We start from the raw sequence: 1,089,927 nt of genomic DNA on the forward strand, positions 1-1,089,927 counted from the left end.
CAACATCATGCCCAAGTACTTTTTTGTAAATTTTTTTTTTTTGAGACACAGTCTCGCTCTGTCGCCCAGGCTGGAGTGCAGTGGCGCCATCTCAGCTCACTGCAAGATCTGCCTCCTGGGTTCACGCCATTCTCCTGCCTCAGCCTCCTGAGTAGCTGGGACTACAGGCGCCCACCACCACGCCAGGCTAATTTTTTTGTATTTTTTAGAAGAGACGGGGTTTCACCGTGTTAGCCAGGATGGTCTTGATCTCCTGACCTCGTGATCCGCCCGCCTCCGCCTCCCAAAGTGTTGGGATTACAGGCCTGAGCCACTGCGCCCGGCCAATTTTTTGTACATTTTTTAAGAGATGGGATTTCGCTATGTTGCCCAGGCTGGTCTCAAACTCCTGGCCTCAAGTGATCCTCCTGCCTCAATCTTCAGAGTTGCTGGGATTAACAGGTGTGAGCCATCATGCCTGGCTCTATTCAAATGGGCCATATTTTTATAGCCATTAAAATAGATTCAAGTAAAACATTAGTATTTGGAGATTAGATGTATTGTTTATTTCAAGACACATCTATCAACTGAATTAGTAGTTATTTTGAACAATCAACATTTAATGATGATTGCAGCAATTACTCAAATAATTAAAGCAAAAGTAGAATTTTCGCAATAATTACTGAAGCAACTGTGCTTGACTAGAGCTGCCTTTTGTGGGCTTTAAGTCTTTATGGTTCCCTTTTTTTTTTTTTTTTTTTTTTCTGAGACAGAGTCTTGCTGGAGTGCAGTGGTGCAATCTCGGCTCACTGCAACCTCCACCTCCCGGGTTCAAGCGATGCCCCTGCCTCAGCCTCCAGAGCAGGCTGGGACTACAGGCGTGCACCACCACGCCTGACTAATTTTTTGTATTTTTTAGTAGAGGTGGGGTTTCACGATGTTGGCCAGGATGGTCTCAATCTCCTGACCTTGTGATCCACCCAACTCGGCCTCCCAAAGTACTGGAATTACAGGCGTGAGCCACCACGCCCGGCTGTAACAAGCCTTTTCTAAATATCAATTTAGTTGGAGAAATAGTTTAGGAAAAAATTCAAGAGTGCCAACTACAAAAGATAGATGTAGTAAACTTCATTAGTTTCAAGAATTGTGAATATTAAGAGCCTTGGTGTGGCCGGGCGCGGTGGCTGACACCTGTAATCCCAGCGCTTTGGGAGGCTGAGGCAGGTGGATCGCAAGGTCAGGAGATTGAGACCATCCTGGCTAACATGGTGAAACCCTGTGTCTACTAAAAATACAAAAATTTAGCCGGGTGTGGTGGCGGGCGCCTGTAGTCCCAGCTACTCGGGAGGCTGAGGCAGGAGAATGGCATGAACCCGGGAGGCGGGGCTTGCAGTGAGCCGAGATTGTGCCACTGCACTCCAGCCTGGGCGACTGATCAAGACTCTGTCTCAAAAAAAAAAAAAAACAAAAACAAACAAACAAACAAAACCCAGAGCCTTGGTGTATGTAGTCCAATCTAATTACAGGAATAGAACACAAACACAAAAAAAACAAATGTTTTCTCACTATCTGCCCTTAGGGCCACACCTCCTTGTCTCCATGTAACCAGGGATGATGGTGGGTGAATAATTAACTGCTGTTTATTGGTGCTAATGAAGAACAGTCACATAAATAATACAGGCTCTTAGACTCCAGGTCAGTATTCCCATCCTGGTCACCCCAGTGCCAGGTACCAGACAAATAGGGACACAACCACTATGTCCCAGAGCCTGAGAAATTATTTAAGCAAGTGAATCCTAAATTGGCTTACCTTGTCTTGCCTGTGGAAACCACAACAAAGACTCGTGGCCATGCTTTCTCCTCGCCTCTCTGCCTCTTGATGGATCCCAGCGCTTGCTCGTGGCATTGCATGGTGTGGCATGCCCCAGCTCTTGGAAACTGTGAGTTACAAACTACTTTTTCAAGGGCAGTCATCTCCTGATCTGTTAGCTTCACCATATGCTATAGCTTGAATGTGATCCCCACAGTTCATGTGCTGGAAACTTGATCCTTTGTGGTAGTGTTGGGAGTTGGAGCCTAATGGGAGGTGTTTGGGTCATGCGGGCATGGCCCTCATAAACAGATTAATGCTGTTACCTTGGGAGTGGATTTGCCCCATCTTGCTTTCTCTTTTCCCTTTCACCATGTGATGATGCTTTCCACCATGGGATGACACAGCAAGAAGGCCCTCAGCAAATGCTGGCATCTTTATCTTGGACTTCCCAGCCTCCAGACATGTGAGATACAAACTTCCATATATTATATATTACCTCATCTGTGGTATTGTGTTCTAGCAGCCCAAAATGGACTAAGACATGATACCTGAATAAGAATAAACCCTACATTTTTAAAAACAGCCTGTTAGAACAATTCAAGGGACCGGAAGTTTGCATTATGTTGCAAGGCAACAGTTTCAGCAGTGAACTGATGGCAAAGTTCTTTACCATCTTAAGCTGAAAATGGCTTCCCGGTACATTTCAATAATTCTCAGCCTCCAGGGCAATAGAGAATGAATCTATTCATGTTTTTCAAGCAATGAACTATCAGATATCTGAATACATAACGGTCTTTCCTCAGATACCTTTACAAGAAGCACACACATCAATCTATGGATTTCTTTGAACATTTTTTCCACTCTTATTCCTATAATAATTAGCATTTTGCAAGTCATTTTGACTTCAGTTACCCAGTGAATTGAGTGTTTTCTTCCAACATTCTCAGGTTTTTCAAAGATTATTTATTCATTCATTCATAGATCAATTAAGCAGACCCTCAGCAGTCACATAGCCTTCACTGGTTTATCAGTGTCTTTTTTTTTTTTTTTTTTTTTTTTTTGTGAGACAGAGTTTCGCTCTGTCAGCCCAGACTGGAGTGTAGTGGCACCATCTCGGCTCACTGCAAGCTCCGCCTCCTGGGTTCACACCATTCTCCTGCCTCAGCCTCTCGAGTAGCTGGGACTACAGGCACCCGCCCCCACGCCCGGCTAATTTTTTTGTATTTTTAGTAGAGATGGGGTTTCACCGTGTTAGCCAGGATGGTCTCGATCTCCTGACCTCGTGATCCACCTGCCTTGGCCTCCCAAAGTGCTGGGATTACAGGCGTGAGCCACCGTGCCCGGCCATCAGTGTCTTTCTTAAAATGTGGTGTATGCCAGGCTCGGAGACTCACACATGTAATCCCAGCACTTTGGGAGGCCAAGGTGGGTGGATCACTTGAGGCCGGGAGTTTGAGTCCAGTCTGGCCAACATGGTGAAACCCCGCCTCTACTAAAAATACAAAAAAATAAAATTAGCTGGGTATGGTGGTGCATGCCTGTAATCCCAGCTACTCCGGATGCTGAGGCAGGAGTATTGCTTGAACCTGGGAGGTGGTGTTTGCAGTGAACCGAGATCAAACCACTGCACTCCAGCCTGGGAGACAGAGTGAGACTCCATCTGAAAAAAATAAAAACATTAAAACGTGGATTTACTATTACTGGCTTACCACACAGGGCTTCACTGGCACTATTCCCTTCCCGATCTAGAGACTGGGTATATTCTATTGCTTGGCATGCCATTGACAAACATGTCTGGGTCCTTCCTTCTAAATAAATCACCATGAAACAGATTGTATCCTATAACTAAGCAATTATACAGTTGCTTTTTTTTTTTTTTTTGAGACGGAGTTTTGCTCTTGTTGCCCAGGCTGGAGTCCAATGATGCAATCTTGTCTCACCGCAATCTCCCCCTTTCAGGTTCAAGCGATTCTCCTGCCTCAGCCTCCCGAGTAGCTGGGATTACAGGCGTGTGCCACCACGCCTGGCTAATTTTGTATTTTTAGTAGAGACAGGGTTTCTCCATGTTGGTCAAGCTGATCTCGAACTCCCGACCTCAGGTGATTTGCCTGTCTCGGCCTCCCAAAGTGGCTGGCTTACAGGCGTGAGCCACAGCGCATGGCCACTACCGTAGCTTTTTGAATTTTTAGTTATGGATGTAAAATTCACCATCGTTAAGTATACAGGCCTCATTACAGCATGCTTCTTTCCTTTTACTTAAAAAAAGTTTTAAAACTCAAGAACCCCCAAATTTTTTTTTTGTCCTGCTCTGTTGCCTAGGCTGGAGTGCAGGGGTGCCATCATGGCTTAGTGCAGTTTTGACCACCAGGGTTCAAGTGACTCTTCCACCTCAGCCTCCCGAGTAGCTGGAACTACAGATGTGTTCCACCATGCCCAGCTAATTAAAAAACATTTTTTTTTTTTTTTGTAGAGACAGGGTGCAGCGATGTTGCCCAGGCTGGTCTTGAACTCCTGGGCTCCTGCCTCGGCCTCCCAAAGTGCTGGGTTTACAGGTGTGAGCTAATACATGTTAACTGTAGAAAAATGATCAGATAAATATGAAAGAGCTAGTTCTCTGTATTCTTATTCCCAAGATATAATATTTTGGTATACATTACTTCATACGTTTTCCTCTGCGTAAAGCTCTAGTTTTTTTAATGGATAAAATTACACATACAAATGTTTTAACAACTTGCTTTTCTCAATTATTAATATATATTGGATAGTCTAGAGCCATACTTAAGAATGAATTACAATTATCAGCAGAGTTCCTTGAGGGCAGGGACTATCTTTTTTTTTTTTGAGGCAGAGTCTTGGTCTGTCGCCCAGGCTGTTGTGCAGTGGTGCAATCTTGGCTCACTGCATGACTCACTGCAAGCTCCACCTCCCAGGTTCACACCATTCTCCTGCCTCAGCCTCCTGAGTAGCTGGGACTACAGGCACATGCCACCATGCCTGGCTAAATTTTTTTTTGGTTTTTTTTTTTTTGTATTTTTAGTAGAGATGGGATTTCACTGTGTTCGCCAGGATGGTCTTGATCTTCTGACCTCGTGATCCTCCCGCCTCGGCCTCCCAAAGTGCTGCGATTACAGGCGTGAGCCACCGTGCCCAGCCTTAGGGCAGGGACTATCTTAAGTACAGTCATGTACCACTTGGTGTTTCAGTCAACAATGGACTGCATATATGACAAATATCCCATAAGATTATAGTGGAGCTGAAAAATTCCTGTTGCCTAGTGATATCAGAGTCATCATGACATCTTAGTGTAACATGTTACTCATGTTTGTGGCGATGCTGGTATAAACAAACCTACTGCACTGCCAGTCATATAAAAGTATAAACACACAGTTATGTATAGTACATAATACTTGATAATGATAGTACATAATTATGTTACTGATTTATGTATATACTCTATTATTCTTTTTTTAAGACGGGGTCTTGCTTTATCGCCCAGGCTGGAATCAAGTGGCGCTATCTCGGCTCACTGCAACCCCTGCCTCCCGGTTCAAGTGATTCTTCTGCATCAGTCTCCTGAGTAGCTGGGATTATAGGTGCGTGCCACCAGGCCCGACTAATTTTTGTATTTTTAGTAGAGATGTGGTTTCAGCATATTGGCCAGACTGGTCTTGAAATCCTGACCTCAAGTGATGTGCCTGCCTCGGCCTCCCAAAGTGCTGGGATGACAGGCGTGAGCCACTGCACCCAGCCTGTTTTATTCCAAAAAAAATTTAAGCCATTCAAATTTAGCAGTGGGGGGTTGTATACGAACTTTAGTGACACTAAATGTTAATAAGTTCTGATAACCCACTACCATTGGACCAACCTGTACTATAATTTTTTGTCATTAGAGTGTACTCCTACTTACATATATATAAAAAGTTAATTGTAAAACAGCATCAGGCAGGTCCTTCAGGAGGTGTCCAAAAGAGGGCGTTGTTACTATAGGCGGCGACAGCTCCATGCCTGTTATCGCCCCTGAAGACCTTCCAGTGGGACAAGATGTGGAGGTGGAAGGCAGTGATATTGATGATCCTGACCCTTTGTAGGCCTAGGCTAATGTGTGTGTTTATGTCTTGGTTTTTAATAAAAAAGTATTAAAGAGTAAAAAATAAAAAAATTAAAAGAAGCTTATAAAATAAGGATATAAAGAAAATATTTTTGTACAGCTATACAATGTGTTTGTGTTGTAAATGAAGCGTTAATACAAAAGAATAAAAACGTTAAAAAAGTTTAAACTTTTTTTTTTTTTTTTTTTTTTGAGAGTGAGTCTCTCTCTGTTGCCAGGCTGGAGTGCAGTGGCGCGATCTCAGCTCACTGCAACCTCTGCCTTCCAGGTTCAAGCAATTCTTCTGCCTCAACCTCCTGAGTAGCTGGGACTACAGGTGCCTGCCACCATGCTCGGCTAATTTTTTTGTATTTTTAGTAGAGACGGGGTTTCACCATGTTGGCCAGGATGGTCTCGATCTCTTGACCTCGTGATCCGCCCGCCTCGGCCTCCCAAAGTGCTGGGACTACAGGCGTGAGCCACCACACCTGGCCCCAGTTTAAATGTTTATAAAGTAAAAAAGTTAGAGTAAGCTAAGGTTAATTTATTATTGAAGAAAAAATTTTAATTAATTAGTCCAGCTTAAGTGTGCAGTGCTTATAAAGACTGTAGTAGTGTACAGCAATGTCCTAGATCTTCACATTCACTCCCCACTTACTCACTGACTCACCCAGAGCAATTTCCAGTCTTGCAAGCTCCATTTATTTATGGTAAGTACTCTATACAAGCATATATTTTAAAAAATCTTTTATACTATATTTTTACTGTATCTTTTCTATGTTTGGATACACAAATACTTGTGGTTGTGTTTCAGTTGTGCACAGCAGGCCATACAGTGACGTGCTGCACAGGTTTGTAGACCAGGAGCAATGGGTTATGCCACATAGCTTAGGTGTGTAGGAGGCTGTAGGTGTGTAGGTGTGTACCATCTAGGTTTGTGTAAGTTCACTCTATGATGTTCCTACAATGAAGAAATTGCCTAACGTGCATTTCTCGGAAACTATCCTCATCATTAAGCAACATAACTGTATTTATGAAACACAACACATAGGTGATTCAATTGTTAAATGACTGTATTATAATGATTCCTCCGAGACTACAGGTCACACATTTCAACCAATAATGGGACAACTTTTCCTTTAAATTTCTGTAGAACTCTTAAGATGGATGGTGTGATTCATTTAAATCACTGATTACATCTAACATTATTCTGTGTTCATATTCACTATTTACTTTAATAATTTGGTCCCAAATATTTTAAAAGAGCAAGTTAGAAGACAGTCTCATATCTGACACAGTAAATGGAAGAATACTAGTTAATTGATTCTACTATTGTTTCCACTCATCCATATGAACAGCCCAGTCCGCTCCCAACAGTGTCTCCCTGCCAGGTTGCATTAATAATGCAAATTAATATAAGTAGTAGTTGATTATATTCCATTTACGAGTACTATGCTTGGTTATGCCTGCATATAGAAAAATTCCAGTTTGGATTACAGATTCTTTTCTCACAACTCTTTCAGTGTTATTGTATTATCTAAAATAAATTATTGATTTAATGTCTCTTACCACGTTCAAGATTTCACTTACATCTCCAGCTATGCTTTTGGTCACTATCTAGACTTACATTAAGTAAACATAAAGTAAAAAGATGTGAGCAAAACACCATGCATTTGTCTTTGTTAATGATTTAGAAAAGCCTTAATTCAAATTATAATTTTATACCATTTTTAACCCATAATAGTTTGTAATCCAAGTTACAACATAGCCCAGTAATTTTGCCTGATGAGCCAAAGGCAGTTAAAAACCAAATTCTTTTTCTGGTTTTTAATATGTAAACTGATTGTTCATAAAATTTTCATCGTTTCACATATTTAACCTATCTCCCAAAGTTTAAATCACTAAAATAACATGGAAAATATATCATTGATTAATTTTCAGTCTGAGTATGAAAAACTACCCTAGTATGGACAAATGGACTTTTGCAATAAGCAGAATCAAGACAGTGAACAATGCCTCGTTGAGCCAGGAAAAAATGCAAGTCTTTGCATGTTAAAATACAAGAATGTTTTATGTCCTATCTACATTTATATTTATCTATCATTATATATTTAAGGTATGGGTATTATACTGTATTAGTATCATTCTATTGGCTTAACAAAAGGTTTTATTTAAAAAGTTCTCTTAGTCAATGTATTTTTTTTTTTTTTTTTTTGAGACAGAGTCTTGCTCTGTCGTCCAGGCTGGAGTGCAGTGGCGCCATCTTGGCTCACTGCAAGCTCCGCCTCCCAGGTTCACGCCATTCTTCTGCCTCAGCCTCCCAAGTAGCTGGGACTACAGGCGCCCGCCACCACGCCCAGCTATTTTTTTTGTATTTTTTTAGTAGAGACGGGGTTTCACCATGTTAGCCAGATGGTCTCGATCTCATGACCTCATGATCCGCCCGCCTCGGCCTCCCAAAGTGCTGGGATTACAGGTGTGAGCCACCACGCCCGGCCCAATGTACTTTTTAAAATAGACTTTATTTATTTATTGAGATGGAGTCTCACTCTGTCACCCAGGCTGGAGTGCAGTGGCACAATCTCAGCTCACTGCAATCTGTGCCTCTCGGTTTCAAGTGATTCTCGTGCCTCAGCCTCCCGAGCAGCTGGGATACAGGTGCCTGCCACCTCTCCTGGCTAATTTTTGTATTTTTTAGTAGAGATGGGGTTTTGCTATGTTGGCCAGGCTGGTCTCAAACTCCTGACCTCAGGTGATCCACCCGCCTCGGCCTCCCAAAGTGTTGGGATTACAGGCGTGAGCCACCACTTCCGGTCAACTTAGTTTTTTAGAACAGTTTGTATTTATAGAAAAAGAGAAGACAGCATTGAGTTCCCATATATAAACTCTCCTAGTTTCTCCTGTTAACATCTTACGTTAGTATGGTTCATTTGTTACAATTCATGAATGATATAATGATACATTATTAACTAAAGTTCATGGTTTATTCAGATTTCCTTAGTTTTCACCTAATGTTCTTCTGCTCCAGCATCCTATCCAGTTACCACATTACACTTGTCATGTCCTCTTAAGCTCCTCCTGGGTGTGGCAGTTTCCCTGACTTTCCATGTTTTGGTGACCCTGAAAGTTTTGAGTAGCATCATTAAGTGTTTCATAGGATGCCCCTCTGAATTTGTCTGATTTCTCATGATTAGACTAAGGTTATGGGTTGTGGAAGGACGGCCAGCTCAATGTAATTTTCTTAAGATAAATTTGATATGTATGGAGATAAAAACACACCTAGATTTCACCAAACTGTTGTCATGGACATAAACTTCAGTATCATTTTTAGTACTATGTCTCTGTTGTATAATTAGAGGCAGAAAAGAATATGATTTTTCAAAAGGTTGGCTTAAAAAAAAATGAGAGGTAGAGGCCGGGCACAGTGGCTCATGCTTGTAATCCCAGCACTCTGGGGGGCCGAGGCTGGCGGATCACGAAGTCAAGAGATCGAGACCATTCTGGCCAACATGGTGAAACCCCGTCTCTACTAAAAGTGTGAAAATTAGCCAGGCGTGTTGGCGTGCGCCTGTAGTCCCAGCTACTTGGGAGGCTGAGGCAGAAGAATTGCTTGAACCCGGGAGGTGGAGGTTGCAGTGAGCTGAGATTGTGCCATTACACTCCAGCCTGGTGATAGAGCGAGACTGTCTCAAAATAAAATAAAATTAAATTAAATTTTAAAAGAATTTTAAAAAGAGGTAGATAACATCATAACGATAGCAAACAGTAGTCACTTTAATTTGCTTTCCCAAGTAAGCACATTCTTTACAAATTAAAATTATGATAGAAAGCCAGACAAAATGCATAATACATACATAGTTAAATTTCATATACCTTCAGAGGTAGAATTTGGGATTTATGTAAATAAATGTTACTCAAGTATATCTATGTTTTCAAAGCATATTGTCACATTTTTGTCTGCAGAATAAACAATAAAAAAGGATTTTGCAGGATTCTCTGAGCCTATGGGTCAAAAATAGCCCATCATAAATCCTTAGAAAATTTACAGTAGGCAAATAATTCTCTACTGAATGGCAGTTCTCAAACTGATTTGGTGGGTCTGGTGTGGGTTCTGAGAGTGTCCATTTTTAACAAGTTCCAGTGATGCTGATGTTGCCGGTCTGAGAAGCATCATGAGAACCACTTTCTGGCTGGGTGTGGTGGCTTACGCCTATAATTCCAGCACTTTGGGAGGCTGAGGGAGGTGGATCATGAGGTCAGGAGTTTGAGACCAGCCTGGACAACATGGTGAAACCCCATCTCTACTAAAAATACAAAAATTACACGGGCGTGGTGGCGGGCACCTGTAGTCCCACCTACTCGGGAGGCTGAGGCAAGAGAATCGCTTAAACCTGGGAAGCAGAGGTTGCAGTGAGCCAAGATCGTGCCACTGCACTCTAGCCTGGGTGACAAGGTGAGACTCTGTCTCAAAAAAAAAACGAGAAAAAAAAAAAAAGAAAGAAAACCACTTTCCCTGATACTTTACCATCCAGGAAACTACACTTACTAAGTGCCTATGATTTTTATTTTATTTTATTTTAATTTTTTTTGAGACAGAGTCTCACTCTGTTGCCTAGGCTGGAGTGCAGTGGGGCAATCTCGGCTCACTGCAAGCGCCGTCTCCCGGGTTCAAGCCATTCTCCTGCCTCAGCCTCCAGAGTAGCTAGAACTACAGGCGCCCGCCACCACACCTGGCTAATTTTTTTTGTATTTTTTTAGTAGAGCCAGGGTTTCACCATGTTAGCCACGATGGTCTCGATCTCCTGACCTTGTGATCCTCCCGCCTCAGCCTCCCAAAGTGCTGGGATTACAGGTGTGAGCCACCGCGCCTGGCGCAAGTGCCTATGATTATTAAGGTGTTATATATGTATTACCTTATTTAATCATAGAATCTTATGTCAGTATGATTGCTCCTTTTATAAATGGGAATCTGAGACTTGGAGAGGAGAAAATAGGATGAGCAGCAAAACTACAATTTGGATCTCTTTCTAATTCTAACACTCATGTTTTCCTGAACAATGTACTGTTTCTAGTTGATAAAGGAGGGAAATGTATGCATCCTTGCCATGCTCATTTGAAAACAGACAACGTATCTAAAGATGTATAGAGTGATTGGTTCAGGTCACAGGGCGTTAACTAAAGGACAGTGATTCTTAAGAACCAGGCAAAGACTCAGGGTCATGAAGAGGATTCACTTATCTCTGAACTGAAATAATCACGGGTGATGTGAATTTAGTGTATAACTAACAAAATAGGAAGAATGTGTTTAATATAGTATGGTATATTCCTTAATTACAATTATTTTATTATTCCTTACAGAAAACATACAAATAAAAGTCCTTAAAAGAATAACCTCATTTAAATGTAAAGCATCATACTATTCTAGATGTCTGCCAGTGTATACTACATTACTAATCAACCACTACTTACTCTGAAATTGAGGTAACACAGCCTGAGGCAACAAAATGCTCTGACAATTACTGAAACGTTTATCTCCTTTCACAAAGCAAATCAAAAGCAATGACATTACACAACAAAATAAGCAATTTAAGTTTTAAGAAAAGCGGTACATGATACAGAAATAGACTGCCAAAAATGAAATTGCCAGTAATATAAATTTCTCTCACTTTGTTATATTGTATATAAAAAAGGACACTAAGCGGCAAAATTATCCAACTGTAGATGTCAAATATTTAATGAGGTCTAAACTTCAGAGTGACAAAAACACCCACCCAACTCTACATCTCTATCAAAACAAATATATTATGTAAGAAAGAATTCCCTTTAAATATATATGTATATATAGTCATGTTATACTGTTAATTAAACCCATAATTCTATTTATTTAAATAAGAATTAAATAAACTGCCCAAATGCTTATTTTCATTTCACAAAACATAAAGTATTTTAAATCACAACTTCAGGGTGGTATACTGAATACATTGGTTCCTTAGACAGCATCAACAAGCATATTTTTAAGAATATATTTTCATCTATAGGCCAGGTAAAGTTTTATTAAATGATGAACATTTTTTAACAGTGCAGAAATACAAGTTTTAAAAACAAATACATTCAGAAGATTTGCTGTTCAAATAATATTTTTTCAAAACCAGGTGGAGGCGTATGATAAAACTCACTGAACTGGCAATCCAAAATTGCACTGTCATCAACTAAAGGATACAAAAAGAAAGAAAATAAATTAGAAGCAAATACTTTAATTTCAATGAATACATAATTATAAAATAAAATAAACTGTCTCCATAATACTACAATATTAATAGGTAAGAAGAATAAATATATCTGCTGTCCCTGTTACAAAACATAATCCTATGGGTAAAAACAGCCACAACAAAAATCAAAATCTATCTGTCAAAAACATTGGAAGGATATATATAAAAATATTATTAGTAATTCTCTCAAGAGGATGTGAATATGGGTAATTTTTTTCTTATTTGCTTATCTGCATTTTCTCAATTTTATATAATTAAGACATATTACTTTTTAAAAAAATGTTTAACTTTGAAAAAGTATAGATTCACAGGAAGTTGCAAAAATGTTAAGAGTCCAGTGCACCCTTTGTACACTTTGCCCCAGTGGTAACATCTTACATGACTACAGCTCAACATCCAAACCAGGAAACTGACATTGGTACACTACTGTGAACTAGACTGCAGGCCTTACTCAGCTTCTAAATGTTTTTACCGGTATTTACTCAAGAGAAATGAATGTGTATATCCAAAGACATATTTTCAAACGTTCACAATAGCTTTATTTGTAATAGTCCCACACTGGAAACAACCCTAATGTCCATCAACTGGTGAAGGATAAAGAAATTGTGATATATCCACACAATGCTACACTTCTCAGCAATAAAAACTGATGAATTATTGATATATGCTACAGCATAAATGAATCTTCAAATAATTGTGCTGAGTGAAAGAAGCCAGACCAAAAGAAAAGACCATATGATTTTGTTAATATAATACTCTAGAAAATATGGGCTAATCTGTAGTGACAGAAAGCAGATCAGTGGTTGTTTGGTTGGGGCTGGGGTAGGGAGTGGTGAGTAGGATATAAGAGGCAGAAGGAAACCTTTGGGGTGGTGAATATGTTCATTACCTTGACCCTGGTGATGACAAAACAAAACATGACCGTAAAGCAAAGCAAGTAAATAATCAGCACTGCCACCCAATAGTGATTACTCCCCCTGGGTGAGGAATGCAGCTGTGGTGCGGGCTGCATCTGGGCCAAGAAAATGTTCTATTTCTTGATCTAAGTGGTAATAATGTGAGTGTTCACTTGATAGCTATTTGTTAAATTGCACATATAAGTTTAATGCACATTACTATATACTTTATATTTCAGCATAAATGCAGAAAAAAATGTAAATACTGGATTTGACATTCATGAAGTCACCAGTGATTTTAACAAGGGTGGTTTCAATTAGTGGTGTAATGGCAGCTGAATTGGGTTGCAGAACAAACGAACAATAACAATAAAGGTGTCAAATGCTCTACCCTTGAGCTAGTCAAGTAATCTATACAACAAACCCCCCACCGTGACACCAGTTTACCTGTGTAACAAACCTTCACATGTACCCCCGAACCTAAATGTTAAAAAAAAAAAAGAAAGAAAAACAATAAAGATGGCAGATATAGGTTATTCTAGAAGAAATGTGGCCATCCAGGGAAGGGGAAACACAGGACTAGTGAGGGATGCATGCCCAAAGAAGGGCGTTTGGGATGGGGCTTAGAATGTTTATAAGCACTGAAGAGGGAGGCCCATGACATGAGATATCGATGAAATAACTGACAAAGTGACGTTCCAGATTTGGGGAGTTTGGAATCCAGACTACAGATAGAGTGTTTGCAACATGCAGAGTACCACTTCTGGGATGAGATGGAAAGAAGGCAGGATTGGACCTGAAGAGAGGGAAGCTGGAGTTCACTTGTGATTGCCTGTTTTTTTTGTAAGGTAGAAGGCAAGGCATTTTCAGAGGATGAATAGAGAATGCAAGAAGCACAGAATGCATAGACATGCACAAAGAATTGCTGAAAATTATTGAGAGCTCAGATTAGGCTAGAAGTCATAACTTTGTTTTTTTTTGTTTTGTTTTGTTGTTTTCTTTTTTGAGACAGAGTCTCGCTCTGTCACCCAGGCTGGAGTGCAGTGGCATGATCTCGGCTCACTGCAAGCTCCGCCTCCCCGGTTCACGCTATTCTCTTGCCTCAGCCTCCCAAGTAGCTGGGACCACAGGCACCCGCCACCACACCCAGCTAATTTTTTGTATTTTTAGTAGAGACGGGGTTTCACCCTGTTAGCCAGGATGGTCTCAATCTCCTGACCTCGTGATCCGCCTGCCTCAGCCTCCCAAAGTGCTGGGATTACAGGCGTGAGCTACTGCGCCCAGCCAGGAAGTCGTAACTTTGTAACCACACTTCTTCAGTGTTATGCAGTCTTTTTCTTTCTACAGGCTGAGTGTAAGAAGAGACAAAATGAATGATTGGATTGATCAAGGATTAGGGATGGAAGACAAAAGAGTAAAGGGATTTAAGTTTTATGTTTATCTTTGATAGGATCAGGCTATTAAAACACTTGGTTTAATTGGACTGATTTATGAGTTCAATTTATGAAATATAATTTAGTATCTATAACCTTAGTACATTACAAATAATGCTGAATAAAAGAAACAGTTTAGAGCATTAAACTTATTTGCTACAGTTAACTTGTATAACTGTCACTCTACTGATATTTATTTTATTTCTCAGGCTAACCTATTTCAAATATCAAGCTAAATTTCCATTTACTCAAGTAAATAAAGGAATTGCTTTTAGGCTTACCCAATATGCAACACTAAATTGAGTTTTAAAACACACATTTACATGCAAGGACACAGAAGGTAAAATGACTGAAAAGTAATTTTAGGAGAAAAGAAGGCTAATGAAAACCTTAAACTAAAAGGTAATCACAAGCTTTGGCTATTATCATATTATTATTTATATTTGTTATTGTATAATTCTGACATCCCAGTTTGTCATCATTGATACTGCTATTTTTATTTTAGTATTTTAATTTTATTTTGCTTTTGAGACAGGGTCTTACTCTGGTGCCAAGGCTGGAGTGCAGCGGCACGATGATCACTGCTCACAGGAGACTTGACCTCCCCGGCTCAAGAGATCCTCTCAGCTCAGCCTCTCAAGTAGCTGGGACTACAGGCACGTACAACCACACCTGGATAATTTTAAAATTTTTTGTCGAGACGTGTTCTCACTATGTTGCTCAAGGCTGGTCTTCAACTCCTGGACTCGAGCAACTCTTACCTCAGCCTCCCAAAGTGCTGGGATTACAGGCATGAGTCATTGCACCAGTGCTGCTTTTATAGTAAACTACAACAAATGTAATTAAATTAGTTCTTTTTTTTTTTTTTCTTTTTTTTGAGATGGAGTCTTGCTCTGTCACCCAGGCTGGAGCACAGTGGTGTGATCTCGGCTCACTGCAACCTCTGCCTCCTGGGTTCAAGTGATTCTCCGCCTCACCCTCCTGAGTAGTTGCGATTACAGGTGTGTGCCACCACACACGGTTTCACCATGTTGGCCAGGCTAGTCTTGAACTCCAGACCTCAAGTGACCCACCTGTCTTGGCCTCCCAAACTGCTGGGATTACAGGCATGAGCCACCGTGCCTGGCCTAATTAGTTATTTTTCTTTCTTTTTTAATTTTATTTTATTTTATTTTTTTTTGTGGAGACTAAGTCTTGCTCTGTCGCCCAGGCTGGAGTGCAATGGCATGATCTCGGCTCACTGCAACCTCCATCTCCTGGGTTCAAGTGATTTTCCTGTCTCAGCCTCCCATGTAACTGGGATTACAGGAGTGCGCTACCACGTCTGGCTAATTTTTTGTATTTTTAGTAGAGATGGGGTTTCACCATGTTGGCCAGGCTGGTCTCAAACTCCTGACATCAAGTGATCCACCGGCTTCGGCCTCCCAAAGTGTTGGGATTATAGGTGTGAGCCACCACGCCAGTCCTAATTAGTTCTTATTATAACCCAAATTTAAGAACTTAAATGAGAAAATATTTTTAGACTTACAAAACCAAAGGCAGAAAAATCATATACCTGTTTACTTAAAGTTGATAATACAAAATAGGCTGGACACGGTGGCTCATGCCTATAATCTCAGCACTTTGGGAGGCCGAGGTGGGCAGATCACTTGAGCTCAGGAGTTCGAGATCAGCCTGGCCAACATGGTGAAACCCCATCTCTAGTAAAAATATAAAAGTTGGCCAGGTGCTCACACCTATAATCCCAGCACTTTGGAAGGCCGAGGCGGGCAGAACAGAAGGTCAAGAGATCAAGACCATCCTGGCCAACATGGTGAAACCCCATCTCTACTAAAAATACAAAAATTAGCTGGGTGTGGTGGTGCGTGCTTGTAGTCCCATCTACTCGGGAGGCTGAGGCAGGAGAATCGCTTGAACCTGGGAGGCGGAGGTTTCAGTGAGCCAAGATCGTGCCACTGCACTCCAGTCTGGCGATGGAATGAGACTCTGTCTCAAAAAAAACAAAACAATACAAAAAAACCCCAAAAGTTAGCTGGGTGTGGTGATACACACCTGTAATCCCAGCTACTCTGGAGGCTGAGGCACGAGAATATCTTGAACCCAGGAGGCGGAGGCAGCAGTGAGCCAAGATCACAACACTGCACTCCAGTCTGGGTGACAGAGTGAGACTCTGTCTCAAAAAAAAAAAAAAAAAAAAGTTGATAGTATAAAAAATAAAGCAGAATGGATTGATAAAGACATTGTGGTTATGTTTTTCTAAAAAAAAAAAAAGAAAGAGACCTTTTTTTCGAGATACAAATAAAACATTTATGAATAAAATTATATATTACCTGGCATTTGCCTCAAAATAACCCAAGGAGGGTAAGTGAAGAACAATAGCAGCATTGGGGGTGGGGGGGTGTAGATGAAACCCGATTGGTTACAAGTTGATAATTGTTTGAAGCTGGCTGATGGGTATATGAGGGTTTATTATACTATTCTTTTTACTTCTGTACATGTTTGGAATTTTCTATAATAAAAATTAAGGTAGGCCGGATGCAGTGGTTCATGCCTGTAATCCCAATAGTGGTGCACACTTGTAGTCCCAGCTACTGGGGTGGCTGAGGTGGGAGGATTGCTTGAACCCAGGAGTTTGAGGCTGCAGTGAGCTGTGATCGGGCCACTGCACTCCAGCCTGGGGGACACAGCAAGACTCTGTCGCAAAACAAAACAAAACAAAACAAAACAAAACAAAAAAACAAAAAATTAAAGTTAAAATTAAAATTCTAAGTCACTATTTCCCTCAGAAGAGCATTAACATTTAAGGAATTTTGTAAGGGTTATTAATGTACAGTCTACATAAAATTCCCATCTCTAATTCCAAAATATTATTTATAATTATGTTTCCTGGCCATGCAATCATTCCCAATGACTTGCAGAAAAAGTTTTCTAAATTCAGTAAAGCTTTTTGAAACTTTCTAAAACATAAAACTACATGTTGAAAAAGGGAGTACGGTTATTGCATATTTAAGTGTAATCATTGTATTTAGCAAGTTTATTTTAATACATGGGGAACAGAAACTATCCTTAATCCTGCAAAGTGGGATTGTAATATCCTACCGACTACAATCCATATAAAAAGGTCCTTATGGCTGGGCACGGTGACTTATACCTGTAATCCCAGCACTTTGGGAGGTTGAGGTGGGTGGATCATCTGAGGTCAGGAGTTTAAGACCAGCCTGGCCAACATGGTGAAACCCCATCTCTACTAAAAATACAAAAAGTAGCCAGGCGTGGTGGCAGGCACCTGTAATCCCAGTTACTCGGGAGGCTGAGGCAGGAGAATCGCTTGAACCCAGGAGGCGGAGGCTGCAGTGAGCTGAGATCGTGTCACTGCACTCCAGCCTGGGTGACAGAGTGACACTCCGTTTCAAACAATAAATAAATAAATAAAATAAAAAGGTCCTTATTAACAATGTGTCCAGATTTCTAGATGATAGCTATAAAAGTAACATACACGCTGATATGGTTTGGCTGTGTCCCCACCCAAATCTCGTCTTGAATTATAGTTCCCATTATCCCCATGTGTTGTGGAGGGACCCAGTGGGAGGTAATTGAATCATGGGGGTGGTTACACTCATGCTGTTCTTGTAAAAGTGAGTGAGTTTTCACAAGATCTGATGGTTTCATAAGGGGCTTTCCCCAACTTCGCTCAATCTTCTCCTTCCTATTGCCATGTGAAGAAGGATGTGTTTGCTTCCCCTTCCGCCATGATTGTAAGTTTCCTGAGGCCTCCCCAGCTCTGTGGAACTGTGAGTCAATTAAACCTCTTTCCTTTATAAATTACCAAGTCTTGGGTATGTCTTTATAGCAGCATGAAAACAGACTGATACACACACCAAACAAGTTAATATGTATGTAATAATACATTAGAAATATTTTTGCTTACCATAAACAACTGGATACACTGTCCCTCGTATACCTGATGCTGGACAATGCATGTTTTTTCCATTCAAGTATACATTTAATTCGACATGGTCATAAGTAATACCCTAGGAAGGAAAAAACAGAAACGTTCCATAAAAGCTGAGCCGTCAGAAAGCATTGACTGGGAAGTATGGAAACACAAAAAGCTAAGCATAGGCTGACAACAATTTTCATTAAGGGTTGACAATTTGGTAGAATCCTACTTGAACTGAGCTAAAAAAATGAGTAGTGATTATGAGGGGGGATAAAGTCAGGTAACATCCCAAGAGTCCACATTAGAGGTAAAACAAAGCCAACAGTTTAAATCCTAGAATTATATTTGTATAATCTGGATTTTATATTTTGAATGCTAAGATAATATAAGTACTACATACCATGAATAGAGAAACCTTTTACACTCATACAGAAAACGCTGCTCTTTCTCTACAGAATTTGATCTAAAGAAGGAAAAACAATGAGGTTTTTTTCACTGTCAGGACTTACTACCTGTCACTGTTTTCAAATTATGAAGAAACGTCTCTATACATTTTATTTCCAGGAAGAAATAACACATTTCTACATCTCTTTACTCTGGTTTCAAATGTGTCAAGTGTATTATCAAGGAAAAGCTGGTGTTCACAACTGAATAAAATTGGTAATTAGTTTCAAGTTAAAAAACAAAAATAGTAGCTCAAATGATTTAAAAAACAATGTAATAAAATTACTCGGTACACTATTGATGGAAAAAAATCACAATTAGTGATATTAATAATTATTGTTAAAATAATTATTTTATAATTATATAAATAAAATATTTATTTGTATAAATATAAATTATTTATATAAATAAATAAAAGGCTAGAAAAGACTTAGCCCATGTTATAAACCAATAGTGCTACTATTCTAGGCAGTTCATATTTACTCATTTAATCCTCACAACAAGACAGTATTACTATCCCCATTTTACAGATGAAGCTAAAGCACAGAAAGATTAAGTAATTTACCTAAGGTTGCACAGCTAGGAAGTGGAAAAGCTGTGATTTAAATCCATACAGTATGGTTTCAGAATCCTTGCTCTTAATCACAATACCTCTCTCTAAATCACCATGCCTCTCTTTAAACACTTGCTCTTAATCACCATATCTCTCTTTAAAACTTTATACAATAGCTACTAACTGATAACAAAAAGAGATCTTTCCCTTGAAAGACAGCAGAGATCTTTCAATAGAGAAGTCATCATAGACCAAGAAGCAAACCACTTCAAGGATTTCAGGATTTCTGACTGTGGATACATTCTATCAAGTTAAAAGCTTTTTAGAGGTAAAAAAAAAAAATTTTATAGATCATCTTAGTCTTAAATTCTCTCTCTTTACAAGCAAGACAGCAAAAGCCCAGAGAAGCTAATGTGGTAAGTGGTATGAAAGATTCTCAATTCTTAGCAAAGCCAGGGTTAACTTAAACAATTATTAATAATTAAGGAATACTGAGAAAGATAAATAGTACATAGATTGCCTTTGCTTCGCTTTAGTTTATGTCTTTAGATAATAGTAATAAAGCTAGCTGATGGCTGGGATTCACTTTTCTAATGAAAAAGTCTGTTTTCATTTTAAAAAACAAAAACTTAATTACATAAAAAAGAAAGTATGTTACTCTCATTATGGGACTACCAGAAATCTAGCAGTTCAGATCAGTGAGGTTGTAATCCAGGCACTTTCATCCCCCAGTGGCCGATTGCAAACAAACAAGTTTGTTTTTTGTTTTTTTTTTGAGACAGAGTCTCGTTCTGTCACCCAGGCTGTAGTGCAATGGCATGATCTTGGCTCACTGCAACCTCCACTTCCCAGGTTCAGGAGATTCTCCTGCCTTAGCCTCCCCAGTAGCTGGGATTACAGGCGCCCGCCACCATGCCTGGCTAATTTTTGCATTTTTAGTAGAGATGGGGTTTCACCATGTTGGCCAGGCTGGTCTTGAACTCCTGACCTCAAATGATCTGCCCGCCTCGGTCTCCCAAAATGCGGAGATTACAGGCGTTGGCCACCGCGCCCAGCCTCAAACAAGCAAGTTTTAAACCCAAGCCTGCAGTAGCAAAATCCCAGTACCAAAGAAGTGAGGAAAGATGTGAGAAGTCCCACCCTCAGTATAGTTTAGTTCAAGTATTTTCTTTCTTTTTTTTTTTGAGACTGGGTCTCACTCTGTCGCCCAGGCTGGAGCGCAGTGGCGCGACCTTGGCTCAGTGTGATACGCCCGCCTCAGCCTCCCGAAGTGCAGGGATTACAGGCATGTGCCACTGTGATGGGCCAGTTCAAGTGTTTTCTAACCTAATCTATTCTATGATGAAGAAACTGGGTTTGATTCTGCCAAAATGATAGCAAAATATACTGTGTGTTCTATGTCTTTATTAATAATTGTGTGCAGGTTAGTGAACAGATTCTGAAATTAGACTGCTTCAGGTATGATCTTGGTTTTTGTTTTTGTTTTTGAGACAAGGTCTTTTTTTTTTTTTTTGAGGCAGAGTTTCGTTCTTGTCGCCTAGGCTGGAGTGCAATGGCGCAATCTCGGCTCACTGCAACCTCCGCCTCCCAGGTTCAAGTGATTCTCCTGCCTCAGCCTCCCGAGTAGCTGGGATTACAGGCATGCACCACTACGCCTGGCTAATTTTTTGTATTTTTTTTAGTAGAGACGGGGTTTCTCCATGTTGGTCAGGCTGGTCTCGAACTCCTGACCTCAGGTGATCTGCCCACCTCGGCCTCCCAAAGTGCTGGGATTACAGGCGTGAGCCACCGCACCCGGCCAGAGACAAGGTCTTGCTCTGTGTGGCCCAGGTTGGGTGGAGTGCAGCGGCAGGATCACGGCTCACTGCCGCCTTTATCTCCCAGGCTGAAGCAGTTCTCCCACCTCAGCCTTCCAAGTAGCTAGAACTACAGGGGCATGCCACTATGCCCGGCTAATTTTCTTTTTAAATTTTATTTATTTATTTATTTGTTTGTTTGTTTGTAGAGATGGGGTCTCACTATGTTTCCCAGGCTGGTCTCAAATTCCTGAGCTCAAGGGATCCTTCTGCCTTGGCCTCTCAAAGTGCTAGGATTACAGGCATGAGCCATAGTATCTGGCTGAGCTATATAGTCTTGTAATTAACTCACATAAGAAGTTACTTAATTTCTCTTAATCTGTAAAATGGGGATAATAATACTACTACCGTACGGGCGTGGTGGCTCACACCTGTAATCTCAGCACTTTGGGAGGCCGAGGTGGGTAGATCACTTGAGGTCAGGAGTTCCAGACCAGCCTGGCCAAAATGGTGAAACCCTGTCTCTACTAAAAACACAAAAAAATTAGCTGGGAATGGTGGCAGGCACCTGTAATTGTAGCTACTCAGGAGGCTGAGGCAGGAGAACCGCTTGAACCCGGGAGGTGAAGGTTGCAGTAAGCCGAGACTGCATCATTGCACTTCAGCCTGGGCAACAAGAGCAAAACTCCATCTCAAAAAAAAAAAATAAATAAATAATAATAATAATAATAATAATAATAATAATACCTATTTCAAAGGGCCATTATGAGCATTAAACAATTTAATCCTTGCCAGGCACTTAGAGCAGTGCCCATAATAAATGCTTAGGTCTGGGCACGGTGGCTCATGCCTGTAATCCCATCACTTTGGGAGGCCAAGGTGGGTGGATCACGAGGTCAGGAGTTCGAGACCAGCCTGTCCAATATGGTGAAACCCCGTCTCTACTAAAAAATACAAAAATTAGCCAGGCGTGGTGGCACGCACTTGTAGTCCCAGCTACTAGAGAGGCTGAGACGGGAGAATCGCTTGAATCCAGGAGGTGGAGGTTGCAGTGAGCCGAGATGGCACCACTGCAATCCAGCCTGGGCAACAGAGTGAGACTCCATCTCAATAAATAAATGCTTAGAAGTGTTTGTTATTGTTATTATTACATAGAATGTTTATAAGACTTCTCTAAAAGTAAACTGATACATGCATGTTAGAATGAAATTTGTACTTTTCAGAATTATATGTATAAGGAGAAAGTAGGCCGGGCACGGTGGCTCACGCCTGTAATCCCAGCACTTTGGGAGGCCGAGGTGGGCAGATCATGAGGTCAGGAGTTGGAGACCATCCTGGCTAACACAGTGAAAACCCGTCTCTAGTAAAAAATGAAAAAAATTAGCCAGTCGTGGTGGCGGGCGCCTGTAGTCCCAGCTACTCAGGAGGCTGAGGCAGGAGTATGGCGTGAACCCAGGAGGTGTAGCTTGCAGTGAGCCAAGATAGCGCCACTGCACTCCAGCCTGGGTGACAGAGCGAGTGGCCATCTGAAAACAAAAAAAAAAAAAAGGAGAAAGTGAGCATAAACTGTTTCATGTATGTCTTTCTAGTTCTGTAGCAGGCCGTGCTGTACTGGGTGATTATCATATGAATATAATCATATAATCATTTGGTTAGATGTTCACAGCTTATTTTTCTTGATTTCTCCTCAGAGAATGGTACATGACTTAAATTCTAAACACATGAGAATGCTTTTCCTGTCTTATAATCCATTCTACTTATTGCATGCCACTGTTAACAATTTGGTAAAATTTGTTCTCCAGTGTTTGAACTAGTTAAAATAGCAGGGTAATGTTTTTCTTTTCTTGGCTCTGCATGTATTTCATAGTTTTAGTTCTCCTTTTATGAGAATGAGCTCATATGAAAACTCGAAGTCTAATTTAACAACACTGACAGACTAAAAGTGGCATTCTTCAGTCTGTCACACTGTGCTATCAGACATTACAATGAATGAAATGAGATAGGAAGGCAGGTAGAAGTTTCAGTTCATCAACAAAGAAAAACATTTGTTACTGATTATCCTTTCTTATGTTTGAATTTCATCTTTTAGGGTAAACAGGTTGACAGCATCAACTTGACTTCAAGATTCTCTTTCAAGAAATTACCATTTGAATAAGGATGTTCCATATTATGGGCATCTGGCAATGATCTACAAATACAGAACCAACTATTCAAAAAGCATGGGAAAAAGCAGATTTTTTTAATGGCTTATGCCTTTCATCTCCTTTTTTTCTTTAGTCAATTCTGGAAAAAAAACTTCCAACAATTAAAAACTTACAGTTGTTCATATTTTTTAAATTGCAAAAAAGAGAAGAAAGATCAGGCCGTAATTAAAAATCTTAATTTCCACACCTTTCTTCATTCTTTCTAAAATACTGTACCTTTTCATAATTAATTAACCTGGATTTCTCTTATCTTTTCATCTTATTAGAATCCTTCTCTCATTATTCATAGATTCCTTTCAACTTGATATCAGAATTGAGAACCCAAGGTTCAGTGTACAAGGGCACCTCGGCTGAAGGAGACTCTAGGACTCTGTTCTAAATCAATGGCCTGACCTCTGGATAGGGAGGGGTTTTGGATAATGCAGTGTGGAAGGAAGTATCTGGAAAAGACAGAAAGAAATCTTTGGATTACATTTTCAATGTGCTAGCTTTGTAAAGAGTTAAATATAGCCAGTTAGGAGTAAAAACAGAAAAGTCTTAATAACGTGTAACTTTTACTATCCTCTGCTTTCTAAAAAAAAAACTTTTCTACGATCAAGCTTTAGGATTTTGAGTTCCGTTCTCTGAAGAGTTTAATTAGGTTAAGTTTAATGAAGATGAACATTTCTGATAAAATGCTGTAATTCTCTTAATAGAATTTCATAACAAATTAAGAAATACATGTGTGGCTAGGCGCGGTGGCTCATGCCTGTAATCCCAGCACTTTGGGAGGCCGAGGCAGGTGGATCACTTGAGGTCAGGAGTTCGAGATCAGCCTGGCCAACATGGCGAAACCCCGTCTCTACTAAAAATAAAAAAAATCAGCCAGGCCTGGTGGTGTGCGCCTGTAATCCTAGCTACTCGGGAGGCTGAGGCCGGAGAATAGCTTGAACCTGGGAGGCAGAGGTTGCAGTGAGCCAAGATCATGCCACTGCACTACAGCCTAGGTGACAGAGCGAGACTCTAAGAAAAAAAAAAAAAACAAGAAGAAGAAATAAATGTGAACATTTTCCCTAAGAGATATCCAGCCTTAAAAATAACTAGTATTTTCTAATATAAGCTTCAGCAAACTTTTAGAATTGTGGGCCAAGTTTTCTCTAATGTGAGAGAAACAGGAATGTGTGATCAGCAGACAGCCTGTCATTAATTCTCCAGAGTAGAAATAAGGGTTCACACTGATTTTCCCAGCCAGTGGCAGCTCTAAAAAGGAGGGGGCAGTTGAGTAGGGTGCAACATCTACACCAAGTGCTCTCCTGGAAAATGCACCATCTCATTAGATCCAATCCCACTGCTTTGGAATTCAAACCACAAACTCCCAGACAAAGCTGTAGATACTAAAAGCAGTTCAAATTTAGTCATTTACAGTGGAAAGCAACTCCATGAGGGAACTCACCACCACATCTCCTTCCTGCGGAAGACTGTTTGCTGGCAGCCTATTTTTCTCTTCATTGTTGTGGTAAAGGGCTCCATCATTTCTCATCACCAGACTGTGCATATCTCGGCCAAGAGGAATCTGATTCAAGTTAACCTTCTGAGTTGCAACACCAATACCCCAGATTCCTAAAAATATAACAGTTTAAATGCCCTCAAAATCTGAAGACTACAACCATCGAGTTATTTTAAAAGGGAGTATAAACTTTTTAAAGGAAGTGCTGTATTAACACTAAATTGTTTTCTATTACTCTTTTTAAAAAATCTTCTTTTAGAAGTAGTTTGCACCAGCCTGGGCAACATGCCCAAACCCCGTCTCTACAAAAAATACAAAAATTAGTTGGGCATGGGAGCATGTGCCTGTAACCCCAGCTACTCAGGAGGCTGAGGTGGGAGGATTGTTGGAGCCAGGGAAGTTGAGGTTGCAGTGATCCATGATCATTCCACTGCACTCCAGCCTGAGCGACAAAGCCAGACCCTGTCTCAATAAATAAAATAAAATAAAAGTAGTTTGCAAACTATACTATGTTCTCCACAGATGTAGTACAGCCTAGGAGATAAGAGAGTGGGCCCTGGAACAGTGCAAATGAGGATTAAATCTTGACTCTGCTACATCATCTTGCGCAAATTACCTAACCTCTCTTTGTTCCCTTATCTGTGAACTGAGGATTCTAACAGTACTCACCTTGCAAGGTAATGAAAAGATACAACAAGATAATCCAAGTAAAGCACTTGAACAGTGTAAGTACTCCACAGCATGAGAAAGTAAAGCACACAGTAAGTATTCAGAAAATGCTAGCTGTCATCATCATCATTATTATTATCTCAAAAAGATTTTTTAAAAGCTACACATTGAATTTAAATGGCCTGGAGTTCAATTTCAAGCTCTCCCTTTGAAAAGTGGGAATGTACTGTCTTCAGTTTTTACATCTACAATGAGTGACAAACAATATATACCATAAGCAATATCATGGAGAGGAGAAATTAACAATAAGGTGTAAAATCATTTTCTTACCCAGTATTTTAAGCCACCACACCCAGCTAATTTTTCTTTTCTTTGTAGAGATGGGGTTGTGCTATGTTTGCCCAGGCTGGTCTCAAACTCCTGGCCTTGAGCAACCCTCCTGCCTCAGTCTCCCAAAGCGCTGGAATTACAGGTGTAAGCCACCATGCCCCATTGAAAATCATTATTTAAAACTAATTTAGAGCTAGGCACGGTGGCTTGAGCCTGTAGTTTCAGCTACTGGGAAGGCTGCGGCAGGAGTACTGCTTCAGCCTAGAAGCTCAAGGCTGCACTGAGCTATAATCATGCCACTGCACTCCAGCCTGGGTGACAGAGCAAGACCCCATCTATAAATAAATAAATAAGTAAAAATAATTTAGAAAATAAGCCCTAGGGGGAAATTTTATATCATTCAAGGCTGGCCAAGTAATAGTAAGATTCATTTACTCCACTCTCATTTTCCTATTCTCTACCCACATTACTGATGCAGTATTTCACTAGAAGTTTATTTACAATAAAGCTTGTTTTGTTTTTGTTTTTGTATTTGTTTTTTTGAGACAGAGTCTTGTACTGTTGCCCAGGCTGGAGCGCAGTGGCACGATCTCGGCTCACTGTAACCTCTTCTTCCTGGGTTCAAGCGATTCTCCTGCCTCAGCCTCCCGAGTAGCTGGGATTACAGGCGCCCACCACCACGCCTGACTAATTTTTTGTACTTTTAGTAGAAACGGGGTTTCACTATGTTGACCAGGCTGGTCTCAAATGCCTGACCTCGTGATCCACCCCCTCGGCCTCCCAAAGTGCTGGGTTACAGGCGTGAGCCACCACGCCCAGCCACTTTTTTTTTTTTTGAGACGGAGTCTCACTCTGTTGCCCAGGCTGCAGTGCAGTGGCATAATCTCAGCTCACTGCAGCCTCTGTCTTCCGGGTTCAGGCAATTCTCCTGCCTTAGCCTCCCGAGTAACTGGGACTACAGGTGCCCACCACGATGCCTGGATGATTTTTGTATCTTTAGTAGAGATGGGGTTTCGCCATGTTGGCCAGGCTGGTCTTGAACTCCTGACCTCAGGTGATCTGCCCACCTCGGCCTCCCAAAGTGTTGGGATTACAGGTGTGAGCCACTATGCCCGATCACTTTACAGTAAAGCTTTTATTTTAAAAGTTTTCCCATATACAATACAGGCACAGTTAACTAACCTATTATAATCACATAGAATTGCTTTACAGTTCAAGAAACTCCATAAATTTTAAAAAGAGAAATATAGACTGCAGACTTCTATCTGAATTCTGAATTTGATGACTGCTTCAAAACACTGAATCAGGGTATCTTAATAACTGAGTTAAGAGAAAAACTCTGGCTCATGCCTGTAATCCCAACACTTTGGGAGGCCGACGAGGGCAGATCACAAGATCAGGAGTTTGAGATCAGCCTGACCAACATGGTGAAACCTCTGTCTCTACTGAAAATATAAAAATTAGCTGGGCATGGTGGTGCATGCCTGTAATCCCAGCTACTCAAGAGGCTGAGGCAAGAGAATTGCTTGAACCCGGGAGGCGGAGGTTGCCGTGAGTCAAGACCGCGCCACTGCACTCCAGCCTGGGTGACAGAGCAAGACTCCATCTCAAAAAAGAAAAAAAAAAAGAAAAACTCAGAATCAACAGATTGACTTTAATCCTAAAATAAATAGCAAGAGTATATGCTGCTTATATGTTTGACCTTATATGCTTGACCAAACAAGAGGGTTCATCCGGATCCCATTAAAAATACTAGTGCCTTATATTTATGCAGCATGTCTTGTCTTAAAACACTTTCATACATAGAGTTCCTGTGAGGCAGAATGGGCAGCTCCTGTAATACCCATTTTATAGATGAGAAAACTGAACCTAATTTAACTAAATTAACTAATTTACCCAGGATCACACAACAAGAGGTGGAAGACCCAGATCTTCTAAGAGTTTGGTGCTTTTATATTACCTTCTGAATCTTTTTTATGTGTTACAAATTACTCTTAATATTTAGAACAATTAGGACTTTTAATAGTAAAGTACCATTATACCAACCTGTGGACTGGATTTTGAATTCAAAATAGCTTTTGTTTTGATGTAAAGGTGCGCTGGCTAAACAACCTCCTGTTCCACATATTCTTCTTCCATTCTTTACAATAACAACATCTGTTCCTAAACAAAAAATGCAGACACTATGTAAAGTTTTGTATTTTCTTTTCTTTTCTTTTCTTTTTTGAGACGGAGTCTTGCTCTGTCACCCAGGCTGGAGTGCAGTGGCACGGTCTTGGCTCACTGCAACCTCTGCCTCCTGGGTTCAAGTGATTCTCCTGCCTCAGCCTCCCGAGTAGCTGGGACTACAGGTGTGCACCACCACACCTGGCTAAATTTTTATATTTTTAGTAGAGATGGGGGTTTCACCATATTGGTCAGGCTGGTCTTGAATTCCTGACCTCGTGATCCGCCCACCTTGGCCTCCCAAAGTTCTGGGATTACAGGCGTGAAGCACCGCGCCTGGCCAAGTTTTCTATTTTCAATCCAACAATCAGGATTAATTTGTTCAGTTCTAACTCAGTCCACAAAAAATAGGGACACTGTAAGTACTTTGAAATATAGCTGAATTATTTTAAATATTTAATTCACTATTTTTTCCTAAGAGAACATTTATAAGTAATATTCATTTGTATGTATAAGTTTTAATTAAGCATGCTGGGTACAGTGGTTCGTACCTGTAATCCCAGCACTTTGGGAGGCCGAGGTGGGCAGACTGCTTGAGTGCAGGAAGTCGAGACCAGCCTGGGCAACCTTGCAAAACCCCATCTCTATAAAAAATACAAAAATTAGCTGGTGTGGTGGCACAAGCCTGTAGTCCCAGCTACTTGGGAGGCCGAGGTGGGAGGATCACTTGAGCCTGGGAGGCAGAGGTTGCAGTGAACTGAGATTGCACCACTGCACTCTAGCCTGGGCGAGAGAAGTAAGTTTTAATTAAGCAGTTTCAAGTAAACTGCAATAACTCTGAATTATATTGAACGTTCAAAACACTTTTAAGGTAGAAATAGACTAACTCTTTTAATTTTTAGCCAGGAAACCAATTTGATGATTTCATAAATTTCTTAATTTAAACCAAAACATAAACACAAGAGACTTTAGTAAATTGGTAGTTTTCAATTCTATTCAAATGAATTAAAACAATTTACTAAAAGCCACCTGAATGCCTACTAAATACAAGCTACTATACTTGTGCATTAGTCATGTAAGAACTGAAGAGTACAGGGAATATGAAAAAGAACACACATCTATGTTGAAATACCTGACAGTGACAAACTGCTAACTTTAGGATCTTAAAATGTTTATTAAGATAGCTACTTCAATCACATTGCAAATATGTAAACAAGGTTTTAACATTCTTACATGCACTTTATTCTCGTAGAAAATTTTTTAGATGAAACGACATCTATAGATGAGAGTGAGAAAGAGAGACACTGTCTCCTGATGTGATCCTAGTACCAATTTGATTTAGGAAAATGTCTATCAGAGAATATACATAATTCTAACATGTAAGAATACACAGAATTACATAATTCTAATATGTAAGAAATAGCCCATACACCAATGCATAACTCCCCATACTTGTGGCCACTACCACCACTTTGCTGGCAATAACTGTACCAGCCAAGCAGATCTGAATATTCGAACTGTATGGGACTCTTCCAGAAGGGGTTAAATAAAATTAGGTCATAGTAACAAAAGGTTGAATTAACAGTTAAACAAAATTATTTGGTACAAATACATAAAAGAAATGCAAAATTTTCAGATTCTAACACAATTCTAAACTGGTTAAGAGATGCTCTCCCTTAAACAAGGCAAAACTGAGATCCTATTGTATGATTACTAAAAATTCATTAACATCTTTTTTTTTCTAATTAAAAAAGTTAACCCCCAAATTCTGGGAAAGTACCTTTATAAATAATTTGCATCTGGCTACTCCATATACCTCCAGTAATTTCAACTGGAGAGCATCCTCCTTGATGGCAAAGACCATGCAGTGCTTGGCATTGAGCAGCTGCTCATCAAATAACTGATAAAGGTTGAATTAATATGCTGTGCTAAGCACTTTGTAGTGGACATGCAGTATCTGTTCTCCCTCTCCCGACAGACTTCCCTCTGGAGATCAAAACAGTTCCAAGAAAGCTGACTCAATCTCTGCTTCAGGTGTACAACATTTGATCTAGGTTAAGGCAATCAGTGCCCTCCACATTTCTTGGCCACAGTAACTGAGTCAAGAACTGCTACATGACCTAATCAACTACAATCAGAATCTCAGGACTTTTGCAGAGCACAATGGGATATAACACTCTTGGCCAGGCGAGGTGGCTAACACCTGTAATCCCAGCTCTTTGGGAGGCTGAGGCAGGCAGATTACTTGAGGTCAGGAGTTCAAGACCAGCCTGGCCAACATGGTGAAACCCCCATCTCTACTAAAAATACAAAAATTAGCCAGGCATGGTGGTGGGCGCCTATAGTCCCAGCTACTCAGGAGGCTGAGACAGGAGAATTAATTGAACCCAGGAGGCGGAGGTTGCAGTGAGCTGAGATCAGGCCACTGCACTCCAGCCTGGGCGACAGAGCGAGATTCCCTCTCAAAAAAAAAAAAAAGAAAAAAAAAGAAAGAAAGAATATTCAGGGTGTTTATGAGTCATTAGGGAATCATTTTAAGCTTATCCCATTTCTCTTAAGTACACAGACGGTTTTAGAATCTGTACTTTTAATGATTGGTGCTGCTTAGACGGTCAAGGCAAATTTGAGTACAGCCAGAATGCCACATAAACATAGCCACAGAGGATGTTTTAAGAAACATAAATTTCCAAATGAGCGGTGTCCCTTTCAAAGTAGCTGCCTTGGAAGTCATTTGTTTCTAAAATGTCGATTCACAATTAAAAGCCAAAGATATGGCATCAATGATAATACTTACAAAAATTATGCCATAGAAAATTCCAAAAGAGGAATTCCAAAGTGGTTTTAAGTAATACAACATCACTAAAATAAGTGACAACCCTCGGAGAATCACTTGAAGTATACAGACAATTTTGTTAAAAAAAAAAAAGCAATCACATTTTTTAGGTTATTTAATATAATAATCTTTCACACCACCAAATCCATGTGTTTCTATTTTCAAGTCAAGATCAATTCATGCTTGAAACATGTTCTTCTAACTCAACAACCCTTTTCTTTCATTTTATTCAGGTTCTCAAATCAGGCTCCTCTGTGATTGAATAATTTAAGTTTATAGAAAGACAGGCTAAGAAAAAACTTCCTGGCCGGGCGTGGTGGCTCACCCCTATAATCCCAGCACTTTGGGAGGCTGAGAGGCAGGCAGATCACGAGGTCAGTTCGAGACCAGCCTGACCAACATGGTGAAACTCTGTCTCTACTAAAAATACAAAAATTAGCCGGGCTTGATGGTGGGCGCCTGTAATCCCAGCTACTCAAGAGGCTGAGGCAGAAGAATTGCTTGAACCCGGGAGGCGGAGGTTGCAGTGAGTGGAGATTGTGCCACAGCACTCCAGCCTGGGCAACAATAGTGAAACTCCGTCTCAAAAAAAAAAAAAAAAAAAAAAGAAAAGAAGAAGAAAAAACTTCCATGCAGTTAGAAAATTTGGAGATGACATTACTCTATTTCATCCAGTTAGTAGCTGACAGTTGCTGGACAGCTTTGGAGAAATAAAACACAGTGGAATGAGTATATCTGACCAGCTCTTCCTAGAGGAAACAGATGACAGAGAAAAGGAATGCTCCAAAGAGGAGACTGCAGTAATTCAAGAGTCTAACAGTAAAGATAGGAAGAAGTGCTGCAGTTGATCATGAGTTCCAGGAATTATGTATGGTTGTCCTTCACTATATTCTCAGCACTTATAACAATGCCTGCCACCTGATAATTGCTTAATAAATATCACTTCAGTAAATGAGTAACTGAAATGGAAATATTTTCTGAGGAAAACTATAGAATTTGAACTCCATCGTCTATAAATAATGATGGATAAAAAATAATTTAAAGATTACTTATGTATTAAGGTTCTGTACTACATTTGGGAGATCTGAGAATTAAAAGTAAATACACACATACAAGGTGATTATATAGTTATCACATTTAGTATGTGTTATACAAAAATACAGTGGGCAGAGTGTTTCCAGAATTATAAGGAAACTGGGCGAGAGAGTTTTATCATAAATATTAAGAAGTGCCTTTTTATTTCAATGCACTGTCCTTTAAACAATCAGAAACGTGTAAAAAATCAAAAGTGCAGAAGTACAGTTAGAATAAAATAATCCACAAAAAGACAGTACTCTAACTGAAATAATTATATTGGGAAATCTCTCCTTCTAGAACCACATTCCAGAAGCATGAAACTACCTGGGAAAAGTCTAAGAAATAATAAGGTGGTGAAAGAGGCTATGATGGGAGAGGAAGAATGTTAGATAAATTATATGGATTTGGAATTAAAAGGATAAAGCAAGATGCAAAGGAGCAAAGTGCTATTTTATTTTTCAACAGTTAGACCTGTTGGGAAGAGGCCAGTCAGATGAAATTACAGTACCTCTCACAATGACTAAGGAGTCGGGCAATGGGAGGTTTTAGTTGAAATGGCAAGTTCTGACCTGAGGTGCGACTTCAGACTTCTGCAGTCTGCCTTGTTTCGACTTTAGGAGGTGAGAGGAAAATTACTTCCAATAATATAGGATTCAACCTATAAATGATGGGGCTCAAGAGACAGGACCGACAGTCAGGGCAGGAGGAGGAGCAAGACCGGACCTAGAAGCATTCTGAAAATGTGTAGGTTTTCACTGGGGCGCGCCAGAAGGGCACTCTCCGCCCCCTCGCCCGAGGACGTGTGACATCTCCGGAGGAAGCCTCCGAGATTCCTGTGAAAATGGGAGGTCCACACGCCCATTCGCGATGACAGACACAGAGAGGGCTGCGCAGCCTTGAACACAGAACCGGGCCCAGGTGGAGTCCGCCGGCTTCTGGAGAGATCTGCGAGACGAAATGGTGTCGGCGCAGCGTCGCCGGCGCGGCGGGGCAGCGTGGGGACCCTCTGACCCTGAAGGTCCCCCTGCCCGCCGCGCCCGGCCCCCGTGAGCCGTTGGGTCTGGGGAAGGGAGGGCCCTTACCCATGTGCTGCGTGTCCAGCTGCACGGCCGGCATCTCCTTCAGAGGGATGTGGCCAGTCCCCCCGTCTCTGCAGCACCGCAGGCAGCACAACACCGAGGTGGCCATCGCGCAGGGACCACCGACTCCGCCGCCGTCCCTAGACCGAGGCGACACTGCCCCCCGCCGCTCAGCTCCGTCTCCTGCCCCCGCCCGAGGTCCGGACTTGTCTATGTGGAGCTCGGAGGCCGGTACAGCGACACCCTAGGCCGGGAGGGCGCAATGCAGGCTGAGCTTAGGCTGGCCTGCGAGGAAGACGCGGAGAATCAAGGGGCCGGGGAGAGACCGGACAGGGCGAGCGGCCGGGCTGGGCCGGGGAGACGGGTGGGGCTAGTGGCGCGCGGAGGCGTGGCAGGGGGCGTGGCGTTGCGGGCCTGCGGATGTGGGACGGCGTGCGCCTGCGCACCAGCTGGTTTTTTCTCCTTGGGCGGTTTCGCGCACGCCCCCAGGGCTGACAGGTGAGTGGGGCTGTCTGTCCCTCAGTACTTCCAGGGGTTTTCCTATGCAGAATTTTTAAAACGCAGCACCCCTTGGTCCCGGCCTCGACATTATTTCTAGGGATGGATTGACAGAAGCGAATCAGTTTGGGGGAAGGGGAGCTAATGGAAATGACTTCCGAGTTTTCCCTCCGCGGGCCCAGGTTGAGCAGGCTTTGCCACCACGGAGAGCCCCAGTCTCCCTGCCGTGGCTGGTTTCCCTCACATGCTAAATAGACTCACGTGGGCCCCAGGAGTAATGCCTGTTAGTGACTGCACTGTGGATGTTCACCGGGGCTCACGCGGGCCCTAATGCATTTTCGGTGCAGAGACGCGCCCTACCTGGCCCATCGGGCTGCGTGGTCCGGGGCGCGTGGGAGGCCGCCCTGGGAGCAGAACGCTGGGGCGGGGTCGGGGGCGATTCTTGACCTGCCTCTTCCAAGCTCCCCCTGTCTGGTGCACTGAGGGTTCCGAGGAATGTGACGGGAACCCAGGAGGCTGCGGGAAGTCTGCTGGGTCCCGAGGGAAGCCTTCGGCTCCTACCGTCCGCTACTTTCTGCTTCCACACGGGAGGCTGTCACCTGTCATCTCCTTCCCCACTTAGATCATCCTTCCGTGGTAGATTTTACATCTTCAGGCCGGGTGCAGTGGCTCACGCCTGTAATCCCAGCACTTTGGGAGGCTGAGGTGGGCGGATCACCTGAGGTCAGGAGTTCAAGACCAGGATGGCCAACATGGTGAAACCCCGTCTCTACTAAAAATACAAAAATTAGCTGGGTGCGGTGGTGCACGCCTGTAATCCCAGCCACTCAGGAGGTTGTGGCACGAGAATCGCTTAAACCCGGGAGGCGGAGGTTACAGTGAGCCTAGATCGCGCCACTGCCCTCCAGCCTGGGCAACAGAGACTCTGTCTCCAAAAAAAAAAAAAAAAAAAAAAAGATACCGCTTGGCATCTGGAAATGTCTGGGACGACCTCTAGAATTAACCTAGCTCAAACCTCTGTTCCCAGATCAGTTTCATCCTGAAGGCTTCCCTAGGGATGGATCATCAAGTCCTGGGAAACTGGACATAAAATGCCCACTACTTAAATAATGATTTCCCATACGTAACTTTTAGTGACCCGAGTTATAAATGTTTTTTAAGGAGGATTTCTATCTATGCAATGAGGGGAATTTTTCAGGTTCCTGGTTCTCTTTCTATAAATGGTGTTTTCATTACAATACTAAGGGAAAGTTTTGTACGTTGAAATTAAGTTACCATAGAATTTAATAACCAAGGTGATTATTAAACTGATTGAGGGTTGGTCTTTTCCCCCATTGCGTATGCAGTACTTTCTTGGTAATCATTTCACACAAGAAATTTTCTTTTATGACAAACCTTCATCGTTATGCTGGGAATTAAGTGCTTTGATTTTTTTTTTTTTTTTTTTTTTTAACCCCAGGGAAGTGCTGGGGGCGGGGCAGGGGGTGAGAATTTTAACAGAATATTGGAGAGACAAAATTTTTCTACCGTTCATATATATATATCTAGTTGAATTATTTCAAGATTTCAAGGTCAGTATTGTCCCCATTTTATAGGTGAAGAAATAGGCCTAGAGGTACTAAACTTTACAACTTCAGGTGAGCAGGAGATAAACAGGTAGGATTCAAGGCTTACCAGTCTGATTCCTGTTAGAAGAAAAACTTCAGCTGAACTAAATTTAAAGGAGTTAAACTGAGCAGTGAATGACTGGGCAGCCCCCAGAATCACAGCAGATTCAGAGAGACTCCAGGGATGCCTCGTGGTCAGAACAAATTTTTAGACAAAAAGAGGGAAGTGACGTACAGAAATCAGCAGTGAGATACAGAAACAGCTGCATTGGTTACAGGGGGGCGTTTGCCTTATTTGAACACAGTTTGAACAATCAGCAGTGTATGACTGGTTGAAGTATGGCCGCTGGGATTGGCCAAGACTCAGCTATTGTTACAGGTGCATACTCCTAAATTAGGTTTTCAAGCTTGTCTGCCTATTAACCTAGGTTACAGTTCGTACACAAGGACTCAAATACAGAAGTACAGAGTCCTTCTCAGGCCATATTTAGTTTGCTTTAACACTGCCTCTCAAATTCTTTCTCTTATAATTAATGCTATAATCCTCTTAAACATGCTCTCAGTTCAAAATGCAGATTTGCCCTTTTTTGTGTGTTTCATTTATCTCCACATTGGATATAAGCTGCCATAATGCATGTATAGACAAAATATAATAGAATTAGTTGTTATAAAGTAAAAATTTTGTTCAGAAATATTATTAAAAGAAGTACATGTATTATATATGTAATAAACATTTAGGCCATTCAAGTCAGTCACATCTTCAATGAAAAGCCAGACACTAAATGGCCGTGAATTGGACATTACTATAGAGAGGCAGAAGGGCCATAGTCTTTCCTAGCTGGAAAAGTAATTTGCTGGGGCGCTGCCCGGTGCACTTTGCCCCCATCCTAGCAACTCGAGTGTGCTCAGCAGAATGAAGTTAGCAAAACTGGTTAGCTCCTGAAACAGACTTCCCTGTCTTGGCAGATTAACACCATCCATGAGCTCACTTTTCCTTCTAATATCTGGGATTCTAATATCCATTCATTATTACTTTCAAAGGAATTATCCTCTCTTTTTGAAAAGCACAACGTTAAAGATGTTTTGACACTCTTTCACAGCTATCGCTTTAAATAACAATCACAAATAAAGCCAAAAATAGTTTCTCAAGGTCATTTATCTAAGTCATAAGCAATAAGAAAGAATGACTACTTCAAAAAAAGAGTCTGTCTGCTTCCAAGACATGCCAGGAACTCGAGAACTGAGAACAATAATGTAAAGCTTGTGTTTCAGAGTTGAGATTAGCATTATGCTTAAGATTTTCTTTAATGTTTTTTATGCCAGCTGGACGTCTTCTGTTAGTGAATTTCCCATTCTGTACTGGGTCATACGAAATGAGTTTTTAAAAACTCATTAATCAGTTATTAAACAAAACATTTTTCCTTAGACTAATCCAAACCACATTTGTGATCTTTTTAAAAATCAGAAACATTAACAAAAACTCATTTTTCTAAAAACTGACATATTTCTGGAGCCTTGACCAATTCATTATTATAATTTTGAGTAACTAATAGTGATTGACATTTATGTAGTGCTTATTATTGCCAGGCACTGTTCTAAGTGTTTTTTAAAAATAAACTAATTTAGTCTTTGTAACAACCATGTGAGGGAAAAACTATCCTCCACTTTACAGATGAGGAAGCTGAAGAAAAAATAAGAAATGTACTCAAAAGTTGCACAGTCAATGAAGGATGAAGCTAAATTCAAACAGACATTCTGGCTCTAGGGTCTGTGTTCTTAACCACTCTGCAAACTGCCTCCTAGGGTGTTACATTTAAAAATACATTCCTAGGTCTGGTGCGGTGGTTCACGCCTGTAATCCCAGCACTTTGGGAGGCCGAGGGATATGGACTGCCTGAGCTCAGGAGTTCGAAACCAGCCTGGGCAACATGGTGAAACCCTGTCTCTACTAAAAACAAACAAAAAAATTAGCCGGGCATGGCAGTGTGTGCCTGTAATCCCAGCTACTTGGGAGGCTGAGGCAGGAGAATCGCTTGAACCCAGAGGCGGAGGTTGCAGTGAACCAAGATCGTGCCATTGCACTCCAGCCTGGGTGACAGAGCAAGACTCTATCTCAAAAAAAAAATAAAAAAATAAAAAATGAATATACATTCCTAATTTGTATTTGTCTCCTTCTATCCCCTTTCCTCAGAGACTGACATTTAAATTTACTTGGCATGAATTGTGCTCATTTAATCTGGATTTCCTGAATTATAAGTTATATTACCTAGATTGAACAACCAAAAATAAATAAGGAAAATAACGTCAACCTTGTAACTGCAACAGACTGCCATTAGTTGGTTCTCTTAGCGGTGCCTTTGAATATTAATATTTTGCAGGTTTGTCCTTAACAGGCTGTCTCTACCGGAAAAAAAAAACGATATTTAGTACTTTTTTTCTTCTTTTTCTTTTTTTGAGACAGGGTCTCACTCTGTTGCCCAGACTGGAGTGCAGTGGCACCACCACGCCTGGCTAATTTTTTGTGTTTTTTATAGAGATGGGGTTTCACCATGTTGCCCAGGCTGGTCTTGAACTCCTAGGCTCAAGGGATCCACTCACCTTGGCCTCCCGAAGCGCTGGGATTATAGGCATGAGCCACCCTGCCTGGCCTGTTTAGTACTTTTTTTTTTTTTTTGAGACAGAGTCTTACTCTTGTCGCCCAGGCTGGAGTGCAATGGTGCGATCTCAGTTCACTGCAGCCTCTGTCTCCTGGGATCAATCGATTCTTCTGCCTCAGCCTCCTGAGTAGCTGGGATTACCGACGCCCGCCACCACAACCAGCTAATTTTTGTATTTTTAGTAGAAACGCACTTTGGGAGGCTGAGGAGGGCGAATCACCTGAAGTCAGGAGTTTGAGACCAGCCTGGTCAACATAGTACTTTTAATTGCTAAGACAGGTAAACCAGGTTGGAGACTTGGAAAATGCAGAGACTTGGCATTAGGAAGAAAAAGAAGCTGGGGTAAAATAAAGGAATTTGAAAAAGGTACAAAAGAAATAAAAATAGAACAATTTTTTTAATATTTAAAATGAAGAAAAAGCAATAGCAAGTGCTACATAAAAAAGGTCTCAGAGAATAGAAAATGTGATTTACCAAAAACTTTCAACCTAGAACTGTACCTTATTCTGCTTACCTTCCATGGAAAATAAAGCAGACTGTCATAAACCAAGGGGATTTCTGTGATCCCTGCCCAACCTCAAGTTCCCTTACTCGAAATGCAAGTACCCTAGTGTATTTCTAAGTACTTTTCCTTGCCAATTTAGATTCTAAGTACTACTGTGGCAATAATTAGCGAAAATAGATACTGAGGATACAAAAGGGAGACAAAGCAAAGGTCAAAACCAAAGTAGTTTTTTGCATTTTCAAAAGAAATAAAGGAAGATGAGGACAAGTAAAGTTCGTCCTTGGATCTATGCTCCTTATTAACAGGAGGGCATTTAAACCTGTGACTTTGTAGAAAGGGCTGATGAGAAGTGTGTACAAAGTTTTCATGGCCAAAGATAAGGCTACATAATCTGGTATTATGGGAGAAAGGCTGGAGAACACTTAGCTGTGCCAAATAGTTCAAATAAAAGCTTCCCAAAGCATCTCAAGCATTCAAGTGATTCTGTGTCTTTGAAGTACAGTAGGGGTCAAGGAGCAAGAAGTCACCATCTCCAGATTATAAAGTGAAAAAGTACTCGACATTTGCAGAAAGGACCAGACAGAAGAAAAAAACACTTCTGGGTATATATAATATCTGCAACCAAACAAAATTATAAATATTTTGTTGAAATTGTGAGAAAGACCCTAAAATATTTCTAGTAACAAGGAAGGTCACATGGATTATTAAAATGTACCCAACATTACTAATTTAGGATAGATACAATGCCATTTAGTCTCTATAATTTTATTTTTGTGAATGTAAAAATATTTATAAAGTTTTTCAAAAGGCTCCACCTATAGTGACAATCCCTTCAAACCTATTTTCTCAATAATGGCCCTGCAGATGAATATCCCCGGGACTGTCAGAAACCTGCCTTTTGTGTTGAGAAGGAACTGCTATACTTCTGTTAAAGCAAGTGTGTCTATGGTTGTAGATATGGTGCTGGATAGAATTAGTGTAGTTCTGGGGACAACTGCTAAGCCACTATGCTTTACAGATTCTGTAACCTGAGTCATAGGGAACGTGGGACTACTTAAAATTGTTGGTGAAAGTTTATGAAACTCTGGATTGTTCGAAAAATGCTCAAAACAAAAAACAACAAAAAAAAGAAACAACCCTATGAGAGTTGGGTATGATAGTACATGTGTGTAGTCCCAGGTACTTGGAAGGCTGAGGTGGGAGAATCACTTGAGCCCAAGGGTTCAAAGCTGTAGTGAGCTATGATGGCACCTGTGAATAGCCACTGCACTCCAGCCTAGGCAGTGTGGCAAGACCCCATTTGTAAAACAAGAACAAAAACGTGAAATAACTTTGAAATACCAAGAGTTAGTGAGAAGAAGCTCCAGGGATATGTTTATGGCCAAGAGAACTTTAGTGTAGCAGAATAGATTTGCAGAGAATTTAGTATAATTAAAATACTTTTTTCTTATTTTTAGCTATTCCAAACTTTTAACCAAATCCTTTTTTTTTGAGACAGAGTCTCACTCTGTCGCCCAGGTTGGAGTGCAGTGGCGCGATTCGGCTCACTACAAGCTCCGCCTCCCGGGTTCACGCCATTCTCCTGCCTCAGCCTCCCGAGTAGCTGGGACTATAGGCGCCCGCCACCATTTTTTTTTTCTATTTTTTTTTCTATTTTTAGTAGACACGGGGTTTCACCGTGTTAGCCAGGATGATCTCGATCTCCTGACCTCGTGATCCGCCCGCCTCAGCCTCCCAAAGTGCTGGGATTACAGGCGTGAGCCACCGCGCCCGGCCCAAATGCTTTAAGAATTATTTTACATCCCTTCTTAAGTAGGTAAACTTCCTGTTTGTAGATATCATGTCTTACATCTAATGCAGATATCAGTCCACATCAAACATTTAATACATTCTTAAAAAAAATATGTGAAGCCTTGGAAAGGAAGAGAGAAGTTAGGAAGATACTTTAATCTTTCCAATTTCTTAGGAAAAAAAGGAAAATTCCATTTTATATGTTCTTAATTCAATGATGTCTGCTATGTAGTGAGCACTCTGTAAATATTTATAAAAACAACAAATGAACGAAGCCCCCCAAATAAGTAAATATGTTTTTTTGTTTTGTTTTGTTTTTTGAGACGGAGTCTTGCTCTGTTGCCAGGCTAGAGTGCAGTGGCCCAATATCGGCTTGCTGCAACCTCCGCCTCCCAGGTTCAAGTGATTCTCCCATCTCAGCCTCTTGAGTAGCTGAGACTACAGGTGCATGCCACCACGACCAGCTAATTTTTGTATTTTTAGTAGAGACGGGGTTTCACCATGTTGGCCAGGATGGTCTCGATCTCTTGACCTCGTGATCCACCCGCCTTGGCCTCCCAAAGTGCTGGGATCACAGGCGTGAGCCAACACACCCGGTCAAGTAAATACATTCTAATTACACCTCATTTCATCCACAACCCAGAAAGTAGTATGTAAACTGAATTCTTAGAAAAACATTTCCACGTTAAATGCACTAGGGCAGGTTGCCGTATAAAGGAATTCTATAAACAATTTTTTTTTTAAGAGATAGGGTCTCACTTTGTCACCCAGGCTGGAGTGCAGTGGTACAGTCATAACTCACTGCAACTTTGAACTCCTGGACTCAAGCTGTCATCCTGCCTCAGCCTCCCAAGTAGCTGGGACTAAGGTGCCTGCCACCACGCCTGGCTAATTTTTTAAATTTTTTGTAGAGATGGGGGGGTCTCATTTTGTTGCCTAGGCTGGTCTTTAACTCCTGGCCTCAAGTGATCCTCCTGCCTCAGCCTCCCAAAGTGCTGGAATTACAGGCATGAGCCACCGTGCCCAGCCACAGATTTTTTAAAAATAACAGTTTTATTGAGATATAATTCACATATCATAGAATTCAACCTTTTAAAGTATATGTTTAATGGTTATAGAATGAACCATTGGTTTATAGAATATCACTGAGTTGTACAATTGCCATCGCCCCAAAAATAAACTTAATATTACTAGCAGCTACTTTCCATTCCTCCCTACTCCAGCCCCTGAAAACCACTAAGTTACTTTCTGACTCTGTGGGTTTACCTATTCTGAACATTTCATATAATTGGAATTGTACAGTATTTGGTCTTTTTCATTATCTAACTTCTTTCACTTAATATGACGTTTTCAGGGTTCATCCATGTTATAGTATCTATTCCTTCCTAATACTTTATTCCTTTTTATGGTTAAATAATATTCTACCATATGGATATACCATATTTTGTTTATCCATATATTTATTGATGGACATTTGGGTTGTTGCTATTTGGCAATTATGAGTAATGCTGCAAGGTTTTTGAGTGAACATATGTTTTAAATTCTCTTCATTGTATATCTAGAAGCAAAATTGCTGGATCGAATAATGACTCTATTGTTTGAAGAACTGACAAACTTTTTCAAAGTGGCTGCGCCATTTTACAATCCCACTAGCAATGTACAAGAGTTCTAATTTCTCTACATTCTTGTCAGCACTTGTTATCGTCTGTCTTTTTTATTTTAGCCATCCTGGTAGGTATGAAGTGTTATTTCATTGTCTTTTTGATTTGCATTTCCCTATTGACACACAGTGCTGAGCATGTTTTCCTGTGCTTAGTGGCGATTTGTATATCTTTTTTGGAGCAATACCTATTCAGATCCTTTGTCCATTTTTAAATTGGGATATTTTTGTTTTTGTTGTTCTTGAGTTGTAAGAGTCTTGATATATTCTAGATATAAGCCACTTATCAGATAAATGATTTGCAAATATTTTCTCCCATTCCATGAGGTGTTTTTTTACTTTCTTGCCTTTGAAGCACAAACATTAATTTTGACAGAGATTTATTTATCTGTTTTTTTTTTGTCACCTGTGCTTTTGGTACTTGTGATGGTTAGTTTTATGTGCCAACTTGACTGGGTTAAGGGATGCCCCATAGCTGGTAAACATTATTTCTGGGTATTTCTGTGAGAGTGTTTAAATGAAAGATCAGCATTTAAATCAGTTGACTGAGCCAGGCATGGTGGCTCACACCTGTAATCTCAGCACTTTGGGAGGCTGAGGCAGGTGGATCACTTGAGGCCAGGAGTTCAAGACCAGCCTGGCCAACATGGCGAGACCCTGTCTCTATTAAAAATACCAAAAAAAAAAAAAATAGCTGGATGTGGTGGTGGATGCCTGTAATCCCAGCACTTTGGGAGGCTGAGGCAGGTGGATCACTTGAGGCCAGGAGTTCAAGACCAGCCTGGCCAACATGGCGAGACCCTGTCTCTACTAAAAATACAAAAAAATTTGCTGGACATGGTGGTGCATGCCTGTAATCCCAGCTACTCGGGAGGCTGAGGCAGGAGAATTACTTGAACCTGGGAGGTGGAGTTTGCAGTGAGGTGAGATCACTCCACTGCCCTCCAGCCTGGGTGACATAGTGAGACTCTGTCAAAAAAAAAAAAAATCAGTAAACTGAGAAAGTTGATGTGCCCTCACCCATATGAGTAGGCATTATTCAATACATTGAGGGCTCAAATAGAACAAAAAGGTGAGAGAAGAGCAAATTCCTTTTCCCCCTTCTGGTATGCCATCATCTTCCCTCAGCCATCAGTGCTCCTGACTTGGGCCTTTGACCTTGGAGACTTACACCAGCATGCTCCCCCTCCTCAGGGCTCAGGCCTTAGGGCTTGGATTAGAAGCCACACCAGTGACTCCCCTGGTTCTCGGGTTTTCAGACTGGAACTGAATTACACCACCAGCTTTCCTAGGTCTCCAGATTGCACACAGCATATTGTGGGACTTCTCAGTCTTCATAATTGAGTGAGCCAATTCCCATAGTAAATCTCCTCTTATATGTCTGTATGTATTTTATTGGTTTTTTTCTTTGGAGAACCCTGACTAATCAGTGTTATATCTAAGAAACCATTATTTAATCCAAGATTAGAAAGATTTACTCCTCTGTTTTCTTCTAGGAGTTACATGCTTTTAGTTCTTACAGTTAAGTCTTTGGTACATTTTGAGTTAATTTTTGCATATGGTGTGAAGGAGTTCAACTTCATTCTTTTGCACATAGATATCCAATCATCTCTGCACCAGTTGTTGAAAGGACTATTCTTTCCCCTGTTCGATTGTTTTGCCACCCTTGTTGAAAATTATACAAGACTTTTTATAACTTGAATTAACAAAGATTTTGACTACAAAGAATAATCATTCTTAGTTTAATCTTTGTAAATAGGGATAGTCAGAAATCATACCAAGATTTTGAAAATACCTGTATGGATGATTTATGGTTGGAAATACCACTGTGAGTTTTTCTATTGACTATTCATTTTATAGTTACTTTTGTAAAAGCCAGTAGTAAAGCCAGCCAGGTGCGGTGGCTCACGCCTGTAATCCTAGCACTTTGGGAGGCCGAGGCAGGTAGATCACGAGGTCAGGAGATCGAGACCATCCTGGCCAATATAGTGAAACCCCATCTCTACTAAATATACAAAAAATTAGCCGGGTGTGGTGGCACACGCCTGTAGTCCCAGCTACTTGGGAGACTGAGGCAGGAGAATGGTGTGAACCCAGGAGGCAGAGGTTGCAGTGAGCCGAGATGGTGCCACTGCACTCCAGCCTGGGTGACAGAGCGAGACTCCGTCTCAAAAAAAAAAAGAAAAAAATTGTTTTATGACCTCAAGATCTTTGGTTTTTTTTTTTTTTTAGTATTTTATTTGTTTTAAGGATTCCTACAGAGTTAGCTAACATGGTCCATGTTCATTTCAAATGTATAAATCACCCACTTCAGTATTTTAAGTTTATAAAAATCTTTAAATGTGTAAATCAAAAATAAAATTCTAAGACCCCTTCTTCCCCCAGCTGTCTGAATGGACTCCCTCTTCTCAGCCAGAGCACTCCAAAGTTAGCCTGAAAAACTGGTTCAGGCCATGATGGGAAGAGGGGGATCAGACATGCATCATTATGCCCTTCTCCTTTTTGGAATTCAGGAAAAGCTGACCAGCATTAACATCGACACAGACCTTAAGTCTGATAAGAAACATTTACAATCTATTCTGAAACCTGCTACCTGGAGGCTTCATCTGCATGATAAAACTTTGGTCTCCACAACCTCTTATGTAACCCAGACAGTTCTTTCTATTCATAGTAACTCTTGCAACCAATTGCCAATCAGAAAATTTTTTTCTACATGATCTACATGTAACTGGACCCCCCACCCTTGGAGTTGTCCTGCCTTTCTGGACCGAACCAGTGTATATCTTAAATGTATTTGATTGATGTCTCATGTCTCCCTAAAATATATAAAACCAAGCTGTGCCCTGATCACTTGGGCACGTATCATCAGGACCTCCTGAGGCTGTGTGATGGGTGCGTCCTTAACTTGGCAATTTTGAGACGGAGTCTCGCTCTGTTGCCCAGACTGGAGTGCAATGGCATGATCTCGGCTCACTGCAACCTCTGCCTCCTGGGTTCAAGCGATTCTCCTGCCTCAGCCTCCTGAGTAGCTGGGACTACAGGCATGCACCACCACACCTGACCAATTTTTGTATTTTTAGTAGAGACGGGGTTTTGCCATGTTGGCCAGGTTGGTCTCCAACTCCTGACCTCAAGTGATCTGCCCACCTTGGCCTCCCAAAGTCCTGGGATTACAGGTGTAAGTTGCCATGCCTGGCCTGCAAAATAAACTTTCTAAAATGACAGAGTCCTAGCCAGAGCAATCAGACAAGAGAAAGAAATAAAGGGCATCCAAATTGGTAAAGAGGAAGTCAAACTATCACTGTTTGCTGATGATCGTATGCCTAGAAAACCCTAAAGACTCATCCAAAGAGCTCCTTCAGCAAAGTTTCAGGATACAAAATTAATGTACACAAATCAGTAGCTATACACCAACAGCGACCAAGCTGAGAATCAAATCAAGAACTCAACCCCTTTTATAATAGCTGCAAAAAAATCACATACCTAAGAATATACTTAACCAAAGAGGTGAAAGACCTCTACAAGGAAAACTACAAAACACTGCTGAAAGAAATCATGGATGACACAAACAAATGGAAACACATCCCATGCTCATGGATGTGTGGAATATTGGGAAAATGACCATAGTGCCAAAAGCAATCTACAAATTCAATGCAATTCCCATTAATACCACCATCCTTCTTCACAGAACTAGAAAAAACAATCCTAAAATTTGTATGGAACCAAAAAAGAGCCTGCATAGGCAAAGCAAGACTAAGCAAAAAGAACAAATCTGGAGGCATCACATTACCTGATTTCAAACTATACTATAAGGCCATAGTCACCAAAAACAGCATGGTACTGGTATAAAAACAGGCACATAGGCCAGGTGTGATGGCTCACACCTGTAATCCCAGCACTTTGGGAGGCCGAGGTGGGCAGATCACCTAGGTCAGGAGTTCGAGAACAGTCTGGCCAACATGGAGAAACCCCATCTCTACTAAAAATATAAAAAATTAGCCAGGCATGGTGGCACGTGCCTATAATCTCAGCTACTCAGGAGGCTGAGACAGGAGAATTGCTTGAACCCAGCAGGCGGTGGTTGCAGTAAGCCAAGATCACACCATTGCACTCCAGCCGGGGCAACAGAGCAAGACTCCGTCTGAAAAAAAAAAAAACAGGCACATAGACCAATGGAACAGAATAGAGAACCCAGAAACAAAGCCAAATATTTATAGCCAACTGACCTTTGGCAAAGCAAACAAAAACATAAAGTGGGGAAAGGACACCGTATTGAACAAATGATGCTGGGATAATTGGCAAGCCACATGTAGAAGAATGAAACTAGATCCTCATCTCTCACCTTATACAAAAGTCAACTCAAGATAGATGAAAGACTTAAATCTAAGACCTGAAACCATAAAAATTCTAGAAGAGAATATCAGAAAAACCCTTGTAGACATTGACTTAGGCAAAGACTTCATGACCAAGAACCCAAAAGCAAATGCAACAAAAACAAAGATAAATAGATGGAACTTAATTAAACTAAAAAGCTTCTGTAGAACAAAAATAATTAGAAGAATAAATGGACAACCCACAGAATGGGAGATAATTTTCACAATCTATACATCCAACAAAGGACTAATATCCAGAATCTACAAGGAACTCAAACAAATCAGCAAGAAAATAAACAAACAGTCCCATCAAAAAGATGGATGTGGTGAAAAGGGAACACTTTCACACTGTTGGTGGGAATGTAAACTAGTACAGCCACTGTGGAAAACAGTGTGGAGATTCCTTACAGAACTAAAAGTGGATCTACCATTTGATCCAGCAATTCCACTACTAGGCATCTACCCAGAGGAAAAGAAGTCATTACAAGAAAAAGACACTTGCACATGCCTGTTTATAGCAGCACAATTCACAATTGCAAAAATATGGAACCAGCCCAAATGCCCATCGATCAACAACTGGATAAAGAAAATGTATATATATGCACCATAGAATACTACTCGGCCATAAAAAGGAATGAAATAATGGCATTTATAGCAACCTGGATGGAATTGGAGACCATTATTCTAAGTGAAATAACTCAGGACTGGAAAACCAAACATTGTATGTTTTCACTCATAGGTGGGAGCTAAGCTATGAGAATGCAAAGACATAAAAAATGATAAAATGGACTTCAGGGACTCAGGGGAAAGGGTGGGAGAGGGGTGAGGGATAAAAGGCTACACATTGGGTACAGTGTACAATGCTCAGGTGATGGGTGAAATTTAAAAATCTTGAAGAAAAGGTTATTTTAAAATAATGTAAATTTGCTAATTAATTCCATGATAATATCCTTCACTTTAATGAGATTATTCTCATTTTCTGGCACTTACAAAAGAGCTCATTCAACTTTTCAATATATTGAAAAGATATGTCATATAATTTTACAATATTTTAACTTCAGTGTTTAATTTTTCATTGAACCAAAAAATTCTACAATAATGTCAAATAGTGAACAAAGTCTTAAAATAACTTCCTTTGACAAGCTTAGAGAAGCCAAATTTCAAATTATTTTTCATTATCATTGCACAGTTTTGAAATCTATTATCTATTGCTCATAGATTTTTTTTTTTTCTTATTTAAAAATTGGGGTAAGGCCGGGTGCGGTGGCTCATGCCTGTAATCCCAGCACTTTGGGAGGCCGAGGCGGGTAGATCACCAGGTCAGATTGAGACCATCCTGACCAACATGGTGTAACCCTGTCTCTACTAAAATATAAAAAATAAGCTGGGAGTAGTTGCAGGCATCTGGAATCCCAGCTACTCAGGAGGCTGAGGCAGGGGAATCACTTGAACCAGGGAGGTGGAGATTGCAGTGAGCCAAGATCGTGCCACTGCACTCCAGCCTGGCAACAGAGTAAGACTCTGTCTTAAAAAAAAAATCGGGGTAAAAAATATAATTATTCACACCTGTTAGGCAGAATAATGACCCCCAAAGATCTCCACATCTTAAACCACAGAACCTGTGAATATATGGCAAAAGGGACTTTGCAGAAATGATTAAGTCAAGGATCTTGAGATGGAGAGATTATCTCAGATTATTCCTGGTGAGCCCAATATAATCAATCACAAGGGTCCTTATAAGAGGGAGGTAGGATGATCAGATATGTAATGATGGAAGCAGGGGTTGGAGTGTTGTGGAACAAGGAATGTGGACAGCCTCTAGAACAAGCTTGTCCAACCTGTGGCCCACAGACTGCATGTGGCCCAGGATGGCTTTGAATGTGGCCCAACACAAATTTGCAAATTTGTAAACTTTCCTAAAACATTATGAGATTTTTTTTTTTTTTTTTTGAGATGGAGTTTCACTCTTGTTGCCCAGGATGGAGTGCAATGGTGTGATCTTGGCTCACTGCAGCCTCTGCCTCCCAGGTTCAAACGATTCTCCTGCCTCAGCCTCCCAAGTAGCTGGGAGTACAGGCATGAGCCATCACGCCTGGCTAATTTTGTATTTTTAGTAGAGATGGGGTTTCACCATTTTGACCAGGCTGGTCTCGAACTTCTGACCTCAGGTGATCCACCCATCTTGGCTGGGCGTGATGGCTCATTCCTGTAATCCCAACACTTTGGGAGGCCAAGGTGGGTGGATCACTTGGGGTTAGGAGTTCCAGACCAGACCGGGCAACATTGTGAAACCCCGTCTCTACTAAAAATACAAAAATCAGCTGGGCATGGTGGTGCATGCCTATAGTCCCAGCTACTTGGGAGGCTGATTCAGGAGAATCGCTTGAACCTGGGAGGTGGAGGCTGCAGTGAGCTGAGATTGCGCCACTGCACTCCAGCCTGGTCGACAGAGTGAGACTCCATCTCAAAAAGAAAGTAAAGGAATAAAGAATGGCTACCCCTTAGACTGCAGCCCTGAGGGCTGCTGGCTGCCCATTTTTATAGTTATTTCTTGATTATATGTTAAACAAGGGGTGGATTATTCATGCCTCCCCTTTTTAGACCATATAGGATAACTTCCGGATGTTGCCATGGCATTTGTAAACTGTCATGGCACTGGTGGGAGTGTAGCAGTGAGGACGACCAAAGGTCACTCTTGTTGCCACCTTGGTGTTGGTAGGTTTTAGCTGGCTTCTTTACTGCAACCTGTTTTATCAGCAAGGCCTTTATGACCTGTATCTTGTGCCGACCTTCTATCTCATCCTGTGACTTAGAATGCCTGTCTGGAAATGTAGTCCAGTAGGTTTCAGCCTCATTTACCCAGCCCCTATTCAAGACGGAGTTGCTCTGGTTCAAATGCCTTTGACACAGCCTCTCAGACCCACCTTAGACTTCTAAACTCTAGAACTATAATATGAGAAAACTGTGTTGTTTTTTGTTTTGTTTTTACATTTACGGGTTTATTATAAAGGATATTACAAAAAATACACATGAAGAGATAGGTAGGGCAAGGTATGCGGGAAGGGGTGCGGAGCTTCTATGGATGCACCTCCCTGGATGCACCACCCTCCAGAAACCTCCAGCTATCCAGAAACTCACTGAACCTTGTCCTCTTGGGTTGTAATGGAAGCTTCATGACATCAGCATTCCTTCCCCCAGGGTATAGGGTGGTACTCTCTCATGAGAAGGTCTTAAGATCTATAATCAGACAGGTTGGGGAACATTAGAGTGGAAGGAGGGTGGGAGGTCAGAGGCCTGCCCCTGAGTCTTAACCCACCATATATGTGTGTGTGTGTGTGTATATATATACACACACACACACACACACATATATAAATATATATATATATATATATATTTTGAGATGGAGTCCCACTCTGTTGCCCAAGCTGGAGTGCAGTGGCACAATCTTGGCTCACTGCAACCTCCACCCCCAGGGTTCAAGCAATTCTCCTGCCTCAGCCTCCCAAGTAACTGGGATTATAAGTGCGTGCCACCATGCCCAGCTAACTTTGTATTTTTAGTACAGATGGGGTTTATCCATGTTGGCCAGGCTGGTCTCGAACTCTTGACCTCAAGTGATCCACCTGCCTCGGCCTCCCAAAGTGCTGGGATTACAGGTGTGATCCACCGTGCCCAGCCCTAACCCACCCAATATTCTAACAAAAAACTGTAACAAGCACTATGGGAGTTGGAGCCAGGAACTGTGGACAAAAACCAATATATAGCGTAACACCACACGCCATCCTCTGGTTTTCAACCATGGATCCTTTACATAAAATATATGTTTTATTAATGATTATGTATACATACATACACAATCATTAATAATCAATCCAGCCCATTATACTGTTCGAATGATTCCCAGGATGAGGCCACTCGGGTTTACAGGTTTCCTCTCAATCTTGTCAGGTTCCAAAAGCAGAAGTGGCCTCGGTAAATACACAGCTTCACCTTTTCAGGCATCTGGAATAATTGAGCTACGAGAAAATGTCATCTCTTGCCCTGAGACTCTTTTGACTTGTTAATGTGATATTGAATTTTCCTCAATTAATAACTCATTTATTTATTTGAGAGAGGTTCTGGCTCTGTCACATAGGCTGGAGTGCAGTGGCATGATCTCTGCTTACTGCAGCTTCAACCTCCCAGGCTCAAGTGATCCTCCCACCTCAGCCTCCTGAGTAGCTGGGACCACAGGTATGCACTACCATGCCTGGCTACTTTTTGTTTTTGTTTTTTTTTCCTGTAGAGATAAGGTCTCCCAGTGTTGCCCAGGCTGGTCTTAAACTCCTGGGCTCAAGCAGTCCTCCTGCCTTGATGTCCCAAGGTTTCGGGATTAGAGGCATGAGCCAATGTGCCCAGCTTTATTTATTTATTTACTCTCAGCTATTATTTTTCCTTCTGTCCATTAATACCCAAACCTTTTCACCTTTGGAAGGGACATTAGAATCACCACTATGCTGGTCTAGATTGCAGGTAGCAATACAAGTCTAGCAAGTATCTCCTCCTCAATACAGGTCTAGCAAGTATCTCACTCCCATTCACATAGGGTAAGGTTACACAGGTACAGAACTAGTGAGCTCTTTTCAACACCAGGCAATATAGCTGCATTCACTCTTAGCCCCAATTTTGCTAGATGGGGTGAAGGCACAATCCACCCCCATCTGCCCTTAGAAATTTTGACATAGCTTTAAAAACATAGGCTTTTTTGCCTAGAACTCACCCTTGCTGTTCTAGCACTTGTAGTTGCAGCTGTGGTCTTGGGACCACCGCATCAGGTAGGGGAGAGAAAAAAAAATTTTTTTTTTTCTTTTTGAGACAGTGTCTCACTCTGTCGCCCAGGCTGGAGTGCAGTGGCATCATCTCGGCTCACTGCAAGCTCTGCCTCCTCGGTTCACGCCATTCTCCTGCCTCAGCCTCCCGAGTGGCTGGGACTACAGGCGCCCGCTACCACGCCCGGCTAATTTTTTGTATTTTTAGTAGAGACGGGGTTTCACCAGGTTAGCTGGGATGGTCTCGATCTCCTGACCTCATGATCTGCCTGCCTCGGCTTCCTGAAGTGCGGGGATTACAGGCTGAGCCACTGTGCCCGGCCGAGAAAAAATTTTTTGAGGTGATTTTGAGAAGAAAGAAAAATGTATTGTCATTTTACCAGTGTACTCCTTTCTTGGTGAGACCTGCGTAGTCATCTCAGCATTCTCCCCACTCCCTTTTCCCAGATCAACCAGAAAAACAGAGAAAAAATCTAACAGGAGCACTCTAGTTTCAACCACGTTGAGTATAAGCCAGGCTTTCATGCTTTTATCTTCCCTGGTTTTAGACAACCAATATTTTAATTGCCCATTCTACTTATCTATCAAACTATTACTCTAAGGAGGATATCTCTCTGCCCATTGTTGGGCATTATGGGCTGTACAGTGTGTTCCTTTGTCTGAAGAAGAAATGATGGTCAGCCATCCAAATCCTTGAAATATCTTCTGTTGTTTATTTTTTTTAATTTTTTTTTTATGGCACTCTGAACACTTTCATCTTCCATTGGATAAGCAAAGCCTGCACTAGAGTCAGTGTCTATTCCTATCAAGAATTCCTATTCCATTTGTAGTCCCCCAGGGCTGCCAGCATCAGTCTCACTTGCCAGCTATGTTCAGGGCCTTCCCACCAGGAAATCTTTCCCATAGCCAGTTTCTGTCTCTCTTACTGAGAAACAGAACAGTTCTTCCTAGCATTTTGTGCCTTGGAATTGCCATCCATAAACCAAGAAGCTCTTGTTTGGTCAGTTGAAAGTTGTTTATTTGGCACTGTAGAATCCAGCAGTTTCTCACACAGTTCCAGAGTCAGTCCTAGGGGAAAAGAAATTCTCTGCATGCCTTGAGTAGCATGATCCTCTATAAACCATTTCCATTGTGTCATGGAACTCTTCTGGGCACTGCCATCCCCATTAGAATGTTCCTCTGACATCATCTGAGACAGCATGCCTATTTCAGGTATCAGTGGGGTGGCTTCAGTAAATGTTTCATTGCGAGTCAGTAAATGCCCTTCAAGTGGAAATTCTCTAGTCCAAAGTCCCAGTGGTTGTTGCTGGGAGGTGCCCACAGGCTTTTGCCATAAGCTCCAGGAAATGCTCCATAGAGGGTTATCAAGTGGAGAATTTGTCCCTACCAGCACCGTAGCTTCTACTCTGCACTGTGTGGGCCTGGGCAGTCTCCCTGGTTCCAGCTTAGCATGTCCAAATAATATTGCTTGAAGGGACGATTTACATGCCTTCTCTTTTACAGTACCAGGTAGGGAAAACAGTCCCCCACACAGATACAATGTTCATTCCCATGATAAAATCAGATAAAAAATGCAACTACTTCACATGAAGTGTTCAAATATACCAACTTTCATAGTCCTATCGACCCCTACATTTTTCTGTTTTAGTTTCAGGAACTTTTCTTCTCCACCCCTAGACCATTTACCCTCTCTTGTGTAAAAGTCTTTGGGTACCCAGCCAAGGGGTGACCCAAAGGACCCTGGCCCTCTTGTTAATCTTTATCTTGGTTAGTCTGCTCGACTATTGCCCCAGGCAAATTCAGATCAGATTTTTCATTGTAACTGCTGCCTTTTAGCTTTTTAAATTTCTCCAAACTGGGAGAAATACAGCAAACTGGTTTGGGGCCCTTTAATGTTGGAGGACCAAAAGGGGCTCCCTTTGGTTCACCCAACCTTCAGGGTAGTGTTACGTTAAGACCTTTGTTTTAACTCCATCAATTTCCTTTTTATTGTTGTTATTTTTTACAGATGGGGGTCTCAATATGTTGGCCAGGCTAGTCTTGAACTCCTAGGCTCAAACGATCCTCCTACCTCAGCCTCCCAAATTGCTGGGATTACAGGTGTGAGCCACCATGTGCAGCCAACCGCATCAATTTCCATTTTATTCATTCCATTTCTTAATAACCATCTAAAGATTCCTACCCTGCTGGGACCAGTCCCCTCTTGCTGCCGCCGCTGCCTTCTCCTCCTCCTCCTCCCCATTCCCCTCCCCCTCCTCCCCTTCCTCCTCCTCCTCCTTTCTTGCTGCTGCTTCTTCAGCTGCTGCTTCTGCTGCTGTTGCTTCTGCATCTGCTTCTGCTGGTGCTGCTGCTTCTTGCTGCTGCTGCTGCTTCTGCTTCCTCTTCTTCCTCTTCCTCTTCTTCCTTTTTCTTCTCCTTTCTTCTCCTTTGTCTCATTTCTTCTCCTTCTTCCTTCTCCTCCTCTTCCCTCCTCCTCCTTCCTTCCTCTTTCTTCTTCTTTCTTCTTTCCTCTCCTTCTCCCTCTCCTTCTCCTCCTTCTCCTCTTCCAGTCCCTCCCTCCTTCCCTCCCTCCTTCCCTCTCTCCTTCCCTCCTTCCCTTCCTTCCCTTCCTTTCCTTCCCTTCCTTCCTTCTTTCCTTTCCTTTTTTTTTTTTTTTTTTTTCTGAGATGGAGTCTCGCTCTGTCACCTAGGCTGGAGTATAGTGGCATGATCATGGCTCACTGTAGCATCGACCTTCTGGGCTCAAGTGATCCTCTCACTTCAGTCTTCGAGTAGCTGGGACCACAGGTTTCTTGTAGTGTCCAGGAACCATCTCTTCATGTTCTTTATTGTCAATGTATCATTCCTGTTTAGTTTCATGTCTCCCACTGTGAGAAACAAGTAGCATTCTGTTATTACTCACATGCCACCATGGTTCTTCATTATCTTAATGTATTGAAACAACATAGATCTTCTTGCCCTGCATTTATTTAATGCTGATTGCATCAAAACTCATTAGGCTACATCCTTCATCATGCTGCCCAAGAATACTGGCTTCTAATGACTCTCTCACAGGTTATGGTACTGCGATCATGACCACAAACACAGGGTTTACCCAGATTATGCAGGAAAAAAAGAAAAATACTTTGTTTTCTTGTCATGCTAAATTTATTGTTTGGGAATTTTTTCAAGAGAAGACCAGGTCTTCTCTTGAACTCTTTAAACTATAAACTTTATATTCCTAGAACGTTCCTCTGTTGACCACATACCTACCTTTCACACACCATCACTGGTAGGGAGGATTGGTGAGAGGCTCTCCTCTTTACACAAGGAATGTCCGTTATTTGACCAGCAGAGCTTAAGATCAACCAGGGAGATCATGATGTCATCAAGTTAATAGGAAGCAGGAGAGGATATTGATTAAAAGGGCTGACTGACATTGTAGAGGCATGGTCTCAAAAGCCTTCAAGGGAGATAGGCACTGCCACTCCTGAAGGATTGCCTGACATGAGGTGCAGAGCCTGTGTGTTGTGGGGTGACTGCATTGAGTGTCAGTGACATGAGGTACATGGGGTGCTGTAGGATACACAGATCCACACACATGGCTCAAGCTCAAGGGTTGATAGTGAACCACAGGTAGCCCAGAGCCAAGAGTTATTAAAAATCAGCATGTTATCACCATTTGACAACCCAATCTTGCACAATCTCTGGAAAGAAATACTGTGCCAACAGGAGCAATTCACTTTCCAGGTCTCCTTTTTGGATTCCAGCTCTGATTTTTGTATCTTCTCAGGGCATCTGGTCCATCCCAAGTATGGGATAGAGGGTTGTAGATTACCCCAAAAGGAAAAAGCAGAAACTAGGACACACACAGGTCCCAGTGTGGGATGGGGGCACCTCACGTGGATGGATCTGATAGCCCTTGTCAGTCCCAGGGATCAGAGGGAGACTCAGAAAACTGTGAGGAAGATACCCCAAAATACAGGGCCCCCTGGAACAAGGAAGCCAGGGAAGAGTGCCCTGCTGCCTAGATTGAAGGGCTGAAGTAATTTTAGGGCAACAAAGTTGATGATAGAAAGTTCTCTATTACTGAAGAATTCTAGTGGTTAAAGGAACTAATGAAATAATGGATCATTAATGTATGGTAAAACTATAACCTGAATAAGCCTAGTATCACTAAAAGTGGAAAACCTGACATTGTGTCTCCTAATGTGATGCAATAAGAAAACAGCACCACTTGCAAAGTATTCCTGCCTTAAAAGCTGAACCTGAATCTGATGAAATTTCTATATTTATTTTTCAGTCTATAAAAAATATGGGGGTAAAGAACAAGTTAAATAACTGTTAGAGTGCAGTCAGCTAAATACAGAATGTGGGACTGTCAAGAGCTGTGCAAGGCCTGGGATTTTGCCCCACTTATAAACTAACAAGTTAGCCTGTTTTGGTTTCATGGATGCTGGCAGGAGACAGAAGATTCCTGAGTCAGAGACAAAGGATTTTATTGCCCACAGCAAAAGTAGTATTCAGAACTTCGTGTTTGTTTGTGTCAGTCTCCATGCCCCACAAAGCTTATTGGAAGTGACACAAAGGGCTCGTGATGGATGCCTTAGAATGTAGTTGGTTGCATTAGAGGAAAGAAACACTGAGTTTGGGGCATTCATTGTTTTTAAGGCAAGTGGAAGCCAGCCTGCTGTTTCGGGGAGATATTACCCCATCCTTCAGGTTTGCTTGCTGCAAACACAATCTTGAGAAATGGCCCTGGTAAAGAATGGTCAGGGCTTTGCATTCTTGGTATGCCTAGCAAAAATATATGGGGATACTCAAGGCCAGTGACAGATTGCCTGTTGGAAAAATACACCCCTTAGCCCAATATGTTCTTGACCAAACTTGAGTTTTTACACAAGCTTGCCACTCCATCAGCCACTCTGACTAATATGACCAGAGAGGTTGGGAGCAAAACCATTTCATTTGTCTCTCCTAGGAGTTTTATAGTTTCAGGTCTTATGTTCAGGCCTTTAACACATTTTGAATTAATTTTTGTACATGGTGTAAAGTCATTTTTTAAAATTTGGACGTAATCAGTTTTCCCAACATCATTTGTTGAAGAGACTAGTCTCTCCCCCATTTTGTGGCCTTGGCACCCTCGTCAAATATCATTTGACAATATATGTGAGGGCTTATTTCTGGGCTAATTCTTCTGTTCCATTGGTCTGTGTGTCTGTCTTTATGTCAGTATAATACTATTTTGATTACTGTAGCTTTGTGATATCTTTCAAAATAGGAAGTATGAGACCTCCAGCTTTGTTTTTCTTCCTAAAGATTTTTTTGGCTATATGGGATTCTTTGAGACTTTATATGCATTTCAGGGTTTTTAAATTTTTTCTGCAAAAACAAAAAGCCATTGGAATTTTGATGGGAATTGCATTTAATTTATAGATCACTTTGGGTAGTATTGTTATTTTAACAATATTAAGCCTTCCAATCCATGAACATGGGATGTCTTTCCATTTATTTGTATCTTCTTAAATTTTTTAAAGTGATGTTTTGTAGCAGTGATACAAGAAACAGGAGGGATGAATTAATGATATTTTATTATTACAAGATATACTACCCATGATGTAGTACAGTGTTATTTGAAAGTGGACTTGCATTAATTATAAATGTATACTGCAAACTCTAGGGCAACCACTAAAGAAAGTAAAAAAAGAAGTATAAGTGACATGCCAGGAAGGAAGAGAACATGGAATCATATAAAGTGCTCAATTAAAACCACAAAAAGCAGAAAAACAGTGGAAAACAAAAACAGGAATAAAAAACAAGGGCAACAAATAGAAAGCAGTAACAAATATGATATATTAATCCAACTATATCTATAATGACTGTAAATGTTAATGATCTAAATTTTACTAAGACAAAGATTGAGTAGATCTAAAAACAAGACCTAACTATATGTTGTCTACAAGAAACACATTTTATCCCAGGCACAATGGCTCACGCCTGTAATCTCAACACTTTGGGAGGCCAAGGTGGGCAGGTTACAAGGTCAGGAGTTTGAAACCAGCCTGGCCAACATGGTGAAACCCCATCTCTACTAAAAATACAAAAATTATCCAGGCGTGGTGGTGTGCACCTGTAATCCCAGCTTTTCAGAAGGCTGAGGCAGGAGAATTGCATGAACCTGGGAGGCGGAGGCTGCAGTGAGCCAAGATCACACCATTGCACTCCCGCCTGGGTAAAAGAGCGAGACTCCTTCTCAAAAAAAAAAAAAAAAAAAAAAAAAAAAAAAGGGAAAGAAAGAAACACATTTGAAATATAAGAACATATATAGATTAAAAGTAAATGGATGAAGAAAGATATACCATGCCTATACTAATTAAGAGAAAGTGGAAGTAGCTATATTAATTTTAGGCAGAGCAAACTTCAGAGCAAGGACAGATATCAGGGATAAGGAGGGAAATTACATAATGAAACAGCATTCAATACCCCAAGAAGACATAATCATTCTTTTTTTTTTTTTTTTTTTGAGATAGAGTTTTTCTCTGTCACCCAGGCTGAAGTACAATGGTATAATGGCACAATCTCGGCTCACTGCAACCTCTGCCTCCAGGGTTCAAGCAATTCTGTATCAGCCTCCTGAGTAGCTGGGATTACAGGCGCCTGCCACCACACCTGGCTAATTTTTTGTAGTTTTTAGTAAAAATTGGGTTTCACCATGTGGGCTAGGCTGGTCTTGAACTTCTGACCTCAGGTGATCTGCCTGCCTCAGCCTCCCAAAGTGCTGGGATTACAGGCATGAGCCGCTGCACCCCGCTGACACAATAATTCTTAATGTGTATTCACCTAACAGCAGGGCATCCAAATATGTAAGGGAAAAACTGATAAAACTGCAAGAAGACCTGGGTGAATCTACTATTATAGTTGGAGACTTTAACACTCCTCTAACAGAAATGGACACAGTCAGCAGGCAGAAAACCAGTAAGGACACAGTTGAATTCAACAACACTATCAATCAACTGTATATAATTGACATCTACAGAATATTTCATCCAGCAGCAGGCAGCAGATTACAATTCTTCTCAAAATCACATGGAGCATTCACCAAGACAGATCACATTCTGGGCCATAAAACACACCTCAACAAATATAAAAGAAGTCATATAGTGTCTGCTTTCAGACCTCATGAAATTAAACTAGAAATTGATATCAGAAAGATAGCTGAAAATCACAAATACCTGGAGATTAAACAACATACTTCTATTTTTTTTTTTTTTTTTGAGACAGAGTCTCACCCTGTCACCCAGGCTGGAGTGCAGTGGTGCGATCTTGGCTCACTGCAAGCTCCACCTCCTGGGTTCACGTCATTCTCCTGCCTCAGCCTCCTGAGTATCTGGGACTACAGGCGCCCGCCACCATGCCTGGCTAATTTTTTTGTATTTTTTAGTAGAGACGGGGTTTCACCGTGTTAGCCAGGATGGTCTCGATCTCCTGACCTCGTGATCCACCTGTCTCAGCCTCCCAGATTAAACAACATACGTCTAAGTAATATATGAGTGAAAGAAAAAGTCTGATGAAGAGAGTTAAAAATATTTGAAATAAATGAAAATATAACTTATCAAAATGTCTAAGATACAGCAAAAGCAGTGCTTAGAAATTTATAGTATTGAATACATATATTAGAAAAGAAGATTTAAAATCATTAATCCAGCTTTCAGCTTTTAGCTCAGAGAAGGCCAAGGTGCAACTTTCTTCAGTTGTCATGAATCTGAGTTCATACAACACCAGCCATCTCCACCATGCCATCGAAGAAAAAAGTAAAATAAAATAATTAATCCAATATTCTGCCTTAGGAAACTAGAAAAAGAAGAGCAAATTAAATCCAAATAAGCAGAATAAAATAAATGAAAATTATAGCAGAAATCAATGAAACTGGAAGCAGAAAACCAATAGAGAAAAATAACACGACCAAAATCTAGTTTAAAAAAAATCAATATAGTTGATAAACCTCTAGCCAGGCTTACTAAGAAAAAGAGAAGACACAATTACTAATATCAGAAGTGAAAGAGAAGCATCACTACAGATCCCATGGACACTAAAAGAATAATAAAGGAATATTATTAATAACTCTATGTCCACACATTTGATAACCTACTTAAAGACACAATCTGCCAAAATTAACACAAAAAGAAATCAATACTTTTAATAAACCTATATTGATTAAAAAAATTGGATTAATAACTAATAAACTTCCAAAACAGAAATCACCAGACTCACATGGATTCATTAGTGAATTCTATCAAACATTTAAGGAAGAAATTATACCAATCCTATACAATCTGTTCCAGAAGACAGAAGCAGAGGGGATACTTCCTAAATCATTCTATGAGGCTGGCATTACCCTAATATTCAAATTAGACAAAGACATTACAAGAGCCGGGTGCAGTGGCTCACACCTGTAATCCCACACTTTGGGAGGCTATGGTGGGAGGATCACTTGAGTTCAGGAGTTCAAGACCAGCTTGGGCAACATAGCAAGACCTCATCTCTACTTTAAAAAAAAAAAAAAAGTAGCTGGTATGGTGGCACACACCTGTAGTCCCAGCTACTCGGAAAGCTGAAGTGGGAGGATCACTTGAGCCCAGGAGATCAACCCTGCAGGGAGCTATGATCATGCCACTGCACTCTAGTTTAGGCAGCAGAGTGAGTCCTTGTCTCAGAAAAAAAAAAATACAAGAAAAGAAAACAATAGAGTAATATCTCTCATGAACATAGATTCAAAAATCCTGAACAAAATACTAGCAAGTTGAATCCAACAATGTAAAGAAAGAATTACACATCATGGTCAAGTGGAATTTATCCAAGGTAGGCAAGGCTAGTTCAACATTTGAAAATCAATTAATGTAATCCATCACAACAACAGGCTAAAGAAGAAAAATCACATGGTCATATAAATAGATGCAGAAAAAGCATTTGACAAAAAAAAAACATTTCATGATTGGAAAAACTCACAATAAATTGAGAATAGAGATGAACTTGCTCAACTTGATGAAGAACATCTGCCAAAAAACCTACAGCTAACATTATACTTCATGGTGAGAAACTTGAAGATTTTCTCACACTATCAGGGACATTGCAAATATGTCCCTTCTCACCACTGCTTTTCAACATCATACTGGAAGTCCTAGCTAATGCAAGAACACAAGAAAAAGAAATAAAAGGCATATAGATTGGGAAGGAAGAAGTAAAATTATCTTTGTTTGCAGATGACATGATTGTAGAAATCCAAAAGAATCAACAAACAACCCTCCTTGAACTAATAAGCAATTATAGAGGGTTGTAGGATACAAAGTTAATGTACAAAAGCCAATTGCCTTCTGATACACTGTAAGCAATGAACAAGCAGAATTTGAAATTAAAAACACAATACCATTTATATCCTTCTGAAAAGAAATAGGTATAAATCTTAACAAAATATGTGGAAGATCTATATAAGAAAAACTACAAAACTCTGATGAAAAATATCAAAGAAGACTTAAATAAATGGAGATATAGTCCATGTTCATGGATAGGAAGACCCAGTGTTGTTGAGATGTCAGTTCTGAACTGGATCTATAGATTCAATGCAATCCCAATCAAAATCCAGTCAAGTTACTTTGTGGATGTTGATAAACTAATTCTAAAGTTTATGTGAAGAGGCAAAGACACAGAATAGCTAACTCAACAATAAAGGAGAAGAGTTAGAGGACTGATAGTACCCAACTTACTAGACTTACTAGAGGTCCCGCATGGTGGCTCACACCTATAATCCCGACTACTCTAAAGTCTGAGGTGGGAGGATCACTTGAGCCCAGGAGTTGATGTTGATAAACTGATTCTAAAGTTTATGTGAAGAGGCAAAGACATAGAATAGCCAACTCAACAATAAAGGAGGAGAACAGTTAGAGGACTGATAGTACCCAACTTACTAGAGTTACTAGAGGTCAGGCATGGTGGCTCACACCTATAATCCTGACTACTCAAAAGGCTGAGGTAGGAGGATCATTTGAGCCCAGGAGTTCAAGATCAGCCTGAGCAACATAGAAAGACCTGGTTTCTAACAAGTTAAAAAAAAAAAAAAAAAAAAAAAAAGACTTATAGAAAGCTGCAGTAATCAAGACAGTGTGATATTCGTGAAATAGATCAATGAAACAGAACAGAGAGCCCAGAAAAAAACCCACATAAACAGAGCCAACTAACCTTCAACAAGGGAGAAAAGGCAATACAATGGAGCAAAGATAGTCTTTTCAACAAATGGTTCTGGAACAACTGGACATCCATGTGCAAAAAATAAACTTAAACATGGACTTTAAACCCTTCCCAAAAATTAACTCAAAATGAATCACAGACCTAAATGTAAAATGCAAACTATAAAACTCCTATAAAATAACAGAGAAAAACTTAGATGACTTTGCTGATACAGTTTGGATGTGTATCCACTCCAGATTTCATGTTGAAATGTGATCCCCAATGTTGGAGGTGGGACCTGGTGGGAGGTATTTGGGTCATGGGGGTGGATCCCTCATGAATGGCTTGGTGCCCTCCTTGAGATAATACATGAGTTCTCACTCTATTAGTTCATGCAAAAGCTAGTTTTAAAAGAGCCCGGCACCTCCTCCCCTCTCTCTTGCTCCCTCTCTCACCATGTGATACACTAGCTCCCCTTTTGCCTTCTGCCATGATTGTAAACTTCCTGAGGTTTCACCAGAAGCAGATGCTGGCACTACACTTCTTGTATAGCCTATGGAACTGTGAGCCAAATAAACCTGTTTTCTTTATAAATTATTCAGCCTTACATATTCCTTCAGGGCAACACAAAACAGACTAACATATATGGGTATGGTGATAATTTTTTTTTTTTTTGAGATGGAGTCTCGCTCTGTTGCCCAGGCTGGAGTGCAGTGGTGCAATATCAGCTCACTGCAAGCTCCGCCTCCTGGGTTCACGCCATTCTCCTGCCTCAGCCTCCCGAGTAGCTGGGACTACAGGCGCCCGCCACCATGCCTGGCTAATTTTTTTTTGCATTTTTAGTAGAGACGGGGTTTCACCGTGTTAGCCAGGATGGTCTCGATCTCCTGACCTCATGATCTGCCCGCCTTGGCCTCCCAAAGTGCTGGGATTACAGGCATGAGCCACTGCGCCTGGCTGGTGATAACTTTTTAGATCCAATACCAAAATTATAGTTCATGAAAGAAACAATTGATAAGCTGAACTTCAACAAAATTAAAACTTCTGCTCTGCAAAAGACAACGTCAAGAGAATGAGAAGAGAAGCCACAGACTGGGAGAAAATATTTGCAAAAGAACCATCTGACAAAGGACTCTTATCCAAAATACACAAAGAAATCTTAAAATTCAACAATAAGAAAATGAGCAGCCCAATTAAAAAATGGGCAAAAGACCTGAACAGACACCTAATCAAAGAAGATATACAGATAGCAAGTAAACATATGAAAAGATTTAAACATATTACATCATTAGAGAATTGCAAATAAAAACAATGGGCTATCACTACACATGTATTAGAATAACTAAAATCCAAAACACTGACAATACCAAATAATGGCAAGGACATGGAGCAACAGGAATATTAATCCTTGCTGATGGGAATACAAAATGGTACAGCTTCCTCAGAAGACAGCAGCTTCTTATAAAACTAAAAAGTTATAAAACTTTTACCATACGATCCAGCAATGCACGCCTTATTATTTACCCAAATAAACTGAAAATTTGTGTCCACACAAACACCTGCACATGGATGTACATAGAAGCTTTATTCATAGTCGCCAAAAGTTGGAAGCAACCAAGATGTCCTTCAGTAAGTGAATGATAAATAAACTGAGGTATATCTAGACAATGGAATATTATTTAGCAGTAAAAAGAAATGAGATATCAAGCCATAAAAAGACATGGAAGAAACAAATGCTTATCACTGAGTGAAATAAGCTGATCTAAAAGGCTGCATACTGTATGACACCAACTATATGACATTCTGGAAAAGACACAACTATGGAGACAATAAAAAGATCAGTGGTTGTCAGGGGTTGGGAGAAAGGGAGGTATGAATAGGTGAAACACGGGACTTTTTTAGGGCAGTGAAACAATGCTGTATAATACTGCAATGGTGAATATGTCATTATACATTTGTCAAAATTCATAGAAAGTATAACACCAAGAACGAACACTACTGTAAAGTATGGACTTTGGGTGATAATGATGTGTAATTGTAGGGCCATCAGTTGTAACAAGTGTACCATTATGGTATGGGATGCTGATAGTTGGGGAGATTGTGTTGTGGGGGAACAGGGTATATGGGAACTCTCTGTATTTTCTGCTCAATTTGGCTATAAACCTAAAACTGATCTAAAAACTAAAGGTTATTAATTAAGGACCAAATGAGGGTCGAGTGCGGTGGCTCATGCCTGTAATCTCAACACTTTGGGAGGCTGAGGTGGGTGGATCACGAGGTCAGGAGTTCGAGACCAGCCTGGCCAATATGGTGAAACCCTATCTCTACTAAAAATACAAAAATTAGCTGGGCGTGGTGGCATATGCCTGTAGTCCCAGCTACTCAGGAGGCTGAGGCAGGAGAATTGCTTGAACCCGGGAGGTGGAGGTTGCAGTGAGCCGAGAGCACACCATTGCACTCCAGCCTGGCGACAGAGTGAGACTCCATCTCAAAAAAAAAAAACAAAAAAAAAAAACAAAGTTTATACCAGGAATTTAAAGGTGGTTCAACATCTGAAAATCAATTGATATAATTCATCAATAGAATAGATGAAAAGAAAAAAGAATGCTCTTATTAGGTATAGAAAAAGCATTTGACAAAATTCATCATCCATTCATGATTAAACCAATCAAACAACAAACTCCACAAAAAACTTCTTGGAAACTAAGAATATAAGGTCACTTCCTTAATCTAAGTGGCATCTACAAAAAAAACTACTGCTAATATCATACTTAATGGCGAAAGGCAAGAAAAAGAAATAAAAGGCATACAAATTGTAAAGGAAGAAACAAAATGGTCTCTATTTGCAGACAGCATGATTATCTATGAAGAAATTCCTAAAGAATCTACAATAAAACTGTTGGATTAATACAAGTTTAGCAAGGTCACAGGATACAAGGTTAATTAAAAAGAGTCAATCATATATTCCTGTATAACAGCAATGAAAAATTAGAATTTGAAATTTAAAAGGCAGCACCATTTAAAATAGCTCAACTAACAATTAAGAGCTTAGGTATAAATTTAAGGCATATGTACAGCATCCATATGCTGAAACCTACAAAACATTGATGAAATAAAGAAGATCTAAATAAATGTACAGATAAAGTGTCTATATGGCTTGGAAGGCTCAATATGATTAAGATGTCATTCTTCCACAAACAGCACAATCTCAAGGAAATCTCAGGCACATTTTTAGATACTGACAAATTGATTCAAAATTTATATGGAAGCTGGGCGTGGTGGCTTATACCTATAATCCCAGCACTTTGGGAAGCCAAGGTGGGCAGATCACTTGAGCCCAAGAGTTTGAGACCAGCCTGGGCAGCAACATAGAGAGAGCCTGTCTCTATTTAAAAAATAAATAAATAAATAAATAAATAAATAAATAAATAAATAAATAAATAAATAAAATGGAAAAGGTAATTAAACTACAGGAGCCAATTTTTTTTGGTTTTTGGTTTCTTGGTTTTTTTTGTTGTTGTTGTTCGTTTTTTTTTTTTGAGACAGTCTCCCTCTGTTGCCCAGACGGGAGTGCAGTGGTGCAATCTTGGCTCACTGCAACTTCCGGCTCCCAGGTTCAAGTGATTCTCCTGCCTCAGCCTTCCAAGTAGCTGGGATTACAGGCACCCACCACCACACTTGGGTAATTTTTGTATTTTTAATAGAGAGGGCGTTTCACCATGTTGGCCAGGCTGGTCTCAAACTCCTGCCCTCAAGCGATCCGCCCAGCTTGGCCTCCCAGACTGCTGGGATTACAGGCATGAGCCAATACACCTGGCCCAATTTTTTTTTTTAAATAAAACAACAACAAAAGAACTAAGTTGGAGGACCCACACTACTTTAAGGCTTACTGTAAAGCTATAGTAATCAAGACAGCATGGTATTGTTGAAAGAATAGACACGTATATACATTAAACAGAATAAACGGCCCAAATTAAACTTACACAAATATAGTCAACAGATTTTTTGACAAAAGTTCAAAGGCAATTCAATAGAGAAGGAACAGTTTTTTCAACAAATGGTGCTAGAATGATTCTTCATCCATATGCAAAAAAGGAACCTCAACACATAATTCATACCTTATACAAAAATTATTTCAAAGTGGTTTATAGACCTAAATATAAAATATAAAACTATAAAACGTCTAGGAGAAAGTGTAAGAGACCTTGAGTTTGACTATGAGGTATGTTTGTTTGTTTTTTTGAGATGGAGTTTCGCTCTAGTCACTCAGGCTAGAGTGCAATGGCGTGATCTAGGCTCACTGCAACCTCCGCTTCCCGGGTTAAAGCGATTCTCCTGCCTGAGCCTCCCAAGAGGCTGAGATTACAGGCATGCGCCACCAGGCCCAGCTAATTTTTGTATTTTTAGTAGAGACGGGGTTTCACCATGTTGCCCAGGCTAGTCTCGAACTCCTGACCTCAGGTGATCCACCCTCCTTGGCCTCCCAAAGTGCTGGGATTACAGGCGTGAGCCACCATGTCCGGCCAACTATGAGTATTTAAATATGACACCAAAAGCACAACCCATCAAAGAAAAAAATGAGAAATTGAGTTTTACGAAAATTAAAGACTTTTGTGGGCTGAGCATGGTGGCTCATGTCTGTAATCCCAGCACTTTGGGAGGCTGAGGCGGGTGGATCACGAGGTCAGTAGTTCGAGACCAGCCTGGCCAACATGGTGAAACACCATCTCTACTAAAAATACAAAAATTAGCTGGGCATGGTGGCAGGCGCCTGTAATCCTAGCTACTTGGGAGGCTGAAGCAGGAGAATCACTTGAACCCAGGAAGCAGAGTTTGCAGTGAGCCAAGATTGCGCCATTGCACTCCAGCCTGGGTGAAAGTGCGAGACTGTGTCTCAAAAAAAAAAAAAAAAAGACTTTTGCTTTGTATAAAAATCTGTGAAGAGAATGAAAATACAAGCCATAGACAAGGAGAAAATATTTGCAAATCACATATCCAATAAAGAGTTTGTATCTAGAATATATAAAGAACTCTTTAGCCATAACAATAATAAAACAAATAATTAAACTTAAAACTGTGCAAATGTCTGTCTTCCCCAAAGAAGATGTATGGATGGCAAATAAACATAGGGAAAGATATTCAACATCATTAGTCATGAAGGATATGCAAATTAAAACCACAATGGGATACCACTATGCACCTATTACAATGGCTAAAATAAAGAACTGAATACAAAATATTGGCCTTGATGTGGAGTAACAGAGTCATTCATTGCTGGTGGAAATACAAAATGGTACAGCCACTTTGGAAAAACAAATTTGGCAGTTTCTTATAAAGTTAAGCATATACTTATGTGACCCAGCAATCTCACTTCTAGGTATTTATCCAAGTGAAATGAAAGCTTACATTCATACAAAAACATGTATATGACTAGTTATACATAATTTTCCCAAAATGAGCAATCGAAAATGATAAATTGTGATAATCCATATAATGGAATACTACTCAGCAATAAAAAGGAACAGATTACTGATTCATACAAAAACATGGGTGAATCTTAAAATGCATTTTCCTAAGAAGATCATTATTGGGGCTGGGTGATGGGTACAGGAGGATTGATTATTCTATTTTTGTGTGTGATTGAAAATTTCCATAATAAAAGTTTTAAAAGTGTATTTTAATACGGTATTTTTTAATGATATCACAATGTCCAGGTACTGCACAGATGAGACTGAAGTTCCACGTTCTAAAGCCAGAAGCTGCATCTGAAATGTTGCATAGAAAACTGCTCATTGGCTGGGCGCGGTGGCTCACACCTGTAATCTCAGCACTTTGGGAGACTGAGGCGGGCGGACCACGAGGTCAGGAGATGGAGACCATCCTGGCTAACACAGTGAAACCCCGTCTCTACTTAAAATACAAAAAATTAGCCGGGCGTGGTGGTGGGTGCCTGTAGTCCCAGCTACTCGGGAGGTAGAGGCAGGAGAATGGTGTGAACCCGGGAGGCGGAACTTGCAGTGAGCCGAGATCACGCCACAGCACTCCAGCCTGGGCGACAGAGTGAGACTCCATCTCAAAAAAAAAAAAACAAACAAAAAACTTAGGTGGGCATGGTGGCAGGCACCTGTAATCCCAGCTACTTGGGAGGCTGAGGCACGAAAAATCGCTTGAAACCAGGAGGCAGAGGTTGCAGCGAGCTGAAATTGCACCATTGCACTCCAGCCTGGGCGACAGAGCGAGACTCCATCTCAATTAAAAACAACAACAACAACAACAAACTGCTCATTACATAAAGATCCAATCTGGTAATATAAATTTTATTTTATTAAGATATATACTTAGCACTTTGAATTGCTTCAAACATAATTTGAGGGGAACAAAGACTTATTGGCTTGTTGGTTTTAAGAACTGAATTTGCCTAGGCATTAGAAAAAGTACAGAAAGCTCCCCAGAGCAGTCTAGAGCCCAGCAGTCGCAGGCCCCTAGGCCATTTGAGTTATAGGACAGAAGGTGGGGGTGTCAGTGAACACTATTCCTTCTGAGTGTCTGTCAATGGAGGTTGCATGTGAAACAGGAAAGAGGTTTGCTGAGGCTCTATGTTTATGTTTGCCTTTTCTTCAACTGGAGACTGAAGTTTGAGAATAGCAAGTAAGCACGTAATCATTCTCCTAGATCTCATTACTTGAGATCTTTTTTTTTTTTTTTTTTGAGACAGGGTCTGGCTCTGTTGCCCAGGCTGGAGTGCAATGGGACAATCTCAGCTCACTGCAACCTCTGCCTCCCAGGCTCAAACCATCTTCCCATCTAAGCCTCCCAGGTAGCTGGGACCACAGCCGTGTGCCACCATGGTGGGGTAATTTTTGTATTTTTGGTAGAGACAGGGTTTCGCCATGTCACCCAGGCTGGTCTTGAATTCCTAGCTTCAAGCAATCCTCCTGCCTCAGCCTCCCAGAGTAAAGGCGTGAGCCACTGTGCTTGGCCTGAGATAATTTCTTAAGATGATGTATAATACCTCCCGCAATGATAGCTTCCCCGATGTAACACCTCCTGCAAGTTGTCCTGAGCTATTTTAAGCTGTAATCAGAATATATTGAAGATTCAACATTTTTATTGTCCTTGTCCTGTACCCCCAGCAATAAAAAAAAAAAAAAGACTTAAAAAAATTATGGGGCCTATCGGCTGGGTGTGGTGGCTCATGCCTGTAATTGCAGCACTTTGGGAGGCTGAGGTGGGCGGATCACCTGAGGTCGGGAGTTCAAGACCAGCCTGACCAACATGGAGAAACTCCATCTCTACTAAAAATACAAAATTAGCCAGGTGTGGTGAGCATGCCTGTAATCCCAGCTACTTGGGAGGCTGAGGCAGGAGAATCACTTGAACCCGGGAGGCGGAGGTTGCAGTGAGCCAAGATCAAGCCATTGCACTCCAGCCTGGGCGACAAGAGCAAAACTCCGTCTCAAAAAAAAAATTATGGGGCCGGGCGCGGTGGCTCAGTCCTATAATCCTAGCACTTTGGGAGGTAGAGGTGGGCAGGTTACTGGAGCCCAGGAGTTCAGGACCAGCCTGGGCAACATTGTGAAACCCTGTCTCTACAAAAAAGCTACTCTGGAGGCTGAGGCAGGAGGACTGCTTGAGCCCGAGGTTGAGGCTGCAGTGAGCCGAGATTGTGCCACCGCACTCCAGCCTGGGTGACAGAACAAGACTCCGTCTCAATTAAAAAAAAAAAAAAGGAAATTTCTGAAGTGATAGTAATGTTCTATGTCTCGATAGCAATTTGGGATACAAAGGTATAGGCATTTATTATTATTAAAACTTGGAAATTTACACACAAGCACATAAGATTTATACATTTCATTGTATACATATTTTACTTCAAAAGAAAAAAGTCAACAAATATTTAACCTAGTCAATGATATACATGCTGAGTTATTTAGGCGGAAGTCTACTGATGTCTACAATTTACTTTTAAATGCGCCCAAAAAAAAAAAAAACAGGGATTGACGAATGCTTAGAGAAAGGTACAGACATGTGATAAGCCAACTATAGTGAAATGTTAGTGGTAGTCTACATGGTAGGTATATGCTGTTCACTATAAAATTTTTTCAACTTTGCTCTGTTTGCAAATTTTCACAATAATATATTGGGGAAATGTCTAGAAATGTGATGCTACCCTAGGTCAGCAGGAACTGTGAAAGATTAGACCTGTATTCTGGTTCCCAGATGCTAGAGCCTTTATTTTTTTTGGGGGGGTGGAGGTGGAGTCTCACTCTGTCGCCCAGCCTGGAGTGCAATGGTGTGATCTCGGCTCACTACAACCTCCACCTCCCGGGTTCAAGTGATTCCCCTGCCTCAGCTTCCCAAGTAGCTGGATTACAGGCACCTTCCAGCATGCCCAGCTAAGTTTTTGTATTTTTAGTAGAGACGGGGTTTCACCAGGTTTGTCAGGCCGGTCTCAAACTTGATCCACCCGCCTCGGCCTCCCAAAGTGCTGGGATTACAGGCGTGGGCCACCACGTCCAGCCTGCTAGAGTCTTTTATACTTGATATAATTTCTTGAATTCTGATTTCTTGAGGTTTTGTTTACTTAAATCTAGTTATCTCATCTCCCTTCTACTTTCACTTTCTGGTTTATCTAGTAATTTGTTCATTCATTTTCAAATATTTACCTTTCCCTACTAGGAACCAGGCCCTGTGTAGGTGCTGGGGATACAGTTTTGCTTCTGCTCCCATGGAGCTTCCATCGTGGCTTATTCCCAGTAACCAGCACCTCCAACTCCCTTAATTCTATCAGGAATGCTGTTTCCTACATCTTTGAGGCTACGACAGAGAGGGCCAGTTTATCCATTGAATAGTATAGGCCCCACACCAAGGGTCTGGGAGCTTTTTACAGTTCTATGAAAAATGTTTTATGCATGAAAAAAAGAATCTCCAATTTACAAAAGAAAATCGCAAAATCCTATACATTGCCAAGGCTGTCGAAATGAACTCCTAGTCTTTTTGATTCCCTCTTTTTTTACAGCTCTGAATACCATAGGACTGCCAGCATTTCGGGCCCCAGTAGCAAATCTAGCCCTAATATAGATGCTGTATGGGAATAAGACACTCCAATAGTCAGATGGATGCCTAAGCTATCATAGCCTAATGACATTGCAACTTCATTCTTTGAACTTCTTGTGCTGATCTGTTGTTCAGCAGTCCACCTTCTGATTCCCATGTAGGTCTGCGGAGAGGATGCAGTATTTCTTTGGGTATTTCTAGTCTCTGTAACAGTGCTTTGTCAGGTAAACCCATAAAATAGCTTGTGATTAAGAGCTGTCACACCACATGTCTAGAATTTGAGAAGGAAATCGGCCAATCCGGGTGCAGTAGCTCACGCCTGTAATCCCAGCACTTTCGGAGGCTGAGGCGGGTGGATCACTTGAGGTCAGGAGTTCGAGACCAGCCTGACTAACCTGGTGAAACCCCGTCTCTACTAAAAATAAAAAAAATTAGCTGGGTGTGGTGGTGGGCACCTGTAATCCTAGCTTGGGAGACTGAAGTAGGAGAATTGCTTGAACCTGGGAGGCAGAGGTTACGGTGAGCCGAGATCGCACCACTGCACACCACCTGGGTGACAGTGTGAGACTCCATCTCAAAAAAAAAAAAAAAGGCAATCATGTCAACATTATTATTATTTTTTTGGTCCCTTATGGCCATACATTTCTCAGTGTAAATTAAATTGCTAATTTAAGAGGGACAAGGAATAGTCTTGCACATCTTCTCATCCATACTTTTAGTTTTAAACTTAGTTCTAGTTGATTCAGGCCTTGTGAAGCCTTGTTTTATCTTATTCTCAGCATCTAGGTTCTAACCCCTACTGTTCTCCCATTATTGACTGTCCCTTGCCAGGCCTCTCTTAACAGCTGAACCCTGGGCTTCTGTTTCTCCATCTTTTTTTTTTTTCTTTTGAGACGGAGTCTGGCTCTTATTGCCCAGGCTGGAGTGCAATCGCGTGATCTCGGCTCACTGCAACCTCTGCCCCCTGGGTTCAAGCGATTCTCCTGCCTCAGCCTCCTGAGTACCTGGGATTACAGGCATGTGCCACCACACCTGGCTAATTTTGTACTTTCAGTAGAGATAGGATTTCTCCATGTTGGTCAGGCTGATCTCGAACTCCGGATCTCAGGTGATCTGTCCACCTTGGCCTCCCAAAGTGGGAGGCCACCGTACCCGGCCTGTTTCTCCATCTTTAACTGTGTTGTTTTAGGTCCTCTTGGGTAAAGCCCCGTCAACTCAATCCCCAGGTTTTTTGGGCCATAATGATGCCCCTGAGGTTTGTGCTCCCGGAATGCCCCAGAGCTGGAAACTAGGCAGCTTTTGCACATAAAATTACTTTATTATAAAGGTTTCCCACTAATACATACTAACAAGTATGAGATATTGATTTTAAAAACTTTGTTTTAACCAAAGAAAATAACAGAACAATGCCTTATAAGCCAATATTTAAATAAAACAGAGCATTATGAAATATTTTATTTTTATTTGTTGGTAATTATATCTGGATGGCTCATGAAATTACTGTAACATCCTTGATTTTATTGTTCCCTCAGGAATTTCCTCTCTATTTTAAATAAAATGTGTTTTATGCACTGAGTACATTTAGTATCTCCACTCTGTTAGACAATTACAACACTGTAGATACACAGAGCTATGCAATGTGCCTATTTTAACTATAGATTAGCTTCCTAGGAAGAACAGTGTTGGTATCCTTTGCCATTTAGAGTCAAAAGGAGTCTGATGGCAGTTCTTTACAGTGACTGTTGAGATGACTGAATCTTCCTGAGCCAAGTCTTCACATCTCTATTTTGTTGTTTTAATTTGAATAACTATGAAAAGATTGATTTTTTTTTTTTTTTTTTTTTAGGACAGGGTCTCACTCTGTCACCCAGGCTGGTGTGCAGTGGTGCGATCATGGCTCACCGCAGCCTCCATCTCCCTGGCTCAGGTGATCCTACCATCTTAGCCTCCCAAGTAGCTGGGACTACAGGCTCCCACCACCACCCCCGGCTAATTTTTGTATTTTTTGTTAATCCTCCCACCTTGGCCTCCCAAGGTGTTAGGATTACAGGTGTGAGCCACTGTGCCCAGCCAAAAAAGACTGAAATCTTTTATTTCTGATGGAGACCTCAAAGAGCTCACTGCATAGGACTGACCCCAGGTTGCCTTTATATTTCCTGCATTTTTCTCCTGTTGCTCTTCAGAGAAGCTGTATGATATAAATGAATGAATGAATGTGTGTGTGTGTACACACACATATATCTCCATTCAAAAGCTATAGCACATGCATGTTTGTGTGTATGTGTATATATGTGCATGTATATAAGTATATATGCATACACACATATACACACACACAAAGGTACAGAAAATATATATCTTGTGACTAAAATTCCCTGAACTACCAGTAACTCCAGAAATTCTATTCTGGAAAACAATGGCTAACATCTAATTCATTATCTTAGAATTATCACAAAAGGAATATGAAAATGTGGTTTCTAGTGCAATGCAGTTAAGATAGGTATTCTTGTAGGCCATGGTTCCAAGAAATTTGTTTGACAACTGTACTGAGTAGTATATTTCTCCACTTCCTTTATTTTTTTCCCTTACCTTTTTTGAAAAAAAAAAAATGAAGAAAAATGTGTTCCTCTTTCAAGTTCTTTTTCTCTCCTGGCTTATACAGTATGTTACCAGCAGAACTTTCTCTAAAATGAAAGGAAGTCATTGCTAAGAAGAGACAAAAAGTTAACAGGATTAAGGGAGTAAAAAGGCACATGGAATTTCTGGGTGTGTCCAGAATCTGAGAAGATTTGAAAAGAGGAGCAGAAAGAATTTTTGTATTTTAGAAGTTGAGGGGCCCTCCTGGCCTAGTTTGAAAAACACAATCAGATACAATTTGAAAAAAGTCCAACAAAATCTAGTGGGAAGATAAGCTAGAATCTTGTTACAAAAAGTGTCACGGGCCTTGGTTGTATATTTTAAATGAACTTCTTAATTTCATATCAAAATGCGTAGATACCTCCTGACCCCCATTCTTGCCCTCCTCCATTTCCCTGTTAAATCCTGACCTTTCTCTGTAGACCTTCCCATTTCCACCCTGGAGGTCTGGCTGTCAGGACTACTCTCAGGTTGCCTGGGTCTCCACGGTGGCACCCATTAGCCGTGTTGCTTCTGGGCAGGGCATCTGTTTCTGTGCAAAGAGAAAATGCTAGGGTGAGTCACCAGTCCTTCTCTCCTAACAAAAAAGCATTGTACTGTACAGTTTGATTTCGGCTCTTGTGTGCAACTTGTGATTGCAAACTAATGGGGACATGAGGCACAGCTCCAGTGACACACCTCTCAGGTTGCATTATAATGATCTGATTGGGATGTACCCCATTAGACCGTGAGATCCTTTAAGCCTAGGATGCTTTTATTTTTGTGTTCCCAGCCCTAAGCACACTGTGCCTAGCTCAGGGTAAGCACTAAACAAATGTTTCTTGATGAGAATGCTACAGGAGGAAGGGAAGGGTTGTACTCTACACAAAGAGCGGAAAAGCTACCCTTTAAGAAAGAGACTCATCTTCGCATGGCCTGCAGAGGGCGCTCTTGCATCATAGCTATACCATGCATCCTTTGCCCATCACTGGTTTCCTTGAGCAGTACCTTTTTGGTAAAACCACAGGTGTGAGACTTTGGAAATTTAGACTTAAACCTGCCCAAACACATTAGAATATCATCAGTTGCACAGAACAAATCCACATTACAATTATTCCAAAGGGACAAGAACATTCCAGAATTTGCTTAAAGAATACTAAGCCATGACATCTCAGAAAGTCAAACCTAAAGAAGAAAAATTGCCTGGTTAGTCTTCCGGGAAATGTTAATAATTCTTAAATTTGGAAGGCTCCTTATACTCACTTGATGAGCCAGTTCATCTAATCCAACTACCTCATTTCTCAGATGAGGAAACTGAAGTTTATAAAATTCCTCAAGGTGATGTATCTACAGAAAAATTATACTCTCAATTCAGGCTTTAGATGTGTGTTGAAAACATGGCAAGGTGTCCATTTGGAAAAAATGCACCTAGAGCTTTCTCTCTCTCTCCCTCTCCTTATTTAAATAGAAAGATTTAAAAATAAAAATATGGCCAGGCATGGCATCTCATGCCTGTAATCCCAGCACTTTGGGAGGCCAAAGTGTCAGGAATGCTTGAACCCAGGAGTTCGAGACCAGCCTGGGCAACATAGCGAGACCCAGTTTCTACAAAAAATTAAAAATTAGCCAGGTATAGTGGCATGTGCCTATAGTCCCAGCTACTCAGGAGCCTGAGGCAGGAAGATAGCTTGAGCCTAGGAGGTCAAAGCTTCAGTGAGCTGTGATCACACCACTGGACTCCAGCCTGGGCAACAGAATGAGATCCTGTCAAAAAAAAAAAAAAAAGTACTGTAGTAACTGCTGAATAAAATACATAAGACTGGAAAGACACTATTTTAATGGTGAATCTGGACAGCACTCCAAGGGTACATTTTAACAGGTTGGAAGTAGGCTTTTAACATATTATGGGGGGGATCAACTGAGTAATAAATAACACAGAATTAAAAAGTGTTGGTTAGCCAAACTGACCATCAAATTGAGAGCCAAAAAGCCATTAAGTTATGATTCTGGACAAGGCTCTGATTGCCACAGTTCAGAAAAGTTATTTGACATCTTTTTCACATTGTTAAGCTTAAAAAACAAACCCAAACTCAAATCCCCAAACCCTCAAAGCATCAAGTGCTTGAAGCATTTCTAATATACCTTCCGCATCAACCCTCACCTCCTTCTTGTTTCAGAGAAACCATGATCCTCCTCCAGGCTGGTTCTTAATCAGCACCCCCTCCCTTCCCTGGGTGCCTCCCATTTGTAGGCAGCCATTATTGGGCTGTATTCTGGTTGTGTTGAGGCTGGCAGGAAAGAGGAACAAGGATAGCATGTTCATGTGGTGTGAGTGGTCTCAGCTTCTAGGCATGCTGGGGGAAAGGGCAGTCCTGTGGCCCTGTGAGAGGCCCACTCAGACCCTGGCCAGCTCTAAGGGCTAAAGCAGCTCTGAGGTGTAGCACTTCACTTCCATCGGTTTTAGAGGCCCTACCTGGGGAGAAAAACGGCAGAAAAGCAGCCCTCAAAGAAATGCTACCATGGGATATGGCCTCAAGAGAGGAGCCTCAGCCTGAGATGAGTTGGGGGGTGGCCTTGAAGAAAAGAGGCCCTGGCTTCAGGGGCGTGGGGGAAGACAGATAAGGTGTTGGAAGGAAGCCACTCAGGATTCTTTGGAAAGCGAGGACAGTGAAGTTGGAGATTAAGGACCCGTAAACAGGGCAAATTACAGGAATTCTCCCCAGCCAACGGGAAGGGAAGGGCAGGGCCTGAGCACTTTCCTGGCCTCTCAAATTTGAAGATGCCTGGGGGTCACTGGGGAATCTTGTTGAAATGCAGAATCTGATCCAATAAGTCTAGAATCCTGCCTCAGATTCTGGATTTCTACCAAGCTCCCTGGTGAGGCTGCAGGTTCTTAGGCCCCACTTTCAGAAGCAAGGGTGTCTTCTAGACTTCAGAATAGAGAAAGTTGAACAACAGAGACCATGTACCAGAGAGTCATCTATGGGCAAATTCGTTCGGAGGAAGTCCTTCTAGCTCCAGTTCAAATTCAAGGTTGTCTTTGCAGATTCCCAGGTAGTAAAAGGATTTTAGGAGTTCAATTATTGGGCAAGGAGGGGAAAGGATCCCAGATTTAAGGACCCCTCATCAATATCCATTGGGGCTGGGAAGAAGAGTGGCTGGTTTTCCATTAGGTAGGGGGCCCAGATCACTAATAATCAGGGCGATCTGGTGAGGCAGAAGATGCCAGCAAGAAATGCCCTGGAGGGCCTGAAGCAGCTGCTGAATTCCCCATGAGCAGCTTTTCACATGCTACCTGAAGGCAGCCACTGGGAGGTTTTGAAAGAAGATACTAAGTGACTCCGCACTAGCACTTGCCACACTAGATAACCTGGTGAGAGAAGCTGCTAATTGTAATAGAGGCAGAATGTTATCTGTACTGTTTAAAACAAGTTTTCCAGGGGGAAATGAGGACAGGCCAATGCAGCCAGAAAGCACTGGGTGTTGGCTTTGCAGAAAGCTGTTAGGAACAGGGTTGCCAGGTGTCCTGTTTTGAACTGGACAGCATGGTATTTTAGCTTCTAGTGTACGAAAATGCAGTAAATGCCTGTTTTTTAAAAAAGTCATTGTTGCGGCGGGGCGCGGTGGCTTACCCCTGCAATCCCAGCACTTTGGGAGGCCAAGGTGGGCGGATCACCTAAGGTCAGGAGTTCAAGACCACCCTGACCAACATGGAGAAACCCTGTCTCTACTAAAAATACAAAAAAAAAAAAAAAAAAAAAAAAAAAAAAAAGCCAGGAATGGTGGTGCATGCCTGTAATCCCAGTTACTCAGGAGGCTGAGGCAGGAGAATCACTTGAACCCAGGATGCAGAGGTTGTGGTGAGCTGAGATTATGCCATTGCACTCCAGCCTGGGCAACAAGTGCGAAACTCCATCTAAAAAAAAAAAATCGTTATTATGGCCAGGCGCGGGGGCTCATGCCTGTAATCCTGGCACTTTGGGAGGCTGAGGTGGGTGGATCATGAGGTCAAGAAATCGAGACCATCCTGTCCAACATGGTGAAACCCTGTCTCCACTAAAAATACAAAAATTAGTTGGGCATGGTGCCACGGTGCCTGTAGTCCCAGCTACTCGGGAGGCTGAGTCAGGAGAATCGCTTGAACCTGGGAGGTGGAGGTTGCAGTGAGCCAAGATCGTGCTACTGCACTCCTGCCTGGTGACAAGAGCGAGACTCCGTCTCAAAAAAAAAAAAAAAAATCATTATTATTTCACATGTGCTTTATATCTTATGTTTTGATTTATTTTTAATCAGCAGGGGTTTGTAATTTCAGCTTTTAGTTACTCCTGCTATTAAGTATTGAATGGACAAACACTACTTAAAACAGTGTTACACTTCTTTTGAAATATGAGGAATCCTTTTATTTATCTGTGTGCAAATAACATGTTTCAACACTACTGTTAAGTATTCTGTTAAAGTACAAGTCTATCCCTTAGGAGGGGAGGGTACACTCTACAAGAAGTTTTTTTCCCCAGTCTCTATGGGGTGGTTATTTCTGTAATCCTATTTATGGATGAAGCAGGGGAAATACAGTCATCACTGGGGCAATGATAAGAGCTACTGTGCACTGAGGGTTTACCATGTGCCTGTCAGTATGGGCAGTCTATATCCTCTACCTCCTTCCTCACAGAGATCCCATGGTGGGGGGGCCCAGTTACCCTCATTTTACAGAACAGTAAACAGGCTCAGGGAGATTCAGTATTGAGGCCCCAAGCCTGGAAGTTATCCTCCATTTCTCTTTTCCTCTTTGGCCCCTCCTCCAATTTATTAACAAGTTCTGTCAGCTATAACTCCAAAATATATTTTTAAAATATGACCTTTTTTCCTACCCTAGCTCAAGTCCTCATTATCTTTCTTGCTTAGATGTCGCATTAGCCTCCAAACTGTCCCCCGGGGCCACTCTTACCCTTAGTACCATCTTCCTTCCACACAATGGGCAGGGTGGGTTTTTTTAGTTGTTGTTGTTTGTTTGTTTTTTGAGACAGGGTCTAAGTCTATTGCCCAGGCTGCAGTGCAGTGGTGTGGTCATAGCTCATTGCAGCTTCAATCTCCTGGGCTCAAGTGGTCCTCTCACTTTAGCCTTTCAAGCAGCTTAGGCTACAGGTGCATACCACCACACCTGGCTAATTTTTAATTTTTTGTAGAGATGCAGTCCCGCTATGTTTCCTAGGCTGGTTTTTTGTTTTGTTTTGTTTTGTTTTCTGAGATGGAGTCTTGCTCTTTTGCCCAGGCTGGAGTGCAGTGGTGTGATCTTGGCTCACTGCAACCTCTGCCTCCCGGGTTCAAGTGATTTTCCTGCTTCAGCCTCCTGAGTAGCTGGGACTACCAGCGCCCACCACTATGCCTGGCTAATTTTTGTATTTTTAGTAGAGTTGGGGTTTCACCATGTTGCCCAGGCTGGTCTCGAACTTCTGACCTCAGGTGATCTGCCCACCTTGGCCTCCCAAAGTGCTGGGATTACAGGTGTGAGCCACCGTGCATGGCTGCTAGGCTGGCCTTGAACTACTGGCCTATAGTGATCCTCCTGCCTCAGTCTCCCATAGCGTTGAAATTACAGGCATGAGCCACCACTCCTAGCCCAGAGTGATCTTTCTAAACTGTATATCAGATGATGTGCTCTCCAATGGCTTCTCTTCATATTTAAAATAAAACCCAAAGTCTTTTCCAGGACTTACAAGGCCGTACCTGATCTGGCTCCCCATTGCTGCATGCAAACTCTTCATTCATTCATTCAACTAATATTTACTGAGGGCCTGCCATGTGCCAGACACTCTTATAGCTGCTAGCATATTGCTTCTGTACAGAGCTCACATTCTAGTGGGAGGAGACAGTAATCAAAGAAATACAAAGTATGTCAGGTGGCGATAAGTGGCATGGAGAAAAATGAAGCAGGAAAGGAGACCAGGGAGTGCTGTGAGGCAGTGAGAGGCCACCATTTGTAATAGGATGGCCAGGAAGACTTTCCCGTGAAGGTGACATCTGAGCAGAACAACTGAAGGAGAGGAAGGAGTGAGCCAGGTAGACTTTGGAGGAAGAACATTCTAGGCAGAGGGAAAAAAAAATGCCAAGTTGCTAAGGAAGAGGCGAGTTTGGCATGTTTGAGGAATAGCAAGGAGGCCGATGTGGCTAGAGTAGAGCGCACAGGCAGAAGTCAGAGATGGCTTGGCCATGGGTTGGGGAGATGGCAGACCTGTAGGAATCTGTTGGCTCCCAACCAAGGGACTTGGACTTGGACTAAGTGGGTGGGAAGCTGGGGAAGGGATGTAAGCAGAGCAGTGATATGATTGTGTAGAAGGACCATGTGGCTGTAGGGAGACAGGCTCAGCATCAAAGACAGAAACAATAAATCATGGTGGCATGGGCTAGAATGGTGGCCATGGAGGAAGAGAGAAGTGCTCAAATGTTGCTGAATGAATAGTGAATAAATGAACTTGCTCAATGATGGAGTCAAAATGCACATGCAGCAATCTGACTTGAGCTGCCTTGCTCTTAGTAAGGGTGAACAAAAACTAGGAGAGAGGGGCTGCTGCAGCCCCCTTGGAACTTTCCGGCTCTGAGATTTTAGCAGCTTTCCTTCTGTGGGGTATGCAGGGAAGAAGGAAAATACGCCTATAATGGAAGCTTTATTGGAAAAGGCAGAAGGTAGAAAAACATCTGGAAGGACAAAAAGCCCACCAGGCAACCAACCAGTCAACCAGTAACAATGTACAGGCTTGAGATTGGGGTATTGATCAATTGCCACTTAGGCCACACATAATCACTACCACACACAATCACTATGTGTGATTTTTTTTTTCCCTCAAGAGAATGTATTAAAAGGAATGCTTCGGAATTAAAAATAAAAATTTTAAAAATTACCCCTTTTAAAAATAAACTGAATAATTTGTAAAACTATGGAGAGTATGGTGATGAACACAAAGGCTATGACTTTAAGTCACCTTTTCTGGGAAAGCAACTGGTTTAGAAGATTAAACTATGCAAACAAAAGGCAAAGATTCTGGGCCGGGTACGGTGGCTCACGCCTGTAATCCCAGTACATTGGGAGGCCAAGGTAGGCAGATCGAGACCATCCTGGCCAACATGGTGAAACCCCGTCTCTACTAAAAATACAAAAATTAGCTGGGCGTGGTGGCACGTGCCTGTTATCCCAGCTACTCAGGAGGCTGAGGCAGGAGAATCACTTGTACCTGGGAGTCAGAGGTTGCAGTGAGCTGAGATTGTGCCACTGCACTCCAGCCTGGCCACAGAGCCGGACTCCATCTCAGAAAAAATAATAATAATAAAAAATTTAAAAAAGATTCTGGGCCGGGCGCGGTGGCTCACGCCTGTAATTCCAGCACTTTGGGAGGCTGAGGCGGGCAGATCACGAGGTCAGGAGATTGAGACCATCCTAGCTAACACGGTGAAACCCCGTCTCTACTAAAAATACAAAAAATTAGCCGGGCGTGGTGGCAGGCACCTGTAGTCCCAGCTACCCGGAAGGCTGAGGCAGGAGAATGGCGTGAACCCAGGAGGCGGAGCTTGCAGTGAGCCGAGATCATGCCACCGCACTCCAGCCTAGGTGACAGAGCGAGACTCCATCTCAAAAAAAAAAAAGATTCTGAACCATCCATTCTCTGGGTTGCACTTAAATTTTTGGCTTCATTAGGGATGACTTGGAGCTGCTATGCTTGTCATGCAAAATATATTCCTCCATGTTATTTTCCATTTGCTAATCAGTTGGATCCATTTGAGTCAAACTGTGCCTTTGTAGACTTGGTTGCTTCTTTTGGAAGCTTCTTTCAAAGTTTCTTTCTTTAGTTGCTTCTTTCAAACTAGGTTACAGAAACAAGAGCTGAATTAGACAGCTGCAGAAAGCAGATTTCTACTTTCAAATTTAAGATGAAAAATATGAATATTGAGAGTATTTCTTTCATGTTGAAATCAAGCAACTTTCTTGGTAAAATTCTATTTCTTAACGCAGTCAGTAATTGGTGGGTGAGGTGACCACATGCCCTGAGGAGGCAGGTAGGCCCATCTAGAGCAGGAGCTGGGCTCATGCAGATGGATCTTTGACCCTACCTCTGTTCCTCATAGTTGGATGACCCTGGCCAACTCACTTCACCCTGTTACTTTCCTTATCTGCAAAATTCATGTCTCCAAAATTCCCTTGTGGGGTTGCTGTGAGGATGAGTTGAAATGATGTGTGTGGTGTCACAGCATGATTTCCTTGATCCATGGAAGTTATTAAGTTGTTGGCAGTCCACTTCTTGCTTTTGTGGAGTTGTATTTTTGTTCTAGCTCTTTTGTTCACAGACGGGGTGACTATGTAATTTATCATCCAAACTGGGAATTAATAAATGAAAATGAAAGACTAAGTGGAGGAGAGTCTGGGCTCAAAGGTGTGGTCAGGACTCTTCCCAGGCAAACCTGAACATGTATGGTCACCTTCCCTAATACTAATGCGTAGTCAGACTGAGCAGCCTGTGGGAGAAAGCTGGCTGCCATCATTCTGCCACTCACTGCTGGAGGGACAACAAGGCAGAAGCAGTCTGGCGGGCCAAGCTAGACCTTGTCTGTGTCGGGAAGACTTACATCATGTGCTGGTAAAGAACTAACAACTGCTGGGCACAGTGGCTCATGCCTATAATCCCAGCACTTTGGGAGGCCAAGGTGGGAGGATTGCTTGAGGCCAGAAGTTTGAGACCAGCCTGGACCACCTAGTGAGACCTTGTCTCTACAAAAAAAAAAAAAAAAAAGTTAAAAAAAAATTAGCTGGTCCTGGTGACATGCACCTGTAGTCCCAGCTACTCAGGAGGCTGAGGAAGGTGGATCACTTGAGCCCAGGAGTTAGAAGCTGCAGTGAGCTATGACTGCACCACTGCACTCCAGCCTGGGCAACTGAGCAAGACACTGTCTCAAAAAATAAAAAGACTAACAACCTGGTCTTTGAAAAATATTGAGTGGCCAGGCACGGTGGCCCATGCCTATAATCCCAATGCTTTGGGAAGCCAAGGCGAGTGAATCACTTGAGGTCAGGAGTTCAAGACCAGCCTGGTCAACATGGTGAAACCCCATCTCTACTAAAAATACAAAAAATTAGGGTGTGGTGGTGGGTGCCTATAATCCTGGCTACTCGGGAGGCTGAGGCAGGAGAATCGCTTGAACCCGGGAGGTGGAGGTTGCAGTGAGCTGAGATTGGGCCATTGCACTCCAGCCTGGGCGACAACAGTGAAACTCCATAAAAAAAAAAAAAAAGGAAAAAAGAAAAAGAAAAAGAAAAGGAAAAATTATTGAGTGAAGAAGCCTCTTCCCTTCCTCCCCCACCACCTTATAATTTGGCAAAGGGCCTCCATCTGTGGGGCCTAGATTGTTTTCTAGGAGATAAAAATAGCCAGCATGTGTCAAGATAGCATCAAACCTGCAGGGGCAGGTGAGGACTCCAGAATGGGGTTATAAGCAGGTCTTTTTTTTTTGTGAGCCAGGCTACATGCCAGGCTTTATGCTACTGTGTTTATTTCTCTTTGTTACTTGCCAGCACAGTGATACTAGAACTTGCAGAAATTTAAGGGTAACCGGTATTACTTTAAAATACCTTTTCCCAGGCTCCCACTGCAGACCTTCAAAATCCATGTCCCCCAAGATTCTGTATATTTAAACTGGTGTCCAGAGCAGTTTCTATGACCTCAAAAGGTTGGGAAACATTGCCCTCATGTTCAGAAAAGTCCTTTAAACTTTTCAGCTTTGACTTAGTTGTGGAGAGATGTTGAAAAATGCCTTTTGTCATCCCATTGCCTGTACCTCAGATATGAAGGAAGAAATGACCCAAGGAGGCTTCGATGGAGCCAAAATCATCAGAGGGAGAGTCTCGGGAGAAAGATGAATCTCCAGGGCAGGGGCCAGGGTTTGTTGGTCTCTCTGCTTCTGGCCCCTGCAGTTACTCTTTTTCAGTGTCAACCTCAGAGGAGCTGAGCTTTATTTTTATTATAAAAGCAGAGATTATCTGTCACTATACTTTATCAATCCTTTCTCTTCTTTCCCCATCATTCTTCCAGAAAGAATTGTTCATACTCCTTGTCTCTGCTTCCTTAATCTTCATTCACTTCTGACTGCAGTGGAATGAAGACTGACCTGGGTAACCTGCCCTATGTGACTGTGGGCAGGTTAATGAACTACTCCAACCCTCAGTTTCCCCACTGTGACTTGTAAAATGAGGTAATGCAAGAAAAATTTCCAACATAGTCCCTGGCAGATAGTAAATACTTATTTTTTTTATTTTTATTTTTTTGAGGTGGAGTCTCGCTCTGTTGCCCAGGCTGGAGTGCGGTGGCACGATCTTGGCTCACTGCAACCTCCGCCTCCCGGGTTCAAGTGATTCTCCTGCCTCAGCCTCCCGAGTAGCTAGGACTACAGGCATGTGACACCATGCCTGGCTAATTTTTGTATTTTTAGTAGAGACGGGGGTTTCACCATATTGGCCAGGCTGGTCTCGAACTCCTGACCTTGTGATCTGCCCACCTCAGCCTCCCAAACTGCTGGGATTACAGATGTGAGCTACCTCGTCTGGCCAGTAAATACTTAATTTTAACCCTTTCCCTTTCCCTACCTCTGGCCCCAAAACAGAGATAAAATTTCTTTTCCTAAAATCATTAGTAACATAATTGATTTTTTTTTCTTTTTTTTTTTGAAACAGAGTCTTGCTCTGTCACCCGGTCTAGAGTGCAGTGGCGCAATCTCGGCTTACTATCACCTCTGCCTCCCAGGTTCAAGTGACTTTTTTGCCTCGCCTCCTGAGTAGCTGGGATTACAGGCGTGTGCCAACACTTCGTTAATGTTTTTGTATTTTTAGTAGAGATGGGGTTTCACCATGTTGGCCAGGCTGGTAAAATCATTAGTAACCTAATTGGAAAATTCTATCATTTTTCAGGGCTCAATTTACTTTTTTTTGGTCAACATTTAAGACTATACTCAATTCTTGAAATTCCTATTCTTTTCCTATATTTATGCCACTTTTTCTAGCTTTTCCCTCCTGGTTCCAAAAACATCATCTCTAGCCTGCCTAGTATCAGAGGCACTCCCTGCCCAGTGTCACATGGGCAGTCATTTAACAGCCATGATATCCTGGCCCCACATAATCATTTGCTCCCTAAATAGGGACTTGTATGAATAACCACACAAGGATTTCACTGTCTTTTTCCTTTACATACACCTTACATTTAGGTGTATTAATGAAATTATGCAGCCATTGAAAAGTATCATGTTGAAAGCTATGGAAAGATGCAGAAGTGATTAACATCTTCAGTAGATATAGTGCAATGCAAAATGCTACATGTTAAAAATCAGGGTGAGGTGCTATTCACCTTAAGAAGACACCATAAAGGCCAGGTGCAGTGGCTCATGCCTGTAATCCCAGCACTTTGGGAGGCTGAGGTGGGTGGATCACGAGGTCAGGAGATTGAGACCATATTGGCTAACATGGTGAAACCCCGTCTCTACTAAAAATACAAAAAATTAGCCAGGTATGGTGGCACATGCCTGTAATCCCAGCTACTTGGGAGGCTGAGGCAGGAGAATCGCTTGAACCCAGGAGGCGGAGGTTGCAGTAAGCTGAGATTGTGCCACTGCACTCCAGCCTGGGTGACAGAGCGAGACTCTGTGTTAAAAAAAAAAAAAAGAAGGCACTATAGGCCAGGCATGGTGGCTCAGGTCTGTAATCCCAGCACTTTGGGAGGCCAAGGCGGGCAGATCACCTGGGATCAGGAGTTCAAGACCACCCTGGCCAACATGGTGAAACCCTGTCTCTACTAAAAATGCAAAAATTAGCCAGGCATGGTGGGATACACCTATAATCCCAGCTACTTCGGAGGCTGAAGCAGGAGAATCACTTGCCCTTGGGAGGCGGAGGTTGCAGTGAGCCGAGATTGCACCACTACACTCCAGTCTGGGCAACAGAGGGAGACTTTGTCTCAAAACAAAAATAAAAACAAAAACAAAAAACAAAACAAAAACGAAAACAAAGGCACTACAGCCGCCTAACACAAAGATGATAGAATCTCATCCCTACGCTGTAGCCACACACAACCAAACCCAAGATCCCCCAAGGAAAACGGATGAATAGAGAACACTAGCAAATGAGAATTAAGCATCACTTTGCTACAAATACTCCAGTAAACTGGGCCTGAGCACTGCTTTGGGCTTCCAGACTGTAGGCTTCCTCTATCTCCCAGGCATAAATAGACTCTTACCTTAGTGAGAGCACATCAGACATTAGCCAAGTGTGGTGGTGCGTGCCTGTAATCCCAGCTACTTGGGAGACTGAAGCTGGAGAATCGCTTTAACCCGGGAGGTGGAGGCTGCAGTGAGCTGAGATCTCACCACTGCACTCCAGCCTGGTGACAGAGCGAGACTCTGTCTTAAAATAATAACAATAATAATAATAATTCTCTGATGACTCTTCAGGAAATTCTCCTCATTTTAAGAGTTATGCTATGTTGTTCTGTGAAAATGAAGACTACCAGCACTTCTGTGTAAACTCTAGGAAGAGTTTGACTATAGGAGTATGGTAATACTTGCTGTGTAAAGAAAGGATGGAAAGCTACTTTGTTTTGATAAAGTAAAATGTATTGAAGTGCCTATTTTGAGTAAATTAAAATTCAGAGTACTTACCATTTCAGCTGGTCTCAACAGCAAATTTTTAGAAGTCTGAAATACATCAATACCGTGAAATAGGAGACTCTTACTTCCTTAAGACATTCATGAAATCACTGGGTTAGGTGCTAGTAATGCAATGATGAGAAAACACACACACACACAAACACACACACACAATCCCAGCTCTTATGGGGTTTACAGTCAAGTGGGGAGACAAACATTAATCAAATAATTACACAAATAAATTTAACAAACTGCAGAGTGCATGATGGAAGAGCAGTATTAGATGGTATGAGATGATTAACAGGGTCTGTTAATTGGCCAGAAACATCTGGGAAAGCTCACCTGAGACTGTCAGTTGTGCTATGGTTGGAGGATGGGGATGGGAGGTGGCTGGTGAGGGCCTCGTTAGGGAAGGAACTAAGGGTGCAGGAGCCCTGCTGCTGGAAGCAGTATGAGCCTCGGGTAACACAAGGGCTAACCCAAATGCCTACACAGAGTAAGGATTGTGGGAGAGGAAGAAGTGACATGCCTCTCAAGTATTAAAATTCAGTTTTCATCATTTAAAAATAGAGTAACAATAGGCAAACAGTTTGTGTTTTTGACAGGGATTGTAAGAGTCAATAAATGATCACTGAACTCCTAGGAGGGTCCTAAAACTGAGCGTTTGAATTCCAGAATTTAAATGCTGGGTAGAAAAGGATGACCCAGCAAGTATTCCTGAGTCTGAAGAAGAAAAGCCAGGAGTGAGTTTAGTGTTACTAATGGCAGAGGAAAAGAGGGCCTTTTAAAAAGGAGGCAGTGGTACTCAGAGTTGAAGGCTACCAAAAGATCAAGGAAAATGAGAACTGAAAAAATATCTGTTGGAGTTAGCAACATGGAGGCCAATGACATTCACAAAATGCTTAAAATGCACTGATATTGTATAATTAGTTTCAACCATCTTCTGAATTATCTGTGTCTTTTGCCTGACTGGGAGGGGTGTGGGTTGCTTTAGATCAAATTCCACACTTCTGGAGATCTGGGGGCATTCTAGCAACAATCCAGATAGTGTTACAAACAAGACCATTATAAGATAAACACATTTTAACAAGGCATTTATTACCCAATGCTTTAATATTAGAGAGACTCAACTGGGCTCATGTTAAAAACAATGAAGCATCTATGTCTTATGCAATGCTGTATAGGAAGTATCTGATAAAGTCTAGATCCTCAGAACAAAAATTCTATGCATTGGTCTATTGTCTTTATTTAAGACAAAGAGTGTGCTTAAGGTACAGGTATCTACCAGCTACTGAAAACTGCAGAACCCCTATCCATGATGTATCCTTATTTATAGAATGCTCTAAAAATGCTCTAAAAATCTCCCATAAAACAGGATGAAAGTAGTTTTCTAATCCAAAATGTTATCATAATTGACACTTCTCAGGGTAAAAATTAGCACATAATGGTGAGTGAGCTCAGAAAGATTCAAAATAAACAATTTATACAAATCGAGCTCTCCAACAATTGCAAATATACAGTATCTATTAGTCTTTAGCTGAATTAATCATTTATTTTTTATTTTTATTTTTATTTTTGAGATGGAGTTTCGCTCTTGTTGCCCAGGCTGGAGTGCAGTGGAGTGATCTCGGCTCACCACAACCTCCGCCTCCCAGGTTCAAGTGATTCTCCTGCCTCAGCCTCCCGAGTAGCTGGGATTACAGGCATGCGCCACCACACCCAGCTAACTTTTTTGTATTTTTAGTAGGGACGGGGTTTCTCCATGTTGTCAGGCTGGTCTCGAACTCCTGACCTCAGGTGATCCGCCCACCTCAGCCTCCCAAAGTGCTGGGATTACCAGCGTGAGCCATCACACTCAGCCTAAATTAATCATTTCTTAAGGCCCTCATAAAGTTACTGTTTGTAAAAAATAAAATTCTACATATATGGGAATTTAGAAAAACATTTAATTGTCATAATTGAATGTAATTAATCATTGTTAAAATATCAAAGCAATAATACATTTCAGAGGATATATATGTAATGATTTTTAAGGCTCTAGTGAAGCATACTCTAAAATGTAGCTAAGCAATCTATTAACACCGGCCTTTTACAGAATACAGTTACAATCATTCTAACAAGATAAATTGGCTGGGCGCAGTGACTCATGCCTGTAATCCCAGCACTTTGGGAGGCCAAGGTGGGTGGATCACCTGAGGTCAGGAGTTCAAGACCAGCCTGGCCAACATGTCGAAATCCCATCTCTACTAAAAATACAAATAATTATCCAGGGGTGGTGGCAGGCACCTGTAAACCTTGGCAGGCTGAGGCAGGAGAATCGCGTGAACCTGGGAGACGGGGGTTGCAGTGAGCCAAGATTGCACCATTACACTCCAGCCTGGGTGACAGAGCAAGACTCTGTCTGAGAAAAAAAGAAAGATAAATTATACATATGATTGATATACAAGCAAATTATATGTATTCACACATATATAGTTTCCTTTTGGAAGATTTTAGGAAAATATTTGTCACAATTAATGATTTTTATATTTTATTTATAAATTGAGTACTTTGACAAAATATTATATTAAATGGTTCAGTAAGACTGAACCATATATGATGTACTTTTATATGTTATTGCATTTTTAAAAATCTGTAATTTTCAATAACAAATCTCAAAATATGAAAATAAATTTCTTGGTTTGGCACAGTGGCTCATACCTGTAATTCCAGCACTTTGATTGGCCAAAGCGGGTGGATCATTGGAGTCTGTGAGTTTGAGACTAGCCTAGGCAACATGGCAAAACACCATCTCTACAAAAAAATACAAAAATTAGCTAGGTGTGGCAGAGGGTACCTGTAGGCTAGGGAGGCTGAGGTGGGAGGATCCATTGAGCCCATGAGACCTAGGCTGCAGTGAGCTGCAACTGGGCAATAGAGCGAGAGCTTGTCTCAAAATAAATAAATAAATAAATAAATAAATAAATTTCTTCTCTTTAAATCTTGGACCTAGTCATCAGATCAATCTTTCTAAAATTTTGTTTTCATTCATGCATATTATTCAGTGGCTCCCCACTTCCTACAAAATGAAGTTCAGCTCTTTGTTCTGACATGTAAACCATTTCAATATTTGGCTTCAAACATTATTTCCAAAGCAGGCCATGCTCCTCATCTCCACCCTGAGCTTGTGGTGTGTTCCTCACCTTGAAAGCTCTTCCTCTTTCTCTTCTTCAAATCTTGTGATTTTTAAAGATGCAGTTCAACTCCCACCCACCTCCCTTATGAAATCTTCCCTTATGCTTCTAGTGCCTTCCTCTGGCCTTGTCTTCATCACTTATTTTGGGTTTTAAACAACGACTATTATGTACTTAGTAACAGTACTTGTGTCCCTTTTTTTTTTTTGAGACGGAGTTTCGTTCCCGTTGCCCAGGCTGGAGTGCAATGGTGTGATCTTGGCTCACGGCAACCTCTGCCTCCTGGGTTCAAGTGATTCTCCTGCCTCAGCCTCCCGAGTAGCTGGGATTACAGGCGCCCGCCACCATGCCCAGCTACTTTTTGTATTTTTAGTAGAGACGGGGTTTTGCTATGTTGGCCAGGCTGGTCTCGAACTACTGACCTCAGGTGATCCACCTGCCTTGGCCTCCCAAAGTGCTGGGATTACACATGTGAACCACTGTGCCCGACCTTGTGTCTCTTAGCCGAATGGGAATTACCTTTGATGCCTAGCACAATCCTGAGAATTATAAAATTTGAGTGAGTATAAAATTATAAGCATATACTAGTATTACCTTAATTACCTCTGACCTATTTTACTTTATTCTTACAGCTTTTCTATCTACAGAAATAGTATAACTAAACGTCAAGTTTACTATTGCTTAAGTGTCTCTCATTCTCTTTCAAAGAAACTGATCTTGCTGTTGTCTCCATTTAATGCATACTCTTCACTGTGCAACTGAAATATAGAGAGTCTGGAATTTTCCTCAAACTAGGGACTAATTCCCTTTAATTTCATCAAGTCTTAGGTAAGTTCCTGTGTTTTGTGATAAATACATTTTTACCTTCCTTTTAATGGAATATTTGAATGTTCAATTTCTCCAAAAATACAGAACTTTAAAAAACCCAAAAAACAGTAAGGTCTTTCTTTCATTGAGTTTGATGTTTATTGTTTTTCTCTCCTTTCTCCAAGCACAGGGGAAGAGGTATAAAAGCAGAGGGATATATGCTTTTGAAAAGCCACCCTGGGCTAGATGCAGAAAAGCAGAAATTATGGTGCTAGCTTCTTTTACTGCATAGGCAGTTTAGCTCTGCTTAAGACTATTGTACTTGAGTCCTAAGTTTACAAATCTAGGGAAATCATGCTTACAAATGAGCATGGTTTTCTTTTTGCATATAACAGCACCAATTACTTATTAAACACCTACTATACATCAGACGCAATGTTGGTTGCTTTATATGTTACCTAATTTTCATGATCAAATGTATCATGATTTCCATTTTACAAATGAGGAAACCGAGGCTTAGAGATGCTAAGTAACTTTAACAACTAGTAAATGGCAGAGCTAGAGTTTGGATGCAGAACTGATTCCAAAGCCTATGCTCTTTTCTCTACATCTTGCACTGTCAGTGTCTTTTAGTGGCAGGAATTCTCACTGGGGAATGTTGGGGCTTGCATCTATGACTCTGGCAGCTAAATGGAAGGATAGAATAATAATAAAAAAGTTCCATTGTATCTAGGGAGGCTTACCAGACCCCTTCCCCTATGCACAGTTGCTCCAGGCTTTGTTATTAGATGTTCCTCACTCTGACAATTTACATTTCAGTGTACACTAAATTTGGCACTGTCCCTTTTGTTATGGAACATCTGATCATTTCTGTCTGGGTAGGTGGGGAGGAAGGCTGAGAAGTTTTTATCTTTGTCAAGGCCCAGGAATGAAAACAACACCAGGAAGTAAATCAATGCAATAATATACATTTTATATTAAAAATATAATATGCAGTATATTTTATATTTAATATTAGTATATAACATATTAATATATAAACATTATTTAACATTATGCATTTTATATATATTAGAAATTCTACCCTGTAAAAATATATTTCTCAAGGGGCCGGCATTCGGGGGCGGGGGGGGCAATACATTTATCACACAATATGAAACTTACATAAGACTAGATATATCTATAGTCTTCGTGCTGTGCTGATATATAAATTCCAAGTTTCAGCTGTTAGTTACTTACTTGGAGATCAGTAGAAGGAAATTTCAGTGTGACAAGAATGTTGACAATCCCTGTGCTATCTGTACTAGGATCTAGTTCCACTGTGCTCTTCCAGGGAAGGATGTAGCTGTGTATGCAGGTTTTAGTTGGACAGTCATCTTTTTCTAGTGGCAGTTTCCCAGTCGCTGTTCTGTGTATTAGGACCACGGGAGGAGAGAAAAGGTTATTCTTCCTTCTCCATTTTTCCACACTTAAGAGAATTTAATATACTGTGTTTTCTAGTTAGTAGTTAATTTTGTGTAATAGTCTAGAGATTGCTATACAGATTTAATGTGTTTTACACTTAGTTGGGCAAAAGTGTATTAGTATCTACCACCAACCAGATCTAACTACATAAATATATATTATATAATTATATTAAGGATAATTTGTGGGTTTTGCGTGTGAACCCTAAAAATCTGAGCCATGTCCCAGTTAATTTAGAAAGTTTATTTTGCCACGGTTGAGGATGCGTGCCCATGATACAGCTTCAGGAGGTCAGAACCCGAGGTGGTCAGAGCAGTTTGGTTTTGTACATTTTAGGAAGACACGAGACATCAATCAGCGTGTGTAAGATGAACACTGGTTCAGTCCAGAAAAGGTGGGACGACTTGAAGCAAAGGTGGGACAACTCAAAACAGGGGGCGGGCTTCCAGGTTTTAGGGAGATAAGAGGCAAATCACTGCATTCTTTTGAGTTTCTGGTTACCCTTTCCAAAGGAGGCAATCAGATATTCATTTATCTCAGTGAGCAGAGGGATGACTTTGAATAGAATGGGAGGCAGGTTTGCCCTAAGCAGTTCTCCGAAGCTTGACTTTTTCCTTTAGCTTAGTGATTTTGGGGCCCCAAGATTTTCCTTTCACATGAGTTAATAACTGTCCAGTCTTGTGAAATATCATTTTAATATTAGGATATCTGAAATGTTTCCATATGGCTGGGTGTGGTGGCTCACGCCTGTAATCCCAGCACTTTGGGAGGCTGAGGCCTGAGGAACACTTGAGCCCAGGAGTTTGACACCAGCCTGGGCAACATAGTGAGACTCTATCTTTACAAAAAATAAAATTAGCCAGGCGTGGTGGCGCATGTCTGTGGTCCCAGCTACTTGGGAGGCTAAGGGAGGAGGATAACTTGGGCCCAGGGGCTTGAGGCTGTAGTGAGCCATGATCATGCTACTGCACTCCAGCCTGGGGGACAGAGATAGACCCTGTCTCAAAATCAATCAACACACAATGACAACAAATAAATGAGATGTTTCTACAGATCACTTTGTTTTTTTAGAAACACTAAATTAATTAATTAATTTAGTTATTGAGACGGAGTCTTGCTCTGTTGCCCAGGCTGGAGTGCAGTGGTAGGATCTCGGCTCACTGCAACCTCCATCTCCCGGGTTCAAGCTATTCTCCTGCCTCAGCCTCTCAAGTAGCTGGGACTACAGGCATACGGCACCATGACCGGCTAATTTTTGTATTTTTAGTAGAGACCAGGTTTCACCATGTTGGTCAGTCCGGTCTGGAACTCCTGACCTCAGGTGATCTGCCCGCCTCGACCTCCCAAAGTGCTGGGATTACAGGCGTGAGCCACCGTGCCTGGCCTAAAAACACTAAATTTAGTAAGGTACTGGGGTGCAGTTTTGTCACTGACAGTTATGGTGCTGTAGAAAGAGCCCATATCTGGAAGCTGCCTTTAGCCTCAGCTCTGCCTCTTGCTTTTGTACCTTGGAAAAGTCACTTCACCTGTTTTCTCATCTATATAGGATGAAGATCATAATTTCTTTTACACAGTGTTATGAGACTGAATGACAGAAATTAAAAGAAGTGTTCTACGAAGGCAAAGTTAGGTTTCTTATAGCAGGAAGGGAGATGCACACAGAGAAGTGGGAATCTCAGGAGACGGATGTGGCCAGGGGCTTTTTACGGGGGTTGGGCTAAGCATTATTAGTCAACGGGCTGTACTGCTATTTATGGTAGGTTTTGAATACCGTTTCTCCAAAATAACCTATTTCCTCCCCAAACCCAAACTTCCTCAACTGGGATCGAACTCAATCCTACAGCGTGTTCTGAGATTCTATACTCGCCTCACTTCTCCCAAGATCGTAAATTCTGGAGGAGCCATTCCTTCATCATCCATGTTTGCATCCTTCACACCGTTCACTGGTTAAGTGCTTAGTACGTTTGCTATTGGGCAAGGTCCTCAAACGGGAGGTGGACGTCAGAATAGTCAGGTTATCGACTGAGTAACTGTTAGTGGTGGATAATTTAAAGCCAATTTGAAAGTTCATCCTTTCCCCCAAAGGCAAAAACAGGCGTTCCTTTTCTTAAAAGAGAATTTTAAATAGAATTGGGTCTCTGGTGTCCTGCCTAAAGCCCGCAAAGAAAGAGGGTACGGTTGGGGGTGGGGGTGATGGGGGATACTGAACCCTTTTCTGGTTGCGCCTTGCCCGGAGCCCCCGGCTAGAGCCCTGGCGCTCCTGGCGCGCTCCCAACGCGAATCGGTGACTCCGCAGGCCGCGCAGTGCGGAGGTGCCCGTCCCACCCTCCCCCTTGTGGGGTGCGGGGCTCCATTTCCCCAAGCCGCTGGGGTCGGCTTCTGGTCTTGAGATGCGGATGAAGTGGTGTGAAGGGTTGGGCTTTTTTTTTTGTTCCTAAAAATGCAACGAACAAAAAAAAAAGTACAACAATCCAAACCCAACCATCTTAATTGCACGGCAGCTTAACTGGGAGACTTTCTTCCCGGGCGGCCCCACCCGGGACCGCGCCGCTTCAGTCGAGCCCACCGTCTGGGCAAACGGCGTCCACTTCCCGGAGCCGCTGCCCAGCCTCTGCGGGGGGGCTTTGGGCGGGCGCAGGACTCTGGAAGGGAGAAAAGCCCGCAGCCCGGCCCTCCCCGTCCCAGGCGGCCCGCGCGGGTGGACGGCGGGAGCAGGCGGCGGTTGGAGACGCCGGAAGGAACGCGGTCTCACCACCCGGCTCCCTCCGCCAAGGCGAGGCGCGGCCGGGGAGGCGGGACACAGGCGAAGCGGGACGGGGAGGCGGGGCCGGAGGTGCAGGCGGAGGCGGGCGACGGGGAAGGGAGGGGGAGGGGGAGGGGAAAGGGAGGGGGAGGGGGAGGGGAAAGGGAGGGGGAGGGGGGAAGGGACGGGAGGGGAGGGGGAAGGGACGGGAGGGGAGGGGGAAGGGACGGGAGGGGAAGGGGAAGCGGGAGAGGGAAGGGGGCGGAGCTAGCCGGAGCCGCGAGTCCATTTTGGGGCTGTGCTTGGCGCGTACCGTGCGGTCCCTGTAGTTGGAGGACGGGCGGTCGCGCGGCCTTTCCCACTAGCCGGAGGTCGGAGATAAGTACCCGCCGCCCGGCTCCTCTCGGGAAAGCGGGGTGGTCCTCGAACCTTCAGCGAGGGTGGGGAGTTGCCCAGGTCAGCAGGGATCTGCGTGGGTTGGGGGGGCTGGCGAAGGCCGTCTGAGCTCCAGTCCGGCAGCGCGGCAGAAACCAGCGGGGCACTGTCATGGGCCTGGGGAGGAGCGGCCTGCGGAGGGCGCCGGGGCAGTGTGTCTGTGGTCCAGAAAACCTGCTCCGTCCGGAGCCTTCCTGGCCCCGCTACCAGCGTCTCCACATCCCCTAGAAAAGAAAAGACGGGTGTGGGCCTTAGGTTACAGCGCGCCGCCAGCGTTTGGTTGCATGGCGCCGGGGGAGGGCGCCCTAACCGAGAAGCTGCTTAATACAAAGAGCTCCAGGCTCCTGGCGGTTCACCAGGTCTAAACAGCCGGGCTTTATTTGTGGGGGCGATTGAAAAAATTGAGGGTCAAGATTGGGGTGCTGTGCAAATAAATGCGTTAATACTGTTCTTTTTCTTCTTTCTTTGCAGTAGCCTCTAGTTCGTTAGTCAAAACGTGAAAAAAAAGACCTGCTTTGCCCTGGGAAATAGTAACCCTGCCAAATACATCAGCTTGTAGGAGACAGAGGTAAACTACAATAATTTTCCTGTGTTATCTTTTTTTTTTAAACACCCAATTTCAATAGGCCCTAGAACCTTCCAAAATGGAACTGTGTGTAGAATACGTATGTTCCCATCCACTTTCATTGGTGGTCTTTGTTCTTTGCATATTTTGTTAAAACTTAGAAAAACAGAATTCACGTTTAGCAATTATTTATGTGGTATTTATCTTAAATATAGCCAAACATTCATATTACAAAGGAAGAAAGGGGCTTCCACACTTTTTTCCTACTTTTTTTTCCCTTCTCCTATGCTTAGTGAATTGTCAGGCTGCTAGGGCTTGTAGAACAGGGCTTGAGTTTTCTAGAGACCTTTATATAATAGGCACTTTAAAAGCAGAATTTCATTTACATAGGCACTCCTTCTAGTAGAACTTGATGGAGCTGTTAACCGGCTATACTTCCTTCTTGCACAATGGGAGCGTCCCTATCCCTCCCTAAAAATACGTTTTTTTTCCTTTCTCCCAGCTGGCTTACTAAACCTCCCTGGGAAGTCCTTTCCTAAAACCGGGCTGTTCTGTTCATTCTATACATTTATGATAGGTTATCTGGCCTTAATTCTGTCACAGCTTTTGTTCAGATATGCTCATTTTCATGACACTGCTTTGTACCTGATACCTTATGTAATATTTGTTTTGCCTTGCCTTGAAATCACAGTTCAAGTTTAGAACCTTTTCTTGCTTGATACACTGATGCTCCAAAATAACACCTTAAATGTGTAGAGTTTGCCATATGTAATTAAACCTTATTTATGTTTGTATAGTTTCGTAGTTTATGGAATTCTCACACATCACACAGGAGTTGAGAAATTACTTTTAGGCAGCTAGAAAGGGTAAAAGAGTTCTCGGTGGAATTTTCCTTTAATAAAAAGCAGCTCCTGGCCGGTGACTTTGGGAGGCTGAGGTGGGTGGATCACTTGAGGTCAGGAGTTCAAGACCAGCCTGACCAATATGGTGAAATCCCATCTTTACTAACAATACAAAAATTAGCTGGGCGTGGGGGTGCGTGCACCTGTAATCCCAGCTACTCGGGAGGCTGAGGCAGAAGAACCACTTGAACCGGGACGCAGAGGTTGCAGTGAGCCAAGATCGCGCCACTGCACTCCAGACTGGGCAACAGAGCGAGACTCTACCAAAAAAAAAAAAAAAGCCCCCAAACCATTTATTTTCTAACAGAAAGCCTGAAAAGTCAAGCTGCAAGCAAAAATATGCAGGCTAGAAGCTTTTATATGTAAATGTAGCCTGCTGTATCTGGAAGCCAGGTACATTCAATATGGGGTTTCTCACTCCCTTTTCCTTGTCACCCTATGTGGGCGTCTGGGCCGCTCCCTTTTCCTTGTCACCCTATGTGGGCGTCTTGGCGATCACTAGGTAAAACCACGGGTGCAGGTGTCATGGCGGCCCCAGGTAGAAGCTACATTTGCATAACAAAAAATTAGGGTGGGAGGGCCAGTCTTTAGACGGGCTATGTAAATGATTCACCTGGTCAAACCAGTCCCCTGGGCCCTATGTAAATCACCACCTCCTCAAGCCTCTGTACAAAATCGATTGCGTTTCACCCCAAACCCGGAGACCCTCTCTTGGGTGATATTTCTCAGCGTGAGGAACCTTTCCCTATTAAATTTTCCGCTCCTAAACCCACTCCTTGTGTGTGTCCATGTCCTGAATTCTTTCTTGGCTCGAGACAACCACGGGTGTATCCCCCAGGCAATGGAGCCATTTCATTATGAGGTAAATACTATAAAAATCATTTTTAAATTTTTTTCCAAGAGATGGGATTCTCAACTGTGTTCCCCAGGCTGGTCTTGAACTGGGCTCAAGTGATCCTCCTGCTTCAGCCTTCAGAGTAGCTGGGACTACAAGTGTGTGGCACCATTCCCAGATATAAAAATCCTAATTTTATGAAGGATAAAACTGGTGCTTGAACACAGGTACTCAAAAGCAGGTTCTGTGCTTTCCCCTTCACTAGAGAGCCTGTTAAACCTAGTTTGTAAAAACTGCAAAATTTTAGAAGGGATTTTAGAGAGCTTATGATTAAACCCCTTCATTTTATGAATAAGAATACTGAGTTCTTGAGTCCCTTTCTAGATATTGCTAAGGTCTAAGAATTAGAAAACTCAGGCTGTGATGCCTAGTTTGCTGTGTACAACTGATGAGTCTCCACTTCTTGAGTGCTGGGGGTGTCTTAGTTTTTTTGACTCCTAAAATTAGGTGTTTAGATGATTTCTAAGATGCTTTTAAGCCCAGTATTTCTATTCCTACCCCATAACTTTTATTACCATTTATTGCCTATACATATATATTGGTAAGACACAGATGCAGACTAATGTTAACTGCCTTAAACTTTTATATTTTAAACTCGGGTAGGTATGGTAACAAGTGTGTCTTATTGTTTTTTACTAAGTCCTATAAAACTATGGTTTTATTTAAGGTTAGGAACTGCATAGAGAGGTGGACCACTCTAATACATCATTGGTTAGAGTTCATAAAGTGATATAAACCCTTTCTAGAGAGAAACCTAGTCATCTTTTCAACAGCCTTAAAAATGTCCTTACTGTTTGACCCAGAAGTACATTTAAAGGAATTGTCTAAGGAAGTAATTAGAGCTGTGGAGCAAGACTTTTCTCTATAAGGTGTTTACCTAAATGTTACAATACCAAAAAAACACAACAACCCACAAACAAAACAACACAGCAACAAGAACAAACCCATAAATGAGCAATAAGAAAGCATATCCACAACATGGACTGTCATGTTTTTCTAGAACATATCATGATGGGGGAAAGGCATGTAATAAAATAAGGGGATAGGATACAAAATTGTATTATGCTACCAGTTCTGTTAAAATGTGTGCACATGCACGGACACATGGGATTGGAATAAAGACACCAAAATAATAGTAGTGGTGATTTCTTGCTGATGTGATTATGGGTGGCTTTTTCTCTCTATTTTCTGAATTTTCTATAATAAAAACTAATTTTATAATTTAAGAAGACACAAAAGCTAGTTGCATGGATAACTTCGGTTTCAGTATGGTGTCAATATTTTATGGTTTTAATTGTGGTAAGAACATTTAACATGAGACCTATCCTCTACACAGATTTCTAAGTGTACAGTACAGTGGTGTTAACTATAGACATGAGCAGATCTCTGAAACTTACTTTTATGTGTCTTTTATAAACTATTTATCATACCTTCTAGAATAACAGCACCTGGCCGGGTGCAGTGGCTCAGGCCTGTAATCGCAGCACTTTGGGAGGCTGAGGTGGGCGGATCACCTGAGGTCAGGAGCTCGAGACCAGCCTGGCCAAAATGGTAAAACCCTGTCTCTACTAAAAATACAAAAAATTAGCTGGGCATGGTGGCAAGTGCCTGTAATACCAGCTACTTGGGAGGCTAAGGCAGGAGAATCACTTGAACCCAGGAGGCGGAGGTTCCAGTGAGCCAAGATCACACCATTGCACTCCAGCCTGGGTGACAAGAGCAAAACTCTGTCCCAAAAAAAAAAAAAAAAAAGGCAGGAAAGAGTCCAGGCTAAACTATGGTATGGAGAAGAGAATGAAGGAAAAGGAAAAAGTTTTTCTTAGTGCTCTGAACTAGCGAGGTAATGAGTGACCTGGTTTATATTTCTGAGAATTTCACCTTAGTCTGACAACCCTTTGTGAACTTTCTGAGTAAGTGAACTTACCAAGCTAGTGAACATTCTGTACTAGCTCTATTTTGCCTTGTCAGGATCTCTGCTAGAAATATCTTGGAAATTTTAACTACTGTTTATTCTAGGATAATGCCAGAAAAGGTTGGTTACTTACTGTCTTATATGGACACATAGGTAACTTTTATATTGTTTGCAAGAGCCACATAACAATTATTTTAGATACTATATGTAATATATTAATTTTCATTTTTAGAGGTATTGAAATCTGATATTTCTTACTTTGTCCTGTTTTGATCATATATATGCCAGAGGTGCTATGTGTAATACATTAATTTTCATTTTTAGAGATTATATCTGAAATCTGATCTCTGTATCTTACTTTGTCCTGTTTTGATCATATAAGTCACCGGGACAGTCTCTAAAAGAATGAAGAGTAATAACACATTGATACAGAGTATTTAAAATAAAAACTTTGTAAATACTTTTCATATACCTTTTAAAATAGCTATACAAATGAGGAGAGAAACTAGTATGTATAAGTGGTTTGTCAGAGGTTACAGACTGAGAGCCAGACAAGTATGTCAGTCTCCTCACAGGTCTGGATTCAGAGACTTCCAGTAATACATTAAAAAAAAAAATTTATGAAAGATGAAACCATAGGCTGGGCATGATGGCTTATGCTTGTAATCCCAGCACTTTGGGAGGCCAAGGCAGGAAGATACTTGTGGCCAGGAGTTTGAGTCCAGCCTGGCCAACATGGCGAAACCCCGTCTCTATTAAAAACATAAAAATGAGCCTGACGTGGTGGCAGGCACCTGTAATCTCAGCTACTTGGGAGGATGAGGCAGGAGAATTGCTTGAACCCAGGAAGAGGAGGCTGCAGTGAGACGAGATCGCACCATTGCACTCCAGCCTGGGTGACAGAGCAAGACTGTCTCAAAAAAACAAAAACAAAAACAAACCATACTACAGCAGATTAAACTTCTTATGAGGCTTATATTTAGCTAATGTTTTCAAAGTTTTACTTTCTAAACTCAATATGGTTTTTTAATAATTGGCTCTTTAGTTTTTCCACCCATTTTATTGTGAAAATGTTCAAACAGAGAAAACTCAAGAAGAATATTAAAGTATTCTTACATCCTCTACCTAGATTTTAATAGTTGTTAATTAGACCCTTACTTAGTTTCAAGAAAACATTTATTAATGGATCTCTCTTTTTTTTTTTTCTTTTTGAGATGGAGTCTCACTCTGTCATCTAGGCTGGAGTGCAGTGGTGCGATCTTGACTCACTGCAACCTCTGCCGCCTGGGTTCAAGTGATTTTCCTGCCTCAGCCTCCCGAGTAGCTGGGATTACAGGTGTCTGCCACTGCTCCCGGCTAATTTTTGTATTTTTAGTAGAGACAGGGTTTCACCATCTTGGCCAGGCTGATCTTGAACTCCTGACCTCATGATCCACCTGGCTCAGCCTTCCAAAGTGCTGGGATTACATGCATGAGCCAATGCACCTGGCCTAATGGATCTCATACTACAGTATAGTAAGGTGCAGTGGCTCATGCCTGTAGTCCCAGCTACTCTGGAGGCTGAGATGGGAGAATATAGTACACTATTTGAAAATAAGATTAACTAGTGTGCTGAGAGGAAATGATTTTTTTTAATGAGCCATTTTATTATAGGAATTATTTCAAAGTAACATTTGTGGCTGTCTCAGTTCAGTAAAGCTTAGCATAATTTAATGTCTATGAAGTGAGTTTCAATGTTTGCTGTCTAGCCACCTGATAGATACTTAGGTACTGTTTTGAAATTCTTGCCTTCAAAGATGCCTCAAAACAGGATGGAAATTTGAGTTAAATCCTTAAGATAAAAGCGTGATATATTTATTGGCTTTTCTTTTTGTTCCCTAATGGGAAATGAAAAAAAACAAAAAACATGGGTAATATTTTGAACAACTTTATATTGCTAACAGCCAGTGGAATTTAAAACCTTAGTAGGAAAGTTTCTTTTACTAATAGGTTTTATAAGGAGAAAATGAACTTTTGTTTCAGAGTGAATGAATGAGTACTTTCTGCAGTATAATCATTTTGGGTTGATCTCTTAAAAGAATTCTAGAAGGAAGAAGTCCAATACATATATATAAACTCTATTATGACACGTTTACTTTGTAAGTATTGGCTTTTCCATTTTTATTATTTTAGTGGTTGTGTTATGGTTCTCATTTATAGAAGCTGTTGTTGCCAGATACTAATTGAGGTAGGATTCATAAAGCACTTTTTGTAATCCTTCTTCTTTGTGGATAGCTTGACAATTTGTTCAAAAAAATAAACTCATAGTGGTGGTATGCAACTTTGTTAAAAATAAAACTGTAAATCAAAAAGTGAATTTCATTGTATGTAAATTTAAAAGTATGTTAGAAAACATCAATATGGCAGGAGAACAAGTTTGACTTTTTTCCGCAACTAGTGTCTACTACCACCTTTCTGGATACTTTAAAAAGTTGTCAGCTTTTAAAATTGTTGGTATAAAACATTTGGGAAGTTTTTAATTGGTATTTGTGCTTCAAAATTTAAGACTTTTCTAAGTATTCAGAAATATTCAAAGGAAGAGATGAATTTTGGAAAACTTGTTTGCCTTTATGTGCTTAATCTGACTTTAAGTTGAAATTTGAACAGTGAATAATAATTTTGTTTACATAAAGTTTTTTGACTTCTATATTAGGAAAAAAACTAGCTTGAGGCCAAGTGCAGTGGCTCTTGCCTGTATAATCAGCACTTTGGGAGGCTGAGTCCCGACTGCTTGAGCTCAGGAGTTTGAGACCAGCCTGGGCAACATGCTGAAACATCATCTATACAAAAAAAGTACAAAAATTAACTGGGAATGGTAGCATGTACCTGTAGTACCTTACAGCTACTCATGAGGCTGAGGTGGGAGGATCACCTGAGCCTGGGGAGGTCAAAGCTACAGTGAGCTGTGTTAGGGTCACTGCATTCCAGCCTGGGCAACAGAGTGATACTCCCTCAAAAAAAACAACAAAACAGACTGGGCACACTGGCTCACGCCTGTAATCCCAGCACTTTAGGAGGCTGAGGCAGGTGAATCATTTGAGGTGAGGAGTTCAAGACCAGCCCGGCCAACATAATGAAACCCTGTCTCTACTAAAAACACAAAAATTAGCCAGGTGGTAGTGGTGCATGCCTGTAATCCGAGCTACACGGGAGGCTGACGCAAGAGAATTGCTTGAGCCTAGGAGGCAGAGGTTGCTGGTGGGGAGGTTGCCAGTGAGCCAAGATGGCGCCACTGCACTTCAGTCTGGGTGACAGCCCGAGACCCTGTCTTAAAAAAAAAAAAAGGGCCAGGTGCGGTGGCTCACGCCTGTAATCCCAACACTTAGGGAGGCCAAGGAGGGCGGATTACCTGAGGTCAGGAGTTTGAGACCAGCCTGACCAACATGGTGAAACCCTGTCTCTACTAAAAATACAAAAATTAGCCGGGTGTGGTGGCGGGCACCTGTAATCCCAGCTACTCAGGAGGCTGAGGCAGGAGAATCGCTTGAACCCAGGAGGCAGAGGTTGCAGTGAGCCGAGATGGTGCCATTGCACTCCAGCCTGGGTAACAAGAGCGAGACTCCCTCTCAAAAGAAAAAAAAACAACCAGAAACCCCGAAAAAGAGGTGGAGGGGATGTATCCTTTTTTGTTCATGTCAAAGGAGTAAGCTGGGTTGATTACTTCAGATTTTGTGTTAGCCATACTTTAAGATTTTGTAAGTTATTTTGCTGTGAAGAGTACCTTTTATTTATGATATTAAAGGCTTTAACTTAAATTATCCTTCAAAACTTTGGAGGCAACAAAGATGTCTACCATGGTTTCTTGGATCAGGTATTAGTCACTTGTGGAAGTGGTCACATAGTTTTGTCTTAGAGAAAGTTTTGATTATAAAGAGAAGGCATAGGCAGGGCATGGTGGCTCACAACTATAATCCCAGAACTTTGGGAGGCCGAGGCGGGTGGATCACCTGAGGTCAGGAGTTCGAGATCAGCCTGGCCAACATGGCGAAACCCTGTCTCTACTAAAAATACAAAAATTAGCCTGGCATGGTTGTAGGCGCGTGTAATCCCAGCTACTCGGGGAGACTAAGGCAGGAGAATCACTTGAACCCAGGAGGCGGAGGTTGCAGTGAGTTGTGATTACACCACTGCACTCCAGCATGGGCAACAGTGCAAGACTCCATCTCTAAAAAAAAAAGAGAGAAGGCATAAAACTAAAGGAAGAAAGGAAGAAGAGAAAAGGAAATATTTAGTTTTTTTTTTTTTTTTGTGATGGAGTTTCACTCTTGTGCGATCATGGCTCACGGCAACCTCTGGCCTCACGGGTTCAAGCGATTCTCCTGCCTCTGCCTCCTGAGTAGCTGGGATTACAGGCATGCGCCACCACGCCTGGCTAATTTTGTATTTTTAGTAGAGACGGGGTTTCTCCATGTGGGCCAGGCTGGTCTCGAACTCCCGACCTCATCTGCCCACCTCGGCGGCCTCCCAAAGTGCTGGGATTACAGGCGTAAACCACCGCGCTTGGCCAGAAATATGTAGATTTTAAAGTGAATGAAAATAAGAATCTTTAAATTATCAACCAAAATTTGTAAGTTAAGTCACTAAAAATGAAATTAGAGGATCTATTGTAATTTTGATGCAATTTTTTTGAAGATACTTTCCAAATAGTATTTTTTCCCCTCTGGTTCATTTTAAGAGCTGTATGTTGATCATGACCTTGGGATGACTGTTTATTATTTCTAAGTTTTCCTGTGTGTGACATTTTCCTTTTCACTTTTGATCACATTTGTTTGCCTGAAAATTCTTCTTGGCCCCTGTCGTTGTATCCTCAATTTTCTTCATAGTTTCTCTTTGCCTTTGGTGCCCTTTTTCTCCTCCTCATCCCACCCAATCACTTGGTATATTCTTTGTTTTCTTCTTATTTAATATGCTTGGATAGTATTCTCTGGAAGTATTAACATTGCAAGGATGAGTAAATTAGGTTTCTTTTATTGAGTGTTGCCCTTACCACTTTCCTGTTTCTATTGCCTTCTCAAAAATCTGGCCTTTGTGTAGAATTCTTAGGCAAAAGATGATAGTAATGGAAGTGAAAAGTGTGGAGCAGGACTGGGGTTGGCAGATCATCAAAAGTTTGACTTCATTGTTCTGAAAGTTTGTGTGTCTTACAGCTGTGTGGTAATCTCTTTCAGAAGACAAACTAAGTTGAGTCTTTATAGCCATTCTCTTTCCAATGCTTTTCAGAGGTTATATGATTTGTCATATCACAAAGGATTTTTCAGAAAAATCAGCTAATTACACCTTTTTTTGCAATATGACACTAAATTTGAGACAGAATAATCTTTGCTTTAGTTCTCCCTATGTTATGTATTATAAATACATGTATCTTACAATCTACTATAAAACCATAAACTGGCTGGGCGTGGTGGCTCACACCTGTAATCCCAGCACTCTGGGAGGCTGAGGTGGGCGGATCACCCGAGGTCAGGAGGTTGAGACCAGCCTGGGCAACATGGTGAAACCCTGTCTCCAGCAAAAAATACAAAAGTTAGCTGGGCATGGTGGTGGGCGCCTGTAGTTCCCAGCTACTCAGGAGGCTGAGGCAGAGGAACCGCTTGAACCCGGGAGGCAGAGGTTGCAGTGAGCCGAGATTGTGCCACTGCACTCCAGCCTGGGTGACGAAGTGAGACTCTGTCTCAAAAAAAAAAAAACCCAAAAAAATAGGGCCCAGCGTGGTGGCTCACGCCTATAATCCCAGCACTTTGGGAGGCTGAGGCAGGTGGATCATGAGGTCAGGAGTTCAAGACCAGCCTGTCCAAGATGGTGAAACCCCGTGTCTATTAAAAATACAACAAAATTAGCCGGGCGTGGTGGCCGGTGCCTGTAATCCCAGCTACTCGGGAGGCTGAGGCAGGAGAATTGCTTGAACCTGGGCAGCAGAGATTGCAGTGAGCCGAGATTGCACCACTGCACCCCAGCCTGGGCAACAGTGAGACTCTGTCTCAAAAAAAAAAAAAAAACGCCAGGCACGGTGGCTCACCCCTGTAATCCCAGCAGTTTGGGAGGCGGGTGGATTGCCTGGGGTCAGGAGTTTGAGACCAGCTTGGCCAACATGGTGAAACCCCGTTTCTACTAAAAATACAAAAATTAGCTGGGCGTGGTGGCAGGTGCCTGTAAATCCCAGCTACTCTGGAGGCTGAGGCAGGAGAATTGCTTGAACCCGGGAGGCGGAGGTTGCAGTGAGCCAAGATCACACCATTGCACTCCAGCCTGGGTGACAAGAGTGAGACTTAGTCTCAAAAAAAAAAAAAAAAGCCATAAACTAATTAACCCTGCAAGCTCAGCTTGTCCTTTAAATACTGTTTACCTTCTAGATATAGTCCAGTCATGTATGGCTGTTGAAATTACTGTTAAAAAAGTATTCGCTTTTTTTTTTTTGAGACAGAGTATTGCTGTGTTGCCCAGGCTGGAGTGCAGTGGCGCTGTCTCGGCTAACTGCAAGCTCTGCCTCCTGGGGTCACACCATTCTCCTGCCTCAGCCTCCCAAGTAGCTGGAACTACAGGTGCCTGCCACCACGCCCAGCTAATTTTTTTGTATTTTTAGTAGAGACGGGGTTTTACTGTGTTAGCCAGGATGGTCTTGATCTCCTGACCTCGTGATCCGCCTGCCTCGGCCTCCCAAAGTGCTGGGATTACAGGCATGAGCCACCCGTGCCCGGCCAAGTATTCACTTTTTATCATAGATGGCCTACCGATTAAGTCATATGTTATTGTTGATAATGTGATATTGTTGATAATGTGATATGTGCATATATCCCTGAGTAAACTGAATGTAGAAATATGTAGTACTCTTTGGTTTTACAACTATAGAGATGAATGTATATTTAAAATAAACTTGTGGCCTGATGCAGTGGCTCACACCTGTGATCTCAGTGCTTTGCGAGGCTGAGGCAGGAGGATTGCTTGAGGCCAGCTAGTAAGACCTGGTCTCTACAAAAAAAAAAGTAGCCAGGCGTGGTGGTGCATGCCTGTAGTCTTAGCTACTTAGGAATCTGAGGCAGGAGGATTGCTTGAGCCCAGAAGTTTGAGGCTGCAGTAAGCTATAATTAGGCCACTGTAGTCCAGCCTGGACAACAGAGCAAGACCCTGTCTCTCAAAATAAGAATTAAAAATAATAAACCTGCATTGAGAAATGGTATTGCCTGTATTAGGGATCTCAAATATTTTGGTCTTAGGACACTTTTACACTCTTAAAAATTGAGAATCCTGGCCTGTAATCTCAGTGTTTTGGCAGTCTGAGGTGGGAGGATCACTTGAGCCCAGCAATTTGAGACTAGCCTAGGCAATATGGTGAGACCTCATCTCTACAAAAAAAAACTACAAAGAAAAAAAAAATTAGCTGAGTGTGATGGTGCGTGCCTGTAGTCCCAGCTACTTGGAGGTTGAGGCAGGAGGATGGCTTGAGTCCAAGAGGCAGAAGTTGCAGGGGACTGAGATTGCACTGCTGTACTCCAGCCTGGGTGAAAAAGCTGTCTCAAAAAAAAAAAAAAAAAAAAAAAGAGAATCCCAAGAACTTTATGTTTGTACTGTCGATATTTACTCTATTAGAAATTAAAACAATTTTTAAAAAATACTCACGTAAAATAACAATGATAAACCCATTACAAGTTAACAAATAATTTAGGAAAATAACTATTTTCCAAAACAAAATTAAGAGAAGCATGGCATTGCAATAGAGGCCTGTAATGAATGGCTATTTAATAGAAGACAGCTGGAGTCTTTTGTCTGCTTCTGTATTTAACCTGTTGGAATATATTATTTTGGTTGAAATAAACGAAGAAGGCTGGGTGTGGTGGCTCATGCCTGTAATTCCAGCACTTTGGGAGGTGGAGGTGGGACGATTGCCTGAGGGCTGGATTTCTAGACCTGCCTGGGCAACATAGTGAGACCCTGTCTATAAAAAAATCCACGGCCAGGCGCGGTGGCTCACGCCTGTAATCCCAGCACTTTGGGAGGCTGAGGCGGATGGATCACCTGAGGTCAGGAGTTCAAGACCAGCCTGGCCAACGTGGTGAAACCCCGTTTCTACTAAAAATACAAAAATTACCTGCGTGTGGTGGTATGTGCCTGTAGGCCCAGCTACTTGGGAGGCTGAGGCAGGAGAATCACTTGAACTCGGGAGGTGGAGGTTGCAGTGAGCCAAGATAGCACCACTGCACTCCAGCCTGGGTGACAGAGTCAGACTCCGTCTCAAAAAAAAAAAAAAAAAAAAAACAACAACAACAAAAAACACTAAAACTAAAAATTAGCAAGGCATGGTGGTGCACACCTGCAGTCTGTAGTTACTTGGGAGGATCTCACTTGAGCCCAGTATTTCAAGGCTGCAGTGAGCTATGATCATGCCAGTGCACTCCAGCTTGGGTGACAGAGTGAGACACCCCATCTCTTAAGAAAAAAAGAAAAGAAAAGGAAATACACAAAAATCTAGGCTTACACAGATATGTAGTTGGTAAAGGAAGGAATATTATTTAAATAGCCTTTTCAGGTAATTTAATCTTTTTTTTTTTTTTTTTTTTTTTCCTGAGGCAAGGTCTCTCTCTGTTGCCCAGGCTGGAGTGCAGTGGTGCTATCTCGGCTCACTGCAGCCTCTGCCTCCTGGGCTCAAGGGATTCTCATACCTCAGCCTCCCGAGTAGTTGGGACTACAGGCGCATGCCACCATGGCTGGCTAATTTTTTTGGTATTTTTTTTGTAGAGGTGGAGTTTTGCTATGTTGCCCGTACTGGTCGTGAACTCCTGAGGTCAAGCGGTCCACTCTCTGCAGCCTTCCAGAGTGTTAGGATTACAGGCGTGAGCCACTGCTCCCAGCCTGAATCTTCTTGTGATACTATACAAAAACTCAGCAAGTGCTAGTTTCTTTGTTGGAGTATGGAATCTGAAATTGTTTATGAACCTGTTGGTCTTTCGTGAACTTCAAATGGATCTTTTACCCATGCCTGATTTGTAACATGCATTAGTGACTTGAAATAGTATTCACTGTGTTTTGCAGATCTCCAAATATTGACACATTTCATTATACAGTACTCCTTTCCCCTCAGAAAATCCTCACATTCATTAATATCACTGCCCATCTCATCATAAAAGTCTTTAATTAATGGGAAGCTGTCAGGCTCATAAATATCAAATGTTTTCCAAAATTCTAATTTTTACATAAAACCCAGCCTTTTCATTAGCAAGAGATACTGTCAATTGTTTTCTTTGAAGTAGCAAGCTCATTTTTTTTCCCCAGAAAATGTCAGGTAGCTAAGTCTGAATAGCCATAGTTTATCATTTGTTCTTTCAGAAGGTAAAAATGGTGTTCCATGAAAAAAAGCAGCTGGTTTAACTTGCCGCTCTTCACTTAAGTGCTTTTTCTCCAGACAACATCTGCCGGTATGCAGAAGTGCTTTGTGCGTACTGCCTATTTTGTCACGCAATATATTAAAAAACTGTACACAGGCTCAAGACTTAATAAAATGAATAATTTTTACTGCTGCATCAAGAACATTCTTAAGTGAAACCGGTACTCCAACCCCAATTTGGGTGGTGATGAAGAATACAATTCAGCGCTTCTTACAGCTTTGCTCGATCCCTCCTAAGGCTTCAGCAGTGTCTACACACCATTGCTTTTACACCATTGGTACAAATGTTGACATGGTGCAAAAAGCAAGTAACATCTTAGTGTCATTACGAAAATAGTTTTGATCTCACAGATGCCCTGAAAGAGGGACATCCAGGTTTCTGCCCACCACATTGTGAAAATTGATGATTCTAGATAATACAAAATGGCTTCTGTTACTGTTCTGGTGGTTTAAAAACAACAAAAAACCTCATTTAGTTCTCTACCTAGAAGAGTGAATTGCAACTCTCATCTTGTGCTTTTACCTGTGATTTTAAAAATTGTAATCTTGCCTTTGAAACAAAAATATGCCAATTCATAATAAAGTCTACATGAGAGTACATGTTTGGATTTATATTTCTGTGCTTCTTTCTTTTATATAACATACCATTTCATATTTGTGGGCCCAGAGTAAAGAGCTCATTCTGTTACAGACACTGAATAGCCTTGTTTTTGTCAGTAGTCAGCTCTGTTTTAAAACAATTGCTTGGGTCCTGCTGGCTCAACTTGCAGTTGTCCTAGTCCTGAGTCTTGTCTTAGCCAAAGACTGTTGTTGGAAAGCCCACACAAAGGCCTTGTGTATAGGATGCCCTACTATTAAAGGAGCATGTTCTAGTCTCAGTGGATTAAATTTGCTTTGGTGTGCATTCCCTTACCAAATTTCTCACTACTTTGTTTGGCTGGTTATTTCAGTGAAAAATCATTTTAACGTGAAGGCAGATTTCTTCTAATTATTACATAGTCCTAGTGGTGACGGTTATTGGAGTAAAATAATTTTTTTTTTTTCTGGTAGGATGTGATGGAGCTGCTTGAAGAAGATCTCACATGCCCTATTTGTTGTAGTCTGTTTGATGATCCACGGGTTTTGCCTTGCTCCCACAACTTCTGCAAAAAATGCTTAGAAGGTATCTTAGAAGGGAGTGTGCGGAATTCCTTGTGGAGACCAGCTCCATTCAAGTGTCCTACATGCCGTAAGGAAACTTCAGCTACTGGAATTAATAGCCTGCAGGTTAATTACTCCCTGAAGGGTATTGTGGAAAAGTATAACAAGATCAAGATCTCTCCCAAAATGCCAGTATGCAAAGGACACTTGGGGCAGCCTCTCAACATTTTCTGCCTGACTGATATGCAGCTGATTTGTGGGATCTGTGCTACTCGTGGGGAGCACACCAAACATGTCTTCTGTTCTATTGAAGATGCCTATGCTCAGGAAAGGGATGCCTTTGAGTCCCTCTTCCAGAGCTTTGAGACCTGGCGTCGGGGAGATGCTCTTTCTCGCTTGGATACCTTGGAAACTAGTAAGAGGAAATCCCTACAGTTACTGACTAAAGATTCAGATAAAGTGAAGGAATTTTTTGAGAAGTTACAACACACACTGGATCAAAAGAAGAATGAAATTCTGTCTGACTTTGAGACCATGAAACTTGCTGTTATGCAAGCATATGACCCAGAGATCAACAAACTCAACACCATCTTGCAGGAGCAACGGATGGCCTTTAACATTGCTGAGGCTTTCAAAGATGTGTCAGAACCCATTGTATTTCTGCAACAGATGCAGGAGTTTAGAGAGAAAATCAAAGTAATCAAGGAAACTCCTTTACCTCCCTCTAATTTGCCTGCAAGCCCTTTAATGAAGAACTTTGATACCAGTCAGTGGGAAGACATAAAACTAGTCGATGTGGATAAACTTTCTTTGCCTCAAGACACTGGCACATTCATTAGCAAGATTCCCTGGAGCTTTTATAAGTTATTTTTGCTAATCCTTCTGCTTGGCCTTGTCATTGTCTTTGGTCCTACCATGTTCCTAGAATGGTCATTATTTGATGACCTGGCAACTTGGAAAGGCTGTCTTTCAAACTTCAGTTCCTATCTGACTAAAACAGCCGATTTCATAGAACAATCAGTTTTTTACTGGGAACAGGTGACAGATGGGTTTTTCATTTTCAATGAAAGATTCAAGAATTTTACTTTGGTGGTACTGAACAATGTGGCAGAATTTGTGTGCAAATATAAACTATTATAAAATCTGTTTCAAGTATGCAGTTTTCTTTTGTTAGAAATTGTTAGAGAATAGAGAGTGGTAATTCAGATTTGGTCAACGATTCTAGTCACATATTTTCCTCCAAAAGTATTCCTTCCAAAAATAATCTATACATGTTCAAATTAGGTAGCATAAAGATAAAAGTGAAATTTAGTAGTATAGGCCTGAACCTTTTTTTGTTTAAAAGAGTGCTTTTGAAATAAGCATCCACCCCAAATGTTGGTTGTATTTATGCTGTGATAAAAATAGGTGAGAGATCATATGATCTAATATTGTATTGATGGAAGTATAGGTAGTATAGTAGTGATTGTTCTTCAAGCATGCAGTAAAGATCACTTTTTTTTTTTTTTTTTTTTTTGAGATGGAGTCTTGCTCTGTCGCCCAGGCTGGAGTGCAGTGATGCAATCTTGGCTCACTGCAGCCTCTACCTCCCAGGTTCAAGTGATTATCCTGCCTTAGCCTCCTGAGTAGCTGGGATTACAGGCGCGTGCCACCACGCCCAGCTAATTTTTTGTATTTTTAGTTGAGACAGGGTTTCACTGTCCCTTAAGACCATCCTGTTAGCCAAGATGGTCTTGATCTCCTGACCTCGTGATCCGCCTGCCTCGGCCTCCCAAAGTGCTGGGATTACAGGTGTGAGCCACCGTGCCCAGCCAAAGACTGCTCTTAAAGCACCTTTTTGACAGTGAACATGGTCTAAAAAAGGGAAGATATTGTAGAAGATTTCACACACACACGCGTGTGTGGGAGACAACTAAAGGTATTGAAGGTACTAATTAATTAGATTTCCAAAATTTTCTACAGAGAGTTAATTATCACCAAAATGTGAATGGTACATACAAAACCTGGCATTTTCTTGTGATAAGTTTACATTTTTAGGAGAGTGGAGCTTTCAATCTGCCCTTTTCTCCTTTGTTTTTGTAGTTTTCACCAAAGATGATCAACTAGAAATGTTAAGTGGCTATGCAAGCAAAAGCATAGATAGGTTAAAAAAAAGGATCAGCTGGCTGGGCAGGGTGGCTCATGTCTATAATCTCAGCATTCTAGGACAGTGATGTGGGAGGATTATTTGAGGCTAGGAGTTCCAGTTCGAAACCAGCTTCGTAAACATAGCAAGACCCAGTCTCTACCAAAAAAAAAAAAAAAAAAAAAAAAAAAAAAAATATATATATATATATACACACACACACACACATATGTACACATACATATATATACATATATATGTATATATAGAACACATGGCAAGAGCAGGAAATGGGAAGACTACCTTTTTTCTGGCAGCTATGTGTTGTTTTGTTCGAAAGATGGCAAGTGTACAACCAAACCAATCCACTTGCTTACAGAAAGAATGTTTAGTGTAGTTAAGACTAATTTGACAACAGATAAAACAGTCTGTCAGCTATTACAAAGTAATCAGCTGAACACTAATGCTGTTCTGTCTGCTCACAAGAGATAAAGATACCCTCTCATGGAATAAACACCTTGCTTAGAATTCATATAACAAAGAAGTAACCTTATAACTGCTCTCTAGTCTGCCTTATTTGTGTCATAGAGTAAGATATTCCTTGAAAGCCCATTAAGTGGAATAGACTTTCTGAAAATAAGAGTTCTTTACCTCAGTCCTCCTCTAATTTGGTTGAGAGGAGGTAATGAAAATGGGGACAGGATAAAAGGTGGCAACTAAATTTAAAGCACAGAAGAAATGATTTCCTTCTAGCTATGAGAATAGTCAAATTGAGCTTGCCAGGCTGTCTCATTCCTAACATGTAATTCATGATTTAGCCACTAAATTTCTAAGGAGATCATAAGAAATTAAGAAAAACGTTTAAGTCTAGCCTCTGCGTGGTAGACAGGTATGGGGAGGGAGAATGCTTTTCCCCTCCCAGTAATAAAAAAAAAAAAAAAAAAAATATATATATATATATATATATATATATATATATATATATATATATATATATATATAGTTTTACTAGGTTTTCATGGATAAGTTTTTAAATGTAAGACAGGAAAGGGATCTATTTGATGTCTATCTTCAGATATATTGGCAGTTTTCCTTAAGCTATTTAGTTCCTCATCTGTTGCTTTTTCATTTTGTATACTGCAAGTTCCCAGGCAACTCGAATTTGCAAACACAGCCATGGATACACTATTTACCTTACAGTAGTTTCCTGGGAATCTAAGTCTGGTTTTTGTTATTCTTCCCTCCCCTCCACTGCATAATCATGTATAACTAGCAACATTTATGGTTATAGGTTGATTTCCTAAGTGTGGCTGATGGTAGCCTCTAGTTTGAAGTGAGGGAAGAATGAGTAGTCAGGAACTGGTCACTTTGAATGTGGGAGGGAAGATATTCACGACAAGGTTTTCTACGATAAAGCAGTTTCCTGCTTCTCGTTTGGCACGCATGTTAGATGGCAGAGACCAAGAATTCAAGATGGTTGGTGGCCAGATTTTTGTAGACAGAGATGGTGATTTGTTTAGTTTCATCTTAGATTTTTTGAGAACTCACCAGCTTTTATTACCCACTGAATTTTCAGACTATCTTAGGCTTCAGAGAGAGGCTCTTTTCTATGAACTTCGTTCTCTAGTTGATCTCTTAAACCCATACCTGCTACAGCCAAGACCTGCTCTTGTGGAGGTACATTTCCTAAGCCGGAACACTCAAGCTTTTTTCAGGGTGTTTGGCTCTTGCAGCAAAACAATTGAGATGCTAACAGGGAGGATTACAGTGTTTACAGAACAACCTTCAGCGCCGACCTGGAATGGTAACTTTTTCCCTCCTCAGATGACCTTACTTCCACTGCCTCCACAAAGACCTTCTTACCATGACCTGGTTTTCCAGTGTGGTTCTGACAGCACTACTGATAACCAAACTGGAGTCAGGTATTTTGTACTTTGCAGTATTTCTCTTGTATACCAGTTTGTGATGTTTTCTCTAAAAACTTGAAGTTCCTCAGGCCTGTAACTTCTGGAAAAGATGATTATTCAAAATAATGTTTTGGGGTAACCAGTGGAGTTGGGTAGAATGACCAAATAATTATTTTCCAAACTGGGATACTTTTTAGAGTGAAAGGGGCTATTATTAGGTGGGACAAAAGGAATAAATGAAGACTGCCCAGAAAAAACTGAGACTATGGACATTCAAATCATGGGAGAAAATAATTTTGTAGATTATGTTCCATTGCTAATGAATTTGACTTAGAAAAGAATTGCCTTATTTTTAAGAGATTGTTTCAGTGGTTCACATAAAGGCTCGCTCACTGGTTTCTCTTGAGTTCCTTACACACTATATAAGTTGTTCTTTCAGTTTTATGATTCAACTACTGTTTTTCCTTCAGCTGACTTTATTTTTAAACACCCTTAAAGACAGATATATCTCATGGCAAATTTGGTATCCTGTTACAGCCTTGGCTCTTAAACAACTCAAAATATTGGGATAGGCTGTCAGTATGTTAAGGATAGTTGCTCCTGAGTCAATTCTTCACTTACTCCCTCTGTTGTTCTTGGCTGGATCCTAACGCTGATTTCCACTCTGCTGTCACAAACATTTTTCCCCCCGTAAAATGTCTTAATGCTGTCCTACCATTATTTTACCAACTGTGAAAGCTGGCTTTAATTTTTAGGAGGAAAAGAAAAGCCTGCATGTGTTCTTTATTGGTATCATTTAAAATATACTTTTTTTTTTTTTTTTGGTAAAGGTAGGCGTATTTTAAGATATTTTCTTAACTTGAGCAGTAGCCAACAGGAAGGATACCAGTGTCTCTCTCTCTTAGCGACACACTCCTTGGTCTTGCTTACCAACTGGAGGACACTAGGTAGAATAACCGAGTATGACAATTCTTAATTGTTTACATTTTATAACTTCCTGTCCTTCAAAAGAGTTTGAAATGTCATTTTGGGAAAAGAGAGCCAGTCAAGCTAGTAGGCTGATTGTGAAGAAAATCTAATACCTTATCTTTATCTCAAACCTCTGTACAACTTTATTTTCATTGATGGGATACTTTAACAAAAATGAAATTTTTTTTGGTTTTTAAAATATGAGTGATTATGACCTCTTTGGGGATCATGCTTCAAAAAGTCAGAAACCTAGAGACAAAACTGTCATTGATTTTTAAGAAGAAACACACTAGGTCAAAAGAAGATGTCCTGGAAATACGAAGTACTCTTTAAAAACCATGCATTTGGAGAAAGTAATTGTTTCCTTGAAAAACATGATTAAAAACTAAAACTGGGATGTTCCTGTGTGTACACAGTGCCAAATGGTTTTCCCTTTTTATGTTGTGTTTTAGAAACAGCACGAAAGTTTTTTCCATTTTAAAGTGAGAAAACATTATATTTAGACTTCCATAATTCCAAAATCAGAAGCTATTTTTAAAATTAGCATTTTCTTGCATCACCAAATGGTATTCAATTGTTTGAAGCTCAAAATTTTTACCATTCCATAAATGTTTGTGAATTTTTAGACAGTGCCAATTTAAAAGTAGAGATAGCCAATCTGAATACGGTGAAATTATGGGGATCTCTGGTGATTGGGATGAAAACTCTGGCCTTAAAAGGTCCACTTTTAGTATATAATTGCCTAATTAGCAATCATTTTTATTTTTTGCTCACTCCCTGGTCTGAATCTATCTGTCTATTCAGATATTTTTTGGTAGGTTTGGAAAATGGAGAAGTGAGCCTAATTGGTGCCTAATTGTCTGGTGTATCATTCACTTTATTCAGTTTGTTCTATCAATATGATTTACCCCTCAAGGTTAACCTAGCAGGTTGCTCAGTTATTATCTCTCAAGGTCACAGTACTAGAAATACTTGGCTTGCATCTTTCAGATGCCATTCATGTTATCAAGCTCAAATTATAGTTGGTCACAGGATTCTAAAGTCTTTATTTGACTTCTCCTTTTTGAACTGGCTCAAATGGAAAAGTGTAGTTGCTTTTAAATGTTAAAAATAAGTTTAAACTTTATATTTCCCATTGGTTTCCCCTATTTTGTCCTTTCTTTGTGTGCTTGAAATATTTTATTTTTCAGTTTGTCCTCATAGGGAATCAAGTATTTTAGCTAGGTGATGTCTTGCAAGTACGTTCCACTTTGTTACAATCTACTATCTGTATATACTATTTGTATCTTAATTCTTTTATGAGATGTTCTGTAACATTTTTCTCACTTTGACAAATGTTTTTAGACTGTACAGTCAAGATCTGGCGCTTGGGGGTAAGTGGAATGATTTGCTAATATTGAGAATCTGTTGTATCAAACATAATAAACTTTTTTTGAGATGTGCTTTGTAGTTTGGTAATTCTTAGATTTTACTATTGGTTTCTTTGCTTAGAATGAGTTTCTAAATGTGAACTACAAAAACCACTCTACTTCAAGCATGATCATTAGAAGAAGGTTAGGGATGTCCCCAAGCATCATTTTATCCCTTAAAACTACAGATAGTTTAGGTTTCTGCCTGAACTAATCTAAGTTAGCTTTTTCTTCACATCTCATAAACTAATGGTGGGAGGACACAAAGAGCTTTATGAAAACATTTTTGATGGCAGATAAGGACGGAGTCATAAAGCTGTATCCATGCAGATGTGTTATGCTGACATTATTGTTATTATTGAGATGGAGTTTCACTCTTGTTGCCCAGGCTGGTATGCAATGGCGTGATCTCGGCTCACCACAACCTCCGCCTCTGGGGTTCAAGTGATTCTCCTGCCTCAGCCTCCCGAGTAGCTGGGATTACAGGTATGCACCACCACACCTAGCTAATTTTTGTATTTTTAGTAGAGACGGAGTTTCACCATGTTGGTCAGGCTGGTCTCAAACTCCCGAGCTCAGGTGATCCACCAGCCTCGGCTTCCCAAAATGCTGGGATTACAGGCATGAGGCACTACGCCCAGCCTATGCTGACATTATTAAAGCCAACAGATAGCTAATCTGAAAAGTTCATGTGCATTTTTTTCTTTTTTTCTTTTGTTTTTTTTTTTGAGACGGAGTCTCGCTCTGTCACCCAGGCTGGAGTGCAATGGCGCCATCTTGGCTCACTGCAAGCTCCGCCTCCTCATGTGCATTTTTCTTGAATTGGTTCTGTGTACTGCATTTGTTCTGTGGAGCACCTCAGTGAATAGAAGATTTTGCCCTTTCCACTCTCCAGAGGCTTTTGACCCCAAGTTGTGCTCTTTGACAATGGAGAGTTATTGCGTAAAAAGTGACAATAAAATCTTGACATTTCATATCTGCAAAATTTCACTTAAAAAAAGGTAAATTTCATAGGAGTAAGTCGCAAAGGAAAATCCATAATGTCAGTGCTAATAATTGATAAGATTAGATCTGGAGGGGAAATTGTAAGTGCACAGCATTCATTAAAATATTTGATTCAATCAACTAATTAATAGCAAATTCAAAACAAAATTGGAAATAGTTATATAAAAATTAATACAATTTGTTTGATCAAATGTTTTCTTTAGAAAGTGATCTCTCAAAAATTGATGAGTGTTGGTTTACTTCTAAATATGGAATTGAAATGACTTTCAGAATCACAGCAAGGTCTCGATTTTCAGCACCTGATTACTGATTTGGTAGCCTAGCACGGTGGCTCATGCATGTAATCCCAGCACTTTGGGAGGCCGAGATGGGTGGATCACTTGAGGTCAGGAGTTTGAGACCAGCCTGGCCAACATGGTGAAACTCAATCTTTACTAAAAATACAAAAATTAGCCGGGCATGGTGGTGTGCGCCTGTAATCCCACCTGCTTAGGAGGCTGAGGCAAGAGAATAGCCTAAACCTGGGAGGCAGAGGTTGCTGAGAGCCAAGATCACACCACTACACACCAGTCTGGGTGACAGAGTAAGACTCCATCTCAAAAGAAAAAAAAAAAAAATCACTCATTTGGATTTGTAAAGTAAATGAAATTTCAAAAAAAAAATCTGTCTTGAGAAGGTATGATGCCTTTGAGGTTGTAAGTCAAATTTATGTGTATAGTTTTGCTAGTTATTAAAGGGATGCTTTATAATTAAGCTTCTTTTTGTGTGTCCTAGGTATGTTTCTATAAAACCTGATAACCGAAAATTGGCCAACGGAACAAATGTCCTCGGCTTACTGATTGACACTTTATTAAAGGAAGGCTTTCATTTGGTCAGCACTAGAACAGTATCTTCTGAAGACAAAACTGAATGCTATAGCTTTGAAAGGATAAAAAGCCCTGAAGTGCTCATCACGAATGAAACACCAAAACCAGAGACTATCATCATACCAGAGCAATCTCAGATAAAGAAATGAAGTTGTCTATCCTCTTTTAAAGAGAAATTGCCATTTTTCTTGTTTCATTACGTATTTAGGGCATACATGTTAGCCAAATCTACACTCAGCCTAACTCTTGGCTTCATCTGCTGCCATGCCGTCTCTGGGCAACCAGGCCCCAACTGTGCTTAAGCCATAATGCCTGCTGCTCTCTAGACAACTCCATGTACTTGGTGCTTTGGTATATGTTCTACCTTCAATACATCTTTCCCTTTCTCTTCTTCATGAATGCTTATGAGCCGAGATTGCGCCACTGCACACTAGCTTGGGTGACAGAGGAAGACTGTCTCAAAAAAAAAAAAATTGATCAAACTGATGGATACCCTAAGTACCCTGACTTGATCATTACACCTTCTATGCATGCAACAAAATGCCACGTGTACCCCATAAATATGTAGAAATATTATATGTAAATAAATAGTTGGGCCTTCCGTATTTTCCCACTTATGTTTGTTTCAGCATTTATTTATTTATTTATTTTTTTAGACGGAGTTTCGCTCTTGTTGCCCAAGCTGGAGTGCAAAGGTGCGATCTCGGCTCACTGCAACCCCCACCTCCTGGGTACAAGTGATTCTCCTACCTCAGCCTCCCGAGTAGCTGGGATTACAGGCAGGCGAAACCGCGCCCAGCTAATTTTTGTATTTTTAGTAGAGATGGGGTTTCATCATGTTGGCCAGGATGGTCTCAATCTCTTGACCTCGTGATCAGCCCGCCTCGGCCTCCCAAAGTGCTGAGATTACAGGCGTGAGCCACCGTGCCTGGCCCCAGCATGTTTTTATCAATCACAGTTTCATTTCTGACAAGGCACCAAATATTTTATTTATTTATTTAATACTCTTTATATAATACTCTGTCACCAGGCTGGAGTGCAGGAGTTGGAAGCTGTAGTGAATTCTGGTGTAATCATAACTCATGCAGCCTCAAACTCTTGGGCTCAAGTGATCCTCCCACCTCAGTCTCCCAAGTAGCTGGGACTACAGGCGCATACCACCATGCCAGGGTAATTGTTTTTTATTTTTTGTAGAGACGAGGTCTCACATGTTGTCCAGGCTGGTCTCGAACTCCTGGCCTTAAGTGATTCTCCCACTTTGGCCTCCCAGAGCACTGGGATTACAAGTGTGAGCCACCATGCCTAGCCAAGGCACCAAGATTTTAGCTTATGATTCTTGAACCTCAATAATTTACCTTATAAGTGATTAGAAGTTCTCCCTACAAATCTTTTCTGAAAAACAGCTCTAATGCTTAATTTTACTCTTGGATTTAATATACAAGTTGTAATTACAAAGAGTTCTTAGGGTATGGTAAAGTCAAGATTAATTTAGGCTGCTTTTTTTTTTTTTTGAGACAGGGTCTCACTCTGTTACCCAGGTTGGAGTGCAGTGGTGCGATTTCAGCTCACTGCAACCTCCATCTCCCAGGCTCAAGCGATCCTCCCATCTCAGCCTCCTGAGTAGCTGGGACTACAGGCATGTGCCATCACGCCCACCTAATTTTTTGTATTTTTGGTAGAGATGGTGTTTCACCATGTTGCCTAGGCTGGCCTCGAACTCCTGACCTCAGGTGATCCGCCCGCCTCAGTCTCCCAAAGTGCTGGGATTACAGGTGTGAGCCACTATGCCTGGCCTATTTAGGTGCTTTAAAAATGTATTTGAAATCAGGAGCCTGAAGTAGTATAAAATGGTCACAAGAAAGCAGCTTGAGAAATACATGGTTTAGGAAATCAAAATCTGTTTCTAATTTGTCCTTTATACCATTTACAAGTGACAAACTTCAGCTTTGCTTTATAAACTTTTGTACTGATTCTCTATCATAAGTAATAGAAATGTTCACATCAATAGAGAATTACACCACTAGAGACTATGCTGGGGTAATAAAAGATTTGCTAAGAGCACTCAATCTCTTATATTCTACTGCTATTTTTCCTCTGTGCTAGGGAAGTTGACTGTAATGGCAAGTTTAGCAACGTAGAAGCTACCGTGAGGAAATCTTCAAAAATAAATTTATGAAATTGTATTACCTTCCTGGAACCAAAGGACCCATGGGAGACAGCAATGTGGCATCAGACTTAGCATTTTTAAACAAATGCTCAGAAATAAAGATAGGACATTTTAAAATTACTAAAAATACTTAGCTTTCTGGAATATCAATGACCTAGTAAAAAACGTAAGTACTGGGCTGGCCTGGTGGTTATAATCCCAGCATTTTGAGAGGTCAAGGCGGAAGGATCCTTGAGCCCAGGAGTTCGAGATCAGCCTGAGCAACAGTGAGACCCCCATCTGTCTATGATTTAAAAACAACATCAACAACAAAAAACCCCAAAAATCACAATTACCGGCTTTGCTGTAGAACTATATACCTCAAGACTTACTAGGATTTCTGGCTGGGTGAGGTGGCTCACGTCTGTAATCCTAGCACTCTGGGAGGCTGCGGTAGGCGGATCACCTGAGGTCAGGAGACCAGCCTGGCCAACATGGTGAAACCCCGTCTCCACCAAAAATTACAAAAATTGGCTGGGCATGGTGGCACGTGCCTGTAGTCCCCAGTTACTTGGAAGGCTGAGGCAGGAGAACTGCTTGAGTCTGGAAGGCGGAGGTTGCAGCCTCCGCCGAGATCATGCCATTGCACTCCAGCCTAGGTGACAGAGTGGGACTCTGTCTCAAAAAAAAAAAAAAAAAAAAAAGGATTTCTTTTGGGCCTATTATAAATGAAAAGTACAAATTTTATCAAAACACTTCATCATCGAAAATACCTTAATATTTAACTAAACTATGAGATCCAATCACAAAAATATTTTCATGGATAAAAAGCTAAAATCTTACATGGGTGAAAATGGAAAATGATATTACGCATGGCACAGAATAAAAACAGAACTAAACATGTAGCAAAATAAATAGGACCTTGCTCCCAAAACTAAAATGTGTTTAAGACTTGCCTAACCACACAAGGCTTTTAGGTAGGTAGTCTTCTGTACCTTCAGATTTCACACCAACACCTCAAAATCCAGAAATCATTAAAGCAAATGGCTTTTTATTAAACAAATGGCTTTTTATCAGTAGGGTAAAACATACCAAATAAGTGTTTCATTTCATATTATTCTTCATCATCTCACAACACTTCTGGAAAGAATGTGAATTTCTTCAGGTTCATGAGTATGAGGCCAAATAGGAGAGATTTGTTTTACCCTTTTTTTTTTTTTAAGCAGGATTTCACCCTGTCACCCAGCTAGAGTGCAGTGGTGCTACCATGGCTCACTGTAACCTCAAAATCCAGAGCCCAAGCTATCCTCTAGCCTCAGCCTCCTGAGTACCTGGGACTGCAAGTGCATGCCACCATGCCTGGCTAATTTTTAATTTTTTTTGTAAAGATGAAGTCTTACTATGTTGCCCAGGCTGGTCTTAAACTTCTGGGCTCAAGCAATCCTTCCACCTCACCCTCCCAAAGTGTTGGGATTACAGGCGTGTGCCACTGCACATGGTCTACGCTTTCTGTAATAAGAGACCTCCAAGGAAATCTGGCTGCAATGTTTAAGGTTCCATGAGTTCTTTTAAGATGAGGACTGAGACTGCTATAGTGGTCTATGTCATACTCCCCCATAGTGCTGGGCATCTAACAAGCTCAAGTGAACTGAACTGAAACATTTGGAAACTATAGTCTCAGTGAATAGATGCTTGGAAAAACAAGATTTATAGTAGATTCAAAGATGGAAGAGGATAATTTAAATAATACAATCTGAAAGAGTTGACTCAAGTTACAGATTACAGAAACTACCCCAGAGTATTTTCAATTAGTTTACTTGGGGCCAGGCGCAGTGGCTCGCGCCTGTAATCCCAGCACTTTGGGAGGCCGAGGTGGGAGGATCACTTGAGGTCAAGAGTTCGAGACCAACCTGACCAACATGGTGAAACCCCGTCTCTACTAAAAATACAAAAATTAGCCAGGTTTGGTGGGAGGCACCTGCAATTTCAGCTACTGGGGAGGCTGAGGCAGGAGAATCGCTTGAATCTGGGAGGCAGAGGTTGTAGTAAGCTGAGATTGCACCATTGCCCTCCAGCCTGGGCAAAGAAGTGAGACTCCATTAAAGAAAAAAAAGAAGTTTATTTGGGTAATGCCATATGGAAAGGAGATGAAAATATAGATGTATATGGGGATATAAACTTGTTGCAGATTACACAAAATTATATGTTTAAGCAGAGAATAGTCCAGTTAAAATTGGGATATACTTAATTTGCTAAGAACAATGTAATGCTACCAGCATGCTTAAAATTAAAAAAACTAAGAGAATGTAAGTTCAAAATGAGTGTCACATGACTATAATTGATAGTAAATCTTCACTTACCTCCATAACTTAGGAGTCATGAAAAGAAAGAAGTTAGCAGACCAGGCATGTAAATCAGATGTAAGTAGGATGGAATACAGAAATATTCCTAGTTCTGGGTAACCCAATTTGAGGTCATTTTAAGTTTACTGAATTTGGATTAATCAATTGGTTCAATAATCAAGGTAAAATGGTCCAAAAGATCCTGATATATCCAGAAGACATATTACTGAGGTTTTACAAGGCTAATTTGAAATGCAGATTAACATTCTAGGTTTCCTTACATATCATTAAAATAGACCATATTAAAAATCAATTTCAGAAGCTGCTTTATGACTGGAATAAAAAACAATTAAAGATGTAGAGTAACATTGTATTTCTGTCTGATGCTGGGAGGCTATTTTTTCATGGCAAGTAATAACTGGGTAAACAGAGAGATACTTTAACTTTACAAATAGGAATCCTAGAAAACAAGGTTTTGCTCCTAGAAAACAAAAATAGTTCCTTTCAATTAATTTTCTAAAAATGGTTGCATTGGTCACTTTTTAAACTCCTACAATCTAAGCAGCACTGAATTCCTATTTGATTTTTTTTTTTGCTAATAGTTTTCTTCAGAAGCAAACCTGCTTTAGGGTGAAAAAAAGTTTCAGACCTTAGACAGAACCTTCATTTCCTCTTAAGTATGTTTCTCCATCAAAAACAAGTATTCAAATAAAGAATCTCAATTATCTAAACCTATTTTTGGCCATCTTCCGGAATTTCTTGTTAAATCTCCTTTGAAATGCCACAGTTGCACTCTTGGAAAACTTGTCTTCCTGGTTTTCAAATTTCTGTTTATTATTACAGCTCTTCAGCTAGAATGCCAGGTCTTTGTGCTGTACTGTTTCTTGAAACTGGAGACTAGCACACTTCCCCCAATTCAATTACTTGCTTTCCATTTGAGAAATTAAAGCCAGGTCAATTTTATAAAGTTTTAACTGACTGAATTATTTGGACTTTAAGTTCTCAATTTCATTCCCTTAGCCTAATACTGGGAAAGATCTTGGTTTTATTGAGAGAAGGTAAGGTTTAAGAGTATTAACACATTTCAGTCATTGACTCTTATAATTGATATAAGCGTAGGGATTTTCTAACAGGCACACGCTTGAGATATGACACTCTAAGGAAAAAAGGGAGAGTTCTTATTCAATTCTAGAAATGTTTAAGATTACATACTAATGATATAGTTTATTTACATAAATGTGTGTTCATATTTTTTCTAAAAGAAAGGGACCGACTGTCCTTCATAAAGAGCTTCAGTCAGCTTTTCTACCCTTATCAGCCTTATGTAACTGCCAAATTTACCTCTCCAGCCTGACTTTTACATAGAATTCCAGTTCTGTATATCCAGCCACCTTAAATGAAGACATTTCAAGCTGAACGCCTAAATATCACCTTAAATACATTGCAGAAATGGAACATATTTTCCCCCTCTTAAACTAGTTTCTTTTCTTTTTTTTTTGACAGAGTCACTCTGTCACCCAGGCTGGAGTGCAGTGGCATGATCTCGGCTCACTGCAGCCTCCACTGCCCAGGTTCAAGCGATTCTCCTGCCTCAGCCTCCTGAGTAGCTGGGATTACAGGCATGAGCCACCACGTCTGACTGATTTTTGTATTTTTAGTAGAGGTGGGGTTTCACCATGTTTGCCAGGCTGGTCTCGAACTCCTGACCTCAAGGGATCCACCCACCTCTGCTTCCCAAAGTGTTAAGATTACAGGCATGAGCCATCGCACCCGGCCTTAAACTAGTTTCTTAACTATCTCCTTTCTTTCATTGGTAACTCCATTGTCTTCCAGTATAGAAAATGTATAATCTTTTACACCTCCCTTTTATCCAACCCATCATGATATTCAACAACTTTTTCCTTTGAAATATCTTAAATTTATTCTTTCACCTCCATTCTCCTGCCACTATTGCTGTTCAGGTTTCTTCACCCCTAGATTACTACAGTAGTCACATGCCCAGTTTCCTTGCTACCATATTTTATTTCTTAGACATTTCTATATATAGTATTGCCACATTTAATTCCAAACAAATCAATAGGCTATAATGCCTCCCTATTCCCTGCTATATCAAGACCAAAATCCTCTAATTGGTTTTCTAGGCAAAGGCTCAATAGCCTAGTTCTAACCTAGTAATACAAATTCATGTAACCTTTGCCTTAGGTTTTATGGCACAGATCCCAGGTTACTTCTGGGGGAATGTTGCATTCAATTTTGGCTTAAATTCCTACCTACAAACCAGACAAGTCCATTACTTGACAACTCAATGCATTTTAATTTACAAGCATGCAGGCCACAAATTATAAAATGAAGACTTTTTACTGAGTCAGCAGAAACAACTGTTCAATTCTCCTGTAAGTCCCCAGTTACTTACAGTTTTCTGCTGAGGTGATCATCTCATGTGGCATTTATTGCCCTCTACTAAAATGAGCTATTATCTGACACTCTGCTCTGTACAGACGTGTTTCTGTTTCCATTTTCAGTTCCTTCTCCACATGGTCTAAGTACCAGTAGTTTAGTCAGTTCTCACCTTTTTTGAGGGGAAGGCGGCAATGGTGGTATCAAAATTTACACCTGGAAAACAGGTCATAAAGAAAATCAATATAGAAGGGAAAGTGCTTTACCACAGGAATTATTATTTAATTGCTGGTTGAATTCTTGACTTTTGGTTAAAAGGTAGATATAACAAATATGTAAACCACCCTCAAAGCCAAACCAAAACCAACAGCAACAGGCTTTTCAATCAATGTAATTTATACATTGGGTTCTGGAAAACAGAAATGTCCTATAAATTTTATATAAATGCTATATAAGGGTACATAAAAATGAATCCTTATTATAAATATGACTTAAATGTCATAGCAGTAAACAAATGGTACTTATTTGATCCACAAATTTCTTTGCCTTCTTAGATTTTTTTGAAAGTTTTGGTGTGGCTTGGTTTCTTTTTGAAGGGCCGAGCTGGGAGAAGGAGGAAAGGCATTTGGTCTCCTATAAAATTGTCCAAGAAAGTTTATGAGAAAGCCTATATCACTCAATAAGGTGGCTCCAGTAAGTTTAGGCATTCAAAAACATTCCATTAATTTTAGAGTTACCTTAAAGAATTACAGCAGATCCTCAATGCTTTTGTTTCTGTGATTACGGTAATGGCATTTCTTGAAAAGTATTTTTAAATGTAAGGATTCTTTATTCTACTACCACCTCCTATCTCCTCAGAGATACACAAATAAAGGCCCAAAAATAACAGTTAAACTTTATAGAATTTCACACTTCATTGGAAAGGTTAGAAATGATCATTTAGATCACTAATGACCCCCCAAAAGATAACAAAATTTCACAGGCCTGATTATTCATACCCCTACCCACACTTTGCTGGTTTTGCTGAAAAAAAAAAAAAAATGACATTTTAAGGTACCTGAGACCTGAGGAATGAATGTTAATAGCTCACACAGAATGAGAAGAGCTCTGATCAGTGAAGTAGTAAAAGGTAGAGGGCACTCCTAAATTATCAGAAAATAACCTGCATATTTCTGTATTTATCTAGCAGGTATGCAGCCTTTCTACCACTTTACCATAAAGGTATTACTCCTGATTTTCAGCAATCAATGGTCACTTATTTTACACCTACTATGTTTAAGACACTAGACTAGGCTTGCAGAATATACGATAAAGAATAAGATGGCCCCTTCCCATAAGACAGCATGCATTTGTTCTAAGTCAGGTATGGAAGCTTAAATGAGAGAAATGGTATTTTTGGCTGAGGAGGAAAAGTGAACTGGAAAAATTTCATGTAGGGGGTAAATAGCTTAAGTTTTAGACAATTGAAGATGAAGGAAAGGACATTCTAGGAGTAAATAACTTGAGTTAAGGCTTGGATGAAAATCTGAGTGAGGTTTGAAAAAGTATTATTTCTCTTTGGCTTAACAACAGTTATTATGGTATTCATTGACAATTACTCCCATAGTGGTAAAGTCAATCTTACTTAAGGCAAAAAATATCCTAGATATAGCATTTTGCCTAGGCAACTCTTTCCTCTCAAGATTTCTCACCTGATTTGCTGAGTTAAAAGCCACAGACTCCCAATTATTTAGGGTAAACTTATTTATGCCTAGGTTTCCTTCCAGTATTTCTTACAAGTTTTTTGTTTTTTTTTCTTCAAAGCAACACACCATGGCTCTTGAAGGGCTGCAGGCAATCTGAATACCCTTGTTTTCTTTGATTAGAAATGAGGGTAAATTATGCAAAGGAAGGAAAACAATCTCAAACATGATTATACTCATTTCCCTACCAATTCCCTAGTATCTACTCTTTGCCTTCATTATACTGTATCTACTTTACTCCTTGCTACTTCATCATGTCTTGGTTCATGTTGTTTTCTGCACTCGCAAGTTATCATTCCTTCATTTCACATAATCAATCTTAACCACTTTTTCAGCCCAGCTCACCTTTCATATCCTCTTATAAGTCTTCTCTGATAAGTTTAAGTCCACATTTCCTTCAAGCTTCTACCACACTTAAGTTAGCAAGCCAGAGTTTACATTCCATTATTCTCTACTTGTTTCTTGTATGTTAGTATAATATTCTCATACAGGTTACAGTTCTTTGCTGACAGGGACCATCTTTTATAAACTATAGTGAAGTACCGCACCTAGAGTAGGCCCTTAATAATAAAGATAATGTCACTTTAAAAATGCAAGCAGGAAACGCTTCAGGCATTTAAAAGTAGTATTTTAACAATAACTATTTTTGATTAAATAAAACTATATTCATTCTTCTTTTCAGAACTTGAAGCCTCAAATTATCACCTCAGATCATCATGCTATTAAAAAGTAGATGTGCATATGAATAAAACTGTCCAACTCTATCACTTATACACAACACAGCCATGAACAAAAGCAGCAGCCATTCTTGATAATCCAATCCCCTCTGAAACAAACAATTTCTGGCAGTAGGAGACATTTACAAATACATAGCCTTGCTAACAACCACTAGGTTATAACGGAAAAGGTTTGTAATTTGAATCCTTTAGAGTGTGCATCTTTCAAATGTGTAGTGAAATCATAAATACAATGTAATTTTGTTCAGTTTGGAATGAAGTGAAATTTTGCTTAAAGGAAATGAAGATTATTCAAGTTGAAGCTTTAGTTAACCTGCATTAGTCACTAGCATTCTACTTCCAAAAAAAAAAAAAAAAGTCAATCTTAGGAAAAATTGCAATCAAACATCAAACATCCTTGGCTTAAAACACATTCAGCACAATTTTTAAAACCTCTATACCTACATTACAGAATATAGTAGTTCACCCTTATTCACAGGAGATACCTTCCAAGACCCCTAGTAAATGCCTGAAACTGTGGATAGTATGTAACTTTATATATATATACTATGTGCTTTCCTAAAAATATATATGATAAAGTTTTATTTGTAAATTAGGTACAGTAAGATTAACAAGAATAATAGTAAAATAAAACAATTTAACAAAATGCAAGCATCACTACTCTTGTGGTTTGGGGCCATTATGAATTAAATAAGGATTATGAATTAAATAAGGATTATATGAACACAAGCACTGTAATCCTGGGGCAGTGGGTCTGATAACCATGATGGCTACTAAGTAACTAACAGGCAGATAGTATCTACGGCATAGAAACAATGGACAAAGGGATGACTGCGATCCTAGGCAAGATGGTGCAAGATTTCATCATGCTACTCAGAATGACACACAATTTGAAACTTAAACGTTGTTTATTTCTGGAGTTTTCCATTTAATATTTCCAGACTTCAGTTGACTGTGTGTAACTACATGGAAAATGGGAGACACTACTGTATTACATAAGACTTGATAATAAGGTATGTCTTTATTTATAAAATGTAATGATATTCAGCATATACTTTATTAAGGCAAGAAAATATATTGAAATATTACCATTTTTATTAATGTTTTAGAAAATATTCAAACAAGGTTTAAAATGATTATACTCCAGAAGCTTTACAGGTGTTAAATAAAATTTTTTTAAAAACTAGGCCAGGTGCAGTGGCTGATGCCTGTAATCCCAGCACTTTGGAGGGCCGAGGCGGGCGGGTCACCTGAGGTCAGGAGTTCGAGACCAGCCTGGCCAACATGGTGAAACCCCGTCTCTATAAAAATAACAAAAAAACGGCCGGGCGCGGTGGTTCATGCCTGTAATCCCAGCACTTTGGGAGGTTGAGACGGGCAGATCACAAGGTCAGGATGGTCTCAAGGTCAGGAGATTGAGACCATCTTGGCTAACACGGTGAAACCCCGTCTCTACTAAAAATACAAAAAATTAGCCAGGTGTGGTAATGGGTGCCTGTAGTTCCAGGTACTCGGGAGGCTGAAGCAGGAGAATGGCGTGAACCCAGGAGACGGAGCTTGCAGTGAGCCAAGATCACGCCACTGCACTCCAGCCTGGGCGACAGAGCAAGACTCTGTCTCAAAAAGAAAAAAAAAAAAAAAATCAGCTGGGTGTGGTGGTGCACGCATGTAATCCCAGCTACTCAGGAAGCTGAGACATGAGAATCGCTTGGTCCAGGGAGGCGGAGGTTGCAGTAAGCTGAGATCGCGCCACTGCATTCCAGCCTGGTAACAGAGTGAGACTCTGTCTCAAAATAAGTAAATAAATAAAAATAAAATAAAAGTGATTGTAAACTTCAATTAACAGAATCATCCAGAACTCCAGATTGCCCCATTGATTCAATTAAATTTTTGTCTGATAAAACTTTTAGAAATTCTTTTTCTTTTTTTTCATTTGCATTGCCTTTCCTTTAACAACTTCCAGTGGGGGTAGTTTTCCTTTTTGTTAATCACGTCTCACACAGTCAAGGTGTCGATCTGACAAAGAGTAAGAGAAATGAAATCTAACATAGTTTCTATAAATGGTAAAGTTAAACACAATTTCCAGAACTCTAAGATGATGTTGAATTTTCCACATAAATCTATGAGATTATATTTAATTTTTCCCATCTGCTATTTTAAGTAATATGTCAGTATACTAAATATCTCTAAAATGAATATATTGAAGGCTGACTCTCTTCTAGGATTATAAAAATTTGGGACAAGACAGAGCCAAGTTCAATATCTTATTTAAAATTTAAAGGCTTAGAGAAAGACAGTAACTTAAGGTCTTTCAACTAAGCAATGACAGAGCCAATTCTCAAGTATTTGAATATGACCACAATTAACTTCTCTGGGACAGGAACAGTTTAAGCTTCTGTTTACACTGTCATTTCTCGGGCAAAGTTACCAAGCTACCTAAATACTTCTTTAGCATAATCACAAATATGAATTTTATTATAACACATTATAATCTTTTATTCTGTTTCATTTCATGGCCTTCTAAACGTGTGGGTAAGCTTTAGCTTCTTGTACATGCTCAACTGTTATCTTAATAAAATGCATCCTGATGAAACTGAAGAGACTAGCAACAGAGGCAAGTGCCTCTGAACAAAGAGACATGTTGGATGAATGAATAGCTATACACACATAATTGACCAGTTTGAGACTTTAAAAATGAGGGCAATGCAGAAAATAACTTATAGATTCTCAACATAAGAATCATCAAATTAATCTAATGAACATTTTCACTTCTAATTTATATTTTTACTTTTTGCATATTATTCTTAATTCTTGTATGAATTCTTCAATGAATTCTAAGTTATTTCTTTAGACATTCCTATGGTTAAAGCATTTTCCCCCATAACAGCAAGTAAGATAATTGAAAGATTAGAAAAAGGATTATTTAATCTAAAAAATTCACTTTACTATTTCTATGAGAACTTTTATCTTTTCAACTGAGAGAAGCTAAATACAAAAATACTGAATATGAAAAGTAAATACTTTGAAAAACAGAGAAGGCCCTAAGATTAAGATTGTTTATTGGAAATAGGATTCTTAAGATTTATCTTTTAAAACTGCCATGCTAAATAAGTCAGATTGAATCATTATTAATTCAAATAGATATCATCTACTGTGTCAGATGTTTTCATTTTGTTTTCTTTATATATGGAAGAAAACTGTTTAGCTAAAATATAGTAGATACCACAAATTGTAAAATTATACATTCTAAATGAATACATTAAAATGAAAAATAAGCAGCACAATTTTATATAAAAGATTATAATACTAGGCTGGGCACAGTGGCTCATGCCTGTAATCCCAGCACTTTGGGAGGCCGAGGCAGGTGGATCACAAGGTCAGGAGTTCGAGGCCAGCCTGGCCAACATGGCGAAACCCGTCTCTACTAAATGTACAAAAATTAGCTGGGCGCGGTGGTGTGTGTCTGTAATCCCAGCTACTTGGGAGGCTGACGCAGGAGAATTGTTTGAACCCGGGAGGCAGAGATTGCAGCGAGCCAAGATCAGGCCACTGCACTCTAGCCTGAGTGACAGAGCAAGACTGTCTAAAAAAAAAAAAAAAAAAAAAAAAGGGAATTCTCAACTACTTTTTTAAAAAGGAGTTCTCTCTATGGAAGGCCTAATTTGGAAATGTACTTGGGTCCCTATACAAAGTCGTCCAGAAGCCAGATGATTTCCCAGTGTAGTCCAAAAGCCAGATGATTTCAGGGCAAAGCATTTGAATGCTATGGATTTAGGTAGGCAAGATCCAGAAGCAGAGTACTGTGGGTCTGGGTGGGCAGGTAGAATTCAGATGCTGGGAAAAACACAAACGCAATGCTAGGAAAAAGGGTCATGCCTTACAATTCAGGTGGGACAGATACAAATGAAATAGTTTCTTAATGAGGTAGAAAGAGGAAGTTATTAATTCCTGTTCTTGTTGGATTCTAACATACAAGCTAATTTGAATTCATCAGCCTAAGCAAGGTTGCCTTGGATTTTGAAGTTTTCTTAAGGAATAAACTGTAGAGAAACCATAGGGCCAACCAGATGGATGATGAAATGGAAAAAACAGCAATTAAATACTTTTAGAAAGTATTACAAATTAATACCTTAAAAACCCTGTATCTTGAGCTAGTAGCAAAACTAACTGGAATTCCTGACCTCTGCAGTGCCTTCTTGCAACATCTCAGAAAAAACATCTGGGAATCCATTTTAGTCTGCTAAGAGACTTAAGATTTACATCAGATATATTGTCAAGGTTTCTCTTGTCCTTGTTACCAAGGAGGTAAAAGAAGTGTTGTAAAATTTATTCCTCAGCTGGCACATTATCTCAGTGAGAAATAGAGCCCTTACAAAGACTTATCTTAGACACAAAACTACATTATTGTACTTGGCAAGTACCATTTCATGCTTCTCATTTTTTTCCTCTGATCCTTTAATGAAACTGTGATGTTGATGATCTATAAATTTGATCTAATTGAGGCTAGAATTCTACTGAAAAGATAATTTCTGAGTAGCCATACCAATACTGATATCAATGTATTTTTTAATCAGAGAATTAACATATTACTGAATGTATATGAGGTTACCAGCCTATTTACTAGTCACCAAATGACCTGAGTTCAATAAGACAGCCTCTGGGCTCAAGCTTATTAGCCTTACAGGCTAATAGCAGGGAAATATAGAAGCATGTAAATCATGTGATGATTTAACATAAGCAATAATGAGACTGTTTTAAGGGTGATAGTACAGAAAAGGCAGTTATTTATTTATTTTTTTTGAGATGGACTTCCGCTCTTGTTGCCCAGGTGAAGTGCAATGGCATGGTTTCAGCTCACTGCAACCTCCGCCTCCTGGGTTCAAGTGATTCTCATGCCTCAGCCTCCCAAGTAGCTGGGATTACAGGCATGCACCACCATGCCTGGCTAATTTTTGTATTTTTAGTAGAGATGGGGTTTCACCATGTTGGCCAGGCTGGTCTCGAACTCCAGACCTCAGGTGATCCTCCTGCCTTGGCCTCCCAAAGGGCTGCGATTACAGGCGTGAGCCACTGTGCCCAGCCAGCAGTTATTAATTTTTAACACAAGTGTATATATGTGGGAGATGGGGTTGCCCTTTTGAGGTAATACCTAAAAAACTGAAGGATGAATAGGAATTTGCTACACTACCATTATTGCTCTAGAAGAGATAGAATGAAATTAGTGATTGTTATTAAGCCTTGTCATAAGTCCAGATCTTTAAATTGACATGAAATATTAAGAAAATTCTATGTCTAGAATTTGGATTATTTAGTTTGCAGCCTTTTAGTTGCAAAAGGTGTATTTTCTCTTCTAGATTTTGGTAAACATCCAGAGGGACAGTGTCCTTAAGTGACATTTGGTGTGCGCATATATATATATACACGTATATATATGTGTATATATATACGTGTATATATACACGTATATATACGTGTATATATATACGTGTATATATACACGTATATATATACATATATATACGTGTATATATACACGTATATATATATATATTTTTTTTTTGAGACAGATTCCCACTCTGTTGCCAAGGCTGGAGTGCGGTGGCATGATCTTGGCTCACTGCAACCTCTACCTCCCCAGTTCAAGCGATTCTCTGGCCTCAGCCTCCTGAGTAGCTGGGATTACAGGCATGCACCACCATAACCGGCTAATTTTTTTATTTTTAGTGGAGACAGGGTTTCACCATGTTGGTCAGGCTAGTCTCGAACTCCCAACCTCAGATGATCCACCCACCTCAGACTCCCAAAGTGCTGGGATTACAGGTGTGAGCCACGGTGTCTGGCCTGGTGCTTTAATGCTTTAAAAACGACCAAGTATGACCTGTACATTGTGTAGACTTACTCTGGACAGTAGGGTGAAGGTAGTTTTCTCAGGGAACTATGCCATTACATTAAGGACTCTAATTAAATTCATTTGTCTGTATGTATATCCATGTACCACAAATACACACATGACATGAACACATATACACCTCATCTCCAATGTTACTCAAATATATTTCTCATTGCATGACTCCCTGGCGGTGGGACCAGTGGAGAATGAGAAGATAACTTGTACTTAGTATTTTCACATACAAACCTATCTTTAAGACATTACAAAAAATAAGTTGTAAAAATGTCAGTGTGTTATTAGTCTCTAATTTTTTTTCCCTTCTAAAACAAGTTCTCAAAAGCCTATCATACTATCTCTGATTTCTATTTCAATGGAAGCAGTCAGTACAATGTGTGAAGACCTGGGCATAAAAGCAGCATTAAACTAGTATTAAACAAGACACCAGCATTAAACGAGACAATAAAGTAAGACTAAAAGTACTTTGGAAACTAAAAGTACTACCTAAAAGGAAGGTATCACTATCATTTTGAGCATTTATTTATGTAGTTTTGTCTCCTCTGCCTCTTGTTGGCTATAGGATAGAAGCTGTAGATATAATTCCTAAAAGCGTAAACTTCAAAGTCAAACCATCTGAGCTTGAATCTGGACTCGCTGGCCTGCTGGTTACGTGACATGAGGCATGCTATTTCTCTGTGACTTGGTTTCCTTACCCATATGGATAACAACGGACCTCTCTGAGGGTGGCTGTGAGGACTAAATGAGTTTATAAATGTGAAAGTTGCTGGCAAAGGATAAACACTAAATGTGTTAGCAGTTACTATTTCTACCGCTAATAATAGCATGTAAACCTTGAGTTTTCCATATACACTTTAGAAAAATCAACAACCCTTTCAGGTAACTATTAAAATGTTTTTATTTGATGGTTTGGGTCCTTTTCACTATAATAATCACATAAAATAATAAAAATTTACTGGCCTATGTTCCAGAGGGGCAAATAAATATTAACAAATGTGTCAGGGCTGATGTTCATTTACAATTCTTTCTCATATCAATAATCTTATAATTTGGAAGAGAACCAGGGTAGTCTAAAAAGTACTTGAAAACTGAAGAGCCTGCATTAAAGGATGAATTAAAAACAATCTTTTCAACCAAGTGATATTGTTTAATCAACTCTCAACAATAATTTAGGTTCAAAAGACTGGCAAAGACAGTACAGAATGAGTATTTTCTGCATATATGATGCCAGAATCAACTGACCCACTGCCAATTTCAGAGAAGACTGAAGAAATTAAAGACATTTCTTTTAATCAATAACTGAACACCTATTATGTGCCTGGTAGTGGGAAACACACACACACACACACACCTCTAATTGAAGCTAAATTCCTATTTACTACAGAACAAGAATTCCAAGGGTAGTATTTCTAAACCTAAGCTATGGCTCCGTAGTCTCATTAATGTCTAAGCGTCCTAGAATATAAACATCAAAAAATCCTCCTTTGATACTACTAACTCAATTCTCCCCAAAAGTATATGGTTATATATCCTTGTGGAATTGATTCCTTCCTGTTTATCCAGATTCTTCACCTTTATTTGCTTTTATGGTCTTAAAAGGGAAATGACTACTTAATAATCCAGTTCTACACTGGGTTTCCTACTGCCTCCAAGAAATCTTCTTAAGACAAGCGCTAACTTACAAAAGCTTTAAATATCTCTAAAGATATTTAAAAATTATGTCTCTACTCCTAGTATTTTCATTGCATATATATATTTGAGACAGTCTCGCTCTGTCACCCAGGCTGGAGTGCAGTGGCGCGATCTCTGCTCACTGCAACCTCCGCCTCCTGGGTTCAAGCTATTCTCCTGTCTCAGCCTCCTGATTACCTGGGATTATAGGCGTGAGCCACCACACCCGGCTAATTTTTTGTATTTTTAGTAGAGACTGAGTTTCACTATGTTGGTCAGGCTGGTCTCAAACTCCTGACCTCCTGATCCGCCCCTCGGCCTCCCAAAATGCTGATATTACAGGCGTTTGAGCCACCGTGCGTGGCTCTGCCTTACATTTTTAAAGCTAGGATTTGTTCAAGCTGATATGGTGATTTGCTTCACTTCAAAAAATGCCTTATTATCTTGATTAAGAGTGTTTTTCCCATTTTACCCATTTTAAGGTCCTGTAAGGCAGTCATTTCTATAATGTACACATCCACTACTAGTAGAAAACCCTTGCTTTGGAGTTTATATTTGCCTCCCTGAAACTTGATTTGCCCAGTTTTGTCCTCTTGTGCAATAAAGAATAAACAAGTCTCAAGATTATTATTTTTTTTCTTTTTCAAGCAGGCTTCTCAGTACCTCTAGCCACTCCTCATGACATTCAAACACCTCATATGGTTTCCATTCTCTGAGTTCACTCTAGTTGGTTCACATTCATCTACATACTCTACATGTGGCCTGATATGAGCTACATACCAAGACTGCCAATTAACAATGGTCTGGGGGAACAAATGTTTATCAGCAAATAACAGTTTAGCCAAAATAAATAATTTGCATGCTAGCTTTGAAATTTGCTGAACCCTTACCTATAAACTCTTAATTAAATTCTCCAACTTGAGTATACAGACACCAAGACCATCTGGTATCATTGAAAATAAAGAAACATCAAAGGGATTTGGTTTCTTAATGAATAGAATATAGGGAGTATTTTAAAAGCATTACAATTTCTTCCTGAAGTTATACCTATGTAGAACTTTCTAGAAAGAACAAGTTACCCATTCTTAAAGCTCCAAATTCAGGCCAGGCATGGTGCCTCATGCCGTAATCTCAGCACCTTGGGAGACTGAGGCGGGAGGACTGCTTGAACCCAGAAGCAGACATGCCTGGGCGACAAAGTGAGACCATATCACTAACAAAAAATTCTAAAAATTAGCCGGGTGTGGGTGGTGCATGCCTGTAGTCCCAACTACTCAGGAGGCTGGGTGGGGAAAATCACTTGAGCCCAGGAGATCGAGGCTGTAGTGAGCCATGATTGTGCCACTGCACTCCCAATACAGCAAGACCCTGTCACAAAACAAAACAAAAAACCAAAACAAAACCCAAAACCGAAACAAACAAACAAACAAAAAGCTCCAAATTCCTCCGGTTTTGGAGGTTATCTAAACACATCTAAAAATCATTAATTCAAAAATGGCACAACAGCTTAACTACTATGGACCTGAGGCTTTGAGTCATTTTATTTTGAGACGGAGTTTCGCTTTTGCCCAGCACCCATTAAAATGCTGACAAAAGTGGTCATAACAGAGGGTTTGACTTCAAATCTGAACCATAGGCCTGTTTTGGCAGCAAACATCCTTCTTCCAAAATAGCCAGACTTTTAGACTTCCAAAATAATATAGTTTATTCTGTTAGCCCAGCTGTTTCTCTGGTTCTAAACTTTTTTTTTTTTTTTTTTTTTTTTTGAAACGGAGTCTCACTCTGTCGCGCAGGCTGGAGTGCAGTGGTGGGATCTCGATTCACTGCAACCTCCGCCCCCCGGGTTCAAGCGATTCTCCTGTCTCAGCCTCCCAAGTAGATGGGATTACACGCGCCTGCCACGTTTGTATTTTTAGTAGAGACGGGGTTTCACCACCTTGGCCAGGCTGGTCTTGAACTCCTGACCTCAGGTGATCCAAAATGCTGGGATTATGGGTGTGAGCCACTGCACCTGGCCTTAAACCTGTCTTTCTGAATGAAACTACTATTGCTCTTTTAAATTATAAAATTAGTGTGTGAGACAAATGGATTAAGACATATCATTTTTGCTTACATCATAAATGGGTCAAATTCTGACAAAAACATATTTATTATACTAGACAGGCCAAACATTTATTGAGCTTATTAGTGTCATGTTTACATTTTATAACCATGTTTAAAATGAAATATCCATAACTATTGGTTGTCATTAATAGTAAGAAATGTTTTTGAATATCCAATGTGAATTCCACAATTTTACAACAGCTCAGCTTTTTGATAAATGTAACTATTGAGGTACAAAAGAAGAAACAAACTCAAAATTTGATATACAGGTCTTAGATTTTTTTTTTTTTTTTTTCTGAGGCAGGGTCTTGCTCTCTCACCCAGGCTGGAGTGCAGTGGTGCCATCTTAGCCCACTGCAACCTCCACCTCCCAGGTTCAAGCAATTCTCCTGCCTCAGCCCCCCACCACGTAGCAGGGACTACAGGCGTGCACCACCATGCACGGCTAATTTTTGTATTTTTAGTAGAGATGGGGTCTCGCCATGTTGCCCAGGCTGGTCTTGAACTCTTGAACTCTGGTGATTCGCCAGCCTCAGCCTCCCAAAGTGCTGGGATTACAGGTGTGAGCCACCACGGCCAGATTTCTCTCTTTAAGCAAATTCTGACCAGTACACGTATTTCAGAAGTTATTTTTCTTACTCTCCTGCTCAGAATACTTCATGACCTCCCTTGCCTCAAATTGTTTTCACTATGAAAAGGTATCCTTGGGGATGACATGCGGATATGGTAGAGGAGGAATCCAGAGTAAACAAGATGCATCTTCCTGTATCCTCAATCTTGAGGAAAAATTCTAATCCTAGGCATTTTTACATTACAATACTATGGAATAGATATAAAGTTAGTGGTAATTTTTAGATAAAACTCAAATCTAAAGAAAATATTTCTGAGCCAGAAGCATAGCACTAAACCTCTTCTCTAGAGGAAATATAATCTTTCTAGTCCCTGGCACAGTAACGAATTGGATTGAGAAATAAATTCACTAATCCAAATATGCAACTAGAAGGGTGTATATATAAGGCTAATAACAACTGCTTTTGGATGATAAAAATGATTTTTAAATAATTTTTTTTTGCTCTTCCTGAGGTTTCTATGTCTATATAGTACTTTTATGCTACGAAAAATTAAACTTAACAGAAAAATGCTTAATTTTTGTATATGGAAGTTTCATTGCATTATCAAATCTTTATCACTATAAAATAAACCAGATTTGTATTTCTTTAGTTTGTTTACTAATATAGTTTCAAATTAAAAGAGATTTAAATATCCCTTTTCTTACACTTACCTTTTTTTGAGGTCTGGGGGGGCTTGAAGAGTGGGGAAATGACAGTGAAATCTCTCAACCACGAACTCAAGAAGTAATTCTTGAATTCCTTTTCAATATTACTTTGAGAACTTAAAGCACGCTGTTCCTCTGAAGCTGATTTTAAACTTATCTGATTTTGAAATTTTTCTTCCATGACAGTTAATTCATTATCATGTCTAAAGTTCCTCAACACAGTAGGATTCCCTTTTATAGGTTTCCAAAAGTAAATCATTATATGGATGTAAGGTTGCTTCAAATAATCACTTTTATTTTTCAAGGATTTCTCTCTCTCCTTTTCAAAAAACAAAGTTTGCCCATCACAGAAATCATACATGCTTATTTATAATCAAGAAGATTCCTCCCACCCCTATAAGATTTATCTCTCACCCAGAGTAAACCAGTAAAACAGTTTAGCATATGAATTATTCTGGTGAATCTATTCAACTATTTGATAATCTTTTACTTATTCAATAATGAACAGCTTTTTAGCTCATTAAATATTCACTTGCTATTTTAAGTAGCTGCACAGTATCCTACTGAACATGTTATTTCATCAGCCTTTTATTATTGAATGCTTTATAAACAATACCATAACAAACATATGGATTACTTCTTTAAAAAGTGTATCTGTTAATTGCTTTTACAATATTGGAAAACTGAGATAATTATTCTTTTAATGTTTATAAATCTTAAGGATATATTGTAACTGGTTCATACATAACTATTTGAAGAATTTAAAAAGTCAACTATATAACTTGTCAGCATAAAATTAATATCTGAACCTTGGGACCTGATGTTTAGGCTACTGTTTTGAAGTTTCTTAAATTTAACTTTTTTTTCATATTGCTAATACATTTAAAAGGTTAACCTATATGAATAAATGAGAAACAATGATAGAAACGTTATATACCTCAGGTGTGCGAAAGTAGAGAAAAAGGTTATGAGCTACAGGTATCATATGTTCATTCCATTGGAAGGATGGTTAATATTAGACTGTTAAGGTCAAGAAACAGTGCACATGAGAAATTCTGCCTTACTAAAAAAAATGTACAGGCATTAGTTGGGGGAGAACTGGAGTGATGAAATGGCATAAATAAAGGCAAAGAGAAAGAAAAATGGATTAGGACTAGTTCATTTGAAGAAAAATTAAACAACATAGAAAATGTTGGGACAAGACCACAAGACATCAAAGAAAGAAATTTAAATTGTATACTATAGGAAAAAAAAAGTTAGGAAGATTAAAAAAGTAGTGTATACTATATAGAAGATGAAATTGTTAGTTTAAAACAGCTAGAGGTGACCCGGGCACGGTGGCTCACGCCTGTAATCCCAGCAGTTTGGGAGCCGAGGTGGGTGGATCACGAGGTCAGGAGTTTGAGATCAGCCTGGCTAACACAGTGAAACACCGTCTCTACTAAAAATACAAAAATTAGCTGGGTGTGGTGGCAGATGCCTGTAATCCCAGCTATGCAGGAGACTGAGGCAGGAGAATCGCTTGAACCCGGGAGGCAGAGGTTGCGGTGAGCTGAGATGGTACCACTGCACTCCAGTTTGAGCAACCGAGTGAGACTCTCAAAAACAACAACAAAAACAGCTAGAGGCAAAGAACTAGTTAAAATGCTGCTAAATAGAAATAAGTGAAAAACAACGAAGTACTTAATTATAGTAGAAATTTCAAGGATGAAGTAATCAAAAACACTGTGGTTCATTTGGGTATATGACAAACATGAGCAAATTCAGTGTTTCTTGGAGTCATTAGTTTTGGATCCACCTAAATTGATCACGCAGAAAACACTTTCAAAGCCATCAATGCAAAATTTGCAAAGTCCTGATCATCACACAATACCTATTAACCCCCCACTTAAACACTGTTTGTATTCTAAGTTGGTCTGATGGGGGGTCTAATCTCAAATCAGATTCATAAAAATATTCTGTCCTATCTGCCGACATCAAATAGGCTAAGGCACATATACCTGTCAAAACTATCTTAAAGAAGTATGAAAAACTGGGCCGGGCTTGGTGGCTCACACATGTAATTCCAGCACTTTGGGAGGCCGAGGTGGGCGAATCACGAGGTCAGGAGTTCTAGAGACCAGCCTGGCCAATATGGCGAAACCCCATCTCTACTAAAAATACAAAAAAATTAGCTGGACATGGTGGTGGGTGCCTGCAATCCCAGCTACTCGGGAGGGTGAAGCAGGAGAATTGCTTGGACCCAGGAGGCGGAGGTTGCAGTGAGCCGAGAATCATGCCATTGCACTCTAGCACGGGCAACAGAGCGACACTCACTCAAAACAAAGTATGAAAAACTGAATCTGTAGCTCAGATATCTTGTAGCTTAAACAGCTACAAGATATGGCCCCTATCAACTCTCTGATCCTATAAGCTACTATTCTTCCTGTTTATATTTGATCACAGCTACATGTGCCTCTTTGCTGTTCCATGTACACACAAAAAATGCTTCAGCCTCAGGGTCTTTGTATTTGCTATTTCATCTGCTCAGAAGGGTCTTCTCCCAGGTACCTACATGGTTTGCTCCCTTATTGTTTCTAGGTCTTTGTTCAAATGTCCTCTCTGTAGGGTAGTTCCTGACCATACTATTTAAAAATATCTCTCTTCTGCCTTACAAACACCTTTATCACATCATTCTCACTTTCCCTGCTTTATTTTCTCCACAGAACTTGTCACTCTCTGACATACCAAATATAGTACCTACCAGCTTTTTTGTCCATTCATTCCATCACTCACTCCTCTACCCCCAAGATTAATAAGCTTCAAGGGGGCTGGGATATATATTTTTTATTAAGTGATAATCTTCAGTACCTAAACAGTAAATAAATGTGTACCTCTCTATATATAAATGTTTCAAATCTATTTTTAATGTTGCTTGTTGAACATTAACATTTTCACACTTCCAGAAATGACATTAATAAAAATATAAACAAATTGATATAAAAATCTGTGTAGACTAAGCTAGAATTTACAAACTCTTAATAAAAGGTGTATTTAAGCTTTCTCAATTATGGGACAACAAATAATAGACTTCATTGCTTCATACTAAAATGGTATTTTTGACTAATCACAAGGAAACTTAAACTACCATATAGTTATAATTATAGGTATTCAGTCCAAAGAGGAAGAAAGTTTTAGTGTTACTATAAGAAGCTGTATCTCTGAAAATGTTAGCTCCATAAGTGTAAGCACTCCCGAAGATTATAAGATAATAAAATATGGAAACAGGCAAACTCTGGGGCGATTTAAAGTTTCTACCACTTCCTAATGATTTTCTTTAATAGAATCATTCGTGCTAAGTGGATAAAAGTTACAAATTACAAAAGAAAGATACAGAATACATCCAATAACAAATTAATCAGACTGAGGAACATTTAGTGTAAAACTGGCTTAAAATTTTTTGTCAGCAGAATTTCTCAACATCTAACCCTATAGCAAATAATACAAATAACAAGGAGATTCTTCAAGCAGTTGGCATTTCTTCAAAACACAAGGGTCCAATTATAAGAAAAATATCACATTATTCAAAGTCCTACAGAATTAGAGGAGAATCTGTACTACTCATATTTTTGCATAAATTCCATGATTTATACATAAACCCAAAATATAAATTATAAACATTTAATTTCAGTATAACGTAGACAAAAACAGCACTAACTTTTCATCTTTCAAAGTAATTTTAACGTAAAAGGTTTAAACATTTATTTTGCCAATATATTTTTCATTTCATATAGGCTTAGAAAAAAAAAAGACATCCGAAATACCTGAGATGTATTTTATAAGTAAACAAAGTAAGAACATAAACTTAAATTTCTGGTGGAGGAGTTAGGTCTTCATTAAAAGGGTTCAAGCTATTAGTAATAAAATGGAAGTTATAAGTAATCCCTTGACATGTGTAAAATAAATTTTTTTAGTAGATGGGAATGTACTGATGATAGTCTCTTATTTCTTCTCCCAGATATGCAAGTGATATAACTAAATACTTACTAGAGCCAAATCTATCTCAAAAGTTTAGGTCATTTTTTTTTCCTTTTTGATAGTATTCAATGAGAAATAACACTTTAAATAAAACTTTTTCCATGAGGAAGGTACAGTAATTATCCACCTGCAAAAGGAAAAAAACACAATTTGATTTAGAATGTCAACTTCTAAATATATAAATATATTAATTTAGAGAAAGAATAGTTTATGAAAGCATAATCTTGCTAATCCAAGTAGGGCTAACTGATGCATGTAACAGTAATGACACTTAGTGGCTTAAAAACACCTATAACTCTATATTAACCAAAAAGATACATAACTGACTGAAGAAAATCTTTAATGTTAAATACGGAATTTAGTCTACAGCTAGGCTAAGTTTTCAAATCTACTATCACATATTAATGTGTGATCTTGAGAGATTTGTACTTGAATATAAGATGCAAATAGAATGACTGAAATACATTTCTTGCTACTTCCTGGATACTCTCCTGTAGTCCTCTGAGTAAGCTCCAAACTCAATCCGTAATCCAAGTAACAGACTTAAGATGTTCAATATTGGAACTCTTTGGCATCAATTAAAAAAGAAACCTAAATGAAAAAGATTAGTATTTTTTTCCAAACAAGAAAAAATGAAAACTTAATATATACCCCTATATAACTATGTGCAGTTTGTTTTGCAAAACAAAAAGCCAAAATAAGATTAACACTAAAAGGTATAAACTTTCATTTTACTGCTGGCTCCTTATGTGTTTCAAAATTATAACTCTACAAATAAAACATCCAGCACTGTTGAGAGTTTCCTAAATGTTATTTTTCATTAGATATCGACAGGCCACCTCCTCTTCTCTAAGAAGAGACTGGAATGTACATACTATAAGTTTTAATGCAACACTTTTCCTATATTTTCTTACTTCTCAAATATTTCAATTTTCCTTTAATTCATTGTCAGGATTAAAAATAAGAAAAGTCTTCATTTAGCTATAAAAGCTGCAAATGATCCTTCATCACACTTAAGAGCACTTAAAGATATAAAGAATCATCTGGTAAATGTAAAATGCAAATTTTTTCTTGTCATTTAGAAGACAGATTGAATATAATTTTCTAAAACCTGACTTCAGATACATTTAGGAATACAAAGAAAAAGAAACAAAAAACACCTAACTCCTGGGTTGTTCTAAAAAATATTAGACAGTATTGGGTAAACTTTGTAATTCATTCAATAAATATTCTAAGCATTTGTGTTAAGTCCTGGAATATTTTTAGTGGAATCAAAAATTATATATTTGGTGAAGTCTTTCATGCAATGGTTGAAAGGAAATAAAACAAGTTAAGAGATTGATAAATGATTTTTAAAAGCACCAAGACAGTGTTTCCATGCAAACGCTGGCATTTAGTTCTATCCACTATGTATGGTATATTGGGAACAAAATATTGCTGGATAAAAAATGAGAACTTTAATATAATATTTGATCTTCAAATTAGAATTTAAACAAAAAGGTCCTTAAGCTTTTGAATACAATTTCTTTTTTGTTGTTGTTGAGACAGTCTCACTGTGTCGCCTAGTCTGGAGTGCAGTGGCATGATCTCGGCTCATTACAACCTCTGCCTCCAGGGTTAAGGCGATTCTGCTGCCTCAGCCTCCCATGTAGCTGGGATTACAGGCCCCGGCCACCATGCCTGGCTAATTTTTGCATTTTTAGTGGAGACGGGGTTTTGCCATGTTCGCCAAGCTGGTCTAGAACTCCTGACCTCAGAGGATCCACCCGCCTCGGCCTCCCAAAGTGCTGGGATTACAGGCGTGAGCCACCGTGCCCAGCCTCGAATACAATCCCCTTTCCCTTTCCCTTTCCCCTTTCCTTTCCCTTTCCCCTCCTTTCCAGGCTGGAGTGCAGTGGCGTGATCTCGGCTCACTGCAACCTCCACCTCCTAGATTCAAGTAATTCTCCTGACTCAGCCTCCTGAGTAGCTGGGATTACAGGCGCGCGCCACCACGCCCAGCTAAGTTTTGTATTTTTAGTTGAGATGGGGTTTCACCATGTTGGTCAGGCTGGTCTCGAACTCTTGACCTTGTGATCCACCTGCCTCAGGCTCCTAAAGTGCTGGGATAACAGGTGTGAGCCACCACGCTTGGCTCAAATACAATTTCTTAAATTACATCTGAAGTACTTCATAAATTTCCAAAATAGACAATTCTGATTGTAAAGGACTAATTAACAACTGCTTTTATTTTGTAGATTTTCTGCATGGTTACAACTGAAAACCCTAACACACTCCTTGTACAAAATAATACCAGAGTTATGACAGACTATGCAAATACACTCATCTTCTCCTGAACATCATTTTTAAGTTTAATGACTTTAAAACACTACAGATAAGGAAAAGAACGTAAATAGAGCATTTCTGTTCAGATTTTTGTTGTTGTTGCCGTTAAGATGGAGTCTCGCTCTGTTGCCCAGACTGGAATTCAAGTGATTCTCCCGGGTTCAAGTGATTCTCCTGCCCCAGCCTCCCAAGTAGCTGGGATTACAGACGCCCGCCACCACACCTGGCTAATTTTTTATTTTTAGTAGAGACAGGGTTTCACCACATTGCCCAGGCTGGTCTCGAACTCCTGACCTCACATGATCCACCTGCCTTGGCCTGAGATTACAGGCATAAGCCACCACCGTGCCCGGCCTTTTGTTCAGATTTTAATTAAATTAGGCCAGGGGTGGTGGCTCATGCCTATAATCCCAGCACAGTGGAAGGCTAAGGCAAGACTGCTTGAGCCCAGGAGTTTGAAACCAGCCTGGGCAGCATAGTGAGACCCTGTCTCTATTTTTATTTATTTATTTAGTTTTAATTTTTACATTTTAATTTATTTTTTTGAGATGGAGTTTCACTCTTGTTGTCCAGGCTGGATTGCAATGGCGCGATCTGGGCTCATTACAACCTCCGCCTCCCCGGTTCAAACAATTCTCCTGCTTTAGTCTCCCGAGTAGCTGGGACTACAGGCATGTGCCACCACGCCCGGCTAATTTTTTGTATTTTTAGTAGAGATGGGGTTTCACCATGTCGGTCAGGTTGGTCTCGAACTCCTGACCTCACGTCATCCACCCTCCTCGGCCTCCCAAAGTGCTGGGATTACAGGCTTGAGCCACTGTGCCCAGCTCTACTTTTCTTTTCTTTTTTTTTTTTTGTTGAGACAGAGTCTCCCTCTGTCACCCAGGCTGGAGTGCAGTGGTGCGATCTCAGCTCACTGGAAGCTCCGCCTCCCAGGTTCATGCCATTCTCCTGCCTCAGCCTCCCGAGTAGCTGGGACTACAGGCGCCCGCCACCACGCCTGGCTATTTTTTTTGTATTTTTAATAGAGATGGGGTTTCACCGTGTTAGCCAGGATGGTCTTGATCTCCTGACCTGGTGATCCGCCTGCCTCGGCTTCCCAAAGTGCGTGAGCCACCGCACCTGGCTGTCTACTTTTATTTTTAATAAAAAATTTTAAAAATACAAAAAAGTAAAAAAAAAAATTAAATTATGTTGACATTTTATATCAATAAAACTACAATGATAATTTGGTCTTACTCTGAGTTAAATCTTGAATACAAAAAAGTAAACAAAGTAAACAAGACCTTATTTTTGACTTATCAAACAAAAATCTTTGGCTAAGGATTTAAGAAAACATTTTAATAAAAACATGAAAAAAATAGTATACCATTATAAAGTTAGAAGACATAAGACTAAGACCCCAATCTGTGATGTGTAGCAAATTATTTGAGTTTTGTGTTTCCTTAGCTATCCAATGAGTGGGTTGGTCACTTGTAAGGGTTTTTCTACCTTTAAAGTTATGGTTAAGTGTGACGTTTTGACAACCAGAATTTTAGGTATTTAATTCACATATTTTGATGGCTTTTCCCCTTCAGATATAAAGAAATATTCAGAAACAGTACTAAATATTGTCTTCTAAGCTCTGTTCAAAATGCTTAATATATTTTATATTTATCTGTAAAGACATATTTTAAAAGTAATTTCAAAACAAAGGGAAAACTAGAATTTGTTTTATCCCAAGTAAAAATCTGAATTAATGTCTATGTTGAATATAAATGTGCATTAAAATAAATTCCTCTAATGCTGCATAAGCTTTTTAAAAAAACTTGATGGCATTCAATACAATTATTAAATTGCAATTACAGTATTTTAAGAGATGATACATCTGAAAAATTAGTATTAATTCATTTTTACAGAATCATACTAAAAATAACAAGATTATCAATAATACTGAAAAGACTATCAATAAAACTGAAAACACATTAGTAACATTAATATACATTAAAACACAACTGTAGAGTATGGTCAACCTTACTTCAGCAGCACAGTTAATACTGGAGATAATTTTAGAATCTTAACGCCAATATTTACGTGCTGCTAAGGCACTGCTGACATTGCTATCATAAGAGCTATGAATAAAAAGAAATATATTTTCTTCAGAAGATCAGATCCTTGTATTTTTGAGGCAGCACAATATGGCCTGCACCTTTTCAAAATCCACAAACCATTATGTGCTGCTACTTTACTCCAAGGTTTTATTTTTTTTAAACACACATTCGCGCCTAAAGAATATAAAAAATATTTTCTTTCAGGAAAAAAAGAATGCATGTAAAAAAATCTATGTTTAAACATTATAACATTGATGTAATATGCATAATTATTTTTAAGGAGATTTTAAGTAGAATAATAAAACATTTCTACATCAAAAACTTAACTGAAGTCCATTCTGTGCCCAGCACAGTGCTATAGGTTAGGAAACACAAAGAATAAAATGAGGAAAAGAAAAGCATTTATTTGCTATGCCAACTTAACAGGGCAATACAACTAAATGCTTAAACTTTTGAATATATTCAATATATGAAGTTATTTTTCCTTGTATAAACAAACAAGTAAATTTATAAAATTTGATCTTTACCTTGGTAAAAGGAGAATTTACAAACATTTTGTTCCTTGCAGTACACCTTTCAAAAGACATCTTCATCAAATAGGTAAGACTTCACATCAAGGGAAAAACATGAAATGACATACAAGAGCTCAGTTTCAATAAACTTAAGCTAGCAAAATGCAAATATACTTTTAAAGAAAAATACTTTAATTCTAAATGTTAATTTTATTAAATATCTAATTAAGACATTTTAATTCCAAATATAGTTAAGAAAAAAAGCTCTAAACAAACTAATTCTCCCTTAAATAATTTGTTATTAATAATCTAAATATTTTACTTTCAACATTGATCTTCATACTAGAAGTTCTCTTAGAGTTGGATATCATTTGATACAGTAATTCTAAAATATGAATCCTTAAGTAATTCTAAAATATGAATCCTTGGGATGATGAGTTAATTTGGTACCCTGAGATGAGAAATAAAACAAATCCCATAGCTCTTAATCTTCCTATTCCCTGTTTCTGGCCCATTTACCAGGTAAGGAAGAAACTCCTAGTTTCCACTTTCTCAGATGTAGAAATGAAATTCCTTTTCTCTAAAAGATATCAGAAAATTGCCACCACTCTAGTGGTGCCACCATTCAAGCCTGGACAATCTTTTTTGCCCCATGTTCTCATCATTAAAATGACTATGCTAAAGTTACATCTATTACAGAATAGTAAGGTGATGTACACAACCAAAGCACTAAAATTTGCTCTTCCATTCTAATATCTAATTACTTATACAAAGCACAGGGTCACATTCCATATGAAATTTTTCTGAGTATTTTTCCCATTAATAAAAAATATATGTAGCTAATCTCCTATCTAAGCAACCTGGATTTCACATATAACTCTGCTCCTTATTGTCTCAAGTTTCTGCACAACGTTTTTTAAATTTTTATTTTTTCTTTTTTTAAGAGAGTAGTTTCCGTATCTTTTAGAGAAAAAGAAATTCATTTCTACATCTGAGTAAGTGGAAACTTTAGGAGTATACTTCCTTACCTGGTAAATGGACCGGAAATAGGTAGGGAATAGGAAGATCAAGAGCTACAGGATTTGTTTTACTTCTCATCTCAGGGTACTCTGTTGCCCAGGATGGGGTACAGTGCCATGATCGTAGCTCACTGCAGCCTTGACCTCCTGGGCTTAAGTGATCAGTCCACCTTAGCCTCCCAAGTAGCTGGGACTACAAGTGCACACACCACCATGCACAGCTCTTTACATTTTTATTTTATTGTAGAGACAAGGTCTTGCTATGTTGCCTAGGATGTCTTGAACTCCTGGCCTCAAGCAATCCTCCTGCCTTGGCCTCCCAAAGTCCTAAAATTACAGGCAAGAGCCACCATGCCTGACCTGCACTTTTTTTTTATTTTTTGAGACGGACAGGGTTTCACCATGTTAGTCAGGCTGGTCTTGAACTCCTGACCTCAGGTGATCCACCTGCCTTGGCCTCCCAAAGTGCTGAGATTACAGGGGTGAGCCACTGCGCCCATCCTGACCTGCACAATTTTTAACATGTAACCAAGATAAATCCGTTTGCATTCACTTGAGAAATATATAACATATATTTGTATTTATCAATTATATTAAGGAATTGTCCTTCAGGGTCCCCCTCATCACATACATTTTCCAGATAAAAACTTAAACATAATTTTTTTCAAATATAAAAGGTGCCTGTAAATTATTTAACAAATATTTTATTGAATATCTACTATGTGCCAGGCACTGTCCCAGTTATTACACTAGTTGGTAGTATACCAGATAGACAGTCTCTTTTCAGAAAGAGTAAAGTCATTTTAAGACAACTTAAAGTGAAGGATCTTAAGCTGAAGAATTTAGTGCCAGCAAAGGATGGTTTGAGTTTCAGAAAGACGTTTGGTTTTAAAAATGTCAAGATAACAGGAGAAGCGGCTTTGAGGCAGCAGATGAGTTCCCAGACACCATTAAGAAAATCGCTGGGGAGAAAGGACAGGTTTTTTTTTTTTTTTTTTTTGAGATGGAGTCTTGCTCTGTCGCCCAGGCTGGAGTGCAGTGGTGCCATCTAGGCTCACTGCAAGCTCCGCCTCCTGGGTTCATGCCATTCTCCTGTCTTAGCCTCCCGAGAAGCTGAGACTACAGGCGCCTGCCACCACGCCTGGCGAATTTTTTGTATTTTTAGTAGAGACGGGGTTTCACCATGTTAGCCAGGATGGTCTCAATCTCCTGACCTCGTGATCCGCCTGCCTCGGCCTCCCAAAGTGCTGGGATTACAGGTGTGAGCCACCATGCCCAGCCCAGGATGGGTTTTTAATGCTGATAAATATGCCCTATTCTGGAAGAAAATGCCACAAAGGACATTTATTAGTAAGGAAGAAAAGCAAGCACCAGGATTTAAGGCAGGAAGAGATAGGCAAACTCTACTGTTCTGTGCAAATGCAGTCGGTTTGCTGCCCTTAGCCATAAAGCTGCTAATCCCTGAGCCTCAAAGGGAAAAAACACCAGCAGCCAGTCTTTTGGTTGTACAACAAGAAGGTATGAACGAGAATGCTTTTTCTGGATTGGTTCCATCAATGCTTTGTTCCCAAAGTCAGGAAGTACCTTGCCAATAAGGGACTGCCTTTTAAAGTTCTTTTGATATTGGACAATACTCCCGGCCACCCAGAACCACAAGTTCAACACCAAAAGCACTGAGGTGGTCTACGTGCCCCCACACAATGTCTTTATTTCATCCTCTGTATTAGGGTCATAAGGACCTTTACAGCTCATTATACATTGTACTCTGTGGGAATGACTATCAACGCTGTGGAAGAGAACCCTGATAGAATAACATGAAAGTCTGGAAGAATTACACCACTGATTATGCCACTGTTGTTACAGAAAAAGCTGTGAATGCCATCAAGTCTTAAACACATTCCTGGAGAAAACTGTGTCCAGATGATGTGTATGACTTCACAGGATTTATGACAGAGACAATCGAGGAAATCATGAAAGAGACTGTGGTTATGACAAAAAAAGGTATGGTTGGGGAAGGCCGAAGGGTTTCAAGATATGGATCTTTGAGAAATTCAACAGCTAACAGACACCACACCATAGAAATTAACAGACAACTTGATCGAGATGATCGGTTCTGCACTAGTGCCAGATGATGAGGAAGACAACATAGAAGCAGTGCCAGACATATACTGCTGGCACTGACATTAGAGAGTCTGGCAGAAGGGTTGCAATTATTCAAGACTACTTTTGATTTCTTTTATGACATGGACTCTTCTATAATATGGGCACTGAAACTAAAGCAAAAGGTGGACAGACGATTGTTAATATATAAAAACACTTTTTAGAAAAATAAAAAAAGCAAAAAAGTCAGGCAGAAATTACGATTATTTCTGTAAAGTTACACCAACTGTGCCTGGCCTTTCCTGCCTCCTCTCCCACCTCCTCCACCTCTTCCACTCCAGAGACAGCAAAACCAACCCCTTTTCTTCCTCAGCCTGCTCAATGTGAAAACAGTGAAGATGAAGGCCTGTATGATGATCCACTTCCATTTAATCAATAGTAAATATATTTTCTTTAGCTTACTTTAATATGGTATATGATATGCATAACATACAGAATATGTTATTGACTTTATGTTATTGGTAAGGCTTCTGGTCAACAGTAGGCTATCTGTAGTTGAGTTTTAGGGAAGCCAAAAGTTATACATAGATTTTCAACTGCATGGGGATTGGCGCCTCTAATCCTCACATTGTTCAAGGGTCAATTGTATTTTTAAAATTGTGGTTCAATATACATAAAAGTCACCATTTTAACCAGTCTTAAGTGCATGCTTCTGTGGTATAAATATGTTTGCCCTGTTGTGCAACCCTCCATCTCCAGAACTTTTTCATCTTCCCCAAGTGATACTGCTTAAACACTAACTGTCCATCTCCTCTGCCCCTCAGCCTCAGGAAATCACCATTCTACTTTCTGTCTCTATGAATTTGCCTATTCTAGTTATCTCATGTAAGTGGAATCATACAGTATTTGTCCTTTTGTGTCTGGCTTACTTCACTTAGCATAACTTTTTCAAGATTCATCCATGTTGTAGCATGCAACAAAATTTTCCTCTTTACAGTTGAATAGTTTTCCATTGTGTGTGTATACATTTTGTTTGTCCATTCATGTGATGATGGGCATTTAGGTTGTTTCTGTCTTTGGACTATTATGAATAATGCTGCCATGAACATGGTGTACAAATATCTTTGAAATCCTTCTTTCAATTATTTTGGGTATATGTCCAAGTGGAATTGCTGGATCTTACAGTAATTCTATTTTTCATTTTTTTGAGAAACTGCCATACTGTGTTCTACAGTGGCTACAGCATTTTACATTCTCACCAGCAATTTACAACTTCTCCCATCGTTGCCAACATGTTATTTTCTGTTTTTGTTTTTGATAATAGCCATTCTAATGAAAATGAAGTGGTATCTCATTGTGGTTTTCACTTCCATTTTCCTAATGAATAGTGATGTTGAGCATCTTGTGTTTGCTGGCCAATTGTATATCTTCTTTGGAGAAATGTCTATTTAAGTCCTTTGCCCATTTTTTGACTGGGTTGTTTACTTTTTATTGAGTTTATACATTCTGGATATTAATCTCTTATTAGATACATGATTTGCAAATATTTTCTCTGATTCTGTGGACTGACTTTTCACGGTAATAGTGTCCTTTGATGCACAGAAGTTTAATTTTTTTTTTTTTGAGATGGAGTCCCATTCTGTTGCCCGGGGTGGAGTGCAGTGGCACAATCTCGGCTCACTGCAATCTCCGCCTCCCAGGTTCAAGCAATTCTCCTGCCTCAGCCTCCCGAGTAGCTGGGACTACAGGTTCCCGCCACCATGCCCGGCCAATTTTTGTGTTGTTTCACCACGTTGGCCAGGCTGGTCTCAAACTCCTAACTTGGTGATTCACATGCCTCGGCCTCCCAAAGTGCTGGGATTACAGGTGTGAGCCACGGTGCCTGGCCAGAAGTTTTAAATTTTGATGAAGTCCAATTGATCTACTTGTTTTGTCTGTGCTTTTGGTGTCATATCTGAGAAATCACTGCCAAATCCAATGTCTTGAAGCTTTTGCCCTTTGTTTTCTTCTAAGAGTTTTGTATTTTTTAACTCTTATGCTTAGGTCTTTGAGTTAGAAATTAATTTTTAGTTACTTTTTGTATATGGTGTATGGTAAGGATCCAACTTTGTTCTTTTCTGGTGTGGATATCCAATTTTCCCAATACCGTTTGTTGAAGAGTCCTTTCTTTACTGAATGAGGATCTTTGGTACTTCTTGGCACCTTTGGTGAAAATCACTTGAAAATATATGCAAGGGTTTATTTGTGGGCCCTCGGGTCTATTTTCATGAATCTCTATGTCTAGCTTTATGCTTTGTAGGAGGTTTTGAAATCAGGTAGTGAGACCTCCGACTTTCTTTTTAAAATTTGTTTTGGTTATTTCATGTCCTTTGAGATTCCATATGAATGTGAGAATAAATTTTTCCCATTTCTGTTAAACAAAATTTAGGATTTTGATAGGAATTGCATTCACTTTGTAGATCATTTTGGGTAGTACTGTCATTTTAACAATATTAAGTCTTCCAATCCATAAATGTGGGATGCCTTTCCATTTATTTATTGTCTTTAATTTCTTTCAGCAATTTTTTTTTGTAGTTGCTGTACATAAGTCTTTTACCTCCTTGGTTACGTTTATCCCCAAATATTTTATTCTTTTTGATGTTTTATAAATGGAATTGTTTTAATTTCCTTTTTGAATTGTACATTGTTAGTGAACAGACACACGATTGATTTTTGTGTGATTTTGTATCATACAACTTTGTTAAATTCATTAGTTCTAACCGTTTTTGGTGGAATCTTAAGGGTTTTCCAGATACATGATTGTGTCATCTGTGAAGAGATAATTTTTCTTTACTATTATCTTTTGTAACTAAAATTGGTTTAAGGGCTTTCTGGCAATCTCGGTCCATTCATTCTCTAATTCTCCTAGAAACACATCAGACAGCTGTGTCCCCTCTCTTCTTTCAAACTTCCAACACTTTCCCTTTCATTTTTACTTTCACTGAGAAAACAGAAACTATCAGAAATTTCCTCAGTTCCCACCAAATCTAACATGTATCTGTGTGCATACAACTCTTACTTCTTTCTAGTATCAATGAACCCTCACTGTTCATAAGACAAATTCCTTCTCTTTGATCTTCACTTACTTACTTAAGGATATTCCTTTAGATATTCTCCTGCATCTTTAATCTTCCTCTCTGTTGCATGATTCTTATCAGCAAAAGTGCTACAATTTATCTCAGCATAATTTTATCTCTTAAAGACTGTTGCTATCTGTAATAACACTGCAATTTTATCACTGATGTTTTAGTAAACCACCATGGAGGAAGACTTTTTCCTTGTCTATTTTCCTTTTATTTCTAACTATCTGATTTATATTTGAAAGCCTGAAACATTTGAACTATTAAAATATTTATTATAATTCTCCAGAAAAAAATATGAAAATTCTTGATTTAAATGTATTAACAAATTGAAAGATTCAGTGGAACAATTCCAAGCACATAGAGAGGATATATCTCTTTCTTTTCTTGTGTTCGATAATAATAATCTCCTCCCAGTGTGGTATGGTTTGATTTTTCCTTTCCACTTATCTTCGCCTTAGGGGCTGCCAAAGTAGGTTTTATACTATGCCTTCAAAAAGGGACTATTTTAAATTTAAAATTTCCTTGAGTCTATAAGTTTAGACTATTTCTACTCACATGATAGGGATATTCAGATACTAATACATGCCATCAATATGGTTTTGCTAGTTTGTTGTTTAGACATGTCCTTGTATGGCACTATGTTACTTTAGGTTTTCTGAACATTTAATTTTACTTTCAATCCAGCATCAACACAATCTGTAATGGTAATTACTTCCTCCAAATATGCCTTACTTCTATTCTGCACTTGAAGCTCTAAGGAACTGTGTATATACAGTGCCTCGGCCACAGAATGACTATCCTTGCTCAATGACAGTGGAATAATACACAGTATGTCAGTATTATACCAGACAGAAAATTTATAAATAGCTATTCTTCAATACCTTTACGTAAAGGCCTGAGTTATGGGGTCTAAAATAAATGCATGACAATTTCACTAAACATGGTAATTTTTTTTTTTTTTTTAAGACAGAGTCTTCTTTTGTCACCTAGGCTGGAGTACAGTAGCGTGATCTCAGCTCACTGCAACCTCCTTCTCCCAGGCTCAAGCTATCCTTCCACCTCAGCCTCCCAAGTAGCTGGGACTACAGGCCTGTGCCACCACGCCCAGCTAAGGTTTGTATTTTTTTTTTTTTTACAGACGTGGTTTCATCATGTTGGCCAGGTTGGTCTCAAACTCCTGGCCTCAAATGATCCTCCCGCCTTGGTGTCGCAAAGTGCTGGGATTACAGGTATGAGCCACCATGCCTGGCGAAACATGGTAATTTTTTTATTACCCTACTATGAAGTCTTATAAAGTGTCCAAATATATAACATTTACAGGAAAGATTAAAATGTGCTTTTGCTTGATTCTTGTTTCTGGAATATAAATACTTAAAAACAAAAAGGCTCTATTAACTAGAGAAGATAGCTTTAAAATTCAGTGTTAGGAATACGCATTCAATAAAATAATAATCAGATTTAATCCAACATGACTGTTTTATAATATAAAAAACCTAGTTGTTGAGTTTAGGCAAATATAAAGTTTTACTGTTTCTAAACTGCCTTGATTTCTTCTGATGAAAAAATGACTGAAAGATTGCTTAAAAACTGTGTATGAAGTAGATTTCAATCTGGAAAATTTATTCCAGAAAGTCAGACTATATATATAAGCCCCCCAAATGTTATTTTAATATTAGATTCTCTTATAATCATTTCCTTATACAAAAAGTTAAACTTCTTAGAAATCAAACATTCATATTTTATTTGATGACTTTACTTCCTAAATACTAAGTATGACTAAATTACAAATATATCATGTTAGTCAAGAAATGCAATATAAAAAGGTTTGATAAATATGCTATTTACATTTTTTCTTACATTCTTCTTTTGCTCCCTTTTATGTCCTAATCATTCATACTTGCCCATTGTTATTCTTTCTTAACACTCAATTTTCATCTTGTGTCAATCATCCCTTGTATTCAGCTAGTCAATAAAATGAATTGATTCTTTAAGACCTCAGTTCATTGATTTCTTCGCCATTCTTGATTTCATACCTTAAATCTGGATTTAAGTACCTTATAAATCCAATTGCATTTTAGCTGGACCTCCTAGTCCTTAATCAATTAATAAATCTTCCCAAAGTTACATATTCAAGAATGTATCTAGGCTGGACGAGGTAGCTCATGCCTGTAATCCCAGCACTTTTGGAGGCTGAGGTCGGAGGATTGCTTGAGCCCAGGAATTTGAGAGACCAGCCTGGGCACCATAGCAACACCCCATCTCTACAAAAAAAAATTATTATTATTATTTTTTAACTTTTATTTTAAGTTCAGTGGTACAACTGCAGGTTTGTTATGTAGGTAAACTTTTATCATGGGAGTTTTTTTTTTTGTTTGCTTTTTTTTTTTTGAGACAGAGTTGCACTCTGTTGCCCAGGCTGGGGTGCTGTGGCTCAATCTCGGCTCTCTGTGACCTCCACCTCCCAGGTTCAAGTGATTCTCCTGCCTCAGCCTCCCGAGTAGCTGGGATTACAGGCCAGCGCCACCAAGTCGGGCTAACTTTTTTGTATTTTTAGTAGAGATGGGGTTTTGCCATGTTGGCCAGGCTGGTCTTAAACTCCTGACCTCAAGTGATACACCCACCTCAGCCTCCCAAAGTGCTGGGACTACAGGCGTGAGCCACCATGCCAGGCCTGTCATGGGAGTTTGTTGCACAGATTATTTCGTTACCCAGGTATTAAGCCTAGTACCCATTAGTTATTTTTCTTGGTCCTCTCCATCCTCCCACCCTCTATCCTCCAAAAGGCCACAGTGTGCGTTGTTCCCCTCTATGTGTCCATGTGCTCTCATCATTTAGCCACCCCCACACAAAAAATTTAAAAATCAGCTGGGCATCTGTAATACCAGCTACTCAGGAGCTGAAGTGGGAGGAATCACTTGAGCCCAGGAGTTTGATGCAGCACTGAGCCATAATCATGCCACTGCACTGAACTCCACTCCAGCCCAGGTGACAGAGCAAAACCTTGTTTCAAAAAAAAAAAAAAAAAAAGTAATTTCTAGTTTCCTAAGTAGAATCTCTACTTTCTGCCTAAGTATCAAGGTCTGTATAATTAAGATCTATCCAATGTTTCCTGCTTTTCTCCAAAGAAAACACTTCCATTCCAGTTAAATGGTCTCTTTTAAGACATTAACAACCACTAAGAACCTTTGAATACAGAAAATTATTCTCATTATTAGGTACTGTGTTGGGCAGATAACTGGTTCCCTATTCCATACTTATCTCTCCATTCAAAATGGACTAGCTGTGAGGAAATCTTTACTAGTATAGACCATGCCATTTCTTCAATCCTTTATCTTAGTCCACTGGAAATATCATCATGACTCCATCCCTTAAATCTCTGCTTTTACGTTTGCTGGCTGAAAGAAAAGCCACTTTGCCTAACCAGATACAGAAAGAGCCCTAATGGCTAGATGTAGAGCCAAAGAAAAGAGCTTCTAAAAAAAAAAATACAAAAATATTCTGAAGACAGAATCATTCAGTCCTTATCCTTTACACAACAACCATAGTTCCAAGTCTGGTGGTTTATATTCTGGGCTGTGGGCCTTTGATATACCAGAACTCTCCATTCTTATAATCTTCCAACAAAAAAAAAGTAGTTATATTGAAAGGTGAGACAAAATAAGTAAATTAAATGTCTTGCTTAATAATTCAACTTGAATATAATAAATCTGAGTAGATGGGAATCTTTAAATCTCTTAAGTTGGTTTTCTATGTTAGAATTTAATATATTTTAAGAAATATGGAAAAAATAAATTGTATATAAGTTAATGTTTTTTCCTTGTTAATGATTTACAGCTCTAATTTTATTTCCAATAACATTTTTTAGACATTTTCTTACATGTGCTCTATTATCAGTTCATCTGTAGTTTACATAAAGTTGTTATTGCATTTAACAAAATCATTTAGAAATTCTTTTTATTTATTTATTTCTGTCCTTACAATCTGTTCTCATTGAAATTCTAGTCATGTCTCCTAAACTACAGAATCATCCTCAGTACAATAAATCTACTGGTCAATTTCTACATTTTAAACTTACTATCAGTAAAATAAACAGCAGAAATTTATACAAGCACATCTAGTAGTGAACAGGTGTTCAACAAATGCCTACTGAATCTAAATTTACAGGATTTGAAATTCTAACACACTTAAGTGTTTCAGTGAACTGCAGCTCAACATGACCCGATAGTATTGATGAAAAAAAAAGCTAGTGCAATCAGACTGCACTATAGAACTTTATTCATAGATGCAGTGTGTTTTGTACCTATACTACATTAAGTATATTGCAATTAATTCTAAATACAATTATTTAAAAAGGAATACTAACAAAATGTAACAGATCCAAAGTAGGGTATCCAGAAAATATTGGTCTAGAAATTAATATGGTCTAGAAAAAATATGGTCTAGAAATTAATGCTATATGGCAACAGTGGAAGGACCTCAGAATGTACAGCTTAGAGAAAAGACATAAAAACAATTTTTAGACAGTAGATCTAGGGCCAGAGAACAAAGTTATAAACAGATCTTCAAATGATGTTTCATTCAACATTGTTTCATTTTTAATACTGAAGAGGAAAAATATAGAGATTTCTGTCTGGGGCCACAGTGTGTGGAGTTTCCACGTTCTCCCCATGTCTGCATGGGTTTTCTCCCACATCCCAAAGATGTGCATGTTATGTTAGTTAGCACATCTAAATTGTCTCAGTATGGCTGAGTGTCGGGGTAGGAGGACACCCTGTGATAGAATGGCATCCTATCCAGGGTTGGTTCCCACCTCGCATCCTGAGCTTCTAGGATAGGCTCCAGCCACCTGCAACCCCAAAGTGGAGTAAGTGGGTTGGAAAATGAATGAATGTAAATTACTGCAAAATAAAAACTTGTCAAATATACAATCATCATACAAATGCACAACAACAAATGATGTAGTATGAAAGTGCTCAGCAAGCATGCCATATTTGTTATTGCTTGTTTTTGAACAACATGGTAGTAGAAGGTGCTCCTTACAATTTCTGCTTTACAAACATTTATTCCTTATTTTAACTCACCACCACTATGACCATCATCGCTGACTCATCAAAAATTGGGTAAATGATGATCTTGTTTCTATTAAACTTTCTTAAATGTATGTTTAACTCACATTTATTTCACAATGTTTAATACCAGAAATGTGTTGGATCTTTATTTAGAAGGTGATGTTCTTTGTGACCAGAAATAGGCTATAGGAACTTAACTCTTGTTTATATCAATTAGCCTATGGTGAAACTGGTTTTATTCTATGTCATTTAGCTTAAAGCTGCAGTTTCCAAGAATCTATTCATTACTTTAAGTGAGGACTTACTGTACTAAGTTGAAACCTGCCCTCTGATGAGAAACTTATTTTATGTTAATTAACATAAATGTAATTTATAACGTAAAGGAAAACATTTGTTTACTATGATTCTAATTCTAATATTCTAGGGTCAAAATAAAATTAATAAAGTTCAATTTAAAATAAAATTGACTTAGAAAAATTTAGTGTACTTTACTTATTTTGTCTTGTTAAGGATTTGGAGGACAGATTGCCAGTTTTAAGTTCCGACTACAGGGCACCAAATACTAGAGGCATAAAGAAACAGCTGAACTAAGGATATAAAAACTAAAAGTAATAATTTAAAACTGAGGTGTACTGAATTTTAATTCAGATATTGTTTCCCTAAACACTTTATTTATTTTTTTGAGATGGAGTCTCGTGCTGTTGCCCAGGCTGGAGTGCAGTGGTGGGATCTCGGCTCACTGCAGCCTCCACCTCCCAGGTTCAAACTATTCTCTCACCTCAGCCTCCCAAGTAGCTGGGATTACAGGCACTTGCCACCATGACTGGCTAATTTCTGTATTTTTAGTAGAGACGAGGTTTCACCATGTTGGCCAGACTGGTCTTGAACTCCTGACCTGAAGTGATCCACCCGTCTCGACCTCCCAAAGTGCTGGGATTACAAGTGTGAGCCACCATGCCCAACTGTTTCCCTAAACATACTTTTTGAGATGGAGTCTCGCTCTTAGTTGCCTAGGCTGGAGTGCAGTGGCTTGATTTTGGCTCACTGCAACCTCTACCAGCATACATGCTATTCTCCTGCCTCAGCCTCCCCAGTAGCTGAGATTACAGGCACCCGCCACCATGCCTGGCTAATTTTTCTATTTTTAGTAGAGACTGGGTTTCACCATGTTGGCCAGGCTGGTCTTGAACTCCTGACCTCAAGTAATCCACCTGCCTCAGCCTCCCAAAGTGCTGGGATTACAGGCATGAGCCACCATATCTGGCCTCCCCAAAAATTTTAAACTGAGGTTCTGAAATTTGACCAGTGGTAGAGTACTTGAAAGGATGGCATTCTTAGTGGTAATACTGTTAAATGTATCAAAACTTCATTTTCATTAGCTACAAATAGTTTTACTATAAGAAACAGATTTTATAAGACATTTTAAAGTAACTTGTTTTTTTCTTTTTATTTTCTTTTTGAGATGGAGTCTTGCTCTGTCACCCAGGCTGGAGTGCAATGGTGCAATCTCAGCTCACTGCAACCTCTGCCTTCCAGGTTTAAGCAGTTCTCCTGCCTCAGCCTCCTGAGTAGCTGGGATTACAGGTGCACGCCACCATGCCTGGCTAATTTTTGTTATTTATTTATTTATTTATTTATTTATTTATTTATTTATTTATTTATTTTTGAGACAGAGTTTCACTCTTTCGCCCAGGCAGGAGTGCAGTGACGCGATCTCGGTTCACAGCAACCTCTGCCTTCTGGTTTCAAGCAATTCTCCTGCCTCAGCCTCCCAAGCAACTGGGACTACAGGTGCCGGCCACCATGCCCGGCTAATTTTTGTATTTTTAGTAGAGACAGGTTTTCACCATGTTGGACAGGCTGGTCTCGAACTCCTGACCTCATGATCTGCCCACCTCAGCCTCCCAAAGTGCTAGGATTACAGGCGGGAGTCACTGCACCCAGCCAAAGTAACTTGTTTTAATGGAAAAACAAGCATAAATTAATTTAGTGGATATAACAGGAAAAATGAAGCTTATAGTCTAGGCAAAAAGGTGTGATAATTGACAACATATATTTTAATTATGCATTCAATTTATTCCTCTTTTACATAGAGATTAAATTTAAAAACTCAAGTTTCAGACTAATAGGTAGTAGATTAGGGCAAAAGTACATAGAATAAGTCAGGGGATGTTACTTATTGCATTTATAACTTGAAATCCCCATGACAGCAGAGTTGATTATATCTGTACATTTATTTTCTATTTAAATCAGGCCCCATGCTGTTAAATTCTACCTTTTGTTTTCCTAAGAAAACAACCAAGTAACTTCATACTAAGAAATTCCCTATTATTCCTCTTTGAATCATCCATCTTGAAGGTAAGAAGTTGTTCAGGTTGAGGAAACAAGCCCAACCCCTTTTTATAATTTTGGCACTAAAAATCAAATTTTATGGTGCAATTTTATTAAGAGCGAAAACACAGCCATCGCTTAAGCATAAAAGCTCATATTTAACTCAATTATTTTGCTAAACATATATAAGACAAATATGGAAGAATGAGGACAAGGAACACCTGGCATTTTTATTAAATGTCTAATTCTCAAAAATAGCAATTATTTGAACAATGAAAAACAGCTGCAGCATATTGTGAACTTTCTCTATATTCATAAATTATAGAATACATAAGAGCCTAGATTTTATATATTTACTAAATTAATGGCACTTCATCATATCAATAGGTTTATAAGACATTCTCTTTACTACCAAATGCTGACAATAGCTGGTACCTTTATGAATTTTTTGGGTTATAACACTCTTTCACCACTAATCCAACTGCCAAAAGAGCAATTTATTTTTTCTCTTTTGGGGAATTCCTTTCTCCCAGAAACATTCCCATTTTTAAAACTATTCAAGATAATTAGAATTTCCTCATCAGTGACACAGGTATACAGCAATTTACACAAGAGTAAATTTCTATCACAATAATTAAAAATAAGAGAAACTTTGGCTATGTCTAGTGCATAATATAATTACATCATTATGGTTTTATTGAAAGCACAACAGATTTTATATCATTTGCCATATATCAATTACTTACTGCTCCACTGATAAAAACATTGATTTTTTTTGCAGTATTTTCAGTCAGTCCTACGTTTGTACATTTTATAATTTACAATTGACAATATTTTCTAGGCTGATGATTACATACCATTGCTTTTATTGCTAACCTGATAATACTTCTAAAAACTTATATTGATAACTAGTCATATGTGAGAAATAGTTTTTGTTATTTCTTTTTACTAGGCTTGCTCTTGATAGCAGCCAAATTTAATAAGTCTTTGGAATTAGGAAGTAATTTATCTCTATCATTTTTGTTTATGGAACTAACATTGACAGCACTGGTGAATATTCTGCTTCATCTTTTCTTTCCCTATTTATAAAGTCAATGTTTTAAGATTTTTATTGTAGATTATTAAAAAGAGAGATGTAATATTCTTAACTGCTGACAATGTTTTGAGATTTTTTTAAGCACCAAATATATATTTAAATTTACATAACAGATGTCAACATGTATTTACATTTGCAGGTAAACATATGTTTACATTTACAAACAGAAATATATAATTTAAGTGTCTGTATTCGAAAATGCAATGTGAAAAATAAAAATAATTCAAAAAAGAAAAAGAAATAAAGACATATAATTATTTCTGAATTTTTTGTTAAGCAGCGAAAGTTTAAGATCTCTAAATTGAAAAATAAACTTGAAAAATACTCCATCTCTATATTTAATTTGTAAAAATGAACCCCAAACTGCCATTGTTTGACAGGATTGTATACATGAACATCACTGTTCTACAACTTCTAGAACATCCACATTCCACAAATGAACAGCTTTAAAAAAAATCCCATCTTAGGCAGGGCAAGGTGGCTCACGCCTGTAATCCCAGCACTTTGGGAGGCTGAGGCGGGCAGATCACCTGAGGTCAGGAGTTCGAGACCAGCCTGACCAACACAGAGAAACCCTGTCTACACAAAAACAAAAAACAAAAAACAAAATTAGCCAGGCGTGGTGGTGCATGCCTGTAACCCCAGCTACTCAGGAGGCTGAGGCAGGAGAATCACTTGAACTTGGGAGGTGGAGGTTGTGGTGGGCCGAGATCATGCCATTGCACTCTAGCCTGGGCAACAAGAGCGAAACTCCATCTCAAAAAAAAAAAAAAAAGAAAATACATCTATCTATCTAGATATCTAAAATCGATCTATATATAGATATCTAAAATATATCTATATATGTAAATATATATTATATATAAAATATATGTAAATATATATTATATGTAATATATATTATATATAATATATGTAAATATATATTATATATATGTAAATATATATTATATATAAAATATATATTATATATATGTAAATATATATTATATATAACATATGTAAATATATATTATATATGTAAATATATATTATATATAACATATGTAAATATATATTATATATGTAAATATATATTATATATAACATATGTAAATATATATTATATATATGTAAATATATATTATATATAAAATATATGTGTGTATATATATATATATCCCATCTTTTTTTTTTTTTTTTTTTTTTTTTTTTTTTTTTTTTTTGAGATGGAGTCTCACTCGGTCGCCCAGGCTGGAGTGCAGTGGTGTGATCTCGGTTCACTGCAAGCTCTGCCCTCCGGGTTCACGGCATTCCCCTGCCTCAGCCTCCTGAGTAGCTGGGACTACAGGCACCCGCCACGACGCCCAGCTAATTAAAATATATATCCCATCTTAAAAAATAAATGGCATTAAACAAACATTAAAAAAATGATAGAAGGGGAACACACAATCACACACAGCATCACTGACTATTGCCAGTCACTATGTACCTATTATTCTGGGTATTGTTTAATTGGAAACATCACCATTTTAGAATCTAAGATTAAGGGGAATCTACCTAGAACAGACAACAGAAAGCATTCCAACTATGAAATATGATAAATGGCCTATGTTTAAAAGATGCTGGAGAGTATCCAAGAAAGACTGCTAGCTTAGAAATTTATAAAGGAGATGAAATGAAGAATGTGATATTATCTGTGCTTATGTATCTGTTAGAATTCAATGATACCTATTTCTTGTTGAAAAGTGGACTGCCCTCCATTCTGAGTGTAGTACGAATTAAAAAGACTTCTTTTTTTAAAGAGTTAAGTTGAAGAAGGGCTGAGCTGGCTTCCAAGGCACTAATTAAGGAATCCAAGCCTGTACTATATAGGATTCTTTAGGGATCTGCAGATATTTCCATTCTAATTTTCCAGAGACAAAAATGTAACCGGGAGAAAATTAGAAAAAGAAAGTGACCTGTGGCATTTGACTACTACTTTGCAAACTGGCTTATTATTAACAGTTTTCAACATTTAATTGATCCCCCACTTAAAAATTCTCACCTTATTGAGTTCAATGGCTGATCGTCTATGATCATAAGGCCATCCCCAACATATACACATTATTTGAGTCACTGTGAGATAATGTAATAAAAGCATCTGAAGCACTAGTTTCATTTAAACAGAGACATGCCCTCAACATCAAGAATAGAAAGTCTTGCGCTTGAGTTTTTCTTTAGAGATGCAGAATTAGCTCAAGGAATGGATGGAAATGACATTTTTTGGTAACTGATTTTAAGGTCTCGAATACTTTTATGGAAATAAGTATCCTGCGCATTTTATATGCCCTTGATCTTGTGAGTTTTTCTAGAGGCATAATATTAATTTCAGTTAACTTGTTAAAATTATTCTTTCAGAATTTCTAAGTGTCTCAAAAGTTAAATGAATTGGGGAAAAATGTTTCTTATTCTAAAAAAGAGGTATGCATGTATATATATAAAAGGAAGGAAAAAGGAGAAAAATCCTCTTTTTGATATTTGCAGGAAATATCTGAGGTTTAGCTTGGGAGGCGATGGGGCAATCCAGGGCGAGAAATGATGTCTTGAATAATTAAGGTGACTACTCCTGACCTTCAACTAAACAGACTACCTTCCTGTCTACCCTGAAGGTATCACTTTGGTGTTGCTATCCACTGATTCACTTCTGCAAACTTCCCTGACAGAAGAAAGGAGGACTTGCAGCTGGACACTGCTCCCTGGCTCTTCGGAGCGGTTTCTTTACACTATGCATGGACCACAGATCATCTGCTGCCATCCTACTCAGGGAGAGCTTGCTAAAGATGCATGGTCCTGGCCCCCACCCAAAACCTCTGACTTTGAATCCATGTCAGAAATCGTTTAATTTATGTACTTACTTGTTTATCTGTTTTGTTCACTGCTATATCTTTGGCTCCTAGAAAAGTACTAGGAACATGGTAGATACTCAATAAATATGTACTGAATAAATGAAAAAAAAAAAAACCAACAAAAGAAAGGGAAGGAAAAGGGATTGCCTTCATGTTTCTCCCACCTCCTCAAGTTGTTTTTTTTTTTTTTTTGAGACGGAGTCTCGCTCTGTCTCCCAGGCTGGAGTGCAGTGGCGTGATCTCGGCTCACTGCAAGCTCCGCCTCCCGGGTTCATGCCATTCTCCTGCCTCAGCCTCCCGAGTAGCTGGGACTACAGGCGCCCGCTACCACGCCCGGCTAATTTTTTTATTTTCAGTAGAGACGTGGTTTCACCGTGCTAGCCAGGATGGTCTCGACCTCCTGACCTCGTGATCCGCCCACCTCGGCCTCCCAAAGTGCTGGGATTACAAGGCGTGAGCCACCGCGCCCGGCCACCTCCTCAAGTTTTAACAGCTAAATGTTAAGCTCTTCACAAAGAAGTCTCAAGTGTAACCTAATGAAATTAAAAACAGACTTTACAAAATCATTTCTCAAGTGGAGAGAATACTCTCAATTTATAAAACCATAAGACCAATAAACCTGAATAATGAGTACTAAAAAAGACAATTACCTATTTGTTAATTCCTTTGAAGGAAAAGGGCTCAAAATTGTGATTCTCAGACTTGGAGATTATAGGGCCTGGGTATAAAATACTTCCCTAAATAACTTACCAAGGCAATGGCATTATTCTTGCTCTAAACTATTAATTAACATCAAATCTCAACGTGTAGAGGGGCTAGGAGAGGTTAGAAAGTTACCATAATAGGATAAGCAGGGAAAAAAATCAGAAATAAACCAGAACATGACACCAAACAGTAATAGGGAGACTCAGAGTTAATACTTACAAGGTAAGAATTGCTGAGCTAAGTAGAGGTCTCTTTTATTGTGGTCTTCATTCTATCATTATTAAACCTAGGAAAAAGAGGGAAGACTTTAAAAATTTCAGCACATTATATAAGTTAGAACATTTCAACTGAGGTTGCCACCGCTGTATTCTGATCCTTATACAGCACAGAACAATCAGATTATAAACACCCAGCAGCATTTGTATGTTTCAGCCCAGTGCAGCATTCTTGTTAGTTTTTTTGTTAAGACATGGGGTCTTGCTCTATCACCCAGGCTGGAGTGCAATGGTGTGATCCTAACTCACTGCAACCTCAAACTCTTGAGTTTAAGCTATCCTCCTGCCTCAGCCTCGCAAGTAGCTGGGATTACAGGCCTGCATGCCACTACATCCTGCTTATCACTGGCTTTTAAAATTTGCTATTCTATTACAATTGCCCTCTTGAAGTTTAAGTCAAAAATTTTAGTCAAAGCTAAAACTCTAACTTGGAGCCCAATGAGCTTCTGGAGGACATCATATATTTGCAGATATTTTAAGATAAATTCAAGATCATATTCCAAGACTGATTAATCTCTCTCACACACATAAAATTGCATCATCTATAATCCATGTATTGTATATTGCACAATTCCAAGTACACAAAGGAAGGAATATATGACATTTTTAAAGATATGCTAGTAATCTGAGTTGGTTAGCATGTTTGGCTTCTGTGGGTCATGATTCTAAGTTGTAGTTGTTACATCAACTAATAGTTAAGCACTTACTATAAGATACAGAATAGAAAGGATATGACAAATTCATCCATGTTCTTAACAGAGCACTGCAAGTATACGCTTTATTGTAGACTAATCTTAACAGAAAAAGAACAGCATGTTTTTAAAAATTTCAAAATCATTTGCTTCAAAATTCACAGAAAAATCAAGGGAATACCAAAATGAACCTCCATATCCTATCTCTGGACTCCCAATCCAGCTGTACTGAAATCTAAAACTATGCCATACTTACTTCCCTTTGTTTTTTATGAAAATTGATTACACATACAGATGATGTCCTTTGTGAGCTATACCCTGATTCCATTCCATTCTTTCCAAAGATGCAAGCATAATCTTGAATTTGATATTTATTTCCTATGTTTTTACACTATTACTACCAATTCAAGAATTTAAACTTTATCATTGCTTTCAAGCTTTTGATAAATGGTATAATATCATACATATTTTATATACGTTACTCTGTATATAACCTTTATGCAACTTATTTGTTTGCTGAAGTAGGATATTCACCCATGATGATAAACACAGCTCTCATTTTAGTAGCTTTACAGTTCATCACATGACTATGTCACAATTTGCCATTCTCTTCTTGCTTAACATTTACATTGCTTTCATTTTTTTCCTATTAAAAATAACCAAGACTTTTTTCTACATGTCTTGAGTTTACCTAGAGCATCTAGGAATAAAATTGTTGGGTTCAAGCCTATTGTATCTTCAACTTTACAAAGATATTGCTAAATGCTCCCACAAGCAGCATATGAAGAGTTCCTCATTTTATATTTCCTCCAACATTTGGAAGCATATTTAAGAAAAACAGCCACTATCTATATGAAAATTTAAAAATTCATAAGTGATCAATTCCTTTGGTTTTCATCAAGTATTGGTTTAACATAGGTATACTAATGTTCCAAACAAAGAGAATAGACTGAAATTTGGCCCAAGGCACTTACATGAAAACAAAGCTCTGATAACACAGATTTTCCTCATGTGACTGAGGAAATACCAAGACTTAATCTATTTTTTAATCAGCCGAATTTAAGATTCAAGAACTTAATCTAGAAATGATAAGATTCCTAATTAAATATTAAGCTTAGATCCAAGATGACCAAAGAGGGGAAAAAAAGATGCAGGAAAAGTAGATAGTTTGTGGGTATGAACAATCCCTCCTCCAAGTTCATTTTGGGCAGTGCTTCTCACAAATGTGGTGCTCCTAAGAAAAATCTCTTAAAGCTTGTAAAAAAATGCAAATTCCAGGTCTGGAAAAATGTTTTTATTTTATTTTTTAAATTCTAGGTTATTCTCATACAGGTGGTTTGCAGGCAACTAAGCAGTAAGTAATGATTAAAAATGAGGTGCTTTCAATAGAGAGGATTATGTAACTCATGTTTTAGTTAGGGGAGGTAACAGTAATTAATATGTTATCTGTTAAATTACATAAACTTTTTTTTAAAAACCTCTAGCATTAGTCAACAACAACAAAAAAGTAACCTCAATTTATGGCTGAATATGCTTGACTTCACAATGCCAAGAAAGGTTGTGGGCTCATTTATTTTTTCAGATAACTAGACACATACTATGACAAAGCTTTTTTTAGTAATATTACCAGGGAACTAATATTCTGAATTTACTGTGATTGGCACAGGAAAATATTAAGAGTGAGAGTGATCAGGAGTGATTTTAATGAAGGTGACCAGAAAGCAACTATATGATTACCTTTTAAATAGAATGCTATTGCAAATGTCAAACTTTAAATGGGACATTTGGCTTTATACACTAAAAAAAAAAAAAAAAAAAAAAAAAAAGGCATTAGTAGTTTCCCACCAAGACCGCTACAAATAAATTCAGAACATTTATAGAAATCCAACATTCACACTTCCCTGTAACTCTAACCTATTGAAATTAGATGTAAAAGGAAGAAAAAAAATAGAATATTTAGGTTATAAAAATCGGCGCAAATTCAAATTATAAAAATAAAAACATTCTTCTATATTATTTGAAATTACAAAGTCCTGTTTCCAAAAGATTTAGAATAATCTAAGCTTTCTAGATAAAAAGTTCAGATAAAAGATATTTCAGTGAGAAATGGTAAATAGAAAAAGTAAGCAGTTTAGTAGTAAGAAAAAAGACATAAGTTTTCATCTGTTGCCTGCTTTTAGTTATTTACAACACTAAGTTAATATAGAATGTTGTTTTCTTTCTTTTATTATAGTGAAATCAACAAGAATTCGGTCTTGTTAGACTGGGCTTTTATAAAACAAAGATAATGTAGTCCAAAAGTGAAAGAAACACTCCTGTGTGGCCATAGCCAGCTTTTCTTTTCTATCCTCAATATATTACCTAACTTGTGATATCAGCAACTAATTATAATTTTTTTCAGTCTACCTGCTTAAAAGTGAAAACATGAAACATACCATATATACATGAAACATACTATATATACCTCCAGAAGCAAGACAGGTTTTCCATTCTAATGGATGGAATTAACTGAATAAAAATTAAATGAACTAAAGCCACAGAGAAATAGTAAAAAATAATAGAGTCTAAGAACTACAAGCATCTACTGTTCTCTTTATGCTGCAACCTTTCTGCTAAAGAATGTATTCTCTATACTGTGTATGTGGTACAGTGACAGTTGGGCTCTTCCCACCTGGGTTTGTAAAAACGGATGGGTGCAGGCTCCTTTGGCCACCATTATTGCATATTGATGTTATTCTGCACAACAGCTGACAAGCAGCATCGATCTCCCAGCCTCTGCTCCCAGCTGTAAGGGGTAAGAACAAGGGCTGTGGTGATAACTTGTTTATTCACTGCTGTTGCTGTTGCTGCTGCTGCTTCTTAAACAGCAAGCTGAGAAAAGAATATCAAACTGACACACAGAGGAAAAATGGTTCAGACATCAATCTACCTCTCAAGGTCTGCTTATATCACTATATGATAAAATTATTTTTAAAATAATTTTTCTTTAAAAAGTGGGGTGGGGAGAGAAAAAAGACAAAATTGGTGTTTTGATTATAAAGGGAACCTATAATGTATGCAAGGAAAAGGAAATTAATGACATATATAATAATCTTCCCCTTGTAAGTCTAGATTTAACCGCTCAATTATCAAAATTCTCTGAAGAGTTTTAACCAATGTTGGGGTAAATTCATTGAGAGTAACTTCCCTACCTATTCTCCTGGAAAATAAGAAAGTGTAAAACTCCAATCAAGAAATGACACTTTATTTTGCTTACAAAATGCCTCTAGCTCCCAAGTGCCCCATATCTAATCACCACCATATGTTTGACTTTAGACACTATTAGCAAAGAAATAAGATTTTAGTCCATACTGTTTTTGCATAAATCCCATTAAAAAAACTTCCATATGCAATTTACCTATTTTAAATGTGCAATACAAAGTTAAAAACTTAGTAAGTACATAGTATTAATTGATGAGTAACAGAAATAGAAATATTCACTGTTCAATTACCTTTAAATGTAATGTGATGCTATTTATAGACTTACAGCTTTAACTGTAAATGCAACTCATCTTTTAGAACCTTAAGCAACTTGTGATTCAGAAAAATATAAAAAGTCAGAAAAATTTGGAGATCTATAAACTATTAAAAAGAAAAACCCACATAGGCTAGAACTGGCAAGTAAGTTTAAATAATAATACCTAATCAAGAAGGCTAAGTTTGAGACATTTTAAAATAAAAGTATGAAACAGTAACAATATTTTAAATTTAGATATTTTGTAACAAATCAAAACCCAACCCCAATCTTCTATTTTTATCACAATTGAAAAAATTTTCTGCTTAGCAACTCAATGAGGAACAAAAAATGTTAATAATAATAAAAATAATTCTGAAGACCAGAGGATAACAAGATACTTTAAATATATTTGTTTTGTATGAAGGCTATAAAATAAAAAAGACTAACAGCAAATCCTCAAGCAAGATTTTTAAAAATTCAGACACTTAGAAACAGTAATGGATTAATAAACTATTAACCAGTGGGATTAATCAGTCTCAGCAGCCACATGTGAAACATGCTTCACATTTCTCCTCTAAGATTCTAACCATGAAAATAGGAAAGTAAAACTAAGTCAAATAATATGTTAATGAAGTATCAAAAGTGTGGTTTGTGGTGCTGTGAATAGAAATTTCACTTCAAAATGTATTTAATTTTAAACCTTCACATTAATTAAATATTACCCTTTGAAAAATGCTTATCAGAAAATATAATTCTGATACATTAGATCTCATTTGAAGAAAAACTGAAAGAGGTTAAGGATGTTATTTGCTAGTTTAAGAAAAAACACAAAATACACACATGAACAAAACTGCTTCAAATAAATATTTTTAAAACTTTTATTTAAAAAGTTAATTGTATCTATTATTTAACAAATTCTCATCAATATATAAAACCTCTATTAAAATGTCATAGCTGACAAACTGCCTAAAATGTAACATATCCTTATAAACTAGCATTATACATCTCTGACAAATAATAATTTTAAGTTCCTTCATATGTAGATATGTTAAGTTACCTCTATTCTAGTTTATTCAAATATTCTTTCTATACTAAAAAAACTATTTCAGTAAGACAGGAACAATGATGGTATAACTGTATTTTAGGGACAGCTAAGAATTTTTCCCAAAAGTGAATGTTATTTAACCCTGATTGTGCATTTAGCCAAAAACATAAATATTGAAAAAATGAGATACAAATCACTGAAAAAAAGATAAAAATTAACACAATAAATCTCTTCCCCCAAATTCCAACATAATTAACTACACATCAAGGCTTAAATTTAGATAATCAGGTTTGCAAATTTAAAACGGTCAAAATCTTTACAAAATGTCTTACAAGGGGTAGTTAAAAGAGAGCCAATCATACACAGCAGTTGAACTCTTTGTTAATTGGCCTCCTAAAATAACCCATACTCCTAATTAGGTTAAAGTTTCTCACCCTGTAAGAATTGACCAAATACAAGTAAACTGTTAATATTTGTATTGATTCTTTTAGATATGAAATTATTTACTAAGCTAAATTATTAGAAGTTTATAACCCAGTATAATAACTATAGGAAGAACAATTATATGATGCTAAATATTTGTGTTCAAAATAAGTTTTGATATCTTCAAAGATCACAAATCACAAACTCTCTAAATTTGGACGACTCTGTGGATTTATATCTTATCTACCATATAAACTCAAATGCTGTCTCTCTTTTCCTATTTAACTCATTAAGGCTGTTCTAAAGATACCTGCATTGAAAGTGACAAACTGAACCTGGATTTTTTTTCCCAGATACTCAGGTAACTGTATTTTCCACTTTTCATCTTAATGTTCTCTAACCTGAAAAATAGCTGTTAAGTCAGTGAGGGAAAAATTGTATTTATTTTCATTTTATTCAAACTAAGCTGCTTTTTCATAAAAATCTCAAATCAAACATATGAAGACATTCCATACCTCATATTTATCTGAACCACATTACAGTATGACACCAATATAAAAGTATCTAAACTTCACCCTTATGTTAAACTCTGATTTCTAAACATCTTTACATTTTATTTAACTTCAACTGTTAATTGATTCATTCCTGGTTTATCTACCTAATATCCAATATAGAAATATCAAATTTCAGTTTTTAGTATTTTGATATGTATTTCAACATTCACTCTTAAACACACCTCAGAATTCATCTTTAAAAATTTTACATTGTTGGAAGTTAAAAGCAGTTCTATGATCGTGATGATATACTTCATTCTTAAGACTAAATAATAATTTTCTCATGAAAACAAACCTTTGACATTTCCTCTAAGTATATAAATATTTTTAGGTGAAAAAATTAAAAAAAATTGTATTATGTTAGTAAACCTTACTTTAGCAAATAGTTTTTACACAAATAAACGCACACATATATGTACATATAAGATTAATACTTTACTATGAAAGAATTAACCAAGTAATACTTAGTAATACTGTTCAATAAGTTCATTTTCACTATACCAGATTACCATTTTAGAAAATGAAAGTTGTATTAGTTAAATACTGTCTGAAATTTTCAACTAAAACTATAAAAATCACTGGAGGTTTAGGGATTCTACAATTTTATTTTTAGAGTCTGCAACTTTTGATATTAACAACTGAAATATTTTACTCAGTGTATGTTGAGTAAGATACTAGTAATTTCTGCTTAAGAAAGTGGTTTTTTCAGTTTCGACCATATTGCCACTTTTGGTTAGGGCAGTACTTGGAATACTTTACATTTTCTTAAAATATTCTCATCAATTTTACCTAATTTTGCAGGCTCTACCTACTACTCTTCCACCTGTCAAACAGCTAAGCACTAAATTCCATTTGATTTAAACTCTCCATTTTATAAGATGAAAAGTTCATATTTTACTGAGTACACTGTAATAACCTTAAGAAAATAAAAATTACTATAAATACATATTTTTGGAATAAATTCAGTTGGAGTTAGACCTTAGGATGCTGAGAAGAACATTACCTGTATAAAAAAAAAATCTGGAGTTTTAGTAAGCTAGACAACTCAGCTTATGGCCACTTCATATGATGATTTCTGTTTATGAGTAATTACTTATTGATTTTAGTTCACGTAAAAATTTCAACTTTACCAATTGTCTAGTCCGATTATATTGCAAAGACATAAAATTATATGGTTTTAAAATTTGTTAGTATACCTTAATCTCATGTCATGTTCCAATGCATTATGTAAGTATTCAATCAAAGAAGTGAGGCTGTTCTCCAGAATTGGTTCTCTGCTACAGGTCAAAACCTGCAATAAAAATGTCATGTATTATAGCATGAAGACACTCAACAGATTTCCATCTCCTGCAGTTCCACAGTTGATCCCTGAACACAGAGGTATGGTCTTCAAAATGACCCTAATCTTGCCAATGTTCAGAGAAGCTCTAACTTGAAAATGTTTTAAAAATAGAAATAACTTGATTAGAAACACCTGTGATATGCTTTATCATCCGAAGCCTCTTCAAACAAATCAGATTAATATGTTTCTGCTTTCATTTCTCTTTAGGGCATTCATGTTCAAAGTAGTATGGGTGAGTGTGTATGCGGGTAGCTGTTAGAGGACTGGTACAAGAGGAGTTCATAAAGAAAATATCAGAAATGTAGTTTGTACTTGTAAAACTCATAAAATCCACACAGTTTAAAAAGTTACTGAAGGGACAGGGACGAAATTTTACTTTCTCTCCAAATTATCAAATGTTTTAATGATGACAGAATTTACCATTCTTTTTTTTTTTTTTTTTTTTTGAGACGAAGTTTTGCTCTTGTTGACCAGGCTGGAGAGCAATGGTGCGATATAGGATCACTGCAACCTCTGCCTTCTGGATTCAAGGGATTCTCCTGCCTCAGCCTCCCGAGTAGCTGGGATTACAGGTGCCTGCCACCATGCCTGGCTAAGAATTTACCATTATTTTCAACTTTAGTCTACTGCCAAGCCTAAGTGAAAAGTATCAGTATTTCCAAATATTTTAATACATTACAGTCCTAACAGACCAAAATGTGGAGTTTTTTTTTTTTTAACAAGTTAACATATTTACAAATAATAAATGGACCACTACTGGACCAAATGGTTTTTTAATGTTTCTAAGAGATGTAACTGAATATATGTTAAGTGTTTTTTTTCATTTCTTTCACCTTTCTGAATTATAATGATTCAGTGGCAATCGACTGTATAAAAATATTAAATTACCAAAGGTGTATCATGTATTACATGTAAATCATAATGCTCTGAATAAATTTTCCAGTTATATTTAAGAATAGCTTAGGAAAATGAAAGAGTAAAACCTAAAAAAACCTTTATTCCTCTGTTGCCAAATATTTGATTGTTTAATGACAAAACCCACACAATCATCCATAACTCATAAACACCAATCCAAATACCATGACATTTTAAAAAATTACCGTCATTTATACACAGTCTTCCTCAAAAGACAGACAGTTTTCTATATTTGAGCACTCTGAAAATTAAGGTATCTTAAGTTTAAAAATCATAGAAGGAAAATAGTAGAAAACAAAATGTACTACATGCCAAATGTTAAGTTTTTAAATAGTAGGGAGATGAAAAATACTAACCAATAAGAAGCAAAAGAGGTCTGGATATAAATAAAATAATAAACCAATGTGTATGATAAAAAAGGCAATATTAAAAAACCTTCAAATAGTAAAACTCAAATCTAAAATCTATTACAAAATAGAGCTTACTATTTATTCTTAGAAACCACTACAAGTTATTCCAGTACAAATTTTCTTTACTGAAATAAGGCAGGATTAACCAAAGGTATAGTAAACTTCTTATAATTTGATAAGAAATATTAATAATATTCAAATATATATTTAATATCAATTTCAATATTTAAAACTTGTCTTTCTAAAAGGAAGATCCTTTAAAGCATCTCTAATACAGATCAAAAAATAAAAACAAAAAACCAACCGAGGCAAAAAAATAAAAAACATTCAGTTCCCCACCAGAAAGTAATATTTATATGATCTACGAGATAAATAAACATATAATAGTAATGTGATATTCTAAAAATCTATCCTGTTACTCTTAAGACAATCATGACATTAAAGTTCTAATACTGTCACTTCCAAAAATTAAATGCTTAATCTCATTTTCAATGCTTATTTGAAATAAAGTGGTATTTTATTACTGATTTCCTTTGGTGTTATGAGATTTGGGGCTACAAAATTTCAGCAAGTCATAGTTGAGCTCTAATTATGTGCCAAAATTAGTTGCCTGGCATACAATGTTTCAAAGTTTGCTGAATTAAAAACAAAACAAAACCAAAAACCCCCACGAAACTATATATATGACAATTTTTTCTAAGATGTGTTTTCTAGTTATAATCAGACCTAAAATCTGTGTCTTCTAAAAAGGGGTTAAAAAGAAATTAATATGTGAATTTTTAAGCTTCATTAGACAGAAGAAAAAAAACACAAGAGCCAATTTTAGGTAATATTTTAAAATAAGAGAAATTTTTATAGAATAATTTTTTGAAACTATAAATTTATCATCTTCTTTTGAAGAAAGCTAATGTGTCATATATAATAATTATCTAATACAGTCTCTGGGAATTTTTTTTCATTTTGTAAACCAAATCAACTGACCCATATTTCTGGCTTTAAGTATTCTGTGACATTCCAAATAGTTACTACCTACCAATAAACAAACAAACAAACAAAAATACACACAAGTCTCCACAAAACAAAACAAACGAAAATGTACTACATAAAGCATGATGAAACCAGGAATCTAGACTATGAAAGCTACTTTAAAATTTTTATCCTTAGCTGTAGTTCATGCTAAACATTAAAACTCATATTAATCTGATTAGAAAAAATATGCAGTGTTACATACAAACACCCGAGGCTACATTTTCTGAATGTACAACTAAGACAGGTCAACAGTATTTTTTTAAAAAGTCTGAAACTGCACTTTTATTTGAATTTTTAAAAATAGTGTGGGGGCAAACAAATGAAAATCAATGCTACCAGGAAGACTGATACCTTACCAGTCCCCTTTCCCCCACAATAGGTAAACATAACTTTAAAAAGGGGTGACCTATTATAGCAACACCACACCCCGCAGTTGCTTTCCTATGGTAATAAATGACTTTGTAATACAAAATAAATTACAACTGTCAATTTCTACAGAGAAATATGGATAAGTGCACATAAACATTAAAAAATACACATATGTTGTAACTTATACCTATATGCCCACAAGTCTAAAACCAAAATCTTCCTCTTATATAGCATCACATAAAAGTGAAAATATTTTGAATGCTGTGGATTTTATTTAGGCGCTAGTGTATTCTCAAATTTGAAGTGATGTATTTTAAATAAAGGAATCACTTCTTTTAAAAATGGCTTATTAAACAAACAATCCTTTACCCATTACCCCCTAAACAAACAAAAAATCCCATAAACCAAAGTGCTAAAAATGTATGGTTATACTTAACCAGCCTGGTGGAATTTAAAGCTTGCCCCCAACTCTTCCCAAAACTCACGTAATTTGAATGAGAATACAAAACTCAAAACAAAAACCATCAGTAAAAAGCAAAACCCAGGAGTTCTGGTACTTTAGGTATAATTACGTTTAAAATAGAAATGAGATCTCCTAAAATTTCATTAAATCAAATTTTATAGAGAAGATAATTAGCACCTTCTATGAAATTTTCATAAGATGACCCAAAATAAATAGCTTTGAACAAAGGTAATGAAAAGGGATCTGTTATCACAATTCTTGTTATGAGGGCAGTACAAAATAGTATGAATTATAAACTCAGCTATTCCACTTACTAATGTAAATTATATTTACAGCCCTACAGAGATTTATAAAAGCCATAAGATTTTTTATTTGAATATTTTTTAACAATGCGTATTTGACTTAATGCGAACATACACACTATAAGCTTCAAAATTTAACTACTATTCATAAAAGAATATAAACGTCTATTAAATTAAAACAATTGTTTCTCAAAGCATCTACAGCTGTTTATCAGTTAGTTTGCCGCTGTTCTTTGAAAACGACACCTGCCTTTTATCAAGATGCAATTAAATGGAATGACAAGCTCGGTAATAAATGGAAATATACTGAGGCTGTCTCAGGCAACATCGAACAAAAATCAACTGAAAATCAACCAGATAAAAAACAGCACACCCACACTGTTGTATACAATATATTTCTTCATAATGAATTTATCAAAGGAACTAAATAATAGATACGCACCTGTGCTTACCTGTTGTCTAAATTAAGAAACATAAATGTTTTGTAAATTAAAGTTTTAGTTCACTGCAGTTACTGAATTAGCAAAATGTATATTTTCACTAGATGCGAAAAGTTTTTTAAATAAGATGTTCAATTTTTATGGAAAATGTTAAAAAGATCATTCGTGAACCTTAAGAAAATTAGTTTCTTTGCATCAAAATAAAAGAAACAACTGTCCGGTAATCTGCATCCAACAAATATATGTAGTTTAAGGTGAAAAATTCCTATCAAAGGAAAAAAACTAAATTTTTCACTCAGTTTTTAACCAATAAAGAACAGTGACAAATATATAAAAGTCTTGTTAATTTCAACCAGCAGAAACATAATTTTGCGAAAACAGCCTCTTCAGTTTTACTTTTAATATACATTTGAGAACCACACGAAAATCCTTTCTGAGAGGAAAAAAAACTATTAAAAACCAACTTTTTTTCTAAACTCTCGTCCTAACGTTTCGTAGCTATTTCCGTGGTTCTCTGGCTAAAAGTATATTTTTTCGTAAAGTCGAGAATTATAGTTTAGCGTTCAACATTCAAACCCCCCAGGCCCGCTTCCTTCCAGCCAATCAGGGGGTAACAAGTCCAGAGTTTAGGGAGCTCCGTTAGACACAATTTGAAAAACATCACATTGCACTCTTCTATTCTCCTCCGGGAAACATTCTAAGCGAGGGCGGGTCCCCCAGTCTTCATAGAATATAAGAAATAAATCAATCGTTACATCAATTCCACGGGGAAAAACTCTGTAGGCAGGCAGTCCTAAAGAAGCGTGTCACCGCGGTTCCCAGGAAGCGTTATTCCTCTTTGCGAACAACTGAACAGAATAGCTGCTGCAGAAAGCATCTCCGGAATATTTGCAACCCAGAGCCGTGCGCCCCACACGCAATACACCGGCAAAGGGTTAATCTAGTGGTGCCTCCAGCGCGGAAAAGAACTCAAGATCTAATACATCCTTAACGCGGGATTTTTACAAAGGCCATAGAAGTATTACCTAAAGTTAATGCCGTCACTGGCTCACATCACTCAAGAGCTGTGGAGTAAGAATTGATAGAAACCACCAGCTAAGGGGGAAAAAAAAAATCACCGAAGGGAAAGACAAATAACAACTCTCGTCCCTCCTCCTCAGCGTCAAGAAAAGGTGGGGATCGCAAAATTACCGTTAAGTTGTCCGGGTAAAGACTTTTGGGGGAGGAAAACATTAATAGTTTCACAGATTGCTTTTTTCCTTGCGACATGTTTCAAACACCGGAGAAGAAAAAAGTCTTCTAAGAAAGTGCGACTCGGAGGAAATAGCCACGAGAAGGAAATCGTTAGCTCGAAGCCCCATCTTTCATCTCACCCGTGAACACTCCTCCCCTTTGAGAAAGGACAACGCTGCGAGAGCAAATGACAAAAATCCCCAGAAAGAAGCTAAAGTCCAGCATCTTTCCTAAGAGCCCGCTACAACCTCAAAAGCCTGCCCCTGCCCCATCTTGGAAGCGCGAGCCGCGGCCAGTCCTACCTACCTAGAGACCTCACCGGGACCCAGCGCGCCGGGGGAGGGCAGCCAGGGCTTGGGAAACTCTTTCCTGGGGCACCTCACGCTTCAGCGTCAAAAGACAATATAGATAGATGGGTGCCGGGCGGTGGCGGGGGGGACTGTTGCCACGACCCACCGGAGGGACCCATGACTCCGGGTCCTGAATTTTCTGTCGACCTTAAGTTTCTTGTCACGAGATGACGGCCATCACCGGGTCGAGAAAACGGCGAGAAAAGGCGGCCCGGTTCGGAAATGGGGGAGGGGCGCGCGTCCAGTCCTCCTGTCAAGGAGCGGCCGCCTGCAGAGACCCCGCAGTGCGCCGTCCCCGGCTCCGGTCCCGGGCGGGGGGTCTTGCTGACAGATCCGCTGGGCGGCGGCTGCTCCGCCGCAGCCGGTCCGCGTCCCGCTCAAACTGCAGCTCCCCTCCCCCCACAGCCCCGTCTCTCCGCGCTCCCGCCACATTCCGCCCGCCGCCGCCCACTCGCAGACGCCCAAGTTGCCCCTAACCCTACTTCCTCGGATTTTTCGCGATTAAGTGAGAGTAGACCCCGCGCCCACTCCCTGCACCCACCACTGCCTGCGGGTCCCACCACTGCCACCTCCCGAGTCCCGCTCTGCTACTTCTTCAGGCTCTTACCGACTGCGCCAGCCTTGGCGAAGCTCCGCCGACTGCCCTTTGCTCCAAGTAATTTTTGGCGATTTTTAAAGTAATTTTTCCGGCGGAGTCATAGTGGCGCTATACTCTCGGACAGGTTATCCTGTCTCTCCCGCTAGATTGATGAGATCAGGCATCACTCGAAAATGGCGCCGAAAGCGCTGAGGCTCCTCATTCAAATTCGTTAGAGCCAACCCCGCCGCCCCAGGGAATGCCGGGAACGCGGGCTGCCTCCACAGCTGTCAATACCGCCTCTTAACCCCCCTTCTCTTGCTTTCCCGACATTTTTACGCATGCGCAAACTCCAACCCTCCCCCCTCCTCCCGCCAGGCACATGCGCAGAATCATCGTGGTGCACGGCTCTCCCTTTGCTTCTTCGGTTGCAGTCCTCTTGCTTCTTGCGCGTGCGTGTAGCGCTTTTGCAAAGCCGCGGAGGTGAAGTGAACTTAGAGGTTGTGGGGCCGAGGGGTCGTCTTATAGCTACCAGCCCACAGGCATTTAGTCTACGTTGGAGGTAAACAAATACGGGTCCTGCTTAGGAGAAAAGAAAAACGTCTTACAGCCAGTGTCTAAACTCCAAACAACGGAATGTATCAATGAGACCTTGTATATGGATACACGTGCATTTAAAACCGCCCTGCCGGCTTGTAGAGCTTTTGCCGTTCTCCAGCGCTTTACAGGGGTTATCGCACTTAAGCCTCGGAACAACTTTACCAGGTAGGAACTATTACTGTTCTCGTTTTGAAGACCAGGAAACCTAGGCTCAGAGACGTTAAGTAATTTGCCCAAGACAGCACAGGTGGCACAGAAGTGGATGAATCCACATCTGTCAGATTCAGCAGCCCTGGAGTTCTCTACCACGCTGTACGATTCAACCTGAGCCCACACAGGAGGCGTGGTCTCCTTCTTCAACGGTGTGTGTGTGTGTGCGCGCGCGCCTGCCTAGAGTTAATGATTAAGTTTGCTGAAGCCCTTCTTCCCGGTCCTAAGCTGCCTGTTGCGAAGGCGCTTTCATTGAATTCAGTTTCTCTTACCGTCTTAACTTGTTCATAAACTTTTTGAGATAGGAATGGGCAGTTTTTCTGTGTCACTTAGGATGATTTTTTTTTTTAATGGCGTGATAAGTGAACTGAATCCAGCAAAGACGAGTTTCTGTTGTGCAACACGTTGGTATACTGACAGCTACCACGTATTGACTGTGTACTGTGTGCTGGGCACTGTGCTAAATAAATGATTTACGAATTAATCGTGTTTATTGCTCACAACAGCCTTATGAAGTAGGTATTATCTTCACTTTACAGATGAGGACACCTGAGGTTCAGATTAAGAAATCTGCCCCAAAGTCTTAGAACTGGTAAGTAGAAGCACCATATCTAGGCAAACCTGTCTACCTTCAAAAAAAATGGGCACTCTGATAGGACAATTAACGATAATAAAGTTGTAATTTTTTTTTTTTTTTGAGACGGAGCCTCGCTCTGTCGCCAGGCTGGAGTGCAGTGGCGCGATCTCGGCTCACTGCAGCCTCCGCCTCCCGGGTTCAAGCAATTCTCCTGCCTCAGCCTCCCGAGTAGCTGGGACTACAGGCAAGTGCCACCACGCCCAGCTAATTTTTGTACTTTTAATAGAGACGGGGTTTCACCATGTTGGCCAGAAGGGTCTCGATCTCTTGACCTCGCGATCCGCCCGCCTCGGCCTCCCAAAGTGTTGGGATTACAGGCGTGAGCCACCGCGTGGAGCCCTATAAAGTTGTAAATATTTTAAAACCTTCATTGTGAATGTTAAATAAGAGAGTAGATATGAAAGTGCCTGAAGTACTAATAAGGAAGTGGGAGAAGGGTAGCATGGTTTGCATTATTTAAGTGTCTTGGAAAAGAAATGGATTTTAGCAATTTGAGATCAGCAAGAAGTAACGTGGCAGAGTAGTATAAATACACTACTTAATCTCTGGTACTTTTTTGCACTACTTAAGTGGGTCGACTCTGGAACCGAGCTGCCTGGGTGAATCCCAGCTCCACTACTTACTAGCTGTGCCTTGTTGGGTAAATTATCTGTTGGACCTTTTGTAAAACAAGTACTATTAATACCTCATTGGACTGTTGTAAGGATGTAAATGAGCTAACATATTAAAGGAATTTCAACAGTGCTTGGCATATTAGTAAATGTTTGTTATTGTCAGTCAGTCATTGATCTTTTAAACTGGCTTCTTTAATGGTTGTTCAAAAATCAAACTACAGTTAGTGCCTTTAGGGGTCAGCATTTTTTTTCTTTTTTTTTCTGAGAGGGAGCCTCACTCTGTTGCCCAGGCTGGTTGGATCACTGCAACCTCTGCCTCCCGGGTTCAAGCAGTTCTCCTGCCTCAGCCTCCCATGTAGCTGGGATTACAGGTGCGCGCCACCACGCCCGGCTAATTTTTGTATTTTTAGTAGAGACGGGGTTTCACCATGTTGGTCAGGCTGGTCTCCAACTCCTGACCTCGTGATCTGTCTGCCTTTGCCTCCCAAAGTGCTGGGATTATAGGCGTGAGCCACCGCGCTGGGCGGGGTTAGCATTCTTATTCAAGAGCTCCTTAAAATGATAAATCAAACTGACAAATGATTTTTCCCAAATATGAATAATGATCCCTGTTAGGCAAATAAGGATGTTAATTTATTTTACCATCTCATAAGAATAATACCTGGAAATGGAATAGATTTATTGCTTTTTCTGATTGTTAAGGTTAAAAAACCGAGGCCCATCTAAAATATATATAAAGTAAAAATCATCCAAATTTCTAGCATTCAGGGATAACCACATATTGTTTGTACTTTAAAAATATAATGTACCTGTGGGGACAATCAGCTAGGGGGGGTCTGGATAAGTGGTATATTTGGGAGACATGTGTAAAATTGTACTAGAACTTACAAATAGGTAAGTAGCACAATCTGGTTTCCTCACTGTAGAATTTTTTATCTTAGTCCCCTTTTAGATATAATATGTCAAGAGAATTCTAAAGTGATGATGATAAATGATAACATTTATTGAAGACCTAATATGTGTCAGACACTGGGCTAAGCATGTACATGCATTTTTCCATCGAATCATCATGTAACTCATTAAGTGGGTGCAATTATCTCTATTTTGCAGAGACTAAAGTTTATGTGTAAGTCACTTTTAGAAGATTTAAGTCTAATTGTGTTTAAAGTCTTATTTAAGAAAAAATCTTTCATGAAAGCTTCTTGATTTGCTAAAATGGGAGAAAACAAAATCAACTAACATACAGTAGTTCCTATGCCTGAACAGAGAGCCCGATTGTAAAAAACGGTCTTTTGAAAACTAAGAATTTTATATTTGACCACAAGGGGGTGCAAATTCCTGAGTTAAATTTCAAAGGAAAAACGGGAAAAGTGCTTTTACTTTAGACCATCAAATTCGTGGGTTAAAACTAGTAAGAATTCCTGCCTGGAACTTTAATACCCTACAAAGTAATGTACTTTATAAGAAGAAAGAACTCAATTACTTAGGTGCTCAATTAGGGCAGAAGTGTCAGCTTGCTTTCTTCAATACAGTCAAGAGTTAATCATCCCTCCCCCACCCCTTTCCACTCACAGTTAGTTTGTGTCTCTGCATACCCCTCTTTACTTGTCAATAAGAGTAGAACTGAAGTCATAATTTAAAATCTGGGGTTTTGCTCTTGGAAACTGAAATGCAATCACCAGCTAATGGATGCTAAATATGGGTAGTGTGAAGAACAGAGGTCTTGTAATTTCTATGCTTTTTTTCCCTCCTGCTGAAGTTTATAATGAGTAAGCTACAACTGATGCAATGTTGGCTTCAACATATTAACTTATTTAGATAAAACTGTGAAAGCTATAGGTCTGTTCATCTTTCAAGAAAGAATGCAGGCCGGGCGCGGTGGCTCACGCCTGTAATCCCAGCACTTTGGGAGGCCGAGGCAGGCGGATCACGAGGTCAGGAGATCGAGACCATCCTGGCTAACATGGTGAAACCCCGTCTCTACTAAAAATACAAAAAAATTAGCTGAGCGTGGTGGCAGGCGCCTGTAGTCCCAGCTACTCGGGAGGCTGAGGCAGGAGAATGGCATGAACCTGGGAGGCGGAGCTTGCAGTGAGCCGAGATCGCGCCACTGCACTCCAGCCTGGGCCACTGAGCAAGACTCTGTCTCGAGAAAAAAAAAAGAAAGAAAGAATGCAGACAGTACCTTGAAAACAGTATATACTACTGAATGTATTAAAAACTTTGCTTAGCAGGGTTTTCAACTTCCTTTTATTTTCGTGTTGGTCTTGTTTCTCTGAGATGGGACTTAATTTAAAAAATACAACTTTTTTTGGAAATAATTTCAAATTTACAAAAAGTTACAATATTAAAAAGAGTTCAAAGAACATCTATATCATTTGCTTGCTCTTGTACATGGGTGAGTTTTCTTTTTCTCTCTCTCTCCATATACACAGTCTATAAAAAACACACAGAGGAAAAATACAAGAAAAAAACTTTCAACCCATATCAAGGTTTTATGATTATAGTTAAAAATATACATATCAAAAAGTCAAACTAAAATTTTGCAGTGTTGACACTGCCAAACTATTCTTTTAAGGAACATTGGTGTTCTATCAGCTAGTCCAGTGATTTTTGTTTTTTTAAGAGACAGGGTCTCTCTATATTGCCCAGGCTGGCTTCAAACTCCTGGACTCAAGTGATCGTCCATTCAGCCTTACAAGTAGCAGGGACTGTAGGCAAGTGCCACTGCACCCAGCTCAGTGATTCTTAAACTTTGAAAATGTGTTGAAAGTTATAGACCCTTTCTCTAGAATCATGCATGTATGTGAATAGTTTGCATATAGTTTCAGAGGTGGATGATGGTCCATGGAGTTCCTGAAGAAAAGTAAAGGAAAAATTATTCATACATATGGTAGGCAGAATAATGGCCTACCAAAGATGTCCAAAGATGTACATGTCCTAATCTCTCTGGGATTTGTGAATATGTTATGTTACACGGTGAGAGATAATTCAAGTTGCAGATAAAAATTAGGGTTGCTACTCAGATGATCTGAAAATAGATTATTCTGGATCACCTGAGGAGGCCTAATTACATGGTCCTTTAAGTGTGTAAAGGGGAAGCAGAAGAATCCGTGTCAATGATGAGATGTGAGAAAGCCATTGCTGACTCTGAAGGTGGAAGGAGGCCATGAGCCAAAGAATAGTTCATGAGCTCTAGAAGCTGAAAAAGGCAAGAAAACAGACTCTTTAGGAATGCAGCCATGCCGACATCTCTATTTTAGCCCGCTAAGACCCATTTTGAATTTCTGACCTCCAGAACTGTAAGATAATACATTTCTGTTGTTTTAAGCCACTAAGTTTATGGTAATTTGTTTAAGGTAATTTTAAGGCATTAGGAAACTAATAAAGGATGTGAACAGTCATTTTGTATGTGTGTTGATGTGTGGTTATGGTAGTAATTAAGTGTGTGTGTGTGTGTGTGTGTATACATTTTTTAATACCACCTAGGTATTTTTCTTTTTTTCTTTTTTTTTTTTTTTTGGAGTTGGGGTCTCTGTCTCCTAGGCTGGAGTTCAGTGGAGTGATCTCGGCTCACTTTAACCTCTGTCTTCTGGGCTCAAGTGATCCTCCCACCTCAGCCTCCCGAGTAGCTGGGACCACAGGTGCCCGCCACCACACCCACCTAATTTTTTGTATTTTTTGGTAGAGGTGGGGTTTCGTCATGTTGCCTGAGCTGTTCTGTAATTTTTTGCTTAACAAATCCATAAAAAGTACTTCTTTATCTTTTTTAAAGGTCTGTGAAGTGTCAGACCTCAAGATGGACAACTATTTAATTAGATATAGCATCTTATCTACTACTGAAATTATATTCCTACACAATTTACTGAAATTTCTTGGTAAGAATGTGATGAGCTTTTCCCAAAAATTTACCCATCTACATTCCCTTTATAAAACGCAACCTTTTGATTTACAGTTATGTTGACAATATCTTTGTTCTGTCAAGTATCTTGGATAATTTCTTCTCCCTGTAGCTAATTGACAGATTAAAAACAATTAGAAAATTCTCCTCAGAGGTTATTTAAACAGTATATAATTATATGCTTTACTTAGGTATCAGCTTAAGAGAATAAACTGTTTAGAAACAGATTTATTTTGCAGTTGGTAGATTATTTTAATGGAAGATCAATACAGGTACTTAATTATCTATAAATGTTTTGTGAGCAAGAAACTTTTTGTGATTTTTTTTTTTAAAGGATACCAATATTAGTTACATGGGGGAAAATTTATACACACATCAGGAAATGTACTTGTTTTAGGAAATTTACATGGTTTAGAGCTCCAATTTCTAGAAGTGGTTAGAACAGATTCATATATAGCATTTTCAACTTTGATTCTCTGAATATACTGAGTTAAGATTTTTTTTCCTATATGAGGAGTTATTTTGCTTACAGTATCCTTGACCACAAATCATGGAACTAAACTAAAATTCATTTACGACTAATAATGGTCAACATTTATTGAGGAAGTATGACCTTTTTTATTTTGTTGTTGAGACAGAGTCTCACTCTGTTCTCCAGGCTGGAGTACAGTGGTGTGATCTCGGCTCACTGCAACCTCTGCCTCCCGGGTTCAAGCAGTTCTCCTGCTGCAGCCTCCCAAGTAGCTGGTACAACACGTACCACCAGGCATCTAATTTTTGTATTTTTAGTAGAGATGGGGTTTTGCCATGTTGGCCAGGCTGGTTTTGAACTCCTGGCCTCAGGTGATCCGCCTGCCTTGGCTTCCCAAAGTGGCGTGAGCCACTGCACCTGGCTGGGAAGTATGGATTTTTTTTTTTCACGTACCAATAATGATTCCTGGAAAGGGATAAACCCATTTGTTTTTGTTAATCTTCTTTCTAAAATTAATGTTAAAATGTTGGCCTTAAATGAGATATTAAATATGGTGTTTTGAAACACTGCTTTTGAAATAATATATACTTTGTGAGAGCTTAATAAAGGAAATTTAGCCTATTCAGGATTGGAATCATAGAATCTTAAGAGTTAAAATATGTCTCTTCTTACTGCCACCCATTGTCTAAGTGTCCCCTGAGGCTACTGAGAACAAATTTATTCTCACCTACCTACAGTAACCCTTTAAATATGATCATTATTTTTTTGAATCATGATGACAGCAGAATTCCCACTCCCAAACATCCTTTAATGGCTTCTTTAATGTGTCTTTAATTGTTTTATGCTCTTAAACCCTTCACCATCTTGGTTTCCTTCTTCTGGTTATTCTTGTTTAACAAGGCCCCTCTCAAACAGTGACACCCAGAATGGTATTAATTACATATATATACTATATATAGTCTGAAATATACCATGGGTGGGTATTAACTTTTTGTCCTATCCATTACAATTTTTGTATTTTAAGAACAATTTTAGGTCGTAACAGGGACTCATAAATAATGGAAATGGATGTATTGGAAATGTATCAAAAGAAAGTTTTAAAAGTTTTAACATAAACTACAGGAGTAAAAAACTTAAAAATTACAACTTATGACTTTCTCAGAGACTTTATTGAGTTGGGATGAACTGGAAGTTGTGGAGGATAGGGAACCAGGAATCTATTACATTCATGTCTTATTTATTTTTAATAAACTGGAGTAAAATTGAGACTGGTCTGTAGGAGATATGACTGCGGATGTGTGATCAGTTGTCTAAGACAGTTGAGCCTCATACTACATTTCTATTCTTAATATGTAAAATGTATTTCTTATAGTACAAATCCCTTTTGGCTAGGAAATTCTTATATGTTTAAAATAAATTAACCTTTTAAGGCAGCTCTGAAGAAGTAATTTATTTTAAATAGGTGAGCAGTTTATAGCTCTTATGGGAATACTTTTTCCTTATTTTTTCATCATAGGATTAGACCCTGTGTTTTTAATTTAAGTCCTTTAATTTTTGCTGTTAATGTTTAATTTACTTGATGACCCCGTACTGTTAACTTTTGACCAAGTGAACTTGGGACAGTATATACAAACTGTTTACCTAATTTTAAGGAAACTCTTTTAAAAATAAGATAGGTTTGATGTGAAACAGAACATTAAATTCATTTCAACTTTCCATGTAGAAAAATATCATATGTATTTAATCAAATAACTTTTCCCCCCTTATTGGAGGATGTATTTTTATCAGCATGGAGGTTTTTTGTTTTTTAATAATTAGATGTTTATGCCATTGGCAAAACAACCCAAAGCTGACCATGACCAAACTGCAATACTTTTAATAAACTAAAAGACTACTAATATAGTAGATATAAAACCCTTTCCTGATAAGAAATTTTTATAGCGTATGACTGAATCTAACAATTCTCCCTCTACCTTTATTTATGCTCGTTTACTTTCTTTTATAGAAAATTGAAATTCCTAAAGTTTAAGTTTTTAGATGTAAAAAATGTTAGTATATACAGTTAAATTAAGTTCAAGGTTTCTTTTAAACCACTTGATGTAATTTACTTTGTATATAGCTTTTATTTGCCTTTTTAAAATTATTATTACAATTTTTTTAGACAGAGAATTGCTGTATCATGCAGGCTGGAGTGCAGGGGCGTGATCTCAGGTCACTGCAACCTCTGCCTCCCCGGTTCAAGCAATTCTCGTTCCTCAGCTTCCCAAGTAGCTGGAATTATAGGCGCAAGCCACCATGCCCAGCTAATTTTTTTTTTTTTTTTTTTTTGTATTTTTAGTACAGACAGGGTTTCTGCATGTTGGCCAGGCTGGTCTCAAACTCCTGATCTCAAGTGATCCTCCTGCCTCAGCCTCCCAAACTGCTGGGATTATAGGCATGAGCCACTGCACCCAGCTTATTTGCCCTTCAAACTAGACCTGTGGACTTGCTTTTGAACATTTTCTCCCCTAATTATAGAATACATGTGCATTAAAGAAAACAGAAAAAAATCAGGAATGATTGGAAGGCATTGCTTCTGAAGGCCTCTTAACAATATACCTCTCTCCTCATCTCCTTTCCCAGTTGACCAAAGAAGGCTCCGTGTTTGTCTTTTATGTATATTAGCATGATTGAACTTCATCCATTTAGCCTTATTGAATACTGTACTTTGTTTCTCTTCAGGAAAATTACAGTTTGATATCTTGTGGGACAGAAGGTTTCATCTTTCAGTCATCAGAGAGCAAAGTAGGAAAGACTTAGAGAGGCAAAGTCCCTCTGCACCTAAGGATACACTATTTTTACTCTAAGGGGGCCATGAGGGTTTATTTACTTTCATCATTTTGGGGTGAGGAATGGTTAGAAACTGAGGGAGCATAAATAGGTTAAGTATTATCCATGACAGTAGGGTGGGAGTTAATGGAAGCTCATTTATAGCAGTTCTACTTCCTGATTTATGGGTATGTGTGGTGCATTTTAAAGAGATTCTGGTGAACTAACAAGGTGTAATAATTGTATTTTGTTATATATCATATTATTGACTGCCGGACTGCTTAACATGCAGCTTAATAATTATTATGGATATCTTTAAATATGCCACATTCACTTTATTCAGAAGTGAACTGATAAGCAACAAGCTGCCATGTGCTGAACAGTATTAGGTACTGGGATAAACAAGGGTTTTAAATGCTGAGAATAGTGTAAGCTATATATGTTTCTGTATAGCCTTCATGGTTTGCTAATAAGGTAATCTGTTGTCATTTCATAATTGAAATACTAGGGGGAATGTTGTAAAAATGCTCTTTATTATTGTTATTTAAATGGAAGTATTTTGTGTGGTTTTATAGTCATGGTGGGAAATCATGAGTTTTTGGACTAGGGTAGTGATGGTTGGGATAGAAGATGAGGGAAAAATCTGTAATGCCTCCCTGGTCCCTGGCCTGGTTGTAGAGTACAATGGTGGTATCATTAACCAGGACAGGGACAAGTGGAGGAGGCTCATGGCTTTTGAGAGAGAGAGAGAGAGAGAGAGAGTGTGTGTGTGTGTGTGTGTGTGTGTGTGTGTGTGTGTGTGTGTATGTTTATGGGTGTGAGATGGAACGCTGGGACATGAGAGGGAGATGACAAGTCCAGTGAGGACATTTTGAATATGAAAGATTAAGCACTCATGGGATACCTAAGTAGGGAAGTTCAGTAAGGAGCTCAATATATACGACTGAGGCTTAGGAGAAAGGCCTGGGCTGGAAATGGATATCACTAAATAGGTGGTAGTTCAGATTATGAGGGAAATGGATGCCATTGCTCATAGAGACTAAACATAGAGGAAATGAGAACCAAAATTAGTAAATGGGCAAAGTAAGAGGAAGCAGCAAAAGACTGAGAAGGAATGGCTGAGAGAGGGGCAGGAACACCAACAGAGCTCAGAGTTAAAGGAGCCAGTGGTAGAGAGGTTTCAAAAGGAAAGAAGTCAGGAGTGTCAGAAGGTAAAGACAGGCCAAGTAAACTGAAAAAGATAAAAGGATTTGGCAGTTCTGTCATTAGTAATGTTTGCCAGAACACTTTCAATGAAACAATGGTGGCAGAATTCTGTTTGTGTTGAGTTGAAAAGTATATTAAAATAGGGAAAGGGGCTGGGTGCAGTGGCTCTTGCCTGTAATCCCAGCACTTTGGGAGGCCCAAGCAGGCAGATCACCTGAGGTCGGGAGTTTGAAACCAGTCTGACCAACATGAAGAAACCCTGTCTCTACTAAAAATACAAAATTAGCTGGGCATGGTGACACATGCCTGTAATCCCAGCTACTCAGGAGGCTGAGGCAGGAGAATTGCTTGAACCTGGGAGGCAGAGGTTGTGGTGAGCCGAGATTGCGGCATTGCACTCCAGCCTGGGCAACAAAAGCGAAGCCCCGTCTCAAAAAAAAAAAAAAAAAAAAAAGAGAATGGTTACAATAAATGTGTATTATTTCAAGGCTCTTGACATTTTCTTAAAAACAAAAGATGATAATTTTAGGGAGGAGGTTACAGAATAGAGTAGGAGATCTACAAGAGAAGAGAACTTAACATTTTTATAAAGTATGGGGACAGAGTCATCAGAGAGGAGAAATTAGAAAGGTATAGTGAGATCTAGTAGGAGATAAGGGTGCAGGTAAAGGAATTAACCCAGAAAAGAGAAAGGATACCTTTTCCTCTGAGACTAGAAGGGAACAGGTAAGATGGTTTTATGTATAACTTGTAAATCTAGAGCAGGAAGTTGAGGGAATTCATAGCTAATAGTTTTAGTTTTTATTTTTTTTCTGATAAAGGAGTCATAAAAGAGGTAAGGGTAGAGCTGAAGTAGCAAGTTTGAGTTGAAGTAAGATGGTACAAAATATATGCTCTAGGTAATGGGAGAGGGAATTAATGAGGGAGGAAGGTTGTTAGCAGAAGAGGGTGATGTACCTGAGAACCTAGGCTGGATAGGAAAAGACACAAAGCATGTGGGAGATTGTAGTTTGAAGAAATGAGATTGTAGTTTGAAGAAATGAGGAATGGGTATCAAAATTAGGTAAGAAAGCAGGTATTTAGGGAGTAATGGAGTAAAAAAACTGCAAGGATAAGTAGTTGTAGTCAGAGATCAATATATTGGACTCTTAAGGCTGTAGAATAATTTCTTGGTTATCAGAAGATAGAGGGTGTAGCTTTGGGTATGGATTACTGAATGAAGTGGTTTTATGGAGTCAGAGTTCATAGTTTTTCAATGGGTTTTCCATATGGACACTGAAGTGGGAGGTGATGGCAGAAAATGCAGGGGAGGCAGATACTGTCAGCAAAGGGCCAGAGTCCTCAACAAAATGGAATGACTGGGTAATTAATAAGAATGAAAGAAAGGAGTAAAAAATTCCCAAGATTGTTCATCATGCCTTTTTTTTTTCCTCGTAAATTAAGAGACATGAGGGTAAGGACTATGTCTGAATTAATCCAACAAATGCAAATATTTGTTGAATTAATAAGTGAATGATAAACTCATGTTGAATAAGTATTTCAGAAAACTTGTTTTTTTCTTATTATAAGTAGTCGATATTAAAGAAAATACAAATAAGCAGGATGTAGGAAAAAATAATCCCATCAGCCAGAAATACCTACCCCCAACACCCTTTGTTATTAAACTTTTTGCTTAAATCTGTTTGTTGTTCATATATTTTTTTCCTAGCAATATTCAGTTGTACACTTTAACATCTAAATAAGTATTTTCTTATGGAATATAAGGATGTACTATAATTTAAGCAGTTCCTTATTTTGGGGCATTTATATTGATTCCACCCAAGTTTCTTCAACTGGTAAAACGAAAAACCTAATAGCTATTTTTTTTTTTTAGACAGTTTCGTTCTTGTCGCCCAGGCTGGAGTGCAATGGCACAATCTTGGCTCACTGCAACCTCTGCCTCCCAGGTTCAAGCAATTCTGCTGCCTCAGCCTCCTGAGTAGCTGGGACTACAGGCGTATGCCACCATGCCCGGCTAATTTTTGTATTTTTAGTAGAGACAGGATTTCACCATGTTGGACAGGCTGGTCTTGAACTTCTGACTTTGGGTGATCTGCCCGCCTCGGCCTCCCAAAGTGTGGGGATTACAGGCGTGTGCCACCACGCCCGGATAATTTTTGTATTTTTAGTAGAGATGGGGTTTCACCATGTTGGCCAGGCTGGTCTTGAACTTCTGACCTCAGGTGATCTGCCCGCCTCAGCCTCCCAAAGTGTTGGGATTACAGGTGTGTGCCACCACGCCCAGCATAATAGCTAAATTTTTGCCTTACTTATTTTCTTAGGATTCTTAGAAGTAGATTTTCTAGGAGGGGCTTCATAGAGATCCTATTTATCTTTATTTTAGGGCCATTTCTAACAGGCTTGTTTATGTGCATTCCATCCAGGATTGGAATCCTGGACAATGGACAGTGTTGCAGGTATTGACTGATGCAGGCATGCTGACAGCCACAAAAGTGAGAACTGTTAGTCACAGGTCCTTCTTCACAAAAAGAATGATGGGTATTTTTAAAACTTGGAATCAAGTATAGTTTTCATGAGCACAGTAAGAGATGATTCATGAGCTGAATACAGGATATAGTAGTCAATTCAGAAATGCATATTCAAATTAAATAAAAAACTCTTACAATAGTCTATATTTGTTGATAATACTGAACTTTAGTAGAGGTTTTTTTCCATAAATTTTAAAACTGTGGCAAAATACTCATGAAGTTTATCAACTTAACCATTTTTAAGTGTACAGTTCAGTGGTATTAAATACATCCATTATGTTGTAACCATCACCACCATTCATCTTTGTAACTAGTAGAGGTATTAATATACCAATCTTGAATAGTCATCAAAGTCACTCTACCTCAAACTTTTCCACAAAAGTATGGTTAGTAGCAGAGAGGAGTGAACAATTGCCTTAAAAACTTGGTCCCAAGCTAGAATTCTTTTTAGCTTCATGTTTTGTCTTAAATTTAATGTAAATGTAGTGTTACATACCATAATGTTCCTATATTTAGTAAAATACAATGATTATACATTTTTTCAAAATCTCTGAGGGAGGTTGATCCCCTTAACTTTGGCAATTTTGAGACGAAGTCTTGCTCTGTCACCCAGGCTGGAGTGCAGTGGCATGATCTCAGCTCACTGCAACCTCTGCCTCCCGGGTTCAAGCGATTCTCATGCCTCAGCCTCCCGAATAGCTGGGATTACAGGCATGTGCCACCATGCCTGGCTAATTTTTGTATTTTATTAGAGATGGGGTTTTGCCATGTTGGCCAGGCTGATCTTGAACTCCTGACCTCGGGTGATGCGCCTGCCTCGGCCTCCCAAAGTGCTGGGATTACAGGCGTGAACCACCATACCCGGCCTTCATTTTTCTTTTACGGTTTAGCCAAGGCTATTTATAGTAGTGTATGTCAAGGAGTAGACTGATTGATGTTCACCCTCTTCAAATGTGAGTGTCACAGAAACTGAAATTCACAGAGTAAAAATTTAGAAGTATCCTTTTATATTATATTTGCTCTAGTAATCAAGCATACTTCATCATTATTAATGCTATGAGACAATCTTATTGTACAAATAAAGAGAATGATTTCATGTGCTGGCTAGGGCCATAGCCCCACCTTTCCAAAGAGTATCAACTTTTCAACTATCCATGCATTATGACTCCAGAGACTTGTAAACCCTCTCAGGTGTAATAAATTTTTTTTTTTTTTTTGAGAGGAGTCTCGCTCTGTTGTAAGGCTGGAGTGCAGTGGCGCTATCTCGGCTCACTGCAACCTGCGCCTCCTGGGTTCAAGTGATTCTCCTGCCTCAGCCTCCCGAGTAGCTGGGACTACAGGTGCGTGCCACCACGCCCAGCTAATTTTGTGTTTTTAGTAGAGATGGGGTTTCACCGTGTTGGCCAGGCTGGTCTCGATCTCTTGACCTCATGATCCACCTGCCTCGGCTTCCCAAAATGCTGGGATTACAGGTGTGAGCCACTGTGGCCCGGCCCAGCTGTAATAATTTTGTTCTTCATGCCTGATCCCATTTCAGGAGATTGGTTATTACATTGAAGGACAGTAGCAAAATTGGAACTAAAGTCTGAGTCTCTTAACTCCTAGTTGAGGGTCTTTCCAATTACACCAAAAGGAAAAGAGTTACATATAACAAGAGATAAGACTTACTCCTACCTGCCCCCACAAAACCACTTTAAGCCATCCTAAGAACGGTCTCTTTTTTCTCCCTCCCTCTCTCCTTCCCTTCACCTTTCCTTTCTTCTTCTTCTTACCTTTTTTGGGGGTAACTCCCAACCACCCCAGTTCTCAGAATTAAAAGGTTAAGAATATTTTAGTACTCTTCAAGATACAAAGTAGACTATTAGAGTTTTTTGTTGTTGTTTCTCAAGCTTGGGACATAAAGCTCAGAGATCAGAACAACAGAATTTTAGAAAGGAATAGATAGGATACATGAAAAAGGCTGCTGGAATATGAAAAAACTGGAGTAAAAATAAGCAAATCAATACTTCTGAAATGAAGCCTTCATTGGTAGAAAAGAGTGTAGGTCACAAAAATGAATTAGCAGAAGTTCTTGATTTCTAATTATTGAAGATTCCTATCTAGTGGTATTCTAATATGCTTACCAAATTATGAGTTGCATTACTTTTTAAAAACCTAAAACCAAGTCAAGATTTACAGAGTGACCCCAGTTTATTTTGTTTGGTAAGTTTTCAGTTCCAGTTATTAGGCAAAACAAAAATTGCTAATACGTAACAATGCTGAAACAGGCGATTGGTAGAATAAAACAAAAGGGATTCATACAGCTTTTGTACTGTCTTCTTGAAAAAGTCATATTTGGCCATAAAAGCTAATACATGCTTTAGGAATGGAAATGATTTAACCTGATTTTTTCAAGTAAGATTTGTTCAAGAATAATGGGCTTATGTTGTCAGTTGTGGGTTCAAGCAGTAATTCACTTTGGACTGCTTCTATTCAACAGTATGCTGTCTGTACGTAAAGAGTTACATGGAATTTAATTTTAGCATTGGAATCTATTTGAGATACCATTATCTTTTATATTCAAATGAAAAATTATGGGCCTCTAGAATTAAGTGTTACTAACCTGATATAGATAGAATAATAGCTGTATCAAAAGGAAAAAAGCAAGGATAATATGTGTATAGGGTTTGAATCATACAGTCTCACTAGAGATGTGTTTTTTAAAATTGTGAATGTTTGTTGATTCATTCAAAACCGTTTGAAAATTGTGAGGGAGCCAGAAAAGGGGAGAATATTTGGATGTATAATTTAGATGTATAGTTTGCTTGCTTATCAGGGAATAGTTAAGTTCCTTTTTTTTCTGTATATTTTAGTTGGTGAAATTAACAGTTTTTGTTCTTTTAGATTACCCTGTAAAAGAACATGGCATTTTATAGATGAGATAATTGAGGCTTATACATGTTGAGTTATAATGTGTGGAGGAGTCTGATGTGCATCCAAGTCTGTCTGCCCCTAATGTCTCTGTTTTTAACCATTATCCTCAGAATGAAATACATTCATATAGTAGAGACCAATTCTTAAACAGAAGTCATCTTTACTCACAAAATTAATCTGTGAAGTACCCACTGTTCTCAGTTTCTCTCCCTCTCACTTTTTCTTTCTAGTGCTTTGCAGTTTTTAATGAAAGTGAATATTTTTTTCAGAAATTATTATTTTCATGTTTTTTATTAGAGGATTAAATTTGTTGCTAAGATCATTTAGTAAGTCTTTTGCAGTCTTTTAAGATTAGACTTAAGTGTAAACTTAAAGATTGCCTTGAAGTATATTATTTAGCTATATTGCATTATTATTCCTTATGTAATGAGCTATAGACTGAGCACTCCTTGACAAATCACAAGAATAAGACCCAAAGAATCAAACTTTCCCAAGTAACTTAACTGCATCCCAGGACAAAACTCAGGAACATTTAGAGGAACAGAAGACTATCCAGCAGCCAACAGATAAAATTCACAATGCCTTGCCAGGCACACAAAGAAGCCAGAAAAAATAATCCACAATGATGAAAACAATCAATCATCTGAAAGTGACCTTAAGCAGAGAAAGATGTTAGAACTAGTAAAGACATTGAACATTATTATAGCTATATTCTATATTTTCAGAAAGTAGAGACATGAAAGACATTTTTAAAAACTCAATGCAGTTCTAGGGATGAAAACTACAATATCTGAGATCTACTAATGGTATTTGTAGCAGATTAGACATGGCAGAAGAAAAGGTTAGTGAACTTGAAGGATATAGCAAAAGAAACTACTCAAAAATGAAAGAGAAAAAAGAATGACAAAAGCATCAGTGAGCTATGGGACAAACTTACAGAATCCTTATGTAAACATAATCAGAGGCATCAAAGGAGAGGAGAGGCAGATACAAAAGGGATATTTGAAAAAGTAATGGCCAGAATTTTCAAATTGGACAAAAACTATTAACTCACAGATCCAAGAAGCTCAACAAGAAGAAAACTACACCAAGGAATGTCATAATCAAATTATTCAAAGCCAATTATAAAAAATATGGAAAACAGCCACATGTTATAGAGTAACAAAGATAAGGTTGACAGCAGATTTCTCATTAGAAACATTGCAAGTGAAGAGACAGTAGAACATAAAGTACTGAAAGAAAAAAATGTTAACCTCAGCAAAATATCATTCAAAAAACAAAGGCAAAATAAAGATGTTTTCAGACATACGAAAACAACTCTTTACCATCAGGTAGACTGAAGGTAGACTGTGGTAGGGTGAAGATGTATACTGCCCTAGGGCAACCAGTAGAATAACAAAACAGTTATAGCTAATAAGTCAACAAAGGAGATAAGATAGAATCACAAAAAAATACTCAACCCAAAAGAAGGTGGAAAAAGGAACAAATAAGTAGTGAAACTAATAGAAAAATGGCAAGGCAATAGACTGTAATCATATCAGCAATCACATTAAATGCATATTATCTAAATATCCCACTTAAAAGGCAAAGATTGTCAGATAAAAAGCAAGACTGCTTTTGGACCTGGATGAACAGGAGGCACCATCACGGAAGTTGACTCCTGCCACAACAATGACTGAAAGGTTCAACACCAGGAACCCAAGAGCCAGGACATCTACTGAAGGCTGTTGGTTAAGCTGTATATGTTTCTGGCCAGAAGAAACTCTACCTTCAACCAAGTTGTGGTGAAGAGGTTATTTATGAGTTGCACCAAATGGCCATCTCTGTCTCTTTCCTGGATGATCTGGAAGATGAAGCTTCCTGGCCAGGAAAACAAAACAGCTGTGGTTGTGGGGACCATGTTCAGGAGGTGCCCAAACTGAAGGTGTGTGCACTGCACATGAGCAGTTGGGCCTGCAGCCAAATCCCCAAGGCTGGGGACAAGATTCTCACCTTTGACCAGCTGACCCTGGACACCCTCAAAGGCTGTGGCACCATCCTGCTCTCTGGGCCTCACAAGGGCCAAGAAGTGTACTGGCATTTCAGCAAGGCCCTGGGAACCCAGCATAGCCACACTAAGCCCTGTGTCCACTCCAGGGACCAGAAATTCAAGCACATCAGAGGCTGATGGGCCAGCCAAGGCTACAAAAACTAACCCTGGATCCTCTATCTTATTAAAAAGATTTTGGCCTGGGCGCAGTGGCTCATCCCTGTAATCCCAGCACTTTGGGAGGCCAAGGAGGGCAGATCACTTGAGCCTAGGAGTTCAAGACCAGCCTGGGCAACAAGTGAAACTCCATCTCTATAAAAAATTAAAAAAAAAAATTAGTTGGGTGTGGTGGTACATGCCTGTAGTCCCAGCTACTTGGGAGGCTGAGGCAAGAGGATCGCTTGAGCCCAGGAAGTCAAGGCTCCAGTGAGCCATGATCGTGCCACTGCACTCCACCCTGGGCGACAGAGTGAGACCCTGTCTTAGAACAAAACAAAACGAAACAAAAAATTTTGGATGGTGGGGGAAAGGAAAATAAAAAACAAGATCCAACTATATACTCTCAATAAAAAAACACATTTTAGGCTGGGTGTGATGGCTCCCAGCACTTTGGGAGGTCAAGGCAGGTAGATCACCGGAAGTCAGGAGTTCAAGACCAGCCTGGCCAACATGGCGAAATCTCGTCCCTACTAAAAATACAAAAATTAGCCAGGCATGGTGATGGGTGCCTGTAATCCCAGCTACTTGGGAGGCTGAGGCAGAAGAATTGGACGAATGCAGGAGGCAGAGGTTGCAGTGAGCAGAGATCATGCCACTGCACTCCAGCCTGGGAGACAAAACGAGATTCCGTCTCAAAAAAAAAAAAAAAAAAAAGAAAAAGAAACACATTTTACACACAAAGACATAATAACATTAAGAATAAAAGGATGACCAGGCACAGTGGCTCATGCCTGTAATCCCAGCACTTTGGGAGGTTGAGGCAAGAGGATCACTTGAGCCCATGAGTCTGAGACCAGCCTGGGCAATATGGTGAGATCCTGTCTCCACAAAAAATTAGCCAAGTGTGGTGGTGCACACCTGTAGTCCCAGCTACTTGGGAGGCTGAGGTGGGAGGATAGCTTGAACCCAGGAAGTCAAGGCTATAGGGAGTGGTGATCACGCCACTGTACTCCAGCCTGGAGTGACTCAAAGTACAGTCACTTTGAGACAGAGTGAGACTCTGTCTCAAAAAAAAAAAAAAAAAAAAAAAAAGGTAAAAGGATGGAAAAAGATATATCATACTGATGCTGGCATTAGTCAAAAGAAAACTGGTGTGGCTATATTAACATGAAATAAAGTAGATTTCAGAGCAAATAATATTACCAGGAATAAAGAAGGCCATTTTATAATAATAAAAGGGCTGGTTAATCAGAAGGATACAATAATCCTACATGGTTTTGTCTCAAATAATAAAAGCTTCAAAATATGTAAATCAAAAACTGACAGAAGTGCAAGGAAAAACAGACAAATCCATAGTTAGAGATTTCAATACCCCTCTTTAAATGATTGCTAAAACAAGTAGAAACTTACAAGGATATAGTAAACTCAAGCAACACTGTAACCAAATTAACAGTACAGGTTGAGCATCCCTAATCTGAAATACAAAATGCTCCAAAATCCAAAATTTTTTGAGCACCAACATGACCCAATACGTTGGGTCCTATTCCCAGGATCTCTTATTATATATATATATATAAATGTTCAGAAAATCCAAAAAACTTTGAAATCTGAAACACTTCTGGTCCCAAGCATTTTGGATAAGGGATACTCAACCTGTAATAGAATATATATTCTCTTCAAAGTATACATGAAACATTTACCCAAATCGATCATATTCTAGGCCAGAGGTTATCAAACTATGGCCCTGAGGCCAAATGTAGTCTGTTTTTGTATAGTCCATGAACTAAAAATGGTTTTTACATTTTGAAAGATTTCTTTAAGAAGAAAAGAAAATATGTGACAAAGATCATATGTGGCCCACAGAGTTTAAAATATTTACTGTCTGACCCTTTAGAGAAGTTTGCCTGCCCCTGTTCTAGGCCATAAAACATGTCTCAGTAAATTTTAAAGGATTCAGATAATGCAGAGTATGTCTTCTGACTACAGTAGAATTAAAATTAGAAATCAATAACAGAAAGCTGTCTGGAAAATCCCCAAATGTTTGGAAACAAAATAACATGCTACTAAATAACCTTCTAATAACCCATTGATTAAAATAGGAGTGCAGTAAAATTAGAAGGCATTTTGAGCTGAATGAAAATGAAAACAAAGCATATCAAATTTTGTGGCATGCCACTAAAGCAGTATGTAGGAAGACATAAGCAAAATGCTTATATTAGAAAATATAAAAAGTCTCAAGTTAATGAGCTTCCACCTTAAGAAATTAGAAAAGAAGAACAAATTAAACACAAAGAAACAAAAGAAATAATAAAGATCAAAGTAGAAATAAATGAAATGGAAAACAAAATAAATTGAGAGTATTAATGAAACCAAACCCTGGTTCTTTGAGATAAATAAAATTGATAAATCTTTTGCCACGCTGATCAGGAAAAAAAAAAAAAAAAGAGAGAAGACACATATTACCAATATCAGGAATGAGAGGTGAAATATGACAAATTCTACAGATACTTAAAGAATAGCAAGGGAATATTATGAAAAACCTTAAGCAAATAAAATTCAACAACTTAGATGAAATGGTCAAATTCCTTGAAAGACATAACTACCAAAGCTTACTCAAAAAGAAGTACAGCCAGGTGCAGTGGCTCACACCTGTAATCCCAGCATTTTGGGAGTTTGAGGTGGGCAGATCACTTAAGTCCAGGAGTTCGAGACCAGCCTGGGCAATGTGAAGAAACCCCATCTCTACTAAAAATACAAAAAAATTTAGCTGGGTGTGGTGGTGCATGACTGTAGTCCCAGCTACTTGGGGGGCTAAGGCGGGAGGATCGCTTGAGCTTGCGAGATTGAGCCCTGATTATGCCACTGCATTCCAGCCTGGGTGAAAGAGTGAGACCCTGTCTCAAAAAAAAAAAAAAAAAGAAAAAAAAGAAAAAAAAAAGAAAAAAAAGAAAAAAAAAAGAAAAAGAAATAGATAACTTCCAAAGCTATGTATCTATTTTTAAAAAATTAATAGTTAAAAATATTCTCACAAAGAAACACTAGTGGATTCTTCCAGACACTTAGGGATAACACTGTGTATACCAATTATATACAAATCTTCCAGAAAACTGAAGAGGAAGGAATACGTCTCAGTTTATTTTTGGGGGCCAGCATTACCCTGATACCTAAACCACACAAAGCCATTACAAGAAAAGAAAACTATAGCCCAGTTTCCCTCTTGAACATGGATGTAATAATTCTCAACGAAACTTTAACAAGTCAAATCCAACAAAATATAAGAAAGTTAATATTACTGGATGAGGTTTATCCCAAAAATATGTCATTGCTTTAAATTAAAAAATTAATCATTGTAAGTCACTATATTAAGCTAAAAAAGAAAATCTGATCATTTCAATAGACACCCAAAAAATCTGACAAAATCGTATATTTGTTCCTGATTTTAAAAAACCAAAAACAAAAAAAACAAAAAAAACAAAAAAAAAACCAAACCTGTTAGCAAACTAGGAATAGAAGGGTACTTTCTCAACCAGATAAAGGACATCTATAAAAATCCTACAGATAGCCTTATGCATAATGATGAAAAACTGCATGCTTTCCCTTTCCCCGTAAGATAAAGAATAATACAAAGATATCTGCTCTGACCACTTTCATTCAACATCAGAGGTTCTGTCCAGGGCAATCAGGCAAGAAAAAGAAATAAATCGCATTCAAGTTAGAAAGGAAGAAATACAACTGATGATAGCCATCATTCCTAAGAGTTCCCCTTGCCTCTTTATAATCCTTGCCTCCTCTTACCTCTCTCCCCAGGAAACCACTGGCCTGTTTTCTGTCACTAGAGACCAGTTTGCATTTTCTAGAACTGATATATGTGGAATCATGCAGTATGTTACTCAATTTTTTTTGTCAGTAATTGGTAGCTTATCTTGCAATCAAAGTTCATATACAACCATTTGATCTTCATTCCATTCCCTCATTAGTCCATAGAATGTCAATCAATTTTTCTTTCTTTTATTTATTTATTTTAACGAAACAGGGTCTTGTTGTGTTGCCTAGGCTGGAGTGCAGGCTTACTTCAACCTCCAACTCCTGGGCTCAGGTGATCCTCCCGCCTAAGCCTCCAGAGTAGCTGGGACTACAAGGGTGTGTCACCATGCCTGGCTAACTTTTTAAAATTTTTTGTATTGATGGGGTCTTGCCATGTTGCCCAGGCTGGTCTCGAACTCCTGAGCTCAAGACCTCCCAAAGTGCTGGGATTACAGGCATGAGCCACTGCGCCTGGACTCAATTTCTGTATGATGATGACTTTCATATGTACATCAACAGGCCAGATAGCTTATCAAGAAAGCTTCTCCTCTGTCTTCTAGTAATATCCCACTTAGATCTGACATTATTTTTTTCCTTCAAGGTATTTCTTCCAAATTTCTTGGCTGTTGTTGGTGACAACACAAGTTTTTGGACCTTTAAGTTTACAATCTTAGGTTCATTTCCTTATTTTATTTCTTCCCTATAGGTAAATGATCACTAAACTTGTTACTTCTTATAGTTACTTCTTTGTAAGGCACTGCAGATATGTTTCTTTTCATTTTTAAAATTGCCCATTTAATTCAAGCTATTAAATATCAAGCTTGTACTATATCAAGAGTACTATATATCAAGACTATAGCCTCTTGATATTTTCCCTACCCTCCCATCCTGCCATACCCATGTCTCCACTAGCCTATATAAAACATAAAATACTTTTCATCAAACTCTCTGTAGAGAAGTGTTGCTGGGCGAATAAGAAAAACCTGATTGACTAGAAAGCAAATGTAAATGTAATCTCCTTTCTTTTCAGTGATTCTACCAGAAAGGAATGAAGAACAGAACCTTCAGGAATTGAGTCACAATGCAGACAAATATCAAATGGGAGATTGTTGCAAGGAAGAGATTGATGATAGTATTTTCTACTAGCCATTGGGAAGATAAAAGGAGACAGAAGATTGAAGCCTTTGCCAGCCATTCTTTCCCTTTTTGCTTCCAAACTCCTCAACTGGGAACCTTCATATGTGCAGTATTTATATTGGATCATACTGGTGATTATAAAAGTTCCTAGGAGGCTAGAAGAGCCAACCAACAGAGAAGGGAAAGCAGTCTGTTCTGAACATAGGGACATAAGTTCATTCATGCCAAGTATCTTTCCAGCATGTTTCTCCCATTTAGAATATCTAGCATGTAAGGCCTTTCAATATTAATATAAGCCCAATATCAGCTCTTTCTCTTTGTATTTCATCTCTTTCTACTCTCCTATTTGTATTTTGTGTTCCTATCAAAGTGTCGTATCTGGGAGATGACCTGCCTTATCCTGTTCTATAACAGTTTTGTTTGCTGCTGTGTCTTTAGAACAGTGCCTGGCACACAGTAAGCACTCAATAAATCTTTGATGAATGAATGAATGGTTATCTTTTCTCTCTGGCAATCCAAATTCACCACTCCTTAAAAATTCTACATAAGATTTGCTGGCTGGGCGCAGTGACTCACGCCTGTAATCCCAGCACTTTGGGAGACTGAGACAGGTGGATCACCTGAGGTCAGGAGTTTGAGACCAGTCTCAACATAGCGAAACCCCATCTCTACTAAAAGTACAAAAATTAGCCGGGCGTGGTGGCAGGCGCCTGTAATCCCAGCTACTTGGGAGACTGAGGCAGGAGAATCACTTGAGCCCAGGGGGGCAGAGGTTGCAGTGAGCTGAGATCACGCCACTTCACTCCAGCCTGGGCAAAAGAGCAAAACTCCGTCTCCAAAAAAAAAAAAAAAAGATTTGCCTATTCCAGCAGACTTCTACCCAATATCAATCTAGATTTAAATCACTTGATTTTCCACATCCCTTTAGCAATTATGTATAGTTTGCACTTCATTAACCTACCCTTATTTATGTTACTTCTCACATACACCCATATCTCTTCTGTATTTTCAATCAAAAGATAATGCCTCAAATGTTATATATATTGTATGTGCCACTCAACAGTGCCTCATATGCTGCAAAAAAAAAAGACAGTAAACAATCGGGGTACCTTTTTGTCTTTTAAGCCATATTTTCTGGGTCAGTGTGGTCTTTCAAGGGAGTTTAGACAGGCTCTATTTTTTGTTACTTCACTCCTATAGTATGTGACTGTAAATTGTTCCTTCAGTGTTCAATTTAAGTACAAACTAAAGAGAAACAGTTTCCTAAAGAAAAACATTTTAAAGTTACAGAGACACCTATGTGTTCGTAACATTTCTCCAGAAATATTTGAAGTAACGTAAAACTTCTGGACTGGTCAGTTTAAATATTTTCTTGGAATTTCTATAGAAATTTCTGTGGAATGGTGTTATATTGGAAATATTAATTAACTATAAGAAGACTCCTACTTCTTCACAGAGAACAAGCAGGGATATCCTGGATTTTCACAGTATTTAGGCCACTCCTTAATTGTCTCATGAAGGAATTAAGGTAGTGGAACACATTCAAGAATTGCTTAGGTGTCAAAATAAGACAAAGTGTAACAGTTTTTTTCTGTAGTAGATTTTTAAATAGTTAAAAGACTCTGCCCTCTTTATCTATACTGTATTCTGGCAATAATAAAGTTGGGCAGCCTATACATAAAAGCAATTTCTAACAATGCCAAATTAACAGCAGTTTCTTGGCCCTTTCCTTTCCCTCCATGAAAGTTACAATATTAGGTTATTTCACAGGTTTCCTCCATGCCCCCCATACCCAACCTAAAACTGTGTTAGGCTGTCAAAGAAAACAAATCAGGTAAGATTAGTGTTTGCCTTTACGCAGTCATTCTAAGTACACATAAAATCATACATAATATGAAAATACAGCAGGAAGAGAAACATCAAACCATAGAACTGAGTTTTAGTTTTACTGACATTTATATGGCATACTTCCTGTTTTTGATTTCAGAAGTGCAACCATGCAGTGCTTCTATGAAAAACTGAATAGTTGAGTACAGTTTGAGGATTATAACAACTTATCCAAAGGAAACAAACAGACCTAACTTACTGCTGTTTTCATTTGTGGAACTGCTATCTTTGTTGTAAAAAGTTGAGTATTTTTCAAACATCATTTAATAATAGGGTAGCCCCTAAAACAAGTAAGGAGCTATAAGTCTGAGTTGTGAATTTGACTAGTAATGGAATAAGAAAACCAAGCCAAACTCCATCTAAATATGTATGTAAAGGTAATGCTTGTAAAAATTTGCTTTTTCCTCATTTTGAGATTTCAGTTGCCAGTTGACTATTGGTATGCAAAATTAACAATTCTGCCTAAAGGAGGTAAACGATAGAGGTTAATTCTTAAATAAAAGTCCCTTTGTTTCACTATTAACTTTTTCTATTTGAAGCATAATTGTGTCAGCTAATTTATTTTTTGGTAACCACTTAGGAATTTGGGAGGGAGGGGGGCACTCAAGTAAGCAATGACAGCCAGCTAGACATCAAAATCCATGTTCTCACTTCATGGCCGTACAGATAAATTTCATTTCCTAGCCTCTCTTGCAGTTAGATGTGGGCATATGACTAAGCTCTAGCTAGTGGAATGAGAATGGATGTCAACTACTTTAAGCTCTTTAAGTCAACTAAAGAAATCAACTACTTTAAGCTCCTGTCCCTAAAAAACTCCCAACAGACTGACCCCTCCAAGGAAACCTTGGAAGTTAGGTCCTAAATGCTTAGGTACAGTAAGACCTTGGAAACTACTAAAGAAATAGTAAAGTAAACTTGTTTTGCAAGAACAACTTTGAGCCACTATATATTTTGGGGATGATCTATTATGGCAATTAGCCTGCCGTCATTAATTTGATCTATAAAACATATATGAAGTGTCCCTGTGATACACAACTCCAGTGGTCACACACTGTAATGTATGCAACTGGGATTTTTCTGAAGCACAACTGAGAGGCTACAGGTATGCATACATATGGATATAGGTAAATGTTCCTCCCAGGAGTGGTAAAATGCTGTGGCTTTGCCAACTAACTCCAGCTTCTCTCATGGGTTTTATTGTGGATGATTATTGATTTGTGTAAAGGAACTTCCCTTTTGTGTCTGTGGTAATAGATAAAGGTGGAATGGATCCTCCAACAAGAATCTTGAGGGGAAAATATATACTTATGATCAAAATAAGATATCTTTCTTGGGTTTGTCCAATAGTGATGGCTACATAGTCTTCCTATTACCTTTTATCTACAGGCAGGCAGTAGGCCATAATAGTATTAGAAGCCCCTCCCTTTCTCCAAAAAAAAAAAAAAAAAAGTGCTCTGAGCAGTAAAGATATTTAATTTAACATATCTGCGCTTCATGTTTCTCATCTGTAAAATGAGAGTTGGATTATATCACTTCAAAAGTTTCCTTTTTTCACTAAACATTCTCCCATCTATGACTACAATGTCCAGAGCTAATGGTAGAAATATATATATATATATTTTTTTTTTTTGAGAGGGAGTCTCCCTCTGTAGCCAGGCTGGAGTGCAGTGGTGCAATCTCAGCTCACTGCAACCTCCGCCTTCGGAGCTCAAGCGATTCTACTGCCTCTGCCTCCCTAGTAGCGGGGACTACAGGCACGCACCACCATGCCCAGCTAATTTTTTTTTTGTATTTTTATAGAGATAGGGTTTTAACATGTTGGTCAGGATGGTCTAAATCTCTTGACCTCGTGATCTGCCCGCCTTGGCCTCCCAAAGTGCTGGGATTACAGGCATGAGCCACTGCGCCCGGCCAAAATAATTTTTTTTGTTTTCTCTTTTATTTTGAGACACAGTTTCGCTCTTTTTGCCCAGGCTGGAGTGCACTGGCACGATCTTGGCTCACCACAACCTCTGCCTCCTGGGTTCAAGTGATTCTCCTGCCTCAGCCTCCGGGGTAGCTGGGATTACAGGCGCCGCCCCCGCCCCGCCCCGCCGCCACCACCCGCTAATTTTGTTATTTTTAGTAGAGACGGGGTTTCTCAGTGTTGATCAGGCTGGTCTCAAACTCCTGACCTCAGGTGATCCGCCCACCTCAGCCTCCCAAAGTGCTGGGATTACAGGTATGAACCTCCGCGACCAGCCTATTTGAAATAATTCTTAACATGAGCATTTCTTCAGATTTCAAGTTGATATTACAGAAGCGCAAGTGCTTCATAGAAACTTGAAATTATTTTAAAAAAATGTTTAACTCTCACCAAGGCACAAGAGAGGTTATACTCTTCTCCCAAACAAGCTATTAAATTGAAAGGATTTTAAACTTACCCAAGGTTTTTTAGAGTAGTTTTATTATTATTATTTTATTTATTCGTTTTTTTGAGATGAAGTCTTGCTTTGTCACCAAGGCTGGAATGCAGAGGTGTGATCGGCTCACTGCAGCCCCGACTTACTGGGCTCAAGTTATCCTCCTGCCTCAGCCTCCTGAGTAGTAAGGACTACATGTGTGTGCCACAGTGCCCGGCTAGTTAGAGTAATTTTAAAACACTGTGTCACTTCTCTGATTTCTATACTTTACTCCATGAGTGGAGAAATAATATCAAAGCTAATACAGAATGTGATAGTTATTGAAATAATACTATAAAAAGTCAAAAACTAGACAGCAGATTTTATAGTTTTTCAGTGAATTTACCAGTTAAAAACCTTAAATTTTACTTTTCCTAATTGTATGTTTATAATGTTTCAATGTAATAACAATTCATATAATAGCACATTCAGGATCATGGCAAAATCAGCTAAGTCATAGTTAACACACACTCCTTGTCTCTACGTATGTGGTGCTAAGTCATATTTTTGGTATAGCTAACAAATGATTTTTTGTCTGTCTGCTGGTGGGGTTTTAATCTCCTGGATTTCAACTTTGGTTAAAGTTAAAAAATACACTATCCAGACTTTATACAGGCATGAATTGGCTTTAATTCACATTCTTTTGCTGCAGGAGAGCTGCAGAAATATGGACCTCACTCAGGGATGATACTGTTTTAGAAAGGAGAAGGGACAGGCTGTATAACATTGTCCAGAGTGGAGTTTTCATGTTGCGAGAAAGCCATGTATAGGCCGGAGTACATGAGTAAAAGGAATAACAACTCCCCCATCCCCTGCCACAAAGGAACAAGACAGGAGAGCCAACAATAGTATTTTGACTATTAGTTGACGAGTATGGATTCTAAAAATATCTTTACATAATTGCAGAAATTGAGGAACAATCTAAATGTTTAAAAATGAGATTGATAAATAAATTTTGGTATATCTATATGTTGGAAAGCTATGCAGATGTTAAAAACAGGTTTTCAAAACTATTCAGTAACATGAAAAAATGGTCATTATAAACTACTGAGTGACAAAAATAAGATATAAAACTATATGTAGTAATTAGCAACTATATATTTTAAATACAGGAAGGAAACATGAATGTTAACATTGGTTTTTCTCTGGCTGGTGGGATTACAGATGACAATACTTTTGTGGTTTCCAACATTTCTCTAGTTAACACATTCTGTTTACAATTTTAAACATTACTTTCAAAGAAAAAATGTGATATATGTAAATATGGTTATATAAAATCTGTATACATATGTATTTTATTTATGTATATCAAAACCAGACCAAAAATACTGAGTTTGATAGTTTTCAGATTGACACTGTAACAGAATACTTTCCTTGACCCTCATTTTATGTTGAGATCTTTATGGCAGTGAAAGGGCTAGAGAGAGGCATGTACTTTCAGAGTTTCTGAAATGACATGTATAGTATGAAAAAGCATAGAAGCATTCCTCAATTTTCACATCTTGAATTTTAATACAACCTGTAATTTTGTACATACTAAATGAATGTATTAGTTTTCCAAGCTACAGCATTGGTGGCCAGTTAGCAGTTAATAATAATATTTTTCAAAGGATAATAAATGAAAATATTGTTGGCCAGGTGCGGTGGCTCACACCTGTAATCTCAGCACTTTGGGAAACCAACGCAGGTGGATCGCTTGGGTCCAGGAGTTCTTGACCAGCCTGGGGCACACAGCGAGATCCCGGCTCTACAAAAAAAAACTAAAAAAATTAGTGGGGCATGGTGGCATGCGCCTGTAATCCAAGCTACTCAGGAGGTTGAGGTGGGAGGATCACTTGAGCCTGGGAGGCGGAGGTTGCAGTGAGCCGAGATCCTGCCACTTCACTCCAGCCTGGGCAACAGAGTGAGATACCATCTCAGGAAAAAAAAAAAAAAAAGTTGAATATACTAGAGATCCAAACTATTTGGAGGAATAATTGATTTTCTGGGCAAAGCTAAGAAATAGAAGTTATTCATACTATTGGCTACAAATTTGTAAATATATTGGATTATACTCCCTCCCAAATCATAACTCTTAATCCTGCAGTTTTATTGCATTTTTCTGGGTATTTAGTTTTGTGATGCTTTTCTGGGAGACTAAGTTAAGAGACCCAAACTCAGATTTTAAAATTAGTTCATTTTTTTTTTGTTTTACATTTTTCTAATTATTTCTATCAATGAAACTGTGGCATATTACAAAATTTCAAGATAAATAATTTTCTGTCATGTTTCATAGGTCAAGTAAAAAAAAGGTTCTGCAGCTAAAATAAGGCTTAAGGGGGAAAAGTGGCCAGCAGCACATTCAAAGTTTATGAGCACAGACTTGGGGAATCGGATAGATGTAGGTTCAAATTCTTATACTGGGGGTAGGCAAGAAAGATGCATAAACAGTGAATTTTAAAGTTTGGAGGGATTTTAGAGATCATTTAATCAAAATCCATTGTTTTGCAAAGGAAACTAACACCCTGGAAAGTTAAATATCTCACCTAAAGTTTCAATCCCAGCATTGCTACTCATGTTATCTAGGTTTGCTTACTTCCCAAATTCAGCACTCTTTACTTTCTACTACAATATGCTACATTTGAGGTTGGAGGAGACCAGATTATAGAAAGTACTGAAAATTAGACCAAAGAGTTTGAACTTACTTTAAATCTGTCTGTCTTCATTATTATTATTATTATTTGGAGGAGTGGTACTGGGCACAATGGAATGATAATGATCAGAGTCATAAAAGATGTATAGAGATCCTATGTTTCCTGAAAATTCTGTATCATACTCAGTACAACTTTAAACATTCTAGGGGAGAACCCAACTCATTTCTTTGTCTTATTTAAATAATACTGAGTAATGGAACTGACTAGATTACAGTTGATAACTATTTTATTTTTTCACTTGCTTTTGTCATTTTATTCCATGAATTAATGGTATACATGTGAGATTAAACTGATGCTGAGTTGGGAGGCAACACTGTTTGGTTCTGAAGAGCAGACTTTTCCTTAAAAGTTAAAATATTAAGAATAAAATCAAAACAAAAACCTTGAGTCTAAATTTGAATATGACTCTCAACTTTAAAAGGTAGTCCACATAAATTTTTCTCCTTAGATTTATTTTTGATATTAAAATATATACAGAATTAAAAGAGAAATTTAATTTTTTACAGCAAAATTTTTACCAGATAATGAAGCTTAAAAATGCTGACCTTTTAGCTCATTTCTAGGAATTTATTCTAGTTTAGGAAAATAGATTTATGCATAAAAAAGCTCATGGCAATATTATTTGTAAGTAAAGAAAATAAATAACCACTTACAAGGAACATTATGCAGACACTGAAACTTTTGAGGAGTTTTCAATTTATGATACATTTGAGGAAACATTTATGATACGTTGTCATATAAAAAGGCAGTGTACACAAGCAATTTAAACTTCATCAGCTTAAACAACTGCCTGGAAATATGTCAACTCTCAACAGTTGCCTCTAAATAAAGGAACTATTGGTTATTTTTTCCTGGTGTCCTTTAAATTTTTTTTTCTTTATTTTAACCTATTTTCACACTTTCTTCACTTACCATGTACTACTTCTATAATCAGATACGTGTTTGTATCCTAATGATATGTTTTCAGTATCATCACGAGTATAAACATATGTGTGTATGTGTATGTGTGTGTACATTGTTGACCAAGAGAAAAGTTGATATTACTTAAATCCAAATAATGAAATTTCCAAAAAAACGCATACATATCCTACAACTTATAAAATTATAATGGTTTAATACAATGTACTAAGTATTCTGACATAGCAGGCTTTCAGTATATTAGTTGATGATGAAGATAATTAGAGAAGGGATACCTCAATTAATTTACCAAGTTCCTTGAGTCTGTCAGCAACTCTCCCACCAAGAATTTAACAATATAATATGACATTAAAAAGCTGGTTTGTGTGGTGCATTTTTGCAAACTATTATTTTGTATTTTTATTTTTTTTTTTGAGACGGAGTCTCATTCTGTCATCCAGACTGGAGTGCAGTGCCGCGATCTCGGCTCACTGCAACCTCTGACTCTGGGGTTCAAGGGACTCTTCTGCCTCAGCCTTTCAAGTAGCTGGGATTACAGGCACACGCCACCAAGCCTGGCTAATTTTTTTTGTATTTTTAGTAGAGATGGGGTTTCGCTATGTTGCCCAGGCTGGTCTTGAACTCCTGGCCTCAAGTGATCCTCCTGCCTTGGCCTCCCAAAATGCTGGGATTACAGGTGTGAGCCACTGTACCTGGCCTTAAATGCTAAGTTTTGACACACAAAAAAGAAAAATTTGTCCTTACCTTGTTCATTTTGATCAGCTATGTGAGGTTCAGGTAAGATTTTACGATCAGTAAAAAAGGTTTCTTGTGGAAGTAACTGGAAATAAGATTTACCTTGTAGGGTCATTATAAGTTTTGGAGATCATGTATGTAAAGTGCCTAGCATAGTGCCTGGCTCACAGGCACTCAGTAAATGGTGGCTATTATAATACATAATATTAATATGACTCCTTTTGTTATATTTCTATACATAAGGTGATCTGAAAAAAATATGAAGTGTAGTCCCCCATTTAAAAACATGATTCTAGGGCTGGATGCAGTGGCTCATCCCTATAATCCCAGTACTTTGAGAGGCCGAGGTGGGAGGATCACTTAAGCCCAGGAGGTCGAGGCTGCAAGGAAGTGTGATTGTGCCACTGCACTCCTGCCTGGGCAATAGAGTGAGACCTTGTCTCATAAATAAATAGATAGTTAAATAAATAAGTAAACAACACATTTCTAGACTTCTAGATAAAATGGGGAGTGAAAGCAGACCATAGAATCTCTCTGCACATATACTTTACAAGAAGTATACAACAGTATACTTTGTATACTGGAAAAACAACAATAAGAACTCCTTTAAAAGCATTACTAGAATCAGCTAGAAAAAGAAAATGTCCACAACCTAAGGCAACAGAGGCCAAAAGAATGCAATTATTTCAAAATAAATTTGGAACAGCAAGAAATGAAATAAGACATAGCTGGAAAAGTCAAATTCTCACCAAGAAGGAAGACTGGCAGTCCCAGAACATTCCCCTAATGAATTCATTCTTTTCTTCTTCAACATGATTATGTCCCATGTCTTCTCTCCTAAATCTCCCACATCTCTATGCTCCTCACTTCAAATCTTGTTTCATTGATAAATAGAAGTTGTTACAAGAGAAACTTATCTTCCCATATCAAATCTACCAATGTGCTTTTATCTGTACTCAAATATACTTTCTTCCTGTTACAAAGATCAACTATCCTTGCTATTATCTAAGGCAAGCCCCTCTACTGTGTCCTAGGTCCCATCTTCTCTTGCATATTCAAACATTTTGTTCCTGTGATTATCCCCTCCATATCCTGCATCCTCAGTTTCTCCCTCATCACCCTACAGTCCATATCCACATCTGCTTACAAAGGGAACAGAAGGCCCTTTATATCAAAGTTCTTCAAAGACTCTATAATTGCAATCTTCACTTCCTTACATTATCTCTTGAATCCATTCCAGTTTGGATTATTGTCTCCACAGCACCACTTAAAGTGCTCTTGTTGAGATTACCAACTACCTTATTGACAGATCATTTTCCTCTTCTCAAATGTCTGCGAGTCCCAGACATATTCCTCATACCCACCATCAACATTTCCCTCCAAGGTCATGTCTTCAATCTCTTGGTGTTAAATACTGTCTACCATCATAGGACTCCTAACATTTATATTCTATCCCTGATCCCTCTGTGGAGCTCTGGACTCACATACAACTGCTTGTCCAGCAACTCCGCTCAAATGTCTAAAGAGAACCTCAAAGTTAGCACATTTAAAATAAATCTCTTGATTTTCTTCTCCTCCACATTTTACTTCTCCCTAAGTCTTCCCTCATGTCAATATATGGCATAATTTCTAGTTACTATGGGCAAACATGTAGAAATCGTCCTTAATTCCTCTTTATCCCAGTTATTAAGCTGTTATCTTTCAGCAATAAACCTTTCCATAAACACTGCTTTGTGATGCTGGGACTGGGACTCTGCAAACTATATTTTTACTTTGCCAGCTGAATTCCTGCTATGTTTCATCAATATAGAGTAGTAGAGGAAAACTAGAAGTCAAGAAGAAGGGAAAATAACTTGCCCTCCCTCATAGGCCTTCTGTACCTGTCAGTGTTGCCCCAGCTGTGGGCCTTCACCCTGACAATGGTAGTTAGCTCAAAATTGCAACTATGTTTGGCTCTCCTAGACCAGTCCCAACAGACCCTCTCAGGAGTACCAGCAGCAGATGGGCAGCACTTCCTTGTCGGAGGTCAGAGTTCCAGCTCTGCCAAGTCCCTCCTCCTAGCTCCTGGGTTCTAAGAACTTGAGGTCTTTCTGTGTTTACCCAGTACCAGGGGCAGTAGCTGCTTCCCCAAGTTACTCTGTTATCTCAGTGCTCTCTTTTCGCTTTTTTCAGTCCTGCAACACCCATTTAACCAATCTCTTATACTCAGTGATTGCTCTTGAAATACTTAACAGCAGCCAGAGTGGTTCTTCTATGGCATAAACCATCTGCCTGCTCCTCATCACACTTAGAACAAACATCAAATTCTTTCCTAGGGTGTACAGCTCCTTTGGTGATCTGGCCTACCCATTTCTCTAGTCTCATCTCCCACCTGCTTCCCGTTACTCGTTTGGCTCCAATCACTCTCTCTTGAACACACTGCTTTTCCACCTCAGGGCCTTTGTATGTGCTCTTCTCATACCTGGACTGCCCAGGTCTTTGCCTAGCTCACTGCCTTACTTCACTCAGGCCTATTCTCAAATGTCCTCTTAGAGATGCCTGCCCTAACTACTCTATCTAAAATGCACAATCCTCTCTGTACCCACCCCCAACCCGCCCCAATTCCTTACCTCCATTTCTTTTTCTTATCACTACAAGTTTATTTCTTCCTCTTCCATCCTCAACTGAAATGTAAGCTTCATAAAGGCAGGGATGTGATCATATTTATCACTGGTGCCTGGCATATATAGTAGGTACTCAAATTCTAGTTAATAAATGAATTTAAGAAATTCTAGAAATTAATAAATTGTAATGAATGTAGTAGAAAAGTAGACCAAAGAAATTGCAAAGAAGATAATGTGGAAGTAAGACAAAGCTGACATAATATAAGCTGATCCATCTCCCTGCATATATAATGCAACAAATGAATCAGAAAAGGCACTTAAAGATGTAATAGAGGAGAATTTCCACAAAATAAACAAGTCTGCAGAATAAAATGTTCAATGTAAAATGGACGTATATTCAACATTGAGGCATATGCTCATAAAGAATGAAGAAAAAACTTTTCAAATCTCTTGGCAGAAAACTAAATCACTTACAAGAGGGAGGAAATCAAGCTGGCCTTAGACTTCCTCTAAGCAATATTCGAAGCCAGAAAACAAAGGAAAAATGTCTGCACAGTTTTAAGGCAAAGCCAGCATGACCCAAAACTATTATATCTAAATAAGTACCGTTCACGAATTAACGAAAAAGGCAAATATAGCATCTATGAGTCCATGTAGGGGAAAAAAAACTTCTTAGTAAAGAGCAGATGACTAAGTGATGAATCAAAATTAATAAGGAAGATATAGAGAAGCAAGGCATGTTGTAAGCTCTGGATTTTTAAGTACAGATCAAGATGAGATAACTAAAGAAATGAAAGTTACAAAACAAATAAACCTTAAAACTTGACTTTGTAAAAATAATAACATAACCAATAAATATATATTTTTCATAGCAGAGTCTGCTGGCATTTCTGAATTTGAAACATACGGATTAAAAAGTCTCTAAAGCCTTAATTTTTAAAATCTTGGGTATTTTAGGAACTAAGCTCTCTTGTGATGACGAAACATTTTCAAAAATTCAGCAGTTCCTTCCATTTCTCTTCCACCAAATTAGAATAATTTTAAATTTAATACTTTCCAATTTAAAAGTACTGTGATGTTCTCGGCTGGGCGCGGTGGGTCATGCCTGTAATCCCAGCACTTTGGGAGGCCGAGGTGGGCAGATCACGAGGTCAGGAGATTGAGACCATCCTGGCTAACACAGCGAAACCCCGTCTCTACTAAAAATACAAAAAAAAAAAAAATTAGCTGGGCTTGGTGACGGGCGCCTGTAGTCCCAGCTACTTGGGAGACTGAGGCAGGAGAATGGTGTGAACCCGGGAAGCAGGGAGCTTGCAGTGAGCCGAGACTGCGCCACTGCACTCCAGCTTGGGCAACAGAGCGAGACTCGTCTCAAAAAAAAAAAAAAAAAAAGTACTGTGATGTTCTCATCTTAAATAAAATGATCTTATCTGTATAAATGCATAGAAATATATCCTAAACTGATATTCATTTATTTTGATGGTAAAATCTAGGATCTGAGGAGATTTAAAAACTTTCCTGTAACTTTCTATATTGTTTGAATTATTTATAAATGAGCATGTATTTTTATAAAATCAATAGCCATTATCCATAAAATAGCATTATACACAACAATGTGAATATACTTAACACTACTGAACTGTACCCTTAAAAATGGTGAAGATGGTAAATTTATATTTACCATTTATAACTTTTGCCACAATTAAAAATAATAAATTTTAAAAATACTATTGTAAAATTTATAAAATAGCTAATGCACAATAGCTTTACAGATGAATTTACAGATTCTACCAACATTTGCCCGAACAACTTTTCCACCAAAATGTGAAACCTCAGATTATACCCTTGCATAATACTCTATATTTGCCTATACATTATTTTAGTAAGCAGAGATTATTCACTGGCAGATACTGTTATAACTATGCCAAATGAAAAGTTACTTATGAAAAGTAACTAATAAGTTATGTTACTTTATTAACTATCCTTGTGCTGTAAAGTTGTAAATATGTCATTTGATTTAAATATTCAGAAGAAAATCTTTTAGCTTTAATGATTTTTTTCCTGATTGTTAAAATAATATGTGCTCATTTTAGAAAATATACAAAGGTAAAAATGACCATAATCACAGAGTACATTTTGGTGTACTTTTTCCACCCTTTTCCTATGCATTTTACATATATATTATATATGCATTTCCTATGCATTTTTAAATAAATGAGAAAGTTTTATAAACTAAAAATCTTAGTGTATATTAAACATTAATATTTGTGTCATTAAGTATTTTTAATAGATACATATTTTGTTAGATTGATACACCATGGTTTATTAAACCACTCTCCCACTGCTGAATATTCAGATTGTTTCCTCTGTATAGATACTCTAGTGAATATGCATAAATCTGTGATTTCATATCTGATTATCTCCTTCAAATTGGTTCCTGTTAGTGCAACTACTGTGTCAAAGAATTGGACATTTTTAAGACCCCAGAAAGGTAATAGATAAGACTGAAAGTTTTTTTTTTCTTTTTTTTTTCTTTTGAGACCAAGTGTTGCTCTGTTGCCCAGGCTGCAGTGCAGTGGCACGATCTTGGCTCACTGCAACCTCCACCTCCCGGGTTCAAGTGATTCTCCTGCCTCAGCCTCCCGAGTAGCTGGGATTACAGGCACAGGCCACCCTGCCCGGCTAATTTTTATATTTTTTTTAGTACAGATGGAGTTTCACCATGTTGGCCAGGCTGGTCTCAAACTCCTGTCCTCGTGATCCGCCCGCCACGGCCTCTCAAAGTGCTGGGATTACAGGCGTGAGCCACCTCGCCCAGACAAGACTGAAAGTTTTATTGCACTCTTAGTGGCACTGGTTATCAGCACTTATTTTCAATCTTTGTCAATCTGACGGGGGAGGGGTCTCTTTCTGTAATTTAATTAGGCAAAGTTGAATTTTTACTCACATATTCATAGGAATAACTTTACTACCTTAAGGACTTGTAATTCTTTGTTTTTTTACTTAAGAAGATTGCATTTAGTTCTTAATGTATTTGTAGACAGAGCATTATTACTATTTTTTTTTTTTTTTTTTTTTTTTTGAGACGGAGTCTCGCTGTCGCCCAGGCTGGAGTGCAGTGGCGCAATCTCGGCTCACTGCAGGCTCCGCCCCCTGGGGTTCACGCCATTCTCCTGCCTCAGCCTCCCGAGTAGCTGGGACTACAGGCGCCCGCCACCTCGCCCGGCTAATTTTTTGTATTTTTAGTAGAGACGGGGTTTCACCGTGTTAGCCAGGATGGTCTCGATCTCCTGACCTCGTGATCCGCCCGCCTCGGCCTCCCAAAGTGCTGGGATTACAGGCGTGAGCCACCGCGCCCGGCCGCATTATTACTATTAGCTAGCAAGATCATATTTTCTTTTTTTAAGACCCTAAGCTATGTGATCCTGGTATCATATTTTCTGTATTGAATTTATTTCTCCATGTGCCAGTTTCACTACACTTTCCAAAGTGCTACTAAATGCTTAGTTTATAAGGTTTTAAAAAACTCACTGCATAATTACTTTAAAATAATTTCCTCAACCCTGCCTTCATTCAAAATGTCTGGAGACAGACTGGCCCACTTCCAATTTTCTTTCACGTTATCATTACTGTGAAGTCATTCTATAGATAGGAGAGCATTCTGGCATACAGAAAAACAGCATCTGTGAAACTATATGGCACAGTTTGGTTGGGGTTGTTGCTCCTTCAGAACCGCATTATGTAATTTTAGTGTTTACTTAAGCTCCTTTGGGCTGCCTCCGTGGTAGCTATGAGCTCACAGAGAAGTAAGTACAGTTTAGATCTGATAGCAAAGTCTATCAGTTTATCCTGAATGCTGCATCCTTTTTTTGTTGTTGTTGTTAAATCATTACTGTATGAGAAACTTTAAAAACAAAGGTATAGTTTCTTCATTTTATTTTTTAAAAAAGCTACTTCAAACATCATTAAGTAATACACCAAAAAATAAAGGGTTCATAAATATATATTTGCTCCTTATCTGGACGTACTTATTTAAAAACTCATATTCTACAGTATGAACTTACAGTGTGATTTTGACTCAACATAAATATAAATATGCAAAATTACCAAAATTAGAGGGATTAGCCTTTAGGAAAGTACAAATTATTAAAATGGCCTAAGCACTATTTCTATTTCTAAGTCATAGAGGAAGCACATTTAATATTTCTTAAAAAAAACAAAAAACACCAAAGATGTATAAGTTAATATCAGCTTAGGGAGAATTTTACAAGATACTAGGTTATAAGAAAAGATTATTTAACCTTGATTATTCAATGAAAAGTAGTATTTTCAGTTTTTTAGAGCGATAACTCTTGAGTCTCTCTACCAAACAAATAATTATATATGCTGGTTTAAAATAAAAATAAATCAGTCTGCATTATAAAGGTGGGAGAAGTATCCATTTTTTTATTGTAATAATCAAGTGTTACGTCGCCTTCATAGGAAACATGCATACTCTTATAAAATACTTAAAAGCCTCAACTGTTCCTTTAGAATTACTGATTTTGATGAATAAACAAGCCCCAATAAAGTCAATATCGTAACATCTAAAAGCATATTGTCCCTTTTGGGAAATGTCATTTTGTTTTAATTATTATTATAAAATTACTTACTGGAATATTCTCCATAGCATTTTGCTTTTTAATTTTGAGAAGGACATTATGCCATTGATTGCCAGCGATCCTATGAGGTCCAAAGTTGGGATAACTCATGGAGGGCAAAGAAAAAAGTTTTCATCACCGTGGAGGTACAGCTACTGTGAATGTCCTACCTAGTTTGGGAGAGAAGGGTATGTGTGCACAGGAGGCCTGACCTGGAGGGAATGGACACAGGGAGAAGAAAGGTGCAGGAAGATTATGAGACAGACTGCCTACTCAAGTTGGCTCAGGATTAGCTTTGCTGGAACATTTAAATGTTTGGGTTTTTATATTTCATTCTAATATAAAAAAGAGGGTATTTATTAGGTTTCTTATGTTTAAACTTTTCTAATGTACAAATGTACTGTTTATAAATCTATTTATCAGAAGTTACATGTGGTGATTTTAAACATGTTGCAAATTGACACTCCTACCATTAAAAGGTGGAGTCTAATTCCCCTCCCCAGAACACATATGGCCTTAGTAATTTGCTTTTAACAAACGGAAGTGATGGATATGATGCTGCATGGCTTCTAAGACTAGGTTATAAAAAATGATACAGTTTTACCAGGTGTGATGGCTCACGCCTGTAATCCAAACACTTTGGGAGGCCGAGGCGGGCGGATCACAAGGTCAGGAGATCGAGACCATCCTGGCTAACACGGTGAAACCCCCTCTCTATTAAAAATACAAAAATCAGCCAGGCGTGGTGGCACGTGCTTGTAGTCCCAGCTGCTCAGGATGCTGAGGCAGGAGAATCACTTGAACCTAGGAGGCATAGGTTGCAGTGAACTGAGATCGCGCCACTGCACTCCAGCCTGGGTGACAGAGTGAGACTCTGTGATACAGTTTCCATCTGGCTCTCAGTCTTAGGACCTGTGGAACTAGCCACCCTGTTGTGAGGCAGCCAGACCACATGGAGAGGCCATGTGTAGGTGTTCTGGCTGATAGCCCCAGCCATCAGTCAGTATTAACCACTAGACAAGCAAGTGGACAAGCCTTCAGATGATGCCAGCTCCAGCCTTTGAGCTGCCCCAGCTGTCATCCAGTGGATTAGAAACAAGTTTTCTCTACTAGGCAAGGTAATGTTGTTTTAAGCCACTAAATTTTGGGGTGGTTTCTGTACTTAAGTCACTGCTTCCAATAAATCCCTAGTCAGGTTAACTGTAACGGGTTAACCTGTTGGAAGGAAGGAAATGGAAGAGGCAAAGGAAAACCCTTTCCTTCCACGCTTCCTTATTTCCTTAGCCAGACTGTGAGTTTAGCACCTTCTGCTACTAACTGTTGGAGATTAAGTGTGCTTTTGAAGTGCAAAAAACACCATCATGGGGACTCAGTCTATCCCAACACCTTTCCTTGAGGGCTTAGAGACTGAGCAGGGGAAAGACAAAGTTTGATTTCTTCCATTTCTCCTTTTCTTCTTCCTTAGGTATCTCTAGTTTCAAAAAAAGGGAGAAGCAAGATTTCATCCTCTCCTATCTTCACTGTCCTTCTAAATTCAAATCTCCAGAAAGACAATTATGGTTTCTTTTTCACTGAAAGAGAACACAGCTTTTTCAGTCATATAAAGGGAACAAAGCAGCAACATGTTTCTATTATCAAGGAAGCAGGATTTTATTCATCAGTTATATGCTACGGACACTGCTCTGTCTTTAGTCACTCATCACGGTTCTTCAAAGATTCCTTCTGCTCCCCTTCTTCCCCTGAATATGGGTGTTCCCAGGGTTCCCTCCTCAGACCACTTCTTACAGGGCACCCTTTGTGGTCCATCTAAGCCCCTCCCACTGCTTTAGCTATCACCTACATTTTAATGACTCCAGAGAGCCAAACTACTTCAACACCCCCTGCTCCCCCAGTAGTTCTCTGATACTTCAGATTCTACAGGGACAAAACAGAGTTCCTTCCCCTAGACTTGAGGCCTACTTCTCCTTTTAGTCCACACCCTAAACCAGAAATCTGGGTATCTCTTGCTCTTGCCCTTTACAGCCAACCAGTTTTCCCATTCCACCAACAGAATTCCACCAATTTAATTACTTCCTTGAATTCCTCTTTTCTCTATCCCCACTATCCCTAGGTACACAGCGGTGGTCCTAATTGATTGTTACTTAGGTCACAGGCTGTTTTACATTCCATCTTCAAGTCTCCAGGACTTCAACCAGTGTACACCTCAATATGACATTTCCAAAACTCCTTTCATGGCTCTCCCTTTCCTATGTTTTAGTCCTGAGGCAGAATAGGAATTTACTCATAAAGCAAGTAACCCCCCTAAAATTGTATGCAAAATTTTAGTATAGGTATGTAAGCGCATTTTTTTTTCCTAGAGAAAGAGCCCATTGCTTTTTATTTTCCTCAAAAGGTATGTGTTTCCCCCAAAACTTGTAGGTCTCAGGCTAAAGTCCAAATTCTTCAGCATGCAGGGTATATACAAAGCCCTGCCCGACCTGGCCTCTTGCCTCCCTGCAGCTAACCTGGCAATTGCTCTCTCTTAACATCTACCTCCTGGATTTACAAACTGGGGTGGAGGTGGGAAAAAAGAATCAAAATCATAAAGTGAAGCCAAAACTGTTTGTGTAGCATTTATACACTGTTGAAGAATCAAAGGCCTTTTTTTCATAGTGCTTTTCGGGAGGGAGAAATTGGATTGTAAACATGTAATTTACAATCTCCACATTTTTTATTCTAGATAAATGCCACACACACCTTCCTGTTACAGAATATTGCATAGCAACTTTCAACATCATTCAGTTTTTTAATACCTATCCACATATGATGTTATGTATTTTACAAATCCTGCAACTAACAACGCAGTTCTTGATAGACTGCGATCTACTGGGAGGACTGCTCGGTTTTCACCTGAATTATTGCTCGTGGTTCACACACTAACACCCAAAAAGACACTCTACGGGTCATGACGTGTCCCTAAAATCCTCCATCTACTCCAGAAAACGTTCTAACTTTTTGAGACGAACTGTTGTAACTAGTCTCCTGGCGAGGCCTGCTATGTCTTATACCACAGGCTCTAACTGCCAAATCTTTTTCAGAAGTCTTTCAGTTGTTGCCTCCAAACGGAGCTCTTTGCAGTCCTCGGGCGGACGAATGGACGGATTCGAGCGAAGCTTATTTCCCTTCTCCTAACGCATCTACCTATAAATAGCGCTCACCGCGCTGAGTCACCAAAACCCCGAGTTTCCCCAAATAGCGCGTAACGACTGCTGGGATCGCGTCCCTCGGGGCTCTGTGACAGACTCCAACCACACACCCGCTGGGCTGGACTGCGGGCCCACACGGCCCAGCGGGTCTCTCACCACCCGGCGCCCCAGGGACGCGGGCGAGGCCGCGGTGTCCGGACCGAGTCGACAGCGTCGGACTTCCCGCGCGCGGACGGCGCTCTGGGGAAGGAGGAGCCGGCGGGCGGCTGGACCTGGCCTTGACTGCGCGGGGTCCGCCCCCGCCCCCTCGGGAGCGCAGAGTTGCGGGGGGCCGGCACCAGCCTCCGCCCTGCGCCGCCCGCTCACACAATGGGACGCGTCGGGAGGGGGCGGCCGCGGCTCCCATTCCGGTCCCAGGGCGGGGACTCCGGGCGGCGGGAGAAGCAGTCGGGCTGGGGCCAGAAGGAAAACCCCTCTCTCCCTCTGCCCACTCAAACTGCGAAAGGGCTCCAGCCGGCGGTGCCAGGGGCTGGGGAGCAGCTGGGGAGGGAGCGGAAGTGCCACCCCCTGCAGTCAAGGGTGGTGACGTCACCCCTGCAGCCAGCCTGTAGCGGGGGTGTCTGTACATCACATGACCCGGCCCCCCTCTCCCCGCCGAAGCCCGCGCGCGCGCTCTCTCCCCCAGCCCCGACTCCCACCTCTCCCCCGCCCCCTCTCCCCAACTTTCGCCCTCCCCGCTCCGGCACCGCTGTCAACAGCGCCAGCTCCGCCCCCTCCCCGCGCCCTGTGGAACCGCCACGGCGGCGCGGCGGGCGCTCGCGCTCAGGTCCGAGGCTCCGAGAAGCGAGCGTGCCCCGGTTCCACCCTGCCCCCCAGCTCAGTGCTTGCTGGCTGCGTGGGCACCAGAGCCAGGGGGCACGGCGGCGTGCAGCGACAGCGCTTCTCTGCTCCATCCTCCCACAGCAGTTAGAGGACGAAGCTGAGGCGCCGGGTCCGAGCTCGGAGGGAGCGAGGCGCATGCAGCGGCCTCCGGGCCCTGACGCGTAGCCTCCGGGGGTCGGCCCACGGGCGAGAGAAGCAGCCGGGAGCCCCTCCTCGACCCCAGCAAGGCGGCCCGCGCCTCCGCTCTCCCTACCGCCCGGGTGGCGCACGCCAGTCCTCCGTCTTTGGCTGCGGCGCAGGCACCGGCCATACGACGAGGGGCCAGGCGGGGACCGCCTCCTTGAGCCCCCTCGGCCACCCCTGCCGTGTGGACTGCTGGGGTTGCAGATTTGCTGGCTGTTGCTGCAGCGCCTCGTTCTATTTTTCCTCTCAGTTCCCTTCTAAAAGTGGAGGCTCGGGGGAGGAAAAAGAAAGCCCACAGTGTTGAAAGGGGCGGTACGGACTGACCTGTCAACGGCGGAGGAGGAAGACCCCCGTTCGGGGCGAGCTCTCGAGCCCGCGCAGGGATCGGAGCTCTGGGCTCGCGCGGAAAGGCACGGCGGCAGCTGTGCCTCAGCCAGGTGTCCCCCCTCGGCGGGGCCCGCGCCGCCGCGCCCGCCCCCTCCCCCGGCGCAGCGCTCCCCGCCCCATCGCCGGGGACCAGGGAACCCCCCGGCTCGATTTTTTGTGCAGTTTCAGCAAAGCTCCGAGGAAGTTGGTCCTTTTGTTCCACTATTTATAGATTGCGTCAACATTGCGAAAAGGAGAAGGCGGAGCGGTGGCCCCTCCCCCTCCCCTCCCCCCGCCGGCTCCTGGGAGAGAAAAGCCCCAGCACACGACCTAAGTACACAGCGCGCCAGCCGCCCGCCCGCGGCCTTCTGCTCCCCGCTTCTTCCCCCTCCCAGCCGGGGCCCGAACGCTGCCAACCCCGTCACGTGCCCGCCCGGGAAAACCAGCTCCCCGGGGCTCCGCGCCGCCCGCCAGGCTTCGTGGCGGCGGCGGCGGCAGCGGCCTCACCCAGCTCGTGGGCTCGGGCCGCGGCTCAGGCGTCACGCATAGCGTGGGCACCCACGCCCTCGCCACCCGACGAGGATCTCGGGCTCCGCGACCTGTGGGAGTGCTGCGGGGCGTCCCGCACTTCCGCCCTCTCTCGTCTCCGGCTCCCCAGTCGCCGCCCCGCTCGCCGAGTGTGCGCGCATTCGGGCCTCGCCTCGGAGCCGGGAGGCTGTCCTGTCCCCAGGCCCCTCGCGCGGCCGCTCTTCCAGGCATTGCGGTGCTAGCCCCCTCTCCCGCGCACGACTGGGGAGGGCAGAGGTGTGAGGGATGCGGGGGTGGCTCGCAGCCGTTCGCGGGCAGGCGGGCGGAGCGCGGGAAGCGCGGTGCGGGCGTTCCATGGCGCACCCAGACGCTCTCCCTCCTCCGCAGGTGCAGCGGGGCGTTGCGCGAGCTCGAGTCCCCCTTCCCGGACAGCTAGGGAGAAGGGAGTTTGCAGACCGGAGCTACAGTTGGAAGAATATAGTTTTTGAGAAGTTACTGGAAGTTAGATGTGAGACAAAAACAGACGAACTTTCCTTCAAAGCCTTATGACGAAATGATAGGCCTTGCCATACCCTTGAAATGAAACTGAGCTCCCTACCGGCCTAAAGCCGCTGTTCCTGAGCTTCATGTAAACAAGGAGGGCGGTAAACACCAGAGGAAGGCCTTACAACAATACCAAGTGCAAGTAGCTCATTTGAGTGTTATTTATCTTAGCAGCTTCCCTGAGTGATTTATGTATATTGCAGTTTAACTTTACAGGGTGGGAATAAAATAATTTGGCTTCTCAGCTCACTGGCGGAAGAAACTAGAGCTGAGCTGGGACGAGGGCAAGAAGCGCGTCGCACCTTTCCTGGCAGCTGAACAGTGTGATGAACAGTCTGGAAGGGTTATGTTATTACTTAAGGGGTTTGGGGAAACCGTTCCCGCGCACAGACCCTCATTCGGGCCAACTGCAGGCCGTGGGGGACTCTTCAAGGACTCGCGCAACCCGAGCCGAGCTTCCTGGCTGGGCACTGGGCTCAGCCAGTGCTGAGAGCGCTTTCGCTGGGCCAGTCAAGACAGCAATAAGTTTGCCTCTATTTGGGAAACCTTTCCAGGCTTGCCTGCCCTCTTTTAAGAGGGAGACTAGGTGGTGGGATCGTCAGCTGCCAATGTGTGCACTCGTTCTAAAGAAGGCGAGAGGAAGTAAAGCGAACCTGTGCAGTGTTTGCTGGGCTTCCAAAACGCGGAGCTTAGTCGACCCCCCAGCGAACCGGACGGCGCTTTGGTCCCCTCACACCTAACGGTACTCAGAGCCTGGTGCGGGAGCTGGCGCGCTCGCTCCTGGTTTCCTTCCAATTTAGGCAAAGGCCCTGGCCGCCCGTCTTCCTGCTTCTGCTGTGCCCTGCCACAGCACTCCTAAGACGGCGAATTCGTTTCTGCGCCAATTTTGTTTTGAATATCTACAAACCACTTTTCCTTGCATGAAGAAAACAAGGCAGGGCCCCCTGGCCCGTCCCACACCTGCGAGAGGCAGAGATACAGAGGCCTCGGGCCTCAGCCTTCATTTCCCCGCCCTAGCTTCGCGCCAAGCTGCAGTGTCCCCGACACACTGTCAGGACACGCGCTTTTCGCCCCTACTTTGTTCTTGCGCAGTCTTCCCAGCTGCGGAGAGGAGGGAGCGAAAGCAAAACGAAAGCACCCGGGGCGCATCAGTTGCAATAGCTTCCCTGAGCGCGGCCGTGGGAGGCCAAGATCTGAGGTCGCGAGGCGACGGTGGGGGCCCGAGCTGCGCAGAAACTGGGTGGGGGCGGTCCCTGGAGGGCGCCCGGGAGCTGCTAGAAGTTGTCCGGAGCCCCTCAACCCCCTTGGAAAAGCGAACGCGGATGTTAATATACCAACTCCGCAGGGAACTTTTGGCCCGGGTCTTGAGCTGAAATTCCAGACTGAATGGGACCGTGCTGAAAGTTCGACGAGGCAAAGGAGTATGGCGCGGGGGCAAGCTTTGACCCCCGGCTTCGTATCCTCGGGAGAGGCCGGGACTCCGGCTCGCCCAGCGAGGGTGCGCAGAGGCCTCCTGGGATTCTAGGCCCACAGAATTTTTGCTCCAGTGAAGTTGGATAAGCACTCCGCCTCCCCGCAAAAACCAGAGTTCTCGGCTTATAAACACTTCAATAAACTCTGGTGACATTCTCCGCGCTCGCTCCTTGCCCTCGCGGCAGTCACTGCAGGGACAAAGGCGGCCTGCGCAGACTTGGAAGAGGCGCGGCCCGCGTGGGCGGCTTTACCGGCCAAAGACGTTTTCAGTTAAGGGGAGGCATCTTCAGAGCTGAGGGTAACTCCCCACAGCCACCCCGCAGGTAGGGCAGCCAACCCCAATCTGGTCAGCTTAAAAGTGTCCTCGGTTTCGCCCCCTTTCCCAGCGAACCAACACTGGCAGATTGGCCTGCGAGCCGCTCGCTCTGTTGCTCTAGCACATTTATGTAGCCAAACGGTCGAAGAGCCCCATCTTTAAGCCCAATAAACACTTAACTTTATTCTATTTAATAACACATTTTGTTGTGGCAATATTTGTGGATTTTGGCAGGTATTAAAATCTGGTGATCCTAAATGAGTCCAATGTGGAAATGCAGTATTCTCTATGAGTAAATAGTTCTGTGCTTCCTCTCACTGGCACCTGACGCAAGGCGCAGCCAAGGACTATTACACCTCTGGCTGCTCGGACGCATCTTCGCACTGCGCCCCCTCGCTCTTTAAACCTGGGAGACTTGTAATTGTGTACCTGTTTGCATTGTTTAGCCTATGCATCGCAGATTATTCATTTTACTAACAGGACTCAAAAACAGCTGTAATTTTCAAAGATGCACGATGGAGTTCGCTTAGGCGAACCTCGGGAAGGCAGTCTTGGTTTCCTGCTAATGTTTTGCCGGTAACAGGCAGTAGTCAATCCCAGACTAGCTTTGTTGGTTTTTATTCCTCCCCTCTTTACCACAACGGCAAATACCAGAAAGTCCCAACTGTAAAAAGGGCGGCCCACTCCGCCCAAATTTCTCTATACGATGCTGAGAGGCGAGCTACAGGTGAAATAGACTCCTAGGCACTTCTCTTAGAAAAAGCCTTCTATTTCCTCTTTGAAAATACTTAGCAAAAGCTGTTTTTGACTTAACAGACTATAAAAATGCCTACTTTCACCATGCTCGCCCTTTGGTTTCATACGAAGCCACTTTTCTCACTTTCTTGCAAGTTCTTTTTTTCCTTTGTAATATATTTTTGTGAAACAGGTTCGATTGGGTTATCTTGCTAAACTGTCCGTCTAAAATTATGAAGTTGATGTTTTCTACTCTCCTTTGTTTAAACAAAAAGGACGCACACGGATGTGAAAGCCCGTGGTTGCCTTTATTCTGCACGCCACCTTTTTTTTTTTTTCTCTGCGTTCACAAATGATGCTTTGCCTGGGCTAGGTTCAGACTTCAGTACCTAAAACGTTATGCGTCTGGGCAGTCCCCAAGAGCTATCGAAAGGCCAGCCTTGCTCACCCCATTGGAACCAGCATCAGAAACCTCGATTTAGAGTCCAATTTGGAAACAGATCCGTGCCTTTCTCGGTGAAATGGGAAGTTGCCTAAACGATGCATCTGGCTTTAGATTTTATGGGGAATATGATCTGGAAAAGGGAACGCCTGTTTCAGCTGGGGCAACACGCCCCGCGCGGGTCCCCTGGGGCTTCTCCTGCAAACAACGCGCGGGATCTCGACCCGCAGGGCCTCAGTCGACCTCTGCGCGCCAGGCTTGGGGTTGACCCCACACCAGCGCGCTCCCTTCCTGGCCTCGCCTGGGGTCTCTGGCAGTGGCTGACGAGGCTTTTTGACCAAAGGAGAAAGTTTGAGGCTGCAGATCACATGTCCTTAAAGGATCTGGGGAGAGGGAGAGGCTCTTTGCAATTGGTGCCAAGAAACTCGAACATCCCGCGCTCGCCGCGAGGCGAAAAGAACTATCCTGGGGGAGCACAAGTGTTCCCGAGACTTTGCCAAAGTTTCCAGAGTCCGGAGGTAGCTTGCCTCCCACCCCCGCCCACCACTGGGTTATTTCCTAATCCCCTCTAGGCTGCCTCGGGCGAGGACCCAGGCGGGGCCCGGGGTGGCGGAGCAGGGAGAGTGGTGGGGAAGATGGACCTTCCTTGTGGCCGGCTCCTTCGGCAGTGGAAACCTCTAAGGGGTTAAAATGGCGCGGCTGGATGGGCGTGGGGAATGTTGCCAGTGTTCGGTCCCGACTCAGGGGAGAAACGGGGTGGGGGTGTGGGGATCCCGGAAAGGGCCGGAAAAGCCGGGAGCACCGGGAGGTGTGAGGCCAGAGTTTCTGCTACTGGGGGCTCTTCCAGGGAAGACGCTGGCGGGAATAGGATGGGGCTGGCAGCTGGGGAGCCTCGCGGTGGCTATTGCACGTCTCGGCCCCCCTGGACAGGGTTATGTCAGGAGAGCGCCCTGGCACCGAGCTCTGGCCGCTGGATAAGATACTCCCTCGCCGGCTCCCTCCGTGAGCGGGGCTGGGCGGGTGCGGAGGGGCGGGCGGTGCGCCTCGCCGAGCCCGGGGCGCTGAGGTCGGCAAGTCGTCTTCGGAACTGGCGGCGGCGCTTCTCCAGTCGACGTGGAAAAAAAAATCGTCTCAAATAGCACCCCTCGGTCTGCAGCCCTTTAACACTGGTAAAGTAGATAACAAGGAACTCTGCTGAACGAGGGAAACTCAGTTTAGAACGTCCCAGAGTTTCCAAGTTTGTCAAGCGACTGGGAATCTTGGTCGCCGCGTGGAGAGCTGCGCCCATTTCCCCTTCCAGAAGAAAACTGAAGGCGTATTCCTCCAAAGGAAGGCTGCAGTCAGGCGCCACACAGAACACAGGCAGTCCTCTCCGGCCGATCTCGGGCTCGCCTCTCCCAGGGCCGTAGGGAGCATCTTTTCTGAGCAGCCCCGGGAGGGCAGCTCCGGGCGCTCTCCGCGCTGGGCCCTGCCGCGGCCGGTGCGTTACATCAGGAAACGCTTGGTCCGGTTTTCTGTCTGCTAGTCAAAACAATTGGCTGAATCTCGAAATAACTTTTTTGATAGTCCGGAAAAGAAACATGACAAATAGACTCACCATCAGGCTTGCGTCAGAGAACCATTTTCCCCAGACTATAGTGAGATTGTTTTTTTCATTAGTTGCAGGAACTGATTTTTTTATGATTTACCTACCTGCTGCAGTTGCTGAATGTATTCTTCTCCCCTCCTTTTCCCCACTTCATCTGGTTGTCAACTCCTTTCCCTCCCCGCCCCCATCCCCCATCCCTTTTAAAGCTCCGGGTACTGGAGTCCATCGTATCCAGTTTGTGTGTGTGTGTGTGTGTGTGTGTGTGTGTGTGTGTATCCCGCTAGTCTAGCCCAGCGTTTATTAATGGTCAATATAAGCCACAGTGTTTGCATAGCCCTCACAAAATGGGTCATGTTTTCGGTTCCTTTGATCTGCAGCGACGGAAAAGTTTTGCTTTGCATATTCTCTTTTTTGCACATCGAGTTTAGTGACGGTGCTCTCCTCACAAGTTACAAGTTCCCTCCCCTTTCAAACAGTTATAGGGATCTATTTTTACAGGGACCCAAAGAGTTAGGAGAAATCCAGCATGTGCTAAGGCTCACCTTCACTTTTTTTTTTTCCACACAAGGATTAACATTAACGATGTAATGAGTTAAAACAGACTTTAATACCACTAAGCATGGATTTCCCCATTAACCTTGGCAATTATGTCACTTCAAAGAAGGAAGTATCAATAACGAAATTCTTTTGAATTAAATAAAATTATGGAAATTGTCCATCTGAGGTCTGGGCGCAGAAGAAGGAGGTTTCGGTATTTTAAAGAAGAACTCTTATTGGTGGATAATTATTAATATGAAATGAAATTTGTAAAGCTAGCCCTATCAGGGTACCTATATATATAGGTGCTTGATGAGTATTTAGTCTCCCTCACACCATTTTCTAATTCCCATCCTTGAAAATTTTGGCAGGAAATACAGACTTCCCAGTGGCTAAAAAATTATGCTGAAACTTCTCTTGTGGTTCAGGTAACCTCCACTTACTTAAAAACACACACACACACACACACACACACACACACACAAAATTTATCCAGGGAACTTTAATAGCTTATTAAACCTTAATGGAACTATCTAGGCAAAATAAAAATAATGGTGATTACGTATTCTAAATCCAAAACACATTAAATTAACTCGAATTTTTTGATGGTTCCAATAGGTAACTATTACCACCTGATTTCGTTTACGAGTTTCCACAGTAAAAACGAAATTTGTCAGCACTCGTTTGCTTCTAGCATTTCTGCTACAGCAGGCTTCGCCGGCAGACTGATCTTTCTAGACCTTGTCTCTTTCAGAGCGCCAATTTTATATTGAGGCTATTCAGTTCTCCACTTTTAAGAGAGACGGGTGCACTTTTTTTTCCTTTAAAAATCAAATGAGAAAATGGAGAAAGAGTTTGTAGCACTCACGGGTGGAGAAAACCCATCTGCCTGATCCTTTTGTCCCGGTGCGGAGTCGCTGGAGAGGAGAGTCTCCTGGAGCCGCTTCGCGGATCCCACTGGGTCACCTGGTCCTGGCTTATTTTCTTTGAGGCCCATTCTCGGGGAGTAAATAGACAGTAGCGAGTTTCCTGGCAACTTTGCACTACTCTTTAAATAGAAGAGAATTCCTCCAGTTTGCCTCCCCTTATAGGCTTTCCCGCCTCAAATTGTTTTAAATGCTCCTCACAGTCTTTTTGCCCCTTCTCCCAATGACAAGGCAAGTCTCAGCGGGTGACCTTGGTGTGTGCCGCAGGGTTCAGGCTCTTGGAGCCCAGCTGCCCTGCTGAGAGAGCGGGAGGATAGTCGCACCTAATTAGTACGCGGCTCCGGCGGAGATGAGTGCGTGGGCACTGTGCGTGCATCTTGCACATGACACCCAAGTTCAAAGCGCCCTGCTTATGAAAACTTGGGGCATCAATATCGTCTCATCACTCAGGCGCCCTTAGCGAATCTGGACAGATCGAGGGGCGCAGTCTTGGCTTCCGGACCAGGACTTTCTTTTTTTGAGATCTATTTAGCTAGTTTAGAAAAATACACCTTATGCGAACATATACAGCTATTTTCTCGCCCTCCACTCCAGTGGTCTGCAAGCCCCTGGTGCTAGTGTGAATATTCCTGAGTCCTGAGCGGGTTCCCGCCCGTGCAGAGCCAAGAACACTGAGCGGAGGTCACTGTAAGTTCAGAGCCGTGCATCCTGGTTAGAATTGGGAGAAAAAATTCTAAGCCCGCCCGGAGCTGCTCAGAAAAGATGGGTCTCGGTCCAGCGCCCCCTTAAAGTCCTCAGTGCGCGAAAGTCTTGGATTACTGTGCTTTGCGCAAATTGGACGCCACGCCTGAAGGGCCCGCGGAATCAATCGCTTGCCTTCTGTGGGGTCCTGGCATCAGCGTGACCAGGACATGCTATTATTATTGGAAACCGAGTCTTGAAGTGGACCCCCAGCCTCCACCCAAGCCCTGCGGCCAGGGAATAATTCTAAGGGCTCTCCCCTTTGGATGTCTAGGGTCGGGGCGGTCTCGGCTCCCTGGATCCTCTGGTGTCCCGGCACCGAGGGGCGCTCGGCAGCGGGGCAGAGGGGACGGCCTCGCGACCCCGCCAGGGGCACGAAGGAACGGCGGCCGAGGGAAGTCCACGCGGGCTCTGGCGCAGCAGCGAAGCTGGAGGCGTTTGCTCCGCTCTGCCCGGAGCAAGGGGCGCGCAGGGGAAACCGCTTCTAGAGCTTCGCGGGGAAGGGATCAGGGGCGGAGGGAATTCTGTATTCTAGTTGTGGATCTTTCGGGTCTCTGTCAGTTAACAGAAGCCTTTGGGGTGTGGGTCCGGGACGCCGCTCGGAGCCGTAAAACCTTGCCTGACCCGGCGCTCCCAGCCACTGCGGTGCAGCCGCCTTCGCCTTCTGGGTGCGGGACACAATCTGGCCCAAGGTCGTTCAAATCGGGGCCGGCCTACCCCTCAGAGAGAGCCTCCGCCCATGGTCCAGTGGCAGGGAAGCCTCAGGCTACGGCCTAGATGGAGCATTCACAAGGGCGTTTCCAGGCCCCAGTGGCCTCTGAGCAGGGGTTAACTGAGGTTCAGGTTTCTTCTGAAAACCTGAACTGAGGTTCAGGTTCACAAAAAGAATTACACAAGTTTCCCAACTCTACAATCTGTTAACTCAAGGCCGATTACCTTCTCAGAATCCTCTAAGTATTTTTGCCTGTAAAGTGAATTTGGACTTTCTTCTTCTCTTCCTCACACAGCTGGTCACAGACAAAAGGTGGGTTACAGGCCTGGAAAAGATTCATCCCCTGCTCACACATGTGCCTCTTTCTTGGGACGTTGTGTGTTCTCCACACTCCTGGGCCGGTCAGGAGGGGTCTTGTGCTCTGCTAGGGAGGTGGGCTTCCCTGTAGGAAGAGTGTGGAGGGAAAGGCCTAGCTGGCCCACTTGGTAGGGAGGGTCCCACGTGGCCTGCAGAAAGGCATGAAAATGACCAGGAGACAGGACCTGGGCCGATATGTGTGAAGGGTGGGGATCTGGAGGCATTGGGAAAACTCTCTCCCAGTGAAAAAGAGGCCCAAGAAGTTCTGCTGCCTGTTCTAAGAAGACAGGATGCTCAGTCTCAAGGTGGGACAAGGCCAGAGTTCCTTGCGACCAAACTGGGATCGGAAATCTGTATTTTCCTGGCTAAACTTCTTGTATTTTAAGCTTCTTTCTCATTTGCTTTCCGTTTACTCTTTAGTCAAGTGTTTCTGAAAATCTTGCCAAAAGGAAGTCATTCAGTTAACAGATATTTATTGAGAGACCACTGCATGTCAGGCACAGGAATAGGACGGTGAAGAAGACAGTTCTTGTCCTTACAGCTTACAATCCAATTTTTATCTTAAGAGAATAAAAGCAATTAAAGGATGCCATGAAAAAGATACCTGGGTAGATCCAAGGTGAAGGGAGCATGGCTATTTGGGGCTACTTACAAGAACTTCAGTATCCTTGAAACTTAGAGGGCAGAGGACCTGCTGGGGGAGCAGAGAGACAGCTTGAGGAGAGGAGCCTGGGCCCTGAGAGGGGGACCCGGGGTGAATAGTTCATCATGGGGCTTTCATGGTGCACAGCAGGTGAAGCCGAGGGCTGTGTTAGATCCGATGCCCCCTAGGTTTCCTTCTGGTGTGAAGATTTGAAGGATTCACTTTTATCAAGGGAGCTGATGTTTCCTTGCCAGGCACCACATATATCCCTGTGCTATTACACATGATTAATACTGCAGACTTTAAAATAACAATATGCAACTAAAAAGTACTTTCAAGAGAACTCATCTAGCAGAACGTTTTGTAAGAATATTGTAGTTAGAGAATTGTGTTGGAGATTAAATCATACATAGTGAACAAGACACTGTCCAGTCCTCACAATTTACCATCCAGTGGAAGATACAGAGAAATATATATGAGACATTCGAATTCACTGGAGAATAGAGAGCAGGCTTTATGCTCTCAGGAAGTTGGGTTATAGGGTTGGGGCATTTAGTTCAAGGTAGCTTGGGGAGGTCCCATGAAGAAATCTGGGAGATGATTCATAGAAGAACGGCTTTTGTGTATTGACTGAGCCCTTATTCTTATATGGCATTCAAAATCCTCCTGCAAACACAGTATTTCTGGGGCTCAGAATTGCCCTGAATTAATAACTGTGCTAGAAAGACAAAAGAAAGTTCTTGCAACTGATGAGACTTAAAAAAGTCCCCTCTGGAAATGTTAAGGCCTTCACAATATTTCTAGGGCTCAGGATTGTCAAAGGCTACTAACTCTGCCAGAGAGACAAAAGAAAGATCTTGCAACTAACTAGACTAAAAAAAGTGCTAGTTTGATGTTACAGTGATTAATTATGAAAATACTCAGGCATGATGCTTTTAATTGAATCCTTTTGTAGCATTATTGGTAGGGGCAGGAGGGAACAGCAATTCCTTGAATGCCTGCTGTTCCATAGGCCCTTGACATATATTGTCTCTTTTAATGCTCATGACAACTCCATCAAGTCGGTATTTTTATTTCCATTTTTTAGATTAGAAAAATGAGGTTCAGTGAGGTTATGCAAGGCCACTTGGGGAGTAAGTGGCAGACCCATCTGACTTCAAGCCTGTGTTCTCTTCCCTTTTCTCATGGAGTGCCTTCCCAACCCAGAGGGTGATGAGTCTAAAAAGGAATCATATTAAGAGAATTCACATTTGCAAATTTTAAATTCCTATAAAAAAATAGGCTTGGATGAACTTATAATATCTCTATAAATTATATTTTAGGGTTGCCAATATAAAAAATTAAGGAGATCAAAATAAACATCAAGAATGCTTTATACAAATTAAATTAACAGAATGCAATTAATGTCTCTTTACCGTTGCTTGCTAGAAAATTTTCAGAATAAAGAGATGCTTATCCATTAGTTTTGCTTTATTACACAGAGAAACACATGCGTGTCTAGCCTTACACTTAAGTGGAAATTCCCTTAGGTCACTTTCCCTGGGTTGTGACTAAAGGCAGCTGTCATTATCATGTAGGCCATGTGAGGTTTGTGACTGGAGAAGGGATTATGGTCATGTTATAATGTTATAAGTTGATAAAATTTTATAGGTACAAGTAAAAGCTTTTTACTTAAAACGAAAATCCTAGGATTACATCAATCAATCAATTCAGCAAATATCTGTTGAACATCTTCTGCCTGCCAAGGACCGTGCTGTGTGCTGAGGATATAACGTTGATCAAGACAAACTGAGTCCTTGCTACTGGAGACAGCCGATCAGGAAGGAAGGAAAACAAGACTTGCTTGGCTTCTGCCGTGTGCCAAACACTCTCCTAGATTCATTTAATCCTTCAGATGAGCCTGCTGTCTGTCCCTGTATATGCAGAACATGCGCAGAAAAAAAGTGAGCCTCAGAAAAATTAAATAGCTTGTTCAAGGTCATACAGCTTGTAAATGACAGAGCTCCAATTCAAACCCAGCAATAAAGACAAAGTTCTTTTCACTATGCTACACTACATCCTTGACTATGAAAATACTAAAAATTGTGAGTACTTGTTAGTCATTTTATCCCTCCTTGGCTTGTTTCCTCAATTAAAACAGCTGGGTGACTATTCTTATACTATTCACCTCATAGAACACTCTTAAAACCCAAAGCACTGTAAAAAAGTTTTTTTACAGTGCTTTTTAATTGTTTAGCTTAATTTAATTTTATAGGAGAAAAAGCATATGAACCCTAATAACAGGTGTGTCATAATAATCTATTGGTAGAAAAAAAATCCTAGTTCGATAGGATTAGATTTTGACAAATTATTATTGTTGCTTTTCTTTTATTAATTTAACACCAAACATTTATTGGAAATAGTAGAATTATGCCAAGCCTATAGATACAGAGATTTCTGAGCCTGTAGATACAGAGATACAGGATAAGGGCAAATTCCTTATCCAACAAGGACCTCCAAGTCTAGTGGGTGAGAGACATACCTATTTAGGTAAATTATAAAAATGTGCTGTAACAGATGCCCAAGGTCTCTGTTGCACAGACTGGAGTGCGGTGGTGCTATCATGGCTCACTGCAGCCTCAACCTCCTGGGCTCAATCGATCGTCCCATCTCAGCCTCTCAAGTAGCTGGGACCACAGGTATGCGCTACCATGCCAGGCTAATATTTTGATTTTCTGTAGAGACGGGGTCTCCCTGTGTTGCCCAGGCTAGTCTCAAACTCCTAGGCTCAAGCAGCCTCCCAGAGTGCTGGGATTATAGGTGTGAGCTACTGTGCCTGGCCCCAACTCTTCATTTTAAAGTTTTCCAATAGTTCTTGTAAAGTCTGCTTACACAGGCATTGGGGAAAGAGAGCTAGACCACTTGATTAAAGTGAGGTGGCCTAGAGAAAAACAGCTTTACAGCCTCTGACAATGTTGACAAGGATGTGGTTATATTCTACTAGCATAGATTAAGGATTCAAACAGATTTAGATAATTCAGTGTGCCATGGATGGGAAAGGTTGATGGGAAGTCTTCAAAGTAGATATAGGCAACATAAATTATAAAACATTATATGGCGGGGGGCATTTTGGCTAATAGTTTTACCCCTGAGTTCATTTAAAACTGTCAGTGGATGCCACTCATTTCTAGGGCATCTAGTCGATCCAATAAGAGTACAGCAAAGACAGGAGTTCAAGACCAGCCTGGACAACATGGCAAAACCACAAAAATACAACAAATACAACAAAAAATACAACAATTAGCTGGGTGCAGTAGCACGTGGCTATAGTCTCAGCTATTCTGGGGCTGAGATGGGAGGATCACTTGAGCCTGAGAGGTCAAGGCTTCAGTGAGCTGAGATAGCACCACTGCCCTCCAGCCTGGGCAACAGAGTGAGACCCTGTCTCAAAAAAACAAAAAGTACAGTAAAAAGTTCTGAACATATTTTTTCTAAGCAAAGGAATGTTTTATTCAAATGAAACTTTAACAAAAATCTAGTATATAAAGAACTGCAGTAGCTGAAGAAGATGGATGAGGAGGAGGGACGCCCTGACAACCACCAGAACAGCCATGCATTCAGTAGACTGAGGGGCCTGGCATCAAGTCTTGCCTTCTGTGTATTCCAGGTCTGGAAATAGGCAGCCACATCTGAGGTGCACAGTAAGTATATGATGACTGACTGAATAAATGAATGAAATGCCATCATTTTGCCTCTAAATGTAATTGAGGAACACAAAGCCGCTAACATTTTCATTAGTGAAAACCAAGGTAATGAATCCATTTAATAGCTCATTTTCATCACCAGATTCTTCTGGCCACTCACGGTCCTTACTTGCCTTCTTTGAACATGAGCTTATGAAGCATTTGGTTTTTACAGTCCAATTTCCTCTAGGACTGTTTCCATTTGACATAATCAGGAAAAGTACCCACCTGAGTTCAGGAAACTTGGTGAAATTCAGGCTGCATTTTAGGGGGTGAGTGGTGGGATAGGACCAAGAGGGAAAAAGAAAACAATTTTCTTGTAAGGATCACACACGGCTAATTTTAAAAATAAAATTATTCATCTAATTATATAAATAATGTATTGTCATTGTAGAAAGTTTGGAAAATACAGGAAAACCTAACGAAGGAAATAAAATTTACTTTCCCTGCCATCACCCAGAGATAATGCTGTCATTGATGTCTATCCCTCCGTTCATGTCTTTATGAAGCAGGATAACATATATAACATCCAAATATGTTTTAACTTGCTTTTATGACTACATAATATATGCAAATATTTTATGTTGTTAAATATTGTTCTAGAACATGATTTTTAAATTTCTGTATCATCACCGATGGAAGAATGTACCACATTTTGTCTAACAAATTTCTTTTATTTATTATTTATTTATTTATTTTTTAAATTTTTTATTTTATTTTATTTTATTATTATTACACTTTAAGTTTTACGGCACATGTTCTTATTGTTGAAAGTTTGACTTATTTCCCCTCTTTTTTCTATTATGAATAGTGCTACATTGAGTATCCTGTAGTCTGAGTGTGTGTCTGTTTAGTATTTATGGCATGCTACTTATTTTTTTATTTTTATTTTTAATTGTTGTGGGTACATACACAGTAGGCGTATCTATTTATGGGGTACAATGGCATGCTACTTTTTTTTTTTTAGACAGGGTCTCACTCTGTTGCCCAGTCTGGGGTGCAGTGGAGTGTGATCACAGCTCACTGCAGCCTCAACCTCCTGGGCTCAGGTGATCTTCTCACCTCAGTCTCCAGAGTAGCTGAGACCACAGGCATGCGCCACCACACACTGCTATTTTTGCATTTTTTGTAGAGATGGGGGTCTCACCATGTTGCCCAGGCTGGTCTCAAACTCCTGGGCTCAAGTGATCTGCCCGCCTTAGCCTCCCAAAGTGCTGGATTACAGGTGTGAGCCATTGTGCCTGGACGGCATGCTACTTTTTAAGGCTTTTGATGCACATGGGCAAATTCTAGAATGGCTGTACTGAAGTAGACATTGTGGACAATGCATTTGGGTTCTTGTTTCACACACCAGAGCTTCACTTTTCATCTGCAACGGCATTCTGACCATTTTTAATGAGCATTAGTTATTTGACACTGAGCATACCACTTTCCTAACTTTGAGAAGAAAGAGAGGTATTAAAGTCTTGGGTGTGGCTGTTTTTCAGAATTTACAATTAAAAATCTATCTCAATATTTTGCTGTCTTTAAAAAGCAGTGAAGTCTGAGGAAGGATATTAGTGGATTCAGTGGCTGCTGTTCATAATGCCTGCAGGACATTTTGAGTGTTTCCTTCCTGAGTTCAGAGCCTCATCCTCGCATCTCAATGAGACATTACCCTAGAACCTCTACCACCATGACTACCAGCACTTCTGAATTGAAACTGTCTTTGGCTGTCAATTTGCTTTGGGGACCTTTTCTAGAAGTTAAATTCATTTTTGTGGAGGCTAAAACTAGTCACTCGATCACATTTGTGATATGAGTCATGTTAGAATAAAGATCTAGAAGAGTGGTAGATCCTATCTAACTTGCACAATAGTAGAAAGTGAGGTACAAACAATATTTCTCCTAGTCCCTCTGAGTTCAATCTGGATTTGAGATTTACTTTTCATGATCTGACACAAAGTATGTGTGTGTATGTGTATTTTGAAAAATTTGGACAGGAGTCCCATATGATGTTGAATTAATCAAATATAAATACACACACACACACACACACACAGACACACACAAACACAGAGACACACACTTTATTCCATTAGGGAAAGTATGCTTTCTTTTTTTTCTTTGCTCACAAAACTGAGAAATTGGCAGAATATTTTACTTGTAACTTGGCAGTATTGCAATTTACAGACGAGAAAGGCAAGCCAAATTGGGTGAAAATTGTTTGAGATTTTTTTTCCCAGTTTTAGACAGTGAAAATCATGTAGCTGAGCGTGCACATTCAGCCGTTTTCTGCTTGATTTTTAACCGCGTTTGTTCATTGGCACTGCCAGAGCTAGTTACAACTTCCCGGTGCAAGCATGTGATGGCCAGGGGAAGGTGTGGGGATTCGTGGCTGTCCTCCCCATGCTGTTAATGTTAAAATAACTGTTGTTTGAATTGTTTTGAGATACTGATTAGAGAAATATGAAATGTGATATTATTTGAGCTTCATAAATCCATCTTAATTATCAATATATAAACACAGACTTAGGAGTGGGAGATCCAGATCAGACATGTTTACAGGCCTGAGCTTTTTCCGTGAGTTTCTGGAACATTGTGGTGCCTGAGACACAGCGGGAATCCGACGACTCTGAGAACGGACTTTCCCTTTTAAATGCTGGAGGCTTTGAAATCGTCTTCACAATGAGGGAGGATTCATGAAGTAATGAAAAGCTGTTTCCTCTTTAAAACGTTCAGACAGCAGCACAAACATCTGGGAATTTGTTTGAATATTTGGGTTCCCTGAATTACCCATTTCCTTAACATACATTTTACTTACTTTTCCAAGGGAGATACATTTCCACCTCATGTTTTTCCCAGTTTAGCTGTGTTAGGCTCTTCACTTTAGCATTTAGGTTGCTTTGTATTTAAGGACACAGGTTAAGGCCGTATTATGAAAGGTATGATTTGGGTTTGGGGGAGCAGGATGTTGTTATGCGTGAGGGGCAAAGTGATTTTTGTGTGTGATACAAGTTTCAATTACATCATGGTGTCATCCTTATAAATTAAATTTAAAAACAGTTGTGCCAAAAAAATAGCCACTAATGTTTCTTTTAAAAAATGATTAAGCAACAATATTTACTCAATATTTGAATTAAGCAAAACTGTCATCTTCTTTCTCCTTTTCAGAACATAATTCCTCTTTCAACTTCAGAAGTCATGAGACTTCCCTTTCTTTCTCCATTCTCTTCCTCACACTGCAGTGTCTCAAAGGGTGAAAATGTCTGTGTGTGGGAGAGGGTGGTGGTGGTAGGGCAGTGGTCAGAACATTCTGGAATCCAGGATAAGAAAAACCAGCTTGATTTCTGCACTTAGGACATTGTTGATGTTTATTTAGGGATGTGCTATCTGGATTGATGGAAAAATTTGGAAATACTTAAATATTTCGGTATGTAATATCGGATGATGAGACAGTGCAGCACTGATAGCTTCCTGGTTGTCAGTGTGGCTCTGTATCTCTGTTTTACTTGTCATATTTGTACTAAGACAGGTGTGGTTTTAAACGGTCAGTATTGAACTATTTTTGACTAATTAGATGCGTTACGTGTGACTTGCCAGTTTATAATTAGTTAACATATGATAAAAAATATGAGATATATTGATTGGTATAACTATACTAAATATAATTTAATCTAGTTGACTTTTTTAATAGGCATTTTAGGATACCACAATTACTGCTGTGAACTTCAATGGGTTATGAATGACAATTGTTACTCTGGAGCATCAGGCATGTAGAAAGTATAGGGATTGGGCTTAATACAAATTTAGTGGCATAACCTGGCAGTCGCCTATTTGATTATAATTCTGCTGTTATTCTGAATGCTGTTCATCTGCCCTTATCTCATACAAGTAGGTTGCAGAACATATTTTTAAAAATCTGGCCGGGCACAGTGGCTCATGTCTGTAATCCTAGCACCAATTCCGAGGTTGGAGGTTGGCCCGAGGTCAGGAGTTCAAGACCAGCCTGGGCAACATAGTTAGACCCTATCTCTACAAAAACTTAAAAAAAAATGAGGTTGGGTGTGGTGGCTCACGCCTGTAACTCCAGCACTTTGGGAGGTTGAGGCGGGCGGATCACAAGGTCAGGAGATCAAGAGCATCTTGGCTAACATGGTGAAACCCAGTCTCTACTAAAAATACAAAAAATTAGCCGGGTGTGGTGGTGGGCGCCCATAATTCTAGCTGCTGGGGAGGCTGAGGCAGGAGAATGGCGTGAACCCAGGAGGCGGAGCTTGCAGTGAGCCGAGATTGCCTCACTGCACTCCAGCCTGGGCGACAGAGTAAGACTCCATCTCAAAAACAAAACAAAACAAAACAAAACAAAACAAAACAAAACAAAACAACAAAAAAGAGCTGGGCGTGGTGGTGCACACCTGTAGGCCCAGCTACTCAGGAGGCTGAGATGGGAGGATCACTAGAGCCCAAGAGTTGGAGGCTGCAATGAGCTATGATTGTGCCACTGTACTCCAGCCTGGATGACAGAGTGAGACCCTGTCTCTCTAAAATAAATAAATAAATAAATAAAAATCTGGCTATATGAGCTGGCAAGTTTGTTTATTTACTTTAAAAGTTAAACAGCAGTTAATTGTGATTTGTGGATCACTTCTTCCCCATTGATTTAATCTCTGCTTGCTTAAATAAATTAAGGTACTGTATATTCTGGATTATACTTCCTCCGCCTCAAATTTAGGAATATTGTGAAGTGAGACTATGATACTTGACTGTGGAAAGGGATATATTTGTACCCCATTACCAAGTTTTCTTCTTGGTGTCTTTCTCTAGTTCAGATGGAACTATCATTTATATCTAGGTCTGATGAAATAAAACTGAGGGAGAGGGGCTTCCAGGTCCCCATTTCTTAAAACGTCATGTTGCCTGACATGAATGAATGCATAGCCACACTCTTGTTCTCTGAATCTGTCAGTCAATTATGTGCATAGTTCGCAACTAGGACGGGATGTCCTGTGAAGAAAAGATAGGCATTAAGCCCCTGTAAGTATGAGGATTGCTTGCGACATGTCCCAAGCAATTGTAGTTCATCGCTGAGATCAAGAATGACATGTTTGGCTGGGCTCGGTGGCTCACACCTGTAATCCCAGCACTTTGGAAGGGTGAGGAGGGCAGATCACCTGAGGTCTGGAGTTCAAGACCAGTCTGGCCAACATGGTGAAACCCCATCTCTACTAAAAATACAAAAATTAGCCACACGTGGTGGCTCACTCCTGTAATCCCAGCTACTCAGGAGGCTGAGGCAGGAGAATCATTTGAACCCGGGAGGCAAAGGTTGCAGTGAACCGAGATTGCGCCATTGCACTCCAGCCTGGGTGACAGAGTGACTCCGTCTCAAAAAAAAAAAAAGAAAACATGTTTGGCTTTGTGGTACAAAGCAAAGTTTTCATTAGCAAAGGTGAAAGTGCCCAATATCCTGTTATATCAAACTCGATTGATTAATGAGAGGGATGAAGGTTATGGATGTTTTTGTTTGTTTTGGAGGGTGTGTATGTGTGTAGGGGATGTTTAATGTGAGTCAGGCAGTGTGAGAATAGTTTCTGGGGTCTGGTCCCATTGAGAACAACCTGATTCTGGTAATCTTTGAATATCATTTAACACATTACGTGGCTCTTAATAAATGGGTCTGCTTCATAGTTACAATAGAAATTGACCCCTCTGCCATGTGGTCCCCTCCTTCCCTCCATTTGGCCTTTTATCCTTGGATTTGGGTCACAACCTTTGGGGAAGGGTGGAAACAAAGCAGAACTGGCAATTATCCCAGTGATCTGGATTCTAATTAATTAAGGCCTACTTTTTTTCTCCTTTTTTGGAGAATTGTGCCTGTAGGCATTTTGTGGGAAGGATGCCTTTCTTATTGAATAACTATACCTCAAGCTTTTTTTTTTTTTTTTTTTTGGACCCAGGAAGGGATATAAAAAATAATTAGTTATGAGGGGCACCACTGAAAGTAGAAGATTTACACTCAAGCCAGGAATTTATTTGCATATCAAATAAAGGACAGAGTCATGCATGATGTCTCAGAATCTCTAGTTATCCTAATCAGTAAAGAAAATGAAACCAGATGTGTTCATTTCAGCTTTGAATTGTGTTACTATTAGAATAAAAATTAAGTTCCCTTAAGTATCCTTTTAGGTCAAATCTAATCATTTCTCTAGATATAATTCTCAGAAAAGCCAGTGGCATTTTGATAGTGGAACCTGGTATTTTGCTGGACTTAACAGTTCTCTGTGAAGCTACATACAAATTTTATCCATTGACCATTATGCTGTACATTTCTTAAAGTGCTATTTTTGTTGTGGTTTCAGTGATTCTCATCCGAAACATAGCTGCATCATGTCATGGAAAAACACTGGACTGGGAGTTAGAATCATTCTCCTCTCAGCTCTTCCATTAAATGAAAAGATTTGTGCTTTTGGAAAATCACTTTAACTCTTTGGACTTCAGTTTTGTTGGCCTGCTACATAAGGTCTCTACCATCATTGAACAGTTTAGGTCTTTATTAGAACATGCACAACATAGTGAGCTAAATTGCAAACTCATCTGTAAAAATTTGACATCTTAAGCTTCAGAGTAACCCTGCTTAGTATTTAAAAGCAAATGTCAATGTCAGAAGGTTGAAGTCCTAACAGTATTAGAAAAGCAAATGCCATCAACTTATTGAACCTACAGTTTTTAAAAATTTGTGTCTTAATAATATTTAATGTTTTTATCCGTTATACTGGTAATCCATGTTCACTGAGAAAGTTTATAAAACTCAAAAAAAATCGATCTTAATCTCACCACTCAGAACTAACTAGCAATATTTTGATGTTTCCATTCCTTTTGGTTCTCTGTATTTCTCTTATATTCTATGCCATGTATGATTTATTTTTACAAAGTTGGAATCATAGTTTTTCTATCATTTGTTTGTTTGTTTTTTGTTTGTTTTCTTTTTGTTTTTTTTTAGAGGGAGTCTCACTGCAATGCCCAGGCTGGAGTGCAATGATGTGATCTCGGCTCACTGCAACCTCTGCTTCCCAAGTTCAAACGATTCTCCTGCCTCAGCCTCCTGAGTAGCTGGGATTACAGGAGCGTGGCACCATGGCTGGCTAATTTTTGTATTTTTAGTAGAGATGGGGTTTCACCATATTGGCTAGGCTGGTCTGAAACTCCTGACCTCAAGTGATTTGTCTGCTTCAGCCTCCCAAAGTGCTCAGATTACAGGCGTGAGCCACCGCGCCCGGCTGTTTCTGTTTTTTTCACTTGGGGAAACATTGTGAGTTGCTTCCCATGTCTTTATTCCAAAAGATGGTTTTTAAAGGCTTTTAATTTTTGTTTTTGAATTACATATACTTATATATAATTATAATTATATATATGTAGTTTTATTTTATGAAGCAGAAAATTAAACTTTCTCTCTCCCTGCATTCTGCCAACCCACTCTCTCTTTCTCAGTCACATTCCCTGTAGGGAAGTCCATTTATAGTTTGAGGTATATTCTTAAGGTCCGTAATAGATGTAAGTATATACATGTAATAGATGTAAGTATATACGTGTAATAGGTGTAAGTTCATAAATGTAATAGATGTAAGTATTTAAATATGTATGTATGGCCATATGTGAGAGTTTTTTACTTAAATCAGGCCATTCCATTCACACTACTCTGCACTCTGTGATCTTTCATGCTGCATTACTGGGAGTGAGGAGGTATTTTCTAGTTAATATCTACTGCCCTAGCTAGTTCACAGTAATGGCTCCACAGTGATTCCCACTATGGATGTCTGTTTTTTTTTTTTTTTTTCTTGATGGAGTCTAGCTCTATTGCCCAGGCTGGAGTGCAGTGGTGTGATCTTGGCTCGCTGCAACCTCTGCCTCATGGGTTCAAGCGATTCTCCTGCCTCAGCCTCCTGAGCAGCTGGGATTACAGGTGCATGCCACCATGCCCGGCTAATTTTTTTGTATTTTTTAGTAGAGATGGGGTTTCACCACATTGGCCAGGCTTGTCTTGAACTCCTGACCTCATGAACCACCTGCTTCAGCCTCCCAAAGTGTTGGGATTACAGACATGAGCCACCGCACCCGACCGGATGTCTGTTTTTATTTAATCAATCACCTATTGCTGGACATTGTGGTTGGTTGAAGTTATTTTATTTTGTTTTAAAAAGGGTTGCATAATATCTTGTATCCAAATCTTTGGGTGCATCTTTGATTATTTCCCTAGGATGAAGTCCTGAGTCCACTGGGACGTACGTGTGGCTTTTGATATTGCCAGTTTCCCTACAGAAAGGTCATCCTGTTTTACATTCCTGTAAAATGTGTATGAGAGGCCCTTCTCTGACCTTTTCCCACTCTGAACTAGTCAAAACTTAAGGCACATTTTTCATCATTATTGTACCAGTTTTTATCTCAATTTGAGTCCAGGACATTCCTTTCAGAGTATGGGGAAAAAGGTCATCCAGATTCTCTGGTGCCTTGATCATCTTTGACTTTTCTAATGAGACTTTGTAAAGAATCCTGGGAAGTTATAAGTTCCACTATACGGTATTTCTATTTTTATTTGTCATGATGAACTCATAGATTAATAATTTATTCCTTTTCTTAAATTTAGAAACTAGCTGACTTAGATTTCCTCTCTTATTAAAATATAAAGTCCTTTGGGAATGGTAACATATTATCGAACGTTGTGATTTGTATTCCAGGAACTAGAGTCTGTTTTGATTGAGCGTCTAAAAATCCTTGTTAGGGAGGGAGGAGAAAAGTGCCCAAGATCAGTGGGTAGGGCCCCTGGTCCTAGGGAAAGAGTCATTGTTGATTTACCACCATTAGTAATAAGCCATTCATTAAATCCATGAAGACAAATCATGTGTTACATTTTAGTTGTAAGTTTCTTGATCTTTAGATTTTGTGACTCTGAAGATACACTTCAGTTATTGCTATGCTTTTTTTTTAAGGAAAGAAAGTTCACAAATAGGCAATGTTTTGATATATGGCCAATACCATTTTAATATAGCACTCCACTGTGGGGGTTCAGTTTATGACAATGGAATACAGCCATAACTAGTCACAAAGGAACCGAGATCATGATATAATGGGGAACAGGTACAACCCTAATGCAGGATGCTTGCATTAGATTCTTGGCCCTGTGCAATTAGTATCCTGAATTACTCTAGGCAGGTAACTTAGGTCATGACAATACATGCTTTATATACTTCTAATAAATAGCACTGTAACCAAGCAGTTCAAAGTGGGCTCCTAACACTCCATGACATCTTCATTAGATCAGATGATCACAATACAACTGGATAAAAAGATCACCTTGTCACTGCATTCAGTTTGTGCTGTACAGATAGGCCTTTTATTCCTCTGTCTTAATTTTTCCATCTACAGAAAAATATTGGTGCCAATATAACATGAGATTCAGAAACTGACTTTTTGTCTTCATTTACTCAGCAAATGCTTATTTGAACATGGCTATGTCGACTATGTGCCAGGTCCTGTGCTATCCACTTCAGTTTACAGTGGTGGGAGTCAGAGGAGTCAGGCCAGAAGACACATAAAAGGAGCCCACTCTACATCTGGCACCCCTGGATTCTACATTGCAATGTAAATGTCCCTGTCAAGACCTTCACTACCTCCTGCTCTGCAGCAGGAGGTAAGAGCCCATCTGTGCAATTTGCTGTCCGACTTTCTTTCAGTACCTGGAGGTTGGAAGGGGGGAAAAAAGCAAACTTTGGGTATCAAAAATATCCCTCTCCTTATCAATCTTGATTTCTGAATTTCATTATGGTGTTAATACCATTCGTCATTTATTATACAGATGGCAACAATTTGTTTTTGATAAGCAACTCAGTGCCTTTCAATCAGTGGCTAAGACCAACTCGTTGAACACAATGGGATGGTTAATTAAAGACACATTTTAAATACACACACAACTCACAGATGTATGCAGGGACATGCATACAACTGTTAAGGCAGCCTGCTTTGGTCCTGAAGAATATAATTTGATTTACAGTTGAGAAATACAAACTAAACTCTGTTTGGGGAAAAATTATGCCCTAAAAAAATGACTGGGGTAGAAATACTGTATTTGAGAAATGAGAACTTTAAAACACTCCACTTTGTCTTTGTTAAAATGGGCGTAATAGAAGTAGAATTTTGCCAAGATGTTTAACCTTATTGAGGCCACAAAGTAGGAAAGGTTTCATTTTTAATTTTGCAAAACCCAACTTTCTTTCTTCCTCTTTATTTCCTTGTTTTCCTCCCATCTCCCTCCCTCCTTCCTTCCCACCTTCCTTTCTTCTTTCCTTCTGTCTTTTCTTCTATCTTTCCTTCCTTTTTTCTTTCTCTGTACTCTCCTGTCATAATCAAGAGTAAAAAGTTTAACTTTATGCATCTGAATACATTTATTCATGGATTCTTATTTAATAAAAATAGAAAAAAAAACACTCGTAAAGAAAACTCTTGGTGAGTTACAAATGGCACGCTTCCTTTGGGGCGCAGGAACTCAGGGTGCTCTTAAACACCTTGACATTTTCAGGACTTTCTGCCACCTGGGATTTAGATCAAAACTGCAGTGCGTGTCAGACCATCTCAGAACAAGGAATGTTTGTCTCAGACATTATTATGCCCTATCTCTTGATGAAAGACTGGGATAGAGTCAAATCATGTGTCTTGGTGTTTGTTTAATATTTGTGTTCCGCATTTATTAGCTGATGAGTTACTGGAGATTTGCATTCTTCTGAGTCAGCCAGTATGACCTATTTTATTGCAGTCTAAAGTTGTACTGAAGGGTGCCTTGGAAAACATGTTCTCCAAATGTTGGTCAAGACTGACATTCACAGAATTTAAAGCTGGATGTAATGTTATCCAATGACAGCTTCGGAAATATGATGACTCTGCAAGAAATCAGGGGAAATTCAGAATGGCTGTTAAGACCACTCCTAAGACTATCTTGACTATGTGAATTCTTTCTCCAGTTTTTTCTGTGTCATCCCAGCTTGCCATCTCTAGCTCCTGCTTCACAGGCCTCGAACTACCTCTCCAGTCCACTTCAGTGCCTTAACAGCTCAGATTTCACTTCCAGTAGTCTAGGGCTTTTACATAAATTAGAGCAAGAAGAGAATACAGTGGGGAGAACAAAACTGATTAAAAGGTTGGAAAAATAAGACTTATGAAGAAAGGTTAAAGGAGCTAGGATTATTCAGCTTGGAAAAGAGAAACTAGTGGGTGGCTTAATAAAAGTTTTCAAGTATATGAAAGGTTATTATATGGAGACTGGCGACCAGCTGTTCTCCTGCCGCTGAGAAGAGAACAAAAGGAAATTATCTTTAACTTCTGCAGCGGGGAGCTAGCTTGGAAATAAAGGATTTCCCAGTGGTGAGGTTTGTTAAACATTAGAATGCATTACCATGGCATCTCTTTTTCTGGAGATCTTTGGAAATAAGACAGGGACTGGTGTGGAAGGGATGGTTTAGATAGGTGGAGGCTTGCCTAAGTTACTGGAGAATCAACCAGATGACCTGTGGAAGCTCTTTGCTGGTCCTTTGAGTCTACACCAAGCCAACTGGACCTCAGCCAGAAAAGATATGGAGAAGAGCCAGGCTAGTTCATGCCTTTGACTGTTTCAGCAGAGGCAGAGCCAGTGTTCACCTTGTCACAGGCTTAGTTTTCTTGATATCTAATTGTTATTTGGTGGTAAGTAGTGATTGGAGCAGGGATGGGAAGGAGGTTAAAAAATTCAACCAGCTAAAACATACATAAGATCTCCCTCAAAGAATATTTCAGTGAGTAAGGGTGAGGCCTATGAAATATGAAGTGCCCTTGTAATTTTTTTTTAAGACTTCAAACGTTTTTCCTCAACACTATACCTTCTATGTGTTCATGTAAACTGCTCCTTTAAGCTTTTGAGATATAGAAGTGTATGTGTGTCTCTAAAAAATGGAAGAAGTGTTCCATTTAGTTCTTATTAATAAATGGATAAGGATTATGGGATTTTGGACTCAGATGGAATGTTGGAGAGATCATTTAGTTTAACACAGTGGATGAGTTTTTCTGGACTTCTAGGCTTAATAATCCCAAAATTATATTGCCATGACATAAATATAGTATTATACTTACCACAAGAATTTAAGTATAATATAATCATGTTAACAAAAACATCTCAGTGCATTTATTATTTTTGTCAAACAATATGTTAGTAAAATATTTTTCAAAGAATTGAACTCTGTTTTTTAAATTTAGTTCATTATTTAGACATAACCTAAAAGATGTTGACAATACATTCCTTTTTTTTTTTAGATTGAAGCGTTTTTTAAATTGTGGTAAAAAATTCCACAATATTAAATTTACTATCTTAACTTTTCTTTTTTTTTTTTAAATTGAAACAGGGTCTCACTCTGTTGCCCAGGCTAGAGTGTAGTGGTACGAACATGGCTCACTGCAGCCTTGACCTCCTGGGGTCAAGTGATCCTCCTTCCACCACAGCCTCCTGAGTAGCTGGGACTGCAGGCACATGCCCCCAGGCCTGGCGAATTTTTTAATTTTTTGTACAAATGGGGTCTCTCCATGTTGCCAAGGCTGATCTTGAACTCCTGGTCTCAAGCGATCCTCCTGCCTTGGCCTCCAAAACTGCTGGGATTACAGGCATGAGCCACTGTGCCTGCCCATTTTAACCATTTACAATGTATATTTCACTAGTGTTAAGTATATTCATATTGTTGTGCAGCAGATCTCTAGACCTTTTTCAATACGCAAAACAGAAACTATATCCACTAAACACCGATTCCCTCTCTCCTCCCTGCCAGCCCTTAGGAACTCCCTTTCTACTTTCTGTTTGTATGATTTTAACTACTTTATATACTTCATTTGAGTGGAATAATACAATATTTGTCCTTTGAGACTGGCTTGCTTTGCTTTGCGTAATATCTTTGTGGATTATATGGTAGTTCTATTTTTAATCTTTTTGAGGGAACTCCATACAGTTTTTCATAATGACTGCACCATTTTACATTCCCACCAACAGTGCACAAAGATTCCAATTTCTCCCCATCCTCACTAATACTTGTTATTTTCTGTTCTTTTGATAGTGACCATCTTAATGAGTGTGAAGTGATATCTTATTGTGGTTTTGATTTGCATTTCTCTTATGATTAGTGATGCTGAGTATCTTTTCCTGTGCTTGTTGGTCATTTGTGTATCTTTTTTGGAGAAATGTCTATTCAAGTCTTTTGTACATTTTTAAATCAGGTGTTTTTTTTGTTGTTGTTGTAAAAACACAAGTTTCTTAGATATTCTGGATATTAACCCCTTATCAGATATATGATTTGTGAATTCTCCCATTCCATAGGTTATCTTTTCATCTTTTGGTTGTTCCCTTTGAATGCACAGAAGTTATAAATAATTTACTAAGCTTTAAGTATTGAAATTTGAATCGAGGTTAAAAATTTTCTTGATTACTTCAAACATATTATTTCAATAAAACCACAAAAGGTATTGATTCAGTATGAATCACTGATTATGAACACACACACACACACACACACACACACACACAAGCAAACATAAACCTTTTATTCCTGAACAGTTATAAGAAAAGATTATACTACTTCAGTTGTTATCCTAGAGATTTTTCTTTCAACTATTTAAGAAGTTTGAGATTAGACTGTTTTAAACTTCTGATACCATTCTACAAAAATGTGATTAAAGAAAATGAAAGTAACTTTTACTGTGCAGCGTCAGAATAATGAACATGGTGTATTCTTTCTCTTTTAATCATTTCATTTAATGCTTCATTCACAAAGATTCTTAAAGAAGCAACCACAGTGAGGACGTGCTTTGGCAGGCAAGGAGAGGACTTGCACTCTGTCTCCCACTCCACTGTCTAACTTTGAACTATTAATGTAAATCCCAGAAACCTGAACTGTTACCATTTCCTTGCCCAATAGGGGTAACCAGACCTATTCTCACTAACTTGGTGAATGTCCGAAAAATACATAGGTCAGTCTGATATTTTTGGGACTTCCTAAATTTTCTTTGCTTTTGCAAGACACTCAGATCTATACAGCCTAATTTGTTTTTACGAACACTAGCAGAGTACTTCAGGTTGGAGTTTTTGCCTAAAGAATATAACAAATGGGGAGTAAGTTGGAGAAACCAGAGGGAGCCTGGTGCTTCTGGCACAGGTAACACAGTTAACTGAAGTCTTTTGGCTTCACTAACAATGGCCACCTGAAGCTTGGCCAACCCTCTGTATATGCCCTTTCTCTAATCAGAAAGGTCATATGCCACGGAAGATTTTTCTCAGTTTTTAAAAATCCCCTGGCTGGTTATCCTGATTCCTTAAAACAGTTTTTTGAAAGTAACAAAAGTAGAATGTTTGATGCATTTTATGAGTCCATGGTAAAGTTAGATACATGTGCATATGAACACGTGTTCTTAAGACTCCTGTGTAGTCAAGAGAGCTGAGTGTTCAGAACTCAAAGTTGGCCTAATAAAAGACACCAGACTATAGTACTTGCTTTGTTTGTTCCGTTTGACTGAACCAAATGTCTTCAAGTTTCGTTTTCAATTTTTATCGTAAAAACCGTGAAAAGCAAGGTGTTTGCTTACTGCTGGGATTTGATTCCATCTTAAAGACCTGGAGCAGAAGTTTATATGGATTTCAGAAAGCAGCTGTTTTATGTGCATACATAGTACAAGGTAGAAAAATGTAATGTAACCCAGTAAGATTAAATAACAGCATAACAAAAACTTAAAAAATTCAAAGTTGAATATGTAGTACACCTCTCACAGTGGAAGTCCTGGCTTTTAAGAAATTGCTGCAAGCATTTAACATGAGAAATCTGTGAATGTTCATTCCTAGCAGAAAAAAGATCGGATATGATTGTAGGTTTCTGTGTTGTTGCTCATATTGAGCCAGCTATTCATGTATTCAGATTCATGGGAGAATTTCTAGCATGAGTTCTGTCTGGTATATCACTCTGTGTTATGGTTTCTCTATCTACCTTTACAATGCACATCCTGTTGATTCTACTTATTATGGCAGAATAAGGAAATATATGTGCATTACGATAGTGCTATTGATATGCACTTGATACTCTGGCTAAGATAAACATAAATCAGGTAAAGCCAAGTGTATTTTAGCCTTTAAACTGGGATATGCATTCCCCACCTGCTCAGACTGAAAACTGTCTTGTAGGATTAAGAGGATGGGGAGGGTGCATGGAAAATTATTTTTTAAAGGAAGAGGAATAATATGTAGAGTTAGGAACATTATAGACTGTTAAAGGACCAATGTTTCAATGCAAATGACCTCCAAGTTATATAAAAGCCCTGTGTATGATATGTTTATTGTTATTAGTTTTTAGCCTTTGCAGTCTTCGGAGACTTTGCTGGCCTGGATTTCGAGTTTAGTAGAGTACATTCAGCTGCATTGTGCATTTCAGCTCTATGGAACCGTTGTGCTTCGTCCCTGTTTACCTCATCCTGTGGGCAAGCATCTGCTTTTGCGTCTTACTTCTTAGAACTGCAGCTGGATTTCTGGAATTCTGTGGCTGTGTGGTATTTTCTCCTGCATATTAATAAGATTAAATTGACCAAAAGGTTTCTTTTTTCCTTCAAAAATTTTCCTAATATTTTTAGAGTATGAAGATTATATAGCTTTATTGTAAAAATATTCAAGCAGTATTGAAAAATATAAAGATCAATAATAACAACAGTCCCAGAGATAACCACTAGTAGTATAACATATTGGTGATCATCCTTACAGATGACTCTCATAAAGATCAATACTAACAACAACAATCCTAGAGATAACCATGGGTAATATAACATATTGGTGGTCATCTTTACAGATGATTCTCAATGCATATATATTCACATATAAATATATATAAGTAAATATATACATACTCTTACAAAATGAAAAAATACAATACAAACTTTTGTAACCTTTTCCATACTAATCACTATAGATCTACATCATTATTTTAATGGATGCATTATATATATTGTATATAGAATACTATCTGGCACTCAGTAGGCCCTCAACCAATGGTTGAATGAATGAGCAATAATTTATTTAACCAATCTTCTATTAGTGGACATAATTTATTTTCTGTTTTTCACTATTATAAATCACATGGCAATTAATATGTTTTTGCATCTTCTTTGTTCACATGTACAATTATCTGTTTAAGGAAACCTTAAAAGTTGGGTCAAAAGGTGGAAACATTTAACAATTTGATAGTGATAAACTTGCTGAGTTGGCTGAGTTTATGCTCAAGTCATACAAATTTACATTATCATCAGCAATACACAAAGGTGTTTGTTTCCGCACATTCCCCTGCATGCCTACATTGCTGTCAGTCTTTTAGAGTTTGCCATCCTGATAGAAAAATTGCTGTACTGGTTTTCCTTGCATTATTTACATTACAAGCAAGGCTGAGCATCTCTTTGTATATTTATTGGCCATTAGGTATTTCTTTTATGCATTGTCTGTTCTTTGTCCAGTGGTTTTGTCTTGAAACACCAGAGACCTATTTTATCTTAATGAAGTCATTTACTTTTATAATTCTATCATATGCCCCCAAACAGGGAAAGATGCATCTTTTAGGTGGGTATACTGATAAGTGAACTTGTGTGGACCCGTAGTTCTCATTTGTCAGAGGTAGCAACGTAGGGAATTTGAATATTTTTACCTCTAGGTCGGTGTCTTTTTTTTTTTGTTTGGAGATGAAGTCTCACTCTGTCACCCAGGCAGGAGTGCAGTGGTACGATCTCAGCTCACTGCAACCTCCACCTCCCAGGTCCAAGCGATTCTCCTGCCTCAGCCTCCCGAGTAGCTGGGATAACAGGCATGCGCCACCACACCTGGCTAATTTTTTTTTTTTTTTTTTTTGTATTTTTAGTAGAGACAGAATTTCACCATGTTGGCAAGGCTGGTCTCGAAATCCTGACCTCAGGTAATCTGCCTGCCTCAACCTCCCTAATTGCTGGGATTACAGGCATGAGCCACCGTGCCCAGACCCAGTGTCTTTTTGTGTGAGGACCACTACTAAAGTTTTAAGAGATTTCTTAAAAAGGCAATCGTCATTCTGAGGCAAAGATTACCAACATCTGGATTCCAAAAAGTGGGGAAAAATCAGTTATTCATATATATTAAAATGACACACTTCATTTCCAACTACCAAGTACAATGTTCACCTTTATTCTGTTTGTTTTCGCTTTGTCGTGCTACTGAAATATGTGTGCATGTGTATTTAACCAAAGAGAAACTCACTCCTAACCCCATATTTAGTGGTGGGACCATCCCTTATTTAGTGAGGCTGTTTTTTTTCCCCCCAGACCCGAGTTGTTGTTGCCCATGCTGCTGAATTCCCAATATGAATAAATCATAATCATATGATTATACTAAATCAGAGGTTTCAGTACCCTTCCACAAAGTGACAATAAAATGCTCATTAAAAAAAAGAGTAGGTTGTGTTCAATGGTGTTAATTTAAAATTTTAATGCTCAGGCCAAAATGCCAGAAAGTGAACCTCAGTTTCTTGGTAATAATAAGGTGAACTGGCTTCCAGCAGAGAGATTTTGTGGCTTCTGTATCCTGCCGCTGCACTTCTCCCTTCTCCAGCCTCCTTTCTATTTGGTGGTGCAGAATCACCTTGGTCAGCCCTTTGACCTTGCCTGGAAAAAAGTCCTCATCAGTGAGTGAGTGTGAGGTTAGAGTGATAAAGATTCTAAAGGAATGCCTTGTTTTGATTCAAATAGTTGGATTAGTCACAGAGTTACTTAATCCACACACATAGTAGAATCCTCCAGCAAGCTTCTTTGTTTTCATCAGAGCTTTTGAGAGATTATTATATTATATCTCTATCTTTTAAAGATAGAGTAGAAATCCATCTATGAAGAATAGTTTTAGGTGCATTCCTGCCTGAACACACATTTGGACAGTCTTATAATTATGTATCTTCCCGAGATGCATTTTGAGCCATTTCTACCCAGAACTTAAAAAAATATTTCCTATGAGTGCTGGAGGTTCTTGCTTCTCTTAACCCACTAACTTTTTGAAGCCATAAGAATATCTTATTAAGGATTATGCAAAATAACGTCCTACAAATCCTGATATTATTACACTGCCCAAAAAACTTCAAAGCATCAGGAAAGTGTTGTGTTTTTTTTTTTTTTTTTTTTTTTTTAACTAAACCAGATTCAGCTGGCTACCCCACTTGGCTACAGAGTACTAAAGAAGAGACTGAACTTGATCCTGCTGCCCTTGCATACACAACACTCCCATTGACGCTAGTGAAGACTTAAGCGCATGAAAGGATTCCAGGATCAAAAGGTTAGCTCTATGGGGAGCTGTGTCTGGCTCAAGCAATCCATTTTTTTCTATTGACAGTGAAAACGTTTTATAGTTCTTTTTCAAAGTTTTCCCAAACTTTTACAATAACAGGCAACTTGTGAAAAAGTGAGAAGGCATCTAATTGAACTATATCCAGAGGAGATCATGGCAGAGACCAACAGGAAGAAAAACATTTCCAAACCACAGCGATATTGGTCAAATCAATTGTATTTGAAGAATAAAGCATTTGAGGCGTCGGCTGAGAAAAATTTTCATTATGAAACTTGGTTGGACTATGAAGCAGAATGTGAGATAAAATAAAACACAGAGCTCATGAGTTTTTATCTTTGTCTGCTAATGACTTATGCTAGCAGGATTATACTTTTTTTTTGCATTTTATGAGATGTATGAACTAGGAAGAAAATACATGCTATATCTAAATGGATTAGACGTGCAGATTCTTAACTAACATTTAATTCATTGCTAGTAAAACAAATGCCTTAAAACATTTAAAAAAGTGAAATTATCTTAAGGAGATAATTAACAAGCAGAGTAGAATAGCATTTTTGAAGAAAGTGTAATATGGTTCTACACTGGCATTTTCTGCATTTATTGAAGATACTTAGTCTATCCAACAATTCACTCATTCATTCTTTCATGAAACCCTGTCTCTACTAAAAATACAAAAAAAAATTAGCTGGGCACGGGGGTAGGCCCTTGTAGTCCCAGCTACTCGGGAGGCTGAGGCAGGAGAATGGCGTGAACCCGGGAGGCAGAGCTTGTAGTGAACCAAGATCGCGTCACTGCACTCCAGCCTAGGTGACAGAGCGAGACTCCGTCTCAAAACAACAACAACAACAACAACAACAACAACAACAACAACAAATTTCTTTGTGCACTTACTATATGCCCAATGCTAATCTAATAGTTTTACAAGACCTCAATTGAACAAGTGTCTGAGGAAATGGATTGCATCTAATAAAGCAAGACACACCAACTGTGGATGGGTGGTGTGTCTAGAGTATTTTGCATTCCTAAATCACTCTTCTGGAGAAAATTTGTATCAATAATTTTGTCTAGCTTCACCTGGAGTTACACATTTTGATTGGTAAGTGGCTTCTGTGATTTGCCTCTTAGAAATACATTATAATGTTATCCTAATATATGTACTAGGACAGACAATGCTACGTTGAACTAACTTGAATAGCATATTTTATAATCATAAAACTGATATAATATTATAGTTTTGATCTTAATCCTCCTCTATTGTATGAGCAATGGAAAGTCTTGGTGAGGAGCTTGTCTAAACATTTCTCTTGCATTTTCACATAATTGGGCTTGACAGTTTCCTGCCATTGTATAGGATAACTTCAGTTGATGGTGATCATGTTTTTGCTTAAGGGTCATTGAATTGTATTAGAAATTTTATACCATATTCTTGTAATCCTATAAGTCATTTTTGAGTTACATTATTGAAAGTGAACAATAATGTACCACAAAACAAAAGTTACTCATGCAGTTAAAGCTTTTTTTTGTACCTAGGTTTAGAAACTACAAGTCCACAGAGAATAGGGCTCGTGAAATAAATGAAAATACACGCTCATCTCCACCCACTCCTTGTTGTTGGGGCCTGGTCAGATCTGGTGAAAACATTAAGCCATTTGCCTTAAGTGGTATTGGCAAGTTAATTTATTCACCTTCTGGAAGGTACCAGGCTAGTGCTTGCAGAGGCAAGATTTTTTTTGGGTGAAGGGAGCAAACTTTTCCACTTAACATGTGCCCATGGAAATCAGGTACTTCTTTTTTCAGCTACCTTAGCTTCTGTTGGGAATTTGAGGGTGTTTTATGGGTTATGTTCTTATACGGTGGTTAAGTAGGCTTGCTGAAATGGATCTAGAAAAGACCCAGGTCAGTCACTGGTTGAAAAAGGGTTGACAGAAAATTAAGGAGATATGACTGAGAGCAGTTTCTCTTTCAGGTCCCCAAATTTCTCCTCTAGCCAATTCACATTAAGGTCTGAAATTTCCCCCATTGGTGTCATTCCGGCCATTGTTTCCAGAAGGGACTTTCAAAAATGCAAATATGTTCCTGTGGAGCATTTGCACATTTGGTGAGTTTGTCAGCCTAAATGAGCAGTTATCTTTGGAACTAAGAAAGAAGGGTCTTAACAGAGAACCAGGTTGGAGGAAGAAAGATCCTGAGAACATTCATGGGAGGTAGGCCAGGGGAAGACATACAGCATGAAACTTTGGCAGTTTAGAAACAAGGGGGATAACTCTTGTTAAGAGAGCTTAAGGGTCACAGAAGACAAATATAGGTCATTTCACAGCCTAATTTGGAGTTTGATCTTCACAGTAGCTCTTTATGGGAGATCAGAAGGCCTTAGCTCAGGTATGGGGAAAAGACTTCCTGTGAAGTCTTTATTCTGCTTGATCAAGGCTGCTTGAGGGTGTCAAGGGGTTCAAGAGAAGTTCTGAGGCCAAGTTCAAACTCAAGGGAAATAATTCTCTCATTTCATGATTTGTGCCATGGATCCATGAAGGAGTGGTCATCACGACCTCAGACTCTGCTGCATTTTTGGAGGGTTTAGTAAGTCGGCAATGGCAGTGACAGCTCAGTCCAGTTCTCACAGTGTGAGAAGAACTTGGGACATCCAGCTAATGGATCTACAAGAGTTCCAGGTGGCCCTGAAGAACTTCAGCACTTCTCCTTGCATATTTGTATTAACCTGGAAAATTGCTTCTTGAAGAGAAAAGGAAGTGATATTTTTAGAACAGGATCAGTATTTCCAGCACATTTATTAATGGGCTAGCTCCTCAGTGTTTACATGGCAACAGGATAAACTATTATTAGTACTGCTCACATCATGAGGTATCAGGATGTTTTTTGGCGTGGTAGACCATCTATTCAGATGAGGAAGTAGAGTGCATCCATTTATGAATTTATTGTTGACATTTCAACTGTAATTCTTTCTCAGTTTCTTCCCTAATGTCAGGATACAAATTTTCATATCCTTGAGAGAGGATTTTTTGGGAGGGGCAATAAAGACAAATTTTAAAATTGAAAATAAATAAACTGGCAATCCCATAAAGCTCTTGATCATATTTAGACCAGTGAGTGTTTCCTGAATGTTTTTGATGTTTCTGATCCTGTGCTGAGCACTGTGGGGGATGCAAATGAAAGAAATAATACATGGTTTCTACCCTCAAGGAACTTATAATTTATTAAGACACATAAGGCACTTGAACCAGTTAAATAATGAGAAAAGACAGTATATGACACATAAATGCTTTAGAAGTTTAGAAAAAGGAAGGAACAGCAGGGTTATTTAAAGAGCTAAAATTCCTGTAGCTTGCTTCTCTTACTTTATTGGTGGATGACTCCAAAACTCTGTAAGAAGGGGAATAGGGAGAATGGAAGGAGTCTTACCCATCTCTTACTTCCTTATGCAATGTTGTTCATGTACAGTCAGTGTCTACGGAAACTTGAGGACTGATGGGAAAATTATTTTCAGAAATGGAGGTGAATGAAAACAGTCATGGTGGAATATTTTCCAACCATAACTCTTGCCTTCTGTTCATCCATCCGCTCAGAGAGCCAAGTGTACGTATGTAGTCTTCTAGCTACTAAATTCCATTCCTAGATAGTCATAGGTCTTCCAAGGCCCAAAGGCTTACCTTGATTTCTGTTTTTTTGGATAAGTCCCAGTCAAATGGCTGCCACAGAAGACAGAAAGTCATATATAGATTCTCCCTTTCCTCCTCATTGCTTCTTCCCTTCTCTCACCCCCATGCCCCATTCCTTATCTTTTTACTGATTTCTCTCTCCGCCCTCCTCCTAGTCATACATCTACTTTTTTCTAGTATTCCTAGTTTTTTTTTTTTTCCTCACAGTTGTTCATGGCTCTTTGCACACCACTGTCTAAGTCTGAAGAAGTAAAAAGAGAATGAAATAAGTGTTGCCAAGCAAGACCCTTCTCTTCTTTCCATGTTTGGAAAACAACCTCTTGGAATACAGCTCTTGAAATGTATTGAATTATCTTTGTGTTTTGTACACAGCCCAGTGTACAAAACTGGGATTGAGGGATTGAATTATCATTGTGTTTTGTACACAGCCCGGAGTGCTCAAGACATTCCAAAAAGGTTAAATGACAGCAGTAGCAGTCACCCCTCTTATGCAAGACATTCTGGGCTTCATCCAAGATAGGTGGAGCATTGCTGTATCACTCTCATGCATTCATTTGCTCATTTATTCTCTAAATAAAGAGATAAGCAGAGGCCAGATTCCGTTAGGCCTTCCAGACCATAATGAAGAATTTGGTTTTGATTCTAAGAACTGTGGGAGGCCAGGGGACTGACATGGTCTGATTTGTGTTTTTAAAAGCTATCTCTGGCTGCAGTATGAGAATGGATGATAGAGGTCAAGGTCAGGAGCAGGAGATCAGTTAGAGAAGCTATTGCAGAATTCCAGGCTACAGATAATGGTGGCTTAGACTAGGATGGTTGAAGTGGAAATGAAGAGAAGTGGACCAATTCTTGCCAAAACATATATCTGTAAGCCGAACCCTATTTCTTATATTAGTGTTGCCTTCATTTAAGGCTGGGGGCTGGCTCCAGCATTTTGATGCTTGGGTTAGTGTGCTAGAAGCTGGCCTGGAAGCCTAGAAGTCTGGCCCCATTGGACCACCTTACTGGGTCAGATGTAATCCTGGCCCACTAGCCACTCATGCCTCTTGCAGGGTCATGAAGCTGCTTAAAATGTTTGTTCGGTAACTTAATTACTGTTTCACCTACATTCCATTGGCTTAAATTCTTTTCTTTTCTTTTTTTTTTTTTAAATAAAAGAGATGCTGGAAGCGATGGTTTAATACATTTTAAAGTTCTTTTCCCACCTATTTCCTACTCTGTTTGCATTGTCATTTGGGATATTTCATGCAAGCAATCTGTTGAAATGAGAATTTTAATGTTGCGGGCATAATGTTGCTAGTATTGCTTTGAAAACACCACATCAGCTGTCACCAACACTGGACACGGCAGAGTTTATTTCACAGATATTTGCTAAGGGCTGGGTGTGCGGAAAAAAAAAAAAAAGGTATGGCCTCTGCTTCCAAGGAGCTTGAGAGGAAGGGAAAGTAATACAAATTCTTGAACATCTTTTAACTGCTAGCCTTTTACATCCACGACTCATTCAGCTGTTGCAATACCTCTGAGGTGAGTGTTACTCTTATCCTTAGGATGAGGAAAGGGGCCCAGCCATCTGTCTCAAATCATACTGCTGTCGTGTACAAGCCGTGAGCTAAACCCAAAGTCCATGGCCTTCCCACCTTATGCTGTAGGTACACTTCAAAAGCTGTCATGTCTTCTGTTTGAATACCACCCCTGCCCCTTCACAGCTGCAAGATCTTGGGAAAAATGTCTTCATCTCTGTGAGCCTCAGTTTCCTTATCTTTAAAATATAGATAATAGTATTTACCTCAAAAGGGTATGCATGAAGCATATATGAAAGTTCTTGGCACATAGTAGCCAGGAACTAAATATTGTTAGTTTCCTTTTTTGGTGAACCAGTGTATGGCAAGAGAATTTGTGATGTGATTTTGGTGTAGAGTCTTAAGCAAGCATGGCAAGTATTTTTTGTTTGTTTTCAACTTCACAGATGTTAGAAAAGCTTGTGTTGTACATTTATGTTTAGACATTAGGAGAGAGATTCTTTCTTGGGTTGCAAGATTGTAGGATTTGTTTGCAGAGTATCTGTATCTGGACAGAGAGGCATTCTCAAGCTCCTGGCCCATCCTACCCAATTCAGGTAGCAACAGGAGGGGAAAGAGGCAGTTGTTTGTATAAGGCATGTAAATGAAGGCTGAAAATCCTGTAGGGTCAATTCGTGTGTCCTTTGGAGCTGAAATTAATGGATATTTTCCTTTGAAGGGTCGACTCTCCAGGCTATATCCAATACAATACAGGGACCTCACACTGTCTTTTTGTGAGGGATCATATTTGTTTTTTCAGGCCTTGATGAAAACCAATTTGCCTTTCCTGAAACTAGACATTTAAGCTTTGATGAGCTGACAAAGGGGGGATGGGCAGACAACAATAACCTTGCAGTCTATTTTAGGCTCTTAAAAATAATATATGGGACAATAGTATTGCTAGCTTCTCCACAAAGTGCCCCTTTATAAGCATGTGTACAAGATAGGAAACTACCAACATGAGGGGAAAAAAGGCCAAAAGGCTGATCTTAATTATTGAACTGTGCTGTGTTGGTTTCTTTTAGAGTGGATTGTGGAGGTCACATTTGTAGGAGATTCTCAGTTGGTTTACTGTAGTTTGTTAAAATTATTGAGACATAGGTGATTTCAACTCTTTTTTTTTTTTTTTTTTTTGAGACAGAGTTACACTCTTTCACCCAGGCTGGAGTGAAGTGGCGTGATTTCAGCTCACTGCAACCTCTGTCCCCTGGGTTCAAGCAATTCTACTGCCTCAGCCTCCCAAGTAGCTAGGATTATAGGTGCCTGCCACCATACCTGGCTAATTTTTGTATTGTTGGTAGAGACGGGTTTTCGCTATGTTGGCCAGGCTGGTCTTGAACTCCTAACCTCAGGTGATCCACCTGCCTCGGCCTCCCAAAGTGCTAGGATTACAGGTGTGAGCCACCGCGTCTGGCCAATTTTAACCCTTTAACATTTACTTTTACTCTTTAAGAACGACATTTACTCTTTAAGAAGAACTTTTCTTCCCTTACACAGTGTCTGCTTTGAACCGAGTCTTTGATATATAGAGACCCTATTAGACCCATCAAATGTCCTCTCAGCCCTTGGATTATTTCTCTTCCAACTCTGTTTTCCTATAATATGATCTACTACATACCAGCAGCCAGTCTCGGGCAATATAACGAAGGCTAGCAGTATGTTCACATGGTCATGTGTATTTCTAAATTTTGCAAAACCAAGATGTGTTAAGTGCTGTCACTGAAGATCACTTTCTTTTTCCATTCTGACTTCCTCACCGTCATCATTCGCCTCCTGTCAGATAGTATCTGAGTGATGGGCACGTTTTGGATCTGGCTAGAGGAAGTTGAATTGGGGATACATGTATTTTAGTGTGATATTTTAATGTAGTTTGCAGTCCCTTTCATAGTCATCTGGGTGAGGAATGGCTTGTAGGAATATTCTTACCACCCATTGGACAGCTCACCAGCATGGATGGGGAGCAAAGGTGAAGGCCATAGGTCCTAAGGCTAGGAGCCAGTCCTATGGCACTCATCCTAGAAATATGGGGTAGTGGAGAAAAATGAGGCTGGAAACAAGGTTTGAGAAGCTCAAATGTAGGAAATTCTTACCTCTGTAGACATAAAATTGTGAGCAGAAGAATTGATGCCAGCCAAATATATTCTCTCCTGTTTGGAATATATGCAGTGATACTGAGTATACAATTATAAACTCACTATGTGTGTGTATTTGTGTGTGTATATACATACTTTTAATTTTCTTTTTTGTTGAGAATAGTGTGGAATTGATTTTGTCAGAATCCCTATGTTTGTAGGGCACGAGCCTGAAGGCATGGAGCAAGAATGTCTGTGTGAGAAGACACATGATTTCTGCCTCCTATTCTGGATCTCATATATGTATCTTATTGCATCTGTTGCATCTTGTCCTGAGACAGCCTGATGGTTCCAGAGGAAAGTGTGCAAAATTGCCACTAAAGCAAGAGACATGCTCTGAGAAACAAGCATTCCATGACAAACTGTCACACATTTTCATCAATAAGTCACGGTATATAGTATAAGAGGAATTCAATGAATTTCTCTTATGTAGCTTAGTGCAGTGTAGGAACGTTTGAATTGTTCTCGTATATGCCTTAATTTCAGGTTAATTGTGTATTTTTTTTTCAGAATTACTGTTCATATCAAAATTCAGATATGATTTGGGTAATGGGTTCATTAGAAGCCCAAACCCCAGCATCACACAATATACCCAAGTAACAAACCTGTACATGTACCTCCTGAATCTATAAAAAAACAAAAATAGCTGGGCACGGTGGCTCACAGCTGTAATCTCAGCACTTTGGGTAGCCGAAGCAGGTGGATAACCTGAGGTCAGGAGTTTGAGACCAGACTGGTCAACATGGTGAAACGCTGTCTCTACTAAAAATACAAAAATTAGCTGGGTGTGGTGGTGGGCGCCTGTAATACCAGCTACTTGGGAGGCTGAGGTAGGAGATTTGCTTGAACTTGGGAGGCGGAGGTTGCAGTGAGCCAAGATTGCGCCACTGCACTCCAGCCTGGGTGACAGAGTGAGACCCTGTCTCAGAAAAAAAAAAAAAAAAAAGATAAAAAGAAAACAAAACAGATATGACAGGAAGGACATATTCCTGTTGAAAGCCATAGTGTAACAATCACTACAAAGAGAATAAAATACCTAGGAATCCAACTTACAAGGTATGTGAAGGACCTCGTCAAGGAGAACTACAAACCGCTGCTCAACGAAATAAAAGAGGACACAAACAAATGGAAGAACATTCCATGCTCATGGGTAGGAAGAATCAGTATCATGAAAATGGCCATACTGCCCAAAGTAATTTATAGATTCAATGCCATCCCCATCAAGCTACCAATGACTTTCTTCACAGAATTGGAAAAACTACTTTAAAGTTCATATGGAACCAAAAAAGAGCCCGCATAGCCAAGACAATCCTAAGCAAAAAGAACAAAGCTGGAGGCATCATGCTACCTGACTTCAAACTATACTGCAAGCCTACAGTAACCAAAACAGCATGGTACTGGTACCAAAACAGAGTATAGACCAATGGAACAGAACAGAGGCCTCAGAAATAATACCACACATCTACAACCATCTGATCTTTGATAAACCTGACAAAAACAAGAAATGGGGAAAGGATTCCCTATTTAATAAATGGTGCTGGGAAAACTGGCTAGCCATATGTAGAAAGCTGAAACTGGATCCCTTCCTTACACCTTATATGAAAATTAACTCAAGATGGATTAAAGACTTAAATGTAAGACCTAAAATCATAAAAACCCTAGAAGAAAACCTAGGCAATACCATTCAGGACATAGGCATGGGCAAAGACTTCATGACTAAAACACCAAAAGCAATGGCAACAAAAGCCAAAATAGACAAATGGGATCTAATTAAACTAAAGAGCTTCTGCACAGCAAAAGAAACTACCATCAGAGTGAACAGGCAACTTACAGATTGGGAGAAAATTTTTGCAATCTACCCATCTGACAAAGGGCTAATATCCAGAATCTACAAAGAATTTAAACAAATTTACAAGAAAAAAACAAACAACCCCATCAAAAAGTGGGCAAAGGTTATGAACAGACACTTCTCAAAAGAAGACATTTATGCAGCCAACAGACATATGAAAAAATGCTCATCATCACTGGTCATCAGAGAAATGCAAATCAAAACCACAATGAGATACCATCTCATGCCAATTACAATGGCGATCATTAAAAAGTCAGGAAACAACAGATGCTGGAGAGGTTGTGGAGAAATAGGAACGTTTTTACACTGTTGGTGGGGGTGTAAACTAGTTCAACCATTATGGATGACAGTGTGGCATTTCCTCAAGGATCTAGAACTAGAAATACCATTTGACCCAGCAATCCCATTACTGGGTATATACCCAAAGGATTATAAATCATGCTGCTATAAAGACACATGCACACGTTTGTTTAATGTGGCACTATTCACAATAGCAAAGACTTGGAACCAACCCAAATGTCCATCAATGATAGACTGGATTAAGAAAATGTGGCACATATACACCATGGAATACTATGCAGCCGTAAAAAGGATGAGTTCATGTCCTTTATAGGGACATGGATGAAGCTGGAAACCATCATTCTCAGCAAACTATCACAAAGACAGAAAACCAAACACTGCATGTTCTCACTCATAGGTGGGAACTGAACAATGAGAACACTTGGACACAGGGTGGGGAACAACACACATTGGGGCCTGTTAGGGGGTGGGGGGCTGGGGGAGAGATAGCATTAGGAGAAATACCTAATGTCAATGATGAGTTGATGGGTGTGGCAAACCACCATGGCACATGTATACCTATGTAACAAACCTGCACATTGTGCACATGTATCCTAGAACTTAAAGTATAATAATAAAAAAAGAAAAAAGAAAGAAAGAGATAGAGGAAACAAAAAGGATGCCATAAGTATAAGTTGAAAGAAAATATTTGTGGTATTTGCCAGCTTTAAAAAAGTTTGTAAGTTGTGTGATTTCTGTACTCATTCTCAATAAATGTTCATTATTTGTATCTAATTTTATGTATTTTTTCTTAAAGAGGGACACAAAATTTGCATATGCTTTAGGTTTCATAAAGCCTGGACTTGCCCTGTTTCATACCAATGTTGTGGACATATTCATAGCAGTCTGACAGTACCTGTGAGATGAGGAAGCAACATGCTGTAGTGGAAGAAGCAGCCTTGATTCTACCACTAGGAGCTGTGTAACTTCAGCTTGTTTCTTAGCCTCTGTGAATTTTGGTGTCCTCAGCTGTCAAGTTTGGATGTTGATCCATCACAGAATTGTTGAGACTTAAAGGAACCCTCAGTGTACTTCTTGGCATGTGATAAACACTCAATAAATATAATTTCCTTTTTTCACTTGAGCTCTCTCTGATGGTTTACAGATTTATCTTAGGTCAGGGACCCAGGTGAGGAAATGCGTTGTCCTTTCAAAATGAATTTTGATCTGAGGGTAGTAGGTAGAGAGTTGGGGTTTCCCCTGGGATTCTTGTCTTTAATAAACCCGAGACAAAATGAATCACAATGGTGTTTTCTCTAGATGTAAAACAAAGTATGCAGTGCCTTCATCAGCTGTGTAGAGTATTGGGCTGAAAGTATTCCAATTTAGTGTGTCTGCCACTACACACACACACACACACACACACACTCATTTGGTATGACCCAAGGATTACATTATTCTGAATCACTGCAGTTTTTTGACATGGCTTCATTCTTCAATCAAAAATATTGATGAACAAAGCCCTGGGCCAGGTGCTGGATTCCCTTGAAATGTAGGAGTCTGGGAACTAGGATTTGGCATTCACGGGTGTCCTAATGAGCCTGGAGCAGCACATTCTTTCCAATATGTGTGCTTTGGCTATATGTACCAGCGATAGCCTCTATGAGGTGGGGATGGGACGGGAACCCCAGGTTAGCTAAATACTGACTTGCTGTCAGGGTATGATTTAGTCATCATAGCAGACTGGGTTAATACCTATGATACTGGACTATGAACTCTTTTCTTTAAGGACAAGACACAAGACTACTTTTTTCAGTGCCCGCCATGGCTAGTACATAGTAGGTGTTTGTAGCATTTATTGAATTGATTTACAGTCTACATTCAGTAGGAGTAAAAAAAGCCTTTTAAAGTGCCCAAAGGATTTTCCTTTTTGAAACAAAATTGCAGCTTTTTGCTGGGCGCGGTGGCTCACAGCTGTAATCCCAGCAGTTTGGGAGGCCGAGGCGGATGGATCACCTGAAGTCAAGAGTTCGAGACCAGCCTGGCCAACATGGTGAAACCCCGTCTCTACTAAAAATACAAAAATTAGCCACACGTGGTGGCAGGCACCTGTAATCCCAGCTACTTGGGAGGCTGAGGCAGGAGAATTGCTTGAACCCAGGAGGCAGAAGTTGCAGTGAGCCGAGATTGCGCCACTGTACTCCAGCCTGGGTGACAGAGTGAGACATCATCTCAAAAAAAAAAAAAAAAAAAAGAGAAAGAAAAAAGAAAAAGAAAATTGCAGCTTTTGATGAATAGCCTGATAATTATGTCCCTTAGCCTGCTGTTGTGGAGGAATAGGAGTCATTTTGAAATGGGGAATCAGAAGCAGTCTGTTTCACACTTTGCTCACAAGTGATTCCTCTGAGTGAAAGAAGTCAAACCAAAGCAAGTCCAGGGAAGTCTGAGAAGTTAGCATACTTGCAAAGACAAAACAGCCACAAGTCAACTGTCAGCTGAGTGAGTGCCTGTCTGGACGTTATCCTGCAGGCAGTTAGGAAGAAACATTGTTTGAAGACGCCTGTCACCAGCACACATGACTGATTTCTCATCAGAAGAGGGATTGTGAGTGAAATAAGAAAAAGTCTGTGTAATATGTGTCATGATGAGTTATACATTTACCTATTAACTGTATACAAAACCTTTATGCATATAGATTATCCATATTTTATTTGGGGGCCATCTGGTTAATTTGCCTGCTTTCTAAACTATTGAGTCAAATAAGCTCACTCAGGTATTGTCAGAATGAACCCACCTAATCTGGTTAACATTTTGGTGTCTGGGCAAGGTCTACCCAGGATCAAATCTGTTGACACCCTTCTCTCCAACCCCAGCCCTGTCCCTACCTACACACACGCTTTGTTTAAAAATACTCATTGGTGCTTACTCTGTGTCAGGTGTCAGGTAGTGTGCTAGCACTGAGGATGCATAGTCCTTTCCCTCTTTTTTTTTTTCTTTGGGACAGTGTCTTACTCTGTCACCCAAGCTGGAGTGCAGTGGTGTGATCGTGGCTCACTGCAGCCTTATCCTTGACCTCCTGGGCTCAGCTGATCTTCCCACCTCAGTACCTCCTGAGTAACTGGGACTACAGCTGTGCACTACCACCGGGCTAATTTTTCAGTTTTATGTTTTTGTAGACTTGGGGTCTTACTATGTTGCCTAGGCTGATCTTGAACTCCTGGACTCAAGCAATCCTCCTCCCTCAGCCTCCCAAACTGCTGGGATTACAGTTGTGAGCCACTGTACCCGGCCTCATCATATCCCTCTTGAAGCTTGCAGTGTAGGACAGGTGAACCCAGCAGCCACATCTCTTATTTGGGTATTGCGGGAGACCTGGCATAGTCAGCATCCAGCAGTGTTTCCAGAGTGGCTGGCCTTGCTGCTTCTCCTCACTTGCTCCTCAAGGGCAAGATGATATGCAGGTTACCACTGAAGCAAATGTCCCATCCATTGTCTTCTGGTCCGCTTAAACCTTGATCTAGTAATTAATTATATGAAAGAACAGAAAAAGTTTCAGAGAATGATAATCTGTTTTAAAATTTTCTTATTCATTTTTAATAGTTGTGTTTTTGGGGTACATATGATTTTTGATATGTGTATACAATGTGTAATGATCAAATCAGGGTAATTGGGGTATCTGTCACCTCAAACATTTATTTTTTCTTTGTGTTGGGAACATTGCAATTCTTCTCTTCTAGTTATTTTGAAATATACAATAAATTATCATTAACTATAATTTCCCTACTGTAGTATCAAATACTAGAACTTATTCCTTATAATGATAATCTCTTTAATAGTCATATTTAAATGCCAATTTACAAATGGAGTAAAATATTTAACAGAATTGAATTGATAATTTTGAGGCCTTTGTTAATAACTACTCTTAATTGCAGCAATTTTGTTTTGGACAGAGATTATGGGAATAAATTTTAATTCTGGTTGGAAAATAGTACTGAAACAGCACTTGTCTTATTCTTTCAAATTTTTAGTACTTGGGTATTTGGAGTCATTGAGATTTACTCTTTGTATATGCAGGAACATTAGTTGTTTCAGACTGGACAATGGCTGGTTATAAGTAGTTGAATAAAATCCCTGCAGTTCATCCATTCTTCTCCTACCAGCAGGTGTCATTATGGAAATATGAAAATACTGTAAATTCCAGAGTTGTAGGAACTAGCTGTGAGAAAGAAAAGTAACACTTTGGATATTAAAAAACAACAAAAAATGAAAAAATCATTTGGCACTAAGCAAGGATGGCATGTTTAATTACTGATTTGGCAGTGTTCTACAGTATGATGTAATAGGATTTTAAAGCACATAATTTATTTTAATTAGATTAAGTAAATATTTATAAGAACCATTCTAGGCTCATAGGAGTCACAAAAGAAAAGTAAGATGTGATTCTTATCCTCGAGGAGCCGACATGATATCTGAGGATACATTAATGAAATAATTAGTTCATAGAATGAATCAATCTTTCTTTTTTACATGCTGGATTGAAGAACATAGACAGTAAAAGTTGCAAAAGCTGGAGGGACTGAGTAGTGTTTTTGATTGTGGGTTAATCAAAGAAAAAGTTTTAAAAATTCAAGTAGGGAGGAACTTCAAAATAATTTGGTAACTTGATAGCTCATTCCTTCCTTTCTTGCTAACTGCCTATCTCTCGCTATAATCTAAAGTAATAATTATAATAATTACATATTACATATGTATCCAAGGATGTAACAATTGGATTTAACAGTTTACTATAATCGGCCGGGCGCGGTGGCTCATGCCTATAATCCCAGCACTTTGGGAGGCCGAGGCGGGCAGATCACGAGGTGAAGAGATGGAGACCATCCTGGCCAACATGGTGAAACCCCATCTCTACTAAAAATACAAAAATTAGCTGGGGGTGGTGATGCGTGCCTGCAGTCCCAGCTACTCGGGAGGCTGAGGCAGGAGAATCGCTTGAACCCGGGAGGCGGAGGTTGCAGTGAGCCGAGATCGCGCCACTGCACTCCAGCCTGGGAGACAGAGTGAGACTCCATCTCAAAACAAAAGAAAATGAAAAAACAAAACAAAAAAATGGTTTTCTATAATCAAGCGACTAATATGATCAAATCTTTCTAAAAACTAAGGTAAACATTATAAGTGAGCATTTGTATTAGGAGACTTTTCCAGGAACCTGGATCAGGTTCTAAGTGTGCTCGGTCAGGGTCAGTGCTTCATTCACCCTGTTTTCCCCTCTAGACTGTGAGGTTTTCTAAGGCATGGGATATGTGGCATTCCTCTTTGCATTCCTGGCACTCTTAATTCTGCCTCTGGATCTGTAGTGAGCTCTTAGTACATGTTTGTTGAATGACAGTATCACCAAAGGATAGGGTATTTACAGTCCTTTGTACATTATATTGTTAGAATGAATGCATATTGATACTAGACTAGGCAACCTCAGGTTGAATATTTCAGAAAACTGGATTGAGAAACCTGGCTTGAAAAGTTGATAGCATAGGCAGCCGCCCCCTTCTGCGCTGTCACGCCGAGCCAGCGCCTGGGCCTGGAACCGGGCCGCAGCCCCCCGGCTTCGCCCACCATCTCCCTACCATGGACCCCCGCAAAGTGAACGAGCTTCGGGCCTTTGTGAAAATGTGTAAGAAGGATCCAAGCATTCTGCACACCCAGGAAATGCGCTTCCTGAGGGAGTGGGTGGAGAGCATGGGAGGTACTGCTACTCAGAAAGCTAAATCAGAAGAAAATACCAAGGAAGAAAAACCTGATAGTAAGGTGGAGGAAGACTTAAAGGCAGACGAACCATCAAGTGAGGAAAGTGATCTAGAAATTGATAAAGAAGGTGTGATTGAACCAGACACTGATGCTCCTCAAGAAATGGGAGATGAAAATGCGGAGATAACAGAGGAGGTGATGGATCAGGCAAATGATAAAAAAGTGGCTGCTATTGAAGCCCTAAATGATGGTGAACTCCAGAAAGCCATTGACTTATTCACAGATGCCATCAAGCTGAATCCTCGCTTGGCCATTTTGTATGCCAAGAGGGCCAGTGTCTTCGTCAAATTACAGAAGCCAAATGCAGCCATCCGAGACTGTGACAGAGCCATTGAAATAAATCCTGATTCAGCTCAGCCTTACAAGAGGCGGGGGAAAGCACACAGACTTCTAGGCCACTGGGAAGAAGCAGCCCATGATCTTGCCCTTGCCTGTAAATTCGATTATGATGAAGATGCTAGTGCAATGCTGAAAGAAGTTCAACCTAGGGCACAGAAAATTGCAGAACATCAGAGAAAGTATGAGCGAAAACGTGAAGAGTGAGAGATCAAAGAAAGAATAGAACGAGTTAAGAAGGCTCGAAAAGAGCATGAGAGAGCCCAGAGGGAGGAAGAAGCCAGATGACAGTCAGGAGCTCAGTATGGCTCTTTTCCAGGTGGCTTTCCTGGGGGAATGCCTGGTAATTTTCCTGGAGGAATGGCTGGAATGGGAGGGGGCATACCTGGAATGGCCGGAATGCCTGGACTCAATGAAATTCTTAGTGATCCAGAGGTTCTTGCAGCCATGCAGGATCCAGAAGTTATGGTGGCCTTCCAGGATGTGGCTCAGAACCCAGCAAATATGTCAAAGTACCAGAGCAACCCAAAGGTTATGAATCTCATCAGTAAATTGTCAGCCAAATTTGGAGGTCAAGCATAACGCCCTTCTGATAAATAAAGCCCTTGCTGAAGGAAAAGCAACCTAGATCACATTATGGATGTCGCAATAATACAAACCAATGTACCTCTGACCTTCTCATCAAGAGAGCTGGGGTGCTTTGAAGATAATCCCTACCCCTCTCCCCCAAATGCAGCTGAAGCATTTTACAGTGGTTTGCCATTAGGGTATTCATTCAGATAATGTTTTCCTACTAGGAATTACAAACTTTAAACACTTTTTAAATCTTCAAAATATTTAAAACAAATTTAAAGGGTCTGTTAATTCTTATATTTTTCTTTACTAATCATTTTGGATTTTTTTCTTTGAATTATTGGGCAGGGAAGATACTTATGTGTGGAAGATTATTGCTCTAATTTGAGTGAAATAAAAGTTATTAGTGCGAGGCAAACATAACTCATTTGAGGATAAAAAAAAAGAAAAGTTGATAGCATAGATTCTGAAGTTTTCTCTTTTGATTCCACTTCTCCATCCGAGGACATATATTTCAAAAAGTATTTCAGTAAGCGATGTGATTCCAGGACATTGTCCATGAGATATAGAGGACATTGTACTTCATCTAAATAAAACTGGGCCTAATTTTAGGCAGAAGGATGTACGTAGTGTTATTTTATTACCTTTTCAACAACTTTCTTAGTAATCAGTCATTTTCAATGAAGACAGTTTGTTCACCACCATATTTGAAGACTATTATTAATTTACCAGCTGCTATATGGTAAGGGGTCTGTCCTCAGCCTACCTTTGGTAGTTTGAACTAGTTATACTTTGTTCATCATTTTCTGACATCTCCAGCTGCTTACTAGACTTCTCTGTTTTGATTTTCCATTGTCACCTCCTATGTAACATGTCAAATAGGGAAATCATCGCTTTTACCTATAAACCACATCTTCCTTTAAGGCCATACCTTTTCTTTTAATGTTACCATTTATTTTCCAGTTCCCCAGGTGAAAAACTTTGATGTTTCCTTGTTCTCAACCCCTTCCCCGATCCAATCAATCAAAATAGTATCTATACTTCCTTTGTGATGCCTATGATAACCATTCTTTTCTTCCTTTCTGTTTCTATTACCAAGACCCTGGATTAGACCACGCATGAATGACATAGCTTCTTGAATCATCCTATTAGCGTTTTCTCCTCTTTTACCCCCTATTAGTGAGTAGGAACATTTTAGTTAGAATTACTCAAATATCAGTACCAAGTCCACACCCTTAATCAGAGTTGCTAGGGCCCTTCATGACTTGCTGATGATCACTCTAACTCAACTCTTGTACCCTTAAAACTGTTTGCTCTGGTCATATAGAAAAATGCAATTTTCCAATCTAGCCATGTTCTCTTTGACTTCCAGATTATTTGTATTGTGGTAGAATACACATAACATAAAATTGACCATTTTAACCATTTTGAAGTGCACAGTTCAGTGGCACTAAGTATATTCCCATTGTTCTGCAACCATCACCATCATCCATCTCGAGAAATGTTTCATCTTCCTAAACAGAAACTCTGTACCCATTAAACACTAATTACCTATTTCCCCTCCTCCCAGCTTCTGGCAGCCACTATTCTACTTTCTATCTCTATGAATTTAACTACTCAAAGTACCTCATATAAGTGGAAGTATACAATATAGGTCCTTTTGTGGCTGGCTTGTTTCACTTTGCATAATGTCCTCAAAGTTCATCTATGTTGTAGCATGTGTCAGAATTTCCTTCCTTTTTAAGGCTGAATAATATTCCATTATATGTCTATGCCACATTTTGTTTATTCATTCATCCACTGAGAGACATTTGGGTTGCAGTTTCTTCTCTTTAAGTGTATTCTGCTAATTAAAAACAGGTTACTCTTCCTGCCACTTCTTTCAGTCATGTTACTTTGCTGCTCAGAAGCCTTCAATGAGTTCCTTTTTACAGATAGGGTAAGTCGCAGCATGCACAGCATAACACTCAAGGCTCTTGCCTCTCTGGGCCCTGACCTATGTATAAAACCTTTCTGTTAATTATTAGTCTTCAACATTTATTCATGAAACATAGTTTTTGAGTGTCTGGTATGTGTTGGGCCTTGGGGTAAGTGCAGAGTAAACCAAATAGATATTGTCCCTTACCCTATGGAACTGACTTTGGAGTTAAGTGATTCCTTCGCTCAAGCCAGAAGGCTCTCCTTTTTACCTTGGAAGCTGGCTACTTCACCCAACATGAATATACCAAAGACCATTTGGTAAATGACCAGCTCACCAAAGCTAATTCTGCAAAAATCACTTGACCAAATAATGATTTTGCTGAAAAATTGAGGTTTATATTTTTTACTTTGTCCCTGTCATCACTGCTGTTCTCTTCCTGGGCATGCATTGGCCAACTGCTGTTTAATATGAACTTTGCCTGTTTTTCACATTCCAGACTCTGAGAATTTTTAGAATGGTCAACATTTTCTACGGGATGGTCAAGTGTTTTCCATTTGTTTGTTTATTTTTTAAAGCACTGTTTTTTGTCTTAATTACTTTTGCCTCTGTCCCTATTGCTCCTGCTTCTGCACCTTCCTGTGCCCTGGTGCAATGGCTATGAGAAATTGCTCTAAACCCTGTGTAAAGGATTTGCCAGATGATTGCTCAGTGAATTGTTCATTCGTTGAGTTAGTCAGTAAGAAGATGATCATTTGGCAAATTAGTTTCCAAACATTTTAAAATTTCTTCTCTCCCTTGTAGGAAATCAAAGGGAAGCATTTTCTACTATTTTTTTCAGGTCTATCCTCTCTGTTTGAACCATAATATCTTTTTTTGAGATGGAGTCTTGCTTTGTTGCCCAGCTGGAGTGCAGTCACACGATCTGGGCTCATTACAGCTTCTGCCTCCCAGGTTTAAGCGATTGCAGCGCCTCAGCCTCCCAAGAAGCTGGGATTACAGGCATGTGCCACCACACCCAACTAGTTTTTGTATTTTTAGTAGAAATGGGGTTTTATCATGTTGGCCAGGCTGGTCTGGAACTCCTGACCTCAAGTGATCCACCTGCCTTGGCCTCCCAAAATGCTGGGATTACAGGCATGAGCCACTGTGCCCAGCCAAACCATAATCTCTTTTAATAGCTCTGTTGATTTGTTTTTGGGAGTAGCCTTCTTGTGAGTAGGCTTCTTGGGAGTAGCCTTCTTACATCTTGTGCTCAGAATCAGTAGTTGCTTGGTTAATCTAAAGAAGCTGGTTAAGGTGTAGAATCATAAAAACAATATAGACACATCTTTTAAAATAAAACTCCAATGTGCATTCTATTAACCAATCCTTTAGGATCAAGACATTTTCTTCCAAAATGGGTCCACTAATTATTCAAATCATCTCTCTTTCATAAACCATACTCATTATGAATTACCTATGATTTCCAGTTTCAGTTTCTTTAGACAGGAGCAAGATCTTAAAGACACTGTGATACAATGAGTAAAGAATCCTGGTGTATTTTTACTATTTTTCCCTGCCATTAACACTTGTCATATACAGTTTAAGAGCAGATTATCTTAGCAACATATCTGTATTGATTCTTTAAAAGGATTCAACCTAATTTTTAATGTAACTATTTTTATTGTCACATTCATCAGACAACATATTTAATTAAATATGATTATAATAACAAATACAAGTGGCACAACTTTTCTATCAATTGCCTGTTGGTAAGCGAACCATGCAATTGCTGGGAGTAGAAGCCTACAGGCTTACGAGGGAGGAGGCTGCGATCCAGGAGCACTGAGCATGCCTGGTATCAGCCAGTATGTTTCCCTGAGGACATAGGGAGCACTGGTTAAATGTATAGTCATTTAGTGCAGGTTGGCTATACAGGCTTTTACTGTATTTGTTCATCCTTATAGACAAAGCTGTGTTATTGCTTACTATCTTGTAATAAAGTAGGAGTTGAGGTGAGATCTAGCAGAAATTGATATGGGGAACTGCACAAATCCTTCAGGTTCAAATGACAAGAACAGGGAATATTTACATTTGATGTAAATTTGCATCACTTCATCAGAAGTCCAGAACCTGTGGGAATGGGGGTGCAGAGAGTGAAGAAGCAGTTTTAGACTGACATCGTTGGCAACTTTATTTTGGGGCAGACGGACCATCTCTGCCAGGAACTCTACTCCTCTGCCTAAATGACCATGCGGCCCCCCTTCCAAGGGAAGTCTCTAGGTGGACATCATGTGACTGCCCACCCCTTGGTCTGCACCCACCTTCCATGTAAGGAAGTGCTAGTGGCCTTCTATCAGGGTCTCTTCCACTGACTTCTGTATGTATATGTGTGTGGGAAGGAATTGTGTGTTGGGGGTAGGAGGTGGGGTCAGGGCTCTGTGCCTCTGCAGTGCATCCAGAAATTCCTCAACATTTTTCACAGTGTATATGCCCTCTCTAGTTTCCAGTACTGATAAAAGCTTTTCCCTGTTTTTGTATTCCGCTTGTCACTTCCCTGGAAATCCACATAGAAGGGATTGGAAGTCTGTCCTCTTTTATTCCAAATCTTCCTCTTCCCCTTCACCTCAAACTTTGTATTTTAGGCTCTTAAACGGGTCTGTACATAACTTTTTCCTCTGCTATAAGCACATAACTAATAAACTATGGGTTAGAGTAAGGTAATTGGCAGTTCTGTTTCTCAGTGTTCGTACCATTAAAATGATTTTTCCAAATCAGACTCAAGGCAATGGAATAATAATAATGAGAAGTTATTTTGCACTGTGCTTTATGGTTTTACCATGATTTAGTGCTTCATTTAATGAGACAAATAACCAGACAAGGCCGGGGGTGGTGGCTCACGCCTGTAATCCCAGCACTTTGGGAGATCAAGGTGGGAGGATTACTTGAGGTCAGGAGTTCAAGACCAGCCTTGGCAACATGGTGAAACCCCGTCTCTACAAAAAATTAAAAAATTAGCAGGGCGTCGTGGCGCATGCCTGTACCTGTAGTCCAAGCTACTTGGGAGGCTGAGGTGGGAGGATCACTTGAGCCTGGGAGGTCGAGGCTGCAGTGAGCTATGATCGTGCCACTGTACTCCAGCCTGAGCAACAGAGCAAGATCCTGTCTCAAAAAAAAAAAATTAAAAAAAAAATAAAATAAAATAACAAGACTACTTGAGTGGAGTGTTTTTGGAACAAAACATTACCTGAGATGAGAGAGGCATTATCGTCTGCTTTCAGCAGGACACTCTGCTTGGAGCCCTGGTCTGGGTACTCTTGGATTTTCTGCTCTCAGCATTGTCTCATGTAGGTACAGTTACATCAGGTCATTATCTTGTTGGGGCTATTACTTTAAAAAAATAGATACAGTTTTTGACAAAAAAGAAAGATAGACAAATAAAATGTCAAGGACAGCCAAGACAGACCCTAGCTTCAGTCTTGAGGATGGCTTTCAGAAAATCACGGCTGGATTTCCTTGCCTGTGATCTTGTTTTTGAACTGCCTAAACCTGCACTGTCACAAATGGGCACATTTTTGCTCGACCAAAGAAAAGATGAATTTGGTGGCTTTGGAACAACATTTTCTTCATTTGCTCAACCACAGGGAGAATAAGGGCTATTTGAGAAATAGCCCTTGGACAGCAGGCATCTTTCTTCTAACAGAAGACGAAATGGATCCTCCATCTGTCTCACCATACAACCCTTGCTGTATGTGTCAACTTGGGTTGAAATCTTATAGATGCTGTTGTCGATCTCTGAACTCAAAAATCTCTTGTATTACTATAAATTACCCTCATTGACTTCCCTAAGTGTTCTCAGATTTCTCTTCTAAAACTGTCCCTCCAGGGATCTGCAGGGAAGATGAAGATTTTTTGTTTGTTTGTTTGTTTGTTTTTTGGGTGGGTAGGGGGGACACCAAATGCCATGAACTCAGTCCCTGCTTTGATTTGGGAAGCTGACCATATCTGAGGCAATTCTCCTACAGCTGTGGTTCAATTCTCCTCTTCTTTTCATTACCTCCCAGGCTAGGAGCCTCTGATTGTGTGAAGGTGGGGTAAGTAGCATGACTCTCCATAAAGAAAAGCCCATGCTTACTCCCAAGATGAGGCAGTGAGCCTTAATAAAAAAGGTGCTGGAAGTAATCCCCCTTTAAGACAGTCTAACATGAGAAATGCTCAAGAGAATATTGTGCACATATTAGACACCCAATCAGTATTTGTTGAGTGAGTACATGAATGCAGCAGTGGGTGGCAGTCATGCTAGGCCATTTCTGGTGCAGCCTCCATGTCTGTTTACCTCTTCAGACCTTAATTCTTCATCTCCTTTCCTCTCCTTATCATGGTTCCATTGTTGCTCTGCTTTTTCTTGCTAACTCAGGGGAAAAGACAAGGGCTAGTTTGGGGATTACATTTCAAGGCTGCACTGAACTGATGGCAATTGAAGGACAGAGAATGGGAACTACAAAGGATGCTTCTGAACCAGATTCCTATATAACTTCTCTCAAATGCAGACATAGATACCTGCCTCTGCCGGTCTTGATGCTAGGATAGGGCTGATGGTCATAGGTTGCCAAAGAGTTTTTTTTTTTTTTTTTTTTTTTTTTGGAGACAGAGTCTCACACAGTGGTGCCGTCTCAGCTCATTGCAACCTCCAACTCCCAGGTTCAAGTGATTCTCCTGCCTCAGCCTCCTGAGTAGCTGGGACTACAGGCATGAACCACTGCACCTGGCTAATTTTTGTACTTTTAGTGGAGACAGAGTTTTGCCATGTTGGCCAAGCTGATCTTGAACTCCTGGCCTCAAGTGATCCACCCAGATTGGCCTCCCAAAATGCTGGGATTACAGGCATGAGCCACCATTCCCAGCCCCAAAGAGCTTTCTTAGAAGAGCAGCTGCTCAGTGCCCCAGCTGGGTTTCTAATACTTTATAAACTAAGGTGTTTAAAGTATGCTCATGTCACATCTCCTTGTTCTAGCATTGTTAGGATGAATTGCGAACTCTTGACTCTGAAACTGGGAAGTGCTCTCTTTTAACTTCTCAGTTTTTAAAAACATGGCTTGTGTCTGTTCCCATTGTCATTTCTGGCCTTCATATGGCCACAACTACCTGTTAAGTCAGTGGAAAACAGACTGTGGCTTTTCTTAGGTGTTTTCTTCTTTTTTTTTTTTTTTGGTTAGGGTTTTTTTTTTTTTATTATACTTTAAGTTTTAGGGTACATGTGCACATTGTGCAGGTTAGTTACATATGTATACATGTGCCATGCTGGTGCGCTGCACCCACTAACTCGTCATCTAGCATTAGGTATATCTCCCAATGCTATCCCTCCCCCCTCCCCCCACCCCACCACAGTCCCCAGAGTGTGATATTCCCCTTCCTGTGTCCATGTGATCTCATTGTTCAATTCCCACCTATGAGTGAGAATATGCGGTGTTTGGTTTTTTGTTCTTGCGATAGTTTACTGAGAATGATGATTTCCAATTTCATCCATGTCCCTACAAAGGACATGAACTCATCATTTTTTATGGCTGCATAGTATTCCATGGTGTATATGTGCCACATTTTCTTAATCCAGTCTATCATTGTTGGACATTTGGGTTGGTTCCAAGTCTTTGCTATTGTGAATAATGCCGCAATAAACATACGTGTGCATGTGTCTTTATAGCAGCATGATTTATAGTCCTTTGGGTATATACACAGTAATGGGATGGCTGGGTCAAATGGTATTTCTAGTTCTAGATCCCTGAGGAATCGCCACACTGACTTCCACAATGGTTGAACTAGTTTACAGTCCCACCAACAGTGTAAAAGTGTTCCTATTTCTCCACATCCTCTCCAGCACCTGTTGTTTCCTGACTTTTTAATGATTGCCATTCTAACTGGTGTGAGATGGTATCTCATTGTGGTTTTGATTTGCATTTCTCTGATGGCCAGTGATGATGAGCATTTTTTCATGTGTTTTTTGGCTGCATAAATGTCTTCTTTTGAGAAGTGTCTGTTCATGTCCTTTGCCCACTTTTTGATGGGGTTGTTTGTTTTTTTCTTGTAAATTTGTTTGAGTTCATTGTAGATTCTGGATATTAGCCCTTCGTCAGATGAGTAGGTTGCGAAAATTTTCTCCCATGTTGTAGGTTGCCTGTTCACTCTGATGGTAGTTTCTTTTGCTGTGCAGAAGCTCTTTAGTTTAATTAGATCCCATTTGTCAATTTTGTCTTTTATTGCCATTGCTTTTGGTGTTTTAGACATGAAGTCCTTGCCCATGCCTATGTCCTGAATGGTATTGCCTAGGTTTTCTTCTAGGGTTTTTATGGTTTTAGGTCTAATGTTTAAGTCTTTAATCCATCTTGAATTGATTTTTGTATAAGGTGTAAGGAAGGGATCCAGTTTCAGCTTTCTACATATGGCTAGCCAGTTTTCCCAGCACCATTTATTAAATAGGGAATCCTTTCCCCATTGCTTGTTTTTCTCAGGTTTGTCAAAGATCAGATAGTTGTAGATATGCGGCATTATTTCTGAGAGCTCTGTTCTGTTCCATTGGTCTATATCTCTGTTTTGGTACCAGTACCATGCTGTTTTGGTTACTGTAGCCTTGTAGTATAGTTTGAAGTCAGGTAGTGTGATGCCTCCAGCTTTGTTCTTTTGGCTTAGGATTGCCTTGGCGATGCAGGCTCTTTTTTGGTTCCATATGAACTTTAAAGTAGTTTTTTCCAATTCTGTGATGAAAGTCATTGGTAGCTTGATGGGGATGGCATTGAATCTATAAAATTACCTTGGGCAGTATGGCCATTTTCATGATATTGATTCTTCCTACCCATGAGCATGGAATGTTCTTCCATTTGTTTGTATCCTCTTTTATTTCCTTGAGCAGTGGTTTGTAGTTCTCCTTGAAGAGGTCCTTCACATCCCTTGTAAGTTGGATTCCTAGGTATTTTATTCTCTTTGAAGCAATTGTGAATGGGAGTTCACTCATGATTTGGCTCTCTGTTTGTCTGTTGTTGGTGTATAAGAATGCTTGTGATTTTTGTACATTGATTTTGTATCCTGAGACTTTGCTGAAGTTGCTTATCAGCTTAAGGAGATTTTGGGCTGAGACAGTGGGGTTTTCTAGACATACAATCATGTCGTCTGCAAACAGGGACAATTTGACTTCCTCTTTTCCTAATTGAATACCCTTTATTTCCTTCTCCTGCCTAATTGCCCTGGCCAGAACTTCCAACACTATGTTGAATAGGAGTGGTGAGAGAGGGCATCCCTGTCTTGTGCCAGTTTTCAAAGGGAATGCTTCCAGTTTTTGCCCATTTAGTATGATATTGGCTGTGGGTTTGTCATAGATAGCTCTTATTATTTTGAAATACGTCCCATCAATACCTAATTTATTGAGAGTTTTTAGCATGAAGGGTTGTTGAATTTTGTCAAAGGCCTTTTCTGCATCTATTGAGATAATCATGTGGTTTTTGTCTTTGGCTCTGTTTATATGCTGGATTACATTTATTGATTTGCATATATTGAACCAGCCTTGCATCCCAGGGATGAAGCCCACTTGATCATGGTGGATAAGCTTTTTGATGTGCTGCTGGATTCGTTTTGCCAGTATTTTATTGAGGATTTTTGCATCAATGTTCATCAAGGATATTGGTCTAAAATTCTCTTTTTTGGTTGTGTCTCTGCCCGGCTTTGGTATCAGAATGATGCTGGCCTCATAAAAAGAGTTAGGGAGGATTCCCTCTTTTTCTATTGATTGGAATAGTTTCAGAAGGAATGGTACCAGTTCCTCCTTGTACCTCTGGTAGAATTCGGCTGTGAATCCATCTGGTCCTGGACTCTTTTTGGTTGGTAAACTATTGATTATTGCCACAATTTCAGCTCCTGTTATTGATCTATTCAGAGATTCAACTTCTTCCTGGTTTAGTCTTGGGAGAGTGTATGTGTCGAGGAATTTATCCATTTCTTCTAGATTTTCTAGTTTATTTGCGTAGAGGTGTTTGTAGTATTCTCTGATGGTAGTTTGTATTTCTGTGGGATCAGTGGTGATATCCCCCTTATCATTTTTTATTGTGTCTATTTGATTCTTCTCTCTTTTTTTCTTTATTAGTCTTGCTAGCGGTCTATCAATTTTGTTGATCCTTTCAAAAAACCAGCTCCTGGATTCATTAATTTTTTGAAGGGTTTTTTGTTTCTCTATTTCCTTCAGTTCTGCTCTGATTTTAGTTATTTCTTGCCTTCTGCTAGCTTTTGAATGTGTTTGCTCTTGCTTTTCTAGTTCTTTTAATTGTGATGTTAGGGTGTCAATTTTGGATCTTTCCTGCTTTCTGTTGTGGGCATTTAGTGCTATAAATTTCCCTCTACACACTGCTTTGAATGCGTCCCAGAGATTCTGGTATGTTGTGTCTTTGTTCTCATTGGTTTCAAAGAACATCTTTATTTCTGCCTTCATTTTGTTATGTATCCAGTAGTCATTCAGGAGCAGGTTGTTCAGTTTCCATGTAGTTGAGCGGTTTTGAGTGAGATTCTTAATTCTGAGTTCTAGTTTGATTGCACTGTGGTCTGAGAGATAGTTTGTTATAATCTCTGTTCTTTTACATTTGCTGAGGAGAGCTTTACTTCCAAGTATGTGGTCAATTTTGGAATAGGTGTGGTGTGGTGCTGAAAAAAATGTATATTCTGTTGATTTGGGGTGGAGAGTTCTGTAGATGTCTATTAGGTCTGCTTGGTGCAGAGCTGAGTTCAATTCCTGGGTATCCTTGTTGACTTTCTGTCTTGTTGATCTGTCTAATGTTGACAGTGGGGTGTTAAAGTCTCCCATTATTAATGTGTGGGAGTCTAAGTCTCTTTGAAGGTCACTCAGGACTTGCTTTATGAATCTGGGTGCTCCTGTATTGGGTGCATATATATTTAGGATAGTTAGCTCTTCTTGTTGAATTGATCCCTTTACCATTATGTAATGGCCTTCTTTGTCTCTTTTGATCTTTGTTGGTTTAAAGTCTATTTTATCAGAGACTAGGATTGCAACCCCTGCCTTTTTTTTGTTTTCCATTTGCTTGGTAGATCTTCCTCCATCCTTTTATTTTGAGCCTATGTGTGTCTCTGCACATGAGATGGGTTTCCTGAATACAGCACACTGATGGGTCTTGACTCTTTATCCAATTTGCCAGTCTGTGTCTTTTAATTGGAGCATTTAGTCCATTTACATTTAAAGTTAATATGGTTATGTGTGAATTTGATCCTGTCATTATGATGTTAGCTGGTTATTTTGCTCGTCAGTTGATGCAGTTTCTTCCTCGTCTCGATGGTCTTTACATTTTGGCATGATTTTGCAGCGGCTGGTACCAGTTGTTCCTTTCCATGTTTAGCGCTTCCTTCAGGAGCTCTTTTAGGGCAGGCCTGGTGGTGACAAAATCTCTCAGCATTTGCTTGTCTGTAAAGTATTTTATTTCTCCTTCACTTATGAAGCTTAGTTTGGCTGGATATGAAATTCTGGGTTGAAAATTCTTTTCTTTAAGAATGTTGAATATTGGCCCCCACTCTCTTCTGGCTTGTAGGGTTTCTGCCGAGAGATCTACTGTTAGTCTGATGGGCTTCCCTTTGAGGGTAACCCGACCTTTCTCTCTGGCTGCCCTTAACATTTTTTCCTTCATTTCAACTTTGGTGAATCTGACAATTATGTGTCTTGGAGTTGCTCTTCTCGAGGAGTATCTTTGTGGCGTTCTCTGTATTTCCTGAATCTGAACGTTGGCCTGCCTTGCTAGATTGGGGAAGTTCTCCTGGGTAATATCCTGCAGAGTGTTTTCCAACTTGGTTCCATTCTCCCCATCAATTTCAGGTACACCAATCAGATGTAGATTTGGTCTTTTCACATAGTCCCATATTTCTTGGAGGCTTTGCTCATTTCTTTTTATTCTTTTTTCTCTAAACTTCCCTTCTCGCTTCATTTCATTAATTTGATCTTCCATCGCTGATACCCTTTCTTCCAATTGATCGCATCGGCTCCTGAGGCTTCTGCATTCTTCACGTAGTTCTCGAGCCTTGGTTTTCATCTCCATCATCTCCTTTAAGCACTTCTCTGTATTGGTTATTCTAGTTATACATTCTTCTAAATTTTTTTCAAAGTTTTCAACTTCTTTGCCTTTGGTTTGAATGTCCTCCAGTAGCTCAGAGTAATTTGATCGTCTGAAGCCTTCTTCTCTCAGCTCGTCAAAGTCATTCTCCATCCAGCTTTGTTCCGTTGCTGGTGAGGAACTGCGTTCCTTTGGAGGAGGAGAAGCGCTCTGCGTTTTAGAGTTTCCCGTTTTTCTGTTCTGTTTTTTTCCCCATCTTTGTGGTTTTATCTACTTTTGGTCTTTGATGATGGTGATGTACAGATGGGTTTTTGGTGTGGATGTCCCTTCTGTTTGTTAGTTTTCCTTCTAACAGACAGGACCCTCAGCTGCAGGTCTGTTGGAATACCCTGCCGTGTGAGGTGTCAGTGTGCCCCTGCTGGGGGGTGCCTCCCAGTTAGGCTGCTCGGGGGTCAGGGGTCAGGGACCCACTTGAGGAGGCAGTCTGCCCGTTCTCAGATCTCCAGCTGCGTGCTGGGAGAACCACTGCTCTCTTCAAAGCTGTCAGACAGGGACATTTAAGTCTGCAGAGGTTACTGCTGCCTTTTTGTTTGTCTGTGCCCTGCCCCCAGAGGTGGAGCCTACAGAGGCAGGCAGGCCTCCTTGAGCTGTGGTGGGCTCCACCCAGTTCGAGCTTCCTGGCTGCTTTGTTTACCTAAGCAAGCCTGGGCAATGGCGGGCGCCCCTCCCCCAGCCTCGCTGCCGCCTTGCAGTTTGATCTCGGACTGCTGTGCTAGCAATCAGCGAGACTCCGTGGGCGTAGCACCCTCCGAGCCAGGTGCGGGATATAATCTGGTGGTGCACCGTTTTTTAAGCTGGTCCGAAAAGCGCAGTATTCGGGTGGGAGTGACCCGATTTTCCAGGTGAGTCCGTCACCCCTTTCTTTGACTCGGAAAGGGAACTCCCTGACCCCTTGCGCTTCCCAAGTGAGGCAATGCCTTACCCTGCTTCGGCTCGCGCACGGTGGGCGCACCCACTGACCTGCACCCACTGTCTGGCACTCCCTAGTGAGATGAACCTGGTACCTCAGATGGAAATGCAGAAATCACCCGTCTTCTGCGTTGCTCACGCTGGGAGCTGTAGACCGGAGCTGTTCCTATTCGGCCATCTTGGCTCCTCCTTCAGGTGTTTTCTTAAATTAACTTCTGGGGCAACATCAACTCTGGAGGCACTGTCTCCTTTCTCTACCTTAAGGATAATTCTGAGACTCTAAGGACAGAATGGTTTCTTTATAGACTTTCAGCCAGGTGCATTTGCTGTGAGGCTAAACATCCAAACAGATTTAGAGTGAGCGACAGTGGGTATTCAGGTCAAGTCCACCAGTTTGATGTTCCTTCTTTTCCATGCTTTTTTCCTTCAGAATACAGTCAAGTCTCCAAAAAATGTATGTGTAGCTTAAACAAATTCCGTTATATGATATAATTTTGCTTTCCATTCCAGCCAGTGAGTGTTTTCCCTAGAGTATGCAGAAGATGATAGAAAAGAACCTGTTGTTACCTTTATCATTTTTGTTCCCATGTGCTGCTCAGAGTGTGACGTTTTCATTGTGCCAAGTATAATTCTAATATTTATTGATACAACTTGTTGCCATAGTTTCTATACACGATCTTAGCCAAAAGGCCGAGAGGCAATACCACATGTCTCTAAGTGGAAGCTAGTTCTCTGGTCTCAACCAAAGTCATAGTCATTTGTTCCAACTTTGGAGGAAAATCTGGATGTGTTGGACTTAACTGAGAAATGTATCTCCAACATGGTGCCTTCCTTAGGGATTTTCAAGGGTTAATTTTGAAGATATGTAATTTTAGTCCTAAGTGCTGACTTTTGAATGTAACTGTGACCTAAGATATTATACAACAGTAGTGTCTGATTCCTCTTTATAGTGTCTTTTGTGATAGGTAATTCACAGACTGGTTACAGTCTGTTTTCCTTTTCTTTTTTAACCTAAAATATTTTCTAGTTTTCTCAGGTGATGAAATTGTAGGTTAAGCTGGGATTTGTAACCTTCTCTACATTTGCTATATAGCGTCTATGTAATCTTTCTATTGGTCTGAGACATTGCAGAGGAAACCTATAGCCATGCCTGGAGCCAAAATGTTGGACATAACCCAATTTGCTTTTTTTTTTTGTTTTGTCTTGTTTTTAGAGTTAGTTGATGGGTGCTGAGATACTAAGGTACTAAGAATGACAAAAATAAGGAAAGACTTCTGAAATAGACAACACAAAATACCAAAGCTCAATTCTTTCACTTTTCTTGATGATGACCACACTGTTTACAGTGGATTGTAGGTTGTTATAGTGATGGGAAAGGTCTGTGCTGATGGGCATTGGGAAAGATGTTGCAATCTGAAGATGGACTTTGTCTAATGCAGTGTAACCGACAAAGCCAGGTCTCCTGGTATGGGCTCAGTCTCTTTGTAGTTTAACATTCAAAGAAACAACAGTCCAACTTGAGAAACTTTGAAGAATAATGTAAATATTTGCTGTAAGTTTTATTTTTAGGAGGCTTTGCATAGGGATTTTATATAGTGAAAGGATACAGAAAGCTTCCTAAACAGTTCCTTGACACCTCTTTCCTTCTTGCCAGTTTCCGCTCATGACAGCTATGAAAATCTCTCTCTTGCTCTGCCTACAGTGTCCTCACTCTGGGTGGTTCTCTCATCCTTTGTGCCCCTGCACACCACACTGACCTTCCCTGGTGTATGCAGTCCTCTGGAACATGTTCTGTCTAGCTCTGGTGGGTTTTCTTGTGAGAATAAGCCACATTGCTCCAGAATTTTGGTAAATGAAATTTTCGTATTAGTAGGAATATTTTGCTTATTTAAAACTCTTTGATCTTGGCTTGAGACATATTGCTTGTTCTCACTTTGATATGATGTGTTCAATAAAGTCATCTAAGACCCTGCAAACCAGATCCATCTGCCTTCACACTTTCATTAAATTAGTAAGGTCACTATGAGGAGAGGTATACAGTTACTGTTACAGTATTTACCAAACAGTGGGCCCACAGCCACACTCCTCACTTCTCCTTTTGGTCTCTCCTTAGAAATAAAGTTGTTTAAAACCATTTGCTTCCAGAAGGCCATATATAAAGGTAGTAAATTTAGGTGTTAATTCTGAGCATGGTAGTGGTGCTGTGCCTCATTGCTTTCCAGTCTGAGGATGACTTCTACCCCAAATTATTCTTTGAGTTACTCCTAGCAGGATGAGAGCAGGACACAGGGCTCTAGGGGAGAGGAAAATGACTAAGATGATTTAGCATATCTTTATCCTTTACACAGCTTTGCTATAAATTTATAGATGCATCTGTATTATTCAGGGCTTTCCACAGAACAGAAACAATAGGAGCGATATAGGTTCTCCATATATACATACATACACATATCTCTCTCTCTCTGTATATAAATACATTCATTATAAGGAATTGGCTCATGTGATTGTAGAACTTGACAAGTCCCAAAAGTCCAAAGATTTGCAGGGTGAGTTGTTAAACTGGGACCCAGGAGAGCTGATGGGTCTTAAGTTTTACTCTAAAACTTCCCTGCAGGCTCAAGACTGAGGAAGAGCTGATATTTCAGTTTGAGTCCAAAAGCAGGAAAAGACTGATGTCCCAGCTTGAAGGTAGTCAGACAGAAGGAATTCTCTCTCATTCAGCCTTTTTGTTCTGTTCAGTCTTCAACTGATTGGATGAAGCCCACATACATTAGGGAGGGTGATCTGCTTTACTCACTCTACCAATTCAAATGTTAATCTCACCCACAAACATTCTTATAGACACACTCAAAAGAGTGTTTGGCCAAATGTCCAGGCACCGTATGGCCCAGTCAAGTTGACACATTAAAATTAACCATCACAGCATCCATGGAGAGTATAGGAACATGTAAATTACAATTGAATTCCCATGCATATATATGGGTATTACTTGATGGATATGATCATGTTTTTAGAGCTCAGTGAAAAATAAGGCATTAGAGAATTGCAATAAATAATAAAATTATTTATTTTGGGTGCTTTTGTCAAAGAGGTATATTAATCTCTTGATCCCTTTCCTCTGCTTCATCTAACTCGTAGGGGATATACTTTATATTGCTGTGCTTGGCATCAGCAACTGATGTGACAGCTCTTCCTCTGTTCTATGAAAAGGTGATGTACTTTAAAAAAAATGTTTCTGTAGAAAGTGCTTATATCCACTCAATAAAATCTCTAACAGGTCTAGCTACTTTAAAAGGAACAGTTAGGAGAGATGTTTTGCTTGAATGATAGTTTAAAGAATTCCTGTGTTTTTTCCCATTAGCTCCATCTAACTTGGGTTGTCTCAGAGAAATCCACTGGAGCTGATCTTCCTCAGTAAGATGTCTTTTGGTTTTGTTTTATCATCATTCCTCATCTGAGAACCAGAGAGAGAAAGCTGTCAACAAGTTATAGGTTCGTCCAGTTGGTGGAGCTGTTTGGGCCACAGCACAGGGACATATCTTTTGGGTGGCAAGTTCTAGGTATGGGGCTCTTTCATTTGCAGGTGGCTTATCCAAGAGGGCTGGAGATGTAGCTCCTAATATTCTTAATCCAGTTAACCGGGATGCTAACATGTTGTACTGATGTTACTTCTGTGGCAAAACTTCTCAGAGATCTTGGGCCCAGTAACTGGTCCAAAAGAAAGACTTGAGAGGAAGAATGGCTTTACCTGAAGTCTATGGTCATTCTTATTGCTGTTTTTTGTGCGTTCAATTCAGACTTTCAGCTTGGTCACTGTTCTTCTCTTCTTCCCCTTCCTCTATGTGGTTGGGGACTGGAAAAGGGTGTCCTAGTTGTTCGAGACCCTATCCTGGACTGCTCTTTGCTCCTATCTATCCAACTTCTCAAAGTTCAGCTTTGCTTTTCCTTTCCTGCCTTGTACTCACCCCTTTGGGCTAATGAGATTCTCAGCTTTTTCCAAACGCTGACTCTTCTCTCATCTCTAGGTCCTTTGGGTAAACATCTCTTCCAACCTTGATCTAATTTTTAAAAAACTGCCCCTTATCACTAATTTTAGAAGCAGCAAACTCATTATATAGTAATTTAGATTAAAATATATATATAATTATTGTATTCCTGGATTTTGTTCTTTTTTTCTTGTTTAGTTCTGAATTTTGCTCCTCTAGGATATTCTTAGTAAATCTCTAAGGAAAATGCAAAATCTGCCACTAATAAAAGCAGCCACTGACATGGATGGGATCTAGGGCGAAAGCAAATGGGGAAAAATGGGAAACTTAAAAAATAAGAGAAATGCCTTTTTTTTTTTTTTTAAAGCCAGAGACATGATCTTGCTGTGTTGTCCAGGCATTTCAAACTCCTGGGCTCAAGCAATCCTCCTGCCTCAACCTCTCAAAATGCTGGGATTATAGGCATGAAATGCCTATTTTTGAATGGATACTTTTAAAATTATCTACTTATCTAGTATGCTCCCAGCATCTGAAGAGCAGATAGGATTCATTGATGAAAGGGTGAGGTGGTTAAAACATACAGGAGGCCAAGACTAGTAGTTAGCCCTGTGTAGGTATCACAGGATTACTTGGGTCAGAGACTCAAGCAGAAGTCTCTTTAAAGCTTTTCTAAATGATAAACATTGTTGGAATGGGGTAAAGTTGTTCTACTGCAAGAAAACTCTTCATCAGAAGAAATTAAGAATTAATTATCCTTATCTAATTAGACTAGGTGTTTCTCAATAACAAGAAAAAGTAGTTGCTGCTTGCATTGCTTTTACTCTGGCACTAGTATAATGCAGTCATTATTGGTCATAAAGCACTCTAAAACCAATTAATTTGTAAAGCTTATTTTGACAAGAAGTAAATACAAAGGTAAGGCATAGTTAGCATAATGCTGCTATCATGGCACTCTTGGGCATAATTTATATACATAAAAAATACAAGGGCAAGTATAACTTTCAAGCTGATTGCCTGTAAAAGACTTAATTGAAAACAGTTTTCTGCTTTTAAAAAGTGATTTATTTTAGATGTGCTTTAAAAAACAAAGGTCTTATTGATAACCATTTTGAGTATATTATCTCGATGTGGGATTTAAGTAAAAGGTCAAATCTTATAGAAGTATTTTTGGTATGACTCAATTCTGATCACAGATAAACTTTATCAAGAAAATGAAATTAGTTAAACATTTTCATGCCTGAGCACTAGTTTAAAGAGGCAGCAATTTTTTTTTTTCACAAAGACTTCAAGAAGAGAACTTTGGTTGAGAAACCTAGAAAACAAAGAACTCAAGATGTTATCGTATAAATGTTCTTTAAACAAGTTAATATTATGAGAGGGGAAAAGCATTAGATATGTTTCACTAGAAGAATAAACAATTCACATGTGTAATTTTTGCAGTGGATAGACAAATCTCAGATCTTTTCTGCCTGATATCATTTGCATTTATTCAGCTTATTCAAGTAAAAGACTTATATTTTATTTCAGAAAAGCTAACATGGAACTTTTAATTTTACATTTAAGTCCTGTTTAGTTGTAATTCTCACTCCCCCAGCCCCTGTAGCCTCCTGAACAGCTCTGACTTGCTTTTTTTCTGAATCCAGCATCAGTCCTACAATTAGTCCATTGGCCAGGTGATGGTCATGTGCCTGGTTAGAGTAGGGCAGGCTCCATTTGCTGATGGGCTGTGCGACTCAATGTTCACAAATGTTTAGTCATTCAGCTCCTTTTCAAGGAATAAGCCTGGATCAGGCAAGTAATTAACCTTTGCTAGTCCCAAGGTTTGTTCATTAGAGGCAGGGAAGGAGGAATCTTCTCACTTTTCTTCTCAGTCCTACTGCTCGCCCCAGCTTTATGAAACATGAGCTATGTCCTAAGGGAAGAGCAAGTGGGCCTCAGGTCCTCAGAAAGCACCACAAAACTCTTAAAATATTAAGCGTAGGAGTCTATTGTTCCTTTGTTTTCCTGGACAGGGAAACCTCTTTAACATTGGACTTCATTGTCTGTACCCCATTTCCTGTTCTTACAGTGGCTGTTCAGTCAGCATGATGGCCGGTGGGACCTGGAGGTCCAGCAGCAGCTAAGATGTCCAGGCCCTACTCGTTTGTACCCCTGGTAGCATTCTGCCTTAGATATGAGAGACACTTCCCAGGCTCTTCCTGCATTTCCATCTTATGCTCTGGCAAGCAAATGCCAATCTTGGCTCTTTTCCACTTAAAATAGTCCTTCTACTTTTTATCTGCTGTGTAAATTGGGGTTAGAAATATTGACTTAAACTGCACCAGACTCTGCTGCCAGCTTGCCCATTCTCCATTACCCAAGTCTTCCTCCCTAACAGAACCCAGAGTTTGTTCATATATTGGCAGCAATGTACTCAGCCCGGGCAATGGATCTTGACTGGTTTCAGCCAATCAGAATATCTTCTATTAAGGATAAGGATAGCTTCCCTGCAGCTAGGGGTGGCTGAGTAACCTTGTTCTGACCAGTAAGATTTAAGCAGCAGAAGTCCACTGGGAAGAAGGGAATGGGGAAGGAAGACTCCTGGGAAAGCTTTTGTGCTCTTAATAAAAGAGCAGAGAAACTGCTGTGCTGCTTGCCCCTTCATCTTGGCTTGAAAACAAATGTATTGCCTGGAGCTGAGGCAGCTATTTTCTGACCATGAAGTAATAAGCCTTATTGTTTGACATGTGAATGCAATAAACCTCTACCCACATAAGCTACCTCCATTGAAGGATTCCATACTTGGCACAGAATTTCTAACTGACACACACTAAAATTCAGATATAAAAAAAAATAGTTTCTGTAACGTTTTGGTAACTGATTTCATCTCTTCCTGAACCTTTGAGGTTGAAAGTGGTGGCAGCAGAGGTGGCAGTAGCCACTTACCTTTATCATTAATGATAAGTTAATTTATTTTGGGGAAATGACTCAGTTGTTCAATTTTCCTTCCACTTGCCTCTTCGAGATGATATCTGTGGTAAATGGGTGTGAGCTCTTAAGCAGTAGCATGATCTACTGGCTCACGCTTGCTTTTCAGAGCTGATTGTTAAGTTTAGGGGAATTCTGCAAGTCACTTGTTATATGCAACCATTATTAGATAAGTTATATAAACTTACAATATTAAAAAGAAAGGTAGTACTCAAAACTCACCACTTTTTAATTATTTAAGTACATTTTACTATTATTCTTGCAATTGAAGTTATTTATGTCTTTTTGTTTGTTTTAGAGACAGGGTCTTGCTCTGTTACCCAGGTTGGAAGCCCAGGCCGGAGTGCAGTGGCACAATCATAGCTCACTGCAGCCTCAAAGCTCTGAGCTCAAGTGATCTTCCCAGCTCAGCCTCCCATGTAGGTGGAACTATAGACACTAGCCACCACGCCTGGCTAATTAAAACAATTTTTTTTTTAGAGACTGGGGTCTTACTGTGTTGCCCAGACTGGTCTTGAACTCCTGGCCTCAAGTGATCTTCCAGACTCAGTCTCCCAAAGTGCTGAGATGACAGACCTGAGCCACCACACCCAGCCTATTTGTGTCTATTGTATCTGTAAATGGAAATACTATATAATGCCGCAGTTAGCATGAGAGTACAGATATCTCTTTGACATACTGATTTCATTTCCTTTGGATGTATACCCAGGAGTGGGATTGCTGGATCATATGGTAGTTCTATTTTTAATTTTTTGAGGAGCCTGCATACTGTTTTCATAATGGCTATGCTAATTTACATTTCCACCAACAGTGTACAAGGGTTTCTTTTTCTCCACATCCTTGCCAACATTTCTTGTCTCTTGTCTTTTTGATAAAAGCCATTCTAATGGGTGTGAAGTGATATCTCATTGTGGTTTTGATTTTCATTTCTCTGATGATTAGTGATTTTGAGCATTTTTTTTCATGTAGCTGTTGGCCATTTGTAAGTCTTCTTTTGAGAAATGTCTATTAAGATATTTTGCCCATTTTTAAATAGAAAAATCCTCTACTTTTGACTTTTCCCTTAACCTTCACCTAAAACCTCTCAATTTGAGATTTAGGTCCAAGGCAAAGAAACCATGTTTTCCTGCTTATGTCTCCATCTTTTTAACGTCTTCTTACCCATCACCATGAGCTTTTCTTTTCCCTTCTGTTTGGTAGAAAATAGTTTTAAGTTATTTCATTCTCCTTCCTGAGGAGTTGCTTTTTCCCTTTCTCTGAGGCCATATTGGTGAAAAGGCTGCAGAGAACCTGATTCATAGGGGAGAATGAATTAAAAATACATTTTAATGTATATAAAAAACTATCACCATCACGCTTGTAACTATGAGTCACCTTGTCCACCCTTCCACTCCTCACTACTCCAGGGTTCCACAGACCTGAGAGTAGGGACTGTGGTGAAGAATGACTGGCAGATATACAGCAACTGAAAAGGCACCACGCTTTTATCTCAGTTGCATTACCCTTTGTATATCAGCACTTAAAAAGGGATCTTTTAAATAACATCCTTGAATCCTTTTGGGTGGTAGAAGTAAAATTGGGGCTAAGCAAGAATGAAATGGACTTTTAGAAGTTAAAATAGGATGTTGTATGGGCAAATGTATGAGGTAGGAAAATAATGTTGTCACTGCTTTGCTATCTCCATTTTCAACAGCTCTCTCAGTGCCTCTGGCATCTCCTTCTTTTGCTATGTACCAGCCCTGTCACCTAGTCCCTCCCACTATTAATCATTAATGACTTAAGATGTTACCACCTCCTTAATTGTATTTAAAAGTTAAAAAAAAACATGCTTTTATTCTTTCCCATTACAAATAACAATTCATATTCCTTTTAGAAAAATACAGATAAACATAATAAAAGTCACTTACAATCCATTGCCTTGAAACAACTATTACTACCCTAGTATACATCTTTTATTAAACATTCTTCTACAGATTATTATTATTATTATGGTTATTTTTAATAACCAAAGACCCAAGAGAGGGTCTTGCTCTGCTGCCCAGGCCCGAGTGCAGTGGCACAATGATAGCTCACTACTACATTGAACCCCTGGGCTCAAGCCATCCTCCCATTTTAGCCTCCTGAGTAGCTGGGACTACGGGCACATGCCACCATGCTGGGCTAATTTTTTCTTTTTTGCAGGGACAGAGCTTCACTATGTTGACCAGGCTGGTCTAGAACTTCTGGGTTCAAGTGATCCTCCTGCCTCGGCCTCCCGAAGTTCTGGGATTACAGGCATGAGCCACTGTGTCCAGTCTACAAATTACTTCAAATGGCTGCAGGGCAGAGGTCACATTCATCCTTATCAACTGTAAATAGCAATTTATTTGTGGTCAAATAATAACTTCAAAACCATTAGCTAATATTCAGAATCTATTGACAAATGATGGGGAAAATCTTTTTGTCAGGGAGGTCTTTCTGGTGCACCTCGAATCACTCCATGCCTTTGTTGTTGTTTTGCTTGTCAAACCTGGAAATCTTTTTCCTCTCTTTCACATCTATCAAAATCTTTCCTGTCTTTTAGGTCCACCAATGTTTTTACCTGCCCAACCTCCTTTAAACTTGCTTCTCATAGTATTCATCCCTTCCCCTGAATCCTTGATCACTTGTACTGCTCATCTAGCACTCATTTGTACATTTTCTCAAATTGTTGCCAAACTGTTTAATGGGTCATATAAGTGTTTAGGGCCAGGAATAACTTTGGTGATCATCCAGTGTCTTATTCTGTTCCTGCTGCTATAATAAAATATTACACACTGGGTAATTTATAAAGAATAGAAATTTATTTCTCATAGTTCTGGAGGCTGGAAAATCCAAGATCAAAGTACCAGCAGAATTTGGTGTCTGGTGAGGGCTTGCACCTTCTTGCTGCATTCTCACATGGTGGAAGGGGCAAAGGGACCAAACTACTCCCTTGAGTCTTTTTATAAGGGCACTAATCCTATCCTTGAGGCAGAGCCCTTATGGCCTAATCATATTGTAAAGGCTGTACCTCTTAATATTGTTGCATTGAGGATTAAGTTTCAACATGAATTTTAGAGTGACATTGAACTACTACATGGAACTCCTGGGCTCAAGCCTTCCTCCCACATCACCCTGCTGAGTAGCTGGGACTACAGGCACATTCTACCATGCCGGGCTAATTTTTTTTGGGTCTCACTACGTTGGCCAGGCTGCTGTCAAACTTCTGGGGTCAAACAATCCTCCTACTTGGAGGACACAAACATCAGAGGGACACAAACATTCAAACCATGGCACCCAGCCTATTTAAAAATGAGACCCAGAGATCTTGTGATTACACAAGATTCTGTAGCTAAGATTACATCCCTGTTACTCTGACTGTCCCCCTGCCGGCCCCCACCAATCCAGCTTTCACTATCTCATATTGCATCTTTCTCTACCCAATTAGCTAGTAAGCCTTAAGCACTAGAAGCTATTATTAGCATCATTTCTATTTTAAGGATGAGGAAACTGAGGTGCAGATAGGTCAAATAATTCAACTTAAGGTTAAACAGTTTGTAATTGGTGGAAACAGGACTGTACCCAGGCCACTGACTCCAATGTCCATGCTTAATCCTCCTTGTACCACCTTACCCATGTCCATCCATACTGTAGCTTCAGAAAGATTAAGACCTTTGGAGGAGAAATAAAGACTGAGTTTGACAATTAGGAAATTGTTAACTTTTGCCAGGGAATTTTCAACATAGGAGTAGGATTGGGAGCTAAATTATGACAAATTGAGGGATGAATGGGGAGGTGAGGCAGTGGAGGGCATGAGTACCAAAAACAGGTGGGTACTCATGGAAGGGCAGCCATAGGGCGGTGGTTTGATGAGTATGTAGAACTGAGGGAAGGCTTGCTTTAGTGATTGATTTTTTTTGGATGAAGAAGTCTGGAGTTCATGAAACATCCTAGAAGAGGAAGGCCAGGATCAACATGCTGATGGATTGACTGGCCCTGGATAGAAGTGGGGTACTTTCTTTTTGAACAAGAAGTGGGGAAGGTAAGTGGAAGTAAAACTTGAAAGGGATAAAAATTGTGGATGACTGCTTTTTTTTTCTTGGACATTAGGAAGCTGTGTTGTCTTGTGAGGGTCAAGGGGCTAGGGTTGGGGTAGGGAACTTGAGCAACATGGAACAAATTTGGAAATGCTGCTGTAAGGAAACACAATACAGGAATATGCAGGGCAGAACTGAGGTTTGAGCTTTAAAACGTAATTTAGATAATCAACATAGTTTTATGATTTTCTTTTCCAACAGTGGCAGAATATTCAGAATTGGAGAAAACAGAGTTGCTGTGGAATGTCAAGGGTGAGCAGAAGGACTGGGCAAGAGGGCAAGAGAATGGAGATGTTGAGAGTGTTGTTGAAGCGATTGACTAGGATAGGCTCTGAATTATTGATGACCAAGAGTTCAGAACTTGTTACATATAGGTCTATCTCATATGCTTTTGCATTTTTGTCTGTCATATTCTTTGTCTAATGACAAAGAACATACATGCTTACCTATGCTTTCACATTAAACTACAGAATTCTACTTTGTTTCCCTCCTCAACTCCTCCTGCAAGCCTTAGTCTTGAAGAGGGAAGGGAGGTCTCTACTGAAGGGCACACTTTACTGTCACAATCACTCAGTGGCAGTGGGTGCATGTTGATGGATGGTAAAGGGAGTGAGAATTTTTTCCAGCCACTTGTGGAAACCCTAGGGTGTTGAGTCACCGTCTTCAAGATGGAGGGAGAGAGCATGTCTTTCAGTGGATGCCAGCAGTGACATCACGGTCAGAATGCACTCTTGCTGGATCAAACAGCCCTGAGAGGAAGCATGGGGCCTCATTTTTATGAGACCAACTGGGAATAGCCATGGTTCTTATCATGTGCCACCTGCCATCAGCTGTTTTCTCTCCACTTGGTTCCAACCAATCTATCACACTTATTAAAGTTCAGCACTTATATCACCATTATAGCATTGCTTACAATTTTAGGCCTAGAGGATTTTACTAATTTAATCAGTAGCCTGATGATCAAAGGGAGGGAGTTCATTGCATGGGCACTGAGCCAAAGAAACAGTCTTATGAGGATTTTCTCAGCATTTCCTCTGGCCACAGGTATGGAAGGAAGAACATCAGGAAGGATTGATAAATTTGGAATAAAAGCAAGCATTGAGAGGTTGGACATTTGATGAGGCCAAGGAAGAGGTTTGGTGGAAGAGGTCAAGGCAAGAGTGTATGGTCAGAGACCGGGAGTTTCAGGGTTTATATTTCAGATGTGTTCTGAGGCTGTGCTATAAAGAGAGGAGAGCATGGACTTGGGAGTCTGAGCAGCAGGTTTAGAATCCTAGCCCCTATCTAGTCATTATCTCTGTGACACTGGGCCATCTCTACCTAGGAGTGCTATAGCCTGACTTTACATTATCTGTGAGGGTTACGGAAAATGATGTGAATTTACTAGCATGGTGCCTGCCACTTGGCAAGTTCTGATATATAGTCATGACTATTGTTATTATTGCAGGGTGTGGCCTCAGGAATGGGTTACCAAAGATGAAGATGGCCATATGGAAACAGAGGAAATGAGATTGGCTAAGTCATCAACATGAATGTTGAAATTACCCCATTAACTGGCAAGAGTCCAGGAAACGGCAAACCAGATATTAAGGCTCTCAGGCACACTGTGGGAGAGGATGGGAAAGTGATGGTGTTACAGGATAGCCTGTAGTTCAAAAGAAGAGACTACTGAGGAAGGCAAGAACAGCAATATTTTGGAAAAGACAATGAAGAGTGAGAGGGATGGCCTTGTGATGGGGCAGGCCTGGAGGAATGTGTGGCCTCTATGTCTCTACATCACTCAAAGGTCTATCTACTCCAAACTCCAGGACCGGGCCAGTTCAGATGCTCATCCTGCCTCTCAAATGTTTTGGTTTTTGTTTTTCTTCTCTGCTGCAGGCTCCTGGGATAGAGTCTACTTTTCTTTCCTTTTAACAGTTGCCAATACTCCTTCTTGCCCTTAGGTTTCTGGTCTCCTCAAAATTAGCTGTAGAGTGGGACACATTTACCTGGTTACCCTTCACTTTTCTTTATTGACCTTGAAGACTAGCAAATACCATTAACTTTTTTTTTTTTTCTTAGAGTCTTGCTCTGTTGCCCAGGCTGGAGTGCAGTGGCATGATCTCGGCTCACTGCAACCTCCACCTCCCAGATTCAAGTGATTCTCAAGCCTCAGCTTCCCAAGTAGCTGGGACTACAGGCTAATTTTTGTATTTTCAGTAGAGACAGGGTTTTGTCATGTTGGCCAGGCTGGTCTTGAACTCCCGACCTCAAGTGATCCGCTCATCTCGGCCTCCCAAAGTGCTGGGATTACAGGTGTGAGCCACCGTGCCCGGCCCCATTAACTTAAAAAAAATTGTTGTAAAATATGCATAACATAAAATATACCATTTTAACCCTTTGTAAGCATACAGTTGAGTGGCATCAAGTACATTCACATTATTGGGCAACCATCCCCACCATCCATCTCCAACACTCTTTTCATCTCGTAAAGCTGAAACTCTGTACCCATTAAACACTAACTTCCCATTATCTACTTTGCCAGCCCCTGGCAACCACTGTTTTACTTTGTCTCTATGATTCTGTATGATTTCTTTCTCTATTTAATTTTTGTTTTAAAGATTTAAGAGCTATTTACTACAAACGAGTGAACAGAGAGGAGAGCAAAAAGAACAAGTGCAGAAGGCAGCAATGGTAGCCTTGTGTTGTAGGAGCTCCTCCTTTCTTACTTCTCTAGGTGTTTATTGCCAATACAGTGATACAGAATTTCAGGAAATGTAGACTTGTCTGTTATTCAGGGACAGGTTGGGGATGTCTTGGCTGCCGCAGGACTGTATCGACCCCGCCACCCCTAACTCTTGCAGTCAAAAGATACCCAGGCCTCCAGCTCTGATCCCATTCATCAGGCCAGTCTTTGCCAGAGATAGAGGACCCTGGATGATGACATGATGATTCTGTTCTTCCTCAAGGGCCTCCTGCCTTGAAAGTCTTCCTTAGGCAGAACCCACATAGGATCATGATGGATTTGGGTGGTTGATGTACCTGCTTGGTATAGAAGGATCAAGGGTTATGACTTTATCCAACATACTCATTATCTAATTCCCCACAGATAGATATATTTCTTTGGGAGAAAACATGCTCAGATATACTTCTTTGGGAGAAGACATGCTGTCCCTCTTGGCTGGAGCTGGAGCTCCCCCATCCCGTGCCTCTCTTTCTTGCTCACGCCCAATCCTTCTCTCCTCTTTCCAGCCCCCTCTTTCAAGCTCCCTGTCCTGCTGACCTATGCTTTCTCTTGGGAAGGACTGTCCCCATCCTCTGGAGGGACATCCTGCTGCTGTATCCCTTCTTATGTCTTGCACACTTGAGCTCATCAGGCTTTCTGGCAGCTAATGGAATACCCTTCCTTGGGGGATGGGGTGACCTCTGGGCCTTAATGCTTGGAAGGGGCTTGCTGGCCTCTGGAGGTGGGAACTCCAGTGCCTTCTCTCTTGTGGCCTGGGTGGGCTTGCTTGAGCTGGACTCTGAGGAGCACTGGCGGCAGCTCTCATGTCGTCTCTGAAAGGCTGAGCTAGCCCTGTCTGGCAGAGGCCTTCACTTCACAGCACTCTGTTCTGTCTTGTATCTCTAGGATCAGACTTCTGTGTGTGTGAGAGAAATGTTTAGAGCTTCCCTGTTTGCTGAGGAATAAAATTGAAAATGATTGCAGCTCAGCTCTATATTCTGAAATCACAGCCAATCTGATAGAGCCATTTTTAAATTCAGACGCTGCTTTTTTAATAGTCAGGCACTGACATATTTTAATTCTCCCTTACCGAAGTGAAAAGGCACAAGCAGATTAAGAATTTATGGTTTAAACAACAAAATAAAACAATGTGTTGGCAGCATTATACTCCCTAGAATTTCACACATTTAATTTTGTTATTTTTACTTTCTTGTATCAGGCCTGTTAAATCCTGGAAGGAGAGCAGACATTTGAGAAATTTTTTTTCCTGTTCTGTTTGGAATTCATTTCCCTTAGTGTGACAGTTGAGATAAGCTATTTGGACTGCCTCCAGGGAGTGCTCCAGAGGTGGGCAGGGAGGAGGCCTCCTGGTTCCATGACTAAGGTATGGCTGCGTTGGGAGCTCGGCTCAGCCATCCCTAGTGAAATACAGTGGAAAGCGGCAGCTGGAATCAGATCCACAAGGAATAGCCTGAGTTCTCCAGACCAAAGTTATATTTTTTAGGTTTGCCTAGCTGTTTAAACCAAGTCACAGGCAGGGCTATGGTAGTCATTCCTAGGTATCATCCCAGTGGGACTTGTGTACCTGGGATCCGATGGTGGGACTGCTGGCTCTGGAGGGCTAGCTGGTCAGAACTTCTGATGTCTGCTTTGGGCATCAAGTGGGAACATTTCCTGTATCTCACATGGGCTGGCAGATGCTTCCATTTACCACTCTGTATTTTTGCTGAAATAATTATACCTGACGTCACATACGAGGCTTCCTTGCCTAGAACAGTGGTTAGAGCAGGAGCCTGTGTAGTTGCCTGCCTGGGCTTAGAGACTGGTTTTACTCCCTAATTGGCAAATTACTTAGCCCTTTGGTGGCTCTCTTTTTCCATTTATGAAAGAGGGATAACAGCAGCCACTGTTTAAGCTTGTAAGGATGAAATGAGTTAATACTTAAAAAGTGCCGAGACATTGAAAATGTTCAATAAAGCTGCAATTACCACGACATCTTAAAAGCACTCGAGAGACAAAGCTCTGGCTAAAATTGTTATTTCTGTGTTAGGCAAAATGTTGGGACAGGCTAAGCATGACCTTGAGTCCTTTTGGATGTGCTGTCTTGTGACCCTCTTCTTGGTGGCATCTCTCCCTCTCCCTCCAACCTGGGGTAGTGACACTTTTCGTCCTCCTGGAAAGAGCTCCCGTTTGCTGAGGAATAAAATGGAAAACTATTGCAGCTCAGCTCTATATTCTGATATCACAGCCAATCTGATAGAGCCATTTTTAAGTTCAGACACTCAGATGGCCAGCACCCTGAGATGCAAATTTCCCAGGGACACACATTTTAACAAGGACAAAAGGATGAGTGAGGTTGAGGAAAGCATTTAGGGGACAGCCTAATGGCTTCACAGGTCCCTGACTATGCTTTAGATCCCTGAGAGTGGGGACAGTCACTCAGAGCCATCAAGTAACACCAAAATGCACTTTACTGAAGTCATTTGCCCCATAAATTCTGCCAAGTAGAGATTCTTTGGCTTACAAACTCCTCGGGCATTATATACACTTTTGTGTAAATTGCTTGAGGTATTCAGATTGCTTTCTTCTGAAAATCTAGCAACGATCCCATTCTGAAGGCCCAGGAGTTTTGTTTGTGGATCAAGGAGAAATGAAGTGGCAGAGGGTGCATTTTGTTTGGAACATGTGGTTCTCTGGGGGAGGCTGGCTTGGCTTGGATAGGGTGCTGGAGTAGGGGCTGTGGCTGAGGGCAGCATGGGGGCCTTGTGTATCTGAGGGCAGAGGAGAGGCAAAGGGAAATGGAGCTGGAGTGCAAAGGGAGGGGAAGGCCTGTCAAAGGCAACACATAGTAGAGTGACTGTCTTTGAACAGCTTCGTGTCAGACCTTAGCCCTTTCGCCTAATAGCTCTGCGAGCAAATTATTTCATTTCCCAGTGATAGGAATTTTTCTATTCTGGGTCCTAAACAAATAGCTGCCTGATGTGGTGGCTCACTCCTGTAATCCTAGCATTTTGAAAGGCCAAAGTGGGGAGAGCTCTTGAACCCAGGAGTTTGAGACTAACCTGAGCAACATAATGAGACCTTGAGTCTACAAAAAAAAAAAAAAAAAAAAAAATTGTTGAGCATGTGCCTGTAGTCCCAGCTACTTGTAAGGCTGAGGTGTGTGATCACTTGAACCTGGGAGGCAGAGGTTGCAGTGAGCTGTGATTGCTCCACTGTACTCAAATCTGGGCGACAGAGTGAGACCTGATCTCAAAGAAAAAAAATAAAAATAAATAAATAAATAAATAAATAAATCTGATGCTACGATTTGATTTCTGTGGCTTAACATTTTTTGTCTTCAAACAGACCAGGATTTTGGAAAGTGAATTATTTTATTTTTTCAGTGTTTCACACCTTTCTTCTTTCTGATGTTAAAGGGGGCTAAAGAGATGCATTGGTTTGCTCAGGCTGCCACAAAGTACCAAACTGGGTGGTTTGGAACTACAGAAATGTATTGTCTTACAGTTCTGGAGGCCAGAAGTCTAAATCAGAGCATTGGCAGGATTGCTTCCTTCTGAGGACTGTGAGGGAGAAATGTGTTCTGTGCCTCTCTTCGTTTCTGGTGGTTATCTTCTTTCTGTGTTTCTTCACATCATCTTACTTCTATATGTGTATGTCTCTGTGTCCAAATTCTCCATTTTTTATAAGGACACCAGTCACACTGGGTCATACTGGCCCTCTCTACTCCAATATGACATCATCCTAACTTAACTAATTGCTTCTGCAATGGCCCTATTTCCAAATAAGGTCACATTCTGACTGGAGGTTAGGACTTTGACATATGGATTTTTGGGAGACACAATTCAAATCACAACAGGGAATTTGGAAGAAGTCAGGGTAATTTGACACTTTTTTTTTTTCTCAGTCAGAAAGGGGAGGATCATCTCTGTGCATCAGGGCTTATACAACAAGAACCAGTTTTCTCCAGATTCTGTTCCTTAGTTGGAGGCCAAATCAACAGATGTCATATGTTTCCATCCTTCCCCCTAAGGTGTCTGTTGCATATATAGCTGCCATTTGATAATCTCATCATCTGCATGTATTTTGAGAATGCAGTGGCTATGATAATTCTCTGCGTGCTAAGGTTTTATCTGATGATGACTGCAAGAATTATTTCCCCATGGGTCAGTCCCCTTGGGGTAGTTGTATAATTACTTGCCTAATTAATGTATAAACATAATTTAACACTGCTAAATGTCAGATGATAGGATAAATATTTGGGGCTATCTTTACTAGCATCTCCATTGTATGGACCAATGTCGTAGACTATATTGAGTGAATCTAACACCATCCCTGGTGCTCCAAAAGCAGCCATTTCTTCTCACTTGTACTTTTGACCCAGGGGTTCTTGGGCTCATTCACACACAAAATTATACATTTGAAAGTAGGGCATTAAGCAGACTGCAGAGAAAGGAAGGGCTTTTCAGTTTACTCGTCGCTTCTAGTTGGCTAAGGGCATCTTATTTGAGTAAATATGGGTGTGGTCATTAGGCTTCTGATTTGAAGAGGATGCCTGGTGCCCACAAGAAACCCAAAAACCCTGGAAAACTAAGTTTAGAATGCTAAGTTTAAGAAGTCATGCTGCAGAAAAGAGTATGGAAGAATCACTCAAAAATGTATCTGATTCTATCTTATTATACACTTCTTACCAATGAAAAACTCCTTCTAATGAGTGGAACATCAAATTTTGAAGAGCTTTGGGAATTTATCCTAAGGAGATGATTGGACAAGTAAATATAGATTTATGTATAAAAGTGTTCATTTCAGTATCTTTTATAGTAGCCAAACCCCAGAAATCATTTAAACACCCAGTGGCAGGGGACTGTTTAAATAAAGTATGATGGCATGGCCATCTACTGGAATATTACATGGTTATTAAAATGATCCTGTAAAATGTATTGACATTGACATATTTATAATATTTTGTTAAGTTTACAAAATAGCTTTATAAATAAATGAAACACTTTTTACTGGATGGAAATATGGCAAAAAAATGACAGTAATTATCCTAGAAGATTGGGTTATTAATTACCCTCTTCTTTTTCTTTTAGAGACAGTGTCTCGCTCTGGCACTCAAGCTGGAGTACAGTGGTGGGATCATAGCTCACAGCAGCCTCAAACTCCTGGGCTTAAGTAATCCTCCCAACTCAGCCTCCCAAGTAGCTGGGACTACAGGTTTGCACTACCATGCCCGACTAATCTGTGCATTTTTTGTAGAAACGGGGTCTCACTTTGTTGCCCAGGCTGGCGTTGAACCCCTGGCCTCAAGTGATCCTCCCACCTTGGTCTCCCAAAGTGGTGGGATTACAGGCATGAGCCACCATGCCTGGCCTTAATTACCTTCTATTAAAAACTATTTTGCCATATTTTCTGAATTTTTTTGCCATAAGCATTTTAATAATAAAAATAACAATGAATGATATGAAAATTGCCTTTGGAATCTCTTGATGGACACTTGACATCTGGAAGATTTGGTTTTCCCAATTCCATAGTTCTTGAACAGTTGGCCCCATTTTAGACTCTGACATAATAAACCTCCACACTTTTGATGAAGAAGCTTACATTTGATAAAGCTTAAGGATGACCTTTTGCTACCAAAACAGTTTAATGCCCATTCTACCCAGTCAGCCCTGTTCTTCCCTAGGTTGCTGACTTTGATTAAATTCATGGGTCTGAGTCCATCTGGATGAGTCCAGAGCAGTCTACCTAGTTTTCAAAAAAGATCAATACCTCACCATCTGCTTGTGAGATTTTTGAAGCATATGGATCAGCTCAGAGCACCAGCATTCCAGGCCCTGCAAGAGCAAACCATCTTGAATTGTCTGCTCTTCATCACTTTCATCAAAGGTTGGCTGAGAAACGTGATATTTATGGAAGATGGTTTAGAATACATCCTTTCCGCTAGACACTACAAGTTCTATGCTTGAATCAAGCCAAACTGACAGAAATTTCCATTCTTGGAATATGTGTCTAAGCTGCTCCTGAAATTAAATATTCATTGGTTGCATTTTAGTAAAACAGGAGGTTTATTAAAAGGCCACAATGGTGTTATCTCACAGAACTCTCTGGAAGAAAGTCCCTAGGCCTCAAGGAGACCAGGAAGAGGACCCGAAGGTCAGAAGGATGTCTGTCTCCACCTTTAGTTTCTGCTTCTCCGTGTTTCAAATTTGTTCAGCTCTCTCTTTGCAGAGCCAGCCTTCTGAGCATCCCTGATCCTGTAACCACATGTCCACAAGTAGAACAAACAAGGTGGCTAGGGTACCCTCTTTCCCAAGATTGGCCAGGGTAGGGGAGAGAAGCAGGTGATGGGGGGATTGGGAATGGTGTTCAGAGAAAGAGCATCTATTACATTATAGAACTTTGAAAGAAAAAATTGTTGTCATATTTTTCTCATTTATCGGGCATAGACTATGAGATAAAATCTTATTTTATTTACTTTTATTTTATTTACTTCTATCTACTCTGACCACCCTTGGAGGTTATCTATATTTGTATTACCCGGAATTTCCTTTACTAGAAGTTCTTGCCTTTGGGATAACCATTATTGTGCTCTAGATTTTTTATTCAACAATTTGTTGAGAAACAGATATAGAATACCTTTTACTAAATCTTATTTCTGTAGGAATGGTGTTGAGAGGGCTGTCAGTGATATCGCTGAATATTCTCCAAAAGTTTCAAGGACAAAATTGCTTTAAAACATTGAATTAAATATTAAATTAGAAAGTTCAGCATAATTGATAGTTTCTTTTCTCTGTGATTCAGAGACAAATATTATGTTCAAATGTAGCTGTTATCCTAGGCTCCCTTGTTGCATATAATTTGTGTTTTTCTTTTTCTTGGTCTAAAATTACCACTCTTACTTATATTTTCCCTAGTCCTGATGCTCTCTTCTTATTATATTTTATCAATTATTGCACATATTTTTATTGGAAGTACCTCAAATCCTTAGGAGGGAGGCCAGTCATAAATAAAGGCCAAGTTATTAATATCCAATAAGAATTTAATCTCTGTCTCTCTCATCTACCTATTCATCTATCTGCTTTAAGTTGGTTTTCTAAATTGCTGCTTCTTGTAATCTAATCTAGAGGCGTTAGTAATGCAGAAATGTCATATAGGGATAGACACAGGGGAGATGTAAGGGAACTGTTTTTACTGCCCTGCTTCTAACATGATATATTAATAGCAGGTCTTTACAATACCTGTCCATAAGCTTGGTGATCAGTGTATGTATTTCTGTGCATGGTTTTTATGTGTAAAACTGAATTAACAGATAAAATGTCTCATATTGACAGAAGTCTGTCTATGTGATAAAATAAAATCTACTTGATGCTCAGTTTGTTAATTCATATGATGCCTTTTAAATTACTCTATTATTTTAATATAAAACTGGAATTTTTTACTATAAAACTGGAATATATGAGTGTGTGTGTATCTGTGGCATATATACAAGTAGGTTGTATTCTATTAGGCTGGTGCAAAAGTAATCACAGTTTTTGCCATTACTAATATGTATATATCATATAGATATGAAAGTCAGATGTAACACCTGTCTTCATAATACCTAAATATAAAATCTCATACCCATCAATAATTCTCAAATGCTTTAAACCGACATTTTATAATAAAATTTTCAAACTTACAGAAAAGTTGGAACAATTTGACAGTGAACAACCCAGCTGGATTATCATTTAGATTCTATAATTAACATTTTACTATAGTGTTTCATCACATGTAGATATTCATCTACCTATCCCTCTATCCATTCATCAACACATATTATTTTTGGAATATATTTAAAAGTAAGTTGCAGATTCATCCTTAGACACTTCAGCATGCATATCTCTAACTAGATTTAAATAAATATTTTCCATGGTTTTTTCCCTTTGATGTCAAATCTACATACACTGAAATGCACATATCTTAAAGGTACCACTGAAAGAGGTTTGATAAATGAATACAGCTGTGTAACCCAAACCACTATTAAGGTATAGAACATATACATTACCATCATTCCAGAAAGTTCCTTCATGTTCCTCCCTAGTCAACCCCCATCCCCTCACCCCCAAAGCTGTTGATCATATTTTTTCCTATCATGTATTAGTTTTGCCTGTTCTGAAACTTACAACTTGAATCATACAATTGCTTTTGAGAACTAAAAGGAGTGTTTTCTTTTTATTGTTAACACTATTTAAATTTCTGGGATGATGAAACGTGGCCTCAGTGTCCTAAGGTATATAGAATTATAGATTATTATAAGTGGGGTGTTATCCAGGGCAGAGCAGTAGCTTACCCTTGGGTCTCGTTGACAGAGATGGGGTTTCACCATGTTGGCCAGGCTGGTCTTGAACTCCTGACGTCAACCAATCTGCCTGTCTCGGCCTCCCAAAGTGCTGGGATTACAGGCGTGAGCCTCCGCGCCCAGCCTGGATATGGTGATATGATTTTTTGTCAGTCACAGCCTCTGGTGAGGACAGTTGGCTAATTTAAAAAATGCTTGGCACACACATGAGCATTGTATCCTGCTGACAGCCTTCCACAGATTCGTCCTTTTGTCTAACTTAGAGTTCTCTTGGTGAAGAGATAGCTTGAAGTATGTTCTTAGGCAAGTCACTTCCATGACATGTTCTCCTTTGTGGAGTGAAAAAGTGAAAGGCGTTTGGATGAGAATCTGGTGAGCAATCAAAAACACACAAGTTTATAGGCTTCAGGCCAACATATTTTAGTCAGCTGAAATCAGGGAGACACTGCCTGGTTGGCTGGCTGCCTCCGGACCGGGGCATCCTGCAGAGGGGCCTTCAGCTAGGGGAGGGGCAGGGAAGAAAATCTCAGGAAAGGGTGGGCAGTCCACTTTTGACCACTCCACCTTATGCAATTCTTTCTTTTCCCTTCTTCTCCCTTCACTTTCTCTGTCCTCTTGACCTTTCATTTCCTTTCTTTTCTGTCTTCCCCGTGGCAGCTGTGAACATGTGGATCCCTTGTGCCTGAGGTTCTGCTGGTAGCTCCTGCAGCCCGCCAGACTCCAGGCTCAAGGCTTAGGGGTGTTTCTTCCCACAGTCTTCTGGAGAGTGTACCAACAATTTCTCCACGCTCCCTGGGGTTGCTCAGCTCAGCAGGGCTGGGGAAGTGAGAGCTGCTAACCGGCTGTGTCTGTGAGTCAGCATTTCTCCCCACCGACTCAGGTCTGGGGAGAGACCCTGGGAGAGGATGTGGAGGAGGCACTTTCCTTTCCCAGACTGGAGATCAGGCGTCCCCAGGGGCAGGGGGCTGGGGGTAGAAGGTCGAGGAGTGAGGAGTTGTGGAGAGTGAGTGGTGTCTGGAGCATAACTGTTGTATGTATTCATGCATGCGCGTGTACACATCACTGAATTTGTTTGTGGTGACTAGAGTCAGTTCTAAAATGTGTTCTTGTAAAGTCTTAGGCTCCTAAAAAAATCATTTGAATATGGATTTTAAATATTCTCAGAAGTTTGAGAAAATATTCCTACTAACTATGACAGGGAACAAATACATACAAATTAGTTAATAACATCATGCTAAAACGTATAATGTGATTTTCAAAACATGCTAAAGAGTTAAAAAGTCTTTTTAAAATTTGTTTATTTTTTATTTCTCTTCCCTCTTAGAGCGTAAAAAGTTTTAAGAGGGTTTTTTGTTTTTTCTTGATATTTAAAATTTTGGTTTGATGCTGAGAAAAGCTTTCCACATACTAGGCACGTAATAGATATTCAGTATTATGTGATCACAGGAAGTAAAATAAGTTAGAGAGATCAGAGAGATTATTCTGTATTTAAAGGATTGAGATTTTCTACTATTTTTAGCCAAAGAACAATATGCAACCTTGAGTTAAAAGATTCCTTATTACTGATTGGGAGTTTGACTGTTTTGCAAAAACTGTGCTTGCCACATATTGTCAGATGATGATGAAAAATCTAAGTTTAGGCTTGACATATAGTGAATTATGTGGCTTTTCCCCAACTTGAATAAACATACTTAAAAAAAATCCCACTGGTTTATTTGTCTTCATGTAGCTTGCTTACCTCACAAGGTTTATTTCAGTAGTCATTTAAAACCAAATTTCTGAATTCTTACATTGTATAGAAATATCCCAGGAACCATTTTTGGGTTGAACAAGACTTTTATATTAGTTCCCCAGTCATAACAATATTTTCTTGAAGTTACAGTAATATATTCTTGAAGGCATAATAATACATTCTTGAATATATTATTGAAATTCAACTTATATGAGAATATGTTAAGAATGTATGAGAATATATTAAAGAATATATTGAATGGTGGTATTACTTATATATTATTTATCACCATTTCTGGATATAGTGATATGCTTTTTTTTTTTTGAGACAGGGTCTCACTCTGTCACCCAAGCTGGAATGCAGTGGCAGGATCGCGGCTCACTGCAACCTCGGCCTCCTGGGTTCAAGCAATTCTCATGCCTCAGCCTCTCAAGTAACTGGGACTACAGGTGTGCACCACCGCACTTGGCTAATTTTTGTATTTTTTGTAGAGACAGGGTTTCACCATGTTGGTCAGGCTTGTCTTGAACTCCTGACCTCAAGCAGTCTGCCCATCTTGGCCTCCCAAAGTGCTGGGATTACAGGCGTGAGCCACCATGCCCAGCCTGGATATGGTGATATGATGTTTAGTTAGCCACAGCCTCTGGTGAGGACAGTTGACTAATTTAAAAATGCTTGGCACACACATGAGCATTGTATCCTGCTGAGAGTCTTCCACAGATTTGTCCTTTGGTCTAACTTATATTTCTCTAGGTGAAGTTTACACTCATTTCTTTTTGTTCTACCCTTATCGGTGACTAAGAGACCAGCTGTATTCCAACTTCTGAATACTGGCAGAATTCTGAATCAGTAGCTCTTCCAAAAGGGCCTAGCTTACCTCAGAGAATCAGTCTGACCCTTGTGTCCTTGTCTCCTCTATGGAGAACATGGAGTTGCTTTTCTTTGCAGTTGGTTGTAGCTTAAACCATAGTGCATTGCTGAGTCGTGTGATGTGTGATTCATCAGGCCTCAGGTGACAACGGTGGATTTCCTTCAGGAATGAGTAGCAAACATTTTGGCCCCTCTTTGGGTGCCAAGCACCATGAGGTAAGGGAGTACTTTACAGACCCCTAGAGATCCACGGGTGCTCTAGATATAGCCATATTTCAGCCCCTGGATCCTTTGTTAGTGCCATATTAGGAGAATGCCTGTGGAAATGGCTTCTTTTCTCCACATAAGGCTTTTCTTTTTCTATTTTTAAAAATTTGGACCACCAGGCAAGAACACATCAGGAATTTTTCTGTTTAATTTGAACACATGTGTTAAGAGGCAGAGTATAGAAAGTAGTCTGAGACTAGAGAATCTAATGGAGTAACTAAGAGGGTTTACACCTAGGATATTGGAATTAGCTATGTCCTAGGCTATAAATCTAAGGTATCTTTGTTCTAAAATGAAACATGACACAGACATGACAGATGACAAAGAGTACACTTTATTGTAGATCCATATAATACTGAGAAAATTATTTTTCTGCAAATCTCCTTGGAGATCAGGATGGGGTTGAACCTCACCTGAACCTTAAGTCATGGAAAGTGAAGGAGAATTTTAGGATGGCATACAGTACAATGATCTTTAAAATGAACTGCAGGGCCAGGCGCGGTGGCTCATGCCTGTAATCCCATTACTTTGGGAGGTTGAGGCGGGCAGATCACGAGGTCAAGAGATCGAGACCATCCTGGCCAATATGGTGAAACCCTGTCTCTATTAAAAATACAAAAATTAGCTGGGCGTGGTGGCACGCGCCTGTAGTCCCAGCTACTCAGGAGTCTGAGGCAGGAGAATCGCTTGATCCCAGGAGGCGGAGGTTGTAGTGAACCAAGATCGTGCCACTGCACCCCAGCGTGGGTGACAGAGCAAGACTCCGTCTCAAAAAAAAAAAAAAAAAAAGAGAGAGAGAGAAAGAAAATGAACTGTAGAACACTGATGTTCTTCTGGCAAGACCAAGTTGTTTTGCCACTAAAATATTGGAAAAATAAGTGTCTTTTCTTGATTTTAAGAAAAACACTTTCCCAGAATTATGTATGCTTTTCTCCCAATACTTTTTAAAGCTTTGGTGTTTGTTTCTGTACTAGAATCTAGTGTAAGAAAGATCTGACTGAGGGCACATGTTCTCAGGATCTCCTGAGGGCTGTGTCACAGGCAAAAACGTGGAATAAAATAAAATAAAATATCCAATTAAGCATAACACATTAACTTTAAAAAAACCTAAGTGTAGCAGTATTTAATAGTGTTTTGCAAAGATGCTGTTACTTTCATGACACCTACCACCTGAAGAAGTTTGAGAAGGACCAGGTTCTAATTGTGCAACTGCCATTAACTAGCTAGCTGTCCTTGGATAAGCCTAGAAAAGCTGCGTAAAGGAGGAAGGATTTGAATTGGACCCTGAAAGAAAGTCAGATCTTAGAAAAGCAGAGAGGGGAGGGGGAAGTTATTTCTAATGAGAGAAGAGGAGGGTAAGGAGATCAAAGACCTAAGAAGTATAAAGTTTATGTGGGTAATAGAGAGAACATCTGCTTGCCATGAATTTCTCTTGAGTTTTTTTGGCCCCAGTGTAGAACTAGTGTCTCTGTTCTCTGCTGTGACCTCACCTGGAAATGTCTATTAGTTTATCATGCCATGCTGGATTAAAGAAAAACCACAGAGAGAGGAGTTCAGAGATTTATGTATTATATAATACATCATAATTATTTTTATTTAAATAATTATTTTTATGAATTAATAAATTAGAAAAGAATCATTTGTATTATTTACGTGTATATCTTCCACCTGAAGTATGTTTGGCAATACATTCTCTCAGCTTTCTTTTGTCTGAATCTGTCTTTATTTTTGAAGGAGTTTTAAAATTGGATATAGAATTAGACATAGAATTTTAGGTTATAGCTTTTTTTGCATTGTTTTTGTGAGAAATCAGTGGTACTTCAAGTTATTGCTTTCCTATCTGTAATATATCCCTTTTCTCTGGCTGCTTTAAAGATTTTCCCATTATCATTTGTTTTCAACAACTTGATTATAATGTGTCTTGGTGTTTGAGTCTGTGTATTTATTTTACTTGTGATACATTGAGCTTCTTAGAGCTAAGGTCTTGCAGCAATCCAGGGAGCATTTATTCAAGAAAAATGGCTGATTTTTGGTAAAAAATACAGAGCTTTGTGGTGCTTTAACTTGTCCTATTACAATCCCCTCCTTCTCCAACTCCATAGTAGCCTTGAAAATCAACAGCCCATAAATCACGATGAAAACCAGCAGGCTGGTAGCCACATGAGAGGGAAGAATAGGGTTGGAGTTCCTTCAAATCCCCATTCCTAGAGACTTTTATTATTTGACTTGTCTGATTGTTCTCTGGAACATCCCACTTATGGGGCTGTCTTTATTTGACCCGACTCAGAGGTCATCTAATGTGAACAGGCTTTTCCTTAGGGGTGTTTGTTCAAAATGATGAGAAGCAAATGTTGAAATTTCAACTGCCTGAAGCACTGAATAATAGTTGTGGCAAACAGTAGGCTAACCAAAAGGCTTAAAAGAAAATGCTGGGGAATGATATGTTCATAGGGGTCTTTGGAAGGCTCCAGCATATTCCTCAGAACCTAAAAGGTCACATGCACGTGTGGGGTTGTTTACAAGCCTAGAGCCCATACTCAGGAAAGGCCTCAAAGGTCCCACCTTTGGCTTTTTGCTTTTATGGCTAATCAACAGGTTCTGCACAAGCAGGAAGTGAAGGCTAAGGCAGAGTTATAAATGGCCTGTTTTAGCATTGCCTGTTGAAAGCATGCCTAGACATGCAGAGTTCTTCAGCAAAGACTGGTAAACTCATTGATTCCAGACATCTAAGGAAGTCTGTGTCTAATCATTAGCTGACCACTATTGTAACTGAGCAGAGATTTCAGTGGCAAAACATTACAAAATATACAGACTACAGAATTAGTTCAAAAAAGTCACTAAACCACTACCAATACTACCACCAGCAAACAGTAACAAGCAGAAACCACAGGGAAGGAGGGGAATTTGTATTCCAGGCTTTCCTTATTATATTAGTTAAAATATATAGTTTTCAACAGAAAATTATGAGATAAACAAATAACAAAGTATCAGGGAAAAAAAGCAGACCACAGAAACTGTTCCCAAAGAAGTTTGGACTTTCTGAAAAAAGACTAAAAATTAGCTATTTTAAATATATTTCAGGAACTAAAGGAATATATGAGAACAATATCTCACCAAGTAGAGAATATTAAAGAAAGATAGAAATGATAAAAGGGGCAAATAGAAATTATTGAGTTGAAATTTTTAATAATTGAAATAAAAAATTCACTTCAGAAGCAAAGTTGAGTAAGCAGAAGGCAGAATGAGCAAACTTGAAGATAAGTCAATTGAGATTCAGTCTGAGAAGCAGAAAGCAAAAAGAATGGTGAAAAATGAAAAAACTCAGAGACTTATGGGACATCATCAAAAGTGCCAACATATACATAATGGGAGTCTCAGTTCAGGAGAGAGTTAGAGAAGAGAAGAAAAAATATTTTAAGAAATAATGGCCCCAAACCTCCCAAATTTGAGGAAAAATATTAATCTACATATCCCCAAAGCTCAGTGAACTCCACATAAGATAAATACCTAAAAAAAACCCCAGATCATAATCTAGGGTTGACAGATCATTATCATACTATCAAAAGCCAAAGATAAAGAGAATCTGGAAAGTAGCAAGAGAGAAGTGACTCATCATTTACAAGGGACTTTCAATAAAATCAACAGCTGATTTCTCATTGGAAACCCTGGATCCCAGAAGGCACTGAGATGATATGTTTAAATTGTTGAAAGACAGACTGTCAAACAAGAATAAACAACTATCCTTGAAAGATGGAGGTGAAATTAAGACATTCCCAGATAAAGAAAAACAGAATTTGTTACTATCAGACCTTTCCTATAAGAAATACTACAGGGACTCCTTCAGGCTGAAATGAAAGGACACCAGACAGTAACTAAAATTCATATGAAGAAATAAAGAGCACCACCAGTAAAGGTAACAATATAAGTAAATATAAATGTTTAAATGTAGTTTTTATTTATAACTTTTTTCTAACAGATTTAAGCAATAATTGCATAAAGCAATGATTATATAACTGTGTTGATGGGCATAAAATATATAAAGAGGTAATTTGCATGACAACAGCACAATAGTGAAGGGGAAAATGGTGTTAAATAAGAGCAATGTTTTTATATGCTGTTGAAATTAAGTTGATATTAATCTAAACTATATTGTTATAAGTTAAGGTATTGTAATTTGCAGGGCAACAACTAAACAATTAAGTTAAAAAATAGTCAAAGAAGAACAGAGAATTAAAATGCTGTGTTAGAAAATATTATTTAGCAAGAAAAGGTAGTAATGGAGGAATAGAGGAACAAAAAAGACCTAACATATGTATATAGAAAACAAATAACTAAATTTTACCTTATCAGTAAATACATTAAATATAAACAGATAGAACATTCCAATTAAAGACAGATATTGGGAGGCAAAAAAATCATGATTAAACTATATGGCATCTGCAAGAGACATACTTTAGATTTAAAACCACAAAAAGGTTCAAAGTTAAAGGGTGGAGAAAGACATACCACACAAATTGTAAACAAAAGAGCTGGAGTGGCTTTGCTACTATGAGACAAAGTAGATTGTAAGACAAAAATTGCTACCAGGTACAAAAAAGGGTATTTTATATTGATTAAAAAGGTCAGTATATCCAGAAGACATAAGAATGTTACATAGCCACAGAGCCCCAAAATACATGAAGCAAAACCTGACAGAATTAAAGGAAGAATTAGAAAAATCTAACAATATATAGTCAGAGACTTTAATACTGTACTATCAATAATAGATAGAACAACTAGACACAAGATCAACAATGACAGAATTGAGCAACGCTATAAACCAAGTAGATGTAACAGACATCTATAGAGCACTCCACCCCAAAAGAGCATAACATACTTTCTTCTCAAAATGCACATGGAACATGGAGCATATGTCAAGCCATATAGCATCTCAATAAGTTTAAAAGGATTGAAATCATACAAAGCATGTTCTCTGACCACAATGGAATGCAATTATAAATTAGTAACAAAAAGACATTTGTGAAACTCACAAATATGTGGAAATTAAACAACACACTGATAAATATCTAAAAGGTAAAAGAAGCAGTTACAAAGGACATAAGAAAATGCTTTGAGATGAATGAAAACAAAGACACAACATACCAGAATTTATGTGCTGCAACAAAAACAGTGCTTAAAGGGAAATTTACAGCTATAAATTCCTGTATTAAAAAAGAAGAAAAAATCTTAACCTAATTGGAATAACCTAATTCCTTAAGAAACTAGAAAAAGAAAAGCAAACTGAACCCAAAACAAACAAAAGAAAGGAATTAATAAAGATTACAGTGGAAATAATGGAAACAGAGGCCAGAAAAACAATAGAGAAAATTAGCAAAACCAAAAGTTAGTTCTCTGAAAGATCAACAAAATTAATGAACTTTTGTCTAGATTGACCAAGAAGAGGAGAGAGAAGACTCAAATTACTGCACTCAGGAATGAAAGGCAAGACATTACTACCAACCTTATAGAAATAAAAAGGAATATACAGGAACACTATGAATAATTGTATGTCAACAAGCTAGATAACCTAGATAAATTGGACAAATTCTTAGGCACAATCTACTGAAATAGACTCAAGAAATAGAAAATATGAGTAGATCTATAACAAAGAAAGAGTTTGGGTAAATAATCAGAAAACTTCCCACAAAGAAAAGCCTAGGCCTGCGTGGCTTCATCAGTAAATTTTACCATATGTTTAAAGAACACCAATTCTTCACAAACATTTCCAGAAAAACCCCACTTATCCACTCATTCTAATACCAAAACTGGACAAAGACATTACAAAAAAAGAAAACTATAGACCAGTAATTCCTATGAGTATAAATGCAAACATCCTCAACAAAACACAAGCAAACCAAATCCAGAAGCATATAAAAAGGTTTATATACTCATTAGTAGGTGAGATGTATTCTAGGAATGCAAGGCTGGTTCAACATGTTGAAATCAATCAATCAATATATGTGTCATTAATAGAATAAAGTTAAAAAATTTTATGATCATTTCAATAGATGCAGGAAAAGCATTTGACAAAATCCAGTACCCTTTCATAATAAAAACATTCAACAAACTAGGAACAGAAGGGGACTTCCTCAAACTGATAAAGAACATCTACAAAAAGCCCAAAACTAACATTATACTTAATACTTATACTCAATAATGATAGATTGAAAACTTCCCTCCTAAGATTAGGATCAAACAAGGATATCCACTTTCACTGCTTTTATTTGACATTGTCCTGGAAGTTCTAGCCAGAGTACTTAGGCAAGAAAAAGAAATTGGCATTCACATTGGGAGGAAAGAATTAAAATGATCTCTCTTTGTAGACAGCATGATCTTATATCTAATAAAAATTATTAGAGCAAATAAAACAGTTCAGCAAATTTACAGGACACAAGATGGATATGCAAAAATCAATTGTACAGTTGACTCTTCAACAATATAGGTTTGAACTGTGTGTTCACTTATATGATTTTCTTCTACCTCTGCCATCCCTGAGATAGCAAGACCAACACCTCCTTTTTCTCTCCTCCTCAGCTTACTCAACATGCAGACAATAAAGACTTTTAAGATAATCTACTTTCACTTAATGAATAATAAATATATTTTCTCTTGTGATTTTCTTTTTTATTCTTTTCTTCTTATTTTTAGAGACAGGGTCTTGCTCTGTCACCTAGGCTGGAGTGCAGTGGTGGAATCATGGCTCACTGCAACCTTGAGATTCTGGGCTCAAGTGATCCTCCCAACCTCAGCCTCCCCGATAGCTGGGACTACAGGGGCCTGCCACCATGCCTGGCCAGTTTTTTATATTTTTTTGTAGAGACAGGGTTTCACCATTTTTCCCAGGGTGGTCTGGAACTCCTGGGCTCAAGTAATCTGCTTGCCTTGTCCTCCCAAAGTGCTGGGATTACAGGTGTGTGCCACCACACCTGGCTAAGTTTTCTTTTTTCTTTTTTGTACAGACAGGGTCTTGCAATGTTGCCCAGGCTAGTCTTGAACTCCTTCAACAGCAGGCTATTAGTAGTAGTTAAGTTTTTGGGGAGTCAAAAGTTACATGCAGATTTTTGACTGTGAAAGGGGGTCAGTACTCCAATTCCTAGTTGTTCAAAGGTCAATTGTATTTTTATACACTATCAATAAATCATTCAAAATAATTTAATAAAGCAATTCCTTTTTTATGTTTTTGACAGGGTCTACCTCTGTTGCTCAGGCTGGAATGCAGTGGCACGATCTTGGCTCACTGCAAACCTCTGCCTCCCAGGTTCAAGCAATCCTCCTGCCTCAGCCTTAGGAGTAGCTGGGAATACAGGTGCACACGACCCTGACTGACTAATTTTTAAATGTTTTTGTAGAGACGAGGTGTCACTATATTGCCCAGGTTGGAAAGGAATTCCATTTAAAAGAGGATAAAAAAGGATAAAATACTTAGGAATAAATTTCACAAAGGAAGTACAAGACTTTTATCTTTAAAAGTACAAAACGTTGTAATGAATTAAAGAACACCTAAATAAATGGAGCAATATTTCAGGTTTATGGATTGGAAGACTTAACATTGTTACATTGTTAAGATGGTCATTCTCTCCTATTTTATCTACAGTTTTAGTGTTATCCTTAAAAGTTCAGTGGTTTTTTTCCCCCAGATATTAACAAGCTGATCCTAAAATTTATATGGAAATGCAAGGGATTTAGAGTAGCCAAAACAAGATTGACAAAGTAAAACAAAGATAATTCACACTTCCCAATTTTGAAATTTAATACACAGCTGCAGTAATCAAGATTATGTGGTATAAGCATACATACAGAGATCAATGGAATAGAACTGAGAGTCCAGAAATGAACTCAGACATTTATGGTCAATTGATTTTTGACAAGGGTGCCAAGACAATTCACTGGAGATAGAATAGTATTTTCAACAAATGGTGCAGGAATAACTTGCTATTGATATGCAAAAGAATGAAGTTAGATCCTTACCTTGTACAATATGTGAAAAATAACTAAAAATAGATATCAAAAACCTAACTATGAGAGCTAAAAATATAATTCTCATAGAAAAAAATAGGTTTAAATTTTTGTGACTTTGGATTAGGTAATGGTTTCAGATATGACAGCCAAAGTATAAGCAGAGAAAATATAGATAAACTGAACTTAATCAAAAGTTAAAACTTTTGAATTTCAAAGGACACTATCAAGAAGGTGAAAATAAACTCACACAATTGGAAAAACGTTTGCAAATGTTTTCACATCTGATAAAGCTGTAGCCAGAATATGAAAAACTGTTACAACTTAACAATGAAAAGACAACCCAATTTTAAAAATGGACAATACATTTGAATAGACATTCTTCAAAGAAGTATATGAATGACCAATAAGCACATGAAAAGATGCTGGACATCATTAGATACTGGGAAAATGCGATTCAAGACTGCAATGTGATATTGCCTAATACCTACCAGAATAGGTAAAATAGAAAAGACAAACATTAGCAAGTATTGATAAGGATGTGTAGAAGTTGGAACTCTCATACATTGCTGGTGGGAATGAAAATGTTGCATTTACTTTGGAGAACAGTTTGGTAGTTCCTCAAAAACTTAAACACAGAGTTGCTATACAACTCAACAATTCCACTTCTACATATATACCCAAGAGAACTGAAAATATATGTCCACACAAAAGCTTGTACACCAATGTCGATAGCAGCACTATTTATTATAGCCAAAAAGTAAAAACAACCGTATGTCCATCAAGTGATGACTAAAGTGTTGTATATCCATATGATGGAATATTATGCAGCCATAAAAAGGAATTAAGTCCTCATATCTGCTACAACATGGGTGAACCTTGAATACATTATGCTAAGTGAAAAAAGTCAGACACATGTCATATGATGCCATTTATCTGAAAAGTTCAGAATAGGCACATCTATAAAGATAGAAAGCAGATTAATGGTTGATAGGGGCTGGGCAATAGGGATATAGTGAGTGACTGCTAATGGGTATCGGGTTTTATTTGGATATGATGAGAGTATTTTGGAATTAGATAGTGGTGACAGTTGTACAACTATATAAATGTATTAAAAACTACTGCATTGTATACTTTAAAGGGTCAGTTTTATGACATGTGAGTTATATCTCAATTTTTAAACAACCAATTGAGAGACAGTATACAAAATACCTGATCATTAATACTCAAAACTGTTAAGGTCATCAAAACCAAAGAAAACCTGAGAACCTGTCACAACCAAGAACAGCCAAAGGAAATGACAAAAAAATGAAATGTGGTATCCTGGATGGGATCCCGGGTTAGAAAAAGGACATTAGTGATAACTGAGGAATTTTGGGTAAAGTCTCTACTTTCGTTGATAATAATGCATCAATATTGGCTCATTAATGGTGACAAATAAACCATACTAAGGGGAAGCTCATGTAAGAGAACTGTGTACTACCATCACAATCATCTAAGTGTTCTAAAATAAAAAGATTGCTTAGAAAAAAGGCTGGCCAGGCGCGGTGGTTTGCACCTGTAATCCCAGCACTTTGGGAGGACGAGGCGGAGGACCACTTGAGGTCAGGAGTTTGAGATCAGCCTGACCAATGTGGTGAAACACCATCTCTACTAAAAATACAAAAAAATTAGCCAGGCAAAGTAGCAGGTTCCTGTAATCCCAGCTACTTGGGAGGCTGAGGCAGCAGAATGGCTTGAGGTGGGAGGTGAAGGTTGCAGTGAATTGAGATCACACCACTACACTCCAGCCTGGGCAACAGAGTTATCCCCGTTTAAAAAAAATAAATGACAGAGGAAAAATATAACTAAGAGCCTATTGTATTATTCGACATGAACTCCTCGAGATAAATACAATCTTGAAGCTCCTTCTAACTTTAGAAACCTGTGATTTCTTGCATAGTTTGGCTAGTTGAGTTTTGTACTGTAAGTTCCACCGGTCAGCTTCTCAGCCAGACTTGGGTAATTTATGTCCAGGGTGACAGGAAGCACTGAGGAAAGAGCGTTCTCATCAGTGGTGATGTAATAATATGTACACCAAACCCTCATGACACATGTTTATCTATGTCACAAACCTTCACATGTACCCCTAAACCTAAAATTAAAATTAGAAAAAAAAGAGTCTCTTTCTCAGACCCTTCCAAACCAACATGTGTGAAACATAGTGAGTTGTCCTTTTAAACTTTTATCATATCATGTAAAGGTGATGTACTCCACAAGTGGCAGGTATTTACTGAGTGCCTGTCATGTCAGGCATCTGGGAGAGACTAGGGTGAAGCCAGGCACAAAACCACACATTCAACAGTGAATTGCATGCATGATGTATTACCATTATTATAGTGAGTATGATGAAGAACAGGATGTTTTGAGAGCATATAACAGGATCTCACCTGAGTTGGCAATTGGGGAAGGTTTCTGAGGCAGGGCAGTGAAGCCAAGAGGAAGGACCTGTAGGAGAACCTTTGGTGAAGAGGAGGGATGGGCTTTTCCAGCAGGGGGAATGGCATTGGGATGTTCCCATGTCTGAAGGGGACAAGGAGTTGGGAGGAACTGACAAAAGACCACTGAGGCCTGAGGTGTGGAGGCAGGTGCTGCATGGGCAGTTGGAGAGGGAAGATGTGAGATTACTCTGAGAAGTAGAAAGGGAGCTAGGAAGGCATTGAAAACTTTTAAGCATGGCGGTGTCTGGGCTAGATATGTATTAAAAACAATACTCTGGGCCAGGTGCGGTGGCTCACACCTGTAATCCCAGCACTTTAGGAGGCTGAGGCAGGAGGATTGTTTGAGCCCTGGAGTTTGAGACCAGCTTGAGCATAACAGAGAGACCCTGTGGTGTGCACCTGTAGTCCCAGCCACTCGGGATGCTGGGAAGATCCTTTGTGACCAGGAGTTGAAGGCTGCAGTGAGCTGTGACCATGCTCCTACATACAGTGAGTATGACTGTACTCCTGGGTGACAAAATAAGACCCCATCTCAAAATAAACAAATGATACTCTAAATGCAACATATGGAATGGATTTTGGGAGCAGTGGTGGAGTGGGAGACCAGTTACAAGGCTAACTGAATAGCCTTTTAACCAGTTAAAAGGCTAACAAATACCAAAGGCAAAAAGTGATGGGGTGGTGGTGGGGGACAGAAGTTGAGTTGAGAACAAAATTAAGAGGTGGAATTAACAAAAAAGTTTATGGAGGATAAAGAATATAATTTATAGATGCTGATAAATACAGAGGTAGCTGTACTAAAAAAAAAACCTAAAGTATTTGTTAAAAAACAAAAGACAAAACCACCAACTAAAACAACCAACTAATCAACCTAAGATTAAATTAAAACCAAGACCCAGGTCTGGAAAAAAAAAAAAAGATCAGCTTTAACAAGTGAATACATGGTATTTTTAAAAACACGATTATTCCTTCAAAATAGTGCCTACAGTGTCTTTCAAAAAGTTGCCTTTCTCTTTTTCAAATCGTGTAAGATGTGTCATATAAGATTTGGGTGTTTTCCCTTTGCCGATGGTTGGAGAGTGGTGATGTGTCTTGCGAAATTAAACCACAGAGAACGTCGATTTGAAACTTTCGGAGTTTCGGAGAAACTGGCCCTAGCTCAGCTGCCAGTGACCAGTGAGATGGATTCAGAATGTTGTCCTAGTGAGGGTGCTCAGTGACAACGCAGGTCAGAGGCAGGGCCGGCTGCGACTCCACAGACAGACTCACAGCCACAGCGTCTACAATACACACAGCTGCTGCCTGGCTGCGTGACAAAGGTGTCTTGGCAGAAGCATTTTGGCTGTCTGAAATACAGCCTTTGCACAATCCTGAGACTATATTTTACAAGTTCATTTTCTAACATCCAGGCACGCTTTTATGGCATCTGGAGCATTTTGCTGAATGACTTGGTAGTGCACTGCTGACCAGACAGCACATTTCCAGATTTAGATTATAAGAGAAAAACAGCAAGTGGTAAGTTCAGCTGCAGGTCAATGGATACTTATACTACAGTTCCCTCACTGAGCACTGGGCTACTTTATCCCATGGGGACCAATCCTGTAAAGTGTATTCAACAGAGATGGCCCTAGGTGTTTGCTTTTATGGTTGTTAGCCACATTCACACTGGGAATGTGCTGTTATCACATTGTAAACATTATTCTTAATATCAGAAAGAAAACTGGGGAGAGTGTCAAGAATTGGCATGCACAAACTGATAGAATTGCCAGTGGACGTTCTTATTTTCTGAGCATTTATGAGCTGCAGGAGGTAGGTGCAGTCTGTAAAACAAAGGTGGTGAGAAACATTAACCATTTTTTATTGATTTTATTTCAAACTGTGTACATCTTACACGTTTTAGGTTCTTTGTAATGTTGGGATAATTTGGAGGGGACATAATGATGTTCACTGACAAATAGCTTTCTGAAAAAGTCAGGAGTTCATACATTATCCTGCATTGATGAAAGACTTTCAGCCTTTCAAAGCATTATTAGACTTACTACTTAAAATTTTTGCCCAGCTTGTTCAATTTTACTCTTAAGAAGAAGGGAGGGTTAAAAAAATAGTAGTATTAAATATATGAAATCTTAATTTTAAATGATGGCTGTCATCAAGTGTGCCCTCAATGAGAACAAACATTTTTATACATTTGTACTAGAGATGCCCAGTATTGCTTGCTCACCCTCAGTCCCTGTTGTCTTTAATAATCGTGTTATATACAACACAATTTCACCCTGTCTGTTCCTTCAGCCTACCCCTGTTCCATACCTTCCCCAGCTATTAGACTTGGGTGGTCCCTTGACTTCACATCCAGAAATGTCTACAGCTCAGACTGACCAGTTACCAGGTTCTGTGTGCACTGGCCTACACAGATATTATGAGTCCTTCAGAATCAGAAGATGGGAAACTGAAGCCTATGCCAGCCAACCAAAAAGGTCATAGGTAGACTGATAGCTAAGGCAGCCATTTTGGTCATGTGCAAGGTATCAGTTGGTAAAGGGAAAAAAATGAAACTCACATGTAGAGAGAGATGTGATTAAAGAAAGAAAAGAAGTAAGTAACTGCCTGGGATCCTGATAGTTTCTGAGCCAGACCTAGGCCATTTATCTTTAAAATAAATCGACTTTTTCCTTGAGGTAACCTGAATGAGGCTCAATCTTTACAGCCAAAGAAAAATTATCCTTATCAGTGATGTCTGCCTGGTGGCTGGTGAATGGTAAAAACTGGCAGGAGAGACCAATCCGATGGGAAATCAAGTTCAGGTAGGAAATTTGGTTTTAAACCATAGAGAATATTTAAGATTGCTACTTCCTTATTCAGACCTGGTCACTGTGGAGCAATCATCATTACTCCCATTTATCCAAGGCATAGCTGTACATAAGTTTTGTCTCACCTTGGGTGAGATTTCCTTAAAATAAAATACTATAATCATAATGGCTTACTTATGCTTTGGCTTTCATAAAACAAAACAACAACTATGCAAAACCTACCTGTGTCCTCTGTGGTTGGATTGAAAAAAAAGGGGGTAGGTTGTGAAATTAAGCTGAGGACGTGACCATGTGTCTGATGACTAAGATGGAACCCATGTAGGAGTTGAGTCAGTAATAACATGCCTCTTGCTGCAGCTCAAGTTGCCTGCAAACCCCCACGCTTTTTAGCAAATATTATTTTGAATGTCAGAGTGCACAGAGCCGTTCTCTAGGGTTGGGCTAAATTTGACTCTGTGGGAGAATAAACCTAGAATTCCAAATGTGGTGATCCCAACAGAGTATGTGATGCAAGACCAATTTTCCACTTGTGCCGGGTGGGTTTGTTCAAATCTCACACAGAAATGAGAGATGCCAGACGGGGTGTTGACTTGCCCCAAACATAAGGTAGTAATTTAGGTTTTATTTTAAATAAGAATTAGAGTCTGGGTAATCCAAAATTTTAATTTAGAAAGGAGCCTGGGAGAATGGCAGAAGACAAGAGCTAGGCAGCCCTGTGAAGAAGGGTTAGGAGTGGAGCGATGAGGCCTCGTGTGCTTCAGTCCAGTTCTGGAAGAGCTGATTTGTAGTAAAAAAGAGGCAACTCTAAATCTGTGTCTTAGCATGGTTTTGTAGAAAAGCCTAAAGGTGATTCTGGGTGCTGTGATTTGAGGTAGTAGTTTCTTTCTTTAATGTGCAGATAATAGAGTAAACTTTAATGATTAAAGCATTATAAGCTGACTGCAGTGTTTAAACACTGACCCAGTTTCAGCAGTGACCTAATAAGGGTGGCCTGGGAGAAGGGGGGGCTCAGGGGCAGCTTGGAAGAAATAGGTCAAAAGGATTTCTCCCAGTTCTTCTCAGGCAGACACAATGGGACTTGGCATTCTTTGTGCAAAGCCTGGCGGTTGCATGAAGAATTTTCTCCTGAAATGCTCCTCTATGCAATTTACTCTTGGTTCAAGTCGATGCTTGTGATGCTGGGTCATTCTTTTGGTTTGAGGAGGATGTAGTGTATTCATTCAACAAATATTTATTGAGCACCTACTATATCTGAGGTACCATGTGGATGGCTAAGAATACAGTAGTGAATAAAACAGTGTCTGTTCTCATGGAGCTTACTTTCTAGTGGAGAAAAGCCTGAGTTCAAATCCTGACTCAATCAGTTATCAGCTTGGTGAGTTACTTAACCTTGGGTAAGTTAACCTGTCTGTCCCTTTGGTTTCCATATCTGTAAAATGGGATGACAAAATTGTACTTACCCCGTAAGACTGTCATGAGGATTAAATTGAGGCCACACATGTAAAGAGCTTACAACAATGAATGCTTTGTAGCAAGGACTTCATATAAACAATTACATGTCAAAGTGAGTGAATGAGCTTTAGTTGTCCAAAGATGGAAGAACAATGAAAACATTCATATGGAATTCTCATGGGTCTGGAATAAGCATTTAAGCAAGGCCTTCTACTGAATATGGCTATCAGGTGTGGAGTTCAAAATGTGTGAAAAACCAAGAGACCCAGAAACCCTCATTTAAGCAAACAGCCTTTGAAACAGAAGCCTGACTTTAGCTATCACATTCATATTCTTATGCCAAGAGAGATCCTGCATAGAATTAGTAGGTAATATTAAAACTTTGGTTTCTTTTAGGGAGGGAGATGTTACCCTTGTCCCAGTGGAAGACTTGTCATGTGAATTTGCTGGTAGCCTCCCTGGGGTTGTGAGACATTGACACCACATTATACTTTGCATGGGGAAGAGTGATTTGCTAACTCAGTTTTTATATGATATCCTGAGAAATCTGTGATTTCTCATCCTGCTGTCAACGTGCATTAGACTGTTGGAGCTGAACTGTCACTCCACCACCTTTCAGCTCAATTTCTTTATCTGTAAAACAAAAGAAGCTGAAAGAGTGACCTTCGGTTAAAGCCATAGGACCCTAGGAACCAGTCCTTCATAAATTTATGTCCACATAGCTGAGATACCTGCAATATTGCATCCCAGATATCAAAGCACACATATCTCACTTTAAGTTGATGCTTACTCATACCTGGAGTAGATGCTGATGGGTGTTGGTTCTGTTATGTCTATAGACATGATGCTCTTTAAATAGAAAGGCATTTGTTCATCCCAGATGCTTCAGTTTGTATGGTCTTCTCCCTTGAGATTTCCAAATATGGTTCTGGAGGAAATGGGTACATATTCTTTCTTTTTGGAGCAAAGGCTTTTTGGAACAAGGGCCATGTTGCTGATGAAAATGTTATATTGGGTCTCATGGCAATTCCTTTATTGCTTTCTTGACCCTGTGTCATTCAGGGAGTGTCAAAAACCACATGGTGCTTCTGAGACCTACAATTTTTGCATTTAGTTCTCTGATTTAGCTGACAGATGTTAAAACACAGATATAGCCAGATAACTCCCCAGTGACAACACAGATGCAAAAACTGAAAAGTGCAGTTACTCCAGCTTGGGGAGGGATTATATTGGATATTCAAAATTTTCCCTACTGAAGCCCTTACATTTTTCATGTGTTTCTGTTAGGCTAATGTGGCTTAGGTTAGAGGAAACTGAGTCTCTTTCCTTCTGGTTGATTCAATCATTCATATCCTCAAGAAAATGTGCCAATCTGGAGCTCAGGAGATCCTGAGAATATTAACAATAACAGCAGGCTCAAGTCTCTTTTATGGCTGGCAGGGCTCTGACAGAACAACTTTGGGTCTGAAGAGAAATAAAACAAAAAAGATCTGAGATCTGGAGGGAAATTTCATTGGGACTTACCCAGTCATTTTATGGATTAGGAAATACGAGGCCTACAGTGACTTTCTCGGGGTCACAGATAGGAGTAACAGAACCAGGGCTAGATCTAGGTCTCCTAACTTGCAATTGAGTCTTTCCCCATTGGTTCCTGGCCTCTCGTGTGTCCCCTGCATCTCCCTGAGGTTTACCCTTGAGATTGGTGTTGGGGACTGTGACACATGGTGGAGGCTGCAGTAGGGCCTCTGGCTCTCTCCAGTCTTGGGCGTGCCTCATCTCAGCCCATTGCCTTTGGGGAAATGCTAGCCACAAACATAGTGAGTTAAATTCTTGGACTATCAGATATAGCTCAGACTTTCAAGATGATAAATAAAGAAACTGAGGTTCAAAGAGGGAATGTGACTCGCTCAGCAATTCAGAAAATCAATTAACAAATAATTATGGAGCACTTAGGATGTGCCGGGCCTGTGGAAACTGCTGGTGGGTGGGTGGGTAGGTGGGGGCGGGGGGCGGCATTTGACTAAGAATAAGACAGACAGGTTCTTACCCTGGAAGAATTTACCATCCAGGAACAAGAGAGCAAACAGCCACAAGTGGGAGGAATATTTAGAAGCGAGGAGTCCCCTTGGAGAACTTGACCTGGTCTGACAATCAGGAGCAGACTCGAATCTTCTGTTCCCTCTGTCGAGATGCCTCGTCTCTCTAGGTCTTGCTGACTTGAATGTGTGTGGAGAGTTCAAAGCCAGGAAAGGATATGTTTGAGGTAACCTGCTTTCCTACCCTATTTAGATTTTAGGTTAATTTTAAAAATGTTTCCCTTTTGTATAAGATTATTTTGATGCTTTTAGACCCTATCATTACCCTATTATTTATTACACTGAAGAATCTATTTAAATATTGGCCTCACTACAGGCCACCCTCAAAGTGGGCCAGTTCTTAGGGCTCATAGGGGAACTATGACCCAGTGTACCCCTACAGAAAAGCCACTGTCTCCATGGCTTCTGGTTGCCTCTAGATAGAAATCTAAAAGCCCACTGATGAGTTTGTGACATTTAGCAATTGCCAACCTTTGCCTAGACTACCATCATGTGTCCTGGGAAGATGCCCCCTTCCTGATCCACAGACCTCTTTTCTCCATGTTGTATTTCTCGGGATTTGGAACTTTTCTAGATGACAGTTGTTTTTCTTGCTCAAAGGGAGGGTAGCATGCCTTTCTCTGAGCCATGTTCCCCCGCCCCCTTCCACTTAGAGCCTGCCTCTTTCTGACCAGCTCCACCTGCCCCTGCAGCAGCCCTACTGCCCTATGTACCAGCTGCAACTGGTTTTGTGTATGATTATGTATTTAAAACAATTTGTGTTCCTGTCTCTTTTCATTATGTCCATCCTCTCTACTCCTCTGGATTACAAGTGTCGTGAGAAGGGGGGTTGAGGCTCCTATTTCCTGTAGGGCTTAGATTACTGAGGCGCAGTTGGCTGGCGGCTGGGCAGACTGAACCCTGCTGTTCAAAGGCAGATGGGAGAGCCGGGGCGGGGGATCTGAGCCACCAGCCCAGTGGTCCAGAGCAGTTGTCTGAGGCAGGACACCAGGCTGCAACACTAATTTGCCATGTGACTCTATTTTATTTTATTTTATTTTTGAGACAGGGTCTTGCTCTGTCACCTAGGCTGGAGTGCAGTGGCGTGATCTCAACTCACTGCAACCTCCACCTCCTGGGTTCAAGCAATTCTCCTGCCTCAGCTTCCTAAGTAGCTAGGATTACAGGCATGCGCCAACGCGACCAGCTAATTTTTGTATTTCTAGTAGAAACGGGGTTTCACTATGTTGGCCAGGCTGGTTTTGAACTCCTGATCTCAAGCAATCTGCCTGCCTCAGCCTCCCAAAGTGCTGGGATTACAGGCGCAAGCCAGAGCGCCCAGCCGCCATGTGACTTTAGACTGGATTTCAGTTTCCTTGTCTAAGTGTCTCCTCATGTCGGGATCCTGTGGTGTGATGTCTGGGAGAGTACCCTGAACTTAGTACTTAAAGTATTAAGACTATGTCATAATGTCTCATTCTTAGACCCTGTCGAGTATGTGTAGGGCCGGAAAATGTCCTTCAGGCTTCTTTGAGTTGGGTCTGGATCCTGAACCACTAGGTTTTAATCCTTGTCCTCATCAGAGGGACAGACAGTATTGAGTGACCCAGGGGACAAAGTCAAAATGGCTGTGGGCACTGGCAAGAGAGGAGGCTCTCAAATAAGGAAACAATGGCATGAAAAAGTTTTAACATTATATATATATATATATATATAGTTAATACACATGCTTGTATGTTTTTGTGTATGTTCATGTGTGTATGTGTATGTATATAAAAGCATCAAAATTGATATATATCATAGGGAAAACCAAAACTTGGTAAGATTTCATTTTACCCGTTTTACAGTCTAAACCTTAAAACTGCTTGCAATTTTAATTATCAATGAGGAATGGACATAATAATCTGTTCAGTGCTCAGGGGCTCTGAAGCCCTTAAATTCTTGATGTAGGAACTCTCCCTCCAACCCAGAGTGCCAGGGTTTTGCTTGCCACCTCTTCTGATCTGTCCTTACCTTCTCCGTGTTTTCCATTGGTGAAGATACATCTATGTCTCAGCTCAAGCCCTGCTCCCATTGCATTGGAACAGTGTGTAGCTGTGCACACTGTCCACACTTAAGAAAGGGTGATGCCAGACTCAAAAAGCCTTGGGGAAGAGAAAGCTCATCCCCTTTAGATGAAAGAAATCCTGGAGTGAGGCCAGGTGGAATATTCTCAAGTCATTCCTGATGTGTCATTTGTCTACAGCAGAGCAAATTATGGCTGCCTTTTATGGGCATTTGAAAGGCCAAAGGCAGCGATCCACTCTGAGTATATACCCCAAAGAATTGAAAGCAGGGTCTTGAAGAGATATTTACATAGTCATGTTCACAGTAGCATTATTCACAATAGCCAAGAATGTTGATTGCAACCCAACCCAAATGTTCATTGACAGATGAGTGGATAAAATATGGTATGTACATATTCTATACATATGTCTACATTAGGCTAAATGAATTAGCCAGTCATAAAAAGATAAAAACTGTAGGATTCTAGTTGTATGAGGTACCTAGAGTAGTCAAATTCATAGAAACAGAAAGTGGAACAGTGATTGCTTGGGGTTGTGGGAAGGAGGAAATGGAGAGTTATTGCTTAATGGATGTGGAGTTTCAGCTTTGCAAGATAAAAAGAGTTCTGAAGATTGCACAACAGTGTGAGTGTACTTAACACTACCGAACTGTACACTTAAAAATGGTTAAGATGGTGAATTTTATGTTATATGTATTTTACCACAATTAAAAACAAACAAATCCTAATGCCCAGGCTGCACCACAGACCAATTAAATCAGAATCTCTGTGGGTGGCTTTCAGATATCCTTATTTTTTCAATTTCCCCAGGCTAAGCTAAGGTGGAGAACCACTGGACCAGAGGCAGGAAATGCAATCTTGAGGTGGTAGCTGTAAACCAGGGGTGAAATGAAAAGAATGGAATCACAGGGAATAAAACAAATTGGATGGTTTGGACAGTCAGTCTTCAGCGATAGATCAGATATGGAACGAAGGAAAGAAGAAGGAAAAAGAAAAATAATGGATCAAAGAAGTTTCCAAGGGCCTAGACTAAATTGTGGATTTATGGAAAAACTGAATGTTTATTGGTAGGTGTTGGGAGTGATTATTTATTTTAGTTTATGGTAATGCAGGTAGAAATTTCTTAGAGGCAGCTGGAAATTTTCATTGCCAAAATTATTCATGTATTTCCCTTGTAGAAGCCAGAGTTTCATTTTACAGTAAAAATGAACTTTTAAAAAAACATTTGTTCATTTATTTGTTTCTTTTTAAGTGTTTAATTGTTAGAGGCAGCTGGAAATTTTCATACTCAAAATTATTCATGCATTTCCCCCATGGAAGCCAGAGTTTCATTTTACATTAAAAATTAACTTTTAAAAAATATTTGTTCACTTATTTGCTTCTTTTTAAGCATTTAACGGACAGATAAAGAGTGAATACATTAAAATTATACAACATGATGATTTGATATAAGTATACATTGTAATGATTATCATAATCAAATTAATGAACACATTCATCACCACCCATGCTGTACATTAGATCCCCAGACCTTGTTCATCTTATAAACTGAAAGTTCGTGCCTTTTGATCAACATCCTCCCACTTTCTCCAGTCCCCTGGCCCTGGCAACCAGCATTTTACTCTCTGTTTCTATGAGTTTGACTTTTTTAGATTCTAAATATAATTGGGGTTATGCAGTATTTGTCTTTCTGTGTCTGGCTCATTTGACTTAGCATAATGTCTTCCAGGTTCATCCATGTTGTTGCAAATGACAGGATTTCCTTCTTTTTTATGGCAGAATAATATTCGATTGCATATATGTATCTGTATCCATTCATCTGTTGATGGATGCTTAGGTTAATCCCATATCTTGGGTATTTTGAATAATGCTGCATTGAACATATGATTGCAGATATTTTTTTGAGCCATCGATTTCATTTTCTTTGGATATTTTTATCCAAAAAACCCCAAAACAACAACAACAACAACAAAAGAAGAAAAATTGCCCAGGGAGCATTATATCTTCAGGAGCCAAGAATAAACCTAGTTTCAGAGTTCCTTTTGGCAAAGCCATGAAGTTGGAGAGCTTTGTCTGTGGCAATCCTTCTCTTGCTGTCTCCTACCTGCCTCTGAATGTTCTGTGGGCCTCCACTTTCTCAGGATCCCATTCAAGTCACATTGCCCTGTTCCTCCTCTCTTTCTAGAAATTCCTGGTAAACAAGTAAATCCCATAGTAAACAAATTTGCGTGAAGGCAATAGAAACTCCCACACTATTTTTTCTAAGAGCATTCACATTTTTAAAATAAATGGAATGAAGAGATCAATACTTATTATAAAATAATAAAACTAGAATGGTGATATTTCAGGAAGGAGAAATTTTGGATAAGATTGCCATTTCTGGCCTCTTGGAAGCACCTCTGTAAATAGTTCTGCTTAGGTGTTCAGACCTGGGTGGGCAAGAGGGGTATTCAGTGATTTGCATGGACCCAGAGAGTCAGCAGATGGGTGCTGGGAGGAGGATACTGAGTCACATATGTGGTCTAGACATATGGATGATGGGAAAGAAAAGTCATTTATGACATTAAATATATCACCTTCCAGTGCCACTAAATCATGTTTTCTGAGCAGAGCAGAGTCACAGCTCCCTACTTTACCCTGTGGTATTCAGCAGGCCAAAGATTTAAGGAAGGACTTAAAAAGTGTCCTTTGGATGCCTTCATCACAGTGCCTGAAATTGCATGCTGTGACTACAAGCCTTTGTCATGTTTACTGATATGGTTTGACTCTGTCCCCACCCAAATCTCAACTTGAATTGTAACTCCCAGAATTCCCACGTGTTGTTGGAGGGACCCAGGGGGGAGGTAATTGAATTATGGGGGCTGGTCTATTCTTGTGATCATGAATAAATCTCATGAGATCTGATGGGTTTATCAGGGGTTTCCACTTTTGCTTCTTCCTCATTTTTCTCTTGCTGCCACCATGTAAGAAGTGCCTTTTGTCTCCTGCCATGATTCTGAGGCCTCCCCAGCCACGTGGAACTGTAAGCCCAATTAAACCTCTTTTTGTTCCCAGTTTCGGCTGTCTTTATCAGCAGTGTGAAAACTGTATTAGTCTGTAATACAGTAAATTGGTACCAGCACAGTGAGGTGCTGCTGGAAAGATACCCAAAAATGTGGAAGCAACTTTGGAACTGGGTAACAGGCAGAGGTTGGAATAGTTTGGAGGGCTCAGAAGACAAGAAAATGTTGGGAAGTTTGGAACCTCCTGGAGACTTGTTGAATGGTTTTGACAAAAATGCTGATAGTGGTATGAACAATAAGGTCCATGGTGCGGTGGTCTCAGATGGAGATGAGGAACTTGTTGGGAACTGGAACAAAGGTGACTCTTGCTATGTTTTAGCGAAGAGACTGGTGGCATTTTACTCCTGCCCTAGAGATCTGTGGAGCTTTGAACTTGAAAGAGATGATTTAAGGTATCTGGTGGAAGAAATTCCTAAGCAGCAAAGCATTCAAAAGGTGACTTGGGTGCTGTTAAAAGCATTCTGTTTTAAAAGGGAAACAGAGGATAAAAGTTCAGAAAATTTGCAGCCTGACAATGCAGTAGAAAAGAAAAACCAATTTTTTTTTTAAGGTGAAATTTAAGGCGGCTGCAGAAATTTGCATAAGTAGCAAGTAACCTGTTAATCCCCTAGACCATGGGGAAAATGTCTCCAGGCCATGTCAGAGACCTTCATGGCAGCCCTTCCCATCACAGGCCCGGGGGCCCAGGAGGAAAAAGTGGTTTTGTGGGCCAGGCCCAGGGTCCCCATGCTGTATACAGCCTAGGGACTTGGTGCCCTGTGTCCCAGCCGCTCCAGCCTTGGCTGAAAAAGGCCAACACAGAGCTCGGGCTGCAGCTTCAGAGGGTGGAAGCCCCAAGCCTTGGCAGCTGCCATGTGGTGTTGAGCCTGTGGGTGCACAGAAGTCAAGAATTGAGGTTTGGGAACCTCCGCCTAGATTTCAGATGTATGGAAATGCCTGGATGCCCAGGCAGAAGTTTGCTGCAGGGGCAGGGTCCTCGTGGAGAACCTCTGCTAGGGCAGTGCGGAAGGGAAATGTGGGGTTTGAGTCCCCTACACAAAGTCCCTACTGGGACACTGCCTAGTGGAGCTGCGAGAAGAGGACCACCATCCTTCAGACCCCAGAATGTCCCGTCAGCTTGCACTGTGCACCTGGAAAAGCTGCAGACACTCAACGCCAGCCTGTGAAAGCAGCCAGGAGGGAGGCTGTACCCTGCAAAGCCACAGGGGTGGAACTTCCCAAGACCATGGGAACCCATCTCTTGCAACAGTGTGACCTGGATGTGAGACCTGGAGTCAAAGGAAATCATTTTGGAGCTTTAAAAATTGACTGCCCCATTGGATTTAGGACTTGCATGGGCCCTGTAACCCCTTTGTTTTGGCCAATTTCTCCCATTTGGAATGGCTGCATTTACCCAATACCTGTACCCCCATTGTATCTAGGAAGTAACTAGCTTGCTTTTGATTTTACAGGCTCATAGGTGGAAGGGACTTGCCTTGTCTCAGATGAGACTTTGGACTGTGGACTTTTGGGTTAATGCTGAAATGAGTTAAGACTTTGGGGGACTGTTGGGAAGGCATGATTGGTTTTGAAATGTGAGAACATGAGATTTGGAGGGGCCAGGGGTGGAATGATATGGTTTGGCTGTGTCCCCACCCAAATCTCAACTTGAATTATATCTCCCAGAATTCCCACATGTTGTGGGAGGAACCCAGGGGGAGGCAATTGAATCATGGGAGCTGGTCTTTCCCATGCTATTCTCATGATAGTATATAAGTCTCACAGGATCTGATGGATTTATCAGGGGTTTCCACTTTTGTTTCTTTCTCAGTTTTCTCTTGCTACCACCATGTAAGAAGTGCCTTTTGCAGGCGCGGTGGCTCATGCCTGTAATCCCAGCACTTTGGGAGGCTGAGGCAGGTGGATCACGAGATCAGGAGTTCGAGACCAGCCTGACCAACATGGTGAAACCCCATCTCTACTAAAAATACAAAAATTAGCTGGGTGTGGTGGCAGATGCCTTTAATACCAGCTACTCAGGAGGCTGAGGCAGGAGAATTACTTGAACCCAGGAGGCAGAAGTTGCAGTGAGCTGAGATCGCACCATTACACTCCAGCCTGGGCGGTAGAGTGAGACTCTGTCTCAAAAAAAAAAAAAAAAAAACAACTGCCTTTTGCCTTCTGCCATGATTCTGAGGCCTCCCCAGCCATGTGGAACTGTAAGTCCAATTAAACCTCTTTTTGTTCCCAGTTTCAGGTATGTCTTTATCAGCAGTGTGAAAATGGACTAATACATTTACTTTGGACAATTTAAGCAGGAAAGTCCAGGCTACTCCTGGAAATGACGATAACAAGAAAGAGACAAAGCACCTGAAAAAGCATGTAGAGTTGTTGAGCTTTTATCTTTCTTTCTGGTTCAGCATCTGGCATAGTAGGTGCTAGACTGACACTTGTTGAATGAATGGAGGTATAGTAGAAATAGCTTCTCTGGGATTAATTTTATGGTTTGTAGTTTTGTTGCACTATGTATGGGTGGCATGTTGAAGGAAAACCCTGAAGGCCTAGATTCCAGTCCCACTTTCGCCACTCATTACTTCTGTGACATTGGCCCAGACACTTTGACTTCTCTGGATCTCATTTCCTACTTGTAAAACAGGGACAATAATGCTGTCCTTCTCATGCACATGGTTGTTATTTGCATTAAATGAGATAATGGGCATGAAAGCAATGGAAAACTCTTAAGGTACTCTACAAATATAGAATATAATCATTTTGAAAGCACCTGGCTTTGTAGACAACTGCGTGAACTAATGTATATTGATCAAGACATGTGTCTCGTTAGGTAAAAACTGAAAGTAAAACTCATACACTTAAGATGTGAAAATAAACTCAGCATCTGGCGTAACACTAATTTCAAAAAGTAGTATATTAATTTCAAGTAGGAAATTAAAACAATAAAACTGTGATGTGAAAAATGTTCAACATTGATGCCTCTGACCTACTTCTGATGTCCAACATATTTACAATTCTCCCGAAGACATTTCTATTAGGTTAAAACCCATTAGTATTTGTGAACAAACACAGAGTTTCTACCATTCACTGGGCACTATTAGGTACTAGGTGTCCGGGGATATTTCTATTGCTGTTCTTAGCTCTATTGTTGGTTTACTTGGCCAGTGGTTGCTAGCTTTGCCAGTGTGTGTGTGTTTGTGTGTGTGTGTTACTTATCACAAGTTTCGTTAGCTTGACAAAGAGCTGTGTATATTCATTTACATGACAAATACTTTTTTTGGATTAGCAACTCTAATAAGTACAGGGTATTTAGAAACTGTGTGTGTGTTTTTCTACCTGCAGTCGTAGTCTTAAGTATGTTTCTTAATAGCTATTGAACATAAGTTTAATATTAGCTGGATGAATAAAGTATTAGTTACTGTATTCTCTTAAAAATAGACGTAGCTTTGTTACAGCACAGAAAACTGAGCTGACCTCTTACTAGATTGGCTAAAATGAATTCTGATTAAACATTTTGTAATGGTTTATAAAGTTCGCTTCTCTACAGTATATTAAAAGATTTGTTTAAATGTTGACTGTAAGTTTGGTAAAAATGACAAAGCGGTAAAAATGACATTTGGTAAAAATGACAAGGCTTACACTTTTTGATGATGTTCATTTTCCCCAAAAGTACAGCTAAAGCTTTATCCATTATAATGAGAGTTCAGAAAAGGCAAATGACCACCTCTTTTTTTAAACCAATATGTCTTTGTGCAGTAATTTTCTTGTGGCAAGTGGCATAATCTGGGCGAAGGTAGTGATAAAACTCAGATATATTTCAAGAAAGCGAGTAAACACACTAATGACAATATTCGTATATTACATGCATCTGCTGCTTATGTACTTAAAAAAACTAAATAGGAAAATCTTACTCATCTCTGTAGAAAAACAGGGTAGAGATTACAACTTGGGGACTTCGTGATATTTTGTCTGTGTGCAGTTTGTCAGAAGGCAATTTATCTAAAGCTGGAAAAGGATATGGTTTGGCTGACTAAACTGTGTAGTGATACGAGTGATACGTAATGATAAAAATGCTTAGGGGAATTTTCGGGGCGCTCAAGTCAAGTGTACAGTGCTGTGTGGGTGTAAAAACCAGACTTCTCTCTCTGTGAAAGTTGCTGACATTTTATACCACATGCTGGACCGTTAAATCACAATTTACGTGGTCACTTGTAAATACGCCTGGTGGTGGAGGGCGAGCTTGTTTGTGCACACTTTGACATGCTTCCCTGTTGTGTGCCTCTCCCCTTTTTAAATTGCACTGGATACTTTTGTTCTGGAATCCTTGGCTGTCTAACCTGAAAGCAGTTTGGGTGAGAACTCTGGAACTGATTTATTTTCATAGGTGCTCCCTGAGGGGAGGTTTGAAGGATAATGCAGAAAAGCAAGCCTTCCAATCCTCCAACTAAAGTTCTCTAACTTGCTATTAACATGATTTCAGGCTTGCTAGAGTGCCCGAAATTCTGACATGAAGGGATTCCTTCTTCCACCACTGGGATTTGGAAGTCCCTAGGATGTTTGAATGGGGCATATTATTTAAACTCATTTTCAGTCTCCTCATTGGTAAAATGGGGCTACTCATACTTATCAAAGAGGGTTTTTGTGGAGATCAAATGAGACAATGCAAGTCACTTACTTGATATATGCTTAATAGTGACAAACATAGTGATATATATATATTAATAGTGATAGTTATTGCAATTTTTCTTTTTGTTAGGGGGAAGAGGAGGACAAACAGGCCTTTAACATGGTGGAGAATTTGTTTCCCTTCCAAATACAGTTGGAGGATTACAGAATTGATGCTCAAAGAGAAGGCTTTGCTTTCATTGCTTAAGAGGGTTTCTTGGAGAGGTTCAGCAAGAGAAACACAAAATGAGATGTAGAAAGGGGATGGGGAAGGAGACTGCATACTAATGTGTTTCATTTCCAAGTGCTTTAACTTTTCTAAGCACTAAGTCATCTGCTAACTTGTCTTCATAATATATGGGTAAAGTTGGCAGGGTGGGTATCCCTTTCTACGGGTGAGGAAACTGGAGTGTGGACAGATAAACTCACCTGTTGTCACACAACAAATCAGTGGTACAGTTGGGATTAGGACCCATGTCTCATACTCTGAGCACAGCAGTCTCTCTATTAGGTGACATTCTCAGAGTTCAATAATTTCTTTCACAGTTTTGTGTTCAGACCTGGGGTCCCCATTGCTGAGCCTATTATTGGCACCTTACAAAATATCACATATGAGAAAGGTTGTAGTCTCTTGGTCCAAAGGACTACTTTCACCTGGAGATGGTTGGAGTTGTAGTATCTGAGTTAGATAAGTTTTCACTTCACGGTCATGGGTGGAGGTCTTTCTTGGACTTGGGCCAGGAAGAATCACTGACCAGGAAGGTCACACAAGGCCTGAGTCCTTTCTAACACCATCTGTGCACTGTATTTCAGGGCCTAGTGGCTGCATTGAAAGGAATGGAAAGTAGTTGCTGGTTATGTTGAGAAATATCAGGAAAGTGTGATGCCTTTCTCCTGTATTCCCTCTTCCCTCCCTCATTTTTTCACTTTATTGATAAAAATAATCCCAAAAGATCAGAGAGGGGTTCTATAGGTGTTAAACCACTGTGTTATGACTTGAACTACAAAGCCCTTGGGGGCATTCAATTTCCTCATGTTTTGGGGTAGCAGCAAAATTTAATTTTAGGTAGAAAAGGGTTAACTTAGGGGCAATGTAATTCCCAAATTATCAGTGTGAAAATCATCTAACTGTATGTGAAAAATCCAATAATGTTAAAGGTAATTATCTGGGAAAGTAAAAATAATACACAGGTCTTTGGCCAGAAATAAGGATTTGGAACATTTCTCTATGCATAGAGAGTTCTCTAGTAGGCAAATTTAGATTCATGTCAGTCATTAAAGGTCCCTGTGAAGTATTTAGTTTATCAATTTAGCGCTACATTTTTCTACAAAGAAGAGTTGGAGTGGTTTAGGTAAGAACACAGATATGCTAAAACCAAACCAGATGAACCCAAGACAGAAACTAGAAAGAAGGCAGAAGGAGAGGATGAAGATGTAGCAGTGAGAAGCCTGTTGGAGGAAAGTTTGAGTCAGTGAATGTAAGCACTTTAGCTTCCTTGTGGCCTGGAGAGCAGGTATTTTTTGGCTATTTTCTTTTTTTATACATGTATCTCCAGCACTAGAAGAGTGCCTGACCTGTAGTTGCTCAATCAATACTTGCTGAATAAAAATATATGAAAATCTGTCAAATAAAGGGTTTAAAAAAGCTGGACTAAAATGTTGAAAATGATTAAAGCTGGGTGATGGGTTCATGGGAGTCTACTAGACTATTCTCCTCTACATTTGTGTGTGATTGAGAAATTTTATAACAAAAGCTTAAAAAAATAACAAAGAAGACTAGACACTGTAATCACTGGAAATAACCAGACATTAAAAAATCTTTGTTTCCCTTTTTGTTACAGGGCAAGCAAGTAAAAAGACATTTTATATTACTAAACACTATCATATGCTAGACAGTAGTAAAACTATAGTCCCCAAGTTTATCTTTGAAGGACTCCAATGGCAAGATTTTTAATAAACAAAGCTGATCATCTCATCTGTATCATTATTTCTTATTATCACTCTATTATCATGGACTCCCAGGAATCTTGGAGATGAATTTGTTCACCTCCTCTAAGAGGAATCATCATCATTGTCCACTCCCTGTCAGCACTTTTTTTTGAGATGGAGTTTTACTCTTGTTGTCCAGGTTGGAGTGCAATGGCATGATCTGAGCTCACTGCAACCTCTGCCTCCTTGGTTCAAGTGATTCTCCTGCCTCAGCCTCCCGAGTAGCTGGGCCTACAGGCACGTGCCACCACGCCTGGCTAATTTTTGTACTTTTAGTAGAGTCAGGGTTTCACCATGTTGGCCAGGCTGGTCTTGAGCTCTTGACCTCAGGAGATCCGCCCGCCTCAGACTCCCAAAGTGCTGGGATTACAGACTTGAGCCACCGCACCCGGCCCACTATTTTTTTTTTTTTTTTTTTTTTTTTTTGGAGACAGAGTCTTGCTCTTTCACCAAGACTGGAGTGCAGAGGCACAATCTTGGCTTACTGCAACCTTCACCCCCTGGGTTCAAGCAATTCTCCTGCCTCAGCCTCCTGAGTAGCTGAGATTACAGGCACTTGCCACAATGCCTGGCTAATTTTTATATTTTCTAGTAGAGACGGGGTTTTGCCACGTTGACCAGGCTTGTCTTGAACTCCTGAGCTCAAGTGATACTCCAGCCTGGGCCTCTTAAAATGCTGGGATTACAGGCATGAGCCACTGTGCCCGACCCCTGTCAGCAGTTTTGCTCTTCCCCTCTCTCCCTCCAGGCCAGAGGCCATGATCTACATCCAACTTCTCTGCAAATTCCTGAACTCTGACTCGATTGTCCCTGTCAATCCTGCCTTTGTGTCTTCCCTTTGAACCTCACTTTCTGATTCTCCTGGCTTCTCTTCTTGACTGTCCCTTCTTGTCTTGCCCCGTTCAGGTGTAGGAACCTGGCCTCAGTCCTAATGAGGCTCCTTCAGGATGCAGCCTCTGTGAGCTGCTTTTGGCTTGTCATGTAACAGCTCTGGCTAGGACTGTGCTGTGTAGGGAGTACCGTCCAGGCACCCAGGGTTGCTGGTCATTACTTTCCTCCTGGCCCCCTGCCCTTTGGGTATGCATGACCTGATAAGGAGCTTAAGGAAACCCACATTAATAGCACTAAATTAGGCTCTATGGAAAGAGAACTCCACAGTCAGGATCTTTGTGCACTCAGGACGGGAAGCATGGACACCCTGGAGAGCATTTGTATTAACATGGGCATTTAAAAAGGTCATACAGCTTGGCGCAGTGGCTCATGCCTGTAATCCCCACACTTTGGGAGGCTGAGATGGGAGGATTGCTTGAGCCCAGGAATTCAAGACCAGCCTGGGCAACATAGAGAGACCTTGTCTCTAAAAAAAGAAAAAAGAAAGAAATTTACTAGATGTGGTGGTGCATACCTGTAGTCCCAGCTACTTGGAGGCTGAGGTGGGGAGGATCACTGAAGCCCAGGAGTTCAAGGCTGCGGTGTGCCATGATTACACTACTGTACTCCAGCCTGGGTGACAGAGTGAGACCCTGTCTCTAAAATAAATAAGTAAGCAAGTAAGTAAGTAAATAAATAAAGAAATAAAATGTTATACAGTTGCTTCTCATTATTCATGGTAGTTATGGTCTGTAAAGTTGCCATGAATACTGAATTAGTGAATACTGAAACATCCCATCTGGGGTAAATACAGCTTCTGGTCACAACAGTTCCTCAACTGATCAATACGTAATCTTGTTTTATGTGTATTTCTATTTAAAAAGACGTTATTACTTATGTATTGTTGATTTATTAACATTGAACTTAGAGCCTACAGCACTATTCCTGAAAAGTTAATTCCAGAATGAAGCTAATCTAACATACATATTTTCTCCTGAGGCACATTTCAGCCTTCTTGCACTTAGAAACACTAGTCAGAATGTTAGCACTATACTTGGGGTCCATTTTAAACAGTGAAATCAGCAAAAAAAGCACAAAAATGCAAAAAACGTAGCACAGCAAAAAGGACACTTGTTTATACTACAAGAGCTGAAACAAGAACACAGTGTGTTGCTTTGTTTGACCTCAGCTAGGAATGTGTGCATTGGGTGACTCAAATTTTATGCGGCTCTGCGCATGTCTGCAAATGTCCACGAAAGTGCTGTATTGATTTGGGGGTTATAAAAAAATTTTAGTGAGCAAGGGAATTCACAAATACAGAATCCATAAATAATGAGAATCAACTGTATCTCCATTAAGTTAGCATGATATGTCATTATATTTAATAAAACAAAACATGCAATTTACTATATGTATGTTATAAAATATATGTAGCCATGTAAAATCGTGGTTCTTAATTCCATATCTTTGAGCCAGGATATCTGAGATGATAAAATTAGATTTCTAGATGAGCTATAAAAATTTAAAATATATAATCTCAGGCTTTACATCTTTAGGCTGTAGATGTTTATCTACTTCTGTATACTTTATATACATATGATATCATATATTTTACCACATGTATAAGTGTACAATCTTAAATCTTCCTTTATTGCAGTGGAAAAAGTTGAACTGAGACAATTTTCAGTGATTATCTGAAATATCATGTTTATATTTAAAGAATATATTAAAATCTAAACACTATAAATCTGACCTAAAATATTTTTTATTTCCTCCTTCACCTTGGTGAAGAGTTGTGAGCAGAAGGTATATATTATTATTATCACACCATAAAAACTATTTCCAAATTTACGTCTCCAATCTCTTCAAAGGACAGAAAACTTTCACATTTAAAATACTATGAAGATAAAGTGCCTTAGCTTTAAGCAAAAAATTAACCATTCCAAGGGCAGTGATCATATGGAATACATTATTAGGAGCTTTCCCAGAGAAACAAAAGAGAATTTAGTCAAAATTTTGGTTCAGCAAAACAAGGGATAGGAAAATGAAGGTTTCAGAATAGGAAGGCACACTGAACTCTGCAGCTGGAGTTTCCTCAGATGTATTTCTGTTTCCCTAGTCTCGAGAGCTGGGCTTTTGCAACTCACTGTTATAGGGTGATTATATCATTGTCACTTCATCTTCCATGGGTGCAGCAGGATGGTGGAATTTTGGGGGTGGCATGTTTTCAGTGCATTGTGGTCATGAGAAGAGTCCCTCTTTAGAAACTACTGATGCTTGATGCAGTGGTAGAAAAAACTATCCAGGAAGATAAACTAGGGCGATATATAATCTTTTCCCGCTAGCCATCCAAAATTTTCCTAAATATTACATAGACAAGGAAAATAAAGCATTAAAAGTCCATCTAGATACTAAGGAGGAGTAGGGAAAGACATTACAAAACACAAAATAACTACAGTCATGTGCCAAATAATGACATTTGGGTCAACAACAGACCTCATATACAACACTGGTCCCATGAGATTATAATGGAGCTGAAAAATTCCTATCACCTAGTGATGTCGTAGCTATCATGATATTGTAGGGCAATATATTACTCACGTGTTTGTGGTGATGCTGGTGTAAACAAACCTACCATGCTACCAGTCATATAAAAGCACCTATAATTATGTACAGTACATAATACTTACTAATGCTAATAAATGACTGTTACTGGTTTACGTATTTACTATACTATTTATCGTTATGTTAGAGTGTACTCCTTCTACTTATATTTTAAAAAGTTAATTGTAAAACAGCTTCAGGCAGGTCCTTCAGGAAGTATCCAGAAGAAGGTGTTGTTATCATAGGAGATGACGGCTCACACATGTTACTGCCCCTGAAGACTTCCTTTGGGATAAGATATGGATGTGGAAGACAATGATATTGATAATCCTGACTCTGTGTAGGCCAAGGCTAATGTGTGCTTTTGTGTTCTGGTTTTTAACAAAAATGTTTACATTAAAAAAATTAAAAAACAGAAAAAAGCATATAGAATAAGGATATAAAGGACGAATGTTTTGTACAACTGTACAATGTGTTTGTGTTTTAAACCAAATATTTTTATAAAAGTCAAAAAGGCTAAAAAATGAAAGTTACAAAGAAAAAAGTTACAGTAAGGTAAAGTCAATTTATTATTAAAGAAAGAAAAATCTTTTTTATAAATCTAGGGTTGCCTAAGTGTAGGTGTTTCTAAAGTCTACAGTAGTGAACAATCATTACTAGGCCGTCACATTCACTCCCCACTCACTCACCGACTCACCCAGAGCAAATTCTGGTCCTGCAAGCTCCATTCATGGTAAGTGCCCTATACAGGTGCACCATTTTTCATCTTTTATACTGTGTTTTTACTATCAGCGATACATCTCTCATCCCCCAGTGTGTGGTCAGGCTCACTGAGCAGATTCCACTGAAAATAGTCTTCGTTTTGCACACTTAAAAATTCTTTCCAAACAAGTGTTTCTTTTTAACATTCCCAAAGCAGATTGACTTTTTGAGTTTTGTATTGCTTCCAACTCTCTCAATGTCAGAGGCCTCAAATTAATTCCAACATCCCCTTGCTGTTTTCCCTTAAGAAGCTGTGATGGTGTTGCATTCACTTTGGATTCAGTCCATTTGTGTTTATTGGAAGGCCCCTTGAATCAGCATTTCCACTGCTCTCCCACATTTGTCATGGTCCTAGAAATGCTTATGATTAGGATGGGGATCTTGATAGTAGTCTCCATCACCTTTACTTCATCCCATGGTTATGAACAGTTGTATCCAGTTAAAATAAGAAAGAAGTCATGTGGAAAAAAGGGGGACAATTGAATATTATTAGAGCCTCAAGGAAGGAAGGAAGGCCACAGGGTGAAAACCATTGCATATTAAGTAGCTAAGCCTAATAGAAGCCAAAGGAAACAGCAGCAAACTGTTACAGAAAATTCTTTTGAACTGCCCTCCGCCCACTCTCTCCCCGCTGCTGTTGGTGACACGTGGACAGAAATCCCCCTGCACGTAGACACACATATGCCTGCCTTGACTTCTGATTGACCTTATCCCTTGAACATCAGGCTTAGGCCACTTTCATGGATTCTCATGTGAACGTTCATGCCTAATGCCTGACTGCATGCCCTCCGCACCAGCCACTAATAAGAAGAAGGAGGCTTCCCCTGGCCACCCAAGATGAGGCAGTGCCCACCTTCCCTCTTGTCACATTCTATTACATCATCACATTTTATTTCTCTGCCTAGGACTTACCACTGTCTCGTGTATTCATTAGTTGACTTGTTTATTATCTGTCTTCCCCAACCAGAATGTAATTCTGCGGAGAGGCTCTGTCTGGTTTAGTGTAATCTCCAAGGCCTAGCACTGTCCTTGGCATGGAGTAGCCCCCAGGAAATATTCGTTGACTGACTGACTATGAAATGGTGGAAGAGGAACTTTGCTCCATGAGTTGTGAGTGTATGCACAGCACAGGTGTTCAGAGTGATTTTCCCTCCCCCACGTTCACTACAAAAAGTACCCTCAGTTACAGGCCCAGGGGTAATGGCATCACCGCATTGTTGACTCAACTTGTAACTGACTTCTAGCTCTGTTTCTGACTTAGTTTTGGCCTTTGGGACAGGTCAGGAGGGTGCAGCAAAAACAAATACACCAGATGACTAGAAGCTGGGATCTTGGGTTGCAGGCTTGGTTTCAGCTCTGACTCACTGTGTAAACCATGGGTGACTCACTTAACCTCTCTAATTCTGCTTCTTCATCCATCAAATATAGAGGTTAGATAGATGACACTTCAGATCCCTTGTAATTCTTCCATTCTATAATGTTCCCCTTTACCTTTCTTTAAGTGTGAGCACAGCCTAGTCTCTTCATGCAGGAGTAAACGTACTTACAAAATGTCCTGCAACACTTAGGGAAATGCCACCACAAACATTCCGAGAGCAGCATTGCTGTGAACTGCACCACTCTCCTTTTGTTCCATTGAAGATTTCAGAACACATGCTTCTTTGCTCTGCACTTTAGGAATCTTTGTACTTGAAGTGGATTATCCTTTATTTTTATATAGCATTTAATCTGAGGATATCAAGATTTATTTGCAACCTGCCATTGAGTACTATTGTTTTTTAAAAAATGAAAGGATGACTTGCTGAAATTATAAGAATCACTCATACTGTAGTTGTAGCTGTGTAGCTGTTGATGCTACACATTGGAAATTCAGTTACAAAATAGTGATTGATTGATTGATTGATTGATTGAGATGGGGTCTCGCTCTGTCACCTAGGCTGGAGTGCAATGGCACAATCTTGGCTCACTGCAACCTCCGCCTCCCAGGTTGAAACAATTCTCCCACCTCAGCCTCTTGGGTAGCTGGGACTAAAGGCGTGCGCCACCATGCGGGGCTAATTTTTGTATTTTTTAGTAGAAACGGGGTTTCACCTTGTTGGCCAGACTGCTCTCGAACTCCTGACCTCAAGTGATCTGCCTGTCTCGGCCTCCCAAAGTGCTGGGATTACAGGTGTGAACCATCACGCCCAGCCAAATATTTATTTTTTAAATTAATACATGCACAGCAGAATTCCATGATAAACACCTGCTTATTACATGAATTAAGTCTATCACTTGCCAAAATGTCTGAGCCCCACAAATGACTGGGTCTACTGAGTATGCTTCCCGACACTTTTATTTTTATTTATTTATTTATTTTTTGAGATGGAGTCTCCTTCTGTTACCCAGGCTGGAGTGCAGTGGTGCAATCTCACTGCAACCTCCACCTCCTGGGTTCAAGTGATTCTCCAGCCTCAGCCTCCCGAGTAACTGGGCTTACAGGCGGGTGCCACTACGCGGGGATAATTTTTGTATTTTTTGTAGAGACAGGGTTCCGCCATATTGCTTGGGCTGGTCTTGAACTCCTGGGCCCAAGCGATCCGCCCACCTCAGCCTCCCAAAGTGCTGGGATTACAGGCGTGAGCCACTGCCCCCGGCGCCAACACTCATTTGCTCTTCAACCAACTGAGATTTGACTCTTTCTCTTTAGTTTGCTGAATCTTCTGTTGCTTTATAATGGCTGTTGCCATCTAAAATCCAAACTTACGGTCGTGTGTTAATTTCTATCTTATTTGATAGATTCACAGCAGGTTTTTGTGCCTTCTTACTAGGTCCCACTTGGCATTCATGCTGGGTTACACATCTATGTTCTGTACACTCTTTTCTGTGTACCTGGGATGTGTTCTCAATCTCATCTGCCTGGCAAACCCATTTTTGAAGATACTACTCAAACATTTCATCCTCTTTGAAGCCTTTCTGACCCACTCTTCCTGTGCTGGGAACAACTGGCTTCTCTTTTCTGAACTAATGTTATGCCAATAAACACCAGAGTAAGGGAATTTATTCCATATTCCATTATTTCTTTTTGCATGTCTGTATCACCTACTGAGAATTCATTGTGGATAATGATTTTCTTTTTAATTTTTATATTCTTAGGCATTGCCTAGTGCTCTCAATAAGTATTTGTTGAATAAATAAATGAATGAATTACTGAAAATACAGTGACTTAATTTCTGGCCCCAACACTTACGTTTTAGAAAGGTTTTGATCTCTGCCTGTGAAATGCTCTTTGAAATGGCTTTCTGAGTAGTAATGGGATTGGAAGAGTTCGGAGAATTCCATGTATCCTATGGTGATGTCTGGAGTGAAACATGGTATGAATCAAATTGCATTTTAGTTTAAATTAACTCATCCAATTAAGAGAAGTTAATTAGATTAACCTGCCAGCAAGGGATTAGAACTGGTATTATGATGACTAGTTTCTTCCTCATAATAATGAATGTGAAATTTCACTAATGGAGTGAAATTTGTGCAGCCACCCATGGATTGATTGAATTGGCAAAAATTCAAATAAGTTAAAAAAATATGGCTCTCATTGCTTTTGACTAATTTATAATTTTTAATTGAAAAAATGATTTATTATCAGTGTTAAAGAAGACTTAAAGAAATAAATAAATCACTGATAAATCTGTCATCCTAAGCAGCAGATGTTTTTGAGTTAAATATAACTTTTGCATACATGTATATTTTTATATAGTTGTATCATGGTATGTTTTTCATTTTTCTATAGGCTTCCCATATGTGATCATCTATAATGAATGTATAGCAATATTTACCAAAATATATTCTACAGAATGCTATTTTCTTGAGATTTAATTGACATTACTTGGGGATAATAAAACATCACTGAAGTCAAATAAGTTTGGGAAATTATAAAAGTAAACAAATTTCTTCACTGTAGTATTTCTGAAAGCCTATAATATTGTAAAATGCTTTTTTAAAAGATGAGGATTTGACACATATTCTCCAAATTAATATTTACGTGAAATGTTTTCTTTTTACACTATGAAAAACTGTCACACTAAAAACTGTTTAGAACATACTTTGGGAATCAGTGATGGGTAGAATTCTGTGGTGCTGCAATAACCTAATTTACTACCCCATTCCTCTACTGTTGGACAAGGATGTTCAAACCCAAGTTTCTTAACGTGGTCGACACATCCATGTAGGGTCTGGTCCCTCTTGGCCTCATCTCCCACCCTCTTCCCCCTTGCTCACTGTGCTCTTAACACCTTGGTTTCCTTCAGTTTCTGGAACTCACTAACCTCTGCCCCCATGTCAGGCAGGGCTTTTGCACATGCTAATTTGCCTCTTATAGATAATAGTACTTTTTTTTTTTTGAGATGGAGTCTCACTCTGTTACCCAGACTGGAGTGCAGTGGCATGATCTCGGCTCTACAACCTCCGCCTCCCAGGTTCAGGTGATTCTCCTGCCTCAGCCTCCCAAGTAGCTGGGACTACAGGCATGCACCACTACACTCAGCTAATTTTTGTAGTTTTAGTAGAGATGGGGTTTCACCATGTTGGTTGGCCAGGATGGTCTCTATCTCTTGACCTCGTGATCCACCCACCTCAGACTCCCAAAGTGCTGGGATTATAGGCATGAGCCACCATGCCCACTCTGATAAATAGTACATTTATCATGTTTCCTTTTATCGAATTATTTCCCAACTTACTACCCATTTTCAGGAGACATAATTAGTAACATAAAGAAATCTAGTACTATTGGTTTCATTTTGAACCAGCACTGTGCTGCATGGCATTTTCCTGTCTTTCCAGTAACAGCCAATCACAGCTCACTATTATGGATGTCAGCCTCAACAAAACCAAAAGAGCAAGGCACATAATCGATCACAATGCCAAGACCAGTGACTTTCAGATCAGTTATTCTATTCTCTCTGTGGATGAGATCCATTGAGGGTCGGCCAGATGTCTTTTTTCAGGGGTTTTTCAGAATATATGTTTCATGTTGTTACACATCATTGCTCACAAGGATTTTGCTCAGTGTGACAAGGAAGTGGCAGTTTGCTTGCTCCTTCCACACTCTTGAAGGCCTATGGTGCTCTAAAGGAAGTGAAGGGTGACTGTTGACCTAGTTAGAGCAGCCTCCCAAGAATGCAAAATGAGACCTGGGGGACACACATCCTACTCTGTATTTTGCAGCTCATCAGTAATTTTATTAGGAAAGAAGATGAAAGTATAGAAGGAATAATTATCAAAAAGTATAAGTGACCCCAAATCATAGAGTAAGGTTTTTGGTCTAACCCATTGATTTTACAGATGAGGAATGGCAGATCCAGGGCTGAGACCACAACACAACTTCAGGAGGAGGCATTCGCATAGACAATGGGATGAATGGGGCCCCCTGGAGTTGTTCAGTGGGTTAGCCCTGTTCAGAGAAGTTAAGAGACTTGTCCAAGGTCACTTTGTAGGTTTAGCCTGCTGTTCTTTTGTGTTTGATGATAGAATAGGCATGAACTAGAGAATTACAATTTGGACTGGCTACAGTGATAGTCTAAAATTAGTGTAAAGCCAAAAGTATAAACTCAGTTTAAGTTTTGAAATGAATTGACTCAATCAAGGTGGGGGACATATTGGCTTGACAGCATTTAAATTAAAAAAGTCTCAGTGAGGAGTTAGTTGGCCATAAGCACTGTGTTAGGCAACCTGAGGTCTGCAGTGGTAAAGTGATTTATTGGAATCCTATGCTGGAGTGATAGAGACAGTGCATCCCACACCCCTGTACTGACTAGGACGCAACTGAAATTTTGCACTGAGTTCAAGGAGTCATATTTTTTAAAGGGACAATAATAAATCTTTGATCTCCAAGGTCATGTGCAGGGCACTTAGTACCAACTCAATGGATGTTTATTCAGTTAGTTTGTTGCTAAACTAACTATGCTGTATGTAAAGTGCCTGACACATAGTAGGTGCCCAGAAATGTTAGTTTTTATTCTCTTTTCCGGAGGAGGACAATGAGATTGCTATAGATTCTTGCAAACATGCTGACTAAAGAACCCGTGAGGAAGTTAGGAATTACTGTGAATCTTTGAGTCTTCTAACACTGAGAGCCTGATTCTCTGCTTTATTTAAATAATAATAAACAGGATTTATTATTAAGATCTCATTGGAACTGTAGAAATGTCAGTGAGTCTCCCTCCCTCCCTCACTCCCTTCCTCTCTTTCTTCCTCCCTTCCTCACTTCCTTCCTTCCTTCCTCATTATTGATTATCCTGGCAATGTGTTACACTCTGGGAATTCAAAAATTAGTGATTTATGATTACTCTTAAGGGACAGACATGGAAACAAACACATTACAATATAGTGTGATAGTTGCAGCAATAGAAGCACGTGGACAGCACAGATATAATAATTCAATTCAACACATACTTGCTGTGAGAACTTCTATGTACCAGGCACTGTGCTAAGCTCTGAGAATACAGCTGAACACAAGACAGACACATCTCTTGGGGGGAGATAGACATTAAATAATTAATTACATATGTGGAAGTATTCCACAAGCTACCATGAGAATGAGGGTTGTGAGAAAAGAAAGGCTTCGCTGAAGAAGTAGTGTTTGAGCTGAGGCTGAATAAAGTGTAGAGATTGGCCAAGCGTGAAGGGAGGGGAAGAGAATCCCAGCGAGATGTCACCAGTGAACTTCCCTAAAGCCCCGTCATCAAGCTTCCCTGAAATCGTTTTTGTAAAGAACCTTTTTTTTTTTTTTTTTTTTTAGAGATAAGGTCTTGCTTTATTGCCCAGGCTGGAGTGCTGTGGCATGATCAGAGTTCACTGTAACCTCGAACTTCTGGGCTCAAGCGATCCTCCTGCTTCAGCCTCCTGAGTAGCTAGGACTACAGCCATGTACCACCATGCCTGGGTAATTATCTTTTTCTTTTCCATAAAGACATGATTTCACTCTGTTGCCCAGGCTGGTCTCAAACTCCTGGCCTCAAGTGATCCTCTTGCCTTGATCTTCCAAAGGGCTGGGATTACAGGTATGAGTTACCACACCTGCTGATTTCCGTGAAATCTAAATGTTCTTTTGCAAAGTTCGTGTGTGAGGATCACTTCAAGTTTTTCTCATATTTGCTGGAGAGAGAAATAATCCAAGATGCACATAGAGGTATTATAGTAAACTTGGAGACTCATGCTTGTTTTGGCAGTGTTGGTGTGACTTACAGACAAAATAGAAGGTCTTGTTTGTTATGAATTAAAGAGTTTGGAGCAGATCTTCCACACTTATATGGAGATTCATTTCTTAGGGTGACTTTCTCTCAAGGGCATCTTATAAAATTCATGTATTCTAAGAAAATATAATACATTAGCAGGAGTAAGTGTAACATTACTTTTTGAAGGAAGAGAAAGGAAAGAAGGGGCAAAGGCCTTGTTGGGGTCGGGGGAGTGACCTGAAATTAAAGGATAATGAAGGGGAGGCCATGGAATAAGATACCACATTTCTCTAGACTCAAACTGTCTAGGGCTGGCCTTGAGGAATGGGTTAAAATAAAATATAGAAAAAAAAGAGAAAATATTGGAAACCAAAATGATTTACATGGGTGCTCTGAATTCATGAATCATCTACAGAGAAGTAAGAGTGAAAAATCTTCCTTGAAAAACCCACTCAGTGACACTTCTCTGACCACCCTCTCCTGGATGATGTTAATCGCCTTTTCTTCTGTACTATCTCACTTCTTTGTATTCATCTCAAATTTTGCAAATGTTACCTACTGTGTTATATGGTTTGCTCGTAGTTTTTGTCTTTTATTCATCTCTAAACTGCTTGAGATTGGATTTATTCTCTCATGATTCTCGGCACCTAGCTCAGTACCTGAGATTTGGTACTTTTTTTGGGTGAATTAACGAGCAATTTTGAGGGAATGGAAGAGAGAAGAATGATTTAGATAGAGGTTAGACAAAAATTAAAATGTTGTGGAGGACAGATAGGGAATGAAGTGTCAAGATAAAAGAGCTATGACAACAAAGGGGGCCTGACGCAGTTTGGGCCCTCAGGAGGTCTCTGAGGGAGTGCTGTTGAGTTGAGATCTGAAAGACGATCAGGCATGTACTAAACCAGGAGAGGAAACCTAAGGGAGCAACCCAAACAAGTCTCCTGGATAATGATGGAAGTGAGTTAAGAGCTAGATGGAAGGTAAAATCAATAAGGCTTTATTACTCATTCAACAGATGCTATATTCCTTACATCCCTCTAGCTCTGGAGACACAGTGGCAAATGAGCAAGTCCAGCATTCAAAGGACTTACATTTTAGTAGAGAGAGATAGATAAACAAACATGCAATCATTATTTGTTGATGGTGCCAGAGATAATTGACAAGGATGGCTTCCAGCTTTCTAAATTGGGCAACTGATGGATGCTGGGCTATTTGCAGAGACAGGAAATGCTGAAGGAGGACCAGGTCTGTCCAGGCAGGGTATGGATTCCATTTTGGACATACTGTTTAAGTGGCTTTGAGATGAACAAATGGATTCCAAGTAGTCAGTTGTATATGTGGGCTTGGGTTTGAAGTTGTCTGGGCCTGAGACACACATCTGGGAGTCAGTAACGTATAGATGGTAATTAAAACCATGGGGGTAGGAAGAGCTATCCTTACAACCACTCAAACCAGGCACTTCAATTCATGGAGAGCCGTTCACATAGACTGTGGTCTGAATAGTGTCTCCTGCATTTATACAGAGTGGTGACCATGGGTGTGGACAAGATGACCTAGTGAAAAAATATGGAGTGAGAAGAAAAGTGAGTTTCTAGGACTAAATCTTCAATTACTTCAACATTTAAAGGCCCGGCTAAGAGGAAAGAGTTCTTAAGGGAGAGTGTGGTGGAGCAGCAGAGTTGGGAGGAAAACCAGGAGCGTAATGTCAGTGAAACCCAAGGAAGAGAGAGCTTTGAGGAGGAATCGGATAGCAGGGTCAACTGCTGCTGAGAAATCTAGTAAGATACGAACTGGACACATGTCATCTCAGCTCATTGGTGGCCTCAGTAAAAGCAGTTTTGCAGGAGTGATAAAAGTGGAATAATATGGCCAGATTGGAATAGGTTGAGAAATGAGTAGGAGGTGAAGACATGTAGACAGCTGATGTGTCCTATAACATGACATTTGAAGAATGTCCTCACCCAGCCATGTGGGATGAGCCCCAAGTTGAGGCAATTCAGCTCAGATGGAAGTGGTAATCTTGCAAGAAACCCAATTTGGAGTTGTCGGGCTTAGAAGTGATTAGGGCTCTGAGAAATAGATTTTTCTTTTTTCACTTCCTCTGCCATTTTATTCTCTCAAATATGACATTGATTAGAATGCCAGTGTTTGAGGTGATGACAAGAGAGTGTTTTTGGAATAGGGACTGGAATTTCCAGCACACACATTGAGTTGATTCTACTGTTATATTTGAATAGCACTAATAAATTGGGAAAACATGGTGCAGACCACACACAACTGTTGGAATGTCCTCCACTGATGTAAAGATTATATGATTATATTCCCCAGACCCTTGCATTTAAATACACCCTACTCTTCTTGCCCAGTCTGTCCATTGGCCTTTAAGGAAATACCAATCTTGTAATCACTCTCAGCTTATGATGTTTCTCGGCCTCTTCAATGGCATGTGGGAATTAGTGTTTCCTGGGTGAAGGTTAATTTGGGGGAAGAGTCTAGATAACTCAGTGGCTTTAGGACTCATTTGTTGGGACCAGAGGTCCCACATTTGCCCTTGACCTTATGGGATCTGTGGGTTGTCTTTTCCCTTTGTTGTGGGACTGCCATCCAAGAACCTGTTCTCTGTATCTATAGCATGGAGCTGTCCTCCAGAGTGCTCTTTAGAAAGAGCTCCAATAATTGGGAATTATGCAAATTTAGAAAAGGGTATTTCAAGTCTATTTTCAGTCATTTCCCAAGATATTTAAAAGTATAGTATAGAGAAAAATCGTTTTGCATTTCATATAGGCTTGGGATAGCCCATTGTCAAAATTCAGTGCATGTCACAATGTAATTCACTGGAGGAAAATATGCTATCAACAGGATTTCCAAGCAAAAAGCCTGGCACTAATTATTGCCCTCTCTTTAGTGTCTTTAACTGCCAGATCTAACATGTGTTAACCTTATACAGCATAGTTGTAACACCAAAGGTTAGTCTCTCATTCATACAAAATTTGTGTGAGCTTAGGAATTCACCACTAAGCACATCTAAGCAATGTTAAAAGAGTGGGCATATATTCACTATTCTGATATAACTGCACACAGAGTTGGTAACTTGAAAAGTGAAGAATATATAATATAAATGGTAATGTGAAACAAAAAATTCTACTGAAGTTTATAGAATGCAGGTGTACCTATCAACATCACCTGTATTCAGCCATTTAAAAATCTCTCATTTTACACACACACACACACACACACACACACACACACACACACACACATCTTTGCTCTAATCAAATATTTCCACTTAAAATTCAAATGTTTCCTTGAAGGAAGATATTGTACTGTTTCAAAGTAGAGTTAGAGTCAATACAGTCTTTAGTTTTACACACAGGTTCACTGGAGGCTGTTCTGCCTCGGTAGCAGTCACTCAGTTTGAAATAAATTAGTGTTTGGAGGCCGGGCGCGGTAGCTCATGCCTGTAATCCCAGCACTTTGTTAGGCCGAGGTGGGCGGATCACCTGAGGTCGGGAGTTCGAGACCAGCCTGACCAACATGGAGAAACCCCCGTCTCTACTAAAAATACAAAATTAGCCGGGCATGGTGGCACATGCCTGTAATCCCAGCTACTAGGGAGGCTAAGGCAGGAGAATTGCTTGAACCTGGGAGGCAGAAGTTGCGGTGAGCCGAGATTGTGCCATTGCACTCCAGCCTGGGCAACAAGAGTGAAACTCTGTCTCAAAAAAAAAAAAAAAAAAAAAATTAGTGTTTGGAAAAGCTGTGGGGTGGAACACCTTCTTACTCTTTGGGAGCAACTGGGAAACTAAAGAGAAAGAGATATGTCTTGTCTTGAAGGAAACTTGTTGACAATTGCTTAATAGAATGATGATAACTGAAAAAAATATGTATTCGTTTTTTAGTCTCTGAACATTCCCATCTATTTTGTGTTGGATAGGAACATCTAATAGGAACATCCACTAGTAGATAGAAACATCTGCTATGTGTTCCTACCTGTGTTCTCTATTTGAAGTTGGAGATCTCTCAAGAACAAGTATTCTTTCAGGAAAGTACCACTGCTATCAGTAGTCCTTTTTTATAATTTTTTTTTGTTTTATTCATGTTTTCAGTGTCACTTTTACAATGTACTCCTCTTGTATTCTTTCTTTGAATGGTCAGATGTCAAGCACTGTAGGAGTTTTGGGGCAGGAAACTGGTCTGCTAAATCTGTGAACTATTGCAGGTCACTGCTGCTGTGATACTTTGGGAATGAAGTCCCAATGATACCTCTAAACAGTCACAGCTGTTTGAGCTCTCTCAGCTACTGCAAATAATTCACTGACCTGCACAGTTAGAACTATCAAGAGTTTTTTAAAAGCAATGTTGCCTGCATAGAATTGAGAAGTTGTAGAAGAAAAGAGAGAAGGCCTATTCAATATTTTAAAGATTTATTATGTTTTTCTGATTATAAAAGTGATACTGGCTGATTACAGACAACTTGGAAAAGACATATTAAATATTAAAAGAAAAATGTTCTATTTATGGAGCGTTTGGATACTATGTTTTTGATGTTGTGCATGTGTTCTTGGGGACTTGACTTCATGTCAATAAAGGACAGCAGCATCTCATAATGCCACTGCCATTGGCCTTGCACCTCTGCTCTGATTTTCTTTCCTTTCACAACATCATAAACAAAACCACATGTTACTTGTGTGGTCAAGTTAAAGGAAAGAATATCTCACCAAAATGAAAGAACTACAGGTGAAAAAAATAAACCCAGCCCTATGGTTTTCCTTTGCTCACTGTTATGTTTCTTGTAGGAGGCTTGAAGTGGCAAATGTGAGCCAGTGGTCATAGCTTGAGCTATCTGTTTTCTGTATGCACTGCATCCAAGGCTGGCTTTCAACTCACTAAAGAAAATTTATCCCAAACAACAGGACTTTGATTTTCCAAGCTCCTTTTCAAACTCAGCTTGGCTTTATTGATGTTGAATATATTTATTCATGGTGTTTGCACTAGTCTTGGAGCTGTCTGTGTGAGTAGACCTGACTACATATTGAATTATACATTATTCATTTGCTATAATTTCTTTGACAGCCATTTTCTCCTTCTAAATTCTGTTGTAGAATGCAGGTGTACCTATCAACATCACCTGCCTTCATCCATGTTTAAATCTCTCTTGTCTTATGCACACACACACACACACACACACACATACCCCTTTGCTCTAATCAAGGATTTCCTTTTAAAAATTCAAATGTCTGGGCAAGGACTTCATGACTAAAACACCAAAAGCAATCGTAACAAAAGCCAAAATTGACAAATGGGATCCAATTAAACTAAAGAGCTTCTGCATGGCAAAAGAAACTACCATCAGACTGAACAGGCAACCTACAGAATGGGAGAACATTTTTGCAATCTACCCATCTGACAAAGGGCTAATATCCAGAATCTACAAAGAACTTAAACAAATTTACAAGAAAAAATCAAACAACCCCATCAAAAAGTAGGTGAAGAATATGAACAGACACTTCTCAAAAGAAGACATTTATGCAGCCAACAGACACATGAAAAAATGCTCTTCATCACTAGTCATCAGAGAAATGCAAATCAAAACCACAATGAGATACCATCTCACACCAGTCAGAATGGTGATCATTAAAAAGTCAGGAAACAACAGATGCTGCAGAGGATGTGGAGAAATAGGAACGTTTTTACACTGTTGATGGGTGTGTAAACTAGTTCAACCATTGTGGAAGACAGTGTGGCGACTCCTCAAGGATCTAGAACTAGAAATACCATTTGACCCAGCAATCCCATTACTGGGTGTATACCCAAAGGAGTATAAATTATGCTACTATGAAGACACATGCACACGTATGTTTATTGCGACACTATTCACAATAGGAAAGACTTGGAATCAACCCAAATATCCATCAATAATAGACTGAATTAAGAAAATGTGGCACATATACACCATGGAATACTATGCAGCCATAAAAAAGGATGAGTTCATGTCCTTTGCAGGGACATGGATGACGCTAGAATCCATCATTCTCAGCAAACTATCACAAGGACAGAAAACCAAACACCACATGTTCTTACTCATAGGTGGGAATTGAACAATGAGAACACTTGGACACAGGGTGCGGAACATCACACACCAGGGCCTGTCAAGGGGTGGGAGCCTGGGGGAGGGATAGCATTAGGAGAAATACCTAATGTAAATGACGAGTTGATGGGTGCAGCAAACCAACATGGCACATGTATACCTATATAACAAACCTGCATGTTGTGCACATGTACCCTAGAACTTAAAGTATAATAAAAAAATTCAAATGTCTCCTTGAGAATGGTGGCTTTCTAAGGGAACTAGGAGTTTTCTAATAAATGGCTAAAAGAGAGACATTCATGGAATGATGTAGAGGATATATTTTTGAGAGTGGAGTATAAAAATCAGCATGAAGCATAGGAGATAGAAATGGGAAGTAGTAGCATGTCAAAGGCAAGCCTCCATTCATTTAAACCAGCACCTAGATCAAGAAAGAGACCATCGCCAGAGCCCCAGGAGGCCTCCTGCAAACCTCCTTCTTATCATTAACTCATCAAAAGTAACTTTTACCCTCACTTCTAATACCACAGGTTGGTTTTAAGTGTCTGCTGGGTTCTGCTGTGATGACAAAGAACCCAGTTTTCAGTGGTTTATATTCTGTTTTGGATGCTGGTATCGGGATACTGCACACTCAATTTCAGCTTTGCCTGCCGTGCCTATGTCAGGTTCTGCATATAGAGGGGACTGGGGGGAGCCTGCAAGCCTAGAGGGAAAGAAGGACTTGCTTCCTCCTAGCCACTTGCTATTCTTCTGGGCATTAGTCTAGTAATCCTTCTATATTGTGGTGATGGCAGTTCCTTGCTCTTGCAGCAGCTGAATCCAGTTTGTAGTTCTTCCTAAACTTGTGGGTCTGGCTTCATGGCATCCCCATAGAGCACTAGCTGAGCAGCACCACCTCCTTAGAGCTCTGGGTTTCAGCCCCATGGGGCCTCTCTTCCACGTTTGGAGACCCCAGCAACAAACGGTCACAGGTCTCCTCCAAAAGTTTCCTTTGTTCACATAGACCTACCTCCTTGATGCCTAAGAGTTCTCTTTTTACCCTAGCTTTACAAACTCAGCTTTGTGCCTAGTTGACACATTTTTAATGTGAAAAGATCTCTATTCAAATAGCTGGTAAGATTTCTGCCTTTTAAGTAATAAATTTAGATTTCTTTTATCTTTTTTGCTTTCACTATGTAGACACTCATTTCTCATACCCCTATTCTACTAATATAGTTGGACCATTTATTCATTTACCTAAAATATTGAGCACTAACTTTGACCAATTTAATCAAATTGTCTTCCAAGAATACACTAGTTTTATAAACCTTCTTTCCTTATGCTCACAAAAGTTAAATATTCTCTCAATTCATTTTCTTGAAGAAGTATCTTCTGGAACCTAAGACCAGCTCCAGGCTGAGCAGGGTCTACTGCATAGCTGTTTCCTTATAAATCTTCATTTATCACCGTTTTGGAGATTCCTTCTCTTGTATGGGGTAACTTGTTATCTAGAGCTCATGTTTTCTCTTTCTTGCTTTGTTCCCTTGTTTTGCCAGAGCACACCTTCTGGTAGCTTTTGAAGAAAGAGTGCATGGGAGAAAAAAATGTTTTGAGATATTTTTCATGTAAACCTCTCAAAGTATAAAATTCAAGGCTAGAAATTGTTTTCTGTCAATTGTAAAGTGAATGCTTCATTGTTTTCTTGCCTCTGGTTTCTCTGTTGAGAAGTTTATTGTCCTTTTGACTACTCCTTTTTATGAAAATTTTTGTTTCTCTATGTTTTCAGGATCCTCAATATTGGAAATCTTCACAATTATGTATATATTGGTGTGTGTATGCTTTCAGCCATTGTACTGGACACTCAGTGGGCTCTTTTGATGAGGAAACTCCTGTCTTTCATTTTCAGGAAATTTTCTTGAATTATGTTGCTGATAATTTTTTCTTGTTTTTTTTTTTTTTCCTCTAGATTATATGTATATTGAACTTCCTAGACTGATTCTCCAGTTTTCTTAGGTTTTCTCTCCCATTCTCCATCTGGTTTTTCTTCTTCCTTTTCTTTTTTCCCCATAAGTGCAATATTCTCCTTTATCTCTCTGAAGTTATTACTGATAGATTTTTTGAAGCTTTTTTCCCCCTACACACTCTGTTTCCTCCAAGGTGCTTTTTTCTTTTTGTTTATTTGGTATTTGTCTTTCATAATAGAAGTTTTCCTCGTATATCTTATATCCTTAATTGCCTGTTCATATGCTAAAATGGGACATAGAAAGCCTATTGAAAACCTTGTGTGTGTATATGTGATACACTTGAGGGTGGTTTGGCTAGAATATTCTTTTGGATAAATTTCTGATGCTCATAACTTTAGTTTCTTTTTCTCTTGGGCTGGTTGGATTCCTAGAGAAGACTCTTCCAACCTACTGCCAGAGGGTAGAAGCCTGTCAGTGTTATGGGAGCTGAGTGAGAAAATAAGCCTGGGGGTCTCAATATCTTGCATTTTACTTCATCCACCTGTTTTCAATATGATACATCCACACTCATTAGTGTTTATTGTCTTGCAATCCAGAGACCTTCTTTTTACCCTCTCTAGAGAATAAACCTTTGTCATCTAGTAGGGAGAGTAGGAATTTGAAGACTTTTAAGCAAACCAATTTTAGCCTAATATTATTCTCTCTTTCCTGAGATACCTGAGGTTCTGAGGTAGGAATTGGGTTGCTTCTGGGCCTTCCCTGATGTAGATAAGGATTTAGCTTTCTTTGTACTGTGATGTCAGTTACCACTTTTTCATCAGCTAACTTCCAAAAATTATTTTTTTTGCTATTGTAGCGTCTCCCATCTTCACATTTGTCCTTATGGGCTTATGCCTTTAAGCAAATCTCTGTACTGGCATTTCATTACAGTTTTGGGATGGAGAAGAATCTGAAGTGTGAGTCCAGTCTACCATTTTTAACAGAAAATCTTTGAGATTTCATGGACGTTCCCCTCCACTTTTTTTTTTTTTTTTTTTTTTTTGCTAGGCTGACACTATGTTGTGCACTCTAACACAGGGACATTGATGTTGCATGCGCATGTTTTCACCTTAGCATGAATCATTTTCAACTGGCTTCTTACTTCAGTCCCTCAAACCAATATGTTCTTTTTTTTTTTTGAGATGGAGTCTTGCTCTTGTCACCCAGGCTGGAGTGCAGGCGATCTCGGCTCACTGCAAGCTCCGCCTCCCAGGTTCACGCCATTCTTCTGCCTCAGCCTCCTGAGTAGCTGGGACTACAGGTGCCCACCACCATGCCCGGCTAATTTTTGTATTTTTTTTTTTAGTAGAAATGGGGTTTCACCGTGTTAGCCAGGATGGTCTCGATTTCCTGACCTTGTGATCTGCCTGCCTCAGCCTCCCAATATATTCTAGTTGAGTCACTCCACTTATCTTTCAGACATAACCCTACAAGTCTGAATTCTAACCCTGGACACAGCTCAGGCTCAAACCAGAATTCTTTTCTCTCACGATAGCCTTCTCTTTCACTAGAGGAGTCAGAGGTGGGCTGTTCAAATTGGTTCTGGTGTTACACTGTTGACTCATTAATAGAAGCATGTTTTCCCTAGTGTGATTGTTAAAATCCTAGTTATAAGGCACTCACTTTGCATATAATTGCATATTTTGGTACTCAGTAGTAGGAAACTGGTTGAGGATATTCTGATATTCTAGAACATTTGTTTCAAAAGATACCTTGCTATGATAGAGGCATCACATGCAATACTATAGCTATAAATATAGTTATTTTCTGAATTGTCTTTTTAGAGAAACATACTTGCTGATAGGAAATTTTTACCTTGGATGGCTGGTTATATAATGTCATATTAACAAAACAAATAATATCTAGAGAAATCTGTATAATCTTATAAAAATTATGATGATCAACTCTAGTACTTCCAGCCTGCAGAAATCTTGGTCCTTTGTATGACATGAAGTTGCCAAAAAGATACTTAGAGTGGTTTCATCTTAATATTTTCATATGTACATCAAAGGAATATGAATGCTTCCAAGATGTTAGTCTGTTTTGTTGAATTTCACAGCTTTGCATCCCGAGTCAGGAAGCTGTCATGGCGTTGTGCTGGTACACCAGTGCGGATGCCAGCATGTGCATATGCTGACACATATGCTAAACCAGGAGTCAAGACTCCAGCACTCAGATGAATGTTAGACATCTCTCATCTAAATTCAGAGCCAAGGAGGTCCGTGTAGGCAGGCTTTCCCTAAGCTTCCCTTCTGGCTATGATTTGAAATTAATCATTTTAATCATAGGTTAACATCAGGGTCCATGTAGTTAAAACATGAGACTTGACAAATTTTCATAGCCTAAGGCTACAGTCTTTATTGCCAGAGCAGTAAGCCACGGAACATAGTCATTGTGGTAGGAAAGATTTTTGTCTGTCTGACGTCTTTGTGGGTATCATTACTTCCCAGTTCTCAGGTATGGGTATTCTGATGGGGCTATCTACAACCTTTGGATCCAGAGGCAGGCACATGACCCAAGCCTGGACCATCAAAGTGCTCATGGAGTTGATGGCAGTGATGGCTCAGGAGCCAGCACCTGACTCAGCAGGCTTGTCTGAGCCTGCCCATGAGCTCTTTCTGGAGCTGTCTGGGATAAAGTGCCATCTCTTTGCTAGGCTGGTTGGCTGTAAGGACAGCATGTCTAAAGCTGCTGCTGGTCATCTTTGCTACTCCTGGGAGAGAGTTTGAGAAACAAGTTAGTACAGAGAAAGCAGAACCAAGGGATGGAGGAAAGGAGGCAGATTCCAGATGATATTCTTTGTACCCCAGGAATATCTCAAATGAGGAATGCCCCTGGACTTTCTAATTTTGAGAGTCCAATAAATTCTGTTTTTGGAAAGCTGGTTTAATTGGATTCTATACCTGCAATTGAAGGAGACTGACTAATATGGTTATATTGGTCTTCACCAACTGTAATTTTTCTGTAAACTACGTATACTGGTCAGATTTTAGATGGCAATCAAGTTGAATTATCCAACCGAGCTGTCTGTATTGATGAGCTTAACTCAGTATTTTCTAAATCTCTACTTTGTACAGTGTAGACACCTCTAAACAAGTAATAACAAACTGATATTCAAGCGCAAGTGGTCCACTCTGACTAATTGTCCACCTCTCAGGGTTTAGAGACATCCCTTGTAAATGATTATGGAATTACCTATTTCACAGAGACACTGTGGTAATTATTTCAAATAAGTCCTTTAGGACCCTTGAATATACTTTTTTTTTTTTTTGAGACGGAATCTTGCTCTGTCGCCCAGGCTGGAGTGCAGTGGTGCCATCTTGGCTCACTGCAAGCTCCGCCTCCCAGGTTCATGCCATCTTCCTGCCTCAGCCTCCCGAGTAGCTGGGACTACAGGTGCCCACCACCATGCCCGGCTAATTTTTTTGTGTTTTTAGTAGAGAAGAGATTTCACCGTGCTAGCCAGGATGGTCTCGATCTCCTGACCTCGTGATCCGCCCACCTCGGCCTCCCAAAGTGCTGGGATTACAGGCATGAGCCACCGTGCCTGGCCGAATAGACTTAATTGTAATAGCAAAAGTTATTTTATTGTCATTATAGGATGCCTGTTAATTTCTCTATTGATCAGAATGTAGTAAGAATTTTCTCAAACTTATCTAACTCTAAACAGATGGATCTAAATATATTTTTTTCAGTATAAAGTCTGAGAAAAATTCAGATAGGATTATTCTATTGTGTGTTCAAGTTACAAATATGGCTGATTTATGAAATGTTGACAGCTAGTATTCTAGGGTTTTAGCCTGGCAATTCTTAAAATATTTAAGGAAAAGAGTTTTAAAAAATAAATCCAATATTAAATGATGTAACATAACACATTGTTAATAAGAGACGTTAGGGTCTCCAAAGAATATGCATACAAAAGAATCAAATATATTTCATATATTAATTGACTTGCTAAATCCTCTTCCAATCTCTCTCTTTCTCTCTCTCTCTCTCTCTCTCTCTTTCTTTCTTTCTTTCTTTCTTTCTTTCTTTCTTTCTTTCTTCTGACAGAGTTTTGCTCTTGTTGCCCAGGCTGGAGTGCAATGGCGTGCTCTCAGCTCACTGCAAACTCCGCCTCCTGGATTCAAGCAATTCTCCTGCCTCAGCCTCCCGAGTAGCTGGGATTACAAGTGCCTGCTACCACGCCTGGCTAATTTTTATATTTTTTGGCAGAGACAGGGCTTCACCATGTTGGCCAGGCTGGTCTTGAACTCCTGACCTCAGGTGACCCACCCCGGCCTCCCAAAGTGCTGGGATTACAGGCATGAGCCACCATGCCCAGCACAGTCTCTCTTTCTATATAACACATACTAGAGCTCTTTCTTGTCTACATTAAGTTGGTCCTCTGTCCTCTCACCCTATTATTCTTTTGTAAAGACAGCTTTGTTGAGATAGAATTTATGTATCATAAAATTCACCCATTTATGATATACAATTCAATGATTTTGATTCCATTATTATTATACAGAAAATAAGCTACACTGTTTATTTTCTTAATTGCACATATCAAAATTTGTAGTTACCTATTTACTTGTTTATTTATTGTTTATGCAACATAATCCCAATTTTGTGAGAAAAAAAATACTGTGTGCACTGGACAGACAAAGATCAAAAGAAATACAGGATTATGGAGAATTTTATTTTCTTTCTTGAAATTTTCTGTGTTTTCCAAAATTTCTCCAATGAGCATCATTTCTTTTTATCAGAAAATATACATTACTTTAAAAATGATCTTTAAGTACAACAATGTGGGTGAATCTTAGCAATATAATATTAAGCTAAAAGACGTTCCAAAAGAACACACACAAAACGCTATACTTTTATATGTCATACGTTGTTTTATATGTCAAAACCAACCAAAATGAAAATACTATTTTATTTATTTATTTATTTATTTCGAGATGGAGTTTCGCTCTTGTTGCCCAGGCTGGAGTGCAATAGTACCATTTTGGCTCACTGCAACCTCTGCCTCCTGGGTTCAAGCGATTCTCCTGCCTCAGCCTCCGGAGTAACTGGGATTACAGGCATGCACCACCACACCTGGCTAATTTTTGTATTTTTTTTTTTTTGTAGAGACGGGGTTTCACCATGTTGGCCAGGCTGGTTGTGAACTCCTGACCTCAGGTGATCCGCCCACCTTGGCCTCCCAAAGTGCTGGGATTACAGGCGTGAGCCACCGCGCCTGGCTGAAAATATTATTATTTTTTGAATAAATATAAATGCAATAAAACTTACATCACAAAAAGCAAGGGAGTACTGAACATAGGATTTAGAATGACTGTTATTTCACATGGGTAGAGCCAAGTGAATGGAATCGAGGAACCATATAATTAGGCAGAGGTTATTGTTAAGAATCTAGTTTTTGTTTTATGAGTTCTTGTAATATTAAAATAGAAGATAGATAAATAGATACAGTCCATATTTTATAAACATATTGTCTCCTTATTCGAGTCGACTGTCTTGTGGGTTATAGCAGTTTTTGCAAGTAGATTCTGTCACTAAAATGTGCTGGTGTCACCAGGGCCAGCACCACCCAATGATATCTCTGTGTCCTCCTTCCCCTGGGAAGAGGAATGTGAGATGGGGTACGGCCCAGGCATGTGGCATCCCAGCCTGCAACTGTGCTGCTGATTGGGTGTCCATCTGATCGGCTAAAGCCCTGCCTTGGTTGTTCAGTGTTTTCAGCATTTTTCCCAGCATGGGCAAAGCCACCAAGCTCATTCATTACCAGGCCAATCAGCCGTATCCACATGTAGCAGCACACCCACCATCAACTTGTACTAAGGGCAATGATTGCAAAGAGGGGGAGAAAAGGAGATGATTGTAGGTGCATGGACATAGCACCTTTTCTGATGGTCAGTTCGATTTCAGTGTGAAGAATTTATTTATTTATTTATTTATTTATTTATTTATTTTTGAGACGGAGTCTCACTCTGTCGCCCAGGCTGGAGTGCAGTGGCGTGATCTCGGCTCACTGCAAGCTCCACCTCCCGGGTTCACGCCATTCTCCTGCCTCAGCCTCCAGAGTAGCTGGGACTACAGGCGCCCGCCACCATGCCCAGCTAATTTTTTGTGTTTTTAGTAGAGATGGGGTTTCACCACATTAGCCAGGATGGTCTCGATTTCCTGACCTCGAGATCTGCCTGCCTTGGCCTCCCAAAGTGCTGGGATTTTAAGTCAGAAACTGCCTCGACGTTTTGTGGTGCTCCTGACGTCTGCACAGCCCTACTTGCACAGTCTTTCCTGATGTCATCACGTCTTGCCTCTGCTACTCATTTGAGACACATACCTTAGATGAAAAGGATTTCTGAAGAGAAGAAGTAGAAAGATGCCCTTTAATAAATCCTTCCAATTATAGAACCAGGTGTCTGGAATAGTCCTCAGAGAACTCCCCACTCCTCTCTTCACTACAGAGGCATAAGACGCAGGCCCTGAGGGATTGAATGTCTCGGCACCACCCAGCCGATCCTCCCACACCGGGAGGTCACCTGGCCTCTGACCCCCTGGCTCCCTTCCCAGCCCCCTTTCACTACACCATACTTGTGGCATGTTCTACCTGTAGAGAAATGTGGTTTATAACCTCCCCAGTTATCATTTATTTCATGGCTTTTACACTGCCTAATTTAAAAAAGAATTTAAAATATTTTACCAAGTTATGATACCCTAAAATATAGAATAAAATCTCAAAAGGGCAGAAACCACTTGGAGGTAAGAGCCTGGGCTGACTTGGTTTCTGTGGTGGAGCCTTGTGGGTGTCCCAGTCTCCAGGGAAGTGAAAGTTTGGGAGTATCTTCATCCATGTGTCAAAAAATAGTGAAAGCCTGCAGAAGCACAAATTCAGCAAAAGCTCACTTCACCTAACAGAAACACTACTGAAAAATCACTTAATGTCAAAACAAATCCTGTGTTGTATTGGATATATATCTAAGGTCTGCAGACTTGGAGAAGATAAGTCATGTTTGATTTTCTGAAACCTTTGCAGCTTGAGGGGCCAGGGTGCCGGGAGCACCTGACAGGGAAGTCCTTGTCATACATGCTAAGAATAAAGCCCCCTTCCTTTTAGAGGCTAGCCCTAGTGGAACCGGTTCCACTCCCTCCTTTCCTGTTTTATTGATTGATTGATTGTTTGATTGATTGATTTAGAGACACACCTCATTCTGTCACCCAGGATGGTGTGCAGTGGTGCGATCTCAGCTCACTGCAATTTCTGCCTCCTGGGTTCAAGTGATTCTCGTACCTCAGCCTCTTGAGTAGCTGGGATTAGGTGTGTGCCACCGCCCAGGTAATTTTTGTATTTCTAGTAGAGACGAGGTTTCACCATGTTGACCAGGCTGGTCTTGACTCTTGGCTTCAACTGATCCGCCTACCTCGGCCTCCCAAAGTGCTGGGATTACAGGCGTGAGCCACCGCGCCCGACCCCCTCCCCTGCCCTGTTGACACTTAACTGCAAACCTGGGAGAGAAAGGCAGAAAGGAAGGAAGTGTATGTCTGGAGTTAACTAGATAAAACTACAAGAGGTACTGGTAAGTGGTGGAAACAGGTGTTTGGTTATAAAGAGTGGTATCTGCTGTTGTGCTGGGTTTCACGTGATTTATGTTTTCTCTGGTGAGCCCCGCTAGTATGAAGACAGTAGGGCTTTGCTAGAACTGGTGTGTTCTCGGGGTAGTAATGGTCTCTTACTGGAGTCCCAGGAATCTCTGGGTCTCTTCCTTTTTTAATAACAAGAGCTATTCCAATAACCTTTTTGACCCTGTGATGTTCATAGATAGTATTAGCTTTTTGGTTTAATTCTTCAAGATAAAGTTTACACCCTAACAGGATCCTTTGGGGGTGTTATTCCAAAGGGGAGTGTGATGTGTGAATTTCAGGCTGTTTCAGGATAACGAAGAAAGCAGTTTGTGGAGAAGGGACTTTGAAGCCACAGCACACACTTCCCAGCTTCTTCCACTTTTGCAGAAAGCATTCTTGGGGGTGGGATGTGGATGGTGTGTGTTCTTACATAAGGTGGTCTTGTTACTGAGAGTGCAGGAAGTTCCTTTGTTTCTTGGTTTGTGGTCTTTAGTAACGATAACTTTAGGTGAATGGAACCTTTCTGTACATTTTCAGAAATCTCCAACGTTTGGATCATGCCAGGATGTTAACTTTTTACAGGCCGAAGCTGAACGGCCTGTTATGAGGGAGCCCCAAAATATGTAACATCATTACCTCTGTTAACACCAGTTTGTCAGCCTCTAGACCCACTGTTCACAGTGGCATCAATCCTGGAGAAGATCCACACCTTAGAATGGTTTTGTTTGGTTGCCCTGTTGGGACCTTCACTGAGTCTTACCCAGGGGTTCTTATAGTGTGTCTGAGGTGTGTTCCCCAACTGGCCCTGGGTGCAGAAATTATATTTGCAGCCAGATAACTTATAATTTGCTACATATGGCCAGTCTTTTTTAGCAGTTTTCTTTCTTTTGCATTTTGCCACACCCACTCCCAATTTACTGTTAGCAGCCCTCCTGGTACCTTCTCACCACAAGGGACTTATATTAGATATCTGTAGGCTCCGAGACAGAGAGAGAGAGATTGAGAGTGAGAGAGCCCAATCACATTGCTTGCCTCCTGTTTTATTTTAATATCATTATTTTTTACATTACTGTTCCTTGACCCTTGTACATTAAACATTAAATAGAAGTCAAGGTTATAGTCATGGGGCCAGAGAGAGGAATCTACCTTCCTTGATGACTCTAGGCTGGAACAGGATTGAAGGGAGCACAGGAGTGGCTAGGGCTACAGTCTGTGCTTCTACAGAGAAGCATGTGGAACAGAAGGTTGAGGTGAGAGGCCGAGTGGCACAGATGAAAGAGCATGTTATTTTGGAGTTGGACAGACCTTAACTGGAATGCTAACTTGGCCACTGGTCAGCTATGTGGTCTTGGGCAAATTACCTGGCACTTCCAAACTTCAGTGACCTTTGCCTTATCTGTAAACTGGACTTGCAAGATTGTTATGGTAATCAAGTGGAATAATAGGTAGTAAGTACTTATTGTCCCATATAAGGCATTTCATAAATATTATTTTCTCTTTCTTTTCATTACGAGGGAATGAGAAAAAAAGCCAAAGACATGAAAATCCCCATGTTCTATTAATAACAGCTTCCATTTTTCTTTCTCATATTTTTATAATGCTTTAAACTATGTGGGTAATTGTTTCAGCATTTAATCTTTCCACTGAATTACTTAATTACATTTATGACAACCACATTTTAATTTTGAGTACATCGATGGAACTATTAATTTATTCTAATGAATTTACAACATGGCTGGAATTTTTTTCACCATTAATTTTGTGGTGATAGAAAACTATGCTGCCTGCCATAGATTTATCTTGCTTTAATCATATTTTAATCAAATCAAATTCCTTAAAAGTCTAGATAAGGGTCCCCCTAGAGGAAAGGAGTAAGAAGATTTTCTCTGAAAAGCATATTTAAGCCTGATGGTTTATCAGCTTGGTTGACTCCCACTTCTGCTCTCAAGTGTTAGCAGAGGAAACTTGGTGGACATTTTTTTGGAGGGGTTGGGAACTCGGGAGGAACATTTTTCTGGAGGGGTTGGAGGCTTGGGAGGAATGCATAGTGGTGGAGGAGAATAAATGAGATTAGAAATTTCTTTTTCCAAAGAAAGCGGCCATTCTGCACATCTGGAGAGGGTGCCGTCATTTGTTTGGTTCCCAGATGCTTTGCAGTCCACACTTCTGGGAAGACCCCTGCCTGCCAAGTCATCATTGCCTTCAAAGGGATTTCTTTCTCAGCAAGGTGATAACGTTCACTGCCATAGCCTCCCCTGATTAATGCTTTAAGATTGATTGCTGGTCCAGCCTGGCAGACGGGCGCTGAATTTCCCATTTAGTACTCTCAGGTTTTAAACATTCAAAATGGCAGTAAATAAAACACATGCCTTTCAACATCCCTTTTTCCCCTCAGCTCACAGCTTGGGAGTTTAGGTTAACTTTTTGTTATAACAGGCGTTTGAGATGAACAAGGAAAGCTCCCTAACAGTTCTTTCTGTGATTTGTTTCTTATTAAATTAAAAAATTTGTCATTTATTTATTGGAGAGGAGGGAAGAGGTTTGGCCATGGACACTAGTTGCAAAAACGAATTGTAAGCACAGGTAGTGGCAGATTAAAAACACTTTAGCAATTAGTATTTTCCACTTGATGGTTTAAAACTGAAAAAAAAATTATCTCCAACTGCTGCTAATATTACAGCTTAAGAACAGGCTGATAGATCTTGCATACGAAACATCTCACTCTGGGAAAATCTTCACCCTTCTCATTCTTAGTTATAATAAGACAAGGCAATAGCCTTTTTAGTTTGTGTGTACTGATATGAATTTCTCCATGAAGAATTTATGGAAGCTACTAAATAAACACATGGAGAGCTATAAGAACCCTAACCCTATGAAACACACAATTTAGATCCACCTATCATGTAAATTAAACATTCGTCAGAAGAAACAGTTAGAGGTGTGTTAGAGCTTTAAATAGGACTGTTTATATTAGGATGAGATAAAGACTGACATTCCAAAGTTATTAACCAACATGTGTCTCCCCTTCTATGGAATTTGCCTAATAAGAATTTTTTTAAAAAATTCAATATTATTTTGAATTAACAAATCTTAATTGTATATATTTATGGGGTACATTGTGATGTTTTGATATATGCATACAATGTGGAATGGTTAAATCAAGCTAATTAGCATATCTATCACCTCAGGTACTTACCATATTTTGTGCAGAGATATTTAAAATTTACTGTCTTAGTTCTTTTGGGATATGTAATACATTATCATTGAATATAGTCATCCTGCTGTGCAATAGACCTCAAAAACTTATTCCTCCTGTCTAACTCAAACTTTGTCCTCCTTGACTAACAACTCCTTGTTTCCCATTCACCCCCCCAGCCCTCAACCTCTGATTATCATCATCTGATAAGAATGTTTTGACACTTAGAATTTGAAGAGGTAATTTGAATGACATGAAGACTTTTCATAATTGTTAATGTTTTATCATAAATGCATCATTTCATTACATATATGATTTCAAAGGCTTTGTCATATTCTTTAATCTAGTTATATGTCTTATGCACAGATGTTTATTTTATGGGAGTGTAACTTAATGAAAGCTAAGGGCAAATATAATTTCATTTATAGAAATTTACTTTCCCTAACAACATTGAGTTATACTTCCATAAATTTTATTCCCTCTCAACTAGGGAGGGAGGATGTGGAAAACAAAACAAAACAATTCTGGCCTTCTAAGTTCTTGAAGATCAAAGCTGCCATCTTGAGGAGTGTCTCCTCTCAACTCAAACAAGTGGGGACCCTTCCAGCTGAGGCCCAGGACACCTTTGTTTGTCCTAGAATACTCTTCTTTGATTCTGCCCTGAGGCTACATCTGGGGCACTCTAACTGCCCCCTTCAGTCTGTCCCCAAGCTACAGGGCAAAATCCCATGGGATCCATGGTGAAACCCTAGGCTGGGAGATAAGACTGCAACATGCAAAACAGTCTTCTCAGATCACATTATGCCTGAACACCTGAGCACTTGGGGAAAGAACAAAGTAAAAAGCTAGCATGAAGGCAGTTTACATCAAGGTAAAGCTTCCAGAATATATTTCAAGTCAGCCTGAGCAATCAAAGTGATTGGAACCACTAAAATAATTTATGTCTTCATAGGAGTTTTCTTGAAAAGCAGAAGTTCCAAAAGCAATGCTGAAGGCAGTCTAGTGTGCCGGATGATTCTCTGGACACATTGTAAAACACCACAAGCAGTTAGTGCAAGGGTGTGAAACACAGCACCTTTTTTGAGTTATATCTGGCTGTTTAAAAGCATGATTTTGGGAGGAAAGAGAGAAGAGGGGATCAAAATGTTTTCCCTCCTTTTTTCAGTGGGAGAGCAGAGAAGAAATGTTGGTCAAGATGCCCATGGATGGAAGAAAAGGTGGTGGGTGGGGGGCAGTGGTTAAGGACATAGAGGGGCAACTGCCTTGAGAAAAGGGAAACTTAGATGGAAAAATTAAAACTTGAACTTCTGGGGGAACTTACTTTGTTTTTTAATCTTTGTATGACTTTCTCCCATAAGCCTACCCATTTCCCGAAGTGATTTGAGATGGATTGTTTTCATCCAGGCCAGTCTTGGAATAGGGATGCCCAGCAGGGCCCAGGGTCTGGCACCCTCTCCTTGGCCTTAAGGCCAGATACCTGGGGTAAGTGTTGAGTCCAGGCCAGAGGTAGGGGTGAGGTAGGGGGAGAAGGGATGGTAACACCTGCTGGTGCTAAAGGCTCTCATCTACTGGCCCCATAGAGTTTGTGTGTCTGTTTGCACACATGATGTGTGCACATACATGTGTATGTGTAGGGTGGCTGGTGGGAACCAACTCCTTCATTCCTCCACATGTTCTCCCGGGGCTCTAGGCTGCCATTTTGGAGAAAGACTCACCTGTATTTGTTCTTCCTCCACTGAGGAACACCTCTGCCTTCGGTTTATTGCTGTTTTCTCTGGTTACAATTTTGGTTCCATTGAATAACATTGGCCTTAATGTTCATTTACATGAGATTTTGCCTGTATTTGCCTGCACATGTGTGTGAGTGTGGGGGGCACACATATATGTATTTGCCTTTGTATCAGGGGAGGTGCACCTAGTGATTCCCTCTGCATTCTACACCTGTGAGAGAAGATCCCAGCTGTTTCCCAGCTTAAATTTAGCAGGGAGGTAAATGGACCCTCTGTGGGTTTAGATAAGGTGTATGGTCAAGCAGATGTTGTTTTTCCTTTTATAACTTGCCACCGACCTTCTCATTAGGGGCTGGAATAAAGTCATGAGATTATAGTCTTATGTTGCTAAGAAGGGGAAACATAACAAATCTACTAGCATTAATTTATATACCACGTTGACTCAATAAAAATCTTTGTAGATCTTGAACCTTAATCAAAGGAATAACTCTTATGGTGGAAAAGTTAGGCTAGGTGGAGAGCATTCAGTGTCCTTCAGTCATACATAGTAGTTATCACTTGCTGATCCCAGGAAACCGGTAATGCTTTAGAGAGAATGGTTGTCATGGTGAGTTTGAATTACCTGTAGCTATTCAGATGAGTATTTGGATAGATAGTTAGGAGAGTACAGTTGTGGAGCTTGAGAAGGCAGATGAGGGCCAGAGGTGTGAATTTGGGGGCCATTGGTCTGTGGGTGATGATGAAGCAATGAACATTTGCAAGATTACAGAGGGAGAAATGAGAGGAGAAGCTGCCTACAGTGAGCTGGGATAGAAGCGTGGGCTGCACGGATGCAGGGACCCATGCTCTTTGTGACTTGTGAGACTGATAACAAATATACACGCGCCATGTTTAGTGGAGGGTTACGTGGTCTTTGTAAGTGTTACTGAAAATACATCTATCAGACTGGCCATTTCGTGCAAAGATGAAAGTTCATAGAATTCAACTTACCAAAGATTTACTAACTGTCAAATACCATGTTCCATGCCAACAGAGAAAAATCACACATTCATTAGATCAATTCTTATTCCCAAGAAGTGAGGGAGACAGACGTGCAAGCACCTTACTAGAATATAAGGCCAAATGAAATAGGGTAATAACAGCTGGAGACAGTGGGAACTTAACAGAAAGAAAAATTCATCTCAAAGCGGGGCTTCAGGGAAGTTTTATTGAAAAAGTGGAGGGCTGACTAAGACTCCAACAGACAAGGAAGTGAGGGGAGAGAATCTGAGAGTGAGGACCCCTCTCAGTCTCAGGCTTTCTGGTCTAACACTGAGTATTAGGGAGATCTCTGGTCATTCTCCAAGCGCAGCCTCTAACTTCTACATGCCAGGCCCTATATGAGAAAATAAGAGCCTCCAAAATACAAACCCCTCTCCCCAACTGGCAGTGAATGGTGACTTACAACAAGTACTTTCCAATGATACTCTCAAACAATGAAAATGATACTTCATGGTTCCTTAAGCATGGCAGAGAGAACCACCAGATCACATAATGCAACTCATCTAATATTCCTATTGAAATACAGTGGGAATCACTTTAATAGCACTGAGAAAATACCAGTGAGATAAAGTCTATTTTAAAAAGTTTTGTTGGCTGGGCATGGTGGCTCACACCTGTAATCCAAGCACTTTGGGAGGCCGAGGCGGGCAGATCACGAGGTCAGGAGTTTGAGACCATCCTGGCCAACATGGTGAAACCTCGTCTCTACTAAAAATACAAAAATTAGCTAGGTGTGGTGGCACGCGCCTGTAGTCCCAGCTACTTGGGAGGCTGAGGCAGGAGAATCGCTTGAACCTGAAAGGCGGAGATTGCAGTGAGCCGAGATGGCGCCACTGCACTCCAGCCTGGCAACAGAGTGAGACTCTGTCTCAAAAAAAAAAAAAGTATTGTTTTAGTAGTTGAAAAAGAACAAAATAATAACTGACCAAAGCCGACCATTTTTGTGAAGTTTATTCTGGTGGAGACAGTGCTTGCAGGCCACATCCACTCTGTTCTTGAAGGGAGAAAGAACACCAGTGAAAAGTGAAGCATTGCTTTCCTCGAGCTTACATTTTTCCCGGCATGCACAATGTCGCCAGTGCATATGTTGAGGTCTTTGCGTTTGAAGCGTGGATGCTGTTTAGTCCTTACTGCATATATTTATTATGTGAGATTTATTTTAAAAGAGTCTGTGAAGTTGGCCATGGTGGCTCACATCTGTAATCCCAGCACTTTGGGAGGCCAAGCTGGACGGATCACTTGAGCCCAGGAGTTCGAGACCAGCATGAACAATATATTGAGACCTTGTCTTTATAAAAATTTTTTAAAAATTAGCTGAGCATGGTGGTGTGCACCTGTAGTCCCAGCTACTTGGGAGGCTGAGGTGAGAGGATCTCTTGAGCCCAAGACATGGAGACTCTAGTGAGCTGAGATTGCACCAGCCTGGGCAACATAGTGAGACCCAGACCCAAAAAATAAAAGAGTCTCTCAATCTTATATATGGTTCTCCCCTCTTTGTATCAAATTTAGCTAGTACACTGGCTAAATTGGAAATCAACCTGGGCAAGATCTTGTTTCTTTTCATGCTGTCTCCCCAAAAGTTAAGTGCTAATCAATTTGCTGACGTAACAAAAGAAGCAATCAGAATATGATATAAATATTAAGTAGAATATCTTTTCCTCTCTCAAGCCTTCCTTGGCTATCTTAGACTTAATAGTTCTCTTCTTTTTACTGGTTTTGTGCTTTCTAATTACAACTGTTACATATCATGTTGGGTAATAAGAATTCAATTACTGCCATCTTTGACCTGAGTGACCTGAGGGCATGAGCTCTCTTGTTCATTAGTTCCAGCACCCAGCCTGCTGATAGACACATAGCATGAGCTCCATGATTCCTCATAGGAAGATTGGAGTACTGTAGAAATTATAGCATCCTAAAAACCCATTTGGATTTTCTAATGCCATTCTTCTCTATATTGGTCAACCTGCTGGAGACTATTTGTGAATACAAATTATGTTCCCAAATACATCCTAGTCCAGGTAAGACAATGCCAAACATAGCTTGGAGGAGCTGTCATCTAGTGGGAAAAATTAATGGTCTACATACCACTGGGTCCTAGTCCTGGCATTGTACTACAATCCTTGCAGCTGAAGGTGGTTTTTTTTACCTCTCTAGGTGCTGCGTTGCCATCTTTAAAGTCATCCCACTGGACCACATCAGTATTGCAAGCTGCTTGGGTATCATTAATGAAGACAAAGTGGGATTATTATTTTCTATGATTTGGGCTTTTGTGAGTTTATTTATTAATGTAGTCTCACCATCACACCCCCTCTTTTTTTTAAATAGGCATGCCATATTACTGCATTGTAGTAAGCTTCTGACTAATTAGAATTTCTGGATTATTCAAATTGAACTGCTGTTCATATTTTATGACTTTGCCATGTACTTTTTGGGACCTGAAAAGGTCTTCACAATGACCCAGTTAAATTTAATTCTGTTAGTTTTATCTAGCATTTCACTGGTGATGATACATTTGAATCTTGATTCTATATTCTATCATATTAGTTATCCTGCCCACTTTAGGGTCATCTGTGGATCTGATAAATGTGTTTTCTATATTTTTGTCTAAATTATTAACTTGAATTACTAACTAGAACAGATTTAAGGACAGACCCCTGTAGTACTTTGTGAAAGACTTTTTTGCTGGTTGATAAATGATTAATTAACACCCTGGTTTTACTTGTTTATAACTACAGTCATGTGTTGCTTAATGACTGGCATATGTTCTGAGAAACATGTTCTTAGGTGATGTCATCATTGTGTGAACATCAGAGCGTGTATTTACCAAAGCTAGATGGCATAGCCTACCACACACCTAGGCTGTATGCAATAGCCTATTGTTCCTAGGCTGCACACTTTTATAGCATATTACTGTACTGAATACTGCAGGCAACTGTAACACAATGGTTAAGTATTTGTGTATCTAAACATATCTAAACATAGAAAAGGTACAGTAAAATATGATATAAAAGATAAAAAATGGCATGCTTGTATAAGGCACTTATGAATGGAGTTTGCAGGGCTGGAAGTTGCTCTGGCTGAGTCAGTGAATGAGTGGGGAGTGAAAGTGAAGGCCTAGTAATGATTGTTCACTACTGTAGACTTTAGAAACACCTACACTTAGGCTACACTACATTTATAAAAATATTTTTCTTCAGTAATAGATTAACCTTAGCCTTCTGTAACTTTTTCACTTTACAAACTTCTAAATTCTTTATACTTTTTACTCTTTTGTAATAACACCTAGTTTAAAACACAAACACACTATACAGCTATACAAAAATATTTTCTTTATTTATACCCTTATTCTATAAGTTTTTTCTATTTTTAAAATTTTGAATTTTTATTTACTTTTTAAACAATTTTTTGTACAAACTAAGACACAAACACACACATTAGCCTAGGCCTCCACAGGGTCAGGATAATCAATATCACTGTTTTCCACTGCCACATCTTGTGCCCCTGGAAAGCACTGAGGCAATAAAAGGCATGGGGCTGTCATCTCCTATGATAACAAGGCTTTCTTCTAGAATATCTCCTGAAGGACCTGCCTGAGGCTTTTTCTTGTTTTCACATTAGTGAAGACACTGAAGATGTCACTAGGCAATAGGAATTTTTAACCTCTATTATAGTCTCATGGGACCACCCTCTCTCTGTATGTGGGCTGTCCCCGACCAAAACGTTGTTATGCAGTGTGTGACTGTAGTTGTAAGTCAATGCTACTGGACTAGCTATCAGTCAATCATATGCTTATAAAGATTCCAATCCTACCTGGCTCAAGAATTTCAGAGGGGACTTACTGAGTTGGACTGGTTTTAATTTGTACTACTTGAAAATTCAATATCAATCTAAATGTGAACTTCCCCTACAGGAGTAATCAAGACACCCCAGGGGGCCCTGGGACCCCTTTGTCCTCCAGTACAGGTTCTATGAGTTTGCAGGATCTTAAAATTTGTGTATGTAAGGCCTCGAAGAGCTCGGCTGCCTGGTTCTGTCCTGTGTTCTTGAAACAAAACTGACTTTGGGGCAAATTAGAAAGTAGATTCAAATTATTTCATTCTAGTTTGATGGCAGCTTTCCCTTCTTCTGTGACACATCTTCTTGCTATTGGAGGTGGCTGGGGTCTTCCTGGTTTCTTCCAGCTTTTCCTTTTCTGTCCCTCACTAGCGAGGTCACACACTCTCCTCTGGACTTCTCTCTTCTTATCAAGAGTTTGTGTCTCCTTTTCATTCCTCGGTGACCATTGCATGTGGCTAGGTAATAGAATGGAGGTACTTGCTTGCACAAGTGCTTGTGTACACAAACATACAGAGATACACACACAGACACACCACACAGACATACGTCTACAACAGAAATACATAAAGATGCACACAGAGACATACATGTTCAAACAGACATACACACAGACACCAAGACACACACAGACACCCACACAGACATGCAGGCACACACATGCCTCCCCCACCACCCAGACATACATGCTGAGTCACTGATGGGCTAGGGAACCTCTGTTCTCCCAGCCACACGCAATCTCTGAGAATTGCCCTTGGGCTAACGTCCACACCACCCTGCCAGGCCCATTTTCCTGTTGTAGATGAAGAAAGAGCAGGGCTGGCCTCGTGGGCGTGTGACTGTGCCTACAGTTAGAAGGGTCCTGTAGTTGTTTTAATGCTCTGCTCTTGTCACCTTGAAATCCGTAATTCCTTTTGAACAAGGGATCCTGCATTTTAATTTTGCACTAGGCACCACAAATTATGTAACCAATTCTGAGGAGGAGTTATGTGTTCCGTAGTGTGATTTACCTGTGCACTATATCTGGGGACTCCGTCTGCATGCTAGCAGCTGCTGGAAGAGTCTATTTCACATTAATTTTCCTGCTGCATATTTTCCAATAAACTATCTTCCAATAAACTATCTTTTAAAGCTGTTAACAAGTGTTTTCTAAGAAAGTTCACTCAAGAATTCACCCTGATGGAACTATTTGTTTTACTCTCCTGTGGTTGTAACTGCCCAATCTGTTCTCCTTGCCTGCTGCCTAGACAGAGCCAATTTATCAAGACAGGGGAATTGCAGTAGAGAAAGAGTTTAATTCACACAGAGCCGGCTGTACAAGAGACTGGAGTTCTATTATTACTCAAATCAGTCTTCCAAAAAACGTGAGGATTGGGGTTTTTAAGGGTAATTTGGTGTCTAGGGGGTCAGAAAGTAGGGAGTGCTGATTGATCGGATCGGAGATGAAGTCACAGGGAGTCGAAGCTGTCCTCTTGAGTTTGTTCCTGGGTTGGGGCGGCAAGACCAGCTGAGCCGGTTTATTGATCTGGGTGGTGCCAGCTGATCCATCAAATACAGGGTCTGCAAAATATCTCAAGCACTGATTTTAGGTTTTACAGTAGTGATGTTATTCCCAGGAGCAATCTGGGGAGGTTTAGAATCTTGCAGCCTCCAGCTGCATGACTCCAAAGCCATAATTTCTAATCTTGTGGCTACTTTATTAGTCCCACAAAGGCAGTCTAGTCCCCAGGCAGGAAGGGGGTTTGTTTTGGGAAAGGGCTGTTACCCTGTTTTTCAAAGTTCAACTATAAACGAAGTTCCTCCCAAAGTTAGTTCAGCCTACACACAAAAATGAACAAGGACAGCTTGGAGGTTAGAAACAAGATGGAGTCAGTTAGGTTAGATAGCGTTCACTGTTATTTTCTCAGTTACAATTTTTGCAAAGGTGGTTTCTTGGTCACAGTTGTCTCCAATTCTGATTTTATTTAATTTTAATGTCCATATGATACCTACTTTTTCTTTTTTCTTTTTCCTTTTTTTTTTTTTTTTGAGATGGAGTCTTGTTGCTCTGTCACCCAGGCTGGAGTGCAGTGGTGTGATCTTGGCTCACTGCGACTTCCGCCTCTGAAGTTCGAGCGATTCTTCTGCCTCAACCTCCCGAGTAGCTGGGACCACAGGCATGCGCCACCACACTTGGCTAATTTTAGTATTTTTAGTAGAGATGAGGTTTCACCATGTTGGCCAGGCTGGTCTCAAACTCCTGACCTCAGGTGATCCGCCCACCTCAGCCTCCCAGAGTGCTGGGATTAGAGGCATGAGCCACCGTGCCCAGCCTGTTCTCTAATTTTTAAAAACTCCAACCAGAACATAAGTCATGAAAAGATGCAGCAAACATTTGAGAGTCAACAAATATTTACTTTGGACCTACTAAATGCTGAACACTGTTCTAGAGTCTGGGGATAGAGCAGAGAATATAATAGCATCCCTGACCTTGTATAACCTACATTCTGGTGAGGAGAGACAGACCATAAGCCAGCAAAACAGAAGTAATAAACTAGCAAGCATATAGATGAGTGAGAAAATTGCATGCATAGACAAACGCTAAAGAGAAGGTTAAATAGGGTGATGTGGTAGAGGGTGACTGGAGGTGGTTTTAGCTTGGTGGTCTGAACAGGTCTCTCTGAGGAGTTGACTTCTGAGTTGAGACCTAAATGATATTCTGGGTAAATGTAGTTTTGGTAGGGCTTTAAAGTATTAGCTGTAGCTCAAGCATGTTCACTGTTTTTGTGAACTATGACATCCATTTAAATGATGTTCAAAGAGGAATGGTGGGACATCTCAAGTCAAACAAACATCCTGAACTCAGTGGATGAAGTCTCCAACAGGTTTCACTCCAGGGCATTTCCATGAAGTTCCACCTCTCCTTCACTTTGCTGTCAAGGCACCAGGCTTTGTTGTGTGCCCTGTAGGGGGTGGGAGTGGAGCACTTTAGTAGGAGTGATTTGTAGTTTCAGCGAAAGTGGAAGCTTCAGAACCTACCCCTCCAATTTGCTGAAGAAGGTGGGACAGAACCAAGGAAAGGCAATAAAACCGTGAACCACAGAAACACCTGCATCACCAAGTACATGCCCCGGGGCCAAAAGGGATGTTAGTGCCACTGGGATCAGATGGGATCAATTTCTCCATGTGCACTGATTCAGTGCTTGCTACACTGCTTCAAGCTAACCTCCCACTCTCACTGTCTCCATTTCAGAACCCAGTTCCTTTTCCCTCTTTCCGTTCATTTCGAGAAGACAATGTCAGAAAACAGAATGACGTATGTGTCCAAAGGCTCAAGGGCTTGGCAAGCGCTGGCTCTAGTTTTTAGCACTTAATTGACAATTATTCATTGCCTCTTGTGATTATTTAATTACACCCCCAACTGAACTTACCATTTTACCCCAGTGCTCCTCCTCTGACTTCACCATTCTATTCTTCCTTCTTTCAAATCCTGACCAGCAGGTCACTCATTTGCAATTCCTACATATTTAAAGCAACGTTCACTCTCCCGATTTCTGACCTTTCAAACACCCTTGTAACTAAGTCCTTGTATTATATTCCATCTGTTTGAAATTTATGGTATGACCTCTGGTTTCTTGATTGTGTGATAATGTAAGCGATTTCTTTCTTCAATGACTTCTTTCTTTTTTACAATTGTGATATATACTTTTATTTCTCATTGATAAATGGTTACAAATCATACTCCTAGGTTTATATAGCACTAACACTTAAACACATTGTAAAGCTTCTGGAAGGCTTATAATACCTTGTGTCTTCCAGCTTTATCTCCCAGACTGGATCTCATTTTTTTCTTTCTACTTTTCTTCCCTTTTTTTTCATAAAAATTGTATATATTTAAAGTGTACAACATGATGTTTTGATATACATAGTAAAGTGATTACTGTAGTCAAAATAATTGATTATCCACCACCTCACATTGTTCCTTTTTTGTCTTGTGGTGAGAGCAATTGAAATCTACTATATTAGCTAATTCCCAGTACGCAATACAATATTGTCACCATTCTGTACATGACATGTCTAGACTTACTCATCCTACACAACTGTAACTTTGTATTCTTTCACCAATAGTGACATTTGTTTCTTGAGTCATCAATTTCTTTCCTTTTTTTCTTAACTTTTATTTAGGTTCGAGGGTACATGTGAACGTTTGTTACATAGGTAAACTCATGTCACGGGGGTTGGTTGTACAGATCATTTCATCACTCAGGTATTATGCTCAGTACCTAACAGTGATCTCTTTTGCCCCTCTTACTCCTCCCACCCTCCACCCTTAACAGACCCCACTGTCCATTGTTTCCTTCTTTGTGTTGATTGATCAATTTAAAACACTTTTTATTGACTCCCTGCCATGAGTAGAAGCTTAAGCTACTTACACAACACCCGTCTGTCCCCTCTCTTCCAAATTTTGGTAATCATTATTTTAATTTTTCAGTGTTTCTTTAAAAAATATACCTGTAAACCTCAAATTTTGTGCAATCAACTTTAGAGATGGTCTCTTGACTCCTCACCATGTTAGATGAGACCATCCATATTCTTATCCTTCCTTCTAACTCTTCCATATTATCCCGCCTCCCATCTTCTGACTATGAACTTTCATTTCTTTAATTATCAAAGTTGTTAACATTGACATTTTGTTCTATAACAATTTAAAATCTTGTATAGTAGATGGATTCTAAAGCTAAAAGCTATTTTATTATTATGCGTGAGAATAACATGTTGCCATTTCACAGCCAAAAATTATATTTTCTAAGATTGTATTTCCACAAGCTAAGGTTATGTTTTCTTCTCTTTATGTCTAGCATCACAAGCTCTTGACCCTCAAGAGACACTATGCTCACTATACAGGTCAAAAGGATAAATGCTTTTTATTTTCTTATAATTTATAAACTATTCAAAATCACGCAGTATTTTAGTATTTTAGTTTGTTTCGTATTTGGGCCATGATTTTTTTAAGATAGTGTTTTTCTTGGAGGTTCTAAATGTGAATTCGTTATTGAGATAGGACACTTCTTTCTCTCTCTCTTTTTTTTTTCTTTTTTTCTTTTTTTTCTTTTTACCATGTCACTAATAACAAGCATCATTGTCATTCTGTACATTTGTACATTGCTTGGAAGCTGTAAGTTTTTTCTTGGACATACCATACATGGAATGTGCTGACATCCTGTTCCAGTTGGACCAATTGCTTTCTCAGCCTCACACACAGATATCATCCTAGAATTTCTTTTTATTGGACACTTGGTTGAGTTTCATTCTTTTTTTTTTATTTTTTTTTGAATTTCACTCTTTGTGTTTAGCTGTCATTTTTCTGGAGTAAATCCTCAAGTAATTTTCTCATAAAAATTGCATAGAGGGTAAACACTCTGTATATTCTCTGTGCAAAATTGTTATGATGATGTATGTAGGCATTGCCATTTTGCTCTGCTTAGATGGTCTTCCTTCTGGGTATCTGCTATAAAAGGAAGGCTGACTTGAGCTCTGTGTTTGAGGGTGGAATATGTTGATTGTCAGGCTTCACTCTATGGGAAGCTGGTAGGGAGTCAGCCTTTAGACAAAGAGGGGCCTTGGCATTCTTGAATGAGGAGGGCCACTGGAGTGTCATTGTCTCCTAAGCAGCCTTAATTCTTCCCAGGAGGTTGACTGCACTTCTTGAGAGAGGAGTCCTCTAGTTGCTGTTTTGTCTGGGGGAGATGAAGGTGAAGACAGATGTCCAGTGAGCCTCTGGCTTTGTTCTCCTCTTTGCCATGCCCATGCCAGGCTTGCCAGCAAACAGCCTGCAGGGCTAGTTATCTTCCTTCTGTGTGGCTCTTCTCACCCTTCTCTCAGTGTCACTCATCCTCACTTTTCATTTGCTGTCTTCTCTACTCCTCACTTGTTTGCTTCTCATACAATGTTTAAGCATATTTCTGCTTTCTTTGGTGATACCCTATCTGATGTCATCTGCCTCTACTGGTTGCTTATCTTCTTATTTTTTAAAATGTCTTTTCTGTTTTCCTCCATTTTTCCTATAACTTGAGACAGATTTTCTCAGGCAAGAACACGTGTCATTGCCCTAATGGGATTCTAAGCCTGGGCATGGCGTTAAAGGTGGCTTGTCCAAATCTCCTTGGTACGGGTGAAGGCACTGAGGACTCAGGAGACTGAGTTGTCCATGTTCACACAGCTAAGCTCATGACAGGGCCAGGGCTGTGTCCAGCTCTCCCGCACGTCCTGCCTGTGCTTACTCCCTAGATTGCAGATTTCTTCCTGTGCCTGGGAGAATTCATGTGAAATTTTGTCACCTTAAGTGGAAGATCTGTTTATGATGAAAAGTGCCCTTTAGTGTAAGAGATTCCAAAAGGCAGGTTCTTAGACTATGTTGGATAGATGTAGTAGCAAAATTTTAGGACTTCCCATAGCTCCAAATTATTAAACCTTTGTGTGGAAATAATAGAGTTTGGGGATTAGAGATACAAAAGGAGGATGAAGAATCTGCCCTTATTGAACAGCCCTGCTACCGTCATAGTTTTCTTCTTGTTTGACCTGATTTAACAGTGAAGCAAGCTCTGATGAGACTTATGGACTATTTGCAAATGATTGCAAAACTGCAGCCCTCCCAGAAGCTGGATTTTTTTTTTCTGTTTAGTTTTTTTGTGTGACCTTGTGACAGAATTATATGGAAGTAGAAGTTAGTTTAGTGTTATTCACATGTGTACACTTTTGAGAAACTTCGTGTGGAGAACCTGACTGAGATACTTTGCACAAAACTGTTAGGAACATTAACTGAATTAAATGGTGGGGGGAATGCATCTGTTTTATAACAGGTGCCGGAAAATGGACTGTCACCAATATTGTATAGTCAAGGATGGAAGCAGGAGGATAATAGAGTTGCAGTGCGTATGCTAAACAAAAGACGACTTTCATTCCAAGGAAATGAGATAGAGACAGCACGAGTCTTACTTCTGTTGTTTTCCATGGAGGACCTTGACAGGAAGAGCAAGTTTTGTCTCAGTGATGTACAGAGTTGATCTTTAAGTTGCATGACAACATCATTATCTTGCTCTGGCTTAAAAAAAAATTATCAGCTTTGGGAACAATTGTCTCTTAACAGTAACTCAGATTTTAGGTTTCTCCTTCCCTGCCAGCCCAGGGTGATATGAACATTTTGAAAAAACTAGAGGTAGCTTTTTATCAGTAAAAAAAAAAAAAAAAAAAAATTCCCTCCTGCACATTTGTTTCTTGAAGGACAGGTTTCTGCTTCTATCTTTTTGTTTTCTAGGTTGAGGATGATGAATGGCAGTTTCCAAATGTATTTCTGAAAAAGATGAATAAGAAAGAGCTGTTTCTGATTCAACCTTCCAATTCCTGGGAGAAATGGATGAAGTAGGAAGTAGAGAGAGCTGTAGATTACAGAAAGGCCAACATGAGGAGTTGCTTTTCTTGTAAATGTGTTTCATTTAGAAGGCATGTGTGCTTAACAAAGGATTTAATTTGTGTGGAATTAAAAAAAACCAAACTTTTGACAATACATGTGAACAAAACTTCAAACTGCACCAAATTATTTACAAATTTTCAGTTACCGTCTTTGGCATTCTAGCTGGATTATTCCACCTAAAATGCAGATCTAACTTTGTTATTTTTCTGACTGCAGTCTTGTGCTGCTCCACAAACTCCTAAGCAATAGTGTATGAGCCCTTTGTACATTGCCTTCTCTCTCTGTCCGAAGTCTTATTTTCCACCCTCCCTGCTTGACACCTGATGCATTATACTCTAGTGGTTCCTTCATACTCTGCTGCTCTGCACTTCACAAAGATCCTTCTCTCTGGAATACCCTTCCTATTTTTATTTGGCCAACTCTTACTGGATAAACTATCATTCTGTCCTGAAAGTCTTCCCTTAAACTAGGTGGGACTAAGACCCACTTTTCTAGACTCTGTGGCTTCTGGCTTGCTACTGAGTATCTTATATTTCTCTTTAGGTGTGAGTTGACCTTTTAGACTATGAGCGTCTTGTGAGTGGAGACTATGCCTTATTCATTTTTGCATGTGTCGGGTGGATGCAGTGCTGAACATGTAATATGTGCACAGTAAGTGTTTGCCAATAACCTCTAAATATCCAACTCAACTAATATTTCAGTTACTTCCTATTTAGTACTAAGACTGAACTGAAAACCCACAAGAAAGTTTCATAATGATAGGTGGTAAATAGCAGTTAGTTCAGGAAGTAAGTAACAGATTATTATTTTTCTCCCAGTGGCAGGGTCACACTATTTTTAATGAATTTGGATAAATCTACCTGTGCAAAGCATATGTGTCCATACAGCAAGTGCATTAGGAATCACAGATAATACTTAGAATCAAGGACTATAAGAATTGCAAAATGTCCTTAGATATCTTCCAGGCCAATCCTCTTTGTGATGCAAGAGTCCTTCCCACAATAGTTCTGATAAATAGTCATGCATTTTCTACCTAAACACCTCCTGTAATGGCCCCTCTTTATCTCACCAGGAAGCTCAATCCATTTTTGGACCACTTTAATTTTCAGAATACTTTCTATATTGGCTCAAATCTACTTCTTATAACATTTATCCATTGGTCCTGATTCTTCCTCTTGAAGAGGAGGAAGACAATAAATCTAATTTCTCTTCTTCCTTTAACCTTGCAGATATTGGTGCATCATCAAATGTCCCGTAAGACTTCTCTTCTCCAAGTGAAGTTTTCTTAAGTTCTGTAATTGTTCTTCATATTCTGTGCATTCTGTTCCCCTTACTATCCTAGTCACTCTACTGTGCTTTAGTTTGTCCAGAAGTGAACACGAGAGTCCAGGTTTCCTTATCAGTGCGCATTTGAGCATGACTGGGCCCACATTACAATGAACACTCTACTTTAGTTTCTGAAGCCTGAGATTTCATTACCTTTTTTTTGGCAACCATGAAACTCTGCTGACACATATGGAACTTTCAATTAATAAAAACCTCTAGGATTGTTTCCCTTGTACTGTTACTAAGCCTTTCTGGGATCTGGTTATACTGCTTATACCCTCTGAATGATGCTACATGAAAAATTTCAAATCAACAACCATTGACCAACTATTTGATAATATTCATACTTGTAGATCAAAACTAGAATGTAATAGTGCCCATACCTGAAGGTCTAAAAAGTACTTTCCGATAGTTCTTATTATATTTATTTATTTTTCTCTGGGCATGAAGACAATCAGATTATAGTCAGCAAACAATTTAAAGACTAAAATTTTCATAATTTATCTATTTATATCAGTATTGCTATTTAGAACACTGACCCTGCAAAGTTATATACCTAGTCCAACAATGCTTTCTTTGTTGGGTGATTAGGACAATAACATTTTTGAGGGGTGCCTACTTAGTGCTTAGTATTCAAACCATTTTTCAAACTTCAACTTTCGAATTACATTTAAACCCAGTGCATGAACCACACAGAAACATTATTCTCACTATTTTCAGTCACATTTCTTCTTTTCGAGTCCAAGGTTCTAGTTTAGTGGTCTTGTCTCCTATGACCTTTAGTCACCTCCTGAAATCAATTATATCCTCAATGATGGCTATTACTCCGTTCCCCCTTGAATATATTACTACATGTCCCCATGCAGGCCCCTGGAGCAGTCGTACCACTCAGATGGCCCAACAGCCTCACCAATGTCTTGCCTGCATCCTCTCTGTTTAAAAATAGGACTCCCAGAGATTCTACCTTGAGGCCCCAGATCCTGCCAAAAAGAGATTTGTTTCCTCCTCTGTTCTTAGACCAATTACCAAATAAAGCACTCCACAGAGAATCCAGATGAAATATTTCTCCACCCAGTTGGTAAGAAAAGTAATTAAACCAACCTGCTGTGCTGAGCAGGCCTGCAGCAATGTAACACTTAGTTATAGCAACAGCCATAGATAGGAACTCAGCTGCAGGCTCCTGTCAGACCGATCTGGGCATTTCTAACCACTGTCCTTAGCAACGTTCACAAAGGGCCCCGTCTTAGACTCAGAAAGGCAGCTCACAGCCCTTAGGGGTATGGTTTGAGGTAAAATAAAAAAATAAAAAATTTAAAAGCATGCATTAAGTGTGCTTCTCAGTCTGGCTGTTTGCAGAGCTTAGATAAATAAGAATAAGGGCCTACCTAGCTGGATCTAGCATTTGCTTGCTCTCAGAAGTTGCAGTGACAGGAGAAGAACTTTTGTTTGGCCAGATGTAGCCTTTGCTCTTATCAGCCACTCTTTCCCACCCTTGTTGGTACCATGAAGTTTAGGTAGCATATGACGTCTCCTAATAGAAATCACTACACATTCTGTAATCTGCAGTTCTTATTCAGGGCAATTCAAATCACTGTAATTTCTTTCTACTAACCAGATTTTGCTGAAATTCTGGAAAACTATGGAATACTTTTTTTTTGTTTGAAAAATCAAGCAACACATATTTCGTTTCAAATGGTAGACTGAACGAAGTAGTATAACTCATTTTCCTATGTCATCGCATAAAATTTGGTTAAAAATCTACTTAATCTTTCTCATATTATTAGCAAATGAAAAGGAAGAAGAAATGTCAAGCTGTCTAGCTGCAACAAGGAATATATCGCATTTTGTCAATAATAGTAATAATAATGATGATTGTGGGGCTGATGACAGTAATGATGCCATGGGTCTCTTTAGCTGGGAAAATTGACACAGTTGCATAGACTAGAGGTATGCAAGAAGTTAGTCTGAGTAATGTAAGTTTTAAAATTAGTGAAGCAAGAATTTTAATGATTTTAAAAAGGGTAGTACTAATACTGTGTATGTACAAAGCACTGTGAAATGTATAAAGCATTTTCACATTTCAACAAGGGATATTGAATCGATATTCCATAAGGGATATTGAAATGTGAAAAATCCCTTACTGAAAAGGGATTTTTCATTAAGGGATTTTGGAAAAGGAGGAAGCAGTGTTCAGATGGATTAAGTGGCAAGACCTGGATTTGCTGTTCTGTGTGCCACCAATTCTCAATTCAGTAAAACTGACTCAGTCAATCCAAGTTTTCCTGATTTGGTAGATTTATAAAAGCCTATATATTGAGCTCATCTGTGACATGCAGACTGTTTCTTAAAAAAATTATTTTTTATTTTAATGGTTTTTGGGGAACAGGTGGTGTTTGAATACATGAATAAGTTCTTTAGTGATGATTTCTGAGATTTTGGTGCACCCATCACCCAAGCAGTGTACATTGTACCCAATGTGTAGTCTTTTATCCCTCACTCTCCTCCCACCCTTTCCTCCGAGTTCCCAAAGTTTATTGTAACATTCTTGGTTTTCCATTCCTGAGTTAATTCACTTAGAATAATGATCTCCAATTCCATCCAGGTTGCTGTGAATACCATTATTTCATTCCTTTATATGGCTGAGTAATACTCCATTATATCTATATATCTATATAGATATATAACATTTTCTTTATCCACTCATTGATGGATGGACATTTGGGCTGGTTCCATATTTTTGCAATTGCAAATTGTGTTGCTATAAACAGGCATGTGCAAGTATCTTTTTCGTATAATGACTTCTTTTCCTCTGGGTAGATGCCTAGTAGTGGAATTGCCGGATCAAATGGCAGATCCACTTTTAGTTCTTTAAGGAATCTCCACACTGTTTTCCATAGTGGTTGTACTAGTTTACATTCCCACCAACAGTGTGAAAGTGTTCCCTTTTCATCACATCCACACCAACATCTATTTTTTTTTTTTTAAATGTTTTGATTATGGCCATTCTTGCAGAAGTGAGGTGGTATTGCGTTGTGGTTTTGATTTTCATTTCTCTGATAATTAGTGATGTTGAGCATTTTTCCATATGTTTGTTGACAATTTGTATATCTTCTTTTGAGAATTATCTATTCATGTGACATGTAGGCTCTTGATCCTAATGGTGACAAAAATATCTGTAATGGAGATGATATATTAATATTTTTCAGATATATTTCTATTATAAATTTTGGTATCTTGGGGGCTTCTCAATTATTGAAACAATGAGCTCAAAAGACCAATGTAAAAAGCTTTTCTAAATCTCTGTAGCCTCTCAGTGATATGGTCTGGAGGACTCAGATTATTTAGTTTTTTCTAGAAATGTTCAGAAGATTCCTGCTCTGCCTCTGTAGGCTGAACCAAAGGTCCTCCTGGATAGAAGAAAGACATGATGTTGAGGAAAATGAACAGTTTTCCCTTCTATTCTGAGAAGATTATGGAAATAAGATGGTCAGGTGTCGGAGCCCTTGTTTTTCTTTTCTTAGGGTCCAACTTGGGATAGGGAAGGGACTGTGGGTTTAGAAAGCAGTATCTGTATTGGTATGGATGGTCTGCAGAAACCTTTGCTCCTTTGAGCTACTGTAGTGAAGACTCAAGCCCTTAGGGAAATCATAGGTGTAGGCTTGGCACCGTGGCCATCATGGTGCCTGAGTGAGTGTAGGTGGTACCAGGAGCCCAGGTCTGCCATTCTGGACCCCAGGGACTTATGTAACTCCAAGTCCCAAGGAGGAGAGGTGGAGATGCTGAGGGCCCTGGTGAACCAGCAGAGGCCCTCATGCAGGAGAGAGTTCATTTTGGGTGAGGACTTAAAGATGAGAATAAATAGCTCGGATCTTGGGTTCCAGCAGTCGGTGCCAGCACATGATCTCAAATGGCCAGACAGGTCCATTTGTTCCTCTGTGGTCAGCAGTTCAGGGAGAAACTCAGTCTGGCTCCTCTGCAGCAGAGGCCCAGTGAGAATTCAGATGACCAGGTGAAGCTCTGAGGACCCCCTTTCTTCCTCTATCACGCCATCATTAATGAGCGTACCTGGCCCCTCCAACCAGTCACCTTCTTGAATTGGAGGATGGGGAGGGAAAGATTTTACACAAATAGATCAAGCAATTAATTAAAGAGACTGCCATAATTATTGCATCAGATCAAGGTTGATGGATTGAAAAAGCATTTTATATTATTTTTTCCAGGTTTGCTCTGGGGGTTTAGGCTTTGTGAGGATGATCAGATGAGTTACGTAGAGAAAGTAGAAATTTCCATATTTGATCAAATTTAAGATACAATTGATTATTAGAAGAACCTTTGTTTTATCAATTACTGAGAAAGAAAAAAGTTACCATATTAGTCAGGGTTCAAGCAAAGACATAGAACTAGTAGGAGCTATGTATTAAGAGATATATTGCAAGGAGTTGGCTTATATGATTGTGGGGGGTGGTTAGGCAAGTCTGAAATCCAAAGGGTAGGTCACTAGGAAGGGCAGGCTGAGACTCCCAGGCATGAGTCCATAGGCAAAATTCCTCTTTCACCAGGGAAGTCTCAACTCTGCACTTAAGGCTTTGCAACAGATCGAATCAGGCCCACCAAAACTGTCTAGGATAATCTTCCTTACTTATAGGCAACTGATTATGGACTTTAATCACATCTACAAATACCTTCAATGCAACACTTAGATTAGTATTTGATTGAATAGCTGGAGACTGTAGCCTAGTCAATTTGACACAAAAACTGACCATCACAGCTACCAATTAAACTATGGCAAGTTCTGGTGAGACATATTTCAATTTTAGAGGTGTTAAAATGTAAAAAAAATTTAGAGTTTATGACATGTGGTACATTTTCTGGGTATAGCGCAAGTAATTGAGAACTGTATTACCTAACTTTATTTAGTAATTCTGGGGATTAGTAGTGATTTTGTAATCTTGTAATGACTTGTAATTCTAGAGATTGGTAGTAATTACAACTACCCCTTTGCAGAGAGAAAGCCTGAGTACCAAGAAAGGGAAGTCACTTCCTGAGGATTACATCAGGCAGGGCTAGAATTAGGATCCTGTTTTCCACCCCCATGTTCTTTCAGTCCAGATCCCTGTATTTTATTAGAATCACAGGCAAAGAAGATTGGTGGAATGTGAATTGTGTTTCCCTGGCTGGTGTCCCTGATCACCTGAGAGTTCCAAAGTGTGTAAAATGATTTCGTGGAGCCTGATGGAAAGTCTGCATTTCATCTGAGGCAAAGTTTCATGGGCTAAATAAGATGTTAAGTTGCTTTGCTTTTGGCCAGAGTTTTATGTAGTCCCTTTGGTCACTTTTCTGTCATATGCTCATCAGAAGCTGTGATGACCAGTTATTTAAGTTGTGTGGGTCATTCTCCTGCTTCCTCTCAAGTTCATTCTCTACCTTCCCTCATTTTGCATCAAAGGGAATTAACTTTCCTAGGGTTACTTGCCAATGACTTCTGAGTAGCTTCAGCGAATGGGAGGCACCAGAGGAAGCCTAGAGGGTGGGAGAAGGGAGAAGCCAGGGAGTGAGTGGCTCCCTTCTTGCTCTGCCCTGGGCTGGGTCTCCCTCAGTGGCTGTGTTTCTGCAGTGGCTCTAACTTTGCTTGGATAGTCACTGCCTCCACAGTCCCATCCCACCAGGCAGCCTCCACCATAGTTCTGGCTCCCACTGATGGTCGTGGCTTTTGGAAGGCAATAGCAACGTCTCCTCTCATTGTTCCTTCGGCTCTAGGAATGGCAATGGCTTTCTGCTCTTGTCTCGCCACTCCTTAGGGACTCTTTCAGGTCTCCCATCACTTGCATAATGAATTCCTCATAGCAAATTTCCTGTATTTGGAATAGCTATAGTGGTCCCATGTTCCTGATATGTAGGATTAAAAAATTAATTATTCTGGGAAAAGTAAATCAGTTATTACTTGAGAGATACACATTTGGGTAGATACCATCATTCAAAACATGGCTTCTGTGTTAGGCTGTTTTTGTGTTGCTATAAAGAAATATCCATCTGGGTAATTTATAAAGAAAAGAGGTTTAATTGGCTCATGGTTCTGCAGGCTTTACAGGAAGCATGTCTCCAGCATCTACTTCTGGTGAGGTCTCAGGAAGCTTGCAATCATGGTATAAGGTGATGGGAAGCCAGTGTGTCACATGGGGAGAGCGAGAGCAAGAGGTAGGGGGAAGGTCCCAGACTTTTAAACAACCAGATCTCATGTGTACTAACTGAAGGCTTCCTTGCAATTCCTTAAAAAAGAATAGAATTGATTGCCATTTGAGAGCATGTGGACTGTTTGAAGGGAGGGCTAGAATTTGCTGTTCAATGTTTAGCACATTCTGGGAGCCTAGTAAGCACTGATTCGAGGAATCCAAGTCTTCCAGACTCATAAGCCATTCGTGAGTCATGTTATCACCAAGGAAATGGAGCTAAACCATTCCTGAGGGATCTGCCCCCATGATCCAGTCACCTCACAACAGGCCCCATCTCCAACACTGGGGATTACATTTTAACATGAGATTTGGGGGGGACAAACATCCAAACCATATCAGCTTCCAAGAGGAAAAATATGAAAAAGAAGAAAAGGGACCTTGGCAGTGAAAGGGCTGTAGAGGCACATATGGTAGTGCTGAAGGGAGCCTTAGCAGCCACCAGAGAAATAGGGGTACTTGTCCTGGGTCACTTAGCAGTTCATAAATGAACAACCAGGACCAGAATGCAGTTGTTTTTGCCTCCAGCCACATATTACATAGCACAGTTGGAAGCATTTGGAATCAGAGAGAACCAAGTTAAAAATCCCAGCTCCACTGTGCGTTTCCTCTGTGACTTCAGGCAAGCCTCTTACTGTCTCTGAATGTCAGTGTTCTCATCTTGAAATTGAAACTAAACTTCCCAGTGTTCATGAAACTGTAAGGAGTCACTTGTAAGTGTACTTGGTGGAGTGTTTGGCCAGAGTAGCCACTAAATATGTTACATTTCCTTCCTCCCATTCAGGACTTTTCTATAACACTATCCAGGAACAATTAAAATTTCCAAGAAGGTAGTTTCTTTCTTTTTTAAACTTTCTTAAAATCTCTGCCTTCCCCTTTTGCTGACTTTCAACAAAGCAAAATAAAGGAGCTGACCAAATGCTTTAATAATGTAACTTGGCTGGGCACGGTGGCTCACGCCTGTAATTCCAGCACTTTGGGAGGCTGAGGCAGGTGGATCACTGAGGTCAGGTGTTCGAGACCAGCCTGACCAACATGGTGAAACCCCGTCTCTACTAAAAATACAAAAATTAGCCAGGTGTGGTGGCAGGTGCCTGTAATCCCAGCTACTTGGGAGGCTGAGGCAGGAGAATTGCTTGAACCCAGGAGATGGAGGTTGCTGTGAGCCAAGATCGAGCCATTGCACTTCAGCCTGGGCGACAGAGTGACTCCATCTCAAAAAAACAAAAAACACAAACAAACAAAACCCTCAATGCTTTAAAAAAAATCTTGCAATTCCTTAAAAAAGAATAGAATTCATTGCCATTTGAGAGCAAGTGGACTGTTTGAAGGGAGGGCTAGAATTTGCTGTTCAATGTTTGGCACATTCTGGGAGCCTGGTAAACACTGATTCAAGGAGTCCAAGTCTTCCAGACTCATAAGCCATTTGTGAGTTAAAACAAGCCTCCTTTGAAGTGCTTGGACATCCTTCTCTACACTATCTTTAGTTGCCATTTTGCCCCTTACATTACAGTAAGAAGTACATTTGTATGGAGTTATACATGCCACAGGCCTGCTCTAGGACACTTGGCAATCAGCAATCGTTCAGACCTGCTTTCCTTCATTTTCCTTATTGGTTCCAGGTTGAACATAGGTCTTGTTACCGTTCAAGGGCCTGCTCCTATGGGCCCATGCCCCAGGAGCCCTAAGCCTTTTGGCCCAGTTGAAAAGCTGAGTTACATGAGAAGGTGACAGCCTCATAATGGCCCGTGTTCCAGCCCCAGCATTGTTACCCCCTACAATGCTGTTGTAGGAGTGTAAAGAAGCAGTCGCTTAGACTCCTAAATGCAGTTCTTCTCTCTCGAGACCACCTTGGATTGGAGAACACCCAAATGAGCAGGATTGCTTTTGCTTTCAAAAGAGTGATACCTGGAGCACAGGTATCCACCTCCCCCCATATCCCATGCTTTGAAAACTATGTTGTATTAGTGTTTTATTAACTGTGCTTGAATATTGGGCATCCTCCTATATTGCACCTTGATATTCTTGGCTGTATATAAAGAGTTGCTTCACTTTTAAGGAAGGTGGACTTAAAAGTTTATTGTTTGTGTTGTGATTTCCTTTCAAGTAGTTCCACTCTGTGTAACAATGATGCAAAGCAGGCGGAGAGCTGACCTAGGGCTTTCAAGTGGGGCAGAGGTAAGCAAAGAGATTTTTCCCTGATTAATGCTATCAGTTTAATTTTGTTGAATAAATGGGTGGAATTAGGTTGAGGAGTGTAGGTTCTTGCCAGATCCACCAGAAAAGGTGGTAGATATAGTTATAATTAGAGTAGTAATCAGAAGGGTTTAAATTCTGTGCAGATTGCTTTAACTCTCCATTTTAACATGTTTTTTTTTTTTCTTCCCTAGCAGATTACCAGAAATGGGGTTTCAGAAATGCAGTTCTAAGCATGACCTGGGGTGATGGGGCGCCTCTATTTATGGCAAATGGCTTTGACTTCTGTGGGACTGGGTCATATTGTTACAGCTGCAAGACTAAAAAGCATTTGAATGATTATATTTTGATTAGAATTCTTCCTACACTTTTAAGGAACATGGAAACTTCAGTCTCTTTTTCTCTCTCAATCTCTCTCTTTACTTTCTCTCATTCTATTTCTCTTCTACTTTCCCACATCCCCTTTTTGGAGACTGTGTTGTACTAATCTTTTTTTTCTTTTAATTATACTTTAAGTTCTGGGATACATGTGCAGAATGTGAAGGTTTGTTACATAGGTATACACGTGCCATGGTGGTTTGCTGCACCCATCAACCTGTCATCTACATTAGGTGTTTTTCCTAATGCTATCCCTTCCCTAGCTTCCCATCCCCCGACAGGCCTCGGTGTGTGATGTTCCCCCTCCCTGTGTCCATGTGTTCTCACTGTTCCACTTCCACTTATGAGTGAGAACATGTGCTGTTGGGTTTTCTGTTCCTGTGTTAGTTTGCTGAGAATGATGGTTTCCAGCTTCATCCATGTCCCTGCAAAGGACATGAACTCATCCTTTTTATGGCTGCATAGTATTCCACAGTATATATGTGCCACATTTTCTTTATCCAGTCTGTCGTTGATGGGCATTTGGGTTGGTTCCAAGTCTTTACTATTGTGAACAGTGCTGCAATAAACATACGTGTGCATGTGTCTTTATAGTAGAATGATTTATAATCCTTTGGGTATATACCCAGTAATGGGATTGCTGGGTCAAATGGTATTGCTGGTTCTAGATCCTTGAGGAATCACCACACTGTCTTCCACAATGGTTGAACCAATTTACACTCCCAACAACAGTGTAAAAACATTCCTATTTCTCCACATCCTCTCCAGCATCTGTTGTTTCCTGACTTTTTAAATTATTGCCATTCTAGCTGGCATGAGATGGTATCTCATTGTGGTTTTGATTTATATTTCTCTAATGACCAGTGATGATGAGCTTTTTTTTTTCACGTTTGTTGGCTGCATAAATGTCTTCTTTTGAGAAGTGTCTGTTCATATCCTTTGCCCATTTTTTATGGGTTTTTTTCTTGTTTATTTAAGCATTTAAGTTGTTTAAGCCATTTGTTTAAGTTCCTTGTAGATTCTGGATATTAGCCATTTGTCAGATGGGTAGATTGCAAAAATTTTCTCCCATTCGGTAGGTTGCCTGTTCACTCTGATGATGGTTTCTTTTGCTGTGTAGAAGTTCTTTAGTTTAATTAGATCCCATTTGTCTATTTTGGCTTTTGTTGCCATTGCTTTTGGTGTTTTAGTCATGAAGTCTTTGCCCACACCTATGTCCTGAATAGTATTGGCTAGGTTTTCTTCTGGGGTTTTTATGAGTTTAGGTCTTACATTTAAGTCTTTAATCCATCTTGAATTAATCTTTGTATAAGTTGTAAGGAAGGGATCCAGTTTCAGTTTTCTGCATATGGCTAGCCAGTTTTCCCAACACCATTTATTAAATAGGGAATCCTTTCCCCATTGCTTGCTTTTGTCAGGTTTGTCAAAGATCAGATAGTTGTAGATATGCAGCGTTATTTCTGAGGCCTCCATTCTGTTCCATTGGTTTATATATCTGTTCTGGTACCAGTACCATGCTGTTTTGGTTACTGTAGCCTTGCAGTATAGTTTGAAGTCAGGTAGCATGATGCCTCCAGCTTTGTTCTTCTTGCTTAGGATTGTCTTGGCTATACAGGCTCTTTTTTGGTTCCATATGAAATTTAAAGTAGTTTTTTTCTAATTCTGTGAAGAAAGTCAATGGTAGCTTGATGGGGATAGCATTGAATCTGTAAATTACTTTGGGCAGTATGGCCATTTTCATGATACTGATTCTTTCTATCCGTGAGAATTGAATGTTTTTCCATTTTTTTGTGTTCTCTCTTATTTTCTTGAGTAGTGGTTTGTAGTTCTCCTTGAAGAAGTCCTTCACATCCCTTGTAAATTGGATTCCTAGGTATTTTATTCTCTTAGTAGCAATTGTGAATGGGAGTTCACTCATGTTTTGGCTGTCTATTATTGGTGTATAGGAATGCTTGTGATTTTTGCACATTGATTTTGTATCTTGAGGCTTTGCTGAAGTTGCTTCTCAGCTTAAGGAGATTTTGGGCTGAGACGATGGGGTTTTCTAAATATACAATAATGTCATCTGCAAACAGAGACAATTTGACTTCCTCTCTTCCTATTTGAATACCCTTTATTTCTTTCTCTTGCCTGATTGCCCTGGCCAGAACTTCCAATACTATGTTGAATAGGAATGGTGAGAGAGGGCATCATCCTTGTCTTGTGCCAGTTTTCAAAGGGAATGCTTCCAGCTTTTGCCCATTCAGTATGATACTGGCTGTGAGTTTGTCATAAATAGCTCTTATTATTTTGAGATTCGTTCCATCAATACCTAGTTTATTAAGAGTTTTTAGCATGAAGAAGTGTTGAATTTTATCAAAGGCCTTTTCTGCATCTATTGAGACAATCATGTGGTTTTTGTCATTGGTTCTGTTTATGTGATGGATTATGTTTATTGATTTGCATATGTTGAACCAGGCTTGCATCCCAGGGATGATAAGCTGACTTGATTTTGGTAGGTAAGCTTTTTGATGTGCTGATGGATTTGGTTTGCTGGCATTTTATTGGAAATTTTCACATCGATATTCATCAGCGATATTGGCCTGAAATTTTCTTTTTTGTGTGTGTGTGTCTGTGCCAGGTTTTGGCATCAAGATGATGATGGCCTCATAAAATGAGTTAGGGAGGAGTCCCTCTTTTTCTGTTGTTTGGAATAGTTTCAGAAGGAATGGTACCAGCTCCTCTTTGTACCTCTGGTAAAATTCAGCTGTGAATCCATCTGGTCCTGGGCTTTTTTTTTTTTTGGTTGGTAGGCTATTAATTACTGCCTCAATTTAAAAACTTGTTATTTGTCTGTTTAGGGGTTTGACTTCTTCCTGGTTTAGTCTTGGGAGGGTGTATGCGTCCAGGAATTTACTAATTTCTTCCAGATTTTCCAGTTTATTTGCATAGAGGTGTTTATGATATTCTTTGATGGTAGTTTGTATTTCTGTGGGATCAGTGGTGATATCCCCTTTATCATTTCTTATTGTGTCCATTTGATTCTTCTCTCTTTTCTTCTTTATAAGTCTGCCTAGCAGTCTATCTATTTTGTTGATCTTTTAAAAAAAACCACCTCCTGGATTTGTTGATTTTTTTGAAGGGTTTTTCGTGTCTCTATCTTCTTCAGTTCTGCTCTGATCTTGGTTATTTCTTGTCTTCTGCTAGCTTTTGAATTTGTTTGCTCTTGCTTCTCTAGTTCCTTTAATTGTGATGTTAGGGTGTCGATTTTAGATCTTTCCTGCTTTCTCCTGTGGACATTTAGTGCTATAATTCTTTCTCTAAACACTGCTTTAGCTATGTCCCAGAGATTCTGGTACGTTATGTCTTTGTTCTCATTGGTTTCAACGAACTTATTTATTTCTGCCTTAATTTAGTTATTTACCCAGTAGTCATTCAGGAGCAGATTGTTCAGTTTCCATGTAGTTGTGTGGTTTTGAGTGAGTTTCTTAATCCTGAGTTCTAATTTGATTGCACTGTGGTCTGAGACACTGTTTGTTATGATTTCTGTTCTTTTGCATTTGCTGAGGAGAGTTTTACTTCCAATTATGTGGTTGATTTTAGAATAAGTGCGATGTGGTGCTGAGAAAAATGTATATTCTGTTGATTTGGGGTGGAGAGTTCTGCAGATGTTTATTAGGTCTGTTTGGTCCAGAGCTGAGTTCAAGTCTTGAATATCCTTGTTAATTTTCTGTCTCGTTGATCTCTCTCATATTGACAGTGGGGTGTTAAGTTTTCCCACTATTATTGTGTGGGTGTTTAAGACTCTTTGCACGTCTCTAAGAACTTGCTTTATGAATCTTGGTGCTCCTGTATTGGGTGCATATATATTTAGGATAGTTAGCTCTTCTTGTTGCATCGATCCCTTTACCGTTATGTAATGCTGTTCTTTGTGTTTTTTTGATCTTTGTTGGTTTAAAGTCTGTTTTACCAGAGACTAGGATTGTAACCCCTGTTTTTTTTTTTTTTTTTTTTTTTTTTTTGCTTTCCATTTGCTTGGTAAATATTCCTCCATCCCTTTATTTTGAGCCTATATGTGTCTTTGCACATGAGATGGGTCTCCTGAATACAGCACACCAATGGGTCTTGACTCTTTCCAGTTTGCCAGTCTGTGTCTTTTAATTGGGGCATTTAGCCCATTTACATTTAAGGTTAATATTGTTATGTGTGAATTTGATCCTGTTATTATGATGCTAGCTGGTTATTTTTACCATTAGTTGTTGCAGTTTCTTCAAAATGTCGATGGTTTTTACAATTTGATATGTTTTTGCAGTGGCTGGTACCAGTTTTTCCTTTCCATATTTAGTGCTTCCTTCAGGAGCTCTTGTAAGGCAGGCGTGGTGCTGACAAAATCTCTCAGCATTTGCTTGTCTGTAGAGGATTTTATTTCTCCTTCGCTTATGAAGCTGAGTTTGACTGGATATGAAATTCTGAGTTGAAAATACTTTTCTTTAAGAATGGTGAATATTGGCCTCCACTCTCTTCTGGCTTGTAGGATTTCTGCAGAGAGAAGGAGAAGTCTGATGGGCTTCCCTTTGTGGGTAACCCAACCTTTCTCTCTGGCTGCCCTTAACATTTTTTCCTTCATTTCAACCTTGGTGAATCTGACAATTATGTGTCTTGGGGTTGCTCTTCTCGAGGTGTGTCTTTGTGGTGTTCTCTGTACTTCCTGAATTTGAATGTTGGTCTGTCTCGTTAGGTTGGGGAAGTTCTCCTTGATAATATCCTGAAGTGTGTTTTCCAGCTTGGTTCCATTCTCCCCATCACTTTCAGGTACACCAATCAAGTGTAAGTTTGGTCTTTTCAGATAGTCTTATATTTCTGGAAGGTTTTATTTGTTCCTTTTTATTCTTATTTCTCTAATCTTGTCTTCATGCTTTATTTTATTAAGTTGATCTTTAGTCTCTGATATCCTTTCTTCTGCTTGATTGATTGGCTGTTGATACTTGTGCATGATTCACAAAGTTCTCATGCTGCGTTTTTCAGCTCCATCAAGTCATTTATGTTCTTCTCCAAACTGGTTATTCTAGTTAGCAATTCCTCTAACCATTTTTTAAGGTTCTTAGCTTCCTTGCTTTGCGTTAGAACAGGCTCCTTTAGCTCAGAGGAGTTTGTTATTACCCACTTGCTTTCCATTATCTTATTTAAGCAATGCAACAACATTTTGAGATAAGAATTTATATTAGTGTATGGGACATATAGATCAAGTGCTTAGCACACATGCCCATATACATGTACACACACATCCCCATGCCGCTGATAGAATTTTTCAATTTAAATAACTGAAATGGCAGTGAAATACCCCAATTTTCAGCCTATAAGGCTATTGGGCATTTTTGTTTTGGCATGGCAAAATAATCCCAATATAGCCCATCTTTCCCACTGATTACAACTATAAACTCTGGACAAAATACAAACAAAACAAAATACTATCTGAGGATTTTGAAAAGTAAACCGAAACAGGCAGATTGTTGAAGAGGGTCAAAACTTGGACAAGTAACCACTGGTGGTGAGTTTCACATTTTTTCCATTCTTTCTTAACAGCTGTACCCAAAGGGTTCTCATTATGGAGCAGCGAGGGAATGGTGGCAGCGTGGGCAGATAAAATCTCAATAGAAACCCAGTCCTACTGGCTAGAGTAACTAAGAAAAGGGGCTCTAGGGGGATGGAGAGTGAGGAGAGAATACCAGAGTGGAGAGAACTGGAGAAAAAATTCCCAATTCTGTATATGAATCTGCACAAGTCTCAGGCTCATTCTCAAAGAAAAAGAGGAGTAATAGATGCAACTAGCATAGTACAGGTTTTGACAACCAAACTGAGGTTTGAACCACTGCCCACAGATGGCAAGATAGAACTTGCAGTCTAAGCCTAAACAGTTGATTGCCATAAAACAAGAACATCAACATTCTACAGAGGATTATAATAGGATCCAGTGCCTGTAAAATGTAAATCCACAATGCCCAGATACCATTCCAAAGTTATATGACATATAAAAAAGCAGAAAAATGTGTTCACATTTTTACCCCAGTGGAAAAGATAATCAACATATGACCAGATCAAGGTGACCCAGATGTTGGAATCATCAGACACAGGCTTTAAAATAGCTATTATAGCTGCATACCATGGAGTAAGGAATCCATCCTTGAAATGTATGAGAAGATAGAAGTGGATATCTTAAAACTGCAAAAGAATAAAATGAAAAATTTAGAACTGAAAAATGCAGTATCTGAAAACTGGATGGGCTGAATAGCAAAATGAAAATATAGAAGAAACACCCCAGTGAACTTAAGAATAGATCAATAGAAGTTATCCAATCTGAAGAACAGAGAAAAAATATTGAAAAAGAGGAACACAACCTTAGCGACCTGTAGCATAATATCAATAGGTGTCACTGGAATCTCAGAAGGAAAGGAGAAGAAGACTGGGATAGACAAATATATCTGAAGGAATAATGGCCAGCATTTTTCTCAAATTTGGTAAAAGACACAATTTACAGATCCAAGAAGCTCCATGAACCCTGAACAGGATAAAATCAAAGAATATGATACCTGATACTCATGGAAATAAAAGCTATAAAAACCAATGATGAATTTTAAAATCCTGAAAGACATTAGAGAAAAAAAGCACATTACATTCAGAGGACCAGTCATTCAGATGACTGCAGATTTCTCATCAGAAGCCATGGAAGGCCAGAAGACAGTCAAACAGCATCTTGAAAGTGCTGCAAGAAGAGAACTGTTAACTTAAAATTCTTCATTCAGTGGGTATGTCTTCCAGGAATGAAAGCAAAATAAAGACATTCTCAGATTAAAAAATTTAACAGAATATATTGCCAGGAAATCAGCATTATGAGAAATGCTAAAGTAAGTTCTTCAAGCTGATAGGAAATGATACCAGAGCAAACCTTGGATCTTCAGGAATGAAAGAAGAGCAACAGAAATGGTAAATATTTTTCCCTGTGCTTAGGTACTACCACTGAAAACAAATTTACATTTCTGGAGGGATTTTCAATATATGTAGATATAATACATATAACAGCCGTACCATAAAGGTTAGTTGAGGAGATAAAAGTTAAGGAGGTAGACCGGGCGTGGTGGCTTATGCCTGTAATCCCAGCACTTTGGGAGGCTGAGGCAGATAGATCACAAGGTCAAGAGATTGAGACCATCCTGGCCAACAAGGTGAAAACCCCATCTCTACTAAAAATATAAAATTAGCTGGGCGTGGTGGCGTGTGCCTGTAGTCCCAGATACTTGGGAGGCTGAGGCAGGAGAATCGCTTGAACCTGAGAGGCGGAGGTTGCAGTGAAGCCAAGATTGCACCACTGCACTCCAGCCTGGTGAAGGAGTGAGATTCTGTAAAAAAAAAAAAAAGTTGAGGAGGTAAAAGTCTTATGGTTGTAAGACTTCTACAATTTACATAAAATGGTAGCATAGGAACTCTGTCTAGAATATGATATATGATATATATACCTGGGGTGTGTGTGTGTGTGTGTGTGTATATATATATATATATATATACACACACATATACATATATATATACATACATATACATATATATATATACACACATACATATACATATATATATATACACCTGGCCTTCATAATATTATATTGTATCTATATATGTTATATAGGCTGGGTGCAGTGGCTTACACCTATAATCCCACACTTTGGAAGTCCAAGGTGGGCGGATAACCTGAGGTCAGGAGTTTGGCCAACATGGCGAAACCCCATCTCTACTAAAAATACAAAAATTAGCCAGGTATGGTGGCAGGCGCCTGTAATCCCAGCTACTCGGGAGGCTGAGGCAGAAGAATCACTTGAACCTGGGAGGCGGAGGTTGCAGTGAGCAGAGTTTGAGCCATTGCACTCCAGCCTGGGACAGAGTGAGACTGTCTCAAAAAAAAAAAAAAAAACACCAAAACAAAACATATATATATATATTATATATACCACATATATAAATAAAAAACTCCAAAAAACCAAAACAAAAAGATATAGTGAAAAAACTGAAGATAAATTAAAATAGAATACTAAAAAATATTCAAAGAATCCAAAACAAGCAAAAAAATAAAAATAAAAAAGGAATGGAGGTAAGAGAATAGCAACAACAAAAGCAGGAGACAAATAGAAGCCAAAAATAAAAATGGAAGGGCTAAATTCAATTATAGCAATAATTCCATTAAATGTTAATGATCTTAATACTCCGTTAGAAGGCAAGGGTTGACAGAGTGCATAAAAATCAAGACGCTACTACTATATGCTGCCCCTAAGAAATACACTTTAAATATAAATATACAAAAAAGGTTGAAAATAAACAAATGTAAAATGTATATACCATACAAATAGTAAGAATGAGAAGATTGGATTGGTTATTTTAATATCAGATAAAACAGACTTCAAGACAAAGAGTATTTCTAGAGACAAAGGGGGGGATTTCATAATGATTGAAGGGTCATTTCGTCAGGCAGACACTTCATTCATACGTGTACACACACCTAATAAGAGAGACTTAAAATACTGCAGTAAAGATTAACCAAATTACAGGGAGAAATAGAAATTCCATAATTGTGACAGAAGATTTTAATATCCTTTCTCAATATTTGATGGAACAACTAGACAAAAAAGCAGTAAAGGTATAGTTTTAACATTGTAAACCTCCTTGATTTAATTGATATTTATAGAACACTACATCCGACAACTGCAGAATACCTATTTCTTTCAAATGCACATAACATTCACCAAGACGAACAATGACGGCTAAAAAAAAAAAAAGAAAAAAAAAGGATGGTAAGCTATAAAACAGATTTCAAAATGTAGAAGAAGCAAAATCATAGGAAGTATATTTCTGAACACAACAGAATTAAGTTAGAAATCAATAACAAGATATCTAGGAAAACCTCAAGTATTATGAATTGAATAGCATACTTCAAATATTTCATAGGTCAAAGAAAAAAATGACAAGAGAAATTAGAAAATATTTTATCTGAATGATAATGCAAATATACAAAGTTTGTGAAAAGAGCTAAAGCAGTACTTAAAGTGAAAACTATGGCTTTAAATGCTTATGTTAGAAAAGGAGAAAGATTTAAAATCAATAACCTAAGGTCCTACCTTAAGAAACTAAAAGAAGAGCAAAGTAACCCTAAAGTAGTAGAAGGAAGTCAATAATAAAGATAGTAGAAATAAAATAGAAAACAGACAAGCGAAAGAGAAAAATCAAGAAAACCAAAAGCGAAGTTTTTGAAAAGATGAACCCCAAACCTCTAGCTAGATTGGCCAAGGAAGAGAGAGAAACAAATTACCAATATCAGCAATAAAAAGGAATTCTAACCACAGATTCTATAGACAATAACAAGATAATAAGAAAATGCTATGTTATCGAATTCTACCACTTAAATAAAATGGACAGATTTCTTGAAAAATGTAGCTTACCAAAATTGATGCAAGATGAAATAAAAAATTTAAATGGTGCTATTTTTTTGAGAATATAATTATTTTACCTTTTATTTAATGCTTTGTGTATTGTTTGAATTTTTCTTTTGTTCAACTATGTGTGAATGTATTTGACAGTTAAAATGAAAAAATTTTAATTTTTTAATATTATATTTTCTTTTTTTAAAACTTGTATTTTAGGTTCAGGGGTACATGTGGAGGATTGTTATATAGGTAAATTGCATGTCATGGGGGTTTGGTGTACAGATTGTTTCATCACCGAGGTGATAAGCATAGTATCTGATAGGTAGTTTTTTGATCCTCACCTTCCTCCTGCTCTCTACCCTCAAGTAGGCCCTGGAGTCTATTGTTCCTTTCTTTGTGTTCATATAAACTCAATGTTTAGCCCCCACTTATAAGTGAGAACATGTTATATTTGGTTTTCTGTTCCTGTGTTAGTTTGCTTGGGATAATGGCCTCCAGCTTCATCCATGTTGCTGCCAATGACACGATTGCATTCTTTTTTTATGGGTGCATAGTATTCCGTTGTGTTTACGTACCATATTTTCTTTATCCAGTCTACCACTGATGAGCACTTAGATTGATTCCATGTCTTGCTATTGTGACTAGTTCTGTAGTGAACATAACATGTGAATGTGTCTTTATGGTAGAACAATTTATACTTCTTTGGGTATATACTCAATGATGGGATTGCTGGGTCAAATGGTAATTCTGCTTTAAATTATTTGGGAAATTGCCAAGCTGCTTTCCACAATGGCTGAATTAATTTACATTTCCATCAGCAGTGTATAAGCAGCGTACAACCTTATACCAGTGTATAAGGTTGTAGTGTATAATCTCTGTAATCTTGCCAGCATCTGTTATTGTTTTTTTCAGTAATAGCCACACTGACTGGTGTGAGATGGTATCTTATTGTGGTTTTGATTTGCATTTCTCTAATGATTCGTGATGTTGAAAATTTGTTCATAAGCTTGTTGGCTGTGTGTACTTTTGAAAAGTGTCTGTTCATGTCCTTTGCCTACTTTTTAATGGCATTGTTTATTTGCTTATTAATTTGTTTCTTATAGATTCTGGATATTAGACCTTTTTTGGATACATAGTTTGCAGATATTTTCTCCCATTCTGTTGTCTGTTTACTTTGCTGATAGTTTCTTTTGCTGTGCAGCTCTTTAGTTTAATTAGGTCCCATTTGTCAATTTTGTTGTTGTAATTGCTTTTGGCATCTTCGTCATGAAATGTTTGCCAGGCCCTATGTCCAGAATGGTATTTCCTAAGTTATCTTCCAGGGCTTTTATGGTTTTACACTTAAGTCTTTAAGCCATTATGAGTTGATATTTGTATATGGTGTAAGGAAGGGTTCCAGTTTCAATCTTCTCCATATGGCTAGCCACTTATCCCAGCACCACTTATAGAATAGGGTGTCCTTTCCCCATTGCTTATTTTTTGACTACTTTCTCAAAGATCAGATGGTTGTACATGGGCAGTTTTATTTCTGGGCTCTCTATTCTGTTCCATTGGTCTATGTATCTGTTTTTGTGCCAGGACCATGCTGTTTTGGTTACTGTAGACTTGTTGTATAGTTTGAAGTGAGGTAATGTGATGCATCCAGATTTGCTCTTTTTGCTTAGGATTGCCTTGGCTATTTGGACTCCTTTTTGATTCCATATGAATTTTAAAATAGTTTTTTTCTAATTCTATGAAGAATGGCATTGGTAGTTTGATAGGAAAAACATTGAATTTGTAAATTGCTTTGGGCAATATGGCCATTTTAACAATATTGATTCTTCCTGTTCATGAGCATGAAATGTTTTTCCATTTGTCTGTGTTATCTCTGATTTCTTTCAGAAGTGTCTTATAATTTGTGTTGTAGAGGTCTCTCACCTCTGTATTCCTAGATATTTTATTCTTTTTGTGGCTATTGTAAATGGGTTGCATTTTTTATTTGGCTTTCAGCCTGGGTATTGTTGGTGTATAGGAATGTTACTAATTTTTGTACATTGATTTTGTATCCTGAAACTCTGCTGAAGTTGTTTATCAGATCTAGGAGCTTTTGGACAAAGACTATGGGGTTTTCTAGGTATAGGATCATATTTTCTGGAAACAGGGATAGTTTAATTTCCTTTCTTCCTGTTTGGATGCCTTGTATTTCTTTCTCTTGCCTGATTATCCTGGCTAGGACTTCCAGTACTATGTTGAATAGGAGTGGTGAGAGAGGGTATCCTTGTCTTGTTCCAGTTCTCAAGGGGAATGTTTCTAGCTTTTATCCATTCAGTATGATATTGGTTGTGGGGTTTTTCATCGACGGCTTTTTTTTTTTTAGACTGAGTTTCACTCTTGTTGCCTAGGCTGGAGTGCAATGGCACAATCTCGGCTCACTGCAACCTCCGCCCCCCGAGTTCAAGCAATTCTCCTGCCTCAGCCTCCCAAGTAGCTGGGATTACAGGCGCCCACCACCATACCCAGCTAATTTTTTCTATTTTTAGTGGAGACGGGGGTTTTATCATGTTGGCCAGGCTGGTCTTGAACTCCTGGCCTCAAGTGATCTGCCTGCCTCGGCCTCCCAAATTGCTGGGATTACAAGCATGTGCCACCGTGCCTGGCTGGCTCTTACTATTTTGAGGCATGTGCCTTCAGTGCGTAGTTTGTTGAGGGTTTCTTTTTAATGTGAAGCAATGTTGAATTCTATTGAAAGCCCTTTCTCCATCTGTTGAGATAATCACATGGTTTTTGTTTTTAGTTCTGTTGATGTGATGAATCACAATTATTAATTTACTTATGTTGAGCCAAGCTTGCATCCCAAGGATAAAGCCTACTTGATCACTGATTAACTTTTTGATGTGCTGCTGGATTCTGTTTGCTAATATTTTGTTGAAGATTTTTGCATCAATGTTCATCAAGGATATTGGCCTGAAGTTTTCTTTTTTTGTTGGGTCTCTGCCAGGTTTTGGTATCAGGATGATGTTGTCATTGTAGATCGAGTTAGGGGGGAGTCCCTCCTCTTCAATTTTTCAGAATAGTTTCAGTAGGAATGGTATTATTTAGATTTTGGGCATTATTTGAATTTTTTTCTTTTTCATTTTTTTCTCTTTTTTAAAAAATAATTTTAACTTTTATTTTAGATTCAGGTGTACATGTGCAGATTTGTTACCTGGGTATATTGCATGGTATATCCAGGTTTGGGATATGCTTGATCCCATCACACAGGTACTGAGCCTAGTACCCAATAATCAGTTTTTCAGCCCTCGCCCGCCTCTCTCCTTCCTCCCTCTGCTAATCCCCGGTGTCTGTTGTTGCCATCTTTATGTTCATGAGTACCCACTGTTTAGCTTCCACTTATAAGTGAGAACATGCAGTATTTGGTTTTCTGTTCCTGCATTAATTTGCTTAGAATAATGGCCTCCAGCTCCATCCACATTGCTGCAAAGAACACGATTTCATTCTTTTTTATGGCTGTATAGGACTCCATGGTGTATCTGTACCACGTTTTCTTTATCCAATCCACTGTTGACGGGTATCTAGGTTGATTCCATGTCTTTGCTATTGTGAAGAGTGTTGCGATGAACATGCAATTGAGTGTATCTTTATGGTAGAATGATTTATTTTCTTTTGGATATAGATCCAGTAATGGGATCGCGGGGTTGAATGGTAAGGCTGTTTTAAGTTCTTTGAGAAATCTCCAAGCTGCTTTTCACAATGGTTGAACTAATTTACATTCCCACCAACAATATATAACCATTCCTTTTTCTCTGCAACCTCACCAGTATCTGTTGTTTTTTGAGTTTTTAATAATAGGTATTCTGACTGGTGTGAGATGATATCTCATTGTGGTTTTGATTTATGACCCTGGGTAGTCAAAGGTTTCTTAGGTAGAACACAAAATTCATTAATTGTAAAGAAAAAAATTGATTACTTAGACTTACCAGAATTAAAACATTAGTTCCTTGAAAGACACCATAAAGAGAACAGAAATGCAAGCCACACACTGGGAGAAAATATTCTTAGCTCATGTATTAAACAGAAGACTTGTATTCAGAATATACAAAGAACTCTTACAACTCCAAGAAAATGGTTAAAAGGTTTAAACAGATACTTCACAAAAAAATGGTATATAAACGGTGCAACAACGCACTTAAAGATGGTTCAACATCACCCCTTAGAATAGCAAAAATCAAAAAGACCCAATGCTGGCAAGGCAAAGCTGTGGAGCAACTGGAACTCCCACAATTTGCTGATGGGACTTTAAGATGGTGCAACCATTTTTGTTGTACCATTTGGAAAACAGCTTGGCAGTTTCTGAAAATGTTAAACATATGCCTATAGCATGACCCAGCCATTCCACTCCTGGGCATTTACCCAAAAGAAAGCATATGTTCCTACAAAACCTGTACATGAATGTTCACAGCAGCTTTATTTTTAACGGTTCCAAATTGAAAACAACTCAAAGGTCCATCAACAGGTGACTGTATAAATAAATAGTGATTTATACAATGGACTACTACTCATCAATACAAAGGAATGAACTATGGATGCATATAACAACATGGATGAATCTCAAAATCATTTTGGTGAATAAAAGAAGCCAGGCACAAAAGGATACATACTGTTTGATTCTATTCATATAAAATTCTGGAAAACACAATTTTATTCTAGATCCTTTATTCTTTGAATAGTTGAATTTTAATTCCTTTTATATTTTCCATGTAAAGTTTAAGCCCTTTAAAACATCCATGTGCAGAAGTTGAGAGAGGGAAGAAGTGTAGGCCAAAGATGTAGCATTGGAAGTCAAGAAGAAAATAGTCTTTATAATCTCAGGAGTGACATATTTAAATAAGGAAAGTGTAGCAAAAAGAAAGTTTAGGACTGAGTTCTGAGGAACACAAACAATTCAAGGTGGGTAAATGAGGTAAAGCCAGTACAGGAAGCTGAGGAGGAACAGCTAATGGGGTTGAAGGAAACCCAGGACAATGTATGATCAGAGAAACCAACAGAGAAACATGCTTCAAAAAGGAATGAAGGGTTAACTATGCCCAACTCCACCAAAAGCTGAGTAAGTTGAGGGTATAATTAGTGCCCAAGAACTATGGGAGTTTGAATTTGCAAACAGAAAAAAAAAATAAGTAGAGCTTTGCAACTATGCAAGTAGTTACTTGCTAGTATATAACAAATTTTGCTTAACTTATTCTTGAATTAACAGGTTTTTTATTTCAAGGAGTACAAAATTAGAAATAATTAAAATAAAAATAAAAAATAGGTTCAAAATACACAAAATCCTAGTTACTATAGACCGTTTCGATGTTTCACCGGGTACAGAGGTTATTAAATTACATTATTAACTTTTAACTCTTTGATAGTCACCATCTTTACTGCTCTTGAAATTTTAATTATAAACCATTATTTATCTTATTACTATAATTTTTACTGTCATAATCAAAGAATTTCTGAGATTTTCAACCAACCCATATGATGAAGGTATGAAACATCTTTTTATCACCAAGATGGGAAAACAATGGCAAACTCTTGCATCAATCAAGTTAAATGAATTGGTTATAGATGGTTCTTAGTGTTGGATTTTCACCTGAAGTATCTGCCATCAGCCTTTCATGGGAAATATTTTAATTTAATTTTGAAATTAAAACAGTGGTGTAGTTTCATTTTGATTTGTATAGAAAAGGGCTTAGATAGTAATGCAGTATAAACAACCCTGACAGAAATCTTGATTTATCGGTTCTTGGGGGATTCAGCAAAGGCTTTAGGGCATGAAAGGCATAAAGAAAACTTGGCAGGAACCAGAGCAGAGGAAGGCAAGATACTAGCCAGCTAGCATGGTGTTTTTTCCCTGTTCTCTGACAGAAGGAGGACAGCCATGTGAGGAAGATAATCATGGCAGCAAAAGTTGCTAAAGAAAGTTGCTTAAGCTAAAATCATCAAGGAATTTGAGGCAATGACAGTTCATCATCTAGAGAGATGGACTCTAACTGGATGAATATACAAAGCTCTGCTTTCTGAGAAGCAGGATACGTCTGCTGAGAGACAGCTGGGAGTGAACTAAGCTTCATTCTGCAATCTTTTTGCTGACATTTGCCATAATATTTTCAGTGATGTGTAAGAAATGCAATTCTGTAATTACATGGTCTCCTGGCTGTGGTCTCCATCCAAAGCATGATAGTGTCTGGACCCCCACCCTAAGAGTTTAACACCTCCTGAGTGTACAGGCTCATTTTGGCCCTAATGGAGAGAAAACCAGCAGTGCAGAAATTCCTCAGGTGCAGCACGGTCCATGATAGGAGCCCACTGAGTAATAAATGCCAGAGGAAGTTAGGGTGAAAGAGACAACCCTGCCAGTAATGGTTTTTAAAGGCTCCATGGAAACTCTTAACCTTTCACCACCTTAAGGCAAAGAGGGACTGCTCTGTCCTCCTTCATATGCAGACTCTACTTTCCTTTGTGGTTTCCTTTTCTCTGTGCAGTTGCCTTCAGTCGAGTTTGATAGAGTGGAAGGGTGGGGAAATAGAGGAAATGGAAGAGAAGAAAGAGAGTGATTTTCTTCATCCTGTCCTGGATCTGGATCCCTTTTAATAGGATCTCTCCTGGACAGTTCTGAGCACTTCGAAGTGCATCCAATTCAGGTCACAGTAGGTGGGCAAAGGACTTCAGACCCTGGAGACACAAAGGTAACAGCTCCTCTTTACACTGCCACCGTCTGCTTTTTAGTAGGAAACCTGGGAGCCCCGGGCAGCTACCTTAATGTAGATAAGAGCTGGCGGGGTGAGGAAAAGCGCTGGGCTGTGAGTCAGGAGATTTGAGCCCCTGCTTACTAATTGAATGATTCTGGGCCAGTTACTTAAGTTTCTCTGTGTCAGCTTCTCATTTTTAAAATGGGAAAAACAGTACTCACCCTATCTCTTTAAAGGGCCATCCTAAGGATCTGAAGATGATGTACATGCAAGTCCCTATTGGACCATAAAAGTTTATTAAAAGTTAAGTATAAAGGCTCTTAAGAAGTTACATTAATTAAGAATATTTTAATTTAAAGATCTGAAATATATTAGGGGACTTTCTTCTTGAAATCCCATGGTGATTCTCGTGTAATATGAAGAAGGAAAGTTGATGGGTGTCTTCTCTAACGAGAACTCTGATTAGTGGAAGGTTAAGGGGGTGATATCAAATAGGTAAACAGAGAAAGATTGTTTCAATTGCAGGAACTAGAATGTGTGTAGTGAAGGAAAAACCACAGACTGAACTTTGGAAGGAGTCCCATGCAGGTTTGTAATCTTCATGTAGGGCAGAGCTTCCCAATGGGTGGGTGTGAATAGATTACAGGCATGAAATATTGGTCTGGATTAGTTGCCTTGATGGAGAACACAGTCGTAGGTGGCCACCCCGAATCTCTGCCTTCACACATTGATAGGTCTGTTCCTGCGTTATTGTTATCGATATGCCCATGGAGTGACATCTATGTTATCTTCAGGAGCACCGCACTAATAATGACTTGTGTGCACTCTGCCCATTAGAATTTCATTATTATTTTGAAATTCTTAACGTGAAAAAATTTGGTTTTGCAACACATTTATATTATCAGCTAATATTTTAATTTAAAAGAAGAGCTTAGATTCTTTAAACAGCTTTAATAATTATGAATTTCTGAATGATTATAAGATGTTTAAACAATTTTAATCACTTGCTTGTGCAAAGTTTTGCTTGGTGTTACTGAGAATTTTAAAGACAGCATGATTTTAAGAAGCCTAGTGAAGAAGCACATGTAGCCATTTTATGCATAAAACCTTATAGGAAAAAGTTAGATTCAAAGGCGTAAGCTGAAATTTTTAAATAAAAATTTGAAAAGATCTTATTTGGAAGTTTAAAATAATTCAATACTTAATAGCTTCCCTAATACTTTCAGTTTTCAATCATAAATATATAAGAAAGTCATAGTGATTTCTCTCAGCTTTCTTCCAATTTACTCCATTGTGTCACACAAGTATTATCATTGCCTCTGACTGCCATGACATGACACCATTGGAGAGCAGTAAACTAAAGAAAGGCCCATCACTTGGTTATTGGCTATCTAATTGTTATTGAGTTTCCTGTGAGCTGGTAGTACCTTGCTTCATCAGCTTAACCCACTGCCAAAAGTTCTTTATGCTTCTTCTTTGTATTATGAGCACATTTTCCTCTAAAGCTCTTAAGTACTTGTAAATCAAGGCTGGCATTAGGGTGTTTGGATACAGAGATTATGGATAGTAAATGTGAATTTCTTAATTCATTGCAATTCCAACACTACCCCTGAGAAAACAGCCCAAGCCACATGGTACTTAGAGGTAAAAGTTCTCTCTTGATCAAAGACAGGTTTCTTTTATGAGCTGGTTTCTTAGAGCCTTCTCTTGATTTTGCAGGAAAATGGGGGTGGCTGCCCCCATCCAGTACTCAGGGCTCTCCTGAAAGTGCTGGCTGTGGGCTGGTAGATATCCACTTTCCAGAGCCTACTGGGATGTGGAGTTCTTGCAGCAAGGAAACCCTCCTGCTGTCCCTGGGGCTAGGGAAGGTGTCTGGTGGGAATTCTAGGTATCTTTCTGCCAGTAGTAAATTACTTCATGTTTGACTTCAAGTTCTTAGGTTCAATTTTTTAGGTATTAAAATTGGTGAGGGTAAATGTAGTAACTTACTGTTTTCTTCCAACAATAAACACTCAACTCTGGATGACACAGTTGGGGCTTTTTATAATGACTTTGGCAATTTATGGCAGCATGGTATAGTGAAAAGAACATAGCTTCTGGAATCAGACAGGCCTAAGTTCAAATTTGAACTCTGTCACTTACTAGGTGGCCTTAACCTCTCTGAGTCTCAGTTTCTTTACCTGTGTAATGCAAACAATACCCTAACTCCTGGGATTGGGACAAGATTTAAAATGGGAGAACATATGGCAAGCACCCAGTTTAATGCTTGGCACGTAGTATTCAGTCAATGACAGGTATTATTGTTATTGCTCTATTATTAGCCCGTAATTACATTCAAAAGGACATGTATTCAGATAAACATTACTAGCAGCTTGAGCAGGTGATAGGGCATTTGTAATTTAACTTGTGTGCTTATTTCAGACTCAAAAATTACTTTATCTCAGAAGTAAATCAGAACTCCTTTCCCTTCTCACCCTGGACTAGGGGTAGATAAAGGGGTGGGGCTGCTTCACTAACCTTCTGTGGGTTAAAGACTAAATGAAGACTTTCTAAAAACCAGAATGCTAACAGTGGTTCCCTCTGGTAAGTGGGACTTCAGGTGCTTTTTCCTTTCTTGGTATTATTCTGAAGTCTAAAAAGTCAAGCTATTTTCATTTTGTAAACATAAACCAGACCAAAGATGCGGAATGGTAAATTTTTTTATTTCTTTGAAAACTTCGTTCAGCAGCTGCACACATCCCACCCCCCCACCCCATCCAACCCCACACTCCCCAACCATGTATCCTACTAAGTCGGTCAACTCGGTCCCTGGCTCCTACCAGGGGCATCATGGTGCTGGAAAGGTTTTCTCGTTTTCCTCCAGGCAGGAGGGAACATGATCTACAGGCAATCAATGAAAAGCAGCAGCAAAGTAACGCGGGTAATGTTCAAAAATAAGACAAAACAAAAAACCTAACTGCAAGCTTCAGAATCTGGGAAACCAGCTAGAAGAAGAGAGGGAGGGAAGTGGGGGAAGCAGGACGGATAAAAATACAGTTACAACAAGAAGGAAATGGAAAATAAATAAAGGAAATTCCTTCACCCAAACTAAGTCCCTTGAGGGAGATTTGTTAGAATGGATGGTGGTTGGGGGGCAGGGGAGAGGGGATAAAATTCATGTAGGACTGTACAATTTGTGGGGGATTCTTCTAAAATCATTTCAAAAAGGACAGCCAAGCAGAATTCATACAGGACTCATTTGGATTTATTACTCTCTTTTGCAGTCTACACTTTCTGAAGTGTGGATTTATGAGTTTTAGATCATTTGTTTCCCGTCCCACTAAGGTAAATAGCTCAGTGCGTTTGGTGCATTTATGATTGTTGTGCAGAGGAGTGCAGCTGATGAATTACTTCCTTTCATTTATCTTTTGACCAGAAAATGTATGGTTTTCTAGCAATTTAACTTTTAATCTGTAACATTTTTCTTCTCAGTTTTGTTGCAGGTGCAGTATAGCTGTTTCTAATCTAGGGAGGTTGGGTGGCCCAGAGGTTAGATCTATGCTATCAAATATGGTAGCCCCTGGCTGGTAAGCACTTGAAATGTGGCTAGTCTGAATAGAGATGTGCTACAAGAGCTTAGTGGATTTTGGAGCCTTGGTATGAAAAAAAGAAAGTAAACTATCTCATTAATAATTTTTATATTGATTTACATGCTAAAATTATAATATTTTGGTCAAAGTGGGATAAATATAATATGTTATTAAAATTAATTTCATCTGTTTCTTCTTCTTACTTTATAAATGTGGCTACAAGAATACTTAAAATTACATATGTGGCTCGCATTTGTGGCTGGCATTATATTTCTATTGGACAGTGTTGAATTAAGAGCAAGAGCTTGGGAAGTTCAAGTCATTTCCTGCCTTATGAACTTGGATAAATTATGAAAACTCTCTAAGCTTCAATTTTCAACTAGTTAAACAGGAATAATAATATCTACCTAACAGGGTTGTAATGATTCATATGTTGTGATTAATATATAATTATATTTATAATAATATAAGTAACATAAACATGTCATTATTTATGGTATTACTTGAAATAATTCCTGTGATATCTGGCAGATAATATGCACTGGGCAAATGCTGATTCTCTTCCTTGTGCATTTTACTTACCACTAGTAAATGTGGCCACTTTGTTTATAATGAATTGTTTGGGATCAGGATAAAGTAGCCTGTACTTGTGTATTTCTCTTCATCTAAAAGATTAGAGTCCTTGACAAATAGACAGTCACACAAGGTCTCAGAAGGGAAGACCACCATTTTCAGCTAGATGGAGAATGAGTTTGTGGCTGAACATTATACCTGTGGCATCTCCCATATATCATTAGCTGCTGTGATTGTTAGACACACTTGGAGGCATTGATTAAAGTTGTTAATCTTTTGAAGTGTCTGAGGTTGTCTTTTAAAGCCCCCACATAAGTTTCTGATCATCTCCAAGAGTTAACAAGTGGAGTACGCCTGGAGATATTATGAAGTAGACAATTAAAAAAACAGGGCCAGTCTCATCACAACTTCTCTTTCTCCTTCTACTCCCTATTAATTTTCAGCCATTAGAGAGTAAAATTATGTGGTTTGGAGTTGGTTTGCCTTTTCAAGCCCCAAGGGATTATAACCCTTAGTTATAGATTACCTTCAGGTGTCAGGTTTTCTTCAGGGATGGCACTCTTTTATGAATAGAACCCCTACCAATAGAACCAAGCACCTGTGAAATCCACCCTCTGTACTGCTCACCCAGCCTTCTCTACTTGCAAGTTGTCCCAAAATGTTACAACTAGGAAATGTGAGTTTTTGGTGGCAACAAAGGTGGGGTTTTTTTTGCCCACAAAAGTGAATTCAAGGGATTTATTTTGGTTTTAAAATTAATATTCACTTTTTAAAGGTACAAATTTGAAAACCTAGTTATTCCTTTAGTTTTTAAACTCAGCTTACAGCTCTTATTATTTTATTTATGTCAACACATTTAACAATCACTCTTAAGATGGGCTTCGAATAATGTTTTAATTTACAAATTGTACTTCTCCCTATTTAACTTCTCTTTACAGTTAAATATTTTGATTTTCTTTAACAAAACTTTTCTGAAGATTTAAATTATGCTTATAAGTTTATAAAATAAATTTATACATATGCTGATTCTTAATTTCTCTTAAATATTCTAATACTATACATAATTGTAGTAAGATTGATGTTTAAAATCACAAGTCTATATGAATTATTCAATGAACAATTTAAAGCTGGAATTACAAGTCTCATCTATTGCTCTCTTAGGGCAAAACTGCTTAAATCCTTTATGCTTACATTCCTTCTAATTCTATTGGGTAAACGACTTTGGAAGTTGCAACAAGATAGATGAATAAATGAGATACGTCCAGAATTCAAAGGGGTTATCATTTTAATATCCATTCAAATTGCATGACCCTAAGACTGGAAGCATATGAAAAGAATACAGCAATCTTTTAAGAGTCTTTAACATAGAAAATATATATGTTATGAGACAATCTCATGGACATTAAAAGTATAATAAAGGAATGCTGTGAACAACTCCATGTGACAAAATTTGATATCGTAGAGAAAATGAACCAATTCTTTGAAACATAAATAATCAAAACTCACAAAAGGGGAAATAGATAAGCTAAATAGTCTTATATGTATTAAAGAAATTGAATCAATAATGAATAACCTCCACCAAAAGACAGCATCAGGACCAGTGAATTCTACCAAACTGTGAAGGAAGAAACCAGCCTTACCCTAATACCAAAACCAGACAATGTACAAGAAAGGAAAACTATAGGCTAATATCTCTTATGAACATAGATGCAAAAATCCTCAACAAAATATTAGCAAATTGCATCCATCAATGTATAAAAAGTAATATATTACTATCATTTGGGATTCATTCCAGGTATGCAAGGCTGGTTCGACATATGAAAATCATTCAATGTAATCAATTACATTAACAGGCTAACCAAAGAAGAAAAATCATACAATTGTATCATTTGATGTAGAAAAGTCATTTGACAGAATCTAACACCCCTTCATGATAAAAATTCATCAAACCAGGAATAAAGGGGAACTTCCTCAGCTTGATAAAGACCGTCTACAAAAATCTCAAAACTAACATACTAAAATGGTAAGAGACTGGATGCTTTCCCCATAAGATTGGGAACAAGAAAGGATGTCCTCTTTCACCACTCCAATTTAAAATTGTACTGGGGCTGGGCGAGGTGGCTCATGCCTGTAATCCTAGCACTTTGGGAGGCCAAGGTAGATGGATCACTTGAGGTCAGGAGTTCAAGACCAGCCTGGCTAACATGGTGAAAACCCATCCCTACCAAAAAATACAAAAATTAGCTGGGCGTGGTGGTGTGTGCCTGTAGTTCCAGCTACTCAGGAGGCTGAGGTGGGAGAATTGCTTGAACCCAGGAGTTGGAGGTTACAGTGAGCTGAGATTGTGTCACTGCACTCTGGCCTGGATGACACAGTGAGACCCTGTCTCGATAAATAAATAAATAAATAAATAAATAAAATTATACTGGAAGTCCTATTTAGTGCAATAACATGAGATAAAAAAATAAAAGTATACAAATTAGAAAGGAAGAAATAAAATTGTCTTTATTCATAGATGACATGATTGTCTATATAGAAAATCTCAAAGAATCAACACAAAAACTCCTGGATCTAAAAAGCAATTATAGCAAGATTGCAAGATATGAGGTTAATAAACATAAATCAGTTGCTTTTCTGTATATCAGTAATAAGCAATTGGACTTTGAAGTTAAAAAAAAAACCCTTTATAATAACATCCAAAAATGACATACTTAGTTATATATCTGAAAAAACTAGGTATAAGATTTATATGTGGAAAGCCATAAAACACTGATGAAAGAAATCAAAGAAGGTCCAGATAAATGGAGAGATATTCTGTGTTCATGACTGGATTGCTAAAATGTCAATTCTTCCCAATTTGATCTATGGATTCAATGCAATCCCAATTAAATTCCATCAAGCTATTTTGTGAATATCAACAAATGGACTCTGACATTTATATGGAGACACAAAAGAATTAAAATAGCAAACATACTGCTGAAAAAGAACAAAGTTAGAGAACTATCCAATTGCCAGGCCTACTGTGCAGCTACGGTAATCAACACATTGTTTTCAAGAAATGACAGATATGGAACAGAATAGAGAACCCAGAAATAGATCCATACAAATATGGTCAACTAATCTTTGACAAAGGAATAAAGGCAATTCGATGGAGAAATAATAGTCTTTGTCATTTCAATAAATAGTGCTGGAACAATGGAAGTCCACATGTAGAAAAAAAAAATGACACAGATCTTACATTTTTGGATAGTTGGTTTTGAGCTGTGATTTTTAGGTTGAAATTTTAATTAGCTTATATTTGGTATAAAATCAAAATTCACCATATTTACAAATTTAATTTATCAGATATATAAGAATTACTTTAAGTACAGAGGAAAATTTGTTGGATAAATACAATTGCAATACTTAAAAAGTATACTGAATATGTTAAATTTATAAATTTAGTTGTAACACTTGAACATTAAGAATCAATATTATCCAAAGAGCTCTTAAAAGTGATTGTTAAAATCTGCTACAGTTACCAATAAAATAATACTTGTAAGCTGAACTTAAAAGTTTAAGGAATAATCAAGTTTCTGTATTCTTTTTTAAATGTGTGACAGGCGTTCAGAGGATCATTTAGAATCCTTGGTTCATAACACATTCTCATCATTGGTCCATTCTTGGTATTTATTTGGTTGGTAACTTTAATAAAATTAACTCACTTACTATTAATTTTTATATCCAAAGTAAACTCTGAATAGTCTTTTCTTTATTCCAAAACTGTCTGTGAGCCCATAAAAATCTCACATATTCATAGGATGAAGGTGGGATGTGGAAAGGGTCTAAAATGTGTTTTCGTGAATAAAAATGATTGTTTAGAAATAGTAGCATTTAGCCTAGTTATTAAAGACAGGACATTTGAGTAATTTAAAAAAATAGATGAAATGGAAAAACACTCACCCAATAAGGTTTCTATTGTAAAAAGGCCAAAGGGAACGACATTCAGAATAAAAAGTCTTATACTTGGAAGTGAACAGATAACTAAATTTAATGAGATGGTCTGGGACACATAGGAACCCTCAAAATGTTACTAGAAGGTTATGGTGAGCCTAGAATATTGAGGGGTGAGTTTGGGCCATCTAGGTGAAAATGTCAGCTAGACAGTCATAGATATAATACTAGCACTCTCGGGGAAATTGGAATTGAGAACACAATGTGGGAACCACCAGCTTAGAGGCAAGAGCTGAAGCTCTGAAGATAGTGAAGGCCTCCCTGGGGGAGATGGGAAGAGAGGAATGAAGGCAGAAGAAAAGTTGTTTTTCTTTCAAATCCTCTATATTTTATATTATTCCCTGCTTCCTTTTCCTCCTGCTTCCTGGGTTGGGATGGGGATATCTCCTCTTGGCTTATAAAATTATCTAGAGACCAGGAGCCACCTTGTAGAGTAGGGGTCCCCAACCTCTGGGCCATGGACCAGTACCAGTCCATGGTCTGTTAGCAACAGGGCCGCACAGCAGGAGGTGAATAGCAGGCGAGTGAGTGAAGCTTCATTTGTATTTACAACCACGCCCCATCACTCCCATTACCCTCTGAGCTCAGCCTCCTGTCAGATCAGTGGTGGCTTTAGATTCTCACAGGAGTGTGAACCCTATGGTGAATGGTGCATGCAAGGGATCTAGATTGCGTGCTCTTTATGAGAATCTAGTGCATAATGATCTGTCACTGTCTCCTATCACCCCCAGGTGGGACTGTTTAGTTGCAGGAAAACAAGCTCAGGGCTCCCATTGATTCTACATGATAAAGAGTTGTATACTTCATTATATATTACAATCTAATAATAATATAAATAAATTGCACAGTAAGTGTAATGCGCTTGTATCATCCTGAACCATCCCCCTCCACTCTGTGTCTGTGGAAAAGTTGTCCTCCATGAAACCAGTCCCTGGTATCAAAAATGTTGGGGATCACTGTTGTAGAGGACACAGAGAGGTTATTTTGAGAACCCCAAAGCTGTTACAAACACACCCAATAGACAGCACACCTATATAACTATAGGTATTCAAGGGCAGTTACTACAAGACAAGTTTTCAGGACCAACTTTTCATCTTTGAGCGGATGCACAGTCCGGACTGGTTTTCTTCCGTAAGAGAGAAAGAGGGAGAGCAAAAGTGAGAACTTTTGGGGCAGGGAGGAAAAGTCAAAGGGGGATGGTCAGGTTCAAGCATGAGGCCCTTGGAGACTGCTGGCCAGGGGTGCTGCAGAGTCACCGTTTCTATTGTGTAAACTTTCCTATGCTGACAGATTGCCTGGTGTGATAACTTCACTCTTGTGTGCAAATACTCTTCCTTAAAGACACATAGAGAAAAGCTGGCCAAGACCCAAGAAATGGCTGTAGAAAGATATTCATTCTCAGGGCATTTCTGAAAACACATTTTCTCTACATTTTCAGCTTTCAAATTGTATAAATTTTCTCTTGACTTCTGACTCAAAAATCTTCTCAAACCAGGCATGTCAGTTTCTTAATTAAAAATGGTGTCTTAGTCTGTGAGGCCTACCATAACAACATACCACAGACTGTGTGGCTTAAACCACAAAATGTATTTTCTCACAATTCTGGAGGCTCGAAGTCTAAGATTAAGGTGTCTGCAGATTTGGTTTCATCTGAGGCTTCTGTCCTTGGCTTGCAGATGGCTGCCTTCTTGTTGTGTCTTCACAGGGCCTTTTTCTCTGTGCCTGAGTATCCCTGGTATCTTTTCTTTTTGTAAGGACACCAGTCCCAATGTATTAGGGCCCATTGTTTTGATCTCTTTAACCTTATTTACCTCTTTAAAGGTCCCATCTCCAAATATAGTCACATTGGGGATTTGAGCTTCAGTATATGAATTTGTGTGTGTCTGTGAGGGGGGAAATAATTCAGTCCATAATAAATAGTAAGCTGAGATTTGTCTACTATGGACTCCCTGTCACACAGTAAGTACTTAGCAAATATTTGTAGAATGAGTCAGGCTGTGACTGGGTAACTCATTTATCAATGTGCTGCCATATTTTTTAAAGTCTCATAAACCTTAGTCAATTAAATAAATTTTTCATTTTGCAAGAGTTGGTAATGATGGCCTAGTAACTTTATAAATGGGCTAAAATCAATATACTTATCTTTAACATGAGCCCTAGAGGGTCAGATCAAGCCATAGTGCAAGACCCTAGTATAATTCCTTTCCTTTACTGAAGTGTTACGCTGGAACAACATTGCAGTGAAGGTTTAAAACTAAATATTGAAGATGAGGTGGTTTTGCAAACTTTCTGGATGATGTGTGTTAAGAGGCACAGAAGGCAAGCATCTTGCTCCCTTCTTACAAAGAAACAGAAGTGGTGAAGTAACTTGCCTAAGGTCTCATGCAGGTGAGTACCAGAACTGGGATTAGAATTCAGTCTTGTGTCACTCCAGGGTGCTGTTTTTTTTCTTTTTTTGATGTGCTTCTTGTTTAGCCCATTTAGCTAGTGAATGTGAAGATTCAAGGAGAAAAGGCTTTTCCTTCTGACATTGAAGTACCTAAACTCTTTAGAAAATCTACTCAGGTGCATTTCATAAATTGATTACAGATGAAGTCCAATAGTAACATTGTTTATATTTGTGAAATCTACCATACTTGTCAGTTTCTAGTTTACAGATTATATAAGGAAATCACTTACATCCAAAATACAATCTTTGCCAGTACACCAGCACAACCTCTTGGGAATCTTGAACTACACATATACTGAATTGATACTGCAAATCAAGTCATTTGCCCAAATGGAAGGATTTAGGGATAAATTCAGCCAACAGTTACATGCTCAGATTCAAGAATCTGAAATAACCACTATATTGTATAGCTAAAAATAAAGCAGTTTGCACAACACTTGGCATTTTCAGTTGACCTAGTCAATACTAGCTAATAATTTTTATAATTCTTGAGTGAAGTGAGTTTTTTCTTTATTTTACATGTACAACTGGAATCCTGAAAAGTTAATAGATTATCTTTTACCTAAGTGCTACAGTAGGTAAGGTAGTATTGATAGTCTTTTACTGAATCTACAAATATTTTTTTCTTGAACATGACATAATTTCTTTTAACAGTTTTATTGAGACATAACCAACAAACAATAAACTGCACATACATATAGTGTACAATTTGATGTTTTAACATATGTATATTCTTATTAAAACTACCACCACAATCAAGCTAATAAACCCACTACTCCTAAAAGTTTTCTTGGGTCCTTTTGAAATTCCTCTTTCCTAGGTAACCATTGATCTTTTTTTCTGTAACTACACATTAACTTGCATTTTCTAGGATTTTATATAAAGTGAAACATACAGCATGTAATCTTTAAAAAAATCTCTTTTCTTTCAGTCAGAATACTTACTTTGAGACTCATCAATGCTGTTGAATATATCAATAATTCACTCCTTTTTATTGTGGAGTAATATTCTATTGTATGATTATATCACAATTTCTTTATCCATTCACTTAATTATGGGCATTTGGGCTGTTTCCAGTTTTTTGCTGTTACAAAAAAAAAAACGCAGCTATGAATATTTCTGTACAAGCCTGTATATGAACATATTTATTTTCCTCTTAGGTAAAAACCTATGAGTGGAATGGCTGGAACATATGGCAGGCGCATGTGTAACATTTTTGAAATTGTCAAACTGTTTTCTAAAGTGATTGTGCCATTTTACATTCACACCAACAGTGTATGAGAGTTCCAGTTGCTTCACTTCCTTAACATCGCTGGGTGTGGTCAGTTTTCTAAATTTTAGCCATCCTAATAGATTTGACTTCATGCTTTATTGTGGTTTTCATTTGCATTTCCCCAAAGACTAATTATGTTGAACATCTTTACATGTGCTTATTTCCAATTGTCTACCTTTGGTGAGGTGTCTATTTGAATGTTTTATTTTTTTAATTGTTTTTATGTTTTCTTCTTAATGAGTTTTAAAATTTGTTCTTTGTGAGATATGTAGTTTATAAATATTTTCTCCTAGTTTTTGCTTGTCTTCTTATTCTCTTGTCAAAATTAAAAGCTTCTGCTCTTCAAAAGTCTATTGAGTTTCAAATTATCAATTTTTTTCTTTTATGGGTTGTTCATTTGGTGTTATATCTAAGAAATCTTTACCTATCCTGGGATCAGAGAGATTCTCTAACAGAAGTTTTATAATTTTAGGTTTTACATTTAGGTCTATATTTCATTTTGAATTAGTTTTTATATACAATTTAAAGTATGGATCAATGTTTATATTTTTGCATGTGGATATACAATTTTTCCAGCACAATTTATAGAAAAGCTTATTATTACTTCCCTGACTTACCTTTGTACTTCTAGCAAAAATCAATTGTTTGTATATGTGTGGACCTATTTATGGACCCTCTATTTTGCTCCACTGATCTATTTGTCTATCCTTATGCCAGTGCCACACTGTATTGATAACTGTAGTTCTATAATAAGACTTGAAATCAAGGCATGTAAGCCCTCCAGTGTTGTTCTTTTTTCAAAGTTTCTTCAGTATTCGAGGTCTTTTGCATTTCCATATGAATTTTAGAATTAAATTCTCAATTTTTATGGAAAAATTTACTTTTGACTATTGAAAAATTGAATTTTGATTGAGATTGTGTCAAATCTTTATAGATCAGTTTGGAGAAAATAGACATCTTAGCAAAATTGAGTCTTCTGAGGTTGCTCATAACCTACCTTATTGGACACAACAAGAAAGAATGGCACTGCCAATGCTGTGCAGCCCCCACTCTGCCCTTAGTATGTCACATGTGGCATCTGATGTTCAGGCTGAGCAAAATGTCAGTGTCAAGTCATATAATAAATTAGTCACAAATGAGCTTAATTCCTTGCCTTCTAAAAATAAAAATAAAGAGAAGATTAAGTTATAGTATTTTCTTCCTATACCCCAGTGTATAATTTTTTCCCGACTAAGTAGACCACTAGTAAAATGCCTTTCTACCTCTAAGATGCTAGAATAGAAAAAAAATATTGTTCCCTGCTCATCCCAATGATCAAAATTACCTTGTATTTTGTGATGACTGCTTTGGATTTCCAAGGCAGTAGCCACCATGTCTCACCTCATGCCCTGCATGACTTAAGGGAAAGAAGAGATCATAGACAACATCTGGCTGTCTAGTAAGTAGAGCTTGACAGTGTCAGAAACAAGATGCGATGCAGCTATTACTTTGTTAGCTATAGTGCTCTGATTGTTATTTGTTGATGAAAGCTGTGGGAAGAAATGGCAATGCATATAAACAGGAGAAATTTAGTTATAATTTATGCTTCTTTAGAAAATGCCAGCAGCAAACATCATTTCCAAAGCATTCAAACCACCTATGACTAATCACAGGATGACCAATGTTCCCCTTGTGACGTGGTAATCAAGTGCGTTGAAGACATTCCACCTAATTTTGAGCATTTTAAGCAGTATGATGCCATGATTCAGATTTTCCTATTGCAGGTGTCCACAATATTTCCAAATTTATGATATTTTGGAGCCTATGCATTTTTCCCTATGGGCATTGATGACCCACACTGAGTAGAATGAGCAATGTGGGTGTTGGATTGCTGGGCAATTCTTATGCTCCCTGGAGGGATCCCTTTCTCAATTGCCACGGCAGCTATTCCAAACCTTTACATTCATTAACATCCAATAAATATTGATGGAAGCCTTCTCCATAACAGAAACTGTACTCCCACCTTCTACCTATGTTTTCTTCATTTTTAGCAGATAAATCAAATTTTTAACTTTTCAACTACACTTTCTCTTTCTACTTCCAAATGTGCCCATTGTCTCACATCTTTTTACTTCTATCCTTTCTATCTCTCAAGAAGACGCATCCTTCTCAAATACATCCTCACCCCCTATTCTCATTCTGGCTGATCTCCTGTGTCTCTAGGAACTTTGTTCAGATATTCTGCTTCCTCTTATTTTCCATCTTTTCAACTGGACCCATCTTTCCAGATTGCAAATCTGATAGTATCTCCCCGCCAGCCTCCCCACTCCCACACACTAAACCCTGCAGTGGTCACTAGTACTCTTAGGATATATTGAGAAAAAATTATTCCATTTGGCCTCCAAAGCCCTACATAGTCTGGCTTCTGCCTGCCTCCCCATTCTTACTTTTTTTTTTTTAGACAGAGTCTCACTTTGTTGCCCGGGCCAGAGAGAGTGCAGTGGCACTATCTCGGCTCATTGTGACCTCCACCTCCGTGGTTCAAGAGATTCTCGTGCCTCAGCCTCCTGAGTAGCTGGGATTACAGGCGTGCACCACCACGCCCAGCTAATTTTTGTATTTTTAGTAGAGACAGGGTTTTGCCATGTTGGCCAGCTGGTCTCAAACTCCTGCTCTCAAGTGATCTGCCTGCTTCAGCCTCCCAAAGTGCTGGGAGTACAGGCATGAGCCGCCATGCGCAGCCTCCATTCTTATTTTCACTCATTCCTCCTCTCTCTGCTCTACACATACTGGATTTTCAATCCCTGAAACACATCTTGGGGTTTCTCCTATCACAGGGCCTTGCACAAGCTCTTCCCTCTTTACTTAAGTTCCACTCATCTTTGCTGTCTTACTTAAGCATAATTTCTGTAGGAAAACCTTCCCTGACAAGTTGTTATTCTGCCAGTTTTTTCCCTGTAGACTCCCATGGCTTGATTTATGTCTTATTCTTAGAATTTGCCATAATTGACATATTCTATTTAGTGAGAATGATTATTTGATTAACATCTGTCTCCCTCACGAAGGTATAAGCTTCAGGAGGGCAGAGGCTTGTCTTGTTGTGCCCACCACTTAATAACAGAGGCTGGGCCAGGTGCAGTGGCTCACACCTGTAATCCCAGCACTTTGGGAGGGTGAGGCAGGAGGATTGCTTGAGGTCAGGAGTTAAAAGACCAGCCTGGCCAACATGATGAAATCCCATCTCTACTAAAAATACAAAAATTAGCTGGGCGTGGTGGTGCCTGCCTGTAATCCCAGCTACTCAGGAGGCTGAGGCACATTTTCTTCCTTCACTTTTTTCTCTTACTACTCTTCTCTCTTCCTTCTTTGTTTTGTTTACTATCTTTTTTCTCTCTTTTTATCACTTTATCTAATAAATACTTATTGGGCAAATGAATGAAATGCTAGTCTTCCTGAGGGTTTTCTGGTTTTTGACTTTTTTTTCTCTTTTTCGTCTGCCTCCTTTTCCTTAGTAATCTTATCCAACACCATGGCTTCACCACCATCCATATCCATAATGCCCCATGATGTCCAGACCTGTATTTTCAACTGATTATCTTCCTGGAATTGTCCTCTAGTTACTTAAACTCAACCTAACTCAAACCAAAGTGGTTATCTTCCTTAAATATTTTTCTTCTGCTTAATCCTACCCTTTGTAAAGTTTGCCACTACCCATTTCAAACGGCTTAAACCCAAAACCTAAGGTCATTTTTCTTCCTTTTCCACAAATACCAAATTCTGTTGATGCAAATGAAATGTCCCTTTCCAAAATCCCCACTTATATGCCCCTAAGTACTATTGCCTAGTTTTGTTCTTCTCTAACTTTTCCAGAAGGAGAACTCTTTTATGTAAGAGGAATATGTAAAAATTATGACATGAGGTGGACGGAAGGGAGCTGCTCTAGCTGAAGGTGGGAGAAGGGATCTGAAAGCAATCCCTTGCCCACTGAGGCAGTACCAGAAGTTGGTATAGTTTGAAAGCTACTAGCCTACGTTACTGCAACACCCTTTAAAAAAACTGCTTTTACATTTTTTTTCACATGTAAAACACAGAAATAATAGAGATTTATGAAATATCTACTATGGGCTAGGCATTGTAGCAGGTGCTGTGAATATAATGGTGATTGAAATCAATATAGCCCCTGCTCTCAAGGAGGTTATATCTAACAGGGATGGCAGAGAGAAAAAAAGCAATTATAACCAAGTGAAGTAAGTGCTATGATGTGGGTGGCAAGGAGCTGCGGGCTATGTAGGAGAAGACCTAATGTAGTGCAGGGACAGGTTGGGGGTGGACCACGGGTAGCTTCCTACAGGAAGAGACTGTTAGGCTAGGACCTAAAAGATGAGTTGGAGTTCAGCAGGTGAAGAGAAGAGAAGACTGTTTCAGGCAGAGGAAACAGCACTGTTGGTTGTTCCAAGGGAGCTAGCTCAGCACTGTAGGGAGAGGAGCGGGAGTGTAGAGTGAGTATTCACGTCAGGGCTCATCTTTAGCTTAAAAAGAACCAGGGAACTCTGGAGAGTCTAGTTCAGAGTATAATGCTTTCTCCATCCCTTTCTTGCCCCGTCCTGCCTGGTTTCTTCTTTCGGCTTTGGTACTCATTGGGATTAGTTCCTCACTGCCAAGCTTGAAGCCAATAATTTGATCTGAAGCAGACGACTTTCAGCAAACCACCGGAAGCCTCCCTGCTCCCCATCTCCATGCGACAACCTCAAATAATTCAGAGCTGTGTAAACCTTGAAACCACCTAAGCCCCACCCAGAGACCTCATAACTCTTAAAAAATTCTTCCTCAAACAGAGGAATTTCGTAGGCTTGTTTGATCTTTTTATGTTGCTGTTTTCAGGATATAACTTTTCTCTTTTCCTCTCAAGCCCGGGCTCTAGGCAGTTATCCAAGAGAAGAGAGGTCTGGAGACTTCAGCCTGTCTCAGGGCACACATCAAGGCAGAGATGAAAATATAGGTGAATAGTCTGGGATATCTTTATGAACACTTCTCAGATGACTTGGCTGAAATCTTTCTCTTACATCAGAACTCAATGGTTTTAACAACACAGTTTGATAAAAAACATTTTCTTTAGCAGTCATGTTACAGTAATTAACATGTAACCTTGGGAACTCTATACGTGATTTAATTCCTCTCTGAACCAATTTTTCCTAGTTTTGTAGACATATCTTGGGTTTCTTTCCAGGTACAAGAAGAGTTTTAAGAATGATGGCCATATGGATTTTCTGTTTAGCAGAATTCTCTATATTTTGAGTATCTTTACCCAAAGGTTAGTATTAGACAGACAGTGAAATGAAAATTAAAATGGAAATAATAGTACAATAGGCCTGCATGTTCTTATCTGAAACTTTTGTGGCCAGATATATTTAATAATTCAAAATATCTGAGATATTAGAAAGATAATATGGTGCCTATATTACATAATATTATAGGTGGGGTCTGGAGTGTGATCACGCATAACATGTCTGATACGGAATATCTGAATATCCACACTGCATAGCATAGCCTCACGTTAGTTCACCAAATGAACTTTGGTGCCACACTTAACAAAAATACCTTAGTTTCCGAAGCATTTTGGATTTTGGAATTGCTGAGAAGTAATTGTATACCTGTCCTTGTCTTGCTTCACTGAGAGAGTTGCTGTATCAAGGGTGTTTAATCAGAAAAATGTTATTTCATCATAAAATGTTATTTTATAGCCTAGCCTAACAGCATTGGAGAATCTTTGTCCCCCTTTTTTTTTTCGGCACATGTCTGTTTGCAAAATCTTTTTTGGTTATAATTAAAGTAATTCCTCTATTGGAAGTTCAATATACTATTCTATGATCTGAGTCATTATTTTACTTTCAGTCCACCAGCTGCTGTTTGCCAAGCTGATTGGCTTTCCAATATATATTTCATTTACTATAGGTTGCAGGGGTATCTCTTTCCAGATGATCTATTGGACATAGTCCTTTATGCCTCTATTACTTGTTTTGAGAAACTTTTCCTAAGTTAGTTGTTTAGTTGACTGTGTTGGTCCGGTGGGCATCTCAGATTTATTTGTCTAGAAACTATGCTACCTGGAGGCATAGAAAGAGTAAAGTACTTGGAATACCCAGAACTCCTGGATTTGCATTTCATTTCTGCTTCTTTCTAGCTATGGTGGTGATGGCTTACAATCCATTGAACTTGTCTGAGCTTTAATTTCTCAACTTCAAAATGGGGATTAATAATAACAGCTTTTGCTACTTCTCAGGCATAATGTGAAGTAAAATGAGAAGAGGTTGGTGCAAACAAGAAGATACAGTGCAATTCACATTCAACGAAAGGGAACGGTCTAAATGCAAGGTCTATATGCACTTAAGGTGTTTTTATTGATAAATATTGGGTTACATGGCTTTACTTCTGCTCAGATCTGGATAGGGACCATTTATTGAGTGGCTGCTGTATCAGGAACCACAGGAGGCAACCTCGATTAATCCCAGTAAAACCCCTTTGAGGTGGCTGCCATCATTCTCTATTTGAGAGAGGATAGAGACCTGACCAAGGTCACATCACCACTTAGCGCCTGAGCCAGATTGAAAACCAGATTTGTTTGATGGTAAAGTCAGCACTCCATTTTAATTGCAAAGACTATTGTGCAATGGTGAATGTTTTGTGGTGTTTTTTTGTGTGTTTTGAAAATTGAGAACAAGATGGGATTCATAACAAATTAGATAGTTCACTTTTCTTATATGTAAATTCCAGACAGTAGCAATAAATCACACACTTTGGATGCTCAGGGGAAATTAGTTATAATTTAATGCTTTGGAAAATCATTATTTATCCCCCTTTGTGGTAGAATTTATTCTCAACATCCTTATAAATAAACAAAATGTTTTACTAGCTAAAAAAATTACCAATCCATTCTTTCTTCACAAGGCATGGAGACAGTAGAACAACGGCATTTTTCTTTACTATCCTCTTGGCCTAATTGTTCGCTTGTCCTGAATCAGTTACTGAACTGAGAAACCCAGGTAAGCTTCCCATAGCATTCTCCTTTCTTATTTCTAGTATTTGGTTCAGTCCGCGATACTCTTTTAGCCATCGGTGACTGCTCTTACTGAGACTGTGGCTGTCCTCGCCCAGAGTTGAGGTAGGGGTAGGTTGGGGATGGGAGACTCACTACTAAGCACTGTGGAGTCTATTTGAGTCCCTGGCAGTATCTGTCCGATATGGTCTGGCTCTGTATCCCCATCCAAATCTCATCTCAAATTTTAATACCCGTGTGTCAAGGGAGGGACCTGTAATCCCCACGTGTCAAGGGAGGGAGGTGATTGGGTCATGGGGACAGTTAACCCCATGGTGTTCTCGTGATAGTGAGTGAGTTCTCACGAGATCTGATGGTTTTGTAAGGCAGTTTTCCCTGCTCTTGTTTACTCTCTCTCAGCAGCATCATGTAAGATGTGCCTGCTCCCCCTTCCGCCATGATTGTAAGTTTCCCGAGGCCTCCTCAGCCATGTGGAACTGTGAGTCAATTAAATCTCTTTTCCTTATGAATTACCCAGTCTTGGGTATGTCTTTATAGCAGTGTGAAAATAAATGAATACACTGTCTATCTGTCTGTCTCTCTCTCTGTTATTTAAGATCAGAACAGGACTTACTGTATGACAGAAACACAGCTGAAGGGGTGTTAGAAAGTCCGGAGCTTATGAAGACGTTCCCTGACCTCTCCTTTTGTTAACTGGGGCTTCATTCCAGAGAATAAGAGCTTCTTTATGGGTTCAGACACTTCTGGCTGCAATTAGCCGATTGTTAATTTATGTCTGAGTGTTGGAGGCTTTAGTTAGATAAAATATTTAAAGGATTTAGTCTCAGTGAAAAGAACTTTAAGTAAGAATGGCTTTGAGGAAAAGAGAAAAGTTAGATTCCAGCTTTCCTTCTGGGTGCTGACTATGGTGAGTGGGGAAGTAGGTTATGAGATAATAAGAGCTTTATTGTCAATTTTTGCATTCTTTTAGAGGCCCCCACGACTTTAGATTTCCTTAATATCTTTCTCCCTTTATAGTTAATTTAAAAAAATATTGAGCACTTTATATGTGTCCACGCATTCTATTGCCCTGGAGCAAACTCTAGTGATCAGCACGTCCATAATCCTTGCTCTTATGGAACTCACAGTCTAGTGGGGAACTACACAAAAACACTGCAAAGTTGTAACCAATGTTTATGGTTTATGGTGTTATGAGCGTTGAGGTTGTTAGGGAAGACTGTTTTTGTGTGATGCATTCATCAGTGTTGGGGTTGCTATAGCCCATTTTTTTGTGGCTATCAGCTTTAGGTACTTTTATTAGGTCTTAAAAAGAATATTCTAGTAATTAATCATATAGATTGTAGATGGGTTGCTGGATTGCATTGATTTTTAAACAGATATATATACACACACACATACATGGAAGCACACATACATATAAGTATATATATCTGTGTATATGTTACATGTGTATATATATATGTATATACATATATATGGGTGTGTGATTACATAAGCAATGTAAAGTGATTGTAGAGAATTTGGAATATCATAAAACTACAAAAAAATTAAACTTACCCGGAAATAATTAATGTCTATCTACATACCTATCTCTAGTCTTTTTTTCTAGACATACATAGATTTAAAAATATAATTTGGATCATATTGCAAAGATGAGTTTGCATTTTCATTGAATCACGACCATTTCTCTTGTCATAAAATAATCTTTAAAGGAAATTTTTTTACTTCATTATACTCTATATTTCTATCAGAATTTATGTAATTATTCCTTTATTGAACACTAGTAATGTGTCCCATTTGCTACTATAAATAATGCTGTGAAGTGCAAGTTTCTATAGTTTATGACAATTTTCTTTTTTCTTCTTTTTTTTCTTTTGAAACATTTTATTTTTTTCGACTCTTTTTTTATTTTATTTTATTATTATTATACTTTAAGTTTTAGGGTACACGTGCACAATGTGCAGGTTAGTTACATATGTATACATGTGCCATGCTGGTGTGCTGCACCCATTAACTCGTCATTTAGCATTAGGTATATCTCCTAAAGCTATCCCTCCCCGCTCCCCCGACCCCACAACAGTCCCCAGAGTGTGATATTCCCCTTCCTGTGTCCATGTGTTCTCATTGTTCAATTCCCACCTATGAGTGAGAATATGCGGTGTTTGGTTTTTTGTTCTTGTGATAGTTTACTGAGAATGATGATTTCCAATTTCATTCATGTCCCTACAAAGGACATGAACTCATCATTTTTTATGGCTGCATAGTATTCCATGGTGTATATGTGCCACATTTTCTTAATCCAGTCTATCATTGTTGGACATTTGGGTTGGTTCCAAGTCTTTGCTATTGTGAATAGTGCCGCAATAAACATACGTGTGCATGTGTCTTTATAGCAGCATGATTTATAGTCCTTTGGGTATATGCCCAGTAATGGGATGGCTGGGTCAAATGGTATTTCTAGTTCTAGATCCCTGAGGAATCGCCACACTGACTTCCACAAAGGTTGAACTAGTTTACAGTCCCACCAACAGTGTAAAAGTGTTCCTATTTCTCCACATCCTCTCCAGCACCTGTTGTTTCCTGACTTTTTAATGATTGCCATTCTAACTGGTGTGAGATGGTATCTCACTGTGGTTTTGATTTGCATTTCTCTGATGGCCAGTGATGGTGAGCATTTTTTCATGTGTCTTTTGGCTGCATAAATGTCTTCTTTTGAGAAGTGTCTGTTCACGTCCTTTGCCCACTTTTTGATGGGGTTTTTGTTTTTTTCTTGTAAATTTGTTTGAGTTCATTGTAGATTCTGGATATTAGCCCTTTGTCAGATGAGTAGGTTGTGAAAATTTTCTCCCATTTTGTAGGTTGCCTGTTCACTCTGATGGTAGTTTCTTTTGCTGTGCAGAAGCTCTTTAGTTTAATTAGATCCCATTTGTCGATTGTTTATGACAATTTTCTTAGGCTAGATTTTGAGAAGAAAAATAACAGGGTCAAAGGGAGTGAAATTTTAAGGCTTGTGATATGTATTGCAAAATTGCTTTCCAAATAGGTAATATAAATCTAGCTCCCATTAGCAAAGTACGAGAGTGATTATTTTATTGGTTACCCTGTCATTGCTGAATATGATTATTGTTAATTAGATGGTTGAAAAATATTATCTTCTTTTTATTTCTATTCTGGTCTACTAGTGGAATTAAATTCTTTTTTTTTTTTCTTTGAGACAGTCTCTCTCTGTCACCAGGCTGGAGTGCAGTGGCGCAATCTCGGCTTACTGCAACCTCCGCTGCCCAGATTCAAGCGATTCTCCTACCTCAGCCTCCTGAGTAGCTAATTAAATTCTTTTTTATACAGTTATTAGTAATTAGTACTTTTTTAATGAATCTCAGTTTATGTTCTTTGCTCGTTTCTTTATTATGGTTTTTAGTACTTGTTTCATAAAAACTTTTTATTTATTAAGGATGCCAATAATTTGTCATATGCAAAGTTTTCCGAGTTATTTAACAGAAGTTTCTAATTTGTATGTAATTAGATCTACTTGTCTTTTCTTTTTGATTTCTAGCTTTTATATGCTCAGAAAGTCCCTATCCTATTAATCAGATATTTTGTCTATGTGTTTGAAAGCTAGATGAATTTTTAATATGGTGCCCATAAGATACTTCAGCAACCTGGTGCAGTGCCTAATAAATACGGCACTTGGGGACATGATGTGTGGTTACTAGAAGTTTGCCTAATAGTTAGATCTCAATAGTCATTGGTCACTGGGATGAATATTCATTAAACCATGTTTTGAAAGAGGAATAAATATTACCCAGTCAAACAAAAGGGAGAAGAATCTTCCAGATAAGGGACCCATGACATGAAAGGGTACAGAGGGAAGAAACCAAAACCATGATGTGCAAGGAATGCCTGCAGCAGGAGCTCAGCATACATGGTAGGGAAGGTGTTAGTTAGGCATGGCCAGATCATGCAATTTTCAGGCCATGATGAGAAACTTAATTTTACATAATAAAAAATGAGAAATCATTACAGGGGTTTAAGTAAGAAAGTGATGTGGGCCATATTGACATTGGGAAATTTAGGTACATTACTTCAGTTTACTAAAAATAGTGGAGAAGAGAATTGGAGTAGATGAGATTTGAGTCCTGGCAATCCATTAGGGAAAAAAGCAAGTTACACTTAGCAGCATTTAACAAGTGTGGGCTGGGCATGATGGCTTACATCTGTAATCCCAGCACTTTGGGAGGCCAAGGCAGGAAGATTGCTTGACACCAGGAGTTTGAGACCAGCCTGGGCACCATAGTGAGACCCCTTCTCTACAAAAAATACAAAAAATTAGTTGGGTGCCTATAGTTCCAGCTACTTGGTAGGTTGAGGCAAGAGGATCACTTGAACCTAAGAGGTCGAGACTGCTGTGAGCTATGGTCATGCCACTTTATTCCAGCCTGGGTGAGAAAGTGAGACCCTGTCTCAAAAAAAAAAAAAAATGTGGAAGGTAGTATCATTTGAGCTAGAGAGGAATACATTCAGGAGATATTTAGATGGTAGAATTTTTCCACTTCCCCTTGATCCTCAAAGGAGGGCCAGGCTCATGCCTGTAATCCCAGCCCTTTGGGAGGCCGAGGTGGGTGGATCACCTGAGGTCAGGAGATTGAGACCAGCCTAGCCAACATGGTGAAACCCCATCTCTACCAAAAATACAAAAATTAGCTGGGTGTAGTGGGGGGCACCTGTAATCCCAGCTACTCAGGAGGCTGAGGCAGCAGAATCTCTTGAACCCGGGAGGTGGAGGTTGCAATGAGCCAAAATCATGCCATTGCACACCAGCCTGGGCGACAGAGTAAGACTCTGTCTCAACAAAACAAAACAAAACAAAACAAAACAAAACAAAACAAAACAAAACAAAAAACAAAGGACACAGCATAGCATAGAGAAAAAAAGATCTGGATTGGAAATCTGAAGCCTGGCTCCACCACCAGCACCATGATCTTTACTAGTTACCTCCCCTCTGAGGGCCTCTACTTCCTTATTTGTATAAGGACTTTCTGAACTAGATGATCTTTCAAGTGTCTGGCAGTTTTAACACTTCTGTGTTCTTGTAGTTTTAGACACCAGCTTAGTGTTTCGAAACTGTAAAATAGCCTGAGAAATCTTGTGAAAATAGGAACTTGCACTTTTCTAGGATTTTTGTTTCCTGTTTTTATAAAATTTGAGCTAGTGAGGACTAGATATCAGGATGAGCCCCTGCCTGCCTCTTGGCCAGCTTTGTAGAGGGGTTTCTGATGCCCAGAGGAGAGGCAGTTTGAGTAAGGGCAGCCGACAGCAAGCATGGAGCTCGCACACAGCTCTCTCGCCTTCCAGGCGTGGCTCAGTGGCACCATCCTTGTGGCCTCCTGTCTTGTGACCATGAGCAGACACGCTCGAATATGATGGCCATGTAGCCAACTAACTACAGCTGTTGGAAGCTCAAACCCGTGGTTCAAATCCATTGGCAATTTTGGTAAAATCTAGGGTTTGGCTCATTCAGTCTAACAATGCTCACCCGACTGTGTGGCCAGTAATTTACCAAAAACAGTATAGCTTGTTGCCATTTTCATCTTTAGTGGAGGCAGAAAAATGGAAGGATATAGAAAGAGAAATGTCTCGCCTTTCAGAAGCTCCTTGCTCTTTGGTATTTAGTTTGCTATTTTCTGTCATTTTTGTCTTGAGTCATTAGAGTTGGGTTTCTATTCTGCTGTCTGCCTTGCAATGTTATCTAAGGAATCTATAAGCAGCTTAACCCTGTCAACGGAAGATTGTACTAAAACAGCCTGTTCAGGAAGCCCTGGAATTCCACGCTTCAAGCCATTAGCTGTGTCTTGCTTACATGAAGCTTATCACGCCACCCTCAGAAAATTTCCATCTTATCATGGGCGGCATTGTAAATAATGGAAAAAACTGTCTGAAACTGTTTGAATGTTTTCTTAGATTATTTGGAAATTTCCAGCTTTGTGCACTAGACAGAAGACCTTTGACCTCTGGGATGACAGCATAAAGGCGAGGTATGCCTTCTCTTACTTAGCCAGGGAGGGCCCATAATGACTGTGCAGACACTTTCTATTATTTTTGTCATGAAGTCTCTGAATTTAGTCACCGAGCCTATGGGAAACAAATTCGCTTTAGGAAAAAAAGCTTAGCAAGAAGAATTCATTCCTCAAGTGTAACACCTTTTTTTTTTTGAGATGGAGTTTCGCTCTTATTGTCCAGGCTGGAGGGCTGGAGTGCAAATGGAATGACCTTTGCTCACTGCATCCTTGCCTCCCAGGTTCAAGCAATTCTCCTTCCTCAGCCTGTGGAGTAGCTGGGATTACAGGCACCCACCACCACGCCCAGCTAATTTTTTGGTATTTTTAGCAGAGATGGGGTTTTACCATGTTGGCTAGGCTGGTCTCAAACTCCTGACCTCAAGTGATCCGCCTGCCTTGGCCTCCCAAAGTGCTGGGATTACAGGTGTGAGCCACCGCGCCCAGCAAGTGTAACACTTTTAAAGGTCTTTTATTTATCTGCCTATAATCTTAAGAGTGAGTTTTTAATTAAATTTTGTCACTGAAAATTTATTATTCCTTTAGGAAGCAATTTTGTGGGGGGTGCTTAGGTTAATATGTAATTATATACTTAAAATTCTTCTAGGTTCATTTAAAGATAAAGTAATATATCAGTTATTACAAGATGCCAAAGGCTAAAACATGCAATTTTCTCAGTCCAGCTCACTTTTTGTTTCCAAAGCCCTTTGCGTGCATTAACAATCTTTACACATTATGAAGTCACTGTCGCCATTTAGCCCACCTTTGCATCATGGGCTAAAATGGATGCAAAGGGTTGGTTAACTCAAAGCCATGTACTTTATTCCACCTAAATTTTGTTCATTCTGTTATTCAACCTGAAATATCCTTTCCCCTCAATTTCTGCCCGTGAAAATTGTATTTGTCTCTTAAGATTCAGATCAAATATTACCTTTCCTTACCTCCTAGGGTAGATTTCTAAAGAAAAGGATCTGTGAACATTTAGGAAAGCAAGCAGTGGTCACCAGGAATTTGTGTGGATTGCTGATAAAGAAGTCATTCTGCACTAACTTCATCTCTTCTTTGGCATTATGGCTCATCTGATAAATAAATGCAATAGACATATCTTTGGATTTCAGTAAGTCTTTGATAGAGTCTCTCTTGATAGGCTTTTGGTCTATCAATAGTACAATTAGGGGGATTAGTAACTGGTTAAATGGCTAAAGCCACAAATGACTGAATAATGGCTTTTGGCCTGTGAAATATTTCCCGTGAAATGCTGGCATGCATTTGTCCTTGGCCTTGTCTTAGAGAAAAAAATTATTAATGATGAATCAGTCAGAATAGATGTAGATAATGTTGTAGTATTGAAGACCCCCCACCCCATCCCCACTGCCAATTTAGTGGTTTAAAACAATAAATATTGATTTCTCTCACACTACTTGTTCATCTTGAGATGATGGGGGCTGGATGGGTGGGGTCTTTGCTTTGGGTTATTATTGCAGTCATTATTTGGAACATCGTTGGCTGCCAAGGCCATGTGAAAAGAGATGGTGAGGAAGCCCATATGGATGCACAACCATACACACCTCAAGTGAATGGGTGTGCAAGGCGGCAGTGTGCCTGCAAGGAGAGAAATGCCATGTTTGTGAAAAGCCCTAATGACCACCACACCCATTGGGATGGAAACAAGGTGTTGGTGGATGACACAAAATTAGGTGTATAGTGAATAGGATTTTCCCTCAGAGGACCTGATAGGAGGTTCTGAACTTTTTCAGTAATTATTTAGATGACTCTGGGCAGATCACTTAACTTTCTTCAGTCTTGGTTTCCTTACCTATAGAATAAGACCATCAGTGATATTAATGTGTCTGGGTGATGGTGAGGTGCTGTCTGGCTGGTACTGGTGTCTCTGAGCTTGGAGTCAGGTTTCTCTATTGGTGCTTTATTCTTAGATGTATAAAAGTTGTTAATTGTAAAATTTTTATTATGACTGGTACCATTATCAATTTTTAAAAATTGGCTTTTTAAAGTTGAATGTAATTTGTTTTGAATTGTATATTACATTTGTCTGATATATTTTTGCCAAACTTAAAAAACAATGTGTCAAATCTCTTATAGATAGCTCATTGTTTTTTATTCAGTCTGAAAGCCTTTTTCTTTTTTAGTACAGCCATTTGATTCATTTATATTTATTCCCAGCACTTTAAATTAATTTTTCTTTCAGGCATCTTAACTTACACTTTCGTGTCTATATTTCCCTTTTATTCTGATTTGTGCTGTATATACTACTTGCTTTGCATTTGCCTCTCTGTAAACATCCTGATTTTCAATCTACAAATATATACCTTAAATAAAGAAAACCCTAACTCATAAAGCTCATCTTTTTTGAAATATAAAAATCAAGAATAAAAATAAGCATTTATGACTCCAAATTTTGAACGCTGAGCTATGTGGGACTTTAAAAGTTTAATGTGTGATTATAAATGCCACATTTAATTTTTTAAAGTGGTCAATATGTATCTCTTTATAAAATATTTTTCTTTTTTTCTGTTAAGATTTGCAGTGATTATTCAGACCTATTAAGCTGGTGCAAAAGTAATTGCGTTTTTTTGCTATTACTTTTAATGGCAAAAACCATGATTACTTTTGCACCAACTTAATATATCTGTAATTTAACAGGTTTTAATGCTTCCTGATAATCCTTTTTAGTTACAACTTCTCTCTTCTTGAGTTCTTTTTTGTTTTATTTTGTTCTTGTTTTTTGGGACAAGGTCTCACTCTGTCATCCAGGCCGGAGCACAGTGGCGTGATCACAGCTTGCTGCAGCCTTGACATCCTTGGTTCAAGTGATCCTCCCACCTCACCCTCCCCAGGAACCATGCCTGGCCAAGTTTTTATGTTTTTTGTAAAGACTGGGTTTCATCGTTTTCCCCAGGCTGGTCTCGAACTTCTGGGCCCAAGTGATCCACCAGCCTCGGCCTCCCAAAGTGCTGAGATTACAGTCATAAGCCAATGCACTTGGCCTCTTCTTGGGTTCTTAATTGCATTTCATTTCTGTGTACTAGGGACTGTGTACTGCAGGAACTTTATTCAGAAAGATATTAGGAGATTTTCTGAGCCTCTGCATCTGAGGATGCCTTTCTGCTGTCTTTCTACAAGAAGATCAATGACTCTATATGAATTCTTGGGTCATACTTTTTTTCACTTAAATTCCGGAAATGCTGCTCCATTGCTTTAGTGTCTAGTGCCTTGTATGAAGTTGGCATGCTTTGCCAAGCTTATTTAAAATTAGAGTTGCCGAGGATAAGTCTAAAGTTGACTTTTGATCCTTTGTAGGAAAAGCAGCCACCTCCCATTCTCTAGGCCTAACCAGTCTCTGGGGCCCCTGGCATTTGTCCTGCCCCAGGTGCTGCTGTGACGACCAGCTTTGTGTGGCCTCCAGTGGACTTCATATGGACATAGCCGACCATGCCTTGCCTTGTCAGTCCCACATCCCTCACCTTCGGACCTGGGCTTCCCTGTTGATACAGAGGCACTGGATATCTTGAGACTTGCTCACCATGACGTATGTGCACCCAGAAATGCATGGAAGTTTACATCACCAGGGGCACATTTTTGGCCAACACGAGGTGGGGAGGTAGTGGGTAAAATGTTTTCCCTTCCTTCTCAGGACAGAATTGCCATGGCTCAAAAGGCCCCGTGAAATTTTGAGAAATCTGTTATGCTTGATACTAAGGATACCTTGGATATTTGCTCTTCCTTGCTCTCTTCCTTTCTCCCAACTTCTGTTTCCCTGGGGTTGTTTTACACCCACCAAAACAATAGCACCTAAACCTTTGCCTCAGGCTTTGTCTTTACAGAAACCCAGGCTAAAACAACAGGTAACAAAAACAGGTGGTTTTTGCTTGAATACTTCTAGAATTTTTTCTTTGTTTTTGGAATTTAGAAAATTTACTAAAACAAACTAGATATAAACTTCAAAACTGCTGCCTGGATCATTGTGAGAACTCTCTACATCCAGACTTGGATTAAAAAAAAAAAATCAGGATAGTTTTTTCTAGTATTTTATCTATTCGTACTGTTTTATTGTTTATTTTTAGAAATGCTTATTTTGGTTAAATCCTTACTCAAATATATATAGACATTTGAATAGTTCTGCTTTTACCATGGCTTCTCCTTTTGTTCACAGATTATGTGCTTTTGTATTTTATTAGCAACATGAAGAATGTGTTACAATTGTTTTCTTCTTTGTGCTTGCAATGTGTGTGCTTTAGAAGGCAATGAGTCCCTCAGAGTCCTCTGGCCTTTCTTCTCATCTCTGTGCTTGGGAATGTTTCCACATGCCCAGGTTTATTCTCCTTTACTTATCCATGTGAAGAGAGGTCTGTGAAGTCCCAATTTTTAAGAACAGATAAGACACAGGAATTGCTCAGTGGGGCACAGTCTGACTTTGGTAAGGTACAAAGGGTGCTGTCTGGGGCTCAAAAAAGGACTGAAAAGGACGCATGGAGGGTGCTGAGTTGGCAACCTGGAAGAGGGGGTGGTGCTGGAAGAAGTGGCTGCAGCTGTGGGACCTCATTTCATGGAAGCTGCTCTTGAGCCCCTGCGGCCCAGATACCTGGGAGAAACAGGGTCCTGGGAGAAAAGGCTTACTCTTATGCCTTCGATCAACAAACAACAGTTTCCTGGACCACGAGCAAACTGGACCAGCTGGGAGCAGGTAGAGACAGATGTATGGGTAGAGGGAAGTCAATATACCTGTAGTTTCCTGCAGAAACAGAACAGTCTTAGGGCAGTGCAGGATGGAAAGACACACTCCAGAGCCTGAGGCACCAAAGCGGAACAAGCATAGGGGCTGGCTGCCTGCCGTAGATCCGGGGGGATTATTTAATGTTGTATTGGAATCGAGAGTGCTGTAATTTCTAAGACTTTATGTTATTGCATGGACAGTTTTTCTCATTTTATGATATTTCCTTTGTTCATGTAGGTGATTTTGGTGGGGTGGTTTTTAGAATGTTCTCTTGTTTGTTAGCTAGAAGCCCAAGGGCATTTCTTTGTCCCCAAGGACAATGCTCCAATCCAAAGGATTTGCATTTAGGAATTTCAGGCACCAGTTGGCAAACAGGGGAATCTGTGAGCTCTCCTGCCCGAATTCAGGATGGACCTAAGACATTTTAGAATCCAGCCTTAGGTGAGACCACTAGGTGAGTTTCTGAGAAATGATCCCGGCAGCCGACCAACTCAGTCTCTGCAGCCTTGTAACACATTTGCTAGATTCAAGCACTCTAGTGAAACACAAATGCACATTATGTAGCAAACAGAATTGGGATAGGTTACGCAGAGCTAAGGCATTAAACATCCCCCTTCCCTCCCCGACTCCGCAACGATTCTAATAGCCAGGCACAAGCAGCGTCAGGATCTACGAGTAGCAGCTGCAGCGTTTAAAGAAACATCAGCTTCTGCACGTGCGTTCGTGGCGGGCCTGTCAGTGTGCTTTTCAGCCACACCTGCTTGCCCAGATGGTGGCCTCTGTGAGCGGCCTCAGCTCCTTGAGGAAGGACAGTCCCGGATTGTTTCACAGAGATTTACTGATGGGAAAATAACCACCCATCACCTCAGGGAACATTCTCACACATTTTCTTTATCATGCATTAAAAAAGTTACCAGTTTTTCTTTTTTTCCCCCGTAAGACACCAGAACTTCAAGTCTTTTGCAATAAGCCTGGAACACAAACCCATTCATTGGTTCCAAAGTGGATTTGCACAGTCTCCACGAAAACTGCCAGGGGCTAGGTGGGGCCCTGGTGACCCAGGCCAGGCCACTGAACCAGAGCTGGCTCTGGGATTTGAAATGACGTCCACTCCTTGTGCTCTTTGGGCTAAATCTAAAAGGGTAGCTCAGCTGCCTGTGTTTTTTGACTCTGGGAAACTCTTTTCCCTCATGGCTTTCCCAGCACAGCCTTACCTCTGTTCCTACACAGTCTCCTTCATGCGTTCTTTTCTGGGCCCTGAAATGTTCCTGTCTTCAGAGCCACGTCCTTGGCCCTCACCCTTTCCCCCTCAGCACTTTTCTGGGGTCATCCAGATTCCTGACTTCCATACCCATGCTACTGCCTCCCTTTGGGACATCTCCTGGGTCTCCTACAGCCATCTCAAACTTCTGTTGTCCTCTGTTTTCTGCCTCAGTTACTAATTTCCATGTCTCCCAAAAGTTGACCTCATGCCCCAGTCTCCTCCTGGGATTATGGGTCTTTCTTTGTTCTAGCCTTTTCTCCTCTCTCCTTGGTTTTTCACTGTTTGCAAAACTTTTCTGCCTTTTCATCTGGAAAAATCCTTGCTTAAAAACAGTCCTGCTCATAGGCTAAAACCTTTGTGGAACTTCACCCAACCCCTGCTTCCCATGCTGGAATTAATTGCTGCTTTTGTTGGTAAAATAAGCATGACCTAGAACCTGCCGGATGCCAAGGCACTAGGGACCCTCAGAGTCTGGTGTGGGGGATGGACCGTGGTTAGTTAGCATTTGAAGCAGTACAATAAAGATATGGCCTAAGAGCTGTGGGAATACAAAGGAGGGAGTCACTAATGCTCCATTTTAGAAATCCCCATGTAGGGGAAAATTAAATCAGAGAGATGGGAGCAGCATGTGTCCCTAGGTGACATCTATGGTCCACTCCAAGCAGCCGTGTTTCAAATGCAGATCTGCACCTGGCAAGGCTTTCTTTTTGTTTACCTCACCTAGCCACCAATCCTCCCTTACTTCCAAACACATCTATCATCTATTATTTCCATCGTGAGGTGCCACAGAGCAAAGACAGTATCATTTCTCCTTTTTCCTCTTTTGAGATCTCAGCATGAACTCATGGCTATAATATCCTTAACTCCTTCAACATGACATTATGATGTTAGCAAAAACTATGCCTGAAAAATAAAAACAATCTTAAGTGGCACCCACTCATAATGAACTTCTGGGTTCTGCACCCTTTACAGACCTTCTGATCAGAGATTGTCCCTCTGCCCTGGGGTCCTTGCATTTCTTTCCTGTGGGCTTTGTTGTTTACCACATGCTGTTCTGATCATGCTATCTTTCATTTAAATAGAAAGATAGCATGATGATGAAATGAAAATGATCCTAGGGTTGCTGTGAGTGTAGGATACACCAGTACCTGATGCTCACAGTTTGACAGGTCAGATCAAACTGTTATTCCAGAGCTGAGGGGAGAGACCAGGCCTCCTCTGGGAACTGGGACAGTGAGGAGAAACAAGCATCTGGTCACAGCCCCATCCCATGGACTCTGTCAGGGTTTAGGAGCTAACTTGCAGGGTGAACCTGTGGACAGTGAATTTTAGAGATAGAAGGGAGTTTGGCAATAGTCTAGTCTAACACTATTATTTTACAGATGGTGACATGGAAGCTCAGAGAGGTAAAGAGGTGTGTTTATGGTTCATGGAGGATTTGTGGCAGCCAGTGTGGAAGCCAGTGTGCCTGAGGCCCTCTCTGTTTAGTGGTGTCCATTCCACACTACACTGTCATCCCTGGAGCTCTGCTTGTTGTTGCTTGGAGCTATGAGCTTTGGTCATGAGTACAGCCCTATGGGGTAGATATATCCTAACTTATGGGTGAGGACACAGAGGTATAAAGAAAAAGAAGTTGCCTAAGATCACAGGGAATCCTTCTAAAACTGGACAGTCTCACCTACAAGATGGGAATAGAAATACCAATTGATGGAATTATAAGAAATTATGGGTATAAAATTTGTCAGGATATCATGAGCTATTAATTCATATGTTTTTTTCTTCACATTTCCTTTCAGCTTGTGACATTCTTTTATTTAGATAGCTAGATTAGAGGGAATCAGAGAGAATTAAGCCAGGGACAAAAGAAGTCACATTCTTCCTTCTTAGTTTTAAAAGTCTTTTTTTATGGCTGCATATTCCATATGGAATGTGCATATAACAGTATTCCATGGTGTATATGTGCCACATTTTCTTAATCCAGTGTATCATTGGTGGACATTTGGGTTGGTTCCAAGTCTTTGCTATTGTGAATAGTGCTGCAGTAAACATACGTGTGCATGTGTCTTTATAGTAGCATGATTTGTAATCCTTTGGGTATATGCCCAGTAATGGGATCGCTGGGTCAAATGATGTGTTCTCATTCATAGGTGAGAATTGAACAATGAGAACACTTGGACACAGGGTGGGAAACATCACACATGGGGGCCTGTCATGGGGTGGGGGACAGGGGGAAGGATAGCATTAGGAGAAATACCTAATATAAATGACAAGTTAATGGGTGCAGCAAACCAACGTGGCATATGTATACCTATGTAACAAACCTGCATGTTGTGCACATGTACCCTAAAATTTTAAGTATAATAATAATAATAATAAAGTCTTGGTCCTTGCTGTGGATATTAGCCTGTTTTCATCTCTCAAGAGTTCTGAGGCCCTTCCTATTTTGGGGATTCCTCCATCACATGAGTCTTGGTGGAAGGCAGGGTCCTATCTCCTACTTGAAAATATATGGGGCTGGATGTTCCATTTTTTCATAGAACAGATTTCCAGAACAGAGAAGTGACAAAGCCCTCTGGGTAAGGAAGATGGGGTAGAGAATTGAAGAGGATGGTGGCGGGATCTCAGAGAAGGCTGTGTGTCTTGCCCCTCCCTCTCATCCAGTGGAGTTGGCTGTAAAAGGGAATGATGTCAGAACATACTGAGAAGTCTGAGTTCAAGGCTAGAGGGGATGTGTGCAGTATTCTCCTCTGGAGCCCTGGGAGAAGGCTGCCTCCCATAGCATCCTCATGGAGCCAAAAGTGCTTACAAACACTATCTCAGTGATATTTCTTTCTTTTTTTTTTTTTTTTTTTGAGATAGATTCTCACTCCTTCCCCCAGGGTGGAGTGCTGCGGTATAATCTCAGCTCACTGCAACCTCCACCTCCCGAGTTCAAGCAATTCTCCTGCCTCAGCCTCCTGAGTAGCTGGGATTACAGGCGTTTGCCACCACGCCCAGCTAATTTTTGTGTTTTTAGTAGAGACGGGGTTTCACCATGTTGGTCAGGCTGGTCTCAAACTCTTGACCTCGTGATCTGCCTGCCTTGGCCTCCCAAAGTGCTGGGATTACAGGCATGAGCCACTGCGCCTGGCCAACATTTCATTTTCAAATGTTAAATTAACATATATGTTCTCTACTGACCATGAGAATTCTTAAGATAACTGTGTGGCAGGTTTAATGTAATGGACAAAGAGTGCCAGCCTGCTGTTGGACTTCAACTCTTTTGGGCATGCTGAGGCCAAAAAGTCAGACATAAAGACTTAAGTCAGTCATCCAAAGACTGGCAGCTTGATATCATGCAGGCAAGTTATCCAGATGACTGAATTTTGTCTTTTTCTGCTTGTGTTTTGGGATATAGCTGTTTATGTATGTTTGTATGTTCTGTTGTGTTTCTGTCAGGCATGAGTCACTAAATTTTACATGAGCTAAATCCTTCTTGGAGATGTGTTCAGGCTCAGAGCTCAACTTTGTGGCAAATTCTGGCTTCTTGGTGCTAGCATTCCAGGTGCTGATTCTGTTTCTCATCTCTTCCTAATGCCACACCCCTTCCTGTTCTTATGCCTCCTGCCATGTGGTTAGAGAGTGACGGGCTGAAGAGGTTAGTCCCACAGACGCCTGGGCACCAGCCCTGCCTCAGCAGCACCTGCTATTTTTTATTTCTTGTTTTTCCCAACCTCAGCCGCTGGCAAGTACCATTCTACTTTCTGTCTCTGTGAGTCTGACTACTCTAAGTACCTCATCTAAGTGGAATCATGCAGTTTTTGTCTTTTTGTGACTGGCTTATGTTACTTAGCATAATGTCCTCAAGGTTTATCCATGTTGTAGCACATGTTAGCATTTCCATCCACTTTAAGGCCAAATGACATTCCTTTGTATGTATACACCACAGTTTGTTTGTTCATTCATCCATTAGTGAACATTTGGATTAAGGACTACAACTTACACGTGAGTGCAATATTTGGGGAGGCAGTGTGTGTGTGAGGGAAAAACACCATGAACTTTATGGTCAACAGGCTTGGGTTCCAGTCATGGCTCTGCTGCTTATTAGCAAAACCTTGAAAAAGTTACTTAGCCTCTCTTTAAAAAAATTTTTAAAAATTTAAAGTATATCTTGAATGCAAAAGAGAATGTAAATGTCCATGTCCAGTTTGGAGAGCAATAATATAATAATACAAAAATAGAGCAAGCAGCCATATACTGACCACCCAGACTAAGAAAGTGAACATTACTCGGACCTTTGAAAGTCTTCAGCACCCCTCCTGGTTGACTCTTTTCACTTCTGTCCTGAACTAGTATCCTAAATTTCATGCAAATTAGTCTTGTGTTTTTCTCTGCAGTTTTACCATACCTGTAGATCTCTAAACAATGTATTGTTTGATTTTGGGGTGCTTTTTGGACTTTATATTAATGAAATTTCACTGTTATTTTTCCTTTAAGCTTTAATTTTTTGAGACTCACCCTTGTTGAAATGGATAGCTATAGTTGATTCATTTTTATTATTATAAACCCTCCCTCCCTCCCTCCCTCACTCCCCCCTCCCTCCCTCCCTCCCTCTCTCCCTCCCTCCCTCCCTCCCTTCCTTCCTTCCTTCCTTCGTAGAAGGTAGGCTCCTGCCTCCTACTTGAAAATATATGAGACTTCCTTCCTTCTTTCCTTGTTAATTTTTATACTACTGTAAACTATGCTGTCATGAACTTTCCCACACATATTTCCTGGTACATGCATGAGAGTATCTCTAGGGTATCTCCATAGGAGTGGAATTACTTGGGCTTAGGGTAATTGCATGTTCAACTTTATTAGGTATTGCTCAGTTGTTTCCTAAAGTGGTTAACCCAAGTTGTTCTCCCACCAGGAGTGCATGAAAATCTCCCTTGTGCCACATCTTTGCCAACATCTGCCATGACTTTAAAAATCTTCTGTCAATCTAGTGGATGTGAAATGGCTTTACCTTCCCTTTAAAAATATTTAGTCTCAGCTCTTCTTATTGTGCACTTCTGTGGCGATGAGTGCAATGTATGTAGTGTACCAACGAGAATTATTTTAGAGCAAGATTCTCCTTCCATGAACGAAGCTGGTGGAGCATCACAGATAGTAACTCTGTAGAGATTCCTATTATTGATGAGAATCAATACTAATATAAACATTGACTAATTCCTAAGCTGACTTCTTGCCTTCCCCCAGGAGTAAAAGGGATTTTTTTACTGGTCCCCAGCTCCAAATCCTGGTGTTAGGCATCGAGAAGTATCAATCAGGCTTCTACTGGAGACATCACGAAGGATGCAGAAAATACAGGTCATCACCTAATCATAAAAGGGAGGAGATGATCTGCCGAGTTCCAGACAAAGGATAGATACTTTCCTGTATGTAAATCCCTGCAATATTCTCTTCAAGGTAGGGGTAACAGCTGATATAGGGGTAACATTCTTAAGGACGGAGAACCAGACCCAGAGTTGAGTCAGTCATGTAAAAATATATTTTAGTTCTGACTGTTCCAAATACTGTCCTTGAACACAAAATGAATATACAAGGTTCCTGCCCTCAAGAGTTTTATACCCAGTCTGGTAGAAAAAAACAGATGTGAATACATCTATAATTGCATTTTCATATGTTAAGGGAGATGCATGATAGAGGTATATTATAGATACAGGGAAGGCTTCTTAGAGAAGGAGACACTTGAACTGAGCCTTGAAGGATCCATAAGAGCTTATCAGGCAGCAAGAGGGACATTTCAAGTAGAGAAGACAACATGAGCAAAGTAACAGGACTGTGAAGGAGCATTTTATTTCTCAGGAGTTCCAGGAGTTCAGTAGCTGGTGAAAGGAGAAAGAGGATTTTTGGAGTCACAGGCAGGAGATAGATCTTGCAGGACTTGTATGAGTCCAATGCAAGGAGTTTGAGCTTTATGGGAGCCTTTGATAAAGCAGGAGGATAACATGGTTAGATTTTGGTTCTAGAAAAATCACTCTGATGCCTATGTAAATTGGAGGGACAAGACTAGGGGCAGGGAGGATAGGATGTAGTAATGATAGTTCAAGCAAGAGATGAGGAAGTCCTGAATTAGGTGAGGCAATGAAGACACATTTCAGTTCTTCTCAGGTTTTTGTGACTAGCAGACATGGTGAGTGAGAGAGTGGTCCGTGTTCAGGATGCCTCCTGGGTTTTTGTTTCTGTTGTAGACTGGACAATGGCACCATTCACCGGGACAGTGAATACATGAAGATGAGTAGGCTTGGGATGAGACATTGACAATGACCTCAGGGATGGACATGTTGAATTTGTGGGGTCTGTAGGACATTCAAATAGAAATGTCCAGTAGTTTCTAGGGTGACCAGCTCATTCTGATTTGTCTGGGACTTTCTTAGTTTTAAAACTGAAAGTCTTGCAGCCCAAGAAATCCTTCAGTCCCAAGAAAACTGGAATGGTCTAGAACTCAGTAGAGTTTAGACTAGAGAGACTGATTTGGAATTTATGGAAGCCATAGGCATGGATGAACATTCATAGGGTGTGTGGAGAGAGAGAAGAGAAGAAGGCCAAAGGTTGTTCCTGAGCAAACCAACCTTTGATGGGTAGGAGAGAAAGAGGAATTCATGAAGGGGCCTCAGATGGGAAGCCTGGAGAGACAGGGAAGAGATATGAGAAGATAAGGTTGTGAAAGCCAAGGTTGGGGGGAACAATTGTAAAGGAGGGAATGGTCAACTATGTCTGAGACTGCAGAAAATTGATGGGTGGACTGGCTTTTTGAAGTGGTCAGGACTTTTTGTAACAGACTGATTTTGTAATAAGAAGTCAGGGGAGGGGTGACCCACAGCGAGGAAGGGGATACACACTTTTAAGAAGTTATAGTGTGGAATGACAGAAAGAAGAGCTAAGCTAGTATGGGAAATAAAGATGAGGGAGAGTTTCGAAAAAATTAAAGAAATGTGATCTGGTTTATAATGAGGGAAAGAAGTTAGTGTAGAAAGACAGATTGAAGGCATAAGGGGGATAACTGTTAGAATAATTGGGAGGGATGGGGTGAACTAGAGCAGACCCCTCTTTTGAGACCAAAGATATCAGTGGGGAGGGGTGTGGGGAGGGGTGTAGCAAGGGCATGTAGCCACTTAGCTACAGAGTTGGGATTTGAATCAATGTCTGCCAGATTTCAAAAGTCATATGATTTCCACCTCTTCTTAGAAAAATACATATAGCCTCAGTAAAAGATGTGCACACATGCATAATCACTTAGTGCTACACACAGACAGATACGTGCTGCTGGTGAAATTGCGGAAGTGATCAGAACAATTGGAGCCAGGTGTAGTTCATCTGGGGCGCTTAACAGGAAAGATGAACTTTGAACAGAATTCTCAGGGAATAGAAGAACGTGGTGAGACAAGAGTTAGATTAAATTTTTTGTAAAAAAATTAAGTCATTCTCCAAATCATTCTTCCTTTCAGAAACTTGCTTTGAGGATATAAAAAATTTGCTTCTTGTTCTTATTGGTGTGTAGATTCTCAATAGATGAAATCACAGTAGAGTATATTATCCCATGTAGTGGGTTGCTAGTCCCTACCTCTTCCATATCCATTTTTTTCCTTTTCTTTCATAGCAGCAGAATTTTTAAGTGATATCATGGCCCCTCAACTACCTATTACATTACCCACCCTTCCCTTGTTCTTGACCAAGGCCTGGCCAATTGGATGTGCTCAGAAGTGACAATGCCACTCCTGGTTGTGCCTTTAAAGGGAGAGATACGTCTTCCTTGCCCTCTTTTCTCTACTCTGCTGCTTGGAATGCAGAGTAGTAATGGTGATCAGTCTTGAACCATGTGATGAGAGCAATGTCCTAGGGATGGTAGAGCAACAATATAACTGGAGCTTAGGTCTCTAAAACTGAGGGACCCTAACACTGAGAGGCTACCTTAAAATAAGCCATTGCTAATTTGGATTTATGTTACAGTAGTTGAATCATATATGTAATAAGACTAACATAAACAATGACATTTCTTTGTAGTATTCATATGCATTTCCAGGATAATACTGATGTCTGAATTCTTTGCCTGTTTCAGTCCCATATTAAAGACTTCCAGAGAGTGTATCCCTGTGAGCTTAAATTCCTTTGCCTGAAACCTAACTCAGAGTCACATCTAGGTACAATTATATCAACTGGGAAGGATGAGGCAGGGTTAACCTTGGTCAAGATCATCCCTGATCACCTTTCTTGGTCATGCATTCTTGGTCATCGCATGAAACATGTATTTTCTTAATCTATTTCATTTTTTAGGAAGCTGTTGAGGAGTTGGTTTGTCAGTTAGCATTGCATTTAGCTGTGAATAACAAAACTTGACTAGATGGTGGCCTAAACAAGTTAGGGTTTTAAGTTTTTTCTCGTGTGGAACAAGAAGGCTGACTGTGGTAGGCAGTTCAGAGCTTTATAATGCACTCAGTGTCCCCCTAGGATACCTCTGTTTTTCTACCTAGCAAACTTAGCATGTAGTTTTTGTTTTCATGTTTGTCATCTCATGGTTCTTCTTTAGGCATCACATCTGTGTTCTAGGAATGAAAAGGGGAAAATGTAAAGAAAAAAGTGCAAGCCTACTGAGTTGATTCTCTCATTTTCATAAAAATTTTATAGTGACATATACATACAGAAAAGTTCACAAATCACAAGTATGTAGCTTGATTAATTTTTACAAAGTGAACATACCAATGTAACTGGCACCCAGGAGACACACTAGAACATTTCCAGCACTTCAGAATCCTTATTCCCTTGAAATACCTCTTATATACCCCAAAGAATGGCATAGATTAATTTTGCCTGATTTTGAACTTTATGGAGTCATATAGCAGATACTCTTTTGTGTCTGACTTCTTTTGTTTAACATAATGTTCGTGAGAATCACCCATATTATTTCATAGAATTGTAGAACATTTATTCTCACTGCTATATTCTAATGTATAAATATAAATTTTAAAAAATCCATTCCGGTATTGTTGGGCATTCAGGTAGCTTGCGGGTTTTAGTAATTATAAATTATGCTACAATGACTATTCTAGTACACATCTTTTGGTGAACATATGTTCACATTTCTGTGGATATATACCTATATGAAGAATCCCTGGATTGTAGATTGTGTTTATATTTAGCTATGCTCCTGCAAAACAATTTCTCAGAGTATTTTTTATCAATTTATCATTCCACTAGTAGTGTACAAAATTTCAGTTGTTCCATATCCTTGGCAACACTTGGTATTATCCATCCCTTCAATTTTGGCCATTCCAATGAGTATGTGATAGTATCATATAATGTTTTTAATTTTTATTTCCCTAATAACTAATGAATCACCTAAAGTTGAGGTACTTTTCATTTCATATGTTTATTGGTTATTTGGATATCCTCTTTCGTGAAGTGCTTTCTGTAATTTTTTTTGTACAGTTCTCATTGTATTGACTGTCTTTTTGATATTGTTTTATAAAGCTCTCTCTATCTTCTGAATATGAGTCTTGCATTAGCTTGCTAGGGGTGCCTTAACAAAACACCACAGACTAGATGGCTTAACCAACAGAAATTTATTTTCTCACAGTTCCGGAGTCTAGAAGTCCAAGATCAAGGTGTCAGAAGGGCTGGTTTCTCCTGAGGCCTCTCTCCTTGGCTTGCAGACTAGAAAATATAGTATTTTTAGATGGACCTATTGTCACTTTGCACAAAGCTGAGATTTTTTGAAAAGAGGAGAATGGACAGGCAACTAGCAAGGTCTGGCTCAGTCCCTAATTTTTCTAAAACTAGTAGGGATGAAGGAAGAAGAAAGGAAGTGGTACCTTCTTTTCTTATCAAATGAGCAGTGTTCCAGGGCTTGTGCTGTTACAGCTGGAACCACATTGGCGCAGCTCAGGGGAATCAATGGTTCTTGTTATTCCCTGGTCTGCTGAGATTGGGCTAAGCAGGAATAAAGGTCACAGCAGCTCTTCTAGTAAGCCTATGGGATGGCCATGATGGTTCCCATGGAAAGTGTATAGGCCAGAGAAGATTCTCCCCACCACCAATCTCATTTATGGTTTGATGGAGCTGAGAGTCCCAGAAAAGCATTCCATGACATTTCAGCCCAATGCATCCCCTGGTAAGAGAAAATTTTCATATCAGTTTTGGAACAAAAGATTGTAAAAATATTTCAGGAAATAAGCCCTAGTTCACATTGTCACATATAACTACATAAAGGGCATTGAATTATCTTACTTATATTTTTAATAAGATGATTTTTAGTATTGCTCATCAACTCTTCCCCTTCCCCTCAAACAGGCTTGAGACTGTTCACTAGTATATAGGGTAATCTGTGCCTTGAAAGAAAGAAGATGTGATATCTGTTTTCTACTACACTGATTTGAATCTGTTTTCTCCAAACTGCGACCCAATCTAGCAGAATGTAAGGAGCCTATATTGGCATACTAAGACCACTGCCCTCCCATTTTTATTGAAAAAGGCCAAGAATGAAAAAGCAAGCTGTCTTAGTCTGAGAGACAGACATCAGGGTGGGATTAAATGTGCAAGGATTTTGTTAGGGGAAATACCTGTCTGGGAGAAAATGGGTAGGGAGCAGAAAGAGCTGTTAGACTATGGAACAAGTCTATCTCACAAATGGAGAGAGGGAAGGAAGGTTAGGTGGAAGTGTCCTAGACCATTGTGCAGCCTAAGGAAGCTTCAGCAAGGTTGTTATGGAGTCTGTGAACCAAAGTTGGCTGTCAGAGGAGTCCCTTGTGTCCCAGGAACAGGCTTGCCCACCACATCCAGTCATTGGCTAGGAGCAGCCTGTGGCTGGGAGCAGCCAGTATGGACGTGGTACAAATGTGATGGTGGATCTCAGAGTGCAGCAGCTGAAGACCTTGGTCAATTACCTTCCCTGTAGCTGGATATTTGCAAGGCACATTCTAATGGCAGCTTAGTTTGCTTTTGCTAGAAATTAAAGAGGCCGGGCACGGTGCCTCACGCCTGTAATCCCAGCACTTTGGGAGGCTGAGGTAGGCAGATTACCTGAGGTCAGGAGTTTGAGACCAGCCTGGCCAACATGGTGAAACCCCATCTCTACTAAAAATACAAAAATTAGCCGGGCATGGTGGCACACACCTGTAATCCCAGCTACTCGGGAGGCTGAGGCAGGAAAATCGTTTGAGCTTGGGAGACAGAGGTTGCAGTGAGCTGAGATCATGCCACTGTACCCCAGCCTGGCCGACAGGGCAAGACTCTGTCTCAAAAAAAAAGAAAAAAAAAAAGAAATTAAAGAGAGCATTGGGATGCCTCTCACTTTTGTGAAATGTAAGAATCCCACTTGGTTGACACCAGTTGACATGAATGACTTTAGGAAGGGAGTGAAATATGGTGAGTCAGAAGAGAAGGGTTAAAGAAGGGATATTGGATGAACCCAAAGTCCATAATATTAAAACTGAATGCACTATGAATTATTTTCATTTTAAATTCTATTGTCTTTTCTTGAGTAGGTGCTATGAATAGTTTTCTTAAAAGTTTAAACAAAAACTTTTCAAATAGGTTGATTTTCAGGTCTGAAAACATCTGAATCAAACATTTGGTGTGTAGTGACATAGCAAAACAAATTCAGGTCAGGATCCCTGACCTATGACTTGTTGACAGATTCACAGATCAGTGTGCTCATGTTTTGAAAACAAGCAACCTAGGCATGTAAGGCAAGATATCAGATATCTGAGAATCAACTTTTTGTTGCTAGTTTTATTTTTATATTGCACACCATCAAGTCCTAGAAAGGGCAAACACAAGAAGGCACCAAAGCTAAGTTCTGAATTTGGCCCAGGGACAAACATCCATGTAACGGCCATAGCAGCAGGGCCTGCAAACCTGATTTATTCCTCTGTCATCTCTCTAAATCACAATTTATGCTGATAAGGTGACCTAACTTGTTTAAAAGTGAAATGGAGAAGGTTGATGAAAATTTACTGCATCCCAGGTTTGTGGGTTGGACGCCTCCATTAGCAGCAGGACCACAGGAAAAAGGAGTGGGAGGAATACAGCCAGAAACAGGTTCTCACTCTGAACAAGATTAAGAGATGGAAGAGCTCATGAGATCATCTCACTGAACTCCCCACTTTACTGCCTGAAAGGCTTGGGAGAGGAGGGGCATGTCTGAATAATCTATTTTCTGATTTTTCTCTTTCTTCATTAGAAGTGATTTAGCTGATGACTTTCCTGCCATTTCTCTTGGGGAGATAGTCCTTAACACACACATGAAAGTCATCAGTATTAGGAAGTTTCTTCAGATGATTATTATTTTTTTCAGAGGATTTTATGGCATTAGTCTTCCTCCAACCACCGTGAAATCCTTTTTCTTCCCAGTTTCCTCTCCCATGATACCTATGAGTTATTATTCGTCATGTTAGTTTTCCAACCACTCAGCTAGGGCTCTTCTTTCTTTTCTGATTCATGGGCAGGTCAATCCTTTGAAAGGATTTGCCACACACATGATTCATCAATGGCTTTTGGTTTTCTGTTATTCATTTAGTTCTTGAGGGGTCCTAGAGCCTGTGACCAAATGACACACTTGATGGCTTCCTGAAGGAGCTTTCTCAAAAGCAATAGAATTTCCTTGCATATTTGAATCTGCTCTTGCAGCAGTTTGAAGCTGTGAGCCCAGCTCTGTGAAGCAGAAGGTTAGACATTACCACAGACTCCAAGGCTTGGAAACACTGCAGGACATTTTGTAAACAGAAGTGCAGCCTTAGGAACACATCTTCAGCATACGGGGGAAGTTCCAGCACATTTCACAAGAGGGAAAAGTAATGCAAGGAAAGGATAATTTCAGTCTTCTGTGTTGATTACCCTTCTCCTTGCCCTCTGTACAAGGGGGTTAGCAAGGGCAGCTGGTCGCAAGACTGCAGCTGTTCTTAATTGTTGATTTTAGCTTTGCAGTGGTCCCTTGTGGGAAAAGATGCCACATCTGTACCATGGAATGTACTTACAGGTGTTTGAGAGATGTTTTCTTTCCTACAAGTTACATGACACTCTGTAACAGACAAGCTATTAAGACATACCAGGCTGATGTCCAGAGACATGGGCTTAAATGGCTCCCTTCCTTTTCTCCATTCTTCTCATACATAGACCTGTGAAAAAGATCTGCTTTCTGCTTAAGCCAGGGAAGGGTGCATTTCTGACATTCTCTCTTTCTGTTCCCTGCAAATGGCCTGGATACATCAACAGCAAAAGAGAACATCAGGTTCAACTACTTTACAAACCTGCTCAAAGTAGGCTCAGGTTAAAATGGGTCCCTAGTTGAAAGCAATGTTAAAAAAATACAAAAACGAGCGTATGAGAAATATTAGCTTTTTCTTTTAAAAAATACAAAGGCTACTTGAGTAAAAATAAAATCTGTTTTTTGTTTGTTTGTTTTGTTTTGTTTTCTATGAGTGAAATGCTACAACTTGGGTTCTAGATTAGGGCAGGGCATGCATTCATGTTTGTTTTGTTGGTGTAACAATGGGTTTCGTTAAGTGGTTGTGGGTGTCTCATACGCAATAGGACACATTGAATGCATTGATATGAATGGATTAATACTAGTACAGTACTCGCTCCTCCTACCTCCCCACTCCCTTTAGGTTTGAGGCAGCTAAAGCTGCTTCTTCCCTGGACTCCACATCTATTCTGGCTCACCTGTGATTATCCCCCATGCCTACCCTGACAACCCACTCTCGACTATGCTTAGGATCAGCACCTAGACTCTCCTGGCCCTGTGCCTACTGTGGTGGACACATACCTGTGTCTCATGAGGGTGGGATGGGAAAGAAGACAGACCTTGCATATACTGGCTGAAGTGTTCACATGCATGTAATCAGTGTTCCTCGACCTCGGTAAGAAACCACAGGGCTGCCCAGTCCTGGTCCCTGCGTGTGTTCTTGCCTGCATCTTACAAATATTAGGAACAGGCCCACACTAGCATGCTATCTCTTTTGGTGTGTTACTTTCAAAAAAGGAAACAACATGAATTTTCATTAAAAATACAGGTAAATTTCTCACTCATTCTAAATCCTGAAGGCAGGTGCACAGAAAATTAGTCTCAATGGAAACAGAAAGTGAAATTGACCACTTTTATTTCTCCCTTTTAAGTAAATTACCTCCCTCAGCAGAGAATGTATTTATTCCAGAATTAATCTGAGCATTTGAAAGTTATTGACGTTTTAGAAAAGTATATCCAAAGGATTGATAGTGGCAAGCTGAACAGTATTTTAAAAACCCACAAAATGTGCCAAGGTCTGAAGGCCATTCAAGTTCAGGGTTGTGATAATAAGCATAACCGTAACTCTGAATTCTGTGAGTTCAATCAAATGCTTGGACTATACAATCAAGTAAAAAGCTTGACAGATTTTTTTATAGTGCACAGCTTAGTAAGAGCTCAGTAAATATTTACTATATTTAAAAAAATCCACCCAGTGTCTGGATGGGTTTGGTCACAGTAGTTCATCATGTAGCCCAAGATAGGGTAGCCCAAGTCAGCCTAAATCTCGTGGTGCTTCAGTGGCACTGAAAGCCAACCATAGCTTCCAAACCTGACGTAGATACTTTAATGTGATAAAGTGGAGCTAATTTTCCCATTTCATGTGTAAGTAGATGCAAGAGTGCACTCACCTCAATGTGGTTTGATTCCTATCCCGCAAAAGCACACTTCAGTCTCAGTATTCATGATGGTTTCAGTTCACTTATTGGTCATTGTCCCTTTGCTCTTTGGTTCTCTGGTCTCAGTGTAAGAATGCACACTGATTTCTGTTAGATTCTATCTGGGCAGAGGGGCGGGGATGGATTATCTTTCTGTGATTGTGTATGAGTTTGGGAGTGGATGAATAGAGGAGGAGTTATGTAGTGAGAAGATGGGTACACTCTGATGAGGGTCTCCAGTGGCGGCCCAAAGTGATTCATGAAGTAGTAGAAGCTGATTTTTGCTCTCTCCAGCCTTCTGCTTTCTAGCCTTAAAGCATCGTGGGTTTTTCCCCTCTCAGGACTCGATTCCCTACGGTGAAAACCCTAATTTATATTTTTTTCTGCTCTGTTCCTATGTGGAATTAACTCTCAGTGTTTTTCAAATTGTGAATCTTGACCCATTAGTAGTTGTTAAATTAATGGGTCAAGCCAGTAGTAAAAAATGAAGTCATATGAAATATATTAGGAAGTGTCAGAGCACATCTTAGGCAGTAGGGAAAGTATTGCTTCTGCAAAAACTTTTATTTCAATTGTACGTGTATGAGAGAGTACTGAACAGTACTGTAAAGGTTGTGATGAGAACAATTTGAAAAGCACTGACCTCAAGCAAGTTGTTAGAGGTGGATTTGTAGGTACACAACAGGCATCAGGAGGAAGGTTTAGGGGCAGGAGACCTCTTCTGTGTACCTCCCACTACCTCATGTCGGCAGCCATCTTCCCATTTGGCCTATATTAAGGTCATACCTATTGTTGTTGGTCCTTTATCCTTGCTTTGTGGAGGACCATCATGAAATCAAAATATTCTTCAGTGAATACTTTGCAGCTTGGAAGGTGCTTTTATTTACATTATCCCACTTGACTACGGATTCTACACACCAGATGCTAGGTTCATCCCAGAAGAGAGGCCGGGTCCAGCCCCCTGCCCCTAAGACCACCTCTAGTATGATCTTATCTAGCTTGTTTTTATGATGCAATGTTAATGCAGCCACTGCCCATAAGGGGACACATGAATCTGAAGGTATTTTCCATGCATGATTAACTTTTAAAGTTATGTTGTATTCCTTGGCCTAAGCAAGGTGTGACTGACCTTATGGCATCTGTAGTAGCCAAGGGTTGACATTAGAGAGGATGAAATAAGCAAGTGGTAATGGCTCTCAGGAATTATGGTAACAAGGAGAAGAGGATGGTTCTTCACTGCTAAGCAGCTTGACTAGGTGAGAGACAGCCAGCATCTTACTGCTTCCTGGCACATGGAGTGTTCCACTGAGAATCACAGGCAGACTCAGGCAACCAGCCACTTTTCAAATGGGCTGTCTTCTGTAGTGCTGTTCCACCACCATTCTGTGGGCCCAACTGTTGCCATTCTGGGGGATCTGCCATTGCTAGCTTAATTCCATTCACTTCAATTCAATTGCTGTTATGAAAGGCCTACTAGTGCTATTCCCCTGAGAATCTATAGAGACAGGGTAGAACTCTTGGATGAAAAGGTGAGGGCTTAGGACATCTGGTTAGTGGAACTTACTTATTTTTGGGCCTCTTTCATCAAGTAACACCAGCTGATGCCTAGGAGTGTGGGAGTCATATCGGCTTTGTTGTCGTCTGTTAGAAACTCTTCGTGTTCACAAAAAAAAAAAAAAAGCAGCCTTGGAGAAATCTTCAACCCAGAAGGAGTTAAGCTGTGTGTCTGCACAGCGCAGCTTTGTTCTGGCAAGGTCCCATCAGTTTAGGTCATTTCTGATGACTTCACTCTCCTGGTGACATCAGCCTCTAATCTCCTGAAGGTGAATTCATGTGCGATTGCTTCAAAATACTCACTCCCTGAGTTCCGAGCCATTCCCGTTGATATATGGACAGAGCTTGTCTTTCCCAGGCCACAGTCTGGTTTGTGCACTGCATTTGTGCTTACCGTATCATATTACCATGTGGACATTATGTCACTAACTGGCACAACCGGCTCAAAATGAAATATGCTTGCTGCAAGCAAAAACCCAAAAGCTAACATCAACTCTCCCCACCCCCTACCCCAGGTACAAAATAAAAGGGCTAGAGGGATGGCTGGACTAGATTTTGGTTTAATATGTTTCTAACTGTTCTCTCCCTCCTCTGCCTTTCTGTGGCCTGAATGTTGATAGTAACTTTATCATCCTTTTCAGTCCTTTATACCCACTAACTCTTGAAAATGTTTGGTCACTGATGGCACAAATTAAATGTAAGACTTTGGAATAATTTAGTTTAGCCTCTTCCTAAAATATCAAGTCTGTGAACTCAAGTAACCTTTTTACCTTCTAAGACCACTTTCTTTTCTTTGTCTTTCAAATGTCATAAAAGAATACAGAGTAGAAATGAAAGCAGCCTGGGCTTATTGGGTAGGTGCCAGGAATTAGCTTTGACAAAGATGGTGTTCTGTGCACTTGGCCCAAGCTGACAGGCATGCAGATGCCTCTAGAAATTGTGGGAGATGAACTGGAAGTATCCCCAGAGTTTGTCCAGTCTTAGGGTGGTGTAAGTACATTTTAGGCCCTTCTCCTGTTATCCACAGGCTGTGTTGACACCCTCTTGTGTCACCAGGGATTCAGAATGCCACAGTGCCTCCCTGACCACTATCATCCTCCTGCTGCCCCCACTCTGGGGCAGAAGAGGGTAGTCTGTCTACAGAGAAGCAGAGTCCCCACACCACTTCCAGGATCCCAAGCACCCATTTATTTTGATTAATAGCTCTTGGCAGTAGACAGTAGCTTCTGGAATACAGAACTGGCCGGGTACACACTGAGGTTTAAAATCACATCAAGAAAATAGCATACTAACACAGGATTGTTAAGGGGAGAAACTGGTGTTCAAACAATAAAATACTACTCTCACTGTTTATCTTTGTTTCATTTTGAAGGAAATAAAGAAATGAAACCTTACAAGTGTAGCAGCCCAGTTATCAAATAGTCATAGCCACAGACACTCAGTTTTGGGGTCAGCCCACAGACTATGGGGGTACTTTCTCTGCCTCTGCACAAAATAAATGTTGAGGCTCTCAATTTTTTGAGGACGGAAATAAAATCCCTGGATGCTTGCAAATATATTTTTTAATGCAGGGATAGCTAGGTTTTCTGAGTTTCAGTTCTGTTTCAGCTGGGGTGCGGGTGGGGGATGGCCTGCATCACAGGGGAAACTGGTGGAATCTTAGTCCAGGAGGCTGGCGCCATTACCATTCACATCAGCTCATGATATACAAAGGTACCAGACTTTTTTTTAAAGGCCCAGTATAAAGTAATCCAACTTTCTTTCTCCTGCTGTATATCCAAGGAGGTGGAAGTATTAAAGAACCCTTTTATACCTTCTCAATGCCATTCTCTTTCTTGGTTCATGCAGGAAAAAAAAAGAAAAAAAAAACACAGAAGACAGACTAGAGAAAAAAAAAACCCAAAAATCTAATTAAAATACAAAATTAATAAAACATTCTCATGTGCTCAAATCCTACATCTTCTCTTCTAACAGCATGGCTGTTATATATGCACCTGCTTACTCTCTTTCCCCAGTAAAGAAACAGCATCTCCTTACTCCAGAGGAATTGGAATTTCCCACTTCCCGACTTCTTGCTCCCTGCAAGCTACTTGAGGACCACAAAGGCTGAGCCTTCTTGTTTGACTGGGAAGACTGGAAGAGCTCTACCTTTCTAGCAGAGAAATGCCTCCTGTGGACAGTGGGCCATAGCCACACATGGGATAGAAGACGTGAGGGGTGTCTGACTTTTGGAAAGAGCTGAGCACTGGATGAGACTTATATTTTTCCCATGTGCCTTACTGGGGTTGTACCTGGAGAGGGAGTGCTTCTTTTCATTTCTGGAGGTAGAGTGCGATTTGCTTTTGCAGTTGGAGAGGCAAGGAAAAGCTGCCAGTGTCTGTAGCAAGCTAGGTAATTTGCGTATAACATCACTCCTTTGATGACGGCATCAATCGCTTTGCTTGACTGATTCTGCGAACTAGTGGGTTCTTTGATGAGTGTGCCTTGCCCTCAGTTTGCTGAGCACTCTTCCTCGGGGTGGGATCTCTAAGCCATAAACAAGGAGTATTTCCCCTCCAGTTTAAGATCACAGGTTGACTTCATCGTATCCACTGTCTCACCAGCTTTCTCCATTCGCCAGCCCAGCCCAAGGGCAGCACAGCCTTGAAGGCACCAAATAGGGAAAGCATGCCACTCCGTACCTCCTTCCTGACATCTTCTGCTTAGATTAGGCTCATGCCAGGGTCAGAGCCAGCTGCGCCATCACACCCGATGCAGCCTTGGGACGTGCTGGAGGTGTAGGGGAGAGGAAGGCTGCCCCCAAATGCTGATCTGCATGTGTGCATCCACCAAAGCATGTGATGGGAACACTCTTATCAGCAGATCTTTCATCCCAGCCCTGCCACCACTGCCGTGTGACCCTGAGCTAGGAGCCTACTCCACACAAGGTGTTTCTCGTTTGTCCTGAGACTCTAGCTCTGAAGGGAAAGAGTTCCTGTTGGGGCCATCGACCCCCATAGCCACTGGGATAAACACTGATGTAGTTGTTGCTCAACTAATGAGTGAAGGAACCAATACGGCCAAAAAATTTTTTGAAACGTGTGCCCTCCCTAGAAGGTCAGCTGGGGCCCCTGTTTTGCATGCACAGGCCTGCCCTGCCCTGCCACCCTACCAAGTTTCTTTGAGTTTGTAATTTGGTCTGAGACTAGAGATGTCATCTGATATGATATTCCCACCCAGGGAAAGTCACCTTGGGAGGAACTCTTGTTATCCCTGGTGCTCAGCAAAAGCCTGCTGGCTCCTTGAGTGCTGGGACACTCATGTCTCAACAAGGCACCGTCACTCTTGTGTCCCCGTGCCTAGAGCAGGGCCTGGCAGGCAGGCACTCAGGAACAACTTGATGAATTGAGTTGTTGAAGTCAGCTAAATCTTTCTGTACAGGTGCAAAACTTGCTGTTCAAAATAAATCCTAAACATGAAAACAGAAAGCTATAGACAAAATCCTAAGTTCCAGTGATCTCAGGGAGGCAAAACCTGTCATTCTTTGAAAGAACCTATTTGGATATGTATATGTTAATATATGTGTATGTATAAGTACACCTACATCTCTTCCATCTGACATGTTTTAATAGTGTGCTTATGGAGTGGGTTTCCGAAAAGAGCTAAGTCTAAAGGAGAGAACCTACAGTTTTCTCCCAAATGGGGGCATCTCACTATAGCATCATGGAGTTTGCTGTTTAACCTCTCTGTTAAGCAATTCAAGGAGTTACCTTCTATGGAGGTGGCTTCTCAGATTATTTTTTTCCTATAATATCCTCCTCCAGCTGCTTCTTGACAAAGAAGCACTTGTTTATTCACTCCACACAATTTTTTTTGCAAGTCTTTTCATTTTTGTTAATAAGTTTCATTTTCTATTTAGCTTTCTGACTCTGTGCTTGTGCCTTCAACACTTTCACAACGATTTTCTCTTCGTCGATAAGGAAAGCATGCTTGATCCTGTCATGAACACATTTAGCATACATGGAACCACCATAGGCCCTGCTGACATATTTCTTTGTTTTGGACAATCTCATAGGAATTTTAGGTCTTACAGCATGAACCCCTCAAAGTCTGCCTGGGCACATACCACATGTAGATTTTGGTGCTTTCCCAACCTTCTTGGTATAAAGGTAAATGATTCTATTACCAGGGGTTCCAGACAGCTTAGTTTTGTTAGAGGTTGTATTGTAGGAAAGCCTATGTTGGTGTGTCAAACGCAGGACCATTCTGAGTGCCTGCAGACAATGTCCCCGGAAGAGGAAGAAGAAAACCTTGCGAACCTTGCGAGGTCCTCCACATAATTTTTAATATTAAGATTGCTTGCTTATTTGTTTATTCTCTCTCTCTAGTCCCCCTCCCTGGACCCTCACCACCCTGCCCAGCACTAGGCACTAGGAGCACTCCATGAGGGCAGTGATTATGCCTTATTCCCCATTGAAACCTCAGCACCTTGTCCAATGCCTGGAACACAGAAAGATGCTTAATGTTGGTGTGCTTAATGAATGAATTGCTAGGAACAAATGACTTGTGAAAACACAGGGGTGCCTCTCCTGGCTTGGTTTATTACCCTGGATGCTGACAACCATCAGCACATGTGAAAAAACAATTTAAAATCAATTCTCTGGTGAATCAAGTTTTGGCAGTGGGTGATTGGTGTTTGGCCAATAGCCTCTCCTCGAAGGCATTATTCACACATAAGGCATAGAAGCCTGGCCGAGAGGTCTTCTTCTTTTTTTTTTTTTAACTTAGTATTGTAAAAAAAATTTTATTGTGGTAAAATACACATAAGATTTACAATCTTAACCCTTTTTAAGTGTACAGTTCAGTGGCATTAAGTATATTCACAGTGTTGTACAACCATCAGTCTCCAGAACTCATCTTCCCAAACAGAAACTCTGTACCCATGAAACACTAACTCCCCTCCTCCCTCCCCCAAACCCCTAGCAATGGCCATTCGACTTTCTGTCTCTATGAATTTGACTGCTCTAAGTACCTCTTATAAGTGGAATCACATGCTATTTGTCTTTTTGTGACTGTATTATTTCACTTAGCTTAATGTCCTTAAGATTCCTCTATGTTGCAGCATGAATCAGAACTCCCTTCCTTCTTAAGGCCAGATACTATTCCATTATCGGCATACCATACTTTGCTTATTTATTCATACATCCATGGACACTTGGGTTCTTCCACTTTTTGGTCATTGTGAATAATGCTGCTATGAAAATGTGTGTACAAATATCTGCTTTCAATTCTTTTGAGTATATACCTAGAAGTGGAATTACTGGATCATATAGTAGTTCTATCTTTAATTCTTTGAGGAACCTACATACTTTTTTCCATAGCGACTATACAGTTTCACATTGCTACCAATAGTGCAAAGAGTTCTGATTTCTTCACGTCCTCATCCACACTTTATTTTCTGGGTATTTTTTTTTTTTTTGGAAATAGCCCTCATAATGGGTGTGAGATAGTATCTCATTATGATTTTGATTTGTATTTTCCTAATGATTAGTGATGTTGAATATCCTTGCCATTTGTATATCTTTAGATAAACGTCTATATAAGTCCTTTGCCCATTTTTAAATTGGTTTCATTGTGTTTTAGGAATTTATATATTAGGTTGGTGCAAAAGTAATTGTGGTTTTTACCATTACTTTTATTGGCAAAAACTGCAATTACTTTTGTACCAATTTAATACTTTGAGTATTTATTCCTTATCAGATTCTGTGTTGCAACTATACATCAACTTAGAAAAAATGACATCTTAAAAATATTGAATCCTCCAATTCATGAGCAAGTATGTTTGTTCATTTATTAAGACCATCTTAAATTTTTTAGCAATGTTTTATTATTTTTGGTGTATAGCTTCTTTATATTTTTGTCAGATTTATTCCTAGAATTCTGTATTCTTTGATGTCATTGTAAATTGTATTGATTTTGAATTTCATGTTTGGATTTTTCATTGCTTATATACAAAATACAATTAATTTTGTATACTAGTATTGCAATGCTGTAATCTTGCTATATTAGTTAGCACACTTACTAGTTCTAGTAGCTTCTTTGTACATTCCGGCAGATTTTCCACACAGATGATCTTGTCATTTTCTTGCTTTTACTTCTCTATTTCCAATCTTTATGCCTTTAGTTTGGACTTCATTACATATTGTGCTGGTGGGAATCTTCAGTATAATGCTGAACAAAAGTGGTGAGAACAGATATCCTTGTTTTGTTCCTGATCTTAGGGGAAAGGAATTCAGTCTCTCACGATTAAGTGGGATGTTGGCTGTAGATTTTTTGTACATGTCCTTCGTTTATTTGAGGAACTTTTCTTCTGTTTCTAGTTTGCTAAGGGTTTTTATCAGAATGAAGGTTGCATGTTGTCAAATGCTTTTTATACATGTATTGAAATGATATATAGTTTTTCTTTTTTAGTTTGTTAATATGGTGAATTACAGTGATTGATTTTGGAATGTTAAATCGGCTTTGCATTCCTGGGACAAACCTCACTTGGTCATGATGTATTATCCCTTTTATATATTGTTGAATCTGATTTTCTAAAATTGCATTGAGAATTTTTACATCTGTTTTATGAAGAATATTAGGTTGTAGTTTTCTTTTCTTGAAATATTTTTGTTTAGTTTTGTTATCAGTGCAATGCTGGCCTTGCAGAATGAATTGGGAAATCTCCTCTCTTCTTTAATTTTCTGGAAGAGTCTACGTACAAATGGCATTATTTCTTCCTTAAATGTTTAGTTGAATTTACTTGCCATTAATCCCTTCCAGTGCAGTTTTTGTCTCTAGGAGTCTGATTTAGGTCTTTAAAAATAACTCCTCCATTTCTGTTAAACTTTTTGAATATATGGAATACAATTTTAATATCTTTTTAAATTCCTTTGCCTGTTAATTTTAACATCTGTGTCAGTTTTGGGTTGTTTTTGACTAATTTTTCTCCTCAATGTTTTCTCATTTCTTTGCATGCCCAATAACTTTTGTTTGAATGGCAGACATTGTGATGGTTATTTTTTTTTATTCCTATACATGTTTGGGCTTTGTTCTGAGATGCAGTTAAGTTACTTAGAAACTGATCCATTTATGGCTTACCTTTCATATTTGGAAAGCAAGACTAGAACATCGTTTAGCTTAGGGCTAATAACCTTCTACTACTGAGGCAACATCTTTCTGAATATTCTACTCAATTATATGTAAAATTATAAGGTTCTTCAATCTAGTTACTGGCAACAGTCACTTTTTCTGACCTCATGTGAGCTCCAGTTGCTGTTCTTTGTAATTCTTTTAGATGGTTCTTCCCCTGGTCTCTGCTAGCTTCCTCAGCTGTGTGCACTGATTAGTACTCTGTTGAATATTCAGGGGGACCATCTACAGATGTCTGATTCTCTTTCCCTGCAACTCTTTGTCCCCTCTCTGTCCTGCCAACTTTAGCCATGTTGGTCTTTCCAAACCCTTGCTTCATTTCTTCATTGTAGGGAATCGTTGAGCTGCACTGGAGTTTCTCATTCCTATGATATGGCCTGGAAACTTTCATGTCAGTAAGTTAGGGCTTTGGTAGGGTTCTTCTCATTCGTTTTCTATCTTATGTCTTCTGTTGGGTTCTGTCATGATGATTATTCACTATTGTGTTCACTTTCTTGTTTCATTGAACATATTTTTAATATTTTATCCAGTTTTTCTAGTTTGCTTTTGTAGATGGTTTGGTAGTAATTACCTAGTCTGCAATTATTGGAATAAGAGGCCTCAGACCTTTTAATTTCAACAAAGTTTTTTTCCAGAGAAGTGAGCAGCTATTTCAGGTCTGCTGGAGTCCTAAGGTAGAGTCCAATTGGGATTGAGAGCTGACCATCTGGCCAGTCTGCAAGTTCTTGCAGAAGAACCTACTGCTGAGGACTGAGGAGTGTGGGAGTGAGAGGGTGCTTGTTCTGAGGGGAGAAGGAGCCGGAAATGACAGCCTTGCTAGAGAACTGAATCATGGTTATCAGAGAGGAGGAGAAAGAGTGAGAATGCTGCCACATACTCATAGTTCTTTCCTGTTCAGATCCCATTCGATTTGTGAAGTGTGACATTGAGAGTCTGTTAAAATTGAAATGCACTTTTATAAAAATTCTGTAAAATATGGAGCCATAGGCTCTCTATCAACAGGTGGGAGTGAGAGGCAGTGAAATCTGAGTTATGACTGTTAAGGTGACTGTTTAAGTATACCCAGGCTGTGAGGCCTGGGGGAAATCAGGTTACACAGAAGCCAAGTTAACCCGGATCCAGCTCCACCTTGCAGAGTTTCGTTAACAGAAGGGGTCCTTGGTACAAACCCGCTGCCGGTCAGAAACTGGCCTGAGGCCAGAAACTCATTTTACCTTAACCTCAGAATGTCCATCAGATGATGAGGTTCTTGCCTAGGACGGATATTTTTCTAAGTTGGTACTCAGAGATTGACTTAAGAGTCCTTAAAATTTCACAATGAGTCACACATAAGGCCAGGTTTGCTGAAACCGAAAGTGTTGAAACTGCCTGGGGGCAATTTGTCGGTAACCTGTAGGCATTTGAGAAGCTATGAAAAGGATTAATATAATGCATAAAATGAAAGACAAGCAGTGGGGGTGGGGAGTGAGAAAACTATTTCCAGTGAACATAGCCCTAGTTCAGAAGACGAAATCTATATTTCACTCAGCAGAGGGTACAAATCTGTATTACATTAACTCAGCAATTCTAACCAAAACAAAGACAGGATGGCAAATATTTAAACAGTGATTAAACAGTGCCCAGGCAATAGGAAATGTCTGCTCTTGCCAACTGTTTGCTTGAATGAAATAAAATAAATAAGGGGCATACAAACTGTGTCTTCCTGGTTGTTCTCAGGGACCTTCTCTGGCATAGGGGCAGCTCCCTCAATCATGAACTTGAGTCTCATGGGTCCCATTAGAAATAGCCTAATGAGAAAGAACTCTGAAAACTGTTAATGGCTAACAGGGTACAGAATATGTATTTTTCTTTTAACGTATTTTACGTATATAAATGGCAGGGTACAATCAGAGCAGATTTCCCCACCAGGAGGTTGAATGCTTAATTCAAAACAAACGCCTATTGAATTTGATAGTAGATCTCTCCCCTCTCTCCCTAATTTGGCTTTTTGCCAGCTGTTAATCTAATTGCAGGGGTGGCAGCCTGAGATTCTGTGGCCCTCTAGGGCAACTCAAAGTACATATTGTCATTACTAATTATTATATAGTGTTGCTGTGATTAAAAGCACCACTGTCCTTTGAAAAGCCTCAAATGAGATGACAGCACAGAAGCACCTGAGTGTGCCCCATAAACTGATATTCTATTTGCTGTGCCATTAAAGTTCAACAATGCCATTATGTCTTAAGTGACAATGAAAAGTTCCCATTCCAGCTTTTAGTCAGAATGACCACAAGTTTGATGAAACCCCACTCAACCTCTTCTCCAGTCATCTTGAAAGTGAAGCTGTTTGGTGTGTTGGTGTGAGGTAACTAACCATGGTGCTACTATGCGCTTTTGTAGGCAGAGCTGGCCTGGTGACTTAATTCACATTGGGACACTTACTGTCACATTCATCGCACTGGATTAAATACTGCAACTGAACAGCCAAAAGAAGAGGTATCGCTATAGGTTGAGTGATATCTTCCCCTCAAAAGATGTGTAGAAGTCCTAATCCCCATTTCCTCAGAATGTGACGTTATTTGGCAATAAGGTCGTTGTAGATACAATTAGTTTAGATGAAGTCGTACTGGAGTAGGGTGGGTCCCAAACCAAGATAACTGGTGCCTTTATAGGAAGGGGAAATTTGTACACAGGGAGAACGTCTTGAACATAAAGACAGAGGTGGGGAGATGTAACTCCAATCCAAGGGATGCCAAAGATTGCCAGCCAACCACCAGAAGCCAGGAGAGAGACCTGGGACAGGTTCTCCCTCACAGCAGAGTGGGCTCATGTCTTAGCCTGTTTGAGCTGCTATAACAAAATACCATAAACTAGATGGCTTATAAACAACAGATATTTATTTTTCATAGTTCTGGAGGCTGGGAAGTCTGAGATCAAGATACCAGCAGATTCAGTGTCTAGTGAGGGCCCATTTCCTGGTCCACTGATGGTGCCTTCTGACTGTGTCCTCACATAGGGGAAGGGGCAAACTAGCTCTACGGGGTCTCTTTTATAAAGGTTCTAATCCCATTCATGAGGGCTCCTCCCTCATGGCTTCTCAAAAGTCACCACCTCCTAATACCATCAACTTGGAGGTTAGGATTTCAACATATGAGTTTTGAGGGGACACAAACATTCAGACCAGAGTAGCCCCTAACCCAATATGACTGGTGTCTTTATAAGAAGGTGGCTTTGTGAAGACAGAGACACATGAGGAGAATGCCACGTGACAACTAAGGCAGAGACTGGCATTAATGCAGTTACAAGCCAAAGAATGCCAGAAATTGCCAGTGAATCACCAGTAGCTAGGAGAGCAGCAAGGAAGGACACTCACCCGCAGGTTTAGGGGGGAACATGTCCCTGCTGACACCTCAATTTTACACCTCTAGCCTCCAGAATTGTGAGAGAATATGATTCTGTTTTAAGCTGCTCAATGTATGGTGCTTTGTTATGGTAGCCCTAGGAAAGGAATACAGTCAGGAACACTCTTGTCCATAGGCAACATGGGATGTAGCAATGTATGGCCAAATCTTTCTCCTCCCACCATACAGAACACATTCATTCAAAGAGTATAAATTGGCCCAAGCTTAATAGACATTCTCTTTTTTACTAGTGGGTCAACACAAGTATAGGCCAGGTTAGTTCTATAGATAAAACAGAATTTGAAATGTGTAATGTTAAAGCCAAAGGTCCAATGGCTATTTATTCCACATTCTATATAACTACCCTAACTCAAGCAGCCGCTCTAAAACCCCAGTGACTAGGACCCTGAAAAAGTGTTCTTTAAAGTGTCAGAACAGAGATTCAGACTCTCAGAATTTGCTGTTTCAGTTTGAGAAGATGAAGAGTTTGAAGATGAGAAGACTCAAATTTGAGTCCAGCACCCAGCTGCCAGTCTAGCAGCCCATTGTAGCCCCCAGAGAATGAAAATGGAATGCTTGGTCCAATCCCCATGGTGGGTGTCCTCCAGGAAGCTCTGGGGTTCCCAACTGGCCTCCAGCCATACCAGGGCCATATAGATTCCTTAAAATAAATATCTATTTGTGTGTTGCCTTTTGGTGGCTCTGATCATCTATAGCATCAAGTCTAAGCATGATGCTTGAATAAGCCTCCATGATTTATGCCCCCTCTGGGCTCTGGGCTCCTGTTGCATCACACTGTCCCTTTAGCTTTATATCTAGTTACACAAAATTACTTGTTGTTTCCACAATAAAGCCTTATGTGTCTTGTCTTTGTGACCTTAACTATCACTTAAATTGACAATGCCCTTTCCTTCTTTTCCTACTGAAACAACCCTAGTTAATCTTCAAAATATTCATAAGGGACACTTTCCTATGAAAGCCTTCTTTGACAACATCCTCCAGATAGACTTAATACCTTTTTTCTTTGTATAATTTTTTACCTGCTCCTTTACTGTGCATCTCAAACTATATTTAATAATTTGTTTATAATCATCTTTTAATTAAACTGTGAGATCCTTGAGGGCAGGAATTGTATTTTATTTATATAGGATGCCCAGTAGTAAGCATAGTGCCTATACCTGTACAGGTGATTAGTAACTGTTTAAATGAATTCTTCATTTAACAAATATTTCTTGAGACTTTTTATGTTGCAGGCATTGTTCTGGGCCTTGTAGATGTGGCAGTAGTCAAGAAAAACAAAGACCTTTCCTACCTGAAGCTTGTGTTCCGGTAGAGAAAATGGATAAACAGATAAAAATAATAGACATTGCATATACTTTCAAGTAATGATATGTGCTACGAAGAAGAAAAAAGGCAGTGTAGGAGGTTGTGGGTCGATGGGATTTCTCTTAGATTCACAAATCAAGAGGTGATCAAATGAAACTTAACCAAAAAAGACAATGACTTCTCTCTAACCAAACTTGATTACTGATAGTCTTTTTCCAAGTCAGCTTAATGTGCTGTTCAAGAGAATCAGTGTGGAAGGAAGGAAATGTGCAAGAGAGTCCTGTATCAGACACAGTGGGCAGGGAGCTTTACATCTCTCATCTTATTGGGCTTTGACAACACCCTTCAAGATAGGTGCTGTTGCAGATGAATGACAACCTGAACTTCAGGGAGGCCAAATAATGTGTCCATGTGGAGTGTCTGAGTGTGTAAGCCAAGGTTCAAACCCCGGCCATCCTGGGCCACTTGTCAACACCAGTTCTACAGTTGAATTCTATGAATACTTATCAGGTGCTGACTTCATGTCAAGCCCTGTTCTTCATGCTTAGCATACACCAGCAAATAGAATAGACAGAAATCCCTGCCATTTCAGAAAGTAACAAGTGTTGACAAGGATGTGGAGAAATTGAAACGCTTGTGCACTGTTGGTGGGAATGTAAAATGGCACAGGTACTATGGGAAACAGTATGGTAGATCCTCAGAAAATTAAAAATATAATTACCATATGATCCAATGATTCCATTTCTGGAAATATACCCAAAGGAATGGAAAGCAGGATCTTGAAGAGATATTTGTAGACTCATGTTCATAGCAGCATTAACCAAAAGGTAGAAGCAATGCAAGTACCCGTCAACAGGTGAATAGATAAATAAGATGTAGCCTATATGCATTTACCACACATGGAATATTATTAAGTCTTCAGAAGGAAGGAAATTATGACATATGCTATAACATGGCTGAACCTTGATGACATTATGTTAAGTGAAATAACCCAGTTACAAAAAGACAAATATATGGTTCTGCTTATATGAGGTACCTAGACCAGTCAAATTCATAGAGAAAGTAGAAGAGTGGTTGCCAGGGGCTGGCAAAAAGGGGAAGTGGGGAGTTAGTGTTTACCGGGTACAGAGCTTCAGTTTGAGAAGATGAAGAGTTCTGGAGACGTATAGTGGTGATGGTTGCACAACAGTGTGAATGTACTCAATGCCACTGAATTGTACACTTAAAAATGGTTAAAATAGTAAATTTCATATTATGTGTATTTCACCACAATTTAAAAAATCTCTGCCCTTGTGGAGCTCATGTTTTAGTTCAGGGACATGAACAGTGAACAGATTAAATATGTAAATCATAAGCTATTAGAAGGAGATGAGTGATATAGAAACAGAACAGATTGAAGAAGATTGGGAGGGCTGCGAGCAAGGAGAGTGTGTTTTCAGTTTTAAACGGGGTGGTTAGTTTCATGGTCTTCTTCAGCTAGAGTTAAAATAAGTCGTCAATAAAGCTTGTCAGCCATGAAACTGGGGTATCTTCCTTGGCATCCATGCTTTGCCCAGAACACTCTGACTTGTTGGAATCTTGAGTGGAAATTTAAAGTCTCTCAGAAATAACTTTCAAGTTTCAGTGTAGGAAGTCCAGAGCACACAGAGGGGAGGAGGGACTGTCACTGGGCAGCATCCAGAGGGACTTCATTTTCAGTGTGTGAGGGAGACAGCCAGGCGGGGCGTGCACATTCAGGGAATAATAAACAGTAAGAGGGAGAGGGCAGAAGACAGGTGGAGTGTGTTGGAGGTGGGTACACTAAGGCAAGGCAGGAGGCTCTAAAATTTGTAGGCTGGATGATGGGAAGTAAGTGCAGTGTTTAAATTTTTATTGTAAATTAGTTATTTACTCCATCCATTGATTCCTCTAGCCAGTGTTGGAGGGACCAGCTTGGCACGTGCTTCTGGGCTCCTTCCTGGGGATTGGGTGCAAGAATGGCTGCCCTCAGAGAATGAATCACAATCTGGTAGGAAAGTAAAAACATATGCACATTGGGAATATTTAAATAGCAAGGCTGTGTAGTTTATACCAAGATGAGTGATCCAGACAATAGATGCTGTAGACAAGGAAGACAGTCAAAATATCTGTCAAAATTTCTAACAGCCAGTACTGCACAGGCATCAGACTGGATTGCGATGGATGCCAATCCCATCAGAACACACTGTGGGAGTGGACAATCTGTACCCCATGAATATTAGCCCTGGTATGGCAGCATTGAAGAGCAAAGGTCTCTAGGGACTGGGGCCACTGCGCAACAGTTCAGGGAGGAGATAGAACTCAGACTGAGCCTGGAGAGGTGGGGAGGGAGAGAGAAGCGGGAATAATTAAATTAGTTTCATGATGTAAGTAGGATTCTTAGAAGATTATTCTGACAGATATGTGTGGCATGGAGTAGAGTGGGAGGAATGAAGGAAGAAAATTGGTGAGGAGGCTGTTCTAGGAATTGAGGTGTGAGATGAGAAGAATGGAGGACTCCCTATTGGAGAGAAAGGCTTGACCCGTGAGCCAGGGAGAGCTGAGCGGCGAAGAGTAACTTGGAATTATTCCGCCAAGAGCCAAAGTATTTATTTCTTACCACGAATTGTTAAAATGTGACTATGAAGAGTAGTAAAAGCATAATAAGGTGTGAACTTAAACCCTTGACACTCTTTCCTCTCCCTTCCCTGAAATTCCTCTCTTAAGATCCAACAAGGGACTTGAAAAATAATATTGTGAAAATGGCTTGCAAGACACAGCTGGATTCCTCACAGGACTAGCTTTGTTAGCAGAAATTGCTCTAGGATCTGCAGTATGCAGAGCACAGGGGTGGGCAGATCAACCTCAGCCTCTGGATTGGGTTTGGGAGAAAGTCTCTTTAAAGCCCCCAGCACTATTCCTGGGAAGCCCCACTTTAGGAGTTATGTCCCGGGAAGGTTCCTGACCTGCTGTCCTAGCAAAGCCCAAGCTTCCCTTCTTGTCAAAGTTGGACTTGGGCACCCTGCTGTTCAGCTCTCCACCTAGGCAAGCTTTGTGTAGCGTTCAGGAGGCTCTAAGAGTTGTAGGGCTTCCCTTCTGCAGTTTTAATTTGAGTGTTAATAAAAAAACTCTTTAGGCAAGTGATAATATTGGTACAGACCTCTTTGAAAAGAAGAGAGGAAGATACACGACCGAATGCATTTCAACTTCCACAAGAGCTATTTGAAGAGGATAAAGATGAAGGGTAAAGGGATAAAGTGGGTGGTGGAGTGGAAGGCCAGTTGGAGTAGTTTATTCTATAAAGAGTGAGATAATTGGGTGGCCATTTGCAAACACACACACACAGACACACAAACACACACACAATTACACCCTTCACTGTGCACCAAATGCATCAAGGATTTATATATTTTAATATTAACTTTCATAATACAATCTTTTATACTATGAAAATAAGTAAATATACCACTTTCTTTTCTTTCTAAACATTCACTCACTGAAGGATATCTAGGTTGTTTTCATTTTTTGGCTATCACCAGTGAAGCTGCTGTGAACTTTCATGTACAGATTTTTGTGGGAGCATACGTTTATCTCTCTGGGATAAGTGACCAGGTATAGTACAATCACTTCTGGGTCAAATGGTAATTGCGTGCTTAGTTTTGTAATAAATTGCCAAACTGTTTTTCAGAGTGGCTATATCATTTTACATATTACTTATATATGTATATATAAATTTTTTAAATAATAAAAATTTTATTATATAGTTTTAAAAAACATGACATCAGATAATTTTGTTTTGCTATCATTATAAAGTGAAAAATGAATGTTTAATATGTTAAGAATGGAAATCATGCTCACAGTATATTCTTTTAAAGATAGTTTAAAAATAAATTTATGAAGAAAGAGAGAGATTGATTTAGTTAGTATTTAGTTAATATGAACTTCTATAACAAAATACCATAGACTAGGTAGCTTAATAGCAGAAACAAAATTCTCACAGTTCTGGAGGATATGTGATTAAGTAAAACATGCAAGACAAGAATACTATAAATAGCACAATATGATTTTAAATAAATGTTCAATTCATTAAAAAAATAAAGGTACACACACATGCAAATTCTTGCTTAAGGACAAGGTTATGAACCTTGGCAAGTCACCTCCATGGAAATATTAATGTATATCATGCACAAGGAGTGGAGGAGCATCACTGGGGGTGATTTTTCTTCCCCAGGGGACATTGGCAATGTCTGGATGCATTTTTTGTTGTCATGACTGGTGAGGAGGATGTTACCAGCATCTAGTGGGTGTCAGCCAGGAATGCTGCTAAACATTGACAATGCATAGGACAGCCCCTACAACAAAGAATTATCTACCCTCAAAGTCAATAGTGCTGAAGTTGAGAAATCATGGTTTAGGGAGTCTTGATTAAAACTTTTCAACTGGGGTACCCTGAGATGGTGAAATATACTAGTATGCTTTGCTTCACAGTGTCAACTTTACTCGCATCTGCAGCAGGTGAGTTATAATCTTCACAGGAGCCAGCTCCTGGGGAAAGACTGATCATAGAAGAAATTCTCATTGGCTTTGACCAAATCCTTCTCCTTGCCAATTAGGAAATATTGACTTTCTAATCTTTTAGCAAAAGCTCCGTCTGTATTTGAATATATGTTTGGTTATAACAAATAACTTGTTTCCACAAATGGAAAAAAGTATCGTAAATGGCAACAGATATAGTTTAGTGCTGACTTTAGATGGTGGCTGGACCTCCTATAGGACAGGCAAAGCTAAGTACTTTCTACTCAAAGCCATCAAACAAAATGCTTACAAATTAGAATGTAATGGCCATTGCTTTACTTGTTTTGATAAACCAGAAAAACAGGCTTCAGCTTATTGAATCTATTATTGAACCCTAATTAGCTGTGGTGTTTGGACATTCTGAGGCCCATGGTAAGATAAATAATATTTATGGTTTCTTCCATGTATCAAATAATTGTGTACGAAATGTAGTATAGTATGGAATGCTCTCTTCTCTCAGAGTTTAGACCACAGAGTGACCAGGCGCTCATTGTGGGGTTAGGGTTGAAACGCTGGAGCCCAGCATGGGTAATCTTCGCGTAGACACTCTCACCGCAGATATCAGAGAGCTTAGCAACATCTCAGGCTCATGCAGACTCCTCGCTGGTTTCCTCACCAATGCCCTTCGTGTCGCCATGTGAGCTTTGGGTGGAATTGAGGAAGGGCAGCATTAAATACACTGAGTAATCTGAAAATGAAGGGTGGGGGAATTAAAAACGAGTTCACTTGGGTTCAAGGAAAATTTTTGAGGATGTCAGCATTTTCCATGTTGGGGGAAAAAAGAGATTTTAAAAAACTTTTCTCTCAGAGAACTTGCTAAAATATCATCAGTGCATAAGTGAAAGGAGATAGTGTGGAGAAAAAAATTTTAAGCCATCACCAAAAAGGCGAAGTCCCAAAGATACAAACCAAAATTCCAAGGTAAATACATCAATGAAGACAAACAGAACTGGTCTCAGTTTCCTTATCTGTAAAATAGGCAGAAACAATCCCTTATCCTAAACTCTTGAAACCAGATGAGTTTCAGAATTCAGAACTTTTAGTATTACAGAAAGATAATAAAGTACATATTGTCATTTATTATATAGAACACTCAGAGGCATTGGAGGGCAATATCCCTTAATGAAACACATTAATTTTTCTGTAGTGAAATGTGCACCAAATGAGTTAAGTAAAGACTATAAGTAGCCTCATGTTAGTTTGTTAGGTTTTGCTGCCAAGTAATTTTGCTTTAGACTTATGAAAAAATGTTCAGTTTTCAGAGATTTTAGATTTCTGAATTGCAAATGAGGGATGGTGTACCAGTGTCTGTCTCAAAGAGGTGTCCTGAGAATAAAATGCCATAATGGATAAATTGTGCACACTGCTGGTGTATACTAAGCATGTAATAACAGTGGCTATTGTTACTAGGTTTTTGTTTTTATAGGTAAAAGTATTCAGATATTATAATTATAATATTATTATCAGCATTGGAATTATTTTGGGTTGATGTATATTTCTTTTCCATTTCTTCTTTCCTTTTCTCTCCTTTTTTCCTTAACCCCCCACCCCTACTCCTGTCTGCCTGGCTGTCTCCCTCCTTTCCCCCTTCCTTCTTTCCTTCCTTCCTTCCTTTCTTTTCTTTTCTTTCTTTCTTTTCTTTTCTCTCTCTCTCTCTTTTTCCTCTCCCCTCCCCTCCCCTCCCCTCCCCTTCCCTTCCCTTCCTCCATCCCTCTTTTCTCCCTCTCCTACACAGGGCTTTGACCTTAATATCCTTGCATATAACAAATGATGTGAGTGGTCATCTCTCATCTGGTTTGGTTACTGGACAGACTCTTTAAGCTTCATCTGATTGTGTATGAATAGCAGTCCTCTTATTAAAGAGATAAAAACCAAAACTAAAACAAAAATAGTAAAACAAGCAGCACGCATCTCACTTGTCTTAGATTTCTGTGCCCTTTTTTCTCAGCAAGACCCAAGTATTCTAACCACAATGATTCTGATGACCAGGAATTCTAGAGCTGGCAGCCTGGCTGAGTCAGAGGGATTTGAGTTGGATCAGCACAGAATCCAGACCAAAGTCACGGTGAACTGGCATGAAAAACAACAACAACAGCAGCGGCAGCAGCAGCAACAATATAGACACATGCAAAACACAAAGCAGCCAGCTACCAGCCACCTCCGAATTGTATCCAAATGAACTGCTACTCATACCTCCACTTCCTGGGCCCCATTTCTCTGATTCCTTTCCGACTGCAGACCTATTAGCCACAGTCTCACATTGTTCTAGATCTCTACTTTCTCCCTTTCCTTGCTTTTGGCTCTGCCTTTTCTTTCTTTCTTTTCTTTTCTTTTCTTTTCTTTTTTTTTTTAAATAAGGCTTCAACTCTTCAACTTCTCCCCTTTTAAATTATGTTATGAACCATCCACAGGGGAGAAAAGCCAACAAACTCATGAACTACATTCTGTTTACAAGTTCGTTTCTAAGTCTGATTATTTATTTCTTTAATTTAGAAGTTCTATATCCCCAAGAGGACCTTAGTAACTGAAAGCTGCTCTTATTTTACTAATATATTTAATAACTCTTCATTTTTATAGTAAGAATGAATCTAGGCTTGCCATATATTTTCATGGTAAAATATTTTAATTCCTCTGAAGAAGACGGAGGATCTTAACCAAATGACTTATGCAGAGAATACAGGCATAGAAAAATGGAACAAATATCATTGTTAATTGTTTTTTCTGTGATGACAGTTTACTCTGTAGCAGCAATTCTTAAACTTGGTACCTGGTATTAGTACAGCAGGTGTTTTGGAAAAAGTAAAAGGATTCTGTGCCCACATAACTTTGTGAAACTTTACTTTGAACAAAATTAAGCAGATTTCATTAATGTAGAAACAGTGTTCCGGACATACAGTGTTTGAAATATTGGTACTGGCCTACTGGCAGGTCAGTTGTGAGGTCTTGACACCCTCAGTTTTCTACCAAGGAAAACTACTCAGTTAACAAGCTACTGCTCATAGGCAGCCATAGTTGGACTTTTCCCCTCATCATGGCTGGTGATGGGAGTGGGCACTGGATTCCAGGCTGGCCAGATCATGGACTGGCCACAACTGCCAATCAAGGACAGGACCAGTCAATTAGCAGACAACACATAGAGGCCACTGGGAGGCAGCAGGGTCCCTGAGGATTTCCGAGGAAATCAGTCAGGTATAGGTGGAAGCCTTGAGAGATGAAAGAGAAAAGCAGAGTGGGAGGCAGGGTGGCTGATAGGCTGTGTCAGGAGCTGTGGATGGGAGACAGGAAATCCAAGTTACAGAGGAGAGGTGGATGGACTGCCTGCACCAGAGGGGCAAAGAGGTAACCTTATTCCTAGATCAACTCTAGGACCTTCCAGTTGTCTTTTGCTAGGTTGGGCTGTGCACCTTCCTGATTGCCCCAAGACATTCCTGTTTTTATTTCCAGTGACTTCCACTTCTAAACTTACTCATTACCCAATGCATTCTTGTAATACATTCTATCATAATTTGAAGTAGCTTGAGGACTTTGTACCTTGTAGCTAAAAAAGTCTAATGAATGCTTCTGGTTTATTCTTAAGGATTTTTTTATAATAACTTTTTTTCTCTGCAAAAATAGTACATGACAAATTGAAAACCCAATGAAGTACAAAGCAGACAATAAAAATACCTATAGTTACCCTCACTCAGTCACTGTTAAATTTTGGTATATATCTGTGAAGGGCTCTTTCTCTGTTTTCGAATTGCAAGAATGGGTGCACACCACATACACTGTTTTCTATTTTTTTAACCTAATTATTGTAAATATCTTTTTCTTTTTATCACAACATATTTAATTATTATGTCATATTTTGTTGTATGTCCAAAGTTCAATGAATTCTCAATGGTTGAACATTTTGGCTGTTTATTTATTTTTTGCTACTGTAATCAGTTCTGTGGTAAATCACCTTGAAGGTAAATATTTGCACACATTTGTAATTATCTCTCAGGATAAAGTCCTAGAAGGGGAATTGTCAGGTCACAGCATATGCACGGTTTTAAGGATTAGAATACTTATGGAAATTACTCTTCAAAAGGTCTAGGCTAATTTACATATCAATCCAGCAGCCTCTCGTAGACAAGCTTTGTTTTCTATAGCTTCTTTTTGGGCTTTTCCCCTGTCCTGTAGAACCTTCTGGATTTTAGTGTTGATTGTCCCACCCTTTTGATTTCAGAGCATTAGCCTTCTCTCTAAGCTTTTTAATGCTTTGCAATGAGATTACTAGTTCTATAATTTTCAGTGCTGGCTCTGGCTGCTTTGTCTCAGAATACCACTGCAATTTTCTGTTTTTTCTTTTCTTTTTTTTTTTTTTTTTTGCCAATGGATCTATTGAACTGCCTAGTGAGCAGTGCAGGGGGAGAAAGGTGAACCCAGTTTCATTTGCATCCCATGTGGCTTTGGCAGCAGTAGCATCGAATTAAACTCAAGCCCCGGAAGATGTGCTTCCTTTGGAAAATGAAAGACCTACAAAGTTCAAGGAGCCCATTCGTGGCAAGTAAATTAAGAGCGTAAACCCAAAGAATGTCTGCAGTTTACAGCTTGGTATTACACGGTTGCTTCTGATTGGTATAATCTGTCATTGCTGTGATGTGTTTAGAGACAACTCAGATTACACTCCTGATACACTAGCTAGGGCCAACCACCTGTGGCCCTAGTCAACGATCAAAGATAGTTACCACAAATGCTATTTGAGGAAATAATGGCTTAGAGTGGAATAAAAACTGCAGTGCTGCTTTTATTGTGTAACTTTTCATCTTATGTGCTTAGCGGAACAGGGCATGAGAATCCTATTTATTGGCAGTAAGACTCTTTCTTTTACCCTTGGTGTCACAAGGGCATTTGGGGAATTTTGCTGTTAGTTAAAAGTTCCAAGGCACCAAGCGCAGGCAGGCTGAAGAGATGAAACTTGAGCCAGTCATTTTTACTGCCTGTTTGCTTCTCTGGTAAGAACTTCTGGGAGAAGCATGAGGCTACCAGTTAAAATGTGTAGGTTGGACTTTTGTGGATTACCTATTTAAGTATTCATGTTTTCTCTAATAGAATAAGTACATGCCATTGAGAATAAACTGTATTTATTCATACATTTATGTATTCATTCATTTTTCCCTTATTCAAAGCCATCAACTGAATATCTATTAGGCACCATGCACTGCATATATTTAAAAAATATTTGCATGCATTTTATTCAAGAGTTTAAGTCCCAGCCAAAGCAAGAATTTTAGACTTTTATTTATTAATGTGCCTGGTTTTGTTACAACCTAATAATCTGCCTCCTGGGAGCCTTTAAGTCTTATGGTCTTATGGGGGTGGTGTAGGATGATTGGGGGATTGTCCTTTAATTAAATAAAAAGGCATGAATTGTTTGACACAGCGGTCATGTGAAAAAGGCAAGTTGTTCTCTAGTGCACAACAAAAAGATCGGAGCCCCTATTTCCAAGAAGTGTATTTTGTGGGGATGCAGGATTGGGGACCTACGCTGTGCCTCTGCGGTCACTTGGTTTCCATGGTCGCTCTCACCTCTGGAGGCCGTTCTTGTTTTGGCATTGCCTTCTCCTATGCAGGGTGTTGCCTCTTGTCCTTTATTACCCCAGAGTACTGCTGGTATGAGATTATTGTGTGAAGCTGACTTTTCAGAGGGCTGAGGCTACCCTTACTCTGATACCAGCTACAAGTTCAGAGGGTTTGCCAAACAACCCTCCAGTTTGATAATTTACCAGAAAGAGCCACAGAATTCACTGAAAGCCATACTTATGATTCATTACAGGAACAGGATACTAGTTAACATTAGCCAAGGAAGAGATGCCTTGGACAAAGCCCAGGAGGGGTCGAAATGTGGAGCTCCCATTCATCCTCTCTCGCTGGCATCATAGAGAGTATTACCTCCTCCCGACCACTGTTTGTGGCAGTATGCAGGGCATTGCTGGGCAGGGAAGCTCATTGAGCTTTTGGTGTCCAGAATTTTTATTGAGTCCTAATCACATACTATCTGCATGGCTGATCTTCAGTCTCCAGACCTTCCCAGAAGTTTTGGCTAGCATCTTTCATCCTCAGTTCCTCTGCAAGTGTGAACTGATACAACATGGCCTAAAGCCTCCATCACAAATCACGTAATTAGACTCTCTGATTGCCAAAGTCCCCAGGCAAACAAAGATACTCCCCTTAGACTGGACACTCCAGGGGCCTAGCATCACCTTCTTGTACCTGAGGGCAAAAGCCAGAGCTTTTGTGTGTGTGTGTAAAGTTAATTCTTCACGAAACAATTATATTAACAAAAATTTTCTAGAAATTTATAGATCATTCTTAATCTCACTGACTAGGTCTTCTCTCCACCTTGTGAACCCTGAAAACCTGAGACAGGTCTCAGTTAATTTAGAAAGTTTATTTTGCTAAGGTTGAGGACACGTACCTGTGACACAGCCTCAGGAGGTCCTGATGACATGTACCAAAGGTGGTAGGAGCACAGCTTGGTTTTATACATTTTAGGAAGTCACGAGACATCAATCACTATGTTTAAGATGTACATTGGTTCAGTTCAGAAAGGTGGGACAATTCGAGGCAGAGGCGGGGCAACTTGAAGTTGGGAGGGGGTTTCCAGGTCATAGGTAGATAAGAGACAAATCGTTGCTTTCTTTTGAGTTTCTAGTTAGCCTCTCCAAATGAGCCAGTCAGATATGCATTCATCTCAGTGAGCAGAGGAGTGACCTTGAATAGAATGGGAGGCAGGTTTGCCCTAAGCAGTTCCCAGCTTGACTTTTCCCTTCAGCTTAGTGATTTCGGGGTCCCAAGATTTATTTTCCTTTCACAACCTCTTCATTTTCCATTATATTTTTTGAAGTTCCTTTTTTATCTAGACCCTCTGAATATCATCCTTTTACCTCATTCATGGATGCATATTCTTTCTTTTTTAGGCTGCCTTAGAAATGCAAAATTCCCCTCACTTTGCTATGCAGAGCAATCCATCTCTCTTGGATTTGCCTTAGTATAACCAGGAGCCCAGGAGGCCTCCCATTCCTTGTCTGCAAAAGCCTATCCATACCCATGAGGTATTTTCCTCAACAAAACAAAACAAAACAGGAATCTATTCCTGACTCCACCTCTCCTTTAGAAGGCCAATCCTGAACAAAAGTAATCATCAACCATAAATTTCTATACCCAGTGAAACTATCTTCACAAATGAAGGTAAAATAAAGACAATTTCAAGCACACAAAAAAATGAGAGTTTTATTATCCAAAGTCTCTCACTAAAGGAAGTTCCAAAGGACATATTTTAGGAAGAAGGGAAATGGTTCCAGAAGAAACATCTGAGTTACAGGAGGAAAGTTGAATAGACAAACAAATAACAAACAGAAAGGTAAACATGGGTAATTAAAAAAAAATGCAACTGCAATTGGTTTTTGTTTAAAATAAGAACAATTTATTTTCCCCTTACAGTTACATTTATGATTATATTGCAGGTGTTAAAAGAAAAACTTTAGAAAAATTAAATTTAGTAGAGTTTAATTGAGCAAAGAATGATTCACGAATCAGGCAGTGTCCTGAGCCAGAATAGGTTTGGTGTCACCTTGTGCTGGCTTGTGGTTGAAAAAGATTTATGGACAGAAAAAGGAAAGTGATATACAGAAGACAGAATGAGATACAGAAACAGCTGGCTTAGTTACAGCTCCACGTTTGCCTTATTTGTACACAGTCTGAACAGTTAGCTGCCTTTGATTGGTCCAAACTTGGTGATTGGCACAAGCATAGGTGACAGTCTGTGTACGCATCCAGTTAGATTACAGTTCACTATGTATGGAGAAACCTTTAGGCTGAACTTAAAATATGTAAGAAACCAGCTTTAGGCTAAACCTAATTTAACACAGGTAAATCTCAATTTAAATACTATTGGTAACCTTTTCTCATTATTGGCTGACAAATGATGTCCCTTTTCCTTTAGAAACATTTTCAAAGAATCCAATCCTTTTAGTCGTCAAATCAAGTGTTTCTTAGTTTTCAACTGAGTAAGAAAACTTTTTCATTTATTATTTACTAGGGTCAGGAGCATTTAGTAGCAATGATAAAAGTGCAGATCAGAGACTACTTATATTGAACAGAAGTGCTTTATAAGGTCTCTATTCAACTGACATTCTGTTAAGTATTTCTAGTCAATGGATTCCTACGCGGACTGTTGAAACTTTAAGCTCAGGATAAGTGGTCTGGATGTGCAGTGCAGTTTAGTAAATGAACTAGAGCTCGGGTTCTATTTGCAACCCAGTTTTTTGGAGCTGAAGGGGCCCTTGGAACTCTTTAATCCCAGGTAGAAAAATGGAGACTCAGGAAAGCAGCACAGAGCATTTGTTGTCTGAGATAAGAGAGATGGGGCCATTTGAGAGCTCTGACCAGGCCCATGGCAGGCAAAGGGCTGCAGAGCGTTTCAAATTGGCAAAATTGACCTGTACTTCTCCATGTTGTGCTTCTCCTCAGAACTTTTGGGAAGCCGTGTGACTGTCATCATTCCAGCTAGAACACTTTCTTCCTCCAGAAAGTTTTGTGATCTGTTAACAATCATGTCTGGACCAAAGAATTTGGGGAAACTTGAAGCCAAAACAAATTTATCTAAGATTGTTGTTGTTTTTAAACAAGTGGCCAGCTTTGCAAATTTATGGATTAGTCCCCAAAGCTTGTGCTCTATAATTGACCCTTAACAGGTTAGCAGTAGAGGAGAAGAGAGACAAAGGCCACACTCTAGGGACTAAGAGCTATGAGAGTGTCGAGAGGTTGGGAGGGCTGTGTGTGTGTGTGTGTGTGTTTGTGTTGTTGGAGAAGGATGATCAGGTGTAGGAGAGAAGGGAGTAACTGCCACACTTGTGAATTTGGAAGCAATTTCAAAATCTCTATGTGGAGATTTTCTTTTGTTATATGGACAAACTTGGGGAAAGCCTCAAAAAGTTGAATGTCTTAGATCTCCACATTCTATTTTTTTTTTTTTCCAAGAGAATGCTTACTTAGTTGCGGGAAGCAGCCTCTAGGTGTGCAGGAGTGCAGATGCATGTCTTCCTTCTCTTCTAGTGGCTGGGACTCTTCCTGGGCTGGCATGGCAGCAACTGTGGGTGGGTGGTGCAGAATTTGTGCTGGTGTGGGAGGCCCTCATAAGTGACCCAGCCTCTGTCATTTCCGAGATGTTCATGTGGTGATGTGTCCTTTGCTCTAAAACAGTTGCTGTCATTTGTGATAGGTACACAGAAGTGTATGGACACAGGTGCAAATTCCCAGACCCTTACCTGTCACCAGGAGGCTGGTGGACTTTTCCAGGGTATTTGCCCCCTTTTCGTCTCCTGAATGACAATGTTGTGAATTGCGTGGGGGTTCAATGGAAGTGTTTTACTGACTGGGGATTTTTATTCTTGCTCATTATAATATTATCTTCTCTTTATTTCCTCATAAATACTTTAGGTTTCCTGTTGTAACTTTTGCTTTTCAATATCCATTTTATCTGGTGGTGATGATGATGATGACAATCATAGAAAACAGTTACATAGCCATCAGAATGTACCAGGCACTGCTCTAAACACTCACCTTATGTTAATACATGTAGGCCTATTATTATCCCCCTTTTATAAATATACATGTTCTTAGACCTTTTCCTTTTATTAAATTAGATTTTCATTCTTATGTTATCCAGTTTTATACCCAAAGTTTTAGTTCCTTTTAAATTTATCATTCTGAAATTTTTATTGCTAAAAATTATTTCTAAGATAAGTTGTATTGTCCAATATTTTCAATTCTTTTTCTTATTTTTGTATTCTACTTGCTTAATTACATTTAATAATTATTTTCTTTAATGCTGCCTTAGGGTTAACATTTTTCATTTTTTTAATCCACTTTTAAAAAGTTCTTTTTTTCCTATATATAGGGGATATAGAAAAAGTTACACAATAGCATAGGGACACATTCTCTCCAAAGAGAGGCAATGGTATGGGGGGAGCAAAAGATAGGGTGAGACCATCCTAGAGTAAAAGGGAACAAGAATTAACCACAAGCAACTTCGGAACCTGAATTAGATGCTGGTACAAAAACAAAACAAAACAAAACAAAACACAGCAAGCAAAGATATTCTTAGGACAATTGTGGAGATTTGAATATGAACTGGAATAATGGTTCACTTTCTTAGGTGTGGTAATGGTATCAGGGTTATGTAGGAGAATATCCTTATCCTTAGGCCATTCATGAGAGAGATGGAGAAAGTAAATGAGGTAAAATATTAACGATTATTGAATTGAAAGATATATAGGCATTGATTTCACTATTCAACTTTTTTGTTGGTTTGAACATTTTCATGGTAAAAGTTAGAAAATACAAAAAAAAACACAAAAACAAAACAATTTTTATCTTTATTATCTGTTTTTCAATTTTTGGTCTTAACTTGAGTATTATTTATATTATTATCTGTTTTTCTGTATTTTTGTCATAACTTTTTAGTTCCTATTTTATATTTTTATTGTTTACTGCTTTATAAAATTTATGCGTTTACTATTTTATAAAACCAGGTAATGCCTCTGGTCCTGGATGCTGGCTGGGGAAAGGAACAGCCTGTATATATTGGCCAAGATGATGAGATTGAAGTTGCAGAGCTTGTGTTCTCTCTGGTCACCTGCCTAGCCCCCTTATCAGATACCTCACACCTTCACTGTTGGTTCCCAAAAAAACTCATATTAACATTAAACTCATAGTCCTCTCATAAATTACGTGATAATCTAAAATGGAGAGATTTGCCCTTTTCCATCTTGCCATTGAAATTCTCATGAAAACAACAACAATAACAGAAATACCAAGTGCAATGGCAGGAGATCTGCAGGAGAAATTTCTAATGGCCCAGGACAGGTGTGGCTCTGAGGCAGGAAGACAACAGGAGATCCCCTCTCTCCACCCCTGCTGCAGAGAGGGGAATGGGGCTTAGTGGTTACCCCTAGGCCTAGATATGGTTTGTCAAAAAGAACACAAAGCCACAAGCAGAACATAGTGCAATTTCCTAAAGTGTGAGTAGACTTGAGGGAAGTTACTTTTATATTAAAATAAACATGGGTATATTTTGGAATAGCCTGCAAAAGGGAGATGCCAAAGGAATTTTATGCTTATTGAAGGCTGTTTTGAGACATCCTCTAAGACTCCCAGGAGTATAAATGGAAGAGTTTGTGAATCTCTGTATTATGATTAATTATGGGTTGGTTTGGCTAAAGAAGGTTTTGTAGGGGGAATGTTTTTGTGGGCCAATATTGATTATATATTTATATATATATATAGAGAGAGAGAGAGTATAGACAACTTTTTCTTCTTTGAATAGTAACCTACTGACCATTTGTACGTTGAAGTCCTATCCCCCAATACCTCAAAATGTGACTATATTTAGAGATAGGGCCTTTAAAAAGGTAATGAAGGGAAAAGGGGGTCATATGGGTGGGCCCTAATCCAATATGACTGAAGTCCTTACAGGAAGAGGAGATTAGGACACAGATATGCATGCATAAAGGAAAGACCATGTGAAGACATGCAGAGAAGTCAATCATCTGTAAGTCAAGGACACAGGCTCAGAGGAAACCAACCCTGCCAGTCAACACCTTGATCTTGGACTTCCAGCCTCCAGAATTGCAAGAAAATACATTTCTGTTGTTTAAGTCACCCAGTTGTGATACTTTGTTAAGGGCAGCCCCAACAAACTGATATACTGCTAGAATGGTGCTTATCAATTTTGTTATTCTGTTAATTTGTTTCATTTACTTTCCAACACAGTTTTCTCCTTTCTCACTCACTGATATCCTGACGTTTGACTTCCTGATCAGAAATGGAAGTGATGGGGTTGGACAGCAGGTGTTGGAAACTCAAATGCCTTAGGGACCATGCATGTGGATGTGCAAATCCAGGATGTAGAATAAAGACGTGTGGTGGTTGCTGTCACAATGAAGGGTGCATTCCCACTTAAAGACATTCAGATTCCAATGCTTTAAAGCCCTGTGCCAGCCCAAATGAATAAATAAGTCCTTACCTGGACTGTCTGGCAATTGCAATCCCTGCTCCAGTACAGCCTGGGCCTCATCCCCATGTTCCCTTGATTTATTACAAGAGGTCCATAAACACAGGTGCCAACCAAACCTTGTCTGTAGACTCTGTAATGCCACTCATATACTCACCTCTTAGTAAATTAAATTGCAAACTCACTTGTTAAATTCAAATTAATTTCCGAACCTTTTTTATTGGATACTTTCTTAATCATGATGATATATGGGGTTTATCCAGATTTTTTAAAAAATTCACTTTTTGAATTATAAAAGTCATGCATACGTATATGTTTATTGTGAAAAGATACATTTCTTTTCCTCCTGTGGATCTTCCCCTCAGAATTCCAGTTCTAATTCTACTCCTTGTGTGAACCCCTGAACATGCACCCATGCCCATTCATTTTTCTGGGCCCCTCACAGCAGCTCTAGCACCTCCACCTAAAAGGATTGAAAGGGAAGATGAGACCCCATTGCAGAATATTTGAAGTGGTTACTCATCAGCCCTGTATATACATATTAAAATTCTCTGAGTTGTTACAGCAGCTGTTGCAACTGAAAATAATTCAGCAAACAGGATCATTTTCTGTGTAGTTTATGGGCTCGGGAACAGTCCAGAAGCTTTGGAATTTGAGTTACTGTCAGCCCGCTGCTCAGCCAATCTCCACATGTCACAGGCTGGTAATTTGATCTACAGCTCCCTTGAAGTGAGTTTGTACTGAACACAGAAAGCTCTTTTTTCCCCCTTTTTGCCAAACGCTAAATAGCCTTTTATGTGTGTCTTTTTTCCCCTTACACAATCACGATTTGATTCAACAAAAATATTACACACCTTCTTCCTGAGGATTTTGTGTCCTTTTCTTGGACTCGCAGCTACACATTTTGGGCAGCAAGTTCCCTTGTTCCCTCGGCAGCTGCCTGCGCGCAGTCCTCCGGAGAGCCTAGGCCTGGGAGAGACCGCCTTGGATTTAGCTGGGCCTAAGAAAACACAGGCACAGCAGTGAGAAAAATATTATCTTCCAATTCCCCTTCCTTTCAAGACTCAGGAAATCTGCTTCTTTTCAGTGCTCTTATCACTGCTGTGAAGTTTTGATTTTTCCAATCTCCAGTGGTGGTTTAAAAGGAGCTTAGAGCAGAAGCTGAAAGGGCCTCCTGTATTTAGAGAGCAGAAGCCCCACCTGCTGTCTCTGGGGCACCTCCCAGTGGCCAGGGCCAGGGGGTGTGTCTGATGATGGAGACAGTTGGAGCCACTTCAGCACTGGCGCCGAGTTTATTTCATCTGCTGATATTTAGATTGTGGTGGGGAGGGCAGAATGCCTGATGATGCCGTCAGTTCACCACCATGCAACAGGTAGCCTGCTTTCCAGCTACTTTGCATGATATCCAGACTTTCTGGCATCAAGGCTTGGTGGCTCACAGGGCTTGAGGCAACACTACTCTGTAGCTTCCATTTTTTTTAGTGATTCCCTCACCGGTGGTGGATCTACCTAAGATCACAGTGGCCACGGTGGTATGCTATTTTGGGTTACTGAAAACTGAAACCTGTTTTTCGCTGAAGACAGTTTGCCTAACAGTTTAATAACCTTTATACTTAGAATATCAGGAGTCCTGTCTGTCTGATCAGCCAGTGGTACCATTAAGGAAAAATGAAAGATTGGTTTTCAGAGTCACTGAAGTTCTGGTGATATTTTAAATAAAAATTGAATACTTGGACATCTAAACTTATTTGATTGAAGCCTTGGGATGCCTAAAGTCATTGTGGTTGAGATTATATCTGTTTATGGCTGACAAAAATTATCATAAGTGTATAGAGTCTTATGTTGGGGACCTTGCTGTCCATCTCGAGACCATCTGCAGAAAATCCCAACAGCTGCAGTTTACTTCTCATTTTTCAGAATAGAGATTGATTATGAAGGAGGCACAAAACAAACCAATAAACAAAAAACCCAAATATTTGATTATGGCATTAACTTTATGGTCATTTCTAGAGGAGTGTGTGAGAGACATTAACTAGGTTCTGATTCTTGGAATAGATTAGACATTGGCCTTGCACCCAGCTCCACGGAATGATGTCCCCAGAAGGCCTTGCTTGTGCCTGGACACTGATGTCTGAGGAGTACGCTTCCCTGAGCTTTCCATGGGTCAATCTTAGAGGGCAGGGCTCCATGATCCTGGCCTTGACTGAAGGGGGAAGGATAGATTGGAGGTTTTTCCAAAGACTCACTGGAATTTGGAGATAAAATATTTAATAGGTTGAAAGCCTTTACAAGGGAGAACTCTGGTCTCCCTGTGAACGATGACCAAATATGGTAAAAATGTTCCCATTTCTGGTGGATCAATCAGTCCTTAAATATTTCTAGAATAACTTCCATGGTTAAAATCTGGATCCAGATTTTCTAATGAGCAATTTGCAGAAAGAACCCACCTGCATCAAATGGCAAAGTCAGAACCACGTGCAAGAGTGAACTGCACAGCCCTTGCTTAGCAACATGCCGCTTGTAGCCCACTGGGGGTGGAGTGCCCTCCAATCCAGACTCTACACTAAGAAATTAGGTAATTCAATGGCAATAGTAATTTTAGCTGCAGTTTAAGGAACGTTTACAGCTTTGAAACAGGAAATGGAAAACAATAAGTAAGAAACTATAAAATAAATTGAGCACATAGCTTTCTGTTACATTTTATACCCAGTGGTATGGAAAGTTTACTTAAGGAAATGACAAGGCTTATTTAGAGGACCAGCAACTTCTGGAGTCTTTTATTGAAATGGAAATGGGAGCAATGTTGGATACTCTTAAGGCTATTTCTTTGTAAATTCCCAATTGGGAAGCTTTAATATGTGTCCAGAAGGATTTAAAGACATTTTTCTTTTAATATTTACATGCCATATTATAATAAGATGAATCTTTGCTGTGAATTTGAATCTGAATATTAATGTTGGCTGTATTTTATTGAGTGATTATAGTGAGCCAGGCTCTGTATTAAGCACTTAAAATGACTGAGCTTATTTAATTTATTTAACATTATGATGTAGGTATTATTATTATCTCCATTTTACAGATGAGAAAACTGAAGATAAGAAAAATTCTGCAGCTTGCCTAGAATATGGCTGCTAGCAAATGTTGTAAAGGAACTCAGATCTGCCCATTCCCAGAGCCTGAGGTCTTAATCTATTCTGCTGACTTAAATTCTGTATCATGAGTTTCACAACCTGAAGCTTGGGAACTCCTGTGGAGCCCTGGAGTGATGTTTAAGGAATACTTCAGTGAGCTGTACACACTACAACTCCCATATTGCATTTTAGTTTTTAAAAATAGTTTCTTTAAAATAAATGCAAGAGGGGTCTCTGAACAATATGCTCAGGTCTCCAAACTGGCTGAATTTACCACGGACTATTTTTCTAGCATTTGGATTTTAACAGAAGCAGAGCAAAGTTGGGATGACCACACCCTTCCTGGGCTTCAAGGACTTTAAAAATGTCCTGGCTGCCCCAGAAGTTGGAGAGCTCTACATTTCAGCGTTGGTGGTGTGTGTTGTCTGAATGAAATGGGTTAGGGGTAGTGGGGAGATAAGAGGATTTATAGCCTAAAGAAGGTCAGGGAATCCCAGTGGCCCACCTGCTTTAGAGTCTCAATTTTCTCAACTTTAAATGGAAATGATATCATTACCTATGTAATCTGAGTGTTGTTAAATGCATTAAATTAGGCAATACATGTGAATAAAGCTTATGAGTTATTATTTTGGAGGTATTTAATGTGTTCTCCCCTCCTTGACAGTGGGCTGATATTTTACCATCCTGTTTCTAAGGCCCTGTTAAAGTTGTTTTTCTGAGCGTGCTCTATCCATCAGGATCCTGGCAGGAAACAGATGGTGCGCTCATGCTGGGAAGAGTTTAATAAAGGAACTGTTTACAAAAGTGTGCGCAGGATTTAGGAAAAGCAACAAGGGATGTTGCAGCGCCCCAGTAGAGGGCCATTACCAACACTAAGCCAGAAGGGTGGAAGGAAAGGAGTGTTTACCAGCACCTAGAGAGGTTTTTGAGAGGGCTGCCTGATAGTTAATGTGGCCTTTGGTGGAGGAATGCAATCAAGTCACAGAAACCTACCAGGGAGAGATCTTGGGGGAAAAATATCCTGACCTCACTTTCCTCCCTCCCTTTAATCTCCTGCAGGTATTCTCCACTGGTTGAATGCAAATGGAAGCCAGAGGAAAAGGGAACCCTTGACACAGTTTTCATATAGATTGGCCTCCAGGGCAGACAGCAGGTGAGAGTGGAGAGTGGGGCTGGGGGACAAAGAGCAGGTATGGAGCACAGCATGTGGCTCTCCACATGTTTACCAGTAACCTTCATCACTCTTGCCAGACTGGACCGAGAATCAACTCAGCCCATAATTATGCTGTCGTGGTGCCTCTACCTCCTTTTCTGTGTTTTCTCAATTTCCAGAAACTTATTCTCCACTTCCAAGCTGTCTTGTGTTCTTTTGCTCCTCTAAGTCTTCTTATTGTGGAAAAATGAACACAAAAAGTTAACTCACACACTTAAATGTCTTATGCCTAATTGTTACTTTAAAATGTGCATACTTATTTTCACTTCTGGGATGGCTAAATTGCTACCAGACTGACCACAGATAAACAATACAAAGAACAACTATCTGAAGGTGAGTAACTGTAAGCAGATTATGGGGATTAGTTGGCACATGTGTGAAAGGATAAGACAAGGTGTGTCTTCCCCTATTTATGGTTTTTAGCTTAAGAGCAGGCCTTAGACAATGCCCATAGTCTTTCTGGCCTGACGAACTAGAAGAAAAAGTTGAGAGCAGCCAGAGCCAGAAGAAAGTGAGAGGAAACCTCTAAAAGAAGAGTGCCAGAGAGGGGAGCCCCAAATTCCATGCATCAGGTGCCCAACTTTCTGGCTGAGTCCCAAACTTTGTGTGCATGTGGCACACTGCAAGCAGCTCAGTAAAGGGTCAATGACCTAACTGAGATAAGAGCTACTGCCCAAAAGACAGAGTTTGCAGTTTTGTCAAAACAAAAACATCACACTCGACGGGAGAAGTGTAACAGAAATGCAGAATCTCCCTAACAAAACATTCCCAGTGTCCAGGAAACCATCCAGAATTACCCAACATACAAAGAGCAGGAACCAGATTCCTGACCTATTCTGAAGAGAAAATATAATCAATGAAGATCAATCTTGAGATGACCTAGATATTGGAATTAATAGATGTAGACTTTAAAGCAACTGTTACTACAGTAATTAAAGGAACATTTATATTTTTATGTGCTTGTATTAGAAAAGAAGAAAAGTCTAAATTAATGACCTAAGGCTACCTTAAAAAGCCAAAAGATTAGAATAAGTTAAATCCCAATGCAGTAGAAGAGTAGAACTAATTAAGGTAGGAAAAGATATCAACAAAATATAAAACAACATTAGAGGAACTATATTGGTTATAAGAGATGCAGTTTAAGTATAAAGACACAGGTAGGAGTAAAACTGATTCTTGAAAAGATCAAGAAAATTGATAGAACCATAGCTAGACTGATCAAGAGAAAAAGAACACAAATAATCAATATCAGGAATGAAAAAGGGGATATAACTACAGATCCTGCAGACATATAATAAGATGATATGTTGACTACCCTTTTTGCCTGCTGATTTCTGGACACTAGGAGTCCAACATGCCTTGTGAACAATCATAAATTATAGTTCAGTGGGACACTTGCTGTGTCCTCTGGCGAAAATGTGCCCTTCTAGGGTCAAAGCCTACAGAACCCAGAATTATGGGGGCAGGAAGGACAGAAATCCCCCAGTGGGTCACTGGGAGTGATGACAAGTGTGATCCTTCCTATTTCCACCCCTTGGTTACATGTTCAGTACACTGGAACATATTCAGAGCTTTTTGGGTGTAAAGATTTGGGTACAGGAATACTGTCATTGAGAGCAGTGCTCCAAAATTCCTTCCATAAATACTGAGGTGTCTCCATCACCGTGGCCAGATTTTCATATTTTTTTCACCCCTGGCCATGTAACACACCTCACAGCAGACCCTTTGCTTGAACAGCTTATCTGTTTGCTTCCTATCACTTCTGCAGGAGAAAAATGGAGTGGAATGGGGGCAAGAACCTAGTTCTTTCTGCAGGAGAGATAGTTAATGCTTATGGTGTGCATTTTTATATGCCCCAATCTCCCTAGCAGTTAGTTCAGGGCCATGTGATTTGTTCTGGCCAATGGGTGTGAGCAGATCTTCTGAGTTGAGGCAGTGAAGAGCCAGTGTGGTTCCTCTGTGGCTCTCTTTTTTGGGTATGGCAACCTTGGAGGCCGTGTGTTCCAGATGGTGTAGCTGTGAGTTTCAGGAGCACTGCCCAACAAACAGCAACTTTATGTCCTGTCAAAGCAACCTTTATCCTGCTAAGCCTCTGAGATTCCTGGTTTGCTTGTTGTGGGTAGCAAGTGCTAATTACCTTGATTAATAAATCTATTCTCTCCACACCCATCAATCAATAAAAAATTCAGAACCCTGATTATAAATGTTTTCACAGTTGGTCAGCTAAGAGTTTCTTGTAGATTGCTATGCATTTAGCATTTTGCTGGGTTTTTTGTTATCAGTGCCCACTCTGAGTGGGTGGAGCCCCCTTTCCTGGTGGGTTATGGACTCCCTTATATCAGCAGATGAATAGAGGTTAAGAAGCATCACGAGTCAGCTTTATTTAGTTCTTATCTGGACATGGACAAGGTTACAGTCTACCCAGATATGCAGAGAGTATTCAGTGCTACATACTCAAGCTCCTTTCCTGGCTAAATTTCTGTTGGTTGCTCCCATTCCTATAACTGGAACATCACCTGTTAATTTCTTAATGTATGTGCACACAACAGATTCTTACTATGTATTCTCTGTCTAGCCAGGAGCATTACAACTGCTTCCACCACACCACCTCATTTGGCTATCTGAGTCTTCGGGTTAATTTCTGAGCAATTAGTGCTGTTGTGGTCATTGGGTTTTGTTTTGTTTTGTTTTGTTTTGTTTTTAGGCTCAATCTTATCAGATTGGATGCCTCTTGCTTTGAACCCACACTTTGTTGCCTCACCCTTATGACTCCTCTATTTCCCTCTTCATCCTTTTATTAAACAAAACTTATTAACTCTGTAATCAGACCAGCAGCATTGTGCAATAGGCACAAATGTTAGGTGCCTTACACATGCAATTTTGTGCCCAACTTTGGCAGCAGTTGTTTTTATTCTGTCTTCACAGATGAGGAAATGGAGGCCCAGTGAAGACACAGGAGAAGTATTAGTGACCTGCTACTTTTAGATATAATCTGTATAGAGAAATAATATGGATATAAAAGAAGTTGCTAAAAATAATCGTAATATCTGTATATTGTAAACCAGCAGTCCCCAATGTTTTTGGCACCGAGGACAGGTTTTGTGGAAGACAATTCTTCCACAGACCAGGGGCGGTCGGGGGATGGTTTCAGGATGATTCAAGCACATTATATTAATTTTGCAATTTATTTCTATTATTATTACATTGTAATATGTAATGAAATAATTTTACAACTCACCATAATGTAGAATCAGTGGAAGCCCTGAGCTTGTTTTCCTACAAGCTTATATGGGACTCCATATGGGGTTGATGGGAGACAGTGACAGATCATCAGGCAGGCATTAGATTCTAATAAGGAGCATGCAACCTAGATTCCTCCCATGTGCAGTTCACAATAGGGTTTGCGTTCTTGTGAGGCTCCAGTGCCGCCGCTGATCTGACAGGAGGCGGAGCTCAGGCAGTAATGTGAGCAGTGGGGAGCAGCTGTGAATATGATGAAGCTTCCCTTGCTCGCCCACTGCTCACCTCCTGCTGTGTGGCTTGGTTCCTAACAGGCCATGAACCAGTATTGGTCCACGTGGCCCAGGGGCTGGGGATCCCTGTTGTAAACTACTTAACATTGCTAAGAAAAACTAAAGAAGATATAAATAAATGGAACAATATTCTGAATTCTTGGAATGAAAGAATCAATATTGTTAGTTGTCTCCAAATTGATGTATAAATTCAAAGCATTCCCAGTGAAAATCCCAGAAGGCTTTTTTTTTCTTTTATCTTTTTTTTTTTTTTTGGTAGAAGTTGATAAGATGATTCTAAAATTTATATAGAAATGCAAAGGACTTAGAATAGCCAAGATAATTTTGAAAAACAACAAAGTTGGGGGACTCATACTACCTAATTTTGAGACATAAAACTATTGTAATCAAGGTAGTGTGGTAATGGTATCAAGATGGACAATATATAAGTAGATATAATGGAAACATACATCTCATGTATCTGGTGAATTGACTTTTATAAAGGTTTAAAGGCACTTCAACAGAGAAAGCATAGTCTTCTTAACAATTGATCATCCATTCATAAAAACAGGAAAAAAAAAAAGCAGAAAACTCCTTTGATTCAAACCTTGCAACATATCCAAATCCAAAAGAGATCATAGGCCTACTTTCAAGATCTAAAAATATAAAATTTCTAGAAGGAAACAGAAGAGAACATCTTTGTGACAAGGTATTAGGAAAAATGTTTATAAATCCCATACCAAAAGAATAAACCATAAAAGAAAAAAATATAAATTGGACTTCATTCAAATTAAGAACCTCTATTCTTTGCAAGAAACTTAAGAAAATGAAGAATATCCACCTATTGGAAGAAAATATTTTCAAATCACATATCTAATAAGACTTGCATACAGAATATATAAAGAATTCCCTTAACATAGTAATAAGAGAACAAATAAACCAGTAAAATAGGGCAAAATATTAGAACAGGTACTTTACCATAAAGGACATATGGATGGCAGATAAATGCATTAAAAATGTTCAATATCATTATTCCTTAGGGGCAGATTAAAACCACACTGAGATAGCACTACACATCTGTTAGAATAAAGACTGACCATAGCAAGTCGAGGGCAGGAAGCAACTGGAACTCTCATGTACTGCTGATGGATGTGTAAAATGGTACAATCATTCTAGAAAATAGCTAGTTTCTTTAAAAGCTAAACATATAGATAGCAAATAACCCAGTCATTTTACAGGTATTTACTGAAGAGCAATCAAAGTATGGGTCTATACAAGGACTGAACATGATTATTCATAGAAGCTTTATTTTAATAGTCAAAAACTAGAAACAACCCATATGTCCATCAGTGTCCATCAATAGATGAATGGATAAATAAACGGTGGTATAGCTATACAATGGGATACTTATCAATAAAATAAATGAACTATTAGCACATGCAACATGAGTGAAATTCAATGTAATTATACTGATAGAAGCAGATAAAAATGACATACTGTATGATTTTATTTATACACAAATCTAGAAAATTCAGATATTTATAGTGACAGAAAGCAGATAAGTAGTTGCCTGGGGATAGGGGGAGTGGAGAGTAGTCGAAGAAAAGGATTTCAAAGGGGCTAGAAAAACGTCTTGGGATGATGGATATGTTCATAATCTTGATTGTGGTGACAGTTTTATAGGTATATGTATATGTATGACGTCAAACTTATCAGATTGTACTTATATAAAATAAGTACATTATTTTATATCATTTACACCTCAATAAAGGTGCTAATAGCAAGTAAATAGGGGATATTCATTGAAAGGCAGGTGATGATAGGGTAAAACAATTTAGCTTTGAAGCCAGGATGCCTGGGTTACTAATTTTTTCTTCTCCTCACTGGTTGTATCACTTTGGACTGGTTAACTCTTCTGGGCCTTTTTTTCTATGTCTAAAATGGAGAAAACTATTCCAACTTCTGTGGGTTCTTGTGAGCATTAAGTTGGTTTATTAATATAAAGCACTTATGGTACTCCCTGGTATGTAAGAAGTATTTAACAAATGTTAAGAAATTATTATGCACTGGGCACCATGTGAAGTGTTTTATGAGAATTATCTCATTTAAACTTCACAGTCTCTGAAACAAGTAACAATCCTTATCCTTTGTACCAACATCTAAGTGAAAAGGAGAAAACCAAGCTGCAAAGAGGAGGTTTAACTTATCCCAGATTGGTTACACAGGAGGCAAGAAGCAGAAGCCAGATTTGAGTAAAGGCAGTCAAACTTCAGAACCCACACTTTTAATCCTGTGATTAAGTGCTAACAGGTGGGGCACTGACTCAAGTGCTAATAAGAAAGTTGTCTAGACAGTGCCCATGTTTTCAGAGCATTTCATTCTCTGAGCCTTGTGAAACTATTGAAGACCAACATGTTTGGGCAGCTTTCTGAGAGTGCCTCTTATGATTACTCCTGGCAATCATCTTAGTGCTCATCAAACCTATTTCTTCTTCCTGGGCACAGGGTCAAACTATTTCCCAGCCTTCTTGTATCTGGTGAGGTCATGTTGAGAGGTGACAGCATGCTGGCAGTCCTCACAACCCTTGCTCACTCTCGGCGCCTCCTCTGCCTGGGCTCCCACTTTGACGGCACTTGAGGAGCCCTTCAGCCCACCGCTGTACTGTGGGAGCCCCTTTCTGGACTGGCCAAGGCCAGAGCTGGCTCCCTCAGCTTGCAGGGAGGTGTGGAGGGAGAGGCGCGAGCGGGAACTGGGGCTGCGCGCGGCGCTTGCGGGCCAGCTGGAGTTCCGGGTGGGCGTGGGCTTGGCGGGCCCCGCATTCGGAGCAGCCGGCTGGCCCTGCCGACCCCGGGCAATGAGGGGCTTAGCTCCCGGGCCAGCGGCTGCGGAGGGGGTACTGGGTCCCCCAGCAGTGCCAGCCCACCGGCGCTGCTCTCGATTTCTCACCGGGCCTTAGCTGCCTTCCCGCGGGGCAGGGCTGGGGACCTGCAGCCCGCCATGCCTGAGCCTCCCACCCACTCCATGGGCTCCTGTGCGGCCTCCCCGATGAGCACCGCCCCCTGCTCCAGGGCGCCCAGTCCCATCGACCACCCAAGGGCTGAGGAGTGCGGGTGCACAGCGCGGGACTGGCAGGCACCTTCACCTGCAGCCCCAGTGCAGGATCCACTGGGTGAAGCCAGCTGGGCTCCTGAGTCTGGTGGGGACGTGGAGAACCTTTATGTCTAGCTCAGGGATTGTAAATACACCAATCGGCACTCTGTATCTAGCTCAGGGTTTGTAAACACACCAGTCAGCACTCTGTGTCTAGCTCAGGGTTTGTGAATGCACCAATCGACACTCTGTATCTAGCTACTCTGGTGGGGCCTTGGAGAACCTTTGTGTTGACACTCTGTATCTAGCTAATCTGGTGGGGACTGGAGAACCTTTGTGTCTAGCTCAGGGATTGTAAACGCACCAATCAGCACCCTGTCAAAACAGACCACTGAGCTCTACCAATCAGCAGGATGTGGGTGGGGCCAGATAAGAGAATAAAAGCAGGCTGCCGGAGCTAGCAGTGGCAACCCGCTGGGGTCCCCTTCCACACTGTGGAAGCTTTGTTCTTTCGCTCTTTGCAATAAATCTTGCTACTGCTCACTCTTTGGGTCCACACTGCTTTTATGAGCTGTAACTTACCGTGAAGGTCTGCAGCTTCACTCCTGAAGCCAGCGAGACCACAAGCCCACCGGGAGGAAAGAACAACTCTAGATGCGCGGCCTTAAGAGCTGTAATACTCACCTGGAAGGTCTGCAGCTTCACTCCTGAGCCAGCGAGACCACGAACCCCACCAGAAGGAAGAAACTCCGAACACATCCGAACATCAGAAGGAACAAACTCCAGACGCGCCATCTTAAGAGCTGTAACACTCACGGCGAGGGTCCACGGCTTCATTCTTGAAGTCAGTGAGACCAAGAACCCACCAATTCCGGACACAATGTGACTAGTTCTTGCCAATGCAATGTGAGCAAAGCAGTGTGTCATTTCTAGGCCAAGGCAGGTAAGAGTGGATGGGCTTTCTCCTTTCTCTGCTTTCCCTACCCATTTCTGCTGGTTTGTGTTTAAAATGGAGGAGCCACAGCATGGGAGAAGCCTGCTTCCTGAAAGACCACCTGGAGCAGAGCCCCTATTGCTGACCTGTGCAGAACCATACTTTATGTGTTAAGTCACTGAGATTCTGAGATTATTTATTAAAACAAGTAACATGACATTGCCAATGTGCTACTCTTATGCCAGTATGTCACTCTTATGCCAATACGTTACTCTTATGAAATATTACCTTTGCTGAAACATTCCATCTCTTAGAATTTCTAAAATATGGGTCAAATACGTAGACGGACTCTTTTGCTAGGAGATGGACCACAGAGTTTTGTAGTAGAAGTTTAAGTAATAGGAAATAATATATAATTAGTAGGAGATAACATATGAATGACACATGGAATAAGAGTTTCAATATTTATTTATTTATCTGAGATGGAGTCTTGCTCTGTCGCAAGTTGGAGTGCAGTGGTGTGATCTCAACTCACTGCAACCTCTGCCTCCCGGGTTCAAGTGATTCCCTTGCCTCAGCCTCCTGAGTAGCTGAGATTACTACATGTGTGCACCACCATGCCTGGCTAATTTTTGTATTTTTAGTAGAGACGGAGTTTCACCATGTTGGTCAGGCTGGTCTCGAACTCCTGACCTTGTGATCCGCCTGCCTCGGCCTCCCAAAGTGTTTCAATATTTAAATTCCTTCCAAGTTACAATATTTAAATATCCTTCATCTCACTCATGGAGTCTGAGTGGTGACCAGTGTTCTTCATTCCAATTCCCTGTTGGCTTTTGCTCTGTGTGCATCCTGTTTCTTGGGGCTTTAGTTGTGGGCATCAGCTCTTGGCTTTCCAAGATCCACAAGAAATTGCATAATCTCTGGCCATCTCAGATGTAAAATTATTTCCTTGGGTTGTTTTAAAACCTACCCCTCACATCTCAAAAACCTATTCAATGGGACAGGTTGCCACCATCTGTTTTTCAACTGCCATTTTTTTTTCTTTCTTGCTCGTTGGAAGGTTTGTCTTCTAATTATTTTATCAGCTTCCCCATTTGTGATGTGTCTTCTTTCATACTGTGCCCTGTCTGTACTATGACAATTCATGGTCTGCAGACAGCGCTCTGGTTCCTGGCCCACAGCTGGGTTGCAACTCCATTAGTCTCCCGGCACCAGAGTCTTCTCTTGGGTTTCTGGGGTTCCAAGTGAGAGACAGAAAAAGAACACTCAGCACCCTGGTTTGGGGACCATCTGTGACAGCCTGAACACATAGCATTATTTTTATGTTTTCCCTCTTTTCTAGTTCTGTATTGGAAAAAAAAAAAAAAGAAAAGGCCAGAGATAGTAGCCTTTGTATTACTGGAGTTCAAGAGGTTTAGGGAGAGGACAGCTGTTCACAATGCTGGATAGTGAGGACCTCATGTCATCGTCATGGAAGGGGGCTTGATTCTAGTCATCTGGTTCTGAGCACCTGCTGTTTTGGCAGACGGTGATCGATCACTTAGCACAGCACTTCAGAGGCTATCCAGAGGCTATCCAGAGGGGAATATGATCCTATAGCCCTATGCTCCCATTTTACTGATGAGGAAACTGAACCCTAGAGTCAAATTGAGAGTTCCTCAAAGATAGTCAACAGACCGAAGCCAGTCTGAGAACCACTTACTCCTGGTGGTTGGAATATAGAAAGTGACAGTAAGTTTTTAAAAACTTTTATGGTAATTTGACAGAGAAATTTTAAGTCATCTAGGCCTATATTTCATATGTCTTTAAAAGACCAGGTGTGTTGTCATTTGTTTTATTTTCTATAATAAACTTTATTTTGGGAACAGTTTTAGATTTACAGAAACATTCAGAAGATAGTACAGAGAGTTCGCGCATACTCTGCAGTATCTTATAGATAGTGTAAGACAGTAAAATTAATATATTACATTAGCTACAATTAGTGAACCAATACTGATACGTTATGATTCATTGAAATTCATACTTTATTCAGATATTCTTAGTTTTTAACCTAATGTCCTTTTTCTCTTTCAGAATCCTATCCAGCGATACCGTATTACCACTAATCATCATGTCTCTTCTTGATTGTGACAATTTCTCAGACTTTTCTTGGTTTCCATGACTTTGAAAGATTTGAAAATTATCGGGCAGGTGTTTTGTAGGATGTCCTTCAATTGGGATTTGCCTTTCTCATGATTAAACTGGGCTTATGGGTTTGGGGGAGGAAGACCAAAGAGCTGAAGTGCCATTTTCACCACATCATATCAAGGCTACATACTTTGCACAGGACTTATCACTGTTGTTGATGTTGACCTTGGTCGTCTGGCAGAGGCAGTCTTTGCCAGTTTTCTTTACTGTAAAGTTATCTTCTTCCCTGCCCCTACTTTCATACTATGCTCTTTTGAAGGCAGTTACTATGTGTAGGCCACACTTAGGGAGTGTGGAGTTGTAGTTTATTTTAGTGTACTTGACAAGAAATTGGTTTGTGATATATTGAAAGTGAAAATGGTCCTCCAACACTGCTCATTTGAGAAGCACTGCTCTAAAAACCCTGTGTAAGGGCACACAGAAGAAATGCTGGGACAGAGCCCAAGGCATCTTGGCTTCAGTCCCAGGTCCTGTCATTCCCCAGAGCCTAACTTGTGCATCCATCTAACTGTGGGGCCAATTTGGCTGGCTCTGTAACACCACAGACTACCCCCTAACTTTCCATGAATCTTAAGGAGTGCTTCAAGTCTTGGTGGACGTTTCTGGAATACTAGTTTCCTCAAACCTTGATGCATTCATTTGTCAGAGTTACTGTTTTAGGTCAGGTTCAATGGCAAATAGGTTCTGAGATGGAGATTTGTACACAGAAAATTCTTTTGGTGGGTGATAGGAGAAGGACAGGTCAGAAGGAGAAGTCAAACGTCAATGCAGTCCAAATAAAAGCCCCTGCCAATCTTACGGGGAGCTTTGGACCTGGGATGGCCGTTCAGAGTTGCTCTGAAATTAAGCAGAAAGATCAACTTTGACTGCCCCCACCCCACCCCACCAAACCCACCCAACACATACACATTGACCAGGTACTGGATTGGATACTGTCTGTCTTTGGGAGGGAGGTGTCACTGGGAAACGTGGCCCCCTTAGCCCATGGACATAACTTAAAAAGGAACTCAGCTAAGCCACCAGAAGTCAACACCCCTGGCAGCTGGGGGATGAATACTTAGGACCTGATGAGAGATCTGGATGGCACCCTGCAGCACTTGCCACAGATACGATTACTGTTTTTAATTCTTTTGCCTTTGTCTTGTGTCTAGATTCCAAGAACCAGGAGGTTGTTTGCTGTACTCTCCCTTGTACAGTTAGCTGTCTCTAGTGCCTGAATGCACTAATTGTCCTTTGGGTATGGATGAGGTAATGAAGGAAAGGGATGCTGGGAAGAGAGGCCACATGAGAAGGTTAGTGTGGGTGTAAGACACAATGCAGAGGATTTGTATTTGTGCCATCTGCCTGCTTCTATGATTCATCTGGGTCTGTGCACCCTTGTAATCAGCAGGCTGCAGCAAACTAAGTGTTGCTTGCTAAAGAAAAATGAAAGCTGGAATTTCAGCAGGGAAGAAAGTATATGCCCCACCGTGATGAGTACAAACACACAGCATCAGGGAAGCCACACAGAATGAAGCTCTGAGAAGACTGTTAGCATTTTCCCTCCACGCCCCAGGGGAAAAGGTGTAAGTAACAGAATTAGTCCAATTGGTCAAGAATTCATCTTTCCTGTCACTTGTCTCTTGTGGGAGTTCAAACTTACTCAGTCCCACCCATTTTGATTGAGAGTGAAAAGAAGGACATTTTAATTTAAGAGCAGAAGATGGAACTTGAGGGCAGAACAAATTTGGCAAATGTAAATTCTTATCCAAAAAGCATGCTTCCTGTACTTGGCACCTTGTTTCCCCGATTCTGCCTGATGTCCATCTCTTTTTCTCATTGCAGTTTGAATTCAGGCATGTGTCTTTCCTCTCAGCTTCACCATGCATAAGGGGATACTTGGCACGAATGAGCTCATCCTGGCTGATAGGAAAATCTTATAATTAGGCAAAGAAACTCAAAAGAACTGAAGCCCTTTTCCCTCCATGAGCATCTTTCACTAACTGGCCTAGGAGTTGGTGCCTACCAGTTGGATTATATGTAGCTATGGGGCAGGAAAGGGTTAAAGGATTTAGAAAGAATTGAAATAAAAATGAAAATTTTTTCCCTATTAAGATAGCAGAAGTTCGAATGTGAATCACTGTTTTGCATAATAAGCATGGCCATATAATAATAGCTAACATTGTTGAGTTCTTTCTTAGTGCTGGGCACTGTGCTAAGCACTTTATAGGGGTTATCTCATTTTATGTTCATCATGACTCAGTATTGTGGATATTATTACAACCCCTCAAGACAGATGATGAAACTAAGACTTGGAGAGGTTAGGCAAGTTGCCTAAGTGTGGAGATAAAATTCAAATCTAGGTACCAATGTTTTTGAACCACTCCTGTACTGCTTCAGTAGCTATGGGATGGGGATGGGGGAGTAGTTTGAATGGGAAAATCGGAAGTGTCCTCACATAGGCCTCCTAGGGAAAAGCCCTTCTGAAAAGCATCCTACTGTAAGTTTCCTTCTTGTAGCTTAGACCATTTTCTTTTGTGCTAACAAGAGAGACCAAAGGGACGGTTGAGATCTGAAACTTAAGTCAGAACCTTAAGATTGAATTTGGGACCTCTGATATTGACTCAGAGTCTGTGGCATGAAGATGATGACCAAGACCATAGATTTGGATAAGATTGTTCCAAGAGGAAACGTGCAAAAAGGAGGTTAAAGAGTTCAGGCTGGATTTTTGGGAAGCCAACATTTAAATTAGGACATGTAGAGGAAAATAAGCCAATAGGAAGGTCCAGAAAGAAGAGTTAATCGTTCTGTGGTAATCCAGGAGAGGGAGGTGTGTCGCTATCCAGAGGCAATGAGGCAAAACTGTCAGCTTGGATGACATCTTGTCTTCTAAGACAGGGGAGGTGGAAGGAAAGATCAGAAGAAAGGTGACTACATTAGAAGGTGGAGAGGAAGCAGAGTTAAGGAAGTCCACGCCAGGGCCTGTATAATCTTAAGGAAGTAGAATGTTCATTTCTTTGGGGTTTTCACACTCAATTCCTTCCTTCCCCAAGTACGCCCCAGGTGACACTCAAGCAGGAGTACCTCAACCCAAGAGTAATCCAGCTGTTGACCTTGACAAAATCGTGTTGGCTTGACAGAGAGAGAGAAAGCTGTGTCTGTGCCTTTGCTGGGAAGCTGGTGATAGAGACCATGGCTGCACGACTGCCAGCTTTCATGTGGCTCGGTTGACAGGGGTTTCACCCTCTGATGAAGTTCTCCAAACTTTCTTGGAAAACCAGCTGGGCAGGTTTACCTTTTGTCTACTGCCTTGGATGGATCTCATTTCTATCCTAGTTTGGGGTTAAGTATTTTCTGGCTGCCTCCTGCCCTTGGAGCATCCAGAGACAGGTGACATGTGGACACTCTGCTCACTCCTCTTTCTACTGGGAACTTTGGGCTGAGGCCAACTCTTGTGAGTGCTAAAGTGCTTGGGGGTTGGCAAATTCAAGGTAAACACTGCCTGACGTCAGACTCCTGTGAGATATCCTACATCCAGACTCCCAGAGTGGGAGCTTGCAGCCTGGCAGGTCTTCCTTTCCTTCAGTGCTTTGGTGCCTGCCTCATTTATGTGACTGTTAGTTGAATATTTTGTACTTTGAAAATATATGAAACCTATTAGTCAGTGGAGTAGGATTTTAGCACTCCAATCTCTCATTTTATGGACAGAGACTGAGGTTCAGAAAGGATTGACTTGTCCAAAGTCACATGGCTGGTTTGAATCCAGGTCTTCTGGTTCCTAGTCCATAGCTTTTCTCATTTTTATCATGCAATAAAAGGTAGCTCATCACAGAAATGTAAAGAGAAAGAATGGCGACCTCTCTCCTTTCCCACAATTCTTACCAGTTTTGTATCTCTTGCTCCCAGTTAGACAGGTTGTAATTGACTTTGTCTCTTCATGGAAGGATACCTGTAGCTCACACCCATAGCTAAAACCAACTCAATCCCTTGAATCATTTCTATTTGCAATCTATTTCTAGATTTAAAAAATTAGTGAACAAATCTCTTCTTTCTGCAGATAGGAATATACCCTTAGGGCAACAATCCTGGAGAAATTTGACTTAAATTTAAACCAGATTACAAAACACTGGGGACAGGCATTGGTGGAGTTGGGATGAGATTATCATAGTAGCTCAGCGATGAGTGTTTAGCATAGTCTATTCTAAGTTTATAACAACGCTGGGCATTGTTCTATTTTACTGTACAGGAAACTGGGTCACAAAGAAGTTAAGTAATTAACCCAGGTCCCTAGGGTTAATTATGTTAATTAAGTGTCAGTGCTGGATTTCAAATCTTCATTTAACTGGCTCTGATGGCTGTTCTCTTTCTACTACCCAGTGGTTCTCTAACTTGATGTATACAAATTTTCTGAGAAGATTATTTAAAAAGTAGTTTCCACCCAATCCAAGGATTCCGATTCAGCAGGGCTGAGGTAGGTTGGAGAATCTATATTTTAAAAAATGCCCTCAGTGGTTCTGGCATAAAGTGTTGGGAATTCCTGGAGGAAAAAAACAGAGAGGTGGGGGGCAGTGGGTGCAGATGGCAGCTTCCCCTCTTTGACAGCTTGGGGCTAGGCCAGACACTCTCCAAGTCTCACAGCCTCCCTAGACCTGGTCAGGTGTCCTCTGATTGCAAAGGGTGGGAAGCCTCGGCAAGCTGTGCTGGAGGAACTCGCATTAAGACAAGGCTCCCCAGCATGGAAATCCCAAGTTCACCCAGAAGTTTCAAAGTTAGGGATGTAGTTCCTTCTCTGTTGTTTTCCTTTCCAAAGAAAGACCCATTTCCAACCATACTCTAAGCCCAGAGGTGGACTTTTCCTTGTCTCTATTCTTAGTGTTGGCACAAGTTGCTGGCCCAGGGAAGTGCCCAGTGCTCATTGAATCATGACTGGTGGAGGGCATGCTCAGGCGTTCAGTCCTGGTGAGTTAGGTTCAAGGGCTTCCCTTTCTAAGTGTCTCCTGTTTGAGAGTTACACTCTGTATGGGGGCTACCCTTTGGAATGTAGCTCTAAGGAACACATAGCTGAGGGTCCCAAAGTAGGCAGTTTTCTAAGGGGCATAGAGATGAGTGTGTGTGATAGTTTTTATCCTCCCTGATATTTTACAAATTGAATCTCATTTACTTGTGGGAAAATACTATAGAGATTAAATTTCTAATCTAGCCAGCCTGTAATTATTTCTTTTCTTTAGCCAATCACTGATACTTCAGGCGGCTCCTTCCCAGTCCAGAGTCAGCAGCAAGTATCATTAACTCGCCTTCTAATATTTCTCCTGGATAATAAGACAAACAATCAGGAGATTCCAAGAGCCTGAACCCTAATCAAAGAATCCGGTCTTCTGGTTCCTCAATATCATCACATGCCCTAGGGCTCTAATTTTCCATGCCTACAAACCTCAAAACTCAAGTAAAGGCCTCTGATGATTTTCCGTAATGTGATTCCATGTGTTATAGTATTCCCTGCTCAGCTCCCACCTCCAAATGTACACTACATTTAAAGTAAGCCAACATGCACAGAGAGACAAGATAACTCACCATCTTGATAGTCGAAACTTTATCATTTACCTGAGTTTCCTCCTCCTCACCCATGTCATCCAGAAAACTGAAAATGGTCCAGGCACAAATTAATGAAACAGGTGGATGGGAGGCATGAGGTGGTCATGGTGGCTGTGGTGACCTGGCGGGAGTATGCGCTCCCCAAAGGAGGCAGGTTCCATTTAGACACATCCAGTTTATTCCAGGTGATAACATAGGCAAAGGGCTGGCAAGTGTTCTCATTCTTCAGGAGAAGCTGCAAATATGAATGAGATCTCCAGATTTAAAAGATGTTGGTGTTATAGACCGCCTATCTTTCCTTCCTTCCTTCCTTCTTTCCTCCCTTCCCTTCCCTTCCCTTTCTTTCCCTTTCCTTTCCTGCCTCCCTCCCTCCCTCTTCCCCCCCTCTTTCACTCCTTATTTCCTTGTTCTACAAATATTATTTATGTACTCCCCAAAATTCATATATTGAGGCCCTAACCCCTCTACCATGTGATGATAATGGAGATGGGATCTTTGAGAGGTAATGATGGTTAGATTAGATCATGCAGGTTGGGCCCTCATGGTGGGATTAGTGGCCTTATAAGAGGAAGAGAGAGAGATCTTTTGCTCGCCTCGCATACATTCACTGAGGAAAGGCCATGTGAGGACATAGTGAGAAATTGGCGACTACAGCGCAGGAGTGAGCCCTCACCAGGACCTGAATTCACTGGCACTTTGATCTTGGACTTTTCAGCCTTGAGAACTGGGAGAAAACACATTTCTGTTGCTTAAGCCACCTGGTCTATTGTATTTTATTAGAGCAGCTCGAGAAGACTAACACAGTTGATCATGAGTGCTGGACAACAAATTATATCCTTAGATCAGATGATTGCTGACCATTTGCCTGCTTTGTTGTAAAAAGGGCATTAAAAAATGAAATTAGGGATGGACGAGTGGGTACAAAAGGGAGAAGGAATTAACACAATTTTGAGGTATCAGCAGGTAGGTAGGGCTGGTTGGTTGTTTTCTAAACAGCTGTGCTCGAAGTAATATTTTAGCAAGATAGGGGCTTTGGAGCCTGCTTGGGAAGGCTCAGTTTCCTTCCTTCCTTCCCTTCCCTTCCCTTCCTTTCCCTTTCCCTTCCTTCCTTTCCTTTCCTTTCTTTCTTTCCTCCCTCCTTCTTTCCCCCCTCTCTCTCACTCCTTATTTCCTTGTCCTACAAATATTTATGGTGCACTCCCTCCCTAAGCACCTCCACCCCCCCAACCCCTGACCAACTGCACTAGGCCCCTGAGAATACAAAGGAGCAAATGACTTGGTCTTTGTGTTTCAGGAGCTTTAGGTTCCCTAGAGCTCTGATTTGTCTAAGTGGAGCTGTGAAAGGAGGGCAAGTTTTCCGGGCCATCATTTCTGCACCCTTGTCCCCTGGGAGTTGACATAGAACTAGTGGCTGCTCTGATTCAGAGTCAAGTGAGAGGAGGTGCTTGAATGCTGCTCTCCTGTATCAACATCCCCCTCCTAATTTAGATCAGAATTGATTCTTTGGTTGTGGGCAGCATGGCAGAGGGGAGAAGGTTCAGAGAGGCTGCATTACTCAATCGCTTTCCTTCGGGCAGGTTGGATTGTGATTGCCATGAAGTGAAAACATCCATAACCCTGAGTGGTCATGGGTTTGAGCATGTGTAGCCACTGCTCCTATAACTTGGCTGCTGGTGGCTGGTGGTAACCAGGACAAAGAGAGAAGAGACTCTTATGTTAGAGAAATGTAGTGTTTATAATAAAATAAACCTTATAGCATTTCTAAAAAAAGTATTCAGGCAAGTAAATGACAGTCAATAAACCATCTGCTAGTGAGGTCCACCCAAAGCCCATTCATGTATTTACTCAGTAACCTATCATTGTGGAGGGCATTGGATTAGGAGCTGTGGATATTGGTGATTAAGCTGCAGGTCTTGCTTGGTCTGGCAATTGAAAAACTGATTTTTCCAAATACTGTATCTGCATATCTTGGCTTCATGAAGATAAGGACCTGTGGCTGCAAAGGTCTAGGGGGTAGAGCAGAGGGCTTCTGGCATTTAATCTCTGTTAAAAATACTTTTCAAAATCATTTTACCAGCATATCAAAGCTGTAAAATATATTAAGTTAAATGAGAAAAAAAATCAGAGATGTAACTGTTAAAATCTAGAGTATTTTAGTTGAAAGACTGGGACATGAAAAGTAAATTTTCAACTTGAGAACACTTTGTCTCAGGGAGGTTTAAAAAAAACACCTTAAAAATAACAAGAGCTTCAAAGCAAGTGTTTTTATCACTGGCAAGGCAGGTGGTCCCACGTTTATTGTATGCAGGGTTCAGGGAAGCTTAAACTTAAAATTTTTAATGATTTTTTAAAGTTCAGCTAAAAGACATTATTCTGGGATAGAAAAAAGTCTATTTATTCCACTCTAGGTACTCCGAAGCAGGGTATGGATTCTGCTTTCATCTTTCAATGCAAGCCTGTTTCCACAGGGTTGAGATCTGGCATGGACAATTTCAGCCTGAAACGATTACTTTTGGAAATTTGCAGTGAGTGGAAACAGTCATGTAGAGCTGTGGATCTTGCTACCTGGATCAATAACTTCTTCTAGTTAAGCTTCTTGCCAAGGAAAAGCAAGGAATATCAAATTTCATAGACCTAATGAACCACTGGAAACTGCTTGCACCCATGTGTGCAAGGATCGCTTTTTATGATTTATACAAACCAAAGCACTCATTGGAATAAGAATAATAGCTAACGTTTATTTATCATTTATTATCCTGGCCACTGTGCCAAGTATTTATATACAGTGAGTTATTTAATCCCTGCAACAACCCATGGGTAGGTACTATTATTTTTCCTTCTTTATAGATAAGAACATTGAGGCACAAAAATGCTAAATTACAGAGTGGGATCAATGTGTTGCTCGCTTAGAAAATGAGTCAAGTTCCATATGTGTGAGTAAATGTGAACATTCCCACTTCCTTGTCACTTGGTTTTCTTTCTCAAGTTTGGTGTGTTTGCTCTGTGTTCACAGGATATTGTTAACTTCTTAGTCCTTTGAAGAAAAATCAAATTTTTTCTTAAGAAGAGACTTTTGAAACTCACAATATGAATTCAAGAAGCAAAAAAGAAAATCGAATTTCACAAATGGGATACCAATAGCTTGGAAAAATCCATTGCTTTTGCAGGGTTTGTTATTGAGGGAACCCTGCCTTTCCCAGCATCCTTAACATTTCTTCCTCAAATAAAAGGTAATAAAATGCAACCAACTGACTCATTTTCTAAGTGAATGACATATTTACTCTACTCTTTAAGTTTAAACTCTAACCAATTCCCCAATCCTTAGTTCCCATGAAATGTAATGTTCTCTTCCTAAAATGTTTGGCCAAGTTGGGGAAGGTGGGCATGGCAGTGTGAGCCTGTAGCCAGGTTCCAAGGTTCGCTTGAGGTTAGGAGGTTGAGACTAGCCTGGGCAATATGGCAAGACTCTGTATCCACAAAAAAAAAAAAAAAAATTAAAAATTAAATGTTTGGTCTTCTACAACCTGGCTTTCCACTTCTCATTCCCAATCATGCTCTGGGACCACCTCTTTCCTGTGCTGAGGAAGGCTAAGGAAGCACTGTGTTCTTTGAACACAGTGCTCAATCCATCCTGCATTGATGCCTTTGCTATGACAGTTTCCTCTGGTCTCTTCCTCCTCTGAGTCTAGCTTGAGGGCCACTTCCGAACAGCTGCAGAGTTGAGCTGCTCCTCGGTACACTTCACTGTTGAACCAACCTGGGCCACAGGTGTTGCAGTGAGGTTGTCTTCAGAGCCTCACCCTACAGGAAGAAAGTCTGTGAAGTTTCTGGCCCTGGCACAAAGCTGCAGAATCTTGGTGAATCAAACAACTTCTCCAAGCCTCAAAGAAGGCACTTTAAAAATTGTGAAGCACTAACTGAAGGAGAGGAGAGTGTCAAGGATTCCATCCTCCACTTACTAGTAGCTGTCTTATTCATTTGGGACTGCCGACCCCCAGATAGCCTTCATCCCTGGAAATGTGCCTCAGATGCATGTCTCTTCACATGCTTGGGCCTTCCAGAATGTACCAAAAGCCAGGGTTAAACAACGTCAGCTGGATGAACACATTTCAGTGGCAAAGGCTGTTGGAAACTACCACTGTGTTACATTTCACTTTAAACTCCTCACCTTGAAGTGAAGCTAAGTCAGGCCAGAGAATTGAATGGATTTGCCCTTGGCCACAGTATGAGGTGGTGGAGTAAGCGGAAGGAGAATGTGGTATGTGTTGCAGGCTGTCAGTATTTGCCAGACTATGGTCTTTTAAAAAATATATACATACATTGCACAAAGAGTTTGGCATTATAAAAAGAATCTTTTAAGTACCACAGTCTTTTATCCAGAACATTATTAAGAACTTTTTATTAAAAATTAAGATGCCTCAGAAACCATATAAAATTTTAACAGGCTCTACCTTTCCACTTCGCCTTTTCCAGGGCACCTCAGGAGAGGTGGTAGAATTCTCAAACATTTGGAGAGCTCTGCGAGGAACATTCTACTTTGCCAATTTGTCCCTGTATTGGCCCAGGACAGCCATTTACCACCTTGTTTTTGGTTATTTCAGCTGCTGCTAGGCGTTCTCCTTCAAACACACCTGGATTGCTGTGAGGACACTGCCCCACAGGCGGAACACAATGTGTTTCTCAGAGCTGCGGACTGTGGGCTGTAGGCTCCCACAGCCCTGTGTGTGTGAGCCCGTTGGCGCTCACCAAGCTCTTCTGAAGTTCTCTGGTTTCCTCTGACTTCTCTTCTGGATGGGAACTTAGGTACGGGACCAGTCCCATATATATTCATCAGTGCAGGTCCCTTTGTTCAACTCAAATGAGCACCACATGGGGTTCCTTCTTTCTGTGGGCCTCAATCCCTTCTGTGCTTGTCTTTTAAACTAATCTGCTCACATGGGGAGAGTCTTAAAATTTTTCCTGAATGTACCTCTTTTTATCTTCAAGAGACCCTTTGCCATTCTAGGGTGCTGTAATTTGACAAATAAATCCTTGTCCCACTTTCCCCTTCCCTGGTTTCTCACCTAGATCCTGGCCTTTCGTTCACCTGCCGTCTTTCAGAGTGGAGAGTACTCACCCTTCAGTCTCCTATTCACTGCAGTAACCCAAATTCCCTTCTCTTGGGTGGTCTCCTTTATCACTTTCGTATTTCTCTAATTCTAATAGCAAGACTTCAGGCCCAGCTTGAGAAAGCATGCATTTTCCTCCTTCATGTTCGTACAGTCCATTGGACATCCTTACCATCAGCTCTTGTTGGTTGAAAGATCTGAAAACTTTCAACTGGCCATTTCCTGAGGTTCTCTTTTTTGTTCATGGAGAAGCAACTGGAGCCCTTCAGTCTGGGCACAGTCAGGAATTTTCTGGATTGCTGCCATTATTCTTTTATTCAGTAAACATTTGCTGAGTCCCTTCCATATAAAAGTCAGTATCCCAGGGGCTGGGGATACAAGAACATGACCAAGGCCCTGCCTAAAGGGGCTTGCAGGCTGGTGCGGGAGACACAGTGACACATGTTGCCTTCTATTGGATACCAGTGCAATAGGTTGGAGTGGGAGCAGGATGTATGGGATGCTCTGCCCCATGCCAGAGGATGGACCACCTCATTCAGCAAGGGAAGGGGTGTCAGGGAAAGCTGTCACCAAAAAGCCCTAGTTGAACTGAGCTGCGAATCACAATGAGTCATTCGCCAGGCAAAGTCAGCCAGGGCATTCCTGGTGGAGGCAGCCACACAGGCAAAGGTTCAGAAGTGTGCAAGGGGGTTGACTATGTCCATTCTTTTTATGAATGTTGTCAAAGCTTCAGTAATCTTGCCCCTGTGCGTTTCTTGTCTGCCCTGCAGGCAGAATGAACTGTGAGTGGGTTATCAGGAAAGGTCAAAGACTGCATGGCTGGTGTGAGGGGCTGTGGGGCTGGGCCAGGGAAGCGGGAGGGAAGGGTGAGTCACTTGAAAGTTTTGTGTGCTGAGACATGGCTCTTAAAGGAGTTCTGGGGTTTTTGCAGAGGAGAAAGTGCTTAAAGGCAGATTATGCAGCCAACAGTGAGCCAGTAAATGGTTTCACTGGGGCCTATATTGGGACATTTTGGCAGCCTTCTTTATTGGGTTTGGGGCTCTCTGGCTATCAGATACCTTTCTGTTCTCTCCTTGTGAATGCCCGTGAGGGGTTTAGGGTAAAAATGTGGAGCTTTTAAGCATCTTAATGTGATTTCAATTGCATTTTAATTTTTAATAAAATGTTGAATAAAGTTCTGCTCAAAGAGCCACAGGGATGAGAAGATTCTACTTAATAGGGAGCGTAGTATTTTCATACTGGGAGATAGATGGGTTTAACAAGACCCTGGTACATCTCTTTCAAGTAAGTGCAATAAATGGTTCTGTTGGAATGGGAAAGAAGGGAGGTGCATACATACATGCATATATCTTATTTTTCTGTATAGCCAGTAATTCCACTCTTTGGAAGTAACCGCCGAGCTTTTGGCATCTTTGACTAATACCCTCCTCATATGATAGCTACACTGCTCCAAAGACGGTACAGACATCTGAGCCAAACATTTTTTCTGTTTTGTTTGCAAGAAATGGAACTGACAGATATACCTGTCTGTTTTGTTTCCAAGAAAATGTCTTGTTAGAAATGTGTGAAAATGTATTATATGACAGTTGCTGAAAATGTTTCAGATGCAGCAATAAACTGATTGTGGTTTTTGGACCAGATGTGCACCATGTTTAGAATTTATTGTACTTCTCTGTATTCTAGCCCAGTGCTTAAGTAAATAGAGAGAAGTGCTTTGCTTTTCAGTGAGACTTCTTATGTGGGTGAATGGCATTTTCCTCCATTTCATGATGGGAAATTATAGGAATCATGCAAATTGGAAATAGTCACTCACCTCACACCCATTGTGTAGCGGAGAAGACTCAAACTAAGGGCCTGTTGTCTTTGTCCTGACTCCTGAGGTTAAGGAGAAGACTTAGCCTGCAAACGTCTATAGCTTAACTGTGCCGCATTTTCTGACTCACTTAGAAACTAAAGAAATGCACTTAATGTCGATTGTAGTATTTTAAATCCCTGCCTTTTGATCTGATGCATTGTAGAACCTAGTCAGAACTCGATTAGTTAAAAAGGCAGGAGACTTTTTCATGCATACCCCTGTGGGACTCCAGGCAGCCTTTGCCAAAGGTGTTAGACATTTGTTTTTCTATGTGTGCTCAGTAAAATAGGCTTCTAAGCATAGAAATGATCTGCGTGTTGTGATTGATCTGCTTTTTTACGCTATCTCATGTTCCATTTCACTTCTAGAGGCACATTGATTTGAATAGTTAAAGATTTGTCTCATTTCCTTGCCAAGGAGGATTATGTTTCCAGCTTTTTGTTAATTCTGGGCATTTCAACCACTGCTTCTGATAACATCCTGCTTTACTGTGCTAGGCATTCCTTGGACCCAGGACTGGGGTAAGACATGGTCCTGCTGTCAGGGAAGCAGTAAGATAGTTCATGAAGGGCATGAAGTCCAGGTGCTTCACACGGGAGACCTCGTTTAATGCTCATAGAAACGTTAGATTTTGCAAGGGGTGAGGGTGTTAATTTCTTTATTTAAAACAAAATAAAACTGAGCATCTTGTAGCTCAGAGATGAGGATCCAGAACTAATAGCTGCTTGACTACAGAGCTCATGCCCTCCCTCCAGCTCACTGCTTGACTGGTTGCATAGTCAAGACATAACAATGAACATAAGGCTAGAAATTTTTGGAATAAAGGCTAACATAGGCACTAGAGCATTAAAATACATTGTGTGTTAGAGAAGGGTCATTGTGTACATGTAGTCAGTGAAGGAAGGCTTTATGGAGGAGAACTGAGCTGTGTTTGGAAGCCTGAAGATGAGGATAGAAATCACAGGCATGAAGCCACCAAGGAGGACAAGCTTGCAGGGTTGACAACTACACCAGATTGCCAGGGGGCCGACCTGGAGAGTCGGGGAGAGGGGAATAGGAAAGAAGGGGAAGGTGGAGGGCAGGCTGTTTAGAGCTCCATGAGAAACTCTGTGTGTGTGTGTGTGTGTGTGTGTGTGTGTGTGTGTCACATGTATGTCAGAGGAGGGTTTACAATGTGGAGGAAACATACCATTTAACTAAAAATCAAAATGTTTGGGGGATATACGATGCTGAAATTTCCCATTGTAGCCAGAAAAAGTGGTGTTTTAATAATGAGAATGTCATGTTTCTTTTCCTATGAGGGAATAAAATAAGTCAGCCTCTTTGCTGAGTTGGAAGTGGCTGAGTTGTTGGCAAAGTGAACGAATTCCCTTTGAGTCTCCGTGATAAAAGGAGGCAACAGGGGAGGGGAGATGGGGCAGGTAGAGGAGGACCAGTGTGCAGACCACCACAGCCCCACCGTTTGTCTGATTATCTGAAAGTGCTTGGAAACTAGGAAGCAGATAAAAACTTATTAAAGAAAAGAAAATCCAGAGAAAAAACCTGGGGAGCCCAGGGAGCATGCAGGGCGGCTCTAAACTGGGATTTGGGATGGGGTTATCTTTTTTCCCAGAGTACAGCTTTTCAAACGTTTCCAACAAATATTCACTTATGCTACCAGGGACAGTAGCATAAAGTATGAAGGGATGAAATATAGTTTCCTTGCTTTTTTCCTTTTTGCTTATAGGGAGATAGCTAGCAACATTTAATCCAATTTTAAAAACACATTGTAGAAATTAACGACGTGATTTTGTAATGGAGCAGAAAAAGAAAACCTCTAAGATGGAGTGAGCGACTTAGGGATCCCTATGTAGTCATCACAGATGCCTGTCTATTGATAGGAATCCTGTTTCAAACATGGAATTTAAATTTAAGAGAAAGGTGCACACCAAATTGATGCCTGGTTTTTCTGGTGGCTTGAAAGAAAGTAATGGAGTTTTTAAAAATGTGTGAACAATTGATATGAAATGCTCAATGTGTATACAATCATTTATGTGGCAGGCAATGCACTGCATGCTGGAGCTAAAAGAGAAAGTCCGGGGGCTTTCCATCTATTGAGGGAGGCAGAGAAAAGAGTGATACAAAGGGATTGGTGCTACAATATGCAACAAGAGGTGGGAATGTTAAAAAGGATTGATTTACTAAGACTGGAAAAATCAGGGAAGGCATTATGGAGAAGATGACATTTGAGTGGGTTTTGCAGTATAGATAAGAGTGCAGATGGAGGAGAGAGAAGTGAAATAAAGGAGAATGGCAAGGGGCATTGTAAGTGGAAAGACATACAAGGAAAAACTTAAACATGTTAAAGTTTACCTTCTACTTGGGGAAAAGACCACAGGTCCCCTTTTCAGATTCCCTAAAACTAGTATTTCCCTAAACTAGATTGGGAAATACCACTGTCACTTTGAAGAACCACTGAGGTTTTTTTTTTCTTTTGCTAGGAGTGGGGTTTAATCTGGACTGAATTGGAGGAAAGGAACTGGCACCAGAGTGGAGGCTGGAAGGATGGTGGAACTGACACTGGGACAGAACACAGAAAACAGAATCTAATGCTAGTAAGTTCTTTGTTATAGAACTTAACTTTGTGTTGTAACCCCTGTCTCCTCCACTGGCCTACAATGCAAGTTTCTTGCCTTAGTCATCTTTGCATCTCTGTGCCCAACACAGTAGGTGTATTAGTCCATTTTCATGCTGCTGATAAAGAAAAACCCAAGGCTGTGAAATTTACAAAAGAAAGAGTTTTATTGGACTTACAGTTCCATGTGGCTGGGGAGGCCTCACAATCATGGTGGAAGGTGAAAGGCACATCTCACATGGCGGCAGACAAGAGAAGAACTTGTACAGGGAAACACCTCTTTTAAAACTATCAGATCTCATAAGACTTATTCACTATCACAAGAACAGCACACTGGGTCCCTCCCACAACACGTGGGAATTCAAGATGAGATGTGGCTGGGGACACAGCCAAATCATATCAGTAGGTTCTTAATAAATCTCTGTTGAATGAATCAAGGGAAGAATGAGCTATTGTAGTTGTTTGGTTAAGAGATTCCGATGTAGGTATAAGCCTCTGTGGGAATCTTGGAAAATGTAAGACTCTTTGGGGTTAGAAAATAAGAAAAAGTAAATATCTCAATCAGGTTTAGACACAGCTTTCACTTTTGATATTGACTCTGATAAAGCAGGATGATTAATTTCTTTGTTAAAGTGCTATTTCATGAGGATGTATTTTCTATAAATCACCGATAAATTCTTTTGTCCACATTGAAATCTTATTCATATGAGATAGTGAAATATATAAGGAAAATTACTACTTAATATATTTAAAAAGATGGAGAAGTGAATTAGGGATAATAAATTATGAGCCTTTCAGTGTGGACTGACAATTATTTTAGCAAGTAAAGGAAACATTTTCTTAATGCTTATCACAATAGATGTGAGACAAAAAGAAGACAAATCTCCATTTACAATTTATTTTGCTCCAAGACTTCACAATGCAAGATTTACTCTAAAGGCACAACTTAAAGAAAACTAGATGAATGTTTCAGCTTGCATTATTACCATTATCACATTGAAAATGGCAGAAGCATAGTGCCATCAACTCTGCTTTTGAAAGATAGAGGTACCCCCACTTTAGCTTGGCCAACATCATCTAGACAAAATAGACAGCGAGACCAAAACCCGTGGCCAAAACCAAGCTTTGTGAGGCTAAAGCATCCCAGAGCAGTGTGTTGGGACAGTGTTTTGAAATATCAACTGAGTATTTTTCTAGTATTTACTGGGGTCCCTTGGTTCTTCTTCCATTCAGTAAACTAGGTCAGTCTGGCTTCATTGTCTTAGGGAAGGTCTGTCATAGAGCAAGTGTAGAAAAAGAAGTCAAATATTGCCTTTTGAGTTCCAAAAGCTAGGTCCCTCTGGAAAGTGAAGAACCTGGTACAGATGAGCTAAAATACCTGAGCTGTGAGGGCCAGTTATCCACCCCAAAGCAGGTAAAGATTCCTTGGGGTCAAGAAGCATCAGGGAGTTGTGGGGACATATTTGGAACTTTCTATGTGTATCATCTCTGAGAAAGAGGACTGGTGCCCAGTCCCTACCCAGACTGAACCCTGGGAAGTACAATTCCAGAACCCCCAATAGAATTGTGGGAGCTGTGTTTACCCAGGGCCTGGGCCTCAGTTTCTGGGTAGTGCTCAAAGAAGACATGGTTGTATGGCGATGAAGGGCCTTCAATAGCACCAGTTTCCATGGGAAGAATGATTCTTTGAGCCAAGTAGATGGGTTTTTGAATGGCCCCACAGTTTCTCACACCCCAGCATGGTGTGGAGCAGTGAGTGAATTACTGGGCACCAGAGAGGAGTGCAAGGAGAAAGAAGAGCAGAGGCAAAGGTGGGAATGTGGGCTGGGCAGCAGTGAACTTACTGCATGGTAGCCAGGACCAGGTGGGCCCTGGGGCATCGAAGCAGATGCCACTGTGCTTGGCTCAAGATGACTGAGGACCCAATGTCCACCACCCCATCCCTGCCTGCTCAGCCCTGCTCAACCCCTAGAATCCCCATGTGACTGAGATTAGGCTTCTGCTACCTTGTCACAGGCATGGGCCCTCAAAATAGAAATTCAGCTGTGGTATGGAAAAATAAAGTTACATTTTTTGCACACATGAATCTGGGGACTGAGATTCAAGCCTGCTCTTTGTATAATAAAGAAAAGTTCCATTTGATGAAATCTGATTAAGAATGGACACTTCTCTGTCCTGCAAAGATCAGTATGCCCTTAACCTCTGGCAAATACAAAGATGGGTTTGTTGAAAAAATACACAAAAATCTCTCAGAAACCAAGCAGAAGAGTAAAGCAGGATCTGAGGGGATTCTTGGAAAGTTAAAAATGAACTTCCTTCTCTGTTGTAACGGGCTATGTGGGCTCTTTGATTTTTCCCTGTGTGCCTTGCCTGTCCCTCTTCATTCCTAGAGTCTTCTGCCACTCCAGCCTGCACAGAGACCGTGATGGCCTTCCCCCAGCGTAACACCTGTTCTGTTCTAGCAGTGACCTCACGGATAGAGGAGACTCTTTTGTGTCTCTCAGGTCCGTGTCCACATAGCAAGAATCTGATTGGCTCCCTGTGGTCAAGTGTATACTCCTGGTCCAATCACTGGCTGGAGTGTTTTGGTGCCGAGTCACAAACCATATTCCGAGCAGTCAGGGCAGGGCTGCCATGTTGCACAACTGCAGGTTGTGCCTGCCAAACAATACTCTGGGAGCGGCTCCCCTGGATATGTGTGGTGCTTATCCTGCATGGTGAGAGGCAGTGGTCCTGAGTAAAAGTCCTGCTCTCCTGGTTAGCAAATGTAATAAAATGGTGGAACATAGTGTTGTCGCTGTTTGAATTGAGTGAATATCTTCCTAACATATGTTGAGTGGCCATATGAATGCATGGAGCAGGACTAAGAGAGCTGACCTTGGCATACAGAATATTCATGGTGGGCAGATGAGGCTGCCTACTCAGGTGGTTCACTGTTTAGCACTGTGGTTTGGAGAGCAAGCTTTGATGTTCAACACACCTGTGTTCACATCCCAACTCTGTTTATAAAAATGTGACATTGGTCAAGTTACTTGATTTCTCTGTCTCAGTGTCTTTATCAATAAAGTGGGAATGAAAATTACTACAGGAATGCTCATAAAGATTAAAGGAGTCATTTAAAGAACTTAGGCCAGTGTCTGATGCTTCATAAGTGCCCAGTAAGTGTCAGATGTAACTTATGTCATTATTATCACTAATAATTCTATTACTAGTGAATTATTTCACTAATTTTTCCACTAATTTATCTCACTAATTATTTCACTAATTAATTTTAATTCTTAGTGAAATAATTCGCTAATTCACTAATATATCACTAATACTAGAATTATTAGAATTATAGTGAAATAGAATTATTAGTGATAATATAATAGATTAGTAATATATTAATATAATAGAACTATTAGTGATATATTAATAATGTAATTAGTGATATGTTACTGAATTATTAGTGAACAGTTATTAGTGACTTAGTGATTATTAGTGAATTATTAGTAATATTTTAGTGAATATTAGTGAATTGTAATAGAATTAATAATAATTCTATTATTAGTGATATAAGCCATATGCATTTTACAGTCTTAAAATGTTAATGACCCATTATATGAAAAGCATTTATTTATCTGCATTCAAGATACATGTTTGGTTAAGGTCCTTGTAATTAAAATAAAAATCAGAATCACCATATTATACCAACATTGATACAAGTAATAATTAACAACAACAATGATGATGATGATGATTAAAAACCTGGATAAAATTTTGTCTCAGGCTTAGTGTGGTTTGGGTATGCATGTACTTATCATATTTGATTTTGATTTTATTTTAAAAATTTTGTCTTTACTTTTTTTCTTAGCATCTTGACCCTTTTGTGACATCTAGCAGGATGTATTTTTTTTTCAAGATGCATGTTTCACAAACAAAATATATGTTTATATCTGACTGTACCCAAGCTGCTAATTATGGGCATCTCTTTCTATAGCTCACTATTAATCACTCATGTCTTTGGGGTTATATAGAAAACAATTTATGTTACAAAATCAAATCCTCCCTTAAAAATGTTTGCCCTGGAAGTGAGGCAGGAGGAAATCACAAACTGTTATTATTTTCCCTTAGATGGATCTAAATATTAACATTCCCTTAGCTTTAAAGATTATTTTTATGCCGCTCCTTTATAAACAATTGAAGTTCACTAACTCTTCTGTTGTCTCGGGTTCTGTCTACAACATATCCAAACAACTCAGCTAAAAAAATGGGCAATCAGTTCAACAGGTTATTTGGCATTATATGTAGAAAATAAAAATGTTTGAATAGCTTAAAACATTTTAAAAAGCATAGCATATAGCAAACCAAATTGAATGTTTAAACATAGGCTAAGGATCTCTCACACAGGGGAGGGAGTTGCCATTTTTAGCTCTCATTGCAATTGTATTAACTACCTAACTACCAGGGCAACAATAGCAGCCACAGTGGCAGTAGTAGTTACAGCAGGAGGAGGAGGAGGGAGAATAAGCTATTAATAGTATGAACAACAGTAGTAGTTGTAGTGATTGTTGTAATAGTAACAGTTAACAGCACATGTACACATTGTTTTAGGTACTTCATGTACAGTAACTCATTTAATCTTTACAGCAACCTTAAGAGATAGTCCTATTATTTCTCCATTTTACAGAAAAGGAGATTAAAATTCCAAGAGGTAAAGTCACTAGTGGAGGAACCAAGATTTGGAAAACAGTAATAATGGCTGACATAGATCAAATATTCATGCTTCTCAGCTACTGACACGATTACCCCGTTGAACCCTCACAGTGAGCCCAGGAGGTGGATTTCTTCTTATCCTCATTTAACACAGAAGGAAACTGAAGCTTGGATGTCCGCCCGATGCAATGTCAGACAGGGTCTGAAACCAGGGATCCAAAGCCAGAAGTCCAGTCTTGCTTTCAGTTTGATTGTGTCTTGCAGATTCTGCTTGGAATGGTTTGCTGAGGGAAGAGAACTCCTCTAAGTAGAAGCTGTTGCCTTGAGGGGGGATCTGGGTACCCGCCTCTCCCTGAGGAGCGTTCTCCTACTGCCTGTCTTACAAAGAGAGTGCTTTTCTTCTGAACCACCCCAAAAGACTCCCACATTGGAGGGTGAGGCAGTGGGGTGAGACAAGTGAGGTACTTGTCCTGGGCATTGCATTTCAGGGGACACTAAATATGCAGTAATCAATATAAATAATATTTTATTTACTTATTTATACATTTTTGAGTCAGGGTCTTTGTCACCCAGGCTAGAGTGCAGTGGCACAATCATAGCTCACTGCAGCCTCAAACTCCTGGGCTCAAATGATCCTCCTACCTCAGCCTCTCAAGTATCTGGGACCACAGGTGTGCACCACCTGCTGGGCTAAGGGATAAGTAATATTTTAATGCAACATTTACAAATAGGTAAATATTAAACACTTAAAGTACATTTTTTAAAAATCAAAACAAATACCAAAAATATCCACACCTGAACAAGATCTCCACATTGAACATAAAGACAGGATCAGTTTGGTCCTGGGTCTCTGGACTCCTGGATGGAGACCAGGTGGGCAGGTGAGCCTGGTGCTGTCCTCACCCCACAGGGCTTTCTTGGGTCTCGAGCAACATTTGGGCTCCTCTGTGCAACTGTCTACACCACTGCTCACCCAGGCCTCCATCACAGTCACCATGATGATGAGCAGTGCTTCTTTAGGCATCACGTCACCAAAACAATATTTCATCATGCAGTGCTATTTTTAAAAAGTGAGGATGGCATTTTCCAATGATATGTTAGAAGAGTTACACCTCTTCCCTCTCCACCTTTTCTCTCCAGAACCCAACCAACGAAGTTGTTTAAAAAAGAAACAGTCAATGCCTTTTCCACTTTTAGATCTGCATATTGGGCCACTCTTGGTTTCTTTTTTCTTATTTACTACTTGAGGGTGTCAATTTAAGAAAACTCAGCTCTCCTACCAGCAAGTCAGCTGGGACACATGTGTTCTGTTCATCTCTTCCAAAGGCACTGTGGAATTGTCCAGTCCCAGAGGCCTTGGGCTTTGAGGACGCAGCCCAGCAGTCGTGGTGCTGAATATGAATATAGTGGCTTCCCAACCCAAAAGACATTTCATTTATTATTTTAAAAATATTTTCTTTGGGCTCTTTTAATCCTCAGGGATATTGGCTTGATGAATAGCAAATAAATTCCCTAACCAGACTGTTGTTATAAATATCCGTGGCATTAATTCAAACCATTTGCATTGGAAACTTTTTTTTTCCCCTGGAGGAAAAGGGGTGGCTGATTTAACCTCAACATTTGGGACACGTTTTTCCCTAAAATAACTACAACATCCATCATTTTTTTTTCCTGCTGGTGTGTCAATTTTTTAATGAGAGGCTGGGTCCCTTTAGTACCTTTGGTCTCCATAGTAACAATTTCATGTGTTTATTCTGGCTTACTGAAATAAAACACTGAGGAAAAGGTCAGTGACTCATTTTTGATTGGGGGTTGCTCTAATTAGAGGATGATTATTTAAAATTTGGTCTCTAACACAAAGATACTATGTGCTTAAAAATAAGACCATGGCAAGCATTTTAAATGACAAATGATGAAACATTTAGACAGTGAGAGGCTTCCCAACTATGGGTCTTTCTTCACAGGTGCAGGTGTTTTCAAGATTATTATTGTTTTCATCCGTATTTAACTGACCTTGACTTCTTGCCATTCCCTCTCTGGTAGCAGGATCTGAGTAATGCATTAAGTAATGGATTAAAGTGTCTAGAATGACTAATGCAGTTCTAGGAGTCAATTTAGACCTATGGTATATGCATCTGAGATGAGCTGAATCAATACAATAAAGTCCTCTCAGATGGCCACTGAGTGGCCAGGGGAGGCATAAACCTTGCCTAGGTACAGTTTTTCTATCCCCTTGGTCACTGCAGGTTTTGGATCTGTAGGAAGGCAGAATGGGGCATGCAGTGCTTTGTGATTGTTGCCTTGGGTTGCCATTGCCATTGTTTGACTTAACATGTGTCACGCCTTTCTTTTCTCATCTGTGAAGTGGCAATAACAGCGGAAGCTGCATCGTAAGGTGTTTGAGTGGATTAAATACAATAATCATGCATGCACAGGGCTTAGCAAAAACTAGACCCTACTTAGGAAATACCGCAGCAGTGTTGGCTGTTTTAATTATTCTTTTACTTTCATTATTTGATTGGCACTTTGGCCTTTGGACTGAGTTCCTTTGTTCTCAAGGGAATTGCTTAAAACGAAGGTAAGACTCTGGCAAGTGAAGTTTCCACCGCAGAGAGTGAGAAATCAGTTTGAGCAGGTGTGGATGTGGCACTCTGCAGGGAACATTCTGTGGGGAATACTGTCCTCCGTTAGGGCTCCATGAGGCTTTGCTGTGTCATGGCTGAGAGCTGAGGGCTGCTTTGTCCTCTAGAACCCAGGCTCCCATGGACTGGCTCACAGGACAAAGGGCAGAGCTCAGGTAGTGGTCCTCAGGCCCTATCTGGTTGAATCTCCATCAAGCACATTTCTATAAAATACAAAGAGATGCAAACTTGGCTGGCAGAACTGGAAGACAGCTACACCCGTGTGACCCCATATTGTGGCCTAACAGGATGACTCCATGAGACACGGTGAAACCAGGTTGACCTTATGAGTGCAAATTGTGTGGGCTTGCAGAGAAAAGCTGAAAAGTTTAGATAAAATTCTGGGAATTTGAATGATGTGTTTTTCTAGTTACTCTTGAAAATCAGTCTCTTTGATGGGTCCTAGTAAATTTTAGACCTTAGAAGCCAGGCCTTAATTAGGGAACTTCACCCGTCCACTTAATTAACAACTATTCATGGCTCTGTGTCAAGCACGTGCTTAGTCAGCTGGGACACCACGATTCTCCTTTTTTGGAGCTTACATTTTAGGTGGGAGACAGAGACAGTAAATGAATGATAAAAGGAAGAAAATTACTGTAAAATATTACAAGCTATGAAGGAATAACATGCTAGAGAACATTTGTCAGACTCTTGATCTTTCTGTGTTGCAGCTAAGGATGGAAATAATGTTCTGTGGTAAAGATTGTGGAGTGAATCCTTCTCATTAAGTGTTGATACCAGCTTGGCCTTTCCTCTTAGGTTGTACAATTGGACTGAGCAAAGTGCTTGCTATTGCTGTTCTTATTTTAGTTGTGAATAACGATGTTGCTAGGGCCTAAGTCTCTTCTAGCTGTTATAATTACTATTTTTATTCTCATTGTCAGAAAACACAACTTTGCAAACTGATTTACTCACAGACTGCTTTCTCCTTGCCCCCGGTTAAGTATCTCGTGAATTTTGTGTTTCCCAGAACACATTTTGGGAAACAGTGTTTCAGAAAATTCAATTCTGATGGGCCTGTGTTATGAATTTCCAAAGAGTAGTAAGTATGTCTTCAAAGAGAAATATTCCAGATGAGATATCTGCGCTTGTTGGCTAACCTAGGTTTTTGAATGCCTGATTAAGGTCACCTATTTTTGGCTCATCATCTACCCCCATTAGTCAATGTTGTTGCAAACTAAAAATAGTCCCTCAAAACAAAACAAAACAAAACAAAAACAAGAGATATTTAAGGGCAAACAGATAAATTCCATTGTACAGTTTAATGTAAAATAAATAAATATAATGTAGCCTTGTTTCTAAAGTTTGCAAAAGGATAAAATGATACAGAAATTCCTTTGGGGAAATACTGTGCATGTCAAGACATGCTGTTTCTCTTTTCCATCCTTAGACTATTTTAGTTCTTAAAAGATTTGCAAATTAAATTCTTTGCTTTTGTATTTTTAAAATATTATAATAGGTGTAAAGAGAATTGATTGGTACATGCACTTGGCTCTCTGGGATGTGGGGGTGCTGTCAGAGGCTGTTGGCTATGTCCCAGGGTAATTGAATGCCAATTGAGGAGACTTGAATTGAAGCTAACTCCACCACTTTCTAGCTTTTAGCAAGCCTCTTAAACTCTCTAGGTCTTTTTTTTTTTCTTCTAGAATGAGGACAATAGCACCCATGTTACTGGGATGTTGAGAAGGTTAAAGTGAGATAATGTTATGTGAAAGTACCTTGCAAACTATCAAGTCTGAAATTATAATCTGGTTTAGTCTGTGCACTTGGTTGTCATTGCATTGTATTGGGAGAAGACTGTTATTGGACCTGGGCTGGGTGATTAAGTCCCGAATTTTGAGAACAGGGGACGAAGCATCTCTGAAATAGAACGGAAGAAGGAAAGAGGAATGGAACTGCATGAGTATTAGTGTGGGAAGGGAAGTGGATATTCACAAGAAGTAAGGCAATTCAGGGAACATGCATTTTCATTGAGCTTAGGGACAGAACAGAATATGTACTCACTAGCATATTTTTTTCAAACATGTACTGAAGTAGGGTGACATTAGGTGAGTAACGTTAGGTTAAATACAGTAATTCCATTATCCCTGAAAAACATGTTAAAAAGAAACATAGTTCCATTTTCAGTAATGCGGACAAACAAGATAACCTGAAGCCCTCCTGCTAAAAACACTTGGAAATGCCAGCTAGACCATAACAGACATTTTTTTAAAGTGCATAGTTGAGCCTCAAGAAAGTAAAAGAAATACCCAGGGATACAAAATAGAGAGGAATCTGAAAATTAGAGTAGTGACAGGTAGGTGTTGTTTTGGCTGCCTTTTATTTTCAGTAATTAGAGAGTTTGGGTTTAATAGCCTTGCAGGTTCTTAGACAAGCCATGAGGCTGTCAAGAGGTGAGTTGTTGGACCTGAGATCCCTCCCTGCACATGCCTAAAGGTGACACCCGCGAATCCTGTTCTCAACTACCTGATTGCTTTGAGTCTCTCTTTCCTTTCACCCATTCTGCAACTTATTCAACAAATATTCATTCAGTATTTTCTCTGTGGCCAGCACTGCTCTAGGTTTTGTCAAAGGGGGGATTCTGATCATTCATACCTCACTCTGTATAAGCCAAGGTATGATTGCTTAACAAAGTGTTTTGAAGACTAGATTTCTATACAAACCTGTTACAGTCCTATAAGAGTTGCATGGATAAAGTGCTGATCTCAGCCCTGCTGCTCCTTGGTGAGACCCTCAGCCACTTCTTTAACCTCTCCAGCAGGAGCTGGCTTGGCTTCAGGATATAGGGTACATCCTTCTTACTCCTAGGAAATACTTGTTTTCAATCCCCCTGGGTCTCAGCATGTGCCTTCTCATTCCTGAGGGCAGCAGCCTTTATAAGAGAGTGTGTGAAGCCTTGGAGACCCATGCCAAGAGGGTGGGCTTTCACCAGAGGTTGGCTCCTGGACTCCCAGTCACCCCATATCTTCATTTCCTCAGGAACTGTCCCCACCACCACTGGCTAAGGGGTCTGATGGATATCATGGAGAGCCCCCAGAGATGTGAGGTTGTTTTTCAGATCCTAGAATTGGAGATAGAAGGAAGACAAGAGAAGACCAATGAGCTTGACCTGTGAAATTCAAGAGTAGAGGGTAAGGAGAACTCTGAGAGCCAGAGTGTTGGCACCACCATCCTTGTGCAAAGGTTGATCATCACCAGGTTAATCCTTTTGAAGAGAAAGGCACAATGCAGAGGAGCCCTCCCCCTCCCACTGCTGAAAGTCTGGCAATGTCAGATACAGTCCAGTTCTTATAATTTGGGGTGCTGTAGGGCTGGCTGGGATCTCAAGTGCCTGCTTTGAGACAGAGTAATGAAACAGGAACTTGGGGGAGTTACTCTCTGAACCTCCCATGGGGGATGGAGTTTCTCTCATAGAGGCCTTGCTGCTGGAGTCTCAGGCCTGTAAGAAGAAATTCTAGTTTTTGAGTAATTTAAGTGGTAACTTTAAGTTCACTGAGAGTTGCACTGAAGGCCAACTTTTTCCTCTAGTGTAATTATTCAAGAGCAACCATTTGTTGGCAAAAAAAAAAAAAAAAGAAAAAAAAGAAAAAGAAAACTGTAAAGGCCTGGGCTGCAGTAGTTGGAGCCCATCTGTCTACGGCCTTTTTTCAAAGCTTGGGAAAACTGAACTTGTGGATAGGCTCAGTTGGAGTTTGGGTCATTGGGGAACCATGGTTGACAACTATTTACCGTTCAGTCAAGAATATGTTTTCAGGTCATTTGTTCAGCTCTGTGGTTCCCCTTTGGGGCATGGGCTACTTAAAATTTTGTAGAAAAATAAATCCATCTCCCTTTAAAGACTGGCCTCCTTGTTTTTGTTAGAAGCCAGCATAGATTTTGACGCCAGACAAATATGTATCTGTACGTTTGGGCATTGCAACTTACTAGTTATATGAACTCAACTATATCTCTTAAATTCTCTTGATTTCCTCACCCTTAAGATGGGGATGCTTGGCTTGTTCCAACAGAAATTGGATGTGTTGGGATTTTGGTAACTTCTATTTTGTGTGTGTGTGTGCTTCCCAGGACACTTTAATACAAAGTACAAAATCAGGCTTACTCTTAGCTCCTTGTTAATCTCTTCTGGCATGCAAACAGAGAGGTGAAGTTCAAGGGTAGGGGTGTATAGTAAGTAGACAAGGACCCTCAAGCCTAGCTATGGGACTGGGGGAAACTGCCATACAGAGCAGCAATTTTCTCTTGGAAATCCATACTCAGGACTTATCTCAGAGACATTGTCCACAGATAATGCTCATAACAACTAAAAACTAGCAGAGCAACCAGAAGTATAATATAAATTTGGTTTGACAGTGTTAAATGGCACTTGGCAGAATCAGTTCTACAAATCACTAGGTTAAGCAATGTTCAATACAAGTTTGGAGTAAATGAATACTCACTATGCAGAGCCAAAGATTCATTTATATATTCATTCACTGAATAATTAGATATTTACTGAGCCACTGCCAGGTGCCAAGCCCAGCTCTCAATACAGGGTGTGTGTTAGTGAAGACTGCAGAGAGCTGCCCTCCCAGGGCACAGTTCCAGTCAGGGAAACAGACAAATTAAGAAATAAAAATGTGACATAATAAGTAGTGATAAGATATTTGAAAAAAAAAAGTGAAGCAGGGGAAGGGATTAGGGAGTTGTTTTTTTTCAACAGAGAGGCCAAGGAAGGCCTCTCTGAGGAGATGATGTTTGATCAGAGACCTGGATCAAGTGAAGAAATGACCAACTCATGGGGAGATCAGAGGGGAGCAACACCAATAGCCATAAACCAGGATTGTCCCAGGAAAACTAACACCTGTGGTTACCCTATAGACCAAGGTGAGGACTTTGGATTTTATTCTAAGTGTGAGGAGAAGCTTCAGGGAGGGACGTGATCTAATTTGTGTTTTAAAAAGACCTCTCTGGAAGGTAGACAGCAGACACAGGGAAACCAGTGAAGAGGCCATCACAGAAGCCCAGGTGAGAGATAACAGCTCAGCCTCACATTGGGTTTGGCTTACACCTTTTTTTTTTTTTTTTTTTGAGGCAGAGTCTCACTCTGTCACCCAGGCTGTAGTGCAGTGGCGTGATCTTGGCTCACTGCAAGCTCCGCCTTCTGGGTTCACGCCTCAGCCTCCTGAGTAGGAGTAGCTGGGACTACAGTGCCCGCCACCATGCCCGGCTAATTTTTTTGTTTCTGTATTTTAAGTAGAGACGGGGTTTCACTGTGTTAGCCAGGATGGTCTCGAACTCCTGACCTCGTGATCTGCCCCCATCAGCCTCCCAAAGTGCTGGAATTACAGGCGTGAGCCACCACACCTGGCAGGCTTACATCATTTTTATTAGACTCTACACAGAACTCATCCTGAGGCTCGGCCCTCTCATTCTTTCCCAAAGCAGAATTATTTGCCCTCAATATTAAAGAAAATTAGAGGATCATTGATTCCAAGGACGGTACTGGGCCGGTGGAGGATGTGGGTTTCCCTGCAGTGTCTCACTGCCCTACCTCCCTTGTCCTCCCCGAGCAGCATAAAGGTCTCAACCCCTCTTCGTGCTCTTCATTGTCATTGTAGATTATTGGTTCCAGAATGGAATGTCCTCTCCTTTTCTCTTTCTGTTTGTAAATCAAAAATTCCTTTTGTCTTCCAAAGTAACTTTGAGCATGCAGCAATTGTATCTCTAAACAGCCCCATCAGGGACATTCTGTATTTTGTTGGAGTTGATCCAAAGGTCCTGATAGATGAACTTCGAATTGTCTTTTAATGGTCCTCAGAAAAGTTTTATTAGGTACATGGTGGACCTGGGGAAACTTGTTGGGACTTGTAGGTTATATAATTCTTTTAGCTTCATTGCTAGGATGCTTGGGACTTTTAACCATGACTTCATTGCTCTTGAATATGGGTTTCATGCATCTGGTTGCTTGGCTGTTTTCAGAAAGTAGGGGTAACAGTCCCATCAATGTATCATCTTTTCCATGATTAGAAAAGAAACCTGAGAATGCTTTCCTAGCAAGTATGTAGACACAGTTTCCTCCAACACCTGTTCTTTCAAGTCATGAGACATTTGAAAATAACCACACAAGTTCCTGCATCTGAGCCTGTCTTTTGAATATCTGTTTGAGCAACATGAAGTTTTGCTAGTGTGAGCTAATGTCAGCATGCACCCTCCTCCCCACTGCCTGTGGATTCAAGTATGGCAAATGCCTGTTGATTTGGAATGACCAGGAGATGGCTTATTTTGGTTCTGTATCATTAATCAACAGATGTGTAAACAGATTTTTAAAAGTAAAATGCCTAATGTCACATTGCTATTACATTAAGGAGCTAGGATTCTGACTCCCTTTTCTAAACATTGATCCACACTGTGATGCTTTGGAAAATTTAAAAATTATGCAACAATGCACTCTCATTGTGAAAAAAATGAGAAAACATAGATGGAAAAAAAGAAATGAACCTCAAAAATTCCACTATTCAGCGATAACCACTGTTAACATTTTCAGGCACTTCTTTTCAGTTTTTTTTCTACAAAATGTAATTGCAAATGCATTTTCAAAGATACTGCTTTACAATTTCCTTTTTCCCTTTAATAATATTTTGGGTTTTGTTCATGTTCTTCTAAATCAGAACATAGATCTGCATTATCATTTTAAAAACTTGCATTGTTTTCCATTCCAGGATGCTAGTACTATTTATTAAATATTTCATTATTTTTTTCTCCTCCTGAGCTTGACTACTGTATTAGTCTGTTCTCTTGTTGCTAATAAAGACATACTCGAGACTGGGTAATTTATAAAGGAAAGAGGTTTAATTGACTCACGGTTCCACACAACTGGGGAAGCCTCACAATCATGGTGGAAGGCAAGGAGGAGCAAGCAGGCAAGAGAGAGCTTATGTGGATGGCAGCAGGCAAGAGAAAGCTTGTGCAGGGGAACTCCTCTTCATAAAACCATCAGATCTCCTGTGACTTATTCACTATCAGGAGAACAGCACAGGAAAGACCTGCCCTCATGATTCAATTACCTCCCACTTGGTCCCTCCCATGACACGTGGGAATTATGGGAGCTACAATTCAAGATGAAATTTGGGTGGGGACACAGCCAAACCATATCAACTACCAATTGATTAACCAAATCCCTCAGTTTTAGAACATTTGTTGAATGTTAATAATATTTCAAGTTTGCGCTATGCACTTTACATATGTTATTTCATTTAGGTAACTTGCTTACAATTTCTTGATATTACTGACTATCCTTATTCTCTGTATACCTTTCTGTAGGATTGTACACTGATTATTTAAGGGCTTTTCATAAATATTGCCAGAGTATGCTCCAGAAAGGTTCTAACAATTTACATTCACAAAGCACAAAGCATCCAGAGTGTTTAATTCTCTACATCCACACAATCAATGGGTATTATCAACTTTTAAAATCTTTTCTAATCTTCTAAGGAAAAACGGTAACTCATTCTTTCACCTTGGAATTCTTTGATCACTAGAGAAGCAGAATTTTGTCTCTTGATGTATTCATATTTTTCTCTAAAATATTTTAAATCCTATATATTTGAACATATTAAAAAGTATATTTTGGCCAGATGTGGTGGCTCATGCCTGTCATCCCAGCACTTTGGGAGGCCGAAGTGGGCAGATCACGAGGTCAGGAGATCAAGACCATCCTGGCTAACACGGTGAAACCCTGTCTCTACTAAAAATACAAAAAATTAGCCAGGTGTGGTGGCGGGTGCCTGTAGTCCCAGCTACTCGGGAGGCTGAGGCAGGAGAATGGTGTGAACTCAGGAGGCAGTGCTTGCAGTGAGCCAAGATCGTGCCACTGCACTCCAGCCTGGGCGACAGAGCAAGACTCCGTCTCAAAAAAAAAAAAAAGTATATTTTAATTATATGTACTCACATGTACATAATTTCATCAATGCATGCCTTTAAAATCATGAAGTTCTCTTTTTATTGCAATTTTTTTTGTTTGCTTTATCCTCTTCTTCTTTCCTTTTACATCATCCTTTCTGTCCCTTAAACAGCCTTTAAAACAACATTGAATGCATCTTTCCATATTTTTATATGTCCTTATATAATCCTTATATAATGTATGACATACATGCATACACATACACTATATTATATACACATGTATGTGTGTATATATATATATATATATATACAGTTTGTTTTATAGATTTTTTTAAAAAGTGGGATCATATATTACATATTTTTCTGCATCCTGCTTTTCTCACTCAACAGTACCTCATTTGAAAACCCTCCAAGTTGTTTGATGGAGTTACAATTTATCATTTTCAGTGACTGAAATTTTTTAAAGGCATGCTCCTATTGATAGGCATTGCTTGTGTTTCTGGTTTTTCTTTTTCTTCTACCACTACTAACAATGCTACAGTTAATATCTTTTAACATATGTCTTTACAAAGAAATTGATTTTATGGAACACACAGGAATGTTATTGGTAAGTGGCCTAAGTGTGGATACGTGTTTTACCCCTAAGAAATGATGCCAGATTGCTTTGCCCGAAGGTCCAAACACGTCCCTTCCCAGGAGCAATCTCAGAGAGTACCCATTTCATTATGTCCAGCCAGCAATAGCTGTTATGGCATTTCAAATTATCAGTCTGATGGCTGTAGTGATAATCATATTGTTACTGTAATTTGCATATCCATGGTTACTGCTTGTGAATTTGTATATCTTTTCATTTGTTTGTTTGCCATTGATTTACCCATCTGTGAATTGTCTTTGCCCATTATTTTATTGGGTTACATTTTTCTTATGTATTTCTAAGAGATTTTTGCATACTATAAATAAACTTTTATTTTGTTTTATTTTATTTTTGAGATGGAGTTTCGCTCTTGTTGCCCAGGCTGGAGTACAATGGCGTGATCTTGGCTCACTGCAACCTCTGCCTCCTGGGTTCAAGTGATTCTCCTGCCTCAACCTCCCGAGTAGCTGGGATTACAGGTGCCCACCACCACACCTGGCCAATTTTTGTAAGTTTAGTAGAGATGGGGTTTCACCATGTTCACCATGTTGGCCAGGCTGGTCTTGAACTCCTGACCTCAGGTGATTCGCCCACCTCAGCCTCCCAAAGTGCTGGGATTACAGGTGTGAGCCACCATGCCTGGCTGAAAAACTGCTAATTTTTAAAAATATTTATTTTGAATTCAGAAATTAGAACAAATTTTAAAATTAATTTTACAATTTTTTACTAAAATTTTTGATTTTTTTTTCTGTGCATGCAGGTATACAATCATGTAACCACCAAAAAGAGTTTTTTTCTCATCTTTCCCAATACTTGTGCCAGTTGTTTTCATGTTATGTATACTATAATACCTATAATAGTGTTGAAATAATGTGAAACATAATCTTTATCTAGCTATGATTTTAAAATTTGCCGCTAGCTTTTAGGAAATTTCTTTGTTGAATTTAAGTGGTTTCTTTCTAGCCCTATTTTAGTTAGGACTGGCTACTGAATTTCGTCAAATGCCTTTTAAGTATTTATTGATAGGACATGTGTTTTATCTTTTACTTTTTTGCTGCACTTAATTCAATGGATATATTAATTTCCTGATGTTAACCAACCGATTATTCCTGAAAGAGACTCAACTTAGTCTTTTGATATATTGAGAGATTCTCTTTGCTAATACTTATTTAGAATTTTTGCTTTTATAGTTATAAGTCAGATTTATTTCCAGTTTCCTATTTTGCTTCCATTTTTATTGAGTTTGGACACTGGATTTTAAAATTCTGTTCCAATGGTCTATGTAGCTGTTTTAATACCAGTATCATACTACTTTGGTTACTATGGTTTTGTAATATATTTTGAAATCAGAAAGTATTGATGTTTCCAGCTTTGTTCTTCTTGATCAAGATTACTTTGGTTATATAGGGTCCTTGGATAAAGAAAATGTGGCACATACACAACACAGAATACTATGCAGCCATAAAAAAGGATGAGTTCATGTCCTTTGCAGGGACATGGATGAAGCTGGAAACCATCATTCTCAGCAAACTATCACAAGAACAGAAAACCAAACACTGTATGTTCTCACTCATAAGTGGGAGTTGAACAATGAGAACACATGGACACAGGGAGGAGAACATCACACACCAGGGCCTGTTTGGGGGTCGGGGGCTAGGGGAGGGAGAACATTAGGAGAAACACGTAATGTCGGTGATGGGTTGATGGGTGCAGCAAACCACCATAGCACATGTATACCTATGTAACAAAACTGCACATTCTGCACATGTACCCCAGAACTTAAAGTATAATAATAAAAACAAATAGTATATGTAATAGGGTCTTTTGTGATTTTAGGATTTTTTTTTTTTTTTTTCTGTAAAGAATGCCATGCATTGAATTTGTGGATCACCTTGGACATTTTTACAACATAAATTCTTCCAACCCATGAACAAGGGTTGTCTTTCCATTGGTCTGTGTCTTTAATTTTATGCATTAAATTTTTACAGTTTTCAGTGTACAAATCTTAACCTCTTTGGTTATGTTTATTCCTAAGTATTTTTTTTATTTTGCTATTGTAAATGGGATTGTTTTCTTAATTTCCTTTTTGAATAGTTCATCGTTAGTGTATAGAAATATCATCTATTTTTTGTGTGTTGTTTTTGAATCCTGCAACTTTACTGAATTTGTTTATCAGTTCTTTCTGTGGAGTCTTTAGGATTTACTTTATATAAGATCATATAATCTGCAAACATAGGCAATTGTACTTATTTCTTTCTGATTTGGCTGCCCATTACTTTTTTTTTTTTTTTTTGTCTAGTTGCTCTGGCTATATCAAATAAAAGTGTCAAGAGTGAGCATCCTTGCCTTGTGCTGAATCACAAAGGAATACCTTTCAGTTTTTCTCCATTGATTATGATAGCAGTGGGCTTTTCACAGTGGGCTTTACTGTGTTGAGGTAAGTTCCTTCTGTACCTATTTTGTTGAGTTTTCATTACGAATGATGTTGATTTGGTCAAATGCTTTTTCTGCATCTGTTGAAATGGTCATGTGGTTTTTATCTTTCATTCTGTTAATATGATGTAACACCTTGATTGATTTGCATATATTAAACCAGCCTTGCATCCCAGGAATAAATTCCAGTTGTTCATGGTGTATAATCTTTTTGATGTGTTGTTGAAAACAGTTTGCTAATATTTTATTAAAATTTTTGCATCCATCAGAGATATCAGCCTTAGTTTTCTTTTCTTATGGTATATTTGATTAGCTTTGGTATTAAGGTGATGCTGGCCTTGTAAAATGTGTTTGGAAGTATTCCCTCTAGTTACATTTTTTGGAAAAGTTTAAGAAGGAATGGTATTAATTCTTCTTTGAATGTTTGGTAGAACTCAGCTGTGAGGCCATCTGGTCCTGAGCTTTTCTTTGCTGGGAGGTTTTAAGTTACTGCTTCAATCTCTTTATCTGTTATGGGTTTGTTCAGGCTTTTTCTTTCTCCCTGATTCAATGTTTGTGGTTTGTATTTTCCTAAGAATTTATCCATTTCCTCTAGGTTATCCAATTTGTTCATATGTAATTGTTTATAATAGTCCCTTATGATCCTTTTAATTTCTTAGGTATCTGTTGTAATGTCTCCACCTTAATTTCTGATTTTATTTATTTAATTCTTCTTTCTTTTTTATAGTTAGTCTGGCTAAGGGTTTGTCAATTTTATCTTTTCAAAAAATCAACTCTTGTTGATTTTCTCTATGATTTTTCTATTCTCTATTTGATTTATTTCTGCTCTAATCTTTATTGTTTCCTTCTGTCTGCTAATTTTGATATTGCCATTATATATCAATTTGGGGAGAACAATTTTGAGTCTTCCAAACTAGTTTGGTATATATCTCTAATTGTGTAAATATTCTTTAATTTTTCTCAGTAATATTTTATATTTTTCTGTTTATAGATCTTGCAATCTTTTGTTTAATTTATCCCTAAGAATATCTTTATGCAATTACAAATATTTTAACATTTTAACTTCCAAATGTTCATTGCTTGTGTATGAAATAAAAATGGACTTTTTGCAAATTAATTTTTATCCTACAATCTTAAGTTTATTTATTAGTTCTAGTAGCTTTTTTTGTAGATCTGCTGGATTTTCTACATAGATGATCATGTCATCAGTGAATAACAATAGGTTTACTTCTCACTTTCAAATCTGGATGTCTTTTTGGAGAGAGTTAGTATAGAATTGATTTTATATTTTCTTAAATGTTGGTAGAATTGGCCAGTAAAAGCATCTGGGCCAGAAGTTTTCTTTGGAAAGGTTTTTATCTATAAATTCACCTTTTGATATAGATATAGGACTAATGAGGTTACCTATTTTTTTCTTGAGTGAGCTTTGATAATTTGTATATTTCAAGAAATTTGTCCATTTTTTCCTTATGTTGTTGAAATTATTGACATAAAATTGCTCATAGTATTCCCTTATTATCATTTTAATAACTGTCACATTTGTAGCGATGTTATTTTTCTTGTTCCCAATATTGTTAATTTGTTAAAGTGTGATTTCTATAAATGGCATGTCATTAGGTTGTGTTCTTTAATCCAGCCTGACAATCTCTGCTTTTTAATTAGGATGTTTAGACCATTTACTTTTAATGTTATTACTGATATGTTTAGGTTTCTTTAAAATTATTTTATATTTTTAGAGACAGGGTCTTTCTCCATTGACCAGGCTGGAGTGCAGTGAAATGATAATAGCTCACTGCAGCCTCGAACTCCTGGGCTCAAGCAGTCTTCCCATCTCAGCCTCCCTAATAGCTGGAATTACAGGCATGAACCACCATGCCCAGCTATGTTTTTAAAAAAATTTTGTAGAGATGGGGCCTTGCTATGTTGACCAGGTTGGTCTCAAACTCCTAGCCAAGAGTGATCCTCCCACCTTGGCCTCCTGAAGTGCTGGGATTACAGATGTAAGCATGGTGACTGGCAGATATGGTAAGATTTATATCTATGTTTCTATTTGTTTATCTGTTTTTTATTCTACCTTTCCTTGTTTTAATTATTAAGATATTTTTGGGCACTGAAAGTCTTATTCATGTAAAATCAGAACTTCAATTTTATATCGAATCCAAAATTTCTTCCCTGACCATGTGCAGATGATCAGTGGCTCAAGGACCCTTTCCTTTTCCTAGATCTTTTATTTTTCTTCCCCCACTATTTCCAGTGCTCAGGCTTCTCCAGGGTTTGGATTGGGAGAAGCTTGATCAGAGTGAAGAAGGCCATGACTCTTTTTATTCAACAGTAGCAAGAGCAACCCAAATCTTTGTTTTTACATTATTTATGGCAGTTTCAAGTGTTTCGCTGATTGAAAGCTTTAGCTATTAAAAAGAAGACCCTGGTATTAGTCTCTTTACAACTGTTGCAAGCCTGTTGAATTTGAATGCTAAGAGACAATGTGTGTTAGAGCTTGGTGTACAGTTGCTTACCTTAAATAGATTAGGCATTAGTAATTTAATTCTTCACTGAGTTTTACCATTCTGAACTAAGATACAATGTTGTTAAGGTAATGAGGGCTATAGTAACACAGCAAGAAAAAAAATCTTAATAAAAGTTTTTATTTTTATTTTTTTGGAGACAGGGCCTTGCTGTGTCACCCAGACTGGAGTGCAGTGGTACTATCTTGGCTCACTGCAACCTCTGTCTTCCAGGCTCAGGCAATCCTCCCACCTCAGCCTCCTGAGTAGCTGGGACTATAGGCACATGCCACTATGCCCAGCTAATTTTTGTATTTTTTATAGAGACAGGGTTTTGCCATATTGCCCAGGTTGGTCTCAAACTCCTGGGCTCAAGCTATCTGCCCACCTCAGCCTCCCAAAGGGCTGGAATTATAAGCATGAGCCACCATGCCTAGCCAATAAAATTATGTTAACATCTATGTAATGTCCAATATTGGTTCTCTTTCAATGGCAATTATCTTCCAAGTAGTCATTTATGGCTCCTTATTGGGCTTCTTCCATCTCTGGCTCTGCCATTTTTGACCTAGGGCTTCTAAGGTTGCCACACCCATCTACATCAAGCTGACATTGTTCCAGAAATTTTTTATAGGCTAAGTCCTGGGGATGGTATACATCACTTCTGTTCATATTTCATTGGCTGGACTTCAGTTATGGCTGACTTCAAGGGAGGCTGGGAAACTGGGGCAAGAATAGAAAATGCTTGGTGAACAGCTAGCTAGTTTCTGTGTAGGAGTGTTTTTTGTTATAAGGATTTTACAGATTTAAATTTAAATTTAAAAGTCCATGAACATGGTTTTTCATCTCTGTCTTCTGTGGTAGTATGTTGACATCATATGGCCAGGTCACTCACCACCCCCTCCCCCCACCATCCCCAAGGAAACTCAGTCTCAATAAGGACATTTCTTGGGGAGGGGGAAGGTAGCTCATCACACTAACACCAAAGCTCTCAGAAGTTGCAAAGCTTGAATTTTTAAGAAAATGTAAAGGGACTACAGCTTTATAATGAGCATTTTAAACAGAAAAGAACAGATTTAATAGAACTTTTATTAAAGTCAAGCAGCGATATCTTCATACTTCATGCTGAGAATTTTTTTCTTTTTCTTTAACTCTTGAATGTCTTTTTAATGATTTTTAACAATTTAAATGTAGAAACTTATGTTCTATTTTCTAGAGTTTTGATTTTAGACAAAAAGGCATTTGTATAAAGAATCCTTTAGAGTGTTTATACAGAGCTCTATGTTTAGTATTTTTCTTACAAATCTCAATCCCCTGGAGTCATGGGGCACTCAGAGCCCAGGGACTCAAGTTCACCATTAGTTTAATGGTTTTGACCTCTGCTCTAAAGTGGATTTGTACAGAGAGTCATGCCTTGCATGTCCCAGAGTCATTAGCTTGGCATGAAATGGTTCTACTGCTTATGTTGCAGTATAATTGTTTCTGAGTTGGGCTTCTGTAAAATGATTATGTCTACTCGAAGACCTGAAGAATTTAAGAGCAATCTGCTCATGGGGTGTCAGTATTTGAGGGCTGGCAACTGGATAATCTTATGTGTAAGATAGAACCTAACTTTCTCTACTCATTTAGTTACCTAGGGTACTGGCTCACTTAAAGATTTGAGAGGCATCTCTTTTCAAGATTAGTATTTCCCACCATGGCTATGGAAACAGTTCTCTATGTCGGCCAAGCCAGCTCTGAGCAATCTTCTGGGAACTTAATATTGTTTATTATTGAATATTTTGTTCATTAATTTGGGGTCCTAAGTATGTCTCAGCTTTTTGATATAATGTCTCCAATAGTGATATTTATTTTAACTCATATGCTAGAAGCCAAAGCTTCATTAATTTGACAATGATTTGCTACATGGTTAACAGGCCAGGTGTCTAGAATAAAAAATCTGCATCAAATAACTTTTGAATGACAAGGTGACCATATTCTGGCCAAAGGGAAGACTTAAATTGAATAAATAAATGTTGTAGTATATTAGAAAGTGGTAAATGCCATGAAGGAAATAAATGGGAGTAGGAAGTTTAAGGGTTGGTAGATATTGCAATATTAAATATGGTAGTCAGGGAGGATGTTATTGATTATGTGACATTTGAACAAAAACTTAAAGGAGCTGAGGAAAGAGCATTCCAGGCAGAGATGAGAGCAAGGATGAGGCCTTTTAAACTGACTTATTTGAGGAACAGCAAAGAGGCCAACTTGTGTTACTAGTGATAGAGAATGAGGAGATCCTGATAGGAGATGCGGCCAGAGAAGCTGAGTTCTGGGGTGGGAATAGGGTGAGGGGAGCAGAAGAGAGTAAGTCCTGACTAGGAGCAACACCTGAATTTTGTGGCATCCTGGAGGCCAGGCAGAGAAAATGTGTGGAGGAGGGAGTGATGGACTATGCCAAAAGATGCTGGTGGGTCACACGAGGTGCAGTCTGAGAACTGACCACTGGGTTTAGATTTGCATTGAGTAAGTGTAGTGGGATCAAGAGTGAATGGGAGGAGAGAAAGTAAAGATTATTTTTTTAAGAGAAGTTTTGCTGCAGTAAGGTGGTACAAATCAGAAGCAAAGTTGAGAGAGCTCTTTTACTTTTAAGAAGGGAGAAATCATGTGATGTTTGTATGCTGATGAGAATAATCCAGGGGAGAGGGAAAAATTGATACAGGAGTGAGAGGAGAGAATTGATGAAGGTTAGAGAGGAGGGATCTGATGCATGAGAAGAGAGATTGGCCTTAAATACAAGCACGGCCAGTGTATCCATGAGGAGGGCAAATCAATGGGCATGGACGCTGGTAGATGGGTAAGTATAGAGATGGGACCATGTGGACTCTTCTAATTGCTGGTAGGTGGGTAAATATAGAGATAGGGGCATGTGGACTCTTCTAAAGCTTTCTTAGCACAACAAGGAATAAGAGCATCATCTGGGAGCAGGAATGAGAGAGGACTTTGAGGAGAGAGGAGAAGTAATTGTGAGAGAAGGGAAATGAATGGGGCAAGGGGTGTTATTGTGATTGCTCAGCAGCATTTTGGTGGTCATGTCTACGAAGGACTTAAAGACAGGTAAGAATTGAGGTGTGAGAGGTAACCAGGGGTCAGATGTACTAGAGCCTTTTGGGCTGTGGTCATGACTTTGGATTTCATTCTGAGTGAGATGGGCAGCTGTTGGAGAATTTGAGCAGTGGAGTGACACTATCTGACTTAGGTTCTAAAAGGATCACTTTGACCACTCTGTGCAGAATATTTTGCAGGAGCAGAAGCAGGACCAAAACTAGTTCAGCAGTCTAAGAGAAAGATGATGGTGGCTCCAGCTAAGGTGCAAGTGGTGAAGGGGAGAAAAAGAGCTGGATTTGAGATAAATTTTGAAGGCAGAGCTGACAGGAATTGTCAATTAAAAGAAGAGTGTGAGAAAGAGGCATTAAGGATGAGTTTAAGATCTAATCTTGAGCAATGCATAAATACTAGTGCTAATTAGATATCAGATTTCTCAGTCCCCAATACACCTATAAGATCAGCACAAACTGAGCTGGCATTCTTAGCCATGTAGCAAAATGATCCCCATGTAGACTGAGGCAGTAGTCTCCTTCAGGTTAATGTTGCTAATAGCCTCATATTTCAGACACAAAGGAAGCAGGTTTTGGCATGAACATGGTATGCAGGAGGTTTAAGATGTGTAGTTTTTCAAAGTATTTTAGCATATTTTCTTTTAATTTTATAATTCCAAGATATATTAAGTAGATACCAATTTAACCTACCTTCTGGAAATTTCTTCTTTCAAAAAATGACAGAATTTAGTTAATAGTCTGGCACTCGTTAGAGTTTTCCCAACAATAAAACAAAGTGTATTTATTTTAATGGGAAGTTCTGCTCTGTCCATTCAGTATTTTAATGTTTTCACTTTTTCCTTCTTTAAAACTTAAAACTATAAAAGTCTGAAAAATGAATATGCCATCAACTTTAAAAATAAAGATGACACTTTGCTCCTTCCTTCTTAAAGAACAGCTTGTCTCAATTTTCCCAATCTCTGTTTTCTTGAAATTTTACTTTCTGACTGGGCCAATCTGGCTACATATCCTCTTGCTACTTCATTCTCTTTTATCAGCAAACTTTCAGGATCACTAAAGAATAAGTAGTGTCTTTGCTTCCATCCCCTTACACTTAGAGACTTTCAGAGTTTCTGTAATAGCTCGCTACACAGAGAAAGGCAAACAAAAGGATGCTAGAACATTTTCCCAAAAAGTGCAGTTTAGTTCTTTTCTTCATTGTGTTTGCAAATGATTGCACTGGGACTGAGGGAGGAAATGAATGTATTGCATAGGAATCTTTGTTCTGTGGTTTGGGGAGATCAAGACCAATACTACCTGGATATTTTATTAACATCTTCAATTTGTTTCTTTGAGTCTTCTTCCCTCTCAGCAGAATGAATGATTAATTTCAGGTAAAAAGAAGCAAGGTTTTTATTGCCTTTCCCCATAATCTGACTTTCAGAGTGGACTTGATGGCTCCAATTATTGGTGCTTTAAATTGTAAACAGTTGTCAGGTTTGTGGATAGGTGGATCAGGAACAGCCACTTGTTATTTCAGAGATAAAGGCAATGTAGTGCAAAAGCTGAGAGCTTGGGATCTGGAGTCTGATAGATTCTAGTGTCACGGCTCTCTAGCTGGCTAGGCCACTTACAATTTCTCTGGGGCTCAATTTACTCATCTGGAAAATAGGGATGATAATGTTTATTTTGTAGAGTTGTTAAGATTGAAATAAGTAATGTATCTTAAGCAATTACCACAGTGCCCTGCACATAATAAACACTCAATAATTGGTAGCTATTTTTACTTTTTATTTTATAAATTTGTAATATAAGGAGTATGATTTTAATAATTGCATTATTACATATTATATGTATTGGTGTATATATGTCTTATTATATTACATATACATATATACGTGTGTGTATATATATTTATATATGATTCAGATTTAAAAAAATAGTGTTTTACTTTCTCTAAGCACCCCCAAAGGATTACACCAGTGATTCTCAAAATACAGTCTCCAGACCAATGGCATCAGCATCACCTGGAAACTTATTAGAAATTCAACTCTTGTAACCCCATTTCAGACCAACTGAATTAGAAACTTTAGGGGTGGGGTTTCATAATCTGCATTTTAATGAGTCTTTCTAGTAACCCTGATGCACTGTGAAGCTTGAGAAACACTAGAAGAGGCTATGTTCTCATCCCAGAATAATGACTTTCAAACTAAAACATCCTTGTGGTTAGGTGGCTCATGCCTATAATCCCAACACTTTGGGAGGCCACGGTAGGGGGATCACTTGAGGCCAGGAGTTCAAGACCCAGTTGGGTAATATAGCAAGATCCTGTTTCTACAAAAAATTTTAAAAATTAGAGAAGCATGGTGGCTCATGCCTGTAGACCCAACTACTTGGGAGTATGAGGCGGGAGCATCACTGAACACCAGGAGTTGAAGGCTGCAGTGAGTTATGATTGAGCCACTGTACTTGAGCCTGGGGGTGACAGGGCAAGACCCATTCTTGCTTTAGTTACTGTCTTGTTTCATGTAGTAAATTCTAAGCGACCTGTAAATGCTGAAGTGAAATCAAATGGTAATATTAAAAACACAAACTCTTTGTTTAATAAATGTCTACTGAGTGCTTACTAGGTGCAAGGCATTGTGTTAAGATGCTTTAATGCACACCTAGTATCATTGTGTTTGGCACAGTGGCTCTCCATTCTTTTCTGTTTGCTTGTCAATCTTTCTGTACACTGCTTTACTTACTACTGCCTTATAGTAGCTTTGGTATGTGATGGAACAAGTTCCTTTTCTTTAATCTCCTTGTCCACTTTTGATCATTTATTCATCTGAATAAAATTCAGATTAAGCCTGTTAATTTTCATGACAAGCTATAATATTCACTGGGAATGTTTTGTAGATCAGTTTAGGGAAAATACAAATTTGTAGATCAGTTTAGGGAAAAATTGATATCTTCATGATATTTTCATGATATTTTAAGCCTTCTGGTAAATGAATGTGATGTATCTTTCCATTTACTTGAGTATTCCTTTACATTTTTCATTAAAGGTATATAATTTCATACTTTCAAGTAATATACTACTTTAGATTTATTCCCAAGAACCTTACAGATTTAAAAAATTCCATTTATTATTGAATAGATATTTTAATTTGTCATTCACTTTCTAATTGTTTGTTTCTTGTGTATGGAAATGTCATCGATCTATTTTTTATTAATTGATCCTGTACTCTGCAATTTTACAGAATTCTCTTATTAGTTCTAAAAGTTTGTAATTTTCAAAATATTTTCTGTGGACAATAAGTTCTACAATTAATGACAGTTTTGAATCGCTCTTTATTTTTCTCTTATTGTTATTTCTTGTCTTATTGAGTTGGGAAAGACCTCCAGTTAGAAGTTGAACAGTTTTGTAAATAACAGGTGTCTTCATTGTGTTTCTGACTTTAAAGCAGATGCTTCCATCATTGATAGCAAAGTAGGAGGTTTACTTTATATATATATACTTTTCCTAGTTAAAAGAAGTTTCTTTACTCTTCCTAGTTGGTTAAAACTCTGTATTATAAGAGGATGTTGAGCTTTTTATCACATAATATGGTATTATTTGAGATTTTTTCTGTATAAATACAGTATTTACATTTATAGGTTTTACATCTATTAAATTATCCTTACACTCCTGTTTAAAACTTGCTTGACTGCTAATATTATATGTAAGATTTTACCATCTATGCTTATACAAGTGATTGAGCTTATAATTTCACTTTCTGTTGCTGTTTTTTGTTCAGTTTTGATATTAAAATTTTGCTGGCCTCATGAAAGGAAGTAGAGAACTTTCCTATCTTTTGGTCTCTGCAATAGTTTGAAAAAGAAAAAGGCTATTTAATTCTTAAAGTTCTGGTAAAATATGCCTATAAGCCTGTCTGGTCTTCATGCTTTGGTGCTTCTTTATGGGCAAGGTGATTTTTTTGTCTGTTTCTTTCTTTCTTAAATTACTGAGTTACTTTCCCTTTAGGTTTTCTACTTCTTCTTGAGTTAGTTTTGGGAAATTGTAATATTTTTCCAGGAAACTTTCCATGATCTTTAAGTTCTTACATATTTACTGGCAAGTTTGTTAATGGTATTCTCTTACAGTTTGCCAAATATTTACTGCTACAATGTGAATGTTTGTGTCCAAAACTCCTATGTTGAAACCAAATCCACAGTGCTATAGAATAAGAAGTGGGGCCTTTAGGAGGTGATTAGGTCACTAGGGCAGAATCCTCCTGAATGGAATTAGTGCTCTTATAAAAGAGATGGAAGGGAGCTTCTTAGCCCTTCTACCATATGAGGGCACAGCAAGAAGATGCCATATGTAAAGCAGAAAGCAGTCTTTACCAGACACTAAATCTGCAGGCACCTTGATGCTGGACTTCCCAGTCTCCAGAACTGTAAGCAACAAATTTTTGTTTATAAATTGCCCAGTTTATGGTATTTTGTCACAGCAGCCTGAATAGACTAAAACATTTACTATATCTATACTTAGTCTCTCTTCATTTCTAATATTGTTTATTTTGCACACACACTCTCTCTTTCTTCTACTCTCTTTTACCAAAGACTTATCTATTCAAAGAAAGAGCAATTTTGTTGATACTGTCTTTTCTTTCTCTTCTGTTTAATTAATTTCCTCTTTTACCACATTTTATTCCTTTTCCCTCCTCTGAGTTTCTTTCTTTCTTTTTTTTTTTTTTTTTTTTGAGACAGGGTCTCATTCTATCACCCAGGCTGGAGTGCAGTGGTGCAATTACAGCTCACTGCAGCCTTGACCTCCTTGGGCTCAGATGATCCTCCCACCTCAGCCTCCAGAGTAACTGGGATTACAGGTGTGCATCACCGTGCCTTGCTAATTTTTGTATGTTTTGTAGAGATGAGCTTTTGCCATGTTGCCCAGGCTGGTCTCAAACTCCAGGGGTTAAGTGATCTGCCCACCTTGGCTTCCCAAAGTGCTGGGATTACAGGTGTTAGCCAACACACACAGCTCTTACTCTGTAGTTTTTAAAATAATGTTTTGAGTTAAATGTAGTAATTAATAATTTACAAATTTCTGTTCCTAATCTGATATTAAGTCTATACCTTTTCCTGTTTAGCTGCATATGAATACAAATGCTTCCATTGTTTAATTATAAATATTTTATATTTCTTATTACAATTCTTCTTTGACCCTTGAATTATCTAGAAGTATTTTTTAGTTTTTAAATATACGAATTAAAAATTTTAATTGATTCCTTATTTTCTTGGAGACTGTGGTCTATATGATGTCATTTGTTTGGCATTTGTTGAGACCACTTTAATTTACTTCAAAGATATTTTAAAAATTGTTTTGTGTGTAGTTAAAATGAATGACATTCTGTATGTGATACACGTTCTTATATTGAGCTTGTTTATTCTATTGTTTGAATCTTTTATATCTTTACTTATTTCCTCCTCACTTGTTTTGGGAACATTAAAATCTTTCACTATAGTTGTAATGTGTCAGGTTCTCTTTATAACTCATCAATTTATGATTTATATATTTTCAAGTTATCTTCTTAAAAGAATATAACCAAGTGTATATAGGGATGGGTATAACAGTAGATCATAAGGATTTGAGGGATGTCAAATACCAGAGATAAAGACAAAGAAGAGCTGGAGAAGAAAGGCTTTTTTGCAAACTCTAAGCTGAAAGTGGAGACAAAAGAAGTGCCAGGTATGTCTGCCAACTCCGTGGCAGACAGACTCACACCGCGGGCTGTATGCTGGATAAGGAACGAATGCAGAAGACGGGGTCCAAGATGAAGTCAGCTGGATGTAACTCACAGCTGACTGCTTTGAATTGCTGCCATACCTGTGTGTTTGTTTGAAAGTGGCTAGACTTGAGGTTGCTACCTGACACTTAGTCCTGGCAGGAAAGAATTCTTTTTTGTGGACTAAAACATATCAGAGCAACTTCTAACATTTAATTAATCTCCACCCACACTTTTATTTTGGAAGGATGTTTCTGACTCTTGTATACTTCTTTTTCCAATCTAAGAATCACATTTCATATTGCCCCTTTTGCTTTATGGAGGCATGAATTATTCCAATTGTCTTACTTAACTGGCTTTTATTGTCTGGAGGAAACTTTAGTGAGTTCAATTTACCTGGTAGCCTATTTTGTTTCTGGTAGACTTCAACACTGAGCAGAAATACTCCTATTACAGCACTTAGTTTATCTGTAGATGAAAACCTTTGCGTTTTAAATAAAACACTCAGCTAGAGGGGTCAGGTTTGGCTCTGTTTCTCTTCATAGGTGCTTCTAAAAACATTTGCCAAGTCTGAAGTCCTGGACTTAGACATCTTGGAGGAACACTAAGGGTAGAGATGCTTTTCATTGAATGTGAAAAATAGCATTTTTGCTGAAGACTATTTTGTTCAGTTGCTGCAAAGTAATTTATCTTGGGGAGCAGAGACCAAGTCTGAGAGTCGGAGACATTCAAGACCAAAAGGAAGCTAGAGCCTTTTTTTTTTTTTTAAAAAAAAAAAGACCGTATATTTATAAGCAATCAACAAAAGAGAGTTTTTGATGAAAATTATTCTTTAACCCTGACAGTGACATTTTCTTCAGTAAAAGACGCAGCTGTCTCATAAACATAAAAAATATATAAACCCTCTTCATTCTTTCATTACTTTCAGGTCTCTTGATTTTGGGTGAAGAAAGTAAGCAAAGTTTATGGTGAGGTTTTTAGTAAATTACTCAGATGATTCAAGATTCTAACCTTCCCCAGCTCCATGCAAACATTTATCTCTTTTATTTAGTTTATGCAAATTAAAGGGACCCCTGGGGATGTGTGCTGAATACTCTATATAATTGCACAGTTTTAAATTTCAGTTTCCTAGTATAGATCTGGTATCTAAGATGGTGTGACATTTTTAGTTTCCAAAAACCTTACAACAGGGTTCACAAATTCTGAAGTTGAGTCTTAGTGTTTTCCTCTTGGGTCATTTTACACAATTAAATTATACTGCTTCAAGTTCTGCATGATAATTCCCACACCAGATCTCTTCCATGAATATCCACTCCTTTTTCACATTCAAAAATGTAGAATCAAAATAGCCAAATTAAGCAGCAGATAATCTGAAAATTAATTGTTTCAGGGGAGGAAAGAACAAGAGTCCGATTAGCATTCATTTGAAAGAAAACACTTTATTGAGGTATAATTGACATGTGAAAAGCTTGTAGTCCTAGCACTCTGGGAGGCCGAGGTGGGAAGATCACTTGAGGCCAGGAGTTTAAGACCAGCCTGGGCAACATAGCGAGGCCCCATCTCAAATAATAAAAATTTTTTAAAAAGCTGTATATATTTAATGTGTACAATTCGATAAGCCTGGGCATAAGTATACACTCATGAAATCATCCTCACCATCATGGCCATGGACATATTCATCACCTCCCAAAGTCTTCTCCTGTCCCTTTATGTTTATCATCATTATCTTTTGGTAAGAATGCCTAACATAGGATCTAGCCTCTTAGAAAGTTTTAAGTATATGATACAGCATTGTTAGCCATAGGTACTATGTTGTATAGTAATCTCCAAACTTATTGCATAACTGAAATTTTGTACGCTCTGACCATCCCTTCCCCATTTCCCCCCACTCTCTGGCTCTTGGCAACCACTACTTTACTCTCTGCTTCTGTAAGTTTGAATATTTCACATTCCACATAAAAGTGAGATCATACAGTATTTGTCTGTGTTTGGCTATGTCATTTATCATAATGTCCTTTAGGTCTATCCATGTTGTCCCAAGGGCAGAATTACCTTTTTTTTTTTTTTTTTTTTTTTTTTTTTAGGCTGAATACCATTCCATTATATGTATATATCACATTTTCTTTATCCACTCATTTGTCAGTAGATATTTAGGTTGATTCCATATTTTGGCTATTGTGACTAATGCTGCAATGAGAATGAGAGTGCTAATAGCTCTTCAAGATTCTGATTTCAATTCCTTTGGATAAATATCCAGAAGTGGGATTGCTGGATCATATAGTAGTTCTATTTTTCATTTTTTGAAGAACCTCCATATGAAGCAGGATATTTCCCTGACCCGTTTGTGGGACTCAGAAAGGGAGTGCCTTGTCTACTCAGCCTGCCCGCTTTCAGCTCCTCAAGGAAGGGAGCATGCAAGCAAATGAGGAGGGAACTGGAGTGCACAAGTGCTGGAACTGGCTGACCGTTTCGGTACTGGCGGGAACAAGCTCCACTCACTGGGATCAGCTGCAATCCACCCCTCGCAGGGCTGGATTCTTCTCTGAAGTTACACCGTCAAGCTGTCCCTCTGAAGTCAAGCTACTTCTCTCTGATGTCCAGCTGCAGTCGTTCCATTGTCCAGCTGCTTCTCTCTGCTGGCTGAGTCTGGGGTCTTTATAAGCATAGGATGGGGTCGGGTGGGGCCATGGGTGGTTTAGGAAAAGGCAACATTCAAGCAGGAAAACAGGGACGTACATTCTCACTTTAGGCTGCGGGTTTCAGGCTTTTTGCTCTTGGCCCAGTCCTTTAAAAAACTTTTTGCACTTTGGTTTCCTCATCTATAAGATGGACAGAAACACCCACTTCATAGGTTTGCTGTAGTTATTAAGAGGATAATAACTATAGAAGTGGAGAATGGTAGGTGGCAGCTATTACTGAATTAACGAGTCAGATGTTTTGCTATGAGAAGGTCCTGTTTTTTTTTTAACATGCTATAGACTTTCAATAAATGAAAATTTTTATTATTTCCTAAGAAATGCACACTGATAGTAAAAAAAATGTAGGAACTCAAACAAATAAAACACCTTTAATTCTATAACTGAGAGAGAACTTAACTGAGATTTTTGTCTATTCTCTATATTTTTCTATGTATACACATATTATTTAAAATGGAATGCTGTACATTGTTGTTCTGTAAGTGCCTTTTTATTCAGTAATGTTTACATTTTCTATTTTGCCATAGTGTTGCTATTATGCTTGCAAATGGATGCTTATGCCCACAGATGCTTGAAACCATTAGAAATAAACCAGGTCCTTGGCATAGGGTTTTGAATGACTCAAGGATTTGCTGTTGTATAGATGATAATTTGCTGTTTCTTTGTGGATAAGGCTTATTCTTCTTATGTTACACAGAGTGGAATAAGGACAATGATGCAAAAAAGAGCCATTCTCGGAGGGAGTCAGTCAGGGGCAAGCTCAGCGTGTCAGGAGACACCAGGGAGGCCCAGGTGGGAACCTCTCATGCTTGCACTGCGAAGGGGAGCCAATGCCAAATGGAGTCCTGGGGCCAGGACAGAAGTGAACCCTAGACTTGTGAGAGCTGAATATACAAATGGATGACGGCTGGACCCCACATAAAAATAGAACTCTGACCCACAGCCTGCAGCAACCTGCCTAAAAAACCAATCCTCTTATCTACAATGAAAAGCCCAGGTAGCCAGCCTGCTAGAAGTCAGACTTGCAGGAAACCAGATTGTTATCTTTAGTCATGATCCAAGAAGCTAAACAATAACTTCTATAACAATCAGCCCCGAATGGCCAGGATGTGATTAATAATTGGCAGCTTCCCTAATTTTTATCCTGACTTCCAACTTGGACCAATCAGAGAAAGCTAACTATGCCCCCTAACCAATCCCATAGAATGCCAGGCTTCTGGTTAGCTCACCTACAGCTTCCTCAGGCACAGCCCCAGGTATGGCCTGATTGGAGCCTGTCAGCATAAGGAAGTGGGAATGGACTCTCCCTTTTTTCCACTCTAAATCTTTCTCACTCTCCTGCCCTCTTTTGAGTCTCTGCCAAAATGTAAATGATGGCAGCTGACTCCCTTGTTATGGCAAGCTCTGAATAAACAGCCTTTGCTTTTCTCATCTGGTTGGTCTTAATTTATGTCCATACTTGCTTGAAGCCCAGGTAGAATGGCTCATGTGTAGCCATTGTCAGACAGGGCCCTTTGTTTTTAATGGAACTTGACTTGGTCTCTTTGTGAGGTGCAGGCACTGGACGGCAAGGATCATAACTTACTCATCTCAGTAATCTAAGTGTCCAGCACTTGCCTTGCTCATAATAAAGATTGTTGAAATAAGCTGGAAAGAAGTCTTATGCACAAAGTTTAGGCCTTTTCTTGTCCAATATGGAACCAGGAAAGCCCAATGTGACTAGTGTGTCTTGTTTCAATAGAAGGAAATGTCACCACGAATTCCAGTGTAAATGCAAAACAAACTGGAATTGACTTGGGGGTAGGGGAGCTTAGCAGTCTGCATTTCGCTAACTCTCTAGAGAACCCCTTTAAAATCTTTTTGGCAAAACTTTCCCTTTTTTTGTTTAACACCTCCCTCTAATCTAAACCCATGTGGATTTTGAGGGAAATTTAATTAAAAATGATTTTTTTCTTTTGCTAAATAGAAGCAGGTACTATTCAGACAGTGAAGGAAATCATGACTGGGTTGTTTTTGCTTGTTTGTCATCCTGTTTCCCAGGAAGATAATGGAAATGATATGTGGCCAGTTAATCATCAGTGAGGTGGAGTTTCCATGAGGCTTCTGCAGGGTTGTAACTACACCAGAACCTTCACCAGAAGCCCCACTCCTCAATTACGGGCTATTTCAGTTCTAGGTTCCTCACTGCGGAACAGAAATATCTGCCCAGAGTTAGCATTAGGACCTAGCAAACTACACCTGGTCCATAGATTGCCCTGACCTAGTGTGTTCTTTCAGAGGATTGTCCACATTCAAACACTGAAGCAATTTTATTTTGTAGCTAAGACTTCTTAATGTGTGGGAACAAAGTTCAAAGGTGGGTAGCTCTGGAGGAATTCGTTCTCAGAACTCCCATGCAGATTGCAGAGCTGTAATGGTATTATTTATTGTGCCAAGCATCTTTTCAGAACCTGCCACTAGACTGTAAGCTCCACAAGGGCAGGGACTGTGCTGTTTTATTTATTTCTGTGTTTCCTGCACCCGGCATAGAGTAGCACAATAGAATTTTGTTCAGGTTGGGCGCAGTGGCTCATGCCTATAATCTCAACACTTTGGGAGGCTGAGGCTGGAGGATCTTGAGCCCAGGAGTTCAAGACCAGCCTGGGCAACATAGTGAGACCATGTCTCTACAAAAACAAAAAAAAAGTAATTGAGTGCAGTGGTGCATGCCTGTAGTTACAGCTACTTGGGAGGCTGAGGTGAAAGGATCACTTGAGCCCGGGTGTTCAAGCTTGCAGTTAGCTATGATCATACCATTGTACTCCAGCCTGGGCAACAGAGCAAAACCTCATCGCAAAAAAAAAAAAAAAAAAAAAAAAAAGAGTTTTGTTCAATGTGTGGTGGGAACTTGGAATTCAGAGTCACATGATGGAAGGTACAAACACAGCATTATAGTAATGAGACTGAAAGCAAGACTGTATTGTGAAATACATAAAAACATCAATACTACAGCAACTGTCCTTGCAGGGAGAAAGCTATTTTGACTAGGTATTTATTAACAAATAGATGATTTTCTACTATCCTCTCTAATAGAGCCCTTGATGAGCCAGGAAGTCCTGCCCAATGAGTAATCTGATTGTCTCATTGGAAGAGAAGTTACCCTATATTGGCTTGTGAATAGGGCATATAGTAAAGCCACATAATGAACTCAGACCCCCAGTGGGAGGAAAATGATCCCATGTCCCCTGATGGATGGAAGGGGAAGAATAATGCTTTTTCTTAAATTTTGCTGCCTGATTACTATACAGGGGAAGTTCACTCAACTTGGTTGTAACCTACCCTCCTGAGAAGCCTAATGTACACAGCTCCACCAACTATGTGCCATCTATTTGTACAACCAAACCCTTGCTATATTTGTCACCTTAGTTTTCCCATATGCCTTCCAGGTGTCTTGGTGGGTGGTGGGGAGAAGGGATTACAAAGATGTGTCTTTTAGTCAAGAACTTATGTGATGGGCATGAGGGGTTGTCATTCAACATCCATTTCAACCTTCTTCTGCTGGGCCTTTCTATAATGCAGAGGTTTAAAAGCTAAAAACTGGATTTCCCGGAGTCCTCTGCAGTCAGAGTTGTGGATGTGGTTTAGATGCATTCTTATTTGGAAGGCAAAGGGAAGCAGAGGCATTGCTTCCCGTATTGTGCTGTGGTTGCATTGCTATGAAGAAATACCTGAGACTGGGTAATTTATAAAGAAAAGAGGTTTAATTGACTCACTGCAATAAAGTTCTGCAAACTTTATAGGAGGCATGGTGCTTTCATCTGCTCAGCTTCTGGGGAGGCCTCAGGGATCTTACAATCATAGCAGAAGGCAAAGCTGGAGCAGGCATGTCACATGGTGAAGCAGCAGCAAGCCAAGGGAGTGGGGAAGATGCCACACACTTTTAAGTGGTCAGAACTGTGAACTCAGAGCGAGTGCTCACTTATCACCGGGAGGATGGCCCAAGCCATTCATGAGGGATCTGCCCCCATGTTGCAAACACCTCTCACTAGGCCCCACCTCCAACATCGGTGGTTAGAATTCCACATGAGATTTGGGTGGGAACAAATATTCAAACTGCATCACTTCCCCTGGCAAGGATGGTTGAGGAAGCATGTGGTTTCTCTGTAGCAGTATTAGCAAAGGCCCCACTGCCTGGCCATTAGCCATGTGTGTGGACTGGGAATGGATGTGGGAAGGCAGGGAGCAGGGCACCCTTGTTGCTGGCACAGATCATCTCACAACTGGTGGAGTCCTGGAGCCGGCAGCCACAATCGGGGCTTGCCCAAGCCTATTATCATGGCAGTGGGTGTGTTTGTAGCTCAGCTTCCCAATCAGCAGGCAGCAACTTTGGAGGCCTGGTTCTGTTGTGTGACTTGTAAGTTGTTTCCAGAAGAACCTAGAGTTTGTTTCTTTAGCCCTCCCAATGTTCTATAAGCCATTTAGTATATTGTAATAAATCCCTTTCTGCTTAAGTTAGCCAGATTGAATTCTTTTCTTTGCAGTAAAACCCTGACCCCCACAGCTTGCCAATGTGGGGCTGAATCAAACTTTCTGAGTTAGGTATTAGAGGGTTTCCCTCCCCAGTTACTATTGCCTTGGTTTTAGACAATTATTTGCAAAACTGCTGATGTGTTACTTTTGATTCCTGAATTCCAGCTATTGTGTTTTTTCCACTATAGTCTAGTAAGTGGTAAGCAATTAGAAATTCACGATTTTGCATTTTATTATGTTTAATAACATGTTGAACCTGTAACATATTAAATTCTATGTTCAGAAAACTGTTGAGCCTGCTAACTTATCCATCAGGGCCTGGGTTTAGGATGGTCTTGTCTGTTGTGTTAATAAGCCATTGCTCCTGGGTATCTCAGTGATCTCCGGATGACATGTAATATAAAATTGACGGCAATAATTGTTATAATAAAGCATTATATTTGTACCCTCTTTTATGGTGTTTGAAAACATGATCTCTTATGTCAGAGGTAAGGGAAAGTGTTATAGAGGAGAAAATTGAGATTCAGAGACATACGATAATTTGTTGAAAGTCATGAAGTTAGTTAATAAATAGCAGAGCCAGATCAGAAAATCTTATCTTTGACAACAAGAAAAGCAACTGAATGATGTAACACATTTCTTCTACTAACCAGCCAACAATAGGCTAAGATATTTAGTGGAGCCAGCTCTCCTTTTAAAAACCTCTGCTGAAGAAGGTTCATCAGATGGTGCAAAAAAATAAGCAGTGCCTTTGGAGTTACAAATTTCTTTGCAAAGGCTGGTGGTGTTGACAGGAGAGGAGTTGTGGGGTGAAGGCAGAGAAACAGGATTCAAGCTGAAGCGATTCCTTGCAACATCTGTTAGTGCTGAGGCAAGCTTGGGTTACTGCTTTATTCCACAAAACAAGGATGTGAAAAGCAGCCCTAGGAAAAGACATTAGGATGGGCTGAGGCAGTGGAGGAGGATGGCATAGGGTTACTTGTGGGAAGGAGAGCAGATGACCTGCTGGGCCGAACATTTCAGTTAACACTTTTCTGGGTTATTGTTCTTGCTATTAAAATCTATTACTAAAGAGTCCTTCAAAAGAATGGTTATGGGTTTGAAACAGAAAGAGAATGAAGCACTCTTTTCCACCAGATATCTCTTTGGTCCTTATAGCTAAGACTTTCCTGGACTTAGTTTTCCCTTTTTTGGTACATAAGGAGGTTTCCTTTTGCTGTGGAAGGATTTACATGTAGCCAAATGTTTCATGGGCCTATCTGTAATGTGCTTTAAAGCCTTTTCTGAAAGTGAAATTTATTTAAAGGAAAAGCTGTTTCCTACTAGTTGGAACGACATCTAGAAGTATGATTCATGCAGCTGGTCCCAAGCGCCTCGAGAGTAGACTTGCCACAGAGCAAGCCTAAAGATGTTAACCTTTATAATGCCATGATTTGTCTTCTGTGGCCCTGCCACCAGGAACCTAAGTATTTCCAGTGCCTTCTGTTGTTTTGCAAAGCAACTGATTGATAATAGTAACTAAGGCCTGTTGGAGTGCTGCAAACTATCATCATAGGAGGGAAATTGATGGTTGGAAGAGTGAGGTGGTTAAGGCTCCCTGTTCCAGGGGCTGGCCTCAGAAACCAATGACTGGTCCGTGTATGGAATCAGGTCTGGAAAGGAGCCGTGGCCATATCCTCACATCATAAAAATTTGGACGGGCTTTGCACACGGACAGACCTGGGTTTGAGTCACTTCACTAGCTTTTTGATACTGGGCAAATTATTTAATGTTTGTCTCAGCCTAGATTTCCTCATTTGTATAATAAGGATGATACCATCAAAGGGCTGTTGTGAACACTAGAAAAAATTATTTTAAGGCTTGAACAATAATGCCTGGCACATGGTAGATGCTCAACAAATGGCAAACGACTGTTGTGATTATGCTCATGCTTGTTTGCTCGTCATTTTCTTAACCAGTGCTAAGTTTTTCTTGAGGGGCCCCTTCTATTCACCTCTTTTCTTCCCTCTGTCTCTATTTCTGTTATGAGCATGAAGTTTACATGCAGTGTTTCTATTTCTGTATCTCAAAACCCTTGTATGAAAAAAAATTATCCTCAAAATAGCCTTGCAAAATAGGCAGTCAGCAGGGTTAGTGTCCTTATTTCAGAAGTGGGAATAATGAGGCTAAGAGAAAAAAAGAGTTAGAGAAAGACTAAATAAAATAGAAGCCCTAATCTGGGGTTATGGGCTTTAAATCCCTGAAAACGAATGCAAAAAAAATTTTTGGTGCATTTTGATTGCAAGAAGGTCTATAGCGTTCATCAGATTCTCAGAGGTCTCGGGATCCCTCCAAAAAGGTTAAGAAGCACTGTGGATAAAGACCTTCTAGACTAGAGAGCTATCTGAAGGGAGTTCATGGTTTCTGCTTTCCTGTAGGCAGAATAGTAGTAGTGCACTTTGCTGGTGTATCATTTCCATCAGTATCGCCTCTGGGCCACTTTGAAAATGTAGATCCCTAGGCCCCAGCCCAGACCTACAGAATCAGAGTGTCAAGAACTGGAGCTGGGGTATCTGGCATTTGAACGAGTTCTCCAGGTGATTTTTATGGCCACTCAAGTTTGGCAGTCCACTGGTGTGGCAGTAAAAGCTGCCTTTGGAAACAGATCACCAGGTTAAGAGCCTCCCCTTCCACCTATGGGAACTTGAGCTATTACTTCAGTTTCTTCACCTGCAAAATGGGGAGAATAATCATGACTCCTTCATAAAACATTTGCGAATATTAAATAAGGTACTGTCTGCCCAGTGTTTAACTAGTGGCTTAATATGATAAATACTCAAATGTTAGCTGAACTGATAATAATAATTATGAGTGTTATTATTATCAGTACTATCATTAGAGAGATTGGAGCAAATTGAAGGCTCTGACTCTCTCTGGGAAATTAATGTTTGACCATTTATTAATACTTCAGCCACTTTTGAGAGCCGTCTGGCTCACCTGCAATATCTGTCAGCATCAATCCTAAACTGTGAAGACTGATGAGATGAACACATTAGCCATATTACAGATGATGGGCAATTTCATTTTCTTTTTTCTTCTTAGTTGTGAATTTTTCTGCCATGAACATGTATGACCAAAACAAACACACACACACACACACACGTACACACAAACAAATCCACTTCTAGTTTTTCAAAAAGGAGTATTTTACTCATGATTGACTGAAAAATAATTCAGAGTTTATTATCTGTGACATTGCAGTAAATTTTTTAGTTAACGAATCAGGAATTTGACCCCCCATATTACATTGTTTGAAAAAATAGGCATTACTTACAAGGGCTTAAAGGGGCTTTTTCAGGGAGTGAAGCACATTTCAGTAGAAAGCCTGTCTGGGGGAGCATGACATTATTGTTGCAGAAATTAGAATTCTAGAGGTTGTTGCCTGATTTTGAAATAGTTGCCTGTCTTTATGAAAGACTGAAAAATTCATTTGAGAGTTTTCTTCTCAAACAGCTTCCAAAGTGACTGAGAAACTCTCACAAATATAAGATATATGTGAGAATGCATATTCAGAAGGGTGAACTGTACTTTTCAGATATGTTGGGCCTATTTGAAAAAAACAAAAGGCAGTTTAAAAAACCTGGCATATATAATACATAATTGTTTGGAATAATTTCACACACACATGTGTACATACATACATAGCATATGTGTAAACATTTTCAACTGTATTAAACTATAGATTTAAAATCACACAGTTCAAGTCAAGACCAGAAGCCAGGCCAAAAGAAAAACAACAAAGTATAGCTAATGAAACACAGTATTAATAATGCAATAATAAAGAGCTAATCCTTGGGATTAGTTCTGGCTGCTATTTTTTAAAATGAGTTGCCAAGGAGAGGGATGAGTAGCAAAGTCATCTGGTGACCAGAAACTACTCAGGAAAAAAGATATGCAACAAAGGACAAAAAAACTCAAGAACATAGGCTAATGACGAGAAGCAACATGAAATTCACAAGTCCCAGAAGGAATATTTTAAGGAAACACAACTGTGAGGTGGAATTTAAAGTTTGTGGTAACTGATGAGGAAAAATAAAAGTCAATTGACAACAGAGAACCATCTGCTGAGAAAAGGCTCGGTTGCTTTTTCCTCTTTCATCTTCTTTTGAATAACTCATGGTCTTCGGGTTGCCCTCCAGCCTCCTTGTCCACTGTGGCTCTTGGCTTTATGCCCTTGGCTAGATCTTGCGGCTGCTTGAACTCATTCCCCAAATCCTACTTTGGCACTGTGAGTTTGTGTGTGATTGCCAGACACTGTTATGGCTCCATTCCATTCCTGGGACAGCTCAGCAATGTGATTGGGTAGGGAAAAAACACCTGGAGGGTGGCACAGAGGTGTCAGGGTGGCTTGGGCCCATGAGCTGGTGGGTCAGTGTGGGCCAGTTGCATAAGAGGATAGAGCCCCTGCCTCTTCCATTCACTTCCTCATGCAGACCCAGGGGTTAAAACTACCATGGGTTTTTTTTAACAAGCGGAAAAATACCTGAGTGAAGTTTGTAACCAAGCTGTGTTGGTCCATTCTCAACGGAGAAGAAAATGGCCTAATTGGAAGCCCAGGTTATCTGTGTTCTTCCTATCTAATGTCAATCACCAGAATGCCTGCTCTGCTTTTACTTAAGGGAATCCCCTTTGTTTCATGTGTGTCCAAAGTCCTCCGAGACCGCTCCTTCCAATCTCTAAAGGTTAGTTCAGCAGCTACAGCCAATCTTAACATGGTGGTCCATTCTCTACTCTTGATTTCCTTTCCTGTTCTGTTTTCTAGCCCCAAACCTTCAGGAATAGGACTGGACAGTGGCTTCATTGCCGTAATCAGGTAAACCTAGGGAAAGAAAGTTGCATCTGCATGTCAGCCTTATTCTCTTACGTTTCCATCTCTGTGTTTCTGTTCTGAATCTCTGTCTCACACACATACACCTTTATGATTTCTGTGTTGCACATTTACTCTGTCTTTGCTTTCTCATCACTGTTATGGTCTTCCTTCTGTATTTTACACATAATGCTCCCAACTGTCATTATTTTCTTTGTAATGATAGTAATTTTCATTATGGGTCCTATTCCTATGGTCATCTTCTTTCATTTCCTCAATCCTTTTTCAACTTTGCTGAAATCTGTTGATAATAACTCCTTCCACCCTAGGGATAATAATTCCCCCTTACACTTTATATGAAGAATAGGATGAATTCAAAAGGGAGAGTGCCTTCCCTTCTGAATCTGGTGCCTGTGGGTGCCTTTGCCTTTTTTAACCCTCTCGCTATGGAATGACATTCCACTGTTCTGGGTACCCAGCAGGTGACATAGTACCTTTGGTCTGAAGATTGGGCTTAGCTGATTGGTACACATTGTCGCTACCCTGTTAGTTCTTGAATGGGTTACAAACTTCATTGAAAAAAAAATGGAAGTTGTGTAAGAAATATTTTCAAGCATGAATTTTCTGTCGACATACTCTCTTTCGTCACGGTCAACTCAAAAGTCTTCATGGGACATGATGAGCTGAGCTGGCAGCAAAGGAAGGAGTGGCCAAGAGCTCCCTGTGTCCAGGCTCCTGACTCAACATCTCTGGTCATCAAGCTGGCTTTCCAGGCATAGAAATAGGCACGAGAGTTTTCCACTGAACTTGACTAAATCAAATGAGGAAATACATGAAGGTGTTGGTTTCTAGCACTTAACTTTTCCTGTGGCTGGGCTAATAGGCAAAGCCAGGGACTATTTCAAACTGGAGTTTCTGCAGCCCAGCAGCATTGCATGAATAAAAGTAACAGTTACAAGTTGGCAGTTTAATTCAGGGGCAATCAATCTACCATCTCAAGGGATTGCTTTGGGGAAGTGGAACCAAGAGTAGGAAAGAAGTTTATGGGTTAAGATTTTGGTCTTCTTTCAGGTATGCTATTAATGTGCCCTGTGACTGGGTCCATGCCCCAGTCCTATTTTCCTGGCTTTATGGAAGATGCCACAACATCAGCTGAGCTGATATAAGAATTTCCTAACTCATGTAAGATGATTTATAACCCTCAGATTAATAAGTAGTAGCATGTGATCATCTCACATTGTTGTATGCTAGCCATCTCTGACATAATGTACTGTCATCTATCAGCTCTTAGCAATTATTAACAGAATGTGACTGTATTTATTTTATGTGTATAACTCTTGTTGACATTATCTGCATTGTCTTGTGCATATTTTAACTCATATATTTTCTTTGAAGTACTTCTCCAAAAAATTATTTGCTTTGGGTATTTCTCTTTGATTTTATCTATGGTTTTTCCTCTTCTTTCCAAGTGTTCTTCTTTTTCTCAAATGTTCCTTCACTGTCTTTATCATCCTAGAATTTTATTTTAGTCTTGGGATTTATTGAACTTCTTCTCCAATATTTCATTAGCATCTCATCCATGGTTTCTCAGAATTCCTTCACATGGTTCAGCCATTTTGATACTTCTTAAAACTTTTAAACCTTTGATTAAATAAATACTTGCTCCAAAACACATAAAAATTCTTTGACTGGGATTAAAACAACTTTTCAGAAAGGAATACAATTCTTATAAACACGTTTATGTGTCATATTAAGTTCAAAATAGATGTGTTCCTACACATTATAGAAAGTCTAAGTTTAATTTTTTAAAGGTTGAGTAAATACACACTTGAAAATGCCTACAATTTTTTTTGCCTACAATTCTTATAAACAGTTCCTAACTACCTGTCAACAGTCAGTGTCAACATTTATAAGTTAACAAAACAACATGCTTTGACAGAGTCACTAAATCCTTGTCTGTTTATTTCTGGAATGATCATGTGAAAGTCATGTCCAGCTGAACCTTAGAAAAACATACAAATTTTACATAGAATAGAACACATAGAAAATAGAGGTTTCAACAGTGGATCTGTCTAGAGGGCGTAGGGCCTTTATCCATGTGCAAACAGGCCAGTTTTCACCTCTTAGGGCCAGTCCTATGCTTTAGAGATAGTGGTGCTAATTAAAGCATTTGTTGCCAGAGTATTTTTACTAAACGCTGCCTATGAATCAACTGAGACCTTGTGTCCACCAATAATAATGATAATAAAAAATGCCAGTATTTAAAAAGCGTGGCACAGCCACTGACCAAGTGACAGCTGATGACACACCCTACCACCCTGAGGGGGGAGGGATGATGGCATTATTTCACATTGACTCAGAAGGCAATGGATTCTTCCATGTACCTACAGGGTCAAATGTTGTCCATTGGTTCCAAGCCCTTGTCTTTCTTTGACATACATTTCTGCTTTGGGTAAATCTAATTCTGGTAAATTGATTGCATCAGTGGCCCCAGTTAAAGGCCTCCCTATATTCTTACCTTTGCAGTGTGATTTTGTTGCCCCTCCAGTTGAGAATCTGTTCTTTACCTTTTTGGATGTGGCTGGCCTGTGGTTCGCCTTAGCTAACAGAATGCAATGGAAGTGATGGGGGTGGGGGTCATTTCTAAGCCTAGGCCTTAAGGGGCCTTGGGTACATCCACCTTGTCTTTTGGAACCCTACCATAAGAACAAGCCTGGGCTAGCCTGCTGGAGGATGAGAGACCACACAGAACAGAAACAAGTCATCTCAGCTGAGGCCAACCCAGACCAGCCAGTCTCTGGCCTACCAGCTTACTGCAGACACATAAGGGAGCAGTGGAATGAAGTGTAGTAGTGAGGATGTAGTCTTTGGAGCTAGACAGACTTAGAATTGAGTCCTAGTGCTATCACTGCATAGTGAAATGATTTCAGGCAAATTCATTAACCTCTCTGGTTTACTTTCCTCATCTGTAAAATGGGGATAGTAACAATAGCCACATCACTGGGTTGTTCTGAGAATTCAATAAGTAAGTCCATGTAAAATATGTAGCACAATGACTACTATTAATAAATGATACACTCTAAAAACATGACTAATAATTAATAATAATATTGCAGTTGAAGTATTGGCCTAGCTCATGGTGGGGCATACAATTAAATGTGTTGAAAACTGTAAAAAAAAAAAAAAAAAAAAGTCCCTTTATACTTTGTTGCTCTGGAAGGCAGCCCCAGTATCTGGGTGGATATTAGAAACTGATATATTTAGGAAAAATATAAGAAAGAGACTCCTAATAGTTAGAGCTCTCCAATGACAGAGCAGGCAGCTGAGCAAAAATAAGAGAACTCCTTGTCTCTTGAAGTTTTCAAACAGTCTGGAAGACCATCTGGCAGAGATATTGCCGAGGAGATTCCTATTTGAGTAGGAGTTGGAAGAAATAAATTCTAAGGTCTCTTCCAGATCTAATAATAAAATTATATTTTATTTACTTAAAATATTTAATTGGACTTTTTTTTTTCTTCCCCAACCAGCATATTTGTAGCAAGCCAAACCACAAGGCAACCAAATGACAGGGTGGGGTGAGTGAGAGGGCTTATCTCTACTCCTCCTAATCTCATCCTTCTGGAGTAACCCTTGTTGACAGCTTGGTTTGTGTTCTTCTGGACTTTTCTTTACACACATACAAACTAATGCAAACATACACATGCACACCATTGCCCTCCTTCCTCCACGGTGTTTGCTATTTTTTTTTAATGATCATAAGATCATACTATATATGCTGTTCAATAACTTGATGTTTTCACTTAATGTATCATGGGTATAACTGATTTTAAGGTTCACATAGACAAAAAAGTGTGATTGTAATTCTAAGACCATTTTGAAAATTGACTTCTTAGATATTAAACTTATTATAAAGCTAATTAATCATAATAGTATGGCATCAGCACAAAAAATAAATCATAATAGAGAGTCCAGGAGTAATTACAAATTCATATGGGAATTTGTCATTTTAAATTGGTAAGGAAATAATTCCTTTCCTTCCCATCTGTGTAGATTCTTACCATGCATCCTATACAAAGACTATTACATAAAAATAAAACAAATTTAAGGACTTAAATATAAGACATTAACCATAATAGAAGGCAACCTAGGTCATTCTTTTTATAACCTTGAGGTGAACTTCTAAACAAGACAAGAAACCCAGAAGCCAAGGAGATTGACAAATTTGACAATATAAAAAGAAATAAATAAAGACTTTTGCTTGGAAAAAGACACAGTAAACAAAGATGAAAACCAATCACGTAAGGAGAAAATATTTTTAATACATGTGACATCAATGACTTAATGTTCTTATATATTTTTAAGAACTCTACAAACTGATAAGAAAAATTAAAAACTCATGTCCAGTTTCAAATTGGACAGCGGATATCAACAGGTAGTAGAAGAGGAAATCAGACAGGCAATAAACACATGAAAAGGTGCAAACGTTACCAATTGTGATGGAAATGTGAATTAAAGCAGAAATAAGCTATCATTTTCATGGATTTTATTTGCCAGAATGTAAAAGATTTATAACAAGAAGTAAAAAGACTGTGGGGAAAATAGCTCTCATAAATTGCTCTTGGGAATGTGAAATGTCCTCTTTTAAGAAAGTACTTATCCAGCAGATTAAAGTGAAAAATTTATCATGTTCTTTGACCCATTCTGCCTTTTAAGAATCTCTCCTACATGAAACCAGTAGGGTGTAAAAATATGTATTCAAAGATGCTTATTATTGCATTGTTTGAAGCAGCAAAAAGTAGAAAAATTATCAATGTTTATAATCAGGGCATAGACTGAATAAATAATGACACATTATACTGCAGAATATTAGGGAGCTAATTTTTAAAGAAAAGATATTGATTTGGTGGGACAATCCAAATTTAATTGACATTTTTAAATTATAAAAGTGGCACATAGTTAATACAGAAAATCCGGATAGTAAGTACTAAAAAACTTTTAACTTATGTTTCTCAGAGTTAGCCCTGTTATGTTTTCATTAGCTTTCTAGTTCTGTGTGTATATGTGTATATGTGCACATATACACAATATATATGTGTATATGTGCATATATACACAATATATGTATTTATATAGTTATATTTATTCATACTTATATTTGAATTTTTAAACAACATAAAATGGTAAGCATTTTCTTCCATTAAATGTACAAATTTAAATAGCTGACTAATGGTCTATGCCAAGGCTGTAGCATAATTTGTTTTTGTCAGTGGAAATCGAGGTGGTTTACTGGTTTTGGTGTTTAAAGTAATGCAATGGATCACTCATGCATTGCTGGTGGGAATGTAAAATGGTATAGCTGCTCTGGAAAACATTTTGGTAGCTTCTTAAGAAAACTAAATATGCACTGCCATACAATCCAGCAATTGAGCTCTTGGGCATCCTCTGAGAGAAAGAAAAACTCATACTTACACAAAAACATATACATGAATGTTCACAACAGCTTTATATGTAATAACCCCAAATTGGAAGCAACCTAGATGCCCTTCAATGGGTGAATGATTAAACTGTGGTACATGGCATACCAGGGACTATTATTCAGCAATAAAAAGGAACGAACTATTGATACACACAACAACTTGGATGGATCCTCAGGGAATTATATGGAGTATAAAAAGCCAATCTAAAAGATTGCATACTGTATGAGTCCATGTACATAACATTCTTGAAATGACAACATTATTGAAATGAAGACCAGATTAGTGATTGCCAGGGATTACTCAGGGAGTGGGGGCAGGAAGGGAGTGGGAGTGGCTATAAAAGGGCACCACGGGGGAGCCTATGATGATGGGAATATTCTGCATCTTGACTGTATCAATGTCAGTATCCTGGGTATATATTGTATCGTAGTTTTGTAAGTTATTTCCATTAGGGAATAATTTGGGAAAGAGTCCATAGGATCTCTTTGTATTATTTCATACAACTGCATGTGAATCTACAATTATCTGAAAATGAGAAGTTAAAATAAAAACCATTAATGCAATGAACATTTCTATACACGTGAACATCTGTTTTCCTAGGCTGTATTCCTAGAGGTGACATTTCTGCTGGATATTGTATTAACACTATTGAGACTTTTGAAGCACATTGTCAAAATGCTTTTTAGGAAGGTTCGTACAGCTCATACAAGTCTACGTTTTCGCATAATGTAGGCAGTTGCTGCAGTTTTTCTAACATTATAGAGTTCTTGCCTTTGGAGAAGCACTGTTCAAAGCACTTTACCTCTCATTTAATCTCCCCAAAAGGCCCATGATCTAGGGTGTTGCTGCTGTCACTTTACCGATGAGGAAACTGACACTCAGAGAGGCTGAGGAGCCCAGCTGAGGTGGCATGCTAGTTAGTGGCACGATTGAGACTCATACTAGGTTCGTTTAATGTCAAATCCAATGTGCTAACCACTGTGCTACCCTATGCACTTAATTATTAGACTACTTGTTAGTTGCTAGGTATGCAATCTAAGGATTAAGAGGATACTGTAAAGAGATAGGAAAAAATTACTGTTTGAATAATACTGGAACCTTGGAAGACCTATGGTCTTGGTTTGATACTTCTGGAAGCATTATTAACTCAAATCAGTCTTTCCGTTGGTCCTCTCGCTCTTAGGGCCTAAGTCTTCATACTGTTTTCTCCCCCAAGAAGTTTTCAGCTTGCTTTTAAAGGATAGCGGTAGGGATGGTTGTCTGTTGCTGGTGCATTTCTCATAAAGACTTAGTCTTAACTTTTTAATCTTTGTGTCTGTGACACATGTAGTTATGTTCTTAACTCATTTATAGGCTAAGTGGAATGTAAAAATAAGGAAGGGTACATTATCCCCAGTGCTGTGTGTACTGCATTTATGTGAGGCCGCTCATCATTACCCTCATAAATGTGCCAAAGCTTTCATTCTTCAGTTGTTCCAAGTAGGAAGTTAATCATCTTTATTAAGTGTTTCCCAGAGAGTCTTGTTTTAACAAAGCTGCTTTTTTATTGTATGATTTTTAGATTTCATTTAATGTACTGAGTTGAGTCCTCCAGGAAAATGACATTTTCATGGTGGTCCTTTGTTTATGTAGGACCGTATTTCATCCGAAACTACTTAATTTGGTCTATTTGCATAATTTCTTAAAGTATAGCTGATAACATTTAAATTAGAGGTTGGTAGTTTTTGTAGTACAGAAAAAAAGTCAGACAGCAATTTGTTTTGCTAGTCTTTTAGGACTTGGAGTTTTATATGATTTTATATCAAAAATTGTTGTCTTGAATTCAATTTAAATAAATGCTGTAGTAATCTGGGTCAGTTCATAAAAATTGGGTTAGTTTCTGAATCATTGTTATAATTGTGGCTATGTAGGTTTTAAGTGAGTTGGTTACTTTGTATAGCATGCCGAACTTTCATTCATTCATTTGTTTAATTCATTTTCTTACACTTCGGCACATTATTTCACATTCTGTAACTACTCTGAGTTATTGCCCTCTTTTTCATAAAACAAAGTCCTGCGCTTTCCCATCTCTCTGTATGTGAAAATCTGTACCATGTCTTGCTCCCTTTTTATGGCTCTTTTGTGGAATTTTTTCCTTTTGGGAGAGAGTGACCCTAAATGATAAAGATAAACCATGAATGATTTATGAAACAGAATAATATATCCCATATTTTCCCAAATCCCTCTAACTTCTATTGGTTTTTTTCTTGGACTACCGCTGCACATTGAGCATACATCTTCATCGAGCTGTCCAGAAAGACGCCTAGTTCTTTTTACAGGTCTGGAAGCTCTCCATGTGTTCCGCAGGGCCAACGTTAAAAAGGATTGTAAATTGCCAAGAAAGCAAAAATAAAAATTCAGATGTAATGAACATCTTATGACAGAGGTGATTGAGTTCTTGGAATTGAAAAGTAATTGGATCTAATTGTGAAGCCCAATTGTTTATAGCAGGAACATGTGTAGGATTGATGAGTTTGGATGGTCTATTCCACACTGAATCTAAGCACCGTTAGCCCCAAATGACCATGTGCATAATGTGTGTTTGTTCAAGTCATGCTTCTTATTGGGTAAAGCAGATGACAGTCATACTATCCCAGTGATGTTGAGGCTCTCCCATTAGAAGAGGGGCTGGAGTAGGAGACCCTTGTGTGGTGGTTCTCAACATTTTCTTAATGACTTTATGCCATTCACATGTGTAATGTGTGCCCCTCAGTAGTTGCTCTCATTCCACTTCAGTGATTTTCAACAATTGCAGGGGCAGATGGTGGTGGGAGTGGGGTGAACCGGGGACATTAGCAGAATGTCGGGGTATGTGCTCTAAAAATACCCTCCAGGAAATGATGAGCTACCATTTCTCTCAATACTGCCTGCCTCCTCCTGTTGAGAATAACTCATATGAGAACATAGCAAGGGTTATAAGGAAATACTGTGTTTAATTCCTGGTCAATAAAAATGGAAATTTTCAAATAAATGGACCTTCTACGTAGAAAATTATAAATTATCAAGATTGATTCTAAAAGTAAAAAAAATTATCCACAAATAGAATCATGAAAATAATTAATGTCAAAGATTTATACCCAAAAGGCTTCAAAACTATATAGTTCTATGGATAAATTCTTTTTAACTTTCAAGGAACAAATTAATCCCAATGATATAAGTAAGCTGTTCCTGTATGACCCCGTATGATACCAATATTTTATCAACAAAATGCATGTGCAGACTATCATATATAGGGAAAAAAACAACATTCAAAACAAATACTTTAAATAGTTAAAGTCACATATCTGATTGGTGGGATTGGGGGTTTTATATTTTTCTTTACATTTTATTTTCCAAATTATATTGAACATGAAATATTTTTATTAATTTATTTTTATAATTTTATATACAAAATCAATGAATCATTTTTTCTTGAAGAGAAGAAAGTGGTTGTGAATACAGTGAATGGCAGGTCACTTGAGCACAGTGTGGCAATTCTGTGACAAACGTCCACTTTGCATTGGAAAGGCCTCTTTGTGGAGTATCTGTTGTCACTGTCGTTTATAGGACCTTTAGATTCCCCTAGGCCAGTGGCCCTCCACTCTGCCTGGATGTTAGAATCATCCAGGAAGCTTTAAAATTATCTCCTTGGTACTGGTATACATTTTGAACGCTCTGCAGGTGATTCTAAAGTGCAGTGTGGTCCAGAACCATTGTCAGAGGCTCACCGTGTATGTCTTAGAGAGTTCTGACATTTTGACTCATTTCAGCAGCAAATAAATGAAGTGGAAGCCATCGGTCCCTTTGGCAGGATAAGCTGAGACCAGTGAAAGCTCATCCCTACCTTCAGTCTGTCTTTTTGGCCGTTTGAGTGTAGGGTGTCCAGTCTGAATATCTGTCCTTCACTGAGATGCAATTTGGGATAATAGCTCTCCAGTGAAAATTACTCAGTATGAGGCTGTTGTTTACAAGAACTTTTCAGTTCAACTCTTCTTAGGGAACAAGAGGTTTAGTTTGGTTCCTAGTGATGTGCAACTCCAAGAATTTCCATTACACCTGGCTTGGATGTCAATTCTGTTTCTTATCACTCAATAAAACAATTTATTAGGAAAATAAGGTTTAAAAGTGCCAGATGACATATAGTACAGCCCTTGTAAATCATATATGTCCTAAATCTTGTTGGACAGCAGGAGAGGTAACTCAGATACGTCTTTCCTTAGGGCTCCTGGCTGGGAGCTTGGTCCTGAGGTCTGCGCTGGGCTAAAGAATGAGACTATGCAGATAGTTGGAAGCAAAGCGGGACGGCCTTGGACAACGTCTGCTGGCTCCAGTCTGAAGCCTGGCGTGGGCTGTGGGCTTGTCAGCTCTGGGTCCACTTTGTTATTATCACAAATAGGAAGCCCAGTCTCTTGGCAGTAGCCAAGGATGAGGGGCCAGGTGGGCTTAAGGAATGTGACACAAATACTGCTTTATTATGCACTTCTTGGTTTTTCCATCGAACTTTAAAGGTGGCAGTATTAAGGATAAATGATCAGGCATTGCATGGGAGCAGAAACAGTTCTGCCTCTCCCGAACATCTCCTATGTCCTGTTATGCCCCCATACTTCTCTGGTGATTTATCTTTTCAAATCGACAGCCCTCTGGAGCAGTAGGAAAATCATTACCGTATCTATCTAGCGGCAGGAACACTGAAAGCTGTCATAAAGCCCAAGCTTTCTCCTTTTTGCCCTCATCATCCTGTGAACCACAGAGATTTTGTAGATACAAGTATTTTCCATCAAGCTTATGAATAACACCACTTGGCAGAGGACCCTGAACAAAGAACCAGACTGCAGTGTTTTGTAGTGACTTTTACATACAATGTGCCTTAATTACTGGCAAGCCTGTCAAGAACTTATTCCCACATGTGTCAACACTTTCTTAATACACTGTAATTCATCATGTTAGCATGGCAGAAACAAGGTACTCTACGTCCTTACACGCGCCCTTCTCCAAGTGCTGGTCTTGAACTGCATATCCCTTCTTGAGTGTCTTCATCTGGCGAACAAAGAACAGGTTATAGCATTGAAATGGTGAGGTCCCTGGAGCCCATCAAAGTCGTCCATCACTGAGTACTTTAGCTTGGGCTCCGGAGCACTCTCCATCCAAGAAGCACTGCTTTATTGTCAAAAGGACGTTCACTTAGTAACAGCAGTAAATCGTGAAAGGCAGTCTAATTTTAGGCAGAACACTTGGCTAAGAGAGAATCCTATCATTTACCCCTCGTGACAATTTTATTCATTGAGTTCATTTTCATGTTAGTTGCATGATTAAATTAGGATCGGAATGTATTGCTTTTTAATAAAAAAAAGGAGTGCCTTTCTGGTTGGGGGAAAGAGGGCAGGAAGGGGAAAGGAAGTCTAAATAATAAACACTGCGTTTCAATTGGAAATAGAGTGATTTGACATGCCACATTATGCTTTCTGGATCATCTCTTAACCCTTTGGCTCTTCTGAGTGAATTTAAAAATGGGCTCTGAGCCTGATGGTTTGGGAAAGAAGTGGTGAATCTGAGCCCTGTCTCAGAGAAAAATTGGCATGGGGTCCCAAAGCAACTTTGCTTTTAATACTTATTCAGATTGCTTATTTCACTTTTGTATTTCAGTTTTATAGCTGAGGAGAGGGAAGATAAATTTATCTACCTCAAGTTTCAGATTACATGAGATATGCTTCATATGATCTCTTGGGTAATGCATGCATTTTAGAAAGTTCAGAAGGAAGGGACCACAGATCTGGGTGTGAGAAGCAGAAAAGTTTTCTTTCTGGTACTGCTGAAGCTTTAAAGAAAGTTCTCTCTGAGTGTCTGTCTTGCAATCTGTAAAACCTAGTGTTTGATGGCCATTCCTTACTCTCAGTTATTGAAATCCATGAGTAGAGTTCATGGCGGCATCTTGGTCAACAAGGGAGCGGCCACCTGTTTTGTATTAATCTTTTACATTTCTTCTCATGGTATTTTCCAATAATTGGAACAAATTACATATGGTAGAACTATGCTAACAGTGCTTAAACTTTAATATTTGTCAAATATTGAGTATGTATTTTAACAAGCATGAGAATGCCATAGTACAAACATATGAATAATAAGCAATGCCTTCCCCATATAGCAACAGGCTAGTTCTCTCTTAATGAACACATTCATTATACAATTATGATGATGCCAAAGCACATAGGGAAGCATACGTCTTTCTGTTTTCTAGAGATTTGCAATCTAATTGCACTCTGTAATTCAGTTAAGCAAAATTCTACCCCATGTTTTCCTCTGTCCTTGACTCTTCTTTCTGTTTCGACTAAGTTCAAAACAGAACCTATTAGTGCTAATGAGTTCATTCAGTTCAGTTCAAAACAGTGCTAATAAGTTCATTCATTATCGCCTATGGTCAGTGCCTAAACCACGATTGTTGAATAAGTATATTGAAGTTTTGAACATGACGTGTTAATTTTTGGAAGGTTTTTATGAGTTGGTTAATAAAATAATATTAACAACAGTGGTGTGTGTATGGTTACGAGCCAGTAGGAGGGGTCCTGACAGTAAGTACTGGGGAGGAAAGGGCTTGCAGAGGAGGAGTTGTCACTGGAGTTAGGCCTTTCCTGATGAAAGGGCTTTTCAGAGCAGAAGATAAGGACAATTCCAGGAAGAGAGAAAATCGACAGACACAACATCTCTGACATCTCTGAAAGAAGCTTTTTAACTTTCTGGAGAGACACAGTGTTAAAATATACATCAAATAACTTGATAAAACTGAATACATCATTTTTTTTCTTTCCGGTTTGCTTCCTTTGTGTATTCATGGAATACACACGTGTTTCCTTTGTGTATTCATGGAACCAACATCCTGTCAGTTTTCCAGGTTCTAAATCTCAAAGGAAAATCTCTTTGCTTCTTCTCTTTCACTCTGTCACCCGAGTCCAAATGTACATGGAAACCCTGTTGATTTCATTCTGTAATATTTCTCCAAGCCCTCTGCTCCTCTCACCACTCCGCTGTCCCTGATCTCAGACTGTCAATCACTGTGATCTCGGCCTCCAGTCTTTCTGCCTGATTCATTTTACGCTTAGCTGTCGGATTAGGGCTTTTTTGAAGCACGACTCTTATACTCTTCTACTCAAAAACCTTCACTGTTTATAGGAAAAGGTCCAAATTCCCTAGTCAACATGCAAGCGCCTCTTCATTTGGCTGTATAGTACTTCTGCACTCTGTAATTCAGTTAAGCAAAATTCTACCCCATGTTTTTCTCTGTCCTTGACTGTTCTTTCTGTTTTGACTAAGTTCAAATCAGAACTTACTAGTGCTAATAAGTTCATTCAGTTCAGTTCAAAACAGTGCTAATAAGTTCATTCATTTTTGTCTATGGCCAGTGCTTAAACTGTGATTGTTGAATAAGTATATTGAAATTTTGAACATGATGTGTTAATTTTTGGAAGGTTTTTATGGGTTGGTTAATAAAATAATATTAACAAGAGTTAGAGATTAATTATCCCTAGAAGTATTACTATCCGTGTATAAGAACAATATTTTAAAAATTTTCTTCTATTTGCCTGAAATCAATGGTCCTATTGATTACTAGTAAATTTAGAAATCCTTTAAATCACTTTCTTCCTAATAAAATTAGATTATGATAATCAAAAGTCCTGATACATGATTATAGCCAGCAGGGAAATAGGAGGAAGAAGAAGATCAATGTATTAGAGTCAATGTATAGTGTACAATATACAGCTAATATACCTCACTTAACACTAATAAGATAAATGCCCACGTTCCATGATTTAATACGATAAAAGCTAATTTCTTGCTACACAAAGTCCAATGCAGGTCAGGCAATCTTCTAGAGCAATTCTTCTCTAGGCAGAGACTCTGGGATCCAGGCTCCCTCCAGCATATGATGTCACCCTCTCAACACAGGGATGCTTTGGCATAACAGTGCTTATTTTCACATATCACTTTCACTCATATGTTATTGATCAGAACCAGTCACATGGCCCTGCCTACTGCAAGGCACCTGAGAAGTACAGAGGAGCATATGGAACATTTGGTGAGTCCTACTATCTCTGCTTTAGAAAATAGAGTTAGTGAGAAGTATGATGGTGGAATCCCAAGTATTAATACAGAAGATGATGGTCTGCCTCTTACTAGCTCTGTCAGGTTGTTTGACCCTTCTGTGCCTCAGTTTATAGATATAACTGCATATTTTTATGATAATAGTAGCTACTTCATAGGTAGAGTTTAAAATCCCTGCAAAACATTTGGAAGGATGCCTGGATTATTTTAAGTTTCACTTGATGATAGCTATTATTATTATTAATATGAGAAACTAGGAATGAGAGACAATGGAGACCACTGAAGTAAAATTAATTTGAAATAAAATTATTAAAAATAAGGCTTAGTATGAAAACTAAAGGTCTGTTTTGGCTTTGATAGGCTTCGGTAAAACAATCACAGTGGCCAAGGGGTCTATCAGGTTATTTTCTTGAGGAATTCAGATAAAGAAATATAGTTATTTTATTATTATTGTTTTTAAAGTGCTCTTTCTGAAAATTAGGCTCAGAAGACCAGATTTTAAACTTATGGTTACTATAGCCTTGTAGTATAGTTTGAAGTCAGGTAGCGTGATGCCTCCAGTTTTGTTCTTTTGTTCTTTTGGCTTAGGGTTGACTTGGCGATGCGGGCTCTTTTTTGGTTCCATATGAACTTTAAAGTAGTTTTTTCCAATTCTGTGAAGAAAGTCATTGGTAGCTTGATGGGGATGGCATTGAATCTATAAATTACCTTGGGCAGTATGAGCATTTTCACGATATTGATTCTTCCTACCCGTGAGCATGGAATGTTCTTCCATTTGTTTGTATCCTCTTATTTCATTGAGCAGTGGTTTGTAGTTCTCCTTGAAGAGGTCCTTCTCATCCCTTGTAAGTTGGATTCCTAGGTATTTTATTCTCTTTGGAGCAGTTGTGAATGGGAGTTCACTCATGATTTGGCTCTCTGTTTGTCTGTTATTGGTGTATAAGAATGCTTGTGATTTTTGTACATTGATTTTGTATCCTGAGACTTTGCTGAAGTTGCTTATCAGCTTAAGGAGATTTTGGGCTGAGACAATGGGGTTTTCTAGATACACAATCATGTCGTCTGCAAACAGGGACAATTTGACTTCCTCTTTTCCTAATTGAATACCCTTTATTTCCTTCTCCTGCCTCATTGCCCTGGCCAGAACTTCCCACACTATGTTGAATAGGAGTGGTGAGAGAGGGCATCCCTGTCTTGTGCCAGTTTTCAAAGGGAATGCTTCCAGTTTTTGCCCATTCAGTATGATATTGGCTGTGGGTTTGTCATAGATAGCTCTTATTATTTTGAGATACGTCCCATCAATACCTAATTTATTGAGAGTTTTTAGCATGAAGAGTTGTTGAATTTTGTCAAAGGCCTTTTCTGCATCTATTGAGATAATCATGTGGTTTTTGTCTTTGGTTCTGTTTATATGCTGGATTACGTTTATTGATTTGCATATATTGAACCAGCCTTGCATCCCAGGGATGAAACCCACTTGATCATGGTGGATAAGCTTTTTGATGTGCTGCTGGATTCGTTTTGCCAGTATTTTATTGAGGATTTTTGCATCAATGTTCATCAAGGATATTGGTCTAAAATTCTCTTTTTTGGTTGTGTCTCTACCAGGCTTTGGTATCAGGATGATGCTGGCCTCATAAAATGAGTTAGGGAGGATTCCCTCTTTTTCTATTGATTGGAATAGTTTCAGAAGGAATGGTACCAGTTCCTCCTTGTACCTCTGGTAGAATTCGGCTGTAAATCCATCTGGTCCAGCATGGTACTGGTACCAAAACAGAAATATAGATCAATGGAACAGAACAGAGCCCTCAGAAATAATGCCATATATCTACAACTATCTGATCTTTGACAAACCTGAGAAAAACAAGCAATGGGGAAGGGATTCCCTATTTAATAAATGGTGCTGGGAAAACTGGCTAGCCATATGTAGAAAGCTGAAACTGGATCCCTTCCTTACACCTGATACAAAAATTAATTCAAGATGGATTAAAGACTTAAACGTTAGACCTAAAACCATAAAAACCCTAGAAGAAAACCTAGGCATTACCATTCAGGACATAGGCATGGGCAAGGACTTCATGTCTAAACACCAAAAGCAATGGCAACAAAAGACAAAATGGACAAATGGGATCTAATCAAACTAAAGAGCTTCTGCACAGCAAAAGAAACTACCATCAGAGTGAACAGGCAACCTACAAAATGGGAGAAAATTTTCGCAACCTACTCATACTCATCTGACAAAGGGCTAATATCCAGAATCTACAATGAACTCAAACAAATTTACAAGAAAAAAACAAACAACCCCATCAAAAAGTGGGCAAAGGATATGAACAGACACTTCTCAAAAGAAGACTTTTATGCAGCCAAAAGACACATGAAAAAATGCTCATCATCACTGGCCATCAGAGAAATGCAAATCAAAACCACAATGAGATACCATCTCACACCAGTTAGAATGGTGCTCATTAAAAAGTCAGGAAACAACAGGTGCTGGAGAGGATGTGGAGAAATAGGAACACTTTTACACTGTTGGTGGGACTGTAAACTAGTTCAACCATTGTGGAAGTCAGTGTGGCGATTCCTCAGGGATCTAGGACTAGAAATACCATTTGACCCAGCCATCCCATTACTGGGTATATACCCAAAGGACTATAAATCATGCTGCTATAAAGACACATGCTCACATATGTTTATTGCGGCACTATTCACAATAGCAAAGACTTGGAACCATGCCAAATGTCCAACAATGACAGACTGGATTAAGAAAATGTGGCACATATACACCATGGAATACTATGCAGCCATAAAAAATGATGAGTTCATGTCCTTTGTAGGGACATGGATGAAGCTGGAAACCATCATTCTCAGCAAACTATGGCAAGGACAAAAAACCAAACACCGCATATTCTCACTCATAGGTGGGAATTGAACAATGAGAACACATGGACACAGGAAGGGGAACATCACACACCAGGGCCTGTTGTGGGGTGGGGGGAGGGGGGAGGGATAGCATGAGACGATACACCTAATGTTAAATGACGAGTTAATGGGTGCAGCACACCAGCATGGCACATGTATACATATGTAACTAACCTGCACATTGTACACATGTACCCTAAAACTTAAAGTATAATAATAATAATAATAATAATAATAATAATAAATAAACTTATGGCGTGGATAAAGAGGATTCAGTTAACAAGACCAGTCTTTTAATTATGGGATAGTAGAATGAACTGGAGGGTGATCCTCAGCTTCCCTGCAATAGAAGATGATAAAATAATTCATTTATGAGGAAACCTACACCTTTGGGGTTCACTTGAGCCAAACAGACAATGGAGCCTGCTGGAGCAGTTCAGAATGGTGGTTTCAGCATACCCTCTGGAGCTGGGCTGTGGACTCCAAGTCCTGACTCAGTCTCTTGCCAGTTGTACTGCCTTAATCCTCCTATGTCTCAACTTCACTATCTATAAACTGGGTATAATAATTATACTCACCCACCCAGTACAGTTGTTGTGAGAATGAAAGACATTAATTTATTTAAAGCACTTTGAAAATGCTAGCTCCATAGTGAGTGGTCATTGATTGCTAGCTGTTATTATTTTCTCTCTGAGGACAATGAAAATGTAAAAATGATCAGGAGAGTAGGACAGAAAGTCTGGATGAGAAATGGTGAAAAATGTCAGCGGTGCACAGCAAATGTTGACAGTGAGGTATATTAAGCTGTAGAACAGAGTCCCCAAGGACAAGATGAAATCTGCTGTTTGAGTCATGTAGGGTCAGACAAAGTACCAGAGAATAGGCCATAGGAAGTGTTCTCATGCTTGTAAGTTTAGGGACAAGATGATCTAATAAGGTATTTTTCACCTTGAAGTTGTCTGATGACTGGGTTAGAAAGCTGGAGAAACTGACAGATTGTTCTTTTCAGGGAGGGAACTATGCTAGGCAAGTCTGTGTAGATTTAGTCAGAAATGTAGTTCTGAGTGCAGTGTCAACATGCATCATCACTTACAGAGGTAGGAGCTCTTCAGGTTCCAAAGTCAGGTGCGGAATGAAGGCAAAACACCTGGCTAATTTGGGCCAAAATGCTACAAAATGAGGGAAAGGAAGCCTTTGAATTTAAATTATCTGGAAAATGACTTCAATTTCCAACATAATTTTGTATGTTATAAACATTTCTTACTGTAGATATTTTGGAAGGCAAGTGTGTGGATTAAGGATCTTTTCATCAGCCTTAATAAAGAAGGTTTGCAATGTTTTTTATTTCTTGGCATTATTTTTAATGTCTCACACTAAATACAGATGCCAGGTACATGTTCAGATAAGTAGCCTTACTTCCAATTTTATTTTTCCTTAGCCAGGAGAGGGAAATTTATGTGCATTGGTAGAAATAATGAAAAGGAAATTTAGCATCCTCCAAAAAGTCATAACATTATATGAGGATACCTAGTTTATATGAGAATACCTATATGAGGATAGTGTGTCTTTCAAAAAGTATTTTTAATATTATATTATTTATATTTGAAAATAAATAACAACTTTCATTTTCTTAATATAAGTTACTTAAAGTAAACATTGTCAAAATTGGGATGGTATAAAGAAGAGGCAATTATTATTATTATTATTATTTTTGAGACAGAGTTTTGCTCTTTTGCCCAGGCTGGAGTGCAATGGCGTGATCTCGGCTCACTGCAACCTCTGCCTTCCGGTTTCAAGCAATTCTCCTGCCTCAGCCTCCTGAGTAGCTGGGATTACAGGCACCCACCACCACGCCTGGCTAATTTTTGTATTTTTAGTAGAGACAGGGTTTCACCGTGTTGTTCAGGCTGGTCTCGAGCTCCTGACCTCGTGATCCGACCACCTCAGCCTCCTAAAATGCTGGGATTACAGGCGTGAGCCACCGCGCCGGCCAAGGCAATGATTTTTAATGGTTTTTGGGAAGCAGATTTTATAATATATTAAAGGAAGGTGTGTGTGTGTGTGTGTGTGGGTACGTAATACATACAAATATATCCATTCATCTTTTAATAAACTAGGTTCAGCATCTCAACATATGAAGACCATACTTTTTGCCTAGGATAAGCTCAGTTTATTCTCATACCAAGGAAAAGCAGGGCAGTATAGTAGCAAAGTTACAGGGACAGAAATTCAAAGAGCTGGGTTCCTATTCAGCTGGGGTTTTAATTCTGAAACCTTGAGCCAATCACTTCAACTCAGTGAGCATGTCTTCTCATCTGTGAAAGGGGAATAATAATAACATCCTTTTATGATCCATAGGATAACAATGTACATATATAAATGTCAAAATTTTTTCAATTGTGAAGTGCTAACAAATAAAGATACTATAATACCATAACTGCCATACCTGAACTTAAAGCAGACAGCAAAGACTCACTGCCAATATAAACACACACACACACACACACACACACACACTTGAGTATTGTTCAAGTACACCATAATTTTTTGCATTTTTGGCTAGGCTGTTCAATATTTATTTTACAAATGTTTGTCCTATCTTCACTTTAGAAGAGAGGGTGACCAGAAGTGCTTAAATCAATGGTGAAGGAAAGCACAATAACTATCTTTTTTAACCTAGCTTTATCCAACTCCCCCCTGCCTGCTAGCATGCCTGATCTGCGCATGAATATAAATATAAAGAATTATTTTAACTTTTTGTTAGCCTCTTCTCCAGATAAATGGGAAGTTTTTTTTCTTCAACTTTTATTTTAAGTTCCAAGGTACATGTGTAGGACATGCAGTTTTGTTACATGGGTAAACGTGTGTCATGTGGTTTGGTGCACAGATCAACCCATCACCTAAGTATTAAGCCCAGCATCCATTAGCTATTCTTCCTGATGCTTTCCCCTCCTTACTTCCCCTGACAGGCCCTAGTGTGTGTTGTCCCCCAACCCCACCATGTGTCCATGTGTTCTCATCGTTCAGCTCCCACTTGTGAGAACATGCAGTGTTTGATTTTCTGCTTCTGCATTAGTTTACTGAGGATAATGTCTTCCAACTCCATCCATGTCCCTACAAAGGACATGATCTCTTTCCTTCTTATGGTTCCTAGTAAGGAATGGGAACATTTAATGTTCAGGTCTGAAATAATAATTTCTCTGAAATGAGCATTCTTTTGCTTATTCAGACTTCCTTCCATTGCTTCTGGCGTCATTTTGGCATGAAACAAACATCTGGAAACTCCTAACCCTACGGGATCTTGTCTTCTCCCTTGGGAATTTGTGATTGGACTTTTGACATTTGACCTCCCCCATACTGCTCTCATGGAGAGCCTTCATCTCACAGTAGTTGCAAGAAGGATAAGATATTTATAGAACATCCCGTTATTGTACAGGATTGTGTCTCTAGGGTTAAATACTGGGTTTCTGCCTCCAAATGAGTAGTTTATTGTCTTCTTAAGTACTGAAAATGTACAGAGTTATCATAGTTAAATTCTTATTCCTAAAACAAAAACAAAAGAAAATACTACTTGCTAATTTCTTTCTATTTTTATATTTTTGGATGGCTTCTATTGCTTTGCAGTAGCAAATAAGAGTGTTACAGAATTGTTTTCCCCAGAATCGAATTGCCTTTAGGGGGTACTCCATGTATATGTTTTAGCAATGATGCTGTTCTCAAACTCAAAAAATCACTAATAGAACAGATAAGCATGTTAAAATGTTAGCCATTTCTTCGACCTTGTAATATATTTTCTGACAGTTGAGATAATTGGTGAAATACAGAATCTAGATTTGTGCTGAAAAGTACTTAGGAAAATTAGAAAATATTGCAAGTCATTTTAAAACAGGAAGAATATCTGTGGAGGTGATGGGATTCCTAAGCTAGCTCATGAGATTATAAAAGCTCAAGTTAAAATGTGCTGTGGCCTTATGGAGAATAATTCCAAATAATTTATGTAGATACTCCCCCTACCCAAAGAGGGTAGTGTAACTTCCATTCCTTAGCTCTCAGTTGAATGTAGTGACTTCCTTCCAAAGTGTACAGTATGGAAATGAGGAAAGGGGAAGGAAGAGTAATTTTACAATTAAGAAACCTGTCAGACTATAACAGTCAGGTGGTTGAGGCCAATGTTGACAGTTATAATGCATGTTGACAGTATGTACCATTGGTATAATGGGATGAAAATAGCTTTTTACTTCTGGGGACTTCCTCCTAATAATCCGTAACCCCAGTCTGACCTTGAGGAAAACAATATACAAATTTCAGTAGAGGTGTATTCTACAAAATAACTCATGAGTAGTCCTCAGTATTGTCAAGGTCATCAAAAACAAGGAAAATCTCTGAGAAACTGCCATAGCAAAGAGGAGTGAGTCAAAGAGGCAAGATAACTCAATGTAATGTGGTATTCTGTTTGGGATGTTGATGCAGATGAAGGGCAGTAGATAAAAACTAAGGAAATCTAAATAAACCATGGGCTTTGGGTAATAGTACTATATTAATATTGGCTCATTAATTGTAATAAAGATATCATGCTAATGTAAAATGTTAACACTAGAGGAAACGGGGTGCTATGGTTTGAATGCATCCCCCAAAAAGCACATGTTGGAAACTTAATTTTCAGTCCAACTGTGTTGGGAGGTAGGGCTTAATGAGAGGTGATTAGGCTGTAAGGGGTCTGTCCTCATGAATGGATTAATTTGTTATTGAGGGAGTGGGTTTGTGGAAAAAAAGGGTACGTTTGGTCCCTCTCTCTCTCGCCCTCCCTCTCTCACCTTCTCACCATCTGCTAGGTGATGAAGCAGCAAAAAGGCCTTTACCAAATGTTCTTTATAAATTACTCAGTCTCAGCTATTCTGTGACAGCAGCACAAAATGGACTATGACACCGGGTGTGGGTTATATGGGAATTCTCTGTACTATCCTTCAATTACTCTGTAAATCTAAAACTGCTCTAAAATATAATGTCCGTTTTATTTTAAAAAGGCACTTTGGCAACTGTCCAGCTGATACCCTTCTAGTGATCAAAACTCTGCCAATATTTGGTGTCTTCTTGAATTCCTTGAATGACAGGCAATTAACCATTTCCAAAAGTGATACTTCGATTAATGCACAACTCTTAGTGTTTAGTCCTATTTGTTTATTTTTTTTGGTAGATAGCAGTAGCTACCAAAGAAATTTGAGGTGGCTAGGATTAGCTACTCCCCAACAAACATCCTACTAAGCTGTAAAAATACACATCTCAGAAGAGATTCTGCCCCCATGCACTTATTTTACTACCTTTCATTAGCAAATGGGTACAAAATAGTTCATATAGTTTGTAGGTCTGATAAAGTCTAAGCTCTCTTTTCTTTTTGGCATACTAACCACATTTCATATGAAAGATTGACTCCAAGCAGATGTGATATTCGAGTCAGGATTTTGTACCCTACAATAGGCACCATAAAATCAGAATTCCTCTTAAACCAATGATTGAAATCAAGCATCATTCCTAATCATTCAAAGTGCAGGATTTGTTGGATTTTCCGACTGTATTCATTCAAGAGTGCTTCTAAACTGTTTTGGCCCATTTCCCTGTCTTGGTACTTCTAATGTCACCATTGAAGCCAAGTTTAGTATTCATCATGCTGGTCACTAGTTTAATGAATAAAACCCATTTTTTTAAAGCATTCAGGATGCTAATTAGCAAAGCTTGTTGATTGAGGTACTGGTATCTGAAGGACTTGTAATACATACTTCAGAGCATGGCCTTTTCTGATGTAATATAGGTGACCACCCATGAACTATGCATTCTTGATATCATGTCAGCTAACCATCCTTAGAATTAAAGCTTTAACTGGTCAAACATCATAGTACATTGATTATATGAAGTAAATTACAGACATTGGTACAAGTGAGTTCTATTTTTATTTTTATTATTATTTTTTGAGACGGAGTCTTACTCTGTAGCCCAAGCTGGAGTGCAGTGGTGCGATCTTGGCTCACTGTAACCTCTGCCTCCAGGGATCAAGCGATTCTCATGTCCCAGCCTCCCAATTAGCTGGAACTACAGGCAAATGTCACCATGCCTGGCTAATTTTTTTTTTTTTTTTTTTTTTTTTTTTTTGGATTTTACTAGAGACAGGATTTCACCATGTTGCCCAGAGTGGTCTCGAACTCCTGAGCTCAGGCGATCCGCCTGCCTTGGCCTCCCACAGTGCTGGGATTATAGGCGTGAGCCACCACGCCCAGCCAAATTCTATTTTTTTAAGAAACAACTCAACCCAGAAATCTACTTTTGTGTCCCTTCTATCCATTGTTTCCTTTGAGGCAAAAAGCATTATGTGTGAATTTGCATCTGAGGTGAATGCTATGCTTGGGTGTGTTATATCTGAGAGTAAACTTCAAGTGCTGATAATTCTTGGGGCAGCATGGCAGGGGAGGAGGAGAAAGGAAGAAGTGGGATAAACATGGTGACAGAGAAGAAGTGCTTTAGATCCACTGTTTGAGAACTCTAGTGGACTGCGGAAATCCTACCTTCCTCTAATCTAGAGTTTTTCTATTTTTTTTTTTTTTGACAATAGAACACATTTGGAATGCAATGCCTCCTAATAGGCCACAGAAGTAATATTCTGTGTAACACATAATGCACTCTCTTAATCAAAACTATAATAGAAGGTCAAATGGGAAAGGGACAGAATATGTATTCCCTTGGTAAAAACAATACAAATGATAAACACAATCATAGTCATAGTAGCTAATGTTTATGTAGTATTTACCATATGTGAGGTATAACTTCTACTAACTATTCTAAGTACATTATATACAGGAACTCATTTAATCCTACAATGAATCTGGGCCATCTATTATATTGATGGAAAATTGTTACCAATGATTGAATAGACTATCACACATTGTATACTAGAAGAAATTGCTATTCTATGACAAAATGGTGAGCTGGCAAAGTTAGAGAAAACCTAAAGCAATTAAAAAGAATGGGCATACAGAGAACTAAAGAATTTAGTATCAGTAGCATGCATTGTACCTTTACAGCATGAAGGTCTTAGTACCTACAATGTTAAAAATTACATTTAGAAAATTAGCTCACAGCTCTTGCAGGTACTGGTGCAAAGCATGTCTTATTTAAATGTTTATTATCGTCTAAGCTTTTATTATTCCTTGGCTGTCCTAGAGATGTATGATAAGATATAATCTTTATAGAAGGAAAATGACAATTATTTCAAGTTCTATTCCTTAAGAAATTAGGGAAATAAGAATTCTGGGAAGATGGCAACAATGGCATTATAGCTTACGACTATTCCTGAATCCTCTAATGAACACAGTCAGAGTAGCAAAACCAAAACTGCACAGATGAAATCTACAACAAAGCAACAAAACATACACCCTAATGCATGTGTATATGGGGATGAAACTCTGATAGCAAAAAGACTTGTGTGGTATCACTAAAACTTTGCAAGAAGCAGAGAGAAGGAACTGAGACTTACGATGGATTTGAGTGGTGGAGAACCCCCAAATCATCAGTGATACTCACTGGAAAGCTCTGTGGTGTGTTCTGAGAGGAACAACTGATTCTTTGAGGACGCTTTACAGGACTCAATTCATAGGTAACTGCAAGGAGGCCATCATTAGGTTTGATGATGCTGTGGCTGTCTGAGTCGAAACTCTTGAAACTAACCAACTACAGATCACTTTCAGAACAAAGCTCTGCACTGAGGAGAGACTTCATTTAGAACTCATATTGAGGAGGAGGAGAACAACAGGAGCAAAGGAAAGAGAAAATCCAGCCAAGAATGAGGTATAGGAGAAGAGAAAGCAGATCTCAGAGAGCATGAAGCCATGTTTTTGAATCCTTCATTAAAAAAACAAACAGATGCAGGTGTTTCCAGTATAAAGTTAGGTCCTTGCTACCATTGTAAAAGTGTAAGAATATTCATTTTACCCTAACATGAGCAACAGAAAAGGATTACAGTTAAAAATACCATGTAAAGTTATTATAAGCAAAAAGAGAAAATGAATAAAATAATGTCCCTACAATGAAGGCACACCAGAAAGATAAGTCCACAAGGCAAATAAAAACTGCAACCTAATATTTCAAAACAGGCCAAAAGAAGTTGAGAAGCAAATAATAGATATGAAAGAACAACACGAATAAGAATTAGAAAAAGTCATAAATGAGGTGATTGGAGAAAAATACGATTTAGAAAGATGGCAGAACTTAGGAAATAATTTTAAAATAAAAAAAAATCAAGTTCAGTGTTGAATTCTAAATTAGAGGAAACCCAAGAGCAAATTGATACCTTCAGAGAAATAGAAGAAAGAACAAAGAAAAAACTTTTAAAAATAAAGTGAATGAAGACACTAAAAGGATGGAAGAGAAGGTGACAGCTATAAAAATAGGCAGGGACATTAACACATGTGTATTGGGAGTCCCCCAAAAAGGAACCAAAGCCATGGTATAGAACAAGTATTTGAAATTATGATTCACAAAAAAATGTCCTGACTTGAAACTATTGAAAGATAGTACTGCAAACCTGGGAAAAAAGACTCAAGAGATATTTTCACTAAAACTATGAACTTTAAAGAAAAGGAAACAATCCTTTGGTCAACCAGGCAAAAAAATGAAGTCACTGATAAAGGAAAGGGAATCAGATTACATAAGACTTTTCAACTTTACTGCAGCAGACCATACAATAATGCATTTAACAAAGTCAGGAGTTGAAACAGTCAAAGATATCATACCTTGTCAAACTGACAAACTTATTTCATTATAAAGGTTAGAGATAAACTGTAATAACTATGCAAAAAAACTCAAAATATTCTTCCCTTGAGAATTCATGAATATTCTACTGAAAAATAAGTGTTAGTTTGCAAAAGCAAACTTGAACACATGAAAAGGCATACTTCTTGGATCGGAAAATTCAACATAATAAAGTTGTCAATCCTCTTTAAATTAATTTATAAATGTAATGCAATCCCAGTAAAAATTCCATTTTTTTTTATAATCAAGTAGACAGGTTGACTAAAAAGTTTATTTGGAATAAGAAACAAGAAAGAATAGCCAGGTAAAGAACAAAAATGGAGAATATACTAATGGAAATTGATAATGCAAACATTATAAAGCCTTATAATTTAAAAAGTATGGTTTGCATACACGAATAAACAGACCAATGGATCAAGATAGAAAATCCAGAAATGGATTCAATTACATATGCAAATTACTGGAGAAAGGAGATGGACTTTTGAAAAGTGTTTTTGGGAAAACTGGATGACCTTTTGCAAAGATAAAATTGGATCCATTCCTCACACTGCACATCAAAATAAACTTTAAATATATTAGAGATTTAAATGTAAGCAATGACACTGTATAAGTAACAGAAAAAACATAGTGAAGCACTTTCCTAACTATGACTGAAAATGCAGAAGCAACAATGGGAAAGGTTGATACACTTGATAATATATGTATACAAACAAATTTTACATGACTGAAAAAACTATCATAAGAAAAGCAAAAAACAAAAAGAGAGACAAATATGGGAAAAATTATTTGCAATTTCTATAATGGACAGAATGTTATATTTTTATATAATACAGCTTCTAAAGACAGAGAGGTTTTTAGAGACCAATGACTCTATAGAAAAATCACCTAGAGATAGACACAAGTCACAAAAAAATGAAATGCAAATACCCTTGGACATGTGAACAGATACACAATCTCGTGCATAGTAAGAGAAGTGCAAGTTAAAATTATGTTGACATAGTACTTAACTATCAGATTGATAAAACCCCAAGTTTAAAAACATTCTGAGTGTCATTTAGAGCTAGAGTTTTTGGCATGCAAAAAAGAAAATTCAAATATGAGATGAAGGAGGTTGAGTAAAAAGGCAGCAGTGTAAACTGAGATATATTTTATCTCAAAAAATATCCTACATACTAAAAAAATCCATCTTTTTAATGCAAAGAAATAAAACCCATCACCAGTCCAGTGACAATGAGTAGCTGTAGGATTCAGATTGTGTTCTTTAAGTCCCATTTCCCCATAGAAAGAACCAGGACTCCAGAGAAATGGGTGATTCTAACTCTGGGATAGAAAATGTACAGGGATAGTCTGGAGCATCTTGTCACACCAGAAAGCAATGACGCTCAAGGAAGTTATAAGACTACGTAAGAGGATATGCTGAAAAGGAAACGTTTTGAAGTTGCTCCCACTGGCTAAGTTTTGAGCAACAATAAGGACAAAAGATGTCAATGAATCATGATACATGAAATATATTTAAATGCATGACTTTTAATGGTACTAAAAAACATCACATTGGTCACCTTAGAAAGACTTGAAGAACCAATTCATTATTTTAAAGAATAGTAAATAGAAAAGAAATAGTAAGCATTTATCCTGCCTTCCCTATACTAAAAGTACTTCAGAATAAACAATTGATGAAGGGAAATTTCTCTTAGAGACAGAGTCTAGGTAATACATGGGAAAGAGATGAGAATTAAAGTATTATCACTTTGCAACATTTAATGGATTAACAGATCCAGGCAATTATCATCAGTGGTTGCCAATATATGTATATAACTTAATGTATAATACTAATTTATATTATAATATATGCTATATTAATTTAATATATATTAGCATATGTATAATTTAATATTTAATATATAATTATATATTACATATGTATATAGCTCTATAAGTACTATAGATAATATATATTAATCTAATTTTCTCTGTCATCTATTATTTACCTATTATCTCTCTCTACTATCTGTCTGTCTATTTATCATAGAAAAGAATTACGCCTTGGTACCAATTCAGTCAGGTGGGCTCACATGATTGACTTTTAGCCCCATCTTTTGCTTAAAAATAAAAATTACATAGTACTGTAGGAAGACTGTAGGGAGCTGAGTGGGGACTAAGAGAGCATACAAACTTTATTTTACAACTATCCAGTCCACCACCTATCTCACAGATATGGGTGCAATTTCTAAGTCAAACACTATCTCATAACTGACTATATATGGCTTTTCCTGGGGTGAAATACTTTGTTTTTGCTTTCGGCATTCCTTCCCTGACTTGCCTTTTTAGTTGTTGTGGGGACTATGTTTTTAAATCCACGAGATGCAAGGAAACAATGGACGCCTTTCTTCGCTGCTTGTAAAGGTCATATGAGAAACAAGCATGAGCAGAGCAGTTCTGACTAGACGTGCAAGCACACACAGAACGGGACACATTCACCGCGTCGTTTGTCAGCATTAACCCTTTGCTTATACCAAGAAAAGGAGGCTGTGTTTCTATCTTCAGATGGTTTTGGACTGAATTTATGTGAAGTAGAAAACAGGAGTGAATCACTGAAATTTTTGCTTGCTCTGTTAGGGCTTGGGAAGACCCAAAATGGAGGTGGCGTCTGAGTCCAGGAAGAAAGAGGACGTTTATGAAACAAGAGGTCAGGGATTTTCCTCTCAGGTCTCACGACTGTAAGCAGATCAGAGCTGCCAGATGACTATGCAATGCCTCTAGCACCATAAGGAATATTCCCCTCCAACACCAGTTAAAAGAAAAATAATAACAAACTAGAAATAAGCATAGAAAGTACAGATAAGTACAAGATAGTAAAAAATACTTTAACTTTTATTCTTTTTCCGTGTTATTATTTTAATAGTTTTTATAAAAAATTAAGTATCAAATTCTCACAAAGGTTATTTTCTCATCATTTAGTGTTCTCACCTTGTTGGGGGCCTAAACACTTGTGTTGCTTTTGGGTAATCTAGTACTGGCTCAGATCCATCTCCTCAGAAGTCCAAGAAATTACTTGTCAGGAAACTTGGTAGGATGGTCTGCTCACCAACGTAGTTTATTGACTGCTGCTTTTACACTGATCTAAAAATACTCTTTATTTTTGGTTGGAATATGGCTTATTTTGGGAGAAACTGGTGAGGTTAGGTCATCCTCAGATTTCTGCAAAATATTTTATTATAATAGACCTAGCTATTCATGGGAAGATTATAATACCTCATGGATCATCTGGGGAAAATACCTGGCCTTCAAGGCCACTATTTCCAGCAGCAAACATAAAAATCCTTTAATCCATGTCCCACGCTTAGGTTTCTTAATTCATGAAATTCTGCTTATGATTGCCACATATAAATAAGAAAGGACTTGAACATATGTGAGCTATAAGAAACTTTTGTAAAGCAATGCAACTCATGGGTTTAAACAAATACTTTTGGCAGCTTTGTTAAGCATACATGCAAAAAGTGGGTTTGCTTCACCAGTAAGGGATACAGAAAAATCCAAGCTCTCTGACCTACATGTGACACACACAGGATAATAATTAATGATAATAATAAGTTTTAAAAAATCTAGTATGCCTTTCTATCAGGATGGAGCAAGAGATTAATTACACATTGTACATCATAATGTCTGAAAGCCTGAGAACTTGTGCAATCTGAATTAAATTTTATGAAACAAAATGCATGGAATTGATGCTTTCATTTTGAATACACAAGTCTTTTTCTTCTTATATTCTTTCCCCCTCTCTTTTTTCCTTCTCTCCCTCCTTATCTTAGCACCCCTCCTCCCTGCTTCTAAAAGAAGAGAATACTGTTCTCAGGACTCTCTCAGCCTTTCTCAATTGAAAGCAATGATTCTGAGTCACTCCTTTATATTAAGTGAAATACTCTTGCATGAATCTCTAGGGATGAAGTGATTAGCCCAGCAAGAAGCCAGCGGATTCTGGTTGTCCGTGAAAGTGGTAGAAAGAATTAAATACAATTTTGCAAAGATAACACTAAAAGAATGGTATTTTCTTTCAAAACATGTCCTTTTCTGAAACATCAGTGCAGACGTATGTCAAGATAGAAACTGGATCATATTTCTAACAGTTGAAGACTCAGATTTCATCAAACAGGACTGCTTGTTCTCATGCCCAAACTGTATCCTACACTGTCCTGTTGTCTGGACTATAATGGAACATAACATTAACTTCGGACAGTGGAGGTTGTGTTGGTGCCAACCTTGCTAATGAACATGTGGTTTCCATAATAATGTGGCTACTTGCATATTAGGTGGCAAGGTGCCAGGTACGTACTTAATGTTGAGGGGGCAACTGATGTAAAAAGTACCATCTCCTGATATGATTGCATTTCCAAAAATACTCTGCACCTGGACTGAAACTCGGCAAAATGAGGAATGTCAGTCAGCATCAGGAAGTTTAAGGCATTGACAGATAAGGAGGAGCCCTGCAGATTCCAGGCATGCACTCTGTGAGCCTCAAGCATCCATCACAAGGTCTTGATGATAACAAAATGGGTAACGTCACAGTGTGAAAAACAGCCCGACCCAGGAGGGTGGTGGGTGGGGGAAGGTTTAGGACCACTCCCTGCTTCAAGTTCCTGGTGTTCTGGACTCAGGCACTTGAGGGTCTGAAAGCTAGAAGACAGTGAAATGAGTTACAGTTTAATGATATTCCCACTACACTGACAAAATGGATTCAGTTACATAATGGTAGCATTAAATGTTATTAAGAAGGGATCCAAAGTCTTGGGGCCAGACTTTCACAAAATCATGATAAGCTGCGAAAAACAGCTGAAATAGCACATTTATAGGCTTTCCAGTCCTCAATTTGTTGAAGGGGAAAAAAGTTGTTATATTTGCTCAAACATTCTGCAGTGTTGGCCTATAATCAGGGGCTTAGTGGAGGGGCGGGGGGTGTCAGGACATATCTGATTTGATTATTATATCTTAACTTGCATTTTTGTTTTCCTGAAAGCTTTTGTGAAGTACAGAGCTAAATGGTTTGCCCAAGGCCTTGGTTGCTTAGTAGGGCAGTGATTTTTCTTGGTGTCAAGACCTCCTCTGTAGAGTGACCAGGTGTAGAGGGTAGACTGTTTTTCTTCATTTCTATCTTCTCTTTGTATAAGAGAAGCTTCATTTTTTTAAATCTGCATTTTATAAAATTGATTCATTGTGGTATGTAGTTTTTTTTAATGTTTAATTTTTGTGGGTACATAGTAAGTGTATATATTGATGGGGTGCATTAGATAGTTTGATACAGGCATATAATGCATAATAATCACATTGTGGAAAGTGGGGTGTTCATCCCCACAAGCATTTATCCTTTGTGTTACAGACCATCCAGTTATACTCTGTTAGTTATTTAAAAATGTACAATTAAATTATTTTGACTATAGTCACCCTGTTGTGCTATCAAACACAAGATATTATTCATTCTTTCTGTTTTTTGTACCCATTAACCATTCCCACCTCCTCCCAGCATCCCAGTACCCTTCCCAGCCTCTGGTAACCATCCTTCTACATAAGTTCAATTATTTTGATTTTTACCCCCTAGAAATAAGTGAGTACGTGTGATGTTTGTCTTTCTGTGCTTGGCTTATTTCATTTAACATAGTGACCTCCAGTTCCATCCATGTTATTGCAAATGACAGGATCTCATCCTTTTTTATAACTGAATAGTACTCCATTATGTATAAGTATGTAGTGTATAGTTTGGACTAAGGTATCTACTACCACAATCAACATGCCAAGAGTTCCATCACTTCCAAAAAATTTCTCATGCTGCCTGGTTGTCATCAGTCTTTTTTCTACCTCCAGCCTCTGCTAACTGCTGATCTGTTCTCCATCCCCATAGTTTTGTCTTGTTTTGAATAACATATAAAGGGAAACTATAGCATGTAGTCTCTTGAGTCTGACCTATTTCATTAGCAAAATGCATTTGAGATTCATTCGTATTGTTTCATGCATGAGTAATTTACTTCTTTTTATTGTAAAAGAGTATTCCATTGTATGGATGTATCAGTTTGTTTATCCATTCACCCATGGAAGGAAATTTGTACTATTTCCAATTTTTGGCTTTAATTATTATATTTTTAAACCATCTTATTGAAGTATAATTGACATACAAAATCTGTCCTTATTTAATTTATACAACTTGATGAGTTAGGAGATAAGTATGCACTCATCAAATCATCACCATAAACCTATACTTCACCATAAATCATGCCATAAACCTATACTTCACTTCCAAAAATTTCCTCCTGCTTTCTTTCTTTATTATAATAATAATTATTATTATTATTTGTGATAAAAGCACTCAACATTAGATCTGCTTTTAAAGCAAAATTTTAAGGATACAATATATTATTGGTAATTACAGTCCCTGTGCTTTACAGTAGATCTCTAAGATTATCCATTTTATATAATCAAAACTTTGTACACTTTGACTCATACCTTCCATTTCTCCCTCCCCACAATCTCTGACCACTATCCTTCTATTCTCTGCTTCTATGAGTTTGACTACTTTAGATTCATTACATAAGTAATATCATGTAGTATTTGTCCTTCTGTGTCTGGCTTATTTTACTTAGCATAATGTATCCCAGGTTCATCCATGTTGCTGTAAGAGGCAGGATTTTCTTCTTTTTTAAGGATGAATAATATTCCCTTGTATGTATATATTACATTTTCTTTATCCATTTAGGAGTCAGTGGACATTTAGGTTGTTGCTTTGATGCCTCGGTGATTGTGAATAATGCTGCAGTGAATATGGAAATGCAGATAGCTCTTGAAAATACTATTGGCTTATTATTTATACCTCTTTTATATTTTTACTTTTAGTGGTTGCCCTAGAGTTACAATATTTATCTTTAATTAATCTGAGTTTACCTTCAAATAATATTAAATCACTTCACATGTAGTGTATGGACCTTGCAACAGTATATTCAAATTCCTTCATCTTTTACTTTATGCTATACATTTAATTTTACATATGCTGCAAGCACATAGTATATTGCTACTATTTTTTTTCTTTGCATAATCAATTATCATTTAGGCACTTAGGAGTAAGAAAATGCATTTTTAAATCTTTATTTATTTCCTTTCCCACAACTCTTTATTTGTTTGTGCAGATCCAACTTTCTCTCTGGTGCTATATTACTTCTACCTGGATAGCCTTCTCAAACATTTCTTATAATGCAGGCCTATTACCAATTAATTCTCCATTTTTCTTTTCGAGAAAGATTTTATTTCACCTTTAGTTTTAAAAGATGTTTTCCTGGGTACAGAACTCTGGCTGACAGTTTTTAAAAAATCTTAATGATGTCACTCCATTTTCTCCTGGCTTACATGATTTCCCACGAGAAGTTTGTTCTTATTTTTGTTCCTCTGTATAGAATGTATCTTTAGTTTAGTTTTGTTTTAATAAATTTTATTTTTAGAAGAGTTTTAGGTTTACAGAGAAACTGCAACAGTAGTACAGAGAGTTCCAGTATATCTCATATCCGGTTTACCCATTATTAATATCTTATGTTAGTATGGTACATCTGACCCAATATTGAAAAATTATTATTAACTAAAGTCTGTACTTTATTCAGATTTCCTTAGTTTTTACCTAATGGCATTTTTGTGCTCTAGGATCCCATCTACCACATTATGTTGTGATCATGTCTCCTTAACTCCTCTAGGCTGCGACAGTTTTTCAGGATTTCTTTATTTTTGATGACTATGATAGATTGAGGAGTACTGGTCATGTGTTTTGTAGAATGTCCCTCAATTTGGATTTGTCTGATGATTTTCTCAAGATTCGACTGGGGTTATGGGTTTTTGGGGAGGAAGACCACAGAGGTAAAGTGCCATTTTTGTAATAATCATATTAAGGAGACTTACTGTTAACATAACTTTTCACTCTTGATGTTGACCTTGATCACGTGGCTAAGATAGTATTTGTCAGATTTCTCCACTGTAAAATTACTCCTCTCTCTTTTACTTTTGAAATCTTTGGAAGGAAGTCCATATAAACAGCCCATGATTAAACAATGGGGAGTTAGGTTTATTCTCCTTAAGGGTAGAGTAACTACATAAATCATTTAGGATCTTCTACAAGTGAGACTTGTCTCTTCTTCCCCGTTATTTATTTATATCAATATTAATGTCTTTTATTTTTGGCTGCCTTCAGAAATTTTCTCTTTCTCCTCTCTTTGTTTTTTATCATTTGGATAAGACATATCTCAGGTTTGTTTTTTAATTTGTTTGTTTGTATTGTGTGTATCCTCACTGGTGTTCTTTGTGTTTCTTGGATCTGTGGTTTGGTGTCTAATGTTAATTTTGGAAAAATCTTGGTTATTATATGTTCAAATGTTTATTCTGCCCTATTCCCTCTCTCTTCTTGTAGAATTTCAATTAAACACATCTTAGGTATATGTCATTGTTCTACATTCCTTTGATATTCTATTCTACTTTTTTCATTCTTGTTTTTCTTTTAATTCAAATAACTTATATTGACCTATATGAGGCTTACTGATTCTTTCTTTGACTAGTCAAATGTATTGATGATACACTCAAAGGCATTCTTCATATCTGTTACTTTTTTATTATTATTATTTGTAGCATTCCTACTTAAATCTTCCTTAGTACTCTCTCTCTCTGCTGAAATTACTTATCTGATCCTGTGTGTTGTCTCCTTTTCCCATTAGAACTTTCAACATATTAATTATAGTTATTTTGAATTTCCTATTTATGGTTTTGATATTTGTATTATATCTGAGTCTGCTTCTGTCGATTTACTCATGCCACTGTGTTGTTTTTCTTGCTTTATTTTTGTATGCTTTGTACTTTTTTGGTTGAAAGCTGTATACTTTCTGTAGGACAATATATACTAAAGTAAGTGATTTTTTTTTTTTTTTGAGACAGAGTCTTACTTTGTCACCCAGGCTGGAGTGCAGTGGCACAATCCAGGCTCACTGCAACCTCCACCTCCCAGGTTCAAGTGATTCTCCTGCTTCACCCTTCCAAGTAGCTGGGATTACAGGTGTGCGCTGCCACACCCGGCTAATTTTTTAAAATTATTATTTCTAGTAGAGGCAAGGTTTTGCCATGTTGGCTAGGCTAGTCTCAAACTCCTGACCTCAGGTGATCCGCCCGCCTCGGCCTCCCAAAATGCCGGGATTACAGGTGTGAGCCACCGTGATGGCCAGGTAAATGATTTTTATTCCTGGAAATGAGCACATTTCCTTCTGCTAGGACTCTAATGTGGATTATTGAACCAATCTACTTAGGGATTTAATTGGAATAGAGATTGCTGTTGCTCTGGTTAACTACAGTGTACTACAGACTTCAAATTCCTGTAGTGACACTTTGTGTGTTGGGTGGAGGCTGGTTCGCCAGAAGGCTTTTTCTTAATATCCATTCTCAGCTTTAGGTCTTTATTTTACACTATGCCTTAGAGATGGTCTCTTTCCATACTCATTTAATTCTTCCACCATTACTAACTGTTACTTGTTACTTAATGCTTGTTAGAGTGGTGGCGTGGGGTCAGGAGTCCATTCTTCATTCTTTTCATGAAGCTTGTTTTTAGGCAGGCACTGTGTGTCTCTGGAGACCTTTTTCTGTATTTTTTACTTTAAAAAGTATGGAGTCCATTCATAAGGATGCTGGCGGGGGCAGTAAGGAGATATCTGGATGTACTTTAATCCAAAAACCATATTTTAGCATGTTCTATGTGCCAGATCCTGGGCCAGATGCTCTAAATGCAAATGGACAATGACGTGGTTCTTCCAATTCAGAAGCTCTGTATCAGAGAACCATAAACTGGTAAATAGGTGTAGACTCAAGGTACTTTGAAACCCAACAGAGGGCTTTTTTGCTCAGTGCAGATGAGGGTGATGGTCAGGGAATCTTTCCTAGATGGACTCCATCCAGACCACCATCTCTCTAGGACATCTGATTTTGTGCTCCATCAGACAAAAGGCAATGGTTTGAGATGAGAGAGAGAAAGACCTAAGTATTTGAAGTAAGGATACAGGAGGTGAGGAAACTATGGAGAAATACAGTGCCCTCTGAAGGTCATACTCTCAACATTACTTCAGGTATCTTCATAGTGCTATCTCTAGAAAAATCAAGGGTTTTTTTTTGTTTCAGACAAATCTGAAATCTGAAATTTGAAATCTGGATTTCTCACCTACAAGTTGAGGAATCTTAGGAAAATTACTTTCCCAACGTTCACTTTTCTCATATATAAAATGACAAAGATGTTTTCTGTCCCATTGGATTGCTGTAAACATTATGTGAAACATCAGCTTCTAGAAGATCCATAATAAGTAGTTACTATTATTGTTGTTGTTATTTGCAGCCACTAAATTGAATTGTTTTTAATTCTTTAGGTACCCTAATGACAAGTTCACCCCAGTGTTTTCTGAGGAGTCTACCTGGAAATGAGAACCATCTGTCCTTCCTATAGTAGTTCTTCTCAGAATGCCGACTCTATGCTAATGGTGAGAAAGTAGCTTCCAGATCAGACCCCCTAAAAATATATCTAAAAACTCAACTCCTGTGGTCATCTCTTTCAAGTATTTAAACCTCAGAATTTTCTCCAGCAAGCATATAGGCCCCATAGAGTCCATAAGCTTGCAATGTCTTGGCCATGTGTACCCATGTGGTACATTCAACCACCAAACTGGAATACGATATTGCATTTCCTGGGCAGGATTAAGAGTGAGCTCTCTTAGGCTCAGATGACCCCCACAATCAAAGGTAAGAGGGCTGTAACTGAAATATCACTCAACAGTCATGCCAGGAATAATGGACACTGAAACGACTACCATGCCTTGTGGTGAGTGCCCTCCTTTGGGGATTAGCAAGATGGTAGGGGATGTGCAGAAGACTGCAATGGGTCTCTTAACCCTTCCTTCCTTCAGTATATAATCCAGGTTATTTTAGAAATAGAACACCAGTGATGTGTTTGTGACAACTTCTACTGGTCCTGTAATCTAGTTAGAATTGGGTGGATGACCCCTTATAAATCCTAACTAGATTACAGGACCAGTAATGTGTCAGTCTTAATTAATTCATTGGTTTATTTATTCATTCATTCTTTCATTCATTTTTTTACTTGTTCATCCATTCATCAAAAGTATTTTTAGTACTTTACCTACTATTAGCTGGGCTTCAGTTAAATAATTTTGTATTTTTTTTTCCTTAATAGAACTTATGATCTGGTGGAAGGACATGATAACTAATCAAATAATCACAAATATGTATTTCAGAGGTAATTATTCTAAAGGAAAGTTATCTGACTTGGTTTTTCTGGGAAGTCTTGCCTAAATGAGATAATTTTTGAAGTGGGTGAGCTGGCCACTTAGGGCTTGGGAGAGGTTAACAGAATGAGGCCACAGGTAACTTCTTGGGCAGCATGTGCAAGGGCCTTGGGGACAGAGGGCTGTGGTACGTTTGATGGACTGTGAACAGAACAGTCAGGCTGTAGTATAGAGAGTGAGGGAAGAGAGTGGTGCAAAATAAAGCTGAAAATATGGGCATATGTCAGGTCATTCAGGACTTTGTAAGGCGTGTGAAGGGTTTGGGTTGTCAGTTGAAGGGTTAGGGAAACCACTGAAGAGATTTAAGTGGGGCACGGTTGTGGAGGGGGGTGGTGACTGTGTAATTTGTAAAGAACACAAAGATTGCAGGGTGGAGAACAGATTGGGAAGGCAGCAAGTATCAATGTAGGAAGACTGGTTAGAAGGTATAAGGAGGTTTTATTTTGTTTTTTTCCTTTGTAGATGGGAGAAACTTGAGTAAGTAAATGTCAGTGGGAAAGATCCAAGCAAGAGAGAAATGCTGAATGAAAAAAAGAAAAAAGAGCTAGTGAAAGCTTCCTGAAAGCCAGTGTAATGATTGGAGCAATTGGCCTTAGAAAGGAGAAGGGCTAATTTTATTCTACAGAAAGGAGAAAAAATGGGATGGGTGCAGATATAAGGGCCCATTTTTGTGGGAGTTCCTGTCTTGTGGCTTTTGTTTTCTGTGTAAAGTAGGAAGTGAGGTCATTTGTTAAGAGTGGAAGGAAAGGTGCAAGATAAAAAAGCAAGTCAGAGATCTGAGGAGACTGGAGAAAGTTTGAGAAATTCACTAGAGAGGTGGGAGAGAGAACTGACAGGTGCTTGTGGAAATCTTGCTGATATGTGTTGAGGACGTGCTGGTTTTGATGTTCATGACTTCACAACAGTGCAGATCCACTCTGTGTGTGGCTTTCATCAGCAATACTTCCGTATTTGGGTTTAGAAAGATTAAGGGAAAAAAGGAAAAAAAGACAGTTGGGTTCAGGCAACACTGGGATCTTGTTAGCAGCTGCTAATATAAAGACAGAAAGGAATGGAGTTTGGGGCCCTGGCAAATATGTTATTGAAATGACATATAATGAAATTCAAGCTTAGAAAGGGGGAATTTGAAAAAGAAGGCTGATAGATTGGAAGAGAGTAGAAGAGTCAATGGAAGGGGCCCTGAAGAAGTTGAAGAACACTTGTAATCTGAGGAGTCGAACTAGCTAGCTGGATAGAAAGGAGTTAGTAGGAAACTGATTTAGTGACTTGGGTGGTAGAGAGGTTTGGGGTGATGACAAGTTCCAGGGTAGTGTTGGGAGACAATTTTCCATGAATATTTTTACGTTTCTGCACAGTCTTGGCTTTCTGAGCAAAGAAAATTGGCAAAAATGGTTAAACAATAATTGAATAGCAAATATGCCTGAGAAGCTAGAAATAGTGTATTGTTCCAGACAGATTTAGAGAATTCGCTGCCATAGAGTCATTTGCATTACATTTCTGGGTAGCAAAAACCTAGGGACCTTTCCCTCACATCCTCAGAGAGGGTTTCTTACATTCCAGAGTGAAAGTCTCTCTCTCTTTCTTTCCAGAAGAAATGAGGGGCAAATGCACTAGCTGCCCTATGTAAGCTCTAAGTCTCATCATTTCGGGGATCCTCTCCTGTGATGCAGCTTTGCTAGAAAGAACTAATATTTGTATTTTTTTGCACCATCTGTTCTGCTGTATCGTGGTAGAAGTCATGTAGGTTCATATGAGATCTTTCTTCCAAGCACCTTAATGTTTTGAAGAGATAAAAGCAAGAAGCAAGCTTTCTTACAATTCATGAAAAAGCCCAATCAATATGCCTCAAGAAACAAAGCTGATGTATAATAAAAATTATTATCCCAGCACATGTTTTTGAATTCCTATAGACTTTAAATAGATTTTAAAGTTGAGATGAAACTGGTCTCTATTAGAAGCAAATGCCCTCAAAGACTTTCCTCTTGAAGAAGGAATTCTAAGTTCCAGTATTTAAAGCTGAAAAAGATCATCCGACTGTGATGCTGGGCAAATGCCACAGAAGATTTAACTCTGCTATTGTCTTGATTGTTTTCATTACACAGTTTTATAAGTTTTCTGGGCTGTATAGACTCTGTTTTTACTGATAAGTCCTATTATTGACAATGCCTGACTTTGCAGAGTTCTAGGTTTTTGAAAACAACGTAGCTTTATGGGAGAATCTGCTGTATTTCTTTCCATCTTTTGCATTAAGTACATAGTTTTTCTTTGATCATAAAAATACATCAGTTTTTCTAAAATTTTTTTTTAATTTTAAAGGATGGTTGATATTGTTACTGTAACTTAAATGACAAGGAACACACTGCCTTCTACATACTAGCACTCATTTAAGCATAATAAACTAAAATTTTATTTAAAAATATCCTGAAAATCCCCCAAAGCATATAAATTACTTACAATTCCAGCACATTTAAAAATGTATTTAAGTAAACCAAAGTTTTACTTCCCTCTGTCCATCTAATTTAATCTTCCGATAACTTCTATAGCAGTTTGAGGTATAGTTTGACTTTTTTTTCTATGCTTATACAGATATATTTATACATATACCAAGTCTATATCTGTCTACATTTCAATGTATGTATCTATGTGTCTAGGTCCCTGCTGATAAACATAGAAAATATGTATATGTGTATGTGTATATATATATATGTATTTCTTTTAATGATAGAATCATGCTACATATATTAAATACTTATTTTTCTTAATGCTATATTACAGGCTTACTTCCAGGTGCATGTAAGTCTATCACATTCTTTGAATGTCCCATAGTGTTCCTTGTGTGGTGTACTGGTTATCACTGCACAACAGATCTCCCTGACTCCACTTTTTGACAGGGGAGTGCCATATGCATACAGGAGAAAAGGAATTGATCGTAGCCACTTGGTGACAAGTACCCTACTCTACCTTCTGGCCACCACAGTTTATCTCTCATGTGAAAAGTACACTAATTTCCTCCTAAAACTGCCCTGAAGTTCTCATCCCATCATAGAAGTAGGCTCAGTCTCAAGATCCAGAATCTCACTATTGAAATCAGGACCAGGTTCAGTACGCTGCATGTACTGTTTCTCAGGTGCAACTTGTTGAGTGTGGTTCCTTACCATCTGAAGGTCCATTAACTAAAGAGACAAGTTATATGGCCCCCAGACCCAAAAAACAATGGTAAAACTGACATAGGATAATACAAAAAAGGGGAGAGCTGCAGCATGCAGCAGTTACTATTTCACAGCAATTCTGAATCTCAGATTGGCACAATAGTGCCAGGTGCCAAATTAGGGCCCAGTCCTGTTACCTAGAAATGGTTCTTCATAGCTCTTATCTCTGCTTTCTGAGTCATTTCTTCTTATCCATAAGAAATGGGTTGTAATTGTTACTGAGTGGTTATCTCAGTTGGCTTGCTGACTGTAGAATGTTGTGGCTCTTTTTATTTTGAACTGTTTCTGTCTCAGTCTAAGCTGATGGTGTTTTTCTAAGTACTAGTCTGTTAACAATTTTGTGCATCGCCTATGAATCTTATTGGGGCTCATTCAATTGGACAAAAGCAATATTTATAAATCTCTTATAGGTAACCTTAAATCTTTCTAAGGTTTCATAAAATGTCTTACAGCCACATCTTTTACTTTATCATAACCCTAAGGCTCTTTCTTACTTTGAGACCCTTCTGTTGGCTACACAGAGGATTCTAGGACCTCTATATTTTCTCCAAACTATATTTTAAAAGGGAACAGTTCTGTCTCCTGCTCATCTCTTTTTATCTACCTTATATGTAGCTAAAAGAAACTTTTTGGCAGAACTTTGAATGTTCTGTCTGGAACTCTCCAGTCAAATTCACCAATTCATTAGAAATATTTTGTATTTTCCACATTGTCATGGGTAAGATATTACCAAACTTTTCACCATTACATAACACTAGTTCTACTTCTTTTAGCCTCCAATAATATTATCCTCATCGTCGTTTCAAGGCCTTCCGGCCTTTGCCCACTGCCTCATCCAAAGCCAATGTCACATGTTTTAGATTTAGATTTTGTTAAGGTAGCACTTCACTTCCAGGTATCAATTTCTGTCATGGCTATCAATGGCCAGATAACCCCTCACTCCAAAAGTTAGTGACTGAAAACAGCTATTTTGTCTCTCACTGTTCTGTGGGTTGACTAAGCTCAGTTGTGTACTTTTCATTTTAAGTTACTAATGAGGTTGCTGTCAAATGGTGGCAGGACTGCAGGACTGGAGTTCAAGGTTTGACTGAGTTGGATATCCAAGGTGACTTCTTCATTTACATATTGTTGGTGGCTCAGCTAGAATGGCTGCAACAGTCTGAGAATAGCAGGTAGTTTCTCCCTCTCCATGTGACTTCTCACAGGACTAGCTTGGGCTTTCTCATAACAGGAAGGTCTCAGTTTATCTGGACTTCTCACATGGCAGCTGGCTTCCCCCAGAGCATGTGTTCCCAGTGACCAGGGTGAAATCTGAAATGCTTAAGACCAATCTTGGATGTTGTATATACTTTTTCTATATTCTATTAGGCACACATGCCAGCCTTGGTTTAATGTGGGAGGGAAATAGACAAGAGCCATACCTTCATCTTTGGAGGTGTGGTTCAGTAGGGGGCCAGTGTTGGAGACTAGTTACCATGTGTGGATATACCATAACTTATTTAACCATTCCCCTATTGGGTTATAATAATTTGGAGTATTTAAATTATTAAATTAAATATTATTTAAGTAATATTAAATTATTTAAAGTTGTAAACTTTAATGCAGAGAACATAATTTTCATGTGCTTTTGTCAGTCTTTAAATGTATGCACAAATCTAATGCTATTGCAATTGAATATACATTTTTAAGAAACTGAGGGCCAGGTGCGGTGGTTCACGCCTGTAATCCCAGCACTTGGGGAGGCCAAGGTGGGTGGATCACCTGAGCCAAGGAGTTCAAGGCCAGCCTGGGCAACACGGTGAAACCCTATCTCTACTAAAATACAAAAAAATTAGCCAAGCTTGGTGGCATGTGGCTGTAATCCCAGCTACTTGGGAGGCTGAGACAGGAGAATCACTTGAACCTGGGAGGGGGAGGTTGCGGTGGGCCGAGATCACGCCATTGCACTCCAGCCTGTCCAGCAACAGAGCGAGACTCCATCTCAAATAAAACAAAACAAAACAAAGGAAAAAAGAAACTGATAACTTTTATTTATTTTACTTAGTTATAAATATAAATATATACATATATACATACATGTGTATATATATATATATATATATATATGTATATATAGTCGGCCCTCCATGTCCATGGGTTCCACATTCATGGATTCAACTGTGAATGGAAAATATTTGGAAAAAATTGCATCTGTAACCGGGCACTGTGGCTCACGCCTCTAATCCTAGCACTTTGGGAGGCCGAGGCGGGCAGATCACGAGGTCGGGAGATCGAGACTATCCTGGTTAACATGGTGAAACCCTGTCTCTACTAAAAATACAAAAAAATTAGCTGGGCGTGGTGGCAGGTGCCTGTAGTCCCAGCTACTCAGGAGGCTGAGGCAGAAGAATGGCATGAACCTGGGAGGCAGAGCTTGCAGTGAGCTGAGATCGCACCACTGCCCTCCAGCCTGGGAGACAGAGCGAGAATCCCTATCAAAAAAAAAAAAAATTGCATCTGTATTAAACATGTAAGACTTTTTCTTGTCATTATTCTCTAAACAATACAGTATAAGTACTCTTCATATAGCATTTACATTGTAGTAGGTATTATAGGTAATCTAGGGATGATTTAAAGCATATGGGAGGATGTACATAGGTTATATGCAAATACTATACCATTTTATATCAGGCACTTGAACATCTGCAGATTTTGGTATCCACAGGAGGTCTAGCAACCAATCCCCCACAGATATTGAGGGATAAATGTATATAATTTATTTATGTATTGTAAAATTTTGTAGAAGAAAAAGTGTGTAAGGCTTGCCAACACATTTTGGAAAAGAATAGTGAAAAGAGATTTGCCCAGATATTTCAGCATACACTAAAGCTACTATAATAAAAATAATGTGGTACTTGCAGAGAAAGACAAGCAAATTATTGGAAAAGAGTAGAATCTAGAAACAGACTCAAGTATATATACACGTCAGTTTAAGATTTAATAATGATGTCATTTCAAATCAATGAGATAACCATGTATCATTAAGAAATTATATTAGGATATCAATGTTTTTTAGAAAAAAATTCTTAGATTTCCTCTCCTAATGTATACAAAAATAGAGATAAACTAAAGACCTAGATATAAAATGTAAACCTATAAAAAGTTTAGAAGAAATTTTGAAGCAAAAGAAAATTTTATTTAACTACATAAAAATTCAAAACTTTTATATGTCAAAACATATTATATTAATTAAAAATTTTTATCATTAAAAGGCAAACAATAAAATGTGCGAATATATTTGTAACACATATAGAAAACAAAAAATAGCTTTATCACACAAAGAGCTTCTATAAATTAATATAAATATTTTTAAAAGAAAGGAAAGACAAACAAGACTAGGTAAAATCCAGAAACAAGCAATCCTTCAAAGAAATACAATGACCAATAAATATGTGGATAATTTTTACCTTCACCTCAACATAAAAACAGTCTGTATTAGTCCATTTTGCATTGCTATAAAGGAATACCTGAGGCTCGGTAATTTATTTTAAAAAGAGGTTTATTTGACTCAAAGTTCTGCTTGGTGCCAGCATCTGTTTGGCTTCTGGTGAAGTCTCAGGAAGCTTTTACTCATGGAAGAAGATGAAGTGGGTGCAGGTGTGTCACATGGTGAGCGAAGGAGAAAGAGAGAGAGATGCCAGGTTCTTTTAAGCAATCAGCTCTCATATGAACTAATAGAGTGAGGACACATTACCGTAGGGAGGGCACCAAGCCATTCATGAGGGATCTGCCCACTAGGCCTCATCTCCAACATTGGGGATCAAATTCCAACATGAAATTTGGAGGGTACAAATATCCAAACTATATCATTCTGCCCTTGGCCCCCCAAATCTCATGTCCTTCTCACATTGTAAAATACAATAATCCCTTGCCAATAGTCCCCCAAAGTCTTAACTCGTTCTAGAATTAACTCAAAAGTTCAAAGTCCAAAGTCTCTTCTGAGACTCAAGGCAAGTTCTTTCTTTCTTTACCACATGGCCAGGCTGTGAATTTTTCAAACTTTTATACTCTGCTTTTCTTTTAATTATAAGTTCTAATTCAAAGTCATTCCTTTACTCCCATATCTGATCATAGATTGTTAGAAGTAAGCATGCCACTTCTTAAATGCTTTGCTCCTTAGAAATTTCTTCCACCAGATTCCCTAGGTCATCACTCTTAAGTTCAACCTTCCATAAATCCCTAGGGTATGGGCACAATGCTGGCAAGTTCTTTGCTAGGATGTAACGAGGGTAACCTTTGCTCCAGTTCCCAAGAAGTTCCTCATTTCTGAGACCTCATCAGCCTGGCCTTTACTGTGCATATCTCTATCGACATTTTGCTCAATACCACTTAACCAGTCTCTAAGAAATTCCAAACTTTCCCTTGTCCACTTGTCTTCTTCTAGGCTCTCCAAAGTCTTCTAATCTCTGCACATTACCCAGTTCCCAAAGCCAATTCCACATTTTCAGGTATCTTTATAGCACCACTCATTCTTGGTATCAATTTTCTGTATTAGTCCATTTTGCATTGCTATAAAGGCATACCTGAGGCTGGGTAATTTATGAAGAAAATAGGTTTATTTGGCTCACGATTGTGGATGGTGCTAGCATCTTCTTGGCTTCTGGTGAGGTCTCAAGAAGCTTTAACTCATGGCAGAAGGCAAAAGGGAAGCAGGCATGTCACATGGTGAGAGGGAGAAAGAGATAAATGCTAAGCTTTTTGAAGCAACCAGCTCTCATGTGAACTCATAAAGTGAGAACTCACTCATTACCATGGGGAGGGCATAGAGTCATTCCTGAGGGCTCTGCCCACACAACCCAAACACCTTCCACCAGGCCCCACCTCCAACAATGGGGATTACATTTCAGCATGAGATTTGGAGGGGACAAATACCCAAACTGTATCACAACCCAAATTAAAGTATCCAGGTATACTTTTTCCCTTATCAAATTGCTTTAAAACCTGCAATATCCTGTGCTGGTGAGAATGAGGAGAAGTGAGAACTTTCATACACTTTTGCTGGAATTGCATATATAAATTTTGACACAGAAATTTCATATCTAGAAACTTATCCCATGGAAATAACAGCACGACGTTTTTATTATTTAATTTCATCTCAGGAGCATTTCCCCATACTAGTAAATAGTTTTTAAAACAATTATTATTTTTTTCTACCAATTGTGTATTTCTTCTTTCCATGGTGATGACATAATTTCTTTAAGTATTTTCCTATTATTGGGCATTTGTGTCATTTTGAATATTCTGCTTTTAGGTTTAAGAGACATATAACCAAATCAGATAATGAGTATTGTTTAGATCCTGATTGAAACAAATAGTACAAAGGCATTTTCAAGATTACCTGGAAATTTTGAATATTTAAAGGGTGTTCAATGATACAAAATTAGTATTAATTTGTTTTGTGTTATATTGGCTTTCTTGGATTGGTGTCACATCGATCTCTCTACTCTTTGCTTGGAGAATTCAATTGTTTACCTCTATATCCTGCATTTTCAAGAATGATAAGAAGAAGAAGTCACATTTTGATTGTCCCTTTCCAAGGGAGGGAAACCCCAGGGATCTAAAGCCCTATTTAGCTCCTTGGGGAACGGGAAGGGATGGGGGGATACATTCTTTAAAATTCTTTCTTATTCTGTTAAGCCAGTAAGAAATTAGGATTGCTTATTTGTTAACCTGGTCTCCTTGCTACAGTTTTTGGGAGACATGTTTGCCAATAATTTAAGTTCTAAAATAATGCCCTTAAATGAACAAAAAAATTGTGTTTATTAAATACAAACCAACTAGTGAACAATTGAGGCTTAGGTGAGAATTGGGTCAATGGAATGAGAAGTATATTTTTTCTCATTTCTTTTAGTGTGAAAATAAGGTCATTCTTTGCATTATAAATAGTACATGTTTATTATAGGTAATATCAATAATGTCCGTACTATCACTATTCAAAGATACTAATATTTTAGTGTCTTTTCATCCTGTCTTTTTCCAGGTGTAGTTATTATTCAATTTATAATTTGGCATCCTACCATATATATAATTTAACATCTACTCTTTTAACGTAAGTATTTCTTAATATTATCATAAATTCTTGTATAACATTCTTTTTAATGACTCCATAATATTCTACCAAGTATATATATATTACTACATATAATAGTATTACATATATAATAGTTTAACTATCTTACTATTATCAGAAAAATAATATATTTACTATAAAACTTTTTTTAATACTTTAAGTGTTAGGGTACATGTGCACAACGTGCAGGTTAGTTACATATGTATACATGTGCCATGTTGGTGTGCTGCACCCATTAACTCGTCATTTAACATTAGGTATATCGTCTCATGCTATCCCTCCCCCCCTCCCCCCACTCCACAACAGGCCCTGGTGTGTGATGTTCCCCTTCCTGTGTCCATGTGTTCTCATTGTTCAATTCCCACCTATGAGTGAGAACATGTGGTGTTTGGTTTTTTGTCCTTGCCATAGTTTGCTGAGAATGATGGTTTCCAGCTTCATCCATGTCCCTACACAGGACATGAACTCATCCTTTTTTATGGCTGCATAGTATTCCATGGTGTATATATGCCACATTTTCTTAATCCAGTCTAACATTGTTGGACATTTGGCATGGTTCCAAGTCTTTGCTATTGTGAATAGCACCACAATAAACATACATGTGCATGTGTCTTTATAGCAGCATGATTTATAATCCTTTGGGTATATACCCAGTAATGGGATTGCTGGGTCAAATGGTATTTCTAGTCCTAGATCCCTGAGGAATCGCCACACTGACTTCCACAATGGTTGAACTAGTTTACAGTCCCACCAACAGTGTAAAAGTGTTCCTATTTTCCACATCCTCTCCAGCACCTGTTGTTTCCTGACTTTTTAATGATCGCCATTCTAACTGGTGTGAGATGGTATCTCACTGTGGTTTTGATTTGCATTTCTCTGATGGCCAGTGATGATGAACATTTTTTCATGTGTCTTTGGGCTGCGTAAAAGTCTTCTTTTGAGAAGTGTCTGTTCATATCCTTCGTCCACTTTTTGATGGGGTTGTTTGTTTTTTTCTTGTAAATTTGTTTGAGTTCATTGTAGATTCTGGATATTAGCCCTTTGTCAGATGAGTAGATTGCAAAAATTTTCTCCCATTCTGTAGGTTGCCTATTCACTCTGATGGTAGTTTCTTTTGCTGTGCAGAAGCTCTTTAGTTTAATTAGATCCCATTTGTCAATTTTGGCTTTTGCTGCCATTGCTTTTGGTGTTTTAGACATGAAGTCCTTGCCCATGTCTATGTCCTGAATGGTATTGCCTAGGTTTTCTTCTAGGGCTTTTATGGTTTTATGTCTAACATTTAAGTCTTTAATCCATCTTGAATTAATTTTTGTATAAAGTGTAAGGAAGGGATCCAGTTTCAGCTTTCTACATATGGCTGGCCAGTTTTCCCAGCACCATTTATTAAATAGGGAATCATATCCCCATTTCTTGCTTTTGTCAGGTTTGTCAAAGATCAGATGGTTGTAGATATGTGGCATTATTTCCGAGGGCTCTGTTCTGTTCCATTGGTCTAGATCTCTGTTTTGGTACCAGTACCATGCTGTTTTGGTTACTGTATCCTTGTAGTATAGTTTGAAGTCAGGTATCGTGATGCCTCCAGCTTTGTTCTTTTGGCTTAGGATTGACTTGGCAATGCGGGCTCTTTTTTGGTTCCATATGAACTTTAAAGTAGCTTTTTCCAATTCTGTGAAGAAAGTCATTGGTAGCTTGATGGGGATGGCATTGAATCTATAAATTACCTTGGGCAGTATGGCCATTTTCACGATATTGATTCTTCCTACCCATGAGCATGGAAGGTTCTTCCATTTGTTTGTATCCTGTTTTATTTCATTGAGCAGTGATTTGTTGTTCTCCTTGAAGAGGTCCTTCACATCCCTTGTAAGTTGGATTCCTAGGTATTTTATTCTCTTTGAAGCAATTGTGAATGGGAGTTCACTCATGATTTGGCTCTCTGTTTGTCTGTTATTGGTGTATAAGAATGCTTGTGATTTTTGCACATTGATTTTGTATCCTGAGACTTTGCTGAAGTTGCTTATCAGCTTAAGGAGATTTTGGGCTGAGATGATGGGGTTTTCTAGATATACAATCACGTCATCTGCAAACAAGGACAATTTGACTTCCTCTTTTCCTAATTGAATACCCTTTATTTCCTTCTCCTGCCTGATTGCCCTGGCCAGAACTTCCAACACTATGTTGAATAGGAGTGGTGAGAGAGGGCATCCCTGTCTTGTGCCAGTTTTCAAAGGGTATGCTTCCAGTTTTTGCCCATTCAGTATGATATTGGCTGTGGGTTTGTCATAGATAGCTCTTTTTATTTTGAGATATGTCCCATCAATACCTAATTTATTGAGAGTTTTTAGCATGAAGAGTTGTTGAATTTTGTCAAAGGCCTTTTCTGCATCTGTTGAGATAATCATATGGTTTTTGTCTTTGGTTCTGTTTATATGCTGGATTACGTTTATTGATTTGCATATATTGAACCAGCCTTGCATCCCAGTGATGAAGCCCACTTGATCATGGTGGATAAGCTTTTTGATGTGCTGCTGGATTCGTTTTGCCAGTATTTTATTGAGGATTTTTGCATTGATGTTCATCAGGTATATTGGTCTAAAATTCTCTTTTTTTTTGTTGTGTCTCTACCAGGCTTTGGTATCAGGATGATGCTGGCCTCATGAAATTAGGGAGGATTCCCTCTTTTTCTATTGATTGGCATAGTTTCAGAAGGAATGGTACCAGCTCCTCCTTGTACCTCTGGTAGAATTCGGCTGCGAATCCATCTGGTCCTGCACTTTTTTTGGTTGGTAAGCTATTAATTATTGCCTCAATTTCAGATCCTGTTATTGGTCTATTCAGAGATTCAACTTCTTCCTGGTTTAGTCTTGGGAGGGTGTATGTGTCGAGGAATTTATCCATTTCTTCTAGATTTTCTAGTTTATTTTCATAGAGGTGTTTATAGTATTCTCTGATGGTAGTTTGTATTTCTGTGGGATCAGTGGTGATATCTTTATCATTTTTTATTGTGTCTATTTGATTCTTCTCTCTTTTCTTCTTTATTAGTCTTGCTAGCGGTCTATCAATTTTGTTGATCTTTTCAAAAAACCAGCTCCTGGATTCATTGATTTTTTGAAGGGTTGTTTGTGTCTCTATTTCCTTCAGTTCTGCTCTGATCTTAGTTATTTCTTGCCTTCTGCTAGCTTTTGAATGCGTTTGCTCTTGCTTCTCTAGTTCTTTTAATTGTGATGTTAGGGTGTCAATTTTAGATCTTTCCTGCTTTCTCTTGTGGGCATTTAGTGCTATAAATTTCCCTCTACACACTGCTTTGAATGTGTCCCAGAGATTCTGGTATGTTGTGTCTTTGTTCTCGTTGGTTTCAAAGAACATCTTTATTTCTGCCTTCATTTCATTATGTACCTAGTAGTCATTCAGGAGCAGGTTGTTCAGTTTCCATGTAGTTGAGCGGTTTTGAGTGAGTTTGTTAATCCTGAGTTCTAGTTTGATTGCACTGTGGTCTGAGAGATAGTTTGTTATAATTTCTGTTCTTTTACATTTGCTGAGGAGTGCTTTACTTCCAACTATGTGGTCAATTTTGGAATAAGTGCGATGTGGTGCTGAGAAGGATGTACATTCTGGTGATTTGGGGTGGAGAGTTCTGTAGATGTCTATTAGGTCTGCTTGGTGCAGAGCTGAGTTCAACTCCTGGATATCCTTGTTAACTTTCTGTCTTGTTGATCCTTCTAATGTTGACAGTGGGGTGTTAAAGTCTCCCATTATTATTGTGTAGGAGTCTAAGTCTCTTTCTAGGTCTCTAAGGACTTGCTTTATGAATCCGGGTGCTCCTGTATTGGGTGCATATATATTTAGGATAGTTAGCTCTTCTTGTTGAATTGATCCCTTTACCATTATATAATGGCCTTCTTTGTCTCTTTTGATCTTTGTTGGTTTAAAGTCTGTTTTACCAGAGACTAGGATTGCAACCCCTGCCTTGTTTTGTTTTCCATTTGCTTGGTAGCTCTTCCTCCATCCCTTTATTTTGAGCCTATGTGTGTCTCTGCACGTGAGATGGGTTTCCTGAATACAGCACACTGATGGGTCTTGACTATCCAATTTGCCAGTCTGTGTCTTTTAATTGGAGCATTCAGCCCTTTTACATTTAAGGTTAATATTATTATATGTGAATTTGATCCTGTCATTATGATGTTAGCTGGTTATTTTGCTCGTTAGTTGATGCAGTTTCTTCCTAGCCTCGATGGTCTTTACAATTTGGCATGTTTTTGCAGTGGCTCGTACCAGCTGTTCCTTTCCATGTTTAGTGCTTCCTTCAGGAGCTCTTTTAGGGCAGGCCTGGTGGTGACAAAATCTCTCAGCATTTGCTTGTCTGTAAAGGATTTTATTTCTCCTTCACTTATGAAGCTTAGTTTGGCTGGATATGAAATTCTGGGTTGAAAATTCTTTTCTTTAAGAATGTTGAATATTGGCCCCCACTCTCATCTGGCTTATAGAGTTTCTGCCGAGAGATCAGCTGTTACTCTGATGGGCTTCCCTTTGTGGGTAACCCAACCTTTCTCTCTGGCTGCCCTTAACATTTTTTCCTTCATTTCAACTTTGGTGAATCTGACAGTTATGTGTCTTGGAGTTGCTCTTCTCGAGGAGTATCTTTGTGGCGTTCTCTGTATTTCCTGAATTTGAATGTTGGCCTGCCTTGCTAGATTGGGGAAGTTCTCCTGGATAATATCCTGCAGAGTGTTTTCCAACTTGGTTCCATTCTCCCCGTCACTTTCAGGTACACCAATCAGACGTAGATTTGGTCTTTTCACATAGTCCCATATTTCTTGGAGGCTTTGTTCTTTTCTTTTTATTCTTTTTTCTCTAAACTTCTCTTCTTGCTTCATTTCATTCATTTGATCTTCCATCACTGATACCCTTTCTTCCAGTTGATCAAATCGGCTACTGAGGCTTGTGCATTCATCACGCAGTTCTCGTGCCTTGGTTTTCAGCTCCATCAGGTCCTTTAAGGACTTCTCTGCATTGGTTCTTCTAGTTAGCCATTCGTCTAATTTTTTTTTCAAGGTTTTTAACTTCTTTGCCGTGGGTTGGAACTTCATCCTTTAGCTTGGAGTAGTTTGATCGTCTGAAGCCTTCTTCTCTCAACTTGTCAAAGTCATTCTCCGTCCAGCTTTGTTCTGTTGCTGGTGAGGAGCTGCGTTCCTTTGGAGGAGGAGAGGTGCTCTGATTTTTAGAGTTTCCAGTTTTTCTGCTCTGTTTTTTCCCCATCTTCATGGTTTTATCTACCTTTGGTCTTTGATGATGGTGACGTACAGATGGGGTTTTGGTGTGGATGTCCTTTCTGTTTGTTAGTTTTCCTTCTAAGAGTCAGGACCCTCAGCTGAAGGTCTGTTGGAGTTTGCTGGAGGTCCACTTGAGACCCTGTTTGCCTGAGTATCAGCAGCAGAGGCTACAGAACAGTGGATATTGGTGAGCAGCAAATGTTTCTGCCTGATCGTTCCTCTGGAAGTTTTGTCTCAGGGGAGTACCCGGCCATGTGAGGTGTCAGTCTGCCCCTACTGGGGGGTGCCTCCCAGTTAGGCTACTTGGGGGTCAGGGACCCACTTGAGGAGGCAGTCTGTCCGTTCTCAGATCTCAAGCTGCCTGCTGGGAGAACCACTACTCTCTTCAAAGCTGTCAGACAGGGACATTTAAGTCTGCAGAGGTTTCTGCTGCCTTTTGTTCAGCTATGCCCTGCCCCCAGAGGTGAGGTCTACAGAGGCAGGCAGGCCTCCTTGAGCTGCGGTGGGCTCCACCTAGTTCGAGCTTCCCGGTTGCTTTGTTTACCTACTCAAGCCTCAGCAATGGTGGGCGCCCCTCCCCCAGCCTCACTGCCACCTTGCAGTTTGATCTCAGACCGCTGTGCTAGCATGAGCGAGGCTCTGTGGGCGTAGGATCCTCCGAGCCAGGCACAGGATATAATCTCCTGGTGTGCCATTTGCTAAGACCATTGGAAAAGCACAGTATTAGGGTGGGAGTGACCCAATTTTCCAGGTGCCATCTGTCACCCCTTTCTTTGACTAGGAAAGGGAATTCCCTGACCCCTTGTGCTTCCCGGTTGAGGCGATGCCTTGCCCTGCTTTGGCTCACACTGGGTGCACTGCACCCACTGTCCTGCACCCACTTTCCAGCACTCGCCAGTGAGATGAGCCCAGTACCTCAGTTGGAAATGCAGAAATCACCTGTCTTCTGCATCGCTCACGCTGGGAGCTCTAGACTGGAGCTGTTCCTATTTGGCCATCTTCACTATAAAACCTTTTGAATACAAGTTTTATTTTTCTTATTTCAGATTTCTTATTTCTTATTTCCTTAGCAAAGTCCAAATCCTTTTTTTTTTTTTTTTGATACAGGGTCTCACTGTTGCCCAGGCTGGAATGCAATAGAGCAGTCATGGCTCACTGTAGCCTTGACCTCTTGGGCTCAAGCAATCCTCCCACACAGCCTGCTGAGTAGCTGGGACCACAAGTGTGTGCCATTATGCCTGGCTAATTTTTAAACATATTTTCAGAGATGAGGTCTCCCTATGTTTCCCTGGCTGGTCTCAAGCTCCTGAGCTCAAGCCATCTTTCCTCTTCAGCCCCCCAAATTGTTGGGATTACAGGCCTTAACCACCTTGCCCAACTCAGTTTTCAATATTTGCTAACCACTTGTATTGTCTCTTGAGGACTATATGTTCATATCATTTACATATGTATTTATCTTTTGGATCCTACAGCTTTATTTAAATATTAATTATGTGACTTAGTTTCTGTGACTATTTTTTTCCCATTTGTTGAGTAATTTTTAAGATTGTTTAGTCTCTTATGAATGGAGTAATTTTTTATTTTTATATACAAAATCTATAAATCTTCTAGTTTGTGATTTCTCCAACTTGATTTTAAAATGTTAGATTCAATGACATAGAAAAAATTCCTTGAGCACAAAGCTGATTTCTAGACCTTAGAGTAGGAGCCTACAAGGGTTTTCCCTCTCTTTTATCAAGTTGAGAGAGAAGGGAAGATGACACATGGGACTGGTATGAGGGCCTTTAAAATCAGAGCAACCAATGCCAGAGAGATTGATGGTATTCTTGAAGGGAGTGGGAGGAGGCAATTAGAACACTTAGGTTAATTGCACTGGATGGATAAGGAATGGCAAAGTGGAGTGGCCCAGCCATGGCATTCCACCTAGTTAGGCTGCAAATGATCACACCTGAGCTACTCTGCTGTGTCTCTTCTTCCCTACTCAGGGAAATCTCCAGCCCTCTCTGGTTCCCACCCCCAGCTCTGTAGTATTACTATAGTGTCTGTAACATCAGCTGTAGCTGGGCATAAAATGATGCAACACCAGCCTGTCTCTGCTTCTCATGGGTTCAGGAAGTGGTCTTTCATTTATCATCGACCACTTAGTACCAGCCACCTACCGTGAGAAGCAAAACAGACAAGAAGGAAAGAAATGGGCAGATTGGGGATATATTTTGAGGGTATACTTGAGAGGATTTGTTGAAGGATTGGAGGTAGTGTATGAGAAAGATGAACAAGGATGTTCTCAAGACCGGAGCAAGAAGTTGCCATATCCTGAGATGAGATAAGTAGCAGGAGAAGAAAGTTTCAAGGGTGGTAATCAGGAGATCAATTTCTGCACACATTAGGTTTGATAGGCCTTGCGATGTCCAAATGGAGATACATGGGCCTGAAGGGAGATTATGGGGCTGGAGTTCAGAAGGGAGATCCAGGGTGGAGATTTGTCAACAAATAGGTGGATGACAGCATCCAGGAGACAGAGTGACTAGAAAAGTAAAGAGGATGGAAGAATGAGTGCTGGGACTTTCCACTGGCACATAATTTAGAGGGCGAAAAGACGAGAATAAACCAGCAAAGGTGACGGGGGAGCAGCAACCAGTGAGGTAAGGGGAAAGCCAGGAGAGTGTGGTGGTATCCTGGAAGCCAAGGGAAGAAAGTTTATCAAGCAGGAAAGAGTGATCTGCTGGGTTAAATGCCGCTTAATGGTAAATATTGAGTGTCAACTTGATAGGATTGAAGGATGCAAAGTATTGTTCCTGGGTGTGTCTGTGGGGATGTTGCCAAAGGAGATTAACATTTGAGTCAGTGGACTGGGAGGCACAGACCCCACCATCAGTCTTGGTGGGCACAATCTAATCAGCTGCCAGCACAGCTAGGATAAAAGCAGGCAGAAGAATGTGGAAGGACTAGACTGGCTGAGTCTTCTGGTCTCCATCTTTCTCTTGTGCTGAATGCTTCCTGCCCTCAAACATCAGACTCCAAGTTCTTGGACTCTTGGACTTACACCAGTGGTTTGCCAGGGGCTCTTGGGCCTTTGGCCACAGACTGAAGGCTACACTGTCAGCTTTCCTGCTTTTGAGGTTTTGGGACTCAGACTGGCTTCCTGGCTTCTTAGCTTGCAGATGGCCTATTGTGAGACTTAACCTTGTGATCATGTGAGTCAGTTCTCCTAACAAACTCCCCTTCATACATTCATCTGTCCAATTAGTTCTGTCCCTTTAGAGAACATTGACTAATACAGTGTGACAGGTCAAGCAAGTGATAGGCTGAGAATTGACCTCTAGATAGAGCAAATTATTGGAGACTTTGATAAGAGCAGTGTCAGTTGAGTGGTGAAGGCAAAACCCTGAGACATGGGTTCAAAAGAGGATGGAAGGAGGAGAAATTGGGGCTGTACAGAACTGGGGCATAAAAATGGCCTATATCTGAAAATAACTCCAAAAATTTATTATTAAAATTAATTTCATTTGTTTCTTTTTAAATTTTTTTCATGTGGCTACTAGAAAAATTAAAATGACAGATGTGGCTCACATTATATGGCTACTGGACAGCACTGATATAAATTATGCTTTTCATAGTTTTATCATAAAGGGGACCAGAAGATGGGATGGTAGCTGGTGGTGAAGTGGGGTAAAGAGAAACTTTTTTCCCCTGAAATGGGAGAATTGCAGCATGTTTGTATGTGGGAATAATATAGTCAAAAGTAGAAGTTGATGATGCAGCAGAAGAGACAGGGGACAAATGATGTCCTGGAGTAGGTGAGTGCATTTGGGTTCCAGCGCATAGGTGGAGGGTGGCCGAAGGGTTATGGACTGTTCATACAGAGTGACAGGAGAGGAAGCAGAATGTGAGGTTTGCAAACAAAGGTGAGTATTTATGGACATGGGAGTGCTTGGAAGTTCCTCTTTTGTAATCTTAGTGACATAGGGAGCCAGTCTTCAGCTGAGAAAAGAGGATGGGGGAGGAGGTTCTCTTCTGACATACACTATAGACCACAGAATTTGGAAAAAAAAAAAAAAAGCTTGCTACTAGGTCACTTAGAAGACAAGGAGGGGACAATGTAGGGTGTAGGGTACTTCGGATTTGCTGGTGGTTCATTACCGGAAACAAAAAATGAAACAACCCATTGGAGACATGTTCCCACTCGGTCATCTTGTCTCCTTCGTTTCTTGGATCCCAGTTTTTTTGTCTGTCTGTTTATTTGTTTGTTTTATCAAAGCAGAAAATAAAAACTCCAATTCTCTCCTCCTCAGTTTGCTTGGTGTTCAACATAGTTCCTCCTGCTGCGGGCCAGCTTGGTTTCTTTAAACTTTAATTGCCACAAAAACGTTTGCACTCAGAGCCCTAAATCTTCCAAGTCCTCCTTTTGTGTTTCTTGTTTTCCTCCTCTTTTTCTGCCTTCAGGAAAGAAGTGAGATGATGATGGCTCTGTCTCAGCAGCTCTCGGGGGGACCTGCAGGCTGGGGAGGCAGCTTCTCTCTGCAATTTGGCCGCTCCTGGACTTGTTGCAGCCAGGCTTCAAAGAGAAACCACCGCTTCCTCCCCGAGCCCCACGCCAGCCTCAGAGGCAGCTGGGCCTATTGAAACATTCAAGTTTCACTTCAGGCTACTTTAAACATTTGCTTTATTCCAAAACAGCTAAACTTGGAGTTATTTTCAAATATAGGCCATTTTTATGCCCCAGTATATTGTGTGGTTTTGAAGGCTTTTTTCATATCATTAGCTGCAACCCCCAAAGGTTAAAAATAATGATTAAGTAAAATCTTTACACGGATTCCTCTGCTCCCTGGAGGGGACACTGGGCAGTGTCCAAACTGCCAGACAAGCCAAGCTGTGACAATAGTGACTTAGCTTGCGACTCTTAGGGTTGTCCAAATGATTATATTCTTGTGGGGAGGAACGTGAAAGGGGGCTGAAGAGAACAGTGTAAGACACAAATTTGGTTTGGGGTTTGGCGAGGATCAAGATTTTTAAAATGGCTCGTGTGCTGAATTCATTTTTTTTTTCTTGCTGTCTTAGAGTAACAATCACATAAACATACTCTGAGTTTATTTTCTGTGAAATAGTTGCAGTTCACCTTTCAGCTGATAAGCATCTGCCCCTAGAAAACCATAAAAAATGGAAGAGTTTACAAGAGGTTGTGAGTTGGCACAACCAGGCAGGGGAGGAGAAAGCACTTAGGACAAGTAAATATTTTACAGCACCTATATTTTCAGACTGTCGCTGCTTCCAAGGCCAGCCTCCTCTCGCTCCTGGCTCACTGCTCCTTTCCCTTACTTTTCCTGGGGCTTGCTTTCTTTCTGTCTTCTTATTTTTTTAATCTCAAAGTTAATATTTCCATTTAATTCTACCTGCTTCCTCCAGTAGTTAACATGCTAGTTAGCTATTTAAACATTTTATAGATTTCTCTGAGCTTGTCATAATTATTTTCTTGGCTGAGCCTTCTGGAGTCATTCCATGTCAGGAGACAGTCTGAAATAGAAAGACAGCAACTTTAGGGTGGGTGCAGCTGGGTTACACCTGTTGCTAAACAAAACAGGATTTATGAAAACATAAACTAAAACAAGTAAAGCAAATCAGAAAAAAAAGACAGTAAGCAGCCTGCCCTGGTAAATTGCATGCTTCTTTTACTGTTGTCCTCTTTGTGTGAGAGATTTGTTTGGGTTTTGGAAGGGACACTTCAATGCACAACCTCTGTAATCCTCAATAAATTCAGTTAGGGTGAAGCAAATCATACCAAGAGGAGGCTCCTAAGTCAAACAGAATGATTTTTTTTTTGGCGCTAAGGGGTGTTTGAATTTTGACAGCTTGTTCTACATTTTAACAATGGAAGCTATGATGGAACAAAACATATTTCTAGACATTGTTGCTTTTTATTTTTAGTGTAGGGTTAAGTGTTAGTGTTAAACATTTTTTGAAAATAAATAAATTTTCTCAATTTTTATAATGCTGAAAAATTAATGACCATATGGTAAAATACTCTGACTGTGGGTGGAATGCAAGGCATCGAAGGACATTACCTAATGGAGGTGGGCGTAGTTTTCCTTGACTCCATAAAGGATTTTAAAATCCAACTGGGCTTAATGTTCCATCTAAATCTGCATTCCATGGCATCATGTCGGTTCACCATAAAAATTAGAGAAAGTTTCTATTGATCAAGAAAGAAGAAAGAAAGAGAGAAAGAAAGAGAAAGAAAGAAAAAAGAAAAGGAAGAAAGAAAAGGGAAGAAAGAAAGAAAGAAAAGAGAGAAAGAAAGGAAGAAAGAAAGAAGGAAAGAAAGAAAGAAAAGAAAGGGAGGAAGGGAGGAAGGAAGGAGAGAGAAAAGAGACATAATTGCTCTATTGTGAAGATTAATCAACTTTATAAAGGAATAAAAATATTTCATAGGGACGTGGTAAAGATTCTTTTGTGAGGGTTTCCCACTTTCTGCTGGAGTGTATAGACCACTTAAGGTAGTCACATCAGGAAAGGGTGAGAACTTTGCCCTTGGACAACAAGAAGATTTTCTTTGCATTTTTTTCAAGAGGCCCAGTTTTTCAAGGGCCTATGACAAAAGTCTGGAGGTAATGAGAAAAGATGCAGACGTGATGATTAGAAAGCTGGTTCTCAGTGTTTGTTTAGTGAATATTAGATTGAGCTTTTCCAGCGTTTAACTCTTGCAGTTAAGAGTTAAGAGTGGTAAGGGGAGCACTGAGTGCTGATTCAAAGGCCAGATAGCATTTTGCAGCTGTGGGGCTACGCACTGGGCCCTGGCCAATGCACCTCATCCCTGCTTTTGCTGGATTTTAACAGGCACCACAGGACCCTTGGCTGCTTAGGCAGCCAACTTTGCTAAATTGCTTCATGGTTTCCATGATGTGAGCTGAAGTCCACCACAGCTAGGTTGGCATCTTTGCATTCATTTCCTTCATGTCCCATTGTAAGTTAAGTCATAAACTGGTACTTCAGACAGTAAAAAGATGGTTCCTTGCCATGCATACTTTGATCTTACTCTGGTGGGAATCATTCCCTTGCCTTATAACTGGCATCTGAACTGATGATACCAACTTTGTAAATGTTTTAAATTTTTGTGGTAAAAAACACATAACATAAAATTTACCATCTTAACCATTTCTAAGTGTACAGTTCAGTAGTGTTAAGTATGTTCATATTGTTGTGCAGCCAATCTCCAAAACTTTTTCATCTTGCAAATCTAAAACTATATACCTCTTAAACTACAATTCTCCATTCTCCCCTTCCCCAAGCCCTGGCAACTACCTTTTTATGTTCTGTTTCTGTGAATTTGACCACTCTAGATAACTTTTAAGTGGAATTATACAGTATTTTTCTTTTTGTAACTGGTTTATTTCACTTTGCATAATGTCATCAAGATTCATCCATGTTGTAGCATGTGTCAGAATTTCCTTCCTTTGAAAGCCTGGACAATATTCCATTGTATGGATAGGCCACATGTTGTTCATTCATTCCTTGAGGGATACTTGGTTGCTTCTACATCCAACTCTATATTTTAGTATTCAACATAATCTGAGGGGTGATATTGTTCTATTAATATTTCTATAACTATTTGTCCCATGACCTCAATTGTTAATAACTGTTGATATGAGGCATCTTTGCCCTCCCAAAATCCCTTTACTAATGTTAAGACAGAGTATCAAACTTGAAATAAGGCAGTAGAATAGCCTCAGTTTTCACGGTCTTGTAAGAGCATTTTCTAAAAGACCTACCCAAAGATGACCTGATTCTCTAGGGGAATGTATCTTATTTGACATATTATTTGTTACTAATTAAGGCTCAGACTCTATGAGATGACATGCTAATTTGTAGGATTTTATTCAGTAGTGATGCAAGTGATTTTGGTCTGGTAAAAAAAAAAAAGGATGACTTTAAAGGTTATACTTTTATTGCCAAGTATAGTATTAACTAGTGTTCTGTCTAACCCAGCAATCTTATTCCAACATTCATTCTCAGATGCCCGCATATATTTAGTTTCTCAAATACTCTTTGCACTGGTTTTATCATTCTGCTCGTTACCTCATTAATGAATTACGTAAATATTTGCCACATGCTTATGTTTATATGCAAGCCATAGTTATAACTTTAAAAAATTATGTTTTGAATTTCTTTCCTGCCAGAGCAGCCAGCATAAATAACTGCATTCTTCATTTCAGTGAAGTTTTTGTTGCTAAGCCATAGAGGGGCCAGGTGATGTCAGAACAGTTAAGCATGAGACCTACACTAGGAAAAAGTAGGAAATGGCTTTCTGCTAAATGTAATTATAGAATAAGTTCTTTTTTTTTTTGAAAGAAGACTGACCAACAACACAACAACAAATTTAGCTTATAAATATGTTCCAGCATTTTAATCTAATACAAGGGCAAAGTAAACCTCTGTGTTGATGTTTGGGCCGAAAACTACCAGCCTCCTCAACTCAACTATGCAAACATCAGGCCAGGAGGCTGCAGAGACCTCAAGGTGTGTTTCCCAAAAGGCATAGTAGAGAGGCTAGCTACACTCACATAGATCTGCAGTTGCAACAGAGGATATAAAAAAATAAATAAAAGGCAAAGTTTCCATAAACTCTGCATTTTCATACCCACCTGCAGCCAAACCTTCTTAATGTGGAGATGTGCCTGTTTCTTGCAAAGGGTTTACTATTATGGTTCTGCTCTGTGCTGGAAAAGTGCAAATGACTATGGACAGCATGCCAAAAAACAGTCCCTGCTGATTCTTTTCAACTCAGGGGCATGTGTGTGTGCACATTTGTGTGTGTGTGTGTGCATGCCTGTCTGTGTGGGGGGTGTTACTATACCATACAGACACACAGCCTGCCGTTTTAAGTGTCCCAGAGATCAATTTATTCAACATTTAGTGACGAGAGGTAGCTCATTTAAAGGGTTAGTCCCTAAAGATTAGGAACTGATTCTCAAGAATGGAGGTAATATATCTTGGTTGCCTTCTAATTCCCAGGTATTCCTCAAAGACAGACCAGCATAAATTAATCAATGCCTCTCTGAATTCTGCAAAATTTGTTTTTTCTTTTGTCCCACGTGAGAGTGAATGTTAAGATAAATGGTTATTTCTGGACTAAAATTAAAGGAAGTTGAGAAAAGCAAATGATGTATTTCAGTGAGTTAGTAGAAGGCCAGAGGGAATTCTGTTAAAAGCCTCCCCTACAGCTTAATGATTGTCACATTGCAAACTCTACCTTGATAAAAAGAAAAATTTTAAACTATGACCTCCCTTAATTTTCTCCATCTATGTGTGGGAGCTCTCCTCTGTGAGTTCATCTGTTTGAATTTGACTCTGAATGATTCAATCAGCCAGTGTTGCACCATAATTTGGTAGCCCTTTGGCTAAATGCAAAGGGTTGGTGGTCTCACCCTGGGTATATGCAGACATCTCCCTGGCATTGTTACATTACCCTGTGGAGTCAGGGGATGACAGATGAAGAAAATTTCTCTGCTGAAGTTAGTGAGGCCCCCTCCATTTCTAGGAAATCCTTAATTTTGTTCTTACAATTTAACGAATCTCTGCTTTTCATGCAATCTTTGTATTTAGGGTCATTCCAGTCTTTTAAACAAAATTGGTATACAGCTTTTTATGTGGGGTAGTGTTTTCAATTTTCACACTGATGCTATCATATTTCAGGAATAACCACAAGTGGTTAATTCTGTAATTCTTCTAGACATTTTATTTTAAACTTTAAACCTGAGGAAACCATGGTCAGTATCAATAAATGTTGATTGAGTGTCAACTGGGTATGAGCCCTGTCCCTGGCACTTTAACAAGTCTGCTCTGAGAGGTCTGGGTTTCCAAGATGTTCCATTACCTGGTTTAGGAGTCAGATATTTCCCTCAAAGAGGTATTCCTTGTTTCCTGAGTTTTAAAATTATTCTAAGTTCCCAGTTTTTAAAGCCATTATCTGTAAGACAGGAGTGCCCAGTAGTTTTCATTTACTAGGAGCTTATTGTGAGCTAGAAACTGTAGTTAGTCAAGTGTTTTACATGCATTTTTAAATTTTAATCTCCATACCAATCTACTAAATTGGCGCCCTATTCTTCTGAATCCCGTTTTAGAGGTGAGAGCACTGAGGCTTGCTGAGAACATGCCATCAGCTCCAGTGACACAGCCAGCATGGAATCCAGTTTAAATGTGGGCATGTCTGACTCCACAGCCTCTCTGCTACATCATGTGCAGTCTGCTTTTTGATGGCCTTTTGTTAATTCCTCCTTGGTGCCCTGATATTTCAGAAGTTATATGTCATTTAGTTACACATTTTAAACCTTAGGAAACCAAGTCTGCATCAACATTTACTAAGTATTGACTGGCTCTGCATTTAATGTTTTACACGTCCGTTTTGCATGGTCAGGATGTCCAAATTATTTCATTAGCTCATTATTTTGGTCATATGTATTTCTGAAGGGGACTATAATAATGAAAACTAGCTTAAATTCCCAATTATTCAGGCTATTTCATTTAAAGATGAGAACAGCTGGCAGTTTCAATTCCTCAAGTGTTGAAAAATTGTGGAAAAGAAAAACCCCAAACCAGCGTGTTAACAAATGGCTTAGCGAATGAATCGGAGGGATTGTGTTCTCTCTGGCCGTTTCTGGATATCTTCTGTGTGTCTCCACAATCTGGGTGCGGTGTGATGTGTTGCTCCACGGAGAAACCACAGTTGAAAGAATAAACAGGGATGACAGAATAAACAGAATAAACCCTGAGTGTGGGGGAAGCTTTGCAAGTCAGGCTCCTTTCACTCACATGCCTGGCCTTCTGGGAATGGGCCCAAAGTTTTCTCTTTGGGAACTGGTGTAAACGGCTTATTGCAGCCAGTTTGTTTGGTTTCTCATTGACTGGTACAGGGTCCTGGGCAGGCACTAGCAGAATGAGGCTGCCTTTGGGGGAGCCTCGCAAACTGGGCACTGCTCAGTAAACAAACACATGCACAAATGTGCTGAGGAAAGTGGGGACCCGGCATGGCACACACGCATGAACACACACACAGACTGAGGGAGATGATCTAATGGAGAAGAAAAGAATTTATTGTTGTTGATCATTATGGATTCCACCTCCAATTCAATGACACATTTTTCTGAAAAGATTTCCATTCTTTTGTTTTTGTTTTATTTTTAGTTTTAGTTCTGGGTATGTGTACAGGATGTGCAGGTTTGTTACATAGGTAAACATGTGCCATGGTGATTTCCTGCACCTATCAACCCATCACCTAGGTATTAAGCCCAGCATGCATTAGCTATTTGTCCTAATGCTCCCCCTCCCCAACCACATCTGCCAACAGGCCCCAGTGTATGTTGTTCCCTTCCTTGTGTCCATGTGTTCTCATTGTTCAGCTCCCACTTACAAGTGAGAACATGCAGTGTTTGATTTTCTATTCCTGCATTAGTTTGCTGAGGATAATGGCTTCCAGCTTCATCTGTGTCCCTGCAAAGAACATGATCTGTGTCCTTTTAATGGCTGCATAGGATTCCATGGTGTATATGTACCACATTTTCTTTATCCAGTGTATCACTGATGGGCATTTGAATTGATTCCATGTCTTTGCTATTGTGAAAAGTGCAGCAATGAACGTATGTGTGCATGTATCTTTGTAATAAAATGATTTATATTCCTTTGGGTATATACCCAGTAATGGGATTGCTGGGTCAAATGGTATTTCTGGTTCTAGATCTTTGAAGAATCGCCACACCATCTTCCACAATGGTTAAAGTAATTTACATTCCCACCAATGGTGTAAAAGTGTTCCTAAGATTTCCATTTTATGTTTGTCAAGCACTCTCCTTGGAGGAAGACTAAAGGCACACACTGTCCATAAGAACTGAACAATCAGTGCTGTTAAGTAAGTTGGGTTGAGATTGTGCAAGACCAGGAAATTGAAGAGGCAGTTGATGAAAGTTGTGAAAGGAAAATTGCAGAAAAAATCTTGCATGCCCATGATGGGGGCACTCAGCAGTGGAAACAGCAAAAAGAGGGACCCATTCTACAGCAGAACTGCCTTTTTCAATAGTGCTATTGGGACCTGGGCTCATGTTCTTGCTGAGAAGAGCCACTAATATTACCTGGGAGTGAGTTGAGCCTTAAAGTCCTTGTCTGTGCAGCCCTGTGTTTTGAGCACTTTCCAGATGGTTCAAGAAGTTTGTAGAACTTATTCATAATTTGTGTAGCAAAACAGCTGCATTTTGGAGCCTTGATAGTAGTATCACAGAGTTGGGCTGGAGGAGAGTCAAAGACAGGGACATATGTGTCACCTGGGCTGCTTTGGAGATCTCAGGACTGTGACAGGACAGTGACACCGGCCTGCAACCATAGACCACCAGTGTGCACTTATAACCTGGGCTCAGACAGATATGCTGACTCCCAAGATGGCTGTATCTTGAGTTAATGGCACATAATTCAGCCCCTCACTGAGGCTTTCCTGGAAATCTAACCATGGACTGTATGTGCACTCAGTCCTGGAACTCCCTGTCTGAAAGTGCAAAAATGCCTGTTCTGGTGTTTGTTCATTTGCAGTAGTTGCATGAGCCTCTGTCCTCAGGGTCTCTGTTTCCTTCTTCGTGTCCTGTGTCTCCATACTGCTTCTCTTCAAGTGCCATCTGTGAGACTCAGGGGGATCCTCCGACATTTACGGTCCTTAGCAGTAGGGTTTTCCCTAGTGGTAAATGGGAGAGAATCCTGAATTCTAGTCACCAGGAAGCAGAAGTACGGCTGAGAGACACTGAAACTCAAGGTCAAGTCTTGCAGGCAAGGAAGAGAATAGCAAGTTGAGCCCTGGCTGATTCAGAGTCCTTTATACTATTGAGATGTACACATTTTTTGGATTATATCACCTGAAAAAGCATGAGGTTTCCACTGTGACATTTATTTTCTTGGCCTTGAAACCCAGAATATTGAGAATGTGGCTGTTAACCAAAGCCTCCTGAACTGAAGGAGGTCTTTTCTTGTATAGTGTGTGAAAGCAGAGAGGAGCTGTTCATTGTAGCCTTTGAAGATCACCTCTTAATTTCCCCGTGTTCTTATTCTCTAACGATGTGCTTCACTCTTCTTTGGAGGGGAGCCTCCTCTGTGCTGTTTGAGATCAGTACTTCCTACTGCCTTTATGATGGCCTTAGAGAAGTTCTCCTGCCGGATCTAGATGGATCTCACATTATGAAAGGAGCAACAGAACCCTGTAGGAAGGCCAGGGCTCTATTTATTTACATTTGAGGTGGTGGCTGTGGAGGAGGAAGATTCAAAACACACAAAGTTATGTATGAATTATGATGTGATATGTTCAGCTTTTAGCTCTCTACTGGGCAGCACTTCAAAGTTTGTTTCAATGGATTTTCTTCAGGGGGCCACACCAGCATCCTCCAAATGGGAGTCTGAGGATGCCTCCCATCTTACATCACTCACAGATCACTGCCAGAGCAACAAGAAACAAAAACCCTAACAATTTACAGTTCACCCTCTTTGATGTAAGGTGCAGTGGGGACACGAAGCCCAGGCCTCTGAGTAGGATGTAGTTGGATTGGCACAGAAAGCAAACTCTTCTTTCTTTCCTCAAGAAGAAGGAAAACTACACTAGCAAATTAAAAATATTAGCAAGCTTCTACTCAGATACATTTAGCTTGATTTGGGTCAAGGTGGGGGAAGGGAAGAGTAAGGAATTCAAACAGCCTGTGCCAAGGATTTGCTGAACATGTTCTTTAAAAAAATGCTGACAGGCATTAAATTAAGTAACAACTGCAGATTACACAAGGGTAAACACTGCTGCTAATGTTTGACTAAAAGCTAACTGAGGGCTCTAAGTGATTCCAGTTAATTTATAGATCACGCCAGTAACAGCCCCAGGGGACTGGGGCTGCTGAAGGTGGGAGATTCGTTTTATAGCCAGAAGCCACGTTTTTAATTTTAGAAAAAGAAAACTAAAGCTGTAGGAACTGATTTAGAAACTTCAGAGGGAGAGAGAGAAAAAGAGAGGGAGAGAGGGGAGGGAGGAAAGACAGAAAGAGAGAGAGAGGTGTAGGGGGAATGAATTGAATGTCTTTGCTGGGCTTGGGATAGAAAAGTGGCTAAGAAAAAAACAGAAAGAAACACATCTAACTTTAAATAACTCTTCCAGGAGGAGAGAGCATGCTAGGATCAAGAGTTAACTATTCCTATGGGGTAGGGGTCTTAAATTCAAGACTGTGCCAGGGGCTCCATCGACCCCAAATGAAAGAGTATAAACTGCCTCGTGTTATCAAATAAGATTAATTTAATTTTGCAACATTTAGCTTCAAGTTAAAATTTAAATATATGGTTGTACAGTAAATGATTTTAAAATTATAGTCCCTCCAACATAACCTCTCTTGACACAATTTTAAATGCTTTTTAAATGGGATGTGTAGTTTGTTTAGTACATAGCAGTTGATGTCCTTAGATTGGGTTTTCATCATGTATTTTAATTTACTAAGGCTGGGATGACCATAATTGCCTAACAATTCAATGCAACGGAATGGGCTACTTCAGCACTTTTTACTGCATTTTTCCATATAATATCTAAAAGTCACCCTGCGACACACACAGGCTATGTTTATGAAAGCAAGGCTTTAACCCTTGCATTTTTCTAGGTTTGAATAATTTTCTTAATAAGGCAAAAAATGTTTGCAAATTTGCACCATGATGTCAGCACGTCATTGTGAAGGAGGTAGGACTGGCCTGCACTTCAGGGATGAAGTCCTGTCCATTTGGTGTTTGCAAACCTTGAGGATCCTCGTGGAAGCCCAGTAACTCCAAAGACCCTTGTTTCTTCCCAAGTTTCTGTCTCCTTTCAGGCAAGGGCAAACATATCTGCTTTGCTAGGCCAGTCTTTAGTTTAATCTTAGAGTCTCAAAAACAAACAGTGGTAAGGTCTGGATAACATAGTTATCCATTTCTGCGTTTGCCCAGATGAAACTTTAAAAATGCTAAAAATACCAGGGCAATTTCTGTTAATTGCTCTGGATTATCAGGCTGGAGAAATGGATTGGGCGGGTATATTCTAGTCTATTAAATCTTGTGCTAACTTTACTGATATCGTCTCTTGGACTCTGGCAGCCTATTCTGCTTTTCAGCATTCTCCAGGGATGCTCCCAGCGTGTTGGAAACCAAACTCCCTGTCTGCAGAGACAGCCCTAACACCAAAACTTTTGCTTTACTAGAGAAGCCAGAAGAGAAAAATAATGCTGTTGCATCCTCTCTGACTCAGTTGACTCACTTTATGACTTTTATTGTCGGATCCCAAACTTGATGGCTGACCTGACTGAGGTCACCAGCCCCATAGGGCTATTTTAAAACTTTGAAAATCACAAGGCATTTTCAGTTCTTGCCACTTATGAGTTTGTGCAACTATTCTGATGAGTGATCCTTGAAGATACATTGCCTCGAAATATGAAGGTGTGCCAAGCTCTAGCAAAACTGAAAAAAAAAGTGTCATTTCAGAATGACCAGAATCAGTAGACATTGTTTATTACCCTTATCCTCCACACCTGATGTTAAAAACAAAGACTAGGAGCACCCATGCCTGCCAGGTCAGTTTATTTGTGAACATTGAGGAATGTCTAAAGGGGATTAAGCTTTCATGTATGGAAATGCTTTCTAATTCAAATAACCCACTGTAATTTTTTTTAAAGTGACATGAATTGATGATTGTAGATACTGTCATACTGTATGACCAAATAACATGATTATAATGATGTGGCATTTCCTTTCCTTGTCTTTAACAAAACATATGGCTTTAGGTTACATTTGTCTGGCTTTTGGTTCTTCTACTTTAACTTGAAAGATGAAATTTATGCAATTTCTCAAGATCCCGAGTCACAAAGTTGGGTAATGGCAAATGGTATCCTAATAACAACAATAATAACTGGATTTTATTGTGTAGCTATTCAGTGACTGCTCTAAACAACAACCCTAGAGGGCAGGTACTATTGTTATTCCATTGCAAGTTTAGGAAGTGAGGCACAGAGAGATGTCAGGCATCCACAGTCACACAGCAGTTGATGCAGGAGCGCAGATTCAGCCACACTGCCTGTTTTTATCTAGTTTTGGGCTCTGCCAGCGAGAGGAAATGTCACCACTCTTCCTTTCCAGGATCAAACTGCATATGTACACTATATTAGCTCCACCGGACTCTGTAATCTAACTTATTTTGGCATGGTAGACCCTTCATGCTAGAGTGGAGGAAGAGGGACTGGATTTATTCTCCATCGTGCCTGAAGAATCCATCTCCTCCTACAATTTAGAACACACATTTTGTTTTTTAAGATTGGACTATTTTATTGGAAAACAGTGGTAGCTACACTTAGCTTACTATTAATACATGTCAGAAATTTTTCAAAGTACTTTCCATTTCTTTTTCATTTTATTCTCACACTATGAAGTAGACAGTATTATCATCTCCATGTTATAGATGGGTATACTGAAACACAGATGAGTCATGTCAGTTACTTAAAATTGTCTAGTCAAAGGGACACAGAGATGGGCTCACGTCCAGGTAGCCAGGTCCCATAGTCCATGCTCTTAATGCTACGCTATCTTTCCAATGAGTTGATAACTAGTCAGGTGATTTGAGGGTTAGCAATAAAATGATTTGGACTGAGTTCTATCACAGCTGATGGAATTGCAGAATTGGCCATTTTATCATTAACAAGAGCAGTGCTGCCCCCCCGTTTCTGCCATTGTCATCGCAGAACATTCCAGAAGAAAGGTCCTAGGAGGATCTACAGTGGCTTGTGTTGTTCTCCCAGCATCTCAGACTGTGATATCTAACTCTTACTTCTCTTTTCTATACCTTGGTTCTCCTGCCTCAGAATAATAAGCCCAATAACAATAGCCTCTTTTTATTTGTGGTGTTTTCCAGCGTACAAAGCGATTTCTCACACTAGGTGATGTGAACCTCACTATGGTTCTGTAGGGTGTATTCAGTCTTCATTGTATTGATAAGGAAACTGTAGTTCAGAAACACCCAAAGCCACAAAATTGGTCAAAACGGGCTGGACTTAAAACCTGGCTTTATAGCTGGACGCGGTGGCTCAAGCCTGTTATCCCAGCACTTTGAGAGGCCAAGGTGGGTGGATCATGAGGTCAGGAGATTGAGACCATCCTGGCTAACATGGTGAAACCCCGTCTCTACTAAAAATACAAAAAATTAGCTGGGCGTGGTGGCGGGCACCTGTAGTTCCGCCTACTTGGGAGGGTGAGGCAGGAGAATGGCGTGAACCCGGGAGGCGGAGCTTGCAGTGAGCCGAGATCGCGCCACTGCACTCCAGCCTGGGCCACAGAGCGAGGCTCCATCTCAAAAACAAAAACAAAAACAAACAAACAAAAAACAAAACAAAAAAAACCCCTGGCTTTATAATCTCCTATCCCCTATCCCTATTCCCAAATCCTCCTGCAGTGAGAAATAACCTCTTGTAGCAGCCATTTCAGTGGGAGTCAAAACACTTCACAAAACCCTCTCCTTGTTCCTTGGAACAAGTCTCTATGAAGTGGTCCAAGCAGCCACCAGAAGTGGCTGGAGAGCACCCACATATGCTGCCCACGCTGTATTTTATGCCTGAATTTATTTGCCATGTAGACATCTTACTGTAGTGGTTGAGGATATTGGAACTACTTAGATGAAAGAACACCTAAGCCCCTGGTGGGCTTCTGTTAAACTGTGTAGGTCCATAGCACAGATAGGGGAGCAATGACAGTACTCTGTGAAGAGGAGAAGGTGTGCTTACAATGAACGGGGCCTTGGCGTCCACCTCTTCCCGATGGAGAGAAGTGTTGCTTTTTCCTAGAGAAAAGAAATGAACAAGACCTGTTGATAGTGAATGAGTTGGGTCCCCATGCTCCCCTTTCTCTGCCATGCCCTTCAGGTGGGATGCTGGCACAGGGAGGATTAGATGTTTGACCTACTTACTCATTCCAACTTATAGCTCACAAGGATGGAGCTTAGCTGGAGGCTGAATGCTGGAACCCCATCAGAGCATTTCAGAATAGCCTAGGCCATTTCCACAGGTCTGAATCTGTGACCTAGGGGCAGGCTCTTAGAACAACATATTCTCATATAATGTGACTGGCTGGCTGTAAGGTGTCCCTAAGAAAAGCTAACATCCTCTGCTCTAATCAGGCAGAAAGGAGTGAGAGGAGGAAGAGAGAGGAACCTGGAGAAAAAAAATGCAATAAAGGCCTGTAAAAGGAAAACTCACAAAGCCCTTCTCTGAAGAGCTTTTAAGATGGAGTTTACCAGCAAGGTACTAGCAGACACATACGAGCAGGTTAACATCCCTAAAATAAAGCAGGAGCCAGCAATAACAGGGTCGGGCAACAGAAAGCTACAGCTGGTAAGGAAGTCAGCAGCACCACACCATTAGATACAGCAATTACTTTAGATACAGGGTGGGGTCCCAGCTCTGCAGCACACACTCTCAGGCTGGAGAAACAGGCTGTGCTTCTGGGAAAGCATTCTCCATCCTGGGGTACAGATCCCTGGAGTCTTAAGAAGGCGTTGCAGAAAAATTAAGCATTATCTCGTCTGAGTCCCCTAGGCTGGGTTAGAAGTTGCTTGCCTGATTATTGCGTGCAGCTGGAATGGTCTTGGTACAGGGAGGGATCTGGGCTGAGGAGGATGGGCTGAGAGGGGAGAGGGGAGAGGGAAGAGGGGAGAAGGGGACCCGCACACATGCGCACTGTAGCAGAAGCTGCAACTTTGCCGGTTGCAGGGCTGTTGTGAGATAGGGTGCTTGCTACTGTGACTGGGGCCCCGCCTTGCAGATCTGCTTGTCATCACTTACCCTCTCTTGGTGGTTTGGGCATGCACTTCTTTGGGGGAACAAACAAAATTTTAAAAGTTCCTGAGTTTGACAGCAGCAGCCAATCACTTTCCTCCCTATTACCCTCCTCTCTTTTTTCTAAAGTAGTCAAATGCCAGCTTCTATTTCACTAGTTTCTATTTCTGTGAAAAACATTTCAGAACTGCTTTCCTCATCCTTCCCACTAAAAATCAAGCATCCCCCCCCCTCCCCGCCCTCCTGTTCTGTGCAGGAAGGGTTGGCCCACACTCACCTGATGTGTTCCCTCCTCAGTCGTGGCCAGCACCAGGTGGTTGCTGCCATCAGATGATGTTCTGCCCTGGCAAGCACATGTTTTTAAATGACTCTGCAGTACCCAGGCTTATAAAAACAAATGCACCCAGACGAAGTTCCAGCGCCCCGCGGGGATACACTGAAATTCTCTGGCCTTGCTGAGCTGGGCTTTGGCTTCGAGTCTCCTCTCAGGCAGACCTGGATACGTCTTCATTCATGTGCCTATTTTAGTCATTGCAAAATGCTTTATAATAATTCCAGACGTGAAATGTGCACAGGAGGACTCTAGTTTGGAGCACAGGCTTTGGGGTCAGAACCTCGGCTTGAATTTTGATGCAATGTATCTGTATAGGTAAGACTTTTTCACCTCTGTGCCACAGTTTTCCCATCTACAGCAGCAACACCTGTCTGTGTAGGGTTCTTGTCAGAATTGAATGAGATAAATGTGATGTATTTAGCACAGTTCCTGGTACATAGACAAACATTAGTTCAATAAAGTTTTTCTAGTATTATCATTTCCTTGTTTTTTCCAAAAAGTAGTTAATCTGAGCACACATCTGTTTATAGGAGGAGGTCTGATGGCCGGGAGGACAGGAAGAAGGAACCCACAATGAAGCAAAAGTTGCGTTTAACTCTGTCCTCACCATTCCTCTCCTGGACCTGTCCTAAACTGGAAGCTGGGGGAGGATGGAGTGCTGGAATGCTGCAGAAGTCTCATGGGAGGGCGCCTGGTGTTCACCACATGTGTACACTGTTGCACGACCAGGTTGGCACTTTGCATGTGGGAAACGATCAGAGAATGGTGGGGGATGCTTAAGAGGCATCACTGGAATCCTACGGTACCACAGACCAGAGCCTTCCCTTCCCTTCCTCTCCCACAGATGGAAATTTGAATGCTGGGGCTCAGTGGAACACCTGAAGGAAGCTGGTGAGGCAGATGTCCCGCTATGCCTTCCAAGTGTCATGCAACCAGTTCATGCCTGTCAGCATCTCTGCCGGTGGACTCTGTGAGTCAGCAAATCTACAGAGCAGAGAGCCACAAGTGGGGACAGATGTGGTCAAATGCCATTTAAATCAGTGATTCTCAACCCAGGAGTTGTCATGGCACTGGCCTTGAGTGAGCTGGACCAAGGGAAGTGGTAGAATTCCCCATGAAGGACCAAGTGAGCAGATAGAAGTTTCTCCATTTTAACTTTTTCTGAGTCAATTTAAAAAACACCTAGTGCCTTTTTCTGTACATAGTGCCTGTGGGTTTGAATTTAAGCCTACCCAAATGTGCTTTTATCCCACCTATTTTGAACCTTGCATGTCTCCGGGATAAGAATTAACATAAGCTATAAATATTCTTCCAGGACTAATTATTAACCGTGAATGTTGAGCGGCCTTGACAAATATAAAATGTTATATATAGGCCCAAGAGTAGATCAGAGAGTTATCTATCTACTTCAAGTTGAGACTCAGAGTTTTCATTAAACTCTGCAGTCTCACAGTATTTCCAATCATTTCAGGGCAGACGAAAGTTCCGTGGTATATCTTTTTAATGTGGCAGGCCTCGAGGGTGGATTGAGTTAGGCAATTTATCCCCTTTTATGCCCTATATTCACATGCAACACTCCAATGGGGTAACATAAAACCACAGACAGGTTTCTTTACACCGGTATTTAAGGGAACTAGGAAAGCAGCCCAAATCATGTGGAGAAAGCTGGGGAAAGAAGTATCAGAGGAGAAAGAGGACCTTAGCAGAAATGACAAAAGTGAAAAACCTTCCTAACTCCTTCAGACATGATGCTTAAAATTGTGTTTCTTTGGCAACTTATAATTTTCTGAAGCTGGTTCTCAGCCTCAGATCCTCCCCCAAGGTTTTTATGTTGTATTTTGACTCAGTAGGAGGGATCCAGTCCCAGACCTTCCGGCTCTCACCAGTACACCACAGGCTAACGCCATCCAGCAATCAGATGACAGGAGGAGGAGAGGTTCAAAGAGGACTACTGTATTTCTCAGAAGGGGCTGGCTCATCTACCCTCCACTGTATTACTCACACTGTAGATGCAGAAAACATGTCAAAGTATACTGGGGCTCTGCAATGCATGCACCCACACACATGTACACATACGCACAGACTTCCAAACTAAAAAGGAGAACAGAGCTCAAAAGGGGACAGTGTGCAACTGGTGCTCCATGTTGTAAGGACCTCCCCTCCTGCGGGCGCGGCTACCCCAGCAGGCTTGTCCGGGCATGTCCGCCCAGTTGACGCCAGGCCAAGTTTTACGGGAGGAATTGGCCTGTGTCTAAAGCTGGAGTTCAGCTTTGCTGACTATGGAGACTGATCTGTTGGTTGTCAGCAAAGAAAAGGTGGTTTCAAAAGAGCAGCAGAGGACTCTGTGCTAGTTGCTACTGGCCAGCTTTGACTCCGATTGGAAGCTTGAAAAACATAGATTGGAAGCTATGCAGAATATCCAGTGACAGAAATAAATCAGAGATTGCCAGGGGCTGAGGGTGAGAGGAAGGAGATTGACTTCAAAGGGGCACAGATAATTTCTCAGGGTGTCGGAAATATTCTGTCTTGATTGAGGTGGTGATTACTCGACTGTATATGCTTGTAAAAATTTGTAGAACTGTGTGCCTGAAAAGGGTGAATTCTACTGTATGTAAATTATAACTCGATAAACCTGATTTTTAAAAACACTGTAGTTTGGGAGGCCATATAAAACCAAATAACATTTTGAGTCATTAATGCCTCTTTAAGAATATTTTGGATTGATTTTTTTTATTAGATTAAAAAAATTCTTCATGGTAAATATTAATTAACCCTTTAAGAGCCAAGTGGAGGAGTGGAATCTGTATGTTTTAGAGTTGTTTGTTCTTTTTAGTTGGTCACTTTACACACTTAATTTTCAATTTTATTTAGAAAAAGAAGTTATGCTTATGAAGCATAAAAGCTGTAATTCCAAAAGTTGAATTGGTTTTGAGACCCCAAAGTCATGACTATGTAGAGAATTTCTAAATTCTTAAGGATAACCTATTTAGGAAAACCTAAGAAATCAACTATTACAACTAATGCTTCATTATGATACCTGGTTACAAAATATAAAAAATATCCATAATCAGATAATAATCGTAAAGAGGGAAAAGAGCTCTTTTACAACAGGGGAAAAACAAAGCAAAACAAGCAAGAATAAGAACAATAAAACCTGGAAACAAACTTGTTTGTTTATATAGGGCTTCTATCAATTTAGTTGTAAAACTTTAGTTAATATGAAATCAGGCTTGAATAAATTGAGACATATTTTATATTATTGGATGATGTCACTGTTCCTCAAATTGATGGTTAGGTCCAATATGATTCTAATCAAAATCCCAATTGGAATATTTTTGAATGAAAATGTGACTGTAAGGTTTATCTAGAATAATTTGTGGATAAAAATAACCAAGAAAGATTTATAAACAAATAAGGTAAACTGTACTTCAGGTGTTAAAAACCTGTTATAAAGCTTTAATAACATGATATTGGTATACAACTAGACAGAGAGAAGAGAATAGAGTCCCCAAACACACTCAAATACATATAAGAATTTAGTATTTGATGAAGACACTTCAAATTAGGGAAGGAAATGAAAGATTATGCCAGTGAATAGTGCTGGGGAAATTAATTCAGTTTTTAAGGGAAGGAGGAGACCCAAATCATATCCCTAAATAAATTCTGGATGAATTAAATAAATTTTAAAATATGAAAACACAAATGAGTAAAAGAAATTATGATAAGTATCTATCAACTCTCAATGTATGGAAGCACTTTTTAAACAAAAAGGTAGAGGAAGAATCTATAAAAGAGAAAACAGAATGTTTTTACATAAAAATTATAAACATATACATCAAAACTCATGATAAAGAAACATAAGGCAAAGAATAACTTGAAAAAAGGGCAAAATAGAAGACAAAGGTTAACATGGTTAATATGTGAAGAGCTTCCGAAGTCAATGATTAGAAGATAAATATCCTAAGCAGAAAAATTTTCAATATTCACAAAAAAGGAATTTGTACGAGCAGAAAAAAATTAGACAATAAATCATGAAAAAATTTCAGGCTCACTATTTATTTAAAAATAATTTTAAAAGACACAAATTTCTGTCCATTAAATTAGCAAATATTTTAAATTTCAAAAAACTTTGATAATTACATAGTTGGGTAAAAGTTCAAGATAAAGGAAAATCTCATCCACTGCTGGTGGAAGTATAACAATCTTTTAAATTTTCTGGTTAGAAATGTTGGCAATATGTATGTATTCAAAGACTTAAAGCTGTAAACAATATTTGACCTAATAATTCCTTCTTAAGGAATCTATCCTTACTTCGGATATATTTTTAGGAAATACAAGGATTTAGGTATAAGGATGTTTATTGCAGGGTTACTTGTGACTGAAAAATTCTAAAAATAGGTTTAATTACTGACAGCTCATCTGTAGGCATGGCAAACCACATTCTCAGGAATATTTAAGGCTTTAGAAAAAATATAAAAGGTAACATGAAGTGAAAAATGTAACGGCAAAGTTGCATGTACAGGAGAGCTGTGGGTGGGCTTGGCTATATATGTACGTACATGCATATATGTACACATACAGAAAAAAGACTGGAAGGATTTGTGTCGATGAAATGTTAATAGTGGTTCTTAGGATGGTGGAATGATTAGTGGGTTTTTATTACCTTTATGTGGCACTTTTTCAAATTTTCTGTAAAAAGGCTGTATTAACTTTATGATCAGAAGTATAAACATTAGTTTTGTAATTTTCTTTGCTATCAAGGGCTCCCTCTGCTGCTCACCTAAAAAATTATGAAGAGTTGGCTTCCTACTTCTCATTCCTGATTTTCCTCATCTCCTAATAGCCTCTGTTCTTATCTTGTGACCACTTTCCACTTATTTACCTTAGAAGCAGACTCGTCTAATTTGAGTATTTGGAATGATATGTCAAGTTCTAGACTTTGTTTTTAATTGAGATATAACTGACATACACTAGTCGTCCGTTTAAAGGGTACAATTCAGTGGCTTTTAAGTATATTCACAGAGTTGTGCAAATGTCACCATGATCTAATACCAGAATATTTCTGTCACCCCCAAAAGAAAACCTATGCTCATTATCAGTAACCCTTGATTACTTCTTTCCGCCATCCCTGGTAACCACTAAACTACTCTTAGTATTTATGGTGTTGGGTCTAAGAAAATGATACCCCACACAATGGTGCTTTGGCATACTGAACACTTTGAATTAAATGAAGATGGAGTACCTTAGAAGCTGTCTCAGAACCCAAAACATTTTAACCCTCTTTTGTTTCTTCTCCCCTGACTCCAAGAGCAAGGAGGGACTCTGTCTGGAATTTCCTTATCTAACTAAGGAAACTTCTCAAAAGACATGCAATTGTCTGAAGACTCACTCTCCAGGAATCTCATGAAATAATCCAGAAAGATTACCCACCTGAGAGAAGAAAAGACTATAAAAGTCATCACTACATGCAGTTAGACTTTTCATCTATTCTTTTGAGGGCAGGTTGGAGAGATTACCTAGGAGACTTTTTCTACATACTAAGACAACCTTTGTTCACAAGGCAGTTCCACCCCTCTCCTTCCCTTAACTTGCCAGTCCCATTCAGTTTCCTAAGATAATTATTTACAAAATAATATTTGCCTCCTGGGTGCATTCATTTCCTCTGAAAATCACTTACTACCCTTCTAAAATTTGTTACAGCTCCCAAGTTTTCTCTCCCCTATGAGGAGGACATTTAAACCTTAACCATATGGCCCTTTTTTGAGTCTCATGTTTTGTATGGCTCCCATGATTATGCATATTAATTAATGTGTAAACTTTTTCTCATGTTAATCTGTCTATTGTCACTTTATTTCAGTGAACCTTCAGAAAGGGCAGAAAGGAAGTTTACTTCTGCCTCTACAATGGATTTGCCTACTTTAGACATGTTTTCAAGATTTATCCACGTCATGGCATATACCAGAACTTCATTTCTTTTATGATTGAATAATATTACATGGTTTTAATATACTATATTTTGTTTATCTGTTCATCAATTAATAAATCTTTGGGTTGTTTTCACTTTTAGGCTATAATAATTAACGCTGTTAGGAATATTTACTTGTAAGTTTTTGTTATATGTTTTTAATTCTCCTGGGTAGATACTTAGGGATAAAATTGCTGAATTAGATTGTAACTTTATGTTTAGAAACTGCCCAACTGTTTTCCAAAGTAACTATCATTTTAATATTTCACCAGCATTGTATGACAGTTCTGGTCTTTCCTTATTTAAACTAATACTTAATTGTTGCCTTTTATTGTAGCTATCCTAGTAGATATGAAGTGTTATCTCATTATGGTTTTGATTTGCATTCTCTAATGACTAATAATATCAAGCATCTTTTCATGTGTATACAAGATATTTGTATATCTTCTTTAGAGAAATGTCTACTCAAATCCTGTGCCTATGTTTTAATTGGATAATTTATGTTTTTATTGTTGAGTTGTAATAGTTTTTAAATATATTCTGGATCCTAGACCTTTAACAGTACATGATTTGTAAATATTTTCTCCCATTCTGTGGGTTGGCTTTTCACTTCTTTATATTATCTTTTGAAGTACAAGTTTTTTATTTTGATAAAGTCCAGTTTATCTATTTTTTTCTTTTTTTGCTTGTCTTTTGGTGTCGTATCTAACAAACCATTGCCTAAATCTGAGGTCACAAATTTTACAGCTGTGATTTCTTCTAAGAGTTTTATGCTTTTAGCTTTCACATTTAGGTCTTTGATACATTCTGTGTTAGTTTTTGTATAGGGTAAGAGATAGGAATCCAATTTCATTCTTTTATATGTGTATATGTGTATCTCCCATTTTTGCAGCACCATTTGTTTAAAAGACTATTGTTTCCTCCTTTGAACTGTTCGGACATTCTTGTCAAAAATCAGTTGACCATAAATGTATGAGTTTATTTTCAGACTCTCAATCCTATTCCATTGATAAATATGACTATCCTATGCCACTACTGTACAATCTTTATTGCTGTAGCTTTGTGCTGTAGATATCAAAATCAGTAAGTGTTAGTTCTTTAACTTTGGGTTTTTTTTTTCAGATTATTTTTGTTATTCTGGACCCCTTGCATTTCCACATGAGGTTCAGTATTAGCTTATACATTTATACAAAAAAGGCAGCTGGAATTTTGATGGAGACAGTGCAAAAACTCTAGACGAATTCAAGGAGTTTGTTATCTTAACAATATTAAGTGTTCCAATCCGTGAACCCAAGATGTATTTCCAGTTATTTAAGTCTTCTTTAGTTTCTTTCAATAACATTTTATAGTTTTTAGTATGCTAGTCTTGGAATTATTTTGTTAAATTTATTCCTAATTATTTTATTCTTAAAGCTGTTATAAATGAAATTATTTTAATTTTATTTACTGGTTGTTCATTGCTGGTGTATGAAAATACAATTGAGTATTCTGTATTTCTCCTGTATCCTTTAACCTTGCTAAACTGGCTTATTAGACTTTCGTGAATTCCTTAAAATTTTCTATATAATGTCATTGGCAAAGAGATAGATTTACTTCTTCCTTTTCAATTTGGCTGCCTTTATTTATTTTTCTTCACTAATTGCTCTGGCTAGAGACTCCAATACAGTGTTGAATAGGAGAGGCTAGAAAGAACATTCATTTCCTGGTCTTAGTGGGAAAGATTCCAGGATTTCGGCATTAAGCATGATATTAGCTGTGCATTTTACTCTGATGTTGTTTACCAAGTAGAGGAAGTTCCCTTTCATCCCATTTATTGAGTGTTTCATCATGAAATCATTTTTATTATAGATTCAGACAAATTATTTTTCTGCATCTTTTGAGATGATTCTGTAATTTTAGTCTTTCTTTATTAACATGGTATATGACATAGAAAAATTTTGGTATATCAAACCAACCTTGCATTCCATTGATAAATTCCATTTGATCATTTGGTACAATTCTTTTTAAAATGTTGCACACTGAATTAAGTGTTCTAGTATTTTTTGAGGTTTTTTTTGGCATTTATATTTATAAGGGATATTGTTCTGGAAGTATCCTTACTTGGGATATTTTTGTCTGGGTCTGATATCAGAGCAACACTGATCTTATAGAATAAGATGGGAAATAGTCCCACCTCTTCTATTTTTGAAAGAGTTTGCAAAAGATTGCACTTACTTGTTTTTGAAACATTTGGTAGAATTTGCCAGTGAGTACATCTGGTCATAGGCTTTTCTTTGTGGGAAGTTTTTTGATTATGAATTCAATTTCTGTATTTGTTATAGGTTTATTTAGAGTCTGGCAGTTTGTTTATAATGTGCCTCAAAGAGAATTTTTTGGGGGTTGAATCTAATTAGGGACCTTTGAGTTTCCTGAATCTGGGTGTTTATATCTCTCCTAAGACTTGGGAAGTTTTCAGCTATTATTTAATTAAATAGGTTTTCTGTGCCTATCTTCATCTCTTCTCCCTCTGGCATTGTTACAATATGAATATTTGTTGGCTTAATGATGTCCTGTAGGTCCCATAGGATTTCTTCATTCTTTTTATTCTTATTTGTCTTACCTCTGAGTTATTTCAAAAGAACTATCTTAAAGTTCAGAAATTCTTTATTCTGTTTGATTTAGTCTGTTGTTGAAACTCTCAATTGTATTTTTATTTCATTCAAGGCACTCATCAGTGTCAAGATTTTCGTTTGGTTCTTCTCATGATATCAATCTCTGTTGTTTTCCTAATTTCATTGAATTGTATTGAATATTGGCTGTATTCTCTTGTATCTCACTGAGTTTCTTAAGATCATTATTTTAAATTCCCTTTCTGGAATTTTGTTCTTTTCTTTGGATTCTGTTACTGGAGAATTATTTTGCTCCTTTAGACGTGTCGTGTTTCCTTACTTTTTCTGTGTGTGTGTGTGTGTGTGTGTGTGTGTGTGTGTGTGTGTTCCTTTGTTGATATCTGTGCATACCAGTGGAACAGTCATCTTTTCAAATTTGGTGGAGTAGTTTTCAGAGGGAGAGACTGTTTCCTGCACATGAGTCATAGGATGTTGTTTAAGTGTGGTGTGTTGGCTTTGGTTTTAGATGGACTCAGTAGCATGGTCTCTGCATTTTATTCAGCTGCAATCCTCATTTATAGTGTCTGCAATTGTTTCAGTGGCCTAGGCTGTTGGTTTGTGATGGCAGTGATATGGTTTTGCTGGGCGAGGTGGGGTGGGGGTAGGGGTTGCTGGGCTGGCTGGCAGGCCAAGTGTGTAGGTATATCAGACTGTCCAGCTGTGTGTCATCTTCCATATTGTGCAAGTCCACCTATTCCCTTGTGGGTGGGGTGCTCTATGTGTTTGAACACCAAAATCTTAGCCATTCCACACAGCAATAGGCTCCAAGCAGCTAGGATAGTGGTGATGCAGCCACTCAAGCGAGCATACTGGAATGATGGCATGACTTCAGGGATACAGAAAAATAGTGGCTACTGGATCCCAGGGCAGGACTCACTCTAGTAGTGGGTCCAGTTTCGAGATGGCACTGTGTCATACAGCTTTGGTGTGGGGAGTGGGGTGTGTGTGTGTGCACAAAATGGGCTCCTGTTTTGAGGCAATGCAGTTACATGAACTCTAGGCAACTCTCCTAACTGGTTTAGGACATGTGAGGACTATCTACCTCTCCTGTAGCAAAGAACACAGGCATCTGCAGCAGTAACGAGGACTGCTGGGCAGTTGTAGCTTACCCTCTCCCCATAAGAAGTTCATCCTGGCTTTGAGCTGATCTCAACAGGGAAAACAGTATGGCTGAAATAGGGTTCTTCACTCTCTTGTCTATGGTGCTATCCTGGGTTTCTGTGTTCCACAAGGATTTTGCAATTTTCCTGGTGCTCTCCAGTGTACTTCCTCATTCATGCTAGTGAAAATACAGTTGTTTATTCATTGTTTTGGTCCCTTTTTGCTGGGGAAGATGAATACCAGGCAAGTCTAGACAGCTATCTTGCTGACATGCCAGTCCACAAGTTTTTTCAGTTGTCTTAATTTGTAACAATCTTGTTCAGATTAAAATAAACTTAATTTCAATAGTATATAAAAATTTTGCATTTGTATAGCTCTATTTCCTTCTGCCTCCTTTGTGCTATTATTTACTAAATTTACTTTAGTCTGAAGGATTATCTTTAGTATTTCTTGTAGAGCAGTCTGCTAGTGATATATCCTTTCAGTTGTTTATTAGAAATATCTTAACTTCATTTTCCTTAGTTTTTTTACTATATTTAAAATTTCAGCAGCAAAATTTTGTGCTGTTACTGTAATACAAATTAGATTTATATAACATATACTCACAACACAAATTCATAATTATTGCTTTAAGAGGGTTTGAAATAATAAGTTAGAAAAATCAGAGTTACAAATAAAAAAATACATTTATACTGTCTTGTATATGTAGTTACTTTTTCTAATGCTCTTTATTTTCTTTATTTGAATTTGAGTCACTGTCTAGTGTTCTTTGACTTTAGTGTGAAGGACTATCTTTAGTATTTATTTTATTTTATTTTTTTTTGAGATGGAGTTTCACTCTTGTCACCCAGGCTGGAGTGCAATGGTGTGATCTCAGCTCACTACAACCTCTGCCTCCAGGGTTGAAGCGATTCTCCTGCCTCAGCTTCCTCAGTAGCTAGAATTACAGGCATGTGCCACCATGCCTGGCTAATTTTTGTATTTTTAGTAGGATGGGGTTTCTCCATGTTGGTCAGGCTGGTCTTGAACTCCTGACCTCGGGTGATCCACGCGCCTCGGCCTCCCAAAGTGCTGCGATCACAGACATGAGCCACTATGACTGGCCTATCTTGAGTATTTCTTGTAGAGCAGCCTGCTAGTGATAAATCCTCTCAGCTGTTTATTAGGAATGTCTTAACTTCACTATTTTGAAGAATACTTTTGCTGGATATAAAATTCTAGGTCGACATCTTGGTTGACATTTTTTTTTTTTAACACTTAGAGTATATAATTCCATTGCTTCTGGCTTCCATGGTTTCTGATGAGAAATTATTTGTTATTTTTATTGAGAATCCATTGACCTGATGAGTAGTTTCTTTCTTTCAGGTTTCAAGATTCTTTCTTTGTCCTTCAACAGTTTTATTATGATGTATCTAGTTGTAGATCTCTTTGACTTTATCATACTTGGAGTTCGTTGAGCTTCTTGGATATATAGTATAACATTTTCCTTCCAATTTGGAAAGTTTTCAGTCATTATTTTTAATTTTTTCCCCCTTTCTCTTTATCCTTGACGTCTGAGACTACATTTATGCATGTTTTTAGGCTTGATTATCTCTGAGTCTCTGCTTATTTTTTTTAATTCTCTTTATTTCTATTACCTAGAGTGGATAATCTCAATGGACCTGTCTTAAAATTTACTGATTCTTTTGTCTGCTTGCTGAAATCTGCTGTTGAGCCCTTATAGTAAATTTTTATTTCAATTATTTATTTTTCAACTCCAGAATTTCTATTCAGTTCATTTTTATAATTATCTCTTTATTGATATCCTCCATTTGCTGAAATATCATTCTCATACTTACCATAATTATTTAGATATAGTTTCCTTGGTTCTTTGACCGTTTTTTAAATTTCTGACTTAAAGTCTATGTCTAGTAAGTCCAACGGCTGTATTTTCTTGTGGATAATTTCTGTTGCTTACTCTATTTTTTCTGTATATAGACTATTATCTGTCTTTGCATGTCCTATTTTTTTCCTGGGTATTTAAAATAATTTGATGTGGCACTGAAAATCAGACTTTCCTTCTTCTAGGGTTTCTGGTGGTAGTGGTTTTCTGAACTAATTCTTGCTGGTGGTAGTGGTTTCTGAACTAAATACAAAGCCTGTATTTGTTGTTGTTATTGTTATGAGTAGCCACTGAAATTTCTGCTCAGTGGTCAGCTAATGATCAGAGAGAAAGTATTTTACATGCCTGGAAGAAATAAGTACTAAAGTTTTTGCTGAGAGGTTCTGTGTACATTTTGGAGCATGGCTTTGACACTAAGTCAAGAACTTGACAATTCTGTCTTAGCCTTTACTTCCTGCTTATACAAAGCTTCAAGTTTAGCCAGAACTGAGAGCACAGGGCATTGTCTGTTTTTCCTGACAATACGCATAGTCCTGAACTTGCACATGGCTCCACATATGCATGTAGCCTTTTAGATTCCCAGGAATATGTCAGCTTTTCAAAGTTCCCCATGAACATCTCAGATTTTCCTTTGAAGCCTTTTGGTTAGTCTATTGTTTGTATCAACTGTGTCTCACTTCTTCAGGGAGCTGCAATATTCAACAGATTGTTTTCAACAAATGCTCCAGAGGAAAAGGCTGTTTGCATTAGATGACTTTTGAAGCAGATCTTATAAGGACAACCTTTTAAGTAGGGTCTTCCAGGGAACTTCCAGAAAGGTCAAATAATTTTAATTTTCTGGGAATGGGGATTCAAAGAAGCTCCAACCTTGTTTTGCCCTTTCCAGTGACTACAATGCTTTTGCTTTTCATTGTGATTGTGGGTTGTTTATTTTATATCTACTGTAGAGCTGGAGAAGGTAGAGTGGATTGGAATAGGACAAGTTAAAATGCCACAAAACTCTCTGTACTTACTGAGATTCAGCCATTTTTCTGAATAAACACTCTCTGGATTGCTGCAAGCTTTTGGTTCCTTTCCAGACTTCTGAAAAAGTTAACTCTGACAATTTTTGCTGGTTTTCTCATTGCTTTTATGGGGGAGAGGATTTTCAGAAGTCATTACTTCATCATTTTCACTGACATCACTTCAAGTTCTATTTTTTTAATGAATTTTTTAAAGAATTCTGAAATTCCCTCTTAATCACACCTAAATGAGCCACTGTTTATTGAACTTATATTGAACTAATAAGAACAGAATTTAGTTTAACTCACCTGGCAACCTTGATGAAAAGTGGAGTCAGCTGAGCCATTACTCCTTCTCTAAACAATGCTGACTGAATGCAATGTCACTTTGATAGACATTACAGTCAAACAAATGCTCAACACTATTTAGTTGTCTGTATTTGATACTATGTTGAGTGCTGAATAGGTGGAGTGAAAAGATTATTATTCTCAGTTTCTGGTAGCACCACCTGCTCTAGTCAAGACCAGGTATTGAATTCTACTCAGAAATTTTGTCTGTATGGATGACACCTTGTACTAAGTAGATTATTAATGCTTACATTTTGTTTCTTGGGGGGTACTTTAAGACTGCATAATTCAATCTTGGATCCTTAGAATCCTAAACTTTTAGAATTGGAAACATCCTTAGGTATCATCTAGTCTTTCATTTCCCAAAAGGTGTTCTAGAGATGTTTATAAATGCAAAGGGACAGAAGAAATACTTTGAGTGAATGTGGCTTAAACAAAGTCAAGCAGGTTTATTTACTGCTGGGGTTTTTGTAACATTCAATATACTACTTTATACTCTAAATTTCTAAAAGGGGGCAACAACTTGTTGCATTTCCCTAATTAATTGGAGAATGAATTCTTTTTATTAAAACATGTCTCCTAGAAAATGTTCTGTAGGGTTAGGAAAACACTGACCTAATTCAGTATCATTATTTTATCTATAAAGAGATTGAAGCTCAGGACTGCCAGATTTAACAAATTACAATGCAAGTCTTCTAGCAAAATTTGAATTTCATGTAAATAATGAATAACTTTTTATCATTTGCATAAGGCATACTTATACTGTACTAAAAATATATTACTTATATGAAATTTACATTTAGCTGAGCATTCTGTATTTTTGTCTGGTGATCCTAGCAATTGGCTTATCCAAAATGACATAGCAAATGCATAGAAGAACTGGGGCTAAAATAAAGTTTTTATACTCTTACTTAGTGGTTTTATTTTCTAAGCTACATAGCATGGTTAAGGGTTTAATGGCACTGTGGCCTACTAAGGAGATACTATAATACATATAGAACCGCTTCACTCTTCTGTGACCCTCTATCACAGTGTCTGCCTAACAACCTAGCAGGAGAATACTACAACCAATATTAATGTAATTGAAAAATAACAATGATGGCCAGGTACGGTGGCTCATGCCTGTAATCACAGCACTTTGGGAGGCCAAGGTGGGTGGATCACAAGGTCAGGAGTTCGAGACCAGCATGGCCAAGATGGTGAAACCCCGTCTTCACTAAAATTACAAAAATTAGCTGGGTGTGGTGGTGGGCGCCTGTAATCCCAGCTACTTGAGAGGCTGAGGCAGGAGAATCGCTTGAACCCGTGAGGCGGAGGTTGCAGTGAACCAAGATCGTGCCACTCCGCTCTAGCCTGGGCGACAGAGGAAAACTCTGTCTTAAAAAAAAAAAAAAGAAAGAAAAAGAAAATTAACAATCATAATGATGACTGACCTTTATTGGATGCTTACTGCATGCCAAGCACTGTTCCAAGAGACTTCTGTCTTTTGTCATTTATGCCTCCACAACAGCCCTATAGGCAGGGGCTATTGTTTTCCCATGTTACAGATGCAGGAACTGAGGCACAAGAGGGTAAGCAAATTGGCCAGGATCTCTCACAGCAGATAAGTGGCAGAGCTGAGGAAGAACTTTTAGGAAAGGAAAATTATATTTTGAAAAATCCCTTTTAAAATATATACCATAATTGAGAAGAAGTAAACTTTCTTTTTGACCGATCTCTGGAGGCTTGTTTGAACTCACTTTTAAGAAATAAAACCTCTGCCTGTCAGATGAATATCTTTATTGCAAAGGAAATTTGTATCATACAGCTCCTCCTAAGCAAGGAAAAACATAAAACAGAGATCTATGTTGGGTTGTGATATCTCTTTCTAGGTGAAGGTTAGGGGCAGAACCATAGGTCTAAGACTTGGAGCTGCAAATAGCAACAGGTCCTGCACATGGTACCTGCATTTGTAAGTGGAGGACAAAAACCACATCTTATCACTCCTCTTTCCTCAGTAGAATGTAGAGCAATAACTGGCATGTAGAAGGAGCTCAATAAAGATATCCAAACATATCTTTCTAGGAGATATGTTTTAATAAAAAAGGTCTGTTCTCTAATTACTTAAGGGGAAAAGACCCTCACTAATCCTTTGAGTAGAGACACACACTCATAGCACCCACCACCAAAGCCTTCTTTCCCGTATGAAAGACAGCGATGCATGTGAGAATGGCTTCAGATTCCCTTCCTTTTTGACACTGAAACCTGACATTCTTTTGGATTAAGAACCTAACTAGCTCTACCCAACTAGCTCATAGATTCCTTGGCTGGAAAGCTGCCTTGGAGAGTTAAGAAAAATGAGGTTTCCAGAAAATTGAGGTGAAGGGGCACAAGCCTTTCAAAGCTGTCATATTAAAATCAGCACGTTGACCATCATTTTCTGGAGACTTGGAGTGTAGACGAGAAGGCAGCCAGGGACATGGTGAAATGTGATTTTATCTCGGTGGTCAGTCTGAGTCTTTGTGGATCTCCTCACTCACATGTCTTTCCTCACTGATACCCAGCCCTTATTTACCAAGTCCCTTTGGCAAACAAGGGACCCATTTCCTCTTGAACTCTTGTCAAAATCGTTTTTAATTATTATAGATTTATGGCTCAAAAAATCGGAGAAATTCTAAATTAGTGGCTTAAAACATCAGCTGAATCTATCATATTCCATTTTTATGATTACAACTACTATCAATAATAGCTATCATTTTCTAAGGGCCTACCTTGTTCCATGTATTCTACTAAGTGCATTATATACATTAACTCATTAATCGAATGGAAACTAACATTTCTCTGGAGGAATACATTTAGGCTCAGAGAGGTTAAGTAACTTACCTAAGGTTCCACGATGAGTTGGTGTTCTGAGAATAAATGTGCACTAAAGGACTACAGCAAACATTTTACTATTTTAGGCTTATGGAAATGAGGCAAACTCAATTTGTGAGACACACATTTTAATAAACTGTGTTTAAAGCTAGAGTTTACCACCTTCTCACACACTGAGTAACTTGAACTATGTATGCAAAGAACAGCTGCCTTGCGGGGGGGGGGTCTTGGAAGACCTACAGATGAGCCTTATTTATAATTAGAGTGCCACTCTTTAAGCATTATTTATAATTAACATGTCAGTGATTTATAATTGAAGAAATCCTCCTATTTTTAAAAGACTAATAAACTGTTTTAAACTATTTAAATTATAATTCTTTTTATCCTTGATTTGATTACCAAACTTCAGGCCAGTTCTGTAACTGACTCTGAATTAATGGAAGTGAAAACTAATGCAGTTTAATGTAGAGGATTTGTAGCCATCCTTGTGTGGCTTTCTTATTTAAAATACATCTCTTCTTGACTGGCACTGGCTGTTTGGATATCTGTAAGATTCACCCTTTGCAAGAATAGAATCAAAGCCTCTAAGGAATTGGATTTAATTCTGAGAACGTGGAATTTTCCTTTGAAGTGACCCTTTAAAAATATTAGCAAGTTCCTGCCTTAATATCCAACTTGTATGCCTCACTGAGTTTTCATGAGATTCGCAGCCATCACTAGTTCTTTGTCTGGAAGCTGAAATGAAAAGCTAAGAGTTGTAGTGGGCTGAGAGAACACTGCTCCGGCGTCGTGCCCCGCTGCCTGTTTTCGTCCAAATGACTCAGATACAGTACTACAGCTGTTTCAGCATTCTTGGGTTTTGTTTGCCAGCTCTATTGGAGACTAAAGCTTATATAAGTAATATGAAACCTTAGCATTTACAACATAAAGCCACCACAAGAACTCACAGACATTAAGCATTGGTAGGATTTTATTTGGAGGAATTTTATTTTAAAATGTAATATCCTTTTCCTTTCTTTGGCAAAATAGAATCAGGAGAACTTGGATGGAACTCTACTGCTTATGAAAAGTCTCACCCTGTTCTTATAAGCAAGTCTGTCACCCTTGATTGGAAAGTAATAATTCATAAAACTTGATGTTATTATCGTTCCTCTGCCTGGAGTGATAGATATTCTTGAGGCTTTGTAAATAAAAAGTTTAAAATTGAATTTGCAACTCAAAAGACTGGTAAGTTCAAATGTTAGTTTCCTGCTGAGTAACTGCGAAAACAATTCCAAAGTAGCCAGTAGTGTGTTAGGAATGGCAGGTTTATTAAATGACTTGATGAAGTGCAATGAAAACACACTTTTGGTGTCTTTTTGCAGCCTTTCCCGCTACAAAAATAATAGTTTTCTTATAGACATTAGTGTTTGCCTTCACTCTACTTCTTTGGTTATTCTCCCAGTTCAGGTTTTATGCAAAGTTGTTCAATAACAAGGCGAGAGTTGGTTTTATTCCTAGCAGACCAATAGGGTTCTCATGTATGAACTGATTGTCTGACACTGCTTGGAGATTATTGGTTTGCATTTCACCATGTAATTTGTAGTAAAAAGTGTTAAACTATGATGAAAAATCCCTTTGGTGTAAAATAGTGCCACTGAGTATTGCGTTCTCATGGCAATATGCCTTCCAATGTCACATATCTTCACTGAAGTCCTTGAAGGAACTGGGTCTTGCTGGAGGGAAGAGAATGACCGAGATGTGGGAAGGTTGCTCTAGCCCAATAGAAAACCAGCAAGTTCATTTAAAAAGGTATCTTTCAATTATGAAAACTGGCAGGCATCAAAGGACACTTGGCAGTTGAACTTTGCAAAAACATTTGCACTGGCGGCTGAAGAGGACCTTCTCTATTGCTGGTTTCATAAAAAAATGAAACATTTTACAGTTTCACCTCAATTTCCTCTCTCCTTTTTCCACAGAAACAAAAGGTGATTTTTCAAGGTCCCTATATCAGCATTATTTGACATCCTCCTATGGGCTTGACCAAATAACTGACCCAATCACTCATGAAGAAAATCAAAAATACTTTGATTTTCACTCCTCACCCTCAATTCCTGTTAAGTTAATGGCAAATTGTTTCTTTTTCCCATTTCTTTATTCCTCCCACCCCATGGGCAAAACACTGCTGCTATAAAAATAAAAACAGTGAAATTCCAGTCTTGACTAAATTTGGGAATTCTTGCACACATGAAAAAAATCTTTGTTTCTCTTTGTGGAAATTGGCAAAGTGAAAATGGACAGCTTAGCTCTTCTCACACTGGCACTTAGATTTACTGCAGAAGTTGAATTTTTAAAAGATTGTAAATATAATTATAGGGGAAAAAGTGTGGTTTATGTTTATCTCCACACCAAATTCCCTGTATGGAGATCTTTATAACAAATCTGCAGGATTCCTTCCTTTCTGGTCAAGGATGTAGGCTTGTAAGACCGGAGGCCTGTGCTCAGTGCCCCTTGCATGAAGACACTGTCTACTGTTGCTTAGCTCATCGGGTATAACGGAGGGTAAGGAAGCCTCAGACTGCCAGGTGACTGGATGACTAAGTGCATCCTTGAACCTCTGCTAAGATATCAACAAAACCCTCATGCAAACCGACTTTGGGGACTCTCTCCTTTTATTGGTCTCTGATATAAAATAGGTCTGGTTATATCTAGAAAACCCCATCGTCTCAGACCAAAATCTCCGTAAGCTGATAAGCGACTTCGGTAAAGTCTCAGGATACAAAATCAATGTGCAAAAATCACAAGCATTCTTATACACCAATAACAGACAAACAGAGAGCCAAATCATGAGTGAACTCCCATTCACAATTGCTTCAAAGAGAATAAAACACCTAGGAATCCAACTTACAAGGGATGTGAAGGACCTCTTCAAGGAGAACTACAAACCACTGCTCAATGAAATAAAAGAGGATACAAACAAATGGAAGAACATTCCATGCTTATGGGTAGGAAGAATCAATATCGTGAAAATGGCCATACTGCCCAAGGTAATTTATAGATTCAATGCCATCCCCATCAAGCTACCAATGACTTTCTTCACAGAATTGGAAAAAACTACTTTAAAGTTCATATGGAACCAAAAAAGAGCCCGCATTGCCAAGTCAATCCTAAGCCAAAAGAACAAAGCTGGAGGCATCATGCTACCTGACTTCAAACTATACTACAAGGATACAGTAACCAAAACAGCATGGTACTGGTACCAAAACAGAGATCTAGACCAATGGAACAGAACAGAGCCCTCAGAAATAATGCCGCATATCTACAACTATCTGATCTTTGACAAACCTGACAAAAAGAAGAAATGGGGATATGATTCCCTATTTAATAAATGGTGCTGGGAAAACTGGCTAGCCATATGTAGAAAGCTGAAACTGGATCCCTTCCTTACACCTTATACAAAAATTAATTCAAGATGGATTAAAGACTTAAATGTTAGACCTAAAACCATAAAAGCCCTAGAAGAAAACCTAGGCAATACCATTCAGGACATAGGCATGGGCAAGGACTTCACATCTAAAACACCAAAAGCAATGGCAACAAAAGACAAAATTGACAAATGGGATCTAATTAAACTAAAGAGCTTCTGCACAGCAAAAGAAACCACCATCAGAGTGAACAGGCAACCTACAGAATGGGAGAAAATTTTTGCAACCTACTCATCTGACAAAGGGCTAATATCCAGAATCTACAATGAACTCAAACAAATTTACAAGAAAAAAACAAACAACCCCATCAAAAAGTGGGCAAAGGATATGAACAGACACTTCTCAAAAGAAGACTTTTATGCAGCCAAAAGACACATGAAAAAATGCTCATCATCACTGGCCATCAGAGAAATGCAAATCAAAACCACAGTGAGATACCATCTCACACCAGTTAGAATGGCGATCATTAAAAAGTCAGGAAACAACAGGTGCTGGAGAGGATGTGGAGAAATAGGAACACTTTTACACTGTTGGTGGAACTGTAAACTAGTTCAACCATTGTGGAAGTCAGTGTGGTGATTCCTCAGGGATCTAGAACTAGAAATGCCATTTGACCCAGCCATCCCATTACTGGGTATATACCCAAAGGATTATAAATCATGCTGCTATAAAGACACATGCACACGTATGTTTATTGTGGCACTATTCACAATAGCAAAGACTTGGAACCAAGCCAAATGTCCAACAATGATAGACTGGATTAAGAAAATGTGGCACATAAACACCATGGAATACTATGCAGCCATAAAAAATGATGAGTTCATGTCCTTTGTAGGGACATGGATGAAGCTGGAAACCATCATTCTCAGCAAACTATCGCCAGGACAAAAAACCAAACACCACATGTTCTCACTCATAGGTGGGAATTGAACAATGAGAACACATGGACACAGGAAGGGGAACATCACACACTGGGACCTTTTGTGGGGTGGGGGAAGGGGGGAGGGATAGCTGTAGGAGATATACCTAATGCTAAATGACGAGTTAATGGGTGCAGCACACTAACATGGCACATGTATACATATGTAACAAACCTGCACGTTGTGCACATGTACCCTAAAACTTAAAGTATAATAATAAAAATAAATAAATAAATAAATAAAAAATAAATAAAATAGCTGTGGTTCATTTTATCCATACCATTCAACATGCTGAGTGGTGCAAGTCCCACTCTGTAATTTGTGTGTACATTTGTATACATATTTTCTTCTTCAGTGTTTATCCTTAACAAAATAAAATAGTTGTTCTAAATCTACAACGTTTCTGCATAAGCATAGCTAAAACACTGGTGAAAAGAGGAGCTGTGACCCACTCATATTCTAAACCCCCAAATTAAATCTCTTCTTTCCTACACTTCTCTGCTTTGTGACTTTTGTTTCTAATATCCACGTTAGAAAAAAAAGTTTAGCTGCCTGCTGGAGTTTTGGTGAAGCTTTTGGCCCTACCTTTAAGACATGGAGGGAATGTCTAGCATTCTTCACGGAAATGTGCCTGTGAGGAGCATTAACTCCTGTTATACAGGGAGAATAGCTAGCTGGTAGAGGTCTCAGGGAGAAATCTTGCCTATTGCTATTGAGGAGGCCAGGTCATCTTGATTTACCATTTTATGTCCCACCTCCCTTCCCACCTCTAGCCTCTCTTCTCCTGTGGTAGGAGGACTAATGGCCCCCTCAAAGCTGTCCAGGTCCTAATCCCCAGAACCCATGAATGTGTTACCTTACAAGGTAAAAGGAATTTTGCAGATGTTATTAAGTTAAGGATATTGAAATAGGGCCATTATCCTAGATTATCCAGGGGGCCCAATGTCATCACAAAGTACTTGTAAGAGGAATGCAGGAAGGTCATACGGGGAGAAGGCAGTGTGACAAGAGAAGCAGAGATAGGAGTAATGTAGAATGAGCATTTCACTGGTACTACTCATTTAGAAGAAAATTAACTTTGGAAATGTAAAAGTAATGATGAAATTTCTTGCACAAGTCATATTAAGTGCAAGGGTCTCAAAATCTTTCACAATAGACTATTATTAGAACCCTTGATATTTATGCTGATTTTCTAACTTCCAGCCTAGAAGACAATATTCTTCCCTCCATGGAGAATTCTGAATGGTGCCTGCAGGAGTGGAGGCTGGCCTGATGTTCCTCTTTCTTATTTCCTGTTTTTCTATGTTAATTGTAAGATGGCATTCCTTGTATGTGCGCCATTAAGGGACTTCCAGGACCAAAACCAGGAAAGTCTCAGGCAAACTGGGACAAGTTGGTCACCCTGAGTAGAAGGCAGAGTGTGAGGAGAGGACTTCTGTGAGGAGCAGAGAAAAACGGTTTGAAATGGCGATTTTGGAACTTCCCATGTTTTCCATAATTTCAAGAGAAAGCTGACATTTCTGAGTCCTTCCTGGCAGTAACCTAGGATATTTTTTCTCTTTCAGAGTTACAGAAGATGTACCATTTTCCATGTTTTTCCTTCTTTACCTTCATGTCCAGGCTAGAGAAGCACTGGATATGTATAACAATGGGAGAGAATTCCAGGTCAGAAAGCCAGCAAGCTCTTGACTAATGGAAGCTATGTGTCCCTGGCAGGAGAGGTACTTCCAGGGGCTCCATTAGATGATCACTGCCTGTCCACAGCCGCCAGCCCCTTCATGACAGCATACCATCAAGAGTTTTCTAAATAGGAGCTTTCCAAAAACAACACCACAAAGTGCATCCCTCTTCTCTTAGTGATTGTCCGTGGAGTGGCCAAGGGTAGACTTGGGTAGCAAGAGTATAATAACTTTTTATTTTTGGAAACAAAAAGCAAGTCTACTTATTGGCAGCTAAAATGCTGGCATAGGCCAGAGAGAAAAGTTCAGATTACATGGCTTTCCAATGCCCTTGTTTTTGTAAACCAACCCCTGGGGCAATGGCTTTGGCAAATCTCTCAGTAGTTGCCTTTGAGGAAATCTACCAGAAGTCTTATTCTTTTGTTTTGAAATGTGGATATCAGTTGTAAAAAAATGAAACAAAAAGCAATAAAATAAAACAATCCTTTCAGTGACCCTGAGCTTCCCTCTGCTCCCTCTCCACTCATCTCTGCACCCTCAACAATGTGGCTCTGTGGGGGACATGCACCCTTGATACTGTGGCCCTGTTGTTGGTGGGGGGGTGCCCCAGACTCCATGCCAGCTTCTCCCAGCCAGGCCTGATCAGCAGGACCCACAGCCAGTTATGAAGTCCTTTTGTTTGGAGTTGGGTTCCTGTAGAGAGTAGCCAGCTATCGCCGTGGTGATGTGGAGAAATCAATCTGGCTTCAGCTGTGAGATAAAGGAATTGACATAGTTAAGCTCCATTTTGCCATAAAATCATACAAATTTGAATTAGAGATTATTTAGCAGAATTCAGTTGAATTCCGAGAATAAAAAGTGATTAGCTCCTGGAATGAGTGGAAAGGTCACTGAGAATTAAAGGTCTGAGGTTCTAGTCTTGGCTCTGCTACTCTCCAGCCCTGTGAGCAAGGCCAGTCCCATCAGTCAGTTCTCTGCACTTCAGTTTTCTTCCCTGGTAAATGAGGAGGTAGGTGATGTGATCTTCCCAAAAAGTTTATTTATTTGGAGTACTCGACCCATTTACTTATTCAGTTATTCAACCTTTATTTGTACCTTCCAAGTATAAATTAAGTTTACAAACTTTATTGATGATCTCATTACTTAATTCAACATTAATCAGCATTTTTTGTGCTCTAGGCACTAACAGCTGGGTATACAAAGATACTGCCTGAACCCCTTAATGGGGAAACTGTGGAGAGTAGAAAATGAATTAATCACTTATGGTATTGTCCTTCTAAATATTACCACTCTTTCTAGAGGCATTTCAGATGTCATGTCTGTCACATGCTTTCATTTCCCTTTATGCTACCTTAGACCTTTTTATGTGCATCTAATGAAATTTTTCACATTCTGGCTTGCGTTGTTAGTTATTTATATTCCTATCTAATCTGCTTTTCTCAAGCCATGTTAACTTGAGGACAGGTGCCACATTGGGTCTCGTTGTTTTCTGTCTTCAATGGCAACAAGCATGGTGACTGACAATAGGTGCTCAATACATATTTGTTCAATTGCATCAACCAGTAGAATCCTCATTAATGGCTTTTTATTGTCTATGTCCAGTTGCCTTTGTCAATGGTGTGATCTTGGTGTAACTAAGGACAAAACCCTGAGACTCCGTCGAGGTTGGGTGTTCATCTGGAAGCCAGAGAGAAAATTTTCAGAGACGTGGAGGATTTTTTTTTCCCTTGAAGACAGGAAAACTCACATTATTAACCACAGAATTTTAAGAAGAGTTTCTTTTGTTAGCATGAAGTATTCTGGATTATGGCATATGTATTATGACACCCCTTCCTCATGGACACCAGGAATATTCATTGCTAATGGCTGGTGGTTTAAATTTCCCTTAAAACAGCTATAAATCTGGCTGCAGGTGAGAATTTGTTAAGGGCCACAGGATACTTTCTGAATCCCATAGCTAAGAGGTTAAGGGGAGACAGTCTTAGAATCTGCTAGGGAAACCCAGGAAACTGATATGACCTGGGCTGATGATATTGCACTTAGATGCACTAACTTGATACAGACTATTTTTAATGGGTTCACCTTAAGAAGTGGCAAAAACTATATGCTGTTGAGTGTCATGTGTTGGAGGAAAGCCTGCAAAATAATGGTACCTATTATTTATGGAATGCTTCCAATGTGCTAGATTCTCATTCCCTGTGTTATTCCATTGAGTCCTCACAATGATAGTGTTGGATTGGAAGGAGAGGAGGCAATCAATGCCTTACTCATTAGTAGGGGGTGGTTGAAATCTAACTAGTTGGTGTAGTCAGACAGTAGTCTCAAACAAAAATGTGTTTGTGCGATGGTTATTGGCTCCAAGATTGTCATTCAGATGATCTAGAATATCCTTATAGTAATTTTCAGAAGCTATTGATAGAAGTAACACCTGCCCTCAGTCCCAAACACTTAAATTCTGATAGAGAACTGTAGATTCCTGGGAATAGGCATGTGAACTTTCACGGTTCAAAAAAAATCACAGCTTGAAGCATTAGTGATGCTTGGAAATGAACTAAAGCAAGATTATCTTTAAAAATAAATATTACCAGCCTGAGACGCTCCAGCTGTGTTTGTGATAAAACCTTCTGTGTCTTTATCACTCCCTCCCAGCATGTTGTGTTGGAAATCTACCTGGGCCTAGAAGCAGGTTTTCAGCAAAGCCTCTGGAAGAGATGTCTTGGCCTGATTCACCCTTCTCCAAATGGATAGCTTTGGATTTACTCTGAAATCAGACTTTCGACCCAAATGTGCCACTGGAGTTGGTTTACTTTTGGCAAAGCAAGACTTCATGTTTTTCAGAAAACAGATTTAAAGAAGCTTAGACAAGAGACTCATGAGCTTTCTTGCACACCAATCAGTTCTTGCAAAATAGCATTTTAATTATTTAAGTGCAAGTGAATCAGAAACATCTGAATTAAATTTTCTTCAAAAAAAAAAATACAATTGGCTTTTGAAACCAAAGAGAGAAAGTGCTTGGTTAGCTAAAAACAATTTAGGTTTTGTGGTAACCCCAAAGTGTTTGAAAAACAATTTACATATTTGATGAGCTCAAAATGTCTCTGGATTAGGCCTTGTTCCCAGGATAAAATAGACAATAAATATAGACATTTAAAACAGGGTCATATTGGGTTCCATTTCACAGGATCTCACATTTGGTAATCAAAAGTTGAAAAAGCCTGTCCTTACTTTTTACACAGTACACTTTCAAAACCATTAACTCTTTTAAGAATTATTCAAATTTTGAAAATCTCTTATGAACTAGACTTTTTATGGTGTCAAAGTAGAATAACTAGTCAAACAATTTAATAACATTTTTATAGTTTCTTTTAGCTGAGTCTATCTTGTACAAAGGGCAAATTATTTCAGAAGTCTAAGAGTGTTTATGTCCTCAGAGAGAGCTGTGGGACTACAACACATTCTCCCATAAAAATGAGTCATCAAGATATTTTGTGGAACTTAGATTTGGTTTTATTCGTGGGAGATTCACCAAATTGGGTTGATTAGTTCTTGTTCATTAATTTGTGCTGTCCTTGCATTTTCTTAGCAAGCTCCTATTTAACCAGAAGTGTTTTCCATTTGATGGGAATAAATCCAGCCACCAAGAGTGAATTGAATTTCTGGCTGACCAGTAGTGAAGTTTAGGTAGAAACCAAAACTGGGAAATGACCATTGAAAGATAGTCACTGATCAAAAAGAACCTATCAACTGAAACTTGCCATGAACTGACAATGTGGTCAGTAATTTAATGTTGAGTAATTTAATACACTTAAAGCCAGAAGATTTGAATTTCTCTCTAAACATGTTAGTAGCAGGCAAATCATTTAGCCTCTTCCCCTGGTCTGTGAAAGCTCTGTTTGATTCTAGTGAATCAGAGAGAAAGAGCGACTGACACTGGATTCGCAGAGCAAAGAGAGATAGGATGCTGACAAGGTACAATTCTTCCATATTTACGTGTCAGTTTAGATTCTCTAATATTACCTTGGCTTGATCAGGTTTCTGCTACTTCTATCGAATCTTTATAAACTATATGCAGAGTCTTTTGTTTGAAGCCTGATCTTATTTCCTTCCAGGGTCTTAAAAATAGATGGTACAATTGACCCTTAAGCAACATGAGTTTGAACTGTGTGAGTCTACTTATACATGGATTTTTTTCAATAAATATATTGGAAAATTTGTTGATGATTTGCAACAGCTTGAAAAAAGTTGCAGACAAACTGTGTAGCCTAGAAAAAGGGGTATGTCATGAATCCATAAAATATATGTAGGTACTAGTCTATTTTGTGATTTGCTACCATAAAATATACACAAATCTATTATAGAAAGCTAAAATTTATTAAAACTTATGCAAAGAGACCATACATGGCACCATTTACAGTAGAAATATTTAAAAGTAATGATGCAGTGTTAAATCATAGCTGCATAAAATTAACTGTAGTACATACTGTTCTATTATAATAATTTTGTAGCCACCTACAGTTGCTATTGCAGTGAGTTCCCCTGCTGTGAGTATTCGCTTAAATGCTGTGTGATGCTAAGGAATTGTGTATCAAAGTAAAAAGTGATCTCTTTGGGTTCTCCTGTACATTTCATCATGTTTGGTACAATACAGTAAACCTTGAATCACACCATAGTGATGCTGGAAGTGCTCCCAAGAAGCAGAGAAAAGTAATGACAGTACAAGAAAAAGTTGAATTGCCTGACACATACCATAGATTGAGGTCTGCAGCTGCAGTTGCCCACCATTTCAAGATAAGTAAACCCCATGTAAGGGCCATAGTAAAAAAAGAAAAGGAAATTTGTGAAGCTGTTGCTGCAGTGACACCAGCAGGTGTGGAAATCTTGCACTTTTGTGAAATACTTTTAATCTTGTATTGAAAAATGTAGCTTTAGTGTGGGTGCAGGATTGCTATAAGAAAGTCATACCTATAGACTCTAATATGTTTAGAGAAAAAGCAATGTCATCATGTGACAACTTAAAGCAAAAGGAAGGTAAAGGATCTAAAGCTGGAGAATTTAATGCCAGCAAAGGATAGTTTGATAATTTTAGAGAGAGGTTTGGCTTGAAAAATATCAAGATAGTAGAAGCAATTTCTGCCAACCAAGAGACAGGAGACCAGTTCCCGTATGGTATTAAGAAAATCCCACTTGATCATGGTGGATAAGCTTTTTGATGTGCTGCTGGATTCGGTTTGCCAGTATTTTATTGAGGATTTTTGCATCAATGTTCATCAAGGATATTGGTCTAAAATTCTCTTTTTTGGTTGTGTCTCTGCCAGGCTTTGGTATCAGGATGATGCTGGCCTCATAAAATGAGTTAGGGAGGATTCCCTCTTTTTCTATTGATTGGAATAGTTTCAGAAGGAATGGTACCAGTTCCTCCTTGTACCTCTGGTAGAATTCGGCTGTGAATCCATCTGGTCCTGGACTCTTTTTGGTTGGTAAGCTATTGATTATTGCCACAATTTCATATCCTGTTATTGTTCTATTCAGAGATTCAACTTCTTCCTGGTTTAGTCTTGGGAGAGTGTATGTGTTGAGGAATGTATCCATTTCTTCTAGATTTTCTAGTTTATTTGCGTAGAGGTGTTTGTAGTATTCTCTGATGGTAGTTTGTATTTCTGTGGGATCGGTGGTGATATCCCCTTTATCATTTTTTATTGTGTCTATTTGATTCTTCTCTCTTTTTTTCTTTATTATTCTTGCTAGCGGTCTATCAATTTTGTTGATCCTTTCAAAAAACCAGATCCTAGATTCATTAATTTATGAAGGGTTTTTTGTGTCTCTATTTCCTTCAGTTCTGCTCTGATTTTAGTTATTTCTTGCCTTCTGCTAGCTTTTGAATGTGTTTGCTCTTGCTTCTCTAGTTCTTTTAATTGTGATGTTAGGGTGTCAATTTTGGATCTTTCCTGCTTTCTCCTGTGGGCATTTAGTGCTATAAATTTCCCTCTACACACTGCTTTGAATGTGTCCCAGAGATTCTGGTATGTTGTGTCTTTGTTCTCATTGGTTTCAAAGAACATCTTTATTTCTGCCTTCATTTCGTTATGTACCCAGTAGTCATTCAGGAGCAGGTTGTTCAGTTTCCATGTAGTTGAGCGGTTTTCAGTGAGTTTCTTAATCCTGAGTTCTAGTTCGATTGCACTGTGGTCTGAGAGACAGTTTGTTATAATTTCTGTTCAAATTTACAAGAAAAAAACAAACAACCCCATCAAAAAGTGGGCAAAGGATATGAACAGACACTTCTCAAAAGAAGACATTTATGCAGCCAAAAGACACATGAAAAAATGCTCATCATCACTGGCCATCAGAGAAATGCAAATCAAAACCACAATGAGATACCATCTCACACCAGTTAGAATGGCAATCATTAAAAAGTCAGGAAACAACAGGTGCTGGAGAGGATGTGGAGAAATAGGAACACTTTTACACTGTTGGTGGGACTGTAAACTAGTTCAACCATTGTGGAAGTCGGTGTGGCGATTCCTCAGGGATCTAGAACTAGAAATACCATTTGACCCAGCCATCCCATTGCTGGGTATATACCCAAAGGACTATAAATCATGCTGCTATAAAGACACATGCACACGTATGTTTATTGCGGCACTATTCACAATAGCAAAGACTTGGAACCAAGCCAAATGTCCAACAATGATAGACTGGATTAAGAAAATGTGGCACATATACACCATAGAATACTAGGCAGCCATAAAAAATGATGAGTTCATGTCCTTTGTAGGGACATGGATGAAATTGGAAATCATCATTCTCAGTAAACTATCGCAAGGACAAAAAACCAAACACCGCATGTTCTCACTCATAGATGGGAACTGAACAATGAGAACACATGGACACAGGAAGGGGAACATCACATTCTGGGGACTGTTGTGGGGTGGGGGGAGGGGGGAGGGATAGCATTAGGAGATATACCTAATGCTAAATGACAAGTTAATGGGTGCAGCACACCAGCATGGCACATGTATACATATGTAACTAACCTGCACATTGTGCACATGTACCCAAAAACTTAAAGTATAATAATAGTAAAAAAAAATAAAAATAAATAAATAAAATAAATAAAAATAAAACTTTAAAAAAAGTTATCTGAAAAGGAAAAAAAAAAAAAAGAAAATCATTGAAGAGAAAGGATATCTGCCCAAGTAGGCTTTTAATACAGACAAAAGTGCCCTATTCTGGGAAAAAAGAAAAAAAAGCCACAAAGGACATTTATTAGTAAGGAAGAGAAGTGAGCACCAGGATTTAAGGCCAGAAGGGTTAGGCTAACTCTACTGTTTTGTGCATATGTAGTCAAGTTTATGACCGGGCTGCTCTTATCCAGAAAGTTGCCAATCTCCAAGCCTTGAAGGGAAAAGATAAACACCAGCTGCCAGTCTTTCGGTTGTACAACAAGAAGGCCTGGACAACGAGAACTCTTTGTCTGGATTAGTTCCAACGATGCTTTGTTCCTGAAGTCAGGAAATACCTTGCCAGTAAGGGAGTGCCTTTCAAAGTTCCTTTGATAATGGACAATGCCCCTGGCCACTCAGAGCCTCATGCCTTCACCATTGAAGGTGTTGAGTGGTCTACTTGCCCCGAAGCACAATGTCTCTAATTCAGTCTCTAGATCAAGGAGTCATAGGACCTTTAAGCCTCATTACACATGGTACCCTTTGCAAAGGACTGTCAATACTGTGGAAGAGAGCCCAAGAGAACATCATGAAGGTCTGGAAGGATTACAACGTTGCAGATGCCATTGTTGTTATAGAAGAAGCCATGAAAGCCATCAAGCTTGAAACAATAAGTTTCTGCTGGAGAAAACTGTGTCCAGATGTTGTGCATGACTTCACAGGATTTATGATGGAACCAACCCAGGAAATCGTAAAAGAGACTGTGGATAAGGCAAAAAAGGTGGAAGATGAAGGGTTTCAAGATATGGATCTTGTTTCTCCAATTATCCAATTCTATAGCTAATAGACACCACACCAGAGAAATTAACAGAGGATAACTTGATGGAGATGAGTGGTTCTGAACCACTGCCAGGTGATGAGGAAGATGACACAGAAGCAGTACCAGAAGACAAATTGACAGTTGACAGTCAGGCAGAAGGGTGATTATTCAAGACTGCTTTTGACTTCTTTTACGCATGGACCCTTCCATGATATGGGCACTAAAACTAAAGCAAATGGTGAAAGAAAAATTGGTACCATAGAGAAACATCATTTTTCAAGAAATGGAAAAGCAAAAAAAGTCAGGCAGAAATTATGATGTCTTTCTGTAAAGTTACACCAAGTGTGCCTATCTCTCCTGTCGCTGTCACCCCTGTGGCAGCAAGACTAACCCCTCATCTTTCTCTTCAACCTACTTAAAATGAAGATGAAGATGATGAGGTTGGAGATCTTAATCCACTTAAGTGGACTACTTCCACTTAATCAATAGTAAACATGTTTTTTCTTCCTTATAATACATATGTACTGTATTTTATACTGTATTTTTATAAGAAAGCGCAAGCTAGAGAAAAGAAAATATTATTAAGCAAATCATAAAGAAGCAAAAATATTGTCTGTGTAAGGAAATGTAAATAGAAATGTGTTATGTGGACTTCCCAGGAGTTCTTTAAAGGAAGCTAATGGAGAAGAAGGGGCTGCTCTTTCCTAGTTGCCTTTCTTCCTTCTTCTGGCCTGAAACTCCAGCAGCCTTTTCGAAACATGAAGTGACCTTGAGTATGGGGGCCAAGTACTAGAGTGTTGAAGTTTAGAAGCCTAGGTCTCTGATGGTACTGTGGAGTAGCTTCACCAACCTTGAACTGCTTACTCATAATTTGTTGGGTTTTTTCTCTTAACATGAGAAGAAAATTTCTATCTTGTTTAAGCCACTGTTATTTTGGAGTTGTTTATTCCATGCAGCCAAACTATAGTCAAACAGATACAGGATATGTTAGGGATTCTCATCAGGTCCTATAGGAGTTGAGAGCAGAGGGGCCTCAGCAGGAGGCAGGAAAGTCTCTCCAGAGAAGGAAATCCTTGAATGAGTCCTGAAGAAGGAATGGCAGCTTGTCGCAAGGACAAGGTTGGGCAGAGCAGGAAGAGTGATGCATGTTGAAGTAGTGGTCAGAACGGGGATCTGCTGCAGCCTTGGGAGGGAAAGTACCATATTCACAGAGCAAGTTAATTACAGATCAAAAGAAAGAATTCCAGACTTGCTCGATGCTCCCTCTCTTTCTAGCCCTATATCCTCCATGTCAGTTGGCTTTAGTAATCAAAATATTGAAGAAAGTTTAAGATGGCCATGAGCACTCTACCCTGGCCTGAAAATCTAGGTGCTCTTTAAAGCAAGGAAGCAAGCAAGCAAGCAAACAAAGAAAGAAAGAAAGTAAGTAAATAAAATATTTGCAGAACGCCTGCTATGAATAAAACCTTGTACCAGATGCTGATGAAAAAGTGCCTAGGGGATATTAAAAATGAATTAAATAATTCTTGCTTTTATGGGGTTTCATTCTAAGAGTGAGGATGACATCTGCACACATAATAAAAAAGTAAACAAAGAAAAATTGCAATGGGGAATGGGAAAGTGTTGAGTGTGGATTGAAGGGAGGTGGCTTTTACCCACAAGGGTCCAACTGAGAGCTGATGTTTTAAAATTTCATCTCACCCGTAAGACTGAGAGGGATTTCCCAGGGTCTGGGAGCAGAAATCAGAGAAGCAGTAAAGTGGAGGATGTGATAGCTCTAGAGACCACCCTGTAGCACAGTGATGGATGATGGCTTGGCTTCCAGGGAATAAGGTAAGCATGAAAGCCTCTTTTGTGAAAATAGGCTTAGAGAGACTTGCTTATAGCTAGAGGATGCTTCTAGGTAGGAGATGATGCTATGTGCAACCTACATGCAGAAAGATGTTGAAAGAGAGGTCAAAGTTAGGACATGGAACAAAAGCCCTGGCAAAATTCAAGCAGACCTTGACTTTGGGAGAGCCTGGAGCAGACTAAGTAATTGTGAAGTCAGCTGGCCATGTCTCCCCAAAATACTCCTGGTATTTGCTTTTTGTGGTCTGGGATGTCCCAGACTCAACAGGGAACAAGATCAGAAGAAGAAAACAGTGACATTTGTAGCCAAGTATGAGATGAATTTCAGTAACTGGTATATAGTAGGAGAAGCCCAAGTATAGGGGGAAAAAAAAGCATTTATGCCGGGGCTGGGATACCAATTTCAGAAGGTGACTTATCTGAAAATTTATAGGAAGTGCAACAAAAATTTGGTTTTTTTTAAGTCATGGTGGAATGGTGGAGAAAAGATGAAAGGTAGACATCTGCTTTGCTTCATATGCCAAGACACAGCCCTTTCTGCTGCAGGAGAGGACTTTCCAGATCTACATAGTGGTTGGGGGGATAGGGTAGAAAATGAAGATAAATGTACCAACATATCATTTCCAGAACAATTTTATATCCCAAGAAAACTCTGACAGTCTAGGCACCCCCGACTCCTGCAGGAATAATAATGTTAAGAGATTTATTGCTTAGAGGAATGTCTCATATGAACGGATAGCTTTAGGAAAGACAGAGTTTCAGGGTACAGCTTCAGAAGGAGACAAAGCCATGCCTTAGGGCCCCAACAGGGCCTTTGTGGCTTATAAGGTTCCTATGTTTTGGGCCAGGGCCAGCACTCAACCCAGAGCTGTATTGACCCGGGCATGGGATCCTTTGCTTAGAACATGGTCCTGGACTCACCAGAAAATGCTTTTGTCTGAAAGAGCAGAGCCACCAGCATGGGATCTATTGTGGGTAGAGAGACAACCCTCATGTTCCAAAGAAGTTAATACAAACTATATATTGGTTTGCAAGTCAGAAGAAAACACTGCTAGCATCCGCTGTTGCTCTCCCCTTCCCATCTTTTGTCTATGAATATATCAAGGTATGGTGGTTTCATGCATGGATTCTGGAACCAATCTGGATTCTGCTGCCTGCTGACCGTGTGGCCTTGTGTAAGTTACACAGCTTTCCTTGGTCTCAGTCCCCTCCTTTTCAAAATGGCCTGTGTTAAAGGTGCGTGCGTGTGTGTGTGTGTGTGTGTGTGTGTGTGTGTAGGTTTTGAAGTATTTCTAGTTGACTCGTGAGAATTATTTGTCTATTAAGAATACTAATATATTGTCTTCCAGAGGCAGGGTTTTCTGCCACTTAGTTATTTGTTAATGACATTTTCGATATATAGACATTTTAATTCTTTATGTAATCAACTTTACTTTTAGATTTATAGAATTACTTTTTGCCTAGCAAGTTTTCTCCATCCCAGTAGAAACACTTGTATGCCAACTTTATAGGATCATTTTTACATTTAACTTTGTAATCCATTTAGAGATTATTTTTATATAGTGTATAAAGTTCTAAGTAGTTTTTTAAAATTTACTTAGAATAGTTGAATAATTCATTATTTCTCTATTAGTTGGTGGTTCTTTATCAAACATTAAATTCTAATATATAATATAATCTGTTTTTAGCCTTATGATTCTTGCCAATATCACATTGATTAATTAAAATAGTGCTATAATATATTTTAATACTTGGTCATGTAAGTCTTCTGGATTACTTTTCCTTTTCAAAATCTTCTTACCTGTTTCTGCTTGTTTATATATTCAAATGAACTTCAGATTATTTTATTTCTAAATAAATCTCTATTGAACAAAGAAATAATTTTAAAGTATTCAGTCTCCCATACAAAGACATGATCTTTCCTCTTTCTTACCATATGTTATTAAAGTTAAATTTTATTTTATAGGTCATGCACATTTCAAGATTAATCAGTCAACAAATATTTAACTAGTGTCTGCTGTGAGAGTCTGCAAGGCTATTTCACTTTTGTGCATGTGCATGTGCAAGTGTGTGTGTGTGGATCCACATCCACACACACACACACACACATGTGTGGATCCACATACACACACACACACACACACACACACACACAGACAGAGAGAAAGCTTGGCATCTGAAATAAACCTTCTGAGATTTGGCCTTTGTAGGCAGATAAATGACTCTCCTCAATTCAATGAGAGCATCCTTCCAGTATCTTTTTGTAGATGACATTTTAATCTCAATGCCTTTCACCACTGTATTGATTCCAAGATGGCAATGGCAACAGTGAATACCAAACTTTCCCAATAGCTGACTTCACTATGCCTTCTATGGTTCAACTAAGGGTTAAATGGTCAGGTGCCCATTTGAAGAGTCTCAGCCTTCTCACTCTGCTGAAACAATATAATGGACTGAGACAAAAACACTAGTAAATAATCATTACTGGGATCTTTGAGGGGGCCTAATAAATCCACCCTTATTCCCTGCCTGATTTATAAGCCAACTGATAAAATATAAGTAAGCAGAAGGACAACTTTATCAGGCTAAATTGAGGGTATAGCCCAGTATGAGAGCCATAATGAGCCCCTCAGCCTTAGCCTCAGCCTCAGCCTCAGCCCCCTATAGTTCAGCTACAGAAGGAAGGAGGGAGAAAGGAAATGTCTTTTTTTCCCTGGGAATTTTGATAGATTATCTCAACCTAGAAAAGTGGGAGAATGGCTATTACTTTACACCCAAGTTAATTTATTTCCCTTGGTGGGAGGAGTAAAGAAGGCATTCAGTGAAAAATATTTCCTTCCTTGTGAAAACCAGGAGGGAAAAGAGGCAATCCCTCTCAGTAGTCAAGGTTAGGGTCAGGAACTACAGCTCTGCATGTAATCTCACCCTGAGAATTAGGCTTGACTTTATTGGGCTGATGACTTATGTGTTCATCAAGTATTTATGTGCCTACCCTGCACCAGGGATAGTTCCAGGCACTGTCAGGGGAGGGGCAGTTAACTCTGAAGACTGAAGACAAGACTGAAAGTCCCTTGGAGCTTGCAGTCTAGAGGGGGAAATGCAGACCACAATGGAGAAAGCAAAGAGAAATGTTAAGCCAAGAAAAATACAATAGGATGATAGAAGGAGATGGGGCATAGGGGTGGGGCTTGAGTCTGGATAAGCCTCCGAGGAGGTGACATTAAACTGAGGCTTAAAGAATGAGGAGAAAAAATCAGCCATGTGAAGCTCTGGAAGGATAGGGCTCCTGGAATATGTAGCAGCTGAGTCCTCAAGGTAAGTACGATCTTGGACTGTCTTAGGAATGTGGATGACAGCTGGAGGTTGTGTGCCAGGGGGAGAAGCTGCAGGACCGACCACAGTGCTCTCCTGAACCTCCCTTTTGAACTGGCAGCAACGGTGCAGAGAGGAGATTTGCAGGGTCCTCTGACAGATTGCCAAGGCCCTCAGAGGCTGGGGCTCACTGTGATCAGGCATGGTATTTCCATTGCAACAAGAACCTTTGGCTTAAATCTCCACTCGTTAAAGGAATACGTCATTGAAGTGATCACTTTTGCTTTAGGTAAGCCTCTATGAGGGAAAGCAAGCCTGCTTGATCTGGAGGTATGGAAATGGATCAAAATTAAGGCCCCAATCTAATCTCTTAACACCCTTAACACCTAAAACTTATGTCAAACCAAGACCTCTCTAGCAGCCATGAGCAGATAATCCCACTACTGTTTATGCCGGGCGCTTGGGGATACAATGGTGGATTAAAAAAAAAAATCTGGTCCCTGCGCTATCTAGCCTAGAGTCTCATGGAGATGATAGATGCTAAGAATAATTAAATAAAACATTGTTTTTGCCTGGTTAGGTTTACTCCTAGGTATTTTATTGTTGTGTGGCTATAATAAATGGAATATGTCCCCCATTTTATATTCTAACTGGTTATTGCTAGTTGTATTAATTTGCTAAAGCTGCCATAATAAAATACTACAAACTGTAGGCTAAAACAGTAAAAATTTATTTTCTTACAGCTCTGGAGATTGGAAATCAAAGATCAAGGTGCCTGCAGGTTTAGTGTCTTCAGAGACCTCTCTCCTTGACTTTCAGTTGAGTTGATGATTGGTTTCACAAAGGGATTTAGCAAAGGGGAAGCCATTAGTGACTTTGACCAGAGTAGTTTTATTAGAGTGGTATGAGGGAAAGCCTGACTGTAACGTATTTAAGAGGGAATAGGATGAGGGGAATTAGAGAAAAATATTATGAGCAATTCTTTAAAAGAGTTTGGCAAAAGAAATAGAGCAGTAATTGAAAGGGGAAATGTAGTCCGAAGAGGGATTTTTTTTTTAAAGAAGTATATAAAAGTCAACCTTACTGAGGTATAATTTGTATGGGATAGAGTGTATCAATTTTTTTAAATGTTCATTTTTTAATTGACAAATTAATATTGCATATATTTATCATGTACAACATGATGTTTTGAAACATGTACACCTGGTGGAACAGATCAGTTGAGCTAATTAACATGAACATTACCTCACATACTTATTTTTTATATTGAGAACACTTAAAAATCTACTCTCAGAGATCTTCAGAAGTACAACGCATTGTAATTAACTATAGTTACCATGATGTACAATAGATCTCTTGAACTTCTTTCTCCTATCTAACTGAAATTTTGTATTCTTTGACCAACATCTACCCAACCATCTCCCTCACCCCTGGTGACCACCATTCTATTCTCTGCTTCCATGAGTTTGACTTTTTTAGATTCCACATATAAGCCAGATTATGTGGTATTTGTCTATCTGTGCCTGGCTTATTTCACTTAACATAATGTCTTACAGGTTAATAATCCATGCTGTCACAGATGACAGAATTTCCTTTTTTTAAAAAAATGGCCGAATAGTGCCTTCCATTGTGTATATAAACCATATTTTCTTTTCCATTTGTCTGTTGATAGACACTGAGGTTGCTTCCATATCTTGGCTGTTGTGAATAGTGCTGCAGCGAACATGGGAGTGCAGATATTTCTTCAATATACTGATTTTATTTCATCTGGGTGTATAACGAGAGGTGGAATTGCTGGATCATATGATGGTTTTATTTTTTATTTTTTTGAGGATTTTTTTTACCTCCATACTGTTTTGCATAGTGGCTATACTGATTCAAAATGAATTCATTTTGAGTGTCCATTTAGATGAGTTTTGACAAATGTATATGTCCGTGAAACCACCACCATAATTGGGACAGAGAATATTTACATCATCTCCAAAAATTTCCTTGTCCTTCCCAGCCAATTCCTCCACTGCAGACTCAGGCAACCACTAATCTGCTTTCTGTCACTATAGATTATATTTGCCTTTGAAAGAATTTTGTTTAAAAGGAATCACACAGTATGTACTCTTTTGTGTCAGGATTTTTTCATTCAGCATTTTTTTGTTGTTTTATCCATGCTTTGGTTTTATCCATGCTTTTAGTGTATCATAGTTTATTCCTTGAATTTACAGGTAGAATTATTTTGTCTGGATACACCACAATTTGTGTATCTATTCACCTGATGATGTACATTTATGTTGTTTCCAGTTGGGGCCATTATGAACTAAGGTGCTATGAACATTTCATGTGTGAGCCTTTGTGTGGACCTGTATTTGTATTTCTATTGAGTAAATACTTTCAGAACTGATTTTCTGGATGAAATAGTAAGTGCCCATATAACTTTGTAAGAAACCACCAAATTGTTTACTATAGCAATCATACACTTTTCATGTCAAAAGTATATGAGTGTTCCAGTTGCTCCAGATTCCTCTAACATTCGCTATTGTCAATCTTTTTAACTTTAGCTAGCCTAGTGGGTGTGTAGTTGGTATCTCATTGTGATTTTCTGTTTCTTCTTAAAGCAGTTTTGTAATATGAAATTTGCAAGGAATTTGTTCACTTCATCTAAGTTGTCCAGTTTATTGTTCTAAAGTTATTTATAATATTCCTTTACTCTCCTTTTTGTGCCTGTATGGTCTGTCATGGTGCCCTTGTTATCATTTCTGATATAGATTTGTGACTTCAATCTTTGTTATTGTTGATTATGATTAGTTTAGCTAGGGCTTTATCAAATTTAGTGTTTTCAAAGATATAACTTTAGACTTTGTTCATTTTCCTTATTTTTTTGTTGGTTTTTTATTTTGTTGGTTTTGTCCTCATATTTGTTATTTTATTCCTTCCATTTACTGTGCACTTAATTGGTCTTCTTTCTCTAGCTTACTAATGTGGAAGTTAAATAATTGATTTTTTAAGATTTTCTTTCCTAATGTAAGCATTTAAATTTATAGATTTCACTCTATATACTGTTTCAACTGCATTCCATGAGTTTTGACATATTGTTTTCATTTTCATTCAATTTAAAAAAGTCTAATTTCCATTGTGATTTTTTTCTTTGACTCCTATGTTATTTAAAAGTATGTGTGTTTGTTAATGTACACATTTTCCAGGTTTTTTTTCTGTCATTGATTTTCATCAATGCCATTATGTTCAGGGAACATATTCTGTTATTATCTCAGTCTTTTAAAATTTATTGAAACTTTATTATAGCCCAGCATATATCTTAATGAATGTGTCCTTAAAAAACAAACGTGTGTTCTGCTGTGGTTGGAAAAAGTCTTCTATAAATGTCAATTAGATCAAATTTTTAGTATTGTTGTTCAAGTCTTTTATATCCTTACTGATTTTCTCTCTACTTTTCCTATCTATTACTACGATAGCAATGATGAAATCTCCAGTTATATCTGTGGGCTTATAAATCTTTCCTTTTAGTTCTGCCAAATTTTGCTTCAGATAGCTTGAAGTTCTGTTATTGGGTGTATATTCATTTAGGATCGAGATGTTTTCATGGTGAATTGATCATTTTGCCATTTGTTATTATTGACTTTTGCATAAAGATTTCCTTTTATTTTTTATAATGTAGGGCTACTATTGATGAATTTTCTCAAGCTTCTCTGAAAAAGTTCTTATTTCACCTTCATTTTTAAGGCTATTTTACTGCATAGAGAACTATAGAAATCATTTTCCCCTTATTCTTTTAACAATATAATTCCATTGTCTTCTGGCTTGCATAGTTTCTGATGAGGATTTGTACGTTGATTTTCTTTGTTCCTCAGTGCATAATGTCTTTTTTTCCCTATGGCTGCATTTAAGATGTTTCTTTTTCACTTATTTTTAGCAATTTAATTATTATATGCTTTCGTGTGTGGTGTATGTGGTATATGTGTGCATTACATGTATTTATTCTGCTTGAGATTTGTTGAGCTTCTGAAATAATGGGTTTAGAGTTTTAGTCACATTTGGAAACATTTTAGCCCTTATTGCTCTCATCCCCTTTTGAGACTCCAGTTACATAGATATTAGACTGCTCGATATCACCTCAGAGGTCTCTGAGGCTCTGATTTTTTTTTTAGCCTCACAACTCTTTGTGTTTTATTTTAGACAAATTCTATTCTTAGGTCTTTTTTGTACAATATAGAATCTGACGTTCATCCCATTCAGTAAAATTTTTACTTCAAATATTATATTTTTTTATCCCTGGAATTCCACTGGGTTCATCTAAATTTCTTCCATTTCTCTCTTTATTATGTTCATGTTTTTCTATAAATATTTGTATGTAGTCATAATATTTGCTTTAATGTTTTTGTCTACTAACTCCATCATCTCTGTTACTTCTGCACTGATGTCAGTTCATAGATTCTCTCCTGATTATCTGCACATTTTCTGTCCTTTGGCATGTCTAGTAATTTTTAATTGAATGACAGGCATTGTGATGCTATCTTATTGAGTGTTTGGATTTTGTTGTCTTCCTCCAAAGACTGTTGAGCTTTGTTTTAGCAAGCAGTTAAGGTTCTTTCAAGTCACTTTGCTCCCACTGAAGCCTGTTTTTAAACTTCACTTAGGCTAGGGTGGAGTAGACTTCACTCCAGGGATGGCTCACCTCCATCACTAAGGCATACTTTCTCTGGTACTGCTACTAAATGTTTTTGGATTTTGTTTACATCAAAATATGAGTTGCTTATTGTTCAGTGGGCTCTTTCATGATATAGATGTGTTTTATTTTAGCTCTGTTAAATGGTTTTTTATTATAGTTAAATTAATTTTTATCTTCCACCCCTCCTCCTATTTTTTCTGTTCTCTCCTTCCTAAATGCTTATTGTATAAACATTGAAACTTTGGATCTTTCCTTTATACTCTAAACTTTTATTTCACATTTTTCATCACATTTCTGTTTACATTGTGTTCTGGGAGAACTCCTTAGTTTAGTCTTTGAGGTTGCTAATTTGCTCTTCATCAGTATTTATTCTGGTATTCAGCCAGTCTCTTGAGTTTGTTTCAAAGATCATATCTTTTTCATTTTTAAGACCTTGAACTAGTTCTTTTACATAATAGCTTCTTTTATTTCATAGATGTGATATGCTCTCTTATCCTTTGAGAATATTAATTATCCTTTGTGAATGTTTTTTGTTTATTTGTTCTTATAAACTGTGTATTCACAAGAGTTAGCTCTTTTATTTTTTGAGCTTGCTGCTTTTATCAGTGTGCTCATTGATTCTGGGCTTATATTTTTTTGCATTTGCTTTTTATTTTTATATGTATGCTGTTGTTTTTTTACTGTAGTTATTTCCAGTTATTGTAGAGGAGTGATAGGTTGTTCAGCTGGGCAGCCCATCTTTTGGATGAGTGGAATTGCTTCTTTCTTCAGGGTATAACTAGATTCTAATGGGACTTTCCTGTCTTTAGACTGAAACACTCAAATTTCTTACTCCAAACTCAGAAGCAAAAGTCTGCTGCTTCTGTCTTCTCTCAAGTTAGGAATGAGTGGATGGATAGAAAAAGTCACCCTTGTAGATGCTCTGAGTACAGTGATCAGGTAACTCATTTCCAGAACCTGTTTCTCATATACATTGCTTCTGCATTTAGAGTCTGCAAAACCTACTTCCAACTTATACAAATGTCTTCTCATGTATAATTACAGAGTGCTGTTTACTTCCATCAATTAATTCCTCTCTGCTTTCTATCTTTAAAAGATTTCTGAACAAATTTGTTCTACTGATTTTTGTTTTGTTTTGTTTTGTTTTCTGGAGTGGTTATTAAAATTTTCTTAATTTTTGTCTGTCATTTCATGATTAATATTTGAATCTCTTCTGTATTTTTATCTCTCCTTCATATTTATTTTTTGGTTACTTCTCTGTTTTCTTAGTAAACTTTGCAAGAATTTTATGTTCCACATTGTTGATTTCAAATAACCAACTTTTATAGTTGTTAATTTGTAAATTTTCCACTTTCTGATTATTTTATCTTCTAATATTTGTTTTCTTATTCTCTACTTCATTTTTAAAGTTCTGTTTTATTTACTGTCTTAGCTCATTTGTGCTGCTATAATAAAATATCACAGACTGGCTAATTTATAAAGAACAAAAATATATTTTCTCAAAGCTCCGGAGCTGGGAAGTCCGAGATCAAGGTGCTGGCAGGTTCATTGTCTGGTGAAGCTGCTCTCTGTTTCCAAGATGGCATCGTGATGGTGCATCCTCTGGAGGGGAGAAATGCTCTGTCCTCACATGGCAGAAGGCAAAAAGGCAAATATGACAAATTGTCTTCCTCAAGTTTTTTTTATAAGGACCTCTTACCCCATTTATAAAGGAGGAGCCCTTATAGCCTCATCACCTCTTAAGGGCCTCACCTCTTAATACTGTCACATTAGCAACACCTGAATAATGGAAGGGACATATTGAAATAGGAAATGCCACATTAATTTGTCTTGTATTCCAGTTTTGATATCTAAGACTATTTCTTCAATTGTTTTCTAAATTATTTTTAATGGTAGTTTAGCTATTAAGTCAAAGAGGAAATGAGAGGGCTCTGTAATCCCTAAAAAGCTTTTTGGCTTTTCTTCCTGGAAGTCTCAGAAAATATCTCATTGATTCTGATTGAGTTTGTGCTCATCTATGATATGTACTTATCTCTGTGCCAATTATTCTGGTCAGCGTGATGAGAGATAAGACAATCCAGCTCAGCATAAAACATATGATTGATAATGGTGGATGCATAGTTTCCCAAAGACTGTTTCAAGTGTGGTTTCAATGGAGAAAGAAAGGAATGGATTCTGGATCCTAACCAGAAATGTCCACTAGAGTAAACATCTATTTTCCTTTTTTATTTTATTAAGAATGTCATAATGAAGAGCTAAGGGCTGCTACATTATCTCAACAAAAACTACTAACGATACAGAAGTTAATGACAAAAATAATCTTATATTTGCCTATTAATTTAGTCTTCAAACTCATTTTCTTATTTGACCATACCATTCATGAAATAATTAGGACTTATATATTGTTTTCATCTTGCAGATATGGAAACTGAGGCTCATAGAAATGAAATAACTTCTCCAATGCTCCACATTTAGCATGCTTGGGAACTATCTCTAGGGCTGGCCAAGACAGAATATTTTTCACTGCAAAGTCAACTAAACACCATTTGTCTTCTTTACCTATACTCTTAACAAATTTTTCTCATTTTAAAATTGCCACATAATTTTTGGTGCCAATTACCCTATTTTGAATTGCCAACAAAGAAAACCTATTATTTTCAACATATGCTTGCTTTTTCTTAGGGTTAAATTATATATAGCCCTAACCTCATAATTCTGGTTAGGCTGATGTGGGTAAATACTGTGATATTCTTTTCAATACTATATTTGAAAATGCTGTTGCATTGTGTATAATTTTTCTTTTGTGTTATTCTCTATTTTGTAGTTTCAATGGTTTAAAATCTTACCATCTTATTAACCAATTCATGTAGGTTGCATTCAGATTAGCTAGTAGTGCTTTCTGTAATCTCACAATTTGGGAACAATATCAATCGCTTAACATTATGACTTCCTAGATTTCTCCCTTTTAGCAGAAGCAAAACATTTTTAGATTGAACCTTTTAAGCAAGATATATGCTTGTTTTTCGATACTTTGATGTTACAGTAGTAACACAATTTTCATTAAAGAATAGATTTGTCAACTCTTTTCTTTAGGCCTTTATTTTATTTCTTGCACTTGGATACATTGTCATATATGGTAGTTGGAATTTCTAGTAGCTTCAGAAATGGTGTTTTGGAGTTAGTGTAAAACTACAAATCATTCATAACAAATGAAGATTCAAGATTTGATGCTCAAGTTTCAGCTTAACACCATGACCAGAATTATTTTGTTTTCTCATTAGAGGATTCTAGCCAAACTCAAAATAGCAAGGACTAAATTAATACCTTGGAAATAGTTCCTGTTTTATCATACCAGCTCTGATGGTATGGTCCTCGTTTTCTCCTCTGAGAAATATTAGAATGTATTTCACTTAATCTGGCTCAAAAAATTTATATTTGAAGTGTCACAAATTTTAAAAATCCCTAATAATATGGAAGGAATCAGGAATATGGGATTCAGCTTTAAGCTTAAAAAAAGTGTTTCATACTCAGTTTTTTTTTTGTTGTGTTTTGTTTTATTAGAAGAGATGTCTATTTCTTAGGCTTCATGAATCTAAAAAGAGAAATATGATACACTAGAAAGATTGCTGGCTGTTGGTTTGGAAGGCCTGGCTGTAGCATGGGCTAACGGAGACATTGGGCTGGATTCTCGGTTTTTCTGAGCTTATTTTTTCAGCTTGTTTATAACCTCAAAAAGTAGTTGAGAGAATAAAAAATGAGACAATATATAATGAAGATGCTTTGGGAATCTCCAAATGCAATGCACTGTAATGGCTTGTGTGAGCTTTGTGTGTGCTTCAGGTCTAAGTGCAAATAAAGCTTTAGCTGCCCACCCAGGAAGGGATCATGGGAAGAATTCATGAAAGAAGGGTCCCTTTCTTAAAGAAAATTCTTTCCATCTGATGTCCATTTAGAATTAGTCAAGACATGCCCCAGTTCTATACTGTGGAAGATAGCATCGTCATAGCTATGTCATGTTCATTTCGTGTCTTCTCTCTTTGCTTCCATGGAGTGATATTTTGGAAATTCTCAAATTCTTGCTTATAATTCTGGCACTCCTTCAAATGCTGGTATATCATCTTGAAGTTACCATGTATCATGGTAATCAATTGGAAATGTGATTGTTATCAATACAATGGTAACGTGTTTCTACCAATATGATGGTAATGTGTTGTTACCATCAGTTGATAATGTGATTGTTACCAGTACAATGTAATTTCTTATGCTGATTTCTGAAGTATTTAAAATGCCTTTTCTCTTCTGATTTTATTTATATATTTGTGATTACTTTGAATATGCATATCAATTATTTCAGATACAGTGTCATTCAGAAGGTTTATTTCAATTAATAATCTTAGTAGCTTCATTATGGAAACATGTAGCACAGGTAACTACTGGGCACTGAGAATACTAAATCAAATAAGAAGGAGTCTTCAGGCAACTTATAATCAAACCAGGAAAGTGGAGACTCATACAACAAACTCTGATAGAATGTGACAGGAGTGGCCAGGCAGAGTGGCTCACACCTGTAATCCCAGCACTTTGGGAGGCCGAGACAGGAGGATCATGAGGTCAGGAGATTGAGACCATCCTGGTTAACATGGTGAAACCCCGTCTCTACTAAAAATACAAAGAAATTAGCCGGGCATGGTGGCTGGCGCCTGTAGTCCCAGCTACTTGGGAGGCTGAGGCAGGAGAATGGTGTGAACCTGGGGGTCAGAGCTTGCAGTGAGCCAAGATCATGCCACTGCACTCCAGCCTGGGTGACAGAGCGACAGAGCGAGAATCTGTCTCAAAAAAAAAAAAAATGTGACAGGAGTTACCGGTAGTAGTGCTCTACATAGAGTAGAGTGTTCTAGCTTCTGTTAGACACCGATGTGCATTAAAAAAAAAAAAAAAAGATGGCTAAAGATAGGGTGAAAAGATCTGACATTTAAACACATTAATTTTTTTCTATTTATTTAGAGCAGAGTTCACAAATTGGTGTCTGTAGACTAGATTTGGCTTGCAAATGTGTTTATTTTGGCTTACAAAATTTTTTAAAAATTTGAGCCAAGATGAAAACATTAAGAGATTTCACACGGAAGTCAAAATTCCCCAGTTTCTCTTGAAAAAATGTTAAAGATTTGGTAAACATTAGTCCTGCTTCTGTATAGGACAGCAGTCCTGGAGATGAGTAGAACCTACCTGCCTGCCTGAAACAGAGCAAGTGCTCTCAATTTCACGACCGGCCAAACTGCTTCCCACACTGGCCTACTTGCTCTGCCTGAAACCCCTGGCAGGCTCCACTTCAGCACCTTTGCACTTGCTGATCTCCAGCCTGGAACCTTCTTCCCCCAAGTATGGCTCAATCCCTCATTTCATTCTGGTCTCTGGTTAGAAGTCATCTCCTTGTAGAGGCTGCCCTGACTTCCCTATCTACAAGGACAGATTGATCTCATCACTGTCCCTTTACTTCCAGGCACTTACCACCGTGTGGCATATTATGTATTTTTAATGCATTACTTATGTATTAAATATGCCCCTCTGATGGAATACACACTTCATGAGAGCAGGATCCTTATCTGTTTTGTTTACCATGGTATTCCTCCCACCTACTACAGTGTGTCACGTAAAACAAGCACTCAATAAATATGTGTTGAGTGAATGTTGCTCTTGCAGTTTTATTCAATTCCTGAGCGTGGTGGAGATGGGGATCAGAGTAAATGGACCTCTGTTTTGCCCTGGCTCCTACAGCCAAGACTGAAGAGTAATATAGTTTGAATCATTAAAATTTTATCTGTAATGTTGTATACACAACACATATGTGTTATACAATCACCCCTAAACCATATACACAAATTAAAAAGTCTGCATTATATATGGTATGGTCATGATAACTATTCATATTACCTGAATAGTGAATAAAGAATCTGCTTGACCGTGTGCTATGAATTCACGTGATTTGGGATTTGCAAATCCATTTGGACCAAGCTGAACGTCTGAGCATCTTGTTGTTTCTTCATAACCCCTTCAATGTGTCACTCGCCTACCAACCTATTGTGCAGTTTTAGTTCAAGTCATATTAAAACCACAAAGTTATGGGGAGGGAGGTGGGGAAAAAGAGGTAGAAAATAACTCTTCTCATGGCTTTTGGTTTCTAAATTCTCATATTTCTTGTAGAGCTCCGCATTGGAAGTAAAAATTTGTCAGGAATGTCAGGCAAAAGAATCTATGAAACTTTTGACAGGATAGATGAGAAGGAAATGGGCGAGGGAATATTTTGAGTCCAGATAAGTTTTACCACAATGTAAAAATAAGCTCTCATAATCCCCCTGTCCTCACTGTGCCCTCAGCAAGTGATACAAACATGGAAAGATGAATGTCATTCAGCGAGTCTCACACTCTTAGGAAGAAATACTAGAGGGAGTGAGGGTTCCTCGGAAACTCTGTGCACTTATCTGTCACCAGCCTGGCCTCTGTGATATATGGGTGTACATACATGTGGGTGTAGCTGTGTGTGTGCACTTATGTGTGTACATGTGTGTGCACTTAAGTGTGTATGTGCATACACATGTATGTGTGTATCATGCACTTGTGTGTACACTTATGTGTGTACATGCATATTGTATGTGCACTTACGTGTGCATGTGCATGTGTGTATGCACGTATGCATATGCCTGTGTGTACATGTGTGCACTTATATGTGTATGTGTGTATGAATGTGCACTTACATGGGTATGTGTGTATGTATGTACATGTGTATGCATATACCTGTGTATATGTGCATGCACATGCATACATGTGTGTATGTGTGTACTTATGAGTATATGTGTATGCATGTGTATCTGAGTACATGTGCACACTCATATATGTATGTGAGTACATGTGTTCACTTATATGCGTATGCACGTGCACTTACATGTATATATGAATGTGTGTGTTGTGTACATGTGTGCACATATGTGTGTACATGTCTGCACGTGTGTGAACATGTATGTATATGCATATGTATGTGTGTGCGTGTACCTGTGTGTATGTGTGTGTGTGTGTGTACATGTATGTGTGTATTTCCCAAACAACTAAGATATATTTCATTTTGTTGCTTGGCAAATCTGCCTAATTCCTATTTATTCCCAGTTCTCTATTTGCATTTTCTTCTTTTCTTACAACCTGAAGGAAAAAACATGAATTCACCATCTATGTACAGGGTTTTGATTAACCCAAATCCATGCTTTCTTCCCCATCTATGACTTAATGTCTCCCAACTGTGCTTTTCTCTCTGTTTTATAATTTAAATTTTTAAGGCGTTCTCATTTATCCAGAAAATATTTATTGAGTGCCTACTAGTTGCAGGCAGCAGGGACACACAGCAGAACAACAGAGAAAGCTTTTGGAGCACTTTCTATGAGCTGAGTAAGCTCCAAGGAGAATTTTTACAGGTATGGTTGAAAACTCCAACAAAGTAATATGTTGAGAAAAAGTAAACACATGGTGTTCCTTTCCTGCAGAAGATAGGCATTTAATCCTGGTGTTTCTGTGGAAAATGTTACTGTAAGATGTATCTGGAGGTATGTATGCCAATGGTTGTCTATCAAAATAACTACCAATTCTAGCACCAGAGAAGAATGTCTTGGAAGAAGCCAGGACCAGATGTTTCTTCATGACATATGCATAAACACCACACAGGGACACGCTAATGTATTTTATTAGCCTTTCTTCCTCAGGCAGAGAAGCCTGACCCTGAGATGTAGGAAAGGTTATTCCAACATTGTGTAGAAAATTTTCAGCCTCTCTTGATGGCTAAAGTTGGAAACGTAAACAGTGCTTCAGAGGCCAGCTGAGTAGGTGGCCCCCTGGGGAAGAAGGGTATCTTTTTATAGAGGAGTTTTAATCAGCAAATTATTGAGATGACATAATGTATTGTTTTTAGCTGAGTTCTGTGGTAGAGAGTGGGTAGGAAGAAACCACAGTACTGTAGGAAAGTTATTGTTACTCAGTATTTCCCAAATTCTTTTAAATCAAGATTGGGGCGGTGGTTCCAGTAGCAGGAAGACTTGGTTTTTGGAAGAGATTTATTTGCTCCTCCATTGGCTGCATAACTGGGGCCTGTGGGGCCTCCAGTCAAGGCTGTGGATGTGGAAAGGGAGGTTCTGAGACACTTGAATTTCTGATTAACTCTGTTAATAGAAAACTCTTATTTGTTTCCATGTATGGAGTTAAAAATATTTCCAGGAAGTCTGTTTACCTACAGTATTTACCAGGAAATACTGTTTAGAAACTATGATGGAGCCTTTGTTGAAGGTCAAAGATCTTGCACCGCTGGATGTGCGCACAGCCTCCTGTATGTGAGCAATGGAGATCTTGACAATGTGGTCTAAATGGATAGCACAGGACAGTCTATAGATGTTGGATTTTGGATCAAATCCCTCATAAAGCCTTGCTCACTGCCTTTTAGGGGTGCTAATAATTCAGGTTTTGGGTAGCTGTGTGCTCGTTCTGCCATGAACTCCTTGGGAAGAAATTCTGAGAGAGGTTACTTGTAAAGTTACCTAATAAGTAAGTGACAGGGGAATGGTTCAAACCCAAAGCCTTAAAGATTAACAGCTCAAAACAGTCCCATCCTATACATGCATAAAGTGACCTAGAGAAGTGCGGTGAATTGTTCAAGTCAACAGAATAGCCTAGAAGCAGAAATAGGCCAGGACTCTCTCTCCCAGGCTGGTGTCTTGCCACTATACTATATATACAGTGGGCCATAGGCAACCCAGTAGGGTCTCAAGAGCAGACTTGGGACAAAGGGAACCCCTACCACATCAGCTGCAGCATGAACAGAGCCTGGTCCCTCCTTTGGAAAGGGCTTTTCTCTCTTAGCTGTCATTTATTTGACCCCTGCTACAACCAGACTCTGTTTTCAGGCTATTTACTTCTGTGATAGCTAACCCTCACAACAACCCCTTGAGGTTGTGTTATCATTACATTCGCTTCATAGATGGGTAAGCTGAGTTCCATTGCTGTTATGGTACTTTCTCAAGGTTGCACAGGTGGAAAGAGACTGAGCTAGGATCCAAACCTTGATCAGCGGGGCTCAAAAACTATCCTCTTTCCACAACAAACAGTGGCCTTCACTGTTGCTTCTGGCAGGGGTGCTTGTGCCCTGTGCAAACATCTCCTCCCGCCCCACCCCAGAGATCACTGCCATGCTTGGCCAGGTGCCTGGCACCTGTGAGCATGGAGCCAGCTGCAGCTAGACTCTGCAGGCATCAGAGGGCCGGGCTGGGTGGGCATGTCACTCCCGACTGTGTGAATGAATGTTTGATTTGTCTTAGCTCACCATTGGGTGGAGTCCACTTTGGGCAGAACACTTAGTGGCTGAATAAACAGCTGGAGCATCTTGGAAAGGCTGCACAGGCTGGTGGTTTGACACCGATTTTGGCTGTTTGGAGAGGCGCCACTGAAAGCCAGCCTTGACCACTGGTGCATTATTGAGAGACCTTGCCTTCTTTGCCTCACGCTGTCCTAGTTTCCCTGGAGGTCAACTGAGGACAAAAAAAAAAAAAACAAAAACAAAAACCGTGTAATTTCTGCTGAGTCTGTTCTCCAGGCTGAGGACAGAGGCAGGAGACACCTCTGAAATGCTGGACAAAATAAACTACATGCAGCCAAAATGGAAGAGGCTTCTTGAGAACGTCCCACCTGGGAGGGTGATAGAGATGGACAACCCTGGGCACAGATGAAGGAAATTCTTTCTGTATTCTTGGACACCCTTGTAGCTGGCCTGTTGGAAGAACTGTCACTTTTTATCACCTCAGGGGCTGGGAGAGAGGCTTTGGGAAGTGAAGGCTGATAGCTTACACTGAGGAGTCCCTTCCCTGGCTAGGATCTGACGTGGGATCTCAGAAGGGCATGACTGATATGACCACGAGCCCACAAAATGTAGAACAAAAGGAATCAAAAATGGAGTTTGAATCCTGCTATGTTGATGTTGGAGACACATGGACAGGCAGTGTTCCCAATGGGCAAAACCAGCTCATGATATGGAGGAAGTTAAGGCATCTCTGCTGCAAATTATTCAAACTTAGAGTGTGGCCATCAGAGACTAATTCATAGTATTTTTTTTTTTTTTTAAGATGGAGTCTCACTCTGTCACCCAGGCTGGAGTGAAGAAGTGGCATGATCTCAGCTCACTGCAACCTCTGCCCCACTGGGGTTCAAGTGATTCTCCTGCCTCAGCCTCCTGAGTAGCTGGGATTACAAGCACCTGCCACCATGCCTGGCTAATTTTTGTATTTTTAGTAGAGACAGAGTTTCGCTATGTTGGCCAGGTTGGTCTCGAACTCCTTACCTCAGGTGATCCACCTGCCTCAGCCTCCCAAAGTGCTAGGATTACAGGCATGAGCCACCGTGCCCGGCCTAATTCATAGTATTTTTTCATTAGTCATATGTGTATCAATTATAGAGATCTAACCTATCATATGTGCATAGATTATAAAAATCTAATCTAATTTTTATAATCTATGCACATATGAAAACTTGCAGGAGATCCCAAAATTGACCTTGAAAAATGTCTCTGATACAGTAAATGATTTTTGGCTGAATGTATCAAAATGATTTTCTTTGACTGAACAAGGCATTTGGAGATTCAAGATGGCTGGTGGAGTAATCAAGTGCCATTGGGTTTTCATAAAAGTAACAAGCAAGAGACAAAGAGGATAAGGCCATGTATAATAGGCATATGGGAATGTATTTCTCCTAAAAATGTTCCAAAGGAGAAGCAACTTTGGAACTTGAGACCTGCATCATTGATTTTTAACATAGTCTCTTTTTCTACTCCCTGTTGATCTCTACCCAAACACAATAATCACACTTGAGTAAATTATTTCTCAAACTGTCTTACAGAGAACACTGCAATTACTGTGGAGCTGAAACATTACTGACAGACGTAAGGGACGTGCTGTTGTAAGTCACCTGGAAAGGTGTCTAAACAGTTCAACAGCTTAGTGTGATTAATGAGCAATGTGGGAGCCAACAGTAAGGCAGAAGCTGTGAGTCCCATTACTTTTCCTTAATGCTGGTGAGCAAGAAATGGGGACAAGCTTAGATTTAGGAAGTAGGATTAGGGTCTGGATAATTTATAATTTATCATAATTAATCTTGATAATGGAGCCCCACTAAGAGTTGTATCCTCTTCTTCAACTATGTGCCAACTTAGAGGTATCTTAATTGAGTGAAAATTTGGAAGGGATAAGAGAAAATAGCACAAAAATAAGTGTTGAAGACTTCTGGGGAATAAAAATCCATTATTCAAGAGGACTACAGCTACTTCTTTCTTGTCCTTTCAGATTTCAGCTTAAATGACTATAAATAACCACTCCCCCCCAGCCAGCAGGCCTTTCTTGACCTCTGGAAAATGTTAGTCTCTCCTCTTCTAATTCCGTAGCCCTTGGGACTTTTCTTTGCAATACTCATCACAATTGTAATTCTGCAGTCACTCGTATAATTATTTGTTTGATCTCCCTCTCTCATGAAGACAAGGACCATGTCTGTTGTCTTCTCCTCTACATTTTTAGCTCCTAACACCATGTCTGGCACACAGCACGTATTAAATTTTGTTTTTTATGTCTTATGAGTGTTTGAGGTGTTCAGAGAGATATATTGTTCTGATCAATTTAATGTCTTTTAAAGGCTATAAATTTCTCTAGATGAATTGTTGAAACTAAGGATACGTATTTTTCTGAAGACAATTTTGGATTTCTAGATGATAGTGTCTATTTTATAGCATTGATCAACTCAATTATACCAGATTTATATTTTAGGAAGAGAATTATATCAAAATTAGATTCCTCTTTTCTCGAACCTGTCAACAAGCCTCCATATTTTCTCATAATGAAGATTTATAAAAATACCACTGGGGAAAACCAAAGAATGATGGTCATTGAGTCTGCTTTGTGGGTCATAACTAAAGAGTCTTCACTGTAGTTCAAGGTTCAGGCCATATCCATGTACTGTCTTCCTGTAAGCAACAATGCTGGTACCAGATTTTGCTAATTTAAGGATAAATCTCCAGAATAAACATCAAAGAACCATAAGTCAACAAAGAAGAAAAAGACATAAAACTGACAAACGGAAGAAAAATGTGACTTTCCTCCCTGCTCTCTCCCACAACATTGAAAACAAGGTTGTGAAGGCAAGTTGTTAAAATCAGGTGAGAGCGTGAAATTTGACCTTCCATATGTGGTCTGAGTTTAACTCGATGTTTTCTCAAAAAGCATTTATAAATCCACAGAGCCAATCTTTAGCCATCAGTATCTCTTGCTTTCTAAATGCTCACTTCTGTTATTTGCAACAATTTGCGTTCATTTGAAAAACCAAACTCAAATTTTGTGTAGCCCCGAGATTGTGTTTCTGAAGACTCAGAACATGGTAGATTTGCTTGGCAGATTTGCAATTTAATGAGAGGGAAAGAGCTGTTAACTCTACAGAGGTGGATATGTGCCCATCGCTCCTCCCCACAAGCACAGAAGGCTGCGTTACAGACAGGAGAGAGGGCCAACTTGCCCCCCGACCAGTACCATTCTTAGACCTGAGCAAGGCTGTGCCTGTCTCCCTCAAGGGCTTTCAAGACAATCACTCCTAAATTACAAGTGACCCTATCAATCCATGCCCTCTCTTGTAGGGTCCACCCGATGTAGTGACATCAGGCTCTCTCAGGTCAGTTTTAAGCTGCCGAGGGTGAGGGAAGGATGATCCGTGCGTGAGTGGGACCACTCTTATCACTCTGACCATAGGACCCTCCTAACCTCCCTGTTGGTGTCATGTGTGGAAAGCATCCATACAGCCGGCACTGAAAGAGATCACATTGCAGGAATGCAGGGATTACAGCCTAAAGAATGCAGAAGATATGGCTGGAAGATGTGTTGTTCTACATTTACCCTATAAGGTTCTGAACAGTAAATTTAACATGACCAGAAAACAAATTGTTGTCTACATTTGCATACATACTCTGGGTAAGATTTACATTTGTTGTCATCATCCATGAACCAAGCACAGTAGCAATCTTGGAAAGAGACATTGGAAGCCAGTATTCACATGGATGGTGCAGCCTCCTGGTTATGGTATCATCAGCATCAAATAAATGCAGGGGCCAGAAGATCTAGAATATTTCCATATAAATAGGCTCTGAAGATCCATGGCCTTGTAAGTAATAACAGTGTGGCTACATTTTTCCTCATGGTGAAAGACATGAAATTATTCAGGGCATTACTGAAATAAAGAACCTAAAGAGATAGTTCCTGGACTTGAACAGAAAGAGGGGGTGCCTGTATACCACCTCCACTGATTGGACAACAAAATAACACATAAGTAACGCTTCTGCACCCATTACAGAAATTACTATATTCACAGGGACCTATGATTTTGTAATACAATTTTTATTGAGGTTAAATTCATACAACATAAAATTAATGATTTCAAAGTATACAATTCAGTGGCATGTAGTATATTTACAATGTTGTGCATCATCACCTCTATCTAATTCCAAAATATTTCTATCATTCCCAAAGGAAACCCTGTACCCACCAAGCAGTCACTCCCCACTCTCTCTTTTCCCCAGCCCCTGGCAAACACCACTCTGCTTCCAGTCTCTATGGATTTACCTATTGTGGAAATTTTATATAAATGGAATCATGCAGTACATGGTCTTTCATGTCTGGCTTCCTTCACTTAGTGTATTGTTTTTGAGGGTCATCTATGTTGTGGCATGTATCAGGACTCCCTTTCCTGTTTATAGCTGAATGATATTTCATCGTATGGATATACTATGTTTTCTTTATGCATTCATCAGTTGACGGACATTTGGGTTGTTTCCACCTTTTGTCTATTGTGAATAGTGCTGCTGTGAACATTCCTACACAAGTTTTTGTTATTTTGAATACGTGTTTTCACTTCTTTTGGATATATACTTAGGAGTGGAATTGTGAAGTCATATGTTAATTCTATGTTGAATCATTTGAGGCCCTGCCAGACTGTTTCCCAAAGCAGCTGCACTATCTCACATTCCTACCAGCAGTGCACAAGGGTTTCAATCTCTTTACGTCCTCACCAACACTTGTTATTTTCCATTAGGTTTTATTATAGTCATCCTAGTGGGTGTGAAGTGGTATCTCATTGTGGTTTTTACTTACTGGAGTATATTTTTAATCAAATCATTTATTTAGACATGACCTGGTAAAAAAATATTTGCCCAACATGCCACATATCCTAGAAACAGTTTAAAAGAACTCCTCAGAGAATCAGTCAGGAGATAGGCTTCCCCTTCGTCATGTCTTGAAATTCTTAGCTTGAGAGGATTCATATATAGATAATATAGGTAGGAGTATTAAATATATAGTGTCACATTGGGAAAGCATATTTTGGGACACTGGTAGCTAGTTAGAAATGTAGAACCTCACCCTGGACCTCCAGAATCAGAATTTATATCCAAATAAGATCTCTAGGTAAATCCTAACCACATTTAAGGTTGAAAGGTATTGAGAGTTTCCTGTCTTACTGTGAAGGGAAAGAGGGTAGGTCCATGCCAGAAAACCCTTTACAGGTGCAACGGATAGTATTCAAGCTTAATAAGATACAGGTGCTGTATGTAGCACTAGTGCAGTGGTTTTCCAATGTGGCTGACACTGAGGATCTTGGAGAGCTGTAAAATTCCAGTGCCTGGGTTCCATTCCCTAGAGATTCTGGTTTAATTTGTCCTGGGTGGAGCCTAGTCTCAGGACTTTTAAAAACTCTCCAGGTGACTCCAATGCACAGGCAAATTTAAGAATTGTGTGAATAGCATTAACTGAGTGAATCTAGAAAGAATTCATAGAGATGGTGATTCTTAAAATAGAAAAGAGCAAATGGAAAATGGGAAGGAGCAAGATTTTGCCATGAGGGCAGAGAGAGGCAGAGGAGTGAGCAGTGTTGCTAGAATAGGACAGAGATTAGGAGCCAGGGCCTGTAGGAAGAAGAAATCACTGACTGAGAACCTTGAAAGCATTAACTACAGTTTTCATGTTTTATGAAGGACAGCTGGGAGCTTTTGTAGGCTCTTAGAAAGGGGACTCAATGATGTTTATTGCTGTTTGGAGGAGAGAAAGCCAAAAACACAGAAGTTGTTATAATACAGGATATGACCTAGGGGTTTGAAAAGAAAGAGGCAGAAGATGGGTATAAATAAGATTCCCACAAAGTTTAGGTATGTGGTTATAACTTATTAACACTTCTCTACCTAACTTAAAGTTTTTGCTAATTCAAGAAAGGATTGAATATTCTAAGTATCCATAAAGAATCATTCTGATGCCAAGCATGGTGGCTCATGCCTGTAATCCCAGCACTTTGGAAGGCCAAGGCAGGAGAATTGCTTGAGGCCAACAGTTTGAGATGAGCCTGGGCAACATAGTGAGACCCTGTCTCTTAAAAAAATAAATTAGCCAGGTGTGGTGGCAGGTGCCTGTAGTCCTAGCCACTTGGGAGACTGAGGCAGGATGATCCCTTGAGCCTAGGAGTTCGAGGCTGCAGTGAGTTATAATCACGCTACGGCACTCCAGCCTGGGTGACAGAGTGAGACCCCACTGCTAAAAAAATACATTTTCTTTTTCTTTTTCTTTTTTTTAAAGGCATCCTGAGTGTATGGTTGCCTCAAAAACTTTGTATACCTATTACAGTTATGGTTTACTGATAGTTAATTACTTTTCTGAGTCTGTACTATTCAACAATTCAAGTCTGAACTTTTCTTCATTCAACAAATGTTTATTGAGCGTGTGCTTAGGATGTTATAGAGGAGATTCGAGAACCAAAAGTGCTTTGGACCAACTCTGTGGTTCTCTATGGGGACAATACCCACTATGATGGGCATTGGAAATGTGGGGGGTGTTTTTGGTTGTTGCAGTGATTAGAGTGAACCATGGCTCATGCTGGGTGCGGGGGTGGGGGCTGGCCAGAGATGTTACATGACTTGCTATTCCCAGAACAGTCCTGCATAGTGAAGAATGGTCTCTTACCATACACATCGTCCAGGTGGAAACTCTTTTTTTAATGATCTGAGCTTAGGACCTCAGTCAAATATGTATAATTATCTAAATTTAGAATGTAAACTCAGATATAGGTATACACACATCTATTTCTTCACAATTTTAGTACATATAAGACTTTTCAAGAATGGTCCTACTGTGTATATTGAGGGAAGATAGTGCTTTGTTTTATTCAGCGCTTTACCAAGAATTGTTTACTCTTTTCGAAAATGACGTCACTGATAGCAATGCTGAACCTAGTGTTTAAGACAATAAATTTCTGTTGTTCTAAGCCACCTTGTCTGTGGTGCTTTGTTATAGCAGCCCTACCAAACTAATATAGTGCACAATAAATGTTTGTGGATTAGTGAATGAATACATGGATAAATGGTAGCAGCAGTAGGGCCTGGGTGCTCAGCATGATTATTCAGGAAGTCTCCCAGAAGTGCCCACCTCTTCTCTGGCTTCCTAAAAGTTTGTGGCTACCCATCCAGGAAGCAGAAAAATTTATATCAAAATTATTAAACAAATTCTTCCTAGAGAATAAACTATTATTTTTGTTTTGACCATTTGATTGCAAAAAAGCAACAAGAGTGTAGTCAGGAAGATATTGAGGTGAAATAAATGATATAATAGTAACTAACACTTATTGAAATCTGATTTCAGATATGATTCCAGTGCTTTAAAAATATTAACTCATTTAATCCTCACAAAAGCTCTCTGAAGTAGGTACTCTTCTTATTCCAAATGAGAAACCGAGGCACAGAAAGGTTAGGTGATTTGCCCAAGGCTGGACAGCAAGGAAGTGATGAAGCTGGGGTTTCAACTTAGGCAGTCTAGCTCTATTGCCTAAAACAGTATCTCGCTGTGTATACTAAGGTTAGAATATTTTAAAATTTCCTTGTTGAAACCAAGAGGGAGAAGATTGGAAATTTGAGAATGGGTGCAAATAGAGAAGATGAGAGCAAGTGAATAGAGAGAAACAAAGGAAAGAGGCAGAAACAGTCTGGGATGGATAATGATTATGTCAGCTGTGAGAATGGAAATTTAGGCATCTCGTGCCTAATTTTCATTGTTTTCTGTGCTGTTTTGCATTGCAGTTGCTTGTCTGACTTCATAAAGCCTGTCTTAGTTCATTCCTGCTGCTATAACAAAATACCTTAAACTGTGAAATTTATAAATGATGGAAACTTATTTTTCACAATTCTGGTGGCTGGGAAGTCCAAGATCCAGGCATCTTCAGATTCTGTCTGATGAAGGATCACTTTTCACTTTCGAGGTGGTGCCTTGTCGCTGCATCCTCTGGAGGGAACAAATGCTGTGTCCTTACACAGAACATGGTGGAAGGGCAAGAGGGCCTGGCTAGGGCCCTTTATAAGGCACTAATCCCATCCATGAGGACAGAGCCCTCATGGCCTAATCACCTGTCAAAGGCCTTACCTCCTAATACTATCACGCTGCGTCTTAGGTTCCAACATATGAATTTGTGGGGGATACATACGTTCACACCATAGCAATCCCCAACCTTCAGTAAAAGTCTGTAGCTTTGGGGTAGATGGGTAGGATATTCAGTGTAAGGTCATGTAGTACAGAGAAGAGATGGCACATTCCAGAGGTAAGAAATAGACAAGAGAAAGGGAATTCAGAAGCAGGAATAAGAGCCAGAAGTGACACTAGGGAATTCAGGAGCAGGAATAAGAGCCAGAAGTGACAGTAAGAACCCAAGCTCCCCAACCTCTGAAATGCCAGAGATACTGCATAATAAGCTGAGCTTCCCAGAAGCCAATTTACTTATCCATGAACAAGGTGCCCCTAACCCGTTGGAACATGTAGGAACCCCAGTGGATGGTAAGTGTATGTACCCACTTAGAAGGAATGGAACAAAGCTAGCTTTCTGACAATGGACACACGTTTAGTCTGATAAACTGGGCTTGGGAGACAGGCAGAGGACAGGGACTTGGGACAGAGTGGTAGACAAGGAATGTGAGTGAGTCAAGGTGGGAAGGCTAAGGGAGCCCTTTGTGTGCCTCGGAGAACAAAGCTGGTGTCAGCTTTCGGCCTTTTTATGCTAATATTTTATGATTAAAAGTCTAATTCGTTCTTTGGGTTTTATGATTTATACTGCGTACTGTGTAAATCCAGGAAATCAGGCTAGGTTCTCCACGAGCCACATTTGCACAGCTTGATGAGGTTTCGCTTCCACACGGTGTGGCTATTTCTTAGTGGATTCTCTTCTACTTTTAGCCACAGAGCACTTCATCCTGCAGATGTCTTGAGTATGCATCAGCTGTGTCAGCAAAGATCCCTAAGACAGAATTGCTCCCCTGGGATGCCGAGCAGGGATTTACTTCTTTAAACCCCCTTTTATTTAAGTGCTGGCAACAGGGTTATAACAAGGAACATATTTCAAAACCATTTTCTCTGTCCCTATCTATTTCTGCAATCTTTATTTCAGCAAATAAAACCTAGGGTCCAAGTCCCATTTTTTCCCAGGATAATTTCGCCTCTCACACAAGAGTGTGTTTCTGAAATACTAAATCAAGGGGCTGTTGGGGCACCCTCAGAGCTCAGAGCAGCTTGAGTGTGAAGTAAACATTTTCTTTAAGGGGTCTTTCCACAGATATACCAGATGAAAAGTCCAGAGCACTGCGTTTTCCTTCACACAGACCTCAGGCTTTGTGACATCTGGAAAAAGTGGTTTGCTATTTGGACCTTCCAGCAAAACTCTCGTTCAATTGGATTCACATAAGACTGTGCTGTTCGCTTATAGTTTGGACAATAGCAACACCTCTCCTTTTACTTGGCAATGCTAGAAGCTATTTGGATAAAAATGAAAGCCCTTGAAAAAGCATTAGGGAAATTGTCACACTCCTGCTGTAAGGGTGTGAAAGGCTGTCGCTCAGTCTCCTGACCAGAGCTGAAAAGGTGTCTTAGCTCACCTGGATCATCTCAGCCCTCTGTACTGGGGTTTCGACTCCTGATTTTAAGAGCTGGCATCTTAAAGGTTTAGTCCTTGGGTACCAAGCAGGGGAGACACAGGCCCCACTTGAGCACAGAGAAGCCAGGCCAGCAGAGGAAGATAACCCATGGGGCAAACCCCCCTTTTGTTGGCCTTGCAGGACCTGAGTGAAACAGACCAATTATCCACCCCACTCACAATCCCAGTCCATGGGGCAGCACCTCCCTTCCCTTAGCCTAGGAAGAAATTTCCATGGGAGAGGATTTTGTTGTTCTGAGGGGCATTTGGATGAGAATACAAAGAGAATGGGAGGAAACGGGAGAGAAAAATCATCAAGATGAAAAATGAACAAGATTTATGAGGGCAACCCATCCCTCTCCCGCTGCTCAGTCCCGCTCCCCGAAATGTATTTTCCAGCTCCTCATACAGACTGACTTTAAATGAAGCAAGCTAGCAAGCTGCCATCACTTTCTTTGAGAGACTATCAACAGATTAATAGATCTTCCCAATATAGTAATTCTCCTCAAATCAAGCCTATATTTTCCATCACATCACTGAATTTATGTTTCCCTTGGAGTAGCCTAAGCCTTTGTTTATGCCTTTTGAATGTTCATTTCATATCCACCACTATTGTGTTTCCTTTTAGCAATGCAGTCGCTGGGCCAGGTTATATAGCTCTAAGTCTTTGGAATAAGTTTCCTTCCAATCTGTAATTACCTTCATGCTGCTTTTCAGATTTCCTCTGGGTATTGTCATCTTCTGTGCTCTGGTTCTCTGCCCTGTGCGGGGATGAGGGTAACTGGGCTGTGCTTGGATCCTGCTGCGTGGAGCAGGGTTTGGCATTTGGGGGTCTGCAGACTTTCTGGCTTCCACGCTTGCTTTAGGACAAGTTATTAAACCTCTTGGAGTCTAAAACTTCTCATTGGTGACAAAAGTAATTTTTGTCTCTTCCTTCAATCCCCTCACACTCTGTTAACCTCCACACCCAAGCCTGGCTGCTTTATTGATCTCATTCTCATAGTCGTCTATCCTCCCCAGGTCTCAAAACCCTACTGGATATGGCTACAAGATCCAGGGCACAGAGAAGAGAGAGGACGGGTCTTTTGTGATTCTCCCAGCAGGGCAAGAGGTGTGAAGAAATACCAGTTGCCTTGTAGAATACGGACAGAATTGAATGTAGGCAGAGTGAGAATTTGAACTTCTGGGAACAAAGTTGTTAAATAAACAGAATGTTTGCATTATAGAGTCTCAAGAGGCTGCTCTGAGACCGCCTTCCTCTCTGCATCATGTTCGGCCAGTTCCTCTTTGTCTGAAAAACTCTAAAAGACTTCTCTCCTGCTACTTTGTTCTTGATTTCTTTTTGTCACCAAACCTCAGGCTTTTTGTGCTGTTTTTCTCCCATATGTGCTTAAATTTGTAAAATAAATTCATCTGTGTCTTTTGGTTTTATAGGAAGGTCTTGAGAAAACCTGAAAACCGTTAGGACTTCGAAAGGCTGCTTGATTAAGATGCCACTCCCATCCCCCTTCATTTAAAAAGAAAAGCTCTTCAAAGTCTTACAGCTATGAAGACCATATTTTTAGGTTCCTTGTGGTTACTTTAATGTCTGACCTTTCTTTGACATTGTGTTTGGGAAAGGCAGGGGATATCTCCAGAGATAAATTTTGATCCACCATTTTCAGTCCACGCCAACTCCCAAATAGTTGACCCTGATTCATCTTGAAGGCAAATGCTCGGCTTCTTTCACTCTCACCCCTTGGGTGGCGCATCACTCAGACCTTTTGGTTCCCCTTTCCCATCCTCTCCCTACCTCCTCCCAGTTCACGCAAACAAAAGTTGCCCCATCACCAAGAAACTCAGCAGTCCTGACCTTTTCCTCGCCTTTGCTGGTTGTTTGCCTTGGATCTGCTTTTTGGTGCTAACGGCCCAGGCATGAGTCCCAGCCTGGGCCCTGTTCTTTAGGGGATTCAGCTCGGCTTCCCTCGGCCTGCCTGCACTGCCCCCTAGACTGCCCCTCGGTGGCTACCCAAACAGCCAAGGCCCTCCCACACCCAGGTGCAATCTAGTGTATTCCATCAAGGGGTGGCCAAGGCAGTCTGTGTGGGCAGTGCGTGGGAGGAACTGTGTGGGCAGTTCATGGAAGTGAGAACTGATGTTGGACAGAGCCAGGGAGGAAAGGACAGGAGGATGGGTCATAGGCTGGGACCTAAGTGATAGCATCCAGTTTTCCAGAAGCTCTGACGTTCTGCTGCAGAACTGTGAGGAGTCTGAATTCTAAATGGGTCCTCAGCCTTCTGGATATATTTATCAATATAGAGGAGCAAGCATATTTAATGATTTGTGAGCTTCTGTGTAACTTTTACAAATCTAGACCTGTGCTAGGCAGACCTCCATTTATACTCTTCCCTAGGCCTGCTAGAAGGTGTTAGGGCAGGCCTGCCCGGGACTGCAGCTTAGAGCAGTCTGATTTTGTTGATGGGGGTGAAAACTGTCAGAGAGAGGTGCTTTCTGCTGGATGAAAGGAGAGGCTGGAGGCCAGCTCCCCAGACCCAGCCTTCTAGGTGTTCCTACGGCTTTTCTATCCAAATGTCTGCCCCCTAAAGGGAATGTGGCTCTCTGGGGGAAGGGCTGTGCTAGTTCTAGAACGAGTCAGCTTTGGGGAGCAAACATGGTACGTGCTCTCCTAGTGGAGCATCAGTGGCTTTGCAAGCTGGCTAGGCAGTGGGCCCCAATCTATTTTATTAGACCCATCACTCAAACTGAACCCAACACATTACTTTACACTGGCGCGGGGGTACTCAGTGGGTAGACCCCTGAGTCTGTCAGGGGTAGACTTTTCTTTCCTTGTTTGGCTCATTCATGCCCTGTGATTCCTAAAGCATTGCTCATCTCAAGTCTAAGTTGCTGTGCCCCTTGAGGAAAGTTAAATATCATTGTGTTCTTTACCTCAAATGAGTAAAAAAGAAACGTCTTCAACATGGTGAGTTTTCTTAAAACCTCCAATAATATGATTAAACATTTTCATGGTTGATGAAATAAACTTTTCAAAGTAATATGGAAAAAAATGATTCCATTTAAATACCTTTTAGCCAAAAAAACCTATGAAGCTTGTTATGCAGTGCAGGAACAGAGACTTTTGCAGGGCTTGCCTGAGCATCTTGAGGTCTGTGGTTCAGCTACCAGCCCCACCATTGACTCAGGACTCAGCTGGGGTGGAACCCTGCAGGCAGACAGGCCTGTGTGTCCTGGCAGGTTCCCAGAATACAGGCCAGGGTGCACAGGCAGGCAGGGAAGTGACTGAGTGTGTACATGTGAATTTCTGTGCAGACCTCTGCAGAAGCAGCTTGAAAGCCAACCTACTAATATCTCAAGGCTTCAGATTTCCAGAATGCTGACCAATTTATGACTAAGATATGCATTTCTGTGTTCAGGCTACCCACAGATCCAGGGCCATAAATAACTGCCAAAGAAGAGAAGCCTTCTCTCTTCTCTGCTGTTGCTTCATTTTATAGTCTCAGGAAATCTCATCATAGGTAAGTAGTACCTCGAAAACTTAGCCACATTCCTTTGCAAAGAATAACAGAAAGCAAAAAAATACAAACTGCTTCCACCAATCCTGGATAGGCCTGTGTGAGAAAAAGTTATGCATTCATTTAATAAATGTTTATTGGGAGCCTACTATGTGTCAGTCAGTTAGGGCAAGAGGTGTGAACCAGCAAGGATCAGAAGCTTGGCTGAGTTACACAGGGCAGGGTGGGCTGAACTGGGGCAAAAGGATTGCTGGCCTCCAGCCCTGATTTCATAGCATATTGAGTTACCAGATAACTGTCTTGTGTCTCAACCGGCACAGTCATACAGTTTAAGAGTGTTCATTGCTTTGTGTTACAGACTGGTTATAAATAATGACAATGAGACTCAACAAAGTTTAACATAATTTATTTTAACCAACACTTATAGAGCTCTTCGTAAGCACTGTTCTAAGCACTTTGCAAATATTCATTAATCTTCATAACAACCCTATGAGACAGGTACTATTTTTCTCCCTATCTTACACATGGAGAAATGGAGATATGGTCAAGTAACTTGTTCAAGGTTACATAGCTGATAAGTGGTGGAGCTAGAATCGAAACCTAGACAAGGCGATCAACAGTCCTGATTTGTCCAGGATTGTTGGGTTTTCTGGGCTGTGGGACTTTCAGTACTAAAATCAAGACAGTTCCAGGACAAATGGAGACAACTGGTCACCCTAGAACTCTAGCTTCAAAGTCTATGTGTATTGTTAGAACTCACTACTTCTTCCTTAATTCTTCTGGGGTCATTGGCTAAAGATCAGCTTAACTCAAAAACTCCCACCTGGCGTTCATTCCTGGTGGGTGAGAACGGGAGAATGACTGGGAGATGTGTGGGCTCTTGGGGTTCTGGGAAGGGATCGATCCCATAAGTTTTAGAGCAGACACTGACTCCATCAGTCTTTCCCAAATGAATGGGTTCAGACCTCTACTAGGTACTCAATTCTGAGAAGAGTGGCTGAACTGTCCCCCTTTGTTTCTCCCCATCATGGAACAAAGTGAATAAAGACTGAAAAGTCAAATGGAATTGATATTTGTGGATTCTGATGAATTTCAAACTATAGTTTCAAATATACAGTACTTGAGACCAGAAGGGGACTCTTTCTGCAGCTAGATTTCCCTCAATAGAGAAACCCATTTGTACCCTTCCCACCACTTCCTCTCCAGCCAGTGCTTATGAACAATCTGGAGAAGAGGACAGTGCATTCTCCAACCACACTGCTTGTCTACAGCAGGAGCCCACATTGGACTCCATGCCCCGGCTGGCGTCTACTCTTTGTCATGGAGGAGTTTGCCTCTCCAGCCCTCGCCCGGGGCACAGAGCTCTTGCTCTGTGGGCTTCCCTGGAGCCATAGCCTGAGCCATGCCAGCGAAGTCAGAGAAGAGCAGAAGCTCAAACATCCCAAGAATTGTGTTCCATAAAAGGCTCACTTTCTAGTCACACCTTGTACACATTCTCTAGAGAGAATCACCTATTTCTTATTTTTGAAATGTTCTTTAATGTCATAGAATTCAGGCTCAGGCAGACTTGGGTATGAATATCAGCTCTACCACTTATTACTGTGTGGTTCTATCTGAACCTTGGTTTTCCTATCTGTAAAATGGGCATATTAATGCTTACCTCACATGACCAGCTGTAATCTGGGCAATGCACCTAGCTCAGTGCCTGGCCCATAGTTGGTACTTAATAGGATGCCATGAAGGCTCTCAGAACATCCCTATGAGGATAATGCCTAATCATCCCACTGGAAATCCATATACATACTTTATTTAGCAACTGAAAGCGTAAATGTGATTCATTTACTCTGAATAGGTAATCTATTTATAGTGTGGATATGCAAGCATGTATAGTGAAAAGTCTCCCTCCCACCAATAGTCCATAGATGACTCCTAGTTCCTATTTCCTGAAATAATAAATACAGTTTTTTTTTGGAGCCATTTCCAGCCTATATGAGCAAACACATATAGTCATGCATCACTTAATAATAGGAATATGTCCTGAGAAATGCATTGTTAGGCTATTTCCTTGAGCAAAAAGTCTTTAAGAAATGAAAAAGTTTATAAATTTGAAAAATTACAGTAAGCTCATAAAGTGTGCTTACACAGACCTAGATGGTGTAGCCTACTACATATCCAGGCTATATGATGTAGCTTGTTGCTTCCAGGTTACAAACTGTACAGCATGTGACTGTACTGAATATGGTAGGCAACTGTAACATAGTGGTAAGTACTTGCATATCTCTATACATCAAACATAGAAAAGGCACAGTATAAATACAGTATAAAAGATAAAAACATAGTACACCTATACAGGACCCTTACCATGAATGGAACCTGCAGGACTAGCTGCAGAAAGAGCCCCCTCCTGCAGGACTAGGAGTTACTCTAGGTGAGTCAATGAGTGAGTGGTGAGTGATTTTGAGGGCTTAGGACATTGTACTACTGTAGTTTGTATACACACTATACACTTAGGCTACACTAAATTTATTTTAAAAAATTATCTTCAATAATAAATTAACCTTAACTTACTACAACTTTTAAAATTTTTAAACTTTTTCATTTCTTAAGGACATTTTTTTTCCTTTTCATTTCTGGTGGACATTTCTTCCACCTCCACATCTTGTCCCACTGGAAGGTCTTCAGGGGCAATAACACACACGGAGCTGTCATCTCCCATGATAACAAGGCCTTCTTCTGCATACCTCCTGCAGGACCTGTCTGAGTCTGTTTTATAGTAGCTTTATTTTTAAATAGAAAAATTACACTGTAGACTAATGATAAAAAGTGTAGTATAGTAAATACATAAGCCAGTAACATAGTTATTTATTATCATTATCAGATATTACATGCTGTACATAATCACATTTGTTATATTTTATAGAAGGCCAGCATAGTAGGTTGGTATACACCAGCATTACCACAAAAACCTGAGTAATGCATTGTACTACAATGTCATAATGGCTATGATGTCACTAGATAGGAATTTTTCAGCTCCATTATAATCTTGTGGGAGCATCATTATATATGTAGTTCATCATTGACCAAGACGTTATTATGTGATGCAATTTATACATAAATGCTTACATCTTTTTAAAAAAATGTAACTTAGCAGTATATCTTAAAGATTGTTCACTGCAGAAACTGTGGTTTCATTTATTTATAGCTGTATGGTATTCTGTAGTATGGATGTGCATGCCTACAATCTCCTGTCTGTAATTCCTAAAATTAAAAACAAAACAAAACAAACCTCTGTGAACCAAATAGCAAACTCATTTGGTGGCAAAACGTGACTTAGACTGATACAAGGACTGATATATAAGGTTCAATGCCCCATATGAGCTTTCTAAATTTCAAAACATTCTGACATGCAAACCACATCAAAACCCAGGGTTTCAAATAAAAAATTGTGGAGCTGAACTGTAATTCATTTAACTAGACCCTTGTTGACTGGCATTTGGATTTCTAAAAGTACTTTTTGCTATTACAGTGTGGTAGTAAATAATGTTGTATGTCACTTCACACCTGTAAAATAACATACATAGGATTAATTTCTAGAATTGGGATTTCTAGGTCAAAGAGTAAATGCATTTGCAATTTTGACATATTTGGCTAAATTATCCTCTGTAAAGGTTTTATATCTTCTCACCCCTCATAAGCTTATTCCCCCAACATTCTTCTTTTTCAGTCTTTCCATTTGAGAGGAGTAAGCATCTTTTCATACTTTAAATGGCTACATTCAGTTCATTTTCTGTGAGCTGTTCGTTTATTTATTTTGCTCATTTTTTACATTGGATTGTTGAAGTTTTTTTTAGTGATTTGTCAGAGTTCTTTATGTATAAAGGAAATGAATCCCTTGTGATACAATCTGCAATTTTTTTCTAGTTGACTTGCTTTCAACTTACTTGTGGTGGCTTTTGCTGTTGGGTTTATTTGTAGACTTATTTATTTATTTGTTTTCTCTCTCTGCAGACAACTTTCCTTCAGACTATGTGTTTTTTTAACTCCATATGTGGCATAATCTATTCTGATTTTTCTAAAGAAAGAGAAAGAAGTAAAGGATGCAGGGCAAAAAGCTATCCATATGATTTAGGTCTTAGGAGACTCAGGAAATTGATAGGCAACATTGAACATTTTAAATTCAGCACTTACTAAGGGTTTTGTGTTAAGTTTTTGTATCTATCTATAACAATAGCAACTTTCATTAGTGCATAGTACAATAATAGAATATATATATCTTAAAAACAATTTTGTTTTTTGTCTCAGTCAGAAAGCACAACCGTGTGCACAGTCACCTAACCATGTCTATTCCCTGTCTCTTGCTTTCCTTTTTCAAAGCATGTTTTGCTCTGTGGGTGTGCATGCCTGTGCGTGTGTTTTGTTTTTAAAGACATTGCTCATGTGCATAGTGCAAAGGTCATTAAAGAGAAAATTTGATTAGTTATTAAGTATGTTGTAAATATATTGGTATTGAAGACTATTTATTATATTTCCAAAGAAAAGATAAATGTTTCAAATACTTTAAGATAAAGAAGACTTCTGTTGAAATCCCCAATTAACTTTAAACTTTTCAAATCAGCAATCAGAATGAAAGGTGGTTAACCATCTGACATTTTGGCAATCTTGTGACATATACCGTAGTAAAGGCCAAAAAAACTGGAATTGAGTTTCATGAGAGGGAACAGATTCTAAGATTCGAGTGCAGAGGTGCCTGCATTATTCGAGTGCAGAGGTGCCTGCATTATTGTGGCTCTATTTGCTGTCTATTTCACTTGCCTATGCTTTGGGCCAGTGTAGGCCTCTTCTCTTTTCACTTTAAGCCTGTGGTTAATTTTCAAGTAAGAGGGCCCCATGGGGTGAGGCCCAGAGGAGGCGAAGGCTGGGGGTAGGTCAGGCGGGGGCGGGTGGGGGGGGGCCTGCAGACCACAGCCTCTGTTTATCCGCAGTGCAGGTGCAAGGCAGTGGCGGGAAGGCGGTGCCCCTGGGACTTCTCCCAATCAATCACCCCACCTAGGCCACCGGGTGGCCCCTTGGGGCTGCCTCACACAAAGTGCAGCCTTTCTCTGACATCCCAAACAGGCAGAGAGGCCAGAGTTCACAGAGAGCAGGGCTTTCACTACTTGGCTGTTTTTAAAATGTAGTCAAGTTAAACTGCAGGGAGAGTCCCAAATGGTAAAAATCTAAATAGTCTCACTTTCAGTCCATCTCCCTGCTCCCTGGAGCTGCTCTGACCTTACCTTCGATTTCCTGTCTTGAGCCTCCCCTCTCCATTTGAGGGGGTCACTGTTGTTTTTTCCCTCCTGTGAAACTCCTGCTTAGCTTCCAGCCTTTGGAGAAAGTGCTTAATATTTTCAGCAGTGGAGACTTCCTTTGCAGGCTTCAGAAAGACAATTTTCTTCGGGGAAGAAAGAAAGTGAGACCATAGCCAATGCAGCAGCTGACAGCCTCTAGCCAGACAGATGTTAGAGGAGGCAGAAGTGAGGAAAGATACAATATACTTTGGGGAATTTGTTAATCTGAAATTATTAATTATACTCTTGCTAAAGGCATTGTATTAAAAATCGGGCAACAAGAGAAAGAAGTAGAGATGCAGTTTCTACAATTCAGTTCACAATATACTTGAAAAGATCAAATAATGGCACATCAAAAGTAGAAACAGTAAATGGGTTAGCTCGGGGTTTAAATCCTAGTGCTGCTAGTTCATAGCTATATGACCCTGGCAAATTGCTTAACCTCTCTGAGCCTCTATTTTCTCATGAGTAAAGTGGAGATAGTGAGAGTATATACCTCCTAGGATTGCCCTGAGGATTAAATGAGATAAGTATGTAAAGTGCATGTCACTGGACTTGGCCTTCAGCAAGACTTAGTGAATGTGAGTGTTCATTGGTACAAACTCTGTATATGTTACAAGAGTACACAGTAGGACTCCTAGGAGTTCAGAAACGGGCAGGGCCCCCGTGGCTGGGATGATCAGAGAGAAGCTGCCACGAGGGGAGAAAGATTTGGCTTGAGTCAGAGAAAAGTAAAAGAACTTATATATGTGGAGGATTTTAGCTGAGGGGATGGCAAGTGGGTGGTACTGAGGCTCCCACGGCCTCCCCATTTTATGTGAACAAGATGAACTTCACTATTATCATGTTATATATTGGGGGGCCAGGGTCTTCCAAGTAAGACTTGGTGTGAAGAAGCTTTTTGTTCACACACACACACACAAATTGAAAACCAATGACTTGCTTAAAGGCAACTGGTGGATGAGACAAGAGCAGTATCTGAAAAGAAGATTTACATTCCCTAATGTGCATTTGTTCAGGGAGTCATTTGATAAACTTACCGAGGACCTCTTATGTTCTAGGTAAGAGGTGGAGGACACAAAGATCACTGAGATACTGTGGCTCCTGCTCCCGGCTTCTACTCGTGGGACAGTCAGCCACTTAAGTGAACATAAGATGAGCAAAGGGTGCCTGGGGCCATCACACTGAGCAAAGAGCCATCGGGGCCATCACATTTGCCAGGAGCACAAGGGTGGAAACTGAAAGGCTTCACTGATAGAAGTGACATGTGGGCTATGTGGCTGAGTGATGCATGCTGCCTCTTTATGTTTCAGGATATCAAGCAGTGTCTTGTCCCCTCCAAAGATGCACTTGAGGGGCTCCCCTCTGTCAAAGCGATGGGGCAGGCAGTGTGCAGGAGGAAGAAAGGCTAGACTCAGCCACAGGACCCCAAGTGTGAGCAGGGGAGCCACAGCAGTGCCCTCAGCAGAGCCTTGCTGGGAGCCTCCACCTGCAGAGGTAAAGTGCAGCTGGAGCTGAGCCCCTGGGAGGAAGGCAGACCAAGGCTTTTCTGGAAGACTCCTTGGGGCTGCTTTCAAGAGTTGCTCTGGATTAGCCTTTTCTGCCTTCTTTTTGCTTTAACAACTGTACAATCCCTGTGCTAGAAGAGCCCTCTGTGGCCATGGAAGCGCCTAAGTGCAGGATCAAAGGGTTTGCTGGTCAGGTGAAGGGACTCAACAATATGAACAAAATTAGGCGCATTTAGTTCCTTTTTGGGACTCCTAACTTTTCATTTTCATATGGCTGCGGAGGGCATGCCTAGCATATCTGTGGAACCAGGGTGCCTGTGGAGAATGGATGCATAATAAACGTTTGGACCATGGAGTGAAATAAGCCAAATAGGGCATAGCTTCATAATTAAATTCACAGATGAAACCTGATGGAGATAGGATCTGGGAACACCAGCGACAATTGAGAAACTGCCCCAGAGGGATAGAGGGGAAAGGGACTAGCTGTATAGGCAGGAAATAACAACTTGAGGTTTGACCTTGAACAATGGAAGGCTAATTCACCTGGGCTGACATAATTGAAAACACAGATATACAGCACAGAAAAGGCACATGGAAATGTAAACCGTTGATAAGAGCTTGGGGAGAGTAAGTAGCAAATTGGATTGCAGATTAAATCAGGGCAAGGTTGCAAATTACTCAACTCCAGTGAGGGGTCTGCTAGACTTACAGCCCTGCTTGGCTCCACTGTGAGCTGGTGCAGGCAAAGGAAAGGCTGGGACATCATAAGATAGGGACCCAGGGCTTCTTCCTTCACCAATGCACAGAGGAACACAGGCAAGAGCTAATAGCAGGGAGGTCACTGATTGGTGTGGGCCTGTGTCTCTCTTGGCTTAAATAAAGTGGGAAAGAACACTTTGCCTTACATGCAAGATCCTCTGGGATGAGGTGGGGTAGGGAGGCTTCAGAGAGGAGGCTGGGGAGCTGATGTAGGTGATGGGGACATAGGTCAGGAAAGGAATTTGCATTTAGAACGAAACGTGGCACATGGTGGCACTCAATTTGTGTTAACTGCCACCAACCTCAACTCGCCTCAGAGTAAATATTGGGGCCTCTCCAATGGGAGCGTGGGCCCACTAGTGATTCTAGGTTTCTCCAGGTGGTCCTGAGCTGCCATATTGTACGTGTTTTTAATGCTTTCCCAGTGCCTAGTCTTTTGCTTTTGACACGAGTTACTTTTAGAATTTTATGTATTTCATTGTCTCATAAATACAGCTTCATTCTTTTTTTTTTTTTTTTTTTTTGTAATAAGCAAGAGTATAGAGATTAAATAGGGTCTTGGGTCCACTTAAATTGCCCACAGGTCAAAACATTCTGAGAAACAACGCTGCCAGTGATTAAAAAGAGCCAATTTAGAGGCTAATTTAGTAATTTATTAATTAATTTACTAATTTCTTAAATGTATTTAGAGGCTACTTTAGTAGTTATCCTCCCTGTTAGACAGGCACAAAAAGATCCTTGGCCTCTGTCCCTTCTCTTTACCTCTCACGTTGGCTGTTGATCTGGTGGATTCTACTTCCTTCAATACCTTCACAGCTGTCCCCTTCTTACAAGTCCCACTGCCACTGGCTGTCTTCACCCCAGGAGATGCAGTGCCTTCATCCCTGCTCCCCCTCTCTCCGCCTTCCATCTGCCCACCACCATTCTCAATGTGGGCTTTGACTGGGTCATTCCCCTTCTCAGAAACTTTCAATTGCTTTTAAAAAATGTATTCTCAAATCCTGGTCCGCTGTTCCAGGCTCCCATCCCTTGCCCTTCTGCCCCTGCAGCTTCCGAATCATTCCACCTCCTGTACCTTGTGATCATTCCTCTCTACCCACACAGGCTTTCCCCATGGATATCTTTTTTCCATGCTTCCTTTTCCTCCCAGGTCTCTCCATCCCACCCCATCTCTCTCTCTCATCTCCTCACATCTAAAGCCTATTAATCTTTCAAGACTCAGCTCAAGAGCACAAAGCCTTTCTCAGTTCCTCTAGCTTGAGGCTCTCTCTCCTTGCTCTGAGCTGCCATGATATGGGCACCTGTTCCGACCATCTCACAGAGAAAAAATGGGTCAGAGTCACTGTGTTGTGTGTTAAGAGCCCATGCTTTAGAGTTCAGAGCCTGGCTCTGTCACACACTAACCATGTGACCTTGAGCAAGTAAGTTAATCTCTCTGACCTTAAGCCTCCCTGTCTGCAAAACGTGTGACACGCTTGATGAAACATGTGTGATGTGCTTGGCAAGGTGGCTGTTAATGATCAGCAATAATGCTCCTGAGCTGCATGGCACAGGGGGAGGGGCTGATATATGACAGCTATTATTATTACATACTTACTAACCAAAAATAACATATTTTAGGTTATTGTATTTGTGTTCATGCCTTGCCTTAAGCCTTATGTTGGGCATTCCTTCAAGGCATAGCTCTTGGACGACTCATCCTTGTGTCTTCTGAAACACCTACTATGTTGCCTACATCAAGTAGGTCCTCAGACAGTGTCTGTTAATGGCATCAGTGACCAAATTAACAGAAAAATTATCAATGGCACCATGTGGAATGCTCTCTTAAAGCAAGTGTCCTATCATTTGGCTCAGCCTGGCCTTTACATTTCCACTAAGGTGACTGCACATTTCAGGCATTTACATGCAGGTGGGTGGGAGCAGAAAGTATGTTGTCGACAGGTGGTAACTTCGTGGCTTTGCCCTGTTGGGGTGTACGGTGGACGAATTCACTTCTATGCTTTATTTCCTCCCTTTATTTGACTAACCTGAATCTACCCAGCAACCAACACATAGAACAGAGCCTTAGAAATGGAGGCAGGTTTCCTCTGGGTCCCCTGGGAGCTTCAAGACCACACCATTATTAACTGGCTGGAAACAATTTAGCATCTGGCTCCCAAGGGATAGAAATGTAGAGAATGGGGTGAGAGTACATCCCATCCTGTCGTTTAAACAATATTCTGGCTCAGAAAGCAAAGAATCTAAACACATTTTTCCAAGAAAAAGTGAATGTAGTAATTTTCCTTGAAAGAGCTCAATGTTTTCAGTCTTTTGATAATTAGAGATGGAGTCTAGCAGGGAAAGGTCATTTCAGAGAACAGGATCTGTCCAGCAGAATTTGGAGAGGCTTTCTTTCTGAAGTGGTCTCCCTTCCTCCTTCTCTCTTGCAGACTCATGCCCTTCTAGTACCACCCTTGGAACTTAGTTCTTGTTTTGCACCCTGGACATGCATACTCCTGGGATGCCCAGTCTGGGCTCATCCTCCTGAGGCTGGCTCCTGTACTCTGACTCCCTCCCACTTCTCCTCTGTCTTCATTTTTACCTTGGTTTGCTCTCAAACTATGCCAGGTGCTCACCTGTTACTTGTCTCCTGCAGCATGTGTGCTTTTTTTTTTTTTTTTAATTAACCACTATTTATTAAACTTCTATAATGTATCAGGTGCTGAGGCAGTCTTTTTAAATACATGTGTTCCTTTAATCTTAAAAACAATCTGTGCAATGATTATTGATATCTTCAATACATCAAAGTAAACTGGAGCTAAGAAAATGTACCATTAAATTACTACTGTTATAAAAGCAATTTTGATAGATGGTATTATTTCTCCCAAGTTTGTGTCTCTTTCCTAGTAGAAATACTATCTATCCTCGTCCTTTGCCATATGGTTATCTGTGCCTCCCAGGTGAAGGAATGTAGTTCACCAGATTGCTGACAAGCATGTGTGCTTTGTAATAAGGCCTTCTGGTGAGACGGTTTAATTCCAAAGAGCACTTTTAGTGGAGGAAAGATTTTGGCCCCATCTGATCTACCAAGGTCCAGTACCACCCCTGGAAACTAGATATGTTCTTATGTATCTACCATTTTCTTTCAAGTCATCTGTTCTCAACCTGCTAGGAAAGAGTGAACACAAAAGCGAAACTGAGTAATTATACTGAAAATTCATATTGGGGCGCTTTTATAAAAGTGACACCACGTTTAACTATACTACTGGAGAAATGGTGTGCTTTCAGGTAAAATTATTTCCAGGGGTTTGTAGGTACAACTTGAAGATTCTAAGCCTTGGAAGAAAGAGTTAAGTCCCAAATTCACTTCCTCCACTCCTTTTGAGGCATTTCTGAAATTAAACATTTTCCCAAGTTCTGCATAAAATCAGAAAAGGTCTATTGTTACTAAAGAGGAAAAGGAGATTGCTCAGAAGTTGTTTTCCAGCCTTACACAGAGCAAAGGGCCTGGTGAGAGATGATTGTTTTGTCAGGATTCTGAAGCCTTTTTGGAATAAGACAAAAAGACAAAACAAGGTTAGGGTAGGAGGTGGCCTAAATAAAGAGGATATAATGCTAAGTAAATAGAGCTGAAAGTCAGGAACCAAATGAAACAAGGACAGTCAAAACAATCAGGGGGACTTGCTGAAACCAGCCAAACAACAACAAACAGCTAACAATATGGAAATGAGCCTTTTAGAGGAAAACTCCAAGCTATGCTACACTATCCTGACTGTCCTTTCATGACAACATGAAACTAGTATCCCAGAAAGATGTAATATATGGCATCTGAAATGGCAGGAGTTGGAGTTTCCATGGTGAAAATAGTTCACTTGTCTCAGGCTTTACTCACCAAGAACAAAATTATGCCAGTCTTGGTTTCTTATGTCAGCTGGGTCTATATCTACGATGGACCAAAGAGCTTTGTTCTTGGACTCTTTAGGCAAGTCCTTGGTGCTTATGGTTAGGGTCCCTGTGGCAGAGTCCTGGTAGAAAGGATGTCCCTCCAAATTCATATCCTATTTTTAAAGAATTTTATTGGGGACCCTGTAGATCAACATTGTGTATTTTATATTTTATTGATGAAGAGCCTGAGAGCTAGAGAGGTTATGCTGTTTTCAAGGTATTATTTGAACATCTCTTTGCATATTGCAGCAATAGAATTGCTACAATAGGTCTAGATATTGACCTAGAGTGATCAAGAACATTGTGTTAATGAATATCCATACATCTATGTATGACAACATGTCAAATGAAAAAAATAAGTTGGATATAAAATTGATTCCAACTAAGTTAAACATATATTATATCCAGAGAATAAAGACTGAAAAGAAATAACACCAAAACATTAAAAGTGGTGCTCTGTGAGAGTGGGATTACAGGAAACTATTATTTTTCTTTGTTCTCTGTTTTCCAAATTTTCCAAAGTGAATATGTGTTACTTTTTTAAATTGGAAAAATAAACATTAGCAAGTTGTAAGTTTTATAAAAGAATAAAATTGTACATAAATATTATCAACCCAAAATGGTGGAAGACAGTCAAACGAGGCTATGGAAGCTGTGTAAGAATCAGTAAAAACCAATGCCTCCCAGAGGAATAGACACAGACTATTTTCATGTATTTGTCTGAAGGTGTCCAGGCCTGCTAGGAGAGGGTTTTATTTTTTGTTTTGTTTTGTTTTATTGAGACAAGGTCTTACTCTGTCGCCCAGGCTGGAGGGCAGTGGTGCAATCTCTGCTCACTGCAACCTCCACCTCCCGAGTTCAAGCGATTCTCCTGCCTCAGCCTCCAGAGTAGGTGGGATTACAGGAGCCCACCACCACGCCCGGCTAATTTTTGTATTTTAAGTAGAGACGGGGTTTCATCATGTTGGTCAGGACTGGGCTGGTCTCGAATTCCTGACCTCAAGTGATCCACCCACCTAGGCCTCCCAAAGCCCTGGGATTACAGGTATGAGCCACTGCACCTGGCCTGGGAGAGGGTTTTAACCAGGTGATCAAGCTACTCAAATATTCTGCAAAAACAGAGACTTTAAGGCTCAAAATATAAAAGGTGAGGGAGGACAAACTCCCTGAAGATGAGGGTGGCATTGTAAGATGCCTCTATGAAGGTGCTAAGAGCTGCAGGACTTCTCTCCACTGAGAGCCAATCACAATCCCAAAAGACACAATCTCCAACATTGTAATCTCAAATGTTGAAATCCCAAAAATATCGAAATCTTAAAAATATCGTTCTGGAAAAAAATATTAAAATATTCCTTAAAATATATTTATTCACACTTTAAAGGGGAACTAACTTGAGAAACACGTAGAAACACCACAGAAAACTTCATAGGCCACTTTGCACAATAAGATACGCAATAATAACATACATATTTTTGCCAGCATAAGCACAGGTACACTAACAATAGCAGCATGGATATAACAGTTACTAGTAGATGAGCCATATTCATAAAGAAATAGGTCAAAAAGCAAAATGTGTAAATGCATATCATTATGGTTGGTAATGGCGTGTACCCAGCTTCATAACTGAGTTCATCTGAAATCAAAAGCTGAGATGGTCACCACTGCATATGCAATCGCTCAAAGAGCCAAGATCTTGAGACGTTTTATCTTTCACAAACACAGATGTACTAAAAGGATGTCTCTTCATTTACTGAGGAGATAATTAATGTAAAAACATTGTGCATGTTTTTACATGCCACACAAGTCTTACATACAAAGTCAATATTGCGATAATGCACTTTTGTAAAGTTGAATTTGCAAAATATGCATGAAACAAATTAAAACTCTAAAGTCTCTAAACATCTTTACCTCTATTGTTGGAAATTATGCAGAGATGTAATACGCTACACAGTGAATTGTAAAACATAGTGCCGATAATTTTAAAAAGTCAAAAAAAAATTAAACAAAGGAAAAGCAAAAAGAAAAAACAAAAAAGCCCTAAAAAAATTTTTAAAAGTTTGACATATGAAAAAGTATATTACAGGGATAGATTATGGGCAATTTCAAGGAGATGGTACATAGCAGCTGGCCAGCTTTCGCGATCATTACCTTTTTTGTTTGTTAGTTTTTGAGACTAAGTCTTGCTCTGTCACCCCAGCTGGAGTGCAGTGGCATGATCAAGACTCACAGCAGCCTTGAACTCCTGGGCTCAAGTGATCCTCCCACCTCAGCCTCCTGAGTAGCTGGAACTATAGGCATGTGCCACCATGCTTGGTTAATTTTTGTTTTTTATTTTTTGTAGAGACAGGGTCTTACTATGTTGCCCAGGCTGGTTTCAAACTCCCGGCGTCAAGTGATCCTCCCACCTTAGCCTCCCAAAGTGCTGGGATTACAGACATGAGCCACCACACACAGTCTGATTAACTACATTTTGAAGGCTTGCATCATGATGAGTAGCTGCTTTCTTTCTTTAGGGATATGGCTGTTCTTTGGAGAATATGTTCACATTCATTTTCTCTGTGGCACTGCTCTTTTTGAAATTCTTCTATGATTTGTTATATACCGACTTGGGCATCCCATATTGCATTTTCCCATCTTCTGTTTAGGGATTTTGATCTTTGGGTATTTCGACATTCAGGATGATGGTGTTAGGGATTATGTCTTTTGGGATTATGATCCAAACTCCCCTCCACCTCCTCAGGCACAGGGCTGGCCCCATCCATGCATCAATGGGCACTCATATCTGGTTGAGTGTAAATTAAGATGTAACTGGAGAAATCCATGTTCTGTGCCAGTTGTGATCTGCACTAGCTCTCCCTTTTCCATCTCAAGGCAATTCTGCCTGGGTTTCCTGCCTAAAGTCACATAGTCGGGAGCTAATAGAGTTGGCCCCCAAACAAAGCTTCTCAACTCCTAGTTCTCTACTGCTTTCCACCAACACATGCTCCCCTCTTTTAAGTCATTCAGTTTCCGATATGTGGATTTTGTGCCTGAAAGCAAACTTTGAATTTTGGGGTGCCAAGTGTAGTCCTAAACATAGGTAGGATAGAATTATGTGGTGTAATAAAAGCCCCAAAATTCCATTGATCCAAAATATTTTTTTCATGTGTGAAACTAAATGCCTGAAAATTTGCCTTAGGAAACAACTCATTCCTTTGGGTGAAAATTCTTGGTTTCATAGAGTTCTTTATGTTAAGGATACATAGGAGAATCACTGGACAAGTAATAAGGGTCATGGAGTCTCCTCTGGCCCATTATGTGCAATCGAGCAAGTAGTTTAAACTCTTCGGGTCTGTTTTGTCATCTGTCAAAACTTGTAACTACTTCTTAGTTATCAGCCTGTAAGTGAGAATTAATTCATGAGATTTTTCTTTCAGTCTAGCTACTACAGAAGAAAGGGGCTTTGGATGTTTTAACAGGGGAAATTAAAAGGAGAGCTCTGAAGCATGAGCTACTCTTCACTGGATGCAGATTCAGGTGGGAGATTGGAGAGGGCAGCCCTCAAAGCTGGGGGTCCAGGAGAGATGGGAGGGCCCCACATGGAAATGCTGATTGGATCATGTTGTTTTGCACTTTTTACCATGAAGACAGGCAGACTGCCTTCTCATTTCCTCCTCTTACTACCTAACAAAGTTTGCACTTAACAAACGTCCAGGCTGGGTGCTGTGGGTCACGCCTGTAATCCTGGCACTTTGGGAGGCCAAGGTGGGCAGATCACGAGGTCAGGAGATCAAGACCATCCTGGCCAACATGGTGAAACCCATCTCTACTAAAAATACAAAAATTAGCTGCGTGTGGTGGTGCATGCCTGTAATCCCATCTACTTAGGAGGATGAGGCATGAGAATCACTTGAACCCAGGAGGCGGAGCTTTCAGTGAGCCGAGATTACGCCACTGCACTCCAGCCTGGCAACACAGCAAGACTCCATCTAAAAAAAAACAAAAAAAAAACTTAAATTTATTAGACTTCCCCATAGTAATTGCACCCAGAGCCTGACTATAGGATTGGAGAACATGGATCAAACCCATGCTTCATGCACTCATAAGTTAAGGGAACGTTGATGAGGTTTCTCTCTTCTCTCTGGCATAATTGTACCTCACTGTTTGGTGAATGTCCTCTCTCAGGACACTCCTGATCCTGTTTTTCCAAAGCATCCTTTGTTCTTTAGTCCAGGACTTTCTTACCTTGTCATTTTCCAATCTATTCCTTAGGAGAGTCTATACTTCCCAAGCACACAAAGACTGATTCAGGCCTATACAGGTCCCTTGTACCTGCTGTTTAGCATGGTCACTGGGGCTAGTTGGGCCCCATCCTATGGTAGAGTTAAGGTTGCCAGCAGCTTGAAGGGGAGGGAAAGGGGACAGTCAGACTTGAGATGATGGAGAAAGTACATAATTAGCCTCCAATTAATGAAGAATTGCCTGTCTTAGCTGCATTCTCATGTTCTCGAGTTAAACACATTTTTACCCAGAGAATCAGAGTCTCCTAAGAAACATAAGATTATCAATGAGTGGTTTGGGCCAATGCGGGCCCTTCCCAGACCAGATAGATTATCCATTTCCTTCTTGTTGGATATAGACTTTTTTTTTTTTTTTTTTGAGACGGAGTCTTGCTCTGTTGCCCAGGCTGGAGTGCAATGGCATGATCTTGGCTCACTGCAACCTCCAGCTCCCTGGTTCAAGTGATTCTCCTACCTCAGCCTCCTGAATAGCTGGGATTACAGACACATGTCACCATGCCCAGCTAAATTTTGTATTTTTAGTAGAGACAGGGTTTCACTATGTTGGCCAGGATGGTCTTGAACTCCTGACATCATGATCCGTCCACCTTGGCCTCCCAAAGTGCTGGGATTACAGGTGTGAGCCACCACGCCTGGCTGGATATAGACCTTTATATTTATAGAAAGTATTCTAAAAGTTTTGACTTCTTAAAAGAGTTTAATTCCCTGTATTCGAAGGAGGGGGGAAATAAGAAACAAACACCTATGCCATATTAAAAAGAGGGCCCAGATATTCATCCTTTGATATTACTAGAAAGGAGGCTAATGATGAGGAGGCTAAGGAGGCTAATAGTGTGGCAGGCTATGGTCATCTGTTGGTATTTCTCTTATGATGGTGATATTCTGATAATCTTTATTAAAGGAAAAGTCCAGCTTGCATTCTCAGTTTCCTAAAACTTGAAAGTTCAGTCTTGGTATACATTTAAAAATTCATCAAACAGTGAAGTAAAATTATGCTTTTAATATTTTACATTTTCTGGAGAACACTTATATACTATTGATGGGAATGTAAATTCATTCAACTACTGTCAAAAGCAGCTGAGAAATTTCTCAAAGAACTTAAAACCAGAACTACCATTCGACTCAGCAATCTCATTACTGGATATATATCCAAAAGAAAACACATCATTCTGCCAAAAAGACATGTACATTCATGTGTTCACTACAGCACTACTCACAATAGCAAAGACATGGAATCAACCTAGGTGCCCATCAATGGTAGATTGGATAAAGAAAATGTGGTACCTACACACCATGAAATACTATGCAGCCATAAAAAAAGAATGAAATCTTGTCCCTTGCAGCAACATGGATGCAGCAGGAGTCTGTTATCCTAAGCGAATTATTAATAACACAGAAACAGAAAACCAAATACCATATGTTCTCATTTGTAACTGGGAGCTAAACATTGGGTACTCATAGACTTAAAGATGGAAACAATAGACACTGGGGAATACTGCGTGGGGTCAAACGTTGAAAAACTAACTATTGGATGTGATACTCCTTACCTGGGTGACAGGATCAATCATACCTCAAACCTCAGCATCACATAATATACCCATATAAGCAACCTTCACGTGTGCCTCCTGAATCTAAAATAAAAGTTGAAATTATATATATATTTATATATAAATAAATATATATATTTATATGTAAATAAATTTATATATATTTATATATATAAATATATATATGTATTTATATATAAATAAATTTATATATATATTTTAAAAACCTTAACTGTTGAGATTGACCAAATCAGCCAAGAGGGATAATAAAATACCAGGAAAAGAAATTTTACATTTTCTTAGATGTTCATTGCAGAAATTTTGATAATTACAAAAATTATTATTTTTAATACAGCTATGTTCATATGTACCTCAAATTTGGATTATAATTATATGAATTTCTAAGTGTATTACAAAATGTTTTATAATGAATATTTCCCTCTTTCAGTAAATATTCTGCTAAGGTGTGAATTTTATGGCTGTGCAACATTTTATTGTGTAGCTAGAGCACAATGTGTGTAATAATTTATTTAACTCAATCCTCATTGGATTCTTGCTGTTTTGCTATTATAAAGAAAGCCATAATGACTCTCTCTCTGTGTATTTCTTTGTCTTTGGTTTAAAAGAATAACATTAGCATAGATGTCACCAGGCATACAGACATGATCAGATTTTTCCAGTGGCATTTGCCAGCTGCCATTTTTTCTTGAATTCTTATTTTTTATATATTCCTGAGATGTTCACTGCTGCCAGCATGCTCTACCATTATTCTTTCTGGACATCTCAGTGAATTAGGACTGGAGGCCAGCCATGGTGGTGCTGGGGCCACTGCAGCCAATGGAAGGCGAAGAAGAAGGAAGGTTCTGAGCCACTATTTGTATTTTAGATAGCAGCAGCAGTTGCTTCAACTTCTCCCAACAAAGAGACTTCTATCTCACTTTATCAAAAAGTTGAGCCACCCACAAATGAGAAAGCACATTGAAAAAGTCTGATGCCAATGAAATGCGAGGCATTTAAATTATTAGTATTGGTATATTAAGATGCCTATGTTATTTCTGTTACCTTCTTATTAATCTGTACTGTTTCACAACTTGTCCCAAATGGTATCCCCAACTCTCTGGCATTTTGCATTTCATGGGTGAAATGGAAATGCAGATGATATCAGCAGTGATGGAATGAAATGAACTTTTTATACAGCTGAAAAATCACCCTGAGCTACTGAAATATAAGAGCATACATACATCATAGTCAAGTTGTCAAAGGGGGATATTTCACAGCTATGACCTCACAGCCATAAAATATAAGCTGTATAACATGTAAGGAAACCCAAGACAACTTTTCCAGATTTTCTTTTTTTACTAGTAAGATTACCACATGGAAAATAACTTTAACAAGTTATAATAATCTAATTAAAGGAATACTTAGAATTGCATAGACCTTTTCATTTTCAAGGGTTTGAATATCTTCTGTATTCCTTACGGCGGCACAGCATCATAACATCTGTTATCTCCACATCACATGCCCAACCCTAGTGTCCAGGTAAGGGAGTCAAGTCTTTTCACACCTTTGATGTTTGAGGCTGCATCCAGCCCGCCTTATTCCTCATTGCTAAATGGGCCACAGCAGCAGGTGGGTCCTGGTGAGTTAACTCCCAGCCGACAGCGGAGCTTTGCCAGCAGCTGTCAAAGTCAGTCTGGGGATAGGCTTTAACAAAAACTATCCTTTTGACCTTTCCCCACACAGAACTCACATCCAACTTGAATAATTCATCACGGACTTCTAGGGCAGTTTTGAGAGTTTCTGAGGTTGCTTTAAAAATCTTGTCGTTCCCTTTTATTTAAGTGTCTTTGCTTTTCTTCAGAGTCAGTTTGATGATACTTGTTTTATTTTTTGCATCTTGGTTTTATTATTTATAATTAAGAAGATTTATGGCAAAATCAACAGTGCTGGAATCATTTGACAATTTAGTTAAATAATCTCCCTGATTATTATTAGTTTTCTACTACTTCTGGATGGACACCCTTCCAAATGGTTTTCTTCCCCATTTGGAAGAGCACAAGCTGACTTAGGTGTCCACTAGTGAAGAGGGACAAAGATGAACATTATCTAGAAATTGGTGGACAAGAAATGTCAAAGCCTTAGTAGAGCTTTCAGTGGGCATGTTTTTTCCACCTAAGGTGTCCAAATTAAATGTTTGTAGGTGACATGCTGTTCTTAAGAGTAGATAATCCCCATTCCAAACCCTGTGAACTCTGACAGCTGCATCATGATTTCTACAAATGTCAGAAGCTCCTATATCCTCGTGGTCACATTTGGCTCCGTCTTCCAGTCTTCATTGCATCTGCTTCTCTGCTCTGTCTCAGGGCAGTTGCTTAGTCTTTTGCCTTTGCCACTGGTTCATGGAATATAGCCCTTTTCCATGATTTTCTCAAATACTAACAACAACAACAAAACCCACAAAAGAACGTATTTATGCCAGACTTTACTGAGGGTTTGGGGAACTGGAGGGGGTTTATATTGCAACAGTGCCTGGAATTCCTGGTGTTAAAAGAGCTCTGGTTCTTTTGCTCTCTCTTTATTTCTCAGGAACATCCCCCCTACTCCTGCTCACCAACTTCTGCCATTTTCTTATGCAGAGCAATCAGCTGCCTCCAATTCTTCCCCTGAACAGCACTGGGCCAGGTGCATTTCTCTGCCCATTCAAGGATTTTACTAAAACTTTGATATTTCTTGTACAACAGTTTCTAGATAATGTTCATCTTGTCCCCATGTTCTCTGGAGAAAGGAGTGAGTATTGATTACAAGGATGGAAGCTCTAATCTCAATCAGGAATGTGACTCTCACATTTCATGAGAATCACATTGAAGACCTACTAGGCATTCTCCCCACAAATTTTGTGTTGCTTTTCAGAATTCCTGTCTCCATCCCTCCTCCTCTGCCACCTTGCTCTTCCATTAGTTTAGTCCCTCATAGATAATAATTTCTTTAAAAATTGCGCCAAAATGTCTTTCCAGATTTCTAGGTGCAAGTTATCTTCAGCAGATACATTGGAGACTGAGTTGGAAACACTAATGTGGAGTAAATCACCCCTCAGTTCCTCAGTCGGGGATCTCATCAGTTGGGTTTCAAAATGATTGATGAAGTTGGAGAGGAAACATGCATTTCTGCTATCTAGCAAAATAATACATAAAAATACATCACTTTTTAATAGATGTAGGGGAGGTGAATTATTCAATCTGGTTAACACATGAAACAGCAAATCTTACATGTAGTCATGAAGTTATTGCTTTTGGAAATGATCTATTGGCCTGCTATTATCACCAAAATGGAAAGGAATAAAGACAAGCTCTGTAAACAGTTGCTGGAGTTTGGGAGGAGAGGAAAGAGGAGGAAATTAAAATGAGGGGAGAAATCTCACCTGTACAAAAAGCCCAGCAGTCCTGTTTAGCATATCTCTAATCATTGCTGACAACAACATCTAGGACTTACTATGTGCTTCACACATATTATCTCATTTAATCTCAAATCAGCCCACAAGGGAGGCTGTGTATTTATCTACCGCTAAGGCACAGAGAGGTTAGATAGCTTGCCCAGGGTCATTCAGTCAGTAAGGGCAGAGTCTGACTCTGGGGATTGTGCCCTTCACCTTCGCATTACATTGCCCTCCAGGAAAGTCCAGGAGGGGATTTTCTTTCCCCATATAAATGCATGTAAGGATTCCAATGGCTGTAACCATTAGGATATCTTTTTCAGAATGCAAAGCGTCATCTTGCTTACAGAAGATATATGCAGACATACTGTGAAAAGGGTGAAGCATTAGATAACTATTATTGCTGTTAGTGTTGTTACCCCATGCATGTCCTTCTACTGTTAGGAAAACTACTTTCTTTGTCTTGAAACATTTCACTCCTATTAGATATTATTCAGTCTATTTTACAAATGATGAAAGTGAACCTTCCAGAGGCTTTTGGTTAATCAAAATTGCTTTGGAGTAATTCAGACCTCTATTCCCATACTGGCTCCACCATTTCTTAGCTGTGGTACCTTGGGGAAGTCTTGTACTCTTGCTGGGGCTTATTGTTCCATATGTAAAGGAATAATATTAATACCTTCCTACAAGACTTTTGTGAGCATTAGATATCATGAATATGAAGCCACTGTCTCAGTGTCAGGCACATAGTGGGCTTGTTCTTTGTGCCCCAAAGCTGCAGTGTTATCTTCTTCCTGTGTTGGAAGGAAAGCAGGATCCCTATTTCCTCTTCCAATCCATTGAACATAACCCTGGTTCTTGGGCATATGGCTATGTGGGACAGCATACTAGAGAGAAATTGTGGCGTCTCTGAGACAACCACTGAAAATAAGTTCCTAAGAAAACCCACATCAAATGGAAGCCCCAAAGCCATCACATGTCCTGTGGCAGCCCCGGATCCTAAGATACCAGCAACAACAGCATCTTGCCTTCAAAGAGCACATTTTCTTTCGCAAAGCATTTTCCAACACAGCATCTCATTTTATGGTCAAAGCAAACCTGTGCACGTCAGGCAGGTGACAGTATGCCCACCCGATGAAGACAAAAAAGGGGTAAGAATAAGTGGAATTCTATCCACAGTGCTGAAGGCCTTGGTAAATACTGCTAAGTCATCCTGTAGGTTGAAAATTGGCACAGCTATCATAAAATAGCTCAGAGTTGAAAATGAGATTGAGGAACTAGATGTTCCATTCAGCAGATAAGCCACCAAATGGATGATTTAAATGCAAACATGAATATACCAAGTGTACATGCTGGCTATTTTTATGAATTCAATATTCAACAAATGTTTTTTGAAATTGTGAAGTCAATTCAAAAATATTTATTGGACATCTCCTTTGTGAAAGACACTTTCAGTGCCTGGGACACAATACCTTCCATGGGCTCCCTGTCACATGGGGGCTGCCCACAGGATGGTCAAGGCTGTGCGATCATTATCATCCAGGAGGGAGTGGCCAGAGCTGCCTGAGGGGTTCAGGGAAAGCCTTCCTCAGAAACTGACCCATGAAATAGACCTTGAGGGAAAGGAGAGGGGTCAGAAACTGGCCCTGGCTCTTCCAGGGTCACCTATGCCTGTCCTGTGTGCTGCCACCTTCTAACATCCATCAACTTAATGAGCAGTGGGGCTCTCCATCACTTGTCCCCCTATGTCCCAAACAAGAGAAAGAACCATTAGATCCCTGTCATTGTGTGCCAATGCCTAGGGCACCCCTCATTCCTCTGGACCTGGGTTCCTGCTCTTCCTTCTGCCAAGAATGTTCTTTCCTACCCATATCCATTCTTTCAAGTGGCCTCTGACTTCCCATTCTTTACAAGCCAAGCCGAAAGGTGAGCCATGAGGTGGCTCATTTGGTGACTTTTTCGTGCACTGATCATCCAGTGCAGGCTTCGCTGCTGCCTCCTATTTCCACGTGGTGATGTGGAGTCTGGACCTTAGTTACAGCACTTCTCACATGGCCCCCTCCACAAGAACACAGACTCCCTGGGGTCAGGGTTATATTCATGCCTATTTCCACAGTGCCCAGGACAGTGCTGGCACAGAGCAAGTACTCAACAGAAGCCCATGAAAAGCAGAAATTATTACTAATACTGGTATTGAGATTTCCTGCCTGCTCTGAACACAGGCAGCCTCAGCATATTGATTGGGAGATGATTTTCACTGGCCTAGGGGCCTGTTGCCACGCTTGGACCCCTGTGCAAATTTAAAAACTAGGATAATTTGTTTAACAGGTCTTTCTATGAGCCTTTTTATCCCCCTTCTTTGGCTTTCTAGAAGAAGCTAAGGTTCAACAATATGGTTTCACCTGCCACTTGTGCTCACTTGTGCAAAGTGAGCTTGTGTCACTTTGCACAAGCTCAGCCAGGTACTTGAGGTACTCACTAACTCCCAGGGAGTTGTAGCCGACCAGGGGTTGCCACCTGACCCTGCCTGCCTCAGAGGTCTTCCTTCTAAAGGCTTGCTGCCCCCTGTTGTGAAGTGTAGGTGCACATTTTCTGACTGCACTGTCTAGCACTTGAAATGTGTGTAGTCCAAATGAACTGCAAGTGTAAAATACACACCAGATTTTGAAAACTTAGTATATAAAACGAGTGTAAAATAGCTCTTTGGTATTTTTATATTTTTATACATTAAATGACAATGTTCTGGATGTATTCGATTAAATAAAATACATTATTAAAGTTTGCTTCACCTTTTTTGCTTTTTTGATGTGAATCCTAGAAAATTTAATATGGCAAATGTGACTCACATCCTATTTTATTGGAACAATGCTGCTTTACAGTATTCAACGTAAGCAGGCTTATTCTTACTTTTAGAAGCAACAAACTTATTCTCCAAAATATGATCGTATCTAATTTTAGAGGACAAAAAGGCTATAAGTTAGAAAATAATCATAATGATGATATTAATAATAACAACGGCCAACACTTACTGAGAGCTTCTTGGCACCTCTCATTGCATCAAACACTGTGTGTATGAACATGTTTAACATTTATGGCAGCCTATGGAATGAGTACTGCAGTTATCTCCGTTATACAGACAAAGAAACTGACATACAGGCAGAAATGATAAGTTACCGCACAGGGTGTGGAAGAACTAAGATTCACACCAACGTCGTCATTTGGCTCCATAGTCCAGATCCTTCACCCCCCTGGTGGTTTTCTTTCTGGGACTCACCCTGTGGCTCACATGGCTCTGAAAACATAGCTGGTGACAGAGACTCTCACTCTGAAGTAGGATTTGTCTTGTGTGACATCATTCTGGCTGGCCCACAAAGCTTTTCTGGCTCACAGATGAGAAAAGTCAATGTTCACTGTTAATATCATTGACGTCAGGGCCAACTATAACAGCTTCCAACAGGTCAGAGAAGGAGCCAGGCATTTACCCAGGTCCAGTTCCCACCCATCACTCAGGAAAGAGGGGAGGAGAGAAAAATGGAGAGGAGAAAGGGGATATTTCTCCAACCAGGTTGTTGGAAAAACTTAGATAATGCATGTGAAGGAAGGCCCTGAGTATGGTGCCTGAAATAAATTAAGGGTTTAATGAATATCTGTTCTTTTCCTCCCTGTTTTCCTCACTAAAATCTAAAGTTTAGGATCAGCTATTAACTTTGTTAAACATTGCATGACTCAAATGCATCCATTCTCAAATGCAAACAGACCATTTAGGCATGTGCTAAAAATGTAGCCAAATGTCTACAGAATCAGGTAAGGAGCCATGCACTCTGACTCTCTTAGAATTTCCGTGCCTTTTCTCAAATACATTATTGCTGTGAGAAATGCCATCATCTTCACAGTTTGTCATATTAAAAATTATTTTTATGTTTTTCTCCCCTAATTTCTACCTCCTATTTTTTTCTGGAGTAATTTAAAGAACATCTCAGACATATATAATTTCACTTATAAATAGTTCGCTGTGTATTGCTAACAGATAAGAAGTTAAAAAAATAACCACAGTACCATTATCCCACCTAGAAAATTAATAACAATTCCTTACTATAATCAATTATAATACTCATTTTCCAGTTTTCTCAATTGTCTTAAAAAATATCTTCTTTGGCTGGGTATGGTGGCTCCTGTCTATAATCCCAGTGCTTTGGGAAGCCTGAGGCATGAAGCTTGTTTGAGGCCCGGAGTTAGAGGCCAGCCTGGGCAACATAGTGAGATCCTATCTCTAAAAAAAAAAAGGAAAATCAGCCAGGTGTGGTGGCACATGCCTGTAGTGCCATCAGGGAGCTACTCAGGGGACTGAGGGAGGAGATTCCTTGAGCCCAGGAGTTTGAGGCTGCAGTGAGCTAATGGCACCACTGCATTCCAGCCTGGGCAACAGCGCAAGACCCTGTCTCTGAAACAAACAAATAAATAAATACACGTCTTCTTAGAGTTGGTTTGCTTGAATCATGTTTCTTGTTTTAAAGTTTCATTTCTCTTCTCCTTTCTCTCTCTCCCTTCTGTCTTCTACAAATATTTACCGTATCTTTCAAAGATACATATGGGAGCTGGGTGCAGTGGCTCATGCCTATAATCCCAGCACTTTGGGAGGCTGAGGCAGGAAGATCGCTTGAGCTCAGGAGTTTGAGACCAGCCTGAGCGACGTAGTGAAACCTCATCTCTACTGAAAACCTAATAAATTAGCTAGATGTGATGGTGCCTGCTTGTAGTCCTAGCTACTTGGGAGATGGAGGCAGGAGGATTGCTTGAGCCTAAGAGCTCAAGACTGCCGTGAGCTATGATCACACCACTGCACTCCAGCCCGGGTGACAGAGGGAGACCCTGTCTTTAAAAAAATACATATGGCATGGTAAAACGAGTTAATTCCAAAGTAAATGAGAAAATATGGCAAAAGGTGAGTACAAGAAGAAAACACAGATGGAGCCAAGATTGTGGTGAGGACACAAAGGCCAGCTATAAAATTGCATGTCCCTTTTCCCTAGAAGTCATGCATTTCCTTCTGAGCTTCCTAGCAGGAACTACAAAGAGGGCCCATGTGCACCTGTGGGACTCAGAGTTGATAACACACCATAAAACTGCTCAGGAGCAGCACAACCTGAGAGATATTTTCCCGTGGATCCTGACAAAGGAAACACTGAGTAATTGACCATACCATGTTCTCCATGGTAGCCTTGAACTCTAAGAAAATAAGTTTCATAAGGACATTTTAAAAAATCATTCTGAGTATTTTAATGTTACTTCTGTTAATCAAGTATGATTAACATGAATATTTCTTAGCATGAATATTTCTTAGAGTTCAGTCATGAATCCATGCCATTTCCTGTAGCAGCTGTTGGCTGATCTTACCTAGAGAAGCTCTCCAGCTCACCCAGTCCAGTCGGACTCTCCTGAATCACCCTGCCATGCTGATCCTCCTAAGGGACCACTTTAAGCCCATTGCTCCCTTGCTCAAGGATCTTCAATAGCTCCCTATTGACTACTCTAGGGTCAAGTGCAAGTTTCTCTGCTGCAGTGATGCCTTTCACCTCATAAAGAAAGTTTTGTTCAAGAGTAACAAAAGCTTCAGAGAGACAGAAGAAAATAAGATCTTAGAAATGCCTGTGTATTTAGTGACTAGAAGATTATGGAGTAATCTTCAAGAGAGGAGTTTCTAAAAATGAGTGGGGGAAAACTAGACTTAAATTTAGTGCCATTCTATTTAGTACTTGAATGCTCTTTGCTTGTTTTATGTGGGCTTTAGTTTTGTGATTCCACTGCCTGGGTTCCAGTCTTCGGCATGCTATTATTACAACTTTGGACAAATTACCTAAGCTTACTGTGACTCAGTTTCTTCATCTGTAAAATGGGGATAATGTAATAGAACCTCTCTAGGAGGCACTGTTGAGGAGACTGAGTGAGGCACACATAGGAAGTGCTCTGTAAGAGTTAGCTGTGCATCCTCCCGGCATGAGGTCATTGCCTCTTTGCAACAAGCACAGCAATTCTTCATGTTGACTAAAGCCTGAGTCTCTTTTATTTTCAAAATATATTCTCCCACCACTTCTCAATATTATCTCTGAAAAGAATATTTTAAAAGAGTAATGCACAAGAAACAGTTGTTCACTTTAGTTCTTTCATCTTAAAAACTATAGGAACAATAGGCCAAGAGAGAATTACAACTCAATTTAACAAAAATCTTATAATAACACATACACAATTATAAACTTTAAAAGGTTTGGGGGCTCATTGACTCTTCTGAGGCATCCTTTGTTCAGTGATACTGAACAGTGAGGAACTTTTTCTGAAGTGGCCGCCTGGCTTGTTTTGAGGTGAAGTAAGAAGGTGTGATGAAGATCCCAGCTCACACCAGCAGATGACTGCTGCTGTTTCAGGGCTCTCTGATACTGTCTCAGCTATGGAGATGGCACTTTTTGGACCACACCAAAGATTCTCAAACTTTATTGTCTAAAACTCCATTTGCATTCAGCCAAGACCCATGTTTCCATGAGATCATCTCTCATTAGATCACATTATTTATGAAATCCACTTTTAGAAGAAATGGATCCAGAAGCATTTCTTGGCCACATCAGGGTCTTCAGTCGAGTGGCAGAGTCAAGACATCTGGCCTCACTCTTCCCTGTGAAACTGGCTGAAAACAACTAAAATACCTTTTGAAAATTAGAAATGAAAATATACATCAAACTTGAAAATAGCCCAGCTCCTGGTAAGTGCAGTCGGGTCAAACTTGGTTAAGGGAGGCGGCTGGAAGCAGATCCGTGCCTCTGCAGAGCTCAGGTAACATGGAGCCTGCCGGAAGTAGGCCTGTCATTCAAAGGAGGGAAGCTATTATCCTTGTGGAACAGCCAGGTTTGAGTGGGAAGGTGAGCTTTGGGGACATCCCTGAGCCTTGTGAGAGGATACAGAGCTGAATGAAGAAAGATAAAGACATGCCATCTTTGCTAAAAGGCAGCAGGGATGGGCAGGCAACTGGCCTTGCAGTTGAAGAAAAGTAAAATGCTGAATCCTTCTTTGTTTATCATCATGGCTGGCCAACTCTACTTCCTGCTGAGATGGGGAAAAAAACCACAGGATAGAGAGAAAGCCAAACTGATGGTTGACCCAGCTCACTTCCCTGCCCTCTCTGCCATAAAATATATCTCACCCATAAAGAACAGTCCACATAAAACAATGAGTAATCTCATAAAAAAGATGAGTAATAATACAAAAGAAGTTTGCATGGGACACACTGAAAATATATTGCAAGAAAAATAAATGAGAAACATGACAAAAGGCAGACTAACATTCCAGAGAATTATGCCATAATATAGATAAAAATTGTAGAGAAACATTTTTTCCATTAAGAAGGTATAAAAATGGCTTTTCTGAAGCAATAATTCAAAGAAGGGCTATATTGGCTCAAGTAAAAGGTAATTACAGAAGTGAAAGTTAACATTAGAAGAAGAAAAAGAGATACTGCTTAAAATAGGGCAGGGATAAAGAGAATATATTTGAAAATAAGAAGGAAAATAAATAGAAAATAACCAGATATTTAAAATGAACGAGAAAAGGATAGATATTGAAGACAAGAAAAGGAATTGCAGCTCCCTTATGAATGGCATTCCTAGTAGAGGAAACATCACAAATATTCAGAAATAACACATACAATATTTCCTCAAATAAATAAGACCATAGTTTGAAATGAACCCAGCTGTTTCAGAAAAAAAAAAATCAACACTGAAACATGGCCTAGTAAAGTTACTGGACTTAGAGTAAAAATCTGAGCTTAAAAACAATATCAAACAGTTATAAGAGGAAAAATTTGTTTGGTCTCAGACTTTTTTACAGCAATATTAACTGCTAGAAGATGGAGAAAAATGTTGTCATGTCCTCAGAAAATGTGTGGCCCAAGAATTTTCTACCTAGCCAAATTATTGTTTGATATTTCCAAGCATGTAATAACTCCAGGGAAAAATAACTTATGCGTTCTTTCTTTAAAAACAAACAAAACTTGAAGCTGCCAATCAAGCGATCAAGGGAGGAGCCATGGAGTAATGAGAATAAGTACTGGATTTGCAAATAGGTGAAGTAAATGGAGGAATTATGATTACAGAATAGAATATAACATAGAAATAATCATAGAAAAAGGAGCCAAAAATGAGAGGTAGAGAAAAGGAAAGAAGGCAATGTAAGCATGAGTTCCTCGTCTTTTGTAGTAATGTCTTAGATTTTCAAATCTACTGTTTAAATGAAAAACCAAGGAATAGAAGTGTTAGTGTATTATTCAAAAGTATAAAGGTAAAAGCTAGAAGCATTAATGATAATATAGTAAGCCAAAATTGGTCAGTGTAGGATAAGCAAGATGGAATAAGTGCAAGTGTAGTAATTTTCTCATCTTTCATTATGACAAGTCATCACTTACTATATAAGAAATTTTAAAATACGGTAAAATAGTACATAAAATTACAAAGATAACCACCAAAAGATCCTAGAATAGACTATAAACCTTTGGAACTATCAGAATAAAAACACACAATAAAGAAAACAAATACCATATGGGAAAATAATTGTGTGTATTTGTGTCTTTAATTTGTTTGTGAGTGTCTTTAATTTATGTGTGTATAACATTATAAAGGAAAAATATAACTAAACATAATCCGTATGATTAAATATTTCTCCTATATCCAGAAATGTAAATTTATTGAAAGAAAAAGATTCTAAGCTTGTATTGCCAAACACAATCCAAATATATGCTATACACTGGCACACATGGCTAAAAGCATGCCAGGAAAATGCAGCAAAAAGAAGTAGTTCTCCTGATATTCATATTAGTTGCTATGCTTGAATGCTTGTGTCTCCACAGAATGCATGTTTAAACCGAACCTCCAAGGTGAGGGTATTAAGAGGTGGAGCCTTTAGGAGGTGATTAGGTCATGAGGGATCCACCCGCATGAATGGAACTAATGTGCTTATGTAAGTGACTTGTAGGAGCTTTTTGTCCTCTGCCACCTGAGGATACATAGAAGTTGCCATCTATGAGGAACAGGCCCTCAGTAGACACCAAATCCACTGACGCTTTGATCTTGGCCTTCTCAGGCTCCAGGACTGGGCAGAATACATTTCTGTTGTTTATAAATTACCCAGTCTAAGGTATTTTGTTATAGTAGCTGGAACAGATTGGGACATTAGTTCAAGGTGAATTAAAGACAAAGTATTAAAGAGAAAGAAGGATATTTTTATAATAAAAAGGATATAATACATAATGAAACTAATTTTCATGAATCTTTATGTGTCAAATATCAAAGCTAAAGTTATTGGAAATATAAAGAAGACTAAGGAGGAACTTGCTGGTTGAAATGTCTTTAATTCACTTCTCTCATCCCATGATATTAAGAAAAAAAAAGTAAGAATAAACTAACCCTAAATAACATCATTAATAAGATAGATCTACCTGAAACACACAACACACACACACACACACACACACACACACACACACACACACAATCTATTTTTTCTAATTATGTCACTAAAATGAAGAAAACATCTTCTTTTTAAACTATGCAACATTTAAAAACGGCAACAAAAGAATCCTCAATAGCTCTCACAAGTTGAAAAGATGCCAAACATATTCTCTGAGACTGATGAAAAAAAGAAAACCTGTAAGTTAATGACAAAAATAGACCGAAAAAAAAAAGCTCTACACTCAGAAATTAGAAAGCCAAACACAAACAGCGTAATGTCCTGTGGAAAAAGCATGGAAGGAAGGTGTTATTCATCTCATGCCAGTGAGTTTTCACATCTCTTGCCGGGCTCTCTACTTTATTTTCTAAGATTCCCTCAGCCCGAAATTCATTTCTTCAGCATGCTATATCTAAACTGGGAATTTCCTAATACACATGTACAACTCCTCTACTGTGTTCATCTCAATTCTTTATATATATAGATGTGTAAAATTTATTTGGGATTGAATTCCATTTGCCATGTAGTATAAGAGAATAAGCTATTTTAAAATTCTTTATTTGAATTTATGTATTGGTTTATTTGAAACCACATATTCATGTACTACAGGGAGCCGATAGGAGCAGGCTGACTGAGAGGTAGACAAGGTAAGGCTATCATCATCAAGGTGGTCCTGCCATTGTACTGTCTTTGGAACCTGAGGATAAAGCTCCTGGGCTAGCCTGCCACCATTCTTGTTTGTACTTGGCTTGCCTTGGTGGTGTGCTGATGAAATTTCTGCTCTCCTTTCCATGCCCTATAACTGCAAGGACATTCTTTTCACCTCTAAGGTGCATTCTGCTTTGCCCATTCCTGCGATGTGGAGGCCTTGGGTGCTTTGAAAATACGTAACAGCCCACTCCCACATTTGGGCTGGATACATAGCAGCTGGCCCACACCACAGCCCCCTGAGAGGAGCCAGGTGTGATGAGTCTGTGTTTTTCTGATTTACTCGAGGCCTTGCCCACTCACTCCCTGGAAGGGGCTCTTGTAAATTGTGGGCAGAGCTAAAGTCTATGACCCAGAAACATTGCTGAGATAATTTTCTCCAGGGACTGTCATCTAACATTTAATAATTATCCTCTCTCCTCCTGCAGCCTGGTTTGTGCATGTACTACTCAGTTTTTATATTATATTAGTATCTTTCACCTTCATTTATATGTAAATAGTTGTTTAAAACATAACATTTAATTGAGAAAAAAGCACATGGCCATTGAAAACCACCTTGTTTCTGTATAATGTGGTTGATCCTGATTTCTTTGTCAAAAAAACACATCCTCTGACACAATTTACTGTGTTCACTACAATATTCAAAACAGGTATCAATATTTTGGGGAAGTTCTTTGCTACAGAAGCATCCTGGTAGAATATCATGTGTGATAATGGTAAGAGGGTCTACTTTCTTATAAAGCCATTGATCTTGAACTTAGTGTATCAGGGGCAGTATCAGTGCAAATTGATTCACATATGTCAAGCATTAACTTACACTTCCAAAAAAAAAAGCAGTCAGTACAGGACTGAACTCATCAGTTCCTTTGTAGTTGTTTGCGATGGTTCACAGAATAAGAATTCTTTGATCTATTTCTCCTTTAAGTACATCATAAACATGGGATGATCACCATAGCCATCAACCTCAGATGATTCCGCTGAATGCCCACGTTGAGAGGGCTGGTGTGGATCACGTCATTTTCTCAATAATTTACTGAAGGTTCTTTTCTGAATCTCCCAATGTTATTTTTTGAGAATCCCTTTCAATGCATGAGTTTTCACTAATTTTTCAACTATTAGAAGAGACTTCTTTCCCTTGCCACGCAAGACAAAGAAACTTACAACAAACACGGACATCTCAGGTGTCAAACCCAAACATTTCAAGGCATTTCTAGAAACAGTCTTATGTCCAGCTGCATAGCCTTTGTAGTTGAAGGTTGGACAGCTTTGATGGTTTGAATTTTGAAGTTTGAAAATAATGAATGGCACAGAACACATTGCAGTCTGTAGCCATTGTACAGCAACTCCTAAAGAATACATTCCTGCTCCCATTTGTGTTTCTTTAACATGGCTTACCCCCAAATATATGAATATTTCCCTGAGATGATGGAGTTTTGCTGTGTGAATGAGCCCTGGCACTGGCCATATTGCCTGTGGGAATTTTGTAATAGCAGCTAAACTTTAATTAGCAGTTTCTTTGTTCCAGGCACTGTGCTAAGAGCTTTGCAAGTGTTTTTGCATATAAACCCTCACAACAAGCCAGTGTGTATGGATTATTACTACCATCATTTTACAGAAGCAGAAATTGATGCCTAGAAGAGGTTAGAAGATTGGGTTCTTCAAATCTTACTTCCCACTAAAAGGAACCATCTATTCTTGGAGAAATGTCTAATTTCAAGTCTGGAGCAGAAAATGTACATGATGAGCATATAATACCTTATCTTACAAGATGGCAGTGGAGCTAGTAAAGACTAATAAGCTTAGGATGACCAACTTGTCCCAATTTGTCCAGTACTTTCCCTCTTTTAAAATGGGAAGTCCCATGTCACAGGAACCCCCTCATTCCCAGGCAAACTGAGACAGTGGTCATGTCAAATAATAATAAGCTCATTTCAAAAGGACACAGGAGCCAACTCTTCAATAGGCTCCCATGGGATGAAAATAAATTGAAATACATCAAATATGTAGACATCCATGAGTTCGTGATGATACTAAAAAACAAAACAAATCATGACTAATTGGTCACCGCCGGAGAGAACGAACTCTATTTTGAAAATTGATCATTCTTCTAGCCTTTCCTAAATAAACAGTACTATTGGGTATCCAGAGTGTAGGTGAGGGGAAGTTTTTTGTTTGTTTGTTTGTTTGTTTGAGATGGAGTCTCGCTCTGTCGCCCAGGCTGGAGTGCGGTGGCGCGATCTCAGCTCACTGCAAGCTCTGCCTCCTGGGTTCACGCCATTCTCCTGCCTCAGCCTCCCGAGTAGCTGGGACTACAGGCGCCCGCCACCACGCCCCGCTAATTTTTTGTATTTTTAGTAGAGACAGAGGAAGTTTGTTTTTATATATTCCAGCTAAAACATGAAGAAGGAATACAAAATTAGAATATCACCATTTTGTAGCCCCTAATGAATGTGAACATTGAACATAAACAGCTGCTAATTTCACCAAGAGAGACAAATGAATGTGCATTACCTGTTGGAAGAACTAATGTCATGTAATTTATGAAGAATTCTGGTCCAAGAAAGCCCCCCCGAAAAAGCAAAAAACCACCCTGAATCTGCATCTGGTTAACTTTTGATCCAAATACAAGAAACCCAAAAGACAGAGGGACATATTAAACACCCAGGAATGCAATCAGCAAAATAGAGTCTGCAGAAAGCTCTATAGGATGAATTATTTCTTCAGCCAATAATTGCATAGAAAAAAGATGAAAGTAGAATGTACGGATTAAAAGAGACAAGATATATCAACCAATTGCAGTTTGTGAACATTATTTGCAAAATGATTCAAACAAACGATAAAAAATCGGAAATTTATGATAATTGTAAGTTTAAACACTGATTGTATATTTTATGATGTTAAACAATTATTTTAATTTTTTAAGTGTGATAATGGTACTGTAGTTTCATTCGTTTGAAGAGAATCCTTGTGTTTTAAAGATATATACTGAAATTTTATGAATAAAATGATATATTGCACTTCAAAATAAATATGGGATGTGCTTCAAAATAGTATATGGTGGAGGTTGGGGAGTGGGTTAAGATAAGTAAAACAAGATTGGCTGAGTTAATAATTGTTGAAGTTGGGTGATAGGTACATGGAAACCCTGTACTATTGTGACTATTCATGTTCATTAAAAAAATTCTTCATAGTAAAAGAGAGAGAGAATTAGACTAAGTTTTAAATGTCACATTGCTAGAAAATGGCTGAGCCAGGATTTAAACAAAGACAATTTTAGTCTATAATTGATATTCTAGATTTTCTATACTACCTCAAAAAAAATATTGAAATGTGGATATTAAACACTGACAGAAGAGCTGAACAAAAGCAACTTCCCACTTCTCACCTCTCCAGTGCTGGTTATTTCAGAGTCCAAGATGGCAGATACAGTGAATTGACTTTTAGAAAACTGAGTTTGCTCTGCAGGCTCTGGTTGAACTGCAATAATGCCTCTTTATTTTCTTTTCTCCCACCCTCTCCTTTCTGAGTTTCCAGAGTCCATTATAAGCATACCTATACGTATAGCTCCCACTTGTAAGTGAGAACATATGGTAATTGGTTGTCCATTCCTGAGCTACTTCACTTAGAATAATAGCCTCCAGCTCCATCCAAGTTGCTGCAAAAGACATTATTTTGTTCTTTTTTATGGATGAGTAGTATTCCATGGTGTATACATACCACATTTTGTTTATCTACTCATGGGTCAATGGGGATTTAGGTAGGTCATTACCTTTGCAATGTTGAATTGTGCAGCAATAAACATGCATGTGCAGGTATCTTGTTGATACAGTGACTTATTTTCCTTTGGGCAGATACCCAGTAGTGGGATTGCTGGATTGAATGGTAGATCTACTTTTAATTCTCTAAGAAATCTTTATACTGTTTTCTGTAGAGGTTGTATTATTTTACATTCCCATCAGCAGTGTATAAGCGTTCCTTTTTCACAACATCCACACCAACATCTGTTGTTTTTTGACTTTTTAATAATGGCCATTCCTGCAGTGGTAAAGTGGTATCTCACTATGGTTTTAATTTGCATTTCCCTGATAATTAGTGATGTTGAGCATTTCTTCATGTTTCTTGGCCATTTGTATATCTTATTTTGATAAATGTCTATTCATGTCATCTGCCCACTTTTTGGTAGAATTATTTGTTTTTTTCTTGCTGATTTGTTTGAGTTCTTTGTAGATTCCAGAATTAGCCCTTTGTCAAATGCATAGTTTACAAATATTTTCTCCCATTCTGTGGGTTGTGTATTTACCCTGATGATTATTTCTTTTGCTGTGCAGAAGCTTTTTAGTTTAATTAGGTCTCATTTATTTATTTTTGTTTTTATTGCATTTGCTTTTGGGGTCTTAGTTATAATTTTTTTTGCTTAGGCCAACATCCAGAATAGTTTTTCCTGGTTTTCTTCTAGAATTTTTAGGGTTTCAGGTCTTATTTATAAGGTCTTTGATTCATCTTAAGTTGATTTTTGTATAAGTTTTATTCTTCTACATGTGGCTATCCAGGTTTCCTAGTACCATTAATTAAATAGGGTACCCTCTCTCCAGTTTATGTTTTTGTATGCTTTGTCAAAGATCAGTTGGTTTTAAGTATTTGGTTTTATTTCTGGGTTCCCTATTCTGTTCCACTGGTCTGTGTATCTACCATGCTGTCTTGGTGACCACAGCTGTGTAGTATAACTTGAAGTCAGGCAATGTGATGCCTCCAGATGTATTCTTTTTGCTTAAGATTGCTTTGGCTGTTTGGGTCCTTTTTTGGTTCCATATGAATTTTAGGTTGTCAATATCCTCAATAAAATACTAGCAAACTGGATCCAATAGCACATCAAAAAGATAATACAAGTGTGTTTCATCCCAGGGATGCAGAGATGATTTAACATATGTGAGTCAATAAATGTGATACATGACATAAAGAGAATTAAAAATAAAAACCATATGATCATCTCCATAGATGCAGAAAAAGCATCTGATAAAATCCAACATCGCTTTATGATAAAAACTCTCAACAAACTAGGCATAGAAAGAACATACCTCAAAATAATAAAAGCCATATATGACAAACCCACGGCCAACATCATACTGAATAGGGAAAAGTTGAAAGCATTCCCCCTGAGAACTAGAACAAGACAGGGATGTCCACTTCTATTCAACATAGTACTGGAAGTTCTAGCAAGAGCAATCAGGCAAGAGAAATAAATAAAGGGCATCCAAATTGGAAAAGAGGAAGTCAAACTATCATTGTTCACTGATTATATGATCATATATCCAGAAAATCCTAAAAATAAAATATCTAGGAATATACTTAACCAAGGAGGTGAAGGATTGCTACAAGGAGAACTACAAAACACTGCTGAAAGAAATCATAGATGACACACACAAATGGAAACACATCCCAAGCTCAAGGATTGGATGAATCAATATCCTGAAAATGACCACATTGCCCAAAGCAATCTACAGATTCAATGCAATTCCTGTAAAAATACCAACATCATTTTTCTTAAAATTACAAAAAACAAACCCATTTTAGCTCATAATTTTTGAGGTTCAGGAATCCAGAAGCCGTTTAGCTGGGTAGGTCTGACTCATGGTCTATAAGGAGGTTACAATCAAGATTTTGGTCAGAACTTCAGGCATGGAAGCTGGCTTCCCGCAGACTGAGTGACGCAAGAATGAATGAGAGGCAGTGATCTGAGACAGTGCTGAGGTTGTTTATAATCTAATCTTGAACATGTCATCCCATCACTTCTCTCTTTCTTTTTTTTTTTTTTTTTTTTTTGTTGTTGTTGTTGTTAGAAGGGAGTCATGAGATCCAGTCCTACTCAAGGGGCATTACATAAGGGAATGAATACCAGGAAGTGGGGATCACTCAGTACCATCTTGGTACCTACTACACATGGATATGCCCAACACTGCCTGGGCCAAAAAAAAAAAAAGGCTGGGCCTGAAACCCTTGCTCCATGACAGGGCTGCCTGGGGAGTTTTCTGATGACATGGAGAGTTCCAGTAAAGAGAGTACATTTCAAAAAGAGAACCATAAGAAGCAGATCTAACACCAAATTGCTATAATCAGTCTGACACAGATAATGAGCAGAAAAAGTTAGAAAGGGGGCTATACTTAATGCCCATGAGCAGCGTAGCTCTGGCTTGTTTAAACTCAGTGATCACTCAGCAAATGATGCTAAATTTTCAGATGCTTTTGTTTAGAAAACAGCCCCACCCCAAAAGACAATGAGGTGGGGTGTCCTTAGAGACTATCCATGTTTCCATGTTTTATGGATTTCTCACAGAGAGACAGCTATCACAGAAAATATTCAAAGGACCTGCATCATACTGTGGTCAGCTGCCTCTGCATTCACTGGGAATTTGTTAGTAAATACGTGAAAACGATTTTGTTTTTAAAACTTTATAGCCTTCTCAAACTATCTCTACAGTAGTACTTATATTTATTGTAAGACCAGTAACAGAAGATATTTTGAAAAGAACACTTCTGCCTTCTGAAGTCTTTAAATTCATGACCAAAACCAACAATGCACAAAAAAGGAAATACATGTGGCTGGTACTATGCAGGGTCAGTGGGCAGCAGGTCTGCCTTACCTGCAAGGGCCTTGGGAAGGAATGGTAAATAAAGTTTCCCATTGGGAAAGAACAGGCACTCTCACGCATTGCTGGTAGGAGGGTACATTTACAACCTCCATGGAGGTCAATTTGGCAATATACATAAAAATTACAACATGCTTTCACCCTTTGACCCAAACATTCCACTTGTAGGAATTTATCTTAAGAATTCATTTTCACACATGTGAAAGGTTGTATGCATAAAGTTATTCAATGCAACACTACTTGTAGTGGCAAAAGACTTGGAATAATCTAAATATCAGTGGAGGAATGGTACAAAAATTATGGTGTATCTTCATAATATAAAATTATACAGCTATAAAAATGTATGAAGCTGTCCACACAAAAACCTGCACACAAATATTTATAACAGCTTTATTCATAATTGCCACAACTTGGAAGAACCAAAATGTTTAACAGTAGGTGAACAGGTCAATAAACTGTGGTACATCAGATGATATTATTCAGCACCAAAAAGAAATGAGCTATCAAAACACAGAGGAAACCTAAATGCATATTGCTAAGTGAAAGAAGCCAATTTGGAAAGGCCATATACTGTATGACTCCAACTATATGACATTCTGGAAAAGGTAAAACTATGGACACAGCAAAAAGATCGGTGGTTGCCAGGAATTAAAGGAGAGGAAGGGACGAATAGGCAGACCACAGAAAAGTTTTAGGGCAGTGAAGCTGTCTTGCATGATACCATAATGGTGGACAAATGCCATTATACATTAGTCCCAACCCACACGTGTACACCAAGAGACAACGCTAATGCAAACTATGGACTGTGGATGATAAGGAAGAGTCCATGTAGGTTCATAAGTTGTTACAAATGTACCACCCTCGTGGGGGATGTTGATGGTGGGAGGGGTTGTTCCCGTGAGGGAGCAGGGGCATCTGGGCTTTCTGCTCAATTTTGTTGTGAACCTAAAACTGTTCTAAAATATACAGTCTATTTTTTTAAAAAAGTATGAGAAATCTTTTTGTGTAGTAACATGGAACATCTCCAAAAACAGGTTGTTAAGTAACAGAAACAAGGTCTCTCCTGTGAGATTATTCAGTGGAAAGAGAATTTTGCAAAGCAGTGTATCAACCTTTTTCAGGTAGCTCAGTAGTATGAGGAAGTATTGGACTAATTTCCCTTTCCTACTATTCTTTTTATATATATATATATATATTTATTTATTTATTATACTTTAAGTTCTAGGGTACATGTGCACAACGTGCAGGTTTTTAACATATGTATACATGTGCCATGATGGTGTGCTGCACCCATTAACTTGTCATTTAAGTAAGGTATATCTCCTAATGCTATCCCTCCCCCCTCCCCCACCCCATGACAGGCCCTGGTGTGTGATGTTCCCCATCCTGTGTCTAAGTGTTCTCATTGTTCAGTTCCCACCTATGAGTGAGAACATGCCGTGTTTGGTTTTCTGTCCTTGCAATAGTTTGCTCAGAATGATGGTTTTCAGCTTCATGCATGTCCCTACAAAGGACCTGAACTCATCCTTTTTTACGGCTGCGTAGTATTCCATGGTGTATATGTGCTGCATTTTCTTAATCCAGTCTATCATTGATGGACATTTGGGTTGGTTCCAAATCTTTGTTATTGTGAATAGTGCCACAATAAACATACATGTCCATGTGTCTTTATAGCAGCATGATTTATAATCCTTTGGGTATATACCCAATAATGGGATGGCTGGGTTTAATGGTATTTCTAGTTCTAGATCCTTGAGGAATTGCCACACTGTCTTCCACAATGGTTGAACTAGTTTACAGTCCCACCAACAGTATAAAAGTGTTCCTATTTCTCCACATCCTCTCCAGCACCTGTTGTTTCCTGACTTTTTAATGATCGCCTTTCCTAGTATTCTAAAGGATTTGAGGGGAAAGACTGGCACTCACAGTATAACTGTGTATTTTAATTTTTATTGTTTATTTATTATTGAGACAGAGGACTCCCACATACCAGCAGGCTGGAATGCAGTGGCATGATCATGGCTCACTGCAGCCTCAAATTCCCAGGCTTAAGTGATCCTCCCACCTCAGCCTCCCAAGGAGCTGGGACTATAGGCACCACCATGCCCAGCTAATTAATCTTTTATTGTTTTTAGAGATGGGGTCTTGCTATGTTGTCCAGGATGGTCTGAAACTCCTGGGCTCAAGTGATCCTCCAGTATCAGCCTCCCAAAGTGCTGGATTACAGGCATGAAACTCTGTGCCTGGCCTTATTTTTAAAATATTGCTTGGCTCCCAGGAATATCAGTGGCAGCATCTGGTGAGGAGTGCAGATGTCACAATTTTAGAGGGCTTCCATGGGTTGCCCAGAATCAGGTTGCAGTCCCAAAGTACATCCAAATTGGCCAGTTTATCTTGACTCCAAAGCAAACAGTTCATTAATCATAGTGTAACCCCTTCTCACCCTATCTCTCTATTGCCTGCCTGTAAGGAAAGTTACGTATTTATTTACTGAACAAAACAAAACTCTTGCTTCCAGCTGGTGGGAAAAAAGGTCAAATTGCCAAGCCGTGATGTAATTAAAGGGCTAATGGTAAATAACTTGGAGGTCATGTCTACGGTATAGCACTATTTGGAAGAACAGTGGAGTGTTAAGCAGTTAGAATGCCTTTGATGACATTGAGATGGAAAGAATGTAAGCATATTGGCAAAGTTCACTGTACAGGGGCTGCTTTTGGCCATCACCTCAGAGGGTCCAAACAGGCCTGAAATCGATAGGAACTCAGATCTGGTGCCATTTAAGAAAAGAAAAAAGAGGGGGAGGTAGAAGAATGGATCTGTTGTTTTTGGAAGACATGGGCAGAAACCGCCAAATTCTGATGCTTGGTTTTAGGAGCGAAATTATAAAAAGCTGAAGTGACCTAACCCAGGAGGCGAAGAACATATTGCCACTGGCTCTGATGGCCTGCAAAATTCTTTCTAGATGCCTGACTTCATGGAAGGGGGAAGAGGAAAGCAGGAAGGAAACATAGGGAGTGACAGCAACAGAAATTCATGGGGGAAAGCACTTTATACTTCCTCAGAAGATATCATGTTATTGCAGTTCTCACCAAAATTTTATTGGAGACTATTTATTTTTCCAAAACAATATATATACAACTTTTAATGATGTGTGATTGCACATCAGAGTAGCGAAAGCAATTCATTCACTTTTTACTGAGTTCCCTACGTCGGGTGCTGAGGTGCAAGGATACAAATGACAAACCCACACAGAGGACCAGCAGCAAGGCCCCTATAAAATATGGTTTCTCTGAGCATATGCAAGCTGGCCAGGGATGGGTCTGCCAGGACCTCATCTGTTCAAGGCCAGGACCAGTCACTTGGGATATAGAGACTGGATGTACCAGGGCCAACCAGGGGCCAGAGTAGCCAGGTGTCTGGCCTTGGACCAGACAGTCTGGTATTTGAGCTAATTTTCCCTGGAAGAAAAATGGGAAAATACTAGCCATGTTAATGTTGAGTATTTTTACATTGGTCAGCTTTATTTTTATCATGTTATGAAATGCTTGTCCCCAAGAATTCTCCATCATTCTTTAGGTGCGTGGTATGCGCTGCTGCTGCACCAATTTGATGCCCTCATGCCAAGAAGCCTGCATTTTGATTTTCGTGGGCCTTAGGCAGTTTTACCTTTGCGGACCCCTTTAAAAAATTAAAAATTAAATTTCAAAATATTTCAAAAATTTACTTTTTAGAATTGTATTTTATGACAGTATTGGTGTATAGATGAATATATTCATATTAAATATAAAAACCTTTTCTTTGACCTAATAGTTCATTTTTTCCTTCTGATTTTAAAAGAAGTTAGGACATTTTTGTAGGCCCCTAAAGGACGGTGGCCCTAGTACTATGCTTGTGGTGCCTCATGGATGAATTGGTCCCAGATGCCACTTAAGCCTCACTGTCAAAGTGACACCTCCACTAGAGAAGGCAGTAGACGGGCAGAGCTCTGAATTCGCTGTGGCATCATATGCTGACCAGCTGGCATTAGAGATGCCAAATTTTTTTTTTGTAGACATGTATTCATGGCAGTTTTTTTTCTTATTTCTTGTAGCAGCTTAGGACTTGTCAACCCACTGCTTGTTCTGTGTTCCACACTGGTATTCAAAGATGTGAAAGCAAGAAGAAGGCTAGGATGAGCAACACAACAGAATAACTCAAGCAACAGAGCAATTCTGAAACACAAGGAAAAAGGACTTACTCATACTTCCCTCATGGATTATCTGAGAATTGAATGAAAACAATCAGTAATGTATTCAATTCATAACAAATGTCACCAGTGAAAAGAACAGAGAACTGACAAAAGCTAAAACTACACAAAGTGAGATTTGCTCATGCATTAATGTAAACAGGAAAAAATAAAATCCTGGAGAATTTTAGATCTGCAAAATTTGATACAAGAAAGTTGGATTTTGTAAGAGTAAAATAAAAAGATACAGAACAAAATTCACACTGACAAAACTACAAAATATGACAAATCAGTAATCTAAATCTTGAAAAGGTGAAAAGATAAAATGACAAATCATACTAATTCAAATAACTTTTCAAACACAAATACAAGACAGAAAAACATAACCAGGCCAGATGTGGTGGCTCAGGCCTGTAATCCCAGCACTTTGGAAGGCCAAGGCAGGCAGATCACCTGAGGTCAGGAGTTCAAGACCAGCCTGGCCAACATGGTGAAACCCTATCTTTACTAAAAATGCAAAAATTAGCCAGGCGTGGTGGTAATTGCCTGTAATCCCAGCTGCTTGGGAGGCTGAGGCAAGAGAATAACCTGAACCCAGGAGGCAGAGGTTGCAGTGAGCCAAGATTGTGCCACTGCACTGCAGCCTGAGCGACAGAGTGAGACTCCATCTAGATAAAAAAACAAAAAACAAAAAACATAACCACATCGTATAGAAAATGGGCCATATAATTAAAGTATGGGTAGTAAAATTCACTTGGAAAAATTAATCAATGTGCATAAAATCCTAGTGAAAATGGTGGTCATAACATGTACCTAATATATCCTTATAATTAAAATGATAGAATTAATAAAAATTCTGAGTTAAAATTGTATAAAGAGATATTGCATGTCCTGAAAGTCAGTGCAGTTACAAGTTATTAAAGTAATTTAGTTTTAAAGCCTAGTTTTCTGAAATACAGGTTTAAAATTTTAATTTAGGTATCCGTGTACATTTACCATCACTACTGCATAGGAATAGTCTTGAAGGATAGCCCCTAACAGATACCAGAGGTTGCCTCTGGGGAGGGATGTAGATCCACGTGAGATAAAGGTTATGAAGGAAGAATTTTCGTTTTATATTTTGTATAAGGTATTATTCATCCCACCAGACAGCTAGTACCAAAAAGAGGCATATTCTATCTTTTTAATCAATCTCTTGTTGCCCTGCACATGGCTGTTCCTGCTTTTCCACCCAGCAGTATCTTGTGTCTTCATCACTTCCCTTCAATGCTTTACAAACTTACTCTCCTTCATTTTCTGAAGTTGCAGTCAGCTTCCCATTGGTGCTGTCTTTCCCCTTCCTCATATGAGAGCATCCATTTTGATTTACAGCTGGAACAATATATACATCTCTGTGTAATAAATAGGACAAGAATTATCCCAACTTACAGATGGGCGAGTGCTTCAAGTAGGCAACTTCCTAAGTGGGCAAGTTTAGAATACGTCTTTCAAGGTTATCCAAGGTTGTCCAAGTAAGTTCACAACCACATTCCCAGCTCAGAGGTCCCTTTATGGAGATTACACTTCTGAGCCTTTAACCTTGTAGGCATTAGCACAATGTTCTACTTAAAAGAAGACAGATCCTAGGTCTACCCCCAGATCAAACACCTGCAATAGGTTTCCATTGCCTCATTAAAACAGTCCAACTACAGATATGTAGGGAAAATGGGGACTTAGAATCAGAAGAATTTGGAGAAAATTATTCATGTTGCAAAACTCATTGTTTTCTAAAGAATTCCTTTACATCTTCAACTTCCTGTTGAAGCTATGTGATTATTTTGTGGTTCACTAATTATAAAAGTATAATGTAGTCAGAGATGACAGAGAGAGTAAAGAGAACACAATCCTTTCCCATTTTTAATATTTGAAGTTTATTTTTAGTGTGTGTGTGTGTGTGTGTGTGTGTGTGTGTGTGTAAAATAGAGATGGGGTCTTGCTATGTGCTCAGGGTGGTCTCAAACTCCTGGCCTCAAGTGATCCTCCTGCCTCAACCTCCTGAGCATCTGGGATTACAGGTATAAGCCACAGTGCCCAGCTTCCTTTCCTGTTTCTGAAGATGATGTGGAAGAAGTCGGCCTCTAAATGAAATGAAACGCCAATGCTCTAAGACTTAAGACTGCCAGGAAGTCTCATAGCTCTGCAGTCTAGAGACCAGCTGGTCCAGCACCCACTCTGCCTTCCACTCTGCTTTTTCTCCACACCCTGGTCACTTCCATGGAACCTCCTTAAGTGTGCTGGTCAGGCCCTGGAGTGGGTGACAGAATGCTGGATGATGAGTCTGTGCCTAAATCCATGTTTAGCTGGTGGAGTTGCCAGCTCCTTTCAGTCTAGGAAAAGTCAAAAGCCACTTTGGGTTAGATACCTTCTGTTCTTCATGAGTCCCTTGGCTGAACCTTCTCAGTTGAGCAAGTGCAAGGTGAGCACACGCTGTTTGCCCTTTTCTGTCACCTGTCTTAGTTCCTTGCCCTTTTCCATCACCTTAGTTTTCTGTTAGTACACAAAGCTCAGAGACGAAGTGAAGAAGTTTGCAGAAAGAGTTCTGAAGTCTTGTGAGGGAAAAGATTCTAGACCCCCAGCCATTCCTTCTCTGCATTTGGAGTTTGGGAAACCTGTCCTGGTAGAGCAGAGTTGCCCCATCTGATAATTCTATATGTTCAAGTGAGAGAGTATCTAGAGCAGCAGTCTCCAGCCTTTTTGGCACCAGGGGCCAGTTTCGTGGAAGGCAATTTTTCCATGGACCCGGGGTGGGGAGATGGTTTCAGGATGATTCAAGTGCATTCTGGTTTATTGTACACTTTATTTCCATTATTATTACATTGTGATATATAATGAAACAATTATACAATCTGACATAATGTAGAATCAGTGGGAGCCCTGAGCTTGTTTTCCTGCAACTAGGTGGTCCCATGTCGGGGTGATGGGAGACAGTGACAGATCATCAGGCATTAGACTCTCATGAGGAGCATGCAACCGAGATCCCTCGCATACACAGTTCACAATAGGGTTTGCACTCCTATGAGAATCTAATGCTGCCTGCTGATCTGACAGGAGTCAGGGCTCAGGTGGTAATGCAAGCTATGAGGAGCAGCTGTAAATACAGATGAAGCTTCTCTCACTCACCTGTCACTCACCTCCTGCTGTGTGGCCCAGTTCCTAACAGGCCACAGACCAGTACCAGTCTGTGGCCCTGGGGTTGGGGGCTCCTGGTCTGGAGAGTATAGAGTAAACTCTAACAGGAGTGCAGAGGCTGACCATGGCACTTTGGGATGCTGTGGGGTGGAGAGCCTTGCTTTTACCTCAAAATATAAAATTGTATGCCCCAGTTAATCTGAGTAGGAATAATATCATTGGCTCCCTTTAGCATAGCTGTGATAGGCTGAGAGCACTCTCAGAATTTAATTAATTCTCAAGGAAAATCAATGGGGGAGAAACACAGATATATAAGATAGGATTCAATTTCCAAAGATTACCTTCTGATCTGGTCACATCAGGTGCTTCCAGGCCTTAAAGGCCTTATCATCTTTTCAAAGTCACATTGTCTTGACATGCCTGTATCCTATCCCGCATCGCTATAATTTTGTGGAACCTCATCTGTGACTCTACTTCCTAAGTCTGAGCATGTTTATGACTAGAGAGTACCAGGTTAACAGCAATTTTTCAAGAGCTATCTCAGAAACAACTGGAAGCTTCTGAAATCAGGGCAAAGAAATTCCAGTTCCCCATTGTCCTCCACCTAGGGCTCTCCTTCTGAGTTCAGTTTTCATATGACTCTTTCCCAGGTGTCTTTTTAATTACCGTAACGTTCATATAACAAGACTTCTGCCCTGAAAAGATCCTTAGAGTCTGTCAATTCCAATCTGTTCCCTTTACAGAAGAAGAAATGTTACAGAGAGATAGAGATAAGAGAAAATGCAGTGAAGAATCCATACCCTTTTGTATCTTTAGGGCAAAGCATTACAGCAAACATAGGGAAATGAATAGAAAATTATAGACACTTTGGAGATGTCATAGTCTAGAATGAAAATTCCATGAGCCATCTGGCCTCTTCATTGCTGTGTCTCTTGTTCCTCTCTCATGCTAGAAACTCAAGACATTTTGTATTATTGAAACTGTGACCCAAACAGTTAAAGAAACCAGTGACTAGATAAGAAAAGAAAAAACTTGCTGAAATGCGGAAACTCCCTCTGCTTGCAACATAACAAACCTAGCTGAAATCAGTTGGAACCAATATGGCCAAATGGAGTCAGTGCAGAACGAGCTTGCTGATGTCACAACCCAAATTTCCACTGCATGTTTCACACTAACTTCCCCCAAATTTGCAACATGTGACCCATGAGGAAGCGTGCAGAGATAACTGTGTGTGCCAAGGATTTTCTGGATCTCCCCTTTCCTTCCACCAATCACCAGTTAATCTCAGAATCCACCCCTAACCCTTTTCTAATAAAAATACTGCCTTAAAGTCAGCACAAGGAGACAGATTTGAGCTGAACTTCTGTCCCCTTGTTGGTCGACCTACAATAAAAAGCTTTTATTTTCTCAAAACCCCAGTGTCATAGTATTGGTTTCTAGCACTTCAGGCAGCAAGGCCTTTTGCTTGGTAACAATATGAATAAATGTCAAACTTTGTTTAAGTAAATTACCCACATAGATACCTAATTGTGGAGACAAGCAGAATGAGTATGTAAATTACCCTGGCCTGAGAGCTTTCTCTGGGTTGCCTGGCAACCAAGGTAGCCTGAAAGCCCCACCTCTCCTAGGAGAGGCTACAAGTTCTCATAGGACCAGGGACATTCCTTTCTCCAGTGGGAGTGGCTGTCTCAAACTAACTTCCCACAGGTTTAGGACCCCTAAAGCCTCCAGGTGCTGAGCCTCTGGCATTTCCTAGCAATCCCCTAAACAGCTAGAACCTAAGCTCAGGCAGCTTAGTAGCTGAGCCCAAAATATTGATTTTCTCAGACTGCTCTCACACCAAGAGGCTGTAATTCAGAGACAGACCCCACTCCTATAACGATGGAAAACAACAGGAAGTGGGATGTCTCCCTTGCCGCAAGGCCCCTCAGTGTGTTTGTCGCTGCTCTGGCCATAGTCCGCCTCTCTGGGGATGCCAACACAAGAAAGGACACATCACCTGCGGACCTATTTGTGAGTTTCAGTCTGCTCGCTGCTGGTTACCCACCCCTTGCACCAATTCACAACACCACGAGTTAGAATAGAATCATTGTCATGTTTAGAACCTGAAGCTATTCTCATTGTACCAATGTGGTAACTGAGGACCAAATAAATTGAGTGCCGGTCGTAAGTCATGTGGTAACTAATGACAATCAGGAGTATATCCCAAGCCTCCTGGGTGCTTCCTCAGATCAGTTATTTGGTCACTTAGGGTGAAAAAGGGTGATTAATGCATGTATTAGGGCTTATGGGGTGGAAGGACCTAGACATAAGCTTTTGGAACTGCAATAGCCCTCCCATAGATCATGGGAAGTCTATTACCCTCCCAAGGATTTCTGCAAACTCCTTATGGGCTGTATTTTCAGAATAATCTTCAGTATCCATTTCTGCTGATTAGATCTGTTTCTGCTGATTAGAGAACTCGGTATTCAAATTTCCAGTGGTCTCATAAATACAATTTTTAAAGTTCAGTTTCTTTGAAACGGGATTCAAATAAACCAAACTTTAAAAATTATATTTGTGAGATCACTGGAAATCTTGTGACTAGTGGATATGTTCCTAAGTCTTTATTAATTAATAAGTTCTATTTCCACCTCTTGTTATGTAGTCCTTTCAATTTATCTGTTGAATAAGCCAAGGTTTCCCACAGTTTGGATTTTGTCAATTGTATCCTTGTGGCATTAATTAATATGGTTCTCTGTTAATTCATTAGGGATTTTTTAAATGGTGTTAGTCTATGTTACTTCTTCATTTATTAGCCAGAATAATAACTTCTATAAAGAGAAACTTTCCCTGATTGACCGTTATGTTATTCAGAGCTGTTTCTAATGGGGAAGACAGGATAGGTGCTTGATTCTCTCCCTTAATTTGTCTGTTTTCAATAATGAAAAATATTTGAAGATAACTACTGAGTTTTTTTAAAAAAATTATGAAGTCATGAATTTAAATATATTTTGCATCTTTTAGCTAATTGCAGTCTTTGTGCTATTTTTTTTTTTTTTTTGAGATGGAGTCTTGCTCTGTTGCCCAGGCTGGAGTGCAGTGGCATGATCTCGGCTCACTGCAAGCTCCGCCTGCCAGGTTCACGCCATTCTCCTGCCTCAGCCTCCCGAATAGCTGGGACCACAGGCACCCGCCACCACGCCAGGCTAATTTTTTTGTATTTTTAGTAGAGACGGGGTTTCACTGTGTTAGCCAGGATGATCTCGATCTCCTGACCTCGTGATCCACCCACCTCGGCCTCCCAAAGTGCTGGGATTACAGGCGTGAGCCACTGCGCCCGGCCGTCTTTGTTCTTTTGAATGCATAAATGTCACATCTTTGGCCAGTGGGAGCCTATTTGAGTTGGCTTTTGAATCATTTGATTCATCTTGTGTATTTCAGATCTAGAATCATATTTCTCTTGAGAATCTTGGTTTCTTTTACTGAAAAATGGTATGTGGGCCACAGTCTAGAAACTGGGAGCATTCATTGTTACTAGGTTGTTCATTGTTTCTTGGGATTTTTTTTAGCATGAAATATATTGAGAGTTCATATTGAGACTTCCAGTGCAAATTTAGTTCTGTAGAGTCTTATTTTTTTTATCTTCCATCTATATCTCCTTTCTCTGTGCTAAGTATCTAAGTTTTCTATGACAGTGGGATTGATGGAATTAGAATATCATATAATTACCCACCCATTTTTTCTATCTTACCATGTCTCTGAAACAGTTTTAGAATAACAATACCAAAACTACTACCAACACTATGATTTCTGAAAACAGTTTAAGATTTTCTTTTCTTTTTTTTTTTTTGTAGTTGTTTTGACTGTAGGATATATCCCAATTACCGATTTTTTTTTTTTTTTTCAGAGACAGAGGCTCACTGTCATCCAAGCTGGAGTGCAGTGGCAAGAACATACCAGTTACTGAATTTTAAAATCACTTGAAATAGTTCTTTTATTTTGAGTCAAGTTGGCAACCAAGGTAGGCTTGACCACAAAGAAAAGAATTATTCCAAGTGACAACATTTAGATTTAAGCTCAGAGGCTCCATTTTATTTTCTATGCTTTGGGATTGCTTTTTATAAATTTTTTATTTTGCTTTATAGAATTATGAGAAATTAATGGATAAAAATCTTTACATGTAGAAATGCTAAGTTACTCCTGTGATATCTAAAAGTCTGATAATGCCCAAAAGGATGATTACATGCTGGAAAATTCTTCCTATTTTGAGAACACATGTTGAACATGTGATAGATGCAAAGATCCAATTGATTATTTCTCTTTGTGTATATGATGTTGCCCTGATTGCCCTCAAACTGTTTTACATTAGAGAGGTTTGCTTTCTATAACAGACATACCAGATCCCTTGAAGGGGTAGGGTATCATTGATGTTGTGCCATCAAAAGACATATGCCTAATGGGGAAGAGAGTGAATGAGGGCACACAGTGGTGAGAACCTGTCATGTGTGCTAGATATCATTAAAGTCTCACAATTGAATATTTTAAAAAAAGTAAATACTGCATTCTGCTCCATAATAATATGCATATTATATAAAGATAAAAAATTGCTTTTTAAATAACTTGCCATCACAAAAATGGGCACAACAGGAAGCTGCATCATGTTTGAGGTGCAGCTTTCAGTCCTTTATGACATAGCACTTAATATCCCTCAGTTAGGAGACATACGCAGTGGGCTATCAGGACTGCTTCATCACATAGTGCTCTAACATATTTCTGGAATAACTTGAAAGCATTTCTGAATAATTTAAATTATCTTTCATTTTCAAATTGATTCAGAAGATCTCCTTTTTCCTGTCATTTGGAAACATCTTGAATTTGGAATCTTGCGTCGAGTTTGATAGGGGCTGGGTGGGAGAAGGGCAGACAAGAAGAAGAAAGTGTATCTTTCCTGCCCTCAACTTTCCTGGAAGCTTTTCTTGGTCTGTTTATTGCTGTCTTGGAGTTCAGGCAGCCCTGACCTTATGAACATAGTTAGAACCTGTAGCGTCAGTCATCCATGGTGTCATTTGTGGCAGAAAAAAATATAGGATGACTTGCCTTTACAATTTATTAATAATGGCTGCTAGCTTTGTGCTTACTTTTTAAAATGTTCTCTACCTCCCTTGTCCTCAAATCACACCTTCTTTTCCTGATCCTATATTCTTTTATCTAAAATTATTTTTTCTCTTGAAATTAGAACTTATTTTTTTAATACCTTCCTTCTTAACCTATGTGATTTCTTTTCTTTCCAAACCACCTATTAGCTGGGTGGAGGAGCTTCTTGAGGTCAGATTCTATTTCACAGGTAAACACATATCTAAGCTCTGTTAGCTCAGTTCGAGTGGAATCTCAACCTTTGAAGCTGAAAGAAACATGGATATCTTCTAGGCCAGTGGTCTCCTGGCTGCATTTCAAACAACAGGTCTCCTCAGAGAAAGCAGAGGCCACCACAGAATGAAAAAAGGCAGTTGAATAGGCTTCTTTTTACCTCTTACAGGGCAGTTCTGGTTTTATCTGCCTTAAATTTGGAGATTCCTTTCCTCCAATACTTAATCTTTTTTTTCTTAAAATAAAATTTCACAATAATAGACAGTTTGAGGGTTACTGATTCTAGACCAGTTATCTAATTTTCAGACAAGAAACGTGAAGCTCAATTTACCAAATTGTCCAGGTCACACAGTCAATTATAGAACGCAGACTTGACCAAGATCTTTTGACTTCCCCACTTACTATGCCTTCTATGACCTCCTATTTCTATAAGACAACAGAAATCAACATCAACAATGAAAAGCTTTTTATTTATTTTAAAAATCTATTGTTCTTTTATCTTGTTGCTTGAAGGGCACAATGAATGTCAGGCAGAATTGAGACAAACAAGAGAAAATTGCCTCAAGATTTTCTGAAATACAACTTGACAAATATTTTTATGTTGTACTAAATTAAAATATTTTCCAATGAAGAGAAAAAATTCTAGGCAAACTTGTCTGGTTGTGGTAAAAAAAAAAAAAGAATACGGATGACTAAATCATCATAATTTGTATTCCAAATGCAGAGAATGGTGAATAGGAAGAATATCAAATAGATAATTCATGTTTTTAAAATTAATGTCCCTATTGAAAGCCAGCCATACAGATTTATGACAGATGACAAATACCTTCCAAAAAAAAGAATGGTCCTAGTGATGTTTTTTTCCATAATAAATAGACTCAAAGTAGAAAAATGGGGAATAACTAATTCTGAAGAAGGTATTTTAATGTCTTTATTTTCTTTTTCAACTTTTACTTTAGATTTAGCAGGTACATGGGTAGCTTTGTTTCCTGGGTATATTGCATGATGCTGAGGTTTGGAGTATGAATCATCTCATCACCCAGGTACTGAGCATAGTACCCAATAGTTGGTTTTTCAGCCCTTGCCTATCTCCCTCCCTTCTCCCTCTAGAAGTCCCCAGTGTCTATTGTTGCTGTCTTGTGGGTACCCAATGTTTAGCTCCCAGCTATAAGTAAGAACACGTGGTATTTGTTTTCTGTTCCTGCATTAATTTTCATAGGATAATGGCCTCCAGCTGCACTCATGTTGTGGCAAAGGGCATGATTTCATTCTTTTTTATTGCTGTGTAACATTCCATGGTGTATATGTACCACATTTTCTGTATCGAATTCACCACTGATGGGCAACTCAGGTGTTGACTCCATGACTTTGCTATTGTGAGTAGTGCTGCAATGACCATTCAAGTGCATGTGTCTTTTTGGTAAAACAATTTGTTTTCTTCTGGATATATATCCTAATGGGATTGCTGCGTCGAATATTAGTTTTGTTTAAGTTATTTGAGAAGTCTCCAAACTGCTTTCTATAGTAGCTGAACTAATCTACAGTCCCACCAACAGTGTGTAACTGTTCCATTTCCTCTGCAGACTTGCAACAACTGTTGTTTTTGAGAAAAGTTTGTTTTTCAAATGATTATTAAGAATCCTTTGTGGAAAAAAATCTGCAAAGTCCAAAGGCCACGTGTGTGTGTGTGTGTGTGTGTGTGTGTGTGTGTGTGTGTGTGTGTGTGTGGTGAGGTGAGGGTGGCAGAGGGTGGTGGTGCTGGGTATGGGTGAATATGGGTATTTGCAGGGGAAAGCTTGGGTGGGCTGGGGTAATAACAGCATTATCTTGCATTCTATAAAATACTCATCTGAAATTCAAATGCCTCCTTTCTCTAAGGAGCTCAGCTTCCTTTATAAGCTAAGCTTTCCCAGGTAGGAAGGAGGAGGCTCTGAGCTGACTAATTACGGATGAACTTGTCCACATCACTGAATTCCATTATGAAAAAAAGTGTTAGGCCAACTTTCCAACAGAACTCCTGGGTAGAAAGTCCCAGATATCAGGCCTGCCAAAATTATAGAAATGTAGATCCCAGGAAATGCAACTCCAGGCAACTGGCTCTGCCCCGGAAACCAAGAAGAGAGTGAGGAGGAACAGAGGAAGTCAACACTGGCTGTTGGTGCAGGAATTTTGAGCCTCCATGCAGATTCCAGAGGATGGTGGTAGAGATGTCAATGGAGATGATTGCCTATAAACCCAAGAACAGCTACCTGCATTTGCTCATCATGGAACTCACCAGGGTTTAATACATTGAGTTATTGAATTATCTGCCTCCAACCTATTGATTTATCTACTATGAGGGCAGAGAGAACACATCTGTCTTATTCCCTGTAGTATCCACAATGCTCAATATACATTTAAGTGTACATGTCCCAACTCACCTGTGTCGGTATTCTGCCCTTCTTCCTGCTACCAGTGGATGAACTGATCCTGCCCCTATCTCTAGATAGCTCAGTTGGCACACTGGATCTCATCGTCCCTGTCCTGTACAAGAACTTTGATCCTGCAATTCTTCCCTTTTTCTTTGCATCATAATTTCTCCCTCTATACTGAATTATTCTTATCAGTATCCAATCCCAGTGTAATATTTCCCATTTTTAAATAAAAAAACCAAAACTCTCTTAGATATTACGTACCCCACACCAACAACCATTCCATTGTTATGGTCTTCTTAGTAACCAAAATCTTCAAAAGTCATCTCTACTCACTGCTTTCATCTCACATTCTGCCCTCACCCACTGGTTCTCTGCAACTGTGTGTTGCGGGTCGAGTTGTGTCCGCCGAAAAGACATGTTGGACCTTATTTGGGAATGGAGTTATCACAGTTGTAAATAGTGAAGATGAGGTCACACTGGAGCAGGGTGGGCCTTTAATTCATTATGACTTGTGTCCTCATTGGGAGAGGAGAGAAATACATGAGGGGAGAGTGCCATGTGACAATGGAGGCAGAGATTGGAGTGACATGTCTACAAGCCAAAGAGCCCCTAGCATTGGCAGCCCACACCAGAAACTAAGAAGAAGCAAGGCAGGGTTCTTCCCTAGATCCTTCAGAGAGAGCATGGCCCTGCTGACACCTTGATTTTGGAATTCTGGCCTCCACAGCTGTGAGAGAACGAATTTCTGTTGTTTTAAGTCACCCAATTTGTGGTACTTTGTTACAACAGCCCTAGGAAACAAATGCACTGTGCATACATATGCAAGACACCAAGGATCTTCATGTAACCAAATCAAATGATCACTTCTAATATCTTATCTTACGGACCTCTTAGCAGAAGTTGAAACAGCTGACCACTTCCTCCTTGACGCTGTTCTCTTGTATCCTGGAACTCTCCATTGGCCTGGTATCCCTCCTACCTCACTGTCCTCGTCTTCTCAGGCTGCATTGCCAGCTTTTTCTCCATTGCTCAGCTTCTAAAAGTTTGAGTGGCCCCAAAATTAGTCCTCATACTTGTCTTTCCTATTTGCACTTTATTTTGCAGTTTTGCGGCTTTACATGCTGTCTGAGGTCAAGAACTGCACAATTTATGTCTCTAGTCAGAGCCTCTCCACTGAACTCCAGTGCATGTATTTCTATTGATGTGATATTTCCTCTTGAATGTCTGAGAGAAACATGAACATTTAACCTGCTGTCTTAGTCCATTTTCTGTAGCTTGCAACAGAATACCTGAAACTGGATAAGTTATAAGGAAAAGAAATCTGTTTCTTATAGTTATGGAGACTGAGTAGTCTAAGGCTGAGGCACCACATCTGGTGAGGGCCTTCCTGCTGGTGGGGACTCTCTACAGAGTTCTGGGGCAACACAGGGCATCACATGGCGAGGGGGCTGAGGGTCCGAACTCAGATCTCACTTCCTCTTATAAAGCCAGAGTCCCACTCCTGTGATAACACACTAATTCATTAATCCATTAATTCATTAATCCATTAACCCTCTGACCCAAAGACCTCTTAAAAGCTCCTCCTCTCAATACTGCCACATTGGGGATTAAGTTTCAACACAAGTTCCAGAGGAAACAAACATTCAAACCAAGGCATCTGTTCAAACCCAAACTCTTGATTCCCACTCCCAAAACCTGCTCCTGTCTCAATTAGTAAATTGCATCCAATTGCTCCAGCCAAAATCCTAGAATTCATCCTTGTTCCTTTTTTTCTTACATCTCACATCCAATGCACTAGACTGTTGTGTTGGTTTTATTTTCAAAATATATCCTGTGAGCCAAAATAATGCTCCATAGCTTGGCAATCAATTTATTCAGCAAATATTTATTGAATACCTATGTGCCAGACACTGCTCTGGGCACCAGAGTAAATAGCAATGAGTTAACAAGCCAAGTGGAACATACATCCTAGTGGAGAGTGTGAGATTGTGAACTAAATAAATATGTAAACATATTTAAGGAAGTGATGATGTAGAGGGAAGAAATAAACCAAGATAACCGGATGGGAGTAGGGGAGACCGGGACAGAGAAAAACACATACCCCGAATCTGACAATTTCTCACCATCTTCATCATCACCACCCCAATCTAAGTCAACATTGCTTTAGATTAATGAGGCAATAACTTGTCTTGCCCCAAGCAATGTGAGAGCCTTCATACCAGTCTGTCTGCTTCCATGTTTGTTCCTCTGCAATTTAACCTTGACCCTGCAACCAGCATAATCTTTTAAAAATGTTAGTCACATCAAGTCACTATGCTGCCAAAGGCCTCCAGAATAAAATCTGACTTCCTTCTAGTGGCCTGCAGGCTGGTAACAATCTCCTGTAAACTGCAGCTTGCTCAGGCTACCTCAGCCACACCTGCCTTCCGGCTGTGCTTTCTGCACACCAGTCTGGTCCTGCCCAGGCCTTGCTGCTTGCTGTTTCCTCTGCCTTCTCCAGTGTTCCCACATCTTCACGTAACTTGTTTCCTCATCCCATTCATGCCTCTGCTCTATGTCAGCGCTTCAGGGGATTGCTCCTGGCCACTTTATTTAAAATAACACCTGTCCACCACTATTCCTTTAGCTTGGCTCGTACCTCTATAACATCTATTCCTTCCCGTCGTTAGATTGTTTGCTTATTATTGTATTACAAACTAGAATGGACACACCTGGAAGGCAGGAATTTTTCTTTGGTCACCACTCTGCTCTCAGGACAGTGCCTGACCAAAAGTCAGAATTTAATAATATTTGTAAAAGAATGAATGAGCCTTGACTTCAACATTTCTTTTGAGACATCACAGTGACCTGCATTTAACCTTTAAGGAAATAAGACTATTCCTCCTCGGCTGCATACTTGTCATAATTGTCAGATTTTGTTCTCTGAGGATCTTATGAGTCACTGTTGTCTGCGGAAAATTGTGGGGATCCTAGACTAATACCTTCACACAAGATCATCCAGTCTAGTCCTTGACTTAAGACAGATGCCCTATCGAGTTGCCATCCTTAACTTACAGTTGGAGTTCTCATTTTATTCTACCTGAACTAATTTTCTTTCTGATAGAATATTGTTGATGACTTCATGGTCTCCACGCTGTCCTTTTTTCCCCCATTGGTCTCTCTCAATGAGGGGCTGAACCCGCCAGCAGGTAGAGAGTTAGAGACATTCACCTGTGACAATTAACACCCTGTTGACTTTGCATAAGTATCTTTAACCACCAAATCAGATTACTATTCCTCTGAAGAGGCAGTTAGGATGCTTTGATTTTTTTTTTCTAATAGTTGATTTTCACCCAACTTTCTGGAATTCAAAAGAGAAAATCTTGCATGAGGGGAAAATAATGCAGTTCTTGCCTTAAGAGAAAGTGAATGACCCCTTTTGGGCTTCCTTCCATTTCCATACTCCTATGAAAACAAACTGGCATTTGTCCCTTAGGATTTTCTCCATACCCATACAAGAATACTTAAATATAGGATTGTTGTTTGATTAATTTTTAGAAAACTTCATATCATCCTACATATATGACTCTACCTTGCTTTTCTCAATTTATGTTACCTTATGGATAACCCTGTAGTGAAAACAGGTAAGAGCTCTGTTACTGTTTTTAAAAGTAGCATGAGATTCAATCATACACATGTTGCTACAGTTTATTCACCCATTCTTCTATGGAAAGACAGAATTTCGCTCTCTGTTCACTGTTGGTTGACAAGCCCCATTCCATGACTGTAGTCCTATTGAGCATTTCAGATAACTTGATTTGCTGTTGAGTGTTTTTGCAGAAATTCTGACTCATCATCAGAACATGGAGATTTGCTTGAAAAGGTTTTCTGTGCTTTTCCCTAATGCCCTGAGCTTCCCTCTCCCTTGCCTTTGGTCTCATGAAATAATGTGGTTAGGCAGTGTGAGGTGGTGTGCCGTGCATTCCATGGGACACAGACATCCCATGTGTCGTGAGCAGAAAATAGGCACACAGCAAAAGCCTGGCGTCCAATGGCTGCAGGCAAATTCCAGCTGTGTTTCCAATTAACTGTATGATCTTGGTTAAGTAATTTTCCCTTTTAGGGCCTAAGTTGCTTCAGATTTGATTAGGGAGTTGGGTAAGATAAAACTTTCCAGTTTAGGGAAACTATGCTCCTGGGTACACAGCAGCTAAGGATTCTTGGGCTACAAGAAACAGGGAGCATATTTCTATGACATGTAATTTCATAAACTTTTAAACATTTAAACATTCATGGACATATTATGACATACAATGAAAAATCTATATAAATAAAACTAAGATATGAGAACCCAAAGAAAATCTCCAGTCATGGAGAGAGGGATTGTGATGCTTGTTTTTTTTTTTTTTCTCTCATCATTATTTACAAAGCACTGAGCAGAAACATCCTACTAGGTCCTTCTAGCTCCAAAAATGATGAGGCCAGGACAGTATTCATTCCAAATGCATCTGACTCTCAAGTGAGACAGTAGCTATGTTTCTCAAAAGGAGTCAGAAGTTCAAATTATGCAAGTCAATGAGTATATTTTTTAGTAGGTCAGACCCCAAAAACAATGATGTTCTTTCCCCCACCATAATGTATTATTTAGAATAATTCATTCATTTTCTTAAGGTTTTCTTTGTTTTTACTTTAAGCTCCGGGATACATGTGCAGGATGTGCAGGTTTGTTACATAGGTATACATGTGTTATGGTGGTTTGCTGCACCTATCAACCCATCATCTAGGTTTTAAGCCCTGCATGTGTTAGGTATTCGTCCTAATGCTCTCCCTCCCCTTGCCCCCCACCCCCTGACAGGCCCTGATGTGTGTTGTTGCCCTCCCTGTGTCCATGTGTTCTCATTGTTCAACTCAAGATAATTCATTTATTTAATAGATATTTACAAGCATCAGCTCAAAGAGGAAGGATGTAAGAGAAAAGGCGTGTGAGAGACCAGAGTGAAGCCTGAAGGGGTTGGGAGGGAGACCATGGCACCTGTGGTGAGAGGGGAGGGCAGTAGGAGACGTTGCTGCACAGGGAGAAGAGCTTGCCTGGGCCCCAGCCTGGCTGACCCAAACCTAAATGGTGGGGCTGGGCCCAGGCGTATGTGTTATTTAAAGCTTCTAGATGACCTTGATGCCCAGTGGGAACTGTGAAGCACTGATGTGGAGCCTGATTGGGTCTTACTCTGAGTGAGGTAGAAAGCCATCAGTAATTTTTTTCTCCATTTTTTATTGTGATAAAATACCCATCACATACAATTTACCATCATAACTAGTTTTAAGTGCATAGATGAATGGTAATAAATACATTCACATGCTTGTGTAACCATCACCACCATTCATCTCCAGAACTATTTCATCTTCCCAAACTGAAACTCTGTCCTATTAAACCACAGCTTCCCATTTCCCCCTCCCCTGGCTCCTGGTTAGCAGCATTCAACTCTGTGACTCTAGGAATTTGACTCCTTTAGCTACCTCGTATAAGTGAACTTGTACAAATTGGTCCCTTTGTGACTGGCCTATTTCACTTAGCACAATGTCTCAAGATCCATTCATGACATTGCATGTGTCAGAACATTCACTTTTTAAGGCTGAATAATGTTCCACTGTATTGATAGACCACGATTTGTTTATCCATTTTTCAGTCAGTTGAACACTTGGGCTACTTCTACCTTTTGGCTGTTGTGAATAATGTTGCTATGAACTTGGGTGTACATATACCGCTTTCAGTCCTTGCTTTCAAATCTTTTGGACATGTACCTAGGAGTAGAATTGCTGGGTCATATCTGACTTGGTAACTGTTTGTAAACTGAGTTAGTGTGGGGAAACACACAGAATGTGTTCACTGGGACCTCACTAGTACATTTGTATTGCAAATAATATGTCACAGTTTTAGGGTGAGTTGAGATTAAAAACAAGATTATATCTGGGTTAGTTTCAAATCTCCTTTACCATGTATTAAATACATTGTGAATTCTAATCATGGATTAAAATTATATAATACTGATATGGTTTGGTTCTGTGTCCCTACCCAATCTCATGTTGAATTGTACTCTCATAATTCCCATGTGTTGGGAGAGGGACCTGGTGGGAGATAATTGAATCATGGGGGCGGTTTCTCCCATGCTGTTCTCATAGTAGTGAATAAACCTTACGAGACCTGATGGTTTTATAAGGAGCAACACCTTTCATTTGGTTCTCATTTTCTCTCTTGCCACCGGTATGTAAGAAGTGCCTTTCACCTTCTGCCATGATTGTGAGGCTTCGCTAGCTACGTGGAACTGTAAGTCCATTAAACCTTTTTCTTTTGTAAATTGCCTAGTCTTGGGTATGTCTTTATTAGCAGTGTGAAAACAAACTAATACACATATATACATAATATTTTACATATTTATGGGATAAATGTGATATTTTGTTACATATATAGAGTGTGTAATGATCAAGGCAGGGTATTTGGGGTATTCATCACCCTGATTATCATTTCTATGTGTTAGGAAAATTTCAAGTTCTGTCTTCTAATTACTTTGAAATATACAATATGTTGTTGCTAATTATAGCCACCCCACTCTGCTGTTGAACATTAGAACTCAGCATCAGTGAATTTTTGAACAGATCTTCACCAAGGTTATGGATCACTGTGGATGCAACCTTGAGAACTGACCTCAGGGAGGCAAGGATGGGTGCAGGATAGGAGGCTCTCCTGATAGGAGGCTGCTCCAATAATCCAAGTAAGACTTGATGTGCTTCATTGCCATAGGGTTGTGTTACTGGAAAGGGGTCCCAATCCATACCCCAAGAGAGAGTTCTTGAATCTCATGCAAGAAAGAATTTGGGGCAAGCCCACAGATTAAAGTGAAAGCAAGTTTATTAGGAAAGTAAAGGAATAAAGTAAAGCAAGTTTATTAGGAAAGTAAAGGAATAAAGAATGGCTACTCCATAGGCAGAGCAGTGGCTTAGGCTGCTCAACTGAGTATACTTATAGTTATTTCTTGATTATACGCTAAACAAGGGGTGGATTATTCACGAGGTTTCTGGGGAAGGGTTGGGTAATTCCGGAACTGAGGGTTTCTTCCCTTTTTAGACCATATAGGGTAAATTCCTGATGTTGGTATGGCATTTATAAGCTGTCATCGTGCTGATGGAAGTGTCTTTTAACATGCTAATTCATTGTAACTAGCATATAATGAGCAGTGAGGATGACCAGAGGTCACTTTCATCACCATCTTGTTTTTATTGGGTTTTGGCCCGTTTCTTTACTGCCTCCTGTTTCATCAGTAGGGTCTTTGTGACCTGTAAGTTGTACCAATTTCCTATCTTATCCTGTGACTAAGAATGCCTGACCTCCTGGGAATGCAGCCCAGTAGGTCTCAGCCTTATTTTACCCAGCCCTTATTCAAGATGGAATCGCTATGGCTCAAACACCTCAGTTTTTATCCGTTGTAGTGGCGATAAATATTGCAATCTGGACATATCTGTGAAGGTGAAGCCACCAGGATTTACTGCTGACTGAGAAAACAAAAAGCAAAAAGTTTATGAAAAAAGTGAACATAGAAAATGTTTATTTTTGAAATGAACAAAAAATACTCTCTGAAATATCCCAAGAAGCCACAAAGAGCATTAGCTTTTGACCATTGGCTCTGATGTTCCCTGTCTTCTTTATGATGAGAATTCTCACCACCATTTTTGGCCATGGCCACTGGTGTTGCAGACTCAGCCCTTCCTCTCCTCTGGGCTGCATTGGCATGATTTTGTCTTACCAGCAGGTAAAGCCTGAAACCACCTTTTTCAGTGGGCCTAGAAACTTCCACTTTGTCTCTGAAGATGAAAGCCATGTGCTGCTTCTCAACTGAGAGCCTCTCTGTGATGTTAGAGATGTTTTGCAGCAATGGCATTCTCTGGACATGCACAATACCACTAAGAAGACCAAGTTCTGCCCCTTGTCCTTTGGTGGCTCTCCTGAACTACTCTGCTAGCATCAGAGCCTCCAAAATTTTAGTAAGTGTTTCAGTGTTTTAAATTGTGTTATTCTGCAATGAGTATGTCTTTCCAAAAAGGATTTGACCTACACCTTCAAGCCTGTGATGGTGAAAGCATTGATGCATCTGCTTTTCCCATCTGCGGTCTTGGTACCTGGGCTTTATTTAGGGGTTATCCTTGAGAATCAAGAAATAGCCTTGAAGTCCTTCAAATAAATGAAAAACAGATTGGGGTTGGGGGTGTCCCTTGCATGTGACAGGCATTTTAGGGCATGTAGCTATAATTAATCTTGCTTTCAGACTCCTGAAAGTGAAGCTTAGTAAACAGCGTGAATCACAGAATACTCTCGTTGGTCAGCCCCCTTTCAAGGGTGTTAAATGTCTGGCTTGGCACTTTGTTTTATTTAACTAACTTTTCAGCCCGTTTTAACACGTGGAACCTCCTGAAACCTGAGCCAGAGAGCCTACAGATCTAGCTCCATTTCGTTCTGGTCTGTCACTTTAGTGTTAGCATTTTCCTCACTCTTGTTTCCAGTTTGAGTTATGAAACCATTTCAGTTCAGTTTTAATAACCTCCCTGGCATGGCAAGTGCTGCAAGAACTGCCAAACTTAATGCGTTGACTCCCTGTGAGGAGGGCAGCAGGGACAGGGAGGTAGACTTTCTATAAACGCATCCGTTTTCCATTACAGCCCTTTCTGACTTGATAGCAGGCTGCCAGGTGCAGCTGGTTTCCTCTTCTACATGCAATCACTTTTGACTTTGGTTTCTGAATTTCCCTGTCTCCTGACTCATGATCCCTTAACTAAATAAACTACCTCGTGATGGACCTTCCTGCCTGAGGAGTGCATCCCAGGGCTCAGAAGCCTTGAGAGGACTGAACTGCACCCTGAAGGACAAAATTCAAGCTGGTGACTTCCACATGTGTTTTGTGAAGCCTTCATGACCACCATAGGGAAACAGCTGCACTGGTGCAGAGATAAAGCTGTCTTTGTAGAATAAAAGCAGGATTCTATCCTAAAATTGATTTACATCTGAGCTGCAGGCACGCTACTGAAGAAAGCTCTCTGAATCTACCCCCGTGAGAACTTCCCCCAGCCACTCCTATGCCACAGAACAAAGGCCAGGGTAGGAGTTCAGATCTCTATTGTTCAGCCTCATCCTTTTCTCAGAATCTGTGTTTATATAAGACACTGACACACTCATCTCATTGAATAAAAGACACAAATATTTTATTTCTTATGAAATGTTCAATAGACCATAGATTTCATGGGCTGGATTACAACATAGAGACACCCTACTTTAAGCTGATAAAATACATGAAATACCAAATTCATAGTTAAGGCAATGTACAACACAATTACTTGCTTTATAAAAAAAGTGGCCGTAAGACACTTTAAATATGTATACTCTAGTAGAGAAATAAAATACTACAATTTCTTTATTCAAATAAGTTGAACTATTCCCATTATGAAAATAGTAGAAAAATAGATCAGGAACAGAGCCAAGGAGCTGCCCAAAGCGGTATATACATTCTCATTTGGGAATGTGGACACCTCTAATTTCCTTTGGAACCTCAGCTTAATCTTATTAAATTTCCACTAAAATTCTCTAGGGGAATTCAATGATGGGGTTAAAGGGTCAAGTTTTCTCCGGGTTTTGCTACTTCTTAGTGAACACTTTGTGGCCTCTGGAAGTGGAGGGAGCAAAACCTCAGAGAGTGCAGAGTCCCTGTGTGCAGAGAGGGCAGCAGCTGGGTGTCTCATCACCTTGCAGTTCTCAACCTTATGTGGTGGGGGGTGCCCCCGGGTGACTTAGTCCTGCGGGCCAAGACTGCAGGCTGCTGCATGAATAAAATAGACCATGAGTGAAGTCTGATTCTGCAGGTGCTAGCTGAAAGCCCACCACTTTCTCCCCTGCTCAGGAAAGTGAATTAGAATGCTAGTGAACAAAAGAGCTGTTATCATAGGGATGTCCTCTTATTGGAATCTACACTCAGAGTTTTTATATATGTTACCTAAAAACTTTGGTATACTCTAACTGTTTGTAGTGATAACTTACTCGTTCCAAACTCCCTCCACTTCCTGAGATCTGCTGGTGCAACCTGTTATTGTAAGAGTATGGGATGGGGACCATGGAGGCATTTCCCTGTCCCCTCTCATCCAGAGTGAGCTAGGCAGGGGTAGCCTTCCCTCTGGACGGTTTCAGGTCCCAGCAGGCTTCCAGGGAGGATGGGAGCTGCGGGAGGGAATATGCAGGGAAGATTGTTGCAGAATCTGGAAAACTGCTCTCAGCTTTCATATTTTTTGAGCTAGATCCTCTTGCCTCAGGCTGCCCTTGTGTAGGTAGACACCCACCACTCCCACCCTACCAGGTTTTGTTTTTGTCTGTTTTTTTTTAATTTATTCTGCTGCCAATGGTCTTCAAAGCATAAGAGTTTTCATATTTCTGAAACATCACAGAACCTTCTAATTAGCAATATTTGACCACAAGGAGTTGCAGCTTCTTCTATATATCTCCAAAATAGCTAGACTTTTGCAAGTTTTTAAAACCCAAATTTTAATTTGTGGGCATATTCTTTATTTGTACTAAGTTACAATAAGCACAAATTCTTTTGTAATATTGAGAATTATTTTTAAATTGACCAAAATTATTCACTAAAGAATTATTTTCCTTAAGAAGAAAAGAAAATATTGTAGCAACAAAAAAGGGGGTCTTGAAAGATTAAAAATCTGCTGATATTCCAGCTTTACTCCTCTCCCCTCCCCTGGCTTCTGGGGCCACCTACAGAATTCAGGCTCCTTGAATGGAAACTATTCTGGAACATGGAGTGTGGGGTGGGGGGCAGGGGGCTGCTTTGGTACAGCAAAGCTATGTGTCTATTTGAACAAAGGGAAAAGAAAAATGATTTCATTGTCCATGAAGTGTCTTCAAGAAAAATAAGTCATGGGGAGGTCTGGGACAAGGGCTTCCAAACCTGGTTTTGCAGAGTCCCCTTTGGGGACAAGAAGTGGAGATGGGGAAGAGAGGAGAAGGGGGGCAAGAAAAGGTTGACTGGGGCAACTTCAGCATCCCTCTCCCGACCAGAGAAACTCCACTTTCAGGAAAACACGAATTATTTCATTTTATTCAAACAACTGTGTGTATAGGTGTATAGGTGTATAGATATTTTCCAGGCTCATTATTTGATATCAGTGCTCTAAATATTGTCATCTAACACCAAATGCAATGTAAAGTTTTTGAGAAAAATCAATTGCATTTCTAAGAAATTGGCAAAATGACCATTCTCCTATCTCCTAATATTACTGTTACTACAGAGAATGGAGCAAAGTCTAGATTATTTAAAAATTGAAAGTAATAAAACTTTTTTTCTAGGTATGGGTAACTGCACTGGCTATTGAGAGATCAAATGATATGCACCTTCAGGAACTCTTCCAGCAAGAGCTACTCAGTGAGGAGACATTCATCATTAGCACATTCAGAAATTATAGCTCTGATATGTTTTCTGGGTGGCCGGATGCAAAGGATCATCCATAGTTATGAAAACTCAAGAACAGGGAAGTCAATTAGTATATTTATAAATCTGTATTCCTCTCCTGTCAAGGAATCTCCCTGTATATGAATGATAGCTGTGTCCTTGATTTGAGTAACTCTTTTTCCTAATCAAAAGAAACTCAAATGAACAGGCCCATATGTCTTATCAGAACAAACTATCCTGTAATAAAATGGAAAGAGGTTTTGAAAACTTGATTGTTAGTGTCCATTAATATCTTTCAAGCAGGTACATGGTATAGCATGTAATTATAAATACAGATTATAATGGCAGGCAGTATTATCCTTTAGAAAAGAGGGGATGAAACTAAGTAATTCCCTTCTCTATACTAGACACTTGTTGAAGCAAAGTCTACCACGATCTGAACTCCTCAAAGTGCATATAGTCTACTAAGGGTATCTGGCTTTTACAATAAAAAAGGTACCTTATGTTATAAAACCCGTGCTCAATAGCCTTATTTCTGGTGATTAGGAGAGGCACCAGTGGTAAAAGGCTCAGAGGAATGGCAGAAGGAACATGGATTTTGGAATTTGACTAGTCTAGATTCAAATCCCAACTCGTAACAGAGTCATCTTGGTAAGGTATGAAGCCAATATTTCATAAGTCTTATTTCCTCATTTGTTAAGTGAGAACAAAACTCCTCATCTCATAACGTCAAATGAAATAGGGAAATCATCAAGTTGAGACTTGATGCCTTGCGTACAGCAGACACTCAAATATATGAGGTTAACTTCTTTCCTCCTCTTCTTACAGGCAGATTAAGAAAGGATGTGTTAACTTATCCAGTGGTTAAGGTTAGGAATCTTGAAGATTCAGCAAGTCTCCCTTTTCGTATTTTTCTGCATGGTCCAGAATGCAAGGCTAATATCTGGAGAGTGCTTGGGCATTCCCAGATGGAATACTGATGATAGGGGCTGCATCAGGCCGTTGATCCCAGTATTACCTGTTCACTAACAACAATTTGAACTTCCCATCTTCTGGTTCTGCTGAAGTGTGTGAGGTCCCTGGGTGTTAACCTGCCTGGGTGATGACACTGCCCATCAGCAGTGATGGAGCCCGTAGCAGTGGAAGCATCTTTTAGAAGATCTTTGAGTTCCATTTCTTTTGGAGATGAAGTAGGGAAAAATCGGTTTGCTTGGAAACTCTTGCCATTTGGCAGGTATTTTGAAAATTGAAGGAAGCATTGAAATTGGCTTGGAATTATCAAGCAGCTCCAGTGTGTTTTAAATATTAGGCTTCCTCATGCAATTTCATTGAAAAAAAGATTTCTGTGACGCCAAAGAATTTGCAAATTAGCAGCATACTACAAGAGAGCTGTATGGAGTCTGAGAGTAAAGGGTGTACTGCCCTGGGTCTACCCTGCGTTCTGCCACTAATTTGCTGTGGGACACTACTGCTCTGTGTTAGTTTCTTCAGCATCAGAAAAAGAAAAAGAAAATACACCTTAGGGCATGAAAGAATATTTTAAAGGCCTAAAGCAATATATACATCATAGACATCATTAGAGACCAAGTTCATTTTGTCCCCAACAGACTTTTTATTGTAGTTTTGATTTAAATTATCTCAATATCATAATTACTTTGATGGCCCAATCTCAAAACATAGCTAAAATTAATTAGGTCAGAGTAGAAGAAGCAGAATATCTTTTTATTGCTTTTTTGTTTTTAATAAGCACTTAGAACATCCCTACTTCTTTCAGTTAAAGAAAGGACATATATTTGTATATAAATTTGCTTTCTTGTCAATTCCCAAAAATATCTTCATGAACCAAATCCCAAAAATAATTAGAAAAAAATTGTTTTCAGTTCCAACTAATGAATGTTTCCTGTGAGTTCATTGATTCAATTCAATTGAAGGTGTAAGCTGCCTCTGTTCATGAGGCTACTTGAGATACTGCCTTTACTTAGACCTGTTTTTCTATCAAACACAATGTGCAAACATTAGACAAGACAGGCATTGCAAACTTATACTATGAGACAAGTATCTAAATATTAATGTTTTCACAAAAACTATTTGCCATAGCACTGCTTTATAATTAATTGGGATGCTTGTAAACATTCATAAGAACATTGTGCAATAAACATAAATATTTTATTGCTTTAAAAATGTAAATGTAATGCATAATGTAGGTAACATACACTGATTTAAAAGCTAACATTAATTGCCAACAGAAACTTAATCATGAGCTATTAATTACTGTAGCACCTAGGAGTCCTGATTAAAATTCCAGTTATTCAAACAATGATAACCTGTTACACTTAATTTGACCATCCTAATTCTGGGCTTTTGTCTTGCTCATAATGCACAGCTCTTCCCAAATACAGTCATAGCATAAGAGTACCTTTCCTATTCTCAAAAAATGGTAGGTAGAATACAGTTTATTGCAGATAACTCTATAGAAGCTAGATTTGGAGCTGAAGGGGCTGTGGTAAATTCTAGCTTTATGTTTGTTATAAGGGTACAATTTGTGACATTTACATTTTTATTGAAATGAAGATTTTGTTCAGGAAAAAATTGAACCACTTGGGCTGAAGAATCCAGTCATGGGGGACTCTAAAATGGGTTGGAGTCTTTGTCAGAAAGAGAAGACAAGGAAAAACATCCTTGACCTCTGTCCTTCATGTCCAACTTTTATTCCCCAGCCCATAAAGGAACTCTCTCCCCCAGGTGGGGACTCCCTTCATCCCCTCTAATACAGAGTCGCTAATCTGATTGGTCAGAGAAATTTATGGAACCACAATTGCAGGGAGCAGGGCAAACTACCTGTTGTTCTACCTGTGCCCAGGAGCCCTACAGATGCAGACATAGTTTCTCTCCTTTCCATAGTACACCTCCCCATAAAGAATTCAAAATTTAGATTCAAGATATGAAGTCTCACATTTGCCTAGGTTCTAAGTCATCTCCTACCAGGTTTACCTGAAGTCTTGCCTTTTCTAGTTTTCAGCTACTTACCTAGATTAGTACATTATCTCATTTCTCATCTATCTAGTCATCATGATTTGCTCCGCCAGAACCTGATGGGGGAAGAGGACCAAGTAATTGCCAGGACGTATTTTGAGGGAGAAGGGCTATAGAAAGACTTACTTAATTCTCGAAGGAAAGGAAACGTAAGGAAAGCAAGGCCAGAGCATGCCAAGGCGGCTGGGCCTGGAGAGATCTTTTCTCCTCTCTCCTCCCATCTCTCCGTCTCTGCCATCTGTGAGAATACTCTTTCTGGAGGTGGCAATTGACAGAATCACAGCTGCCTCTAGTGCCTGACCCAATTAAATTTTGCTCAGAGATAAAAAACAAGTGACCAAAGAATGAATATCTGGGAAAAGTAAACTGAATGCAATCTTTTGTTTTTCAAAATAACATTTTTTTTCCCGATTTTATAAGTAAATATACACTCATATGTGCAAATGTGGAAAGGAGAGAACAGCATAAAAAGGCTAACAAATGTCATTTGTATCCTACCAACCAGGAAGAGCGATTTCTCTTTCTGTTTCTGAGCTCCCTCCAGCCACCTCCAAGCTTTTGGCACACCCCCACCTGGTTCTGCTTAGACTCAGCTGCTGGTTGGAGTACAGGTGTTAAAGACCTCATTAGCACAGTTTTGCTACTCACTTGGAAAACTAAATAACCCTCCAGTGACTCTTAAGTTCTCCCAGCACAATCCCTTTCTCCAGCTGGTGAGTTCAGAGTTTTAGAAGTTTGTGTGTTGCTGCTACCTTCTTCTTAAGTTGTTCCAATTTGCCTTTCAAAAGGGACGTCTATAACTGCCCTATGTTAGGCCCGGGTGTTCCCAAGTTCCTTGCCCCGGCTTACTTCCACACAGAGTGTTACATGGTTCATTTATTTGTGGGGCAGGGAGGCACTATCATTCTTCTTTCTTTCCCACTGTCAAATGTAAAAACAAAACATATGAAGCAATGAGTTTAACCCATTTCTTCGTAACTTCATCCTAAATTGTCCCAAGAAATTAGGCTCTCACACAATAGAGTTGTTCAACTTCTGATGTCATATTGCTGACTGATGTGGAGAACATCGCTTTTCTAACTGTTGACTATTAGAATGCAGAAAAGCCAGACTCCTCGGCATGGTGTTGGCCTAGTGTGCTCCATTGTACATGCACTCACAGATGTGGCCACCATGTTTTCTCTTAAAAAATCAGAATGAAGTGCTGATTTATTCTGTGAAGTGCTGTGTTATTCATAACACAGTTCAAACAACAGAGAGTAATTACTTAATGGGCTCAATGTATGTTATTTGAGTGATGGATACCCTTAAAGCCCTGAGTTGACCACTACGCAACGTATGCATGTAAGAAAATTGCACTTGTACTCTATATGTTTATATAAATTAAAAAAAAACTGTAAAACAAAACACAAATAACAGAAAGTATTTTCTACAAATGTATTTTCTCCAAACATTAGAGTTTTCTTCCCAGCCTTCTCTTCCCCCTCCTACCTGAAGTATCCGTATTTCCAGGGTTCTATCCTTGCTTCATCTTTCTTTTTTAAAAATTCCCTCTCAGGAATGTTCCATCTCTCCTTGTCTTCAGTTATTGCTCTGTTGAGGATTCCCAGATCCTCCCTGAACTTTCCTGAAAGGCAATCTAGCAAAGCTATGAAGATTGTGCATTTTCAAGCCCAGAGCTACATCTCATTGCCATGTGCCTTTCGGAGAGATTTTCAGCCTCTGGGTCTCAGTTTCCTCATCCATAGAATAGTGAGCAGTGCATGAGACAGTACCTGAAGCCATTTCAATACTAGCAAAAATGTGCTGGCCCTAAGTGATATTAGGAGCATTTGTTTGTTAGAAAAATGTTTTTATTTTGTTTTGATTAAAATGAATTTAGTTTTCCATTATCTTTTGAATAGGTAATAGATGTACATGTAAAATTTCAAAATGTACAACAGGGTATGTGTGAAAAGTAAGTCTCTATTAATCTTTATTGTTCAATCAACCTTCCAGAAGCAACCAATTTTTTGGACCTCACTCTTTCTGATTGCTAAGTAAGATGGTAAGTCCTCACTTAACATCATCCGTAAGTTCTTGGAAACTGCAGCTTTAAGCAAAATGATGTATAATGAAACCAATTTTTTTCTTATCAATGTTATAACGAAACAAGGAAACAATATTATTTCAGGACCTGCTGTATGTTGTTTTGCTTAAAAATCACAGTTTCCAAGAACTTATCAGCAATGTTAAGTCAGGACTTACTGTGTTCTATTGTACGGATGTACAATAATTTATTCATTTTCCTATTTGAAAATATCAGGTTATTTCCTACTTTATTATTAAAATCAACAGTGAACATGTTTGGATATAACTGAGGATAGATTTCCAGAATTAATATTGGCAGGTCAAAGGATAACAGCATATTTTGCAGTTAGGTTTTTTCAGCTATAATTTACATACAGTAAAATTCACCCTTTCAGTGTATAGATCTACAGGTTTTGACTAGTGCATACAGTTACATAACACCAACACAATCAAGATATGAAACACTTCCATCATCTCAAAAACTTCCCCCATGTCTAGAGATGTATTATAGCCAGTATGTACTAGCTTGAGAGAGCTGATTGTTAAAGTTTCAGGAATTTTCGAAGCCTGTTAGTAAAAACTTAATTTAAAATTAAATTATATAAACTTCAAATTAATATATTGTCCTAAAACAAATATGGTACTATATCAATATATTATACCAAAAACAAAAGTGTTACATACTAAAAACTCATTACTTCTAATTATTTTATACTTTGCTATTATCTATAGTCATGAATCTGTTTATATCTATTGTATCTGTATTGTGAAAATACCGTACAATACTGTGCTACTGTGCATCTCTTCCCAACTCTACATTCAGTGTCATCACTTTAGTAGCTTTAAATTGGCTACGTTGAGGATATTTACACTATGGTAATTGGCAGTGCTACAAACCAGTGAGTTTTGATTTAGAGAACTTGTTAGACATGTACCAGGATACCAATGTTCATACCTTTTTTTTTTTTTTTTTTTTTTTTTTGAGACGGAGTCTCGCTCTGTCGCCCAGGCTGGAGTGCAGTGGCGGGATCTCGGCTCACTGCAAGCTCCGCCTCCCGGGTTCACGCCATTCTCCTGCCTCAGCCTCCCAAGTAGCTGGGACTACAGGCGCCCGCCACTACGCCCGGCTAATTTTTGTATTTTTAGTAGAGACGGGGTTTCACCGTCTTTAGCCGGGATGGTCTCGATCTCCTGACCTCGTGATCCGCCCGCCTCGGCCTCCCAAAGTGCTGGGATTACAGGCGTGAGCCACCGCGCCCGGCCGTTCATACCTTTTTATAGTCAACCCTTTCGCCCAACCCCAGGCCCTAGCAACGACTCATCTGTCTTCTGCCTTTGTAGTATTACCTTTTCCTGAATAAATGAAATCATACACAATGTAGCCTTTTGAATCTGCTTCTTTCACTTAACATAATTGATTTGAGGCCATCCATGCTGTTGTGAGTATCAGTTGTTCCTTCTTATTGCTAAGTAATGTTCCATTGTATGGATGTACACCGTGTGTCCATTCACCTGTTGATTGACACTTGGGTGGTTTCCAGCTCTTGGTGACTATGAATTAAACTATTATAAATATTAACATAGATGTTTTTATGTGACTATTAGTTTTAATTTGCTTGAGTAAATACCTAGGAGTGTTAGGTTGTGTGATAAGTGTATATTTAACCTTATAAGAAACTGTCCGTTTTCCAAAGTGACTGCATGGTTTTGCATTTTGACAAGTAATGTATAAGAGTTCTAGTTGAGTTGCTTTACATCCTTGCTAACACTTAATTTGGTCAGTTTTTAATTGTTAGACATTCTTACAGGTATATAGTGGAATCTCACTGTTGCAGCAAGAGCACTGGTCTGCTGTAATCTATTACAAATTCTTGGAAGTGAAATCCTTTCCCTTTATTCCTGGAGAACATGCGCACAAAATACATAATTTATTGTTTGGCTATTATTTCCTTTAAGCACTTTGAAGACATTACTATTACTTTAGCTTTTAGCTTTCAACTTTTTCTCTCAAGAAGGCAACTGCCATTCTTGTTGTTTCATTGAGGGTAATATGTCTAATTTTTTGTATCTCTCTAAATTTTTTGTGGATTTTTTTTTTGTCTTAAGTTTTCAGATGCTTTACTGTTATATGCTTAAGTGTGATACTCTGTGTATTTATCCTATTTGGAGCTTGTGAAATTTCTTGTATCAATGGCTTAGTGTCTTTCATCATTTAAAAAAGAATTCATAGCCATTATCTCTTCAAATAATACTCTTCCCAGATTCTTTTTTTTTTCCTACTTCTGGGACTCCAATTATATAAATGTCAGACCTGTTCATCTTTTCTATTGGGTTCTTTCCTCTCTATTTTTATCTACTTCTGTGTCTCTATATCTCTATCTAGATTTAAAAAAATTTTTCAGTTCACTGTGTTTTAGCTGTGCTGTTAAACATACTCATTGATTTGTTAATCACATTTATTCTATGTTTCATTCCATTATTCCCATTTGCTTATTTGTTATGATTTTCATTATTTCTGAAATACTCCCTCTTGTCATTTAACTCCTCAAACATATTAACATGGTTAGTAAAAGTCTATGTCTGGAATTATCCAGACATGTAATGCCAGACATAGACTTTATAGTAACTATTATATGAGTTTATATTGTTTATAAAATAAAATTTTATAAACAATATAAATTGTTTATAAAATAAAATTTTATAAACAATATAAATTGTTTATAAAATAAAATTTTATAAACAATATAAATTGTTTATATTGTCTGATTTTTTTCCTGATTTTCAGTCAAGATTTATATTTTTGTGTATGTCTTATTCATTTTGATTCAGTGCTGGTCATTGTTTATGAAACATTATGGAAAAAATTTAAAGCCCTTAAAATAATGGCTTGTGTCAAGTTTCTTTATTAGCATGCGTGATTTGTTCTTAACTAGACATATTTTACAGTTGAAGTAACATTTTACTGGAATTACATAAAGCAATTATTACTTTTCCCCAGAGAGAATTTACTTTTTTTTTTCTTGAGATGGAGTCTCGCTCTGTCATCCAGGCTGGAGTACAGTGACACAATCTCAACTCACTGCAATCTCCGCCTCCTGGGTTCAAGTGATTCTCATGCCTCAGTCTCTGAATAGCTGGGGACTACAGGTGTGTGCCGCCACACCTGGCTAATTGTTGTATTTTTAGTAGAGATAGGGTTTAACCATGTTAGCCAGGCTGGTTTTGAACTGCTGACCTCAAGTGATCCGCCCACTTTGGCCTCCCAAAGTGCTGGAATTACAGATATGAGCCACTGCACTCAGCGAAGAATTTACTTTTGCTTCTGAAAGGCAGCTAAACTAGAATAAGATTATCTTAATCCAATCAGAGAATGAGATGATCAAATCTAAGCTTCAGTTCTTCTGAGGTCTGGTTTATTTCCAGGCCATCCTTACTCCTAGTATGTCAATCTTTGGAGTCCCAAATGAAATCCAGTCGGTATTTACCAGGTCCACTCCACCTTGGTGGGATTTCCACTCCAATTTTCACCACCTCCTTAGCCCCAGTTTTATAAGACTATGGAAAACCCTTCCATTCTCAATCTCTCAGGCACTGGTTTTGAAACTGGCAGTGAATCCTCAAGTGAAAAATTTTTCCGAAATGTCAGCTCATTACTCCTGGCTTTCTCCCTCTTTGAGGATCTTGGCTCTCCAAATTTTCACCCTCTTTGTGGCTCTCAGATGTTTCAAACAGATTTTTAAAATATATTTTGACTAATTTTCAATTTTCTCACTGGGATAGTGGGCCTAAAACAGTCTAGATGGTTGTTTTTGGCTTCAGTACTCCACCAGATTTCTAAAAAATTTCTAGGTGATTCTAATGGGCAGCTAAAGTAATAAACCATGGACATCCAGCATGAAGGGCAAGCAAGATTCTTCATGAGTTGACTCTTTCAAACCTATGTAGCCTGATGTTTGACCAAAGCACCTTCTCCACTCACTGCCACCAAAGCCCATATGCCTTCCAGCCTTATGGAACTACTTCTCATTTCTGACATGGTAGGCCGCAAGGCTATCTCTTGTCTTTAACCTTTTGCTTCTCTGCCTGGCCCACTCTTACTCATCCCTTACATTTCTTTTTATGTGTCACTTCTTCCTGTACTGTACTGAACTGTTATGTGTCCTTTCCATTCGTTTGTGAGACAGGATTCCCAGCTTACCAGGAGCTGTTTGCTGCCTATCTTATAGGGCAACATGAGGTCTTCTGGATGTTCTTTCAATCTGAAGTAATATTTATTTTCCTTTAAGATGCTTCCTGTTTCTTCCTATTCTGTCCCCTTACCAGCACTCTAAACTCAGTTATTAAGGCCATAATCTACTGGATGGAAGGACTGACAAAGGTGCTTAGATAATAATTATTGACTTGAATTAAATGGAACATATTTTTCAAAGTTAATAAAATTTCATGAAAGCAAGACTATCCCAGAAATCTGCAGCCTATGTTTAACCGAAGCCTTGGTTACATTCCGTCCATATCTACCTGAATTAGTACAGAGAAAAATACTACCTTTCTTACTATGTATGAAAATTATGCTCAATTCTTAGTATACTGATCAATTATTCACTCTTTACTAACTTTCCTGGAGATAATATTAGTTAACCTTACTTGGCTCTCAATACGTGCCAGGCATTATGCTAAGCACTTCCCATATATTTTCCCATTTAACCCTCACAACATTTTTAGATGTTGCTATTACTCGGGCTGAGATATTAAGTTTCTTTATCAAGACCATGTATCTGGTGGTGCCTAATGCGGGACCAGTTATGGTAAATATGACCCTAAAACCCATGCTTATTTGACTCTATATTAAACACTGGTAAGAAAAGCATGGTTCTGTAGGATCAGCTATACTTGAGTTAATATCTCAGTCCCATCACTAATTAATAGTATGTCATAGGGCAAGCTGCTTAACCTTTGAGATCTTTAGTTTCCTCATCTATAATAACTGAATTCAATTCTTTTCTGAAAAACTCTGAGAAAAGGGTCTGGTAAGATGTCAGTAGTGTTATAGGTGTCTGATAAATATGATCACACACACACACACACATATGCGCATACTTTGTCCATATTTTTATTTCTCTTATTGTTGCCTATTTCATACCGTCTGTTATTTAACTCTATCTACTTTATTCATTTATACATTATTTTTCTACACTCTAGTCAGGGCTTGTGAATTAACTGCTTACCAGTGGTTACATATTTATTATCAATTGCACAATTGCTTTATGTAGTTCTAGTAAAATGTTACTTCAAGTGTAAAATATGTCTAGTTAAGAGCAAATCACACATGCTAATAAACAAAATTGACACAAGCCATTATTTACTGAGCTTAAAGCTGGTGTTTGCTGAAAATCCTCAAGTCATTTCATTTTTGCTGAAGACTCATATTTAAGTAATTGTGGAACAGACATTCATTACTGTCAAGCCACACTTCTCTCTGCCTTTATGACAAAGAAAATAGCCTAGCATTAAGTTCATGTTCTACAGAATTATTTCTCATTAGGGAAGAAAAGTCAGAGAGAGTTCTAAGAATCCTGGACTAAATGTAAAAGCAATGCATCAGTACTGTCTGATATGTTATTTATAAACTGGCCTGAAAGGTAATCATATTTTAGCATACTTGCTTTTAGCCTGTTCATCTAGCTTTATCCTATCCCCTTGATAGAAATACATTGCTGATATAAGTTTCCTTGGTTTGTTTAAATATTGAGGTCTGTTTAACAACCACTTTTGTTCACCCAGGCAGGGAGCCCATCTGTGCCACTGGTGTGGGTGAAGATACCTGCTACCTGCAGGTCATTTGCAGGACTTGTCACCTTACAATACTGGCCAGAGAAAGGGCTACAGAGAAGGGCTTAGTTTCCTAACTTTTCTGATAAGAATCATCTTGAGCACTTGTTAAGCATATGGCTTCCCGGGTCTTTCCCACTAGACATCCTGATTCAGTGGGCTTGGGCATTTAGGGCTTAACAAGAAGCCCAGGTAACTTTTCAAACTTATCTTCAGGTAAGTTTGGAAAGCACTGTTATCAAGGTTATACATTTATAAAAATAAAAGTACCTTTTTATTTGAGAAAATGGATGCCATTTATCCTCTTGTGCTCTGTTTGGCAAGCAGTTCCTAGCATGCCACTGGGCCCTGACCGTGGGGTATCAAGCGACCATCTGGTCAGAGCTGCCCATCTGTCAGATCCACCAAGTCTTATGGTTGGGTGGCCAGCAGCAATCTATTGTAAGATGGACATGGTGTGTCTGGGATTGGGCACAAATAAGCTGCACAAACAGGTGATCCTTACCCCAATCCCCATGTCACCCTCCACTCTTACACTGGTGTCTCTCTCAGCACAAACATGTGGCCACTTGGTGAATCCCTTATTACCAACTGATAGAGGAAGCAAAAGGCTAAGCTTCATTCAAAGATGGAATGCTATTCTCTAGGACACAATACTGTACACTGGAAACCAACAACATTATATATGGTGCTGTGACTCCAATAGGTAGACTAAATGTGCCTAGGAACTAAGGGGTAGAAGTAGGAGTAGCCCAATTTACCATCATTCCCAGTGACCCACTTGGGGAATGATAGATACAATTTGGCTGTGTCCCCACCCAAATCTGACCTTGAATTGTAATAATCCCCATGTCAAGGATGGGGCCGGGTGGAGATAATCGAATCACAGGGGTGGTTTCCCCCGTGCTGTTCTCGTGGTATTGAATAAGTCTCATGAGATCTGATGGTTTTACAGACAAAAGTTTCCCTGCAGAAGCTCTCTTGCCTGCTGCCATGTAAGACTTAGCTCCTCAATCACCTTCCACGATGACTGTGAGGCCTCTTCAACCATATGGAACTGTGAGTCAACTAAACCTCTTTCCTTTATAAATTACCCAGTCTCGGGTATGTCTTTATTAGCAGCATGAGCACAAGTCTGTTCTCATGGGAATTTGTGCTTCCTTTCCCTGCAACTTTAGGCTGTATGGGTTATCATGCCAAAAGACCAGCATTAAAGGAAAAGAGTCACTATACAGGTAGGAATAACTGACCCTGATCACCAGTAGGAGGTAGGGACATGTTACACAAAAGATGCAACAATCTGAAAGTCTGGCATACTGGTTGATAAAATTTGACTGTGTCCCCACCGAAATCTCATCTGGAATCATAGTTTCCATAATCCCGACGTGTCGTGGGAGGGACTCAGTAGGAGATAATTGAATCATGGGGGTGTCTACCCCCATGCTGTTCTTGTGATAGTGGATAAGTTATTATAAGATCTGATGGTTTTATAAGGGGCTTTTCCCCCTTTGCTTGACACTTTTCCTTCCTGCCACCATGTGAAGAAGGACATGTTTGCTTCCCCTTTCTCCATAATTGTAAGTTTCCTGAGGCCTCCCCAGCTCTGCAGAACTGTGAGTCAATTAAACCTCTTTCTTTTATAAATCAGTAAGTATCAGGCAGTTCTTTATAGCAGTGTAAGAACAGACTAATACACTGGGGAACCACTGGACTAGTGTGTTTTAGTATGACTGTATGCAATTTTGGCAATAAGTAAGCAAGTACAGTAGCCACATCCTGAGAAGAACTTGCTGACAAAGGATTCAGACCTTCAGGAATGATGGTTTGGTCATTCCATCTGTGAACCACCTAGAACAGCAGACGTAATGGGTAAGAGTGAAGGGAATCTAGAATGGGCAGTAGAGAAGGGAGACCATGAGTATCAGTTGCAGCCTAAGACCATCTATATCAGTAGGGGCTGAAGTTCATATGCCAAACCTTTCTTTTATATATTTTCTCAAGAGATGAGACCAACCAGAATCCTGGAGAAACTGCAGATGGGGTAAATAGTGTAAGTAAATGGGTCTGAGAAACTGGGTGCTCATTACTGGGCTTTAGGGATCTGCAGCGTGCCACCCACATTCGCCCTTCAGGGCCCAGGGACTGATTCGCCCAACTGCCAGGAGAGTTGACCTCTGATGGCTGTGTCCATATCTGAAAATTGCCCTTGACTGATAAGAGCCACCTTGCCCGATAAGAGCCACGTTGCCCAAAGTATGTCCTGGTCTGGGGATATACAATGACTAAGAGATGTGGGGAATATCACATTGGTGTCATTTGCCTCAGTTGTAGACAACTCTGAATGGCCTTCCCGGCTGCTGTGGGGATTGGTTGAGATCTCTCTTGCAACTACACTGAAGTCCAACTTTTCCCTCTGTCCAATCCTGCTTCCCCTGTTTCTTCTGGGTGTTGTTCCTGAGAGCAGCCTATGATAAACCTTCGGTATACCAAACTTTGCCTCAGAATCTGTTTCCAAGGAACCCAACCTAAGACACAATGTAACTTGATTTCTAATCTAGCTTTCATGTAGGGCCTCTGAGTGCAGTCTACATGGCATATGAAATGTTAGCTGGAAGAGGTCTAAGAAATGTAGTAATTTGCCTTGAAAACTCTGAATTAATGGAAAGCATGCCAGAATAGGGACAGACTACATGCAAAGGAAGTGAATCAGATTATCAACTAAGCCAGCCCATAAAGATACAGCTAAGAAGTCCAGGGTGCTGATTGACTTCTTAAATTAGGAAATGCTGGCTATTAATTGCCATCTCTCGGAGTGGGGAGAATGCTTGCCTCCACTTCAATGTCTTTGTTCCCCTAGTTGTCAGCACAAAGTGGTTTCTCCTTTGGAGTTGACTAAGCATGGCCAACAGGCCAAGTAGCATATTCTTCAAATTGTGTGCTTTGAATAACTCTCATTCATGCACACTTTGGGGCTTTGTGATGGACACTGACATTTACTGATGGTTTACTCAATGCCAGGCATAGTGTGATTTCCTGAAAAATTATCACAGTGACTTTATATTTTTGGTATAAACATCTAGAAAAATGGGAACAGAGATTCAGGAGTTCATCTTTTAAAAAAAATCATCGTGGCATTTGAACTTGCCTCTAACTCCTGAGCCAAGTCTCTTTCCACCATACTGCAATGGACCTTGAAAAGCAGAGCAAGTCTTCCTTTCCCACCAGAGTCCAGTTGAGCTGATTGCTCTGTGGGTCTGATGAAACAAAGGGTCTTGGTTTTACATTTCCCCCAAAGATGCTTCTGATGTGTGTGGTCTCACTGCCATGGAGCACATCCCGGGCAGCAGTCCGTCCCATGTGCCACCAGAAACAATGAGAATCAGTTCAGATAGACTTGGAAGGCTGGACACAGCTCCAACACCATTCCAGTAAGAACAGCTTGGAGGTCAGGACCTGCTGAAAGCAAGGCAGGAAGAGAGCCTCTGTATCTTGAAAGCGGTGCACTGTCCTTCCCATGTTCTGCCGAGATGGCAAGCTCACAGCTAACACGTGCAGCTGCAACATCTTAAGCAAGTTCCTCATGCCAAAGGACACGAGGTGGAAACCTCTGTTGGCAAATTAGAAGGCAACTTAAACCTTTTCAATTATTTACCTGAACATATGGAAATGATTTTTTTAATCTCTGTTTAATCTGTTTAATTAAATGAGAATTGCATTTATGGGACAGGACATTTACTGAGTGCTTACTGCACACTAGATTCCAAGCAAGGCAGCTCTACAAATGAATTCTCTCCATCACCCTGTGAGTTGGGCATTGTTAGCTGGCACTTATGGATAAGGAGATCAAGAACTTGGGGAAATTTAGTAAATCACCCAAGGTTCCCACACTAAGGAATACCAGGCAGAATTTCTAATGCAGTCTGCCTGATCTGAAACCCACACTTTGTCTAATACACAATTTAAGAAGACAAGCCAAACAAGGTGAATATGGCTGAGCCAGTGTCATCTGTGGAGCTCACATTCCCTCAGAACTCCTTTGCTGAAATGCACTTGCCTTGTCTATCTCAGGAATCGAAGGTGACTTTGCAGAGTCTTTATGGAGGAGATGCACTCACAGATGGTGCATAGATTTCTCTGCCAAGGGCTCTTAAATATGCTGTGAATATATTCTCCTGAGGAATTCACCAAGTACATTGGGTCTTCAAGCAGTAGACTACACAGACACCTGCACACAGAAGACTCACACTCTGCCCTGCATGGTCTCACGCACAGATGTACATTTTCTTCCATTCTCTCTTGAGCTTTCTCTCTCACAACACACCTGTTGCTGCCTCTCAACAAAGGCAGGCTTGTGCTGTGAAAGTACCAATTCAGAAGGAAAACATAAACCAGATGGAGAGAACGGCAGAAGGGAAGTTCTTAAGCAAGTAAATAATATAACATGTCTCATGAATTTTTCCATTTTCCCTTGGGGTAAAGATGAAGTAAAGGGATGCAGTGCCAACCTGTCCCAGTGTTCTTGCCAATTGCAGTTCATTTCCAATTTTAACAGAGGAAAGTGGACCCCTAGGATTGTCCAGTCAGTGGCAGAGGAAGGCAGTGCCTGGAAATGTCAGTTGCTAGAGGAACTGAATATGATGCAGCATATTTCAAAATATTGAGGGAAATTGTGATGTTCCTTTGCTGACAATCAAGAGAAGATGTAAATTTGGTACCAGTTCATATAATATTACAATTATAATCCTAGCAAAACTATATGTATCTGTAATGTACAACTTGGCAGTAAATATATATATATACACATATATATATATACACGTGTATATATATATATACACGTGTATATTTTAAACTATCTCACTGAATGGAAAACACCATAGCTAGTTTGGGTTTGGTTTGTTTACCTCTTTCAAACCTCATGTTGAAATTTGATCCCCATTGTTAGAGGTGGGGCCTAATGGAAGGTGTTTGGCTCCTAAGGACAAATCATTTATGAATGGCTTGGGGTCCTTGAGGTGGTGAGCGAGTTCTTGCTCTGTTAGTTCCCATGAGATGGCTGTTAAAAAGAGCCTGGTACCTCTCCTCCCCACACCACTCCAGCCCACCTGGCTTCCTGCAGCCTTCTCTGTCTCCATGTGATTTCTGCACATGCCAACTCTCCTTTGCCTTCAGCCTTGAGCAGAAGCAGACTGAGACCCTCACCAGAAGCCAAGCACATGCTGGTACCATTCTTCTTGCATAACCTGCAGAACTGTGAGCCAAGTAAACCTCTTTTATTTATAAACTACCCAGCTTCAAGTATTCCTTTATAGCAGCAGTCCCTAACCTTTTTGGCACCAGAGACTGGTTTCATGGAAAACAATTTTTCTACAGATGGGGTAGGTGAGGGCCTAGGAATGGTTTCAGGATGATTCAAGTACATTATATTTATTGTGCACTTTATTTCTATTATTACTACATTATAAAATATAATGAAATAATTTTACAACTCACCATAATGTAGAACAAGTGGAGAGCTTGTTTTTCTGCAACTAGACTGTCCCATCCGGGGGTGATAAAAGACAGTGACAGATCATTAGGCTTTAGATCCTCATAAAGAGCACGCAACCTAGATCCCTCGCATGTGCAGTTCACAATAGGGTTCACGCTCCTAGGAGAATCTAATGCCACTCCTGATCTCACAGGAGGCGGAGCTCAGGCAGTAATGCGAGCAATGGGGAGCAGCTGTAAATACACCTGAAGCTTTGCTCGCTGGCCCACCAGTCACCTCCTGCTGTGTGACCCTGTTCCTAACAGACCATGGACTGACTGGTCAGTTGTGGCCTTTTTGGAACTGGGCCATACAGCAGGAGGTGAGTGGCAGGAATTGGGGACCTCTGCTTTATCGCAACCCAAACAAAGACAACCATGATGACATCTTGAGTTTTCCAGTTATTCTTAATAGAAATGTTCTGAAAATCCAAGTGCTTACTGTGAGATGCTCAATTCAAAACTGAATCATTACAGGGTTTTACTTTTGTTTTCTTTTGTCTTTCCTTTTCATAGAGGAGAGGAAAAATCTGAGCAAGGTAAATAAATGTAGATACAATGGCCAATGAAGAGTGAGAGCCATAGAGTTGCGGGAGATGAATTTTTAATGATCATTTCCCATATTTTACAAATAAAGACACGAGAGGCCCAGAAACACTGCCCACAAAGGCTCCAGGTCCACAGCTGGCAGGAAGGAGCCCCCTATGTTTTCTGACCCCATGTCCAGCATACACACCACTACATTACCCTGCCCAGAGGGAAAATATTAGAGAGAGTTAAAAGGAAGCCTGGACCTTTTCCTACAGGAGTGATCCACCTTAAGATAACATTCAAAACAATGGTTACACTGACATCACCTTCAACATTGTTCCTGTTGCCTGGGATTCATGGAGTTGTGACTATTTTGGAGCAAATTTGGAGAAATGTTAATTCACTCTCTCTAGTGTCCTGAAATGGATTGGATGGTGCAGTATGTTGTATTGCATGGCTCCTAACCCAATTCCAGGGAGTTTCTTGGGCAGCAAGAGGGCTGAAAGCCAACATTTAATATTTCTGTATCAAATTACATTTGCAGGGTTCATGAACATCTCATTTTCTAATTCCATTTCTCACAAAACAAGCCAACATCTGCCTTTTGTTATTTCTATCCCTCATTGTTTTTGAAATATTTGTAGTACATTTTGAGTAAAACTCCCTTGACAAAAACGCCTGGCAGGCTCGGGCACCGTCATACCCTTGGTGAAAAGCTCATATCTCCCAGCTTCTCGTCATTTCCAATACACCCATGGGTTTATAAGCACCCATAGGGCAGGATGCTTCCTGAGGCTACATACGGACTTTGACCAAAAGGTGGGACCAAAGATCTCTGGGAATTAAGAAAAAGAAAGAGTAAACCAGGCAATCTGTGGAAGGAGGTGATCTTACAGGATTAGGTGGGGACAAAGGTGAGAATCTTATTCCCTTTCCTTTTCACACTTTGCCAACTTCTTCCTCTCTGTCTTCTATTTTTTATAAAGAGACTGTGAGAAGAGACAAAAGAAGTGCTATTAAGGTGTTTGGGGTTAGGGCCAAAATTAACAAGTAAAATGAAAGTCCTTCAAAGATGATCTAGAATAAATTCCCCTGTATCCCACTGCTTTAAGGAGGGCAGAAGGAGAGAAGGGAGAATTTGTTCTGTGTCAGTCAAATGGAAATGGAAGGAAACCCAGCAGATGAAGAAGAGGGCTTCAAGCCACAATTCTTCACCAAGAGTTTGGTGAATCTTCCTATTATTTAGCACAGTGGCCCCTTTATGAAGGAGATACTTTAGGTCAAATTTTTAATCTATCTTTTCAAAATCTCAAATCAATCCACATTCCTTTGAAACAAGTGAGTCACAATTGCTGGCTGGGTCATAGGGTAACTGTGGCCTTGAGGCACAGTTGACACAAGCAAAGGCACCCCCCCACACACACACAAAGAGTTGCATAATGTTCCCTCTTAAGGTCTCATTGCTGCTTCATAAATCCAAGCTAATTCATGTTGCATGGGGTAGAGCATATAATAGAAAATAAGGAAGCACATTTGGAGTCCAAATATTAGAATTAAAATTCTGCCCCTGTTGATTTCTAATCAGATAGACTGTAAGTGGCCTGAACATTTCAAGCCTCAGTTTCCTTATTCACAAATGAGAGGAACTTTATGAGATTTAGTTGAAAATCAAATAGTGACAAATGAAAGCACAACAGGATGCTTAATAGCTGTGAAGGGCAGTGCACATGAAAGGGTCATCATCAACGCCCAGCTTGTGGCTGACCACTCCTCAGGGGCCAGCTCTTTCCCATGAAAAACCAAGGAGTCCTTGTACTGATTTTTTAAAATTTATGAAACATGAGCTCATTGGGAAATCTTGAACAAACAGAAGCTTTCCCACTCTTTTAATTCAAAACATTTCTAAAATATTCATTTGGCCCATTTTCTGGCCTTATTAAGTTAAACATAAGGGACAGAACAGAGTATTGATTTCAGCACTTTCAGGAGTTCCAGGCTTGCTGATCAACACCAGAGACAGGAACAGGGAAGAGGAGGTTGCACTGGGAAGGAGGCAGAGAAGACACTCGGGTCCAGGGAGACCAAGACACATCCTGTAGACTCATCATGTGTCTGTGCACACCCAGTTAGGACGGCGCTGAGTGCCCAATCCCTTCAAGCCTGCTCCTCTCCTAGTTCTCTCTGATTCAGTCAATGGCAGTTCCCTCTTCCGATAGCTCCAGTGAAGGCCTCGGGAGCCCTCCTGGGCTCTTCTGTCACACCCTTCACGTTTGCTTCATCAGCACAGTCTTGGGCTTTACGTTGATGTCAAACTGAGAATCCCACTACTCCTCTCCACTTCACTGCCCCACTCCATCCAAGCTGCCATCCTTTCTCCATGGATTGGTTCAATAGCCTCAAAATGGATCTCCTTACTCTGCCCCCAACCTTCCCATTCCTCTTGAGTTTATTCTCAACAGGGTACCGAGAGCGATCCTGCTGAAGTGTGTATCAGATCAAGTCAGTCCTCTGTTCAAACTCTCCAAGAGCTTCCCCACTTTAGAAGCAAAAATCCTTACGATGATCTGCAAGATTCTCCACACTGCGGCCCCTTGTTTTTTCTGTGCCTCGCCTTAATCCCCTCCCCTACCCCTGGCCTCTCTTAACTCTTTTCTGGCCTCTTCACTGTTCCTTAAACGTACAAGGTAACCTGTTGCCTCGGGGCCTTTGCAGTTGCTGTTCTCTTTCTTGGAATGTTCTTCCCCCAGACACCTGCAAGGCTGGCTCCCTCATCATCTCCTTTCGGTCTGGATTCAAATGTTACTTTCTCAGTGAAGCCTTTCTTGACCACATGGCCTAAAATAGTAACCTGCTCTCCACTCTCGCTCTTCCACATATTCTTTCTATAACTGTTTTCTGCTTCATTTGTTATTAGCATTTAGGATTATCTGATATGCTATATATTTGACTTATTGTTTTATTTTTCTTCCCTATAAAAATATAAGCTCTATGAGAGTAGGAAGCTTACATTTTGTCCAGGACAGTGCCTAACACAAAGTAAGTACTTAATAAACAATTTTTAACAGATGAATGATTGAAATGACTAAACAAAAATAAAAACCCTGACCACAGTTTTTCTTTTTTCTTTTTTTGGAGACAGTATCTCACTCTGTTACCTAAGCTAGAGTGCAATCATAGCTCATTGCAGCCTTGATTCCTGAGGCTCCTGTGATTCCTGCCCCCACCTCAGCCTCCAAAGTTGCTGGGGCTACAGGCATGCACCACCACACCTGGCTAACTTTTATGTAGAGATGTAGTCTCACTGTGTTACCCATACTGATTTCAAATCCTGGCCTCAAGCAATCCTCCAGCCTCGACCTCCCAAACTGCTGGGATTACAGGCATGAGCCACCACGGGCCCTTGACTACAGTAGTTTAAACAGAGAATAGAAATTTAACACAACTAGAAGTTTCAGATTAGGCAGTCTAGGGCTCTACAACGATGCCATCAGAGGCCCAGTTTTTTTTTTTTTGTTTCAGTTTTTTCATTTCATCATACTTAAGTAAGTTTTTGCCTCATGACTGCAAAATGGCTGCTGCCCCACCAGACAACACATGATCTTTCCAAAGCAGAGGGAAGAAATGGAATGCAAAATAGGAAATGGCAGCATTTGTATTAGGAAAGCAAAAGCTTTCCCAGAAACTCTCAACTTATATCTCATTAATCAGAACCTTTTGGCATGGCTACCCCTTGCTATAACACTAAACAAAAACTGAATTTTGTTAGTGAGGAATGGACACAGGGCAGGTGGTTCCCAGTATGTGTCATAGAGCATAAGTCTCTGTCACCCTTCAACTTCAGCTCATGCTTCTCTGCTTGGGATAAGGAGGAGCTTATGAGACCCCAAGTCAAGGGAATGAGTTTGGGGAAGCCTTAGATGTAACCGTTGCTGGAGAGAAAACCTGAGTCCTGCTCTGGCAGAAGAGCTGTGGAATCGGACACCTACAACACTTTGGCAGCCATGTTCCCAGTGTAGGAATGAAGGTGACCCAGAGGATCATGAAAATGTCCAGAAAAGGCTCACGTTGTCCTAAGAGACAGTCCCAGCAGCCTTCACTTCTTTGCTTCCAGGTGTTTTGGAGGTCCCACTGCAAATTATTCTAGCTGTGGTGACAATGATGCTTTTATTGCATGCCTTGACATACAGGAGAGACACCTGAGTTTAGACTTGGCTCACTGTACCCTCTGAACCAGTGGTTCTCAACAAGGCAAGATCAGCTTGGAGATTTGACAGCTTCCACCTGCCCCCAACTACAATAACACATAGAGAGCATAGAGCGTCTCCGTGCAAACCCACTCCCTTTTGCCTCAAGGGAAGAATATTTTCAACATCTCCCCAAGCAATTCTGATACTCAGAGAGGAGTATCTCCTCTGGAGAGGAGGCCCCTCTGTTCTCAACCCAGAAGTTTCAGTGTCAAGGAGCAAGGTGACAGGGGGTGGCCCTGTTACATTTTTTTCTTTTTTATTGATACATAATATTTTTACATATTTTGGGGCTACATGTGATATTTTGTTATATGCATAGAGTATGTAATTATCAAGTCAGGACATTTAGGATATCCATCACCTCGAGCATTTATCATTTCAATGTGTTGAGAACATTTTAAGTCCTCACTTCTAGTTATTTTGAAATATATATTACTGTTATCTATAGTCACCCTTCTATACTATCAAACATGAGAACTTACTGTTTCTATTTAACTGTACATAGTACCCACTAACCAATATCTCATCACCTGCCTGCCACCCTCCCACCGCCCTACTCCATCCTTCCAAGCCTCTAGTAACTATCAGTGTCAGGAACAAGGACTTGGCCCACTTATGGTGTGACTGTAGACCTGCACCTCCCAGCCACCATCCTGTCCCAAGACAAAGGCGAACACGTTTGCAAGCTGCAGAGGCCACCCAGGAATGGGCTGTGTGCAGACTCAGAGCTTTGCTAGCCCAAAACATTAATGCTTGCCACAGAGCCCTGGGTGGGAAAGCAGTCACTGGACTTCTTTATTCAGTTCCTTTTTCTTTGCTGAAAGGCCGGAATCCAAGACTTAGAGACAAAGTCTGTTCCCTTTGGGACTCTTGTATGAGGGGCCTACAGCCCTTCTTCAGAGAGGAGGAGATCTGTGCCCTGTGTTTGCTATAATTATAATGACAGGAAGCCAAGAACTTCGGCCTCCTCCCCCAGTGTTCCCACTATGCTGAGGATGGAGGAAGGGACCCCAGTTTATTCACCTCTTCAGAGACCACTTCTCAGGCTGCCCTGGGAGACATCCTTGTCTTTGCAACTCCAAGCCAGTTATGGGCAACAGAAGCCCAGCTTGTGTGTTGGTTTGTGGGGAAAAGGAAAGGTGGGGACCTACATGCTGTGATTGTAACATCTAGAAGCCTTGAGAAAGGTCTCAAAACCTGTCATAAAAGGGTTGGTGGAAAGGCCTGAGAGTTTGACATGAGAGAAGATTGAGGGCATCTAATAAGGGACTCCAAATATTTGAAAGAAAAATTAGGCATATTCTTCAAAGTATCAGCAGGAAAAGCAAAGAAGTTGTTACAAGAAGTTGCACAGGTGTTTTCTTTCTTTTCTTTTAATCAGCAAGAGCTGTAAGACAATGGGACAGATTTCCCCTGAAGGTAGTGAGTTTCCTGACTCTGGATGTGTCCGAGCAGAGCCTTATCTAGCAGGCATGTTGCTGAGTGGACTCTCATTTGGTGGAGGCAAAGGCTGGATGTCCTCTTCCAGCCTTGAGATTCCTTAAAGGTGTGATATCCCCTTTGCCCACCTGCATGTGACCCAGGGCTCAGTGTCTATCACTGCAGATGGCAGATCTCTTCCTCTTTCACACATTGCCCTTTGAGGGAACAAACATTAACAATTCTCACCACAGTGTGAATGCTTCAAAATTTTTTCTTCTGTGACAGTGGCAGTGACTCAGGGGAACTTGGCTGAGCTTCAGCTCACTCCTATCTCAGTCAACTCTTACAGATTAGTTGATAGTCTCAGTAAAGCCAGTATAGTTACTTGCTCAGCAGGCTGGTTTCAGGACAAGTTCTCTAGCTCTTACAAAACAGATTTCTGATATCTCCGATGGAATGTTGATTCAGCAGGTCTGGGGTAGAGTTGTAAAAGTGCTCCCAAGTGATTCTCATAGTCATGTTTGAGAACACTTTCCTAAGCTTTTCCTCAACCAAATCCCTAAAGATCCACTGGGAAGAATTATTTTGGCCTTATTTTATCAAGCTCGAATCAACAGGCACTATGCCCCATAAGGATGGCTAAATTTTTTCAATTCTTTCTACACAATGTTCACCTGGGATTTGAAACTAATGTACATGTTTCACTGGATGGTCATTGTTTGTTTGTACATCCTCCTTCCCTCCTGTCCCAGCCCCTACAATGCTCTAGCTCTGCCAGGGCCAGAGCTATGTCTTTCTTCTCGGCATTTCCTGCATCCAGCACAAAACTAGGCATAAACCAAGTGTTCAATATTTGAGGAAAGCAGAAGCGAAGATGGGAAGGCAGGATATGCTTGTCCAAAGGATCATGTCAGTTTCAACAAAGATTGCTTGAGTCCTGTGCAAAAAATGCAAGGGACAGAGCGGGTTGGGAGTGGTTCTGTACTTGTGCATGTGAAATGGGGACTGAGTGTTACTAATTTGTTTCTATGTCTCTCCAAAATCGTAAGGCCTCCCAGTGCTAAGAGTGCAATTCACCACTCTTGACTGTCCTCAACCTCTTCAGCATGTATTTGAGTGTTTATACCGCTCCTCATAAAGATAGCTGCTGCTATCCTGACTGCAGATTTTTCTAAAGTCATTCACTTGCACTTTTATTTTAGTAAAAACCATGAGTACCTTGAGATGAATACATTATGGAGACAACTGTCATCACGACCACATGTGGTATTATTTACTCATGTCAGTTTGAATGATTAATGTGGAAAAATGGCTGGGCAGCTAATATGATTGAGGGCTGGATAGGACAATGTCTGTGTGATTTCAAACAATGCCCATACTGTGCGTGGCGAGTCGCAGAAACATGAATAGCTGGCACTACTCCCTCCTCTCTCTGCCGACTCCCTTTCTTGGCTGGATTCTCCCTCAAACTCCCCACCCCCAGAGACTCCAATTTTCCATCTACAGCCAAGGAGGAGAAAGCAGGGACCCTTTAAACTTTAGCAGCCTGGGGGTTATGTGTGGTGTCAGCCATCTGGCTGATGTCATTGGTGACTCCTCAGCCAGCCAGAGGGCAGAGGAGACTCACGAGGCCTTGAAAGAGAATCCAGGATTGTTGGCTGGTCTTTGCTTCCTTTAATGAGTGGCTACATAGACAATGTCATAAACCAAATGACGGTTTATTCTTCAGAGAAGCATCGTTGCAGTGGAAGAGTTTGGATGAGAACAAGGCGCTACAAATCAATCAGGGATTTGTTCTGTAGGCCTGTCAGGTCTATAAATAGCTAGACTCCTGCTTACCAAGTAGTGGATGGATGTACATCTCCAGGTAATAAGAATTTTCTGTGTTCTTTTTCTTGTGGCAAGCCTGAGAGACCACAGGATGAAAGCTTTTCTCAGCCTCCATTGTCACTGCTACCCCTGCGATTGTTAGTTGCCTCCCTTTGACTGAGATGTTGGGGTGGAGAGCTTGCTAGATCCATGCTAAATGCCTTGAATGTGTTGCCTCATTTAAACATCAAAGTTGATGAAAAAACTGAGGTTCAGGGGGTTGAAATAACCAGTTTGAGGTCACACTGTGGTGAGTGACCCAGTGGAACTGGAATCCAGGGCTGTCTGGCCCTAGAACCTGAGCTGGTCACACATCCGCCTTGTGTGTCATCAGCTTTAATCCCTTTCTTTTGGCTTTGTGGTGTGTGTGGGAGGAAGGGCTCACTGTTAAGAGAGGAAAGTAGAGGGAGTGACAGAGGACACCCCCCTTCAGGCTGCCTACTACAGAGTGACCCCCAGGCCCGGGGGTGGGAGGGATGGTGGGCAGGCAGGCTAACAAACGAAAGAGACAGTGAAAGAGACTGTGGCTTTTTCCTTCTGGGTTACAAATCATGGTGCCAATCTCAGCAATTTTGGTTGGGGAGGGTTCTTTTCCGTGACGTCACTTCAGCTTCGAGGCACAAGTTGGCTAGTGCATAAGATACAATGAGAGATTCAGCCAACATGGAAAACTGTGAATGTCTCCTAGAAGTGTTACTGCTTTGATCCTTGTGAAGAAGTTCCCTCACCTTTTAAGAGGGTCCTCATGCCAATGTGGGGCACTTGGGGCTCACATTTGGCCATGGCTATGCTGCCCTTGGGGTCCTTAGTCCTTGGTTCAGATGGCTGTCAGGCTTTTCCCGACTCCTATGGAATAACCCTGTGCACAACACTTGAGGACATGATGACAAGTTTTCTGCAGAGTGCTGACACCACCAGCCCCTTGTGTGTGGTCTGCGATATGGTGTCAGACAAGACCTGAAATCAGATTGAGCAGCTTGTTTTCTTACAACATGGAAAAGCTGTCTTTCACACCAGTAGACACCAAGAAACAAAAAGCAAGACTATGATCCTGTCTGAGAAATTTGTAAAAATGTTCAAGCAGGGGTGTTAAAGAAAACCAGAATGGAGTGACAATGTGGGATCTAAACATTTGACCTGTGACACTAACTTTTATTTTTTTCATTCCTATTATTTTGGAGTTGCTCATTTTTGAAATTCCTGTCTCCTTCCTGTTCTGATTTTTGATCCAGCATTAGTCATTTTGACCCATAATAATCTCACACCACATTGCATCAGTATTTTCCTATCTTTATTCTACTTTGGGGATGGGGCAGGAATCCATGTATACCTTATAAAAGAAAAATGATTTTGTAATTATTTCTTTTCACTAAAATGTTCTGGCTAGAACTACCTGATTTGACCTCCATTCTTTTTGATGTCACCTGACTTGAAGACAGCCCCAGGGACAGGCACCAGATAGTAAGGGATGGAGGCATAAATGGCCACTGGAACTCCACAGTACCAGTCAGAGCATCAATTGAGCCAGCATCCCAGGCTCTTTACTCTCGATAAAATTTTAGACGAAATGTTAACTAGTAATGTGACCACATCTATGAATGCCAGTGATCTATTTGGATTGGATAGTAGGACTTGTTTCAAACTGTGCTACAGCATCTTCTACCCATGATTTGAATGTGGTGTTTTTCAAAAAATGTCATTGCAGGAGACATTTAGAGTGCTAATAAAAATGCAGATTCCTGGTCCCTACTCTAAACCTACTCAATATGACCCTCTGCAGATGGGCCCAGGGATATGTATTTTTTTAAAAGCCCTGAAAGTGATTCTTGGGCATACTGAAGTAAAAAACTACTGGTTTAGACTTAAGGTGACTTAAGCAACACTTTTGTAGTTCTGCATAGTCAACATTAGTGATTAGGAAAGGTTCAGATGTCCTGAGAACTGGCATTCATCTACTCATTCATTTTGCAAATCTTTATTGAATACTTTCTGATATTCAGTCTTGAAAGGAGAAGACAAGTGTGTGTCTAGGATAGTGGTTCTCAAACTTGTGTATACGTCAGCATCGTGGGGAGCTTTATAAGAATAAATAGTCTCTCTCTAAAACAAACAAATACAACTCCCTCTCTCTCTCTCTCTCTCTCTCTCTCTCTCTCTCTCACACACACACACACACACACACACACACACACACACACACAGTGCCTTTGCAGGTCTGGGATGAGACCACTACATATTTGAGATGGTGATTCTGATATGCAGTCAGCATTAAGGAAACATTTTATTAGAGAAACTCTCTGTGCACCAAAATACCAAGTGAACAGACTTTTTTAGAGAAAGACTTTCCTATAATTGTGGGAAAAGCATGTGGCACATGACTTCATCTTGAGCAAAATCAATTATAGCTTCCTTGCAGATAATATTGGTCTTACACAAAACTAAGTAGCGAGGGTGTTAGAGAGAAGGTGGGTGAATCATTTCAAGAGGGGCCACCATGAGCCCCAAAGGGCCTATTGAGGCATGTTTGAAAGACAATGGGAATATCTATTTAGTTAGATGGAAGAGATACAAATTGTCATGTTTTGGTTGGTGTAAAAATACTACCATCCTCGTGATTTAATAATATTCATTGTACTTCTGCCACTATATGTAGTACTATCTGTGTTCACAAAATGGAAATAATTGCAACAGATATAATGGTAGCAAATTTTAATCAAACTTCCAAATAGAATTATTGGTTCAGTGAAATATAAGTTTCAAGCTTTTTTTCTAGAAACTTTGGAACACACGGGGAAAAATCACCCAGTCTTACCATTCAGAAATGATTATAATTAGCATTTTCATAGATAACCATTTTTTCTCAATTGATGTTATACTGTGATCATTTTCATTTTATTAAACATGATGCCTGAAAATTACTTTCAAATGATTCAGCAGAGAAAGATAGAAAGAATGAGATAAAGCAGATTTGTAAGATTTTAACAATTAATAAGACTAGGTGAAAAGGGTACATTATATTATTTCAGCTTCTTGGTAGGTTTGAAATTTTCAAAATAAAAAGTTTTTTTAAAAATTTGAAATTTTCAAAAAAATAGGAGAAATCTATTCAGTGCAAGAAGTAGACAAGCAACAGGGTGGATTACTCTAAACATCATGTGGTTAAAGTCTGGAACTAAAGATAGTTTTTAAATACTTAGAAAACTAGCAAATCAAAAAATTATAATCTATTATGATTTAGTGGGGAAATTTAGCTGTAGGGATTATGATTCTACATTTTTTATCAGTATTCATGCAATAGCCCCAGTGGGCCTTCTTATTTTTATCTGTCATCTTACTGACATTGTCAATGAACTGAGAGTCATGGTTTCAAATGTACACCATTAAATAATGGTGCCTGGCTGTGATCAAAACAACAAAGGCCAAAAGACTTTTAAATAAAAGAGTCATCTGGTTGCAAACTAAATAAAGCCAGTGGGGAGCATGCAGACACACACTCTCTCTCTCTCTCCAGAAACATGATTTTTCCCCCAATGGGCACACTTTAATTCTTCTGTGGAATAATATAAAATGTAAATAGATAGCCCATATTATAATTTATTATCCCACTATTAGTCAAGTTGATTGAGTCCAATTTTTAGTTTTATAAATAATACCATGATTTTTTTTCTAATTTCAACATTCCTTAGGACAGACATCTAGAAATGAATACTACATGTGGTATTGAAAGTTGGCTTAGCTCTGCTTTTCCCACTGTCAATGACAAAGAGAAAGGGTGAGTCTATGTCACTAGAAAAGCATGAATGCATCTTTTGGCCAGACTCTGACCCCACACCATGGGGGTAGTTAGTTTGGGTTGAAGTAAGCTGCTATAACAAAGAGACCCTAGGGTATAGTGGCTTAAATAAGTTGGAAACTTTTTTCTTTCTCACTTTACCACTCAGGTGTGAATGGTTCAGAGCTGATGGGGAGGCACTACTGACATCCTCAACAAATGGCTTCCATTTCTGTATCCAAAGTGACAATGCTTGTTCTTGCTGTTTTACAGACACTGGGAAGGGATAAATGATCTGGAGAATGTATGCCCAATTGTTTGAAGGGCAAGACCCACAAGTGGAGTACATCATTGCAGGTCACATCTCATTGGTCAGAATCTAGTCATTGGTTTTATCTAGCTACAGAGCTGATAGAAAATGAAGTAGTTACCTGGACAGCCATGGGCTCAACTAAAACCGGGAGAAGAGATCTGGGAGCACAATGAATGGATCTGCCTCAGCTTCTAGCTGAGTTCTTGGAACCCAGAGGGTGAGCAACTGAGACACTGTGTAATTGCTCTTTTTTCCTATGATTTCTGTCTCCCTCAACGTTGAGCCTCTGAGATGTAAGCATTGGAAACATTACAGTCAGATAGTGAAAAGTTTGCTAATCTGACAAGGAACCAATGTTCATTAAACTCTTCAATGTGCATTTTTATAGGGTGTGGCCAAACCCGAGTTAGATAAGTGCAGATGTCACTAGCTACAGGTTCATTTGAACTCCACAGTTCAATTCCCGCCCCCCACCTCACTTCCCCTCTCCCTCTCTCTTTCTCATCCTCTACATTTCCTTTGTGCTTTTGGAATTCTCCTTTTTGTTACAAATAGGTACACAAGTAAAAAATTCAGGGGTTCAGTGGAAACAAACAAGTTTTAAAGTAGAATTTACAATGAGATGCCTGATGAACAATGGTCTATTCGCATAGCTGAAAGCTCTACTCACAAATCTCTTTCCCTTTTAGATTTGTGAGGAACAAGGGATTGTATTCTCTGCACGGGATTTTGCTTCTGGGCTAGGGTTGACTGCAAGTTTATTGGAGTGAGCACTATGTTTTGTTTTGTTTTTACCATAAGGGACTTCTGCAAAGAGCCCCAGTGCTCATCATGTGCTGTGAGAAAAATGGAGAGGGTTTGCAGAACAGTTCTTTCTCTTTGTTCAAAATTAGGTTCAAGCTGAGAACCACTGTGGATATTTCAAGTTCTGTTTTGGATAAAATAAGCAGACGTGTTTGAATTAATTAACTTTGTAAGGCAACTCAGCACCGAGACTGAATTAGTGCTGATGGAAGGAGCACTGTTTCAGGAGTCCCAATACTTCTGTCCCAGCCTTGGCCTTGCCACAAAATCTTCATAGGACTATGGGAAAATACCCATCATTTCTGTGCTGTGGTTCCCCAATTACATAAATTCAGAGATACTTACAGTTCTAGAAGAATGATGCTATAGATACTGCAGTCTGCCTTTGTTATGGTAACAGGAAGACTGAGGTGAGCCTATGCCAATCCTTTCCTCCGCAAACCAGTTACCATCAATCATGCATTTCTTGGAGACCCCTGGGACCTACCCTCAAGCACCCTACATAGTAGATCCTACAATATTTTGTGGCTTAGATTTTATGTATGGGTCTGCTTCCCCATGGGCTTCTTAAAAACAGATCCTATTTCTTATTCATCTGTGTTGTTCCTGAAGTGCCAGTACTATGCTTGGCTAGGTACTGGATGCTTGATAAATACATGAAATAAAAGTGTACCTGATATCAGAAGGCTGGCTAGTAGCAGGGCGGGGTCAAGAATTCAGGTTTCTTTACTTCCACATCAGTCTTTCTCATGCTTGACCTCTCCCTTCCCTTAAAAATAAAGATAAAGATAAAGATAAAGTGTAATACCATGTGCCAGAAGTTCTTGGGCACTAGAGATGCTGGTGCAGAAAGAGATGACTGGTGTCCTCATCCTTTGCTCAAGATTGTTCTGCTTTTTCAGTCTCTTTGTCCTTAATGATGATTTATTCTCATAACATGTTTGTCTTCTTTCTCTCTCAAGAACCTCTGCTTAGAGTGGTCCAAGGAAGACTATATTGCAATGGGTCCCAGAGCACTTTGTAGGAGCTTTGATGCCAATATCAAAAGCCCAAGATGTCCACTATCTTAGATGAAGGCTAACATCTGCTCTCCAAGATGGAACCCTCACATGCTGCCATAAATAAGGCAGAGCACCTCATGCCTCTGAATTAGACACAAGGCACCAAGAGGCAAGTGCCTGGGGCTGTCGCCCAGGTCATCTATGCTTGACACTGCTCAGCCTGCTTACAAATAGGGTTCTTGCTATAGCAATCAAAATAACCACACAAGGCAAGTAAAAGGCACAGACCAGAGTCTGGGGAGGTTCTGAGTGGGGCTGATTTTAGCACACAGAAGGGAATGAGACAACCACAGCCACCGCAATGGGCCGGGAGGAAGGAAGGCTACTGTGGGTCACCAAGAGAAACACTTCCTTCCATTGTCTGGCTATACAGGCTCAGATGAAAATAAAAATAGGTGGACATTGAAGATATGCATGTGTACATCTTGAGCCAGACTCACACAGAGAATCCACTGGGGCTGGAGGCCATAAAGAAATAATTCAGGGCATTTTGGCCCAGTGAAAATGGGACTTAAGAAGCCATGTACAAGTCAAAGACCCAAGGAGGTGGGCGGATTAAACCCTAAGCATGCTCTAAGACATCTGGAGAAGAGTTTCACAGTCCATGGGTCTCAGGTTCTCAGCCTGAGAACCATATAATAAAAATAGTGTGGTAGAAGACACGGGGCAAAGCATGGGGGCACTATCAAATACTCTTTCATAAATGCTGGCAAAAAATGGAAAGCCATGTTTCTAAAAGATTCTCAAACTCTTACCCTATTTCCCTAAGATTTGTTGATAGTCCAGAGAGGGCTATTAAGGGATCTTGCATTCTTCTCAGGCACTTTTTTTCTTCCAGTTAAAAAAAAATTGTATCTTGGAAAATATCAACTATGAATACAAAAATATGCGTAGTAGTTGAATGTATCCCTGTGTACCCACCAATCACCTTCAACAATGATCAACTCACAGCCAATCTTACTTCATCTGGACCCACTGTCTCACTCCCATATTATTTGGAAACAAATTACAGATAATATGTAATTTTATCTAAAATGTTTCATATTGTATTTTTAAAAAATAAGGACTCTTTATAGAAACATAACTATCCATTCTGAAGCTTAGAAAGTTAGAATTCTGTCTTGCCATCAAATAGCCAGTAAATGTTCAAATTTCCAGCCTTTTACATCTAATCATGTCTTCCTCATGGTTCCCTTCAGACCTGCTTTACGCCCATCCAGAGAAAAAAACCAAAGCAGACTTATACAAGCAAAGAAGCTCTGATACCCTGGCCCTTTGGTTTCCACTCTATAGTAATGTAACAAACACATGATATGCCAGGAACAGAGAGCTGACCCCCAAATTGCAGGCAAGCACACTGGCAACATAAAGAGAAAGTAACTGACAAATCTCTAATTCTGGAAGACGCCCAGAGCAGCTGGGCCTGAAGCCAGGAGCTTAACAAGTTTCCATTGTTATTGGCAGCTGACAAATTTAGAAGCAGACAGGGGAACTTCTTATCATGGGGAATTTTGTTAGCTGAGGCTATATGCGTTTAAAAAGCACAATCAACCTGTAGTGAGTTGAGGGATTAAACATGATTTTTCTCAACTTAAATGACCCCTCTCCCTAAATTAAGCTGCCTATTTAGCGCCCTTAATAAATACATAGATAATTTAAACCATGTGGCAGCAAATTGAACACACGGGCTTTTTGAACTATGTATTTTCTTTCTCATGTTGGAACACTTCCCTCGAGAAAAATCTCAGGTCTCATGATTATGGAAAAGAAAGATCTGTGTATCTTTCTGATTAAGCGTCTCAGGATACACACATACATGTTGATCAAGTGTTTTCTTCTTTCTTGGCTAAAGTGAAGCATATGCTTCTGAGAAAAGTGTTCCATCGACACTTCTTTGGCGGCTGCCTGGTCTATTTGTCAACAAAACAAAATGTGAAAGGGTTTTATTTCTATAAAAGTAATTACATTTCAAAGCAGCTTGTCATTATATACCATGTGGCATTACATTGAACCAAGATACAATTTTCTGCCTGATTGTTAGAAGTAACAATCTGTATTCACAAGTCAGTAAAATACTCAAATGTGTATCTTCTCTGTTGCTTGATTGGGAAAAATAATACTCCCAGCTTGAACACCTTGAGGTTGGGACCACATGATTGGACATGCTGGTTTTAGGATCTCTGTATTAATCTACTGATTCAAAATACAGCTCCCACCAAAAACAAATCACTATTTACTTTAATATTAGGAATCTTGATTTTGAGCCAAAAAAGGTTCAAAAAGTGACAAAGGTTTTTAAAAATGATTTCTGTATGATTTTCCCCTCTCTTTTAAATAAATGAGTGCCTCAACTTTTAGCTACATTACAACTTGCTTTTGCCTCTTTCATGTGTGTCCCAAAAATGTTCATAAGCACTTCAGTGTTCATGGGCCCGTGAGACTCATCTGGTCTCCTCATCTTCTCTGTGGTTAGAGTACTTTCTGAGACAGTTCTCACCACAGATTCTCAGAGATAAAGTCTGCAGCTTCTTTTTGGTTCCCTGCTTTTAACCTCTCCGTTATTAAGCAAAGAGTCTTAAACAAAATTCCGTAATAGAACACATCTTTTTCATTTTCACCCCCAAATCTTTTTTTCCAACTTTTACTTTAGATACAGTGGATACATGTGCAGTTTTCTTAGACGGGTATATTGCGCTCAGGTAGTCAGCATAGTACCCAGTAGGTACTTTTTCTACCCATACCACCCTCAATTCCTCCTCCCTCTAGTAGTCCATAGTGTCTATTGTTCCCATGTTTATGTCTGTGGGTGCTCAATGTTGCGCTCTCTCCTATAAGTGAGAACTGGGGTATTGGTTTTCTGTTCCTGCATTAATTCACTTAGGATTATGGCCTCCAACTCCATCCATGTTGCTGCAAAGAACATGATTTCATTCTTTTTTTATGGTTGCATAGTATTCCATGGAATATGTGTACCGCAATTGCTTTAGTCAATCCACCACTGATGGGCAACTAGGTTGATTCCATGTCTTTGCTATTGTGAATAGCATGGCAATGAATATACGAGTGCATATGTCTTTTTGGTAGAATGATCTATTTTAATAGATCTTGAACTTCCAATTTCAAACTACACTGACTTTCTCTTGCTACAAATGCAAACAGAGCATCCTATGGGTAGGCCTTTCTTGGCTTGTGCAAAAGGACATCCAAGACATTTTTTAAAAAGGTGATTCAGTCGCCCCAGAAGGGGGGAAATAGTCACATTGGCAGATTTTGTCTGGTTAAAACTTTGTTTTGTCTTGGAAGATAGACATTGAAAAACAAGTCTTGAAGGCCAGATTTCGCCAGGATGAGAAGGCCTAATTGTCTGAGAGAACATTGGCCTTTTGAGCCCATTAAGGAGAAACATGCCATGGAGCAAGTGCCCCGCTTTGAATTAGTTTTCAGAATGTCCACTGCCTGACTTCTCTATGACAGACTGTCTGATGTCAGGAATCAATGGTATCGTTTGAAGGAGCCGGTCTTTTAGACAGAGGCATGTGAACTTCTTAGGGAGCCTTTATACTGTATTAGTTTGTAAATCTAAATATTGCATGCAGCTCTTGGTTCAACAATGCTCCTCTTTTTCTAATAATTTGCTGAAACTAATTGAATACAGGACACAGCTCACTGGTGGGCAAGTGAAGATGTTTTAGTTAGCTTCTAAGGCAACATATAGCTAAAGAAAGCAAAACTGCCTGGCCTAGGATTTAATGAGGTGATTAACTTAGTGTATGTCTCTACAAAGGATTATTTCACTGCCAAAAGGGTGAAAGATTGGCCTTGACTAATTACTTAGAGGTTATATTTGGAATAGATAACCAGTATTCATTTTATAGATCATCCGAATAGCTAAAAAATAAAAAGATGCAAGAGGGTTAAATATAGCTACTACACATTTCCATATTTTTACTTCTTTACCAGGATTACAGAAATCATAGATTTAGTAGGAGCAAAATAACTATTTGTGATGGCTTGACTCTTAATGTTGGATTTACCGTTACTCATTTAATCACAAATGCAGATGATTTTTCTCTTTGCTTTGTTATATTGAACTCCTGGTATTTGTAAAACATACATACTGCAATGTTGTAACAAGTGGTATATTTTGGTAGTTTTGTCATGCCCAAATCCTAACAGAGGGTTAGTACAACAAGGCCAGTTAATGGTATAACTAGATTAGCTCTCTAGAGCTGTGCTATCCAATATGGTGGTCACTAGCCACAAGTGACTACTTTGATTTAAGTTAACTTTAATTTAAATTAAAGTTGAAAATTCAGTTCTTCAGTTGCACTAGTGCTTCAAAGCTACCGTATTAGACATTTTCACCATTGCAGAAAGTTCTATTAGAAGGCGCTGCTCTGAAAAATCCTAAATTCACTGAGTAATTACTCTAGCTTGATCTCTGCATTTTCTCATCTGGGAAATAAGTAGATGAGATCACCAAGTCTCTAGGATCCTCCCACTTCTGAGATTCTCATCCCAAGCACTTTCCTGATACCTGGGGGCCATGTACAACTCTCAGAAAGCCCCTGTGGTGAGAAAAGGCACTGGTGACCTGGTGAAAACTTCTTGGAACTTAGAGGATTTGAATGTAGTCCCAGCCCTTCAATGCAAGCTATATAATTCTGGAAAAGTCACTCAATTACTTTGAGTTTTTTGCCCATTTATCTAATGAACGGACTCTGCTGAACAATTTCCAAGGCCTGATTTACAATAAAATTCTAGAATGTCATTTTTAAAATACTCCTTGCTGATGATATTGGGTCAAGCAGATTTTGGTACTGTGTAGTCTGTGATGTTTTCTTTGAAAACACTCTAAATTCTCACAACACCTGTTCAAGGAAGGGGAAACTTATTACCATTTTCCTTTTGCTGCAATGGAGCCTTCCCTGTACCCAACAGTTGGAAGGCGCGTGAAAAATTGCCAGCCAAGCAGCTGTTTTCAATATAAAGATTATTGGCATGTGTGCAGGGTATCAGAGTGATCAAAGTTTTCACTTTTTTTCCCAAAAGTTTGGGTGTCTTGTAGACTTACCATGTGAAAAATACTTAGTTTAGTATTTGTGTCTGATTGTTAGCTAAAAAACTATTACCTTGACTCATCAATATTACGAGCAATATAGAAAAAAATTAGTTATTTGATTTGAAAGTTTTGGCATAAATGTTTCCACCAGGATGGGCTTTGTTCAGTTGATGTTAAATGATTAATTATAGAATACTTTAATTTGAGGAGTTTTTCTATAACAGTAGAAGACTAGGGCTAAAATGAAGGAGAAAGATCTATATATTCATTTGAATACTTTTTAATGGCAGGCTTCTATATGGAAGGCACTGTTCTAATGGTGAGCACTCAGCAATAAACAAGAGACAGAAAGTTCTGTTCCAAAGGTGCTTCTATTCTAGAGAGTCTCCTGTAGAGTTTCCAAAGCATGTTCCAAAATGAGAATTTTTCAAGACATTAGAAGAGACTACACGGGCAAACACAGACTGTGCTCACATAAGTTTAGGAAATTGAGTGTTACACAAAATTAAAGTTTTGTTTGTTTATTTGTTTATTGTTGCAGGATTTCCAGAGTTTTAAAAATGCTAAGTGCACTATGAATTTCCAAGACTAGAATATCACAGGCAATGGGAAATAAACCATTTTTTATTCCCATAAATACTTTTTTATTCCCATAGAATATTTCATGAAAATGACTAAAGCTCTGTTGAAAGAAAATAGCTTGGTAGAAAGCCTTTATTGCTGGATAATGGGCTAAGTCATTAGGACTCAAACCTATTACATTCCTTAGCTAGAGTCCATCTGATACTTTTAATTCACTACTAGTCTCCCCAGTGTGGGGTGTAGCCTGGATTCTTTTCCAGGCATATTAAATGCTTGGACAGCCCATCAAATGCACAGCTGGTGCTCAGTCATCCTCAGCAACCAAAGGATGCCTGAGAAGGATCCCAGAGGGTGATGGGGATTTTGCTTTGTTAAATCAGAGCTGTAGCTAACACCATGCCAACAGTGTGGGGTACCCAAAGCTCTTGGATTTTAGACTCAGAAGGCCTGGGTTAAAACCTGAACTCTACCCCTTATTTGCTGAGCATCCTCAGATGAATTGCTGACTTCTCTGAGCCTATTGCCCTGTCTATAAGAAAGAGGAGATTATAGCCGCTCCATGGGTTCGTTATGAGGCTCAGAAGGGATCTTGCGTGTGAGGGTGCTTTGCAGTTTTGGCTCTGACTACCGAGCAGGCCACACTGGCATGGGCCACGTGGTTAATACCCCTCATCTAAAGGGGTATTTTGGCAATGGAGGAAGCTGGGATCCACATTGTCTTCTTACATCTAAATGACAGAACATGGCTCTTCTGCTACTTACAAAGGATTCCTACTCCAGCCAAAACACTCAGCATTGAGGATTCAATAATAGGTACAAATAATGTTCAGATTTATGTAATTTGGGTACAAAAAGTATGCTTATATTCCCAGTACACTTTCAAATATGACATTGCTTATATGTCATTCTTCTTCTTTTTTTTTTTTGTTTAGAGACAGGGTCTCACTCTGTTGCCCAGGCTTGAATGCAGTGGTGTCATCATAGCTTGAACTCCTGGGTTCAAGTGATCCTCCCGCCTCATTCTCCCAAGTAGCTGGGACTGCAGGTGGGCACCACCACACTAGGCTAATTTCTTTATTTTTTGTTGTTTTGTAGAGACAGGCCTTGCTCAGGCTGGTCTTGAACTCTAGGACTCAAGCAGTCTTCCTGCCTTGGCCTCCCAAAGTGTCATTCTTTTTTGAAAAGGGAGCTTGATTATTTCCATATGAATTATGCTATCACCTGATTTTCCTCACAGAGACCAGTGCAATGCAGAAAAGATCACATAAATATTCTTATCATTCAATTATTAGAAAAACTGGAATTTCCTTGGATTATTCTGTGGAATTTACCATCTCCCAACCGCTATTGCAATTATTTGGTCAGCTGGTGGCCTGTCTCAACAGAGAGGGCAGGAAAACAAACAAAAAAAACAAAACTCTTGAGTAAAATTATCTTATCAGTCTCAAGTGGTTAAAGCTGCCATGCAGGGCCCTCTGTGTAAAGAAATAGTTCTCCCCCTTCAACAACTCTGAAAAGTAAAAGAACAAAACTGTGCTCTCTCCAAAAAGCATTAGTGACAGTTAGAAGGCGGAAGGGGAGAGATCTGCTGACTTGACAAACCATGATTACTTTTTACAGCTCATGAAACTGTCTTTTTAAGAGCTGTGCTCTATGACCTTAAGTTTATTGCACTTACGATTCTAGAAATGTCATCTTTTGGAAAGATGAGAAGCCTCAATGAGAAAAGACAAGATTAATAGCATAGCTTTTGCCCAGTGCTAAGCATCTTAGCATTTGTTGCCAAACAGGGAAGAAAATGGAGAGCAAGTGTGCTGCGGGGCTGTGCCATCTGTCAGCACAGACAACCCCTAACCCCACTTCGTTCCTTAATAGCAAGGTCTGTTAGTCTGCTCTGCTTTATAAACTGATATATCATGGCCTAGATTGAATCACGGCTTCCCTCCCTCATAGATGGTGACCTGGAATACATCACATTACTTTCTGTGAGTCCCCATTCCTTCTAGTATAAAAAGAGGGTAGTAACGGCCTTCTCTCTGAGAGTTGGGATAATTGGCAGCTAAAAAGATCTTGATAAAATATGAGTCACGTAATGTCACTCCTTTACTCAGAACCCTTGAATGGCTGCCTGTGTCACTCTGAGTAAAAGCTAAAATCCAGACAGTGGTCCACCAGCAAGACCCAGCAGGATATGGAGCCCCATCCTCTCTGACCTTTTCTCTGACCTCTTTACCTCCAGCCGTGTTGGCTGCCTTATTACTCAGGCAGGTCCCTGCTCATGGTTCTGCCTCAGGGCCTTGACACATACTATTCCTTCTGCCTCGAGCTCTTCTCCCCTAAGTGTTTGCATGGCTTAGATCCTGAGCTCTGAGGACCTCTACCCATATATCACCTTCTCAGGGATCCTATCAACACTATTCACAATTGCAAACTCTTTCCCCAACCCCTTTCCTCCTTTTCTGCTTCATTTTTCTCCAGAGCACTTGTCACCAGATAACATGTTTATTTTACTCATTTATTATGTTTATTATCTGCCTTTCTCTTCTTGAATGAAAGCCAGTGAGGGTAGGGATTTCTTTCTGTTCACTGCTATATCCCAAGCACCTGGAATACTGTCTGGCACATGGCATTCAGTAAGTATGTGTTAGATGAATGGATATTAAATAATAACAAAATTAAAGCACATAGCACTGTGCCTTTGGTTAAAAAAATGGTGGGAGGAGGTAATAGAAGAGGCACTTGAATATGTAGCATGTTCCACATTTTATTCCCATGACTTGTTGCAAGTGTTAAAGAATCAGCCCAGTTATTTGCTAGTCACAAAAGGAACACATGTGAAAGATGTTTTTTTGTTTTGTTTTAAAGAAAATGCTTCTTTACAGAAGAACACCATCTGATAAATACAGAAGGAATGATAGAATCTTAATTCTATCATTAAGAATCACCATTTTATAATCCCTAGTGAAGTCATTGATTCTGGTACAGGTCAACAATAGATGCTAAAACCATAAGATGAAAGATGGATGAAAAAGTGGAAAGCTGAGTGAGGCTAAAATATCAATCCACTGATTTCTCACTAGCCACATAGGTTAAAATATTGAAGAAAAAAACCAAGTATCCTATTGCCTTCCTTTGCAGCATCGGGAGCCCCAGGAGATAAGAGGGAGGCAAGGAGGAGGGGCTCCTGGAAACCCACTTCCACCCATCCTAGAGCCACAAGCAGAGACCCTGAAATTTTTTCAGGACAGGGCTCCTGACACATGACATATGGCCCAGAGCGTTCCCCCACTGGTGTGTGTTTAGAGCAACTTGCAATCTTTAAACTTAGCAATGGAGCTTATGAATGAATTATATTAGCTAATGAAAGCAGTGAAATACTGAGCTATATTTCCCCATTTATTCTATTTTTGCTTCACGTTTCCTTTCATTATTAGACAATTTGATTCAAATTCTATTTAAGTTTTTAAAAAAAGCAACCAGTTACCAATTTCAGTGGTCTCATCTAGCCCCCTTATACCTCGTCATGCTTATCCTACAGCGGACCAATAGTCCAGAAGCCACTGCTGAGGAGGGAGCTTTGCAAGCCTGATTTGTCCACCCTCCCTCTCTGTAAACTGTCAGGAAGAGCCTGGAATAGGTATTAATATTGCTGGTAATTGCACAGCCATTGAGTGCTTTGATTTTTGCAAAGAGAGAGGCGACAAAATTCAGTTGTAAAGTGACTCCTGCGGAAACCAGGAATTCAGCGCCCATAAAGAATGGAGTCATCCGGCCCTAGGCATCCTGACGATTAAATACTCTATGAGGAGGTCCCACTAAGCTTAGTTCCTTTTTCTTTTCTCCATGTTCTGTTTATTCCTTTTGAAAGGAAAAGCAAAACTAGCTTTCCATACCCAGTGGAGAGTTTATCACGGGGAATAAAATGTCAACAAGTCTTGAGAGTAGCTGGGCCCTAGACTGCATGGGGACTGGCTTGTAAGTGATAGCATTTTAAAAACCCATGTGACATTTCACAGGAAAGCAATACAACATCCCAGCGCACAGTGCAGTGAGGCTGGCCAGGCCCCAGAACAGAGTGGCCTCACTAACCACATTCCTTCTTCCTGAGGCCAGCCTTGGGAATTCCTCCTCCTGGGTTTGGCAGGCTGGCTTTCCACTAGAAAATTTGCATAAAATTTAAAAATTTAAGTTTGCTGGTGTTAGAAAAAATGGACAGTGAGAGACCAGAATGCACTACCCCGAAATATGAAGGATTGCTGAGCTGATGGCATTTAAGAAAGAGCAATTACAAGAAAGCTCTCTTCCCTCAGGAAAATACTTTTACAGAGACAAAAAGGTATTCTTTTCCCTCTCTTCCCCACTCTTCTCCCATGGAAAACAAAGGCTAACCACTGAAGACAAGCTTTACTAACTAACCCTTCCTCCAAATTGCCACCAGCCCATACAAACTCAGAGTCCTTTCCCTCTGTTTTATCATTTCTCTAAAGATGTACTGTTCTTTGTTGAAGATGCTATATAAGCTGTACTTCAAAGCCGTCTCTTTGGGATGGACTCATTCCCTGTGTGTCTCTTATGTATATATAAAATATACATGCTAATAAACTTGTTTTTCTCTTATTAATCTGTGTTTTGTAACAAGCTGGCTGGGTGGCCAGCTGAAAAATTAATAGAGTTATTATTTTTCACCTACAAGACCAAAGATGTACTTGGTGTTTCTGATTATATCATAGCCAGAGGGCAATTGTGTGGAGGCCCGCATACCATAGATCCCCTAGTCTCTGGCTCATTTTCTTTCCCTCTTTGAGCGTAGGACTCCCAACTTTTATCTCCACGGACTCCATACTTAAAAACTTGATTTTTAAGCTTGCGCTGTGTCTTAATGTCTTAAGTGATAGCCCAGATGGCCTTCTGGTTTTCATCTAACTTTATAAAATAGGCCTACCTGATATTCTCCTTGGATGAATGCACTGGGAAGTCTAGTGGATGAGGTCCTGGAGGGCTAGTCTGAGCATAGTCAGAGGTGGGGTGGAATGATCTGCCAGACGTCGTTTCCCATGAGTTTTCATGATCAGAATCAAGGCCTAGAATCAGGAGGCAGCCCAAGAGAATCAGCTCAGGATCGGGAGCCACATGGTCAGAGTATGAGGCAAATGGTCAGAACAGAAGGTCAGGTTGAGACCTGGGGAAGCTCCCTAGATCACAGTGTGTCGTTGCAGAGGCTTTTAATGTGGCACCCAGTGCCTTGAGCCTGAATGGGTGGACTGATGAAAAGAGCTAAGAAAAGCAAACATCTCCAGGTACCCAATACCAATTTTGAGGACCTGTCCCAGCCCAGGAAAATACACAAATGGACAATGGTCAACCCGTACATGCCTGTAGGGCTCTGACCCATCAATGAAAAGAGTCAAACTCTGTAAGATATTTGAAAAGATTTATTCTGAGCCATATATGAGTGACCATGACCGTGACACAGCCCTCAGGAGGTCCTAAGAACATATGCCCAAGGTGGTCGGGGTGCAGCTTGGTTTTATACATTTTAGGGAGTCATAAGACATCAATCAAATACATTGAAGATATACACTGGTTTGGTCCAGAAAGGTGGGGCAACTTGAAGGAGGTCGTGGGGGCTTCCAGGTTATAGGTAGATTTTAAAATTTTCTGATTGGCAATTGGTTGAAGGCGTTATTATTAGTAGAAAGAAATATCTGGGTTACCATAAGAGTTTGTGGAGATGAAGGTTTTATTATGCAGACGAAGCCTACAGGTAGCAGGCTTCAGAGATAATAGATTGTAAGGTTTCTTATCAGACTTAAGGTCTGTGTTGATGTTGATGCTGGAGGATATAGTGAGGCAAGTCTGACTCTCCTTCCCCTCATGGCCTGAACCAGTCTTTCAGGTTAAATTTTAGAGTGCACTGACTCAGGAGGAGGTCCACTCAGATGACTGGGGGGCCTTAGAATTTTATTTTTGGTTTATACCCACAACCTCTGCAGCAATTGACCCAGAACAATAAGGACTTGATCAATGGTGGTCAGCTTCACTATTTTTTGCCTCCCCTTGTAACTCTGAACTACTCAGAGAAGGTCAAATATGGTCCCCCAAAACAATCATATAAGATGCGCCACTTCTATTTAGCCTGACTCTGAATGGCCTATGCCAGTGACCTCCAATCAGGGCATACCTGAAGCTTCTCTTTTTACCATGGAGGATGCCCACTCCTCCACCTGTCTATGAGTCTGCTAAATATTAATACAAGCGATGCAGCTGACTCCCTTACTGTAGACCTGTGTGTTCTCATTTGGATAGTCTTCATTTCCAGAAGATCTAGATCTATAATAGACATATGAAGATTCATTATTTAAACAAATATCCCAAGAACCCACACATCTAAATAGTGCCATCCTTTTCAAGTAGTCTCTTGGAAGAATTAAAATATACTCCAAGGATACCATTGTTGGGGCTTTTTAACTCCTGTAGTTTGGCAAGCAGGAGGGAGTGGCACCCAGCAGCTTCTTCTCTCCTGTTGTTCATTGAGCAGGAGAGAGGGTTACAGCTCTTTTATTCCTGCTGCCTGCAGCTTGGCAAACGGAAGCATTACAGCTCTTTCACTCCCACAGGTTGGTGAGTTCCAGGTTCTTGTCCTGCAACCAAAAGGAATAAGGTACACAGACAACAGAGAGTGAGTAAGGCAGAGTAGAATTTTATCGAGTGACAGAAAGAAAGCTCTCAGATGTGAGAGGAGACCTGGAAGTGGGTAGCCCTCTGTGAGACTGAGTCCAGGGTTTTTATGGGCTTACAATGGGGGAGTGCATGCTGATTGGCCCATGGGTGGTCTCGGAAAGCACCATTCGATTGGTTAAAAGGCATCATTCAGAAGGAATCAATAGAGAGAGAGAGGGTAAGATGGGGATGGAAGTTCTCACTCTGGTCATGGACTCTATCTGGAACTGGCAGCTTGGTTTTCAGATTTTAAACTGTTCTTGGCTTGAAGATCAGGTTTCACCAGGGACTCATCCCTGTCTGCCTAGGAATTTGTCTGTCTCCTGTTGCTATCACCATCATTTCTCAAAATATTTTTGGCAGTTTTCTTTTTAGCATTGAATTTAGAGCCAATATGGAATTGTGTAGTGAGTTTACTCTTCATCTGATGCTTTCACATTTTCAATCATTCTCCCCCCTCTCTCTCTCTAACATAGTAACAATCCCTGCTCCCCTGTACATTTCATTTCTGGCCTAGAATATGCCCTCTGCCAGTGGCATTATTAATCTTATTCACCAGCCTTGTCTCCAAAATAACTTCTAATCATTTCCCTGATTAACCCAATTCCCTGCAAGAGTTTGTTCTTTACCAAAATGCTATTCCAAAGAGTGACTCAAGGTTTTTCTATCTGTTTGAGAGGAGACTTGTCACAGACTCTACCTCTCTTTGCATTTTGCAATACTGGAGAATATAAGCAAACATTTAATAAATTTTACTTTGTCCCAAATACTCCCTAAGTTCATTCTCCACCATGTCCTTCCTCAGATGGGGGACACTTCCAGTGTGCATGCCAGAGTGGGGAGAGCAGACCCTCTATCACTGGCAAAGTAGATGGTGTGTTCTCATTTCTTTGACACACATGTGGGACAGACTTTTTTGTGCTTTTTCTGTTCTTGCCCTGCAAATGGTGCAGCAGCGTCTCTGGCAGAGACTTGTTTGGGGGAATTATAAACTACGTGAATACATGTGAGTTGCAAGCAATCACTTTTCTCAGTGTGAATTCCTACAATTAAATGGTAGTTGTCCCTATATATCACTGCTTTCATTAGTAAGGTTCAAACATCAGAAGTCTGCCAAGTGACTCTCTCAGTTCAGGTGAGTTTATAATGATTCTGGCTCTTGTAAAGAAACTGAACAAAGCAGCTCTGGGTCAGCAACGTTCATCTCGTTAAAGCCTGGGGTTGCACAGACAAATGTTCAGGGCATGCTGGAGTGTTCACTATGTACACGGCTGTAGAGCTAAGAGCCCAGTGAAGCACAATTGCTGGAAATGGTCTATAAACAATTCATAATAAGGATATTCAAAAGGGGCACTTTGCTTTGAAGTGATAAAATCATTGAATTGTTCAGAATGCCCACATTGATCCTTTGAAATTCTTCAGTCATTCCCCTAGTATGGTATGCTATGAGGTTGGAGATGCCTGGCAGGATGTTTGAGCAGTTTCATTTTAATTCTTTACTCTATATTAGCTCTTGGGGGGGGGGAGTGGAGAGGAAGTCTCCCCAATCCTTCTCCTCTCATTCTTGTACCTGAAGAAATTTCCTGCCCTGTCATTCCTTTGAAAACATTAATTAGTGCTCAGAGATGTATATTGGCACACCCTTCCTGTCTGCACAAATGACCTTGGGGCTGACAGGAAAAATGAAGCCGACTCAGAGTCTGGTGATTGCCAGTCTGCACATTATCTCCTTGCTGAGACACTACAAGGTAATGAGGAAAGGACATTTCCCCACAGATGTCACCTGTGGGGGAGATGGCAGCCATTTTTCAAGAGCCCAGGCAGCTCTGTGGAAGAGGTTACCCCCAGTCTGCTGTCCCTAACCTGTGACTGAATACCTCTCATCTATTCTGTAGCACTCTGTGCTGATCTCCCTCATAAGGCATCACTCTAATTGCTTGTTTACACATCAGTCTCCCAAGAGGCTGTAAACTCCTTAGGGCGGGGGTTGTATTTTAGCATCACTTTATGACCAGCTGAATCAAATCAGCAACAGTGAGAAGTGACCAAAATCAAAATTTGATGCCAAGCATTTTAGGGAATCAGGAAATAAAATATGTAAAAAAAAAAAAAATATATATATATATATATATAAAAATATGTGTGTGTGTATCTATCATATATATGTACATCTATCATGTATATACATATATGTGTGTATGTATACACATGTACATACATACATTGGATGTGTTGGAATGGCATAGTTTTAGTCCTCTGGGAATTATTTGTAGAAGACATATATCCGTGTAAGATAAATCAAAGTCAAAATTTACCATAAAACTAATGATCATTTTCCAACTGGCTTCTTATGAGACTCAAAAAACTTCACAGACATAAAAATCACTTTGAAAACATAATGCTTTTTAGCGATAGATAATACGTTACTGATAATTAATAGACAGATACAGCTGTATCTATATAATCAATATTGTGACATGTCACTCATAAGTACTTCAGCTTGCATTTTCTAAGAATAAGGACATTCTACTACATAACATTTTCATTATTATAGCCAAGAAAAAATAACATATAACATATCTAATATACAGGCCAGATTTGAATTCCCCAATTTTCCCAAAATTGACTTTCATATATTTTTTTCTCTGATCCAGGATCCCGTCAAGATTCACACATTATATTTGGTTGCTATTATCTCTTTGATCTCTTTAACTATAGTATAGTTCTCAGTTCTCCTGTCTTTGCACTTTTTAAAAGTTTTTTGTAGAGACAAGGGTCTCACTTTGCTACCCAGGCTGGTCTCAAACTCTTGGCTTCAAGTAATCCTCCCGCCTTGTCCTCCCAAAGTTGGGATCCTTTGTACTTTTTTTTTTTAATGACATTTTTATGAATTCAAGGGAATTGTCTTCCTGAATGTCCCATTGTCTGGTTTTATATGATAGTTTTCTCATGATTAGATTCAGGTTAGCCTATTTGGTAAGATATTGCACATAATTTACATTTTTAAAACATTATTTTAATCATAAATATAGTATAGTACTGTAGCAGAAAACTTGGAAAGTAGAAAAGAAAGAGAAGCCACCAATAATCCCACTGACCTGACTCACACGATAGCATTCCAATGCATTTCCAGCCTTTTCCTTATTATTCTTTTTAGCATAGTTTTAATTATATTGCCAATCCAACTTTGTATTCTGGTGGATTTTTATGTAATATCACATCCTAAGCAGTTTCACTGTAAGTAATGGCATCAATACTAACAATATTAACTGCCATTTATTGAGTACTTAATGAGTCAGAAGCAGTATCAGGCAAACTATATTTATTTATTTATTTTAAAGTTCATTACAGCCGTATGAAATAAGTTCTATTAATATCCCTGTTTTAGAATTGAGAAAACTGAGACTCTGATACCACAGCTGGTAATGGGTAAGGAAGAAATTTGAAACCAGATGAATGTGATTCTATCCCACTATCTGTCTCCTATAATTTCTATTGAATGTGCTTTGACCTGTTCATTTCATGTAAACACACTAGTAGCTCTTATCAGCTTAGGCCTGCCCTGCTGCTTTAGCATATTTGACAAACCCTAACTTTTTCTTTGGACTGCCCCTTCAGCTTATGAGCAAAGCCCTGCACTGGCTTCAGAGACTAGTGCTATTTTTTGCCTAAGAACTTAAATCTTAACCAAATTTGGTTTACCCAGTCTATTTTTATTTCTCAAGGAGGCAATGCAACAAAGTCATCAAAAAGACTGGGTCAGGGGTGGGTGAATAAAATCAATCAAGTGAGACTACTGCCAGGGCCAAAGTCTTAAGCATTCCAGGCTTAAATTCCACCACCATGGGTGGTGGTGGCAGGTTTCTGTCCCTGGGCCCCAGAGGCCCCTCTTCGAGGAGGTATTGCCCCTGACAGCGGCATGGCTGTGGATTGGGGATCTCTCTTCTCTTCGGCTCTAATAGGAGACCCTGAAATTTAAGCTGTGCAAAATGATCCTGATGTAAAGGGCCTCTGACCCAAGCACACCCCAGTGATTAGAAATGTGTCAGATGTCAAAGCCTGAAGAAGCACAACTTCTAATACTTCTCAATGCCCTTTAATGTGGGTTATATGCCTACATTTGTCTTACAGCTCATGGTGCCATCCAGGGAGGAGGCAGCAGCAGTAGGAGAAAGCTTTGCCAGCACAACCTTTGGGAGGGGTGTGAGCACAGCACAAAGGAGCCTAATGCATTTCAACCGCAGCCAAGTTAGTGGTTTAGACTTCATAAACATGTTTTAAATGTTATGACTCTTTATGCCATGGCATTCCTACTCCAAAGGATAGCTACCTAAAAATTTAAATATATAAAAAATTAAAAACCCCAATTCAGCAAATAGTTCAAGACTTTGATGAGAAGAAAAGCTGATTAATCATTTTCTTGTTGCTTGCCTTTCTTTTGACATTTTTCTGACCTTTTCCAAAACCATTACACATCTGGGATGCTCAATCATTTACTAAAAGGGTTAAGGCAATATAACCTCCTTGTGATTAAGAATAAAAATGAAGTGGAATGGAGTCCTTCACAGTTTTACAGTTTTACTTGACTCAGGGGTTGGAGGTGGTGATGAGGACCTAGAAAAGTTTCTATTATAATAATTTTCTTTAGTATTTGGTATTGAGAATGATGGGAAAAAATCAAGAGATGTGATTAACCCATGAAACTAGCTATATTTGGTTACAGACTGCCCTAGCCCTATAAGTTATTTTGCGATGCTATCTGTAATGCATTTAAAGAGCCTGTTGTTACCGACATGTGTCAGTTATCTATTGCTATCATGATGCTTCATAAAAAATAAACACAAACGTTCAGTAGCATATGATAATAGATATTTATAACTCCTGCATTTGGAGTGCTTAGCTAGGCAGTATGCTGATCTTGGCTGTGCACGTTCACATATCTGGGGGTAAATTGGCTGTCAGCTGATCAAGGCTTCCCTTGACTGGGATGATTGGGGCAATTTGGCTCAGTTCCAATTATCTTTCATTCTCCAGCAGACATATTCTTGAGGCAATGACAGAGGCACAAGAAAGCAAGCCTCAATGCACAAGACCATTTCAAGTCTTTTGTTGTGTCATATCTCCTAAATTCCATGGGACAAAGCTAATTTTGAGCCCAATTTCAAGTGGTGGAGCAGGTTACCTTATCCACAGTAGGAGGACATTACAAAGTTACCTGCAAAGACCTCGTTAAAGGGATGGTAAAAACCTGGGTCCGTATACCAGGTGATACTATGTCGTGTAGGGTTAAAGTCAGTATGAATTGTTTACCAACAGCTAACATCCAGTGCAGATCCAATCATGAGGACAAGCTGTGCAATAACAACAGGCACGTTGGTGGCTGGTTTCATAAGCCAAGGTAGAAGAAATAAGTTAGGATCAAAAAGTGACCAGGGCTGGGTGGTGGCTTACTCCTGTAATCCCAGCACTTTGGGAGGCCAAGGCAGGTGGGTTGCTTGAGCCCAGGAGTTCAAGACCAGCCTGGGCAACATGGAGAAACTCTGTCACTACCAAAAAAAAAATTAGGCATGATGGCATGTGCCTGTAGTCCCAGCAGCTTGGGAAGCTGAGGTGGGTGGTGTGCTTGAACCCAGGAGATCAAGGCTGCAGTGAGCAGTAGTTGTGCTGCTGCACTCCAGCCTGGGCAACAGAGCAAGACCAAGACCCTGTCAGAAAAAAAAAAAAAAAAAAAAAAAAGGTGGCCAGAAATGTAAATCCTTCCTAAAGTGATCTGTAGATTCAATGCAGCCTCAATACAAATCCTAGCAAGATCTGTTGTAGAAATCAACAAGCAGATTCTAAAATTTTTATGGAAAAGCAAAGTAAACAGATTAGTGAAAAGAATTTGGAGAAAAAACAAAGTTAATCTAAAGAATTAACTCTAAAGCTACAGTGTCAAAAGTATGCATGTTGGTGAAAGAGTCACCACAAGTCAATGAAATTAAACTGAATCCAAAATAAATCCACAAATATAAGGATAATTGATTTTCAACTAAGGAACAAAGGAAATTCAATGGAGGATAGTTTTTTTCAACAGATGTCAGCGAAACAGATACCTATATGCAAAAACATGATTCTCAACCCATCCCTTGCCTCAAATACAAAATCAACTCAAATTGGAACATAGGCCTACATGTAAAACCTAACAATAAGAAATTTCTAGAGGAAAAGATAGGGAAGAGATTTTTGCAACCATCGATAAGTGCTGCTTTCTTAGCTAGGCCACACACAAAAATTAAGTAGGACTTCATTGAAATAAAAAGTGCTGTTCTTTGAAATATACTGTTAAGAAAAAAAATAAATAGACAAGCCACAGACTGGGACAAAATATTTACAAAATACGTATGTTATGAAAGACTTGTTTTCAGAATATATAAAGAACTCTGACAAATAATAATAAAAGTAAACTAACAACCTAATAAAAAATGGCCAAAAGACTTGGACATTTCAGCAAAGAAGGTATGTGGAAGGCAAATGAACAAATGAAAAGACACTCAACAGTATTCGTCATTAAGGATATGCAAATTAAAAACAGTGAAATACTGCCATACCTCTTTTTAACAATAGAAACTTTAAAACGGCAAGGTCAAGAGCTGATAAGGATGCAGAGTAATTGGAACTCTCAGGTATTGCTGGTGGTAATGCTAAGTGCCACTTAAGAAGTCAGTCTGACAATTTCTTATAAAGTTGAATGTCACTTATACAACTGAGCATTTGGATATTTACCCAAGAGAAATGAAAACATAAAGCATTGGAGTATCTACCCGAGAGATATAAAACATCTTCATGTTGCGAGGCATTATTCACAACCTCCAAAAAATTACGAACAACCCAAATAACCACCGCCCAGTAAATAAATGAACAGACTCTGTTACATTGATACAATGGAATATGACAGCAATTAAAGAGAATAACTTGTGCTATATGTAACAACACGGATGAACTCAAATGCATAATGCTAAGTGAAAAAAAGCCAGACTTAAAAGACCACCTGCTCTGTCCTTTCATATGAATCACATGCCACAAAAGGCAAACTATAGGGACAGTAATTGCCAGGGGCTGAGAATGGAGAGAGAGGACTGATCACAAAGGTGCAGAGAGAATGCTCTAGGTCTTGATTGTGGTGGTGCTTACACAACTGTATGTGTTTTTCAAGATCCATCAAACTGCACACTTAAAAAGGGTAAATTTTACTGTATATAAATTATACCTTGAAAAACCTGACTTTAAAAAAAGGGAAGCCAGGGAAGCAAAAGACAGAGCCAGATACATCATACATCACTAACTAGGTGTGTAGCTGAAGCTTCTGTTCCAGCCGCTAAGCATGTGCTGAGCCACGTGCCACCTTTTCTTAGTCTTTTCAGTCAACAGCTATTGTTAGAAAAGACATCTTGAACCAAAAGCTTAGACATTTTAGTACTCTTTTACCCAGATTCCTTTTCTAGAAATGTGTCCTACAGAATGAACCTTAAATTACTTAAGCGCTGATGATGCCTCTTGTGCAGCTCTCTACAGCAATAGATGTAAGAAGTGCTCACTTTCTGAGCTTTGAGGTCATGTGTCTAACTTCTTCTGTTTCCCTTTAGAAAGAATGTGTGCTTGAGTCAGGTTGGTCTGCCACACCTGAGCATTCCATACTCTCTTTAGTCAAATCTCTGGGTTGATAAAATTGATTACTGAGGAGATGATAATAAGATGCTTAACTCCAGATTCTACAGACTGCCTTGGTCTATATCATAGACTATATCTCAGGCCATACCTGCAGGAGGCCCATGGCAGCTTAGAGGGCTGCCTTGTAGAAACTTTGGTCAAATCAAGTCACATCCTAAAGAGAAGAAAGTGGCTAACTTTTAGAAATTGCTGAAACAGATCCTTCTATTGAATAGAAGCCACCCTGAATGGTTGCTCACTCACCATACAGCCTGGAAGAAACCAGGGTCTCTCCTAGGTTCCTATGGAGAGAGGTCAGAGTGTCTAGTCTAACTCTCAAACTCACTTAAACCACCAAAGAATTCACCCTCAGTTAAGATTTGGCTTTATGGCAGCTGATTGGTGATAGTACTAGGGGCAGGGGAGGTAATTGCCTCACTTCCCAAACTTTCAGTCCTATTGGAAGGTGACACAGCTGTAGTTTTACCCATCTTGAAAATGAGAAGGTGATTGGTCCAACCCCCTCTTACATAGATGAGGAAATGAGCACTTGAGATCTAACTATAAAGCCAGTTAGTAGCAAGTGGTGCCACTGATTAAGCCTCCTGATATTCGGTTATGTGTCTGATCAGCTAGCTTCAGACTAAACTGAGTCTTTTGCTTAATAATTTGCCTAAGAAACGCAGATACAACACACACACACACACAAACACACACACACGACAGAGAAAAATACAACTACCATGCATCATGTACACATCCAATACTAAGGAATCCAAATCAATTCTTCTTCTTTTTTTATTATTTATTTATTTATTTTATTGTTATTATTTTTTGAGACGGAGTTTCACTCTTGTTGCCCAGGCTGGAGTGCAATGGCACAATCTCGGCTCACTGCAATCACAGCCTCCCGGGCTCAGCGATTCTCCTGTCTCAGCCTCCCGAGTATCTGGGATTATAGGTGCCCGCCACTACGCCTGGCTAATTTTTGGTATTTTTAGTAGAGATGGGGCTTCACCATGTTGGCCAGGCTGGTCTTGAACTCCTGACTTCAGGTAATCCGCCCGCCTTGGCCTCCCAAAGTGCTGGGATTACAGGCATGAGCCACCATGCCCGGCCCAATCCTTCTTCTATTGGGGTTGTTATTAAAAGAGAATAGCAGAACAGAAAGAAGTCTTAAGAGTCCAGGCTCTGGAGTGGGCTATTGGGATGCAAAATAATCTAAAGTATTCTGTGCCTCAGTTTCCTTATTTGTACAAAATGGATGATGATAATACCTCTACCATAAGGTTGTTATAAATATTTAACTGGTTGCTATATGTAAAATGCTTAGAATAAAGCCTGACACATCAGTGGAAATTCACTATTACTCTCTCCATTGGACTGAAGCTGGCAGCTTTACAATTACAGCTGTTCACATACCATAGTCCCCATTCCTGGTACAGCTACCTTCTTTGTGGCTCTTCTCTTTAGATCAAAGTAGCACCAGATAGTGCAGCAAAAGATCATGTTCATGTTAGAGAAAACTGGTTCTTTACCTCGAATAGCTTCCCATATGTTCTGTGCAAGGTTGGTGCTATAATTTTTTTAAGTACCTGCAAATTTCATTCAGAATAACCATATTTAACTTTTCTCATATAAATGTGGTGGTTGTTCTGGTATGAGATTCAGCTCCCTGTCTGTTTGGGTCCTTGGGCTTGGTTCACAGCTTCTCAACAGCTGTCTTCAAACACGCAAGAATCTACCCTGCCTAGGCCGACTCTCCCAGACGTGGCCCTAGGGTGTTTGGAGCCATGCTACCTCAGGGTATTTTCTTTTTCTTTCTTTCTTTCTTTCTTTCTTTTCTTTCTTTCTTTCTCTCTTTCTTTCTTTCTCTTTCTTTCTTCCTTCCTTTCTTCCTTCCTTCCTTTTTTTTTTTTTGACATAGGGTCTCACTCTGTTATCCACGCTGGGGTGCAATGGCATGATCATGGCTCACTGCAGCTTCGATGTCCTGGGCTCAAGCAATCCTCCCACCTGAGCGTCCTGAGTAGCTGAGACTACAGACATGCATCACCATGCCCGGTTAATTTTTTTTTTTTTTTAATTTTTGCAGAGATAAGGTCTCGCTGTGTTGCCTAGGCTGGTCTCAAACTCCTAGGCTTAAGCGATCCTCCCACCTCGGCTTCCCAAAGTGCTGGGATTACAGGCCTGAGCCACCTCACCCGGTTGTATTTTCCTTCAATCAATGACATTCAGCTTCCTGCTGTCCCCTCCAAGAGTGTGAAGGGCTGGCATCAGGTTGTTGCTGGAAATATCAAGGCAATCAGAAGGCTGGATCATTCCTGTAGCAGTATTGGCTGAGTGTCCAATGGGCTGGAGCCATTGGAGAAGCCAGTTCTGACCATTACCCAGGGTTTACATCTGACTCCATGGGCTTCACTAAAGTTGTTGGCCTGGTTTGGATAGTAAGCACTTGAGTTTATGACTTCTAGATAATTTTTCACTATAGCAGCCAGAGCTCAGGGTGAGCAAAAGGGAAAACTGTGATATATTTATGGTTTCTCTCTGGCAGTGCCTTAGGGTGGTGCATTCTGGAAGGTGCTGGAAGTTGGGCCAGTAGGAGCTGAGGGGATGTGAATAAGGCACTGATAGCATCTGCCACAGTCCCTGATGGGTCCGTTCTCATCCACTTACATCCCACTTAAGTTTAGTCTGTCTTGTCATTGATTCTTAATGGGGGTGACTGTCAATACTTTTTTAAAGGAAAATAGGCTGGGTGCAGTGGCTCATGCTTGTAATCCCAGCACTTTGGGAGGCCAAGGCGGGCGGATTGCCTGAGGTCAGGAGTTCACGATCAGCCTGGCTAACATGGTGAAACCCCATCTCTATTAAAAATACAAAAATTAGCCGGGCACGGTGGTGCACGCCTGTAGTCCCAGCTACTTCGGAGACTAAGGCAGGAGAATCACTTGAACCCAGGAGGCAGAAGTTGCAGTGAGCCAAGATCGTGCCAGAGCAAGACTCCATCTCAAAAAAAAAAAAAAAAAGGAAAATAATTACTGCAGAAAGGTTAGTGGGCCAGGGTACAGTCCCTACACAGAAGCTGGTTCCTAGGTCATAATTAATATTTATGATCCCAGACCTTAAAGTCTGAAGGATCTGAGACCTCTGAGTTCCTTCATCTCTGTCAGTCCATAGTTTCTGTAACTGCCCATTTGGTTACTACCAGGAAAGAAAACACCTAGAGAGATTCCAACAAATCCCCTTAAGAACCAGCCTCTATAATATAATAGCTACTCTATCTCTTCCTGATAAACAGGTAACTTCTTTTTTTGCCTGTTGCTCTACAGGCATGAGGAACCCAAAATAACCAGATGGCAGCTGTTGCTTTAGGGCTAATGTAGTGCTTCCTGTGTCTGCTGGCAGAAGAGCTCTCCATCTGCCAGTTAGAAACCATAATCTCTGGTCCAGCAGACCAGACTAGGGGACAAATTCCCCAAGTAGACCATGGGAAGTGATAGTGTCAGGAGCCACTCCTCCTCTTACCCCTTGTTTCCTAAACCCGTGAGTTCTTCCTGCTGGGGGCATTGTACCCTCAACAACATTGATCTAGACAATATGCCACATTTTGAATGACACCACCAAAACACTGCAAGTGGCATTCTCAGGCTGGAACCCCAGCTGTGCCTTTAAAACAGCATTCAAATTTTCTACCAGACTAGCTCTAGGGTGATATAGTATAGAGTAGGACCAGTGAATACCATCGCTGTGTGTCAATTATAGTACTTCCTTCCCTGGAAAGCAAGTCTGTTGGTCCAGGAAATGTTAGGTGGGATCCTGAAAAAGCTAAATCAGACCCTCTGTGAGTGCTCAAATATCTTTCAAATGCTAGTGGTATTACAGAAGCCAATCCATCAATATCCCATCCAAATCCATCGTGAATATTACAGTACACAGCATAATTACCTGCCACTTATATCCCATCCAAATCTATCATCAATGCCACAGTAAGTTGGGGTTTGCCACCATACCACTTACCACCAGCAATGGGATTTGCTTATTGCTACTTGTCAAGCAAGTGATGTAGCTCCAGACTGTATCCTAAAGATCTGCTTCCTAGGATTACTTCTCGTACCAACTGTCTTAGCTTGTGTTCCACCAGAAGCAGATGCTGAGCTAAGTTTTTGCGTGTAAGTAGTTTATTGTGTAATTGACCCCAGGAAATATCAATAACAGTGTGAAGAAAGGAGACAGGGACAGCAAGGCTGTCTATAAAGGGCACATTGCCAAATAAGCTTTGGCAACTATGGGCGACTGGAGCTAAATGCACTAAGGGGAACTCTAGAAGACCAAGTAGTGCACATTCCTGACTTATCTCTTCTGAGGGGTGAGGAAGCTGGCGCATTCATTTATCAGCTCCCATTTATCATTGGTAGAGGCAACTCCTGGGGGAAGAGAGGAGGGCTATTAACTCCCCTACATTTCCAGCCTGCCACAGTGTATAGGGACTGAAAAAACTGGGTGTAGGAGAAAACTTTCAGCAAGACTCACAAGTGCTGGCACTCAGAAGTTGATCCTGTATGCCCAGATGTGGGAAAGGCTGAGGCACTGTGGGAGTGGTCTGCTATAATGTACAGGAATTATATATGAATACCAGTGAGCGATTAATATGAACCAAGGGCGGCTCTATGCGCTATATGTGTGTCTCATGTATTTCTCACATCATGAGAATAGTAATAGGGCTTACCTATTTACTATCCTCATTTTCCAGATGGAGAATCTGAGGCTCAGAGGTGTTAAACAATTTCCCCAAGGTCATTCAGCTATTCAGTGGAGGTGCTTGGATTCAAAATCAGGGACTCTTCACTTTTCCAGAATATGGAGGACTATGATGCAACTGGTAGTAAGTCACCAACAGACACTGGCTGAGTGAGATTTTCTTTAATACCGAAGGCATTAAACATCATAGAGGCAACTAAACAAAGCAGAAAACCTCATAGCGTGCTCTTGGTTGTAGGTACTGATTTGAGTGCTTATGAGGATTTACAGCTGCAAATAATAACAACTATCTGGAATTAGGCCTTTAGCAGGCATGAGAAGCTATTTTGTTCCATGTGCACAGGTTTTTTACAACCTCCACATCCTACCCTTATGCTATCTAAAATGATTCTAAGGTCTATAGCTATATATTTACCCCAGCACATTTCTGAGGATTGATTGTGAGATTGGATGAATCAGTTGTCAGTTTTCTAGGTGCACTGTCATTCAGCAGGTCTAGGCTTCAGGCATGCATGAGGTTTTTCTTGCAGAGGGGAAGAGTGAGAAAGTGAGGATAAATCTCCTGAAGCAAAGAAGCCTTAGAGAGGACACAGTAAGAACTAGAAGGGCAAATGTCTCAGAGGCCAGTTAAGTATCAGAAAATGAGGAAAGCAGGCTCAGTGCACAGTAATAGGGAGTAGTGAGGACTGTGGCAAAAAGGCCAGCACATTCCCTGTCTGAAAGTGGCAGCAGCTACTCAGCTCAGCCAAGTACAGTAGTATCCCTTTATCTACCGAGATATATTCCAAGACACTCCCCTCCCAGTGGATGCCTGAAACCATGGGTAATACAGAACTCTATATATACTATGGCTTTTTTTTCCATCTAATAACTGAGACAGCTACTAAGTGACCAATGGGCAGGTAGCATCTATGCTGAACAAAGGGGTGATTCACATCCCAGGCAACACAGAGTGGGACTCAGAGATTTCATTACCCAGAACAGTGTGCAATTTAAACCATATACATTGTTTATTTCTGGCACTTTCCACTTAATATTTTCAGACTATGGTTGATCACAGGTAGCTCAAACTGCAGAAAGTGAAACTGTGGATAAGGGGGTACTAGTTTTACCATTTGGGAATGTGGCCCATTGCTTTCAGAGAATCAGCAATTTCGTTAGTTGAAAATACAAATTTCTGTGGGTAGTTTTCTAATTTTCAAATGTTAGTAGCTAATTTACAATTATCTAAAATACTATGTGGGCTAATTTGTGAGCTTTGCCTTAATGTTTGTAAGACTAATTGTCACTGGAAATGGAATTCTGCCTGCCTGTGACCCCTGAGTGATAGAAATAGAAGCCATAAGTGGCAGTTACAGAGAAATAGGCCTTGGTCCAAAATAAGAACACATTTTCTAATAATATTATTCAAAGGCAGAGTGTTCTTCTCTAGGGCATGAGTTGCTCATTTCTATAGATGTTCAAGTATCAATTGGTTGGCATCTTTGCCAGAACTGTGTAAAGGAAGACCAGGCATCAGATAGATGGGATGTTAGACTTCACATCTCCCTTTCAAACCTGAGCTCCTTTGAATCAAAAGCACTACTTTTTCACAAAGGTTTCAATTCAAGCTGGACTGGGCATTCAGAATGAGCCTTTTGGTTTTACTTTCTGTGTCATACGTAGAACACATGTGTGTCTCTTCTGGTCTGTAAATATAGGATGGGACTGAGATGCCTTTTTCAAGGGAAAATGTTTCAAAGGCTGATTATTACTATTTTAGACTTTCTATCTCTTGGGTTTGCCTTGCCCTGAGTTGGCCTGTGTTTCTTCAAATCCACTCAGCAAGGTTCAACTTGGTTTGGCTGTGTCTCTGCTGGTATTATTTTCTATGGAAATAAATGCACACAGACTCTGATAATTTATATACATTCAGATGTAACCATAAGGAGAAACCAACACTTTACTATATATTTTTAAATTTCCATAAATCTGGGATCTGGAAATGAACAATTTTTCTTCTGAACACACAAAATTGGCAAAAATACCAAATTTGCCAATATTGGTATTTTCTGTACCCTCAAAAATATTGAGTATATCAATATAACAATGAAAATGTGAACATTTAAGCAAAAACAATTTGGCCAATTAAACCAGATATACCAATTAATTCAATGACAAAAATAAGTCAAAGAACTCAGCTTTGGCACATGGAGGCATTCAAGACACCAGCATCTGTTTTATTTTTGACAGCAGCGTCTGGTCCTTATATATTCATCTAACACTTTCAGTAGATCTTGACTTCGGTATGAAACTTGCTCACATTTTCAGATCTACAAAGGACAGATTTTAACCATTATTCTGAAAATGCTTTCCTTTCCATAAGAAAATGAAGAAAAAAGCCTGCTTTATATTAAAATGCTTATTTTAGCCATGAAGATAAGCCCTAGCCATTCTCAGATGCTGAAATACTTTGGTTTGGAAGATCTTTACTGCATGGTTCTTGGCCTGGAGCCTTATCACGCTAGAGAATCCAATCCACGTGAATGTTCTGTTTTTCAATCATTTGTTTGCAAAGTCTAATCTGGAAGGGGAATTAATATTATTAAGGACATTTTATGTGCAAGGGCTGTGCCAGGCATTTAACAAGTATTATCTTGTTTAACCCTCACAATGACCCAGTGGCGGGGGCGGGGGGCATTACTACCTATACCTACATGAGAAAGCAGGCTCTGGAGCATCAGAATCAAATCAGAGCCTGGGACTCAGGGCAGCCAGCTCCAAGGTCACACAGGATTTTTTTTTTTTTTTTCTGCGTAAGAAAAATATTGGGGAAAGGAGAAGAGAAATCCATTGTAAACTTAGGTAATCCAAAATTAAATTTCAGGGACCATTTATGAAACTATCTCTTTGAATCGTAATTCCAGTTACACATTAAATTTAACTGTAGGGAGACCTGAGTACAAACATTCATTGATTAGCCTTACAGTAAATTTGTGAGATCAAAACTTCCTAAATCCTATTGCAGATGGTACTAGCCACTGACTTTGACTTTCAGCTGTTAGACTGATCATTAGCAAACAACTTCTGGGCCAAGTGCCCACATCAGTTTTGAGGGAACTTTGGGATTTTTCTTTGCTTTGATTTGTAACAATCTATGTACGCCTTCTTTGGTAACCCTGATGAGAGCTCAAAGTAGGACTTTAAGCAGATATCCTAAGGCCAATATCCCAATTCTGCGTTTGTTTTTTTCCTTGAGGTTTAAACAGTATGTTGAATCAACATTCTATCAAGAGCTTTTTTAGTGCTTTTACCAAGAAGTTGTTAGTGAGAGCTGCATTCAGTTCAACTTTCTTTCTCGGTTCCTTTCCCTACCCTGGTTTAGTGTGTTGAAAAATCCTTTTGCATCAGCATTTATGCAGCATATAATTTTTTTACTCTCATCCAACAGGCACATTTGGATTTACTATTTCACTTGAACAGTTGGTGTTTACTGGCAGCAACAAGAACAAAATTTATAGCAGCAAATGGAAGCTGAACTCGCATGCTGGCTTTGCACTGAAGAACTTTGTGTTTGCCATTTCCTAATTGTGAAAACAATATGTCCAAGATTTTGCAGTCATCAGCATTCTGATGTAACGACTTCCATCTGGTCAAAGGAAGAAATTCAGAACCTCTATCTCCTTTTGAATTCTACTTCAGTGCAAAGGTAACTGGCTTAGGAGAATGTTGGAAGACAAGAAATTCAGACAATACATTCTGAAAAGCGACTATAACATCCACTTTTCCAGGGGATAATTTTCCTGAAGAGCAAACAGGGGTAGGGAATTTGTCACGATCTTCTTAATGGAAGCGGCTCTAATTGGAGCAAGATGACAGGATTACTTGGAGGTGAGAGAGGATAAAGAAAGCAGGATGATTTGTGGCGCGTTCCAATCGGAGGTAATAAGAAGTCAGAGATCCACAGAGACCATGCAATTGGAGACCAATACGAAGGCAATGGAGGCCAACAACGTGGTAATAAGAAGTGGTTTAACATCCCATCTCATCCCATCTGGCATTCAGAATTTGGCACTGGTTATTGAAATATGAAGCTCCTGATGGTCCTCACACTCCTACAGTGACCTTCTTCACTCATTAGCCAGGAGTTGAAGCTGAAAGAAATGTAGCATAATATCTCAAATGCTTGCTTTGCATTTTTTATATTCATTGATTCAACAATTATTTACTGAGCACTATATTGCATTTTAGGAATGGCATTAGGTACTGGAGATATGGGCTAACACACATTTCTTGGCTACCCATTATAGATAATTACATGAGAAACACAAAATATGCATAGAAGGACCCTAATTTCGAGTCAAACAACCCAGGAAGAAGACTTCTCTATAGCTATCTTTATACTTTATATTAATCTTTTTCTTTGTATTTTATGTTCATCTTCTTCTTCCTGAAATGAGAAGGGAAGGAAAATAGAATTCTAGAAATAACCTTACAGCTGCCCTTCACTCTATGGAAAAAGTGAGCTCTTGACAGGAAAGGGGTTCTATCCATGATCTTACAATTCCTAAACAGCAACAGCATCATGGACGTATTTGTTCCTGGCGTCATAAGCCTGCATACGGTAGGCATTCAGTTAATAGGTACTGATTGGTCTAACAGAGGAAGCTGGGCTTGATTATAAAATAAACTAGGCTATGAAATCATGCCTCCTAAAAGCTCATTAAAGGCAGCAACACGGGATGGGGACTGTAAGGAAGTTGTCTCCCACCTGCCTCCCTCCTCAGACACACATCATTCCGCAGATGTGAAAACGACCCAGACTCTGCCCGCATGTGGCCTCCCGGACCGGGCAGTAGGGCCTTGCCCCTACCCTCATGAAGACTGTCGGCTGTGTTACAGAACTGCTGCTCTGTCTCTGACTCCCCTCACTCCCATGCTCTGTTGGAAACTCAAGTTGTGAAACCACAAAACACAGAAAGGAAGTGGTCAACTATTGCACATACTCAAGCTATGTAGTCTCAGTTTATTCCATTCTTGCAGGATCATTGTAGGAAGGCATAAGAGTCCTGCTTACTGGTGAGCCACTGAACACAAACTCCCTTCTCACCTCTGCCTTGGATCCCGCCATGCCTGAGGTCTAGGGCTAGAAGCGTTGTTTCATCCACATTAATTCCGGTCTTGGGCAACGTGGCTATTTTCTGACCTGTCTGTCTTCCCACCCTAGTGGTGAATTCTCTTTCTGGGATCTCAACTCCTTCTCCTGTCACCCAGCTTTTTCCGAGCAACCCCAGTCCATCTGGCATATCATTAGAATGTTAAACCTAAAACGGTAAGCCATTCTGTGAATACCTTTAAGTAACAGGATATTAAAATGAGACTTTTCCTGTTTTCTCAGTGCTAGCTGACATCTTTGAGCTGAGAAAAAAAAATATTGTTAAAAATGCTCATCTATTCTCAGGAGATGTCATCTGCTAAGGAGTGACCAAAAAAATGGTCCAATAACCCTGAAACCATCGCTCAAATCTTAGCTACGCAAGGGGAGACTTGTAAATTAATGAGGACGGCAAGGATTTCATGAGACAGAGCTTTCAGGCTGCTAAAATGCTTCCTCCTCCCTTCTCATGTGTTTTCCCCTCATCTTACGCAAATAAGAGGGGGCCTTCAGAGAATTACTTGGAGAGCTGACCTAGGACCCCTAGGCTTTGGGGAACATAGAATGTATTAGTGTCTATTGCTGCTGAAACAAATTAGCACACATTTAACAGCTTAAAAATAGCAAAATTACTACCTCACAGTTCTGTAGGTTAGAAGTCCAGTGGGCGCGGCTGGTGTGTGGGCTTCAAGCCTCACAGGGCTGAAATCAAGGTGTTGGCCAGGCTGTACTCCCTCCTAGAGGCTCTAATGAAGCATCTGTTTCCAGGCCTCTGCGCCTTGTTGGCGGAATTCAGTTCAATTTGCCTGATGGACTGAGGTCCCTGCTTCCCTGCGGGCTGTCGGCGGGAACTGCCACTGGCTCCTTGCAGCCTCTCTCTGATTCTTGCACAAGGGCACCTACATCTCAGAGCCAGCGAGAGTGTGAGTGTGTGGAATCCTTCTCACGAGGCCTCATCTCTCTGACTTTCGTCGGGAAATGTTCTCTGCTTTTAAAGGATCATGTAATTATTTTGAGCCTACCCGATAATCCAGGATAATCCCCTCATCTAAAAATCTGTTACCTTAACCACATCTGCAAAGTCCCTGTTGCCGTGTAATGTAAGCTATTCACAGGTTCTGGGGATTAGGAAAAGGACATCTTTGGTGGGGGCCTTATTCAGCCTACCACATAGAGATTAGTACCTGAAAAGCCAGCAGGTGAGAAGCTAGACAGAGCAGCCGGTGGCAGCTAAAGGAGAAAGGGGGCGAGAGCTGGAGAAGTCGCACTTCCGCCGATGGCGCAGCAAAGGGGATGTTGCCCTGGAGGACTCAGGGAACGGAACTGGGCTATCAGCCGAGAATGGGGCTCCACTCAAAAGGAGGAACCAACAGGAGACACAAGGAACCCCAGCAGGAAGAAGTCGGAGATGGAGGAGGGGAAGTCATAGCTGGAGGAGACGTGTGTTAGGAAGCTACAATGGCAGCTCCCTAGTGGAGGTGTTTCGGAAAAACTCCGAAGATTCCACTTGAGAAAATCATCGGCCTTCAGACAACGTCTATGCCAGATAATGCTACCAAATCACAACCTTGCCTTTCCTCCCTACTGCTGTTCTGATGTGGGAGGACCCAAAGGCAGCAGAAGAGCCAAAGAAGAGTAGCAGAAAGGTAAGTTTGGCTGTCATGCCCTGGCACACCTTGCTGCTACCCTGCAGCTCCCTGCCACCTGGCCATGCACTGCTTCCCCTCCACACCCTGCTGAGGCAGGTCTGGGCTGGGGACACAGGAAGCTTTGATGTTAGACTGAACTGGACCTTCAAGATCTCAAAACACAAAGTATTTGTTAGTAACTGAAAGGTGGCATAAATGTTAGATCAACCTAGGATTTTATCACCAAATAAGGAAACAAGTTCACTGGGCAGTTCTAAGAAAGAATAGAATTGCTTCCTGCTTGGTCTTTTTTGTTTAATAGACCAGATTCACAAATGCCCCAACCCTTCTCTAGCAATGTGTAGGTTCTGATCACCAAGGGCTATCTCAAGAGAAGGGCCAAACATCTCCATTAACAGGAACTCAAGCCCTTGTTTCATTGAAATGTTTGGTTACAGCTTAATGACCACAGTTGCAAAGCCAGAATATTGAGTTTTTATATGCTATATTATTTACATGGAATAATGCCCTCTTGGTACCATATTGAACATAGTAAATTCTCTGTTAATTGACACTATACAGAAAGAGTACTTTGACTGATCGAGGAAGGCTAATGTTTTTTGATCTCTAATCCTTGGGCTACCTTTTCCGTGATGTCACGGAAAGAGCATTAGACTAGTTATTGTTCTAGAACTGGGACTCTCACTAACTATATACACGTGGGCAGATCATTTTACATTTTTGAGCATTGGTTTCTTCATGTGTAAGGTGGTAACAACAATGTCTCCCCTGCCTTGTTCATAGGATTGTAGGGAGAATCAAATGACATAATGGTCATGAAAATATATTTCTAAGTTGTAATCTGTATATGTAATAAGGTGTTACTAGTAATTGAACATTTATATATATTCTGTAACAGGTTGTAAACTTTTAAAAGAGATCTAGTACACCAGGCTTAATGGACTATTTTTTGAAAGACACATCAAAAACTGTTGACAATAATTGCCTCTAGGTAGAGACATGAGAGTGATGGGAAGGAGGCAGACTTATTTTTCACTCAATTTCCTTTTGTATCTCTTGAATTAATACTATATATACACATGACGCATTTAATTTAAACCAATACAATTCAATAACTATTTGAGAAGTTAAAGAAAAAAGATATATTTATTCTGAATAATAAATTGAAAATAATCTAATCTTTCTGTAAAATGGCTTTTTAGGATCTTTAATACTTTAGCTTTAAGTGAGATGATTTAGTTGATGCAACCAGCACAGAACTTGGCACACAGTGGGTATTCAAAAAGTGGTAGAGCCCTTTGCCTTGAGGCCATCATATGACTATCCACTCCCAGTGAATTTGCTATATACAAGGATATAGTTAATGGGATGCTGGATATTAGAAAGTTTATTGGATTTTACCAGGATGCTGGACACAGATGGTAAGTGGAAAATGCCAGAAAGTTGATGAATCATCTGGTAAACTAGTGGAAAAGGTAAATGGAGCCAGAAAGAGGCCAGAGAGGGCAAGGAAACAGAACAGGTCTGGAGAAAGGCAACTACACTCATTGTATCATGTAACCCACTTTTCAGTTGCTGATGTTTCCAAAATGGTAAGTACATTTTGCAAACTGGAGTTATTCTGATCTTCATGCTATTAAATGCTTATTAATTAACAAATAGCGTGAAGTCTCATTAGCTAGGCTGTGGGTTTTTTTTTTTTTCAAATTTAGGATTTCTCTTCATTTTATGGTAAGGAGCAGGGAGTCCATAAATCAGAACACTTTATGAGAAGTTCTAACACCTAGCCCTAATGCCAAGACTGAGAATCTGATAGCATAGCTATTAAAAATTAAGACCCCTGAAAGACTTCCATTTCTGCTAACAGCAATGCCCAAGGCAGCCAGACACTATGTCTCCCTTTCTGTTTTAATGTAGTTGCATCAATTCTGCTATTCTGTTATAAAGCAAGCACCTAGAATGACATTTACAAAGCAGGCAAAATGAAAATGGAACAAAAACTCAAACTATCACATGCAGAAATCACCACCAATGCCAAGACATTATAGATAATATTGACATAGCTATGGGAAAATTTAAAATCTTGCTGCTCAAAGTGCTTCTTAAACAGCCTCATCAGCATCACATGGGAGCTTGTTTCCAATGCAGAATCTCAGGCCCTCCCCCAAGACCTACAGAATCAGAATATTTTGTTTTACAAGATCTGCAAGTGATTTCTATGAATATTGAAATTTAAGAAGCACTAATTTAAATGTATCAATGTGCTCCAGGTTAAAAAAAATGTTGCTGATGAAAAGACAACAATCGTTTTATCTCAGAAATGAGAAATGGTCAACTTTGGATTTTTCCTTGAGAATAAATAATTAATACATAAATTCAGCCCAAAACATAACATGGAAACATATTTCCAAAGAAAAGGCTTTGAGACAGTGGAACCATTTGGGTGCCATTTAAATTTAAAGAAGGAAATAGAAGAAAAAGAAGATCAAAGATGGAGACTCCAAGTCTTGGCAATTGATTGAACGTGAAGTCCTGTGAAGACCAAAGGCTCCCCACTCTGGTGATTAGAATGAGGGGCTATTGGCTGGAGAAGGAATCTACTAACTAGTGAGGTACCAACAGAATGGAGACCCAAACTAGGACATTTAAAACCTGGGATTTTTCTTCACGGGATTGCATGTTTTCTGAATCAGTCATTCTGTTTGACACCAAAAGTAGCTTTTATTGCTTTCCCCACCATGGGCCCTTGATTTAAAAGGCTTCATCTACCAAACACTCTCTTTTGCTAAATAAGAATATTTCCCCATTTTTATTCATTAAAGTCCTTTTGATCAGTGTCAGATAATGTGTGACCATTAAATTTGCTGTAATTCTACATAGAAGCAAAGAAACTTGATAATTTGGTTGGTATACAGTTTTCCATATATGGTTTTGGTTAGAAAATAACTCAAGGACTTTCCCTAATTGTGCACAAGAACAAGAATCCTTTGCTAACCTGAGTGAAATTTCTTAGGACTAAGGTCAACAATGGGGGTTATAAAATAGGAAGGGTTTTCCTACTGTTTCTGTAATGAGGTCTTCCCATTAACAAATTCAGTTAAAGTCACTAGGAATTAACTTACACACCTGGAAATGCTCAGACCTGTCCCACTTGGAAACAAACTGGAGAAACAGTAGACATCAGCAATCAGCGGGTGACTCTTTATTTTGAATTTGGGAATAATAAAATAAAGAAAAATCATTTGTAACCGTCACTTGCAATGTGGAAGGCCCTCATCATTCTAATTGCAGGGGCTGGGTTATAATCCATTACCATGAATAATTTCTTCTAGAAAGTGCCTATATAGTAAACCAGACTATCAGGACTCTAGCCAGCTTTATGTTACGTTTTTGGTGATTTAAGGAATTCTGTTACAACAGGTGACATTTTTGAGAGTGGAAATATACTTATATGGAACAAAAGTCTTAACTCCATGAGTAATTTTTAGTTGGCAGAGGTGCAAATTCTTCTTCAGTATTTCAGCATGGAGATTTTTAGTAAGGTTTTCAATTAATTAAAAAATTTAAAAACTCTTCCTCATAAAAACTCCGTACCTCAAAGGTAACTTTAATAGGTGCCTAAACTAGCTAAAAGATTGAGCTCTGTGTTGACATTTTTGGAGAATAATGCGGCAGCTGTTATGTTTGAATGTGTATTTGGGTCCCACCTTGAACAGACGGGAAACAACTGTTTTAAAATCTCTTTTCTCTGTGTAGGTTTAGGTGCAGTCATCTTGGATTTGAGTCGTGCTTGTGAATTTTCATGTGTTACAACAACCAGGTGAATATGCTGCTGTGATTCAATGTCAGTAGGAATTAATACGTGGTTTAGTTAGCAAGTTAGAACTGTCTCACATTAGACATGACTTTAGACAGTTTTATAAGAAAAATGGAATGAATTGAATATAGTCACTTGAGTTAAAGTATCTTTTACAGTCTCTCTATTCCTTTGGAGCTGATGGCAAGCCTAGAGAAGCATGCTAAAACAAGCTGACCCGAAAGTCACATTCTTCTAGTTCTCACTTTGTGGAGTAGGCACAATTCAAATATTGTAGAAGAATATCTGTTGACTTGGGGATTTGCTAACAAAGTTGAAAAACAAGCAAATTATAAAATGGTATCATGTAATAGACAACAATTTTATGGCTATCTCAGTGGTTTCATTGGTTCCTCCTCCTGGGATGGCAGCTGATCCTGGGCATGCTCTCACAGTACTACAGAAACACAGGAGCCCAGGCCAACCTCTAGGCTTGGAACCAGGGCATCGTCCCTTTTGCCTTCTACTTTGGGCCAAAGCACATCATGTGGCAAGCTGAGAGTCAAGGGGCATAGATACAACCTCAAATATGTTTCCGTGTGTTTTCATTTTTCCTTTCTTCCCTTCCTTCTTCATATGTCAGCCAAACTTGGTAAGATCTTTAAAAATGGGGCTCTTGCAAGCCTAATGACCAGATCAGGGCAAGATCAGGCTGAAACATCCTTTAGGTGAGCCAGATCTAGTGCTTTGCCTCCTGCATTTGGGGAATGTGATGATGTATGTGAGAGCACCACTAAACTGCAACATGCAACCTGTGTGAAAGACACACAGACACCATCCCAGACTATTAGACAGTTTTGTGGTTGTTATTGTTTTATTCTCATGTTATTGTTTTATTACTTAGCAGATTAACAAATTCTCAAACTAAATTCTATCCTAATATTCCTCCTAAACTTATCCTGTAGACATGTGGGACCACTTTCTCACTTATTTCTTAACAGAGAGGAATAAGAAATGGTCACAATCCTCTTTATACTTAATTTGACATGATAAACTTTTTAAGATGAAGAAAAGTAACTCCCTAAAATTATAGAAAAGGTGAGCAAATAATTGTATAAATCAGGGCAGGGAAGCCCTTTCTAAGTAACTTAATATCAAAGACAGGAGCCCTAAAGGAAAAAAAATGTAGATTTGGCTATATATGAATTTAGAATATTTATATATTAAAGCCCAGTGTGATGGTTAATATTGAATGTCAACTTGATTGGATTGAAGGATGCAAAGTATTGTTCCTGGGTGTGTCTAAGGGTGTTGCCAAAGGAGATTAACATCTGAGTCAGTGGACTGGGAGAGGCTGACCCAGCTGCAATGTGAGTGGGCACAATCTAATCAGCTGCCAGTACGGCCAGACTAAAGCAGGCAGAAGAAGGTGGGAGAAGCCGACTTGCTGAGTCTTACGGCTTTCATCTTTTCTCCCCTCCTGGATGCTTCCTGCCCTCGAACATCAGACTCCAAGTTCTTCAGCTTTTGGACTCTCGCACTTAGACCAGTGGTTTGCCAGGGGCTCTCGGGCCTTCGGCCACAGACTGAAGGATACACTGTCAGCTTCCCTACTTTTGGGGTTTTGGGACTGGGACTGGTTTCCTTCCTCCTCAGCTTGCAGACAGCCTATCATGGGATTTCACCTTGTGATCGTGTGAGTCAATTCTCCTTAATAAACTCCCCTTCACATATACATCTATCTTATTCTGTCCCTCTAGAGAACCCTGACTAATACATCTAGCATTAAAAAAAAATGCAAGTGATAAACTGGGAAATAATATTCATAATATATATGACAGATTAAATGTTTGTTATTTTTTGTTATATTATTTATGTTACTACCAAAATGGCAAAAAAATGAATAAAAATAATACAAAATTATAAACAGAAGAAGAGACAATGGACAAAGGAAATAAAATTTTTGAAAGATGGAGAACAGGTAAAAAGATCAACAGAACTGAAAACTCAAGCATCAAGTAACTGTGAAGGAAATGCCAGTGAGAAGCAAGCCAACCCTTGCAAGGCAGCACTAGAAAGTCTAGGCATGGGAAGTACTAGCTAGTGTGGAAGGCAGTGCATTTCACAACAGGAACAACGTAACATCCAATAAGTATGACCAATACCTTCAAAATCACTAGAAAAGAAATGCAAATTTTAAAGAGATTTATATCAGGCTGCAAAGGCTGAAAATATAATATTCAGCATTTTTTTTTCATTCATTCTTCAAATATATGCCAGAAGCCAGACAACCCTTTTGAAGAGCTTTTCTGCAAAGGCCCATTTACATTTCCTTCACAGAGAAAGGTGAGAGCAAGTAGAGAAGAGCATGGGGTTGTGTGGATTGTGAGAATGGCCCCGTTTCTTCACTCATCTATATAAAGAAGCCCTTTGCCACGTAACTTTGCAGTGTCCTCCCAACATGGCTGGAGTGACCTGCCCCATCCTTGACTCTCAGCTTGCCATGTGACATGCTTTGGTGTAAAGAATAAGGTGGAAGGGATGATGTCCTGGTTTTAAGCCCAGAGGTAGGCCTGGGCTCCTGTGTTTCTGTATCATTATGAGAGCATGGCTGGGTTCACCTGCTTTTCCAGGAGGAGGAACCAGTGGGAACACTAAGATAGCCATAAACTTCTTCTCTATTACACTATACCCTTTTCTAATCTGTATTTTGACTTTGTTAACAAATCCTCAAGTCAATAAATATTCTTCCATAATATATTTTTTGGAGATTCTTGCCACTACACTTCTGGGAAACAAATGAACAAATTACATTTTCTATGTATTATTTTTCTGCTTATTTACATTAAATTAAAAAAATTCACAAAACAAGGAATACGCTATTGCAGAGTGGGTTAGGCAGTGGAATTCCTTTTCTAAAATACAATGTTATCTATTTAAAGCACACTCAGCAAAATGCTTGGCTACCTTCACAGAATTCTCTACCATAACATTAATCTATTACTTTAGCGTTTCAGAACAAGAATTCATCCTCAAGTACTATTGTCCTTCATAAACCATTCCCACAATTTTTTTCATTATTTGAAAAATTAAACTTATTTTGAGATGATTATAGATTTGCATGTAGTTGTAGGAAATACTACAGAGATTCTGTGTACCCTTTATCTAATTTCTCCCAATAGTAGCAGTTTGCAAAACTATAGTACAACCTGGCAACCAGGATATTGACATCACAGCATTCCATTGATCTTATTCAGATCTCTCCAGTTTTACTTGTACTCATTTGCAAAACAACTTTAGAGGCTATGGAATATTCTATTGTATTGATAAATGTATCAGATTTTCTTAAGCAATCCCTTAATGTTGAACATTAGTATGTTTCTAATTTTCAGTGCAATAAAGGTTTCATAAACATTTTAATATAAATTTTATTGCATATATCTGTTTTACAGATTAAATTTCTTCAAGTGGAAATATTAAGTCAAAGAAATTACCTATTTCTAATAATTCTTACTGAAGAAGTGAAACCTAGCAGGAAGAATTGTATTTGGTAACTAGACTTTCAATTGTATTTTATAATTAGCCATCAATTTTATTTGATAATTAATGTATATTCTTCCCAATATACAATAACATCCCCTAGTTTAAAGAAACAACAAACATTATGGACCTCTATATCTATTAGCTACCATCGCATAATATTCTTCGGTAGTTTTAAACAATAATTGTACACACACACACACACACACACACACACACGTATTGGTCATCTCAGGCTTCCATAACTAAATACCATAGGCGGGGTGGCTTAAACAACAGAAATTTGTTTTTCAGGGTTCTGGAGGTTGGAAGTCTGAGACCAGGGTGTGACTGTGGTTGGGTTCTGGTGAGAGCGTCTTTGGTTTGTTGACAGTCACCTTCTTGCTGTGTCCTCATGTGAGGGGAAGTAGAGGGAGAAAAAGCTCTCTGGTGTCTTTTTTTATAAGGGCACTAATCACATCATGAAAGCCCCACCCTCAAAACCTCGTCTAAGCCTATTTATCTCCCAAAGGCCCCATCTCCAAATTCCATCACATTGGAGCTTAGGGCTTCCACCTATGAATCTTTCTGGGGTGCAGTATGGTTCAGTCTATAGCAGAAAAAAATAATAAAAAAAATATATATATGTACACACACACATATATATATATAATTTATATTCATGTATACTTGTATAGTTGAAAGTCTCCAAGATAATGAACAAAATGCTGAATGGTTATTTCTGGGTCATAGAAGGAGAGCAAATTCTAGAACTTTTTTCTTTTTGTTTCTCTGTGTTTTCCAAGTTTTATTCACTGAGCATGTACTACCATTGTGTTTATAAAATATTAAATTTTTAAAAGAAAAAGATGTTTTAAATTATGAGGTACAGATGGTCAATACATTTAATAATAAAAGTTGGAATGGCACATAGCCCATCACTAATTGAAGAAAAAGCTTTAGAATATGCAGTCCTTTAAGCAAACTAACCTAAAACTAATGAAATCCCCTTGTTCGTGATGATAGTTGCTATCACTCTCCTCTTAACTGTCTTTCAAAATAATGATCACAGGCTGAATCTCTTTTCTACCAGTGTTCTATTTATTAACTTATATTATAAAATTACTTTTTTCTTTTGTGAATGCACACCATACTTCTTCATCTTTTATCCCTGGGGCTCCCAGGCAACATCAGAGTGAGATATTTTTGTGAGTCTCAGATATTATTAAAAAGATGCTGTGGGAGGGTTGATGGAAGCACACAATATCACAGCTCCTCTTCCTCTTTTCCTACGGATGAAATCTGGCAGGCAAAAAAAAAGCAACAAAAACAAAAATTAAAGGACTCCCCAAACAAGGTGAAAGTGAATTAGAGGGAAAGTTGGGATAGTGAAAGGGAAGAGAGGCACAGAGAAAGAGTCAATTGCCTTGGAGATGATAGAGGAGATTCTGTCAACCAGGATATGTTGGGTGTTGCTGCAGTAACAAATGCCCTCCAAATCCTATAGCGCATGCCTCACTCACTCAGGCTATCGGCCCATCGCATCAGGGTGAGCTCTGCTCATCAGCATCACTCAGGAGCCCAAACTGCAGGAGCAGCCACCATTTCAAATGTCACTGGTTGCCACACTAAAAGGAAAAAGAGAGTGACTCTGAGGGTCCCATGCCAGCGATTAAATGTTTCGGTCTAAAAGTGACAGACATCATTTCTGCTTGTAACCTACATTGCCTCAAACTATTTATATGTTCCCACAACAAAGGGCAGAAGGCCTTCCTACCGCAGGTGTTCCAGAAGACCTGGAAATACTTTCCAAACAACGCTAATATCAATAGCCCATGGTCCGGGCTGACTGTATGTATGTAAGCCAAAGTTAGTTGACACAATGCCCAGCTCCCCCGTTCACAATGTCCTTGAGTCTCTCCCTGGTGCCAGCAGTGACCTACCTTGCCTCCACTGGCCACAAGTATGAAGTGTCTGCAAAAGAAAGCCCACTGACCCAAAGAGAAGGGAATCCAGGTCCCAATCTTCTCCAGCCAGCCACGTGGTCATGGGCTGTGATTTTGTCAATGGGCTCATTGACAAAATTAGGAAATCCCTGAAATCTCTTTCTGCTCTAACCTGCTTTGATCCTTAGTGATGTGCACTTGTGCACCACTTTGCCAGATTGTAGGAGGATGAGAGGCTGTGCACTGCTTAAGATCTGAGGTTTGGTTTTTCCCTCCTTTAGTCAAGACAGGCTCTGTGTGCATGGAGCTCCTGCCCAGGTCTGCCTCAGGTCTGAGCCCAGACAGCAGCTGCTCCACCCCTAGGGCTTGTGGAATTAGCTATCTATGAGATTACAAAGGAATTAGCTATCTATGAGATTCAGAATGAAAAGTGAGCCCGTGTAGCATAATTTCATGTTTTCATCAAGAGCTAGTAGATTTTAAAAATCAAAGAGAAGGCAGGAAAATCAAGCAGTGGTCAGGAGCGGGGGCATGGGAGGGGAAGGAGACGCCGTGTCCACCTACAGCCATGGTTCAGCTGCTGGGTTAATCTGACTGTTAAACTGAACAGAGTTTGATGAAGTTTTTCTATTTTATTTTATTTTTCTGTACTACATCAACCAGTGGATTTTTTTTTTATTTCACTAAGTCAAACAATTATTTTACCAGTTTAAGAGGTATTCTATGACTATTAACAAATAACTCTAATCATGAAGGTCTTGGTCTAGACTTAATTAGCTTTTGGTGGTTTGGATTGGAAATACCTTATTTTTCTCATTTACTTATCATCTATTTTTGCAGCATCATTTGTATGCAGCTAAGCATTATGTCAGGCCTCAAGGATACAAAGATCAATGCAGTGTGATTCCTGCCTTCAAGGGACCTATCACTGTCTTGGAGAAGTAACGGTGAAAATTATAGTCAACAAACTACATGACTGCTTTCCCTACTTCTGCCCTGTGGCCTTAGGACACTTAGGTAACATGGCCTTGCCAACCTCTGGGTGCTATTAGACTCATGAGATCCCCAGCCAGGCCTCTCCACCTCAGCACTTTGTTGATTTGCCTCCTTTGACCATCCCCAGGGCAACATGCCCATTCCTTTTTCTGTTTTTCTAGCTCCCCCACCCACCCCTCCTCAGCTGACAGTTTACTTCTCCAACTTCAACAGCTTCTACCCAAATCCCCCTGGGAACCAGCCTGCAACAGCCACCTGACTTTCCCGCCTCCTCCTTTCACGGAACACAGGCTTCCATTTAACCAGAAATACATGTTTTTTAACTTAAATTTCCCTCGAAAATACACAAGGGTTTAAATTAAGGGTAAACGTTGCATTTTCAAATCACAAAAGTTTTTGCCAAAATTCACAATGTTTGAAAAAAATAGGTTGAGACACTTTCTGAAAGGTTTTCCCATCTGCAGTGAAATTTGTGGATCGCATGGGAGGTCTTTTCATGTGTGTCATCGTTCTAAGAGCCCACTGGCTATGCCTTTTATTTCTCCAGGCATGGGTGCACCTCGGGGGTGGGCTGAGCACCTATGAGTCTAGGTGGCAGTTTCTAATTAGGGCTGTGACCTTGACCATGCCCCCTACCTTCCTGGGCCTCAGGAAATGAAGATGGAACCAGCTCCACTCATAACTGAGCCTGGAGACTTCATGTTTCTAGACTTACTGAGATTCTTGGATGACACATGCCAATTAATCCAGTTAATCTTTTTCTTATCAGCAAGAGGCAAGAGGAAAGTGGGGGCACGGGGAAGGTGAAATTATTTATATCCTCAATTTTATATGTTTTTCTGGGCAATGTTTTAAGCACTGCACATACCATATATCTGCTAGAGGTGCCCAGCAATGTGAGACAAAACTCATAGCAGGCAATGGAATGAAGAGCCACCTCCTCTGAGCTACAAAATCATTGCTATGCTAAAAACTATAATTCTACGAGGTCTATGACTTTTTTGTCCTTAATATGTGCTAAGTGTTACCCAAAAAAAGAATAAGAAGTTCTGTACGCTCTTGCATACGTGTGTGTGTGTGTGTGTGAGTGTGTGTGAGCAAGGAGGTTTCCGAATGTATGAAGAGGCAGAGATTGAAAAATCGTCTTGTGCTATTCACAAGTATGAGGTCTAGGTATTTTTTTTTCTCTGTTTTTAGTAAGCATGTGTGCATGCATTTAGTGGGTGAGGACTGAAGAATTAACAAAAGCTCCAACCAAATACTAATTTGTTCAGTGAATGTGAAGGTAATCCAGGATGAGGCCTGATTTCATATTTGCATGCAATCACAGTATTTTCTTTGCCACCGAGTTGTTCATCTGGGAGGTGGGGGTCATTGACACCAGCTGGTTTGAGGTGCCACACCTGTGAAGGGCTGCTCCCATCATTCTCACCTGACTCTCATGAGAAGCTACATCCCCCTAAGGCCTGGGCTCCCTGTGATTCCCAAGGAATCACGTTGGGAATACCTCCAGGGTTGCTGTGTCTGTTGGTCTCAGTTCCCTGGGCCAGTCCTCTTCCACTTCCCTGAAGAGATTCCAAGTTATCCTCCTGGCTTTTCTCGGACCCTACACTGATCCCCATTACACCCTCAAGATGTGCAGAGCTGCACACTGCTGTGACTTTGGGTTATTCTGCATGAACACTCGGTGTCAACGCCAGGCAAGCTGGCTCCCCAGCCTCTTCCAGAATGAGACACCTTCTCTCTGCTTCTCCCCTGTGGGTGCTGGATCACTGCAGGTAAGTCACCTTGGGAATCTGGTGAAAATAAAGTTTCTTTCTTAGTAGATCTGGGGTGGTGCCTGAGAGTTTGCATTTCTAACAGCTTGCAGGTGAGAAAGGTGCAGTCCTGACTTTTTGAGAGCAAGACTTTGAAGTGCACCTCAGGCTGCAGATGTTCATACCTGGCAGGGTCACCTTCTTGGCCTCTGGCTCCAGCCCTGGCCACAGGAACACCTCTCAGGAGACAGGAAGAAGCTAGTCCTTAGGTTGTAAAGTAATCACATGAGGTTGGGCTTTGGTCGGGGGTGGGAATGGGTGTCTGCAGCTTTTTCCAATTACAGATAAGAAACTAGTTGTTTTAAAGACAAATAAGAAATATAATAGACTAACATTGCAGTTCCCTAGATATATATAGTCTAAGAAATAGTGGTCCTATGTGATGTTAATAGGAGTTATGTGCAAAAGGAATCTCTATGCTCAAATGAGTTCTAGAATTTAAAATCTAAACACAAGGTTAAACAAAGTTTAATAGGTTTTTACTGCAGAACTTTTCAAAAGCTTTAATAAGTGAACGTACATTATAGATCTCCAAGAAGGACATAAAGTATGCTACACTCCCCAAAAGTGTTTTCCCAGGAAAGCCCTATTTTTTTTTCAGCGAGGTTAATAGGACTAAATCTCCATGGGGAAGGGTCAAGCTCTTTGGGAAAGTGCATCATAGGAACCCACCAAGAGTTGACTTCATCAGCCTTTCTCAGCTCTTCTTTTGCCTGCCCCAAAGATTACAGAACAGGAGTGTTTGTTTTCTCAGATTCATTTGTGATAACTTAGTCATTTTAAGGATGTTCATGTGTCCATTGACTTTTTTTTTCTTTACAAATAGCACACATTTCTCTCAAATGCTAAGCCTGGAATATAAAAATTATGTCATCATGTCACCTGTTCATATGCACATCATACTCACTACTGAAGGGTATTCCTTTACCACTGTCTCCCCTCCTTAATATACAGTTGACCCTTTACAGGGGTGAGGTTTGGGGCAATGACACCCACACCTGCACAGTTGAAAATCTTTGTATAACTTTTTTTTCAGAATTCTATCAGATATATTTATTTATTTATTTGTCTGTTGTTTTTGTTTCAGAGAGACATGTGCAGGTTTGTCACGTAGGTACATTGGTTTCACGGGTTTGGTGTACAAATTATTTAATCACCCATGTATTAAAATAAGCATAGTACTCCATAGGTAGTTTTCAGATCCTCACCCTCCTCCCACCCTCCACCCTCAATTAGGCTAAAGTGTTTGTTATTCCCTCCTTTATGTCTATGTGTACTCAAGTGCTTAGCTCCCACTTATAAGAAAGAACATGCAGTATTTGGTTTTCTGTTCCTTTGTCAGTTCACTTAGGATAGTGACCTCCAGCTCCATGCATGTTGCTGCAAATGACAATATCTTATTCTTTTTCATGGCTGCATAGTATTCCATGATATATATGTACCACATTTTTTTTATTCAGTCTACTATTGATGGGCACCTAGGGTGACCCCATGTCTTTGCTATTGTGAACAGTGCCACAATGATCATTTGTGTGCATGTGTCTTTATGGTAGAAATATTTCTATTCCTTTAGGTATTTACCTAATAATGGGATTGCTGGATCAAATGGTACTTCTGTTTTAAGTTTTTTGAGAAATTACCAAACTGCTTTCCACAGTGGCTGAACTAATTTATAATACAGTGTGTAAGCAGAGTATAAGTGTTCTCTTTTCTCTGCAGCCTTGCCAGCATCTATTATTTTTTGACTTTTTAATAATAACCATTCTGACTGTTGTGAGGTGGTATCTCATTGTGGTTTTGATTTGCATTTCTTTGATGATTAGTGATGTTGAGCATTTTTTCATATGCTTGTTGGCCACGCATACATCTTCTTTTGAAAAGTGTCTGTTCATGTCCTGTGCCCACTTTTTAATGGGGTTGTGTGTGTTCTATAACTTTGGACTCCCTGAAACTTAACTTATCGTCTATTTTTGAGCAGAAGGCTTCCAGATAACATAAACAGTTCAATTAACACATATTTAGTATGTTATATGTGTTATATACCATATTCTTACAATAGAGTAAGCTAGAAAAAAAAAGAATGTTATTAAGAAAATCATAAGCGAAAATATATTTACTATTCATTAAGTGGAAGTGGATCATCATAAAGGTCTTTATGCTTGTTGTCTTCATGTTGAATAGGCTGCGGAGGAGGAGGCAGAGGAGGGGTTGGTCTTGCTGTCTCGGGGTGGCAGAGCTGGAAGAGGTGGAAGGGGAGGCAGCACACTCAGTGTAACTTTTACTGAAAAAAATCTGCAAGTAAGCAGATCTGAGCAACTCAAACCCATGTTGTTCAAGGGTCAACCATGTAAGCAGAATGGTTGTGGTAGAGCAGAGGAAAGGTAAGAGAAAGAGTATTTAAAACAATGAGAGCAATATATTTCCCTCATTGCTTATCACTTGCAATTAGAAAAGCCCAGCAGATTGATTTGGTTAAATATTTTGAGTAAGTTTAAGAATTTTTCTTTCAAATTCAAGAGTTTGTCTGGGCAGATAGTAGAAAAAATATAAGATAAGTGAACTCAGAGAGCAGTGCTTCCTCTAGATTCTGCTGAGGGGTCTCCATCCTGGTGAATATTTCCTTGAACATAGAAGTAAAAATACTTTCCAGGGAATCTCCTGGTTTTTAAATCAGAGTGTGGCATGCAACTGGAATTTCTGTGGTTGTGTTTCAGGCAGGCAGAAAAGGCATTTTACAACTTCAAATCTGTGGGCAATTCACTCAATGGCTGCATCCCAAAATTCTGCATCCCAAGATTACCAAAATTCTGTTGGTTATCTTTGAGAGAATTAGATAAAAAAAGATGGAGCAAATGAAGGTGTGTGTGTTTGTGTGTGGGTGTGAGGTAGGAGAATAAATAGAGTCTGGAGACAGGGAATCCATGGCTGATTCACTGACTTCCTAGAACTTAATCAAAAGGAAAACCCCACCTCTCCACACCCACATAACAAAAGGATCAGAGGCTACTCCTTTTACACTGCATAGCCGATGAAAAATGGAAAGTACCCCTGATTGGTCCCCTCCTGCAACCAATCAGACAGGTCGTGGCCCAAGTCTTCATGTCTAACTTTGTAACTTCACTTCAGCCTCTGATTGGTCACCTCCTGTGACCAGAGTGGTCGTCGGCCAAGTCTTCATTTATGGAGAGTGTAACCAAGTAACCAATGGGAAACCTGTAGTGGGTATTTAAACCCCAGAAAATTCTGTAACCAGTGCTCTTGAGTGGAGTGTACTTTCATTTCAATAAATCTGTGCTTTCATTGCTTCATTCTTTCATTGCTTTGCTTGTGCATTTTGTCCAATTCTTGGTTCAAAATGCCAAAAACCTGGACAACTTGTAGTCAAGGCCCTCCACTGGCAACATGTATATGTGTTTTTGAGGTGGTAGGTAGCTGAGATTGAAGATGAGTGGATTTATGAATTGAATAACAATAAATATCCTACTTAAAAATGTTAAAAGTTGGAAATCATCTCTTATTGTGATAACATATTTCTCCTCCCTGGGAATCTGTTGGACAGATTGGAGCTGGCAGGGTAGGGCCTGTATTGTTGAAGTTGCCATGGCTACTGCAGGAAGTGAGCTTTCTTCTAAAAACCTCACTGGCCCAAGAACAAGCCCAGGCAAGTCTACAATTCAATGACTTAGAAGTATTTTCTTATTCTAAAATGTTGCACTGATAATTGCTAAGAAGTATAAACAAAGGAAAGGGAGGCTGTTTGTCTTTGTCTTTCTTCCTAATTAGTCCCTTTCCTTACATTTTCCTTAATTATCTACACACCTGAATACAAGTCCCTCCCAATTACAAAGCCAATGCCTATTTTTTGAAACAGAAAATTTTAAAAACATTTTTTGCCAATTTGAACATATAAATATTTAAGCCTCTAAGTGAAATCGTTAAAAATCTACTTATAATATTCCATTTATTAATCTACACATATGTATATTAATTGCATAAAACTGAAAAGAAAATTATATACACTCATACTTTGCAATATTGCTTTATTCTACTCTGATATTTCATGAAACAATCTGTTCACATGTGTCGTGTGCATCTTGGCTGTCAGCAACTTTGCCATCACTGGAAACCCTTTCTGATTTTTTAAAACAGTTTTCCAAAACTATCTTCTCTGCCACCCACGTTTCTATAACACAGCAATTTTTAAATACAGATGTAATACTATCACAGAAAATTTTATCCCAGACCACAAGTATCCATTTCTACAAGCTAGGACAGGTTTTCTTTTTATAATTCATCATCCATGTTTTAGTGATCTCCATCACGTCTCACTTACTGTATTGCTTTTTAAAAAAAGCTCATGTTCGAGCTGGGCATGGTGGCTCACGCCTGTAATCCCAGCACTTTGGGAGGCTGAGGTGGGCTAATCATGAGGTCAGGAGCTCGAGACCAGCCTGGCCAACATGGTGAAACCCCATGTCTAATAAAAATACAAAAAATTAGGTAGGCATGGTGGCAGGCACCTGTAATGCCAGCTACTCAGGTCGAGGCAGGAGAATCACTTGAATCCAGGAGGTGGAGGTTGCAGTGAGCCGAGATCGAGCCACTGCACTCCAGCCCAGGCAACAGTATGAGACTCCATCTCAAAAAAAAAAAAAAAAAAAAGCTTATGTGCTTATGTTCAATGGTATGCAAGACTTGAAAGAATGAGTTAAACTCCCAAAGGAAAAATGATCACACTATGTTAAATTTCTTTGAGTCCTTTTTTTAAAATTCAAAATGAATTCTATTAGATGACCTAACAAAATAGCAGTAGTAACAACAACTAACACTTCCCAAGCCTTTGTCATCTGCCAAACACTGTTGAAACACAGTATGCATAGTAACTTATGTAAGGGCCTCTTTCTCAAGAGTGCTTCCAGAGTGTGGCAGAGGAGGCTCCCTGAGCAGATATGGCTGTGGACCAGAAAAAACATCACTCACTGTGATGTCCTGAGGGCATCAGATGGTTTCTACTTGTGTGTGCCTTACTGCTGCTTAATCTGCTGGTTATCAAACGCACACGCATGTATGCGCACTCACACACACACAGTTGACTACCTTTTCTTTTTGTCAGAGGGAAATAGAAGATCTCAACAGCATGCCATTGTTTTAGATAAGTGGTTCTCAGCACTTGTCTGCATATTAGAACCATCTGAGAAAGCGTTTTAAAAACAGTGATGATGCTCAAGCCTCAACCCAGAGCAAATACATCAGAATTTATGTCTGGTGGAGCCAGAGCATCAATGGATTTGAAAGCTCCTCAGGTGATTCTCATTTTTAACCAGCCTGAGAACCAATGTTTTAGATTATTGCACACAAACCAAATGTCCTCATATTTCTCCCTAGATGAATTGAATGTCCTGCACCTACTAGGAAGTTTAGAATTACTATCCATACTCTTTCAGTATTCAGCAGCTTTTCAAAAATTCTGCTTAGAGGAATGCCTGGTGGATTCACGGATCTTACCTGTATGTTTAGAATACATCCAAGTTCTTCTGGACTCATAACACCACCCAGAGACTGATGCAAGGGATCTATCTCCCCACCAGCTTCTCCCCACTCGTTAAGGGGGGCACCCAACTCCTCAACTCTGTCCCCTACCTGCCCACACCCACACACACACATTTCCTGTCTCATATCTCTCAATCTTTAGTTGATCACACTAGAGACATTCTCTTTCTGATCTAACAATTCTCCTTCCACAGTTTTTCCTTCTAATAAAGCCCACTTAACAAAATAATAATAGTAACTTCCGCTTTGACTGTTAAGTATCACACATTTACTAGGTAGGCATTTTATATAACTATCATTAAAGCCTCACAACAAACCTAGGATAGACTCATTTTGCAGATAAGGACACTAAAGGCCGTAGAGAAAATACAACCTCCTTAACATCACCTAAGTAGCAAGTAGCAAGTCTGGGATTCCGACTCTGATATATTGATTCCAATGCTGAAAGCTCCAAGCTGTATTACCGCACTCTCTGGCTTCATTGATGTGCAGTTTGTACAGTCACACAGGGTCCTGTGCTCAGAGGACATCAAACTTGATGTAATGCTGTCTGTCACTGTCTGGAAGTTCTGAATAATTTTTGAACAAGGAGTTCCACATTTTTCTTTTGCACTAGGCTCCGCAAATTAGGAGTCCTGCTCTTCTACTCCTGCCAGAAACAAATCAAGGCAAGTCACTCTATATCTTTTGAGAACCAAAAGTGTATTCAAATCTTGACCACTTAGAATAAAAGCAGTGAACTAAAGAAAAAACGTATGTTTTAATGTGAAATTAGACCTGATAGAGAACTGGTACTACTAACCTTTGAAGTTCCAGAAAATGTTCAAAATCTTCAATAAGGCTGCTTTCCACCTTATCGTCCTCTGAGTAACCTAATTTTACTCATATTGGCCCTCAAAATAAGATTTTTAAAACTTAATGATCTAGTTTTTTGTTATTTCCATTCTGTAGCTAATCCCATCTCCAACTAATACACCCATCTCCCCAAAAATAAAGATCAGTTATTTCATTTCCTTTGGGAGCCAAAGCACACTCAAATTGTGATCATTTAGAGAAAAAAGGGAATATTAACATTTAGAAAAACCTATGACCTTAAAGATAGATTAAAAATACCCAATCTGAAGAACAGAGAGAAAAAAGATAAAAATAGGAAGAAGATGAGGACGAAGTAAAGGAAGAACAACAATGAAGTCCCAGGGACTGGTGGTTAATATCTAAAAGTCTGCCATGCATACTACTGGAATCCTAGAAGAAAATAATAGGGTAGAAAAGTATTTGAAGAAATAATATGCAACAATGTCTAAAATTTGGAGAAATATATAGTTTTACAACTTAAGGAAGAGTAATAAACTTCAAACAAAATAAAGATAAGGCATACCTACCCCTATCTATAAGAGATAAACTTTAAAGAGACAGGTAGATTAACAGTAAATGAATAGAAGGATACATACCATGCAAACAGTAAATCTTAAGAGAGCTGTCATGACTATATTAACATCAGGCGAAGTAGACCTCAGGACAAAGAATAATGCCAAAGTAAAAAGGGACATTTCATAATGATAAAATACCCAATTCTCCAGGAAGATTTTTAGTTATAAATGTGTATGTATAATAACAGAGTTTCAAAATACCTGGAGCAAATATTGAAAGAATTAAAGGAAGAAATAGACAATACCACAATCATACTCAAAGAATTTAACATCCTTCTCTCAAACAATGGTAGAGCAGTTAGACAAGAATTCAGTAAAGACATAAAACATATGAGTAACACTATCAACCATCTTACCCTAGTTGATATTTATAGAGTACTTCATCAAGCAACAGCACAATAAACATTCCTTTCAAGAGTACATGTTCACCAAGGGAGACTATATACTTGGCCATAAAGCAAGTCTCAATAAATTAAACAATATAAAATTGTACCAAATTCACTCTTTGTATACTATGGAATTAAATTAGAAATCAACAAGATAGAAAACCCCCAAATATTTGGAAATTAAATAGCAAATTTCTAAATATTATAATTATGTCTCAGAAAAGAAATTACAAGAAAAAATAGAAAATATATGAAAAAATGAAAATATTATAAACTATGCATCTAACAAAATCTAATATCCAGTATCTATAAGGAACTTAAACACATTTACAAGAAAAAAACAACCTCATTAAAAAGTGGGCAAAGGACATGAACAAACACTTTTCAAAATAAGACATCCATGCTGTCAACAAGCATATGAAAAAAGCTCAATATCACCAATCGTTAGAGAAACGAAAATCAAAACTACAATGAATACCGCCTCACATCAGTCGGCATGATTATTACTAAAACGTCAAAAAATAACAGATGCTGGCAAGGTTGCAGAGAAAAAGGAATGCTTCTACACTGTTGGTGGGAGTGTAAATTAGTTTAACCATTGTGGAAAGCAGTGTGGCTATTCCTCGAATAGCTAAAAACAGGACTGCCATTCAACCCAGGAATCTCATCACTGTATGTATACCCAAAGGAATATAAATAGTTCTATCATGAAAATACATGCGTGTGTACGTTAATTGCAATACTATTAACAATAGCAAAGACGAAGAATCAATCTAAATACCCATCCATGGTAGACTGGATAAAGAAAATGTGGTACATTTACATCATAATATTGAATACTATGCAGCCATAGTAAAAGAAAGAAAGAATGTCCTTTTCAGGAACATGGAGGTCATCAACCTTAGCAAAGTAACACAGGAACAGAAAACCAAATACCATGTGTTCTCACTTATAAGTGGCAGCTAAATAATGAGAACACATGGACACGTAAAGGGGAACAGCAGACACTGGGGCCTACTTGAGGGTGGAGGGTGGGAGGAGGGAGAGGAGCAGAATAAATAACTATCGGGTACCAGGCTTAGTACCTGAGTGACAAGATAATTTGTAAAACAAACCCCCATGACATGAGTTTACCTATATAACAAATCTGCACATATACGCAGAACCTAAAATAAAAGTTAAAGAAAAGAAAGATGTATTTAAATTCGTGAAATGTAGCAAAAGCAATCCCTAGAGAAAATGTTATAGCTTTTAATGTTTAGATTACCAAAGAGGAATGATCTCAACTTGGTAGCCAAGATTCTGTTTCAAGAAGGAAGAAAAGAAAAACACAATAATTTCAAAGTAAATAAAAGAAAGGAAATAATTTTAAAAGGAAAGAAATTTAGCAGAGCCGATATTTGGAAAATACTCAGAAAAATTGATAAGCACTCAGTTGGAGAGAAAGGAGAAATGGAGAGGGAGAGAGAACACAAAGTATTAATACCACCAAGAATGAAGGAAAAATTGTTACTACAGATCCTACAAATATTAAATGGATGAGAAGAAGTAGATACCAAAAATTTAGCAACTTGAGGTTAACAAATTCCTTGAAAAATACAACTTACATAATGTGAAATCTGACACAAGGTAAAACTGAAATCTGAATAGCGCAATATCATGTTTCAGGATAATTTTCCACGTAGTTTCACAGGAAAAAAATTATCCAACATTTAATGAGTTTGTGGGGTGGGGGAACTCCAATCTCATACAAAATCTCTCAGAAAATAAAGAGAGCTCACTTCCCTATTTATTTTGTGAGGTCAATAAAACCTTAATACAAAAACCTGTCAAAGACATTTAAAAAGAAAAAACTGCTAGACTGATATCTCTCATGCACATAAAAGCAAAAATATTTAACAAAATATTAGCAAATTGAAATAGTCAAAATATAAAAAGATAATACATTATGACCAAATGGAGTTTATCCTAGGAATTCAAGATCAGTTTAACATTTGAAATTTAACCTATTACAGGTATACCTCATTTTATTATGCTTCACTTCATCGTGTTTCACAGATATTAAGGGTTTTTCTTTTTACAAATTTAAGGTTTGTGTCAACCTTGCATCAGCAAGTCTATTGGAGCCATTTTCTCAACAGCGTGTGCTTGTTTTGTGTCTCTGTGATCACATTTTGGTAATTCTTCCAATAATTCAAACTTTTTAATTATTATTATATCTATTATGGTGATCTGTGATCAGTAATCCTTGATGTTACTATTGTAATTGTTTTAGGGCACCATAAGCCATGCCCATAGAAGATGACAGACTTGATGGATCAATGTTGTGCGTGTTCCGACTGCCACACCAACTAGCCATTCCCCATCTCTCTCCCTTTCCTTGGGCCTCTAATTCCCTGAGACACAACAATATTGCAGTAAAGCCAATTAGTAACCCTACAGTGGCCTCTAAGTGTACAGGTGAAAGGAAAATGTCTCTCTTCCTTTAAATTGATGTCTCTTGCTTTAAAGTAAAAGCTAGCCATGATTAAACTTAGTGAGCAAGGCCTGTAAAAACCCAAGATGGGCCAAAAGCTACAGTTGCACCAAACTGTAAACCAAGATGTGAATGCAAAGAAAAAAATTCCTGAAGCAATTTAAAAGTGTTACTCCAGTAAACACACGAATGATAAGAAAGTGATTGCTTATTGCTGATATGGAGGAAGTTTGAATGGTCTGGATAGTAAATCAAACCATCCACAACATTCCCTTAAGCCAAAGCCTAACTCAGAGCAAGACCCTGACTCTTTTCAATTCTGTAAAGGCTAAGAAAGCTGCAGAAGAAATGCTTGGAACTAGCAGAGGTTGGTTTATGAAGTTTAATAGATGAAGCAGTATAACATGTTAATGGTAGAATTTAGATGGTGAGTTCTTAACATAAAATTATTTCAACTTTTCTATATGTCTGAAATTTTTCATAATAAAACATTGGGAAAAAAACCTCAGCAGTAACCACTGCCATTGTTTCAAACCTAGACTCACAAGATATTTTTTGGGAGAGGAGTATTTTATCACTGACATTGTTTAGAATTGCCAGTACATGGTGATAATAAAAAGCAGACCAACGTTCAGTCAGACTTATTCTTGTTTTTAAATTCTCAATGGCAATGCACATCTTATTGCCTGCACCCAGGGTAGGCCCTCCTACTGCTTTTGGTACATGATTAGTGTCATGGAATTGGAAAAAGTGTAATGACAAGAACCTGCCTGATTCCAAAGTTCTTCCCATGCCAACAAACTCTTTCCACATTACCCTGCTACCTACACAGCAAATCATACAAAGATGAAAAAGATACAAATCTTGCCTACAATGAGATCATAGTATAGTGGAGACAGATCCATACTTATATATTTGTGATACAAGATGAATATCATGTATTTTCAAATAACATGCTGGAAGAAAATGGGGGAAAGTTTCTTGAAAGAGATAGTATCTGAGGTGTACTGTGTTGGCTACTTAAACTCATGCGATGTTCATAAGCTTAAGCTGAAAATTCTTAACATGATCTACAAGTTCTTAGGTGATCTGGTCCCTTTCTACCTCTCTATCCTCATTCTGGACATCTCCCAGTGAGCAGCCTCTAAAAAATAATACACACACACACACACACACACACACACACACACACACACACGCACACACACACAAACACTGGCCACACTGGCCTGATTTCTGTTCTTCTTATCATGTTCTTTCCTGCCTTGCGGCTTTACCAGGGACCTACCCTACCAGGAATGCTCTTCCTTTATTTCCTCCTCTCCTCCCACCTAGCTCAATCCTACTCATTCTTCAGCAGTTAGATACAAGACTGCTTTCTCAGTAAATTCTTCTCGGACCTCTCAGGCTGGGTTGCTTCCCTTTTTTTCTTCTTTGGGACACAGAACACAACTGTTACTATACCACTTCTGTGTAAATTTCATTGTGGTCCAGATTAGAAGATCTGCATCATCTGGAACCAAATTTGACTTGTTTCCAACAGTAACCCAGTAGGCATTCAATAAATGTTTGTTGACTGAATAGACCTTCATGGCCTAGTAGGTGAATCCATGAATGAACAAAGGGCAGGCCTTTAACACTCAGTTATGAATGGAGATGAAGGCAAATGCCATCTGGAGACAGGCAAACCTTGAGCCAAAACCCAGACGGGGAAGGAATGAGAAGAGAAACAGAGACATGGGTGTTAGGTACTTTCTGAGACTGATTTTTTAACTCTCAAGAGGCTTTTGTGCTTATCCTGGAGGGGACCAGATATGAACTACCTTTTGTAAAAAATAGGTGGATTAGAGGAACGAGAGAGAATCTGCAAAAATTCTCTCACCAGCCATATCTCTAATTAAAGTTTCTAGGGAATGTTCTTTTTCTGCTACATCTCACAACACCAAAGAGACCAAAACTGGGATGTGGCCAGATCCCTGAGAATTCTCACTTTCTTATCAGCACAGTCCAACCCTACCTAGTCCCTTTTGGCCAAATGCTTAGATACATAATGACACTAGACTCCCTGTTGGGGGCATGTAAAGCTTCCCAAAGAAATGATTCTAGATGCCTAGATTTTTTTTTTATTAAATCAGAAATGGGTTAATGAATGGTAGGGCATATAGAGAGAGAATGTGTAGAGAGTTGATCCCTGCCTTGTTGTCGAGACCACACACTAGTTCATTGATTTCTGCTCCATTTCCTTAGTCCTGACAGGAATTTAAATGTTTCAAGTTCTTTTAAGCCTGAAAATGTTTGAAAAGCTTTATTCCAAAAAGGTGCTTACACATTTTTTTCCTGCAGTATTTAGGCTTCTATTTATTGATCCCTTGGTACATTCCATCCTGATGATGGGCAAATGGGAAAAGGATGAAAACTGAAACGGTATGCACAACAACCTCAAACCATAATAGTGTAACAGTAAACCATTCTTTCAACATCTGGAATCCTGTGGGCAACTTTCCTAATAAGAAAATCAAGTCAATTTAAATCCATGTCCACACAAAGACTTACAAACCATAGGCTTATTTCTTTTAATCTTTTCTGAAGTTTCTCTGTGACTAAACCTGAATTTCAATTTCCTGGTGTGCATAAAATTAGGATATTAGACTAATGGAGTTCTGCCTACTCCCATGACAGATAGAACAGGCATTGCTAATCACTTACAGAAAACTTCACAAAACAGTATACCAGGCAGTCACTACCATTCCACTCAAGACTACACATGAGCTGAAATCTATTTGCTGTCCTGGAACAAAGAGGTCCCCAAGCCTTTTTATCGCTAATCTCTGAAGTCTATGGTTCTAAAGGAAGCCTATATGAGGCGATAGTCTCAAATATAGAAACATATAAATTTACAAGCTCTCAACTTAAGAACTTTCACAGATGCAAACAAATGAACCAAAGCAAAAATGCATCCATTCTATTAAAAACCCTTATTTTAATAGTATTACTTTGATCTTATGAGTAAATGAAACCCCCAACCTTTTTGGACTGTTCCTGCTTATAAGTGAAAAGCCTTCTGTACGCCACACTTTTCTTTTCCATTATCCTCCTTACATCCTCAATTCTTCCTGAACTCATAGAAACACTTGGAACAGCCTTGTTCATCCTGGGCCCCTCTCCTCTCTACACTGTGGGCAACTGTGTCCCTACCACCACCTGCTTCCCCATCAAAATCTGTCTCAGAGAAGATCTAATAAAGTCAGCCAAGCTGAGGTATAGCTGAAAGCTAACATCTAAACAATCTTCTCTTCTCAACGTATTTCTACTGTATTAGGAACAATGCTCCAAACAGAAGGGATGCATTTCTACTTGTAGAATTATTTTGTTTTCCAATTAGAAGAGTTAGAAAGTTATTTGGAAGAAGCAGCAGGGGAGAAGGGCCTTCTCAGTTCCCCTAAATTATTCCCTGAAGATGTATGCCTAATCCTCCTCCTCAAATGCCAGCTTTATATACATCTATTAAAATACCTGGAACATCTATTCTGAAGATATGGCTCATGAACCACCTAAATCAGAAAGCCATGGGTATTTGGGAAGTATGCAGATGATTGAGCTCTTTCCTCAAACTAAAAATCTAAATCTCTTGGGCTGGGCCCCAGGAATGTGCAATTCATCAAGCTTTCCTACTCTGACCAGGGGAGTTCTTATACAAAAATAAATTTCAGGACAACTGTTTCAAAGTAAAGGCTCAGTACCTCTATCTACATCAACATTTACACTTTTCCTGTTTTATTGCTGTTTCCCAGCCAGATTATAAACTGCCTGAAAGCCAAGACCGTATCTCATATTTTAAGAATTCCCCATAGCTGTTCCTACCTTAGCTTTTTAATAATTTTACATTTGAGGAGAGCTTTCTCAATTAATATCATAAAAGAAATAGCATTTCTCACTAGAAACCATGATAATTCAATGAAGTGGGCATTAATCAGATATTTAAATTAAATATGAATTAAGTAAGAATCCAAAAACACAGTAACTCATTGGCCTTTGTCCATTTTACAGACTTTTCTTTCAGTTTTTGCATGGGAGGGCCAAATGCACAGTACGTGCAAATTGTCAAACTTAGTATGCTCTTCAGTACATTAGTATGATTTTATTATGTATTGCAGCCAAATTTACTTTCTTCAGAATTGGAAATGATCTCACATATAGATGTTCACTTTCAACAATTCCATGAGTACCTCTACCCAGTTAAATAAATTTAAGCCATATTTATTTTGCCCTAAGATATTCAAAAAATTTTTCTAATATTACTTAAAATTGCTTGTCCCAGAATGGGACAAGTCTGTAAGATTGACAGGGAAGTTTAGGTACAAGAGATTTTTAAGGTTTTGGAACAAGAGTAATAGTATACAGATATATTTGTGTTTTCCAATTTTCTGAAAAAAAGGAATGCAATCAACGAATCAATAAAAGAGCAAAATTAAAAATTACTTGCTTTTTTATGTAAGAGCATTTGGTGGAAAGTTTATTGTCCTCTTATGTGTACTCTTCAAAATTGAAGACTATGGCATTTGCTTCTTTCTTCTTTTTTATGTTTAAAGAAACCCTAAAATGGCGTAATTGACCCAAGTTCTTTAGAAATCAGGCAACACCTTCCACTTGCCCAAGGAGTGTAGATTTCTTGGAGTAGGGAACACCACTTTAAGGCTAACACAGGAAGCCACACTCAGGGTTCAAGGTTTATGATTTGTATTTAATGTGGTTTGCAGCCCTGTTTTCTTTATGAAGGTGATGACTGAAGAGAAACTCTCAACCCCAAGGCACCAAGATGAAGTAGTTGCAAATACTGATGAGGTGGATGGGCGATCATCTGGGTCATTGTTCTGGTAGCAGGGGCCAGAAAACTAACTGTAAAGGGCCAGATAGGAAATATATTTGGCTTTTGGGGTTAAACAGTCTTGGTTGTAACTACTCAACTCTGATGTTTTGTGAAAGCAGCCAGAGACAGTACATCCAAGAATGAGACTGTTTCCCAATAAAACATAACTTACAAAAACAGGTGACCCATGGGCTGAAGTTTGCTGACGTCCTATATAGAGTATAAAAAACCCTCTTCGTGGGATGAGAAAGAGTCTAGCACTGATAAAACTCATGTCTGGAATTCAGGGCAATACAGGATGCACCCCTCCAGAGGAGAGTCACTCTTCCTAAAAGGTGGCAAAAAGTTCTTACTGAAAGGGTTATGTATTGAGTGATCAGTGCTGTTGCTTTTCATAGTGAATAATTCTTTCTTCCCTTTAAATAGCCCTGTGGCTGAATCATTAATGGAATCTGTAAGAAAAAGAGAGAGAGAGAGAGAGAGAATGAAAGAGAAAGAAAAAGGCAGGCAGGCAGGCAGGCAGGCAGGCTGGCTGGCTGGCTGGCTAGGTTATCCAAGGAAATGAATATATTCTGGTGGACAGGTTGTATGTGCACAGGCCTGTGGGACCAAGCAGGTTTGCTGACAGGGCATCTAAACAGAAGAGAAGGCTAGAGTGTCCCTGTGAATGTCTTTATAAACAGTGGTCAATACTGTGGGAAGGACTGTGAGCATGTGAGGTTAGTAGTTAAGAGTATAGGCTCTGGAGACAAACAGACCTAAGATTTAAATCCTGGCTCTATTCTTTACAGCTGTTAGGTCTTGAGCATGTCGCTCAACCTTCAAGCCTTAGTTTTCTCATCTGTAAAATGTGAGTAAGGATACCCTACCTTGCAGGATGTTTAAAAGGAATAAAAAGTATGTTGAACCTTTAACATAACATAGAGGCCCAGTAAATGGAAACCACTGTAATTAATTAGACTTCGAGCAGGAAATTTGTATTGAGAGCAACTAAGAATTAAAATATGATTAAGGATCTAAGAGAGTGAAGAACAAAGCAATAAGCTCATGCATTATACTTCCTTTCTAGAATTTTGTTTTCAAGGTTTGTTCATTGTTTCATTCAGCAAATGTTTCCGAAGCACCTATTATATTCCTGGCACTCTGCTGGGGTTACAAAAATCAATAAAGTTTCCTCACTTCTAAGGATAGAAAGTTAAAAGTGCTTTGGTGGCTGTGCTTGTTATGAAGCTATTGTCTTTTTGAGCTGCAAACTCATCCTTCCATACACTGCTTGGTGATGCTGGGAATGATACTCAGAAAACCGCTTTTCTCATTTGCCAGCTGTACCCTATCAGGCTCTGCCAATGGGTATATAAGGGAGACTGGAAGGCTAGAGGAAGGAGAAGGGATATATGCTTCTGTTCCCATTTGCTTTGTGTCATGTCAGCATGACCACCAGAAGGCTTCTTCACCCTGGCAGCAGCAATTTACTTGCAGTGTTTCCACACTCTTAGACCCACTCAGCACTGATCTCTGATATATGAGCAAAGGTCTGAGTCAACCCCACAAGCCCTCTCTCCCACATTCTAAATTTTATAAATCCCAACCTCTTAACTTGATTCCTCCAGCCCTAAGGATGGTAGCGACTTTCTACAGTTACTATCTCTATGTTATCTAAGTTTTCTTTCATTTGTCTTTTCGGTTCTCTAGCACCTGCTTAATGGTTCCTTATATTAAATTCACTCTGTTAAGGTTATTGGTGTGGTTTCTAACTCCTGACTGGCTTTTGACCGTGTAAGTGTTAAACGTTAACTCACAAAGGTCTATTAGCAATTTCGCAAATTCTGTATCACAAGGAATAGGCTCAGTAAGCATACTTTTGTGGGTGAACGCTTTAGACAAGAGAGGAAATCTTTTAAAGGTCCAACACTGTGAAAATAAAAAGCCAGTTTATAGAAAGGCAGAGTGAAGAGGCAATTCATGGAAATGGAGAAAATATTTACAAATTATATATCTAATAATGAATTAATATGCAAAATATATAAAGAACTCCTACGATTCAGCAACAGCAACAACAAACAATCCAATTAAAAAATGAACAAAGTACTTGAATAGACATTTCTCCAAAGAAGATATGCCAAGGTCCAAAAAGCACATAAAAAGATACTCAGCATCACTAATCATTACGGAAATGCAGATCAAAACAACGTTGGACCACTTCACACCTATTAGGATGCCTATTATCCATAAATAGAGACCAAAAAGTGTTGGAGAGTATGTGGAGAAGTTGGGACCCTTGTCCACTGATGATGGAAATGTAAAATGGTGCAGCCATTATGGAAAACAATGTGGTGGTTCCTCAAAAAAGGCAAAAATAGAATTGCCATATGACCCAGTAATTTCACTCCTAGGTGTATACCCAACAGAATTGAAAGCAGCAACTCTACAGATGCTTGTACACCTATGTTCACAGCAGCATTATTCACAAGCGGCAAAAGAAGAAAGCTACCCAAATGTCCACAGATGAATGAATAAACAAAATGTGGCATATACATAAAAAGTGATATTATTCAGCCTTAAGAAAGAAGAAAATTCTGACACTGCACCATGGATGAACATTGAGGACATTATGTTAAGTGAAATAAACTGGTCACAGAAAAACAAATACTGTTTCATTCTACTTATATGAGGAAGTTAACATAGTCAGATTTGCTGACAGAAAGTAGAATGATGGTTATCAGGGGCTGGGAGGTTTGGGAAATGGGGAGTTAGTGTTTAACGGGTACAGAGTTTCAGTTTTGGGAGGTGGAAAAAGTTCTGGAGATAGATAGTGGTGATAATGTGAATACACTTAATGCCATCAAGCCATACACTTAGAGGTAGTAAATTTTATGTATATTTTACAATATAAAAAAGAATAAATATATACACATTTGTGGTTGTTCTTCCTATAATATCCTTGTTAGAGGGATTATCTTGTCAAATATCCAGGCCTCAAATTTAAAATGCTGAAAGAAGTCATGACAAGCTGAAATGAAACCGAGTGACAGCACTGAAAGGAAATTTATCTTCCTGGTCTCTTTTTTCGATCCTCTTTGGGATGGGTATTTATGCCTCTGGTGGGTACTCTCTGAATGGCAGTGAATTTCCTGATTCTTTCAGTCTATTTAATAGGAAAGACAGGATATATATTCAAAGGGAATTCAAATTAGAACAAGGGAAAGGAAACCAAAAGTTTAACTGTAGTCATAGCAAGGCAAATTTTTCAGATGGAAACTGAAACAATTTAATAAATATTTTGAAAACCATGATGAAGCCAACTCTACTGTATATTTAGGGAACCGTAATGCCTAATAACTGTGTTCTAGACCAAGGCCATAGACAGCTGTGCTCCATCAACTTATTACTGATCTGTCTGCTTCGGTTTCCTTATTCACACAATGGAGATAATAGCAATCAATACTTCCTAAGGTCTTTAGCAGAATCAAGCTCTTAGAGTAGTACCTGGCACACAGTAAGTTCTGTGCAAGCATTTGTTAAAACAAACAAATACATATTTATTTAATAGCAATTAATGTTGGCTAGGTATTTTTTACAACCTAATTTCATGTCCATTAACTCTTTTGATTCTTAAACAGTCCTACAATGAAAGGAAAATAGCTCAAGAAATGCTAAAAAATAACTGTTGCCTAGTTCAGCTAAGGCAACGTGATTTAATCCTTGCTGAGCCTTATTTTCTTTTACTTCCGAATCAGCTATCCTGTGGCCTTATTCTTCCATCACAGGTGTCAATGGATAAATTTAATTTCCTGATAGAATAGGTAAGCTATCAAAATTCAGTCATTTTTATTTAAATTGAATCAATAAAATAAAGACATTTTGAACATTTGGGCATTTTTGACTAATACCTTCCCCTCTGAGTATGAATCACTTTTCAGTATTATACATGTACACATATACACTGCTTTCATTGGTGCAATTGTACTTTTTCTGGGCAAGTTCTATTTCAGCCCCATGAATTTTTTCCTAGATTTATCCCCTTATAATACACTTTTCTACTTCCACACTGTTTTTCAGAGCCTTCTAGGTGAAGATGACAGAAAGATGAAGAGAGGCAGCCTAGTAGATAGGACAGAAATGAATTTTGACACCAAAAAAGGATCAGCATTCAAACCCAAGCCTTGTCACTGAGCTGCAAGGCCTTGGGTGAGTTATCTGGCTTCTTCTAACCACAGTTTTCTCCGCATACATACATACATATTGTTATGTAATTATTATAAGCATCTGCTTGTGGAACGTACACACACACACACACATGTATAGAGTGAATATAAGCATCTTTGTGAAAAATAAACCCTAAAATTACCCACAGACATAAATTTTCGTGCAATATAACCAAAAGGTAATGATAATAAGAACCAGAATTCACGAAAGATAGAATTTTGATAATTTCTGAATGGGTTAGAATTGTTATTGTTAAGTAAAAGCAATCATAGACGATTAAATCAATGCTTTCTGAGGTTAATTCTCAAGTTACTGTGGCTGTAATCTGTCTGCAGGTTGGGAAACTATATTGGGGAAAGGAGTGGACTTTGTGTGTAAAACTCATGTAAAAATATGAGGCATTCCATTTATGCTCTCCAAACAATACATATTTTAAAAAGAAAAGAAAAACTCTGTGTGTGTGTGTGTGTGTGTGTGTGTGTGTGTGTGTGTGACAGAGAGGGAGAAAGTGGGTGTGTGCGCGCATTTGTGTGTGTGTGTTTGGGGGGCACATAAGATGGATGAATAAGCACAAAGAATGTGTTTTAGGATCACGAAATTTGGAAGATGAGAGGGACTGTGCAGATGCTCTCTCTCCCTCACCTCCTTTCATAGATGGAGAAGCCCAAAATTTCACAGCCAGGTCAAACATCTAGTTGGAGCCAGTCACAGAACACAGGTTGTCACCACTTCCCATTCCGCCACTCATCTGATGCCCCTCTAGTGTCCTCGTCAGCCTGTGAGCCTGGGTTGTTTCTGTAAGTGATGATTTTGCATCCACACTCCCCCAGCCTATCCCAACGAGAAAGATGGGAGTTATAAACTTTGACTTATGCAGTTGAATGAGACATTGTTTGATGGAAGTATGTGGGCGGGGAGGCTAACAAACAACCAATTGCCAACTCTTGAAGCAAACATGCTCTTTTTATCCCCCAATGTAGTTTTTGACACAATGAGCATGGCTTCCAATTTTTTTGCAAATGGGCATACTGGTGACCATGGCAACTGGCATGCTCAAAAGATGCCCTGTCAGGGGCTCTGAAAGGCCTAAAGACATTTGTATTAGGTGGGCATAGCCATCCTGGCTAGTGCTTAACAAACACCCAACTAGACCATGCTCCTCAAAATCAAGCGCACAAACATTTGTGTTTCATTAAACAGAAATTAATAAGACTCCAAGAGAAAGAAGCAAAGTTTTTTTGTGTGTACACAGCTGTGTTATGAAGTAATACAGAGAACGCTCATATGAATAATGATTACACATGTGTGTTCAATTTATTTCTTTTACTTCTTACACAGACTCCTTAAACTTTTTTTTTTTTTTTTTTTTTTTGTATAGGTTGTTCAGAAATCAATCACAGGTTTCACAGCTGGCCAGGACAGGGATCTTGACTGCTGCTTTCACAGGACAGGGCCCCAATAGCACTTCTATATTTAGAAGCCACCCTGGGTCATTGGTAAATTATACTTTTAAAAATATAAATACTCTATTCCTTGATTATAAAGGACATGAGTCTAATGGTTTGACTCTACTAGAGAGGAACATAAATTTTTAAAAGTCCATGTCTAGAAATAGAGTCTCTAATTTTTTTAAAAGGATAAATATGGCTTTTGGAACAAATAAAGATGGAAAGAGTCACAAGCCATGCGGGTGTCCTCAGGTGACGGTCCTACCTCGGGTCCCTAGTCCCACCTTTTTTAAAGGATTGTTTGCTTCCTTATTATAGAGCCCAAGGAGGCTGGTCTAAGAGTCTGAATGTTTTTGAAGAAGAAAATGAGGAAGAGAGAATGAGAGACAGGGAGACAGAGAGAAAGCAAGAGAGAAGAAGTGGAAGGAGAAGGAGAAGAAAAAGAAGAGAGAATTGGAGAAAAGAGAGGCGAAATATCTAGATATTCTTCAGTATGCTGATTGTCTATGCTTCATGAGGCTGAAGCAGTCTCCTCTTTCATGTCTTCAGTCAAGTCAATCTACATGCTTTTTTTTCCCCATAGGTTATTGGGGTACGGGTGGTATTTGGTTACATGAGTAAGTTCTTTAGTGGTGATTTGTGAGATTTTGGTGCACCCATCACCCGAGCAGTATACATTGTACCCTATTTGTAGTCTTTTATCCCTCACCCCCTCCCACCCTTCCCCCCAAGTCCCCAAAATCCATTGTACCATTCTTATACCTTTGTGTCCTCATAGCTTAGCTCCCACATATCAGCGAGAGCATATGATGTTTGATTTTCCATTCCTGAATTACTTTACTTAGAATAATAGTCTCCAATCTCACCTAGGTATCTGCAAATGCCATTAATTCATTCCTTTTTATGGCCAAGTAGTAGTCCATCATATATACATATATTTATATATCTATTTTTATATATCTATATAGATGTAGATATATATCTCACAGTTTCTTTATCCACTCTTTGATTGATGGGCATTTGGGTTCTTTCCACAATTTTGCAACTGCAAATTGTGTTGCTATAAACATGCATGTGCAAGTATCTTTTTTGTATAATGACTTCTTTTCCTCTGTGTAGATACCCAGTAGGGGGATTGCTGGATCAAATGGAAGTTCTACTTTTACTTCTTTAAGGCATCTCCACACTGTTTTCCATAGTGGCTGTACTAGTTTGCATTCCTACCAGCATGTAGACATGTTCCCTGATCACTGCATCCATGCCAACATCTACTGTTTTTTGATTTTTTTTTATTATGGCCATTCTTGCAGGAGTAAGGTGGTATCACATTGTGGTTTTGATTTGCATTTTCCTGATCATTAGTAATGTTGAGCATTTTTTCATACATTTGTTTGGCCATTTGTATATCTTCTTTTGAGAATTGGCTATTCATGTCTTTAGCTCACTTTTGGATGGGATTGTTTGTTTTATTTCTTACTGATTTGAGTTCGTTGTAGATTCTGGATATTAGTCCTCTGTCAGATGTATAGATTGTGAAGATTTTCTCCAACTCTGTGGGTTGTCTGTTTACTCTGACTGTTCCTTTTGCCATGCAAAAGCTCTTTAGTTTAATTAAGTCCCAACTATTTATCTTTGTTTTTATTGCATTTGCTTTTGGGTTCTTGGTCATGAAATGCTTGCCTAAGCCAATGTCTAAAAGGGTTTTTTCAGTGTTATCTTCTAGAATTTTTATAGTTTCAGGTCTTAGATTTAAGTCCTTAATCCATCTTGAGTTGATTTTTGTATAATGTGAGAGATGAGGAACCAGTTTCATTCTCCTATATGTGGCTAGCCAATTATCCCAGCCCCATTTGTTGAAAAGAGTATCTTTTCCCCATTTTATGTTTTTGTTTGCTTTGTTGAAGATCAATTGGCTATAAGTACTTGGATTTATTTCTAGGTTCTCTATTCTATTCCATTGGTCTATGTGCCTATTTTTATGCCAGTACCATGCTGTTTTGGTGACTATAGCCTTATAGTATAGTTTGAAATCAGGTAGTGTGATGCCTCCAGATATGTTCCTTTTGCTTAGTCTTGCTTTGGCTATGCGGGCTCTTTTTTGGTTCCATATGAATTTTAGAATTTTTTTTTCTAATTCGGTGAAGAATGATGGTGATATTTTGGTGGAGATTGTGTTGAATTTGTAGATTGCTTTTGGCAGTATGGTCATTTTCACAATATTGATTCAACCCATTCATGAGCATGGGATGTGTTCTCATTTGTGTTATCTATGATTTCTTTCAAAAGCATTTTGTAGTTTTCCTTGTAGCGGTCTTTCACCTCCTTGGTTAGGTATATTCCTATGTTTTTTGTTTGTTTGTTTGTTTGTTTGCAGCTATCGTAAAAGGGGTTGAGTTCTTGATTTGATTCTCTTCTTGGTAACTGTGGTGTATAGAAGAGCTACAGATTTGTGTATATTAACCTTGTATCCAGAAACTTTGCTGAATTATCAGTTCTAGGAGCTTTCTGGAGGAGTCTTTAGGGTTTTCGAGGTAAACAATCGTATCATCAGCAAACAGGACAGTCTGACTTCCTCTTTACTGATTTAGATGCCCTTTACTTCTTTCTCTTGTCTGATTGCTCTGGCTAGGACTTTCAGTACCATATTGAAGAGAAGTGGTGAGAGTGGGCATCCTACTCTTGCTCAGCTCTCAGAGGGAATGCTTTCAACTTTTCCCCATTCAGTATTACGTTGGCTGTGGGTTTGTCATAGACAGTATTACATTGAGGTATGTCCCTTCTATGCCAATTTTGCTGAGAGCTTTAATCACAAAGGGATGCTGGATTTTGCCAAAAGCTTTTTCCACGTCTATTGAGATATCACGTGATTTTTGTTTTTAATTCTGTTTATGTGGTGTATCATATTTATTGACTTTCATATGTTAAACCATCCCTGCATCCCTGGTATGAAACCCACTTGATCGTGGTGGATTATCTTTTTGATATGTTGTTGGATTCAGTTAGCTAGTATTTTGCTAAGGATTTTAGCATCTATGTTCATCAGGCGTATCAGTCTGTAGTTTTCTTTTTTGGTTATGTCCTTTCCTGGTTTTGGTATTAGGGTGATGCTGGCCTCATAGAATGAATTAGAGAGGGTTCCCTCTTTCTCTATCTTGTGGAATAGTGTCATCAAAAGGATTGGTACCAATTCTTCTTTGAATGTCTGGTAGAATTCTGCTATGAATCCGCCTGGTCCTGGACTTTCTTTGTTGGTAATTTTTAAATTACTGTTTGAATCTCACTGCTTGTTATTGGTCTGTTCACAGTAACTAATTCCTCCTGAATTAAGCTAGGAGGGCTCTATTTTTCCAGAAGTTTATCCATCACTTCTAGGTTTGCTAGTTTATATGCATAAAGGTGTTCATAGTAGCCTTGAATGATTTTTTGTATTTCAGCGATGTCAGTTATAATATCTCCCATTTCGTTTCTTACTGAGGTTATGTGGATTTTCTCTCTTCTTTTCTTGGTTAACCTTGGTAATGGTCTATCAATTTTATTTATCTTTTCAAAGAACCAGCTTTTTGTTTCATTTATCTTTTGTATTTTTTTTTGTTGTTGTTTCAATTTCATTTAGTTCTGCTCTGATCTTGGTTACTTCCTTTCTTCTGCTGCATTTTGGTTTGGTTTGTTCTTGTTTCTCTAGTTCCTTGAGGTGTGACTTTGTGTCAGTTTGTGCTCTTTCAGTCTTTTTTTTTTTTTTTTTGAGATGGAGTCTTGCTCTTTTGCCCAGGCTGGAGTGCAGTGGCACAATCTCGGCTCATTGCAAGCTCTGCCTCCCAGGTTCAGGCCATTCTCCTGCCTCAGCCTCCCTAGTAGCTGGGACTACAGGCGCCCACCACTACTCCTGGCTAATTTTTTGTATTTTTAGTAGAGACGGGGTTTCACCATGTTAGCCAGGATGGTCTCAATCTCCTGACCTCGTGATCCACCCATCTCGGCCTCCCAAAGTGCTGGGATTTCAGGTGTGAGCCACCGTGCCAGGCCTTTTTTAGTCTTTTTGATGTAGGCGTTTAGGGCTATGAACTTTCCACTTAGCACCACCTTTGCTGTATCCCAGAGGTTTTGATAGGTTGTGTTGTGTCCGGAATTGGTGGGTTCTTGGTCTCACTGACTTCAAGAATGAAGCCGTGGACCCTCGCGGTGAGTGTTACAGTTCTTAAAGGCGGCGTGTCCAGAGTTTGTTCCTTCTGATGTTCGGATGTGTTCAGAGTTTCTTCCTTCTGGTGGGGTTCGTGGTCTCGCTGGCTCAGGAGTGAAGCTGCCGACCTTCACGGTGAGTGTTACAGCTCTTAAGGCGGCGCGTCTGGAGTTGTTCATTCCTGCCAGTGGGTTCGTGGTCTCGCTGGCTTCAGGAGTGAAGCTGCAGACCTTCGTGGTGAGTGTTATAGCTCATAAAGGCAGTGTGGACCCAAAGAGTGAGCAGCAACAAGATTTATTGCAAAGAGTGAAAGAACAAAGCTTCCACAGTGTGGAAGGGGACCCAAGCGGGTTGCCACTGCTGGCTCAGGCAGCCTGCTTTTATTCTCTTATCTGGCCCCACCCACATCCTGCTGATTGGTAGAGCCAAGGGGTCTGTTTTGACAGGGCACTGATTGGTGCCTTTACAATCCCTGAGCTAGACACAAAGGTTCTCCTCGTCCCCACCAGATTAGCTACATAAAGAGTGTTGACACAAAGTTTCTCCAAGTCCCCACCACAGTACCTAGATACAGAGTGTCGATTGGTGCATTCACAAACCCTGAGCTAGACAGAGTGCTGATTGGTGTGTTTACAAACCTTGAGCTAGATACAGAGTGCCGATTGGTGTATTTACAATCCCTTAGCTAGACATAAAGGTTCTCCACATCCCCACCAGACTCAGGAGCCCAGCTGGATTCACCCAGTGGATCCCGCACCAGGGCTGCAGGTGGAGCTGCCTGCCAGTCCCACGCCATGCACCTGCACTCCTCAGCCCTTGCGTGGTCAATGGGACTGGGCGCCCTGGAGCAGGGGGCGGCGCTCGTTGGGGAGGCTCGGGCTGCACAGGAGCACACGGAGGGGGTGGGAGGCTCAGGCATGGCGGGCTGCAGGCCCCGAGCCCTGCCCCGTGGGAAGGCAGCTAAGGCCTGGCAAGAAATTGAGCACAGCACTGGTGGGCCGGCTCTGCTGGGGGACCCAGTACATCCTCCACAGCCGCTGGCCCGGTTGCTAAGCCCCTCATTGCCCGGGGCCAGCAGGGCAGGCCAGCTGCTCTGAGTGGAGTCCCCCGAGCCCACGCCCACCCGGAACTCGCACTGGCCCGCAAGCACCGTGCGCAGCCCCAGTTCCCACTCAGGCTTCTCCCTCCACACCTCCCTGCAAGCTGAGGGAGCCAGCTCAGGCCTTGACCATCCCAGAAAGGGGCTCCCACAGTGCAGCGGTAGGCTGAAAGGCTCCTCAAGTGCCGCCAAAGTGGGAGCCCAGGCAGAGGTGCCAAGAGCGAGCGAGGGCTGCAAGGGCTGCCAGCACACTGTCACCTCTCAGTGTCATTATTGTCGTTCAGTTTGAAGAATTTTTTAATTTCCATCTTGATTTCGTTTTTTGACCAAGTGCTCATTCAGGAGCAGGTTATTTAATTTCCATGTATTTGCATGGTTTTGAAGGTTCCTTTTGGAGTTGATTTCCAGTTTTTTCCCACTGTGGTCTGAGAGAGTGCTTGATATAATTTCAATTTTCTTAAATTTATTCCAGCTTATTTTATGGCCTATCATATGGTCTATCTTAAAGAAGGTTCCATATGCTGTTAAATAGAATGTGTATTTGCGATTATTGGATGAAATGTTCTGTATATATCTGTTAAGTCCATTTGTTCCAAGGTAGTTTAAATCCATTGTTTCCTTGTTGAGTTTCTGTCTTGACGACCTGTCTAGTGCTATCAGTGGAGTATTGAAGTCCCCCACTATTATTGTGTTGCTGTCTATCTCATTTCTTAGGTCTATTAGTAATTGTTTTATAAATTTGGGAGCTCCAGTGTTAGATGCATATATGTTTAGGATTGTGATATTTTCCTGTTGGACAAGGCCTTTTACCATTATATAATATCCCTCTTTGTCTCTTTTAACTGCTGCTGCTTCAAAGTTTGTTTTGTCTGAAATAAGAATAGCTATCTCTGCTCCCTTTTGGTGTCCATTTGCATAAAATGCCTTTTTCCACCCCTTTACTTTAAGTTTATGTGAGTCCTTATGTGTTAGGTGAGTCTCCTGAAAGCAGCAGATAGTTGGTCAGTGAGTTCTTATCTATTCTGCAGTTCTGTATCTTTTAAGTGGAGCATTTAAGCCATTAACATCCAGTGTTAGTATTGAGATATGAAGTACCATTGCATTCATTGTGCTATTTGTTGGCTGTGTACCTTGGTTTTTTTGTTTTTGCTTTTTAAATTGTATTTTTGTATTATAGGTCCTGTGTGATTTATACCTTAAAGAGGTTCTGTTTTGATGTGTTTCCAGGATTTGCTTCAAGATTTAGAGCTCCTTTTAGCAGTTCTTGTTGTAGTGGTTTGGTAGTGGCGAATTCTCTCAGCATTTGTTTGTCTGAAAAAGACTGTATCTTTCCTTCATATGTGATTCTTATCTTCACTGGATACAAAATTCTTGGCTGAAAATTGTTTTGCTTGAGGAGGCTGAAGATAGGGCCCCAATCTCTTCTAGCTTGCAAGGTTTCTGTTGAGAAATCTGCTGTTAGTCTGATAGGTTTTCCTTTATAGGTTAACTGGTGCCTTTGTCTCATAGCTCTTAAGATTCCTTCCTTCGTCTTAACTTTAGATACCCTGATGACAATGTGTGTAGGTGATGATCTTTTTGTGATGAATTTCCCAGGTGTTCTTTGTGCTTCTTGTATTTGAATGTCTATGTCTCTAGCAAGGCTGGGAAAGTTTTACTCTATTATTCCCCCAAATATGTTTTCCAAACTCTTAGATTTCTCTTCTCCCTCAAGAACACCGATTATTCTTAGGTTTGGTTGTTTAACATAATCCCAGACTTCTTGGAGGCTTTGTTCATATTTTCTTATTCTTTTTTCTTTGTCTTTGTTATATTGGGTTAATTTGAAGACCTTGTCTTTAAGCTCTGAATTTCGTTCTTCTACTTGTTCAATTCTATTGCTGAGACTTTCCAGAACATTTTGTATTTCTATAAATGTGTCCAATGTTTCCTGAAGTTTTTATTGCTTTTTTTTATGCTATCTATTTCCTTTAATATTTCTCCCTTCACTTCTTGTATCACTTTTCAGATGTCCTTGCATTGGGCTTCGCCTTTCTCTGGTGCCTCCCCAATTAGCTTAATAACTAACCTCCTGAATTCTTTTCCAGGTAAATCAGGGATTTCTTCTTGGTTTGTATCCATTGCTGGTGAGCTAATGTGATTTTTTTTTGAGGGGGGGGGCACGGTATTAAAGAACTTTGTACTTTGTTTTGCCATATTACCAGTGTTGTTTTTCTGCTTCCTTTTCATTTAGGTAGGCTCCGTCAGAGGCAAGGTCTAGGGCTGAAGGCTGTTGTTCAGATTCTTTTGTCCCATGGGGTGTTCCCTTGATGCAGTACTCTCCCCCTTTTCCTATGGATGTGGCTTTTTGTGAGCCAAGCTGCAATGATTGTTATCTCTCTTCTGGGTCTAGCCACCCAGCAAGTCTCCCCACCTCCAGGCTGGTACTGGGGGTTGTCTGCACAGAGTCCTGTGATGTGAACTGTCTATGGGTCTCTCAGCCACGGATACCAGCACCTGTTCTGGTGGAGGTTGCAGGGGGGTGAAATGGACTCTGTGAGGGTTCTTAGCTTTTTGGTGGTTTAATGTTCTATTTTTGTGCTGGTTGGCCTCCTGCCAGGAGGTGGCACTTTCCAGAGAGCATCAGCTGTGGTAGTATGGAGAGAAACAGGTGGTGGGCGGGGCCCTAGAACTCCCAAGAGTATACGCCCTTTGTCTTCAGCTGCCAGAGTGAATAGGGAAGGCCCATCAGGTAGGGGCAGGACTAGGCATGTCTGAGCTCAGACTCTCCTTCGATGGGTCTTGCTGTGGCTGCTGTGGGAGATGAGGGTGAGGTTCCCAGGTCAATGGAGTTGTGTACCTAGAAAGATTATGGCTGCCTCTGCTGAGTCATGCAGGTTGTCAGGGAAGTGGGGGAAAGCCGACAGTCACAGGCCTCATTCAGCTCCCACACAATTCAGAGGGCCGGTCTCCCTCTCACTGTGACCCGCTAACAACCCTGAGGCTGTTTCCAGGCAGTGGGCCGAGCAGGGCTTGAGAACTTGCCCCAGGCTACCTGCCTCCCAGCTGTGAAAGAACACAGCTTTTGTTCTTCCCCTGCCTGTGGAGTCTACACACCAGATTTGCACCCTCCCCTGATTTCCGGCCAGGAAGCTTCTTTCTGGGTTCAAATTTTTTCAAATTTCAGCTGGAGACTTCCTTCTTCCTGTGGTGTTTTCCCCCATACCTCTGGCTGCCCTCCCGAAGGATCCCTGTCATGCCAGGCAGGAATAGCCTGCTTGGGGACCCAGCGAGCTCCTGGGGCCTTTCCCGCTGCTTCCTCTACCCCTGTATTTTGCTGGGCTCTCTAAATTGGCTGAGCTCCAGGTAAGGTTGGAAACTTCTCCCGCAAATTAAGCCTTCTTTTATTTACTCCAGTGAGGGTGTGTGTTCAGGAGCGGAGGGTTTCCCTTTCCCACTTCTGCAGTTTGGGCACTCACAGTATTTACAGTGTCTTCCAGGTCCTGCAGGAGCAGTCCGCTTCTTTCAGAGGGTCTGTGGATCCTCTCAGGATTTCTGGTTTATTCTTGTCATTCTGGAGCTAAAATTCATGATGCAAGCCTCTGCACACTGCTCTGTCCATCTGAGTCAGAGCTGCAATCTAGTCCTGCCTCCCATCTGCAATGATGATCTTTTGTTGTTGTTGTTTTTTTAAAGAAATTAGCAACACAAAAGTGAGGCAGACGAACTAGTTGGGCTTCTAACTCAGCACCCAGATATAAACAAATTTAGTCATAGGAACCTTGACTTCAATTAATCTTCTCTGGTCATAATTCTTCTTGACTTATTCTCTGCTAATCTGCCATGCTAGGTTTATTGATAGACATCCAAAATGATCAGAGATTCTGAGATGTTACTTTTTCATTTCTGCTGCATGGCATTCTAGAGTTTCCCCACCAGCCAAACCAATGCAAAACTTGACTTTGTAAACTCGAGCGCTCACACCTTCAGTCTAGGTTTGTTTCTCCTGGCACACTATTCGTCATGCTTGTTACTGCAATCGATTTCTATTTTCCTCTAAACCTCCATCTTTCAGGCTGAACTTGATCACAGGCTGAGTGGATGGGTAGGGGATAGAATATGGAAATGTTTCTCTTTCTAAATGTGATTATAAAATAGGAATTTGTTATATCTTTTTCAGGCATATCCACAGCTCTTCAAATAAGCAATGTGATGTTAGCAAAAGTGCAGGGGCTCCTTGAGAACTTTCCAGGGCTAACCAGCTGCTGAGGAGTGGCCTCCAGGAAAGAGAGAAGCACTCTGATTCAGGCAGTGATTTACACCTAAAATACCAACTCCATCATATCTTCAGAACAATTCTTCTAGACCTTGCATCTAAATATGGTAAGTGTGAAATATATTTTATACCTAACTTGGTCCCCAGTATTATTTTCATTACCAAGATTTTTTTTTTTTTTTTTTTTTTTTTGAGATGAGGTTTAGCTATGTTGCCCAGGTTGGTCTCAAATTGCTGGCCTTAAGCAATCCTCCCACCTCAGCCTCCCAAAGTGGTAGAATTACAGGTGTGAGTCACTACACCTGGCCCCAAGATGTATTTTTAACCATAATTGGAGCAAGCAACATGTTTAATGGGGAAAATAGATAATTTTTGAATTTTGTGATTTGGAAGCTTATTGTTAACAGTGCTAAAGAAACGTTAAAAACACTCCAAAATGTGTCTTTAAGACTGTGGTACACATTGATCAAAGTGAGAAGATAACCAGTTAATTAAGGTTTCTTTTGTCCTTATTTCACTCTTGTATTAGTTATCCACTGCTGCATAACAAATGGCCCCCAAAGTGAGCAGTGTAAAAAAAATTTATTATGTCAGTTTCACAGTATTCACAGTTTCCGTGAGTCAGGAATCCCAGTATTTCTCAGCTGGGTGCCTCTGGCTCAGTAGCTTTCATGAAGCTGCAGTTAAGCAGTCACTTAGGGCTGGGGCTGTGGGGCTGTGGTCTCCACTGAAGACTCCACCGGGGGAAGTCAGCTCTAAGCCCACTTACCTGCTGGTTGCCAGGCCTCATGGGCAGTTGGACAGAGGGCTCTATTTCCCACTGTTGGCTGAAGGCCTCCCTCAGTTCCTTGTCACATGAACCTCTCCACAGGGCTGACTATAAACACAACTGGCTTTCTCCAGAGTGAGGGATGAGAGAGAAGGAGAAAGAGGATACTCAAGAAAGAAGCCATAGTCTTTTTATGACTAAATCTCAGGAGTGGCACTCCTTTACTTAGCTATTGTTTTCTATTCACTGGAAGTGAGTCACTATGTCCAGCCCACATTCAAGGGGAGAAGATTGCAGAAGGAAGCAAGGATAATTGGAGCCCATCTTAGGCTTACCACAGCCCCCATTTCCAAATATTTTAATGTGTAATCCTCAATGGAGAATGTCTTGAACTAGTGTCACTGAGATTCTTCAATCATTAGCTACCACAAGAAAATCGGAATTCCTTTGAAAATTCATTTCAAACTAGTTCATCCAATTTGCAAACACATTCCCTTAGACAGGGGTTGATTTATTCCTCATCTTTGTAACCTCCTTTTCCACTCCCCCCATATACATATTTTCCATTTTAAGCCTAGTCTATCAGCTTCATTTAGAGATATCTGGAAGGAACAAAGAAACAAACACAAAAATATCTGACTGACATAACATACTAGCTGTATGGCTTCAGTAAAATCACTTAACTATTATGGGTCTTGGTTCCTTCATCTACTGGAAGAATGGCTTGATCCCAATGATCTCTTAGGCCTCCCACAGATTTAGAAGTTTATGAGATTTTGATTCCATGTGTGTAAACTAGGGATGGAACTAAATGTGTGGCAGAAATAAAGACTTCAGAGGTCTATAGTGAAAGTTAAATGAATAAGTTTTGGGAGTTTTATGAAGCACTTTGTACACTCTAAAGTCCTATGCACATGTAAGGGCTTATTCTTATTTAGCCCTTATCATGAATAGATCAGGGCAGAAGGGCACAGTAGTGATAGTAGTCTTCTTATTCAGCTAGTCAGGTGGCCCCCAGTGTCACTCTCTTAGATCCATTCTTTCCCAGTGGAAAAACACCAGGAAGGGAGTCAGCAGAGGAAGTGACCCAGTGGAAGAAGTGACCCGTGAGGGAAATATTGGACCTATTTTAGATTCTCAGTGTGCTAAGAACTCAGGGGGCTTCTGTGACTTCTCTGAGTTACCCTGGATCTCCACGTACACTCTTTGGCCACCCCTCCACAGCAAGAACTTCTCTCCTGGAGCCCAGTCCTGCAAATTCTCTCTTCCCTCTGCCAGCCACCTTCCATCCTTTGGACCCTCCCTTCTGAGATCCTACTATTCCTTGGATAGTGACCCCCCATGTAGCTCATCAGTCAGTGTCAGCTCTACCTGGTTCCATAGCAAATTGCTAAATATGAGGTCTTTTACGTATTCTTGAGTATACACTTTATGCATACAAAAGATCATTCAGGGGTTTGGTCTGGTTTTTAGACAGCAATGTTAGATTTATTCAAGCTCTATATTTAAAAATGCAATTCATATTTAGGCTTTTGTGTTCATCTTATAAATCCTATTTTACTTGTAAAATAAAAACTTCTGCCAAATTTTAGCAATCACAGTTAAGGATCCCTTGAATAATATTTGGTCTCATTTTATAAAGCAAGCTAATTAAACATCTTTGAATACTTTCAATTACACTTACAAATATAAGTACTTTTAAGCACTTCAGTATTCTTTTTTTTGGTGGGAGCTGGGGGCAATGGGAGGGCAGGGACAGGGTCTCACTCTGTTGCCCAGGCTGGAGTTCACTGGCATGATCATAGTTCACAGCAGCCTCAAACTCGTGGGCTCAAGCAATCCTCCTGCCTCAGCCTCACAAGTCGCTAGGATTACAGGCATGTGCCACCAGGTCTGGCTAACTTTTGTATTTTTTGTAGAGATGAGGGTCTTGCTATGTTGACCAGGCTGGTCTCAAACTCCTGGCCTCAAGTGATCCTTCTGCCGTGGCTTCCCAAGTGTTGGGATTACAGGCGTGAGCCACTGTGCCTGGCCCAATTTTCTAATAGTAAAACTTCCCATGCATGTAAGTATTTACTGAAAATTTAATCAAGCAAATTTCTAAATGTGATGAATCTTAAATTTAAGAAAATGTTCATATATTGTTTATAAATTTAGTAAATACATTAGCCAGTATAGGTTAGGCTATGGTATGATAGCAAATAAGCCTGAAATCTTGATGGCTTAAATGTGTCAAAGAGAATTCAGCCTCATCAGATACCCCTGGCAGTCAGAGTGGGGCCTATGATTCATTTGGGGCAATGAAAATTTGTGGTATTTCCAAGTAGAAGCAGTCAAGAACAGCATGTCTCCTCCATCTCTCCTTTTCTTGTGAAAGTGACTTGGATGGTGCAGCCACTGGATGGGGGAGGCCATGTGGTCCACACTGTATTTGCCTGAAGGAGAAACACACCTGGATTGTGTTGTGAGAGACCATGAAAGACTGAATTGTCCACTGGGGATCCCGTCCTTGCTCAGAAAAAATCAACCAGAGCACCATTCATATCAGCTTTTATTCAAAAATACCAGGCATGAGAAGGATCCAAAGGGGCGTTGTAACTTGGGGAAGGAGGGCAGAATGTTTTATAGAGCTTTAGCAGGAAGGTGTCAGCTGAAGTTCAGCCATCGGCAGCAGTGGTTTGTCAAAAGAGTTTGAGAAGGGGGACGAATTGTTTTAGTGAATTAGCAGTGATGATTTGAGTGATCTGAATTTTATCAAAAGGGGTGGAGTGGAACAGTTAGGGGCTAATGTCATGTGCAAAAAAAAGAGGGAAGAGGAAACCCAGCTGTTGGGGCAAGGACATGTGGGATCCCTAGTGGACAATTCAGTCTTTCATGCTGTCTCACAACATGATCCAGGTGTGTTTCTCCTTCAGGCAAATACAGTGTGGATCACATGGCCTCTCCCATCCAATGCCTGCACCAACCAGGTCGCTTTCACAAGGAAAGGAGAGATGGAGGAGACATGCCTGCTCTTGATGCTTCTACTTGGAAGTACCACAAGTTTTCATTGCCCCAAATGAATCATGGGCCCCAATCTGACTGCCAGAGGCATCTGGTGAGGCTGAATTCTCTTTGACACATTAAAGTTTTATCTAAAACCACAAGTCTAAATCAAAAAGTATTCAATTATGCCTCTTAAATGGGCATTTTAAAGCTGACCTGTTATTCTAATAGGCAATTTCTTTAAAACATTAATGAAATATACCAAATAAGTAGAGATTCTTAACTTGAAAATATTGGGCCGGGCACGGTGGCTCACGCCTGTAATCCCAGCACTTTGGGAGGCCGAGGTGGGTGGATCACAGGGTCAGGAGTTCAAGACCTGCCTGGCCAAGATGGTGAAACCCCATCTCTACTAAAAATACAAAAAAAATTAGCCAGGCGTGGTGGTGGGCACCTGTAATCCCAGCTACTCGGGAGGCTGAGGCAGAGAATTGCTTGAGCCCGGGAGGCGGAGGTTGCAGTGAGCCAAGATCGCACCACTGCACTCCAGCCTGGGTGACAGAGCGAGACTCGTCTCAAAAAAAAAAAAAAAAAAAAAAGAAAAGAAAATATCAGTGATACAGTTTTGATTCTCTAAAAGACTTATATGTTTAGTTCTGTGTCTTCCCAGGGTTTCTGACTATGCAATGTTTGGGGATTACGACTATCACAAGCAGGGATTTTAGCCAGGATGCTGACTGCATGAATTAATGCCTACTCCTGGAGCATTATAATTAAAATACAGACTTATCATTCTCAGAATCTAGACAGCTCATATCCCTGCTGTGCTCACGGAACAGGGTAAAGCCCAGGTCGGAACCTATCCTGGCTGCTGCCTCACTATTATGGGTGGCATTTCTTTGCCTCTCAAGGCCTACAAATGTCTTTTTCATCTAAATCCAATAGCTTTGAACTTGATGGAAGCTTGCATTCTTTTCACAACTTTTATGGGTGTCAACACATTAAATGGAGGAGAAAGAAAGAAGCTGTATACATCTTGAAGGCGGGGATTAAAGGAGAAGATGCCACCAAGGTGGTTTAAGAATGGAACTCTTCCTACCCCAGGCCACCCCACAAAACAAAACAAAAAAACAACAAAAACACACTCTCACACTGAAGAGGTTAATCTCCTGCCCTTTATTGTGCTAGAAAAAAAAAAAAAAAAAGCAACAGCCGCCTCCCCAAGATTACAAAAAGTCCCCCTGCATCCAGGAAAGATCTGCATCCAGGAAGGGATGTTGCAGGGAGAGAAAGAATCACAGGTGAAAAGATAAAGTTCTTCCCACCAGTGTGCCTCCAACTGGTGGAGAGAAAGTGCCCTGCAGACCCACAAGTGCATATGTAATGGTAGCCCTAGGTCTGCTTGGGTCTTTAGGAAAGGAGACAACACCAGAGAGGTGGGAAGGCAGCTGCCTGGCAGTTAATTAAAGGAGAGCAGGAGAGATCACCAACTGCACGCAGAGGGACAATGATGTGTGAGATGCAGAGGGGTGTGAGATCAAGCAGCAGCTCGGTACTGCTGTGGCACTGATGTCCTGGGGACGCTGGGGAGGGCTCGAGTTATGAAGGATCCCATTCATTGTAATAAGGAGGCTGGATCTAGTCCTAAAAGAGATTGGGAACCACTAACAAATGTTAAGCAGAGAACTATGATCACATTTGCATTTTAGGAAAATCAGTCTAGTGTGAACAGCAGGGCAGGAGAGCTGGCTGAAGACAGGAAGCCCTATCAGAAGACTGCTCTGCAGTTATTCAAGTAAGACATGATGAGGGCCTGCATCAGAAATCAAGCCTGTGCAGATGGAAGAAGAAAATGAACCATGCTTTAAGAAGATGAACATAGAAAGAAAAGTGCAAGACCCTGGGTGAAGCAAGAATGTTCAGAGTCAGGAGTTAGGGAGATCATGTGAGTGCCCTAAACAGCAAAGTGGGAAACAGAACTGTCAGAAAATTCTGCAATTCACAGAAAATAGAATTCACCTCTGAATGAAATACTCAGCCAGCCACACTGCCCTTCCTGCCCTGACCCTTTTGACATGTCTTTTACCAATCCTAGCTCCCGGATCTGCCCTGCAGGCTTCCCAGTGACCTGGCCCAGCCCCATCTTCCTTTCAGAATCAGCCCCGTCACTGACTTGCTGTCTGACCAGAAGCCAACCCCATCATCACTCCAGATCCCAGTTTCCACATCTGTAAACTGCAAACAACACTAGTATTTCCCAGGATTGCTGTGGGGACTAAGTGAGACAGTGTCTGTGAAAACACCTGATAAATGTCTGTAAAGCACCATAAAATGGGAGGTGCTGTTACTGATGAAACAAAGTAAGAGACAATATTAAAGAAGAGACAGGCGGAAAGGCTGTGTTTATAGTCCCGCACTGCATTTAAGGCACTGCAGGTAGAGTGTACTAGAACGCACATGGGCTTTGGACTTGGCCAGACCTGGGTTTGAATCCTGGTTTCAGCACTGTCGCGCTCTGTGATCTTGAACAAGTCCACTCACCCCTCTGAGTCTCCATTCCTTCATCTATAATATAAGAATTCCTCCCTTACAGTGTTTTGTGAGAATTAAAGAGTTAACACATTACAAGTTGCATCATAACATATAATCATTCATAGTTGCTTCTGTGAACTCCATAAAAGGAGTTCAACAGTCTTGGTTTCCTTCTTCCACTCCTATATTATTTCTTCCTGAAAAATAATATAGTTCCACCAGAAGCTCATCTTTTCTGAACTGGTCTGAAGTTTTGTGTTCTTCCTCCCATTTCCAGGAGTCATTAACTAACAACGAACAAAACCTCTGGATGGCCGAAGGACCTAGGCTATACAGAAAGCTGTGAATTACCAATGAGAACGCAGTGAGTCAAAAGAATAATGGAATTAAATAAGTTCAGAGGCTTTAAGTGTTTCTTAAAACACTTATCTATGAACCCCTAATCTTAGTCATTTCTGGCACAGTTGTTATTCATAAGCATTTGATCATCATTCATAGAAGACTGAACAAATTAACACAATGGATTGTCTTGGAGATGAAGGGGCAGTGTACTATTCCATTTAGCTTGTTCAGGGAACTTGAGTCAAATCCCTTGAGTGTTCACTCCATCAGATAGTCCATGAAATGCTGATGAAGATATAACAATTATCCATAAAGTTAGAGTGTTCACTAATTAAGAATACTGAAGAATGAAGTATATTAAATGGGTCATGTTGCACCTTTTTTGGGTTTGTTTTGTTTTGTTTTGTTTTGTTTGAGACAGAGTCTCACTCTGTTGCCCAGGCTGGAGTGCAGTGGGGCAATCTCGGCTCACTGCAACTTCTGCATCCTGTGTTCAAGCAATTCTTCTGCCACAGCCTCCAAAGTAGCTGGGATTACAGGCACGCACCATCATGCCTGGTAAATTTTTGTATCTTTAGTAGAAACAGGGTTTCACCTTGTTGGCCAGGCTGGTCTCTAACTCCTGACCTCAGGTGATCCACCTATCTCAGCCTCCCAAAGTGCTGAGATTACAGGCATGAGCCACTGCCATGTTGCACCTTAGAATGAATTTGTGTTTGTGATGTAGAGGAGAATTTATTCAAAATTAAGAATCACTAAAGACAGGGTATTATTAGGAAATGAAAAATGGCTTTTACTCCAATGACTCAAATAGCACTGCATCCTTCACATTAATAAGATGTTTCTACATGGAGGACTTTAGAAAGCGAAGCCTGAAGGGTGCAGACAGGGGAAGGAAAAAGGAAGATAAATGGAAGAAGACAAGGGAAGAGAAAATGAGGAGGAAGGAGAAAGAAGAGGAGGAAGGAGAAAGAAGAGGAGGGAAGGAAGTTTGGAAGAGGCTGGAAGAATTTGTTTTCTCCACATTCTGGTTCCCAACTTGGTCCTCTTCTGGCAATAATCAGGCCCTGGGGGAGAGAAGAGTAAAAGACAGAAAGGGCAAAGAAGAGAATAAAATAAACAGATAGAAAGGAAGAAGACCAGGAGAAATGTGAAGGAGGAAAGAAGAAATGTAGAAGACACCGAGAACACAGATATGTTAAAATGACACTAGAATGAAAGTTAAGCTTAGTTCAGCAAAAGTTTTGAACCCCTCACATGTGCCAGGCACTGTACTGGGAGCCAGCAATATGAAGATGAAGGAGACATGGCCATTGTTGTGGAGGCACTCAACAGGGAAGAACCAAGGTTGAGAAGACAGCAAGTGAAGGCCAAGAAAACTTGCATTGCGTGGATTATTTGGAGGCTCAAAAGGGGTCAAATGCTTTTTCTCTAAGCACTTTTAGTGATGAATTCCCATTTCATCTAATGTGGTTTCTACTTGACATTAGCTTTTGGACTTTTTCAGAAGATTTCTTAAATGTACTCTTTAGTAGGAGGGTTGGGGGTGGGGTGGAGAGAAAAGGATGCGTGTAGCTTTGCCTCAGCAAGTTTCATTCCCCTTCCAAACAGATGTTGTCTGGCTAGAGCAACACAGCATAAAACATGACTACTGGATTTGGCACAAAATGTACCAATTAACCTATGTTGATTAAGTCATGTAAAAGCAACAGGGCTCACTGAGCATTGGATGCTGTTTAAAGAAGGATACTGTCAGCCCAAATTGCTCACTCCCATCACGTTCGGCATCATGTTCAGCACAGCTGCAGCGGCTGCACTCCACCCGTCTCCTTGTCTCCTCACCCAGCCTGGAGCCCTGCAGGCTCGTGCTGGGCTCTTAGCAGACTGCAAACATGGAAGATGAACCCAAGATTCAGCTACTCCTAGTATGTCTGCTTTGAAATAATGAGAATAAGAGAATAAATGGTCTCTTTCCTTGTCTTCCTTCTCTTCCTACTCCTCCTCTTAATCTCCCCTTCCTCTTCTTTCTCCTTCCACACCACTTACCAAACTTCGGGAATCTCTCTCTTTCCCTCATCATCACTCCTTTCTCCTCCTCTTCTCTTACTTTTCCCTCTGTTCAGCACCTTCTCTTTATGCTGGTGACAGGCTCAGGAGTCCCTACATTCCCTAGGCCTAGGGAATTGGCTTTCCAACTGTTCATGAGAAATCCCTGCACAGCCAGTTTAAACTCAGGCAGGCAGGCCCCACTGCTTATGCCTATAATTAAAGAAGTTTGGAGCATGGCCTAAGACTCGACACACTTGACATCCCACCCCCCACGCCCCACCCCTGCCAGTGATTCTGATACAGGTGCTGTACATACAGAACCCTGGGAAATGCTGGCCAAACACACAGAGCAACACTGGTGTGCACAGCCAGAAGACAGCTGGAGTGGAGACTTGTCTCCCCTGGGTCTGTGTCCTGGTTTTTCTCCTGCCTGTCTGAACCCTCATCATTGGCTCCTTTTCCTTTGCCCACTACTTAGACGTTGCTAGTTTCCAGGGTTCTATTCACAGTCCATTTCTGTTATCCTACACACTATCCCTGATGGCTTTCATCCACTTCTGTAAATGAGAACAACATCTATACATTGAAGGCTGAAATGTTTATTTCTAGCCCAGAGCTTGTTTCAAAACTCCAGACGTGGCCGGGCGCGGTGGCTCACGCCTGTAATCCCAGCACTTTGGGAGGCCGAGGCGGGCAGATCATGAGGTCAGGAGATCGAGACCATCCTGGCTAACACAGTGAAACCCCGACTCTACTAAAAAATACAAAAAATTAGCCGGGCGTGGTGGCGGGCGCCTGTAGTCCCAGCTACGCGGGAGGCTGAGGCAGGAGAATGGCGTGAACCCGGGAGGCGGAGCTTGCAGTGAGCCGAGATCGCGCCACTGCACTCCAGCCTGGGCGACAGAGCGAGACTCCGTCTCAAAAAAAAAAAAAAAAAAAAAAACTCCAGACATGCATTTCCACCTGGATGTTCATGGTAAGCTCAGGCTTACCATGCTCAAGACTTAGTTCATGGGACCATGGTTCAAGAGGGAGAAGCATACTGAACCCTGTCTGTCTTCCCCAGTGGAGCTCTAGCACCTGGGACAGCTATTGTAGGACTCTGGAAGTTGGAAAATAGGACCAGAATTCAAGGCATCACCAAATAGGTGGTGAGCTTCCCACTTTTCCTCCAGTGTCCCCTAGCATAGACTCAAGGCAGCCGGAAACCTGGAAGTAAGACCAGGACCAGCATACACACAGAAAGCTCCAGGAGACACCCCTTAGCCCTGGCTTGAATAGCGGGAAAGGGAGCTCCTGAAGGTCAAGCCTCCGTGATGCTTTCTTCTGGCTGTTCTCTAGCACTAGTCCCAGCCAATCCCTCCAGGGTGGCAGCAGTGAGAACCATGTCAGCAGTCCCACGGGACAAACACTTCTGCCATTCTGTGACTTGCTTTTGTTTTCCTAGTGGTGTGTTTTGAAGAATAGATGCTAATTTTAACCAAGTCCAATATGTTTTTATATGTACCCAAATATTTACCACTTTTAATGTTTATCCTTTCTTCCTGTAGCTCTGAATTTTTATTTGGTATTATTTTTCTTCAGCCAAAGAACATCTGTGAGGCTTTCCGGTAATATGGGTCTGCTGGCAACAAATACTCTCAGGTTTTGTTTATCTAAATTATGTATGTGTGTGTGTACGTACACATATATACATATATATATTTGCTCTATATAGAATTTCAAGTTGGTATTTTTTTCATTCATGATTTTATTTTTTTTTTATTATACTTTAAGTTCTAGGGTACACGTGCACAATGTGCAGGTTTGTTACATAGGTATACATGTGCCATGTTGGTGTGCTGCACCCATTAACTCGTCATTTATATTAGGTATTTCTTCTAATGCTATCCCTCCCCCCTCCCCTCACCCCACGACAGGCCCTGGTGTTGATGTTCCCCTTCCTGTGTCCAAGTGTTCTCATTGTTCAATTCCCACCTATGAGTGAGAATATGCGGTGTTTGGTTTTCTGTCCTTGCAAGAGTTTGCTCAGAATGATGGTTTCCAGCTTCAGCCATGTCCTTACAAAGGACATAAATTCATCCCTGTTTATGGCTGCATAGTAGTCCATAGTATATATGTGCTACATTTTCTTAATCCAGTCTATCATTTATGGACATTTGGGTTGGTTCCAAGTCTTTGCTATTGTGAATAGTGCCGCAATAAACATACGTGTGCATGTGTCTTTATAGCAGCATGATTTATAATCCTTTGGGTATATACCCAGTAATGGGATGGCTCGGTCAAATGGTATTTCTAGTTCTAGATCCTTGAGGAATTGCCACACCATCTTCCACAATGGCTGAACTAGTTTACATTCCCACCAACAGTGTAGAAGCGTTCCTATTTCTCCACATCCTCTCCAGCACCTGTTGTTTCCTGACTTTTAAATGATCGCCATTCTAACTGGTGTGAGATGGTATCTCACTGTGGTTTTGATTTGCATTTCTCTGATGACCAGTGATGGTGAGCATTTTTTCATGTGTTTTTTGGCTGCATAAATGTCTTCTTTTGAGAAGTGTCTGTTCATATTCTTTGCCCATTTTCTTGATGAGATTGTTTGATTATTTTGTTGTAAATTTGTTTAAGTTCTTTGTAGATTCTGAATATTAGCCCTTTGACAGATGGGTAGATTGCAAAAATTTTCTCCCATTCTGTAGGTTGCCTGTTCACTCTGATGGTAGTTTCTTTTGCTGTGCAGAAGCTCTTTAGTTTCATTAGATCCTATTTGTCTATTTTAGCTTTTGTTGCCATTGCTTTTGGTGTTTTAGTCAAGAAGTTCTTGCCCATGGCTCTGTCCTGAATAGTATTGCCTAGGTTTTCTTCTAGGGTTTTTGTGGTTTTAGGTCTAACACTTAAGTCTTTAATCCATCTTGTGTTAATTATTGTATAAGGTATAAGGAAGGGATCCAATTTCAGCTTTCTACATATGGCTAGCCAGTTTTCCCAGCACCATTTATTAAATAGGGAGTCCTTTCCCCATTTCTTATTTTTGTCAGGTTTGTCAAAGATCAGATGGTTGTATATGCCGGTGTTATTTCTGAGGCCTCTGCTCTGTTCCATTGGTCTATATTTCTGTTTTGGTACCAGTACCATGCTGTTTTGGTTACTGTACACTTGTAGTATAGTTTGAAGTCAGGTAGTGTGATGCCTCCAGCTTTGTTCTTTAGGCTTAGGATTGACTTAGCAATGCGGGCTCTTTTTTGGTTCCATATAACTTTAAAGTAGTTTTTTCCAATTCCGTGAAGAAAGTCATTGGTAGCTTGATGGAGATGGCATTGAATCTATAAATTACCTTGGGCAGTATGGCCATTTTCACGACATTGATTCTTCCTATCCATGAGCATGGAATGTTCTTCCATTTGTTTGTGTCCTCTTTTATTTCGTTGAGCAGTGGTTTGTAGTCCTTCACATCCCTTGTAAGTTGGATTCCTAGGTATTTTATTCTCTTTGAAGCAATTGTGAATGGGAGTTCACTCATGATTTGGCTCTCTGCTTGTCTGTTATTGGTGTATAGGAATGCTTGTGATTTTTGCCCATTGATTTTGTATCCTGAGACTTTGCTGAAGTTGCTTATCAGCTTAAGGAGATTTGGAGCCAAGACGATGGGGTTTTCTAAATATACAATCATGTCATCTGCAAACAGGGACAATTTGACTTCTTCTTTTCTTAATTGAATACCCTTAATTTCTTTCTCTTGCCTGATTGCCCTGGCCAGAACTTCCAACACTATGTTGAATAGGAGTGGTGAGAGAGGGCATCCCTGTCTTGTGCCAGTTTTCAAAGGGAATGCTTCCAGGTTTTGCCCATTCAGTATGATATTGGCTGTGGGTTTTTCATAAATAGCTCTTATTACTTTGAGATATGTTCCATCAATACCTAGTTTATTGAGAATTTTTATCATGAAGCGCTGTTGAATTTTGTCAAAGGCCTTTTCTGCATCTATTGAGATAATCATGTGGTTTTTGTCTTTGGTTCTATTTATGTCATAGATTATGTTTATTGATTTGCATATGTTAAACCAGCCTTGCATCCCAGGGATGAAGCCAACTTGATCGTGGTGGATAAGCTTTTTGATGTGCTGCTGGATTCAGTTTGTCAGTATTTTATTGAGGATTTTCGCATCGATGTTCATCAGGGATATTGGTCTAAAATTCTCTTTTTTTGTTGTGTCTCTGCCTGGCTTTGGTATCAGGATGATGCTGGCCTCATAAAATGAAGGAGGATCCCCTCTTTTTCTGTTGATTGGAATAGTTTCAGAAGGAATGGTACCAGCTCCTCTTTATACCTCTGGTAAAATTTGGCTGTGAATCCGTCTGGTCCTGGACTTTTTTTGTTGGTAGGATATTAATTATTGCCTCAATTTCCGAGCCTGTTATTGGTCTATTCAGGGATTCAACTTCTTCCTGGTTTAGTCTTGGGAGGTTGTATGTGTCCAGGAATTTATCCATTTCTTCTAGATTTTCTAGTTTATTTGTGCAGAGGTGTTTACAGTATTCTCTGATGGTAGTTTGTATTTCTGTGGAATCGGTGGTGATAACCCCCTTTATCATTTTTTATTGTGTCTATTTGATTCTTCTCTTTTCTTCATTAGTCTTGCTAGTGGTCTATCAATTTTGTTGATCTTTTCAAAAAACCAGCTCCTGGATTCATTGATTTTTTGAAGGATTTTTTTGTGTCTCTATCTCCTTCAGTTCTGCTCTGATCTTAGTTATTTATTGTCTTCTGCTAGATTTTGAATTTGTTTGCTCTTGCTTCTCTAGTACTTTAATTGTGATGTTAGGGTGTCAATTTTAGATCTTCCCTGCTTTCTCTTGTGGGCATTTAGTGCTATAAATTTCCCTCTACACAGTGCTTTAAATCTGTCCCAGAGATTATGGTATGTTGTGTTGTTGTTCTCATTGGTTTCAAAGAACATCTTTATTTCTGCCTGCATTTCGTTATGTACCCAGTAGTCATTCAGGAGCAGGTTGTTCAGTTTCCATGTAGTTGTGCAGTTTTGAGTGAGTTTCTTAATCCTGAGTTCTAGTTTGATTGCACTGTGGTCTGAGAGACAGTTTGTTGTGATTTCTATTCTTTTACATTTGCTGAGGAGAACTTTACTTCCAACTCTGTGGTCAATTTTGGAATAAGTCTGATGTGGTGCTGAGAAGAATGTATATTCTGTTGATTTGGGGTGGAGAGTTCTGTAGATGTCTATTAGGTCTGCTTGGTGCAGAGCTGAGTTCAAGTCCTGGGTATCCTTGTTAACTTGCTGTCTCATTGATCTGTCTAATATTGACAGTGGGGTATTAAAGTCTCTCATTATTATTGTGTGGGAGTCTAAGTCTCTTTGTAGGTCTCTAAGGACTTGCTTTATGAATCTGGGTGCTCCTGTATTGGGTGCATATATATTTAGGATAGTTAGCGCTTCTTGTTGAATTGATCCCTTTACCATTATGTAATGGCCTTCTTTGTCTCTTTTGATCTTTGTTGGTTTAAAGTCTGTTTTATCAGAGACTAGGATTGCAACCCCTGCTTTTTTGTTGTTTTCCATTTGCTTGGTAGATCTTCCTCCATCCCTTTATTTTGAGCCTATGTGTGTCTCTGCACATGAGATGGGTCTCCTAAATACAGCACACTGATGGGTCTTGACTCTTTATCCAATTTGCCAGTCTGTGTCTTTTAATTGGAGCATTTAGCCCATTTAAATTTAAGGTTAATATTGTTATGTGTGAATTCAATCCTGTCTTTATGATGTTAGCTGGTTATTTTGCCCATTAGTTGATGCAGTTTCTTCCTAGCCTCGATGGTCTTCACAATTTGGCATGTTTTTGCAGTGGCTGATACCAGTTGTTCCTTTCCATGTTTAGTGCTTCCTTCAAGAGCTCTTGTAAGGCAGGCCTGGTAGTGACAAAATCTCTCAGCATTTGCTTGTCTGTAAAGGATTTTATTTCTCCTTCACTTATGAAGCTTAGTTTGGCTGGATATGAAATTCTGGGTTGAATATTTTTTTCTTTAATAATGTTGAATATTGGCCCCCACTCTCTTCTGGCTTGTAGAGTTTCTGCTGAGAGATTCACTGTTAGTCTGATGGGCTTCCCTTTGTGGGTAACCCGACCTTTCTCTCTGGCTGCCCTTAACATTTTTTCCTTCATTTCAACCTTGGTGAATCTGACAATTATGTGTCTTGGGGTTGCTCTTCTCGAGGAGTATCTTTGTGGCGTTCTCTGTATTTCCTGAATTTGAATGTTGGCCTGCCTTGCCAGGTTGGGGAAGTTCTCCTGGATAATATCCTGCAGAGTATTTTCCAACTTGGTTCCATTCTCCCCATCACTTTCAGGTACACCAATCAAATGTAGATTTGGTCTTTTCACATAGTCCTATATTTCTTGGAGGCTTTGTTCTTTTCTTTTTACTCTTTTTTCTCTAAACTTCTCTTCTCGCTTCATTTCATTAATTTGTTCTACAGTCACTGATACCCTTTCTTCCACTTGATCGAATCAGATACTGAAACTTGTGCATGCGTCACGTAGTTCTCGTGCCGTGGTTTTCAGCTCCATCAGGTCATTTAAGGTCTTCTCTATGCTGTTTATTCTAGTTAGCCATTCGTCTAATCTTTTTTCAAGGTTTTTAGCTTCCTTGCGATGGGTTCAGACATCCTCCTTTAGCTTGGAGAAGTTTGTTATTACCGACCTTCTGAAGCCTACTTTTGTTAACCCATCAAAGTCATTCTCTATCCAGCTTTGTTCCATTGCTGGCAAAGAGCTGTGATCCTTTGGAGGAGAAGAGGCTCTCTGGATTTTAGAATTTTCAGCTTTTCTGCTCTGGTTTCTCCCCATCTTTGTGGTTTTATCTACCTTTGGTCTTTGATGATAGTGACCTACAGATGGAGTTTTAGTGTGGTTGTCCTTTTTGTTGATGTTGACGCTATTCCTTTCTGTATGTTAGTTTTCCTTCTAAGAGTCACGTCCCTCAACTGCAGGTCTGTTGGAGTTTGCTGGAGGTCCACTCCAGACCCTGTTTGCCTGGATATCACCAGCAGAGGCTGCAGAACAGCAAATATTGCTGCCTGATCCTTCCTCTGGAAGCTTCATCTCAGTGGGGCATCCAGCTATATGAAGTGTCAGTGGGCACCTACTGGGAGGTTTCTCCCAGTTAGGCTACATGGGGGTCAGGGACCCACTTGAGGAGGCAGTCTGCCTGTTCTCAGAGCTCAAACTCCGTGCTGGGAGAACGACTGCTCTCTTCAGAGCTGTCAGACAGGGACATTTAAGTCTGCAGAAGTTTCTGCTGCCTTTTGTTCAGCTATGCCCTGCCCCCAGAGATGGAGTCTACAGAGGCAGGCAGGAGCTGTGGTGGGCTGCACCAGTTTGAGCTTCCAGGCCACTTTGTTTACCTACTCAAGCCTCAGCAATGGCGGACGCCCCTCCCCCAGTCAGGCTGCTGCCCCGCAGTTCGATCTGGGACTGCTGATCTAGCAGTGAGCAAGGCTCTGTGGGCATGGAACCCACCGAGCCAGGCGCGGGGTGTAATTTCCTGGTGTGCCGTTTGCTAAGACTGTTGGAAAAGCACAGTATTGGGGCTGGAGTGACCTGATTTTCCAGGTACAGTCTGTCACAGCTTCCCTTGGCTAGGAAAGGGAAATCCCCCAACCCCTTGAGCTTCCTGGGTGAAGTGATACCCCACTCTGCTTCGTCTCACCCTCCTTAGGCTGTACCCACTGTCCAACCAGTCCCAGTGAGATGAACCAGCTACTACAGTTGGAAATGCAGAAATCACCCATCTTCTTCATCGATCACGCTGGGAGCTACAGACCGGAGCTGTTCTTACTTGGCCATCTTGGAATGGATCCTCCATTCATGATTTTAAAGATATTTTTCCATGTCTTCTAGCTTCATTTTGTCCTATAGAAACTAGACGTCATGTTTATACACTTCTACATAATATGTCTTCTTTCGATGCTTTTAAGATTTATTCTTTGGTTTTCAGCAGTTTGACCATGATACAGTTAGTTATATTTTTAGTTGCACTTACCCTATTTGGGATTTGCGGAGTTTCATGAATGTGTGGGTTGCTGTTTTCAATCAAATTTAGAAATTTTTCATATAATATAGTTGCAATTTTTTTTCTTGCTCCATATTCTCTCTCCTCTCCTTCTTAAATGTGTGTCAGACCTTTTGAGACAATTGCACAGCTCACTGGGGGTCTGCTAAGTTAAAAAAAAAATCTCTTGCTCTCTGTCCTTCAGTTTAGATGCTTGCTATTGGCTTTCTTCATGGACACTACTCCTTTCTTTTGTTGTGTTAAATGTCCTGTTAATCCCAGGAAATGAATTTTTTAAAGATTTTCTTTTTCAGTTCTAGGACTTGACTCCCATTTGTTTCTTTTTACGATTTACATATCATTTCTGAAAATTTCCTTTTTTTCACCCATTATACCCATGCTTTCCTATAAATTCATTAACATATTTATCGTAACTATATTAATTTTTGTCAATGTTAACGTCTGGTTAATTTCAACATCTCGTTATTCTGTAGGTCTCTTTCTACTTCTGTTATTCTCTGGGGTATGTGTTACACTTTTCTGTATCTTTGTAAGTCTAATAAATTTTAATTTCATACTAGATATTGTGGGTGATGTTTTATGGAGACTGGATTCTGTTATCTTCCTCTGAAGAACGTTGACTTTTGTTTTAGAAGGTAGCTAAATTACAGGCAGATGAACTTGATTTATGAAGCTTGGTTTTAGGCTGTTAGAATGGTTTTATTTTAGTTTTGCAACTAGCCTAGGATGAATCCCTAGTCCTGAGCCTTAAGGTATAAGTTCTGGGTTTTAATTTTAATAGTTTGAGGCATTTTTCAAGTCTGTCTAACTTATCAGGACTTGAATTCCAAACTGTCTGCCTGCATTGGGCAGCTACTGAAATCTCCGCAACAGCTTTCTAGCTTTTGTTTTCTCTTGAGTTTCTTGGAGTCTCATCCTGTGCATGTGTAGACTAGGAATCGGCCAATTATTTGAGGGAAATTTCTATATAGTCCCAAACTCCATATTCTGATTCCTCAGTCTCATAAGACTACCACTTTCTGCTTCAGCTCTGTGGGCTACACGTAGATGGACTGGGAAGTAACTTTAGTGGAAAAAAACATATAAATGTGAATTTCACTCAGTAAGGGTCAAATCCCCACCAGTTTCTGCTAGCTTTTGTTTATCTCCGAATTGTTTGTTCCCAGAGTTTACAATAGCTATTGGCAGGAAAGTATTCAAATTTTCACTTTGCCATTAGTCTCTTTTTTATAATTCTCATCTGTTTTCCCTTTGTTATCTTTGGGATAATTTCATCACATTTATCTTTCCATGCATTAAATCTTCCTCTAGCTTTGTTTTGGTGACTATTTAATCTATCAATTGAGTTTTATTTTCAATAATTGTGTTTTTTATTTCTAGGAAATCTGTTTTTTCAAATCAGCCTTTTATTCCCATGAAGATGTTGTTTGTTTCTTACATTTTAAATTCCTTTTTGAGCTCCTAGTCATTTTTACAATACCTGTTTTTATAATCTCTCTCTGGGACTTGTATTACCTGTATATCCTCAAGGGTCAAATCAAGTTACTTATTCAGTCAGTTGACTTCTACTCTTGGTAGATGGTATCATTGTATGTTTGAGTTTTTGACTCAGTTTTGGATTTTGAATTTATCTGCAGCTGAGTTTTATCTGTGGAAATGATCTATGGTCCTTGGTGAAGGGTACTGCCTTCCAAAGAGGTTTTGTGTTGAATTGCCGGATAGCCCAGTGCTGTCACTGGCCTGGGCACACTTTTCACTAATTTCTTAGCTTCAGGATTCCTGCACCTTTGTGAGCTCTTTTCCAACCACAGTCAGGGCTAAAATAGCTAATTCCCTGACATATCCTTATATTGATGGGTGGCTTTATTTATAGTTCTTCCTTTTAACAAGGGATTAACCATTTAAGAGTCATGGCTCCATAGGAGGTTTGTGAGCCTCTTGTGGGTCCCAGATCTCAATTCCTATTCCTAAATAGTCATTATAACCCAAGTCTCTTGGTCACTAAGACAGGAAACTACCTCACCCCCAAATCCAGGAAAGGCATACCATCAGCTCATAGGGTCACCACTTCAGGGCTTTATCTCACTCTTTAAAGAGTTTGGCTAAACATTTAAAATGTTGATTTTCATATCTCATCTATAGTTACTAGATCTGTTATTAAGGGAGGGTTTCTATTATCTTTTTTGCCATGTTCTGGAATAGAAATCCTGTTTCTACATTTGTTTGTAAGCAGCCTAATCAAATAATGGTTTTAAACAGAGACTACTTATTGGTGGCTTATAGGTTTTGCTTGTTTGTTTGTTTGTTTTTTAAGCTGAACATTTCACATGAAAATCCAGATTTCCATCTTCTCTTGAAAATGTTGAATCTTGGGTGATATTAGGCCACATTCTCCCATGGCACCAGTAAGCTGGAACTTAGTAGTGGCTTCCCCCTTTGAAAAGGGATAAATGCTCCAGAGCTTCCCATGGCCACTACAGCACCCTACAGACTTACAACTAACCTGCTTTACTTTCCTGGCTACGGAAAGTATTTAAGTTTCTAATCACTGAACTAATAGACTTGTCACAGTTAATACTGAGTGTCAACTTGATCGGATTGAAGGATGCAAAATATTGATCCTGGGTGTGTCTGTGAGGGTGCTGCCAAAGGAGATTAACATTTGAGTCAGTGGGCTGGGAAAGGCAGACCCACCCTTAATCTGGGTGGGCACCATCTAATCAGCTGCCAGCATGGCCCGGATAAAGCAGGCAGAAAAACGTGAAAAGGCTAGACTGGCTTAGCCTCCCAACCTACATCTTTTTCCTATGCTGTATGCTTCCTGCCCTTGAACATCAGACCTCGAGTTCTTCAGCTTTGGGACTCGGACTGGCTTCCTTGCTCCTCAGCTTGTAGACAGCCTGTTGTGGAACCTTGTGATCATGTGAGTTTAATACTCCTTAATAAACCCATGTATATATCCTATTAGTTCTGTCCCTTTAGAGAACACTAATATAAGACTCTATCACATTTTTATGCATGGCATTACATGAAGAATTTCTTCTTTTGGGAAGCCTTTTTTGTTCATTCCCACAATCCATTGTTTAAAGTAATATCTTTCTCTCATCATTTAACAGGATTAGATCAAAGATGTCCCTAAGAAGCGTTGAGATGTCACAAAGTTCTAGGTAAGGAGAGAGCTTTAGTTTATGTAAATTTCATCTTTCCATAAACCTGCCCTCACCTTTCTAACCTTTTTCCTCCCCTGTATTAAGAAATATCTAACTTTATATTTCATTAGGAGGGGCATGATAAAGTAAGCAGAACACCGCAGTGGGCATCAGAATGCATTCCATTTCCAGACCTATCTCTTACCATCTGGATATCTCACTCTCAGGAAGATCAAGTGACAAACCTGGATTAGTCCATTTTCACACTGCTACAAGGAACTACCTGAGACTGGGTAGTTTATGAAGAAAAGAGGTTTAATTGATTCATAGTTCTGCAGCCTTAACAGGAAGCATGACTTGGGGGTCTCAGGAAACTTATACAATCATAGCAGAAAGTGAAGGGGAAGCAAGGTATGTCTTCTCGTGGTAGCAGGGGAGAGAGAGAGCAAAGGGGGAACTGGCACACAGTTTTAACCATCATATCTGGTGAGAACTCATTCACTATCACAAAAACAGCACAGGGCAAACCACCCTCATGATCTAGTTACCTCCTACCAGGTCCCTTCCCTGACATGTGGGGATTACGATTTGACGTGAGATTTTGGTAGGGACACAGCCAAACCAGATTAAAACCCAGACTCTCAATCTCCATCTCTGACTTCCTCCATCTGCTGCTTCCTCCTTCTTCTTTCCATCCCATAGCTATGAGAAATCAGGTGGGTGCTCTTCTATTCATCTCATGAACTACTGGACATGTTTACATTTGGGGAACTTAAAAATAAAAATGAACCAGATAGCTGTTGGCTGTTGTCTTTTTGTGAAGAATAATTTTAGGGATCAAAAGACAAAAAGAAAAACATTCTTTGTATCAGAGAATAGCATTATGATCTCCACACATAGTGCCAGCTCTTTTAACTTTGAAGGTCAAATTTCCTAGTTTTCCAAATGTCCACTGATTCCCTTTAAACAAAACCCTGTCTGGGCAAAATAAAACATGTCCATGAACTCAATTTAGATAAAGCTGATTTGGCCTATGAGCCGTGAATTTAAATAAAGAAATCTTAAATAATGGAAAAAATTGCTTTTGATTTATGTGTTTAATAAGTTAGCTATGTTAAGCTTCAAAATGTAGCACTTAATTTTCTATCTTTTTGCATTGTGGAATGATTCCATGTATAAATCTCTAGCCTCTTGTTAGTCCCAATAGGCGATCAAACTATTGACACATTTGTATTTTCTCACAAAGGCCTACTAGGGTGTGAGATAAAGGACAGGTGCTTAGTCCAGCTAACGTGTTCCTGGGATTGTAGATTTAGAAAGTACCTCAAAGGCTTCTAGTCCAAAGACAGCAAAAAACACAGCACGTTGTACAGCCAGCGTGACAGATATCGCCAAGCACAGGAGCAGAAATTCCCACCCTTAGAGCTTTCATTACCTTGAATTAAGATTCGGAATCTCCCCAAGTCCTATTTTTGAAGAAAAGCATTTCCAAACTTACGTTCCATGAACCAGTAATTTTGTGGGATATTCTTAAGTACTAGATAGCTGCCATAGTGTACCAAAGTTTGAATTGCAATCCGAATTCACTCTATCTAGCTTAATTAGCAAGGGAATTCGTTATTATTATTATTCCTTGGGAGGCCAGACTTGTGTGCTACACAGCCAGGGATAAAACAGTTGGGGCCAAAAACAGGCAGAAAATGAGGCCCAATTGCATTGTGGTACATCTGTAGCAGAGACATCACTACTACTGCTATCACATACGACTGAGCAACCATAGCCTTTGAGAGTGGATGCCAGGCACTCCATCACAGCCACCTCGGGAAAACCAGATACCTGCAGCCCCATGCTTATCAAGAGGTGCAATCCCTTCTGGATGTGCTGACTTCCTCTCCCAGGTCTCACGGATTGGTCCTGTCTAGGTCATATGCCTGCATCCAGCCCCCAGGGGAGTCCTGGGAAATGTAACTTTTTAGAAAACGGAAGCAGGCATATAGACTCTGCCACCTCATCAAATTAGTGTAATTTAAATGGGCGTCTTTATTGAAGGACTTCAGAGCCTTTAAAATGCTAATATGTTCTGATTCGTCAAAGAGAGTTTTTAAAAATTATTTTATCATGACACACTTTTTTTCTAACCTCCCAGAACTGAGAGCTCTACCTAACACATTTGAAGAATGCCCTATTAAGCCGTTAACACATCTTAACAGATGTGTTAACAGCTTAACAGAGATTAATGTGTTATCATCTTAAAAGAGATTGTGAGTTTCTGTGTTAGTAATAGCAAGTTCTTCCCTGCAAAAGCTTAAGGCTGTGGTCAATTGGGAAGAACAGCTGGCAGAGGGGATCAGGGATCAAGGTCTTCAGGTGGTAGGCTTACGAGTACAGCCATGGTGGAGCCCCTGAGCAGTGCTGCAGCCCCCCTCATTCCAGGATAGTATGGTCTAGAAGTTCACCCTAGGAGTAAAAACACCTCTGTCTGAATCATTCCTAGATAGCAGTTTCTGCATGCCACAGATTACTGCTCTGTGCGTTGTAGCAAATTGAGTCCACCAAATGTATTTCACCAAGGACTTTTTGATTTAAAACCTGGATTTATTGGCATTCACGAATGTGAAGGGTCATTTTGTTTTTTACTAACGACTCATTTGTTGAGAGCAAATATCAGTTTGCAGACTTCTGAAAACAGCATTTACTAGTAATTTGCAACACATTATCATGTGGGAATCAGATTACAGCTAAGGAGCCCTCATAAAACCAGCTTTAACAATTACTACGTTTCTGGAGAAATATATGTGCTCTTTGCCTCTGTGAGAATGCAGTCATTTGCCTTATGTGGAATTGGGGTGGAGGGAGAATACCATCCTCAGGCTACATAGTTGCTGAAGTGAAATAAACTCAGTCCAAAAAGTAAAGTCATCATTGGTCCTTTCCCAAAAGGGTTCCCACAGAAACGAGGTACGGCACAGGGCAGAGGGAGGTGGAGAAGGCCTGTGGTCAATCTCACAGAGATGGAATCTGTGAGTGTGCAAATGCAGAAGGGGCAATCAGAGTCTGTGGCCAGGCAGAGAACAGGCTGGGAGTCAGTAAGTGTGATATCTCGCCTTCCTGTCTCCGCTCGTTTCCCCTGTTCTGCCAGATAGGTTTCCATTCCTCCCTCCCAGAGCCAGCACTCAAACACTGGCTTTCTTCAGATGAGTTCCCAATCCATCCATCTGTCCATCTATCCTTGGGTTTGCTCAAGCAATCAATCAAACATGTTCTGATTTTCTGCCTGCATTTTCTTACCCAAATAACTGGAGAATTTCTGCCTGCCTTCCTTAAATGGCTATTTTTCTAAATCAAGTTGGTAAATATCTATAAAGCAGTGGTTCTCAGACTTGTTGGTACTAAAACCTCTATACACTCAGTAATTGTTGAGAATCTCAAAGTGCTTTTGTTCATGAGGGTTGTACCAATCAATATTTACCATATTGGACATAGGCCACTTTAGAAATTAACTAGAAAGTAGAAAGGAATGTTTAAAACACACAAAAATAGCGAAGCACATTTGACCAGCCATCAGAGAAATGCTGTCATCACATGTCACTTCGCCTCTGGAAAACTCCACTGTATACCAGTAAGAGAATGAAAGTGAAAAAGCAAATACCATCTTAGTAACTGTGAAAATAGTTTTGAACTCCTGGACCTCCAGGAAGATCTTGAGCACCGCCAACATCCCTAGACACTTTGAAAACGGCTGCTCTAGAGCATCTGCAAATGGTCTTCCTGCCTCAGTCCCTTGTTCCCCACATCACTGCCTCGTGGATCTTCCTAAAACACACATTTGATGGTGACACTCCCCTACCTGGAGCCCTTTTTATGGCTCCTTATCATCTGTGGCATAAATTATCAATAGCAACCATGATCTAGACCACGCCTGTCTTTGCCGGGAAGACTCCTATCTGTCCTTCGCATCTCAGCTCAGAACACTAGGAAGTTGTGATAATTTTGACAAGATTTTGCCTTAGATGAAATAGAACAAATAAAAAAAAATTCTACTGAATTGTTTTATTTGCAAATATTTGTGAGATTAAAAAATAGATGGCTTTGATTTTAAGATTTTATGTTAGAAGTCAGAAAATCTTGAAATTTGATGCCAAGAGCCCACTACACTTTTAGGCTCTGTAAGCCATGAATATCTTTGAACATTTAGTATGTCCTTCTCCATATGTATTCAAACTGTGGTTTTATTTATATGCATAGTGGCTGCCCTCTAGAATAAAAGCATTTCATCTATCTCTTTCCCCCATACCCCCAAAAAACTTGGCTCAAATGTCATATATTTCAAGAAGCCTTTCTTAACACTCTCTTCCCTCCGTTAGTGGTCTGATCATGACTCCTCACATATCTAGAAAACCACCTCCCTCACAAAGGGTCTGTAAGTCCCTTGAGAATAAAAATCATTTTTCATTAGTCTTTGTAACTAGACTTTAGTACAGTGACTGGCATGGTTCCTGAAACAAAAGCCATTTCCAATAAATGGCTAACGGAAATCAGACATGTGCATATGTTGTGTCTTTGCCATGGTAATCATTTTCCCAGCCTCTGTGCCATCCTCCAATATAGCTCTTTTCTCAGCATCTAAGATTCTGTTGTTGGCAGTGTGATATTCTCAAATAGCCATAACCAAAACTTTAGTCATCTATGAATTCTCCCTCACTCTCAACCTCCTTGTCCAAGAAGCTATTGCGACCTCTTCATTTGATCTCTGCAATTTTATCTCCAACCATTTTATCCTTTCTGCCTTCCCTTGCCATGGCTTTAATTTGCTTCCTCATTATTTCACACTTGACCATTAGCACAGCCTCCTCATCTTCTACAAAATAGCCCTAGTTTCCATATAGTGAGCTTCTTGAAGTCAGAAGATTTATTCCTTACCATATTCCTAGCATATTGCACAGGACTCAAAATTGTCTTTTGAATAAAAATGTGAATTCCCACCCATCATATACACTGTCTACAGAAAAAAAAAAAAAAAACTCTTCAGGATAACTTCTAATCATGTCCTTTACCTATTCAAACATTTTCTGTGTCTTCCATTAATTACTGAATGTAGCAGATGCTGTTGGTGCCTGGGTCCACCTCCCCTCAGCCTGCGTTCACCTACAACATGAGCTCCCAAGACAGTTTCCCACTTCAAAGGCGTGTGTCTCTTTTCTATTCTTCCTAAAAGTTTTCTCCAGCATCAAGGGAGCTTGTTTTACAAAAGGTATAACCCAGAAGTTGGGAAAAGTCAACACTGCTGAGGGCAACCTCAACCAATAGGGGTTGGGAATCACTTGCTGAATTCCTCAGTCTCCTTATCTCCGGTAGATGGATTCTAAAGTGTGTTTCTCCATTTCTCAGGGGGCCCAGCAGGGCTGAGCTCCCATTGCTCACAGCAGCAAATCACTCATTTAACAAATGTTTCATTGGTTTCTCCCTTCCCTATCTCACTTCCCCTACTTCTTCCCTTTTGTGCCCCCAGAGATGGCCTTCCAAATAAACTATCTGAACCAAACAATGACATGAACAAAATCTAAACTTCCTGGCCTATCATTCAAAGTACCCCAATAGCTTGATTCTAATCTATATTTTCAGGTTACGTCATCTTACACATAATCTTACACAGAGTCCACCCTCTGGCCAACTGGAAGCCTTGTTGATCCCCAAACCATCTCACTCCAAGTTATAATTATTCTGTAGTTTCATTCACTTAGAATGACACCACTATGATTAGCTTAGACCAGTGGAGCTTCCCTCCCTAGTATGGGGAGGGACCCAGCCGATACAACCTCTCAGAGGAGGGTGACTGCAGTGAAGTCCTGTGAGCAAAAGAAAGTACAGGCTATAGCTGATGGATTGATGGCCAATAGCGTCTCTGCCACAAACAGGTAGCAGGAATGTAAAACATAAAGAAAATAGGTGCTCACAAATTCAACACAAAGTGCTGGAGACGTACTGGTGAGCTGAGGTGAGTCCTCTGAAATTTACTCCAGCAACAGACACTTTTTTACACACCCATCCCCAGCCATCAGTCCCTGATCCCTGCCATAGGCTCTCCCCATGCTGGCCCATACCACGCCCAAAGGAACACATATAGAGATATGGCCAGGCCCTCTAGGCCTGTGCTGTGACTGCTCTGCCAGAACAAAGATCACAGACTTACCACTCCCTGTTTTTAAGAGGTTGCCAACCCTTGCTCTTGCAAAGCCGTAAGCTCTAGCTTCAGTTCAGCGACCCGCCCCCTGTGTTTTGCCAGGCACATGGATTTCTGTGCAACCTGGATGCAGAGAGTTTCCAAATGTCTAGAGCTGTGAGATGTTAATCAAACGTCCACTTGAAGTGCTTTGGAAGCACTTCTGCTTTTTGGGTTATTGATGTGCTCATGTTGTATTAAGATATATTTCTGGTGCAATCATGAATTCACTTCAAGACATATTAAAGAAGGATTTTTTCCTAGCTGCTTACTTCAGAACATTGGTCCCTACAGACCAGGTATTTTTCACAGCTCCTTAGAGGCCCATAAAAAGTGATGGAAAAATGCAGCTGGGCATCTCATGTGGAAATCAAACCTACTGGAATTCCATCTGCATATCTGCCTTAACTTAGCTTGGTTATTGGTTCTTCTGAATTGTTCACTGCATACCTCTCCCCAACTTGTTTCCATCTCAAGGGAGGAGAAGCAATGGGAATTTTCGATCACATTATTCTCCAAGAAAGATGTTTGTGCCCCCAGATAATGGACATTTCCCTCCACAGAGCATGTCACACTCAGGAGAAGTGTTCAAGTGCATTTTCTATGGGCACAAATGGCAACCTGTCCTGGAGACACTCACAGAGAGATTGCATGGCCGCTGCATTTGAAAGCATGGACTCCCATCCCTGACCTGCCACTTCTCCCTAGCGGTGACCTTAGACAAGCTGCTCGGACCATCTGGGTTCTTTCTCTGATCTGTAGTGGAGTGATCAATCTCCTTCCCTGCATCTGTGTGAACAGTTAAGTGCTTTATAAAAGTAAGCGATTCATATTGGAACCTGTCCTGCAGCTCTGAGTGAACTGTTCTTCCCTAGAGCTGTCAGTTATCAACCTGAAACTAGCTGTCTTCAGATGTGCAAATTAGTTTTTTCTTACTGAAGAGAGTCTGGGGACTTCTTGTTCTTCTCTAGATTTAACATAATTGGGCTTTTACTTGGGCTGCTTATATAAGGAGAAGAGACAACCCCTCAGCTTACGTCATGCCCTATGGAAGTGCCATGACTGTTGGTCCTGTGAAGCCTGAGTTTGCCAATGGATAATCTACTAGATGGCCTGGGTTAATGTTCCTTCCTGCTGACTTAAGCTGAGGAGTAACTTACGCAGGTGTGACATCAAATCATTTGGAGAAAACCCATATTCAATGGGCACCTGGGGTTGGGACAAGTGAGACACAGAGATGGATGCACCCGGAATCAGGAATGAGGCCAGGCATTCACTAGCTTTCAATTATTTCACATCTTAGAGCAATTTTAGATTAAATCAGAAGATGTGACAGTAATCATAGTAATCAGTGTAACACTACAATTTTCTTAAATTTTGTTTTTGAGAGGAGTACCTGGGGAGTACAGAACAGTTTTCACCTAGAATTTTGCTCTATTAGAAGCCAAATATGGTAGTTGATCCTGGAGTTAATATGACCCATTGGAAATTGAAAATTGGAATCTGAAAATTTGAGTGCTGAATAGTCCTTACAGCCTTATCCTCAGCTATAAAAAAAGATCACTTAAGGCAACTTGGCCAACTACTGGGTGATTAAGAGGCTGCAAAGCTAAATGGTAAATTAAGCTTTGTCTTCCTCAATGTTGAACCACCTAACTGGGAAACACTCCTGTGGCATCACTTCCTTCTTCTCTGGGCTGTAGCTGAATTTCCTGACTTGGGAGTTGAAGTTGCCATTCATGACTTGGAGATAAACACTTCAAAACGTCATGGGAAGTACCAGTTTTCTCCAAGAATAGAGCATTTATCACCAACACTTGCCAAATGTTCTCAGGGAACAGAGAGATAGAAATACAGGTGTGGCCATGGATATTCCAGGCCCTTTATTCTATACTCTCATTATCTAAAGGCAGCAACGCCTTTAAAATGACAGAACATACTGGCCGCCAGAATAGAAGGAAACCACTACTCATAATTGCTTGAACAGACTCTAGCATAAAGGACCAGCATTAAGATGAAAATTAGGTGGAGAAACTCCAGGCAGCCATCGTTTTGAAGCAGATCATGGTGGCAGAGATTTGGCAGAAGGAGACTTTCGTGTGACATCATTTTGCTTGTGTGGTTTTACTAATAAGACTTTGATGGGTTCAAGGTTCTAGAAAATACCTAACTCTTGGACTTTACATGGGCCTGAACCCCATCATCAAAGAGCCTGATTTTTACCCATTCTGGTTTCTCTCTCTACCTGTGTGGCAAATACACTTGGTTCACCATATGCCATATTCATAGATAATCACAAGACTCTAAAGAAATGACACAGCAAATTATGTAATTGCCCAGAAGTTTCCTTGCCTGGTTTTTGGTTGTTTTGTTTTGTTTTTTAGTTCCTGAACACATAGATAAGAGCTAATTTGTATACGTGTACTATACAACATTAATACAATTTACCATGTAGGTTAATCCAGAACCTGCCACATAGTAGCAGCTCAGTGCATATTTGTTAAATGAAATAAATACTCGTAGGATTCAGCAGGAAGAGAAATCCAGAACAGTTAAGAATGGAGAAAATTGCTCACTAATACATGGTGGGTAAATACAGGACTTCCCTGGAACCAGACTTCCTGAGTGAGAATCCCAGCTTTACCAACTGAATCTCTCTGTCCTTGGGCAAACCCCATAATTTCTCTGTGCAAATGATAATTTTCAAAATGGAATTTTTAGAAAACATAAAATCCTTTATTTTTTAACTCTTTGTGTGAGTTAAAAATGAATGTTATGACCCTCAAAGGGCATCTGAGGAGTAAGGATATTTACAGAAAATTTAACAGAGAAATATTAGGATAAGATTGCCAGGTTAGATATAATCTGGGTAATGTCCAACATGCCATAAATCACTGAGGTTCTCGGTTTCCCTGATGATAAATTATTTGTAAATCTGCTGGACCAAAGTCTTCAAATTAACAAGTGACTTCCTTAAGCCTTGGAACTTTAATCAAAGTTGAGTGATGAGGTAAATCAAGGACATTATTCAAGAAAATCCTTGAGTGGCCTTTTCTCTCCTATGATATTGAAAGAACATGTCTCTCACCTTTTAGCCTTCGTTTCAAGTTTTGGATAATTTTTCTGGCATCACCTTCCTTATTATGAGGATAAAATGGGTTAACATAACAAAAAGTCCTTAAAACAGTGCCTGGCGTTTACTTAGTAAATGCTGTACTGACTATGAGTTTTCCTGGTGAGGTCAGGCCTGCTTAATAATGCCCAGGAGGGGATTTAAAACACAAAGCTCAGAAATGTTACTGTTAGCATTACTTCTCCAATCAACAGGGACCTCCCACTGTTAAATCAGAAGAGAAATGAATAACATTGTCTGCATTCTCTGTTGTAATTACTAACATTTAAAGTAGCATTTGGGGTTTCATATCCCATGACTCTCAAAGGGAAATGGAACACCAGCATGTGTTGGGGGCAGGGAGATAGCAAAGATGGAGCAAATCAAAGGGCGGCACCCCTCACTGGCCATATCAAATCCCTGCAGAAGTCACCTGAACCACCTCCCACTTGCCATCCTTGCATCTTTGCTGACACCTCTTGCCCCAGGTGTGGAAACAGCTTCCTCACTGAGCTCCCTGCCCCCTGCTGTTCCTACTTTCCATTCATTCTCCACTGGTCACCAGACCTACTGCCTAAAACATGGATCCAATCATGTCATTCCCCTGCCCTCCCCCCCACCTTTAACAATGACCTACTACCTACATAGCAGCACCCAAGACTCCCTGCCATCTATCCCCACAGACCAGTTCCACCCCCATCTCCCCGATGGACTCTGTGGCCTCACTCTCCACTCATGTTGGACCACCCAGCTCAGCGCCTTCCCTCTGCTCATACCCATTGTCCACGTCTCCTCTTCACAAACCCATATTCACTCCTCTCTGACTCACTCTGATGGATCCTCTGCTGTGAAACCTCCCCTAAGCCCAAGCCAGTAGCCTACATTTCCCTCCTTTCCACTCTCACAGCTCTGTTCGTGGCACAGCAGGCGTTTCCCCAGCACCATAGGATTCTCCCACAGTTAGATAATCTGATAGCATCTCTATCTCTCAACTGTGACTCCTGAGGGCAGGGGCTGAGTTCCACCGGACCTCGCATTTCTCAGTCTCTAGCTGTGTGCAGGCTCTGTCCCCAGCCTTGTAAGTATTCTCTTAACCAACTCTCTTGCCTTATTCCAACACTTATCCTGGTTGGAGCCTGGCTAGACACCCAGCAAACCAATCTCCTCACCTCTCAGGGCTCATGGCTGGACCACATTCCTCAGCCTCCTCTTAGAGAGGGGGTGGAAATGTGGGCACCAGTTCTGGGCTGGCCTGTGACATCTCCCAACACATTCCCCCAGACCCTCCTGTGCGTGTGTGTGAAAACACTGACGAATAATACCAAGGCTGTGAAAGAAAAGGTTGAAGTCAAAAGAACAATTCCTGGCACTTAGCAGAAAGAACCTCATTGTCGAGGACACTCTAAATACTGAGCCTCCATCAATGGCTGCCTACATCTCCAACTCCAGGGCTTCAGAAAGAACACAGAGCAACCACTCTGTCCTCTGTGTCCTAGAGTGACAAGCAGAGTGAGACTCTATCACTCTTCAAGGAGCCAAGAAATGAAAATATTACAAGGGAATAAATATTTCCTGAGAGGAAAATAGCATCAAGGGCCCTCGCCTGGGATGTTCAAATGTGGAAGTGATTCATAGGAAAATCCCTCCCACAGAAATGATGAGAGATGCTAGGTTAAGACTTCATCATAACAGTGAGTGATGTTTGGGAGCGGGGAGCAAAAGCTGGCATCCTCACGGACACCCTTTCACCCTCACACCCCTGGGACTGTGAAAGTAGCCACCACACCAACTGCATTTTATTTTCAGCTGTAAACCCAGAGCGGGAGCCTGGGTTATATCGAGGAAAGAGCAGCTTCTAGGAAGTCCGCAGCCGAGTGAAGTTTATTTTCCCTCTGTATGGCTGTAAATAATGGCTTCAATTTTGGAAAACATACATCTGGAGCATCGTCGTATTGCCAAACAGAGCCTCGTCACAACACAACAACAGCATCCAGAAGGTTGTCTGTTTTCTGCATGAAACATTGCTAGAGGGTGCTCAGTGTTTCGGAGCTCGGTGTGTGCGGAGTGTGGACAGCATACGTGCAGGTTAGCATGTTAATTCTCCAGTTGCAACCAGGAAAGGACGCGTGGGACACTGGGGTCAGAGTGTTGGCCTAAGTTCCCGAGTTCTTATGTTGGTTCTGCTGCTGCCCGTGCTCCTGAACAACCCATGTAACCTCTCAGTGCCTCAATGCCATTCTCCAGATGATGAGACCTACACAATGCAAACATTCAGTGTGAATGTTTCTTTTTCTTTAAGAAAATGGAACTTGACATACTAGATAACTAAGCCCCATAAAATCTTCATCACAAGATTCTTGAGAGCAGGAAACTCATGGTGTGTATGAAATAGAAGTTGATTTATTTAAATATGTATATATGTATACACACACATATATTTAGTGCACATTTTCAGGAACACAATTGTTTTCTACAGAATAGTACTTTTCTAAGTTATATGGCCTGTTAGTGCTTAATCAATGCCTACTTGATTGCAAGTCACCTTTAAAATATAGAATAACATGTTACCTAAACAGAATACATCATCATTATGAAATTATAGAATGTTAGCCCTATAACGGACCCTGGAAATCGTTTTGTTCTAACTTTTCATAGCATCTGAGGAAGCTAAAACCCAGTGAGGTGAATTACTGCCCACTTCAAAACATGTCTGCATGTCTGCATAGAATTTTTCTTAATGTTAAGGTCTGATCAGGTAAACTGAAACTAAACAGCAAGTCTTTCCACAAGTCTTTGTTTCCCAGAGCCACCTTTTTTCTCTTTCTTTCTTTCTTTCTTTCTTTCTTTTTTTTTTTTTTGGGACAGAGTCTCGCTCTGTTGCCCAGGCTGGAGTGCAGTGGCGCTCACTGCAACCTCCGCCTCCCAGGTTCAAGTGATTCTCCTGCCTCAGCCTCCCAAGTAGCTGGGATTACAGGCACGTGGCACCATGGCCAGCTAATTTTTGTATTTTTAGTAGAGATGGGATTTCACTATGTTGGTCAGGCTGGTATCGAACTCCTGGCCTCAAGTGATCCACCCTCCTCGGCCTCCCAAAATGTTGAGATTACAGGCGTGAGCCACCACACCCGGCCTCCCAGAGCCATCTTGTCACATGATTATTTGTATGTCCATTACTATCAATATCTCTTTCTTTTGTTAAAAATAAAAATAAAAATAAAAAGATCTGAAGGGGGAGGGAGTTGTGTGTGAGAGAAGTTTGTTTTCCTTCTCCCAAATCCTTTTATATTTTTTTCATGACACGATGTGGACTTTGAGGTGCCCTCTCAGGCCCGCAAGGATATCCTGTGAACCAAAGTAACACTCTCCGTTTAAGGAGACCCCCGCTGCTTTTTCATGTTATCTTTGAGGCATTCTCCATGGAGTCTGACCATCATTCTTGTTCAGAGACAGCTCTGAGGAATCCTCGGTCTCTCACACACACTGGTGGAAAGGAGGCATGTCTGGGGAAAGTTTGGAACAGCCAAGCTGGGATGGTTAGTCTGTGGGATGCGAGGGGTGTGGGGTGGGCGGACAACGTGCTGGCTGGGGTAGGAAGAGGACTCTGTTCAACCCAATGCTGTATAAACTGTCAATAACTCCATTTTCCAGGTGAGACAATAGAAGCCAGTCAGGCTTCCTGTAGAGATTAGCCACGGATGCTCTCTCGAGGTCCTGGTGCATTCCCGAAGAACAACCAGGGCTGAGGCTTTGTGCTCTTTAGAAAAAAGTGTTCCTTCCTCAAAAAAAGTTTAGCATGTTATTGCCCAAGCTGAATAAGCTCACTTCGGCTATACCCAAAGAAGGCAGAAAAGGTGGCAGGGAAGGGGACACGGCTACCTTCTCTCAGAGCAGAATGAGGTGATTCTGGACGGTGGCTTGTAAGAAGACCGAGTGGGCGAGGGAGGGAGGGAGGACACAAAGGAAGAGTCCAGGGGCTTTGGCCCTGGGGTTCCAGTGCCAAAATTCACCATCATGCATCCAACCTGTGGGCCTGTTAATCACACTCATTAAAGAAACCTATGAATACCATCAGGTTCCAGGAGAAACCATTGCTTCATAGATGTGTCCCCTGGGCTTGGCTGGGCTCTTCTCTGAGCAATGTGCAGGGTCAGGCAGGGTTGTACACATGCAGGGGCACCTATGCTTTCTCCTGCTCACACACCCAACACCTGCCCAGTGCTCTCCCACCCGCTTCATGCCCCTGACAGGAGGTGACCATGTGAGGTTCAGGGATGTGGGTGGTGAGACTTGGGCCTTCAGCAGCTGCAGGTGGGTGAGAAAAGCCACCTTGGTGGCCTTCTGGGTCTGGGGAGCAGTCGGAACAGGGTAGACTGGACACATGTGTATGTGTTGGTGACAGTGTGTACGTGTTCTGGGCCACTCTAGGAACATCCAGAATCTCCCCTTACCTAGGACATCACTCTGGAAACATCCCCATCTCCCCTCACCTCTCCACCAGGCCAGCTTGCAGGGTCAGAGCCAAGTTTTGTGGAACCTAAAAATTACCCAAGTGAAGGACTCAATCTTTAAGGAAAAATCCTCCCAAAATTATGAATACAAATTGGCCTGAATGTAAACATCTATTTAAAATGAGAAAAGAAACCACAGCAAATGACAATTTTAAAGATCTGACAAAAACCAAAAAAAATCACAAAATCCAGAAATGTATTTTTATTAGTTAAGAGCCTGACGCCTTTACATGTTTTCCACATTTTCTTGGCTGCTCTTTGATCACCTTTTCCTATGACAGTGATACGGTAACAGCATTTTTTTACACAAAGAAATAGAATTGAGCTTCAGTCTTTCCTTCCAAGCTGAAAACTTACCACTTCACAACTTCTTGTTGGCAATCTCTTACATTTTTTTAGGACTGTTGTCAAATCTGGGGAAAACTCTATCAAGTTTCTTTCATACATGAGCTCTAGGATTTAAGGACTTTTCAAGTTTTCTTATATATTAACTTCTAAATATTCTTTAAATTGATAACACTCAGAACCAGTGTATTATATATCCTATTGTAATGGTGAACATGAGTTTTCTGTTTTCTTCATCGATGCCAGTATTTTGTGTCAAATCAGTAGGAATATCTTTGCAATGGCTCATGTGATTTAGTCTTCTCTTTAATTGAATTATCAAATAATTCAAGAATCTACCCATTACTTTTGTCCAACATTCCATCCTGGAAGATATTTTTACATAGGAAATATATTAGCTCAATAACTACAGAGAAGTGCCTGTGAGTCTCATAAACATACCTCATAAACCCAAACAAAATGAATCCCCAATGCAACTTCCCTTTAGCTATTCCCTAAAATGTCCAGCACCCCAGCACGACTCCACACAGATAGGAGTATGCTGGGGGAAGACAGATTGGAAAGAGACAGCAGTCCTAACTGAGTGTCTTATTTTTCTTGGCCTAGTTTTTCCTTCTACTATCTCTTCTTCTCTATTCACTTCTCTATTCACTTCCGGGAACTGAACTTAATCAATCAAATTTAACTCACACTTGTTAATGGTGTGCGCACTGTTTTTTACGTCATTCCACTGTTGATAAGGTGTGCAAGAACTGAATATGTTCTTTGGGTCCGCACTCAAATATCACCTCCTCAGAAAGGCCTCCCTTACCCAATCAATTTAAGCCAGCCCTTTCCTCCCTACTTACTCTCTTCACATAGATTAGTTTGTCTTCTGGTTTTTGGGTTTTCTTGCATTCTTTGCTCCTCTTTTTTTTTTTTTCCAACTTTAATTTTAGAATTAGGGTGTACATGCACAGTTTCGTTACAAATTATATTGTGTGATGCCGAGGTTTGGAATATGAATGAATTCATCATCCAAGTACTGAATATAATACCCCACAGGTAGTTTTTTTCAACCCTTCCCTGAATCCCTTCTTCCCATTTCTAGTAGTTCCCAGTATCTATTGTTCCTGTTTTTTGTGTCCATATGTACCCAATGTTTAGCTTCCGCTTACAAGTGAGAACATGCCATATTTGGTTTTTTGCTTCCACATTAATTCATTTAGGATAATGATTTCCAGATGCACCCGTGTTGCTGCAAAGGACATGATGTCATTCTTTTTTTTAATGACTGTGTAGTATTCCATGGCGTATATGTACCACATTTTAAAAATTCAGTTCACTATTGATGAGCAACTGGGTTGATTCCATACCATTGCTATTGTGAATAGTGCTGCAGTGAACATACATATTTTCCTTTGGGTAGATACCCAGTAGTGAGATTGCTGGGTCAAATGATAGTTCAACTCTCAGTTCTTTGAGAAATCTCCAAACTGCTCTCCACAGTGGCCGAACTAATTTACATTCTGACCAACAGTGTATTAGGGTTCCCTTTTCTCTGCAGCCTCACTAACATCTGCTATTTTTTGACTTTTTAACAAAAGTGATTCTGACTGGTATGAAATATCTCATTACAGTTTTAATTTGCACTTCTCTGATGATTAGTGATGATGACCATTTTTTCTTACGTTTGCTGGCTGCTTGTAGGTCTTCTTTTGAGAAGTGTCTGTTCATGTGCTTTGCCCACTTTTTAATGGGATTGTTTGTTTTTTGCTCATTGACTTATTTAAGTTCCTTATAGATTCTGGATAATAGGCCTTTGCCAGATGCTTAGTTAGTGAGTATTTTCTCCCATTCTGTAGGGTGTCTGTTTACTTCTTTGATAGTTTCTCTTGCTGTGCAGAAGCTCTTTAGTTTAATTTGGACCCATTTGTCAATTTCTAGTTTTATTGCAATTGCCTTTGAGGACTTAGTTATAAATTCTTTGCCAAGGCTGATATGGAGAAGCATATTTCCTAGGTTTCTTCTAGGATTTTTAGAGGTTGAGGTCTTACGTTTAAGTTTTTAATCCATCTTGAGTTAATTTTTGTATATGGTGGTAGGTAGATGTGCAGTTTTATTCTTCTGCATATGGATAGACATGGTTTAGTTTTTAAACAACTTGTAAGTATTTGAAATCATCTAGTTGATTTATTTACTTGCTTATTGTTTACACTTTGACTTTCCCTTTGTATTCACCACTGTATCCTAGCTCAACGATGCCCAGCCAAGCACAGGTCAATAGATATTTGTTGAGGGAATGTGTTACACACCCCAGGCCCTTGTCGTAAGAGTTTACATTTTTAAAAAAGTTGAGTAAAAAGACTTTTTTTTTTTTTAACATGGAGTGTTTGGTCACAATAATGATGGCATTACAATCATTGTGACATTCAAGTCCAGGTCATCAGAGCAGGATTATGTCCTCCCATTTTACAAAAGGGGAAGCTGAAAAATTAACTTGCCCAAAGCCACACAGTTGAATTGGAGCCAAATTGGACATAAAATTCAGGGCTTCTGACTCCTATTCCTGTGTTCCACTTACTACTTCAGGTTGCCAGGCTGCCAATAGCATCTGGTGAAAATGTTTAAGTTTTTTAATATGAGAATCATGGCTGACTTGCTACTTGTACTTGTGCTGTGAGTTGGAAGACATTGGTAGTTGTAGTAGATTTGTTCTCAAAAGAGAAGAGCAGGTGTCCTTTACATGTTCTCATCCAACTTCACAATAACCCTTGATGTAGGCATTATTGAGCAGTTCCTTTTAACTGAGGCTCAAATGATTAATTTGCTGAAGTTCACAATCAATGTTAAATACAGGATTTATACCCAGATTTACTTCAAATGACTTTTATACATGAGATTAAAGGTCCACATCTGGAAGCTGGCTGGCTAGGTTGGAAATTAAGTATGTAGTTATCATACATGATAAAATAATAAAATTATGTGATTATATATTATGTATTATATAAATACATATAATTATATATTATTACAACAAAATTACTTGGTGACGGCTAGGCTGACATGTGATCTCCATCTAATTAAGAATTAAATATTCTATTACTGATGGGGTTGGCTTCAAAAACACACAAAATGGCCCCAAGGTGTGAAATCCTTGGCTTGTTTTGGGAATTACCATGATTAACCAAAAGCTAGAGGTATACTAGCTCATATTATCTATAGGAGATCTATAAGTGCTTTCATAGAGAAGGGGCCAACCCTGGAAAAGTAGCCTCTGGTCAGGGGTCATATATTTTTTTCAGCCAAACAGATCCTCTTGGGCTCCAGTGGCCTCCTCCCCAACTTTACCTGTGAGATCAGGGATTATAGCAAAAGGACAGAAGCAGATTCACCTTGAACTCATGTCCATGCACGTCTCCAGAGTGGTCCAGTATCTCACCTACTCTCTCAGGCAACAAATGCAGTTGATGATAAAGGGGAAGACAGTAGAAATGTAGCCCCTGACCTTGGTTCTCTTCATTCCAGCAAGTTCTGTTCCCTGAGAGAGCAGTGGAGATGATGTGAAAAAGGTAGGCTGAGGTTAGATTGGGAAGGACATTGTATGCCACAATATGGAGTATGACATTTATCCTGTTTTTCTTCAATATTTCTAAATTTAAACTGTACTTCAGATTGTTAAAATATTAAAATTCTCTACCTTGAACCATTCAATAATATATGTATGTTACACATATTTGTGTTTCTATTAAATTTATCAATTAACAGTAAACGTTATTTAATATTATTTTTATCAGCAAGCTAAAATGTTAACTCACACTGCGATTATTTTTATAGCAAACTGCAGAATTGAGATTAGGTACATAAACTGGAAATTAAAGATAATTAGTATGATTAATATTAATGATCTCTACCCACTCATTTTTCTATCCTTGTGGTTTAAAAAATGGGACTGCAAATATGTTAGGGCAATTGAGTCAGAGTATGATTTTTCTTATGCATCAGTAGACACTTTTGGCCTAAAAGTTTTAGGAACTACGTACTTTTCATAGCAAAAGTTATACAATTGTGACTCAGTTTACCATTGCTCACCAGTACCTGTTTTCCCTTTTTTCTCAGCATACCACCAGGATATATATAATATTCCCCCCTTATCTGAGGGAGCTATGTTCCAAGACCACCAGTGGATGCCTGAAACCCTTAGAGTACTGAACTCTATATATTTTATATTTTTTCCTATACTTACATACCTATGATAAAGTTTAACTTATAAATCAGGCACAGTAACAGATTAATAATAACTAATAATAAAATGGAACTATTATAACAATATGCCAGCATCACTAGTCTTATGCTTTGGGGCCATTATTAAGTAAAATAAGGGTTATTTGAACACAAGCACTGTGATCCCACAACAGTCAATATGATTACCAAGAAGGCCTCCAAGTGACTCACAGGTGAGGAGCATCTATAGTGCAAATCTGCTAGGCCAAGGGAGGATGAACGTCTTGGGGTGGGCCTGGGCAGGATGGTGTTAGATTTCATCATGCTACCAGAATGGCATGCAATTTAAAATTTATGAATTGTTCATTTCTGCAATTTTCCATTTAATCTTTTTGAATTGCAGTTGGCCACAGTTAACAAAAAACTCAGAAACTGAAACCAGGTATAAGTGGGAACTGCTATAGTCCAATTAGAAGTGGTCATGTGACTCCACTCCCACTCAGTCATGTGACTGAGCTCTGGCCAATGGAATGTGAAAGGAAGTGAGGTGTGCTACTTCCAGGCCTGCTTATGAAAACCTCTTATGTCCAGTCCTTGCTCTTCCACCACCCTCTGACTGAACAGTGAGGTTTATGAAGACCCTAATAAGAGCAGAGGCATCAGATAGAAGGAAAACGCATCCCTGAGAGAGACCACTTGGAGTGGATCCCAACACCCCATCTGACCTGCACTGAACTGTGTTGTGAGCAAGAAGTAGAATGTTTTGTGTTAAGCCACTACAAATGTGGGGTTGTTTGTTAATGCAGTTAACACACTCTAACTAATACATTGAATAAAATGTGCTATAGACAAGCAGAAGGAAAATTCTGCAATTGAAAATGAAGATGTATCACAGGTTTTGAAACAGACTTGATGCATGATCAGATTTGAGAGGATGTAAGATCCGAACGTGGAGTACATTGGATGGAGTTGGTTGTTCTGGGACAAATAGGGTAGGAACGTGAGTGCAGAGAGTAGGTCTAGAACCTGGATTCAACCCAAGGGAAGTAGTTGGCATGAAAAAGCGTGCTGGGATTCATCCTCCAGGAAACTGGGGCCCAGTGGTAAGAATCACAGCCTGGAGTCCAAGGCAGGAAGCTCAGACACTGAGGGAGTACGACATAAGGGAGGAAACTCAGCCAAAGTCAATCTTGAGAGAAATCTAATCTTTTTCTGGGACGTGCTAATATAATAAGGGTTCCAGACACGGGAGCCTTCTATTGCACTTTAAAGCTTCAATCACCAAGCAGCACGTACAAGAAGTGTTTTTTCTTTACAAGCCCTTACATTTTAAAGAAGAATCAAAAACATTTTTTAAGTAGGACTAGGAAATGGAAAAAGAGTAGATGTTAGTTTCTTCATTGTAATGTTTGAAAGCATTCTTGTGTTTTGGTAGGTCTTGAACTCAATGGCAATTGTTTATTCTCATGGCAGGAAAGTATATGAAAAGATTAAGGGTGTTTTCCTGCTTAGATCTTTAGGCATATAACTAAGGAAAATGGACAGAGATGCAGATTCACTTATGTTTGCAAAATGCGGAGTACACTGAATATCCCTTTGGTGTCACATATTTTATCTTGCCTAAAAATTATTATTTGTTCATTCACTTAAGTATAGAGCTCAGATTCTGTGCTCCCAAATCTGCCAGAATTTAATGGGGGCCACAGAGAAATTGTAAGAACGTACTATTGTCCCCTATTGTTAGGAACATTCTTCATTTAGCAAAAGTTGATTTAGCCCCTCTTCTGGGTCACACTGTTTTGGCTTAGGGAAACATATTAACTAAGAAGTTCACAGTCTAACAGATGGGTAGATGAAGAATTAAGCAATTGTACAGAAGAGCAGATTTCAGAATGCCATTGTAATAGGTGGCACCACCAAATAGGCCTGGTTCACATGTCATTCTGCAGGTGGTATGCCATTTTGGACACCTTGATGGCAGTTGTCTATTCACTCTACCTGGCTCTGCAACCACTCATTAATATTCATAATATGATAACTAAGGAAGTCATTGAAAGTGACCTAACCCACATGAAATGAAATGTATATTTACAACTCATTCAAAATAAATAGCACATATATGTGTACAACACAATATGGGTGGCGCAGTCACAAACCTGACTGCAAACTCAGTTGTGCAAAAAATTAAACTTTTAATATTTTTGGTTATTTACTTTAATTTTTACGTTAAGTTCCCTTTGTCCAGTGGGACATACACTGACACCTAGGCAATTTGTGATGCCATAGACGTTCAAGGTGGCATGGGGACAGGGCTAGGAGTCCAATGCCTTCAGTCCTTTCTCACCTGATGATGCCAGCTCCCATTGTTCCATCTCTCTGGGTCTCCACCCACAATCCTTAAATCATGTGTGCAGGGCCTTGTCCAGCCTGGGGACTCTTTGTACTATATTTGGGCTGTTCTTGAGCTCATGCAAGCTATTTGGCTGCTCCCAACATGCAGTGAGGCAAGAGAAACTCTCTGAGGCTGTCCGGGTCTCATGTCAACCTCCAGGCCACTCTAGAAATGATAAGCAGGACAATTCCGCTGGTCACTCCCTGTATCAGAGTGCTGGAACCTCGAGGAGACTGTCAAAGCACTAGTGCACACAGCCATTGCTCCTGGAGCCTTCTGTATTCTGGAACCCTGGTTCCCCCTAGCTCTTGGGACCCACTCACCTGTGTGGGCCTCCTTCCCTCCTCACTCCACCTGCAGAAAAGGCATGCCACTGTCCAGGGCTTCTTGCTTCTCCTCCAACTCTCCTCTTTCACCCAAGCTGGAGAAGCTTTATCTTTCTCCTGGAAGTGAGGATCTTTGCTCCGAATTTTCCCTGCCTTTCCCTGGGTTATGTTTTTGAAACCTCAAAAGCCAGAACAGGGTCCCTATTCTCTGCTTTTGATTAATACATCCTCTCCCTGAGTCAGCTAACCACAAACAATGAGCTTTGCCTTGGTTGGGGTAGGGCAGTGGACTGGTGAAGAAGTAACAGTTTTATCCTCCTACACACATGCACACATATATGCATATTACAACCTTCAAATAACACAGAGATAATCACAATCTGGACTCACTGCAAGCCCTTCTTCATTAATGCATTGATACAATCCTCAGCAGAAATGGCCGTGTAAAACACCCTTGCCTTGTTCCTATGTGGATTTCTTGTATTCTATTGCATTTCACGGGTTTGTGCTATTTGCTGATCCTGTTCTCTATTCCACTTTGGTCCATGTCTCACCTTCACTCCAGCCGGTTGGTCAGATTAGTAACTAACTGCCTTGTAGCAAAGTGATTTTTATACAGACAATTGTGCGTCTCTGCAATTGTAAAAAGCTTTGACATTGTAGTTTAGATTCTAAACTCTAGATCCTTTAATAACAGCATTTCTGTAGCACCAGCAGTTTCCATTCCTAGTTGCTACTGTAGTAGCAGGTCTCGGGCACATGCAGAAACTTAGTGGGGCTGCCTTAAAATGGACTCTACAAGACGACTGCTACAAAATATCTTTTCCTCTCTTCACTATTATGGAAGGGAGTGGTATTATATTAGGACCCTCTTGTTTGTGGGCAGCAATTACAACTTTCTATTTAGATACTTCTCTTTCCTCTGCTTATGTTGGAGTCTTACTCTGTGATTGCTAACTGTATTGCATTGTCTTCATTCTCTCAATAGCAACAGTAGAAGTTTTAGATTATCTGTCCTGCGTTGCTGAAGATTTGCTGCATAACTACTGGATGTCCACATATATGTGTGTAGACACTATCAAACTGTACACAGAACTCTGGGGGTATGGAGAAGGGAATGATTAATTTTGCCTGTGAAGAAAGATTGGCAAGGGGCATTGAAGGCTTCATGCAGGAGATGACATTTGAACTAAGTTTGCAGAATAAATAGAATTTCAGCATTTGGGTACGATGCCTCTGCTGAGGGTGGCAGATTAAGAAAGCACAAAGAAAGGAGTGTGACAAATAGAAAGTAGTGTAAGAAAGGGCAAAAGAGAATAAAAGCTCATGGTATGAAAAGGACAGAGGTGGCATCTGGAAGTTAAAGCACATAGTACTTGTATCAGAAGAGTCCTATCTATGGCTAATGCTCAGCCCGGTTGACTGAGTGTAAAAAATAGATTTAAAATATTCAAAAATACCGACAAAATGTAAAACAGAATACCAAATTCAGAAAGTGGGAAAGCACCCCTTCCCCTTCAGTTTCAAAAAATACACTTTGTATATCTGAGCTTTGAACAGGAACCACACCCTGAGGAATGAAGGGGCCTCCTCACTGAGGATAATTTTAAGTTGCTAATTGCTACCTATACCCCCTGGCATTAAACAAACAGAGCTGCCTTCACTCCTCCTAGGCTGCCCTTTGAGGAAGAACATAAGCATCTAAAAATAGAACCTCAGGGGTTTTCCCGCACATTAAAACTTCTGCCCATCCTCCCCTCCAGCCAAATCACGTTAATCATGATGAAGACCAAAATAATCGTGCTGAATGAATGTCCAGGAGCTTAAATATTTGCTTTGGACAAATACTCTGCTTGGTGCTTTATACCCTAAATCCTCGAATTATGGAGAGGAAGCTTGCAGCCCTTAGGGAGAAGAGAGAGGCGAGGTGAAGAAAGTACAGAGATTTCAATGGCCTCTTGGACTTTTCTGTCTCCTTATGTTTTCCTGGTGTTTTAGTGGTTAGTTTTGCAGCATACAGTGCTAGGCTCTTCCCTCACACTTTATGTTTCCCCATGTGGACAGTATCTAGAGATTAATAAGGAAGGCCCACTCTGAGAGTGACCACTAGCAAGCCAGCAGTGGGGCTGACTCTCAATTTGGAATGAATGTTTGAAGAGGCTTTTCACATTTCATAGAAATGAGGATTGTGACTCTACAGAAAAAGTTGTTGTCTACAAGAAGGTCCCTTTACTCTTGGGAAGCAACTTTAGCTGTCCTCTCCTTGCTTTTTCAAAACTCGCTTAGCTAATAAAGAGACCAACATGCTCATCTTGGATCCCAGTACCTCTCAGTGGAGAGGAATTTGGGAGGGGAGTCGGTTTGAAAGGCAAAGTGAGCTCTCGGTAGCTGAAGCTGCATAACTACACCGTCACCCCTCCATCCACCTGCTCCCAGTGCAGCAACCCTTCCTGAGGTCGCTTCAGATGTTTTCAGCTATTCCAGGTGACCATTCTTTAGCAGCACGGAGCTGTTGTTCATACTTCGAAGTGTCATCAGCCCCACATTTTCATTTTTGAGTATCCCTTTTCTGAGCAGAGACCGGTCTACTGTGGCAACATAATGCATCCAGTTAAGGCAAGAGATTGACGACTCAACACTGACCTCCACTGGTTGGCATGGAAATACCTAATCCCTTTCGTTCAATGCCTTGGCCATTTTCACGGGGTGCACAGGGAGCCCTCAGCACCTTGCACTGCACTGTTGGTTGAGATTTTACATGATTTTAAATTACCTTCCAAGGAGCATATATGTAGATTCTGGAAAACTCTGATCCAACATTGAGACCTCAGCGCGCCCTTGTACCACCACAAACCACAACATCATTTTGTTTACACCAAGTTAGGGAGTTCAAAGTTGAATTCATGAGAATCTGAGAAATCTATGTCAATCTGTTTCCATGGTAGTGTTATTAATGACTATTCAATTGCCAATAGATTTATTATTACCTTTTAAATGCCTCAAACTCCAATTGGCCATTGTAACCCCATTTTCAATTGGTATAATAATCTTGCCTGCAGAGAATCTGTGCCAGATGCTGTGTTGCCAATGCCTTAGTTGTCTGGAGGTGGGCAAGGAAGGCCCGCTTGGATCAGTGCCACTAAAGGTGGGCTGTGATTCTCCTCATGGGGGTAGTCAGGACTTGGAACCAGCCAGGATTTCAGGAGAGAGACAAGGCAAAATGAACAAGGGAGCCTCTATACACTAAAAAAAAAAAAAAAAAAAAAAAAAAAGGCACAAGCCCATTAGTTTAGTTTTCTGGGAACAGGCCTGATGCAGTTTAATCCAGAGTGGCTGGCCTCTGAGGAACTGGGCACTTGTTGATTTCAATAGAAACCCAACTGATGCTTCTCCACCCAGGAAGGTACAATCAAGTTAAGAGAGCAATTGGTGAAAGAGATTATGATTTGGAAATACCTCCCATTTGGTTCCACTAAACAGAGTAGGTCAGAAAGAAAGAACTAAGCAAAACCATTTAATTAGTGCTCCTGACTCTCAAGAAAGCTGGAGCCAAAAATGAAATTCTTAGATAGCAAGCCCATGTTCTTCATATTGGTGTCTTCATTTAGAAAGCGACAGTACCTATGTCAACAGCTATGTTGAGAAATATTAAGCAGAAATGAAGAAAATGCAATATATATCAAAAATTGAATAAAATTTTCTCCATGGTTGTTCTTGTTTCAATGCCCTCAAAAACTAATTTAAATATTTTATTTAATTTTGAATAGGTCATACATATTTGGGGTACTAAACTTGGATGGCACAAAAGGATATACACTAAAGAGTAACTCTCCCTCTTATCTCTGTCACTGAGACAACCAGTTCTCCTCACAGGAGGCGACCTGAATTACTAATTATATATGGATATTTCCAGATATGTTTTATATGTCTGTACATGTGTATATCATACATGTACATGTACTTTTTTACACAGTTGGGACCACGCTATTTATACTTATCTGTGCCTTGTCTTTTTATCCACATAACAATAGAGCTTAAATAGGCTTCTACATTATTACATAATATATTTTCTTATTAGTTTTTATCACACGGCACTTCATTGTGTAATGTTTCATAATTTATTTAACCTGTTCCCTATTGATAACGTTTAGGCAGTTTCAGATTTTTACATGTATAACCAATAGCCTAACAGGTCATTGGTACATAAATCATTTCACACATTTGCAAATACATCTGTAGGAAACATTCCTCAAATTGGAATTGCTAGGTCAAAGGTATGTGCATTTGTCATTTTGATAGATATTGACAAATTTCCCTCAACTAAGATTGTACGAATTTATACTTTAACCATCAGTGTGTGAAACGACTCACTCTCCCCTTCCTCATGGACTCAGCATGTTATAGAATGTGTTGATCATTGTCAATCTGATGTGAAGTAATATTTTCTGATAATTTAACTTGAAATTCTCTCAACTTTAGTGAATTAATAATGCTTTGCCCTTTTTTATTAGGTTGTTAGACATTTCCTTATTGATATAATTCTCTCTATATTAGAATATTCTACATTAATAAAATTAACCCATTAAAGTGTGTCAAATATGGTAGCCACCAGCCCCATGTGGCTCTTGAACACTTGAAATGTGGCTAGTTCCAATTGTGATGCACAGTAATTATAAAATACACACCAGATTTCTTGGAACAAAAAGGAATAGAAATATCTTATTTATAATATTTTGTATTGATTACTTATTGAAATAAAATTATTTTTGATATGACAAATTAAATAAAACATATTACTAAAATTAATTTCTTTAATTAAAGAAAAAAGGTGATGCATTTCTTTAAAAAACAGACTTCTTTTTACTTTTTACACTAACTACTAGAAAATTTAGAATTACACGTGTAGCTTACATTGTATTTCCATTGACAGTGCTAGTCTACTATGTGAGCTGCAAATTTTTTGCCCAGTTTATTTTTATATTGTCAGATTCATCAGTTTTTTGTTATGACTTCTGAGATTTGTAATGGACTTAAAGAGATCTTCCTTACTACAATACTTTTAAAACTTTTCCATGGTGGGTCCTAGTATTTTTATATTTTTATTAACGTGGAAATCTTTGATTCATCAGGAAATCATTTTGATGTAAGGTCTGAGGTTAGAATCCAATATTAATTTTTTAGAGGGCTAGAATGAACAACATTTATTAATTTCACCCTTTTCCCACTAATTGAAATGTCATCACGTCCTAAATATTTTAATGTCAGGTAGGGCTAGTACCATGTATTTTCTATTTTTTCCCCTGAATTTTCCTGGTTATTCCTGCTTGTTTTTTTCCTTTATATGAACTTTAGAATCATATATAGACTCCCAAATTTTATTGATATTCTTATAGGACCTGTATTAAATGTTTATATTTTTTTAGAGAGAATTGAAAACTGTCTGATACTGAGTTTCCCTCACCAAGAATATAATATACTTTTATATCTGTTCAAGTGTTCTTTTGTGTCCACAAGAGACAGTGTAATGTTGTTCGTTTTATGGGGTTTTTTTTTTTTCTGTTGTTGTTGTTTTTGTTTTTGAGACAGAGTCTCACTCTGTCACCCAGGCTGGAGTGTGGAGTGCAGTGGCATGATCTCAGCTCACTGCAATCTCTGCCTCCTGGGTTCAAGTGATTCTCCTGCCTCAGCCTCCTGAGTAGCTGCAACCACAGGCATGCACCACCACACCCAGCTATTTTTTAAAAATTTTTATTAGAGATGGGATTTCACCATGTTGGTCAGGCTGGTCTCGAACTCCTGACCTCAGGTGATCCGCCAGCCTAGGCCTCTCAAAGTGCTGGGATTGCAGGTAGGAGCCACCACGTCCAGCCAGTTAAAGATTTTACATAGGTTTTCACATCTGACAAATTTATTCTAAATATTTTCTAGTGATATTGCTATCAAAAATGAAGTATTTTCTTCTATTATGCCTTTTTTATTTTAATATAGGAAGGATGATGATTGTATATATTTACTTTATAACCAAAGACCTAACTGAATTCCACTATTGTTCTAATATTTTTTTTCAGTTGGCTCACTTTTTATATAATAAAATTTTTACTTTTATAATCTACAAGCAATTATTATTTGTCTTTTTCTTTTCTAATTTGTATACATTTTCTTTCTCTCTTGTAAAACTGCATTGCTTAGGATGTCTAGATCAACGTCTATGAATAGTTGTGGTAGTAGACATTCTTGTCTTGTTCCTGACATTAATATAAATATTTCTGAGTTTCCTTATAGATTATAGCACTAGCTTTTAGATTGAGATTAGTATATTGCACTAGGTTAAGGAAGTATCTATTGCCATTTATTGACAGTTTTGTTTTGTTGTTTATTTGCTTGTTTAGTAAGAATGGATGTTGGAGTTTATCAAATGTCTCTCAGCATCTAGAAACATGATTTTTAATCTATTAGTGTGGTAGAAATATATTAATAGATTTCCTAATATTGAACCATCCTTGCATTCTAGAATAAATATAATTGCTCATGGTGTGTTAGTTTTTTAATGTGTAATTGGATTTTGTTTAATAATGCTTTATATTCATAATTTTTGTGTAATAATCCTAACAGTTATTGTTTTATTATTTTGATTTTCTTCTTCAAGAACACCAATTATGCATATGTTTGATTTTTTTATATATTTTGCATCTATCATATAACCCTTTTAAATATCTTTTTTATTTATTCTTTTTACTCATTTTTTTCTAATTCCGTCTTCCACATGTCTAGCTATGCTTTCAGCAATGCCCTGTCTTCTTTGTGCAGTTTCCTACCACTTCTCATTCAGCTTTATCGCCTTTCCTTTTTCTAGAAACCTCACCACTTTGAGGCCCAGGGAAGCACTCAGTCAAGCTGACACACCCTTATTGCTAGAGAACAAATATCAGCAAACTATAGCCCATTGGCTAGCTTTCTTTTTTGGGAAGTAAAGTTTTATTGGAATATAGATATGCCCATTTGTTTATTGTACATGGTTGCTTCAGCACTACAGTGGCAGAATTTGATAGTTATGGCAGAGACCATATGGCCCAGAAATTCTAAAATATTTACTATTTGGTTGTATAAGAAGTGGTTTGCTGCCCTCTATTGTAAAAACCTCCATTTACATTTCAGTATGTATCACTTAGAATTGTGCTTTTATGACTTTCTTGAAGCTCAGAATCCACAGGCATCTTCACTCTGGTACTTCCTATGTCCTATGCCACTAAGTCTTCTCTCTCTCTCATTTAAAAATCTCTGTTGTTTCCTAGTTTTACAAAGGATAAGCTTTGCATTACTGTTTTTCTTGATTCCCTTGATGTTTTGGTTGGTTTTTCTGAGATATGAATAAGAAAATACTCACTTAGCTCTGCATGTTAAAATTGGAAGTCCTCAGATAATATTCCAAGAAATTATTTTTTATTTTCATCTTTGGTTGGTTGTTTTTTGACCATTGGATAGAGATCTTAGCATACTAAATGTCTTTATCCTGAATATATAGAGATTTTCTCTCCTTAATTTAATGATTTTATGACTTCTGCAATTCTTTTAGTGATTATTTAGTTCTCAATGAAGAACATAAACACAACTTTTTAAAAAACATGTATTAGTAAGGAAAAATTTGTTTTATATTTTCTATTGCCCTAAATTCTGACTCATATTAGACAGCTCGGAGTAATATTTAATACTTGAAACTTCACAAGTAATTACAAATAAATAAATGCTATAAATATTAAAAAATAGGAGCAATCTCAACTTTATCCTCACATTTTTCTGCTAAGACTTATTTAGTTACATATTGGGCTTATTTTAAAATTTAACCAAAATTATTTGATCTTTAATTATGTTTTTACCTAGAAATGTATATTTAAAAATAAAGTGTAATTCCAGTTGTATTTATACTATTCAGAATTTCAGAAGTCTGTAATCCCAGCTACTCGGGAGGCTGAGGCAGGAGAATTGCTTGAGCCTGGGAAGTGGAGGTTGCAATGAGCAGAGATCGCACCATTGCACTCCAGCCTGGGTGACAGAGCTAGACTCACTGCACTCTAGCCTGGGTGACAGAGCTAGACTCCCTCTCAAAAAAAAAAAAAAAAAAAAAAGTCGGTCTGCTCCTCTGCCTTTTTTTTTCCTACTTTTAAGAGTAGTCTGCCTCCGCAAACTTTAGTAAAGAAGTACTAAAATTAAGTGTGTTAAATGGTGTTAAGATATATATAAAAATTAATTTTTAAAGAGAGTTTAGATTGTTATCTTTAAATTTTTTTATACATTTCATAAAACATAAGTATTTCCTAATCATTAATAGGTTTTAATGAGCTTTAGTAGATGAGCAGAAATATCAGAGATATAAAATGATACTATACCGGCTTCCTTAAGAAGCTTTCTATTATTTCTTAGAATCCTGCTTTATTCTCTTTCTTGAATTCATACATGGCATTTAAAAATCTCTTAAAGATGGTCATCAAAAACAAACAAATTTTTTAAAAGATGGTATTTGACATCTCCCCTCCCTCCTCCTGCTTCTCTCAAGCACCAGTTTCCAGGTACCACTGCCTATAAAGCCTTTTCCAAACACAAATTTAATCTTTGAGTGTTGAGGTTTTTTTGGTGTTTTTTTTTTTAAGGTAATGTATTATCCTATGCAATGATATTGAGCTTTTGACTGAGAAATTGTGAAATCAAAAGTAAAGTATAGGAATTCCTTAATGGACATTTCAAGAACTTTGAAAGGCTATTGTAAGGGGAAGAAAGAGGGAAAATCTGTTTCAGTAGGAGACCTTCTCACCTCTTTACTCATAAGCCAGCCCGGGCATCATATGACTTCATCAGACTGCAACTTACTGTTCTCCCCTTTGTGGGGAGTGTCAAATGCTATAATAGAGTTCTCCAGTCTGAGGTCAGCGAAAGCTTCTCAAAGGAGATGATGCCTGGCTAAAGGGACTTTCTTTCTGAGAAAGGGATCAGCATGTGCAAAGATGAAGAGGCATAAGGACTGACCAGTGGGTCACGGCAATGAGACATTTACTGCTGACCTCCAAGAGAAGACTTCCATTGAATGAGAGGAAGATCTACACTACTAATGATCAAACTGTGAGTGTTTTAGCTTTGTAGACTTATCAGGAACTTGGGAGATCAAGAAGACAGGATCAAACAGCAAATGGAGCTTTATCAGAAATGAAGAAAAGCATTTCTCCACAGTCCTAAGCTAAACCCTTTCTGCTAGTCCCAGTTCTTATATGTGCATCAAGGCAAAAAAACATTAATCAGAACAGGAATGTTTGATTGCTCATTCAAATTTGAAATAAGCAGCTTCCATTCTTCTAACCTTCCCTGGTGGGGCCATAACATTATCAATCAATATCAAGTCTGGCATATCATTGGCTATCACTATCCAGTGAGTATCTGAGGCAGCTGAAAGAAATTGGGGCATCCATGTAAGAATATTCATTTTCTATCATTATTTACTTAAATATGTAATATATCAAGATCTGTTAGACATATTTAAGTATATATACTTATATGAGGTTGGGGGTCCCTGCAAGAAGTACCAAGTGTTTCTAGAAGAAATGTACTTGAATATAATCGCTGTATAATCACTGTGAGAACAGAGTTCCATATCTGTCCTGTACATGCTTGTCTCTAGTACCTGGAGCAGTATCTGACACAGATATGTGTTGAGTGAATGGATGAATAAATAGATAGAAGGAAGATCCTCCAACTATGAAGTTTCTTCTTTTCTTCTGCTGCTGTTGAGTAGATGAGGGTGCCAAGAAATAAGACAGCAACACCAGGAAGAAGAACAAATTTGGGGTGAGTAGGGGTGGAAAGGATGACTGATTTATAAATTGGGTTTAGGAGCCAAGAGTTATGCTCTAGCAATTGGGTATAGTAGAAGATATTTAAATAAGAAATTGCTGATATTCTTGCAAACTGAGCTTTTCTGTAAAATCATGAGTTTAGAATTCTTTATTTCAGAAGGAAAAAAAAAAACTTAGAAAGGTCAGTTGGAACAAAAAGGGAAATTAAAAAGCCACAGAGAGAAACAACTATGGTGTCCTGGGGTACATTTAAAATAAGAAGGTACTTAAGCAAAATCATTGCGTTGAGGACATTTTCTTAAATAGGATCAATTACCAGTGTCCCAGTCAATTCCACATGTCAAGAAGCTTGTCTACCTACTTGACTGACCCAGGCCTAAAAATGATAATAGCAACTTGGTGGAGTTATCTAAAGTTTGACAACCTTTCCTCACCAACCGGCAGCCCCATAGGACATATTAATCACTGCAGTTTTTACCTTGTACCAGATATTTAGAAAGTAAAACCGAAGAAATTTATTTCCATGTGTTTTGGTTGAAAAAAAGAGACGTTTCACTCAATCTATTCCAGAAAATATAGCCACTTTGGGACTGAACATTTCTTTCCATCTTAGCCCAAAGGCAATCACATTAGGGACGTTGTATGCAATTGGGGTGATAAAAATTGAGCTGTGGTCTAACCTATTGCATAATTTTCATTCTAAAATTACTTGACGCCGGACATAATGGCCCCATCAGTCAACCTATCATCTGGCTAGTTAAATGAAGTAAAATAACCTCAGCTGGTCTCAGAGGAGTGAGAATTCAACTGCCTGAGGGGTTGAGATTTCCTGAGAGTTTGTTCTGGATCTCTGTTGGGTCAGCCAGCATGCAATCTTACCTTCTGTCTCCACGGAAAAGCCCATTCAGGCCAAGGGAGAAGCTGCTTTAGATGAAGGCTGTAACCCAAGATGGAAACACTTAACCAGGCCAAAAACACTTTTTTCTTTTTGGTGGATCCAGTGCACAATGATTGTTCCTAATTAGGAGGTCTGACTTGAAAAGTTCTCCCCAAATGCCAGGAGAAAGTTCTCCTTAAGTGTCTTTGCAAAAAAGATACAGTGGGACAGAAAGTCAGTATTGATTTAAGGAACACAGCTGCATAAACAATGTTCATTCACCACAAGAAGAAAATTTATAGTATTTGTCAGGGAAAAGTAAACACGTTAGGGACTCTGTTTGTGACACAGTGTCACACATGATCCTTTGAGCCAGCAGGGACAAGAACAGATCAACAACAGAAGCAGCTTTCTCATGATGCTTGGGGTAGCACTTTTTTTTTTTTAACCTAACCCATTTTCTGCTTCATATTTTAAGAGGACATTACATTCAGACCATTGATACGTCTGTGGATGTTGGGGAAAGAGAGGAAACTATAGTGATGAGTCCTCTACCATCCTCATTCTCTATACTTTCCGGAAAAGAAATTCTGGAAAAAAAAAAAAAAAAAGCTAAAAAGCTAAATTCTCTTAAGAATTTCAGTGGTTGTAGGCATTCACTCCTGAAGCTATTTTTCCCCCAGGTTTGGGATTTGGCCCAGCCTTACAGAAATGTTTTCCAGACTTTAAATTTCATGGAGAGTTAAAATTGGTTTTAAACCCAATACAGAGTTTCCATCTTTTAATTTTACAAAGAAAGGTCATCTAAACAAAACAATATGTTTCTACCATCTATTATTACCTTTGCTTTCTATAAGATATGAATGTTTTAATACCAAAAGGGAAAGGCAAGAAAAGCAAGGATAAAAGCCTCAAAATAAAGGATAAAGCCCAATCCTTCTCATTTAGCTATTGAAAGTTGAAGACTATATCAGTAAGTGGCCCTGGTCCACAGACGGGCATTTGGAAATCACCGCATTAGGGGAAAGGCCACCGGGAATGTCTTGTGCCAAGGGCTGTAGAACACAGAGGTGTTTTGTTGTGTGTGGTTCATGCAGAGCTGTCATACCCATAGCTGTTCATCATACCCGTATCTCAGCAATCTATAAGTGTTGTTAAAGGGGCCTTGGGAGGAATTCAACTGTTGTGAATTTTTTAGTTTATTTTAAAGTTTGGCAAAATTTATATTATACATCCCTGGATTCTTAAATCTTTAAAGCCCAGTGGAATTTCAAAGAGCTTAATGATGTTTTCCTTTTAATGATCTTGACCCCAGAAATTCATTTTTAAAAGTAGTGTTACAGAGATAGAAAGTGTTCTGAACATTTTCAGGATAACCTGTGGTACCAGTGAACATACACAGACTTCCTAGGGGTTCCATGCAGGAAAGTGTGTATGTGTGTGCTTGTATGGGTATGCATGTGTGTGCCTGCATCTGTTTGCATGTGTGTGCATGCGTGGCAGCTGGAAGCACCTACCAGGGAGAGCCCTACTTTTGCTTGTCAGGGCCCCAGAAAACTGCAACTTATTGCTCTGACTTAAATTGGCAAACTATAAAGGTCACTTTTGGTCCTTTTTAGAAAACATCTAACCAGAAAAGGGAAGTGCAAATTAGAACAGTTTAGGCAGAAACTGAAAGTTAAGAACCGAGGGAAGGCCTTTAGAAAGAGAAGTAACCAGAGAGGTGAGAGGAAGAACACCAAGAAGAAGGAGTGCTCATATATGCCAGACTTCTTACAAGGAGTCCTCAGGCCTCCAGCAATCCATGGCTTTACTGAGAGCTTTCTCCTCTATATAGCACTCCTATCTATTAAATAGACATGCGTAAAATTGGCTAAAACCTCCTGTCCCAGAAAGGATTGTGATGATGGGCATTTCTGAGAGGGAAGTCTGCTCACCTGTGAAACGTTCCTGGCAGAACTTCTGTGGCTCAGTCCAGGAAGAAAATGGACCCATCAAATGGGTTTAGCATTGAGGCTCCCTTCCTAGCCATTGCCAGCCTTCCAGCACTAGCCACATGGCCTGCGGATGCTAAGTAGGAAAGCCTAGCTGCCCCAACAACCTGATGTGTTTTAGCTTTAGGGCCTTACAGAGGGAAGCCTGGATCAGGAGTTAGAAGAACTGGACTTGTCTTCATATTTAAATGCCTGTAAGATGTCTGGGCATGGTGGCTCATGCCTGTAATCACATCACTTCGGGAGGCCAAGGCAGGCGGATCACTTGAGGTCAGGAGTTAGAGACCAGCCTGGCCAACATGGCGAAACCCCATCTCTACTAAAAATACAAAAAATCAGCTGGGCATGGTGGCAGACTCCTATAATCCCAGCTACTCCAGAGGCTGAGGTAGGAGAATCACTTGAACCCAGGAGGCAGCAGCTGCAGTGAGCCAAGATCATACCATTGCACTCCAGCCTGGGTGACAGAGCGAGATTCCATCTCAAAAAAAAAAAAAAAAAAAATCTGTAAGATGAAGAAAGTTGGTGAATATCAGTGGGGTGTTTTGTTTTATTTTATTCACTGATTTACGGTATTTTTTTCAGTAGCAGAACCTATTTTCAATAGAAATGCGATTTGAAAATCAATATAAATGCATAAATATAGAAGCAGCTTGATGGTGTGTAGAAGGGGCTGCAGGAGTGGACACTGGATCTCAGACCTGAGGGGCCCCCGTGGACACTGCTGATCCCAACTGCTCTGAGAAACTCCTCTTGAGACCTCCGGCGAAGATGCATTTCGGGTTTGACTGACATTCTTCCAGCCCTCACATCTGCTGACTCAGGGCTAGTGCTACAGAAATCCCACTTGGGTGTGCACATGTGGTTAACATTTTCAAAGGGGAGTTTTAGTCTGTATGTAGGGTAAAGGCAAGAAAGGCCATGACAAGATCAACAGTTTACTCAAAACTAAGCCCAAGAAAAGCAGTTATAAAGGTCCTGTCTCCATGCATCTGAGGTGTAGCACAGCCCCTACCACAGTTATGTCTGCAGAGGGGCATAAACTTCAGTCTATAAAAACAAACAGCTTTACATCAATCACAATTAGGATTCAGGGTGTTACTTGTTGATATATGTGAATAGTTACATATAGCTATATATGTATAAATAGTTACATATAGCTATATACGTATAAATCCAGTTATACATATGTATGTATATGTATAAGTCTTCTCAGTAAAGCCATAGGTAAATAAATATTTAAAGTAATGGAGGAAATTCTTAACATGAAAGTAGCAAAGACTGTAGAATGACAGAAAAAAACCTCTAAAAATTAAAACTTCTGCTTAAGGTTTGATTTGAGCTGTTGCCTTTGAAAACCCAAATGGTCCGAAAAGATAAAACACCAAATAAATTTCTTTTAAGCCCACAGCACCCGTTATTCCCACGTGATCCCTTATTCAGATACTAACCAGGCCCGCCCCAGCTTAGCTTTCAAGATCAGATGGAACCAGACACGTTCAAGGTGGTATGGCGGTAGACTAAGATTTTTCTGACTAATGCATGGATACCAGAACTCTTTGGTGTCTAGTTTGAGAGCTGTGTCATATGAAATATATACTTACATTGATCTATGTGAGTTTCACTAAAATGCTGTAAGCTTCAGGAAGGATGACTGAGAGTTTAAATTTCCTTCCTTACATCACTAAAAAACTCTGTAATTTGTTTGAGACTTTTTATATCCAATATATATACACTTAGATAACTGATAGAGGTCTTTGCTTTAAACATCGAAGTGATAACCCTGGAATTATATGGTAAAATAAACAAGTGCTATGTGTTATGGCTCAGCTTAGGAAATACCATGCATTATTTTTCAATAGTTCTGTTTTCCACAGTGTATTTATTTCTTATAAATTATACAAATTTCCCTCTGATTAGATTGAAATAGAGATTCTAGGAGATTTTTTCCATAAAAGCATTATTATCTACTTTAAAAATAAAGAGCAAATGTCATTTTTTGATCTTTGAAATAATTAACTCATTTATATTAAGGAGACTGAGCTTCCGTATTTCATGGCTAGAATAACAAAAAAGAAATCACAAAAATGGCATTTTAAGCAATATATATATTTTAAATTGGATCAAATTCAACATGGTAATTTTTAAATTAGTGAGGGATTACCAATCTCACCTGATAGATCAAATAAGCAGTATATTTTAGTCTGAACTCCAGAAAAATGCATTAGAAACGTGAAAGGCTGGTTCTGTGTCTATTTGAGTGAAGTCATTGTCACCACTACAATATTTTAAGGGATCTCTTGTGAAGTGAAAATGTGGGAAATAACTTAAAAGTCAGACCCACACTTGGAAATATTCAGCTCATGCCATTTGTGATATGGGTTTGGGAAAGAGAAGTCCACATATAGACGTTCATTCTGTCAGACCAAGGTGAGAGAATGCTTGCTTTCACTTCAACCACTTAGATGAAGATTTTGATAATAGTCATTTTTTAATATAGAGCTTACCAACTTCATGGCATTATTCAGGTATGAACATTGCCAACAGATTTCACAAAAACAGTTTTATTTAGGAAATGAACTTTGGAAAGAAGAAAGTGAAAAAAATAGAAGTTGACTCCATGATTCCTTAGCTCTCCTCTACAAGGTAATCCAGTCTCAGTCCGGAAGCCAGAATCAATGCTGATAAAATGCTGAGCAACCCAGACGAATCATCTATCCACCCATCCATCCATCCATCCATCCATCTATCCATTCACCCAGGCAGCCAGCCAGCCAGCCGTCCACTCACTCACTCATATTTTTAGAGGAACTAAAGAGTCTAGTTCCTGTGACTAAGTTGAGTTTTAGTTTATTTATATAAATTATGTTGTTTCAACAACAAACTAATAATAATGAACAATAATACCTAGCATATTGATAGTTTGGATAGTTACAATCCAATTGTAAGTAATGATTACATGTCTAACATTAGACAAAGAAACAAAAAGAACATAAAGAACCCAATTGGGCCAACCAACATGGCTGTGGGGAATCAAGGTTCTGTATCTTGATTGTGGTGGTAGTTATACAAATCTATACACTACATAGAACTACACACACACACACACACACACACACACTCGCATGAAAACTGATGAAAACAGTTTTCATCAGTTTTTACATGTATTCATGTGAGTGTGTGTGTGTGTGTGTGTGTGTGTAGTTCTATGCAATTTAATCCTGTGTATGTACTGTACCAATCCAGTTAACAGTACTGTACCAATGTAAGTTTCCTGGTTTTGCTATTGTACTACAGTCATACAAGTTATCGTCATTTGGGTTGGGTGAAGAATTCATCAGACTCCATGTACTAGATTTTGCCACTATGAATCTATAATCTGTGAATAATTTATGAACAGAATCTATAAATCTATAATTCTATTTAAATAAAAGGTAAAAAATGGAGATATAGTTATCTAGACAAATATTAAAGTGTCTGAGTTATTTATTTGGCAAACTGTTTTTCACTTGTGACACAGGTTTGCTAAGAGTCTCCCTCTTTTTCCCCCGCCAAGAACTCATTTTATTTGTTATCAACAGTGTTTAAAACCTGTAGCTAAAAGACATCTTGGAAATTGTAATGTAATGATAATTAATGCATAGAAGTCCATTTGGGAGCATGTTAGATACGTAATCATTACTTACAATTGCACGTCATTCTGAAATTTCTCACTTCTTTGAATAACCATTGTCGACAGAAAAATCTCTACACTCAAAGATCTTTTAAACCTATATATCAGTCTACTGAAATGAGGGGAAGGAAATGAGAGGGAACAGCTGTAAATCATGTGTTTATTGATACAAAAAATTACACACACATATACGCACACATACAGAGCCTTACTGAGTTTATTGGATTTCTTATCAATTCTTTTTCAATTGTTTCTATACTGACTAGATCAACTATTGAGCAGGTTCATTCATTAAAACACCTGGAAACAATGGACTAGCTGTATTCTGCAAGCAGACTAGAGGGTGGCTTGCATTTGAGCTAGGCCCAAGAAATGTAGGAATGTTTGCTTCTAAATGCTCTAGATGAACTTGAAGTAGACTGTCCCACAGGCCCACTTATGGTGCATGTGAATTTGTGAATGTTTTGTGATTTAATGGTACAACATTTTCCCTAAAGAAGCAAGTCCCAGAAAACAGGAGCAAAACAACTTTTAGTGCAACCTCATGACTATGCAGTAATTCCAGCCCCATTAACTTTAGAGCTTCTGATACTACTAACCAACAAAACTACCCCACTTTTTTATGAAAAATTCAAAAATTTGCTTCAAGAACAGGAAATATTCTTGAGGGGGGGCTGCAGAAAAGTACAATTTTATAATATAAAGTGGGTATCATGGTAAACATTTAAATTTAATTAAGCAAAAGTGTGAGGTCAATTACATCAAATGTGTTCTGAGTTTGTCTTCAATACCCTCTTGTCTCTCATTCATTAATCTCATCTCAGCCCCTCTCTGTCTTGGGCCACATTCCACGTAATTGTGGCAAAGGCAGTTAGAAGGCTATTAATTCCATTATGGTTTATATGACTGTTCTTTTATACATAAATAAAGTTAACAGAATGAGATAACTTTTATCTCATTCTCTCCCTTTCATCCTTCAATTAAACTTGCTGCAAGGCAAGAAAATGGATAGAATAGCTTATTTCTATTCCCTCTGAGTATGCCAATTAATGCAATGTGAGTGTAAACAGTAATCCTGCTATACACTCATATACTTCCATTCTGAGTTACAGAGGAAATAGGTGTCTAACAAGTATCATGTAAACTGAGACTGGAAGAGAGGCAAGGGAATATATAAAAAATGGAAGGAAAAGAAAGACCAACGTCTGTTAACTTTATTTATGTATAAAAGAATAGTTAGCCATAAAAACATAATGCCATTAATAGCCTTCTAAATGCCTTTGCCACAATTCTGTGGAATGTGGCCCAAGACAGAGAGGGGCTGAGATAAGATTAAAGAATGAGAGACAAGAGGGTATCAAAGACAAACTCAGAGGACTGAATGAGGCTGTGTATAAAAGAGCATCAGCACTTCCCAGACGTTATGAAAAGTGTCATTTGTGAGGAGAACTATATTTTTTCATATGGGCAAATCAACAAACCAAGTGCATTTGAGGAATTCTTTAAGGTGGGTCTGTGGATATCCCAAGGACATTAATTTTCCAGATTATCCCACTGCTTTCTTCATGTTTGGGATTACAGCATCAGGCTTAGTGTACCTCTTCCCCTCTCCTCCCTCCATCTGCACTACCCCCGCCACACACACACACGGCGCCAAGCTTTGCTGTTCTCCTGTACTCTTGAGCTCCATTCAGAGCTGGAATACAGGTGCAGGGAGGCAGGGGTCTTTGCAGAACCTCCTCTCTCCCTTTTGTACCAATCTAAGCCAACATTGTCTTCTCCAACTTGTTTCTAGGATCCCTGTGAATTGGTTTTTCTGCCAGATACCCTTATGCTCCATAGGCATTTTGTAATGGTTTTTTTTAAGGAAAAAGAAAATAAAGCCGTGATTATTATCAAAGTCTCCACCAAGTCAAGGGGAACAAATTATTGGTACTTCTGTGCCAGGAAAGATTTCTGCCAACCTTGGAAGTGTCTCCTGAATTATGACTGCATGCATGGAGCAGATATGAACTTGTCTGCAAAAAGAGAAATTTATAAACTATGGATCAGCTTCAAATACCATTTCTATTGAGCAAAGCAGTAAACATGTCACATCCAACAAAGGTAAAGCTCTCTGGTAACACATACTAGGGCTGTGACAGCCTAGACCTTTGGTTCTGGTATGTAGCTAAGTGAAACCAGGACTGTGGTAATTTCTTGGCTGTAGAATGGAACACTGGGATCCCTGATGAGGACACCCAGATGATATGGAACACTGCTAGTTGAAGTTCTGCTGAATTAAATGTGTCTTGAAACTCACGGATCTACAAGATTTGTACTCCTCTCAGATAGATTTACTGCATGAGGATCTGGCACCAGAGCATGAAGGAAAAATGGAAAATGGAGCCAACTGTTGGAGGGAGTTTTAAGATGTGGAAGATTTGGTTCTTGCAGTCCTATGTTCTGTCAGAAGCAAGTGTCCAGATGGCTTCCTACCCTCCAAAGGCCTTCATTTAAATCAAGAAATGGAAAACAGCCAAAGAAACCTGAAGATAGTTCCTCAATCAGTGTAAGGCAGGCAGTCAAAAGGATGTAAGATAAGCTGATCTGGGAGCTCTTAGAGCTCCCAGGAAATTACAGAATACAGTGAGGAGAGCATCTCAAGACAAGAGAAGGGGACAAGTGCCATCTTGTCACTCCTGTATCCAGCTCTAACTAAAAGATCACCAGTATGTCCCCAACTTTTATTCTATAAGAAAATGTGTTTCCACCATCCAGAAATTCATTACTATAGATCATCTAAAAATAAGAATTAAAGGAAATAGGAGGGTGAAACAGTTAAGGAAATTCAATGGAGAAAACATCAGATGATGTGACTTTTTTCAGAGTTATAAAAGGACATCCACAACCTGTCTTTATGCACGTGTCACACATTACCCAAGGTACTACATGGTCTTAAATTTAAAAAACACAGTCTGACTTTGAAGTGAGAGAGAAAAGGAAAAGCACTACATGGGAAAATTGAGGAGAAAAGGCCACTCAGAATGGCCCAGGCTGGCCCAGTCATTGTTAGGATGACCATCACAATTATTAATCATTTATTGAGTGATTGCTACATGATTGTTTTTAACTCAACATCTGCCTAAAATGCACTGATCAATTTAATCCTTAAAATGATTCTTTTCACTTTTTTTGGGTTTAGATATTTACCAAAAAACGTAAGTGACTAACCACATGACTTAATTCATCAAATATTTATTGAGCTGTTAACCTGTTCTAGGCACTGCTGCTGTACTGAGAATACAGCTGTGAACAACATCCCTGTCGCTTTCGTTCTAGAGAGGAAAAACAGGTATGTTCATTTCTTATGGCTGCTGCAACAGATTACGGCAAACTGGGTGGCTTCTAACAATGGAAATGTATTCTCTTATGGTTCTGAAGACCAGAAGCCCCAAATCAAGATGGCCCCAGTGCAGCACTCCCTCTGAAGGCGCTAGAGAATTTGCTTCTGGCCTCTTTCAGCTTCTGGTAGCTGTCAGCATTCCCTGACTGTGGGCCCGTCACTGTACTCTGTTCCCATGGGCACATTGCTTCCTCCTCTTATGCCTGTGTTCTCTCCCTTTGCCTTCTTCTTATAAGCACATTTGTGATGGCATTTGGGGTCCACCCAGATAATCCCAAACAATTTCACCACAATATCCCTAATGTAATCACATCTGTTACCATCTAAGGTAATATTCACTTTATTGCAATATATGATAATATTCACAGGTCCCTTTGATTAAGATAAACATAACTTTTGGGGCCACCATTTAGCCACTACAACAGGCAATAAAAACATAAACAAATTCAGGCCATTGTGAGAGCAACAAAGAAAACAAAGCAGGGAATAGGGATAAGAGAGTAAAAGGGGATGCTATTTTTGCTGAGGGAGCTAGAGAGGGCCTCCCTAATGTGGAGGCTTTGGAGCAGAGACCTCCTTGAAATAGATGAGAAACGTTGTTCTGGCAGAGGGAAGAGCAAGTGCAAAGGCCATAGGATTAATCGTTGTCATATTTGAAGAGGTGAGTGGTAAAGAGACTCGTGTCTTAGGTGTGTAGTAGGAGATGGTTCCAAAAGGCAGAATTTGGATTTTATTCTGAGTAAAAAGGGAAGCTATTGGTAGAGCAGAGACATAATTGATCTAACGTTTTTTACTGTGGCTGATGTGTGGAGAATAGACTATAGAGAGCAGAGAAATACTATGACCCCTCAGAGAGGTACTGCAATATTCCAGACAGGAGACAATAGTGCCTAGGACCAGAATAGTGGCTATGGAAGTAGTGAGAAGTGATCTGATTTGAGACATGTTTTGAAGGTTGACCCAACAGGATTTGCTGATTGAGTGAATTTAGGTGACACTAATAGGGAAGTCAAGGATGTCGCTAATGTTTTTTGCCTGTGTGACTGGAAGTATAAGAGCCATAGCCAACTGAAATTTGAAAGATGGCAGAGAAGCAGTCTTGGGAATCCATAATTCCATTTTGGAATTTGAAATGACTTTCGGCATCCAAGTAGAGATATTCTGTAGTCAGTTGAACACAGAAGTCTGGAGCTCAGGGTGAAAGACATACATTGGGCATCATTAGTGAATAGCCAGTATTGTAAATCACCAACTAGTAGGTGTAGTTAGAGAAAAGGACCAAAACTGAGCCCCAAAGCACTACACAATTAAGAAATCAAGAGATGTGGAAGAACCAGGACAAAGGTCTGGAAAGTAAGCCAGTGAAGAAGTAAAACCATGAAAGTCTGCTGACCTGGAAAACAAATAAGAAAGTGACTCAAGGAGGGAATAGTCAGCCGCATCAAAAGCTGATGATAGATCAAGTAATATGAGGATTGTGAATCTACCATGGAATTTATCAGTGAGACAGTCATCAGGAGTCTTGACAAGAGAAGTTTTGATGGCGTTGTGGGCACAAATCCATTTGGAGTGGATTCAAAAGGGAATTGGACAAAAAGAATTGTAAGTAACTAATTTGGACAATTATTCCAATGAGTTTTGCTGTTAAGAGGAGCAAAAAAAAACAAAACAGTAGCCAGAGGAATTTTTTTTTGAATTGGAGATACTATAACATAATATCATGCTGACTCAATGATATTATGAGAGGCAAAAATTGATAATGCAAGCAAGAGAATGAATGTGAGTGAGAAGGGACAGAGTCCAGAGCCTTAGTGGCCAACCAGCCTTGCACAGGAGCAGGGCAGCCCTGCTTATAACAGAAACAAACTCAGAGTACCTGTGTACAGATTCAGGGTAGGTAGATCTGCTAGGGAGACGAGGAACATGCTCTTCTGATGGCTTCCATTGTCCCTGTGCAATCAGAAGCAAGCTCATCAGCTGAGAATGAGAAGAGTAAACAAGGGTAAAGTTTGAAAAGGTGTGGAAGAGCCTTCAGAGAGTGAATTGTTAAGGCCAGCAGTGAATTATCTAGTGGATTTTCCAGAACAGCGCTATCTCATAGAAATATAATGCAAACCATCCATGGAATATTAAGTTTTCTAGTACCCATATTGAAAACATGAAAAGAAATAGGTACAATTAATTTTAGTGGTATATTTTACTTAACCCAACATATTCAAAATATTATCATTTCAACACGTAATCAGTATAAACAGTATCAAGATATTTTAGATTCTTTTTTTTTAGTAATAAGTTTTCAAAAGCCAGTGTGCATTTTACATTTTCAGCACATCTCAATTCAGATGAGCCACATTTTAAGTGCTCAGTAGCCACGTGCGGCCAGTGCTACCATACTGAACATTGCAGGTCTAGGAAATGAAGTAGGGCTAATGGAGAATGCCAAGGGTCCCTGGAGACTGGGAGCCACGAGCTGAAGTGAGATTGGTATGGCTGGGTGTTTTTCTCCAGCCATATTCAGAGCTCCTCTACAGACGTTGAGTAGGCAGAGAGTTGGACTTGACCAGGGATTGAGTTTTGCAAGCAGCATTCAACCAAAGGGAAAAAAGGGAAGGGAACTGGTGGCATGTGGCACCAATTGATTATGCAGACTGACCATAGAACATAAGACACCAAAGTTAGCATGGGGTGGGGGAGGGGTGTAAAAAGGTGGTAGGGGCAACCAAAGTTCTAGTAGCATCATAGAACTTTAAGAACTGTAGATGCTATGCAACATACAAAGATGTCTAGATAATCCCTATCTTCAGCAAGCTAATCTTGACAGCAGATTTACCAACAGCTATGCTATTAAGATATCATGTGATAAACACCAGAAAAGTAGCACAAAATGTGTTCTATGGGAGTTTAGAAGAGGAAGAGTTCACCTCTGGCTAGGATGGCCCATGAGGGTTCATGGAGGGGGTGGTGGGTAAGTCAGATCTTGAAGGATGAATAGGATTTTTGTCAGCATATAGGAAACATGGTACAAAGTGAGGAAAAAGCACAAGCACAGACAGAAAATAAAAAATGTTCACTATTTCGTTGGGTAAGGTAAAAAAAAACAAAAAACCTTAATATTCGTTGAGGGAATCATTAATTACAATAGGGTAGGCAGCATATAAATAATGATGGGTCTTGAAAGAAAAGTACAGAGCTAATTTCCCTGGGGGAAGAAAGACCTCATCATAAAAGAAAGGCATCGCCCCAGAATACAACGTTTCTTAGGTGTGGGAAAACTGAGTGGCAAAGATTATTCTCAAGAAATAAATGCCCACCGCTTCTCAGCCTTTTGGCTAAGATCAAGTGAAGAAATAAATGCCCTTTATTTCTGGCCCACCTCACCCCTACACACACTCATGCACATGTACACACATGAGCGCACACACACACACACACGCATGCACACAGACACACAGAGCATCTGCCTTTCCCTTAGAATTCAGTATCATATACTTAGTTCCCTTCTCTGGAAATGGTCAGTTACGTCCAAAGAGAAGCAATATGTTTACCTTTCATTCTCAGATTCTGGAAGAAAACATTTAGAACCAACTAGGATTAGAGTGGGTGAGATTAAAAAGGCTTTGATTACTATTAACACCTTAGAAATAGTACTGTACTCCCACCACGCAGACCCAGTTGATGATTCTTTTAGAAAACAAGCTGCACATAATCACTATAATCTTTTTTTTCTAAATCTGTTGCTGTTTCTATTAAAATTTTAAGGGAAAAAATAGCATTTTACTTTGGCTCTCAACACAGTCATCATTGAACAACAAGAAATTTAGTTTTTCCGAAGTATGTGTGGACTGTTGTTGAAAAAAAAAAAATCACCTTCTCTCTTCCCGGCTCTAAACGGTTTGGGAAACCTGCCAGTAGATCCACTCCTTTCCTTTTTTTAAAGAATTTCCTACTTCAATCAGAATATTTAGAAACAGTAAAAGCTAGACTTTTCCACATGAGACTTTAATAATACTGTGCTTTGTATTTACATATCATACATGATTGGTACTTCATAGCTCACTATCACTTTAAGTTTTTAAATTAGTATATAAAAGCACAAGGTTTAGAAGCAACTCTTCTCTGCTCAACAGTAAGTTATTAATGTCAGGATTGAAGCTCATAATTACTGACACATATAGTCCTACAAAGATCGTTCTTATAAAAGGAAGTGTCCAGTAAGTATTAATAGAACAAAGCAATTATCAAATATCTCATTCATTCAAGGTAATTTTAAGAACCATGGAACTTTAATTATATAAATAACCACATTAAACCCTTTAGACCTACATTAATATGAATACAAATTAAGGTATCATTCAATAAAAACTAATAATATGAATAAATATATACATACATAATCAAATCAGCTTCACAAAGTAGAATGTATTTCAATCAGAAAGTCAGCAAATAGGTCAATATACTTAAAAATATGAACTACTGCTTTAAAAAAATTTCATTAACATGCTATAATCCCGAAGGCTACAGATGCCACTGGTCAGACTGCTCCACGTACCATCAAGTCTTTCCCCTTTGGATATAAAAATATCCATTGTCTGCTGACTCAATTAGGAAGGTAAGGTATCTGGTTCTCTTAACAGTGCTGGCTGTGGTTTTACTCCCGATGCCTTTAACACTCATATGTCTGGGAGATTCTGTAAGATCTGTCTCAAGGAAGCACAGGCTACCATGTGGGCATCTGAAGGAAAATTAGCAAGTGACTGAATCAGCTTCTTGACTATTGTCTTCAAACACTGGTGGGCAGCATTCAAGTCTCTGTCAAACTGCTGTCCTTCAATCTGTAGAGCCAAATGACTGCAGATGTTTCTAAACTCAACACTATCCTGAAATGAACAACAAACACAAACAAGAAATTAGATAGGTTATGGGGGCCAATTGTTGTACTTTGCTTACCCAGCTTCCATTCTTTTCTCTTCTGGTGACAGCACTCTGGTTTTTTTTTTTCTTGGAAAACTACACCCCATTCTTAGCCTATGCAGTTGGACCAAAGCTGATCACAACTCCAGGGCCCAGGCCAATCACAGTGTGGACTGATCAGAATGGACAGATGATCTAAGCCAAGGCCAATAGGCCACAGGCCCAGAATATCTGCTAGACAAGACCTAAAGAGGATCTGCTATCCTCTTTAACTGAGGCTATTGGAAAATATCTTGCCACCATAAGGATAGCATCCAAATGAGAATGCAGCCAACACAGAAGAAAGGAGAACCAAGAGATTAAAAGAGCCAGATTCTAATCTAATACTTTCTGAGTATGTGGCTCTAGCTATACTTGAACAATAAACCCCAAGATTTTTTGGCCATCTGGGTCAATAAATATCACTTTTTTACTTAACCCAGTTGGACTTGAGTTTCTATTACTTGTTCCTAAAAGAACTGTGACAAATACACAAATAGCCTGTGTTTCTATTATCCCATACTCACTGTGTTCGGTAGTTCAGTATTCCAATACAGAATTTGTTATTTAATTGACATGGTCTCAAGAAATCCCCAAATGCCAATTTAGAAAGAACAGTTCCCAGGTAGTTTAAAAGAAGGAGGTAATTCTATATTTTTAATCCCTAAATGGTTTATTTTCTAAAATCCATTGCAAATAAATGGTACATTTGGATGATTCCACATCAAAGATAATGCTGAATATAAGATCTCTTTTCAGTATAGGGAAATGACATCCCCTGGACTTCTGGGTCTGGCAACAAAACTATAACTTAGTTTTCCTAAGGAATTCTCTTTGCTACTGAATTCCTAAAACTCTAAATAAAAATAGGGCAAACATCCTTTCTGAGCTTGCAAGAAAATAAGAGAAATCTCTCAGAAGCCAAAAATTTTTTAAAGATTATTTTAGCTGCCTACCAATACTATGAAGAAATGAAAGTTAGTCTCTCTTGGGCTGGGTTTGGGATGGAGAGTAAAGTTGTCCCTGAGAATGTGTAATAGAGGACCTGTATCACACAGTCATTTGACTTTGGAATTACCCTCTGTACTAGATGAACATCCTGGGAACACTCATGCTAAGAAATTAACTTAAAATTTTGAACTGGGCTGAAATAGCCATGAACACATAGCAAAAACAAACAAAAACCTATTCCAGGGAAACGTGTCTGCAACCATTGCCCTACAATAGTATTTGCATAATGCCTATGTTGAAGATGGAGTCAAAATATGAAATTTAAAATACAATCTACCGTGATATAGCAGATGCAATGTGGGACAAGATTAAACTCTAAGAATTTAAAATAGAGACTATAAAATATATTTTAAATCAGCAGTCTCCAACATTTTGGCATCAGGGACCAGTTTTGCAGAAGACAATTTTTTTCCATGGCTGGTGGTGGCAAATGGTGTCGAGATGAAACTGTGAAACTGTTCACCTCTGATCATCAGGCATTAGATTCTCTCTTTTTTTTTAAGAGATGAGATGATAATTTTTTTTAGTTTAGTCAAATAATTAGTCATCCTTAAGTATTTCTGCATGCTTTATCAAATAAAAATTATTTTATGATTGGCAAAATTTTCTTGTTACCAATTATAAAATAAACCCAGTATGCACCTTAAAAAATCACAATCTTTTTCCTGAAAGGCAGATCACAACATGCTGACTATTTCATAATAAATTGAAGGTGAACAAAGGAGAAAATGCAGTACGTTTGTACTTTGAAAAGAAACTAATTTCTAATACTTATGTGTCACCTTAATACTCATGTGTCACCTTATTCTGGCTGGCATATAGTAGATGGCCCACAAGTGTTCAGTGATTGAATGAATGATTGGATGAATACATATTATTCTTGAAAAAAATCATCTCAATAATTACTTCCTGATCATACTGGATACTGTCAGGTATAGTTTCAGAAAATATTCTGTAATTTAATTAATAAAACCAAGAATTAGAAGAAAGAAAATTTGCTGCTAAAGTACTGCCAAATATCCAGTTGTGTGGTGTGAATTTGGTAGCTTCGATAAGGCCTTCTTATTTACTCTAAAAATTTCTAATATTTTACTTGTTGTATTAGCCACCTATTATCTGATGATGAGTGGCTGGAATTTCTCTGTTAAATCTTCATTCTCTTAGCCCTAGTTTTACAATGATATTTAAGTGCAATCATTCTTGCAGATATTAACAGGAACACCTAGTGCTTTTCTTAACAACAAATTGAACTAAGATTATTATTTTTTATTATACTTTAAGTTCTAGGGTACATGTGCACAACGTGCAGGTTTGTTACATACGTATACATGTGCCATGTTGGTGTGCTGCACCCATTAACTCGTCATTTACATTAGGTATATCTCCTAATGCTATCCCTCCCCCCTCCCCCGACCCCACGACAGGCCCCGATGTGTGATGTTCCCCACCCGGTGTCCAGGTGTTCTCATTGTTCAATTCCCACCTGTGAGAAGGAGCACACAACCTAGATCCTTCTCATGCTCAATTCACAATAGGGTTTGTGCTCCTATGAGAATCTAATGCTGCTGCTGATACAACAGGAGGAGGAGCTCAGGTGATAATGCTTGCTAACCTACTGCTTATCTCCTACTGTGCGGTGTGGTTCCTAACAGGCCACAGACCAGTTCCTGTTCATGGCCCAGGGGTTAGGGACCTGTGCCTTAAGTGATTAAAGATATAGAAGAAGAAATCAGAAAAGCGTTTTAAGAAAAAACAGGCTTGCAAAAGAAGCCCATCCACTTCTAAAAAATGATAATTATAGTAGAAATTTAAAACCTAATTGACAGCTTAAACACCTGATTAAATATATATAAAGTGAGGATGAGGAAACCAGATAATAAATATGAAAAAAATACCTTAGAATGCAAGATTACAAGTTGAAGATGTGGGAAATATGAATGAGAAGTTGAACAACATGGATGACAGAATGAGAAAGTCCAACGAACACTTCTAGGAGAACAACAGACAGAATGAGAAAGAGGCAATATTCAAAGAGAACAATGGATTAGAATTATACAGAGTAGATCCAAAACAGAAATCTTTATATTAAGGAAGTAAAATATGTCATAGGGAGAACAAGTTAAGTGAAATCCAAATCTAAACTCATCGAGGCAAAATTACTCTTAAAGGCAATCAGAAAGAAAAATACAGATGGACTTCAACGAATGACAAGACAGCAGCTGATTTCTCACCACAACAATAGAGAAGACAATGGAATAATAGCTTCAAATAACTGTCAACCTAGAATTTTTTTTTTATTCCTACCAAACTATCATTTAAAACTCAGGGAAAAATAAATATGCTCTCATTTAAAAGGGCAGAATTACCACTAATAGACTCTCACAGTTAGATATTTCTGAAGACATAATTCTGAGAGGAAATTCAACTGAAAATGGCTGAGATTCAGGATGCAACAGTGAACAAAGAAACTCAAACACATGGTATAAATCTAAAGAATTCATTGTTCAAAACAAAAATTATAAAAACGAACGTGGAGTTTAGGACATCTAAATGTGGTAAATGAATGACGGTTCATTTTGGAGCAAGATGTTTCTCAAATGCTGAACAGCAGTGACATGTCGAATGGAGTGGCACTCTAAGCACTGTATTATTCAAGAGAAAGGTGGCAAGCTCATAAATATCAGACTTGTTAGGTACATGTGTGAAAAATGTAAGAGTTATTATTAAAAGTAGAGAAATAATACATAAAACTTCAAAATCAGCAGAGGGAAAAGATGAATTAAAATTTTATTGGCTGGGCACAGTGGCTCATGCCTGTAATCCCAACACTTTGGGAGGCTAAGGCAAGCAGATTGCTTGACTCCAGGAGTTCGAGACCAGCCTGGGCTACATGGCAAAACCCTGTCTCTAAAAAAAAAAAAAAATGCAAAAATTATCTGGGCAAGAGGGCATGCACCTGTGGTCCCAGCTACTCAGGAGGCTGAGGTGGGAGGATCACATTGAGCCCAGGAGGTCAAGGCTGCAGTGAGCAATGATCATGCCATTGCTCTCCAGCCTGGGCAACAGAGCGAGACCCTGTCTCAAAGAAAAAGAAAAAACAGATTATTGACCTTATGTATATAGAAAGTAAACTTGAGAAATAAAGATACAAACATAAGGCAAGGTAAACAGAAAGCACTAAAAAAGATAGTAGTAAGCCTACACATATCAGAAAGCACAACAAGTGCAAAGCAATAAACTCACCTTTTGGAAGATAATGATTACTATATTGGTTTTATATGCTGTTTACAAGAAACACATTTAAATCTAAAACCACATAAAGATTGAAAGTGAATGGATATTTAAATATATGCCAAGCAAAGAGAAGCCAAAATAAAACCAAAAAAAATCATTATTTGGGATGAAATAAAACTATGACTAATAAAATGAATGATTCCCCAAGCAGATGTCACAATTTTGTACCTGTATGTCCCTAATATGATAATCATAACATACATTCAGTCTACACACATACAAGCTGATTTTAACCTAGCTTCCTCTGAAACTAGATAGATCAAACAACAAAACAGAGAAAGACTGAAAAACACTAATCACAAGCTTGAGCCAATGGAAATAAGAAAATATACATTATTGTCAAACATATGTGGACTATTTATAAAGCTGTCTATATTATAATGTCACAAAGCAAATCTCAACAAATATCAGAAAGACTCTATCATGCAAATCACAATGCAAATAAATGAGAAATCAATAACATAGATACCCTTCCCAAAACATGTGTGACTTAGAAAACCCACTTCTAAATAATTCATGGATCAGTGAAAAAATAATTGAAAGTTTCAAATACTTTATACTGAACTATATCACAAATTTGTGGGATGTAGCCACAGTGAGAAACACTTTGACTTAAATGATTATGTAAATAAAGAATAATCCCTGAAAATCCATGAGCTAAAAATTCAACTCAATAATGTAGGAAAAGAGAAACAGATACTGTCACTCAAAAAAAATGGAAGGAAGAACTAAAAGTTGAACCAAAGTTTGATGAGGGACCAGAGTTTCCTTCCTAATTCTGTCTATAAGGGGAAACTATTCTTCTCCCTATGAAAAACCCTGTTTTTTGACCGAGAAGGACCTGGGTTTCTGACAAAGTGCTTATTAGAAAACATCCCTCAGAAACAAAACCAATGTTCATTTCAACTTAGCAAACAGTGGCAGCAGGACCACCTGCGAGCTAGGTGCCAGGACAGAACCATACCATGCTCAAGGATTCGCAAGCTACCATACTTTTTGTTCTTTTCTCTTTAAAGCATTCTTGCTTCCCTACCTTTGTGTGTTGCTCATTTCTGCCCAGAAGGTGTCAAAGAGCTGTTAAGATCAAGCCTGTCCAACCTGTGGCTCAAGATGGCATTGAATGCAGCCCAACACAAATTTGTAAATTTTCTTAAAACACTGTAAGATTTTTTTTGTGATTTTTAAAAAAAATTTAGCTCATCAGCTATCAGTAGTGTTAGTGTATTTTATGTGTGGCCCAAGACAATTCTTCTAATGTGGCCCAGGGAAGCCAAAAAATTGGACATCCCTGCTGTAGATGACCTGTCCCATAGCTTATGGGGTGGCCTGTGTGCTGAAGCATACTGCTAGGGAATGGGAAAGTAGGAGAGAAAAATCACTCTGGACTATTTCCTCAAGATCCACATCAAGGAAAATTGTCCGATTGCTTTATAGAAGTAATCCAATACTAACTACAAAGTATAAGGATCAAAGAAAACATGCAAGGGGAAATTCAAAATAGAAGGAACCACTAAAACGTGTGCTGACATGTGCCTATTAGCCAGTATGCAAAGGAATTCATCACCCAAAGAAGACTAAAATGCCTTTAAAAATATAGTTGTGGGCAGAAAACCTGAAGTCAATTTCATGTTTTACTGTAAAGAATCAAAGAAGGTGTTGCTTGGGGAAATTACATGTACAATAAAATTCGACTGCTGGGCTGTACTGGTCCCTGAGGCCCTGGGCAAACTTCAGATCTCTGGCAAGCTTTGCAAACTCACTTTATTTTACTATTCTAGTACAGTATTTCCTTTTTATCCTTTCTCAAATATATTAGCAAAGAAAACAAATTAATAGGAATAGGCTTTCCGTGGGACTCTTAAGCCAGGGTAGGGAAAAATAAAACAGGTGTGTGCTTCTCTACCATTCCAGAAGGTCTGAAGGCCAACTCTGGATCCAATAATCATTGCCTTCGACCAAACTTCTGCTGAGTCTGCAATGGAAGGTAGGGGTCACAAGTCACAGCATTAAGGCAATAGTATATTAAATGGCTCATGGGCTTTCAGTAGAAACTCACATGATCAATATTGGTGATGATTTCACTTAGGATGCTTTCCATTCAACAACAAAGCCTATCCTCCCAGCCGCTTTTATTTAGCAAATCCCAGATGCTCCCAGAAATGATGTAATATCCTACACGATGCTTTGAGTACTTTGCCAGAATTAGAACTACATGGTTGAGCAATCTAAAAGCAGGTTTTGAAACTTCTAAAGCCTTGTGTAATTTCAGACTCTGGATATGAAATGTATTGATTACTACAGCAGTCCAAATTGATGGCCAGCATTTACATTTTTAAGCCAGTTGAGATACTCTCATGTAACTCAACTGATCTATTGGGGTAATGGCCTTGGCCTGTTTAACTCAGCTAAATGAATTAGTTAAATTTATTTCAAATGTGTATCAAGCCTCCACCACATGACTGGATAAAAGGCAATAAGATATGGTACTTGATCTATAAAGAGCTTATAACCTACTAGAGGGAAATGAGACACATAGATCATATAGCAAATGTCCGTTGCAGTATGATGAGGGCTATGGTAAAAACACAAAACCCCAATTCTATGGAAGAATAGACATGTATACAATCATAATTTAAGCACAGCACAGGGTTCATGCAAAGCTCATTCTGTCATGTGACTCCTTCCTACAGAGTGCTGGGTTTTTATTGTTCAAAATTCATTTGGACACACTAGAGAAATTCGTGTGCTTAGGAGGCAATCCAATCAAAGAAATAGCTCTAGTTTTTACAATATGGCTTATTAATTTTTAGCACATATCTGCCCTGAGGTAGGCAGAATAATAGCCTTTCAGTACCTGTATGTTACCCCACATGGCACAGGGACTTTGCAGATGTTACTTAGAATGGGAAGCTCTCCAAGTCATTACAAAGACCCAGGGGATGGAGACACAGTTCATTCCTTCAAGAGCACTGGACTTGCCATCTGAATGCTGGTTCTACCCCTTTGGCCAAGCTATTATGGCTATTATGCCTATGGAACACTCAGTTTTCTCATCTGCAAAATGGAAACAATAATAGCTACCACATTGAGGGGTTTCAAAAGTCAAATTAGCTCATGGATATGGAAGCTCTTTGTATTTTTTAAGTGGTCCTTTACATTAATAACTAAACTTATAGTGGACTCTGTTAGATGTTGGGAGATCAGTAAGGAGGAGGAGAGGGGAGGGGAGGGGAGGGGAGAGGGAAAAAGAAAGGGGAAGGGAAAAGAAAAGAAAAGAGAAAAGAAAAAAATCTGCCTTGTAGAAACTTAGAATCTAATTGGTGAGATGAAATCTATTTGCAATTGTTCAGTAGGAATGTCACAAAAATAAGATTAAGGTTCAACAACAAAAGTGGAGGCCATCAGTAAGCTTTTTGCAGAAGAGGGGAATGGAGGCTTGCATGAAGTATCAGAGAAGTGGTAGGTGGGAAGGACTACATTAGATACTACAAGATAGATAGGTGGTATGGAGGAACGCATTATTTGGCTTATAGGCCCCTGTAACCAAAATAAATAACAGAAGCCAAAGTGTGGAGTCAGAAGGGGCTGGGTCAGGGAGAAGGAGAACATTAGTCTGAAAAGAATAGAATTTTGTGTTGAATATGAGGACATGATTGTGTGGAAGGCCTTGAATGTCAGAGTAAAGTCCCTGAACACTTCCAATCATTGGATAACATGCAAACCAGCTTTTGAAGAACACTGGTCTGGCCCACACGCCTGAGCACCTACTCAGCACCAGACTGCAAGCTTGACTCATTCTATACTTTGTCTCACTCAGTGCTCACCACAATCCATGATAGATGAAAAGAAATGTGGCTTGGGGAGAGTACGTGATGTAGCTAAGTAACACAGCAAGTTAGTGACAGAGTTAAAATTAACTTCTGCCAGGGTTGAAGCAGAATTGATCGTGGTGGGTAAACTTTTTGATGTGCTACTGGATTCAGTTTGCCAGTATTTTACTGAGGATTTTCGCATTGATGTTCATCAGGGATATTGGCCTGAAATTTTCTTTTTTTCTTTTGTCTCTGCCAGGTTTTGGTATCAGGATGATGCTGGCCTCATAAAATGAGTTAGGAGGAGTCTCTCTTTTTCTACGATTTGGAATAGTTACAGAAGGAATGGTATCAGCTCCTCTTTGTACCTCTGGTGGAATTCAACTGTGAATCCATCTGGTCCTGGGCTTTTTTTAGTTGGTAGGTTATTAATTACTGCCTCAATTTCAGAACTTAATATTGATCTATTCAGGGATTCGACTTCTTCATGGTTTGGTCTTGGGAGGGTATATGTGTCTAGGAATTTATCAATTTTCTTCTAGAATTTCTAGCTTATTTGCACAGAGGTGTTTATAGTATTCTCTGATGGTAGTTTGTATTTCTTTGGGATCAGTGGTGATAGCCCCTTTATCATTTTTATTGTGTCTATTTGATTCTTCTCTCTTTTCTCCTTTATTAATCTGGCTAGCAGTCTATTTTGTTAATCTTTTCAAAAAACCAGCTCCTGGATTCATTGATTTTTTGAAAGGTTTTTCATGTCTCTATCTCCTTCAGTTCTGCTCTAATTGTAGTTATTTACTATCTTCTGCTAGCTTTTGAAGTTGTTTGCTCTTGCTTCTCTAGTTCTTTTAATTGTGATATTAGGGTGTCGATATTAGATCTTTCCCACCTTCTCCTATGGGCATTTAGTGCTATAAATTTCCCTCTAAACACTACTTTAGCTGCGTCCCAGAGATTCTGGTACATTGTATCTTTGTTCTCATTGGTTTCAAAGAACTTATTTATTTCTGCCTTAATTTCGTTATTTACCCAGCAGTCATTCAGGAGCCAGTTGTTCAGTTTCCATGTAGTTGTGCGGTTCTGAGTGAGTTTCTTAATCCTGAGTTGTAATTTGATTGCACTGTGGTCTGAGAGACTGTTTGTATGATTTCCGTTCTTTTGCCTTTGCTAAGGAGTGTTCAACATATGCAAATCAATAAATGTAATCCATACACAAACAGAACCAATGGCAAAAACCACATGATTATCTCAACAGATGCACAAAAGTCCTTCGATAAAATTCAACAGCCCTTCATGCTAAAAACTCTTAAGAAACTAGGTATTGATAAAACATATCTCAAAATTATAAGAGCTATTTATGACAAACCCACAGCCAATATCATGCTGAATGGGCAAAAGCTGGAAGCATTCCCTTTGAAAACCAGCACAAGACAAGGACACCCTCTCTCACCACTCCTATTCAACATAGTATTGGAAGTTCTGGCCAGGGCAATCACGCAAGAGAAAGAAATAAAGCGTATTCAAACAGGAAGAGAGGAAGTCAAATTGCCTCTGTTTGCAGATGACATGATTGTATATTTAGAAAACCCCATCATCTCAGCCCAAAATCTCCTTAAGCTGATAAGCAACTTCAGCAAAGTCTCAGGATACAAAATCAATGTGCAAAAATCACAAGCATTCTTATACACCAATAACAGAGAGCCAAATCATGAGTGAACTCCCATTCACAATTGCAACAAAGAGAATAAAATACCAAGGAATACAAATTACAAGGGATGTGAAGGACCTCTTCAATGAGAACTACAAACCACTGCTCAAGGAAATAAGAGAGGACATAAAGAAATGGAAAAACATTCCATGCTCATGGATAGGAAGAATGAATATTGTGAAAATGGTCATACTGCCCAAGGTAATTTATAGATTCAATGCTATTCCCATCAAGCTACCATTGACTTTCTTCACAGAATTAGAAAAATCTACTTTAAATTTCATATGGAACCGAAAAGAGCCTGCATAGCCAAGACAATCCTAAGCCAAAAGAACAAAGCTGGAGGCATCACACTACCTGACTTCAAACTATACTACAAGGCTACAGTAATCAAAACAGCATGGTACTGGTACCAAAACAGATATATAGACAAATGGAACAGAACAGAGGCCTCAGAAATAATGCCACACATCTACAACCATCTGATCTTTGACAAACCTGACAAAAACAAACAATGGGGAAAGGATTCCCTATTTAAAAAATAGTGTTGGGAAAACTGACTAGCCATATGCCAAAAACTGAAACTGGACCCCTTCCTTACAGCTTATACAAAAATTACCTCAAGATGGATTAAAGACTTAAATGTAAGACCTAAAACCATAAAAACCCTAGAAGAAAACCTAGACAATACCATTCAGGACATAGGCATGGGCAAAGACTTCATGACTAAAACACACAAAAAAAATGGCAACAAAAGCCAAAATTGATAAATAGGATCTAATTAAACTAAAGAGCTTCTGCACAGCAAAAGAAACTATCATCAGAGTGAACAGGCAACCTACAAATGGGAGAAAATTTTTGCAATCTATCCATCCAACAAAGGGCTAATATCCACAATCTACAAGGAACTTAAACAAATTTACAAGAAAAAAACAACCCCATCAAAAAGTGGGAAAAGGATATGAACAGACACTTCTCAAAAGAAGACATTTGTGTGGCAAACAAACATATGCAAAAAAAAAAAACTCATCATCACTGGTCATTAGAGAAACGCAAATCAAAACCATAATGAAATACCATCTCATGCCAGGTAGAACGGAGATCATTAAAAAGTCAGGAAACAACATATGCGGGAGAGTATGTGGAGAAATAGGAATGCTTTTACACTGTTGGTGGGAGTGTAAATTAGTTCAACCATTGTGGAAGACAGTGTGGTGATTCCTCAAGGATCTAGAACCAGAAATACCATTAGACCCAGCAATCCCATTACTGGTTATACACCCAAAGGATTATAGGTCATTCTACTATAAACACACATGCACATGTATGTTTATTGCAGCACTATTCACAATAGCAAAGACTTGGAACCAACCCAAATGCCCATCAATGATAGACTGGATAAAGAAAATGTGGCACATATGCACCATGGAATACTATGCAGCCATAAAAAAGGATGAGTTCATGTCCTTTGCAGGGACATGGATGAAGCCATGAAGCCATCATTGTTAGCAAACTAACACAGGAACAGAAAACCAAACACTGCATGTTCTCACTCATAAGTGGGAGTTGAACAATGAGACCACATGTACACAGGGAGGGGCATATCACATACCGGGGCCTGTAGGGGGGTGGGGGGCTAGGGGAGGGATAGCATTAGGAGAAATACCTAATGTAGATGATGGGTTGATGGATGCAGCAAACCACCATGGCACGTGTATACCTATGTAACAAACCTGCACATTCTGCACAGAACTTAAAGTATAATAAAAAAAATTAACTCCTCTATTTCAGAACTCACTCATCAGACTCGGCCCAGATCCCAAATGATGCCAGGTGCAGTAATGGCTCACAGAGCCAAGCTCAGCCATGTAGTGTGGGAGACAAGACTGGCAGGAATTATAGAGCTGTAGCTGCTCCGGTGGGGTGACAGGGGCTTCTTGGAAGCAAGTGGGAGAAGCACTAAACCAGTTTTGGGGATGGAACAAAATGCCTACAAGTGAATCGTTTCATGTTTCTTTTTTGGCCATCTTCACACTATTTTTCTTAAGGTTGACTGAGTGTTATGAGTGGTACGAAGCTCAAAAATTGGCAAGGATCACATCCAAATGGAAGACTGGCCTGTTGGCCCATCCCTCCTCCCTGCAGCGTAATTGAGAGAGCTTGGCTATTTGAAAGATATTCAAGGCATCGAACCTTCTACACCCCATGTAAAACCAACCCTGAGCTAATCAGAAACCGCCCAGCTGGAGGTTTCCTTTCCTCAGCTCTGTTCTCTCCTACCCACTGTGAGGGATGTCTCTCGGAAAAACCGCCACACTGTGTACTTTTCTGCATTCTGCATTGTGCATTTATTAGGAATGCACACATCTGGAATTCTTGAACAACTGAAAATGCACCTGCAAAATCTTAAAACGGAAGACAAGTTAAGCCTGTTTTTAAAGCTTGGTACTGAAAATAAACACTCTCATCATAACTGGAGTCTTGAAGACAAGAAGAATCTAGCAGTGTGAGTCCATTTGAAAGCCTGTTTTCTGAAACCAACACCAGTGGATAATAAAGTCAAAAACCCAATATGACTTAATAGACTCTAAAATGCAGATAACATTTAAACAATCCACAAGGATTGTGCTTTTTTCTCCTACCATGTCACCTTCAAAATCACTCCTAAATCTACGTAAATTGTAAATCAGCTCATACTCACTTAACCACCAGCTCTACAACAAGTTGGCTCTTTTGAAAACAGTCACCTCTTGAGATACCTTGAGCTTTATTCTCTTACACTGGCCTCCACAAGCTTGTTTCTTCTCACATTTCCCCCTCTAGCTCTCCCTGAAGCCTTCATGTCCTCTACAGAGAGCACGAAGGAAAGAGATGGAGATATGGGGGTGGGAGGGCAGTGAGAAAGAGAACAGAAGAGAAGAAAGAGAAGGAGAGGAGGAGAAGAAGAAAGAGAGAAAAAGGAAAGAAAAAAAGAGGCCGGGCATGGTGGCTCATCCCTGTAATCCCAGCACTTTGGGAGGCTGAGGCAGGTGGATCACGAGGTCAGGAGATCGAGACCATCCTGGCTAATATGGTGAAACCCTGTCTCTACTATAAATACAAAAAGTTAGCCAGGCGTGGTGGCAGGCGCCTGTAGTCCCAGCTACTCGGGAGGCTGAGGCAGGAGAGTGGTGTGAACCCAGGAGGCAGAGCTTGCAGTGAGCCGAGATCATGCCACTGCACTCCAGCCTGGGCGACAGAGCAAGACTCCATCTCAAAAGAAAAAAAAAAGGAAAGAAAAAAAGAAAGAGAGAAAGGAAGGAGGCAAGGAAGGAAGAAGTCTGTGTTGAGGGCTGTCCTTAATAAACTTCTGCCTGGCCAGCAAGTTGCTCTCCATTAAAGCAGTCCAGTGCTGGGCCCAACAAAAGAACACAAATCCCTTCTCCAGACCCATTAGCACCCTCTACACTGGATGTCTACATAAAAGGGGAGTGATGTTTTCTGTTTTAATAGGATGTTGTGGAAAACATACTATCATGAATTACGATTTGCCCCAACTTCATTTGGTTCATCAACATCTGGCTTTGAACCACAAATCACAGGGCCCAGAGCAGTCATCCATCACCTGAACCCAAGGTCAGTCTCAATAGATGTGTAACTGTGTATTAATAAAACACCCAATGAAGAACCAAAGTATTAGCCAGTCACCATTCAAAAGTCTATCATCCACAGGAAATTAAACATTTTTACTTGTGGTGTACCTACTGGAAATGCGCACAAATAACTAAGGCTCCTGATGCATTTGCTTTGGGTACCACACCATTTCCAGCTGAAAATCCAGTGAAAAGCACTTTTGTGATGGGTATAAGCACTTGATTCAGGGATGCTCACCAGGCAAACCCAAAAATTGTAAAATAAAACACGGTAACATTTTCACCAAGATGTCAAACATAAGTAGTTTTGTTTTAGGCCTTTCCTGAAGTATCTTTCCCTAAATGTTCATTTCAGAAAGCTTTTATGTCCTGATTTTCATATCATTCATATTATAAGAAATTGCAAAGCTATACATAAGCTACTTCTAGAGCAGTCACCGTATCCGTGGCTTACGGGGAGAGAATAACCGAAATTCTGTGACTCATCACTGCACCTTTTTTCTAATATAAAAGCATGATTTTGTCACAGATAATGAGCACCACCTTGGCTATGGCTACTGATTATATAACCGTGAGCATTTATGTCTTCAATAGTATGTTAGTAATCTTTGAAGACACAAATCTCAAATTTGCAGAAGCTGGCTTCACTTGTTCAGAGGAAGACATTGATGATGAGTGCTTTTTTCGCCAATAGGAAAAAGATTTGATTATTATTATTACCGTTAAAAGGCTGATGCCTCATGAATTCGTACTGACTGTTATTTTTGTGAATTCCGTTCTTGATATTAACAAATATAGATACTTCTGGAAAATGGCAGGGACACATTCAAATGTTTTCAAAGTTTGCTAATGACAAGGAAGGGAAGGATGCGAACTCATGGGGCTGGGTACTGAGAGAAAGCTTTGAGCATGTTTATGGACCAAAAGGGTCAGCGGAAAGGGGGCAGTAGAAAATATAAGGAGAGAGAAAATTGATAGAAACAGGTCCAGGGGCAAGTGAAAGATTTGCTTATTATTTTTTTTTACCAATGGGGAAAAAAGCACTCATCATCAATGTCTTCCTCTGAACAAGTCAATATTCATACTTGCAGTTTGCAATGACTGCGAAGCCAAAGCCAGCAGTTTTATGACTGCTGCTCTTGCACCACAGAATGAGAAAACCAGCAAGGACTATCAAACATGAGGGAATAATTGGTACCAGAATGCGCTCATTGAAACGGGTGAGCTCACAGGCAGGTTTCATCTGCAAGGGCAAAAACGTTCTTCTGCCTCTGAAAGTTAGCTTCCGCCACAATTTCCATGAAACTTGCTTTAGAACAGAACTCTTGGAAACTATAAATGTTTTTAATTCTCAAATGAAGATAGACAAAACTCAATCAGAGTAACTTCGTAATTGGCTTGGCTAACGGTCCATATGTGAATTAGTCATTTTCAGCAGTTTAAAAAATCCTAGACTAGCTTCCTCCTGGTGTCCTGCACACTTCTATGCTCCCTTTGGGTGGCAAATGTTGAATGCATTCCTGCTAGTATTACTAGTTTGATAGTGATGTCCTGAGTTTACCTAGTGCTTTCTGTCACTATATCAGGTGGCCATGATGGAAGGAGGTACAGAGATCATCCAGTGTTATGGACTAAATTGTGTGGTCCCCTCATTCATATGTTCAACCCCCAATGTGACTGTATTTGGAGATATGGTCTTAGCGAGGTAATTAAGATAAATTGAAGTTACAAGGTGGCTTGAATCTGATAGGACTGGTGTTGTTATAAGAAGAGACACCAAAGACATGCAAAGCTTTCTCTCTCTGCTTGCACGCACTGCGGACGGGCCATGTGAGGACGCAGCGAGAAGGCAGCTGTCTGCAAGCCAGGAAGGAAGCTCTTACTAGAAATGGAATTTGTTGGCACCATGATTTTGGACTTCCAACCTCCAGAACAGGGAGAATATAAATGTCTGTTATTTAAGTCACCCCGTCTTTGGTATTTTGCTATGGCAAGCAGAGCTGCCAGGCTACGATGTGACTGTTGTAGTCCAAGCAGTGTACACAGTGCACAGCATGTACAACTACGGCCCCTAAGATCTCTCACATACACAATTTCAGCATGATGTTCATAACGCCCCTAAGGGCAAGCACTGTAATGTAGGAGAATAAGTTAGATAAAACCCATCACTTCTTAGCTGCAGGGTCTTGAGCAAAGTCCTCAATTCCTCCAAGCCTCAGTTTCCTCCTATTATAAATGTTTGTTAAGCTGGTTAAACCTAGTCTCTGCAGCAAATTTAATAAGATTTAGTACTGTTAAGCATTTTTCATCCACCATGAAGAAACTCACTGCAATAGGTGTTTGCATGTGTATGATCATTTCTAAGTGTTCAAAAGGAGTATTGTGTTGGTTTCTTTAATTAAAGAGTAAAATCCTATTTTTAAATGTCTGTTATCATTGTGGTGAGAATTTTTCTGCCTCCATGCCTGCAGATTTCACTGCCTTAACCTTCTGGTGGATTGATCAGTGAGTCACTCACTGGTGACACCTCTAAGCCTGTCACTAGGCATGAGGCTAAAGCTGACCTCTAGATAGTGTAGGCTTCCTGGAAATCTCTTTGGGTCATCCTAAGTCTGTTTTTGTCAATAGTTCCAGAAAAGCAGACACAGAGTTCATGGATCATATTCATTAATATCAAGAATAGAATTCACAAAAATAACAGTCAATAAGAATTCATGAGGCATCAACCTGTTAACAGTAATAATAATGATAATCATAATAGCTCAAATAGATGGAGATTAACTTTGGGAAGCCACTGACTAAATGCATTATCTCAGTAACCCTTTAGGTTAGATACCATTGTCCTCACTATACAGGGAGGAAACTGAGGGACAGAAAGGCTAAATAACTTACCCAAGGGCCAATGACAGGAAGTGGAAGAGTAGGTTTGAAATGCTCCATGGGACTTGACTGCTGTGCTATGCTCTCTCCACTGCAGGATCTCTAATGCCTGTCATCTGCGCCATGGGCTTTAGTTCAAGTGAGTCTTCCTCCTACCTTCCGTGGTAAGTAACACCACCAAAGAGATCTGATGTTGGGGAGGTTCCCACGTACTTCTAGGTGATACAAAATAGTTATTTCCATTCCCGGAAATCCTCCTGCAAGGATTTCTGAAACCATTCTATTGTATAAAATCTGTATGTTCCCAATTTAAAAATATACAAAACACCCTTCCAAGTCATTTGAATTAACACTAGTATTAAGGAAGCTAAGTCTGCATAACCAGCCCCCTGGAAAGACAGAATGCCATCTCCTCAAGTCTAAGTGCTGTGTAATCATTACTCTACAAACCAAGTGGAGATATTACCTATTCTGCAAACAGCAAACCAAGCAAAATTCCTAGGTGCTCCCAAGGGAACAAATCATGCAGAGAAACTGCTCTCTGCTTCTCTCGAAAGCCCTCGCTGTTCCCAGGGGCCCTAAAACTCATTATCCCCCTGCGGGTGAACAGCAGACTCCAGTAGTTGTATACTTCTAGAAAGTGGAAGCAGTACATCTAAATGTTTTCAAAGTTTGCTCATGACAAGGAAGGGAAGGATGGGGACTCAAGGGCTGGGTAAGTAAAGAGTGTTATGGACCAAGAGGGTCAGCAAAGAGGGGGCGGTAGAAAATGTAAGGAGAGAGAAAATTGATAGAAACAGGTCCAGGAGCAAGTGAAAGATTTGCTCCAGTGGAATTAACATGAATATACATGGGGATGGGGGGGCAGCACTTGAATTTTAGAAACAAAAATGAAGATGAGTAGAAATGCAATTTTTTAGGTAGAAAGATATTTCTGTCCACTGGCCTCTATTTTCTCAGAAAAGGTGTGAGCGGGTTGAGGTTTGGATGAAGAAGGCTTGAGGAGGATGGAAAATGTTTAGAATCAAAAGTCAATTAGAAAGGGCTAAAAGGATTTCCAAGTAGAAGTGACTGTGGCATTAAGCTAAAATGGCATAGTTTATAGTGGACTGCTTCCAGAGCAGAGGACACGGGGTTTAGTCCATTGCCACTGAGTTGGGTCAAGCCCTTAGACAGCTGTCTTCTGACCTGACTTTCAAACTGAAACCTACCCTTCTGTGATTTATCCAGGCTTCTGTGATTTACCTACCCTCTGCTTGCAAGACAATCCAAGGTCCTCAGCATGACACACAGGCCTTTCCCTAACTGGCCCCCATTTGTGTCTCCAGCATCAGTTTTTGCCTTCTGCCATATTGAACTTAACTGTAGTTCCTCTAGAGCCTCAGTCCCTTTCAGTGCTGCTGGGCCTTAACCAAAGTATTCTCCTGAAATATTTTTCCCTTTAATGTCTGGAAAATAACATGTATTTTTTTTTTAAAGGCTGCCTCCTCTGAGAAGCCTTCCAGGGTCACCTTAGGTAAAACTGATTGTCAGTCTCTCTTTTTGCCAGCCTTACCTATGCCCTGTATGTGCTACTGACATCACAAGTCACTTCATATTTCATCTATTTTAAAATGCACTTTTATTCACATTTTTTAAAAATCCCTGAAATCAGCCAGATGTGGTGGTACAGGTTTGTAGTTGCAGCTACTGAGGAGGCTGAGGCAGGAGGATCACTTGAGCCCAGGGCTCGAGGCTGTAGTGTTATGATCGCACCTGTGAATGGCTACCACACTGCAGCCTTGGCAACACAGGCAGACCTTGTCTCAAAAAAAAAAAAAAAAAAATCCCTTAAATTAGCATGTAACTTATAATCAATGGTGTATCATAGTTCAATGACAGGATTAAAAAAAATTTTGGTGATACCAAAAAAAAGTACATCTTACATTGGAGAGCATTTGGTGAAATGCAGCTTCATTTTCTAACTTTCTAAAGTGAGTGTAGGAGTGCTTCTCATCTTGCCTCCCACCCCACCGCCCCCGCCACCTTTGGCAGTGTCTGGAGACATTTTTGGCTGTATCAACTTGCGGCGAGGAATATGCTGCTGGCATCTAACAGGTAGAGGCGAGAGATGCTGCTAAACATCCTCTAATACACAGGACAACCCCCGACAACAAAGAATTAGCCAGGTCAAAATGTGAATAGTACAGAGATTGAGAAACCCCTACGTAGAGAAACAATACCTATTTGGGTATATAATAGGCTTTATTATGTTTGATTTTAAATAAATCTTTTACAGTGTATAGTGCAACTTAATGTATAGCAACTTTTTCCAAACCTTGGCTTGTACAGAATAGCAACTCTTGAGACATATTCTAAGCTCTCCTCATCACCCCTCCCCAACTCCTTCTGCTAGATGCCCCAGGGAAATAAAATACAGCAATGCTCCTGGTCAAAATCTGAAAGCCAGAATGTCTCAGAGAGATTCGTGACCTTAAACCAATTAGGTTAGTTAATGGCAAGTCCAGGACTGAAACCCAGACCCCCAGATTTCCGCAATCTCACTCAGCCTGGGAGACAGCTGCTCCCTTCCCGGGCTAAATTGGCTAACACAGTTTGGTACCTTAAGAGGAAATGTGCCCTACCTATATGAGCTGGGTGACTTAGCAAGAGTTTAGCATTTAGTATTCACGCTTTAACACCCGGGACCCACCCAGCTCTCACCCCACTTTATGAGAATGTAGGTTGACTCTGTAAGACCCCTTAGCTCTGTGGGGAATTGGATTTATGCAAAAAATAATAGTGATTCATGAATGTGAAGGAACTTTAAATAAATGTAGATGATTTCATCATACAAAAGGCAGAAGGGACTTAGTAAGTGTATTTAAGGCTCTGGAGGAAGCGTTATTAATTTGGAAAGTGGGTGGGGGGAGCTGTCCTCTATCCCTACAAGCTGCACGTGTGGAAAGGGCCTTTCTAGCGCAGGAAGCTGATTTATGTGAGAGAGGAAGGAGTTCCAGGGGGAGGTTTTGGCAAGGCAGTCCCCACATCTCGGTTGTGCCAGCCAGGCGGGCCTCAGGTGGGTCTGGGGCTCCCTGCCCCTCCTGCTGAGTCCCCAGAGTGTCCCCCGCCCCCTTCCTTCTCCCACTGGGGCTGAATCACAGTGGGCAGCAGTGTTTGGGATCCTGCGATCCACCCATCGCCATCCCAGCAGCCCCACCCTTGGAGGATGGGAGGTTACCCTGCACGCCAGAGGGGATGGCGGGGGCCAGACTCACCTTCAGGTGAATGGGAAAGGACCGCTCCTGCTGGAGGGGCCCCAGCAGCGTCTGCTCCACGCTGACCAGCTCCGAAGTCGAGTCCACCACGCGGGCCAGCGCGCTGCGCATCGCCATCTGGGCCAGGGTGCAGGGCCCGCGGTCCCGGGGGAAGGGCAGCAACTCGGCGCCCCCCTCAGCGCCTCGCACTACCTCCTCCTCTGGGGAGTTCGCCCGCGCCGCGGTCCGCCGACTCCTGGTCCCCACGCCCCCGCCCCGCTCCTCGCGCCCGGGCCCCGGCCGGGCCCGCGGCGGGCCTGAGCGACGGGCTGGAGCGGTGGACACGTGGTCTGGGTCCCGCGGGTTCCCGGGGGCGACTGGACCGTCCCCCCAGCCCCACTCCTGCTGCAGCAGCTGCAAGGTCTGCAGAGCCACCATTTGGTGGCTGATGGAGGCCACTAAGGGCGCAGGGCTGGCCATCGCCTCCGCTGGCGGCCCGGCGCGCTCCGCGTGCAGGTGGAGCAGCAGCGAGGGAGGCGGGGGCGTTGGGGTCGCCAAGGTCACATTTTCTAACCCGCGGCTCCTCGGCCTCTGGGTCTCACAGCGTGTGTGGTCGGCCCCGCCCCCGGCTCTGAATCGGTGACCCGTGCTGGCCTCTGCCTTCGCCTGAAGTCCGAATCAGGCGTGTTCTGACCCAAAGCTGCCTGAAGCGCTGCTCGGTGTGCACTTGAAAATCAGCGAAATGCTGAGCGTTGCTTCTTCCCTCTCTCCAGGGCTTTGATGAGAAAACGTGCTGCTTTGTGCGGGCGCATCCATCGGCGGGGATACCCCGCCCCCACCTCCTTCGAAGGATGCCTGCCAATGACCACTGAGGTCTGGGAGGTGGGGGTGCAAAAGACCCACTCTAGGGCAAAAGTACGAAGGGCTCTAGAAAAACTTGCAAAAGGAAGACTGTGCCTTTCCCAACCCGAGGGGAATTTTCAGAAACTTGTTGAAGCAGCCTTCAAGGCCTTGCATCCCCCAAACAAAAGAAGGAGGAGTTGTGTATCTGGAAGTTCTGCTCTTCTCTGCTTTGCTGGGTGCCACTTGAGCACCGAGAGCCTGGTGGCTGAACTAGCATCAGCAAGCCTCAAGGCCCAGGCCTGGCACTGCCCAGAAAAGCCTAAATGTTTTTTTGTGACACTCCCAAAAGACTTAGGCAGCAAGGTTGAAGTTAATCCTTTTATGAGCCATGAACTTAGGGACAGCTGTACAAATAGTTGCTGTTTTTAATTAAACCCAACATGGCTACTTCCTTAACTTAGAAAAAAGCGACTAGCAATGTTATGCTTTGATAGATTGGAAACCATGGGTGTGTGATCACACTTAAGAAAATAGAAGATATTTGAGAGGAGTGGTATGGAAAACCAGTCCGGAGCAGCATTGTTCCTGCTTGCTTTCTGCAAGGAAAACCACTAGACAACCCAACAGCCCAGTAAAGCCAGGGCAATGGTGCATGCCCACGACAGACAGGTGGGCCCTGGCAGACCTGAGGATGGAATTGCATTACTCCTTTGGGAGCCAGACTGCACCCTTGGTGCTGTGCAGATCTGGAGAGGCTTTTGAGTGAAAAGGCCACACTGGTTAGTCTGTGAGCACAAAAGGATCATCAGAAGAGATATGGAGAGGGATGTTGGGTCCTTTAAGGTTTCCTTAACCCTGGGATAGTATGACCCCATATAATCCTCCCAACTTGCCAGCAAAGGTTCCTTCTCCTTCCCAGTGCTTTCTTCGCCTATGAAAACGAATCTGAATGCCAAGGTAAAGAAAACCTTTCTTAAACAAAAACGAGTATGTTCACACTAATTATAACTAAGTAAAAATGCACGTCTGTGCATTGACAGAGAGGAAATTACTTTGGAGGGAAGTAAATAGTTTAATGTTGATTAGATTTTTTTGCCATGAAGTTACTTAAGTTCATAATAAAAAATAGAAAGAAAAAAATTTTCTTTTTAAAAAAAGTCTTCAAATGTTGAAATATATTAGGTTCAGCAGAGACTAACCAGCAATAGCAAAAATGAACCCCTAATTTTCACAGAGCATGTCAGATCTCTAGGGCTGCCTCTCTTTCCAGATACACAGGAAATTCAGTTTCATGGGCTAACCCTTCCACTATCAAATGGCTGACTGCAAAACTTTCTTGACAGTTGGAATTGCAGCCAAGAGCAGAATTGAAATCACTAGACACAGGCTGACCTGAGGCCCCACTCTTCTACATACCACACTGAGTCAGAGCCATGAGACCAACTGAACCTCAGGGGGCATGACAGAAGGGTGCCAGAAAACCTTGGGGCCTGAGGGATGGCACATGCTGCTTAAATTGCTGCCTGCTTTTTCTAGTATTCTTAGGAAGCCCTGGATCATCTGGCAACTGAGTGTTTTGTCTGTTTTGGCTGTGGGTCGCACTGTGTTTTGCTATGATCTCAAAATGGCTTGTGTTCCAAAGCTAGAGATATGAGAGCCTAACTCAGGAAAAATTTTCATAGTCTATTTAGATGAGTCAATAGCATAGCAGATCTACCTTTGGTCTAAAACACCTCCGTAGTTACGTTTGCTGGGCTACCAGACGAAGTAACAGATAGCCTACTTCTTACCCACTGTACTCACGATTTGAGGCCATTCTGTAATAAAGGGCACATTCAAAAGGACAAAGTATTAGATATCTGATATGTTTGTTTCACAACATATATTTCACTATTTTATAGAAATCATACCCTCATTTCTCAGTAGATATGCCTTTTCCTCCACACTCTGCCCGTGAAGTCAGATGGGATGAGCCCATCTCACTGCAGAAGAGTACTGGATCATCTAGCCTAAGTCCCATCACACATCACATCCCCACAGTGCATGCATGGTCAGGAATGGGCACATGACCCAGCTAGAGCCAATGAGACAGTATCTTTTAGGATGCTTTCAGCTGAATGCACTGTAAAAGAGAAAACAACAGATGCAAAGAGTACAGGCCAAAAAAGAAGTGTAGGCCAAGAGATGAAACAGCAAAAGATCAAATTCCCTTTAAACCAGAAAACTCAACATAACATAGTTTAATCAATAAGAATAATTTATTGTCTCACATCACAAGAAGTCCAAAGGCAGAGTGGCTCCAGAGTTGGTTAATATAGCAGCTCCTCAGTGTCATCAAAGCCCTTTGTTCCTTCCTTCTTTCTGCCATGCCATTCCCAGCACATCAGCTTTGTCCTTAATTTTTGGGCTAGTTCTCCTATGGCTACTAGCAGCTGCTGGCATCATGTCTAGACAACAATAACTAGAAGAAAAGGCCATCTTTTCCTGTGTATTCCTTCTCAAGAGCAAGGAAACACTTCTCAAAAGCCTTCAGCTGGCTTCCTCTCACATCTCCTTGACCAGAATTGTGTCACATGTTCTTGCCTAATTAATCACAGTCAAGAGGAAAGAGGCTACCATGAGAGTCTAAGGTGAACTAGAATTCAGTGTAGGAGTTGGGGCTGAGCCTAGCCTCTCTCAAAGCAATTGGTGGAGGGAGGATGAAAACTACTTGATATGAAGCAAGGTTTTGTTACCAAGCATCAGCAATGGCAACAGAGAACAATGAGGATTTTGCAGGGGTTTCCAGGTAAAGAATATATCAGATTTCCAGGGCTGCTTCTCTTTATCAATACACAGCAAGTCCAGTTTCATGAGGCTGATCTTTCTACTGTCAAATATCTGACTTCAGTGACCCCTGTGCAAGTAAAGCTGAGAAGATACAAGTTCTGGAGCCTCTGCAGCCATCTTGTGAGTTTGATGGGGACAGCCCGCCTATGAATGAGCCAGCACTCATGGAGAGAAGACGTTCATGAAACAAAAGCCAACAGATGTATAGAGAGAAACCGTGGCTGTATAGCAGCATTTGAGGTCCACATTTAGCAGCACAGGAAGTCAGCCCCACCTCTGAGCTTTTCAGTTATACGAGCCGATGAAGTCTCTTTTTGCTTAAGCCTCTTTGGATTGGATTTACTGCCTACTGCAACAGAAGGAGTCACAGCTGAAGCAAATAGCCTGACATATGTTATAGGAAAGATGGCATGTTCATGGAGTGACCCTGTGACCCAGTGCCCCTTAGGCAAGGCACTGCCAGAAGGTCCCTCCAACCAACTACTTCTAGCAGTGCTTATGCCATTCACCTAACCTTTCTACAGTCTCAACAATTGTGGGAAAAGCTCTTTGGGTAACTCTGATGGGAGCATTTTTAAATGAGCACTGGAAACATTCAGCACCCTGTGGGATGGAAAAGAGAAGAGGGTAGAAAGCTCAGTGAAGTGAGAAGCAATTTTCTACCTGTTAATGGGCAAGGTAGAGTGTTGTTAGATAAATGAATATTCTGGCACTTCTGTTAATCCAAAGTTTCCTTTCCTGCATGAGCAAAAGATGCAGGTTCCTATGTGGAATCGTGGAGAAGCCGGGCACAATGAGAACCGAAGGGAGCTGGCAGAAGGTACAGTTCTGTGGAGCTGTCCTCAAAGGACTTGGCAGAGCCCAGATACATTTGAGCCCTGTTTATATTCTTTGGCATTTTTCCTCAAAAAGGATCCAAGAGAATTCCAGAAATAGAGCTGTTAACCTTCAGCGCACCCTGGTGAAGTTCATAGGTGAGGTCAGAACAAAACATGTCCAAAGAGACCAAAGAGTTATTATTCGTGAATGAAAATTATGATTGAGGAGAAACAGATGCTGAAGAGATACACCAAGATATGAAAATGTACTGTCAAAGAGAAAACAATGGAACTAGGACAAGGTGTAGGCCCAAGAAAGAAAGAAAGAGCAAAAAAGACCAAATTCTTTTTTTTAAACGTACCATTGTAATGTTTGAATATGCCAAGTTATAAAAGTAAATGCACGTGCCCTTCTAACTTTGGCCTAAACATTTGATTTTGGTGGATAAAACAAAGACGCAATACCGCCCTGAAGTCTCTGAATTGCCAAAAACAATTGTTTACATAGGATGGTGTGCTTTCAGAACATCATATGCACTACCTTCCCAGACCTTGTGAAGCTGGTGAAGTTTAATGAAGCTAGAGAAGAAAAATAGACAAGAGTGGGTAAAGGGAAAGAAAATAAGTTAAAAATGTTAACTCTCACCTGCCAGTCCAGATGTCATCTGATGTACATTTGCGCCTTTGCAATTTGTCAACACAAAATGCATTTCTTTCTGGACATATAAATCATTGTGCTTGGTTCTGTCTTAATAATCAGTTATTTGGTTTCGGCTTAGTAATCAGTTAGTTTATTTCCAAGGAGAATTATTGATATTGGCAGAAAAAAATCAAAAGTGGATTTTTTAAAAGTCAATATAATTTTTTCTAATTATTGTAGCTTTGGTGGATGATTTCAAGTTTAAGAGTGACGGAATGCCATGAATTTTCATGCTGCCTACATTTCAGTAAGACAACCTTGCTGGATTTCCCCCTCCATTTTGGATTATAAAATCTAACCCCTGCGGAACATCCTTTCACTTGGAGAGAAAAATTTACTTGGAAAAATTTCACTTGGAGAGAAAACCAAGAAAGCTTCTTGGTTTCCTGAACTATTTTGATTATCTGTGTAGATATGGCTTATAGTATTGAAATGAGGTGGCAGAAAGAGTAGTAGTGATAAAAATGGAGAAGAGAAAGGTCAAGTGAGTTTCAGTGATTTTGCCAACTAAATTCTAGGATCCTTAATGAAAAAAATGTGACCACCTTTATCACTTTCCAGGATCATCCTGTATTTTCAAGTTTCAGTAGGTACCCTTTTACTGTGATGGAAAGAAATGCTTGACTTGGGTCTATATATTTAAATTTATTTTTATTTTTTATTTTTATTTATTTATTTATTTTTGAGACAGAGTCTTGCTCTGTCGGGCAGGCTGGAGTGCAGTGGCACAATCTCAGCTCATCGCAACCTCTGCCTCCCGGGTTCAAGCAATTCTCCTGCCTCAGCCTCCTGGATAGCTGGGATTATGGATATGTACCACCACACCCAGCTAATTTTTGTATTTTTAATAGAGGTGGGTTTTCATCATGTTGGCCAGGCTGGTCTCAGACTCCTGACCTCAAGTGACCTGCCCATGCCCACCTTAGCCTCCCAAAGTGTTGAGATTACAGGTGTGAGCCACCACACCCGGTGTTATATTTAAATTTTTTAAAAAATCTTCTCTGTACCTTTCCTTACATTCATCCTCATTCCCTTACACACTTCTTTTCCTCTAAGGAATTTTCTCCTCTTGTTCTCCAAGTTCTTTTCTGGCAGGCTTTATGGCCGAGCAGACATTGGAGTTTTATCTACTCTTTCATCTGCTCCTCTCTTCCGTCTGTTTTTCCAAAGCTTCCTTTCCTATGGTAATTACCATGAAAAAAGGGGGCAAGGAGAGGGGGTTGAGGGGCCACATGGTTCTTTTGCTTAGCTTTTGTTACAAGATCACTATGGGTATATTCATGAAGTCAAAACTTCATCTGGGGAGGTTCAATGTAATCTCCAACTCTTAAACCCTGAGTGCAGCAAGGGAGAACTAAACTAGTTTTGAAAACTGGACTAGAGCCTTCCCACATTGTCTGTCTGTGCTAGGAAAACAAGAGAAGCCAACAGATGTGTTTATTTTATTTGTTTGATCATTTTGATCACTTTTGTTTCAAAATATTGTTAAGAATGGTCAGAAGAGTTGACATAGGTAAAATATGTTTTTAAAATAAATACTTGAACATGATTGAATTGACTCTTTTTCTTGGAGGAAAAAATATAAAATATTTTAAAGTATGTTTACATAAAAATATATATATTTTAGCATAAAGTATATCTCTTTTTAAATTATCATCATCTGTTTCTCTAATATTCACTCTTAATTAGCAAGTGGATCTTAAAGATGCTGATTTGACCGTAAAATGCAAATGGTCCACAGAAATAATCAAATTTCAAGCTTTTGTTCAAAAAATCATATGTACATTTTATTTTATCTGTACTTTCCATTTGAAAATTGAAACCACATTCATAAGGATCTTAAATGCCTCTGTTCAAAAATCTAAACTTTCTCAAAAGTTTAAATCATAGACTTGATGGATCATTTCTAGTTAATGATAGGTAATTTGTTAAAGAAGCATTGAAGGTGATTCTTAATGTCCTACTCACTTTTGCTAAGAACAAAAATCGAATACTTTCTCTATGTTCATTTTAATGTACAATCTATTTAACAGTGGCTTATTTTTAAAGAATTTTGAGTAATTATTATTCCATGACAGGGTAAAATATATAATACATATGATGAATCCATCATGTATATTATAGTCTACCTTGATCATGAGAGACTTCAAGCAGGAGCAAAAACAAACAGACAAACAAACAAACAAAAAAACAGAACAAAAAGACTAATAATAATGGATGCTAGTGAGGATATGAAGAAAGAGGAACCCTCATACACTGTGAGTGGGAGTGTAAATTAGTACAGCCACTAGGAATAACAGTATGGAAGTTCCTCAAAACAACTAAAAATAGAACTACCATAAGATCCAGCAATCTCGCGGCTGGGTATATATCCAAAAGAAAGAAAATCAGTATATCATAGAGATGTCTGCACTCCTATGTTTATTGCAGCACTATTCACAATAGCCAAGATACAGATTCAACCTAAGTGTCCATTAGTGGATGAATGGATAAAGAAAATGTGGTGGGAGGCTGAGGCAGGAGAATTGCTTGAACCTGGGAGGTGGAGGTTGCGGTGAGCCGAGATCACATCACTGCACTCCAGCCTGGGACACGGAGTGAGACTCAGTCTCAAAAAGAAAAAAAAAAAGTGGTACATATACACAACAGGATATTATTCAGCCATAAAAAAGAATAAAATCCTGTTATTTGTAACAACATAGGTGGAGCTGGAGGACATTTCTTAAGCAAAATAAGCTAGAAAGACAAATAAGAATTAAGGCAAGAAAGACAATTATTGTGTGTTCTCACTCACGTGGAAGCTAAAAATGTTGCTCTAATGTAGGTGCAGAGTAGAATGATAGAGACCAGAGACTGGGAAGAGTGTGTTGGGGGAAGGGGATAAAAACAGGTTGGTTAATGGGTACAAAACTACAGTTATTACAGAAGGGATAAGATCTAGTAATTAGTAGCACAATAGAGCAAATATAGTTAACAATAATGTATTGTGTACTAGAGAAGTAGATTTGGTATGTTTCCAATACAAAGAAATGTTAAATATTTGAGGTGATGAATATCCCAGCTATACTGATTTGACCATTATACATTGCATGCTTGTATCAAAATGTCACATATACCCCATTAATGTGTACAATTATTGTGTATTCATAAAAGTTAAAAATAAACTTTTTTTCAAAGAATATACTATTAGATATATTGACAAGCATTAAATGGGGAAGACATTTTGAAATAAGACACAATAGCCAGATGTCAAGATGTCATAAAGAAAAAACTGGGTAAATTTTATTACATAAAATATTAAAACCTTAATTTGATAAAAGACACTATAAATAACATTTTAAAACCAGTGGAAGGCTGAGAAAACATATTTGCAATGTAAAAAACAAAGAATTAATAAATTAATATACAAAGAGCAACCACAAATTTTTTAATGGCATAGACTTTGATTGAATATAGGTGAAGGGTAATAGAGAAAATTCAAGGTCTGACAAACATATGAAAAGATCATCAACCTCATGAGTAATCAGGAAAATGCAAATGAGATCACCATTGTTGATATGATCCCCCCACCCCCAACCCCTCACTGGCAGAAGTAAAAGTTTGTTAATACACAGTTCACCAACAATGCAGGGTAATGGCTAGCGTCATATGCTAGCCATGTGGGGGACAATACAGATGTAGCCTCTTTGAAGGGTGTTTGTCCTACAGAAATATTCACATGTGTACACAGTTGTATGTACAGTATGTGTAATTTAAGAAAAGGGAAAATGTAAATAACTGAAATCTCTGACCATAAGGGATGGAACAGAGTGCATGCTGGGGACTTGATGGAATAGAAGAGCGCTGGGACCTCAGAGGGCCTTCTATAAGGACATAGACTTTTTTCTTAACTCTTTATTTTGAGAAAACATTGTAAGAATACAGCAAAGGACTCCCATATACTCTTTAGAAGCTGATCAGTTGTTAGCATTTTGCCACGTTTGCTTCATTTCTCCATCAATCTCTTTCAGCAAACATTTTTTAAAACATATTTGAGAGTTAGTTGCATACATCATGACCCTTAATCTCCAAATACTTTTTATCAATCTCCTAAATACAAGGGCATACTCTTATATAATAATGGTATGATTATCAAACTCAGGAAATTGAACGTTGACAAGCTACTACCGTCTAATACATTCAAATTTCACTAAATGCCCCAACAATGCCCTTCATAGGACCCCTCTCTCCTTTCGTTCTGATCCAGGATTGCATTTAATTGTCATGTGTCTTTTGTTTCCCTGTTTCCTTTAAGCTAGAACCATTCCTCAGCCTTTGTCTTTCATAACATTAATATTTTTTAATAGTACAGGTAAGTTTTTTTGTAGGCTTTCCCTCAATTCCTGCTTGTATAAAAATTCCCTCACAATTAAATTCATTTGCATTTTTGGCAATAATGTTACATAAATACTGTGACCTCAGTGCATACTTTAGGAGACCCCAGATGTCATTCTATTAATATCTCGTTGGTGGTGGTGTAAACTTTTGATCACTCATTTAAAATGGTTTCCCCTGCATAGGTACATTTGCTGCTTTGCAACTAATAAATCATTTATGAGGGATATTTTGAGACTGTGTGAATATTCAGTTTCCCCAGTAAACTTTGATTCTGTGGTTCCAAGGACTTTGGATTTTAAATGAGTGGAAGCCACTGGAGGGTAATAGTGTGATTCTGATGTTTTAAAGAAATTACACATGAGTCTGGCAGGATCTAAACCAAATGACTAACAGTGGATTTCTACATTGTTTAGATATTTTATCAAAAAAAAGTACATCCTTGAATTGTCTGTGTAATTTTTAAAAGGCATTTTAAACACACACACACACACACACACACACACACACACACACACAAGGTCTGGAATCAGATAGACACAGATGCAGCCCCACAACCCTTATTACTATGTAAATGGAGTGATTTTCTTAAACTCTCTGAAATTCAAGTTCCTTATCTGTAAACTGGGGATAATATTAATATTTATGAATTAAATAAGAAAATATTTTTTAATGTAGCCCATAAAGCATCACTAAATCCTTTTTTATTTTAAGTTTATTCATCTCATAAGTTTCCAAATGCACTCTTTACACTGGCTTCTTTTCATTAAATACGCTGGTTATTTTTTGCTGCTTAAAAATCCCATCTTCTGTCAATCCAGCTTACTTCCATCCTCCATTCAGAAGCAAACTCCTTGGAAGGCCTCCCTGTTTGCCCTGTTTTTACTTCCTCACTTCTAATTCCATTCCAGCCCTCCTCCACTCCCAGAGCAGAGCCTTTCCTAAGAGCCAGTCAACATTTTTATAACTTCAGTGACCCTTTGTCAGTCTCTTAACCATTTCTTGAAAAAGCATTTCTTTTCTCGTGGCTTCTGCTATCTTTGTCTATTTTTTTTTCTCCCAGTTCTCTGGCTGGTCCTTCCTTGTCAGATCCTTTTTCTCTTTGGCCCTTAAATGTCAGTTTTCCTCTGCCTTTGAGTGTGGGGTTAAGCAAAGATTGTATCTAGAACATTTCCATGGTGTTTCAGAAAGACTGCCTGATATGATTTGGATCTGTGTCCCCACCCAAATCTCATGTTCGATTGTAAACCCCAATGTTAGAGGTGGGGCCTGGTGGGAGGTGACTGGAACATGGGGATGGTTTCCCATACTTTAACACCATCCCCCTTGGTGCTGTCATTGTGATAGTGAGTTCTCATGAGATCTGGTTGTTTGAAAGTGTATGGCACCTCCCCTGTCTCTTCCTCCTGCTCCGGCCTTGTGAAGTGCTGTGTACCCCTTTGCCTTCTGCCATGAGTAAAAGCTCCTTGAGGCTCCCAAGAAGCAGATGCTGATGCTGTGCTTCCTGTACAGCCTGCAGAACTGTGAGCCAATTAAACCTCTTTTCTTTATAGATTACCCAGTAATCTATCTCAGGTATTTCTGTATAGGGGTGCAAGAACAGACTAATACACTGCTATTAACATTATCCATGTTGTACCTCAACATTCATTATACAGAGGTTCATCCACACTGCAAATTTCTGATGGAGCTTAGAGCTTTAAAACTTTGCCTCTCCTGACCAACTACTATGAAGTCATGTTGTCCATCACTTTCCCTCTCTGCTTTTGCTGTCAAACATTCAAAATAATGTTTTCTGCTAAAATCAGAGGGCTTTCTCATGCTAGGATTTCTAGGATAGTCATCTTCTCAATCTCTCCAACCACTTTACATTCTTACATGTTTTATATATTTTCTCTTTGTTTTCAATCTTGTTGAAATGTCTTTCTCAGTAAAAGATCCACTTATTCTATTATTAGCATCTATGGAAAGGTTTTGAAAGTAGAGGGAGTAGTTGTATACCATGTTTAGACTTAAGAGGTGTTTTTTTCCCCTTATAATAAATAAATTTCCATATAGGTTTTGATAAATATGCAAAATTTTATTGAAAGAGATGTAACAGATATAATATCCAAATACTGTATATAGCATTTCTTCAGTTCCTTTTTCTAATAATCTGACTACAAAAGAATAAATTTTTCAGATAACTTGGGAAAACTAAGTATGGACTGGATATTAGATGATAACAAGGACACATGGATATTTTGTTAGGTGCAATAATATTGTTGTGATTATATTTTTAAATATCCTCATAGTAGAGGGGCATGCTGAATTCTGTATAAGGAAACTGACTTACTATCTGTCCTTTGATTTTAAAATCTTTAGTAGAGAGAGAGAGAGAGACAGACAGAAGGGCAGAAGAGGAAGGAAAGGAAGAAGAAAGAGGAGGGTAATGAGGAGGAAGAGAGGAAAAGAAAAGAATCGATAAAGCAAGAGTGACAAAGTTGTAAAAATTTCAGAATCTGGGAAATGGAATATTTAGGGATTCCTTATACTATTCTCCCTTATTTTGTATACATTTTAAAATAGTACAAAAAATTAAAAGTTAAGAATAAAATGTTAAACTTTAAAAACATCTGGCATTTCTAGGGAAAAATATGAAGTATTATCTCTAGACTCAAAGCTTAAAGTATATGCTTGTTTGGTTCAATCAAATTTGATTATGAGTAGCTTCTGATATGTGTGCCTTAGTTGGGTCCTGCTCTCATAAAATGGCCAGTGAAAAATGGACTGTTGGAAATTTACAAGAATCAGAAACTAGCTCACTCACAGCATTATTGTAAGAATTGAATTAGTTAAGATAGTTAGGAGTCTGAGAACAGTGAGAACAGCAATTCTCCATAAGCGTTGGTTATTATTATGTCTTTTAAAATATCACCGGATCCACCAGTTCAATTTTTAGCCTCTCAATGTTTACCTTAAATCCAAGATCTGTTTCTCTAGCCCCAACATCTGCGTATCTGGCTTCTACAGCTCCTCACATATTTTCTGTATGAATTCCCATAAGCATTACACAAGATAGGTTAGAAAGGCAAGGTACTTGGTTGATAAGACTGCTGTGGCTTTGCCTGATTTCTTTTAAACCTATGCTGGGGAGGGGGCCAAGATGGCTGATTAGAAGCAGCTGCGGTCTGCAGCACTCTCAGAGAGGAATGAAAGGGGTGAGTGAATTTGGCACCTTCAACTGAAATATCCAGATTCTTGCATTGGGACAGACTAGGCAAATAGCCCAACACACAGAGAACAAAGAAAAGCAGGGTGGGGCTATGGCCCACCCAGGAGCAGCACAGAGCCAAAGGAACTCCTACCCCCAGCCAAGGGAAGCAGGTAGTGATTATGTGATCCCACCTGGGAAACCATGCTTCTCCCATGGGTCTTTGCAATCAGCATATCCAGAGATCCCCTCATAAGCTGTGTGGAGTCCCAGCAGAGCAGCCAGTCGGCCACACACAGAGACCCAGGAGTTTTGCATACTCCAGCCGCAGGTTTCCTTGCAAGGTGGGAGATCCATCCCTAGGTACACCTAAAGGGGGCTGAATCCAGGGAGCCAAGCAGTCTTGTTCTGTGGGCCCCACTTCCACAGCACCTCACAAGTTAAGACCTGCTGGCTTGGAATTCCAGCCAGCCAGTGGTGACAGGTTGAAGTCTGCCTAAGATGGATTGAGTTCCCAGATGGAGTGGTGGCCACTATCTTTGCAGTTTGATCAACTCAGCTATTCCAGTCCGCTTGCTTTGGAGAGTCCAGACTGGATGAGGAAGGGTCCTCCACCATGCAGCATAGCTGTGCTACCAAAAAGCAGCCAGACTACTTCTTTAAGTGGGCCCCTGATCTCATTCCTCCTGACTGGGTGAGACCTCCCAACAGGGGTCTCCAGCCACCTCCTACAGGTACAGCTCAGGCTGGCAACAGGTCAGTACCACCCTGGGACAGAACTTCCAGAGGAAGGAGCAGGCTGCCATCTTTGCCATTTTGCAGGCTTCACTAGTGATACCAAGGCAACTAGGGCCTGGAGCAGACTCCCAGCAAACCACAGCAGCCCTACAGAAGAGTGGCCTGACTGCTTAAAGAAGAACAAACAGAAAACAACAAAAACATCAACAAAAAAGACCTCACAAAAACTCCATTCAAAGGCCAACAACCTCAAAGATCAAAGGTAGATGAGCCCACAGAGATGAGAAAGAATCAACACAAAAATGCTGAAAACTCAAAAAGCCAGAGTGCCTTATCTCCTCAAAATGACCACAACACCTCTCCAGCAGGGCACAGAACTGGGCTGAGGCTGAGATACCTGAATTGACAGAAGTAGGCTTCAGAAGATGGATAATAAAGAACTTCGCTGAGCTAAAGGAACATGTTGTAACCCAATGCAAAGAAGCTAAGCATCATGATAAGACAATACAGGAGCTGACAGCCAGAATAGCCAGTTTAGAGAGGAACATAATTGACCTGATGGAGCAGAAAAACACAACATGAGAACTTCACAATGCAATCACAAGTATCAATAGCAGAATAGACCAAGCAGAGGAAAGAATCTCAGAGCTTAAGACTAGCTTTCTGAAATAAGACAGGCAAATGAGAATAAATAAAAAAAGAACAAAAAGAAAAAGAAATGAACAAAACCTCCAAGAAATATGGGATTGTGTAAAGACACTGAACCTACAACTGATTAGGGTACCTGAAAGAGACAGGGAAAATGGAATGAAGTTAGAAAACATACTTCAGGTTATCATCTAGGAGAACTTCCCCAACCCAGCAAGACAGGCCAACATTCAAATTCAGGAACTGCAGAGAACCCTAGTAAGATACTCCACAAGAAGATCAATTCCAAAACACATAATCATTGGATTCTCCAAGGTTGAAATGAAAGAAAAAATGTTAAGAGCAGCCAGAGAGAAAGGTGAGGTCCTCTTCAAAGGGAAGCCAATCAGACTAACGGCAAACCTCTCAGCAGAAACCCTACAAGGCAGAAAAGACTGGGGGCCAATATTCAACATTCTTAAAGAAAAGAATTTCCAACCCAGAATTTCATATCCAGCCAAACTAAGCTTCATAAGCAAAGAAGAAATAATATCCTTTTCAGACAAACAAATTCTAAGGGAATTTGTAACCACCAGGCCTTCCTTGGAAGAGCTCGTGAAGTAAGCACTAAACATGGAAAGGAAAAACCATTACCAGTCGTGACAAAAACAAACTGATGTACACAGACCAGTGACACTATCAAGCAACCACATAAACAAGTCTGCAAAATAACCAGCTAGCATCATGATGACAGGATCAAATTCATATATCACAATAGTAACCTTAAAGGTAAATGGGCTAAATGCCCCAATTAAAAGGCACAGAATGGCAAGCTGGATAATGAGCCAAGACCCATCAGTATGCTGTCTTCAAGAGACTCATCTCACATGCAAAGACACATATAGGCTCAAAATAAAGGGATGGAGGAAAATTTACCATGCAAATGGAAAACAGAAAAAAGCAGAGGTTACAATCCTAGTTTCTAACAAAATGGACTTTAAACAAACAAAGGTTAAAAAAAAAAAAAGACAAGGGCATTACATAATGGTAAATGGTTAAATTCAACAAGGAGAGCTAACTATCCTAAATATATATCCACCCAATACAGGAGCACCCAGATTCATACAGCAAGTCCTTAGAGACCTACAAAGAGACTTAGACTCCCACATAACAATAGTGGGAGACTTTAACACCCCACTGACAATATTAGATCATCAAAACAGAAAATTTGCAAAGATATTCAGGACCTGAACTCAATTGTGGATCAAGAGAACCTGATAGATGTCTACAGAACTCCCCACCAAAAAACAACAGAATATACCTTCTTATCATTGCCACACAGTACTTACTCTAAAATTGTTCACATTAGCAAAAGTAAAACAGTTCTCCACAAATATAAAAGAACTGAAATCATAGCAGTCTCTCAGGCCACAGTGCAATCAAATTAGAACTCAAGATTAAGAAATTCACTCAAAACCACACAACTACATGGAAATTGAACAACCTGCTCCTGAATGACTCTTGAGTAAATAAGGCAGAAACTAATGCCTTAAAACTCATAAGTTTTTTGAAACTAATGAGAACAAAGAGACGACATACCAGAGTTTCTGGGATGCAGGTAAAGCAGTGTTAAGAGGGAAATTTATATCACTTAATGCCTACATCAAAAAGCTATAAAGATCTCAAGTTAACAACCTAAATCACAGCTAAAAGAACTACAGAACCAAGAGCAAACAAACACCAAAGTTAGCAGAAGACAAGAAGTAACCAAGATCAGAGTGGAACTGAAGAAAATAGAGACACAAAAAACCCTTCAAAAAATCAATGAATTCAGGAACTGGTTTTTTGAAAAAATTAATAAAATAGATAAACCACTAGCTAGACTAATAAAGAAAAAAAGAGAAAAGAATCAAATAAACACAATCAGAAATGATAAGGGGGATATCAGCACTGACTCCACAGAAATACAAACAACCATCAAAGAATACTATAAACACCTCTATGCACATAATCTAGAAAATCTAGAAGAAATGGATAAATTCCTGGACACACACACCCTTCCAAGACTGAACCAGGAAGAAATTGAATCCCTGAACAGACCAATAATGAGTTCTGAAACTCAGGCAGTAATAAATAGCCTACCAACCAAAAAAAAGCCCAGGACCAGATGGATTCAAAGCTGAATTCTACCAGAGGTACAAAGAAGAGCTACCCCCATTTCTACTGAAACTATTCCAAAAATTTGAAAAGAAAGGACTCCTCCCTAACTTTTTCTATGAGGCTAGCATCATCCTGATACCAAAACCTGACAGAAATACAACAAAAAAAGAAAACTTCAGGCCAGTATCCTTGATGGACATTGATGCAAAAATTTTCAACAAAATACTGGCAAACCAAATGCAGCAGCACATCAAAAATCTGCTTGATCCATCACAATCAAGTTAGCTTCATCCCTAGGATGCAAGGTTGAATATACACGAATCAATAAATGTGATTTGTCACAGAAACGGAACTAAAGACAAAAACCACAGGATTATCTCAATAAATGCAGAAAAAGCCTTTGATAAAATTCAACATCCCTTCATGTTAAAAACTCTCAATAAACCAAGTATTGAAGGGACATACCTCAAAATAATAAGCCATATATGACAAACCTACACCAGTATCGTACTGAGTGGGCCAAAGCCGAAAGCATTCCCCTTGAAAATAGTCACAAGACAGGATGCCCTCTCTCGCCACTCCTATTCAACATAGTATTGGAAATTCTGGCCAGGGCAATCAGACAAGAGAAAGAAATAAAGCGTATTCAAATATGGAGAAAGGAAGTCAAATTGTCTTTATTCTTATATCTAGAAAATCCTATCGTCTCAGCCCAAAAGTTTCTTAAGCTGATAAGCATCTTCAGCAAAGTCTCAGGATACAAACTAAATGTGCAAAAATTGGTAGCATTCCTATACACCAACAACAGGCAAGCAGACAGCCAAATCATGAAAGAACTCTCATTCACAATTACTACAAAGAGAATAAAATACCTAGGAATACAGCTAACAAGGGATGTGAAGGACCTCTTCAAGGAGAACTACAAACTACTGCTCAAGAAAAGAAGAGACGACACAAACAAATGAAAAAACATTCCATGCTCATAAATAGGAAGAACCAATATCATGAAAATGGCCATACTGCCCAAAGTAATTTATAGATTCAATGCTATTCCTATTAAACTACCATTGACTTCTTCACAGAATTAGAAAAAAAACTATTTTAAAATTCATATGAAATCAAAAAATAGCCTGAATAGGCAAGACAATCCTAAGCAAAAAGAACAAAGCTAGAGGCACCATGCTACCCGACCTCAAACTATACTACAAGGTCACAGTAACCAAAACAACATGGTAATGGTACAAGAACAGACACATAGACCAATGGAACAGAATAGAAAACTCAGAAACAAGACCACACACCTACAACCATCTGATCTTCAACAACCTGACAAAAACAAGCAATGAGGAAATGATTCCCTATTTAATAAATGGTGCTGGGAGAACTGGCTAACTATATGCAGAAATTGACACTGGACCCCTTCCTTACACCATACATGAAAATTAACTCAAGATGGATTAAAGACTTAAATGTAAAACCCAAAACTATAAAAACTCTAGAAGAAAATCCAGGGAATACCATTCAGGACATAGGCACGGGCAAAGATTTCATGACAAAAATGCCAAAAGCAATTGCAACAAAAGCAAAATTGACAAATGGGATCATTTAAATGGGATCTAATTAAACTAAAGAGCTTCTGCACAGCAAAGAAAACTATCATCAGAGTGAACAGACAACCTACAGAATGGAAGAAAATTTTTCCAATCTATCTATCTAACAAAGGTCTAATATCCAGAGTCTACCAGGAACTTAAGCAAATTTACAAGAAGAAAACAACCCCATTAAAAAGTGGGCAAAGGACATGAACAGACACTTCTCAAAAGAGGACATACATGCAGCCATCAAACAAAAAAAGCTCAACATCAGTGATCATTAGAGAAATGCAAATCAAAACCACAGTGAGATCCTGTCTCACACCTGTTAGAATGGCAATTACTAAAAAGTCAAAAAACAACAAATGCTGGTGAGGTTGCAGAGAAAAAGGAATCCTTTTACACTGTTGGTGGGAATGTAAATTAGTTCAACCATTGTGGAAGACAGTATGGTGATTCCTCAAAGACCTAGAGGCAGAAATACCATTTGACCCAGCAATCCCATTACTGGGTATATACCCAAAGGAATATAAATCATCCTGTTATAAAGATACATGCATGTGCATGTTCACTGCAGCACTATACACAATAGCAAAGACATGGAATCAACATAAATGCCCATCAATGATAGACTGGATAAAGAAAATGTGGTACATATATACCATGGAATACTATGCAGCCATAAAAAGGAATGAGATCATGTCCTTTGGGACACAGATGGAGTTGGAAGCCATTATCCTCAGCAAACTAATGCAGGAACAGAAAGCTAAACACCACATGTTCTCATTTATAAGTGGGAGCTGAATGATGAGAACCCATGGACACATGGCAGGGAACAACACACATTAGGGCCTGTCAGTGGGTAAGGGGTGGGAGAGCATCAGGAAGAACAGCTAACACATGCTGGGCTTAATACCTAGGTGATGGGATGATCCAGCAAACCACCATGGCACACATTTACCTATGTAACTAACCTGCACATCCTGCACATGTACCCCTGAACTTAAAATAAAAGTTGAAAAAAAAGATTTAATTTGAACTCAGGTGATCTGTTTACATATAATTATACAATGTAAAAAGATGGAGGGAAGTTTGTCATTAAAAAATGATGGCATTTGACAATAACATAATTGCACACTTTAAATTTTAATGTTATACATTGCAACATTATCTTATAAAATAAAAACTACAATAATCTATAAAAAACCTTGAGCTGATGGTTCTGTGTTTATGTGACACATATGTCTTTAATACTGTGAAGAAACAGTGGTTTCTGTATATTAACAATGAACAATCTGAAAAGAAAATTAAGGAAACAATTTTGCTTATACTAGCATCAAAATAAATAACACATTTAGGAATAAACCTAAACAAAAATGTGAAAGACGCATACACTAAAAATTATAAAACATTGCTGAAAGAAATTAAGAAGATGTGAATAAATTGAAAAATACCTCATGTTCATGGACTGGAAGACTTAATATTGTTAATATGTCCATACCACCCAAAGTGATTACAGATTTAATGCAATTTCTATCAAAATTCCAATGGCATTTTTTTTAGAAACAGAAAAATTTATCCTAAAATCCATATGGAATCTCAAGGTACCCTGAATAGCCAAAACGATTTGGAAAAAGAACAAAGTTGGAGGATACATACTTTCTGATTTCAAAATATATTACAAAACTACAGTAATCAAAACAGTGTCATACTGGGATAAAGAAAGATATGCAGACCAATGGAACAGAGGTGAGAACTCAGAAATAAACCCTCACATATATGGTCAAGTGATCTTCAACAAGGATACCAACACCACTTAATGAGAGAAGAGCAGCCTCTTCAACAAATAGTGTTGGGAAAATTGAATAGCCACATGCAAAAGAATAAAGTTGGACCCTTCTCTTATACCATACACAAAAGCTAGCTCAAAATGGATTAAAGACCAAATGAAAAACCCAAAACTATAAAACCCCTAGAAGAAAACCTAGGGGAAAATCTCCATGACATTGGACTTGGCAATGATTTCTTGAATACAACACCAATAGCACAGGCAAAAAAAGATAAAATAGACGAATGGGATTATATCAAATTTAAACAATTCTTGTTCATCAAAGGAAGCAATCAACAAAGTGACAAGGCAACCTACAGAATGGAAGAAAATATTTGCAAATCATATATGTGATAAGGGGTTAATATCCAGAATACATAAAAACTTCTACAACTCAACCACAAAAAATCAAATGAACCAATTAAAAAATAGGCAAATGAATTAAATAAGCCTTTCTCCAAAGAGATACAAATGGTCAACAAGCGTATGAAAAGCTGCTCAATGTTACTATTTATCAGAGAAATGCAAATCAAAACTACAATGAGATATTATCTCACACTCTTAGGATGGTTACTCTAAAAAAAAAAAAAACAATAAACATAAAATACCGAGTGTTGATGAGGAGGTGGAGAAATTGGAACCCTTATGCACAATTGGTGGGACTGTAAAATTGTGCAACTGCTATGGAAAACAGTATAGAGGTTCCTCAAAATATTAAAAATAGAACTACCATATGATCCAGCAATTCCACTTCTGGATATATATCCAAATAATTTGAAGTCAGTATATTGAAAAGATATTTGTACATTCATGTTCAGAGCAGCATGATTCTCTATAGTCAAGAGCTACAAGCAACACAAATGTCCATTGACATGAATGGATAAACAAAATGTAGTAAATTCATAAAATGGAATATTATTCAGCCTTAAAAAGTAAGAAAGTTCTGTCACATACTGCAACATAGATGAACCATGAGGACATTATGCTAAGTAAAATAAGCCAGTTAACAAAAAGACAAATACTGTGATTCTGCTTACATGAGGTATCTAAAGTAGTCAAATTCATAGAGACAGAAAGCAGAATGGTGATTACCTGGGGCTGGAAGCAAAAGAAAATGAGGATTTTTTAAATGGGCATAGAGTTTCAGTTTTGCGAGATAAAAAAGTTCTGGAGATCTGTTTCACGACAATGTGAATGTACTTAATGCCACTTAAAAATGGTTAAGATGGGCCGGGTGTGGTGGCTTATGCCTTTAATCCCAGCACTTTGGGAGGCTGAGGTGGGCAGATCATTTGAGATCAGGAGTTCAAGACCAGCCTGGCCAACATGGCAAAACTCCATCTCTACTAAAAATACAAAAATTAGCTGGGCGTGGTGGCGCACGCCTGTAATCCCAGCTACTTGGGAGGCTGAGGCAGGAGAATCACTTGAACCCAGGAGTCGGAGGTGGAAGTGAGCAGAGATGGCGCCACTGCACTCCAGCCTAGGCAACACAGTGAGACTCCGTCTCAAAAAAACAAAAAAAAAGGTTAAGATGTTAAATTTTATGTTATGTGTTTTTTCACAATAATAATAATAATAATAAAACCTCCCCTCAAAAAAACAAAAAGAAAAAGTAGAATGGGGAGAAGCAATTTTTTAAATCAAATTATATATCACTCATGACATTCAAAAGAAGATAAGCTGAATACAAGTAAATTTTCTTTGGTGCATTAAGAGCTACTGTTGAAGAATTAACTTTGACACAATTTCCTTTGTGGGAAAGTTTGTGTTTGGCATCATTTTGAGGCAGTAGATGATGATTGACAAATACTGTCAGAGCACCTCCTATGCACTTCAGGTGCTAATGAAAACAACAGCTGCAGGGCCTTTTAACCGCCCCAGGAACTTTGAAAGCACCATGGGAGTATGGCACAAATTTCAGCTTCAGGGATGTTGATATTATGGCATGTTGGATCTGTAGGGATATGAGGTGCATTTAGTTACAAAATTTTAGTGACAGCTTAAAATTTTAGTAGGTCTTTGCGGTTTTAAAGATGTGTGGCTAAGTATTTTGCTTAAGATAGAATGTTCGGCATTATATAGCTTAAAGAGGTATCAGAGAAAAGTAATAGTCATTGCTAAAAGAAGAAAAAGACATAGGTGTATGTGGCAAAGAAATGATGTAGAATAGAGAAACTTACTGCACTCTAAGCTGCCCTATCTGTGAGTGTAATAAGGCAAATAGCTAACATGTGTAGAGACCAGCTGTGAGCCATCTCCCTTACTCCTCATGGCACAGGAGCAGCCCTAGGAAACAGAAAGACAACAGGATCCGTTGAGAAGCAATTGATTTGGGTACAAAAAGCCCATCCTTTTGACAACGAAGCTATATTTCATATACAAACACAGGCATGGGTATATCTAGGCATGCTGTGTGTATTTGTTGTCAGTACAGTTGTCCCTCTGTATCATTAGGGGATTGGTTCCAGAACGTCCACATATGCCAAAATCCAAGCATACTCAAGTCCTGCAGGGGCCCTGCAGAATCCAAGTACAGGAAAAGCCGGCCCTCTTTATATACTTGGGAATACTGTATTTTTGATCCAGGTTTGGTTGAAAAATCCACACATGGCCGGGTGCAGTGGCTCACGCTTGTAATCCCAACACTTTGGGAGGCTGAGGCGGGCCGATCATTTGAGGTCAGGAGTTCGAGACCAGCCTGGCCAACATGGTGAAACCCCGTTTCTACTAAAAATACAAAAATTAGCTGGACGTGGTGGCAGGCGCCTATAATCCCAGCTACTCAGGAGGCTGAGGCAGGAGAATCGCTTGAATATGGGAGGCAGAGGTTGACGTGAGCCAAGATCGCACCACTGCACTCCCGCCTGAGCGACAGAGTGAGACTTCAAAAAAAAAAAAAAAAATACATAAATAAGAAAAAGAAAAAGAAAAGACAGAAAACTCCGCACATAAGTGAACCCATGCAGTTCAAACTCATGTTGCTCAAGAGTCAGCTTTATATTATGTAAATGCCAAACTATTAATTGGTTTAAACCTTGGTCATTTGATAATTTATTTTGTTAAGCTCATTTCTTTAGCCTCATCTACATAATTAGAGGGATGAATAAATAATTTAGAGTATATCATACTAAGAAATACACTGAAACCATTAAAAAGAACAATGTAAGTACAGCAGGTCCTCAAATAATGCCATTTTGTTCAACATTGTTTTGTTATCATGTTGATGAGGAAAAAAAGAAATCACTTCCTGGCTGGGACCACTGACCACGTGGAGTTTGCACATTCTGCCCATGTCTGCACGGGTTTTCCCTGGGTACTCCAGTTTCCTCTCACCTCCCAGAGAGCCGCGCATTAGGTGAGTTGGCGTGTCTGAAGTGTCCCGGTCTGGGTGAGTATGGGTGTATGACAGTGCATCCTGCAATGGGATGGTGTCCTGTCCAGGGCTGGTTCCTGCCTTGACTCTGCGCTGCCTGGAGAGGCTCCAGCCAGTCTGGACCGTAAAATGGAATAAGCAGGTAAATAATATAATTAGCTTGCTTTTATTAATCTTTCTTAAATGTGTATATCGTTTACCTTTATTTCAAATTTTAATATGGAAAGTGTTTTGGTCTTTATTTAGAAGTTTGTTGGTTTTTCTGACCAGAAATATGCCATAGAAACTTAACTCTTATTTATATCAATCAGCCTCTGGTAAAATTAGTTTCATTACACATTGGTTTCCTTAAAGTCACAGGCAGTTTCTAAGAATCTATCCACGATGTTAAGTGAGGACTTACCATACTGACATGGAAAAATTGTCTAGGTATAATGTATTTTTTAAAAGTCACAGAACTTGTATACAATGATTCCAATTATATTTTTTAAATGGTACAAGAAGATAGTTACCAATCGCTACTGCTAGTAATAGCAGAGGAGTAAACAGGGTGGGTCACATGAACCCACCCTTCAAATAACATTTATAAAAACTGGGTAAAATAAAATAAAAAAATTTTAAGACAGTGAGTCTGTCTTAAAACTGGATCTGACTGAAGCTGCAGGAGAGTTTAAGTACAAAAACCTGCAATTAGAAGGGGTAAAATGAGTTTGTGGCTTTCTGGCCCAAGGGCATGGCCCAATCCCTGTGTCTACGGCTACAGAAAATTGTGGAAGAAAACCACATCTTTATTAGTTAAAGGTGCCAGAGATAAGAGTTGAGGGGTGGAAAAGCAGCTGGAAATTTAAAGGGACAATCCTGGCAGGGAAAGAGTAAGGGAAAAAGTGAAACACAAGTTCTAAACATAAACTCTGCCCAAATCCCTGACTAACAGCCAAACTCCAAAGGCATGGAGGAGACCCTAGTGGCCCACAAAATAAGCATGCAGAAAAAAGTCTAGTCCTGAAAGACAAAATTACATGAGGCCAGATCTATGGCTTCGCTGTCTCTTCTTTTCTTTTTTCTTTTCTTTTCTTTTCCTTTTCCTTTCTTTGCTTTTCCTTTCCTTTCCCTTCTTTTCTTTTCCTTTCCTTTCCTTTCTTTTCTTTTCTCCTCTTCTCTTTTCTTTTCCTTTCTTCCTTCCTGCTTCTTTCTTTCTTCCTTCCTTCCTTTCTTTCTTTCCTTTCTCCCTCCTTCCTTTCTTCCTTCCTTCCTTCCCTCCATCCCTTCTCCCTTCCCTTTCCTTTTCTTTTCTTTCTCTAAGCACATTCCCAACCATGCAACAACTTGGGCTGCAGGAAGGTGAATCATTATGGCCCTGAAAAATAGAGAACAGAATAAAGAATAAAGAACAGCAGAGCAGCTGGAAACGAGGGGGATACCTAGAAACAAAGAAACCACTGAGAGGCTGAGCCCTGTCTATGCCCAAAGACATGACTGACTGACAAATAATGCAGTGGCAAGTCCAGAGAGCAGCAAAGGAGCACCCTGAGAACTGAGCACAGTCTCAGCAGCGCATGTGAAAGAGGAAAGTTAGCAGCTGGAATTCACACACATCAACTGTCTCATAGAATAAAAACCTGTCATCCTCAGAAGAACATCGCAAAATCCAGTTACCACACTGTATTAAATACAATGTCCAGTCTCTAAACAAAAAATACTGAACATGCATAGAAACAGAAAAGTGTGACCATACTAAGAAAATAAAGGCAATCTATATAGAATTTGACTCCAAGCTGGTTCAGATGTTGGAATTTGCAAACAAAGGCTACAAACAGCAATTATAAAGAGATTTAAAGTTCTAAAGGAAAATATGGTATCAGTGAATAATAGAATAGGGTATATCTACATAGAAATGAACACTCTAAAAAATAGAATTTCTAGAAGTAAAAACTACAAAAACTGAAACTTAAATTTAACCGATAGGGCTTAATGACAGATTGGAAATTGTAAGGGGGAAGTAGATAAATAGAACCTACCCAAGCCAAAACAAGCAGAAAAAATGCTGAAGAAAAATGAACAGTATTTCAATGAAATACACTATATTAGTGGCCTAAAACAAACTATCATCATATCACTAAATACAGAAAAGGTATTTGACAAAATTTTACATATATTTCTGATAAAAACAAAAACAAAAAAACTTGCTGGAAATTAGAAAGAAACTTTCTCAGGTGGACAAAGTGCCTTTATGAAAAACTTATAGCTACACCATGCTAATGTTAAAGATTTTTTTTTCCCCTAAGGTTGGAAACAAGGCAAGGATGTCCACTATCATCCTTCTATTAAACTTCTATTCACGTTATTCTAGGAGATTCTAATCAGTGTAATAAGTCAAGAAAAATAAATAAAAGGTATATGGATCGGAAAGGAAGATGTGAAACTATCTTTATTTGCATACAACATGACCATCTATGTAGAAAATCGAATGAGAATCTACAAAAAAAAATCACTAGGACTAATAAATAAGTACAGCATATTCACAGGATAGAAGTCAATACCCAAAATCAATTTTTTTTTACTATATTGGCAACAAACAATTAGAAATTGAAATTGTAGAAAAAGTGCCATTTACAATACATCAAAAAGCAAGAAATAATTAGGGATAAATTTGACAAAAGATGTGCAAGACCTGTACACTGAAAATGACAAAACATTGCTGAAAGAAATTAAAGAAGTCCCAAATCGATGGAGAGATATGCTGTGTTCATTGATCAAAGGCATCAAATATTGTCAAGATGTCAATTTTTTCCTAAATGAATAAATTGAATCGACACAACCTTATTCAAAATGTCAGCAGGCTTTTCTTGCATAATTGACAAGCTGGCAATAAAACTCATATGGAAATGCACAGGACCTATAACTTCCAAAACAGCTTTGAAGAAGGGCGAAGTTAATATCGAAACTTTTTATATGCCGTAATCAGGCAGTTTCAACCCCTATGTCATTCTGTAGCAAAAAAATTAATATGAGATGTATCATAGCCTTAAAAGTAAATAATCTATAACCTATATACAGCTTCTAGGAAGATAGGTAAGTATTCTTAGAACTACAAAAACACTAATCATACTAACAAAAATATTGATAAATTGGACTTTATGAAAATTATAATTATTATTATTTTGTTATTCAAGAGCCATCATTGAGAAAATAAATAGGCAAGTCACAAACTGGAGAACATATCTACAGTACATATCTGATGAAGTACTTATGATATATACAAATAATAATTTTAAAATTTCATTTTTTAAATGGGCAAAAAACTTGACAAAAGAAGACATATGAATGGCCAACAAGCACAAGAATGGTAGGTGAATTTCATTTGTCATCTGGAAAATGCAAATTAAAACCACAATGTGATATAATTTTACAGCCACTAGAATGATTTTTAAAAATGAAAAAACTGACAACAACAAATGTAGAGAGAATATGAGCAGTTGAAAGTCTTATACATTGCTGGTGGGTGTGTAAAAAAATGGTGAAAGCAATTTGGAGAAATGTTTGGGAGTTTCTTATAAAATTCAACATATATATCCCTTATGACTCAACAGTTACATTTCTAGGTAGTCCCCAAGAGAAATGCAAACATATGTTAACAAAGAACTTGCAAAAGAATATTCCTAGCATTCTTATTTACAAAAGCCAAAAATTGGAAAAACACCTATCAATCCACGAAGAGAATGATTAAACAAACTATCATATATTCACATAATAGAATACTTCTCAAAACTTTTTTTTTACTACTGATAACTGCAAAAATATGCTTGAATCTTGCAATCAGATATTAATCTGATTGCAGCAAATGAACAACAAAAAAAGAGTATTTACTGTAGGTTTCAAAATTTGGGCTCCTATGACCTTCATGATGCTGTTATATTCATGAATATGTTACATTATGTGGCCAAAGGGACTTTGTGGATGTAATTATGGTTACTCATCAGTTGACCTTAAGATAGGGAGATTATTCAGGATTTTCCTAGTAGAACCAATTAATCACAGGAAATCTTAAAAGCAGAGACCGAAGGGGAAGGCAGAGGAATTCAGAGCTTGAGAAGAACTCAGACTAGCTTGAGGAAAGAGGGGTCCGAGTGGAAAGGATGAGAAGAAAAGGAATTCTGTTGACAATCGGTGCTTGAAAGAAAACCAGATGAGATTCTTAGCTCAGCCAGCACCTTCGTTTTGGCCTCGTGAAACCCTGAACAGAGAATACAGCCATGCTCTGCTGGATTTCTGACCTATGGAAATGTAAGATAATAAATGGCTGTTGTTGGCCGGGCGCGGAAGCTCACGCCTGTAATCCCAGCACTTTGGGAGGCCAAGGCGGGTGGATCATGAGGTCAGGAGATCGAGACTATCCTGGCTACGACGGTGAAACCCCGTCTCTACTAAAAATACAAAAAATTAGCCCTGTGTGGTGGCGAGTGCCTGTAGTCCCAGCTACTCAGGAGGCTGAGGCAAGAGAATGGCGTAAACCCAGGAGGCGGAGCTTGCAGTGAGCCGAGATCGTGCCACTGCACTCCAGCCTGGGTGACAGAGCGAGACTCTGTCTCAAAAATAAATAAATAAATAAATAAATAAGAAAATAAAATAAATGGCTGTTGTTTTAAGCCTAAGGTTGTGGCAATTGGTTATGCAGAAATAGGTAACTAACACACTGTATTTTTCCATTTATTTAAATTACTAAAAGAGATAAAACTCTATGATGATAGAAGTTAGAAAGTAGTTGCCTCCCAAAGAAGAAAACCAAGTAAAAGAAGGAAATTTCTGAGATAATCGAAATGCTCTGTATATTGTTTTACATGGTGATTACCTGGTTTTATACAATTGTCAAAAACTCATTAAACTTTATATCTTCATTAAAACACACACACATATGATGAGACACCACAATACACCCACAAGAATGGATAAAATAAAAAAGACTGACAATAAATGTTGACATGGATGAAGAGAAACTCAAACTTTCATGCAGTGCTAGTGAGAGTTTAGAATGATAAAACCAGTGTGGAGAAGTGCTTGGCAATTTTTTATAAAGGTAAATATACATTCCCGCCATAACTCAGCAATTCCACTCATAGGAATTTATCTAAGAAAAGCAAAAACTTAGGTCCATAAAAAAGCATGCAGCAATGATCATGGCAGCCTTGTCCATAATGGCCTCAAACGGAAAATAACCTGATATCCATCATTAGGAGACTGGATAAGCAAATTGTAGGATATCCATACAGTTAAATACAACTCAGTGGTAAAAAGGAATGATACCCAGAGCAACAGAGATGAAACTTTAAAATATCATATTCAGCAAAATAATCCCCCCCACACACAAAAATACATACTGCTGATTCAGTTTATTTAAGTCAATAAACAATAAAACCTAACTACATGGTGACAGAAATCAGAAACCCAGTTGCCTCTGGGTTTAGGAGGTAGGTAATTAATTGAAAAGGGACACAAAGGAACTTTCTGAGATGATGAAAGCATATTTTGGTTTTGGTGGTAAAAAGTGTTCAATGACATCTGGGAAAGCATGGTGAGGAAGATTTTATTCAGAGCCACGGAGACAATATCAGTATTTATAGCAGTAAATAATTGTCGAAACTTATTAGACTGAATATGTAACTCCTGTGAATTATGTAGTCTGTAAATCGCCTCATTAAAAAATGAAAACAAAAATCCTAAGAATGTAGGAATAGTATATAGTTAGACATCCTTTACTCTAGTTGATGCACTTAATTGTTGAGTGCCTACTGTGCCCCTGGCCCTTGCTGAGCCCTGAAACTGAAAGACCATTTGGGTTTGACATTCTCTGTCCTATCTTAACAGATGTGCTTCAGACCAGACATAGTCCTTTTAATGATCAACTTCATCATTTCAAACACGTCTTCTGGCCAGGCGCGGTGGCTCACGCCTGTAATCCCAGCACTTTGGGAGGCCAAGGCGGGCAGATCACCTGAGGTCAGGAGTTCGAGACCATCCTGGCCAACATGGTGAAACCCCAACTCCACTAAAAATACAAAAATTAACTGGGTGTGGCAGTGTGTGCCTGTAATCCCAGCTACTCGGGGAGGCTGAGACAGGAGAATCGCCTGAACCTGGGAGGCAAGGTCACCATGAGCCAAGATCGTGCCTCTGCACTCCAGCCTGGGCAACAGAGCTAGACTCCATCTCAAAAAAAAAAAAAAAAAGTAAAAAAAATTAAAAATAAATAAATATAAATAAACCGGTCTTTATGACATTGATTGTAGAAAGTTACATATTATAAATATACATTGAACCTGAAACATTTGTATTTCCAACAACTACAGTTTGAAACAAACTATAGCTTTTTTTTACAGGAAATGGAAAATTGTGTATCTAAGGTATGGTTTTATTGAGAATACTGAGCCCACTCAAACTTTATGGGGTTGAAAACTTTTAATTAAGCTAAGGGAAGATAGGTTTAGATTTCTGTTTCACTTTTTCTCTTCCAGCAGCATTTGTCTACTATGGATCATTTATTCACTGCTTCTATACTTCCTGATATTATCCTAGATAAGTCTTAAATATTTTATGTTAGTGATTCTAAAGATTTAAAAGTTTTACAGAAAGAGTAGAGGAATTGTTATAGAGATAGAAAGCTTGAAAATTCCATTTTGCCTTTGCAGAGCATTTTGCTTCAAGATTTAAAGCAGGGTACAGTTCACAAAGGGAGAAATACAAATGACCAATAAATATGACAAAAGTTAAACCATTCTAATAATAAAGAAAAATAAACTAAGAATTAAATGCCATGTTTTTACCTCTCAAGTTATCAAAGACTTTTAAAAGTGACATTATCCAGATTTGGCTGGGGTATAGTGTAGATTGCCGGTGGAAATGTAAACCGGCACTATTTTTGGAAGAGCAATATGGTCATAGGCATCAATAGCCTTTACATGCAGGCAGCTCTTTCTTTGCATGATGCCATGTTTTTCAGAAACTCAATGATATCAGAACTGTGCAAAATGAGGAGTGTCTGTATTGCTTTAGATCCAAAAATTCTACCTCTAGAAATCTATTTTGAGAAAACAAATAGGGATGCATAAAAAGATTACCATATATATATATTTATTGGGGCATTGTTTATAATTTTCAAAATAATCTACATATCCAACCATAAGGAATAAGTTAAGTAAATTATGGTGTTTTCATATAGTGGAAACTATATTCCATATGCTCCATAAAAATCATGTTTTCAAACAATAAAGACATTTGGAAATGCTCATTCTATAATCTTCAATAAAAAATCATGATACAAAAATTACATACAGAATGATCTCAATTTTATGTGCATCTATACAGTCATGTTCCCAAGCACATACACACATGTAAGTAATTTAAGTTAAGTAAACATGTTAAGAAGGCTCTTCCTGAGTGATGAGATTATGAGTAATCTGTAATTTTTCTTAAAGGTTCTCGTACTTTGTTAAGGAAAAAATTATCTGATGATACTTGTTAAAGCACAGTAAGGCAGACTTTATTCAGGAGCATTGTGAAGGTATAGGAACCATGGCAACAGAGTCTTGCAGTGAGACAGAGAGATGTGTGCTCGATTCCAAATATGGCATGGGCAAGTGGGAATTTATAGCCAAGCAGCAGGGTGGGGGTCAGTGGATGGAAAATTACCAGGAGGAATTATCAGGGGTAAGGGGAATTCTGGCTAACCCAATGTAATGTGATTTTTGCTGAAGACAGGCCAGGGTGATCAGACATCACCCAGGGTGGTTAGGGGAATGGTATAGGATGAGGAACCCGATCAGATATCAAGGGTGATCAGATATTGAGGATGGGACCACTTGCTAAACCAACTGAGCAGGGCTCTTTTCTAAAACTGGATTTTACAAGGAAGTGCCCAGATGGGGCTAGGGGAAGTTTCAGGAGACTGACTAAAGTTTGGCCAATCAGAGAATCTTTGTCAACTTCCCCAGTCTTTGTCATAAAACTGGATTTTTTTTATATTTAAGTTCTTTCAAGAAATACATTGATATACTTTGTAGCACATTTTTAAAATCTGGAACTATATAAAGGAAAATGTAAAGTTCTTGTACAGAAGTGATCGTCCAAACCATTTGTTCCATATTTGCATATGTATAACAGTATATTTCCATTTTGTAAAAATGACTTCATTGAAATATAACCTACAATACAGTACAATAATCTACATCAATTTTAAGTGTATAATTTCATGAGTTTGGCAGATGTACATTCCAGTAAACCTCATCATAATCCAAGCAGAACCCTCCCATTACCCCCAAAAGTGTGTTCATGTCCCTTTGCAGTCCAATGCTCCCTCCTCTAATCAATTTTTTGTTACTATAGATTAATTTTTTTCTAGAAATTTATATAAATGGAATTATACAGTATATACATATATATAGTCTTTTCTATCTAGCTTCTTTTACCCATCATTATAGTTTTGAGATTCATCCATGTGGAGATATACATATATGTAAATTGTTCCCTTCTTTTTATTGCTGAATTGTATTTAATTGTATGGATGCACTGGATAACCCACATTCTGCTTATCCATTTACCTGCTGAAACATTTGGGTTATTTCTAGTTCTTTACTATTATGAATAAATCTGCTATGATCATTTGTCTATAAGTATTTGTGTAGACAGATGTTTTCATTTTTGGGGACATATACACCTAGGAGTGTGTAATAGTCTAGGCTTTCCAGAGGAACAGAAGCAATAGGAGATGCAGATTGAGTATATCTAATCTGAAAATCCAAAATCTGAAATGCTCCAAAATCCAAAACTTTATGAGCCCTAATGTAATGCTCAAAGGTCCATGCTCAAAGGAAATGCTTATTGGACCTTGTTGGGGGGGGTGGGGGTGTGTGTGTGCACGCGCGCGCATGCATGAGCGCATGTTCAGGCTAATTTCTTATAGTAAACACATATGTACATAAATATAAAATATATAGATATGTGTGTATGTACATATATATTAATATTTACTATAAGGAATTGGCTCGTGTGATTACTGGGGCTGAGAAGTTCAAGATCTGCAGTTGCCAAGCTGGGAACTCAGGAGAGCCAAGGGTGTAAGTTCTAATCTGAGAAGACCCATGTCCACGTCTGAAGACAGGCAGAGAAAGAATTCTTTATTACTCAGCTTTTAATTCTATTCAGACCTCAAACAAATTGAATGGGGCTCACCCACACTGGGGACAGCAATCTGCTTTACTCGGTCTACAGATTCAAATATTATTCTCATCCAGAAACACCCTCACAGACACACTCAAAATAATACCTTGCCAAATACCTGGGCAACCCAAGATGTGGTCAGCTTAACACGTAAAATTAACCATCACAGAGTGGAATGGATGGGTCAGGTGGTAGGTGTATGTTTGCCTTTTTAAGAAACTATAAAAATGTTTCCAAAGCACGTGGACAATTTTACATTCCCACCAGTAGCATATGAGAGGTGTATTTCCTACACATTTTACCAACACCTGCTATAGTCAGTCTTTTTAATTTTAGTCATTCTAATAAGTGTGGAGTGTTATCTCATTGTGGTTTTAATTTGCATTTTCCTGATGAATAATGATGTTGAGCACATCTTCCTGTATTTGTTTGCTATCTGTGTATGTCCTTTGGTAAAGTGTCTGTTCAGATTTTTTGCCTGATTTTTAATTGTGTTGTTTCTTTTCTTATTATTGAGTTTTAAAAGTTCTTTACATATTTTGGCTATAAATCCTTTATCATATATAGGCTTTAGAAATATTTTCTGCCAGTTTGCAGCTTCTCGTTTCATTCTCTTAATTGTGTCTCTCCAAGAATAGAAGTTTTAGATTTTGATGTAGTTCAATTTGTCTTTTTTTTTTTTTTATGGACTATGCTTTTGTTGTTGGATCTCAGAAATTTTTGCCTAACCCAATGTAACAAAAATGTTCTCCTATGTTTTGTCTAGAAGTTTTATAGATTTACTTTTTTTTTTTTTTTTTTTTTGAGATGGAGTCTTGCTCTGTTGCCCAGGCTGGAGTGCAGTGGCGCGATCTCGGCTCACTGCAAGCTCCGCCTCCCAGGTTCACGCCATTCTCCCGCCTCAGCCTCCCGAGTAGCTGGCCTCCCGAGTAACAGGCGCCCGCCACCACGCCCGGCTAATTTTTTTTTTTTTTTTTGTATTTTTAGTAGAGATGGGGTTTCACCGTCTTAGCCAGGATGGTCTTGATCTCCTGACCTCGTGATCCACCCACCTCGGCCTCCCAAAGTGCTGAGATTACAGGCGTGAGCCACCGCGCCCGGCCTAGATTTACATTTTACATTTATATATGAGATTCATTTTTAGTTAATTGTTGCATATGAAGGAAGGTATAGATCAAAGTTGGGGTTTTTTTGTATACAGATATGTAAATGTTCCAGCACCATTGTTGCAAAACTATCCTTTCTCTACTGAATTGCCTTGGCACTGTCAAAAATTTGTTGTCCATATATGTGAAAGTCTATTACTGGACTGTCTTCTGGACCTAATGTCTGTGTCATTATCTCTTTGTGTATCTTCGTGCCAATATCAAACTGTCTTGATTATTGAAGCCTTGCACTTTGAAATCAGGTCGTCTTAGCCCTCCAACTTTGTTCTTCTTTTTCAAAATGAATTTGCCTATTTTAGGTGCTTTTCATTCCTGTGAACTTTAGAGTTAGCTTGTCATTTCCTACAAAAACAAACAAACAAAAAAAGCCTGTTGGGATTTTGATTTGGACTGCGATGAATCTATCAATTTGGAGACAACCGATGTCTTAATAATATTAAATCTTTCACCCATGAACATGGTATTAGTAACTATTTATCTATCATCTATCTATAAACATTGTTAAAACAATCAAACACTGCTGATACATATACACGTTTTGTTGTATGCTGACCATTTCATGTAGAAACAACGATAGTGACTGAAGCAAATAATACTGATGCCTATAAAATGGCAAAGCCCTGGTTCTGTCAGTCCCCTGTGATTGGAGACAGGGCCCATCTGATCTCTGTGTAGTTGGGCTGGGTCTGAGCTTTGTCACAGCTTATTGTGATTCAGTTCATGGCTGGTTTTAATATCTGAAAAGTAGAATCAGTACTTTTCTCTCAGTGTATCTTGGAATCCTAGAGACAGTAAGACTCTGGAAAGTTCTCCAAGCTTCACACAGCCCAGCCCCCAACTTTCCAAACTGTGGGAGTTCTCTTTATGCCTTACAGCCCAGCCACCAACTTCTTGGGTTGCTGGGGCCTTTTCTTTGCCTAAACTCTGCCTCCACATCTCAGAGCCTTAAGATAGCTCTTCCTCCAGCATTCAATAGGTGGCTACAATGTACTCAGTAGAGACCTTGTGTAGGGAGGGTGGAGGTAGGGGTGAGGTGGGTGGGTAGGGTTGAGGGGATTGGAGAGTTGAAAGGGTTTTCGGGAGCATCTATTTCTCTCAGTTCTCCTGCTTTGCCTCTGGCTACTGCAGGCTGCTGCCTTGCATTTGGTGAAAGCCTCGTGCTTTCTAGGAGGGGATTTCTTTCAGCTTTCCTGCCTTACCCCCAGTGTGTAATGGGGACTGCCTTGCAATGGATGAACCTCACATGCCTTGGAGAATCCCTCTTGCTTCTCCTGCCTTGCTTCCTGTGCTCAGTGGGCTACTTTCTTGTACTTTGGGAAGACCTGGTGTACCTGGGGAGGGTATTTCTCAGTTCTCCTACCCTGGCACCAGCTTTCAGTGTACGACTCCCATCCACTCAATGGAGGCTGGGTGGGTACAGACTAGTTCTATTCCTGGGGTACCTTGTGATTCTACTCTGTTATGCCAACCCATATACAATCATCCAAAATTTGTTTAAAGATAGGCTGGTTTCTCCCTTCCTCTTCTGTGCTCCTTCCAACATGTCCCTAGGAACAAAAGCAGCTGTGGGACTCTTCTCTCTAGGAAGAGCTTGATCCTTTTGGAAATGTAGTTAATTTGAGGGATTTTTTTCTTTTTTTTTTTTTTTTTTTTGGCTCCTGGGTTCTCTGATGAGTGTGAAACATGCAAATGAAAGCAACAACAAATAAAACTGTCATTTGTAGTGCTTCTGGTCTGTTCTCATGGTTAGAGTAAGAGTGATAGACTCCTGCAAATTTCTGCATCTTATAAAAGAGTGGAGGCTTGTCCCCTCATTGGGTTTTGTACATTGTCTTTGGGCTGTAGGTTGTACCTGTCACTAAGGTACCTTAAATAAACATACACACACATTTCGTTTTTTAAAAATGGCTAAGTCAAGCCTCTAAGTTCAACATCCAAACTCCATGTGAAGGAGTTTCAACTTTCTTTGGTTTTCAAAAATCCCCTCTAAGATCTTCCATATTTGTGATGGAATTTACATAAAACATTTATTCAAAAAAAAGTTATTGAATACCTAGTATGCACTAAGGGCTGTTTCAGGACCTGGAGATGCAAGATAACAGTGCCATGGAGCTAACGTTCTAGTGGACTTCTGGAAAAACTAAGGGATCGTGACTTAGCTGTGACTGCAAGTCACATATGCAAGTTCACCACAGTTGACCTTTTGAAACAGTCATTTCAGGAGTTAAATTATAAGGAAAATTCATTCCAGACCTCTGCTGAAATAAACAATGCTTCTAAATTCTATAGAGATGTGTAGCCAGTGGGGAGCTGTCTGACTACATCAGTTTACAGACTTCTTTCAGCAAAATCAGAGATCCACATGGAAAACCAAGTATTCAGGAGCCTCTATGTATATTACAGCATGCCCTGGGGCCTCAAGCAGTCTCCTTTATGTGTAATTTTTTCATCTGTGACAGATTTAATGTGGATAATAATGCTTACTTAATAAGCAATCCAGTATAATTTAACAGAAGTTACTAATGTAAGTTCAAATGAGTTTTCATTTACAATTTTAAGAACACCATGTGTATGACAGGAAAACAGTGGGTGAAGAGCTGATCTAAAAAGCAAAAATGGTAACATCCTGAATTATGCCATAGAATCCATTTATTTTGATTAACCAGCTGAGACTATGAAAGGTGGAAAATGCATTTCATGGTAGATATACTTTAGGTATAATACTAAGAACTTAAACCAAAGGATTGTACCATTCACCTGACATATCATAAGACATGAAATCATGTTTACTTACATACTTTTAGTTTATCCATTAAAAAAAGAGTCAGCAAACTTTCTCTAAAGGTCCAGGTTGTAAATAGTTTAGGCTTTGCAGACTATAGTTTCTGTTGCAACTACTCTATTGTAGCATGAAAGCAGTCAGAGACAATAAGTAAATAAATGGGCAAGGCTGTGTTCCAATAAAACTTTATTTACAAAATCAGGCAGTAAACCAGATTTGGCCTGTGCACTGTAGTTTATCAACCCCTAGACCATCCTGGCTAACATGGTGAAACCCCATCTCTACTAAAAATACAAAAATTAGCCAGGTGTGGTGGTGGGCACCCATAGTCCCAGCTACTCGGGAGGCTGAGGCAGAAGAATCACTTGAACCCGGGAGGCAGAGGTTGCAGTGAGCCGAGATCACACCACTGCACTCCAGCCTGGCGACAGAGTGAGACTCTGTCTCAAAAAGTAACTAACTAACTAACTAAATAATAATAATAAAAATAAAATGTCATATTGGCATTGTAATTACACTCTCCAGAAGAAATTACAGGTTATGTACAAAATGTATTGCTCCATGACTGGCTACAGGCAGAATGGGTGGCTGTCTGTGTGTTATGACTCTATTAAAATATTACTGTATTATGGAAGTATTTCTAGACCTGTATGATGGAATTTTTTAGTGTGTATGATATCAATACATAATAACCCTGTGCCTGAGGGTGATTAGGGAGATAGATTCTCAATAGACTCTGATGTAGTAGGTTTCTTCTGAATGGGGAAGAATTGATTAGATTAAGATCACTTTAAAGCTGTAGTCAAGCTTGTCCAACCCATGGCCTGCAGGCTGCATGCAGCCCAGGATGGCTTTGGATGTGGCCCAACACAAATTCATAAACTTTCTTAAAACATGAGATTTTTTTGCGATTTTTTTTTTTTAGCTCATCAGCTATCAGTAGTGTTAGTGTATTTTATATGTGGTGCAAGAAAATTATTCTTCTTCCAGTGTAGCCCAGGGAAGCTGAAAGATTGGACACCCCTGATGTAGATGCTTTCAACACCATTCATTCATTCAACCAGCACAGATGTTGTTCACATCATGTTGGGAACTGGGGGTATAAAGAGAAATAGAAAATAGTGTATTTCCCCAGTGGCTCACAGTCTAGTGACAGAAAATGATGAAAACAAATAATTAGAGAAATGTAATAAATTCCGTAGTAAAAGCATGAACAAGGCACGCTGGTGTATTGCAAGGGAAGCTCTTAACTTTGCCTGCAGATATTAAAGAAGACTCTGTGGAGAAGATGACATTGGATTGGATTTTAAAGACTAAATGTTTGCCAGGCAAACAAATGGGGAAGATAATGCCAGGAGAACAGGCAATTTTATATTAGTTTCTTCACTTTCTTCTCACTCCTTGTTATCTGGCTTCTCCGTCTCCACAACTTTACTAACTCTTTTCTCCTGAAAGACTCCAATCCATAAGTGTTTCTAGGCTACGTTTTCTCCTTGACTATTCTGCTTCATTTCACGTCACTAACCACTATCTCTTCCTCTTTCCTTCTTTTGATTTCTTTTTAACAGATTCATGCTTTTGAATGATCATTCAGCTTGCAGAGTGGAGGATAGATGGTAAAAGGGAGACTGGCCAGGATTTTAATGTGTTGATCAAAGTAAGAAATGATGAGGGCCTGACCCAAAACTTGGAGTGCTAATTGAGAGGCAGCACAGATTCTGGAGTTATTAGACAAACTGGCTCCAGTGAATAGGGCCCATGAAATGAGAAGCTGGGGACAGGGGTGTGGGAGGGAAGGGTAAGGGTCATGTCTGACCCCACCAGATGTGCTGTGGGCTTGGTGTCTTGGAGCAGGGGTCCGCAACTCTTAGGCTATTGACTAGTACCGCTGGTTCACAGCCTGTTAGGAACCAGACTGCACAGCAGGAGGTGAGTGGCAGGTGAGTGAACATTACCACCTGAGTTCTGCCTCCTGTCAGATCAAGGGCAGCATTAAATTCTCAGAGGAGCATGAACCCTATTGTGAACTGCTCATGTGAGGGGTCTAGGTTGTGCTCTCATCTAATGCCTGATGATCTAATCTGACATGGAACAGTTTCATCCCAAAACCGCCACCCCCCACCCAATCCATGAAAAAATTGTCTTCCACGAAACAGGTCCCTGGTGCCAAAAAGGCTGGGGACTGCCTTGACAAAGTAATTGACTCTCTTCTTAGAGATGCTTTCACTCACTAACATAAAACAGATTCAAGGATATTTTTCTCACATTTTAAAAGTATTATTTTTAAAGTTAAAATACATATAACAAAAAAAGAACCGCCTTAACCATTTTTAAGTGTACAGTTCAGTGACATTAAGTACATTTACATTGTTGTGCACCAATCACAACCATCCATTTCCAGAACTTTTTCATCTTGCAAAACTGTAACTCTGTACCTACTAAACAATAACTCTCATTTTCCCCTACCCCTGCTCCTGGCAACCACCATTCTACCTTCTGTCTCGATGATTTCATTACTGTAATTACCTCATATAAGTGGATCCTATAGTATTTGCCCTTTTGTGACTGGTCTAGTTCACTTAGCATAATGTCCTTAAGGCTCACCCATGTTGTAGCATGTGTCATAATTTCCTTTTTAAGGCTGAATAATATTCCATTGTATAAACATACTACCTTTCGTTTATTCATTCATCTATTGATGGATACTTGGGTTGCTTCCACCATTTGGTTATTAATTTTACTCACTTTTTAAAGCTTAAAATAACATTTGTAAAATGCTTATACTATTTCAAATGAAAATATGTGCAACTTCTTAAATTTTTTGAAGTATGAATTATTATTTTTTCATTAATTATGTTAACAGTATAGAAAAAGAGAAAAGTGCCAAAAGTTGATATCAACCAGCACAAATTTTTCAAAATCTTGTTACTCTTCTTATTAACATTCTAATTATTCTTTTTGTCATTTTTTCTGCCTTTCACTTTCTTATTATGACCCAGTTAAGAGATTGGCTGTTACATATAATAGTCAAAATTTGTTATGATTATGATTTTATATACTCAGTCCTTGCTTTGTTTTACTTGAATCTTTGCCAAATTCCATGCTCACCATTACTTCTTGCATCCCAGTTCTTTCACTTTGTAATTTTCTTCTTCCATAAGTACATCCTTTAGTAGTTCTTTCAGTGAGGATCTAGTCAATTTCCCAGACTTTATTTCTCTGAAGGTCTATTTTGCCTTTACTCTTGAACAAAAAAAAAAAAAAGATCATAGCTAGACATATAGTGAAACTTCAGAACACCAAAGACAAGTCTAGAAACTTAACAACTTTAATACATACACATGTGGTATATGACAGAAGCAGCATTAGAAATTAGTAGTCTTAGCCAAGTGTGGTGGCTCACACCTGTAATTTCGGCACTTTGGGAGGCCAAGGCAGGCAGATTACTTGAGGCCAGGAGTTCAAGACCAGCCTGGCCAATATAGGGAAATCTTGTCTCTACTAAAAATTACAAAAATTAGTTGAGTGTGGTGGTGCATGCCTAGAATCCCAGCTACTTGAGAGGCTGAGGCAGGAGAATTGCTAGAACCCAGGAGGCGGAGTTTGCAGTTAGCCCAGATTGCGCCACTGAACACCAGCCTGGATGACAAAGCGAGACTCTGTCTCAAAAAAAAAAAAAGAAATTAGTAGTCTTGGATAAATGGGCTATTCAGATAGATAAAAGACCTAAATGTAAAAAAAAAAAAAAAAAACCAATATTGTAAAAGTTCGGAAGAAAGAAAATAATATCTTTATGACATTGGAGTGGGGAAGTACTTATTACATAAGATTTTAAAACATAAACCACAAAAAGAAAAGGAACTTGAGTATCTTAAAATTTAAAGCATACCTCTGCACAATAAATGAAATCATATAGCAAAAAAGCAAGATACAAACTAGTATATTTGCATATTACATAGCACATACAATTATTAGTATATAAACAATTCCAACAAATTAATGAGAAAATGTAATAACCTAATTTTTTAAATGAGCAAATAATATGAGTAGGCAATTTATGGGAGAAACTTGAATAACCAATAAACGTGAAAAATTGGTTAATCTCATTAGCTGTCAGATAAAACTAAAACAACATTAAGTTGACACTTTACACTCATTGGCTTGGCAAAGAAAACATTTCAATCTGACAACACAGAATATTGGTAAGAATGTGGGAGAAGAAGAGCTCTTAAAAATCATTAGTAAAGAGTAAATTTCTATAATCACTTTGACAAACAATTTAGCATCACTTAATAAAGATGATAACACACATAACATACAATCTAGGTTGTTCCACTTCTAGTTACAGATCCTGGAGAATGTCTCCAGTATGTGTAAAATGGAAATAGACACAGGCATTCATTGTACCACTTTTGTAAGTATATAAAAGGACTAACAACCTAACTTGATGAGTGACTAGATAAATAAAGTGTGGCTTACCATAGAATAGAATACCATGTAGCAGTTAGAATAAGGGTACTGGATACAAGTCAACATGGAAAAATCTTTAGAAAATGATCTGTGTTAAAAGCAAGTTGCAGAATGCCACTGCTCAGATTCCCTAGGAAACAGACCCTGTGACCATGAGAAGCATACAGAAAGTTTATTAGGGAGTGTCTTCAGGATTAACACCTGCGAGGAGCTGGGCACAGTGGCTCATGACTGTAATCCCAGCACCTTAGGAGGCTGAGGTGGGTGAATAGCTTGAGCCCAGGAGTTTGAAACAAGCCTGGCAATACTGTGCAACTACATCTCTACAAAAAATTTAAAACTAGCCATTGCATGGTGCCAAACGCTTGTGGTCCCAGCTACTTGGGAAGTTGAGGTGGGAGGATTGCTTGAGCCTGAGAGGTGGAGGTTGCAGTAAGTTGAGATTGCACCAGTACACTCCAGCCTAGGTGACAGAGAAAGACCTTGTCTCAACAACAACAACAAAACAAAACAACAAGAACAATGACAAAACAAAACCCTGCAAGGAGTGAGGAAAGCGAGACTGGCAGAGGGAGAAGTTAAACCACAGTGTAGTTGCAGCAGAGGCTTCAGTCAAGCCTGTGGGGAGCTCTGGAGCTGGGATCTCCCTTTAGAGTAGCCCTGAGTTGAGGCAAGAAGGCCAGATCTTCCTATTGAAGAAGGAATAGGAATTGTTTATTTACTAATAACTGTATGTGCTATGCAAATATACTGGTTTGTATCTTGCTTTTTCACTATATAATTTCATTTATTGTGCAGAGGTATTTTTTAAATTTTAAGATATTCAAGTTCATTTTCGTTTTGTGATTTATATTTTAAAATCTTATTTAATAAATACTTCCCTACTCCAATGTCATAAATGCCCTATCCCCTCTCCCAGTCAATGGTCAGTGGATGCTTGTAGGGAGGGTGTGTGACTTTGGGCAAGGCTTATGGCCAAAGGGAATTCTTGGTGAGAGATTCAACTGGAAGCTATTCTAAGCTTACATCTCCAAATGAGGGAGCAAGTGCCTTGTCCTGAAGATCTGGTGGGCCATGCCACAGTGTCTACCACCCAGAATGATCTGATTAGTATTAATATAATATTTGTGTCATTTTACAAACACACAAAAAGCAATACGCTAGTTATGTATATATAAATACATTAAAAATTGCAAACACTTGTATGGGAATTATACATCAATTTCACCATCATGGGTACTAATGAGGGAAAATGGAGGTAGAGACGGAGGTAGGGATGAGGTATCTGAGGCTTCAGCCATTCCTTTAATATTTATTCCAAGAAAGATGGGAGGAGAAGAGAGAGTTAAAACAAACATGACAAAATGTAAAAATCAGTTCAATATTATGATACGGTGAAGATAGGAATATGTGATTATTTTTGTACTTTTCTATGTCTGAATACTTCATTATTTAACCCTAAAAGAAAATATTAGAGAATATGTCTCAGAGAAATAAGAACTTGAGAGTCATTCTGTTAGGCCTTAAGTGGTCATTGGGAGAGCAGAGATTGACATTCTGTGAATAGGGCTCAGGGTCTTAACTGTAAAATAAATTAGATTATTTTAAGACTACCTCCAATTTGGAAGAAAGACTTTCAATTTTATGAATGTTTTGATAAAATCACAGCTGTTGGTCAATGAAAGCTTTAATTCTGTGAAGAGTGAAATAGTCCTCCAATTGGATCAGCTCTTTAGTTTTTACAATCAAGTGTCAACTTTGTTCTTAGCTGTACCTAAGGCATATAGACCACTTTCAGCAAGCATTCACTAGATTGACCAGCTATTATAAACTAGGCACTGTTCTAGGCACTCGAGATAAGACAGAAAACAAAACAGATTTTTAAAAAGTTCTACTTTCCCTGTTAAAAGAATGAAAAGACAAGTCACAGAGTGGAAGACAATATTTACAAAACACATCTGATAAAGGACTTATATCAAAAATATGAAGAGAACTCTTAAAACAGCATTAAGAAAGCAAACGATGCAACTTAAAAATGGGCAAAAGATCAAAACAGAAACTTCACTAAAGGTGGTGAGGATGTGGAGCAGCAGGAACTCTTATTCATTGCTGGTAGAAGTGCAAAATGGTACAGCCACTTTGGAAAACAGTCTAGCAGTTTCTTACAAGCTAAGCGTAGTCTTACCATACAATCCAGCAATTACACGCTTTGGTGTCTATCCAAATGAGTTGAAAATGTGTGTCCACAAAAAACCCTGCACACAAATGTTTATAGCAGCTTTATTCATCATTACCAAAACTTAGAGGCAACCAAGATGGCTTCAGTAGGTGAATGAATAACTAAATTGTGATATATCCAGACAATACAATATGATATGGTAATGAAAAGAAATTAGCTGTCAAGCCACAAAAAGATGTGGAGGAAATTTAAAGGCATATTGCTAAGTGAAAGAAGCCTGTCTGAAAAGACAACGTGCTGTATGATTCCAACTGTAAGACATTCTAGAAAAGGCAAAACTATAGAGACAGTGAAAAGATCAGAAGTTGCCAGTGGTTCAGGGATGGAGGGAAGAGGGATGAATAGGTGGAGCACAGGGGATTTTTTAGGATCACCTATGTGATCCTGTAATATGGATACATGACATTATACATTTGCCAAAACCCATAAGACTGTACGAAACAAAGAGTAAACTTACGTTAATAATAATGCATAAAGATCAGTTCATCAGTTGTAGCAAATGTACCACACTAATGCAAGATATTAATAACAAGGGAAATTTAGGGGGGTTAGGGTGAGATGGGAAAGGGCATTAAGGAAACTCTATGTACTTTCTACTCAATTTTTCTCTAAAATTAAAACTGATCTAAAAAATAAAGTCTACTAATTAAAAAAAAAGAATCCTTGTCTTTGTGGAGCATACACAATGGTTGGGGGAAATAAGTAATGTGTTTATAGAAGATGGAAATACTAATACATTCCATGGAGGAAGGAAAAAAGCAGAGAAAGCCAATAGAGAGTGAGGAGTTGCCATTTTAATTGGATGACATGGAAGGCTTCCATGAGAAAGGACATTTAAGAATCAATAAAAAACTCAAAATGCTTCCACTGGATGGGCACGCCAGACCTCATTTTCAATGAAGCATCTGTCAGAGGCTCAGGAAAACACTAGTGAAAGGGTAGATTAGATGACAACACTTAACCCTTGATCAGTGTTAACAGTACTAAAAATGGGACCACGAGACCTCATGTGCCGCCTGATGGAATGCAATCGGAAACACGCGATAGTACCTATGGAGTATTTGCCAAAATAAATGCATCTGAATCTAAGCAAGCTTCACACTCAGGCAGCAAGCTCATGAAAAATACAAAGGAACAAGTTATTAGATTAATGGGTTGAATGAGAATGCGATCAGCAAAATCTGGCATGCCGGAAGTTCTACAGGACAAATGAACCAATGTCTTCAACAAACAAAAAAACGGCTAAAAATGGGGAAGTGGGAACTTTCATAGATTAGAAAATACCTAAGAGACATTTCAACCAAATGCAATTTGTGGACTTTACTCTGTGATTTCAACAGGACTGTAAAATATATTTGAGAAAATTGGGGACATTTGAACACGGACTGCGTAATAGGTGAAATAATAGAATTAATGTTAATTTTGTCAGGTATGATAATGGAATGGTGGGTTTGTGGTTTTTAAAAATGCTCATCTGTTCGATTTATATACTACTGACTTAATTATGGATAAAACAATATGACATCAAAAAAGGTGAATAATAGATAAAGCAAGATGGACAACTGGGGCTGGACCTGTGCTTGGTGGGTCCTTGGTGTACCTGGTGGGTCCTGAGCACCACCCCGGTGGTTCTAGGTGTGCCCTGTCAAATTCCTGAAAACTCCTCTTATAAATGTGCAAATATTTATAATCAGTTTTTTTTTTTTAATAAAAAGAGTCTAACATTCTATGGCGACATTATGTGTAAAAAAATTCCTTTGGATCAGTTATGTGAAATATTTTTTAAAAACCAAGAAAAATGTTAAAAATTGTTGAATTTGAATATTGTGTCAATGGGGTTCATTATACTGTCTTTCTACTTTTGGATGTTTGAGAATTTCCTTAATAGAACAATTTTGAAAGTCTAGGAATACTAAGAGATATTAGAAAATTAAAAGCAACAGTCTAAGACTGATTTTCAAGGTGTTTTGTTTTGGGTTAAAGACAATTTCTTTTAAAAGGCAATTATGGACAAGTCAAATATGCACAACAGATACATTTGGAACTACCTGACTGTGATGGAGTCACTCTTCTCTCCTCTGCCCCCAGAGATACAGCACATACAGTTTGAAGTTAGTTCAATTAAGGTAACAATTTTCATTGTCTACTAAGTCAACGACTCTCGGTCTTTTGGAATATGCTGGATGCTTTCTAGTGTTTACTAGAATACTTGAGTAGTAAATACTTTCTAGTATTTACTAGAACTTGGAGTAGCACAATTCAAAGGATTCAGTGAATTAAGAATATACCAATCAACAATAATTGCACTACAGCTGACTAACAATATCTCCTGGTATCCATAAAAGACATTGCCAATGAATACACTATTTGGTTTCCCTATCACAGTGTCACAGTGTCAAACAGTTTGTACTCAAACAACTTGAGTACAATTCTTTACTGTTCTGACTGCCTGTCTCTTATGTTTATGGCAAAGTCCCAGTGTGTTCCAGTCATTTCTTACTTTCCCTGTTACTTGACATTACCTCTTTCTCAGTGACTCTCTTCAACACAGCGTCACATAACATGATCATTCCAGTCATCTACACTGAACAAAAAGTTCAAAATGGGAGCAAACATAACCTTTACACATTGATAAAAATATGGTATCATTAATAGTCCATTAATTGGATGTTATGCTAATAGGTTTGATCATCTGAAAGCTATATACCTGGATTTATCTCCCCAGATACACCTTATTTATCATCCTAAATACACCATGAAGACCTAAAAGAAATATGAGGTAATATGCTCTAAATATAATTTTTGATATAAGATATGACAGAATAAAAATTGTTTGCATCTTTTTTGAAAATCACTATGGAAGATGTTGTCCACTGAATGACTCCTGTAAACCTATTTAAGTATCATAGTAGAGTTTACACATAGGAAAATGATTGCTTCCTTTTGTTTATAAATGATCTGTTTCTCTATGTTACCTTGACTTTCACATACGTGAGAGCTAAACTGAAGCTACCATAATTAATTTAGGTTCTCTTACACAACGAACCCTGCTCATTTCCATCCCATCCAGCTTTATTTAATGATTCTATTGATGTATCTGTTGTGGACATATTTTATTTTGTCCCCCCAGCCCAAACACTCCCTCTTCTGATAGCAGCAGCACCTTCTTTTAGATAAACCCTTCTCCCCACCTGTCCCAACTCCAACCTTGTCGTTTTAGTAATGCAGTCAACCTCTGCCTTCTGCCACTCTCAGACCATTGCCATGGTCTTTGCTGAAGGCCAGAGTCTTTGACCAGCATTATTTCAAATTGAAATCAAGGAACTAATGAAGGAGGCATCTTCTTGACCAGTGATAAGCCAGATGACCACAACCTCCAAGGTGTGAAAGAATGTGACACAGAAAGACAGACCAGAGTCTGAGACAGCTACTTTCAGCACCTGGTACTATTTCCTCCCAAACCAGATACATCCCTGCCCATTCAAGGGTTAGGTTACCTGAGCCAATAAGTGTTCCTCATGACTCCAGTGAGTTTCTGATTGGGTTTCTGTCACTTGCAATCAATATTACCCTGCCTAATACAGAGTACTTCATTGTGAGCTGTCTCAAGTCTTTTGCAGAAGCCTGCAGAGGAGACAGAATAAAGTAAGGCCATTTATTTAATAATTTATTTACTTCTTTATTTCATATAACTGGTTTATTTCCAAAGTTTATTTGCAATATGTTGAATGAATAGATAGATATTGGCTCCATTAGAAGGCCATCTTGAGCCTGGGCAACATAGGGAGACCCTCTCTCTACAAAAAAATTTAAAGAAAAAATTAGCTGGGTGTGGTGGCACATGCCTATAGTCCTAGCTACTCAGGAGGGTGAGGTGGAAAGATTGCTTGAGCCTGGGAGGTTGAGGCTGCAGTGAGCCGTGTTCATGTCACTGCATTCTAGCCCAGGCAAAAAAAAAAAAAAAAAAAAAAGCCATCTTGGCCATCTTCAGGAAGTAATATCCAAGAACTTCAATTACATTATTTTTTAAGGTAATTGTGCTTCAACCTTCAACACACTCAACTCCTCTAGGCTCCCCGGATTCTCTGGAGGCCCATGTAATGATATAGTTCTAGACTGGCAATTTAGTATATCTAGAAGTGCTGCCTTTCATAGATAAAAGGAACATTTGAGGCCATGCAAGTAAACTCATCAGTTCCTGTATGACATACGGAAACCCAGAAGTGTTAAGCCATCTGCCTAATATCACACAGCTCTCCATCACATCCCAAACCTGAATCAGATCCCAAACCTGAATCTAGCTCTTCTGATACCCAGCTCAGTGACTTTTCCACTGCACCATGCCCCCAAAGTCCTTTTCAGGACAGACATTAAAAAAGAAATAGACTTTGCTTTTCTTTGTAAAGCCATTGAGGCAGTTCTTCAGTTTCGTTGCAAGGAAAAATGGATCTTGCTCATGCAATGAAAAGTCTTGCAGTTTGAGAGGCTACTGTATGGGAGGACTGCCTAATGAGGGTCCTCAGAGCAGACTGCGGTGCAATAACACTGGGGTACGATAAGCTGGGGAGAGAGCATTCTGGGTCTGGCTTAAAGGGGTCCACAAGGGCCCTTAACTTCCCTTAGTTTTCTGACTTTTCTAAGTATACTTTTTTGCTAAGTGAATATAATAATAGTAATAATAACACCTATTGTATTTTACCAATCTCCTACAGTTATAGGAAGGATCAAAAGAAACGTGTGTAAAAGTACCTGGTAAAGAGGGAAGTGAATATTCTGTCATAGTACCAAAAATTTCCCGTTTGGGTCATCAGACAGTCTGAGATTCTGTTTTGTCTTTTCTAAGAACACTCCATGCCTATTCCAACCTTCCAGCCTTCCCTTGCCTGGAATGCGTTTTCCCTTTTCCTCCATGTCATGAAACCCTCTGCATCCTTTAAACACACTTTCTTTGCTAAAGTGCCTTTCTTGAGGGCTTTGCTCTGAATCCCTTCAGTGGAGTTTGTGGATCACTGTTGCACTCTGCTTTCTCTGGTCATTGCTTTGGGCTCTTTCTCTCTGGCTAGACTGTAAACCCCTTAAGCCAAGAACACTATTTTATATGCCCTCTCCTCCCAGAGTACATTAAAAAAGCAGTGGGTGCCAGTAGGCAGATGCTTCTTGAGTAGCTTAATAATCCCCAAGACAGCTCTTACTTGCTTGCAAAAGGCAATTGTGCACATCCCTTGCCAACTTTGGGTTCAGCAATGTCAGATGGATGGCTTGAAATTGGCAGAGCTCAGAGTATTTACACCACAGAAATTGGCAGATGCCACAGATGGTTTTTCTTTTTTCCCTGAGAGCCAGCTGTTAGCATTGACCAGCAGCCCATGCACTAAGGCAGATATAACATAGGTCTGCAACAGAGAAGAGAACATAGCTCTTAAAACAGGAGTCACAGCTGGTATAGCTCCACAGGAGAAGGTGGAACAAGCCTTATAAAGGATGCCCACAATCAAATTAGAGCTCCACAAATCTAAGTAACTAGAAAAAAAGCTGCAAGACCTTTCTACTTTAATACCAGTGATCTCATGTTTTTCTCAAGAGTATTATTAAAAAGGTGATAGACACGTGGAAATGGGAGAGGTAAGGGTGTTTTATCATTATTGTCAGGGGTGTAGAAACAAAAGCTTTAAAATTCTTTAAAATATATTTGAGGGGGAATACAATGGCTTGACAAAGCTTTATAATTACATAATTAATTATGGGGTGAAATGTGATTGCAGGGCCTTTGTATTTAAGTCTCATTCAGCATTCATGGCATCGAGAATTTTCTCCACTTTGCTATAAAAAGGATTTTGTTCTGAACAAAGAGAAAGAGAGAGCTGATATAATGTCATGCTTGGTGCAAATGGCAGCATAAGAAAGCAGAAGGTTGAGGTGACCAGCCAGGGGTGACCAGAAAAAAAGTGGGGTGGGGTGGGATGATCCACAAGCTTTCCTATTAGTTTTTTTTAAAATCCTTTTTCTTAATGTAAATTACCCACTGCATAAAACAGTATAACATTAGACATTTCTGATTTAAGGAATAGGATTAACGTAAATCTTATATTCCACTTATATGAATCAATAACTTTAGAAGAGATTATTTGCAAAATATCTGCCTGTAATCTCCTAGCATCTTCACTGCTGTGCACAGCCCCCACCCCTCCAGCCACATAGGAAGCAGGTGGTGTTTCCTGGGCAGGGGAACATGGCGCTGGGGGAGGTGGAGCTCATTTGTCTCTTGATCTTGCCTTTGGTGGTTGCATCCTTAGCTGGACCCCATGAGACACTTACCTTGCTTTCACAGAAATCACTCACTCTGTGAAAGAAATGAGAGTAAAGGAAGGGAAAGAAAATTAAGGAAGGCAGAAGTGAACATGGAAGAGAAAAACAATAAGAAAGAGGAAATAGAAGGGCCATGGTTTTGAAATACAACGCCTGGAAAACAGAAAATGAAAACAGAATAAAGGAATGAAATTGTAAAAGCTATGAAACAAAGTAATGAGAGAAATAAAATCTTAACTCTGAAAAAAATAGATGTGATTTATGACAAATATCAGGAAAGTGACTCAAGAGCATCCTGAAATCTCCTTGATAGTACCGAAGGGAGACCTGGGCTTCTTATGATCACTGACATCTGTAAAATAAGAATGGTAGCTGTAAATTTTGAAACGATGAAAAATAACCTTGTAGCAGGAATCAAAGGGAGAGTTTGATCTAATGTTGGCCAGAATGAGTCAAATACATTCACTTCGCTAAAGTGCTCTGCGTTGGTCAGCCGATTTTTCTTTTTTTTTTTTTTTAAAGTAAAATCTTTTTTTATTATTATTATACTTTAAGTTTTAGGGTACATGTGCACAATGTGCAGGTGAGTTACATATGTATACATGTGCCATGCTGGTGTGCTGCACCCATTAACTCGTCATTTAGCATTTTTCAGATTCTACGAGACCATTCAAATTCCAGCTCTGCTTGATATTCTCTCTCTTTGTAGTGTTGAGACAAAAGCCTTACAAATGTTTGTGTAGAGAAATCAGTGATGTTAAAAAAAGCAATCACTTGTATGAAAAATTCCAAAGACAGCACTAACATGAAATGATGAAAATGCCAAAGATATGAAAAATAAAGACAACTGTTACAAGACGTAACGGCTCTGAGTGTTTGCTTTTATGTGACAGATGTTTTTAACCAAAGCTCAACACTGGCAGTTTGAGTACACTTCTGATTTTAATTTGTGTTCTATCCCCTTTTCGTATTGATGTCTACTCACATCTGTGAAGGCTCTGTAACCTGAATTTGACAGGGGAAAGTGAACAGACTGCTTTTGGAGTGCTTCCATTAAGTCCACATAACAGACTGTTAACAAAAATCTTAAATAGCTATTCTAATCATCAACAGCAATCTTACACAAATTAAATTAGGCCCAAAGGGCCCGATTAACTTTAAAATGCCTTACAGGCATGAAACATAAATTTAACTTATTTTCCCCCTTTGGAGTAGAAAGAGAGTTGTTCAGTGTGACTCAGATGCACAGTTTAAAAAAAAAAAAAGTATGCATGCTGTGAAGACATGGAGACAGGGTTTCATTTTCTTTTTCAGGAAACCACACTTACAGGCATTGAAATTCAGTTAGGCCACAGCCATGCTCCCTGTTTACATGCAAAGTAGATGCATTAAGGTTTTCAAGGTTTTAAAGTAGATGCATTAAGGTAGAGTTTTTGCAGATGGCACAGCTACTCTAATCAGCTCAAGGAAGTCCTATTGCTAAAGAAAGGAGACATATATCAACATGCATTAACATTAAAATGATGCCTTCAGAAGAGGTAAAAGTTGAACTAGAATTTCTGTAGTTCAAACCCACCTATCAAGAAATGGGTTAGATTCATGATTTAAAATTATACCACAAATCAAAGAAAAAATACTTTTTTAAGTGTCTGCTCTTCTTTATTTTAGCCAAATCTCTAGAGGTCTGTCCAAATATATTTCTTGAATTTTCTTGAACTAGCCAGCAGGTTCATCACTTGTGGATTTGCTGTAGTCTCCAATCCTCACAAGTGTTTGATAGCTTTTCTTAGGCAACTTCCTTCCAGCTGCATGGAACATGTAATTTCGGCCCAAGTCAATAGCAGTGAATGAGAAACCCAGATGCCAGGGAAAGGCAGCCTCCCAATAGATAGAAAACACCTGAAACTGGTGATCAGCAGCTTCCGGATAAGATCTCAGGAGTTGGGCCAGTGGGTTCAAGCATGCACACTAAGAGGCAAAATGGCAGAGTTTGACTGGTATATGACCTTCTAGGAGCAATCAACTGGTAAGAGAAGAGTGCTTCAAGTAAGCATGTGTACAACTCCAGTAAACACACTGCGCATGCGGCCCCTCCCAAGCACTAGCACACAAGTGGTCAGCCCACCCCAAGGGAAGAATCAGGGGAGAGGGGACCCAAGACCCTGTAAGTATGTCAGCATATAAAACTCAAAGTCAAAAGGTCAAACTGTGTACTTGATCTCCCAAGTTGCTTGCTTGGCCCTCTTCCAAGTGTACTTTACTCCCTTTCATTCCTGCTCTAAAGCTTTTTAATACACTTTCACCACTGCTCTAAAACTTGCCTCAGTCTCTCACTCTGCCTTATGCCCCTGAGCCAAATTCTTTCTTCTGAGAAGGTAAGAATTGTTGCTGCAGACCTATACAGATTCACCGCCAGTAACACTTTCAGCTCTTACAAGACCATTATAGACACCCGTGCTTGTCAACAACCTCCTGCTCTGATAACCTCAACATAAATTTATTTCATCAAACAGCAGATGCTCTCTTGTCCCACCAGCCCAGACACCAGTGGGTGAGAGTCATGGAAGGTGTTCATTTTCTGCAAAATATTCATTAGTACTTTAGAGAACCAAAGTAATTTTCAGAAAACTACCTATTTTCCAAATACCTCAGAGGAAACTGACCATATCTGGATCACTGGTGATAGAACCTAATTAGGTGAAGCCAATGGCAGTCTTCCATCCCCTGAGATTAGTACAGGGATGGGCACCATAATCCGAGATGAAATAAGCAGAATAAAAACAAGGACTCATATTTCATGTTACATTGTATACCAGGAAGTATATATCCCCCATGGCCACTGGCAGCCATATTGCGAGCACAAGGAGAACCAGTCTTAGGATGAAACTAATGCTGCCCTACCTTTGAAATCCAGTTATGTAGATAAATGTTCTTATTGCATACACAAGCTTGAGTCAGGTATTTTGATTCCTCGTAGGTGAAACTACTTAATTAATTTAAGTGGTCTTATGAGTAATTTGTACTCCAATGTCTCTGAAATTTTCCTAGAATTTAACTACTAATCCCAGGGACTGGGCCAGAAGAAGCTCTAAGTAGTAAACAATATAACTCAATGTTGTCCTCTTTTTCCAGTGCTAGAGCACTGTGGTTGACCCAAGGGTGTGAGCTTCTTTTAGTGGGTTATTCTCCCAAGATAATTCTATCATTATGCAACTAGACTTTTCCTACCCACCTGAAAAATAGGCCCTGTTATACCCTACGATGTCAAGCTAGGCTCATGCTGGAACTCCCAAAACATGAACAAATGTAGTTTTATAAAGTTTGAGCTGAAAAAATGTTGTGTTTTTTTTTTTTTCTTTTAGTTTATTCAGCTTAATCCCCTCTTTTTAGGTAAACCTACAATGGGGAAATGACTTGACTAAGAAAGCAATAGACTAGACCTAGAGATAGGACAGAGCCCAAGGCTTCAGTTCTGTGCTCGACCTGCTGTCCTGGTACACTGAGGCTGAAAACTCATTTCCAGCACCCCTTCTCAATGGCACATGAACATTATATAAACACTGTATAGTTAAGTCGTCTGAATTTTTCATTTTTGCCATATTAGCTGTTATTACTGTTATTGGTGTTTTCTGAGAAATAACTAGCTCACAGTGCTTAGATGCAGTGAAAATCTAAAGGACAAACCATTTGGAAAAGAGTTTAAAGCTCCAAGTTAAGGTTCAGCATCAGTTGTCCTACTGATGTTGAGGTTATCTGATTATACTTAGGCTTCTTAAGCATGTTCTAAAATAATCAAGTAATCAGTTAACAAAACACCCTATATTTTAATATAAAAAAGCACAAATAGCAAGATGAACTTTTATTTTATAAAGAATCCATATTAAATGCTTAATTATGAACGTTGCTGCTAAAGAAGTCTTTGAAATGTCATTTTCAATATATCCTTGACCTACTTAAGAACAGACACTTGTTTCTTTTCTCCATCCTCAAATTTAGAAATCTCTGGCTGATTTTTAAAGCATTTTGTAGATCACATCAAGTTAAAAAGCTTCTGCACAGCAAAGAAAACAATCAACAGAATGAAGAGAAAACCCACAGAAATATTTGCAAACTACCCAACTGACAAGGAATTCATAACCAGGAAATGTAAGGCGCTCAAACAACTTTACAGGAAAAAAATCTAATAACCCAATTTAAAAATAGACAAAAGATCTGAATAGACATTTCTCCAAAGAAGACATGCAAATGGCAAACAGGTGTATGAAAAGGTGCTCAACATCATGATCATTAGAGACATGCAAATCAAAACTACAATGAAATATCATTTCACCCCAGTTAAAGTGGCTTTTATCCAAAACACAGGCAATAACAAATGCTGGCGAGGATGTGCAGAAAAGAGAACACTTACACACTGTTGGTGGGAATGTAAATTAGTACAACCACTGTGGAGAACAGCTTGGAGGTTCCTAAAAAAAGCTGTAAATAAAGCTGCCATATGATCCAGCAATCTCACTGCTGAGTATAGACCCAAAAGAAAGGAAACCAGTATATCAAAGAGATATCTGCACTCCCATATTTATTGCAACACAATTCACAATAGCCAGGATTTGGAAGCAACCTAAGTGTCCATAGACAGATGAATAGATAAAGAAAACGTGGTACATGCACACAATGGAGCATTATTCAACCATAAAAAAGAATGAGATCCTGTCATTTGCAACAACATGGATGGAACCAGAGGTCATTATGTTAAGTGAAATAAGCCAGACACAGAAAGACCAACTTTGCATGTTCTCACTTATTTGTGGGAGCTAAAAATTAAAATCATTGAACTCATGGAGATAGAGAGTAGAAGGATGGCTACTAGAGGCTGTGAAGAGTAGTGGTGGAGGTGGCAGGGAGTGGTGATGGTTAATGGGTACAAAAAAAATGGTTGGAAAGAATGAATAAAACCTAGTATTTTGACAGCACAACAGCATGACTATAGTCAATAATGATTTTATTGTACATTTAAAAACAACTGAAAGAGGATGATTGGATTGTTTGTAGCACAAAGGATAAATGCTTGAGGTGATAGATACTCCATTTACTTTGATGTGATTATTACACATTGCATGCCTGTATCAAAATACCCCATAAATATATACACTTATGTACCCACGAAAATTAAAAATTTAAAAATAAATAAATAAAAAGCAATCCGTGACCACCAATTATTCAGCTATTTCACTTCATCACCTCCTGTATTCTCTGAAACATCTGCACTATAGCCAGAAACTTCCATTTAACAACATGCTATGGTATTCGGGAGTATTCCTCCCTCAGGTTTCAGCCTATGTTTACCCTATACCTGAAATGCCCTCTCAACCAACTCTTCCATGACAGTTCAAGTTCCATTCATCCTATGGGGCTCTTTATAAATGCCTTCTCATTCATGATGAGTCCAGCCCATACTGATTGTCCTTACCTTTTCTTGCTTTCACAACTGTGCTACCGATTGTTGTGTTATGGTTTTTTTTTAATATTTCATGTGTGGATTTTTTCAAATTTGATTGTAAGCTGTTAAAGAATAAGCAATGATGTTTTTCTTTCTTACATGCATTCTACAGAGCATCTTGCACATATGGAAGTTGAAAGCTCCTCTACAAGCTTACTGATTGATGGATAGAAATAACTAGAGTACAAGTGAAGTGGTGCCCTCTTTGCCTTCCTCCCCTCTCCAGGGCCTTCACTGCCACTGTCCTGTTAGAGTACCATTAACTTCCAATGTTAGAACAGGCTCTTGATGGCTGAGGACCAAGTTTTGTTTGTTTGTTTTTGTTCTCTTCCACTGCGTTCTTTCTGCCTTGCTGTAGATTCTGAGTAGATCAGTTAAGATCTTCACGCCTATAGAAATGGCAGACAGAATCTCAAATTTTAAAGGACAACTAGGATGTTGATAATCTCTTCTGGTTCCAAGTAGGGTAGAGCATAAGCTGTTTCAGCAAAGTTCTTGTTCTCAAAATCCCCAGGCAATCTTAGGTGTCTTGCAGAGATATGAAGTTATTTCTAATATCTAATCTAAATCTCTGTCTGCCACTCAAGTCTCTTCCCTTTATCACAACCCTAAGTGAAAACAGGAACTAGGGCTTTCTTTGCTGAAAACCGTGTCCACACCATATAGCTATTTTTAAAAAGATGTATTCCCAGCTTATCTTCTTTACAAGTTAAGGACATGGTGTTGTGTTTTATATCTGGTCTCTGTTTGAAAATAAATGGCCATCTAGAGTACAGGCTATAAGGAAGTAAGCTCTTCTTCAAACATACAGAAAGTAGAGACAAATTTTGTCACATTTGCTTTAAATATTTTATTTTAAAATTTGAACTATTATAGATGTAGGTGAATGATGCCTTTGTACCACTGCCTGTTTTCCCTTCCAAAGAGTGATGACTATTCAGGGACATTTTTTTTCCTGGCAAGTTTAAAAATAATATATATGTATATTCACAGAAATATATATAACGAACATATCTCATATACACATATATATCATATACATGTTTATGTCATGGGATATCTACATAAATTCCATATACAATATGCACCATTTTTAAGTGTTCATATTCTTTATGTAAATCATACCACAGTATATGTATCACTCTGGAACTTTCTTATACTTAAGACTTAGTATGTTCTTAAGATTTCACTTATGCATCTACAGTAATGTGTTACTTAACAACAGGGACACATTCTGAGAAATGCATCATTAGGCGATTTTACCATTGTGTGATTACCACAGAGTGTACTTACACACACCCAAATAGTGTAGCCTACTACATACCTAGGCTGTATGGTGTAGCCTATTGCATCTAGGCTACAAACCTGTATAGCACGTTACTATACTGAATACTGTAGGCAATTGAAACACAATGGTCTTTGTGTATCTAAACATATCAAACATAGAAAAGGTACAGTAAAAATACAATATTATATTCTTCAGGACTGCTGTCATATATGAAGTTTGTTGTTGATGAAATGTCATTACGCAGTACATGACTGTATTATAAAACTTGAACCCATCCTATGGTAAATCTAAGAACTTTCCGCAGCAGAAAAAAATATCTAAAACCAGAATCTAGTTAAAAATGAATTTTGAGTTTTGAAAGGGCAATTTAACAGTTTGGAAAAGTACCAATGCTTATACACTCATAAAATCATGCTGCTTTCAAACATTTTAAGAAACTCTCAAAATATTTTGAGACACAGTTGTAAAGTTTTCCCTGTTTTCTAAAAATAAATATATCTAAAGATTGGTCTGGAGATAATGAACAAAAATCTATTAGTAAATTTACTAATTAGGGTCATGTCTATGTGTTTATGAAAACATTAAACATTTGTTTATTTGAAGTAAAATCACTTTAGCCAACTACCATAAATATTGGCTGCCTGTCAGAAATGATGTACCCGAATTTCACGTTTTTCATTTCCTCATGGTAACCCAGCCCACACAATATTTTTATATAATGACAGCTGTCAGGAAAGCAGAATATCTTATATATACATTGTATTTTGATTAATGAGCTAATGATGGTTCTCTGTTTAAAGTAATTAGCCCCCAATGTGGTTTTTAGCCAAAGTGTGCTCAGAGTTGACAATGATGTGATTATGTTATCCAGTTAGGGTATAGCCAAAATGATCACATTGCCTATAGCAATGCTTTTTGAAGTGCCATTACTAGGTTATAAAATCAACTTAATATATTTTATTAGGGTTGAATAAAGAAAAGAAACCTAATAGATTAGAATATACCAAAGATATTAGCATACCTTGAGTACAACATGTGTAGGTTTATGAAACCTTTGTTTTAATAATGTGTGTATCTTTTGTGTGACTGCAAAGTCATCCTATAAAATGTATTTCTGACCGTGGATTACAGTAAAAACATTTTTAGAAACCCTAGGCTTCTTTCAGGTTTTTATTGCAACTGAAGTTGTTCTAGCTTTGGCCCTTGGCTGTGTAATGATTGAAGTCATTCCCTTATACACACTTATGCTTTCTTACCACCCCTTGGCCAGCCCTTTGGTGGAGCCCATTTCATCCCTGCCAATGGCATGTGAGGTCCTCACTTCTCCAGCTTTACCTCTTACTGCCCTTTCCCTCTTGTTCAGTCCATAGCCTTCTTTGCTGTCCTTGAACGTGCCGTGCAGGCTGCAGCTGCAGTGCCTTTCCACTGTCTGTTCCCTCTGCCTGGAACACTCTTCACTCTGGTATTCACACGCCTACCTCCTTTTCTTCCTTCAAGTCTTTGCTCAAATGTTAGCTCCTTTATGAAGCCCACTGTGACCACGTTATTTAAAATAGCAACCCTCCTCTTTTTTCTCACAGACCTCCTTTTTCTGCTATATTTCTTTCCTCCACAGCACCAGCCACCTTCTATCACATTGTAGAATGTATTTATTATGTGTATTGTTTGTCTGTCTCCCTCTACTAGACATAAAGTCCAGGAGGGTAGGTATTTTAGTATGTTTTATTTATGGATTTAATTCAAGCAACTAGAACAGTGTCTGGCACAAAGTAGGTATCAATAAATATTGATGAGCTAATTCAGATTGGTCCAGATCATGAGAGAGAGAGAAAAAGAGAGTGGCCAAGCATCAGATACAAATTTACAGGAGATTCTAGTGCATTCTTTTTTTTTTTTTTTTTTTTTTTTTTGAGACGGAGTCTCGCTCTGTCGCCCAGGCTGGAGTGCAGTGGCGGGATCTCGGCTCACTGCAAGCTCCGCCTCCCGGGTTCACGCCATTCTCCTGCCTCAGCCTCCCAAGTAGCTGGGACTACAGGCGCCCGCCACTACGCCCGGCTAATTTTTTGTATTTTTAGTAGAGACGGGGTTTCACCGTTTTAGCCGGGATGGTCTCGATCTCCTGACCTCGTGATTCGCCCGCCTCGGCCTCCCAAAGTGCTGGGATTACAGGCGTGAGCCACCGCGCCCGGCCTCTAGTGCATTCTTAAGTTATGTCCTGTCTTTTATGAGAAACTTCTAACTCTCCTTTGAAGTAGCTATTCTTTTTACATTTTCTCCTTATAGGGCCCATTCCCATCTGGCTCTACAAGATATTAGAGCAACAGCTTCTACTAACTTCTAGGAATTCATCCAGAAGAGTGTATTGAAAGTCAAAAAAAAAAAGGAGTCTCTGTTTACAATTTATAGTCTTAATATAACTAATCTAGGCAAAATCATCAAAACATGTGCTTCTGCTGAACTTATTTATCCAACATGGAAAATAAAATAGTAAAAAAAGGTCAGAAAATAAATCTTGGGGATAGTTGGTTTACAACATAAAACTAAGGAAGAAAAGTAACAGGATCAGTGCAATGGGCCCAGTTTCCCCCGCCCCTGCTGGAGTTACCACATTTAGTGAATAAACTAAACTGTGGAGTTGGCTCTGCTGCTGAGGCAGGAGTGTTATGTACTTGGGCCATCTCATTCATTTCCCGCCTGAAAATTTCCAACATAGCCAGAAAGACAGGCTGCTACTTGCACCTAATGAAGTCAACAATGCCTTTGTGTACTGACTCCAAAAATGATAGCTTGATCTGGACATTGTTATATGAAGCATATGTAAAGTAGCTTCTGTTTTGCAAGAGTTAGATTATTATTAAATAAATCATTTCTGGAAAAAATGGTAGAAAGTCACTTCTGAGTTGTACATGGTTACCACAGGAATGTCATTTGGATGTTTGCTCACTGAAGACACACCTGATGTTAGAAATAAGAAACGGAGGCAACTTCAAATACATTGACATCATAAAATAGCAAGCAAGCAAACAAAAAATGCACAAAAGCTCAGCAAGGGGTGTCTAAAGATTTGGCCACTCCTTTTAATCATTGTCCTAACCTCTGTTATTTATTTAAAATACTGTTCAGATTATGTAAAAAGCAAAAAAAGTATTTTTTTTCTTCTATCCCCAAATTTTTACCTTCTTTGTCCCAATCTATACTTATGGTCTGAGCAATGTGAACATCAATTCAGCTATAAAGCTCCTTTTAACTCAGTGTTTAACTCTGAAACCAGAAATGTTGCACCATAGCTTGTTCATACTTCTTAATCTTTTAAATCTTAATCCACATTTTAAGTAGATAGCAATATGTCTGGAGAGTGCCCATCCACAAGAAGGTGACAGAGTCTATTTCGTTATAGGCGTGCCACTTTTTTGTCAATTTAGTCACAATTTAATCAATTACTGCCATTACTATGGAAATTACTACAGAATGAATATTGTAGTCTTTAAGTACAGAGCAATCCTTTTACATTTTAACTCAATATTAAATCCTTTTTAAATCTCTAGTTTCTTCCCAAATCCAGAACAAAGGATGCTTGCTTTGTTACAATCTTCACCTCTAGTATAATCTTAATAAGAAATACAAAAGACTCATTTACTCTGCCTAAAAGTTTTGATAAAGGTATTTTTTGGAATGTGCTGCATGTTTATGCTAAAAATAGAGAAATTATAAGCACTTTTAAAGGATAATCTGTTTATTAATTGAATTATATTATCAAAGAATTAGAGATATTTAGTGAACAAATGAAGAAGACTAAGTTTTCAGAAATGTTGCTTTTGCATGATCAATATAATTGCAAAAGTCAACATGAAATTGACATTATTCTGTGGAAGTTACAACACTTTCTCTTTAAATACTCAGTCAATATTACCTATTTTTGCTCTTAAGCAAAACATTGGGTGAAATGCTCACATTACCAGAAAAATTTGTTAATCTTTGGCAAGCAACAAACCATGTTTAGTACTTGCATTTCCTGTTTTACAGATGTTTTGTTAGACTGAATTAATAAAATATCTTATTACTATTTGAAGAGTATTTTACTTATAGTGAGAAAGCAGCAGATATGAACAGCTTTGATTTTAGTAATGTGTCTCCTTAAGCCTCTTAATTGTAGAGACTGTTGGTAAAAGTAATTAAGATTTACCAAAAGAGAATCAGGATATCATTGTTTAGGCACCTAAGAGGAAGAACAGGGTAAAATGAAGCCAGAAATTAATAGTATTTCCACCATCAAATTAAAAATACTAAAAATTTTAGAAAATATATCACAGTTGAAGTGATTCAAGTGCAACTATGGTTAGACTTTAGTAACCACCCTTTTATTCTTATTATTCTTTTTAACTGTGATCATATTTTCTATAAAAGTTTATATCCTGCTTCAAAAAACAATTTTTTAAAATTTTGGTTTCCCCATTTATTATCATGTTAAAAAATGCATAGCTTGAAAAAAATCTCAAACACACTGCATTGTAGAAAATATTAATAGCATATGTAAAAGCAAATTAGGTGATGATAACTAGGACATCAAGTTATTAAGATTATATGAATTGTGTGATGGTTGCTAGGGTGCCAGGCAGCAAAATGTGTAATTATCTGATTATCTGATTTATTTAATTCTGGCAGTCTATCTCTACAGATACTTCAGCCAGAAAAGTATACTTTGGAGCTTGAATTACCTGAATTTCTAGCTACCTTGATTTTATATAAATATATGTAACACTTATAACTATATACACACACATACACATATGGAAATGTGTAAACATAGCACCAATACTCTTCAGCCAAGGAAGCCAGGAAGTCACCTGTAGTTGAACAAGTTTGGTTCATTACTTGTTGCAGCAAGGAAGAACACACATCACGGAAATCATGGGTGTTTCAGTAAGAGGGTGTTAGAAAGGACCTTATAGGATTTGGGCTTTGATTGAGTGATTTGAGGTAGAGTCTAAGGCAGCGGGGATTCCCTCTAGATTGGATGCTGTTAGAAAGTGGAGCACTTCTGTAATGGGAGATCTCACTTACTCTTATAGGAAGGGGAAACTATAGTGAGAATAAAGTTGTCATTGGTAAAGAAGGAGCACTCATTTTGGCCAAGAGATAGGATGTTTGGTACTTCATGGGTGGCAAAGTGACTTGCTTTTGTCTGTGCTCACACAAAATTATGAATGGTCTTATTTAATCATGGTCTCAAAGTAGCCCGGTCAGAGGCTGGTTTTCTGTGAGATGGTTCATGTCTAATGGGAGAATCGCAGGGTCTGCCTATGAGAGCCAGGCCAGCTTCTGGGTGTCAGGTGCTGCCCTTTTTCCTTCCTCAATAGCTTCAGTCATTCTTATGCTACGATGGGCAGATCTCACAAGTTTATGTGTGCCTTTTTTTCACACTGCCAAGTACAGTTCAGTTTTAGGTTGGGTTGGTTACGAGAGAACAGAAAGGGAATATTCTTCCCAGAAAGAATGATTCAGTGCTACTCATACTCACTGGTCCCCTTTCTACATAGTTGATGCTCTCGAGAGCGGACTTTTCTCCCAATCTGATGCTTCAGGATGATGGTGCTTTCTCTATTGTCACTCAATGAGCATTTGATGGCAGGAAAATTTGGTAGAAGAGAACAACTTTTTCTCCTGAGAAAAATGATGATAAACATGGATTTTAATTTTAATTTTGTTTTGAAAGAAGCAATCTTACAGATTTTTAATAATATAGAGGAGAAAATATTCTTCCACTACCTTTAATACAATGTCTGTCTGCTCTAATTACCACTAAGCATTGCTGAAGGTTATTTGGCACTGAATTCTTCTCCCGTGCCCCACCCAGTTTTTTTTTTCTTTTTTCTCTTTTTACTAAAAACCAAACATCTATTGTTTCCAGCATTTAGAAGAGTCTCAAATTTTCTACTCAAGAGGTGTTAAGTTGCTGCTCCCTTCTTATTCTTTGTACAGAACTAGTACAGACTAGTACTGCAAGTAATTCACAGACTGTTTTATGATATACTAGATGTAATCAATTTGTTTTGATTTATAAAATTGGGAATACCACAAGCCACGACAGCTTAGCTATCCGCATAAATATTTACTCAAAAAATATTTGCTGAGCACATGCTATGTTTCCATATTATTTTGTCCCAGGCATGGGGACACCAGGGAGGGAAGGAAGGTGAAGAGCCCAGTCTCTGGAGTCCTAAGGCCTGGGTTGGAATTCCTGCTCAGCCACTTGCTAGTCATGTCATCATAGGCAGGTACTTGATCTCTCTCGACTCTACATTCTTCCTCTGTAAAATGTGGGTGACTAAATAATACTTACCCTTAATGCTGTGGGAGGGCTGAAAGAGGTCATTCGAGTTAACTGCTTAGTGCAGTGCTCAGCATAGTTAATACTCAGTGAAGCCATTGTTATTTTTTGACAAGATAGTGGTGAATTACTAGATGCTATTCTTCCCTCAAGGAACTGACTGGTTCCTCTCACTGGTGAAATTGGAGGCATCTCACTTATTCTTGGGAAGAGTATTAGGAGGCAGGAAGAGAAGGCACTTAGTAAGACCTGATGGATGAGTGAGAGTTGTCCTGGCAGTGGTAAAGGGTAAGGGAGAAGGGAAGGAATGATGCTTGTGGAGAACAGGATGGTCTCAGCATTGGGGACACAATACCAAGTGCTAGATGTGACAGAGAAGAGAACCACAGGCAGTTCCTTGTGGCCACACTGTGGACTGGGTGGAGAGCGACATAGGTGGTGGGAACTGTAGCTGGGGAGTCCAGCCAGGACCGGATCTCAAGGGCCATGTGTTCAAAGCTTAGCACCTTAGACTTTACCTTGAAGACAACAGGGATCTGGAGTCAGCCTATCAGTAATGGTATCCTTTTCAAAAAGGTACTTACATAATTTTTTTTAATGATAAAGGAAATTATTTACAGAAAGGGCAGAGTTCATTGTTTTCTCATTCACAGAGTATAGCAACCGTTACCCGTACGAGCCTGGGCCTCTCATTTAATTTCTCCTGCCCCTCATTCCTTACCCATGCTTTCTCCCATTCCTCTCCATATTAAAGACACCCATATTTTATTTAAGTCCCAGAGTATATGTGCAGGATGTGCAGGTTTGTTCCATAGGTAAACGTGTGCCATGGCAGTTTGCTTCACCTATCACCCCATCACCTAAGCATTAAACTCAGTATGCATTAGCTCTTTTCTCTAATGATCTCCTCCCCGACCACCCTCCGCTTACAGGCCCCAGTGTGTGTTGTTCCCCTCCCTGTGTCCATGTGTTCTCATTGTTCAGCTCCCACTTATAAGTTAGAACATGCGGTGTTTGGTTTTCTGCGTCTGCATTCGTTTGCTGAGGATAATGACCTCCAGCTTCATCCATGTCTCTGCAAAGTACATGATCTCATTCCTTTTTATGGCTGCATGGTATTCTGTGGTGTATGTGTACATTTTCTTTATCCAGTCTATCATCGATGGGCATTTGGGTTGATTCCATGTCTTTGCTATTGTGAATAGTGCTGCAATGAACATACACATGCATGTATCTTTATAATAAAATGATTTATATTCCTTTAGGTATATACCCAGTAATGGGATCGCTGAGTCAAATGGTATTTCCAGCTCTAAATCTTTGAGGAATCACCACACTGTCTTCCACAATGGTTGAACTAATTTACATTCCCACCAACAGTGTAAAAGAGTTCCTATTTCTCCCCAGTCTTGCCAGTATCTGTTGTTTCTTTTTTTTTTTTTTTTTTTTTGAGACGGAGTTTTGCTCTCGTTGCCCAGGCTGGAGTGCAATAGCGCGATCTTGGCTCACTGCAACCTCTGCCTCCCAGGTTCAAGCAATTCTCCTGCCTCAGCCTCCCGAGTAGCTGGGATTACAGACACGCACCAACACGCCTGGCTAATATTTTTTGTATTTTTAGTAGAGATGGGGTTTCTCCATGTTGGTCAGGCTGGTCTTGAACTCCTGACCTCAGGTGATCCGCCCACCTCGGCCTCCCAAAGTGCTGGGATTACAGGCGTGATCCACCGTGCCCGGCCTCATCTGTTGTTTCTTGACTTTTTAATAACCACCATTTTGACTGCCATGAGATGGTATATCATTGTGGTTTTGATTTCCATTTCTCTAATGATCAGTGATGTTGAACTTTTTTCATATGTTTGTTGGCCACATGTATGTAAAGACACCCATTTCTTTATGTGCTTGACATGGCCTTAAATATGCATGTATCCTTGTAAATTACATCGTGTTGTTCTTTGTGCCTTTTAAATTTACCTACATGGTATTCTGCTAAAAATAATTTCCTGCATCTAAATTTTTTTCTTTAGATACAAAGCATCTGTTTGTATATGTACACCAATCACTGTGTCAAACTGCTGTATACATAGCCCATATACAATACACATGGTAGCATTATTTATAATAACAGTTTGAAATAACCTAAATACTGCACACTAGGGAATGGATAACTAACCCTAGTACACCAGCTGTGTTAAATATCATGCCTTCATTAACAATGATACTTCTCGATATGAAGGGGCACATGCTTATGACAATGTTAAGTGAGAAAAGCAGACAAAACAGTCTAAATTGTGACAACAACCACAAAAATATACATTAATACAGCCAAGGGCTAGAAAGGATCAGAGAAAAATGAAACAGGTATGTATGTCTGAGCAAGGGAATCATGGGTAACATTTCTCATGTACAGTAGCTCCCCCTATTCGAAGTTTCGCTTTCCAAGGTGTCAGTTACCCCCAGTCGAACTTGGTCCAAAAATATTACACGAAAAATTCCAGAAACAATTCGTAAGTTTTAAATTGTACAGTGTTCTGAGTGGTGTGAAGAAATCTTGCACCATCCAGCTTCGTCCTGCAAAGGACCTGAATTCTACCTTTGTCCAGCGGATCCACACTGCAGAAGGTCCCCTCCTTATGAGTCACTTAGTAGCTGCAAGAGTAGTGATGCTGGCATACTGTGAGAATTGTTCTATTTTATTATTATTGTTGTTCATCTCTTACTGGGCCTAATTTTCAAATTAAACTTTATCACAGATATACATGCAAAGGAAAAAACAGTATATTAGGGTTTGGTACTATTTGCGGTTTTAGGCCTTCACTGGGGGTTTTGGATCCCATCCTACAGGAATAATGGGGTGCTCCTGTAGCTGTTAGTAAGACGATGGTGTGCCTGGGGATTTGTGCTATACACCACAGCATCTTCTACAGTCGTTTTGGGGGAGAGGGAAGATCAGAGCAGTACCAATCTGCTGCTCCTTGCCCCAAAACTGGCAAGAGGCGCCTTTCCTCAGCCAGAAAGGCCTCTTCTCCACCAGCTGTGTCCTGCAATCAACTGCAGCTGTATTGGTCTCACCCCATGGGAAACAGGTTTGAAGTTAAAAACCTTTTCAGAGGGCCGAGATAAATTTAGTGCTGCTAAATTTAACTATCTTCAAGATTAAACATGAAAAGCAAAGTGCATGAGTTATGTATATTATTCTTTCAATTGTGCAAAAATAAGACATTAACTTGTTTTTGCATGGAAAAATTCTGCAAGAATAGAGAAGAAATGTTAACAGTTACCCCTGGGATCTGGGATAAAAGAGATACATCATGCTTTTCTTTAAAAAAAAAAAAAATAGGTTTTTGTGGATTTTTTTGTTTTTGTTTTTTTTGACAGAGTCCAGCTCTGTAGCCCAGGCCAGAGTGCAGTGGTGGGATCTCGGTTCACTGCAACCTCCATCTCCTGGGTTCAAGTGATTCTTGTGCCTCAGCCTCCGTAGTAGCTGGGATTACAGATGTGCACCACCACACCCAGCTAATTTTTGTATTTTCAGTAGAGACGGAGTTTCACCTTGTTGGTCAGGCTGGTCTCCAGCTCCTGACCTCAGGCGATCCGCCCGCCTCGGCCTCCCAAAGTGCTGGGATTACAGGCCTGAGCCACTGCGCCTGGCCCGTGCTTTTCTCTAAAGTATGAAAGGAATATGTACTTTCTTCTTAAAAACCATGTACCAAACAACACTTTTCAATTAAAATGTTATTTTTAAAAGTTTAAATCCCCAAATTTCATGGCTCTAACTTTTTAAACATCACTTTTTAAATAAATGTCTAAGTTTTTAACTCAGTATACAGCGTTCTCCAAAACAACAAATTCATATTCTGAGCCCAAAACTGTGCACCTCTTTTAGTGATGAGGACGGAGTCCAAATTGAGGACATCCCTTGTAGCTCACAATGCACACATATTCTCACATCAATAGCAACACAGAATGCAACTGATGACCAATATATATTCACAAATAATTGAGGACCATGGCTAAGAGTTGCATTCGGATTCCGATGTGACTGCTATTGTCCTTAACACGGACTAGCTCCAGGTGAGTCCCCCGGCCCCGGGGGTGTGGCGGGCGTCACCCGTTGTCCGGGCACACACCCCGCAGACCCAATCCTAGCCCGCTGGCTAGACCATGGAGGGCCGCTGGGTGCAGCCACAGAGCGCGGGGCCCCGGCGACCCCGCCCCGCTCCGCGTCACTCGGCGCCCTGCGGCGCGCGATGAGCACCTACCACTAGCGGAGCCGCGAGGGAGAGGCCGCGGCCCCTTCCCGTTGCCTGCGGCCACCGGCCGGCATTCAGAGCCCCTCGCCTGGCGCTAAATTTAAAAACGTAACACGAGCAGCAGGCTGGTCTCGGAAACGAAACGAAATTCGGTCCCTGGGCCTCCTCCCGGGCGCTGCCGGTCCCTCAGCGCGCCGCGCCACCCGGAACAGACCCTTCTCCCGCCATTTTCGGCGGGGCTGGGAGACTGAGGCCCGCGGCGCTGAGCCTGCGGCGCCCCGGAAGAGGCGGGCGGCATGGCCGCTGGCGTGGACTGCGGGGACGGGGTTGGCGCCCGGCAGCACGTGTTCCTGGTTTCAGGTAAACACGCGCGCCCGGGCGGCGGGGTCGGCCCAAGAACTGGCGGAGCGGCCCGCGACCCCGGGCGCGCCGCCCCCCACCCCGGTGGCTCCCACTACCCGGCCCGGCGCGGGATGGGATTCTCTCTGGGACAGCTGGCCCCGCATTTTGGTCACACGTCATAGCAAGCCGCGGTTTTCAAACCCGGAAGCGCCGAAAAGGACCGAGCGTGTTTCCCGGGCCCTGATCCCCGGTGGCTCGGGTGGGAGGGTGGAAGCCGACTCAGCCTGAGGGGAGCCACGCGGGTTCGCGGTCACCGGTGCGCTGCGGGCCCCGGAGGTTTCTGCCCTTGGTGTCCCCTACCTGGCAGCTGGCCCTGCTTCTGTGATCCTACTGGGTTGGAACCAGGGATCCAGTAGGCTCGAAGTGGCCTCAGACGGTGCGCAGTTTTAAGAAAGCAAAGGGACAGGCCTGCAGTGGCGAGGCAGGAGGGAAGCGGGATGGGAGTCGCGGTTAGGCCAAGGGTAGTTCAAAGCGATTCAGCAGGATGATGACCACAGGAGTGCTGGAGCCGGGCCTTTCAGCCCCCGTGTGGATGATGACCGGCCATCCAGGACATGCGAGGGCTTGGGACAGTGGACAGCCAGTGCCACACAAGGAAGGACCGATTAAATGACACAGTTAAAGGAATTTGGCCTAGGGAGTGCAAGCCAGAAAGGTTTGGTCTTTTTATATATGTAACATTGGAAAAAAGGAACATCTCCTGTTCCCTGTATTAAGTTTTGACTTTAGCTCAGCAAATGCAGTGTTTGTGGCAGTAAATATACTCTGATAACAATATTCTTTCCCAGGAATTTAGAGTTTTATGATGGTTATTGAAAATGTTTACATGACAGGCTGTCAATAATATTTTTTGCCTCTAAAAATAAAACATACATAAAGTGTACGGATTTTAAGTATGCAACTCACTGAACTTTTCATACGTATACACCACCCTAGTAACCATCCCCCAGTTCAAGATGTAGACTGTTTCCAATAACGCCTCATGCCTGTTCCTAGATAGCCCCAGGAACCTCTATGCTGACCTCTGTCACCAGAGATTAGTTTTGCCTGTTTGAATAAGAGTGTACCCTTTGTGTCTGGCTTCTTTCACTCTGAAAGATTCATCCTTGTTGTGAAATTCATTCATGTTGTAGCAGTTGTTTGGTTGGTTGGTTAGTTTTTTCATTGCTGCTTCTGTTTAATTGTATGAGTATCCATACTATGTATCTCTACTGTGGATGGACATTTGGGTTGTTTCCAGTTTGCAACTATTACAAGTTACACTTCTCAGAGCATTCCTTTAGGCGGCTTTTGGTAGACATGGGCACTCATATCTCTAGGGTGTATACCCTGGAGTGGAATGGCTGGTTCTAGTACTTGTGTGTAGAGCTGTAGTTGACAATGTTAAATGGTTTTCCAAAGTGGTTATACTGATTTATATTCCCACAAGCAGTGTATGAGAGTTCCCATTGCTGCACATCCTCGGTAAAAACGTTTGGGTGGTAAAACAGCTAATGCAAAATTCAGGGTTTTGACAGAATCTCGCAAAGGGCTACCCGTATACATGCTTTTCATTAGAAAAATCATCCTTTCTTCTCACTTCGTCACATCAAGACAATTAGATTTTCAGAGTAGGAACTCTAATCATTCTTTCAGAATCAAGTGCATTATTGTTATTTCAGATATACACAATAGCTGATGATAATTTGAGCTTCTTATTTTGTTGTTCTGTTTAATCAGTATTGACATCGTCATTTTATACGTGTGTTTGTGTCCTTGTATTAAACACAAAACCCTCAAAAGAATTAAATATTGATTGTATCCCTGAAAATTGTAGGTTTTAATATATCTACTGCTGGGTTGTGGGAAGAGTTTCAGTTGAGTTTCTGTTCAGAGCTGAGATCTACTGTGACCTTTTAAGGCATTGGGGGAGGCTGAGCAGCTGTTGGAACTGCTAGAAAGAGCTGTGTGGTCAGGGGGGCAGGAACTCTTAACAGTTAAAAACTTGAGCTACCAGCTCCTGCAATTCTTCCTTCTGGCCTTTAGCGCCACCTGCAGGCTCTGAGGGTACAACAAGGTTTGACAGCGACTGCAGTGCAACACTAGTTCTCAAACTTGAGGGCATCATTTACCTGGGGAGCTGGGCCTCAGTTCCCAGAGGTGCTGGTTCAGTAGGTCCTGGGCTGGGGCCAGAGAATGTGCATTGGTAACAAGTTCCCAAGAGATACTGATGCTGCTGGTCCGGAAACCACTGCCCCCACCCCAGGAACCACTGCAGTAAAGACTTTGGGAACTAGATTGGGATATAAGAATGACAAGCCTCATGTTTGGCCCTCTTTGTGGTGGGCCAGAATTTATATGGTCAAGGAAGTGCATGTAAGTGCAGAGTGTGAGGCTCATCTTCCCAGATGTAGTTGTCGTCTTTTCCAGAAGATGAGAAATCAGCCTGCTTAGTTACCCATTCGGGAGTTGGAAACGATATGCCCTTGGCTGAGGGAGCACCATACTCCAGTAAAGCTGGGCCCTTAATAAAGAAAACAAAGATTATTAAACATTTTTCAAAAGTATTTGGCGGAGGCGGCTTGTATTCGGTTTTAGAAAACTTGGGATCTGAAGAACTTACTTTGTGTACTGAAAAGTGAGCACATGAACCCACAGGCCAACAGAACTTTAAAGGGATTTATCCGTGAGACAAGGGTAAAGATGCCTAACCTTGCAATGATACTTTTTTCCAACATTTAATTCATGCTGTTCATCGAGTTGCCTGCCACAGCACTGTGTTATATCTTGAAGGATATATTTAAATGTTTGATTTAGGTATCTTTGCCTCTAGTTTTCAGTTTGTTTGGAGAAGCTGGCTATCTCAGATAAACAAATCTGGAACTTGGAAGAGATACTGTGAGATATGCAGACTTGGGACGTTGGTTTTCATAGGCTGGTGAAGACAGAACCATTTCCCATTTCAGCAAGGCAAGCATTTCTTTTAGTTTGGGATGGTCTTAAATGTTTCTGTAAAATGGCCTGGGAATACTAGCCTGTTTGCAGTTTTAATTTCTATAAGAGGCCATTACTTTACTTTTTGGAAAGTAGTATAAGTTTCCATCCCTCTTTTTCTGCCCTAAAAGTAAATGTTTGAGTCATATTTTTAATGTTTTTCTTAAGTCCATTTTTCTTGTTAATGCTACTAAGTTGGGATGTACCCAGGTGTGAGAGGTCACCTGATTCATTGCGTTTAGAAGACTGCATTTATTGCTGTTGGGGGCTGAACAATTAATTGGGTTCATCTCCAAGGAAATGTTAATTGGGAAACCCTAACATTGTGTATTGAAAAAAAAAAAAAGAAGAAAAATCATTTCAGGCCTGTTAAAACAAAACTCATTTGGGTTCACTTAGGCTGATTAAAATATTCCTTAATCAGCCCCCTGATTAAACAGTCCTGAGGTGAAACTGCACCTCAACTCGAATTTTCAGTTAGAGACAAGTTTTGCAATAAAGTTATCCCCCTTTATTTCATGAATATACATGTTAAAAAGTATTTTAGGAAAGATTGCACTTATTATTTATTTCTCCACAGAAAGCAGTTTCATGGAGGTAGAGGATGGGTTGCTTTTTGGGAGATAAGAATCCCTGTCTACCTTAGACATTTCAAATACAATAACAGCTTTTTATGTGAGGCATCGTGATAATCACAAATGATTATACCAGAGCTATCTTTCCAATTGGAATGCAAAAATAGATGTGGAAGGATTGTATAAATTCATGCATTAGAACTATGTTCTAATTAAAGGATTTAAAAAATAAATTTAAAAGGAAAAACTAATTTTCTTATTTAATGATGGAGAAAATTTATATTAATGTTATTTCTGATTACAGTCTTGAAGATTTTTTTTTTTTTTTTTTGGTCCACCAACTGGCATAATTGTAGCTTTTTATAAGTCCAAAGAAATGCCTCTTGTTTTGGGGGAGGAAAAAAAGTAAAGGTTTAAAGTGTATGGCAAAGGAAGAACTACTATAGATTTAACTGACTTTTCAGTGACACTAAAAAACACTCTTTTCCCTTCTTTACCTAATGGCTCATGGTTAATCTCAGAAGAAAAAGTTAAGCAGGATTTTTGTTCTTTGTCAAAACGGTATGTATGTATATGTTTGTGTTTAGAAATATACGTGAGGGCCGAAAGCTTCCTTATTTTCAGAAGAGATGAACTTCACTTGGCACATGATAGAGAACCTGGCCAATTCAAGTGCTGATTTTAGACAACCTCGGAATAATTAAGCTCAGCTTTTTGGAAGATGTGTCATTTACCGAATAGTCTACTGCAGGCAGTCAGCAGTGTAGGAGTCTCAGAGTTTTCCAGCATAGAGCGTGTTTAACATTTTCCACATGAATCTCAGTCTGGCTTTGTTTTTGCAAAATGTTTTTCGGTGGGACCCGACTGACCTTTCTCAGATGGCCACTGGATCTGCTCCCCTTGCTATCTATCTGAGCACGTTCTGAAGTGGATGGACTTCAGTTGCCAGTTGGTGTAATCAGGCTGTTTCCAGAGTCTGATCTTGTCCCTTTAGTAACTGTTCCAAAATACTTGGGACATTTATAAGTAAGAACTCATGACTCCCACATATTTATCCTCCAGGTCAGAAAAAAATTCATAAAAGGAAAGCAAGCAGTGTTCATGATTTTTTATTTGAGTAACAGAATAGGGACTGCATGGATTCTCCCACATCCTCTGAGACTGTGATTTTAAAAAACAAACAACTCAGTCAGTGTGCTCCAAAGCCTGGCTATAATAACACAGACTTAAAAGCTAGATTTATGCTATTTATTAGCTCTGTGTCATTGGGTGGTTTACTTCCTCACTATAAAGCCTCACTTTTGTCATCTCCACAGTGGGGAGAAGAGTACCAGTCTCATGGGGTTGTTATCTGTGGTTTGAGTTACTCATAAGCTTTCTTACACCTCAAGCTTTTAGCCCTGGGCCTGGGACAGAGTAGATATTTCAATAAATATTTACTGAACGAATAAAAGTCTCACATTCCATTTCTTCCTGCAATGTCTTTGCTTATTCTGCTTTTTCCTCCCCTTCTACTTCTATCCAAATTCTACCCTTTCCTCAAGGTTCCATTCAACTTTATTTTCCACAAAGCTAAGCCATTTGCTCCAGCTCAGCTTCTCCGTCTTGACTTTGTGTCTGCCTGGAATCCTGCCTGCTCTTCACTTTATCTACCTGGCAAATTCCTACTTATCCTTTAAACCCAGCTCAAGTATCACCTCTACCAGGAAGCCTTCCCATGGGTCTCTCCTCTTGTTACTGCCCAGGTTCGTGGTACCTCTTTGACCACCTACACATTTCATCATGATTATTCATTTAAGTGCCATTTTTATATAAATATGTATTGAACACCTAATACATGCCAGGAGCTAGAGAGAGTCCAAGTGTGTTTTCCCTGAGTGGCCATTTCGCTTCTCAGTGTGGGCACCTCAGCCTTCTGCTTCAGAGCACAACCTCCAAACAGTAGAGCATGTCACGTAGGATTTCCAGGCCTTTATTCAGAGCTACCTTTATGACTTCCTTGTCTAAGGATGACTGTTTGCTAAAGCAGAATGGGCCACCCCGTGGCAAGGGGATGTAAGGGATTTGGGGCTGCATGTTCTAGTCCCTGTTTCATTATCTGTCCCCGAAACAGCTAAGCTGGAGGCTGGCTTACTCCTCCGAGGGCCTAGGTCTCAACATTTGGTAAGGCTCTCCTGCATGATTGGCTACCTTTGCCTGATTGTTTTTAAAGATTTTTTGTTATTGTTGTTGCCTTTTAACCTTCTTTTGACCAGTTAACTCTACATTTACACGTTTTTCTCACAGTGGTTTTTTTTTTTGATAACTTTAAATAATTAGAATAATAATATTTACCCAGTATAGAAATTCTAGTAATATGGGGAAAAAAATAAAGAATAAAATAATTTGTCCATCATCCTCACCCAAAATAAAAATTTTGGAGATATTTCTTTCCAGTTTTTTCATGTTGTTTACATTACAAAATGAATTCCAATCTTCTTAAATTTTTTTTTCTTATTTTTCTATTTTTGCCTTTATTTCATTGTTTACCCTTACTACTTATTTAATGTAACACTAAAACACTCAGGGAGATTGGGGTTACATAAAAGTTTATATGGTGCTGTTCTACATAAAATTGGAGAAAGTTCAGTTGATTTAATAGAGGTAGGGGCTGTTTTTTTCCTCTTAATTTTGATAAGGACAGAAACTCACACAGTGATATGAAACAAGTTGACAAAGAGAATTTGTATTTTAGGCTTTGAACATTGAAGAGGTGTAATACTTATTGCTTCAGACAGTAGACAGTACATATTTGGAATGGGTTATCTTTGAAAGTGGATAAAGATTGAAAATACAAATAGGTGCAAAAGAGGTAAAGATACATTTACAGAGCTGTATTGGACCCAATGGCAAACTAGGATGTTTCAAAAGCCATTCAAAGCAGGTTACATTTTTGAGGACAACCATAGCCTCCTGCAAACATCCCTTGGTGTGCTTTCCTGAAACCGGATACTGGTTTGAATAGCCTGTGAGTCTGCCTTAGTATGGAAATTGCCATTTTTTAATGTGGGGTCAGTGCACCTGGGTTGTGTGTTACAAAATCAAACATGAACTTCTTTGGGAGTTCCTTAGCAGGTTCACATCCTCCCAGGAAGGAGCAGGGGTGGTGGAGAGCATAGGACATCTGGCCCTAGGGTGTTGCAGCAGCAGGAGTCCAGGGTTTCTGCCTCTCTGAGTGTTAACTTCCTCTTCTCAAACTAACTTCCTGCATTTAGTGAAAAACTGGTTTCACGTGATTCCCAAGCTGCAGATCCCCCCAGTGTCTGCTGGGAGGGGTCTCTCCTCTTAGTTCCAGTTTGAAACCTTTCAAAACAGCCTTCTGACTGGTCCTGCTGTGGTCACATGCAGTCCCACCCTCCACCACCTATTGTAGCCAGGGAGGGGCAGGCTGTAAGCACAAGGTGGGAGAGGAGGAGGACAAAGTGGGCACTTGAGGCTAAAGAGTGCTTTTCTGGAAGAAGGAAAGGGTACAGGATAGACAGCAGAGGAACTAGCTACCACGTCGTTTCACCAGTGGGACTCTGAGCTCTGGCCAGAAACCTCAGCCACTCATGAGCTGTCTTGCCTATGGCCAACATTAGGGGTTTCTCAGTTGCTGGTAGTCTGTTTGACTGGCTTGTATATAGGTATAGCAGAGGTTTATTTGTATGGAGAATTGGGTTCTAGTTGTAACTTGTACTTGCCTTCATTTAGTCAAAGTTTGTATAATTTTTAGGAAGCCCAGCTTCTAGGCCTGCAACTTCTAGCTGTTATAACTTTGCAAAACACTTTCATATAATTGTATTTGACCCTCTTGATGACCTTGGGAAGCAGTTAAGGCAGGCTTTATTATCACCATTTTGCATATCAGGAAACCAAGACTCAGAGAAGTCAAGTAATCTGTCAACATACAATAGAAATCCAGTGGCAGAGACTGTCAGCTCTCTCAAGTCCTTTTCCAGGACTCCTGCATGTGCCAGAGGCCACTCTGCTGACTGAATAATGATGCCTCACCACTGTGGGAGAGGCCAGAGGACCAGGAAAGGCTGGTCTCAAACTGCTCTCAGTTTGATGACTAGGGACCAGACATACCTCCTTCCCTGGAACCAAACCTGGTTGCTCTCAGTCACCCCAATCAGGTCTGTCTTTTCTAGCACTCCACAATTTTTCCTGCTTCCCACATAGTTCATGCTCCATCCATGCTCCATCTCAGTATGTTTGCTGGTCTTTGTGGCTCTGAGTTGGCTGTGAACCTGAATATTTTTACTAGCTTCTTCACCAGTGCACAGGCTGTTCCTAGAAACATGGTTGTTGATAGGGACAGCCCTGAAAGAATGGAGATTTTGTCTTCTATGGTCCTGCTGAAGGCTAGTTTCTAATTTTTATATTTATTTATTTATTTATTTAGAGACAGAGTCTCACTCTGTCGCCCAGGCTGGAGTGCAGTGGCACGATCTCGGCTCACTGCAAGCTCCGCCTCCCAGGTTCACGCCATTCTCCTGCCTCAGCCTCCCGAGTAGCTGGGACTACAGGCACCCGCCACCATGCCCAGCTAATTTTTTGTATTTTTAGTAGACACGGGGTTTCACTGTGTTAACCAGGATGGTCTCGATCTCCTGACGTCGTGATCCGCCCGCCTCGGCCTCCCAAAGTGTTGGGATTACAGGCGTGAGCCACTGCGCCCGGCCTCTAATTTTTATTTTTTTCTCCAAAGCTTCAAAAGAAAGTTACACTTAGAGGAATCTATTACTTCAGTAATCACATAATTTTCCTGGTGCATGTCTCTCTTGCTTTCTTGGTTTGCCTCTTGTAGTCTTTGAAGAAACAAAGAGCTTCAAAGCCAGGAAAATGACCCAGATCTCTTTGACAGCAGTGCTAATGTTTTGGGAAGTGAAGGCATATAGTTATTACTGAAATTAGTGTTCCTGGAAGCTGCAAGTTACTTGAAAATTATGCTGATTTGTCTTGCATGCATTGTATTTGTGTCCTACCAAAGTGTTTCCAAGGAAGTATCTGGCAAACAGGCAGGAGGGTGCCGGGGCAGTGGGACGGGGAGGGTCTGAATATATTCTGATGGCTGAAGTCTAAAGAAAATGAACTGGAACCTATTTAGGACATCGTATTGCATAAGCATGAGAGTGATAATCTCATCTCTCTTTTTCTTTTTTCTATTGGATCTTCTTAAGAAACCTGAATAGCCTTGATATGATATCTAAAAATAAAGTAAATGGTGCTTTGATGTCTGTACTTTCTCCTCCATGTAACAGTGGGTGTATGTTTCTCAGAGTTTATCTCCTGTGTGCCAAAAATCAGAGAGGCTCAGGAACAAGTGTCCATTGCTTCCAAGTCATAAGAACAATTGGCAAAAATCACTTGTCTTGTGTCTTTGAACTTTAAATGCAGTGAAAAAACTTGTCTTAACCAAGAGAGGGATAAGAAAGAGCTGCCAAGTTTGAAAAACCTGCTGATAAATAACTTCATACCAACTGTACAACAACCTGTACTATATAGTCTGTAGATGAAAAATCATGTACCATTTTGGCTTGTACAATACTTTGTGGCTAACTTTAAAAAATACGGAATGGTTAAGTCTGTGCATTAATACGTGCTGTGTAACCTAACTTCTCAGCATTATAATGTCACAGATATCTGGGGGTGGTGGGGAGAAGTATATGCAGCTATGTATAGAATATACACAGCTCTCCCTCCTTTCTCTTCCTTCTGCCCCCTGGCTGTGTGGTCTACTGGCTGGATTGCAATAGCTGGATTGCAGCTGGTTAGATGACTCTGCTGGTTTTTGAGGATGAGGAGGACAGGACAAGAGAGGGAAAATTTTAAATGTTTATATCATAGGAGAATAGTCATGTCAGAATCATTGTGTTTCCAAGCTGCAGTTTGTGCTTTTTAAGTTAAGAGGTATGGGACTTCAGATTAAGAGTTTCTTTACAGTATTATAGTTTAAAACATTGGCTCTGGATAATAGTTGACTGAGTTTAAATCCTGGCTCTATAGTTGACTTGCACTCTGACCTTCAGGCAGGTTTTTCATCCAAAAAAGTGGAAATTAACATAGCACTTATTATGTGACCAATATAGAGGACTTAAACAGTGCCTGGTAGACCGTAAATGGCCAATACATATTAGCTGTTATTTTTGATTTTACATTCATTAGACACAATTGTCTCTTTGTCACTGGTATGTTTTCTTTAAAGTACAGATGTCAGGAAAGTAGCAATCAGAGATTCCTTGTTTGTTGAGGGTGTTTTGTTTTGTTTTGTTTTGTTTTGTTTTGTTTTGTTTTGTTTTGACAGAGTCTTGCTCTGTCGCCCAGGCTGGAGTGCAGTGGCGTGATCTCGGCTCACTCTAACTGCCTCCTGGGTTCAAGTGATTCTTATCAAGCGATTCTCATGCCTCAGCCTCCCAAGTAGCTGGGATTACAGGCATGTGCCACCACACCCGGCTAATTTTTGTATTTTTAGTAGAGACAGGGTTTCACCATGTTGGCCGGGCTGGTCTCTAACTCCTGGCCTCAAGTGATCTGCCTGCCTCAGCCTGATTTCACAATACTGGGATTACAAGTGTGAGCCACCGTGCCTAGCCTGTGGAAGCCCAGCAGATGGAAGATTTGCTGCCAGAGTTAATGGTGACCGGTGGGATATACAATTGAATCTTTACAGAGAATATAGAGACCATGAGATAACTACTCTGGAATCAGTTAGTTTTAAGGAACCACAGGGGCAGAGCTTGAGATAATTGGGAAGTTTAACATATTATTAAACCTAAAATGGCCAGCAAGACTGATAGCTGCTTCTCAGTTGTCTGAGTTTTTTCTTTTTTTGTGAAAATACTTTTTTAGCCAGCATGACTTATGTCATCTCTTAGATGAGAGAAAAGAGTAAAAAAGACAAAGTGTATAGCTACTCTTTTAAAAATAGTGTTGGAAGCATAGTTTTGGAAGAAGGTGTCTCACATGAGTCAATTTTCTAGACAAGTGAAATTTGGCTCTTTTAGTATCAAAACTTGCTTTTATAATTTTTTATTGAGTTTTTTCTAAACTTGAACAATTCATTTATGTTATGTTTATTGAGTATATCTCATGTGCCAGAAACACTACTGGGTACTTTACATTGCCTTGATTTTTACATATAAAATGCATTGTGTTCTGGCTTTTAAACAAGATACACTGGTTTTAATTTAATATTTTCTTGGAAGACTAATTGTTAAGCCGTTATGTAACTCTGTGCTTAGATTTCGTGACTTTCATATTTTGATCTTATTATTCCCTACGTGTTCTCGACTTTTTCCACGTAGTTGAGGGAAGGGTTACTGATTGTTAATTGATTATTTATTATGTGTTCTAGGCACTTTCACATACATTTCATTTCAATCTAACAGAAACATGTAAAATTATTATTATACCCATTTTATAGATGACACAATGAACCACAGAGAGGTTGAGTATCTTGCACAGAGTCACACTGCTGAGTGAGGAGAGGAGCTGAGATTGGAGTATGGACCCTTCTGATTCTGGGTCCAATGTTCTTTCTATGCTGACATCATTGAAGAAATAGACATAAGTTAAAAGTAGGTTTATAGATCATGACCCTTCCTCACACTCCCTCTTTCTTTTCTAATTCTTTCCCATTGCTGTAAAAGCAGGGTTTTCTTCTCTAATTAATTTAGCTATTCTTCACCTGTGCTAGATGCAAGTAAAAGACAGCAGAAGTTAGAAAAAGGGTGGAGCCTCCAAACCTGTTGGGTGAGAGGCTGGTCCATGAAATGACCCAGGATTTTCTCAGAGTAAATGGAAAATCTTTAACTTTGATAGAGTTAATTTATAGTTACAAGTAATTTTGTGTGCCTAATACCAGGTATAGACTAAGGAATTTATCAGAAATATTATAGTAAATGAGCCCTTTTTCTCATACCAAGTCTTCAAAGTTCAGTGAGGGTAAATCCACCCTCCCATAAAAGCAATGAAAACACTAGCAAAGATAGCAAAAAGCAACTTTTTCAGAACCCCTGAGATTAGCCAAAGGCTTCCAATAGTTTGAGAAGTGTTTATTCAAGAAAATCTTCTGAATCTTATTAGGAACAGCAGGGTTTGTGGGATTGTAACTGAACTACTCCCATTTCCTCTCCTCAGCTCTGCAATAGCCTTGAAAACCAGCAGTCTTGCAAAACTTGTAAAAACGGTACTTGTAAAAACCAACAGCCTTCAACCATTGGCTAGGATAGGCCTGGATGGAAGATCCTCAAGAAGTCCCATTCCCAGAGCATTGTCCCTATTTGACTTTTCTCACAGCTCCTTGGAAAAGTCTCATTTGCAGGGCATAGTTGTTATTTGACCTACCTTGGAGCTCAGAGCTTGCTCTGTTCCCACAGAGCCCTATCTTCAGGGTATTTGTCAAAAACAATCAGTGACAATTGTTTAACGTCGTAGCTTCTGAGGGGTCAATACCAGTTGCGCAAATAAAAACCTGGCCAAAAACTTACGGGTAAGATGTGAGGAATAAGATGTCCATAAGAGGCTTTTAAAAAACTCTTTTGACATATTCCTAGAGGATTAGAAGGCTACACACATATGCAGGGCTATGTGCATGCTCAGAAGGACCTGAGAGGGCCTCAGTGTCTCACCTCTGACTGAGTATGAGGTCCGGAGAAGGCAATAAATACAAGCTAAGGCAGAAGATTAAAGTGCCCAACTGTTGAAGGTATGCCTTAACACACACACACAGGACCCTTCAGCAAAGATTGGATCACTTATTGGTTCACAGCATCAGCTAACCACTAAGCTAACTAAACAGAGACATCAGTGGCTGCACACCACAAGAAATACAGACTTTACAGAATTAGTCCAGAAAAGTCACTAAACAAACAAACAGCAACAACTGCAATAACTACAAAAAACAGCAATAACAAATCCTGGGGAGTTGGGAGAGGAGAGTCTGATTTCCAGAATTGCCACATTTGTTATTATCTGAAGTGCTCAGTTTTGTTTTGTTTTTTAACAAAAAGCATGAGACATACATACACAAACAAGACAGTATGACCCATACACAATAGGGAAAGTAGTCAATAGAAACTGTCTCTGAAGGGGCTGAGATGTTGGATTTATTCTACAAAGATTTTATTCAGCTACTATCAACATAGTCAAAGAACTAAAGAACATCATGTCTAAAGAATGAAAGGAAAGTATGACAATGAAGTTTCACCAGATAGAGAATATCAATAGAGAAATTGTAAAAGGATCTAAAGTCTGGATTTGAAAAGTATAATAACAAATGAAAAATTCACTTGTGAGCTCAGCAGCAGATTTGAGCTGGCAGAGGAAAGAATTAGAAAACTCAAAGACAGGCCAATTGAGATTATCCAGGGTGAGGAACATAAAGAAAAAGAATAAAGAAAACTGAACCTGAACCTAGTCCCAGAGACCTGTAGGACACCATCAAGCCTACTATTATATGCATTATGGGAATCCCAGATGAGAAGAGAAGGGTGGAAGAGGAATATTTGAAGAAATAATAGCCAAATACTTCCCAAATTTGATTTAAAAAAATACTTGTCTGCACAACTAATGAGTGCAGGAAACTCTAAATAGGATAAACTCAAGGAGATCCATACCTGTGTGTGTGTCGTAGTCAAACTGTGAAAAGACAAAGAGAATCTTGAAAGCAGTAAAAGAAAAATGACTCATCAAATAAAAGGGATCCTCAATAAAATTAACAGCTGACTTCTCATTAGAAGCTATGGTGGCTGGAAGTGAGTGGGATGACATATTTAAGGTGCTGAAATAAAGAGAGTCTCAACAAAGAATTCTATATCTGTTAAAATTACCTTTCAAAAATTAGGAAGGAACCAAGACATTCTCAGATAAAGGAAAAAAGAATGTGTCACTAGCAGACCTGTCCCACAAAAATTATGAAGGGAGTCCTTCAGATTGAAAGGATAAGGCACTAGATGATAACTTGAATCCACAAGGAGAATAAAGAGCACTAGTAAAGATAAACACAGAAATAAACATAAAAGCACAAATATATTTTTGTAACTCATTTGGGTGATAGATAACTACATAGAGCAATAATTATGAACTGTGTTAACAGGCTTATAATATGTAAAGATGTAATTTGTATGACAGTAGCACAAAGGAGAGGAGAGGAAAAGGAATATGTGCAGAAAACTTACTACTCTTGAAACTCAGTTAATATTAATCTGAACTACATTGTGAGTTAAGATACTAATTGTAATTCCCAGGATAACCACTAAGAAAATAACTCCTTTAAATAAAAGAAACAACAAGGTATCAAAAATGGTACCCTAGAAAACATCTATTTAACTCAAAATAAGACAGTAATAGGGGAATCCAAAGGAATATGACATACAGAAAACAGAGCTAAATGGCAGATGTAAATCCTACCTTATCCTACCTTATCCATAATTATATTAAATATAAATGCACTAAGCACTTCTATTAAAAGGCAGAGATTGGCAGAATGGAGGGAGGAAAACTCCTGACCCAATTATATCCTATCTACTAGACACACTTACACACACTTTAAATTTAACAACAAAAATAGTTTGAAAATAAATGAATGGGAAAAGATATACAATACAAACAGTAACTGAAGGAGAGCTGGAGTGGCAATACTAATATCACATGAAATCAACTTTATGATAAAAATTATTACTAGACACATAACAGTCTATTGGGAAGATATCATAATTATAACATACATGCACCCAATGACAGAGCCCCAAATTACATGAACCAAAAACTGACAGAACTGAAGGGAGATATAGACAATTGAACAATAACAGTGTTTTTTTTAGAGAAAGAGTCTCAGTCTGTCACCCAGGCTGGAGTACAGTGGTGCAGTCACAGCTCACTGCAGCTTTAACTTCCTGGGCTCAAGTGATCCTCCCACCTTAGCCTCCCGAGTAGCTGGGACTACGGGCACATGCCACCACATGTGTATTTTTTGTAGAGACAGGGTTTCACCCCGTTGCCCAGGCTTGTCTTGAACTCCTGGGCTCAAGCAATCTGTCCACCTTGGCCTCCCAAAGTGCTGGAGTACAGGCATGCACCACCATGCCCAGCCAAGATTTTCTTTTAATTACTGATTTCAAAGTATTATTGTGATGTATAGTTTTATTCCTGTTTCTTATGCTTTGAGTTCATTGAGCTTCTTGGATTTGTAGTTTTCATCAAATTTGGAACATTTCAGACTTACTTTCTTCAAGTTTTTTTTTTGTTCCCTCTTCTCCTTTTGGAAACTCCAGTTATACATATATTAAAATGCATAAAGTTGTCCCGTAGTTTACTAATACTCTTTTTTCTTCAATTTTTTTCTCTGTGTTCCCATTTTAGATAGTTTCTATTACTGTGTCTTCAAGTTCATTAATCTTTTCTTCAGCTATTAATTTTATCCAGTGTATTTTTCATCTTTAGAAATTCAATTTAGGTATTTTTTTTTTGCAATCTTCTATGTCTCTAATTAACTCGTCTATGAGGATTGTTGTTTTTAAAGCCTTTGTCTATCAATTCTATTATCTTGTATATTAATACCCCTCTTTCAGTAATTGATTTTGTTTACTCATTATGGGCCATATTTTTCTGCTTCTTTGAATGCCTCATAGTATTTGATTAGATGGCAGACATTGCGAATTTTGTCTTTTTGGGTGATGAGTATTTTGTATTTCTATAAAATACCCTTGAACTTCATTCTTGGACACAGTTACTTTGAAAGAATTGGATACTTTTAGGTCTTGCTTTTATAATTAGTTTGGTAGGACCAGTCCAGCAAATAGTTAGGGCTGACTCTTCCCTACTACTAAGGACCCTTTTGAGTACTATGCCTAAAGCTCCATGAATTGTGAGGTTTTACAGTCTGTCTGGGAGTAGGCACAATTCAAGACCCTGAGGAAGTATGAGGTACTGCTCCCTCGAATCTGTTTAGATGGGTTTTCTCCTGGCTTTTGGGTAGTTTCATCACATGCATGCACTGATCCTACTTAAGTAGGACCCTCTGCAGATCTCTGGGGTCTTGTTTCTTTTTAGCCCTCTCCTTTCCTGTGTGCTGACCTGTGAACCCTAACCACCTTGGTGTCTCTGGAATTCTTAGCATCATCTCTTCAATTCAGTGAGTCAGCTAGGCTTTACTGGGTTCTCCCTTTCTGCACTGTGGCCTGGAAGCTCTTTTAAAGCAGTAAGCTGGGCAATCATAGGGCTCATCTCATTTGTTTACCATCTCTCAGGGACTACGGTCCTGCATGGCTTGTGTGCAGTGCCTTGAGAATAGTTGTTTCATATATTTTGTCTGGTGTTTTGTGGGTTTTTGTTGTTGTTGTTGTTTCAGAGGGTTAATTGAATTCCTGTTATTCCATCTTGGTGGAAAGTAGAAATCTCAATTTTTTTTTTCTGTAGATACTTAATGTCACTATTAGTTTAAGAAAAAATGGTCGTATTTTAACCATTCATGGGTAAGCCAACTTGTAAAATATGTCTGCTCTATTTAAGCTTATGAAGATCTGAAGTAGAGTAAAGGGAGTGGGGGCCATAGAAAAATAAAAGAGAGTAAAATCTCCCTTCTTTCATTCTTTCTCTTTTGCTCTTTTGGTAAATTGTTGCTATGCCCCCTTACTAATCAGAGCCCCATTGTTCTTTTTGGTAATAGGAACATTTTAAGAGTTCTGTGAATATGCCACTCAAAATATATGAAGAGTGTTACCAATAAAATTGTCATGGTCTTTATGTTTTAATCTATGTGATAAAAACTTGATGGTTTTGGTACAACTGGTTAACTTCTCGAAAAAAATATTTAAATTGGATTTCCTCTTAATATCTTATACCCAGATATAGTCCAGATAGGTTAAAAATATAATTTCTAAATATTAAATGAAAATATAGGCAATTCACAGAATCTTAAGAAAAGGTCTTTCTAAGTGTGATACAAAGGATACAACCATAATGAAAAAGATCAATATGATTACATGAAGATTTTATGTCTTTTATATGGCAAAAATCATTATAAGCAGGATTAAAAACATAGTCGATATCCTTAGTATATAAAGATACCTCACAAAGTAGTAAAAAAAAAGCCAAATATCCCACTGGGAAATTAGGCAAAGGATAGTTGTGTAAAAAATATAGGTTTCAGGTAAATATGTTTACAATGCTGTACTTCATAATAGTAACAATTACAAATTATAATACTCATAATAATAGCTATCATTTATTTCATGTTTCTATTTGCTTGATTACGTTAATGTTTTCAGTAGATTGGCTAATTTGATACTTTGAAAAACAAGTATACTATTATTGTCAGTTTATAAATGGCATTTGAGACAGGAGATTAAGACCCTTGCCCAGGGTGACAAAGCTATCCAAGTGGCTAAGCCAAGATTATCACCCAGGCCTTCTGATTCTAGACCCCTGCTTCTCATCATTCCTCATAGCAATACATTTAAACTACCTGAAATTCAACTGCAACTTGCAGAGAAATTGGTAATTTGCTCAAGATCACAACATTTGTAAGTGATAAATTGAGTTAAAAATCTTACAAAAGTCATATAAGTAGAAGAAAGGAAAACAGGGTAAAGTAAGGTGAGCAACAAAACAGCTGTGTGTTTTAATTTTAGATATTCACGGTTTATTTTCAGAATATTTAAAAGATGCTTCAAAGAAGATGAAAAATGGGCTAATGTTTGTAAAACTGGTTAACCCCTGTTCAGGTAAGTTCTCTTCTCATAACTTGAATGTTCTTAAATGTTGTGGCTAATGAGTATATACACTTTTATGTCTTTGTGTCCTTGCTCTTTCTGAATAGCTTTTAAAGTTAAGATGGCACCGTGAGGAGAAGAAAACAAGGTGATGACATTACTAGTCTTCCCAGATAATTCATTTGACTTAAACATTTTAAAAATTTCTTCTCATAATTTTAATTCACAGAACTGTTCAGCCATCAGAAATACGGGCAAAACAAAAAAGTAGCATGTTTGAGTTCTCTTTAAAAACAGATTAATTTTCTTTGGCTTCCTTAAGCCAACTTTTCTTAGTTATTCAACATTAGCCTCCATTTATATCCATTTTATCTTATAAAGTAAAATAAACAACCAGAATTTAAAAAAACAAAAACAGAAGGCTTTTACTTGACATGCCAAGATTTTGATTAGGTTCAGTTTTAGCTATACTTCCCTATTTTCTTCTGACCAAAAAGTAGTACTTTTTTTCTCCGTCAGGGGACTTTTTTTTTTTTAAATGATAAGCATTGTTTATTGAAGGGATTCATATCTTATTGGAAAAATTTTATTTTAACTTTATATTCAGTGCATTTTCAGTTTTGTCTTCACATTTTTTAGGCAAAAATATTAAAGTGTATTCTAAATATTGAGTAATATGGGTGATAGTGTTTATCTCTGTGTGTAATTGTTTTTCCATTAATTTATAAGGTTTTGTGTAGACACCTGATACTTGCCATATTAGAGGTTTCTCCTGGTGACAGTAATACGGAATAGTAAAAGTATGGGAGGGCCACTGAGTAGTGCCTTGTTGTTATAGAGACATGTAAATAGAAGCAACAAGAGAAGAAACACATTCCTGACTTTCTCCAGTGTTCTTTTCTTCAAAATGAAATTGACTGTAATTGGTCAGCTATATTTAGAAATCTTAGTTATATATCAGACTAAGTTGACGTGAGAAATATTTCTTCAAGAGAAGTTTTAGGTAGCAGTAAAGGTTCTAAAGCATTTAAGAAAAGTACAGGTACAGAAGAAAGCCAGCCCTCTTTTAAAATTTCTGTTTTATCTAAATGCTCATAGACAACAGAGGAACAAATGTTTTTATTTGCTACATTGGCAGTGGGAAAGTAAAGGCTAACATTTGCTGAGTTCTTACTATGTGCCAAGTATTGGTTTAGGAAATTTACATGTGTTCTTTTTTTTAATTCTTATAAAAACCCTTGAGGAGGTTCAGTATTGTCTCCATTTTACAGATGTGGAAACAGCCACAGGAAGGTTTATGTAACTTCTCCAAGGGCACGTGCCCAGCATATGGTGGAGATAGAGTTAAAGTCAGCATCCTTGTCTCCAGAGATTGTGCTGTGGTTAAAAAAAAAATTTTTTTTTCATTAGTTGAAGTGATAAAACATGCAGATGTGCACAGTCTTCACCCTCTTGTGCCTCCTCCCTTTTTTTTTTTTTTTTTTTTTTTTGGTTAAGAAAGGAAAGGAAAAAAAATTCATTCAGTTGAATAAAGCTTTACTCACTCCCTATGGCTTCAAGCATGTCTGTCTTTCTCACTTAGGGTTGGCCTGTGGCTTGGTCCCTGTCAGACCCTGTGTGGGGAGAGCCACACACTGCCCAGAGGCAGGGACCCACGTGCCAGCTCATGTCATATGGCTGAACTGTTGTGTTTTGATAGTTTAGGAATGGATATTCCCTCTTGATCTGATGGAGGATTTAAGGACAGGCTTTGTATTAGTTAAGATAAATGACTTGCACTTTCTAATTTTTTGGTTTAAGTCCAGTGAGGATTATGGAGCTGGAAAACTACCATCTATGTATAATAGCTGTAAGCTTTCCTTGGAATCAGTTTTTTAGAATAGACCTGTGTATGTTTATGTTCATATTAGGAACATTCGTCAGAGATACTGGATAGTCTTTTGGGGTGTGTGTGTGTTTGTGTGTGTGTGTGAAAACTTACAAATAAAAGACAGATTTGTCTTAACAGGAGAAGGAGCCATTTACTTGTTCAATATGTGTCTACAGCAGCTGTTTGAAGTAAAAGTTTTCAAGGAAAAACACCATTCTTGGTTTATAAATCAATCAGTTCAATCAGGTAGGTGACTAGTGTAAGCATTTCCAATAACTAAACACATACTCCAGCTTTTCCATTCTTCACACGTGGGGTTGTGGGTCTGTCACCGGGTTTGGAGTCTGGTCACTGGTTTAGCCTTCCTTGGCATGAGAGCAGGTTTAATCAAGGAGAAAGGAAAGATCATTTGAGCACTAAGGTTAAGTCATCTCCTGTGTGTCTTAGACGGTAGGAAGTTTTAAACTAGCAACTCTGATTTGTCTCCTAAAACAGTGACACATCCTGAGTTAGAAGTTAGATTTGTACATGGGGCACATATTGTGTTGATTAGAAACTCTTTTGAGGATCTTTGTGTTTTTAACATGTTATTTCCTTGAAACTGGATACTGATATGGCTTCTAACATAGGCTAGAGCATAACAAAGTTTCTTTAAAATGCTTTGTCATATACCTGCCTGCCCACCTGCTCCCCCACCCCCATACACACATACACCCCCCAGCACCAAAGTTCTGTTTCTTGTGGTGTTCCCTTAATTTGGGGGCAGTGCTGACTAAAGGAAGAGTAGGCCAACGGAACTGTTCTGCCTCATGTTCTGGGGTGGGGGCAGTCAGTGGCTATTCAAAGAATCCTACATCCCCCTGCCCACAGACCACGGAAGGGACTGTGTATAGAGAGAATGGCACTGCTTTCCCATGGCTTTGTCCTCAAAAGCACAGGAAATTACATTTTACTGCAGCTTTATAGATAGACTGACGATACAGGTTCCCTAACATTGCCGTCTTCTCATTCTGTCTGTGCTTCCTCCTAACCCCTCGTTTTTCAGGGGGTTGGGAGGCTGTGTTAAAAATGATTTCTAAAGAAGAAATGGAAAGTTAAAGATCAATTTCAGGGTCTTGGTTCTCCTCTCCACACAGGGATTTGAAGCTCTTTGGAGTAAAATCTCATAGAGCACATTCTGCCTTTTGAGAGAATCACATAGACTCTGAGGCCTGTATAAGAAGAGATTTGAATTTGGAATTTCACATATATTTTTCAACACTGTTTTTCACTTTGAGATTAAGGTGAAATAGCCACATTGTCTTTCCAAGACGTTTAATTCCCTTCATCCTTTTTGTAATCTGCAGGAGGTCTTCTCCATTTTGCCACACCTGTGGATCCTCTATTTCTGCTTCTCCACTACCTCATAAAGGCTGATAAGGAGGTGAGTTTCCAGCTCGGAGCATCCACAGTGAGGAAACAGAATCAACTATTTTTGTTTGATCTCCTCTCTCTCCTTTTAATGATCCAAAGGTGGATTCTACCTTCAGATCTATTATAGTGACTAGAGAAAACATGAATCATATGGGCCAGTGCAGGACAGAGCACTACTGCACAGGCCAGAGAAGCAGCACCTTACTCTTGATCCAGTCTGACCCTGGCTTGCTTGTGACCTCTGACTTGCCTGACTCACTGTGCTGTGCACCTTACTGCTTGACAAAGCCTGACAGCTAACACTCCTTTATCATTAAGTATTCCTTACACTTGAAATACAAAACAGGTATTTAAAAATTGACCACATGTCTTAAAGAGTCTCTTCTTTAGTGAGAGACTGTGGAATAGGTAAACTGGAGCGGGTCCAATAGAAGCTCATTAATGGTGATGTGCTAGTTGAGACTTAAGGAATCCCAGATGGATAAAATTTACCTTTGGAATAGAAATAAAGACACAGCTTACTAATAGTAATAATTTTAGCCAGAAGTTCTGTAATATTTTGGTCTCAGGATACATTTACAATTAAAATTATTAAGGGTTCCAAAGAGCTTATGTTTCTGTGGGTTCTAGCAATACTCTTAGAAATTAAAACTGAGAGATTTAAAAATTATTTATTTAAAAGTTAAAAATAATAAGGCCATTACATGTTAACATAAATAACACATTTTTATTGAAACAAACAACCAAATTTAATGAGGCGTGTGGCATTGTTTTACATTTTTGCAAATCTCTTTAGTGTTTGGCTTAACTAGAAGACAACTGGATTCTTATATCTGATTCTGCATTCAGTCTGTTTCCATATGTTATTTTGGTAGGATTATATGAAAAATATGCGGCCCCATACATCTTTGTAGTTAGAAAAGGAAGAAATAATGTTACAGCCTTTTTAGATTATTGTGGATATTCTTCTTTAATACTGCCTAAAAAATCAACAAGTAGTTTTTTAAAGTTTAGTTGCAATGTGAAATGTGAAACTTTGTCAGTTAACTTTCTATGCTCTGTTACATTAAAATGCATTGGTCTATCTTGCACTTAAAATGGATCTTTTTACCAGTGTATGATTTTGTAACATCATGCTTTGGTCATTTGGAAAATATTGATTTGCTGAGTTATGCATATCTTCCAAATGTTGACACATCTCATTTTACACACACACACACACACACACACACACTCCCTTTTGTTAATATTACCACTGATCTCATCAGAAAGCTCTTTAGGTATTGAGAAGCTGTCATAGTGGCAGATAGAAATTTTCTACAATTCTAATTTTTGCTTGAAAGCTCAAATTTTATTATTGGCCGCAAATATTGTCAATCTTTCCCGTGAAATGACAGGCTCACTTCGTTCATATTCTGCCTAATACCGGGGTCTGAATCACCGTAATTCATAGTGGGTTTTTCAAATAAAAATGATATCCATGAAAAAGCAGCTGGTTCTGCTTGCAACTCAGCCAGCCCCAGGAGAACATGCTCTTCCTGGTAATCAGCTTATCTTTGGTTAAGCAGCCAAAGGCCTTTAGCCATACCTCACTTTCATCACAGATAATTTACAAGACTTGTGTTCAAGGGCCAAGATTTAAGTAAAATTAATTGCTTTTACTACTTGCTCAAGGATATTCTTAAGTGAAACTGGCATTTTTTAAACTGCACATAAATGGCGGTGAGGATCCAAATGATGACTAGGACAGTCTGGTGCCACCACCAGACTCGTGCTAAAGAGCCAGCAGTTTTACCCACCATTGCATTTGAATCATCTGTGCAGATGTCCACACAGTGAAAATGCAGATAGCGTCTTAGCAGTATTAGGAAAATAGCTTTGAGCTTAGGTACTTCATGACCCAGGGATCCATCAACCATAGTTGGAAAATCTTTTAATTAATAACTTTGAGTGATAAGTGTCACTCAAACAGCTTAGAAGAATCTGGTTTTTTTGGACTCTCATGTTTGCATAAAGTTTGAACACTTATAAATTTCTTACTTAATCCTTAGATCAAATTCCTGAAACCTCCATTTGGTAGGTAAATTAATTTAAGTTGCTGTAAATACTGAAAGTCATAAAGTATCAATGCATGTTTTCTCTTGATGCAGCTTAGCCTCTTTTAGCCTCCTCCTTCCCTGCCCTCCGCCCTTCACTGTGAATTAGTGAAGTTTTATCCCTTCGTTTAATCATGTGTCCCATTATCTGGAAGCTACTGTGATGGCCGGTATAACGAGGGCACACAAGCTGTGAGGCTGGTAAGCCTCGTGTCTTTAAGGAACAGAAATGGTCCTAATCACCACCAGGAACGCCCTGGGGAATATTCAGGGAGGAATTTGTAAACCTCAGTGGCTCACCTATGTGGTGTTTTCTAGGATAAATTAATGAGCAGAAAGACACCAACCAGCCTCAGCAAATGTATTGATCTGCACTTAAGGCTCCCCCTCCCCTTTTTGATAGCATTTCTCCATCTCCCATTAGGACCATGACTCTGGGGGATTAACCCTGTCTTGGCACTCTGGGCACCTCCAGGGTGCTATGGCGAGCTCACGTTGACAAGTGCAGAATGAAGCAGAAATGCTGTTCAGGGTGGCCTTTGGCTTTCATTTTAAACCGTCGTACTTCCCAAACACGTCTTCCCAAGTGCCAAAAATGCCCTTTAAAGTAACATTTGAGATGTTTAGGTATTTCCTTCTCTACATTTTAGACATGATCATTTCCTATTTAGTTAAAAATTATTGATACACACTTTTGAAATGTGACCTGTTCTTTTAAACTTTATTTTAACATCAGTAAAAATAACTTTTTTTCTAGGTATCCCACTGCTACTAGCTTTATAGTCAAGGCAGGTTGCTTATTGCATTTCCTTCAATGTATATATGGTAAATAAAAATAAGAATGAAACACTAGTTAATTACAAAATTATTTTATATCATGATTGTATGGTAGTCCATTACATATAAATATTGTTTTAGAGTAGTCAAATATTTAAGATATTGATTGATCATGGAAGACTATAGATTTAAGGTAGAAATCTAAAGACAGTAAGACTTGGGAAAAATCTGTGCATTATTCTTACTATTTGAAGGAAAAAGAACATTTAAATTGAGATAGTTCATGGCACTAGTTAACCTAAGAGAAAGTATGGCAAGCTATCACGTGTTCTTAAATGATTGAGAAGATTTTACCCTTAAAACCCAAGAAAGCTGCATTTGCAGAAATTGATCAGATGCAGTTTTTGTGTCTTCAGGAGGAGTTGTCAGTACACGAGAGGTAGAGCGAGCTAGAAGTGGGTCATGGGCAAGGCCATACATCTGGTACAGTCTGGTGTCCCCAAATCAGGGGGCTAATACCTTAATTTAGACAAACTTCACCTCTACTTGCTACTAGTACAGTTACGAAAAACTAGACCTAATTCCAAAGAATGATGTTGTGAATCCATATGGTCTGCACTTCTGGCCCACTGGCAACCAGGCCATATAAACTTCTGTGGCTGAGCCTGATTTAGCCTGTCTGCAGCTTCCCATGACTTCTCCCTCTGGCTGTCTTTTCTTTTATTCTGGTCTAAATTTGGAAGCATTGTGAGGCAGCTTTGACAGGGGTAGATTCACTTTTGTATTTTCTTTTTGTGGCGGGTGCTTCTTTCATCATCCCTAGAGTGATGATGGGGAGGCAGATGTATGTCTGGGCCTGGTCTGGGCTTGTTCCAATGTGACAGTCAGGACTCTTGCTCTGTGACCACAGCTGGTTCTTCAAATTGAATGGGTTGGACCATCCCCAGGCAGTCTCCACCATCTTTGCAAGCTTCTGTGGCTTCCAGTGCTTTTGTAGATTGATTTTCTTCCCCATTTCATTTGGGGACTGTACACCCAAGGTAGATGGTGTGCTGTGTGGGACTCCAGTGCTCACAGGAGCTTCCTGAAGGGAGCTGGGGTCCGTCCTAGAGCCTGTCCCATTGTAGGGATTCCTTAGATGGAATAGGTGGCTTCTGCACTAAGTTTAAAGGCCCAGCCATGAGTTAATGTGTCTTTTTCTCTTTTTTTCTGAATGTCTTTGTTGAATGAAATGCTTGCTTTCCAACTAACTGTTTTTTCAGGGGAAGTTTCAGCCCCTTGATCAAGTTGTGGTGGATAACGTGTTTCCAAATTGCATCTTGTTGCTGAAACTTCCTGGACTTGAGAAGTTACTTCATCATGTGACAGAGGAAAAAGGTATGGTATAACTTAAAGGCTTATGGCTGGTAGAAAGGATGGACCTTGCCTAAGAACGTGGCTGCTTACAGACACACTGAATGTAAGGCTTATTCTGTGTCCACCATAGGGAAAACTATCATTCAGATTTGCTAACACTGCCAGCACTGTTCCTCTATTGCTTTGGAGTGTTTAGTCTTTGGAACTACAACCATGGCAGTCTAGGGCCTACGTCCACAGGGCAGGAATCACAAGGTGTGGCTTCAGTCTCACTTCTTCTTTGAACTAGTTCTGTGACATCAGGCAAGTCACTCAGCTGCCTTCTGCCTCAGATGTCTCATTGTAAAATTACGTAAAACCTGTACCTTAATAGATGGAAGCATTTATCGAGCACCTTCCAAAAAGCATATGTTGCACATTAGTGCTAAGCTCTAGATACTTATGAATAAGACATTGTCCTTTTCTTCACTTTGCGCCCAGTCTGATGGGGGTCAATGACAAGCTGAGCAGTGACCGCACAGTGTAACGGAAGTGAACTCTGAATTTACTGGGGATGCACAGGACAGGTTTCTAATCTGGCGGGGTTGGGTGGGGAATGTAGGTGGGTAGATGTTGTGTTGCTTTCCTGGGGGAAATGACCTCTTTATGGAGTCCTGAAGGATAGTCAGAGAAGCAGTGTAACAGAGGCTCAGATGTATGGAAAAGTTTGTCAGGTTCAGGAAGTTCCAAGGAGTTCAAAGTATAGGATTCTGGGGAAGGATGTAGGTTGGTAAGGAATGAGGCGGGAATGCTGGGCATGGGTCCAGATGGTAAAGGGCCCTGTGTGTGTTTGGACTTTGCTTAATGGTAGTGGAGTGTCTGTGAAGTTTTAAGCATGGCAGTCTGCAGTGTGGAGAGTATATTGGAGAAGCCAGGTCCACCAAGGCTGTTGCAGTGATCCAGACAGGAGATAATGGTGGCCTTGATCTTAGGAGATAGAACAAGAAGAAAGTAGCCATTTAGAGATGGACCCAACTGCATCTGGTTGTTGGGTGGTGGTCAAGGAGAAGGAGGAGTCAAGAGTGACTTCTCGGTTTGTGCCTGACCCAAAGGATGTGTAGTGGTGGGATCCTGGACACAGGGAACATGGGCTGGAGGAGCAGGATAGGGTAATGAAGAGATGCGTTTTCACTATCATTCATTTAATTTTTCAGAGGGAAAAGTAAGGCAGTGTGTGTGAATGTGTTTTGACAGGTTAGAAATAGTATAAAAACTTGGCTTTGGTGTCTTAAAAAATCATCCAAGTAGTTTCAGGGTTAATATGGAAACAAAGTGTGGGAACCAGAGCATCAGGCTGATAAGTTGTGGCTGTTTGGGTCATAGATGGTTTGGCCAACTATGACAGTTCTTCTGGGACCAAGAAAGTGGTGATTCCAAGAAGTGTAAGCTTACAGTGGGAAAGAGAAGAACCTTATTGATTGCATTTTATGTTTAAGGGGTCCAGTAAATTCATACTTGGCCACACTTGGAGCTCCAGTTTGGAACTGAGGGGTATATGGTGCCAGGGTTTTATCAAAGCAGTTCCATTAAAGACATTCCCTGATGCTGAGTTTGGCAGAAGACAGCAGTCTTTTTGTGGGTGACCTGAATTAGCCCATAACCACTTTTAAAAGATAAAGTAATGAAGAATAATTTAATTAAGCCATGTTAATTTTTGTCAACTTAATGCAAGCTGAAAATGCAGTTAACTCATTGTCCAGAATTCTGCTATTAGCTGTATAAGAACAATCATCTTAAAACCCAGAAATCCAGATTTAGAAACAATGTTAGTGCCTCAGCATTTGTTTCCTTACAGTCTGCAGCCGAGAGCAAGAGGCTCTCTCTGTGTCATCCCTTCCCTCTTGTACACCGAACTCCTGACCATTTATTGCATCATTATCTGAACTTGTCTTAGTCTCCTTTGCTTCTCAATATTGCCTAACTTTTGGAAGTTCTGTACTTCCATTTTCAAAGTAGCTATATTATTAGCCTTTATATTTGCCAGATTTCAAAAACCCTAGGCCTCAATTTTTTTCTTTATTTTTAAGTGATGGGCAAAACATAAAATACTTTAGAATAAATTTCACACAGTAAAAGATGTATTCAATCTCTAGAGGTTTGGCAGTTTCTTTTTATCAAATTCTTCCCTTAATAAGCTGCAGCCTGTGAATCTCAAAATAATGGAAGTTTTAAAAACAGAAAGAAAAAGATTTTTATTTTTATTTTTTTATTTTTATTTTTTTAAGACAAGGTCTTGCTCTGTTGCCCAGGATGGAATGCAGTGGCACAATCACGGCTCACTGCAGCCTCAATCTCTGGGGCTCAAGCAATCTTCCTACCTCAGCCTCCTGAGTAGCTAAGACCACAGGCACAAGCCACCACACCTGGCTAATTTTTTCATTTTTTTTGGAGAGATGAGGGGGTCTCTCTATGTTACCCAAGCTGGTCTTGAACTCCTGGGCTCAAGGGAACCTCCCGCCTCAGCCTCCTAAAGTGCCGAGATTATAGGTGTGAGTCACCATGCCCATTCTCAAAAAGATTTTTAAATGGGGGGAAAAATACGTAAGATTCTCAAATGCCTCATCCTTAAGAAGATATTGGAAAATCAAATATCTAAAAATTAAATATATAAAACCTAAGCGGGCTTTATTGCAAGAATTCATAATTGGTTGAGCATTTACCATAATTTACCATATTTATGCATTACAAAATTGTATGATTATCTCAAAAGACACAGAAAAGGTATTTGATAAAATTCAGTCATGATATATATTATCAGCAAATGAAGAATAAAAGGGAACTTCCAAGGGCATCTATGGCAAACTTAAACAGCTAACATCATCTTCATTGTAAAAGACTGAACACAATCTTCCCCCAAGACTGGATACAAGAGAAGGATGCCTGCTCTTACCACTTCTATTCACCATGTGGTGGATGTCCTAGCATGTGCAATAAGACAAGAAAAAGACATACAGATTGGAAAGTCAGTAGTACAACTGTCTTTATTCATAGACAATATTGTCATGTATGAAAAAATCCAAAAGAATCTACAAAAGAAGTTACTAGAATTGATAAGCAAAGTTTCAGGATACAAGTTCAATATACAAATATTAGTTGTGTTTCTATATACTGACATTGAACAATTGGATAATGGAATAAAAACATACCATTTATACTACCATTAAAAATAACATTCTAGTGCTAAATGTAACACAATATGTTCAAGACCAATATGCTGAACATTACAAAATATTGCTGAGAGAAATTAAAGAAAAATTAAATAAATGGAGAAATAGGCCATGTTTGTGGATTGGAAGACTCAATATTTTTAAGGTATCTATTTTCCCCAAATTACACTATAATTACACTATATAATTACATTATAGATTCAGTGTAATACTTAGCCAGCTCCATTTTTTTTTCTTTTTTTTTGGTAGGTATTGATAAACTGATTCTAGAATTTATATGACTATGTAAAGCAGCAGAAGCAGCAGTCTCCAACCTAATTTTGGCAGCAGGAACTGGTTTTGAGGAAGACAATTTTTCCATGGATGGGGCAGGGAGGGGGATGGCTTTGGGGTGAAACTGTTCCACCTCAGATCATCAGGCATTCGATTCTCATAAGGAGCACACAACCTAGATCCCTCGCATGTGCAGTTGACAATAGGGTTCGCACTCCTATGAGAATCTAATGCCATCACTGTTCTGACAGGAGGCAGAGCTCAGCCAGTAATGCTCACTTGCCTGACACTCATTCCTGCTGTGTGGCCCAGTTCCTCACAGGCCATGGATTGGTACCAGTACATGGCTTAGGGACTGGGGAGCCCTGATGTAAAGGACCTATAATATTCAAAACAATTTTGAAAAAGAAGAATTTGGAGAACTTACACAAACTGAATTAAAGACTTACTATAATCAAGAAAATGTGGAGATCAGGCACAATGACTCATGCCTGTAATCCTAGCGGTTTGGGAGGCCGAAGCAGGAGGATTGCTTGAGGCTGAGAGTTCGAGAACAGCCTGAGCAAAGTAGCAAAACCCCATTTCTACAGAAAGTTTAAAAATTAGGCAGCTGTGGGCCAGGCACGGTGGCTCACGCCTGTAATCCCAGCACTTTGGGAGGCCAGCGCAGGTGGATCATGACGTCAGGAGATCGAAACCATCCTGGCTAACACGGTGAAACCCTGTCTCTACTAAAAAATACAAAGAACATTAGCCAGGTGTGGTGGTGGGCACCTGTAGTCCCAGCTACTCGGGAGGCTGAAGCAGGAGAATGGCATGAACCCAGGAGGCAGAGCTTGCAGTGAGCCAAGATCGCGCCACTGCCCTCCAGCCTGGGTGACAGAGCGAGACTCTGTTTCAAAAGAAAAAAAAATTAGCCAGCTGTGGTGGTATGTGCCTATAGTTCCAACTATTTGGGAGGCTGAGGAGGAAAGATCACTTGAGCCCAGGAGGTCGGGGTTACAGTGAACTGTGATCACACAATTGCACTCCAATTTGGGTAACAGAGTGAGACCCTGTCCCTAAATTTAAAAAATAAATAAAAATAAAATAAATTTGGTGTTGGTATAAGGATAAATATATAGATAAATGGAATAGAATAGAGAATCTAGAAATAAACCCACACTTATATGGTCAATTGATTTTTTTTTTCCAAAAGTGTGAAGATAATTCAGTGGGAAAAAGGATAGTCTTTACAACAAATGTTGATGGAAGAATTTGGTATACATATGAAAAATAACGTTGATTCTTACCTCATACAGAAAAATTAATTCAAAATGGATCACTATGTTAAATTCAAAAATGAAAATTATTGAGCTTCTAGAAGAAAGCATAGGATAAAATCCTTGTTGTCTTGGGAGGCAAAGATTTCTTAGGACACAAAACCCACTAACTGTAAAAAAATTATAAATTGTATTTTATCAAAAGTATTCTCTTTTGTTTTTGAAAAATGCCATTAAGAAAAAAGGAGATTGTGAGTTGTGGGACAGTTGGAACTTACCTACCTGGCTGTCCACGGCTTAAAATGATATAGCCACTTGACAATTTCTTACAACTCAGGAATTCTACTACTCCCTGGTACAAAGTAAGGAACTACTGCTAGCTGCAACAAAATGGATGAATCTCACAGAAATAATGTTGAGCAAAAGAAATTGGACACAAAAAGTATATACTATATCATTTCATTTCTATGGTGTTCCAGAATAAAGCAAGAATTGCCCTATAATGATGGATGAGTGGTGACCTGTGATCTGGGTAGCCATGGGAGAATTGACTACATAAGGGTTCCAGGGAACTTTGGGGGATGATGCTTACATGACTGCATACATTTTTCCAAACTCCTCGATTTGTACATTTAAAATGGGTGTGTCCATTGTGTGAACATGAACATTGCGTGAACACCTAAATAAAATTCATTTTTAAAACAATATTTACTGATCCAGCACTAGAAGCTAAGCCTCCTGATTTCTAACACAGTATTTATTTTTACTTGCCCCTTTCCCCCAAAATAATATTGGCTCCTTTTCTCTCTATACTTCCTACCTCCCATGGGATGGAGAGATGGAATGTGGGAGGCAAGGCCAGTGTGAGCACTGGCTCTGAGGTTTAGGCCTCGATATTCAGGAGAGTGGTGTAGGAGGAAGATGAACCACTGGGTTTTAGACACATGGAGGCTTAGTTCAGGGCTTTGGGCCTCCCGGTTAGTTTGTTTAGTCTTGTTGATCTAGGAGGAGATCACACCAGATGAAAGGATACAGTTGACTTTGGAGGAGGGTGAAGCAGAGCTGGGAAAAGAATCAGATAAGTCATTAGAGACATAAAAAAATAGAAAGCAATTTTATATATGCCATGGAGGAGAGGTTGTTAGGAGGTACTGAGGAAAGTGCAGACCTAGTGATCTTGGTAAAGTGAACATCAGATCCACAGCTTTGATGTCAGCATGGTTGGGAGTTGGGTGCTCTTGCCTACTTCCTCAGTGACTTAGGAGAGTTTACTTCATGTCACTCAGAGCCAGTCTTCGAAGATGGGGACAAATCATGGTTTATTAATTGATTCTGAGATTCATTCTGATCATTCAATAAGAAAATGTATAAAATGTGCCTAGCACAGACCTGAATAAACATTAGTTTCTTATGTTTTATTAACAAATCATATTTTTCATCACAATATCTTAGCTAATATTATGTATTTGCTAAGTGGCAGGTGTTGTGCTCTAGGATTTGTATGGATTATCACATTTCATGCTCAGAATAGCCCAGTGAGAAAAAAACCTCTCTTTACACATGGGGGAACAGGCTTTGAGCACGAGGCGGCTTCCCAAGGAGACAGCATGTGCTGGGGTATGCATGAGCCCTGGTAGCATGGCTCAGTCTGTGCTCTCTGCCCCTTCTTAGAGAATAATTCCCAGAGGTAGAGGAGAAGCCTCCTAGTGGGGCTCAGGGAGTGGGAGACAGGAAGGAAAACAGCAGCAGATGGTAGACATTCTTTGAGAAAATTTGGAGGTAGAGGCAAGAAAGAAGTGAGATGCCAGATCAGGGTAGGATTTTCAGGAGAACCTTGAGCAGTGAGCTTCTTTTGGAGTTTTTTTTTCCTCAGGCAATGAACATAACTTCTAAAAGCCATTCAGCGTCATATATTTATTTAGTGATTGCTGTATGCTCTTAAAATTCCCCTGGTTTGTACATCGGTTGGGACATGGGCTCCAGGGAAATTGAGTCCGGTCTCATTGGCTTTGGCTTACAGTAGGCTGTTTGCCCAGGTAGTCCTGGCTCCAAAACAGCAGACATTGCACCTTGGAATTCTGACACTCCTGACAATGCTTTTGCACCTGTCCCTCTTTTTTGTTACTGTAGTGACATGTCCTGAGAAGATGGCTGCAGATGTCCAGCCCCCAATCCATCCTGCCTCATCTTGCCTGCAGCATTGACAACCATAGGCTGAAACAGAGAGGAAATTCACAGGAACTAAGGCCAGGGACCTCCCAACCTCTCTCCCATACAGTTTAACAGACTGCAGAAAATGAACCCTGAATGGGCAGTTTTCATTTCCCATCAAAAGGTGGGAGGGAGAAAGAGCCTCATTCTATATAACTCAGAGGTGGTAAATTCACATCAGGCCCAAGGGTTGCTAGTGGTCATAAAGATAAATCCTGCATGGACAGAGGAGGCTGGAATAGAAGTGCTGCCCTTGCTAATTGCACAGACAGAAGAAATCCCATGAATGAAAAGGGTTGCAGAGGAAATCATGGTTTAATGTCATGGTATATAAGGCTGGGTGGATTGTGGGGAAGTTAAGTGTAATTTATAAGAGGTGAAACTTTTATCTCCATAAAGGGCCAGATTGAGCCTACCATAAATCTAAATCTTCTCAAATAGCTATGATTATGTTGGTAATATGTTAAAAGATAGATAGATCTTTTTTTAATGCTCCCCCAATCCCCAATACCAGGCCACTACTGAGTAGTTAACAAGATTTTTTTCCTGAATGTATGTAGTGAACTTCATAGATACCTGCATTTCGTTTCAATTTTCTTTATTGGGATTTTCATTTTTATTTTAAGAAAAAAAGTGGTTCATTGAAAACATTGAGGTGAGCTTAAAATTATTCAGAACAGTTAAGACTGCTTAGTATGCTAATGTGAACACAAAATATCTGAGACAGGTCTCAGTCAATTTAGGAAAGTTTATTTTACCAAAGTTAAAGATGCACCCATGACACAGCCTCAGGAAGTCCTGAGACATGTGCCCCACGGTGGTTGGGGGTACAGTTTGCTTTTATGTATTTCAGGGAGACATGAGACATCAATCAATATGTGTAAGATGTACATTGGTTTAGTCCAGTAAGGCAGCAACAACTCAAAGTGGGGGTTTCCACGTTAGACATAGATAGGAGACAAAAGGTGGCATTCTTTTGATCAGCCTTCCACTGAATACACAATGTAGTCTGGCTTGAGTGTGGAGCCATTGCTAGGGACCGGCCCTCTTCTGCCCAGAATTTCCCTGCCTCCTGTCCCTATCAACAAGATTATTTTCCTTTCACATTAGTTTGCTGAGGTTTTAAAATTACCTTTTCTACAGAGTTGTTTGTATAATTTGAAGGTTTTCTTAAATTCTTACTCATTTAGTGGTTGATGACTCCTGAGGTAGCCACATTACTACTAACATTTAAAAAAACATTTCAAGTATGTTCTCAGGTTTGTAAATTAAGCTTTTCAAGAATTTAAACTTACAAAATATTCTTTAAATGGTTAACTTGTATATGATACAACCTTAGGAGTTTATTTTTTTTTTAATTCATTGTGCTGAGTCTTTTTTTTCTTTTAAGGTAATCCAGAAATAGACAACAAGAAATATTACAAGTACAGCAAAGAGAAGACATTAAAGTGGCTGGAAAAAAAGGTATAGTTCCTCTCTAGTGCCTTGTGGTAAAAGTAAAAATTCAGTTCTCTAAGAAATTTTCAGAGAAGGCAGTAAGTCTGAATCCAGAGACCATCTTGTATATTCAGTGAAAAGAGGAAAATTGTGTAGAGATACCAAGTATGAGAAGAAGGCTTTGACTTTTTAATCCTCCCTAACTTCTGTATCTCTGAAGTTAGCTTTATGTTTTCTTGTGACCTGCATTCTCGTTTCTCCCTGCTCCTACTACGGAATGAAATAATTTGTTGGTGTAGATTTGAGTCTTCCAAGTAAGAGGATACCAGGCTTGGCACTTGTTGGCCACTGTCAGTCCTGCAGGTGTCTCCAAGGGTGATGCTTACACACAGCCAGGCAAAGGGACCCAGGGACACAGCCAGGCAAAGGTGTTCAGGTTTAGAGGAAGTATGTCCTGCTCTCAGGGTCTGGACACTGATGAGGGGTCATCTTACAGGCAAACCCTGTATCTTAGTGATTCTAAGAATCTTGACCTAATGGATGGACTGGGGCAGTGAATTTCAAATCAATTTAGTAGGTAACAACCAGTATTTCTCTTGGAATGAAACAGATTGTGATGGGATGGGACGGGACAGGACGGGATGGGATGGGACGGGACGGACGGGACGTGATGGGACGGGACGGGATGGGATGGGACGGGATGGGATGGGATGGGTTAAAATATAGCAGAGGAAGGGCAGGTATTAAGTATGGCTCTGTGAAATGTATTTATATGTGTTTAAGTATTGGGTTGCTGTATATTTCTTACTATGGGTTGTGATAAAAAAAAAACTTTGAAAGCCACTGGTCTAAGGATAATATGTACTTTCACATTGATTAAGAATCTCGCTAAACCATATAGAATAATGATAAAGTTTTTGCAAGATCAGTGGATACCAGTAGTTGTAGTACTGTTTCCTAAGATTCTCTTCCATCTTTTGTGTGAAAAGTCATGTTTGTCTGCATGTTCTCTCTCATAAGTGGGAGTTGAACAGTAAGAACACATGAACACAGGGAGGGGAACATCACACACCGGGGCTGTTTCGGGGGTTAGGGGCAAGAGGAGGGAGAGCATTAGGACAAATATGTAATACATGTGGGGCTTAAAACCTAGATGATGGGTTGATGGGTGCAGCAAACCACTGTGGTACATGTATACCTGTATGACAAACCTGCATGTTCTGCACATGTATCCCAGAACTTAAAGTATAATAAATAAAAATAAATAATAATAAATAATAAATAAATTGTGTTTATTTGTCATACCATGTTACCAGGCTCATTGAAAGCCTGGGAAGCTGGAAATGAGTCCAGTAGAATAATCAGTCTCCTAATGTGCAAAGTAGTGGAAAGATTTAGAGTGCCATGTTTCATTTTTTATTTGTGATATAGTAGTAGTAGTATTCCATGTAGGCGAAGAATGAGAATAAATGCGGAGCAGAATCCTTGATGTTTACTTTTGCTCTTAGCCAAGGAAAATGACATGAATAGCGAAGAGGAGTTTATACTTACTGATTATATTTCCTAGGAAGTGGGAAATTTATATTATTCTATTTAGGAAGTTATTACATATAAATTTTGTGCCAGGTTCTATTGTAAGGGCTTTATTTACATATATTACCTCATTTAATTTTCACAGTAGTCTTATGAGGTGAATGCTATTTTTTTCCCCCATTTCACAGATAGAGCCACAGAAAGGTTAAGTAACTAGCCGTGGTTACAGAGCCAAGCCCAGCAGCCTGACTCCAGAGTCAGCTCTCAGTTATCACAATATGTTGCCTTCTCATATTGTGTAGGCCATGGAAGTCCATGTATTGAGATCATCCAGATATTGCTGCCACTCAGCCTTTCTTCAAATGGGCAACCATTTCTCATCTTCTGGTGTCTGGTGAAGATACTTCTAGGTTCTCAAATACTTCTTTGCAGATCTCTTAAATGGTCTGAAGGCCACCTATGAATTCATAGATTTCTAAAGTTAAGTTGAAAATACCCTGCCTTTCCCCTCTTGGTTGCTTCATAGGTTAATCAAACTGTGGCAGCATTAAAAACCAATAATGTGAATGTCAGTTCCCGGGTACAGTCAACTGCATTTTTCTCTGGTGACCAAGCTTCCACTGACAAGGAAGGTAAGTAAAGCATTTTATCAGAAAAGATTTTTGTCTGGAGTAAGTTGCTTATGTGTAAATGCCTATCTTAGGATTTAAAAATCTTAATATCACAGAAGCCTCATATTCCTACCAATGCCTCATACACATTGTGGCAGGTGTGCATCTTATTTCAGAAGCGAAGAATATTTCTACCATAGGTTACTTCTGTCATTCATTGATACTTAAGTTATTTATTCAGCAAATATTTCTTTTACATTGATAGTAGTAACAACCCTGGCTATCATTTATTGAGGGTGTATTGTGTGCCAGGCCCTTTGCTAAGTTGCCACTATACAAACATGATCTCATCCAACCCTCCCAGTAAATTTCATAATGAGCATCTTGAGGCCCTGTGCAAAGTCTCACAACTAGTAAATGCCAAAGCTGAGCTACTTATGGAGCTTGTCTCTGAAGCCCACACTTGTAATCTTTTTGTGATACTGTTCCTGTGGCACAGTTGTACTGTTCCAGTGGCTGCATCTGTTTGCATTTTCTTCTCAAGATGCATGTTTCCTGATACAGGGATCAATATATTTTGATTTTAGATGAAAATTGATTTACTTGGCAATTTTTCTTTTAGGTTATTCTTTTATAATCTAAAAAAGGTATATTATTTTCTTTTCCAAGTAGAGTCCTCTTATTTTTATATGTATAGTTGAATAAGAACAGCTATATAATGCAGTTAACAATCTCAAATGGTGAGACAGAAATTATTCTGACGTTAAACTCCAATTCATTGTTCCCTTATTCAGGGTATACATATGGCTTTAGTCATTACATAAATAAAAACTAGGAATAGTGGCCTGTTTGTGATTGATAGTAATTCAGGCAATCTGATTTGCAGGAATCTACCTTGCATGTATAGGTAGTTGGCTACTGCCATTCTGGGAGTGGTGGACAGCACCTTTGCCATACTGAGTTACCAGCTGTCAGTGTCTTTAATTGGCTTTAACAATAGAAGATGAGGGATTGAGATAGATGATTAATGGATAGATAGGTGGGTGGATAGATGCATCCATGGATGGATGGATGGAACCATAGATTTTGTTTTAAAAGTAGGAGAAGGGATGTTAGAGGTTATTTAGACAGATCATCTCATTTTTTAAATGGAGAGGTAGGTAACTTATCCTCAAGATCTTCTGTTCTAAGTCTAGTGCTTTTACCAGTACTCTACATATTAAGGTTCTGGGCTTGGCTATATTGCCATTTAGTGTCCTGACCATAAAGTAAACTTTACATATTTTACATTATTTCATTTTTTAGATATTTAGGTTGGTTTGGTACCAGAAGCAGCAAATGAACTATATGTTGACTTTCTTAAAATAGTTTTCTTGGTCTAGTCATGACTCATTGGATAATGACTATCCCAGATCCATGAGCAATTTTAAGAAGGGTCAAATGATAACTTTCAGTTCTCCATTGACAATGAAAATCTCTTACTGAAGACTTTTTGACATCAGGTGGTCCCCAGACGGCAGTCATTTTCTATGTAATACTGAGGCAAATTGTTACTTTGACTTGAGAGCAGAGGAGAATGGAAAAAAGGAAGTGAGTGAATATCCCAGCAGCAAACCTGGGGTCTGCTTTTGGTGCTTTATATCCCCACGTGGTTATCCCATCTTATGATTAAGTTTGATTATCTGCTTGTATTCTACATAAAATACTGAATTCAGGAACAGAGTTTTGAAACATTTTATTGTCTTCTTATGTAACTGTATTTCTAATTGCTGCCAGAGCTGCATTTTAGTACTGAGAATCCAAATGCTTTAGAATTAATGATGATAAATTCTGCTGAGTTAGTTGTTTAAGTTTAAGTATTTTATTAGTTTGGGAGTGTGTGTGTGTGTGTGTGTGTGTGTGTGTGTGTGTGTATGTAGAACTATGTATATAGAACAATATGTATGTATAGAACTATATATATATATTTCAGGGTTCTTATAAAGCAAATACCTAGTAGTAGAGACATGGTATTTTATTTCTCTTAAATGAGTACACTCATTACTGTTGAATAATTAGATTTATTCTTTATTGAAGCAGGCTTAGAAAAGATTACCCTTTTAAAAAAGACATGACTATTTCATATTGTTGTAGATGATTTTTAAACTTTATTTGTATTCAGTGGTTTCAAATAAGAAAGCAACCCTGAGTTTTTGTTTTTAATGTCATTTAGGGAGCATCTACTGTATTATACTTGTTTTATCTTATATCTTTGGTATCATCACATGTCATATCTCATCCCTCATATCTTCCCACTAGTCTGACCGATAGATATTACTATCCCCATTTTACAAATGAGAAAACTGAGGCTAGAGCTTAAGTGAGTTCCCTTTATCCAGATAGGGTCAGAATTTGAATTCAGGTCAATTTGACTATAAAACCACCATAATTACTATTTTTTTTTTTTGCTTTCACTCCTCCTTCTGTTTCTTTCAGAGGATTATATTCGTTATGCCCATGGTCTGATATCTGACTACATCCCTAAAGAATTAAGTGATGACTTATCTAAATACTTAAAGTGAGTATTGATTATCTTCAGTCATAATGAAGTACCATTTGCTTCTTGGTTTCCCCAGCAGTGGGGTTTCCTTATGGCTTATCATATCACTGTTTATGATACAAGATTATTCTTCAGCTATGTCATATACTTTGTGCTTTGGGGATGATTTTTAATGGATGATTGGAATGAACTGATTTGATGGATACGGATTGCAGGAACTAGTGAATGTCAAGATTGGAATTATGGCTTGGTCTGATTTTAGAGGATTAACTATGTTAAAATTTTATCCTCAATTATACTTAACTAATTTGGTTCTTTGTGATCGTTTTAAGAGGAAGAAAGGAGGGATGGAAAGAGTAGATGGAATATAGACTTTTTTTTAATTTACAAAATATTGATATCATTTTCACTATTATCACTAGATGTTCACTAAAGGGACTTTATGCCAAAGACTTGGAAGTCAAAGTAATATGAAACACAATCTGTGTCTTTGAGGGGCAGAAGAAGGGTTTTAAGAATGGTTTAATGTATGTTCCTTTCTTTATAAAGAGCTTATACATTTAGACTTTAAGTTGAAAAAGAAGTGTTAGAAGTGTTTATTTTCTAGATTTTTGCAAAATCGTTACTTAATTTTGTTGTTAAGATTTTATGTGTGTGATGATTTAATAGCTTTTCCTGATCCTTATAAATCCTTTTTATCCTCTGAGTCATGAAGATAAAATGACTTTTTAATAGATACAGTTGTTGGTTTTAGCAAATTCCAGAGGTCCTACTTTAAAAAACAATGATTGGAAACTGGTTTCTATAATAGTTAAAGTGTGCTGAAAGCCTGCTTCAAATTGATAATCATATCCTTCTGCTTAATATATCCCCAGATTTCTATGCTGCTTGTCTTGTTAGAGACCTCATGTCTTTGTACTCCATTGTTTGTATAGATTCCTTTCTTTCCACTAACATTTTTAAGTTTTGGTTGAAGAGTTCAGAAGAAAGGTATGCCAATTAAACTGCTTTCTAATGGAAGAAAAGTTGAAATTTATGTGGCTTTTTGTGAACAGTTAAAATGATTTTCACCTTTAAATATATGTTAGCATCTTCACTATGAAGAAAAAATACTCCAACACCGAAACACAAATTTATAGAGGCTAAAGAAAAGGAACTCTGTTCCAACAGATGGGTTCTAATTTTATTTTTTAGTTCAGACAACACCAAAACAAGGACTTACATATCAAAATAAAGACTCATTTATTGAGAAAACTTTCATTCTTTACACTGAGTTGATTGAACAGGAAGATATATGGAGGTAAAGCTGTAAGTTGAAAAGTAGGACTTACTAAGTCTTAAGTTGGCCCTGTCTTTCTGTTTGTTTGTCTATGAAAAACGATGACTTTGATTGTTATTTTTAACTTTCTTAGGCTTCCAGAACCTTCAGCCTCATTGCCAAATCCTCCATCAAAGGTAAGAAGCTGTGACTAAGATATCTTTGGGGGACTTAGAAAAATATTACACTCTTACCACATGAGTTTAGTTGGTTCTAATATATTTTAAGGTGTACTAAATCCATTTTGCATGGAGTGATGCCATGTGGAATAAAGATTGTACTGGGCTCTCCATCACTATTTTTTATTTTTGTGGATTCCACCTGAATGGTAAATAAAGTGCCATGAAAACCCAAGAAGAGTTGGTTTTAGCAAGGTACCCCTGTGAAAATATTAAAGACATATAGTTAAAATTAAATCTTCCTGCATTAGTTAGATCACTTAATTAAATTTAGTAATCACTAAGCATACTCTATATATAACTAAAACTCATTTTGCCAAATCTAATTGTCACTGGCACAAAGGTGAACAGAAAACAATTTCCATAATACAAAGAATCCTTTGAGCAAAGATGATCACTTTTTTTCTGAATTTGAAATGATTGATGAATTTACGTGTAATCTTTGTTAGTGGAAAATCTTTTCCTCATTCATTCTCAGGCTGCTACCCACAGCTCCTCTGCAGCTGGTATGTTTATCTCCTAGATCCAGAGAATGGAGAAGCCAATCATAAACCACACCTGACTGCAAATTGCAGCGTTCCTTCAGCCCAGGCCAGATCTCAGATGAGTTAAACTCTGCTCCAAGACAGGGAAATAAACATGTGCACCAGCTTGTCAGTGAGGTCATTTCTTCAGCCAGCAAAGTAACGGATGCCTTGAGAATGTAAAATGGACATATTGTGGATGTTACAAACTTTCCTTCTCCCTTGCATTGTTTTCTTGGCCTTCAAGGTAGCTAAAATGCTCATAATTTTTTATGTCATTCCCTGTATAAAGGTGGTGGTGGCTCCAAAGACATTGTCCTTAGAAAAGGACAGAAAATTGAAAGTACAGCAGTGTTTGTTTGGGCCTATGTTCAGCATGTTGTCAAAAAAAAATGCATGTTTTACTCTCTTGGAGAATAGCACTGGGCAGAAGTCTGTTGCTGTAAGATCTAAGGACTGCTCTAGGCCAGACCCATGCGTCTTTCATTCCGGTAGTTAATCTCTGACAGTAGCTCTAGAGGACCTAGAGAGGCACAGTTGTCTTGCTGAAACTAAGAGGGTAGGTTCTCAGCGTGCTTCTTATTTTTCTTCATCCAAAAATGAAGCAGATTTTTTTCTCCCAAATATCTATCTTCCTTAGTAACTTAGAGATCATTCATGAATTGATCTAAACCTATTCTTGAAAGCTTTAACCTTGGATACCTTTTGGAGTAATATGTTTCATAACTTTATTCTTCTCTGCTCCTGATTTCTGTTTTCTTATTTTAATTTTCAGAATTTAAGTTGTTTGTGACTTCATCATTTATGATTTAGATCAGAGATCAGCAAACCTTTTCTTCTAAAGCCAGACAGTAAATATTTTAGGCTCCATGAAGCAGATGGACTCTATTGCAGCTACTCAACTCTGCTGTTGTATTGTGAAAACAGCCACAGATAATACATAAACGAATGAGCATGGCTGTGTTCCAGTAAAACTTCATTTATAAAAGCAGGCAGCCAGCTGGATTTGGCCCCTGGGCCATCATTTGCCAAGCCCTGATTTTGATTTTGGCATCTTGCTCTTCCTAAACCCCAGCCTTGTCTTCTATATTATTTGAGTTGCTTTTCGAGGTCTTCTACTCTGTGTCTTTCTGGGGTTCCAGTGTACACATGACAAACTATACTAGACGATGTACCATCGTTTAAACAAGCGTAGAACATATCTTCTGCTAGCTTTCCTGTCTGTATCCAGGATTTGATTGATTTTTACAGTAATATAGTTGACTGTTTCCAGGAAATATATTCCAGTAGTCATTAGGTATCTTTGTATCTATGTTGTAATCGATAGCGTGGAGCCTGTCATCTTTAATATGTTTTATATTATTTTCCTTTACTATCATATGTCTGCCTTTGTTGAAACTCAGCTTCCAACCCTCACTTGCTCCAGTCTTTTCAATTTGTCACTGTCAGCAAGCAGAGTTGAATGCAACCAGTGGGTTTGGAGATGTTCCCGAGTTCCTTCTTGCAAATCATTTGTAAGAAGGCCTAACATTATCCCTGTGGTACTCTGCAGTTTGTTCTCTTTCCAGAACTGTATCCATTTAGTCATAGCCTTTGTTACTGTCTTTCTGAGCCACTTCTCTGCTGAAACAATCTCCCAAATCCATAGGGATTTGGTCTTTTAAATAACAAAAATTTTAGTAAATGCTTCAATCATCTTTTTTTCCAATATATTCAACAGTGCACTGGGAATAACATACAAACTAGTTATATGTAGAGGCTACCACAATCATTTTCTTTTTTTAAACACTTGTAACTGGTATCTTGTTTTGTTGTGAGCTATTAAAACACCTGAACAAGTCATTTCTCCAATTAAACATTTTATGTCCATACAAAAGTACCTTTCATCTTAAGTTCTTGTAATGAACACTTTTTATTTGAATTATCAATGAAAAGTGAACCTCATCAGTTCAGTGGCACACACTTGTAGTCTTAGCTACTCAGGAGGCTAAGGCAGAAGGTCGCTTGAGCCCAGGAGTTCAAGGCTGTAGTATATGATGATCGCAACTATGAATAGCCACCGCACTCCAGCCTGGGCAACACAGTGAAACCCTGTCTCTAAAGAAAAAAAGGGAATAATGTCTAAGTGTTTATAATGACATCTGTGTTAGGAACATTTTGCCATAGAGAAGGAACACAAGCATCCTCATAACTTCAAGCTTTTTGTGTTTTGAAAATATTTTGGCCTTCAGCATTATTAGCTGTGAGTTTCACCCTCCTAGCTGAAGATACCTTTCTAGTAAAAAATGTGCATCACCTAAACACCCTTTGCTGTCTTAATTTAAATAGAAACATGTATTTTTTTTTTTGAGACAGAGTCTTGCCGTGTCATCTAGGCTGGAGTGCAGTGGCACAATCTCAGCTTACTGCAGTCTCTGCTTCTCAGGTTCAAGCAATTCTTGTGCCTCAGTCTCCGGAGTAGCTGGGACTACAGGCACATGCCACCATGCGCAGCTAATTTTTATATTTTTATTAGAGATGGGGTTTTGCCATGTTGGCCAGGCTGATCTCCAACTCCTGGCCTCAAGTGACCGCCCACCTCGGCCTCCCAAAGTGCTGGGATTACAGGCATGAGTCACTGCACCAAGCTGAAACATATATTCTTAACAAAGTTGCAAATATACATTCACTTGGTGCTGATAGGTGGTTCATTTGTGATGGATTAGTCTTTTTCTTTTAATGATTCATTTGCTAGAGGTTGCTGTGTGGCCAAGAGGTTTTCCTATAGTGTGTGGTATATTCCCAGGATGAGCCTCTGTTTTTTTACAGCAAACAATTTTAAGACATGGTGTTTTATCCTCTTGGGTTATGGGATAAAACACCATGGGCTGTGGAATCTTTTAGCACCAACTCTACCCGTTCTTTGTTTAGCAAAGCAGGGGCATGAAGAATGAAGCTGGGAAGAAGTCTGTTTCCTAGGTTAGATCCATGTTGGGTCTGGTCAACCTGGTGTCTCCATAAACAGCCTGAAAATTATAAAAATCTGGGTTGTGATCACCATGCAGTCAATTCTCCATGTTCAACAGCAAGACTTGTCTTCCCTGCTTTTGTACCTTTTACATAATAAGTGTGGCATGATTTCTTCTATATTGTGATCATTAAGGCCTTGACAAGATTCTCACATTCACTGGTGTAAAATGTTCATGTGAAAGGAGAAAATATTAAGTAAAGGTCTGACTTAGTTGCATTGGGCCTAATGGAAAGAACACTGTATCAGAATTGAAATCTTGGCCAAAGTCCTCTACTTGGTGACCTTAAGCTATTCATTTAGCCTCTCTGTGCTTCCCTCTCTTACTGGCTGCTTGCTTGTGCAAGGTTGTTCTTGCATGGATAAAGTAAGATAAATATTGTCCCTTCATTCATAAGTGGACATTAAACTGGCCCAGGAGGTAAATGAAATAGGGATTCTGGCTGGACACCTGGCCCCCTTCAAGAGACTATTCTCATTTTGACTTCTGTGCCTTGCATTCATCTGGTAATTAGCAATCCCCTCATGCCCACCACACCTGGCACCTACAAAGCCTGTGTTTGCTGGACCAGCTAAGGGGCTCAGCCATGTACTTACCCAATCATATCCACCATCACCAAGGCTGCTTCTTAGGAGTGATGTGTGGCTCAATTCCCTAGATGATTGGCAAAATGTAAAGGAGCCTGTAAAAAGTAAGCCCTTTGCTGGGTCTGCTGTCCCATTCGCCTCTGTAGAGGTCTAAATTATACATGTTGGGTTTTTTTTTAATGGATTGATGTTGTGTCAAAGTGACATTTGACACCACTTCACTGCTCTAATGTTGCAGAAAATAAAGTTATCAGATGAGCCTGTAGAAGCAAAAGAAGATTACACTAAGTTTAATACTAAAGATTTGAAGACTGAAAAGGTATGTGGGTTCAGGTGTAGTGGTGTTTCGTTCATACTCAGTGCGTGATGTGCATGAATACATGAGGAACAGTTGCACGCTTGATTGTGATTACAGTTTTGACCAGGAAGAATTATTAACTTGCATTTCTGTGACTTAATAATTAAGAATTGCATATGACAATGAAAATGTTAAGCAACTAAGACTTATTATTAGTCAGAGAAAAACAATATACTACTTATCAAGAGTGTGCCTAAATTTTGCTATGTATTCATAGAGTGATAGGGTGGGAAAGGAGGGAGGAAGCTCTACAGGTAATTTTTTGTCAACCCTGCTGCCCAGAAGCAGAAATTATGATGATAAAAATTAATAATTTCACCATTCAGCATTCACCCTGGCAAATGGCATTTTGGTAACAGTCCTTACTTAGTTTTATACATGCATTATAAATACATATGTGGCCTTTAACATTGGCATTATAATACTCAGTTCTGGGCTTTTTATTTAACATTAAATTGTGAAAATGTTCACATATCATTAAACATTCTTTGAAAAAATATTCATGTTTTTATGATATTCAGTCATGGGTGTTTGTTTCACCATATGGAATGTAATTTAATCATTTCCCTATATTTGGACATATAGGTTACTTCTGATTTTTTTATTTTTTGTTTTTATTGAAGTGATAGACATTCTTATTTACAGTCTGTATCTCCAATCATTTCATTAGACACAATTTTGAACTAAGACTAAGAGCTTGGAGAACATGAATTCTTTCATAATTGAAATATATATAGCTAAAGTGCTTTTCAAAAATGGAGAAAGTTGTGCTTCCAAACATTATTGCCAATGAGTATTTATCTTGCATTTTTGACGACATTGAGTATTGCTTTTATTCTTGAACATTGTTGCCTGTCAAATTAGGCTACATTTCTTTAACTAGAAAGGTTCTTTTTCCAAATGCTTATGGCCCATTTGCATTTTTGCAAATTGTTGGTTCCTGTCGCTTGCCTGTTTTTATGTTGAGATAGTAATGTTTCTCTGTTGCTTTGTATGAGCTCATTCTAAATTAAGGCTATTAACACTTTTCATGAAATATAGGATACAAACTTGTTTTAACTTTTTCATTTGATTTTTTAACAGTGTTAAATTTTTCTGAGTGTTAAGTACAGAAATTGTTTCCCTTTATGATTTTTCCATTGTTTTTATGCTTAGGAAGGCCTTGCCCATCTCAAGATAAGTTAACTTTCACTTAGATTTTAAAAATACTAACTGCCCTTTGAGTTTAATGTTTTTTAGAACTGTTATTCTTGAATCAATATGTAATTTATTTGGGCATATGATACTGAGGATAGTTCGATTTAAGATCTGCCCAAATAGCGAGTTATCTCGATGCTGTGTCAACAGGGACATTGTCAGTTTCTCTGAGAGAAATCTTTGTGCCCCGCCCTTCTGTGGGAGTGCCACTTATTGTATCCACTTGGGCACAGCATGGAGAATGTCTTAAATGCACCAGATAAGTCTGAAACAGACTGTTGCTTTGCACCATTGAGTCAAAAATAAGCCTACTAAATTATAAGTGACAGAATGTGAAAAGCAGAATTGTGGGAATCATATACTGTGCCTCTAAAAAATACTTTATCAATGACTTTGTCTTACAGTTCCCAGGGAGACAGGTGATTTTTTTGTTTTCTGATTCCCATCATTTATGCTTCTTCTGAACAATTTGTGGTGCATCTGCATCAAAGTTAAATCAGCTGCTATTTACCTTCTGCAAGTGCTTTATATAAGACATGGAAGAAAAAAATTCAGTGACCAGAGAGAGATAGAAATGTACAGGGCAGAATTATTTGGAGTCAGCTTTTTGGAAAGTATTGCTTTGTTGGAGGAAAAATAAGGCAGCTATCCTGCTGGTCTGGGATGCTTTGCAACACAAGTCATCTTTTGAATATCATAGGGTTGTCCTTGGTTTCCCATGGAGCAAATGAATAAAATCAGATGGTAAATTGGTGTGAATTATTCATCATGTGGTAATACAAGGCTGTAATTCCTACCTCTGACAATTGCGGCCTGTGTCAGTTCCATTGTTTGTGTTATTGTACTTTATGCACCCTCCAGAATTATCTACCCCCTCCCCAGTGTAAACCATTGGTTGGAACATTCTGCTTCTTAGAAGGCAGCAGTTTTGTCTTCTGCCTCTTTTAACATATTCTGTCTCTTAGGTCTGAATTCTGAATAGAAATCAGAACTTTTTCACTCCCTTATGAAGCATGTTAGTGGGGGATGCTTACCTTCCTTAATGAAACTTGAGACATGCAGTCTTCTTTGATTTCCATATATGATTAATAAATGTTACATTCATAACAATTTTTCTCTCTTATTTTCATTAACAGAAAAATAGCAAAATGACTGCAGCTCAGAAGGCTTTGGCTAAAGTTGACAAGAGTGGAATGAAAAGTATTGATACCTTTTTTGGGGTAAAAAATAAAAAAAAAATTGGAAAGGTTTGAAACTTTGAAAATAAAATCTAGCAAAAATATTTGCTTTTTACATGTTTCAGTTTGTCCTTCCTGACTGTTAATGACTACCTTTGGTTGGGGGAAGGAAGAGGCCAATTTCATGTTCTCTTAAACATTTCTTTGCATTTGGTTTTTGTGTTCCTGAACAAAATATGGGAAAGTGTCTAACTTCATGGCTATGGCCTTTTGGAGTCTCATCTGACATAATGAAAAGTAATCACTTGAAGAGAATTAACATATAGCATCATGATTTTCTCAATAAACTGATGTGTGACAATGTTAGAGTGTATGACTGCTTTTTAATGCAACTTTGCATTCAGTAGGTTTAGTAATAATATTTTCAATATACTGAGAGAAACTGGATTACAAAACTGTGAGGTAAATTGTTACTTTAAAAAGGCTTTAGTTTTTGGTAAATTTTTTTTTTTTTTTTTTGACACGGAGTCTCGCTGTCACCCAGGCTGGAGTGCAGTGGCGCGATCTCGGCTCACTTTTTAGAAAATAGAGAAAATAATAAGAACTTCAATCTCCCATTTCTTCATTACCCAGAGATAATGTATTGTCTTATAATAATTTTTAGAAAGGAATTACAGTTACTTTGTAACCTTTTTTTTTTTTCAACTTTTATTTTAGACTCAGGGGGTACATATGCAGGTTTGTTACAGAAGGATACTGTGTGATGCTGAGGTTTGGGATGTAATTGAACCTGTCACCCAGGTAGTGAGCATAGTACCCAATGGGTAATTTTTCAAGCCTTGCTCTCCCACTCTTCCTCCCCTTGAAGTCCCCAGTGTCTATTATTGCCATCTTTAAGTCCATTTGTACCCAATGTTTAGCTCTTACTTATAAGTGAGAACATGTGGTATTTGGTTTTCTGGTTTTTTTGCATTAATTCGCTCAGGATAATGGCCTCCAGCTGCATCCATTTTGCTGCAAAGGACATGATTTCATTCTCTTTTATGGCTGTGTAGTATTCCATGGTGTATATATGCCATGTTTTCTTTATCCATTCCACTGTTGATGGGCTCCTGGGTTGATCCCATATCTTTGCTATTGTAAGGAGTGCTGTGATGAACATACAGGTGCATGTATCTTTTTGGTAGAATAATTTATTTTCCTTTGAGTACATAGCCAATAGTGGCCAATAGTGGGATTTCTGGATCGAATGGTAGTTCTGTTTTTAGTTCTTTGAGAATTCTTCAAACTGCTTTCCATAGTGGCTGAACTAATTTACATTCTCACCAAAAGTGTTCCCTTTTCTCTGCAGCCCTGCCAACATCATCTGTTATTTTTTTACTTTTAAATAATACCTGCTCTGACTGGTAGGAGATGGTATCTCATTGTGGTTTTCATTTGCTTTGCTCTGATGATTAGTGATGATGGGCGTTTTTTAATATGTTTGTGATCACTTGTATGTCTTCTTTTGAGAAGTGTCTGTTTATGTCTTTTGCCTACCTTTTAATGGGGTTATTTGTATCTTATTGATTTGTGTAAGTTCCTTATAGATTCTGGATGTTAGTCTTTTGTCAGTTGCATAGTTTCTCTCACTCTAGGTTGTCTGTTTACTCTGTTGATACTTTATTTTGCTGTGCAGAAGCTCTTTAGTTTAATAAGGCCCCCACTTGTCAATTTTTATTTTTGTTGCAATTGCTTTTGAGCACTTAGTCATAAATTGTTTGCCAAGGCTGATGTTGAGAAGGGTATTTCCTAGGTTTTCTTCTAGGATTTTTATAGCTTGAGGTCTTACAGTTAATTCTTTAATCCATCTTTAGTTAATTTTTGTATATGGTGATAGGTAGGAGTCCAGTTTTATTCCTCTGCATATGGCTGGTCAGTTATCCCAGCATCATTTATTGAACAGGGAGTCCTTTCCCCATTGCTTATTTTTGTTGACTTTGTTGGAGATCAGATAGCTATAGGTGTGTGGCTTTATTTCTGGGTTCTCTATTCTCTTTCTTTGGCCTATGTGTCTGTTTTTGTATCAGTACTATATTGTCTTGATTACTGTAGCCTTGTAGTATAGTTTGCAGTTGGGTAATGTGATACCTCTGGCTTTGTTCTTTTTGCTTAGGATTGCTTTGGCTATCCAAGCTTTTTTTTGGTTCCATATGAATTTTAGAATAGTTATTTTCTAATTCTGTGAAAAATCACAGTAGTTACCTTTTTATAAACATTATTTTGTTACTATTTTCCCAGACTACTAACTGTTCTTCATAAATATGTTTTTTAATGACAGTATAATTTTTGATTATTTGGATATTTGATTATTTAATAACCATGATCCTGTTTGGACATTTGGATTATTCACAAATGTTCACTATTTGAAGAATCAGATTATAAGTAAATATTTGTCCACATATTTTATTGTTTCCTTATAATGGATTTTTGGATGTGGGCTTATTGGATTTTCAAATATATATTTATGGGAATATATTTCATGGAAAGTTTATAAGCTTTTGCACTCTAGGCTTATTTTAATGGTCTTGCACTCTAACAAACAGTGGGTGTGAAAGCTTAATGCCACCTTGTTAGCATTGGTTGTTACCTTTGGAAATAAGTGTAAAAACATTTTATTGTGGTTTTAATTCATATTTCCCTGATTAGTAGTGATTTTGAACATTTTTTCATACTTACTAATCAATTGTCATCTTATAGAGAATTGTCTTTTATATTCTTTGCTAAATTATTAGAGTATCAATATTTTTCTTATTGACTAAAAGTATTCTATAACTTAAGGACATTAATTATTTCTACTGTGTTTGTTGTAAATTTCCTTTCTTGGTTTATACTTTGCCTTTAATTTTGCCTATGATTTTTGACATGCAGGTGTTTTTAGTTTTTATGTAGACATATATACATAAACTTTTCCTTTACACAGATATTGTACTTAGAAAGATATTTCATTTTACAGGAAATTTAACCAGACACTTTTATTTTCTTCTGATTTTTTTAATAGTTATGTTTTTGGTTCTTTTTTGTTTTTTTTTTAGATGGAGTTTCGCTCTTGTTGCCCAGGCTGGAGTACAATGGCGTGATCTCAGCTCACCACAACCTCCGCCTTCAGGGTTCAAGTGATTCTCCTGCCTCAGCCTCCCGAGTAGCTGAGATTACAGGCATGTGCCACCACGCCCAGCTAATTTTGTATTTTTAGTAGAGACGGGGTTTCTCCATGTTGGTCAGGCTAGTCTTGAACTCCCAACCTCAGGTGATCCATCCGCCTTGGCCTCCCAAAGTGCTGGGATTACAGGCGTGAGCCACCACGCCTGGCCTATTTTTGTTTTATATTTAATTACTTAAATCATCTAGAGAATGTGTAATTATGTTTAAATATGCTGTGAGGTAAAGCTGTAATTTAATTATTTTCTCACCAGTTTAGTTTTTCATTTAATCTGTAGGATTATTTTGTCAAGTTCTAAGAGTAAGTTCCAATGGGATTTTTACTGAGATTTTGTTAGATGCATAACTTACTTTGGGAAAACAAACATCTTTACAAACTTAAATATTCTTATTTGGGAATATAGTATTTCTTTTTAGTTACTCAAGTCTTAAGAATACCTTTCACTAATGTTCGGTTCTTCATCTTCAATAGGTTCTAGACATATCTTTGTATGAGTATGTGTAGATATTTTCATTGCTATTAATGAAATCTGTTTTTTTCCAGCTAGGTCTACCAACTGGTCATTTTGTGGTAAAGTTTTATATTTTTATATATTTATCTTTTAAATAACCAGTTTACTAAACTATTAATGGAAAAATTTTCCATTTTATTTATTTTGGGTTTTAGTACATAATATAGTATGTAATTTAGTTTTTAAAAATTGCATGCAATTCTTTCTAATAGTTACACCTCTTTTATTATATATTTTACATTATATTACATGGGCTAGAATATCCAGAACAGTATTAAAGAGTAATAATAGCCGTCTTTGTCTAATTGGTGATTTTATTGATGTGCTTTACCATTAATTCTGACACTAGCTGTTGCTAATATGATAAAGACTATCCATCCTTTTATACTTAGTTTCCTTAAGGTTTAAATTAATAATTGGTGTTGGTTGTTATCAGAAAGCTTTTTGGCATCTATTGAGGTGTCTATAAAGTTTTTACTACTTACTATCAAACTGTACCCAAATGTCTAATAAACTCACCCTGGCAGTAGATAAAGGATCAATAGCATAATGGATACATCCTATCTTTCTTAACCTTTGTCAAATATAGTTTTCAATTAGACTTTCTACACTTTTATTAAGGAATTTTGCAGACATATTCATAAGCAATGCTGCTGTTAGGCTTTAGCGTTAGAATTAGGCTAGCTTTCCATTTTTTCCAATGTTCTGGAAGGATTCATTTTGCATTATTATATTCTATTGCTGGAAAATGTTTAAGAATCTTAGAGGTAAAACTATCTAGCACTGGAGCCTTTTTGTTGTTATAGTTTTCTTTAATCTGCAAGAGTTTCTCATCTGTTCTTTGTCTTACTTGACATTTTTGAGTACAGGGTAAATATTTGCTGGAATATTTCTTATTCTAATATTTCTTTTTGATTAAATTCAAGTCATACTCTTAGGGCACCTCCAGGAGTAATATGTCTTTCTCAGTACACCATGGCAGGAATCACAGTCTATCCCAATATCAGTGTTGTTGACTTTGATCACTTGATTAAGGTGCTGCCTACAGTTTTCATTGTGAATTATTGTTGATTATTTTTATAATTAATAAGTAATTTGTGGGTAAGTATTCTGGGACTTTGTAAGTATCCTATTTCTTATCGGATGTTTGCCCACTATTTTTAGGATCTGATGATTTTCTAACTTTCATTTCTTCTATATTTATCAGTTGGCATTCTTCTGTAAGGAAGAACTTTCCCTTTTCCTTGCTTCTTCCCTCATTTATGAATTCTTAACAGTATGGATTTATAGATTTTTATTTTATCCAGTGGGCTATATTGCATTATTATTATTAATTTTAATGCTCATGTTGTTTCAGAAGAGCTAGTGGGAGACCCTTCAAGCTGACTTGTGTATCTTTTGGGTATGTTTCTATCATTCTTTAATACATTCCTGCTTCTGCGACTGGAGTTTCAGCCTCTTGTCCTGTGCAAGCCCTGAATCCACCTTTTTTTCAAAGAACCCTGGTTCCTTTCAGTGAAGAATGGTATTTAGAAACCAAGATCTAGGCAGTAGGTATGCTCATTGCTATTGGTATGTCATTGCTTAGGAGCCAAAGCTAGGAAATGTGTGTGTGTGTACAACATGTACACACACATATATACACTATATACTCGTATCAACATTTCTAAATCTATCCATGTATCTATCAGTATTTATCTATGTGTGTGGTTTTTTGTAGATTCCCTTTATCAGGCTGAGAAAGTTTCCTTCTGTTCCTAGTTCACTGAGAGTTTTTATCATATATAGGTATTTATCATATGTGGATATTGTCAAATAATTTGTATCTACTGAGATGATCAAGTAGTTTTCTTTTTAATAGAGGAATGTCTTTTAATATATGAATTATAATGATTGATTTTTGAATGTTAAACTAATTTTGCATTCTTGAGATAATCCCTACTTGGTCACAGTATATTATTCTTTTTATATGTAGTATGGGGTTTTTTTCCTAATATTTTGTTAAGTACTTTTTTGTATCTCTGTTCATGAGGGATATTGGTCTGTGGTTTTCTTTACTTGTAATGATTTTGTCTGATTTTGATGTCAGAGTAAAACTGGGCTTATAAAATGAGTTGGGAAGTATTCTTTCATCACTTATTTTCTGAAAGAGTTTGTGTGAGGTTGGTGTTGTTGCTTCCTTATATGTCGGACACAATTCACCAGTGAAGCCATTTGGACCTGGAATTTTCTTTGGGGGAAACTTTTAAATTACTAATTCAATTTCTATAATAGATGAAGAGCTATTCTAATTTTCTTTTTTTTTCTTGTGCCAGTTTTGGTAATTTATGTCTTTCAAGAAATGTATCCATTTGATCTAGGTTGTCAAATTTATTGGCATAAGTTGTTCATCACATTTTTATTATCCTTTTAATGTCTGTGGATCTGTAGTGATATTCCCTTTTTCATACCTGATGTTGGTCATCTGTGTCTTCTTTTTGCTTTCTCTGTTAGTATAGCTAAAGGTTTGTCAATTTCATTGATCCTTTCAAAGAATCATTGTCTTCTGGCTTGCATAATCTCTGATGAGACATCTATGATATTTCTTATATTTCTTCTCCTTTACATAATGTGTCTCCTCCTCATGGGTTCTTTTAAGATTTTCTTCTTTATTACTAGTTTTCAGCAAGTTGACTATGATGTGTTGATGTGGTTTTCTTTTTGTTTATCTCATTTGGGAGTGTATTAAGCTCCTTGAACTTTTGAGTTTTTAATTTTCATCAAATATGGAAAATTTCTGGCCAATATTTCTTTAAATACCTTTTTCCATTCTTTCCTCCCTTTTCTCCCTATCCCCTCAGCTTCTGGCCTCCAATTTCATGTATGCTGGAACACTTGGTATTGTCCTCCAGGTCCTATCACTGAGTTTCTGTTTTGTTGGTTGTTTGTTTTTTTATGTTCCATTTTTAGACAGTTTCTAGGTGTATCTTCAAGTTTACTTTGATTTATAGCATTTCATCTTCTGTTAACCTTAGTTATTTAATTTTTACTTTAAATATTGTAATTTTATTTATTTATTTATTTATTTTTGAGATGGAGTTTCGCTCTTGTTGCCCAGGCTGGAGTGCAATGGCACAATCTCAGCTCGCTGCAACTTCCGCCTCCCGGGTTCAAGTGATTCACCTGCCTCAGCCTCCCAAGTAGCTGGGATTACAGTCATGCGTCACCAGACCTGGCTAATTTTGTATTTTTAGTAGAGATGGGGTTTCTCCATGTTGGTCAGGCTGGTCTTGAACTCCCGACCTCAGGTGATCCGCCCACCTCAGCCTCCCAAAGTGCTGGGATTACAGGCCTGAGCCACCACGCCCGGCCTTAAATATTGTAATTTTTAGTTCTAGACGTTCCATTTGGTTCTTCTTTATGTCTTCCCGTATCTGTTCTTATTATGCTTGCAGTTTTCTTTAAATACTTCAATATAGTTAAAATAGCTACTTAAATGTCCTCATTTGCTAGTTCTATTATCTTTGTTATTTTCTATCTTCTAGGTCTATTTTTCTCCTCTCTCTTTTACTTTATTTTGAAATAATTTTATACTTTTCTAGAAAAGTCACAAAAATAGTAGAGTTTAGATATGATGTTCACCCAGCTTCCCTCAGTATTAGCATACATGACCATACTACAAAGATCAAAACCAGAAAATTTACCTTATTGTACTTTCACCTATCTTTCCACTAATACTTTTTTAATTTCAGAATTCAGTCTGTGATGGTACATTGCATTTAGCTGCCACATCTCTTCAGTGTTTTCTAATTTGTAAGAGTCCCGGCCGGGTGCGTTGGCTCACGCCTGTAATCCCAGCACTTTGGGAGGCCAGGGCGGGCAGATCACCTGAGGTCAGGAGTTTGAGATAAGCCTGACCAACATGGAGAAACCCCATCTCTACTAAAAATACAAAACATTAGCCAGACATGGTGGCACATGCCTGTAATCCCAGCTACTCGGGAGGCTGAGGCAGGAGAATCACTTGAACCCAGGAGGTGGAGGTTGCAGTGAGCCGAGATCACACCACTGCACTCCAGTCTGGGCAGTAAGAGGAAACTCCATCTCAAAATAAAAAAAAGAGTCCCTCAATATTCCTTTGTCTTTCAATGACCTTGACACTTTTGAGAGTAGTAGCCAGTTTTTTTATAAATGCCCCTTAATTTTTGAGATACTTTGAAACTATGTTAATATCCTATTTCTTTTACGATCATTTCACTATACTACTAACTAATAATACTGACAAACACTGTATAGCATTTATGTGCTTGGCATTGATCTAAGCACTTTACATATAATAACTCATTTAATCCCTACAAAAATTATAATCATAGAGTGCCATACGAGCCAGAATAGTGACACCCACCCAAAGCTCAAAAGATGAGAGGAGGAGCTGCTTAAACACTTGCATTATTATCCCTGTTGAAAGTTAGCTTCTTCACAATAGGAACTCTGTACCATTCAAGCTTGTGTCTTGCACGGTGCCGAGCACACAGTATGCAATTGGTAAAGGATGAGTACATGATAGTCAGACAGGTTGAATAATCTCAGCAATATTCTCACTAATTGAGACTTGATTGTTTTTTCCAGCAAAGTCGAGATCTTTATCTACCTTTAAAGTGCCTAAGCTGTTTTCTGGGTTTCTTTTGGGTCCTTGAATATGCCAAGCTGTTTCCACACTGGTGCCTTTGTATGACTGGTTTGTCTCTATGTGCCTTTTTCTGAATCTTCACAGGACTGGCTCCATCTTGTTATTATCACTTATCTTAATCACTTTTCCAGAGACCCAATCCTTGACCTTCCTCCCCTACCCCCACCCAGCTCCTACTCAGTACTCTCCATACCATTTTCCTGCCTTACTCCCTGCATAGGACCTTGCCTGACTGCTTCACATATAGTCATGCCCCGCACAGCAATGGTTTGATTGATGGCAGACTGCATATGCGATGGTGGTCCCATGAGACTATAACACAGAGCTGAAAAATTCCTATCACCTAGTGAGTTGTAGCCATCATAACGTAAGGTTGTAGCACATTGCATTACCTTTTATATGTTTAAATAAGTTTAGATATACAAGTACTTACTATTGTTTTACAGTTGCCTACAGTATTCAGTACACTAACATGCTATACAGGTTTGTACCCCAGGAGCAGTAGGCTGTACCATATAGCCAAGGTGTGTAGCAGACTACACCATAGGTCTGTATAAGTTGTATAAGTACACTCTGTGATGTTCACACAACAACGAAATTGCTTAGCAACACTTTTCCCATAACATATCCCATCATTAAGCAACACATGACTGTACATACACAGCACCTAACTTGGGGTTGCATACAGTAGACCTTCAACAGATGTTTGTTGCATGAGAGAATTAACCAACCAACCAATCCATCAATCCATCCTGGACACCCCAGACAGGTGTTCAGCAATACAGTGTTGGAGTCCTTGACAGCCTTGTGGCTAAACCTTGAACTTCAAGAGTCGTTCTGAGAATGAGTTTTCTGTGATGCATTAGTATTTGAAGTCCAAGGACTTATTCATAAACTCACTCATAAACTTGTATGGGCCTTAAATTTGTGTGTTAATGTTGCTGGTAATAAATGAAATAGATACAGTCTTTAATCTCTCTGGATAAAGGGCTGTGAATTTTCTTCTGTCAGTTGATTGAACTGCACTTACTGGAGTCATTTTACGTAGCATTTAGAGATTATTTATATTAAGCCCGCAACCTAAATTATTGCAGTTTGAGAATATATGTGGTTTTTATAAACTCTTTGTATTCACAGAGGCTTGAATAGGAGCTCATATTATGATTTAGCTACAAATTATTTGGGAATTTGGTAAACTGGCAATTTTGTTTTCTTGCCTGTTTCACTTTACCTTTGATGCCAAGTTGAAGATCTCACTGGCAATGTACAACATAACTGAGCTGAATAATAATTGAAAAGTGAAAAACAAAAGGTATTACACATACCAGGTGCCATTTTGGGGAATAATATTAGGAATAAATCCATGTGGGTTTATAGTTATACATAAAATGTTCATATACACACATAACACACATAAACACACATATATACACATAAGTACACACAAACATAAATGCATACCCACATATGGCACAGATACAGACTTAAATCTACATAGCCTGTCCTTTAGAATTCTTTAAGGAATTTCAGACTAGAGCCTTTTTAGACTCTTGTACTAAACATTAGGATACGCTAGCCTACTTGAATCCTTTGGCCCTTTGCTTCTCTTACTTACATCATTTTTCTCTTTGATTAATGTGCCAAGTTTGGGAAAGCTTCACAACATTTCCACAAACTGCAAAACCACTTGGGTACATAGACAAAAGCCTCCATCTTTTTCATCAAGCCATATATTTTTTTTTTTCTGAAACTGATCACAGGTTGCCAACATTCTTTTTTATTTCTAGTTTATCTTCAATTTAAATTTACCTTGTAGTCTCAGACCCTGTCATCTTTCAAGGTTTGTGCTTCTCGGTTCTGCACTGCCAAAGAGACTCTCCTCTGTAAGGCTTAAATTGGATGTCAAGTGGAATTGTCTTTTGTTTGTTCGAATCTGTTTCATATTGTGCTGCTGTCCATTCCCAAAATCATATTTCTCTTATTTGGGGCCTTAGCAAGACACAAAGGCAAGCTCTAAGTGAGAACCTAAAGTGTACCTGTTTTCTTACTAAATGTACAGTGTTGTTTATATTGTATGCAAACTTCTGACAACAGTGAACAAATATCTTAATCTTTAAAAATATAAATAAAGTGAAAAAAGGACTTCACATCAACCATGTTTCAGTACTAAACAGACTAATTAATACAACATGGCAGGATTGTTCCTGGTTGTAGTCTCAGTTCCGCCTTAATTCTGTGAGCCATGGAGGAAGTCATTGGCATCTCTGGCCCCCAGTCACTTCTCAGCATGAAATGGGACTATATCATCAAGATTTTTTATGTCTTTCCCTCCAGCCGCTGGTGCTTGGGGAGCCATGTCTCCTTTACACCTGGGAGGAAAGTGCTTTTAGAGTTATCTTTCATGCAGTGCTTACCATGCACTAGGCACTCCCCTAAACTCTTTAGATGAACCAGCTCATGTGTTTTGCTGGAAGAAAGTCTGGAAGAAAATACAACAAAATGCTCATACTGGGTTTTGGGGTGCCCATGATATGTGTATATGTATATTTCTTTTCTTCATTTTTCAAAGATTATTTCACTTTGCCATAGAAAGAAATACAAAGAACACAATTGTTGGAAAGTAATAACAAAGACTGGCAAAGCGCATTGTGATTTTTAAAGCAACTTTGACATGAATTTATGTGTTTAATCTTTCCAGGAGCCATATGGCACAAAGGGTATTATTTCTCTTGTTTTGCAGTTGAACAAGGGAAGGTCAGCTCATTTCCCCAACATCACACAGCTAATGAGTAACTGAGCCAGAACTTGAATTCAGGACCTCTCACATCCAGACTCTACCACATCAAATTCCCTTTCCCCAGTGGCTCTAACTTTGACTCTGTTACATCCTAGAACATCACCTCTTTACCAGATATGAAAGACAACCTTTTCACATAGTTTAGGAGTTGACTTTCTCTGTTCTTAAAGCTGATCTAACTTGACTAGCTGCCTTGTATTACATATTTTCTCCCAAACACCCCTTTCTCTAGGACGAATCCAAAATTTGGCAATCTTGGGAGTTAGCTATGTCATAGTCAGATCTCTTGGAAGACAAAGAGCTCCAGGTCTAGAGAAGCAAGTGGGAGGGTGTTTTCCAAGTGTACTTAGAAAATGTTTATGAGCTTTGTCCTCATCTGAATAATCAGAAGATATGATTTGATTTTTACACCTTGGTATACACTTGGAGATTACACAGTCCTGAGGTTTATATATTCCTCAGAGCCATTAGACTGACCAAAAGGGTTCGTCCCTGTGTTTCATAGTATTTTTACAGTTCTCACAGCAATCACTTATCAGTATTTAAATTGACCTTAGCTGGGCACAGTCACTCACTTCTGTAATCCCAGTACTTTGGGAAGCTGAGGCCAGAAGTTTAAGTCCAGCCTGGACAACATAGCAAGACTGTTTCTACAAAAAAAAAAATAAAAAATTAGCCAGGTGTGGTGGCACACACCTGTAATTCTAGCTACTTGGGAGGCTGAGGAGGGAGAATTGCTTGAGGCTAGGAATTCAAGGTTACAGTGGACTATGATTATAACACTCCACTTCAGCTTGGGTGACAGAGCAAGACCCTGTCTCTTAAAAAAGTAAAATAAAATAAATTAATCTTTACAACAACCCTCCAAGGTAGACCAGAAAGAGGTGGTATCCTTATTTTATTGATGGTCTGTGTGAGGTCATACAGACAGTAGGTGGCCAAGCCCAGATGCCAAGCCTAAGCCTCGTTCCTTTTGTTTACCCAAGGTTCCTATTCATACCATTATATGACCATTTAGCCTTAAATAATCTGTTTTAATTGCAAATTTTATTTTAAGAAAGGAAAAAAATCACATTTATTCTGCTGCATCTTCTTGCTTTATTCATAATGAATTCTGCAGGTCAATTTATCCTCAACGATGGCAAGCCAGAATTTAAGTAAAGCTTCTACTTAGCTGGTACATTTGCATGTCAAATCTTTAATTCAGCTGTCAGTGTTTTAGCATTTACTGTACTTTCATTAATAAATGTTATTTTGATGGTCTCAGGCTAATCAAGACTATTTGAAATGGGGGACGGCACCAAATGAAATTTACAGAGAAATCAGAGCTTCTTCATGGACTTTAAAATAATTGTTACTTTACACGTGTTTGAAATCAGAATACTTGTAAAATTAAAGTTAGACATGTTGTTCTTGCATAAACAAGCAAAAGAAGCTAAGGAATCAACTTAGATTTATTTGTTCCTTTAAGAGCATGTACTGAGCACCTGCTGTGTGCTAGACATGTTGTAGATAGAGGAAATGCGGATATCAACATGGCAGGCAAAAATAACCTGCCCTCAAGAATTTCCATTCTAGAGCGAGTAGACAGATGATATCTCAGATAGTGCCAGGGCCTATGGAAAAAGCTGACCAGGCAGGGCACTGAATTCTGGGGAGTGGGTGGTCAGGGAAGGCCTTGCTTCCTTCTCATCCACATTCTGGCATAGAAGTTTGATTTCCATGTACATGTTTTTTTTTGTAACATATAGCTCCAGAATACGTTATTTTTAACTTTGCACTCAATAAAAAATCAACTTGTAGTAATTAAACTTGTTCAGTACATTCTTCACAGGGACATTAGGTGCTACTACTTCTATCAGCAACAAGTATATGCTTATCTATTTTTTATACATTGGAGTCTACACAAGGCTTCCTGCTTTTTATAAAAGGAACTGCCTCTACAAAAAAAAAAAAAAAAGAAAAATGGTTTAAGAATTACTCATCTCAGAACGTTACTTTCGTGCATTTCTTGTATTTTATTTTTTTTCCTATAAGATGGTGCCCATCCTGTAAGTTTGGGCCACCCCAACATTATATTTCACTCCCTTTGAACATTCAAAGAAAAACATACTTCTTGGTGTGCTCTCGAGGAGCCTGCTATGAACCCTAGAATGAGATCTCGGAGGCTGGCCACGATGGGAACCCCTTCCTGTGTCTGAGGTCATCTCTTAGAAGCGAAAATGCTCAGCTGCCCTCAGGACTAAACCCGCCAGCCCTGCGTTCTGTTCTAGGAGCTGCAGATGGTGCTTGGGGTTTCAGGTGACTGTTTCTCCTCACCAGGACACACCACATGTTTTCCTTTCCTCTCTAGATGGCAGCACAAAGACAGAAAAGGGGCAAGTGATGGTGGTGGCTCCACGCAAGGCTTGGCGGTTTTCCCTGCAACTTCAGACACTCCCAGAGGACTCGGACTTTTTCTTCTGCACTTTTTTGGAAAATCGCCAGGTGCCAAAAGGTGCATTTTAAAGCGCTGACTGTAAATGCTTTATTTCTTTGATTAGTACCACTAGTCTATGTGGGCAGCGGCATTCCTCCCTGGAGCACTCAGCTAGGCGGTTCCGTCCAGGAGCTTGAAAGCATCCCAGCGGTGCACCTGTTCAGTCTGAGGACCTCAAGCTTGGGTCAGGCCAGCATGTTTTAGGTATGGATGTGGTGACTTAAAGTACTTGATTGTCTTGATTTCACCCTGAAAGCTTTGGCAAACCAAGTTTCAACCCTTACTTTAAAAATCTGACACTGCTTTACTCCATATCAATTTGGAAGCTTCTAATTCATAAATATACCTAAACGTTGGCATTTTATCTCTCCAGGAGTTATTAAACATTTCTTCCTTTTTAGAAGATTTGTCCAGTATGTGTATTATTTTATTTTTCAGAGTAAGGACATAGGAGATGACGGAAGGTTGGAAGTAGATGCCAAAAAGTGATTTGGTGGGGAATCTGGTGCGTAGTGCATATGTTTTAGCAGGTAGTGGGAGGTTTTGTGCAAAAATGTCTGTGGATTTGAGCTGGCTTGTCCACTTGACATGCAAGAGGAATGTGTGGGTGCTGCTCAGCTGATCTTCCCGCATTCACACAGGACCCCAATCTGCTTCTTCAGGAAATAATTTTGTTTCTGAATCTCTGACTACAAGGAGTATTAATAATTAGATCCTAGTTCTGGGAAGTAGTCTGCCACTTTTCCACACCTCCCTTCACATGTAGAAATTTTTGTTAACCTCAAAGGACTTTAAAAATTCCTGCCCTTCTGTAGTGGAAAAGTGAATCTTCCCTCTGCAAAAACCAAAGCCACTAGATATTGATAATGTCCAAGTTTGTCACTAGAAACCCTGCTGTCTTACCTGTGCCCCAAGTTTCTGTTCCAACACTTTAAATTCAAACACCTAACATTACAAGATTTCATTGGGTTGTTTTTTTTCTTTTCACAAGTAATTCATGATACATTCTCACAAAAAGAGAAGGCAGAAGTGATCCCCACCTCCCACTGCCAGCACTACTCAGGCTCCCCTGGGTGACTGCATCCTTGACCCTGAATCAAGCATGTTTCTTAGTTATCCAGTTTCCCACTTCCAGTTTCTATCTTTTGCCTTGCAGCCCGAGCAGCCCTACAGTCACTGTTCATGCAATCCATTTCATCGTTTCATCTAAGAATCCAATCCTATTGAGCTCTCCTTCAGAAATACCTCATGGGAAAATTAAAATTAAGACAAATCAAGAAATAGAAAACTCCAGCACTTGAATAAGCCCTTTTCTCTCTTTTTTTTTTTTTTTTTTGGAGACAGAGTCTTGCTCTGTTGCCCAGATTGGAGTACGGTGGTGCAATCTTGGCTCACTGCAGCCTCTGCCTCCAGGTTCAAGCGATTCTTCTGCCTCAGCCTCCCAAGTAGCTGGGATTACAGGCACGCACCACCACGCCTGGCTAATTTTTTTAAAAATTATTTTTAGTAGAGACGGGGTTTCACCATGTTAGCCAGGCTGGTCTCGAACTCCTGACCGCAAGTGATCTACCCACTTCAGTCTCCCAAAGTGCTGGGATTACAGGCGTGAGCCACCGTGCCCGGCTAGCCCTTTCTTCTTCATGCCCACTGCCACCAAGCATAAGGCTGTTCTCTTGAGGGCAGAGACCATATGGGCCATGTATCAAATAGAGACAAACCCGCGGTGCTAAGAACACCAAGATAGCACTGAGCATGCCGCATGTATCCCCCACTCAGCGCATGAGTCACTGACACACAAGGTGACATACTCCTTCCCTATCAAGTTGTCAAGGACTTTTAGAAAACAGCCATGCTCAGAGCTAGAGAGGAGGTGGGAAGTGGGCCTTGCTGGTAAGAATAGAAAATGGTACAACTTTTGGAGACCAACTTGGAAATAAATATGAAAAGCCTGAATTTGTTGCATTTTCTTTGTTTCAGCAATATCCATTGTTAGAAATACAGCCTTAGGAAATAATCATGAATATGTGCAAAGATTTAGCTACAAGAATATTCACTGTGGTTCTGTTTAAATAGTAAGTAATTGGAAAAAAACTAAATTAGAAGGCTGAAATTATTTTTTAAACTTTTTTACTGGGCTGTGTGTGGTGGCTCTTGCCTGTAATTCCAGCACTTTGGGAGGCCAAGGTGAGAGGATCACATGTGCCTAGGAGTTTGAGACCAGCCTGGGCAACATAGTGAGACCCCCATCTCTAGAAAAAATAAAAATTAAAAGAAAAATTAGCTGGTCATGGTGGCATGTGCTTATAGTCTCAGGTACTTGGGAGGTTGAGGTGGAAGAATGGTTTGAGTCTGGGAGGTCGAGGCTGCGATGAGCTATTGATCACACCACTGCACTCCAGCCTAGGTAACAGAGCGAGACTCTGCCTCAAAAAAAAAAAAAAAAAAAAAAAAAAAAACAACAACAAAAAACAAATTTGTACTGCAAGTATAAGTAATATCTCTTTTTCTCTCTCTTTCCCCACTTCCTTCTTTCCTTCTTTTCTCTCCTTTTTTTCCTTTCTCCTTGTCTCCCTTTTTTAGAAATTTTTCTAGATAAACATGTTACTATTATGCTAATACAAAAATAAAACTACTCAGTTGGTTATTTTATACCATTAGTCCCTCATAATTTTCCTCTCCAGATTATAATCTCTTTTAAAATTTTTGTGTCTCATTTAGTAAGTTTCTTGGAGGAAGAACCATACTATATATGTTTCGCAGTTTTTTGCTTAGCATTCAAGTAGATCTTAGCAAATCCTACCAGTATCAAATAATTGCCCTTCTTCTATCCCCACACCTTTAGAGTTTCAGGTCTCTACTATCCGATTCCTTGACTTCCCAACCCAGTCAAAGATACATGATTTGCTTGGAATTGTGTGTTTGGGGCATGTACACACATGCTGAAATTAATTAATTTTGCTTTGAAGATTTCCTAAGAGCCCTAGAAATAATTGCAAATGCTCTGCAGTATATCACAACCAGGACTGATAATTACTGTTTCTGTCTACAAAACTAAGGGGAGAGAGAAAAACATACTACTGAATGAGCAGAACACAGAAGCCAGTGAATGTTTCACACTTGGTGACGTGCAGTTTTTGCTGTTTTTTTGCCCTAGCAGATTGTAACCAAATTGCTCAACTTCACAGAAATAACTGTAGAGACTCAATTTCTGAATGCTCGTAATTGGCTTTTCAAAAGAACTTTATAGGGATAAATTAATTGCTACTATACTTTTAATGGTTTTAAAGTTACTTAGGCCACTTCTAGAAATATGTAAAATTGTATGATCCTAACTTAATGTTTCATTTCTCCCTCAGTTTTTATGTGATTTGATAATATAATGAAGGGAACTATAAAAATTTGATATTGTTGGGGCCTTTTTAGAAAATTGAGATACATTTTTCTTTGTATCATTGTTGCTAAAAGAGGTTAAATATTGCTACTTATTACCTAGGAGAAAGAACAGCATTTTGTGGCAAAATAAGTAGGTTATACCGAATTTGACAGACTTCTCTCCTGACCGATTTTGGAGCACATATCTTCATGTGCCTTGTAAAACTAGAGATGCATTCAGTTTTCAATGTTCCCAGATATATTTTACCACTCTATTTTTCCCATATAGCATCTCAATAAACTGCTGTTTCATAAAACTCCTTTGGTACTTTTCCTTGCACCTTCTTTAGTCACTTTATAGCAAGAATGTTATCCACAATATTTAACATAAATAAAATAGCACAGCACAGACCGTAGAACAATCTAGCCAGATTGCCAGTCTTGTAGTACTGATGCCCTCCCCTGCATATCACCCAAGCTTTAACCTAAAAATTAAGGCAGGAAAGCCTTCCAGATGAATCCTGTTCTGGAATCCTATCCATCTAGGAACCCTTGGGTGTGTGTTTATTGTTTGGGTTTTGTGTTGTTTTACATTTGTTTGTTCACTTGTTCATGCTTACATCATTTCGATCCATCATGATACAGCTGTTAAGAACTTAATATCACCAGCCTTTGGAAAACCCAGTTCTATTTGATTAAATGTTATCTATGAAGGTATTAAATATTTTTTCTAGAAGGTTATCCAGGCTGAATACCACCTTTTCATTACTATTTCAACGTCTCAAGACTCAACTACTCCACAAATGTAGACCTCCATCCAGACTTCCCATCTGAGCTCCGTGCTTGAATGTCTAGTGGTCTTTTGACATCACAGTCACACTTGAGTATCTTAAGGACTATCTCAACTCATGATCTTCTCCTTGATTGAAAAAGAAGAAGGAATAAAGGGAAGGAAAAAGAAAAAGGAGGGAGGGACGTAGGGAGGAAGGAAGGGAGGGAAGGAGGGAGGGAAGGAAGGAAAGGAAAGGGAGGGAAGGAAGGAAGGAAGGAAAGAAGGAAGGAAGGAAGAAAGGAAGGAAGGAACTAAGGAAAGAAGGGGAAGAAAGGAAAAGAGGAAAGGAAGGAAGGAGATAAGAAAGAAAATAGAAAAGGAAATAAGAGAAGGAAAGTGTTTAAAACCAAACATGGCGGACAGAGTTTTTCCTAGCTTTACCTGTTGATACAAGCTGCAAATCTTAGAGTCACCCTTGACCGCGTCGCTATTGTAACCTTGATACCCCATGCATGGTCTTTCAGTTTATCCTGTAAAAATCTCACCAAGCCAGATGCTTTGCTCCATTCCTATCACCTTCCTGCTGGTTCAAACCACTGTCATCTCCCAGAGCACAACTGTGTCCTCCCTACCTGGAGGACCAGCATCCAACTCTAGAACCCTTCTGTGCATTCTCCATGCCTTTCAAACACAAAGTTCACTATCATCCCTGCCTCTCCCATGACCTTGCACATACCCAGTTCCACTCTAAAGTTTTCATTGCTCTTTGGATGAAGCCCCACATCATGACCTGCAAGGCCTTGCATGCCACAGCTGAAGCCCTTCCCTCTGCAGCCACACTTCCTCTGCAGACCCTCAGTCGTGCCATGCTTACTCTGGCTATGTGGCCTTTAGCTGTGCTGTCTCCTCACCTGAAATGATCTGCCAGCTTCCTCTGGTTACCTAAGTCCTGATCTTCCCTCAGATCTGATCTACCATGGTCAGCCACAGGGAAGCCTTAGAAAGGCTCCCCTGACCCCCAGAGCAGGTCAGATCTTCCCATCACAGCTGTCACGATGCCCTTGACCTCCCCTTCATGGAACTATCAGAGACAATTTTATATTTGTAGGCCTAATAATCACGTTAATGTTTATCTCTTGGATTACACAGAGCTTCGTGAAGGCAGAGACCATTTAACTAACCACTAACCACTCGTGCAAAGAGTTAACACGGCAAGCCTGAGACTGCTATGCTTAGAACGGCCTGCTTGCAAGGTTGGCCTTTGGCTGGCATCTGGGAGCTTGAGTGGTAAATGGTTCCTTACACTAGTATGAGACGCTGATAGGATCAGAGGGGCTGGCCGTGCCTAAACTGTGGGTAGAAGCATGTGCTTTATGTTGAACATGCAACTTTCTTTCCGGGGGTCGGGAGTTTCGTACACGCCAAGCAGAGGAAGCCACGTGACCAGCCCCAACATTAGTCATGGAATCGGTAATGGACTTCCCTAGGCAGAATTGTTGCAAGTGTGGAGCTGCATTTCCATCGCTGAGGTGCACCCCATGTGACCCCACATGGGAGGGAGAGAGCATAAGGAATCCTGTACGTGGATTTCTGCAGACTCTGCCCATGTCTTTTTTCCTGGCTTGGCTGTGTATCCTCACCACACCACTGTCATAAGTCCTAGCTGTGAACATGGCTATATGCCAACTCCTGTGAGTCTTCATTGCAAATACTCAAACATGGGGGTGTCTTGGGGACTCTCAACTCACCATGGTATCCCCAGAATCTTGCTCAGTATTTGACATTTAATGAATTGCTTAATACATAATTTTTTTTAATGAAAATGAAAATGACCTCAGAGGACTAGGACTAAGTCTATCCTGTGGAAATTCTCAAAAGAACTAAGGAATTTTATGATTTATCAACTATATCCTAATGACCCAAATAGAGAAGGCACATCTTTCCGGAAAAGGCAGAATAAAAAATGATTCAGGAAATTTTGCCCGGTCAAAGCCCATTTGAATTGTTTTCTCATGAAGATGAATTTTCTGTATCTGAAGTGGCAGCAGGGCAGAGATGAGCCAGCAGCTCCTCTCAGGCCCTGATGTTGTTCTGCTGGCTTCACCATCTCTGCCCTCTTTACTGTGTGTTTAGATTGTTGGCCAGCCTGTCACAGAGAGTGACGCCTCAGCATCAGGGGAGCAAGAGCTTCTCAATGTTGGCTGCACATTGGAATCACCTGGGAAGCTTTAAGAACTACTGATGCTGGGCCCCACTCCTACAGATGCTGCAAATAATCAGTCTGAGGTATGGTCCAGGCACTGGGATTTTAATTTGCAGCCTCTTCTGACACCACACTCTCCTTTCCTTCCTCCCCGACACATCCCCTTTGACAATCAGATTTCACAAGGTCCATCCTTCCACCAAAGTGAATTCTTATTTTGTAAATGCTTCTTAAAATTTCTGGTTTCTGGTTTTCGAACTCACAGCCAATTAGCAGGCACACTGATAAGAGGAAGAAATAAGACCTTTTGCCTCAACCACATGAGAAGACTGGAGCAACTAAGACAAGCAAGTGGAACTCGAAACTATACAAATCAGGACTATGGCGGATTGGGTCACTCCTAAGGACGTGGCTGGGGTGCAGAACAGAGTTCAGGAGATGGTTTTTAATAATGACCAGTAGTCTACACCACCAGTTGCCCACTAAGAAATACATGTGTCACTTTACATATAAGATGATGTGAATTAACTTTATTTTGATTATTTGTTAACAGTTCATCATCAGTGATGAGGAGGTGTATGTTATTTCCTATATTGGGAAGCTCCTTCCTCCACTAAATGTAAATCTATCCATTTGCCATTTTTTAACCGTTCTCTAGACAAGACAGCAGACCATGAGATGCAAGAGTTGTTAATTGGCAGAGCTGTGATTTATCTTTCCTTTGTAACACCCAGGGAGATTGCTCAGGGAATGGAATCTGTGTCTAGAAGCAGTGTGAGGTAAGGCTATTCATGTCTTGAAGTCAGACAGAGGAGTTTGGCTTTGAAGGGATGGAAATGTAGGTTCTCAAACAGAATAAAGAGCCATAAAAAGGGAGCTACAGGGTTGCCAGGTGTAGATGGGAGGCTCTTATGGAGAAGGTGGAACTGAGCTGGAATGAATGGGATTCAGGCAGGTGCAGCCCAAGGCAAGGCCCAAGGGAAAGAAAGGAATTGACAACACCTTCCCTGTCTTCAGAATCAGAAGCAGTGAGAATTCAGCAAGGAAGTAGTCTTAGCTCTTTGGGTTTGAAGAATCTCTTTGGGATATAATTTCACTTTTTCTCTGCCTGGTGCTAGAGTCTAAAGCTGGCAGTGGAAATTCCAAGATAAGTTGTTCTTAGAACCATAAGGGCTGGCTAACAGGCCAGTGGGGACACAGCCTAGAGGGCCAGCAGCTATCTGGGGGCCCTAGGGTTGGACAGGCCCAGGCAAGGTGAGGGCAAAGTCAGGTGACTTCATTTACCCAGGTGCAAAGAAAGGCGTCAGCCTTCAAAGGCTTTCCATTGTTAACAAGCAGACCAGAGGCAACTAATCACTGAATGGAAACTGATAATTTTGCTGCTCATTTATTTTCCCAGTTAATGCTTTTCTTTTTTTTTTTTTTTTTTTTTTTTGAGACGGAGTCTCGCTCTGTCGCCCAGGTCGGACTGCGGACTGCAGTGGCGCAATCTCGGCTCACTGCAAGCTCCGCTTCCCGGGTTCACGCCATTCTCCTGCCTCAGCCTCCCGAGTAGCTGGGACTACAGGCGCCCGCCACCGCGCCCGGCTAATTTTTTGTATTTTTAGTAGAGACGGGGTTTCACCTTGTTAGCCAGGATGGTCTCGATCTCCTGACCTCATGATCCACCCGCCTCGGCCTCCCAAAGTGCTGGGATTACAGGCGTGAGCCACCGCGCCCGGCCCCCAGTTAATGCTTTTCAACACAACCCTTTATATTTCCGAAGAATAAAGACTTGTAAAAGAGATGGGGGAGTTATGGCTGCAGAAAACTGGCCCTTACTTTGCTCTGCTGACAGTTTTATAAGGCCAAGGAAGTTCAAAAAGTAAAAAGACTTTCTAAGCAATTCCACAGAAATTCTAAGCATTTTCAGGAAACCCATTTTTAACTTTAAAAAAATATTAATACAAGATTAGTTGCAGTGATTTAATTAGTAAACCATGACAGATGGTTAACATGCAGCATTTTTTTTTTAATGTGAACAAAATCACCAGTTTTTTTTTCAGTTTGTTTTTTCTTATTAATCTTGGGTAAAGATTCCTTGGGTCTTCAAAGATAACTACTCAGTCTACTTTTTAAATGGATAGTTTGTCTGAATAATTTTGTTAAAGCTTTAGTAAATGAATGTTGGGAGTGTAATTTCCAGAGTACAGGCTGAATGCAATGACCCCTAACACAGCCCAGATCTGGTCACCATGGACTGATGGCAGAGAGGATCCAGATATTTTGGTTGGATTCATGATTAGAGACTAAATCAGTATGATGCCTATGAAAAGGTCTGGTTTTTAAATATTTGCCATGGAGCTAGAGTAGAAGGCAGGGTGACAGAGGCAGCGGTGGCTGGAGTGTAACCAGCCCATGAATCTCAGGCAGGACAGGCTTGCATGCTTCTGTATATTTCTCTAGGAGAGAACACTGGGCTTCAAGGCTAGTCTGTTCTGTCTTCAGGCTCTAGGAATCTTCTTGTCAAACCCCTTCATTGGAAAAATGGGGCCTAGAAAGATTAGATGACTTTCCCAAGTGATAAGCTAAGAAAATACCCCGAATGCTTTAAATCCACCTTGAGGCTTCAATGTCTATGTGCTCTATAAAGTGAATCCCATATTGTTTTTCTTTAAAAGATTTTCAGAAATAGCTGCCTTTTACCCTTTACTCACACTAAAGTTTTGAAATACTAATGTTTCTGATTTGAAGATGGAGGTGGGAAGTTCATCCTCTATCCCCACCTCCCACCCCCAATCTCTTCTTTGAAATCATCCAAAGCAAAAGGAAAATAAGAAATGGAAACCAAAAAATCAATTTTCAGCAAAACTAGGAGGTATTTTAAACTATGAACAACAAATAGATGGAAGGACTGCAAAAAGCAGGGGAGCTTCCAGGAGAAAGAGGAAGGAAGAGTTCATGGCTGTGGAAATGAGACTGAGTCAGCAAAAATACATTTGTAAACAGAGAGGGCAGAGGTGAGGAATAAAGTCTAAGTCACATGTTTATGACAGAAGGAACCAGTATACACACCAGAACAGCAAGAACTCTCCAAGACCCAATTTAGTTGTGAAATGAAGAGGTGATGGAGTTAAAAAAAAAAAAATCACACATCCACATCACATTTGCAGGAACTATCTATCTCAGTGGCAGAGGGAAAGAAGAGAGACGTTGCTTTTTAAAAATCCCCATAGCTACCTGTCTTTATTGATCAGGGAGAAATAGAACTAAAACTTGCATGCAAAACCCTGGTTTATAAAGAAAATTCCTACTAGGCTGGGATGAGGCCCTGTAAATATTTGGCCCAAGGAAAACTCTTGTGCCTCAAAGATGAGAAACCAAAAAGAACAAACCCAAGTTATTTCAAAGATATGAAACATAAAACAAGAAAAAAAAAGACCAGAAAAAGTAAATGGCAGATAAAGTGTTGCCAAAGAGCAGATAAAAATAGTAAAAAGCATTTTACTACAAACATAAAATACTTAAACAATTACCTCTATGAAGTTTGGGCACAAAGTAGAGAGGGAAGAATCATGGAAGTCACAGAAAGACAAGTGATGTTGTTTGAGCTGGCGCACTACAGGGTAGGCATGGGGGAAAATGTAAACCATCAAAGAAACAAAGATGTGTTTGAAGGAAGATAGACAATAATAATAGCACAAGAGCTCAGAGGTTAAAAATAAGAAAACCAAGCAAAATGAAATTGATTTGGGTACAGGAAAGATTTATTAAACAGGACAAAAAGGTGAGCAAAATACTGATTTTTTAAAACCTGGTGATTGTAGAGTTCAAAAAAACAAGCTTACTTGTAAATATTAATGCAAAAATATTAAATAAAATATTACCAAATAGACTCAAACAATTCATTAAAAGAATAATACAATGTGACAAATTGGGGTTTATTCATAATATAAAGATGGTTCAATATTAAGAAGTCTTACCATATTAGTTATCTAAGAAAGAAATAAGGTATTATTAATCTCCTTAGATACTTAAAAGATACTTGGTAGCACTTCTTCTTGTCGCCATGTGAAGAAGGATGTGTTTGCTTCCCCTTCCATCATGATTGTAAGTTTCCTGAGGCCTCCCTAGCCCTGTGGAACTGTGAGTCAATTAAACCCCTTCCTATATTAAAAAAAAAAAAAAGATACCTAGTAAAATTCAACTGCCATTATTGATCTCAAAATAATTCAGTGAAATAGGAATAGATGTGTACTTCCCTAATTTATACAAAATAAAAGTCAACATTATGTTTAGTGGAGAAATATCAGTAGTGTTACCATTAAAGTCAGGAGTATGATAAGAATGTTTTAAACAAATAAGAGAGAGAAAATAGACATATACAAATTGAAAAGAAGTAAAATTATCATTACTTGCAGATCTTATATTTGCATAACCCAAGAGAATCATCTGAAAAAGATTATAAAAATTATAATTCAGTAAGGTAGCTTAATGTAAAATCAATATATAAATATCAAAAGCTTTTATACATTTAAGCAACTGCCGGATAGATGTCATGGAAGAAAAGACCCTTTTACACTTTCAAGAACATCAAAAAAGCTAAAATAACCAGAAATAAATCTAAGAAATATTCCATATGTATATCAGGAAACTTTAATCCTGAAAGACAACAAAGCACAGAGAAGGAATTAGAGGGGCTTCTCGCTTAGACCAGGTGACCAGGCAATGTGGCATTAGGAAGGCATATTGACTTCATCAATAAGATTTAGGACTTCTACTTATTCTGTAAGAACGCTTACAGACTTCATCTGTAGAGGGAATTTTCTCTTAGTTAACATTTATTGCAGAGTTACATGTGCAAAGCACTATATGCTTTGCCAGTGCCATGTCACTCATCATTGTAACAACTTTTTGAAGTAGGCACTATGATAGTTTCCCTCCCACAGAAAGGACTTCCAGGGTCCAAAGGCAAGAAATGGTTTGCACGAGCCAAGGAGCTGCAGAATCAGGCTGAAAAGCCATCACACTATTCTTTGGAAAACTCAGAAAAGAATGAAGAAGATAAATAAAGTCACCCATAATTCTTGTTCCTAAATATGACCACTCTTAATATTTTAATCTAAATCAGCAGCTTTCTACCATTTCTCCAACCCGGTCCATCTGAGTTCTGTGACTCTTTTTTCCTTAGGAACTGGGGCTCACTCTGAAATGATTTTTCATAGGGGTATGAAGGTGTCATCTGAAAAGTTCCACCTGTTTTTCATGTGGTCTGTCCATTGTGCTGTTTTAGTGTCCTTCTAATAAATGACATGGTTTTTCAAAGTTCACGTTGTCCATGATCAGGTGCGAAGAAGTTTGATTTGTATTTATTATTAATGGAAAGCCTTCCCATACTGTTGCAAACCTACTGATTTACCTGTACCCTCTCTGGCCAGCCACTTGCTTTACTTTTCTTAAGATGCTGAGGTATTATGGTGATAGGCATACATAGTCACCTGTATTGTCACAGTGCATATGTCACCTGAGAAGTGAGCTAATATTAAAATACACACACACATAAACACACATACATGCACATACATATACATTTTTTTCTTTTTTGAAGAGCTGGGTCAAAATCAATTTTGATTTTGCCAATCACAAACATTTTTTAAAAAGTCATAATCACGGGGGAGGAGCCAAGATGGCCGAATAGGAACAGCTCCGGTCTACAGCTCCCAGCGTGAGCGACGCGGAAGACAGTGATTTTTGCATTTCCATCTGAGGTACCGGGTTTATCTCACTAGGGAGTGCCAGACAGTGGGCGCAGGTCAGTGGGTGCGCGCACCGTGTGTGAGCCGAAGCAGGGCGAGGCATTGCCTCACTCGGGAAGCGCAAGGGGTCAGGGAGTTCCCTTTCCGAGTCAAAGAAAGGGGTGACGGACGGCACCTGGAAAATCGGGTCACTCCCACCTGAATACTGTGCTTTTCCGACGGGCTTAAAAAACGGTGCACCACCAGATTATATCCCGCACCTGGCTCATAGGGTCCTACGCCCACAGAGTCTCACTGATTGGTAGCACAGCAGTCTGAGATCAAACTGCAAGGTGGCAGCGAGGCTGGGGGACGGGCGCCCGCCATTGCCCAGGCTTGCTTAGGTAAACAAAGCAGCCTGGAAGCTCGAACTGGGTGGAGCCCACCACAGCTCAAGGAGGCCTGCCTGCCTCTGTAGGCTCCACCTCTGGGGGCAGGGCACAGACAAACAAAAAGACAGCAGTAACCTCTGCAGACTTAAATGTCCCTGTCTGACAGCTTTGAAGAGAGCAGTGTTTCTCCCAGCACGCAGCTGGAGATCTGAGAACGGGCAGACTGCCTCCTCAAGTGGGTCCCTGACCCCTGACCCCCGAGCAGCCTAACTGGGAGGCACCCCCCAGCAGGGGCACACTGACACCTCACACTGCAGGGTATTCCAACAGACTTGCAGCTGAGGGTCCTGTCCGTTAGAAGGAAAACTAACAAACAGAAAGGACATCCACACCAAAAACCCATCTGTACATCACCATCATCAAAGACCAAAAGTAGATAAAACCACAAAGATGGGGAAAAAAACAGAACAGAAAAACTGGAAACTCTAAAAAGCAGAGCGCCTCTCCTCCTCCAAAGGAACGCAGTTCCTCACCAGCAACGGAACAAAGCTGGATGGAGAATGACTTTGACGAGCTGAGAGAAGAAGGCTTCAGACGATCAAATTACTCTGAGCTACGGGAGGACATTCAAACCAAAGGCAAAGAAGTTGAAAACTTTGAAAAAAATTTAGAAGAATGTATAACTAGAATAACCAATACAGAGAAGTGCTTAAAGGAGCTGATGGAGCTGAAAACCAAGGCTCGAGAACTACGTGAAGAATGCAGAAGCCTCAGGAGCCGATGCAATCAACTGGAAGAAAGGGTATCAGTGATGGAAGATGAAATGAATGAAATGAAGCAAGAAGGGAAGTTTAGAGAAAAAAGAATAAAAAGAAATGAGCAAAGCCTCCAAGAAATATGGGACTATGTGAAAAGACCAAATCTACGTCTCATTGGTGTACCTGAAAGTGATGGGGAGAATGGAACCAAGTTGGAAAACACTCTGCAGGATATTATCCAGGAGAACTTCCCCAATCTAGCAAGGCAGGCCAACACTCAGATTCAGGAAATACAGAGAACACCACAAAGATACTCCTCGAGAAGAGCAACTCCAAGACACATATTTGTCAGATTCACCAAAGTTGAAATGAAGGAAAAAATGTTAAGGGCAGCCAGAGAGAAAGGTTGGGTTACCCACAAAGGGAAGCCCATCAGACTAACAGCAGATCTCTCAGCAGAAACCCTACAAGCCAGAAGAGAGTGGGGGCCAATATTCAACATTCTTAAAGAAAAGAATTTTCAACCCAGAATTGCATATCCAGCCAAACTAAGCTTCATAAGCGAAGGAGAAGTAAAATACTTTACAGACAAGCAAATGCTGAGAGATTTTGTCACCACCAGGCCTGCCCTAAAAGAGCTCCTGAAGGAAGCACTAAACATGGAAAGGAACAACCGGTACCAGCCACTGCAAAATCATGCCAAAATGTAAAGACCATCAAGACTAGGAAGAAACTGCATCAACTAACGAGCAAAATAACCAGCTAACATCATAATGACAGGATCAAATTCACACATAACAATATTAACTTTAAATGTAAATGGACTAAATGCTCCAATTGAAAGACACAGGCTGGCAAATTAGATAAAGAGTCAAGACCCATCAGTGTGCTGTATTCAGGAAACCCATCTCACGTGCAGAGACACACATAGGCTCAAAATAAAAGGATGGAGGAAGATCTACCAAGCCAATGGAAAACAAAAAAAGGCAGGGGTTGCAATCCTAGTCTCTGATAAAACAGACTTTAAACCAACAAAGATAAAAAGAGACAAAAAAGGCCATTACATAATGGTAAAGGGATCAATTCAACCAGAAGAGCTAACTATCCTAAATATATATGCACCCAATACAGGAGCACCAAGATTCATAAAGCAAGTCCTGAGTGACCTACAAAGAGACTTAGACTCCCACACATTAATAATGGGAGACTTTAACACCCCACTGTCAACATTAGACAGGATCAACGAGACAGAAAGTCAACAAGGATACCCAGGAATTGAACTCAGCTCTGCACCAAGCGGACCTAATAGACATCTACAGAACTCTCCACCCCAATTCCACAGAATATACATTTTTTTCAGCACCACACCACACCTATTCCAAAATTGACCACATACTTGGAAGTAAAGCTCTCCTCAGCAAATGTAAAAGAACAGACATTATAACAAACTATCTCTCAGACCACAGTGCAATCAAACTAGAACTCAGGATTAAGAATCTCACTCAAAACTGCTCAACTACATGGAAACTGAACAACCTGCTCCTGAATAACTACTGGGTACATGACGAAATGAAGGCAGAAATAAAGATGTTCTTTGAAACCAACGAGAACAAAGACACAACGTACCAGAATCTCTGGGACACATTCAAAGCAGTGTGTAGAGGGAAATTTATAGCACTAAATGCCCACAAGAGAAAGCAGGAAAGATCCAAAATTGACACCCTAATATCACAATGAAAAGAACTAGAAAAGCAAGAGCAAACACATTCAAAAGCTAGCAGAAGGCAAGAAATAACTAAAATCAGAGCAGAACTGAAGGAAATAGAGACACAAAAAACCCTTCAAAAAATTAATGAGTCCAGGAGCTGGTTTTTTGAAAGGATCAACAAAATTGATAGACTGCTAGCAAGACTAATAAAGAAAAAAAGAGAGAAGAATCAAATAGATGCAATAAAAAATGATAAAGGGGATATCACCACCGATCCCACAGAAATACAAACTACCATCAGAGAATACTACAAACACCTCTACACAAATAAACTGGAAAATCTAGAAGAAATGGATAAATTCCTCGACACATACACTCTCCCAAGACTAAACCAGGAAGAAGTTGAATCTCTGAATAGACCAATAACAGGATCTGAAATTGAAGCAATAATCAATAGGTTACCAACTAAAAAGAGTCCAGGACCAGATGGATTCACAGCCGAATTCTACCAGAGGTACAAGGAGGAACTGGTACCATTCCTTCTGAAACTATTCCAATCAATAGAAAAAGAGGGAATCCTCCCTAACTCTTTTTATGAGGCCAGCATCATTCTGATACCAAAGCCAGGCAGAGACACAACAAAAAAAGAGAATTTTAGACCAATATCCTTGATGAACATTGATGCAAAAATCCTCAATAAAATACTGGCAAAATGAATCCAGCAGCACATCAAAAAGCTTATTCACCATGTTCACCATGATCAAGTGGGCTTCATCCCTGGGATGCAAGGCTGGTTCAATATACACAAATCAATAAATGTAATCCAGCATACAAACAAAGCCAAAGACAAAAACCACATGATTATCTCAATAGATGCAGAAAAAGCCTTTGACAAAATTCAACAACCCTTCATGCTAAAAACTCTCAATAAATTAGGTATTGATGGGACGTATTTCAAAATAATAAGAGCTATCTATGACAAACCCACAGCCAATATCATACTGAATGGGCAAAAACTGGAAGCATTCCCTTTGAAAACTGGCACAAGACAGGGATGCCCTCTCTCACCACTCCTATTCAACATAGTGTTGGAAGTTCTGGCCAGGGCAATTAGGCAGGAGAAGGAAATAAAGGGTATTCAATTAGGAAAAGAGGAAGTCAAATTGTCCCTGTTTGCAGACGACATGATTCTATATCTAGAAAACCCCATTGTCTCAGCCCAAAATCTCCTTAAGCTGATAAGCAACTTCAGCAAAGTCTCAGGATACAAAATCAATGTACAAAAATCACAAGCATCCTTATATACCAACAACAGACAAACAGAGAGCCAAATCATGAGTGAACTCCCATTCACAATTGCTTCAAAGAGAATAAAATACCTAGGAATCCAACTTACAAGGGATGTGAAGGACCTCTTCAAGGAGAACTACAAACCACTGCTCAAGGAAATAAAAGAGGATACAAACAAATGGAAGAACATTCCATGCTCATGGGTAGGAAGAATCAATATCATGAAAATGGCCATACTGCCCAAGGTAATTTACAGATTCAATGCCATCCCCATCAAGCTACCAATGACTTTCTTCACAGAATTGGAAAAAACTACTTTAAAGTTCATATGGAACCAAAAAAGAGCCCACATCGCCAAGTCAATCCTAAGCCAAAAGAACAAAGCTGGGGGCATCACACTACCTGACTTCAAACTATACTACAAGGCTACAGTAACCAAAACAGCATGGTACTGGTACCAAAACAGAGATATAGATCAATGGAACAGAACAGAGCCCTCAGAAATAACGCCGCATATCTACAACTATCTGATCTTTGACAAACCTGAGAAAAACAAGCAATGGGGAAAGGATTCCCTATTTAATAAATGGTGCTGGGAAAACTGGCTAGCCATATGTAGAAAGCTTACACCTTATACAAAAATCAATTCAAGATGGATTAAAGACTTAAACATTAGACCTAAAACCATAAAAACCCTAGAAGAAAACCTAGGCATTACCATTCAGGACATAGGCATGGGCAAGGACTTCATGTCCAAAACACCAAAAGCAATGGCAACAAAAGACAAAATTGACAAATGGGATCTAATTAAACTAAAGAGCTTCTGCACAGCAAGAGAAACTACCACCAGAGTGAACAGGCAACCTACAACATGGGAGAAAATTTTCGCAACCTACTCATCTGACAAAGGGCTAATATCCAGAATCTACAATGAACTCAAACAAATTTACAAGAAAAAAACAAACAACCCCATCAAAAAGTGGGCAAAGGACATGAACAGACACTTCGCAAAAGAAGACATTTATGCAGCCAAAAAACACATGAAAAAATGCTCACCATCACTGGCCATCAGAGAAATGCAAATCAAAACCACAATGAGATACCATCTCACACCAGTTAGAATGGCAATCATTAAAAAGTCAGGAAACAACAGGTGCTGGAGAGGATGTGGAGAAATAGGAACACTTTTACACTGTTGGTGGGACTGTAAACTAGTTCAACCATTGTGGAAGTCAGTGTGGCGATTCCTCAGGGATCTAGAACTGGAAATATCATTTGACCCAGCCATCCCATTACTGGGTATATACCCAAAGGACTATAAATCATGCTGCTATAAAGACACATGCACACGTATGTTTATTGCGGCATTATTCACAATAGCAAAGACTTGGAACCAACCCAAATGTCCAACAATGATAGACTGGATTAAGAAAATGTGGCACATATACACCATGGAATACTATGCAGCCATAAAAAATGATGAGTTCATGTCCTTTGTAGGGACATGGATGATATTGGAAATCATCATTGTCAGTAAACTATCACAAGAACAAAAAACCAAACACTGCATATTCTCACTCATAGGTGGGAATTGAACAATGAGATCACATGGACACAGGAAGGGGAATATCACACTCTGGGGACTGTTGTGGGGTGGGAGGAGGGGGGAGGGATAGCATCGGGAGATATACCTAATGCTAGATGACGAGTTAGTGGGTGCAGTGCACCAGCATGGCACATGTATACATATGTAACCTGCACAATGTGCACATGTACCCTAGAACTTAAAGTATAATAAAAAAAAGTCATAATCACAAGATTATTTTAATCAGAGAAAATTATTAAAATTTTATTTCCTAAAATAAGTTGATGGCCAAAAGCTTTTGAATGGCTTTCTAAATGATTTTCTCTACTTGGGAAGTTAAACTGACTAATGATTGTGTGTCTGTTTCTGATGTTCATTAATCACAGGTAAATTAGTAGACACCTCAGGTTCTGTTTAATTAATAAATCATCTCTGCAATTGTGCATCTTGAACTTCAAAATAGCACTTGTTGAATCTGGGGAAGCATTCAAGATTCCTCTGTAAATGAATCTTACTTTTTGTTTAATGCTTAATTTAAAATACTTTTTGATATGTAAAAAACTTGTCATGAAGATGTTAACCAAATTTATTTGTGGAAAGCTATTATGTGAAAATAATTGATTATGGACATTAACCAATTGTATGACATCAGCTATGACATGTATTTTGAGGGCCGTTGACCTCGATTTTTGTTCTTGAGATTTTTTGTGTGTGTGTGTGTGACGAAGTTTTGCTCGTCACCCAGGCTGGAGTGCAATGATGCGATCTCGGCTCACCGCAACCTCCACCTCCAGGGTTCAAGCGATTCTCCTGCCTCAGACTCCCGGGTAGCTGGGATTACAGGCATGTGCCACCACGCCCGGCTAATTTTTTGTATTTTTAGTAGAGACGGGGTTTCTCCATGTTGGTCAGGCTGGTCTCAAACTCCCAACTTCAGGTGATCTGCCCGCCTCGGCCTCCCAAAGTGCTGGGATTACAGGCGTGAGCCACCGCGCCCATCCTCTTCAGATTTTTTAATGCTGGCCTTGAATTGGTTTTCCCGTTTTCTTCTCTCTGTTTTGATTCCCTTCATTCTTTAGTGTTTGGTCTCTGTGGAACAAGAGTTGTTCATTCTGACTATCCCAGACCTTGCATCAGCCCTCCCATGGCTTGATGTTCCTGTTGTTTTCTTGAGCTCTCGAGTGATCCGTTCTTGAGTGAGCTATGACTTTGTCTCTTTCGTGCTTTTCCCTAGTATTTGAATCCTTTTAATTAAGGTGTTTATTGGAAAGGATACTTTAATAGTACTTTTTGTTTTTGTAACGCAAGTTTATTATGCTAATGCTTTCAAACCAATGTGTTCAATAGAGATGAAAAAAGAAAACTAATTCCTCCATAAGCATGTTTATTTTTTTTTCCTCACCTAAGACAAAGCTAATGCTCTAAAAGGTTGTGAGTCTCCTTACTTATGTCTTTACCCTTGGACAAGGTAAAACAAGTTATAATGGAGGGTGTTGTGGGTGTGACTGATGTTTATTAGTCCCTAGCAAATTAGTAGATGTTTTGTCTCCTGATACCTCTGGCTTTGATTCATGTTTGCTCACTACAGAGGGGCCTCATGGACTTTCAGGATGGCACTCATTCATCGGAGAAAGCATTGGAGATTAGTACATAAATCTGTTGTATTTATTTTATCATTTGTTTGGTTTAAAACATACTTTTCCTGAGGGATAAAACGTCCTCCCTTTTTTCTGTGTTCTAATTGGCATCAGCTTCCGTGTATTTCAAGGCAGCTGCTTAGTGAGGAAGCGCAGGGGGCGCTGAAGTCCAAACACACCCTCGCCTGCTCCCTGACTCCTCCACAATAGAAGAGAGCAATGACCAGTAGTTGGAGGCACTTTACTTTTTTATAAAATAAACTAATGTAAACCCAGCTTTGGACACATTGAATAATGACCCTTTTTCAGGCTCCAAATGAACTGTCTGTTTAAACAGCTGGATATGTCAGGGAAAAAAATCAAGTTTTAACTTTTATTAGATCTCTCCTGTTTAGTTCACACCAACTATATGTGTCTGTCATGATGAGAGTGCTTTATACAGGGTGTGAGTGAGTAGTTACCTTTCTTCCTGCTGGAACATTGGAGAGGACCGGGGCCCAGTGGCTGAGAGCTAAGGTCAGAGTTAGGCAGAGCTAGGTCTGAAGGCCACTTCTTCCACTTAGCCCCAAGCCTCAGTTTCCCCTCTGTGAAACAAGGATAATAATACTATATACGTCACACTCACGGGACTATAAGAGGCCACCTATGGAGAATAATTAGCTGGGTGCTTGATGCAAAACAAGCATCAACCAACAATAGCCACAATGATATAGTTACCATGTTTTTCAGTTTGAGTTCCCAGGTGGATACCACTGATATTAGATAACACTGATATTACACACCACTGGTATCTGTAGATACCACTGTGGTTAGCTAACAGTGAATGTAGACACGACAGTGCTTCATCAGGTAGACATCAGACTTGGAACATGCCTCCATCTTTCTCCAACCAGAACCCCTGCGAGGGGGAAACAGAGCAAGTTAAAATACTGCAAAGCTTTGCATTTAGAAACCGGAAAACAGATGCACAGAGCAGTCTGCCTCTGTGTAAATGCACATTGTAATCAGTTTTCTAACGCTGCCTTTACAAGGATGAGTTAAGTGGTTCGTTGACATATCATTATCACATTCTGAAGATAAACAGCCACAGGATCTATGAACTCTCATCAGGCAGTTAATTATTCTTGAATTTTTCTGCACTCTTGAAACATATTCTATTTATTTAACCGTCCCCTGGGAGCCCTGGTCGCCTTTGTCCCTGCCACACGGCCAGTGGTGTAAAACCTCTGCATCTGTCAGATTTCTCCATGTGGAGCGTAATTGCCTGATTTCCATTTGAAAGTACAGCCCTGACATTAAAATGACATAGACCCACCAATGATAACAATGGCTTCCTGACACCTACCAGAGGAGAGGGGGCGAGGGGGCATAATGCAGGAATAAATAAGTGCATGAATGAACGCTCGCCTTCACGGGGCCAGGTCTGAATTTACAGCTGCAGATGAAGTGTTCCTTGGGAGCAAACAAAAAGAAAGAATGAAAGAATAAAAGAAAAAGAAACCAATAGATTAGCATCCGCGTGAGTCTGTTGGAGCCAGATGGCTCTCTGTGGAGAGCGAGCTGGCCTGCTTTCTCCCAGTAACCCTGACCAGCAGACAGCAAGCCCGCTACACGGGGAGAGAAATGATCTCATTCCTCAGCCGGGCACGTGAGCCGCCTTCTTTCTCTCACACACAACTCGAGCTGAAGGGGAGTTGGAAAAGAGAGAAAGGGTGAAAAAGAAAGGGCGGGGGAGAACGGGTGATTGTAAAGAACAAGCAGGTCCTCGTAGCCCAGAGGAAGAGTGAGACTCCAGGCCTTGGCCAGCCCTGAGCGTCCAAGAACTGTCTCCAGATGTCCACGAAGGAGAAGACAGGGAGACAGAGGGGACACCCGACACATTGTTGTCTCCTCCACACACATCCGTGAACTTCACCTCCACGATCCAATGTTGCCTGGAAGGCTTGATGTGGAGAGGCTGAGAGGAGGGGCGCAGGCTGCTGTAGAGGCCATGGGATTAAGTTCTGTGCCCCACTGGAAAGGGGCAGTGAACAATGTTTTCAATTCTTCCTAATGACAATGTCTGCCTGTCTCTGTGGGCCACAGGCGAATGAGTCTGTCAGTCCTCAGCCTGCAGGACCAGCCATCTGCTGGGATCCTGGTCTGCCATGCTCCTGAACAGGTGCCTGAGATGGAGGCAGCTGGAGTAAGGGGGCAGTCAAATGAAACTGACAGGTTGTAGGTGTGGGAGGGCTCCTATCCTTGAAGATTCTGAGGCTGAGAGGGGCTTGGTCTGGGGTCATTCTGCCTGCTCTGCTGAGCAAAGCATTCACTGCTTGTAAACAAGTCTGTTGTCTGGAGTGACAGCCACACGTGGGGGTTGGTGGACATCAGACAGACCACCAGATGCTGGTGTTAGAGCCTAGCACTTGCAGATGTGTGCAGAGGTGCAGGCCTCCTTCAAGTGAATCTGCCCTCTTAGTGAGTGTTCACACACCCAGCTTGGTACCAGGGCTCCTGAGGCCTCCAACCCAGAGAAGCAGACTAAGAGAGAATGAAGGTGCCCGTGCGAGTGAGTGCTGGGGGCTCACAGAGCACTTCATCAGCCTGGCTAGGTTGCTTGGGCACCTGAAGCTTGTCTCCAGCAGTGTTTACTCAAAAGAATAAATAGTTTCCAGGGTGACACCAAATGCGGGGAGATGTAGTCATTCCTTTAAAGCTGGAAACTATTATTTTACTCCTAATAAATATTGAGCAAAATTCTCTTCATTTTCAGCCCAGGATGAGAGCACCTGCTTCACAATTCCTGGCAGTTGTCGGTACAAATGAACATTAAGCTGGCATATTCTATCAGGGCCAAGGAAGCAAAGCAAGCTGCCAGCTGGGGGCTAAAACCACAGGCTCTGGCTTTTCTTCTTTCTAAAAATGAAACAGAAAGCCACCACCCCACCAACTGTTTTGCTCTTTATCTCCCAGGCAATGCTACCACATAACAGGGTTCCTCGTTCTGTATGGGATTCTCACTCACAGCAGAGCTAAGGATTTCAAAGGAAACCGTATCACTAAAGTAACAAGAGCGTGAGCTCCAACATCGTTCCTTGCCTCCACTTAAGCAGGGAGATCAGTCACTCAATAGGAGCATTTAAGAAAATTTTAAAATGCTAGCATTTAAGGAGCACTTACCAAAGTGTCGGCCCTGCCTCTAAGCGTTTTGTGGACATCTCAGGTAATCTTCATGACAACCCTATGCAGCAGGTTCTCTGATTACCCTTATTTTACAAATAGGATGCCAAGTCCCAGAGATGTTAAGCAACTTTGCCAAAGTTGCACAGCTAGTCCCGGGTCCATACCACCAGGCTTTCCCACCTCTTTTGATGGTGTAATAACTGAGCTTTAGGCTCCCTATTTTGGCTGCTCACCAGTGGTGCCATCTTGGGCTACTAAGTCTCCCTGAGTTCCCATTTCCTTGTCTGTCAAGTAAGGACTGGAATAGTGGTCTTATAGGGTTGCTGTCAGGAGCAGAAGTAATGTG

General features: G+C 39.6%; 5 protein-coding genes, 7 long non-coding RNA genes, 3 other non-coding genes and 5 pseudogenes across 44 annotated transcripts, besides 53 other annotated features; 8 read left to right on the forward strand and 12 right to left on the reverse strand.

The window, feature by feature from the left end:
• On the reverse strand, positions 5,565 to 5,658 carry RNY4P9 (RNY4 pseudogene 9; annotated as a pseudogene).
• On the reverse strand, positions 9,630 to 33,268 carry SPRYD7 (SPRY domain containing 7). 5 transcript variants are annotated; one of them, XR_007063693.1, is made up of 6 exons: positions 33,058 to 33,268; positions 27,946 to 28,062; positions 24,847 to 25,013; positions 18,406 to 18,508; positions 15,021 to 15,149; positions 11,905 to 14,392 (listed from the first exon to the last, which is right to left on the reverse strand). XR_007063693.1 is itself a non-coding variant. In NM_020456.4 (5 exons), exons 1-5 carry the CDS (start codon positions 33,161 to 33,163, stop codon positions 11,991 to 11,993), a joined length of 591 nt encoding a protein of 196 aa, NP_065189.1. In that variant the 5' UTR covers positions 33,164 to 33,268; the 3' UTR covers positions 9,630 to 11,990. The 5 variants fall into 5 exon arrangements, 2 of the variants coding, with proteins under 2 accessions (NP_065189.1, NP_001120954.1); NM_020456.4 differs by lacking the exon at positions 15,021 to 15,149 and having other exon boundaries at positions 9,630 to 12,088; XR_007063694.1 differs by lacking the exon at positions 27,946 to 28,062 and having other exon boundaries at positions 12,665 to 14,392.
• Positions 33,079 to 33,328: an enhancer, noted in NCBI's record as "active region_7755". NCBI's record gives its function as "activates an Ori minimal core promoter by ATAC-STARR-seq in GM12878 lymphoblastoid cells {active_cell/tissue: GM12878}" and the evidence as "EXISTENCE:reporter gene assay evidence [ECO:0000049][PMID:35858748]".
• Positions 33,369 to 33,618: a silencer, noted in NCBI's record as "silent region_5349". NCBI's record gives its function as "represses an Ori minimal core promoter by ATAC-STARR-seq in GM12878 lymphoblastoid cells {active_cell/tissue: GM12878}" and the evidence as "EXISTENCE:reporter gene assay evidence [ECO:0000049][PMID:35858748]".
• Positions 34,199 to 34,248: an enhancer, noted in NCBI's record as "active region_7756". NCBI's record gives its function as "activates an Ori minimal core promoter by ATAC-STARR-seq in GM12878 lymphoblastoid cells {active_cell/tissue: GM12878}" and the evidence as "EXISTENCE:reporter gene assay evidence [ECO:0000049][PMID:35858748]".
• Positions 69,533 to 69,725: a silencer, noted in NCBI's record as "fragment chr13:50546741-50546933 (GRCh37/hg19 assembly coordinates)". NCBI's record gives its function as "represses an EF-1alpha promoter that drives an FKBP-Casp9 reporter gene in an ReSE screen in K562 erythroleukemia cells {active_cell/tissue: K562}" and the evidence as "EXISTENCE:reporter gene assay evidence [ECO:0000049][PMID:32094911]".
• Positions 73,621 to 73,915: a silencer, noted in NCBI's record as "tiled region #13323; HepG2 Repressive DNase unmatched - State 1:Tss". NCBI's record gives its function as "represses a minimal TATA promoter and a strong SV40 promoter by Sharpr-MPRA in HepG2 cells {active_cell/tissue: HepG2}" and the evidence as "EXISTENCE:reporter gene assay evidence [ECO:0000049][PMID:27701403]".
• Positions 79,477 to 222,469, reverse strand: DLEU2 (deleted in lymphocytic leukemia 2). Of its 7 annotated transcripts, NR_152566.1 has the most exons (14): positions 222,230 to 222,469; positions 172,487 to 172,581; positions 168,444 to 168,557; positions 167,510 to 167,569; positions 165,025 to 165,091; positions 146,512 to 146,590; positions 142,046 to 142,160; positions 141,568 to 141,696; positions 126,206 to 126,420; positions 124,135 to 124,334; positions 94,002 to 94,347; positions 90,721 to 90,889; positions 85,514 to 85,549; positions 79,477 to 80,682 (listed from the first exon to the last, which is right to left on the reverse strand). It is a non-coding gene; the product is annotated as a deleted in lymphocytic leukemia 2 (long non-coding RNA). The 7 variants fall into 7 exon arrangements; NR_152572.1 differs by lacking the exons at positions 79,477 to 80,682; positions 85,514 to 85,549; positions 90,721 to 90,889; ... (4 more) ...; positions 168,444 to 168,557; positions 222,230 to 222,469 and adding an exon at positions 178,751 to 178,969 and having other exon boundaries at positions 123,623 to 124,334; positions 141,579 to 141,696; NR_152567.1 differs by lacking the exons at positions 79,477 to 80,682; positions 85,514 to 85,549; positions 90,721 to 90,889; ... (5 more) ...; positions 168,444 to 168,557; positions 222,230 to 222,469 and adding an exon at positions 178,751 to 178,969 and having other exon boundaries at positions 140,364 to 141,696.
• Positions 92,937 to 92,986: a silencer, noted in NCBI's record as "silent region_5350". NCBI's record gives its function as "represses an Ori minimal core promoter by ATAC-STARR-seq in GM12878 lymphoblastoid cells {active_cell/tissue: GM12878}" and the evidence as "EXISTENCE:reporter gene assay evidence [ECO:0000049][PMID:35858748]".
• Positions 93,267 to 93,396: an enhancer, noted in NCBI's record as "active region_7757". NCBI's record gives its function as "activates an Ori minimal core promoter by ATAC-STARR-seq in GM12878 lymphoblastoid cells {active_cell/tissue: GM12878}" and the evidence as "EXISTENCE:reporter gene assay evidence [ECO:0000049][PMID:35858748]".
• MIR3613 (microRNA 3613) lies at positions 93,343 to 93,429 on the reverse strand. The gene has a single exon (NR_037407.1). It is a non-coding gene; the product is annotated as a microRNA 3613 (primary transcript).
• Positions 93,577 to 93,706: a silencer, noted in NCBI's record as "silent region_5351". NCBI's record gives its function as "represses an Ori minimal core promoter by ATAC-STARR-seq in GM12878 lymphoblastoid cells {active_cell/tissue: GM12878}" and the evidence as "EXISTENCE:reporter gene assay evidence [ECO:0000049][PMID:35858748]".
• On the forward strand, positions 93,970 to 115,395 carry TRIM13 (tripartite motif containing 13). Of its 4 annotated transcripts, NM_001007278.3 has the most exons (4): positions 93,970 to 94,144; positions 94,595 to 94,691; positions 97,923 to 98,036; positions 108,863 to 115,395. In NM_001007278.3, the coding sequence occupies exons 3-4, from the start codon at positions 98,034 to 98,036 to the stop codon at positions 110,090 to 110,092; spliced, it is 1,233 nt and encodes a 410-aa protein (NP_001007279.1). In that variant the 5' UTR covers positions 93,970 to 94,144; positions 94,595 to 94,691; positions 97,923 to 98,033; the 3' UTR covers positions 110,093 to 115,395. The 4 variants fall into 4 exon arrangements, with proteins under 4 accessions (NP_001007279.1, NP_434698.1, NP_005789.2 ...); NM_052811.4 differs by lacking the exon at positions 97,923 to 98,036; NM_005798.5 differs by lacking the exon at positions 97,923 to 98,036 and having other exon boundaries at positions 93,970 to 94,059.
• KCNRG (potassium channel regulator) lies at positions 112,372 to 117,850 on the forward strand. Of its 2 annotated transcripts, NM_199464.3 has the most exons (3): positions 112,372 to 112,999; positions 115,751 to 115,848; positions 117,142 to 117,850. In NM_199464.3, the coding sequence occupies exons 1-3, from the start codon at positions 112,422 to 112,424 to the stop codon at positions 117,153 to 117,155; spliced, it is 690 nt and encodes a 229-aa protein (NP_955751.1). In that variant the 5' UTR covers positions 112,372 to 112,421; the 3' UTR covers positions 117,156 to 117,850. The 2 variants fall into 2 exon arrangements, with proteins under 2 accessions (NP_955751.1, NP_775876.1); NM_173605.2 differs by lacking the exon at positions 115,751 to 115,848.
• Positions 124,055 to 124,144: an enhancer, noted in NCBI's record as "active region_7758". NCBI's record gives its function as "activates an Ori minimal core promoter by ATAC-STARR-seq in GM12878 lymphoblastoid cells {active_cell/tissue: GM12878}" and the evidence as "EXISTENCE:reporter gene assay evidence [ECO:0000049][PMID:35858748]".
• Positions 145,901 to 145,989, reverse strand: MIR16-1 (microRNA 16-1). Its single transcript, NR_029486.1, has one exon. It is a non-coding gene; the product is annotated as a microRNA 16-1 (primary transcript).
• Positions 146,047 to 146,129, reverse strand: MIR15A (microRNA 15a). Its single transcript, NR_029485.1, has one exon. It is a non-coding gene; the product is annotated as a microRNA 15a (primary transcript).
• Positions 177,549 to 177,608: an enhancer, noted in NCBI's record as "active region_7759". NCBI's record gives its function as "activates an Ori minimal core promoter by ATAC-STARR-seq in GM12878 lymphoblastoid cells {active_cell/tissue: GM12878}" and the evidence as "EXISTENCE:reporter gene assay evidence [ECO:0000049][PMID:35858748]".
• Positions 178,241 to 178,535: a silencer, noted in NCBI's record as "tiled region #84; HepG2 Repressive non-DNase unmatched - State 1:Tss, and K562 Repressive non-DNase unmatched - State 2:TssF". NCBI's record gives its function as "represses a minimal TATA promoter and a strong SV40 promoter by Sharpr-MPRA in HepG2 and K562 cells {active_cell/tissue: HepG2 | K562}" and the evidence as "EXISTENCE:reporter gene assay evidence [ECO:0000049][PMID:27701403]".
• Positions 178,241 to 178,618: a biological region, named in NCBI's record as "Sharpr-MPRA regulatory region 84".
• Positions 178,399 to 178,618: a silencer, noted in NCBI's record as "silent region_5352". NCBI's record gives its function as "represses an Ori minimal core promoter by ATAC-STARR-seq in GM12878 lymphoblastoid cells {active_cell/tissue: GM12878}" and the evidence as "EXISTENCE:reporter gene assay evidence [ECO:0000049][PMID:35858748]".
• Positions 179,019 to 179,068: a silencer, noted in NCBI's record as "silent region_5353". NCBI's record gives its function as "represses an Ori minimal core promoter by ATAC-STARR-seq in GM12878 lymphoblastoid cells {active_cell/tissue: GM12878}" and the evidence as "EXISTENCE:reporter gene assay evidence [ECO:0000049][PMID:35858748]".
• Positions 179,097 to 625,571, forward strand: DLEU1 (deleted in lymphocytic leukemia 1). 3 transcript variants are annotated; one of them, NR_109974.1, is made up of 7 exons: positions 179,097 to 179,485; positions 180,070 to 180,122; positions 487,126 to 487,219; positions 530,341 to 530,478; positions 589,579 to 589,689; positions 624,794 to 624,992; positions 625,108 to 625,571. It is a non-coding gene; the product is annotated as a deleted in lymphocytic leukemia 1 (long non-coding RNA). The 3 variants fall into 3 exon arrangements; NR_109973.1 differs by lacking the exons at positions 487,126 to 487,219; positions 530,341 to 530,478; positions 589,579 to 589,689; positions 624,794 to 624,992; positions 625,108 to 625,571 and adding an exon at positions 201,632 to 204,146; NR_002605.2 differs by lacking the exons at positions 180,070 to 180,122; positions 487,126 to 487,219; positions 530,341 to 530,478; ... (1 more) ...; positions 624,794 to 624,992; positions 625,108 to 625,571 and adding an exon at positions 201,632 to 204,146.
• Positions 179,226 to 180,021: an enhancer, noted in NCBI's record as "H3K27ac-H3K4me1 hESC enhancer chr13:50656434-50657229 (GRCh37/hg19 assembly coordinates)". NCBI's record gives its function as "activates a minimal SCP1, AML or CMV promoter by ChIP-STARR-seq in primed H9 embryonic stem cells {active_cell/tissue: H9 hESC(primed)}" and the evidence as "EXISTENCE:reporter gene assay evidence [ECO:0000049][PMID:30033119]".
• Positions 196,262 to 196,803, forward strand: RPL18P10 (ribosomal protein L18 pseudogene 10; annotated as a pseudogene).
• Positions 218,748 to 219,273: an enhancer, noted in NCBI's record as "NANOG hESC enhancer chr13:50695956-50696481 (GRCh37/hg19 assembly coordinates)". NCBI's record gives its function as "activates a minimal SCP1, AML or CMV promoter by ChIP-STARR-seq in naive H9 embryonic stem cells {active_cell/tissue: H9 hESC(naive)}" and the evidence as "EXISTENCE:reporter gene assay evidence [ECO:0000049][PMID:30033119]".
• Positions 220,932 to 221,441: a silencer, noted in NCBI's record as "silent region_5354". NCBI's record gives its function as "represses an Ori minimal core promoter by ATAC-STARR-seq in GM12878 lymphoblastoid cells {active_cell/tissue: GM12878}" and the evidence as "EXISTENCE:reporter gene assay evidence [ECO:0000049][PMID:35858748]".
• Positions 221,522 to 222,031: a silencer, noted in NCBI's record as "silent region_5355". NCBI's record gives its function as "represses an Ori minimal core promoter by ATAC-STARR-seq in GM12878 lymphoblastoid cells {active_cell/tissue: GM12878}" and the evidence as "EXISTENCE:reporter gene assay evidence [ECO:0000049][PMID:35858748]".
• Positions 222,352 to 222,561: a silencer, noted in NCBI's record as "silent region_5356". NCBI's record gives its function as "represses an Ori minimal core promoter by ATAC-STARR-seq in GM12878 lymphoblastoid cells {active_cell/tissue: GM12878}" and the evidence as "EXISTENCE:reporter gene assay evidence [ECO:0000049][PMID:35858748]".
• Positions 222,590 to 223,300: an enhancer, noted in NCBI's record as "H3K4me1 hESC enhancer chr13:50699798-50700508 (GRCh37/hg19 assembly coordinates)". NCBI's record gives its function as "activates a minimal SCP1, AML or CMV promoter by ChIP-STARR-seq in primed H9 embryonic stem cells {active_cell/tissue: H9 hESC(primed)}" and the evidence as "EXISTENCE:reporter gene assay evidence [ECO:0000049][PMID:30033119]".
• Positions 222,592 to 222,921: a silencer, noted in NCBI's record as "silent region_5357". NCBI's record gives its function as "represses an Ori minimal core promoter by ATAC-STARR-seq in GM12878 lymphoblastoid cells {active_cell/tissue: GM12878}" and the evidence as "EXISTENCE:reporter gene assay evidence [ECO:0000049][PMID:35858748]".
• Positions 227,263 to 227,362: a silencer, noted in NCBI's record as "silent region_5358". NCBI's record gives its function as "represses an Ori minimal core promoter by ATAC-STARR-seq in GM12878 lymphoblastoid cells {active_cell/tissue: GM12878}" and the evidence as "EXISTENCE:reporter gene assay evidence [ECO:0000049][PMID:35858748]".
• Positions 228,139 to 228,218: a silencer, noted in NCBI's record as "silent region_5359". NCBI's record gives its function as "represses an Ori minimal core promoter by ATAC-STARR-seq in GM12878 lymphoblastoid cells {active_cell/tissue: GM12878}" and the evidence as "EXISTENCE:reporter gene assay evidence [ECO:0000049][PMID:35858748]".
• Positions 237,812 to 238,485: an enhancer, noted in NCBI's record as "OCT4-NANOG hESC enhancer chr13:50715020-50715693 (GRCh37/hg19 assembly coordinates)". NCBI's record gives its function as "activates a minimal SCP1, AML or CMV promoter by ChIP-STARR-seq in primed H9 embryonic stem cells {active_cell/tissue: H9 hESC(primed)}" and the evidence as "EXISTENCE:reporter gene assay evidence [ECO:0000049][PMID:30033119]".
• Positions 249,946 to 249,995: an enhancer, noted in NCBI's record as "active region_7760". NCBI's record gives its function as "activates an Ori minimal core promoter by ATAC-STARR-seq in GM12878 lymphoblastoid cells {active_cell/tissue: GM12878}" and the evidence as "EXISTENCE:reporter gene assay evidence [ECO:0000049][PMID:35858748]".
• ST13P4 (ST13, Hsp70 interacting protein pseudogene 4) lies at positions 268,946 to 270,544 on the forward strand (annotated as a pseudogene). The gene has a single exon (NR_002183.1). The product of NR_002183.1 is annotated as an ST13, Hsp70 interacting protein pseudogene 4 (transcript).
• LOC124900337 (uncharacterized) lies at positions 319,766 to 336,272 on the forward strand. The gene is made up of 2 exons (XR_007063796.1): positions 319,766 to 321,305; positions 324,833 to 336,272. It is a non-coding gene; the product is annotated as an uncharacterized LOC124900337 (long non-coding RNA).
• Positions 341,145 to 342,344: an enhancer, noted in NCBI's record as "CDK7 strongly-dependent group 2 enhancer chr13:50818353-50819552 (GRCh37/hg19 assembly coordinates)". NCBI's record gives its function as "activates an origin of replication core promoter dependent on BRD2, BRD4, P300/CBP, MED14 and CDK7 cofactors, with strong dependence on CDK7, by STARR-seq in HCT116 cells {active_cell/tissue: HCT116}" and the evidence as "EXISTENCE:reporter gene assay evidence [ECO:0000049][PMID:35650434]".
• Positions 345,983 to 346,498: an enhancer, noted in NCBI's record as "NANOG hESC enhancer chr13:50823191-50823706 (GRCh37/hg19 assembly coordinates)". NCBI's record gives its function as "activates a minimal SCP1, AML or CMV promoter by ChIP-STARR-seq in naive H9 embryonic stem cells {active_cell/tissue: H9 hESC(naive)}" and the evidence as "EXISTENCE:reporter gene assay evidence [ECO:0000049][PMID:30033119]".
• Positions 373,378 to 373,900: an enhancer, noted in NCBI's record as "OCT4-NANOG hESC enhancer chr13:50850586-50851108 (GRCh37/hg19 assembly coordinates)". NCBI's record gives its function as "activates a minimal SCP1, AML or CMV promoter by ChIP-STARR-seq in primed H9 embryonic stem cells {active_cell/tissue: H9 hESC(primed)}" and the evidence as "EXISTENCE:reporter gene assay evidence [ECO:0000049][PMID:30033119]".
• Positions 458,306 to 458,739, reverse strand: RPL34P26 (ribosomal protein L34 pseudogene 26; annotated as a pseudogene).
• Positions 463,761 to 464,055: a silencer, noted in NCBI's record as "tiled region #6827; HepG2 Repressive non-DNase unmatched - State 23:Low, and K562 Repressive non-DNase unmatched - State 24:Quies". NCBI's record gives its function as "represses a minimal TATA promoter and a strong SV40 promoter by Sharpr-MPRA in HepG2 and K562 cells {active_cell/tissue: HepG2 | K562}" and the evidence as "EXISTENCE:reporter gene assay evidence [ECO:0000049][PMID:27701403]".
• Positions 475,333 to 475,929: an enhancer, noted in NCBI's record as "H3K4me1 hESC enhancer chr13:50952541-50953137 (GRCh37/hg19 assembly coordinates)". NCBI's record gives its function as "activates a minimal SCP1, AML or CMV promoter by ChIP-STARR-seq in primed H9 embryonic stem cells {active_cell/tissue: H9 hESC(primed)}" and the evidence as "EXISTENCE:reporter gene assay evidence [ECO:0000049][PMID:30033119]".
• Positions 617,861 to 624,377, reverse strand: DLEU1-AS1 (DLEU1 antisense RNA 1). The gene is made up of 3 exons (NR_125753.1): positions 624,207 to 624,377; positions 622,880 to 622,935; positions 617,861 to 618,364 (listed from the first exon to the last, which is right to left on the reverse strand). It is a non-coding gene; the product is annotated as a DLEU1 antisense RNA 1 (long non-coding RNA).
• Positions 625,760 to 626,959: an enhancer, noted in NCBI's record as "MED14-independent group 3 enhancer chr13:51102968-51104167 (GRCh37/hg19 assembly coordinates)". NCBI's record gives its function as "activates an origin of replication core promoter dependent on BRD2, BRD4, P300/CBP and CDK7 cofactors, and independent of MED14, by STARR-seq in HCT116 cells {active_cell/tissue: HCT116}" and the evidence as "EXISTENCE:reporter gene assay evidence [ECO:0000049][PMID:35650434]".
• Positions 625,760 to 627,277: a biological region, named in NCBI's record as "MED14-independent group 3 enhancer GRCh37_chr13:51102968-51104167".
• Positions 625,900 to 626,588: an enhancer, noted in NCBI's record as "H3K27ac-H3K4me1 hESC enhancer chr13:51103108-51103796 (GRCh37/hg19 assembly coordinates)". NCBI's record gives its function as "activates a minimal SCP1, AML or CMV promoter by ChIP-STARR-seq in naive and primed H9 embryonic stem cells {active_cell/tissue: H9 hESC(naive and primed)}" and the evidence as "EXISTENCE:reporter gene assay evidence [ECO:0000049][PMID:30033119]".
• Positions 626,589 to 627,277: an enhancer, noted in NCBI's record as "H3K27ac-H3K4me1 hESC enhancer chr13:51103797-51104485 (GRCh37/hg19 assembly coordinates)". NCBI's record gives its function as "activates a minimal SCP1, AML or CMV promoter by ChIP-STARR-seq in naive H9 embryonic stem cells {active_cell/tissue: H9 hESC(naive)}" and the evidence as "EXISTENCE:reporter gene assay evidence [ECO:0000049][PMID:30033119]".
• Positions 691,405 to 691,604: a silencer, noted in NCBI's record as "silent region_5360". NCBI's record gives its function as "represses an Ori minimal core promoter by ATAC-STARR-seq in GM12878 lymphoblastoid cells {active_cell/tissue: GM12878}" and the evidence as "EXISTENCE:reporter gene assay evidence [ECO:0000049][PMID:35858748]".
• Positions 691,705 to 691,904: an enhancer, noted in NCBI's record as "active region_7761". NCBI's record gives its function as "activates an Ori minimal core promoter by ATAC-STARR-seq in GM12878 lymphoblastoid cells {active_cell/tissue: GM12878}" and the evidence as "EXISTENCE:reporter gene assay evidence [ECO:0000049][PMID:35858748]".
• Positions 732,405 to 732,604: an enhancer, noted in NCBI's record as "active region_7762". NCBI's record gives its function as "activates an Ori minimal core promoter by ATAC-STARR-seq in GM12878 lymphoblastoid cells {active_cell/tissue: GM12878}" and the evidence as "EXISTENCE:reporter gene assay evidence [ECO:0000049][PMID:35858748]".
• Positions 733,001 to 733,295: a silencer, noted in NCBI's record as "tiled region #8262; HepG2 Repressive non-DNase unmatched - State 23:Low". NCBI's record gives its function as "represses a minimal TATA promoter and a strong SV40 promoter by Sharpr-MPRA in HepG2 cells {active_cell/tissue: HepG2}" and the evidence as "EXISTENCE:reporter gene assay evidence [ECO:0000049][PMID:27701403]".
• Positions 733,001 to 733,295: an enhancer, noted in NCBI's record as "tiled region #8262; K562 Activating non-DNase unmatched - State 24:Quies". NCBI's record gives its function as "activates a minimal TATA promoter and a strong SV40 promoter by Sharpr-MPRA in K562 cells {active_cell/tissue: K562}" and the evidence as "EXISTENCE:reporter gene assay evidence [ECO:0000049][PMID:27701403]".
• Positions 780,649 to 793,567, reverse strand: LOC107984568 (uncharacterized). The gene is made up of 3 exons (XR_001750074.2): positions 793,315 to 793,567; positions 791,808 to 792,126; positions 780,649 to 780,929 (listed from the first exon to the last, which is right to left on the reverse strand). It is a non-coding gene; the product is annotated as an uncharacterized LOC107984568 (long non-coding RNA).
• A 14,386-nt stretch (positions 793,568 to 807,953) lies between these two features.
• DLEU7 (deleted in lymphocytic leukemia 7) lies at positions 807,954 to 940,867 on the reverse strand. Of its 2 annotated transcripts, none has more exons than NM_198989.3 (2): positions 940,116 to 940,867; positions 807,954 to 810,168 (listed from the first exon to the last, which is right to left on the reverse strand). In NM_198989.3, exons 1-2 carry the CDS (start codon positions 940,572 to 940,574, stop codon positions 810,145 to 810,147), a joined length of 483 nt encoding a protein of 160 aa, NP_945340.2. In that variant the 5' UTR covers positions 940,575 to 940,867; the 3' UTR covers positions 807,954 to 810,144. The 2 variants fall into 2 exon arrangements, with proteins under 2 accessions (NP_945340.2, NP_001293064.1); NM_001306135.2 differs by lacking the exon at positions 807,954 to 810,168 and adding an exon at positions 919,833 to 920,448 and having other exon boundaries at positions 940,116 to 940,620.
• Positions 828,415 to 828,614: an enhancer, noted in NCBI's record as "active region_7763". NCBI's record gives its function as "activates an Ori minimal core promoter by ATAC-STARR-seq in GM12878 lymphoblastoid cells {active_cell/tissue: GM12878}" and the evidence as "EXISTENCE:reporter gene assay evidence [ECO:0000049][PMID:35858748]".
• Positions 853,161 to 853,210: an enhancer, noted in NCBI's record as "active region_7764". NCBI's record gives its function as "activates an Ori minimal core promoter by ATAC-STARR-seq in GM12878 lymphoblastoid cells {active_cell/tissue: GM12878}" and the evidence as "EXISTENCE:reporter gene assay evidence [ECO:0000049][PMID:35858748]".
• Positions 853,241 to 853,290: an enhancer, noted in NCBI's record as "active region_7765". NCBI's record gives its function as "activates an Ori minimal core promoter by ATAC-STARR-seq in GM12878 lymphoblastoid cells {active_cell/tissue: GM12878}" and the evidence as "EXISTENCE:reporter gene assay evidence [ECO:0000049][PMID:35858748]".
• Positions 853,321 to 853,430: an enhancer, noted in NCBI's record as "active region_7766". NCBI's record gives its function as "activates an Ori minimal core promoter by ATAC-STARR-seq in GM12878 lymphoblastoid cells {active_cell/tissue: GM12878}" and the evidence as "EXISTENCE:reporter gene assay evidence [ECO:0000049][PMID:35858748]".
• Positions 898,174 to 898,223: an enhancer, noted in NCBI's record as "active region_7767". NCBI's record gives its function as "activates an Ori minimal core promoter by ATAC-STARR-seq in GM12878 lymphoblastoid cells {active_cell/tissue: GM12878}" and the evidence as "EXISTENCE:reporter gene assay evidence [ECO:0000049][PMID:35858748]".
• Positions 898,294 to 898,393: an enhancer, noted in NCBI's record as "active region_7768". NCBI's record gives its function as "activates an Ori minimal core promoter by ATAC-STARR-seq in GM12878 lymphoblastoid cells {active_cell/tissue: GM12878}" and the evidence as "EXISTENCE:reporter gene assay evidence [ECO:0000049][PMID:35858748]".
• Positions 904,783 to 946,833, forward strand: DLEU7-AS1 (DLEU7 antisense RNA 1). The gene is made up of 5 exons (NR_046551.1): positions 904,783 to 904,914; positions 905,468 to 905,634; positions 915,449 to 915,520; positions 936,956 to 937,022; positions 945,465 to 946,833. It is a non-coding gene; the product is annotated as a DLEU7 antisense RNA 1 (long non-coding RNA).
• On the reverse strand, positions 909,916 to 910,034 carry RNA5SP28 (RNA, 5S ribosomal pseudogene 28; annotated as a pseudogene).
• Positions 939,550 to 940,476: an enhancer, noted in NCBI's record as "H3K4me1 hESC enhancer chr13:51416758-51417684 (GRCh37/hg19 assembly coordinates)". NCBI's record gives its function as "activates a minimal SCP1, AML or CMV promoter by ChIP-STARR-seq in naive H9 embryonic stem cells {active_cell/tissue: H9 hESC(naive)}" and the evidence as "EXISTENCE:reporter gene assay evidence [ECO:0000049][PMID:30033119]".
• Positions 946,834 to 979,305: 32,472 nt separating the features above from the next.
• On the reverse strand, positions 979,306 to 1,007,640 carry RNASEH2B-AS1 (RNASEH2B antisense RNA 1). Its single transcript, NR_046552.1, has 3 exons — positions 1,007,411 to 1,007,640; positions 986,537 to 986,663; positions 979,306 to 979,573 (listed from the first exon to the last, which is right to left on the reverse strand). It is a non-coding gene; the product is annotated as an RNASEH2B antisense RNA 1 (long non-coding RNA).
• Positions 990,504 to 991,043: an enhancer, noted in NCBI's record as "OCT4-NANOG hESC enhancer chr13:51467712-51468251 (GRCh37/hg19 assembly coordinates)". NCBI's record gives its function as "activates a minimal SCP1, AML or CMV promoter by ChIP-STARR-seq in primed H9 embryonic stem cells {active_cell/tissue: H9 hESC(primed)}" and the evidence as "EXISTENCE:reporter gene assay evidence [ECO:0000049][PMID:30033119]".
• Positions 990,514 to 990,663: an enhancer, noted in NCBI's record as "active region_7769". NCBI's record gives its function as "activates an Ori minimal core promoter by ATAC-STARR-seq in GM12878 lymphoblastoid cells {active_cell/tissue: GM12878}" and the evidence as "EXISTENCE:reporter gene assay evidence [ECO:0000049][PMID:35858748]".
• Positions 1,006,534 to 1,006,963: a silencer, noted in NCBI's record as "silent region_5361". NCBI's record gives its function as "represses an Ori minimal core promoter by ATAC-STARR-seq in GM12878 lymphoblastoid cells {active_cell/tissue: GM12878}" and the evidence as "EXISTENCE:reporter gene assay evidence [ECO:0000049][PMID:35858748]".
• RNASEH2B (ribonuclease H2 subunit B) lies at positions 1,006,606 to 1,067,388 on the forward strand. Of its 12 annotated transcripts, none has more exons than XM_047430613.1 (11): positions 1,006,606 to 1,007,068; positions 1,024,335 to 1,024,406; positions 1,026,403 to 1,026,510; positions 1,027,611 to 1,027,687; positions 1,031,813 to 1,031,927; positions 1,040,249 to 1,040,322; positions 1,042,355 to 1,042,460; positions 1,044,915 to 1,044,996; positions 1,046,391 to 1,046,433; positions 1,050,833 to 1,050,913; positions 1,066,860 to 1,067,388. In XM_047430613.1, exons 1-11 carry the CDS (start codon positions 1,007,005 to 1,007,007, stop codon positions 1,066,890 to 1,066,892), a joined length of 855 nt encoding a protein of 284 aa, XP_047286569.1. In that variant the 5' UTR covers positions 1,006,606 to 1,007,004; the 3' UTR covers positions 1,066,893 to 1,067,388. The 12 variants fall into 12 exon arrangements, with proteins under 12 accessions (XP_047286569.1, XP_047286573.1, NP_001135751.1 ...); XM_047430617.1 differs by lacking the exons at positions 1,050,833 to 1,050,913; positions 1,066,860 to 1,067,388 and adding exons at positions 1,057,073 to 1,057,099; positions 1,058,398 to 1,066,312; NM_001411023.1 differs by lacking the exon at positions 1,050,833 to 1,050,913 and adding an exon at positions 1,057,073 to 1,057,099 and having other exon boundaries at positions 1,006,719 to 1,007,068.
• Positions 1,006,974 to 1,007,213: a silencer, noted in NCBI's record as "silent region_5362". NCBI's record gives its function as "represses an Ori minimal core promoter by ATAC-STARR-seq in GM12878 lymphoblastoid cells {active_cell/tissue: GM12878}" and the evidence as "EXISTENCE:reporter gene assay evidence [ECO:0000049][PMID:35858748]".
• Positions 1,007,424 to 1,007,473: a silencer, noted in NCBI's record as "silent region_5363". NCBI's record gives its function as "represses an Ori minimal core promoter by ATAC-STARR-seq in GM12878 lymphoblastoid cells {active_cell/tissue: GM12878}" and the evidence as "EXISTENCE:reporter gene assay evidence [ECO:0000049][PMID:35858748]".
• Positions 1,011,831 to 1,011,920: an enhancer, noted in NCBI's record as "active region_7770". NCBI's record gives its function as "activates an Ori minimal core promoter by ATAC-STARR-seq in GM12878 lymphoblastoid cells {active_cell/tissue: GM12878}" and the evidence as "EXISTENCE:reporter gene assay evidence [ECO:0000049][PMID:35858748]".
• Positions 1,014,119 to 1,014,268: an enhancer, noted in NCBI's record as "active region_7771". NCBI's record gives its function as "activates an Ori minimal core promoter by ATAC-STARR-seq in GM12878 lymphoblastoid cells {active_cell/tissue: GM12878}" and the evidence as "EXISTENCE:reporter gene assay evidence [ECO:0000049][PMID:35858748]".

The sequence above is a fragment of the Homo sapiens genome, chromosome 13, assembly GCF_000001405.40.
Source record: "Homo sapiens chromosome 13, GRCh38.p14 Primary Assembly".
NCBI lineage: Eukaryota > Metazoa > Chordata > Mammalia > Primates > Hominidae > Homo > Homo sapiens.

Bases quoted from the DNA above. Each gene is read 5' to 3' on its own strand.
- SPRYD7 (NM_020456.4), bottom strand. From the start codon at position 33,163: ATGGCCACCTCGGTGTTGTGCTGCCTGCGGTGCTGCAGAGACGGGGGG. The intron at 25,014-27,945 runs GTTGGTATAATG...TTATATTTTTAG, and splicing joins ATTCAAAATCCAGTCCACAG to GAATCTGGGGTATTGGTGTT. The intron at 18,509-24,846 runs GTGAGTTCCCTC...TTTCCTTCCTAG, and splicing joins CGCAGGAAGGAGATGTGGTG to GGTATTACTTATGACCATGT.
- DLEU7 (NM_001306135.2), bottom strand. From the start codon at position 940,574: ATGGCCAGCCCTGCGCCCTTAGTGGCCTCCATCAGCCACCAAATGGTG. The intron at 920,449-940,115 runs GTGAGTCTGGCC...TGTTCATTTCAG, and splicing joins CCTTTCCCATTCACCTGAAG to GATAGTGTTGAGTTTAGAAA.
- RNASEH2B (NM_024570.4), top strand. From the start codon at position 1,007,005: ATGGCCGCTGGCGTGGACTGCGGGGACGGGGTTGGCGCCCGGCAGCAC. The intron at 1,024,407-1,026,402 runs GTAAGTTCTCTT...TTGTCTTAACAG, and splicing joins ACTGGTTAACCCCTGTTCAG to GAGAAGGAGCCATTTACTTG. The intron at 1,050,914-1,053,285 runs GTATGTGGGTTC...TTTCATTAACAG, and splicing joins AAGATTTGAAGACTGAAAAG to AAAAATAGCAAAATGACTGC.
- KCNRG (NM_173605.2), top strand. From the start codon at position 112,422: ATGAGTAGTCAGGAACTGGTCACTTTGAATGTGGGAGGGAAGATATTC. The intron at 113,000-117,141 runs GTATTTTGTACT...TGTGTGTCCTAG, and splicing joins GATAACCAAACTGGAGTCAG to GTATGTTTCTATAAAACCTG.